Source organism: Zonotrichia leucophrys, chromosome 2 (assembly GCF_028769735.1).
Source record: "Zonotrichia leucophrys gambelii isolate GWCS_2022_RI chromosome 2, RI_Zleu_2.0, whole genome shotgun sequence".
In the NCBI taxonomy this organism is placed as follows: Eukaryota; Metazoa; Chordata; class Aves; order Passeriformes; family Passerellidae; genus Zonotrichia; species Zonotrichia leucophrys.
In genome coordinates, this window is record NC_088171.1 from 138,182,340 (window position 1) to 139,335,772 (window position 1,153,433).

At 35.4% G+C, this 1,153,433-nt stretch overlaps 1 protein-coding gene across 5 annotated transcripts; it reads left to right on the forward strand.

Moving 5' to 3' along the window:
- Positions 1 to 198,392: 198,392 nt before the first annotated feature.
- Positions 198,393 to 791,924, forward strand: CSMD3 (CUB and Sushi multiple domains 3). 5 transcript variants are annotated; one of them, XM_064706591.1, is made up of 71 exons: positions 198,393 to 198,742; positions 279,369 to 279,591; positions 305,160 to 305,272; positions 348,434 to 348,628; positions 385,393 to 385,600; positions 410,699 to 410,811; positions 435,076 to 435,381; positions 446,885 to 446,962; positions 451,538 to 451,625; positions 462,222 to 462,346; positions 464,600 to 464,721; positions 480,811 to 480,914; positions 486,898 to 487,010; positions 529,137 to 529,319; positions 530,484 to 530,810; positions 537,425 to 537,619; positions 541,834 to 541,972; positions 546,709 to 546,896; positions 549,369 to 549,557; positions 565,477 to 565,593; positions 573,399 to 573,614; positions 574,208 to 574,396; positions 583,504 to 583,673; positions 591,389 to 591,545; positions 594,746 to 594,937; positions 595,685 to 595,811; positions 596,501 to 596,703; positions 613,715 to 613,906; positions 620,727 to 620,865; positions 622,928 to 623,115; positions 631,776 to 631,970; positions 652,947 to 653,063; positions 676,056 to 676,169; positions 676,991 to 677,086; positions 677,956 to 678,159; positions 681,170 to 681,294; positions 683,588 to 683,684; positions 684,642 to 684,746; positions 689,659 to 689,777; positions 691,785 to 691,854; positions 694,039 to 694,155; positions 698,439 to 698,648; positions 700,104 to 700,292; positions 703,516 to 703,693; positions 705,743 to 705,888; positions 708,817 to 708,897; positions 710,035 to 710,148; positions 714,291 to 714,479; positions 714,868 to 715,014; positions 717,508 to 717,696; positions 721,612 to 721,797; positions 723,120 to 723,314; positions 725,052 to 725,225; positions 736,489 to 736,662; positions 738,011 to 738,184; positions 741,592 to 741,777; positions 744,744 to 744,917; positions 750,472 to 750,654; positions 752,214 to 752,390; positions 755,626 to 755,805; positions 759,485 to 759,658; positions 764,606 to 764,779; positions 765,040 to 765,113; positions 773,733 to 773,844; positions 775,111 to 775,290; positions 778,159 to 778,224; positions 780,289 to 780,447; positions 783,643 to 783,755; positions 785,717 to 785,804; positions 788,231 to 788,366; positions 789,747 to 791,924. In XM_064706591.1, exons 1-71 carry the CDS (start codon positions 198,565 to 198,567, stop codon positions 789,904 to 789,906), a joined length of 11,118 nt encoding a protein of 3,705 aa, XP_064562661.1. In that variant the 5' UTR covers positions 198,393 to 198,564; the 3' UTR covers positions 789,907 to 791,924. The 5 variants fall into 5 exon arrangements, with proteins under 5 accessions (XP_064562661.1, XP_064562663.1, XP_064562664.1 ...); XM_064706593.1 differs by having other exon boundaries at positions 714,330 to 714,479; XM_064706594.1 differs by lacking the exon at positions 446,885 to 446,962.
- Positions 791,925 to 1,153,433: the final 361,509 nt, after the last annotated feature.

Sequence of the window (1,153,433 nt, forward strand, 5' to 3'; positions counted from 1 at the left end):
TGAAGCTAAGTTACTAGAAAATCATATTCTGGAAGTTCTCCAAATTTTTAGGGCCAAGTTGTCAAATAATTTATGCCATGGACATTTCTGGCTGCTGAGAAGTTCATTGGGAAATTTTGAATAATTGATGATGGGAGAGGAACACAGTCTCCTTAACATAGGATGAGGAAAAATTTAGAAATATTAGTATCCACTAATAGCAGGCATTTAGCATTAGTATCCACTCACTCATATATGATATGTAACAACACCATCTGGTAGTACAGGAAGACTGATTGATTTTTCAAAATTGATCCCTGCATTTTATATCTTTCTATCCCGAGTTTTTGTGAACATTAATTCCCTCTCCTTCCCACCCACTAGTTCATTTCCACAAGAAGTCCCATTCTCCAGTAATGATGGTCCCACTTGGTATTCAGACACGGGTGTGAAGCTGCCTTTCTTTCTGTGTGCAGCCTTCACAAATTAAGTTCCACTCTGGTACATCTACAGGGAAATTTTCACAATTCTGACACCACTAGGGCACTGTAGGCTAGATCTAAGCTTTCAGTCATTCCCAAATGATCTAGCTGAGCTCTGATAGTGTTGTTATTCACTTTGCAAGCTTGTATTAAGAAAGTTAGGTATTACAGAATTTAAGCTAAAAAAAGGAAAAAAAATATTGCAAGAGGAAAGCCTTTAAAATTGGAGATTTTTCATTCACTGCACGGAATAATTTTCTACACTTTGGTGATAATCTAGTAAAATATAACTTCTCAGAAACTTCTTCTTTTGCCTTTTCTGTGGAACTCTTCTTTCCTTGCCCTTGACTATTCTCAGCACTGAAATGTTTGCTTAGAGGTAGTATTTCTCCAGCTATATGTTTCTTTTTCATTTTTTATTCAACCAGTCTATTAAGCTAAATATATTTAGTCAATTCAGTAGATAGTTCAGTAACTGGATCCATAAAGACAATTAGACTTCAATTTCTATATGAATTTTCAGAGTTCCTTTTACAATAGAAATGCTGGTCTCCAAATACATACAGTTATTTTCTTGATGCTTCAAGATTCCATCAATTCATTAATGAACTAATAGAACTATTACCAGTGTAAATCCCTCTATGCTATTTGGATGCAAATGTCAACCTTGTGGAATACCAGTATTTTTGGAAGATAAAATAAAAAACAGCAGCACAACAGATTTTTCTTTTTTGGTTAGTTGGTTCATTTCCAAGCCCTCTTTTTGTAGCAGGAGAAATGTGCAAACAAAATGGTATAGAGAAAATGGAGCAGAGAGTTTTTTATCTGTGCGTTAGGACACAAAATATCATGCTATGCCTAGTTTGAGATAGAAGACATGCAGTTATTTTCCACTGCACTTCACCTAGAGGGATAATCACTCTGTCACTCTGCAGACAAAGAGGAAAGGCCCACCACATCAGCAGAGAGGCTGCAGCTAAGGCAGCCTCACCTGCTCCCTGTATAGCAACCATGGTAACTGAGTAAAGCAAGGGGATAGCAGCAGGTGACTCTTCTGAGAAGGAGGGAGGCATCCAGCTGCTGGCCTGCTGCCTTCATCTCCAGAGCTGAGCTCCTCACCAGGGCCTGCTCCTGGCAGGGCTATTCCAGGACCTGTACAGACCATGGCTGTTTCCTGTCGGTCCAGTGACGCAGTGTCTGGTTTGAGAGGAAGTGAGTTTTTAGGATGTTGTGGTCAAACCAATGGGTGCTCAGATTTGAATATTGGCACCTGGGGACATGAATACTCCTCTGAGAACACAGGGGTTAAAAGCAGAGAACTGCCAGGGGGAAGCTCTCTTGGGTTCCGGCAAGGAAACAGGTCAGGCTTCCCCTGGCCCCAGCTGCCGGCTGGGCCGGGGAGGGGAAGCTATGCGGCCGGGTGAGGTAGGCCTGGCCCAGAGAATGGAAGGGTGGAGGAGCGCTGAGAGGCATTGGGCAGCCACCTCCCCTCCTCAGGGGAGAGAGAGGGAGAGCCAGCCTGTGCCTGTGCCACCTTGAAATTCTATAGCAGGCCGGCCGAGAAGGAGGTGGTGGGGGGGAGAGGGTGGTGAGCAAGTGCCCGGCAGGGCAGTGTGGGAGTCCTTTTTTAACCCTTTTCTTGCATGATGGAAACCTTACAAATGCTGATCCTCCTGGAGCTGAATGAGGAGAGAGATAGAGATGAGATAAGAGGAAATGGTCCATGAGAGAAGTGGAGAAGAATCTTAGGTGGGAGGAGATGATGGAGTGTCCTTTGCCTGGACTTTTCTTGCATAGCCATGGACAGAACCATTTTTCCTGTGACACAAAGACTGCATTTAGGGGGAGACAATGGCTTGGAGCCAAGAGAGTGCAGTGATGTTACATGAAAGAGTGCATGAACAGAGACAACAGGTGAGGAGGGTGGTTGGTGCCCTCAGTCTTCAGAGGAGAAGATCTCTGTTCTTGAGACCCCTCGGCCCCAGGGGGTGAAATCTGGGGGGGCAGTGAGAAAGTGAGAGACTGTGCTCTTTTTTGGAACTGGACAAAGCACCCTTAAAAGGAAAACCCTAGAAGCAGCTCTGGTCCATGCTCAGTGGTGAGAGCACTGGGCATGGAAAGAAGATGCCATGATGGCAATGATCTCCAGGCTGTGCTACGTGTGACAGGAAACACAAGAGGTCTCAGCTGCGTTCCCAGGGGAAGCCTATGGCACAAGAGGGACTCCTCACCCCTTGATGAACTGAGAATTGGTTATCTAAAGGGTGGTGATGGACTGAGAGTTGATGATCTGAGGGGTGGATGCATTGGAAATTTGGTGGGGGGGAGGAGGAAATGATTTTGGAAGATTTTCATTCTTTCTGTGTGTTTCTTTTTGCATGTAGTTGTAAGTTAATAAAATTTTCTTTATTCCTAAGTTGGAGCCTGCTGTGCTCTATTTCTGGTCACATCTCACAGCAGACACCAGGGAGAATGTATTTTCATGGGGGCACTGTCATTGCGCCAGCGTCAAACCATGACACACAGAAGCAACACGAGCAGGATCAAGGATTACAGAGTCCTGTGAGCAGTGATACAGGAGTCAGAAGCACAGGTAGTTTTTTCATCAGTACTCCTAGAGTAAGGGAAGGAGGTTGAAAGGGACAGTAGTATTTGGAGAGTAAACAATGGTCACAGGACAGTAGTAGAGAGTAAACAATGGTCACGGGACAGTAGTAGAGAGTAAACAATGGTCACGGGACTGATGGTACAGCCAGGAGTGAAGTACTTACACCATGGGGCTTGCTTTGAGAAACCTGTTCTGCTGAGGGCAGATGCAGCCCAGCTGTCAGCGGAGGGGAAAATCATCTTTGGTCACAGACTTGACAAGCTGGTTAAGAAGGCCTTAAGCAATAATTAGTGGATAAAAGGAACTTCAATCCATCGCACTCCTGTCAGTTTTATGCCAGCCTCAGAATGAGATGCCCAAAGCCTAGAGTAGGGTTACAGATCAGCAGGAGAGCATACAGAGAAACACAAAGGAATTCCAGCCACTCCAGACAATAAGGCAGCTTCTGTGGGGGCACAACTTAAATGTCTCTATGCAAATACACACAGCATGAAGAATAAACAGGAGGAGCTAGTGACATGCACACACCTCCAGGGCTGTCATCTTATTAGAATCATGGAGGTGTGGTGGTATGACTCCTGTGAATGGAGTGTCTGAATGGAAGGATACAGGCTCTTTAGGAAGGACAACTAGGAAGGGGTGTTGCTCAGCATTATGGAGACCATGGCAGGAAGGTTGGCGTGAGATGATTTTTAATGTCTCTTCCAACCCAAATTATTGTATGATAACAGAAAGCTAGAACTATGAGCTAAATGTCTGCTAAAGATTCTAGAAGAAAGTGATCAGTAGGAAGCTACACCACACATTTACATGCAAATATAACAGAAAGTGACATTGACTTTCACAGGATGTTCTGGCTATGTAGTTATCATTAAGTTATCAAAAACTTCTATGAAATTAACTATGAAATTCTCCTAAAGTCTATTATCTGGTGCCTACCTATTTAATCTATCTCATACAGCTGCAGATCCCTCTGTCAACCAAATAATACTGTGGTGTCTTTATGTTCATATCTATCCTTGTCCTTTCACTCACAGTAGACCAACAAGGCTATGCAGGAAGGCCTAGAAGACATGTAACAAAAAGTCTTCCAGTACCCTCAGATGTCTGCATCATCTCCAGCGACCCACTGAGCAGAGCAGCAACCTATAAGGAATGCTTTTCTACAAAATCCACAAAGCTCTACACTCATATTCACACAAAGTCCAATGAGAAGCTTTTATTGCTTTGTATAATTACCCTGGATTAAGCAGAGTTTCAAATGGCCAGGGGGAACCAGATGGCATCTTCTCTTTGTGTTCAGAATAGAATGTGTCTACAGTTTTCAATGTAAAACAATGTAGTTTGTACTATATACATTTCTAACTCCTGAGTGATGCTTAACAAAATAAAATTCTGGGTTCTTTCCTCTATTTTTTTTTTCCCCAGGCTGATAGAGATGTTAAAGGAAGTAATCAATTTGCTAAATAATACCCTCTGGTATCTTTAAAAAAGGGACAACATTTCATTGTGTCTAATCATATGGAGTGAATGACAGACTGACAAATTCTCTGGGGTTGTCACAAATCTTTACACCTACACTGCACAGGAATTCAAACACTGTACCTTTTTTACAGTGAATTGCTAAAGTAAATATATTTCATTTTCTTTCTCATAATCTTCAATGAAACTATAAGTCAATTGTCAAGTTTTGATGGACATTTACTGTTTAACAATTATTTCTTAGGTAGGTGGCAAAATCATCATCATCATATTATTATTATTACTATTACTATTATTATTACTATTACATGGCCATTGGTAATTTATTTTAGTATTTCTATAGTACCTACAACTAGACTTCCTCAAAAGCAAGAACTTTATTTCATACAAAATGTTGTTTTGAAATTAATTTCCATTTTTCATCAAGAAGAAAAAAAAAAGCCCATATGAAGACAGCAGCTACAAAACCACCATAAATTAAAAACAACCAAACAAAAAATCCTCTACAGAAGAAAAAAACACAACAAAAGCCTGAGAGAAATACCAAAACAGTCTCAAATGACAAAATTACTAAGGAATTATTACATAACCAAACAAGCAGCTGGACTACTACTAGTGTTACTTACTGTGTGAGACAGCTTCCCATCTAATTCCTGCAATGCATGTTGTCCCTTTCTTTTTTCTACATTGACAAAAACAGAGAAAAAGTTGTGGAGATGGTAATACTGACATAAGTTTATAATTGGAAAATATACAGATGCTGCTTTCTACTGCTGCTACCTCTTCTCAAAATAGTTTCAATATGTTGATTATCCAACCAGCTTGGAGGAATATTGATGATGTTTGGTTAGTCAAAGACTTATGTAAGCCCTGGTTGAATGACCAGCAGGAATACCTGGGTGGATGGACTGGCTTAGAGGTCTGAGCTGCATCCAAGCTGCCAAACAACTGAAAACTCTTTGCCATTAGTGGGCCTAGAAATAACTAATAAACTGTGTCCATGCATACTCTGGTATGTAACACAGAGACTGTTCCTCTATCTAATATGTGAAATGATGGAAAGAAATGTCAAAGGACTGGGCATAAGGAAGAGAGGGAGAAGAAAACAAAAACCTTAGGATATGTCTATATTAGAATTTAGTTTGGCCCTTGTGTAAGAGATCTATACAACAAAACAGATAATGTTGAAGAACCAATATTCAACATATGCTTTTCAGAGCTGTTGTCTGGTCCCAAAACATGAATGTTCATTAATGCCAAGAATGCATTAAGTGTTCTCCTGGGATGCATTTTCTTGTTTACTTTCCTCTAGAGGAATCTAATTTGTGAGTTCCAAGCCTGCACCGTGATGCAATCTGAAATCAAATGGCTAAAAACAATAAGTAGACTTATTTTTCACTCTTAATCTAAACAAATTATAGACACACCCCTAGGCACTCGGAATTACTTCGTCATTTCTCTGGGTTTTGTCCAGTGTTTGTAGGCTGTATGTAAACAGTGATTGTCCACGAGTATTTAGGCTATTAGTGGTGAATAATATTTTCATTCTAGGTAAATCCATTAGGAATTAACTTAGTAATTGATTTTTCATCCTATGACTAAGAACACTGTAAGTGATAACACCAGTTATTGATTCAAAGATGTGAAAGAGTGACTGAAATGTTCCTTGAGCATCATCACCATTTGTTTCCTCGTGATACATGGAGAAATGTGAAGGATGTGTCCATGTCCTCTAAACTTGCTCCATTTTTAAAGTGTGGCCATTTCCACCTTGATAAAGTAACTTTTGCTGACTAGGTCTAAAATTCACAAAATGTGGTCAGTTTGCTGATGTTGTCTGAAATGATCTGAAGAGCGCTCAACCCCAAATTTCTTGAAATATTATAACGCTTCAGAACTAAGGAAGTGACTGTGGTGAGAATTGGCAACCAAGCTTATTTTATAGTTGGAGAAGCATAATTTTATCTTATCAACAGAAAACAAATTTATGTCAACATAAAATAAACTTGAAACTTTCACTGAATTGCCCCTGACATGAGTGTTAGAGGCCAGTGCTGTGGGACTGTAACTCCTTGCAATATTTTGCAAGAGTGATAGAAAGGTCCAAGAGAATCTTCAAGTTCTCAAGCACAGGATTCACTATCAACCTCAGAGATTTAGAAGATGAACAGTGAATGCTTCTCAATTGTTATGAAAAAATTTTTTCACTTAACAACATGAGAGTATGCAGCTTCAGAAATTTTAACCAAACAGTATTGAAAGCTGTTTAAAGCTGGTTAACAAAGAGATTTTAAAATAAGCATTGTGATATTTTTCAATGTTAAAAAAATATTTTTGATCTAATAAGATGAATATCACCACTAATAGAGAATATACTCCCATGAGCATTTTACTGTACAATAAAAAGGGACCATTATTCACATGTTAATAGAGCAGGAATATGCATGAAGTAGTGATTCTTTATGAACAAAATGAGAAGATAGAAACAGATCATATTTAACTGTATTCTTGCTCTGTTAGTTACATTATGCCTTTTGGAATTAAAAGGTTGAGTTGTACAAAATTAACAAAGTCACCAAAGCAACACCTAAGATTTGAGCCTTAACAAATGGCAATATATCAAGAGTTTGAATTAGCTTCATGCTGGAAAAGGATCTTTTCCCCAACAAAAAAGTCATTAAAGGAGAACATAAGTTGACCAAATTGCAGTCTGATGTTTTCTAAATTTATTAATTTTTGCTATTAAAATGATCTTGGATGTTTAATTGAGAAATATGTTTCCAAAATACAATGCCAAAACATTCTGATTAATCTATCCCATCCAATGCTTAGAGAAGTCTTCTCCTTGCAAAGATAGTGAAATAGCAAAATGAGGAATTTTTCTCAGGAACTTTCTCAGGAAAGTGTAGAATGGGATGGAAATAATCTAAAAGAATGTGGAAAAAGAGTCAAGGAGAGTGTTGGATTTCTAGACTGAAAACATTTATACTCTCTATTCAATATTTCAGTTTAAGAAATACAGTTCTCTACCCAACACACATATAAGCAAAATGTGTCACAGACAATAGCTTACAGCTATTTGCAGTGCGGAATACTGTATTCAAAAAAGAAAGATAACTCTTTTAATGTAACCACAGTTATCTGCTCTTCTACCACATCAGAATGGAAGCTGGATTTTTGCCGAGAGAAACACATAAAGCTAATAACATTTTTAGGAGTGAATTGGGCAGAATAAAGAATACAAAGAATCAGTAGGAAAAAAGGAAAACTGAGGATACTATGCTGAGATTGCAGATGGATTTTACATTAAGATCTTTGATAGCCCTACCTCATATTTCCCCTTCTCCAAATTTTTACAGGCATATATGAGCTCCAAAATTTCCCTTCAAGTTTCAGTCTCCAGCACCAGCTCTACACATTCATTAAGGATGTTAACTTAACAAGATTATTTTAAGAAAAATTATGTATGTTAAGTTAATATACCTGAAATAACTGTTAATAAATTAACTTGGTGTAAGAATTACTCTGGATGTATCAGTGCAACAAGTGTAAATTGAGACAAGTAGCATAACAAAATAGAAATCTTTTCTTAAAATTCTAGGTTGATTGATTGATTTTTCTTTAACCCTAGGATCTCTATATTACACTGCAGATTCCAAATGAGTATAACACTGAGGTCCTGGATCCAGAGGCACAAACCTTCTTTTCCTGCAAAGATGTCCAAGATCACTCACAGACAAGTTCTAACTATTGGTACATATCTGGTAGTATCTGGTAGTGCACGCTTTCAGTACTGGTTTTACAAAATTAGCAATCTGCACACATATTGTAGACAAGACATATGTCTTCAGTTCCAGTTTTTAAAGGAAGTTAAAATTTCAGTGAAATAATAAGAAGTAATCATTTCTAGGTAGTCACACAGAGATAAGTGGTGCTAAAACTCACTTGAATAGTTTCATTTTCCCTAATAGTTTTCATGAACAGTACAATACTCACATACACAGTTATGACAGCTTCCCTCTTCACACATGGTGCTATAAATCAACTTTCATTCAATATTCAGAGAAACTGAATAAACATTAAAAGATATTAAAAATTGTTTTGACTTTTGTGTATTAGACGATAGTTGGGAAATAAAAGACACAGATGATGGAGATACACCAGATTCTGCACCTGCAATGAAGCAACCCTGGCTGTGTATATAGCCTGGGGAATAAAAGGCTGGAAGGCAGTGCCATGGAAAGGGACCTGGGTGTCCTCTTCAGTGGCACATTGAACATGAGTCAGCAGTGCCCTGGCAGCCAGGAGGGTCAACCTTTTCCTGGGGGGCATCAGGGGCAGCATCACGAGCTGGGCAAGGCAGGGGATTGTCCGGCTCTCTCTGCTCTGGGGCAGCCTCACCTCAAGTGCTGGGGGCGGTTTTGGGTGGCACAATATAGAAGACATTAAGCAATTAGAGAGTGTCCAAAGGAAGGCAACAAGGAGGGTGAGGGAGGGAAGCCCTGTGAGGAACAGCTTATGTCACTTGGTCTGTTCAGCCTGGAGAGGAGGAGACTGAGGGAAGACCTCATTGCAGTCTTTGCCATCCTCACAAGGAGGGCAGGTACAGATCTCTTCACTCTTGTGACCAGTGACAGGACTCGAGGAAATGGCATGATGCTGAATCTGGGAAGGTTTAGGTTGGATATCAGGAAAATGTTTTTAACCCAGAAGGTGGCTGGGCACTGGAAAAAGCTCCCCGGGGAAGTGGTGACAGCAACAAGAATGTCCAAGTTCAAGACATGTTGGACAATAGTCTCTGGTACCTGATGTGATTCCTGGGGCATCCTGCGCAAGGCCAGGAGTTGGACTTGATGATTCTGAAGCGTCCCTTCCAACTCAACATATTCTATCATTCTATGGTTCTGCATGGATTATTTCCTAAGCTCTTATTTTTAGATTTAACCAACCAGAGGTTATGAGTCAGCTATTTCAGATAATTTCAGAACTCCTGATACATTCATCAAGGAAAACTTGTATGTACAGTAAAACCTTCATTACCAGAAGCCTGTATTATCTCATTTATATTTGTTAGGTAGCAAAATCTAAGATTGATATAAGATGTCTTCTATCTGATAGATAACTAAATAAAGTTTAATTAAAATTACTTTTATCAATAAATTTATTGTTTATATTGTTAATTATTCCAATAGTAATATTCAACAAAGATTTTCATTTAGGATACAATGCCTATATTACTAATAATATGAGAAATCTCTATATTAAAAAATTATTTACTTTTACCCAGGCTATTGTATAATGTATTTTTTTTTAATTTAAGTTTTAAATTTATAATTGTATGCTAATTTTAATTAGCATAAAAATTAATTTGGTAGGAATACATGAGGATTTTTCCATGTCATTTTTGTTCAGCATACATAGATTTAGTGTGAACAAAATTACCTTGAACTTGAGTGGGTGTCGAGAAAGCAGAAATTTTGTTTTCGAAGGCTTATTTCTTTGTTGTTTATATTTTGTTATTTAATGGCAGTAGTCTCTGCAAAGGTTGCTGTCATGAGCAAAGTGAATTTGATTCAGCTGCTGCTAATCTTGTACAAACACAAACCTGCTAATTGAAAAGCTAATTATGATGATGGAGTGATGAGAAGCACATTGGGCAGGATGACATAAAACCCATGAAACATCTATTATAAACCAGCTGGTCTCTTTTGAAGCTGGAAGTATTATAGATTGCCTTCTTGTGTTAAAGCAGGGATATTAATATTATTCCTTGCACAGCTAGCCATTTTTAAAATCTAGAACTCTCAATAACCACAGACTTCAAGCAGCCAGAGTAGTCCATAATAATAATATGTACATCAGTTCTATCAGTGTTGACTTTAATGGAAACGTTTAATAAACAGGAAAATGGGAGGCATATGAAGTGCTGATAAATATGAAAAATGAGAAGTCATCAAGCACGAACTCTATTTTTGCTTCAGTCATTGAATTTTTGGCAAGATACTGATTTGTATTTGAACATTATTGAAGATGAAGGTCAGATCGACAAGGATTTGAATCTGTTTCTATTCAGACATTTGAGAAAGTTTTGTCTAGCTTACAGTGGAAGTTTGTGTCAAAAAAAACCTTAGATGCAAATTTTCTTATTTGGTGTGCTAATTCTTGGACCATTCGTTTCCCCGCAACATGCCGCCAAATTGTCTAACGCCGTAAATCAGAGAGTAGAAATGGAGATCACTTTTTTTCTTTAAATATTTTGCAGACAATAAAAGAGGCTTGATAACTGAGATGTTAAAAATAAACTACTGTAAATATGTATTTCATTATAGTTCAATTGATAAAAAAATCTTTTACCTCAAATAATAGGGTTTTAAAAAATAAAGAGTTTAAAAAAATAAAGCTGCAAGAAGTATCCATGTCAGAGATTAACTTTTAGACAAAATATGAACTGGAGATTAATACTTCTTGTCCCAGCTCTGTTGAAATTTCTCCTGAAATTTCTTTGTATTGTCTCATCAGAGGAAAAAATCTTTTTAAATCTTTTAATGACATCAAATAAGTCTTCCTTTTTGAAGGGTCAGTAAGGTTACTTACACGTACTCTGCCACAAGAAGAAACATATGACTATTGTGGGTATTCTTATAAAGCCACAAATATTCCTAATTTTCAATATATTCTAAACATTTTTTTAATTGCCTTATGATTTTGACATGAAAATATTTGCCAAAAATTATTGTAATGCCATACAGAAAAATTGTGACTAGTGAACATCTGGACAGAAATTATAAAATGCAATTAAAACAACTGGGGAAAAATTTTAGACTGAATACCAAAGCAAATCTCGTTTTCCTATGCAGACACAGATCCCACTTAATTCAGCATAACCTGGTTGTGATTAAGTAGCAATTAGTAGGAACAAACTTAATGGAAATAAGAAATATGTAATAGAAAGCCTAAGCAAAACCAGAATCAAACCTGAAATTCAGTGTTTTCTTTAGCTTTATACAATTTTCTAATGCTTTATTTGTAATATCTATTGGTTTATCAGACCTGTGAATTATGGATTCAGAGAACATATATTTGAGTTCATTCCTAATCTCTTAAATTCCTTCCTTCACCTCTGATTTTGCATTTAAGTGCAAAATCTGTATCTCCAAATCACTGTGTGAACAATCTTGTACAATACTATCCATTAACTATATTTTATAAAAATTTGTGTGAATATGCTCTCACTTCTACCCACAGATTTTTGTGAGAAGGAACTCAAACTCAGATTTATAGCTTGAATTCTTCCAATATTCTTGATGTAGCTTTCACTCATTATCCTGGTTTGGAGGAGTTAGCTCAGATCATGTAGGTCAGAATCACTGAGAATTGTCTCCCTCACCCAGCTTCCATAAAGATGGAAGGTTTCCAAGCGTGAAGGAAAACTCCAGGGCTGATGGATAATTTCCTATATCTATTTTGTGCACATACAGAAAATATTTTTAAGAGAATAGAGGTAAAACTGATTAGACCTACAAGATAACTTCAGGAGCTGAAACCAATTCCCAAGGAAATAAAAAGGTTGATGGACAGATTTTGCTGGGAATAGTTCACTTAGTACTTTTCAAAGAATCAATCTCCTTAATTTATGTACCAAAAATTTTTAACAATTTAAATTTACATGTATCATATTATGTTTCTCTGACTTCTCTTCTTGTGAATGTTTGACAGAGGTAAAGAGTTAAGAAAATACATTGTGAATGTATATTTGTAAATGAAATCAAATATTCACTTACTGATAAGAGACTATGACTATTCCAGTTTTTAAGAAGGATTCTTTTTAGCATGTCAAATTTCATGAAATCACATGGGGAATACTGATATATTTAAAGTTAGACCTCTTGATCAGACTTTTTCCAAGTATATCTGTTGCTCTGTCCTTGATGCAGGAACAAGAGTGCCAGAGTCTAATGAAATTTGATTGAACGCTGATTAGGATAATTGCACAGGGCTTTGAAATGCTAGCCTTGATAGAACTACTGGATCTATTATCTTCAGCAGTGTCTAGACTAGTAAATATTTGTTCAAAGTAACTCCAAATCAAAAAGCAGAAAAGCAAAACTGTAGTCTCATCCTCTGGGAAAAAAAAAAAAAAAGTTTAATGAAGCAGTCTCTAAAGCAAATTACTTTGAAAACATTCATTTAGTAAAAGACAGATCTGCTAAACTCCATTCAGTGACACCATAAGTCAAGAAGTTGGTGAGAAAATGGAATTTATACCTCATATTTAAAAATATTCCACTATTTCTACAGAAATCACTGAATTATTAGTGCTATGCTAATAAAGTCAGTTGGGTCACCTGACCAGTCTCCTTGCTATGTAATAAAACTTTTAATAAACAAGTGAATTTCATCACAGGTTTGTGGTATCCAAGCAGGTAATAAGGACCACGTTGCACAGGCAAAAATGCATGCCAAACAGCAAGATTATCTTTAGGCAGAAAATAAGGAAAAGAGATTTCCAACCAGTGGCAATTTGAAATAACCTTTCAAAATAAAAGGACTGAAAAAAAGCCTGACTACTTTTAATATACAGATTTCCCAATATTCATAAAGAAATACTGGATTATCCAAAGTCCTCTTGTTCTACAGTTTTTACAGTTTTGTTCAATATATTCTTAAAAATCATAAAAGTCAACATATTCCCAGCAGCTAATGAATAGAATTTAACTGTACTCTGTTGGAGGCTGTTACAAAATAGAAGAAAATTATTCTTTGATAGTGGCACCTCTACAAAAAGACATTTTTCCTGAAATTGCAAAGACATAAAATTCAGGATGTGACCCACAGTACTGTATTACTATATTCAGAAGGATTGTCACTTTTCCGGTGCCTTTGTACAAAATATTCAGATTTTTACAATTATCTGAATCTCCCCTCCCTCCTGCCTTAAATTAGTATTTAAATGCGGTGTTTAGACAAGTGCTAATAACTAACACAAACACAATACAATGCTGTAACTTCCCAGTTAAAGCTGGGTGGTTGATGCCACAAGAAATTTCCTTTGGAGGTTTTCCTTTATGGAATGATTATTTATTTCATGTATGTAAAATTCTTCAACCCTGCTTAAGCTTCATTGCAGGGACTGGAGAATTCCTGCAATGTTTTAATTTAGCAAAGGAAGTCTTTCTGTCTTCTTCAACTCTAAAGTAAGTCAATAATTGAGTAAGGCAGCACTTACACTGGAGGTTTCAAGTTGCCCTGCCACTTTTTCAGTTGCATTTGCTGTAAGCAATTACAGTCATCACAGATTACAATTTTCACTTTGCTTTTCACAGGTAGGTACAATATTGGTGTTTTGAGAAGGTGGTTTCTGAATATTGAATGAGAAATATTCCCAAAACAGTTTTTCTTTCAACAAGCCAGAAGTAAGCTGAAAGAAATACATATCACTGTCAATACCCAAGGCTTTGTTTTTACAACTTGACAGGAGTATACAATCCTTACAACAATTTCTCCAATGAATGAAGAACAGAAAGCAACATATAATACAGCTTATGATATGGGTTTTCTACCCTGAGTGCATGTTTTTCTGTTTCTGTTTCTGTGGAAATGACAATAGTATTAATGACAAAACAAAGAAAAACTGAAAATTCAATTACAACTAAGATTATGAAATATATCTTACTTTTTTGTCTCAATTCTATTTTTCAGAACAAGTACTTTGTAGCTGTCATTATCTTTGCACATTCCTATGTGATCTTCCTATATCATTTTATAATCTTTAAAAAGATATAGTAACATCATTTCAAGTTGGTATATTTGGTATCAGTGACTAAATTTGGGAAAAAACCAAAAAACCCAAAAAGTTTTTAAAGATAAAATGGCAATTGCAGTGTGTAAGGAATGGGAGATAATCAGTATTCCAGGCAAAGGCTTTTTATGCAATTAGTCCAAAGTAGAAATGGTCACTGTTTAACAAGAAAAATTTCCAGATGTATTTGTAGTGAGAAATTTGAGCAAGAATCAGGTAAAATTATGCACATGTTCCACTTCCCTTATGCTGAAGTTCAATTATTTTATTTTTGTAGCCTTTAAAACCCCCTGACACTTTTTACCTCCCGGGAAAAAAGCCCCACACAATTGCAAGTTCAATTGAACTTATGGAATAGCTCTCTGCTGATCTCAAGGTGCCATCAGGAGTAAAGTTTAGAGGAAACAGTCTTTTTGGAACATGTATATTATAGTTTTGAATCTGCCTTGCACTTCCTATGGCACCTGGAAAAGGCTGTGTGAATTAGCAAGGGGTTTTCTGAAGAATTCAACCTGTGTTGTAGAATAAAACTAGAATCTGGATGGCACAAGAGCAAAGGAACCTTTACAGATGATCCTGTGAGAATTATTTATTTTTTAAAATTTTGTTTAAAATATTACAGAATTTTAGAATCTTTTTTTTTTTTTAACCTCCTGGCAATGATTTCTCTGTAGATTTTTCTCTCTGACACTTTCTCTTTTGGTATAATAAAAGACTTGCAGTCCATCAGTCTTTGTACACTAGAGCAAATGCATATATGCTATAATTCTCTTGGTTTCTTTAACAACGGTAAGAAGTCTGTGTGAGAAGGGGATTTCTAGTCAATTGCTGCAACATGATGTTTCACTGCAAGAAAGTGTGGAAAAGGTGATTTACCAAGTTTAAAATTTTTTTGTCAGCATTTTCTTTTCTGTGATGATGTCAACGCTCATGATGATTCAGTTTGCAAAGTGCACTTGAGAAAAATTCAGTTCTAGTTAAATTTATCTATATCAACTAGACAATACCATCTCAACCCACGACGACAAATGAGAGAATTCTGTTGCTGCTTTCTTTTGTCACTGCCAAAAGCTGCCAAGGTGAGGTCCCACACCCTGTTTGAGATTCATTAGCCATGTCACCTTTGCAACTAATTATCTTTTGTTTTGACCATGAGTTCACACTTCTAAAATCTTAAACATGCATCTAGGCCAACTTGAACACAGCTTTTCACTGAAAATGCAGAGTGAGCAGTTACTGCCTGTTTATGTTAACAGGTTTTTGCCCTCAGACCTGCAACAAGTGGCCATCCTGTTTCCCTTCTTTTCTTTCTTATCCTTCTGAGTGGTTAATATCCACTCTGACAAATGCTCATCAATTGATGGACACAAGAATGTGAGAAGGATGGGTGGATTTTAATTTACCACTGTGTTTGCAGTAGACTTAAATATAGCTCTTTTTTCAAATTCAAATTCACATTATATTTATATATATATAAAATATATATATGTAATATATATATTAATCAGCTTTCCACTATTAACTTCTAGTTGTGTACCATCAAGCATATGTCATTTGTCCTACCAAAATTTCTAATTATTATTGAAAGTCCATGAATCACTCATTACTGACTGTGACTCACATTACTTGCAAGTACTTGTCCAGTTTAAACTATACTTATTTCTTTTTATTAAATCTCTGCAAAAATAATAAGAAGGAATGTCTCAACAGAAATATTTCTGATTAACAAAAGCTAGCTACAGGACAGACAAATACTAGAGGTTAATTGGATTTTTATTGTTTGAATTGATTGAAAAGGTCTCCTAGGGTTTTTTTCAGATTCGGTCTCGGTGGTAGGAGCGTGTTTATTGCACAGGAAGGTTGTGTGTTTTCTTGTGAATTCATTTTATACTCAGTAGTAGAACAGGGCTAGACTTGCTAAGATTGACATGTGACGTCTTTGTTAAAAGATATTTTAAAATAGATGGTGTAATGAAAGTCTAATATCATAAACAAATCTACAGAGAAGAACAAATTCACAGTACAAATGATGAATGCAAATAAAATTAGCAGAGAGAAAAATGCAGCAAAGAAAATCCACTTACAAAAAAGTGTATTTATGTTTATCATATGTCTCAATGAATATAAGAATTTCCTATCTCAGGCTTCATTCCTTTAGCAGAAAATTTGACTTTTCTATTGTTAGTCCTGAAAAAAAAACCAAAACCAAAAACTACTAATCACCTATAGAGAAAGTAGTTTAATTTCTAGAATTTCAGTGAGAGAAACTTAAGCAGCTTAAATCTGTCTCAGACACCAAGTCAATAAAAGTCCAAATGAAATGTGATGCTATCATGGATAGCTATTGGGTTGATTTATAAAATATACAACATTAACAATTGTCACATTATCCAAATAAATATTTTAGGAGCAATCACTTTGCAGTATAAAAATTATCAGGCTCTAAATAATCCTTGAAATACCAGTTAGTGTCTTTAAAATTTGCATATAAAGATAATGCATTATGCAAAATGTAAAAGGATAAAATTTTCCATTGGGCTCAACCTACAAGTCTATAAGTAAATGTAATACATTAAAGCTAAAATTCAAGGACTGTATAATGACATAAATAAAATCCTAGGAAGGTTGAAAATTTTCAAATGTGCAGCATTTTCAGCTGTTACTGGCATTTTCAAAGGTGAATGATTATATTAGTTGAATTTGCAATGGGAAGTACCATTGGATCAGACATTACTAATTAGGAAGGAGTAAAGATGAATCAGCCTGAAAACAAGCTTTGAGATCAGATGATAATTACTATACAGCTGTGATTATTATGATAAAAGATGACAGATTCTGCTCTCTCATGCTATGCAAATCTAGAATCATTGCATTTTTGGTAATGCAGACCTTTATTTTCTCACCAGAATGGCAGAAAGGAGGAAACTGTCAGAGAAAAAAAATAACTGAAAGAAGGAAGTAAATATGCCTCAAAGTGGGAACAGACAATACTAGAAAATACAGTGAAAGAGTAACTGAGTAAAGAAACAGAAAAAATTATTATTGACATTCAATATCCAGAAAATAAAATAGACTATAGGGACTGAAAAATTGAAAAGGCACAGTTTAATAATCAGGTGTTTTAAAATACTCACCAGAACAAAATGATATAAGGTGGAAACACTTAAAATCTTTCAAATATTAAATAAAAATAATACAGATAATACATAATGAAAATTATAGAAACTATTATACTGCTCAAATGTTGCTTCTAATGATGATGAAATGCCTCAGAACACTTCCTAAAAAGTTCTGATCATTTCTTCTCAAAGGGATGTTGCAGAAATAGGGAATCCACACAACGTAACAGTGTGAAATACACTCGTAACTCAAAATATTCAAAAACACTGGAGAAAACAGGCTTTGTTCTTAACCTTAAGAAGGCAGCTAAGGTGAGATATTACTGCAGAGAGCTATCTAACTGACTGTACGTTACAGAGTCTTGGAATGGTTTGGGTGGTGTGGGCAGGTGCAACTTCCTTAGACTTTGCTGCTCAATACCTCGTCCAGACTTACTTTGAAAACTTCCAGTGATTAAGGGGCATCCATAACTTCTCTGGGCGACCTGTTCTAGTGTCTCATCAGTCTTATAATAAAAGAGTTTTTTCCTTATATCCAACTAAAAGCCTGTTTTAGTTTAAATGCATTGCTCCTTGTCCTGTCACTACAGGCCCTGGTAGATGTCTTGCTCCATATTTCTCTAAGTCCCTTTCAACTACTGAAAGGCCACATTGAAGTCTCCCTGGCTCCTCCTCCTCTCCAGTCTTAACAATCTCAACTTTCTGAGCCTTCTCTCATAGAATAGGTGTTCCTCTAATCATTTTCATGGCTCTCTTCTGGGCCCACTGTAATCAGTCCCTTTGTGGATCTATATTGTGAAAGGACAAAACCCAAAACAAAAGCTACCAAAACAGATATTCAGTTAGGGAAAAATTTTCACTGCAAAGTTTTTCAAAGCCTGTATCAGTTGTCCAGTGAGACTGTGGAATCCCCTTCTCTGAAGATACACAAAATTGACTGCCCAAGGCCATGTGCAACCTCCTCTGCTTTAGCCCTGATATGGGCAGAGGTGTGGATTAGATGATTCTCAGACATCCCATGAAACCTGTCTTTTTCTAGAATAGAGAAGAGAACTGAGAAATTGTTTTTCAAAAGAAGTGGTCAGTATCTTCTACAACAGTATTTCCTCATTTAATGACGACCCAAAAGTCAGAAGAAAGTTGGTGGAGTTCAAAATTTTCAATGCTAAATTCTGAAATCCTTAATTGCTCCTCAAAGTAGAAATAATTATTAAAGATCTGACTGCACATGTGGGAAAATTGCCACATCTAATGTTTCTCATGATGACTTGAAAATATCTACATTAATCTTCTCAACCTGAGTACTATTTTCTTTAGGGTATTCACAAAATTAGCCAAGTTCGTTTCTTGCTGCAATAATGTAATTTGCTAAAGTAAAAGAAAAGCTTTTCACATCTAAAGTAAAAGAAAAGCTTTTCTTATCAGAGTAACTTAATAATTATTACTCTTTTGCTGAAACTTTACAAAAAGAAATTCCATTGTTAGCATCACTAGATTGAGGATAATAGAAGTTTATAATAACATGCCTAATATCAATAGTACTTGACAAGTAAATAAAAATAGCAAATGAGATGGAATATGTTCTGGTGGATAGGGCTTTATCCCTGGCTTTCACATTATCCTGATGTGTAAATTGTATTGCTTAGGTTTTTCTCTATGTACTTGACTTTTCACCTTTTGTTCATCTTTTCCTAGACAACTATACGCTGCTCTGAACAGTAGCACTGCATTCTTGCTTGTTTGTTTTTTTTCTAGTATAACAGAGCTGCTAAGGTTGGAACATCTAAATAATACTGTAGTGAAAATTAGCAAATAACAGTAGTGTCAGAGTCTCAGATATTTTACAAGACTTACACAGACTCAGGCCATGAGGTAGATATAGCACAACAGAATAATGTCTTGTGATAAGAGCAGCTGATTTATGTCACTGAACCAAACTTCTGAACTTCTGACTTATTTATGTCACTATCACCTGAACTCTTCAGCCAAAGTAACTTTTAAAAATTGTCTTTTGCAACAGTTGTTAGACTTCTTAATTGTTTTATATACTATATAGACGCAGAACAAGACTATATGCCTTACTAACAAGATCTCTAAACAGTTTGATGTCTAAGTGAATAAGGCAGCTATTTTTTGAAAGAAGGCAAATGCAAAATTAGTAGATGAAGAGTGAAAAAACAACAAAAAAAAGGTCAGATCTAGAGGACACTGTATTCAGTGATCCAATATCCCATGCAAAATAGATTTTGGATCAGATTTTTAATCAGCAGAGAAGAAAATCTGTCTCTCCTGCACTCGATTTATTAACAGGTCTGTCTCCCTTGGAAACTAAAATAAACTGATAGCATACAGCATAGCAGTAGTGAAATAATGCAGTTTGATTCATAAATTGAAAATACAAGGAAAAATGCATATATCTTAGAAGATTAAATAATACATGAATTTATGAGCAGCCATTCCTAAGTAAGCACCAAACCAAGTTGCTGGGAGGAAAGTGGAAGAATAGACAGGAGAATGGTAGATTCACTTCAGTGTCCTTGCAGGTGGGATTACTGAGGTCTCGAAAATAATAGTGTGGGAAGCCTCATTATAATATGCCTGTGGCTATTTATCCTCTCTCTGTTTTGAGATGTAAAATCTCTGTGTAAAGAAAACATAGGTGATTACAGAGATTAGAAGGCACTCTCATGGACATGCTTGAATTCCGTGTCTTGGGAGAGAGTTCAAAGTTCAGAGATCACAAAAAGCACAGAGGAGATCACGTTATGGTAGGAAACACTGCATTCTTGGGCCTTTGCTAAATTGGAGCAAACAGCAGCCCTGCCTTGCTCCGACTGAGCCTAACTCTGCCAGAGTTCCCACTTGTGTGTCTCTGCCCAGGTGCTGCTTCAGGATCCTCCAGCTAGCAAGGCAAAGAAATAAATTTAGTCTTTGTATTTCAGCCACAGTTTCATGTTCTATCCACATGACTTTGTCGATGACTCACACACAAATCCTTTGCAATGCCCCTTTCCACATTCCCAGGTTCCTCTACCCACTACTGAAATAAGCTGTCAGTCAAGGACTTTCAGGTTTCACTGGATTGGTCACCAGTTTGTCTATATATATTTTTGCAGTGATATATATCTGCCAGCCAATACAAGAAACAGCAATTGCAATAGAAGTCTGCATCTAAGTGTTTTGGAAGACTCACGTCAGCATCAGTCTCTTTCTTTTTAGCAGAACTGAATTTCATAAAAGGATTTCTACAGCTTACAAGTTCTTTTGAAACCTCTCTTTACTGTGCATGGCAGTTTTTCCTCACAGTGTTTAGGGGAATTTATGTCATCACTTTGAAAAGCAGTAAGTATTGGCTTAAGGTGTAACCTCATTCTCACTCTTTGTCACCACACCCATAACTCTGTTGTGGTAACCAATTTTGAGGGTAATCCCTTGGTACAAAGCATGTTTTTGCAGCTTTAGGATACAGTTCTTCTATATTTTCTTTGATGGATAAGCTCATGCTTGAATTCCTGGACCCCTCCTCTCTCAACTTTCCTTTCTAGTTTCATTCTGTAATTCCTTATTTCTTCAGGTAGCCTGATTAAATTTGTGAAAATTTAATTAAATTTGTGAAAATTTGTGGCTTCTGAAAACCACGTTGGTGATATCTTTTGGGAAAAGTTTTCATAATGACTGTTTGATGTTGCATCTAAATTATTGTAATCTTTATGATGTGATTTTTTCATTTATAGCTAAAATTGGTTGGTAACTTTTCTAAGCACCACCTTATATTGCACTTTTGCTCTGAAAGTATATCTGCAAAAAGATGTACTGGGAGTTGAAAAGAGGCAATTTGAACAGATAACTTAAAATGTTCTGTAAAACTATTAAAGAACCAATTTTCGCTAATAATATGGCCAACTAATTTACTTGATCACTCCAAAAGGACATCTGAATGAATATAAGTGGTTTCCTGAAAACTCTTGCCTTACAGGAGCTCTCCTGTTACTCTCAATGTGCTCTAAGAGATGGCTCTTAGCAAATTATGTAGCAAATTAAGGAGGTCACTAATTCATATGTCTTTGTAGAAACTCAGTCACATTCTTTTACCCCAGAGGCTTACACAGTTAGAAATTTTTATTTCAATGATTATGATCTGGGTTTAAGATATAGTTGTTTTTATTTATTATTTTTTTATCCTTATTGTATAAGACAATTATGTGGTTAGCAGGCAATGCATGTAAGATTAAGGTATGGAAACAGATACAGCAAAGGTGGAAAGCAGACAGAGGGAAGCTAACAGGTGATGGTGTGAAAAGAGCAGAGATGATAAGACCTGCAGTAAGTGGTGGAAGGACTGAGATATTAAGGGTCCAAGAGTCTTTAGGACATTGAAGGCCTGAAAGAGTGTGAGGGATATTATAAAGTTGGATTGAGGTGTTTGCAGACCTGGAATACAAGGGATTCCAGAAATTCTGAGGCATGAAGGAGCAAGGTGTCACCATGATCCTTTACCCTTCCATTCCCCAGATATTTCTAACAGCTCAGTTTGGGACACATACGTAAGTCACTATTGCCATCATTCTCTGTCACCATGATCCTCATTCAGGTATAAATATGATGATTAAAAGGATACAGATGTTACAATTTTTGACAAATTTATCTCCTATGATGCCTAGAGACCTGCTATATGTTTCAAAGTAGAGGCCAAGAACATAGATGCTTAAATATTTACTTTTCAGTGAACTAAACTATATATGAAATTATAGTGGATTGTGTTATGCTACTACAAATTTACAAACACACCACATACAGGGCAGGTCTCTGCATGCTCAAGTGGAGCTTGCTCTTTGTTCCTTCTGCAAGAAGAGTAACTCAGCCCTGAAAAAAGAGCAACCATAATTTTATGTGCAGATGCAAATGGCACATACATCATCCTACAATTTCTATGTCAGATGACAAACACAGACTCCATGTAAGAGATTACTCATTTGTTTGCCACCTTAGTCAGTTTTGTTGCAGTACTGTACAAAGAACTCTTCTCATTTAGTATGTACCAGAACGATAGTAAAACATGTGTTCGCTTATCTACCAGGTAATTGAAATCTTCTGTATACTATGGTGGTCCCACTGACATAATCCCATCTTAATCTTCTTATCTTTGGCACAGACAGATCTTAAAGATTCCAAATAAATTTCAATACAAATGCTCTAAATGCACGTAAAACGCTTTCATCTGAATACATGTACTCATGCATCCATGCAAGAGAACATTTAGAATAAATTAATGAATGATGTAAGCACTTTTCTTTTCCTGAAAAATAGTTCCACATTTCAATTAAAAAAACAGAAAGTTAAAAACTGAATTAACTTTGCTTCCTATAGGAGTAAACATTTCAGACTTTGATGATTTGTAAAATATTTTTTCCTCTTTTTTATCTGTAGAATGAAAGAAGAGGTCACTCAGGCTGTCAAATTTTGCATAAATTTTGCTGCTCAGATTATACATATTATTGTACATACATACAAATCTTGTTGTTCAGAATATACATATCATATACAGAAGTATCCCATTATTTTTAATCTCCATAGTCACACTTTAGTACTGATTCCCAGAAACTGTCACAGACTTTAATCCTAAACCAAAAATCCCAAGAAACACAAAACACTAGAGGGACAGTCTAGAATACACATTTACAGCTCCAGTGTCCTTGCAGTAGCAGAGCATATCTTATGTAAGAAGACCAGAAGACCTGGAAGCAACATGCTATGGAAGAAGATAATAAATTTACCAAAAAAATAGGATCTACTAGGAGCCCAGGAAAAGATACACAAATTTTATATTCTTATTCCAAATTAGATCATATGAGCAACACACAATTAGTCATAAGAATTATTTCCCAATAGTGTTTATGGTGCATGACAGGTTTGTCTACTTCATCTCTCGCCTGCAACTATGGAACATAAAATGTATATGGCCTTGAAAAATAATTTAATATATTTTCAACACAGTTTTCTATTAGGAATTAATTAGGAATCAAAATACTTCAGAAAAATCTCTCATGTTCCCCAGACAGATTAAATGAAATCCCCAAGGCTTTTTTCCTTTTTCCAATGAAAACATTCTCCTGGGTACTGCACATAATCGGCTCAAGTAGGGAAGAATTTACTTAGAAACTGAACATTTGTGTTGACATAGAATTCTGAAATCTCATTCATAAACTTTAGATAGATATAATAGTATCTATGTTTTTCTCTATTTATTCTAATTAGCTGTTGTTAAAGGTAAGTTTGATTTTCCAGGAAAAGCAGCAGGAAAATATTGGCTTGTTAAATCTGTTAACTTATTGTGTGTTTCACAGCATTTCTGACATGAGCAAAAAGACGATTCATCATTCAGTTAAAATAAATAGATATTTGTTCAACAAAGGATATTCAGTAGTCTGGCTATTGAAATCCATTACCAATGTGGCTGAGTAAATTGAATACACTGAGTATGAATATTAAACTTGATTTCATGTGTAGTTAATTCTAGCAATATACAATTGCACTGAGATCACAAAATCACCAAATACCTAAGGCTGGAAGGGACCACAGTGGGTAATCTCATCCAAATTCCCTGCATGGAACTGCATCCAGACAGTCCTTGACTGAGGGAGACTCCACACCCTCTCTGGGCAATCTGTTCCAGCGCTCAGACACCTGCACGGTAAAGAATTTCTTCTTTACATTCAAGTGGACCTTCCTGTGCATCAGCTCTAGCCTCTTGTTCTGTTGCTTGGTGCCACCCAGAAGAGCCTGGCTCCATCCTCTGACACCCTCCCTTGAGGGGAGATAGACATTGAGAGATCCTGTCCCACTCAGCTCTTCTCAAGGCTGAACAGCCCCAGCTCCCTCAGCCTGTCCCTGTAAGAGAGGTGCTCCAGTCCCTTAATCATCTTTAGCTCTCTCCACTGGATTCACTCCAGGAGCTCAGATACTGAGGATAATCAGTATTTATTTGCTTTAATTTTAATAATTTCATCCAATAAATAATTAAAATCAACTAAATCAGTAAAATATTTATTTGCTTTGTAATGCCTAGACAAGTTTCTAATCAATTGAATCTTGATTCAGAACTGAAGGATGTATATATGTGTTAATTTGAGAAAACAATTATTGAAAATGTAAGAAAATAAACCCCCTTCTGATGTAATGGCAAGATATTTAAATACCAGGATATTTAGATAGCAAGACTGACACATACATGAGTTTCTTTCCTTGTTACAATCCTACATATTGCCTATTAGCATAATACCTAATTCTAATGATTTTAGTAGGAGGTAGTGTATTTTTAAAGATGTCAGGAAGTGGTAATCTATTATTATGCACAATTAAAAAACTTTAATCTGTAAGCATATTTTAAAAGGTAGTATAAGAAAATGTTGTTTTTTTTTTTTTTTAATTTAGTTCTTGTCTTAGGAATGAAATATGATGTGTTTTGGATTCTGACCAAAGAAATTTACAGACCAGCTTTTTTGGTGAACTTTCCATCCTCAGTCACTTTCAACCTACCAAGAGAATGTTGGCAGTAGCTTACTAAGGATTTGCTGGTACCTACCAAGAGAATGTTGGCAGTCACAGAAAAGTGACTTTTTTTAGCTTGCTCATCACTCTACACAAACAAGTTTCTGTAACTAACTTATTTTAGTGACAGACAATTACCATTTTAATTAGTAAGTCTCTGCAACACTTCAATAAAAAAAAAGAAAAAATCATTTTGTCTTTCACTTGCCTATGTATGTATCTCAAAGGGATAAGACTGATGTAAAAGTCTATCATAAACACAACATTTGGGAAATAAAAGTAATTTCATTGTTAATCTTTCTTCTTCTCTCTTTTCCACTATGTAATAAACACACAGAAAATAACAAGTTTTCTTCTACCTACTTGATACACATGCAACTACCTGCTAATGACAGCCATAAGAATTGCACTCTGGAGCATGGGATAGAAGTCTGACAATCAAGACTTTTATTTTATTCATAAAAATAAAATATAGTCAGGTTGCACTTAATTTGCTTTGGTCTTGCACTTGAGAAGATTTAGGCAAAAAAGACTTAGAAATATTTTGGAAAATGGAAAAAACAAACAAAAAAGAATGTGATAATTATTCACATATATTCACATTCTCTTCAATAGAAAATAAATATCAAGCAGGATCTAAATATAGCCATAGTAATTTTTACCTTCAACTACGAATCAAGAAATCTCCACCCATTTGCAGTCCCTGTTTCAAATACAGAGACACAGCAAGAGTTTCTGCACTGCTCTCTGCAGCCTCTTAGAGCCCATCTGCTGATGCCTGAGCAGCCAGAAGACATGGCTTTACAGAACTATCAGAAAGGGCCAGTTCCAGTCACACATGCTATATATTTACTTATGGTGTTAGATAAGCTGGAAATAACCTTTTTTTTTTTTTTTTTTTCAGAGAAACATACTTCTTATTATTTATTTGCTCATGGCAGAAACAATGAAAGGAGTCTGCTTTTTTATGAATACTTGGTGACTGAAATATTTGGTGTACATGTTATTCTTTTCTTAAAGTATATAAGTAAATTATGAGGTGTCAATTAACAAAGAGAAATATAGCTATCGTGAAAAGAAAGTAAAGAAAAAAGAGAGGAGAGGAGAGGAGAGGAGAGGAGAGGAGAGGAGAGGAGAGGAGAGGAGAGGAGAGGAGAGGAGGAGAGGAGAGGAGAGGAGAGGAGAGGAGAGGCTACTGGCTGATTAATGGTGAATGTCCACCAGTACCACAAATTATTCTCTAGTAATTTGCTTTCCAGATGATTTGACATAATGTGTATGACAGCATGGAATTATTCTTCGCAATTTCATGAGGCTCTTGTTGGCTCACTGTTCCAGCCCCTGTAAGTCCCTCTGAATGGTAGCACAAGCCTAAATCCTAAATGCACAAGTTACTCCTCTCAGTTTTGTCTTATCTGTAAACTTTCTGAAGATCTGCTTGGTCTTATCATCAGTGTCATTAATAGTGATATTAAGCAGTACTACAAGTACTCATCTCTGGTACAACCCACCAGTGTCCAGCTTCTAGATAGACTTTATGCTGCTGGTTACAGCCCTGTTCATGTTTGTTTTTCTGTATGATACCACTGAAACCCTAAAGTTTACAAAAGATTGGTGGAGCAAATAAGGAAAAAAAGTGAGGTTTTTATTTTGAAATTTTAGCTCATTTAGCTCATATATTTTTATATATTAAGGGAGAAAAATGCCTTTACATTTAATTACTCAAAACAAACCAAATAATTTTGTGTTTTTGAATAAAGCTCTTTATTAGTATTAGTGTGTTAATTATATGATAGCTTCTATTAGTGCCAAAATGTTAGCATTTCCGCAGAAGTAAATACTTATTTTCCTTTGAAGATAGATAGAATATAGTGGTTTTGAAGCATGCTTACTTCCCTTCCTACTGATATCTATCTTATTATAAAGATTTATGAAGAGAAATAATTTAGGAACTGAGATAATCTTCCTCTAGAAAAGTTATCTTTTTAAATAATAATACTGGCCTTACAGTGACACATGCAATTCTTGTTAAAACTTGGAACTGAAAGCAAGCACTCTGCAGAATGAGATCTTTTTAAAGTAAACAACTGAAACCAGGGAGCTTCATTACATTTAAATCCTGTTTTCTCATTAGGACTACAGCTCCTTGCCAGCTGGAAGTGACAAGTGTTTAAGAAGGGAATTTGCTCTGCTACTACTTTAATTTTTATTTGTCAGTTTGCCAAGGCTTTCCTCTTGGTTAGAGCATGGTGCTAATAATGCCAAGGTTGTGGGTTTGATCCCTGTACAGGCCAGTCACTTAAGAGTTGGACTCGATGATCCTTGTGGGTTCCTTCCAACTCAGAATATTCTGTGATCAGCATCAGCATCTTATTGCAGCCACAGACCTGAGAATAGATAGGACTTGGCACTGGTTACTGTAGTAAAGAACGCCTCTTGTCAAGACTTCTTGAAAAAATTTAGTGCCAGAACAATTTGCCAGAGAGAAATCCGTGCCCTTTTCTTTATTTTCTTTGTTTAAATTTCCTATTATTTTCATCTTAAGAAAATAATGAAGAAAATAAACCTTTCCAACATATGATGAGAAAGGCAAGACCAAACACAACAATCAACTTGAGAAACCTATCCAGTTGATCTGAGGATAAGAATCCTATTTCATAAACAATTCTGAAGTATGTGTTTTTGCAATGGAATAAAGCAGAGACATTTATCTTTTTTCACCAGGGAAAAAGAGGAAAAAAGTAAGGACCAAAGAGCACACAACAGTAGAGCAGACCTCAAACTGATATAGCAAGAAGTCCTGTTGTTTCTGCAGCTACATTTTGATGTATGAATTAAACTGTGATAGAAATTGGAATTTGAATATCTCACCTCTCAGAGAAGTGCTTTTTGTTGCCCTTTGTGAGAAGGAATATTGAGGAATGGAAGCACTGCCATAAGGTACCTCTGTCTCTCCCTGCAGAAGAGAATTTAAGCTGCAATCTCTGCAAGGTTCAGTTTCATAATATAATTGATTTGTCTTCTTCAGCTATATAAAAATAAGTACTGGGTCTGCTTTAGTTTTAGCTGCTTTAACAGTTCCTGCTGCCAAGACACAGGATGCATGAAAACAGATAAAAATGTGGCAAAAACACTGTCAAATGAGGTCACACCCCACTGCCAAAATAGCCATTTGGTTTGGGAACACTTAGACACAGGATAGTACACCAGGAACCCAGTACCCATCTCTAAGCCAGGCAGTTCAGAAGCACGAAAAAACTAAACCTATTTTTGTGAACTGTTTGTCTGGCACATAGATTAGCCAGCACTGAGAAACTAGCTTTTGTCTCCATAGGAAATTTATTTGTCCCAGCTTTGCTGGCAGTTTTGCTCTATTCCCTTGGCATGAACCTGCTGTTCACAATTTTATTCAGATCTTAAGGAACGTATTATATGGAACACATTATTGTTCTTGTTGGTTAACATGCTATGACAGATAGTATCTGTGGAGTCCTAGCAGCTATAGTGAATAACAGCCTGGAGTCTTACAATTTTTTAGGATACTGCTTACGGTTAAGTGATTATCCTCTCACATTCCTTCCCCTTTCCACTTCTAAGGATTTGCTGGTACTATGATGGTGTTCATTGCTGATCCAAAAAAATGTGCACTGCAGAAGTGTGAGCCCACCAAAATGGTGTTGACATGAAATGGGTACATGTTTTTCACCCATTCATATTACCTAATTAATGATTAATGACTAAAAATTATAATATTTTCAACAACAACAATAATAATAACAATAATAACAACAACAATAATAATAATAATAATAGTAGTAATAATAATAATAATTTAAACCAATCTCCCTTAACAGGTAATATATATAAAAACTATTATCCTTTGTGAGTCCTTCTGTCATCGGTAAAACATAAAATTTAAAGCAGAAAAGACTTTTCATTTCTAAAACATTGGCAAAATTGTCAGTGTCATTACCATTTATGAAAGTGGTTATACTGGAGTAAGACCAAAGATAAGCTATCCCAAAATACAAAACTTTTAAGTTTTCCTGTGTGACTGTCTAGGCATTTCAATCTTTAGTTGGAATGCCCTGTATATTACAGATCCATACATCTCAGAGATGAGTTCTGACAGCTTTGATGGAAATATAACGTACATCTTATTCCAAACATCTAGTATGTCATATATCAAATCTCCCTAAACAGGCAGTCAGCCAAACTGCTGTACAATGTCCAGCTTTGTGAGTTCTAAACTTGAAGGCAGAAGTCCTTGGAGGCAGAAGATGATGAGGAGAGAAAGTTTACCTAAGTATGTACTGAGAAGAGAATGGATGGTCCAGCAAGCTCTGGAAATGCACTTTGTAAAGAAATGGACTGTCCAGCAAGCTCTGGAAATGCATTTTTTATCTTCGCTGTGGTTGGGACAACTAGGTGTTGTTTTCTACAGAGTAGATGTACCAACTGGGAGGACACACTTGAGAATTTCAGAGTGAAGGGTTACTTGGATGATGGTGATAATAAAATTAGCACTTTCATGGAATTTAATACAGATGGAATTGTATCAAAATAATAATTTTTAAAAGTCCAGTTATATACTTCAATAAACTTAATGCATTTATTTGAAAATTTTTATAATGGATCCATCTAAGAAAACAAATCTGGGATAAATTTTGAAAGCATAATAAAAGAGTATTCAAACAAATGATGAGTTCAGTATACAACTCACAAAGATTAAAAACATGATTGCAAGTGTTTACTACAATCTTGAGAGAAAAAAATCAAATGAGGCACAAAGATGCAACAGTAACCAGAAGCCAATTAGTTGCAGGAGGGAAAGCTAGAAGTGGGCTCATGTGCCACTCAGTGGAGAAGGAAAGCTATTGATAGTTAATACCAAAAATATGAACTAATTTTTCCCATGTTTTTTAACTTAAAAGCTAACTGGATACAGCTATGACAATTATTTTCAGTTGCAGAAGGAGAAAACAAAAAAAAATATGTAATAACAGAGCAGATTATGGGTGTTAGTTAGATAAATTCATTGAATTCAAGCCATTGCATTGTAGGACATTTAGGCATCTGGCTGATGAAATTTAGAGAAAGGCGTGTCCAGACTAAAGGAGGTCCAAAGGAGGACCACAGAGATGCTTGAGCATCTGGAGAACATGCTCAGTGAGGAATGACTAAAAGACTTAGGTCTTTCCTTCCTGGAGAAGGGAAGCCCTAGGACAGACCTACTGACAGCATTCCAGTTCTCAAAGAGCAGCTCCAAAGAAGAGGCTCCCTCTTCCCCAGGAGGAACATGGAGATGACTGAGGACAACAGGTGAAATTTGCCATGGCAGCAGTTTCATCCCTACATTAAAAACTTATTTTCTATAATAAAAAACTTATTTGGTGAAAGGACACAGGGGCCCTGTCTCTGGAGGTTTCCAAGATGTGATTGAGCAGAGTGCTGCATAATCTCACTGGGGCTTCCACTCCCATGAAAGGTTTGACCAGATAATATTCTGAGGTTTCTTCCAACCTGGCCTGTTCTATGATGCTACAATTTGATTCTATGGTCTTGTGATCTCGGCTATCCAGTGATTTTCTTTACAAACTTTTGAAGGACAGGTGAATTTCCAGAGGACTTGGAAAAGAGCCATAAATTATGTTTTAAAAAAAAGAGTATATGGGATATTTAACAGACTCCTGATAGAGTATATGGGATATTTAACAGAATCCTGATATTAATTTAAATTTTGAAAGAAACATTGGGTAGAATTTTAAATTAGAAGCAAACAAACAATTAAACAACAAAAAAAAATTCACTCCACCTTTAAATATGTGAAATGTGACAAGGAACTGAGGAAAAGAAAATAGAGATTTATTAAGAACAAGGCTGGACAAATCCTAATTCTTTTACATGAGAGAGTAACAACATTAGATGGGAGAAGGCATGCAGAAGGGAAGAAATAAATAAAACCAAGATCAAGCACAATGATGCATGCTATGTTTGAAAGAAAAATGCAAGAGACCACATGGAGGAAGGAAGACTGAACAAACACAAAATGGTGAAAAATTAGCTTAGTACAATCCAAAGCTTATAGCAGATCAAATCTGTAAACAAGATGACAAATGAAATAATGTGTTGAAAAGCTGTGCTGGGCTTTGTAAACAACAGTACAGTATGCAGGAACATAAAGTAATCTTTCTGCTGGCTAAGACACAAATAAAGTAATATAGAAAGATGGGGATTTACTAAGAAAATTGCACAAGAGATTGATAAAAATGATGAAAACAATGTCTGAAAACTGTTATCCTAAAGTACAAGGAAGGATATGATAACTGCTCTGAAGCATGTAAAAGGCTTCTGTGAATGGTTAATTTTTTTTCATATTTATAGCGGAAAAGACAAAAAATATAGATTTAAACTGCAGAAAAGATATCTATAAATTAAACATTAGGAGAAAAAAGTTTTCTACTGCTAATGCTGGTGAGGCTTAGAAAGGAATTGCCTGAGAAGTTGTAGAGTGCTCATTATGGGAGATCTTTAAGAAATCATTAAACAAACATTAGTCAGAAACAGCAGAGATATATTTGATCCTTTTCTGTGTTGGAGGCGAAGACTTTTTTGATGTCTTGAGTGACACTGAAACTCAAGAAGTTGTCCTAATCTTTTAGTTTAAGTACACCTATAAATGGTGCTGAAAATGGATAAGAACTGCACATTAATGTAATATTCTGATAGCTTCAAAGCATGATGTTCTTTGCTATACTGCATGTACTTACTTTGTTGCTAGCTTGATAGTTCTTTTAGGAAAAAAAAAGGACTAGCATAAAACTGTACTGTAAGACTGAACTGGTAGTTTATGAGTGAGAAAGTCCCTTCTTTAATTTATTTGAGTATGTTGCATTTATCTTTCACAGAGCTACTGGAAATTGTGGTCACGTGTTATACAATATGTAATAGATGCTATAATATGAATGTCCTGTTGCACTTCCTAAATATGTAAAGATAGAAAGAGTAAGGGAACTTTATTAGGCGACCTGGTGTTCAAGGATTGGGTATAATTCCCAGTTCCAGAGAGAATCCAGTTGCTAATGCATGTTCAACAGACCTAAAAGAACTCTTCATATCAACAAAAGAGCTGGTCATTTTGGAAAGACTGATTCTCTTCTGAGAAAGATGAAAAAATTAAAGATTAGAAAAGACTTAGGTATGACACTGGGTCATTTGGGGAATATTCCCTCATCTGGGTGACTTAGTATTTTCTGTTCTTAGTGGTACTCAATTTATTTCCTACTTTCTTATTTTCTTTTCCTGGCTCTCCAGAATGATAAGACATGTATATGAAGGGCAGGAAAGAGTTCAAAATCTCCAGAGGTATGGAAGTATTCCTCACATTAACTTCTCCACATGTCAAAAGTTTCTTTAGTGTGGTAAATGGGTTTACCTCAATGTGGTTTTCCATTATGTAACAACATATATAGGCTTTCTACTTTATTTTTAGATATACCTTCCTCCACTTGCTAGAATTAATGGTTGTTCAGACATGCATAATATGCAAACAAATTACTTTGTGTATGGAATGAAATCTTTTCTGTACAAGAAAATCTGCTGGATGAAGTTTCAGAAAATATTAACTGCCAAGGTTCACCCTTCTGTAATTGAAGCCAATGGGAAAAAAAAATCTTATTTATTTTACTCAACAGACTAAGGATGGTATCAAACTTGAAATAGAAAAAAAAACCCAAAAACCTACTTTCCCCAAAGATCACACATCCTAATTGCAGGAATGAAGATAAAGTGACACACATTAACTCTAATATTAATCTCTAGAAGTATATCAGAGCAGTGACTCCAATTTTAATAAAATACTGATTAAAAATTCTCATCACATCAAAACATAGAACAATTCAGGCAGTTTAGACTTCTATGTTAAACTTCTCTCAAAGCTCTAACTAAATAGCTTCCCCACTGCCAAAGTAATTATGTGGAAGAAAAATACTTCTGAAAATTGTTTTCACTACTAATTTGAAGTCAGTACTATTCAGAAACACTGTACTTTATTAGATGAGTTGGATGGTTGGGATTTGTGTCTGTGATGGTTTTACTTGTGTGTTTTATCTTTTTGTACTGCTTTCCAATGTCTTCTACATGTATTTTTCCTTCCACTACCCAAGGTTCAAATTTTACCTTCACTTTCCTTTTCTATCTGAAACACTGTTATAAAAAGAAAAAAACAAAAACAAACAAAGAAATTAAAACAAAACACATCCAAAAAGCAAACCCCCACACACATTAGTTTTTGAAAAAATAATATTTTTCTGTCTGTTTTCAATAAAATCTCAGGAAAGCTGGAAGATCCTTGAATTTCTCTATGTGATACATGTTGAATTGGATTTTTTGAGTATCATGGTTTAGGAATGGTATTCTTTAATTTAGTACTCCAGCTAAAATGACCACATGACATTTCCCTCCCTGCTCCAGGGGGAGCCACAAAAGAAGGTGACTGGCTGGGATACAAGCAATTTACAGAAACAGCATTGAGATAAGAAAATGAACAGTAATGGCAATAATAGTAATAACAAAAGGTATAAGACAAAGAAATTATTTACGCAGAAAAATCTCAGAACATAAATATGCTGGACTTTCCACCTTCCCCACTGAAAGCGAAGGCCCATTTTCCCTGCCCCTGTCATATCAGAAACAGTCCTGGCCACATGCCCTCAGCCCCCCCGACTTCCCAAAACCAGGACAATGAGGTATCACTTGTAGCTGCACTGAACGTGCATGTTATGAAAAAAGAACAATAAAATTCTATTCAGTAAAATCTCATCTAATATAAAGTTTTCAATAATCTGTTCTCAGTCCATGTGTGATTAAACTGCTACTGTCGATCCGAAGTTGCTGTCACTGCTCTCTCCTTCAGATATTTACAAAGGATAATGTGAAGAATTTAATAATAAAATCAAGTCCATAGAAGAAGTCTTCCACCCAGTTAAAAAATTATTATCCAGAGCTGTCTTTATGAAGCTGGATTAAAAGTGATGATCACAAACATGTATATTATTTCAAACATTTGTGTTTTGTATCTGGGTTTTCTTCTAGTCAGCTGGATAATACTGCTATAGCATGTGAACTTGTACTTGATTCTTACATTTATAAATTGTAAATTTACAAAAATATTCAAAGCTTTATTTAACAGTATGAAAATTCTGTCCAAAACCAAGTTCCTTGCTGCAACAAAAATATATTTCTCAAGTAAACATTTAAATATGCATATTCCTCTGTTATCATTTTATGAGACTCTTTTCTAGGAGGTTCCAAATGCTTTTCCCTTTAATCCAAGAAAGTGTGTGATGCAAAATTCAATATTGTGCTAATCCTTACATATAGGTAATGCTGACTGAAAGATGCAAAATAAGGTTTATATTTATGGGATTTGCTGCACTAAACTAAACCTCTGGTGCTTCAAAAGAGAATGTTCTCAGTAAATTATTTCTCCCAGTGTCAAAGGTTGGAAGAGAGTAGTGGAATATACTGATAATGATGGAAATTTAATCAATAATTCATACTTTTGTTGATATTAAGAACATTCCCAGCATAAAGAAATCACAAACTAAATTTGTTTTAAGGAGATAAGTCCTCCAAGGCTTTCTATACTCCTTAGAGAGAGATTTCCTCAGAGAAAAACTCAAAGCCTCCACATCATTTTTGCATTTTGAATCACTCTAAAATAACAGATAATTTCTATCTGTATTGTCTAGCAGCTCAACTCTCTTAGGCTGAAAACAGTTTCTGGGAACACCATGATCCCAGCTCTAGAAGAAAATTGCTAAATTTTACAACTGCTGAAATAATTTTGCATGTAGTTTTTTTTCCTGCTGAATCTTTACAAGATTTTAGATCAAAAGTAGTAAAAGAACTTCTTTTCCCTTTTCATCTACAACTTCACAAAGATCTTAGGAGACAAAAATGGTACTTCTGTAAACTAATCTCTTCTTTCAGGTCTTTATTCTCTCCATGTCATGTGGGTTAAGCTTGGACCCTAAGAATCCAGTCTGCATTATGTGAACAGTTTGCAATACATTAAAATATTGCTGAAGAGATATGGCAGTAGCAAAACTCTCCACCCAGTGTGACTAAATATGTCTTTTGAACATTAATTTACCAACTAGTTTGCATTATATTTTTTCTCTTTTTCATGTACTTTTTATACTGACCTCCTTTTACTTTTTTTCTATGTGTTAAATTGTTGATTTCCCCACATAATCTTTAAACCTCTTTTTCTCACTTGCTCTTTTCACACTCAAATTAATTGTAACTTTTTTTAACTAGCATCCTAAGAATTTATTAGCAAATTTACAGACTCTAATCTGAAGCTCTGAAGCTCTCTCTTGACCTTTAGAGAAAGATTTCTCAGCAGTTCCTAAAAAATAAGATAGCAAAAATAATTTAGAAAATTAAACCAGGATATGTGTGTATTTACCATGGTCCAGCCAAGATAATTAGTCACTTTTAAAAATCTTGATATAAAAATCTTATCTGATTTATCCAGCTTGAGTCTACTACTATGTGAGAGATGTTAAGCAAGATAAACATCTTCCATTCTAAGTACCTTGACTATCAGCAGAATCAGCAGTTGCAAATCTGTTCTCTCAATGTATAAACCCACTATTGAATGAATGTTTAGCTGCCAGGCAATGACTATAGATATAAAAATTCTATGTTCATGAAATAATTGATGAACACAGGGAAATTATATATCTTTATATTTGAATTTGCTACACCAGGTAAAAGGCCAGATATATTACAACCAATTTCAACTCCAAATTCCTCTCTTGGCTTGATCTTGAAAAGGCAGCAGTTGAAAACTTTTGATCACAGCACTTTTTGATAATTGTAGTGTGCAAATCCTTTTGTTCCTGTCACTGGCTTTCAGAAGCCATTTAGAATCATGCAGTTTGTGATATGGAAATTTCTCCATTTTCTACCCAACTTAGCAACACAGTTAGAAACAAAACAAATAAATCCTCTGAGAAGTGTTGAGGTCAACTGTCATGAGTAACAGTTCCAGTTCAGTTAATTCAAGCTGTTATCAAAAACACTTAAGATTGATCCCTGAGTAAATAAGGCATAAAAATAACATAGCCTCTTATTTGAAGTATGAGAAACTTCATCTGGAATTTTAGTAGGAAATCAATTTTTGTGAAACAATATTTTAAAATTAAAAAGCAAACTAAATTTTCCCAAAATTCAACAAGATAAAGGGAAGATCAGAAGGACATCATATAACAAAGCAAAGTATTAGCAACCTTGGTTTTAATAGTTTCACATTACGGTCAGAAATTAATTTTTAAAAATTCACCTACGTAAAATAATGATGAAATGTGGAGAAGAAATTTCTATTCCTTATAATTTCTAATATGCTTATAAAAGCATATGAATGAGCTCACATTTCTATAGCACTTTTCTTTCAAAATATTCCTGAGTCTTTTGCCCAATATTTTCAAAGATAGCTAAAAATTGATATTTTTGACCGAGTGCAGGTTGAAAGCTGAAAACATCTAACTCATAGTAGCAACAATTCTTGGATAAAGAAGAAATCAGCAACATATAAAATGCCATCATACAAGGACTGAAGGTCCATTTGCATGGTAAATACATAATAAGATTTGAAGGTGAGCAGTTCCCTGACAATGTCTTTGCCTGCAGTTTCCTGAAAAACCTAGGGTATTTCTGAGCTATCCTATCAGCAACCAAGTTTTTCCTGTAATTTTGGTTTCTTTGAGAATCATGGCATCATGGATATCAGACTGTGTGCACACTGTGCATTTTATTCCCTAAATGAATGGTTTAGTGGTTTTCCCTCATCTTGTCTCTGAATAGAGGAGACACCAAACTGATTTGGAACAAGGGTCTCACCTGGGACAAGGTAATTACCTGAACTCCCATCTGCCCTCTCAGCAAAGCATTTGACTGTCTAGTGGGCATTGTACATACATTTGATGAGTTGTTTACCTTCTGCGTGAGGAATTTATCAGTACAAGGAATTATTGCTCCTGCAGACTCTTTCCAATGAAAAATTTCTTTGTTTCTTCTTTTGATATTTCTCTATTTTTCCAAACTTCGTATAAAAGACTTACAAGCCCTATAATATCTCACAAAGTTTAGAGGCTTCTTAAAATACCTGTAAATATCTCTTAGTATCAACATCGGTCTATAGTAGTATTGATATTAATAAACAGAAACACTTGTATTCTAATATTAATAAAATAATATTAATAAAGTTAAAATTCAGCAGTGATAAAATTTATAATTCATAGCAGCATAATATTTATATTAAATAATACTGAAATGTAACAATAATCCACATAAACATTGCGATCTAGAGAATGCATTTTATTTTGGACCAATGGTGTCTAAATTTACAGTCCAGTCTCTAGTGTGGTATGACTAGAATTAGTCACCATTTTAGGTGATACTTAAATTAGGAATATGAAATAAGAAAAATTATCTCTTGTTATCATTTTAAAATTTACAGACAGGTGAGGATTAAGAATCTTTTATTTCAATGGCATATACAAGATGTTAGTTATATGTTCCTTGCAGGTAATAGCTATGCTTTTTTAATTAATCTGAGGAGGTCTATAAAAGGTTTTTGGTTAAGTATTTTCCAACTTGTTTTTTTTTTTTACTTTTTTTTAATCAGTTCCTTATACTGTGTTGAGCTCACATTTTCTAGAGAAGTAAACTTCCCTGTATGAGATTATTGAGTATAATAGCCATTATAAAGGAATATTAGGAGAGCATTTTGTGGTTATTCAGTGAAAACTACCATAACTAATAACATTGTAATTAGATTTGATGTATGTAATGTACATCAATTTTGCTGCCCTTCTAGCAAATTATATCCCCAGAACTGATCAAGTGTTTTTGATTCTCTGATGAGACAACTGCCTCAATGGAAGAGGAAAGTAGTGCAGATATTATTTATCCTGATGTCAGACAGGCTTTCCATTTAGTATCTTGGTGTATCCTTGCAGTCAAATTGTAGAGCTGTGATTTTGACAGTAAAACAAAGCTGTACATCTTAACCAGTAAGACTGTGACCAGCAGCAGGAGGAAGAGCTGATGTCGACTTTCCACTGGCTCTGCTGTGGGTGCTGGTGCTGTCAAACACCTTCAGTAGTGACCAGGGTGATGTGACAGAAGGTATCTTTTAAAAGCTCATAGCTGATACCAAACTGGGAAACATTTGATATGCTGGAGGGTAAGGCTGTGATCTTAACTGGTTGGAAATTCTCTGGCAAAATATTAATGAATTCCTGCAAAAACAAATGCTAAGATCTGGGACAAAACAATCCCATGTGACAATACCTGCTGAGAAACAACTGGTTAGGAAGGACTTTTACATAAAACAAGCCCCAGAGTCCTGGTATTGAGCATGAGTAGGCAGTAAGCCCCTGTGGCAATGGGAGACTACAGTAAATATAAGCATTTTTCATAGATGTGCCATACAGGACAAATATACAATCAGAAAAATTGTTCCTCAAATATTTTTTGTGCTCTGTGTATTTAATTATAGGTAAAGGTACCTGGAAAATAGATTCTACCTACAGATATGGATATCCAGGCATGTATTTTGTCCTGGAACAAATGTTGAGAGAGCTATTCAATAATTCTATTGCTTCCAAGTTATTTAAAAAGGCAAGAGAAGGCAAGGTTATTTTACTGGTTTTTATGGAGCGGTAGTCATTTAGCATTATCAAGCTGTTTCCTTGATATTTCATTTTAAAAATTGCTAAGTAAAACAGTGTTTCTTAATTGTGGATAGAATGATCTGAATTGTTTATGCTTCCTATCCAGAAATGGGAGAGAAGTAACCAGAATTGTCTCTTATGATTATATATGGCAAAGCAAAATAATTTTTACTAGCCCTTCCTGGAAACAGCTGAACTATTTTATCTGAAACATCTCCAGAAATAGTTAGCCTGAGGGGAGTATACTCCATGTAAAACATCAGCCAAATGTTTAGAGATTGGCAAAGCTACAAGCAAATGTATGAATGGCAAAGGTTTTAAAACAGACTATTAAAAATAATGAAATGGGGAAAAAATCGAACTATTTTTGAGAAGAGCTTGATATATGTGCTATTATTGAATTATGACACAGTTTCTTGAAAAAACAAAGCCCTGATTTGGAAAAATATTAAGGTTTAGTCAGCTATTGAGTCACATTTCACATCGTAGTTACAGAAAATATTTGTAATCAATAGACACATGTAATAGACACAATTAGCAGCTGCCTTTGTAAACAATGTAGAATATCAATTTTCTTCTTTGCCTATATAGAGCTCCTAGGGGGTACTTAGAGGAAATTTGAAGAAAACCCCAGAAAATTGAAACACACACACACACACACAAAAACCAAAACAAAACCAAATTATGTCCTATGATTTAGAAATTAGAAGGTTATCACAAGTAGGATTCTGGCCTTTCACTTGATTGTGGTGGAAAAGCATTACCAGCAGCTAGAACTTTGTGTGTTTTCTATTGTTTTATAGATTTTGAAAAGTGATCAGTCTGTGGATCATATAAAAAAACACTAAACAATTAAAACATCATAGCAACTGTAATTTTTTTTTTTTATTAAACTACACTGGAAAGTCAAGATTTTTAAAGTTCTATCTAGAATGGCAGTAAAACAAAGTTTCTTCTAAGCCCATCTGCACCACATGACAAAGAATCTAGAGGAGTCATTGAACATACAAACATTTTGTTCATTTTTTCATCTCTCTACCTTTAGTCTGATCCTGAGGGAAATAAATATGAAATATATAATATAAATTTTGTCATATTTCTACCCATGAAACAAAAGTAGGATTTGAACATAAAAGCAAATTGAGTATGAAACTACATTCTAAACCAAAAGTAAGAAAATCTTATGTTTTCTTTCCCCAGTGGAAAAGATATTAAACACTTTAGTTAAAAGCTTAGGAATTACAAGTAAATAATATTGTCTATTTTAATTATTTCTTTTGGTTTATTAACCTGAGACATAATTAAAGAGAGTAGCTGAAATGTTGGCACCACTGATCTTGTAAGGAACACATTAGCAATATTACTTCCCTTTTGCAATTAACACAATTGCCATTGTATGTTGTCACAGCACTTTTAATGTATTTCCTTCCACTCTCTAAAAATGCTTAGAAAGAATTTATTTTTTGTTGTATAATAGCTTTTACTTTTTGTCTTTGTCAACAGATGCTGCTCTTTTAAGACAAGGCCTAAGAATCCAATTACAAGTTTTTCAGAGAGCTCCAACTAATTGAGAACAAGATGGTTTACTTGATAACGCTGCAATTACTGACCTGTAACACTCCTGGCCAGCATATAAACAACATCAAGATACAAGTCACTAAACTAGTCTTTAGAATCCAGTGCTAATTATAATTTGCTACGCTATACATAAATAAATAATAAAATTAAAATATTTCCTTGTCCTTTTCAGGTAATAATATCACACATATAATCTTATTACAAATTATCTGTTTTCTTCTGAGTACCATTTGCTTAATAAGGTATTTGAAATGCGATACTTTTTTATGTGCACTAGGACGACTTATTTACAGTAATTAACATGCAAATAAATTATTACACTAACAAAAGCTGGGTGCAGTTTTTCAAAGAAGATGCTGTTTAAGGCACACTGGTTTTCATCCCTTACCCTTTCCTTCTCCATAAAAAATAAGACTGACAAAAGTACTTGTCTAACATCAAGTAGAATCCTTTCTCCTCAGGGACTTGAGAAAGGATCTAATATTTCTGTACTGATATTTTCCATTAAAATTCCTCTTGTACTTTTCTACTGTTGGTTCTTGTAATATATCATGCTTTCAATTAGCATTCTCCAGTAGTTCTGTCTGAAATTCCTTCCTTCCTATTTAATAGTATTTAGTTTTATATAACCAGCTATTAAACCAAGTATTCCCTTGACGTAGGAAAATGCATCTTTGCAGTTTATGGTTTGAGCAGCATTTTGAAAGTAATATAAAATTCAGCATTTGGAATTTTTCTTTTATTTTAGAGAAAACTAATGAATCAAAGATGATATTCTGGAAAAGGATATTAGGTAATGATGAAACACTAGCTACTCCAAGGTTTGGTTCTCAAACTACTGAGCAGAAGCTGATGGTCTCCTACCTGTTATTTTTGTGTATGCAGTGCTATCAAATGTAGTAGTCAAAGCCCTGAAGAACTCTTAGGGCTTAAAAAGCCACAAAAGAAAATTTCAGCTTTGAATCAAGGACCCTTTTACCAAGAAAGTAAAAATCTTTGACAAATATGTCATGCATTGAAAGACTGATAGCTTAGACTGAGTTTGCATCAAAATTTAGATCTACTTCATTAAAAGAATGTTATATAAAAAAGCCAAACTCAAACCATGACATATTTGATGCTACAGAGTAGGGACAACTTTCTATAGAACTTGAATATTTCAAATACAAGTGAAAAATCTTCAAAGAGAATTCAGAAAAATGGAATTGCAGATATTACAAAAAAACCCAAAACATCATCTACTTTAATGTTTAGTCAGAATCAGGTAGAAGTATGTTTTATATTCTGATGCTCAGCATAAAACAGACAAAATAATAACATTCATTAATTCTTGCACTGTGACTCTAATTTGTGATACAGTTATAGTATGGTACTTAAGAGCACAACTAATCTTCAACCAATTTAATTTTTAAAATTTCACTTAATGCAAAGTCCTCCAGCTCTCTAGATACATTTCCCAAAGGTTAATTATACTCTTTGTTAAAGTGTACACTGTGTTTCTCAAAGGAATTAGTTTCTTTTCCATTTTTACACACTTATCCTATTGTTGTTGTACTGACTCAAAAATACATTAATATTCAGTTTATTTCAAACAAAACTTTTATGTTTTGTTTGAATTATATGTATGTACTCATGACTATATTCATGGAATCATCTGAAATACCAGGTGGAGAACATCTGGTTGGTTACAGCAGCCAAGAAAGCAAATTTTTAATTAAGAACTAGTCTACCAATGTCGGGTACAAAGAATAATATTTTCTGATCCTAACAACCACAAAGTTAGAATATAAGAAGATGGAATTATGCTCTCATTCATCCTTTTTTGTACTTCTGTTAAAATACGATACAGTTATCATAACAAAACATTTCCCCCCTTGTCTCTTCATAAGCATATCAAATTGTATCATATAACCACCAAAGAACATATCAGTGCATTCCCATCAATTCATAAACTAAAATAGTGGTCTGAACTGTGGAATTATTTTTGTATTTTTTATTTTTTTTAAAAAGATAAAACTGGTAATAATCCTTCATCTAAAGACTAGTCTTATGAATAAGCTTGATCTTCTCTTCATGAAAAAGTATTTATTGCTTAGAAACCACCTGAAAATTGCCCTTCCATGAAAAAACTTACTTCTCTGACACATACTGAGAAAATGTCATCATAGGAGAGGTGTTTCAGCCCTCTGATCATCTTTGTGTCCCCCTGCTGGACTTATCTTTCTCACTGTCTTGACATCTTTCTTGAGCTGAGGACCCCAGGATGCAGAACTGCAGGTGGGATCTCATGAGGAAAGAGGAGAGGGACAGTGTCACCTCCTGACCTACTGGCCACTCCTCTCTTGATGCAGACCAGAGTGTGGTTGGCTTTCTGAGCTGCAGGCTCACACTGTTGACTCATGTTCAGCACTTTATCCACAGGAACCTCCAGATACTTCACAGAACTGCTCTCCGTGACTTCTCCCAGTCTGTACTTGTTTCTGGCATTGCCCTGACCCAGGTGTAGCACCTTTCACTTGGACCTGTTAATCTTCATGAAGTTCTTATGGGCCCATTTTCACGTTTGTCCTGGTCCCTCTGCATATCATCCCTTTCTTCTGCTGTGTCAGCTGAACTGGTCAGCTTCGTGTCATCGGCAGACTCGCAGAGGGGGAACTCCACCTCACTCTCTGCGTCATCGATGAAGGTATTGAACAGTGCCCATCCAAGACAGAGCCCTGAGGGACATCACTCCTCACCAGCTTCCATCTGGACATGGAACCATTGACCACAGATTGTGGCTGTGTTCACAGGGGTCCCAGGACGAGGGAAGAGATGAGGCTCTTGACTCCATATTTCAGAAGGCTGATTTATTATTTTATGATACATATTATATTAAAAGAAAATGATATCTTAAAACTACACTCAGAGAATAGGAGAAAGGATTTAATCAGAAAGATAGCAAAGAAAATAATGAAAATAAAATCTTGTGGCTGACCAGAGAGTCTGAGACAGCTGGATTGTGATTGGCCATTAATTAAAAACAACCACATGAGACCAATCAAAGATGCACCTTTGCATTCCACAGCAGCAGATAATTATTGTTTACATTAAGTTTCTGAGGCCTCTCAGCTTCTCAGGAAAAAAAGATCCTGGCAAAGGATTTTTCAAAAAATATGTCCGTGACAACAGATACCTGGCTGTGTCCATCTAGCCAGTTCCCTATCCACAGAATAGTCAAAATCCATTCTTCAAACCCATTTCTCTACAATTCTGAGCTTGTTATTTAGAAGAGTTATGTATATAATATTAACAAGGGAGGAGGTGACTAAGAAGAATGAATGGCCTATCTGGAGGTGTGGGCTGGATACATCTGTTTGAACTTGCTGCACGGAGAAATAAAGAAATTTTGTGATTACCTCTGCAAATGGATAACACCAGCCAGTCATGAACCAAATATAGGCATTACCAGACAAATAATTCCAGGAAACCACAGAGAGTGGTAATGAGGTATAGCCAGAAAGTTATTTTTCTTTTCTTTAAAAGATTTTTTGTCCTTTGTTTTTTATTGAAATGTCTAAAAATAAGCATTTCAAAATAAATTTGACTCCATCTCAATCTGAGATTAAACCAAGTATTATGCAGTAGCAAAAAAAAAAAAAAAAAAAAATAGACATTTAATTCAGCAGTATTGCTATTGGGTTTGAACTTTTTAAATGAAAAAAAGGAAAATTCAATTTTTTATAAAATATTTGCATTTATTGGAAAATTATTTTTTTATTTAAATGTTAAATTCTTACCCATTTTTAACATCCATACTTAATTCTTTTAAAATGCTACTGTTTCAATTTACATTTAGCTGAAATACTCTTATGTTTGGAATCTACTCACCAATCACACAGTATTTGTATCAGAGATGCTCTGAAGCATACATTTCTAAATAAATAAATGGAAACTGCAACAACTGAAAACACCACAGAACTTCCAGTTTTATAACTAATAAAAGCAATTTGAACCCACTGCTTTCACACATCTTAAATGAATTTCAATTTTCATGGTAATGAGGTGTCCGGTTTTCGGCTGTTTGAAGGGCCTGGAAAGGCCCGGAGTGGCCTTGGGGCAGCCCGCGTATCAAAGGACGAGAAGAGGCTTCAGTTCTTCTTTCGGTTTTTATGTTTATTAAATGTTTATCTAAAAGATTTTCTTTCGGCCCGACAGAGGTCTGCTCAGCAGCCAGCCATGAGCACACTGTGCTGCCCTCCGGGCAGTCGCCCATCTTTATACCCATGGTTACGTGTACAATATTTATCATTTTTCCCCAATCCTTTTTATTTTTATTGTCCGGTGCACTTTTAGTAATGACCAATCCGAAAGTGCCACCATCACCAAAGAAGATGGAGGAGAAGAAGAAGAAGAAGAAGGACAGGACACGCCCCAATTCCTCCATCTTACTTCTCTAAACCCCCCTGTACATAAATCCTAAACCCTGTGTCTCACCCTCTAATTAACTAATCCCTTCACCATTCACCCCGGTGAAGTCCTCCTATCCTCATACAGGTGTCGTCTCCTGTGTAGGATCAAAGTCCAGCCACCAGACACTTCTGGCAACATTCCAGGACTCCTGAGCCCCCCAAGGGTGGTCTCGGTGGCCCGGCACCTCAGGACTGAGATGCTGAGATCCCACAATGAGGCTTGACATAAACAATGACTAAAGATGTAATTGTTACCTACTACCCAGTAAATTATTTCTATATATTAACTGTGTGTTGGGAGTTTTCAGAGAAGCTCTCAAAAATTCAGTACCCTAATTTAAAGGGTTTTAGGTCCTTTCCCTGGAGTTTGATTCTTTAAGAGCACCTAAAGTCTTTCCCCTGTACACCACTGGCTGGGGCATAACATACCTATTCTGGATTCTGCTGCAAAATTGCATCTTCTTTCCACAAATTACTTCCTGCTAATATCTAAACTGTAAACAGTTATGTCTTCCCAGTTTCAAGAGAGAAACCAGATGACTTTCAAAAGGGGTAGGCTGGATACCATTACAATAAAGTTATTTCTAAAATATATAACAAGGATCTGTCCCAATGTATGTGCCTTCCACATATTTCTTTTTCTATTCCCCGTTCAGAAAATTACTTTGTTCTGTTTTTTAAGTCACTGAAACTGAAATTCTAGATTTACTGCAAAGCTGCATTTGGTTTAATGTTTGTGAAAATTAATGAGACCAAAACTATTTTTGGGAAGAAAATAAAGGAAACTTACAATTAAAATTAATGATCTTAATCATAATCAAGATGTCAAAAACATGATTAAAATAATATATTTAAATGACACTTCATAGAACAAAACTAAATTCTAGACTGCCACATGACAATATTGTTCTGTATAGAAGTCTCACATGTACCTAAACTCAAATTTAAGTTCAAATTATTAGAGCTAGAAAACTTATCCTCAAAGAATTATAACTCTCATATACTTCCACTGGGAATTATATCCAGAACAATAAAAAAAAGGTAAATATTCTGGTGGGAAATGAAAGGAAGAAGACTTTAGTTGATTCTCTCTTCACTATTTTTCAGTCTTAGACCAATATTTTTTTCAGTCTTAGACCAAAAGAAGCTGTCATCAGATTTTATACACAGAAGTGAAATATGAAGGACAAGGATTGATTGCATTGAAGTCATAGCTAAGACAAATTTCTCTGCCTTTTTCAGAGATATCAAACATGGCATGCTGGTTCAGAGATACATCTGCTTAAGGAATATGGACCTGGACATGTTCCTGTGTAACTTGCTCCAGGGGACCTGCCTTGGCAGGGGTTGGACTTGATGATTTCCAAAGGTCTCTGCGATGATCCATGTTTGAGGGGAAGGAAGCATTTCCCTTCCAACCCTAAATATTCTGTGATTCTGTGAGCTCGATGACATTATACCTTTGCATGTTTATTTTTAGCTTTGAAATGCAAAATATTTTTAAGGTTTTGTTACAATAGACAACTTTAAAAATATGTGAACATTTTTTAATCACTTCCTCTTGGCCAATGTCATGCTTTGGATAGTTCCAAGCTTCCAATACTTATCACTGAGTAGATAACACCCAAAATCAGTGCTCGAATTGATGAGATTTTGGCTCTATCTACCCCAACTCATTCATATGTTCAGGTATTTGCTGGAAAACAAAGCACATAAAATAATTATGGGAAAGTCTTGTCAAAAGCTCTGAACTGTACATCTGATTTCTTGCAGTGCTTTAGCTTTCATGAGAAAGAACCAAAGAGGCATTCTAAAAATCTTTGCATGCTTATAACACACTTATAGCAGGAAACCAGAAACTAACTATAATCCAGGTACTAACTACTTGGCCTGAGGGTAATGTGAGCAGCAAGGTCACTGACAAGTTTTATAACTACCCAAACTAAAAGGAAAGAGTGAAAAAAATAGCCTGTTCTGTTCCCCTCCACCTTAGAGGGACATATTCAAAGCCAGGCTAAAAGCTGAGTCCATTGTAGAAGCACTATTCACAAAACCAGCAGATCTTGTAGCACCTCCCAGTACCTAAAGGAGGGCTAGAAAACAGATGGAGAAGGAATGTTTGCAAGGGTGTGCAGTGGTAAGACATGGGTTGTGATTTTAATCTGAAAGAGGGTAGGTTTATGTCAGGAATAAATTTTTCACTGTGAGGGTGGTGAGGCACCGACACAGGTTGCTCGGAGAAGTTGTGGATGCCCCATCCCTGGAAAATGCAAAATGAGCATTCAAGGCAAAGTTGGATGGGACTCTGAGCAATCTGGTCTAGTGGAAGATGTCCCTGCCCATGGCAGGGAGGATGGAGCTAGAAGATCTTTAAGGTGATCCAATCCACACCATTATTTGATTCTATGCATTCTGAGGTACCTTGCCAGCTACAGTGAGTGTCTTATTGTCCTGAATTCACAGTTCTGGTCACTTGCGGACCAGAAGCCTCAGCTGATGTGAGTTTGCTCTGTACAGTGAGTGTGACTGTGTGACACACATGTGCACTCTTTGTAGACCAGAAATCAAAACCCATTTACTATATCTATTGCATTCAGAAACCAAATTTTGAGGATTTTTTTTTTTTTTTGCTAATGACTACTATGTTTCTGGTTTTGAGATTTCCTGACTCTTAAACTCTACTGGAAATGAAAAGTATTAGCTATGTGCACCGTTCAAGTTCAACAAATTAAAACAAAGTTTCTGAAGCAAGTTGAGAAGTGGGATTCTACATGCACACATTTTGGTACCTGTTGATGGTAGAAGAGAATGGACACAGCTTTCTTTACTGAAACTGTCCCATTCTCTGCCCCATTCAGGTATGTGATAACAGTTATAACCTAATATGCTACTTTAAACATATTACTTTAGGATTGTTATCTACATAATTTTATGAAATGCATGAGTTCAATAATTTATTTTCTGTGCCTAAGGTAGGGTAGTAGGAACACAGCAGGATTCTTCAAGAACACACACAAAAGAATTAAATTTAAATGCTTGAGACACAATCAAATGATAAAATCTCCTCATCTGATAGCAATAAAAGAGAGAGATTACTTCTCATTTTAAAGGTCAACCTATTTGTTAGGAAACTAAAACCATTACTTTTCATTTGGATGAGATTGTCTAAATTATTAAATACTTGGTTAAATTGGAAAAAATGTGTTTACTCTCAAATTAAAACAGTGTTCCTATAAATAGTTCTTACTTTGACACATAGCAATGTGACTCTTCTAAGAATTCTCTAGCACTTGAATGATTAATGTGCCTTTTGCATAATAAAAATGTAGTTATGCTTTGTGTAAATTATAAGCTCCATTCAAGTGCAAGTATGCCAAGGATTTTTTTTTATAGTTTAGTCTTCAATTTCAAATCATTTATTTTCAGTATACAGCTAACAGGGTTCAAATATCTCTTTAGACTTATACAAATATCTGTTCTGAACTACCAAAGATGTCTGTGTCCTAAACCAAACAAACTTTTTCCAGTGTTATATATTTGCTACCATGATTCTTCTCACACATTATTCATTTGAATTTTAAAGTTCTCATTACTTTCCAAACGATAAATCACATTGTGTTCTTGGCCTTTCAAACAGATCTGCATTGGCATATATTGTTTCTCTTCTTCTCTTTATTTAGATTTGATTAAAGACAGTTTTGCATGAATAAGTTCATAAAGAAAGTGAGTACTCTCATGTGTATTTATGAATTTGGGGTATTGATCTCTCTTATTAAAATTGATGAAACAAAGTGCGGAATTATGATTTACTATTTTCACATGTCAGTAGAAATCACACCCAAACCAAGTCAAGATTGAATGTTCCTTAGAAATATAAATGCCTTAAGAGCATGAGCAAATAAGTGAAAAGAAAAACCAAAACAACAATGTTCACCAAAAGCCCCAAACAAAAAGCCAAACCAAATATTTATTTATTTAAAGGAACATGATTTTAGGGGAGTCAATGATTATTGCTTTAAAAGTTAACTTAATCATTAATTTACTTATTTTCCAACTTTTTTTTAGCAATGCCTTGGTGACTTTCCTACTTCTTTGCGAAATAAATAAGTACTTGAAGAAAGATTACATTTTATCACCTAATTGGCTTAATACAACAGGTTAGGCACATTCTGCAAGTAACTTTCTACTTTGGGCATCTCTCCTATTGGCATAAATCATCCTAAAGATGATAGTGCCTTAGCACAGAGTTAATTTAGGCTGAATCTTTTCCTGTTGTGTTCAAGACTTATGTACTCAGATGCTTCTGAGTGCTGTGGAATAATAGGAGTTAAAACAGAAACAAGATCCAAAAGAAATTCTGCTCTTTTTGTCCTTTGTGTTACAAAAATGTTATCAAATTGCAGAGAATATTAATATCAAATCAAAACACATGTTCTGTTATATGCATTTTAAGCAAAAATATTCTACTGCAAAATATTTATTGTATAACCTTGAAGAAAAGTGAAGAAAAGAAAACCATCAAAAACCATTTTACATCTCTAATATAATGTTTAGAAATTGTACTCACAAGGTATACTAGAGATGTTAATAGAAATGTTTTATTTGAGGTTTCAGAGGGAAAAGACTGCAAAGGACAAATTTAAATTGTCTTTCTTAACAACAGAAAGAATATTAAAAACATTTAATGCATGACTGAGTACTCAATAAAAAATATTCATGTATGTGAACGTATATGTACATATGCTTCACTGTATCAGCATTTACCACTCAGAGTAGGAGGCTTAATAGTGTAGAATATAAAAGTATGAACCAGAAAGATATGCCATAAAAATAATTTGTTCAGCCCATTAGTCATCAAATCTGCTTCAGGGCAAGTGAAATCTCATAGCTAAAATATTAAGAACAGAAAGTGGCATAAATTGTCTTAGCTGAATGATTGAATTCAGCAAATATTTACTGATGAACATGAGTCAGTAAAAGAAACTCATGTGACTTTCCAGTCACAATTCCAGTAGAATGTTTCAAAGATGTCATTTCGGTAACTGAGGTAAATAGAGCCATCTTAAATATTTTGTTATTTCCAAGCACTAGTCAGAAAACACTTGTAGAGATTCTTTTGAATAGGCAAAAGAGTAGGATTTAATAAAATAAAATGCTTTGCTCTATTGTTTTTAAGAAAAGTTTTACTACAGAAATGCCTTCTGTTAGCAATTGAGGCACAGAAGAAGGGAAGAAACTTCACAGGATTTTGCAGCAACACAAAGGCAAACAAGGATAATAATTCACATTTTCCCAATTCCAGACTAACATTTATACTACTAAAAATGATAAACCTGTACTGCAACTAGAGCACATATAATTGAAAAACTTTGTCTATTTGTAAAACATCTTCCTGTAAAAGTATTTCTATAAACTAGAATGAATAAGCCTATGTGATATTCCATAGGCTGAGGCATTTCCTTTGCTTCAGTCTCCACTCTCAAGACTGATTGTCCCCAGGGTACCCGGCCCTCAGAGCTGGAATTTAGGAACAGGGATCTTAGTGAAACCCTCGTAATCCTGGAGATAGTTAGTGACCCGCTATGCCAATCAGACAACCATAAGTTATGGGTCCTCATGGAAGCCACCTCAGAGTAATAAGGGAAATGCCAAAAGAAATTGCCAAACCACTCTCAATCAACTACCAGCAGTCCTGGTTAACTGGAGAAGCTCTAGGTGACTAGAAATTAGCAAATGTAACACCCTTCTACAAGAAGGATTGGAAGGATAATCCAGGGAAATACAGGCCTGTCAGCCTAACCTCAGCTCTGGGCAAGGTCATGGAAAAGATCACGCTGAGTGTGATCAAACAGCACATGCAGAACAACCAGGGAATCAAGCCCAGCCAACATGGATTAAAAAAAAACAGGTCTTGCTTGACCAACCTGGTCTTCTATGACAAAGTGACCTGCTTGGTAGATGAGGCAAGGACCTGTGGATGGAGCCCATATAGACTTCAGTAAAGCATTTGACACCATCTCCACAGCATCTTCCTAGAAAACTGCTTGCTCGCAACCTGGGTAGGTTCTTTGCTGGGTAAAAAACTGGTTGTCTGGCCAGGCACAGAAAGTTGTGGTTAATGGAGCCAAATCCAATTGGTGGTAGGTCACTTGAGGTGTTCCCAAGGCTAGTTTTGGGGCCAGTATAACATCTTTATTGATGATCTGGATGTGGGGATTGGGACCACCCTCAGTAACTTTGCAGATGACACCAAATTGGGTGGGACTGTTGATCTGTTCCAGGTGAGGAAGGATCTACAGAGAGACCTGGAAAGACTTGATGAGTGGGCTGAGAACAGCTGCAGGAAGCAAAGTGCCGAGTCCTGCACTTGGGTTACAGCAAGCCCATGAAGCACTACGGGCTGGGGAGAGTGGCTTGAGAGCTGTTTGCAGAAGGACTTGGGGATGCTGTTTGACAGCTGGCTCAGTAAGAGCCAGCAGTGTGCCCAGCTGGCCAAGAAGCCCAATGGCATCTAGGCCTGTGTCAGGAACAGTGCAGCCAGCAGGACCAGGGAAGTGATCACCCTCTGTACTCAGACTGGTGAGGACACACCTGGAGTGCTGTGTTCAGTTCTGGGGCCCTCAATTTAAAAGGGACATGAAGGTGCTGGAGCATGTCATGAGAAGGGTGACTCAAAAATGAATTATAAGACATGTCATATGAGGAAAGGCTGAGGGAAGTGGGTTTGATTAGTCTTAAGAGGAGGCTCAGAGGGACATCATCACTCTCCACAAGTACCTGGAAGGAGCTTGTAGTGAGGTGGGAACTGGTCTCTTCAGCCATGTCTGCAGTGACAGGACCAGAGGAAATGGTCTTAAGCTGATACAGGGAGGTTGCCCAGGGAGGTGCTGGGATCACTACCCCTAGAGGTGCTAATGAGGTGTCTGGATATGATGCTTGATGAGCTAGTTTAGTAGCTTAGAGTTTAAAGTAGCAGTCCTTGGTTGGCAGCTGGAGTGGGTGATTTTAAAGGTCTCTTCAAACCTTGATGTTCGATGATTCTCTAGCTACAGACTAGTGTAAGGTCTCAAGTGTAGTTCAGACATGCTCAAGTTTTGTTTGCCAGATGAATAAACATTATCCTTTTTAAATAATTTTTTTCTTTACTACATTGTGATTCTGCCTCCTTATTCCTGAATACTTTTGGTAAATTTATAAATAATAACATTAAGGATTGGGTTCTGCAGTTGAATGCATTTTGCTCTGCAGCTGATAGAAACCCATAAGCATTCCATATTGAAGTGGGACATACAAATTAAGCTAAACAGGAGAGTTTCAAACATAAAGCATTGAGTTCTGCTATAAGAAAAGTTTCCTTTGCCGCACTGGGATGTCAGTAATTGTATTGATAGATTTAATTGCAATCTCTTTATTTTTCTCACTTTCTCCTTCTTTTTCAGGTTGTAGTGATCCTTCTACACTAGTTTGGGGAGTTGGAAATTTTTGAAAGTTAATTTAGTTATTAATTTACTTATTTCCCATATTTTTCTTAGTAATTTTGTATTAATTTTTCTACTTCTCTGCCAAATAAATAAGTACCCGAAGAAGGACTCTTTTATCATATGATTGACCTATTATAAAAGGTTAGGCACATTCTGCAAGTAACTTTCTATTTGGGCATCTCTCATATTGGCATATTCTTCACTGTGGACTAACGAAGAACAAAAAGGATAAGCAATGAGTAGTGTTGTGTTTACAGATAGGGTTCTTCTCTCTTATCTCAAAAAAATATTTTATGATAATTTTGTATTAATAGCCACAAGAAGTAAAAATACTATCTTATAGCCTTCAAACACTGAAAACATTTTTTTCTCTTCTCCAGTGAAGAATTTTATCCTCAGAACAATGATTTTAATTTTTCTTTGTCCTAACATTTAATTGTTTCATTGGCAGTAACAGCCCAAGAAGGTATTTCTTCTTATATATGTAGCTGAAATAAGCAGTGGGCATAAGTTACAGGAAAAAAAGCACACAATAAAATGCAATTTCTTCCCATTTCTGTAGGAGTTGTAGAATATTCATAATACTTGTATAGTTGCAAGTTATACCATTATTTTATCAAGATGTTTGTTGCTGGGTTTGTTATTTATGGTCTAAAATTTTCTTTCAGCTGATGCAGTAAATACTTCTAACGTTGTTGTTGGGCCATGATTCGCCCCAAGACACAGAGATTTGCCACATGAACATTGGTGAGAAGAACACCAATGTAATTTGACAGCAGACTCTATGGAAACCTCACAATCTGCTCTTCCATGTAGATACAGCTGTGAAAGTTTCCTTTTTTTCCCCCCTTTTTATAAGTTTAAAACCTTCTATAAAATACAAAAGGTATAAAAATATTTTCTTAGGAAGGGTTTTTAGAGAGCACATAAGAATGCCACTGTGGCAAAGCACAGTGTCAAAGACTTTTATTTGCCCAATTCAGGCTGATCTGGAATGAGAAGGTCTGCCCTAGATAAGTCAGGAAATATACTGAAATAGGAGTATACAGTTTACAATTCTGGACCAGGAAGAGTGTCCCCAGGCCTGAAGCTAAACACCAGGCCACTTACAATTTTCAAATCCAACAGCTCATGGTTCTGTCAATATTTTTCACAAAATTCCATTTTTCTGAAAACACTGTTTTCAGGAAGGTTTTCTTATTGTTCTACTGTGGAAAAAAAAAAGTCAGTATATTTCCAAGTCTAAAAACTTGCTTCAGGATGACATTGATTTGCCATTTAATTCTGGCACCACTAGACTGTGGCACCAAATACAAGACTTCAGAAATTATAAATCAAGTCTCTAGAACCCATTGAATGTTTACATGTCATCATATATTTCCAGACTTGTTTTTTTCCTCCTTTCTGGTTATTTTGTATATTACTAGAAACTGAAGGAAAGATTTTAATCTTTAAAGGGAGTTTCTTACAGACATGACAGTATAATTTGGAAACTGTGCCTTACAGATTCACAGATATTTTGGTAAAACCTAAGTCTCATTAAGCTGCAAAAAGGCATCTCCAGAACAGGGAATGACCAAAAGTAAATTGTTTACTCGTGTGAACTGTGGATCAAAAATTTGCCACAAAAGTTTGCTACATTCTGTGTCGTATTTCAATTGACTGAAGTAGAAGTTCATGGCACAGCTATTCACTTTGCATGTTTAACTCTGATTATGTAAGGTTGTATTTGATTTGAGACTCTAAGAGAAGGCATTTATAAGAGGTCTTACAATTCCTTACCCCTTTGGATATGTCAGTAAACATAGCATGGGATAGAAGTTAATTTGCATGTATGTAACCTCATAATTTTCTTTGGAGAATCTTAGTAAAGTTGGCTGTAGAAATATGAATCAAAGCAATGAATGTGAAACTAAGTAACCAAATTTTTAAAACTGAAAATGCTGATGAAAAAAGCTGGTTATGAAAATTTAATCTTTCATTTTTGAATTGACTATATCTTACTATGTTTTCATGGCAAAATGATGTTATGACTGGCATATAAACTAGTTTCAACACAGTGATGCATTTTCAAGAGTCATCTGTATTGTGTGATTGATTCACAAATTAATGTAAGGCTTATTTTTCAATGGCTAAGCTGGTAGGACCCCACTTCATTATTTTGAGTTATCATGAAATTTTCATTTCATTTCTAAGAATATAAAGATGCACTCTTTAGTTAGATTGAATTGTAAAAAAAAAAAAAAAAGGAAAATAAGAAATGTAGATAATCAGTTTCACAGAGAGTGACAGGCAGTAGAGATTAGATCATTTGCCACAACTGATAATACACAGCTAAAATAATTCTATAAAGTGTTCTTCTTCCCAGCTGACAGCCATGTAAATTAAAATAAACACATGAAACATAATTATAGACATAAAACAACTGAAAGAGAGACTGTGGTTTGATTCATGAGTCTTGTCACACACACAGTCAAGGCAAGGCCAGATGCAGTCAGAGTAACCACACAAAGGCCAAACAAGGACAGTATCTGTCCCTGATCATGCTGTGTGGGGCCTTGGCTGCTGGCTGGAGTTAGGCCACAACACCTTTGGGCAACTCATCTCTTTGCCCACATACCTCTACATACTGTACCAAAGCTCCCGTTTATCTTTCCTCGCTAACAACACATCTGTTATCATAATTTGCCTTAGATGTGTTGGTGCATTCTTAGTGGGGCAAGCAACGGGTAGGAGACGTTGAATCAGTGCACCCATGTGGGGAGAGCGGAAGAAAACTATGCCCAGAGCCTACTCCAGAAAGATTCATCAGAGCCTTTCCTACAGCAATTTTATGCATGTTCTTAATTCTTCACATTCTGGGTTTAAATTCATTGATGCCTCAGAAATTCTCTTAGAATCTCTTATGTAACTGTCATTGCAACTACACAGATATGAGATTCGGTCAGCCAAATTCATAGACTGGCTCACAAAAGACATTTGAAAAAATGTGGATTCCTGCAGTTGAAGCACCAGGGAGTATAAGCGAGATTAAACTTGTGGTGTGTCCATATGAATGTGAGAATGAGGTATGACAGAGTTTGAAAGGTCATTTGCAATTCTCTCTCCTCTTGTACAGGGCAGAAAAACATCCTTTCCTTGGCAAATGTTTTGTAATGCAAAATTCAAACTTGTCAAACACAAGTTCCTGTGGAGCCACAAACAATCCCCTTGATATATTGAGCCCTAAACAACTGTTTTTATTTCCAGAGCAAGAGTTTTTGTTATTTTCTTATCTTTTATTTCCATCCAGTGGACAATGCAGTGCTCCCACTAGAAGAGACCGTGAGAATGGAGATAAATACAATGAATACAGATATAACTTTTAGAATAGGAAAGATATTGTTCTATGTGTGAGTCCTAGGGTAATCCTCCATTAAAAATGGGGGGGTCAGAAGAAGTGAAGAAAAGTGATTTCATGTATTATAAATCATATTTAACAACAACAATATAAACATAACAGCTTTTAGCTCTAAGTTTTAGATAACTGAAAAAATATAAAATATAAAATATTAATAATAGCCATGTTTCTACTGTTAGAGGAGAAAATTACCATATAATTTCACATAGAAACATTCAAAGATACTACCAGTACAAAACAGAAGAGCTCAGAAAGTCAAGACTGATAACACTTGCACATATTCTATGCTACCGTCTGTGGAGAAAAGTTCACTCACTCCATTTCAAGGACTATGGCAGAAAGATGCTACCTGAATGTGTTGGCTTTTGTCAACATACTTGTCTATCCTGTCCTTAAAGTAGGAATTTGATTACCAAGAACCATGTAACTGAGCTATGGGCCAGCAAAGCTTGCACGGAGAGCTGAAAAAAACAGCTCTGACTAGACCAAATGCTGTTCCTGCTATATTCCTCAGTTCTCCAGATTAATGCTGATTTCACATATTCCTGAACAGTCTTTGTCACCTCTATGTAATCCAGTGGTTATTTCACATCCAACTCCAATCACAGCTCATGAGTTGTGTTTCTTTTCCTTTTATGTATCCTTGGTCCTAACTAGGTGAATATGTCACTGCAGAATTTTCAGCAAATTTCCTCTGATGGAATTCCAGTGACTACATTCTGATCAAGTGACTTCAATGCATCCAAAGAACGATGGTAAACCAATCAGCTGAATGGGGGTTGCCACAACCTGCACCACACAAAGCCTGGGAGAATTCCTCACTGAAGGCCTCTTAAAGAACAACCTACCAAGGTGAAACCTGTACATATTTGCCCACCAGTAAAAAATTGTAAGGAGAAAGACATTTGAGGAAAAAGGAAACATAAAGGAAGGGAAGGGAAGGGAAGGGAAGGGAAGGGAAGGGAAGGGAAGGGAAGGGAAGGGAAGGGAAGGGAAGGGAAGGGAAGGGAAGGGAAGGGAAGGGAAGGGAAGGGAAGGGAAGGAAGGGAAGGGAAGGGAAGGGAAGGGAAGGGAAGGGAAGGGAAGGGAAGGGAAGGGAAGGGAAGGGAAGGGAAGGGAAGGGAAGGGAAGGAAAGGAGGAAGGGAAGGGAAGGGAAGGGAAGGGAAGGGAAAAAAAACCAAAAAGGAGATATGGAGAGGGATGAAAAATTAAGGTGTGGGGCTTTTACATAAAATTACAGAAGAGAGAAAGGAAATAGGTACAAACATGAACAGGAATTGTCTAATGTGCGGATTTGAGATGTGTGATATAACACTTAGCAAGTTTGTTTATGTCCAATTTATGCTCAGGTCATTACTTTTACTAACCTGTTAGCCATGCTCAAAGGCATGGCTTAAGCTTTATCTACACAGGACTGACTTGTAATCTGTGGAAATTTTAAAGCAATAAGCATTTTCTAAAAGGAAGAAAAGAAGACAGCAGCAGAGTCAGAATCTGGATGAGAGATCTTAGGCCTGGGTATCAAAGCAAGAGCAGATTTAACCCAATAGACATCTGAGAAAGGAGATTTGAACATTTAAGAATTGTGGTTTCTGGAAGAAAGATTGTCTTTTTGATCAATAGGGTCATATAGCAGGATTTCTCACTCTCTCTTTAAAGTCACCAGCAAAGAAACTTTCTTATTTTTAAGCAAGTGGATATGAATGGTAATCATATTTCTCTTACATAGGCATTTTTATATTTATTTTACTTTTATTTTAGAAGTTAGTAGCGAGAAAGAAAACCTTGTATTCAAAGCGTTGCTGTAAATGAAGGAAAAAATCTGCTTAATAATTAACAATAAAGAGAACATTTTTTCTCTTTTTCACATTTTTGTTTCTTGATATCATTCTCCTCATGATCAAGAGCTTCATCAGTGATGAAGGCAAAAAAAAAACAGGTGTGCTTTTGAAGGAAATGCTGGCAACGTAAACTCCATAAGGATTGCTGCTCACAGCAAATGTGCAGACTACTTGAAAGATTGCACTATAGCCCCGTAGAATAATGGTTTGGAAGTACCTTAAAGATCACCTAATACCAGCGCCCCGTCCCACAGGCAGAGCTAATGCTGTGAGGTTGGATCCCAACAAGGACCCTATATGCACAAGTACTGCAGGAATCTTCAAAGTTTTTTTTTTCTTGTATTTGTGGAAAAACAGTAGTAGAATCACTGAATCACTTAGGTTGGAAAGACCTTTAAGATCATTGAGTCCAACTGTTGACCCAGCACTGCCAAGCCCACCACTAAACCATGTCCATAAGTGACACATCTACACAACTTTTAAATACCTCCAGGGATACTGACTCCAAGACTTCCCTGGACAGCCTGGTGCAATGCCTGACAACCCTTTCAAGAAGGATTTTCTTTTTTTCCTAATATCCAATTTAGGCCTCCCCAAACACAACCTGAGACCATTTCTCTCATCCTGTCACCAGTTACAGGGAGAAGAGGCTGATTCCCACCCGGCTACAGCCTCCTTTCAGGGAGGTGTAGAGAGTGATAAGATTTTCCCTGGGTCCCTGCCTTTTCTCCAGGCTAAACAGCCCTGGCCCCCTCAGCTGCTCCTCACCAGACTCGTGCTCCAGACCCTTCCCCAGCTCTGTTGCTTTCCTCTAGCCCAACCCCTCCAGCCCCCTGTAGTAGACGGAGGCCAAAACTGAGCACAAAATTCAAGTTGCAGCCTCAGCTGTGCTGAGTACAGGGGAATGATCACTACCTTAGTCCTGATGGACACTAATAAGTACTGATGAACAATTAATAACTTCCTGTCTGTGCTTATCACCCACCTACGAGCAAAGTTTAAACACAATCTGTGATTCTTCCAATCTTTCTCATATAAAAGAATTGGATTAGGGGGTATATTAAAGTTTTCAATAAGAGAAGAGTTTTCTTCAAAAGAAGAAAAAAGAAGAGTTTTTTTCAAAAAGAGTGAGTTTTCAGAGTATTCAAAAGAATATATTATATTAGTAAAATAAAGTTGAGTAGTTTCCCTTTTGAGAGAAAATTATATACCACTCTTCTCCCGAATTTGTAATTGGTGGGAACAAGAAAGAACTAATGGAATACTTGCCATTCTCTCTTCTTTTTAACCCCTTTCATAAATTAATTTTCTCTCTGTACTTTTCCTAATGCTAGCTCGGCAAACGTAATTTTTGCAAAATTATGTTTCAAACCTGGTAAAAGAATAGTTAGATTACATCAATATGCAAACTTCCTGTAAAACTTTTCACTGAAATGTAAAGGAAGATGACACAATGAAATTTTAAAAGCAAACCTGTTAGGCTAGCTGCAGTGCAGGATTTCTGTGTTTATGACCTCTATTTAAATATAATTCCAACTTTTTTTTGCCACTCTGTGAACATATGCTGTTGTTTATGCTGCTCGCAGACAGATGGACTGTGCATTTGGCTACAGAAATGGATATGTGATAAGAGAAACAGCTCCTGAAACTTGTACAGATTCATGATTTTTTTCAGAACTTTTTCTTACAGCCCCATCCAGAGCTACTAATCAGTTTGCTGGGCTGAATTGTGTACAAAATGTGGACAGAATATATTCTAATAACTGATCTGTCTACACTACAATAATTATATTTTAATATATATTTTTGCAAGTCTATCTATATAAATTTATGAGCTGAAGAGAGTTCATAATATGTATGTTGTAGCTAACTTCCTATATTGTGAATATAATAGCTCACACATTCACAAAATACTGATGAATCACTGGACATGAAATTCAGACTTTCAGAATCTAATCCAAAATTCTCTGATGTTCTGCAATATTTGATTTATATGGTTTTCAGCACAAACTAATCAAATAAAACTGTCCATCTGACCGATTATTATTAATCAACTAAAAGTATGAAAATCTGCTTTGAATAAAACAGTACAAACAGGGTATGAAGTTCTGTTTAAGTGTCTTTTATTTCCTGAGTATGGATAACCACATCTCTGGCAATGTGTCCTCCAGATACAAGTGCTGACAAGGCAGGAATCCATCACTGTGTCCAGCCAATTCAGTAAGCCAGAATCTCTAATGGTGGATGAATGCTTATGTTGTGCTCTTCTTAAAGCCAAGATTTCTTAAGCTGGCTCCCTAAGGTTTTACTTAGATATTTGTTTTCAGTTTCTGTTTAACTCCATCCACAGTAAGCAATTAGAAACCTAATTTTATGTATACTGTTTTCCAAATCTGAGTCTTTTTAGTTCCTTTGTGTTGGTGTTAATAAAGGAAAAATGTATGCTTTCCCTATAAAAAATTGAAAGTTTGCTTCTTGTGGAAAATAAGAATATTTTGAAAATTAGTAGTTGTGGTTTTTTCTGCACATTTCTAACATGAACTTAATCTTCACAGCTATGTAAAAAATATTGTGTTTTATCTAACTAAAAATAATAAAGCACATAGGAGAAAACAAAAATACATACATATGAAATAGCTGTAAAGACAAGATTAGTTAGGAAAAATGGGTGAACTGCAATTCTGTTTGAAGTGTTCTGTATCCAGACTAGACTTGACAAATTCCCTCCTTTTGCCCGGAGGGTCCAGATTTCCATCCCCACCTTCAGGCTTGCCAAGCTCGTTCATCTGGCAGCTCTGCCATGCATCCTCCTGCCCAGCCGAGGTACCGCGTCCTGCTGACACAACAGCCATCGCAGCCATTGGCAGCCAGGGGCCTCGGCGGCACCTGCTCAGCCTGCAGCCATCTGACCTCCTTTCCCTGCATCCCCCAGTCCCTCCCCAACCCCACGCAGGCGCAGGGGGTTTAAAGCTTCTGATCCCACCGATGCAGCCCTGTTCCCAGGCAGCAGGTTTTGTACCAGTTAGCCAGCCTCGCAGCAGCCCTGTCAACCCCTCTTTTGTCTTGCCAGCCCTGTGATTTGCCCACAGCTTCCAGTTCACCTGACCCAAAGAATGTGCCTGCTGAAATAGCGCTGCATGCACAAGATGCTCAGCCCTGTTGTCAGGTTCACATCAGTGACAAGTCTCATTCTTTGAAATCAGCCATACAGCAGCTTCAGTTCCTAGTGGGTTGTCATCAGCAATTTGTCAGTCTGTTATTTTCCATTTGGATTGTAATGCAGCCAAACACAGAGCTTTTGCATTTACCTGACTTCTGATTTCTAGATGTCGAACCATGACTTCTCTTTTCTTACTGTAATTGGGATTTTCAGATAATATCTAATCCAAGCTACTTCCTATTTAATAGCAGGAGAATTTTTTCAAAGGGAATTACATTTACACTGTTTTCCATAATTTCCTCATGATGATAGAGAATTAAGAAGAGAAGTTTATTCTCAGTGGAAAAAAAACCCCACCAATTACTGCTACCTGAAACTGCAAGTATTCTTTTCCTGTGAAAGAGGAGATTGATGAGAGACACAGAGACAACAGCCACCTGCCTGCAGCTGTGTCATGTGATGCAGAAGGACACGGATTATTCTGGCTGAAGGACGGGGAATCCCTCTTGACAAATCTGAGTTTGACTGATGGTACCTTCAGGCATTCTGTATGCAATCTGATACTGGGGTACTGATCACTGCTACAAGTAGCTTTCATTATTGACCAGAGGAAGCGCTAAAATCCTTGATTCAGCAACATCTTCATTTACAGGTTTTCATTTGGCTTCATAGTAAATGGAGAATGGGAAAGGGTTAGGGACTAGTTTAAACTGCCTTAATATTTCACATGTAAATAACTGTTAAGTAACCAAAACTCCATTAGGTAGGTAATAGTGGACAATTATTTTTATTGAAAATGTTCTTACTTACTTTGCAGTTTTGTCAAGTCATTCAGTACAGGCAACATGTTAAATCACCACATTTTTCCAACAAGCTATTTGAAATCTCTGTCAGCCAGATTTGATTGATGCAGTGTACCAGAGAGCATAAGTATTGCAGAAAATGCCATTTCAGAGTTCAAAGCAGTAGGAAAATTGTTGTTTAATAATTCAGCAGTGAAATGAAAATAATGTAAAGAAGATTAGCCATGATCTTTTATTGGGTGGTATTCATAGTAACATTCTCATTTCTAGGCCTGTTTTGTCCAAGTTATATTTTTAATCAAATGCTATTAATAAAACCTTTTTTCTTCCTGTTTTGAGTAAGGCCAGAGAAGAGACATCTTCTAAAAGAACAAACTACCTTTTATTCAGCAATAATACAGAAATAAAATCTGTTCTATTTATTATGCATTTCTTTTGTTTCTGTCATAATGACAATGCAAAAAATGCAAAAAATTCAGCCAAAGTCTGTGTCCTCCTAGAAGCTGTTGTTTTCATTGTGTGAACTCTTCAAAGGCACTTGCAAACATTCAGCTGCACCCTGTTTTAATATAGCTTAGATCAGAAGTGGAGTTCTAGGATAACTGCTCCATTTCAGTGTTTCTTCCATGTCAAGGGCTTCTTTTACACTCAAAAGAGCTGCTTGGCCAGAAAACACAGTGTCTCCTACACATGTCCATTTCCATTTCTACCCAGCCACAATTCTCCCAGAAATCCTGAAAAGCAGCAAATGCTGAATATTTGCCATATACTAAATTCATGCTCTGCAGACCATTTTTTTTGACACCTAAAGTAATAGGTTCCTGGGTCAATAACCCTTTACACATTTCCAGGATGATCTAAAAATTATGTAAATGTATATTCTTGAAAAAGCAAAACAAAGCATTATTCTTCACCGTTATTTTCTCTGCAACTGCAATGAACAAAATAAATATTCAAAGTCAATTGAGCTTGCTTATCAGTCAGTTGGACAATCTGGTGAATTCTCAATTCTAAGAATTAAATTTCCACAGTTGTTCTGTAAATTGTTCAGTTTCAAATGTTGATTGATCTGTTTGAATATCCTGGCTATTGGAAATCCAGTTTTCAGCAGAATTTATTTGCTAAATCCTCTCTATGTTTGAGAAAACAAACACAAAGTAAAATATATTTTGGGGAATTGCCTCATCCTATGCATTTTGCAGCATACCTTACCTGAGCCCTTTCCTGTTGAAAATACAAAAGAACAATTTCCATAAGAGCAATAATTCATGTCAGAGCGTTTCTAAATTTCAACTGGTGAAAGCATCCAGTAAATTAATTCAGAAATTATTTTACTTGACAACAGGTTTATTAATGGAACTGATATGGACTGGAATTCCAAACACAGCTGTAACAGAGGAGATTTTTTTGCTGCAGTGTATAATATCCCCTACTGTGCAAAACATCCCCTAAGATATTATAAGATTAAGGCAGCCTAGAGATGTTGTTTAAAGAAAACCACACACAGTCACTGCTGTGTTTCCCAGCCTGGAACAACTTCTCTTCTAGTACTTTGGTGCTGCTTGGAGATTGAAAGGCACCATTCATTACATCAGTCACCCTAGATATATCTTTGGGTCATTGTGATCGCTGATTAGAAGATCATTCAATTTCTAAAATTCTTGAAATGTATAAATACATTTTCAGCATGTTTTTAATAAAATTGGGAAAAGTAGGAAAAAAGACCCATCCCCAAACATAAACTAGCAACATCTGTAATCTACAAAGTATTTGGAAGAATGCAGATTTAGAACTTTTATTCCCCTCAGTTTCTAGTCCTCTGTCTTTCTATATTCTGCGCACTTCCTTGTGTAAGAAAAAATTAGGAATGCAATTTTATATATATTGTTTACAAATGGAAGGGTATAATTGAGGAACATGATTTTGCTTTCTGTTTTATGAGGAAACAGAAGAATAAATATTATTTCCAGTCAAAATTCAAGCCATTTAACATATAAATTGCAAAGTTGTTTTCTCAGTTCTGCAGGCAGCCATGTATACAGGTAAACCATTGCATGTGCAACAGTGAAAACATCAGGTTAATCTGACATAAAGTGAAATGAAGCAGCACATAGCAAATACTTGTTCATAACACAGATGTTATACCATAGCCTGCAGTTGCCAACAAATAACTTAAATTTTGTTTTAAAGAAATCAGTAGAAAGCATGCTGACCTTTTAAAACAGAAAATATAATCACTTTCTGCTGGGAATATTCACACATTTAAATTTACCCAAGGTGTTTAGTTGCTGTCCTGAAACCATGCCAGCATGTCCAGCTTCTTTCATTATCAGGTACATTGGAAACACTGCACTGCAATTATTTAAGTTTTGGTACACTGCCACAGCCATTATTTCAGTTTTCAACATACAACAACTCAAGGAATTCTAAATAGTGCTTGTCAAAGAACATGTTTCTTAGTCATGTATGACAAAACACTGAGAAACAAGAGCAGGGATCAGAAATTGCTAATTTAAAAGAATCACTGATTTAAATTAACAAGAAATACTGTCCACAGTTTTACCCACCTGTTAAGATCCAGTTATTAAAATTATTAGAGTGATGCCTCTGCCCGAATTAAAGTGCAGACAAGACCATATGCCGAAGTCAATAGTATGGATTTTATTTAACAGTAAACGGGAGGTAGAGAACAATAAGAAAAAAATATAAAAAGAGGTGAGAGGGTAGATGAAAGACAGTGGCAAAGACAGATTAAGTAGAAAATATCACCACTCTGTGGATCCAAAGAGCATCCTGTTGATCTTCATTTTCTGGTGATCTTGGAGGTGAGAGTCCCTCAAAACACGGAGTTTGATGGATTGTCAGGTCCGGGCCAGGGCGAAGGCCCAGGTACCTCACCTGGCAAGAGGGAAGTTTGATTCTGTCTCTTGCAATGGACAGGATCTATTGAATCTCTGCATCACTTGCAGTCTTGTAGTGCAAGGCCTGAGGAATCAGTCTGGAGAGAACTTTGTGGGGGGTCTTTGATAGTTTATGACACCTCCTCAGCTGCTTCTCACAGGAATGCCTGGTGTGTCTGTCTTCCCGGGGTTGGGGGTGGGTTTGCAGCTGAGCCAGCCTGCGTAGGGAAGAATGGGAGTTCAGTCTCTGCCCAGAAGTTATACCACACACCCCAGAACTCTTCTCCTTCCCCCCTGGCTGCAGAAAGTGTGTGCAAACCTGGCCTCAGCAGATGAGTCTGCGGGCTGTGCCCTACCCCACACTGAAGCCAGCTGGGGATGATTTTCAGGACAGCTGCTGGATTTGGCTTCCTTGTGGATACATTTTCTCCCTCAGCCTTGTTTACTTCTCCCTAGACCTGAGATAATTGGACAGTAGTGTCACTTTTTAAATCACTTTACCTCAGTTTCCCTTGGGCAGCTTAACTCACAGTCCAAAGTTCCAGTGAGGTGGGATATTCAGGGAGGAAGGGGCTTTGGTGGTCACAGCTTCTTTATACAGTTTTGCCATAATGGGCAAACTTTCCTTCATGACAATATTTAGGTGATTAATCATAAGATTTCAGTCTCTTACACCACCAAACAAAATTTTTTCAAGATTTTAATTAGGAGTAAGCCTTATAAGAAATTAATCAGAGAGCATAAAAAAGTTCTGCACAGATCATAATTTTTTCATTGAATTTGTTAAAGAACCACATATTGGATTTTTTAACACCAATTCTTGGAACACCAAAACAGTAATAAAGGCAATTTTTGAAGAATTCCATTAATAATTTTCCCTATGTAAACTTCGTAAAACATTCCCATAATGTTAACTGTTTCCTATTTAATGAATATCTGTTTAAATCAAAAGGAATTGCTACTTTGGGGTTTCAGAAGAAATATCAAAAAATGTTTATCTGGACAAATAAAGGTAACTGTAATATTCAGAAAGCAGATACAAAGATTTTTATTCTGATTTTTATTAAGAAAATGCATCAAGATTTTGTAAACTGGGGCTTACTGAATGGACATTCTGTAGCTAAGCCTAGGTAATGCAACTGTACTGTGAATCAGCATTTGGATTTAATCTATGCTGTGGTGTACATGGTGCACATTCTTCAGAAAGCTATTTCAAATGCCTCAGCTTTTACATCTGCAGAAAGAAGTGCTGATTTACTAAATTACAGATAGTAGAGAAATATTCAGTTAATGGAAAAGGCAATAGAATTACAAAATAACTTTGAAATTACAGTGTCATTTTTGTTGAAAGTGAAAGCACCTAAACAACCAGCCTGCTCAGGGAGGGTCAGCTATAATACATTACCTTAGTCCATGCTTCAAAAGGCTTTGAATATATCCATAATGGAGTTTCCACAAACATTCTGGTCAACTTGTGCCAGTATTTTACCAATCTCACAGTAAAAAATAAAAGAAAAAAAGAGTTTTCTGGGACTCAGATTGAATCTGCCTATTTTTTTAATGTTTGGCCATCGTTTCTCCTATCACTGTCTACTGCTGAGAGGAGCCTGCCTATCACATCTTCAGTTCTCCCATCAGGGGGTTATACACATGGACACTAACCATTCAGAGCCCCCCTCTCTCAGCCTGCTCATTCCAGTGCCTTCATCATTTCTCTGGTGCTCCACTGGGTGATCTCCATAAAACTCCATATCTTTCTGGTGCTGGGAGGTCCAGAAATGGCACAGCACTCTAGATGTGTTTCATCAGGGCTGAGCAGAGAAGACGGATGACTATCCTTGATTGCTGGCAGGAGCCCGGGAGGTTGTCAGCCTTCTTTTCCTCGTGGGGCATTTCTCACTCAAGGTCACCTTTTTGTCCCCAAGGACCCCAAGTCTCATCTTTACAAATCTGCTTAGGCAATGTAATGTGTCTTGGTGCATAGGGATATTGCTTCACAGATGCAAGATTTTCCTTTCCCTGTGTTGGATTCCATTAAATTCCTGTTGGTCCATTTCAAGTCTTTCTAGGCCTCTCTGAATGGCAGCGCAACTCTCTGGTATCACCAGTCAAGCGTCTTATCGCACTTTTTAGATCTCTGGAATTTAAGGGAGATGTCTCTGAGACATTACTATTTGCCTAACTTGGAAGGTAGTCAAGTTTTCCAAACACTGAATTCAAGGCAATAATTCATGTTACAGTGGTTAAAATTGTATTGTTTTCACCGTATTCATTGTCCCTGTCTGTATGCAGAAACTCTGAGGTCTCCCTAATTTAAACCAACAGTACTGAGCCTACCATGAAGCAGACCTTGAGGTATGTTCATCAACATTGTGGGGGGCAAGAACAAGCCTGACAAAGAGCTGACTTTGGTATTAGTCTGGGAATTACAGTCGTCACCCAGAAAATGGGGAGGTCTTGTCTCTTGACCTTTTCAACCCAAAGTGATTTATAACAGCATTTTTCCTTCTTCAGACAATCTCATTTTTTTTCCCAAAAAAACCCTGACCAAATAAAAAACTACAAATCACGAAAGAAACTTAGGAATAGAACTTAGGTTTGTCCTTTCTTGTTTTTTTCTTTAAACAGATTTCAGCCTCTGCCTGGATATTTCTCTTCTGTTTCCATGATAAATGAACTCTCAATGGTTGCTTGATAACCTATTATTTAGGGAAAGCTCTAGAAAAATGGTTTGGTTCCTTTTAAAAGGAGACAGGCTTATAACTAGTCTTCATTAAATGACATTTGAGTACTAAAGAAGCAATACCTCCTGGAAACCTTAAAATCCTGCTCAATATATGCACTTGCAAAGAATTACTTCAGCAGTATGTTCCAAGGGGATGAGCATATTCATCCTGAAAGTGGCATAAACTTTCAAAGAAGCCAGCCTTTAAGTTCCAAAATTGGATGCAACAGTATTGATATAGATAGCCCTGCACTTGGCCTTTCCTATTGATTAATGCTAGGTCAGCCCTTTCACAGTATATTCATCTTTTTGGATTGCACTTCGGAAGCGACAGATGCTTCTAAATGATTGTGTGGGGAGCACAGAGGTCTAACCCTGCCTTTCTTGGAGCATTACTCAATGAGAATGTTGAATTAGTCTCTGTGGATCTCACCTGAAGGTTGCATTTATCAGATGCTGCTCTTTCCTGCCTTTGGATATAGTTCATTGCCAGTATTTAACATCACTTTTAAAAGTAAGGAGAAAAAAAACATAATCATTATATACATAAGAAGTCAAGAAAATGAGAAATGATCACAATACTAAAGTATTTTTTTTCTGATTCAGAACAACCTTGTAATATTTACATTCTTATGTTACAATTGTCATTACTATTTTTATAACCAGAACATTCACTGTGCAAATTTCATGGGGTTTTTTTCCACAATGGATTTATTTTAAGTTCACTATTTGGTCAAAGCAACCAAAATGGAAAGGCATAGCAATAAACACTGAAGGAGATAATGGGCAGTTTTTATGACAGAAGTAAAATCCATAAATCTGTGACCTGAATATGTCTGAGTAGACAGATTTTCTCTTCATAAACCTGCACACTCAGAATTAAGTCCTGCAGCAGTAACACCACAAGTATATTAAAATTAAATTCAATCTGAAGTGTTGCAGGAATGTTTTTGTTCTCTGGTTTATCACCATGATAAGGCTGTATTTAAATGTGTTCATGATTCTTGAAGAGGTACATGAAAACTGAGGGAAGACATGTCCTTACCTTGGAGAGCTACCAAGGACTGAGGAAGCTCTGGAGGATGTGGTTTGGTGAAGGAGCATACTTGCATAGTCGTGAAGCCAACCTCTGAATAAATGGAAGATCTTCTTGCCAACCTATGGGGCCTTAACAGGATGTGCTGCTACTCAGAAAGATTATTAAAGCAGAAATTATTTGGCTATGGTATAACCACCTGGAATGACATAGGTAGGCAGGAGACATTGTGTGTTAACCCTTTGTTAATTTACAGGAAAAAGACTTTACAGCAGGAAAATCAGTAATTTATAAGTGCAAGCTTTAGACAGAAATTGCATTTCAGACAATGTTCTTTGTTGTCACCCATTTCTGATGGTTTGCATTTTTGCCCCCAAACAGACCCTAGTTAGAACCAGAAGGTGAGGATAGCTTAACTTCTTAATAGATCCCTTGGGGTGGATTAAAGTGAAGTAACACTGAATGATCAAGTTTTGTAAATATATATAGGGTTTATTTTAGAATTGGTTGCAAAGGAAAACAGATACATAGCCATTATAGGGGTTATTTTCTATATTAATGAAGAAATAGAGTAATATAAGAATAACACTTAGGAAAACACATAAGAAAAAGAGAAAAGACATTGAAAGATAGATACTGCGGCGAGGTGTCCGGCCTTATCGGTCAGATGTTCGGCTAACAGAGGGCAGCCAAACCCCCAGCTGCAATCCTGCCAGCACCCCTTGGTGTCTAAGGGCCTTGGGCTGTGCTGGCTGCAGACGGGCTCGCTGCTGCCAAGATGAGGAAGAAGGAGCTGGACACTCGCTGCGGACAAAACTCAAGTTTATTAGTGAACCCAAGACGTCAGCCAGGAAGTGACCAAGAGAGGAGGGAGAAGCAAGGTTTTAAAAGGGGGGAGGGGTGTACAATGAACCAATAAGGGAAGACAGGGGAGTGAACTTATCATAACTGACATTATGGAGAAACCAATAGTTACATTGTAAGGGAGGAGCCCCGGGACCACAGCCAATCATCACCCCGAGTCAGTAGAAGCTTCTGGCAAGTAGAGAGGAGTGGGGGTGATTGACTGGGCCCAGGGAGGAGAAACCAGGATACATATATATGGGAATAAGGGGAGGGGAAATTACATAATATAGGGGATTGACAGAACCAATGGCGGGAGAAACTATAGTAACAAAATGAGTGGCAGGGCTATGGCAGGAAAACTGGGGAGGGCAGAACCATTTACACAAAAATAGAGGGATCAATACAGTAAATTGGAGGAGCAATAAAATGAACTTAACAAACACACCGCAACAATATACAGTCACCACTCCTAGGATCCAGTGGCAAGTCTTGGTTGTGGCAATTTCAATTTTCATTGCCAAAGTGACTCCTGATCCATCAGCAGTAGAAAAATTCAACAATTTCATGAATTATATACGCTCGGGTTCAGGTGGAAACACCCAGTACTTCCTGGCCTGAGGTGGGAAGTTTTACCCTGGATGATGCAATGCTGTGAGTCCCAGGATACTGTTAGGAGTCTTTGATGGTCTGAGTTCCTAGAGCTGCCTGGTAGGTCAGTGCAGTTGAGTCTACTATGGCCCATTATGGGCTGTCAGCAGATATGAATACTGTCAAGCCACCTGTGAATGTCCCAGTAGGAGGGCTATCACAGGAGAGTTATCACAGCTGAGTTCACCTGTGTAAGGACAATAAGACAGTACCACAGGAATTGCCTCTTCCTTATCTAAGTCAACACCAGCTATAGCCTGAGGTGGGACTGTGCTCACCCTCTGCACCTGGGTGGTTTCTTTGCCCATCAGCAGCTTGTCCCCTGAATGCTCAGGCCATCAGCGTTCCAATCTTTCTTCCAGTATCACCTGTGGATGCATTCTTCTCCCCAGACCTGGGATGACTGGACAATAGTACCTGCTTTATCGCAGTCCCAGCTCCAGTTAGTTGGGCTGTTAGGGTTGGGGTGGACTTCAGTGGTCACAGATGAGCAGCTGCTTCTTTGCAGTTTGCTAGAGTCGACATGATTTTACCAATGTTTAAGCCATTAACTATTTCAGTGTCTCACAACCAAGATTCATGGAACGATTTGCCAGAACTAGGTTTGCCTACGCCAAGAATCTCACATCTTTACCTGTGCTCCTTCCGCTACAACACTCACATTAAAGCTATAAACTTTTAATAATAAACCAGCTGAGTTGGACCTGTTATTTTATTTATAAATTATTTTTAAAACATTTTGCACATAACTTATCAGTATAACTAAATACTAGTACTATAGTCACTGTCTGTTCTTTTTCTTTCTCGAGTTCAAAGGGCACATTTTTCAAATTAGATGTTAATTCCTAATGGAAGCTTTCCTTCATGTGCAAAGGACTACTCTCTGAAAAAGGGATTTTATGTTTATTAAATACATTTATTTGAGGTCACAGACTTGCCAGGGAAGTAAATAGCTAAATGACATTAATGTCCTAGTGCTTCATGAGTTCACAGAGTTTCTAGTTCTACATAATTTCCCTCTATTTCCCCAGGACTGGGAAGGCAAAAAAAGAACTGATGTGTGATAAATCAGGAGATAAAGAACCCAACTTTATAAAGAAATTAGCATTAAAAACAGCTTAGAGTTCCAAATTTCAGCAGAGGTAAACAAAGAACAAGTGAAATAACTCATTATAATGAAAATATTTTGCAGTTTTCACATCATCATAATATTCACTTCCAACAACATGGCTGTAATAGAAGTCTTCATCTTCAAAGGGTGCTGTACAAATATAAGCTATATTTTTAAATGCCAAAGCAAGCCTTTCAGAATCAAAGGGTAAAAAAGAGATTTATGAATGTATTTTTTGTGTAATGTTCAGTCAGTGCTGATTCCAGAAAAATATTCTAGATGCATTTACAGATAGTATCCATTCTTGTTTTGGCTTTAAAATTTAAAATTGTCATAAATACTTTTTGCCCTATATTTATTTATGATGTGTCAATGCTAAAACTCTTCATATAGTAAAGATGTACTTTTGAGACTTTACTATATGAAGTATTTACTTCATATAGTAAAGATCATTTTTATAACAAGGATTGATAACTTAATTTGGTTAAAGTCTCAAAAGTACATCTACAAACCCTCAACTTGCAGGAGCCTCACAGGAGCCTTACTTTCTGCTCTTTCTATCCTTCACAGGACGACAGCACTTAAAGCAATTTCCTGATAACTTTGTGTGTATTCTCCTCAAAGAGCCAACCACTCTTTTGCCAAAATCCTACTCACCTTTATCTATTTTCAAATAGTCCTTCCCATGAGATGAAAGTATTGCTTACTTCCACAGTAAAACAATGAATATGTAATTTACAGCACTTTCTACACTACATTTCCAGTAATTTAATTGACCTATAAACTCTTTTTCTAAATCTTCCTGGATTTTTATGACTGTATAAATATATTCATACCCTAGCATCTATATAAAGAAGCTCTGCAGACAGGGATAAATCTTAAATTCTGATTCTGTCTGCATCTTGGTGTCTACCTCAGCAGCTCTTGAAGGCAGTTGCCTGAGTAAGAGATTCATATGTCAGGCTTTTCCCTGAAAGTAGTTGTTCAAGTCTAAGTCATGTAGGATGCATTAGATTCACTGTTGATATGAAAATCAATTGCTGCTTGGACTCACTGCTTATGTGCTGATCTGCATGCACGGAACAGCCATTTACTCATCACTTGCAGAAATCAATAGTTTGTTACCTGAAAATAATAATTTAAAAAGCACTTCAGACTGCCAGTGCAAGGAGAAAGGTTCACAAATCTGTTTCTGAAAATGGGGCAGCTGCTTTCGTCTTAACCCTCCTCTCACTCCTTCTCCAATCTGGCAGATCCAAACTCAGGGCAGACAATTAGTTTGAACATAGTTGGATCAGCATTTTCTGTGCCTAACAGAAATCAAACTGAATTATTTTCTACAGAAGTGTTTGAACCATATGTTATTCTAACTGACCTACAGAAAGCTTCAATAATAATAAAAGTTTACCATGTGCAGTGACGTAATTATATAATATAAACAGACATGTGCTAAATAGCAATGAAATGAGACAAACCATGCTTTTCTTCTACTTTAAGGACATAATTGAAAGAAATAAATATCTTATATGCCACATAGGGGCAGGTCTCAGTCAGACATAGGGTATGGAGACATGCTGCAGAAAGGCTGAATTTTTACAAAGAATCTTGGAAACAATTAGGTCTTGATTCATTGAGGTAGAAATTAAGTAAAGTGACAGTAGTATCATATTTCATGTTAAAATGCTTGGGTGGACTTTTCAGTCCAGTTACAGAGAAAAGAAATGTCTTGAAGCATGAATAAAGTCAAGTTTTACATAGTTTGTAATGTTTATGATAGCTGGAAGCCAAATAACTTCTTCTATGTTGCTCCCTTCCTAGCACATGCATTTTACACCCACATACATGGACACATACATGCATGTAGATGTGTTTGTGTTTTTCTAAGGTCTAAACACAAATAACACCCTTTTAGAGAAGATCTGCTTTCCACCAGATAAAGTTACAGAAATGTATCAACTGAGTAGATTTTAGTCTTATGGTCAAATTCTTTGATCCTTACCAAACTGGTGCTTAATTAACTATCAATGGGAAAAAAAATGAGCGAGAAGGATGCCTGTCTGGGGGGAAAAAAGAAAGATGTAGAAAAGTTTAAAAAAAGTCAAATGAACAGGAAGGTTGTAGATAAGTGTTTCAAAAGTTCATTGAAGAGAAAACGAACCTTCCAAAAATAATTGTAATAATTCTTGCAATATTATCAACTGAAAATTTCAGAAAGGACAAATTTGAACATTTGAATAGTTTCATTCTCTGAGTTGGTATGTATCTATTAATGATTTGTCATTCCCCCCACCCTCACATCCCAAAAAAAGTTTATTGAGATATTTCAAAAATATGCAAAAGTCAAATAAGTTTAGATACTTATGAAAGCGTTTGTCATACTTTTGTGTTTGCTAGGTGAGTTACAGTGTTAGACCTCCAAATAACATGTTTTAAATTTATTACTGTTACAGTAAGTTCAATGAAAACAGATAAAAGAAACCTCTCCTATCTCTCCAGCCTAAAGGATGGAATGCTTTTACATGGTGTACTCAGTATTTCAAATTTGTGTAGTTCTAATAAACGGACTGCCCAAATGTTACAGTGAGTGACAAAGTTATTTTCTAAAGTTTTATCTACTATCACAGTAAAGTTTTCGAAATACATGCAAATAGATAAAGTAAAAGTAACTCATTGCAAACACAAAAATCATATTTGTCTTTAAAGAAAGAGTGCTGAAATCAATATAACTTTTGTTCCTGTACTCCTCCATAGGTAGCTCTGAGCATTCAGCTCATTATAATACATGACTTTGGTTCAGATAAAGGGCAGATTGTGGTGTGTGATGGGTAACAATGTGTGACATAAGAGCACAGTGAACAGAGGTCAACAATTTATCTGTGGAACACTTACATTTGCAAATCAAAATATCTCATGGACTACTTTTAGAAGTGGAAAATAGAAGTAAGATAGATAAGTATTTCAAATCAGGCTTTCTGCCATGAATTCTTATCCAAAAAGCTAATTTTTAAAACTCTTCCTAGTAATTTATGAGAAGGGTTGATGCAGTGCTTGTAAACATCGCCACCAATTCCATAAATTTGGTCCAGAAACTCTCTGGTCACCATTAGTCTGAGAAGAGTGGGATTTTGTGTGCTGGTAATATAATATTAATGCTTTTCATTTGCTTGTGAAAAATTTTCAGTTTATTCACACATTTGCCTACTACTATTGTTTATTTTCTAAATTTAAAAAATCATAAAGTTGCAGAATACATATTTGGGCAATTTTTTTAGAATTGTCTGAAGCCTACATATAGGGCAGAGGTTTCTCTAAAATAAAAACCATAGAGTAAACTTTTTCACTGTTCTTTTGAAACAGTTGGGAGAAGTATTATCTCTGATAACAACTGTATTGATCAAAAATATAAAGAGGTTCTTAGATGTCCATTTCTAGTTTTTGGTCCTATTTGCCTTTATCAACTTACAAGGATTCAGTCTTTCTCTCTCAGCTTCAAAGTAGAAAGAAAAACTGAAGTCAGAGACAGTATCTGGAAAACCATTCCATTTCCTGCTAATGCAGATAAAAGAAGTACTTCTGAATTATATTGGAGTAAAAGATAAAATCTCCAGTAGACCCTTACTGCCGAGGGTCAAGTCATGGCATTTGGAATGCGTGTGTAGATCAAGATAATTAGCGTAACTAAAAGAATATAGATACATCTATGTACATACACATACATTTTTATTCTCTATCTTACTAAAATGACATTTAATAAATTTTCATTACAGGATGATTTTATTTATCTTAAAATGTGTTTATCATAGATTCATATAGTAGGATAACTGTCCTGTCTAATGCATAAAATGAATGACTGACCAGCCAAAAAAATCCCCAGCAAAACAAACAAAAAAAGGAGTATCAAGACAGTAATTAGGAAAGGGGGAAAATTATATAAACCCACCAACCATTAAGAAGAAAGATGGAGAATACAATGCTGCTTCAGTTCTGACTTTTCTCATCAGAGCCTGACACGCATGACTACCTTGACTGGAGACTAAGAGCCACCAAGGACTGCAGTCAAAAATGCTCAAAAATGGCATCAGCTGTGGGATGTTTCATTAATGCATCTAAAGTAGTATATGATTCCTAAAGAGCAATAATTTTTTTTTCCTACTGGTAGTGATGATGTTCAATAGAAGCATGATCTATGAAAATATGAAAGTGTGTTGCTTAGGAATTAATTCAATTAAGTTTAGGTATAACCTGGTCTGATTTGTCAGTCTTCTAAACATTCCCATCCAAATTACCTCTAATTTCTTAACTAGCGTATTGATAAATATGTACGTATGAAAACATGCATTTACTTGCAATAATGCAGAGGTAAATATTCGTACAGAGGAGCTTGATTAGTGAAAAACAGACTGACTCAGTGTGTAAAATAATTTTTTTCTTTTTATAATTTCTCTGTGGTGGTTTATATTCTTGGAATAGGTTCCTAAACTAATGCATACCTAACTCCCTTCCTAGATCCTATTAATAATTATTTAATAACACAAGCCTAAATCACCTGAATTATCTTCTGTAACACTTAATTTCTGGATATAGGAAAAAAAAGTTATACATGAAGAAAAAACAATCAGAAAACAAATTATTTTGTGTAGATTCCCATTCACTGCAATAGACTAGCTCATAAACCTTCATCTCTTGCTTTCTTGCATTCTACACTGAATGCTTGCAAATCCTCTACAATTGTGTATAAATGATGGTTGATTCTGCCATAGTATCGACTCCACTGGAAGAAAATATAAATCCATTCTGTTTCCTTTCTGGCCTTTTTCCCCTGAGTTAGATTTATGTGTTCTATTATAGATAGCTGTGATCCTTTCTTATACCTATGTGCTGGAAAACTAAAATATTCCTGAATCTAAGTGATTGCCCATCATTTGCTAGATTTATAAAGTTATCAGATTAGTATAGAAATATTAATTCTACAACATGGTGAGGCTGAAAACTAAATGACTATATGCAAAGGGTGTTTTTTTTACAGATCCTTTAGATTAACAGTTTATTGTACAGAAATTCAGAAAGTTTTTTTTTACAGTAGATTAAAATGTTCTGTTATCACTTTATCCTGAGTTTCCAATTTCTGTTCTTCTGATAAATTTTTACTTCTTTCTTGATTAAAATGATAGTTCTAGTAGAAATATTCTCATCCAAAGCCAAAGTCTGCAGTTTCATGTGGCCTTTGCAACCTTATTAAACATGCCCTCAGTAAAATTAAATCAAGACCAGTTCAAATCTATTCTTTATCAGTTCATCCCTTTTGGTGAAAAAGCAAAAAAAAAAGAGAAAAAGAAAAATCTGAACCATTTCACTATTTCATTGAAGGATGATATCAAAAGCTGATCAAATAATTATAACAGCTGACTAACTTAGAAAAGATTAATATATATATTGAGCGTTCATGGCAAGGTTTAAGTAGCAGGGGGGCTAAAGAGGTGACCTTTGTGAGAAGCTGCTAGAAGCCTGACCTGCATGCTACAGAGCCAATAACAGCCAGCTCCAAGAAACCTTGGCCACTGGCCTAGGCTCAGTCCATGAGCCACAGGGGTAGCAGAACCTCTGGGATGCATTTAAGAAGGGCAAGGAAAGGGGAACAAACAAACAAACACCACAACAAAAACAATCTTGCACAAAAGCACTTGCAGCCCCCTAAAGGAGTGAGAATATGTGAAGGAAACAATTCTGCAACACCCACGAAGAAGGAAGGGGAGGAGGTGCTCCAGGTCTCAGAGCAGACATTCCCCTGCAGCCCATCATGAAGACTATGGTCTTGGAGATTAACAATGGAGCATACACCCATAGAGGAGCAGATACCCATAGAGGAGGCCACAACAGAACAGATGGATATTTCCAAAGGAGACTGTGATCCTCAGAGGCTCCTGCAAAGATCTGTAGACCCATGGAGAGAGGAGCTCACACTGCAGCAAGATCCTGGCAGGACTTGTGACCCCGTGGGAGAACCACATTGGAGCAGCCTGTTCCTGAAGAACTACACTCTGTAGCAGGAACCCATGCTGAAGCAGTTTGTGAAGAACTGCAGCCTGTGGCAAGCACTCATGCTGGAGAAGTTTATAGAAGACTGTTTCCCATGGGAGGGACCCTGTGCTGGAGCAGGGGAATAGTGTGAGGAGTCCTTCCGTTGAGGAGGAAGGAGTGCAGACACAAAATACAATGAACTGACTGCAACCCCAGTCCTTGTCCTCATGTGCTGCTGGGCAAGAAGAAGGTAGGAAATTTGAAAGTAAAGCCCAGAAAGAAGGGTGAGGTCAGAGGAAGGTCTTTGGCAACAAATGAAATTAATTTCCCCAAGCAAAGTCTGTTTTGCCTGTGACAGTAATTGCTGAGTGATCTCTCCTTGTCCTTTTCTGGACCCCCAAGCCCTTCATTATATCTTCTCTCCCAGCTAGTTGAGAAGAGTGATAGAGTGGCTTTGGTGGGTGCCTGGCATTCAGCCAGTGTCAACCCTCCACACCAAAATTTCCAACTGCAAGCACAGTAAACCAGAGAGGAACTGATGTCTCATATTTCAACTTCTCTGTCATTTCCAGCATAGGATTAAAATTTAAAGCTAACCATGACAAGGTATTTTGGATTCTGGAAAGAGATAAAAATACTCTGCATTTTGCTGCACCACAATTTTAGATATTTGCCTCCTAAATATAAACCAGTACGTCTATTATACATGCTAACTCCACATTTAAGACCCAGAAGCACATAAAAGCATAAAGAAAATTGAATTGCCAGAAAGCCCATATTGAATGGAAGATGCCTGAAGTAGCCAGAAAAATTGCTGAAGACCAAGGATAATGTTAAATTTTGCTTTTTTTCAGAGTCTGTGCTACAGAAATGTATATTTTCTCATTTTGTTTACACCTTTTTGGAACAAGGTGCAGAAGACCTTATTTTACAACAGACAGATGGCAAAATTGGCACTATTTCCTTTGCTGTGCCCTTTATTCAGTATCTGGACACTCACCCAAGACCTGGTTTCAGGTGCCAACAACACCCTGATGAAATGAAAGTCACATCCACTATTCAACAGAAGCCTGACCTAACTTCAGTGGTGGAGATCACCTCAGACTGGTGAGGATGATCCATCCTCTGTAATATAACTAAATAGCAACAGGAAAGTGTGACACTGGAGATGCTTGTTACCCAATGAGTAACTGGTGGAGTTACCATCCCTGGAGGTGTTTAAGGAAGTTTAGTGCCATGAGTTATGGCATAAATGCATTTAGACCATTTAGTTGACATGGAGGTATTTGGTCACAAGTTGGACTTGATGATCTTGGGTTTTTTTCAACTTAATTGATTCTATGATTCAGTGGCTTGACCCCCAAATGGGCCAGAATCATTAATGATCTTTATGTCAATTTTTAATCATGAGAGTGAAAATAAATGACAAACATCCTTTGAAATAAGAGAGAGCTTGTTTTTTAGCTTCAAAGTTCAAGTAGACTCTGGGCAGTGATTGACAGGTAAATGGTGCATATATAAAACTATAGATTTGTTAAACTTGCGGAGGTATTGTGAATATGATTTGTTGTATAATTTATAATTAATTAAAATTAAATTTGATACAGATTGAAGAAGATTTACTGGGAGGTTTTTTTTATTTATTAAGTCTGACTGAAGGAATTAAAGGACAGGTTAACATGGGTGACACTGTGAGTTTTTACTACAGGTCAGGTGGGCAGGAAGAAGTCAATGAGGCCTTTTACAGACATTTGGATGTAGCCTCATGACCACAGGCTGTAGATCTCATGGAGCACTTCAGCCACTCTGGTATCTGCTGGAAAGACATCATAGCTGAAGACACATAGTCCAGAAGGTCCCTGTAGAGCACTGATGACAGCTTGACACATGTGGCAAAGGAGCCAACGGGAAGAAATGTGTTGTTGGACTTTGTACTAACAAAGAAGGACTGGTTGGGAATGTGAAGGTTGGAAGGCAGCCTTGGCTGCAGTGACCATGATATAGTAGAGTTTAGGATCCTACATGGAGAAAGCCGGGCAATTTGGTATGACTGCAACCCTGGAATTCAAGACAGGTGACTTTGTCCTCTTCTGAGACCTATTTGGAGGAATTCCATAGGATAGGTCTCTAGAAGGCAGGGGAGTCCACAAAAGCCATTTAATGCTCAAGCATCACTTCCTCCAAGCTCAAGATCAGTGCATCCCTATCAGTAAGAAATCAAGCAAAAAGTGAAAAAGACCTGCATGGATAAGGAAAGAGCTTCTCACAAAACTCAAATTAAAGATGACAATTTATGACATGTGGAAAAAGAGACAGGCAACTTGGAAGAAACATAGAAACACTGTCAGAGTTTGCAGGGATGCAATGAGAAGGATAGATAAGGTTCATCTCTTTTATGAGGAAGGGCTGAGAGAGCTGGGCTTGTTTACCCTGAAGAAGAAATTATTTTGAAGGGATCTTATCAATGCCTACAAGTATTTTAAGGGTGGATGTCAGGAGGATGGGGCTGTGTATCTTTTTAGTGATGCACAGCAACAGGAGAAGAGTCATCAAGCCCAAACTGAACACAGGAAGTTCTATCTAAATGTGATGGAAAACTTGTTTGTTTTGAGGGTGAGTGAACACCAGAACAGACTATCCAGAGAGGTTATAAAGTCTCTTTCTGTGGAGGTACTCAAACCTGGACATCATCCTGTGCAACCTGCTCTTGTGGACCATGCTTTTGATGCCTTAGGTTTTATATTTCATATTTTTCAGATTTTGTACTGCTGTAGTGTGTAGTTCTGAGCATCAAATTAAGGGACAGTAAGCTTTCTTCCCATAGTAGCTAGACAAAACAATTCCTTTTCTAGCTTGGGACCAAGGACAACTGATCCAAATTTCCAGCCCAAAATCATAAACAATGTGGACTGAAGAGGAAAAAACAAGGATGTGACTTCATAAGCTAAAGCTGTAACTGGACAATTAACTCCAATATTCTAATGGACCAGAACTAATAAAAGTGAGAGACCTCGTGACCAGTCATCCATTTTTTGTGAACAATTTTGGGTTTATCTAGGCTGTAGCCCTGGCTGGGCACTTGTGCTGCCCAAGGTGGACCCATTGAGATGTTTTAATAAATACCTACTTTGTTCTTTAACTCCATCAAGCCTCTCTTCTAGGTCAGCCTTGACAAGAATTGGACTAGATGGTCTCCAGAGATCTGCCAAACCCAACCATTCTGTGACTCTGTAATTCTGTGACTAATGGAAATGAACGAAAATAAAATATTTACTGTCTAGTAACTAATTATTGGGTGAGGGAGGAAAGCAGAGAGTAGATCTATATTTTATGCCACCTAGGTTATTTATGACAAATGAAAACTTATTTTTTTAAATCTTTAGAGGAGTAAGATGCTTTCCTGTAGTTTCAGTAGAAAGCTTCATTTATGTACTATGCTTTTTTTTTTTCTAATAGATAAATTGCATTGTATGCTTAGAAGAATTCCTGATAATTTTGTTCTTGATATTAGAAATTAAATCCAGAGTAACTCCTCAAAGGCTGATGGTACTTGGCATTTGTGACTTGCTGAACAAGTGCAGCAAGCCACAGTTTTATTTGTATAAATAGCTAGTGGAACTTGGTATCAAAATCATTGGGAGAAAGTGCAGTACAAATGTTTTCACAAAACTGTATGCAGTCTTAGCAACAAAATGACTGACTAACTTAAACCACATTTTTGAAAGACTTATTAAATTGGGGAAAAAGAATAGAAGTCCAGAATTAAAAGACCATGTAGGAACTTATGTACTGAAAAAAAAGTTGTTATATTTTTAGAGATGGACTTGAATAAGCAGAGGAATGAATTCAGACTGTAATACAATAAACGTAGAAAATGGATGTCACAATTATAACAACTAGATTTTTAAAGTGTAAATATCTAAAACTTATTTATGCTCATCATCTGGGCAAAATACAGAGTTTAATAGCCAAAGTTTTCTATTTTATATTTCTAGCATGATTGGTTTTTTTTTACCCTTCAGATAAAAGTTTGGAAAGGTACAAAACTGATATAGTCAAGACCTCTAAGGTGTTCCTAAAATATCACTTTCCCTGTTTCCCCCTCCTGCTCCGTAATCCTGAAAAAAATGTAATATAAATTATTTAACTTGATCTCAGAGAACTGATTGGATTTTGTGATTTGGCCATGTTTTAAACTTACTACAATTTAAAAAAATGTGTGTGATTTTGTTTTTGTGTGTGTGAAATTCAAACAGCAGTAAGTGATGCAGGATTTTATATTCCTTGAGTTTTCTAACTTCATAATTGTGATAATTACACATCATCACTATGAGCTGAGTGAGCAATTGCAGCATATGGTCAGCCCTTGATTCAGAACTCCTCTAGCTAATGTTTATGTTTTACAATTTCTGAATCAGTAAAAGTAAATAAAAGAAAATGCAACAACTACAAAACCATAAAGTGTCTTCTATTTCATTATTTTTACATTCATTCTCTGAAACTTTTCTAGAAAGTGAACTTTTTCAGTCATTCACTCCCAAGTGTAATGTAAAACCAATGAGTACATTAGCATCAAGTGAGCATTTAATCTCTCAGAAGCATGGTAGACTGGTTTGCAATTGTGAGGGCTTAGCAAGCTCACCTGGCAAATGTGTTCTTCTTTGGATAGTTAGAACAGCTTAAGCTGTCCAAAATCACACACCAATGGAGAGATTAGCAATGTTTGTGTCTGTCATTTTCAAATACTCATTAAATATATTAAAATATTTTCAGTCTTATTCATTGTGGAAATGTTGTTTGTTTTCCTCTAGATTGTACAAACAATGTTCTGCCATACTAATTGGAACAAAATAAGATATTTGCTCTGAGTCACCTTCTACTGTAAAATTGCAAAGGCTCCTGGTATTACTCAAGCACCAAAATGTTGATAGAAAATTCCTGATGCACATCTATCATTCATTCTGAAGTAGATGGATAATCAATTTTTAACCAATGTAACATTTTGAGGTGTCAGAGTTCAATAGGATTCGGAAAGAATTAAAACAGTCAAAATCCAAAGGAATTTTGAGGCAAAACCCTGTTTTAATAAGAGTTATATTATTGTAGTGTCTGATTTTTGTTTATCCTTATTTTCCTCTTCCAAAATAATGTAAAGGATATGAGTTATAAATTTAGGGACCAATGAAATAGGTCACAGATCAATATTGTGGAGAAAGTATTTATCAGAAAATACAGTTTTGAAAAAGACATGATAGTTGGTGGTGGTCACTTAAAATTGATGAAAGATAATGTTTTTCTTCTTCATTATCTTGAGGTAATTACCAAATGACAATGAACTTAGAAGGTTATATAAACAATTAAACATTAGTGTAGAAGTTGACTGCATAAATTGAGTGTCTTGAGAAATAAGACACTTCATTCAAGTCCACCTGAATTATAAATCACTAGATACTTGAATCTTTCGCTGTAGCTGGAATTCAGCTGGGGCATTTAAGGTAATTTTGAAACATAGTTATGTTCCTATCACACTGTACAGAATAATGAAATCTCTTTCCAAGGTAATATATTGTCCATCACATCTATCTAGTGTCACAGTCAGAAGCTGAGGACTAACAGCTGCTTGCAGAGCCAATGCTTCGCTCACCAATTTTATTGAGTACCAAAGGTCAGAAGATGACCAGAGCCACCAAAGGTGATGATGATATGAGGGTGGTGGAGCACTGATACAGGTTCCCCAGAAAAGATGTGGTAGTCCCATCCTTGGAAGTCTTCAAAAGCCAAGCTGAAGGGAGCTTTGAGAAAGTTGCTCTAATGAAAGGTGTCTGACCATGGCAGGAGGATTGAATTTATAATGCCATGACGTGATCTTTAATGTCCTTTCCAACACAAATCATTCTTGGGTTTGTTCAGCCTGGAAAAGAAAAGGTTTAAGGATCACTGGTTGTGGCCTTCCAGCACCTGAAGGGAGCGTACAAAAAGGATGGAGACCTTTTTAGAAGAGTGTGTAGGGATAGGACAAGGGGGAAATGTCTTCAAACTGAAAAAGAGTAGGTTTAGATTAGATAATAGTTAGAAATTCTTTACTGTGAGGGTGGTGAGGCACTGGACAGGTTGCCAAGGGAAGTTGTGGATGCTCCATCCCTGGAAGTATTTAAGGCCAGATTGGATGGAGACCTGAGAAACCTGGTCTAGTGAAAAGTGTCTCTGTCCACATCAGAGGGGGTGGAACTAGATGGTCTTTAAGATCCTTTCCAACTCAAACCATTCTCTGATTCTCTGATTCACTGATTCTATGCTGTGTAGCTATCTAGAATTCTGTGAAAAATTGTAGCAAAGGGAAAAATGTAGTTCCCATGTTTTGTTCTTTTAATTCACACTATTTTTAAAAGTTCATTGGTTAATAACATGAAACAAATAATTCAGCAATGAAGATCATCCTGAATTATTTGAATCAAACTAGTTTTCTACAAAAGTATATTAATGCTTTAGTCTATTTTGTCTCTTTCAAATAAGGAGTCTTATGAGTCTTAATGCTACCTGTGTTTGTTATGCTGCTCCTAAAGATGTTCCTCAATCAAAGCATTCACCAGTTTATGTCATGAAGTATTTACTAAACTATACCCTGTTCTGAGCAGATCCATGAACTTACTGGTTCATGGATAAGCATTGGCTTTCCTAGGTTCATAGCCATCTCCTGCTGTCTAAACTAAACTAATTATATAGTATCACATTAACTGGACATTAATTCTTACCATTTAACAACATTTCAAAAGTTCTTATGGAAAAAAAAAATACTCCTTAAAAACAGCAGCCCAAGAGAGGTGTTGGTTGCCTCATCTCCACCTCCCCTGGCTGGGTAAGAGGTGAGGCTGAAGGTGAGTTTCCAGGAGGCCTGTGCACACAGAGCGCATGCAGGTACCACACGCATACCTACACACATGGCCACACTGGTAACCAGCAGACACACAGAGCGAGCGTTGCACAAACGCCCTCGTGCTTCTTCCCTCTCTGGCTGAGGAGGTGGAGGTCCCCTTGTGAGAATCCATAGAGTTATTATGTACAGCTTGGAGCTGGGACTCGTCCCAGCCCAGCTGCTGACACCCAGAACTCCCTTGCTGCAGTTCCTGACCCCCTAGCCACACACACCCCTATGGCACACTGTACCACTACAATTCCTGCTGCTTGCAATCCCTTACTTCAGCCTCTCCACTGTCTGGCACTGCAAGCACAGAGACCCTCTGGCCCATGGCCTGATTCCAGTTATCACCCTCATGCCTCCATACACATTCATGCACACAGAATAGAAAGTCCTTCAGCCAGGAAGGAGTTAGAAAATAATTCAATTGGAAGATGGAACAGACTGTGCAGTTCAGATATGGCTCATGGTCACAGAAGTGTATTGACCACCTAACAATATATGCCTGCCTTCTTTTACCCCCTTATCCTCTCTTTTCCCATATTATCCCTCCCCAAATCATCCAAATATATTCCTTCACCTGCCTTTGGCCCCTCCCTAAACATTCCCAGAATAACACTTTAAAAGTGCTCTTCCCCTGCATTGCTCTCAGGTAACATGTCTGGCACTGACTCATCAGGATGGCTTTCACCCCCAGTCACTGGGGCTGAGGCAGTCCTGGGGCTGTCCTGGGAGGCACTCACACAGGTTGTCCCTTTCTCTGAGTCCTCAGAGTCCTCTGACACTCAGAGTCCTGCCTGCCATAGAGGCCTTGTGCTACTATGAATTTAAGATGATAAGCCTTATTATCTTATGGGCATATAGTTCTTATTTTGGGCCTGGTAATAGTCTACCAGAGTGTTATTTGGGTTTCCCTGCTCCTCTGAGAATTTACAGATGAGCTTTTAGCACACAGCCTACATAAACAAAGTACAAGATGCAAGTAAAATATTTTAAAAGGCAAACCCCTGGAAATAATTAATTTTGGGTCCTCATTTATTGCTGTTGATCATCTTCGCTTTGTTTTTCAACAACTGTTTTAATGGAATAATCCCTGCAATGGAACAATCATCCTCTTACAAAGAAATAGAGATATATAGACGCACATATTAAGTTAAGTCAGAAATACCTTATTGTCTGTATAGAAGCTAGATATAATTTATAGGATAGTCTGTGATATTTGGAGTAATTTCATATAATTTTAGTCAAATATGATGATAATATAACTCAATGGTTATCAGGAATAGACAGACATGTCTAAAGACCAAATAATTCTGCAGTTAGGGGAAGTCTTATGGGATGAATGTATTTATATAATTCTGGCTCTCTGTATGGGCTGCTGCAGAGGGAACCAGAACAGGTAATTTAGCCTTGTGTTCTGATTTCATATGGGATACAGTTAGGTTTCTTCCTGGTAGCTGATACAGTCCTGATCTTTGGATTTAGGGTGAAAATAATGTTGATAACACACTGATGTTTCAGTTGTTGCCAAGCAGTGTTTACACCGGGAGAAGCACAAGCTTCTTGGAGAGTGCACAGCCAGGACAGCCGACCACAGCTGGACAAAGGGATATTCTCTGCCATATGTTATCATGCTCGGTTTATAAACTCTTGAAAAAGTTGAGCCGGAAACACTGCTCAGAGAGTGGCTGTGCATCAATCAGTGAGTGGTGAGCAATTGCATTTGGACAGCACTTGTTTATTTTTTTTTAATTCCCCTTCCTTTTCTGTCCAATTCAAAAGTCTTTATCTTGACCCAGGAATCTGGGATTTTTTTCCCAATTCTCTCCCCCATCTTACTGCAGGAGGGAGGGAGGGAGGGAGGGAGGGCATGGTTGTGTGGTTTTGCCTGACAGGTTACACCACATGCCTGGAAACTTACCTTTTGGAAACGAGCTTGGGGAGTTTGTTTGTATCACAAATGCTGTTCCTGCCTAGGTATTATACATGGAGTTCTTTAGAGGTAACTCCATGCCTTTCTGAGAATTCCTCTTCCAATGTGAATGCCATCTCTGGCTCAGCTTGGGCTGTGGGGGAAGGTAAATACACACCACTTTGGGGTAACAATAACAGTAAATTTCACACGTAATGATATTTGAAGGTGGCAAAATAAAGCACCATCCCTGCCTGAAGGGAGAGCACAGTATGTGATTCTAGTCTAATGAAATGTGTTTCCTTGAACAATGTTGGAGACTTGAAGCTTCCATTTTTCCAGTGATTTACAGAAAAGGTACGGTTCACAAAAACAATGTGCTACTTTTCAAAGCAAAACATGCAAATTTGGCCTCCCCATGATTCAGACTGGCCTCTTCTATTAATTTGTTATCAATGACATTTCAATTCATGTCCTGCATTAATATCCATAACAGTGTTACCCCTCTTATGTAGACTGTGCTTTTAGGGAACACCTCTGAGATGTTATTGCTCCCAGTAAGTAGAGGTAGTGATACATATGATGAACAAAATGCAGCAGATTCCGATTGACTTTGTTTTCTACTTTATTGGCAAAGCTGTGCTAACAGTAAGTAATAACATAAAAACTTATTTTCATGACTGCAGTCAGTAACTATGATTCTGAATATACCACAAGGCCAGTCCTTTGATATAAAAAGTGCCACTTTAGGAGATTTTAAAAAATAAAAAAACATAGAACTAGAGGTACATTTTTAATATTAAAACTCCTAGAAGTGGTTATTTAAGGAATTATTACCCACAATTAAGGACAAAAATTTATTGCATACAGATTATTTTATTTTTCAACTAATCTAGTAAACTGGTGAATTATAATTATTTGGTAAATGTTTAAATAGTTGGTCAATGTTTAAAAATTTACACTTGCTTAAACATTTAATTAATGTCTTAATTGTGAACAAAATATATCAGAGCCTTATCTTTTAAGTAGAAATATGAGTTCAAATTAAGTAAGTACAGTTTTTTAAAACCATCACCCTATAGACTCCAGTCATCAATAATTGATGTTGGCAGGTATACTGATCCCATACCAGATCCATACCAGCTAGGCAGGATTAGGATGAGTTTATAGTGTTGTCACAATGAAGACTACAAAAATATTGCAAAATAACAAAGAATGGTTTGGGATTTTTTTTTCTCCCACCAAACCCTGTCACCTCTATCTAAATGAGATAGGATTTTCATCTGACACAAACATTTGAGCTCAAACCAAAAGGCTTTTAATTTCAGTTCTAGTTAGGATCTATTAACAGAGACTGAATTTAGTCATTTATCTTACGTAAGATATCTTCATATATATTTTCCTTAAAAGTTAAAAGTAGTTTGTTCTTTTTTGGCACCAAAGGTACGTTTCTTCAACATAAATATGTCTGTGTACAATCCATCATATTTTAATTTAAGTCATGGCATTAACTATGTTGCAAAACTCAGTTCTCCATATAACAGGTTCAACTGAATGACAGATTTAGAGAGTATAAAGCTGTTGATTTACCAATGCAATGAAAGGCAGTGTTCAACTCTTAAAAATGGGGAAAAAAGGTATTGAGGATGAATTATTATGTGTCTGAGACATGCAGAGACACAGTGCACTTGGAAGGAATTCCTCTGATCCACTGTGGAAATCTACACCATCACCTTCTCAACTTAGCAATTATCATGGCACCATTTTATAGTTAAGGGGGAAGAATAGGCAGTCACTGAAAGCTAAGTCTTATCCTAAAATGACCGTATAAAATCATATGTAAGGATTTCTCCTTTGACTAGAAATGTAACCTAGTGACTTTCTCATCTCTTGCTATCTACATTGCAAATATCTAAAATCATATGACAAATTTAAAATTTAGAGTGGGATTGATTTTCCTAAATGGAGGTTAACAGGTGACGCTTGAGACATTTAAATATTCTTTGTGAGCTTGGGAAGCATCACAATAACCTACCACCCTTGAGGGTCTTGGTGTCAGGTTGCTTGTGTCCGGCAGTGTACATTACACAGTTAGAGTTAAAACATCTGTATGTCTCTTTGCAGATAGTAAAACATCATCCTTGCTATCTTTTCATCTTCTATGATTTAATATAGAAAAAGTGGGATTCCTTTCTCATACGTTTTACAGGAGTTATATATATTAAATATTTGCAATTAACACCAGAGAATCTGGAGATGCTAATATTGTAATGAAAATAAATTATTTGTGAAACCTTGTAAATATTTTAATGCTTTCTCAAGTATTGTTAGCACTAAATGGCAAAATTCAATGAGTAAGACTCAAGATAAAATAGTTTAACTTAATGGGTATTCTCGTACCAACAAGTATTGATGTGCTTACTTTAGGTGGTAGAAGCTGTTACATTTTGTCTTTTTGCCAGAAGTGGTTTGAATGTATTCATAAAACAAGTCTAGACTATCTTTCAAGTCTAAAAACTCAGCCAGCCACTGACAAATCATTACAGATAAAAGCATGAGATTACTGATATTGATACACTCATACTCAATTAAAACATTCTTTTTTCCTGTCTATTTTCTGCCTGTTAGAGAGAGCTCTGGAATTCTTCTGAGGACAAACTATCCCAGGCTCTGACACCTGACTTCTTATATCCATATATTACCTAAGAAAATGATGACTATTTAGTTTTGCAGATGAAATTGAGCCTTAAATGAAAGGCAAAATTCTTTAAGGCACAAACACACGCAGGTGTATGTATGATGATAGAATAAAATTCTGGTTTATATTAAGGCAAATAAAAAAAAAGGTTATTTATCTCACTGCAATGGACATGTACATTCAGATTAAAAACTTCAAATTTAAAACTAAACTTCCATTATTTCCGTGTCCTTTTCTGCCTGTTATTTAGAATTAGGCTTGCATAGAAATACAATGAGACGTGAATTAGCTCTGGAAGTTGAGGGGGTAGGGCTGGTGATGCTCTGGCTGCCCCCCAGCCCAGCTCTCTCTGCTTGGGGCTGCAGGACACTCCTGGCTGCCAGCTCCAGCCCCGCTGCCCCAGGGGAGCCCTTCCCTCCCTCCCTCCCTCCCTCCCTCCTTCCTTCCTTCCTTCCTTCCTTCCTTCCTTCCTTCCTTCCTTCCTTCCTTCCTTCCTTCCTTCCTTCCTTCCTTCCTTCCTTCCTTCCTTCCTTCCTTCCCTCCCTCCCTCCCTCCCTCCCTCCTTCTCCAGGTGCTGAGGACACCCGAGCCCATGTGCCCTGACGCACCTGTACCTTGACATCTGCCTTGACTAAAGGCAGTATTTCACAGTTCTAACACCTAAATGCATATCAGTAGAGTATAAAATGTTATTATTATTATTAATTTACATTGATCCCATAAATGTCATGTAAGCTTTATGGAACAGATAAAAAGACATGGTCCATGAAATGAAAACTCACCATCTAATTTTAGAGGAGAGAGAGCGAGAGTAAGCAAATAAGTCATACTGCTGAAGAGAGTCATCAGGAAAGGTTTCCAGCTGAAAAAAAATGGTAAGCTGGTGTGGAGCAGCAAATGTAGGCTAGGAAAATGACAGTATGAATTTCCTTAAGCTGAAAAGGTATACTGCCTAAGGCTCAACAGGAATAAAAAAAAATATATATTTTCATGTGTTGGCACTGAAATCAAGCAAATGATTTTTTGTATGTGAATATCATGCAAAAAATTGGATTAAGGGAATACTGATTGTATCATTCTGACTTCATAAGTGTGCAAATTAAATAATGAAACACAGCAAATTTATTTTAACAGAAAACACACTGTGAGAATACATGGAGTTCATTTCAGACAAATCCATTGGAGGAAATATGAAAATCTGGTACTACTGGCTCTCACTAGGCACCTACATAATGCCAGATTTTTCATATCACACATTAAATAGTTTTTGGCAGCTCATACTAGGCAGTGTTATTAATGAAAAACTGTTTTAAAAAATTGGCAGCACTGGTGTGAAAGTGAAACTAATCATAATGGTGTGCTGCGGGAATTATTTCAGGACTGACAGAATTATATTTGTTTCATTAACAGAGAGTCATTTTAAATGGTAAAAATACACAAGAAACATTTCTTGAAATAAATGGATCCAGTAACCAATTAGATGTGACAACAACTTCCTGTAAATTTGTAGTTTTATAGATACTCCATATTGAGCAACCTATAAAAAATATGACATGGACTAAAGCAATTGGATGATTTCCAGTTACTATTCCAATTTTCCAAACACTTTTCTTAATGCAGACAGTCCCTTACCTTTATTCAGACTGTCTTTGATTTCTTTTGTACATCATATAAGCATCAAGCTCAGTTCATACTTCAGGATAGAGATCAAAGTTCTAATTCTTTGGAAAAGTCTATGGACTTGCTTATATTCATGTACTGAGGGTAGTATGTCTATGCTTTATAGGGAGTACTCAGTGTGTCAGGAGCAGATTTAATGATTACAGCGATGGTGCAAAGCAGAGCAAAAGCACCACCAAGGTGTACTGAAAGCAGAGATGTCAAAGACAGGAGGGGCCATCCAACCAGTCAGTTTTTCACTGCATGTTGCCCACCCTTGACATTTCTTATAGGTTTTCTCTTTTAACAGATGACTGTGGTTTTTCTTTCAGATCTTTATCAGATCAGATAATTTTCCAGTAAAAGAAATCATGATCTTCTTGAATCTTTGCCACTATTAACTTTTCCATTTGTATCTCAACAAAGTCCTCATTATATCTTAATAAAATACCAGAGTATTCCTGATTATTGTCCAGAATGACACTCAACTCATGGATCCTTTTAGCCACGTCTCCACTGTGAAGTTCAGATTTGCCTTAGGCCCCAGACTAGGCAGTAGTCTTTCTCAAATTTAGGGCTGAAATTAGTGTTTCCAATCTCTTTTTGTTATGGGAATGTGTTGCAGTGGAATATCTTCTGGCAGTCTTCTACCTGGGGGAGAGACCTGAAGTTAATCATCCATGGTTGCTCCAGATGAAACTTTCTGCACTTGAAGTTGCTCAGTTCCTCACGTTAACTACCACATCTCTGTTACCACATTGCTGCCAGCCTGCCCACAGCTGCAAGGGGGAGCAGAGCAGCTCCTTCTGTTGCTGAGGCTGCAGGAAACAACCTTCATTCAGCATCTGCTTGCTGTTCTGGCCAGCAAACTGCAGCCACAGCCCTTCCTGAGTCCTGCAACGCTGAGCTGCATGGAAGGCTTTGCTCTCAGTTTGATGGGTTAAGATGATGTATATTTCACACACGTTTTCTTCTGTGTCTGAAGAGACTTTATTACGTCTTTGGCTGTGCCTCTTGGTTTTTATGTTCCCTATGATATTTTCTGCTGTCCAGATGACTTGAATCCTGCACAGTTCTCATGTGCAGTACTGAAGACCTACAGTATAAATCATGACTCCTGGTGGTCTCCAGAAAATATTAAGTCCTATAAAGGCTATAAAGGGATATTTTAGGGCATGTCCCTTTGGCCATCTAATTTTTACTGCAATAATGAAAATATAGCACAGATTTTAAGATGGAGACTGTACAAACAGTACATGTTTGTGAGAGCAGTTCTGTCCTTCTCTAATATGATAATATTTCAAGATAAAATGTTATGAACTCCAGAAGCGTAGGCAGGTATAAAAAAAGGAGTTTTTACATACTGTGAACACCTTAAAGGAAACTGTGTTTTCCTTTAAAAAAACATGAATTGAATTCTCAAACATCATTTTACCATTATGTTCTAGGTCTCTGGAAAGACAATGACTTACAGTGGAATTGCTGACAAACGGATTAGTTTTAACTGTATTGGCATAGCAACTAGATGTCTCTTTCTTTAAATATCTTTGAAGCTTATAGTGAATTCTTTGAAGTTTCAGGTTTTCACATTTCCAGTAAAAACTGAAGTGGAAATATTAAATACCTAAATATTTTCCATTAGAGAGGCTAATACTGTTTATTCATTAACACTTCTGTTGATTTATGATATGATGATATTTTGTTGATTAATCATATGATGCACAGAGCTTATATTCTTCAGATAGTTTCAGATAAAAATTAGAGACTAAAGAATTTTATAGCATACCTTAAAAATGTGCATAAGCTTAATAGCAGAAAGGAAACATTACCTCAATTAAAACCTCAAGAATGAAGGATGAGACAATAATATTATCTACAATATTCAGTAATATATTTGGTAGCCCTTCCTTACTTTTTTAAGAACCAGTATTTTGACAGTGCCCTTGTATTTTAACTTCTGTGGAGACAGATTCTCAAATAACATCCCTCTAAACTTATAAATGCTAGGAAATGGAACCACTCTGCCTACTACCCACCAACATGTAGGATCTCAAAGGTTAGGTGATGCCACTTTTATATTCAATCTGAGAGATTTTAATAAGGAGAGCTAAATTCTTATTAGTTTTGGCTTCTCAGTGGTCTCACAGAGATTGCAGAAATGCAATTTCAGGTGAAAAAAAGCTTGGTGAGAGTTATCAAGGTTCATATATGAAACACAATTATATATTATGTGAATAAAAGAAAGATGGGAAAAATAAATAAAAAGCAATCCCATCTGAAACTATCACTGCCCAAGAGTAGCTGGAGGTTTATTGATACCTCCCTACAGGAGAACATCCTAAAGAAGCTCACGTGCAGAGGACATTATATACCTCATGCCTTCATTTTTGCCTTCCAGCATACCAATAATATTGCCAATTTATTGAGAGACAACCATGGTCTAGGAATCTAAAAGCATGAGACATGATTGTAAATAAAGGAATTAACCCATTAGCTTAAAAGTTAACTCTGTCAAATATCATTTAGCATAATACAGAGTCACAGAATTGTTTAAGTTGTAAAAGACCATTGAGTTAAACCTTTGATCACCACCTTGTCAATTAGACCATGGCACTAAGTGCCACATCCAGTCATTTTTTTAAGACTTCTGGTGGTGATGACTCCTTCACCTCCCTGGGAAGCCTGTTCCAATGCCTAAAAAAGCTTTCCATGAAGAAATTCTTCCTAATATCCAATTTAAACCTCCCCTGGCACTTGAGGTCATTTCTTCTTGTCTAAACACTTGTTGTGTCAGAGAAGAGACCAACCCCCACCTCGCTGCAGCCTCCAGTCAGAGAACTACAGAAACCAATAAAATGACCTCTTGAGCCTCCATTTCTCCAGACTAAACAAACTCATCTCACTCAGCTGCTCCTCATAGGACTTACTGTTATGATCTGTGGGCATGATGTTCATTGTAAGTTCTCATCAGGTTGAACAAAGACACCAGACCACGTGTCAGAGAACTCTTACACTTTTATTGTACAGTCATTTTACCTCTGGCAACTAGCCCACTCTGTAGCCTCAAAGGCGTTGACAAACAGGCACTTAAATTCTCAATATCCTTTGTAAAAAGTGGAGGTTAACAAGCCCTTAGATTTTGTATAGTACATTTCTATAAGTTCTCAGCTCCCACAACACCACTTCTCAAAGGTGTTGGATGACAAGCTGCAACAAACCACCAAAGGTGCTGGCTAAGAAACCACAACACACCAATACTCAAAGGTGTTGCCTAACAAGCCACAACACATATTACAAGCTTTCACTTTCAGAATAAAATTCAGTACAGACTATGAGGTAGAATACGACAGCTGTGTTCTGGACAGTGAAAGAAACAGAAGAGAGAAGTAAAGACAGAAAAATAAGAGAAAGAACAAAGGCTATCACTAGTCCTTAGATACCACATTCATCCATCTGTGAGCATGCTTCAGAGATGGGGTGAAAGAGAAAGCGAGGGAAAAGAGAGTGAAAGTGGTAATTCTGTTCCTTTTATAGTTAAACCTGTGCATACCTATTATGTAAACTAGATTTTTTCTGCTTTTTGCTCACATATGCACAATCAGCCCTCCTTCAGCAAATTGGGGTAGGGGGACATGACTGAGCACAAGTCTCAAGATAGAAGAGGAAGCTGCTTCAAAAGAGCACTGCTCCAGTTCCATGGGATCCTCTCCTCTGATCACATTTTTGCTGCTGTAACAGATAGAATGTTTGAAACAAAACATTCTTAGGTCTGGTCCTTTCCACTTACCTTCTAGACTGGTCTCCACCTTCATTGCCCTTCTCTGAATATGCTCCAGCCCTTCAATGTCTTTTTTGAAATGACAGTCCCAAAAGTAGACATAGTACTCAAGCTGTGGCCTCACCAGTGACAAGTATGAGGGAAATCACTGCCCTGGTCCTGCTGGGATACAGGCCAGGACAACACTGGCTTTTTTGGCCACCAGGGCCCACTGCAGGCTCATGTTCAGTCACTGTCAACCAGCAGCACAGATCCTTTTCTGCTGAGAAGCTCTCCAGCTGCTCTTCCCCAGCCTGTAGCTCTCCATGGTGTTGCTGTGACCCAAGTGCAGGATCCAGGACTCTGCCTTGTGGAACCCCATAGTGTTGGCTTCAGCCAACTGATCAATATGCTAAAGGGGGACATGGAGGCACTGTGAATCCAAACAGGTTGGCCCTTCCACACAGACTCATTCACTTTTCTCCACTACCTTTAGCATTCCAGATGTTAACTATTACCAGGGTTAAAAATATATCTGTATATCTATTTTTCATTTTTCTAATTTTAACCTTGGGCTCTTTCACTTGATTAAACTGACAATTTACAGTAAGTTATTTCCTTGCTACATTTGTATTATCTGCTCGGGCTACTGAATAAATTTCTGTTCAATAAAATAAATGGATTGATTTCTTATATTTGTGTTAGAAATTATGTTTCCGCAGCCACATACTTGATGTTGCAATTTTCTGCACCTATAACGTTATTCAAAATCTTGCCAAATATGTGCATTAGAACAAGACTGTTGGAGTATATTCTCACACAAGTATTGTTCCACTAAATACTTTTTAGCTACTTAAAGAAGAAAATGTGAAGAGGTTCCTTAGACTGTATTTTTCATGAGCTGGATGTCAGTATTAGAAAGGATAAATTATCCAGTTCACTTACAGGGTACCAGGTAACTTTTGTCTGGTATTTTTTGGAATTATTTTAATGTTGATTATGTCATGGTTATTTCTGAGAGAAAAATAGGCTTGTCTTTGCACAGTAACCTGACAGACAGAAAAACTTACCCTTTGGAATTTCACTTTGAACTGAAATAGGTTAAAGAGAAAGTATGCTTCAGTTCAAATTTTGTCAAGAGGGAGTTTTTTAGAATTCTAAAATCATATTCAAAGCATTTCTTTTGTCATAATATGTAACTAAAATTGTACATCTACATTCAGTTCTATCTTATTTCTTTTTCTCTTATTCTATATTCTAAATGTCATTCATCTAAATAGAAGCTTCAGAAGAAGCTTATTAAAAACTTTATCAAAATGTAATACCCATTTCAGAAAAGAGATGGACTTCGTCTCTGAAGAAGAGCATTCATCAGAAAGCTTTAAAATGAAAGGTACGTTTCTAGTATCTTTCAAACATATGAAACAAAAGTCCTTGTAAAAAGAAATGTATGCACCGGAACTCTTTTAAAAAAATACTCAAATTTTGAATATTTGGAAAAAATATAAAACATCATACATAATATTGTGGAATAATATGGTGGAAATTTTCCCTTAATAAAAATCATTCTCGTTTCTCTGCAATATTTTGTACCAAAGAGCAAACTCAAATATTGCCAGAAAAGCATACAATGGCACAGAGTTTATATGAGAAAAGAAATAGCAGTGAGTATGACAAATAATTAATGGAATAAAATCTCTCACAATATTTCAATAATTCTGTCAACAATACCCATGCATTTTAAAGTTAATTGGAAGTGGCACAAACAAGTTATGTTCAGTATTAAAATATTGCATAGACCTATAGATTTGTTTCTATTCTTCCACATCTTCTATTCTTCCACATAAAGGTATCATTGCCTGATTGGCTGTTTAATGATGGTTTGTGGTAAGCTTGCTTTAATGCAGGTCTAGCACAGCAAATCTGATGTGGTACCTCCCTCCTAAACCTCATCCCCAAATTGCCTGTGGGCATCTGATGATGGAAAGTAACTGTACAACAGGGTACATGAACACAGTGTGAAAAATACTTAATTACTTCTAGTTTTCACCTTTATGGACTAGAAATGTAAAGTAGAGGGTGATTTATACAACAGAAATAATCAACAGCAAAGGAACTGCTATGATGTTTCTCTTTCTTATGATTTCTTTTAATAAAGATGAGTGTGATTCAGCTACATGTTAGACACATGAGCTAAGAAAGAAAAATGATGCAATAAAAGCCAAGGAGAACAGGAAGAAGAAAGAAGATGTGCAATTTCAGAAAGCTCTCTTCTGATGTGAAGATACTTTGTAAGGGATGGTGATCATGGACTATATTCACTACTTCATAAAGTTGTAAAGTCATTGTCCTTGGTTAAAACACAAATTTTTGAAAGTAATAAAGGAGAAGATTTTTTTTTTAAAAAAATATAGTTCCAAATAACACTCTGACTGCTCTAATTTGGACCAGTGAAAATATCATTGCCAAATTTCATTTTGAATTTTAAGGAAGAGAAAAAAGAAAGGACAAGATTGAACAAGAAAGAAGAAGGGATAAGAATGGGCAAAAGAGAAGAATATAAAAACACAGACTTGTGAATCTGGCTCAGCTTTCAAGACCTGTTTAATTGTTAGTAGAATCTATCTCTGAATTTGGTATATTTACAAGATATGAGTTTTGATTCAAGGGAAGGTAAATGGAAAAACTGCATGGAGAAATACTGAAAAACCATCAGTAATTCCAGTGCAAAGCAAGAACTGAAAATATTTTATTTTTCTGTGATATGTTTAAGGTTTCAATAGGAGTATCATATAAATGTATGATCTACAGGCTGTTTTACCATTTTGAAATATAAGTCTGATTATACATAGCAGAAAATCTCATAGCAGTAACTTGCATCATTCTTTAAAAATGGATGTAAAGGTATCAAATGCCACTGTGCCTTGCTAATAAGTCACTCATACTCTAAGGGTAAGTGCAGGTATAAAATTCAAGCTCTTTGCCTGAATATTAAATAGTTGTTAAACAGACTTTTACAGACAAAGGAAATTCACCATGTGTTTCTGAATTGCCAAGCATTATATTAATATTCAATTGGTGAGCTGCTGTGTAGAAAGAATGACTTGCTACAGGCTTAAAATGCTGAATGCATGTCTCAATTTACTGTAACTGCATACTAAAAGGACTTCTCTGTCATACATTAGAAAAAGAAGTTCAACAGCTGTTGTAATGTAGGAAAAGTCCAAATGCAAAGTACTTGGTTTGAGTTCTTAGAATTAATTGAAGTCACAAGCACACTAAAAAAAGGGGGAAAATCCTTTGCCTACATGAATATACTTTTCTTCTTAAAATTATATCTCTTCTAGGCTTCTGTATTAATCTGTACTTTAAAGGATATCTGTTAGAGTTAAGTGAACTGTTCAGGTTGAATTAAAGCAGATTAGAACATTTTGCCATGACTTGTACTTTTTGAGCCATACATGATAGCATTGAAATATGCTTGGCCACAGACTTCTTTGTGTTCTACCTAGGGAAAACAGAAAACTAGAAAGACTAGAGTCTAGAGTCTTCCTGGTATTCTGAGTCCATCCAGGTGAATTCAAATGAGATCATATGATCTCAAAAGATGCTCAGGGCAACCATAAGCAAAGATATCCCCTGTGGTGCCAAAAGAGGTGATACCAAAAGAGCACAACTATGAACTGGCATATTCAAATTTCATGCAGGTCATGTGCAAACCATAAGCAAAGTCTGATTAGTCTACTTAATAGTCAACATTATCCTTGCAGGTTGTCGTCAGTATCACGGTAATGTCAGTGACAATGTTATTACCACCCACACCAGTCTAATTGATTCAGAAATTTACAGCATACTCATCACACAATTCTATTCAAATATTAAGGAAGACTTGAAAAAATTTGCAAAAGCCTGACCAAAACTAGTATTTTATTTCTTTGGGGGTAGCTTGTCTCTTTCTTTGCAGTTCCATTTAAAAAGAAGTATATAGCTGCCTTGCCTCAGGAAGCATCAAGAAAAGATATTATTCTCTCACAAAGGCATGATTTCCTCCCTATTCTCTCATTACTCCCAGAGGTTAGCAATTTGTTACTAGCTCTGAACAATGCCAAATGCTGTCTCAGCAACACTGAACACCACATGGGATTTGGAGGGACGAGAGAGGAAAAATCATGGTTCCATTTTTCTTTTTTGTCCAGTTTCCTTACAGATATAGAGATTAAGCAAGTGCTAACTCTGCCCTTGCTTTGCTCAGATTAGTTGTTGTGGCAAAGAGACTGGGAAGACAGTTTGAAATTTTATTTCTCAGCATGAATAAGGATAATAGTCTGAGATTCAGACTATTATGGTTTTAATTATTATGGTTTTAGATACTGAATTAATAATTCTCAATACATGCGGGATAAAGCTTATAGAATCCTTCTACCTTAATTCGTGTTACTTCTATATTTATTGAAATTTCTCTAATAAAAAAAAATATTTGTAGTCACTTGTTTGGGGAATATGAGTGATTCATCTCCTCCCCTCTTTTTCTTCCATTTTAGGTAGGAGTTGGTTTTTCTGTTTGTTTTTTTTTTTTGGGGGGGGGGGGGTTGTTTGTTTGTTTTTTGTTGGGTTTTGTTTGTTTGTTTTTTGTTGGGTTTTGTTTTGGTTTTAGTTTGGGGTTTTTTTTTGTTTGCTTGTTTTTTCCTATGGTAGATGTGTGGCTTGGTCACTTTTGGAGGTTCAAATTTCAAATAAATATTAGCTATGGTATATAACTATATTTTAAACTTTATGGTTAAATTTTACAGTTATTTATTTTTATAATGATAGACCTAAAAGAGAGATCAAAATTTTCAATTAAATAAATTGTAAGTACAGGAAACTTATGAATAGTATATTGAATTTCTTTTGGAGGGGGAAAAAAAAGTGTTCAATGGGTTCGTGTTTATAGTCTTGGCTAAATAATAAAAATGGGAGGAGTGACCAATTCCCCAGAGCACTTCGCTGCCGAGCAGGAGGATCTCGAGATCCTGGAGAGATGGGCTGAGAGGAACATTTTGAAGCTCAGCAAAGGCTGTGGCAGGGTCCTGCACAGGTGGCAATAGCTCCATGCACCAGTACAGGCTAGGACTGACCCACTGGTGACCGTCTCTGGGAAAAAGGACACTGTCCATGAGCCAGCAGTGCCCTTGGAGCCAAGAAGGCAGTGGTATCCTGAGCTGCATTAGGAAGAGCATTCCAGAAGGTTGATCCTGCATCTCAGCCCTGGTTTGCCATACAAGGATTGGCTGAGGTCACTTGGATTGTTCAGCCTGGAGAAGAGACCGAGTGTAAAACTCACTGCAGTTACAACTTCCTCATGATGGGAAGAGGGGCAGGCACTGATCTCTTTTATGTGGTGACCAGTAACTGGACCTGAGGGAGCACTCTGAAGATGAGTGAGGGGAGATTTAGATCAGATATTCTGAAAAGGGTTTTCATCCAGAAGGTGGCTGGGCGCTAGGACAGACTCCCCAGGGCAGTGGTCGCAGCACCAAGCCTGACAGAATTCAAGAAGCGTTTGGACACTGCTCTCTGGCATATGGTGTGATTCTTGATGTGGTGCTGTGGATGGCCAGAAGATGAACTTCAATGATCCTTGTGGGTCCCTTCCAACTCAGGATATTCTATAATTCTATAATAAAATGGAGTGAAGCACAAATCACATGGAAAGGCTGTGCAAGCAGCAACAGACTTGGCCTGTGCAAAGCAATAGATCTAGCTAATACCTTTCAAAGATCTGAGTGATGAGTGTAAACTGAAGTCTGAAAGTCAAGATTAATTTTGTTCCAATGATTCTACCAACAATAAATACACCAGTAAATATTTAGTTGACTCCTGTTGTTTATATGACCAGAATAGAATACAATTCACTTACCTACACATATATTGACACCACAATACTGACAAAGCAAGAAGGATGTTGATGTTGATCACTAAGCCAATAGATATGAACCTGAACACACAAGAGATTCAGACCATAGAGGAAACTTTGCCATTTATGTTTTTCCAATCAGCCTAGTTAATCCACTTTCTTCTTGTTTTGTAACAAATCCAAATAGTTACCACAGTAAGTTTTAAAAAGTATGACTTTTAAGTACAATCTTCTCTCTTTACAAAAAGTGTGTGAAATCACTGGACTGTTCTAAGAGCATGTAAGAACTGGGCTGTGCTCTAGGCCTTAGAAATGTTCTAGTGGAATAACACATTCAATTTTCAGTCCAGGTTTTAGTGACAAGTGATTAAACCATGACAAAATAGCCTTCTTCTCAAACAACACTGCTTGGAAATATATTATTTTTTATGATTAATGTAGTGAAGTGTGAGCTGTAAGAGGCTCAATTCAGTTGTGTGCATTCAGAGAACCATCATTACTGTAATATATTAAAAGGTTTGAGCTGTGACTGAAGAATGGCTGTGAGTTACAGAGGAAAGGAGCTCTGAGAACAAACAGGAGAACTGAATGCTTTTTCTGAAAGATGTTCCTTTGAGCCATACTGAACACAGGTCTGTGCACTAGGGTATATTGTGCAGAAGTTCCACAGACCAGCAGCTGTAGCAGCAGACTTCAGAAGAATTGAGTTTCCTTTTTCTTTGCTGTAATGTTGTCAGCTTAAAAAAAAAAAACATTTTCAGGTGTTACAAAATAACATAATACCAGTAATTAAAGAACATTTAAAAGGGGTTTTTTTTTGTCCATTTGCTGTTCCTATACTATCATTGATATAGGCAAACCTACCAGGTTTAAAACAGAATTATTTTAAAATAAGGAATTACAAACATTATTAATGATTTTTAGAATTCTCTGATATGAATCAGAGTATTTCATTCCCACTTCTACAGTTGTGGGGGAAAATGCCTAAATCATAATTTATGCTGACAGCCAGACAACAGCCTTTGAACAGGTTAGTTTTATAAAACCCTCAAAACATTGCTAACTTCATTGTACATAGGTCTCAACACTTTCGGTTCGTAAAGGCTTAATTTTCTCCTAATTTTCTCTATTGCTCCTTCTCTTCTGGATTCTGCAGGATCCAGAAAAAGTCTACTTTTTCTATAAGCAATTTTAGAAAGGCCTAAAAAATGAAACAAAACTTAATTTTTAAAATTTATTCTGTGCTCTCAATGGCTTTTGCCACTTTTGCTATGTTTAAACAACACTTTTTAAACAATAATATGGTGTCTGGGATGGAGATAACTTTCTTTATGGCTACATGTAGGGTGCAGTGTTTTGGATTTATGAGAGAACAGTGTTGCTAACACATCTGTTTTGTGATGCATTTTACTGAGCATTATAATGTTAAGGTTTTCTCTGTTTCTCACTACCTCTGTACCAAAAGGCCAGGAGTGGGCAAGAGGGAGGGGGAAGGGACACAGGACAGACATCTCATCCCAAACAGCCAAAGGGATATTCCAGGCTACGTGATGTCATGTTCAGCAATAAATTAAAAAGAAAAAAAAAAAAAAAAGCAGGGATCATTCAATATAGACTGATTGTACATCAATCTGCTAATGGCAAAGGTTACTTCCTTTGGATCACTTTTGTGTTTTGGTTTTGTTTTGTTGGTGGGTTTTGTTGTTTGTTTTTGGTTTGTTTTTTGGAAAGAGGGGGCTAGGGGTGATTTGTCTCTCTTTCTTTTGCTTACCAAACTGTCTTTACTTCAACTCATGAGTTTTCTTGGTTTTAGTCTTCCTATTCACTCCTCAATCAGAAGTGGGGGAAAATGAGTGAGTGTCTGTGTGGGTGCTTAGCTGCTGTGCAGAGTCAGCCTACTGTAACTCCTGAAGTGTTTGTCAGGGTTGCAAGCATGAGACCAGACTGCTGACCTGACCTTGGGCTGAAGTTAACAAAGTAGGATGTGATAAAGTACCAGAAAAATCACCAGACATGACAAATAGCAGTCTGGGAAGCAGCCAGGTGTTAAAGACAGTGCCACAAAGTAGAGATGAAGCTCAAGAGTGTTTACAGACAGAAATAGGAAGGGCTTGAGCCTCACAGGTCCTTTCAGGGAGTACTGAGTCCTGCTGGGATTGTGTTTGCCCAAGGCCAGCTCTGCCAGGATAACTGACAGTAATGCTGCACACCACTGTCACCCATGTGGTAACAGCAAAAATACCAAATTGAATATGGATATAGCAGTGCTGGGATTGAAAGAGAAAAAAATAAATAAGGGCAGGTTCTTTATATGAGGGTGTATGGGTGGTAACAAAAGGGTCAAGAACCAGAAAAAATGATAAAAATTTATGTAATCATGCCATGGGTGCTGTACAGAGATACCTGACGGGCAGCCCCGTGTTTGATGGCACAGGCTGTGATGGACTATAAACCCTTAGGAACATAATGGGACTCCTATAATGGATGAAGGCCCAGTGGAGATCCACAAGGGTGATATGCCACGAAGCTTAGTGAATAACTCACAGAAGATAACTTTATCTCAAAACAAAAAGAGAGGCTCTTTTAGTAAATAGCTATCAAGGTGAGTGTTTCAGCTGGTGTAAATGTTTCTCTTTGATTTCATTAAATGAGTGTGAAGTGTGATGCTCCCTCACCAATATTGTGTAGAAAACTGTGTGTCTCCTGACTGCAAAATCAAGTCAAACACCTGTGTTCTCATCAGAACAGGTTTGTTGTTCTGATCCAGGCTTTGCTGGTCAGATCAGGGTTGCTCACCAGGGACCTCCAAACAGCCCCACTCACAGGTTTTATTTCACCTTATAGCTTGGTTCTTTTGCCCTCTTTTTTCCTCATGGATAAACAATTTACTTCCATTAAACTTTTTTGCCATTTATTCCAGTTTTACTGATTTTACACACTTGGTTTAATTTTGGCCTTAAACACCAAACTCTTGATGAGCCAGCAGCATCTGTTCCACTATTTTATTGGCTTCTTTGGCTTATATTCAGCTCCTGATACTACCACAACTTCCCTAGTTTCTTCCTTTCCTGTCTTAGTAGCTTAGACCCTGGTCAGATGGGGCAGCTACTTTTCCCCTTTTGTTTAATGCAGGATCTAGAAAATTCTCATCTTGAAACCCTAAGATGGAGCTCTGTGGAATTCCACTCGTGACAGGTCACCAGTCTGATGTCACCCCATTCACTGTAAGCCATTGTGCCCAACCTGTGAGCCAGCTGCCCACCCATCACATGATGCATTTATGCAATTGTGTGCTGGATTTGAATATAAAGAACAGTAAGCTTCTAAGTGTGCTTTGTGTGATGCTGTCAGGCACAATCAGATGGCATTTTCCATAGTTCTAATACATTGCAAGAGTCCTCCATGTCTAGCTCCTTACTTAATGATTTTTAGTTTGGCTAGATGACCTAATAAAGAGGAAATGCCTGCTATCACATTGAAACTGTGTCCCATTGCTGTGAAACAGCAATTCAAAATATAAGGCAATGAAGAAAAAGCACGGAAAGCTTTATGCTGTGCAAGTTAAAATAAAAATTCTGTTAATTTGTATTTATAGCAGTTACTAATTAAAATCCATCAAAATTCCTTTGTTCAATAAATACCTATAAATAACAATGCTACCTTACTTTTTCTGAAAAGTGTTCTCCTTCAACAATGACAAAACATAGTCTGTCATTCACAGACATCCTGGTTGGAAGATGAAAAACTACTTGTTTAGTTTCTTTCTTTGTTATTTGTTTTCTGTTGTGTCTTTTTACAGCTTTTTTTGTTTGTTTTCTTTACATAAATTTGCAAGGTTGATGAAGCAATTAACCAGATAGGACAGAGGCTAATTTCTCTGAATTACTCCTGAGAGACCTGAGAACTCTGTAAAATCAGCTATAAACTGAAAAATCAGCTCTCATGAGTTACGAGTGAGTTTTGACAAATCACTAGAAATTAGTCCTGAAATAATATTAGCATTGTAGGACAATAAAAAAAAAGCTGAGAAGTAAACTGAACCTCCAGGGAGAAGAACGTAAGTTTTTTCTTTAGTGGAGGTTTCTTATGTGAGATATGATCAACTTTTTGCTGTGAATTGCAGCTGTAAGAAAAAACTGAGCCATTGCTCAGACAGCAATAGCTGTCTTGCAGTGATAGTGATGACAGTAGGTAATTTTTTTTCTTAAAGAAACAGCTACAGAGAAGAGTTAGTGCAAAGCATAAATAACAACTTCTCTTCATAGACACTGAAATTAAAAAGGTAGGTAAAAGAGAATGTTAGTTGAACAAATGACAGATGAGTTTTGTGTTAAACAGCTCATTAGTGAAGATCAAATACATCAAGGAGCTTATTAAAATATTACTCAAGAAGGCATATTGATAAATATAAATATTATGCTAAAATCCTTTTGTAGTTGGATGAAATTTCTCCTTCTCTGTATCACAAATTGGAATAAAATGTGAAATTTCAATATTTTTTGAAAGAAAGCGCTATTGTAGATGAAATTTTGTCTTGACAAAACTTTTGTTTGGTAAGGTCAAAAAATCTTGTCTAGATAAGATGAAAAAGTTTTACTTTAGTAGTATCATTTAGAATGTACTATACAGTAGTGTAAATACCAATACAAATATTATTGAGTCATGGAATCAACATTGTGTCACATTACACACACACAAACAGTGTGTCACATTGAAAACATGAACAGATAAAAGAAATTCAACTTAGAAAAATGTAAATTGATATAATTGATTGAAAAAGAAAAGTGAAGCCAAAGCAATAACATCTCAACAGGCAACCCCTGTAAGAATTTTTTGCCTTCAAAAAGTAAGATTTTTTCCATCAAATAGGCCTTAAATTGGTATTCCAGAGGAGCACTGAGACCAGCTGTGCTCTTAGTTCTGCTGACTGACACACATATGTTTGACAAGGCACTGATTCTAGTAATTCCTTTTCACCCCAGAGACAGTCACAGACAGATACCCTTGTGCTCAGGAATGATGTTCTGGTCTAGGAATTCACCAGAAGATGTTGGTCTGACAGTGAGACCTGAGGCATATACTTTGTGAAGAAAGAAAGGAAGAGACATTTACCAAACAATTTATTCCCACCGAGTTTCTAAAACATAGGCTTTAAAAATTTAGACTTCTTTGTTGTTTTATAAGCCAGTGTTAAGGAGGAGGTGGCAGAAGTTTTGGTTAAAAACACTGGCTGACCTGGAACCCAGTTACAGATGTACTAAAAGATCCTCTGTACTTTTTGTCCAGTAGTTCTTTTTCTATTTTGAAGTTTTGGACAGCCCAAAACTGGAAACAGTGCTTTTGAGGCAGCCTCACCAGGGCAGAATAGAGGGGGAGTGTAACCTTCCTCAGCCTTGTGGCCACACTCCTCCTGAGCACTCCAACACCCAGCCACAGAGCTCCTTGCTGCTGCTCCCGTCTGCCTCACTGACTGTGTTTGTTCCACTGAATTGCTTTTCTCTGTAATCATAAATGTCAGCTAGATTACTCTTCCTAATCATGTTGTCGATATGCTTGAGTTTTGAAAGGCTGATACTTTAAAAAATGTTCTTTGATTGATTAACTTTAATTTGAAAGGCAATACATGATATACCAGACTTCCAGTACCTGAAGGAAGTCAACAAGAAAGATGGAGAGGGGCTTTTGGCAATGGCATATAGAGATTGGCCAACAGATTGGCTTCAAATTGAAAAAGAGTAAGCTTAGATTCAGTATTAGGAAGAAATTCTTTGCTGTGGGAGTAGCAAGGCACTGGAAGATATTTCCCAGGGAGGTTGTGGAGTCTCCTTTCCTGGAGACATAAAAAGTCCTCTGGACAAAATCCTGGTCATGCACTCCAGGGGGCCCTGCCTGAGCAGGTTCTGTGGTTCTATGACCATGGTTTTCAAACAGCAAACAATTCAATGAATTTGCAACTAAAAGTATTGTTACTGTCTATTTATATATGTATTTTGAGAAACCAGCTTACCAATAAATCACTTTGTAATCAACATATTGAATCCAATCCATTAATTCTGCAGAAAGATGGGCAATTCACATATATATGTCAAATCTTACTCAATACATTTATGACATTGATTGTCAATTTTTGAATTTCATGGGGATTTATTTCTATTTTGGTAGGTGAATTTCACTTCTACTTGGAAGAATGACTAGGTTCAAAAAATCTTGTAGGTAACTTGTGTCCAGCTCAGTATAGTGACACAAGATGGAGATTTCTAGTTCTATTAATCACTTCAAAACAACAAATTTCTCTGCAGGGAGCAAGTACCATGCCTATAATTAACTTCAAAAAAATTCACATACTTATTCATTTTCCTTTGATCATGTAAGCTGCATCTCTTGTAAACTCAAGCAATTTTCTTAAAGACTATATGAGCTCCCAATTAAAGCAAAAGACTTCTGTTGATAAAGCATTCCAAACAGCAATTCAAGTCAGCTCCCTTTACAGCAACAATAAGCTCTCTCTCTTTGTTGCATTTTCAGCTACAACTGCACTTGAAAAATGCTCCTCACTAACTACTGTGAATGGCATTATATTTTGAGACAAATATTTGTGGATGTCAATGAAAGGGCAGCAGCCTTCTGCTTTTTGTCAGTGTGATTCAGCCTGAAGGCCCAAGTGAAATGTTAGCTTTATTTGTATAGGAGCATAGGCAAATGAAATAAATCTAAAAAAAAAAAAAGTGTGTCATGACTATAACAAAACACTTTTTGGCACATTGAATCTCTTTTTCTATTGCTACATATATCCTATGTATGGGTGGATTTGCCCTACATCACACATTATTTTCAGTTAGTCCTTTGGATTTTATCACTGCTGTCGCACAAAAAAGTATTTGTTCCTAAGAAAATCACCTAGAAGTAAACTTCAGATTTATGTATCTTATGTACTTGGCTGCATTCTGTGATACTGCATGACTAAAAGCGGAGAAAAAAGAGAAAATGAATGTCACAACTCAAGCCTGAGACCAGGCTCTTGAGAGCTTTCTTAGGTCTTCAAGTTTAGACACAGTGAATGTGATTAGAGAACAAAGCAGCCATGTACATTGAACATCACTGGGCTGTTTTATATCTGGAAGAGTTAGACTTGGGCAAAACATGTTCAGTGTCTGCATTTTCAGGTGTGGTGCAACTGGGTCACAGAAGACTGACATATTACTTCACCAAAATCCTGTACAGAAATGTGAACTCCTCAGAAACTGACCAAACACAAACTTTGGAGTAGAAAAAGCATTAAGTAGATGTTTAATCATCCCATGACCCTGCAAAAAGTATAGAAAGAGAGAGATAAAAAGAGAATAAGTGAAGTAAAGAGGGGGAAAAAAGGAAAAGAGAATAAATTAAATAATGAAAAATATCAGACTTGTAGTCCCTAATTTTTTGTTTCACTACACATGATGTGAATTTGGTTTTTAAAGGCAGAAATATCTATCTACTAGAAATTAACTAACTCATTTCAAAGTGGGTTTTTTGTTATCTGACCTGATGCAGATGTTAACTGAGAGTAAAAGACTCAATGAATTTGCAGAGCTCTGTGCAAAAATGAGCTTTGTCTTTGATCCAGTGCTTCAGAAGCAAACACATCATCATTTTATTCCTTTAGCACTGAGAAAAGAACACTACATTGGGCATTCCTATTATACCCAATGTAGCTAAATTCCACCTTTCAGGAAAACTATTAATTAATGAAAGTGAGAGTATAATGACCATTCTTTAATTTAGAAAAGGTAATAGTAGAATTCTCTCTGTACACTTTACAAAAAAAAAAAAAAATTCTGGAAAAGTCACACTGCCAAGAAATTAAATATATTTAAACTCAAGTAATTAAATTCCTGTGAACTATTTATAAAAGGAGTATCCAGCAAATTTTCGCTCATGATGAATATTTGTACATGCAAATAGAACTAGTAAGATATGTCTAGAGTATTTCGAAGTATATAAGGCAGAGGGAGTTTTTTCTAACTAGCTATTTCTCTAAGGTTCAGTGTGAGCCTTATTTTTCTTAGTTAAAATTGTTCAGTTCTAGTTAAACAACTTTAAATTCACTTTCTTAAAGCCCTGCCATTTTTTTTTTTCTGAATTCTGGAAAGCAAATACCATGTTTATGCTAAAATATAATCTTGATGGGTTATTTAAACTTTTCCTTTCAAAGTGTACCTCCTTACAAAAAAAAAAAATCAGTTATTATACTAGATGTTGTATTCTACATGGTTTAGAAAATAGTTTCTCTGAAGCACTTTATGATTTCCTGACTCAGAGTTTGAAATTCCTGCAAGTTATTCCTGCAAATCCATATTATGTTTAAAAAATAAATTTATAACATTCCTCAAAACTATCATGTGAATCTCTTTATACCATATTGTATTATAATTAACTGTTTGTAATAAATCTTAAAGAAAAACAATGGCATGTTTAAATGAAACTAGTCTGACCTATAAATGAATTAGAAATAATTTTGAAGTTTAAGTAGCCATAACCAGCCATAACCAGTTGTTTATTCATCACTTATGCGAATAAATAGTTTAAAAATTTAAAATGTATCATCCATTAAATAATTAATTCCCATTGTCCAAAAATTTTAGCTTGGTTTTTACTTTAAATTCTATTTTTAGAGTGTTAATTATTTTAGTTTAAAAATCATATTTACAAATGCAAATATATCAACCAGTGTAAAAACCTAACTTTTACATCATCTTACAACCATCATTTTACAACCATCATCTCTACCTGTTAAACATATTTCTCTTATTCATTGCAACACACATTCCTGTGTCAGTTTTGGTTCAAATGAATCCTCATCTTTACAAAATTTTTTTAAAATTCTGAACCTATTTGATTTCAATAGCACCATACAAATTTACTGATGTCAAATCATATTAAATCACAGTAGGCAAAGTCATAAGCATATTATGTCATCAGCTAATGTGTTTAATTTAAATAGCTTCAGTTTGCAATTTGTCACTTGAGGGTTTATATGAGTTCTTTGTGGAGCAGGAGTCTGACATTGAGTTATGCTTTTACATTGTGTAGTAATGTAAAATGTTCAGAGCATTTTTCTCCATTTCAGGCAACTGCCCATGATGTATCTATTGACACTGATGTTCTAATACAACTCATTCCTGCCAGGCATTTTAATCCTATCTGCCTGAACTAAAAAAAAACATTTAAGAAAAAGTATTCATCTTTATGCTGGCTCATACTACAATTATTACAAGGGTGAGAACTTTAACAATGTGCTGCAGCCTGAGCATTATGTGTTAGTCATCAGCTTTGATCAATGTTTTGGAGCTTCACTGCTGATGGAAGGAATAAAAAGCAATTATATAGCATTACCACTGAGGTGCTATTCCAACTTCATCATAGCTTTCATTTTTTTCTTCTTTTTGCTCTAGAAACTAGTAAGTTTTATGATATTTAATATCCTTCTACATTTTCCTCAATCGCTCTTTTCTCCTTCAGTTATAAACTATCAATAACAGTGCCTTAGTTACTTAATGCATTATGTGAAATACATGTATAAGTTATAGAAGATAGATACATACTTCAAAATGGTGAGGACATTTTTACTTCTTTGTAAGGACACCCATATCCTTCTCCTCAGGGCTGCTCTCCATCCACTCTCTGTCCAGCCTGTATTTTTTTTTTTTTTTTTTTATTGTCACAGCTCAGCTGCAGGATCTTGCGCTTGGCCTTGCTAAGCATTATAAGAATTGCACAGGCCCATCTCTCAAGCCTGTCCAGGCCCCTCTGGATGGCATCCCTTCCCTGCAGTGCTGACCACACCCCACAGCTTGGTGCTGTTGCCAAACTTGCTGAGGATGCACGGGATTCCGCTGTCCATGCCACCAACAAAGATGTTAAACAGTGCTGGCCCAATGCCAGCCCTTGAGGAACGCCCTCAGAACATGCTTAAGTGTTCTTTGTTCTGCAGTTTTAGGATGTGGTTATCTTGTCCTTACTGTTTTGATTACTGTCTTATATGATATGTATCAATCATGGTGGGGGGGGGTGAGTTTTCTTTTCAGTGTATTCTGCAATCTCACATAGTTTCAAACATCCTTTTCCCTTTTAAATGATTTATTTTTCCAGAAATGTTGACAATCACACCATAAACTATCCGTCGAGCACTGTGGGATTTGGCACTGTGAAATCCCTCTTTACCACCCCACTCCTGCCACAAGAGTGCATGAAAAGATAGGCATGACTTCTGTGATGAACGTCACTTATCCAGAGGGGAAAATAAATTTATAAATGTACTACAACAGAGACATTATTGTTAGGTATTTAAGGTCAAGGCTGACCATAACTGAAGACTCAGCTCTCAGCATTGCTAAAAAGACGTTTCAATTAGGAGTACCCCATTATCCTGACCATATATAAATCAATAGATTTGGTTCAGACTGACTCTTCAGACAGTATGACAAATCACTCCAACTGTGTGTCAAAAATGAGTGTATGTTTCTAAGAGACTTGGGACTTTTTTCTGCTCAGAACTAGATGTACTAGATTCCTTGTAACCTAGATCCTCTGGTTGTTCTCTGTCCTGTGTCTCTCAGAGCTGAGAGATGTCTCATGGGAAATCATAAAGAGACTTTAGGAGAAATTACCATTCCCAGTATCCAAGCAGTCTTTATAACTCGGCTGTACCATCATATATTTTATGTCTTGCTTTATGTTCCCCTTAGAAGGGAATCTATTGTGAAAAGAAAAATCTCAAACTCAAGCACTGGATTAGAACCTATATTCTGTAGTTGCTTTGAAAAGATTAACATGATTTACACATAGACATATCTTGGGTTCCATGTTTTCTTTATGAAGGAATATAGGATTCAGAAAAAATACTGATTTCTTCTTCAAAGCACATGTACATTTATAGTAAATCCAAAAGAAGAAAACAAATCAAAGAAGAGATTTTCTAAAGCATTACTTGATATAAATACTTTAGAAAAAATGTAAAGAATCCCAAAAATGGGATATACTATTTTTAAAATTAATCCACTCAGAATTGAAACCCATTATTTGCATAACTTCATACATATTTCCTGGATTTGAATGTAGTAAGAATGAGGAATTTCTGCTCTATTTAAAAGCGATTTAGTTACTGACAGGAGTCAAGTACAAAAATGCAAGAATGCACAGATCATGGAAATGACGTAACAGAAAAATCATAATGTTAAGAAAAGTAGCTTGTGTCAAGGACTTAGAACTAATTTTTAAACAGGTTAAGCAATGAGATAATCAATGAGAAAAAGATAAGGTGGAACATGCTTTAAAACTGTAAAATTTTATTGTTCACATGTACCATATTAAAAACAAGTGAGAGTGATGAAATCAGACAGGAAAAAAATCAGTTTGAAATAACAAAATATACACTATTAAGGCAATTATATCAGTATATTATTTAAAAAAAAAACCAGGGATGTATTTCAAACAAGAGTATATTTGTTTCTGAAATGGAAACAATATTATTGAAAATATCACGAGAAACCAGCAGGTATACATATATATTTCAAAAGTAAAACTTCAATTTAAAGATTCACTTTAAGCAGTGAAATTCAGTAGAGGATCATTGGAAGGAGTTAAGAAGATGAATTAAATTTCCAAAGTTCATATGTATTAACAGATAATATAAGAAATGTTTAATTAAAATATCGAAGGTTTTTCCAATATGTACAAAATCTCCTTATGACAGTTATGATTGAAAAAAAATGAGTTGAGATATCAAGCTTAATAAATTTGTGTGAGCATAAGAATAGGTGTTACATTGCTATTTCATTTACATTAAAATGTAGGTTTTATACACCTTTCTTTGTATCCCTAAGTGTTGAATAATTTTAAAATTAATTTATATTAAATTTTATTATTGATACAACAAGCAATGGCTTTCCATCAAAAGTGCCTTGTTAATACATCTCTGTATTTCTAATCTTACTTTCTGATAGGTGTACATTTGTTAACATCAGTGAGTGAAAATGTCCTAAATTTAAACAATTTTGTTCAAATGAAGAAAGGTAGCTTTTAAAACTTGGGGTTTATTTTGAGGTATTATAATGGTAAATAGCAATATCTACATAAAGTAAATTTGAATAAGCATCACTACCCTTTTAAACCAAATGGATTAGGTTTTTAGGGTTTGCATGTTATGAAACGCACTTTTAAACTGTAAAGATACAAACCACAACTTTTTTTTTTTATTCCTAAACTTATGTCCTTTTAATACTTATTCCATAATGTCTATCCAAGTGAAGAATGGGAAGGCAAGAACTTGGAAAAAAGGCAAGGAAGGAAAATGCCAAATTATAACAAACCTCTCCAAGTTCCACCAGCTGCTGCTTCTTCTTGGGAATGCTCTTGTTCTAGGGAAGAGGGGTTGCCAGCCATATCTGGAAAAGGCTGAAGGAATAGAGAAACAACATTTTGTAGCAATTCTTTGTTGCTAACTAGTATGCCTTAATTTTATAATTTCTACTCTTTGAAATTCAAATAATAAAAGAATAAATCTGTCATCTATGTATACCAATACCATACATCAATGATAACCTCCATTTTCTTACAACACAGTGGGGAAAGTGTTGTCATACAAGACCAGCTACATAGTCTCCTAAGAGTAATTTCCTGTCAGAGTATAGATGAGATATTGTGGGTGATAAATTGCAGTCAACCCTTTATTCCAAACTGCAATTCTTATTCTATGGATAAATGCCCAACCTTTGAGTTTATTATCTGACATTGCACGTAGGAAAAACTAAGACAACACTACCAACACATTTTTAATTGAAAGCCTCCAGAGGAATGAAATAAACTTATCCAGGGAAACAATATCGTGGAAATCTACTAATTTCTTATTTCAGATCTCTTGACTGTTGAGTCTTAAGGCTTCATATTCCACAGCTGTTGGTAGAATTATAAGTACATTGCTAGTCTAGAAAAATCAGTTAATAAAGAGATATGTCCTATGAAAGAAACAATTTCCATTTATTTGTCTAAAAAATATTTTTAGATTCCAAGTGCATCTACCAACTTCTACAGCTTATACAGTGAATATTAATAAAACTGAATAGTCGTATGTTTTTGTACTGGATTTACTGTGCAAGGGAGTTTCATTTGGGTCTACAAGTCCTTAGACAAAAGTGTCACCTTTTAATAGCTGTCTTTCCCTTGATTGAATGGTATTTAAAAAGGATGTAAAGTTCCTTGAACACGTCCAGATAAAGGCAACCAAGGTGGAGAAAGGGCTGGTAGGCATATCCTGTCAGGAGCAGCTGAGGACTTTGGGCTTGTCTGGTTTAAAGAAAAGGAAGCTGAAGGATGAGCTCATAATTTGCTACAGCTTCCTGAGGCGGCAAAATGGAGAGGGAGAGGCTGACCTCTTTTCCCTGATATCCAGAGACAGGTGTGTGGGAATGGTTCAAAGCTGCATCAGAGAAGCTTTGATTTGGTTCAGACTTTATATGAGAAAACCTTTCTTTACTGAGATGATCATCACATACTGGGAAGGGCATCACAGAGAGGTGATCAGTGCCTGTTAGTTCTCAAAAGGCATTTGTACAACATCCATAATAAAATGCCTTAACTTTTGGTCAGTACTGAAATGGTCAGGTAGAAGGACTAGAAAATCATTGTGGTCACTTCCAACTGAAATGATTACATTCTATTTTTTAGATAAATTTACAGTTTTCTTAGATTCAGAAAAAGTCTTAAATGAATACTCACAAATAAACTCAAAGGTTCAAACCTGGAATCATGCAAAAAATCTGTTATCAGTTCTTTCATTCAGGTATTCATTAAGATTTTTCTTAAACTTAGATTCTTAAGTAAAACTGTTTTAAATTTTACCCTTGGCTAAACTTCCCTGCTAGAATAGTGGACACCTTATTTTCCTGAATTTTAGCTGGAGAATTTGGGCTGGGTAACAAGGTTCTGACACAAGTGTTAGAACAGCCTCAGTTTGTAAGTTATGCATCTTCTGACTTTTGGTAGCATACACAAGGAGAGAAATGTGTTCTTGTGGCAGCTACAAGTTACCATATAATCTTCCCAGACAAACTAAATTTTCTTTATGCAGTCAAATTGTACAGTCTGTTAATGGTCAAATATCCTGCAAACACTTTTCCCATGTTGCTCTCTGGAATATAATGGATCAAGGTTCATTAGATTACAATGGCCTCCTTCCCTGACATTTGATCACTGGGCTTCATCACAGTCACTGCATTAATGCTTCCTCTCAAAAGAACTGTCTGCATTTTGTGAGATGTTAGGAAATTCTTCGTAGTGATAATCTTTTGTTCTTGATACAGCTGTTGCAATTGAAATTATCTAAATTTGATTAGCTGGTTGATAAAATTTTATACTATCCTAGAAGCAATTATGACACTTTGATTTTCTTTTTATTAAAGACAAAACCTGCAGATTTAGAAAAATTTATTAGAGAATGGTCCTGTATAGTCTTATTTTATTCACCTACTCTGAACTGATTTTAAACAAAGGGTAGTGTTTTGTTTATGATTTGTATAGTGCTTTCATTTGTTTTTCTTTTTCTGCCTCCCTATGTTTCTGCAGAGTTACAGCCTTGATTTACAGCTGGTTTGCCTTGATTAAGTCTTTTTAATATTCCAGGATGTGTGGTCCCGGAGCTCAGACATTTTTTTTACGGTAGTGAAATTTGCCAGCTCAAATTCTCCTTTTTTTATTGCATTCTGCTTTTAAACATTTGCTTCTGGGAAATGCTTGGATGCTTTTAAGAAAACTTCATCACATAAAAGACATTTGTAGTAAAAAGAGTGACTTGTCTCAGCAGGAAATGCAATTTTGAAAGACATCAACCATAGGAGATGTCCACATTCAACTATGTATTATGACAAAGAATTTGGTTTCTAGCAGCAGGAGTATCTCTGAGCTATAAGAAATCACAATGCTTTTTGAAACTGGAGAATATGCAATCTGTCCTATGCTGAAGATATATTTAAGAAGTGATTAGGCTTCTTTGTATAAATGGGTAGCTGAAACAATGGCTGTCATCACATAAAAGGTGAAGAGTATGAAGGTCATAAAAAACTAAACATATGGAATAAAAACTGGTTTCAGTAGAATATTAAAAAAATAATGGATATGAATATGTTTGACTGTGGGAGCAATGCTAACAGCAGTAAGAGAAGAAAAATAAAAAGAAAAAATGCACAGTGTTCTGAGGGGAAATACATTTGGGTTGCAACCCAGGAAGATTATTTTGGTTTCCCTTATGTTAATATTCAGAAGAACTGAATTTTGTAACATTTTATGCATATAACAAGATCTCTGCCAAAGATATTTAATCACTAATTTTTTCTTTCTTCAAAGGGGCTTTAGAGCTGACATTCATAGTAATTAATTCAGTAGATTTGAGACAGAGCATGATACTAATAAAGCCAAGGCTGTGTATTCAATCCCTCAATCCCTGTGTAGGCCATTCTCCTAAGAGTTGGACTCAAAATTCTAGTGGGTCCCTTCCATCTCAGAATATTCCCTAATTTTAATGAATTCAGCTGAGTGAGGTGCTGTACTAGCTCAGAGACTGCTGAAGAACTGCTCCTATGGTTTAATTGTTAGGGCTCCCACTTGCATGATTTATCCCATACCAAACCTCAAACTTCCAGACAGTGTCTGAGAATAATGCTCAGGAGAATAATGGGCCAAAGCATAGGCAGCATGAATGAAGACACCTGTTTTTTGCCCTGGAAGAGAATACAATCATAGGGCCTTTTACTTACGGGAAGAGACATAACCTATAAGTCTTCATATGAGTCACCTGAAATCTGACATTAAGTTAGGTGCAAGGTTGATGTTGCACAATGCCAACCAGTTATAGCTTTAACACTTTGTCTTTTCCAAAACTGTTAATACTGCACATTTAATGTATAGAAATATTTTTTAAAGTTTCAAATAATAATTGGCTAATTACAGGATCACGGAATCATGGAATAGTCAGGTTGGAAGAGACTCACAAGGATTATCGAGTCCAACCCTTAACCCTGCACAGGACCCTCCCCAAGAGTTCTACCATGTGCTTGAGAGGTATGCTATGTCCAAACGTTTCTTGAGCTCTGTCAGGCTTCATGGTCATTGTGGCTGAGGCAGCTGCCAATCTCCACTCACTCATGAGATCCACTCTGTTCACCAGCTGCAGATCAAGGAGGGCATATTTCCAAGCAGGCTCCTTTAGGACCTGTTCCATAAAGTTGTCGTCCAGATTTTTTAGGAATCTTCTGGTGCAGGTTGTGCCAGCTGTGTGATGCTCCCAGTTAATTTCTGGCAAGTTAAAGCCCTCCATAAGGACAAGGGCAGTTGACTTGGAAGTGTCCCTTAGTTCCTCAAAGAATAAATTCATCAGCATCATTGTCCTGGCTGGGAGGTTACAGCAGACCCCTACAATGACATCTGAATTGTTTGCCCCTTGATTCTCCCACAGAGACTCTCAATTGTGCCATTGCCAACTGTGAGCTCCAGACATTTGAACACTTCTATTACATAACAATGACAACCCCCAGCCTCTTCTGCTCTGCCTGTCCCTCCTGAAGAGCCTGTAACCATCCAACAGGGCACTCCAGACACAGGACTCATCCCACCAGGTTTCACTTATACCAGTAATGTCAAATCTCTGGGACTGGGACAAAGCCTGAAGCTCCTCTTGTTTGTTCCTCATGAGACATTCAATAGTGTAGAACCATTTCAGGTGTTGTACATTGGCACTGGCACCTCATGAAGCAGGCTGAGAGATCCCATTAGTGCTCATTTCCTCAAGTTCTTCACACCATCCCATCACTCATCGCTGGTGACCCTGGGTTTTTCCCTTTCTGCCTTTCAAATCAACTTTTAAATAAATACTTCTGAGGATGACTGTGTTATTCATCTACTCTTTTGCAATATCTATTAAATCAGAATTTCATTTCTAGGTTTGCAGAAGTTTAAAATAAACCAAAAAAAATTTAAAAAAGAGAAATAGCAAGCAAGGTTTTTTTCCTTTTTTGTGTATGTGAATTCAGTTTTCCTCAAAATAATCTCATATTTACTATAAGGTTGTTTAATGCTGCAGTACTCCTGAAATAAATCAAATCAGTCTTCATTTATAGCAATCAATGTATATGAATTAAAGTTATATGCAGAATGCTACATCCTTTGTTCCAAAGAGATCCCAAACAAATGATTGTCATTGCTGTGACTGTGGACATGTCATGCTTAGTCCTACCTTGCAATGTTAATTAATTATCTGTCTTATTTTTGTCCTGATGTGAGAGTCCAATGATTACAGTCACATTTTAGTCTAACCTGTCACTACCAATATTTATGCTGACATAAATGTTAAATACTTTGGCACCCAAAAAATTTTTAACTGGCCATTTTCCAGTGGGAAGAAAAGTATAGATCCCAACCTGAAGAATGCAGAGAAAAGAATGATATCCCAGAAGAGCAAACTAAAAAATGCAATAAGTTCTTGCCCAACTAGATAAATGCTTTTCCTAAATTTAAGCTTTTTGAATGTCCCTTGCTACATTCATCACTCTGCTATATACAGAGCTGCCTTGCAATGAGGCCTTCTTAGCTGGATGACCAGAAAGGTACAACCATGCCCAGTAAAGCTTCATATATCAAAAATTCTGGTGAGGACTGCAGTAAAAGTTTGAAATCCCGTTGAATATATTTCACACATATATCATATGGTGACAACCAAAGTTCTTATAAGGCGTTGACATAAATGCAGAGAATACAAAAAATTGTTAATCTCCAAACTAAGCAGTCAGTGCCTGCCATCACAGTAAATCCATTGTTTTCCAGAAATGCTCATTTGTAGCAATGTATCTGAACAACTTCTATTACAGGGTGCACCAGCCATCCAGCTTGTAACTGCTCTTATCAGAGTTTTCTCAGGGCCCCCTGGAATTCATCAAGGTTACTAAGACATAAACTGTGCTAAAACAAGAAAGAGGAAGTTGAGAAACCAAATTCCAAGACCACAAGATCTCGATAACGCGGCAGCGAAGCACCTGGACTGTGACCAATCACATATTCTGAGACGCGCATGAGAAACACGTGGGCAAGAAAAGGCACCAATAATAAATGAGAGATGAGGTGTGCAGTACAGTTAGAATGCATAAATAAGTGCATAATGAAAACAATAAATGGCTTCTGCTTAATCATATTGGTTAGTTGCCCAGTAGTCCTGAATTTCCCACACTCATTGGCATTTGTCCTGTGGTTTGTGCACAGAATTAAACCTCAGCCAGTTCTACTGATCACATGGAGAACAAGTGTAAATTACAAACATATCCCCACCAGAAGTAGAGGAGGCCTAGTCAAATCAGCCTCTTGTCCAACTTGTGTACAACTCTCTAGGTATTATATCCTTCTAGTCTTCCTGATTATGCAAATTTTCAGCCAGATCCATGAAGTTGATGTAATTGATGAAAACACTTAGAAATGGCTACAAGGCAAATAAGATAGTAGAGGTGCTGATTTTCCTTATTCTTCATTAGATTACACACAGCATCTAATCACAAAGGCATGGAGTTATTATGAAGTTCCATGCAAGGTTTAAAATACATCATGTGTAACAGTGTTTCTTTCTCTCTCTTTTTTTCTCAGACGATGAAGTACAGAGAAATGACACATTTCTGACCCTGTAGGAGTACAGGAGATCAGGGAGGCAACTGAAGACAACCTGTGACATTGGCAAAATAAACTCTTTAGACAGAAGGTCTGTTAAATTGGAATACAGTACTGTTTCTTTTAAGCATATTCTTAATTTAAACAGATGTCCCTTAAATAATTGACAAACAACCTTTGTATTTGTATAATAAGAGAATACATACAAGAAGGAGGTATTGTGTTGGAAATTAATAGAAAATGTCATGCAGTCCAGCATCTTACACAGTGCAAATTAAGACAAACTGAAAATTCTTGCAGCCTGCCACACAAACCAGGCAAAAAGGAGAGAATTCAAAGTAATTACTCTTATTTGATACTAAATATAACATCACATTGTGTCTCATGCCTGATAGCTAAGGTTCTGAGCATCTGATTAAGGCCTCTGAAACAATTCCATAGAATGGAGATCCATGGAAAGAGAATTCCAAATTTACATTAATGTGTTATCCGGGGACATCTGCAGTTCAGTCAGTATTATAATTCCAGACCAGCAGGAGTTGCAGGCACCTTGGCTACTTTTCTTTTTACATAGAGCTTTTTATTTAATTAATAGTCACTAAACATTTACGTGTTTCAGTTCTGTTGTTACCTTCTGACAGAGTCTAAAGAGAATTTGAAATTCCCAAGAGGGTTTTGATATTGTCTGGACCTAATTAAAATATATTAAATTCAACAAAAAAAGCACATTAGGTATTGTTTCTTGCATTAACATTAGAGGCTAGAGAAGTTCTACTGCCTATATACAGCCTTTAAAACACTGCAAAAATTTTGGAGACTGGACTTCAAATGTCATTCATTTGTTTAAGTGCCTCCCTTCCTTAATATATAGCAAGCACATACTTTTCACTTCTTACATGAATCTTCTAAACATATAAGCCTTCTAAACATATAAGCCTCCCTTCCACCCTTCTAGGCAAGGAATTTTGAAGAAATAAACAAAAGACCAGCTCCTTATTTAAATGACTACTGCTCAATTCCTTTTGGAGTGGTTTAGTAAATAATTGGTTTAGTTTCTGACACTTCACTGAATAAAATGGATGTTTAGTTCTGAATTCAGGACCAGAATGTAAATATAGATTTCTAGAAAAGTGTCATAAATATTATTATATATTCCTGGGTTGGTACTTCTGTACTTCTTTGCTATTCTATTACACTTATAACCTCTGACTATCACATCTTTAGGTATTAACTGGCCCAAGCAAAATCCAACAAAGTTTTTTTTTGTCTTTCTTATTCTTTTCTGTGCCAACACCTCTTGGGAAACACATTTTTTGGAGGGGCAAGCATTTCAGGTGAATAGAATATTATAGCATTTCTGATCAGTAACTGGTACAGTGTCACTAATCAGATTGCTGGAACACTGAATCACCTTTCTCTGCACCTCTCTCCATCCTTCAGCAGCTTTAATTATCTAAACAGCCAACACTGTGAATCACTCAGTCATAGGCAAATAGGCATTTTAGGAATGCCCATATTAGCATTCCTCATGTAGTGATGGTATTGACAGTAATAGATTTATTTTGGTCACAATGAAATATGTAAAAAAGACTGTATGGATATAGCTAAGTATAGCATTTCAAGAAAATGAAGACAGTAACAAAGATCAAGGCAGTATCAAAATCAGAATTGATATTTGAAGACTAAACTGAACTCATCAGATAAAGCAGTGACAGGCATCTTTAAAAGACCTGTGTTTAGATGCTAAGAATTCTGATCAGTTAACATTTGGAAGAAATTCCCGAATTGTTCCTGATACAGCAACTCCAACAAGAAAAAAACAAGAGTTGGAAGAGGTTACAAAGAAATAATTAAGAGATATAATGTGAAGGAAATACACTAGAAACTAGGTGGAGAAATGTAAACCTGCACACACACACACTAATGTGCTCATTAATCCTTGTGAAGTCTTAGAGTAACATGAAATAGAATGAATGTTGTATATGAAGTGTGAAGGAATTTCCAGGTCTAGTTTTCAAATACAGATTTCTAAATGTAACTTAACTGTATATTTAGGCATCAGCCACATACGTTGGTCATAAATTAGTACTGACTAGCTAAAACATATTTTTGGATATCAAAACAAAAACCCAAGCTCAACCCCTCCTCCCTCCTTCCCAAGGAATATTTGAAAAATCAAAAATAGAGAATTGTGGGAATTCAATTTCATATAAAATGTAAACAAAGTGCGACCTGGATTCAAATAAATTATGCTTAAAATAAAATGCAGTTATTAGGAGCTTACATTAGAAGGTGTCATTAAAAGCATTGACTAAGAATATCCCACTCATCCTCATTCCTTCTAATTATCTTAAGGTCATTTAAAAAAGAAAACATAGAAAAAAATTGAATATAAAGGAACACTTTGAATTTTAGACATTAATAGCATGTCTTACGCAAGAAGTACTTGTAAAAATGTGTGAAAAGGTAAATATATCATAATAAGGTTTTACAAAAAAAGAAACCCTAAGGCAAAACTAAATATGATTGCTGATCTGGCTTAAAACACAGCAGTAAAACTGACCTCACTTGTGAAAAGTGCATATTATATGGCTCTATGCAGATATTTACTGTATGTGTTATGTTGTATTGATTAGTAGTGCTGTATTAACATTTTAATAGTATGGTAAATGTAGTTCTTGTAGTTAAAATAGAAACTATGCATGTGGGATATTTTTTAATGAGGTACTCACACTGAGATAGCAGCCACAGGACACCTAAATCTTTCAGAGAAGAAGAATTTATTGTTCCATTATCAGAAGAAACCAACTTCTTCCTGCCTTGCTCAGCCCTGAGATGCTGTCAGGATTAAGAAGAAGTTGACACTGACCAGACAGAATCCTTTGTTTGAATGGAATTTATGCATCATGTATGAGATGTACGAATGTGCAATGGGCTATTACTTTTAAGAGTTAAACCTCTGTTAACGTGGGCCTTATTTGGGCTCATTTTGCCCAGAAAAAGGTACCCAGACTGTCCATAACTCTTTGTTTTTATTGTCTTGCATTGTCCTAAATCCTAATTGCCCAAATTTTTATTACTCTAATTATAGTACTATTTTTATAACCATTTTATTACTATTAAACTTTTAAAATTTTAAAAACAAGTGATTGGTGTTTTTCACATCCCTCAAGCTGCACCTCTTCCCCTGCCCCTTCCCCGTAGCAGAAGAAATACTAGGACAGCTCTTTGAGGAACTTCACTTGGCTGAGAAAATTGTTTTTCCAGTGCAAAAGTTTCATCTTTGCATCTCTGCAAAAGTTTTTGAATTTATCTAGGGCATGCCATCAATAAGACAAGAATTAAAAGACACTACCATTTCTAAACTGGATCAATTGTGTACTATAGCATTAAAGATTAGTCTCAATCTCATCTTAAAGTGTTCCAGATATATCAATTTAGAGTATATTTAATTTTATAAATGCTGCTCTAATTATGTATATTAATTCCAGTGAAGCAGAACTGTAAGCACCTAGAAAGCTGTGTCAGCAAGGGCATCCTGTGTTTTAAAAAACAATACGTGACACATCTGGCTGAGTTACAATACCAATACCACTTAAAAGATCTTGAAGCAGTGGAGAATTCACAGCATCTCCTCACAGCCCCAAAGGCATTAAGAGCTTCACCTGGGGCCTTCAGGCACCTTTGCACACCGATCTAGGACATAATTTCGTCTCAGCTTTGGGGCTACCACAGCTCCCCAAACAGTACGGCAGAAGCACCAGTCTGCACCCCAGTCCTGGTCCCCTGGATAAAACCCCCAGCACTATGATTTGGCTTGCCTTGATTTCTTCTCCTTCTGCTCCCAGGAGCAGGACTTGGAAGGACACTGAACCCGATTCATAGCTTGTCCCACTGATGGACCCTGTCCCCTGTGCTCAGCTCTGCCCCTGGGTTTTCCCCCTGCAGGCTTTTCCCCCATCATCAGCAGGGAAACGTCCTGCCACAGCCAGCCTTGGCTTCCAGATTCCCATCCCTTCAAGTGTAGCTGTCCCTCACTGCTCTGTGGCAATCCACTCTTAAAAAACCTTTACCTTCATGTAGTCTGAATTTCTCTAGTTTTAGATTTTTGATAACAGTTTTCATTGTGCTGTAGCCAGCTAAGCACAACAAGCATCTTCTCTCTTGTTACAGGCAACTACAGATCCAATGTTTGTTTTTACTACTTCCCTGAAGTAATAATGCAGAGGTATATAAATAAAAATTGGTCTGTTTTGTTCCCCTTATGTGTCTGTTTTTATTGAAAAGGCATGTCATGCTACAGATTTTGTGGTACAACCTGAAACAAAATGTTAGGAATGTTACTAAGAATTGAATTTTGCTTATGGCTATAGATGAGTGAGCAGGACTGTTTGAGGACTTTCCTACAAAAACTTCTGAAAACTATTATTTTCCAATGACACTGTAAGGATGAAAACCACTGTTAGTTCTGCTTCTGCTGTAGACAAAAGGAGTTAGTGACACACAAATGCTACACTTTGGAGTCTGTACTAAGCTAGAAACTAAAGTGTGGTGCTAGAGGGCACAGACTTGCTAGAAACATCACATTTTTGCATGAGGCATAGCAACATTAAATCAATGGCTGTGAAAGTCTCAGCTTTGTGCAGACATGAACAGCATTAAAAAAAACCTTTGGAAACCATTTACCTTCTTATATTGGAAATAACCATTTCCATCTTTTTGCTAGGTTTCTGGAATATTTAGATGACATCTTTATCAAGTGAATTTCTAATGTTAATGAAGATCATTACTTAAGATTATCTTAGAACTCTCTCTCTGATACTGAGCCCTTTGTTACAACTCAAAATAAGTCATATATGTTCAGTACAGAATTAAGGAACCTCTCATAATTGAGCCACGCAGGTGTAAAAGTTGTGCTGTGCATTCACAAGTATTTTCTCTGCAGTGCAACAATACAAGCATGTTCCTCGTGCAAGTGAGGCCCCAAGTCCATATGTGGGTCCTTTATTTAATCAAATTATATCTTTTTTCTATAGAAAAGGCTCTATTCCCCTGAAGGGCCTGTGGCCTCCCAAATGTGGGACTGTGGGGAGTCAGTGCAGACCGAAGCATGGACAGCCTTGGCAGTGCCCTGGCAAAAACAGAACAGAAGATTTTACAGTAGGGGTGAACACTGAGATGGACCAAGTCATGCCACTACAAATGATCTTAGGTGACAAATTTAAGAGGGGAGGAAGAACATGTTAGGAAAAGCTATGCTGGAGACCTCTTGGCAGATCAGACAGCACAGAAATGGTGACAGAATAAAAAAAAGAAAACAAAAGTGATGAGAAATAGTAGTTTCACATTAAATTAAATAAATTGGAAGGAGAAAAAAATCAGCAAGCTTCACTGTCTTTATCTGTAACTAAGCTTTCTGCTATGTATAATCATCAACATCATGAAGGTCTTAATGGAAAAAGGCAGGAGAAAGGGATCAATGAACTGATAGCAAAAAGTTATTGTAATAGCATACTAAAAAATGGTCATCAGCCTTTCTGATGCTTTATATTGCATTATTAACATAATTCAAAATAATTTGGGGAAATAATTTTGCAAGATAATTTCTAAAAATTTGCTTAAATACGACGTCCAGTAAGGAGAGAACTCTTCTCTATTTGAAATCACTCATGGTAGGAAGAGGAAATGTTCTCTTCATTTTAACCAGAGACACTATTCAGATTAATACCTCTGTAAAGTCAATAGAAACACTTATTATTTGACATTATTTCTGTTAAATCATCTGGCTTCATTGCTTAGAAGCTTTCAGGAGAGCCCTCCTTGGTATATTTTCACAACATGGGTTGTATTTCAACTGACAATTGATGTTAGTTTACATATAGTTCCTATTTTTTGCTCTGAAAAATTGTCTATAGCCTGGTAAAAATAGAGCAAATTTATCCTTTATCCTTTTGTTCCATTCCTAACACTCCCCTTTTTGTTGCAATTGCCAGACATCTTTATCCTTACATTATCTAATCCATTAATGTAATTAAGTTAAATTTTCAATATTTTTGGCTTGAAGTTTCTTCTTCTTGACTTTGGAGAAATGGAAAGATTTGCTTGTTCAACCCTTATATTTCTTCTCTCTTCCCCCTGCAAGATATTTTATTTATATAGAAGTTATTACCTTCTACAAACTCTCACTTTTATCCATAGAAACTAATGGCTTTTACAAAAGCAGCATCTAAAATTAGAACACTTGGAACACTTGGTTGTGACTATCTTCTGCAGATCAAATGAAAAAACACCACCAACAGTGGCTGGTGACCATTAGTACTGTCCTGCTGATCAAATCATTGTGTATTTTTGCCTGCATTCACAGGGTGTCCTTTTAAAATAATAACATTTAAAGAAATAAAGTTTTAAAATTTTTGGATTTCCAATATGATTTCACTTTGTTAATTATTTTCATGGAGAAAGAAAATATTTTAAGTAATGGAAAGATATGATGAGCCTGTATTAAAAATGCATGTCACAGATCCATTCTCCAATAAGTTCCTTGTATTATTTCTTAAGAAATAATTCAAGAATTCTTGATATACTGTAGATATTGCGAATGTTATATATTTCTTGAAAATGATCTAATGGTAAGCAAGAACTAATTAGATCTACTAACATGGCTTTACTTCTTTTATTTTATTATTGACATAGCTGGCCTGTAATTATAAAAAACGACCAAAATTACCAGTGTAAATAAATAGGGACATTTATATAAAGATTCAGAATTATTAAACAAATACAAATTTTTAAAAATTGTGCAAATTTCAGGCATTTCAAAGGAAAAAATAAGCAAATACAAAATTTTATTTAACCAAAAATTTTCAAAGGATTGTCACATTAACAGTGTGGAGTTTTCCATTAAACACATACAAAAAATTTGATTTCAATACAAAATGCCAAGTAATTTAAATAGGAAGACTGTCCATTTTTAGTGCCCTCAGTAGTGAATAGACTTCAGCAGAAGAAACTAATTACTTTATTTAATAGAAACAATAAGTTATCAGTTAATACCATTTTGTGAAGTTGCAACATAACATACAGGTTTTTTGAGGATGGGGCTTCTCACATAGAGATGTTTAACCATGGAGAACATTTATGTTAGGTGAGATAGTGGTACAGATGCACAATTTGTAGTTCAACATAAGAAATAAATCTTTTATCTGCTTGTACTGCTGTTCTACTTTCGGTTACAGGCTTTACTGTAGTCTGTAAAGAAGAATTTCTTTCCCTTTTCTTTTTTATTTTTTTTTTGTGAGTTTAAACCGATACAAACAACACCTACTTCAATGAAAATTGAAGCCAAGGTCTATGTTCCAGAAGATCAAATAGACCCCTTGGCAGCCAGTGCTATGAACCTTGATGTCACAGTTTGCATCTTGGGATTTGGCTTTGGTTTTAATAGTCTTGACATTTCTGACATCCAGTGACACTCAACACAGCTTCACTGAGTTATGACAGAAACTAAACTATAACTGAAACTAAGAGCACATGCCAATCATTTACTGCCTTTTTTACCAGTCCACTTTTACATGGATTTTGACAGTAAAACAGCACTAGTTGAATATGGCCACTGATGCAAACACCATTGCATTGGGTTTGCAGGGCAAAGCTGTGGTTGTGGGGCTACAGGGCTGGCTTCTGTGAAAGGTTCTGGAAGCTTCCCCTGGGCTAGACAGGGTCGACGCCAGCTCTGTTAGCCAAGGCTGAGCCTATCAGTGACAGTGTAAGCACCTCAGGAATAATGTCTTTAAGAAGGGAAAGAAAAAGGTGTGCAACAGGAGTGAGAATATGTAAGACAACTCTACGTAAACAGCTCTACACACACTGAGGTCAGTGACCAAGGAGGGCAAGGAGGTGCTCCAAGTGCCAGAGCAGAGATTCTTTGCCCTGCAGCCCCTGAAGGATCCCACACTGGAACAGGTGGATGTGCCCAAAGGGTGCTGTGACCCTGTGGGAAGCCCACCCTGGGCAGGCTCCTGGCAGGGATCTGCAGCATCATGGAGAGAGGAGCCCACACTGGAGCAGGTTTGCTGGCAGGAATCGTGACTCCATGAGGGACCCCTGCTGGAGCAGCATGTTCCTGAAGAACTGCACCCTGTGGAAGGGGATCATGCTGGACCATTTTGTGAAGAACTGCAAACCATGAGAGTGACACTGCACTGGGGCAGGGGAAGAGCATGAGGCGTCCTCCCCTTGAGGAGGAGGAGCAGCAGAGAAAATGACTGATGACTTCAGCCCCCTGCTGGAGCCCCATCCAGCCTGACCTCAGATGTTTCCAAAGATGGGGAATTCAGTTTCCCTGGGCAACCTGGTCTAGTGTCTCACCAACCTCACCATAAATAATGCCTCCTTGTATCCAGTTTAAATCTATCCTTTCTGTTTAAACCTATTGTCCTTTATCCTGTTATAGAGGTTTTGGTATGAAGTCTCTGACTTGCTTGTACTCTTCCTTTATATATTAAAGTCCTAAGTATTATTCAGACAGAAGAAACATAAACATAAAGACAAATAATATTTTGCTGTTTAGTCTAATCCTCAGTCCAGTTGATAATGATTCCACATCCCAGTTTTACAGGGATCTGGTTCCAGTCTTATAGGTTTGATTCTTACTGTCCTCCATTATCCTCCACTTCCACGTATAGTACAGAAGATTTATGTATCAGAAATAGGTAATAGGTAAATAATTACCATGAGAAAGAAAAAAGTCAGATTAACATAGAAAAGTTGATCTTTAAGTTTCAAATTAAAAATGATAGGTTTAGAGTTCTCCATAGTGAACAGAAGGTGGGTAGCTGAAAAACTCAATTAAAAAAAAGACAAAGGACAGATTTTTATTATTTTTATTCCCCAGGAGAAAAGATGAGTGAGAAAGGACAAAGAGACCCAGAACATAACAGAAAAAATATCCTTAAGTTTAGCACAGAATGTTTTCATGCTCACACTTTGTGTTAAGCTGATAGAATTTATGGATGATAAGCTTGATTCCCAAGGACAGTGTTTACAGAAGTAGTCTCCAAGTTGAGTTTCAAGTCCATTGGCCTTATTTATTCTGAACATTGAAAACTATAAAGGAAGTACTCAAACATAACTGTTTAGACCTTATACACAGCACTTAGGAATAAATAAGAAGCTTAGAAAAGGTATACCTTGCCCGTAAAATTACTTGAATTTCACTTTATCTGGAAGAAAAATGAACAGCCTAATAAGTAAAACCAAAAGAAATAGTCTACAGTGAAAATTCAGGAAGAATTGCACCAGTAAAAGAGTGAATAAATTAATTGGAAATATCTCTGTTATTTCTCAGAATATAGCATTATTAATATCTGCATTGTCCATATCCCTCCATGATTCATTACAATTTTAAATTTCCTAGCTAAATATTATTGTATGTAAAATTTTTGCGGAGTTCAAGTAGGCTGACAAGTGTTACATAGTAGTGATAAGCATTTTAGAGATGCAGGGTAAGCATTGTGTTCAGCATTTGGATATCAAAACTAGAGTCTACAGAAGAGAGCTAATCCATCTTCTTGCAGTAGCTAAATCCCACTGTTACTTCATTCCTCTCAGTGCCATGATTAATGCCTCTCCTGTTTATCACATGCATCCAAATAATGATACAGACCTATAAACAAGTTATATGAGGGAACCTAGAGATGTCCTCTGCCCCATATAAATGTCTGTCTGTTTAGCTAATACATAATGGAGGGCAGTTGAATCCTGAATTGAAGCTGCTACTGAGAGCTTACAAATAATAATGCAGAACTCTGATGTATATTTATTATATTTGCATGATTAAGTAGCTTGCATATTTATATATTTACTGACTCAGCTCAGGTCCATAGCACCACATTCTTCTAATTTAACATGGATTTTCTTAAAGATTCTATGCTACTGTGTAATACATGTATGACTGTACAGAAATACAACAAAATAATTTGGATCTAGAAGAACACGAATTGATATTTGGTAAAAAATACAATCTAATCTGAGTTGTGCAAGACCCTCAAAGAGGCAGGTGGTATTTTTGTTTATTTACCCATAAAATGTTCTCATTTATGGTTCACTACCTTTATACTTACCATTTATGTTAAATAATAGATTTAAATGTCCTTTTTACGGATTTTGTTCTCATTCTTTGTGTTTTTTTGATCTGCAGTGATTTTCTTTTTTGTATCGAACAAGACATTGTGCTATCTCTTTCATTTCTCAGAAATGTGTTTGATTAATATCCAATTCAGCAAAGAGGAAGACAGAGTTATATACAATAGATACATTTAAATGAGAACAAATAGTTTACATACTAGAAATAATCTCCATGACTGTGGAAAAAAAGGCTTCACTAAAAGTATTTTATAAAAATACATGTCCATGGCCTCATAGAGTCTGTAAAGGCTGTCAAATGATTCTCTGCAATCTGATGAGTAAGGGGAGTACTACATCACATATATTTATATAGATATATATGTATATAGGCATAGATATAAAGTATTGATATAGATATATTGTAGTTGTTAACTGTTGAACAAAGGAATAGTAATATGTGGATGTGAGGCGAGGGAAAAAATCACTTAGATATTAATTAAGAAAACAGATAAAGAAGAGAGAGGAAAAAGTAATGACATGCATGCAGAAAATCAAAGAGACTTTGGTGGTCTTTCTGCCCTTTTAAATCTAACCAACACTTGTAGTTCCAACACCTTCCATTGCTTTTTTTTTAAATGTATGAATCAACATGCATATGCTCCTTTTAAACACCCTGTCACAAATTAACAAGACTTTAATGACAACATGTCCCTATGAGCATAGTGACACTATCGTAAAAAAAATAAAAGTTGAGTCTGGTCTCTCTTGGACAAAACTGTTAGATGTCATTTATTCTCAAAAGTATATTTACCATTTTACATAAGATATTAAACTTTCATTGCATCTGGTGATAACACTTTAACAGAACCAGACTGCATAATTTACATCAGTTAACTACTGAATTTCATAAATTTTTTCACCTTTATTCTCATTATGCTTCCTTCTCTCATATTTCATCCTGAAATTGTTGACATGAATTTTATGGTACTGGGGAGTAACATTCATCTTTATTTTCTTTCTTCCCATCCTTTTCTTTCTTGCATTTATTTCTTTACCTTCTAAATTTACCTCTCACTTTTCTGTTCATGTTGTGTGTGTCATTTATCAATTGCTAAATAATAACAAATGAATTACTGTGTAAGTATAGAGATTTGTGTCCCAGACTTGCTGTTGCACAGGTTTATGTTTCCAGCACCATCATAAAATAATATTCCTGAAGATTGATATTTCTTACATATTACAAAAGAAGTCTGAATGGGCTTACTGGTGATGTCAAGCTTAGTTAGTGATGTCCTCTCACATAGTTTCCTCTTTATAGGCATTATACATGTCTAATGATGCCTGCACTGTCATGAATAACATGCTTAATCTCAGTTTGAAGGATACTTGACCTCAACTTTGCCTTAATTATAATTATATTACATTACATTTTATTAATTTATACAGCACTTTTAGTATCAAACACTGACAATGTGTTTCATTTTCAAAGGCTGTCCTTCTAGCATCAAGCTTCATTACTTTTTGCCTTGCCAATGGCTAGTAATTGCTTGATTAGTGATGCTTTCTAACTGAGCTGTGAACTTTTGTCTTCAATTATTAAATATGCTAGCACAAACACTCTTCTAGGACCACCAGTATAAATTACTTCAATAAATACATGGAAATGGATGAATACTTATGCATGAATATAAATATTTAAAGTTATATGGTGAAATTCTGTTAACAAGTGATTGCATATATGAATAGATTTGTGTCTTGGCTTTGGCTGAGACAGAGTTAGTTTCTTCTCAGAAGCTAGTAATATGCTGTGCTTTTGGACTCAGTATGAGAATAATGTTGCTAACACATTAATCTTTTGGTTACTGCTAGGTTGCGCTAATCCTAAATCAAGGACTTTTTAATGACTCATGCTCTGCCAGTGAGGAGGTGTACGAGAAAAGCTGTGAGGGAGCATGGCTAGGATAGGTGCCCAAAACTGACCCAAAGGATATTCCGTACCATAGAACATCATGTCTTATATATAAATTGGGCAAGTTATCTGGAAGGGGACTGATCAGTGTTTGGGACAGGATCTGACATTGGTCAGCGGGTGATGAGTAATTTTATTGTGTATCACTTGTTTTTCCTTGGTTTGTTTCAGTTTTTTCATTATTATTATTATCTTTTACCTAGTTTCAATCATTAACATGTTCTTATCTCAACATACAAGTTTTACTTCTGATTCCCCTTTTAATTCCACTGGGGATGGGGGGAGGGTGTGAGCAGACAGCTGCATGGTGCTTAGTTGCCAGCTGGCTTTCAACTACAACAATCCTTTTTGGTGCCCAGCGTGAGGCAGTGGGTTGAGATGACAGATCTGACCACACTGTGTAAAATAAAAGTTGTTATAAACATTCAATTGGTTCACTAGTTAATGGTTATAATGGTGATTCATTTGCTCTCACAGTTGTGTTTTAGCCCAGGGCTTTGTGCTGTAATAGCAGTAGTATCTGACTTGCAGTATGTGTTCCCTGTAGCAATCTTTATTGTTCTTGGGGCCTGGGCTAAGATTATCATTGAGAGGCATTTTTTAGTATTGGCTTATGATATGGTAGTTTTGCTGGTTGGTAAGTGAGTCTGCTGAATGTATTCAGCATTCCAAACACCTCAGTACTTTGAGACTCATCTACTGAATGATCTACTGGGAAGGATTAATAATCATACTTGTGGCCTTTTCTCCTCAGAAAGAGAGCTGGATATCCTTTAACACATAGCTTTATATATTTTGTAACACAGTAAGAGAAATAAACACCATACATTTGTTTACTCCACAACAATTGAAATTTATGATTGTCCTGGGTAACCCAAAATGTTTTTGCATTCCATAACTGTAATGCCTCTTAAAAGCCCAGAGGCGTGACCAGAACCAGAACTGTGTGGCTATCTGGAGGTGCCAGTGCCCTTAGAAGGCTGGGGCACCTGAGCTGACTCCCTCTTTTGCCTGGCAGCCTGCGCTGAAGGCAGAGGCACCGCTTTGGAGAGTGCTGCTTCCCACGGGTTTCTGGGCTTGCAACTGGAGAAACTTGGAAAATCTGCATTTCGCAATTAGAAACTGTTCTCAGAGTGAACTTTGCAAACTCTATCAGCAGTGAAGCATGAGCCAGGCCCAGGAAGCCATCTCAACCCTGTGTGAGCACCAACAAAGGGATTCTTGCCCCCAGCACACCCACAGAGCAGAGGACAGCAGCACCAACACCGCTGAATGTGATGGACAGCAGGAGGAAGCAGCGGGCAGGGTACTGACCCCACGCCCTCTGGCAAGCCGCCATCTACCCCTAGAACTTCATAAATTCTTGCATTTGAGGAAGAGTTTGCCACCACCTTGTCCCTTTGTTTCCCAGAGCATGCGGTCCCCCATGTGTGTCAGGGACTGAAGATGGGTCTAAGGCCTGACATATTTTGTCCACGGTTGTGCACATCAAGATAATGTAGCAGAAGAGCTTATTGTTAGCTGGTAGGATTAACCTTCAGAAATGAAGCTATGTATCAGTCACTTGGTGTGATTTATCCTGTGAAAGGAAACAATATGCAATAAAACCACTGTGATCATGGGCCATTGTGACCTCATCTCATGCATTGGGACCGTGTGAGATGATGTTGGAACTGGCCACTCCTGAGGTGGAGATATTAGGGTGTAGTCCCAGGGGAGAGGGTTGAGGATGACACAAAGCACATTGTTTTCATCCAGGTGATGCCCTGAAGGTGTCTTCCCACTCAGGAGCCACGCTCTATCTCTTCCTCCTGCTTGGCGGCCTCTCCGACATCCAGGGGTCGGTATGTATTTGTTGCTTTGCTACCCTGACTGTGTCTTGAGTTTTTTGTGCACAGGCCATCTTCCCTAACCCACAACACCATGGCAGGCTCCATCTTGGGAATGGTCTGATGTCATTTTCCCTTTGTCTCCGTGCACACAGTCAGCAGTGGAGCCATCTTGGACAGGGGTGGTGCCCTGCCATTTTGTGTGATCCTTCCCAAGGAGTTAATAAGATTTAGCAGTTTTGTACCTAGTGATTACTCACTGTTATTTTATGCCTGTTGCTGTTTCACTTATTACTAAACTGTTATTTTTTCACTTACATTTTCTTGCAGCCATTGCTTATTGGTGGAAAGGGATTGGTTCAAACTAAAGAAAGGTAACTCATTTTAGAATGTCCACCTCTTTAAATTGCCTTAAATCAAGGCAATGGTAAAATAGATTCCTTCATACTTATGTAATTATTCCTTTTGCATGTGTGTGTAATCACACACACAAAAAGGCATGTGAAAATGGAACAAAACTTATACAAAAATGCAACTTATTGTAAGAGGCTATACAATAATGTAACACATAAAATGGAACTACATAAATAGACTAATAAAGAATATTTAAATAAACTAATAAAAATGAGCTTTCATAATTGTGCAGCCCAATATTAATTATTTTTAAAATTAGTTTATGTAGTTTTTCTTTAGTTCTCTGTTAATAGAAAGGATCTTCTCAAATAATTACTTTTAACTAATTTCCATGAGTCCTCAAACAAAATCTCACTCAGCAACTCAACATCCTTCACAAAGTATTTATCTTCTCCTTTCCTGAAAGTTATGTTAAAAAATAATAACAGAAGTTTCCTTCCTTAAGCTGTCAGGGAAATGTTCATGGTAAATGAAATCCTATTTTGAATGAAATAATAGTGCTTCTTATCATAATTCCTACATGAAGATTACAGTAGGTATTATATATAGGTCAATGTTTTATCTTTAAAAATTTAAAGACAGGAAACAGGGAAACTAATAAATTAGTCACAGTACAATGAAATCAGTCACTAGCCAAAAAGATATAAAAGTCAAAATTTGAATGGGGATTTAAATGCAGTAAAACATTCTTTTCAAAAAACAAAAAAAGAAGTGCAGGTTCTTCTATGCAATTCTATCTAATCTGTTTATATGGATAGTACAATGTCTATGTACTACGTACTATGTACTACACTAAATTTGCATAAATGGCAAATTTAGTGTTATTTAAATATCCTCAATACAGTGATAATTTACAAAATAGGTAACTCCCAGTTCTGTACCAACAGATAAACATCTTTCTGTGTTTAGATAAATCTTAAATCCTATGTAAAAATTCCCTATCAACTTTCTCATAAACACTGTTTATTCATGTCTGAACACAGTCTCTTCTGTACAGTTAGGTGTGAAACTCTCTGATATGTTTATTTGTACAAAAATGTTCCCTGATTGGCTAGTCTTATAGGCAACAAGTGAACTAATTCTGAAAGCAATTTTGTTATCTTTGCTTTTGGAGTAAATAATATTGTGATCTTTTGTGGATCCAACTAAAATCCTTGAAGGGTTGAATTCACTGGGTATGACAATCTCCATGACAGCTACTAATTTCTGGTCACCTTAAAACTTGTTCTAATTCCCACTGTTCTTGTTATTTTATGACTAAGACTAGTAAAAAAAAAAAAAAAATAAAATTAACAAAAACCAGCTTAGAACATCAGTATCTACAGCTTCAATATTTAGATATATAAGAATATAATTAAACATCTCATCCCTCAGAACTTCATAAGCACACCCATTTCATCACCATTAGCCATTTCTTATCTTCATATTTCCTCCACGGTACCTTTGTGCTACACTCACATGTGAGTGTGAACAAGTTTCACAAAATTACTGGAACAAGAAGTTGACATGAAAAATAACACAGCAAAAACACAATTAGTCTCCACAGAATTTCTCCAGCTTTTTAGTTTGTGCAATTTATAGTTAGTTCCATGCAATAAACCCCGAGAAATCCCAAAATACCATAAAATAAAGGCATTAGAGAACTTTTATGTGTAACATGAGCCCATGTTTCCTCAGATGAATAAAGTATTTGAATTTATATCCTCCATGTTTCATCTAAATATTCTTTTCTTCCCTAGAGTAGGTGATTAGTACAAATGCTTCTCAGAAACATTTTACTAAATATTTTTTCCCTGTCTGTTTGCTTTGGGTTTTTACTAAACCCCTGACTCTTTAAAGGAGTCAGCCTCTGGAGAAAAGAGATTAGGCCAACCCCAAATAATCTCTTTTCCTAATAAAACAACTATGAAGACAACAATATTCACAATCTATTTAGTTCTCCTGAAAGCAATGTTTTCTTTTTTGTTTATTTTGTTTTGGTAATTGTTATACATGTGTAATATGTAGTCATATCAGGGAAATTTTTTTTGTCAAAGTCTGGCCACCAAGAATTGCTCTCTGTGATGAATTTAAAGATGTGCTTTACTTTTTCCAGTAGTTATCTTTACTGTTTAATTATTCTGAGTATTTTAGGGAAAATATTGATTGCCAAAAATCCATACTGCTATTAAGAGACTGCAATGAAAACTGAAACTTCTTTCACTGAAATGTTTATTCTGCTGAAGTGGTGGCTGTATAAAGTAAACAAGTTTTCATCCCTGCATTATTTTAAATAGTTTTATTGCCATTGTAAGATTAGCCAGTCCAATCAGATATAAATAAACTGTTTTCCCTCTGAGTGAATTAAAATAGCAATTATGTAAAAGAGCAAACAGGAAGAAAAATCAGAAAGCTCAGCCAGACCTCTATTTTGTTCCTCAAGGACACAAATGTGTCAAGGACACAATATGCCCCTGAGGGGTATATCAGGTTCACATGCAGTAGAAAAATACCCTTTTTCTTACCAGTATTACACATGAGAGTGATTTGAAGATTCATATTCCCATGTTAGAGGTTCCTGGATTGGTAGCCTGATGGAGATAAGGCTATTGTCCTCCTTGTTTCCAGAGTTCAGCCTGCAAAAAGGCTCATCACACAATCCCCAGCAGGAACGCACACACTCACAGTGCACTCACAGCCTGCTCCATGAACAGCCTGTCGCTGTACACACATCCAGCATGCACACAGCTGACTGCACAGACAGCACAGAGGGAAAACAGTGCCTTACCAGCACCTATGCAAATGTGCAGCATTCACACAAACATGAACAACACAGATGGCTTGATCCTTTTCCTCCACAGGAGCAGGGTTAGGAAAGTCTGTTGGTAGGATGATAAAAACCCAAAGAAGTCACTGACTGGGAAAAGGCAACATGCCTTTACTAATACCTGACTCACCTGATCACCTTCTACAGTAAAATAGCATATTCTGTCAACATGAGTGGAGCACTTGGACTTGAGCAAATCATTCAACACCATTTCCCACAGCCTTTTCCTGGACAAACTGCCAAAGCACAGCTTGGATAGGTGGTCTGTGTTTTGGGTATGGAATTGGCTGACAGGCTGCACTCAGTGGGTAGTTGGTGATCAAAATTTTCTCTCAGGCTGGCAGCCTGTCTCCAGTGAGGTCCCCCAGGGATCAATGCTGGGCCCCATAATGTTAAGTATCTTCATAAATTATCTGGATGATGGGATTGAAAGCAGCCTCAGCAAGTTTGCTGATGACCCCAGACAGAGGTGAGGCAGACATGTGAGAAGGAAGAGGCATCTTACAGAGAGACTGAGCAGGCTGGAGGAACAGGTGAGAAAGGACTCTCTGAGGTTAACACAAAAACACCTGCAAGACTCTGCCCCTGGGATGACAGAACCAAAGAGCCCAGAACAGGCCACGATCTGCGTGCTGGCTGGGGAGCAGTGTCACTGAAAGGCTCCTGAGGGTCTTGGTGGACAAGAAGCTGACTGTGAGTCAGCAGTGTGGCTGCAACAGTGAGAGCAAAATGGATCCTGGGCTGCATCTGCAGAAACACTATTAGCAGTGGTAGAAATGTGATCATCCCACTTTGCCCAGAATTTTTAAGGCTACACTTGAAGTACTCTGCACATTTTTGGCACCTGAAATTTAAAAGTATATATAGACAAAGGAGAATCCAATGGAGTGTCACCATGAAGATCAAAGGGGCTGGAGAACCAGCCCTAAGAGGAACCAACTGAAGAAGCTAGGTCTTTTGTTGCTGGAAAGAGAAGGCTTGTGGGAACGTCCTAACACCATCCCTGTACTTAAAGGACAGTTACACAGAGGGATGTCTCTCCTCATGGCAGAAGCCACATGAAGAAATCCATGCCCAGTGAGTACAAGTTGCAGACCAGGACCAATTTAATCTTGATACAAGGAAAAAATTTTTGCAGTGAGAACAGGTAATGACTAGAACAACCTCCCCCGAGACATGGTAGAGTCCCCATCACTGAAGTTTCACAAGACATGATTAACAGAATGATAGATAATCTCATCTAGGCTGAGGAAATGTCATATAATTATGTCAAAAATTTCACTATGAATATCCTGAAAAGCAATACTTTCAAGTGTGAGAAACAGCAAACACTTGCATTGTTAACATTTTTTTGTATGAAAGATACCTTGAAATAAAAGTTATTTGTATTACATATTTGTTTTACATTATTTTTCATAATATTTGAAATTTGATCATGTTTATTCATTAGTATATATCACATCATGCTAGATTACATTTAAATATATTTATAATTATTCTGATTTTAATTTATTTATAGCAGGAAAAAATGTTATGTATTAAAATTATTGTAGACTTCTGCTGAAAAGTGTTGCTTACAAATTAGAATATAGACATGACTGGTACCATACATGTTGACACGTGAAGTAAATACTGTATCGACTTCTGCTGAAATCGCTGACTTCACAGGATTAATGAGTCATTGCTTTATAAAACTACTTTCTGAGAAATAACAAAAGCTACTTAATATTAGGCTACTGCAAAAAACATCAGAATCTTCCAGATAATCTTTTCAAGCCATCCAAAGCTTCATTTGTTACTAATAAAACAAATGGCAAATAAAATGTTTCCCAGATCTATAAAGAACTTTTAGTGAAATTAAAACTGAAACAGAACTGAGTGCTTGATATCTTGATAAACCTTATTTCCTCAATGCTTTAGCCCAGTGGACTGTTAGGAAATTAAAAGATTGGGAAATATATTTAAGATGTGGAAAAAATAAGAAAGCATTCAATAACCAAAAGTATTTTTATATTATTAGCTGTCCAATTTAAGTCTAGGCACAAGAAAGAGATGGGAACATACAGAGACCAGCTTTGTATAGCCCCCCCCCCAAGTATGCCTCAGTTTCATGGAATAGTGTTTCCTTAGAATGTCTCTCTCCCTAGACATGCCAGGGTCGGTCTAGGGTGTCCTCCCCCTGGAAATGTGAAGATGTGAAATGTGAAATGTGTCCAGGGATGTGGGCACTAAAGGAGCCAGTCCTTACCCTGAGGGGAGTGCAAGGGAACCAAGGCAGCCAAGGCTCCCTGGCTCAGCTTCCCACCCACTGCAGGAAAAGGTTATCTCCCCCTCTCCTTCCAATAGTCAAAGCCCAATGGTTTCATTCAATATGAAATTTTCAGATAATCTTTTAGGTGAGCTGAATACCATCTTTATGCCAAGCCACTCCAAAACACTTGAGACAAGATTTATAGAGAAACTGAGCTTTATGCAGATACGTTTTTGAGATGTCAGCTGTCCTCTGCAGTTGGCCGTCCCGAGTTTCTGGATCAATATGGTATCATGCTGGTGGTATTCATCAAAAGATTAAGAGCCTCTGAGGAAAGACATTACCACAGTTTACAGTGTTAACAGCTATTGCATATGTATAATGTAATATATGAGTATTCTGGATTAATATACACTATTGCAGAAAACTAGACTACCCAGCAAAAATAATAACAACAGATGCAGAGAATGAGTTTAGTCATGAACTGCAGAACATGGGAATTAAAATCCAGCTTCAGCTGAAAGATTTCAAAAAACCTTAAGGACCTATTAACTATGGATTTAATACTTATGCCTACATATTTTTCTTTCTAAGTAGGACATTTTTTTCTCTCTGTAAAGCATAACTTGATACTCATGGAACACTGTGGCTTTACAAAACATGTGAAATTTTAATGACAAAAACACGATTCACAAATTAGACATCTATGCAGATGTACATGATTTATGCATTGAATTATTTTTGTGTTACACAGAAAGGACAAGCAGGTCCTTTTGACCCAAATTTGACTTTCATTTTGCTGTTTTAGCCATGACCTAATTTAGAGCTGTCTCAAGCATGTTTATAAAATACTCAGCATTTAGACCATATGGTGTAGTTAGAGGCACATTTGAACCTTTCTTAGAATTAGACTTCAAACTCTTTGTAGTGTTAACATTAAAACCAAACTTTTTAATTTAGTAAATACTATACAACATAGATATAATCCTAAAAGCATAGAAATCCACCATTAAATCTTCAAGTTCTCTGAAAAACAGTCCATCTCTTTCTGATGTCTATAAATAGCATTGTTCATGAAAACACAACACTGATGCTTCTTAATTTATGTCTGAGTAATTAACTATACATATAACTAAATATCTGCTTCTGCCTTTGACCTAGGAATTGCCTGCAAGCACTAAATCACGCATTGTCTTTAACCAACAATTAGATGCATTTACAAAAACTCCAGAAATTAATGCATTTAACTGTAAATAATCCCATTGATGCTAAAACTATCAGCACAAGCAAGTAGAAAAATAAAACCTGTAGGCTAAAACATTGCCACCTATTCTCATATTGATTTATGTGTTTTAAGGAAAGAAGACACACAGGCAGGCATCTAAAGAGACTGTCCAATCTTTCCAGCTGCCTCTGGCAGGACATACTGTTCTACTATGTATAGACTATGTAGATTTAAATTTGTGAGATTATTTTTACTCCACTGTGGAAGATCCCCTGAGAAGAATCCAACTCGTTTCTAAGCAGGATTTTTAGTGCTTTGTTTTTCTTACTGATTCCTGCAAACCCCTATCTTTTTGGCAGTGACATCAAGACTACAACAGACACAATTTCTTTGCCAGACTTGCTGGAATTCCACCCTCAAGCTTTTTCATTGTAACATTTTCTTTATTTTCTCAGTTTTCTTAGTACTATCATGAGGCACAATGTTACAGGACTTTAAAAGCTAGGTTATATGACTCTACTACTTCTGTTCTGTCTATGAGGGCTATTATCCTGTTGCAGAAATAAATTAGCATGTTTTGAGGTGGTTTGTTAATGATAAACCTTTTTTTTTTTTTGCTATTGCTCTGCTCTGTCTTATTTGCAGGCACTCCAGGTTTGTTAGATTATTTTTTCTAGTTTCTATTTAGAAATTAATATCAAAAGATGCACAGTTCCACAGTTCCTCCCTCTCTGTATTTTCTTTAAATGTGGCGTAGCAATTACCTTTTTGATCTGTAAATTCTCAAAATAACTACTATCTGAGGTCTGATTTCAGCAGTTAAACCTTTAACTACATAGACTAAAAACTACATAGACTAAGTTACGTATATTACATAATTTGTATAAGTAGTCTCTACCCTATTCTTGATTTATTTAAGGCTGAAACATTTCTTTGCTCATTTAACTACATTTATTTCTAGACTACAGCTGATATTTAAGTCAAGAATTCTAAAAACCATAACTTATCATGTTGAACTTCCTATCATCATCTACCAACAGTTTCCTACTCTTGTAAACGTGGACCCCGTGTCACTAAACCAACTTTTTAATTCTCTTCATGCCTTCTTGTTATTGCAGTCAGTTAACAGTAAACCCAGTGAACTGTTACTCTATTTTTGGGAGGGATTAATTAATTTCATGACAGGTAAATGTCTAGTATGACTCCCCTTTGCTGTATAAGTAGTATAATGAATCAGATACTCTTAGAATGTGATTCAGTATATACTAAACTGCAGCAGACAGTGAGTAGCAGTTTTCTTCTGCTGCCAGGAAGAGTGCTTAGAATTACCAGCTCCCATGCAAAAGTCTTTACTGTGTATATCTGTAGTTATGTGAAATTACTCACAACAAGCCTAATTTATGTCATCCCTCAGATTTACTGATCTGTGGAGACTCCTATAATGTTAATGTTCCTTTTGTCCTGGATCATTACCCAGAATATTTCCAAGAGCTTCATTTAAAGTTTCAGTATAAGAATTTTTCTGTATGTTAGAATGCTGAGTTAGTCCCTCTTCTGTTGCCTTTCTTTGCTAGCAAACCATACTCCTCTCTTGGGCACAAGGGCAAACTGCTGGCTCATGGACAGCCTGTTGTCCACCAGAATCCCCAGGCCCTTCACAAAACTGCTTTCCAGCAAGTCTTTCTGCCAGTCTCCCGATCACCATGACCCTTCCATCACGAGTGGCATAGCTACAGTGTCTACCAGTGTTCACAACGCTCATGGGTGCATCCTGCCAAGGCCCGTGAACCCTCGGCCTGAAGAAAGGACTTATATAAGAATAAAAAAATTATAAAAATAAACTAAAACAGTAACAACTTTAACTCAACTCTGCATTGATAAGAATAGTTAGCAAATGCTCTACATCATCTTTGCAGGTTTTGTACTCTTAATTCTTCACTGATAAATGTTTTCTATAAATTATCCCTTCCGCGTTTTATTTACCCTAGCATTAGCCCCCTGATATTTTCATTCATGATTAATGAATAGTTACTGAATGCTTAGTGTCATAAAATAATTGTAGGTGTTTAGTTGCCATAGAAATGAGAAATATATTTATGCAGGTTTATCCCCAGCCCCTGCAAAAAAACTAAACATGGGTGAAAAAACCCAAGCTTTATTTTGTTGCTTCTTAGAAAATCAATATTTTTAATGATTTTTCAGCATCTGCACAAAATCTCACTAGTCTTCTTCCTAAAGCTGCTTAGAAAAACTGATTTTTTAAAATTTATTAGACCATATTTCTGTTACTTATGACTTTGGTGAAAAACTTCTATAATACCCTATTTGAATAATCGATACAAAATATTAATTTTTTTCCACTGGAAAAAAAACCCCCACAAACAAATAGAATCTTAAAGAAAAATTAAGAAAAGTCTTGGTAAAAATTAGCCTGAGGTACCGAGATAGTAAGAGTTTTAAATGCCTCAGTAGCCCATATAGTTGCTTTCATATGTGTTCAAGCAGCAAAGGATGCATGACTGAAGTTTTGGTTACAATGAATTCATTATCTGTGGTACATTAACTACCACATTTCCCTTTATTCAAATTACACAGATAATTTTATATGTTCCATACCTAAACCCTATGAAATCTAAGTGGCATAGATAATGTTTGCACTGGCACAAATGAATACTAACCATAGATCTTGTCCTTTTCCAGTCAACCCAAATTTCCACAGATTTTCTTCCCTTCATGAGTGTGTTAGAATTAAATATGCACTAAAGTTACATGAAATACCTGAGGTGACGTATCTGAAAGGAATTGAATGCAGAGTTCAAAATTCTGTGAAACAATAGAAAACCCTTTTTTTTGTTTGTTTGTTTGATCCTGAACCCTCTTTATAGCACAACTTCAAAGAACATTTGCAGGCACAATTTTTCCTTTTGAAATGACCTGTTGCTTACAACTCCCAATGAAAATATTGATTGCATACATTACTTCAGTTGCTGTCAGATACATGAACATATGCCTTTCTCTCTTTGTGTATTTGTATTGTATTTGGTTGACTGTGTTGGATTTCTACAGGGAGATAAATGCTCTTGACTTGTTTCTAAAAATCTTTTAACACATTTTGGGAAATCTGCTACTAATGTAAACCTAACAGGGCTCATGAGACCACTGCTGAAAATTTTCTTAAATTTCAAACTGAAATGGTCATTAGGCACATACTTATGCTTATATGACAAACTTATGCAAGAACCTTTACACAAGGACTTTACACAAAAATGTTTCAACTTTGGCAGCAGAATATTTTTTTCTGATGAGAGCTGAGATTTCTCACTGTATTTTATAACACTTTTGTATTATTTCAACATCTCAGTAGAAAGGTGTCATGTGACTCAGTAGCTAAGGGTATTGATGCATTGCAAATGTCAATGCTTATTAAAGTCTTTTTTTATAAATTTACTCTTCTCTGAAGTGTAGAGCAGGTATATATACATACAGAGACCAAAGAATATAAAAAAATATTTAAATTATATTACAATTCACATTGACATTCAAATTTTACAATACTAAAATTTTTTTATGCACCTTTGTAACTGAGAATGAAGTAAAGAATGATGGGCAGAGATTACCTGAAAAGACTCTCACAGCTTTTGATTTTCCCTTGGAAAATGTGGCATATATGGTAGTAATACATTTCCAGGGGGAAAAACTGAAAAAATAAAATATAAGATAACATTTCTCTTCTTGAAAGAAAAAAAGAAAAGTATAAAAGAAAATCAAGATATTGAGTAGAATTAATATGGACGAAGTGATAGCAATGGAAAACAATATAAATGCTTCTTCCTTGTCTCCCTTTTTTTTTGCTTTATCTTTGCTATCTTCTGCAAAGGAATGTTATAAAGTTGGGGAAGCCTTTCAGTCATATTAAACAGCCAGTCTGTAAAGGAAGGTAGTTTAGTGTGTGGTTCCAGCCAGGACAGGGTTAATTTTTCAGTAGCCAGAAGGGGGCAAGTCCAGGACTCAGAGGTTATTCTGCACCACCTCATGTCAATGCCAAGGGCAGGGGGAAGGGAGTCTCTTATGAGGAACAGGCAGAGGTGGGTTGGTGGCTGGAGGGAACAGTTGGGTAATGCTGCTTCAGGCTGGAGTGAGTGTTGGGGTATTGCCTATTGTCAGGGCCTTTTATGGTGGACACTAACATTTTTTTCCTTGTATTCTGAGCCATTAATATTGTTGTTGTTGCTATTCAGTTTTCTCTTATTGCTGTTTCCAGGAAAATGTTCTTACATCAATTTGTGATCTTTCCTTTTTGTGCCTCCAATTCTCCTCTCCAGCCCACCTCAGGAGGGAAGGCAGTGGGGGGACCAAATGAGTTCAGGAAATGTCTGTGGGAGTTCTAACCTGGGGAGTATCATTCCTAAACCACAACACCTTACCAGACAAACACAATCAACAAAACTGGGGAGCAAATACTAAGCTACAGTTCCTTTTAATGGCAATGGTTACACAGGGAGCAGTGCAATAAGAGGCAGGAGTAATCAGTCTGCAGATGAGTTGCTCAAGTATACTGTGAATCATCGATCTATTTTCTGCTGGAGTCTTCTGTAGTCTTCTAGAGAGCTTACAGACAGCTCTGCCTACAATGTCATGTATAGGTTCCATATTAGGGTATGATGCAATTTTATATCAGTAAAAAGGAATTTTCAAAAATAGCCTAAGAGCCTCCTGAACTTTGAAAAACCCTGGTTTTGGGGTGGGAGAAGTCCAAATAAGGTCAGATGTGACTTTGACAGTCTTTATATAATTTGGTCACATGCATTCTTATTCCAAATGTATTAATAATTTTCTCTGACAGCAACAGAGCCCAGTATATATAATTTATATAAAAATGTATATAGTATAACACTATAATATAATAGTACAATAATGTGTACAGGGATGTTATGATATTGATATCTATTTAGTTTATGACCATGTACTGATATGGGCAACAACTTAGTTGCTTTCTGGATGAAACACCATGCATATATCTTGCCAAAATAAATCCTTGTTCCACTAAGATTTAGCAGTAGTAACACACACCGATTAAAAAAACCAAAATATGTCATATGTAGTTACAGTGTCATACATGCAATTACTGGACACTGTGAAAAAGGATTTTTCATTACTTGCTTACTGTTAGTCTGTGCATCCCCAGAGATGAAACAAGATGGTTCTGTTTCCTTGGTACAAAAACATGCCTGTTCTTCTTTCAGGACTAGAGAGCAGCTTCGCAGGCAAAATGTCAAACATTCTTGGATTAACATATATTCAGAAATTTTCTACCTCAATCCCAAATGTCTGCTCCAAACAAGCACTGCTAGACTCCTGAAGGGTCTAGCCAGGAGCAAAGAGCACAGAAGTGTTTTTCTTTGCTATTTTTCAAACCTGTTAAAGTCAAAGACTGAAACAAACATTAGCATGCTAATGTAGCTGCTAGTTTGGCAGTTAATTTTCGGCACCATCTTGCTACTCTTATTTCATTATCCCAACTGACATTTTATTCACTTAGTCACAATTACACTGCAGGAAAAGTGTAACTGTGCTAACATAACTTGGAATGGAAAGACATAAAGCATCATGCATTCCTACCTATTAACAATCAACAGTTGTTGGCTTTTTCCACAATGTTAAATGCAAAATCTTTAATTCCTAAATTGTATAATATGCTTAGTCTTTGCAACATTTGCATATTGAAATGGATGGAAAATAAGAATAATGAATCATGCTGGGAAATCTGAATATAAAGAGTAAGGAAAAAAAATGTTTAAACTTTATTCTTTTAATCCTTTCAGGATGTATCTTCTGTATAAAATGTTTTCCTGGTGACAATATATGTAATTATGTAGGTTTTAGTAGACATTTAGACATGTCCAGATTTGACTCCAAAAAATTTCCATTAGAATGCAAAACCTCAATTCATCTCATGATTATAATTTTTGTCATTTTTGGAGATATATTTCTATTTAGCCCTTTCTCAGCTTTTTCAAGGTTCCTTTCTGCATAGTCTCCAATATAATTTCCAGCTTTTAATTTCTAATATTTTCTGCATATTGATACTCAGCTTTCATTCAAAATGATCTTTAGAAGCCATAGAGTATCGTTTCTGTCCTATTGATCCAAAACTAGAACTAAAGCAAACATAATGCCAGAAAGAAGAATGTGAATGAACAATAAAACCACAATCTAACCAAAAACAGAACAAACCTCACACAACTTGAAGAGGGATTTTTCCCAAACAGAATATTCAGTCAGCTCATCCCATTTCATTCAGATTGCTATTACCTAAACCTTCTGGCAATTTGAAACTATGTCAGCCATTGCACATTTTCTGTGCAAACCTTTAGATGACCTACTCACAATCCATAAAACCATAATGACTCTAAAGAATGTGAACTCTTTTCTCCTCCTTGCATTAGATGTGTACTTAGAACCAAAACTGTATTTTCAACACTTCAGTAAACGACCTGTTTGCTGGGCTCCCACAGCTTCGACCGATGTGAAGGTTAGTTACCCTTTACATTGTCCTATTTCTTTCTCCAATACATTTACATGGCAAAGCTACAACTTTATGATCATTAATAACAGTTACAACTATGCAAGCTAACATAATTACAATAAAATTGTATGCTTCAGGGCATGAACTGATAATCTGTGGGAGTCAGGAAAGAACTTTTCTTCTCTCATTATGACATTAAGCAATGGACAAGTGCTTTATGGTGGCTTTTGCTGTTATTTGAAGCATCAAGTACAGGCAGCTGCTTATGGAATCAGAATGCCAGAGTAGATTTAATAAGTCAGTAATTCAACATTACCTCTTTTATAGTCTGATAAAATCTCACCCATTATGTCTCTTACTGTAACAAATAACATTGATATTAGAATGAATACAGAGGTCATTTTTATTCTGTCATTCCTTTGCCAAAAAAGTATTCCTCAGTGTTTCCACTGACAAGATTGATATTTTCATGGGGTTTTTTTGCTGTTAGTTTTTGTTTGGTATTTTTGGGGTTTTTTTAAATAAGTAAATTCCAAGTGAATAGTTCTGGAAGAAAATCTTAAAATGAAAGGTGAACGGTTGCTGGGAGGCAATGAAACTAAGAATGTTGACTAAGTGTGCATGATAAGTCTGTCAAATTGACTCCCAAAAATGTGCTCCAAAGCCATATTTTCATTTATTCCATTTCCCTTAGAATGTAGGAAGAGAGGAAGCAAGAAACAAAAGAAGGCAAACCTTAAAAAAAAAGTAATTACAGAAACCATGACAAAATAATGTGTAATGTAATGACAAAAAATGTGTAATACAATAAACATACCCTTGATAAACTTCTCCAGTTTTTTGAAGGATCTGTTTCCAGTGACAATTGATGATTTTGGACAACTGGGAAAATAAAATTAAACTTTTAGCAATTATAAAATGATTTATTTTTATTCCTTCTAAATTATTATCCTACAATATTACTTCACAGCTTTGATAGAATTGTCAGTGAAATAAAAAAAAAATATTTCCAAATCAGTAGATTTTATTCTTAGAACTAACATTGTTATCTTGATATCCAGACAGAATTTTTCAAATCATTAACTACATCTTCCTGGTATCCTCAGTACTGTACTGCCCCTTGGGATAAATGCCTAGTTGTCTTTATTAATGACAGAGGAATCAGAGGAAGATTAAAATCACTGGGCTACAGTTAGCCTTTGGGGATATTTCCATAGAGTCTTAATTTTACTGTTGAAATCAGGTGAAGTAAATTCTGATTCTGTATATCAAACATAGAAAAATTATTATTAGAAAATAAAGCACGTTATTATTGCATGTGGATCTATAATAAAACAGTTGTAGTCTTGGAGGGGGAGATGATCAGGAAACTGTTACCTTGGTTCCCCAGCAGCTTTATCTAGTAGAGAAACTATCCAGTACCAGACCATTTACCTCTCTCCCATCCAGAAAATTGTTCTCATATCATAGTTTGATGTTTAGTTCCCAAATGAGGAATATATTCAGTCAGCTTCTCTCAGGTCTCTTGAGAGTGCCATCATCATTCTCTGTCTTCAACATACTATAATTTCAATTTCAGGTAATGCTTGAGAGAAAAGATAAAATGAGAGTTTGCTTAATTTCACTGACCTATCTAAGCACCCAGATCTCAAATTTCTGTGATACATTAGCCATATTATTGCTATCAAGGTTATCTCTAACAGCCCTTTCCAATCCACTTTTTTTTCCACGTCAGGCTACCTGCATGAAAAAATTCAAGTTTGCAAAAGGTATTAGTGCTTTTAAAAATGAGAGGAATTCTTGGTTAAAAACCTGCACAAAGGATACCGTCTTAAAAGCCCTATTTTATGCTCCTCTCACATAAAGGGGAGACAGGGCTTTCTCTCTGAAGCTCTATACTGTGGTATTTTTGAGGTCCCCCATGGCAGGAAGGAATGATGAATCTGACTACATGTTCTTAGAAGGCTATTATATTATATTATATTATATTATATTATATTATATTATGTTAATTATTATACTAAAACTATACTAAAGAATAGAGAAAGGATACTTACAGAAGGCTTAAGAAGATACTAAGGAAAAACTCTTGACTCTCCAGAGTTCTGACACAGCTGGACTGTGATTGGTCATTAAGTCAAAACAATTCCCATGTTGCATAAACAATCTCCAACCACATTCCAAAGCAGCAAAACACAGGAGAAGCAAATTAGATAATACTGGTTTTCCTTTTTCTCTGAGGCTTCTCAGTTTCCCAGGAGAAGAAATCCTGGTGAAGGGATTTTTCAGAAAATATGACAGTGACACTGTACATCTATGTTTTTGCTAAATTAATTTGGCAAACAAAACCCTCATAGTCATTTTTTCCAGTGAACCCACCAATGGAAATAGTTGTTCTTTATAACTTAAGAACAGAGATATGGTTAATTCACAATCTTGAACACTCAAAGACCTGTACCTTACATAGTCAAATTAAGAAATTGCTATAATGTGTCTATAATTGGTCATACCCAACCCACAGAACCCCAATCTGAAAAACTGCCTATTTATAAAATCTTGCTTGCTATTATTCTCTGAAAAGAAAATCTGCTTTTTTTATAGAAAGGCTTCAGAACAAAAATCACAATGTGCTCACTAGTACTGAACAAAGGAGAAGGATTAAATTACCAAAACATTTAAATATATTTCCAAATTCTGGCCAGGGTGAAGGCATTTACTTTTGGCAGGGTCTCATGCAGATATTTTTAGGCTGCAATCTTCATGAAGAGTGTGCATATCTATGTATAAAAGAATAATATTCAGATTAATTTGGGGGTGTAGAATTTTTACTGCATCTAAATCTGTTCACTTGATCTTAATTTACTCAGCTTGAAGTTGAAGCAGGATCCTGATTCAGTTTTCACTACTAAATTACATACATAAATCTGAACATACTCTAAATTCAGGACCAGACTTTGTGGCTTAGGTATATTATTGCTTTAAATACCAACAGAAATCATTATGAGAACACAGAACACAGAAACACATGATCCATCTGAGTCAGTTATTCCTTGAAGGAATATTTTATATTAAAAAATCCCTTCAGAATAATATCTGAGAGATTGGATGGAAGAAAACATAAGGATTCTCTTTTGCATGTTGCTTAATTACCCCTGCTTCACGCCAGAAAAATTAACTATTCCCTTTAGGATGTGATCTGCAATGCGAGCTATGCTAATCATGAAGGCTTCTGGAGCTGATCTTTAAGGCATGACTACAAATTTTTTTTCTGAATTCAGAAAAGCAGAAATTGAAATCAGATGCATCTTGGATCTCTAAAGGTTTAATGATGAGTTTAATAAATAGTTAATAAATTAACTATTTATTATAGTTAATAGAAGGCATTGCTACCCACTTTATATTTTCACTTACCCTTTTTTTAAGTCTGTGTACCTTGCAAGTCCGCCTTGAGGAGACTGCACAACTGCCTTATCTATAAATTCATAAAGATGCTTATAGATTTGTCATTGTATCTATTTTTGCATCATTAATTGGTGCATAGGTGTCCTGACTGTTTCCAGTCCCAGTGAACTCTAATAGCACCTTACATTTGGTACTCTGATAAGTTTAGAGGTCAAATATCTCTCCAGAAAGGTTCCATCATTGCAAAGAAAAATGAGAAAAGCAGCAATGCTGCAAGTAGCTGAGCTATAGCTCAGCTAGAAACGACTGTCAATCTTCCTTTGCATTTAAAAGAATTTTCTTTGCCAAAGACAAGAGTTGGAAAACAGTGATTGTTAGAGAAATTAAAATACATATTATGCATTGGTGGTTTGATATGAATACTTCAACAAGAGTTAAAAACTGACTCTAAGGTACTCAAATGTTTGCAATAAGAAATCGTATTTGCCTGGAGAGTTTATGGAGTCTCCCTCACTGGAGATAATCAAGAACCATTCAGACACTCTCCTGTGCAGTATGATCTGGAATGAGCCTGCTTGTGCAGGGAAATTGGACCAGGGAAGTTCGACCACTGTGCTCCCTTCCAACCTGACTCTGTAATTCTGTGATCCTAGCAGGAAATTTCTAATGCACAAATGCAAAGGCTTTTGAAATTCAGTGAGAAAAACTGTAGAGTAAAGAAAGTTTTAAGACAGTGGCCAAATCATGCATGTATAAATAAATCTATTCAGAAGAAAAATTATGCCATCCATTTGAAGTAAAAGAGACAAATGTCATTTCCAACATAAAATGGATGCAGTAAAATATACAGTAAATATTTTTTTAAAAAATATTTTAAATTCTGTACATTTTTTAATTTGCATATTTCAATCTATTGATAGATGAAGTTACTATGCCTGGGAGCTGGCCCACTGAGTTTCCATGCATTACTACAGTATAAGCAGAACAACCAAGTCATGAAATGGAGTATTCTGGAATTCACACAACAGGCTGGGGAACTATGGAGAGACCCAGCTGCCAGTGGAATATTAATCAACAACATTTTTCCTTCATTTTTACCTTGGTGTATCCTGTAAAATGAAAACCAAAAAAAAATTTCAATTTTTAAAATCTGCTCTATTCTACTTCATAGAAGTCTTGTGGTCACATAATAGGCATCAGACAAGTTTAATAGGAAACAGGCTAGACTTATTCAGTTAATCTGATTTTACCGTTGTTATTCTCAATCTTTTCTCTGTGTGTCGCAGAAAAAAATAATAGAAGTAACATGGTTCTTGTTCATTGTAGTATCCTCTAAAATAGAAATAAATTCCTCAATATTACATCATTAAGAATGATTATTATTCTAAAACAGTTGATTTTCTATGGGTGTGCATTGAGGCATTTTTGTGTCTTTATTCAAACACTTGTATATTTTCTGCACTAAAGGCTGCTTCTATATTAACTACAAAAAGTACAGACTTTTTACTAATGAAGTCAGTCCTATGGAAAATTATCAAATCTCCACATTATGATTTTTCATTTTGTATTTTAAAGAAATAAAAAATGCAGTATCTTTTATAGCAAAAGTTTGATTTCTTTTTCCTACAAAAATCAACAGAATGAGCAAGAGGAAATTAACACCCCACTCTCTTCTACTATTGAAAGTATATGCTAAAATAAAATATTCTATCTCTAGCACCGTATCATCACCTCTCTGTAAATGGATATATTTAAGAGATACATTTAATTAAATTTAAGTCAATGAAAGTATTCTTATTTCCTTTAGTCACTTTATATAAGGCTCAAAACCATTTGTTTATACTGTTTCACTTTTATTGTACATTTAACACATCCAGTTTACACTTAGAACATGATTGATTGCAACTAATATTAGCCTTTTTAAGTGTTAGGAACTTAGGATGCCTCTGTGGTCAGTTAAGACACCTGTCCAGGATAAACATTGCAGAAAGACTAGATATGCTTGTCTCTTGCTATAAATACCAATGAAGCCTAGATAGGTATTTGTCACTAGATTTGTGGCAAGTAAAAAGCTATTAAATGGATCCCAACTGTTGATTTTAGGGTCTTCTGCATATTTAGAAATGACATATCCAGATCCCCTAAACATACAGCCCAAATTTCATACCTCCTTAGTAAATTGTACATTGATGATGGAGAGCACCGAAATATTGAATAGATAATCTGCTGTACATGCTAAAAAAAGTATCTTATTATTCCTAAAGATGGTCTTTTGATTAACATGCTAGACAGAGACTCAAGCAATCCTTACATTCACAGACAGCTTCACTGAACAGGAAGAGCCTTTTGTTCATCTTTAAAGCAGTGTTTTAAAAGAATTTCCCTTCCCTCTTTCCATTTCTTTTAACACAGAGCTCCTTGAAAACTCAAATCCTTTGGCTTGTGGAAATTTTTATTAGTGCCTATTAAATTAGAACCAATCACACTTGGTAATATATTATCATGCATAGTTATATTAACATGTTCTCTGTTTTTTCAGATATAATTTAAAAATTATGTTGAAATATCTACATTTATTCATTAAAATTAGGATAGAAGTCATCTTCTATACAACATATATTTTGATATTAAAGCACACAGCCAATGCTCCTCAATTCTGTAATAATACATTACTTTTTTTTTTTCTTTTTTATTTTTTTTTTTGTTTCCAGAGTGGTAAAGATTAACACCCTTTTTTTCAGAAAAAAGAATCAGAATAGCAAGTGCCAATGATGTATGAAATGAAAAAAAATTCCAGTCTGTCAGATCTCAAAATCTCAGCCCTGAGATTCTGAGCCTCCGAGACCAGCTTAGGGGTCTCGGGAGTCCTGGAATGTTGCCAGAAGTGTCTGGTAGCTGGACTTTAACCCTGCACAGGAGACGACAAGGATGAGGGCTTCACTGGGTGAATGGTGAAGGGATTAGCTAATTAGAGGGTGAGAAACAAGGTTTAGGATTTATGTACAGGGGGTTTAGAGGAGTAAGATGGAGGAATTGGGGTGTGTCCTGTCCTCCTCCTTCTTCCTCCTCTCCTCCATCTTCTTTGGCCACGGTGGCACCTTTCTATTGGTTATTACTAAGAGTACACCGAGTTATAAGAATAGATGGTATTGGGGAAAAATGATAAATATTGTATACGTAACAAAGGGTATAAAGATACGTGGCTGCCCGGGAGGGAGAGACTGTGTGCCCATGGCTGACTGCTGTGCGGATCTCTGTTGAGCTGAAAGAACATCTTTTAGATAAACAATTAATAAACATAAAACCAGAAAGAAGAACTGAAGCCTCTTCTCGTCTTTCGATACCCGGGCTGTCCCAAGGTCACCCAGAGCCTTTTCAGGCCCCTCAAACAGCCGAGATAAACCCAGACTTGGCGTCCCTGGGTGGGCTCGAACCACCACAACCTTTCGGGGTGAGATAAACCGGACACTTGGCGTCCCTGGGTGGGCTCTGACCACCACAACCTTTCGGAGGGGGGCACCACCACCTTCAAAGCCCTGAAGAAAAAAAGAGAGAAGAAGAGAAAAAAAGCCAGCAGAGACTGCAAAAAAAAAAAACAGCAGTCACTGAGAATTCCATCTCTCAGTTTCTGCCGAAGAGAATTCGTAGCAGAACAGCCCGGACTGGAACCAGAAGGCGCCCTGGGTCCACCTCTCGTGATCTGCTGGACAGATCGAGACGTCCAGACTGCTCTGGCGACAGATTTGGTAAGAAAGCCTGAAAATAAGAACATGGGAGGCACACCTTCCCAGGAACAACGGGAAATTTTGTCCACCTTATAAGGTGTGACACAAACATACAAAAAATTAATTAGCTCTGGCCTTAAAAGGCCAGGAAGACCCCCGAGACGCACCAGACGTCCGGGGGGGGGGCCCTCAAAAGAGGGGGGAGCAATGCAAGACTCCGGAAAAAATTAGCTCTGGCCTTAAAAGGCCAGGAAGGTAGACCCCCGAGACGCACCAGACGTCCGGGGGGGGGACTCTCTGAAAGAGAGAGGGAGGAGCAAGGCTCCAGGAAAAGATTAGCTCTGGCCTTAAAAGGCCGAGAAGAAAAATGCTCTTGGAGAAAAAAGAGCAAGAAATATTATTAAAATACCCGGTCCCAAAACCAGAGACCCTGGGAAACTCCCAAAAAGCGTCCAAAAGGTCCAGAGAGCATGAAGGACTCAGGAACAGAGGGGAGAGAGCAGGGGGGGAAGAAAAAGGGATCGGGGGAGGCGCTTTTTCGCGGCAGCCAGGCAGCGGCAGCCGCAGCCCCGACCGGCGGGGATGCGGGGGCGTGTGCGGCAGGCGGAGTTCGCGAGGGCTCGGAAAAGTCACGGACCGGAGCCGGGGCGTCTGACCCATGCAGCGAAATTAGGGAAAATTGCGCAATCCCAGAAAGGCGGTCAGGGAGACGCGGGAGGCGCGCGGTTGTGACGCAAAAAAAAACCCGGAGCGAGTCGCGGCGGGCGCGGGTGCCGGCGGGACGGCCGCACACGCTGACGAAAGGCCACACACACACACAGCGTCGGAGGAGGAGGAGACAGTCAGGGGCAGACCGAGGGGGGAAAATTCAGAGGCGGAATAAAAAGGGAGAGAAAAAAATTACCTCGGGAGAGACACAGAGCGGCTCGGAAAGCACGCATGCGCCGAGCGCGGGCGGGGGCGGGCCAGACCCCCGGTGACGTCTCAGGCGAGGAGGGGCCCTCTCCAGACTTGGTGCCTTTGGTAAAAACCCTCGGGGTCCCAAGCCTCTCCCCTCCTGGGGAGGCTTGTGTGTTTTCTAACCCTATTGTCAGTTGAATCAAAAACTAGGTAACCCCTGAGTGCACGACATGCCAGATCGGTTCACCAGAGCTACAACATCATTTCGTAACAAGTCTGCAACTATCCAGCGATTTTCCTCAACAAGATATAAGAAGAAACGAATACTCAGACAAAAGTCGGGACTCAGACTGCAAAGGACAACTCAGAAGAGAAACAAGAGAAACGAAAGACTCTGGGGGGTTTTTTCTCTTTGGGGTCTTGAATATTTCTGTATAAGAACGAAAGACTGGGAGGTTTTCTCCTTAAAGTCTTGAATTGCAATAGGCAATAGAGTAAATTTACCTATTACAGGGGAAACTGACAAAGGATCATATATTGATCAGCTGGTAGATTTCTTTGACATGTCTCCCATTTGGAGAGGAATTTTAAGGGTAGGATTTTGACATTTCTCCCATTTGGAGAGGAATTTTAAGGGCAGATTTCTTTGACATTTCTCCTATTTGGAGAAGAATTTTAAGGGTAGGATTTTATGTTTTAATAGTTTAGGATTTTATATTGTAATAGCTTTCCTAGTCCTCATCCATGTCGTCCCAGATGCCATGAATCGGATTGTAAAAGAGGTTTTCTTGGGGCAAACAGAAGGGGGAGATGTCGGATCTCAAAATCTCAGCCCTGAGATTCTGAGCCTCCGAGACCAGCTTAGGGGTCTCGGGAGTCCTGGAATGTTGCCAGAAGTGTCTGGTAGCTGGACTTTAACCCTGCACAGGAGACGACAAGGATGAGGGCTTCACTGGGTGAATGGTGAAGGGATTAGCTAATTAGAGGGTGAGAAACAAGGTTTAGGATTTATGTACAGGGGGGTTTAGAGGAGTAAGATGGAGGAATTGGGGTGTGTCCTGTCCTCCTCCTTCTTCCTCCTCTCCTCCATCTTCTTTGGCCACGGTGGCACCTTTCTATTGGTTATTACTGAGAGTACACCGAGTTATAACAATAGATGGTATTGGGGAAAAATGATAAATATTGTATACGTAACAAAGGGTATAAAGATAGGTGCCTGCCCGGAGGGAGAGACTGTGTGCCCATGGCTGACTGCTGTACGGATCTCTGTTGAGCTGAAAGAACATCTTTTAGATAAACAATTAATAAACATAAAACCAGAAAGAAGAACTGAAGCCTCTTCTCGTCTTTCGATACCCGGGCTGTCCCAAGGTCACCCAGAGCCTTTTCAGGCCCTCAAACAGCCGAGATAAACCCAGACTTGGCGTCCCTGGGTGGGCCACGAACCATCACAACCTTTCGGGGTGAGATAAACCAGACACCAGTCCAATGTGCAGACAGAATATAGACAATGTTAGGTATTCTTAAACATTCTTCGACATCCACAAGGAAAAAAAAAACGCAGTGTGGAGGAAAAAAAAGAATATAAGCCAGAACACTTAAAGAGACAACCAAAGCCCATTGTAGTCACAGAAAAAGACTCTTATTAACCTCTGCAAACTTTGGATGTAGTGATTCTAGATGGCTTCTTTGAAGGGGCTATCTTTTTTTTATCCCTTCTGTCTGACTTCTTTCTTTGAATCTTTAAAGCTTCTTGCAGTCATACAGCTCTAATACCAATGTTCCTTTAGACCCTTTATTTCAAATCACCTTCAACTGGAATATATATACAAGAAATTTCATAGGAAAATGACATAATCATAGAAAAGTCCAGGTTAGAAGGGAGCTCTGGGATCAGATATTCACCTTTCTGTTGAAAGGAGGCATTAAATTAGATGATTCATGGCTCTGTCAAAACTGTCTTGAATATTTCCAGCAAAGAAATTGAACCACTCCTCTGGGCAATTTATTGCAGTATTTTGTTATTTCCACAGACATGATTATGTTTCTTATATCCAATTGGGATTCTCCCCTGAATAAACTCATGAGTGTAGTCTTGCCACCATATATTCTTGCAAAGGAGGTATCCCCATCTTCACAGTAGTTATGTTCTAGGTGCTGGAAGGCAGTGATTAGACTCACACATGTCCATCAGCAACCTCCTCTCATGAGGAATGAAGCCACTTTCTCCAACATTTTCATGCATCAAGTTCTTCAGTCCTTTAATCATCAGAGTGCTGGGGCCTCACTGGGCCCTTTCCAATATTATGGTTTTTCCTCTCATTTGAGCTGGGGGAAGCCACAGCTAGACACATTTTTCCAGGTGTTGCCAATGATGTTGCAAGTAGAGTGGACTAACCACACACCTTTATCTGCTGGATTTTATTTTACAGATGCAGCACAGGTTTGCCTTCCTTGCTGCCCTTCCACACTGCTAATCAATGTCCATTTTACTGTCCACAGAGGCACTTCAGCAGAGCTATACCTCAATCTGTATTTCCTTTGGGGACTATTCTCCGGTGTAGTACTTTCCATATACCATTGTTAAACCTCATAAAAGTATTTCTATCCCAATCTTCCAGCCCATTGCAGTGTCTCCATGCAGTGGATTGTCTTTGCAGTGAATCTGCCTTCCCTCACAATCTGATGAGGCCTGCAGTCCTTTTTAGGAGGCATAGAGTCCTGTAATCCAAATATTTTACAAGGATTTTGAATAGCATTTGACCTAGTATTGATCCTTCTATGGGAAAAACCTTTTCTGAAAATGCTGGTTTTTTTCACATCATGAGGATCAAAGAAAGCAGAAACCATTTTATTCTGATGGAATAATGGCCAAACACAAAATCCAGAGGAATGAATGGGGACATCTACATGATACATCTGGTGTGTTAGAGAGGGGTGTTTGGTGGCAATTTGCTAGTATCCATGCTCACAGGCCTGCACCATGCACGCCAGGGCACCACTGATATGCTCAGAGCAGTTTCACTGCCAGCAGAACCAGCACTGAAGCCACAGGGCAGGGAGTCACTTAAAGCTCCTCACTTGGCCCAGGGATGCAAGGTTCTCCAGCTGCTCTTTCCATGTGTGCATGGCTTGTGCTAGGACCAGGATGTCGTGCAAAATGTGTTGCTAATAACTCCATGATGGTCCTGGAACCATAGCAGACCATGTTAAATCAAGTGTTTGACCTTCCTTCCCTGCACTGCACCTGGCAATATTGTATATGCATCCACAAAGGACTATTGGATTCACTATAATTTGATTGGGCTGAAAAGACCTAGAGTAATCCTGACTAAAAATCAGGAAATCTTTATTTCTTCCAGACTGTCTTAGATTCTTCTGCATAAAATACCTACTATTTGCTCAAGTAGATGAATTGTAAACCATTCAGAGCTAATGTAGCCCTGAAAATATTGTATTGCTGTCCACACTGCCTAACTCTTCAGGACCTCAGGAGTAAAATTGCCCAATTGATCTTGGCCTGCCTAGAGACAAAACTTGTTTGTTTCCTTGCAACAACTAGGTTGAATACTACCTAACTCATTCTAGCTCCAGCTGAATTTTCTGCTATTATTGCACCTCTTCTTATAATAATTTTTTGTAAAAATTCTGTAACAAATAGATCTTCATGGCAAGTAGGTGGTTTTTTTATAACTCTAGAATAAAAATGAAATGCAGAAAATGACAAGTGTAAGATGTTAGCAGAGGCTTTGAAAATAGGGACACTACCTGACCCTTCAAGCATGTAACATCTAAAAAATTATCAAATCTTGGTCAACAATGTAATACTGTCTTGAATAATTTCCTTCAAGAAACAGCTAAAAGACTTTCACCCTGAGTGAAGGTACCTCACTACACCCATTAAATTAGCTCAGATCTTATATTCTCAATTTCTTAGGTTTGCTCTGCGGGAAAGTACTCTAGAGATCCTGAAAAGCTCTTTAAGGCTTTGGATCTTGAGTAGCTTGAATCATAGAGCATTTAAGCTGGAAAAGACTTCTGATGGCCATTTAATCCAATGACCCTGCAATAACAAGGGACATCTCCCACTAGATTAGATTGCTTGGAGCCCCACCTACCCTGATATTGAATGGTGCCAAGTATGGCCATCTGCCACCTCCCTGGGAAAACTCTTCTGGTGTTTTACTGTACTCATGATAAAAAATTTCTTACTTCTATCTAATCTGAATCTACCCTCTTTCAGTTGTAAACCATTATCCCCTGTCATATGGCAACAGGCCCTACTAAAATCTCTGTCCTCATGTTTCTGAAGTACTGAAAAGAAAAAAATATGGTTCCCTTCCCTTCCCTTCCCTTCCCTTCCCTTCCCTTCCCTTCCCTTCCCTTCCCTTCCCCTTCCCTTCCCTTCCCTTCCCTTCCCTTCCCTTCCCTTCCCTTCCCTTCCCTTCCCTTCCCTTCCCTTCCCTTCCCTTCCCTTCCCTTCCCTTCCCTTCCCTTCCCTTTTCTGAAGGCTGAACAGCCGCAGCTGTGTCACCTTTCCTCACAGGAGAGCTGATCAGAGTCCTCCTCATGGGCCTGCCCTGCACCCACCCCAACAGGTCCATTCTTTCCTGCACTGAGTCCAGAGCTGGATGCAGCATTCCAGGTGGGGTCTCAGCCCAGCAGAGTGGAAGGGGCAGAATCCCCTCCCTAGACCTGCTGCCCACTCTGCCTTGGATGCAGCCCAGGGCATGTTTGGCTTTGTGGCCTGTGAGCGCCCATTGCCAGCTCATGCCCGGCCTCCCAGCCAGCAGCAGCCCCAGGTCCTGCTGGGCAGGGCTGCTCTCCATCTGTGTGCACACCTGGAGCTGCCCTGACCCAGGTGCAGCACCTTGGACTTGGCCTTGTTGGCCCTCATGGTTCACATGGATCCACTCCTCCAGCTTGTAAAACCACAAAGATATCATGTGGTTATAAGGAACTTAAAAACTATAAAAGAAAAATTTCTCAGCTTTGACAACATCCTACTCTCACATTCTTTTTCTTTAATATATTGCAATTGAAATACTGGTGAACTGTAGATCTGTGGCTAAAAGGTTAAAGATATAGGAGCTGAAAGAGTTTCGCAGGGAGACATCAAGGCTACCCTTTCTTTTACTTGGAACAGCATAAATTCATTAGGCAGCAAAATTTGGACTATTCATAACATTATTTCATGGCATTCAGTAAAACTGGCAAAAGAAAAAGTGGTTTGATAGCCTAACATCAAAAATTTTTGCAGACTGGATCACAACTAGTGCATAATATGAAAATTCACTCCAAAATGAAAAGACTAATCTCATCCTTGAGGTTGTAATGATGTAGATAAAAGGACTAAATCAACAAATGATAATGCAAATTTTTAATGCAGAAGTCATAATTTTCAAAAAAATATTATTAAAGTCAAATTCCTAAGATTATGTTTTTGACCAATTAAATCACAGGAACTTTCTAAGAGTTTTATTTTCAGAAGTCTTTGTCAATTCAACAGGTGTAAAATAAAATATTAATTTGCACAAATCTTAAGATTTTTTTTAACTTGGTGAACAAGGTAAAGGATCAATGCACAAAATTAGTAAAAATTTATTACCCTCCCCCCGTACATCTGTTGTGCACAGTGTGTCATTTTTCAAAGTTAGTGGGTTAATTTAAGTAACTCAGAATATTATTTCAAAATTTTATTTTATTTATTATTTACAGTGAATTTTCCTACCTTGGCTATAGAAAAGGCTGTGACTTGACGTGGGTTTCTCCTGGCTGTATTTTGAGTGGCAAGCAGGCTCCAAATCCTGCACATGGCCTTCCCTTTGTAGTATCATCTGTGTTGGTAGGAATTCTGGGGAGCTCCAGAAATGCCAGGTGAAGGAACTGATCTGCATAAAAAAAATTTGGAGAGAAAGAAAAAAAGTGAAACAAAAAGTATTTTTCCCCCAATCCTTCCGCAGGGATAATTGTATCAGTGGAAACAACTGGGGTAGGGCAACTGAAATGGCAGCAATGGAACTAGGTAAAGAATCCACATCGAACCTTTCCTGACTGTAAAAGGTTCAGCCCTTTGTGGCAGCTAGTTGATTGCTTTTTCCCCTTGATATTTCAAACTTCCAACAGAGGACTCTATACTATAAACAGTACTTGGGCGAAGTAATAGCTCCTAATTCAACCTTTCATACTGAAATGCCATTCAGGTTGCTGCCAGTAAATGCCACATGGGTGTATTAAGTGTTATGGCACTGTCCTGTCTTCCATTTGTTCAGAAACTGTTCAGTCAGCTGACATTTCTGACATATAAATTACTCTGAATCTCAGAAGTTTGTTTGGTTTTCATTTACTAAATACATTCAAGTAGATATATCCAAGGCAAACAAAATTAAAAGTTAATGTGAAAAAGTCAGTGAGTCATTCACTTTACTGACTCAGCAGCACTTGAGATAGTAAACATTAGTATTAAAAGGGAATAGCACTAGTAGTTCTCAAGTAGGATAAGACATCTATCTACTTATTTCAAATAATGCATTACCTATCATGGTCCACCCAAAGAGGGGGAATGCTTCAAAAGGGCTCCTCCAGAATTACAGGAAAGAGGAGACAATGTAGGGTTTATTCTGAAAAAGAGTTTTGAAGAACAAGACTTACTAAGATATGGATGGTGGAGCCTTAACGAATTCAAAAGTTTTTATTATTAAAAAATGAAACATTTCAAATTTTCCTAATGCTTTTGATTAGTATGCCTCCATGGACAGAGGACGTACTTCAAACAGGTAACTTTTATTGGCCTAACGCTGAGAGGAAGTACTGAATGCTTACCTCTTGCAGTTACTGGTGATTTAATAAGAGTTTGGTGGAAGATTGCAAAATACTTTCCATCACCAATAGCTTAGCATTACTCTGCTGCCTCATAGAATTACCTGTTTTATTTTATATAATTTTATCCAGTAAAAGACTGCAAGGAGAACATAATTTTTTCAATAATTCTTTGTTCCTCTCACAAGCTAAAAAAAAAAATTTTATTCCTTGCCCCACCTTTATGGGCTGGGTCATTCAGATTTACCTCTGCTGGATATTGTTGACAATTTATGGTGAATGAACCATTGCTAGAGGCAGATTCTTGTTGGTTTAATCTGAATTGTGTTTCCTAAAGCCCTGATCACTTATTAATCAGATTCATGTACTCTTGAAAAATGAATTTGTATGCATCAGAGCCACAAGGAGAGGAGGGTGAGGAGGACAAAAAAAAACAATTTGGCAAGCAAAAAAGGGCAAAGAAGAAGAAAGATGAAGGACTGACTGTAATCATCTGGGAAATAAACACTAACAATAAATGGAAAATGCTGGTAGCAGAAAAATATTATTAGAAATTTGCTATCAAGTAAAATGTTTTTATTAATTTATTATTAAGATTATTATTTACCCTAGAAATTAAAAATTAGTGAAAACATTCCAGAATTATCTCAGTGACAATGATGTAGTGAAAGGATATAAATCAGAAGGAAGCAAGGAAGGATGAATGGGATGCAAAAATTACTTTAATAATAAACTTCAATTTAATAACAAACTTCAATTTGTTGGTGAAATAACTTATATGACTGGGTTATCTGTCACAGCAGATGACTCAAGAAGTAGAAGGGTTTTCATAGGGTTTTAAATGCTCTGATCTGATGAATACAGAAGAGAGAGGACATGAAAAAAAACAAAGGTCTTATGACCAGCTTTGACACTTGTTCATATGTCGTATTAGGCAAGCAATCTCATTGTACCAGTACAAACATGAAAATTAATAGGTTAGATGACAGAGAGCATTGTATTTTCTTTTCCTAAAATGACAAGGAAAAAAAGCTAAATTACAGTTCAAGTTGTAAATGAAGAGAATTTATGCCTTTGAATAGGCAGAAGTAGGGGTACGTGGAAATTAACAAAGTTCCAAAATATGAGAAGGATAATTACACTGAATTTTATAGGCTTTCCAATAAGGTGTTGAAATTGTTAGTTTTTCTGGCACATTTGGCATAAGATTTATAATTTTGTTTTTCTACCATCACAGGATGCATAATACTCTTGTGCCATTATTAAGTAGCATGGATTTCTATACCTCTTGCAAAGCCCATATTTGTGGGCCTGGATCAAAAGTACTTGCCATTTAAAGCCTGAGTTGATGAGTTTGGGGTCAAGGATATAAGACATACATATGATTTATCAAACCCTGTTGCACATTTCTTTATGGTGCTTTTGTTTCATTGCAATTTATATCTGCTTTACTTCGAAAATTAAAAGGATTTTAAAAATTTTTATTATTTGAGGGTAGTAAGAAGAGTCTCCTTATGATGTAAGTTACATCTTTCTCATAGAAGTAGGACCAACAGAACAAATTTAAGTGCTGCATTCAATTTATTAGTACAATTTATTTGCTTTCTTTTTCTAAGCAACAGTTGCAAGGGACAGTTGAGTTTATAAGGAATCACTTACAGTTTCTCTTTGTCCTGGAACACAACAATGAGGGCTGATCTTATAACTTGAATTAGAACTAACTAACTTCCAGCTCTGTTACAGAATACAGCAAGAGCTGTGCTAAACCACAGACATGAAAAACAGATTTGAAGGAGGCAGAAAAACCAAATCTTTCTAGATCACAGAGGTATTAGTTAATTAAAGAAGTTCTAGGATTCCTCTAAAACCTTGCATGCAAGCTAGAACAAGCTGGATCTCCAGCAAATGAATCCTCAGGACAGGCAGAGGGGGGTGAATTTGATGTTCTCTGCTCTCATAGCAGGCATTGCCCAAAGTGTCTCATGAAGTCCTCTGAGCAGTGCTCCTACTTAATTCCTCACTCATATGATATCTCTATCAGTTCTTCATTAGGGGATGCAAAGCATAGTCATCTATAATTCGCTTATTTCCCTCTTATCACCCACAGCCTCCTCATTTCTCAGCGAGTTTGCTACAGTGCCAGAGGCAAATCTCTCCAAATCCAGTGCAGATCCTTTCTAATTACACATTTAGGCCTTATCCTGGATGAGCACTAGTAAAAGCAGTAAAACGTTTGCAAAAGCAAACCCCATTGTATTCAAAAGCAAGTTATGATTCAGTCCATTTTTAGCTCTTCAGAAATTACCTCATAGAGAAATTAAGACACACAAATTCAAAAAACAAAGATCAATACAGGAGACCTTTCTCTCTCTAAAGCACCATAAGAAAAACTGACAGCTGAAGGGAAATATATTTTTATCCATGGTCACTGGGGAAATCAAGACAAGACTTCAGAAAAGGAAACAATATAGTTTTAGTAACCATAAATAAACTTCCTTAGAAAGAGTTTAAAACAGAGAATCCAAGTGACTTCAAGAGTTATTTTAGTTGGTTTATGGGTAGCAAAGGATGAAATAGAAAATTATGATTACCACATCTCTGAAAAAGTGATGTGAGACTTGTGTCTCAAGTCTGCTGAGACAGATACCCTTTCTGATATTTTAAGAGCTCTCTGTTAAATATACTGCAATAAAATTATGGAATTGATAAAATTAGCTGCTTTATCCAAATGACTCATCACATTTTTTCTTTGCTTTTAAAGACTTTTTCCTTTGCTTTTTAAGATGGATGATCTATTAAAATTGATTGATATATTTATTCTTATTAAAGTACATAAATTTAATATCAAGGCGGTGTGAATTGGTTAAGAAGCAGTGTCATTTTCAGTATAGATTTTCTTGATGTTTAACACCAGCAAATCATGCTGTGCTGGGAATGGAAGATAGGAAGCTTCTGGTGAGCTGCAATACAATGATTGATTGTACTTTTCTAAAGTGAGCACAATTTACCTGCCATGCTAAGATTATTTACTTTGTTATTTACTTAGTATTTTTGTTGATCAAAACTGCTGGCAGTAATTGCTGTCAATATACAAACCTATTGCTTAAATCTTGACAAATAAATGCTGTATTTCTGAGCAAAATTTTATCACCAGTGTGAGTTTTTCTATACTGAATTTATGCTTACATCTTCACATTAATTTCCTTTTTGAAGAATGAAGTTCATTTCTTTGTGAAGAGTAGAATTTCAGAGATTCAAAATTAGAGAAGATACTTTCTTAGATTTCTAATTGTAACAACTGAGTTAAATGAATAAGATGGATATTGGTTCAGTATTAATCTCCTTGATCATATGCAAAAAAACCCTATACAGCAACATAGGGTCTGAAGTTTTTATTTTGCTACTTGTGTAAGTCAGAAGTAATTAGTTACACAGTCCTGCAGTGGTTTTTGCATCCTAAGACTATTCAATTATTGAGGAACATGCTAGTGTTGTATTTTACAAAGTTATTGAAGTTTTTTTTAAAAACAAAAATACATTCATTCAAGACCCATAATCTGGTAAATAGAGAGAAAATTCCTTATATTAAAAATTCCAATCATCTTCATTTCTATATTTTCATATTCCCAAATGGACAATTCTACATACTTTATTTAATAGAATCAAGGAGTCATTAAGGTTGTAAAAGACCAGTAAGATCATCAAGTCTGATCTTTGTCTGAACACTACCATGCCAAGTATTCCTTTAGATACAGCTAAGCAACAAGGTATTTCATCTTCCACAATAGTCCGTGTATCATCACAGCAGTACTCTGTAGTGGCAGCATCACAATATTCTGTTTACAGAAAAAGAGGTTGGTGTGGTTTTACCCCAGGTGGCAGCTCAGCTCCCCTGATGGAATGCAGGAGAGAATCAGAAGAGTAAAAGTGAGAAAATGCATCATTTGAGATAGAGACATTTTAATAGAGAAGGTGCACGTGTAAGCAAAGCAAAAAAGGGAATTCCTTCACAACTTCCAATGGACAAGGAGGTGCTCAGGAAAGTAGGACTCCAGCATGCATAATGGTGACCTGAAAGACAAACACCCTCACTCCAAAAGCCCCTTCTCATTCCTTATTCCCCAGCTCTGTGTGCTGAGCACAATGCCATATGGTCTGGAATATCTCTTGGATCCCAAGAGAGCAGCGATCCTGGCTGTGTCCCCTCCCAGCTCCTTGTGTATCCCCAGCACCCTTGCTGGTGGGGTGGCTGAGAAGCAGAAAAGGCCTTAGTTCTGTGTAAGCACTGCTCAGCAACATTGAAAAAAAATCCCTGTGTTATCAACACTGTTTTCAACACAAATCCAAAGCACTGCCCCGTACCAGGTACTGTGAGGAAAAATAACTCTATCCCAGAAGAGAGATAAAAAGATGAATGTTTAATTGCATGTCAGAAAAAACAGCTATGATAATTAAGATTCTGAAATTTTCTATTCCAAATGCTACATTTCTATTCAGGATGACTTTATAAATTGAAAGCCTAACTTTCATCTGGTTGTCTAAAATGAAAATGTTTTTTCAATTCAGTATTGTTCCAGAAAAAAAAGAAATTACACCAAAGCTTAATTTGCTTATCAACCTATGCATAAAGACTGGTATTTTAATTTCAAAGGAAGAACTATGTCTTCTTTTCATTCTTCAATCATCATCATCATCATCATCAACATCATCATAGTATTTTGTTCTGTTACTGATTGTATAGTTTTTACTGGCTGCTTGAGGAATTTCCCTGTAAATATTCCCCAATATTTCATGCCATGTGAAATACATAAAAAATCTGTTCACTCAAATCTGGAAAATAAGAATTCAACCTGCATTAAGGAAAAAAGAAAAGGAAAAAAATGCTGCTGTATAGAGCAAAGCAAAGTGACAAAAAGATAAACTGTTTAAATTACAAAGTACCTATCAAAAAGAAGAAAACACTTCAACAAAAGTAGATGTGAGAATGTAGACATTTTTAAAAAAGTTTCTCTTGGTGGAATTTTGCTATTATGAAAATAAATATAAGATGCAAAATGAGTTTTAGTTGCTTTCCTTTAGCATTGAATCACCATTGAGAAGCAGATTTGAAAATGCAATCTGAAAAATAAGTTATATGCTAAACATCAAACAACCTTAGCGTCATCATCAAAAACTATAAAATCCCTGCTGATAAAAAGAAAAGAGACAAATGTGTCAAGAGACAGGAATGAGAGATAAGATAGTCTGGAGATTTTGATAACAGAATAAACACTGCAGAACATAGAAAGCCAGTACACCATTCCAGGAGCAAGATTCAAAGAACTGAGGGAGTATTTCCAAAAAGAAAGAGGGAAAGTTTGTATGTTTTACACTACAACATGGATGATACATGATTAACGGTCTAATCAAAATATGGCAGATATAAAAATAAACTAGAGCATCATAGCAACCCTTCAGAGTGCAAAGGTGTCTTCCAGCAGCTTGGCTCTGTCAGCTGGGGTACTCTTGGCTGTCTGTGTGTCCTTTTGTTCAGTGATTCCTGATTATTCAGGCTTTGTTTGCCCCTTGTTAACTTTAAAACAGATTTTATCTTGAGCAATAACTGGTGTGATTTGTGATTTATGTTTGTGAAGTACCATTTTTAACTCTGCAGCTCAGTAAATATACGGTTGACATTGTTAGTAACAGGCTGTGTAATGACTTAGTTGGGACCTCCAAACTGATGTTACAAAGTTTACTTTGTCTGAATTTGCTTCATCCTACCTGGAAATTTGTTTTCATTTGATTTCTCTTTAACAGCAACTGTTCCAATGACTGGGGCTATACCAAATTTGGTTTCTTTTCACTTATATTTGTATAGTATAGCTGCAGTTTTTATATAGAGGCAAGTGCAAGCATGGGGGTGGCAAAGAGACAGAACACAGGCTCCAGACCTCAAGGTTATAAACAATTCAAATAAATGCAGACATAAGAATTGGTTTTGGGGTTTGTTCATAAAGAGAACAAAGGAAACCTAAATTATATATATACATAAAATGCACCATATGTATGAAATGGTTACAGACCACAGGAGAGAGATCAGACTGCAAAGTGGGTTTAACAAAGGCATAAAAATAGCTCTAAGTAAATTCAGGAGAGAGGAGGAAGAAACCATCATAATTAACACCATACTCCTCCATATGAAAGGACTTAGGATGCTGATGACTTGCAATACCCCAATTTTATTGAAGCCAATTACCTCAGGATGCAGAGAAACAGTGAAAAGATAGTCAAAACCCAGAAAAAATGGGTTAGGCACTAGGATGTGAGCATAATAACTTCAACAGTATTCTAAAAGATTTTCTTTCTTTTGATAATGACATTACTCCTTATTTTCTTACTTGGCAATAACTGAATGTGATAACAAATGAAATGAAATGAAGTGAAATAAAATAAAATAAAATAAAATAAAATAAAATAAAATAAAAATCTTGAATAGACTGTTAAGATTTCAACTGCATGAAAAGCAAATTTTTGACTACATATATTTTTTACCCATAATAATATTTCAGTACTAGGAAGTAGCCTCTGGTATCATTCTGTGTCCACTCATCCATACCATATTTTATTCAGAGACAATTTAATCTGCACAGAATAACTATGTCTTCTCACTATAGGCTAAAGCAAAAAAATTCAGTTACCTGATAATTAAACAACGGCTAATATATCTAAAAAGAGACAAGTACAATCATCCTGAGTCCCCAACACCTGTGGCCCATCTACCTATAATGGAAATAACCTGATTTACAGAAGATGATTGGCTAAAGCGAATAGATAGTAATAGATAGGGAAAAATAGGAGAAAAGGAGCAAAAGGGGTGAAGGATGGATATTCCATGGGGGTGAGATGGAGAAGCAGGGAAGGGCCCTGTCAGTGCTCTGATACCAAAAGGAGCAGTATTAGTGCACTGCACCCCAGCACCATGGCAAATACCGCTGCAAATGTCAGGGAAGGACAAGGCATCATTATTCATTCTGAATTTGCTGTCGTCCCATGGGGTGTCACCAAGTGCTACATTCATAATTTTCAGTTTTGCCACTTTAGGAAAGCTCACCAATATTTGCCTACTTACCATTGTTTTAGATAAAAGATCTACTTGCTCAAAAAAGAGCTAGTCACAACTAAAATTTGATTGGGACTTTAATTCTTTTTTCCCCAAGTGTCTAAGGTTTCTTAGACCAATGTTTGGGTTAAAGTGTATTCATTGCCTTTTTCCAGAAGAATTGGAATCACAATAAATGAACTGAAATAACTAAATTACAAGGTGACCAGTTTTTCCTTAGTTATATGAAGCATGCTGATTCTCCAAAGGCTCTAGAAAATGTGTAGATTTATTCTAATACATCTATTCAAAGAATAAAAGATACCTAAATAAATTCTAGCAATTCCTGCACTTTTTAAGTGTAGCTCAATGTACAGAAGAGTTCCTAGTTAACAGTGGGAGCTGAGCTCTACTGAAATTCTTTTCAATTCCACTGAAAACACACATAGTTCTTGGTAGTGATAAATCATTTATTATCTACTCGGAAGAACTTCACAACCTTTTCTAAATTAATTTTAAAAATCAATATAAAAAGCCAGCTGTAGATCCAAATACTGGAAGAGATGTGTCACCAGAAAAGAAAGTTAATGAAGACAAGACAGCACTAAAAGGATTCAAGGTGTTACCAATGAACATTAGAGGCTCTGGCCTGACATCATCCAGACTTACATCAGCTTTTTATCAGCTCAGGTTCTGACCATGAACTTAAAAGCAACCCAGGGGCAGATGCACCCTACCTGTCTCAGGAGAGTGGTTTCCTGGCTCCAGCAGGACCTTCAAATGAGGCAGCCAGACTCCTTCCACAGCTTTCCCAAAAAGATATTCTGGAGAAAGTTACTGTTCTCCACCAACATATTTCTCTACATGCAGTTCCAAAGGCTGTATCAGCTAACAGAACCAAGCAACAGAAAACATGAGTCACATCAAAATACTCTTTTAGGAATATTTTGTCAACTACTTTTTTGATCAAACAAGACCACTGGAACAAGCATAACAATTCTTTCACAGAGCAGTCCTGTAGTAATAGCACCTGAAGTACTGAAAGTAACAGAATTGAGACATTAAGTCTTTCCTGCCCAGAGCAGCCTTAAACCCATAGCTCTGCTTTCTGAGAAAGTGTCTGAATTTACAAACTGCAGAGCCTGGGGCTGAGCAGTTAGCCTTCCTGATGGAAAGGGAATAATTTTAGTTACCAGGAAAGTCATACAGAGAATAAACAAAAAGAAGCCTGATGGCTTCCATATGACAAGACCTCTTCTGAGATTTAAAATTTTTCTTTTTTCTGACCAACGCTCCCAAGGGTAATCGTGCATTTTCTCCATTAACTTTAAACGTGAAGTTCATAAACAATCTTTGACATTGAGTTCAGGCTCTCATTCCCTCCCACCTCCACACCCACCTTGCTGAGTGACACAGTAAGAAATTCATGCTGGGAAGTATAAAATCAGATAAAATGGCATTATCAAGGGCAAATTAAAAGTTTCCAATGACAGGATTTTCTCCCAGGTGACACTGCTAATTAGATTTGTCTCAAATTCACAAATTTCACTTCTTAGCACATTTTTTAAAATATTGACCATAATGGTTAGGCCCTTTTTTCCTTGACTGTAATAATAATATATCTGATTATAAACAAAAAAAATTATATAGATATTATGTCTTTTATTTGGATTTTAGCTTTTTTGGGGGTTAAGGGTCTTTTGGTGGTTTTGGTTGTTTATTTGGACTCTTTTGCCGCATTTCCTATATATTTAAGAACCTATTTTGGCATATGTAAGTACATTTATAAAATGTATATTTTGTATAGAGAACATTATGTTAAAGGTTAGATAACATCTCTTCATTATAATAATCAGTTAAGGGAGCTGTATTATGCAGGTGTATTTCAATGGGTAATATGCTTAGATTCCAAGAGTCTTCTCACAATATAAGATTTTAAACAAACTTTTGCATACTGTACCATGCACTCTATAAATTATATACAATATCTATTCATCATATATGTTTTTCTACATAACTAGAATATGCACAAGACATTATATTATTCTTTTATTCTTTGAACTCCTTTTGGGCTTAAAGCCATGAATTTAATTATCTTCTATCCCAGATATGAAAATCAATTGAACATCCCAAACTTATAGCACAGTTTTGGTGGAGGTTTGAGGCTGATTTTGCATTTTTGAGGTGGTTTCTTGGTTACATCAAGGTAATTTAGTTCTATTCCTATTAGAATTGCCTATACTTCTGAATCAGCACTATCCTATAAAGCTGCAAGTAGTCAGTTTGTAACTATGACTTCATTCACAACCCTGGTTTGCCTGGTTTGAATAAAGAAACTCTCAAACCGAAGAAGGAAATAGCTGGCATAATTTCAAATACCTTCTTGCTCCATTCAGTTTAACAGGATATACCTAAACTCCACAACCCAGCCACATGTTATATCCTGTGAGCTATGGGTTTCTCTCCATAATCCAGTGATCACATTCCATTGATCAGGAAAAAAGACTGAGAAAAGCAAGACAAACCAGTCAAAGCAAAATCCAAAGGATCAAAGCAAACAAAAGGTACTTTGTGAATAAGATTCCTTTAATGCGGGAATACAAAATAATGCAAAGACTTAATCTGAATATTTTCAGTTATGAAAACACATGAAGTTATTCCAAGTTTATTCAGCTTCACTGTTTCATGATCTTGAATTTTTTTGTTCTGAAATGAAATATTTGTCCTGGGTACATTTTACATAAAATCAGTCTGCTTCTCTGGAGAGCCCTTGTCTTGACAAACTTGTATTGTCTAATAGAATACATTTTGTTATTATACCAGTGTCTGCTGATAATACTTGTGTCTACCAACTCTAATGATAAATGCATGCCTGCAAGCTTCTCAGAATGATGGGTTTGAAGGGCCCTGAAGGAACAGAGCTGAAAAAAACCCCATCTTTATAGTTAGAAACATAAACAAAGAATCCCTACTGCGGCCTTTTCAGACTACAGAAGGAAAATAAAAAATGTGCAGACTAATAGTTAATCTAAATTATTGTTTTATATGCAGTGTGACAGTTACTCTTGGAACCCTGGTGTAAGAGTCTTCAGCACTTCAAGACACTCTTATTAGACTGTATGATAGAATTCCGTCTGCAAATAGACTAAACTCTGATAATCTAACACAAATTCCCCATTTCAATGAAGAAGCTTTCAACATGTGTAAGAAAATGAAAGATTTTTTTTTTGTAAAGGCCCTCACAGAAAAAATTATTCTGATTCCAGCTATATTCAACCCTAAATCCAATTCTTAAATTCAGTCCATGGACTGAATATTCTAGGATTATATCCGAAAAGCCAGACTAAATACTCAATGACTTTTACTTATTCCAGCATCTTTTTGCAAACTAATGTCTTTATTAAGCTATATTTAATGCTGAGCAGCTCTTCTCATGGTGGTCTGCTGAAACAGATTGTTTCCTCTTCTAATTAGAGTTTCATTTGCATGAAGAGTATCTTTGATTAGAAGCATTTACATCTTATTTTTTACCATGGCCTTCTGTGAAATTATAATCATTTTCATAGCAATAATTTGAGATATCACAAACAGAAGATTATTAATTCAAGTAGAGACAATAAGCAGATAAGATCCTGTTTTCATTCAAGGTTGTTGGCCATATGGAAAATAAGAAAATGGGTTACATAAAACTGCACAGCATCAGCAGATACTGCAGTGAGAGCTCTGAAGACTGATGTTTATCTGCAGAGCAGGTGTCACTACTTTTAGCCGCTCACACAGACATACTGGTAGGTGTTTCAGCCTTGTTTTGTAAGAAGTGCATCCAAAAGAGTGTATGAAAGCTGTTGACTTGCTTTGTTCAACAAGAAAGGGCGACACAGAGCCAGTTATTGTGTGAGAATAACAGCTCCTTCTGAAAAACAATTGATGAATCACTGTATAGCCTGAGAAAAGTAGAGATAATATAGTTTATTTTTTTACTTTCAAATTCTAATTTGCAGGAACAAATGTACAGACACACGTTTTAGCACTCTTTAGACAATGCTTTGCTGATGAACAATATAAAAATTCTTTAATTTCCTTTTTAAAAAACTTGTTACTTCATGCAGTGTTATTAGGCAGTGTAAGTAAGTGTAAATAGGATCTTTATTTTCTAACAGGTCATCTGTTCAGCCTGAATTTGTAATCATCTGTCTATGGCAATATAAATCATTTGTTTAGCTTATAGTTTTGAACTGTTAAACATTTTGCACTGTTGTAAAATATTTTTATTGTAGTGCCTTGTAGTATTCTTGAATTTTAAGGCCTTTCTGATCAAACTTTTTAAATAATTTTGTTTACCCTTGAGGTCATCTGGTAAGAGAAAGATTGTTTTCTTAAAGTTCACACGGAGTAGACAGTGGATTTAAAATATCAATTATGTTTTCAAAGCTCTTAAAGTATCAAATGGTATCAAATGCATGGCATTATTACCATCTATGAGTAATATGATTTTCACAAAAACTGATCCTGTAACTAATTTAATACAGACCTACGTTCATTTGCACTTAGAATTATAAAAAGTGTAGAATTGCTTAGGTTTGAAAAGGCGTCTAAGATAATTGAGTCCAACCATTTATGTAGACAAGTTCTGCAAGTCCTCCTCTAAACCATGTCCTTAAATACCACATCTACACATCTTTAAATGCCTCCAGGGGTGGTGGCTCAATCACTTCTCTGGGCTGCTCTTCCAATGTTTTGATAATACTTCCAGTTGAGAAACTTTTTGTGAATTCCTGAATCAAACCTCCCCTGGTGGTTTCTTGTCTTGTTGCTTATTATTTTGGAGAAGAGACTGATCCTGACCTGGCTACAGCCTTCTTTCAGGGAGTTGTAGAGAAGGTCTCCCCTGTGCCTTCTTTTCTCCACACTAAACAATCCCAGCTCCATCAGCAGCTCCTCATCAGACTGCTCCAGACATTTCACCAGCTTTGTTGCCTTTCTTTGGACACACTTCAGATCCTCGATGTCTTTCATGTAGTGAGGGGCTCAAAACTGATTTGTGTTCCTATTTTAAAATAAGTCCTTATTCCCATCAGAATTACAGATCTATCACATCTCTTAAAAATGCTACTGCCCGTGGTGGGCCAATGTGTGCAAGCTTTTAAGTATGGAGTATTTCCTGTTCATGGGAGCATAGGGGCACAGAATCAAAAGCCAATGATTTACAGCATCTTTACAAGCCACTGTTCATGAGGTGAGTTACAATAGCCCATATGTGCACACTTAGCCCGCCCTATCTTCTGAGGTAAAATGCATTAGTTTAAAATAATGTCATGGGGGTATAAATTCTACCTTATCTTTTGGCAAGGTTAAGATGACACATAGCCCATTGCAGTGATATAGCATCTATCTGCTGACTTGTTGGAAGGCTGTAACTCAGTCTGGATTGATCCAGACAAAGCTCTTAGACTATCAGCTTGACTTCTGTAAAAGGTAATTTTTATTGATCTCAGTGATTGCAGAATGTTAAATCATCTCTTTAAAAAGAAATCCAGTCTTTATTCAAAGAGTCAGAAAAAGGAAGCTTTAATATTTGTGAGAGACTGGATAAAATTGTTACTGGCTCTAAATAACGGAAATGTGGACTGGGGGGGGGGGGGGGTAGCAGTGCAAGTTCTGTGGAAGTAGGGCATGCCCTGCTCCACACCTGGTCTCTCTGGAGCCTCTAGGCCAGCCCAGAATGGCTGCCAGCTGCTGGCACACCTGGCACATGGAAACAATGCCCTGACCCCACGCCTGCAGCCCCACTGAGCCCCAGAGTGGCCACATGTCTGGAAGCCCCACCTGGGTGGGGGTGGCAACAAGAGGCCAGAGCTGATAAAACTTCTTGCCCTGACACACACATGGTTGTATCCTTATTGCACTTGAATTTTATGGCATCTGAAACCACATCAGGATCCAAGACACTAGCTGTATCTTTTCCCTCTTCCTCTTTCTCTCTTCCTTCCTATTTCTAATTCCCTCTTCTTGAAATATGGGTTATTTAAGGTTGAATGAGTAGAGTTTGCTAAGCCTATTCTCAGTGAAATACTTTATTTTGATTGAACTTTTTTTTAAGTTTTGCCAAATTTCTGATCTTTTGAAGTTTGCCAGTAAAGTTTTGTTTTAACCTCCTGAGAATGTTGTTGCATTTCTCCCATGCACCCCCCTCAAGACCCTTTAAAATAAACTTGCTGAATGAGGACTATTGCTCCTCACCATTTTTTACTTGATTTAATTGCATTTTCCTTTCAAGGAAAAATATACCTTTTATTTCTAATTTACTAGATTTTTTACTTTCAAGCTATGATTCCTTTTATACCTGTCTCTTGCAGGTTAAAAAAACCCAACCACACCAAAAAAAAAAAACCAAAAAAAAACCAAAAAAAAAAAAACCGCACAAAACCAAAAAATTACCAGAATTTTCTGTACCTTGAGATATTTATACATTATTTGCACTTTCTTTGAAGATTGTGATACATGTAATTTCTAAATAGCATCAGCTTCAGTGAAGGAAATAATTTTCAGAAATGCTTTCAAATTCATTCTTCAAAGCTGCATTTGTGATACACATCTTCATCATTGTCCAGAGGGGGCCAGGAGGCAAAGTTTAGCCTGTGTGGGGATGATCAAATTAAGTATTCTACATCCACCTACGTTACCTTAAGGGCTGTCTTTTGGGGCAGCAGGCACAAGCGGAAATCTTCACTGGCCGGGTTGAGGAGAGGTGGCTGCTGCTGGAACCGCACGTGGTGTTGGGAGAGGCCTGCCCACACTGGCACCCAGCTGCTGCAGCGATACCTGCACCACTTTGATGATGGCTGCTGCAGTGATACCTGCACCACTTCTCTGGCCACTGCTGCAGCAATACCTGCATTGCTTCGCTGACTACTTCTGCAGCCATACCGGCACTGCTGTGCTGGCTGCTGCTGCAGTGATACCTGCACTGCTTCACTGGCCACTGCTGCAGCGATACCTGCACTGCTTCTCTGCAGCGATACCTGCACTGCTGTGCAGGCTGCTGCCGCTGTGATACCTGCACCACTTCACTGGCCGCTGCTGCAGCGATACCTGCACTGCTTCTCTGGCCACTGCTGCAGCGATAGCTGCACTGCTGTGCTGGCCGCTGCTGCACAGCACCTTAGACCAGTGCCCGGGCAGAGTAAATCCCTTCAGATGGAATGGCCTTCTTTGGCCTCCCAGCCATGTGGAAATTTTGGTTTTGTCTGAGAGGTGGGGGACCATGTGGCATTTTTCCTCTGCTGGTTTTGAGGGTAAAATGTTTTTCTCTGCACTGTTTGTGAGTTTAGCTTCAGTTTAACTGTGACTAACATTTTTAACCTCTCACAGTCTTGTTTTCTTTGGTTTCCCTTCACACGAGTGAGGCTTGAGCAGTCTTAACTTTTCTGCAGTGAGTGTTTATAGCCAGTACAATAATTAATACATATTTTTGAGTTGTTACTTACTACCGATGATAAACATCAGTCTAAACACAGCTTCCCAGTTCAATAGCAAAGACAGACACCTATGAATAGTTTGTCCAATAATCATTTGTAAAATGAGAAATTTTCAACAAGTAGAGGAACATGATCACAAAATTTAGTTTTTTTCCTGTCTTCAATTTTTCTTGTTTTCCTACTTTTGGAATTAACAGGATCTTGTTATATTCTGCTTAAAAGCAGATTAGGATTTCAGTTACTGGTGAAACTATATGGAAATATATCTTCCATTACTTTTATCAGTTGCATCTGGTAAATTCAATATAAACTTTCAGATTCCATAAAAATAAAAATAGCATAGATATTTATCAGTCTAGGCACACCAATTAACTTTTCATTTTGCCATATTTTTCTTAAAATTCTCTAGTCTACTTTTATTTTGAGTCCAGGATCTCACAATCAACGGAATAATTAGAATTTTATTCTTAAATTCCCTATACAAACAAAGGAGTTAGAATATGGACTTGTAAGCAATATTACATTTTTCCTGAATAAAGTACCATGAAATTCCTTCAGCTTGAATAAAAATATCTTAATTTCTTTGTGAGATTCCATAGACTAAAATAGGAGTTTCTACAGTAAATTGATGGTAAGAATGCACATAGCACATAAAAATGTGGTTCTAATGATAATCAAGCCATGTATGAGTTCAGAGAACTGCTTGTCTGAAGGCTGTAATCAAAGAAATACTGTTGTTCTCTCCTACAGCCAGCTTTTCCAGGCAAGGTCTTGTTAATCCTCACTTAATATCCTGTCCTTATTATGACTGTGTCTCCTCTCAGGTTGATAGCAATGGGCTGAGAATGCATTAATGCCATGTTACTTTTTTCCATCGTGCAATGAATAATTACATACAGCTCAGTAAATGTTCATCTACTTAATTAAAGTGTACTCTGGCACATATTGAAGAAAGCATGATGTGAGACATGAAACCTATGTTCCTAGAGCAAAAGAGCCAGTGTACAACATGTAAGTAACAAGTTTTTCTTGCTATGATGAGATGCAATGAAATCTAACATCAATGTCTTCAAGATAAAGAGTTAACTAAATATAAGTTATGTTTTTCCATTGCTGTGGACAATGACCAGCAAAAAAAACCTGTAGCATCAGAGTGCCACTTTATCACCTTGAGCACTCTCAGAGCTCTATTGAATATTTAAAATTTAGATTATTTTATAATTTAGATACTGGATGTAGCCATGATTTGTTTTATAATAAAGTAAATTATTTAAAACAAAGTCTAGAGTTTTCAAAACAAATTGATGCTTTGGAAAACTGCCTTGCCTTCCAGTGTCAGGAGACTTATGCAAAGATTAGTGTCACTAGAGAAAGACTCTTGTAAACCACTGGGGTTTTAAAACTTTTAAGTTTTTTCAGGCATCCCGGTGAATAAAGCAACCAAAAAATGTTAGCTTTTCCCCTTATAAAATCCTGTAATATTTTCAAGAACTGTGACAAAATGCATAATCGTGTGATTATGTAAAACACCCACACATCTAAATATTGTCGTCACATATCTTTGCATTAAATACTAAGATAACAGACCTCTAAGGATTCTACAGAGAGATTGATGACCTACAAGTAAGGTAATGAGTATGTGGTATTAAAGGAATGTGTTTTTTCAGAAATTGGGAGCTGTGGGTTGAAATTTTTTCTGAATAATTGGAAAGCAGTGAACAGTCTATCCCTAGTGCCATTCAAATAAATTGTTTTCATTGACATTCATGAAATACACTAGTTTCAGCAGAAAGCTGAGCACATACCTATGTGTCCTATTGAGTTGAACAAGATTACTCAGCACAACAACAACGCTACTTAGCAGATGACAGAATTCACCATTTTGTAAAACAGAGAACAACTATACTATTGGAGCATTAGTAGTCCTGTTAAATGAAAACAATTTACAGGTCCTCCAAAGAACAAGTTATGAAAGGTGTCTAAGTTGTCTAGGAGATTTTACTTTGGGTTTCTCCAAAATACAAATGCCTCAAAAAAAAAAAAAAAAAAAAAAAAGCATCATTAGGTGTAAATAGAATCTAAATAGAATCTTTATGCACAATATAAAGTTTTATGCTTGGACGAAATTATTCAGTAATAAATTAAAATTACACACAAGAGATAATATTTTCTAAATAACAAAAAAAACCATCTCAAATATTTTATCATTTTCTGTGTATTTAGAGGTCCTGTAATTTTTTAGTATTTCAAAAATTTTTCACTTGAGAGGCTGAAGTAAAGAAAAACAATCCTAATATTAATGTCCATAGTAATATGGTATTTAGTTATTTTGCATTTTTATATGCTATATTATTTCTAAAAAATTATTAACCTTTCCTAAAATTTTCACTTATTCATATACTCCTTTATACACATATAAAATTGATTAGCCAAACTACCCAAAGATGAAGCAATAACTATGAACAGGGAATAATTAATCAATAGCACGTGGAGTATGAATTTACTTATCGGAACTGTTCAGCAGAAAGATGAAAGAAAAGACATTCAGTGAAATCAGGCTATTTAAGCATATCATCCTCAAACACAGATTACAGGAGTGGTTTTTTGATTTTTTTCTCTGTGCATAACAATTTATTCTCTTTTACTTAGCAAACTTTTTAAATAATATAACTATTAACCTGGGTAAAAATAAAATTATAGGTGTACTTAAAAGTCTTGATACAGAGACTGCATATTGATTCAATTCAAAGAACAGCCTGCTAGCAAACAAACACTGAAAGGTAGCTGGTTCCATGCTTAAATTTTTAATATCCTTAGAGCTTCTGGACCTCTAATTACAGTACTGCTCCCTGGATTTCTGAAAAAGAAGTTATTTATTTAAAGGTTGTCCCTATAATTACACTGTGTTGCATCAGACTTGTTAACTGTATGGATCATATCCTCATGGACTAGAAGACCTTCTTTTAATTTAAAAATTATTGGCTAGTTTTAAAGTCCTTTAAACGAATAATAATTTATGATACTCTTTTTTATGAGGGTTGGTCTACTGATTCCATAAGATAAGATCTGTAAGATCTGGCCAAGTAGTGCTTCAAGAAAAGAGAAAAGACGTATATTTCCACAGGGTCTTTAAGAGTGCTATTGAATTAAGCATGTTCCAGCAGAAAATAAGTGGATAATATAATGGTTGAAGACATCCCTATTCAGGGAGTTTCATGGTTCTCCAGAAAGAAAAGTCAATGTTCCTCTTGATTTTTTAGGAAGTAGATGTCTTCTTTTACTAGAATGCATGTATGCATATACTTGTGTACAATTTAGTGTATCTGATATCAAACAATACTTGACCTACACAAATTACAGATGCAAGAAGAAAAGTAAGCAATCGGTTGATTAGTTTCACATGTTGAATGTGTGCAAGGAAATCACATATATCTCAGTTTCATCTAATGTCTCAAAATATTTCAGTGAAATTTTTATCGTATCCAGTAACTTTTGAAAAAAACCACAAGAAGTTATGCAGTAAACTTCTTTAGTTAAACAAAACTTAATAAAAAGAAACAGCCATTTGATAAAAAGTCATATTAGTGGCTCTATGGTTTCTGTCTGATAATGTTTAAGAATGTAACCTATGTACTCCTTACAAACATTCTGTCATGCTTCAGCTAACAGCACTGTGAGCCCAGAGGATAACTTCATTAGGTATCCACCTAGAATTATTTCCAGATACAGTGTATTGATCCATCAAAGATGTACTCCTAGAAAATATGCAGTTGGCTGGGCTGCCCATATTCAATATGCTAATTAATATTTTCTTTCCTCTAACTTTATCTCTGTGTTTGTGCTCTCCAGAGAAAGAAAAGAAGTCAGTTGGCAGTTTGAGTCAGAAAAATAAATCAAGCAGATGTCAAAAAAATTCAAAAAGCATCTTCAAAATATTTAAAAGGATCATTTAAGATTCCAGATTTTTGATGAGTGATTCATATTTTTAAGTTGAGCAACAAAAATCCATCATCTTTGCAACAGGAAGCCTTTGAGCTCCTAGATGAAATTTCTCATTGAAGGAATACTTTGCACTTAAAGGCCTTGGAAACTTAGATGTTACTTCTTCTTAAACACTTTCTAAAGATGAAAGCATAGGCTTTGTAGCACCTAGTTATGTAAGGAAAAAAAATCACATGAGAAATGTATCAAATCAAAACAAGTGTGTTGTCTACCCAACAAAAATATTCTACATCTCCTTCATTTGTAAAGTCACAGGGTGCTACTGAAGATACAGATTATGTTTTACAAAAGAAATACAATATTTTAGGGATTAAATAAAATCCTAAAAACTTAAGCATAATTGGACATAATAATGTTCTTAGTTCAGAACTGGAAGTATGCTTACTAGATTTGGACCTGCAATTAATTTATTTCATGTGTGTAACAAGGGAAAATCCATTCTAAATGGAAAGGGAATTTCAAGATTTTTCTGTACTATGAAATAGTTTTATGTTTCCATTTTCTGCTATTTTTAGTGGTCTTTTCTGTTTTCATTCTCCAATATCATTTTCCTTTGTCTTTTCTCTTGATCCTGTTAACTTTCCCTGAACAGCTCTAAGACATCCTTACTTCTTTGTCGAACTCTAGCAAGTTAAAAAAAATCTTTATCAGCCTACAAATTGGTTGTGTTTAGTTTCCTAAAGTTTAGCAACCATTCCTTTGATTTATCTTCTCAAATTGCAGTCAGTTTTTTAAAAAATTAAACTGGGGAGTTTTCCTGCTCTAAGACAAACAACATTTGTATGATTTTGATGAGGCCTTAAGGTACAATTGTTAGATGAACAACATAATTCACAGTAGTAGAAAGATATTAAGCATATGACCTTAAATAATATTTGTGTATTTTTCTCTGCTTTCAGTTTATGAAATTCATATACCATGTCAAGGAAAATTCACTCTGTATTCTGCAAGACAAAGATAATTTATTTACCTACATGAGAAAGATGATGACAAAGTAAATTACTCAAGTCATAACAATAGGTGATGAGAAAGGAGCTATCGCTCTGCATTTCAGATGGCATGCTTTGGTAGGGGGTCTGTGTACTTTTTTAAAAAAGGGATATGTCTTCTACTCTTGTTGCTAAAATGAAGCAGGTACAAACAAATAAAATAAATAAAATCCTTGGGCCTAAGTAGTAATTTATGATGAATGATCAAATGGATCTTGCATAAAAGCCATCTATCAAGGATATATGTCCCTACAGCTATGCATTTATGCACATATGCACAAAAACCTTAATAGGTTGACCTGCACACCTGCTTGTGGAACCAGCCCTTTTGCCATTCCAGAGCAAAAGTTTTGTAGGCATATTTCAATGAATTTGTGTAATTATCTGTTAAATCTCATTAAAAAGCCCACATTGTTATTCTGAAGGCTTCACAATGGAATTCTGGTTTCATTTTAGCAATAATACTGGTCTGTTTAGTAAGTGATGTTTTAGGAAAGGAGTGAGGATGATTCTTCCCTCAGGGTATTGATGATGAAAGAGCTCTAAAATGCATAGTTATTATAATCACTTTAGCATCAGCAGGTAGAAACCATCCCACATAGAAAAAAAAGAAGAAAAAAAAGTATTAATTTGATTATGTGGCTCTCTGAGATTCTCTGGGAGAGTTTTTCAACATTATTCCAGCTCCTTAAAGAAATTCACACATTTCATTAGATCATTGCTGTAACTGCAACCCATTGAAAAAGCTCAGCTACTGCGAAGGCAGACACCTTTAGCTCAGTAATATTTTACCTTTAACCCCTGAATTATTTCTTTATTTTGCAACAGTTAGATCTCAGAACAAATATTTCTGTATTCTATTACATTGTCCCTTAGTTTAACCTTATAAAAACAATTCTACATTTCCAATGACTAGTGAGTAGGAGCCTCTTTAGTATTTTAGATGTTGTTCTTTAAACTCTGCAAAAGCTCATACTCGGCTGGCATTTGTTACCTGTTATAATGCTATGTTTATTTTTAATTACAAGTCACTGAAACCACAAACTACTCTGCTTTCTGAAAATGAGTGGATTTCTCTGAATTCTCAGTCATTACTTCTGCTAAATGAACATATCAACCAATTTCTGTTCAAGAAAAGAACAAAGAGGTATCATTAAATAGATACTTAAAGAAAACTCTGTTGAACTCACTTTGCTTTCTACCACAGTTATGCTCTTCTGAAACACATTTGTTTGTGCTCAATTAGCAACATTACCCACAGCTACTATTCTTACATAAGATATCAGATGTAGGTAACAGTGAAATTCTTGCTCAAGTCTTCTGAATTGAGATTGAAGAAAACGATAGTTCAATAAATATGTTTCCTTATCTACTTTATAACCTGGATTTCATGGCATCCATGAGACAAAAAAAAGAAAGCTGTATCTCCACCTCTTGTAGTGGGAGCAAGCTCTGCACTTCCTTCAGCTCCATTTCCCGGGTGTCCTTACTCATGCAGAAGAACTGTGCTTGGATGGGCTCCAGGCTGGCTGCACAGTCAGGAGCTGCCACTTCCCAGCTCTCTCTGCAAGCACAGGGCAGGCATGGCAGCGCTTCTCGTGCATCACTGCTGGGATGCAGAGCACAGCAAGCTCTTGAAGGCAAAAGCAGGCTTGTCACCAGTGTGTCATACTTTCAAAAACACCCCAGAGAACCACACATCTCCTCAGTCTCACTGTGGTCAGTCCTGCTCATCATTCTTCAAGTTTCCACTTTTTGGGAAACAGGACCAATGGGTCTCGTCTTGCCACTGCGTTTTGCTGCTCTGTGACTTGCCTTTGTCGCACTGCAAGAGATATTTTTTTCCCAAGCAAAACTGAAGCATGAATCAGCCTGCTCTTGGCTACATCACCTTTTGTTAATGCTAATAAGCATCAGCTCTGAAACAGATTTAGAAAAATAAGATAAAAGAAATAAAATAAAATAAAGTTTCCACTTGTAATCTTTGTGATATGTGTCCTTGAAAATGTTTTTGGAGCTGAAAAAACCCTGGCATTTCAGACAATAATAGTCTCTTCATCCTTTGACTCACGGTGAGCTCAGGGAATAGGATGGGACAGAATAACATAGAACAATAGAATAGGTTATGTTACATAATGCCTATGGTAATACATGACAGACTAGACCCAGGCATGAGGGGTCCATGCAGGAGCAAAGGCATTTGCAGTGCAGATCCCAGGAGACAATATCAGAGACAGGCACACAAACAGCATGCTTCCAGCAGGGACTGAAACATTCCTGTACTGTCAACACTGGTTTTAGCACAAATCCAAGACAAAGCCCCACACAAGCTACCATGAAGAAAATTAACTCTGTCCCAGACAAAACCAGCAAAATAGGGATTGATTGCTGGTTTGTAATATTCCTTTGAAAATACAACTTAATGTTATTTTCACACTGTATTGAAAGTGTTCAGAATACTATTTCTAATTAATTGCATTTCTGCTAGCATTAACAACATTTAAAGTAAGAACAGTATATGAGCACAAATTGTATTTGTACTTGAATTTTTCCTTCATCAATTTTTCAGTGTTTCGTCAAGCCATAATAAATCATGCTGAAATTCTGTTTTTGTGACAGTTTCTGAGGACAAATCAAGTGAGAAACAGACCTATCATCAAGCTAGAGGCAGCAGGTGAAACACACTTTTGACCATTTTATTTGAGTTCTAGTTCTGTCTTTGTGTAGTTGTGGAAAGAAAAATGCACATTCACTGTCCCCTGTGGAGCTCAATATATAGAAAAAGATTTCAGCAACACTTGCTTTTTTTTGGCATATACTGTCTTTGTACAGGATAGATGTGTTAGACAAGAGATTTAAAAAAAAAATCACACTCCACACCCCAGTGAAACAAAACTTTTATATTACAGAAATGTCTAGGGCAATAAGAAGTTACAGTACAACATGAACTTTGGGGTATCCAGTATTCCAGAGTTTAAGAAGTTGGAATACACACAGGTTCAGAAGTCAACACATCGTGAAATACAGTGCCATGATCTGGGGAGCCTGTTCTAGTGCCCAGCTACCCTCTGGGTGATGAAATTTTTTCTAATATCCAACCCAATCTCCCCAGACGCAGCATCATATCATTTCCTTAGGTACTATCACTGCTCACCAGAGAGAAGAGATTGATGCTTGCTCCTTTTTTTCTGCTGGTCAGGAAGCTGCAGAATCCTCTGAGGTCTTGGTCTCCTCCAGGCTATCAGACCAAGAGACCTCAGCCACTCCTCATATGGCTTCTCCTAAAGGCTCTTCACAATCTTTGCTGCTCTCCTTTGGATGCTCTCTAACAGCTTAATATCTGTCTTATATACCAAAAACTGCAGACAATATTTGAGGTGAGGCTGCCCCATTGCAGAGCAGAGCAGGGCAATCCCCTCCCTTGCCCAGCTGGTGATGCTGCCCCTGATGCCCCCAGGACAGGGTTGGCCCTCCTGGCTGCCAGGGTGCTGCTGGCTCATGTTCAGCTTGCCATCCACCAGGACCCCCAGATTGCTTTCCACAGTGCTGCTCCCCACTCACTCATTCCCCAGTCTGTCTGTACATCCAGGGATGCCCCATCAGAGGGGCAGAATCCAGCACTTGCCCTTACACTTCACATGGTTGGTGATTGCCCAGTCCTCTCATTTGTTGAGGTCTCTTTGCCTTTGAGGAAGTCAACAGCTTCTCCTAATTTTATATCACTGGCAAACTCACTTATGACAGAGTACGATTTATTTTGATTGTCCTTTAAAATGCTTAGTACAAAATAAATTTCTCAATTATTTTTGTTTAAAAATATGATTAAATATATTATGAAAAAAAGACCAGCTAGTTAGGATCTATCTTCTTTGACTCTCCTGGGAGCATATTGATTTATGCTAGTTATCTATATCTTAACTAAATTAGAATGATACCATCTTAAATTAGGAATGTACATTTCTTTGTATGCTTTGAAGCCTGCACTAAGTAGCAACTATGAGTTGAATATGGAGCATTTAGGTTTTTATAATCTCAATATGTGAATGCTACAGAACAAACATGTTCCTATGTCAAAAGAAAGCTTACAAGTATCAACTCATATTGAAAAGTCTGTCAATTATGAGAGAAAATTAAAAACCCCAGAGTACAAGCACTTTCTATTAATTGTTGCAGAACAAATTTGTATAGAATAGTAATAAAATTCTTTTATATAAAAGATACTAGTTATGCAACACATAGTATAGAAATACTGTGATATCAAAGACAGTTGGAGCACAACTTAATAGTTTATTTTTAATTTTCTGTATATATTTTGCCCTGTTGATTTTTTCCTGACAATCTCTTACAAAAAAAAAAAAAAAAAAAAAAAAAGTAATTTTCCTTTCATTTTTAGCTATTCTAAATCGATCTGGTATGGTACACAAAACTGTGTGAAAACTGAAACTCTGTTTTAAGGTCCTTGAATACCATAACTTTCTTCAGAAAAGTTGGCTGAAATCTGAGTCTGTGCCTATAATACATTTGAGTACACATGTCATGGAAATAATTGTTTCTGTGGCTTTTATTTCTTAGACATATACTCAGGTAAAGTTTTCCATAGTAGGCACCTCCTATTAAAATCTACACGAAGGGATTGGAAATACTGGGTAATTTGATTTGTTTATTACATATAAAGGTTTTTATCACATCTAAATGTTTTTATTATTTTGCTCTTTTAGGAAACTCTCTAATGAGTGAGAGTATCAGTCTCACACTTGAGGAAAAAAGATGTGTAACTCTAAGGTTTACAATGTTGGCTTCAGGCTTTTAAAGCGCAATACCTTTTTTAAGTCCCTTATGAAAGCCCTTTTTTTTTTTTCCCCTCCTTTTCTTTAAACCATTTGAAGATAATTTAGTGTTGATGAAAAGATGCATTGTGATAGTAATGGAAAGTGGGTCTCTTCTCTGCTTAGAGCAAGTATACAAAGACACTAAAAATAAAGTAAAATTTAAGGCAATAATTTACCCAATGAACTCATTTCATATGTCAGCATTTAATGATTTAAATGATGCTCATTTAAAGATCCCCTTTCTTCTTACTTTTTTTTTTCCCAAGTATGGAAATAAAAAGATCTGTTGATAATTAGACTCCACAGGTCCTAGCATTTATGCATCTAACATCTACTTCAAATCCACTGAGGGGTTTATGATCCCTGCCAATTTGACATCACCTTTCAGTTTCTTCCTAAACCAACCATCAGAATTGCTAGATTCACACCAGTAGGACCTTCAGAAACATATTGCTGACAATATTTGCAACCAGTCCAAACCTAATTGGAAAAGTATCTTTGGTTTTTCTTTCCCCTGCTAACCCAGAACAGCAAATTCCGCATTTTTCTTGCTGTGGTCTTCCTACTTTTCACCGAGTGTCACAATCAGACATAAATGTTTTGCATGGATTCATTAAAGGGCTAAAAGCTGTTCCAGCTCCAAACTGGAAGGCAAGAAATCATTGTGGAAAGATACAACAACATGAAATTATCATTCTTCAATATACAGAGTGATACAGAGCCATTCCATTATTGCTGTCTGTTGATCTAAAGATGAAACAGAAAATAGATATATCCTACACAGCGTCCCTAATATAACCTCTTCAATGCTGTCTCCATAATGATAAAAAAGTTAATTAATTCCTTGCTCAAAGGCAAAAAGGGGTCAAATCAAGAGAGGAAATAATTAACAAACCAAAACCCTCCACCAGAATTAAATCTCACCTTCAGTCTTTTATAGAAAAAACGTATATTAGCAGAAGAGTATGCACCCCCTGGTGAGGATTGTAACAACTTTTTCTGCTATTTCGATCCCTTATTTTCCTCACATGGATTTATTAAATTATTTTCTTACCTTGTTTGTTGGTGTTCTTTCATTCTCTATGCTATGTATCAATGCTGCATTCCACAGGAGTGGCAGCAAATGGAGAAGTGAATGTAGGTCACAGTGTCCACAGATCAGTGTCCCAGCAACTAGAGAGACCTGAGTGAGTTTATCTTTGCATCTTTGCCCTGGGAATTTAATACTGAACATGTGTGTGTGTGTGTGTGTGTGTGTGTGTGTGTGTGTGTGTGTGATTTCTTAGCAAATGTTTGAGTCCTCTGTGTGTGCCTGTGAGTGTGTGAGAGTCCCTGTGCTGACACAGTGACTCTGGTACACAGGCTCAGTCTCACCAGCTGCCAGACCTGCAGACAGGAACAGCACCAGCCATGGAAGCAGGATGGAAAGACCCCTGTGTTCCTAGGCTGCATCTGAGATGGCTTCAGCCACTGCAAAGAAGAAACCCTGGCCCTGGAATCCACACATTTTAACAACTCATAACTGGCAAAATATTTTCACTTTTACTACCTTGGAATTAGACATGCTGGTTTTGATTTGATTTGCTTTGAACAGCTCTCACACAGATCCATTAAAAATACAAAACATTATTTTCATCTGTTTGACTAATATCTTTTTCACAGGAACACAGCATCTGATGTAGAAGATCAGAGGTCCATTTAATCTAATTTTCAAACACTTTGTGCAGTGAGATGCTATGAAAGCTGTCATGTTCAATGGTTCTGCTAACAAACCCCTCATTTTAGAAATTATTAAATTATGGATCTAGGATTCTCTGAAGACTGGTAAGAATAGAAAACTCAGCACTAAGCATGGGACAAGTAGAGTGTCCTTCTGAGTAAGCAAGTATCATCCACAAGCTGAACAGCTGCTGCTTCAATGAAAGCTACCAGCAAAAAAAGAATTTCCGGGTCCTTGTGACAGCGTGGAGAAGAGGTGGCAGCAGCAATGAAGAGTCTGGGTGAGAAAGCAAGGGAGGGCACAAACCTGGGGGACCCAGCAGTGGAAACAATACCTGCAGAAGATGAGGTGGCTGAAAGACAAAACAAAGTGCTTCTTCTCCAATGGCCAGGGCTTCAGCGTTCAACTTTTAGATCATTGCCATTGAAAAAATATGTGTCTATGCATGTATGTGCACATATACAATATATCTATGTGTATCTATTTTTTTGCTAATTAAGAGAATGCCATATAGGGTTTGGAAGACTGACAAATCAGGTCAGTTTTAAGCTTTAAACCCAAATGTTACTAAATTTATTTATTAACAACACATTTTGTGCTAATAATTAGTTTTTCCATATTACCAATCACCGCAATGTATACAAAACTGTCAGTCAGTAACATTAATATGCTACTCATTAATATGCATATCATTTATTATGAGTATGCAACACCAGGGATTTCAGGATGACACTGTTGGCTATGGTCGTTATCAGTTCTCACTTGCTGAGATTAAGATGGTTAAGACCAAGAGACTTTGATGAGAGAATTTATAACTGAAGGGCATTAATTTTATTTTTTTCTTTATATTTTCATTACGTCTAATGTTTCTAGGCAATTTGGTTCTCCCAAGGGGAAGCAGGCTTTCAACTGCTTCTAAAACTGTTTATATGGGGTTTTTTTCTCATTTTGTCATACTTCTCGAGTATTCCCCAAATCATCCTGTATGCAATACATCTTTGTCCCTTTGATGATCGCAATCCTCACACACTTTGTGAAGCGGTTATGCACAGTTCTGCCGTCACAGCACTAACCAATACATAATATTAATGCCTTATTTTAACTTATTTTAGCACCCTTAAAATTGAGTTCAAGGCAAATTAATACAGATTACAGCATTTACAGTTTCTCATTGACATAGGCCTCTGCTTTGGCTACAAGGTATCTGGCACCAAGATAAGTTATTTAAACCCTAAGCTCAAAGTCTTTGCTCCAGGCAAAACACACAAAGAGACCTGGGCATTCAATAATCAGATGCACAACAGCCAGTCCTCTGACTAGAGAGTTTCCAGAATGAGCAATTATAGAATAATGAAAAAATGCATCAAGAGTGTACACACCTGATTCTCATCCAAAGGGAAATTATTTTATTATGAGGATTATCAGCCTAGAATTCTCTCACGGTCCTTGGTTCCTAAACAATTTCTTTAAGAAACACAGATGAGTCATTTATTCCAGAGGATGCCTGAAAGGAATTCTGCTTAGCAAAATCTCAGGAGTAGGCAGCTTGCCAGGATTTGGGAGTCAGACTGGATGCTCAGCATAGGAGACAGACTGCCTAGAAAGCATGGACACTGATCAAAGGAGAAAAACATGCTTTGTCCCCTTGAGAAAGGCTTGTGAATAAGTATTAGATTATTAATTCACTTAAGAGAATGGAAACATGTATCTAGTCCTAGTAAGTATGACAAAAATCTTACTAGAGAGTCATCACAGAAAGTAAAATTTAGTAAGTTCCATCTTTTTCTCTTTATTCAGAAATATTTTCTCATCTCTTATATTTTTTTCAATTCTATAATTCTATATTTACTTTATTTCCCCTAAATTCTATATGTAATGTTGTGGGCCTCACATGAGTCTGTGGCATCTCCCAGTTTGGTATCATCAGCAAACTTTCTAAGGGTGTATTCAACTCCTGCACCTGCATCATTGATGAAAATATTGAACAGAACTGGCCCTAGATTTGAAGCCTGAGGGACACTTGGTACAGCCAGATGTAGCCCCACTCATTGCAACCTGTTCAGCCAGTTCTTCATTCAGGTCACCACTGAACTTGCTCATCCTACAGGTGGACAAGTGGTTGAGAAAGATGTTGTGAGAGACAGTATCAAAAAGCCTCACTGAAATCCAGAAAAACTACTTCCACTGCTTTCTCTTAATCCACTATGTGGGTGACCTTAATCAGAAAGATACTAAATAAGGCAAGACTTTCTCTTTGTAAACCCAAGTTTACTGTGCCTGATGATTGCATTGTTCTTTAAATGACTTTCAATACCACCAAGTATAATCTTCTCCATAATATTTCCAGAGCCTGGGGTTAGATTTACGTGTCTGCAGTTCCCTGGGTCTTCCCTCACACCCTTTTTGTAGACTGGAGTAACTTTGGACAGCTTTCTGTCAGGAGGGACTTCCCTGAACTTCCAAGACATTTGGTAGATGATCAAGGGGGGTCCTTCCATAGCATTCACTCCTTCAGTATTCTGGGTCGAATCCCATCAGGCTCCTACACTTACAGACACACAACTGATACAACTGCTCCCTTAAAACTTCAGTGGCCTCCCTGGAAAATCACTGTTTCTGCAGCTGTGGTCCTCCAACTCAGAGGACCACGTAGCCCATGGGCTTACCAGTATTATTAAAGACTGAGGCAAAAAGCCCCCGAGACTGAATGCTGTGGAGACCCTGGGGGGCATTCCCTGGTTTAGGGAGACACAGGAACTTACCTCGAACAGCTGTGAGACCCATTGGCTCATTCCCCTGTTCCTACCTCTGTTCCTATGTCCCTGAGCCACTCCCTCCCTATTCCCTGACTGGCCCTTATCTTTGTACTGCCCTGGGACCAGGTTTATCCCCAGGCCCCTCAGAGACTGACAAGCTGGGGACCCTCCATGTGTGGGTGCTGGGACCTGATCATCTCACCGTGCAGCTGAATAAAACATCTGTGGATACCACGCAAAGACCCTTTGTGCCTCCTTACCCTGGACTTTACCAGCAGCAATTCAGGCTGCAAAAGAATGCCTCCACCTTTTCTTCACCCTTATTTGTCAGGTGACAATCAAGTATCAATCAAACATTTTCCTTAGACCTCTCTTGCTATTAGTATATTTCAAAACGTCTCTCTTGTTTCCAGACATAACACGGGCCAGTTTCAACTGTATTTGAGCTTTGCCCTTTTTTCTCCCTGCTCTGTGAACTACATCTCTGTAATCTTCCTGTGAAGCCTAACCTTGTTTACAGAGATCATACAGTTTCTTTTTGCTCTTGATCTCCAAGAAGAGTTCTCTGTTCAGGTAACTTGGTCTTCTAGATCACCTACTTGCTTTATGACACTATCTAATAATGATACTGAAAAATTAAAAAGTTCCTTTAGTATATTTTTAGTGTGTTTTTTATTTTCCATCTGATTCTAGACATACTCCAGCATTTTAATGTGATGAAACCAAATTAATTGTCAAAAAGCCTTTCAAATATTCAGCATTCTTTCCAAGATATTTTCTTGAAATAACCCTGAAATATTTACAGTTAAATTTAACTTTCTCCATTTAATGATTGTAGAGCTACTGAAGATTATTTTAGAGTCACATGAGTTAATTGTCAATTTTTCAATATATTCAATATCTAAGGATCTCATTATTTTCTTTACTTGCAGCCCTTCAATGTTTCTCGTGCAAATCTTTTTTCTCATTTAGTATAAAATATTTGCATACCATTAATTGTATCTCTAAAATACTTCTGCCAGATGATATTGGGAATTCAGACAAAAAACTACTTGCTTATAAATGAAACAATTTTCCTAAAAATATTAATAGACTGAGATGCATATAGTCATACATTCAGCAAGACAACACACTACAGTCTTATTTTATTTTGTTTATATAATAATGGCAAACAAATATGTAGATAGACAATAAGCCTGAAATTAAAAATGTAATTGATTGATCTTTCAGAATTGTAGCTAACACTTTAGTGGGAAACTGGAAATTCTAAAGCAGTAAAAATACATTAGTATGGAAAATAAAAAATTAGTGCCTCTGTATATTAACACTATACTTTATTGAAGTACTCTTTTTAAATAACTTTAATTTTTAATAACTGAATTTGGAGGACTTAAAACAATAGTTCATTCATGAGCATGGGTAATATAATACATTCTATATTTTTATGTAAAGAAATAGTAATTACAGAATAGTTATAGAATCAAAACTAGTGCACATATCATGTCAACAAATTTTGCTACTAATGAAACCAATAAATAGGTAAGAAACAGCATATTCAAGTGCATCAAACTACATAAACCAAAGATGTATAGGACTGAAAAGCATAGCCCACCGCCTGAAACACAGACTAGGGTACCAACCAGCAAACTGTCAGCAGATTCCCTTTATCTTCTTCATTTGTTCCTACCCAAACTGGCTTGATCTCTTCATCTGCCCACATTTGGTTCCCCCCTAAATGTTCCACAGTAAATCTTCCACCACCCCAGCATGGTCTTTCCCTGTATCCCATAATGAGCCCGTCCTCCAGGGCAGGGACCCCTCAGCCTGTGTGTTGTCCCAGGGGGCTTTATCTCACCTGGGGCTGATGCTCTCCCAGGACAGCCCTGAGGAGCTCAGGGCAAGGGCTCGTGACTTCATGCTCCTCTGTGAGGGGGAAGGCAAGGTTTTCATCACATCCCTTAACACAGGCCAGCTCAGATCTGCATTTCAAGCTGCATAAAAAATTACAGCATCACCACATCAACACTCATTGCTTTTAGCTCATCATTCTCCAAGTGACGTGATGCTCACATAGAGAACAAAGCAAGAGACAGAGCTGGTTGTGAAATGTTATTTAAAATCAGCACCGATATACTCTTCACTGTAATACTGCACTCAGCTAAAAAAGGGAAGGGATTGAAACATTATAAATCATTTTAGAATGGAGTACAGAGAGAAATAGATAGCAAAAGGGTCTAGCTATGTTCATGCATACCAAGTATCTAGCTGAAACAAAATAGCTTGACACTAGTCCAATATTCTTTCCCACACACTTTCTTTGACCCTCCCTCAGCCTCTGATCAATGTTTGACATTAAATAATATGAAGAAAAGCCTGAAATATTTTACTAGGCTGCCTTGAGCACTGCGACAAATTAATAGTGCATTTGCGAATCAAAATTAAATCTTAGCTTGTTTATCAGATATCCTTACGTCCCTGTTTTTCCTGTCTTTTCTACAAGATTAGTAATTGCAAACACTTGCTACCAGAATTTCCTAAGCTATATGTAACTTTAAAATCCCAACATACAGCATCTAAAAGCTATCAGTATATGTTAGCTGTGTGTCCAGAAATACATCTCTAAACCAGGTTATCATTTGCCTGTAATGTCAACAGACATTATATTCTTAAGTGTTTATTAAAAAATATATGGCAGGTAGAATTCCCATCTTCTTTCTAGCTACAAATTACTTATAAATGTTCTTTATGTAATTTTTAGTCTGAAATTAGAGTCAGGGTTACCAGTATTTTATGGGCTTATGTTATGTACAGCTCCATGCACAAAATTCTAGTTCAAGCCAAGGGAATCCTTCATGAAGAATAACAGAGAAACAGAGGCCTACTAGATTTGTTCTAGATTTGTTTCTCTTCTCTGGCGTATGCCAGAGTATTTATATCCATAACTTCTGCAAGTATTATCAAGAATAATTAATAATTTTATAAATATAGTGCTTATCTTCCCTGAAACTTCAAGAACCATACAAGGACATTGAAAACATTAAAAAAGATAATACAGAAAAAAAAAAAGTCACAGAAGTAATTAAAGCAAAACCTGGGATGTGAGAAAAATTTTTGTATAAACAATTCCTTTCACCCCACCAGTGAACAAATAGAAGTTTACAGAGAAAATCTACACTCACCAGTGGAACGCATTTCAGATTTGATCAACGAAAAATGATGGTACATACACTGCATTTCATTATTACTCAATTGCAGTAAATAACTGACATGTTTAATATACCTTAACTATATCTCAATCCAATGCAAACAGAAGAGAGGAATTCTGAAGGACAGTTTAACATCCTCCCACCAGCTCATGAACTTTATTACCTACATAGTCCACTAAATATACAATTTATTTTTGCTTCCTGTTACAGCACCTCACTACCCTTTCCTGACTTCTTTTCCTCTACATACTGCAGTAGTACTATTACAACAGAAGGATAATATGTGATGCAATTCTGGATAATTCCCTTTTGCTTATTACATTAGTGACAAAGCATAGCAATTTCCTAGCACACTTTTTTCCCTGCAATATTTACCTTTTCTTCTCTTTTGTTCTACTGACACTGTGTGCAGTAATTTCCTATTATGGAAAACAATGGTATATAGAACTCAAAGTGATATTCTGTCTTGAAGTATATATTAAATAATTTTATTTGGTGCAATGATCATATAAAATGTATTTTCTAAACCTTCACCATTCAAGTGTCTCTTGGAAAGCTTCCACTGCACAATGCTGTACTGTATCTCATTTATGGGGGAACTACCACGTTGTTATGCTCTCTTTTACTTTGTATCTCCACAAAAGCAGTGCATTGGGCAGAATAAACATTGGCATGTTTGGTCACGGACTGAAAGTCCTAAATTAGTGGAGCTAAGGGGTAATACTAGTGTTCAAATGGGTAACTGGACAGAAACCAGTCCATTAGCAAACACAGGGGGATCAAGATATAAATCTGCCAAAGCTAATGGCATTGCACATACTATATAAAAAGTCATTCTGCCTGTGTAAAGAACTCAGACACTTCTGCTTTTTACATACCTTATAGAATTCCCAAATCATCCAACTCTGCAGACAAGAGATGGCAGAACACTACAGCAGTGACAGCTTTTGCTGAGAATGCCCATTGTCTATATCTCAAACAAACACAACTACACACCAACATCATCTTGACTGATCATGACTAATAAAATACAATACAATAAATTTAGTCACTAAGATAGAAAAGTCTTGTAGCAGTAGAACAAAACTAATTCCTTGGATTCCACTTGAGAACTAAGTGTTTTATGGTACAACATCTAAATCAGGAAACATTGCATAAAAGAGAATTGCATTCTCTCTCTTGTCCGCAAACAGATTTCACATGTGGCCTCTAGTAGAATACAAGGAACATTTAACAGGGAGTTAACAAAATCACAGCTAATTCTGATACTGAAACATACGAACCCCATCTCTCTATGCACAGTGCATCTGAAGGAAATTCTCTTTATTTTTTAAGTCAGAACTATAGCGGGTACTCTTGAATATTGCTGCTATTTAGTTTCCTTGAACAAAAAGAAAGTATATTTTCTTGAAATATTTTGTGTTTGAGGCAGCTTAGAACCTTACTTGTGAAAGCTTAAGTAGTCAAGAAGAGGTCAGTAATCCTGCACTTTCCCCTCCAGCTTTCTCCATTACTATATTTGCTTTAATAAATCTTTCAATTGTTTGGGTTGTATTATCTTTACACTATGACTGTATCCTGTACTGTGAATATGAAGCAGTAACAGCAGCACATCATAGTATCCCAATATTTGTGGAATTATCTCCATGCGCTCTTTTCTATTGAAAATTCCTTATCTGTTTCATGCAGAAAAATTATTCTAGTCTGAGTGAAGTGGGAGTGGCACAACTCCCCTGAAGGACTCCAACATGTTCAAAAGCCTAAGTGAGGAAATGGAGGTTTACAGCATATTTGTAATACTCTCCTAGTGTTTTCAAGAATGATACCCAGTCTGTGTTCTGGGTCAGAGCTCAGACCAACAATTGTACCAGCATTTATAACCATATGGACTAAGTTATAGGAATACAGAATATTCTGCAGTCAGGATTTGCAGAAGAATTATACAAGTGAATGAATTTTGTATCCCAAGTCAAATGCTCATTTTTAAATATCACTGCCTATATGCTTTGCACATGCCTACATATGCTGTCTGTATTTGCAAGCATTGTGCACTGTATTATTCACGGCATTATTTGTCACAGAAGACCCCACTGCATTTTTTAAAGCAGAGCAATCAGTCTATCCACAATTAGAGTGACGTTACCTGGAAGCAAAATGTAGGAGCTATTTAACAAAATACAGCTACCTCACACAAAAGTATATGACAGTGAATGAAGAATAACAAATGCAACTGAAAACGTAGGAGGAATTCGTAATGTAATTATCAAACTTAAATTTGATCTGCCTTGGCAAAGTGAGCAGGGAACTGTGAACGGGGAAGATGTGAATACCAATAGTAACACCTTATTCTGTAGAACTATTTTGGTGTATTTACTTCTTGGAGATTCAGAGGCAAGCGCCTGCTTACAGATAGTGTAACTAAGGCATCACACCCTGTCAGGTCTGGGATACAAGTTTTCCACTAGCAATGCTGATATTCATGTGCCTGACAGGTCAGACAGTTAAGTATCTGCCCATTTCTGATTTCAGCACATTTTAAAATTCTTGGGAGTATTTAATCATAGTGATTGACTTAATGGTCCTTGCCAAGTCACTTTCATCCTTGACTGATACCCAAATGATCAATAAGCTTGACCATGCCAAAAGTGAGAACGGAGAGCAGGAGAAAAAAAGAGGGTGAGAAAGAAAAAGAATGAGGAATAAAACATAAAACACAAAGGAACGAAGAAAAACAGAGTAAAGAAGGACAAGAAGGAAAAAGAGAAAGAAGGGAACAAAGGAAGGAAGGAAAGAAAGAAGAAATTGAGGGGAGAAAGGAGAGGAGAGAGGGGAAAGAAAGGAAGGAAAACTAAGATGGAGGAGGTGGAGGACACATTATGAGTATGAAACATACAGCATAATCTACAACTTGAACCCAGAATCACACAGAAGGTTATGGGACACTGGTATTGAACAACAAATCAATAATGAGAAAAATGCAACATCACCGTGTTGGAGGGTTGGGATGGGGGGTGAACTATGAAGAAATTCCAGTTCATCTCTAGCACTAATACTACCAAATGTGCCTAGCATTTGCCTTAGTAGCTGAAGTGCTATTTTTAAAATGCATCTAAATTACTTGAAAACCTAAGGGTCATTGAAAATTAGTAGGAATTTCACCACCAAAAAAAAAAAAAATTTGGTTCCTTTTTCAACTGTAAACAATTCTTTGTTCATGTTGAGCATCTAATTGATGAACCAAAAGTTCATTTTCAGAAGTAATACAGGTAACAGCATAAATCTTTTTGGATGCCAAACAGATGTGACTTCTAATGACATTAAAGTAAGACCTCTAAACAAGTTAAGGTATTGAAGTACTGAGCAATGCAATGCATGAATTAGAAATAACAAGTCTATATCTTCGGTATCTATTTCTTATCCTCTACAACTGATAAAGTATTTACCCCAAGGGATTTTGAATTTCAGAACAAGAAAGTGTTCTCGGGGGAATAAAGGCAGACTTTTATTCCAAGGACACCACAAAATATGAATATTCGAGGTCCGGCCATCTATGCTGTTCTGAAAGCACAGGTCTTCACTTTTGAATTTCTCTTGAAAAAATGGATTACAGTTACATGCATAAATGTAAATACATGTATCTAGTAAAGAGAAAGATTCCATAATTAATAAATGCAGTTGACAGGTTTAGAACAGAGTGATTTTCACCTATCCCACTTTAGCTAAAATAAGAACCACTTGTTTTAAAAATGTTGAAAATTTAAAATGAAATTTTGTCATAACACTGATCCTACCATGGCACTGCCCTTAACACCAACACAAGGCTTACATCACTTGTGCAATCCCATTCTTGTGTCACTGCAGAGGAAGCAAACAAGCCTACCAAGTTTCAGTTGCAGTAGTCACACTTCATGACTTATGTGTCAGCAAGAGAAGGCTGTGGATGGTACACAAGGCTGTGAAATATATACCTTGGCTTCTGCCCAGTCAACAAACATGTATGGATCCAATGGGATTGGTTAGTGTCAGCACTTGTAGCTGAAATGATTCTTTCCACACAGAGCTATAGGCGGCGGGCACAGCCAGCCACGTGCAGAGCCACACTCTGAATCACTGCTGGCCTCACTGAAAGAGGGTTTAAGTACAGGTGGAAAAGGCACATCCTGCTCACCCTGACACCCACATGGGAGCAGAATTACAGCCATGCAAACCTCTTTTACACTGTGCTTTGGCAGTAAAGGGTGAATCATTACCTTTACAGATTTCTTCAGTACTATTATCTATGGTGTTGTGGCACTATTACATATATTGGGTATGTATACAAATACGTGGTCATACAAATTCATACATGCACCTACACCTATACAGAGAGCCTCAGTTCACATTCCAATTTCCTAACCAGGACAGATCTTTCCAAAAATCCACTCTAGTCACGTAAAACACATCTCCACACAGTTCAACACAGGGAAATGCAAACCCCTCTGTGGACACACCTTCAAAGATACATGCTTTATTACTGGCTGCCAAAATTTCCCAGCTCATACACCCATGTCCATTTCCATTGGCACTTCAGATTATGCATTTACATAGGTCACACGTTTAACACATGTGCATGTGCACACATGCACTGCATCTTCCATGCATCAACTCTTACACACAAACCAGCATGAATTAACAGGTGTGTGAACAAACCCGTGCGCACACACATGCAAGGCAAGAGCACAACAGAGGCACACATGCTGATGTGTTAGAGCACATTCACACGAATACACGTGCACAAAACACACACTTACACAGAGGCACCGGAAAGAATCCACGCACATTCACACAAACACTGAAGCGTGCACATATGCACAAAACACGTGTGCGCACACACCTGCACCAAACCACACAAGCACTTGCACACACGGGAACACGCACAAACACCACATGTGCACACGCGCACTCACATTCACCACGGCAGCAGCACACACGAGCACGCACAGACACTCACTCGTGCAGCGCAAACACTCACAGCCACTCGCGCACCCAAACACGCACTCCGCCCCCAGAGAAACCTCCCACGCACGCACTGCGGGGCCCGGCACACGCGCGCAGCCCTTACGCGCAGAAATGCGCCGCCACCATCCCCACCGCCCCCGCGCACCTGGGACAACACCCCCGCGCCCACCCACGTGCGCGCCCCCGCACCGCGGGCGGTGCCTGCCCGCCCCTCCACGAGCTCCCCGCAGCGGCGGATATGCGCAGCTGGAGCTGGCGCGGTGTTGGGCGGGCCGAGCAGGGCAGCCCCAGGCGCGGTTCGGGTTCCCCGGGCCGGGGCAGCGCCGCTCCCGCAGCCGCCCGCTCCCCGCGCTCCCCCGCCCCGCGCAGCGCCCCCGCCCCGGCGGCCGGCAGGTGGCGCCCGCGCTCTTCTGGCGGAGCCGCGGCCGCGCCGCCCCCGCTCCGCTCCCGGCCCGGCCCGGCCCGGCCCGGCCCGCTGGGAGCCCCCGCCCGCCGGGCCCGGCTCCCGCCCGCCGCGCCAGGGGTCCCCTCAGCTGCGCTCACGGGCACCCGGGCTGTGCCCGCCGCTCCCCCGCGCCCGGCCTGTAATTAACGTCCCCGCGGAGAGCAACCAGGCTGCGCATCCCCGGGGCCGCGCTCGCTGCCGCGGGGTGTGTGCCCGAAGGCGCGGGCGAGCCGCTGTGTGTGAGCCGCTGAGGCGATGGCAGCCCCGAGCACCGCACGTGCGTGCTCAGTAACGGGGCTGTGATTGCTGCCGCGGGCGGGATGGGCGAGCCCGCCGCGCCGGCCGCCCCAGGCTCCGGCGGGCGGCGGGGGGATCCCGGCACTCCGTTATCTCCCGAGCCGCTCTCCCAGGCAGAACTGATCCTCTTGAGAGAACAAGGGGGTGGGGGGAGAGTCTCAATTGCAAATACTGTTCGGAGTTTATTGGAGAGAGCGAGTGAGCGTTGAGGTGCTCTCCCGTGGCTCCCGGTGGATGCTGCGAGGAGGGAGGATTGTGGTGGGTTTCGGCTGTGCAGGGAGTTGGGGTAGCGGGGGGGGTGGGGGAGGAAAAGACACGATCGAGAGTAGCTGAGACTTTGTGCCCCCGTTGGAGAGATGGTTGAGTCCTCGTCAAGGTTGCTGTGGTATCCCAGAAACACCATTCACTCCGAGCTGTGACCGCGCACCATCAACAGCAACAACTCCGCTGCGCCTGGCCGAGGAATAGGAATTAGGAGCTCTCAAGAATAATATGAAAGGGATCTGCAGAGGGGAAATCCGTGCAAAGGAATCGAAATTAGCAGACTTTTGGGAAAGGGGATGTACTAAATGTGGCCGGCTGGACTTCATCCTGGTGAAGAAAATGGAGATTAAAAGTGGATTTACATTTTGGAACCTCGTCTTTTTATTGATGGTTTCGTGTGTGAAAGGTAGGGTAGTATTTGAGTGGTATATTTTTAGGGGTCCATTTGCTTTTTGTCAGGGCGTTGCAAGCTCTCGCCTTGTATCAAGGTGTATTTCAAAATATATTTATCTCTTATTTTATATTTTTGCCCTTGGTACTTTGCAATGGAAATATATAAACGATCGCTAAGGCGGGGAGGAAAGAAGGAGTTGATTCAGAGCTCTCTTCGGAGATAGGAAATGTATTTGCTTGCCAGAGCTGGCGTTCAATGCAGTGACTGAGCCGGGGCTCAATAAATATTCTTGCAGTATGCTCAAACGGAGACGTGAGTTGGTTCATATAGCCTCTAACTAGTGTATATTCAAACAAATCCCACTGGTTCACTTTTTTTAAGGTGACGATGATGTTAGTGCCGGGTGTGTGGGGGGATTACCTACAATTCTGGATTTCTGTCGAGCAGCGGGATCTTTGCGGGAATGCCTGTATCGATGCACTTATTAGTTTAACCCGTTGCGTGGGGAAAGTTACGGAGGAGCCCAGCGTACTCGCAGCCGTCTCGCAGCCCGAAATGCGCTTCACGCTCAGCTGTCTGTACGCATGCAGGGCTCCCCGGCTGCCGGAAAGGTGCGTTAGTAATTCAGCCTTGGTCTGTCGCTGGGTGCAAAGATCGACACCTTCTCTATTCCCTCGCTTGGTCCCTTTTCTCTGATGTGTGTGAGGGAGTTTGGGTGGTGGTTTTTATCTCTATTTTTTTTTCCCCGAGGCAGCGGCTATTTTGCTTTCTTCTTGCTTCTGTGTTCATGAAAGGAGGGCAAAAAGGAAATGTCTAGTTAGCGGCATAAATATCTTCACTAAGTCTGTGCTTGCAGGCAGTTAAGGGAAATGCTACACACAGAGAAAAGAAGAAATATGTGGCTTGAATAATGTGCACCTGCAGAATTACACAGGCATCGCTAAACAGCGAAGCGCCGATCCCATCACGCGTGCCTTCAGTAAAAGGATCTATTCTGCTACTCCCCACTGTCGGCTGCCTACCCGAAATAATCTCCCCTTGTTTGTGGCCAGTGATTAATATCCGATTAATCACGCTTTTATCCCCCTCCTCATCCTCATCCCTCCTCCCCGCCACACTCATACACTCCCAGAATATTTAGTAGACATTATCGATCCCCTCGAGTTTTTAGACTTGGTTATCGCCTACAGAGGTTGCCTGCACGGGTGGGAAGGAGGTGTCTTGTGGGGGTGGCATTCAAAGGCGTGCCTTCCTGAGCTGGCGCTGGCTTGGATGAAACAGTTTATTGTAGAGCTTTGCAGCTGCTTTTCCCCCCATTTGCATCGCGTTGAAAAAGACAATTCGCGTTTCACGGGGAGGGTCTGGAGGGCTTTTACCTCATCCCGCGTTATCCTGACGCGGGGTATCCAAGGGGCTTGCCTGCGACGTTTATGCACACTGTAATTAAAGGCAGCCTTTCTGTGTTTGCATCTATTGAGGGAGCCGCTCCCGGCGCTCTGCCCCGGTCTGGAGATGATTCGCTGTCGGCACCGGCCCGGGCTTTTGGGAGCATTTCCTTTCCCCGGTTCAGCCTTCTGCCATAAGCGCGTTCTGGGTGCCGGGTGCCAGGGCGGGCAGCCCCGGGCTGGCTGCCGGCCGGTGCGGGCGCGGTGCCGGGGCTCCAGCGCGGTGCGGAGCGGAGCGGGCGCGGTGCGGGGGCTCCGGCGCGGCGGCTGCGAGGTGAGCGCGAGTCGCGGGGCGGCAGCACCCGACCGCGGGACGCGCCGCGCAGAGGAGCGGAGCGGCTTCCCCAGCACCTGTTGAGAGCCGCCGCTTGCCCTTGGGGGTGGGGTGAGGAAAAAACGCTGAGCACAGAGGGCAAAAGCTGCCATGGAGAGCCAGAAACAGCTCAAGAAAAAGGAAAAAAAGGGTTTTGGAAAACTGGCTCTTTCTACTTCTTCCCATTGTTAGGGCCTAAGCTTCCCCGATCCTGGCAGTTTCCATAGACTTCCTTTGGACTGGGGCAGCTCACCCAGAAATTGCCGACCCAGGAGGTGATGTTTTACATTCTGGATGTGGGTTCCTTTAGGCAGCCAAGCCTTACAATGGCTTACACTCACTGACTGCAGCACTGCATCTATTCTGGACGTTTATATTAATTCTCCTTCCACTCCCGTGAATGAAAGCATTTTACTTAGATTTACATTCCCATTGTGTCAACAGAGCTCCTGCCCCCAGAAAGCAGAGGCAAAGGATGAATGAATACCTGCCCACGTAAAACATTGCAGATGTTGGGAGCAAGATGACTCCACAGATCCTACATCTGCTCTACCATTGCTTTGCAAGGCCTTTTTACCACACCCCATCTCTGCAAACTCCAACCCATACCCTTCCTTGTTTAAGCATTTCTACTGAACAGTCCAGCACCACATCATAACACCCAAACTGTTGCTGTCATTCCTGTCATCCAGACCATTTCCACAGCTTCGCTTGATATTTGCCTCTCAGGCTTTTCCAATTTTTGTCATTGTCCTGTCATCTTTTCCCCAGTCTTGATCCACAGCTCTCCCATCATTACATGTGCCAAACTATCCCAGGATGCTTGAGGAACCAGGCTCACATCTGGATAATTAGGCTTTCCTTGGATATATTAATATGGACAAAACAAATCCTTCACATTTATCTACAAATTCATGACTCTTTGGAACCTTCAACAACATTGAAAGGGGTTAGAAAAGGGAGAAGAAAGCAGGGGAAGGTGGAAGAAAGGAAATAGTAAGAACTGCTGAGGAAGGAGTGATAGGAAGAGCTAAGTAAAAAGGAATTGTTCCTTTTTCAATTAAAGTCTTGCTTATACAATATCCCATTTATGCCATGGAACCATCTCCACCAAAATCTTCCTTCAATAGGAATGGAGTAAAAAAGCAAAGAAATGACACCACTGAAAACTGAGCGGTGTGAAAGGCATTAAAACGAACACATCCACCATCCAGCCTTGAGAAAAGGCCGAGCAGAGTGATTCCTGATCAGTTACAGGGGGTGATGAACCCTGTGTTCTTCCCTTCAGATGAAGGAGGCATCCAGGAAAGCTCCCTCCCCTCACACCATGGGAGAAATGAGAAGCACCATTGAGGCAAGGGAGATACAAACCAAGTATTGAGGATGAGGGAATGGAAAACTCCACTGTCCAACTCCCTTACAGAAAGTGTGGAAGAGAGCATGAAAGAGTGGGAAAAAATTAGGCAGCATCAGTGAGCTTTGCCTCCTGGGATTTAGCAAAGGACTTACTTGCATGCCTTCGGTTTGGCACCTCCTTCCACCAAAAGAAAAAAAAGAAGAAAAAAAAAAAAGCTTGTGATAGATAGTGGAGGCAAATCCTCCATCTCTGCTCCTTGGCTGTCTCTCCAAGAGAGAGCACCAAGGTCGACTTTTGTCTGCCCGGCTAAAATGAAGCTTTGCCGCTGCTGTTGTTCCTCTGTTCCCCTCTTGCAGTTGTGACAAGCGGAACAAGGGCAGCTTTTAAAATGAAAGGGAGATGAAGCACTGAGATTTTAAACGGCTCATTGACAAGAGAAGTGATGAGAAAATGAAAAGCATTTCCATTTCCAGTGATGGGTACCTGGCATGTGGGAGTATTTAGCAGGGACAAAGCGTGCCCTGCTTCTTTTAACCACCTCTGCCATCTCCCTTTTCCCTCATTCCAACCTCAATCCCGCTCCCTTCATGCTCTGCCAGCCCCTCCCCACCGCTTCCTTCCCAGTCACTTGATTTATGCAGTTACTGACGATGGGTATGGGATTACTGGCGGATGGCTTTCCCCAGTGGGGCACGGCTGGGCGCAGCGAGATGCTGCTGGCTCTGTCCCCGAGGCGGGAATGGTCGGGAGAGTAGCAGCAGGTTCAGGTTTCCTCACATCCCGATGGTCGATGCCGGCGCTGCATCTTTGTGTGATGTGTGTGTGTTGAGTTAGTTCGTGTGTTTGTGCATGTACTCATGCAGGGGGATAGGGACACACTGACTGGAGCGGGGACAGCGTGGTCCTTCCTTTCCAACCCCTCCACACCCGCTCGCCTCCTCTGGGGAGCCCCTTTGCCTGGCCCCCGCGGGTGCCACGGGGCTGGCTGTGCTGCTCACCGCCCCTCGCCGTGTTTTCAAGCTACGCAGCTCTTCAGGGTTACAGTCAAAGTTACCTCTGTCCCCCCCGCCTTTCTCAGGACTAAAACACAGCGTGGCTGTGCCCCCGCTTAGCACTCGCCTCCTCCGCCTCCTCTCCTGCAGGGCAGCCGTGAAGCAGCACACGGCCCCTCCCGGCAGCGCCAGCAGGGACTGCTTCTCCTTTCCCTGCCGGTGCTACTCGGGGCTCACAAAGGGCACAGGAGAGCCTCAGCTCCGCTTTGCTCTCTGTCATTGTGAGAGGCGGCAGTCCCAAGGCGGAGCCGGCCCCGGGCAGCTCCACCCGCGCCCGGCTCCGGCCGCGGTCCCGCAGCCCCCGAGGTGTCCGCGCCTCCGGGCGCTCCTGCTGGCGGAATTCCGTCCTTTGGCTTTGCTGACTTCATCTCGGTCACTCCTGCACCTCTTCGGCCCACAAGTCTAAGGCAGCTCTAGGAGCGTCGGCTGATTGGTTTTGTCGGCTGACACACAGAAATAGCCCCCAGTTCCTAAGCACAACCAGCCCGTTCCTCTGCGAGAGGCTGAGCTCTTGAGCAGCCCTCCAGGGTGGAGAGGGACAGGCTGTACCTTCAACTCCATTATCAGCATCTCAGTTTGCCAGCAGCAGTGCATGAGACCTAAAGAATTCTGTGGATGTGCTTCAAAATTCCTCCTTTTCCAAAATTCCTGTGCAGAATCATAGCAGAAACTTATAGTCTACCGGTGGTTTTTTCCTTGTTTGCTTGTGTTTGGGGCGGGGGAGGATGTTTTTGAGCAACAAGTCTAGCAGGATAATTGCCCATCTAGCTTAGTGTCGTTTATCTCCAACCATCACAATTAGCAGCAGGCTAGTGAAAGACTGCAGAAACACAGCAAGTGGAGTGACTAGCACGTCCTGGATTGCAGCAGCCAACAGCTTTGGATCTCCTAAGATACAGGCTGCTTTTGAAACATCACTTTGGAAAGGCATGGACTGGCCTGTGTTCCGTTCATTTGTCTGTTGTCTTTCATTCTGCTGCTTTTTTCCCTTGCCTTGCCTTGCCTTCCATCCCCATTCCATACCATGGCATTAATATAAATCCTGCATTCTTTCCACTCTTCATCTGGCTGAAAGCACTGGTTTGTATGAATATTTGTGATAAATTTGGTTGTTGTTGACATGATGTGAAGATCTACCCACAAAATCTTATTCAAACCCATTGAATGTACATGTATCTGGTAACAAGAAAGAAAATCGCATACTCTTTCAGAGAAATTTGAAAAAGTTTTAAAATAACCTGTGAGGATGGTTCAATTTGCCTGATTGTAACAACTTTTCAGGGAAAATGTTCTGAAGAATAAGACAGCCTTGTGTTGTAGCTTTTAAAAAAATACTGTCTTAGACATTGTCTGATTTTCAGAGGTATTGAGCATTTACATTTTCAGATGGCTCTAGTAAGAGTCTGGGGGACATGTTAACACCTCTGAAGCAAGGCCAAGTGAGTCCAGCATCATGATACTGAGAGACAGAGAAAGAGTATAAGTAAAAAAAAGCATCTGTAAAATAAATTAAAATTATATATAAAATTTTAATTCTACAGAATCTGATAAATTGGAATGGTTGGAATAAGAAAGGCTTTATGATCTGCTGTAAAATTAGTTGTTGCTTTGGTTTTTTTCCCCTACTTATAGGAAACTTCAATTCTAATTCCATGGGGTTGTGATATCTCAGCTTCAGCTACTTGCTGATGCACATCATTCAGCTTGTGTTTCTGAGCATAATGGTTAAGGTAAAAGAATAGAACAAAGCATTTAGGGAAATTAGTTTACCAATTACCTTACAAAGCAATTTCCAGGAAAGAGCAGTCAGAAGAGAACAGACAACTTGGTCTAAGTTGTTGATTTTTTTCCTTAAACCCTTATATTTTTAAGACAGCTCTTACTATGTGAGATATTTGAAGAAGCAATTTTTAAGTCATAAATCAGAGACACATCTGATAAAATCAATTTTTACAAGGTTATAAACCTTACCTCAAAATTTTAAGTAATTTCCATGCTAGAGTTTGTTGCAAAAATCCATAACTTTTACAATATTTAGACACATGCCTTTTAATCACATTTACAGAAGTATGTTTCCTTGTCAATGAAATGGTACAATTTCTTTACAAAAAATAAAGATAACATTTGTCTTTGTCTAAAATTCAAGGGACAATATTTGGCAATTATCTTAGGCCTAAATAGAACAGTGTATGGCATGTAATGCACTAGTTTTAAAACTCCCTTAAAAAAAAAAACAAAAACCAAAAAACTAGTAGTAGGAAATGTTGAAGGTCTCCTTCCCAATATCCAGTTTATCTTCTGGGACGTAGAATGGAGAAGGATATGGGACTATAAGGAGGATTATTTAGAATACACATATACACACAGACACACATTTACATTTGTACTTGTTTACATTCAGTTGTTTACCTTTCCTGGGCAGATTTACAATCATTGCTGCATTGCTTTGTTCTCACAGAACGTGTAAGATTTAGTATGGCTTCATAATTTCAGCATTACAGATGCTGAGTACTGTTGTAAATGTCAAAGATGGAAATAGTGGGAATACATCATGCCCTTCCCAGGGCCTGAAATCTTAGTTGGGTAAGTTTATAGATTTAGGAACAGTGTTACTCATAAAAGGGGGAGCCCCGGTATATTGATGAATGGCAAACAAGGGATCCCAGCAGAGCTGCTCCTCTCATGGAATTCTTGTTGAAAAACAAGATGGGATGCAGCCAGCACAGACACAGAGAGATGGACTGCCCATTTTCCCTTGGATTCTACAAAATGCTTCATAGCGTCATGTGTCATATTTGCATTGTATCATAGAAATAAGGAAAATAACTGTAAATAACTTAACCACAGAAGCATTCCTGGGGCGATGAATTCTCATCCCCCAAGGCCTGTAAATAGCACAGACTGTCTTTGCAAAAGAACTGAAAGAATTTGGAGGCTTGAGGCAGAAATGACTGAGTTGATTACTTGGATTATACTGCTATTGAATCACAATTTCTGACCTTGAATTCTATTCTGTCTGTTTCCCCTATTTATGTATCTTACTAGCCTTATGCATGTAACTAGTTTGATTCAATTCTCATGGAAATATGTATATATGTGTAAATTATATCCACATATTTGATTATGTTATGAAGAAATTGAAAAGACTGCATTGTTACCTGTCAAAGGCACAGGTAACAACTCAAAACTTATGTGCTTCCTAAGTTATCTATTACCTCTTAATTTACTGTGTATTCCGAATCTCAGAAGGAAGTTCCACTATAATGCATAATTGATTTCACCAACAAAAGAAGAGTGATAGTAGTGATAGCTAGGTGTACTAGTTAGGAGAAAATCTTGATGAAAAGAAATAGCACTAGTTACTAAAACCAGTAATTAAAAAAATTAAGAATTGACTGTCATATTTATTCCTAGTGGTTTAGGGTTTTTTTTACCAAATATAGTTTCTATAAACTCTTTTTAGTAGATTGAAAACCTCTAATCACCTTTCAAGTATACAAAAAATGAGCATGTCTGTGCTATCTTCTGGTTTATTTTAATACTGGTGTTATCATTTGAAGAGACTGACTATCTCAGAGGTGGCTCTGTTTCAGTGCAGTTGAAATGAACCCTCTGCCATCATTATCTCCTCATAGAGCTGGTTTCAAACCCAGCAAGCAGATACCTTGGTTAAGGTAGAAGAATAGAAAAAAGCCTTTGAGGGAAATTAGTGGTTTGGAGTTCTGAGTGAAAATGAACCACAGAAATGCAAAGTACACATATTCTCATTGAACATAGTGTTGAGATGGAACTACTTGAATTACAAAACCTTTTGTCCACTATTTAATCTGACCCAGAACGAAAACTTCACAGACTACTATAGTTAGCTTTCTTGATTGCTGTGCAATTATTTTGGGAAATGAAGCTTAGTCTAATTAAAAGTATTCTAAAAGCCTATACTAAAAGTTGCATTTTTGCTTCTTTGTATGATCTTTGACCCAAAGGTACCTAGAATTTGTAAAACAGGATATAAAAACAACCTCTAAGCTGTCTGTTGTTTGAGCCCATTGAAGGCAAAAGGAGAGTCCAAAATAAAATCTCTGAGAGTAGATTTTCCTGTTTCTTTTTGTACTGAGTTTTGAATTATAATTTTCTGTACATATATCTTGTTTCACTCATAAATATTAATTACAACAGAAGTAATGTATTTCACAATATATGCTTGATATTTTAATTTGAAGTGGTCTTTGGAAAACTTATTGCATTGTAAACCTAAGGATTACACAAGTAAATTGTTTATGATTAAGGGAAAATAAATTATATATTTGGATACAGTAGGAAAATGCCCTTTCCCCATTTCATTGATGGTCACATCAGCTGTTCTAAGGATGAGTTTACTGGATTCAGTGTAATGATTGTATGCTAATACAATGTCAGGTGTAGTCCCTAGAACCCCAGAATGGTCCTGTTTTTGTCAGGACATATGGTGAAGTACAGCAATTTTTTAACCTAGCTTCAAGATTTCATATGAATTTTTTTTGTTTTTCAGTAAAGCATTTTGGAATTTGCACAATGCTGCTAATGGCTGCAGAGGAACTAAGAGGACTTAAGAAAATAGATTGCAGTTTAAAATGCTTCAAATTTAATTATAAATGCAATTTGGTTTTACTCGCATCAGGCTATCATATATTCCAGTATGGAGTTACACTGAAAATGTGAATTAGCTAGTAAAACCAAAGCACAAAAATCAGAAAGTTTCCATGTTAGTTTTATTGCATTTTTGTCCTAACACATTCTTTGTATTTGCCACTGCCTTATTTTAAAGACATCTAATATGCTGAGTCAAAATCCAAAGAACTGAAATATAGTGGAAACCAAAAGTTCAAATCCTGACTCTTGGGAAGCCTACATGGCTAAGCAAAGACTTGGGGAAGAAAAGAATAGGTCTTTGGCTACCTGACATAACCATGAGCATTGGCTTTGTGTTAACAAATGCTTTTTTCTTGCATCTCCAGGGGCATGCAGGGAAACAGACACACCAGCACTCCTGGTAGCAGGCATCTGTAACTGTCCTCCATCAGGAAGGATTCTGCCTAATTCATGGCTATGCTCTCATCATCTGTAATTTCCCTTGAACACATCTGTGCTGACACTTGTTATATCACTCCTGCTGACTTGAGCAATGCTTGTTGCATAAAATGGCAGAATTGGGTGGGTTGGCAGGGACCTCAGAGACCATCAAGTCCAACTGTTAACTCAGCAGTGCTGAGTGCCGTGCAACTTTAGTGCCACAAGAGAAGAAATATGCATACTTAATAATGCATAACAAAAGGACAATCTTTGCATCAATGTAGTGCTCACAAAAGTTCTCAGCTGATTAGAGAGTTTTTATTGGTATAATATACTGAAGTGTATTGGCATTTGCACTGTCAGCAGTGGAAAGTTGCACCAATCAACCACATAAGACATAGTCTTTTTGAAAATGTACTGACAAATATTTGATTTGTAAAGCTATTTGTCTGATATAGAAATGAGCAACAGAATAATGTTTAATATAGAACAAGTTCAACAGCACTGCTGACTCCTGCATGCCTACCTCCATAACTTTCCTAAGGATGTGCTTCAAAATTCCTAAATCTTTCTAGTACTACAATTGCAGTCCATTGAAACATGTATGAGTTTCTACACTATTTTCAGCTACTTTTAAATTAGACTACCCATAAAAAACCCCACCATTCTCCTAAGCTCTAGCCATATATTTTTACTACACTCAAATCTAGCTCATCAACTAGCTCCTGTAATTTTTCTGAATTTATTCAGCCTCCTCTGCACTTCTGGGCTCCCTTCCCAAATTCTCTTCCCACTCCACAAGTACTGCTGGAAAAGTCCCAATAACATAAAGCCTGCAGAAAAATATAGAAAGTTCTCTTCAATTTCCATGTAATTTGTAAAGTCCTTTTTTGGCCTAAAGTAATAATCATGTAAGGGTGATATGCTAGGAAATGAAATATCCTCCCAGCCTTAGAGTCATAGATTAGACTTACTAACTTTTTCAGGAAGTTCTTTGGATTTTATATCATCTCCAAGAATGCAAGATTGGAAGAGTGGTTTTTAGTTATATTTCTTTTCATTCTTTAGTATCTCGTGCCTGTTTACCTGATTATTTTTTGGTAACCAAAATAATATCCATTCACCCCAAAGAAGAAAACTTCAAAACACACTTTAAAAAAAGTCCAGAATTGGATAGTGAGATATTTTCACACTCACTTGCGTATAAATGAACCGTATAGAACCAGATAGTTAAAAGTGGAACACTTGATATATTTTGAAAATCCAAGATATATATCTTCTTGGTTTTTCAAGCTCTAATGTATACAGTTTAACTGTCCAAGTGACATGATAAGAGAAATTTTACAGATCTAATATTACTCCTGTTAATCCTTTACTAATATCATTGTTCTGGGATGACCACTGACTTGTTGGGACTCTGGATTCTACATAATATTGTAGAATAAAAAATAATTAAATATAAAAGGAAAAAATTGCATATGGTAAAACCAGGCTAGATTTGTCGGGATGCTGTTACACACTTGCTCCCATTGACTTTGTGTATTCCAATGAAGTCAGGAGGGTTTGCTGTGTATCTGACTTGTGAAAGGTACTGTTCCAAATTGCTCCCTTTGGGGCCTCCTGTATTTGTCCCCTCTTTGAAATCCGTTGACAGCTGAGTTAACACAAATCTGAGTCAGAGTGTGCCACAGATACCAACTAAGGAAAGAATCTGCTCATCAGAACCACTGTAATTATTAAGGAGACATGAATTTCCTCCTGGAATTTACAATAAATCTGAGGTAACTATATGGAAAATGGATAGTTTATTTTAGAATATTGTATGCAATACAAGGAGCATTGAATCATCACTTCTGAAAACATAACTGCATTGCAATATTGAGGTGTTTTCTGATGAACATTTTCTTTATTCTTACAAGCTTTACTATTTTGCATTATTAAGCGAGTACAGTGTCCTGTAGGTAAACATCCTCTGGCCAAACTGATATGGATATATTGTTTTGATCAACCATTTCTCCTCATCTGCTTTCTCCATGCTTCATATGTACAAAATTTATTTCCACTATCTCTTTTGTATCGTACCTTTTTTGTGCTTTAAATTCAGATTGCTCTGGGCAAGGTTCCTATTTTTTGTCAGGCACACTTGGATGATTGTGCACTTTTTAGAAGGTCTATCTTTGATTTTTCCTCTTTTCCCATCTCTTATCAGTATTAAAAATATGCCCATTATCTACTTGAATGTTCATATTTTACAATATTATTGTCTTTTTTTTTCTTACATGACAATACTATTTTTTATTTCTTTTCTATTGATGGCTCAGTTGGTGTTCCTAACAGTGTTTCTATTTCACACTGCTTGGTGGCTCTAAGTCTTCCGAGTCAAAGCTTCTTACTTCTCAAGTGAGAAGTGCACTTTTGAAAAGAGTGATCATCCATTCAATTATAACCTTATTGAAATATTTACCAGGAGATTATTTTAGAGCTTGTCCCTACTGAACTGAAGAGAAGATTTGTCATTGACTTTTAGCAGAACAGAGCAGATTGATACAAAAAAGCAAAATACTCATTTCAATACAGAGGAGTTTATTTAGGATGTGACAGCTCTACAAAACTCTTTATATCTTGCATGGGACTGAACTGATGAAACTGAAAAGCTGTAACAGATGACCTCCACCAGATTCTATTTGCCAGTACCCTAAAATGGTATTAGAGCTAGCTGGGTAAGTTGTTGACACTCAAAAACCTTACAGGCCTTGGTCCCTTTCAGTTCACTGTCTTATGAAAGTAGTTAAGTGAGTTGACAAAAACAATGCTTCAGACTACAAGATTAATAATCAGGTTTTATTATAGTTTTCAAATCCTATTCTAATTCATCATTCATTTATAAAGATGGCAGGAGTAAGGCTACAGTTGCAAGATGACCAAAAATCTAAAATCCTTTTTAAAGTTTAAAGTAAATAGTATCAACATTTTAGAAGACAATGAGTCAAAAGTTTATTAAACAATCACTTTTTTTTTTTTTTAAACTGACTTGGTCTAGAATTTGGCAGAAACACATGAGGAGCCCTGAGAGTTTAAAGTTTCTGGCTGATCTCTAAATCTAAAACAGCTGAGCAGATTTAAATATTTTGTGTAAACAAATTTGCATCCAGGCTGCTAATCTGCATGCCAGCTTTCAGCTTGACATTTTCTGAAATGATGGAAAAATGCTAAGCCCTTAATACTAAATGGAGTTCATAATGGAAATGCTGACAGACCCTTAATTACCTGTATTGTGATTCTGCTGAAAGCTTCTTTATCTGTCTAATCTTTCACAATGCAGTTAAATATATAAATTCTTGAAAGGAAGAAGAAAAGGAAATTTACGTTGGAAATACTAAACTGTAGCAATGCTATATTTTCTTCCAGACATCCACTTATGGAGGCAGCAGTGACAAAAAAATATTTTAAGAAAGATATAGCATTATCTGTGCAAATGTAAAGGCAGCCAATTATGCTTAAAAGTCTAACTTAAACTCAATTTTTCAAACTTTTTGAGTCACCTTTCTGGCAAAGTATGATTAAACAGATGCAATCAACCATTTTTAATATGATAATGAGGTATTATCATAGAAGAAACTTCTTATTGACTTGATATGGCAAAAAAATCACAACCAACAAAACATATCGAAATTATCATTCCACTGCCGTAATACTGTATACTTATGCTTAGCTCTTCTTCACTGAGTGGAGGAGGAAGCAGAGGACAATATGAGAGAAAGGCCATTGTCTGGAGTCTAATTTACAAATTCTGTAATGCAGAAACTCCACTATCTGCCAACTTTGGAATAGAGTCTTTATGATTCTCTGGAAGAGATTTTTTTGTTGTTGTTGCTGTTGTTGTTCCCGCCATGAAAATCTTCCCCAGTTTGTCCATGCTATAACCACCTGAAAAACTAGACAGTATTTGCTCTGCAGAGATTGCTCAGGGTGGATGACTCGGACATCCCATCCTTGCTGCAGCTCCACACAATCTCTGCCCCAGCCAAGGCACACGGCTGTGCCTGTGGAGCAGCTTTCACACAGGACCTTCAAGGAAACAGAATATCCTCCAGCATTTTTGCCTTTGTGCTTTGCTGGGCGAATGAAATTTATTTCTCCAGGGTTCCCACAGCAATGACTGACAAAGCTCAAAGAAAATATCCTGAATGAAAATGAGAAACATACCACTCTGAACCACAGTCCTTTCCAGACTGCCACCTTCTCCAAAAAGACACCTGGAATTTTAATTTTTCCTTATGAGGAAACTACTTCAGTACCAAGATCAGCTATTTGCCCATCCCTGTATCTTCTTTGAGTCTGCCTTTCTTGACATAAGGAAATTATAACTCTGGGCAGTGTTCAAGATAGGGGTGCATGGGTGTTTTTTGTAGGGGATAAATTTCACTCTCTTTGTCTTACTCTTCTGTTTGTGGAAGTGCCATGGAACATGAAGTCAGTAATTTCAAAGAAATTTCAGTGATGCGTCTGAGGTCAACTCTGAGTTCAGCTCTCAGGTCAACTCTGAGTTCCAAGCTCATCATCATGCAGGTATCAGTTAGTTATATTTTCCTATATGCATATGAATCTCTAAAACTTGCCTACTTCTGCGTTTGCACGCCTATTGATTTTGTGAGGACATTTTGGAGTACCTTGACTTTCGTGCATCATTTGATTACCCAAAAGATCTTAACATCTCCAGTCTAGCAAATTTCCCTACATACTCCTTACTCTGTTGAGGATAGAGATGTGAGGAAAACTGATGTCATCATTAATCTGAAAGCGGCAACCTCACTTTTGATTCATCACTAAGCAAGTGATCATTACTTATTCTGTCTCTTATATTTTAACATATTTAAGTTCATTAAAGGATCTTTCCATACATCCTACGTATTTTTAATGGCTTTTGATGTTGAGCATTGTCAAGAGATTTTTGCATGTTCACAGTGACTAAACCTAAAAAAATTAGTTTTCTGATTAATGCACCTATACCCAGAATTCTCTTCCCTGGTGTGACAGCTTTAACCAAGGACCAAAAGCCACAGGAGAAGAGCTGCCTGTATACATTGTCTTCTCTGCTACCCAGAAGAACCATAAATATTTTCTAAATCAGGGCACTTTTCATAGTACTTCTGAGGTACAATGAGACTGTTTAGTACTTTAATAGCTGACTTAAAATATATATTACTTGAGTTGTAGGAAATGGTGCTGTTTCTGTTGGAAGCATTTTCTAGAATTTGAACAAATTACTATTCCAAGCAAAGTTTGGAGACACTGAGCTCTTGCAGTTGTCATGTTTCAGATGAGATGTTGCTGGCATGTCTGCTCCTGAAAGATTGCATGGTATTTTTCACAGAAGATTGTTATTAGCCTTCATCTGCTGGCTGAATTCCAATTTGGATAATTGCATTCTGCTATCTAAATTCTCTAAGCAGAGTGTGTTAAATAACCTTCTACACTTCCTTTTCTAATCTTCTGAGGGGCATTTCTGAGAATTATTAAATAATAGATCTATTTAATCTAAAAGGCAGCTGCTTCTAAATGCGAAGGAAAAGGAACTGTTTTAGAAGGTGTGTTGACTACTCAGTGCTCAGTGATAAATTACACAGTGGCATTGGTGTAGGAAATGCTCCTTAGCACTGTACAAGAAAATAAAGAAACTACCTCCTTAACAAGATTGCTGTAATTTAATTAAGAGTTCATGGATACATTTTAGATAAACAGTACAATATGCTCTTCCAAGATGAGAAGCACTAGCCTGGAGAAATCCATATAGAAATTTTTGGAAAAGTTACAAGTTATTGAAGGTTGAAAGAAAGATTTCTTATTCAAGATGAAGGATTAACACACACAACTTTAGTACACAGGAGAATATAGAAAAGTGCAAAGCTGTGCAAAGCTTTGAACTTCCTCAGATATGAAAAAAATCAAAGGGAGAAAATGGGTCACTTGGACCAGTCATGAAGTCAAGTCCCAGATTTGAAATAAATGGATGAAAAGGAAATATTGCAGATGTAGTTGTGTACAATATTTTGCTAATTACATACTAGTTCAGTTGTTTCTTTCAATGTGAGAAAAGAAAGGAAGGGAATTCAATATTAATCACAATTGCTTGACATGTCTTTGAAAATGTGCAATATCTGTAATTATTGGACTAGTTTAAGGATAATTTGTTAAGCATCAGCTCGTTGGTCCATCAAAAGTGGTGTTTGCTTCTCCCTCTCGACCTTATGGTAAGTAACAGCACTCAGTAAAGTAAGAAAGAGATAGGAAGCAAAGAGATGCCACAGAAATGTCTTGACTCAAAAGGTGTTCTCATATTCACAATCTCCATCTTTCCTTGGGGCCTGTTGACACAGATGTGTTAAAGTAGAAGAAACCTTTTCCTGTACCCTTTCTTCCAAACTTATTTACCTTCTACCGAATGCCTTCTATCAAGCCCAAAGATTTTTGCTCTCCATGAAGAAAAGACAACAGTGTCAACATTTTTGCTCATGATTGTTCCACCCTACATTTTGAGAATTCTGTACAGGTTCACAGTAAAACTTTTTTGTAGGGGGTTTTATAGAGAACAATACAATCACATAATAATTCTATGACTCCTGTTACTGTTTGGCATTATTTTAGTTCAGGAAAAAAACATCATACCCACTTGTGCTCTTAAACTATGTCTAAGCTCAGTCCAATCTGTTTAAAAAAGCACAATAACAAGATCATTTTAGGTAATGTTATGTTCAAATTAGGCATTCACTGGGTTGATGCATGTCTGGATGGAATGGAAGCAGAGGTTGTTTATAGCCCTTTGAGGAAGCATTTAAGTCCGGTTCTAAGAAAACTCCTTTATTACAGTGCAGGTGGTTGAGTTGATTGTGATCTTGAAGATTAAGGATATCTTCATTTCTCTGATGTTACAGAAACACAGGGAACTTCTTGGCTTGATTGTCACTATGACTTACTGTTGCCAAAAACTGCATTAACTGCTATTTTGGAGCCTCCTCAGTACAGAATTTTCATTAGCTTAGTTTCTTGTATGAATAAAAAATTAGTAGATATGAGTGTAACACAATATGCATAGTTCCAAACCAAGTAGCAGCATTCTTAAGATAATGATCAAGAGAAAAATGGAATGAGCTTATTCTCTCTTAAACACCTTCATTATCTGTTGGTTTGTGAAACTTCAGGTACTTTGGTGTGCAATTTAACACTACATTGCCAGAAAGATTCAGTATATATGTTGCAGTTCGAAATGCACTTTGAAGTCTTCTGTTCTTTATAGTTGTGTAAGAAATTGGCTTCAAGGGAATTGCTACTATCCTTCGCTAGAGAAAAACCAAAAATAAAATCTTGAAGTTAGTGGGTCAAATATCATCTGCTTTAATTACTTTAAACAGATGGAAACCATGAATAATTATTCATAAAAGCCTTTTTATATGCTTTTTCAGGGGGTATTATTGCAAGATTTTTTCCGTTACATAAATAGCAAAGTGAAAAAGAGCAAGTAATATCACCTCATATCTGCATTAAGAAAGAGCAATAAATGGTTTGTTTTATAAGTGCTCTGAGAAGCTGCATGGGTCCAAATCCAGTGCAGACAGCACAAAAAATTTCTAATGATTGAGATCAAACTTGATTGACAGATTTATTTCCAAGCTTCCAATTATTTCTTTATTTTTATCATCGGGTTTCACTAATGCATGCTGCTAAGAGGGCAACTGGGTATTAGTTTCTGGGAATTAGATTTTTCACTAGGAGAAGACAACATACCTCTTTTCAGATAAACTTTCAGATAATGCTTGATTTCTACCAAAGGAAACTGTGCAACATTTTCAAAATTCACAGAGTAAGAGTTCATTCATACATGAAAGATTTTTTCCTGACAATTACCCCACTTTCATAATTGTATTACATTTCAATTTGCATTTATATATGTATTATTTCTGATTTTGTGCTCACTAACATACCATGTTTTTGCACCTAAAATCAAACATTTTCCTGCTGACTAGTGGAGTAAATATTCTTATATAGAATGCTGAAACATATTAAAAAATCAAAACCATGGTCAGACAACTGTAGTTGGTTGGTTGGTTGGTTGGCTATTTAGACCCATGCATCTGCTCAGTTTCCCACCCTTCTGAGCTTGCTGGCTATTTGTATCAGCTTCTGAAAATTTCTCCCTGTCCATTCTTACAATTCAAGGTATACCACAGTATAAAATAACTTACACAGTCGCAAGTGCTGAAATAATTTACTTCCTACAGTCCATCAGCACATTTCAACTAAGAGGCAGCAGGTTTTTGAATTGCTGTTACACAACTACAAAACAGACATATGAGAATGTCTATTTCCTCTTGCACTCACTTGTGGTTGTGAACTCAGTCCTCTGTAATAGCACACCTTTCTTTTTTTATTTTTTAAATATATTTCTGGCAGTTCCTAAAAAAAGAGTTTGAATTTCAGAAAATGAAAGCAAAAAGGGAGGATTCCTCAAGTGCCTCTCATTCTACATTTCAAAGACTAAAACAGAAATTTGAAAAAAGAAGTTATATATTTGCAAAAAAAATAAGCAAAAGTAATTGTTGCTTGTTTCTGCACTTTAATAAGAATGCACTGTACATTGCTAGTTAACTGCAAATAAATTACAAATTATGGTTTTGCCTTTGATATATTATTTTTCCTTCCCAAGACATTTCAACACCTGTTTATCAAAACTGCTTAGGCAACCTCACCAAAATTAGTTTTTTGTTCCTGTTTGCATTATAAACATTGTGGCAGGTTTTTGGTTGGTTGGTTGTTCTGCTCTTATTTGAGAAGTGGTCTAGGGGGTCCTTTTTGTCACATCATAACAAGATTTCACAAACTTTCCATCTTAGGAGTGAGAACTAATGAAAAAAAGAGCCAAACAAACCTTGTGAGAGCGTTTAGGGCAACGTGTTCTGACCTGATTCCACAGATGCTCATCTATTGAGACAGTTACTAAGGACAATTTAAATTTCAGTTTGTTGTACGCGTTTTGGTCCTTTGGGTTAGGAGTTGCTACTTCCATGTAAGCATTACTTCAATAGGAAGCCATACAATTATTTTAGGTATCTTCCTGTTGTTTTCTCTGCCCAGCTGGGGGGTTTATCTGCCAGTGAGGCAGCCTGGCTGCTCACCTGTGCAGAGCAAGCAGACCTGCAGGGAGCACTGGATGCTCCTGCTCAGAGCACAAAGCAGCCACGCAGAGTGGAACATCCTCTGTGCTAACTAGGCCGTTTCCCAACGTATTATAATAATTTCACACCACATTATTCTGTGAGTCTTAAATGATTGAATGTCTCCTTTGAACATTCAAAGGTTCCCTACTCTGCTAGCTCACTGTTATCGCTTCCTACATTGCCTCGTGGCAAATTATTTGAATATACTGTAAGAAAAGGGAGATCATCAGTATCCTATTTGCATACAAACATCATATTATTTTCAAATTATCTTCTTTAAGGTTCTCATTTTCTTAGGATGTTTTCTTCTGCCTGTATGAAGTTTGCTCATTCTATATGCATTCTTCTATTAGTGTTTTGTTGCATAACATAATAGATTTTCATTTCCACCTTTATTCTCTTCCTGGATATAAGTGCTAAATTACACAATGGTAAGAACATCAGCAATACTTCACAATTAAGTTTTACCAATTTATACGAAGCTAGTCAGAAAAGTTAAGACAAAAATTATACAAAATTAAAAAAAAATCAACCAACTCTTCACTTTCTCACTGCATAAATGCTTGGATGGCTTGAATATTCCTATCATTGTCACTTTGCCTAAAAACTTACAGAAAATTTCTCAGGCTCATAATGCCTTAGGCAGCAACCCCTATGCTTTCCCCTCCCACATAAAAGAAGAAAAGGCTTGCTTACCCTACAGTCTTCATGGATGTCTTTGGCTCACTCCAGTAACTGTATTGTTTTTGTGTTGTAGGAAAATCTTGTACTTTGAGGGACACATACTTTGAGGGATAAGGGAATGGGAGGTGATTTTTCTAAGAGGAACATGCTGAAAAAAAGTTAATCTATGTACAGTTACCAGTGCTTTTAGTGCTGACAATGTCTGAACTGCAGACATGCTGAGATGTAATGGGGAATCACAGCTTCAGGGAGCCATCTGTGGATCTCAATGCAAAATCATTCAACCCAGCGAAGTTAAAGCAGAAGCAGATCTATTTGATTTTTTTTATCTTCAGCTGAGAAAAGATTTTCTAAGGAAGATTACAGGAGAATTAATAGATTTCAACTCTACCTTATTTCTTCTTTGTCTTGACCAAACTTCTTTATGCAATGATCTGTTTTTTTTGCAGTACATAATATTAACATTGTACCTCTCATTGAGAAAATTTTAATCTAATTCCTAAAAGACATTTTCATGGCAGCTTTTGAAACATAGGGAAATATGTAATTATGAAATTCCTTAACTTTTATATTCTGGAGTTCACTACCTGAAAAATATCTCAGGTGTTATTAGTATTGTTAAAGGGAAGTGTTAGAACCTTACTGTGTTAGGACTGAGAAAAAGTAAAATGTTCTTTGAAGCAGAATTCTGTCCATTGCTTCCTCCCTCTAAATGACAGATTAATAAGGATCTAAAGTATGTACAGAATAAAATGAAATGCTTATTTAATGAAACTGTTATTTGCCTCATATTCTACATATGGTAAGAACTTTTAAGTGATAAAAATAGCTAAATAAAAGATTCCATGGCAAGTCTTTAAAAAAAATGTCTCACAAAGATTGCCATACATACCACACTGTTTCTGGATTTCATGCAGCTCCTTTCACTGTCAAGTACTGAACCAAACATCACTAAACTTAGCATTGCAAAGTTCATGGGGCCTGTGGCTGGCTTCACAGGCTTTCAGGTCCATAGCAAAGCAGACCACCATTATGAACAGTAAAACATATGTAAATCCATCACTAATTGCTTAGAACTATAAAGACAATAGTTCTTAGACTATAGAGACTATAAAGACAAAGATATTTCCTTTCCATTGCTAAAAATGAATTGCAATGTATGATCATATAATCACAGTTTGACATTCAAAATAAAGCACAGACATTCTGTGTTTGAAGTCATGGAAAGGGGGAGACGTGTAGGGGAGAAAGTGGCACCCAGGCAGATTATTTGCCCAGTGATTTGGTTATTTTTATTCCAAAATACAAGTTCTCTCTGCTACTGATTAGGAATAGCATGTTTAAAAGCTGCAGTTCATGTGGTGTCAGCTAAATATTGCCACTGTTTGAGATGTGAATAAAGAAACATTATCTTTCACAGAATACTGGTTTTCTAATAATCTCTGGCAGTTAAGTTTTTCCTCAAGTATTTTAATAATGCTGCTTAGATATATAAAAATGTGATAGTCATTTCTAGTAAGTGAATGTTGAAATATGTTTTAAAACTTTCAAGCTGGTTATGAGGGTTTTAATTGCTCTTGTTTTTCCAGTCTCTGTCAATACATTATCTGTCACATAAATGAGTACTATTAGTGGGATGTAACATGTTTGGTCGTAATTAAGACCCAGGTCCAATGTTCTTAGTGATCTTTCCTCATTGTATTTTGTATTTCAAAGTGATTCATTAAAACTGAGATTATTTTTTAGATTTACTCTCTTTCCTAATAAGAGTTGCCTCACCTTACCCGTTTCTAATGGAATTGTTTTACTCACATGCCAAAAGAAGATTTCTCCATTTCAGGATAACAGCCTTACTTTAAAATACTGAAAAAGCAACAGCGACACAAACATGCTGTTATGAGAAATCCTGGTCCAAAAGACCTCTAAGATAATATGAAGTGTTAGTAAAATAGAAATGCAGTATATGTGAAGCAGCACTAGTAAGAAGAAAAAAAGAATATGAAAAGTATTTCTAGAAAACTTTGTAAGGGTAGTTGATCCAGAATAGATTGGTTAGACATAGTCTGTTATGTTGCAAGAGTATTTATGACTTTTTAAACTCTCTCATGCATTACATTTCTTATTATCTTCTATCATACAATTTATTGACTGTTGTTATTTCATCAGTACAATAATTCCATGCAAAATCTTCTTTAGCAGTGCCATGCATTAAATTCACACCTGTTTCAATGGACATTTGAAGTGTTCTTTTGATCTGATTAGTAGTGATAGAGAAAAGAGGATGGCCAACTCTGGACAGACAAACAAAACAGCAGAGACAAAGAGAAGCTTTGAAACTGAACACAAACATATATTGGCTTCTAGTGTAAAATACCTTTTTTACTACAGAATATCTGATAGCTAAATAGTGCATCAAAATTAAGGGAGAAATGGAAAATACCTAGAGCTGAAGTGTTAGTCTAATGTGTGAATGCAAGTAAATTGGTACAAAGTACAGGTGCTTAGAATAGAGAGCATACCAGATCATTTAATATCTTGATTGAAAGTTTGGTTTCCTTTTTGTTTTTCACTCTCTGAGTTTCTTTCAACTCTTCTCAACTTCTGTTCACACCTTTTTTTCAAGGCACTTAATCCTTTTTGTCGCAGTCTTTAAAGCACCTTTAATTCTGCAGTGTCATCTCTGGTACAGGCTGGGCACTACTGTCTGCAGTTTTCTAGATACTACTGGATCATTAATATTATGTAATGACATTTTTTAATGATCTGTCTTACATATTGATAAACTATCCTAAGCTTTAATATATAGCAGTGCTATAATCTTTAATGCATGTTTCCTTCTACCAATGTCATAAGGGAATACTATTACTTGTTACCTTGCTTGCAGATAGAAAATCTTTCTGCAATGGGCCAGATTTGTTCAGGGTATTTAGGTACCTAATGATCCAGGCAAGTTCCTAGCGGAACTGACAGAAGCCTAAATGTGTAAGACCCATTATTTCAATAGGTGTTAGGTACTACATTTTTCAAAGTCATGCTATGCCCTCTCTGGAAAATACCTTTTAAAAATCTTAAAGAATTTTAAAAATGTCTCAAGTGACTTCCCAAAGTTACAGAAGTCTTTCAACAAGCAGAAAGCTGAAGCCATATCTCCTGATTCCAGGACACCTCTGTTAACAGTGATCCACGAAAAATCCTCTCCTTTGCTATGAGTAAACGTAAAATATTAACCATGTTTTTACTAAGTATAAAGAAACAATGTCCAAGGGGCTTTTTATTTAATTGTGAATTTCTATTTTCTTCTAATATGATACTAGGTTCTATGTCACTTTTCAGTACTGATTTGCCTTACATATTAAATAATCAGCTTAGTGCAATAATTCATAAAATAGAAGTGACACAAGTCTTTAATTACTAGGCATTACTTTCTCTCACAAATATTAAAATTTGAGTGGAAGTATAAACTGATATACAGTCAAAGCCATTGGAAAGGGATGCATATGAGAATTATTAGTGTTGACTAAAATAAACAAATAACTGTACTTCCAAAATATATGTGCATGATCTGGTAAATGAGACTGGTAAAAAAAAGAATTAATGTAGAGTTTTCTAATATGCACTAGGAATGATTTCTTTTTTGAGATTAATTTTACTACAATTTCTCTAAACCTGGTACACATCTGGCAGCTGGTGAAGTGAAAGCACTGCACTTTATGGTGATTAGCACCATCTCACTGTTTCCTTGTGCTCCCTAGTCCACCTGCACTTGCACTATGCTGCATTCTGTTTAGTCTGCAGCCTTCCCAAGCTGAACTTGGTGTCTTTCCTGTCTCAGTGCAGTGTGTAGCACAATATGTGCCTTGTATATGTCAATATTTTGGAAATATTGTCACAAAATAATGGCTGAAACTATGCATGTAGATGATTCAGTGGGTCTAACTATTGACTGCTTGTTGCTTTTGAAAGGCAGAATTGTTATGAAATACAACCAAATCATAATTTTGCATTTCCAATGACAATAACAATTTATGTCCATTTTTCAAAGACATTAATGGCAAAAGGACATTGAAAGATCAAACCTCATCTCTGTGGGATTCTTGGCCTGTAAATAAACCGGACTTCAAAAGTTTTTAAATCTCTTAAGCATGTTTCAGTAGACTGATTAATGATTAATCAAAATGCATGTAACAATAACCTAATTATCTTCAAAGTTAGTTTGGTTTTTGTTGGGATTTATTAATTATATTAAAGTCCAAAATAGAAAATATTTCTCTTGAATGTCACAAACAACTTCATACTTTAACTGGAACTTTTTCAGATTAAATCAATTGCTAATTTTCAATGAAGAAAAATTTGGTGGTTTCTTGAAAGTTTTTATTTTTAAGCATAAATTCAGAAAAATGAATTGCCATATTATATGCTAGATGTGCAGTAAAAATATGCCTACCAGTGTGTAAATATTCTGATTTCTCAAATATGCATTGTGAAGGTCTGCATTCTTGTCCATATTCCATTTTTAAAAAATAGAACACATTTTTGCCAAACATTAATGATAATTTTGACATATACACACTGAAATTCCATCCCTGAATTGTAGAAAAATGGAACTAGCCACACAATATGCTGAAATGTGCAGAAATCTCAGGAAAAAAAAGGGCAAACTTTCTCCACTCCCTTGGTATCCATTCAAATTTGTATGCAAAGAGGCCAATCAAAGAGGCCAGCCAGTATTTAATTCATTCTTGTAATAAAATACATACCAAAGTTTTTATTATTAATATGCTTCTCCACTACATTGCTATTGTTTATTTATGTCTGTAAGATGCTAATAATTTTTTTAGCTTACATTGTTCTTATAAAAAATTTACAGTAAGAAAAGAGGTTACAAGGTTGTAGAAAATCAGACCAGATGCAGAACAATGAAGAAGTATGTTCTGGTATTTATCTTGCACTTTTATTTAGTGGTGTCTCAGTTGTATGTAAATATTCTATCTTGGGATGTATTTTCTATATCCATTACAAGTTCAAATAATATAAACTTTAAAATTATCTTTTTTTTTCCCCTGAAGTTTGGAGGGTTTTGTCCATGTTTGCTATAGTTGTATTGGCCAACAGCTATTATTAATACTCAAGGCAGGGAATTCTACTTATGATTTAATAGCCATCTTTTGGTTTGGTATGTAACTCATGTGACACAGAAAGAAAATTTATTTAAGTGATAAATAAATTTTATCACTTGAACCAAGTGCTTGAACCAAGGACATTTTCTGGCTTGTATTCTTGATCTTCCTTTTGTGTCCAAATGTATACTTCTTTTTTTTTTTTTTTTTCTTTCCCCCGTGCTTTTTTTGCCAAATTGCAATAGAGTGACTACAAATGAAGGACTGGAGAATGTCCAAAAATCATAGTCTGGTGTTTAGGAAAATATAGAAGACGAGTGAATGTCTTCATGAAGAATCAACAGTTTCTGACCCAGGGAGAATACTCTAGTTATAAGCTTCATTGTAGTGTTTCTACTTATTTTTTTTCTCTTTGGGAGGTTTTTGAGACTAGGAGGTTTCAAACTGAAACTGCCACACCTAGAAAGAGGAACAGAGTGTTGTATTAAATTGAAGTATTTTGAGTAAAGTTGTGACTCTTGACATTTTCTAAAAGTCACAGAATCATCAAGGTTGTAAAAGACCTTCAAGATCATCTAGTCCATCTATCCAAAATCATCATAATAACCCCAAAGCCATATTCACAAGTGACATATCCAGACCCCTCTTGAACACTTCCAGAGACAGTGACTCCACACCACCTCCTTGATCAACTTCTTCCAGTGCCTAATTACTAATCCAGTAATTGTTTTGGGTTTTTTTTCATAATAACTAATCTGAACATCTTCTGGTACAAATTAAGGCCTTTTCCTCTCCTTCTTTCACTTGAGACATGCCAGAAGAGAACAAATCCCTACTTCAGTACAACCTCCTTTCAGGTTCTTGTACCAAGCAATGAGGTGTCCCCGAGCCTCCTATTCTCCAGACAAAACTATTTCAGCTCCCTCAGCCATTCCTGCTAAGATGTTTTTTAGACCTCTCACCATCTTTGTTACCTTTTGTGGACACAAAAGATGAGTACAGACTAGAAACCTAGTCTATTAGATGGATTTTGAGAATGCCTTCTAGATGTTCTGAAGACAGGAGAAACAGGATGGCCTTAGTGCAGACTAAGTATCAGAGAATTTCTCAGTGTTTCAACTCCATCATACTAAACCCCAGGCTTTTAAGTTTATTCTGTCCTTGCTGTTTTGGGTTGGGTTGGGTTTTTTTTTTTTTTTTTTTTATGGTAGCCAAGCAGATTGTGAATATTTCACATTCAAAATTCTCAAATCTTCAGAGATACTTCAGCTCCAGTTCCAATTGTATCAGTTGCTTTGAAGTAACTTATTTAATCCTCAATTTAGCACAGAACTTCTATATGCCTAATACTTTCTAAAAATCCTGTACCCAAAAGGCATATTTGGATAACATCAACACTTATCCAGTAGACAGAACAAATCATGAACATGATTTGCTACATATCATTATGTATCGATTCATCAATATCTATTTGGGAGATCTGTAGGTGGTAAAAAAAAGGGAAAATGTTTTATTAAGGTTTTTTACTAAGTCAAAATAGCATGTAGTAGTGATAAATCTTAATAATTATGAAAAGTAGTTGAATTTAAATACCTTGGCTTAAATATCCTACACGGGATTTTTTTTTTTTTTAATAACAAGGATTAAACAACTATTGCCAAATAATACATGGTTTGTTGAAGGAACTGCATTTACTTATGGGTTTTGGCTGTTTGCTGTATGGGTATTTAAAGAAGCATGTGTATCTTGTCTTTCTGTGGATGTTTATTTTTTTCCTTTCCTCTGGTTTTGTAAATTCTCAAAATATGAATGCATCAGAAGTAATTCACTGGCCGTGCATGAAACACTTACGTGCGAAAACACAGTGACTGCTCTGTTTCTCATAGCTGAGTTCAAGCCAATGCCACTCTTTGTGCTATTAGGGATTAAACCTTCTCTATTTTGTGCTACAATGTCTGCAGAAAAACTTGGCATGCACATGGACCTTGTTTGTCATCTATATTACTGGGAAAGGGAACTGCATTCATTTACTGTACACGGCTGCTGAAACTAAACCAGCTGGACCTTGGTTCTGGTGTGAGTTTGTTGTTTGGGGTTTTTTGTTTTTGCAAATGTTCACAGCAATAATACTAAAATATTTCAGTATTCAAGAAAGAGTAGATATGGTTACTCCTCTGTTGTCAGTGCATTTTGATAATGGGAAGTCAGTCCCTCATCTTATTGCTCTGCTGCTCTTGGCAGGCTTCTGATATTATTTATCCTGCATTTGATAATTCATCCTCATAAAGCTGACTTCTCTAAAAATCCTTGTTTGTGGGTCTAAAATGTATGAGATGAATTCAGCATGTAAATTCTGAATTGCATCAATTTCATCATATATAAACAATCTTTTACTAGCGACACATAGATTTTCTTGTGTAAAGATTCTAATGCATAGATTATAATAAAATAAATGCTAAAAACTTCATGTAAATTTTCATAATTCACTCACGTAGCTTCATTTTTCTGAAAAATTTGTAAGCAGAGAAAATTTCTTTTCATTCCCTAAAGGTATATCATAGGCACCAAATAATATTTGTGAAGGGTTCTATGATTATGAGCCAAAATGTTAGGGAAAAGATGAAATATCCATTATGCAGCATAATACCTTGCTGTATGTTCTTACTTCTATGTCTGATCCTGCACACAAAAGTTTAATTTAATTTACAGTGAAATAATCCTACTAACTCTTTCCTGTTCTCCTCCTGTTGATCTAAATGGCAAAATTCCCACAGGACTTGAAGAACCAGACAAATTTCTTAATATGAAAAGTTAATTGTGTGGCTAGATTCAATTACACGGGTATCAGAGAACAAACAGCATTTACTTGCTCCCTTTTTGCTCCCTCAATACTGTTGCCTTCCCTCCTTCCCTTCCAGAGGCCATCTAAAAAAATCATGTTGTAAGCTAGAACAGAGCTGTTCTGCTCCTGTCTGTGTGTGACTTGTGTTTAACTGAGGTAAAAGCTTAGATTGCCTCAAGCCTTTTTTTCCCCCCCCCAACAATTCAATGGTCCTTTCATCCAGATTTTATAGATTTCACAGAGATCACCTAGCAGTCTGTGCATCTACTGTTACCAAGCACTTAAAAAGCAGTAAAATGCACATGCAATGTGTGCATATGTAAAGGATTGGTTTTGTCTTCAGAAATTAACCAATGTAATAAACAAAAGTGCTGACAGAAAAAAAAAGCATTGAGAAAGTATATTTTTCATGTACCCATCTATTATACAATTATAAATCGGAAGTGATGTTTTAATTATTGTACCATAGAACATTTCAGTGTTGCATTCAAGAGCATATTTCCTAGAGACTATTTCCCAGAATATTTTAGAGCAAAAGCAATTCTATCTGAAAAAAAAAATCCAATTTCTTTTCTTCTTATTTCTTAGAAGATGATTTTCAAAGCTTGTTAGATAAAGTGGAGATATAAAAAGCCACTTGAAAGTACAAACAAATGAAAAGGGAGGAGAAAAGCAAAGGAAAGCAAGGAAAATCAGAGTAAACAATTATTAACCCTTTACAGCAATACCCTGCTCGCACATTTAGCAGCAGAAAATGTCTTCAATGGCCTTATAGATAAAGCTGATGTTTCACTAAAATACATAATAGTTCAGCACATATTTAAAATTAGGCAACTGAATTTATGTACTTCCTTTAATTACAGGCATTTTTTCTACTTTTTCCAGAAGTTTCTCAGTTATAATCAGATGAAACATCTCTGTGCAACTAACAGCTTTTTCTTCTCATGCGGCATTAAAAAAAGCCTCTGCTGGGTTCATCCCTGTTTGGGGACCAGATGCCCATTAAAGCTGCTCTATCACTCCTCTCTCCAACTGGGCAGGGGGGAGAAAATATGAAAAAAGTTTCATGGGTTGAGATCAAGGCAGGGAGAGATCACTCACCAGTTACCATCATAGGCAAAACAGATTTGACTTAGGGAGGATGAGGAATGGGGCCTGTGGTCAGTTCATCACATCTCTGCCAATCATCCTCAAGAGGAGGATTCCTCACACTCTTGCCCTGCTTCAGTGTGGAGTCCCTTCCATGGGAGGCAGACCTCACAAACTCCTCTGATGTATGTCACTCCCATGAGATTCAATTCTTCACAAACTGCTTCAGTGTGGGTCCCCTCCAGAGTCACAAGTCCAGGCAGGATTCCTTTTCCAGGGTGGGCTCCTCTCTCCATGAGACCACAGGTCCAGCTGGATCCTGCTGGAGTACCATCTTCCCAGAGTCACAGCATCATTCAGGCACATCCATCTACTCCAACACTGGGTCTTCCCTGGGCTGCAGGTGATTATTTTCTCCACAATGGCCCTCCATGCACTGCAGAGACCAGCCTGTCTCACAGAATCTAAGAATCATAGAGTAGTTTGGGTTGGAAGGGACCTTAAACATCATCTGGTTCCAAACCCCCTCTGCCATGGACAAGGACACTTTCCACCTGACGAGGTTGCTCAGAGCCCCATTCAGGCTGACCTTGAACACCACCAGGTATGAGGTATCCATGACTTCTCTGGGAGGTGTATTCCAGTGTCTTATCACTCTTACAGTGAAGAAATATCTAATTCAAACCTACACTCTTTCTGTTTAAAGCCATACCCTATTATCCTATCACCACATGTCCTTTCAAGTAGTCCCTGTTCAGGCTTCTTGTCAGTCCCCTGACAGTAGTGGAAGACTGCTTTAAAGTGAGCTACAGTCTGTGGAATCCCAACTCTCTCAGCCTCTCTTCATAGGAGAGGCATTCCAGACCTCTGATCATCTCAGTGGCCATCCTCTGGACTCTATGCTGGGAACCCCAGAGCTGGAGGCAGGACTCCAGGTGAAGTCTCAAAAGAGCAGAGAAGAGGAGGAGAATTATCTCTGTGGATCTGCTGGTCATGTTCCTTCTGATGCAGGACACAGTTGGTTTTCTGGGTTGCAGGTGATCATTGCCAGATCATGTTGAGCTTCTTATCCACCAATGCTCTCACATGTGGCTTCTCCTTAGGGCCGCTCTTAATACATTCTCTGCCCAACCTGTATTTGTGCTTGGGATTGTCTTGATCCAGAGGCAAGACCTTGCCTGTGGTCTTGCTGAACTTCATGAGGTTCAGAAGGACCCACCTCTCAAACCTGACCAGGTTCTGCTGGATGGCATCCCTTCCCTCCAGAGCGCTGACCACACCACACAGCTTGGTGTTGTCAGCAAACTTGCTGAGAATGTACCAGATCTCATGCTCGTGTCACTGACAAACATGCTGAAGAGCAGCAGTCCCAATACTGACCCCTGAGGAGTAACACTCACGACAGGTCTCCACCTGACAGTGAACAATTGACAAAAGCTCTTGGAGTGTGACCATCTTCCTAATTCCTCATCCACTGAGTGGCCCACCCACCAAATCTCTGCCTCTCCAATTCAGAGACAAAAAAATTGTACAGGACAGTGTCAAATACTTTGTTCAATTCCAGGCAGATGATGGCACTTGTTCTTCTGTTACCCATCAACACTATAGTCCTGTCACAGAAGGCCATCAAATTTTGTGGCACAATTTACCCTAAGTGGAGCCATGTTGGATGTTGGTGCTCACCAATCATCTACTTATTTATCTTAGCATAGCTTCCAGCATGTTCTGCTCTGTGATCTTGCCAAGTATAGGGGTGAGATTGACCAGCCTGTAATTTCCTGGGTGTTCCTTATTGCCTTTTTTGGAAATAGGTTTTGTTTCCAGTTTTCCAGTTAGTGGGAACCTCACTTTTCCACTATGCTGGATAGTGGCTTGCCAATTTAATCTGCCCATTCTCACAGGACCTTCAGATTGATCTCATTGTGTCCCAAGGGCTTGTGTGCTTTCAGGTTCCTTGGGTGGTTTTGTATTTGGTGTTCTCATACACGGGACATTTATTTGTTCTCCCAGTCACTTCCTTTACCTTTTGTGACTTGGGTGGTGTGTCTGGAGCACTTGCCACTGAAGACAGATACAGAAATGTTGTTGAGTATTGAGTACTTCAGCCTTCTCTGTACTCAGGGTAATCAGGTCTGCTGTGTCCTTTCATAGAGGGCCCACATTTTCCATGATCTTTCTTTCACTGCTAACATACCCGTAGAAGCTTTTCTTGTAGTCCTTGACATTCCTGGCCAGATTTCTGTCAAGGCTGCAGCTTTCCTAACTTGATCATTTACTACTCAAACAATTTCTCTGTATTTCTTCCAGGCTACCTATCTTTGCTTCCGTTCCATATTGTTTTGTATTTCAGTTTGTCCAAGAGCTCCTTGTTCATCCTTGCAAGCCTCTGACTTCATCTTTTTTAGAATGCATCACTCTGAGCTTGGAGGAGGTGATCCTGGAATATTAACCAATTTCCTTGGGCCATCTTGCCTCCAGGGCTTTATCCCATAGTATTGTACCAAGCAGATCCATGAAGAAGTCAAGGCTTTCTTCCTGAAGTCCAGGGGTGAACTTGCTGCATGTCCTCCTCACTGCTCTAAGGATCTGAATCAGTTAATGCTCTGTACAGCCAAGGCAAACCTCCAGGAACTTCCTGTACTGCTTATGCCCTGCTGTGTTGTCCCTTCAACAGGTATCTGTGATTAAAGTCCTCCACGACACCCAGGACTTGTGAATGTAAGGCTGTTCCCATTTGTCTCTAGAGGGCCTCATACACTCCGTCTTCCTGGTTGATGGCCTGTAGCAGACCCCTGTGACTATGTCTTTGCCCTTCCTTTAATTAATTCTGATGATCCATAGGCTCTTGGTCTGCTCCTCAATCATTCTCAAGCAGAACTCCATGAACTCCAGCTGGTCTTTGACAAAGAGTGCAACACCCCACTCTTGACTCCTCTACCCATTCTTCCTGAAGGCCTTGTATCCTTTCATTGCAATACTCCATTCATGGGAGACGTCCATCCCACCAGGTCTGCACGTCATGCAGGTAAGATCACATCCCTGTAGGCATGTGCACATCTCTAACTCCCTTTGTTTATTCCCCATGCTGCTGGTGCTTGCACAGAGCTGTTAGAGTTGGGGCCCCAGTGAAGCTGCCCTATGGTCTGGAGGGGTTGGAATTCCTTTGTGCTGCTCTTCAGGTGTTCTCCTGCTGACCTGCAGCTCCTCTCCAGGCTCTGGGCATCTCTTGCTGACACTGGCATCAAACTGGTAGAAGTGGGATGGACTGAGGTTCCCTTTTCCTTGGCAACTTCCATTGTTTCAAATTCCATAGTCAACTGACCAATTAGAGCAAAATCTAATAATTCATTTCACGGAAAACAGCTAAAAATGGTGTCTGAAGAAGGTAGGCTACTTGCTTATGTAAACAAGCTAGTTTGTAGCCTACAGAGTTAGGGGTTTTTTTCTATAAAAGGAAAAATTATTTTCTTTGTGATCACAATACCAATATGTGGATAGTGTGCTGCCTTTTTAAGGTGTATACATTTTAGAGTGGCATAATATAGGGGATAAGATTTTGAAAGCCATTAGCGTTGACCTAATCTTGTTCTCATTTAAGATACTGCTAGTGACTGTAGAAGAGGGGATTTTGTCAGGCCTGGTGCCACTGCAAATCCTATCCATTATTTTTACTTGTACTTGTGCACTTTGTGTTGTTTTATGAATACAAAATCTCATATAAAAACCTTAATGGAAAGATTCATGACTTATGAGTTAGACATTTCATTAATGCCAACAGTGAGTGACAAGAAACTGCATCTTCAGGCAAACACTTGAGTACTGAAAGTGCCACCTATCCATTTCAGTTAAAATTGCCTACACTGAATGAGTATAAATAAGTTTATATGGTTTTGAGAGAATGACAGGAAAGATCCTTGATGCTTGATTGTCACGAAATACAGACTTACTCTAATAATTGTCTTTATAATCAGCAACTTATGCAGATAAATTTTTTAGTTTAATATAATGCAGTTTAATTTAATTTTAATAAAATGTTACCATTTTAAAAAAGTTAAACATTTTATAGTGTAATTTAAATGAGTAAGTAATTTTCAAGTAAAGGTATAGAACTTTTAAATCTCTTAATCAGATGTAGGCCACCATATTTCTTTTGTGAATTCTTATGCTGTATCCTCTGATCTGCATTTGGAATGAGTTCATTAAAAAGTATATTATGCAATTTGAATTGGAACACTCTTCAGCTGCATAAAAATATAACTGCTGTACCTATTAGAGGTTGTCTGGGTTTATCTCTCTAATTTAAATTTCATTCCATTGTCCACTGGTCTGTCAGTGAGATTTACTTCTCTTCCTTCTCTCAGTGAAAGTACTTGAACAACATGAATGACGCATAACTTGGTCTTTCATATAAAAGAACATTTAGATTATTAAAAAATTTGGACATTTTGGAACTCTAGATCAAATTTCTTTAGCATTTTCAACATTTTGAAATAGGTCAAAATCATAAACACCAGAGACCCCTGAAAGTCTTGAGAGTTCAAGTGTTCAGGGAATACTGAGAATGACAACCAGTGCAGGGAGGGGGTAAAGATGGTGAGTTGCCTGTACATCCTACATTTTTAATTTTCCTGAAAATTATAAGCAGGATTCTTAATTGAAAAGGCCCTTTTAGAATTATTTCCATCTTAGTGCTCTTCTTGTGCTTTTTGGTAGTGAATACTTACTTTGTTTCAGCTTTTTTTTTCCCCCATTATGTCATACTTTGGATAATCTAATAAAACATTGAGAGTATCCATTGTACTAAATTGATTCACACAGCCAATATTGCTATTGCTGACAGGACTCATATAAGGAAGGATGGGCCTGGGAAGTGGCCAGTTCAGGTCATACTAATGTGGGTGGGATTGAGAGGGTTAAATTGCTGCTTTTGTGTAGAGAAACAGAAGCATGTACCTTCCAGGAAAGTCAGTCTTTTTTAAGCTGTAGAACTCACTTTTAAATTATTCCTGGTTTTATTTAATTCTCTGTTTCTGTGCTGATTTCTGTTTTCTCAAGAGGTAGTTAGAGCTCTTCTTACCTTCCTTAGACATTTTCCATACATAGCACACTGATATATTTCAGAGAGTTTATACAAATTTCCAGAGGTGAAGATACTTGGCTTTGGCTAAAATCTGTCAAAGTGACTCTTCCAATGACTGCTGTGGAGCAACTGCAAGCAGGATTGCTTGTTTGTGTGTGTGCCAGGGCAACTGTCAAGGGAAGAAATGGAAAGCTGCAGACACAGGAGGAGGATTAAACTGGAGCTTTCAGATTTGCTCTAGATAAGACACCCTGACCTAATAATTTTTTTTTTCTGTTTTGTTTATTTAAAAAAATATTTATCTATTTATTCTTATTGGGAAATGGAATAAATAAGAAGAGAATACACTCACAGATGTCATTTGGGTAGAATAATATATAAATCATTCTGATTATCAGCATCAACTTGGAAGTCTAGATAAAAAGAGTGAAAAACTAGGATTTTTAAAAATAATTGGTATTTTTTTATTAGACAGAAATTAAAAAAAACCAACGAAACAAAAAACAACAACAAAAACCCCTCCATGTGCAAAATCCAGGTCAGTTATTGTGTGGTAACAAGGAAAGATGAGGTAAGAAAAGGGAAACCAAGAATAGTGGGCCCTGCATTAAATTAATGCTTTACCACAGTGAAAATGGTTATTAATCTTTCTGTCTTGGAAATATACACGTTCTTCACATTTCACCAATCCACCAGCTCTGCTTTATGACCCAGATATTTGTCCTATTAGTTTGTTATGTATATAATGGTGCTGCAAGCAGTACACGTATCACTTGCTAAGGTCAATGACATTGCTAATTTATTCTTACTTTAGGAATCCATCAGTGACCAGCTTAATTTAGTGCAGGTTGGTTTCTGCTTCTGAAATATACTAATTTGCAGTATGGAACTGTAGCATTGTTTCCAGGATCCATCATATTTACAATTAAAAATCTGTTACAATTTAAGTGTCATTGATTAAGCACTTTATTTTAGCTGTCCCATTTAAAAAAATTACCTATGTCTAATTTTAATTGTAAAATTTTCAATGGTTTAACTAAGTAACCTGTTAAACACTAAAATCAATTTATTAAAATGGATGGTAAATCATTACATCTATAAAATTTACTTGCATTTATAATAACCTTTAGTGATATTTACTTGACAATAGAGTTTCAAATATAAGCTAAAAATATCCATTCGTGTCTAGTTTTAGCTGTCTCTTTGGTTACCTATTCACTGTGATTTATTTCCATGAAACTTTTTAGTATTTTTAAGTCATAAGAGGAAACAAAGGGTCCTTTCAATGTTGGAATGACTTCATATTCATGCAGATAGCCTTTATGTTTCTGACTGCCAATGTTTACTGTATCAGCGCTAAAGTGACTATGTTGTATATTTCAGAAGGTTGTTACTGTTGCCACAACTTATTTCACCTCTGTTATGGAAATTTATTAATGCCATTAAGAGAACATTGTTCCGGATTCAGTTAATCTTCAGCCTGGAAAAAATGCTGCAACTTTACACATAGTGGTATCCTTGACACAGCTGCAGAGCTGATCTAGGTTAATGTAATTGTTTGTGTGCAAGACCCTTGGTATTGACCTGAGAGACATCAAATTCTGCCTTTACTAACACTCGTATAAATCAGGAGTAGGTCCATTGATTTCAATTACTCAGTATTTACAGTGAAATGAAACAGAACATAATTTACCCTATACATCTAAATTTAACCTTGACACAAACTCTCACAGTCCCTATTTACTTGGATGAAGCAGTTGGAGAATTCCAGAACTGTATTTTAAGTGGAAAACAATGATATCCCAAATAGGTAAAAGTTAGAAAAAGTAGCTGAACAGCCATTAAAATTTAGTGAAATCACAATTTTATCTTTCCTTCTGCCCACAAAAATATAATTTGCTTTTAATTTCATAATTTCTTACCAGATGTAGCTTATTTGCCATACAGTCTGGATTATTCTTAATTTTGTCTTCATGAAGAACTATTCTCAATGATGTACTTTTGCATCCAGTTTCTGCTACTTAGCTCCATGAGAACAGAAGAGGTAACCCTTTAGTCTCTTAGGAGAGATTGAAAATTCATCTAAACCAGAAAGCAATTATTCTTAACATGGCGTTTCAGTATTTATAGTGAGCAGTGATTAATCTAAGCCTTAAAAATATATAGAAAAACTGAGATTAGGAAGATACGTTAAAAGGCAGCTTCGGGTTTATACATGATGTGTAGGAAACAGAACTAATGCTGTCTTTCACCCTGTTTTGGAGACTAAAAATTAGTATTTATCAGGTTTTTTATAGCTAATAAGGCTATAATTACTAATCCTATATAATATAAAGATTTTTCGAAGAAAATAATCCATACTCTTGCTTATCCCTGCAAAGAACTGTGCAGAAAACAGTGATTTATAAATTATGATATTTTATATTCTTTGTGCCTCAACTTTGACTGGTTCAGCTGACTAAAACTGAAAGTTTATTTTAAAGTCTACAGTATTCTCCATAGAAATTATTTTCATATGTTTTGTTTTCAAAATGCATTTTATTCTGTGTTCCATAAATAAAAATTCCTCTTAATATGGATATAATGATGTTTGCTAACATTACATATATATGGTTTCATATTCCTATTTTCTGTAGCTGTATTTAAACTGTATTCCCTGTCCAGAATATAACAAAAGATGATAGTATGAAGTACCTATCTGGGTCATCACAATTAAATTGTATAGAAATAGATAAAAGAAAACTTTAAAGAAAATTGGTTCCTTTCCTCTGCAGAGACTTGTTCCTCCAGGGTTTCCTAAGGATGAGCATCTTTAATCTTTAAAACCAGACACTGTGCTGAAACTGTTTCAGAATAAAAATATTTTTGTACAGTAAATACATTTTGCAAAACTGAGTACTGTAGCTGTCATATTCATCAGGAAAATCTCAGCATAGAAAACTATTTCTCTGACTTTGAACCTACACTTGCATTCACACACATCCTTCTGATGGGCAGATACAAAGTTGTGCTGCTCAAGCTGGGTCAGGTTTTGGGGTTTTTTAGCCTCTCCCTCATGCACATAGGAATAAACATCAACTAATTTATTTTTTCATAAAAACTAGTGTGGTTTTTTTTTCTATAATAATCCTCTTTAAAGTGAAAAACTGTAACTGTAACATTTTAAAAATAGAGAGGTGACAGAAAATACAGACGTGCATCTAGTAATAATATTGTTTGTGCTTAAATAATTCATTTACACGTCACTCTGCATCAGCAGACACCTAAACCTCAATTCAGAGGCCAATACATTTAATATAGACATAACAAGCTAGTGGTAGAAAGTTCATATCTTTTAGTTTAAGGCTGAATGACCTGTTCTTTTATTCAGACATCATGATATCAAAAATCACTGAGCTCTTTCTCTGATTTTTATCTGGTACTGATAAGCATTTGCGCTAGTATTAACATTGCAATCCCTTTTACATGGCTACAGAAGTGCTTCCTCTTTAAGAGCCAGGTGTTTAATCTTGAAGAAATATATTCTGTATATCCTGATGTTGTGATTTTGACCTTATAAAACCATATCAAATTAAGATTAATTAAATTTGCACATTTATATCTACTCAGTCCCTTAGAAGTTTAAAATAATCCCCTCTGCCTGCCTCAGATTTTACCATCTCTTCCTATGTTGAGCAAGTTGAACAGAATTTCTAACATTTCGCAAGGCTTCTTGAATAAAGAGGGGCTGAAAAATCAGAACAAAAAATTGGTACAGGACTTCAGAGGATGTTAGATTGCTTTCTCTTATGAACAATATTGCCAGTAGGATGCTGGTTTTGGGACTGTGTGAGGATAACAGAGGTTATTGCCCTTCTAGTTTAGAGGTGATATGTAGATAACAGCTAATCTGTACCACATACATTACTAACCTCATAATAATTTACTTTGTAAATTTTACTAGCTAAACTTGAGGCTGAAATATGACAGTTTTATAATGCATTGTTTTCACCCTCTGTGAAGCAATGCAATATCAGAAATCTAATGCCATCAATCCCTCCCAATGCAAATTATCAAGAAAATTAATTCCAGATGTTTTCACTCCTCAAAACTAGCTGAATTTTGATGGGAAATGAAAATGAGCATATTAGAACTGAGTAGATTATTTTGGCCTGCTCCCAAACTTGGAAAGTAACAAAACCCTGAGAGGAAAATTGAGAAACACTACTGGGGGAATGGATGGTTACAGTGGAAAAGATTTCAGAGTTTCACAGCAAGGTTATAAGCTAAGGAGCATTTTTCATTATTCATCCACAAGGCCAATGATTAGGGATAAGTAGCCTTCACACTACTGCTCAGCCTGAAGATAATGTTGCAAAGAATTTTCTCATGAGTATCTACTATATATATGATGGAAAGGTCCATTGCACACAAAGTCTTGAAGCAATCTACAAAGTATGCATTTAATTACTAGAGAGTTAGATGGATGTGAGTGCAGAAGGAATACATGATCCAAAAAGCTGAACTGCAAGATACTTTTGCTTCTCTTTCATAACCACAGAATTTGTTTTTCATTTATAGCAGCGTGATAACCACTCAGAACAACAACCCACTGCTTAGGTATTTCCCTCACTGATTGCAATGCCCACCCTCATCAAGCACTTACTGTAAACACATGGAAGAATGAACTGGTTCATAAACTATGGAAAATAGTGTGTCTCTAATGTATGTAGTCAGGGCCTGTGGGATACAGATGTTCTGCTGCTTAAACTACAGTGCCCTAACAGCATATGTTGGGTATAGGCAAGGACAATTAATCTTAATTAGAGACAGAGTTAAAAAATTGCTATATACTTATTGCCACTAGCTTGATTTGAAATCATTTGAGTCTTTAAAAAGCAAAATAAGGAAATAGAAATACAATTTTATGTCATCATTTATTAAGGAAGTAGAGGGGAAAATATCTATGTAGTTCATGTATCCATGAGCCTTCTTGATGTTTTTAGCATTTCTTTCTTGACCTGGTTGCCTTTACATCTTTTTTGTATTTCTTCCTGATTAGTTTCAATGAAACAGATGTTTTCAATGCAAAGCAATGCTCTCATCCAAAACAATTTGTACTATTAGAGAAAATAAAGCAGGAAAAAGAGCAAAATAGCAGCAAATTAGCACTTTTAAATAGTTTAAGTTTATCGTGGGTATAATTTCAAAGAAATCTTATCAATTCAGCAGTAGCAAGCAACAGAATTGTTTATTGTGGTAGTTTGAATCTGGCTGGGTGCCAGGTACCCACCAAAACCACTCTATCACTCCTGTTACAGCTGGGCAGGGGTGAAAAAATACAATTACACTGGTGGGTTGAGATAAGGGCAGGAAAGGTTACTCACTGATTACCATCACAGGCAAAACAGACTTGAATTAGGGAAATTAGTTGAATTTAATACCAAACAAAATCAGAGCCAGATAATGAGAAGTAAAGCAAATCTTCAAAACACCTTTCTGCCAACCCTCCCTATTCCCCAGCTCTACCTCCTCCCCCTCAGCAGCACAGGCAGACAGGGGTGGGGGCTGCAGTCAGCTCATCACAGGTTGTTCCTCCTCAGCGAGAGTCCTTGCCCTGCTCCAGCCTCAAGTCCCTCCCATGGGAGGAGGGACAGTTCATGAACTTGTCAAAAATGAGTCCTTCCCATGGGATGCAGTTCTTCATGAACTGCTGGGGTGCAATCTTTCAGGCACAGGCTGCTTCAACACCAGGCCCCCACAGGGTCATCACTCCTACCAGCAGTCCTGCTCCAGTGTGGGCTTTTCTCTTCACGATTCTCCAGATCCCTGCCAGGAGCCTGCTCCAGCATGGGCTTCCCACGGGGTCACAGCCTGTTTTGGGTGCATCCACCCTCTCCAGTGTAGGTTCCTCCAGGGGCTGCAGGTGGATCTCTGCTGCCCTGTGCCCTCCAGGGGCTGCAGGGACACAGCAGTCTCACCACAGGCTGCAGGGGAATTTCAGCTCTGGCGCCTAAATCACCTCCTCCCCCTCCTTCCTCACTGACTCTGTTTCTCCCATATACATCACTCTTTATCCGCAATTATTTCTGTGCAATAACTTTTTTTTCCCTTCTTAAATACACTGCTACAGAGACATTATTGCCATCTGTGACGGGCTCAGCCTTGGCCAGTGACGGGCTGTTCTTGGAGCCGGCTGGCCTTGGCTCTGTCAGACACAGGGGGAGCTTCCAGCAGCTTCCCACTGAATTCAGCCCTGCAGGCCCCCAAAACCTTGCCAGGCAAACCCAAAACACTTATTAGGGAAAGGGATTATAGCAATCCATGAAAACATGCATATACAGTAAATTATTACAGTGATACATAATGTGTTTTGTTCCTCTACTTTCCTTAAGAACTGTGTTTTTACTCGTTTGCTATTATTCTCCCAACCTACACAGGTGCTTTCTGTTGAGATATTTTTAAAACTTGCTTTTCATAGTATAAAAATTAATGAGTTCAGATACATCACGTGTTTACTGAACGCCTGTCTTATGTTTAAATTGGGTGTCCTTACCTCTAAAACTATTGGGAAGTAAAATCCTTGAGAAATATTAAGCATAAAGGAACATGTCTTAAGTTCATAAATTTCCAAGGAGTTTGACTGCAGAAAATGCCAAGGAAGTTTTATTGCATGCTTCCTTGTTTCATACTCTTCTCCAAGAATTTAATTTACTGACTAATATATCATGCTTATAAGCCAGTCCAAGTTTTACTGTGCTTCTTCTTTTAGGGATGCAATAGCAATGTGAGGAACAGTTTTTAACAAATGTATGATTTTCAAATGTAAAAAACATATGTGTATTTTTACTCATGCCCCAGGCTGTATTCATGGTTGTTAGAAAACTTGTATTAATTTCCCATGATAAAAAAAGCTGAGATAAGAACATGATTACCACTTCCTAAGAAAATACCTACTGCAAAAATATAAATTGTTTTAAAAGAATCCATACAAGGCCCATTAAATGAATTGACTTTGTTGCCTGATGTACCCCTGAGAGGATGAATACATTTATGGGAAGTTTTTATGCAAAATATTTCCTTTTGAACCATATGTTATTATTAAATCACTAGTAGCAGTAGCCATTTTTTCTTCTGTACTGAAGCTGGTGAGAGTCTAATATTACTGCTTTCAGTCTTTCTTAGGTTACTTCTTTCAGTTTTTCAGGAAAGATTGAGATGTGTGTTTATGAGCACTCTCATAAAAAAAACCCAAAAACTCTGTGTTTTCTTATGTTTGTTTGTGAGAAGTTGTCAGTGTACATGAACTGATGTGCTGATTTTTCTCTTGTGTTCTCTGGTACCTGCTAGAGCAATGGATGCATGATTTCATTCCACAGCTCTGCATGTGTTGGAGATTGTCTACCTCTTCCTGGTCTAGTTTTGCATTTTGATGCCTATGGAAATACTACATGTATAGTGTTATGTTCTTTATTTTATTCATAGTGTTCCAACTTCTTCCTACACTGTCCTCTTCACAATTTTGGTATGTTATAAGGAAGAAAGATAACAAGTACCACTCTGCTAGCATTTACTCTGATTCATTCAAATTTTCTGAGGATATAATCTATACAATCATCCAGATAATTAATGAAGGTGTTAAAGACAATTGGGCTCAGAATTGACCCCTGGGTGCATCACCAGTTACTGTACTTTAAGTTCAGTTCATCCCACTGATCACCACCCCTTGGTCCAGCCATTGAATTTACCTCACTCTCTGCTCATCCTACCCATCCTTCATCCACAGCTCTGTGAGGACTGGGGGAGATCCCTGTGGGGAAAAGAAGGATTTCAGGAGAACCTTATGGTGGAAAGATTGTCTTGCAGAAAATGCAGTCACTATATCTTAATTCTTTTCATAATGCATGAAGTAGAAAATAAAGAGTAATGAGTGTTATCACCCATCAATGAACAAAATAGAAAAACATTAGAAACCTTTTATCTCTACTGGAGGTCTGCTTAAGAACTATAATGAGAACTTTCTACATTCCAGTAATTTCCAGATACACAGGTTTTTTTACTAGTTTCTTTTTGAAAATTGTTGCTAACTGTTGTCAAATTATCCAAATTCTGCAGTCTTTCAGGAAAGCATTAAAAAATACTATTTAGTGTATCAAAATAATTAAAAACCCCTCTAAATTAAATTTAATTTTTTAGAATCTAAATTTATACATTACTTAACAAAAAATAAAATAGAAATCTATTATCTAAATAATGATGTATTTTTTTAAGAACCATAGCAGTCTGTGATTGGCATCATATTTTTTGAGGGAAAGGTCTTTGACATTTCTTGTTCTTTCTTTGAACATTTATATTTCTTTTTAATGTTTCTGGAATTTGTGAACGAGTAGATAATAGATGATAAAGGAATTTTAAGATTTAATAGAAAGATAGTAAACACCTTGTAGTAAATATTAGCATCTTAAGCCAAGTGGTGTGTGAGTATCTTTTTGCACTCTATCGCAATCCAGAAGTAGGAGCATGTTCTGTATTTTTTGGACTCCCTCTGCTAGTTTTATACCAAGAAGCTAAACATGACAGATGCAAAACAGAGAAAAGATACCCAAGTCTGTATGAATGTAGTTAAAAATACCCAGACATCTTTAATTTATGGAATCCCAAGCAGATGGTAAAATATGTTTACTGAACTCTTCTCTCTTTTTCTCTAAAGAACCAGAAGCTTTAAATATCACATCATGTTTCAGAATTTGGCAGTGAGGATATGAATTTTCTCTGGTTTTTTTCTTCTTCTATTTTTTTTTTTTTTTGAAGTCCTAATAAGATGTTCTGAAATTTGGAGCACTGTTAAGATTTTGATAGCTACAAATCTGACTCAAATTATTTCTTTGATGTCTCTATGGGAAAAATTTACTTTTAAAAATGATATAAAAGAAAAAATGTTTTCTTACTATTTTCAGTGTCTGTACTACAATTTGATTTAGGAATTAGAGTTTAACACTGTCAGAATTAGGCTGCTTTGAAGGCCAAAGTTACAATTAAATTGTGTAGTTTTTTTCTTGCATAACAGGATTAGAATAAAATAATTTCATTACTTTTGCACATAAGGGCAATGTGGTGTTTTTCTGAAACACATCTTCCAGATAGACATTCATTCCTGCACTGAGACAATGAAAGACTTGAGTCCTGAAGACACTTATTGAGGATCACCTTAGAACATTTCTTTTTATTTCCTTCAGTTTTCCAGATGGTTTACTTTTCATTCATTTTTACTGTTTTTATTCCTTTTCTTGTGTTGATTCTTAATCATAATTCAGTTTCAGAAATTGAATAGCATTCATTTAAGTGATTAAAGGAAGAGTAGTAGGAGATGATCTGAACTATTGTTACCTCATATCAGTAGGTGATATCAGAAGACCCATATATGTGGCTCCATGTTCAGGTTGTTGTTCCAGAAATTTTTGCTAATATTCCTGTCTGAGGACTCTACAATAGTAGTGTTCTACTTACCTAGATAATTATTAATAATTACATTGAGCTTTTGTGTCCTCACAGGTAATTGTGTACTTGTTTTGAATTTGTCTGAAAACTTATTTGATACTCAGGAGTTCCAAATTATTCAAAATTTTTTATTTCCACAATCTTCAAGATAATGGTGAACACACTGTTGGACTTCCATATGAGGTTGTTGGTATTTGCAAGGTGATTAGATGCAATATGTGTGAAAATTGTGTGTTCAACCTTTGTGAATCTATCTGAAAAAAATTAAGTTACAGTCAAGATCTTCTGAATACTTTTTCACAAAAGTGACTGTGAGAGCTTCCTTAGAAGCCTGTCTAAACCAGAACAGGAGAGACCAAGCTGTGTGGCTGGGCAATGTGCAGGCAGCAAACAGCAGGCACTTTCTCAGGAGACCATTCTTCAGGATTATTTCTCTGCATAAATTGCTGAAGCTCAGTTTCCAGATGAAAGAAGGAAAAATGGATTTTCGCATGCTACATTTTTATGAGATTTTTAATGGTTCCTGAAGGAGCAGGCATGTGAAGCAGAGTACTGCTGTCATTCCCTATGTTTCCAGGACTCAAAGTGAAACTCCTGTAGCTCACATTTCAAAAATTTTCTGGGTATTACTGAATTTAGATTTTTTCTTCCATCTCTGAAGATAGATAGTATAATGAGAACCAACAACAATAGAAAGTATTCTCATGCAAATAACTCTGTATTCTGAGTGTTCTGAATGAGAGCTATAGTAGCAATTCAGGGATGACTAAGCCTCAAAGGTGGAGTAAGGAATGTGTGTGCATGTTCATACATGTGTACATATCCCATTTTACATATTGAAAAGTATAAGGAACTGTATGAAAGCTGAATTTAATCTACCTCATTTTGCAGGTTTTCCATTCAGCAAGTATAATCTCAATAAAGAGATTATATACATGTTTAAATATGTAGCACTGTAGAGTCAAATTTGACAGCAGAGCAGAAAACTGTGGTTTGGGATTCAGGTTACAATAACATGTAGAAGTGGGAATATGCACTTTTTTGATGGAGACACATACATTTCAATATATGCTTTAATGTAGATATTATTGTGATCTGTTTAAAGGCTTCTTTTTTTTCTTATACCTTCCTAAAATTTGCATTTCTTTGATTCCACATTTTTTAGAAATTATTTATTTACTATTACATTGATTATTTAGAAAGCCTTATGACCTTCTAGTTGCCTACAGTAGCATCAGATATGTATAAACATAGGGTTATAAAAAATATTTGGCATTATTGACAAATGTAATTTAATTTATCCCTTTGAACAATGCCCTCTGAAATGCTGACATTCTAAGCTTTTGAGACATGAATGCTGCTCTGTGAAAACTTCTACATAATGGTTTTGGAGAAAGTGAAGGTGTGAAGAAGAAACATTTAAAAGGAAATTTGGAAACCGTTTTCCTGAAAAATTAAGTTGTGAGTATGGTATTGTCCTCTTGGAAGTTCCATTAAGCATAAGGGTGAAAATTCACACCTTTTATTTGCTTTAAACATTTTTACTACCCTTTTGTGATTGCTAGTTATAACATTTGAACTGCACACACAATTAAATATTTTTAAAATTAGCTATTCTGGAACTCCAGTCTTTATTCTCAAAAATGTGTAGAACTATATGTCAAGAAGTTGACTAAAAAAGAAAGGTAGGGATATGAGAACTGGAGTTATGAAAAGTTTGTCTTTAGCTGTGTCCACTTGTAACAAAGACATCAAAACTGAACTTCCTCCATTTCATCCAGTGAATTAATAAGAGAAGTGAGCCTTTTATTAAGGCAGTGACCTTAATGATAATGGTAGACAAATACTTTACAGCCTAGCAGGTCATTGGCTTGGTGATTTTAGGATATGGAATGTTTTGGTTAAGCAACCTGCATCTTATTCTTTCTGGATGAACCAAAACACTTACATGTGGTTGTGAATTACTTCTTAGCAAGGATCTGTTTTGGTATAATCAGGGTGGAGAAGTAAACTGGTCAGATGCCTTGTCCCTGCTTGCCTGTACCTTGCACACAGGTTTTGACCAGAACTGCTGGAATTCCTTTTAAATAAGTTAAAATTATAATAATTTTCTTTATGAACAGTTTCCCTGTACACTCAGATAAGTTATGGATTCTCCTCTTTGTTTTTGAATGCATCAGTTTGTAAATCTGACATATCTATTCTAAGCACATCGTCTTTCTGCTCCTGAGAGTATTGAAGGTAGACTTGTAATAGCTATCAGAATACATTTTCTAAAGCTTTTTTTTTCCATTCTTTAACCTTGTTTCTTAACCCACAAGTCTTCAACAAGCCAAGAAAAGGGATCTAGTACACTACTTATCTTCCTTACTTAAAGGTACCTGGTTGTCGCTGAAAATAGTCACATAAAGGGAAAGGAAGGAAGCATTCTCTGCAACCTGATGATCTGAGACATAACAACATTTCACTTAAACATTTTCTGATTATGTATATATGTGATAATGAAGCACTATCAAAATGGGACAAAATATCAACGCAGCAGAAGAAAAACAATGAAATGATAAAAATAGAACTCAAGTATGTTGTGAATAGAATGTCTAAATATATATGTGTGGACAATGATTAAAACTTGTACAATTGTAAACCTGTACAGTGCACTTCAAGATCAAGATGGTAGATATTCTAAATCTAATCTGTGTAGAAAAGTTCCTCCCAACTGCTGACTTTGTCTTTGTCTATTTCTATATTACTTCCTAAAAAATAACACAAATTTAATGTGTTCCTTTTTGCTTCTCTGATGATTTTTAAGGAAAAAAATAATTTCAAATCTGCCTTGCAATTAAGTGCATTAAGCATTGTTATACAGTATTTACAGTATATTAGGGGAATTGCAATTTGTTAGCTTCTAATTTATTTCTTTAAATTGTGATTATTTCAAAGCCTGCAATAAGGAGTCTTTTCTTGATGTGGAAAATTCTCTCTATGTAAACATTTATTTATGTTTATGTGAGTGTATAGCCATAGCCTTCAGTGCAGATGTAGTTAGGATAGCAAGGGATGCAACATCAAATCATTATTTTCTGTTACACTAATGTAAATTCAGCAATTATATACCAATTTCTGGGTTTAAATTATCTGAGAGACTTTTGAGGGGAAGATGGTAAAAGGTGGTGAGGTGATCAGGAATTCTAGAAGTCCTAAGTAATTTCAAAGATGAAAAACATGACGTGCAGCTCAGCAGAGAATCTGGGCCATAACTACCAGGGGTAAATCACACCTGAGTGATCTGATTTTTATCTATGATAAAATGACTGGGTATGCAGATGGGGAGAGGGCAGTGGATGTCGTTTACACTGACTATAGCAAAACCTGTAACACTCTCAGCCACATTAAACATTGTGGTCTGGATTGGTGGAAAATCAGATGGGTAAAAAGTGTTTGGATGGTTGGACTCTAAGAAAAGTGGTTAGCAGGTTGGGCAGTTCAGAGGCTGATAACAAGGGCAGGGTCTTGGGCCTGTCTTATTTCCCACCTTTATCTATGGCTGGAAGAAAGTTGTGGAGTTTCTAGGTGACAGACAATTGGGAGGAAAATAAAAGTAAAAATCAATACTTAGTAAAACCTTCTTTAAAATTCTGTCATTCACACCAAAAACTAAATAACTTAGGATATATTAGAGAGAATAAAGTGAATTAATCTGGATGTGAGGTTACTTCATTAATCTATTATAAAGTACAGCAAATTCAGAAAGATACAGAATCTACAGAAAGATAAGCATAGTATAGCTACAAGTCATAGGTCATTCTCTGTGTTACTTCATTTAATTAGAATGCATGAGATATCTTTTTGTAGAACTCAATTTCAAATGATCAAGTTTTGGAAATGTAAATAGGACCTAAATAAAACTGTTCCAAATATGTAGGTAATGATCTGAATATATGATTTAAATTTCCATTTTGGGAACACTCAGAATTTCACACTGAATTTTTAGATAAACTTCTAAAAATGGCTCCTTTTTCTCTACTTTTTTTTTTTTTAAATAATTCTCTCGGTATTTACCATGTGAAATCCATGTCTGCCTTTTATACCTTTAACAGCACAGCTGCTGTTAATGCAGACATTGTTTTAAAAACCTTATAAACTTTTATGAACCAAACCTGCTCCTGATTAGTCTGACTCAGTGCATAGCATTTCAGTGGAATACTTCAGTATGAAAGATTTTGTAATGGAGGAGAAAACTAAAGCAAGGTGTGATATCACAGCAGATATGACACAATTAGTGATTATAGAGACTGCTAGATTTGAGGCTTAATCTATTAAGCTCTTATAATTAAGTTAACACAAAGTTAAATAGCTGTTTTTTTTTTCTTGAATGCCAATATTATGTAACTTAAGTAATTTTGGATTTTTTTTGCTAAGTTTTATGCATAATATGGACATAAAACTATATTTCTCCACTATGATTTGGGTTTCATTGCCAGAAAACATTCAGGTTTAACTTCACATGGAGTTAATAACTTTGGTGCTTGATAAAATTAGATGGTACCATATAATTTCCCATAACGTATTTTGTTTCCAAGTAGGTTATATTATCATTACAAATGCAGGTGAACTGAAGTAGCTTAGAGACTGCATGCATTACTATAAAGTTAAGTTGCTTGTAAAATTGTCTGTAAAAACACCAAGAGACGAAGGAATAAAGACCTGCAAGTAGACTTTCCTAGGCATAATAGAAAGAAAAAGAACTTTCAGTTCATAATTCAGCACTTTTTTTTTTTTTTGCTAGAAAAAGTGTGCTTCATTTCTATTTTAATTAGAAATGTAACAGTCAATGAAATGGAGATAGAGATGCTGGAGAAACAAATGAAAGCTCCTGTTTTCCTTTTCCTTGTTTTCCTATCTTATTCTTGCTCTTATGTTCTTATTTTCAGCTCAGCTTCTTTTTCTCCAAATAGGAATATTGTTGGAAATGCAGATTTTACAGGATGTTCAGAAAAAAAAATCCTGTTCAGTTTTTTAATAAATCATTAAAAACCCAGTAAGGATTCAAGTGAACAAAGTGCTGTTTGGCTATTCGTATAAATTACTGATAGAGATTGGTTTTAAGACCATGTTGCCCATGGTTAAAGTTTCTTTCTGTCTTTCAGTTTTCTAGACCTTTTTACACAAATCCTCTTGACTGAATAGTAAGCTGAAAACACTGATAAAACCCCCAAAGCGGACAGCTTCTCTCCCCATTTTGTGCATGAAGCACAGGACAGAGACATTTGAGCTCGTGGGATGCCACAGAGGTTGCGTAGCAACGGATGCGAGAGGCAGCTCATCTCTGCTGACTGTCAGACTCCCAGGACAGCACACAAAGTATTTCAGGGATTGCAACCTCAGATCTTTTAGGCTCTTTAACCTTTGGTGTTTAAAAGAAAGAACTATTTTTAAACAGTACTGGATAGGCATACATAGATTTTTAGGTTCCACCAAGACAAGGAAAGTTAAACAGGAATATTATTACAACTTTTAAAAAAAGCTTTTTATTCTTCCTTGTACGTTCAGAGAATAAAGCTACAGATGGGACAAAAATGTTAAAGGGAAATCACATACTCTACTGTTCATTGGCAAGATGGTGCAACAATGAATTTTTAGTCAATGGTAGAAAACCAATAATTTTTTTGTATTTTTCTGCATCAATGGATCTTTTTTGTGTAGTGAGAGCAGTAAGAGATGCATGATATGCATAGAATAATGAAAGGGTTGGAAAGGATTGACTCTTAAATATGAAAATGAAAAGGTTGCATTTGGGACAAATACCACTGGTCACTAGGTAGACAGCACTTAGAATTCTTTATACTTCTAATATTTTAGTTTCCGGATTTTCATGTTTTACAAAGTAGAAGTGGGACTTTGCAAGCTACTTTCATTTCTTTAGAAAGAAAGTGTGAATCCAAGTAACGCTTCGCACATCTATTACAGTTCCTTTAGAAGATTATAAAGGCCTTTAACAACATGAAGCAAGAAAGCTTTGTGACAAATTACTCCCAGATATGAGCAGAAAACAAGTATGGCTCCTAAGAGAAATAATTAGGACAAACTGGCACACTACTTAGATTGGAAATCATCATAGGATAAGATTGCCTTTTTAAGCCTCTAAAGAATTTGAAGTGGTAAATTAATTTCTCAATGAAGTGTAGACAGTTCCTGTGTTAAGCTGAGTGAGGATTTTTGGGATCAGAAGTCTGGACTTAAGTGCCTAAAATGCCCATACATTTCCTGTGATCCAGAGTCCTTAGTGATAAGTTACTTAAAACAAAAACTTTAAAGGGATTCAATTGTTTTTGTCAGTAACTGATCCAAGGTCCCAGAGGCTGGGTTTTCAGGAGCACTAAGACTTACAGTTCCAATGGAAGCTGGCACTACAGTGCTTTTGAACTTGTATGAACTCATGGAATGTTACAGAGTGCTAAGCAGTGTGAAAAATGAGATGATTTAAAATACAAACCTTGTAATTATTTTTGGATTTGAAGGCTATGTGATTCAGTCCCTCTCCTATAAACAGTACTAGTTAATCTAGCATGGATATTTTTTGGTGAAGCCATGTTTACAGTTTTGGTATCTGGTGGTTGTAGAAGGGTTGCTATATCTGAGGCACAGGCACAGGCACTGTATTTCAGTAGTGCAATTGTCTCTGCCATTCCACATGCAGGCTTTTACTAATCTTTTCATATTGTTTTAGTATCAGATTAAAAAAAAAAAAACATCTGGATGCTCATGCCGCATCTTTGCTTAAGAAGAATGGCATGCAATTCAAGACGTGGCCAATTTGTTATAATCCCTGTCAACCAAAGGCTGGCCCAAGTGGGAGTGGTATCTCCATGGCTGAAAATGACAGGTTTTGAACTTAGCAGACACAATTAGGCTCCTCATATCCCAAGATGAGAAAATTAATTTCAATGCCTGTAAGCAAAAGTAGTGCCTAGTATTGCACGTTCCCCAAGGTGCAAGGACTCCAAGGCATCCTTGCACAGATAGATAAATAAAGCCTGGGATGCATCACATTAACTGCTAAATTGATGGAGTACAACACAATAGTAACAATGTTGCACACATAATGATATTATATATTTTTAAAGGACTGTATTAGAAAACATACATAAAAAGCTAATTAAGAGAAGTGTCATTCACAAATGATTTTGAAGTAAATATTGCTGTCCTGCATCCATTTTAGAAAGGAAGACAAAGTTGGAACCTTCATTTTTTTCATAACATTTACTGAATAAACTAAACAAACATTACTAAATAATTTCTCTTGTTTAAAAAATGTGAAGTACAGTTCATATTGACCTATGACATTGAATATAAAAACAGCTTTACTGTTTTAAATATAAAACTTTTTGGTAAAGCTGACCATTTGATCGTTGTTGTTTATTGCCAATATGACTTACCATATAAAACACCCCAAAAACAACAACAACAAAAAACAAAACAAAACACCAAAAAAAACCAAAAAACCCCCAAGTAAACAATAGAAAAAAACCACAATACCACCAAGAAAATAAACAAAAAACCCGAAAAAGCCGGAAACAAAACCCCCCAAGCAAAACAAAACAAAACAAAAAAATCCCACCAAAACCCACCTACCTTGGTTCACATTAAAAAGAAGTTAAGATTTCTTTATATTTTAATACGAGTCTTGAAGATTATTGAATTTTTAGTAGTAAAGCTGTTCTCACAAAAATTTATCCATGAAAACTAAGTTACTTACATGCTTATGGACGTGGATTTCTTGAGGTTTACCATAGTATCTTTCCTAGCATCAGATAATTTAGCAGCAGTGACCTTTAGTATTTGGCAGTAGTACTTTTTTCCCAAACAGTCCTGGAGGAAATGAAACACATGAAAAGCTTGTGCTTTGTGGAACTAACAATTTCACTATCTAAGCCTGAGGGACAGATTTATTTTTAATAATCTAATTCTGTAAATGGGATGCAGAGTCACAAAAAATTATTTAAGACCACAGCATTGTAAAAAAGTGATGGAATAGGAACTGAGAGTAAACCTTAAAGAAATCACAGTGATTTACTTGTTACTAAGTTTTTTTCAGTCATAGAAATATTCTCCTATACTCAGTGCTTCCCTTTTCTAATCCTTTTTTCTACTCATAGCACTTACCTTATTCTTGCCTTTCTTAACTTGTTTTCATACTTATGCTTTCTCTCCACTTCTTCAGTCACTGAGAATTTTATAAAAGCACATTCACATGAACAGAAGTATATAGTTAGCATGTAGTTAAGTGTGCATGTAGTTAAGTGTACCTGTAGTATGAATTATAAAACTAAGTACTTACATTTTCTTTGATACATCCAGAATTTGATTACTAGAATAATTGTGAAAATAATATACATTTTTCTGCCATCTGTCTCTAATATTTCAAGTAGAAAGGACTAAAATCCTGCTTTTATTTTCCTTTTGATTTTTCTCTTAAATTTATCTTTCATATATATGTAAGAAATATGACATGTTCTTGAAAATACTTGAAGTATTTGCATTTTGCCCATGTAAAGTCAAACCTTCAATGATTTCAGTGGAAGTACTCGATACGATTAGGAAAAGGAGAATTACAGATCCATATTGAACACTCTTTTTATTCAATCTCTGTTTATTATTTTTTAGCATTTGCTGTATATAAGTAAATAAGTATGACAGCTTAGTTTATATTATTTCAACATACCTAGGCCTGCAAATTAAAGAACTTGTAGTATCAGAGCAGTTTTAAAACTTCTATGTGCATTTCCAGATAAAGCTTGGTTTTCAGTTGAAAAATATAATAGAAAAAGTAATATGTAGCACAGGATAGCTGCACACAATTTCCATAAATGGGTTTTCAATAATTATTTGAATGAATTTCATGGTACTCTGCCTTCAAAGAAAAATCAGAAGAGAACACTTATGTGTTCACTATTATGAAGTACTACAATTAAAACATTATGGGCTTCCAGTTGAAATCACCAAGGCATTTTTCTCAGAATCGTTTTGTAAAATTAAGGCAAGAATCCAGTACAGATAGATAGTGATGCTTGCTTGCAAGTGTACAGTAGCAACATCCTTTAGTATTTAGCTGCTTCCCACCTCTGAAGTGCTCTTTTCCTCTTGTCCCTTGCTACATGACATGAAAGTTTGTCATCTGCACTTGCCTAGAACTCAAAAGAGGAATCTACATATGGAAACTTCTCTCTAGAGATATTTTGAACTTTGATGTAATAATGCAGATTTTTGCTTGTCAGACTAATGCAGCTCTTTATTGTTACCAAATCTATTTATTCCCAGAGCTGGGTTTGAGATCCTTCAATAACATTATTTTTCTCAGTAGATATAAAAGAGAAAGAATGCCATGAGGGCTCTTATTGGTAGGAGGCTGCAAGGAGCATATCTGTTCCAAAACAATTTGTATTACACAGTGTGGATTTCTGAAGTTTTACAGCCATGATAATTTATTAAATTAAATTCTGATCAGGAAAGTTACTGTGATAGCAATTGGACAGAAGGGGAGCTAAAAAAAATTCTGGTATTTTAGACCTTGTTAACTTTTCCACATGACTGATTCAGATTTTTTGGAACTTCCATAATTCTGTGACAGGAATCCATAGTATTCTAACTTCTGGAACACTTAAGGATTTGCTCATTATGAGTGGCAAAATGAGCATCATTTGGCTAATATATGATCCTGTGGATGCTAGCAGGTTCAGATGTCCGCTGGTGTGCTTGTGACAAACATCGCTGGTGCTGCTGCGCAGTGTCGGTGTGCGGAGGAAAGGGAGAGCGTCCTTTGCTGGGAGCCAGCGCCGTTCTGCATCTGTGCCGCGCCCCCGAGAGCCGCCAGATGGAGCGTGTCACTTACCGGGGACCGTGTCACTAACCGGGGGACCGTGTCACTTACTGGGGACCGTGTCACTTACTGGGGGACAGTGTCACTTACCTGGGACCGTGTCACTTACCGGGGACAGTGTCACTAACCGGGGGACCGTGTCACTTACTGGGGACCGTGTCACTTACTGGGGGACAGTGTCACTTACCTGGGACGGACCGTGTCACTTGCTGGGGGACAGTGTCACTTACCGGGGAACCGTGTCACTTACCGGGGACCCTGTCACTATCCAGGGGACAGTGTCACTAACCGGGGGACCGTCTCACTTACTGGGGACCGTGTCACTTACTGGGGGACAGTGTCACTTACCTGGGACCGTGTCACTTACAGGGGACAGTGTCACTAACCGGGGGATCGTGTCACTTACCGGGGGACCGTGTCACTTACCGGGGACCGTGTCACTTACTGGGGGACAGTGTCACTTACCGGGGACAGTGTCACTAACCGGGGGATCGTATCACTTACCGGGGACCGTGTCACTTACCGGGGACCGTGTCACTTACTGGGGGACAGTGTCACTTACCGGGGACCGTGTCACTTACCGGGGGACAGTGTCACTTACTGGGGACCGTGTCACTTACCGGGGACAGTGCACTTACCGGGGACAGTGTCACTAACCGGGGGACAGTGTCACTTACCGGGGACAGTGTCACTTACGGGGAACCGTGTCACTTACTGGGGACAGTGTCACTTACCGGGGACCGTGTCACTTACCGGGGACAGTGTCACTAACCGGGGGACAGTGTCACTTACCGGGGACCGTGTCACTTACGGGGAACCATGTCACTTACTGGGGACCGTGTCACTTACTAGAGGACAGTGTCACTTTCTGGGGTGCCTGGCTGCTCACAGCTCTGCCAGCTCACCTGGCCCCGGAGCCTCCAGCACAGCAGTCACACCTCTCCTTTTAAACAGACAATTCTTAAAAGAATTCAAATGAGAAGCGACTGTGATACGAAACTTCTTACATTTCCAAATATTATTTCTATAATAGTATTATTAAATATGAATGCATCAAGTGTACTTTCTGTACATTCCCAAAATTTAAGCTGGTTTATGTAAATGTTATGCAAGCAATCTAGTACCATGCAAAAATCTCTGTCTTTCAATTATACTGCATCTTTTCTGGAAAGGACCTTCCTCCCCCACCTCCCCAATTCAGTTTACATCATATTCATTGTGTTCTAGTCATAGCCTTTTGTACCCTTGATTATTTTAGGATAGATCTTCCATGTGCCATTTAGCAGAAATTATGGTTTATCTAATTTCTAGAGACTAAAATAGGCTTTACCTTTAGTATAGAGCTAGGGTAAAACTGTTTGATGAGTAAAATTTAATCTTCATTTCTCTATTGGTGCCATGTATAATTTTAAAATTAATTTGTACATTAAAATATGAATCATACTGTGAATCCCCCAGTTGTAAGAATCTCAGACATCAAGGATCTAGCAGCCCCTTGCCATCCTTACCTCCCCTCCCCACTGCAAAGCAATCTCTGAATGCAGAGGAGCTGACTGGGACCTCTAACTTGTTGGTCATAAGCTCATATAAAAACAAAATTGTGATGCTACTCTATCTTGACATGTGTTTGAATTCTTATGAAGAAACGCCAGTTGTAATCATTGTATTAAAAAAAATCCTCCGGAAATGAAAATACCTTCTACTTTTAAATTGAAAGTAAGCTTAAAAAGTTTTCATACAGATGTGGGGTATTTTGAGTTTTTAAAAATTAGACACCTAGACTTCCCCCTCTCCCCCCCTCCATTTGGATTAATTGCTTCTGGGCCTGTTTACTGTTTAAACACAAGTGCTTAATGGCATTAACCCCGTAACACTCCTCAAAGAAAACAAACCCCTTCCAAACATATAAAGCCTGGACCTTTTTAGAGTAGTGAGTTTACAAAGACGAAGGTACCTTCATTCTTAAAGTGTATGATGATAGAAGGAATCATGTTAATATAGAACTTTCATTATCTGACTAAAATTAGTTTATCTGGAGGAATGCTTCTGTGAATAAATCTTGTATGCAAGGCTGAACAGAAATATTTTTGCAATATGATTTTTATCATGTCAGATATTTTTTGTCTCTAATAAATAATTTTCTCCTGACATTTTTTGTATAACTTACTGCATTCCCCATTCTCATGAATTGAATTCATAAAACCAAAACTCAGATGTTTTATCTCAAAAAGATTTTTTAAATTAACAGTGATAACAAAACAATATTAACAAAATGTAAAGCTTAACATCATTCAGCTCTCTGAAAAGATTTGCGCAACCAGTTTTGAATTAAAATGCCATATCTTGTCTTGAGTAAAAATTAATCAAAAGAGTAATAGCATAAGAAAAATATATGTATGGTGAATAAAAATTATTATATCTATTGTTTTTCTCTAGGAAGATACATGGTTCATTGGTGGAATTACTACTTCGAACACAACTATAGGAACAAAACAAATGTTACTATTCTGCAGGAGTTACTATACAATTGTTTTTCTCTCTCTTTTAAACCAGAAAAGGAGTTGTAAAAAGGCAATGCTGACAACAGATTTTCAAATCAGTTCAAAGTTATTCATACAGAAAAGGTCAAAACTTACCCACATTTCAAGAGAAGTATTTTTGGCAAAAAGCATATTAGAATTCTTCAAGATCTTATTGAAAGGGATAAAGTTGTTAAACCATTTTCTTTTCTCCCATATGTTTTTGAGAATCTGGATGAAGTCAGAGATACAACTTTTCCTGTTATTTCAACCAACACAAGAAGTTTTTCCCCAATTCTTTATTTCCTTTGATGTCTTAAGAGGCCATCAGTGAGAACCTCTACTGTTAGGTTGGGAGGATTGTATGCAATAGTAAGGAAAAGAGAAGGCAGCTCTTTGTGTATAGAATAAAGTAATCTAAAAAAATCTAGCAGAATATTTGCTAAGAAAAGGAAATCTGAAAGAAGTAGGCATGCAGACCTTAAAATGACAATGGCACCCATCAAAATGGGTCCGTAATCTGGTAAAATGGTGTGGTATCACACACATATAGAGAAGAAATATAGGATTAACATATATAAATTGGTATTTTATTCTATTATCTTTCATTGAATTGATTAACAATACACAGTGATTCAGAGACTTTGACCTAGTCACAATAGTTGTGTTTAATTTATTATTTGGACTGTATAATTTCATACTCATTATCATTGTGTAGTGACAAAAGGTAAGAATAATTCATAGAAAGGTTTATTTTAGAGTGCTTTGTGATGGAGCTACATCTGCCAGTCTGACTGCAGCTTCAGTTAGGTTTGTAGGATGCTCTAGGTTTAGGAAATGGATTTCTGAAGAAAGGGCTTTGGTATCTTTTTTAATCCAAGAAAAACTAGAGAAATCTTATAAAACTGGAGAAAATATACCAGAAAATTCAGTGGCTGTAATTTTGCAATCACATAATGTAGTGATAGGCAATAGCATCTGGACCATGACTGCCTCTATGCCTATGTAATATAATTGTGGGAAGTATTTTCTTTCCATTGAGATAGCTTATCTTGCATTTTTACTAAATTCATGTGTTAAGTCTTTTCTTGCATGAACAACCTCTACAGAACACTGGTTAAACAGAACTTTACAATGTATAATTATCTTCTTTTAATATTCAAGAATTAGGCAAAATAATAATTTCAGAGCATCTTATCTGAACTGCCTGACCTATCCATCATTTTATATACCCCGTTCTTATTTATCTCTTTTAAATTGCTTCCTTTCATTCAATGTCACAGTATCTCTGCACATATTATTTTTCTTATAATTTCTGTAATACTTCTAAAGAGAAATGAATGTAGTTATACAGTTACACTGTATAAAACCAGCTGTTTTATATCAGTGTAAATTTTGGGACTTCACTGGATTTATTCCAATATGCCTCAGAAGAGGATGCAATTTAGTACTTCAGAGGAAGAATTTTCAGGTGCATTAATTAAAAAATATAAATATTAAGTTAATTTTGTGTGTTCACACACAAATTTTTTATTTAAAAAAATATTTTAGATCACTGTTTCAGTGTAATTAAGATTTTATTCAGATAATCAAAATTATGTCCAGTTAATCAGTTAGCTTTAATTCAGAAATGTGTTAAATCATGTCAAGCTATGTTCCTTTTCATCCTCTTTCATTTTCTCAAGTACATTTTTGTTTGTTTCTTACAAACATCCTCCTGACTTTTTCCATCCTTCAACTCTCAAATGATTTAATCTCTGTAAATTTCTGATCTCTTCCTTTGCCCTTTTCAAAAATCAGTATCCATTTAAAGAAACAAGAGCTGCAGTACAGTATTCTTTCTCTCCTCTATTAAACTCCACATGACTTACAGCCTGATACAAGTAGATATTAGATACAACAACTTTTGAAGGTATCTGTATTCATACAAGTTTACAACAATGAAATTCGATTTTTGCTTTGTTCATGGATGATATAAACTCCTAAGAAGGGATAGGCAATGAAAGAAAGGCAGAGGTGCAGCCCTGTATGTTTAGAAGAGTTTCAGTTTTCTAGAGTTTGATACTGCTGATTATAGGGTTGGGTGTTTCTAGGTAAGAATCCGTAGGAGACCAAGAAAGCAGACAACATGGTGGAAGGCTGTTACAGACCACACATCAGGATGAAGGGATGGATGAAATATTCTATAAGCAGATGGGAGAACTATCATGATTAGTAGCTCTTGTGGGGGGCTTCCACTTTCCAGAAGTCTGCTGGAAATAAAGTACAGCAGAAAGAAAGCAGCCTAGGAGATTTCTTGTATCTGTGGTATATAACTTCCTGACACAGCTGGTAAGGGAGAGAGCTAGGGAAGGAACCTGTTTGAGAATGAAGACTTTGTGGGAGGTGTGATGGTTGCAGACCCAACTTGTACATAGCGATGATGAAATGATAATTTATAGCTCCCAGAGAAGAAAGGAGCAGGCCTGATAGACCCGCTACCTTAGACCTCAGACAGGCAGACTCTGGCCTGTTTGGGAGACCAGCTGAGAGAGTCCTTTGGGATGTGGTCCTGAAGAGCAAAGGAGTCCAGGAACACTTGACATTCTTCAATAGGGAAATCCTAATTATGGGAGCAGGCTGTCCCCATTCACTGAAAGAGAGGCTGGAGGGCAAGACCATTCTAGATGAACAAAGAGCCTTTGTTTAGAACTCAGGAATCACAGAAGAGTTTATGACCTCTGCTAAAAGGGACAGAAAACTCAGGAAGACCACAAGGATATTGCGAGTTTATGCAGGAAGAAAATTAGAATGGCCAAAGCCCAACTAAAACTTAACCCGGCTACGGGTTACAATAAATATGTTTCTAAAAAAAAGAAGGGCTAAGGAGAATCTTCATCATTTTTGGATCTGGAGAAAAGCCTAGTGACAAAAGATGAAGAAAAGACTGAGGTAGTTAATGACTTGTTTGCCTCGGTCTTTTACAATAGGACCAGTTCTTCTCTGGTTCTCAGACACTGGAGCTGGAAGACAGGGATGGGGAGCAGAATGAAGCCCCTGTAATCCAAAAGGAAATTATCAGTGACATGCTATACCACAGCAAAATATGAAATCTATCTACAAGAAGGGTCAAAAGGAGGATTCAGAAAAGTATAGGCCTGTCCACCTGACCTCTGAGATAGGAAGACCCTGGAGCAGATAATGTTCAGTACCATGACACAGCATGTCAGGGAATGAGGCCCAGTCAGAGGGGTTTTGTGAGAGGCAGCTCCTGCTTGGCAAACATGGTCTCCTTCTGTGACAGGATCACCTGCTTTGTGAATGAGAGAAAGGTTGCCTACGTCTTCCTGGACTTAAGTAAAAAGCATCTGACAATAGGTTCCCACATAATTCTCCTGGAGAAACTGTTCATGGCTTGGATGGGTAGACTCTGGACTCTAAACAACTGTCTATGTCTGGGCCCAGAGGGTGGTGGTGAATGGAGGCAAATCTAGCTGACATCCCCCAGGGCTCAGTATCTGTTCAGTATCTTAATGATTTGGTCAAGTGTATTGAGTGATCTTTCAGTCAGTTTGAAGATGACACCAGGTTGAGTGGGAGTGTTGATGTTACGGGGAGTTGTAAGGCTCTGCAAGGGATCTGTACCAGCTGGATCAAGATCAGCCTCATTTGTATCACATTCATCATGGCCAAGTGTCATATCCTGCACTTGGGTCACAACAAACCTGTGCAGTGCTACAGCTTTGGGACAGAGCACCTTCAAAGCTGCCCAGCAGTAAAGAATCTGGGATCGAAAATGATCCACCATGTACCCGGGTGGCCAAGAAGGCCAACAGCATCCTGGCTTATACCAGCAATAGTATGGCCATAGGTACTAAGACAATGATGATGCTCCTGTGCTCAGCACTGGTGAGGCTGCACCTCCAATCCTGTGTCCAGTTTTTGTCACCTTACTACAAGAATGATATTGAGGCACTGGAGTGTGTCCAAGGAAGGGGAATAGAGGAACTGAGAGTGTTCAGTCTGGACAGAAGGAGGGTCAGGGGTGACTTCATGACTCTACAACTACCTGAAAGGAGGCTGTCGTGAGGTGGGAGTCAGTTTCTTCTTCAAAGTAACAATTGATAGGACAATACAAAATGGCCTCAACTTGTGTCAGGGGAGGTTTAGATGGAATATAAGGGAATTTTTTTTTCCCAAAAAGGGTTGTCAAGCTTTTGTCAAGCTTGTCAACCTGTTACTCAGAGAATTTGTGCAGTTGACATTCTGGGAGATGTATAAAAATATGTGTAGATTTGGTGGTAGATGTGATGTTTAAGGACATGGTTCAGTGGTGGACTTAGCAGTGCTGGCTTGAACTCAGTGATCTGATGGGTCTTTTCCAGCCTAAATTATTCTCTGATTCTAGGTGCCACCATAATAAACATGATCAAACATGTATTTCTATTCACCTCCTTACTAGCATCCATATCAATGTATTGTCTTTCACTGCCTTGTGCCAATTAATTTATGGTCTTGCAAGGCTTTTGTAAAGGACTTTATCCTAAGCTTTTTGGGCATTTAGATAAGTCATACCTGCTCTTTCTTCTCTGTGACACTACTTTGAAGACTGCCATATTCAAACACATTTTTTTTTTTTACTGTCCGGATTGTACTCTTCTGACTGTCATGACTTTCATTATTGTTTTTATCAGTTTTCCAAAATCCAGTGTATGAATAGCCCTTTAACTACCAGTTTTCCTTAGCAGTCTTGTGGAAATTATAGTAATATCTAATTCATTGTATCTTAAATGTCTTTTGAATGTCATTTGAAAAAAATAATTAGCAGAGAATTTTATACCAATCTTACTGCAAAAGAAATAAACTGAATAACATATGTTTTTTCTTTTCTTCTCCTGAAGGCAGAGGAATGGAGTGAGGGGCATGAAAGTTACCCATTGTGCATTTTTTGAGCAGGTGTCTTCCAAATCTAATGTAAATTTTCTACTTGCTAATCAAGGCTCTATAGCCAGACTGTGTAAGACTGCAACACCTGCAGTTCTGCAGTCTTGTTCTAACAGTTCTGCTGTCTTGTTCTAACAAGAACTGTCTTGTTCTAACTATATTTTAGTTTCAGTAACAAAACAAATATAATTAATTTTGTTGTGTAATAAAAGGGGAAAAATAACAATGGCAGAAAATAAAATAACATCTCATTTGGAAGGGCTTTGTAATTTTGTAGGTAGGAATTCTTTCCTTTCTCTTGGAGAATTTTTTTTTATCTAATGAGTAACTTACAGCTGTTTGAAGGACAATGAACTTCATAGATATCATTGTGCATAGCTGTAGCATCTTTTCCTCTCTGTTTTATTTTTTTTCCTAAGGCAAGGCAGCAATGATTATCTTAGTTCAAAGTCAATGTTGCTATGTCGTACTGTTATCTGTTAGGTCTGATCCTTATGAATTAATGATAATGATCTATGAACTCCTTTGCCTTAACTTTTTATATAAATGTTTTGCCATATAGAATCCCAAGGAACATTAAGTTAGAGGAAAATTAAAGAGAAAAGTGACCAAGAATGTCATAATTTGTGAACCCAGTAACAGCTCAGTGTAAATCTTTAAGAGTTCTTTCATCTCTCTTGAGCTCATTAGCTGTAATAATCTTCCTGATTCTGGGTCAGCCATTGAAGTGTAAAACTCTCAGGGATATGATTATATTTACCTGTTGTTAAGACAATTTTTTTTGACATCCCAGGACTGATGAGAAGGGTAACTGTAGCTAATGCTTCTGCATTATTCCTGAGGCATTTTGGAAATCTTGTAACTCAGCCAGATGGAATATTCCAGTATGTTTCTCAGCATTATCTCAATGTCATCTTCCCCTGTAGCAGGTAATGCAAGCCACAAAAAGGTTACTAGCTTAAGTAGGCAATAAATTCCCATCAAATGGAATTTAAAAGGCAGATCAGGAGATGTTTTCTCCTGTATGTTTTAAAAAAATTGCCATTGACAATCATTAATATTTTATAGCTCATCCCTAAAACTACTTGTCTCTACTTTTTTTCTTCATTTCCATGGTAATATGAAAATTAGAAAAGAAGTATTTAAACAAATTGTCCAAAAATATAGCATACAATTTATTACAATGAAGACTTTTTTTGAGAAAAAAAATCATGCAGAAGCTAGAAGAAAATACTGAATTAAAAAAACCTGAACAGCTGATTGAAACAAATATATGATGAAACAAAATAAAGTAGTAAATGTAAAAACACAGTGTTACCAAGATGTTAAAATATTGTCTATCATACACTGATAAAAATATAGCAATCTTTACAAATTTTCCTTATAAGAGAATTTTAGTATTTAGTGTCCTAAATTAAATTAATTATAAAACATAAGGATATATATAAACTGTCAATAAGTAATACATTTTTTTTTTCTCGTATCATTCATAGTATAGTAAGGTAACTGGAAGAGAATATTTGTACTTAAATGGTCATTAAAGAAATGCATTTCATGACTGGTACAAACTGGTTGCTCTGTGGTTTCAAAAATTGAGATGAATTTAGTACAGGGCTTAACACTTAGAAGGAAATCAGTTAAACAGGCTGGCATTACCAGCCAAAAAACCCCAAAAAATTGGTATTTTTTCCAAATCAGGGGTTTTGTATAATATTAGAGCTATCAATATTTGTGGATTTTAAATTAAAATAAAATCTATATCTTGTCTTTTTATAAAACCAGAATCTTTAATTGATTGTGAATTGTAAGAAACAAGTTGTTTTGATTTATTCCTGCTTGTATGAAAAAAATCAATTTAGAATTTTATAGAAGCATGAACAATTTTAAATAGATTATTTCAATTATTCTTGCTGTTTATTAGTCTGGTGGGGTCATTAACCCTACAAACATTTAGGATTACAGATTTACAGAAGGTAAATATTAAACAAGTGTAGAGGCAAAGCAGACCAGAATGTCTCACGTTGAGAGTCTGGATAATTGTTTTGCTGAACAGGACCATCTAGGAAGGTGCTATCCATAATTATTGATAAATTGTTTTTGACAATACATTGTTAATAAGAATAAACACAGATTTTTCTGTGGTGTTGATAAAGTACAAAGAAAGTAAGTTAAATCTTCAGATTTTCTCCATGCTAAATATAATTTTGAAATATACCAGAGTGTTGTTAAACTGTAAGTTTTAGTATATGTATAAAATGTTTTGTAACATGGATTCATTGGAATAAATTCTTTTAAAATTCCCACTGGAATGTAGGGAGCTTTGAGTGCAAGTGGAAAATTTTTGTGAGGTTGTTTTGTGAACAGAATTGCGAAGTATCAAAGGGATCTAGACAACAGATGCCACACTTTCTAAATGAAATCTAAAAATATATTGACATTTTCATGTAAATAAATAGTCTTATTTTTGTCAGGAACAGCCTTATTCTCAGCATTGCTGAATATTTCGTATACATATTTATGGTATCTAATCTTCTATTTCAAATTAAAGCTAATGGGTTAGTTTCATTTGGTGCTTAATATGTTAAGACCAGTGGCACTTAAAAAAATTAAATCACAATTAAAATTGATTCTATTCCCTCCTTTTGTTCTTATAACATTTATCAAACAAAGATAGATGCAATGCAATCTAGCATTATTCTTTTAAAACCTAAAAACTTGGAGGGGTGATTTGTTTTGTTTCTAAAGTACTGAGAATTCCTCTCTGAACTTTCTTATCGCACATTTGATGAACTTTCAGAGAGCTTTAATGAACTTCTAAGCTTTGAAAAAAGTTGCAGAATCTGTGCATAGGAGATATTTGTTCTTTAAATGGAGACCCTCGGTGAGTTCTAAGAGTTAGTCTATTAATCAACTCAAATCAGTATTTAACCTTGATATAGCAGCTCAGATTACATATTCAAAAAGCCTTTCCAGTATATTAATTATGGCAGTGTCTTAGTAGGACACAATTTTTTATAGCCTAGCAATCAGGATTTCTGAATGCACTGAGCAGCAGTTGTATTCCCATCCCTGCAGCGTCAATCATACACAGTTTGCCACCATAATTCAACAAATTTAGTACATCCCTTATACCCAAGAAGTAGGTATTTTTTTAGAAGTAGTTGGGTTCACTGTGCATTGACTTCAGCATATTGCAGTGTGTTAATATCCTAGTCACATCCCTCAAATTACAACAAAGTAATTAAGAGAAGCATAAAAATATAATTATGTTTTGTTTGAAAATTCTGTAATTTCCATGCAGACTGGGTAAATTATTCATACTGGATGTGGATTTCATTTTTGCTTTATTGCACTGATAGCATAATCACATAGTTCTAATTATAGAGATAGTAAATAAGAGAGAAAAGAATATACCAGCCCTTACTCCTAAAGAAATTTCTTCTGGCACACTAAGGACTAATTAAAATTCATTATTGCATCACATTTTGCACCAATACAGAAGTTTTGTAACAAAAGCCTGTGTGGGAAGGAAGGAGTCAGAGGGTTATTGTTGGGATATTTTTCAGTGAATATTATTCTTTCTCTCTAGTGCTTGTTCAAATGCTTCACATTGTGCCCATAAAGCTGTTGCTGTTGGTCACTGGTGTCACAGGGCTGGGGCACTCCCCAGTGTGGAGCATTCATTTGCAGCACCTGCAGAGCTAATACAATTTTCAATTTCCCTTGAAGAACCGGTTAAGCTGTACTGCTATTACACACTGTTTTCTTCACTGCCACGTCTCCATCAACTCCACCTTGCCCACAGAAAGATCTGATTTAGGATTTGAGACAGAGGCAGAGGGCAATTGAGCAGCCTAATTGCCTTCTGCACTATTTGGTTCGGGCGGAGAAGCTGTTACATAGAGTTGAAACAAACCAGCTTGATGGTTCTGCCTAATGGCAGGATGGCAAGATGTGATGTACTGTTGGAACACGCTGACAGGTTTTGCCTTGCTGTGCTGGCCATGTTGCATTCTTCTGCACATTCCACAGTGATGGCACCAACCATGGCAACTCCATGTTGTAATGTGCAAGTAGGAAATGGAGACCAGACATGGAGCATGCAATGCTCAGGTGCCTGCCCTTTCAGAAAAGGCAGAGAAAAAGAAAACACTGTGAACCTTACAGTAAAAATGTCAAGTAAATATTGAGGTTTATAAGCAACTGCCCACTTTTCCATTAATTTACTCCTGCCTTTGTCTTGCTAGAGAAGAAAAAAGGCAATAATATAATAATTGAAAAGGACTAAAGTATCGATGTATCTTTGGCAGGATTCTCTCACTTGTATCTTAGGCACCTGTGGAACAAGTGTCTAAGTTGACCTAGATATTTAAATTTCTGTTATAGCCAACAGAATGGAGTCAGTTTATTTGACTGCAGTCTGATATACAGGACTAATCATCACTGAATCTATTGTCCAGGACTTGACTGATAATAACAGGAGCCTTCCTGTTAGGACATTGTAAACACCCACATTTAATAAAATTGTGCTCTTCATATCTCATTTGTAAGCAGATGAGAGAAGAATAAATGTCAGTACTGGAACATAAAGATGACTTAAGCCCCTGGACTGCATTCAGTGGCTAGAGGACTCTGGACACCCTGGCAGAAAAGTTACTGACATGCAGTTAAGGCTGAAAAATAAATCTGCTTTTACAGAAACACAATTTGCAAATTTGGATTCAGTCCTAAGCAACAAATTTAATGAAAACTAAGACACTCTAGAAGATACAAGCATGAAGTTGACTTGCAATTAACCTGTGTCAAATACTCTGTGGGACACATAAATTGGGAGAACACAGAGACTGAGGACTTGAAATTGAGTTTAGTATACCCCAGTAATTACTGTGAACAGCCAGCTATTACATGGGATGTCACTCTTAGTTAGACCAGAAGTTCATGTTGGCATTAAGAAACCTTAATAAAAATGTATTTGGATATACATTTAAAGAGGTTTTGATTGAACACATTTTTATTATATGGAAGGAAAAAAAAAGAGATAAACAGTTAAACCCAAAGATTCCAATCAATTCTGTTTCCAACTGCACCATCTCTGAAGAAAGTGCCACACAAGGTGATCAAATCTCCTGTGAGACAGGTACTTTGATGCAATCAAAGCTTTTTCACAGTGGTGTAGTCTTTTACCATGCCCCACATCTCTGGTACTTTTTTGTCAAACATCAATCCAAATTCCACTCCTACACCATACATAGGGTGAAACTGAGCATTTCCTCATCACAAGGATCATTTTGAGCTGTTAAAAAGAATATTTAAAGTATTATAGGTATGTGTGTTTTCTTTTTCTTTCTTTCTTTCTTTCTTTCTTTCTTTCTTTCTCTCTCTCTCTCTCTCTTTCTTTCTTTCTTTCTTTCTTTCTTCACATACATGCATATATACAGAAATCAAGTATTTTAAAAATATTTCCCATGAAAAAGGCTGTCTCTTTATAAGCAGACATTTGGCTTTGCTGCGAAGAAGTAGAGAATCAGTAACTAATGACAACATATATTTGATTTAGGGAAAGCAGCATAAAAAGGAGGTGAGATCCCTAATGTTTATACTAAGAGGATCCAATGCTTACTGTTAAATGCCAAAATATAAATCAAAGTAGAAAAAAATAGTGCCTCCCTCCTGAAAATTTTGTTAGGCAAGACACTGCTATTATCTGATATTTAATAAAAAGAATATGACCTGAGAAAGACACAAAGGTTTCTCTCATCATTGGTTTCAATTGAACAAGCTTTAGTACTCTGTTGAGATTCTTTACTACTGGGAATATTTCAGTGCAGTACAATTTGTTTCAAAGTAATAGCTTTCCTGTTAGAGCTAGTTTGTCATGTCAGAGGGGGTGATTATTCATGATAAGCCACTGGCAATATTACCAGCAATTTTTAAAAAATGTAGGGTACTGATTAATTTCAGAAATATTAGCTACTGAAAGCAGACATCAGTACTGCAGGATGGATGAGACACTTGGAGTAACAGTTGCCAAAAGGTGAAATAAGCTAAAACTTGGGAACACATCAATTACAGATATAAAGTCATACAATTTAATAGAAAATGATGTGTTTTGCTTACCTTATCAGAAAAAAAAAACACTGGACCCTGCTGATTATTAATTATAGGGAGGGAGAAACTGAATGCCTGAGACTTGGGCTGTTATACAACAAATTTTCATAAAGTGTCAAGAAATAATTAGCGCTTTCTCTTTTTTTTTTTTTTTTTTCTGCTGATACAAGCTGAAATCCAAGAAGAAAGACTCAGTCTAGACATCTGCATTTTTCCCATGCATAAATTGTTGGCATAGGAGTAGTTATGATGTAATAGTATGTAAGAGACATTAGTGAATACATAATGCCTAGCACATTAGTAAAGTATGTCCAAATTCCAATCTGCAGATATGGCAGAAATTAAGTAATATACCAGACTCCTTTGTCCCATACAAATGAAAAGAAAGACATTTTGCTAATAATATCTCAGTATTTGAAACAATATTTTTTTTAAAATAAAATGGTGTAACTGTCCTCTAAAACAACTCTACATTCCAAATACACTATCCAAGTCAGAACTACTTACCTAAACATTTTTTCTTCCTGTTTCTGTTACATCTATGCTGCAATGTTTGACTTTATTTCTCTGGGGTATTTATTTTTTACATTCTTAAACATTTTGTATCAACTCCTTCCCTATGACATTTCACATAACCTTTTTGTCTAACTTTTTTCTACATTCCCAGTTCAGGTGATCCAGCATTTTTGGCCAGAAGATGTTGGCAGGAATATGAAGTAGGGTAGCCAGTCAGTTCTGAAGATCAAATGGATTTTTCTTTGATGCTGAGCTGGTGTGGTTGGGTTTTTGTTGGTTTCTCTGTTTGCTATTTTCAATGGAGCACGGGAAGAGAGAATGTCAATCAATGATGCTGTAGAACATTTACTCCTCTTCCCCATTTTTGTAAATTGTCACAGTGTAGCTTCAAGTTTTATCAAAGCAGGTAGAGAGATAATTATTCTTTTCTTCATGGTGATGACTCTACATGGGGGTGTTTATCTCACATGGTAGGCTGGAAACTTCAGCTGGGGTGGATGAATCAGTTCATGTTGTGTCTCTGTACCTCAAAGTCATAGTAAGGGCAGCTGGCCAGGGTAATTCACATCAGCTGATGCTTAAAACCTGGCTGCTCCTAACATCAACTCCTAACATTTTGCCATAATACGCTGATTTCCTACTCAGCAGCTCAAGGTATGAAGTTCATCTGTCTGCCTCTACAGTGAAGCAGGTTTTCTCTGGAAATGACCAGAATAAATATATAGAGTATTAGCAACAGCTTCAATAGTCCTGTGATTATTGGGACCAAAATAACATCTGAAACAACACTCAATTGTATTGCTCAGCTCTATAACATTTTAGCATTCTTATCTCTACTAAATAGTGTAAAAAAATCAAGAAGCTATCAGTGCCAGAGAGCTGGACACATCTGTACACCTTTTGTTGTAGAACAGTTTTAATACCTTGTCTAGAATTTTTTCATGACTTTGAAGTGCTTTCCATGGTATGGAGAAATAAATCTCTGATTTAGTTTTTAGAAAATTATTTTATTTGTTAAATACTACATATTTAAAAGTCAAATCCTCTGATGATGATATTTGCTTTCTAAATGGAAATAATGAGAATATACATATCTAATATATATATATTAGATAATATAGACATTAGATAATATAATTATATAAACAATACTGATAATACTAAAGTTATTGTTTTCATTATATCAATAAAATAAGTACCATTAAAAAATCTTCAAATCTCCAATATTACAGTAACCAACAGCAGTCTTTATCCTTTATATTTTGGTCTTTTCTTTGTCTTAACTGTCTCAACAGACTACTGAAATTTAGATTCTGGCTTATGACAAAATATATATATACATATATATATTTATATATTTATGACACATAAAAGTAAATGGTAAAGAAGTTTATCCTTTGACCTCCTGAAAATTCAGAAATGTACAATTTGAATAAATTCAAAGGTAAAATTGAGCAGAAGTGACAATATCTGAAAAATTACTTTTGGATTCAGACACCTGAAATTATTGAAAAAAATCATAGCAGTCTGTAGATTTCTAGATGAGAAGAATTAATTTTTTAGTATATTAAGTCTCCTTCAATCAAAAATTACCTTTCTAGAAATTTTAAATGTAAAAGACAGAATTAATTTCTGTTTATAAAAGATGTTTAAATTTTTCCAAGATGTTTAAATTGTGCTCCCTTCATTTTTAAGAACTGACAGAAACTGTCCTATGATGTCAAATTCTTCATGAGAAGTTCTTCTGATCTCCCTGCATTCAGTTGACCCTTATACAGTTTGTGTCTCTTTGAAGTCGTTTTGGGATTTTCTCCACTATTATGTGATCTAGAAAATGAAAAGCAGAAAACCCCTGGAGTATATCAAAGACTCTAGCTGGATTTTCCTGCTGCTGCTTCCTTTAATTCTAAACACAACTTTAATTTTGCTACCCTCAGATAGTTTAGGTTATTGTAGAGTACATGGAGTGCATTTGGTACAACAGTCCAAATCCTGCAGTAATGGCAGAGTAGTTGCTGACATCAAGTTTTGTATATGCCTCACTTTGAAAGCTGACATTTCAGAAGCATGAAATACTAGTTAGGTAATTCTTAAATTTATAGCAGAGTCTCAAACGTCTGAAATTCCATAGGATCTAAATTAGGAATACTTTTATTTTATTTTGTAAAAATTTTATTTTTCAAGGTCATTCCTGTGAGTGAATGAGGAGATCTAGGTTGTTTATGTGTAAAGTAATCTGAGCTGCTGCAGAAGTCTGTCTTTCTCTTTTTGGAAGAAGGAAACAGAATATAGGAAGACTGTCTGTGGTAATGTTCAGTAAACACTGTTCAATGTCTATTGGCAGAAACTTTAAAAACAGCCTTAATTTTTTCCTGATTTTCCAAGGATTTAAAATCTGAGTATTTAAAAACTTTTTTTAGTCTTGCTGAAGTCACTTCAAACTAGCATTGTATTTATTTCATAGTGCTTATTTCCTATCTGAATGCTTACTAAAAATTTTTTCCTTATTCTGACTTTTTTACCTCTTCTCCCCACTCCCTCTTTGAGTTTGACTAAATCTATGATGGTTTTGAAGATTTATGGGAACTGTTTCTTTCTTTCTCTATATATGAATTTCAGCAGTTTGCTTAGATTTACAATAATCTTTTCCGTAACTTACCTGAAACTGATGCAAGATTTCCAACACTAGAGGAAACATACTGTGGCTCCCTTCCCTTCCCTTCCCTTCCCTTCCCTTCCCTTCCCTTCCCTTCCCTTCCCTTCCCTTCCCTTCCCTTCCCTTCCCTTCCCTTCCCTTCCCTTCCCTTCCCTTCCCTTCCCTTCCCTTCCCTTCCCTTCCCTTCCCTTCCCTTCCCTTCCCTTCCCTTCCCTTCCCTTCCCTTCCCTTCCCTTCCCTTCCCTTCCCTTCCCTTCCCTTCCCTTCCCTCTCCTCCTTTAATTTCCTCTCTTCCCTAGATTATGTCTCTGTGTAAATCTCTTTCCAGTGGTCCATATCCCACATCTGAGATTTTAATGAACCAGGTGTATAATTACAGAGGTTTGCTATGTTTGCTAATGGCCTTTCAATTTAGGGAATTCAACTCAGCATTATATTGTCTATTTTCCTGTCACATTAGAATTAATTTGAAAACTAATTAATGCTATGGGGCATTTGAACTGTAAAAGTGTAGCACTAAATCTATCTTAATTTCTTCAGAAGTTACTTTTGTTTCAAACATTATTTGCAGAGGGAATTTCCTTACATTCCACTATTTCTAAGAGCAAAGACTCTTCAAACAACTTATTGACTGTTTCCCTTAATTAAGAATTGTCTTATTTACCAATTTTACATTTGTTAAATCGTACATATTGTTAATTAATTATTCTGATATGAAAAATCACTTTACTCTTTATATTTTTGAAAATTTCTCCAAGTCCTATTATCTGTTTATATCCTAGAGACCCAAAGACCTGTACTCTAAAGCAAAGTAAATTATAAACTGCTTTAGAAGCAGTTTGACCTGATACTGCAGTGGTTGTGTCTTACAATTGTCTTCATGAGGTTCACATGAAAAGAACTGGCTACTTATCAGCATGTTTTAATAAAATTAAAATTATACCCTAAGGTATTTTATTTACAAATTAATTAGGAAATCTCTGCAAATTAAAATTTTATTTCTAAATGAACATAACACTTCAAATTATATTGCCAATACATAGTATTCTGTGAATGGTCTTCCCTATCAGTTTGACTTGCTGGGACATGGTTCTAAGGTAACTTTACAAATATCACAATTTAATTATGAAATTAACAGTTTCACTGATGACAAATATGATTAAAAAAATAAAAAAAGAGCTAATAAGGAGCATTAAAATTTTTGGACACATGGTTAACTTTGCACAGAAAGAAACAGTGAAAAGGAAATGTGGACTAAATATAATTCTTTCAACAACTTATCTTTGTAATGGAATCTCTGTTCCTGTCTTTTCCAGAGAGTAAATTTCCTATGTTATGTATTTATGTAAACACAAAATTTGCATGAATTCATTTTCAGATATGCCTTTGATATGCTGTTTTCTTTAGGGCTGCTGGGAAGGTTCTTGACACAATTTCTCTTCTATGATGGTTACTTTCCACTTTTCAAGTAGAAGAATTGCAGGAAGAGCAGGTAGATGCATAAAGAGTGTAAGCTCAGAATACTTATGAAGAAACTTCACAATTATCCTAAAATAAGAAAGTCATAGCTCAAAACATTTATTCACAGGAGTGAGAAACAGGATGGCAAAATGCCACTGAGATGAGAAATTCTATTATTTGAAATCAAAATTATCTTTTAAAAACCCCACAAAACACTTTAATATCTATCTACATTCTCCCCAAGCATAAAAAATATGATTTTGCCCTGCAATTCTCTAGTGCTCGCATGTGTGAAGGGTATTAAATATGGCAGGATTTCAATCCCAGAGAGTATTTTTAATTTGTTCTGTGATGAGATTCCAAATGTCCTCTCTTGTTTTTATGTCTAGTTCTATTGCCCAGATGCTTGTCACATCTGAGAGATTACCCTTATCGGGCTGCATGAGCAAGGAGACAGTTGTTTTGGAACAGATGATCCCTTGTCTACTAGGCATTGAGGTACTATGTGAGGAATAAGAGAGAAGTATTGAAATATCCTTAGAAGGAAAGTTAATTACATACTGGGGATAAAGTCCTGGGTGTATTTCAGCTGACTTTGTTGAAACCAGACTTTCATCTGTGGCGGTGCAACCAGTGCTTTTAAAATAGAAGTAGAAGACTATTCCATGTCAGAGAGTTATGCATAATCAAATGCCTAAAGGTGAGTTAAAACCCCTTCTATTTTCCTGTGAAGGTGATAATCTTCTATTGAATGACTTAGAGATTTCTAGATTTATGTTTCATCTTTTTTTTTTTTAATTCCTCAAAGACTGACAACACTATTGAAGCTAAACCCTCTTTGTTTTCAATTATAGGAAATGACAGTTTTCTGTTGTAGAGAAAGAAATATAAAAAATGGCAAAAAATCTTTATTTCAATACATGTAATAAAAATGGTATGGGTAATTCTGTTGCATGAGATCAAGTTTCTTATTTTGCTGCCTTTCCAATTTAAGCCTCCTGCTGATCAGAATGTATTCCATGTGAACATGAGTAACTCTAATGTTCCTTTGACCTTATGTTTCTCCAAAGTAACACACTCAATGTTGACAGGAGAGAACAGAAACTTTTGTCTTTCTGGTATTTTCACAACTAAGACAAGTGGGAGACAAGACTAAAATTTATTTCTAAACTTCTTTCAGAAAATGTGTCTGTAACAGAGATAAGAAATTACCCTCTGGAGGAAAAACAATACCTCCAGAAAGTGTTTCAAATGTGGTGATAATATACAGTGATTGTTTCTTTTTGACTGGTATTCTGTACTAGTTCCACTGATTAAGTTATAGAGTTTCAAGTCAACCCTACCAAAAGATCGAAAAAGTAATTTTGGTACCTTATTATAGCTTATGCAAGGGCAAGACAATCTGTCTTACTCAGTTATTTATCAAAAAAATATAACCATCTTTTCTCATAGCCTTAAAATGATAAAAATCACAGATAAACTTCTTTTGAAAACTTCATGGTGTCTAAACTTCATAATGTCCCAATTTCCAATAAGTTGTGCAGAGAATAAGCATCAGTATATGTTGTTTGAGAAAGCAAACAACAATGCTTTTAAGAACAAATTGAAGTAAAATGGCAATTTACTTAAGAAATACTCAATTATTTGTTCTGATTTTCAAAGAGGGTCTTCAATGTTCTTTGTGCACGGCACAAACACAATATTTTTGTGGGTTTTTTTGCTTGTTTTTGTAATAAAGCTTTATTAAGCAGGTCTGAGGTTTCCTTGGGCTAAAAAAAAGTCTTAAATCAAGGAAATTTGCATTATATGTCAAAACCACCAAGGATTATTTACAAAAACAAGAAATAAAAGACAACTCAAAAAGATAGACATTATCAAGTCAGAAGTAGTTGTAACTGTAAACTGGAGTGGTTTAGGTTCCAGGGACACCTTACAGAAACCTTCCAGGACCTAGAGGAAGTCTACGAGTGTCATGGTTTGAGCCTGGCACAGAGCCAGTGCCCCCCATGAAAATGCCTCACCCTGGTGTCTGCTGTGAGATGTGACCAGGAATAAGCAAAACAGGCTTTAGCTTGAACATAAAGAACACTTTATTACCTAAACTACAGGAAAATAGGGAAAGACTATAAGGAAAAGAAAAAAAAAAAATTGAAAACCTTACAAAAAAAACTTTCCTCCTCCCCACTCCCTGACTTTCCCAATCCGATACATTCTCCCAAATCATCAACTGCCCAGCCTTGGCCCCACACTTTAGTATACTCAAACTGCAGTTCATGAAGAGGAAAGGAGTCCTTCTTGTTCCATAGGCTTCCCCTGGAAACACACTGAAACCTCGTGTGCTTCCCTGTCACTTCGGCACCGCCCGGAAAAAGTCCTTTTGCCGCTTGTGACATCTTCCTTCCATGCCCAGTGCTCTCACCACTGACGCATGGCCAGAGCTGCTCTTAGGGTTGTCTTTCAAGGATGCCTTGTCTCACTCCAAAAAGGCACAGTCTCTGCTTTGGGACATCTGTCCCCCCATATTTTTCCAACCCCCTGGGGCCGGGGGGTCCTCACGAAGAACCCTCCTGGTTTTTGAGCCACTGCGTCCCCCTAAGTGCAGTCTGTGTCACAGGAACAACTGAGTCCATGGCCACAAGAAAAGTCCAGCCAAAAGGCCACTCCAAATCATCTCTCCCCATTCAGTCATCTCCACGTTCTTCGGGCCAGGTCCTTGTCTCATCTCATCTCTTATCTCCCTTCTTATTCAGCTTCGAGGAGGATTAGCATTTTTGCAAGGCCCCAATCATGAAAGAAAGGGTTAAAAGTTTTCAGTCTCTATCTGTCCCGGAGTGGCACTCCCACACACGCTGCCCACACGCTGCCGCTCCGGCCGGGCACTCTTCCTCCCCCCTTCTCCTCCTGGGCCGGCTGCTATCACATTCGGTGTCGCCGGTTCTCTCTCTCTCTCCCTCCTGGGGGGGGGGGGCTGGCTGCCCGAGGGCTGACTCTCTGGGATCTTCCACCCTTCCATCCTCGAAGCCCCCTCAACCCCCATCTCTGTCCAGGCCCCGGGCCTACCGCATGGCTGCTCCTCCCCCCGCCCAGCAGCAGAGGCTGGACGGGGGAAGAGATCTGACCTCTGCGCTGCGACGTCCCAAGAGAGAGTGCCAAGGCCAGTGCCCTGCTTTTTAACCCCTGTGTATTCTCGGAGGTGTGTCCAAACCCCACTGGCTACACCAGGTGCCAGTCTCAAACCCAAAACCTTCATTGGTTTGACCACAGCTTCCCAGAATTCCCACTCCTTCCTGGTCAAACCACCACAACGAGAAAGCTTGAGCAGAATTTTTTAGAAGGCTGTGTAGTAATAGAACAAAGAGAAATAGTTTTAAACTGATAGAGAATTAGCTATTAGGAAGAAATTTTTCACTGTGAGGGCGGTGAGATACTGGAACAGGGTTCCCCAACTTGTAGATTTTCCATCATTGTAGTGTCCAAGGCCAGGTTGGGCAATCTGGTCTAAAGGAAGGTGTCCCTGCCCACAGCAAGGGTTTAGTAATATATGATCTTCAAGGTCCCTACCAAACCAGACTATTTTATGATTCCAAGACTTTATTACTTTGGGAAATTAAAACATAGGACAGTAAAAATTATAAGTGATCAGGCAAAATGTTAAGTGTAGACTTTTCTCAGCTGGTAGAGAGCTCATTATAAAAGCTGTTTCTGGAGCTGAGAAAGAACTGAGAATTATTTGAAGTACATCAAGTTAAACACAGAGATCTATAGGAATACAAAATAGTCTTTTCTGAAATAGCAGGAGCTCTAAGGCCTTGGGGCTGCCATGGGGTCCTGGTTTAGAGCAAATTTGGGAGAGAATCTCTGAAGGGGTTTCTCTAGAAAGCAGATTCAAGCAGCCCCTTCCCCAACTGGTTCGGGAAAATATTTCTTTGGAGAAAGGTAGAAAAAATGTTTATTTAATAGGCAAAGCATTCAACAGCACAAAAAAAAGAGAACAATATTAAACAATAAAACCTCTTGCTACTGACTAAAAGTCAGAAAGTCTCCTTGGTAGGCTGTAGCTCAGCTCCCCCAGCCTGTTATCAGTCCCTCCAGTGCTGGAAATGCTGCAGCCCAGGCCTGGCCCTGTGGGCCACAGGTGGGAGCTCCCGGTGCTCTTCTGGGTGTTCAGTCCAGAGCAGATTTAAACAAGTTAAAGAAAAAGGTAATACAGAGTCCAGGGAACTTCTCTGCCTCAGCTAGCTAAAACAACTAAAAGCAAAGGAGAGTTCTGTCCCACTGTCTGTCCATCCACAGAAAACATAGTCCAGGAGCAGAAATGTGGAGTTTCTGAAAACCAACTCCATGCTTCTTCTCTCTCCCGCTTTGCTCTCAGAACCAATCCTAATGGTGCAAAACTTACTTCTGGGCTAAACAGACGAATGGAGATACGAGCATCATAAAGTCACCCCAGCACACGTGGATTCCCCTGTGAGCTGCTACCCAGGTGCAGGGTGCTTCTGTCCCGGTGCGCAGTGTGCAGGGCTGCTGCCTGCAGGTGCACCTCCCTGCCAGCACAGGGGAAACAGCAGAGCTGGAAAGGAAGAGGGGGCTGTAATGTTCTGTAGGAAGGGACACCAGGCAGTGTCCTTAACAGTGTCCTAGGGTGTCTCAAACCAGGACAAACAGTCAACAGCCTTTTCATATGAAAACACACTAGAATAAGGAAGAAGCTTGCAAGCTGCTGGACACATGGTGTAGGAAGACAAAAAGGTGGAGGGCAGGAGGGAACTAAGTCCAGTACATTAAAGGAGATGATTATCTTTCATATTTGTACTCATGTGACTAAGTCAATAAAACTTTGTCTTATTGGAAATTCAAGTTAGTGAAAGGCTGCTCGTTTTATGCAGAAAAGAAGCATAATGGGAATGGAAAATAATAAATTAAAGAGAATTAAGACCTGAAGAAAAGTAATAAAAATGTTAATTTCAAACACACTTAAAAGTAAAATGCAGTCATCACATCTGATGTGAGCATCCTATTCTCAGTTTTATAAATGGACTTAAAGAGCTGGGAGTGAGGCATGTCAGGACAATTAAAGTTGAGATACAAATAAATAATAGAATATTAGAAATAAATATTGAGTTTATATTTTACAAAACTGTATAAGATTGATAGCAGAAGAAAAGGATTCACAGCAGAGGGATGGGATCACATCACTATGAAACCTATCTCTGTTGAACTCCAGTAGGTTCTTTGAAGTGCTAACTAAGCGGATGAACCTACAGGAACCATAAAAAACCAAGGTGATGATAATAGAAGTGAACAGAAAGAGAATCCAGAAAAACAGAACAGAATTAGCAGGACAGTTTGTACTGATTTATGGTCAGGATGAAAAATAGCTACTCTTTGCTGCCAAATCCAGTCAAGGGATCAAAGACCACAAACAGAAATCAGTGTTGCAGAAACTTGTGATGAGCATGAGGAGAGATAAGTGAATAAAGTATTCTGAATAAAACTACCATTTAGGGGGACAAGAATAATTTTGCAAATAGGTATATTGCAGACAAAAAAGGCACATGAACATGGGTGACATGGCTAAGGAATACTTTAAGATAGGATTTCTTTCACTTCCACCTATGTTTTAAGATAGGTGGAAGTGAAAGAAATTAAAGGAGATCACATCAGAAATAATATTGAAGAAAAATGCAGCATATGAACAAATAGTCTTCCATTTCCTTGGTTTTCTTTTAAAATAAAACAAAGAGAGTATTAAAAACTTAATTAAAAGGAAATACACAAGCAACTTAGAAATGTACAAGTGTGTTAATCAAGGCAGACTCAGAATAATTATCTTCTATTAATGACTATTACTAAAGAACACACTAAACAGGGAGATTAAATTAAAGGTGTGGAGTATTTGAAAGGTGAAAGGTGTAGAAATATGTTATTAAACAGTATAATTGAATGGTCAGGAGAGAGAGAAAAAGCCAAAGACAATATTGTTGAGTATTGAATGAGTGTAATTATGGGACATTGATGTATGAACTACTTGGACATGATGCAAGAACTACTTGCTTTGTTAGAAGGCAATGAATGTTGAATAAATGGATTAAGAACTTCTGTTACTGATGCTCACAATAATCCAACAATGAATCAAAGGATGACTGAAATCAGGAAGAGGAGCTGTGTTTTCTGATTTCAAGAAGTATTTATCCATGAAAAATTGATGAGAATTAAACATCTGAATTTTAAAATCTGGTAGAAAACAATGCAACAGAAACTTTGAATCATACTAGCTATTAAGAGAATCTCATGAGTAGTGTTGTTTATCTTCATACTTATTTCAACAAGAATTTTTCTTTTCTATTCTAACTTCAAGCTTTTCAAAATTCTTTGCTGTGTGCTTTGAATAAAACCACCCCTGTAATGAAAAGCAGTTTGCAAGTAAATTCTGCTTGGAATGCTGGTTCTGAAATCTAAATGAAAAAGATCACAGTATATGCTACTAGTTATTTCAGCATGAATTTTACCTCTTGAAAATAAATGTCATGTTTTCCACATTTGATCAGACCAGTCAGTTAATGCACACTGTCTATTTTGATCATACCCAGGTTGGAATGCCAAGGTGAAGAGCATCAGAGAATGAATTAACATATGAAAGCAGAGATTAAAGTGCACGTTGTACACATGGTTTCTGTAGGCATGATTTTTTTTATTTTACAGACTAAAAGACTAGACCTATCAAAATCAAACTTCATGGTTGGTTCATTTGGGTTTTTTTTTACATTCTTGGAATTAAAAGTGTATCTTCTGACACGTGCATAGCTGTGCTACATTCTGCTAGTCATCTCTGAGAAACATCCCAGTTGTATCATCTTGCAGCATATGAATAATTCTCTTTTGTTACAGTTTGAATATGGAATAAAAGGAGTAATTGGAACTTGTATATATCATGGATGTTTACATTTCATATCTGTGTATGAATTGGACTAATTATTGGATTGAGTATGAAGCATTATAATTCCTTATAAGTAGCATGTTATCTCACAAGACTGCCCCCTCATAGTTGTGGCTCTGGGGTTTTTTGGTTGGTGTTTTCTTGTGGTTTATTTTTTTCTGTGTTTCTGTTTTGTTTTGTGAGTTTTTAAAATGTAATTTTATTCTGGTAACAGTAGACCTATTATAGATGAGTGTTTCTTTGTAGTTTGTATTGAATTAACAGAACGATCCATATGTAATTGGAAGCTTTCATGAAATAGGTACAGCAACAAAATTCTGGATTACAGAGCAGTATTATGATCTTGAGTCAAAGTTTATACTGTACTTTCCACACTTGGTCTGGAGAGATGGATGAAAAATTAACAGTGTATGCTATTTAATTTTCAAGTATCCAAGCTTTTTCTCTAACTCTATTGAAGTAGGCCTCAGCAAGAGATTTCGAGGAAAAGCTAGAATAACAAATATGTGCAGAGAGTTATTTAAAAAGACTTATTACTGTGATTGTCTTTGGTAAGAAGTGTTAAAGTTCTAGGATGTTAATCTTATGAATAAATAGTTTGATTTTCCAAAGGGTCTTGTGCAAAACTCTACTCCAAAAGTGCTAAATAAAACAGCTGAGTTAAATAATAAATAATAACACATAAAGAGGATTTAAAAATAGTTCAAGTATATGAGGGAGATGCAGAAAGAGATAAATAAAACAGACTTCTAACAATGAAGTTTGTGCAGGCACTGATATGAGAATGAATTCTCTAAGGCAACTTGCAGTCAAAGGTAAAATTTGTGTACATGTCAGATGAGATAAACAAAACCCTAATTACATTCTAATAATATTTTCCCTTCCCTTTTTGTCCTATATATCTATGATACACTCCTAATTGTACTAAAAAAGCAGTCAAGCAGTCATACTTCACAAGAGACACCTTTTCTCACCACTGTAAATATATACGAAAAAGCCAAGGGTAAAAAAATTGTACATGCCACTCTTCTTTCTGTCAAGAAAACACAAATAGCAATACAAAGTGTAAAATCTCAAGACATTTCTGCCTAGTACTTTAGGGAAAGAGGCCTCTGTACATTTAAATGCTCAACGTGAAGACAAGCTTGTGAATGTGCCATCAAGGAGATGATTTAACGAGCTCAAATATATACATGTGTGTATAATTTAAGAGTTGGCGTGTGGTTTGTTTGTTTGTAGTTTGTTATGAAGTGTACATCATGTTGCTGTGAAAGAGCAACTCACTGCTCTGTGCTTTCTCTCAGATGAAATCCCTCCACTAGAAGAGGAGGCTTGCTCTGAGCATTCTTGGGGAAAAGAAGTTTCAGGGGTGTAAAAGGCAAAGCAGGAAAGTTGATCTAGTATTTAAGGGATAAGAGAGCAGAAAGCCTGGAGAGGGGATGCAGACCTACATTCAGACTACAAAGCTGGTGGAAAATAAAAAATATTCTAAAGTCCCAAAAGTGTTAAAACTGCCATAACTGAGCATTAGAACTTGAAACAAAATTATAGAAAAGGACCTGCCCTACCAGTGCACAGTGACTTGGGAAAAGCCATATAATTGTTCTTGTTCTCTTATTTTTCTAAGGAAATGGATTTTCTATATAAAAAGGAAATTTGTTATAGTCCAAGAAAAGTTAGGGTTTGAATGTAGGATAATTTCAGACATTTAAGAAGGTTCATTTTAAAAAGGATCTATCAGCAGAACAACTTTTCAGCTTTGACCCGCTGTACTGAATTTGGCTAGGATAGTCTTAATTTTTTTCATGGTAGATCCTATGGTCTTATGTTTTAGGTTTGTGACCAAAACAATGCTGAACATTTGTTCAGCGCCTACACACCATCCAGGCTTCCTCTGCTTCTCATGCTTCTGGGAATGGGCAAGAAGGAGGGAGGGGTCACAGATGGGACATAGATAACCCCAACCAATAAAAGGGATATTCTAGAACGTATGGCAGCATGCTCAGTGGTAAAAGCTGGTGGAAAGAAGGAGGAAGGGGCCACACTAATGGAGTGAAGGAGGAAGGGACCATGTTCAGGGTTATGGTGTTTGTCTTCCCATGTAACCATTAGGCCTGATGTGGGCCTTGCTTTCCCAGAGGTGGCTGAACACCCGCCTGCCAAAGCAGCCAATGAATTCCTTCATCTGCTTTGCTTGCATGTACAGCTTTTGCTGTACCTATTAAACTGTCTTTGTCTCAACTCACAAGTTTTTTCACTGTTACTGTTCTTTCCTCCATCCCACTATGGGGAGTGTGGATGTGCTGTGTGAGGGAGCAGCTCTGGGGCCCCACCTGATCACTCCAGTTAAATAACATCCACATAGGGTCAGACAAAACATGTAAACTGTTAATATTTATATGAGATGTGATAGTGATGCAACAGATGGCTATTTGAGGTTGAGCCCTTAAGTACAGAGTCCCCATAACCCAGAGTTATTGATTGGGAAAAGCTTGTTCATAATAAATAGACTTTCAGTCTTTTCCAGAGCCAAAATGCATGGAGGAAAAGCACAAGGTTAATAGGTTTCACCTGTATCAGAGCTGTATCCAAAGAGACTTACTTACTCTTCCATTTGACAAAAAAAAGGGAATTGATGTGAATACTTTGCTTCATAAGCAAACAAATTTAGTCATAGATGTTGTTATGTTTATTTTCAGAGATGCTACCATATGTCCTTAGATAAACAGTATGGAAAACACATTTGTTAGGTAGGTGGGATTGTTTTGCGTTAAGTGGCCAGCATTTGTATAAAACCATGGGCTTTACCTTTCTAAATGCAGTAGTTGCTAAAAAAATATTTTGATACTTTTCTAGTGATGTATTCTATTGAAGGTTGATATAAAAATGGATTACTAACTTTTTTTCCTTGATTTTTTTTTTAGGATTTATTTATACCTGTGGTGGAACTTTAAAAGGACTCAATGGCACTATAGAAAGCCCTGGCTTCCCATATGGATATCCAAATGGTGCAAACTGTACCTGGGTTATAATAGCTGAAGAAAGAAACAGAATACAGATTGTCTTTCAGTCTTTTGCTCTAGAAGAAGAATATGATTATTTGTCATTATATGATGGGCATCCTCACCCTGCAAACTTTAGGACAAGGTAAAGAATAAATATTATTAAAATCTCACTTGTAGTAATAAATAAAAAATATCTGATAAAGTAGTTAAAGCTAATGTTTTTTAATTATGGATTCTTTCTTAGTCTTTAATGTGTGCTTCCTCTAATTTATCAGATGTCAAAATGTATATTGTGCTTTAATTCTAGTTAAAGTAATGGCTGAAGTTAATCTACCCCTAACAAAATTGGTCTCAATGAAACATAATTAATTAAGAAGCATGTGAGCATGGATAAAATTATTGTGAAGTGAATATGAGTTTGTGGAGGTCTCAGTTTACATGATCTAGTAATAGTGGAACTTTTGTAGTCTTTGAAACAGGGGGCTATTTATAGAGATCAGGAAACATTTAATTAAGGTAGACTAGGTAATGTGTGTGTGTGTGTGTGTGTGTGTGTGTGTTTGTATATGAATACCTAAAAAAAGGATTTACAAAAAAAATGTGTTTGAGATATCAAGGGTGTGATGTGCCATTTTCTATCAGAGGCAACTTCAGACTCAGCCCAGATATTCAGTTCTGGAAGGCTGCAGTTTAAGGAATACATAATAATTCTGCAATACCAACAGATACATTACTCATACATTTGCTAGTTATCTTTACTATCATCTAACTTCTGTAAGTCAATTTGTCATCTGCCTAGACTTCTGTAAGGCCTTTGGCATCACCACACAACATCCTTGTTATTAAAAGGGAGAAATTTGTATTTGATTGGGTGGACTGTCTGATGAATAACACAGTGGCCATGTGGCCATACCCAAAACATTGTATTCAACAGCTTAAACTCCAATTAGAAATCAGCTACAAATGGTGTCCCTCAGGGGGTCTGTATTCAGAAAAGTACTACTCAATATCTCTGTTAATGATGTGGACAGTGGAAGTGAGTGCAGCCTCAGCAAGTTTGCAGATGTCACCGATGAGAGCGGTGCAGTTGACTTGCTTGAGGGGGGGGATGCTGTCCAGAGGACATCAGCAGGCTGGAGGAGTGGGCCAACGGGATGAGGCCAAGTGCAGCATCCTGGTCAGTTCCCAGTATCCGTACTGACTACTGGATCAATGAATTTAGAGCAGTCCGGCAGAGAAAAACTTGGGGATATTTATAGATGAAAAATTGGATGTGAGCCTGTAACACAGACGAGGACTGGAGCACCTCCCCTACAAAGACGGGCTGGGAAAGCTGGAGCTGTTCACCCTGGAGAAGGGAAGTTTTTGTGGAGACTTGCAACCTCCCAGTATCTGAATGGACCTACAGGGAAGTTGGAGAGGGACTCTTCAACAGGAACTGTAGTGATAGGTCAAGGGGGAATGGGTGCAAATTAAAAGAGGGGAAATTCAGGTCAGATATTAGGAAGAAATTTTTTACTGTGAGAATGGTTAGGCACTGGAACAGGTTGTGGATGCTCCAGCCCTGGAAGTGTTCAAAGACAGTTGGATAAGGCCTTGAGCAACCTTGTCTACTGGGAAGTGTCCCTGCAGGGGGTAGAACTAAATGATGTTATAGATCCATTCTAACCTCTTAAAATTCTTTGGATCTATCCCAAGGTTGGATATGAGGAAGAAAATCTGTATATAGAATGCAGTAAGGTACTGGAACAAGTTGCCCAGATGTCCCTTCCCATGACAGTGGGGTTGGAACTAGGTTATCTTCCAAACCAAACCATTCCATGATTTTATCCTGTGATAAAGAATGTAAAACTCTTCCTAATCAGGGAACATCCAGTTTCATTTTACTTTTCATAATGTTGCTCAAAGAAAAGGATGTGTTTTATAAAATTTTATGGTAAGTGTTGATACACTGGTAATGTTTTTTTTTTTAAACTATTGCATAACAATCTGGCATCTGATCACTAAAAGGAATATGTAACTTGGTACTACAAGGAAATTAAAAGAGTAAAATTCTACATCTGAAATTTGTGCAGGATATAAATTCTCTTAAATGTTTAACAGTCAGCAGATGCAGAGAGATGCATTTTTAATTAAATTGTTTTCCTTTGTACTACTGTGTTTTCATTTCTGTTTCATGAATGCTTGCATGCAATTCTGATATCAGCTGCAGGAAAGATAAAAGCACAGATAAAAGATTTGAGAGCTGTCTTCCACAAGTTTTTGTCCTTTCTATTCACTCCCCAAAATATAAAATTGAGATTTTTCTCAAATATTGGAGCCTGAATAGGCCCTCACTGTCAGTCGGAACTTTGGTTGGTGAATTTACTCTAAACTGCAGTCTCAAGAATTATGTGAACAATGTTCTGCTCAAATGAAAGAATAAAACTATGATACCAGTTAGGAACCAGTGGTCCTTACTGAGTTACACTTTAAATAAGCTTCAAGGAAAGCAGATGATGATAGTTAGCAGGCTAAAAGGAAGATGAAAATAATATATTGGAAAGGCAGAACTATTTTTCTTTATGTCCTGTTCAAGCTGCTGAAAAGTTTATATATATTTATGTGAACACATACATTCATATATATGCATCAATACATAGATATATAGACATATATAGACAGCTATATATGCATTTATAGATATATATGTGCAAGATTCTTTTGAAATTAAACTAATTCTTCAATGCTGGATCTTTAGAATATGGGGTTTTTAATATTTTAGAAGAAAGTCAAGGAAACCGGTCATGCTTAAATGTTTCAGTACTGTATACTTTGGATGCCATTAGATTTTGGTGAAGAACAGTGTAAGAAGGAAGAGGAAAGAATCAGTCAGCCCTTAAAAAGGAAAAGATGATTAAGCCTCAATATAGGGCTTGAAATAGACTACTTTTGCAAGACTTACAAGATCTTTTTGGAGTGTGGGTGTGGAAGAATAGTACACATTTGTGAGTGGAGAATTAGCTTTAAAATTTGGAAAGCATGACAGTGAAATTATGCAAGCTTTACTAAAACTTTCATGGTGGCATTTATTTTCTCAGGTTGCTGTAGTAATTATCAAGGGGATGTTTCCTGAAGTTTTCTTTTTACAAATAAGTGAAGTTTTACTGAGGAACGGTTGCTTGTGGAAACTATCCTTCTAGCATGACAATGTATTTTGACATTTTACTTAGTGACATGAACGAAAGTGTAATCAGATTACACTTTTCTCCCTCCCTTTAATTTTGTACCAGGAAAATATATTTTCAGGGGACTACACATGTATTTGAAAATATATATAACTGGACAGCTAAAAAAACTGTCTTGGATAGACAAGGCCAATACTTCTGTTTTTTACTTTAATATTTTGGAATAACTGTCTATATGAATGAAGTAATTTTGCAGTTCAACTGTCTGTGAATCTAATCACCTTTGACTCCCTCCTCATCCAGTTTTGTACTTTGTCTAATTGGTCTCCTCAGAATTAAATCTTTTTGAAACCACATTGCAAGTCTTTAGCAAATGCTCAAGAGCTTTTAACTGATTTACCTGGCACTTAAATGGCAGATAAACAATAATAAATGGAAAAGAAGCATGTCAGATATGACCACTATGGAAAATGTAGTCAGTATTTCACTTGCATCTTTTACTTCATGCTTGATTTAGTTTATTTCACATTATAATCTTTGTTTCAAACTATAAATACAGAATAACTTAAAACTCTGAACTTTATGCAATTTTTTTTAATAAATCATATTTTTGATCACTTAAAAAAAAGTTTACTTGCAGAAAGAATGTGTTGCTTCCTGTATTTGAACTAAGCTTTTAGCGAAATTTCATAGTTGGGAGTATTTCTGGGTCATGTCACTGTCTGTTTTAGAGCTTTCTTTTTGCCCCCTGAATGTATATTTGTGATTTTTGAGTACCCTCTCTTTCACATTTATACAATTAGTTCCCCTCAAAATAAAAATTTAAAAAAAAATCAAGGCTTAATATTTTAATTGCTTTTAGAAACATTGTTTAGTCTTTATTTTGGTTAGCAGCTAATATTGCCAAATCCTGTTCTAGAGAGAAGTGTTGCATTTCCAGATTAAAACTCCTGTTCTGTTTTTTCCAACTTTCCATCTTTATAATTTTTTTGTGTGTGGCACGAGAAGAATCATTTCAGCTAAGCTTATAATATGTTTTCAATTTTCTGAGTGCCCAGCTTGAGAAAAAAGTGTTGTGTTTGCACTAGTGATAAGAAATCCCATGCTTTAATGAAGTTAGCAGAAGGTATGCTTGAACCAATAAAACATCACATAAATCAACTGCTTTGCAAAGCCAGTAGGAGTCATCTGATGAAACCTTTTGCATGTTATGAAAATAGCCTTTAGTGCAACTTGTAAATAATTCATTGTACTAGTGTTATCCTAGGGAACGGTGGGAAAAGATCTGCACGGAGGCACAAGGCAGGAGCCAAGGAGATGCAGCTCAGGCCCAGCCTGGCAGGCGCTGAGCAAGGAGAGCAGAGCTGGGACTGAGAGGCTCCAACACAGCCCAGCACAGCCTGAGCCTGGCCCAGGGCCCCTCCAGGCAGAGCAGCTGGGAGCAGCAGCAGGACACAGGGATCACCACAGAGGCTCAGGCAGGAGGCGGGGATGGGGACAGAGCTGCAGCAGGATGCCTCAGAGTGGGTTGAATCACAGGCCCAGGGCCCCTCCAGGCAGAGCAGCTGGGAGCAGCAGGACACAGGGATCACCACAGAGGCTCAGGCAGGAGCAGGGATGGGGACTGAGCTGCAGCAGGATGCCTCAGGGTGGGCTGAAACACAGGCCCAGGGACCATGGACAGCAGTGGGTGGCAGTGCCACCATCTGAGGCCTGTTAGGGCCAGGAAGGGTTATTGGTTTTCTCGGAGTCCTGACTCTGCAGAAAAGAATCTGGGAGAAAATTATTTAATATTTGCCTATACAGCAAAAGATATGGGCCTAACTATACGAATTCTTCATTGTGTACTTCTCTTGTCAGTCCTTGAAGAGTCACATGGAAACCATTATTAGTTTTAAAGCACACCCTCAGTGGCAGTGGTGTGGTGCATATGTAGGTGGATGACTTAATGGCAATATAAACCCTGATTACTCCTTGTAATTATTTTACTTTGCAACTTGGATAATATCTTGTTTTCTTCTTTCTTTAAAAGAAATTGCTGAGTGTAAGACAACATATTGCCAGTAAATATCAAAAAGCATATTGGTATTTTTCTCTTTTTTCTTTAATCAAGGAGTTAGGTGCTTAGAATTAAATACCAATTTGAAAAGAGGCGTCGTACTCAGCAGTTGTCTAAAACTCTTTTTTTTCTATAATTAGTTTGCAATGTAGTATTCAAAATAGCTTTAAATATTTGAATAATAATGTGACTATATACCCAAATTCAGTTTGCAGTTCCAAGGAAATATATTTCCAAATTTACTAGTACTTAACCAGTTAATTAATTTAAGCAGTAAACTTTTTTGCCTGTTAAATGTTCATGACAAAGTTAACATTGCATTGAAATCAATGAAATAAATTCAGATCTATTTCAGACAGAGAAATAAAATGCATCCCTTCTGCAATTGTACTTGGCTAAACTGAAGCATTTAATCCAGTATATTCCTGTCTCTGTATGTTGACTAAAATAACCTTTCATATGTTTGTGCTCAGAAAGCTATTTTTTAGTAGCTGAAACGATATATTTTACAAAGTAAAAAAAAAAAAATTATTTAGAAAATTATTAGCCTACCATAATGTTGTAGTAAAAATCATCATAAAATTTCATCATGTGTGTCCTCATAAGTACAGACATGGTACAGGAGTTTAGAAAGCTCTGCTGTTAGAAAAATGGCATAATCATTTGTGATTCATTTGCAAAAGTGAAAAAAACTATTAATTTTTTTTTAAATATAAGTGAAGTTGTGAGAAACTACCAAAAAATGAAATTTTTGATCCCTGAATATATATATATATATATATATATATATATATATATTTCTTTTTTTCCTTGTATTGAGAGCCTGCAAGATCAACATGTATCTGCAGAGCTATTTTTAAATGTTGATAACATCACTGTGTCCAAAGATTCAATTATATTAAAATCTTTTCTCTTGTGACTCGTGGTTAATTTTCTCTTAGGAACTTTAATGGAAGGAAGCTTTAAACATAGTGTTTAAAAGGGGAGTTTGTACTCATAGTTTTTAATCTCTTGTATTTAAGCAAGATAAATCATCCTTTCATCTACACTCCCTGCTGAGGCCACCAAGAATTAAATGTACAGGTTACCTGATCAGTCCTGCTGAGCTGAATAGGAGAAATTAACTGAAATTACTGGAGACATCTGCTACCTTTCCTCTGTTGGTGAATTGCTCTCCTTAAACATCTGACTCCATGATTATACCTACATTTTTAACATTTACTCCCCTTTCAGAGAAAACAGCATTTTCAGTAGATTAATAAGTAGGTCTTTAAAATTTCAGCATGCTCCTAGTGTTAAATATAATTTGATATTGGCTCCTCACTCAAGTACTTCCAAAGGTTTGAATTTGGTACTTAATCAACAGAATCATACTGACTGTAAAGTTAAAATTAATTTCTTTGGTCCAACTTTGGTAAAAGTAGAGAAAAAAAAAGAGTGTAAAATATGTAAAATTACAATTTATCCTTAATATTCATTCATATTAAATACTGCTACAATTGTAGGTAGCATGAACTGTCTGTTTACTCGACTCTGGGGCAAGGCTATGGTAACTAAGAAGGGGATGGAAAACCATCAAACATGCCAGAAGAAGCAGCCAAACTGTCTTGTCTGACCGTGCAGGAGTTAGACCTGTCTCAGTGGTCTCAGGGACCACACAAAGAGCAGGAGTGCTTTCCCCACCTGGTGAGTAACACCCATATGGGTGATCTGAGCACCCCATCAGTGCCTGCTCCTGGCCTGGAAACCTTCTCAGATATCTGTTTATCCATGATAAATGTGCCAGGTATTACTGACAACATGAGCTAACACTGTGTTTTAGCTGAAAACCAATCACAAATCTATGGTAAATTTTCTCTGAATAATTTACTTTATTATTATTATTATTTTTATTTTTATTTTATAGCTTTGAAATCATAGAATTATCTATCCTTTTCTCTATATCTGAATTTTAATTGAAAACCATTCAGGGCATTGGATAAATAAAACCAAGTCAAAACAAAATCACCAACAAAATCCAAAACGAAATCAAGAATACTTTCCTAATTTCATGTTCTCACTTAAAAAATAAACAGCGCTAAGTTAAATGCTAACAATGCCCAATTTTAAAAGGCAAAAAATATATTTTTGGAAGACTAAATTTTGCCTTTAAAACTTTCTATTTTTAAAGTGAAAGAATTACAATTTACATCTTTCATTTGCTAAATTGTCAAATTTATTTTACAAGACTTTGATGAAGAAAGACTAGTAAAAGAATAAGTGTTGTCGCTAGCAGAAGCTTCCAGTGTCCTCATTTAATAATTCTGCTTGCTTTTTCATTTCTTATTCTGGCACATATATGTTTCTCCTTTCAGTAAATATCAGTCTGTGTCAAATCGGCAGCTATTAGATTATTCTGTTAACATTGTTCTGTCAACTAATACCACCCTGGTAGCTCCAGTAAGTGTTTTATTATGACCCTGACCCTTTGCTTCTCCTGGTGATTAGAAATTCATCCATATTTCTTTATGATCATTTATAAGTATCTTGGATCCTTTACTATCTCCCAGCCAAACTCCTTACCTTATTTTTTTGGAAAGGATCAGGCTATTATGTATTTTTATATATTCACTCTATGTTATTATTAGAGCAAGTGTTCCACTCTTTCTCATACTGATTCTCATAAAAATCAGAAGTCAAAAAAAGGTCCACATTTTTGCCTTGCTTTTGCCTCCTTCTTCCTCCGTTTCTGCTATATCAGGGTTTCCACTTCTAGAATTTCCTGACTTGAAGATTTGTTTTATTGGCTCTGTCTTTTCCCACTTCCTCTCCCTTTAGGTGATCTACAGTACTAAAGATGTAGTGCAGGGTGCCCAGAGCTAGAGCCAATGTCTTGTCTGGGCAAAATACTGTGAGGGTGTGTTGATTCTCCTTCCTGAATGCAAATTTTGTTGTATGTAGATTCATTTTACTTCTTGCATGTGTATCCTTTTTTGTCTTATTAAGTTATTTCTCATATGAACAATTCCTTCTTTAACCATATAAAGACCCTTTCAGAGTATTTTATCAATTCACTTAGATTACTGCCATGTTAAATAGCAGATGGAGTATCTAACTCCAAGTTAATTCTGTACATTACATCTACTAGTTTAACAGCTGCTCAAGTTAGCAGACTACTGATAAAATAGAGAAAAACTGTCAGCTCTGTGAGGTTCTAGATGAAGTCTGTCAGAGACAAGCTCTCTCTGACTCTTTTGTTATTAGGGCTTTAAGACACGTCAGGGTGGAGTATTTGCAGTCTTCATTCACCACTAACATTGACAATTGAAACTTACAGAGGTTTCTTTTTCAATCTCCTGTTTACACCTTTTTGGATATTGATGAAGACCAGGACTTGTTGATAGGGACACAATGAATCACTGTACCTCAAAAGGTTTCCAGTATTGTACTGTACCTCAAAAAGTTTCCATTATCAACTATAGCTCTGATTTTTTTCAGCTTAGGCTGTTTATTATGACCTAAAAAATACACATTTTTCTTCTCTCCTCGCGGTTCACTTCCTGTCCAAATTTTCAAGCAGAGCAGATACTGTCAGCTGATTAGGATCAAATTAGGGAATCTCCACTTTGGAAACTATTTCAAGTCTCTTATCACAGTGATTTTTACTTCAGCTGCTCCATGGTTTTTTAGGTTTCTCCATTATTTGCCTAGAAAGAGAAGAAAGAAAGGAATGTCATTTGAGAATTTAGGGACTAGTGAACAAAACCAACAGGATTATATTCTCACAAAGAAAGCGAAAATAAAAAAGGTATAAATCCTAGACAAAGATCAATGAGTAGATAAGGATACAGAAAGCAACAAGAACAAATACCAAAGGAATTGAAGGAGACAAGGAAGACCATTAAAAAAGGAAAGAAAGAACCAGCAACCAAAGTGGATAGTAAACTAAAAGATTCTTACTAGGACGATTTTCACAGCACAAACAACCAAAATAACTCCTGCAAAATAAATAAATACTGTGTGAACAGAAGATGTGTGCAATCTTGAACTGAAAATTGGTAGGGACACAACAAGAAATACAGAAAAAAATTGTAGATAAGAGAAACAGATTATTGAAAGAAATGTAATAGAATTAAATATATTGGTAAACAGATATTTAGTTCTGAGATGGATTCTGAGTAGACAAGTAATTTAAAAAGAGGAAGTTTTCCAAATCTGAAAAGTTTGCTTTGTGAAAAAATACATTGAATTAATAAAATGCTTGGCACTATGCTTATAAATGCAAAGCTGAAAGAACATATCAATTGTTCTATACTCTTAGGAATATTTTTATATGATGTTAAAAGTCTAGACACTGATAGAGAGAGAAAGGCAGATAATTAAAACTGATAAAAGAATTTGCTTGTCTAGACAAGGTGACATTTGTCACCTGAATTTATACTTACATTGCTAAAAAGAAGCCAAGGTTTTTACAAGTTTGGAAACAATAGTTAGCTAGAAAGGAAATCTAAAGTAAAGTTGTAAGGATTTAAAAAACAAACCAAAAACCAAACTAAGCCAAACTAAATTAAACCTAAGCAACCAACTAAAATTTTGGCTATATTTGAAGGTGGAGGTAACTTTCTAGTAACTGATCTTAGGAGATCTTAGGAGAGACTTTCCCATTATCAGCTTTCCATAGGATATCTTTCTCTGAACTGGATGGCCAGTGTGGCTGCTTAGAATTGGCTGATGGATATTGGACTAGCTTGTTTACTTCTCATAGAATGCAAGAAAAACCTCTTTTACAGCCTCTGAGATCTGTTCTTTGTCTTCTTTGGATAAACTGATAACTAATTTAAACTGGTAACGACCTAGACATGAAGAGTGCACTTGCCAGTTTATAGTGAGATGAGTATGGTCATTTCTGAGAAACAAAAATTTTACTTATTCACTTTTCTTTGTGTTGCTGAATTGCTTCACGGCATTTGAAACAACCTAGGAAGAAAAGGTGATTTTTGTTGTGGAGGCCATTTATATACTATAACACAGCCTGCCAGCACTCTCTGACGCCATTAGTTTTTCATCTATGTTTCAGTTGTAGAAAGGAAAAGAATCATCACAATAATAGACTTGTCCCAGAAAGTTCTAGTCTTTGGGAAAGTATCATTCTATTACAGGACTGTCCAACTGTTAGACCTGTTTACATGACAGAAAGGTAACTCCTAAACCAGCTGTTAAATTCTCCTTGTACTGTTGCAGTTAGCAGTATCAATAAAAATACCTTATAAAGTTGAGAATTGAATCAGAATATATCTGGAACAGCCAAATATTGTTACTAAACTAAACCCTGAACAGTTGGCTCCTGTATGAATACACTATTTCTATTATCTTTGAAGAAAAGCATAATTCATTTTAACCTGTATGTTTGAAGAAAGCCAAAAGAATCCTTTGAGGTTTTGTGCAAATGCATGTTTGTTTGTATGTATTTACATGTACACTAATTAGAAAGAACATCAGGCATATGGCTTTACCTGGAAAACTTTTCTCTCTGTCCCTCTAATACCAGCACCTGTAATAAGCAATATGCTGGTAGGCTTTCAGCTTTGGGTATATTGAAAGTTGGAATTGCATTCAACATGATTCAACAATTTTATGTAGAGGTTTTAAACCTTTTCTCGTCCCGTGTGTTTTGGGTGAAGTAGATTTAATGTTCCCATATCTCAGGTTCTCTTGATGGTTTTCTAGGGAAATTAGGTCTTGCTTGTTTGGATTTGTTCCCAGTGTATTTTTGGACATAGGATTTTTTCTAAATATTTGGTTGTATATAACTGTGCTAAGTAATTGATCAATATGCTGTAACACCAGGTTTCATTATTATGCTAATGTGTTCCAGACATACATGGAAGTGGCTCTTAACACTGTTTCATGACATGCAGCTGTAAGAAATTTTTTAGCTGATAGTAAAAAATCAGCTAGTAAGCTGATAGTAAGCTATGAAGAAGTCAAATCAAAAACATGAGTTACTTTTTAAAAAAAATAATTATAAACTTCATCCCACAAATTTATTGCACTTTATGTTTGGTTAGATTTTTTTAGTAAAAATGTTTTCTTAAATAAAGTATATTTTTAGATTGGTATTTAGAGTAGCACCCAGTTATTCTTGATATTGAATTAAAAGGTAAAATTTGAAGAAATGTTCAAAGCAAGACCAACTTTGAATGTTCTAAAAAACCCTATTCACTTTATGTCTTGTTAAATGGGTTGTTTAAAGAATAATTTTACACTGATTTCTCACTTTGTATTATGTGAAGCAGTGGTTTGAAGAAGCTATATTTAGCATTTTTATAAAGTGAATATCCATAAAATGCAAGGAAAATGGAAAAGTTTTAAACTTTCTATGTAGGCTTTTCATTGTCTTTATCAGTCACAGTACTAAAAAGTAACAACTCTAACTCTTTATTCTGGAATGAAATGTAGATAGCCAACTCATTTTCTTCTTTGTGAGATATCCTGTTTGCAGTGACAATTGCTTCCTTTTTAAAGTCTTGTTTACTCTGCTATCTGCTTCGGTTAATGTCAGTTATGGCTCTGATATGGAACCAAGATCACACAGATAACCTATCCTTTGGTGATTGCAAAATAGATCAGCTGAGTGGACTCATGTTTCTATTATAGCTTTCTTTTTATTTAAACCCATTTATTAAAAGGCAAATACTAGTTGTAGACCTGTCAGACCAATAACTATTTACAGATGTGCATTTTATGTGCCCGTAGCTGTTATCCAATCCTAAATGCAAAGACAAACACTAGTTGCATTTTCTTATCCAATTTCAGCAAAAGTAACAGAATCTTTTAAAATCTCTTTTCTGAAATCATTATGGTATTTCTTTTTTTCATTTTGGAAGTATTTCTTCTATGTTCAGTCAGTTATTAGAAGATTATGAAGAGTGGAGTGTAGAATAAGGGACCTGACACACTTCTGTTATATTTCCTATGTTCTCCAAGTCCAAATTTTAATTTAGATTTTTCTCCCTTGGAAGTGGGAGCTTATCTTCTATTTTAAACTCAAGTATCCTTTTCTTAAAAAATGCTTTTCATTTTCCTGCTAGAAGTTTTTCTATGGTATTTCATATTTAGTAACCAATATAGAATTAATAATTGACCTTCTATGAGACTGAAAATTGCATTTTTTAATTTATGTTTATATAGAATGTAAATTGTACTTATGTAATAGGTACATTACTTTAAACCCTTTATTTCACTGCATTTGTAAAAATCATTACAGGGTCACATTTCTGGTTTGATGGGATAAAAAGCACCTCAAGTGCCATAACCATTTTTCTTAGATCTGTCTTTTCCAGAATTTTAAATGTGTAAATGTAAAACATTTTCAATTATAATCTGGTTTTCTGTTCTTCTAATTTGTACTTAATTTGATTGTCTGTTTTGTTGTTTTTTTAACTACCCAAACCCCAAGAGTATTTCAGAGAAATTCAGAGCTTAATTTCTCACTGCAGTGGTCAAAAAGAAAGACTTTATTCATACTTATTTCCTCACTGGAGTGGATTTAGGCTCTGCCTTGAAACACCATATGCTCCAGACCTTGAGTGTAAAGATAGACATACCCAGTGCTGGAGGAGAGACACCTTTACTCCAGCACCTCTCTTCCCTCTCTTGCTCTTTCTGGCATACTCTCCTTATATGTTCTCTTTTAAAGTGAACAGGGGCCTGTGAGAAAAGTAAATTGTTTCTGACTCAGTGCAAGTTTTCTAGAAGAAAATGAATGACATAAAATCCATGGAGTTTTATCCATGGATAAAACTCCAAAATCCATGTTTGCTTGTTTTGTTTAGGTATTGCAGCTAATTTAGCTGATGAATCAGTTGGTTTTATTCTGTTTGTTGTCATTACTCTGTTTTAAAAAGCTGAATTTTTCATATTAAAAAGGATATGGATTCTGAAATATATGCATATAGTTGTTCATCTTTTATCTGACCTACTACTACAAATTTATGTCTATACCAGAACAGAAATAAAGAGTGTGGTGATAATGTCACAAGCCTTTTGCTCATGGATGAATTCCAATGTGATGCAGAATATTTAGTATAAGCTGAAGCTGTTCTGGAAGTTCCTGGCACCTACAATGGTGAGAAGCAAAATATGGCATCTCTCCTTTCCATATTGTGCTATTTTCACACATTAAGGCAAAGTTACAAAAGATAGTCCAACTCATCTAAGAGCTTGTTGTCACTCACAGAAGGGAACCCATCTCCTGTGTTCCTCTGGCTTTGGCTGTGTGATCCTTCTCTTTCTTCCATTGGCTCTGGCACTCTTCAGGCATCCCACTTTGAGGATATGCTTCCCTTTGCTAACTGAATTGACTCAGGTTTATTTTTAAAGCAATAATTCTTCATAAGGGTGGTTAAATAAATTCAGAGAGAAGGGTGCAAATGACTAGAACCAGTGTGAACTCAGTGTTAAAACTCTGGGAAAATTGGATGGGGCAAGCTCCTCTCCTTTTGTGCTTTGAAAGCTCCAAGATCTGCTAAAATGTATCATAGATCTTCACCCAGTTTTAAGATGAGGACAGTAAACTATATTGTCACAATGATACTCAAGGTTAAAAAGATGTACTGCTTGCTTAATGCTTTTCTTTTTTAATTCTAGTTACTTTAAGGACCTAGGATGCTTTCAAATTCTCCAAAAGTTATTGTCTTGATATTTGTTCTTAACAGTTTTTCTCTCCAAGAAGCCAGCAAGTCCACATCCTGCAGATTTTTAAAGACTATTTGTATGGTACTGCAATATCTGGTTCTTCTTTCTTATCATTTGAAGTTATTCTTGATAGTTTTATATCTTAAAACAAATTGAGTGCTTTAGAAAAGATAATTATTTATAAAATCTGTTTCATTTCTTATGATATAAAAAAAAGTGGGGAGTTGTATAATAAAAGTTTTACATTGATAATGGATGGTGGCAGGTTTTAGAAACATGTTTTGTACAGAATATAATGATCATACCAGAACCTGATGAGTACTTTATTGTTTAGTTCAAAGCAGCTGTTCAATTAACAGTTTTCAGCCTTGAACTATGATCACTATTTTAAAATAATAGATTGCATGAGCAGTTTTGCATTTTGACAGGGAAAAAATTATCATTTGACAAAAATTAAATTAGTTCATAAATCATATGTCAATTTGTTAATGACTTGTTGAACAAAGCATATTTTTATTACTATTTTCAATGAGAGTAAAACTCAAATCTAGTCTTCTGCTCAATCAATTTTGCTTTGTTTTATAGACTATTAAATTCTCTTTATTTATTGAAAACCAATTGAAAAGGCGTATAAAAACTGTAGGAGTTACTTCTATTAGTATTTTAATTGGAATACTCTTAAGAAAGCCTTTAAAGTTCCTACTTTCTTCCTGATTCAATGGCTAAGTAACTGTTTCTTTAGAAAGAAATTTTAAAGATAAACTGAATTTTACCAGGATGTTGCAGTCCAGTCTTGCAATACTCCCAAATGCAATTCAGCACCTTTATTAACTTCTCAACATGTACACATGAATGCACACAAGCACATCCAAAAACATAAACACTAAAGGGAATTGAACTTAATTGTCTATTACTCAGTAGATAAGTGTTATCCTTTTCTAACACACTCCTGAGATTTAAAAGTTGTTTGTTCTGAATTGTGTGTAAGAAAGAACATTAGAGGTTGTGCTGGGTTGACTTTGGCTGGCTGCCAGATGCCCATCAGCCACTCCATCACTCCCCCTCAACAGTAGGACAGCAAGAGAAAAGAAGATGAAAAAATTCCTGGGTCAATACAAAGAAAAGGAGGTCTTATCTTTATGCCAGAACCCAGTGTACACACTGAAATTTATACATTACAGAGCTTCAGTCACTGCCTAAAAATGGATTGATTTCTTGAATTATGGGATTTTCATATCCCATGTATTGCTTTAGCAATTCTATCAGTGATATATTGCTGAACTCTGAATTCACTTATTAGTTACATGTCCAATCCCTTTCTGAATGCTTTTAAACCCTTGGATTAATTGAATAACTAGTTCAACAAGGTAATTGAATTTCATCTTACCAGTTTTAGTTTGACACTTTTCAGTTTAATTAATAAGTGTGTGTATATAGCAAGTGAGTGATTGATCACTATCATGGATGATTGTGTGATCCAAATAATCAGAATTCTTTTGGAGTTTATTTGATTTCACTCAGATTAGCTACTAATATTTGCAGACTTTTTGACCCTTGTGATTCTTTGAACTTGCTATTAGGATATGATCTTTTCTGCTCAAAGCTCAAAAAGGCATGGTTGCATAGGTGTGTCCATAAAACATGGATGTGAGAAAAGGGCAATGCATGGGAATGTTAATGGGAGATTAGTTTTACTCTGGCAGTTAAAAGAATCATCAGAAAGATATAATCATGGAAATGTTGATGCTATCCATCAGATTAAATACACAATTCCCAAATCTTGAGAAACTTAAATTCATGTGTAAGATGTAAACAGTGTTATTTTGCTTTAAGAAATATTGTGGTGTACTAACATTAAAATATTTTCTTTTTTAAAAAATATAAAACTTCTTTTAATTCTAGAAAAGCATTTATTTTCTATCTGGAAAAGGAAAAAAAAATAGAAGTAACTCAGAAAACCCACCCCAAATATATGCTGTAAACTAAGGAAAGTAGGATGCTTTTGTGTGCAAGTAGAATCATAGAATCATTGTGTTTCCTTGGGTCCTGTCACCGGTCACCACAGAGAGAGACCAGGGTCTGCCCCTCCTCTTTCTCTCATGAGGAAATTGTAGAATGTAGTGAGGTCTCCCCTCAGTCTCCTCCAGACTGGACAGACCAAGTGACCTCAGTCTCTCCCCACATGGCTTCTCTTCAAGCCCTTCAACATCTTTGCTTCCCTCAGGCTGAGGCCACACCAATGCAGAATAACGGGGGACAATCTACTCCCTCAACTGGTGATTAATGCAGTACGTGATGAACTTTGTACGTCTACTTGATGTAGAAATACTCTTGTAAAATTTATATCATAAATAAATAGTGGTAGTACTAGCAAAGATTTGAGTTTTTTTCTCCTCCCCTCAGTTAGATGTTCCAGGGACATCTTATTGTGATCTTCCAGTACTTAAGAGAGGCTTTTAAGAAAGACAGGAACACATTCTCAGTAGGGCCAGTGGTGGTAGGATAAACGTTAATGGTTTCACACTAAAAGATGTTAGATTCAGACTAGATATAATGAAGAATTTTTTTACAGTGAGGGTGGTGAAACAGGGGGCCAGATTGACCAGAGAAGTGGTAGATGTCCCATCCCCGGAAATATTCAGGGTAAGGTTGGATGGGGCTCTGAGCAGCATCCCCTAGTTGAATATGTCCCTGCTTATCACAAAGGACTTGGACTAGATGACCCTTGAAGGCGCTTTACAACCCAAAGGTTTCTATGCTCCTATGACTTTATTTATCATAAGGACTGTGAAAAAGAACTCTCTACAGAGATTAGGGCTTTTAAAACAACCCTGAATCCTGGTATGCAATGCTTTGTACCTCTTCAGTCACTGGAAGAATAATACCTTTTGACTTTGGTATGTGCCATCAGACTAAGCACATTAGAATTTCAAGGCTCTCTCTCCTGTGGTATTTGTGATCACTTTGGTTTCTGTTACTTAGATTAGGTGACAGGGCTATTACCACACAGAATAATTTGAATCTGATTTAGTGTGTCTCTTGGACAGTTAAGGACTGGATCTGACTGCCCAGAAGGCTGAGACACCTCCTTTCTTGCGGATTTTCTGAACCTAACTGTATAAAGCACGAACAAACTGCTTTGACCTCAGACCTTCCTCTACTTTTTTTGATATCCTCTTTTTTAGTGCTGTGAAATGAATACTTTTTATATCCAAATAAGTAATTTTCACATATATTTTTCATATTTTCCATATTAAAATTTTCTATTTATTTATTTGGGATGATTAATGTAATTTTGATAATGTGCAAGGAAAAAAACATAGGAGTGAAAAAAAAAACTCCTTTCTTTTGTGGCATTCATGATACTTTACAGTGGATATGGGGACAGTAAAAAAATGCTAAAATCATTAGAGCTGCATCTCGAGCACTAGGCTGTGGAATTTGATATAGAAATCCAATAGCATGAGATGTACTTCAAACTGAATAATCTGTATGCATTTGCGTATGGAGTATGGATTTCTGAGGAGGAGAAGCATAGGTAAATATGTTCTGAACCACTAAAGGTTTTGTTCAAAAACAAAGATATTTGCAGTTAACAGTTGTTAGGTGACTTTACTTTTAAAAATAATTTATTTCATTACACTTTCATATACTTAAAAGCATTGTTGATACTTAAATAATGTATTTAATGATATAGAATATATTTTGTTTCGTCATTTTTGGTAGTGAAATACATAACTTAGTTTTTTAAAGCATATTGCATTGCTTTTCTTAACTTTTCTCTTGACTGCCATTAGCGAATGACTGCTATTGCTCCTCAAATAGTTTTCAGAGCTTTTGAAATTTTCTACTGGTAGATGCTCAGTTGGCTGTTAAGAGATCAGAGATGCTCTTGTGGTTTAACCCCAGCTGGCAGCTAAGGACCACACAGCCACTCCCTCACTCCCCCACCAGGGGGAAGAGAAAGAGAAATTGAAGAGTAAAAGTGATAAAACTCATAGGCTGAGACAAATACAGGTTATTAGGGAAATCCAAAGCCACACACACAAGGAAAGCAAAACAAGGAATTAATTCACCCTCAGGCAGGCAGACATTCAGCCACCTCAAGGTGAACAGGGTCCCATGAGGAGTGATGGTGACTTGGGAAGACAAATGCCATCATTCCCAACAGCTCTCCTTCCTTCTTCTTCCCCAGCTCCACATGATGAGCAAGACACCCTGTGGTGTGGGATATCCCTCAGGTCTGGGGCTCAGCTATCCTGGCTGCATTTCCTGCCAGCTTTCCATTCATCCCCAGCCCACTCAACCAGAGTGGCATCACAGGGAGCAGCAAAGGCACTGCCCAGCAGGAACAGAACCATCCCTGCATTATCTCACTGTTTTCAGCACAAATACAAAACATAGCCCATATTAATCAGTGTGAAGAGAATTAACTCTGCCCCAGTCAAAATCAGCACAGATGCTTACATGTCTGATAGATTATTATGGAAATGACACAGAAAAAAAAAAAGATAACACAACAGACTGAAAGAGAAAGAGATGCTAGATTTTGCATTCCCATGAAAGAGGGCAACGAAAAAAAATTAACAACCAAAATATGGGATGTCAAATTTGATACCTTCAACATTGAAAAGCCATGCTTTATTAAGTAATCATATATTTTCTTTAATATCTTGGTATTAAAAATAAGAAAATGCCATGACATGTAGAGATAAGGGGATATGGTCCTCAGAATCAAATATTTGATGAGTATTAGATAAAAAGGTAAACATTTAAAGGTAAACATTAGATAAACATTTGCAGCTAGAAAAAAAATACTGAAGAATGTTGTTATTTTAGTTGAGTAGATGCTGGCCACAGCAAATGCAGCAGCAAATTGAGTGAGAATATCATGCTTTTATCTTAGAGAATGCAAATAAGCAACCCTTCTGTTGAGGGCTTTCTTTTTTCTTTTTTTTTTTTTTTAATAATAATTAGAGCTAGTGGGAAAATGTTAAACAAGTATCTGGCAGGCAAAAGATCTCACTAAATTTCAAATTGAATCAGTGTAGCATCAGGCTAGTCAGATGTTAAATCTAATCATCTGCTACTTAGAAAATTAATAGAAGTTTATATGAATACAAAATCACACAGACAGGACTCCAGCAGCTAATAATGGATTCATCAGTATGTGGTCCAACAAAACGGAGCCCCAACAGTACCCAAAGAAATTCAAGATGTTTTTATTTGCTAAGTATTGACTGGTAGTGTCTGCCTAAATAACAGATAGCAAGTTACTGGACATACCAGCAAATAAAATGGCTGGTAAAAGGATTATAGATAGCTTAAATGGGAAAAATCTACTGGTGATGAAGCTTCATTTGTATATGTGCTATGGATTTTAGAATAATATTTTTTGAAGATTATCAACTTAAATATGTATCATTAAGACCAAAATTTCTCATTGGAAAAGTTACATTCATGTAAAAGAAGGAAAAGGAAAAGTTACATTCATTTAAAAGAAAACAAATTAGAAACATTTTATCTGTTTTTTGAAAATATTAGATAATTCAGTTTCCTGTAAACTGCTAAATACAGAATAAAATTTCTGTTGTCTTCAGAAAGTTTTTCTTTACTTGTGGGGAAGATCCTCAATGAAGGTATATATACACCAGTTTGTTTTACCTACCTTCCTTTTATACTTAGACTCTGCTTATTATGCATATTCTTTTTCAGGATCTATCTTCTCATTTTTACAGGAATAAACAGTTATTTGGAGATGAAACTAACAGTGAGAATGTGTAAACTTTGACATTCTTTTTAATTTTGCAGTCAAAATTACAATAACTCGCATGTTAACACGTTTTATGTTTCTGCATAATTTTACATAAATTAGAAACAAACAATTCTTGTCAACCTTTCAGATTAGACTAAAACCCTTCCTGCTGTAAAATTTCTGTGACCTAATCAAAAATTTATTGAGATTAAGTGAGACTGCTATTCACTTAATACTTTTTTGGTGAATTTCTTTGGATACTATCCTATCTAAGCAGAAGTATTCCTGAGGAACTGTATTTTCTTTGGAAATAACTACTAAACTGTAGAAAAGCTAGAATCTTGTGAACCCAAAAAGAAAGCAAAACAATACAAATAGCTGTTAAAATACATGCAAAAAATTACCTATTTAAAAGCATAATCAATGTCAAACAACAAATGTCTAAGACATGCAAGCAAAGAGGAAATACAGTCATCTTATTCGTCACATCGCAGTCTCAAGTAAACAATTTATCTAGGAGCACTTTTCTATGACTAATCAAGATTTCTTTCCATAATTTCAACTTTGCAATTATGAAATGATTGCTCTATTTAGATTCTGAAATTGAGAGCTGGTCTTCCTTGAGGGCTGATGAGTTAAAAGTTCAGCATGCAGCATAAAGTGATATATGATTTAAGGTTTATCACAAGGACCACAGTAAAGGCAGAAAACAAATGATTGATCAAATTGCAGAAAATTCCAGTCAAAACTCTAAAGTCTTGGAAACCCCAAATCTGAGATGATTTGTTGTTTTAAAATTATGTCATATGTGATTGAGAAAAGATGATGGGAGAGATTAAAATAGAGAGATTGTCATTACTCTTGGAGTAGCAATGTAAATATACTTACAAAATGAAAACAGATTCAACTGTTTAATATACGTGCTTTCTTCTTTTGAATCTATAGCATGTGACAGAATATAGTACAAGAGGAAGTGACACGGAGAAACACTCTGTAAATTACCTGTTTGAAAGAAAATAATTATGTCATTTTTAATCATTTACAATGCCAAAAAATATTACTACAAATTTGCATATAGGTACAAACATTATCACTACTGCCCAGAATTTATTTATTGTATTTTAATTGGTATTGAAAGAATATATAGAAATTCCTGCGTACATAAGACAATATTTTGTTTGAGACTCTATTTGACTTATACCATTACTGAAAAATAAATGAGGATGGTGTCAGAAGACATATAAGACACAGATTCCTTCAAAACTAGTCTCTCACCTGTAAAAAGACATCCTTAACCACTTTATTTGTACATTATGAAATTGTATGCACTCGGACCCTGAGTATTTAGAGACAACTGAGGACCCCAAAAAAATCTGTCTTATTTCACCAAGAAGTCTTAAGAAATGAAAATATAGCAGTGAATATAACAGCTATTGTTACTAATCTGTCTACAATATTACTAACACTCATACTCAAAGAAACTAATCATTCAAAAATATGCAGTTAAAATTGTACAGAATTCTACTTTTTTTTTTTTTTTTTTTTTTTTTTTTTTTTTTTTTTTTTCTGGTGGTGATCTATGGTGCTTTTTATGTCTATTTGGATCCTAAGCCACTTTGGTTTTTCTTGGGAGGATAAAGGTGGCACCATGGGGTAGTCATGGAAAAAAACCAACAAGATTACTTCTTTGTCACAGAGTATGATGGTGATGATTCTCTTCTCCTCAGTCTTGGGTCTACATGGGTAATTTAATCTCATTTGTCCTTTTCTCTGGTTCCAAGGAAATGGGTGTTTCTGTTCTCCATTCTTATACTCTGAGATGATTGCAAATACATTGCCAGATTCATGTTACTGAAACTATATAGCATTGTAATTTTGCATGCAAGTAATGTATAAATTCTGAATACATATTGTGTCTCCAAATGATGTCTATAATTTTACCATATTTACTACTGGAGCTTTAGAATTTCTATATACAATAAATATTTCAGGATGAGCATCTGGTCTTTTTGACATAAAAAAGTTGAATCAATAGAAATACTTCTTAACCCTTTCTTGTGCTCCCAGAAACATCTGTAGGCTTGCACTACATACATAATGTGTCCATTTCCTGTGGGTGTTAGGTGCCTGGCAAGCTTGTTAGACACATCAGGAAGAAAAAAACAAATATATTCATTCATGCAGTGCATTCATTTACAAATTTGTATCACTGTTCTGTGCTTGATAACATTCTGTAGCTAAACTGCATCATCAAAGTCAAATACTCAAGTAGAATGTCACACTATAAAATTTGGGTTTTTAAGAGTTGAAACAGGAGAAAATAGATTTTCTGAAACCTTTGTAGACTTTGTCTTTTAGTTCCCATGGTTTCTCATGGTTTCCCATGTCTACCTGGTACCAGGTACTAATGGGATCTCTTAATGAGTTCAGAGAACACTTCCAAAATCAAAAAGGGAAAGAAGAAAAGGAACAGATAATCCCACAAAAAAAAAAAAAAAAAGAAAGGAAAAGAAAAAGAGTAGAAAGTGCATCTGCCATATATTTTTTTCCCCTCCAAAGTGGTAGACTATAAAGGAAAAATTTAAGAGCCTACCAAAAGATGTAGGCATGTCCTGCTTGGCCTTCATCTCTCCAGAAGCACATGCATCTCACCGAGATACAATGTCATACCTACCAACTCTGTGGTGATGTTTCAAATACCTCACAGTATCTAACACAGCAATAGAGAGTCACCTGAATAACTCCAGTAGGTATTTTAAATTTGAAAAAAGTTGGTACACATGGAATAAGATATGCAAATGCAATGTAAGAGGGAAAATTGTTGTAGATAAAAAAAACTTCAGCTGCTTGAGGAAATTTAAATTTTAAATGTGTTTAATATGCATATGATATCTGCTTAACGAGATGACTGCTTATTTTACATAATTTTTCCACCTAAAGTTTCATTTTTACCAGAGTACTGAGTTAGACATTTAGCTGTCTAACATTTAGTTGGACATTGAGAGTGATCTGAATAAGTGGCAATCAGATCCATGCAGATACATTGTCTTACAGGTATTTTGCTGCTTACCTTCCCTCTCTCTCCTGCAGTTATGATGTTCTTGCTATGTTTCATTTTAAAAGGCAATGACAACTGTTCTAGCTAACACTTATGACAGAGTTGTAGAGTTTAACATATAAATAAGATTTAAGCTCTGAGGTCAATATCCTTTTATACCTAATGAATAATACTCAAGTATTAGGTTATTTCAATATGAATTACATTACAGTTCTTTCTAAAAATCTGTAGTATATTACTGAGTGATATTTGCATGTTGAGTTTTTATTTACTAAAATTTTTGATTAATTTTGCATCCACTAAACCAAAAATATCACCTTTGAATTTCTTCATATCAATTCAAGTGTAGCAACCAAATTAAAGAAAGAAGCTTATCCTTTTTGACTAAATGCAACAAAATGATGGTTATAAAAGGCCCACTGCTGAAAGCTAAATGGTATCCAACAGCTCCTATAATGATCTGTTTTGCATCAGGAGTTGTAATGTTTACTATGGTAGTAACATATGTGTTCATTTTAAAAATCCACTATCCATCTAAGCTATGCCTATGTACCACTCATAAAATTCAATGCTTTGGGATACCTGTATTTCTTTTCTGCTGGGTATATGTTTATACTCAGAATTCTTTTAAATCATTGAGTACATAAATGGATACCAGCTAGACTTACTGTGAGTTTTATTCTACTTATTGGTTTGCTTTTACATTAGGCCAGCTTATGTTAAAGAACTGATGCTAGCCAATTAATTATTTATTTGTTGATGACCAGTCTATTAGAAAAAATGAACTGATACTGATTTATTAAAAAATAATGCATATGCCTGTTTGGGAGATGTAAGCATTTTATTTCCTTTTCCTATTAATAGAACAAAAGTATGCTTTCCTAATGAAATGAAAATGCATTTCCTCAATCATAAATATTCTGTACATAATTATCCATCTTTTCATATTAACATAAGTTCTTTAGTCTTGTTTTAATGACATGATTCATAAAGATACCAGTGACAAAACAAAGAAAAGCTTTCTAAATACACCCTCTAAGGATGTGCTATATATAAATATGTGAATATATATGTTGTTAGGGACCTTTCCTTCTTTTGTTCATGTTTTTCATTTTCCTGGTTATATGATGGGAGTACTATTATCATTTGGCTTTCATATCTGTCATGACTGAAACATGGCAAAAATTTGCTACTGTATTGAGGAGGTTTTGTTTTGTTTTGTTTTTTTTTTAATTTTGTTTTGTTTTCCAAAGATTGTTTAAGAAAAAAACATTAATATAATACCTATCAATTTGCAGTATCTGTTAAGGACACCAAGTACATAGAGATCAAAGAAAAATCTAAAACTTTTTATGATCCCCACAAATAAGCCTCATGGTGGGTTACTGCTACACTATATTGAACTCATCTAAAGGTATCTTCAAGCTAAAAATAAGCAAAACATTAAATAAATGCTAATATTGCAATTACACCAATTTTTAGCAAATTATTTCCTGACCTTTTGGATTCTGGGTTTCTCATCACTCTACATCCTTCCTTCGATGAGATTAGAAATGCTGATAATGGCAGGACATAACTTATCAGCTAATTTGTGATTTTAGAGGACTGAGACTGAATTTCAGAATAAGCAGCAGTAAATGTATTGAATCGTCAGTAAACGCCATTGGTGTTTGTTCCTACATCAAGCAAAATAAAAAATACATCATCTCTTCCAGCAAAATTATCAGAGCTTGCAAATTTCTTAAAGCGTGCTAAAGACCAGCCTACGTAGCTATATAGCTGTATTGAAAAAATCAAACCTAAACAAAAAACTAAACCAAACACAAAAAAAACCCGAGTAAACATAACATTACCATGAATTTGTTCTAACAATGAAAAAGGCAAGTGTGAATCTTGAGCCACCCAGATTAACTCTGCCTTTTAACACACACTGAACAGTAGGTTGGACTATGTGGCCTCTACAGGTTCCTTTTGACTGCCATTTTTCTGTTGTTCTTAATTCAAAGTAAAATGTAAAATAACGGCTTATCTCAAACACATGGAAATAATTTTAATCACAGTCATTAATAAAATATATCAGCCCATGTACTACACAATTACCACACATGGCTGAGTGGGTTCCAAAGGTATGTGTTGATTTCACTGGTCTAGGTGTACACAGCTAAATTTTTCAACTTGTTCTTTACACATTTTTGACAGTTAAATGTTATGGGCTATATTGGTCTGATATAAATCCAGATAAGGTTATTCTCCTAAAACTAAGGAAGATAAGAGTTGTCATATGTACATCAAATAAATATGTAGAAGTGAGTATCAGCAGAGCTGAGTACACAAAAAAAATTTCTTTCATTTGTGTCTCAAACACAGTGGTTTTGATACAACAAAACAAAACCAAAATTACAAGTGACAAAATCACAAACCTTAATGACCCTGTAATTCCTTTCAAGAGAGCTTTTTGTATGGATTTATTATTTCACAATAACGCTGCTCTTCGAGTTGAAATTAAAAATGTCTTCTCTGATGCCAAAGTGCACTGTTTAAATACTAAATTCCCTCATTAAAGTGAATCATGGTCCCTTTCTTTCATCATATTACTGTGGAAAAATTCAGCTACTACAAATTTTAGCAGAAACCTGTGTAAGATATTTAGCACAATACATTTTTGAACATAAACCCTAAATTGTCTCATGTATTGTGATTTCTTTGGTTTGGTGACTTCTATTTTTCCAGCTACCAATAATCTGAACTGGTTTTAAGTCCAGTTTCTGCACCTTACTATCATCTATTCTAAGTATAGTGTCCATCAAATATAATCAAATTTTCTAATAATTCCTCATTTACTATATGAAATAATTTTTGCATGTAATACAAAGTACATCTTTTTAAGACAGTTGTCCTTTCCATGATTAAATATTACTGAGAACAGCCATCTGTCACACACAGTTTTATTTTCCAAACAATTAACCATGAATTGTGCTTTTTTTTTTTCCCTTAGGTTAACAGGATTTCATCTTCCTCCACCTGTGACAAGTACAAAATCTGTATTTTCACTGCGCTTGACAAGTGACTTTGCAGTTAGTGCTCATGGGTTTAAAGTTTACTATGAAGGTAAGACATTCTTAACAAAATAATCTGGTTTTTTCTTCCTCTGATCTTTATACATGAAAAAAACCCTAAACTTCCCACAGAAATATACAGAAATATACATATATAACCTTATCCAAGTTATTATATTTGCTTCTCATGGAATCATTCACAGATGCATAGTCATGTCTCAAACCAAAATATTTTAAACTCTATAATCTATAGTACCATCCAGACACAAATATTTTTTTATCTGTAATAGTGGTAAGTTCTTTTAATTCTGAGAAACTTAATTGTTACAGAACAATTGTTATCATTCTGATCCTTCTGACGCATGCATATTCAAATTAATGTCAGGACATTACTAGTTAGTCTTGAATTTCACTGGGTAGTGGCATCTGCAAATTTTATGGATGGAAGCCTTCTCATATGTTTGCACAGGAGAACTGCTGACTCAGTTCTCTGAATTGACATAAATATATTTCTCTACTGCTGTTTACACAATTGTCTGTAGTTTTCACACAGACACTGAAGTTAATGAGCTGGAACATGTAATCCTGAAGTCTAGAAGTTCATAGTATTTAATATATATGTCCCAGGAAGGATCTTGTTTATGATCAATTCACTATGGTAGTATTTTAAGAGTTGGTTTATATCAGGCATTTATTTTTTAAACCCTTTTCTTGGTACCAGGGACTATGAACTCTAACAAGTTTTTATAGGATATAAGCAGAAGCTGTTGTTTTTTTCTTTGCTATAGTGTTTGGTGTTTTGGTTTTTTTTCATTTTTGGATTCCCCACCCTTTTTTTAAGGACACTTGGTGTTAAGACACTTGATTTTTCTATTTCCATTAAGCATCTCTGTCAGCAAAGCTGGAGTTCTAGTAAAAGCCTGGAGAAGTTCTGAGGCCATTGCTGTACCCTACGTGGTCCCATCTGCAACAGAAACTAATCCCTGAGAAAGTAACTAGCAGAGTAACACTTTGATAGCCAGGCAACTTTCCAAAATTTGGTAATGCAGTGAAGAGCTGCTGTAGAAATACAGCCCAGAATCACTCTGTAGGAAAATGTCTTCAGCCATTGAAATCATTTACCTTTAGGTATGATGCATTAGAATTCTACTACATGTAGTAATTGTCTCCTGTATACCAAGATATGAAATGAAAAACATAAAATCTTTTTAGGCCCTTCTTGTTCCTTGATTTATTACAGAAAATAGATTAAATTATTGTACCCTATCTTTTTTGGGGAGGTGGGTTGCACATAAAAGAGAAATTCAGGCTATATGTAAGTGGATCTGTCTAGATTACAGTTACTCTGCAGTCTGTTATTTTTCAAGCATTTGGTAACTGTTCAGCAGCAGATAATTAAAACTGTTTTATTAAAATGCACTATGAAATTCCTATGGATTTTTAATTATGCAAAATATATGCTTCTCATGCATGAATTGAATTCATTATATATGATATCATCTGTCCCTATAAACAATTTACTGAAAGATTTTGCACTGCTAAGGCTAACATATAGCATACTATGCATCTCAGTTATGATAGAGAATAATTAAGATTAAAATGGAAGATCAGTCAAAGGCTTCAGCTTGCACTTATGACTGACCCCTCACATAGCTCCTTTCTAGGTGAAAATAACATACTGATTAATAGAACTCAAGCTCCTGGGTCAATATAAAATCTGGGGAAATCTTACCTTCAACCACAGAAATCAGCATTTTAGAACAAAGCATAAATTTGTTATCTTGAACTTGATACTAATTTCTTTTTGAAATTGATGTTTTATTTTGTGAAATTAGGAATTTTCAAAAAAGTTAGGCTGGATCCCAGAGTTTAGTTCAATGGCATCTCCCTTTCCACAGCCAGATCTACAGTTTTAAGACCTGAATCGAGCTGACTTCATTCAGTCAGACAATTTTTCTTTCACTATGCTTTTTTCTGACTTCATGTGAAGCTATCCTCTTCATACCCAGATAGCAAAGAAGTGAAAACTCATTACATTACATTACATTCATGTAATGCCTCTTTCCTTGATGTGAGAGAATAGATGTATTTAAATGATAATCACATCAGGGAAATTTCCATTTCTGTTCTTGTACTCTTTGTGAACATGTATAACCCTGCAATCAACATTTTAAGATCCAGTTCTGCCTAGTATCCAGTTTTCAAAAATTTTGATTGCCCAGTAGCTCCTTTTTAGCTTCTTGATGAAACATCTACATACTTAGTACCCTTAAATATCAGGCCTCATAATTTAAACCTTCGTTATGGATATGTAATTTGAAATTTAAGACAGACATGATTAACAACCTGTCATTGCAATAAAGCAAAATTATAGAGGTGGCTTGAGAGGATAGGGTGAGAAGTAGAGAGACATATATCTGAAGGGATTAGATCCAGTTGTAATTTGAGAAAGAAGGAACATACCTTTCATAATCACAGATAATTTAAAACATTTTCTTTTGAGATGGTTTGAAATATACTTCATAGGTATATAGTTATATGGAATCCATTACTGTTCACTATTAAGAAAAGAAAAAATAAAATAAAATAAAAAAGGCCTCCAAATATCTATTTTAGTGACTTCTCATCCTCTTGACAAATTTGCAGTTGAGCTGAAAGTTGACAAGAAACTCCAGAGTACCTGATAGAATCTGTGGGAAATATGAATCTAGGGTGGACTTTCTTGATCACAGCATATAGGAACATACTCATTTTCTGATCTCCTGAGAATAAAAATGTTTATGAAAAGATATAAAATGGAATCATTAATAGAAAGACTATTCTGATCCACCGTATGTAATCCACTGCAATTGCATTCCTTCAAACCAAGTGCACTGCAGACCACAAAATATCAACCCTGGCCTGCTAAATATCAATATCATAAGCCTCAGTCTGCAATCTTCACCCCCCCATTCTTCTCTCCTTCTTTCTCTTCTTCTCACTCCCTTTTTCTTTCCTCTATATCAAGTGGCATATTTGAGTTATCTTTGGTACCACTGCACACAAACTTCTTCATGTTCAACTTCTTTATTATTCAGAAAAGAACACATCTGATAAACATACCTCTCTATATAACACAATACCCCTGAAGAAAATTTACTACATGAGAGAAAACTGGAACAGATTACTCAAAAGTAATAGACTTCACTTACAGTGACAACAGAAAATGGTGAGGTGCACAAAAACTTAAGGAGGGATTTTAAAAATACCCTGGAGCTAATTTTATCACTGTCCAGTAACATGGTATTGCTGATGCCTGTTTCTTTGGTTTTTTTCTCTTTTTTGTTTTTTGTTTGGTTTTTTTTTTTTTTTTTTTTTTTTTTTTGGGGGGGGGGGTTTTGCGTTTGTGGGGTTTTTTTTTTTTTTGTTTTGTTTTTTTGGGTTTTTTTTGTTTTTTTTGTTTTTTTGAAGAGGTTTATGAGGAGGTTTTTAGTAGCTTTCAGGCTCTCTACAACATGTATTAATATATGGAGAAGGAATGCTATGCTTAATTTCCTATTTGATAATTTAGGCTAAGTACAGTGTAGATGTGCTTATTTTATTTTATAGATGTGCTTTTATTTTATTTATTGTGGGATAATTTGGTTTTGGAACAGAAGAGGTCGAAGGACTTTTCCATTTCCTGTTGTCCTAAGATACATAAGCAGCTTTATTCACGGAGAGTAAGGGAGAGGAAATACAGCTGCTGAGAAAGAAAGCAGCAGAGCAGCTTGGCCACACAGCAAAGGGGATTCAGTGGACCTAGTCCTGCTTTGAACAGTGCTTCCTTCTGTTCTCACTGTGGTATTTTACAGCTTTTAAACAGGTAGCTGACATTGCTAAAATCATTGAATTCATTAAGAAATGGACTGCTAGCATTTATGGCAATCTTTATTCAAGTTAAATATGATAGACATTCTTGTGTTATCCTATTGGCCATGGCAAAGAATAGAAAAATTTAATATATAGATTACCCTTGCAGTGGAAACTCTGAATGCTCAGGAGGTGAATTGCAAATATTTATAGTAGTGGTATGAAATATAACTTTATCTGGTTTGTACTGCTGCACATAATTTTAAATCTATATAATAAAACTGAATTATTAGACATTGTATAAGTAATGAAATGGTCTTAATATTTATACTGGAGTGCTGCTATGGAGTTCAGAAATTCTGCTGTAATATTTTTAAGAGGGATCTGAGTGCAATGTTAAACATTTCAAGCATGATCACAGCTTTATCAATAACGGGAGGTGGGGAAGCAAAGAAAGGAGCAGATGGTATTTATTAACAGAAGAGGATTTCCATCTAGTGACTTCTGTGGACTTATCATGCATTTCTTTCACAAATATTAAGAAAAACTGGTAGCTGATGTACAGCATTATTAAAGCATGTAGATAAGAAATACTAGTACGACTTAAATATATCAGGATGTGGGCGCTAAAAATAATTTTGGCAGTTGGTATAAAGCTAGAGAATAAATAGGATAAAAAATTTTTAGCTCTACTGCATATCAGAATTCAGAAATGTGGCTACACATAATCTAAATCTGGCATTCAGGTGAAGTCCTAGGTGTATAAAGCTAATAATATCACTGCCAGCTTAATATAACATTTAAAGGATACTAATGAATTATTGTTTGATTTTGGAGTGCTCTCTATAAGAAATCCACTGAAAAATTGTTTGCCAGGTTGGAGCGGTAAAAGACACTGAATTTAAGCTGTAAGTCTGTCACCAAGCTGGTACCTGATGGATACTACAGGCTCTTTGTTCTGTTCACATTTTGCTATAACTGCTGTGGGTGTGGCTGCTTTCTGTCACTATTTTGCTTCAACAGATCCTTAATAAAAAATGAATTGAATTGAATTGAATTGAATTGAGGAGAGGAGAGGAGAGGAGAGGAGAGGAGAGGAGAGGAGAGGAGAGGAGAGGAGAGGAGAGGAGAGGAGAGGAGAGGAGAGGAGAGGAGAGGAGAGGAGATGCCATATGAAATCATTATCAGGTTGCCATGGTGTTTCTACTGATTTTACCTATATGCTGTACTGGTACCATCATTCTTGTATAAATCCAGAGGAAGTAGAGAGAAAAATAGCTCTGTGGATTTAATCTGGTTAATTTTTATAGCGTTTCCCACTGTTTTCTTGATACCACAACCACTGATTTGGCTAAAGAATAACTTCTGGAAACAAAGTTAGCTCTCAAAGACATCAAGCTTTAAGAGAACTTTCTTTGATCCCACTGATCACTCTGCCTCACTTAGAAGTAAGACTTTTTAATTCTGATTTTTGAACTTCCAGCTACTGGCTTTTGTTCTGCTTTTATCTGCTAAATTATAGAGCCCTTATTATTAGAATCTGTGAGTTCTTATGGAAGTTCTTAAGTACTGCAATTAAATCACAGGCTTCAGAGTATTCTTTCTCTTTAATATGGGCTTTTGAAGCATTAACATTAATTTTCCAAATTATGAATTATTTTCTGTCATTCTTCTGTATTTTCATCATTTTGTTACAGCTCTGTGAAAAAGGGCTCTGATCAATACACTTGTCTGGCTGAGGCCTGCACCTGATCACCATAACTCGTCCTATCTTCTTATTAAATCTTTTTTCAACTTTCAGAGCAATCTCTCTCTGTGGTGCATGTGTGAGGGCTAAAAGGGCTGAGTGCCAGCTACGGGAGCCAGGCTGGGTTTGTAGGAAACCCTGGCCTGGTGCCAGCTACTGGAGAGCCTGGGGTCTCTGTGCCAGCTACTGGAGAGGGTGGGGATCTCAGCTGCCCCTCACTGGGGTGGGGATGGAGTGTGTCCCAAAAAACAGCCATAGCTATCAGGAGGAACCTGCATAAGCAAAGCAAGGGAGGGGCTCCGTGCCAGCGCTTGGAGGAAGGCGTGTGACAGGTGCTGAGGCACTGTGGTGGCAACTGTCCTCAGGTCTCCACACTGGGTGTGCATGGGGCACTCACCTGCACACTTCCATCTGGACTAAGCAGCAGGAAGGAGATCTGGATCTAGGGTGAGGTATCAGCATGGGGAATCCATGCTGGACAAGTATGCCAGTACTGCACATTTGCTAGTGAGCATCAAACTGGACCAGCCAGTGGTGAGGGGTCTCCTGGGGCCAGTAAGGGAGCCTGGAATCTGGGTGGGGTTTCCAGGCAGGCAGAGGGATCATGCTGGTACCTGTGGGACCCGTGAATGTACATGTGCCCATGCAGTCAGGTAATTCTGTGTGTGCCTGCATGGATGGCCTCCTGTGTCTGCCAAACAAAGAGAGGATTTTGCCGCTGGTGCTCATGCTCAGGGGGTGCTGGCAAAGCAGAGTCTTGCCTGTGGCAGTCTGTAGCCCAATCTGTCGATATCTTGTGTCTGTGTGTTTCTCTGGGGTACTTATTCAGCAGTGAAACTGGTTAAATCCACAAATGGGAAAGCAGCAAAAAAGTCCATTGTCTTGAATTACATCCCCAGGCCACAAGCTGTCCCAGGTGTGGGCTCCTGTGGCCAGGCAAGGAAATGACCAGATTTCAGACCTGCTGGAAGCAGTGGCCAGGGGCTGCTGAAAGCAGTGGCCACTTATTACATCCCTTCAGATGCCTAAATGTCATTTGGGTTCACCAAGCATCGTTTACCCTTGGTAAGACTGCGCTTACTACTCCCAGATAGAGTCATTCTTTAGGTGATGGAAAAGGGAATACAAAAATGTGTTCTTAAGGCTATTTCCAGGAATTGAGGGAAGGATTATTTTTTTATAGTGTCTGTAGTGATATCTCTTGCTTTCATTAGGACCAAGTGTATCACCTATCTGTCTAATCATGAAGGACTACTGCGGATTGCTATAATTTTCCATGGATTATAGACAGCAGCTTTTCAGGTACAGCAGGGTGGGAGAGCTCTTCTGGTATTCTTGGGTGAATCTGTGAATTGAATATATCCAACTTTTCAACGCAAACCCAGAACCAATTACCACTCTCCTTCCCAACTGGACTCATACCATAACAGGTTACTCCTTATGAAGAACAATGCACACAAGGCATGGAGTTCCTTGGACTTTTTCATATTGAACATTATTGTCTTTTCCACCTGGTGAATCTGCAATTTTTCCATCCTTTTTTTTGCCACTAGCATACTTGTGGAGGCCCTTTGTATAATCCATGAAGCTCTTCCCTAGTGTTAGTGCCCCCTTGGACTTTGATCTTCTTGATTTTGTTCCTAAGTTCCATTCCTAACACCTTTCTTTCTGTCCACCCTATTTTCTTTTTTTTTTTTTTTGTCTGTACTTCTTTGCATTTTAGTTCATTAAGAAGCTCCCTTGTTAGCCCCATGAGTCATTTGCCAAAGTTCACTTCCCCTTAAAATAGTTGGGTTGTCATTTAAAAAAATCATCCATCTCTCTGACTACACTTCCTCCCCATAATTGCTTCCCGAGAGATTCTGCCTAACAATTCCCCAAATAAATCCAAATATGATATCTTAAAGTCTAGTGTCCCAATTTTAGTACTTACTTCTCAGCCTTCCTTCTGAGGCTCAGTTTTCTTTTACTCCGTAGTTAGGTCCCTGTCCCCTAAAAGAGTGAAAATAGTGTTTTTAAAGGCCCTCCTTCTGAGTTAAAAATGCACACATATGATTATATTCTTATTTGTGCTGATCAGGCAGTTTCTTCCCAGCAGTCTTTGTCTTCAGATGAGCTGCTATGATTTTGAAGATCTGTGAAGACAACTGTGCAACTAGGCATTGTTCTGCTGGATGCACTTGCAGCCACAGCTTTTCTCCTAATCAGAAGGATTGAAAGGGATACCAGCACCTTAAGGGATCACATGCATCCATTCTCCCCCTCAGAATCCCATATCAAACTTAGATCAGCTTAAGGTTTCCCTTGGCTGTCTTATTACCACTCAGATGAGTGAATAGCATGAAGCAGCAGTTGTGAGGCTGAAAAAATAGCAATTTCTCAGTAAAATTGTAAAAAAAAATATTCCTGAGCTCCAGGCAAGGAGTACACAGTCCAAGACAAGAGGTCTGTCTTGCAGGCAGGGGACTGTACCATGCAGGAGGGAGTATCCGACCCCTAGAACCTCTCAAAAGCTCTTTATAGATGGCTGTGTCACTTTATTATCAGTACTCAAAAAGTACAGTTAAAGATTGTTTCTGCTGCCAAATATTTGTCATCCTATTTTTGGGAGAATGTGTCATAAATTCATCTAAATAGACTTGTCACTCTCTTCCCTGTTCTTTTGTTTGAAAAATAACATATCATTTTTAGAAAAAAGCTCATGCACACTTGCTTGATTATAGATCTAGTGTTTTATTCTACCATAATTAGCAGTTAGCCTCTAGTGGTTTTTGAGTGCTAAATTTTCTTTGATAAATCTTAGAAAAAAAAAAAAAGTTGATTGATTAGAGAGCCACAGAACATGCATAATATTGTTCCAGACAAAATGAATGGAAATATATTTATTTGTTTTATTTTTTGCAAAAAATGTCATTCTTTGAAAGTTAAAAACCAATGAATAACATATAATTACTTCTGCCTTGAGAAAAACTTAATTATTGGGAAAAAAAAGATGTCTCTCCCTTAGTCTGCTAAAAATCCACTTACTATTTCAATGTTCTGTTTAATTTATTTCTTTCAGAATAATGTTGTTAAATAAGCCATATTTGTCAACTTATGGTACTGCAATTTATCATTTTGATGCATGCCTCATATTGAAGCTTAACTAAGACAGTGATTAATTTGAAATCTTAATTATATGTCAGCCTTACTTTAGCAGGTTTTTTTCTTATTTTTTCAATGTCATTTTTCATTAAAAGGATAATTGAATATATACTGAAAGACTTGAAAGAAATTTCCCAAGAGATTCTATGGTTTCTTGGTGAACTTATATTCTTCATCTACTGGACTGTTAAGTACAGTGCCCTGACAATAGCAGATCTTAGGGCAATCTAATTTAAGATTCACATTTTGATCCCATGTCTAGACAAGCAGTGATAACTATAATCCAATGTAGCTGAAACAGTACTCTGCAGGAACCAGTATGTGGTGCTCATTAAAGTACCTAATTAAATGCAGCTCCATGTTTATAAGCAGGTGCTTCCTTCATGTTTTAAGTTACAGCTCAATGAAATCTTTAAATAGTAATTCACTATAGCAGACTTTGAAATATCCATGCAATTCATAAAAATGAAACTGCTGCTAAATACCACTTGCAAATCTAGAATTACATGGCTTAATCCTTCAATCTGCATTTGGTTTTTGATAGCATTTTGGCTTTGATTTGTGATAGCTTTGACAGAACTTCTGTAGCAATATCAAAATACAGCGATCTGCAAGAAGAGGTTCAGTATGCCAGCATGCAATCTTAAAAACTCTTCAAAACATAGGAGTTCTGCAGATGGAGAAATTTATTTATGGAGAGAACATAATATAGAATAATACAGAACTGTAACCTAAAAGACTCATTTTGTCATCTTAGCAGATTTTCAAATTTGCAAGTTTTTCACATGAGTTAAAATTGTATTTCATATTTGGACACTTAAAACTATAAAAGATAGTCATACTGTTGAGCACAAATTATGTGACATGTAAAATACTTGGAAATAGGTGAAATTTAAGTATCCAGTTTTGTCAGTCACTAACATCATCCTGAACAATACCAGTAAAATCGTTTAGTGGTGATTATGACAAAAGTTTTATTTTAACATGAAGAGAAAAGCGATTGCTTACTCAGCACTGGAATTCTCTGCCTATTAAAATGAAATGAAATTTGTTAGAAGTGTATTTGAAAGATATTTACTTTTTTGAGCAGATCTTAGCAGAGAATTTCTCAATAGCCTATGAGGCCATCCAAGGAAAACAGTGCAAATGTAGAGAGCTTTGAGATGGAATAATAATACTGTGAACTAGATGGTCACTCAACTGCCTTACAATTTGGAAAAAAAAGTTTAAATTACTGAAAGTAATTTATAATTAAGATGTATTTTTATATATATAAAATAATTAAACACAAGCAAATAGTAATCTTCTTTCTGGAAGAGTCTTTCTCCTTTGAACCCCTGAACACCATAAAGAAAATGTCATTCCTTTGCCAGGTGACAATAAGCCACTAACATTTCCTGGACCACCAGTGGTATGTTACAGCTAAAAATTATTTAGCTAAAATAAATACTATAGATGTATTTGGAAAGATCACAAAGCATTCACAAAATTTTAAAACTTCTTTTTAAAATTTAAAAGCTAGCCTGTTTTTCTGAAACAGATATTTATTCTAAGACAAAGTAATAATAAATTCTTGATTTTGGATAAACTCATAAATTCATGGTTGATTCTTGATAGATATTTATTTAAAATCCTAGAAGATCACATACTAAAAAAAACATTAGTTCATTACATTTAGAATATAACATATAAAAAAATTTTCTGAAAATAGTACCAATGGAATAATTAAAAGAAAACCTATCAAAGTATCAGCTGAAGTTTTGATGCAGAATTCTTATGCCTTCCTTTCTTTTGTTTTTAATTTTACGTTCAACATTTTACCTGCTATAAAATAGCATGTGAAGTGTCTGTTGAGAAAATGAAGAAATCTGACATCAGAAAATAATCCTACTACTTTCATATGAAAAAATATTAGAAGACTTGGAGACATCCTTATACATGTATTGCATGATTAAAGAAGGAATAAAAATATTAGGATCACAAAATATTTTTTAATTGAATGTAGCATTTATGTTGTGCTACCTTACTCTTCTGTCAGTGTGCTTCTAAGCAATGCGTTCTTAGCTCTTTTAGGACAGATCCTGTTGCCACTTGCAGCATTCAATTCCCAGTCTCTCTTAAAGATATAATCAACACTGATGCACTTAGTGCTAGCTGTAGAGCTGATTTTGTGATGAAATATGCATTCTATGAGAAATGATTTGAAATCACAGGGTAAGAAAATGCTCCTAAACGATGGCTTCTCAACATGAAGTCCAGGTCTGAACTGATGATGTAGAAATAAAATTCTGTGCTAAATGCTTATTCTTCTCAGCACCCTGTCACTCCAGATTACTAGTTAATAGTAAGTAGACAGATGACAAGAATAAGGTGTTTATAGGCAAATATTGTTGTTAAATAAAAATGTGCTGTGTCATCTTTAATTACAGTGTAGCATTGCTCAGTTCTGTACTTGTCACAGGAGCTCATACTGCAAGAAAAAGAATGTGTTATTCTGGGCACGAGGCATCTTAATTTGGAAAACTTTCTTCCACCCACAATTCTGTTACTGTCACACCTAAAATACATTCCAGCTTCACATATTATTGAGAAGCCATGAAATACAGATTCTTCATCTAGTTCCAATCCCCAGCCATGGTCAGGGACACCTTCCACTAGACTGCATTTGTCAGAGCTCCATCCAGCCTGACCTTAAACACTTCTGGGGATGTGGCATTCGCAGCTTCTCTGGTCAGCCTGTTCCAGTGACTCACAGCAAAGAATTTTTCACAGAATCACAGACTACTCTGGGTTGGAAAAGACTCACAAGGATTATTGAGTCCAACTCTTAAGTGAATGGCCCATACCTGGATCAAGCCTGTGACCTTGGCATTATTAGTGCCATGCTCTTTTTCATAAAATCTAATCTAAACCCACAGTTTGAGACACTTTTTCTTTATCATTTAAATATATTTATTTATTTACTATTCATAGGATACTTCTTAAGTGCAGCATAAAATAACATTTAATAAAACCAGGGAAAATAGATCAAAACCAAGGAGTCAATTGGAAAAGAAATCAAAAGAAGAAATTCTTCAAATATTCAAATGAAAAAGGAGACAGAACCTAAGCATCGACAAAACAGATTTAGTTATAACTGTAAAGTGAAAGGAAGACTCTTATAACATGCATTCCTCACATTATTGTTGGTGGGCAGCACATTTCAGTTTTGACCAGCAGACCAAGACAAATAAGCACAGTACTAGAGAAGTTTTCAGGGAGTTACTTGGTGACATTAAGTCAGAACTAGAGAGAAGGAAAAGGAATTGAAAAAGCAGTGAAGAGAAAATTATTTTAATTTGATTATTTAATGTCACTATTGCTTTTGAGGTCCTACAGACTTCACCTGATTCCTATTGACATATTCCTTTCTCCCTCTCTGCTCAGCACTCACCAGGCTATATAGGGAGCAATCTCAGGGAAATAATATGGATGAAAACAAATTTTGTTGCATCTGTATTATTTCTTCATCCTTTTCTCTAGTCCAGCCTGCTGTATGGCTCAAAACCACCAGCAGGAACCCAAGCAACCAAAGTCATAAATGAGATACAAATAACTGATGCTGTGAGAAAACACGTCTCCTTTGGAAACAGCACATTTACTTTAATTTAAAACATTTATCAAATTGCATCTTGATGCATCATGTCTAATGCCGAGTGACAATAGGAGGTTGTAACAGTCTTAGAGCTGTAAATTGACTCACTAATTATCTGCATTTCAATGCTTAAAACCTGCTGACAGATTTACTCACACAAAACTGATGCTTGGTGCTTAGGAGAAAATGCATCACAGTATTTTGGACTCTCAAGATTGTTTTGAGTTGAAAAGAAGCAAGTTTGTCATGTTTGGTTTTGGATCTTTCATGACAGAGTTACACAGCAGGTCTGTTATATTCACTTGAATCCAGTTTAATCACTATGCAGACTTGAAATGATAGATTAAAAAATGAAAAAAAGGAAAGTCCCAAAGATTAATTTGCATTACAGATTGAAAATAGTTACAAAAGAGAAACTTAAAAATTTTAAATCATAACACTTATTTTCCTTCTGAACTGTTTCAATTTCCCTTGAGACTGAGATCTCTTTTTTCCAAAGTCTCTGGAGTTTGGCTTTTCCAAGAGAGATTTCAGAATATACTTTCACTATTCACATCTATGGGATGGAGTTCTTATGTCTTCGTCTGTCTCTATATTTTAGAACTTAAGTTTATTTATTTGATAGATAGAATGTTGTGAACTGTCCATGAAAATCATGACATGCACCAGTCTTCACTGCCAGTACTACTTATAACTAAAATGCAAAACAGGGAAAAAGGATACTGCCCTGATTTTTGCCATTGGTTTCCTTTCTTAGGAATGTTTTTAAAACATTCATTTTAATGGCATTTTTTCTATAGCTCTCTCCTTTAATCCCAGCACACTGTCTTGCAGGTGGCATTTTTAAAGATTGCTACATCAGTTTATAACTCCTATCACTTGTGAGGCATTAGGTGGTCAGGATTCACTACACAGGTCTTCCAAAACACATTTCAGTGCTTATATCAATATCCTGTACCATCATTGCAGACATCCTGTACCTTAGAGGGTAGAGGTAAACAATTCCAGAGTACTATGCTATTTTTTTTCCTTACTACTGGGTGTAAAGTAAGCATAAATGAATAGGTCTTGTAGGTGTATAGGTAAGTCATACCTGGCCACACTGCAACAAACAGTTTTTTCTCTTCATTGCCATGATCACACATATTTGAGTATAAATGTTTTTCACTCCATTCCCCAGACAGAAATCTTAATCAGTTTTACACTATTTTTGCATAGGAGCGTGTGACATGGTGAAAACCATAAGCACTTGTGGCATTATTGCTTCTCCTGCCTTTGTGTCACAGATGAGCATTGCAGGGACTCCCAGGGCAGCTGGGACTTCCAACTCGTGGGAGGGCAGAAAGGCCACAGCAGCATTTCAGTTAAATTCATCCTGCCCTCATCAGAGCACTAAAAAACTCCTCCATACTGCTACCCTCAACCAACCTGTCTGATCATTTCACCTGTTATTTGCTGCTGGGATTTTCCTGTGATTTTTGCCTGTATGCAACAAAGGCAAGAGTAGCTTTCAGTCTCTTTCTGAATTTGTCTGCTTCTTTGAAAGACTGAAGCTAGCAAACTCATTCAAAGAATTTACTTGGATTTGCTCTATATTTAATGTTATGGTCTACAGATCTGGCCTAAATATGTGCATCTCCATTCCTGACCAAAATTATAAATTCATTACAGTTCATCTGATCTGTTGACTCTTTTTTTTTTTCTTTGAGAATAACAAAATTAATTTCATTTCATTTACCATAGAAATTGCACAGAATTCTAAGGATAGTTATCAACTGATTTTATTTTAGGAACAAGATGAAGGAACTAATTAGTTGTAAGAGACAGGGCATCTATTGAAAGTCACCTGTTTTTTATTTTGCTGCAATGATTCACTCTGTTTGGTATATGAAACAAATATATCTATTCTTATGTATCCACATGTTAAAGCAGCAGATTTGTTATAAACAATACCATTATGGTTTGGAAACAAATGAAAAGCTTTATTTCAAGGCTTGCACTACAGACCTTTGTCTTTCCAGCAAATATTGTAAGATAAATCTAGTGTTGATTTTCATATTATTTCATAGAGAAGGTCAGCTTCAGAATTAAAAAAAACCAATAGTTTTTCTGTGGTTCCAGTCAGACTCCTTTGAATATTTTTCTTTCTTTAGACCCTCATAGATATGATCTACTCTTTTTTAAAAGAAAATTAATATATCAGGAACACCTGTTCATGTCATTCATTTGGTCCTAAAATCATCTTTTCTGTTACTGGGTTGTTTTGGGAAAATGCTAATAGAAAATTCTTTTCTTGTAACAGGATAAACATAATCTTCAAATATTTGTTACATGATTCAACAGTGCACCCAGGAAACCATGGAAGTTAATAGCATACTGGGCTGCCTCAATGCAAGTGTAGTCAGTAAACCAGAGAAAGCAAATTTTTCCCAGCTTTTAAATCTGGAATATGGCATTCATTTTTGGACCCTCAGTGCAAGAAAGATGCTGATACATTGCAGCAAGTTCAGGGAAGGGTCTCCATGGACCACTCACCCCTCAAGGAGAGTGAAGGGAGATGTGCTTCTTCATCCTGGAGAAGAGTTCCTGGGGACAGGGAGGTGTCACAGCATTATTCAAATACTTGTATGGAGCTTAGAGAGAGGGGTCTTAATCGAAGTGAATGGAAAGACAGACATACTTACCAAAATTGTCTACAGTGATTGTGGAATCTCCCCTTTCAGATCTATTCTAGTTGCTTCTGCTTTGCACAGGAGATTGGACTAGGGCTCTCCTGAAGTTTCTCTGACCTGAATTATTTTATGAGTCTATACTAAGCAACCCATAGGAAGTAACCAAGAGTAATAATTTTAACTTAGTTGTTTAATATGAACATCAAATGTGCATTCTTGAAGGATTTATTTCCCTGCAAACACGGACAGATTTTGAAGTTACCTTGACTTTGATCCAATTAGTCCAATTAAATGTAATTTTATTATCAGAAAAAAACAAAGGCTGGACAAAGAACCTGAAACTGAGGGTCACTGGGTCAGTTTCACAAAGAATGTGCTCTCTTCAATGGGACACAGTCCCACAGCTGGGGCATGGGTAGCAGAGCCAGGGGCTGGTAACAGGGTGAGGGCCAGGCTGGAGATAAAGCACAAACACAGAGCTGAAATCCTTACAGGGCTCAGCCCACTGCATCACAGGGCCAAGGCATCTGTGCAGCAGACATCTGAAGGCTGCCTGGAGGGCACTGATGGATCCAGACTGGGATGAAGTGGGACTCCTGAGCCCATGGAAATGCACATCCCAGTAGATGCTGATCAAGTTCTATTGCTGCCTTCACTGCCTTGGCATTTAATCTGCCTCAGGTTATTGAAGATATTTTTACTTTGTGTATGTATATTTTCCTTTTTTTTTTGAAGTGTGATAGCTGCAAGTATGCAAATCCTACAGTTTTACTACATATCTTGAAATCTATAAATAAGCAGACATGGTCTGTTAATCTTTACTACATTATTCATTCTTTATATTTCTGAATTGACAAGTCAGAAATACCATCATGTAAAATTCCACAGGAAAATAATTTTAACATTTGTAACCAGGTGACTTCTACCTTCAAAATAGCTCAGAAGGCAAGATGAAAGTGTTTACAACACTAGAGTTAGTTTATCTCAGAGAATTTTTTTTGGACTTTAAATCATCCTCTCGAAAGGAAATATTTTCTTCCATTGATTTTCTGGAAAGCATTATCTCTTAATTTTGAGAACACCATGAGGATCTTGATAGTAAGAAGGCTCCCCAGAGGAATCTGGGCAGGCTGGATTGATGGGCTGACCCCAGTTATACAAGGCTCCACACTGGGGTCCTGCCCTTGGCTTAAAACAATCCCCTGCTCCAGCAGAGGTTTGGGGCAGAATGTCCAGAAAGCTACTGGGTGAAAAGGACTAGAGGGTGTTGATCAACAGGCAGCTGAACATGAGCCAGCAGGTGCCCAGGTGGCCCAAAAGTGCAATGACATCCTGGCTTGTGTCAGGAGTAGCGTGGACAGCAGGACCAGGGCAGTGAATGTCTGATACTGGGCACAAGCAAAATTAATCATTGATATTGACAGTGAATTTCCTTTCTTTTAAAAATGTAATTGTACCACTGTGTTATCTGGTGAAATGAACTTAAGTGAATTATATTTTGGATATTTTAAAAGTTTCATCAATTTACATGTTATATTTGAAAGCCGTGTAAAACACATTTCCTAACCTTGAAAGGTTTGCGAATTGAGTGTGTCACAGTCCATACAATGGACAAGAGAAAAGGCTGAGAGAATAAATTTCTAGTATGTGTTTGTAAACTTAGATTAAATGTCTAAATTGCATTGCCAATACAGAATACCTTTGGAATGTTCATTACACCTGGACCAGCATTAGAAAGTAAATTAATTAAATTCCATTATTTAAAGCTGCATAAACTCAATACAGCAAATTATTTACACTTTTTGGCTAATTTTTCTGGCCAACAACAAGTTCTGAAAAAAAAATAAATGTGGTTAAGTAGTTATCACTATCAACAAGGACTTGTGCTTTTTTCTGTTTTAACACTATTATTGCTACCCTGTGGCACATTAGCATTTTTAATAGATGGCACATTCTTTTAACTTTTCTAGAAGTGTTCATCTACTTCAACAAACCAATGAGAGCTTATTAGCAGAACTGATTTGTTTGCGATTTGTTCTGTAAAATGCAGTAATTTAAAAATTAAAAATAATCCAAAAAAACCAGCAATAGTAGCATGTATTAACAATAGTCCTAAAATTAAAGATTTTTTAATATTAACTATTTTCTTTTCTCTTCTTTCTTGTTTGTTTGTTTCCTTTAGTAATGGTCAACCATTCTGTCATTTACTAGGAGTTATGTCATCATCGACTTTTTTCAAGTGAAAAAATCTCTGTAACTCATAGTACTATCATTAGAAATTTCACTGTAATATTAGACTGACCTAATTTGCAAGAGCATGGCTTCGCTACCTGAACCAGAAAAGTAAAGAGGTTGTCAGAAAGACAGAAATATAACAAAAAGAAACAATCAATAGCTGGCCTTATCAAAGAGCCTCAGCTAGGGAGACAATGAATTGTCATTGATCTGAGACTTCATGGAAAATCTCAGCAGTTCAAGAAAGATAATTGGATTATCATGAACCTGAAAATGTGTTGAAAAGATAAGAGAGACAGAAGTCTACAGATTGTAGGAAAAAAAAAAAATCTTGAGTTGATTTGTTGAAATTTTAAAACAGAAAAGAGGAGTTTAAAACTTAGATGAGTAACTCATTTTCCTAATTAGGCTCAATCTTACAGTAACAAATGAAAAAGTCAAAATAATTTCTCATACAGAAGAACCAGATGCAGTAGATGAATAGCTTTGCAATCTGAAAAAGATAACTGTCAGCAGGTTGGGAATTCCTTATACTGATTAGAAAACCCCTTCTTAAAGAAAAGATCTAAATTTAAATTGCCACCCTGCTTGCAAATTCAGCTAAATTTGAAATGGGCACTTATTCAAGATCTAGACTCTGTGAACCTGTTAATTAACAGATAATCTCTAGTGGTTGTCTCAGTCTAGATGGTTGCAGCTGTTCCACTTCTATGGACAATTAGGTATTTCTTTCATCAGGGATTTCAGTCTCTTTTATTCCAGGTGATTATTTGAAGAACCTCACTTTCTTTCTCAGCAAACTCATATAACCCAGTTAGATACTAGTTTTCGTATCTTCCTTTTCAGCTTTATTTAAAATGAGGAAAGTTTTTTTCTCATTCAAAAATTTGATATTAATAATATTAATTTTTGCACAATTTTTTTGTGTCTGTTCTTCTGAATTTGTTGTGAAGAACTTCAATAATTTTAAAAATATGTAGTTAAATGTCTGACAGAAAAACTAATTTATATGGTCTGAGTAGTATTAAAACAGAAGAATTAAACTCTTCATATATTTCAAACGTTTAGATAATCTTAGTATGAAAATACTCCGTTACATGAAAAACTTTTTTGTAGTACACTAAAAAGTACAATTACATTGTAAAAAAATCTTCTTGCCCAACCTAAATATAAATCCTTAAAACAGAAACATTTAAAAATATGGTCCTGTTGGGGATTATATTAACAAAGGAAAATTAGCATGATAAATCATAGTAAAATCATAGTAAGAGAGAGATGAAGATGAAGTAATAAAATGAAATATTTTCATTTATAAATTAATTTTGTAGCATAGGATTATGATTGGCTGATTTGATAAAGAACGATAATTTACTGATTATGGTTCTTTCCTGTAAGAAGGAACCATTATCAATAGGTATTGGTATGGTATGGTATGGTATGGTATGGTATGGTATGGTATGGTATGGTATGGTGCACATTACTGAAATACAAGTTTTATATTATTATATATTTATATTAATGCATTTTTCCTTCATTTAAAAAGCCATGTGCCACTTTAAAGAACCTGGTTTCTCATAGCAAAGGCAAGGCAAAATCCAGAAGTTCTGTGTAGTACCAGAGCTTATAATGTTAAGAAAAAAGATCTGGATTAGTAGACTTGTTCTTATTTCCCATACAGCCTCACTGGTGGGATTTGTGAATAGGGAGTGGCCTGGTGGTGATTTCCTATAAAGTCCCTGGCCTATAAAGGAGCAGCAACACAGTAATGAACTTGAAGGTTTTCCTCATCCCCAGAACTCTACCAGCACCTTACTAAAGAACTCTTTGTCAGTACAAATGTCTCATGATATTTTTTTATTCTTTGAATAAAAGAGCTCTATATAATTTTATTGAAAAGTAAAAGGAAAAAAAAATAGATAGGGCACAGTCTAATTAGCCATCATAAGATATTGTCTGCAATTTAGAAGTAACATTAAACTAAAGCAACCTTAGTTCCTCTTCCCGCAGACCAGTCCAGGGGCTCATAGACTGTTAGTGGGGACTGTGGCTCAATAGCAGCGTGATGGGGATTGAATCAGTGCTTGTCACTGTCCAGGACTTTATCCTGAGAGTATCAAGTGCCACAGGCAAGGTAACAACTGCCAGTGCTTCTACCCAGTGCACTGCAACTTTCTCCCCTGCTTTTGTTTTGAACATAACACTGTTGTGATGCCTTTACTCTGCAAACTGGGGAAAAATCTCCTATATGTTAATATATCATATGAAGTTATTTCAGGAGCATAAGCAATATTGCATTTTAATACTGCTATAAATGCAGTATTTAGATATTTTTAATCAAGAACATAGTATTCTATTCAAGTAATTATTAGACCCATATTTCTATATGTTTTAGTTTAAATAAAATAATCATTTGTTCACAGAATTTCACTGTGGTGATAGAAATTGTTCTTTCACTGTCTTTGTACATATTCCATTAAGCTTTCCATGTCAAAGCAGTTTTTCGTCAGCTAATGAAAGTAAACTTTAATAAAGCACCTTTTTTAAATGAAATGCTTATTGCAATCTATATTCTACTATATTCAATTCTTGCAAAATTCAATTAACCCTTCATATGTTCTTTTTAACGTATTTATATATTGTAATTGAATTCTCCTCTCCTGCAATTTAGTGAATAAATAGGAAAAGCAAAAGTGAACAAATAGCATTTGGCTGTACTGGGAAATGAAATGTTAAAAATGAGAAAATTAAGTAATCACTAAAGCACGTGTGGAAAAATCACTATTGAGGCTAAAATTTGGTAAGATTATGGAAAAAAAAAAAGGACTCCATATCTATACAGTCATCTTCAACCCTAGCCCAAGTCTTTAAAAGATCAGGAGAGATCCAGGACACCACAGGATTTCATTTTAGAAACAATGATATTTTAAAAATAATCTCTACAAGGTCCATAACTGCAGCATGTCTGTCATAGAAAATCTAGAGGATTCTAGGTCACTTCTCTGCTGTGAACTGTTGAACAAAAGCTTTGAATTAAAAATGCTATTCGTCAGCATTTCTACTGTCTGCAACATAATAAGAGCAGCAAAATGTATAAAATACTTTTTAAATTGTGAAGGAGAAACCATTCAAGACCTTTCAAGTTTCAAGTGTCAAGAGTTCCAGGCCTTCAGCTCCAGGGAAGAAACTTGTATTTTTAATTCTATAATCTGCATGTGTGGATAGCAGATGATCTGTGATTTCTGGGAGCATTTGCTCAAGATGACAAACACCAAAAGAAGTGGTCTTGTAAAAGAGACAGGAGAGTGAGCTAGGGGTAGTCTTTAAAATCTTCATTTTACAACTTCTTTTTTAACTACCATTTTTTCTCCAGCTTGCACTTCACATATGTACAGAAATGGAAAAACAAATACTAACATGTAAAGTTAATGACAACACTCACATCTCTTACCAGTTTGTTCTTACCCAACTTCTATTTCTGTGAAAAGCAGGCTTTGAGCTGTATCTGCCCTTCCTATCATTAATGCTGGCAGAGTCTGCTTTACTTCACATGGAGTAGTAAATGAGATGCATCAACTAAAGCTTCCTAATACCGTGGCAAGGTAGAAATGTAAATATAGTCTGTGTACAAACCAATCTCCTTTTCTGGATAAGGGGTTTATTTTGGATATGCATAGCTGGGAGAGTCTCTTTTTGAAATGACTAGGAATTCTTATGATAGTCAATCACAAAGATGGACACTTTGATAGGACAGTATTAGTACAACCTTAGGCAAGATGGGGAAGTGGTAATTGATAGTTCAGTAGAAAAATATGTCAGACATAGCTGAAACATGACATGCTTCTTATATTCTGTTTGCCCCACTTCTGGATTGCAGGATTTTTTTTTTTTTTAATGTCTAGACACCATTAAAATTTGGACTGTGGGTTCCAGCATAGTTTCCCACAAAGTCTACCTGAAGGCAAAGATAAAATCTAGCATTTGGAATAAATGACCGCAGTTAAGATCATCAAATTATACTTATTTTTTGGAGAGAAAATTATGTCAGAACATTCAGCAGTCAGTATCATGGAAAAAAACCTTTGCTTCTATAATTCAGAACTTCAGTGCTTTCACAGAATGCCGAAAGCAAGAAAATACCCCCTAATAAAAATTTGCAGTTTTAGAGTGCTCCAAAGGGCCACAGGACTTCTTGCCCTTGGTTTGTTTGTACAGCTCCCTATTACATTAATGTGAATTGTATGGGTGAATTAAAGGCTTGGCTGTAGCCTAATTATCCTGACACATTTCCACGGTGTATAACTTTTGCTGCACAGAAACCACACCAATAGAGTTATTTAAATGTATGCTAAAAATAATAAGTAGAAACAGGTATTTTGCATGTAATTTAGCTCTTTGCAGAAGAGGGGAGGAAAAACAAGATAGATCACATTTCTTGCATCTGCCTGGATTCAGCTTCAACTTTTTGTTCTTTAAATATAACAGAAACAGAAATTATGTAAGGCAAATATTGCATTTTTTTATGTTTCCACAAAATTTTTCTACATTAGTTTTATTATTTTATTCATAAATTTGTTGGGGTTTTATTCATAGTGAATCAATCATTTTTTTAATTTTGAATATGTTAAAAATTCATTGCTTGTGCACTGAAATCAAAAGGGTTTTTCCAGCTTTAGTAAAAGGCAGTTATGTCAAAGACCTGTATTTATTTTGGCCTCTGAAGTCCCTATTCATGGCATGAATCTGCCTGTGTCTTGTGGTGTTTATAAATCCATTAAATATATTATTCTTTCTAGACATCCAGCCCTGACCTCTCTGTCAAAAATTATGAAGTTCAAAATGAATTTTTATACATGGCAAATAAAGTCAGCTTCCAATAGATGTATCTGGTGAAGACAGACTGTTTATCTATTTCTACAGGACAAAGTACAGCTGCTTTTAATTTATTGTAGATTAAACAGAAAATCCTATCTGTACTATCTGGTAGTTAAAAGTATTAGTAGTAATAGTATATCTGTACTAGTTAGGGCAAAATAATATGGACAAGACTTACTTTATATATTCTAATTTAAGTTAATTATGTTAAGGACTACTATTTCAGAATTGCTTTCAGGCTGGGTTAGCCTTCGTTATTCACAGTCGTGAACAATATTGATGTCTGGAGGTGAGCTAATCACTGTTCTTTTTCTATAAATGACAGGAAATAAAGCATGAGCCACCCAACTTGGTATAACACTAATGCCATTCATTAAGCTAATTAACTGTTCTTTAAAGACGCTGCTTACAACTAATTATAAATGGAATGCAGATGAACAGTTCATAAGTAACTACACTATATATACCTGCATTTATTATAATCATCTGTTGTCCTGTAAAGTCTATTTTTTGCATCCTGTTGCTGTTTTTTTTTAGCTTTTTCTGGTTTGCTTTGACACAAAAGCAACATTTATGCACTCCCTATCACAAAACAATTATGCCTGATACACAGTACTATTGAGTAGAAGCTTTTTCACCTGTTGTGCTGTGTCTGTCTGTTGAGCAGGACTACTATCAGCTTTATTAATCATGACTTGGAAACAAACATAGAGAACTCTTGTTGCATGGTCACCTTTGGCTATGCTGAAAGAATTGTATTTGCCAGCCTTTCTAAAGGGCTCTTCAGGGTTAACCCTGTTCCTCGAGTGACCTGTTTGTCATCTCTGTAGCTCAGGTCATGCTGGCACAGCCAAGGTCCAGAAGTGTAACTGAAAAAAAAAAATTCACAGTGAAAGAAATAAAAATTCTGAGCAGGGATTTCACCTAGAAATTTTTTAACATTTTAACTAGGGAAGATCTGTTTGGGTTACCATAACCATAGACAATAATTAAAAACGTTTTAAGCTTCTTCTGCAAATAATATGCATGTGTTAGTGTTCACTGCACTCTGGGTTTTTTCCAAACCTGATGCATTTTAATGTGTTTCTCCTCTCTCTGATACTTTGTGATACTTGAAAGAATGTGTAGTGTGGTACTTGGAGGAAAAAAACCAACAATTTGTTTATTTTATACAAGTTGGTCTTTGGTCATGGAAAAATTTATTGTGTAACAGCCATGGGTTTCTTTTTATTTCTTGGTCTGATAAAACTGGTTCTGGAAGCATTCTGGATAGTAAAGTTCTGAATTTATATGTAAGTGGGTATAAAATTAAAATAAATTTTAGTTTTATAGTTTTGATTGGTACATATCTTTCTTGGTAATGTCTTTTTGTAATTTTTTTTAATAGAGGATGTGAATATAAATGTTGATGTAATTTAGAAAATTAAAATTCAGCAAAGCATCTGGATGTTATATGTTGAATAAATATTTGGAAAGAGTTATGCTTTAATTTAAATAAAAACAAGCACCCAAACAAAACACAAAGCAAAAAACCAACAAACCAAACAAAACCACAAAACAAGTACCAAGTCAGAAAATGTTATATTTACTTAATCTGAGGAAGAAAATTCCCAACTCCATACTTTTTTCTGTTTCAGCTGTCTGTAAGGTTGTGTAGAATCCTAAATGGTCTCATTAGATTCTAAAGAAACAGATAAATACTGTGTCACCTAATTTAAGGCATCTATAGTGTACATATGACCTAAACACTGTGTTCTTCTTTTTAAGCTGGAGGAAAAAGCGGTGTGCTTCAAGAATCCAATTTATCTAGACTCTGTACTCATCTACATTAGGAAGGCAAAGTCCTTCCCCAGCATCTTTCATCAGCCCTAGCAGCAGTCTTGCTGCCACACAGATTTTATTTCCCATCCAAATGGTGCCAACACAAATAAATACAAGTATGTCTTCCCTCCATATGGAATGCTTGCCCCTCAAAATTTCCAATATTCTGGAAATTTAATTTCAAATTTTTGCTATAGGGGCCTTCCTTCTGCTTAACGCTGCTATTAACAGTGATTCCCAGAGCCTCCTACATAGAGCTCTTGCTCAGGGAATGCATTTCCTTCGTCCACATCGCATCTGCCACTTGCAACTGCATCAAAGCTAAAGATAAAACAGTGATCCCAGCTTGAGCTTTTTAAGAATAGTTCCATGGTTTTAATTAACAAGGAACCTGATTAGAGCAGATGGAAAGACATTTATGCAGCACCAACTGAATTACTTCAGTTGTATGCACAGTGGTAAACCAAATTTCTATAGGATTGGTCTAGATCAACCCTAGTAGGTGATCATCTCTGCTATTTAATTGTAATATTTATTCCCTAGCATTTTTTCCATTTCTATAAATTAGCACCCTGATACAATTCAAAGGCATGATGTATGGGATTTCATGTGTGGATGAGGCTGTCATAGTTTGGGAAAAACTAGAACATAAGGATTTTCACCATGGCCTTCCACTGGTTCTCAGGCATAGTGAATGGTTGCTGACCTATTTCTTTACGAACATTTATGCAGCCTCAACCTCCCACTTGACAAATGTATAAAAATCACTTGCTCTACATGTTTTCACCAGCTACTATATTCCCATGGTAAATAAGCATACCCGGGAACTATCTTTCCTTGGTATTCACTTTTTCAGTGTGTAAAACATGGAAATAAGACATGGAATTCAACTTTTTAGGTTTTTGCCTTGGAAGATGGGTGTAAAATCTAGATAAAGTAACAGAGAATATGGCAACTTTTTACAATTAGATCACCATTGGATTTATTCTCATAATAATTTCAAAAATAATTAGTTAAGGATTTCAAAATAATGGCAAGAAAAGGGGATAGTCACTTTTATCATGGTTTGGTAGCATTGGAAAAAACAATCATTCCAAGGCACATATTCTTGGAGACAAAATAAATTGTAATTTATTTTGATGAAGGGCTTTTATGAATTACTTTCATAATTTAGGAACAGTCCTTAAGCAGCTAGAAAAGCTGCATCTTTATGCTGGAAAATGGGAGCAGGTACATGTCCAGCTAAGAAACAGCCATTCTAAAAAAGAAAAAAAAGGAAAAAAGGAATTTTTAGGTGTATGGTAGTTTGGCTTCCTGATTGATGGTTTAAGTTATTTAATATGCTTCTAGGTCATTAGGAAGCTTTGCTTTGTCTTTAGTTTCACATGTTATACATCAAATATGAGAGAAAAAATTGCTGGTATAGTATCACAAATCAATTGAATGCTGCTTAACAATTTTTATTTCATGCAAATCACCACTACTAGTAAATGAATTATGTTAAGATAACCATCATTGTTTAATAAATAAGGACTCTAATTTCAAAATTTTTGTTGTTATGTATAAAGCTACCAGATGGCATCTTAAAATATATCTAAATCTGTTGATCTGAGGTTTAGAAACCCCAAGTTTTGGGATGTTCGTGACATGTCACTTCTAACCTTAGACTCAGATTTCTCAAGTCATTCAAGAGATGACTGTTCTGGCAGACATATAAAAAGAAATGAACTAAAAAACATAAAGAGGTAAATGAATGGGATGAGGGCAAATTATATGCTAACTGCAGAGAAATAACTGAATATTATATTAAGCTACTGGTTTCTTTTAGTCTATAAAATGTATCAGGCTAAATCTGATTTAATTTGAAATTTATATAAATGCAAAATACTTGACAAGTTAGTGATGCTGTTGATATTAATTTAACTTATGCCTTGGGGCAATTGCCCCACTTTGAAATCAATACATCTGCATAATTTTAAATTTATAGCAGCATTGATGAGATCTTTGCTTTGCTGTTCAACATTATGAATAATTTGAATATTATGAAGCATATAGCAATCAAAATCCTGAAATATATAAAGATCTGCATGATCACTAATATGGCAAATCTCTGGCATTGTAGAAACTGAAAAAAAAAAAAAAAGAAAAAGGAAGGTGGCCATGAGGACACCATGGCTCCATGACCAAGGATATATTTCATCATGAAAGCATCACAAAATATCAACAAATATAAGCAACTTCTAATAAAAATAAGCAAAGATAAGCAACTTCCTCTGCTTCCTGTGGTAAAGAGTATATTGTCACTCCTTTCACTCCTACATTCACAGAAACTAGACCCTGACTGCCACTTTCCTGCCCATGAGAGTACTTTACCAACCTTCTGTGTAGTAGAATTAACTGATAGTTTAAAACAAGACCCAATGCTAATTAAAATCATAACAAAAACACAAGAAGACAGACATAAAGGTTATAGTGATAAAGTGTTGATTTCTCAATCTCTGGCCCTCAGGCTGGGCCCTCCTGGGGGGCTCCCCTGTCAGGGGAGATACCTGGAGCGGTTTTGCATCAGGAAAGAGAGGTGCACTGGATTTTTTTGGTCTTCAGGTTCTTGTTCATCATTATCTTATCTAAAGTTTTGCACACTGTCCACACCAGGCTAAGCACACTGGAAAAGCACCACAAAAATGGCCAACAATCTCTTGTTACAAGGTCTCTTAGGACTAAACTATCCAATTAAGAACTGACACCTAGATTATTTCCCCTTTTAACCCAATAACTGATCCCAAAGAGCCCTTAATGCGGATTTTTCTGCCCAATTACAAAATGCCACCCAAACCCAGGAAGAAGAAGCATGAAGGAAGAAGAAGCATGAAGAAGAAACCCAGGACAACACCCTGTGCTCTCCATCTTGCTCCCATCCACAACATACTAAAAATTCCAAAATCTAAATTTCTCACCTAAGTGATACACCTACACTACTCTCTATAATCTATTTCACACTTTTGTGGATTCTAGTCTATCTTGAAGTCTAGGAAACTTTCTCCATGGATGAAGGTCAAAGTCAGTGCTCCCCTGGGGGTCAGGACACCCTAGAGCAGACAGAGAAATATTCCCAGTGCCCTGGGTTTCCACAATGAAGAAATTTTCAGTTCTGCTGCTCCTGTAAGAAACCCTCTTCTGTTCTGATTCTATTTTACATCCTATTTACGATACTTGGGACATGGAAGTATGTGCATTTTTAAATTTAAATAGTCCCTAAATTAAAAAAGCCCAAAACATTTTGTGCCCTCAAAATCTCTTGCTGTCACCTGTAGAAGCTTTGTGTTTGTGGCAGCAGGACGGGCACCAAGTTGCAATGAACAGGATGGCCTGATGGTAATGAAAGAGCTACAGCAACCCTTTGTATGTCTCAATTTATATGCAAAATCTCTATATTCTCTGGATTGCTGCTCAAAGACCCATTTGCAATTGTTCTCCTCAGCTGTAATTTTTCCTTAGAGATAGCATTAAATTATGGGATGCCTAAATTAGTGTTATAATCAGAAAAATAGAAGTAGAATACATATTCCAAGGAAACCCTTAAAAATGTCATGATACCTTCATGCCAATACCAATATTAAATCCTTTATCCCAGCCAATTGCAGTATGAATAATTAATTCTGCTGAACTATTTTGAAATGCAAGCTATTTTCTAATCCAAGACACAATGCCCTGATTATGTTCTTCATTTTAAATACTATGTTTTATCTGGGATCTCAAGATATTATCCTGAGTAAAGACATTTTCTGGAAACAAACAACTGAGGAAAAAATGGGATTTATCAGCTTCACAAAAAATCATTTAGGTAATTACTTAGGTCAAAACAGTACCAACAGCATAGCCATATGCTATAATGTGTTTTCAAAAGAGAAATTGAATTACATTTCTAGAATGACAAGGCAGTAGGTTTTTACCAGGAAAGATTGCTGAAAGGAGGACTGTTGGAAGTGAAAACACAAACAGACTAAACCTCAAGCAAACTCTGAACTGAGGAAAAAATAACTCTGAATTCTAGGAAAATGTACTATTAATACAAATACCAAAGCACTTTTAGCAAACTGAAAGCTAATTAATTTCACCAGGTAAATATTATTCAAATTAAAATAATCTCAAAATAGTGTGAATTCAGTCAAAGTAGTAATGTCTTTAAGAAATGGTCAAGGACAGAAAAGAAGTACTTAATGCAGGGAAAAGTTTGAGGTAATAATATATCCACACCTGAAGCATATAATGATAAAGTTCTTTAACAATACAGGTCTTATCTGAATATATTTCATGCAAATGATATATTTAAATGATTAAGTGAATCTACTCGTCATGGTGTGCAATATTTACAACACAACTTCATGGAATGCTCCTTCAGAACTGACTTTAAAACTGAATCTTCTTTAAATTCTCTCCAGGTTATTTATAGTTTCTATATGTAACATTTAGCTTAAGAAACAGCTTTCCTTTGAAATACTGCAGAGTGGATTACTTATCATTATATAAATGTATTTAATAAAGGGGTGTCATATTTTCTGTTGTTTATATTTTTAAACATTATGTTTAAAGTGAATTTTTCCCATTTTCCAAGTCTTAATTTCTGGGAGGAATTTTTTTCTTCCTGTCTGAAAAACTTGGAAATGCTTTGTAAGTTTTCTACATTCAAGAAGACCTTGAAACTTTAACAAGGTAAACTTTTTGTGTCTCATTACCTTGCCTAATTATGGCTATCACACAGAACTGTAGAGGCCAAGTTCAGTGGGACTGTCTGGGCCCCTCTCAGAGACTGTGGTTATGGAAAGTCACCAGAAAGGACTATGTCTTTTCAAACCTTTGGAATGAAATTTCTGCACTTTAATGATAAGGGCTTCTCACTGCTTCCTCAAGCTCAGTTAGACCAGACACTGAGAGTGGGATGAGGGGCCTTCCTCTCCTCTGATCCCAAGGATTCTGCTGCTGACACCAAGGACACATGAGACACTGCAAGGCCTGTGCCTGTTCTAAATGCTAGGAGGTACTTTTGGATTGAAGGAGGATGCTGTTCAAGAAACTCTGTCTCAGAAAAACTGGAAGATGATCAGCATTATGAGAAGGAATTAAATAATAAGCTTCTTTTGACAGATTTTTTTAAATTACTTTTTTTTTTTTTTCCAGGCAATCACAGCCTCTTTCTGCTCCCCATATCTTAAAAACAATTTCTCCTTTTATATATCTTTTTCTTTGAAAATGATGAAATTCATGCCTGATATCTAACATTTATAACTGAATAAAAATGTCAGTTTTCTTCCAGTAATTTTGGTTTTCAGCTATAAAATCACTGGATTTTAAGCAGAATCATTCTTGAGCAACTAAAATATGAAAGGCCTTTTAGGAAAAAATCCACTATGTGAGCCTTCTAGACACTGGTAATTTTGCCACCATTTTCTCTTGTATGTATTGAAAACTGTTGACTCAGATGATTTAAAATCCTCTGAAATGACCTGAGGCCAGTGTAGTTTTGACACAGAAAACAGATAGCCAAAAAGAATAATATCAGAAAGGGCTGATATGAGCATATAGATATATGGATTTACTTCAGAAATTAGCGGGGTTTTTATTGTTCTTCTTTCAGAGTTTATCTTTTCAGAAGAAAATTCTAGATGGCTCATGATCAAAAGGAGGGCTTGTGTTGTGAAACATGTCTTCCTATATGTTCCACATATCAGGTGGAATTGTTACTTTTTAGGGGTAGGGAGATATTTAAATGAAAACACTATTTCTTAAAATGGAAGCAATCATGATCCCTTGAATTAAAGAATTTTACTGTGTATAAATTTTTAAAAGATTGAATGATTGCATTTTCAAGTGAAGATTATGTAATTATCAATAGGTCATTCAAATGGATCTGGTATTAGTTAGGACTAAAATATATAGGATGGATTCATTATTGATCAGAAATGAATGGCACTTAGGAAAGCATTTCACCAGGAACTGAGGTGATGTATTTTGATTTCTTGAATTCAATATGTGAATTGATTTGCATTTGAGGTTGCCTTGACATCTGTTTCTAAACCCTTGTAAAAAAATTACCCTTTATTCCAATGCTGTGGTGAAAAAGGACACTTCAGTGTTGTGTGATGCTTTGACATGTACAAATTGAAAATAGTTATAGTTGTAAACAATAACTGGCATTTCTGGACACTGCTGATGCTTGGAACTTTAGTTTTGGCTGTGAGCCAAAGGACTACAATGCTGAAAACAGCACTGATTTTGGAAGAGCAAGCAAGAAAATTTGATGTTGCAGTCAAACTCTTGAGGTGTTCTGGGGATTGTTTTCCTTTTGTACCACCAGGAGCAGACTGATCTCAGTGAAGATTGAAGGAGAAAGCAGTGCAGAGAGATTAATGTACTTTTCCAAGGAAAGATATTATACTAGTTTGGCTTTACATAACCAAAAGTACACTTGATCCACCTATTTTCAAGAAAAAACTATGTCTGAGACATTTTCTATTATCTCTACAGTTTAAATAAGTTTCTAAATACAAACCCAGTATACATACACATAGAAATGCAGACAACAATAAAAAAGTTTTATTTCTTTATTCAGCCACAATAATTTTCATCACCAGGGACAGCAAGTCCTTATTCATCTGGAGCTTGATATCTAATCACATATTTAAGCTTTTTTTCAAACACAGCTAAACAACTTAACAGTTTTAATAGCTAAATAGTTCCATAAATTGTAATTTTGTTGAAAAATTACTTATGTCAGCAATGTTGCAATGCAACAAAACATCTGCTAAGGAAAGTTTGTAATTGCTGATTTCATTAAATCACTTTGTTTCCAAATATCTTTTATTTCACAAAAGCAAATGAAATATTTTAAACAAATAAGAATTTTTATTCTTTACTCTCAATCCAATTTTTGATATCACAGAACTAATGCACCAGTTACCAGAAGCTTTCTAAACTTTATTAAAAAATGCTCATTAAACTGTGAATGACAGGAGATCACAGTATAAATTTGAAATGCTATCTAAAATTTATCTCCAATTTGTAGATTTGCTTAATTTAGGTATTGTTACTTTTTTAAAACAGCACTGTTGACTACAACAGTAGTCAACTCTACCATAACTGTAGACTTTATACTTAAATCCTCTTGTAAATATAACTTAGGAAAGCAGAAACACACAGACTCATTGCAGTTGAGATTACATGGTTTTGCTTGTCTCAGCATATTCCCAGTATCTTTGTGCAAAAGTTGCTAATGGAAGAGAAGGCAGGACATTACATTAAAGAAGTGAGAGATTTAAAATGGAATATAGTAATCAGAAAAAAAAGAGACTCAAATTATAATAAAAATTGTCAGCTTATATATATATTGAGATCTATTATAATAAGAGTTAATAACTCAATTTTCTTAATTTAAACTATATGTAGAGGGAAGAAAATATGTTATAATGAAGCTATGTTTGATTTTCCTTGAAACAAGGTAGATACTCCAGAAATCCCATTAACACTATAGTGTTGTCTATGTAGGGTCATAAGTCTTTTAGTAATTATTTGATTAATTGATAAATAATAAATGTTTTTCATGATTTCCAGATGTTATCCCCAAATAGCAAACTTATTGCAGCAAACCTTATTACAGAAGAATGTTGGACTGAGCGTTCAGGGTGCTGAGACACAAAAAAGAAGTCTGGACACCTGTAAACTTCCTTGCACCTGACTCAATCTTTTTTTTTTAGTTATTATTTAGAATTTTCCTTATAGACTTTTGTTTACATTTGGCCAATGCATCAATTCAGATAACATCTGACAACCAAGTCCATGTTAATTGCAAAAGTACTTCAATTGTTACAAATGTGTCTGATACAAGGGTTTGGGTTTTTTTTTGCCTGAATGAAAACACATCTTTCTAAACTTGTTGAGAAAAAATTTAAAAATTAATTTTTCTCCTCATTTTTCCCATTCACCTTTATTTTTCAGGGGAAAATCGAGAAAAAACCTCAAATGTTCATCAGTTTGTGTGTGTCCAACAAAAATGGAAAATTAATCTGAAAATAGGGGATATATGTCTGTCAATTGACACTGGCAATCTCTTGCTCCTTGCACATAAATGTAGAACTCTCTATCACGTGATTGAGCATGTCAGATATAGAGCAGAGGACAGATTTCTGCGTATTCCCCACCATTTCACACTGTGTTAACAACCTACTTGTATAACATATATTTCTTTGACGCTGTTTAGCTCTTCTAACACACCAATCTGTCACTCTTTAAAGAAGTTTTGCAAAGATCTCTGTAAGATATATGATCTTTCAGTGAGTTAGCACCACAACGAACACTTCATAAGCTCTGTCAAACAGTGATTTGTGCAGCACTGCAGCAGGCTTTTCCTAGAACATTTTTCTTTTTCTCAATAAAATCAGAGAGTATTGAAAGTATTTAAAAGTAGAAGCTGACAGGGCGTTGTTCAAGCCATTTTTCAATACAGAAATATCAGTAATTTCAGAGACATGACATGACTGTCACAGCTGTTTCAGTATTAACCTGTCATGTAGAGATAGCCAGAGAAATGGTGGCCTACACAGATGTTCAATGTGAAGTTAATGCAAATCTTGAGTTAAAAAAATGATAATCCTTTCTTTCCTCTCAAGTTATGACCGCTTCTATTCAATCCAACAACAAATTAGTCAAGAGAGGAATGACCCACAGAGGCTAACATGAAGGGATAGGGATAAAAGCAGTTCTTATTGTGGCTGCCAATATGAAGGCTCTCTATGTCAATTCTAGCTTATATTATTTACAAAAGGAGACTTTGAAGAGAGAAATTTTACATGTTTACATCACATTAATTACTTGGCTGTTGCTCTCCATGATTACATCTATAAAATAAGATTAAATGCCTTTTATTACTTGTGTCTCAAACCAGTTATTTTAAAGAAGGAAAAGCAAAGCAAGTTGTTTGATCTCTGATCCTGCAAGACTTAGACTAGAAACTGCAGATAGTCCTTTTGATGTTAAAATGTATGGGGAATAAAATGATACCCACAATAGTCCATAGCTCAGAATCAATACTGTTGTGAATTGTTCACATTGATATGTTATTTGCTTTTTGACTGTTAAGAAAGTCTTGATTAACCACTTAAGAAAAAAGCCTTGATTAACCACTTTTCCTCGAGATCCACACAGAATAGCTTATATAAATCAGTGCCCACTCTGCCAGGTGATACTTGCTTACGGAAGAATGTTGGTACATCAATCAATTTGAAAGTTCTTTCTTTCTTCAGAATTTGAAACCACTCCTGCATAACAAAATCATGTTTCATCAAACAATGCACTTTTTTCACTCTCCCATGCTTCAGAATTCTGAAAATGTTTTTCCAAATGTTCCACGGAACTTGGGAACTTGCCTCCAGCATAAGGCAAAGCACACAAATTTTGAGACTTGAGAGATGTTCTCTTAGAACTGTTCTCTAAGCCCATGCAACGAAGGTGATAATAGGATGCTGAACAGCAACATGATGAAGAAATTCTTTACTGTGAGGGTGGTGAGACACTGGAACAGGTTACCCAGAGGAGTCATGGATGACCCAGTCTTGGCAGAGCTCATGGTCAGGTTGGATGGGGTTTTGAGCAACCTGGTCAACTGGAAGGTGTCCCTCCCCATGTTAGGGGCGTTGGAACTCGATGATCTTTAAGGTCCACCCAAATCAGTCTCTGATTCTGTGATACTAATGTTAACTCTTGCAAAAGGAAAATGATAGCATAATGTTGAAATAAAATAACAATTAGAGTTGAATGCTTCTCGAGTGAAGGACATCTGGATATTCTTACTAAAAGTGAAAAGTAAATTTGGAATAGGTAGGAAAAGCAGTTTTAAATTTTTCATGTTTGCTGTATAATGTACCTTTTCACTCATAGAGAAATATGACTTTTGAAAGGTACAATACTGTGGATGCACATCTCAGCACTGACTCATAAAACAAAATTTTTATGGAATATAAGTTATTCAAAGGTTTTGTAGTTGGTCTTGATGAGTGGCCTATGGCAGATGTTTATGTACATTGCTATTCATTAATTTGATCACACCATCTTTCTTGGTTAAGTAATCATCATGTAAGTAATTTGGACAAGATCGGTAATGTTCTATTATTTCACCTTATGAAATGGAGTCAATAAGCCATAATGCATTTCAGTTCTGTAAAATTATCAGGGCAAGTACCATTAAAAGCATAATAATGCAAATACCCTTGATCTAGCATTTTTTAATGGTCTCTCATCTGGACATTTTTAATGAAAAATTCATATTACACCCAAGATGAGCATTAACCAGAAAGACCAGTCTAGTAAACAGGACTGCATTAAGTAGCCTTCTGCTTTAGACTTTGAATGTATGATTGTGTTAGAAAAATGACTCTGAGAATAGCACTTTATTATGCAAGGTTTTGGATGTACTTCTGAGTTGTATCATAAACACTTTAAAAAATGATCAAAATAAAGGAGCTTTACCACTACTAGTTGTACACTTTTAGCCATAAATTTTCTCTGCCTAATGCATCAACACTGTTTTCAGCTATATTCTGAATACACGATCTTTGATACAGTCTGATGTAAGCAAATGAGATTGCACTTCCATCCTAATCTAGAGTGGAGATTTTATTTCTGTATTTTGATAAAAAATAATTTGATAAATAGTAACATGATGTATTTTAGAATGAAAAAAATTAGCTCACAATTTTTCTACATTATCACAATTTGCATTCTTCAGAGTATGAATAAATAATAATGACAGATATATAATGCAATAAAACATGTTCAAGTGAATAAACTGCATGACAGCCATATAAAGCCTGAAAGATATTCTGGTGCACCATGAAGCATTCACAAAAATACTTTAAATGGAAGCTTGGAGTGAGGGCTTTAAATTTCAGTTGATGTTCTGAAACCTTGAGACATAAAAGGATAAACTGTTTGTGTCTTCTACAAAAAGACTTGTAAAAAAAGAACATTCAAGAAATTTGTCGAGTACTGGCTCAACAAAGGCATTGCCCAGCCAATATGTATCCTACCAACTGAGCAAAATTCTCAACCCACCAGAGATGCACAATGGAATTTGAAAAAGATCTCTGAAGAGTTGGGTAATGTCCTCATGACATCCCATAAAGCTGATTTTGACCCTTTGCCATCAAATACAATAAGGGCATTAATTCCATCAAGAAATGGTGTACTGCAAAAACAACTCTGATACAGATTTGGGAGAGAACAATGATTTAATCTTCTAAAGGAAAATTCTAAACCATAAGACTTTCCAAATGAAAATTAAATCACAAAACTAAGGCCATCTTTCCTTTCTCAAATTTTATTCTTTTTTTTTCTTCTTCTAAACCAGAAACATTTAGAACATAAACACATAAATGTAAGTCTAAATTTGTTAGCATGTCTCCTGTAACCAGTGTTGTCACAGGTTTTCATACCAAAAGTAATGGTGGAAGCCAGACTGAAATTTCACTGTAAGAGACAACATGGCCTTTGAGTAAAAGAAGCAGGTGGTCAATGAAGTGTCCAATTGCCCCAAATGTTTGGATTTCTAATGGGGCACTACAGTGTCTCCCTATAGTAATTCTACACATAAACAACAACAGATACATACAAAGTGTATGGAATCAATATGAGAAATTGAAATATTCTTATCTCTGAGATATATAAAAAAAGGAAATGCTTGTTACTCTGCCAGATCATACAATAGCTCTGAGTGTTTCAGATGCCACCTAGTGCCCAGTTCTCATGTGTCAAAGCTCCCTTCAGGAGTAAACTGGTTTTCTTTGTGCCCTTTTATGCCACTGTACAACAACATGCCTATGACATCCCATATCCACATCTTATACTTTAAATTCCACTTTTAAACTCTGAGTGAATTCACAGTAGTAGAAATAACTTCCTATTTTTTTCCTTTTTCTTTCTTTTTTTAAAACAAGTTGAAAAGTTCAACATACCATGAGTTCTGCCTTCATGTTGATACACAATTTGTGAAGAAGGCCTGTAGCAGGGAAACCTTGGCTAGTAAGTCAGACATGAAGCATGATTGATGAGCCATGTGGTTGTATCCTCAGACTACACACTGGTCAGTTCAGATGAGCTTTGCCAACAGGAAAGTCGAAGAGAAGCTGCATTCTTTTTAAGGTTAACCAGTCTCTAATTTACAATAATTTAAAACATAAAACTTTCAGAGTATCCTTTTTAACGGCTGAAGAGCCAATGCATTAAATAGAAATGTCTAAGAGTGCTCACTGAATTTCTATTTCTTCTTTTTTCTCTACAAGTCCCAGTACTTTTACATTAAATGTGCTATTTTATCCTGTTCTCTAATTTCAGAAATTCTATCATCTTGAATATAAAAACTATGCATCTTCCTAGTATTTTTGTTGTACTTTGGAACAAAATATAGAACCCTAATTTCAGTAGGAAACTAGATATGCTAGTACATCAAATACATGAAAATCATAACTTTTTATTTGACATATGAATCTATTATTGTTTGTAAAATTTGAGTGGAGATGCTGCTTATATAATACCACACAACTTGTTGGATGTGCTGTGACATCCTCCTTCAGTGACTAAACTGATTTTTTCTAAATTAGTTATCTTTTTACATGTTTGGTTACTGTAAATCTGTAGATTCTCCAGGTAAAAACAGCCAGTGGGTAACAATGCAACATTTCTATTACTTAACACAAGGTAAAATCAGATGAGGCATTGAGGCTAAGATGGAACGAAGAAAAGTAATACAATAAGATACTTGTTGTCATAAAATTTCAGAAATTGAAAATTAGAATGCCTTATATAACTGTAAAAGTCCTAGTAAGAAATATATATTGCAGACAGATTATCAATAAGATATTAATTTTAGGAATGTTTTTACTTTAAGTTGTCCTGGGCTCTGAAATAATCTTTTCTTTGTAATTTCAACAGCCTCTTCCCAGCTGCCTCCAGAATACAGCCATATTAAAAAAAGTACTCAGAAAACACTGCAGTCTAAATAGAATAATCCCATTTTGACACATACATAGGCATTTCTATACAGCCTTTGCACAACAGGCAGGGTGCATCTGTCTGGACTTCATCCACCTGAGAAGCAGAGCAACCATCACATGCGGCAGATGCAGCGTCTCAGGACTCAAGCTATGCTGATTTGGTTGAATAGTTTCATAACAGGGTGGATGCAGCAATCTCTGTGCTGCTTGCATTGATATTTTACATCCAGGCCAAAACTTCCCGTTGTTTCCAATGGTCTTCCTCAGTCCATGCACTGTGTGCATCCACCTTCCAGCCATCCCCAGGATTAAATTGGTGCCCTCAACAGCTGTGCAGGAATTGACTGCAGCTAGAGCTCTGTTCAAGTGGAACTTGGTGAAGGCAAGGAAGCGTAGCTGGTGCTGTTAACTGCATAGCTTTGCTAACAATCTGGTATTTGCCTGCTTGTCATTCCCTTCAGGTAGCGCTTCAGAAGTGTGTCTGATGGGGAAGATTCAGATTTAACCATGTCTACTGAAGCATGTAGTCATCTTTCTGTTGGTTTCACTTGGTCCCTGCTTATGATGCCCTGCGGTTAAATTAGTAACTGCAATTTTTTTTTTTTTTTGCATAGTCCTTCACTTCTAGTGCTGCATCTACAGCTGATTGAAGCAGATATCCTGAACACTGTATTGCATGAGAAGGGAATATATTGCAAACCCTGGACATTTTTCATGCTCACTGTATTAATGTGACTACAGTACTGTAATTATCCCTTGTTTCCCTTACATATCCCGGAGGTTTTTTTCTGTACTTCTTCTCTCTGTTCCCTTGCTTGCAGAAGAATTATGTTAATGCAGTTCTAACTTAATGCTGAAACAAGTTTGTCCCTATTAAAATAGCATATGACTTTATGCTATAAATAGAAACATTCTTGTCTTATTGGCAAGGAAGACAAAACCAGTGCTTGTTTCAATGTACTTAGAAACAAAATCAAATTCAGTATAAAAAAATCTACATTGAAAGTTCCCTTGTAACAGGGTCCTTTGTAATTTTTTGACATGAAAATAATCTCAAAGGGAAGAAAAAAGCAAAATTATGTCATTCATTGAAAAATAGGTATGAAACTGCAATGTAATTAGCTGTATTATCTTTAGTGAACAGTAGAGACCCTCAGTGAGGTTACTATTGCAGATATATTAATCAAGAAAGAACAATTAGAACAGGAAAAGAAAAAAATGTTCTTTTTCTTTGGGGAAAAAAAAAGAAACAACCAAAACTTCTTATAGTTTTTCTTGCTTGGCTATTTATAGTTAGACACCAGAATATGTCAGTTTCATTTGACTGATCCACAAAAAATGCAGGAAAAAAAAAGTAAGAACTTCAGAGAAGTTTAGATTGTTAGAAAAACAGTTCCTGTCGCTGTTGTAAACAAAACTGAATTTCAGAATAATAACTCTTCATTCTGCACTTGCATCTTAAGGTGACAGATTTGTTGGAATCAAGGGATAATGATTTTTGTTGTTGAACTTCTACAAAGGAAAAACCTGGATTTTGGGGGAGGGAATTTTTAAAATTCAATAACTGTTTTAATATATCTGTGCTGTTCTCAAAGCATTCATTTATAATGTGTCTTTACTCTTTGAATGTTACATTTTTGTGCAGTTAAATTGACTTTTCAATGTTAAGTTTTTCATATTTTTTCCTTCACTGCTCTCATATTGCCTACTCCAAATTTTTCTTATGGTTTCCTTCACCCTGTAACCTCAAGTGAAACATGCATGTATATGTACATTTCAATATGTGTGTAGAAAGACAATAGTACTCCTGTACTCATTGGTTAATTCTTCTAGTCCCTATTATATTTGAATCTAGACCGTGCTTACTCATATATTCAGAGCAATGTGAATGAGGACAGAATAGAAAGTAAGCAAACTAGGCAAAATATTATGAGTTAAAAGCTATGTACCTGAGTTACTTTTTTAGTTTGCAAAACCTGTGGAAAACAATGGACAACTAAAATAAACTATTGCAGGATCCAATATAGATGAAATTTTGGACACTGTAATTTCAGGCTACTTCTTATTTTTACGAAGGCAGCACCTGTTGTAGTATTTGGGATCTTTAGAATGCATATCTCTCCCTACATCCACACACTCACTACATGCAGCACTTCTGAAATCAGCTTTGAGTCTTTAATACCAAAGCATTCTTGCCTGTCAGTAAGCCAAAGTACATATTTCCAAGGGATATCCATGTTCAGACATATTCTAGTGTTTCCAGTATACCAGCATGTCCTGTCCCAAATAACAGCTGGAGTGCTCCCTAGAATAACACGTTCATACTCATGTTTGCATGGCAGAGGAATTACTGTTGGGGTAATAGGCACAGTGAGCAGTTTAGGACTGGTCCCATTCCCATAGGGGGAAATCTCAAACTGGGAGTGTAGGGATACCAGGAGTATTTGTTATCAAATTACTACAGAAACAAGTGTTAGCCTGTATTGGGATATTACATACATCTTTCAGTGAGTGAGTAGTCATGAAGATATACATGTTGGCAGTATTTCTCACTTTATTTTGGAAAAATGGGATCATAATAAATTGCAACAACTGCAACAAAAATGATGAAAATATATTTAAAAAAAATAAAATTATTTATATTCCAAATTTTATAATAAAATAGTGTGTGAAGGACATTAGTATTCATAACTAAGCTTAATAGAATGCAGTGCTTTCATGCATTTCATGACAAATGCCTTTATGACTGGAATATGTGAAAATAGTTGTTTTGTATATTTTGACATTGATTATAAATTTAATGTTATATATTTTAGGGAGGATAATGCTGCTCTTGATTTCAAAAATATCATGATAGAAAATACCCTAAACATTCCTGACTGAAAATCTGAATAAAAAGCAAGTAAATTGAAGTTTCTATATGTGGTCCTGGTTTTGTTTCCCTTTGAGTGAAGGCTGACAAAGAGAGTCTAAATTTCTGCTAGCCTTGTTTTTTGAAAAAAAAATCAGAAATAAGTTATATTTAATTTTATTTAATTTGAATATCTTATTATTTGGTATCTAAAAGGGGCTGAATTTCTGCTAATTAAAGTCTTTAAGGGAGTGGGTCCCCTCCTGCTAAGCAGAAATCTCCCAGATACATTTTACCCACAGCTTTTTAACAGAATTTACAGTGGCATTAATAAGAATTAATTCAATAGAAACTTACTGAACAGCATTGAAGGATATTTTAAGCTTCATGTTTTAACATAAAAAAAAAAAGGCAAATATGTTCATACATACCTTGTTTACAAAATTAAATCTAGGACAAAGAAAATTCCTGCTTGGAGAGAGATTGAAACAACTGGGGCAGCTTGCTTTGAAAAGGAGATGAGAAATAATACACAAAAATGAAAAAAATGTGGGAAGGCGTAAAAAATTCAATTATACTTATTTTCAGACTACATAAACAAGAAGTTCAACCAAACTGTAAGATGGCAAATTTAAAAGGAAATACTTTTCCACCCTTTATATCGTCAATTATTATCAAAATGTCACTAAAGTCAAGAATCTGTTCAGAGCTGAATACAAATTACAGTCTCATTTGGCAATTCCTGTGTTCCTTGGCAGATGGCAATCTTAGGGTAACAATCCCTAGCTTTAAATGCCAGGGAGTTGGTAGTACAGCGTCACATTCAGTTTGAAAATAGATACTACCTATCAAAAAAGACAAATGCATTAACTTTGGTAAATTATCTCCCTCTCACCCCCAAATAAGGCACTTGTAGATGTTCAAAATGAAAATACTCACAGAATAAATTAATATACTTAAAAGTGTAAGATTTATTTTTTTCTACTTTCTTATCTAGAATCAGGAACAAAATGGCTTGAAGGCTTAGAAGTAGTAACATACACCCAGGCCTCTTTAGCATGAAGTTAAAAAGTTAATGAAAAATGCCAAGAATTCCTTTTAGATGAGTCATATAGTATTGCAAATGGAAAATTAGTTTTATTTTAGAAGGAGGGTGATTTTTAGTTAGTGCTTTAAAATATAATGTAATTTCACAAGAATAAATTGCCTTCTGTGGGTAACTCTTGGTGAGACAGCAGTAAAAGTAAAGAAAGTAATTTTAGGTAGTGACATTGCTAATCTTTATATTTTTTATTTCAAAGGACAGGGAATCTTTCTGTGACCTTTTTACAAAGCCCTAAGAGATACAGGCTTCTGAAAGACTTCATCTTCTGGGAGAAGTTGAAAATGAAAACACTGCGTACAGGCCGAGTTTTCAAGCTAATATAATATGATTCATATGATAACTAAAATCCACAGGATGATATTCTTACCTTCATTTTGACATGCTGTGATGATAAATAACAAATTGAATAGCCTTGAAAACTGTTAGAGGATTTAAAAGAAATTCTTTTGCTCAAATATGCAGGCGAAACTGTAGTATTGCCTTCTCTGTAAAGCTTGCAAGCAGATTTGAGAGAAAGGGAGTGTTGCTTCAGCACAGAACACTTCAGTAAAAGAGTGATAAGAATATCACTCTTTAGGTGAGCTTTGAAGTGCCCAAGGTGAGATAGGCTAGTTTGTTACTTCTGTGTTGTGTCATTGTGCAAGGTAATGAAAGTCAAATCCAAAGCCACAGTTTATTATGTACGAGAAAGCAGGGAATAGCAGCAATGACATCAGCAGCTAATATGCATATTTAACTTATTCACATCAGAACATGATTGGTAAATAAAATCTTGCAAATTAACTCATTGTTAGCATATATTTTATATATTTATATTTTATATATATAAAAATAAATACATATATATGTATTTTATATATATAGTGCTTATATATGTATGGACATGTAGAGAATGTTTTTATGATTATAGTCAATTGTGCCTTTTAATAACTGTTCCATAGTTTTGTTTCATGGCTGGTATCACAAATCTAGTATGATTTCCTAGTTCTTGGTAGTTCTAGGCATTGAAGTTTGAGAATGTAATGAATGTTGGGAGTCATATTGATTGTTTTAATAAGCGTTTATATATCTTTTTTTTAATTGAAACCTATAACACCTTAGATATTTAAATATGTTGTGCACACACTCATGAGCAATTCAGGGCTACTGAAGAATGTTTTAGCCACATGGAATCCAGGAAAAGAAATTAAAACAATACATACATAGCCCTCTCTTCTTCCATACATTTTCCTTTTTAGATTAGGGGAATTTGGTATGAATCCAAATACAGGTTTATCTGATTTGCCTCTTCCCCATTAGCATTAGGCTGGAAGTATACTTGGCACAAGCCTTGAAGAGGTCAGGATGGGATTATAAAACATGCTTTGTTCACACTTGCAAAATATCTATGTTTTACTGTCCATTAACTGAAGGACATTGGTAGTAAATGACTGAAAATGTTGTAATCAGGCTATTTATGATGCTGAAACACCAGTCAAAAGGGTACGCAGTCAAAAGAGTATCAGCTACTGAAACTGAACTCTAATTAATGGCCTCAGAGATCAGACTAAGAGCAGTCATGAGTAATTTTGGACTCTCAGTGGTGTAAAGCTCTGTATTATAAAAGTTACCAGACCTGAGGTATTTCACATGATTAAATTAACTAATTCTTTGCCCAGAAATTAGTTACCCATAGTATCTCATCCACTTCCCTCATCATCTAAAATCTATTAAATCATTAAACAGATTCCTGATCATGCTCAGGCTTATGCTCATTAAAATTTTCTTTTGTCGTGATTAATTTTATTTTTCTTCCAGATTTTGTTCAATTTGAATTGATGTTCTTTCATGTTTGTATTACAATTTTGTTTATTGTTTTGCATTTGTGTAACTTGAAAGTCAGAAATATATCAAGATGCTTTGTTTCCTGTTTGTATGTAATGATAGGTATTCATATGATTTTCATATGTAATTGATACAAAATAAATCATTCTTTTGTATCAGTTTAATTAAAAAATTACATTAATATATTGATAGCTGGAGCTTAAGTAAAACCTCATGCTTATTTTTATCTGCCTTAGGATATTTGGGTACTTAAGCAAATGTTAAATACACTAAGTCAGCAATGGATTTTCAGCGTTGAGAGCTGTATAATATCCAAGAAAACAGTATCTGTCCTAAGATGCCTTGTGTTCTATACTCTTAAGCAAAATGAAACATTTATTTATCACAACATTGTAAGTATAAAAACATTTTAATTCATAAATATGTATATTTTCCAGAATTACAGAGTAGTTCCTGTGGCAACCCAGGAGTTCCACCAAAAGGTATTTTGTATGGTCAAAGATTTGATGTTGGTGACAAAATCCGGTACAGCTGTGTAACTGGATATATTTTGGATGGACACCCACAGCTTACTTGCATAGCCAGCTCTGTCAATACAGCATCGTGGGACTTTCCTGTTCCTATCTGTAGAGGTAAGAGAAATCCTACAGTAATGTTCTTGAATATATATGTTAGTATTAACAAATTTTAATCTCTCTATTAATAGTTAAGGTTTAAACTATGATTAAATAACTCCTCTTTTGAATATTTTGATCTCTTGCTGACATATATGATGTATCTCAGCATATATACCTACCAATTTTCAGGTGAATATTCTACTAAAATTATAGTTATCATTTATTTTTAAAGTATATATTATGTAATGAAACTAGAAATCTAGTAATAAGTAGAACATAAATGTCTGCCTACAATGCATTTGCAAGTATGGGAATATAGATTTGGGATCTCTTAGTACTTTCTAAGAACTGACTTATTGTCTAGTAGTAACTTGGCTATTGAGCAAACAGAAATATGAAACTGCCAAAACAATTGAGTTACAGGGTCTTACCTCATTGTCAGTCAGGTTTAATTATCTTAAGATTTATATATAGAAAACCCCTTGTATTCTAACAGGTATTGTAGGTCAAATCCTTTTTCTTGGCTCTTATTAGAAACATAGCAGTAGTAGGGAAGCCTGTATTACGGGTAAATCTTATTTTCTGAGGGAAATATTGTTAAAGAAGAATAATGTTTGCAGAGCAGCAAAAGGAGGTTATGCTGATAAAATGAAGACACTATCACTACGATACACAAGCAAAGACAATATGCCAGGTAACCTTGGGATCAGTTTCTAGATTCACAGGTTAATTTTACAAAATGCAACTTTTATATTTGTCTAAAATGTTGATGAAGTATTGCAGAGTCTACAAAAAAATTCCAGCTGAAATTACCTTCCTAATAAATACAGATTAGATAAAACATGGTTAAACAGCACTGTGAAAATTAATTATGTATGAGAAAAGTGTCATTGCAAATACCATACTTTCATTTCCTGTTCTTGGATTACAGCTATTGAATATGTTTATCCATGATAAAAACATTATAAACTTATTTTTAATAGTACTATTATCCAGCAAAAATCTGGATCTGAATCTTCTGAATCTTCCACTCCTACTTTCCTGAAAATTGCTAGGTAATAATGAAGTGGATATAAAATCAAGGCATATATCCAAATTTTGTTTCTGGAGATCAGAATGCAAAAGATATGATGAGCATATGTTGACTTGTAAAAGACTTACATTTGTAAGAACATCAAAGTCTAATGGACTCCATTGCTCAAATTCTCAATCTGCCAGTTTTGAAATGAATGGCATAAAAAACTGTATTCTTGAATGAGTTACACATTTCTTCTTTCTGATACTTCATTTTTCAGGAGATCTTTGGATATATTTTGGTTTTGCTCCAAGGGGAGATGAAAATATACTGTGTAAATTTGTACTCATAAGATAAACTCCCAAAGTAGCCCTGTGGTTAGACATCACTAGTTTGTTGGAGGATAACTACTACATGAGAATATGAAAATCATTTTTTAAACTCATAATTAGAGAGGTCATTATCTGCACAGTGTCATTTCTAAAGGCAAAATAGAGTTAACAAATTGGAAAGGGTTCAGAAAAAGAGGAAACAAGTTCTGTTAGGTTTCAAAACTGTCATTTTGTCTAGAGCCTGAAGGACTCAAACTTTTCCATGTACGTGAAAGATTATGACAATGACTTGATTCACTGCAGAAACACATGCAGAAAGAAAACTTTTTCTTTTTCAAGAAGACAATTCTTCAATTAATAGCAGTGAGTAATTTAAAGGATAAAAGTTTGATGAACAAAAATAAAACAAAAAATAACAATCCAAGGTACATATTTTAATAGCGGTGGTTACAACTTACTGAAACATAACCTAAGAATGTGGCAGATTCTTGATTTAAGTCTTAACATTATGGCTTAAAGTCTTAATGCATAAAGTGCTGTTAGGGTATTTTTTGCTATGTCAAATAAAAGAAAAATAACCAATTATTTTCAAGAGTTCCTTCTGTGACTCAATGTTTTATATCAGAAACATCTAACTTTACACATAAAATGCACCCTTGTGATTCCCTTCAAATGAATCTCTCCTAATTTAGCCTAATACAATTATCCAATGCAGAATTCTGCAAAAGGTTGCTAAAGATGATTACAGACTAATGAGCTTCTTATCTCTTTCTCACTGTTTGCCATGGAGACTCCGATTAAACACTCATCCTTAAAGATTTCCTGTGATAAATGACTTATTGTTCCCTACCAATGGTCATTGCATCTAACACTGAGGATTCTGACACAAGCAAGAAAAAAACTAAGAATAGAACAAAGTATAGTTTGTTCAATATTAATTTGAGGGTTGCTTGTTTGCTTGTTTTTACATTTCAGAAAAAAAATGAATTTAACACACACTTAGAAGTCAGTAGGCATAAGATCACAGACGTCTGTAGATCAGCTGTGTGTAAATATCATTCTCATCTGCCTCTTGTACTTCAACAAATAAATTTCAGGAATTTTTTAAAATTTTTCTTTTTGATCTTTCCTCTTACATCACTTTCACTTTAAATGAAGAGATAAGGAAGATTTCATGCTTGTGCTTTAGCATTGTGATGGAAATGGATTGATGTTTCAAAATGGGGAATTTCATTGAAAACAACAGTGTTTTGTAATGTCACAAGCAGAACACTCTACTAATGTTTTAATTTTTGATTTGTTAAATTATACCAATATTTGCATTTTTAAAAGTAATAAATCTTTGGGCCAAATTTTATTCATGAAAAAAAGAGTTAGTCCTCAAATAGGTTTGTATTCCTTTACTTGTCTCTACAGGATTTTATCGGAAAATCAGCAGACATATTTAATGATTGCTTTATTTCAAAGCCTCTTTCTAACTGAATATTGTTTGAATGCACAAAGATTTTCACCTGCATGTTTTGGTATTCATTAAAATATTGTTACTTTATTAGATTTATTAGAAGTGAAAAAAATACCTTAATTATAAAAAAGCAAAATTGTATTTATTTTTCTGGTCAACTACATGGTGGAGTTGCTCTCTATATAAGACAACACTTGAAATATACCAACATCTGCCTTGGCGTGGACGACAAGTGAGTTGAGATTTTGTGGGCTCAGATCAAAGAGTGGATTAATAAAGGTGACACTGCAGTGGGTGCTGCCTGCTCAGGTGAAGGAGGAGGATGAGGCTTTCTCCAGGCATCTTGGAGCAGCCTCCAAGTCAAAGGCACCAGCTCTTGTGAGGGACTCTGTCTACCAGGCCATCTGCTGGAGAAGCAACACAGCAAAGCAAAAATAGTCTACACGATTCCTTTGAAAACATTGATGACCATTCCCCATCACCAGTATTAGAGGATCCCACAGGGAATGATGAGCTGCTCAAACTCAGATTAACAGCATCTCCTTTCTGGAGATGTGAAGTCTGGGGGCAGCCTTGGCTGAAGTGACCATGAAAATTTGGAGCTGCATATCAGGAAAGGAGGAGCACGTAAGACTTCAACCATGGACTTCAGGAAAGCTGATGTTAGCACTTCAGGGATTTTCTTGGAAGAATCAGCCATGGCAGGGAAATGGGGTCCAAGAGAGTTGGTTGATATCCAAAGGTGACTTTCTGCAAAATCAATAATGCTTAATGTCAATGAGCAAGAAATCAGGCAAAGGCAAAAGGGGACAGAGACCTGCATGGATGAACAAAGAACTCCTGTCATTACTCAAGGATAAGCAGGAAATGCACAGCAGTCAGAAGAAGCATCAAGCCACATGGAATGAATGTAAAGATTGTCGAAGTTGAAATGGGATCAGGAAGGCCAAAGCCCATCTGCAATTAAATCTGATCAGGATGTCAAGGACAAGAAGGGTTTCTTAAAACACATCAATAACAGAAGAAAAACAAAAGCATAATGTGGGCCCATTAGTAAATGAAGAGAAACCCTGGTAACAGGGGACACAGAGAAGGCAGAGTTATCAAATGCCTTCTTTGGACCAATCTTCACTAACATGATAAAGGTAAAGGAGTCTTGGAAAAAAGTCTTTTCCTTGGTGAAGGAGGCTTGTGTTAGATAACACCTAAGCAAACTTGACATCCACAAGCCCATGAGCTCTGGCAGGATGTGTCCACAAGAGCTTCTGGGCACCGTAGCGAGGACACTCACAGTCATCTTTGCAAGGTCATGGCAATCAGGAGAGGTGCCTGGGGACTGGAACAAAGCAAATCTCACCCTGGTCTTCAAAAAGGGCTTCAAAGTCAGCCCCACTTCAATCCCTGGAAAGGTGATAGAGCATCTCATGCTGAAGGCCATCTGAATCTATATGGATGACAAGAAGGCAACCAGAGGTATTTAGCATGGATTCACTAAAGGTCAATCAGGCTTGACCAAACATTGCCTTCTACAATGAAACAACTACTTGGATCAATGGGGAAAGAACAGTGGATATTGTCTACCCTGGCTTCAGCAACGCTTTTGATCCTGTCTCTCACAAAATCCTGATAGACAAAATCAGGAACCATTGACTGGATGAGTGGACAGAGGTCGATTAAAATCTGGCTGAATAGCAGGGCTGTAATTAGTCTAGTTTGAGGTTTGTTATGAGCAGTGTCCTCCAAGGTTCCACAGTGGGCCCAGGATCATTTAACTTATTCATCAATGACTTGAACAAAATGGCAGATATCTCCTCAGCAGGTTCACTGATGACACAAAGTTGGGAGGAGTGGCCAACACCTGAGTTCTGTGAGACCTTCAGAAAGACCTTGACAGGCTGCAAAGATGGACAGAGAAGGACTGTCTGAAATTCAACAAAGGACAGTGCAGCTCTGCACCTGGGGAAGAATAACCCCACTGACCAGCACAGTCTGGGGGCTGATCTGGAAAGCAGCTCTGTGGAGAAAGACCTGGGGATCCTGGTGGATGCAATTCTGTGCCATGTGCTCTAGCTGGCCCTGCCTGAGTAGCAAGTTTGGACCAGACCACCCGCTGTGTTGCCTTCCAAACTTAGTGGTTCTGTGATTCTTTGACTTACCCTATGCACAATCCATGACAAGTTTTTAAATAAACCTTCTTGCCTGAAAAATTAGTTTTGATAAGGTTGTTTTTAAAAATGAAATCTGACAGAAGCCTAATTGTATCACCTATTCCTGAGCTAATGTTGCAGCATGCAGTTTCTTCATAATGCAGCAAACTAGAAACAATTTACTGATAGTAATAAATAATGCTACACTTGTATATAATATTTTCATTCTATAAAGGTTATAAGAATGACACACTTTCATAATCAAGGAAGTATTCTGACATTTATGTCTTCTAAAAATTTCTTATTCCATGCTAAAATGGGTGTTGTAAGATTCTCCATTCTAAAATTTATTTTTTTTAGAATTCAGAAATTTCAAGTGCAGAATACAGTTGTATTTGTATTCCTAAATGCTCTAATAAAATTTAAATTAAAGTGTCTTGTGGACCTTCCAATTGTCTGTACATATAGCTACAAAATATCTACCAAAATAAAAACTCCGTTTGTATTTTCAATGAGGAACTTTGGTTTTCTACTTGTCTAAATGAACATGTATTTTGATCAGAGAAGCGCACAACCCACGGTCTAGCTTCATTTTTTCTATTGAAAAAATGTGCTTCTCCTTTTTTTACTATTTATCTGGGAGGACATTGAGTTATTTCTTGCATATATTGTCATGACAGGTAAAAGGCTGAAGAGGTTCATACTAAATTCCAAGTCTAGGAATTCTGTAACTCCCCTGCAATATATATATATATGCATGTAATTATAAAGATATGTCTCTTTATACCTATCTTCTTCAGTGGATTTATTCCAAATGAACTTAACTGAGATATTTATAAATTCTTATTTTTAAAAATGATCTAACACATGTCAGAATTGAATTAAAATATTCAGCTCACTATTTAAATATTTTGCCATGTCCTCTATGCAGAACCCACTGGACTGAAAAAATTTGTTAATTGCAAGTCATTGTTATAATTGTGTAAGTACACAGGTACATGACTATACATATTTGAACTCCATGGGGTAAGTTTTAGGTCAGATACAACAGAGAGTAGCTTCAAATTAAATTAAAGTGTTTTGTGGACCTTCCAATGCACTTATATTTAATGGTTGTATTTGTTTATGTATGGCATGGAATAGTATGGAATTTTGAAAAAAAACCCACATAATTACCAAGAAATAATCATATAGCCGTGTAAGCTTTTCACAGACAGATATATTTGGTTGCAGATGGATTTATGATTTCATGAAATCATGTCAAATAGAACCTAGAAATATAAACAGTAAAATAAGATGACTGCCTTAGCATCTTTGTTATAAGCTGGTCTTTGTAGGCTTTGTAAAGAACAAAGCAGGATATAAAGTCAAAGTACTGCACTTGATGCCATGTAATGCATTAACTATTGGAACTGACAATCTGCACAGAAGAAAATAGAGTGCACTAACTTGAAAGCAGGAATAAATTACATCTCACAGGGAACGAGCAGTTTTCTGCCTGAAGCGAGTTCTTATACACAAATAGTTACTCTTGCTTATTCTTGGGAAAAGCCCAAGTATAGCTGTGTGAATCTGGATAAGAAACATGTAGGATTATTTGAGAAAATTGAAAAGAAAACAAAAAAATATTTTCCAGAATTATGTATATGTACATTAGCAACACATTTCTGCAGATCCTTTTTGGGAAATAAGTAATCAGTGGCTTAGAACACTCTTATGGGTGGTATTTAAAAAAATATAAATGCCAATGCTTCTACCTAGAATTAGAGATATTAAGTAAGATTCTTTGGGGGGTGGAAATGATGAAAAAGATCTACTATTTTATTGAAATAGTAGAATAATGGTTGGGTGTTTTCAAGTACCTTGCTGTGTGCTTTCAAGCAGGGCAGAGAAGATCTTAAAAATAATACCCAGAATGACATTTTGAATAAAAAAATACACAATACCTTTTGTTGCTTTGAATTTTTGCAATAAAAGAGCTTTGTGAGTTCTTTATTTTAGACATCTTTAAATGTGTAATTTTTTGTACCAATAGAATCAAACTTTTCCATTTATGAAAAGCCTTGAAATTGCTCACCACTGTACCTTACCACACTTATATTTTTTCATTATATTAGTGTTATTCTCAGGATATTCACTATTCTTTCTGATAGTCACTATCAGGGAAATAATGCACGATCTGCTGGTGTGAAAAAACAAAAACCTGAGCCTGAAGAATAGCAAATCCCCATGTGATTTTTATTATGTGACCAGAAACATGGATTTCTCATCATTGCAAATAGAGGTAAAACTTTGCTGAGTTATGTAAAGCTATTTTAAGTCATTAACACAGAAATAGAAATGCTTACCACATTAGAATTACCACATATTCCTAACACAAATGGTAAAATATTCTAGTTTTACTGTATTGATAATAAAAACAATATTAGCATTACTGATATATGTAGTGTCTGTTAAACATATTCCTAACTCACTGAAAATATACCAGCAATAATAATGATCTAATACTGTACATTCTCCTTAAGCAGGCAACACTATTCATGAGAATTCCAATTAGGTTTAATACAATCAATTAATGTCTAGACTCAGTGCTTCTTCATTTATGATATTGGTGGTCAAATAACAAAATCCTTAGGATGCATGGAGAACTGCTCCCATGTGAAAATTTATGGCATTCAATGATGTGCTACTGTAATAGAAATGATACTTGAAAAAAATATTACAAATTTTAAGAGGGTAATCTAACTATGAAAATATTTCTAACAAAAAATAATTCACTTTTATTAGCTTCATTTTTTAAAATCAGGATTTATATTTTCAAAGCTTTGAATATCTTAAAATGGTTTTCTTACTTGTCCTTTCTTTAAAAATGTATACCTCCACATCAGAATATTAATCAGAACATCAGAATCATACTTCCATTTGGTTAACATAATTTGGCTTTGCACATCTTTATGTAATTTTGGTAATTCCTATCAGTAGTGAAGGAAGTTCTCCTAAGATCCATTAGAAAGTTGTATGAGCAGTGGAACAACCCTCAGGAGGTGTGATATAGTCCAGAATGAAAAGGTATATGCATCAAAGTAATTTAAACTCATCAGTGCAGAAACCATGCTAATTTGGAAAACAAGCCTCTTACATTACATCTCCAAACAGTATGCAGAGGACTGGAGAAAGAAGCAGAAATTAACTCTTTCTAAAGTAAGTAAATGTAATTATTCAAGGAAGAGAATGTTTGGGAAAAGTTGTAGCTAACACCAAAGTAAGGAAAAGACAGATATAACAATGTCTTTTCTTGCTACTTTTTCCAGAAAAAGCACCAATAAGATCAAATTTAATTACAAAAGGTTGTTGTAACAAGTGATATAGGCAATGAAGAGGAAAAATGAAAGATCAGCTTTTAAAATCAAGAAATATAACCCAATACTGAACACAATAAAACTTCTTGAATAACAGAATCTTCATTTCCACCATTTTAAAGGTGGGAATTAGGACTTCTTACACAAGTGGATGGAAGTTAGTTGGGTGGTTTATGAAAAGCTTGAAACACTGCTTTCATGTCCTGTTTTATTAAAAAAATTTTTAATGAAGGACAAAGGACATAGAAGTTGTGCTAATTGTTAATGTTAACATATGCTATTGAAATTAAGTTGTGAAATTTTCACTGAGAACAACATAACAGTGAGAATTATACCTGCAATTGAAAGGGATAAAGATTACTTTGAGTAATCAAGATGAATGAATGGGAAGAAGGAACCCGAAAAAGTAAAATATTGCTTTTGCATGATGTTTAGCATCAAAGCACCGTACTAGAATTGTCAGTTACAACAAAGACTCAGTCTTTCACATCTGATTTAAAACTAATATCTTTATTTGTTAGAAACACCTAAAGACTATTCCAAGAGGATGGGTGTTAAATGTATAACTAGCTTAATCCCAGTTTGGCCTAGTAAATTCTGCTTTTGCAAGGCAATTGTTACCCTTTAACGCTCTCTTGTTCTTCTATGGCTCCTTTTCTATATGGCATTCTTGGATAAAACCTTTGTAGTGATCAATTAGCAGAAATAATATTTGGAAAATAATTTGCGATACTTTGAAAGTAATTACTGGTTCATTAACTCAATTTACTGAACTGCTTAATCTAAAATTTTTGTCTGCCATAGGCTTTGAAACAGACTATTATATTTTCCCTAACATTGTTGAAATTATGGTTTGATAAACCTTTCAATATCTCTCAGTTTCTGCCTTAAATGAGAATTTACCTGGATATGAAATGAAATTGTGAGAATATTGTTCAGCATTTTGGTATCACTTTGCAAATCCTGATTTATAACTCATTTGTAATTACATCTGGAAGGCAGAAGTTATAGCAAATTAGTTTCCTGGGGAGTATTTAAAGTCCTTCAAATATTTCTTCAAGAGAATAACTAATGGCCAGTAGTGTTTTTTGCAGGTGAAAGATTTTGTTGCTAAAACTGTAGTATGACATTTTAGCATTGTTCAAGACTACATCTGTCTAAGGCTGCATCTTTCTGAGCCTAAAGATTGATTCACCTATGGAACACAAATCTTCATCTTAAGCATTAATTAATCTTGTTCTTATAATTAGCAGAAGTGTTGCTGGTTTATTAAAATATTAAGACATCACTTTTGGCGTCTTGTGGGATGGTTTCCAAAACTGTAGCTTGTTTTTAAATTCTAATATTTACAATTGTACACTGATGAAGGAGTTTGAAGATGATACTGTTGTGTTACTAAAATAAATTTGGAATTCCACAAAATGTATTCATCTTTTCATTCAGCTCTTCAAATTCAGAGGCTAAAACCAATTTGCCTTAAATTATCTTGACTCTGGAAGCGTATTTAAATTTAATGAAGTTGTAGCATTTTTGCTATATGTGTATGAAAGGTTCCACCAGAAAAGATTTGATTTCTCACAGAGCTAATGTAATGAACATATAGGCAAACAGTCTGTTTTGTTAATTCATTCATCTTGTATGTTGGCCTTTTGAGTTTTGTTTAGGATTAAACTATTGGTGGTAGATCTGTACAAGTGGAGCACATTAAATTTATTTTGCATTTCTGTTAACTGGTGGAGGTAACCTTATCTCAGCTGCACAAAACAGTTCATGGGTAAAAGTTTTCTTTGCATTACACCATCAAGTTAATTCTCTGCTCTTTTAAGGCAAATGGAGAGGAGGTCAAAAATTTTAATTGTGAGAATTTAGGATCACTATCTGCCTCATTGATTTAACCTTCCTAGACAAAATACTCTTAACATTGGCTGGTATTTTGCAGTTAAGAGAAAGAAACTTCCTGGTGTGCAGTTATGCATCAATTCTTTCCATGCCACAGTTCTCTCATCTTTCATTTTGAGGATTTAATATCATGTCACAATATTATATGATTCACATCATCACAGCATCATCAAGGTTGGAAGAGACCTTTAAGGTTATCTAGTCCAACCACCAACCAAGCACCACCATAATCGATATCCCCAGATGCCACATCCAGATGCTCCTTGGACACTTCCTGAAATGGTGCCTCCATCACCTCCCCAAGAAATTTGTTTGAATGTTTAACCACTCTTTCAGTGAAGTTTATTTTTCCTAATATTGAATCTGAGCCTTCTCTGGCACAGCTTGAGGCCATTTCCTCTTGAGATATGACAGAAGAGACAGACCCCCATATTTCACACTTTTCTTCTGATATAATTGTAAGTATGTATATCTAAAATTTTTGTATACATCTTGGAACCTGTAAAAACTGTGTAACTAATAGTGAAAAAAATAGTGTTTGTTTTTGACTCCTGTTAGTTCCTAGTTTTGTCTTCTTTAGAGAACCATGAGGAAAGCAATCTTTTTCAGTATCAATACTTATATAATCAAGTTGAAAGGAAAATAATTTTAAACTAAGATCCATGGGAAACAGACATTTTGACCCACATTTAAGTCAGGTAGCAGTGGATAGGGTTCATAAATAAAGGATGCAGAAAGATGGGCACATGGGTGACATCAGAAATGGTAAGGCAAGGTGAAAGCATACCCGCCTCAGGTCAGCCTGGGACATTGTTGGAATAACAGCATAGTAGGGCAGCTCACATGGCTGGAGTGTAACAAAGGATGTATGCAAACTTTTCAAAAGACAAAGAATGGGCTGGTCCAGGGTTTGTGGATCAGGTTCGGAGAACACTAGAACAATCAAGGAACTCAGATTGTCAGGATAAGGGCAAGGCAAGGTGTGAAGTGCTCCTTAAAGAGCTCAAGAAAGTCTCTAATTCACATACTTTAGTTCTCATACATTTTAACCTTCCTGTTTCTTGTTGAAAAGACAATAGGGCAGGATGAAAACTGTAAAGACTTCATATCTTAAAGAATCCTGCATTCCACTGCAAGATTTATTTCCTCTAGATAACGTCCTGACAGTTTTTGAAAACCTTACCATTTTCCAAAGGCAGTGGTTTACTGTATTTTTAATTTAACTTTTTATAAAGAACTTTTATAATTTATTCCACATGTAGTTTTTCCCATTAAAATTTAAACACACTATCTTCCACCTCCCCCTTCCCTCCCCACCATATATACTATGCACATTAGAAACCAATTATTTTCCTCCTCTTTGCAATTTCCTTTTACATATTTAGTTTAGCTCTTCTTTAACTACTATAATACTAATGTTATCTTACTTCACAACTCATGAGACCACTAGTAATGTCTGCTAATTTCCTCTTGATTTTTTTTTTTAATTTACCTATGCTTTCTTTTGAAGTATTGGGCCCTGATTAGCAAAGACTAGCTAAGAAGTTTATTGCTTCATGGATCACAGATCATACTTATAGCATGCTCTTTTTTGGTCTCTGGATGTGTCTAGTTAAACTGTGAGGGCAATTTCAATTCTTGTTCCACTTTTTAAACAATGTCCTGGTTTTTAAATAACATTTTTTAATGAACAATATTTGGGTTTTACTTTTATTGTTGATCAGTTGGTTGGTTGTTTGGATTTGTTTGGTTTCTGAGGTTTTTTTTTTCAGAACACTAATTTTTGAATTCCAGGTAGATAGGCAAGGCTTTTATCCTTCTGTTTTGTCCGTGGAACAAAGCACTTTTGATAAGACTCAAATTAAAGGGCTTCAGTAGACAAATTTGGCCAAAGTCCCAGAATAATATGGTGTTTATTTACTGCAATCTATAAATCTCTAGGCTGGCCAAAAATGTGGTGTCAGATTCCAATTTTCTAACTATCTGAAGTAAAAAGCAAAGTGCATGCATCTGTAGGAAAAATGCTGTGGTTTAACTCTTCATTTACTCTTATTTCATTTAATGCAAATACTGAAAAAGAAATATTTGGAGATTCATTCCTCCTGCACGTTTGAACACCAAGTGAAAATGCTGAGGTAGTGGTTGCTTCATGTCAAACTTAAAGAATGATAAACATTTTTTTCTACATTTGTTTATCTGAACATGACTTAAAAAACAGAGATTTATTAATAACAGTAATGACTGCAACTTCATGAGCAAACATTCTGGAATTTTATTTTAATTGGAGATGAAAGTTTAAAGAGTTTCTGTCATTTATACAAGTCTTGTGTATATTATCCATACACCAAGGATTTATAAAGTGTTCAGTTTCCACTAGGAACACCAAAGACAAAAGTAAAATTTTATAATCATTAACAAACACTAGGCTTCCATCACCTAAGTAAATCAAAATAATGTGACTGATACTCGCTGAGCTAGGGTTTATCACCTATAAATAGTACAGCAAATGGATTAAGAGCACTCCTTCGCTGGAGGGAGAAAGCAGAGGAATGGACAGCACAATAGCTGGCTCTCTGGATTCTCAAGTACAATAATGACAGGTTTTTCCCTTTCCTAATTCTCTGATAGAGAATCAGTTCTTTCCAGATAACATGCAGTTATGCATTAGTCATAGTATAAGAATAATAACTGCGGAAGAATAATAGCTGCATTTTAAATACAGCTAAGTCAGCAAAGTACTTGCCAACCATTTGCTCTCTCTAAAGGTTCCAGGCAGCCCCAATAGAACCAGTTATTCTTTATGTCTAGGTACATGGTGACTCCATTATCGTCTTTTGCAGGTTACTGTAGCTGCTCAAGTAAGCTTGAATTGTGCAAGAAAAAGAAGCCTATATAACAGCTATAAGTATGTCTGTGGAAAAATTCCTACTATTTAAAGAGACCTCTCAAAAGAGTTTTCCAACTCCCATTTTGCAAATTTATGACTTGCTTTCTGAGTCTGTAAATTCTTGCCTTAAATTAAACACAGTCTCATATGTCTCACACAGTTTAATGGCACTTTTGGGAACTGTTTTTCATGTTATTACAGGTTTAACATTTGATCACAATCTTGAGCAGTTTGTTTTGGTTTTGTGGTTTTTGGTTTTTTTTTATTTTAAATAGAGATGCACTCAAATATAATCAGAAAATAAAATATAGATTCAACATACAGTAAATATGTTCATAGTTCCTTTCACTTATTTTTCCTTCTGACAATCCTATATCATAGAACAAGGTCCTCTCCTTTTGATCTTGTTTCATCTGGAGCTGTCTGGAAGAGTGGCTGGATATTCCAGTCATGTATAGTTGACACAGTAAGGCATGTTTCATTACACTTTCTAATGGCCTTATAATTATCAGATGAAAGACATAATAAATTAGATATTCTCATTAAATATGTGAGACACAACCTGATTACTATAATATTGCTCTTTTTACTTCTGTAGGTACCAATTAAAAGGCATTTCCTTCTCTGTGCTAAGGATAACTCTCTTAAATTTATACCAAGAAATCCCTCTGAAATTCCTTTACTGATGCAGCTGTTTGTACACGATATACTCAGTTCATTAGCAGCATAGAGAAAAAACAACAACCATCTTAATGATTTTTACATTATTTTTCTCCACTTCATTCCCAATAGTGACACATTTTTATGTTTGTTCAAAAAACCTTAGTAAACCAGGTGTTTATTTTCACATACGTAGTAATTTCCGACTGTTATTTTAAGCGCTGCAGTTATCAAAGAGACCAGAGTATACTGCATACCATGTTCTTGGACATAGTATACCATACTCTTTGGACTGAATTTCAAACATTTCAGGAAGACAATTTAACCATTCATTTTGTGTAAGAATAAACAAACTGCATCTAAGACTCAGATCTTCTACACTGAAAAGTTTATTGTAGCCTTCAATCATTCAATGGCTTTTCTGTGGTGAACCTATCCATTCATAATTTCCTAAAAGTACAGGTGCTGAAGACATTTGTAAGCAAGTTATTTCTATTCATCAGTAAGAATTTTTCACTACACTACTAGCTTTTTGTATTTGGAAATTAAACTACCATATTATATTTAAAGTATGTAGTGGGTAAGGGTATGAATTTAGATTTCCACTAAGTTTAACTATGCAAGTAGACTCATTGGACAGACACTGAGTTTAGTATCTATCCTAATAGCATTAAAAAGATAAAAAGAAACTAAGGAAATATGTTTCATATATCTTAGAGTCTAAGAACCATAGCAGGAATTTATTTTTAACCAAATATTTTCTACATTTTTATGGATTTTTAAATTTTTTTAAAGGAAAGTGATATTAAAAATCTTGAATACTCAATTAAATGCTTTTCTCTCATTTCTAAAACAAGAAAAAATGCAATTAGTTTACTGATGTTGAATGAATTTACATTATAAAAATATATTAATAGAGTTCTAGATTACAACTGCCTCATTTTGGAGCATTTTTTGAAGCACAGAAATTTTTTCAGGGGACTTGGAGGTTTCCACATTAGTCAGGCTATCCACTGAATATGCTGTTTATTAAGTTATGTTTAGCTAGTCTTTCAGAGTCTGTTACTGTTAAAAACAGCATTAGCATGTTTCAAACATGATATTTGACTTTTCCTCTGAATAGTGACTCTCCTTAAAGCAATCATACCTATGTAAGGGAATATCCATGTTCTTGCCATGCCAAGCTTCCTGCTGATTGCCTTTATTTTGACTATTAATTCTCTCTGCCTAATTATTTACCAAGCATATTTTAAATAGTACATAAGCTACCAGGACATTATGCAAAACCTGCAGTTACATATCAGATAAAAACAGCATAAGGTGAAACTTCCATGTAACATAGATGTGTTGAGAGGGTAAGAAGAGATTATTCAAAATATCACTTTTCCTTGCCTCAATGCATTGACACAGTACTTGGAACAGAGATTTATCCTTCTGGCCTATCCTGAAAGAAATTTCTATCAGTATATAGGTATCATTAGGCCTTGCTGTCTATCACCTCCCTGGGAAGCTTATTCCAAAGCTTGACAACTTCTCACATGAAGAAATTTTTCCTAACAGCCAATGTAAACCTCTTCTGCTGTAACTTGAGACAATTTCCTCTTGTCTTATCTCTTGTTACCTGGGAGAAGAGACCATCAGCCACCAGTCTACAACTTCCTTTCAGGCAACTGTAGAGAGTGATGCCTGCCTTGTGCCTCCTTTTGTCCAGGCTAAACAGCGCCAGCTCTCTCAGCTGCTCCTCATCAGACTTGTGCCCCAGTCCCTGCACCAGCCCTGCTCCAGACACACTCCAACCTCTCAGTGTCTTTATGATAGTGGGAGGCTCAGAACTTAACACAGGATTCAAGGAGTGGCCTCACCAGAGCTGAGTGCAGAGGAACAATCACTGCCCTGGTCCTGCTGAGCACACAGTCACTGACACAGCTCAGACTGTCATTGACCTTCTTGGCCACCTGGACTCACTGCTAGATCATGTTCAGCCACTGTCCAACCAACGCCCCCAGGTTCTTTACCACCAGGAACCTTTACAGCCACTTTCCCAAGTTCCAGTGAACTGAATAGTGATGGTAAGAGGCAAAAAAACAATAACACAGGAAGGGGGAAAGATTAAGGGATTCAAAGGATTATGCTACAACAGAGATACTGTACTACCAGGAAGGGTAATATATATGCTATTTTGGTAAACAAAGACTTTACCTAGGAAGCCCACTACTTGACTTTCCTTTTAATACAAATCTATATTAATTTTGTATGTTGGATCCATGGTCCCCTTTTCCATCCTACCTTTTACAGAACTCCTAAGATGATTTTAGAAAAGAGTATGTAAATCCAGGATGATATCCATCTGCACACAAATCTGTCTTTCAGAAGTGTAGTTTTCAAGCATTCATTCTATCAAATTTCTGCCTCTCAACTCTGGAGGTATCTACAAGAAATGCAAGAAATTGGTTTAATTATCATAAGCTAATGTTGCTTTAAAAACAATATTTCTTCAATAGCAGTAATCTAATTCTTAAGGTTCCAGATATAATTTCTAAGTTTTGTCAGTGAGGGAAATGATTTTACAGTTTTTCCAGGCTCTGTTTACTGGAAAAGCTACAGGGTAATCTGGTTTTTCAGTATCTTCTTCAGTCTTTTACAGCGCATTGCTGTTTACATGCCCGGTTTCTCCATCATGAATACTACTGCTCACCACCTAGAACCTTAGATAAATTGCTTGAACAAAGGTTCATTTGGGCATAGAAGAGACAGAAATATGTTCCATATATCAGGAATTGCTAAGTCTGACACCGCATGTTAATTCTGTTTGTTTTGTGCTGTTGCATACAGCCTTGCAACCATTCTAATTTCAAGTATCTTTGGATGATATTTGCTTGGGTTTCATGTCTACCCTGCTATTTGTGAGACTACCTGCCATTTTGAACAAGGATGTTATAATGATCTTGCTATTAGCCAAATAATTTCCTCTCAGACATAAATTCCAATGCTGCATATTATCCGCTTTGTGCCAGCACTCTGGAAATGGTTTACAGACAATAGTGATTTTGTAGCCCTCTAGTCCAAGAATAAATTAATGCATAATCTGCACAATGTCAGCACAGGAGTTGGCAGGCTTAGTAGATTCTACTGCTTTTCAGCCATTTTCTGGCTAGGCTAGTACATAGAAGGTCCAATTAAGAGATTTTCTAAATGCGTACAAATAATTACACTAACAACTCCTTTTTCCATCATCTCCAGTATTTCACTCTTCCAATCTTTCCAAAGATCCAACTTTTTTTCCTTAATTTTTGTACAATCATTTGCGTAACAGTTTGAAAGATCTATGGTCCAAATAAAGAAGCTGCTAGCAAGGAGCTTTGCCATCAATATTTAGATGCACTTGAAGAATAGCTTGACATTTATAAGCAACTCTAGCATGCTAAGAGAACACATTTATTTCTGGACACTGATCAGATATCCCTGTTTGGTAAGAGCTTTCAGTTTGTGGATAAATATTAGACACATTTATAAAAAATATGCAAAAAGCAAAGATAAAAATACGAGCATTAAAATCCTACAAATGAACAAACTTAATGAAGTTAATGATGTCTGTCATATAACTTGTACATTTAGGAAAGAATATGGAATTCTGGGACAAAAATGCATTTGTTTCTCTCCCTGTCATCTATTTAGGGAGTTCTGAAGATAAACTGTTCATGTCTAATTATAACATTTGTCATAGCTACCTCCAAAGATCTCATGTTGTTAAACTACCATTTCATCTTTGTATCAAAATCTAAAGCAAACTCAAATAGCAAATGAAGAAAAATGAACTGATTAAGTCACAGTCACGTCTAGTAGGTATGTAAACAGCCAACACACAATTTTCAAGGTCTCAAAACAGCCCCCACCCAGAGGCCACAAACCTCAGTGAAATTTATTTGGTAACTACAGATTAGAAACTCCTGAAAAAAAATTACAGTATTTAATGTGAACAAATATTTGACAAGCAAAATAGGCCTATGCAAACTGAAGCCTTATGGAGAATCTGAAAAATTAGAAGACTCTAAAGATTGTTTTGCAGAGCTGGCTGATGAGGACAAGTATGAAAGTTCGCCTAAGAATAAGACTGATGCACAGGCTACCCCAAAGGAAGAAAGAAAGGAACTCAGGACAGCCCTGTTTTAAGGCACAGGCCTCAGACATCTATTTGCAAGTGCCTGCAGAGGTGGTATGGGCTGGGTTTCAGACTCAAATCCACTGACAGTGATTTTAGGTTCAGAATGTATGATGCAGTGTATTCCATATAGGAAACAAATCTAAAATTTTGTACATGCATATGTGTATATGCAGATTATTTCTTCTACTAAATATTCAGATGAAAGAGAGTATTCTTACTGAGGTTCTATTAAAAAAAAAGCTGCAGTTTTTGCATAGATTGGATACCAAATGTGTCAGATGGCTGGGTGCAATTCAGCTTGAATAGATTTAGGAGGTTTTAACAGGGTCAATTGGAACCTTTTTATATTCTATTGCTTCTTAAAAATTGGATTGCTTTCTATCTATACTTATTTCTTTTTATTTTTAAACATTCTTACATAAAATTTAATGTATTTAATATGTGAGAGTAGAGTTTGTGTAAGTCAACCAAAAACATTACCTTGTCCTTCTGCGCAGTGAGTGTACTTTCATGTTGTATTGTTCTTCTTTTCATAAAATTTATCCTGTATCCTTTGGCAATATACATGTGGTATTAAGTGAAGATCTATACTTGAAAAATAAAACAAGTTGTTGCTAAACAATTAGGAAGCATTATGTGATCACCAGTTCCCTAGAGGAGTCTATCCATCACACTGGCAGGGTTTCCATGGAAACAAGAACATTATTAAAGACACAAAAAAGTCCTGTCTTTCTCTGATTTGTCCCCTTTTCTTTTTTTTAGGTAGTTTGTGTTGTGCATAAGCATTTCATTTCAAATTGTGCAATAAATGAAAGCATTTAATCCCCTCATTAAATGGAATATATTCCTTTCTATAATAAGCTCTGAAATTCTGTGAATCTTAAGCTGCTGTTCTAATTTTAGGCAGTTTTACATTAAGAGGATATGACTATTCATTTACTGAGAGTGAATAAGAAATGTGACCTAGACTGCTATTTTTTCTGTCATGCTCATTTTTTCTAGTAGCTTTAAAAAAAAGAAAAAAGAAAAGGAAGAGGAATGTGGTATGGGCATGTGACTTACATCAGCCTAGTAACTTGCTTCCTCCGTATCTGAATTTCCATAACTCTTAAAGAATACCAGCACTTAGAGGGTGGGTTTTCTTTCTTGGACTGAAATGTTTGCATTTAAACATTTCCTCTGGGCTCTGAACTGTGTATGCAATTGAGATGTTCGTTGACAACTGCAGAGAAATCATACTTGCAAAAATAGAATGTTTAGATGAGAAAACATTTTAATGAAATATTCATTTAACAGGACAGCAGTAAATACGTTGTTAAATCTATCTTTGTAATGGAAATGAAACTGTGTTATCTTACTAATAGAAGTATCATGTTCTCTTCTGGGATCTTTGAAACATAGAACTTAAGTAAGACTGTTTTGGTTTTTTTTTCCATTTCTCAAATGTCCCTTTCTTCTCATGATAATTTGTTTTCATATTATATGACTACTTCACATTAAAAACCACATAACATTTTAAATTCATTTTACGGCAGTTCTCAAAATTGTTAGTATTTAGGAATATTGTTAGGTGACCAAAGAGTTAATCAGTCTCCTGTACTATCAACTCAAGTGAAGTTACAAAGCAGAATGGTGTTTAGCTAGATCTGGGATAGCCAGGATGAGAGGGATTCCTCCAAGCATCTTCTATACAGAAGTCTACATATTCACTACATTTCTATATTTTTAGGGCCACAACAGAGAATATATGAATCTTATGAAACAAAGAATCTTATGTTCTTTGCTGAAAGAAATCATAGATTTGTGATATCATGTAGGTTGGAAGGGGCCTCAGGAGGCCTTGTGTCCACAACAAGGTCTCAACTACAGTAATTTTCTTGGGCCTACTCTCAGTCTCTTCAAAGATGGAGATAATGTCTATAGAGACTGTCTCTGGGCCCTAGTTCCAGTGTCTGACCTCAATCATGGAAAATTTCTTAAACCTTACATTGAATCTGAATTTCATGTTTCAGTTTATGTTCATTCTCTCTTGTCCTTTCTGCTATTTACCTTTCAGAAGAAACTGGCTCCATGTTCTCAGTACCTTTCTATTAGGAAGCTGAAGACAACAGTAAGGTGCCCTATATATTTTCTTTTCTCCAACCTGAACATATCTATTTTTTTCAGCTTCTCCTCTAGTCATATGCTCCAGCTCCCAAATCACTGTGGCAGCCTTCAACTTGACTCAGTCCAGTACACTGTCTTTCCTGTTGTGTTGGGCTGACCTTGGCTCGATCATTCTCCCTTCTCAGATGGGCAGGTGAGAGGAAATCTAACAAAAAGCTTATAGATTCAGATAAGAACAGGGAGAGATCACTCAGGATTACTGTCATGGGCAAAATAGCCTCAGCTTGGGGAAATTATTACCAATGAAATCTGAGTAGAATAATGAGAAATAAAATCAAATGTTAAAACACTTTCCCCCCACCCATCCCTTCTTCCTGGGCCTAACTTTACTCAAGATTTTTTCTACCTCCTCCACCAAAACAGTGCAGGGATGGCACAGAATGGGGGTCGATGCCAGTTCATCACACATTGTCTCTGCCATTCCTTCCTCCTCATGGGCAGGACTCCTCAGACTCTTCCTCTGCTCCAGGGTGAAATCCTTCCCATGGGAGAGAGCCCTCAAAAAAGTTCTCCAGACTGAGTCATTCACACAGGCTGAAGTTCTTCATGAACTGCTCCACCACAGATCTCTTCCATGGGGTGCAGTTCTTCAGGAACAGACTGTTGTAGTGTGGGATATCCCATGGGATCACAAGTCCTAACAGCAAATCTGCTCCAGTGTGGGGATCTCCACAGGTTCTGCCAGGAGCCTACTTCAGTACAGTTCCCATGGAGCCAAGTCTCCTTCAGGTGCACCTACCTGCTGCCACATGAGGTTCTCCAGAGGCTGCAGGTGAGTATCTGCTCCACTTGGGACCTCCATGAGGTCCAGCCTGCCTGATCATGGTCTTCACCACAGATTGCAAGAGAGCTCTGCTGTGGTGTCTGAAGCATTTTCTCCCCCTTCTTTTAACTGACCTTGGTGTGTGCAGGGCCATTTCCCTCATGATCCCATACCTTTCTCCAGCTAAAATTGCAGTTTTTATGCCTTTCTTGAATACATTATCCCAAAGATGCTATCGCTGTCAGTAATGGGCTCATCCTTGAAAAACCATTGGAGCCAGCAGGCATTAGCTCTGTCAGGTACAGGGGAAGCTTCCAGGAGCTTCTCACAGAAGCCATCCTTGTAGCCCACCTTGTTCTAAAACCTTGTCATTCAGACCCTTTACACTCATACTGGTCTTTCAATATGATGCACTGTAAAAGTGACTATTTCTCATAAATGATTATGAAAGAGCCTAAGGTGACTAGCTCAAATACAGAAGTCTAGTGTATACATATATGAAAATTAGATGAGATTTCCAGTTCCATATATTAAGTGAATACTGCAAATGCAAAGTGAAAGAAATTGCAGGAAAAACCTAACCTGAAGTACCAGACTTTGAATAAGAAATATGAGAGAACAGAAGATACAGCAGGCAAGAAGATTTTGAGAAAAAAAGTCACTGCAATCCAAATATGGCACAGAAGATAAAATAGTCAGTAAGAACAATACAGTGATTATGGGGTATTGTTAAAGGACCAAATGAGAAGGTCAAATCTGGGGGAATGGACAGGGTGCACAAAGGGATATAAATATATACAACTGGAAACAAATTTCTCCATGGCAAAAACAAGTTTTATGTTTCCTTGAATGCATATGCCTCTGGTTTGAGAAATAAACAACCCAATTTTTGAATATGAATTAGTCTGTATTTTATTTTCTCTTTTTTGTTTCCTTTTTAAACAGTGTATGATCATATTTAGAGGCTGCTGCTCTTCATTTATCAATTACCACTGTACTGTGTTCTGCCAAAAATGGTACATTTCCCTTTGTTGAACTGAAATAAAGATTTTTACTGTGTCAGGAGAACAAACATGAACATTATCTTGACCACAAATTAACAGATTGAATGGCAAGTAATCTAATTGCATCAAAGAGGCAAGGGAAAAATTCATTCATTAGAGTATAGCATTTTCTCAAAAAGAAACTAAAAAAAAGATAAACTTTGTAAATTTGCTGCATTTTCAATGAATGTTATATATTTACTAAAAAATTCTAACTATGGTCTTGTAAGTTTTTCACATGTGTATTTCAAATAATAAAGATATTGTTCTGAGTACATTATTTATACATATAAAAACACATTAACCAATAAAATATATAAATATATATTTACATAAACACTATAGTGACCTGCTATATGTGTTTATATTCTCGTGATATTATTTTTCAGGTAATTTACTATAATCATATTTTATTATTTTATAATTATATTTCTTATTTTATAATTTTTGAAATTGTATGCCACAGACTGAAAACTGTACTTTTTATTTTCTACAAGTTTTAATATTTCAAAAGTGTAACTTTCTGATCTTAATTTTTAGTAATTTCTGTGGAAGTATAGGGAATTTCTGAATTAGAGAGTAGAGTAGGAAGTAAATAGAACATGGCTTCAAAAATAGTAATAATTTTGGTAGGCCTTCAGTACCTAGAAGGTGACTACGAAAAGAAAGCTAGAGAGAGGCTTTCCACAAGGGAGTGTAGTGGTAGGACAATAGGGGATGGCATTAAGCTGAAGGAGGGTAGGCTTAGATGAGATATTAGAAAGAAATTCTTTACTGTGAGGTTGGTGAGGCTCTGCAACAGGTTGCCCAAAGAATTTGTGGATGTCCCATCCCTAGAGGTGTATAAGCCCAGGTTGGAAGGTGCCCCTGCTCGTGGAAGGGGGATTGGAACTAGATTATCTTTAAGACCTATTCAAACCCAACCGCTCTGTGTTTCTAGGACTGATCCTCATTTAGCAGAGGTTATTGTAGATACAGAGAAATACGAAATACAATCACTTGTAGAAACCACATCAGTTTAGAAAATATTAAAAAAGTAAATAATAGAGTCGCAAGTATCAATGGTTTTTTTAACATTTAAAATCTAAAGTAATGAAATTACTCAGCAATCTTCAGACTTCTATCTAACCCTTCAAAAACAAGCAAAGAAAAACAACAAGGTGAAAATCTGTATTTTCTGAGGAGGTCAGCAGTAAAAAAAAAAAAAAAAAATTGGCTTTCTAGTCCTTTCCCTTCTGTGAATTTTCATTGTCCAATAATATGATTGTATTTGCTCTCCATTGTGTGAATCCTGCAAAGGGACTAGTAATTTACATCTATCTAGCTGCCTGTTTTCATGAAAATTTTAGCAGAGTTTTTCAGAATGTGTTACTACTGCTAAATTTGCTAAAAGCCTAGCTATAGATTCAAGAGGTGCTGGAGAAGAAAGCAGACAAACTGAAATTCTTAGTGATTGTACAGTCAATTCAGCATCAAGTTTCAACAGTGCAGTTCAGGGCTTCTTTTGCATTTTGCTATACTAGTAATCATATGCACTGTGTTCTCCTAAGCATAATGTTTAATTTATATGACAATAATTTATGCTGTTGTTGAATTATTTAACTTTCAGGTAGTCTATGCTATAATGTAAGGAATGTGTTTTTCTTTGATTCTATCTGTTACACTGTCATCACGATGAAAATAGCACATTATGCGTTTTATTACTGTATTTTTACATTGTGTGCTTTGAGAATTGTCAAATTCTTGATGCAAATACTTTTGCAGCCAATTAATTGCACGAGGTTCCTCAGCCAATTTGTATTTTCTTGTTGATTTTCTGTGCTGTTACTTCACTGAAGGTGCCCAGACACATAAACAGTATTTGCCTTATGTCAGCATGACATTAAAAGCCAACTCATTTTAGAATTAATATTTTAAAATTCTTTTGATAGAAATTTGGTCTGCTGAACTCAGATTTTTCCTCATTTTATCTCTAAATACCTTCTTTTTCTGAGTAAAAACATTGCTTTAGTAAATCCTGTGTAATGCCATTGGTCTAGATGGAATTACAAATCAATCCAGCAATGCACATAACATGGCACCATCTTCATAAACAGTGTGATCTACCAAGTATTGGATGAGAAGTGTTGCAAGTGAATGTACATAAATATGTCCACATGCATTTAGCAGGGTGTAGGGTCTTGAAAACCTGTCCTTGACAGCAATTCTAATATAATAGACTGGACAGGACAGCCCATTGCAGGTTTTTTATAAGGATGTCTCATATGAGCAGCTACAAACAACCTTGTCCCTTGGGTGAACCACTCACATACTTCTCAAAGCCTCTTGGGTATTGTGTCTCTCTGTGGTGATACAACATCACAAAAATGCTTAGGTACTACTGGTTATGCTGCTAGATTGGCTACACAGTTCTAGTGCTTTTAGCTGGACGTCAAGCAAATAATTATATCTTGATTAGTGCACTTAAATTTATGCTCGTAATAGACCTCAGCTCAAACTACAGGAGTCAGAGTATGAAGTTGCTTATATTGAGACAAGATGTTCATAGTGATTTCCTTTTGATATTTATTTTGTCTAGGCACTTCAATAGCACGATGCCATTGTAATATGATATTTCATTTTCAACATGCTACCAATAAATATTTATCACAAATAATATCAAGATACTGATTTTAACTGCCTTTATCAGGAGAGCATATATATTCAGCTATTTTTTCAAATTTTGGCAAAGTTTTAAACTTAGTTAGATAGAATTTATAAAACAAAATACTTCCATGTCTTGTATTTTGGAGGTGTCCCTGCCAGTAGGAGAGGGGTTGCAGCAAGATGATGATTAAGGCCCCTTCCAAATAAATCAATTACTTGAGTCTATATCCTGCTAGAGAGTTAATAGGGGAAGAAAGGATGAATATGGCAATAAAGAGAACCTTTTTCAGAATTCTGATTTTAGCAAGGTGGTCTACTACAAGGTCTGTCATCAGGGACCTCAGAGTTTTAATTGTGAGATTGCTGCATCTCTAAATACCTGCTCTTCAACTCATCTCTATTTCATTTTGGGAAGTGTCTGTAACAGCTGTAGTCATTCAGAGTGCTGTGACTCTTAATATCAACAAATGTATTGCAACATCCTTATTTGAAAACGGTACTAAAAAGATGTATGGGGATTTTTAAATTTATGATTAGCCCAGTTCTGTTACATTGCTTTTTTTCACAAGGTCAATATCACAAGATGTTGCATATGTTTTAAGTCCTGGCAATTGAATCTTTGAAGTTTTCAAAAGCTGAGATCAAGCTAATGAAAATAAAAGATGAACATTTGGACCATGATTTGAATAATGTTTTAAATCTGAAGCAGTAAAATGGACATCAACCTGAGATTTTAAATTGACTATTAGACATGCATTATGATTTTCCAGGAAAAAGATCTAGAATGACTTCTAGCACACATCTTTAATGCTTTGGATTTCTATCATAAACCAGAATGGCTCCAAAGATGCCATGACTACCTGTTGACTCAATGATGTGTAAAGTAAGAAGGACATATATTGTAGGCCTCAATGGCTCTAAATTCAAGGCTTTTTAAAAGAACTGTTATGTATAACTTTTTTGATTAATGTTGAAGGGACAAAAATACAGATACTAAAAAATATGTATGTGCGTGTGTATGTGTATGTGTGTGTGTATGCGTATGTGTGTGTGTATGTGTGTGTGTATGTGTGTATGTGTATGTGTATGTGTGTGTGTATGTGTGTGTGTGTGTGTGTATGTGTGTGTGTGTTTGTATGTGTATGTGTGTGTATGTGTGTGTGTGTGTATGTGTGTGTGTGTGTGTATGTGTGTGTGTATGTGTGTGTGTGTATGTGTGTGTGTGTGTGTGTATGTGTGTGTGTGTGTATGTGTGTGTGTATGTGTGCGTGTATGTGCATATATTCACTGTGAAATTTCTCATGTCAGGAAAGGAATACTGAAAAAGGTACTTGCCAGAGCTCAGTCTTTTAGGTAGATCAGAGGAAACAGATGTGTCAGGGTAAAGCTTTTACCTTACTCACACTGATGTACATTATGATCACCACTCCAGAGTGGATGTTGGCTACATCCACAGATGCCAATAGTCCTTCCAGCCACTCCGTGCTGGTGTTGTGCAGTGGCTGGGCTTCAACACACAGCAGTTCCACTATGGGCACTTTTCTTTGATGCAATTTCGTATGGGTGAATTAAAACATTTCCAGCACATCTCTACAGGCAAGAGTCTTTGCAGGAAATCATATCTGTCCACAGCCACCCACGTTATGAACCTTTCCTCTATTTTCTGGTATTGGTCTGAAAGTTGTCGATCTGTGGCTAATGTCAAGACTTGTGACAATCAATTTGTTTTTACAATATCCTGGTTTCCATGGCTTTCTGCAGTCTGCACTGTACTCAGTTCTTGACCTAGGAGAGAGCACAGTGTTCCCAGAATCACAAAGACAGTATCTGAGGCTGGGAGGCACCTCTGAATATAATCTAGTTCAAGTCCCCCCACTGAGAGCAAGGCCACCTGGAGTGGGGTGATCAGAGCCATGTCCAATTGAATTTTGAGTATCTTGCGATAGAGATCCCACAGCCTCCCTGAACAAACTGTTTGAGTATTCAATCAACCTTACGGTTTGAACTCTAAGTTTGAACTGTATTACTTTTATTTCAATTTATGCCAAATTTTCTTGTTATTTCTCTTTGTACTATTGAAAAGAGTCTGTCTCCATCTTCTTTACTTCCCTGTCAAGTATTTATAAGCACTGATGATCCCCCTTGAACCTTCTCTACCCCAGGCTGAATATGCACTCTCAGATTCCCTGGTATGTCTGGAACTCCAGTCCCTGAATAATTTTCCTCTTTGTGGGACTCTCTCTGTCCATGTCTCTCATACTGGGGAGCTATCCCTGGATTCAGTACTCCAGGTGCAAGGGAACTGGTCTCTGTCTGGACATTATGCTGCTTTTTGCATTTCACCACCCTTCATGCATTTCACCTCCCAGCTCCTCAGTCACTTTTCAACACACATCACAGACTCGTCACTACCCCATACTTTATCAGTTTGTCTATGAGAGTGTTACTGGCTAAAGTGAAGAAGATATATTCAACTTCTACTTCAAAAACTTTGTTCATCACTCAAGCAGAACACTGAAACTCCTATTTCTAAATGCTTCTGTGGTGTAAAAATCTTTTCCTTCCAGTTCTGATTTTAGTTTTCCAAATTTGAATGTCTCTGTGAACTTTTCAAATGCAGGCAGACTTAATTTAAGTTTGATAAATTTTGGCAAATAAGGTTACAGAGCTGCCAAAGCAGTCATAAATTGGCTGAGAAAATGTCTTCAGAAGAGGTTAAGTCCTGCTTCTCTCTTCTGGTGAAGCATCAGTCATAGCTCACATTCAGGAGCGCTGAATTCTAAAGTCTCTGAATAATTAAGCAACTGCAGAAATCTTGACTCTGAAACCTTATTGACTCTGAAACATTTTGCCATCATTTAGGTATTTTATGATGCAATACAACACAAATTCTTGTAGAAATGTAAGTTTACAGAAGTAAAGAGATCTCAAATATGCCACAGAAATTGTGCTTCTCATTTTGCACCGTGCTGGGTAAGAATACAGCCTGTAGTTTAGAGGTTTTACAAAAATGAGCATATGGAATTGCACATTTTAGGAAGAAATTTTGATGAACATTTGCATTTTTCTTCAGTTCATAAAGGTAAATTATTTTAAGATCCATGCTCCTTGTAATCCAGCTGTCATTAGGCCAGAAGGTTCACAGGACTAGACAATGAAAGTTATGATAGCCTCTTATGCCTCTAAAGCCCTATACTGAATGTAATACAGAAAAATTAGTATGAAATCTTGCTTGATGGTTTAGACACTGAAGTGGTCTCATGCCAACATTTTTAAAGCTAAGATAAAAATAACTGAAGATGTACGCATTGAAATCCATTCTCCATTGAATGGTGCAAAACTTAAAATAATGCACCGGTTCTGAGGAAAAAAAATACAACTTTTAATCAGGTCAAGAGAGTTGAAAATAAAACAAAGGAAGTATTCTCTTTCTCCTGTTCTTGCTCTAGGTGTTCTACTAGATTATGTGCAGGAAAATTTAAAAAAATATTAAGTGAATTCAAATAATAAAAGTTCTTCACTGTTTTAGTTTTTCAATTTGCTTGGATGTTATGTTTCTATCTTGAAGCTTTCATAGGAGAACTATATTGAATGATAGGAGAACATATTTCAGGACCACAAGAGGTTATCAAATTTAACAGACCTCTCAAGTCTGACTTTAAAGGCAGTTATTTCCAAGGCTGTAAGTTTCACACCCTCTCCAGGCAAACATAAGCTCCAAATAGCCTGTATCACCACGGTCTTCTTCACCAGGTACAGGGGAACTTTTGCACTTGTAGCCTATGATACCTTCTTCTTCTTCACTAGACTTGGTGTCTTCAAGTTTGAATCTCATTTTTCTTACACCTCCTCCTCTCTCTCTGTCTCCCTCTGTCTGCTGCTGTACAGCATTTTCTCCTCTTCTTAAATATGTTACCACAGAGGCACCACCAATACTGCTAATTGCCTCAGCTTTACAGTGGTGGAGCTCCATCTTGGAGCATCCTGGAACTGGCTCCATGGGGACAGCCCCTGACATCTAGAGACCACTTCTGCAGCCTCCTGATACCACATCTTGCCACACTAACACCCTACAATGTTCATTTGTGCCATTTTTCTTGATGGCTTTCACATCCTGCCTGCTACACTCTTCTCCTGAGAAGTTCCTCCAAACCAAGAGGTGCAAATTGATGCCAAAGGAATTGCTAACTCTTCCTCTCTGCATGCGCTGTCTGTCAGATGACACTGGGTGCTCTGGTTAGGATTCAGCCCTCTTCCTGACTCTACCATGACGTGATTTTCACAGAATAGAAACAAACTTCTTTTATGCAGTAAAATATAAACAGATAAATAAAAGAAATTACACTTCAAATACTTAGTTACTCGTTTGGAGTGAGTGGATGTGCTGTGCTTTGTTGCCAGGGGGGTTAAAACACAACATTGCCATTATTTTATATATTTCCATAAATATTTGGTTTTAAATTACAATAATTTAATTCTGTTTTTTCTGTGGTTCAGAGGCAAAACTGCAAAACCAGGTGTAAAAATCAGCCACTGCCAAGTACATACTTTGATGTAGTTTCTCTCAAGAAAAAAAGAAAACCCAACAAAATCCATGAGATCATCAGTAATTTCTAAAATCTCAAGTATTATGTTATTTATCATCTTTCACATTTTTCAGGCTTGGTTTAAAGACAAGACAAGTTTTAAAGACAAAATTACATTTATAAATCATAGTAAAAAATGTTTTTCCCTGTAGAAATTAAAAATAATGAGAAATAAAAAATAGTTGAATTTCAAGTTGATGAATTGATGTATTTACTTATAGGGTTTTTTTTCCTTTTCTTTGTTGAAGCAATCAACTAAAGTATTTTCTACTTTTCTCTTTATTCCATTTTAATGAATTTACTCTTATGCCTTCTGCCCCTCAGCAACTCAGAGTAAATATCAGGGTTGAGAACCATGAAATCTAAATTAGTATCTTAATGCTGCAGAGCTTCTAAGCTTTATTGTTTCACAAAGCAATAGGAAACAGTTTGATCATCAAGAAATCTTTATATATTTTTCTGTTGATCTTATATTCATACAAGGCCTGCCCAAATATTTTAATTTAAATTATCTTGGTTCGCAAGCAATAAAAACACTAATCTTTTCCCAAAGCTCATTTTATGTGAGAAAAAACTGTAATTAATTTTTTTGTCGGAAGACAGCAGTAAAGGCACAGTTGACTGATATACAGACTGGTTATTTTTGTTAAAAAAATCTTATGAATTAATCCACTAATTCACGTCCTGGTCTACTAAAACAGAAAATTTAAAAAACAATTCTATGTACATTTTTAACCAAATATATAGGTAAGATTTCAGGAGGCTGCACCCTTTGGGGCTTTTTCTTTTAATTTTGTGTTGTTGTTGTTTGTTTATTTGTTTGTTTTGGTTTTTTCTTTGTGTTTTGTTTTGTTTTTTAAAAAAGACAAAGTATTGGCTTTATGTGCCAAGACTTTACTTGTGTTTAAATGCTTCCTTCCTTCTTTAAGAATAAACAACAATAAATGAGACCTCTGTGCACCATTGACTAGAAAGCAGTTACTTTTCTTAGCAATACAGAAGAGCCCAACTTGCCTAAATAACATCCATAACATGACGTTCCCTTGGAGAAAAAGGGGTAACTCTGAGGATATCATTGAACTTTTATTTATTGCCAAGTAACAAAAGCGTTTAGTCAAGATGTTAGAGCACTTAAGCACTTAGAGAACAGTGATTTCCTCTGCTTTCACCTTGGCTCTGTCTCTCCATCTGTCCCTTCCCCTCACTCCTGCCGCACCTCACCTTCCTTAGGCCATTGACCTGTGCCCACAGCTCCCCTTTATCCCTCATCCTTTGCTGTGTCCTCATAGAATTGTCTTCCCCTGCTGCCTTTGGTGCCCTTGATGCCCCCCTGTGCCTTCTCTGCTGCCCTTGGTGTCCTTCATGCCCAGCTGTACCTCCCCTGCTGCCCTTGGTGCCCCGCTGAGCCTCCCTGCCACCCTTGGTGCCCTTGGTGCCCCACTGAGCCTCCCCTGCTGCTCTTGGTGCCCTTGGTGCTTGACTGAGCCTCCCCTGCTGCCATTTGTGCCCTTGGTGCCCTGCTCTGCCTCCCCTGCTGCCATTTGTGCCCTTGGTGCCCTGCCTCCTGCTCTGCCTCCCCTGCTGCCCTTGTTGCCTGTGGGGCCCCTCTGAGCTGCCCCTGCTGCCCTTGGAGCTCTTGGTGCCCCGCTGAGCCTCCCCTGTCACCCTCAGTGCCCTTGGTGCCCTGCTCTGCCTCCCTGCTGCCCTTGGTGCCCTTCATACCCCGCTGTGCCTCCCCTGCTGCCCTCGGTGCTCTTGGTGCCCTAGTCTGCCTCCCCTGCTATCCTTGGCATCCTGGGTGCCCTTCTGTGCCTCCTCTGCCACCCTCGGTGACCTTGGTGCCTCGTTGTGTCTCCGCTGTCACCCTCTGTGCCCTTGGTGCCCGGCTGTGCCTCCCCTGCTGTCCTTGGTGCCCTTGGTGCCCTAGTCTGCTTCTCTGCTGTGCCCTTGCTGCCCTTGGTGTCCGCTGCCCTCAGCATGGCCAGGCCACTTCCCTGGTGGGGCTGTGCCGGGCCTGAGCCGTGCGTGGCCGCCTTCCTCACCCCCTGTTGCCCAATCCAGGCCTCCAGGCAGGCACAGGCTGTGTGGCTATTGCAGTGTTTTCCCCTCGCATACCTCGTTTTTGTGGCTCTATCTCAGTGGTGGTAGGTGGGAAGGCAATTCATTCCATTTAACCTATGTTCAAGCACCATTTAAACTCCTCACCTCTGTAGCTACAGATGCATCATTTGATTTTTTTTTATTTTCTGCTGGCTGTCAAATCTGTGTAATTTTACTGGTATAGAGCACAAAAGTGCAAAGTGAGAGATTTGAGGATGTGAATCATGTCAATTTATAGTCATCACTGTGTTTATCTGGAATTTAAAATCTGTGAGTTTTACAAATCAACACAGAAAATAAGACTTCCATTTGTCCTCAAGAACTGTTTTATGTCCCTCTACTCAAAAGCTGGAGTAGAGGGACTTACTTACTTTATGTAAGTCAAAGACGAAAAATTGTCTGCAAAGCTATCCCGAAAGATTTTCAGTTGATGGTTGCTTTTCAATCTTTATATTTCAATTTCTGGAATCTGTAGGGTTATTCTTTGTGCATAAATTATGAGGAAAGGCTGAAATATTTTCATTACTAAAGATTTGTAGAAAAAGTCAACATATAAATGTTGCTCAGATATTATATATTTATATATCTATCTTGCATTCTATTTTGGAATTTCTAGGATGTATCCAAATATTTTATAACATAAATGTAATATACATTATACTATAGAACTGGTCTCTATACTGTACAGATCCATTCTTTTAATCTCTGACTCTAAACATTACATTATTGAGACTAAATTGAAGAGCTAGTTTTTATTTAGCAGAACTAGATCTTGCTAACTTAATGATAAGGTCTTTGACTTATGTCCACTGGGTTTTTGTGGTTGTTTACCAAAGCTTGAAGGCTTATTGAGGAGCAGAGGATCAGAGTACACACAGAACAGACGGATGAGGGATTTTCTTGCACTCTTTTTGATGAAGTGGGGTGACCAGAAACAGCTCTCAAGTGTCTATACGCAAGCAAATATGGCACAAGAAGCCCAAGAATTGCAAATTTACCTGTGATCAGAGATGAATTGCATAATTAAAATCACAGAGCCACAGCAAAACAGTGGGCACTGCTGGAGTTCTGCAATAGACATATAGAGACTCTCCAAGAAAAGTGGGCAGGAAACAAAAGCAGTAAGTGTTTGTGCAAAGGAGGAAGCAGAGGGAACTGGAATTGCCTATAGAGCTTCCTAAAGACATTTTTGTGCCTATGTAATCTATTACTGTGCTCATTAGCAAGTTTCATAATCAGACTATAATACTACAGTTTTTAAAACTGAGTTTAAGTTTTTAAGGTGCTTTTCACTTTAGCCTGTATAGTTTCTATTCTGCCAACTGTAGCACAGCCAATGAAGAAACAGAATAAGAAACTAAATTGAAGCTGGTTTTTTTTTTGTGAAGGCAGTATAGGATGTGTGGAAAATGTAACTGTTTAGTTTGCTATAAATATCTAGATAGATAAGATGATGTGATACATTGTATATACCAGATTAAAGCTTGATCTACCATACAATCTCATTGAATTCTCAATGAAATCCACAAATTTGCATGTTATATAAATCACTGATGACATTGCCTGTCTTTGATCATCCATTTTACTATTCAATATTTATGTAACATTATTGCATCACTGAAAGCTACAAGAATAAGCAGGAAATTAAATAAGACATAACTAGAGAAATATATTTTCAAAATTTATTATGAAAAGTGAATGGTGAACAGAAAAACAGGAATTAAAAAAAGATAAAATTTTATGAAATCAGATTTCACTGGAGATTATTTGAAGTTGTAGATATTCCACTTTTTGTTTCCTTCTTTTTAATGTGCATTTAATCATAAGATTGTAAAAGCAAAAAAAAAGGAAGAGAGATAAGAAACTGCAGGTATCTATGAACATAAATAGAAACAATCTATGCCAACATAAAGAAAAACAAAAACCAAACTCCCAAAACATTACTTTCGTAATCATCACCCATCATGATATCAGTGATACTCCCTCTGCACAAGAGCCCTTATGCATATTCAAACAGAGATCTTAATTTAAATTCATAATACCTTGAAAAGCTTTTTAATGCCAAGTCCCCTCTTGCATATCACTTTGAACAAGGTTCCCCTTTCAGCATATGGTTAAGATCAGAGAAATATGTTGGGAAAAATGACATATTGGCAGTAAGTGTATGTTTTGCATTTATGCCTTCATATCACATTTGCAAGATTGCTATTGGATAAAATTTCCCAGTACATGACCAATTCAGTTTAATTTGAAAGTATGGAGTATGAATTTTAAAAGTAGATTTTGAAATATTAGCTATGTAATTGTAATTGAACAATGTCAGACTCTATCAAGTCTTAACTGAAGTGTTGTCTTCTTACAATTTCTGTGAGTGTTTTTCTTCATTTTTGCTAATCGGAAATTAAAAGGACAGGGATGCAGACAGTTCTTTCAAGGCATTTAGGTGCTTTACTGCTGTTTAGCTACTACATTTTGACTGCAGTGATCGTAGTGTGCATTGGGTGTGGAAGCATGCAGCACATACACAACATAACTACATCCTTAAATTCTCTTGAAAACCAACAGATAAATCCATTCTCATTAACTACTATCTTCCATCCTTTCACAGAGAGGTATCATTTTCCCATTTCATGGACTTCATCCTCTCCTCCAGATGTTCAAATATAGTCCATGATTTGGGATCCATTCATCGGGATGGGTGCCTATGACAGGAGAAGCAGCACACTTGATGATTGGGCACCAGCACCAACCAGATCTGGGTCACTGCCACACAGTCTCTGCTCCTCACAAAATTCATTCTTCAGAGGTTCTTGTCATTCCTGCTATTTTACTCCCTGCAACATAAAACTTGCGCCACAGATTATTTTTTCCACAAGATTAAATGTCCTTGAGGCACACACTGGGTTTCCCCATCCTGCTGCTTTAGCCACCAAGTATACTGTGAGCAAAGACAATCCCATGAAAGGGCTTGTCTTCTCCCATGGAAAAAGAGGGTTAGGTACTTAAGCATCTTTGAGGACTCCTACCTTGGTAGCTTGTTAGAGGTAACTCAGAAAGTTACAGAAAGTCAGGGAAGGAGATTGTTGTGAATCTGCACCAAAATTACAGCAAAGATTATCTTCCCTCTCTTCCTTGTTCGCATCTCCTGACTGGGCTTGTTGCACATTGATGAAGATCAGCCACTGTTACTCTTTATAAATGTTCCCGCACCAGTTATTCTTTTATTTGCAACATTTCATAGCTGACATCTAAGAAATTATGCTGCTTCAATTGTGATAGAAATAGGGGTGCTAAAAAGCAGGTTGCACAAAATAACAATTACTACATTTTCTTTTATTTGTCAGGGTCTTGTACATTATGAAGTTAGTGGTAGAACTCTTGTCAACAGTGTTTGTCAATTTACTTGAAAATCAAATCTTTTTTTACACTGTCTTCACAATTTAAGGCACCAAACATTTGCATGGGCATAATGCTTTTCAGTCTTCTCACAGATGGGAGCTTTTACCTATGGGGATCTGGTCGTAAGACTTGAACCAAGCAAATTATATTGTAGGCACAGGAAAATAAAATCACAGTACAGTAATTGTGTTATTTACTGTTTTAATGCTTGCAATACGCCAAGATGAGTGTGCTTTTGGTTATATATGCAACACTTAAACATAGATGATATTAATTGTATTTGTAGCAAATTTGCTACATGAATCAGAATAAAAACCATGATGATTTGTTTGGGCCACACACTTTGGAAAAATTCCTAAACAACTGTGGCTCAGAATATACTGTACACTCATTGGCATTGTTTATATTTTTAAACAGTGCCACAATAACTTTTTAAGTTTTGGTATACTATAGCAACATTGTTAGTAAACAGTTTGTTGTATTTCTCAGAACTAAGACAGGTTTCTCTGTAATTAATTTGTGAAAAGCAGAACATGGATTCTGCAATACAGTAGGGAAGTTTGCTACTGTAAATTAGCAATTTAAAATTATTTTTCTGAATGTCTGTAATGCAGGAAAACACTATATTCTTTTTTTTTTTTTTTTTTAATTCCTTTCACAGTATGGGGACAGAACCTGTGATGTGATGAGGTTTCTCAGTTTTATTATATTTAATGGATTCAAACTGCTTTGCCTGATTATTAGGAATAAATTTAAAATATGTTTTTACTATGTGTTTGGTTGTTTTGTTTTGTCTTGTTTTTTCAATCTGGCCATGGCATAATTTAGCAGAATTTTTAAAGGAGTAAACCTGGTATTTTAAACTTGTAAACTACTTTAAGAAAGAGTCATGAATTTTTTTCTTTCTGTTGGAAGTGAGCCATTATGTGCATCAGAATTCTTTAAACTTTTATTCTGTGATCCTATACTCCTTAAAGTTGTTTTTTTGTTTCCTATCCTTGTCATTCATTTTTCATCAATATTGACAGGATTTTCAGACTCTGAGGCAAATTTTATTCATACTAGCACTCTAATTGAGCAGAAACGACCTTCAAATATGCTCCAAACATTACTGAATAAGTAATGCAATATGGTATTTCCATTCAAGTTATTTGAAAGATATTTCCATTTTTGAAAGACAAAGTACTAAATTTACAATTAATTTTATTTGCTCACAGAAATAATTTTAACATAAGATCCTTAAAAATAATTTTTGAGTTATTAGGCATATATATACTACTAATAAAGAAGACACAGAACACCAATAATTTGAGAATTGTTTCATGACGGAATAAATTCTTTTAGAACTGATTTTGTGAATATCCAATGTTCGCCTGGTATATCCAGTCTAAGATCATGTGCTAAAAAACAGAGTAATTTTGGTTTCAGAGAGCTGTCAAAAAAAATCATTGTGATAATTGATCAAATAGTTCACAGTTTCATATGACATGAAAAATGTATTTCTGTGGTAAAATTGTAAATGTTTGATCTATTAAAACTTATTACACTGATGTAAACATCCTAATTGTGAAAGCTTCTTGCATCTGACATTAAGAAATTACTCATGAATGGCTTTGGTTTGAAAATTGATCAGCTGTTTGAAAATGAGAAAATGATTTCTCAAGAATAAACCTTATTACTAGATACTCACTAAAGTAAAATATGACAATAAAATTGGTGTATAATGTGTAAGATTTTTATGCTTCTTTTCTCAGTATAATGCGGCTGCTGCACTTCATGTGTCAGACTGTTTATGATCGAGATTAAGCTTGAGTTGATTAATTAAAGCATTTTTGGTTAAAGCAAAATAAGAAATAGTGACATTTTTGCATGCTATTGTAAATTTAAACAGTGCTAATCAAAATTTATACTTATTAATAAATAGTAGATTATAAAAATATGTGCTGGCACAAGTATAATAATCCTTAAGTAATTGGTAACTTAAAGCAATTACATTTTAGCACCTTAATTTTGGAGCAGAATTCCAAGTCAAGCATGTAAAAAAATTTTAAGCAATTGTTCACCTAAACAGTAATGAATTTCTATTCTCAGCAAGAAAGTATACATTTTTAAGGGGTGATTTTAATTTTTTGTTTTGTTTTGTTTTTTTACAGCTGAGGATGCTTGTGGAGGAACTATGAGAGGATCAAGTGGAATCATCTCAAGCCCCAACTTTCCTAATGAATATCATAATAATGCAGATTGCACATGGACAATTGTGGCAGAGCCTGGTGATACTATCTCACTCATATTTACAGATTTCCAAATGGAAGAAAAATATGATTATTTGGAAATAGAAGGTTCTGAACCACCTACAATAGGGTAAGTCAAATATTGCAACTTTAATATGATAAAAAAGATGATGAAATGTGAAAATACATCTTTTTGTTACTTTTCTTTTTGTGAATATGTAGTCTTGCTAAAAAAAACCCTTCACAGTAATAATTGTGACCATGGCATAAATGTTGATATTCCAATTGCAGCTGTAAAATGGTTTTTAAATATATTGTGTAGATGTAGCATCAAGATGAAGGGCACTGTAGACTCATTTACCTCATTGTGTCTAACCATTTAACCATTATTATAGGGAAAATGTATATATTTAGAAACAGACTGGAATGGACTGTTGCACTCATAAGGATTGGTGAAGCCTTCACAGAGTTCCATAACGTCAGAAAGTGAACGGCATGGAGGCTTTCAGCACAGAGCTAGGGGGATTTAGCATTGGCCACACCTGTTGGTCATGGGCAGTCTCTGGAGGAGTTTCTGTACAGAGAACTGCATGCATGGTCTCTAAATAATGTGAGAATGGTTGGTGATACACTTACCTAGAAATACCCATCCTGATCTGTGAGAGAAAACACCCTTAGCTACGTAGTTGCAGTACTTTTTGGAGCTGGTTTTATCACAAATATAGCACCTTCAATGAGAGTTTTTTTTGTTTGTTGACTTAGCAGTAGGAACAATATTTTTGCTAGTCTGACTTCTTCAATTCTTAATCTCAGTGTAGATATGTTATGTAGGTGTTGTAACACAAGCACAAGAAATAAAATATTAAATAACTTTTTCAAGATCAGATTCCATTAAATAGGAAAAATAAATTTTATACATTAAATATAAATTCTGTGGCTTTCTGGTCTGGTAGTTTTATGGCAGCAGCATCACGCTACTCAAGAAACATGTCAATATGACAAATCCTTTTGTTTATTTTATTGGTTTAAATAAGCTGTAGATTCACAGAAAAGGAGTTGTATACAAGCCCATAAATCACAGTTATGGTCTCCAGTAAAATTTTGATCTCTTAACTGGCTCATGAAACTTTCTGGAGGTTCTGTATGATAGAAGCATGTGAACAATAGGTGATACAAAGTGGCTGGCTAGATACATTAAGGTCAGTAGAGTGTGGTTTTCTTCATATCAGTGTAAAGTCCCTCCAAATGTAACAGAGACCAAACAAAATGGGTTTGATTTTATAATAAGGAAAGATCTAAAATTAGATAATTATATTGTTTTAAAAGCATCAGACTAGGTTTCTGTAAGAGTTGCTTATAAGTAATATATTTTTACTGCTTCAGAATGTAATAAAAGTCTAAGATTTAGCAAATAGTGTTTTCTAATTTGAGTTAATTTATACTGCCACCTACATAGTTAATTACCTGTATTAGGTATAATTGCCATTGAGTTTTTCAAGCTCTTAAACTGAAATCTTTTGAACTAGCTGTCAGCTAAAATAAATTTTAAACAATAATTTATAATAATTAGTGAGGTAACACCAATGACATACAGATATTATGAATCACTTGAATAGCTAAATATGCATTAGATTTTTCTTAAATGTGTTTTATTTATTAATTTATGAGCTACAAACAATTATTTCTTTTTTTTTCTATAACAACAAGGCTGTATTCAAATGATATAATAAGATTACTTTATATATGGAAATTCCCATTATATGTTTGCAAAACATGAAAATTTACAATGCTAATTTAGTAATTGCTCATGTAGAGAAACAGACTGAGAGCATATTCTTTTTTTAGCTTGTCATTTATATTCCCTAAATAGGACTGATGTGTTCAATTACGGAAAAGTATCCCCCCATATGTTGGGAAAAACAGCTTTGGAAAGCTTAATTAACAGCAATTTGTTAATTAGATTTACAGTGGTAATACTATATATGCCCTTAGACTATAGTTAATCTAAAACTAAACACAGGTTCTTTATCTTTCATTCTGGAAAAAAATATTTACCTAATTTTCAAAATTACTAAAAACTTACTGGTTGATCTGGATAATGAGTATTATAAAAATTTCTTAGAAAATTTGGTGCATTATATGACTGTTACACCTATTGATTTAAAAGAACCCCTCAAACTTTTCTTCTGAACATCTGCTGTGTAAAAAAATATTTCTACTTTTTATTTCTAAGTGAAATAAAGAGCCAGATTGTGCATCAAGTGAATAGGCTGGTGCCATCCATAAGACAAGACTTGGAATTCTTTATGAAGTGCTAACTCTCTATAGTTTTGTAGTCAGTTGTTATAATATTTCAGTTTTGGCAGCCTTCTCTCTCAAGAAAATCTTGATAGGCCATTTTCATTTAAATAATAGTAAAAAGTTATGTAGGTGTCCTTCAGAGTTCTTGTCATGTTGCTTATTCTAACATTTGCCAGCTTGAGTTGAATAATAGCATTTCTTAAATTTTGGAAGTGAAACTGAAGGAAAATTATTTATTTGAGGAAATTATTTTACCTATTTTTTTTTTTCAGTAAACAAAAAACTGAAAGTTAGTAAGATCTAGTGAAATGTTCCTTTTTGTCTACCAAAAACTAGGCTGTGCCAAACCAATACACAAGTTGACAGCTGTTCTTCCTCCATATTTGGAGGGCTTGGTTGTTAATTAGCATTTCCTGACCCTAAATTCCATTTTACTAGTGTTGTGAAAGAACACAATGACAAACAGAACCTGTAAGAAATATTAGTGAAGAATATACTAACTAGTGGTAATTAAAGTGAGGGTGAGCAGGCAGATAATATCTGTTATGGTATTTTCTGTAAGGTATTTTCTGGGGTTGGTTTTTTGTTTTTTTTTTTTTGTGTGGAAAATGCAGCTAACCATGGTAGATAGATATATGGTCACTTTTATTGCCAATTTGGTTGCAATAAAAATTAGCCTTTAGGAGACATTTAAAAATTAAGTGTACTGTCACGACAATTAATCTTCAACAGACACAAGCATTAATAAAACAGATTCTCAATCAGAAATTTTTACCAAAGTGGTTATTTTATTTATGCAGTGCCCAAACAGGTTAGAGTTGTTTTCAGTTAATGTACTTGATTAAATAATGCTCATATCAAAGGCTACAGAGGAAAACCTCTACCTGACATAAACGTGGCAGCACAGGGATGAAAATCACACCTCAGTAGTACAAGTACCAATGAAAGTAACAATATGTTGAAGGAAAAAAACCAAAACAGACAAGACAAGAAGCAGAGGTTCTCATAAGAAGAGATTAAAATAGGAGGGAAAAAAATCCCACCTAAGGCCCAGCATTTATTTTCTTAAAAAATCACTTCAAATTAGAAAGTAACAAGTGTAACAATCTCTGTTTTAGTAATGAAGACTGTTGACACTGCTTTAGATAATTAATACTGTTTTCTCACTTATGCAAAGTTTTTAAATCTGTGTTTAATGCTAAGAGGAAGGACTCAGGAAGGTAAGGTTTATGAGTAACATGATTTTAATAAGTATGCTAAAAGTGCCAGATGAAAAAGTTTGTAATCTGATAACAGTTGGATTTATATTTAAATAATAGCACCAAAATTGATACTGCTTATCACAGGAAAAATTATTTCAGAGGAATGTCATGGCTGTAGCCAAATAGGTAGAAAATTTTATTCAATTAATAGTGCAAGCAAAGTGCAGTCAGAAAAACCTCCTGTAATTATCAGAGTGTTTGTTTACTGATAGTGAATAGAATTAATTTTACTGGATTTAATTGCAAAAACAAAATAAAACAAACAAACAAAAAACACATATTAAAAAATCAAACAAAAGAAAACCCAAAAAAACAATAAAAAATGTCACTGCAAAAATCAGCCAAGTTTTGGAGTGCCTAAATCCTTTTCTTCTAAAACAGGGAACAGAAGGTAACAGAGATAATGCTTAACTGTGGAGCAGGGAGAGCAGAAAATCATGAATAGGAGGAATACCAATGCTAAAAATATTATCTGGTTTGAGCCTTTGATAATCCGTCCATTGTTTGTTATCATTTTTATCTTTTTCTGAAGGACTGAGAACAAAAATGAAGTTCTTTACTTTCTTGGAAACAAAAGCTTTCCACAGAAGTGAGGTATTTCTGTCCTTCGCTGTTTACTTCTGTAATTTAATTTTTTTCTTGGTGATTCAGCATTTCACCTGTGGCATTTCCATGTGTAGGGTTCAGGCACAATAAGTGTTTAGGAGGAGAATTTGTTAAGTGACTGTGGAGGTTAATGACATGTTCTTCATTGTTCTATTGTGTGATTCTATCTGGCAATCGTCATCTGAAAAGGACTTTGAAACTGGCTTTACATCTGGTACTCTCAAATTCTTACTGAAACATGAGGAAAGATTTGAATCTAAGAGAGAAATAAGATATCAAATCATATGCTTAACGGTAGAGGCAGAGGCTCTTCTTGTGTCATTTTCTACTACTTGTTCTTGTGTGTTTCTGAAGAAATAGAAGGCCCTTCCATAGTGAGTACCCTGTTTCAATGGGGTTTTCTGCATTAATTTCTCAGGTTTCGGTTCAAAGCGCAGTGACAAATGTGCCTCAAACTTTGCAGCCAGAATAGACACATATAAACATGAGTTACATGATAAAAATCTGATGAAAATCTGTAACTCCAGGGTAGACACTTTGCAGTCTATGCTTTTTATAAAAGTTACTTTGTGGCATTTCAATTTAGTGCTTAGTAAAAGGAGAATGTGATTCCTAGAAATTGTCATATCCATGGAAATAGAAATAAACCAAGCCGTAAATCTAGAGTTTAACTCTGGAATTCAATATGTTATGTATGTGTCCACATAACCAGCTTTTAAGGAAACACAAGACAGAATGACCAAATTTTATAAGCAGGATAGTTCTGAATGGAAGGGAACTCAGAAGCTGACTTGTTCAATCTACTGCTGAAAGCAGAATCAGCTTTTAGGTAAGGCAAGGTTACCCAGGCCTTTATCACAACATGGAGTCTAAACAATCTATGTGGACAACCTTCTTAATTTCCTGACTGTCCTCATGGGAGGAAAAGCTTTTCCATTTTTCCCTAATTTAGAAACCATTGTTTTCAGTCAGAAACAAAACATAAGAATTTATTATGACCAATTATCCATTTGAGGTCCAAACATCTCCTGAGTTCTCTTTCTTCCTTATGGGTAGGCAGTGGCCTTTCTCCTGAGCAGGTTGGCTGATATGGTCAATCCTAGCTCATGGGGTTGAAGATCTTCCTTCGTCAGGCTCAAGTTGTGCCATTCATCTCACAAGTATATCTACAGGAGCAGAGATATGATCTGTCCTGTCTTCCTCTAGAATACTAAATGCCAAATCTTATCCGGCACGTGCGATTTATAACTACATAGTGGAGTCAAACCTCAGTGAGAAAACTATCTGTTAAATTCCAGCATGTATTTGCATCAGACAAGTCAGGTGCAGGCACGGAATCCCCTTGGCTCACTGTGGTACAAATGAACAATTTACATGGCCACTGTGATGCCGCTTTTGAAAAAAACATGTCCCCACTTCTATTTCTGACTCATCCCCTACCTGATGTTGGCTCAGACATTCACCCAGTCACAAAGGAACTGCACCAGGAAGTGACAAAAGTTAAAATCAAGCTTTTTTTTCCCATGTTAGTGAGCAGGAAACACAAGAGTTGAAGAGAACAACAAGGCACATAGGGAGGGGAATATTGTTTCTTCAAGCAATAGAACAAATTTTTTGTCAAAATAAAGCCTGATCTGTTGTCTTCTCAGGTACTTGTATGTTGAATAATCGTACGTATGCAAAGATCTAGGGGTTTTTTTCCCCTTTTGCAGTGGGAGCAGAAACTTCAGAGTTATTTTATTTCCTTTATATTTTTTATACTGTAACCTTAATTTAATTAATTCTTGTGATGATATGAAATATTTTATTTTGATTAATGTACACAATGTCAGGAAGACAATATTTGGTTGCTGTTTTTGCAAAAGGTGGTTAAAAGCACTTCTTTTGAGGAATCTTTTCTGAAGCTGCTCCTAATTTCTTACACTTCCTATGTTCAGGAGCACTGCAAAAGGAAACAATTTTAAACCTTCTCTGAAGCCACATGTTTTCATTATTCTGATAGTACTTTTTAATATGCATGAAGTTATTCTCATCTGGAGTCAGATATTCAGCAGTTATCAAATGAGCAGTTATACATTGGATGGGCTTTTTATGTATATTCTTCTCAACAGAGATAGGATTATATTATTTCACAAAGTCTTATCAACATTCAGAGGCAATTTGTAAAACAGTTCTCTTGAATCTTTATATGCAAGAACAGTACTCTGGTTTTTCCACATACGTCTTAGACAAAGACTACTGCTTTTTGTGCTTCCACGGGTCACTTTAATCCTCCTTTGATGAAACAGATAAGAGTGCTTCCAATGTGGCTTATTTGTAACTCTGCACTGTAGAAACCAGGTAAATAATGGTCTAGACCTGGGGGATTTTGCTAATGAATACTTAAAAAGTGTAACAAAAAGAAAGAAAAGTTGAAGAAAATAGAAAATTGGAAATCTCTTACAGCAGATTTGGGGAATAAAATAGGGGTAGGAAGATGGCTTGATGATTTAACAGGGAGCACTTTCAGTGCACTTACTGCAGTGGAATACTGCACTTGTTTTGATGTGGTCATACACTACAGTCTCAGGATGGCAATTGTTGGAGTAGTAAGGGAGACATTGTTCTTGTCTTGGCTGAAACATCAGTGACTGAACTCGTAAGTAAGTTTTATGCTGCGTGAGCTGTATGGTGGGGGAAGGTAAGGGAAAAGGCAGGGAAAAAACATCACAACCAACCCAAACCCCAAAGAAAAACTAAACTGAAAAATGTATAATTGTTTCAATTCCAGAGTAATTAAAACTTCACATTTTCTTCTCATATGTTCTGAGTCTTTGTCATGTTTACTTTATTCGGCAACATAAGTAGCATGTTGTGGGAGAACAGTGATCTCTAAAGAGATAATCCCAAATCACTCACATTCCTAGATTCTGAATTTAAAATTTTAGTATCTTTTGTATGCTGAATAAACTACATGCATTCATAATTTCAACTTTTATGTCTCAGGCAACAATAGCTAAAAGTATAATATTTTGAATAAATGAATGAAATCCTTTAAATTAATAAATTCTGACAAGATAAAACATTATTTATATGGGCCCTACAGGCTAATCATACCTTCACAAACTAATGCTTCTTTTTGTGATTTTCCATCTATTTTGCCTGTGAATATCACATTAGGATATGTAGGGTGTAAATTCATTTGTAAAATGAACCAGTAACTAAACCAAACAATTAAACATCTTTTGAATCTGCTAATGCAATTCCATTATATTAAGGATCCACACAAGTTCAAACTAGCGTCAGAACAATTTTTTTTTATGATTACTTGCCAGTGATGCAGATGACTACTGACAACCCACAACTTTCTGGCTATGACCTAACAGTCAGTAAAAAATCAAAATAAACCAGTCATGTACATTTACTGTATGTTTATTTCTTCTGCATACAGTAGGTCATGCAAAATTTGACTCTTAAGGTAGTCATGCATTGGAATAGGTTGTCCAGGGAGGATCTTAAACACCAAGCTGGTGTTTAAGAGATGTTTGATCTGGCACTGGGCAATGTAATTTGGTGGTTTAGGGACTAGAGTGGTAGTGCCGGCTTGATGGTTGGTCTTGATGATCTTAAAGGTCTCCCAACATTAATAATTCTATGATTAAGTGATTTCACCTGACATTATCTAATATTTAATCATAATAAATTATAAGATGCAAACTATACTTTCAATGGCAGCTTTATTTGGTTGTTTTGTGAGGCTTTTTCATCATCAGCTACATTCTATCCTCTACTAAAAAGTTTATTAATGAAGATCTATCTGGATTAAGTGAACTCCATTCCTCTTTCTTTGCTAAGTAGACTTTTTGGATATTTCTGTAAGTAAGGATATTTGGATATTTCATAAGTAAGTTGCTGGTAGCTTCACATCTCTCCACCAACCTTTTTGGTATCCAGAATAGTGTCTTTGAACCTGCAGAAAAATTACCTACTGCACAGTGCATACTCTTTCTTCCTGAAGCATATAACACAGGTTTTGACATCTTTCATGTGGATATATTGCACTGCCGCAGAAATTCTTTTCCCCATTATTTTTTATGTCAGAGGAAAAACTTAAACCATCATCTCTATTTTCTGAGCAAGAATGTGCTGTCCTGAATGTCCTAAGGGAAGTTAAAGGTAAGGTGAAGGACTGTTTGTATAAGGCTTATTTTCTGTTTAGTAACTGACACTATGCCTTTCAAGAAAAAGAATCAATTCTGAACTGAAACTTCCAACTTTTTACCTAACTTTCCAATCCTAAATAACTTATAGAATATGAGATTCAATCCCAAAATGCATGCATGTTTGCTTGTTTGTATTTTGGTTATTTTTGAGGTACATGTTTTCCAGAGAGTTAATTATAAAAGGGGAATTCTATAATAAGGTGGAGTTAAAGAATTGCTACAGTGTTGAATGCAATTTAAAGAAGAGTTCAGCTCCTATGGGAGAGAAATGAGAGATGATTATGACAGAGGCAAAGGCTAACAGTCATTAGAGCATTATTTTTTCATTTAGCTTTGAATTACAATTAATCTAACAGCAAGACCTTCCACCAGCTTTTAATGGATTTAAACTAGGTAGCAGAAAGTTACATTTATACTGAAAATTTCACTAACTATGAAGCCACAGCTTTGCTGGATCGGCTGGAAATTATTTTTATTACTGTACTCTTGAGCATCAGGCATATAAAGACATAAATTGGAGTGTTACAGAAATGTTGCCATTCCATCTGGTTTTGGTGATTTTGAACAGAGGTTCCCCAAAACTGTGAAGCAAAGCAGTACATTTTATTATTCTGCTCTATAAAGATTCCACAGAAATCATAAATTGTTAAACTTGTAATTTCAAGTATGTGTTGCTGTTTAAAAGTAATGCAGCTTGGTTTGAATAAAAGTCTAATCTATTTAATATGATTTTTCCTCTTAGTTTGTGCAAAGGTTGCTACCCATGCACAAAAAGGGTAAACATGAACCTGGTGGTTTCAATAGCCTAGCTCAGTTTACACAGTGGAATCCAGATACTTTGCAAAATATCTTGCATTCCTGGTCTCTGATTTTCCTTTGGCTTCACCTGGAAATATGGGACATAGATTTCAACTTTAGTGGCTCAGAATTCATGGTAGGAGTATCTGTTGTGGTGCTCAGATTGCAAACCATTTGATACAAGCAACTGGTTCATTCAAGAGAATAGATATACCTGTTTTCCCATTAAAAATATCTAGACTAACACTGTGAACTGAAGTTTGCAACTCAACCTGAGAAAAATCAGAGTTTGGAGTAAGATGCCATTGGTGACAACAGTACTCAGACAGATAAATAATTGGTTTTTTTTTGGTGCTAAATAAGATGGACAAAAAAGAAGGTACTGTATACCTCTTTGTCCTGAATACCTATTTGTCTGCATTGATCTATGCAAAATAAAAATATTTCCCTTTGTATTATATTTTAATATATATCTGGATTTAAAAGAAAAAAAAAGAAAGGAAAAGACTAGTGCTGCCAACACTGAATGCTGAAGTAGAAGAGCAAGGCATTCTTTGTATCCTGAAACACTAAAAAAAATAGCTTCATGTAAAAGACTATTTGATGAAAAGAAGGATTTAATTTATCTAGAAATTGGTTGAAAGAGCAGAGTGGCATTATATAGGCATATGAAGACATTTATTTTTTATGGAAAAAAAGTATTTGTCTAAAAATATGAAAGATTAAGGCAGTTTGAATGGAATTTTGTTACTGTTTATGGGTAAATAGACATCAATATTGTGGAGAAGGACATCCGGCATTAAAAAAGCTACCAAAACCACTTCAAAAAAGAAGGGGTTAATGCAATCCACAGGAGATCTGGCAGTAAGTGGAAGTGAATATATCAAGTACATAATAGCAGGCTACCCTATTTCAAAAGAAAGATATATATCACAGTAAGAGACCTTTAAAGCTCCTGGTGCAGTCATAAAGATATACAGAGCAGAAAGAAATTTTGCAAAAGGTGAGAAAAGAACCACATGACTAATGAATAAAAGCATAAAATACTAAGAAGCTTTGAGAATACAGTAAGAAAGGCTATCACAGTTGCTGAATTACAATTACCAAAGGATATAAAAGACAATGATGGAGAGAGATTGTAACTACATTACAAGGAAAGGGAAAACAAGAAAAATTGGTTCCTCAGTGAAACAAAAGCAACAGAGGGCAAAGGAAAAGGACACCTGGAGAGTTGTAATAGAAACAGTTAGTACTGAACCATGTAAAAATAATGGAGTAGGTGATGAAAAACTACTGAATGAAAAAAATTAATTCTTTTTACCTAGCACTTTTTTATTACAAACTAGTAGAAAAAAGAGTCAATGTTGTCTGTAAATATGCGGTGTACTTAATTGGGAAAAGGCACACAAAGAATATGTACTGTTTAGTCTCTCTAAGTCATGTTGCGTTGCATCTTAAATGGATTAGATCTAGGCCCGGTAATGTTAAATATCTTTGCAATATCTCAGTGGAAGAAGGATTATACATAAATATCAATAATTTCAATTTGGAGGGTTATAGGCTTTTTAAAGGACAGCAATATACTTCAAAATAATGCTGATAAATCAAAGTGAACTTGAACATGTGAAATTTACTTCAGAGAGTACAAAATGCTGTAGACTAAATAAAGAAGGCATAGGAGTAAATATCAAATAAGGTAAGGACTAAATACCCAGTCAGAGTACAAATAGTGATTAAATAGATCAAGAAAATACAAAAAAAAATATTCATAAGAAAAAATATTGAACAGTGTCTCCTTGTGTGCACATGCTTTTATGTGTGCAAAAGTAAATTGTTTTTATAGTATATGCCATGCATCTATACAAGCATACAATTTTCATAAGTTGCAGGTACAGTTAATAAAGATTCTGAAAAGGGTTGAATTCTTATTTAGCTGAAAAAAAATTGTGCATTGATGTTTGTTTACAAATATAAATGACACTTGATATTTATACAGCCTTTAAAACTGCATTAGCAGTTAACACAAATATTTTCATCTTTTCTTATGGGGTATTTCCAAGTATATACTGATAAAATAAATTTAAAAAAAACCCCAACATTTGAAACAATATTAAATCCTCAGGTGGTGGCGTAGCTCAGTAAGTCCAACATTTGTTTGGTGAGTCATGCCAGAATGTGTATTAAGGGTTCTTGCTTTCACCTGCCCATCTCTGGTTAACTTTCTAATAATTACATTCTTATAAGTCAATACTTTAAAGGTCAGTCTTAATGTATAGCATGCAAATTAGTGACCTACTATCTTTTATCAGTTATTAGATCTGAGTATTTCCAAACTTTTCAACTCATATTTTTCAGAAGAGTTGCTCAGGATGATCAGATAACATTATCTCATTACCACTAATATCAGCAAAGGTATCATACTTATAGATAATAGACTCTGATACAAGATATTTTAAAACTGATATTGTCTTTTTTACTGCATAATTTAGAATATATCACTTTCCAGTCAAATTTCATGAACAAAGGTTTCTTTCGGCAACTTCGATTTTTGCTGTTATACTTTATGTATGTGGTAAAGTAAATAAAAATCATTCTTGTAAGGGACACTTACTTAAAATCTGGTCCAGTCTGGAAAATCTGCATAATCAGCTGGATGTTCAACTAGGACACCAGAATTTCCTGGAGTAGTAAGATATTTCATTCTAAAACCACACAATATTGATAGATTTTATAAAATTCTTTTTTTTCTCTAGAGAAATTTTTATGTTTATTAGTCAATATACTGAGCAATTCCATTAATTTTATTAAAAAGAAAAATTATAGTAAATACTTTGTGTTCCTTGTAAAAGCCAACATTATTAAGCAGGTCTACTTGGTTCATTTTTTGTGGGAGAGGGAGAGGCAAAGACGTGAGGGTTAACAACAAATTGTATTTGTTTATAGGACAATGAAAACTTTAGTTTTACTTTCTAAGGAACAAAGATTTATTTAAATTTTATTATGTCTCTGTCAGCTGTAAATTGAAGACGTGTGAATCCAAGAAGTTTTTTTGAGTAACATAGATTTATATAGCAAAATCAATTTGAAGTACTTTAAACTATCAGTTACCTTTTGTTTTTTTAACACTAGTTAAAAAGTAGACTATGGGATTTTATAGTATTGTGGAGAATCTTATACATTCTTCTTATTTCATAGTTTCTTGTTGTATCATATTTTTAGACATTTATTGCTCTTTAATCCTCAGTACAGCCTCTGTTTATGGAAAGTGTGATGTCTTTTTTTGAAAAGTTAAATAACAAATGTTCATTTTGGATACATGGTGTCAAATCATGGAGAGATGAAAATGCTGTGTCATGGCTTGTTCACTGGCTGATTTACTGGAAACAGCAGGTGGCTAGCAGTCAGGCCCCATGCAGTTTCCCAAAGCATATTCTCATCTCTAAGAGAAGCATTTAGTTTTTTTAAAAAAATAAAATTATATAAATTGTAATTTTACACACACTTTTCTATTAAGAATTGACATAAATAATTTTTACACTTATACTTGCTTATGCTTCAACTTAAGAAGCCAAAATTACAGGTCTCATTTTCCATAAGGTTTGACCCAAATATTGCTTTTAAAAGTTCTTTTTATAATATTTATTTTCTAAAAGATACTAAACACACTGAAAAACTATGTCCTTGTTTTTTCTGGATGTCTTAGCATATGGAAACTCAATAATAAACTCAATAATAAACTCAAGAGTACATCAATACTAAAGTTTGGTGAATCCTTTTCAACATGATCTCTTGTAAATCGGAAGAATTTGGCCCAGACTTCCTTTACACACTCACACAGGGTTCAGTTCAGTGTCATACCAGCATAGGTCTAGAATTGGAAGCAGTACAGCTCTAACAATAGGAATCCTTGCTCACTGCAAATATTGGTGCTTTTGAGTGAATGAAGGCCTTTGAATGTTTTCTCAGTTTGAAGCACAGGAGTGTTTTAACTCCAGCATGTTAGTTATGTGGCACAAAGGGGAAGGGCTCTGGTGCTCATTCATTTGCTATCTGATATCTACACCGTGTGCTCCCCAGTGGGTCAAACTGTAAAGCAGATGTGTGATGTCCAGAACTCAGAGTTAATGAGGTGCTTGGTGCTGACTTGAATATCTCAGAGGTGTTGCTCTTCATTGTCTAGATATGCCAGTAATCTCCAGAATACACACAGAATAGAAATGGCCATGTGTTCCTAGCAAGGAACAGAAGAGAGAATTTCAGTTACTAGTGTCAGGGGTCAGTAAGAAAGGCATTGTTTTTGAATGAGAGAAGCAACTCTTCTAATTTTTTAGATTCAATATGTGTTTCACAGATACAGGGTTTAGTGCCAGAAAGAATTAGTGGATAACCTAGTGCCCCCTCCTGTAAATGAGAGCCTTGTGCATTTCATTTGCTTTTCTATGCTAATTTAAAAAAAGGCAAAACAAACCAGTGTTCTCTTAAAAGTCCTAAATTATTAAAATACTTAACTTTTTTTTTTTTAATATGTTCTGATAGTTACTCACCATTGTCATAAAAATAGGGCAACAATACACTTTCCATGGGCTTATCATTGGCTTCAGCTGCTGCTATTTTTTTTCATGTCTTTGTCAGGTTAGAGATTTTTGTGGTGGAGAAAAAATATTATCTATGTGTTGGAAATTTAAAAATTATTGTTATTGTTATTACTATCATCATCGTCATCATCATCCTCATTATGTAAAGAATGGTAGCTTCTTGGTGTTTGTCAAACACTTTGAAATGAAAGTTGTATAAAATTATTAAGAATTTTCTTATAGATGTATTGAAGAAGGGGGAAAAGTCACAACAGATAAATGAAATAAATTTAAAAAATTGAATGTCTAATGTGATAAATCCAGTAGAATTAGAAGGAGACACAAAATTGGATATATAAAAGGAAGTTCTTGCACAATATATAGCTGAACAAAATATTAATCCACCTTCCATAGAAGGTGGATTACACAATTATATTTAAACTATGTGGTAAAATGAGCCTTTACTGGCAGATTTTGATATCTACCTTCATACATTTTCAAAGGGAAGAAACAGGAGGAAGAAATGAGAAAGTGAAGTCTCAGAAAAAGATCACCTGTAATTTGAATTGAAATGTTTAATGTTTATCCCCTTACTTTGTATTGATGAGTTGTTCTTTAAAGGCATTTCAGGACTGTCTTATTATCACCCTTAAAAGATGAAATAACATAACTGACTCAGACTTTAAATTACAACATTTCAAATTTTTATTCTAATGTTAAGGTACAACTCTTTTAAGATATTTGCATTTTGCATATCTAAATGTGAGCAATGAGAGTGGCAGATACTCAGGAAAACTCAAAGTCTAGAAGTACTTTTTCTTATAAGACCCATGGGGTTCTCAATTTTGCTGCAGAGTGGGAGTAATTTGACTTATATTTTAAACTTTATCACCATCCAGAGTTGCATGCCAATTTCTCTTCATGCACTACAGAAAATACAATTAGAGTATTTTACCAGTTTGATATTTCTATATAAGGTGTTCACATGAGATACTAAGGATTATGGGAAGAAGTTAAATGAGAATTAGCTTCATAGATAACTACTCTTTGCTTCCTATTTCTAGCGTCTCCATGTTTCTTTAGTGTCCATCTGGCCATACTGATTGCAACTGATAAGTCAGCAAATATGAATTTTGCCTTATTATTGGGAAGTGGTCACAGGCCTTGTACGGCTGTGTATTGATCTGCCAGCTGGATTCTCTTAGGACTCATCTGAAGTGTCTTAACCTGAGCTGTTTCTATCTTTTCTTTTTCTACTGTTCAAGTCACTGTATGACTATCATGTACACCAAAAGTTTGACAACCCTAAGCAGTTGCTGCGCAACACATGCTAGTCCTCTATGATAAACGGGTCTTGAGAAGGCTGGGAACCAATGAAAAAAAACAAAGACTCTTTTTAGGAAGCATCCGATAGCCCAAAGATTGCTGTGGTGCTGGATTTCTTCAGCCCAACCAGCTCCTGACACCGACAGCACGGGTGGGCTGCCCCTAGCAAGCTGTCCAATCCGGGGTGCAGCTTCAGGGTACAGCTGCTCTACGGCACAGGTGGACTGCAGACTGTGCCGAAGGTAGGGACAAGCATCAGGAAGAGGTCTTCTGCATGTTTTCCAAAGAAGTTTATACCCTGAGGTTCACGGACAGAAAGACAAACTCAGCGGCATACATCAACTTATAAGGGGGAGGAGATCGCAGGGGAGGATACAATCTTTGACCAATTGCGAGAAATTGGGGGTGGAACACAAGGGGGGAATACAATGTTTAAACCAACAGGAGACTGCAGGGGAGGAGAGTAACTTTAACAAACCAATAGGGTTTTGAAGGATATAAAATTGATAGGGAAGTTTCTAGAGAATGGGACAGGCTTGGGGAGGGATTGACATTCAATAGGAGGAGGAACAGGGAACAGAGGGGCAGATCTTTGGGGAGATGGACAGCTAGGGTAAAAGAAAACACAGGGAGGAAAGGAGCAATCCATCAGCAGTAAAATATGTTGTAACAGTACAAAATAGGAAAGATTATAAAACTGACTGCTAGAAATGCATTACAATCAAAAAACACACTGCCACAAAGGATGGCTCAAGACTGAGGAAGGAGAGTGGTATCATGATGATATCAGGATACTGGTTATAGAATCATAGAGTGGTGTGGGTTGAAAGGACCCTAAAGATGATTTAGTTCCAAGCTCTCTGCTGTGGGCAGGTACACTGTCTGCTAGACCAGGTTACTCGCAGCCCCATCCAGCCTGGCTGTGAGCACTCCCAGGGACTGATATCCCCAGCTTCCGGTAACACGATCTGGTGCCTCACCATCCTCACAGTAAAAAATTTTTTCCTAGCATCTTATCTAAACCCACTCTCTTTTAGTTTAATGCCACTTTCCTTGTCCTTTCACCACATGACCTTGTCAAAATACCTTTCAAGCTTTTTAATAGGCTCCCCTCATGAACTGAAAGGCCACAGTTAAGTCACCCGGGAGCCATTCCTTCTCTGGGCTGAGAAATACCAATTCTCTCAGCCATTCCTCATACCTCTTTATCATTTTCATGGACCCCCTCTGTACTCCACCAGATTTATGTCCTTGTGGTGGGAACTCCAGAGCTGGATGCAGTATTCTGGGTGGGGCCTCACCAGAGTGCACTAGAGAGTAGAATGACTCACAATAAAATTTTTCACCTTCTCTTTAGGAAAGAAGGAAGTGCTGATCTCAGGATATAGAGGGACACTTAAATTTTGGACATATAAAGAAAATAGATGTTAGAATATTTTCTTTAAATAAATAAGTTACCGATAGCATTAATGAGACTTTTCAATATTTAGACTGTTAGTCTGTTAAAGCATTTATTGGACTAATAATAATTTTGACATGAGGCTCTTTTCTATCCCAACAAGATTTTGTGTGTAAATAAATACTATTGCAGAACATCAAATTGTAGGGCAAGTGTAATATTTTTTAGTTTTTAGTTTCATTCATTTATTTACACTTACCAGAAAGACTCAAGAACAAGCTTCCTTCTCCTGCTCAGGCAATACTTGTAAGTATAACAATTTCTTATACGGAATTGAAAAGAAAACAGTCGCTTCAGAAATTGAGTGTGGCAACATTTTAAGAGAGGTAAATGATATAAGCCTCTCACAGGTAATAATCCCAGTTATTCAGTTTGACTGTTATCCAAAAAAGAATTGGTCACATACAAGTTGTATTCAATTTAGTTTTATTTAGATTTGCTGTGAAAGTAGGGGGAAGAAATGTGCATGATTCCATCGAAAAAGCTCAGATAATCACATTCATCTTCATACCTGTTCAGGGTCCTCCCCTCTCCAGTCAAGGCCCTCAGATTTGAGATTCTTGAAACAGACAGTTTGATTTAGCATGTGCAGGAAAAAACATCCTTGCAGCGAGGTGTGGCCTTATAGGTCAAGTGTCCGGCCAGCAGGAGGGCGGCCAACACCCAGCTGCAATCTGGGAGCACCTCTTGGTGTCTAGTGGCCTTGGGCTGTGCTCCCTGTGGACGGGCTCGCTGCTGTTGAGACGAGAAATAAGGAGCTGGACACTCGATGGGCACAATCGGGTTTATTGAGGAACCCAAGATGTCAGCCAGGGAGTGACCAAGAACAAGGGGTGAAACAAGGTTATAAAGGGAGGTGGTGTCTCAGGGAGAGGTTTACATAGAACCAATAGGGGAAGACAAGGGAGTGAACTTAACATAACAGACAGCAGGGAAAATGCAATCAATACAATGTATGAGAGGGGCCCTGGGACCACAGCCAATCATAACCCCCATAGGGAAGAAGATTCTAGTAAACTGGGAGGAGTGGGGGTGATTGACTGGGCCCAGGGAGGAGAAACAAGTGTACATATAAGGGAATTAGGGGGAGGAGGAATTACATAACAAGGAGGACTGACAGCACAAGTGGTGGGAGTTACTAGGGTAACAAAATGAATGACAACTCAATGGCGGGAAAAACTGGGGAGGGCAGAACCATTACAGAACATAGGGGGAACAAATACAGAAAATAGGGGAGCAATTAAGTAAACTAACAAAACACACTACGACACATCCTGGGACAGTTCTTGGTGTCCACCTTATCATAGGTTCTGGGTCAGCAGGATCAGTGCCTTGGTGGGAGCCCTAAACTGTGCAGCCTGCACCAGGTGGGCCTCTACCTTCTCAGTGGGGCATCCAGACTTGTCTGCCTCTGCTCTTTATTGACTGCCCTCAGCTTGGTCTCACTAATTACACCAATGAGCTGCATGTGCAACTCATCACAGACTATGTGGCAGAAGGACCCATGTATTAACCACCATGTGCAGCCCAGCCCAGGAAAAGTGAATATGTATTTATATTGTTTCTATGATACGCTCAAGGAAATTGAGTCTTGAGTGCAAGGTCACTTTGTACATAAGATATTTGCATCACATTTATGAAAAATGATTCCTTCTAAGACTCTGACATCTATATGAAAATCAGCAGCTTGTACTAGGCCTGCAGGTAATCAGGACACACCACTGTCCATCAGTGTTATTTTCTTATGTCACAAAGACAAGATTATATGTATCATGAGCTAACAATTCTGTGTTTAGAAGGCTCCTTTCCTCATAATTTATTATTCTGTCAAGTCAAGAGATTGGTTGGAAAACTTTGACATAGGAACATCTGGCTTTGTGGGGAGCAATCAACTTTTGAATTCAAAAAGTACTTCTTAATCTTGACGCTTTTCAACATTTCATATCAACCGTACTATAAACTTTCATTAATCATCCCTTGGACCTTTATTCAGTCCTTGATGATTTTACACAGGCTTCTCATGGAGCTGCTTTATATGACAGTGACTCTACTCTAAAACTGAACTTTTTCTAGCATTTCCAAGGCAAGACAAAGCTTTCATATATTTCAACACTGACATTTTTAAAACAAAGACCTTTTTTTTTTTGGTCTTTCAGACATAATAATGTACTTGACAAAAGAGTCAAAGGGTGAATTATTTTTATCCATCTAGATAACTCTAGAATAACTCTAGAATTAATCAATAGATTATTAAAGTACTTTACAAAAAAATTAATTTTTTTCACGGTTAAATAATGTAGAACTTTTTTTCCTCTTCCTCACAAGCACTCACTTATCTAAGTTTCCATTTTTTTGTTTTATAAATCAGTAATAAGTGATTGCAGTGAAGTTTCAAGCTAAAGCCTTAGTTTAGTTCTAAATAGCTCATGAGTCTAAATTTGAAGAGTGGCAATTTACTGTTCTAAAAATAAAACCTGCTTTTTGTCATTCATTTGGCTGCAGTTCTGAGATATGGAAACAACAATTAATATAATATCAAACCTATGAGTGTCCTCATTCCCTGATACATGAATGATCAGTCCAGACATAAATATTACAGGGACTGACTATAAGAATTAGGTATTTTAATAACTTCATAACCACTTAAAACTTGGGTTATATATTGCCCTCAAAATTCTATTAGAGTGGTAGATTTTAGGCGCTCTTCTTTTGGGCATTTTACCTTTACTTTTCTAATGAATATTTACCATTGAGAATGGGCTCATTTTAGAAAGAGACTTTTTTTCTTTCCTCTTTAAATACTAAATTATGTCCCTTTTATTTCTCATTGGAATGATGTGTTCTGTCATTTATTATGACTGGCCATTAGACTATGGCTATGCAGAAGAATAACTTAATCCTCTTCTTCTTTTGTTTCTTTTATATATATGTTTGCTTTATTTCCAAGTTCATCTTTCTCTTCCTGTGTTATTTTTGTTTTCATCATTTGAAGTCTCATCTGGGAAACTGCTTATTTTAATATTGTAATTACCTTTCAAATTAGTCTCTTTTCTGAAGCCAGTCTATCTCACAAGATGGACAATTTCTTAATCATGCAGGGAATTAATGACTTGAATGTATTGACTGCACACAAAAAAGCAGCCCTGATGCAACCCACCAGCAGTTTGAGTTTCGTATATAGGATTAAATGAAAAACTCAACTTACATTAAAGTTCTATAGCTTCTGTCACAGAGATGTCTCATTTAGTCTTTTACTGAAATACGGATATTAATATTATAAATGTAAGCCACAATTAAAATTCTAGGGAAACCACAGCTCTTAAAATAGTTACTTTATGTTGTAAATTCTTCACAGAAGCAAAATTTACAGGCAATTATCCATTTTGTTGACCTTTGTTGTTATCCAAAGACAAGAGAAAATGCCTATTAGCATTTAATATTTATATGATATCTTCAAAAAGATTTAAATCCTGAGTTATCAGCTTAGACAGCAATAGATTTTGTAAGAAACATAAGAAGTTGGTGGAGCTTTCTTTGCTTTTTGACAATAGAGGTCAGAGCCATGTCCTTGCTCTGAAATGATTTGATATAATTTGGATAGAACATTTCCAGGAAAAAAAAGGCCAGTAACCAAAGCTGTCATGCAACGGACACTCACATCTATAATGAATGCCATTAAGACCCATTAAACTCATCAGTGAAATTGAAAACATAAAAAAAAAATATTGATATGCCTAGTCCTACAAAATACTTACTCTTTTAGTGCTTGACCAAAGAGATAAGTTAGGTTAGAGTCTGAACTTCAGTGTAAACATCATACAAACTGAGTTGGTGCAATGGGAGGGATATGTCAACTTAATCATTAAATCATTCAGAATCTTTCAGACAGAGTAATATATTAAATATTGAGTTGAAATCAGCTTTGCTTCTCCAGTGTGCAACTTCTTCTTTTAAACAGATATGGATTTATTAAATGAGAGACATGAGTTTTAATCTTGTGCCCTTAAATCTGCATTGTGTGGTGGATCCTTTGCAAAAGATGCTTATTATGAACCTTGCTGTGTGAGGTGTTGCTTTATGGGGTCAAGGCAGTCATGAAGAACAAAAGAAAGGGTCCCAGAAGTCTTTGGTAATGAGTATATGTTGCACACAAATACAGGAGGCACAATAAGTTGTAAGATGTTGCTACTTCAAATTTATTTTTAATACAAGCATTGCTTAATTTAAGCACAATTTTACCAAACCAGAGAGGTCATCAATCAGGTCATTGAGTAAGTCTTCCCTTTCCTTTCAAGGGACAGGTGGCTACTCTCCCTGCATTATGCTGTGTAAGCATTAAGCCCCGGTAGCACACACATGAACATGCATAGGCCTTATCAAAACGTGTGATAATTTGCCCTTTTTAAATCAAAGCTTTATAGACAGTGGTTTATTTAAACTTGCAAATAATAACCAATAAGAAAGAATGCACACAGCTGCAGTTTGCATCAAAACAAGCACTTAGGATTTTGTAGTGCATATAAAATGAGCAATGAGATCTATGTATGCACTTAGCCATGCTTAGATCTAAATCTTTGTTAGCCTAAGGCTTTGGTAGAATTAGAAAGGGTTTCAGCACTGTTTATAAGAGTGGTATCAACCTCTTTTTTTTTATTTTTTAATTAATTCAGTTTCTGTGAATCTGGGATATGAGGAAATGTAGAAACTCTAATTAAGAAGTTTTGGGGAAAGTTTGCTGTATATTTTTTAAAGAAAAGCAAAACTTTTTTCTGTTTGGAATACTTTTGAACATATTGAATGACTAAATTAAAGCCTGTATAACATCATAATAATCAGTGTATTAAAAATTGTGACAATCAGTGACAATATGTTTGTAAGAGCTGTCGTTTTAGATGACTTTTAGAAATTAAAGCTAAAGTCTGGTACATGAGCAAGAAGGGAATGTTTAAATTACTTGTCAAGATTATAGCTATCTGACAGTATACATTTCAAAGTGAAAGTAAATGTATACTGTTCCTTTTCTGGAAGAAATAGAGGATATGCACTATGCTATTAAAAAAAAGAAAACACATCAACCCCAAATTCCATTTTTCAGCTTAAGGTGGGAATTATGTGTTAGAATTCTGAGGGCAAGTAAAATACTAATTGACTTCACTGGATCAGAATTAGCACAAAACAGGCGAATTTATTTTTTTAATTACTACCTAAATAGAGTATAAAGGAAGGGAGTGGAGGCATATTGTTGTAATGAAGTGCAAGAAGAATGAAATTTTGATTCTCAAAAATGTCAGTCCCTTATTTCTTCTGTAAACTGTGGTTTACACACAAACCAAGTGCATGGATGGGAACCTCACTGACATATCTACATGCAGTTTTACATTTCTATTAGTCCATTGTTTAGCAACAAAGGTGCACTGTTTCAGAAAGCTCTTCCTTTTTCAAATACATTTTGCAGTAGATAACAGTCAATGCTGTTGACTGCACATAGTGGTAAGAGACTTTAAGTCTCTGGTTCACAGCCAAGATTCTCCATGAACATTTCTAAGGGTTTATGAAAGACATCTGCAGAAGGGCAGCCTACTCTCTGTTGACTGAAATTTACTATGCAGGATTCTGTGCAGCTTGAGAGGGAGCTACATCTTTTGAATTATAAAAGAACATGAGACAGCTGTGTTTCCTTTATGGAAGATATGGTGTTTTACTTTGAACTTTAGGGAAATATTGTAGATGATGCAGCATAACTACGCTTGGAATGTAACTGACAGAGAAGTAGGTTGAGCTGCCAATGTATTATTGTTATGGTGAACAGCTTTATAATTTGCTGAGAAGATAAACTGACATGAGAAAAGGGACAGTTATATCAACAGAACAAATTCTGTCAGTTTGCAAATCTACTTTCTGGGAAGAATCCCATAGAACCCATGAACTGTAAAAATTGGATTGTAGGAACTGTGAATTTAATTAGGTGTCAGCATAGATGTAAGGATGCATATATTAGTAAATACCCGATTTGATAGGTAAGCTAGATTTTTAGTTATTTTAGAAACAAAATTAATATTTTACTGTGAACATATTTAAATGTCTAGGGTAATATTTTCTCATGTCTTGGACAATAAACATGCAATTTATTTTTCACATAGTTTTGTGATTATTGAAAAGAAACCTTCTTATAGGCAGAATATATGAGTCAAAATACAGGTTAGGAAATGTGTTTTACAGACTTATTTTACTTCAATTGTTCAGTAAGACCTCTTCCAGTAATGAGTTTATTCTAAAATATGCAAGCAGTGAAAGGTTGTTGCCTCTGTCTCTACATTGCCTAACAATTATTTATAGAGTGAGAATTTAAATAAAAGGGCTATTTCCTCTTGCATCATTAGGTAATATTATTGTAGAGAGAAATAACTGTGCCATAAAGGATACCCTAACCTCTGCCTTCCAAAAAAGATGCCACAAATTAAAGCACACTTCTATCTGTAACACTAAATGTGTAGCAACTAAAGCCACTTTCTATCTGTTTAAAAGTGTGCTTTATTCTAAAATTCACGAGGAAAATGCAGAAATATTTGATGTTTTCTAATTGAAACGTGTAGGCTTCTGTCTCTTACACTTTATATATATGCTACTGCATATGACTTTAGTACAGAGCAATGTGCATTCTGTTGCAATCTTATACCACATCCTGTTGCAATCTAATAGCACTATTTTTTTGTTTGGTTGGTTTGGTTTGGTTTTTTTTTTAACTTCATCATCTGGGTTTCTTGGATCTAAAATTGAAAGTCAATTTTATAAGCTCAAAAAACTTAGATTCTATGTGTTGTTCAACTGAAATGAATTATGTGAGCTAATATGTTTCCACAGTATAAAAACATCCTTTTGCAAGCATGTGAAGGAGTTTTAATAGCCTATGGTGTCAGTCAATAGATGTCATTTATATCAGTGCCTGAGGGAACAAGGTACTACTACAGTTTCAGAAATTTGGGAAGTTGTCTTAAACATGTTTTGTTTTGAGGTAAAGTGAGTAGGAAAAGATGAAAAGAACACTACCTCTAAACTGTTATTATTTCAAAAGTCTTCCCCACAGAATAGTTCCTATACAAACTTATTAGTTATTTATTTAAGCAAGGTTTGGGGTTTTATTTCACTCAAAAAATACCTTCAGAATTGATTTATTATGAATACAGTTTTTCTCAAAATAAAATAGGAATCCATTATTTCTGAACATGAAATGGCATACTTGTTGGCTAGTATTTTATTTTAACTACAGGAAGAGTTCTGTTTATAACTAAATGGAAGAGCATAGGTAAGTATGTTGACATTCTGAAGATGTGACTTATCTTTCTGGTTTTGGTGAGAAATGTGTATTGAATTACTGCTTTGATGGAAGAATTTTTTATCTAAACTTTATTCTCCTTTTTTAAAACATGATATATCATTTAAAAATAAAGTAACAACAACAAGGAAAAGAAAAAAACCACTACACAAAAAAGAGCTTAAATTCAGACCTTCTTAATGAGCCAGTCAAGATGAATGCTACTATAATTGGAGCAATATCCTTATGCTAAAAAACAAACAGAACAATACAAAAACATACAAAACATTAAAAAAAAAATCCAGGTAATTGTTTATACTGGGTCTAATGGCCCATAATTAATTGTTTTCATAGAAGCCTATAAGGTGCTATAGTTTGGATTTGTGGCTAAACCAGAGTCGATAGCACAACAGTGTAGGGGCTGCTTCTAAACTGTGCTTGCACAGCACCAAGGCATCCTCTGCCCCCTCCTCCTTCCCCTTAGTGAGTAGACCTGGCATAGATCGGATTCTGGGAAGGGAAAAAAAATAAACAGAGCCAAATTGACCAAAAGGATATTTCATATCATATAACTTCATGGTCAGCAATAAAAAATTAGCAGTGCTGAGAGACAGCTGCTAATCATTAGAGACCATTTTTATTGATCTATTTGTGGAATATTGTCAATTTTCACTTTTGTATCACTTCCTTTTTTTCTCAACTCTTCACTTACAAAACTGTCTTTTGAAGTGTCTTTCTTGCTTTTGCTCTTCCTGTTCTCTCCCTTTACAATTGTTTGGGACAGGGAAGGAAGGGAGTGAGCAGCTGTGTGGTGCCTGACTGCTAGCTGGGGTGAATCCACTAGAATTCTCTACTCTTCTTGTACATCTAACAATTAATTTTCAAATCCACACAAGTGATGGAATATTTCTTTTATCTTTATACCCTAAAAATAAAAAATTAATTACTCTTGAAAAGTAGATGTCTATTTTATCATTTTAGATAGTAGTTTGCATAACCTAAGCTCTCTTCTTCCATGTCTTGAAGGTGAAAGTCACAAGGTACAAACCTTTCCCTGGTGCCCAGAGCAGTGTTCTGTCTGGCCCATTATCTCACCTGTATTGACACAAATTCTTTCTAGTCTCAGTGCCATGTACTTCCATCTTTACAGTGCTGTGCCTGACCAATAACATGGTTGTGTAGTTTCTGGCTTAGCACTGATTTGTATCCCATCACTTGGTCTGGCATAATGTACAATTTTGTCTGCTCATGCTTGTTGAAATGCTACTAACCAATAAATAAAAAGTCTCACAGAGGGCATGTCAATGAATGCTAGTTTGGATATAAAAATTTTCCAGATAATATTGAGATCCTTTATTAAATTTTTTTATTTATTTGTTTTATTTCAGGCTCTCTGGAATGAATATACCTCCTCCAGTTATAAGCAACAAAAACTGGCTCAGACTACATTTTGTAACAGACAGCAATCACCGATACCGTGGATTTAGTGCCCACTACCAAGGTACATTTAAAGAAATAAATTTTAATTGTGGCTGTATTTGTTAGAAAAAAATAATACCTGAAGTTTTAGGAAATGGGAAGGGTTACATTAAAAAAAGCACCTCAAAAAAAAAAAGTATAGCTCGTTTTTCAACCTGCTATATCAAGTTACAGTCTGTTAGAATATGGATGGTGTGTTACCTAGTGTATCTAAATTCAGGTACCAAAAAATATTATGGGAGATCCCTGCTTTACTTTAACCTGTGCAAGTACTTAGCTTTTAAAATGGTCCTAATATTCTGAAAAATACTATGGAACAGTAACAGAGAGAATGTCTTTATCATTAAATTATAGGAATGGCACTAGAGTTATATAAGTCATATTTGTAAAGCAGTAAGTTTCTGTTTACTAAAGTAGCATTTAATCACTATTACTTTTTACTATGTTTTGGAATACTTTGCATTATTAAAGTTTTAATTAACCAGAAAGATTCTTACTCACAGTTTTTATGAACAAACATTTATTTTGAGTTAGAGGGAAAGCATCTGAAGCATAATTTTGGGAATGTCACTGTTTGAAACAAGGTCATTCTAATTATGAAGTGCTAATGGAAACTAAATGTCAGTAGTGCGAGGTAGTACTACAAATAATATTTTTCAATATCCACAGTGTATCAATGGATCTTCAGGAAACAGTAGCCCCTTTTTGTGTTTTAGTGCTTTTTTCATTTATCTGATGAAAAACATCATGGCATTCCTACCAAGATCTAGTTCAGGAATGTTTTTTACAGTTTCTTATAGAAAATCTAGCATAGAAAGAAATAAGTTGTATAAAGTTTTTTGGAATCTGATAAAATTAGTCAAGTAACGCAAAAAATGCAAATATCTAAAGCCTATGACTAATGTTTTTAATTTGATCTTTGATAATAGCAAGTTTTACAACTCTGTGTGATTGCCTCAGATAGCACATTCTAAACAAGAATAGAAAAAAATTATTACTACTTTCAGCAGGTATTGTATATCCTTATTTGGACTTCCTGAGTTAATAGATGTTCTGGAATGTGTATTCTGAATGAATTTAAATGAAAGAAACTTTCTTAATGTAGCTTCAGGGCTGCTATAATGATTTATGAAAACATTGACTCATTTTTTGCATGATATCTTTCATACCACGTATGATAAACCACTCTCTATTAAGAAGTTGCTAGCTTATGGAACTGTAAAAAGATAGGAAATAGGAATTCTCTGTAATAAATCTACCCCACAATTGAGAAACCATGTGATAAGTATTTTTGGAGTGTTTTGGATTGTTGAGCTACTTCTTTTGAGCTAATGAGAAAAGAAGAGCAAACAATGTCTCATGGTAAACATACATGCATTCCTCCCAAAAATGTGAGGTAATAGCTAATGAAAGAGAACAGGATTATGTTTATTTTTAAATATGTGTTCTACCCAAGACCCATAAAACATATGAATTTGTAGTTGTGGGAGATTTGAATACGCTGTGTGTCTTCTATTTCTCCTTACTGCCTAAGAATGTAGTGATTAAATAATAGTGGTTTTCCTATTTTGGTTTACTCATTTAAGATTTAATTGTGTATTGCTGAATGTGTGTTAAAGTGGACTAAATAGCAAGTTGTCAAATGCTGCAACAGCCCATCATACTCCAAATGAAGAAAATATCTTCTGCTACACTAAAATAAATGTAGGGAGTAAAAAAAAAATTAGCATGTAAAGGAATTAAATATGCATACTCAAGTCTATATGATCATTAAAAAATAACCTTGATAGTAGAAAATAGAAAAATTCATGTTCAGATAATAGAGAAGTGTATTTTCTGGTAGGTTAATGGTAGACTAAAGAAGAGAGTGTAAGGAAATTAAATACGTTTCATAGAATGGTTTAGGTTGGAAGGGACTTTTAAGACCATTTAGTTCCAACCCCTGTGCCATGAGCAGGGAAACTTCCACTAGACCAGGTTGCTCAAACTCTGCCATGAACACTGTTAGGGATGGGATATATTAAAAAACCTTCCTACAGTTAGAAAATAAACATTAAATATATAGCACAAAGTATTTCAGGTTTTTTGAGAACTATAACCTTAAATTTTTCAGTTAGAGATAACTTTAAGCCTTTTTGTAAGGACAATTTTCAAATTTTAATTTCATTTATTTTGTGACGTGAGTTTTCTGAAAATCAGATAATTGACAAAAATATTAAAAGTATTGCAAAATGTCATGTAGTACAAGGGCTTGACTCATTCTCAAGAGTTTATTTCTGTATTACTTTTGAGAGGGAATATGTTAATTCTTTCAATAGCTTTTTTTTATCAGAGTGCTACACTGTAGTAACTGTGTTGAAACGTAGGTCCTTCTCCTGATTAATTGATGTAGATTGACTGTAACTTCTTTCTGAGTTCCTGAAACATAATGTTTGCTACATATTACCACTATAAACAGACTTACTAATTTCTTGGTACTTCTTCTAGTTTAATTTTCTTTAGCCTATTGTTACATGTTTTTAAGGACTTGGAATTCAAATTCTGAACTTCAGAACACTGCATAATTTTAGTCTGTCACTGCGTGGCACTGCAGTACCCTTTTCAACTAATCACTCCTTTGGTTTACTGATTTTGTTTGCAGTAGTGCGCATTTTGTTGGTGTATTTGGGTCATGGTTTAACCATAAGCAGCAATGAGGCCCTCTCACCATCACTCACTCACTCACTCACTCACTCACTCACTCACTCACACCATCCTCAGAGTACAATGGGACAAAATAGGAAGAACAAGAGTGAGAAGTTTCATGGCTGGAATGAAGATGTGGCAAATCACTCACCAACAACTGTCCTGGAAAAAATGGCCTTATTATAAAACCTTTTAATGACTGTTTTGGGTGTTGGAAAACAAAGACAAATAGTAAAAAATTTATGAAAAACACGTTTACTCGCCTCTTCTGAAAGCTTAACTTCATTCCAAACACTTCCCTTCCTGTATTTGACCACAGATTACTCTTTGTCTCTTTGGTGACGTGAGCCAGTGCAGGAGGTTCAGGTGAAAGTGTAGGAGTTAATTTTCTGCTGCTCCTCATTTCTCACTCTTTTCTTCTGCCATTTCTTCCCTCTTACGTATTTCTTCTGCCTTGATGTACATTGACCATGAATCATTGCCTCTTAGGGGAAGAACCTGGTTCTCTGTGGCTTATCCATGGACTGCAAACCCTTTGAGGGTATTACTAGCTCTGGAACGGAGCATGCTCTGATCTTGTTTTTTCCCTCAGTGTTTATTGCCTTATCTTAAATACATCTTCATAGAAATGCCACAAATTCTACGGATGGACTCACTTGTGTACTGTGGTGGGTCCATTGTGGAGCCAGATGTGGCCAGTTGTGACCAGCATGGGACAGCTTAGTGTCTGCTCAAGGGAGAGGTGATACGTTCAGCCCTATACTCCTCTGCTACCAAACCCCTGGCATTTATACTGATTACAGTCGTATTCCCTTCTGATCTCTTAAGTTTATGAAAACTATTTTTTAAGATTCTTTTTCATAAGGCAGCCTCACCTAGCTGAGCTTCACTGTAATACCTAAAGCTGTTGTGGCCTAGACATTTGAAAAGAAGACTAAAAGTGATGCACTGCAAGTCAAAATATAGTTGCCTATTGAAAAAAACCCCAGAGCAACAAAAAAATAGAAAACCTAGGGTATTGCACATTTTTTTCTAAACACATTTTTAATGTAATTAAATATATTTCACTAATTTTCTGTTTAAGATCTTGCAAATAAGCAGGAACCTTTAAAGCCCTTAAAGTTTTTGTTTTTTTTTTTTTTTTTTCCTAATTGACTTATACAGAAAAAATGAAATCTGATGAGGTACATGAAACTGTGGGAAGCTCTCAACTTCATTGAAGTAAGCAGTCATGTGAGTTATGTGTATTACTTTCTTTTAATAGGCAATTTTATTCATTAAAGGTATTCATTTATACAATATTTAAAATACATTGGTAAACAATAACCAATGTGATTAGCAGAGAAAGTTCAGCAAGAAATTTCAATTGCAGGAGAATGAAAATATTTCCCTACCTAGGTTGTGTTGTCTGGTCATCTGTGTTTCAGCACTTCTTTCTATTCACTGAGAGTTCCTTGCCTTGATGCTTTCTCTTCTTGTTGCCTTGTTAAAACTCCCTTTGAGTCAGAAACTGTTGGCTGAAGTAGAACAAAAGCTTCTTTGGATCTTCTAGAAGCAGCTGCTTCACTGTTTCTTGGCACCAGCAATCCTCTTTTGCTGTTTCTAAAATTAGTTGCGCTCTTTTACTCCTTCCATTTCCAGTTCCTTTTGGTTGTTGCTTTCTTTTGGTTACTTTTTGCACTCCATCTTTTATGTATGAATCCATAATATTATCTAAGTGGGCAGAAGGGATTAAGTTAGCTTCACAGCATCTGGTCTTACTGACTAGCATACACAAACTTCAATCTTGATATAAAGCATACCAAAATTCAGAAAGGGCTTTCAGAAAAAAAAAAAAAAATCTTCATTTTCTGATAGTTAGACGTTACTTTAAGCATCTTTAACTTTGCTATCTTTTTAGATCCAGAATCCTTTTCCTCTCACTCTCTACCTTAATTCTTCCTTAAGCTCTGGAAAGTCTCAACAGTAGCCCTACAATTGCCAATCATTTAACTTGTGAAATCCATTTCTTAAGTGATTTTGTTTCCTTCCCTTGTTTTTTTACCTCTGTTTAAGCCATGTGCAAACTCATGCTTCCACTTTGAGCAAAATAGTATCAAATACATAAATTGAGTGCACATTTGCAATCCATTAAGAATATTTGCTTATAAGAAAATACAAATGAAGCCATGAAATACATCCATGAGCATTTCAGAACAAAATAAAATTTAGTTGTCTTGCTCGTATTTAAAAGTATGCAAATGGTTACTCTCCTTCAGACTTTACAGACAACTATGTGGAGCTGAGGTTGGATAAATGTGAGCACCTTAAATGAGGGATGAAATATGAAGAAAAAGATGTTGAAAAGTTTCTTCTTGCTCTGCTTGATTTTCTATTGTTACTTTCTTTTTCTTTCTGTCATTTTGTTTATTAATAGAAATGTATCTTCATCCATAAATTATTTATGGAGTTAGCTCTTCTTAATCTTTTTTTCTTGGTTTTGCTTTCAGAAAGAATGTAAAGCAATTGCCAATCAGGTAAAGAACAATAGTACTAAGCTGCCTTACAACATCATGGCTAGAGTTGCCAGAAGGGGAAAACTGTCTTTATCACTTTTTTTCTCAACATTCGGCAATTTAATCAGGATTTTGTCATTCATTTCTTATCTCAAAAGCTATTGCAACAACCACTACACTGTACTACTGCTGAAAGACTAGCAGCTGTAACAGAGATATAGGCAAGATTTTTGTTTAGACGCCTATAGGTGTCTGCATACCCATTAAAGCTGGAGAGCTGTGAAGAACTCTGCCTGTATATATGTGCTCTGATGCACCACAGAAATCGCCCAAGATACCCAATGTGTTTCTTTGGCAGTGTCAGAAGTGCAGAAGTTCTTTGGGCAGACAAACCAAGGTGTTACCAAGACATATGTTTTGAAATTAAAAAGTTTCTCCAATTCAAATTATGTATGGCTAACTGAGCCTTCCCCATACCTTGCTAATCCTGCCAGTGTGGGCTGCAGAGTGATTCAGCTGGCCACATGGCAGATGTTGGGTAGAGGTGTTCTAGAGTAGAAGAGTCATCTGCATGGTGCTGGCAAGTCAGAACTTACAGGAGGTGGAGTGTTTAGTGTGTCAGACACCTAAACACCAAGCAGATGTTTCCTCCCAGCGAGACAGTGGAGAGAGTCATGTATTGAGATAAAGCCAATTTAACACGACAGAAAATGATGGGAGAGTAGTAGTTTCGTTAGGAAATAATGATAAAACAATATACAAAACTAGTGATACAAAGCAACTCACCACCTGCCAACTAATTTAATTCCAGTCCCTGAGCAGTGATTGCCACCTCCCAGACAAGTTGCCTCATCCTCTGTTCACATGATGTCATGTGGTATTCCTTTGGCCAGCTGGGGTCAGCTCTCCCAGCTGTGCTCCTTTTCAGCTTCTTGTGCACCCTCATCCTCCTTGCTGGCAGAGCAGCGTGAGAAGCTGAAAAGTCCTTGACTCACAGTGAGCACTGCTCGGCAAGAGATTGAACATCAGTGTGCTATTCTCATTCTAAAACCAAAACATGGCACTATAACAGCAACTAGGAAGAAAATTCACTCTATTGTAGCAAGAACCAGGACCCCATGCCATTCTGGCATAGAAACTGGAAGATGGGAAGGAAGAAATAGCATATAGGCATCTGTTATAACCTGTCTTAGATGTGTGCTTTAAAATTAATTAAAACACTACATTCCACAGAACACAATGACTAGATATGCATTTATTCTAGTAGTTTGTATGCCTAGTGCAACTACAGACACACTGATGTGGGTTTTTAATCTCAGATTGCATTTACTAATCACTAACTGAAATGTTTTATCTATACCAAAACATTCAAGGGCCTGAGATTCCCTAGAAGAAAGAAAGGTACTGCGTCGCTTGAGTCGCATTTGTAGAAATCTGCTACTTTGACAAGGGCAGTATCTTCTGCATAGGCCAGTGCAAATAAGTTGCTGCTTTCATTGATAATATATTGACAGATGACAGATATTTACTTTTAAAGACAGATACCTAGTTATCAGAATTTTGAGTCTGTGACTTTTAAGATCTTGAAATTCTTTTGTCAGTGCAGCACAGATGGCTACCTGATTTTGCAATGGACGCAGGAGTCTCTTCATAGACTGAAACTACCAGAGTCTCTCAGAAGTACTTTTTTTTTCCCCTCCAGGCATAACAAGAGATTAAATTGTATGGATCGGCATATAAGAAAATGTTTTTAGTGGATTTTTATAGTCCCAGGTCTTTCAGCTCCACTTCATCTCATACTGAGATATATTTTCTAAACAGATTATTTTTCACCCTTGCACCCTTGAGATGTCTTTTATTCGCAATTATATACCCACACAATTACAGTGCACAGAATGACATTGACTTTGTTCTAATCAAGTTGTAGAAGAGAAAAAATGTTACATTTTGTTGAGCATTTCCAAATTTAAAGAACTTACTAGCAGAGTTCCCCCAATGTTAGATTTTAATAACACCACTATTGAGAGTTAGTTCTGATACTGTGTAAAAACCCAGAGAGATCTAATTTTAATTTTTTTTTTTTTTTACTTCAAGTAACATCATATTTCCTTTAAAAAAGTCAATGGAACTAACATTAAGTATTAAGACATGGTAGTAATTTACTTCTGGAATGAGCATTAAATGATGCAGTAACGAGTTGTCCTTTCCATTTTTAATGATTTAATGGATGCATCTTCTTAATTTCATATTTACCATAAAGAAAAAACTCCGATATTTTAGAGGCATTCAAAATATAATATCTTTCTGTTTCATTTGCTGCTCTGCATGCATACTCTTCTTTATTGTTTAAAAAAAGAGTAAATGATAATACTTTATGTACTACTGACTGTATTCAACTCCTCTGCAAAAGAAAAGAAAAAAGTACTGAATTACTCTTTATTTCCATTTAGGTAATGCTTAGAAAGCATTTTTTTATTTGGGTAACATTGGTGGAAAGCTCAGGAATTTAGAAATTGAAATTAAATACAAGATTTTAAACAAATAGAAAAAACTAGGAAAATGAAATATTGAAACTATAAAATCCATTGGTAATATGAAGAATTCTGGTTTCTGGAAGGGAAAAGAATTATTTAAACCTCAGTGTGGCTTTAATGATCCTATTTATATAGATAGACAAATATAGATATACACATATATGTACACCTATGTAAATATATTAAAAATATTTTAAATGTATAAAAGCGTATATAATATATTTACATTTTTACCTATATTAATGTGTATCTGTATAAATTTTTGCATATATATGCATAATACACCTATTAAATTATTTCATATGTGTATTCATAAGGAAGTCCACTAAAATTCAAAGAAAATTTACTGGGAAAATAAATTTTCTATGGCACTTGAAAATTTCTATTAATTGTAGATAAACTTTATAAGACCTTCAAAATTCTTCATATTGATTAGGTCAAGACATTAATACATTAACCTAGATATTTGTATGTTTCTTAGCCATCAAACAGCGTAATGTATTGCACTGACAATCTGTTCATGTCAGGATGATAAAACAAGTGAAAGAAAAACCTGGAATAAAACACTTGTTTACATTCAGAATATTTAGTGGTGAGATTAAATGTTGGAACATTTTGTTTCCTCTTGGAAAATTTTTGACATGCAAATGTTCTCATAATATGCTTGGGCTTTTTATTAAATTATTTATATTTTTCAGCTGTGAAAATTATTATAATGATTAATAATTGAATGTAAGAAGCCATTCAAGTTAGTTTATTAATAGTTTTCACTATTATAAGTTTATTGTACATTAAAGAAAATAAAGCTGATATGGTCTAACTCTAGAAAGCAGATTTTAAATGCTAAAATTAATAGTGCCACTGGTATCAGATGCATTGGATTTATTTCTGCTGGAAGATTTACTCCCATTTCCTTCTCTTCCTCTTCCTCGCAGCATTTAATTTTTATTTTTTTTTAGTTCTAGAAGATAATTTTACATTTTGGAGGGATGATTTTCTACCCTTAGGGAACAGAAACACAAGGAAAGAAATAATTTTGATAAGAAAACAACAGGAAGATGAAGAGAACTAGATAATGAAGTAACTGAATATGAGTTTTTATGTACCCTCACACTCAAATTTTTCCATTTACCTTCAAATTAAATGACATAAATTATTATTCAGAAATATATTTTCTTTCTGTCTCTCTTTCTTCTCTTAACCTAATCTGGGTATTTTATGTTATTTAGTTACTGAGAGCACCTGTATTTGTGAGAGAAGGCATATCCTCATGTCCTTGAGGTTATAAAAGTGGAGTAATTAGGTAGTTTTAATTTTAATTTTAAATTAATAACTTGGCTAGGTTTATATATGTGAAATATAGCTGTTGTGTTTTTAAATGTTTCTCCCTGGTCTATTATTTGTAAAAATATTTATTTGGAAATGACCTGTACAAGATATTATGCCAGAAGTTATTTCTTAGTGCTAAATGAGATGCTATGGTTTTTACTCATTCCCAGTATAGATCAAGTGAGGACATTTGATATTACACTTCAGAATTAAGTCTAAGATTATCTAATTTGAGAAGTAAAAGTACTTTTTGCAAAGTACTCCCAGTAAATAAGGAGTCAAGTCTATTTAATGAAAAGTTAATCTTTCTTTTAATGAATGTTATTTCAAGTAAGAAATGAAATTTTCTGAACTACCTTTCTAATTCCCAGTTACACTTTCTCCACTTTAGTTCCAGTCAATGGGTGTCTTTATACTCTAAAACATTGGCAGCTTTATTTGTGTACTGCATCAGTAGCAGTATGAGAAAGCTGAAGGAATTAATTTTTTTTTCCCATTCACAAGCACCAGGAAATTTTTCAACATACATCTTTGTTCAGCAAAGTGTTTTCACTTAAATACAGCTGAGGTAATAAAACTTGTGTACTAATGAATATTATTCTATGGAATTTGTTAATGTGCAAAATCACTAACTAGTACCAAAGAGATTCTCAGTTATACAATTTCTTAGATTTTTATTATGTGAAATTTCAGTACCATTCATATTTAAAAGAAAAGTAAAAGTCCTCTGTCTGAAAAATGTCAGAGCAAACTAGAATAGCAGTCTGAATACTAAAGTGTTTCTAGCACTGATGTTTGTTGTATTGTATGTTTCTTTCTAATGTACTTGTTTAGTTTTATAGATGCCAAAATGTATATTGTTTTTGGTCTGGATCCCAGGTCAATATGAACATTGCTAATACCTTTTCAGAAAATTAATTTTCTAAGTATGTAGAAGAAAGACAGAGAGCCAAGTAAAGTGGTTAGAGTGGAGAGTGAGGGATTGTGAAAGAAAGATTTAGGTGACATGATGGGTAGTAATAAGGAGATTGAACCTGAAGGGATTATGTTGAATAATTATGACTTCTTATATGATACATACTCTGGTTGAAATCTAGTCTGTGCTAGCTGGATTGAACAGTCAGCCAGGATAAATCTCTTTTCCTGAGGCTGAATTCTCTCAGCTTTTCTTCGTAGGAGAGGTTCTTCATCTATCAAATTATGTTCATGGCTCTCCTTTGGACCTTCTGTAACAGGTCTATGCTCTTCCTGTGCTGAGGGCCCAGATCTGGATGCAGCACTCCAGATGGGGTCTCATCCCATGGAGAGTAGAGTGGCAGAATCCCTTCCCTAGCCCTGCTGCCCATGCTGCTTTTGATGCAGCCCTGGATACCATTGGCCTTCAGGGCTGCCAGTGCACATTGCTGGGTCATGTCCAGCTTCCCATCCTCCAGCACCGCTGGCTCCTTAACAGGGCTGCTCTCGATCCAGTCATCTCCCAGGCTGTATTGATCCCTGGGTTTGCCCTGAGCCAGTAACAGCACCTTGTGCTTGGCATTGTTCAGTTTAATGAGGTTCTCATAGGCCATTTCTCAGACTTGTCCAGGTCTCTATGAATGGCATCCCATCCCTGTCACATGTCAACCACAGCACTTGGCTTCTTGTCGTCTTCAAACTGGCTGAGGGTGCGCTCAATGCCTCAGTATATATCACTGATGAAGACACTAAATAGTACTGATCCCCATATGGGCCCCCAAGGGAAACCACTTTTCTATCATGCCTGTCAGAACACTAAACTGTCCAGAACATTACCCTCTGGACACAACTGTCCAAGCAATTTGTCATCCATTGAACAGTTCACCCAGAGGATCCATTTCTCTTCACTTTAGACAGAAGGATGTTGTGGGGGACCATGTCCAAGGCTTTGCAGAAGTCCAAATGGATGACATATATGGTCCTTTGCTGGATGATGTAGTCGGTCCATCATAGAAGGCCAGTGGTTGATTAGAGAGGGCTTGCTCTTGGTGAAGCTGTGCTGCTGTTCTGGATCACCTCCCTGTCCTCCATGTGCCTCAGCACAGCTTCTAGGAGGATTCTGGTTCATGGTTTTCCCAGGCACAGAGGTGATGCTGACAAGTTGATCATTGCAAGGATCTTCCTTTCTACCCTTTTAAACATAGGTAAAATGTTTAGTCATCTGGGACTTTGCCTGGCTGCCATGAATTTTCAAGTATCATGGACAGTGGCTTGGCAACTATACTGGCAAATTCCCTCAGGACTCTGGGGTGCAGTTCATCAGGTCCCATGGATTTAGGTCTGTTCAGGTCATGAACCTGAATTTCTCTGGCAGTGTAAAGGACTTTGGTCGTCCAGTCCCTGTCTTGAAGCTCCACTCAAGAGGTGTGGGAAGAGGATTTGCAAATGAAGATTGAGGCAAAAAAAAGGTTATATTGAGAGCACGTCGTAGTCCTCAGGTTCATACTTAGAATGCTTAAAAAAGCACACCTTAGTGCTTTTTGACCTAAATACTAGGAAGAGGGTAGAGGACAGAACAGAAAACATGCTGCTGTATAAATCAAACTTCACCTTGACTCCAGTTGTTGCTCTGGCCTCTTTGCATTTCCAAAGAATATAGCAAAGCTGAAGAAAGTTCAGAGAAAGCAAAGATATCAAACATAAGGATAAGTTTTTGATTGAAAATTCATCTGTGTAGGACCCTGCAGCTTGGAAAAGGAATATATCTATGAAAGGAGGGGAGATAAACAGACCATGAAGTTATGAATCACAGGGATATTGGAAATATTTATTAGATCTCTTCTGGATGTCAGAATTGAGGCACATGCTTCATAGTGACTTACACAAATAATTAAGTTACCAATGGGCACTAGGTCTTTTGAGCCCTAATCCAGGGTAGATAGAAGCTAGGTAACACTTACCATTCCATTTTTCACAAAGCTGGCAGAATTGCTTGGATAATGCTGGTTTAGTTTGTAGTACTGCCTTGGTACACTATGATATATGAAAATGTTTGTGAAGAGAATTCTTAACTTGAAAGGCATATATTCAAATTAAATCAGGCTGACTCAAATTCAAAAGGGAAGAAGTCTATTGACTTTATGAAAATAAAACAAACTGCTGCTTCTTCTATTTTTCTTCACCTGAGTACTTTTCCTTTTCTTCTCAGTTAATATTAAACCTGGAATTAAAAGCCATACCTTTTAATTCCTAACAAATATGTCTAGTGCATTAATGTAACGGGCAGATAGCATACACAGCTGTTTAATTTGAGATATAAGAAGAAAGTATTCTTCATTTGTATACAGCATTGTGTTGGGTAGTTTGGCTTTTCATGAAAGATATATAAGGTTTACATGTTTAAATAACATTTTTCCCTAGAAAGTTCTTAAACCCAAAATTTAAACAAATTGGTGATAAAAATATTAGAGTTTTGAAAGAAATTTCAATTATAGTAATCAGACCTTCTGTTTGTTGAGAACATTTGAGCACACTCTTTTAACACTCAGAGCAAACCAGCCAGTAATACTTAAACGAAGAATCATTCAAATTCCCAATAACCCTAGTGGGTAATTATGAATATTAACCAATCTTAAAGAAATTGACAGAATCATAGAATGAATATAATAGAATAATGGAATCATAGGATGGTTTGAGTTTGAAGGGATCTTTTTGTTCCAAACCCCTGACACGGGCAGAGACACCTTTCACTTGACCAGGTTGCTCAGTCCCATCCAGTTTGGACTTGTAATGTTGGAAGGGACCACAGTGGAGTCATCTGGCCTAACTTCCTGCACAAGCAGGATCTTCCTAGAGCACATTTCAGAGGATTGTGTTCAGAGGGTTCTTAAATATAATATATTTATCCTGATACTGCTTATGGAGGCTATCACAGTCATTTTTGAGTGTGTAGTTAATATTTAAGTATCCCATGGTCCTTATACAGAAGCAAAATGTCTCTTTTTGTACTCAGATTTGTACTCACTTTTTCTAGAATGAATGTGATAAGGTGGTTTTTTTTTTTGTTTTGGTTTTGGTTTTGTTTGGGTTTTTTTTTGTTTCTTTGTTGTCGGGGTTAGTTACTTATTATTTCCTGGGGAACAAAGTTACTGCTGAAAACTCTCATTGACTTCTATCCAGCAACTTTTTCTTATGTGTGAAGAAGTTGCTTTGGAACTGTATGGAACCTCTCAGAAACTCTTGCCTCTGTAGAGATGGCCATACCATTTAATTTAGGTAAAGTAAATTCCAAGCAATGACTGTAAAAAGGCCGACAGTTCTAAAAGCGGCCAAATTCTAAGATGCCTTTCAACTTCAACCATTCTGATGAAGTCGGAAATGTTCAGATATGGTGAGCCATCAGCCGTCTCAATATTTGACATTTTTATGTTCTATCAGTTAAGAAGTGTAAGAAGTATCCAAAAACTGCTGCAACTTCTGAGAAACCACAGAATCACAGCATTGTTAGGGTTGGAAGGGACCTCTGGAGATTATCCAGTCCAACCCTTCTGCCAAAGCTGGGCCACTTACAGCAGGTTACACAGGTGCACATACAGGTGGCTTTTGAGTGTCTCCAGAGAGGGAGACTCCACAACCTCCTTGGGCAGCCTGTCCCAGTGCTCTTCCACCCTCAACATAAAATTCTTCCTTGTGTTGATGTGAAACTTCTTGAGGTTAAGTTTATGGCCATTGGCCCTTGTGACATCACTGGGCACCACCGAACAGAATCTGGCAACATCTTCTTGACACCTGCCTTTGAGATATTTACATGTATTGATGAGATTCCCTCTCATCTTCCTGCTTCTGCAGTCTCTCCTTATAAGAGGAATGCTCCAGGCCCCTCATCATCTATTTTGCCCTCCACTGCACCCTCTCCAGTTGGTCCTTGTCTTTCTTGCACTGAGGAGCGCAGATGTGGACACAGCACTCCACATGTAGCTGCATTAGGGCCAGGTAGAGGGGGAGGATCACCTCTCTTCATCTGCTGATCACACTCTTCCTGTTGAATGGCAGCACAGCCTGCAGGTGTATCCGTCACTTCCCCCAGTTTCATATCATCAGCAAACTTGCACGTTCAGTCCCTTCATCCAGGCCATTGAAAAACAAGTAGAAGAAGACTGGACCCGGTATTGATCCCTGGGATTCATCACTGAGTACCGGCTTCCAAGTAGATTCTGCTCTGCTGATCACGACTCTTTGAGCTCTGGCATTCAGCCTGTTCTTGGTCCATCTGACTGCCTATTCATCTAACACACATTTCCTGAATTTACCCTCTAGGATGTTATGTACGATAGTGTCAAATTACCATGTTTTTAGATTTGCCAATATATTTTTTCCTGTAGAAGTTATCTTTGTGAGCATTTCTCTGTGCAACATAAAAGTGAGGATAGATACTCGCAGTATCCAAGCTTTTATGGATATTAGGAACAATTTTGGCTATTGAACAAGAACACTATAATTTTTATCATTGTATTGTAGTGCAAAATTGCCAGAAATGCTCACTAAGGCAATGCATATGTAATTCTTCTTAAAATTATTTTGAAATTTTAGTGTGTAAGCATTTACCTTAGGACATCTTGAAATTGTTGTCTAATGGATCGCTGGAGTCCTCTCACAGGGAAGATTTTCCTCAGGCAAAGCTCTTGTTTTGCACTGGATGCCACTTCTTGAATTAAAAGTTCACTTACTGCCCACTTGATGCTGACAGCACAATGTTCTGCAGGAATAGCTTTATCTCTGTAAACTCTAAGTGGATTTTGAAACAGTTTTTATACTCAAAAAACCTTTTGCCTTGCCAGAGAATTGTTTTCATCCCACTTAGGACCTGACCTTTCTTTAAAAGTATTATTTTTTAGTCTATCCTGACCTTTTAGATTAAACCAAAACATAAAAGACAGTACAGTTTCATTTATAAATCATTCAACTTTGCTTTGCTTTATAATTAACATTTATTTTGCTTAGAGATTAACTTTATTTGTGCAGAGTGAGAAATAAGGAAAAAATAACACTTCTTGTAGCATGTAATGTATTGCTTTGTTCTTAGGCATTGTATATTTTCACAGTGAATAAGAGGCCCACAGGCCCACAGCTCCCTGAAGGCTGGCGAGCTCAGGGATCAGGGTTGAGGCCGGCAGTGCAGAGCTTTTCAGCTGGGGAGTAGAGCAGGTTTTGTGCACATCTGGAGGCAGAACAAACCCTGGGTGTTGGACGCCTCCATGGAAAAGAGGACAGGCCAAAGGCAGGCAGGGACATTGGCCCCGTGGCTAGGTAGAGCAGGGATGGGGGAAAAGGGGGACAAGCACTTCTGTGGCATCCCTGGGGCAGAGACTCATGGCTCCAGCCTGGAGTTCATTTTGGGGGTGGGGAGAGGCCCTGGGGAGGCTGGCCAGTCCTCTTTGGGATGATCAGAGCCCTCAGAGTCCTGACAATCATTGGAGAGTACTTCAGTGGGGTTGGGCACATAGAAAAATGTTCAGTATACAGAACTTCAGATCAGAAGTTAGTTGGGTTGTAATGCCCTTGTGTAACATTGTGTTAGCCAAGTATTATTGTAGCCAAAGGGATTACAATTTATTATTATTATGATCTGATAGCCTGAATTATCAAATATAGAAAAGCATCAAGGATAATAATACACTTATAAAAGTTAAGAACTGCCTTTCTACTTCCCCCTCTATTTCTTTTGTCTTATTTTTACCCTTTTCTCTGTGCTCCTGCTGGAGATTATGACAAATTGAGAGCATCCAAGAACCTGTTAGGAGAAGTTTTACACTTCTGGACATGAAGAAGTGAACTTCCTCTTCAGTCTTAGAGTTGAATGATTCATTTTTTGTATATTTTCTTAACATAGTCTGCTTGTTTCTCATTGTTCTTTACTAAAATCTGAAAGTTGCACATTAGCCTCCCTCAGCCCAAGGATGTTGCTTGCCATGCAAGACCTATGTAATTTATCAGATCATTACTGTATGCAGTAGTATCAAAGCACAACACTTCTGAAATGCCACCAGCTCAAGAAATATTCACTTGATACCTATAAATTATCAAAAATAGTGAAAATTAGCTCAGGCCAAGGCAAGCCTACATGATGTCAACATAAATTCTGTGGCCTTGTATTACTAATAGCAAAATTGTACTTACTAGGCTGTAGTCTCTATTAATTCTGTGTGACATAGGTAAGGTTAACAATGAAAAAAATATGCTGAAGTATTAAGATTTGTATTCAAGATACCTTTTCTACAATCTTGTCTTTACCATTTGCCAAGTAAATGAACAAACTTTCTAAGAACTTTATATCATTTCTAAGAAGTATTAATCACTTTAGAAACATACAATAATTAAAATATATTAAATATATTAGCTATTAAAATAATTGTCTCTGTAATGAAAGTTACTATATTGGATAATTTATTATTTTTAATTAGTTTAGCAATCTGTAGCAATAATTTTATGTCAAATAAATTCTTGATGCCTCATATGGGATTTAGAATAGAAAATTTTGGCATTAGCCTGCTTAGGGCAAATATTAGACACTCAAGAGCAATGGTACAAAGATTTTTCCTATTGAGAATAACTGAAAAAAATTATTACTGGGTTTAAGATTCATTATTTTCCCATGTATCTGAACTCCATTGAAAGTATTAAAACTATGACTGAGTGTCAATCATATCAATATATAATTCCAGCTTTAGCAAGTATTGTTCTATCTGAAACTGTATATTTGATTTATAAATGCCACTCGACTTGCTTATGATAATGAACACCCATATCTTGGCAAGAAAAGACAGATGTCTGCTAAGGAAGGCAGAAGCCGCCCTTGAAATGGAGAATGTAAACACCCCCCACTCTGAATTACTATAATTTTATAAGTTTAAAATTTTATAATTTTAAAATTTTATAATTTTATAATAGGAGGAACAGTTCTTTATTAGGAAAGAAATAAAAATAAAATAACAATGCAGTAATACAAAATTGACAGAGTCAAATACAACCTGACACCCTGTTGGTCAGGGTGTTGGTAGCAGTCCCATTAAATGGTGGCTGCAGTCCTCCTGGAGTGACAGATGTGGTGCTGTTGGAGCGGTGATCCTGTGGAATGGTGTAGTTTTCCTCTGAAGGTCCATTGGTGGTGTAAATGGGCCTGGTTTTCATCTGGGAATCCAGTGGAAAAGAAAGCTGCTTCTCTGGGAATCCAGAGGAGGAAAAGGCTGCCTGTGGTGCTCCCAGTGTCAGATTTTATCCAGGTAGGAATGCTTGGCTCCTCCCCCTGGGCAGAACATCTCACAATGGGATGATAATTTTATCAGTCAAGCAGTGAGACTCAGTGGCCCATTCACAGAAGATATTTGCCAGAGGGAAGATTGGTTGTGGAAGAGATAAAGAAAGCTGCCCTATTAACAGAAGATAACTGCCCACCTCTAACAGATGGCAATAGAATACACACCCCCATTTGCAATCTAAGACAACGTATTGGGCAACTAACATTAATATTAAAAGGAATGTGAGAATTAAATTTGTTGTATATCATGGCATATCCATGGTGACACAAGAAACAGAATTAGAAGTCAGAACCTTTAAATTTTAAATTTATCTTTTTGTTAAGTGGTTGCTATATACATTTTAATGTACATAGTCTGTACAGTAATTATTCTTTCAGATTTGCTTATTTGATGTTATACTATCTTTGAAAAAGGGAAATAACATTCTTGAACTATGATTCATAGAGTCAAATTAGAAAGAAAATAAATATGTAACACAATATTCGTAAGGCTTTTTACTAGACAAATACAATAAAGCTACCCTTTTTAAGGCCAATAGATGTGAGTGCTTTCTCTTTCCAGTATCATATTGCTCTTTTCATAGATTCCTACAATATTATGGAGAGTCTTGAAGATTTTTTAAGTTGTATTGTTTGGGGGTTTTATTGTATGATTATGTTTGATTTTACAGATCTATGTTACATTGATATATATCTCTTTTGAAAAGAAAACTAAGTATGAAAATATGACAATTACTTTGTATTTTGAATAACTGCTTTCTCATTTATTAACATGCATTTGTTTCAAGTTTTGATTTTGTTTTTTTTCTTTTTTTTAAAAAGTACTTTCTCACTTTAAGTAAACCAACTGAAATAACACTATCCATATGTGAGTCTATGTTGGTCATTTTTAATTTTTTTTCTATTCAACAAACATATATTGCTGTAATAAATTCTATTATTTGGACAAATATATATGTTAAAAAAATAGTAGCTCGGTCTATGTCCTGATTTTTGTAGAAAGGAAATGAATAATGTTCGAGATATCTGGAATTTTGCCTGAATTTTCAGATTTCCAAATTTAATCATTTGACAAAATTAAGATGCAAAAAATTTACCATATTTTCAATATCTGTTTAAAAAATGTAAAGTGCTCTTAAATTCACTGAGGCATATGGAAGATCATCAAGACATGCATTTGTGTATACTGAAGTATGACATACCTCCTGCATCTCTGAAAATTTCTGGGTGATGCTTAATTGTCACTTTCAGAATGTTTGATATATGTCTTACTAAGGTAATTGATTAAATTTACATAAACAATCCAGAGCAATAGAAAAAAATATAACAATAAGGAGGTTGAGAAAATGAAGCAGAATAAAAGCAAGCTTAAAAATCAATCGTAAGAGAACACAATAATGCAAAAAGGTAAATACTGGTACCAAAAGGAAATAAAAATGAAATTTTTATTCTAGTCCCACAAATGTGGACAACATCAAAACAAAAGGAACCAAAAGGATTTTTTTAAACTTCTGGTTAGATAGCTTTTGGAGTTTTTGCTATTTGTATGAGTCATTGTCTGTTTGAACTAAAGTCTAGAAATTTGTTTTGAACCCTATCTTTTTCAGGCATGTATTTCTTTGCAACCATGATTTTATTGTATTTCTGTAAAACCACAGTTTCATTTATTTTTTGAACAGCTGTGAGGTGAAAACAGATTTTGTCAGAAGAATATTTTATGGCAGCCATTAATACTGACTTTATGTTCTAAAATCCATGTTTATGTATAAGTTTCCTTTATTTTCTATTACAATTTAATAGTAAGAACAGGTAAAGATACTAGAAATTTATGAAGAATAAAATAAGTGATTGTTAAAAATAATATGTCTGGAATTACATATGTTAAAAGAGTTGAATAAGCTGTTATAACTTCATAAACCTGAAAACTCCTTTAACAGATCCAGAATATATTCTTCTATTAGGTTTCTAACTCTACTGGAAATTTTTTGTAAGCATCAGATATTTAATGACAGAGAACATCAAAGAGAACCGTTAATTAAGTTAGGAAAAAAGCCCCATCTTCTTAATAGGATGCTAGGGTCACTCCAAAATTAGTTAAGTATAGGAAAGTTTTAAGTGAGGAAGCTAAATAAGCCTTGACTAGAAGTCCTTGAATATCGGAAAGAATGAAGGTGGAATATAGTTATTACTCTTTTAAAAAATTCTGTTTATAATTGTAACACTCTTTCTTCCTTTAATGAGGTATGAATTTATTTTTTGGTTTAAGACTGTTTACACTTTTTTTCTCAAGTACCCATTGCAAAATAATAGACTGGCCTCTTGCTAATAAGATATACAGGAAAAGTCCCAGGCTGACCTCATGTCAGTTACCTCATTAACATCTTCCTGTAGTCTGAGTCCCATTTGGGGTCATCCACATTAAGCATCTTTAGCCTTATTTGGGAAGTCTGTGGCTGGATCATATGTGTCACAAGAACTAATAAAGTCCTGTGCCTTTATTCATCCTGAATAAATAAGATAGTGAATATTCTGATTTGCTTTCACGTTTTGAACTCAACATGGTTTTAGGAATTAACCATAAAATCGAATTCTTATGAATTAGGATAGCTGTTGGATGGTAGCCTTTGGTCTTATGAAAAAATTGCATGTTTTTATCTGTTCTTCAACCATTGAAGTTAAAAAAAATTAAATTTAGAAAATAGTCATAAATGGGCCAGACTTTCTACCTGAAGTCCAGTAACAAGTGCAACACTACAAGTGTCTGTTCTGATACAAGTTCTCTTCAATATGTTTATCAATGAGCTTCAATCAATGACAGAGAGCAGTCTCATTGGCTTTGCAGTCGACACCATAATGTCAGTCATTATAGTCAAGGACCAATAATCAATATAGCTGAGGACAGGGTTGCCGCAGGGACACAGACAAGCTGGAGGAATGAGCTAACAGGAATCCTGTGAAACTCAACAGTGGTCAGTGTAAAGTCCTGCAGCTGGGTAGGAAGAGCCCCTGGCAGCAGGAGTGTCTGATAGCAAAGCACTCTGCTGAATAGACCTGTGCGTTGTGGCAGACAGCAAACTGAGCATGACAGCAGCATGCCCTGGGAAGAAAGAATGCCAACAGCATCCTGAGTTATGTTAATAAGAATGTGGTCAGTAGATTCAAAGGGAAAGATTTTTGGCTTTGTCTTAACTTTTCTGTGACCATAGCTGGAATAGTGCCTTAAGATTTGGGCTTCATGACAGGCAAGACAAGTTTTTCACTGAAGCAAGTTCAGTGGAGTGTCACCAAGATGGTTGGGGGCTGGAGTGCTTACCCTGTGAGGGAAGACTGAGAAACCTGAGCTTTTTCAACCTGGAGAAGAGGAAACTTTCCAAAGTCAAAGTCCTCTAAAAGGAAAAATAAAAATATAATTTTCAACTAGCGTTTTCACTCTGTTAGATACCATTTTTTGCCTTATTTTTGTTTCTGCTGAATGCTTCTCAGAGTGGGCAAAGGTATTTATTACCTCCCTGGATTATTCCCTTAGGCATTACTCATAAAAAGTTAGTCCACTAGATTAATTGGTAATTGAACTTCCACTATAAGTTTATTTGTGGTAAATTTCCTTTGGTATCATGTTTACAACAGGAACCCTGTGTATACTTGTAGCATATTGCATATGCAAAGTGTGTGCATCTAGCACAGATTCATAATCTATTTTTGAAGCTTTGTTTCAGGCAAATGTCAAAGGCTCTTGCCTCTTCTCTTTACTAAAAATGATCCTGGAATCAAGAACAACTTCCACTCCTATATAAATAGAAAGGCTTATGGGTCTCCCATATGTTTGCATTATCCTAAGTTTTAACGGTTGCAACACTTTTGAGTGGTGTCTTGTTAAGACTAGTTTTCTGAACTGAATTTCTCTGTAGATCATCAACTTGATCTTTTTTCACTTCTGCAGAGCTACAAGTTTTTTAAGTGTAAACACTGCTTCGAATCTTTTCTTGTGCAAGCAGACTCATTTGACACATTAAAGCTCCTCTGTTTTACTGGCTTTCATCTGTTCTCCTTCCACAGAGACTTGCTTAGAGAAATGCTGGTCCAGTCTAGTAGGTCTCAGAGTGTTTTGGTGTGGGTTGGTCAGGTTCTCTTTCTTTGTGAACCCATATCCTAAACAGCCATTATACTTTCTTGACCCCATGTCCTTGCTGCTTCCTCAAATGATTCATCCTGGCAGTTCCTCAAACTTCACATTTTCTCAGTGGCTGATTGTCAGTGCAAAGTGATGCTCTGCCTCTGAGTTGACTTCAGTTGACTGTATGGTTGAAGCTTTTCCCAAAAAGCAGAGCTCAGTCTTCTTTTCTTCCTTTTTGTGCCAGTTATCATTAAAAGTTTTTCTTCCCTTTTTTCTTTTTAATTTATTTTAACTAGAATATTAAAGTAAAATTATAAAGGAGTATTTCTTTATCCCATAGAAAAAATGTAGTTTTTAAAATAATCTCCTTGACAAACTGAAATGTCAGATGTGATTGCAGAAGATTGGAGAGTATATTAAAATGTCCTTGCAACAAATGTGATTCAGTTGGTCTAAGACTGTTTTTATTAAATAAATGCACCAAAATTCATACTTTTGCAGATTACTGTTTGTGGAAAACATTGATTGATCTACCCTGTGCAGTAGCTGATACTTACAAGATTGTTTATACATAACATTAATTTTCTCTCAAAATCTTCCATGTAAATCAAGCCATATTGTTTAACTTTACTGATCATCTGCATGAGCTCTTCAGTGTAAATGGAAGTGGAAGCCTAAAAACTTTCTGTTTAAAAATTGTCTCTGTATCAAAGCAGTACTTTCTAGTGTGTAAGCTTTGTAGCTTTAAGTAAGTTTAATTTTCCTTGTGGTTTTCTTTTGAGATAAACTTTCTTTTAAGTTATTCTCATTTAAAGTGCTGTGCCTATTTAAATAAATAGGATAGATCATGCCATTTGATGGAGATTTTGAATATAGTTTTGCTTTGACCTTGATATTTGAAGCAGGTGAATGCCTGTTCTTGTACATTTGCATGCATGATGAAGATATATTCACATAGATTTTGTTTTAATAGCAGTGGTTATGTAACATACATCAAGTTTTCTTTGTTTTAAACAACGTTTTTCTGTTCCACAATACCTCTTGGCCATGCATTTGTATTTTCTGTGTTTTAAACTTGGTACCAATCTGTCAAAATTTATTGTACACTGAATCGTAAGTAGTCCAGACTTTTGATATTGTGCATATTGTGACAATTTTCTTCTTTTATTATGAAATAAAGAATAAAACATGTCTAGATTTATTTTAGTTACTTATGCCACTGTAATTGTAGGACAGTAAATGGTTTTTGGTTTGGTCTCTGACAACCTGGAGTCTTACATGGTGCTTCTAAGGTTTTTTAGTTTTGTAGGGGAAACCACCACTATGATTTAGAAGTGCTATACTACAGAACAGTTGTTAAGACATTAAATATCAGATAGCAAAAATAATATGCACCCACATCAGCTTCATTTGTTGTCTTGATAAAGCTAACATATCCTCTTATCTTAGTATTTTAATAGTTTGATAAAATAAATCATTTTTGCCTAAAATTTCCACAGTAAACAAAAGAGACTTTATTAGCAAGACTGTTTCTGAGTATCTCTTCCATTATTTTAGACAGAAAACTTGAGAATTCTGTCAAGAGATCTGATATACCTTGTGCCTTAAATATACTATATAATGCTTAATTTCTCTGGGAATCATATTTCCATTTTCTAGTGGACAGATTTTTCTAATAGTGTGAAAACTCTTGTTGCTTTCCATCTTGACATCACCCACTACATTTAAAAGACAAGTCTCAAAGTATGAGAGGAGAGCACAGAACAAAAAAGAGAAATGTGGAATATTATTGTTTGAATGACTGTTCAAGCGCCCCTAATTATTATGATGGAATAAAAAAGCCATGTTCCAAAGATATTAGTAAAACATAGTACAGTTCATGCTACATCAGCTCTGTATTTGCAATTTTTTATGGTGAATTTTGTTATTCATTGTTCAGTCATTTATTTGTTCCAGTCAAGATGGAGTTTCTACTGTGTTAAGATGTTCTAAATGCTCACAGGTGAGACACTTGGCTTCCAAATATTTGCAACCAAATATGGGGGATGGGGAAGGATGAAAATGCTAATAAAATATTGAAAAAAATTGCTATGTATTTTAAATACTAGAGAACTTAAAAGTGCTAACAATGTTTTCCAAGGTAGGACATTTTTCTTAGCTTATCAAACATTTTGTGTGTGAAGATTTTTAGTAAAATAATTTGGTTTATTACTGAAATCAGAGTGCAAAAAGAAAATTACATATGAAACCTTTTTACAGTCTTAAGTACAAATAATAATGCTGAAAAGTTTTTTTAAATGGGTACCTCTTATTATTCCTCTACACTTGGCTTCGTGTCAAGTCTAAATTGGCTTTTAGAGCCCTGTCAAGCTTTGATGAAGAGAATCAGCATATCTGGCAGCCTTATTAGTAGCTGGATTAGTAGCTTATGGCAGCTTTTTCTGCTGCTTGGGTTACTACATAATGCTGCATTTCACTGCTCGATGGGATGGTTACCACTTTTCAAAGTGTGGGGCCCCTGTCAATAGTTTAGCTGTGTATTTTGATCTAGCCATGCTGGTTCAGGATTGAACATGCAGGGGTGGAAATTATGTGTTGTCATTATGACTGGTAAAAAAAGTTTAAGTTTTGAGGACCTTTAAAACCTAACATGTATTATCACTATTATTACAAAATGTTCACTAGCATTGAACAATGCTCTGATTGCTTCAAATTTTTAAATAAAGCCTATTGACTTTCCTCTTTTCATGTCAGTTGTCTTTACTATGTTAAACAGAGGGAAATTGAATCTTTTAGATTTATCAAGAAAACACAATTCAAAAGAAAAAGTTAGCATCCAGTACTACTGTGTGTCCCACAGGTTCTGCTTTCATCAAAGCTGCCTCCACTGGTGAGTTAGAGGAGCATATTGCAGCCACTACTGGTGCCATTACTGTTGCTAGCACATCTGCTGATGTTGCTGTATCCAGTGCAGTGACCACCTGTAGACAATCTGCTGAAGAACAACGAGTGCAAGCTATGAATGTAAGAAAATCAGTTCTGGAGTCAGCCACTTACACGGAAACACTCTCTCTTCACCAAGCAAATTTACAAAGCACAAGACGACGACCAAGAAATGCTGAACAGATAGAAAGAACTAAAGAACTTGCAGTTGTTACTCATAGAGGTATTGGATATTATTTTACTTGTGCCCATGTAGTTATGAAAGAATATTTTGTATTAATTAAAAATGAAAGTTCAGGTATCCATTTAGGAAATGTAATTGAACCAAATGGGAAGGGGATTCAATCTGTCTAACTTTGAGTTCTAGCAGGGCAGTCAGATAGATAAATGAAATTAGTAATAATATTGTCTTGGTTATTTAAATTTATTTGATTTATAAAAAGACAAAATGTACGAATAAGGAATTGTCTTTTGATGTGACCATAGCTTGCATCATTATATTTCACAATGAAACCTAGTGTAAGAGATATCTTATGAAAGTTTAGAGAATTCAGATTAGACTATTAATCTATTCTGCATATGTGATTAGATATAATGAACCATAGCATTAAGAATGTACTTTATAAATATCTGCTGTTCTAAACTAATAGGTGATGCAGTTGTATTCATCTCCCATCTGTTTAAATCTTCAGCAAATTTTTGTTTCTTAAAACATCTGTACATATTCATTCTATCAAACATGAAATCAATGATCAAAGCAACATTTAGAACACCAGGATATTCAGCAAATATCAAAGTGTTAAAACTAAAGATCTCATATATTCTTATATTGAGATTATCTAATCTGCATGCTAAAGTATTCATAATGAACAACATTTGGAGGATAAAAGTAGCATTGTTTGCTGTGTTAAAAGTAAATGCCTATATCTGAAACATGAAGCTCATAAAAAGAAATGGTGGAATGTCTTAATTTAACCAGCAGATATTCAGAAAAAAATTGCATGTGGTATGTTTGTAAGCATGCGCAACTTCAGGAAAGGATCAGCTTAATTTTGCAGGCTAATGTTGTTGAATACAATTTATTTTACATTTTGAATTTTTGCTATGTGCTCCATGTTAATCAATTGTACATGAAAAATTTATAAATTTATAGAAACAAATATATTGATAAGAAGCACCTTTTGTAGCCCAAGCAATTTGTAGAAGTCTTGTTGTATGATTGATATTTTGTAAGGACAGTTTCATTTGGAATCTGTTGTCTTACTGGATAGTCACCTAGTGTAGCACCTAACTTTTACTAACACCTTCTGAAACAGGAGAACTGAAGTTCTTCAGAATTTTAAAATATATAATTAAATAGAATAAATGAAAAACAAACACTGTCTTTGGTTTGCATATAAAAGAGAAATCATTAAATAGGTGTTTATGTTTCATTTGCATTAATTTCAGTGGAGATCTGAAGTATTTTCTGGTTATTGACTGATATAAATTAATCAAAATTTTGGTTGGTACTAGTTGTGTGGCTGTGTACTCACATCACATCTCTGGAGAAATTTAAAAAAAACAGGCTTATTTTCAGTTATGAGGGAGTATAAGAGGATCTGTAATAATATCTTCTAATTTAAAGATGTAAGAATGTACTACTCTGGCAGTTAAATATGTTAGTAATTGTGATACATATATAGTTTTTTCCCATTTCCTCTTTGGAGTCATTACAGTGCAGTGTGCACGCCACTGTTTTCTCTGCATTCCTTTCTTCTGTGACTTATTCCTTAGTACAAAATACAGGTACAGCATGTACTTCTAAATTATTTTATTAAAATAAAATGCTAAACATTAGATTATAGAAAAAGGAGAATAATTTAGACATCAAGATACTGCTAAGATAATGTTAGGATGCTAATTTTTCACATATTAAAATAGTACTACAGGTACCAAAAGGCATGACAATCCACACAGAACTGAAATCAGACTTGTGTAGACCTTAGTGGAGAAGAAGAGCCACACCTAGTTCCATGTGCATTTTATTCCCTCATGCAACACTGAAAGTCTTGGTTTTGCTAGCACCCATTATACAAAACTTTAAAACTTTTTACTGCGTCTCTTACTCGTGGAACAGTATATGTGTGCATGCTATTAAAGGATATTCCTACACTAAGTAAAAATTTATGATTTTTACTCAGTAAACACTAATATTTGATAACAGCCATTGAAACATATCAAATGACCTTGAATAAATAACCTATAATTTTCTTTCATGAAATATTCCCTACTAAAAAGACACAGATACATTCTGAAGGAATTTTTGTGAATGTAAGATAGCTGTTAATTGACTTGAAGGATTTTTATCACAGAAGGATGTTCCAGAGGTATTTCTATAGAATTTCCTATAGGTTATTATTGAAGTATTTTAACCTCTCTTTGACAATGCATTATGCACAGAAGTTTAAAAACTCTGCACATTAAATAACTGTGGAATTAAGAATTACTACTTAAAAAATTTATATTAATTACTTTTAAAATTATTTCTCTATTTAATAGCTGTTAAAAATTAGTTTTTCCTTTGGAAATTTTTTTTTGCTGTTTTTAATTTAGGAATTTCACTCCCAAGTTATGCAAATTAATTCATAATTGAGAAGACAAAATTTAATATCCTAAATATAGTTACTAAAGCTTACTATATGTGTATGAATATTTGAAATTGTAAAAATTTATTGTATGTATAGACCTAACTGCAGGTTTTTTTGAGAATATTACTAGTAAGACCCAAATAGTGCAGGTTTATGGTACATTATTAGAGATGCAAAATCATAACTGCAGATAGAGTAGTACTGTTGACCTTCCATGGGACTGTTCTGTGAATAAAGTGTTTCAGAATAAATAGACAATAAGAATACTCTCTTGTTTTGTAAAAATTTTTTGGAAGTTTATGCATGAACGAGATGTATAGAGAGAACTAGAGGTTTATATATTCCAAAATTTCAACTGCTAGCTGTAAATTGCTGTACTATATATATATCCTGGATCTCAATAATAATTTAAATTATGTCAAAAGCTGACTGGTTATTATCTTCTCTAAGCTTATTAGCTGGAAAAAGGAACTTTAGGTGCATTTGGTGAAATACTTTCCTTAAAGTTAGGGAAGTACAAGTATTATTTTTTAAGGCAGTACTGAGATCTCTTGAGGAATATTGTACATTATTATAGTTTCCTCATCAACAAGAACTCATACTGAATCAGATAAAGAAAGGTTATATAATTGTGTTACATTTTCCTGATCATCCCACCTTACAAAATAAAATGTAAGATAGGATGAGAGCATAAATTTTGAAGTGAATGTCAGTGTGTAGAGAACTTAAGTAAGGACAAGATAGCATGTAACATATTAATATTTTTATTAAGGAGATGACTCAGAAGAGTTCTTTTTATTGGAACACTGAAACCTTGTAGAAGGAGGAAGTAGATGAAGGATGAGAAGCTTACTTTGAAGATGCACCTTGACAGGCCAATGAAAAATATATTTAGACAGAATCGCTGGTAGTGAAAAACAGCACATTTTGGATCTTTAGTTCTAATGAAACCAAGTGGTTAAAATCAGGAAAGTTTGTGTCCTGAATTCAGAAGAAGGGTGGAAAAAAAGGAGATCCCTAACCCCTTTCATTCAGTTAAACCTAAGAACTTCAAATGCTGAGATTTAGTAGAAATTCTTTTGATGCTGCAATCACAGTTTCTAATATGATCTGTATTTCTCAGATGTGAAAATAAGAAGACAATGAGACATGATAGAAATATGATATTTCCAAGGGAATTTTTGTTTGTTTGTTTGGGGTTTTGTTTTGTTTAATTTTCATTTTGGTTTTTGGGTTTTGTTCTCTCTTTAAGTATTTAAGAATTGTTGACTTCATCATGACTAAAGTAATAGAGGATAATCTGACATATTTTTGTTTTCTATGATTTTTGCTTCATATGGTGAATCCAAGTTTAGTAATGCTTTTAGTCCTATTGTTCTATAGTTTGTATCAACTACATACTTTACTTATTAAGGTTTTAGAATTTTTATTTGTGTATATGCACACATCATGAGAGATATTTTAGAATATTTTCTTGAGAGAGTTTATATAGCATACTTTTACTGTCTAAAGAAAGGTTAAGAGGCATATGGCCAAATGTTAAAAGGCATTTGTACAGTGTGCTTAATAATATGACTTAAATTATGGTCAGCCCTGAAGAGGTCAGGCAGTTTAGTATCGATTGTTGTTGGTCACTTCCAACTATCCTATCATTTCTATTCTATTCTATTCTATTCTATTCTATTCTATTCTATTCTATTCTATTCTGTTCACAACATTCAATTTATTACAGAAATAAGCATACATCATAATTAAATGCCCCTGAGAAACAAATGAGTACCATGTGCAAGCAATGAAAAACACCTCTAGTACTGTTTGTAAGTCATAAATTAAATGTAGAAAAAAATAAACAGTTGCAAAAAGAGACATAGTAGTTGGAGGAAAAAATTGCTTAGCAGACTCAGGTTCAAATAGTGCCAGGAAGTCTTAATGGATGACTGTAGTCATTATCTAGCAGTTCACAAGTGTTTCTTTGCTTTTCTTATGAAAATAATTTCAAGAGAACTCTGGATTCCAAAAAAATTTATGACTCTAAATTTCTCTTTTTAAAGAGAAGAAATCTCTCTATGCATTTGTAATTTTTTAACCATATATTCTCAGTTTGAGGAAATGTATATGTTTTGATGATTCTACTTAACATTTTTTTTACAAAATTTTATAATTCTATGGATATCTCCATTCCCTATCTTTCTCTATGTTTTTTATTACTTTCTTGTAAGCCTTTATAATTTTTCTGTCCTTTCCTCATTCTTCTATAAGAGTACTTGCCTTTTGCTTTTTGATGTCTGGCTTTATTTAGTATCTTAGAAATGTCCAGGAAAAAATGAATCAGGGAGAAAAAATCTTGCTGCTGGGTGTTCTCTATTAAACCAGCATTTCTTTTTCCTCCTGCCTTACAGGAGAATTTATGATGGTAGAAGGCAGGAAGACTTTAAAATTTGTTACAGGAAATTAAATCATATGCCAATGAAACTTCTGAGAAAAAAAAAAGGATGTTATGAGAGAATTATCTTTTTTTTTAATTCTGATAAAAGTGTATGATAGATCATTACTTTGGGATTATTCAATATAAAACTTCTAAGGATTTGTTAGAAAATATGTATTCATATATCCTATTTTTTTTTTTTGAGGTCTACTTAAAAGCAGGAAGAAGAAAGAAGGAGTAAAGATGGAGAGGTTTTTTTGAAGAGTTCATTAATATTTTTAAGACTAGTAGATAATCGATCTGCAAATGTCCTCAGGGATTTTTGGTTTCTTTGTTTTTGTTAGTGAAACCCAGAACTACAAAGATTGGAGTCTGAAGAAAGTAAATGTATTTGGCAGTCAGATTTCTAAGATTATTTGTATATAAAATGATTTGTGTATAAGAAGTTTTCTTCTTAGAATATTTTAAAAGTTTCAAGAAATGAGCATAACACATATGTAATCTAGCACTCAAACATTTAATCAGTGAATTACACTTGTTTAATATTTCATTATTCTTTTGGAAATACCTATTTGATATGTACAACAAATCCACATATAAGTTCTGTTTCGTGGATGAGCTCTATAATGGATGATTTGTTAAGGTCAAGGTTTTTATTAGACAAAAAGTGATAATACCCTAAACTTCTTGATATACTCCCACTTGGAAAGAGGAAAGGAGATCATTTTCTTCATCCAACAGTCAGGTCTGGAGTGCTTAGAAGGAAGAAAGGGAAAAAAAGAGTCAGCCATACAGATTTTAATAAATGAGCTGTGGTAATGTTTTAATTGAATTCTTTTCTTTTATACTTCTTATCAGTTTTCTTCTCAGATCTAATTTTACCTATTCATGTTTTTTGCGCATCCTGCAGTTCTTAATTGTTTTCTCATTACACTATCAACGTTTGCTTCTATAATTGATTTTTGTCTGATGTGTTGTGTCATTACTTTCCCTTGGTATTTCATGTTTTCTTCTTTTGACCACAAACTGCTGGTATAAATCAGACTTATTTTAGTTAGAATATTTTAAAAAAAGTAGTGAAATTAGAATTTAATATTAAAAACCACATATTAAATATATTTCCTTCCTTTTAATATTTTTTTCAAATTAGAAAAATTTTATATACTTATAGAATACAGTAGAAAAACTGCAATTTTGATCATTTAAAATTAGTAATACAGTGCAATAATTCAGTGTAATAATGCAAGAGTTGCAGTAATTTGAAATATAAATCTTCTACACACTTTGATTTTACCAGGTTACTTTAGAGTTTAAAGGGGAGAGGGATGTGGGAAAATGGGTGGACGCGGTGGGTAGTAAATAAAAAACGAAGATCAGCACATGTAAAATATCAAAAATTTATTAGTATGAAAAGTGGGTGTTTCACCACTTGATTTTCTTTTCAACTTCTGTATGGCTCTTCAAATTAAGAAATTTTTAGCCTATGCAGTTCATGCTGTACTACAAAAACTGATTGAAAATTCATGTTCTCTCATGCTGACTTTCAAGGTGCAGAAAGGTTCTAGAAGATAGTGCTGCATTAGTTGGTGTGTTGGGTTACAGTGACATTTATTTGGGTAATCAATAGGTTTAGAGATTTTTTTAGTGGTGATCTCTAAGATACCTGAATATTTAACTCTTGCATTGTTAGAATTTGGAAATTATGGCTAGTTATGAGTAGTATGAGTAGAGAATATGCTGCAAATGCAAAAAAAAAAAAGGTAACTGACCTTTTTATGAGTAGTGAGTTGTAAGTTCAATGCATTTAGGCAGCAGATGTACTTCTAGAGGAAATACAATGAATTAGACATGTGCCAAAGGTGAACTGGAAGTATCATGCATGATGTATTTGGTATATCTGCATATGCACAGCCAATGCTGGAAGTCCAAAGTATACAATACTCGTTTCTGTCGCTAGAAATTGCGGTTGTGAGTAACATCTGCCATCACCATATATTGAAGGTTTTGAATAATTAATGAATTACTGGTTCTGCACAAGTCAAAATCACTTCTACACATTATTCCAAACAATTTTTTTTCTGCTTCTTCAGAAAGCAGTTGAAAATTTAATTCCTATTCATTTCTCAGATAACCTAACCTCAGGTTTTCCTGTAGTATTATGCTTTTGCATATGCATATTTAAGTAGGGCAGGATATATAATCTTGCAATAATGGCTTTGATGTTATCATATTGTTCTCCATGTCCGTTAGCTGAATGATAGTGAATATAAGATAAGAGTAGTTCTGGAGAGGGGAAGGTCTGTTTCCATTGCTCTGTATACTTGAAATAATGCAACATGAGCGCCTGCTTTGCATAGAACAGTGTTGTTTTAGTACTCAGCGTTTGAAATATTGTTTATATTTGATTTGAAAATTTACAAAATATAGAAAGGACAAGCTGGATACTTCTGTTACATAAATGCTATTGCACAACCAAAAAAAAAGTGAATTTGTCAGTTGACGGTGTTTTAAACAAATGTCCTTCACATGGCTATATTACCCTGATGCTTCCATATTGTACAAGCAAAGTTTCCTTCTTGAAATTTTTTCTCATTTGGCCCTCAAGACGCACTTTTTCAATGAAGCCAGAACTGTGTCAACTGAACAATTTTCATTCAAAATGAATTTTCTTTCTAGTGTTTGAGAGCTTGCTGTACTTTAGGTTGTTATTAAAATTTTACTTCTAAGTGGGGGTTTTTTATGATATATGTGCTTAAAACTTCTTTACTTGAGGCCCTTTTTTAATGTAGTGCCTATCCTGAAGTATTAAATGCTGGAATTGTCAGTCCTTTCTTACAAGTGTTTGTATGTAGCATGCCTGCATATATTGCATACATGCACATAAGACTTTGGAAAAATATACATAATTACACAGCCTTTTTATTAAAGAAAAGAAAAAAGACAATATTTTAGTTTTATGTGTGCCTAAAATTTTGCCTGTGAGTATTAGAATCTTTGTTATCTTACATGAGAGACTATTTTGGTCAAAAGCTTCAAGAAAATATTTCTGAACATGTTTCACTTTATATTGGCTGCTTGAAAAGTGTGCATGTCTCTGGTGTGTCTATTGACTGAATATTAGCTTACACATCTGTAATGAAAAAATTCTTACTTTTATTACTGGGACTTCTCTCCTTAATAAAGCATTCAGATCCATCTTCCTTTACAGAAAATATTGCACCTTCTAACTTTAGAAAAAGTTACAGAGAAAGAGTGAGAAGGAGAGAAAGGTGGAGCTGTTCAGTCTGAAGAAGTAAGGGCTTTGTGGGGACTTAGGAGCACCTTCAATTTTCATAAAGAGGACCTAAAAGAGAGCTCTAGAGGGAGTTTTTACATAGGCAGGTAGTGATAGGACAAGGGGGGTTGGCTTTAAGGTCAAGGAGGGTAGGTTTAGATTAGATATTAAGTTCTTTACCTTGAGGGTGGTGAGGTACTAGAACAGGTACTTGGTACTAGATGATCCTTAGATCCCTTCCAATCCAAACCATTCTGTAATGCTATAATAATAATTATGTATTTGTATTAAAGTGACTTGAACTAGGAAAAAAGTATGAGCCTGAGCAGAAATCACAAGGTGGATGCCTAAATTATTTTCAGGGTTTTGACATAATCTCTGATTTGATTTCACAGAGTTCTGATGCTACTCTTTATGCTTCATCCAGTCATGTGATCAAAAATAGATTTAGGATTGTGAGAGATTTATTCACATAGGAGATGTGCACCATTGTTCCTTCTTAATCAAAAATAAGCAATATTAATAAACAAACCTGCTGTTTTTATAAATTTAAAACCAACCAACCAGCCTAGAAGCCATATGTATTTAAAGTATCATTAAAAGAAAAATTAAGCCTCTCCTTGTATTATAACACTGGAAAAATGGTATCTTATATAGGTTTTTATAACTTTAGATTATTTTTAGGATATACTTTTGTCTTATCACTACCTTCCTATTATATTTGCATGTCTCCACAGGAGTATCCTACTTTGTTGGTGTCATTTATTTTCTTGGCTCTTGGCTGTGCAAATATATGAGAACATACTAATCTGACTGTATTTAAATATTTGTACTGTTGTTACTTCTGAACACTTTTTCTTGAGATAAATGGGCATATAAACTCATTTTATGCAAAAATAGGTATTTAAAGACCAGATTAACTGATCTCTTAAAGTGTCTGTTTTTCTTTGTGGATGGGCTTAGATGTGTACAACTACACAGTTTGTAGTTATTAATCCATCCTCTGAGAATTTTGAAAAGTGAAATCCACTTTCAATACTTACTGTCATGTGTTTGACATGCAAAAGAATCCTTATTTTGCCAAGTATAAAATAATCTATTTATTGGGTAGGAGATTTTTTTGTGATGATGGGGTTATTTTTATGTATGTTCATGCATTTGCAGCCAACACATAGTTTAGAATCAGCATGTTTGCCATATAAATTTCTATAACTACTCCTTCACAATGTATTCAGACACTACTGTTCAGTAAATCAACATACAAACCCCAATTCGGAGTAAAATTCTTCCCTTGTAAACATGCTTTAAAGAACTGGATTTTCTTGCTTTCCTAGTGGTATTTAATAGTCTTGGCAAAGTGATTTTTTGAATCAGTCAAAAAATCTTTGATTCATTTCACTGTGGTCAAGACACTCTTAACTATTTGCAGTTCCACCTTAGATCTTATGAACTCTTTTGTGTACATAAACTAGGGATATGCCATCTACATGCTTCAGAATGAGTAGAAAAAAATGAAAAAAAGAAATGCAGGACAGTCTTCCTTTGTTAGTGTGTTGTTTTGATGACGTCTGAAAATAAAGGAGAAACATATCTCTAATGAGAACATTTAAACTCATTCCAGCATCTGAGATCATATATTCAAGACCACTCCCGTCTTGCTTAGGTGCTGGAAGAATAACTAAGCCTGTCTTCTGATTTATGAGGAGTTATTTTAAACTGATCCTTGCAGAAAGCCAAAAGAGAGTTAGAGCTATGGTCCAACATTCCTATTTACATAGAAATAACATTTTAGAAAGCTCAGACCATGATGAAATAACATTTTAGAAAGCTCAGACCATGATGAGAGAACGTTGCTGTTATTCCAGTATTGCTCTGTAGTATGAAAGTAGAGTTCTTCAGTCTATGATTTCCCCTGAGGATAGAATTGCTTATGGACTTCAAGTAATTTGGAGAGCAGGAGGGTCTTCTCCTATTAAGAGTAAAAAATTCCAAAATCGAGTACTTTGTGTTAATATATATGTTTTTCTTCTGCAAGTAATGTACTTCCCAGAGCCATTATCAATGTTTATATATGACATTATAACACACAAGTAATTTTGCATTTTGCCTTTTGAGATATTATTGTTTCTGTATTTATAAGAAAATTTGATCTCTTCAATCAAAGATGTTAAAATATTTATTAACGCATCCTCTACCTATCCTATAAATTGTCTTTCCTAGTAGAATGCTCTTTCCTCTGAATCCTGTTCTTCTGTGCTTAGTAATGATACTTTTATTCATAAAAAGATATCAATAATATTTTGCTACTGTGGTATTTATACCTAATGTAAAGGTTCTTTGACTATCCATTGATTTTCTCTAAGAAGTAATGGGTATAAAAAATTATTTGATGAAGTACAGTGTATCTACTTAGGCTAAGTTCTCCTAGATGCAGCTCCTTTAATTTCTGCTGTCTTCATCAGCAGAAATTGCTTGTAGCCAAGATAAAACAACTTCTATATAGTTTTAAAAAATATATAGTGGCTATAAAGCCACTTAAGTATATTGTACATAAAGTAAACTTAGAATTTAAAATTTTTAAGCAGGTCCATTTTAATTTATAAGTCACTGCTTACAGCCAAGACTATTAGAGATGAGGCACTTAGTTTAATGACTGAAAAGGAAAGTTTCTTGTAGAGTATTTGCTTATTCTTGCTTAATATTTTTGTATAAGTTAAGTTTTGGGGTTATTCTCTTTTTATTAGTTGTTTTCTTTCAAAGATATGTTGAGGCCACAAGGTTTGCCTGGATTAATTGTTTATACCATAAAGCCAGCCCACAAGAAGGACTTTGACAAAAACAAATGAGCTCTGGGCTTAATGGAGAGGTGGGAGACAGCTATCTACCATATCACATTTTGCAAAAAACAATTTTCAAGCTAGAAGGAAGACCAGCTGCAGAACCAACGGCAGAATACTATATTGTATTTTATTTTCCACATTCAAATACCTTTTTTCTTCCTTTGTCTTTTTCTTTTCTCACCACAGAAGAAAAAGCTATTTTTGGAGCAAACATAATTTTAATTCTTTTAATTTTCCAAGTTCCATAAATGTGTGACAATGTTTTACGCAATGATGTGGTGCATAATAAGCACTTCTAGCCATATTTTTTTTATTATTATTTATGCAGGAGAAAAAATATGTTGCAAGTACCATTTCTTTTCTTTGTCAGGTATACAAACTGGTCTCAATTTTTTTTTTTTTGGTAAATTGTTTCACACCAAAGGTGCAAAATCTGAACTAGTGAGGTAGCCAGTACTCAAATTTGTATATACTTCCATGATGAAATTTGTCAAATGAAATATTTTAGATTGTATTGCCTGATACATGTTTTTGTTTTTGTTTTTGTTTTTAACTAGTGAAAAAGGCCATAGATTTTAAATCTAGAGGATTTAAATTGTTTCCAGGGAAAGACAACAGCAACAAGTTTTCTATCTGTGAGTGTACTCCTTTTTGTTACTTTTTTCTAGTGCAAGAGTGAAGTTTGTGGTGTGCTGTTTGTGTGTAATTATTTATGTATTCTGATAATAGAACTGGTTTCTCCAGTCTGCATGGTGGATTTTTAAGTTTGGTTCTACACCAAATACAGCCTTTCTATAAATCTGGCATTGTATAATGACATGTTATCTTGTCAATAATTTTGCAGTAAATTTACAGTATTTGAAAGGAAACAAATATTCAGCCTTCTAAGTGTCAGCTCTAAATTTAGCTCTGAGTAAGAGATCAGTTTTTTTAAATTGAACATTAGAAGTAGCATCAAATGCTGTGCAAACTATAGCATATCCTCATTTACAAGTGCACAACCACATATAAGGTCACTAAGTTTGCACATATAAGGTCATTAAGTTTGACATTTTAACTGATTAACTAGGTGTAGCTTTAAAAATTCTGGAGGTGCTTGGTGCCTTCAATTTTAGTTACAGAAATTAGAAACTCAAAGTGCTTGACATCTCAGTGGACCAAGTCCTGATTAAATCACAAGGAGTCAGGCAACTTTCTAGCACAAATTAAACATGTGTGTCTCTAAATGTATTGAAAGGATGCTTTTGAAAAAGAATGTGCCATTTTTATAGAGGCCTTTTTGGAATAGAACCACATTTTAAATATTTAAAAGCAAATAAAAAGGACTAAATGTTTAGCATATGTTGGATTATACTACATTTCATTACTCTTCACAGGACTGAAAGGATTTGCTTTTGAAGCTCCCTAGGTTGGACATGTTTGAATTAATTATTTGTTTAAGTATCTGTGATGAATTCAGTTTATAGAACTTAGCAGTGTTAGCATATGTTTTTATTTTCAGTGCTAGATTTTAAACTGCCAAGGTATTATTTTTTTAGACAAAGATATCTCCAAGTACCATGACCCTTTAGCATTCACCAAGTCAGAAAAATAAAGCAAAACACACTTCTGTTAAATATTTGTAATGTCATGCATTGCCATATTCAACTTCTCTGTAAACTGCATCACCTAAATAGTTCTGTCAGACATTTCTGGTTTATTTGAAAACTTTGTATCAAGATATTTAAAAACAAATATTCTTTTTATACCTTTTGGATGAGTGGAAAACAAACTGATTATGCAGAAGAAGTAACAGTAAGATAATTACAGTAGTGTTTATAAAGTACATCACTGAGGTCTCTGCCTAATGGCCCATCTGTGATTCTGTAGTTATAAATAATATTACAATAATAATACAATGGATGATAAAATATATTATTTTGCACTAATCATTACATTTTCTACTATATAAACTTTATTAGGAATTCCATATTTATAGTGAAATACCAGATACTCATGATATCCAAAGTTGATTGCTATGAAATTAGTGATGAAATTTATCAACATATTTTTGAAGGTCTTTAGATATTTTGTTTTCATATTCTATATGAAGCTGGAACTTCTTTATATTTTTTGCTATTGATTATGCAGAATAGATTACATATATGAGTCAATAATAAGTGAAGGTGAAAACCTGGGTGATTTGTACCATTAGTGACCATAATCTTGTCATAAATAGATAACTAATGTTTTATATTATAGTTTAGCAATGATTCTCTAGTCACTTTGGTAGCTTAGAATATTGAAGAAATAGTACTTTGTAAGAAGTTTATGTATTTGGCTGTTGACAAGATAATTTTCTCAGTGTGCCCTCAGCTTGGTCTAGTGTGATTGTAGTACAATGACAGATAGGGTCCTTTGAGAAAAACAATAACCAACATTTAACTGTTAGTGAAAATAAGGATAAGTGAATATCTATTTTACATTATATCTCTTATTAGTAATGTCTTTAGAAATTTTTTTGTCTAGCATTCTCATCTGTATGTCCTTTCATCATTTTACACATTTTTTGGGTTTTATTTAAGGTATCAATCGTATAACATTCAATTGTAATGCACAGGTGATTTTCACAGAGTAAAGCCAGAAGATATTTGATATAGTGATGCACTTTGAAACAAGTAGGCATCAGCTTCAGTTTAGAAGTGTTGACACTGACAAATGAATTAATTGGTGGATCTAATTCAATCTGGATTTGAACTGTGGATTTCTTGATACCAGTTTCATGACCAGATCATGAATTAATACTTTTCCTAGATGCATTTAATTTACTACAGGAAACCCTTTAATTGCTTATTGTGCACAAGCATCTGAGGTGTAAAACAAAAGTATATAGACAGATATCTGTGGAATTACATAGGGCTGTAGACTGAAAAGCCAGGCATTATGTCTATCAATACAAAAATCCTAAACTGTGAAATTACTTTTCATTAGGCACTTTACAGAAACCAGAATGGCTTCAAGATTGTGTAAATGTATTTTGGAATTGGGATCAAATTAGAAATTAATATCTACCTATAAAATATTTCTCTGTATTATTAGTGGATTATATGTCTTTATTTTTTTAATTTAATTATTTCATAGATTTTCTTTAACATAATCCTTTATATTTTTGTTTATGAGTATTGATAATTCCATATATTATAATTTCAAATGATATCCTGTAGAATGTTTCTAGGAATAAAACTTTATCCAGAAATTGTTGAAAACCAATAGGATTTTCAAGCTTCCATTTCTGGTAGAAATCAAAGTGTATAATAGTTCTCATGTCTTGCAATCCATCAGAATATTCTTTTTATATGAATATTTGCTCTGTGTATGGGGAAAAATTATGTACAAAAATAAAAGAATTATTTGAAATATTAAAACATGAACTATAATAAATAGAGATAATATTGTTCAAACACTTTTTTACAGTAAAAATTTCTTCTATATGCATTGATTTACAATGCATGGCCAAATGGCACTGTTATAATTTCTAGAATATTATCAGACATCATGAATAATTTTTAAATTATAGTTTGAATATATATTTAATGTCAGAAAAGTTTGAATGTCTTCTATTTATATGCAGGCTACTTTTGATGATTCTGAGTTTCTCACATCCCATAATGAAGCCTCCAATACTTCAAAGATAGCATTAAATTCTAAATGCTTATGCAACAAGATGGCCTTGACTGCTTTCCATGCAGTCCATGGAGTGGTAGCTGTCAGATATATATAGAGATATATTTCAACACTAGCATGAATTTGGGTTTCTCTACCTAATATGCTTTCATCACATGTACATCTATTGGAGGAGGAAAAGACTGAAATCTGAAACCAGGATGGAAGACTCCTCCTGCCCCAAAAGTCCCCTGAACACAGAAATGCAGAGATTGCCTTGCAGTGTTTTTAAAGCAACCTTTGACATGTTACAGGTGTCTTGGGACAGAGGAGAGGAAATTCTGTGGTTCCAGCTGACGAGCCCTGAGCTTGACAGGCTTTTTGAGCAGAGTGCTGTGTTGAGATGTTCTCTGCTTGAGCCTGTGCAACATTTGCCTTTGGCCTTTGTCTTCCTCAGGGGTACCAAACCAATTCTTCCCTTTCTGTGTGTGTAAGAAGACAAATTTCAAGGAAGAGAAACACCCAAGGATTCTGAATTATATTTCTCTTAATTAAAAGCTGAAAGTTAATGAACAGCCTTTAAAAGTATAGTTAGAATCTACTTTTTTTTTTTTTTTTTTTTTAATCCAACAGTGTGGTTACCCTAATTATATGCAAACCTTTTCTTTAAAGGGAAGTAAAATTCTGATACTGCAAATCCATTGGGCTGGTTCACCAGTAATAAAGATTAATAAAGGTTAAAATATTTCCCTGCTTAATACAAATTACTTGGCCTCATGTCAACTTTTTTTTTTTAATATTTTTCTGTCAAGCCATGAATTTATCAAGTAATATCAGACTAGCATTCTTTGCTAATTTTCCGCTTTTGTGAATAGGTGGTTGAATATGCTGAGATATGATTGGATTGTTATATACAAATTTCTGGAAAAATACAGAGAATGGTTCACAGGAAGTTTCTGTCTGGAGATCCATTTTAGTTTATAGTAAGATAAATGTATGCAAATCAAACTGGCACTTTGAGTTTACCTTCAGATCACCATATTTTGGGTATATATCCATTTTCAATACTGATTAAGGACAATTCTCTCAGCAGGAGTTTACGCATTCAAGTTTTATTACAATTCAAGGAGAAAAGGTCAGCTCTTAGTGGAGATGACATTTATTAGCGTATGTTCAGAATAAAATCTTACAGCCCTAAACCTGATGAACATTCCTTTAAATGTTAATGTTTCTAAAAAAAATAAATACATTTCCATATGGATTCAATAATATTGCAAACAAAAAATAGCTGATTAATACATCTGATAAAAAAAACTTGTGGATTTTTCTTTGGAAAATAACCCAGAAAATACATACTTTGTTAATTATAGGGAGGACAAACTTATGTATAAAGTTGATATGGGTGATCATATTCTGTAGATAATCTGTTTTAAAAGATCTAAAAGGAAAAGGATATACTTTCATATTTGTTAATTGCTTGCCTCTGTATTTTCTAAAAACTTTGTTTCTTTATCTATTTTTTGTTTATTTTATTTTGTTGTTGTTTGTTTTTGTTTCTTTTTTTCCAGTAAATGAGGGAGGTATTAAGCAGGCGTCCAATTTGTGTCCAGATCCTGGAGAACCAGAAAATGGAAAGCGGATAGGCTCAGATTTTAGGTAAAATATAAGTTCTATTGTATCATTTCTCTACCACTGAACTTGGAAAATGAATATATTGAAAATGTATTTGTGTTGCTGATTACTTTTTCAAAACTGACCTTCTTAGTAAAAAGTGCACTATAATTCTGTGTAAAATTATGTAATGCAATATAGCATATACCTAGTGTGCAAATAGATAAAATACCTGCCTAGGAGAGATCATATATCTCTGAAAATCTGAAAAAATTAGCATTGAAGGTAAGTTTAAGTTATTTTCTTATGTAAATACTGTATAAGATTTACAAATATTGAGCATACATGTTCTACTAGAGGGTTTTGCAAAGGACAAAGTAAAACTGAATACAACACAAGAAAAACAATAAAATCTCTGAGAGAAATTTCAGATCTTACAGAAATATTCATTGAGTCTAATAGAGAAATTACAGTCCCTACAGTGTGTTTTCAGGAACCCAGAAATTCTAAATATGCAGATGTATTTCCTTAGTAGTCCTCACATTGACCTAGAACTCTTAATACAAACCATTTTTTAATTATTTTTTCTTCAATTCACAGCTATCTTTGAAATTCCTTATCTTGTAAGATAAAAAAGGCTTTCAGTATTCTTTCAAAATATTCTGTTGTTTTATCAGTTAACTTGACTCCAGTATCACCAGTGGTTGATGAGTAGAGACACACATAATGAATTTTTAAGAATGTTTTGGATTAATTTTAATTTCTTTTCTGAATTTCTGATTTTTTCCTTTTCAATTGTTGAACATTTATTTAAAAGGGTTAACATGCATATTATTTTATATTTGACATACAAAGACACTTCAGACTGTATAAAAAAAAACCTATGTTCTTGTTTCACAGCATATGCTAATTTCACATTATGTTTACAAAACATGAAACACCTTAATGATTAAAAAAAAGAAGAAAGAAGTAGAAAGCAGATAATTTTAAAATTAATTGGTTTTGATACATTCAAGTTTGATTTCTATATATTTTGTATTGTGCATATCACACAGCACACTTCTAAGCATTTGAAGGGAACTCAGAGTAATCTGGATATACAAAGATTTTACAAAATTATGATTTTTCATTCTTTTACATGACTTCTTGTTCCTTTTTTGTGTGTGTTCCTTTTGTCTTTTCTCCTTGTAATCAAGCAGAACACAGAACTGAAAACTGCATCCTAAGTAAATATGCTAGCTAGCAAACATTTATTAAAATTTCTTAATTATTCATGTCTCCCTATTTCTATAGTTTTGAGAAAAGCAAAAGCTCAATGTGCATCTGAGAAAGCTTTATAACTAATTTTATAAAAATGCAATTTCTTGTGTTGGCTTTCAAAATAAAAAAGCATATATTTTCAGAGAAATTAAAAAAAAAAAGTATTTAACTATAACACTTTCTAGAATCATTACTTTGGATGATATTTTGTGTTTTAACCTCAAAAACATGGCTTGAGAGCAGCAGCATTTGACAGACAACCTGCCAGTTCTTTTCTAGTGTTAGCTCTGCAAGTGATCATGAAAAGACCTACTTACAGAAATTATTCTAGTTAAACTTATGTGAGGGCAGTACCTCGAAAAAGATATGATGATGATCATGCCCTCATCTTTCTTTTTAGAGCAAAATGTTAGGATTTCAGTTAGCATTATTTTTAACTGTATACTGGGATGATGTATCAGGCTTTCCTATTTCAAACGCATTGATGAGAAAATGAAAGGAAAAGGCATTCAAATTACTGAACAATAGTATAAAAGATCTAAAGTACCAGCATCAATGTCTTTTCCAGTGTTTCTTTTCCCTAATTTCTCATTAATCTTGGTGACTTGGTAATTATCTTAGAAGTCCCCCAATAATCTTTCTTAATTTATACTTGTAAAAAACAGCACTGGTGCATATTAGTAAAACATGTGCATTTAACTTGGATTGAAAACTTCATACATTGATAAAGGTATTACAGGACACAAAATCAGACTAAAATTTTTCAGCAGATTTAATAAAATGCCTGTTAAAATTAACCTGGTTTCAATTCCTGACATTATGATAATGGTTGTTCAATTGCTTCATAGGCATTCAAAGTAAGAATGTTAAAAATTATTGTTGTGTTACATTTACTTAAAAACATCTAGAAGCATAGAAAATATTTAGGCCAATACCTGGCACATAGATAAATAGCACACTTTCACCTTTTCCTTTATGAAGTCACTGCCTCTATAATGAAGGAAATAGCTTTAATTTAAGCTTGACTCTTTTTTCCTTTCTGAAAAGAAAGTGCAATTCCAATTACAATGCCTTCATTTGAAAACACAGTATTTTGAAGAAGAGTTTAGATCTATCTCTACTAAGATCAATCAAAATTTGATTTCTGTAAAATTAAATATATTTTAGAGAAGAGCATGCTATTGTCACATCTCCTTAGTTTACTTTAAATGTGAAGGTGTAGGCTTGGAAGCATTGTATTGCAGTTTTACTTCTATTCTGATTATAAACACTACCTGCTCTCAGCACATTAATTTCCTCTTATATGGTTCTTACACAGATTTACAAAATCTCTAATGCAAGCTCTTAGACAAACTGGAGCACTCCATGACATTATTTGGGGCCTGTAATTCCGTGTTTATCCTTTTGGATATTTTTTCCAACATTAAAATTCCCCATAGCTGTATTTTGGGGTATTAAAGGCATTGTTTCTGATGCTAGATGCATATTTGAGCATACAAGGTTTTTGCATGTTGAAATAAAGTCAAGAAGACTTACTTATAGCTGCCAGTTTTTCCTGTATTGAAAAAAACCATTCTACTTCAGAAAGAAAACTTCCCATCCATCCCTAGGAGTTTCTTAAAATTTCAGACACATTAGTGATTATTCAGCTTGAATTTACAATTTTACTTTACTTGTCAACCGCTGAAATAAATCTTTTTAAATCTAATAATGAATCTTTCTCACATGTCCAGTTTTAGAATGAAGGCCATTATGTAAAAATATAAGTTGTAATCGATCAAATAGATAAAAGTTTTCACATGGTTTTGTTTCTATTTTTCATTATTTCTAGTGGAATAAACATATCCATATTCATATCCTGAATTATCCTTTAACAGGAGTTTTTTTATGAGGCATACATGTTCCTTCACACCATCTCAAAGTTCTATCTTCATGGCATGAATTAACGAGCCCACCTCTATCCCTCTACCTCTGTAGTGTGGTCCCACTAGGATTTAAAGATTTAAAGAATTCTGATCAAACCTGTATCACAACAAAGCAGTAAATACTGTTGGACAAAAATGCTGGTATAATCTTAAAAATATACATTCTACTGACAGAAGGAAGAATATGAAATTTTTGATAAGGACATAACAAGTCCATGTAAGTCACCAAAAGGTTGAATTACAATATAGTTAATGATTATATCATCTTTCATTTTATATAATAAATTGATTTGTAGTTATTTTCTTTGGAAGAATGAAATTCAGCATTAATTGACTAGATTGACTAGAAGTTTCACATTTGATTTTCCTTAAATCTTCTCTGAATCACCTATCCTTCTCTGCAGCTATGCAAGGTGAGCTTCTAGACTTGGAAACTTGAAGCCAAACATCCTAAAAATGAACCAAACTTGGTTTGCAGCTGGAGATATGAGGCTAGTTTATGGGGGATCTGTACACCTATCACTTTTTAACTGTAAAGTGGATCCTTTGTCAAGAACAAGTGTCTGACAGTCTGCAAGAAAAGATTACACTTTTTTTTTAAAGATGACTTACTAATGACTTCCATAGTGTCAGGAAATCCTCTGGAACTGAAATTTAGTCATCAGTTTAGTTTTCTTCAGCACACAGTAAGGATTTTTCTTGGTCAGAAATTTGGAAGATTTAGATATTCTAACATTATATCATGGAATCCTAGCATTTTGCGGTAATATTTCCATGTACAAACTTATCTGTGAAAATGTTCCTATGGATGTTCTTGAGAGATGCTGTGACAGCTTAGGTCTCATACTGTGACTCAAAGACAACAGTAGAACCTATCTGTAGCTTGCACATAAAAAAAAATATGGATCAGCAGTGTGTAGAAAGTTGCCAGGTTAAAAAAAAATCACTGTTCATAATCTTGAAAACTTACATGTCTTTACTTTCTTTTGCTGCAAACAGTAGAAAAAATATATGTGTTGATGGTTTCTTTATGCTAGGATTAAAATATATGCTATTGCTAAATTAAAAATTTGATAGAGATTGACTTTAAGAACTGATTAATTATTTCTGGCTGTACATTTTCTTCTATGACTAAAAACAGTGTCCTCTCTCAAATTTGTTCAGTTGCAGGCATAAAATCATGAAGATGGTTTTGATTCTTTGCATAATTGATTATTTTTCAATAATAATTTTAAAAACTTATCAAATAATGGAGAAGAAGAACCCAAAATGAGGTAGTTTGCCACAGAAATGCCAACTGTTACAATAATACTATTTAGTATAAATTTCACATGAAGTTCAAAATTTTAAACTTTCTCATCCTTTAGAGGTTCTATAGTTCATTTTGGACTCTTACTGCTTTTACTTTCTGCTGTTTAAAGAGAAATCACAAATTTGAGACAAATGATGAAAATTTTAAAAACAGATACGAACTTAAAATTTTGTTCAGATTTGTATACTAACTCCCTTATTTGATACTTGTTTATACATATTCCTAATAAAAATATATCCAAAGTTGGGGGTTTTTATGAAAATGCAAACCCAATGGCAATCATCTTTTGTCTTATTAGAAGCAGGAATTTGCTGATAAAGTTACTGAGAGACACTCAGGTCAAGCATTCATTTTTTGAGTTATGAACTGCTGCAGCACATTATGTTATATAATGCAAAAGTTTTGCATTAATTCAGGACAAATTAAGCAGTTTAGGTGAGTCATAGAAATATTGATTGGAAGGTCCTTCAGAAGGCATCCAGTCTATCCTCCTGCCCAATGCAGGACTAGTCAGATCAGCTCTGGCTTTGTTTAGATAATCCTGAAAACTCTCAGGATTAAAGATTTCACAAGAGTTTGTGTATGCTGTTCCAGCTCTGATCTCCTTTATTAAAGGAAATTTCTTGCAAAGTAAAATCTGAATCTTCCAAATTGTCCCTTGTATATCTGGCCCATTTAGAAAAGTTTGGCTTCATTATCTTTGTAATGGATCCTGAAATTGTTATGGTCTGCTACTAGATAGTGCCTTAGCTTTTCCTTTGTCAGACTAATTAAACCTAGCTGCATTAACTTTTTATTGTAGGTCATATGCTTTAAGCCTCTGATTAATCTCCAAATTCTTGAGTTTTTATCAATATCTCTCTTGATGTGGGAGACAAAACATTGGGCTTAATATTGCAGATACAGCTTCACCAACTGAGAAATGATTTCACTTGATCTGCTGCCACCACTTCTAGCATTGATAGGTATATAGTTTGTCTTATTCAGGATGAGAACATGTTCAATAGTGCAAAATATTGCACCTCTACTTGTTGAGTTTCATGAGGTTTCTGTTTGCCCAGTGCTGGACTTTGCCAGGCTTCTGGATTGAAGGTCTGATCTTCAGTGTGTCAGCTACTTTTCCCATGGATCCAAAAATTCAGTCTCCCCATCAAGACGGAGGATGAAAGTATCAGGCAGCATCAGACCTTATGTTGATTTCATAATGCTCAGATTATTACTCTCCACTAGCTGAATATGAAGATATTGAATACCTACTTTTTAAGAACAGCTGCCAAGCAGATTTTTCTTATATATCAATTATGTGTGTAGTTTGTCAGCTCTCAAAGCACACTGCTGTAAAAAGTATTCTCAGAAATGTTGTTGTTGAGCACTGATATACTGAGCACTCCTACATCTACCACTGGGCTATGTAGCCAGTCATTTTGCCATAGAAGACAATCAAGTTGATCAAATACGACTCAACTTGGTAAATTTGTGTATGTGCTCTTGATTTCCAGTTCATGCTTTACTAGAGTACATGTTCTTTCCAGAGATCAATGTAAGATTCCTAGCATCTCCTTGCCCTTTGTGAAAGGTCATGTAATGTTAGCCTTTCTATGATCAGTCAGAACACCTCATTATAGTTTTTCATAGATGATACCCACCTTGAACAGGCTCAGGGAGATTTTTCAGCTGCCTTTGGTGAAAGATATCTGACCACCTGGCCTTGAATACAGCTGCTTCCTTTTTCCTGTTGTTTCCAAGTATTGGCTGTCCCTCTACTTCACAAATTATGTTATGATACCTAGGAGCACACCTGCTGTAGAAATTGATGAAGAAAAGGCATTTTGTGCTTCTGCCTTTTCCATATTGAATTTCAGCACCACAAGATTGCTTCATCCATTTACAAATGAACCCACATTGTATATGAACTTGTTTTTGTGACTAATATACCCAAAGAAGCATTTTTGCTTTACCAGTGTGCCTTACTAGTCTTAGCTTTAGCTAAGGTCTCATTCAAAAGTCTAATTTAGCTACCCAGAGACTACTAAATTAGTGGATCCAGTTCAGTAAGTTCATTAATCATAAATGACCAGAAGATGTGCTATAAATGATCCCTGTATTCTAAAGATTTTCTCTGAGCATTAACTTTTCATCACTTTCAGTGTTAGCATACTTAATTCAATTGTCATTGACTGCATCCACAAACAATTTTCTTTTAATGAATATATTCTGATTCTGAAATTTTATGAAATTTTGATTCTATCCTTGATTTTTTTTTCTTTTTTTGGTGATGTATATTAATATTGTATACCACAATGAACAGCTTCATAATTATATCATGCTTCAGTTTTCTCGAGATTTTCAAAGCAGAAATAGTCTACTTTTAGGGGACTTCATCTAGTAAGCAGTTTGGACCAAATGTAAGTCAGGACATCAAACTGTCCTTATTTTTTCATGCTATTTTTGGTCATTTATTCCCACAATCTGTTTTTGGACTACTCTACCAGTTTTATCTAAAATAATACCTGCCCACAGTTCAGAGGTTCCCCTAAAACCAGCTTCCACAATCTGATTTTATCACTCCACAATATTTAGTTCTCTAACATACCAGAAGGCTGAGATCTGATCTCTCACAGTCCTCCTACAGTACCTCTGGATATGTAATAGATGCCATCAATTTTATCCTATCAAGGTGCTGTCTTTGTCCTATAACACAATCCTTCCATCATCTGAGATCCTGTCAAAGAAAAAGAAAATAGAAAATAAAAACTTAAAACCCTACTGAAATTGTTGCTATGTCACACATCACACAAACCCTCCTCAAACCCTTGGCCTATCTTTAATTTCATTTTGTTTTAGAGCTAATGTTTTTTTCCTGGTAATTTGCATGTCCTGTTTGAATCTTCATCATATTCACTTCATGGGCCTCATGCACCTGCCAATGAAGGGAAGTGACACTTTACCCTTTTGTACTCAAGTAATCAAACTGATTTTAGAGAGAAAGATGAATTTCTAACTGAATAACTCTAGCTCACATATTAAAGGTATTGGAAAATATTGTCATCAGAAACAAGAAAAATCTCTCCTTTGATGCTGTGTGGGTCATTCACTTAAGAGTTGGACTCCATGATCCTTGTGGGTACCTTCCAACTCAGAATATTCTACGATTCTGTGATTATCTGATACTAGAAAATTTGGAAAGAGTTGAAAGAATTTCCATTTTTAAGAATGTATAGATAGATAATGGCAGCAAAATATTAAAAAATGGTAAGCTTGACTCTGCTTTTCAGTTTCTGAGAGACACATTTTCTTAATATTTTCTTGACAAGCTCTCTATTATTGTCTTTTTTTAGTTGATCTTCCATAAGAACTAATCTTCTGCTCTTCTATTTTTTTCTTAGACTGGTACTTTATGATCTGCTTATCTAATTGCCCTTAGTAGGTCTCACTCACACAGCATATATGTCAAAGATTTTGTAAATTATCCAATCCCACTCTGAGTCCAGTCATATGCTTATGGTCATATACTATTAAATATCAGTTTAATATCAAAACTAATTTGGACAAGTAAAGTGGACTTCGTAAATTTATACTTTTCTAGATGATAGAAATAATTATCATGCTCGTACAGTCTTCATAATTATTCAGACCTCTGGGATTTTTGCCTGTTACAGTTGTTTTTTTTAACCAAGAGTTTAATTTTATTTGTAAATGGTGTATTTCCTGCTCTTTAAATCAGTCTGTGGCTAGTTAAAGGAAATATATTATCATGTTATTTTTCTTCACGTGTTCCTTTTTCTTTTCCTGAAAATAAAGATCCTCATATTTTCTCAACATGACTTTCTGAAGCAGATGATTATGAAAATCTGATCTTGAGAAAGATATTCGTGTCTTCCCAATTGCTACCTCTTGAATTTTCCTAACCATATAGTCCCTGTAGCAGCCGTGCATAACTTTTTAAATTAGTTATAGACAATCTTTGTGGTTCATAGTTTTGAACTATCCTCCAACTCTATGATCCACCTGCTGGGTCTTTTTCCTCAGTCACCTATAAAAGCCTTTTATCCTTACATTGCAAGAGCCTTTACATTATATTTACTTTCTTTATTTCAGTTTTTCACTTTTATATCTCCTTTTTGGTAGATTCTGCAGCTATTCCTTATCCCATTCTTTCACAAACATTCTTAGTCAAACAGGAACTGTTTTGGAACAGTTTATAGAGCTGTTACCCACTGTCAAATCCTCTTTTTCTGAGATATCTGTTCAGGTGACTATCATCTTTCATGTCCTCATTTTCTTAGTATCTATGTCCCTGTAAGGCCCAGGTGCTTCCCAGATTTCATCAACTATTTTGTGCTAACACTGTTCTTTTTCAAATATCTAACATTTCTAACTCCCTTAAGTTAATTCTTTTTCTGATAAGTATCAATCTTCTTTAGCAGCTTTTTTCATCATAGATGCATTTGAATAGATTACCTGAAAAAAGTTATTCCCTGGATTGTGCCCTCAGCCTTTTTATTTTTCTCTCTGCCTTTGTGAATTGAAGAATTGCAACACTAAAATGGCCATCCATCCATCCATCCATCCATCCATCCATCCATCCACCCATCCATCCATCCAGGGTCAGATAACTACATGGCTTACAGTGTTATACAGGAAGGCTGCTATAACAAACTCTTGGGGAGTTACTGCACATTTAATCTTAAAATACCCAGAGAACTGCATTCAGAGTGTAGCCAAGATCTTGTAAGTCACATGTGTGTATAAAGCATTTTAACCTTTGCAGCTGTGACAGACAAGCCTTTAAAAACAGCAGGCTGAAATCATGAAGTGTGAGGTGCTGATATCAGAGAAAGGCCTGATGTACTGGCTATTTTCAGCTATAATCAGGATTTGAAACCATAATGATATTTAAAGGAAAAGACTTAAGAATATACATTTATATATTGATTTATTCAACTTTTCCGGACTGAACAGCTCTTTTCCCTCTTCCCACCTAGCCCCAATCTTCCTCTCAGAAAAACTTAACAAACAACAATAAAAAACAAGCAAAACCAACCAATAAAAACAAACAAAAACCCAACCCAACAAACAAACAACAAAACAAACAACCAAAAACATTTTTCTGGACTTCTTGTTTTGCCCTGAGCTGTTTCCAGCACCAGATGTCAGCTTCATATGAGAAAGTATAAAACCTTTTCAAGCCAGCATTATAACTTCATAAATTATCACAGCTAAACACATCAAAATATGTTTTTAGAACTCTTTTATTTTCTTCCATTAATTTGAGAAACATATGCCAGTTAAATGAGCAAATCCTCACATTCTAGTAACTTTCATTTGTTGTAACTTATCTAGTAGATGTTACATTCAAAATCTTGTTAGTGGCAAGAGTACAGAGACCACTTCTATGAAGTTAAGACTTTATAGTCTTAACTTCAAAGCTAATTAAAATCTTAACCTAGTAAACAAAATATAAAATAATGCTATAACTAGTATTCTTACAACAATACAAATTAATATAGTATAATTTTATTAATAATATACTACTTTTTAAATACAAGAAACATTATTAATATCTAGCCCTTTTTCTCTGGTATTATGCTCCACCTTCCAATGCCCTCCAGCTCAAAAGCACTAGATTTCCTCAAGAACAATCAGGAATGGAAGATATTCACAGCATATTATTTATATCGTGAGGTCTTCACTGGGAGAAATAAAATGTTTATAATAGGAATTTCTGTTTCAGTCTTGCAGTTGACCTTTTGCCTTTTCTTCTAGGTGATTCCCTTATATCACTTTCCCATTCTTTCCTAGCTTCAATTAACATAAATAACTACTTTTAGTTACACAATGTCTAGATTTGTCAAATTTTTACTGTATGGAGGTCTGAAGTTAGGTCAGAAAATAGTCACCTGATTTCCAAATGACTGTTAAAAGAGACAAACCAGCTCCAGCCAAAGTAGGCCCAGGGAGGGCTGAACAGTGTGCACTATCAGGGTAGTACATAGCCTTCAGCATTTTACTATTGAGAGCAGAAATTTCTGGATTACACATTAGTATTGTTTGTCAAGACCATCATATCTAAAGGAATAGGAACAATGGACTGCTATCTGTTTGTTAAAAAATGCTTATTTTTATGTCATTGTTTGATTTTAGCTTGGGAGCAACAGTACAGTTCTCCTGTGATGAAGATTATGTGCTACAAGGTTCCAAAAGTATCACCTGTCAGAGGATAGCTGAAGTTTTTGCTGCATGGAGTGATCATAGGCCTGTGTGTAAAGGTAAACAGAAATTCTTACCCTCACAGAGATTATTCCATTTGGCATCCATCCATTGTTTTATGGCAAATCCTATTAAACTTTTTGTAAGTACCTGAAATTTTAATCCTAGTGTCCTCAATTTCTTAATAAAAAAAGATTCTCCTATGCTGTTTTGTTTAACATGAACTTTGTATTTCAGCATGCTTGCTTCAGTAGGCGACTTACATTATAAATTTTGCTTCATAAGGAGCTGACACAAACCTATCACACCCTAATTATTAGAACTTATCAAGATGGATATCAAAATTGCAGTGATTTAATATAAAACCAGTAATTCATGAAGCTTCCTCATTACACATTTTATAAGCAGATAAGAAATTATTGAGTTTATAATAGGTAAGTAGTGGAGTAACAAGTCTACACCTGGTTTTGACCCCAAGCAAATGGATAAAGGGCAAAAAATTCAGTGAAAGAAGAAAAGCACAAAATAATTTTGCTGAAAATATTTGATGACCTAATACAGCAGCAAGTGGTATGATGAATACCTGAATCATGGAATGAAAGTATTAGTGTGTAGGTACAGATCAGATATTAATATATAATGAAAATATTAATGCACGCAAAAACACAGAAATCATCCTAATCACAACAGGGTTTTCTTTTCTGGATTTCAAAATTAAAGTACTGGAAACAAGTGTCTGTTAGGAATATTTAAAATCAGTACAAATAATAGACATTGTGTGTCAAAGACATAGATTTCATTCCACCGTAGAACAACATGGTTCCTTTGAGACCTTCACTATGAGGCTACACCAAGAAAAGGCAGCAGAGCTCATAATTCTTCTGCAGCACACAGGCAAAGGAGCTGTGCTTTACATCCCAACTCTGCCCCAAAGGATGGACTCACATGTTCAGATGGAGCAGCAAATTTTCTAGAACACTCACTGTTTTTCCTAACTTACTTCCCACATACAAGCTGCAAGAAGTCATACAATTTCTTATTAAATATATAGACAAAAATGCTTGGCATTAGTGTTACTGGTGACCCTAATGTCTTCAGCAACTGATCCTAAATGAGGAGCCTCCCTCTCACCTCTCTACCCTCTACTTCTTGCCAAGCAGCTGGTGTGACTTTGAACACACTCATCACCAGAGTACTGCTTCTCTGAGGGTGGTGCAAAAGTGACACTCTTTCTAGAGAGTAATGTGAGTGAAGGAACAAGCCTTCATCCAGCAGCAGCTGCATCCTGTGCTCAGTATTGATCAAATACATATGCCATGCGAAAGTGCAATGCAACTCTCGGATTATTTCACATATCTAAGTGTCAATTTGTTTTATTCAATTATGCAAGACAGTCTGTCAGAATACAGTGGAAGAAATAGTTCTTTAGCTTTTGCAGTTTATGTGGTGTCATAATAATCACTGGAAAAATAGGATAGGCTCATGTTTAGTTGAGGTTGCTTGTCAGTTTTACATCTTCATACAGGAAAAGGTAACCAGTAGGGCATTCAGCAAAGATCTGAATATCAAGGAAAGAACAATAAAAGTGTTATTGACTTCAACAGACTAGGAATTTAGTGCCTTGAAAGTGTCACTTGAAAGCACAAAGGACACAGTTTATATCCTTTCTATTATTCATGACAGAGATGCAAGTAATAAGAATAAATAAGAATTTTTTTTACTGACCTGCTATTGTAAATAACCATACAGACTTTGAATTGAAAATAAATACCCTTTGTAATCTTTAGAAATAGATAACACTGTTTTGGGTTAGTCTAACTTTTACAAGATTCATTTAAATTTTTCAGTGCTTTGGCTGTTGATTCAATGGGTTGTACAGGGGTTATAGAAGAAAAAAATGCTGACATGCCATACACCAACACATATGCACAAAAAACCCACCCATGCACAGTGATAAAGGTTTTTACTATTTAAATTTGTCTTTCAAGACATTAGTGGAGGTGGAATAAGTTAGTCTTTGAAGAATTTTGAAGATAAATAGGGAAGATTCTGTTATTGTATTTACTGTATTTCCTCAAAATATTTTCAACATTTTTTAAGATTGTAAGTTTAGACACAAGAAATCTATTAGTTTTTTTGTCAGAATAATTAAATGGGAATGTTCTGTTCTATTCTCTTGTAAGAGGTGATTCTGGTTTTGTTCAGTGGTATTTTAATTCCTCATACCTTGATTAGAGTAAGTTAGAGATCAGTTTATGAACCTGCTACATGTGTTTTCTATGTGAATTAAGAGGTGAACTTTCTTTTTGCAGTCAAAACTTGTGGATCCAATCTTCAGGGGCCTGGAGGCACTTTCACATCCCCCAATTTTCCATTTCAATATGACAGCAATGCTCAATGTGTTTGGGTCATCACAGCTATTAATACCAATAAGGTAAGTTTATTATTCTGGCTTTTCTTGAAAAAAAACCCCAAAACAAACAAATCCCTCCCTCCACCTCCACCCCCCAACCCTAAACCAACCAAACAAAAGCGCACATAGACCATAACACTTTTCACTAATACGATTTATCTCTACAGTCCAGGTTTTGTACTAGGTGCATTTCAGATATTTTTAAGAAATGTCTGACACCAGATGAGTATGGACAGATGTTCAAATCTCTCATTTCTCCTAAGACAGTTTTAGTTTTTGTATGCCAAGTAGATACTCTCATGCTTTTTATGTCATTCTCTAACTTAATTCCCAGAAGCAACTATCCAATGGTCTGAGGCAATTTCATGGGCCCACTAGTATTGTGTTATAAGTGGAAGAGCTACTTTGTGTATGTTTATATCATGTTTGGCCTTTGACTGTGTGAGAAATCCCTGAAGTTCTTGAATTCACTTTCCCTTCATGAGGAACTGTTTTGAAGATGTTTATTCTATTGTCTGAACCATTGTATCAAAATCCTATGTACTTTATACCTACACTTTAAAGCAAAAGTACTGAGAGTTCTGATAATGTCAAATGAGTCAAAGTGGAGCAATTAAGCTAAGTTATGACACCAGTTGTCTTCAATCTCAAGAACTAAACACCTGGAAGCAATGGCTATATTCTATTTGCGGGTGTATCATTTTGCGTGAACTGAGTGTAATGGACTTGTTTAGACGTAATAAAACATAAATTAGCTGTGCAGCTCAGGAATGTTTTATGAAAGACTATCATCATCTGTGTTTTCTGGTACAAAGACATATTTTACCTCTAAATTTTGTTTTATATTTCCATCTGCATCACACTCCATTAACTGCTCAGCCAGGCCTATAAGGCCCACTCCTTTGCACTTGAATTCATCAGAGGACTCAGTGAAACCTGTCTATTTTCAAAATTTCAAAAACCATTTAGCTACACTGGTGTATTTTTCACTCTAATTTTACAAAGTCCTGTGTGGAAGCCATCTTTATGTTCCACTTCAGTAAAAGAAAAAAGGATATTTATACAACTGATTAGAATTTTATAATCAAAATCATAAATGTGTTTAGGGAGGAGGTCATTTGTTTGTTTGATCCTTGTTCCAGGGAGTACTAATCAAATTTATCCAATTTATAGGTCATAAAAAAGTGTGAAGTGTTCTTGAAAAATTATTCAATCTCTGTTCCACAGATGGGCAAAAAGTTCAAAAGTAATATTTAAGATTTCTCATCCCAAAGAATTTTCCTATTTTTATTTCTTTAATTTAAAACTATTTGTGAGCAAGATGAAATCTGTATACATGTCTAGAATTTCTGAAAGTTTTGTCAAATGTGCCAGCTGAATTTAGTATCATACCATTTGAGGAAATGAAACACAGCTACCACACTTTGTACAGATTCTCTAAATGGGCTGAAAACCTTCAATGAGCAGTTGAATGAACTTAAGACCCATTAGGCCATACTTTGCATAAAATGGTTTCCTTTCTTAAATGACCCAAGTGCATGTCTACATAAAAAAAAGAAAAGCCAAATAAGATTTTAGACATTCCACCTTCGGTAGAAGCAAACCCTTGAGCTCACAAACTGGTACATATTTACTGGCAAGCAGTAAAGATACTAATGACTTGGAGATTGTTAAGGATTACACTCTACTGGTGATATTCATGTCTTAATGCTGCCTCCCTTCTCCCTCCCTGCCAATTCACAAATGGTGACACAGTGTTAGCTCAAAACCTCAGAACTTTGCTTTTACCAAAATTATTTTTATGGGAATATTTAAAAACATTATTACTCAGTCTTATTTTCCTTTGAAATTTCCACTTTCTGAATTTATAGAACTGCAGAAAATTAATTGAATAAATGCTTTGTCTCTGGTTGTCAGTGTGGTTGACAGAGTTACAGAATGATTGAGGTTGGAACAAACCTCTGGAAATCTTGTAGTTGAACTCCACTGCTCAAGCAGAGCTGCCTAGAAGCAGCTGCCCAGACTTTAATATTTCAGAAGATGGTGTCCCCATAACCTCTCTGGGCAACCAGAGCTAGTGCTTGTTCCTTCCACAGGTGAAACTATTTCCCGATGTTCAGAAGGAACCTCCTGTGTGTTAGTCTGTGCCCATTGCCTCCGGTCCTGTCACTGGTCCCCACTGGAAAGAGTTTTGTTTCATCTTCCTTACATCCTCCCATCAGGAGTTTATAGACATTGAGATTCAGTGATCCTCTTCTTTAGTGTAAGCAGGCTGGGCTGTCTCAACATTACACGAAAGAAGCTCCAATCCCTTAATCTTTTTAGTGCCCCTTCACTGCACTTACTCTAGAAGCTTCCTGTTTTGCTTGTACTGGGCAGGTGCAATTGTTTGCCTTTCTCTCAAAACACTTGAAAAACAAACAAGTTATTCCACATATAAAAATTCAAATTCTAATAAAAATAAAATTGGCTTTCTCTTTAGTCAGAGATCATTCCTGCTATAGTTCAAATAAAATGTGCTTAAGCTTTATTCTACACTGATTTTTTTTTTTCATGAAACTGTAAATACTGCAAAATAGCATATGATCATATGAAAACTGTCCTAGTACCTGAACAGTTCCATATTCTTATATGGAACACCATATAAGAATACACACAGTTTTAATACTTGGGGATGAATCAGAACTCCTATATTTAACTTCTGGTGGCTTAGCAAAATACTTCAGTATATGTATGCTTCAGTTTGATTTTATTTACAAAGAAGAGTTTCAGTAGCATGGATGGCTACTGTAGGAGTGACTTCTTTAGGAAGAGATCAGAAGTGGCCCCCATATCAGACTGAGACAGTTCCAGCTGATTCCAAGACAGACCCACTACAGGCAAGCTGGTGGCATCTCTGTGATAATTCATTTGAGTAAGGGCAAAAAAGGCTGTACAACAGCAGCTGAAGGAGGTGAATGAGAATACACAAGAGAAATAACCGCACAGATACTACAGGCAGAGCAGAAGGAGTGGAAGAAGGCACTCCATGTGCTGGATCAGGGATTCCCCTGGAGCCTCTGTAGAGTGCCATTGATGCAGACTGTCCCCCAGAGCTCACAGGGTCCATGGTGGAGCAGAGATCCACCTGAGGTGTGTGCAGGACATGTGCCTGAAGAGGTGGGGGTGCCCGAAGGAAGCTGTGACCCCGCAGAGAGCCCAAGGTGGATCAGGTTTCTGACAGGACCTGTGACCCCGTGGGAGGAGCACACTGGAACAGATTTTGAAGAGCTGCAGCCTTGTGGGAGAGACCCGTGTTGGAGAAGGGTGTGAAGAACTATTCCCTGTGGGAGGCCTCTAACTCTGGAGCAGGGAAAGAGCATGAGGAGGAAGGAGCAGCACAGATGAAGTGTTACAAACTGACTGCAGCCCCCATTTCACATTCTCCTTTGCCACTTTGGGAGAGAGGAGGGGGCAGAAGAGTCAGGAACAAAAAACTGAATTTGAACCCATGAAGAAAGGGTTTGGGATGATGGTGGGTTTATATTTGTTCTTATTTGTCACTTTCCTACTCTAATTTTAATTGTCAGTAAATAAAACAAGTTTTCCCTCGATTGAGTTTGTTTTGCCCATGGCACTAATTACTGAGCAATCTCCCTGTCCTTATCTTGACCCATGGGCTTTTTCATCCAATTTTCTCATTCTGTGCTGCTGAGGGGTAGTGATGGAGTGACTTGGTGAGCATCTGACAGGCAGCTAAAGTTAAATTAGCACACCTTGCATATTTATCTGTCCTCTTAAATATTTAAATACTCTGAAGATAAAGTGTGAAAACAATAATTAAGAACAGGTCACTTAATTCAAAAGAGATATGAACATTTACATAAAGCCATAACAAGGAATACCTGTTTGTTGGTGGTACATTAGTATTATACCAGTAATAAGAATACAAAGAAGTAATGTTAGGTTAAGCAAGAAATTTTATTTCAAAGTATAAGTTGGACACTGTTCCTGAACTTCTGTAATCTACTACTGAAATTACTGCACTCTGAGTTAGATTCATCATGGGGACATTGTAGTGCTAAGAGCTATATTACAATAACTTCAATATTACCCAGAAAATACTGTTCTTTGCATGGTGTTGGTTGGAATAATAGCTCTTTGATATTGCAATGAAATGCAGATACACAGGAATTATGGAATTTTTAAACTAAGGAACAGATAAAAGGTTTACGATGTTATCTGGAACAATATTCAGATATGTTTATAGTTTTCAGAAAAGGTGTCTTGCACTGATTAGAAGAACATTACCTTGTTGAGATTAAAAGAAAAAGAGATCTTTTCACAAGTTAGATCAATTTATTTTTATGATATATTGAGGAACTTGCATGTATAAAGTCTTTGCTTATATAATCTGTGGTTTAACGTGTTTGGTTTTGATTCGTGCTAAAATTGCCTTACTGCTCTGAACACAGTATTGCTGGCCTTGTATGACTGCTAGAAGGCATACAAATTGGGAGAAATAATGGGTAAAACAAGTATTAACCGTGACATGAACTAGAATTATAATGGAGAATTAGTATCATAATTGTAGTGAAGGATCCAGGGGTGGATTTTTGGTAATTTTTTGTAATTTTTGCTTTTGTTCTGTGTTGGGAAAATGTATTTTTGGATTTGATGTAGGAAACTTTGTTTTCTGTTTAATTTATTTAGGGTTTTTTGGTTGTTCTGAATGAAGATTTTATTTTGAATATGGATTTTAATGATGTTTTGTGCCTTGAAGTCAAAAACCTCATTGATGTATAAATGAAGATTTGTCATTAAGAGGTTTTTATAATGACTACAACAAATAATGTGATGGTATTAATTATAAAATGACAATATTTACAATATTCTACATCACAGCTGTGAGAACCAGGATGACTTCATCATCCTGATACTTCAGGGCTGCTACTTGTTGAATAATTTGCAGCAAAATATCTGAGAAATTGAGAATCTTTTAAGGGAGAATGCAATAGATGAAAGACCCTGAAAGGCTCTTTAACTCTAGTATAAATGGCTTTTTGCAAGACTGAATCTAGATAATTTTCTCCCAAACTGATTTCAGAAATATGTTTGATAACAGCACCATATAGTTGAATGAAATGTTTCCCCAGTCAATTATCTGCTTCCTTATCTTTGTAATGAATTATAATAGGTCTCTTGCCTCATACATTTAATTAGATATACTGTTCATGCCCAAGCCTTGTTGACAGTGGAGTATGGCCAACTAAAACCCTCAAACATGGCCAGAGATGACAGTGAGTTCACTATTGTAAAGTAGAATAAAAATTATTTGTGAAAGGAAAGTTATGTGGATGGAGTCAAAATTAAAACGCATTGATGAAGATGCATTGACACATCTGATGTTATCAGTGAGATCCCTATATTTTCATTGTTCTTGTGCATGTTTTCTGCATTCTTATATTATGATCCTGTTCTCTGGAGCTGATCTGTTTAAGAGAAAACAACTAATTTTTCAATAATTAATATTGTGATTAGAATATTTATAACTATGATGTACAAAGCTCTTAATAATCATTCAGTGGAGAAAGAAATATGAGTGAAATAACGATGGCTGCCTGTATTGGTATCTCACAAACATATTCTTCAAACCTTCTCAATGCCTTGTAGGAAGGACTACAAAATGATGAATTTTAAATTTAATGCCAGGCTAAAATACCAGTGAAATGTGAATTAGGGCTAAAGTTAACCATAGAAAAATACCAGTGAAATCTGAATTAGGGCTAAAGTTAACCAGAGTTCAAGTCTTATGGATTATACTTGCTGATTTTTTTCTAATCCAGAGTGGCAGAAACACTGTGGAAAATGTCAGTGCTAGAATGGCAGACTTTCTGACAGATCTCAACCACATTCACACCACATATCATTCATCACCAAGCATCAAGAAGGAGAAAATTAAGCAAAAGGGTTCCTTTAAAAAAAAATCAAGCTTTTTTTTTTAGAATTGTAAGAAGAAATTAAATATGGTGAGCTAACTGCTAAATTTAGATGGATCAGAAAACTAGGTCCTGGTACTGTTAGTTTTATATGCGAGGAATTTTTTTTTTAAATCTACCTGTATATTATCTTTTGTCATCACCATATTTTATCTTGAATGTATTTCAATCATAAAAATCTCCTTACTACTTGCATAAATACATTATTTAAAATGTATTCTTTAGAATATAGGTTTTTGGAAGTTTGACAGTGTTCACATTGTTATCCTTTTATCTATTGAATTTTGAAATAATTTTGAAATTAAGAATGACATGCTTGAGAGCTGGGAGATAGCTGACTTTTGTTTTTGGCCTTAGGGTTCTTTTAATCATTGTACTTGCTAAGAATTTTTAGTTTTTGGAAGTTGCTTTTTTAATTTGGTTTGTTGAGTTTTTATGTGGATGTCAGTTGTCTGTTAGGAAATCTATAATCTGAGTTTTGTTGAAATGGCAGAGCTTACTGAAAATTTATAACATCTGTTTCCAATTGCTGTAGTCCTTTACTTTCTACGAAACTGTCTGAATAATTCAAAGTATCTGGGAAATTCCTCACATGACATTTTCTGCAAGTCTGGAGAATTATACTGAGAGAATATATTGCAACTATTACTGAAATAATATTAAATATGGTTGTCATTTAATCACTTTGTGTTAAAATAGACTTTTTTAAAATATGTTTTTACATTCAATTCTTCCCTTCCTCCTTCCTTATGTCCTTAAGTTGCTGTTTTCTTCCTGCAAGAAAAATGAATCTTTCAATTTCTGAGCTTTCTTGCTTTTAGACCAAGCCAAAAATAAGCAAAAAAATATTCAGAAAAGCACTGAGTATTTACATTTAATTTTCCACAGCCGTTTTATTTTGTTAACCATGTCAAAACTGTCAGTGGAACATTTTCTAAGCTTGCTGTTAAGCCTAAACCCAGTTGCCATCCATATTTAATCAGGTTAACGGCATAAATCTCAAGTAGGCAGGGTGCTTCAGCATGAATTCAAAGATCCATTTCATGAAGTTTCTTTTGGTCAGGTCTGTTGGAACAAAGCACACTGCAACTCTTTTTCACAAGCAAATGCCTCAAACTTGGCATTTCCTAAGCCTAGTGTGAAGCTGTACTGTGGGTGTTACAGTCAGTGAAATGATTTAAAAAGTATGAACATACTCAACTCGCTCTAAACTTATATTTTCCACATAATTGTGTTCTTCATCCATTCAGATTAAAAAGGCTGCTCTTGTATTTATCTATATTAGATAATGCATTTTTATCTTATATGAAACTAGAAAGTATAAATATATATTTTTGTTCTGTTCAGAACACAATAAATTTCTTTGTGGTGTTGGCTATGCTATTCTTCCATATTGTTCATGTACATTTTGATCCAGTTAAAATATCTGAGTCACATATATACTACAGTTAAAAACTCTTGGAAATATATGTGGACAGAGGGGAGATTCTTTCAGCAGAATAAGAGCACAGTAGGGAATCCAGCTACTCCTATGCCAGGAAGCTAACAGGTTTGGCTATGAGGGAACATGCTAAGCTGTTAAAAAAGAGAATTTGGAGTCAGGAAGTCTGTGCAGTTGGAGACGGATAAATGACTTGTCGCTTCATCCTGAAATTTGGCTATAGGTCTTCATTATGAAAGGAGGACAGGTTCATTATCTTAATTATTGTAAACTTTTTTTCCTGCTATGTCTGTGACTATAGGAGTGATGTTTCACACTCTGAAAACATGAGCATAAGGAATTGTGCTTATTGCAGCAGCTACAACAAAAGTAATTATTTCTCTTTGAGCCATTAGCAATAATAGATTTTAGCTGTTTCCTCTATTTACTATACCTGGAGCTATTAACTCCACCCTTCAATAAAACTTAATGTGAAATTAAATGTCAAATTTGAATTTTAGTTCTGTTTGACTTTCTATAAGTTCCTAAATTTGGTCTCAGTTATGTCTCACACCAATTCTAAATGCAAAAATTTTTCTTACTTTTACTTATCATGAATATCCACACCCAAGCTAGAACTTTTAAAAAGATTTATGTATATGGCTAAGAGACTTTGATAGCAAATTTCCAGTGCTTGCACTGTGAGCATTTGAGATATTTTTGTCCTTTTTGTTTGATGAATTTTTGGCACAGAACTTGTCACTTTTCTCCATGGTTGAGTTCACTTGGTTGCTCTTGTGAGTGATCTTTACAGGAAATTGTTCTGCTCAATATATACCTTTTTTATGATATTAGATTGGGAAATAGAGCTGATAGTAGTTTGTTTGATTGTTTTTCTGTTTTCTATGATGGGACTCCTTCAAAGGCTCATGGTTACCAGTCTATGGTGTGATAATCTTGGCTGTCAGATGCTCGCCAGACTGATCTGTAATGCTCCTTCCTCAACAGGACAGGGGCAGAAAATATGAAGAATAAGCTCACAGATAAAAATAAGGACAGGAAGATCAATCACTAGTTACTCTCATATGCAAAACAGACTCAGCTTGGAGAAATTAGTAAAATTAACTGACAATTAAATCAGAATAAAATGGTTAAAATAAGAAGAAATCTTAATCAGCACCTTCATCTCACCCTGCAGTACCTCTGCTCCCAAAATCTTTCCTTGTAAATACAATACACATTTGGAGTAGAATCTGAAGACTTGTTCTGAGACTTAAGTCACAGTATGATTCCCATTTTTCCATCCCTTTCAGGATGTGTGGCTGCCCATCAGGTTAGGCTGACATCAGTTAGTGACCTCTCTGCTTTCATTTGGAACAGATGGCTTACCCTCTGTGGGATTAAAAAGTACAGATTTCTATGCTGGGTGCAAGGATATCCTTCTGAGTAACTACAGAGAGGAAGAAACAAAGCAGGGACAAGTAAATTTAAAGTCCCCAGGCCTTCTTATGATTCCAATTATTTTATTATTTGAGAATAATAATTTTTTTTCTTTTAGTAAACTCTGACACTGAGCTTAGTTTTTTGAGAGAAAAAGATGAGTGTGATTTTTTCATTGTGGTTTTATAGATTAGTCCATTTTCCTTCTTATACCTATTACTGTCTCCTTATAATGGTCCAGGCTAATCATACATCCTTTTAGGCTATCTAGAGCATCTTTACCTCCCTTTATCTGCATAGCTGTGAAAGTAAAAAGAAAAAAAAATTCTGCAAAGCAGCTTTCTGGTTGGATGGACCCCACTATGTATTGGTATGTGGGATAGTTCCTACCCAGAGACTTGACTTTGCACTTCCCTGTGTTGAACTTTTTCTTAATAGTCCATGTTTCCAGCCTGTTGATGTCCCTCTTCATGGCAGCATGACCCTCTGGCCTATTAACTGCTCATCCCTTCTCAGTTGCTGTGGCAGTCTGCCCCATCATCTAGATAACCTATAAAGGTGTTAAAGAAGACTTGTCCCAATATTGACTCCTGAGACACAGCATGAGTTATTGGCCCCTAGCAAGACTTAGTGTCACTGATAACCGTCCTCTTGGCCCAGACCTTCATCCAACTTGCTAGCCTACACATCATAGCTTGTCTGTTAATATCTTGACAATGCCAAAGGCCTACCTGAAGCCCAGGTGGAAAATATCCACTGCTTTTCTTTCGGCCACCAGGTGAGTCATTTAATTATAGAAGTCTATCAAAGTTTGTCAAGCATGACTTCCCCTTGGTAAAGCCATGCTGTCTACTCCTGATGATTTTCTTGTCCTTGATTTTCCAGGATTAGCTACTCCATGGTAGCAATAATATTAAATAAAATTATACATAGTATAAACAATTTAGATAAAAGTATAGCTAAGTCTTAAAATAAATGGTTGATTCAATATTTTTTCCTTCTGAAACTATTCTTCTATGATCAAATGTATGATAACACAATTATTTTGATGGAAGAACCTGTGATTCTGTGGAAAATTATGGTGATAAAGCCAATCAATCAGACAGTGATACTTCCTTAGCTTGTACCATCAGATATAAATGCCCATTATTTACTTACTGGGAAATATTCAGACATCCTCAGTACAAAAGCAATTAACCATCCTGAGGGCATATGAGGACACTCAGATACAAACAGGATGTGTTTTCTTCTCCTTGCCTAATTTCACTTCTACAAGTGACAAAGGCAACCAGACATCATTAAGAGTCTTTAGGTAGCTTTTTTTCTTGCTAAAATAATAATGAAAAATGGAGAAAATAGGTATCTTGTGAATATTTTTCAGTGAGATGGATTTCTTATGTTTTGTTCTCATAATATGTAACTGCAAAAGAACCAATTAAACTATTGTTATGTTACAGAACAGTCTTGGATATGTTACATTCTTGGAAGAATGTTTTAATTAATATTTATTCCTTAATATTATCTAGTATATAGCTCATTGAAGCTGTGTCTTAGCTTAATACTTAACTACACTTGTAAGGAGAAAACATTCATTACATCTACAGAAATATCATCATTATTTTACTGGTAGAATGTCTCATTTTATGGAGGGAAAATGTTCCTGTACATCTGAAAATACTTCTAGAGTTACATTTGCTTTCGAAGACTCAGGATTAGAGTTGCACAAGTACGTGCAACTTTGTGTCTTTGCTCTTCCCCTTGAGAAGCAGTTCTGAGGAACATATTCTTGCCACTGTTACACACCATTCTGCTTTGGATGGTTTGAAATTTTTAAAAGTTGAGTACTTCACCTGGAACATTACCTTCCTTGGAAAATCTTCAGGGAGGTAATTTCATCAGGAACTAGGTACACATATTGAACAACTGTCTGGAAAATCTGTTGTCTGGAACACATCCTTCTGAGCATGCTCTCTCTGAAAAACTCAAGGAAGTTCTCAAAGTAGTCATTAAATATTCAATAAAACCTTTTCCTATTTTGCTGCTGAGCTGGTGTTTTGCCCAAGGAGTGGGTTCTAAAGGATATGTTCCAAGGCACAAAGAAGGTACACCTACAGAGATTTGTTAGAAATTAGATCTCTGCTCCCAATGATTCCTTTAAAAAACTTCTTACAAAATAATTGGAGACCAAAGTACATAGTTACAATTTTCAGAAAATTATTTTTCAAATGGGACTTTACTTCTTCTCTGTAGAGACTGGATAATACTTATCAGTTTTACTGTCTCTTCTTACTATTTCTGTATAGGTTTGTAGCTTCAATTTAAATCAGGCATTAAAACTTTTTTATTGTTCTTGGGTTTATAAATAGCAAGAGCAGCCCAGAATGTAGAGAGACTTTTGCCTTCTATTTAGCTACTTTTTAATTAATTTTTTTTTTTTTAGTTAATAATGCACAGGTCAGCATATTTTATTTTGAATAAAAATCCAAAACAAAACAAAAACACGTACATGTTTTTTATATAGTGTGTACATGAAGGCAGAGGAAATGCAAAATTCCTTTTCCCTCATAGTAGTATGTAGGGATGTATTTAATTATATCGTCTGGAACACAATTCAAGATATTATTAGCCTATATCAGAACAATTGTAACAGCCTGATACCTGCTGAATTAATCACAAATGCTATTATAAAGGCACAAAACTTTTAGGCACTACTGAGTGTCTCTTTCTAATAAAAGAAAATATAGTAATTAATATATTGGTTAATTTTTAGATATTTTTCTTAGTTCTGAAGCCATACAGATACATATCTGATATCATTAGTTGACTCATTATGTGTGAAATGTTAGCTCAAGACTGGTGGAAAACTGTCTGAGATGTAATCTTTGAAATTTTCTTTTTCTGCCTTCCAGAACCAACTTTTGGTAGTATAATCCTATTATCGAGAATTTTATAGCTCAGACATATCATTAACGAATATTTTTGTTCATAACATTCTTCCCTGATGTTATACCTTGTTATTTGAAAATATTTTGTGGTCCCTCATTTTTTTTCTATTCAGCTTTGGAAGAGACTGTGGGGCAGTAGATAAATGCAATAAATGCATAAATATATTATAGCATGATCGACGTTTGTATACATCAATAAAACCCATGGATCTTATTTCATTTATATTAATGCTTTAATCTTGCTCTGGGAAACTGGAAAAATAGACTTTACTAGAATGCATGGATCAAGAAAAATACCTGTCCCTGTGCTTCTGATTGCTATGCATCTACTAACCAGATCAATAGCACACTTTAGTAATGGTAGTCTGATTTAAAAATATGTAGAATAAAGCAATAAATCATCACAGTTTTCCCTAAAGTGTTTGTTCTTATGAACAACAGACTAAAAAGTAAAATAACTCTTAAGGTTTTGCTCTAATAATAAAGTGATTCAAGGATCCTACCCAACTTTGGTTTGCCATTTATAGATTTTTCAGAAAAATTAACAAAGACATGGTTAGATAAGTGGTAAAACAAGATTTTTTGGAAAGTTTATTAAAATGTCTTAAGTTATTTACTCATCTTACCCAAATTTCAATTTTTATTTTGAAAGGTTCCATCACAATCAACTTTAAATGCTGATATCGTCAAAAAACCTGTTCAGTTGACTATTGCAGTCAGTTGACTATGCTAAAGGGAATAGTCAATATTATGAGCGCTGCAAGTCCGAATGACTTTGAGTGTGATCTAACTAAAGCTGACATTGTAAAACAAGGACTCTGAAAACAAAGCCTTAAGACCACTTATTTTCTTGCTCGTTGGCATATTTGGAGGGATTTGAAGTACATTTTCTATTGTAGATTTTGTGTGTACTTTGCATGTCAAAGGATGAATTTCCAAGAAGTATCCAGGGTTTATTTTTACAGTAGGAACATGTAAAGGCTTGTACAGTACTCGTGTAGTAAGTTAGTTGATGGATATTGGCAGCTCTGCTGTTTCTATACGTTACTTTTGCTCAATTTGTGCAAATTCCCTTAAAACTAAATATCTTCAATATCAGCTGACAAGCACATTTGTTAAATAAATGGCAAGTTTACTTTACCAATTCCAAAATTTGTGCTGTAAATCATGTGAGGTTATGTTAAACCTAAGTTTGAAATCGGTTGCGTATTAACTGTTACATACAGCTCATTTACTTTTAATGACCTGGAGTTAGGAAATACTTCATTGGTACTATAGAATGTTTAGAGTAGGCTTAGCAACCAGTTTTAACCCTCTTCCAGTAGAGGTATGCATGGTGAACAAAATTATTTACTGTCTCAAGGAATAATATTTTACTTTCTACTGCACCTAAAATATGCGTCTATTTGGTGACTGCTGTTTCTGATTTTAATTTACTAGTGTCAATTTAGCACAACGATGAAGCATTTTCTAATTTTCAGTTGAAATAGAAACTTTTAAGAAGAAATATGGGTAATGGACTCACAAGAATAAGATTATCAAATGTTAATATTTCAAATTACTTATAGTCAGTTCCTACAATGTTTTTTTAATATATTCTAACATTTTTGAAGTCATTAATGACATCATTGCTTCTTATAGTCTTAAAAACGTGAATGTTTCACAGAATATGATACAAGACAAAAGTAGACTAAGCTATGCACATGTGGCTTTATCGAACTACAGTTTTCGATATCCTACCTATCCCATTGTCATAGTTTTAGGTGAGTTACAAAGACAGTGAGATAAAATTCTTGTAATTAAACATCCCTCTCTGAAAAATTTTAATGGAGAAAAAAATTATAAACTTTAAAAATGTACACTTATTTGGATTAAAAATTAAAATTCAAAAAGCTCTGTTTATCATAGAAAATAATTTCAGATTGTAGAAAAGTGGGAGATTATATCAGAGCAGCCAGATTAGAATTGAGCCATAAATAATTTGGATATTCACTACAGAAAAGTGGAAAGATTGAAGCTGAAGTCTGGTGCAAAGGTTGAAGCTGAAGCCTATGCTTTGAACAAAAAATCAGTTTTGGTTATTTATTCATCCTCCACAATATTCCTCAATGAGAGAGATATTTTTCAGAATTTTCTCACTTTTTTATTTGTGGGCATTGTTAAAAAAGAATGACAAAGATCTTACTTTTCTGCAGTGAAATAAAGAAAACATTTTTTTGTCATCCCTAATTAAAAAAACCCATACCTTGAAACTTATATTTTCCTTAACCTCTGTCTTGTCCTCTGATGAAATATGCATCACAAGGGATAATGTTGATTGTGCTAAAGAAAATCTGTTTTAGCTTTCTGACACAACTTATGAAGACAAGTACTTCCATTACAAAGGAATAGATATCTTGTATCAGTTTGGTAGTACTCAACTAATATGAAATATCTAGAAGGATATTAATTTAAAAAATATTGCGATTGCATTTACAAAAAAAAATATTTATAATGAAATTATATTTCTTCATGTTTTTAATGGAAAATAGGATTAAGATTTCTGATCATGAATTAGTTACACAATTTTTATACTATCTTCCTTTTCTTCTTATTATGCAAATAGTATTGATAGTTTTGCTGCAATATTATTTCAAAATGTATTTTACTGTTTGTAAGTGAAATATGCTTTCAAGTTGTATTCAATACTAACATTATTTGCCTATGTTTTATTGTGGAGTCTTCTGTTCTGATGTGGCTGCACAGCTAGTTGTACAGAATTTAAAAGTGGACCAAAAATAACAGCTTTTTTGTTTGGTTGGTTTGGGAGTTTTTGGTTTTTGTTGGTTGTTTTTTTAAGTACTGAGTGAAATATGTGTCAGCCTTAAATGTAGTTATGGATTTCAGTTTAAATTCTTATGCCTATTACAAATTTTGTGGCTAGAACAGCACAGAATATCCAGAATATTTTTTTAAACTAAGAAGATTAAGAAGACTTATGTGTGGTTTTCTCCTCTTTACTCAATTAGAGCAAATCAGCTGCTTGCCTATGCAATTTTCCACATCCTTTCCATCTGCACCCTCTCAACTCTCTGTCCTTGACTGCAGTTCCTGGGGTGTGGCACACGTATATGTACACATGTACATGCACACACAGGCATTTATTTATGTGCATGTGCCAAAGGGGCTGTTCTTCAGTGTACTTGTGTCACCACTTAGACCTGTAAAGGAAAGTGTTTCTCCTCCCTTTGGGACAAATTGCAGTCCGTGGAACATGCATCAGTTTTCCAGCTTGCCTGTACTGGCTTTTGCTCATAGAAACACGTCCTCCTTCAATTACCAGAACCCCAGTGTAACAAAGGAACAGGAGCTTTCAAGGACATGATAATAATCCATCAGAATGGCATCCACATCTTTAAGCCCAAATGCTCTCAGTTCTCAATTATAACTGTAATAAAAGATGATTTATTACAGTATTAAAATTCCTACATATAAGTATTCTGTCATTTTTATCCATAGGAAATTTTGAGGAACTAAAGACAGAGTTACCATGATTAATACATGGGTGGAAACAATGTTCTTTTCTTTTCTTTTCTTTTCTTTTCTTTTCTTTTCTTTTCTTTTCTTTTCTTTTCTTTTCTTTTCTTTTCTTTTCTTTTCTTTTCTTTTCTTTTCTTTTCTTTTCTTTTCTTTTCTTTTCTTTTCTTTTCTTTTCTTTTCTTTTCTTTTTTCTCCTCTCCTCTCCTCATTGTGCTGAAATTTTTATCCTTCAGCAGAAATATGCATAGAGCTATTTAATTTACAGGATATTAAAAATGGCCATGATTCTGATAGTTGTATTTTGCTCAGCTTCATGAATTAAGAGAATTGCTTTTACCTTTCATACCTCTTTATCCTACTTGGGCCAGATTATACACGTCAGGAGTAAATTAAATTCTTCATCTTCACTGCATTTACTTAATGATGTACAATTATTTAGTTGGTATTTGAAGACAGTGGTACTGCACATAAGGCAATTAGTTTTTTTGCCCTTTGAGTATATACTAATCAAAATGTAATGTGATTACCCACAACTGTAATAAACATGTAACAGCTACATAAATAAGTGAAATCATGGTGCTTCGAGGAGGTCAGCAGAGTGATGATACCTAAAGGGTTGTTATAATTCACATTTCATGAATCAAAACCTAGGGGTTAATTGCACTAATTTATTGTGAAATATGCTAAACTTACATGCAATTATTAATTGGAAGATCACTTTTAGTTACACTGATGAAAAGCTTAATTTGCAGGCTGATCTCTCAAGTACTTTTATTTCTAAAATATACTTACTTATTTTATTTTGTAGGTTATTCAGATAAATTTTGAAGAATTTGATCTGGAGATTGGCTATGACACACTGACAATTGGTGATGGAGGAGAAGTGGGTGATCCTAAAACTGTACTTCAAGTGTAAGTCTTTTGCATTTACAGTTTGTGTACATTGAAGAATGCCATTAATGTGTTTTGATGAGACGAAATAATTATTTGAATCAGATAAATCTGAACAAAAACTAAGTGAGCTTCTAAAATTATAAAGGTGACAGTGTAAATATATTGCTATATGTTTACTGTTATGAAGTCAGAAAGAGATGACCTAGACATCACAAAAGAAAAAGATGAACTCAAATCAGAAGTTTGAAAGGCATGGTGTGGACACTTACATTTAGATAAGTAAATTTTAGGAAGTATTGTGTTCCCTTTTGTGTGTTCTCAAATTAAAAGTGTATAAGAATATAATTGAAAATAGATATATGGACGATTTGTGCACAAATTTTACAGTCCTCTAGCAAGGTTAGCATGACAAAAGATGTACTACAGTGTCTTGACCTTAATTTGCTTAGTGACTATTGCAGATAACTCAGAAGAGCAAGTTAACATAGTGAAGAAAACTACTACAGAGAAAGGCTGAATAGGGAGGTACCTAAACCACATTTTGCAAATCAGCATTGAGAATTGAATAGATTTTTGTCATTCACAGACATTTTTCTAGAATGTGTGAGCCCAGATATATAGACATATAATATTCTTAACAATCATTGATTAACTTAAAATCCATATTTGTCAAGTACTTAGCTGGTAGCAATAATACTAACAATTGTCTCAAGATAAATCCAGAATTGTATTATTTTGTAAAATTTTCAAGACAGTTATAAGTCAGTGATTCTGTTTGTTCCACAGCGCCTTGAAAATATGCAGAACACTAATTAGGCCTTATAATGAATAATTTTATATAACTCTAGTTCTAGTCTGAATAAATCAGTCATGTAGGAGAAATTAATGTCTTTTAAAGTACATTGCATTTACTTTTTCAAATCTGAGTCAATTTTATTACAAAAAAAATTGATCTACTGCTTAAAAACCATAAATTGCCTGTAATGGATTATCTGGTATCTAGAGAATATTTTTAAAGGCCAAATAATATTTAGCTGTTAATTTTAAATAAACAGACCTTTCAGCAAATACCTGATGTAATAATTAGTTCAAATGAGTTAATAATTGAAACACAGATAAGAAGGTGATACAAGTTTAGTACAAAATATATTTAATCATAAAACAAAATAATAAAAAATTAGGATTCTTTAGAATGGTATTCCCTGCAGTATATTTATTGGAAATGTGTTAAAATAATTATATATTTTATTTTTCCATTTTTCACCATAAGAATGATATGAAGAATTAGTTTCATTTGACTAGACTAAACCCAAGCTTTGACTCTTTTTTCTGTCCTAATTTTACCTCCTTCATATTAGTAATTGCAAAACTTCAAACAGAATATACAATTTTGCTAAGATTTACAGATTTTTCTAATAAATTCCCCTTTAGATTTATCCTCCAGAAGACAGATTACCTGGCCTTCTATTTTTAATTGGTTTTGTAATCATTTTATCCTTTCTGTTTTGTTCTATTTTGTTTAATATCTTCATTAATGGTCTGGATAAGGGGTTTCAGTGCACCCTCAGTCAGTTTGCAGATGACACCAAGCTGGTCAGGAGTGTCCCTCTGCTGGAAGGTAAACACAGAGCTGAAGCTCACAGGTCTGTAGTTCCCTGGATCTTCCTTTCTCTCAGGAGTGATGTTTTCCTCCTCCCTGTAACCATGTGACTGCCATGACTTTTCCAATGATGGAGAGTGACCTGGCCACAACATTAGCTAGCTCCTTATGATCCTGGGATGCATGTCAGGCCCCACAGACTTGTGACTTTTCATTTTCATCAAGTGGTTTTGAACCTGCTCTGTGCTTGCAGTGCGAGTGACCTCTCTCCCCCAAATCCCATGTAAAGGATCAAGGACTTGAGAGAAATGAGAAACCTGACAGCCAATAAAGACTGGGGCAAAGAACTTTCTGAAGTATCTCAGCCTTCTCCATATTTGCTGTCACTAGTTCTCCCCTCTCACTTGTCAGGGGAAACACTCTCTTCACCTTTTTTGTTTCCTGACTAATGTCAGAAAGATTGGACATTGTTCCAATGTCCAGTACTGGATGAGACTGCCTAAGGAGGTATTGGAGTCAGCATCCCTGGAGGTGTTCACATGTGTAGGTGTGATGTTTAAGGACATGCTTTAGTGGTGGACTCGGCAGTGTTGATTTAACCACTGTACTTGGTGATCTTACAGGTCTTTTCCAACCTAAGTATCTGATTGCAGGATTATTATTCATGAAAAGACCATCATTTGGCCAGGTATTTATGGTGCAATTTCTTTAGGACCATGCAATCTCTTAATGGATTCCAGATGAGTTAATTGCTACCACTAATAAATTTGAGATTTGTGGAAGTACTGTAATCTGTATTTTTAAGCAGTACTAATCATTTAAAAAATATTGCTGACAATGCTAGAATTTAGTTTCAGCTATTCTTAAATTCCTAAACTATATAGAATAGTCTCTCTTGTGGAAGGAACCTTTATTAAGTGCCAATGCATAAATTCTTTCTAAAGTTTAACTAAAGTATTGTTACTAAATTACAATAATGCATTAAGGCAAAGTGAAATATTTTAAATTTTGAGTTACATGGTAGAGCAGTTTGCCCAGATGGTATTTCATTGAAGATGTTAGCTTTTAATAAAAGTATTTCTGATGATGTACTTTTGGTTGGGGAGAAATGATGGAATTATTAAAAACTAATAAAATTGCCACAAACATAAAGAATCCTGAGGTTTTTTTAAATTAAAAAAGTTAATTAGAATTATGTAGTCTTAACATACAATAACTGTAACTAACTAGGTAAATAATTTTCAAGAATTATTACTATGAAGATCCTGGAAAAGCAAAAAAATACTCCATTAATTTATGGGGGTTCAATATTAAGTAACATTATACAATAAGCCACAAGTATATTTTTTTATTTACTCATAGAATCATTATTTGGTTATCAGAAGTATCAATGGTGGAGTTATTAGGGTTAAATGCAAAAAAATTACACAGAAGATGGAAGATAATTAAGTACTATAAAAACCATGTAAATCTTTTCTCTTGTGAGCCATGCAGACTTTGTCTGAGATATGATGCATAGCAAATAAATCAGCTGTTGTATCATTTAATTTTTGGGTTTTAAATCTTAAAATAATTATCTTTCTCCTGGAAAATTGCTAAAGAACATTGGTTTAAATATGTCTCGTTTATGTGTTAATAATGTGAAAACATTTATCTACCAATTTATCAGGGTTAATCAAGAAACTTATCCAAGTGTTTAATCTGCTAGTTTTACTGGGCACTGCTTGATAGTAAGGTTGAGAAGCAAAAATGGAAGTTAAGTGGCATTTAGGAATTAAGTTCCTGAATTGATAATTGCAGTCCTGATTATTCCTATTCTGCTGATGTAAATCAGAGAAGGAGCTAAACTCCAAAGCCTTTTGAGTACTTGCCATTAAGTTTCTCTGGTGCCTGTGATTCTGAGCCTGCCCCCAGCAACGTGGCAGTCTGCTCTAGCGTGGTGAGCCTGGCACCCAAGCGAACTTAAACCTGATTGCTATAATATTTTTAGTCAGTTTGAAAAGATAACTGATATGAAGCCATTCTTAACGCTTTCTTATGAAACTAAAATGCAAGGTGGAGCAGTGTTAAGTGTTATTACCAAGGGATAGATGGGAAAAAGGAAAATAAATGGTGACCCCATACATCAGTCACAGCGCTTTTTCAGGACGTTTGGAAGTTTGCTTTCAGCAGCTTGGTCTGACAATTGCTGCAGGTGACTTTTAATGCAATATCCATCTAGGCACTGGTTCCTGTAACAAGCCTTTTGAAAATCCAGCATACAAATTGTGAAATTAAATCTTTTAGTATGCTTGCTGTGTTGGGTGTGCATGTGTCTAATCTCATATTACAGGCTGTCTTCAGCAAATGGAGAGTGTCACAATCTTCTGAATGTCCTCAAACCCAGCGTACTCTTTCCTCTCTTCAGGGGGAGAATATATGTCACTAGGATGTGGGAGGAGTAGTTCTGGAGTTGTAGAGGAAGAGCTGGAAAACACCCTGCTGGGTGTTGTAACTGTTAAGCTGTTTAATAAAAAGGGAGACATCATAATCACATACTTCCATTTCTACTTCTCTCAGTGTTCACTCTTTAGCTTTTAAAAGGGAACATGTACTTCAGGAGAGGAATCTAGGTACTGAATACAGGGTAGTGGAACCTACATAAATCCCCAGAAGGACAGAAAGAATAATTCTCCAGGGCAGAATTTCATTATTTTTTTTTAATAGCTTCCTTCACATAATAATGGTTTTCTGGATCTTATTGCTCTGTGGCCCATTCCTAAATGTTTTACAGGGACTTAAAAAAGAACTTAAAAGATAGATCAACAAGTGATTTTTCTGTTGTCTTGATTTCTTCTTGTTTTTTTTTTTAATAATGTATTTTCAAATGCTTTTTTTTTCTTCCTGTACTATTTAATTGGAAAGTATTTCTTGTAAAAATAGGGATGAAATAAAAAGTATTTATATTTAATTTCAGAAAATGGGAATGCTGAACATTTTGATGGAGATTTTTTAAGGAAATTATTCTGTCTGACACAACAGAAAGATTAATATTCTCAATGCCCTTAATATTCCAAATACATACTGTCAGTCACCAGTGACAATTACAAAACTCTGTTAGCCATTACATCAGTGTGGTTTCTCAGAAACATCCCGTTAATCTACTAATTTGGCAAAGACTGAACTCACTGAAGACACTTTCCCTTAGTGCAGGAATGAGCAGTTAATATGTTATTTTGACCAGGCATTTACTTGTTCAGTTCTGGCAAGAGACTTTCTAGTAGCTCCATCTGTGAACACAGATGTGGGAAACAGACGTGGGTTTTTTTCCCACAGCAGACTATTCAATAGAGAAGGAAGCTAAAAAGGACCAGAGGGAAGAACTAAAATTAACTGTAAAATGCATTTAAAGTAGTCCATTTTAAGTTTCAGCTAGCTTTAAAGAATGGTTAGAACTTCAAAAAATGAGCAGTTTTCACTGCTATACAGTATTGTGCTTGTGATCCACTTTACAAGAATAAAAAATATCTGGAAGCTGTTCAGCATTTCATTTCAGATAATAAACTATAACAGAATCTGAGACAAATTTTTGGAGAAAAAAATGCAATATAACATAAAACTGCAGATTTCACAATATTTCCTTATTGCTATCACACTGTTTATTGAGCAAATAGAATCAACATTTAGGATTGCGCTGATTTGCAAGTTTTTGCAAATAATATTAAAATTTTAAAAAAAGAAAAAAAAGAAAATCAAGTTTACTTTTTTCTATTAATCAGCACCCTGTAACAGTAGAAGGTTTAAAGTTGTGACTTTTGTTAGTTTTCTTAATGAAGGAATAGACGACAGCTGATTCTATTTAGGCTGTTTTTCCTTTTTTGTAGAAGAGGTGATGAGAGGAGGTGAGAGAGTGCAGGGAAGACAAGAGCCTTCATAATAATGTTGCTACTTAAAAATGACAGCTTTCTTTTAAATATGGAAGACATGTATTTCAAAGTGGGTAGCTGCATACTAGAAAAATAAAAGAATCACTGTAATGCCTCATTATGGGCTTCTAATGCTATTGATGCGCCTTCATGTACCTGAGTAGTGGACACTGGATTGTCAGATGAGGTTAAGGATTAGGGAGGTTGTATATCTTTCTGAAGCAGCAACTGAAAGTGAGATGAAATATTTTAATACAACATAAGTAATAGTTGCATGTGTTTATAGACTACTATCAATTCTCCAGTCATTGGAAATGTGAGGGTTGTCCTGGTGGGCCAGCTAGTAAATAACTACTTTAGTGTGAGCTGAATGCAATGAATTTAAAAGTAAATATTAAAAAAAAATGCTTGGCAGTTATTTAGATTTCTTACAAAAAGAAAAAAATCTCCTTACTTAATGCTTAATGGCTTTACAGAAATTTTCTTCTATCTATAGGTTAACCGGGAGCTTTGTACCAGACTTAATTGTGAGCATGAGCAACCAGATGTGGTTGCACCTTCAAACGGATGAAAGTGTGGGCTCAATTGGTTTCAAGGTTAACTACAAAGGTAATGACATCATTGGAAGCAAATGTAATGGTGTACCAAAAACTAGGCCAATATTATGGAATGTTTTTCTTTCATATTAGTGAGTGGATGCATTCTATTTCCAGTTCAGTCAGTTTTAAAAAGAAGAAAAATATAAGCTGAATTGTAAAAAAAAAATAAGCAAGCAACAAAAACTCTTAAAGGTGTTGTGTTACATGAAACACAAGCATTTGTTTGATATGTTGTAACAGCAATTGAGTTTTGACATATAACTTTACACTTTACTTTTATTTTCTCTTATTTAATGTTCACAACTATTAAAATGAAATAATTCTGTCGTTATTTAAAGATGAATGAGTAAAGCAAAATGAATACTTCCTACATTCTTTTGAAAATTAATGTCTATCATAACATAAAAATACCACTGCAAGTGAACAATTTGAATTACTACTAAGTTTTGAGCCAGGACCAAAAAAAACCTAAGAATGTTATTCTTTATGGTCTTAAAGTACATAATGCACTATATAAACAATCTGTTGCTATTTGATACCTCTGGAAGGGCGTACAGTTTTTATAGAGTATGAGCAGCAAAATAAAAAAAAAGCGAAAATACAACATATATATACATATTCATGCATTTCTGTATTATTAAAAATTAGTTGGGTGTTTTTTTATATTACCTTTGACATAGATGTATGTCTTTCTTACAAGAACTTTTTTAATTTCATGGTTGCTGTCTAGCACCAAAACCAGATACTAGAAAGTATGATTATTCATCAGAAAATAAGAGAGGGGAGGAAAAAGTTAAACCAGTGATTGTGCATATTAGAAATGGAGCTGATGTTGTTGAGAATCGGCAGAGGGGGTGAATGAGCATATTGTGAATAAACCTGCACAGTGTGACTTGCTGGGGTGTTTTTTGTTTTTTGTCCATAACTTTCCTGTAGTGTAAAGTAAAGCTCCACAGTGGTGTGGTACAAGTGCACTTGTGCACTCTAGATATTCATATCTAGTGGTCTAAGATAAGAAGACCTTAGTACTTTGCTGCATGGTACTAATTAAGACCTAAGATTTCCAAATTCAGGCTATTGAAAGGGGCAAGAGAGGGATTAGTATAAAAAAGTTCAATAATTTCCTAAGACAGCAAAACTAGAACCTTATTTGAGTGGAAAAGGATGGGGTTTCTATCTGAACTCTAACTTGCAGAGCTCAAGTTGTCCATTCTTTTATTTACATGATTCTTTCCTGATAAAATTAGTTTTACTTGCAGCAGTTTTAGTTTGCAGAAGGCAGAGGATTATTGTCTATTCTTATATGCTATATCTTCTTTTATTCATGAGTTACATTTATTCTTAGAAGCTATAGTTCTGCAAGAATAAAATTAATTGAATATGAATAGGTAGAAGGGTACAGAAAGGGTGAACATTCACAACAGCATCTCCATTTAATCAACTTTGTGATTTTATGCCTAGATATTGAATCTATTTCTCTCTTGCCCTACAATAGTAATTTTTTTTAGTTCACTAAATAGCACTTGAATGAAGCAAACAATGAATATTTGCTCTGTGGTGGTGGTTGTGTGGGGGGATTGCCTTTTTTTTTCTCCTTTTATTTCTGTTTGGGTTTATTTTGTGGGATTCCCCACCACCACCTCACCGCCAATCCAGAGTCTGGGATAATTTTTTTATCTAAGTTGCCTTCATTTTGATGCCTGAGAGGATGTGTTTATTAGACATATCAGAAATTAGGCAATGGTCATAAAATGGAAAGGGTATCAAGGGCAAATTATGTCTTAAGGGATTGCTATTTCTGTTGTTTTTAAAACTGTGTTAAGTCCTTTATAGTAACAAGGGTAGGCACTGAAAACAGATGCATAAATGGGTATTATTTTGGATTAGCAACAGTTCTGCAATTTAAGTTTTGAAATTTATGAATTGGTAGTTGAGAGAAAGTCCAGTGAGGAAAAACTCAGTATTTGCATTAGAACAGTGCATTCAGGGCTGTGACATAACACTGAATTATTTGCTAGAATAAAAAAATTGCAAAGAATTTTCCTTTTTCAGAGAATTTTTAGAGATACTTATGAGAATGATGATTTCTAGAAGTCAGGGTCAAAGGAAATTTCAGTTCAATTTATTTCATTAATTCTTTAGAATGTATGCTTAGCTTGCTTGTTCATCTCTTAACTAGATGAAATGTATTACTTTAACTTGACCTCTTCCACCTCACAAATTCCACTGTCCACTTAGCTAGCTATGGCTGATACTGTATTTATTTTACATGTATTTATTAGGTGTATAAGTCTTGTAAATTTCTGCTTATGTGACAGGTACAATTACATTAGCATTTTACCTTAGATCCAGCAGTTTGATTTTTGAACTGAATCTTCTCCTGATCATTCTCACTGCCCTTGTTTTAGTTTTCATCATGGAGCAATCTTGAAAGGCACAAATTACATTCGTTTGAGGTAATTCATAAGATGCAATTGAATGACATCAGGAATAGCATTGCTTTGGTGCTTCAGCTGCTAATGGGCATTTCTCAGGAACTTGTAAAGCTTTTTTCAAAGTAAAACCATTAAAACACAATGAAATGCACATAAATAATATGGGTATTTATTGTTTCACTTTATTGATCTACTTATGCTGGAGTTAATTACTTGATATTGTACTTATAACTACTTACTAACACTAAAATAATTTACTACTAAACGTTTTGATGATCTGCTTCTGTGCTTCTCAGACTCAACTAACTAGATGTAGTGGAGATATCCATGCCTCATCCCATCAAAATTCATGACGACATTCTTAAATCTTAGTGACATTTGCGTCTGATTCTGGGCATTTTGAAGATCATTCCAATTCCTACATGGAATATGAGGAGCAAAAGGTTATGGGATGTCATCACCATCAGTGTCATCACCCAGTGCCCTTTCCCCACTGTTCCCCAAAATGGTATACATGCTTACAGTGCAAGATAGAAGGACACCTCCTTTCTGACTGGAATAGAACTGAATATGCCACATCATTTTTAGTTTTAGAAATAGACAAATTAATTTTTATATACATCTGTATATATCAGTTTTTAGCTGATTTTTTCTTTTAAGATTGTTATTACAAGAACTAACAGATGATCTTCTTTTATGTATCTGCCATTTGATAAAATCTAGGAAGATTTTGTGAAATTTTGTTTACTTACACATTGAGGTGTTGCACATGGAGCTATTTTATGGTTTTTAATAGCTGGATAACTTTATAAATATTAGAAAATAAATATTTGTGAGACTGTTTTAAAGTAAGTAATATTAATTGTTGTTTTGATATCTCTTTTCCCATATCACATAAAAAGACCCCACTACTTAAAAAGGTAGAGTAATTAATATAGGGATTAAACAGGACAGAAATACAAGCACTGCCTCATTATAGATAATATTTTATCTCTTAGCCACTGTAGTATAAATTGTTTTGGGTCTGTTTCATGCTTCAAATGTATGTGCAGCTTTATTAAGTAAAAATATGGAATATTTAGAAATTTAACTGAATTATTTTCACATCATAATTTTAGGGATTATTTGAAAACCTTTCTTTAGAAATGAGATCAGACTTTGGTGATTGTGTAGTTAACAAGTAAAACAAATAAATTATGGATTTTCAGACTTCCCATATCACTACTATGAAAAGAAACCACAAATTAATAGTTTTAAATGTTGGAGTGTTTCATGAATGCTTAGGATCATTCAATATTTCAGAAAATAGTACCATATTGTCACAGTAGCACTTTTATTCTCAAAGCCATGGTGAAGAGAAAAGAAGTATGTTGCTAAACAGTAGTAGTAGAGAAACAATCTCCAAACTACTCAAACACTGGAACTGAATGGTCTTCATCTATAATAGAGTATGAAACAGCTGCACAAAATATGAGACAAATATATGGCAGAGCCTTCAAAGAAACCCATTTTTCTAAGATAAGATTTTGCAGATTTTGATTTCACAAAATCTTTTATAATATAGCAATAGAATATTATAGTTCATGGAAAATTATATATGAGAATATAAAGTGTAATAGCTTTCATACACACATCTCCTTTTGTAACTTGGGACATGAGTGAAAGATTAAATATAAGATCTTCTTTGTACCATCTTTCAACATAAACTGTATGACAAAAGTTTTTGAATTAACAAATAATGTAAATAGTCATGGTGTAAAATAGTAGGAAAAGATGCTGTAGGGAATGAAATCAGTAATATAAACATAGTAAAAATTGGCTTTATCAGCATCAGGTGGGAAAGCTGAACTTCTGTTTAGGTCAGATTTGAGTCTTCTGGAACAGACAAAACTAACCATTTTCCACAATGGTGACTGAACTTTAGGATATGGGATTTACACTCTGACATCCTGTATTTCAGATTTCTTTTTGCTTAAAGCACGGCGTTCATCTTGCTTCAAGCACTATGGCTTGTTCCTGAGTTCTTGGGATACTAGTGGAGCCTGGGGCAGCCGTCTGGAGTTTGTGATCCACATTTTATCCTATTTTCCTAGCACTAAGCCCTGAGTTTCAGATACATCTGAGGGTTTTTGTCACAGATGGCACAGAGATATTTTTCCATGACTAACTGCCCAACAGTGATTGCTTTTCTATTGGTGACAGAATACTGAATTATCTGAATCCATTGTTAGTCCCCCACGTCTATAATCATGAATTTCAAATGTGTGAAATATGAACCATTTACCATAGTACAGACTTCAGGAAGGTCTCACTTTGACAAACTGTGAAATTTGCCTATCTATGAAATATGTACTTTCACGTTCATTCTACCAAGAGAAAAATATGGCTTTAATTTTACTGTTCCTATTATTGGCTAATTAAAAAAACCCAAAAAACAACAACTAAGCATCAGTGAGACTTTGGACAGTTTCATTGTGTAGTTTTGGATTTCACAAGACAGTTGATGTGTTTCTTTAGTTAAATACTATGTAATCCCCCTTTTGTGAGGATGGGGGAAGTAAAGCTTTTCTGCTTTCTACATATCAAAATCAATAATTAAATATATGACACATTTCTACTTTCTGAATTGTTCAATTTTATAAATTTCAGTGTATATTCTTTTGTGGTATTTTAACTGTTCTGATAATTTCTGTTGTCTTTCTATCCACTCTTCTCTGTGTTTCTCATCATGTACTTGTTCTTTTTGTGTGTTTTGTGGTGCAATAACTAGACAGGATCATATAAATTGCTTATTTGATTGGATTCTAGCCTCAGTTCTATGCCTTGTGCATCCTAACTTTATTTTGCAGAATGACATGCAGAGATTTGCACTAATGTTAAAAATCCATGCAAATTATTTTAATCCATATAAGTTTCATGATTAGTTCAAATTCTTAAATGCAGATATTGCTTTGTATTTTTCAAAAATTTAAACACTTATTTTTGGGCAACACTACTTACCAACAGTTTACTAATACAGTAAAAATTTCTCTATACTGATTCCACATCTGCTGAAAGTTGTTGAAAGTTTTATAATTCAAGATAATTTCTTTTTCAGATATTTCTTGAACAGATTGAGCAAAAGTGCATCCATTTCAGAAACTTGTGGCAGTTCCCCTTGTTAACTTAATGCCAAGATAGTAGTTGATTGTGTATTTTACTCTTGTGTTCTTCCTGCTTTGTTGGCCACAATTTACCACTGACTTTTTCTGACCCCACTCAGTCAACCTTATCCAAATATGTTAACAATATTTGTATCTAATTTTCAAACCATGCATTCAACATAGAATTTCCTGTTTGTAATCCCTAGATTAAAAGAGTATGAGAACAGTTTTAGAGAAGCATAAGAAAGATTCATGTAACTGGATACAATATAAGGAAAAAATAACAAGAAATTATATAGTGATACTTCTACAACATATTTTCTTACTCCCTAACAGTTTATGGCATAGACACTCTCTAAATACAGTGTATTTAGAGTAAGTGAAACTTGATGGACTTTTTCATCCATGATTTCGTCTGTTTTTCCTCTCAAGCTTACATATAATTTTAGTATTCTAAATATTTTATGGCAAGGACATTTCAGTGAAGAAGTATTTCCTTCTGTTCACTGTAGTTCTACTAGCTTTGTCAGATGCCTTTTCATTTTTTCCTAGAAAATACAATGTATTTAATCTTCCATTTTACTGCTTACTTGGTTTTGCAGGACCTTTATTTCTTCACAGGTAATTGTCCTCATTACTGTTTTGTGTAAGCTATCATCAGCAAGCTTTGTCATTTCACTGCTTGCCCTGTTTTCCATCTTCTAATATATTGTCAGACAATAACTTTAACTACCCTGACATCTGCTGGACAAGCCACACAGCAGAGCAGAAACAATCCAGGAGGATCCTGAAAAGCATTGGTGGCCGCTTTCTGACACGGGTACTGGAGGAGCCCACAAGGAATGGTGTGTTCCTCAACCTCATTCTACTGAACTGGGAAGGTCTTCTTGGTGATATGAAGGTTGGGAGCAGTCTTGGCTGTAGTGGACATGAGATTTTGAAGTTCAATATTGGGTGAGGAGAAAGCAGGGCAGCAAGTAAAATTACAGCCATTGATTTCAGGAGAGATGACTTCAGTCTGTTTGGAGATGTTCCTTGAAGAATCTCATAGAAAAAAAGCACCACAGGGAAATGGGGTCCAAGAGAGTTGGTTGATATCCAAGCATCACATCCAACCCTGCACAAGAATGATGCATCCTAACAAGTAAAAAATCAGACAGAGGAGACAAGAGATGTGTGGGAATAAATAAAGAATTCCTGTCACTACTCAAGCATAAACAGCAAATACACAGGAGATGAAAGCAGGGATGGAAGTGGCCTCTTGGAATGAATATGGAGAGATTGTCAGAATAAGTAGAAATGAGAGATCAGGAAGGCCAAGGCCCATCTGGAATTAAATCTGACCAATGATGTCCAGGACAACAAGAGCTTCTTAAAATGGATCAATAAAAAAAGAAAAACAAAAGAAGAATGTGGGCCCATTAGTGAATTGAGGCGAGCCCTGGTAATAGAGGATGCAGAGAAGGCAGAGTTATCAAATGCCTTCTTGGCATCAATCTTCACTAACATGATCAGCCCTCAGGGTTCTCTGACACAGACCAGGGTAAAGGAGTCTTGGAAAGAAGAGTTTTCCTTGGTGAAGGAGGATTGTGTTAGATAACACCTAAGCAAACTTGACATCCACAAGCCCATGAGCTCTGGCAGGATGTGTCCACAAGAGCTTCTGGGCACCGTAGCGAGGACACTCACAGTCATCTTTGCAAGGTCATGGCAATCAGGAGAGGTGCCTGGGGACTGGAACAAAGCAAATCTCACACTGGTCTTCAAAAAGGGCAAGAAGAGGGACACAGGGAACTATTGGCCAGTCAGCCTCACTTCAATCCCTGGAAAGGTGATGGAGCACTTCATTCTGAAGGCCATCTTCTTGTCATCATATGGATGACAAGAAGAGTTAGATTAGAAGAATTCAGCATGGATTCACTAAAGGTAAATCAGGCTTGACCAAACATTGCCTTCTACAGTGAAACAACTACCTGGATGAATGAGAGGAGAGCAGTGGATATTGTCTGCCTTGGGTTCAGCAAGGCTTTTTATCCTGTCTCTCACAAAGTCCTGATAGACAAAATCAGGAACTGTTGACTGGATGAGTGAGCAGTGAGGTGAATTGAGAACTGGTTGAATGGCAGATCCCAGAGGGTCATAGTCAGTGACAACCTAGTTGAAGATTTTTCACTAATGGTGTCCTCCAAGGTTCCATATTGGGCCCAGTATCATTTAACTTATTCATCAATGACTTGGATGAAGGGACAGATGCCTCCTTGGCAAGCTGACTGATGACACAAAGCTGGGAGGAGTGGCCAACACCCCAGAGGGCTGCCCAGGCCTTCAGAAGGGCCTTAAGAGGTTGGAGAGATGGGCAGAGATGAGTTTGAAATTCAACAAAGAGAAGTGCAGGGTCCTGCACATGGGGGAAAATAACCCCATGGACCAGTCCAGGCTGGGGGCTGACCTGCTGGGAAGCAGCTCTGCGGAGAAGACCTGGGGGTCCTGCTGGAAAACAAACGGACCATGAGCCCAGCAGTGTGCCTGTATGGCCAAGAAGGCCAGTGGTGTTCTGGAGTGCATTAGGAAGAGCATTGCCACCAGGTCAGCAGAGGTGATCCTGTCCCTTTACCCAGCCCTAGTAAGGCATATCTGGAGTACTTTGTCCAGTTCTGGAATCCTCAGCAAAAAAAAAAACATGAAGTTCCTGGAGCGAGTCCAGTGGAGGGCAAAATAGATAATGAAGGGCCTGGACCATTTCTCTCATGAGGAAAGACTGAGGGAGCTGGGCTTGTTCGATCTTGAGAAAAGATCTTGGAGAGAGGTTCTCATCAATGTCTATAAGTATTTGAAGGGAGGGCATCAGAGGATGGATCCAGGCTCTACTTGATGGTGCCAAGCAATAGGACAAGAGGCAATGAGCAAGAACTGGTGTGCAGGAAGGAAACCTGAACATGAGGAAGATCTTTAGTGTGCAGTGACCATGCATGGGAATCTCCCTCATTGGAAATATTCAAGAGCTGGAAATATTCAATGCACATTCTCCTGTGCATTGTGCTGTGGGATGACCCTGCTTGAGCAGGGAGGTTGGACGAGATGACTCACTGTGCTCCCTTGCAGCCTTACCTATTCTGTGATTCTGTGAAACAGTTCAGATACAGAAGAAGTCCATTAGTGACTTCTCTCCTCTGGTGGAACTGACCATTTACTTTTACCATCAACTAACTATATTTTAAGCTAACATGCAGAAAAAAAGCCTGTCATTTTATGAAAGAGTTCCTAATCTCTGTAAGAACCTTCAATTTGGGCTTCCTCAAATGCTCTTTTGGAACTACAAATAGTATATACCTAAACTGAATTTCTCTCATCTCTATGCCAGCTAATCTTTCTGAAAAGCATTAGTGGATTTATAATGCAGGACTTTGCTTTAAAAAAACCGTGGTGGTTTGTTGATGTAATTTTTATCCATGTGTCAGCTGAATTTAAGCTTAATTATAATTTCTACAGTCTTGTTACATCTCAGGTTTACATCTGTACTTTTCAGGTGTCTTTTGGAACTCTTCCTGAAAATAGAAATTTTATTTGCATCCCTGTCCTACCTTACTAAAATCACCTTAAGAAATTGGACATTTCTTAAGCTTTTCAACCTGCACTTTGAATCACAACCCAAGTTCTCATAGAATCACGGGTACAGAAAAATTACTTAGGTTTTATACTATTGCTTTATGGCAGCTAGGCAAATTGGAAGCTTTTGATATTTTCTGATGGAGTACCTATGTTATTTGGATACTAATTGATACTTTTTGGGGGTTATGAGAGGGTTGTTTACAAATGATCATGTGTTGTTCCCTAGAAAATAAGTTCTTCCAAAACTTTGATACATACCTTGAAGTTTTGTGATGTGTTTTTGATTGTTTTGTTTTGTTTGGTTTTTTTTGTTTGTTTGGGTTTTGTAGATTTTTTTGGTTTTAATTGTTGTTATTTTTGCTTGTTTTGTTGTTGTTATTGGGATATTAGTTTTTAATTACTAATTTCTTCCAACCAGTTTTTTACATTGCAATCTTCAATACTTCATCTTCATTATTAGAAAAGTTCATGTTTGAGGAATGGCTGAGACAAGGAATTTCCTGTCTTTATCAGGATATATGTTTTGCATTTGGGTTTGAATAAAAAGACTACTGCTGCACTACTAGCCATTTTCTACCCTTAATCAAGAGATTGTGTGCAGGTTTTTTGTATACATGTGCATTTAAACGCATACAAATATATTTTCAATCCAACAAATAGTCAAATGTTACTATGTAATTGGTACTTTTTAAATATGCAAAATTGTATACTTCATAAAATTTATAGGGACAAATATAAATCAATGTTGCATCAGATGTAATCTTTCATAAAATCTTGTGTGGTATTTCTGGGATCTTAAAGGCTATGCAGGTTATATTATAAAGAAGGTCTTAAACATATAAAGTAGTAGAGGGTTTAGAAATTACAGCATTTTATGCAGCCACTGGAATTTAGCTTCTCAATAAATTTTTACCAGTATTTCTTGTAACTCTGTAATCACTCAAAGCAAATATATTGGTCTCAGGTAATTTAAAACTAACAGTAAGCTGCGTCTCTAAAAGCTGTTGCATCAGAATGTATTTTCATATAGGGTTTTTTGGATGTCTTTTAAAAAACAATGTCTGGAAGGTGTATCTTTTTGGTATTGAGAAACTTTCATTTTTCTGTTAATTTTCCCAGATTGGTGAAAATAGGTCTTCAGTCTTAAAGCAAGTTCTTGAAAATGAAATTGTATGCTTTTTCTCCATTTCACCTTTCTATGTCCCAAAATATTTATTTACTGGTGCTATTTGCATATAAGCTTCTTTTTGAATGTTGAGTTTTAAATCTGATTTGGCTATTGGGCTAGATCATCTCTGGTTGGACTAGGCCATCTTCAGAGGTCTCTTCCTACCCTAACTACTCTGATTCTCCATGTTAGTGCTGTTTAATATTATATTCTCCAAGTTGATTTAAAAAGGAGGTCATTTGGCTTCAACAAGTCAACTTAATATTCATAATTGTACTTAATTGTTTTGTTTGGTTAAAAGGAAGGTGGCATATGTGGCATATGGCTTACGATCCTTTTCTACAATTCCCCTCTTGTCAGTGGAGAACTGGTCAGACAAGTTCTTATTTGAAGGTGACTCCCACAACTTTTTAATTTTGTTCAATAAAATTGTAGGTCATTCTCTCTGCTTTACAATATTTAATTAAAAGTATTTAGCAATTCAACCTTTTGTGATAGTGTTATCCATAAAGAATTGGAAGGATTTTCACTGCTCTGACCTTAGTCTGTTGGGCAATATGAATACATTACATGTAGAAAAGTCATCTATTGCTATGTCCCTAAGTATTAGCTACTGCTTAAACCAGGACACTGGGCTAAGTGGCTGTTACTCTTTGTTGTCTGCAGTGCTTCAGTGTGTATTTAACTGCAATCACTTTTGTTGTATTCTGCATTAAGCATATATGTTATAAGAGAGTAACTGTTTATCTTTGATTTAGGAGTAAAAAGTATATTCAAAACAGCTTAAGTTAGAATTTTGTTACATGCATTTATGAATCTTATCTCTACAACTGAAAGCAAAAATAAATAACACAAATAATAAAGCAATTAATGCTTTTCAAAGATTCTTCTGGCCAAAGGGTAGAATTGAAAAGCCCAACATGATAGATTAGCAGTTAGGAAATCTTGACCTGAAGAGCTCTAAAAAGTGGCAGGAATATAGAGTTCTTTGTCCATACTTAACGCCTTTCTTATCTCTGAGTGAATCTGTCTTCTTATTTGCAGTGCATGGTTTTTTGTGTTCTCTACCAACTGGTCGTGATTCCTGACTTCAGACCTTATTTTCTCCACACATTTTACAACACTGAGAATGTGCCATGCCTGATTAGTCCATGCCTTTTACTACACTTGCATTGAGTTGAAGGAGGCTCCTCCTGGTTGTACTGCATCAATTTTTTTTGCAGTGGTGAAGGTCTGTGTGTGGCAGTGTCTGGAGATGTCAGTTTTCAAAACACTAAAGATGCATTTCCTGCTACATCAGCCTGTGAAAGGGTGACAGAAGTAAGATTTCCATCTGTTTATCTACTGAAATAACATCATGGCATAGTAGTTGCTTAATTTATTCATCTGTTTGCATTGCATAGAAGAGAGGGCTGAAAATGCATCTTGCTTGGGTAAAGTAGTTGTTTTGTTTTGTATATTTCAGTATGTCAGGTAGATGCAAGCAAGTCATATTTGGAATCCAGTCAGGACTTAAACTGTATGTATGTATAGATTTTTTTTCAGTTTTTTCCAAGATGAAACATTCAAAAGAATAAGCATAACTGATTGAGACGTTACACTTTACTAACTTGGTCTTCTGGGTTTTCCATATTGTCAAGCATATGCCCTGAGAATATTATTTATTTTTCCCTTCTTTTTCCTCCGAGTCAATAATTAATTTCTGTGAGTGCTATTATGCTAGAAAACAACTACATCAGCAGGCCTTTTCATCATATATTTTGATAGTCTGAGAAATTTCTATTAATTACTTATGTCGTATTAGTGTAGAGTGTATCTTGCATTTATTGCTGGCATTTATTTCAGTTTGCTGTTGGTTGGCATTTTCTGTTACATATTTCCAGAGAAAATGCCTAAAAGCTATAATGCTTTAATGCTATAATGATTTGCCTGCTTATATTTGACTATTGCAGTTGACCCCAGCAGGCACCTAAATCACACATGCTTACACCCCTTGCAGCAGGATGAAGGACACAGTCCAAAAGAAAAAAGTGAGAAAACTCATGGACTGAGACAGAGTTTAATAAGTAAATCAAAAGCTGCACATGCAAGCAAAACTAAGCAAGGCACTCATTTTCCTTTTCCCACTGTCAGGCAGATGTTTAACAATGTTATTCATAAATGTGTACTTGGGAATGCAGGCTCTGTATCTCTGAAGGTCCCTGTCTCCCTCCTTCTCCCAGCTCCTATTGCTGAGCATGACATCAAATGCTCTGGGCTATCCCTGGGGCCAGCTGGGATCAGCTGTCCTGCCTGTGCCCCCTCTGGTTTGTGCTGCCACAGCCTCTCCCTGTTAGGGTGGTGAGGAGCGCCCAAGGCCTGGATTCTGTGCAAGCCCTGATCAGCAGTAGGTTAAACATCAGTGTCTGATCAATGCTATTTTCACTGCAATTCCAAAACTGCACCATGACCCTCTGGGAAGAAAACTGCCCCTTACCCCAGGCAAAACTATTACACCAGCTTACTACATGGTGATGCGTACTTCCAAAGATGGTGCACAGATAGTGCACTAATCATTAAATTACTTTGCATTAAATTCATTTATTATTTTTCTGAACTGATGAGCCTGTACTTTCACAGTAATGGTGTTATTGCCAAACTTTTACTAAATTTATGTCTTTTTTTTGGTGATGAAGCAAGAGTTTACTAAAATCTAGTTTCTTTGCCACAGGGGACATTACGTGTATTTATGCTTGATTTTTTTTTTTCTTTTATGTTTTTTTATAAATTTTAGGGTTTTTAAATTGAGAAATATATGAAAGATTGTACAAAGAGAGCCTTATTTATGCTGATAGTTCATGCTGGTTATCTAAAATATGTGCTGAACATCCCTTTCGTCATTATATTTAATGTAAGAAATGGAAATGAAATAAAAATTCTAAATAATGCATTTTTTCTTTCACCTTTCTTTTAGCCCTTTGTGGGGTATTTCTATGCTTAAAGTATTTCATGGCGTATGAAAAATGCTGGAATAACACATTGTTGATCCCCATGGTGCAAATCTGTTATTAAAGTGAGGTGTATAGTGTGAATTTGGATTCCTTAAAACTAAGGTAAAAATCCAATCTCTAATTTCAAGAGGATTTTTTTTCTGTGTTGTCACATCAAAAAATAGACAATCATCTTTATCCTTGAATTCTAAATCTAGGCTTTTAAATTTTTTTCTTTAATAAAATGAAGAGGGTGACATGTCTCTTTGCCTTTAGCTTTAGCTTTTTGTTGTTTTTAGCAGCATGTACAAAATGCTGACAGATTCAATTTTATCAGAAAACAAAATACTGCACTGACTGGCCAGTGCTCCAAGGTGGTGCTAAGGTGTCTAAACGCTGAGCCTTTACTTTCTCTGTCAACAGCTCAAAATACATTTTTTTGTTTTTGTTGTCATTATTATTACAATAATAATGTTGCCATTATTACATTTTTGTGTTTTAGTATCTGTCCATATCTTTTATAATTCGCAATTAATGGCTTCTCCAGATACTGAAGTTCTTCCATTTACACAAAAAGATCTACTTGCCAGGGCTGCTCTGTTCTCTCCTTTAATCTCTCCTTCTCTCCCACTCTTCCTCACGATTACTTTCCATCTCATTCTTCTCCCCTTTTCCTTTTTTCCTCTCCCCTTCCTCTAGGCTGAAATATTTTGCCTATTGAAAATCTTGCCAATCATGTAAAAAGTGATCTGCTAAGCTGAAGTACCACAAGATGAGAGTAGCTGATCTGGAATTCCTTGTAACTTGTAATATTCATAAAGTCTGATGGAACACTTGAGAAAGTGAGTGGCAGAGAAACCCTAGGAAGATCCAAGGTGATATGCCTAGGCAAATATTATAGTTCTCCAGACAACATGCTATGGAGTTTAGTGCTTCTGATGCAGTCTTTGGTCCCATTCACTCTAAAAATACAGTGAATATTCAGAATTAGTTTTATTTTCTAGAATCTCTAAGTTAAAATGAAAGAAAAATTAATGGGAGTGTAAAAAACGTTTTCCCCATGGTCTCCATGATAGCTTCTTTCTATTGCTCTATTTTTAACTTTAGATATCACAAACCTCAGGTTCAATAGATCTGTCAGCATTTATATACTATGCAATTCTGGAAATAATCTGAGAAACAAATTTTTTTTTGGTTTTTTAAGCAGGAAAAAATGAAGATTTGTAAATATAAACTTGCACTTTTTTATGCCATTCCTCTAAAAATTCTTTTTGGCTTTTTCTTGTTCTGAATTACTCATCATAATACTGACAATAAGAACATTTTTTATCAATCCAGTGTCCCTTGGAGGCAGTTTTCTGTGGTTTAGTTTTGTCATGTTGAGAACTACCAGAAAAATACCTGTTCTTTTATGGTTTGTAACAATCAGAGTTCTATAATTGTTCTTTACCATGGGAAAAAAGGAAAAAAATTAGACTCCCTCAAGTGGGAACATATTTCAATATAAAAAAAATAAAAATGCACACAGAGTTTTTGCAGTTGAATAATCTAACATGTATGTGGAATTTCAATTATTTTACTTAGGTAAAAGTACAACTGCATTGCGAAAGTAAAACTGAACAAAGTTGCAATTCTATGGTGAAAACTTTAATAATGCTGATTTAATGGTGATAGGGACAGCTAATGAAAGAAGACCACAACTGGCTTCTCAGCTAAACCGAGTTTTGGGTTGCTGTTATGAACTACTTGTAACTGGGGCTTAGGAGAGCAGCACTTGAAAATACAATATCTGGGAAATTTGAAATAGCTGCAAGAAACTTCAGTGATACAGAAATGCATTTAAGGTCTTTGTTTCAATTTCTGCAGAAAATATTTTTTTTTCTTTTTAAATGGAACTGGAGATGGTAGTGGACTTGAGTTGGTTTTTTCATAGATTAACTAATATAGAAAAACATATAAAACTGTACAGTATAATATCAATTAAATCTGCATTTTAAACTCATTGGGAAAATATGGAGATATGAGGATGTGCCTCTAAACTAACAAATCTTTATTACTGCATTTGTTAGTCACTTATGACTATTAAGTTGAACTGTTTGCATTGTTACAGAGACCCATTTGTGAAGAAAATGAACTTTACTAAATAGGTGTCATGACCAGTATTTTAATTAAATGGTAATTAAAGTGATATTATGACAACTTTCTCTGAGTGTTAATGTAAATTATTGAACAAATACAGAAGTTAACCTGATGAAATTAATTAGATGACATGAAACAAATGAGTTCACAAGTCAGCCTTAGAAGGTGCTTTAAGTAGGCATTTAATAATAATGAAAATTAGAAGGTCTGTTAATGATGTTATTTAAAATTCAACTGAATTCTTGGAAATAGGGAAGCAAACTGATATTATTCCAAATTTAAAGAAGTAATTTAAAATATTTTTGTTTGGTGTAATTTTGAGCACCTTCTCCCTGAAATCATGAGGCTTGCAATTCTTCCTCTTTGAGGAGGCATTTCAGGGAGGTGATCTGATGATTATCTCATCTAAGATGATGAGAGCTGTGTCATCCAGACAATAAAGAGAAACTTGTACTTCAGTGGAGTGATATATTCAGTCTAAGCATAAGCAAAGTGGAACACAATATAAAAAGAAATAAGAATTTCTTCTTTGTCTAATTCACATTTTAAGTCCAGCATTCAGATTATCTAATTAACACAGAGGAACTTTATTAACAATACAGATAAGATGGTGCAACACTTTGCTATTATCTGCTCCTTTTCCCTGGATTTCGGTTTACCTTCACAAAGTTTTTTGTGACCTAACATTAACATTTGCCTTCCACTTGCAGAGGGCAGTGGGGAGAAATGTACTACAATTTATCAGCATCCTGACTTCAGTGCTTGGAGGAGTAGGATGATCCTAGTGGGACTCCCTTCTCTAACTCCTTAGGCAGTTATCCTTACATACTGCTTGAAACAGCCAGCTTGTTTATCTTTGGTTTCTGGTTGTTTTCCTTTTTATTTCTTCTTTGACTCCCAGTTACTGTTTTGAATTTGCAGAATCCACTCACCCACCTTGCAGCCCTATTTCCACAACCACCCAGGGCTGTGAAATATTATGCAGTTATTACCCCCATTAGTCAGAGCTTCCCTGCACATGACTGGCACAAAAGCTCAGGCAGGATAAGTAATAGGTCACATCATTACCAAACAACTTCTGTTTTGGCTCAAACCAGTTTAAAAGCCGCTCTGGCCAAGGCAAACCCAGTCAAACACTGAACCCTGCCATGACAGGTCATTGCAACACTTAGGCCATTTAATGTTAATGGGATAGCAACCACACTGTATATAACCTTCCTAAAAAGAAAGTTTAAATCCTTTTAAGACTTGTCCTCCAGAACCCAGAGTTCTCTCCTGTCAATTGTCTATGCATTGCTAACAAGTAGACCACATATAATTTATATATATAAAAGCTATATATTAAAAATTGTGAAACATATAGGTGTCTGAATTCGTTGTATGGAGAAAAATGATGTTAAATGCATTCTTTCTTTAGTCTGAGATGATAAAAAAAGTAATCAGCGTCCACATATTATGAGTTAGGGATAAGGGAAAAGGCAGACAAGTGGTAAAGTTCACTATAATTACAGAAATGACTGCTTTTATGGACCAGATTTATAATAAATACATATAGGTGCATGGAGAAAATGGTTGCCTTAACAACTAGGAATTTCAAACGGGGGAAGAAATTGTGCTTGACTTTCTGAAAAGTAGTGAATTATATGAAAATTTAAACTTTTTGGTAGCTTCATTGTCAGTAGTAATGAAGGAAAAAAAAAGACCTTTCAGTTTAAAATTTTGGCCAAATTGAGGAGAAAACAAAATTACCTTAATTGTTGGTGAAAAAGATTAAGTGTGCTGTTGAATACAGTCACTTTCTTGTTGGCAAGACCTAGGGGCTGTCACCAATTTATTATTTATTACATACAACCATGAATTTTTTAGAATTCTGTCTTGCAATTACTTAAAACAGATATGAATGTAATAGCTGTAGGGTATGGACATAGCTGCAATGATAAATCGTATCATAAGTCTAACTGTAAGAGGTATAAAAAAAACCCTTAGACCATAAGTGTTATGGTTGCTTTCTACATGACATTTGCAGATCATATTTAGGTTAAAAAATACCTTCATATCTGATGATAGAAGCCATTGAGTACTATGACTATCTGAAGATACTGCATTGTAATTTGTTTATTTGAGTGTACTGTGCTAATATTATTTTCTCCTCAAACTGGTTATTTTTCTCCCTAAGATTAACCACTTAAATGTATAGTAAGAAATAGATAAATTAAATCAAAAAGAATCCTGAAAATGTACATTGTGTTAGTGTACTTAGAATATGTGAAAATGCCCTATACTTGGGCAGTAGTGAATACACTATGTATTTAGTTAACATGGCAATTACTACTGTTAACTTTTTATTTCAACCTAAAGGACACCTGTAATCTGACAGTCCAGCCCCAGGCTTCATAAAATGAAAGCCCAGACACAGTGTAATAAATAACATTTGGCATAGCGGTATGGTGCATTATTTTCTATTTTAGCATTGCATTTAAAAAGACTAAAAGCTGCACATGACAGAATTTAAGCCCTGGGCATAGTTTTTTTCTCAAAATGAAAAAGGGTCTCTAAAATATTACAACCAAGAAATAGGCATAATCTAAAAGCTTCAAGGCACCTTTTCTACAACTTTGTAGAAACCAAATCACTTCATCTAGTGTGACATATGTACTGTAATATATGGTGTGCCAAGTCAATTAAATTGTTAATTGTCTGTTTTTGAGAAAAACAGATGGTGGGTCAAATTTTATTCACTTTCAACAATTTTAGGTCCCACACCTATTGGTGATATGCTCATATTACCCAGCAGGGAGTTGAAAAAAGATTATCAATGCCTTTTTCAAACTGTCTGCTTTTCCTCACCACTTCCACCCTTGTTTTAAGGAGTATTTAAAACTGGTTTTGTTTTGTGGGTTTTTCTACAAGTATCATGGGGTTTTTTTTCTGTTTATCTATACAGAATGCAGCTGTAGCTTAGAAATAATCATATAAAGGTATAGACTAGTGATTGGAAATTTTCTGGTTTTGATCTCTTCAACCATTTATTAAGGATTATAAAATTAATTTGCTTTAACATGGCCTTATTACCCAGCTGACTGGTCCTGGAAATCTTTTCTCCATTAATTCTATAGTTTATTTTAAAGTGTCTTTTGCAATAATTTTACAATGGCTGTATTTAGGATATTTGGCTAGACATGTGAATCATAATTAAAATCATTACATTTGAGGCATGTTCTCAATCGTTAAGAGTTTTTTTACTCTCTGTTCTCTAAGTAGTAACTAGTTATTATCTTCCATGCCAGGACAACATTTTCTTAGAATAGAATCATCAATGTTGGTAGAGACATTCAAGATCACCCAATCCAACTGTTCACTCAGCACTATCATTGCAAACACTAAACTGCCAAACCAGATCCATCCAGTGCCAGATCCAGACACCTCTTAAACATCCCAGGGATGGTGACTCCAACACCTCCCTGGGCAACCTATCCCAATACCCGACAACATTAACAGTGAAATTTTATTCTAACAGCCACTCTGAATCTCCCTATCTCAGCTTAAGACCATTTCCTCTGTTCCTGTCACTGCAGACACAGCAGTAGAGATCAGCCCCCACCTCACTACACTCTCCTTTCAGGTGCTAACAGAGAGTGATGAGCTCCCCCCTGAGCCTCCTCAGAGATTAAACAAAACCAGCTCCCTCAGCCATTCCTGCTAAGACATATTTCCTAGGCCTTACAAGAGCCCTGTTGCCTTTTTCTGGGCACACTGCAGTACCTCATTGTTCTTTTTAAAGCGAGTGGCCCAGAACTGAATGCAGGACTTGCAGTGAGGCCTCACCAATGCTGAGTACAGTTCTTCCTGCAGATGCCCTCTTTTTTCATAGGTATGTCTGCTAAAACAGAGCTATCTGTTAGCTAAATTCTGGAGTAAGTTCTTTCATTTAAATATTAGTCTAATAAGACTTGAAAGTGGAAAAGTATTATATTCTGTCAGTGTGAAGCTTTGTGCAGGTAATGTATGGACAGCCAGAACAAAACTAGCTTATTCCTTTTGTCTCTTTGTTTAGCAAGTTAGGACCAACCTGATCAAAAGAATCATCATACCAGTGTTCCTCATTGACTGTAAGATTCCTGTTTCCAGTGAGACCAATACTACTGAAAAAACACCACATCTTTCATTTAAAACATGAGATTTAGCTATACCTTTCATTTACCAAGTGAGGAGGGGTGGGGTAGGGGGTGGGGGGGAAGCCCAGACTTAGATAATAATTCAAAAAGAAAGAGAAACCTAAAGATTTAGGTTTTGCCCAAATTGGGCTATTCCTAAGACATTTGGAGAGATACAACAATAAGATAATTACCTAAGATAATTTTGTTTCCATTGAATTCTGGTTGGCTTTATGCCCATGATCATAAAGTCAGCACTGCTATCTCTAGTTTTCAATTGTTAACACAGTCAAAATTAATGTATTTAAATCTACTATTTCTGTGCCAAAGGAGGTACTTATTGTCATCTATGATGTGCATCTCTTTACAAAAACTTTGATTTTCCCACTTTTTCTACTAGTTATGATATTTTTGAAAAGCTACATTTATTGTAATTAGGGAAGATTTCTTGTTGTTTGCTGACACATTAGTTATGGTATTTTATTTTTCTGGAGCATTTCAAGTAGCATTCTTGCCAGACTTAAATGCTCCTTTTATAAAATTGTCAAAATTCTATGATATGGCTGAACCTTAGAGTGATTTATTGAGGGCCGGTAAAGAAGATCAAGATTTTGGCACTGTGTTGTGACCCAAGTTGGTAGTGAATATAAATCATAACAACTTGGCGTGATCTGGGCCCAGTGAAGTTGCAATTTCACATTACTTCTGTGCTTCTTCCACCAGTACTGAACTACCGGTAATATACTTGAAGTTCTTAAGAAATGAATGTAGTTCAATAATGTTAGGTTTTGTTGCTACAGAAACCTCTTTAATGAGCAGTTCGCTTTAGTGTATTTCAAGTATAAATTTACTTTGTATCCAAGTTTCTTTTGTTCGGTGAAATGTATGTATACATACAGTTTCCATATGAGATAAGTGCTTCAGTCACTTGACTAAAGAATAAAATGAGGTAGCTGTTTCGTTGGGTTTTTCTTAGCTCCTTTTCAGCTTTTTATGGCAACTTGTCTTCAGAATTTTTCTGTGAAAGAAAATATTTGGTGGCAGACTTTAAGTTTTAGAGAAATAATGAACATTTGACTTAAGACCTAATTTCAAATTCCTGTAATTTCATTAAAACTATTGCTAGAAAGTGAGGGTCCGAGTGAAGGAAAGTCAATTCCTTCTAAAGTAATGGAGTTGGTGTGAACAATCAAATTTAGACCCTGAGCAGTTTCATAGAACTGTCTGTTGAGAAACAGGGGTGGCCCCCCAGAGTAAAATACAACCTCTCAAAATCATAATGTGGCTGTGGAATGGCCACAAGGCTATTTGGTGACAAGGTGAACAAGGTGAATTCTCAGTAAAAGGCAGATCGAAAGCATTTTGTGCAGAGAAGTGTTCCATGTCCAGCTGTCTTGCAGAACTGAAATTTACTGGGTGTTTTAGTGAAATAATTAAGTGTGGATAACATCCCATTAGATCTCTTCTGAAAGGATCCAAGAATAAATGTCACTCCTTAGACTTCTAATTTTTCATTATTTCTAGTGTAATTTCATTTTTACTACTTTTCTATGTTTAAGCACCACTTACACCACTACTTTCAGTAGTAGAAGTGAGCTGATTATTGATGAAGTGAACATTTTTTTTCTGGCTAAGGGGTTCCGAATCTTGTTGGAGGTTCCATCGTCATTTACATTATTCAGACCTTTCAAGTGAAATTTCGGTCTGTTCAATACTGCCATCATGAGTTTGCATTTATGAAATCAAATAAATGTGTAGGAATATGGTTTTTTTCAGGTAGACTTGCTGAACCTGGTTTTGAGAAACTGGCACCTGATAAAATGTATCTGACTTGTGAATTTTCTCTAATACTTGTCAGCCTTCAAATAGGCAAAACAGTTTCCAGCTGTTTTTTGTGACTCTTTGTGTAGAGCACAAAGAGTCACAAATTTGATTCCTTTCTCGCCATAGAGGTTCCCTTTAACAAAGGACATTTCTTATTTCTTTTACCAGCTTCATTAAAACACTTGTCTTCACAAAGGGAATGGAATTATGTTTTGCAGAATTTGTAAGTGACATTGAGGCCAACTTATGATAATATTATGTATTTCCTTCTCTGATTCTTTCATTTTCTGTTTCTTTAATTCATTTTCAGGCTTCCATTGGATGACAGTGAACATATACATGGTATATTCTTAGTCCCTAAACCCATGACAAACTCAGTTTACACTCTGCCTCCTGGGCCAGTGAATGTAATTCAGTAAGATTTAGGAATCCCTATTTAACTTCTATATCTAGAAATTATAGGGAGCTGTTACAAATAAAACTCATTTTAATGAAATGTCATAAAGTGTAACTTTAATGCAATTCTCAGCACTTGATGTTTTCTGGCTGGTTTTAAATCTGTTATTTTGTGTGCATGAGTTTCAAATAACTAGAAACAGTAAAGGCACTTAAAGGAATTCCAAGGGATGCAAGGAAGACTAAATTATCTGAATTTAAATATCTTTCTTAGTGGTCATGAGGGGAGTTGTTTTGTTTGTAAGTTGAAGAGGAGCACATGCTATTTGTTGTAATTCATTATTTTATATGCTTTTCCCTACTTTGTCTTTGGGGTCATTGCTTTTAATTTCCTTGTCATGACTCCATGACTGTCACAAATGTTAATGATCTTGAAATTGCAGGAATGATGTAGAGATAACTATGTCACCCTTTTTTTCTCCCCCGATTCTTACTGGAGGTCCAAATAATTTTATGTTCTGTGGTAGCTCAAAAAGTAGGCACACAATTTTCATTTAGTTTTTGTTTTGAAAAATGCATGATCTATGATTTTGCAGTTCTAGCAAATGAAGGAAGTTTTAGGCTGCATAATTTCCAAAGTATCTCACATGTCGTTCTTATAAAGTGATCTACTTAATCTACTTAACTTCCATAGAAACATGGAAAAGTTAAAAATTGTGGTGGCTCTCTGACAGGTCTTAGTCGTGGTAACAGTCTTGCCTGCCAACTTTTATTGCAAAATTGGGATTCTCTGAAAAAAATTAACAACTGGATTCTGCCTATCATTGAAAAGCAACAGCAATACTTGTCTTTATTTTTAGTTAGTCTGTGTTCAAATGGTGGACCATGAGGGAGATTTTGTCCTATTGTGGGAGACCTTTTACACATGACTGCAGAGACTGTCTATACTACATTATGCACATCAATAAATATCACATTCACTTAAAAAATATTGACAGCACAAGTTAAAGTTAAAATAAATATTCTGGCAGTAGTTTTGGTATCTACTTTCTCCCCATAAACTATTGTTATGATCCAATTAGTATGTGATGCCTCTGCCCAAACTGAGGTGCAAATGAGACCAAATGCCGAAGTCAAAAATACAAAAAGTAGTTACCACCCATGGATCCAGCAGCATCCTTTCTTCACCCTGGGCTTCTCAGTGGTGGGTTTCCCAGAGTTGTTCTTCTGGGGGTAATACCTTTATACAGACCAAGCTCCAGGCATACTTGGTGCTAATAATGCCAAGGTTGTGGATTCAATCCCTGTATGTGCCATTCACTGAAAAGTTGGAGTCAATGACCCTCATGGCCTCTTGCATCTCAGGATATTCTGTGATTCTGTGTATGAGCTGTTGTTTCACCATTTGCCACAGTGGGAACTTTTGCCTGGATACATTAACCAGGATGGACTAACCAGACTGTACCTCTGTCTGGCCTGGAATCAGCATCTTCATGTTGCAAATTTCTCCCTTCTGGGCTCACTGAAGTTCCTGCTGTGGTGGCTTATTTTATGGCAAGTTCCTTCTGTGGCCTCCACAGTGTTTTGAGAGGCATCTGCACTCTTTAAGTCCTTAGAACTATTAAAAAGAGCAATATCTTAATTGGTAATATCCTGCCACATAACAGGAGACATGACTACAAAATCTAAGTAGGCCTTATCTGATAATTGCTCATCTTTTTCTGATCTTTATAATCTTTAAGACTTATTTTTGATAGAAATATTTGAATATGTTTGACCATAAAAAAGCATCGGGAAACCCCAGAAAATTATTTTATCTAAACGTTGTTCTTTTGTAGGCCTTAACTAGATGAGTGACTAATACCTAACATGAGCATAATAAACCTAATTGAATAACAGTATTTTGAAAGCAAGACCATTTCTTCATTAGATAACTGTCACAAACTAATTCTATTTTAAACCTAAGAAAGATTGACTGTGTGCTCCTTTTCTTAAAATTCACGCATTTTAGATTTGTTTCTGATATATAATTATTTCTTTCATGATTAAAAAAAATCCTATTTCTGTATAGAAAATTAGGCTCAAATGTAATTAATATTTTAAATTCTGACAGAGACTATAATTACTGGTTTGAGGTATTTAAAGTGACTTCTTAATTTTAGTAAAGAGATAACTCATATACCCAGTACTATTTTATAAATCAGAGCTGATTCTGTGGAAAGAAAAGCATGAATCCAAAACCTGTTTATTCTCTCGAGACTTCTATGTTATTTTGGCACCTGAAATGGGTGATGTTTGAGTGATGCACCAGCATAGGTCACAGTGATCCTTTTCCACTGTGCTGGAATTAGGATTTCTTCACAACCTGTTTATCATTAGACCTCTGACTCAGTCTGTGCTGCAGTAGTTTGCTTTCAAAAACTACTGGTGAAACATAGTGTGATAGAGGTGAAAAGTTTATTCAAACAACATGTGACATTTCTGTCTTTACTTAACCTACCTATGGAGTGGATTGAATTAAAAAAACAGTGGATGGGTTTTATAGGGGGCAGTCTTTTTGCGAAGTTGATTTTTCAAAAATTAAGAAGTGTTAGTATGTAAGTTACTCATGAAAGCTTAATTCAGTCTCTGTGCACAAATTCATTAGCATAGCCTTTAATTACACAGTCACACAGTATTTCCCTTAGGCTCCCTGCCTCCTTCATTGCACTGGATGAATGGTGTCTTGAGTATGTGGCAGCTGTTTAATATTTTTAAGTTCATCATTCAAGTGTTGGCCTTTGCCTTATTTACTGCAGTCTTTTGAAGCCTGAAATAAGTACACAATTATTCTCTATCAGTTTCAATATATATAATCTTTTTTTAATGATAACAACAATTACAATAATTGTAATTATAAAAATTGTAATACTTTCTTCTCCACTTCAAGAGAAAAAAATATCCTAGCATCATATGTGGAGAAAACGGGATAAGAATAAATCAGAATTAGTGGCAAAACTACTGTAATAACTTCTTATTGCATGATGCACAACTCAGGTTTTATTTCTCCTAACCAAACTGCAATATTAGGTGATGCCTTTTATCTCTCATGTACTTTTCTGTTGTTTTTTATTGCTCAGGTACCAGGATCTCCTCCTAGACGCTCCAGAACTTAAATACCCATGAGAGATGACCACATATTAAAATTGTGGTTTTTCCTTCTTTCCAGGCTTATACATTAATTGCTATTATGCATTTAATGGTGTTAACATTTATATCACATCACAGCCTCCAACTTCTTAGATTCTCCTCATCACATATTTAACTGCAACAGTCTGCTCTTGTCTCCAGGTGTCTAGAAGGACATTTTACTAGTTAGTTTCACTTCCCTGTAGAAAATATCTCAAAAATTTTCATCTCAAGCTATAGTCTAACTCTTTGAACAAGAGTAACTTACATAAATAAAACTGTGTTCATCCATAAAACTAGTGTTTAAGAAATTGCTATAAATAAATTTATTCCATCCACATTTTCCCAACAATAATCCTTTATGTCTTTTTTTTTTTTTTTGTTATACAGACTTAACACCTAGCTATCAGTATACTGATCTTCTTGCTGGGCAGTACCCTTTAGGCCAAAGGAATTCTGCTTCCTTTGTATTGTAGTATCTGTTAGTTTGCCTGAATGCTTATTTCTCAGACCGAGCTTACAGTTACATTATCAAGGAGTAACACATTGTCCTAATAGGTCATGATAGCTCCTCCCAAATTAGTTGTTCATCAGGTGTTTTTCAATAACTCCCAGAACAGTCTTCTCCATAGTTTTCCCAGGCACTGAAGTGAGACTGACAGTAGCTTCCAGGGTCTTCCTTCTTGACTTTCCTGAAAACTGGGATGCATTAGCCAGCTCCCAGTCAACTGGTGCCTCTCCAGGCTCCTAAGAAGATTCAAAAATCGCTTAGAGAGGTTTCCCCATGACATCTGTCATTTCTTTGATTGTTCTCAGATGAATCCGACTGGGATCAAGATGGAACAGCAGATCCCACACAAGTTTGGAGTTTGCTGGGAGTTTATCATACTCCCAGTCAAGTTCCCCTAGCTCAGGGCAATGGAAAATCCATAACCCATAACTGTGACTGTGGTCACAGGGGTTTTCAGAATGAGAGGAGGAGACGAGAATGTTGACTCCACGACCAGAAGGCTTGATTTATTATTTTATGATATATATATATATATTACATTATAACTATACAAAAAAGAAAAGGAAGGAAAAGGTTTCTTCAGAAGGCTGCTAAGCTAAAAATAGAATAGGAAGAATGAATAACAAAGGCAGCTCTCTCGGACTCTGTCTGAGATAGCTCGGTCTTGATTGGCTATTAATTATAAACATTGAAGAGGGGCCAATCACAGGTGGACCTGTTGCATTCCACAGCAGCAGATAATCATTGTTTACATTTGTTGCTGAAACTTTTCAGCTTCAGCAGGAAAATCTTAAAGAAAAGATTTTCACAAAAAGAGGTCTGTGACACATAACCAGTGTTTAAGGCTGAAGCAAAAAAAACATGGACCATCCCTGTCTTGTCTATGCCCCTGTTTTTCAGGTGATTGTCTTGCTAGAACTGGATGATGTTATTTTTCACTACCTTTTGCTATCAATGAATTTTAAAAAACTCTTTTAAATGTCCCACATATTTCTGGCCAGATTCATCTCTAATTGAGCTCTGGCAACATGAATTTTCTCCCTGCAGTGGAGGGTAGCCTTTCTGTATTCCTCCTATGTCACTTGACCTTGCTTTCACAGACAATACACTTTATTTTTTTCGCCTGAACCCCAGAAGATTCCTGTTCGACCAAGTGAGCCCTCTGCCTTGCATGCTTGACATTTTGGAATTGCCTGCTCCTGTGCACTAAGGAGGTGGCTTTTAAAAAGTGACCAGCACTGATGAATTTCAGCAACTTCAAAAGCATCTGCTCTTCTTATGTTCAGAGGTGAAGATTTTCCTGATAGATTTCCTCTAGCCACTGGAGATTATAAACCCAACTGCTTTATTGTTCCTATAGAAAATATGGTCATCAATCACAACTTGACCCAGGAACCTGTTATGATCCCACTTCTGACCCCAAAATAATGTTAGAGTAAGATTATTAAGAGATGCCTCTGCCCTAATCAAGGTGCAAACAAGACCACATGCCAAAGTCAATAGTAGAGATTTTACTTAACAATAAATGTGGGGTAGCAAGATAGATAGGAAGAGAAGAAAGGAAGGGGGGAGAAGAGAAAGGAAAGAGTAGGGGGAAGAGAAGGGGAGTGAAGGACAGAGTTGTGGGGACAGAGGGAAGGAGGAGAGAAGGGGAGAAGAGAGGTAGAGAGTGTATAAACAAAAGATACCACCATCTGGGTTCTTGCAGCATCTCATCAGCCCTTCTTCTTCTGGTCTTCTCAGTGGGGAGGGGAGGAGGGAGGGAGCGGCTCTTTTATACAGTCTGAGTCCCAGGTATCCACAGAGTGTAAATGCTGCTCCCACAGCTTTGGCTGATGTGTATAAGGACTTGCTTACTTTCTCACATTTTGGTATGATGGGAATTTTTGTCCAGACAGGGTACCCAGATTTGCCTCACCAGGTCTGGCATCTTCTTGTCGTTGCCATCTGTGCTTTTCCCACAGTTTACACAGTAGAATTTTGTCCAGTGTGCTAATTCCAAACCTTCTCCTCTGTTGGATCTGGTATTAATGCTTTCCTTTTTGCCATCTGTGCCTAAATTCCTGTATGGTGGCTTATCTTATAGTGGCTTATCTTTGACAGTACTTGAGACAGTTCATTGTGCTCTTCAAATCTTGACAGAGCCCCTCTCTATTAACAAGCAACAAATCAAAGAGAACATTTTTCCTGATCAGCTCCTTTAGTACCTGTATCAAGAAATTATCAACCAGATGCTCTAGGAATGTTCTGGAACTGTTTCCATCAGCTATGTAGGATTCAAAGTTAATATCTGGCAAGTTGAACTCCCCAACTTCAGTTTGATTGCAGAGACAGCCTTGATGCTTTATCAGGACCTCGTAGCAGTAGCCAAAACACTTGAGGGTCATCAACATGTTCTAGCTACCAATACAAAGCACAGCCCTATGAGATCTGCTGAGGGGAAAGGTGACTCCATTCCAGCCATACCCAATACACTTTACACTGCTTACTCTTGGTGTAGAAAGTCTGTCTTGCACTTTTTTCTCCTGAGATTTTTCCATGTCAAAATTGAGATTAGTTTATTCTGCTGCACCAGAAAACAGCTTGTCCTCAAGTTACATTCTTAGACAATTCTCTTTGGAGTATGTTCACCAAAATGATAGCAAAGAGAGGATTTAATTCCTTCCTGGAAGAGAAATATACAGGAAAAATTTTCATTGTTCTGAAAAGCATGAGCTCATAGAGGAAGCAAATAATTTGCTGATTCTTGTCTTACATAATAAAAACCAAACTATGCTGCTGCTGATTATTTCACTGCAGGTGAAATCATGCAATACATTTTTCTTTTCTTCAGTAAAAAAAGAGTTTTAAAATGCTCTATTGTAGCACTTAGTGAATATTACAGAAGCCTAGCCTAAAACTTGCTGCACAATATTTGTTACATTAGGATACAGTACAACTATGTTTATTTTACTTTGTGTTTTGGGCATCTCCATAAATATTTTATCACGACATGCACATCTTTAGTTTTAGTTTAGTGTTAGCATTCTTTTACTGCTTTACCTAATGTCACTGTGCTGACCTTCAGCAGCCTAACTCCACTGTAACTTAAGTTTTAAGGTTGGAAATAAATATTATTCACCTTTATTAGGTACATTTAAAAAACAATTTCTAATGTAAGAATATTTATTGACTTCCTAGCTTTTTTCTAGTGGAGGAAGAAATTCCTATGTGTAATTTAACAAGAAGCCTATTACACTGTAGAACATCAACTTGTAGTAAATATCTTTCAAGACATTTTCTCTGAGTTTTTGTTTTGCAAGCTTTCTTTCAAATGTCTTGTGATGTTTTCAGTCTCTGCATTAGCTTAAAAGTAGCATAGTGACATTTTTGCAGGAACAACTGTTATTTTCAGGAAACTGTCCAGTACTAACGAGGTGATCTTTGGATCATTGAAACTGTGGGCTCTTTTTAATATAATACATGGAAGAGTGGAACTATAGAATAGCAGATGATGCAGTGAAAGAAGTACTACTTTCTGACCATTTATGGCAGGGCAATAATCAAGTGTTGCATGATAAAATTTTCCTATAGTGCTAGTTAAAAACTTTCACTAAATATGATAATGTAAAAGAGCAGATTGTAAAGGCAGTGCAAGCTATAGTTCTTGCATGAGATTGGAAAGTAAACAACAATTTTTATCAGCTTCAGGTTGAACATCGAATTCTGCCAATGAGAGTAATTCCTGCATAATTGCTGTTTTGTTCTAAGAGTTTGATGATTTGTTGAGGCCCAGGTGTATTTTATTTGCTGGCATATCACTTGGAATAATAAATCTATAATTATCTCCATCTACTTTGCAGGCAAAACTCATGCTGTACTCATAGTGTTACAGCAGAGTTGTTAGACTACCTTGCCAGGAAATCATGCTCTTTGAGTCAGAAACAGTAAACAAGAAACTATAGTTGCTCTCTGGACTCATAATATTTATCACTGCTTCAAAATCAATGAAGATTCTGAGAAAGATAACAGATTTCTAACTGCTGTTTAACTTCATTTTTTTCACTTCATAATCTGTATTTTAGTTTTGTATGTAAATGAAAATGGTAATAGGCAGCCTAAATAAAGTTTATGGCCATCAGGCTATTCCCATTGTCATTTGCTTGAATCCTGTCAACTCAGCTATCAAGTGATGTATGCCCAATTTGAATAAAAATTTTTGCATCTTCAAGTTTTCTGACATAAGTCTTTAAATACATTTTTTTTTCAATAACATAGAATGGCTTAGCTTGATATTTCCTGAATTACATGAACTTTTTGTTCTCTTTCTTATCAGATTGAATGGAAATTCCATTAACAGAGACTATGAAAAATGAGGTCATTAGACCTAAAACAAAGACATTTTATTGTGTATCAAGAAAAATTAAAATGTTAATGAGCTATTATAATTGAACTATTACTATTGAATATGTTTTGAAACAGTCTGAATCAGTCCTTTTGTTTTCTGTGATCTTAATTTCTCTTATATTTCTGTTTCAATAAGTAACATCACTATTTATATTCCAAGTTGTATAAGCCGCCAGTAAGGTTCAGTACAGGTTCAGTACAGCAAGGGGATGGACATGAGAAAGAAAAACAAGAAGAGGAAGAAATGAGGTGCTTCAATATTTTTTAATGTGGTTATGTTCAGTGTCCTGTAGTTGATTTAAAGCTTATAGGTTAGAAAAACATTATACAATCCATTAAGTATCTTTATAATTTAGAAGCCACACTTTTAGGTTCAGTCATTATTGATTTTTATTTTTAAAAATTTAATAATCAATTGGATGTACATGCAATTTGGAATGCTATACTTTCCTCTCATGCTCTTTAGGTATTTCTTAGTATTTTATTTTGTGTGCAAATATGGACTTAAAGCAGATCACATGCAACTTATAGATAAATTTATTTCAATACATGGACTGAAAAATTTACTCTCATCCTCACATCGAACTTTTTCCAATATTTTAATATTACAGATTGGACACAGTCACAGTGGTTATCTTTCTGGTGTAGAGGGGGAATTCCTGTCTAAATTTTATTTATTCTAATCCTATCCATATGCAAATAAATTCTTTTCTCTGATTTGTATACTTTAACCATAATAGAGAGTGAAACAATAAAACATATTATTGGCAAAACCAATTCATTGCTGTGAGGTTGAATCATAATTTCCTAAGTAAGATAAGAACTAATTTAATTACTCTTTACAGTTTAGTAAGAGTTTAACTGGTTTTTTGGGCTGAAGTTATCTGTGCTCAATGGCTATCTCACTTGAAGTGCTTATGAGTAAATTCAAGCAAAACACTTTAGTATCTTTAAATACCATGATTTCAGGAAAATGCAAAAAAACAAACAAACAAACAAACAAAAAAACACCCTGATAACCTTTTTGATAAGTTCTGACTTTCTTGCACATTGAATCGGTGACCTGAAATTTGGCAAGGGGATATCTAACCAGATTGAGTTTGTAAAATATGATTTGCATAGGCTTACTCACTTGTTTGAGAGGATTTAGCTTACAGAAACTGAAATCCCCAAGAGCTTAGTCCAAGCTGCAGTGTTATCAGAGCTCCTAGCAAGGTTTCTGTCTCTTATTATGACTTTATTTTTTGAGGTGTAGGGGGTGTGAGAGCATTCCATTTGCAACTTGGAAAAAGTCTACATTCGACAGCCAGGTTTAGATGATATTTATATGCATCTCTGTGCTGGATAACCTTGGCTGACTGCAATATGTCCACGAAGCTGCTCCCACTCCCCCTCCTGAGCAGAACAAGGGAAGAAAATAGGATAAAAAACTCATGGGTTGAAATGAAAATGGAAAATAACTTACTAGTTACTGTCATAGACAAACAGACTTAACTGAAAAAAGTTTAATTTGATTTATTGCCAAATAAAAACAAAGTAGGATAGTAAAAAGTGAAAACAAAACTAAAAAATTTCCTCTGCCTTTTCTTTATCCCGGATTCCACTCCTTTATTCCAACCTCTTCTAACTTTTCCTTCACCTGGGCAGTAAGGGTGGATCGGGAATGGGGAATGGGATTTGTGGCCAGCTCATAACACTTGGTCTTTGCCACTCCTTCCTCCTCATGCTCTTTCCCTCATTCAGTGTGGAGTCCTTTGCGTCATCTGTAGTTCTCTTAGAGCTGCTCTAGCATGTGTCTTTTCCATGGGGTGTGGTCCTTCAGGAATGGACTGCTCCACTAGCTGCAGATCCTTTCAGGGCTTATCCCCTTGCTGCAATGTGGGGCCATCCACAGGCTCCAGAGAGATCTCCGTGTGCTGCAGACAGACAGACAGACAGACTGCTTCCCAGTGACCTTCACCACGGGCTGCAGGGGAATGCCTGCTCTGACACCTAGAGCACCTCTTCTGCTTCCTTCTCTGACCCTCATGTTTGCAGGGCTGTTTCTTACATATTTTTATCGATCTTCTGTCACAGTTGCTTTGCAGCATTTTTTTACCCTTCTTAAATATGTTATTACAAGGGCACCACCATTGTTTCTGGTGGGTTCAACTTTGACCAGAAGTAGGTCCTTCTTGGAGCTGGCTCTGCCCATCATGGGAGCAGCCTCTTCTCACAGAGGTCACTTCTGCAGACCCCTGACTACCAAAACCTTGTCGCCTAAGCCTGGTACAAATATATTAAATTACTTTTGGAGCAAACCTGCTTTGTGTTCATAGCATTGTTCTGGGAGCTGTGTGTGTGTGTGTGCGTGTGTGTGTGTGTGTGTGTGTGTTTGTATGTGTTTGCCAGAGAATAGTATTTGTTCTGTGTTTTGGGATTGGGGTTTTTTGTGTGTTTGGTTTTAGTCTGTTGTAGCCTCCTTTTGGAAAGATAGTTGCCTGGGCTCAGAAGGGAATAACTGATTGAACTAGAAAGAAGTAGGTTGAAGGATCATGGGACCAGAAGCTTAGGAAAGAAAGCAAGGCACATAAATAAGTCTTGCTAAATGTTTCTCTAGAGACTTTCCTTTTTGCTCTGTTCCACGACCTTCTAAAAAAGGCAAAAGCAAGGTGGAACTAACAGTCTTACATCACGACTAGATGTTTAGCTCAGCAAAACTGAAAAAGTTTAAATGACAATAAAGTTGGTACCAAATTAAAACCTTGGTAGTGATCTATAGTCACATGTGTATTCAGAACATGGAACCATTATGAAAGGTATCAGAGGACAAATGTATTGATTGCCATTAAGGAAGAGTTGCAGAGCTGGTGCAGGTTGCCTTGATCAATAGATTTGAAAGGGTCAACAGATAATATACTAGCTGCAAATAGATTCACTGTTGTCACAGACCAACTCGGTAGGTATCATGGATACATTCTTTTATATTAGCTTCAACAGTCTTGGGTTTGGACTTCTATCTGCACACATTTACCATTAAAGATGAAAAAGAAGAGCACTATTTATAGCAAAAATAGTCTGTACAATGCTGACTCCCATATTGCCAGAAAAATATTTCTTGAATTAGTTCATTTTCATTTATATGTTCTTCGAAAGCATACTGACAGTTGGAGAGAAAGCTATTTAGTCTAGTGGAACATTTTGTTTTCCCAAAGATTTTCTTAACTGGAGTGAAAGGCCTTAGTCAAATCATCAATGACACAAATGAGATTCCTCTTACTCATATTATTAAAGCAGGGTATTGCATGTTCTTATCATAACCTAGAATACTTCATAAACATCAAAGAAACACATTCTCTACAGCTGAATCTCTTTAGGATGATTAACAACATGCTTTCATTTTATTTAGTCTAAGGAAGAAAACCAGTCTTCTTTTAAAATGAGAAAGGCCTCACCACTTAAATAAAAATGATTCAGACACAGTAATTATAGAATTTGTCTAACTGCTAATAAATGTATTTTAGTCTTAATTTTACCTTGAAAATTATTTCGGACATTTCTGCATATGGTGACTACCCATTCATTTTGGTTTTTTTCCTTTTGACAAGTCAAGCAGTAGCCACTCGTCTAAGGGATATTCTGTGTATTCGCATTGAAACTGTTCATGTAAAGGATTGCAGATTTAGATAAAATTCCTTACTATTATTTTTCCATTTATTATTCACTGAGATTGTCTAGTGTCTGTAGTTCCATAAGGAAAGCTAGTAATGTAGTAGTCTGCCACTAAAAGTTATGTGAGAACTGCTGAAATTCATAGATATTTTTTCTCTTTAACAAAACTACTTTATTTTTTGAGGTTTAACTATGTGATATCGCACACCAGAATATCAAACTGCATTTTAAGTTTTAAATTTGCAAAGTTACATGAAATGTTCTTCAAATTATTCAGTGATCCATCTTTGGTCCAACTAAAGTCAGGTATATTGAGGAAAAGTCATCCTGAATTAGTTAACTATGCCCTGATGTAGCTGCTTCAGATTGAATTAGCTGCATAGTGAAAGCAAATATAATATTCCTCCTTCCATCCCATTGTCTTGGTTCTTGGTAGAGGGAGATTAGCTGAAAAATAAACGTGATTGATTAAAAGCTCTAGTGTTTGGGAAGCAAAGGGGATTGAAGAGGCAGACAGGAATGTAGAGATACATATACACACCAGTTTCAGAAGAACACAATGTCTCTCTTGACATGCATCTTCACATCAAAATTATACTGAAAAAAAGCAAGTATTGCTTCAATATGACTGAAGGAGGAAGACCATAGTGACAGGATTTGGGACAGTATAGTTATGAAGGCAACAGAAATCTTTGAGGCAGCATAGATTAAATACAAACATTGCTGCTAATTCTCACAACTTTAACTGAAATTCTTTAAGAGATAAAATACCAGCTGTTTTTGCAAGCAAATATGGAATTAACAAGATACTGTGATTTAGAAGTGATTTATTAAAAATATGGATATTGATCTAGTACAATATCCAACTGTGATGGACAGACTCTCTAACAGTTTAAAGTTAGAATGGGTACGTTTATTGCAATGCTGGGCAGCGTGCAGGATAGCCCCCATATACACACCACAGTTTACAGGTGATTACAGAGTCCTTTTATCTGTACAAGTATTGAATACCCAAAACACAAATACATATTCATAACTTTGGTACATCCCATTCCCTGCTTCTTGTGGTAAATAGTTAAGCATGCACAGTTTGTTTCTTTAAATGGATCAGTGGTCCCTTTAATGAGGAGGGGTCCCAAAATGAGGAAGTAAATGAAGTCTTCCTGGTTGTGACCTTTCTACATTTTCAATGAAAATATGACAAATGAACCCTTGGTAGAACTCCCATTCCCATCTTTTGGTTTCAGAACAGAGGAGGCCTACAATTGTCTTATGTTCCTAAAAGCTATTTATGTTTCTATATTCTTCATTATAAACCCAGCTAACCAAACATTATGTTGACAAGCAATCAATTGTTAGTTAACCACTAACTCTTAACTTCATCAAGGCCTACCCATTTATTTTAACTTCAATAAAGCTATCTCTAACTAAAACCTCATCTCCTCTAAAATCCCTAAATTCCTTAAAGATTATGCCTCAGAAGTATTTCAACAAAAATTTAGGAAATACTCCAGTTTTTGTTCATTTTTTATATGAATGAGAAGTCTCACAGTGTGATTAAATTGTTTGTATGGATAGAGTTCTACATAACAGTTTGTTTTCTAAATCTAAATTAAGCGAGTAACTTATGTTATTGGAGGTGCAGTTATTATTTAAAGCCAGGCCAGCTTATTTCTGGCTGACTAGTAAATAACTCAACTTTAGATATGGAACACAGTCCTGAATAGGAAGAGAAGGAATATGTATGTCCATAAAATCTGTAAGTACCTCAAATATATAACAGAACGTAGTCATGAAATATATTATGGTAGTAGTAGAAAACTTCAGATAAATTATGGAGTAAAAATCATGTTGATATATCTGCTGTCCCTCTGAAAAATCTATTGTCATGAAGAATGGCTGTAACTTGTTTTCTTTATACTAGAAATGTTGAGTGTTTGTGATAGACTTAAAATGTTACTTTTAATGGTGTCTGCCATTGTTTTCTTACTTCATTCTCAGAGGATCTTCATCTGACTTTTCTATTAGAAAAATTATCCTCCTTTACTTTATTATCCCCATTTTTTTCTTTGTGAAATGATCACATTCTGGCTCATCAATTTATATGATCAGGAAATGAGAAGTACCCTGACAACTGGCACTGTTCAGCAAGGGCATAGAGAGTTATCACCACCTACATAGTAAGGAAAGAATAACTCTGTTTTTGTAGCTTTCTTTCCTCCCCATAGAATTTGAGCAGAATAGAACTGACCCTATACCCTTGAATGGCTGTTCTGTATAGCACATTATAGAAAAAACATTAATTCATATAGGGAAAAGACTGTGTGCTTAAATCCTCCTCATCATCTCCTTTCCTCCCTTTGCATACCTGTTTCTCCTGTAGGAGGACCCAGGACCACAGAGAAGGTGCTGGGATGCTGTATTGGGTGTCTCACCTGGAGCAGTCAGGCACAGATGGAGTTTTCTCATAGTTTGGCTACAGGCATCATTCCATTCTTTTTGCATTTAAAAACAATGCAAGATTCATTCCCTATCTTTACACTTCCCAATTGCAAAAAATAGCCCCACTACATATTACACAAGATTCTTCTTCCTATCTTTTAGGCAAACAAGGAAGGAAAAAAGAAAATAAATATAAAATAAATATAAAACCTATTCTGGTCAGAATTGAGGGTGAGAAAATCACACTAGTTGTTCTGGGTAAAAATAGTGGTTAAGATGAAACAAATTTTTTATATACCTGGATTTCCCAGGACTGGAATCTGTAGATAAAAATCTGATCATTAGAAGGAAATAAGGGTATTGATAACCTTTAAAATACAACTGAAAATCACATGGAAATATACATTTTATTCTTTCACAAATGCACTTTCATGCTTTGTTTATAAAATTACTCACACTTTACAGTAATAGGTAATACACAAAGCTATCTCTTTTACTTGAAGATACATACAAATAGTATAATATTTAGGAGAAGAACTGTTAAATGATTCAAATTTCTGTTTGTTTATAGATACCTAAACCCTATTACAAATAAATGTAACCAATCTCCAATCTATTACCATGTAGATTGGTAAGAATTGTCTAAGACTGCTGAAATTGGTCCAAAACTGTTTGTCTGATATGTATCTTTATGTTTTTTGAGTATACATACTATGAAGACCCATGGTGTAATTTACATTATTTATTCTCCTGGTTTATACTGAGAAATGTATATGTTCTTCATTCATGAGTTATTAGTTTTTATTTTCCCAATTTCTGATTTATCTGTGCCTTTTCTCCTTAATATTTCAGTTTGAATTTTCAGGATAAGATAGATGATATGTTGGATTGATTCCAGCTGAATGCCAGGTGCCCACCAAAGTGGCTCTATCATTCCACTCCTCAGCAGGACAGGGGAGATTAAACATAACAAAAGGTTTATGGGTCAAGATAAGGCCAGAATTGCCAGTGACCATGGGATGGAAAACAGTCTTGACTTGGGGAAATTAATTTAATTTTTTGCCAATCAAAATCAGAGTAGGATAATGAGAAATGAAGAACGAAATGTTTAAACATTTTCCCCCTGGCCCCCCTCCCCCCCAACTTCTCCCTTCTTCTTGGCCTTAACTTTATTCCAGAATTCTCTCCCTTCTCCCTCTCAGTGGCACAGCAGGACAGGGAATGGGACTGCTCAGTTCATCACACACTGTCGCTGCTGTTGCTTCCTCCTCATTGGCAAGGACTCCTCACACCTTTCCTCTGCTCCAGCAGAGGAAATTCCCATGGGGGAGCAGAATTCCACCAACTTCTCCAGTGTGGGTTCTTCCCACAGGCTGCAGTTCTTCTCAATGTGATCCACCATGGGTCCCTTTCAGGGGCACAGTCCTTCCACTATCAAAACCTTGGCACGCAAACCTAAAGATCATTATAATAACACTGGTTCCTTGGCCTTTGCCAGCAAAAGTAACTCAAATTGCCTCCCTTAATTGAGATATTCAGGAACTGTCTGGACACAATCCTGGGCAAAGTGTCTGCTTGAGCAGGGAGGTTGGACCCGATGACTCACTGTGCTCCCTTCCAGCCTTACCTATTCTGTGATTCTGTGAAATATATGATGGCCTATTTTTCTAAATTTTTAAATAAGAAAATCCTGCACTGGGAATATAAGCGCAACAATTTCACAACTAAGTTAGATATATGTATTCAGTAATGTGTATATAAATTGTGCATACCATGGTATTTCAAAGTGAGATTACATAAATTTTTAATGTATTATCTTGAAAAATGTCAGTGTATTCACTATATATGGTGGTGAATGTCTGTAGCTTTTGCATAAAGAATTCAAATATCAAACAGCAAGTTTTATTTTTTGAATTGAATACTTGAACTTTCTTTTCACATTCTAGTGTTTAGTTCCTCCAGTATTCTTTGTTTCAAAAAATACTTTGTAATGAATTCAAATGCTCTTTTACTAATGACTAAAAAAATCTAGTTGCGCGTCATATTTCCTTTGATGCAGTCAGTAGAACAAATAATGAGCATTGTTCTGAGATGTTGTTAAAGTAAATAATGTTTGGTCTTGCTTAGTGTTTCTCTGAAGGACTACAGATTTTGAATCTCTGCTGAAGTAATAACAAGTCTTCAGTATTGCCCTTTTCCAGTGTGCACCAGTGATCTCTTTTCTTTCAAAATTATTTTCCTTATAGGAATCACATTCTTATCTTTTATTCACTCTTGAGTTACAGGAACGGAAAGACAGACAAATTACCTCTTCAAACCCTAACTCCAGTGCATTTCTGTCAAAATGCATTTGTGTAGCAAGTGACCATTTCTTTTCCCCAAGGCCCCCTTAGTCACCTCCAAAATGGGCTTGTCCTTCACATGAAGAGAAGGGTAAAAGAAAGAAAAATCAACATCCCTATCTTGCTATACTAGGGGCTGTTGTAGCCTGGGCCTCTCCCTTCAGTACATCACTGGGTAGAAACCTGCAAAATCTTTCAGTGAGATATACAAAAGTAGTGTAAGGATAATTTAAAATGAAAGGAGATGGTTATCTTAATTTTCTTTATATTATTCTTTTACTCTTCCCTTAACCTCATATATTTTCTAGATATTTCTTGTTAGAATACTTTGGCAATTATTAAATTAATTCAATAGCTGTGAAACTGCTAAATGTATAGATTTTTTTTTAGGATAATTGCTTTTTTTCAAACTTAGTATTCTAAATAGTTTCAGCAGGAGTTTATCTTTTTAAAAAAGATGTCTTTGTAACATCACCAGAAATCATCCCTCGTTTTACTGTTAATGTCCTTCTTTGTGAAATAATTTCTGAAAACAAAAATGGATTTGTTTTCTATCTCAAAAAACTTAAAACACAAAATATGTCTGATTCATTGTTAACACATTTAACAATTTTATTTATTGGTAGAGGTTATTTGCCCTTTTTATAAGGCTACAATGAAATAAGGACTATTTACCATAAATAATATTATCATAAGGTGTTTTTTCCTTAGGCACAAATAGCAATAGTTATCTTTTGTATCACAGTGGTAATGATCACAGGAAAGCAAATATCCATCCTAGCCATCTCATTGTAGCTAACATAAAGTGCAAATCTCAAAAAGCAGAATGAACCATAAAAGAGATCAAAAACCAATACGTAACACTACAAAGTAACCAAAATGTAAAATAAAATACAAAAATGTGCTTAACCAACAAATTTACGTTTGACTTTTCAAGGTAGCTGATATATATTATAAACTTATTCCAATTACTTAGACTAATATACTACAGAAACAGTGTTTCTAAACTAAAATATACTCTATAACAATTTCTGCTGTGAATGGCACTTTTTTACGGCTGTATTGCATCAAAGAGAGCATAAAAATTACTAATACTTTAGTCCAACAAATACACTAAGCAATGGACTCTTACATGCAGTTTTATTGACAGGCATTGAAGTTATTTTCCTGAAAAGTAGCCCATATACCTTCTTCTTCTCTTCACAATTTGCTGCCTCACACTGACATTTCCAATTTTTCAGTTGTGGGGTTTTTTATGTTTTAATTATGGCATTAATAATTAAGCTGTCTGAAAATTTACTGTTTTACTGCTAATCGTAAAACAACAGTAAATTACTTCTGTTTATCATGAATGAATTATTTACAATGAGAGACTAGTATGAGTTTTTCAAGAAGAGAGGCTCTGTCAGGCTCTGAATCTAACTGCTTAGGAAGTTTTGAAACAAAATATGTAGTGCAGGGAAGCTGAAACACAAGTGGTAGAAGTAGCAGTAAAAAATCTGATTTTAATTTACTCCTTAGTGAATTAAAATAAATATTAATACACTTTGCTAAAATCATGCTATTTAAAATGTGATTATCTGACAAAAGCCCAGGAATCTGCTTGTTTTTTTTCCTCACAGCAGCAAAACCCCAAACAAAACAGAAACTCAAACTAAATTATTTCTGCTTCTGTGGAAAATTAAGTAATGACAGAAATAGTCTGTTTCAAATTCAGAGATGAACTGATGCTAATACAAAATTTAGAAAGTGTATAAAAGTGTTGCAAGTAATGCATCCAGAAAAGTTTTAAAAGTAAAGAAAGAAATATTTGCTATAAATTTAAATTAATACAAATGGAGTTTAGGACTGGTTTAATTAATTTAAATCTATTATTCATACAACATTTTGTTCAACTTGATTTTGTTTATGAAAGGAGATTCAGCATAAGGCTATGGATGTAATCTCTCAAATACAGCAATCACATAGAATTTTTTTCCCAAATAGCTCCTGTAAATGACTTTACTCTGCCTAACAATTTTTTGAATGCAGAGCAGTTCCTTTGAGTCCTAAAAAGGATAGTTTTGGTCAGCTACGTATCTTTACAAATTTGAGAAAAAAGCATGGAATCTCTTGCCCAGCTACATCAGAACAGAAGCCCCAAAAAGAGTAAATTGCAGTAGATATAAATACATTTACTGCCTGCATTTACTATACATTGTTTGAGAAAAGTACAGTAAGTTACATGATGTAGTCACTTGCTAGAGAACTAGTTTGTAGAATTCATTTGTATATAGAATATATTTGTTTTCCCAAATGAAATATGAAATTACTTCAAAACTTAGGATAATATTCCTCCACCAGGACAGCCTAGGAAAACTTTATATTTCTTTAGCAGTTAAAAACTGAGCAGTTCTGTAGATCTGACTTTAACAGTCCCATGAAAATTGATGTCAGGAGAGTAAGTTTGTGTGTTCTTTGGGATAGCTTATGTTGTTTCTTCAGGAAAGCTGTAACTTTTTTTTTTTTTTTTTGAGGTTTGTAATCTCAGGATAAATTGAACATGGGTTTTTTTGCTTTTATAATATTAAATTATATCAATCCTTTCATAGAACTGTTTGGAAAAAAATACAAATAAACCAAAAAGAAGTGTTCATGTTTCTTTGTGCTTTTTATTAGATTGTTTTCTTTTGTGGTTTTTGAGTTTTATTTATCCAAACAGAATAATAAAGCCTTTCAAAACTCTGTGGAGCATATTTTTAGATAATCTTCAAGTCTTTTTCAGTTTCTTGTTAAAATTGAATGGTCTTTATTTGCTGCGTGTCACATTTTAATTGTATTTAGAACTTTAATATCCAAAAGCTTTGAGAAATCAAGTGTATGCTGCTGAAAAGATTACCCTGGAAAAATTGTTTGAGTTAAAGTCAAAACACTTGCTATTCCGTTTTTACCTTGTACTCAAACTATCATATATGGAAATGTGAGAAAAAGAGAAAAGGCTTCAAGTCCTTTAAAGAGAAAACCTCAAACTATGGTACAGGGTGTTTGTTGCTGTAATAATGTAATAAAAATTACATGTAAATTTTTAGAAGATTCTTCCATGCCTGTAACCACTGAAAGTTCAAAAGAGGATGCAGCTTGTGAGAATATCATAGCTCTAATATTTATTGAATTAGTAATCATTCAGATTCCTTGCTGTCAAGACTACTGAGGTAAAATGTTATTTGACTATAGAGAAATTATTTTTTGGATATGTTTACATAATGTATGTGTATATAAATTTGTATATTTATTTATGTCTAGCCTCCTTTTATGCTGTGGGCAATTCTTTTGGTGCCACCACTCCCTTAACATGTCATTGGTACCTCAATTTGAACTGTATTGGAACATGCACAGTGTTTACACATTGGGGAACTGATCTCTGTTTCTATTTTTTAGAGTTCATGTTCTAGTAGCACTATTTTACTTAATGATATTATGGTTTAAAATTTTATGAAATAAAATAGGGCAGAAATACTTTTCCTCATATCCTTTAATTTTCAAGTATTTTATAAACACAAAGAGTTTTGATTTTTCTAATCCCTTGTAGTGGTTGAATTGTAGCCAACAACTAGGCCCAACACAACCACTCACTCATTCCCCCTTATGCAGAATTTCCTCCCTAAGAAGCTGGGGTATAAAATCAGATTCAGTGGTGCATTTTGACAGCTGTTCTTATGTAGATCATTTTAATTTGATTAGAATTTTCTACATGTCAGCATATACATGCAGCAAGTTTGTTTTATTCTTCTATGAATAAATCCCTTATTTATTTCAACAGAAATTGAAAAAGAAAGCTGTGGGGATCCTGGAACACCATTGTATGGTATTAGAGAAGGGGACGGATTTTCTAATCGTGATGTTTTAAGGTTTGAGTGTCAGTTTGGATTTGAATTAATTGGAGAGAAATCTATCATTTGCCAAGAAAACAACCAGTGGTCTGCAAACATACCAATCTGTATTTGTATGTACCACATATTTTCTTCTTATTATTTTTAAGGCATTGTGATAAGCTTTACTTATGGGTAATAATTATGGGTAATTATTTGTGTGATTGATTTCAGAGTTAGTAAAAAGCTATTAACTCTCCTGACAGGATGAATTTACTTTTTCTTAGCAGGTTTGCCTAATGTACATGCCCAAGGGACAGGTTCTAAAAATGTTAAAACATTTTTTTTCTCTTATACCAAGTCTTAAAGCAATTCTATTTATGTGCTTTGATATAGTGGTTTATTATTGGCTTTTTTTTGGTAGGATTCTGTTGATTTTATGATGTAAATTATGTATGATATAATTTTGATAGCCAGTCTGAAATTTTAATATATTTCCTTCGATTAGAAGTCACAGAATTGAAATCAAGAGTTTAAATTATTTACATTTCCCCCATGTATTTTATATAAATACCTATTAGCACTTAAATGATCATAAATATTTATAGCTCTCTTCCAGCAGCATTCTATAGGATAAGTAAAACATTTGCACTACATGGCATAAGTTATATTATATAGCACAGGTATATACAATGTTTTGATACTTTTTTGTGGCAGAACCTACCTTAACTTTTCCACTAAGTAGTATGGATCAAATATATTCAGAGTGCAATCAGTTGTTTTCATCTCTGCAACTCAATTTAATATGGCTCAGCTGAATTTATTGAATATAATATGTTATCCTGATAACAACAAAACATCTCATCTCTTTGAGGCTTCTTAATTTCTTGTGCCTCTGTATGAACAACAAATGATAAGGGCACTATTGACTTTCTGCCCCTTTAATGTGCTCCGTGGGAGGTCTGCTCATCTAAGCAGCTCCCTACGAGAGAAAATAAGTGGTGCCAAGTGATTGCTATCAAGAGTAAATTGTAAGGACTGACATGGATTTCCAATGCAACAAATATGTCCTGTATTTTTTGTGAGCTCTGCTTGAGAGTAGTTCTATTGAGAAAAAGGAAATATGAATATTGAAAAAACAACCTTCTTTCCAGATTCACATATCACCACAAATAATGGATTATTCCATTGAGTTACTCAGCGAGTTTTAAGATTTCTTGCAAAAACTTAGCACTAGAAAAGTCCTTATTGAAGTATTTTTAGTCCATTATCTAATTTATCTCTCCTTTTTTTGGCAGTTCCTTGTCTTTCCAATTTCACTGCACCAATGGGAACAGTTCTTTCACCAGATTATCCAGAGGGATATGGGAATAATTTAAACTGTATCTGGACAATAATTTCAGACCCTGGGAGTCGAATTCATCTCTCCTTTAATGACTTTGACTTGGAATCTCAGTTTGACTTCCTTGCAGTTAAAGATGGCGATTCTGTAGATTCCCCCATAATTGGAACATTTACTGGTGCTGAAGTTCCTTCCCATCTTACCAGTAATGGTCATATTTTGCGTCTGGAATTTCAAGCTGACCATTCAATGTCAGGACGTGGATTTAACATCACTTATAACAGTGAGTAATCTTATTTTTTTGTGTGTGTGTGGTTTTGTTTTCAACATACAGTCTAGGAGATAGGCTTAAGTATTTAAAAATGATGCTATGGTAATGCAGCTTCAAGTAAATCCTATATACCTAAAAATTCCTAATATATTTGTTTGGATTATTGCTCAAAGTATTGCTCTCATTTATGGCTTTAGAGATCATTGTGATAGGAATGTTTGGCAGACTGACAAATCAGGCCAGTTCCAAATTGTATAATAGGGCTTTACTAAATTTGCTGACAATGCAATGCCACATAATGTTAATTACCCCCACTGCCTGAATGAAACTGTTCCTGAAAATGCTTATGTTCAGCTGTGAACTTATGTTATGTCCTGGAGCTGATGGCTGCAATCTTTTCTAGCTCGTAGTCATGGCAGTTCAGTGAGCAGCCGTAGGAGCTCTCTGATCAGTCAAACCACAATAGACTTGTCTTTGTTTTTTTTTGTTTTTTTTTTTTTTTTTTTTGTTTTGTTTTTTTTTTTTTTTTTGCTGTTTTACCTTCCTTCCTTACTAACAACATAATAAAATTGAAAGTGATATCAAATATCCTCTCCAGTATTAAATACCATTAGCATTTATTCACCTTTTTGCTGCCAAAACTGTTGCATTTCTTCTGAAACATATATGAAGAGCTGCCTATCTTGCATTGGTACCAAGTAATTTGGTATTTATTCCACACTAAAATCCAGACAGGATGTATTCTCAGCTAGTGCAGACATGGTGATGCAAGGCCATAGCATGAATAATTGCAAGATATACTGTGAAACTTTCTTGGGAGCGTATGCAAAATAAATTTTGTTACTCCAGCAGTATCCTGAAGTGTAAGACTTGCTGTTATGGGGAGAGTGTGATAGGAATAAGAGAACATCTGGTAGGAGTTCAGCAGTACCCTTCAATCAGAACTTCCCCACTTCATCAATCCCCCACATCTGGAAATTTGGATTTCTTTCTTTTTCTTTCTTTCTGATGGTAGGGGTAGCAGAGTTTTCAATGCCAACAGACAGAACAAAAAAGCAAAATACAATAAGTATTTTGATATTTCCAAAATGTGATGTGTAATTAGTCCCATTCCTGTCTTTCTCCCTAACATCTGAGAGTATATCTAATTCCAGAGGCTTGCTTGAGATTTAAGAGAATATACAACAACAAGATTTGAAGGAGAGCACATCTCTCCCTTCCTGTGTTACCTGCTGGACTGTATGAAAAAAAAAACAACTTTGTTGTTTAGGTTCCTTTACTCTTAAAAAACCTAAACAAACCCTTAAATCAAAAAGGAAATGAGAGATTAATAGAAGTTGATAAGTGAGAGACCTAGACTTCACATTTTTCTCAAACAAATGTTAACAGTTAATACTGTTTTCATAAAATTTCAAGGTCTGAAGTCCCATGTGGCTGCTTACTTTTCTTACATCATCTTTCACCTCTCCATGTTTATTTTTTCTCTTTATACTTTTGTTTTGGTTTAGGTTGTCAGTCTTTCAAAGAATGATTTATTAAGATCTACATTAAACATTTCTGTCTGAATAGGAAAGAGATAAACTGACACTAGATTATTCTGTAAACATTATTTTTCTGATATTGTCTTATATTGTCTTATATTTCTGCTCTCAGCCCTCTGATTCATCATCAGATTATTTGTCACACATGTGGAATGTAAGCATGAAGAACATGTGGTATCTTCTTGGTGCCTATAAAAACCAGTATCTTCTTATCGGTTTTTATAGGTACCAATCATCATTCCAAACTAACCTTGGACTGGTGGCTACATATCTCAGTACTGTAACTAAATATTGGAAAGACAGGGGTTATTCAGAGCTACCAAAATATGAGACCAGGTATAAGGAAAATGAGATATTGAATCCATGGTTTTTCCAGAAGTTTTAACATTTGCTCTTTATTTTCTTTTGTCTCATGTCCTTTTAACACTTTTAAACTTTAAAGTAAAGTTTCATTGTCGTGTGCTCAAAGATGTGAAGCCTAAATATAAATGAGAAAACCAAAATCAGCTATTGGAGGATATAAGGTAGTCTTCCAGGATAAAAATTAGGACTGTGTATAAGTGGATTTTCTCAAGTTATCCCATTTTGCACAACTAGAACTAAATGTAGGTAAGTTAATGTAGAATTTATAGTGAAAATGAAAGATGGAGAAGATTAGTATGGAATGCTCCTTATATTTAGTTCATTTATTGAACTACATAGAAATATACTTATCAAATAAATTCTGCTTCTTTAAAAAATGTGCAGACTTCTTTGGGCATGTATTAGTTTCATCATTTAAATTATGCACCAATAGTATCAAATGATACAATTTTAATTTTAAAAAGAAGTAACAATCCAGCATCAACTTTTACCTGTTGTAAAATTAAACCACTTATCTCTGAAAATAATTTAAAACATTTTACACATTTGAAAAATTTAAAGCATTTATATTTTTATTTCTTTTCATGGGTGTGTTTGTGCATGTGTTTGTTAAACTATGTAGCTAAAATCTACTTACAAAAGCAGCAATATCTCAAAATAATGTCTATTATTTTTTCAGTAAAGACAGTTTCAATCTGATTAATTACAGAAGTAATCGTAATCTCCATATTAAATAAAGGCCAAAAAAGATAATAAAAAACACATGAATAGAATTTCACTCTGTTTTAGCATTTGTAAACCCAAAGTTAATTAAAAATATCTGTTTTCTGCTAACACTCCAGTTGATATATCCCAAAGCTATCCATCTCTTTTTGCCCCTTTCAAGAGTACAAACAGTATATCTCAGAAACAGTATGTCTTGATCAATCTTTTCTAATAAGAGTGTACTGCTAGCCAGTAATGTAAATAACTTCATTGATGTTTTTGAGGTGTAGAATGGAGAATTATAAAATTTACATTACTAGCCAGTAATGTAAATAACTTCATTGATGTTTTTGAGGTGTAGAATGGAGAATTATAAAACTGAGTTACTATTACATAATCTGATTATTTAATGGTATTTCTCAGAAAACATTTCAATGCCATATTTATTTTTATTACAGGAACATATCGTCTCAGATAATTACTCTCTTTCCAGTAAAATTGAACATAAATCTAACTTTTGTTGGAATTAAGAAAAATATTAGATTTCAAGTGTGTCATCTTTGAGTTATTACACTAAGTCTAACAAAGATTTCCTACTTAGTTCAATTTAGGGACTATATCATAGAAATATGTGACATGAAAATGGATGATACAGAAAATGTTCCAAAGGTATAGGAACTGAAAGGCTGTGATTTTCTGCTTGGAAAAGGAGGCAGGAGAATGTTTTACTAGGTGCAGCAGAACACAGGGACATAGCAACCTAAAACTACATCGGTTTAAGTTGCTATGGAAATGCATACTTACACCTGATTCCTTGTTTCTCCTTTATATCCCAAACCCAAGAGCTGTTAATGATATTTCTGGTGCCTGTGAAGATATTTATAAAGTCAGTCATCCCCTAATCCTGCCTGTAGTAAGCTATATGCATTGTACTACTCAGTTCAAGGAAAGAACGAGCCTTTCATCGTTCTTGTGACTCCTTTATGAATGCTTCCCACTTTATATATATACATCTTTGTTTAATTATAGAGAACAGAGCTAGACATAGTAGTGAATATAGTCACATAAATTACAAGAAATAAATTTATATAGCCTCTTTGCTTCAGTGTAGATTTCCTAGCTTAGGTTAGAACAGATGAAATGCACACTTGAAGTGCAGTGTGACAACTGAAAACACATGACAGACAATGCATATTTACTTCCCGTGACAAAGGAGTTAACGCATAGGAAACTCAAAAATTTCTAGGTCCTCCATGGGCAGAAATTCCACAAACCAGACTCATTGTAACCTTCCTGTGGGTTGAGGTGGATGATTATTTTGAGGTGGAAAGCATCGTCCAGATTTCTTGATTTATGTTTGCTGTGGACTTCTTTGAGCTGTTCCTCATTGATTGGGGTATAGTGCTGGGCAATTATCTTTGAATAAGCATGAATGAGCTGCTGCTTCTTATGTAGATATTTTTGTTACTTTTTTTTAATTACAGCTATTTAATTGTACTAGCAAAAAACCTTATGAATTACATAGCAGCTTGACAAAGGTCAAACTATGGGCCTCTGACATCAGCCTCATTACTCCAGTCATTTCAGCTCAGTGGAGCAAAACATGGACAATGCCAGATGACGTGTTTATATACAAAAACTGATTTAGTGTGGTTTAGTGATGTTTTAGAGTATGTTCATCACAACACAATTTTCCTGCCAGTTGCTCCTGTTAAGACTCTCGGTCTCAGTACTTGTCAAGCTAGAACTCTTCAGAGGGTAGTGTACTAGAAAGAAGTAGGAGTTTACGCGTGATGGTACTGAATAAGCTGCCACCTGTTTACATAGCTTTTAAATAGTCTTTCACGATGAAATATATTGTTATTATTTTATATTCCCTTAACTTTTTTTCTCTGATATTTTCTTCTGAAAGTACTCTCTACTTCAAAGTTATTGCTATACTTACCAGCTAAAACTCTTGGTAGGGCAATCCATCAAAACAATTAATTGTGCCAGTGGACCACTCCTTTGTAGTCCTATTTGAAAGGACCTTTCAAAGCTGGCTTTAGATGAGATGAGCTGTGATTAGCTAGATACCTGCCTTCCTGTCTCATGAGATCTCTGCAGTTCCTTCCCTCTGTTTTTTTTTGTTTTGGTTTGTATTTTTTTTCACTTGTTTTTTAATGCAAAATGCATATTTTAACATACTTCTGAGTTAAAAGCAGAATATCACCATTGCCCTGATCTGTGATTATATTTCCTGACATTTTTCCAGATATTGCCTTATCTACTTGTGCAGTCATGATAGTTGATGAAGATAAATGCCAGGAAAACTGTATTTCCTCTTTACGTGTAATAGTTCATAAGGAACTTTTCTGTGGTTTCTTGATTTTTTGATAAGAAGTAAAATATTAATTAATCATATGCCCATTGGTTCTTTTTCTTTTCAGCCTAAGGCTAGTATTTAATATTACAGCTCCACCATGAAGCTTTCTAGAAGTATCAGCAGATGGAATATGGCTCATTGAATAATATAATTGTAGGCAGGCTAAGCTGCGAGTGACTGCTGTTGGTGGGACAGATTGTCTTTCACCATCTTGCCTCCCAAAGTCATTCTATGCAGTAAAATTGATCACATAGGAGCAGCAGTGGCAGCATTTCCTGAGCTGAAATATAGAGCAATGAATTGATTTTTCAACCTTAATAAGCTGGTGTCACACACAAGCAAGCTAAACCTGGAGTCAACATTTATCTACATTTATAGATAACAATATTGAAAATCTATCTCTGGGTTGTCTGAAAGTAGTAAGAAAAACAGACAATCAATGCCTTCTCTAAAAGTGATGACTGTGAGCAAAGAATTGGAAAAGTTTTTGTAACTCCTCTGAAAAAGTATGAGATTGCATCACTTTTAATGCAATCTTTAAATGGCAGACAATTATTCAATGAAAACACTCTTTTCTTTCCCAGTATATATGGCATTGTCGATAAATAAATGCTTTCTCTTTTCTGTTATTATGATTTAAAATACCTCTGTAATGGAATATCTGAGAAATCTTTCTAGTAACTTATTGAAATATTACTTTAAAAGAAATCATTAGGGGATTTGTATATGTTTTTTCTAGCAGAAACTGCAGGGGGAAAAGTGAAAATCATATTTTTAAGGACTTAGTAGTTTCTGATGTCTCCACATGTAAACATGTTTAGGAAGATACTATTTGCAGTCATCATACATAAGGAAGGTGGATATTTGTTCTCACTGAAAAAATCAACATTTTAAAAAATATAAGATGTGCGTGCAGTATTCTTTATCAATGAAACAACAAAATGCAATAACTAACTACTACATATAATTTAATAACAATGCTACAAGTATGACTGTGCTGATTTCTGTTGGAAGATGGTCTTTCTTCTCCAAAAGTAAGGTATATTCTGCAGTAAAGGACATGAATCATCTTTGTCATAGTATCTACATGTATACAGGGATTTTTTTTTTTTTTTTCAATTTATCTAGACCTAAACTTGAAATGTTCAAAGTTTCAAGTTTTCTTCTATGGCCAACATGACCCTTTTTTTCACTGTTTACCACCTCTAAATACAAGGAACAAAGTTAATTATGGTAGGATAAAGCCCTTGAAGGTCAATATGGCTCAAATGGTGTGATTTACAAAAGATGAGTAAAGTTTTTGTATCATACATAAATGCTTGCCCTGCCCTTCTGAAGGAACATTCTGTCCCATTTTAACATTAAATAGGATGAGTGTTGTTGAAAAGGGAGAATTTAGCCATCACTGAGATCTGTCAGCAACAAGCTGTCCAAGCTGAGATCCATGCTGTTATAACTTCATATTTTAAGCAATTATTTATGTTGTTTTGCGTAAATAATTGTTCTTGAGAAAAATCTTGAGTCTTATTTTATCCCCTCACTTTCCTAATATAAATTGTTTGTTTTTACCAGTGATGAAAATCTTAAAAATATCATCTTCCTTCATAGAGTTCTATGTCCTCTACCACTTTTCTTTTTTTCCCCTTAAAAAGCATTTGGACATAATGAGTGCCCAGATCCTGGAGTGCCAATCAATGCTCGGCGTTTTGGTGATAACTTTCAGCTGGGGAGCTCAATTTCAGTTATATGTGAAGAAGGATTTATTAAAACACAAGGAACTGAAACAATTACTTGTATGCTAGTGGATGGAAAAGTAATGTGGAGTGGACCTATTCCTAAGTGTGGAGGTATGTATAATATTTCTTTCTAAATCAGGAGAACTTGATGTAATGCATTTCCAATTGCCACCAAATGAAGTTGAGATTTTTGCAAATGAATAGCACAAAGCTTCTGTTATAGCTGATATAGTATTAGATTGGAATGAAGATGTTGATCTCTTCTGGCTATGGTATTTAAAACTGTTTAAGATGTTTTACCTATCTGTTGCAGTGACTCTAGGCTGGGGAAGACTCTCTTAGCAATTGATTTCTCTTTTTTATAGAAATTACGTACTTCCATACATAGCAACCTAAAATCATACTGTTATACATATTTCTTTTGACTTGTTTATACTAACTGACACTAAAATATAATCTTTGCTTCATTACTTGTCTACATTATATGATTTTTGTACTTAACGGGGAAAAATTAATTCAGCTGTTTGTAATAATTAAAAAAAAACAAAACCTAAAGATAGTTATAATATAATCTCTGGTTTGTTGGCTTTTACTTTAAACAAAAGTTTAGTTCTTATTTTCACTATGTAACTGCCTTCCTGACAAAATTTGAACAATTTTAATACATTAGTGCACCTGCTTTCAATATGCTTTGCAGCCATGTTTACTTTCTGTGATGAATGATTATTGTTTCACAGATATAATATAAGGTGTGTCAGTTTCACTAGACAGGATAACTCATAATACCTTTTCTTTATTATAAGGTGCATGGATCTGTACAACATTGCTAATAAAGGATAAGATTGCATTTTCAATGTTACATTTAAATCTTAAATTACTGGGAATAATTTTAAATGTCAGTCCAATGTCATCCACAATGATAATATGATTCACAGGTGGTCTGAGACTCTGAGTGGAAAATATTTTGGAATCCTAAAGTTTGAGACACAGGTATATTTGAATTAGATGGTTTTTATCAGCTGTAGAATTAGATATATTTTAAAATTTATAATAAAATTGGAAGGCAAATAAAATATTTTTAAATTGACAATTTAATTTGGTCTGTTGGGGTGTTCAGAAGTTTTATTTACTGTGTACACATTTGTCTGTAAAACAGAGAAATGTTTGATATAAGCTGTTTGATATAAACTCTACATATACCTGATAATTTCATTGTCTTATATATCAAGTCGAAGGCATAAGCTCCATATACTGGCTAGGAATGTGACTGCTGTGCAGTTTTCCTTACAGTTGAGAATTGTCAGAAATTACAGTATACAAGAAGGAGCTATTTATTAATCTGCTGCAGATTAACAGGCTCAACATACTAATTTTTCAGGGCAATCCTGGCTAGCCTCTGCTGGGACTTCCTCCCAGCCCTGCCCACAGCCCAGGATTCTGTTTCAGCTCAGACAACCACTTTGTTGTCACCAATCCCTTTCCTGTAACAAAACCAGTGCTATTCACCTTTCTCAGGTGGAATTGGATATGTCTGTGAAGGCACTAACTCCGTGTGTGTGTGTGTGTGCATGTGCACAAGTGAGCATCCCTGGTTCTTGGCTTCTTTTTTTAGTGAAGAGATCCTGATTTTGCTGCTCCCTGTTGAATTTGAGTCTGGGATTCCTGTCCTCATGCCTTTCATCTTTCCTATGTGAGGGTTATGTGGAGGATTTTCCCATAATCTGTTCTAATATTGTGCTGTTGTACCCATGCTGAAGCTCTAACCTTGGTCTTCCTGCATAAAACTTGTAGGGCTTAATATCCATTCTGTAGCAGTAGTGATAAGCTCTTCAAAAAAACATTTCTAAAACTATGAGTCTACAAGATGTTTAGTGTTTCTGTGAATAGCCTGTTATCCTAAATGCTTTTTTTCTGCTCATGTAGGAAAATTTCCTGTTTTGACCCATGCACCTTGCTATACAAAGAAATAAATACAAATGCCTTTGTGAGAATTCTTAGATCAGACTGAAATTGTTCTTTACTATTTGACATAGGCCTGTGTTTGATAAAGAGATTCTGCTTGATGACCATCTCTATTTGTGTTATATTTCTAGAGTTTCATTTTGAACACATGAACACTGTGTATGAACCTGTCAGACAACCATCAAACAGGACTGTAGGAATGAAGAGGGGATTAAAATCAGTGTGAAAAAGGTTAGGGAAACAATCCTTTGGCACGATGACTGGAGAGTTTTATTTTCAAAAAAACAAGGCTTTTTAAGATAAGCGCAGTAGCTCAGCTATTCTGAGGGGAAGTACTCCTGGGTTTAGGAAATCAGCATGTAATGGTGAAAGTCAAACAAAAAAAATCCATTTGATATTTATCTGCAAGAGCCACAATCAGAGGACAGATAAGAAACATTTTCTTTAAGGAAAACCGACAGCAAAACTCTCCTAAATAAAATCGAGAAATCATTCCAAATTTAGGCAATCTTACAGTGTGCCTTACTTTTCATACACTATTCATAGGAATATTTTTGTAATAGAGGTTTGGAGCTTTTTCCATATTCTAAATGCAATTTGTGTAATGAAAATTTGGTGAGAATATGGAACTTTGTACAAGTTTAATAACACTATTGTAAATATGGAGTGTACTGGATCAGAATAAGGCCATCTGATTCCTATTTTGTCAATATATTTTGTTGTTTGTAGGCTCTATGTATATAATGAATATTTCAAACTGCTTATGTACAATAAAATATAGAGATTATGAATGTTCCAGAGTTAACCTTCTGATTGTTGAGGTAAATATGAGTTTAAATAACTTATTGTTTGACTGATACTGTTTACTGAGGGTAGTATGAAAAAACGACTCTAAGATAAAAGGTGAGAAACGCCCACGTTAAATCTATCACTGAGTAAAAAAAGAGGCATGCATCTGCATATTTAGATTGTTTGCAACATACTGAATTCTGAACTCTGTAACTTCTAGAAACCTTTTCTTTTCCCTACACAGGATGGAAAGATGGAGCATTATATCCTAAAAAAGAAATAAAAGAAACCAAAACAAACCTGTTTACAGCAATTTGTTATTTAAATATAGGGCCTTGGTATTCTCCTGAGAAAAATGAAGATCAGACAAATGTGTAATAATTCATGGTCTTCAACTTGAAGCTTTGTCAAAGAGAACAAAATTAATCTATTTTTCTGTAATGAAGAAGTTCAGAATAATACAGACAATGATATGTAGTGTTCTACTTTGTCAAAATGAGCAACCAAAACTTTTTTCAGGCTCTGCTGGGTGAAAAACCACAAACAGAAATGGAATAAATAGCCATGATTTTGTTAGAAAATGTTGTGTATTTTACACTATTTTTAGTAGAGGCTCTAGCTTGTCAACGGTACCTGTAATAGCTTTCCAGCTTCTTTGTGATATACCGTGATATGCATCGTTAGCTGGGACACTGTGACATAGATTTTTGGGGTTTTTTGGGGTTTTTTTTTTTTTTTTTGTTTTTTCTGAGTAGCCATACATTCATAAAGGCCACTGGAACCATGGTGTTATGAAACTCTATGGTGCAGCCTTCTCTTCCTACAAAGTAACATGCTTCTGCTCTCTGTCTAAATGGCAAAGGCCCTGGGTGTCCTCATGGACACCAGGTTAAACTTGTGTCCTTGATGCAAAGAGGGTCAGTGGTGTCCTGGGATGGATAAGGCAAACCCTTGAGAAGGCTGAAGCAGGTGATCTTTCCCCTCTACATGAGTACTGCTTGCAGAAGTATATATTGCAATATTTATATATATTTTTCCAATTAAAAAATATCAACTAATGGTAAGTATGGTAAGAAGAATGGTAGGTATGTCTTTTTCATGAATGAGGAATTTGTACTGCTAACATGCCAAGCAAAACATATGTGGTATAACAGCAGATTCCATGATGTCAAATTTAAAGTAACAGTTCACTGATTTAAACTCAGCTGAAACTTCAGCAAGTTTTTCAAGACTCTCTGCTCACAATTAAAAGCAAAAATAATGATATTTTGTAGAGATTGTGTTTTCTTTATGTTCTTTAATGCAGAAAATGTATTATACACATAAGAACACAGAAGGGAAAAAGCCTTTTTCAGAATAATTGAGCAGTTTATTTCATCTATTTAAGGTCTTAATTCAGTTATCTCCATCTAATTCTGAACACCCCTGACAGTGCCTGTCAGCTTTGAAGCAACTGCATCTTCCTGCAACTGGATTTTCAATATTTGTTCATTCTAATTGTCCTATATTGAAGTTGGTAAATATTGCACTTAATAAATCTGTACTATTTACGCTTCTCTTTGTTTCATTTTTAGCTCCATGTGGTGGGCATTTTTCATCTCCAAGTGGAGTAATCCTCTCTCCAGGCTGGCCAGGGTATTATAAAGATTCCTTGAATTGTGAGTGGGTGATAGAAGCTGAACCTGGACACTCTATCAAAATTACATTCGAAAGGTCTTGGCTAATGTTTTTCTTACTTCATATTTTCCAGTTTTTACCAGGAAACGGGAGTTATTAGCTTTATCATAACATTAATTTGCATTATCTCTAAAAACAAGCAATTTTTTATTATCACATAGGACTTTTGGAAACTTCTTAAGAGCACAGATATTATCTTCAGTGTATTTCTACTTTGATGTGCTGAAAAGGTTTTGAAATTTCTACCCTCTTACCCATATTTAAACCTGTCTAGCCCAATAAAAAATGCCTGTTTCAAATATTAGCATGTTTCATTTCTTTTGACTATATTGCTATGATGAATTATAATTGCTAAGTTCTTTTTTTTTTCTTTCAAAATCACATAATTGTCAACTCTGAAAATCTGAATCAGCTGTGAAAACTAAATTAAATACAGTCATAATTTCCCCTACTCTGAATATTTAATTACCATATCAGCTGAACTATTGTTGTGAAAGGATTGTGTGCTCTCAGGATGGAGTTCCAGTGTCCTCTAATTACTGCAGCATTCCACTTTTCCTAGACTGATGTCTGTTACTAAGGTCCCTTCCTTATTCAAAAGACTGAAATGTGCTGAAGCACCTTACATTTCTCTTGGTAGAAAGATGTTGGCATTTAATGTGAACTCTTTATCAGAAAACAAGAAAAAAATGCAATAAAGAATGATATTCTTCTTATGTTTTAGGTGTTTTTTAATTGTAGATATTAAAAAATTTAGATGAAAACCCAGTAAAAAAGTGCCATTGATGATCAAAACTATAGTGTACAAATATCATACAAGTACTTTTCAGTTTATATTTATACAGCATGTTTTGACTAGGCCTGCTCACACTTGACTTAAAAGAAGGTATATCTTCATATTAATATAATATAAAAGGAAAGGCTTTTTTAGCAAGGGATGAATTTCGTATTCTCTTAATAAAATTTGTCACTGTGATAAGATTTTTCAAACCTTTTTTTTTCCTACTATAGCTTACTCTATAATAAAATATACATGGGAAAATATAAACAATCAAAGGACATGTAATAAGTACACTTTACTTATTTTCTATCCTTACTATAACATGAAAGCTAATCTTCCAAAATCACTTAAAATTATGATTTACCAAATTTTTTGCCAATTAGATTACAATAAAAAATTGAATAACTCCCTCCTGCTGAAACTTCTGTTAAGTTTTTGAAAAGAAAATTATAATTTCAAATAGTTGATTTTTAATTCAGTAATTCATTTAAACTACATATTTCATATGGAACATCATTTCAAAGTAAAAAGCATTTGCCTTTCTATTTGCAAAATACAATGCCAGCTGCATTTTCTTTCTTTGCACCTGAGTTTTACTAAATCTGACACTCTCTTGCATACAGTTTTTGTTTGTAATACGTTAATGCCTTGTCATAAAATTGCACAACCTCTATTACTCTTGTAATAAAGATCAAAAAAGAACAAGATGTGGTCTCTTTGGATCACAGAGAAAGCGTCTATCCTCTTTATGACACTTTTTTCCCTTTGCTGCTCATTTTTGACACTCTTGTCACTTGTCAGAATTGGTCTGGTACGCATATTGCTCAGATGCAGCAATCCAGAGAGGCCCCACATGCAGATAAATGTGTACTCTTATGTATCTCTGTGCAGAAGTACACTTAAAAATACATCTATGTATGTTCACACAGATGCACTTAGATATATATAGCTATGTGTCTGGATGCAAAGAAAAAGTTTTTCATAAATTTAATGATGGAATAAAACTTTATAGTGTAATGAAAGAAAACATTTTGTTAACTGCTGTTATGTTATTTACTTAGACATTAGTATTTTCCACATAGTTTAAATTTGCCTTCTGAGTAATTTATGCATTAGCTTTTTAAAGGCTCATTCTTGTCTGTCTTGGCTACCCTTGTTCTGCTGCTTCTGCTTGCAAATTTTCAGCTGCACTTTCTTAAGAGAAAAGGATATTTTGTTGAAATACACAGTTTTAAAACTATAGCCAAATGACTTTCCTATATGATTAAAAAATCCCTCATATTTTTCCTATTTCTTTGCCTTTTTACTTTTTTTCTGAGAAACACACATACTCTTATAACCTTTATTGGTGCAAATACCAGTATTTCCACAATAAGTGTGGATGTTTGAAAAATTTTGAATTTCTTGGTCAGCGATAAATATTTATTGTACATATCTATACCTTTAAATAATTTTTGGATTTTCTAAGTTCCCCACTCACAGAGTAGTTTCCTTTTAATCTTCCTACCTTCCTATATCTTCTCTCTTACCACATTGGATAGGAGTGAGGTACTGCATTCCATGACTGTATGCTAAACCATTCCTGTGCCAAGGAGATAGACATGAGAAAAGAAGATCTACAGACAAATCAAATAAAAATGACTATAAATTTTGTGCTTTTGGCATGCAAAAAATAAAACTTTTTCACATATTTTTATATGATTGTGCATGTATTTTTTAAAATGTTTATTCCTGTTCTACAAGGAATTATCTAAGATAGATGATCTGTTGATATTTTGTTATAAATCAGAATCTTTTTAGGCTCAATTGAAATGGCAGAAGTGAGGAATGGCAATGCCATTCTTGATTGTAATGAAGTGTTTATCATGAAGCCTAATTATGAGTATTTAAATGTGAGAGATGCTGATAGCAAACTACTGATTGGGGTACTAGTCACGTTTGTCTATTGAGTATTTACTGTGCAGCAGGAAATCCTGACACTGCAATGAGTTGATAAGGATGTCTCTTAGAAACAAAGATGTGTGTTATAAATATTCAGGCACCTTTATCTATTCAAATAATGTCTCCTAAAAAGTGTATATGGGATCTCCTGTGTTAAAACTTTTTTTACTCCTGTCTTCTTGTGAGCCCTTCATAAGATTAGACGTGACATAGCAATTAAGTCATTCAGGGTAATTTAACAATAATGATCAACTAAGTAGCAAAGAACATTGGAAGGGTCTTGCACGAGCTTAGGGTATTTCTTATCCAGTTTCCTAAAAGCCCCTACTGTTTTGTTACATTGAGGGAAAAAAAGTATGTAAATATAGCAGATATATTAAGCATCAAGGGAAAAGATATTGAAGGAAAAACTGATGTAAGCATGAGATTTATAAATGAAATTTTTTCAGTTTTTGAGCTAAATGACCAAGCAAAAGCATTGAACATAATGCCTTCTTCAAATTTGTTCCAGTTCATCTCACTTAAAAATAGTTCTTACATTTTTTAATGGGTAATTTTTTATTTTCTTCATCTTCATATTTTTTCTGATATTTGTGGTGATATAGTCTAAGTAGTTTTGAGAGAATTTCCTTTATGTCTTTGGAGATTCAACTTAATTTTTACTTGACTTTAGTTGCATTACATTTATCAGATCCATGGCTTTTAACACCTTCTGTCTCAAGTATGCTTTTGATACAGGTGCTAAGAAAGTTGAGCAAGACTAAATTATCTGTTTCCAAGATTTCTCCTGTGTTGTATGGATTGCTGGAAAAAAGACAAAAAAAAAGAAAATATTGGAAAGAGCAAGTTATTGCCTAGTAGCTTTTCAGCAGGATGTCATTGCAAGTTACTGGGGGAGCTAACAAAGCCCAAAATTTTCAGTTTTCCTGCTTCTAGGATTATCCCACTTCATTTCTGTAACTCCTTAGCACTTTAGTTCTGTGCTCTTTTATACATTATTTAGTGGGAGCAGAACATCAATAAAAGAAAATACATGTTTTGTGGGTTTAATTTGTCTTCTTGTCTTTTGCCAGACTCCTTTAGATCTTTAGGCTCACACTCATGGGACATAAATACTGAAATAACGAGTTCCTCAGTACACTGGCTTTACTCACACAGTTCTTTGAATGGATTTCACCTAGCTAAATTAGGTGTCTAAGTCAATCAAAGCGAGAATTAAGACTATCTAAGGATCATTGTAAGATCCTGCTGTTAATTGTTGCTTTTTAATTCTGGAAAGGTTTTTCAGTAATCCACCAGAGTCCATTATAAAGCATTATGATTGATTTAAAGTCTGTCATAGCAAGAAAGAGATAAGCCACTGTCAAAACACCAAACAGGTGTTTAGAATTGCTGATACCATCTAAAAGAAGACAGGCAAGGAGATATCTAGCAGCACTATCACACTCAGCTTTCCTTGACAGGGAGACACACACACTGTATTTAGTGCTTTCTAAAAAGGATTTTTAGTTGTGGGTTTTTCTTCAAATAACTTCTGTCGCTACTTTGGACTGAGTCTCAGCTGGCAGAAAGCCACTGGAGTCAAGAGTCAAATATTTCTATCCCTGCTTATAGATGATTGTAAAGTAGGAACTCAAGAGTATGAGCCCTTGATGATACAAAGTACTTTGATATTTTTGCCAAATGCATCAATATGCCCTCTAAAAATTTAATTAATTACTCAAAAGGATTTATAATAATATTATAAAATAGCATATGAACTTTTAATTGTTCATATTTATTAACATACTGGTTTTAGCTTTTGTTTCCTGCCATACAAACCAGCTCAAGGAGTTTAAATTTATTTCTTATCTTTCGAAGGAACTAACTTGAAATTTTATTAATTCATAAATTGTATAGGATAATTAATATTAATGCAATGGTATTGAAAAGTAGATATGTGGAGAAAAAATATTTTCAGGAAAGGTGCATAGTTTAAAAAATATGTGTTTATTGAATTTGCTTTAACTGTCTCTTAAATCTGTGCCCCTGTGTGTTTCCACAATTCCAGATTTCAGACTGAACTGAATTATGATGTTTTGGAAGTTCATGATGGACCAAACCTATTATCTCCACTTCTGGGTTCTTACAATGGTACACAGGTCCCACAGTTTCTGTTTAGCAGTAGCAATTTCATGTATCTTCTCTTCACAACTGATAACAGTCGTTCTAACAATGGATTCAAAATTCATTATGAAAGTAAGTACCTCTATGTTGTATTATTTGATCTCCCCTCCCCGTCAATGCTTACCCTAGTCACGTACAGACTTCATATTGGCTAAATTCCTGTTATTTCCCAATCTGAGAAAGATTTAGTAATGATAAAGTGCAAAAGAGATGACCACTAGTTTTATTTATATTTAATGTCACTGATGTACTGCTCTGTGCATTAAGAATCAAAAGATGAGAATAAGAAGTAAATGCCTTTCTTCTGGAGGCTGCTTTTATGTCTTAATATTCTTAAATTTTATATAATGCATTTTTGTGTGTGCAAAATGGAATGAGATCATGAAGATTATGAAAAACTAAGAAAAAAATTGAATTAGTGTTCTGGTTGATGTATCTGCAGCTCTTACTGAACATAGGGGAAAATGCAGTTTTTGTAATGACCTGAAAATCAAGAAATGGAATTGGTTGATTATGGATTTTTAGGATTCTAAAAACTTGCATATATGATTTTTTTTTCTGACATAAAAATACTCTTTTGTCCTTATTTTAGTCATATAAGCTATGTTGCAGAAAGTATCTGTAAGATTTCATACTTCATTGATTATTAAAATTCCTATGTTGGAATACTATAATTCAATTTACATTTTGTCTTTCTAAATATAACTTCTGTTGTAATAATTTCTATTTATATGAGAAATAATATTTTACTGTAATAGCTATCTTATTTGCTTTGTAAATGTTATTGGCACATTGCTTGTACTTCTACTTGGAGTTATTACCAAAAATTTCCAGATGTTTTTAATTTTTATCATTATTTTTTGCAATTTTCACTATTCCTGGCCGCTATAAGGGTACTAAAACTAACACGCATAGGGGAGATATTGCCAGATAAAATTTGGATTGATTTGAACTCCAGTGAATGCTAAATTCAGGCTTTTTATTGGAAAAAAAAAATTGTATTATACCAAAATTATTACTAGCATTCACCCACAAATGTCTATTTGTATAATCTTCTGCATTATGAAAAAGTGATGATTTTGTTAGTTTTCATCTATGCAGAAGTTTGAAAGAAGGCTATCCTAACACATCAGGAACACTAGATTAAGATTGCTCACCAAGACACTAAATTCCTAGAAAGACTGAATAATGTTAAATGGTAGAAATTATACTTTGGGAATGTGAACAGCAAAAAAAGAAAATCTGCACTTATTACAAATAATAAACAGTTTCAATTAAATAAAGTTGGAAAGAAAACCTGAAATTTCTTTATAAATAAATTCTTGAATTTCATTATAAAATCCTCTTTTTTGTAAAAGTGATCCACACCCCACAGTTCTCTACACTACTGGAGAAAAAAGGCTAAATTTATACTATCAGAGAGCATGGAAAATGTATATTCTTACCCCTGGTACACAAAATAAACAGTTTTCAGTATTTTCTGTTTAATAGCCTCTGTTTATAGACAGAAGTCTAGTATTCATTTTATTTTTGCTTAATTCTTACTGGTTTCTTATTTTGCATTATCCAGTACAATCCAATTCTGCTTTCCTTTTTGGAAACACGAATAATAATGATCAGTGGTCTCCTATTCATCAGTTCTTCTCCCTTCAAATAATGTATTGAAAGATTTTTATTTCTTTTATATGTTCATAACTTTTATGCTAATTATATCTTTCCACAATGAATGTCTTTGTAATGAAAGACTTTTTATGACTTCTATGTAGGAATAAAAGGAATAACATGCATTAAAAATTTTTGCACTGAATACTTCTAGTAATTTACTAATTTCAGTACTATCTGTAGAGGGTTGAGGTTTTTTCGTTACTGTTTTATAATGGACTTCTTTATATAAGCTTTGTATATTAACTTCTCACTGGGAAATAACCTAAAAGGCTTAATTTTTTAGCACACATTGAAATCCCTTAACAAGTCAACTTCTCTTTATTCTTTTCTGCTATTCTTTATCTTCTCAATGTCTCATATATCAAATAACATTAGGTATGAGTATGATTTATGTAAATAATTGATCTATGTAAATATTTAAAATATAAATATCAGAAGAAATGTAACCAATTTCAGCTATGCCAGCAAATTTTCTCCAGGAAAAAATAAAGGCTGAAAATCAAAATTTTGAGTGATCATCAAAGCTTTTTAATATCAGCATCAGGTACAAAATCATTTAATGTTACTAAGACAGGAGCAAAATAATATCCTGTAAATTATGGGATATTTTTCTTATTTTTCTCTGCAACAATGGCAGGATTCAAACTGTGATCTATAGTGGTAGTAACTATAGTAGATCTATAGTTAGTGGTAACACTGATATATATATATATATATAAAAGGAATAGTGGAAAGATAATTCACTGTAATTGTGAGATAATGAAGCCTTCACTGCACAACCATCACAACCAATTACTTAAATTAATTTTAAAAAATCTATAGGTCCTTTGTTTAATTATTTTCTTTTCCTTTTTTTTTTTTTAATTTTTTCTAATCTAGGTGTAACTGTTAATACTTACTCTTGCTTGGATCCTGGCATACCAGTGCATGGACGGCGTTATGGACATGACTTCTCTATAGGTTCTACTGTCTCATTTAGTTGTGATCCAGGTTATAGGCTCAGTCATGAGGAGCCTTTACTATGTGAAAAAAATCACTGGTGGAGTCACCCACTCCCAACTTGTGATGGTAAGGATGAACAGATTTTATACAGAGTACTTTAACTTATACAAGTTTTGCTAGACTATTATTAGTCAAAATGATTTAAATGCCAGAGCCTGTAAAACCTATATTTTTAGGAAAGTAAAAGAGTAATTAGAGGAAATAAATGCCATATATCTCTGTGATAAGACATATGAAACGGAGAATGATATATAGTTATTTAATCCTGCAGATTACTGAAGGTATATCTATCTGAATTTATGTAACTGTGAGCTAACTGATTGCAAACTTTCTGCCTATCTGGTTTTAAAGCACTAATTACAGCTTAAAAACATTTGTGTTTGGATATCCATCTATGGACAGAGATTGCTGACGTAAAACCCATGAAATTAAATTCATTTGCACCTGACTCAGAAACTTCTTTTTCTCCTGTTTCATGATGATCACTCTGTCCAAGTTTAGAGCAAGTTTGGGGAAGAATCCCCCAAAGGAGCTCCGGTGGGAAAAGCAGATTCAATCGGCCCCTCCCCCCTCAACTGGTCCGGGAGGAAAGAAAAAATACCTCCTTGGAGAAAGGTGGAAAAAAAACCCCCTGTTTATTAAACAATACGACCAAAACAGTATCAAAACAATGAGACCCCTTGCCACTCTAAAAGAGATGACAAACTGAGAAAACCCGGGTTCAAGCAGCAGCTCACTCAGTCTCTGATCAGTCTCTCAGTGCTGGAATTGTCGCAGGCCAGGGTCGGCCCGGTGGGCCACAGCTGCAGCTGCCGGTGCTCTCCTGGGTGTTCAGTCCAGAGCAGTTCCAAGAGGTCCAAAGAAAAAGGGAAAAAACAGTCCAGGGAACTTCTTTGCCTCAGCTAGCTAACACTAACTAAAAAGCAAAAGAAGAGCTCTCTGTCCCGCTGTCTGTCTGCAGACAACACAGTCAGGAGCAGGAATGTGGAGGAGTGGAGTGCAGTGTCTGAAAAACAAACTGCGCGCTTCTTCTCTCTCCCCCTTCACTCTCTGTAACACTCTTAAAGGTACAAAACTTATTATTATTCAACATAAACAGAATGAGACGATTGGGGATAAAAGCATCATATAGTCAACCCAGGACATTCCACCCCTTATCCCCATATCGTCTGCTTACTACTAAAACTAATATAAATTCTAACTCTACAAGTACATACATGATACATCCATTATACAACTATACACAGACAATGGTAATAACATTCAGGAAACAGTGATATTTATACAGGTTTTATGCAACAATCAGGTCTCCCTGAGGTACACATTGTGTTCTTCCATCTTTTTGCATTATCCACCACGTGCAACCTAGTCCCTGAGCAAAGACAACCCCACGAATGGGTTTGTCTGTACTCGAGGCAGAATTGATCCACACAGTCTTCCCTAATAAACCTCTGACATGTACCACTGGGACTTTGTCTCCATCTACTCTCTGCAAAGGCTCAGATTGGGCAGGGCCGACTCGGTTAGTAGAGCCTCGGGTGTTAACTAACCAGGTGGCTTTTGCCAGATGCTGATCCCAGTTCTTGAAAGATCCCCCACCTAATGCTTTCAATGTGGTTTTTAACAGTCCATTGTACCTCTCCACTTTGCCTGCAGCTGGTGCATGGTAGGGGATATGGTACACCCACTCAATGCCATGCTCCCTAGCCAGGTGTTGACAAGGCTGTTCTTGAAATGAGTCCCATTGTCTGACTCAATCCTCTCAGGGGTGCCATGTCTCCACAGAACTTGCTTTTCCAGGCCCAGGATGGTGTTCCGGGCTGTAGCATGAGACACAGGGTAGGTTTCCAGCCATCCAGTGGTGGCCTCCACCATGGTCAGCACGTAGCGCTTGCCCTGGCGTGTCTGGGGCAGTGTGATGTAGTCAATCTGCCAGGCCTCCCCATACTTGTACTTGGACCACCGCCCACCGTACCAGAGGGCTTCACCTGCTTGGCCTGCTTGATGGCAGCACACGTCTCACAGTCATGGATAACCTGTGAAATACTGTCCATGTTTAGATCCACCCCTCGGTCTCGTGCCCACTTATAGGTGGCATCTCTGCCCTGGTGGCCTGAAGCATCATGGGCCCATCGAGCTAGGAATAACTCTCCCTTATGTTCCCAATCTAGGTCTATTTTGGACACCCCTATCTTTGCGGCTTGGTCTACCTGATCATTGTTTTGGTGCTCCTCATTAGCTCTACTCTTGGGTACATGGGCATCTACATGGCGGACCTTCACAGGCAGCCTCCCTACCCTGGTAGCAATGTCTTTCCACTCTTCAGCAGCCCAAATTGGCTTTCCTCTACGTTGCCAGTTAGCCTTTTTCCACCTCTCCAGCCATCCCCACAGAGCATTGGCTACCATCCATGAATCAGTATAAAGGTAGAGCTTTGGCCACTTCTCTCTCTCAGCAATGTCCAGGGCCAGTTGAACAGCTTTGAGTTCAGCAAGTTGGCTTGATCCACCTTCTCCTTCAGTGGCCTCTGCCACCTGCCGTGTGGGGCTCCATACAGCTGCTTTCCACTTCCGGTTCATTCCCACAATGCGGCACGACCCATCAGTAAAGAGAGCGTATTGTGTATCTTCTGCTGGCAGTTGGTTGTATGGTGGAGCTTCTTCAGCTCGTGTCTCTTCTTGTTCCCCTTCATCAGAGAGACCAAAGTTTTCACCTTCGGGCCAATTTGTAATGACCTCCAAAATCCCAGGGCGATTCAGTTTACCTATATGGGTGCGCTGAGTGATGAGAGCAATCCACTTGCTCCATGTAGCACTGGTGGCATGGTGAGTGGAAGGAACCTTGCCTTTGAACATCCACCCCAGCACGGGTAGTCGGGGTGCCAGGAGGAGTTGTGCTTCAGTGCCTATTACCTCCGAAGCAGCCTGGACTCCTTCATAGGCAGCCAGGATTTCTTTCTCTGTTGGAGTATAGTTGGCTTCAGACCCTCTGTAGCTTCGACTCCAAAATCCCAATGGTCGACCCCGAGTCTCCTCAGGCACCTTCTGCCAAAGGCTCCAGGACAAGCCATGGTTCCCGGCTGCAGAGTAGAGCACGTTCTTCACCTCTGGTCCTGTCCTGACTGGGCCAAGGGCTACTGCATGAGCAATCTCCTGCTTGATCTGTGCAAAGGCTTGTTGCTGCTCAGGGCCCCAGTGGAAAGTGTTCTTCTTACGGGTGACCAGGTAGAGAGGGCTCACGATCTGACTGTATTCGGGAATATGCATCCTCCAAAAACCTATGGCGCCTAGGAAAGCTTGTGTCTCTTTCTTATTGGTGGGTGGAGACATTGCTGTGATCTTGTTGATGACATCGGTGGGAATCTGACGCCGTCCATCTTGCCACTTCACTCCCAGAAACTGAATCTCTTGAGCAGGTCCCTTGACTTTGTTCTTCTTGATGGCGAAGCCAGCTTTTAGGAGAATCTGGATAATTTTCTCCCCTTTCTCAAACACCTCTGCTGCTGTCTTCCCCCACACAATGATGTCATCAATATATTGCAGATGTTCTGGAGCCTCACCCTTTTCCAGTGCAGCCTGGATCAGTCCATGGCAGATGGTGGGGCTGTGCTTCCACCCCTGGGGCAATCGGTTCCAGGTGTACTGCACGCCTCTCCAGGTGAAAGCAAACTGAGGCCTGCATTCTGCTGCCAGAGGAATGGAGAAAAATGCATTGGCAATGTCTATAGTGGCGTACCACCTTGCTGCCTTGGACTCCAGCTCGTACTGGAGTTCCAGCATGTCCGGCACAGCAGCGCTCAGGGGTGGGGTCACTTCATTCAATGCACGATAGTCCACAGTCAATCTCCATTCTCCTTCAGATTTTCTCACAGGCCAGATGGGGCTGTTGAAGGGTGAGTGGGTCTTGCTGACCACCCCTTGGCTCTCCAGCTCTCGGATCATCTTATGGATGGGATCACAGCATCTCGATTCGTTCGGTACTGTCGGCGGTGCACTGTTGAGGTGGCAATTGGCACTCGTTGCTCTTCCACCTTCAGGAGACCTACTGCAGATGGGCTGTCTGACAGTCCAGGCAAGCTGTTCAACTGCTTGACACCCTCTGTCTCTACAGCAGCTATTCCAAATGCCCATCTGAGTCCCTTTGGGTCTTTGAAATACCCACTTCGAAGGTAGTCTATGCCCAAAATACATGGGGCCTCTGGGCCAGTCACAATAGAGTGTTTCTTCCACTCATTTCCAGTCAGGCTCACCTCAGCTTCTACCAAAGTGAAATCCTGGGATCCCCCTGTCACACCAGCAATAGAAACAGACTCTGTCCCCACATGTCTTGATGGATTAATGTGCATTGTGCACCAGTGTCAACCAAAGCTTTGTATTCTTGTGGTTCATATGTGCCAGGCCAACGAATCCACACAGTCCAAAAAACACAGTTTTCCCCAGCCTCTACCTGGCTAGAGGCAGGGCCCCTCTAAGCCTGGTTATCCTTCTTTCCCTGGGCATATGTCTTGGAGGTTCCTTCAAGGGGATCAAAAATATTGTCATTATCATCATATGTGACAGTTCGGTTACTGGCCACTGGAGCTGCTTCCCTTTTGGAACTTCCTCTCTGAATCTTCAGTTGTCTCACCCGTTGTGCCAGAGCAGAGGTAGGTTGTCTATGCCATCTCCTCATGTCTTCTCCACAATCACGCAAATAGAACCACAGCTCAGCTCGTGGGATGTACCTTCTCTCGCCGTCTGGGGAACGTCTGCGTTGGGTACCAGAACCTCTGATCTGTACCGCCGAGATTTGGAGAAAGCTCTCTTTAATCTCCTCCCTCAGTTTCTTGTGACCCTCCTCTATCTTGTCCTCTAATTTTTGAAGACGTGTTTCCACCGCTGCGATTCTGGCATGTGTTGGGCCATGTACAGCATCTGCATATGCTCGGAGCTTCCTTGCCATGTCAAGCACAGTCTCACCCCTCTCATCCCTCTTCATGATGGCTAAGGCAGAGGCATATTCTTGTGGCCCGAGTCGTACGAGTTTTCGCCACATCACAGACGTGCATGGTACTAAGTCTGGGTTCCTAGTTGTTACATCATCTGAGAAGATAATCTCAGCCACGGCCATTTCTCTCAGGCGTTGGATCCCTTGCTCTATTGTCTTCCACTGAGTCTGCTGCATATAGAGATCGTCTGCACACAGGTATCTTTCTGCTACACTTCTTAGGACTCGTTCCCAGAGGCTCTGAGAGTTAGCCCCCCTCATCATTCCTTGGTCTATGACAGTATCCTGTGACAGGGATCCCAAATGCCTGGCTTCAGTGCCATCCAAAACGGTAGCCTCGCCTGCAGCATCCCAGAGACGGACCAGCCAACTAATTATGGATTCATCAGACCTTCGAGTGTAATCCTTCCGTAGGCCACGAAGGTCCTTCAGGGAGAAGGACTCAGTATTGGCATCTGATCTTGCATCTGCTGCTTTGACTCCTGACTTTACGTCAGGGGGCACTGAGGTTCCTTCTCCTTCATCATCATCATCATCCACTGGTCGATTGGTCTTGGCTGTGCATTTCCCACTTCTAGTGCTGGTAGCAACAGCCATGGGTTTGGCTGCTGGCTTCGAGCCTGGAGTGTTAGCTGCAGCCTGAGCCACCGGGACAGTTGCTGATTTATCTCCCTGCCCCCCTGCCTCTGTCTGCTGCCCTAGAGTATCTAGCAGTGTGCGATAAGCATATGCCAGGGCCCAGCTCACTGCAATGACCTTCCTCTCCTTAGGCTCATCCTGGTACTTCTCTTTCAGATATTTCTCCACCTCAGCTGGGTTCTGAATTTGTTCATGGGGAAAATCCCACACTATAGGGTCAGAGAATTCCTTCAGGATTTCGCCCATATCCTCCCATTTCCCACACCACTTAGGATTTTCCACACCAGGGTTTACTCCTGAGTCAGGGGTCTCATCAGCCCGTCTAGAAATCTCAGCCCTCAATCTAGAGAAGCTGCAGACCATATAGAGAAGACTTACCAAATTAAATACCAGAAAGATGGTCTCTTTAACATTCAGGGGAAACTGAACATTCTCAAAAAGTGACATAACCGATCCAAAGGAGAAGAGGGAAAGGGAAGGCTGGAAAGTCTCATTCTTAGCTCCACCTCTAACAGACTGAGTATAGTTACTAATAAATTCCCAAAACATACCACTGGAATTGGGATGCAGGGTAGGATGAAGAAACCATAAACCATACATGCTGTAAACAGAGGTCAGTATCTTTTTGAACGCTTTATAAATCATTATCACCAGGGCCAGCACAACAGCTATTCCAATCCGTACCCCTCTACCGTAAAAATTACTTGTTAAGGACAATAATCCTAATGACCAGAAAGGTATTGAAACCTCAAAAAGGTCTAGAGCCCAGAGCCATACAGAGGCTTTCACAACCAGAGACATCAGGGGTCCAAGCATCATGTCTACTAACTGCTTTAACAACAACAGACACACAATTAATAGGGCTTTTTTCCACATTTTCCAGCCGCGCGTTGGGCGCCAATTCATGTATTTGTCCAGGTTTAGAGCAAGTTTGGGGAAGAATCCCCCCAAAGGAGCTCCGGTGGGAAAAGCAGATCCAATCGGCCCCTCCCCCCTCAACTGGTCCGGGAGGAAAGAAAAAAAATACCTCCTTGGAGAAAGGTGGAAAAAAACCCCCCTGTTTATTAAACAATACGACCAAAACAGTATCAAAACAATGAGACCCCTTGCCACTCTAAAAGAGATGACAAACTGAGAAAACCCCGGGTTCAAGCAGCAGCTCACTCAGTCTCTGATCAGTCTCTCAGTGCTGGAATTGTCGCAGGCCAGGGTCGGCCCGGTGGGCCACAGCTGCAGCTGCCGGTGCTCTCCTGGGTGTTCAGTCCAGAGCAGTTCCAAGAGGTCCAAAGAAAAAGGGAAAAAACAGTCCAGGGAACTTCTTTGCCTCAGCTAGCTAACACTAACTAAAAAGCAAAAGAAGAGCTCTCTGTCCCGCTGTCTGTCTGCAGACAACACAGTCAGGAGCAAGAATGTGGAGGAGTGGAGTGCAGTGTCTGAAAAACAAACTGCGCGCTTCTTCTCTCTCCCCCTTCAATCTCTGACGATTGGGGATAAAAGCATCATATAGTCAACCCAGGACACTTGTTAACAGAACTTCACACCTTTCCATCACTGTGGAAATTTATTAGGACCACATTATATCTGATGATTATTAAACCAGACAAAAGTGGCCTCCACTATTTCATTAAATCTGAAAAATTATCTAACATTTTCAGTCATCTCTTGTAATTGGAATTGTTCATTTAATGCTTTCCCAGTTGGGGTCATATCATTTATATGTACTATTTAGAAAGTGGATTGTAATGTTCATTCAGTTACATTATTTGAGATATTTACTTCTTACAACAGTTTCCCTCTTTGCAGCATGGTGCATGTTTTTGATGTTAAAAATATTTTCAGGACTAATATAACCATTTAATTTCTAGTATTTAACCAGAGCAAGTCTCCTGAGCTTTTATGAGCTACAGAATGTACATGATACTGTATTTTTTCTAATACAGTTCTTAGTGTCTCAGGACAATAATTTTGAAAGAAAGATTTGAATGAAGACTGACACAGAAGCTCATTGAATCATGTGTGATTTGCCATATGGAAGACTACTCATTCCTGCTGCATTACTTTATTTAGAAAATGGTAGGGACTTGGCCTTCAGATTGTTTAGTTAGGAAATGCTCTGGGATTTTATGTTCAGGAAGGTGAAGGTGTCAGATTATGAGAATACTCAAAATCTGTGGTAATAGGAAGGGATGTGAATAATCACTTTGCTGAAAATGGCCCTCTGTAGTTCTCCAAGTCCGTTTTCTGAAAGATTCCACATCTCAGTCAGGTTCTTGCAATTAAGAATTGCAGGGTTCCCACAATTTGCAGTCAAGGGGATGATATTTTTCTGAATAGACCACCAATTAGGATGTGTTTTTTAATGGTGATAAGCACTATATACTAACCATGTAAAACAAACAAATAAACACACTCCTTATGAATACTGTGCTCTGTTGTGAAATAAACTTATACATTATAATCAATTTCTTCCTAAAGATGCTGAACTAGTATGCAATTCATTAGGTACATGAGGTTTCTTTTTCTCCAGAGCACATTGCTAAATGGTGATTTTTCCATTCAATAAGTATCTTGTAAAGGTAGTATTGAGTACATTTATTCTACTAAATGTAGGTAGTTTATGGTTGATATAATTTTCATTTCATTGCTGAATTTCTTCTCTGGTGGAATGTTTTTTAAAACAATCCAGAGTCCTTGCACCCCAGGCAAAAAAGGGCATTTGCTAAATGGGCTGTTCTTTGCATAAATTATGAGTTTGGGTTTGTGTTAATCATACCACTAACAAACACATCAGTCACTATCACTGTGCATTCAGAATGTTACTCTGATGGTTTCTGAAGAGACAAGTTCTTTTTTGTTTGCTCTTTTGATAACTGCATCTCTTTTTGTATAATTATATCGTGTAGTGATGTGGAGAAAGACTGTGGTAATTGTGCAGATAAGTCATGGCAACTCATGAGTGAGTGTGGTTTGGAGAAATGACTATAAGACAAAAAATTTTAGAATTCTTAAAGCAAGTTCCTCTTCAAAGTAGAACATGGTGTTGACTGAAATTCTATTATTTGAAGGAGTGTAAACTAAATTTTTCATTATGTGTTTGATGTTGCCCAGATAAAAAAAGAGGTAAAACAGATGGTTACTAACTTTTCTGAGAAAACACTGCTTGTATTGCATCTCTACCATTCCCATATACCAACTACATATGATCCATTTTTTACCTATGTGTCTGGAAAGCCTTGAATTTCTTAACTGTAATCACCACCCAGTGCTTAACTAAAAAGATGAAATTATATCTTATAATGTCCTTTCTTTATGAATACTATAATAGAATTTTGCTTTTAGCTTTGAATACATGTGAGGAACCATATTCTACCCAGTATATGAATTACTGTAGTCATCCCACCAAAACATATAGCAAAATGAATGTAAAAGTTATATATCTACTTAGGAGTGTAAAGTGCTGTTTATTTCTTTCATCATAACATTAAATTGAATGCTAATAGATAATTCTTATTCATAATTTGAATTAAAAATATTTTCATTCCCCGATCTTAATTTATATAAGGAAATTAATAAATAGAATTAAAATATTCAATTAAGATAAAAAAGAAAACCTTTAATATTTATATTAGAAACCCCTAGATGACCAAATGAATTAGCAAATATGACTCATGCAGTACATGAGGAACATATTCAAGGAATAATGCAGAGGTATTATGTCCTTTCTGTTGACATCTCTAAAATAAAAATAATACTTCCACTAAAACACAGCTATTAAAGAACCTGCTTCAAATACTCAGTGAAATAGAAGCGAGAATTGAAAATGGAAAGCATGTCTGGTCTATTTTAGATTTAAATGAGAAGGTCAAAATGCAAGTTTATATTGTGAGTAATGTAGGCTACATTAATTTATATTAAATGAATCTCTTGCATAATATAACTCAAGTCCAAGGTTTATTTCTTGTAGCTGAGTATGTTAATTTGATGTCCATATCCTTATTTATTTACCCCTACTGAACTACATCCCATTTTAAGATACATTACATTTTCTATAATTAGGGAAGACAAATGCTGAAGTTACTTGGTCTGTGAAGCACAGTATATTAGATTCAAGTTCTAATTCCCTGTTTCAATAATTTCAGTCTATTCTATATGCCACTTTTCTTATCCAATTGCACAATAAATGAAAATCATCTCAGAATTACATTTGTTGATGGAAGTTAGAGTCAATTAAACAAATTAATGTAATGAGGCCTCTGTGTGTTTGTGCACACATATATTTGTATTTAGACTTATATATACACAAAGATATTTCCATATAGATAGATTTTTCTTTTTTTTTCTCTGCAGTCCTTTCTAAACTAGCATATGTTAGCCTTCTTTGACGATGCTTCAAATCTAAAGCTAATTGTTATTGCTAATCAATTATAATTGTGTGTTTTCTCATTCCATCACTTCTGAAAACCAAATAGTTTCCAATTATGTGTACTTACAACAAATTGAACTTCTGCAAAAAAGTTTGTGGTTGTGGTTGTTTTTTTCCTTTTTTTTTTTTTTCTGGAAGCTTTTCTTCTTCTTAAGAGAATTTTATCTTTCCTGAGAAAATTGAGATACATCATTTTATGTTAGTGTTTGACTTGCGGGTGGTGACCTATGGCCAGTCTCTTGAAAAATCTTTACATAAGGAAATAATAGATGATACCATTTGAAAATGTGAAAAATGCTAATTTCACAGATATCACCTCATCAATCACGCTAAAAAAGTAAAACACTTTTTATTTTATTTTTTTAAAGTGAATTACTAATGAACACTTGGTTGAAATGCATCAGAAATACATTTATATGAATCTGTATCTATCTATTTATCTATCTCATACATTTTCTTCATATTTTCTGTTCTTTTTGGATATGGGGACTGTTATGATCCAATTAAAACCCAGAAGATCAAAGAAAGTGGAGTCTCTGTGTACAAACCAGAAATAACTTTGAAGGTTCAAAATATACCCAAAAACGAGATTAAAACCAAATGAGGTTAGAGGCTGGTGCCAAAGAATTGATATGTTTAATTTAATAGTAAAAGAGGCAAAGAGAAAGGAGAGAGAGAGAGGGAAGGAAGGAAGGAAGGAAGGAAGGAAGGAAGGAAGGAAGGAAGGAAGGAAGGAAGGAAGGAAGGAGGAAGGAAGGAAGGAAGGAAGGAAGGAAGGAAGGAAGGAAGGAAGGAAGGAAGGAAAGGAAGGAAGGAAGGAGGAAGGAAGGAAGGAAGGAAGGAAGGAAGGAAGGAAGGAAGGAAGGAAGGAAGGAAGGAAGGAAGGAAGGAAGGAAGGAAGGAAGGAAGGAAGGAAGGAAGGAAGGAAGGAAGGAAGGAAGGAAGGAAGGAAGGAAGGAAGGAAGGAAGGATGGATGGACAGGGGTTATGTGAAAGCCTATCACCCACCCAAGGGTCCCAGCCATGTCTCATTGCACCCCTCCATCTGGTCTTCATGTTGATCGGGGTCCCCTGTGGCTGCCACACACTGCACCACACTGAAGAGTGCAGAATTCCATGGGTTAATCCACACTTTGGGCAGGTGGGAATGCCCTGTGCCTCCCTTGCAGGAGGCCAGTTTGACACTGTCCCTTCCAACACTGAGGAGACGTCTGTTGGACCATCTCTGGTGCTCTGGTGCACGGTCTGGGGACCCCTTTGGAGTGCCCTTTGATGGGCCATGCCATGTTTTAGTAGAGGTGCTAGAGCATGGGTTGGACTCGATGATCTTTAAGGTCTCTTGTATGAATTCTGTGAATTCTGTGAACTCCCTCTGCTGCAGATGAGCTTTTCCCCGGGTGAAGGGCCCCTCAGCCGGGCTCCTCAGCACAGCGGAGGGTGGAGCCACTGCCTCTGACCAGAGGCCTTTCCAGCGCACACCCAAGGCCTCTCCGCCCCACTCTCTGCTGTGAGGGTCTGTGAGCCTGGCAGCTGATAGCCCTGGGGCTGTGGCCTCCACCCTGAAGGTACCAGGCTTGTGCTTTGTGAATGTCCCCAGCCAGCCCTGAGTCATTACTACAACTTGTTTTCATCAGTGAATGGTGTAGGGCCTCTCAGAGCCCCATCCAGGGTATGGTGATCTTCTCTGCAGCTTTTGTAATACAGTTTTAGAAGTCCTTCATTAAAATGCTTAAATCATAAACTATAATATTTCAGTCATAAACTATAATATTTCATTCTCTGATGGAGACCCCCTCCCTCTCATATCCAGATTTCTAGACATTTCATATCACTATACTCTTCATAACTCTGAGATTGACTTGTATCACATGAAAACAAACTTGTTTTAAATAGATTATAAATTGTATTTGTAGATCTCAGGTGACAGCAAACATAATTAGTGGCTATTGATTTTTCCTGATGGTTATGAAAAGCAAAATTTACCAGAGTTTTCTGTGAATAATTGTTAAGCTAGCTATACAGGATGACCCTGCGCAGGAAGAGAATATACAAACTGACTTCTACAGTAAAATATAAACATGCTAAAACCAGAACAGAGGGCACATGAGAATAAAATGGAAAACACAAACAAACAAATATGAGAAAACATGTCATAATCTAATGTGAAGTGTCCTAGAAATATGTTTCTGTGGCATAGATGCTGTGACAAGACAGCTAAGTACTTGCAATTGTTAATGCAGGGTCGTAGAGATGGAAAACGTATCCTATTGAAGTAGATTAAAAAAATCCTGTCTCATTACTGATCAGAAATCATAGATTCTTACATGGTTTGCTAGCCTTCCCAAGTGAGACCCCAAGAGGGAATACAATATAATGACAGTTTAGCAGAAGATCAAATGGGTAAAAATAGACTATGAATAAATTTAGGCTGAAAATTATAAGGCTATTTCTACTATTGCAAGATTGATTTCCTATAACAGTTTTATAGTAGCATGAAATATGGTCTGAAGTGGAACTTTGCTATGAATGACAAAAGTCAAGTGTTTTTACTACAAATATTAATGTATTTTTGGATGAAACATGGCCTGCATGTCTCCCACTGAGACACGAGTAGCCTGACTAAAGATTCTGAAATTATTTGGGCCAAAAATTATTTTCAAAGTATATTTGGAGCCATTTTCTAAGCTAAGCTTACTTGTTGTCACTTTTTTTTTGTGATTGATCATGTTACTGAGCAAAATGAATGCAGTTGCAACAAAAGATAGTGCAAGTATTCAGCCCAATATTGTAAGAATTTATTTCAACAGAACATCCAAACCAAACTCCACTATTAAATTGGAATCCTCATTCATATTTATCCAAAACTTACTTCTTAGATTGTTACATAACTTCTGATCACCACAGTATATACTTCCACATACCAATCTGTATTTCATAAAACTACTTTTATATTTTGTTCTCTTTACTTTTTTGTTCTCTTATTCTTGTTGTTGTTGTTTTTTACATTTTTTTAAATTTTATTTTGCTTCTCACTATTTGGAAAACAGTAATGCAGGCATGTCTTGATTCAACTTCTCTGATTGTGTAAAAAAATTAATTGGTGTGTTAACATAATGTTCCATTTTCCACATTATAAATCAAAAGTAGTACCTCAATTGTTTCCTTAAGTGTTCATTCTACTTTTACTCTTTCCTAGATTCCATCTTGGTATAATCAGATAAAGTAGAAAGGTAGAATTTGGAAATATGTGTATTTATCCTTTGCTGTTCTTATTTTTACGTGCTCTTGTTTTCCTTTGAACTCTGAAGAACAGTCAGATACTAGTAGTGATATTACATGCTTGGGCTGTTAGCCATCTTCTCAGGGCCAGTTGCACATGTAGGGTTTCAGATTTGTCAGCTTGGCTTTATTTTCTAAAAGGCTGCTCCCTTGATGCCTTTTTCTGCCATCTGCTAGCCTTCACAGAGTTGCACTGAAGGCCTGATGGCATGCCATAGATGTTTTGTCACTATTTGCATTCCTGAAATGTTTTCCAAACACCTCCTGTAAAATATATTATTTGGTCTGTAGCCCATGATTATAAAAACTGGCTGTATTTATTATTTAATGGATTAAGTAGATAGTTACCATCAGTAGCTCAAATAATATGCTGTCACAGCCTTGGCTGTATTTTGCTAATGTCTAAATATAGCAAGATCAGATTATAAAGTGGCAGTATTTGCCTTCACTGTCTCTTCATCAGAGAAGTGAGGAGGAAAATTAATATGGAAGGAGGTTATTTGCCTGTGGCAACACTGGAGAGATTGGGCAAATGTGGTCCTAGAATGTCTTATTTCAGCCTGTGGTACTGGATTTGCAAATTTGCATCTTACAATTAGGCCAACAAAAGCTAGAAAGTTGGCAGGAGAAATAGCACATACAAGGCTATGAGGCTATCCAGACAAGTAAGCATGTTTAAAACAGAAATATAGTTAGTTAGAATGACCAAACAAATATTAGCTAGGCAAGATAGGGCAGCCTTCAACCTAGGATATAGGATGAAATTCCATTTCTGATTTATAAAATAAGGCTTATTAAATGTATACTTCTTTTATTGCCCTGAACACAATGATGATATGCAGTGCCATAACCTCATTAGGAAAAATAATTGATCTTTATGAAAATATTCCACATTGCTCCTGAAATGTCTGGAAAATACATGTATTTCATTGACACAAATGTCTGCTTAGGTACAAGGTGAGATTGAAGGTACATTCTGGATATTCTCTTGATTCCCTTTCTTCTGTGTCCTCAAATCAGTTATGAATTTACATCTGCAAGGAGAAGATTGTGACATGTCCATATATTCATTCTCAAATATATAACATTAACAGCAAAAGCATAATGAGTGTAACTTCAATCATTTACTCCATCAAAGTGTAGCAGAAATTGCCATAAGCAGCATAACTATCAGGACCTAGGAGAAGAAACAGCATGATACAGAAAATTACTCACAGCACCTTGCTCCTGAAGTATGTAATGTTTGAGCACGTACTGCAAGGCCAGACTTCTCCCTCCTTTAGGAGTCACGCTGCTGAGTGCTGCCTTAGGAGGTGCTCAGGAGGGGTAGGAGCAGGTTAAACCAGCTAGGGCAGGTGGGGCAGCATCTCAGAAAGAGGCATTGCTCCTCCAACCTTTGACAGGCTCCTTCCCTCACCCTCATTGCTCTGGCAGCAGGGTGGGAAGCACAGACATGAGCAAGAAATAGTTGAGTGATCGCTTATAGAACAAGAGGGGGGTTTGATATTTGTATCAACTGGAGTTACAGACAAATAGCTGCCATTTGCATCTCTCCAAAAGTGCCTTTGAAGACCTTTAACATCTTCTAAAGACAAGAGAATTTGTGTTAATTACTTTGGAAGGACTGCTATTAGGGAGAGCTGCAATCAACTGCTGGAATGGTCTAGATTATTTGACCTGAAACTGGTGACAATAGTTCATTGCTTTTATTCTAAAATATTTCTGCGAAATAATTTCAGTAATGCATATAATTAGGGTAAGGAAAATAAAAGGAATAGATGCTTTTAACCTTGAGAAAAAAAATAGAACTAGTAATTTGTTTTATAATGTATGCCCTTCTGAGATAATCTATATTCAGAGAACTCTGATGCAATGACTTGGTACTGAATTTTAATAGCTGTTATTGATATATGATAATTCTAAAATGCAAGACTCGTCCTTACTAAAATTACCTGATTAATGTTGTATTTCAAAAACCCTGGAACAGAAGATCATTGAGCTGTACATTTTTGCCAGTGTTGTAATGACTAAATTTTTGTATTTTGCATTAATTAAAGCTGTAATTTAATTTTTATATTGCTCAATTACTGATTACTTTTATAAAGTTGCTAATGAAACTATAGAAATGCTTATTCTTATACTGGAATTTCTCATTAGCGCAAACATCATAGCTATAAACACATAACCAATAATTATAATTGTATTCAAATGAATACAATTCGTTTGAAACGAGGTCAACCTTCCCTGCACAAATATTTTAAGCAAATAATTCTTCATAAGACAAGATCCACCATTTTGACTCTGCAGCCTTGGCTTCTGTTTAAGTGATATTGTTTGGCTCTCTATCATCTGCCTGCATGTCTCTGCTGAATTTAACAATTTTCACAGAGGCTTCAGAAACCTGAAAAATACAACTAATGACTTGATTTTGATTTTCTTATGCATATTAAACAAAAATTAATTAATAATTAATTTCATTTCTTTTTCTACTGTATAAAAACGGTCTTTAGCCATATCCTAAATTGCTAAATCATTTGAGTAATTACTTTTAAATAATTTTAAAGGCAGGAAGTTTTAGGTTTGTTCTCTCGCATTTTCTGTGTTTTCTGTTATTTATATTATTATTTTTGTAATTGTTATTATTTTTTTTATTTCTAGCTTTATGTGGTGGAGATGTTAGAGGACCTAGTGGAACAATTTTATCCCCAGGTTATCCTGATCTATATCCAAATTCACTGAATTGCACGTGGACTGTGGATGTTACCCATGGAAAAGGTAAGAAAAATCCTTTTCTCTTTTTCCACTTTTTTTTTTGGGTGGGTTTTGTTTTTTGTTTTTTTTTTTTTTTTTAGTATGTAAGTCCAGTATTTTCTGCTCTAGAAGGAAACCTAGGTTAGCACCAAAGCTAACCTAGGTTTTGCATTGCTGATTTTTGGGTTTGTTTAATTTTCTTGTAGTAATTCCTAGAATTCCAGAACTGGACTAGGCCCTTACACTTCCCAAGGAATGAAAAATCAGTGAGAAAGAATTATATAATGGCTGATTACAGAAGCTGAAGGAAAAATGGCTTTTAAGGAAGAGGTAGTTATTACTTGAAGTCAGATTTCAGGAAAAAGATATAACAGGAATTTTAGCTCTTCTCTGAGAGGTCAAATAATGCTTAGGACACAAATGGAAGCTGGTATTTCCAGGTAACAAAGTTTCCTAAATAAATGTGTCCTAGTTGCTTTCAAATGAAAGGTTTTGGTACTTGATGAGATGGATCATACTTTTAGGTTTTTGTTGGTATTTTATATTAAATATGGGAGTGACTCTTGTACCATGGGTGGAAAAGCTAGAGCAGTATAAGATTTAATGTTAGGGGAAGGAGACAGAGATAGATGTCACAAGAGAAATTTAGTACAAATAGAGTAAGCTGGTAAGAACAAATAAAGGAGAATTATATTGTAACACTGGAAAGAGTACAGAAAAAAAATGAAAGGAAGAAGAAGGAAGGCAAGTCCGATTCTGAATTTCATCAGTGTTCTCTGTGAGGGCATGAAAAATGTGACAAAGTATGCTGATGATGTATTCCTCTAAGACAGAGTTATTGATAACATAAAAATAAGACTTCAGATAAAGAGAACTGTGCTCATCTGTGATCCCCTTATTCTATTTTGTACAAATAGTGTGATAGTTTCTCTTCTAGATATTAAATCACTCTGACTGGTTGTCCCATTTAAAACTCCTTAAAGCATTAAAGTGGTAAAGTGTGTCTCTCAAAATTATTGCTCCAGCTCTTCCAGTTATAAGAGTAGTCTCTCTTATTACCAAGTGATGCCTTTGTGTCAGTGTAGTTTGATTCTAAATATCCACAGTGAAAGAGCCTCCTGAACTTAGTGATGCTACATCACATACTACATTTGCCTTTGTTACCTCTATGTATGATACATGGCTTCTAGAGTTGTGGGAATATAAGGGACTGTGTATCTTTTGTTCTTCTGGATAAGCAAAAAGACTAAAAGAAGGTGTAAAGAAACTGTTAGACCTGTAGTCATTTGTCTTGCACTCTCTCTGAGAAGTCATTGGATAACAGCACAAGCTTTATAATCTGAGAATTGAAGGCAAGTAGCAGAGATGGATAAGAGTTTAGCTTCACGGAGTAATACATGACAGAAAATGATGCGAATCCTACTGTAAAAATGAGGTCAGATTAAGTCACATTTTTCAGAATTCTTGAAAGACATTTTATTAACTCTTTCATTTCTCTTAAAATAAAAAGAGGATTTTGAAGAAAAGTGCGTGGCAAGTTTTGGGGGTTTCTTTAATTTTCTTTTCCTTTTTTGAAAATAAAGCAGCTTTTTTGTGATTCATCATTTTTTCTTAAAACCTCAGCTTGAGAAATACTTAATAGTTGGGACAAATAAAAGCTGAAATTCTCAATGTTATAATATTTTACATGAGCCTGTTAAGAAAATCCACCATATATAATGAGACTCCTGGGAAAACGAATTTGCAGAAATAAAACATAGAGGGGAAGACATAATAGTATAAATATGGATATTTATAACCACATGTACACTGAAACATGTATGCACACATATTTATAGACTCGTAGTCTTGTTTGATTCAATGTCATGTAATGTTGCAGTCTTGGGGCAGACTAGCTGGAAAGCTGCTCAGTGGAGAAAGATCTGCGGGTGCTGGTTGATAGCAGCTGAACATGATCCAGCAATGAGCTCAGGTGGCCAAGAAGGCCTGTGGCATCCTGGCCTGGATCAGAAATGATGTGGCCAGCAGGACCAGGGCGGTGATTGTATCTCTGTACTCAGCATTGGTGGGCTTGTGTCCAGTTCTGGGCCCTTTTCATGATCTGTCCTTACGAAGGGGTTTCGTGATGGTTGGTAGGGTGATCTCAGGGTGCAAAAACCAGCACAGCACAGGGGATTTGCAGTAATAATCAAACAAGTGCAACTTTATTGAAATAACCACGGCAGAAATGTGTTGGGGGAGGAACTGAGGAAAAAGGAGAAAATAAGGGAAAAGAGGGAGGGAAAAGAGTGGGTTTATAGCTACCAAATGTGGTCTTCGTAGTCCTTCGGAGCCCAGCTCACCAGGTCATGTCTGGGGAGATCTCAGAGGCACAGTTCATCTGGACCCCAATTACACTCTTTTTCTTTGGGCGAAGGGGGAATAAATTTCGCAGCCGAAACAAAGGTCTTCAGGGAGGAAGAATAGTGTTTGAAAGGGGTGTACACAATGTCCAAGCTAGGCAGCAGGTGAGAGCCATTGTTTTTTGTTTTTGACGGCCTGCACCTGGGAGATCCATCTTGCTTTGGGCAGCTTTCCTTCCCCTCCCCTGCACACCTCCCCCGAGTTGGGGGTTTCAGTCCCAGTGTCTGGAAGTAGGTGAGAGGGGGCCTTCTCACACAGGGATTTCATGTCTGGGTCCCTTGATGAAGAAGCCTTTTACATCTCTATTTTTCTATCACGTTGGCTAAGGATGGGTGAGAGGGGTCTTCTCTTGGAGGAGGGACCACACTGAAGCTCAAACCAGCCAGGCCGAGAGGTGGGGAGGATTCCAGAGCTATTGTGCAAAAAGGGCAGGGTGCCCTGCGAGCTCAGTGTAGCATACAGCAAACAACATCCGTGGAAACAGTGAGCTAGCAATACTTTCAGGCCTCAGGCACATGACTTTCCCCCCCACCGGTTCAGCAAACAGGGGTTTTAATTTTTCTGTGGTCTCTCTCCATGACGATTGTGAGGCAGATGAGGCACATTTCGGACAGACTCTCACAGCCCTTCAGTACAAGAAAGGCATCAAGGTGCCGGAGCATGTCCATGGACATTAGGAGAAAATTTCTTCATGGAAGGAGTTATCAGTCATTGAAACAGGCTGCCCAGGGAATTGTCATCCCTGGAGCCATTTAAAAACATGTTGATGTGGCACTTAAGGACATTGTTTAGTGGTGGACTTGGCAGTGCTGGATTAGTCTTAGAGGTCTTATCTAAACTAAATGACCTATCATTCTGTAATTTTTATATTGTTGTATGGAAATTTTATTATTTATGGAAAAACATTAAGCATGTATGCAATGTCAAAATTTGACTTGGACATTTTGATTCATGCTGCTCAAAGAGCTGCTGGAAAAAACTGTGGAGTGGGTATTTGCTCTGAGTAGGAAATAGTGTATGAAATCTTCATATTTTGTACTTGTTGGCAAAAAGCTATTAATTCTTTAAGCTCTTCCTGTTGTACTGCATGAGGAAGATAGCTGTCCTTTTATGATAATAAGTCACAGGCTTACCTAATTTAAATTTCTAACAGTTAAGTTCTATGTCACAGTGAACTAGTCAAATAGGACACTTCTGTATTTAATGGAAAAATGCATATATCTTTAGGATATGAGTCATTGCACCCTGAAAAAGCAGGTGGAATGAACTATCCTCTGAAGGAACCTGTTCATCTCCATCCATCATGTATTGTCCAGTGGGTTACTATAGTCCTCAGAAGAAGTGTCTATGGGAAGACTGAGTAACTAAGGCTTACATGGTTACCATTTAGAAAAATTGATCCCATACATATAAATGGGTTATTTTAATGAGAGGGAGAAATAAAATTTGTTCTTGATATCTCATTTTCTGCTCTATTTCATGGCTAGTATAATTTCAACTTCAGAAACCCAAGGAGTATCTTCTACTAGCTACTAACTAGTGAGATGATTTTTACTTTAAACTATTTTGGAGTTTTTTTCTATAAAGTTTTGTAGTTTCATGTCAGACTGCCAAGAGAAAAGTATATAACTTGTAACTGCAGAATGCTGTGAGGTACTTTCTTATACACACATCTTTATGTTACAAATTCATACTGCTATTACATAATAACTGGTAATTAAATGTATAGTTTTAGTTATTATGTGTATTTTATGTCTGTATATGTTGAATTGCTAGGAAATACAGTTTCTGTGTTTGTATATACTGTTTTAAATGACAATATTGCAATATAAATATATGTGGTTTTAATATTACTCTTCAAGTGTATCTTAAGTTTTAGAATTAATTTTTCATTTGTGTTCTTGTGGACCAGCATTTTGATTCTTGAGTGTCTATTAAAACTTGATATAATTTTCTTTCATTTTTTAAAAAATATATTAACTAGAGAATTGAACATTTATCTTAAATATAGCTAATGTGTCTATTAATCACTATAATGAAGAGAAAAGGAAACAGCTATTGGCAATAATTATTGCATTTTGTCTGTGATTAGAATGCAATTTAAATATATGGTGAAATGAAATGTGTGGAGTGTCAGTGGTATGTTTTAAAAGATCTATTATGAGATCAGTTAATTAACCCGTCCCCCAAAAGTCTGGATTGTAACACAGAGAAGTGACATTTCACATTATGTCTTCCTAGCTTCATTTCAGATTTTAAATATTCCCCTTATAAAAAAAGGTGCATGTGAGGCAGAATGAGATGGAATCTACCTGAACATATCTTTTAAAATTCTTCCCTGGAGAAGACACAATCTGTCACACAGCACTTATTAATGTGATTAGAATATTTTCTGAAGAAAACCAAATTGTACAGCTACTTCTGTAATATACCTTGGGGTTTTGCTAAGAAATGTCATGGCAATCTGCAAAATTGATTGAAACATTCCCTTGAGTTAAACCTTGTGTGATGTTTGAACAATACTCAGTGAAGCTCAGCTGTGATTCACAGGAATTTCATTATTTTGGATTACTACCATAAAATTTTCTTTTGGCATTTCTGATTTTGTTGTTTCAGTATACATGCATGCATAAAAAGGACCAAAATTCATTTGGAGTACAGTAAATACAAAAAAATATGAGCTGATATTCAGTCTTATTCTGTATCTATATCGCATGGGATTTTTTAAGAGCTCTTTGCATGTGAAATCAACACTACATCCTATATGAACTAAGTTAAAAAAAACTGTAGACATTTAAGAATTTATTAATTCCAAAGCTATAATTATATACATTACTTCAAAAGATATGCAACCCCATCTCAGTTCCAGAATTCTGTGTGTCATTTTTGCCAATTTATTTTCACACAAGCTGGGAGAATAAATAGAATGATCAAAATAGATGAATGGCTTTGCTTATGCAGTTAGTAAATTAAGAACTTTTAAAAGGCAGAATAAATCTTTTGGATTATTTATTTTTACCATAAGCATAAAATAAAATCTCATCCAGTAATTTCAATATCAGTGCTACTTAGTAAGAATGTGTTTTTCGGGATTCAGAGGGAGTATGTGATGTGTGTGGAGTTTTAAGAAGAGAAGGAGTTATCTACTTGAAAAACCTGAATGGTTCTCTAGTCTCTGTAAAGGGAAGTAAAAGATAAAGGTCTCCAAGATCCAAGGTTTTTCTCTGATTGCTCCTATCTGTATGTCCAGCTGAAGGCAAGACTAAGCACGTATTAGATGCCAGTATGTATGGCAGGTCACACAGCTTAACAGGGATGGAGGCTAATGTCTCATTGGCCCGCATAGAAACCAGCAGCACTGAAACAGACATGAGCACCACAGGCAACCAAATCCTATTTCTGCATCCAGGCTGAGGGGAAAGGGCTCTGTTAGAAGTGACACTCACAAATGCACATGCATGTGCTCCCCCAACCTTCCATATTCTGATCCAGGGCTGGAGTTCAGATTCTACTCCTACTAGGTTCTGCCTGGTCTGTGATCAATGGCTCTTTTTCCAGTTGTCCCCTGATCTCATCCTGCTCCCCAGACAGTCCACACTAATGTTCACTAGCAATCACCCATGTGCTCACTCTCTGGACAAAAGAGACATTTGCACGCTAATAAGGAGTAGATTTTTGAAAGAATAGAGGACATGTTGCACTGGTTAGGTGCAGATATTAGAGAGCCTTAACTGTCTCCTTTTTCTGACATGTTTTTCACTCTTATCTAGCATGGTCCTTTCCCTTATCTTCCTCTGGCCCAAAACATCTCACTAAAAGTTTTAAGGTCTCCAACTACCATTTAAAAAAAAAAAAGTCTTCAGTTTTATTTAATCTCACAAATTCCCTCAAATACTCCATGGTAAATTTCTAATTTTCATGAGAGCTAAAATAAAATTCTTTCCCCCATTATCATCAATTACTAAGATGTAACTACTTTAAAATTACAATAATACACTTAATTTACCATCAGGCAGAAACATAAGAAATCTTGTCTTTGTTAGTACTTCCACTTAATCCTGCTCGTTAAAGCTTATCTATGTGTGTATACCATTCATTACTTCTCTCATTTCCTGTCTTTGCTTCCTGTCCTGAAAAGTCCATTACCAGGTTTATAAACCAAGTGTCCTTGCATTCTAGATACCCATACAAGCTGTATTCCTTAGGTGTGATTGAGTTGCATTAACATAAATGTTTAATGCTATTCAAGCAACCTCAGAAATATTATAAAAACAAACAGACAAACAAAACCAATAACAGACAATTGTACTGAGAGCTTCTAAAGCTGCCTGTGAGGTCTAGAAAAGGTAACCTACAACATCTGAAGGGGCATTCTATTTCTTTACTTAGCTTAGTCAAGCAGAATATATCTAGCTTGGATTTTATTACCCTGTTTGGGAAATTTGGGGCTGGTGGTGGCAGGGGTAGGGCAAGGGGTGCAGTGTTGGGTCTGTAGGAAGGGGAACTTTTTCTTTGCTTTTTGATTAAATTCTCTTTACTATTAAAAATCTATTGGCCATGGGTCATTACTATTCATCTGCTATGTTAATCTGCATGAATGGATCATCCTAAGTATTGCATCATCAGATATATTTGAAGAGACTGAATCATTGGTTTATAACTTACATGATAAAACTGAAAATAGCATTACATTAGAGGTATCCCTAATCACTTTAGCTAGCTAATGGATTCTATGGATTCTTCTGTTCATTTTCTTGGCTTTACTGTGCATTCTACCAAAAGATCATGCTCTAACTCTTAGTTAAAAATGCAGAAATTATTTAATTGTTTGTCTTGATATTTAAGTCTTTTTATTGCTACTGGGTTTCCAGGTGATATCTTCCTTTCTACACGTGTGATGTATGTATGATGATTGGCAAAAAAAATTGTACTTTTGATGTATGTCACATCTTATTTAGAGACCTCCCCTTTTTTGGGAGGAATTGGTGAGGCTACTGATGTGTCATTAGAATTTAAGATCATACAGTTTATAATCTTTTCTTTCACTGGTGCTACTCAAGGATGCTGGTGATTGTAAGAAATAAGGCTTACCTTTTTTATTCTGCCATTAACTGTTTGTATTTTTGAATATACATAGCGCATCATTGGATTTTACACAAAAATGAAAGCATCTATGTTTAAATTCTATAAATCAGATGTCCATATTTTGCAGCTAAAGACAAAAGTTAAATATGACGTCAAAACAAAACCTACTGCAAAGATATTTTAATTCCAAAATCAAGACAGATACTAATTTTTAGAAAAAAATTGATTATTTTAATTTTCCAAATGATTATTCATAATGTGATGCATGAATTTTAACTTTGGCTTAGTTACGTGGATGTTAATAGGGTGACATGTATATCTAATTCTACTTTTTCTAACAGGTGTGCAATTCACCTTCTACACATTTCATTTGGAGGATCATCATGACTACTTACTAATAACAGAGAATGGCAGTTTCACACAGCCATTGGCACGTCTGACTGGCTCAGAACTTCCTTCACCAATCAATGCTGGTCTCTATGGAAATTTCAGAGCTCAGTTGCGGTTTATTTCAGATTTTTCAATATCATATGAAGGATTTAATATTTCTTTCTCTGGTAAGGAAATACCTGTAACATCTGGCTATTGAAAAACTTGCTCATTTGGGGTTTTTTTCTGCATACTTTATAAAGAAAAAAATAATTTAAATTATTTTGATGAATATATATGCTGAAAAATTATATTATATATTTTTTTCCTAAGCACAATAATTTAAAAGCAAATGAACCTCTGTGCCACATGTGGAATAAGATGTCAGTAAACTGTAAGACACATTATCAAGTGAGGAGAGGAAAGAGAATTAGTCTAATTTCAGTTACTCAAATTCCAGATGAGTTGAGGTGTCAACTATTTCGTTTTTGTTATGGATTTTTAAAAATTTGTTTTATTTACTGGAGTTATTTATGGCTCTTATAAGCATGAGAAATCGTGTTGTGTCATGCATGCTTAAAACATTGTGAATGTAGTAATATGCCTTACTTTCAACATAATCTAATTATCAATTTAACATTCATATTATAATTTTGTTTTAAAATCTGATGCCTGTATTGATATTCAGGTGAAAATATACAGAAATTACTAGACTGCAGGACTACATATATGACTGGTAAAGAATGTGTTCTCATAAAAGCTGACTTGCTCTTGTTTGCAGAGTATAATCTTGAACCTTGTGAAGATCCCGGGATCCCACAATTCGGTAGCAGAATAGGATTTAATTTTGGCGTTGGAGATATTCTGACATTCTCCTGCTCGTCTGGATATCGTTTAGAAGGAGCTTCAGAGGTTATTTGTCTTGGTGGTGGCCGACGAGTATGGAGTGCACCTCTGCCAAGGTGTGTGGGTACGTGGTCAGCTGCTTTCATTTGCTTGTATGTGTAGTCATTGTCCATGGACTCGCAGATTTAGAGCATGGAAAAGCATGGTAATACACCTCTTTTTAATGTACTCTCATACTCTCCACATCTCCTTAGTCAATGTTTTACCTTTTTTTTACTATATTTGGTAATATAAGTGGACTTCATAGTCTATACTTGAAAGCAATTCAAATTAAGGGCACAATGCTTACTCCTCTTATTTGTATTAATAGGTTAGGAAAACTGGGTATAAATTTAAATCAGCATTTACCAGTTCAGATGTCAGGTACTTGATTGATTTTTTTTTTTTTTTTTTTTTTTTTGTCAATGCAAGCTTCCAAGTGATACCTGTATTATAAAGTTGTGATTAGATCACTTACACCAGATTTGTTTCATAAAACTGGGTCCATTTATAGGAGTACAGCCAACCTGGACATTCTATGTAAGAACCATATCCTCAGAATATCCTTAGAACAGTTATTCTGGTTTTAAAATGACAGCTAAGATAATTGAGAAGAAACACTTTCTGATAATTCCTACCTAGCACTCTCCAGTCACTGTAGCCTATATATGTAGATTTGACTAGAAACTTAGGTTTAAATGGCTAAAGAATATTGATTGAGCTGAATGCTTCCTAAATTATTTGGTTTTCAGTTCCATTGAGAATTGTTAAAACAATAAGGTCTCTAAAAAGTAGGAGAGTTGCTTAAATGTCTGCATTATTTTTATTTAAGGGTATATATTGCTGAAATTTAGGTACTATATGGAAAGGTTTATACATGAAAATATCTATATCAGTGTGCATTTAATGTATTTTTTCATACTAAATTTTATGTTAGTTAAACATAAATGTCTTTCAGATGTTGATTGCATAGTAACTATGGATTGATTATTTGTTTCCTCTTATTTGTTGGTAGTTACTGTATCAACATTTTTTGGTTTAAACCACTCCTATTCCATTTCCTTTACCTCAGTATGAGGAAAATTATGAATTTAGCTTATGCATTAGCAACATTTATATATGTACCTCTAGAAGAGATAGTTTAGAAGCTGAGTGAGAGCAGTGGATGAATACAAGGGTTGTTTTTTGTGTTGGGGTTGATAAATTTTTTACAATAAGAATAATAATGAATGTGTGCACAGTCAAGAAGATAGGTTAAATTTCAGTAATAAATTTCAGGAAGGGTTAATAAAAATGGATTAGTAAATTATCAGCAAAACAATTCACAGTGGCATAAACATAAAAAAAGTTCCTCTACAGCTTTCATGACAGAAAAATAATGTTTATGTTTGCTTGTTGAAGGAAAAGAGAAAAGCTGTAATAGAAGGAATAAATTACTTTCTAGTCAACATGTCTGCTCCTTACTTTTGGAAATAAAAGATAGTCTGACTAGAATGGCTTAATTAGCCATTTTCACTCCTTAAATATCCAGTGCTTAATTTATGTGTCATAATAGTGAAATTCAAACAAGACGAGTAGAAATTCCTGTCGACCACTTTTATTGGACTCAAAATTTATGTGTTGGTACTGTTGCTCACATTTGGTGTTTTTGGTCAAAATGATTAATGAGAGAATGCTTCTGATACAACATGCACTTTCACATACACCCAACATCAGTTGGGAAGTAACCACTGCTCATAATATTTGTGTTCAGATTGCCAACACAAGAATAAAATGCAAGGAAGACAGATAAAGTAGAAGTTGGGTGGAAGGCCAAGCATCCCTGTCTGGATACAACAAAAGCTAATATGTTGGGTTTTGAAACAGTAATCAGTCATAATCAATTCTAAACCAAATAATTTGCCAGAAAATTAGCAGCTGTCTTTTCTTATTTAGAAGACAGATAAATACTTGTAATTTATTAATTAATGTTATTATTCAATCCATAAAAATAATATATTTTTTTAATTTACTTAAGACTTAAGAAATGAAATTTTGAAATTAGGAATTATTAAATTAAGAATTCTTATTTACTAATAAATTATTACATTTTGAAAAAAGTAATTATTAAATTAATTATTAACTATTATTAAATTATTAGGAATTATTAATTAAACATTAATAATTATCAATGTTCAAATAGCAAACAAATATATTTTTACTGAATTTTTAAGGCTGAATTTCTCAAATGATGGTATTATCTCAATTCAGGAGGGCTTGATGTTGCACTGAAATAATTTTCATAATAAGATTTTTCTAAAAAAAAGCATAAAGGTTATCCATGTTTCTGTTCACCCTATGATGCAGCACTTCTTGGGGCAGATGTCTGTAGTCACTCAGGGCAAGCATAGTTCAATGGTAGCTGAAACTTTGGTGTGTTATCTACTCTGTGTTGGCTGACAAAACTAAAACATGCTCTGTATGAGATACTACAAAGCAACTGCCACACAGCCAACTGAACAAGCTGGTGATAAATGGATGTATCTAATGATAACAGAAAAAAGTCCATAATCTTTAAATTGCTTTCTTTGAACTTTTCCATGGACAGTGAAAAAGAAGTCTCCTTCTGAATCTAAGTAATATATTTGTAAAAAAAAAAAATTACAATAAGTATCAATGCATGTTCACTTTTGACTTTATAGAAAGCAAAATCTAAGCTCTGGGTGGTCCTAAGGAATCAACATTTTCCTCAATATGCTAGGTGCTTGTCTCCAGCTTGTAATACAGAGCAGAGAAATCATGTTAAGTTTGTGAATATGGAGCTGCTTTCTTAGGGTTGTAGTGCCTCTGAAATGTTCTGATGCATTTGGAACTCAGACATCTTTGCCTAGTTCTCTTTATAATTTTCAATGCCACAGATAGCTTACAAGAATTTTCCTGTAACTGTGTTACAGATAGGAACAAACAAGAGCAATTATTATTGCTCTTGTTGGGAAAAATAATGACAGAGATAAAATTAAACTTTTCCTATCATCAATAATGAAATGAAGATGATTAAAGATCTTTTAGAACACTGTTATTCCTTAGTTTCATGATTTATCTTTATGCTGTACTCAAGTGATAACTAAATGCAGAGTTCATATTCAGCACACGTATTTCTTTCTTAGAATTCCTTTTCTTTTCAGTAAAATGTGGAAAGTTGTTTCTATTATAGCAGGATTTCTTATATCTTTTTTTCCTTTCACCTGCCCTTTTCCAGTTTGGTTTTTTCATTCCTTATAAGGCTGTTAAAACCCAGATTGTATTACCTTTCATTATAACTGTCAAGTTTGAATTTATAAACCCTAATTGTTTCTATGTCTGTGTAAAATAATCTGTCTTCATAGCTTCCCAGCTGTGTCAGGTCCTTTCCTTTTTCTTTCTTAGGGCCATACGATTTCTTTCCAGACTCCTAAACCTTCACTGGAAGACATTGAAGCTAAAACTTTTTTCTTCTACGTTACTTTCACTTTTTCTGTTCATTCTTCTCAGTAGGTCCTAAACAGTCTTTAATTCTGGACTTACAGATTGCCAATTTACAGATTTTCCCCTTGAAATTATAAAAAGCAGACAAAAAGACATAAAATATCTACAGGCAAACACAATAATTTCTGTCATGTTGCATACTTTTCAGATAATATGGTACATGATTTTTTTTCCATCAGAGATTTTTTGCCAAGGTGTTCAGTGATGCAGCTCCTTTGCCAAGCTTTAACTAAAGTGCTTTTCAAAGAACGCTGAGAACAGACATTTCAGAAATGTCTGAAAGGTTATATTGTTTGAAAGAAAAAAATAACTTCAGCATTGACTGGATATGCATAAATATGGAACCAAGGAAGGGAAGGTGCTACCACAGAATACATCTGTAGTAAGTTCCCTTATTAGCAGGAGAATGATTGGTTACCCTGTGTGCATCTTGTTCTATATTCCATTAATGTTACTCCATCTACATAGCTCTATCCCTTTCTGTGCATACAAAACATTCAAGGTAAAGACTGCTTTTAATATATTTTGCTTCAAAAAAAATGTCCTTTTGCTAGTTTTGAGATTTCTTTTAATATGTGGAATGTTTGGGCAGCACGAATTCTGAGTTTAAGGATTGTGATATCCACTTGCAAATTTCATTGATTCATCTCAGAACAAATGAATCCTAAACTTTCTTCTGTTCATCACAAGTAATTTTATTCTCTTAAATATTTCTTCTGTTGGGTGTGAAAATTTTACATATCTATTATTTTCTTCAGGGATAGGATTCCTGTAAAAAGCAAAACACAGTCATTGAGGTCTCACCATATGTTAGTATAATAGCATTATGATGTGATAAGACATTTTTTTACATTTCTTATGTTTTTTTAGATTTTGCATCAAGTTTTAACTGTTCCTCTTCCCCATGTGGAAATTTTTACTAAGTTCCAATGGTTTCAGCACTTCCTGAGTTATTTTGTGGAGGGTTTTTTTTGGTTGTTCATGTTTTTGGGATATTTTTTGTTAGTGTTGAGTTTTATTATCAGAATATTAAATTAGTTTAAAGGAAAATCATGCACATTGATATTTTAAATTCTTCTAATATAATATGTGGGTTTTTTAATACAATTTGCCTTGTTAACATTAATTCAAAAGCTCATTTGTCATGCTATTTCTTCATCCTCCTTTGATTGATTGCAATACAGGAGCATATTATTTAATGTATATGGGACTCCTACCCACTCTTGTCAGCTGGAGGGATCAATTAGGAAAAATAACATTAATAATGTAAGTAAGTCTTTCTAAAAAAGTTTTCTTTTGTATTTGGCCATTGGCCATTTGGCCATTGATGTAGAAATATCTTTTTGTAAAATTATTTCTGGGTCATAAATACAGGATCTTCCCAGATCTGGAAATACTATCTTTCATTATAAGATAAATAATGTAGTCATAAACCAGCCAAAGTATATTAAAAAAAAGTTTAATACACAAACAGCTGCATGAATATTTTGGTGTTCAGATCAAATAGGAAGGAGATAACCTCTATTGCAGATATATAATAAGAAATTTCTGTTAATGATTTTTGTCTATATGAAAGGAAGTTTTGTATTTTGGAACAATGTAAAATAAAAGGAAACCCCATAATTCTTACTGATTGAAGAAGATAATTTTTTTACTTTTTTCATCAGCATAGGGTTCCCTGTATTTAACCTGTCAGAATATAAAAACTGCCTGGAAAACTTGTGATAACCTTATGATTCATGCTATTCACAGAAAGAAAGCTTTAGCAACAACTTAATCCTTTCAGAATTTTTGTGCTACTGTCTCTTACTGCTATGTTTTGACAAGAAAGTATTTTCTGGTTTCTGCCAACCTTCAGTTGAAGAGGTAGAACATCTGAAGACAAACGGCTTTATAAGAAACCCTTTGTTGAGCACTGAAGTTAGATACAGTTTCTGAAGTAACTGTTTATTTACAATCTAGTACAAAGTTGTATAAAGATAAAATCCTTTTTGGAGTGCTTCTGCTTACTTGCCCTGCCAAGCTGTTGCAATACACAGCCTCCTAACCAAGAGATGCCATCTTTTCAAAACACAGGACTCCTAGACATAGCTCTTATCTTTTGATTCTAAAGGATTGTATTAAAGGAAACAATTTCCCTCTCTCTGAATTTTGATCTGTAGGAGCACAGAGTGTGTTTTTGATTCATAATTATTTATGGCAAGAATTTTAATCTTCAATTCATTGAAGAATTGAGTTCAAATGGTTAAGCTACCCAAATAGATGCATTTCATTCCTTGGTTACAATCACAATGACATTTCACCTGCTTACAAAATCTAAATGCACTAATAAAATTCATCTGTCTTATTATGGAAAGGTGCAATGAACACACATTCATAACCAAAAGCATCACAGTCTGTTACTGCAATTATCTTGTTATAGAAGTTTTTATTTTTCATTATTTTTCTTTTGATATTTTGTTTATTTTCCTTTCTAACACTGAAATGAATCTATTATTTTTGTCACAGTCTGGAAACAGTAATTGACTTCAGTAATTTACTTACTGTTACATCCTTCTACTTTATATTAGGCTGAATTTAAGTCTTTGTGAAAATATATCTGGATGTGGAATATTTTTCCTATTTTTCTTTGTACAAGAGAAGTGTGTAAGGCAGGTTCCAAGTTTCAGCAGAAACAAGTAGAATTTTTTTAAAACCACAAAACTTTATTAATAAAGCAGCCTGATTTTTATCTCCGTTGAACAGGAAATTTTACTAAAATGAAACATAAATACAGTAACAAAATATTTGTAAATTCTGATAACAGCTCTACATATGATTTAAAGAATAGTTACAGACTCTGATCCACTGTAATTTTTCCTTTACTTTTGAAGTACTGTTTTGTCACCTCTTTTATATGCTTCCCTGTTTACACATATTCCTTTAATTTCATCCTGGTTTGCCTCTTAACTTTCTTTCTAACTTTCATTCACTGTAATACCTGTTAAAATTATTTTCCAAACACTTTGAAAAAATTGCATGTGTTTAATATTTGGATTTATTTTAAACTTTAGAACTCCATTGACATTACTTTCTCTGGACACTTTTTTACTCAGCACTTAATTGCAAATATAATAATATCTTTTTTTATCTTTCCTTCAGTATTAATATCAGAGTATAGAAAGAAACTAAGTCCCATGAAGCTCCATGTGATTTACAACAATATAATATGTTTATAGATAGGAGTGGAGATTCTCACATAGAACTCTCTGTGCTGCAGTTTGAAATGTCTTGCAATATTAATTGTGGACCTTCCCAGTTTCATTTAGCACTTGTTCCAAAATATAACCCTAACTCCTGTCTTTGTCAGAGCATGTGTTTGATGTTTTGTGGTCAGTTGTTCTGTTGTGGTTTTTTAAGCCATAATTTGCTCTGACAGGAGGCAAGGAGAGAAGCCAGGAACTAACTGTTGATTTTGTCAGAATACTGCTGAGAAGTGTACAAAAGAAGCAACTGGAGGACTGTGTGCCTCCATGGAACTGTGATGATGCTATGGGAGAAATTCTGTTATACTGTGGTTTTTGGCACTGTGTTTACTAAACTAGCTTTCTTGTCTGCTAACATAAGATACAAAGAATCTCGGAATGGTTTGGGTTGGAAGGAACCTTTGAAGATCATGTGGTACATCCATTTGCCGTAGGCAGAAACATTTTCCAATCAATCATTTTGCTCAAGCCCCATTCAACCTGAATTTGGACACTTCTAGGGATGGGACATCCACATCTTGGAACGCAATTTTATCTCTCTAAATTCAGAAAATCATATTGATAAATACAATGACATGAAACACAACAACATGTTCACATCCTTCTTCTTAACAGAAAACTTAGTATGCTTGTAAAACATTAGTTGAAATTGTCTTAACAGTTAGCTTACTGCTGTGTTCAGATTTTAAAAAATTGCTTTGAATTACAGCTCTGAAATAGCCCAGAGTTGTTGGATCAACTTAATACCATAATTACCTTGTGCCTTTTGGCTTTTATATCCCTCTGGATTGTGAAAAGAGATCTCTCAATCCTGAAATTACAATCATCTTACTCCTTTCTGTTGTAATTCAAAGTGACCTATGCATCTTTGAAATAGGAAATACCCATTTATTTGAGAGTGCAATAAAAGGATAGCTGTGATCATGTGGAATAGAAGGTTTTTCACTTCTGCCTAGACTGGGTGTATCCTGCTGTTCCAGGACAAAATAATGTCACCTGAATTATTTGGGTACTTGTTCTATATTGTTGAATGAGATGTAGTCATCAAGCATTTGTTCTTCAATCTGTGCCTGATTTGGATTTCTGTGCAATGTCTGCTTCAGCTGCATACAGAAAGGGTAGTTTATCAAGCTCGGGTTTTTTGTCACTGCTGTCTTTTAATTTCATGTACAAAATATATATTTTATTATCCTGAATATTACTCAAACAAGTCTAGGGTGGAAATTATGAAAATGCTAATAACAAATAAAAGATTTTAGAATAGACACCACAGTTTGCCTAAACATCTTCTAAAACATTAAGAATACCACAGAGTTTTACACAACAATATTACTTATTCTGTGAAATTATAAATCAACTAAATTTCCAGGTTAAAATAAATGAGATGTATTCTCATGAGGATAAAATAAGTGGCAACTAAAATAATCCTGAAAACAAACATAAACCCAGAAAATTTAGTGTTACAGTTAAATTCAAAGATAATCTAAATCTGTTAAAAAGACAGGAAATACTCCTGTACTTCCACTATAATGGCCACATACAAAGATTAAATAAAAAGGGAAGCAAAGAATTGTAATAGTATTTCAGTGTCTACTTAAAATATCTGGTAAATAAATGCTAAAAATTACTTAATTAAAATTATATATAGTCCAATATATGATAGGAAATGAAAATTAGTTTATAATGACTAATGAAGCATTGCCACAAGTGTTTATGTTTCCAGGTTTTTTTTTTTGGTTGATTAAATGAATTGCCAAAATCTTTGATTATAAGGTATACTTCTTGAAATAAAAACTTGAATTACTTGTATTACTTGAAAATTATTAAATTAATTGTTTTTCCCCTGAGACTTATGTTTATCTTATTTACTTGTTATTGATTTTTTTTTCTATATTTATCTGGTAGCTATAACATAATATTTTACTACTGTAATTTACACCATTGACTATGTTGGTTATCTTGGTTAAAAAAGACCAGAGGAAAAAATCTTTTTTTCATTAATCTATGTGAAAATTTAGGTACCTACACATATATATTTTTATTAATATGTGTGTAAAAATAAATAAATACTCATATAAATTTATAGAATTCTTCTACTTCCATTTAATTTGCACATCTTTATGAATTTCAGTGTTGGAGAAATTGAAACAAATGCAACAAAATTCAAGGAAGATCCTATAAAACAATACGATTATGAAATATGTAATTTATATGATTTTAACTCTCAGTGGTTTTTTACCTACTTTTACTAAAGTATTGCAATTTAAAAATATTCTGGTAGTCTCCAATCACCATCATGATCATGTACTTAAAACTGGATTTTAGATATTAATAAACATTATTAATCTTGAGCTAGGTTACATTAACATTACCATTATCACCATTACTAAAATATTTATGTGCTTAATTAAAGTATGCCTTAACTTTTTTTTTTTAATTGCAGCTGAATGTGGAGCCTCCACAACAAACAATGAAGGAATCTTACTGTCCCCCAATTATCCTCTTAACTATGAAAACAACCATGAATGTATTTATAGCATTCAAGTACAAGCAGGGAAAGGAATCAATATTTCTGCCCGAACATTTCACTTAGCCCAAGGAGATGTTCTTAAGGTATGTAATCCTGTAACTTATTTGTTATTTCTCAACTTCTAGTACCTCCCATCACTGAGGTTTATCTGCAATAGTACAGTACCAGGTAAGTGGATATAAAGCATCTCTTACAAAGTATCTTTCTAAACTGGTTCCATTTTTAAGAAGTTAAAAATTAGGCACCCTCAGGTGCCCCCATAGTCTGTTTCTTAATACATGTTTTTCTAACCAGAGATAATTTAAAAAGAAGTTGAAGAAATTAAATAAATGTTGCCTTAATGGTTATGAGTATTGTATTTTTCAGTGTTAAATATTCATCAATTACATCTTTGGATTTGTTTTCTTCCACAATATCTCCATAATTTGAGCTGCAATTTAAACATAATAAGACATAACGCAACACCCATAACTTTAATTAACACCGTCTAAATACTGCCTATTGTACATAAATTTTACATTTTAAATTACTCTAATCTGGTGTGCATGGAAAAAAGAAACAACAAGATGGAAAGAAGGATACTATAACTTACAAGAGTTTTATACAGTGATTTCCCCTTGTCTTTGATTTGTTCATAGATTTTATTATTGTACTCCAAAAAATATACTTCCAGATACATGTATTACTTAACCATCTACACATTTAAAACCAATGTTGGTCTGGGTGTCTTTTCATATATGCCATCTGCAATAGCGCACCAATGCAATAAGATATCTGTGATTAAATAATTGTCCAATTCTTCAGAATATGTAATTTAATTAAATTTGCCTCTGTGAAATCAAAGGAACAAGAGGTACCATGCCACTCATGTTTGATGTAAAAAAGTTTTTCTGCCATATTCTTATTACTTATGTAATAAGTACCCTGTACTTATTAAATAAGAAGGATTATGAAAATATGTATTCCTAAGAAACAACCCTGATTCATACTGGGGTTTATCTCATCTAACTGTAACCATCTGTGCATTAGGGTGGGGTTTCCGTCTTTAGTGGTCAGACACAGGCATTTCCAAAATGGTCGAATTATATAAAGTACAAGCAGACCTAAACCACTAACATAAAATTAAATTTGGCATCAAAAAGAAAAAGCAAATCAAATGGTTTTTAAAAAGTACTATGTTCTTCTTAAGGCAAAAGAGAAGCAAAGAAAAATTAGCCAAAAGGTATTAGATACCCAGAATGCACAGGTGTGTTTATTTTATATTAGATTTGTTGTTTATTTGAGAACCAAGTGGGATACCCTTTAAGTGTCACATAAATTAATTTTGAAAGATTTAATTTGAAAGCTGTTTAGTATTTATTGGAATGTAATCAGTAGGGAAAAAATACCTCAAACCAACCAATGAACCAATCAGAGCAGTTGTTCAATTAACTATTAGCCAATAAAAGCACCTGGATGGATTTTTCTCAGGATTTTTAGGCTGAAACCATTCAACTCTATTATCTTAATTTAAAATGCATACTATTGTGGGAATAGAGATACAGTTGTGTGTAGTTAGATAAACAGAAATTAATATAAAAATAAAACCATTCAACTTTTTTTTCTTTTTCTGATCTAATAATTTATGATTTTTCAAGGGCCATTTGAACCATATGCACTTCAGATGTTTAACTAGACAATCTTTACTCAGAGACTTAGAGAAGAAAATTCTGCTTTAATGCTGCTACTCATTTAATGTGAAATTAAGAGCAATGCAAAATTAATTATGAATAGATGAAGGCCAGTACTCAGCTGTAAATATCAGTGGCAGAAATATTTGCTGTATATTGAAGGTGTATTTTTATAATGAAATTAGTGTTGTGTAATTAGAGTGTTTGTTTTTCAAGTCAGCAGCCTTGAATTATAATGAGCTGAAGATCCTCCCTATTAAAAAAATCCAAAACAAACTCTAAGAGGTATTCTTGATTATGACTATGACTTTTTTCAGTCTATCTGACATCATAGCAAGTCAGAGGCACTCAGCCTTTACAACTGTGGGAAGAAATATCTGTAGAATCCATTGTGTCTTTTCCAGCCTCCTTTCTTAGATGAATTTCTCACAAACTGTCATAATTCTATCACTCTCTTTTTTCATGTGTTCATTTGATAAAGAAAAATTCTTCAGGGAGCACATTACCAGTCACATATTCCAAACCTTTTCTCCCAGAATCAATTCTGCAGTTGTCTGTTGATCCCTTTTTATGATCCTACTCTACTCTGAAAAAGGAAATATTTGACTGTTTTGCTGATTGTGGAGAATAACCTTTTGGCTACACGAATAGAACATTGGGGTTATACTTTAGTTTTAAATTAATCATTAATAGCCAACAAATGCTTTTAACTTTAAATATATATCACTACTTTTCCTTTAAATATAACCTTTAATACGTATCACTACTTTGTAACTGGAAGGAACTAAAGTTAAAAAAAAAAAATTCATCCTGTCTTCAAAACAACCAAATGACATATAGTGAATACAGAGTTCCATGTCAGCTGTGAAAGAGGGAGGCTATATTAGTCACCATTTTAAAACCAAGATACTTAAAACACCAGCTTCTAGAGTAGTATTCCTTCCCTTAAACACAAATGAAGCAACTCCATACTATTTCATGGTTAAAACTCAGTTTTTTAGTGACAAGCTCGGATAATCCATCTCTTTTCATCAGAAGCTAGAGATGAAACTGTTGGCAAGGAAGTTAGTATTGTGCTTTGTGTTACTTTTTCTTGCAGCTAGGACTTTTAGATCACTAGAGGTATGCTGCTAAAATTCCATTCAAAGTCTAAATAGACTGAGTATTCTAATAAAATTTTGACAAATTCTTCAATGAAGCCATGAGGTCTGCTGCTTGCCGCGTGGTTTATATCTGACCATGGATGATGTTTATATCTGACAGGCACTGTGACTGAAACAATGAAACAGCTGCACTGGGAATGCAGCCTTAGAGTGAAACAGCATATTTAACACCAGTAAATCACCACCCTTACTATTACCTCAGGGACAGAGAAGGAGGAGTTCCCATTTGTCAGTTCTGAACTGGTATAAAACAGAGGTTTCAGAGCATATAATTTGTTTTTCATTTGCTTCATTTAGTATTCAATTCTCTTGTTCTCCTTTCAATGTAACTGCTCTGGCTACTTACATTAATGGTGTAGTTCTTTTTGGGTTTTATTAGAAACTGCAATAAATATATAAATATCTCTACCTTTTGTGTGTGTGTGTAGGGATATAACCTGCTCTTGAAAGTGCCATATATTGCTCCAATATTTATGAAAGTTATATGAAGACATATGAGGAATTTAGGATCTGTACAATCACTGCAAGCCCGTTTATTTAATATTAATCTCAGAAACTCTGTAACACTTGCTTCTTTCTTTGAAATTGTACAGATAATTGAGTTTGTGTGCTATCTTTCCATAATTCAATACTTTTAGAGTAAACTACCTATGTGGGAGGCAAGGATAAATAATGCCTTTTTTCCAAAGTATGAAAATATTTCTACCTGGCTTTTTTCCCCCTGCTTTTATCTCCATCCACCAATTTTACTCATAAACTCTCTAGTCTCTGCTAGCTGTAAGCAAGTCCATGAGATATACATAGAAAGAACAGAGTTGTCATTGTTCTGCTTCCCTGAATAGTCCATTGATAGTAGTGAACATGTTATTTGTGTTGTAAATCTATTGAGTGTAGAAAATATTCTTTTATATCAAGGGTATTTTAACATACTTTTTAATTTACAAGGAAAAAAGGACCTTTATTAAAATTGAAACTTGGACATGGCTAATATAATTGTTTTCTTTGTTTTCAGTAGATTTTAGCATAAATAAAAATGTCCCTGTGCATGGTACTAATTAATGGGTAGTTTTCTGGTAATGTTTAAATAAAAGGAAATACCACAAAACAAACCACCTCCAAAAATTATGCAGACAGATTTCATTGAGTAAACCTCAAACAAAGGAGACAGGAACACTGACTATGAAAATAATCCTTTTTGTCTTTTGAAGCAGTCTATGTGCTTGGCTTAATGTAGCATGAGAAATTATGTGATAGGTGATATTGCATCTATGTGGAAAAATGGATTTAAGAATTATTTTTAAAAACATTCTAAAGCAATCTCTCTTTTTCCTTTTACTAAAGCACTCTGCAGCAACAGGCAGGTAACAGCGTGTCAGCAAACAGAACTGGCACTCGGCTCTCTTTGGCTGTGCTTGGCACAGCACTGTCTGTGCTCCTGCCAAATACAGAGGATTCAGTTTTACTGCATTTGTTCATTGTCTCCTCTGTGGGCCAGATTTAAATGTGTGCACATGATCCAGTTTTTGAGGGGTTTGGGCAAACACTTTGAAGGGATGTGATATTCAGATCTTTTTGTTAATTTGTTTCTTAAGAATCTTCATGTTTATAATAGTAATACTTTTAGCAATATCATCCTGAATGTGACTGAGAAAAAGATAATAAATGTTGGGGACAAACCCCCCACCCCCTCACCCCCCCAAACATATGGACCCTTTTCTGCCTTTATATTAGTGCTTCTATTCGCGTGTGATATACATTTGACAGGGCGTTGACAGCCTCAGTTCTGAGCTGCCGATTTTATGTTATTTCTTCTCTTTATAAAGGAACAGATCTTCATATCCATATGCCTTTTATGTTTCAATGGAAAATTTCAAAAATAGCTTGATTAAAATGCACAAATTTTATACATTCACTTATGATACTCCCTTGGTAAAATTTTATATAGTTAAATAAATTAGCAGAAAAAAAGGGCATTGATTTCCATTTAAAATTTGTTGGTAATGGAGCCACTTAAGAAATTAGCAAGTTTTATTTTCCCCCTAATTGCAAATGCAAATAACACTTCCTTCAAAAATTGAATATAACATCTATTAGTTCAAATATTTAGGTATAGTGTTTCCTATTAGCATCCTTCCCTGTAACATTTGAACGTATTATTACGGTATGAAGAACATTAAGACAATTTTCTGTGCCTTTTTTTCTTTATGAGTTAATAATTTAAAAGATTGGGTCATTAAATACTTAATAAAGGTGGACCTCTGTTTTCTGAATAGTTTGTTACTGGCCTAACAAGCATTATCTAGTCATGAATAAATTACCTTTGAATTAATGTTACAGGATGACTTTAAGAAAAATTTATCCAAGTGAATAATATTTTTATGCTTATTCTTGGACTTATCTTTAGCACCCAAGTGACCTAAATCTAGAGGTACTGGCAAGGCCTATAAGAAAGTATATCCATATTTTTTAAAAAAGCTAATTGTACTTCCTTAATTCACATGTAATATTGCCTTCCAAAAGAATTATGAAGCTGAATTGCTAACTCTTTCAAAAGAATTAGTTCCCACCTAGTTTAACAAGGTTAGAAAGAAAACATTGGTTCTGCAATTCTCAGAAGGGTCTGCTACCATTTTATGGGCAAGCTAAATGGTATTATTTAAATGATTCTATAAACTTCCTTTTTTTTTTTTCCCTATTACATCAAATGTAGTAGGGAAATGAAAATGTGACCTAAATTGAGAGTTACACTACAAAACATGCATTCATTTATTGTCCTAAGGGAGACCCCAGTGTCTTAGGAAGAGGGATACTTTTAATGTCTGAAAAACAGCAAACACAAGAAAAAATAATTCAATTTAGTGTTCAGATGAATCACAATCCTGCCTCAGCCAAATGCATTTCTCCTACTCAAATGAATCAGTTTCAGAAGTGTTAGATACTTTAAATTCTGTTCCTTCATAGAAATTATATAGGTTTAAAAACATACAGCTTGACAGCTGGTTAGCCCATGAAATAGAATGAATATTAACTAATGAGAGATGTCAGTGGACTAATGTGCAAGATTTAATGTGGTAGGACACCTAACAAAATTGGCAATAAATTGTGTCTAGGGAAATTGTAACATGAAGAAAATTGGTATCATGACATGGCTTGTTCAAAGTTTGTGTGAGACATTGAAAATAGTTGGTTTCACTTCTTACCAGCTTCCTTTGGTTAAGTTTTAATGATACACAAACAGCAGGAAATGGTTTGCTCTTACATAGCTTTTAAAACTAAAATAAATCCTGAATCCTGGGTTATTATTAATTATAAGTAGGCTCAAGCTGGGTTTTGTTTAAGTCTATCATGATGTAAATATCTCTGCTGGATAGCAGCAGTTCTCCTGAAAAGGATATTTTCTTTTCACTTGCTAAAACAAAACTAAGTGCATTTCAGATTTATTTTCCTGGATTGGGTGGGGTTTTTTTGTTTGGTTTTGGTTTTGGTTGGTTTTAGTTTTGTTATCTTTTCTTGGGGTTAGTTTTGGGGCTTTTTTTCTTTTTCTGAAAGGCAAGACATCTATTTTAATACTGCTTTATATATTGAAATTATTTCTTGGTTGATATGCATTAATTAAAATTGTTCCTTCTTTCCTGGTTTCTTACTTTTAGTCCATATGAGGAAATTGGCTTTTAAATTTAAGTTTGCCTGGAATTTATTTGCTTGTGTCACTAAAAACCGAGGAATTATGTCATGACGTCGTGCATCTTAAACTCCTGTACAATTATTTTACGCATTACACACAGCTAGAAGTCATTTACTTGTTTTATTTCAGCATTTCATTAAATGTAAAGTCTTTTTTATTACTAGAGACATGAGATTTCTGGAAAATAGGAATTAGGTGTGTAACTCATTCTTACAGATAGGGAACAGGCATCATAATACTTCACATTTTCTTTTTGCCTTACTTCTATTGCTGCTGTATTTGTTATGATTTCATTCTGATGAAGACTCCTGTCTAAAAATGCTAACTTTGTTTGTAAATAATAGAATTAAATAGAATTTAGAACTGCAGACGATTCAGTATCTTTTAATAAGGCTTTACAATTTCCCCTTATTGCAATTTGAAAATTATTCACAGGTCAATTTATTCATTTGCAAATGAAATTTTTCATAAAACACATCAATCAATGTTTTAGTTATTGTAGAAGTCCCTAAATAAATCCTACTGGAAATAATATTTGGGTGAGAAATTATAGTTAAATTATAGGATTTTTTTTTAGAAATTACAGGAATTCAACAACCTGTGGTGTTTTAAAGCAACCAGATTTGTAGGGAAATTTCCTGAGAATTATTAGAAGATTTTTCTATATATTTAGTATTCTGATAAATGGTAAAGAACAACACTTGAAGAAAAATAAATAATAAAAATGCAGTACTGTGATTTACATATAGATTACAATACTCTTTCAGCTTACAGAAGCAGTGGTTAAATTTATTTCCTAGTCTCCTTTTACTTCATGGTTATATTTTAACCTGTCTTCACAGGATAAAAAGCCACCTCAGATTTATTTAAGAGACCAAATATGTGAGATTTTCTGTTCTGCCACCTCAGACTAGAGGCAGATACACATTATACGTGTTTGCTCATAGGTAGTGATCAGCATGACAATACTGACAGTGAAAGAGAAAACACAGAGATCTCAACAACCTGAGCTGATGTGGCGCCTCTGCCCCCTTCTATTGTCATGTAAAAAATGAATTGACACATTTTAAACTTTATTTGAAAATTCACCACACCTAAGTCAGCTTAAGTCAAGAGAGGCAAATAGTATATCTAAACAGTACTTCAGGTTGGCTGCCAATAGATCTCCCTTGACAAAGCTGTTCTTCCTCTTAATGCAGATGTACAGAATTATTTTGTGAGTAAAAGATATCTTCTTTTCTTTTCTTTCTTCATAACTGTAAAACTCACATTTTTTACAGATCTATGATGGCAAAGACAACACTGCTCACCTGCTGGGAGCATATACTGGGGCATCATTAAGAGGCCTGACACTAAGTAGCACTTCAAATCATTTATGGCTGGAATTTAACTCAGACACGGAGGGCACTGATGAAGGTTTTCAGCTTGTGTATACCAGTAAGTATTTAAGTAGGAATAGATTTATACTTTTAATGGAATGAAAATTCTGCACTCATAAGATGAAAATGCAGTTAATTACAATTATGGAAGAAATTAACAACAAATTACTTATCAAAACAATATGCTTTCATTGCTGTACCTCACAAAACCTCAAAACACACAGCGTACTGAAAGCTGGCTTTGACATTTTATCTGGTACATAAATTGCTGTCGTTTTTCTAGAGGAGTATTTTTCAGTTTTGGAGAGCATAAGAAAAAACAGGGTAAGTTTAAGTTAATTGTTTTAGCACATAAAAATATTGAAGTATGTGAGTAGTTTAAAAGATGCAACCAAAAAGCATTGCTTCACAAAGATAAGTCACAAGTAAGGAAATTCTCCTTCTTAAGACTAATCTCTGATATTTACTTTGCTTTTGTTTCTAAGCTTGGATTATTATTTAGAACCAAAATGATAAAGAAAAGTTCCTAACAAAAACCTATATATGGATTTCAGCTATGAAGATGAGGAGAGGAAAACAATATTTCTGATATCCAGCTTAGAGGGTACACGGAAGAAGCCATATACATGAACTTTACCAAGTGTCTGTTTCTGAAAATTGTTGTGCATTACTATTGACATGTAGTGTATATGACTTTTTAAGTGAATATTTTTTTTGCTGTCACTGAATTATTATGTAGAACTAATTTTTTCCAAGCAGGACAGTGTTATAAGGTAATTATGCAATGCAGCTATCAACATATTTTCTTTGTGCTTGTGCTCAAATCATTCATTTTTCACCTGTTCAAAAATTGTTCATTTAAAGACTCAACATAATGTTTTTAAAAGTAATTCTGATAAACAATAGCATAATTCTTGCAGTATGAAAGGAAAATACTTCAAGATAATAAAAGCGTATGTAATTACTTTTCAGATGAAAATTGCATAATTACATTCTGTAATAGCATGTGATAGAATAGGACTGTACCCAGTGATTAAAGATAGGATGTTCAGTGCTGTGTTACTATATAAGTGTCAAGGAATCTAATTTTTCATATTTTTATAGGTAGAACCAAACACAGCGCTTGAACCTTATCAATAACATTTCCTGTCTTTTGAGATATTCATATTAGAGTACACTTTCTTAGCCTGAAGAATTCTTAACCTGAAGAGTGATGAATCTTCTTTTGTTGATAGTGGTAGAATTTAAAGAAAAAATGAAGTCCAGAAGAAGGTAGCAGAGATGATCAAAGGCCTGGAACACCTCTCCTATGAAGAAAGGCTCAGAGATTTAGGGGCCTTCAGCATGGAGGCTCTGGGGAGACCTTTTAGGATCCTCTAGTGCCTAAAGAGAGCCTACAAGAAAGTTTGGGAGAGACTCTTTGCAAGGACATGTGATAACAGGACGAGGGGTACTGGCCTTAAATGGGAAGAGGGCACATTTAGATTGGATACAAGTGCTCAGTCTGAGCTCTGGGAGGATCCATAAGCCAGAAGAAATGGTGCAGACCTCCCAGTCAGAGCTGCCGCCTGTGCTCTGAGAAGTGTCCACCATTCTGCCTTTTGTCAGGTTGGAATAGCACCAAAAAACTAGAGCTCCTTTGCTGAGTTACAAGGAGTTCAAGTCTCTCTACCAGGGCCATGGAAGCTCCACCCTTCAGAGAGGCATTCTCCCTGTGTGCTGTCCCCCACAAACTGCCCCACCAGGCCCTGGCTGGGGCACCACACCCTCTCCTGCTCCGGTCACACGCAGTTAAGGCTGCAAAAATGCTCCCAAGGTTAGGCAATGGAGGTACATATTCGCCCTCACAGGGTGATCAGTTAAAAAGTTGACTTTGGTTCTGTGTCTGTAAGAAGGCTGTCCAGAAATGAGGATATATCAGGGATCAAGGTAGATTTGAACTTCTTTTCGCAGCGTGGTCAGAAGTTTTCTTAGAAGAGAGGTAATTTTAACTGGTCAATATGTGTCCAGACCAGCATTGTCTAAAATGGTTCTTCACCTAGGACTCACGTTAATGTCTTTCAGAGCTTCTGCAGCATACACTGTACTAAGAAACAACAGTTTAGGAAGGAGAAAAACTCAGCTTAGAGGTTGTGGAGGCTGAGACTTTTTCAGTCATACATGAAATGAACTGAAGGAAGAACCACAAAGATACAACATTTGATATATTTTTTTTGTTTTGTTTCCTTTTTTTCTTAGCAGCCTTATCCAGCATTTACAATGCATTTGCAAGTATTTTGACTGTAAAATAAAATAAAGAAGATTTTTTTTTTCAATAAAGAATAGTAATGCACCATCTGAGGGGAGATTGTGAAAGGCTACCAACTGTTTACCTGATGGACAGATACTGTGTGAATGATTTGTTGAACAAAGTAGACATGAAAATCCCTTCATTTCCTCCCATATTACCTATGTATAGGAATAGCAATCTGATGCAAAGGCTCTATTTTTTTGCCTATATACATTCTAAGCCACACGGTATTGATATAATTATTTGATTAGGAAGAAAGTGAAATTTCAAGTTGCTTCTCAGTTAATAACAGAAAACTTGATTTGGAATAGAAAATTTTTCTCCCAAATTGCAGTTTATTTTTCCCTATAAGTTAGCATACCTCCCTGTTTCCATGTAATGCATTGTTATTATGTTTTCTTCTTGTTTCCAGTCTCTTAAGTCTCAAAAATGTCCAATTTGTTAGGCTTGAGTTCTCTCTATCATGATTTTCATTGATTCCTGCATGTAGTTCTTAAATTTACTAACTACTGAACAAAAAATTAGCATAGGGATTGATGAAAAATAGCAGTTTTTCTTTGCTGCCACAGGTGCTATTGTGCTGCTGTTGTTACAATGCAAAATAATGAGAAATCTGCTGTTGTTTTGTTTATGAACCTTTAAATATCTATTGACAAGTGGACAGTTCCTTTAGTTTCTATTTTATAATTCATCATAAAATTTAAAAACTGATTGATCCTGATAATGGATTTTTTATGTCTTAAATTGAACTCTTAGGAAAATTGAATTTATGACACAGCTTGGTCATGCTCTGGGAATCTGGGAAAGGTGTATAGGCAGTTATCCTACTTAGAATGCTTAATAACAGAGAAGAAATCCTAATATTATATGTAGTTTGAAAATGATTTCCACTGAAAATCAGAAAATCTGGATTTCTTTAATGTATTTATGTTTGATTCTGTAAATACAACATTTTATTCCTCACACAGGTTTTGAGCTGTCACATTGTGAGGACCCTGGTGTGCCACAGTTTGGATATAAAATTAGTGACCAAGGTCATTTTGCTGGGAGTACTATAATTTATGGATGCAATCCAGGTTACACACTCCATGGAAGTAGCCTTCTAAAGTGTATGACTGGGGAAAGAAGGGCGTGGGACTATCCTCTACCATCATGCATTGGTATTACACTCTTCTATTTTTTTTGTTTCTTTAATTTTTTGGGTTTTTTTGAATGCAAGAAAGAAAAAATATTGTAAGGATTGTTAGATCTATGTAAAATCTGATGTGGATGATCTGATCTGATATGTGTAGAGATCTATTTACAGAGGTACTTGTAGTTCTCTCTGCATGTCTCATCTAAGTCTTTCTAGGTTAAAAATAGATAGCAATTCTTAAACATTTGTGCATATGGAAAGTCCTAAAACATGCCAATCTAGTTAATGTCAGAAAATGATCAACATAAAAAGTTTTATTATAAAGACATTGTAAAATTAGTATTTTTTTACTTATATATAAATATCAATAAGCTAGAAAAATCTCTTATATTTATGTGAAATAGATTAAATAAAATAACACAATTAAGACATGAAGAGATATAAAGTTATTTTGTATTTTTGTCGTTCCTGTTTCTTTACAATATTACTATAACTTCATAAGTTTTGCAGCTATCTACAGGCTCAGTTATTCCCATAGGAGAGTGATAAGAAGACAAGAGTTAAATATTATTGTATCTTTATTTTTCATCTTCATTTAGAGGAAATTGGGATTGGTAAGTAGGTGAAGCAAGGGGTGAAATGCTTATTTGTTTTTTTAATATTATGGCATATGGTCAGTTTAATTGTGTAACCTGTTCAACAAAAGAGTAAATGTATAAATTGATTGCTCAGAGGATTAGCTTTAAGATCATTCCATAATGTTTTTTATTAGCTGAATGTGGTGGACGGTTTAAAGGGGAGTCATCAGGAAGAATTTTGTCTCCTGGCTATCCTTTTCCCTATGACAACAATCTGCGCTGCATGTGGGTGATTGAAGTAGACCCAGGAAATATTGTCAGGTACTGAAAATGAATCCTAAAATTTAGACTTTTTATTTTTTGGGGTTTTTTTCACTGTAATCAAATCTTAGGGCCATAATAACCAAATCACTCTCTAGAGTGAAGGGAAAAAAAGGGATTATGGGTGAAAAACTTACGATGCAAATCACAGGTTTTGGCATTTTAGATTTGGGTTGAAACTGTTGATTTTTAATAAGCATTATCCAAAGAAGACTGAGCTTTAAAATTGGTTATAATTTTGTGAAATGCAGGAGGCAGAAGAAATCTTTAGTGAAAGACTACATTTTAAAAAACCACAAAACAACAAAACAACACAGCCTGCATTTTCCCAGCTCTTTTTAGTTAATTAGTTTTGATGGGAATGTGATATATAATATTGTTTTAGAAGAACTGAAACTAAAACTCTCTTCTGAAAAGAATGTGTAGATACTTATAGATTATTTGAATGGCTAAAGTAATATATTACTTTATGGTGGACAATTTCAAATATTCTAAGTTTTTTTTTTCTTTCAAATTCATTTTTGCATTGGGCTGTCATGCATTCAAAGATAAATGTATGAAACATTATAAAAATTGCCCTTTTGAGTTAAATTGTATTTGTTTTTTTTCTGTTGCTTGTTTAGTTTTGTTGTTAAAGTTATATTTTTGAGTAATATCAAAGCTGACAATAAATCATTATGTTCTTTCAGCCTCCAGTTTCTTGCTTTTGATACTGAGGCGTCCCATGACATTCTTCGAGTTTGGGATGGTCCACCTGAGAATGAGATGTTGCTCAAAGAAATTAGTGGCTCCCTTATTCCTGAAGGCATTCACAGTACACTCAACATAGTAACTATCCAGTTTGACACAGATTTTTATATCAGTAAATCTGGATTTGCCATACAGTTTTCAAGTAAGTTGATTTATTTAATTTTTAATTTATTATGAGATGAATTCACGCACAGATAATTATCATGCTGGAAACACTTGAAATCAGTGACTGCATTCCTGATGTTTTAAGGGAAAGAATTAGCACAGACTTAAAGATTTGTTGTAAAGCTATATTTTTATCTTAAAGAAAGAAACAAACAAAAAATAAAATATCATGTTCTTTGCTAGTGTTGGTTTTCAAGGGCAGCTGGGGGAATGCAAGAATGCTTATAACTATGATTAGTGTTTTTCACAAAGAAGGTGAAGTAGGCATGCTAAAATCTCCATCCTTTTCTAATCAGTAAGAGTTTCTGCTTTCAGAGATATCTGTGGTGAGTTTTCATTTCTTTTGTGATTGTATGGGATGAAAAAGGAAAGAGCTCCACAGGAACAGCAATGTCCTTCTCCCTTTTGCCTTCTAGTGCTACATCATCTTATTACAGGCAGCAGGATGACAAATCTAAACAGTTGCCTAACTGTTATTAAATCCCTTTAGACATTTTATTGCTGAAACAGAAGAAATCATTGAGCCAGGTCCATTTTGACCTTCTTTTTCCTCGGGTCAGTGAAATTTATATATATTTTTTCAAGATTAGCAAAGACTAGTCTAATATAATTTTGTGTAGTGGTAACAGCATTTCTAACATGGGTTGACACAGAGACTCAATGTTAACACTGTTTACCTCATTGTGCTTCCTGTGCTTGGTAGCTGTATTAGCCCTTGTATTAGCCCTACTCTTATTCTTTCCATGTGTATGACAAATACCTGTATGTGCATACAGTAATTTAAAGGAAGAATGAATTATGTAAATGAGAGCACAAAGTGAAAGATATTTTATTTGTAGTGACAGAGTGCTTCTGCTCCATCAGCTTATTTTTGAAGCTGTGAATAGAAGTTTTAATCCTTTGGCTCCAAGGTATTTTTGCCATTTTACTACCTTCCCCTCTTCCAGACCCTGTATGAGAGATTCTCACATGTGTGTTTCCATTATCAGGCATGCTTTTATATTTAATGTTGAAATCAGAGAGGGAGACCATTATGCACTGGACTTATTTAGGCAGTCATTAAAGCTGAGTGGAAAAATAGATGGATGCAGAATAAAAATGGAGTTACAAGGAGAAATGGATAATACATGGTAGTAAAGTTATAAAACAGCTACTGATGCAATTGCATTGATTTATGTGAAAAGAGGGTTTAGAAATTTATCTGATAGGCATTTTATTTGTTTCTCCATGCTGTTGCAGTCTGTTGAGTTCTAATGACACTAAAGAAACCGAGAAGTTTTACTGCCTCAGCAGTTCTCTTTGTCTTTAGCCCAGATTCTCAAAATCAGAGTGGTCCTTCTCAAACTGTTGATGTGGCACGGTTTGGGTGTATATTCTCAGTAGAATAACAGAGGTTTTTTTGTTTTGTTTTGTTTTTTTCCCTAAGTAAAGATTTTAAAGTATTGTGCAAATAGCTTCACAACCTGAATAACACTATTGCTCTATGGACATATTATTTCACTAACCAATAAAGAGAAATATTTGAGTAGACGGAGGAAAGAGAAGAACAATTCTTTGCAACTTTGTTCCAAGTATTCATATACTTTCTTTGAGTACATAATATTGTCTGAGTAAAACAGATGGTGTCTTTATACTCTAGCTACACTGTAATTAACCAACAGAAAGCTCACACAAGGGAGGTATCTGCTTTTACTTTCCTCTTGCCATTTCATGAAGTAAGACTATTTAACTGGATTATTGGCCCTTTTACCTCAAGAGGAATGTTTTTCAATGACAACAGATATTTTATGTTCAAACTCATTTAAGACTTTGAATGCTTTATTTTCTTCTCTATTATGCTCTTACCCTTTAAATAAAAATGTGTTTCCAAAAAATGGTTTAAACCTTCCTATTAGTTCCTTACAGTTTTTTTATTTAATTTTATCAATTGTTCTTACACAGTATTGCATCTGTCATTTAATGAGCAAAAATTATCACCACTGATAATGTGGTATAATTTATATTTGACTCCTCTATAAGCCATCCAATATAATCAGAAAAATAATTTTTGTCTGGAGATACAAAAGGCAGGTGAGATAGCATCCTTCACCAAATTAAAGCGTGGATGGAAAAACCTAAAGATGAAATGTTATATAAAAAGTAGAAAGAAAATTATATTTAATTAGTATTATGTATTAAAGCAGGTAATATTAGAATTGTTTCTTTCTAGGGCTGCCCAAAGCAATCCTTTAAAAGTCCTGGAAGTTGTTATTAATTTTTTAAAATTTAGAGGATCCAAGGGAAAAAAAATCACAATGAGATTTTTCTTGCCCATTATGTTAATTAGTATATTTTTTTTTCTTTTTGTTAGCTTGCCTTTTTGTGGAAGAAATAAACCCCAAAAGTTTGTTTTTATCTGCAAAAGTAGAACTATTTTGATGGTTTAAACATTCATAATCTCTGTAAGAAAATAATCACAGAATCATTGAATGGTCGGAAGGGACCTTAAAGACCATCCAGTTCCAACCTTCCAACCCTTTTGCCATGGGCAGGGACACCTTTCCCCAGAGCAGGTTTCCCTGAGCTCCATCCAGCCTGGCCTGTTGAACACTGTCAGTTGTGGGTCACCCCCAGCTTCTCTGGGCAGCCTGTTCCAGTGCCTCACCATGCTCATAGTAAATAATTTCTTCCTAATATGTAATGTAAACCTGCTCTGTTTCAGTTTGACCCTTGTCCTGCCGCTCCATGCCCTGGTCAAAAGTCTCTCTCTGTGTTTCATGTAGGCTTCCTTCATGTACTGGAAGTCCACAACTAGGGCTCCTTGTAGCCTTCTCTTTTCCAAACAGAGCAATCCCAGTTCTCTCAGCCTTTCCTCACAGGGGAGGTATCTTATCTCTCTAATCATCTTGGTGGACTCACTCCAAAAGGCTCATGCCCTTTCTGTGCTGGGGACCACAAAGCTGGATGCAATACTCCAGCTGGGCTCTCACAAGGTCAGAGTAGAGGGGTAAGAAATTATTTCTTTTATGCTGAACTAAGGAATACTAGAGTTTTTTTTTTTTATGGTTGACAAGTATAAATTTCTAATTTAACAAAATAGTGCATTACTCTCAGAGGAAGAAATGAAAATGGTGAATTTCACATGAAATAAGGGAACTCAACCTGATTGTTCTTCTCTACTTTCCCCCAGTTATCCAGGGTTAGTGAAAGTATAAACCTTCTTTCAGACATCTAATGTAAACAAAGAAATTAATGACTTCACGTCATCACTAGGCATAGCAGAATTTTGGTCTAATATTTCTTTTGTGTGTCTTTATGTCTTTCATTTTTGCATGGGACCTCTTCAAATTACAGTATCTCTTAATTAAACGTTACAACTTTTCAGTTTCTGCAGTCTTCTTTGAGACTTCAATAAAGTAACATGATAGAAAGCAGAGCCCACAAATCCTGAAAGTCAAAGTAGCAAAAAATGTATATTAAAGCAGAATATTTCAAAAACTTTGTATATATGTGTAAAAAGAAAATAAGAAACAGGAGGACAAAAATATGACGATTTTGGAACGTCTAAATGGCATGTGAATGCCTATGTAGCTATAGGACAGATGCCAGAGGTCTAACCTTAAAGAAGTGTGAAAAGTTGGCAATAGGCCAGAAGCAATATGCAAACAGGAAATACCTGTTACAGTATATTTTCTCTCAGTTGACAGAGACAGAGCATGGGGAGCCCAGTACATACTGGAAGAACACAAATTAAATCAGCAGTATTTTTTTTTTAAACAGTAAATTCTGTACGAAATAGAAAATTAAACCTGCAAGACCAGTGAAGGAGAAAGTGAAGGGAGCAATCATGTCTTTGCCAGAGACATGAGCTGTATTTCTCAGGGTCAGAGCAAAATATTAGGCACAGTGAAACATTTTCATCAGTTGATATCACTTCATGTCACCAAGAGGAAAGTAGTCGCTGTGAAAAAAGACAGAGAACTGAGAGTAGAGTAAGAACACTGAAATGTAAAACATTTGCTGATAAAAATTGTGTGCATGTTTAAAATAATATTTTAATCACTTTAATATGTCTGAAGTGTGTAATATTAGATCAGATCCCAATGAAATTAACCAGATCCTTTCCATAGATTTCAATGACCTTTGATTCTGGTATTACAGGAAAGTTTTCTCTCTGCTAACTTTAACATTTCAGGTGCCATTTAGCTTTCATGCAGAAAGAAAGGATCTGTATTCTTCTTTAGTAGGCCATTATTTCACCACTGATAGCGGCACTACTGAATCACTCAGCATTACAGAATACATTCTGCTCAGATCTCAGAGTGCAGTCACATTTCTGACTAATTAGGCAGCACACAGGATAGAGCATTTTTTGAGCATTTTAAGGCAGAGCTAAACTGTAAATATTTTTTGAGTTTTGGGAAGGTTTTGTAAATAGATGCTGTAGCAGTACCTCTTATATAACAGGATATGCCTTAAAATGCTTGGATTTACTGTAAAACTGCAGCTAGCTGCTCCTTCTTAATTTAAGACTGGATGAATAGCCCTTTGGAGTTACTTGCCTCTGTATACTATAGAAAAAGCCTAGAACCCTTGAGGCAGAGACCTGCTTGCATGGCTAAGTCTGACAGTATTAATTTCCAGTCTAGAATTATAATGCATCGTATTGCTTACATTGATTACTGTGATGATTAAATGATTGCAAGTTAACTTTCTATATTTATGATTTATAACCACAATGTCTTCTGAATGTTTTGTGTTCAATCTTTTTCTTTTATTGTTTTTGGTTGTTTTCATTGTTGTCTTGTTGGGTTTTTTTTTGGTGAGATTTCTTTTCTTCAAAGACAGACCTATTAGCCACATTCATATTTAGGAAGATTCTTTTGATGATGGACACCTTCCTGTATTTTTATTTTTTTTTCTTTTCTTCAGTTTTCCAGTAACAAAGATCTCTACTTCTGATACGTTTACCCTGAAGGTGATTTGCAAATGCATATGGGGAATTTTACAGGTTTCCTTCTCAGAATGCTGTTTCCTACCGCTGCTTGTATAGAGATCACTTCCTGATATAACTTTTTCATTTTTCCAAAGTCACTAACATAGGGTTTATTTTTCCTTGTGTCTACTCCATAGCAGAAAGAAATTTTAATCTAAAATATTTTCACACTCTGGTTTGCTGATATCTTTCAACTTCGAGCAGAATCCTTTGGATTTCTAGATTTCAGGAGCACTACTTTCGTATCGGAAATATTTGTGGATGTCCACACTTTTAAATTTAGTTAAATAGCTTTGTTTTAGGTTTGTAGGAGGTGGTATTGGTGTGTGTTTTCTTGTTTAGTTTGGGGATTTTTTTTGTTTGATTTTGGGAGTGGGTTTGCTTTGTTTTTAGCATCAAGAGGCTTAAAAAGAAAGAAACCATTTAATAGATTTGTATCCTTCTATTGGCTGTTACCTTTCTTTCAAGAAGTAGATATTAGTAAAAGGAGTGACCATTTATGTCTTTCAATGACAAAAGTTTCATTCCTGTCACAAGTTTGTAAATGGCAATGACTTAGTAGCTGTCATCTCTCACTTCAGTAGCATAGATGGTATGTGCATTTTATGCAGGCAAATATTATGAGTCAATGCTTACCTTAAAATGCCTTGGTAATGACTTGTAGCTAGAGAGACCTGGAGTTATAGTATTAATAAGTGAAAGCTGAAAGGAAATATCAAAAGAAATTGGTGACTTATAATTACATTATAAGTATTTTTAGCATTATAAATAAACAAATCCTCCTCTCCACCATGTCACCATAAAAGTAACTTCTTTTACTTATATTTGAGATTGAAATTCTTGATTTTTAAACCTCATGCAGTATAGATTGTCCAAACTCTTTTGACTTATATGAATAGAAAGTCTACTCACCTGTACTAAATTTACATATGTAAAGTGGACTTTGTCTGACTCGTGACGTGGCATTTCAGAGAAATCAAACTGACAGAGTTCAAAATTTCAAATGTTGTGTGTCTCAGGCTAATATTTTAATTTCATATTTTAATTTCATATGTGGAAAAGCTATTCATTAAATCTGAAAAATCTGATGCTATTTTCTCTCTAAAAGAATAATAAAATTGAACACTCTGCTTTAAGTTTCTGGATAAAATTTTCAGTTCCAATGGGTTATTTTTATTGCAGAAGAAGTCCATTACAAATATTGTAATTGTGTATACAGCAATGTAAATTTGGAAGTGCAAAACTATACTAGTTTGGTTCTTATTATTATAAATAAAATTAATTTTCTGTTTCAGAAAAGGTTCTCTAACTTCCATATATTTTTTCCTTTGGTTAATCCAATCTCTTTCATTGAAATCTAAGTCAACTATTGATCAAAATAGAGCACCAGACAGCAAAATATTTATGTAATAATAGAAATCCTTGAAATTATTTCAACTGAGACACTTTGAAGATTTAATCAATACCATGTATTGTATTTTCTGTTTCGTATTAGTCACTAAAAATTTGTCATAAATATACAGGTTGTGCTATTTTGTGTGCCAGGTAATTTCCTAATATTAAGTGTGACACCAACAGAAAAGCATTACAATTTGGTCTATATCCACATACACAAGTCTATGATTTTATTCAAAGTCTCAAATCATAGAATGAGGATATGAGGAAGACTGGTGATCAAATAGCCAGTGCTTATAATATAGTTTGCCTCTTTGGGGCCAAAATTATATGACTCCATTGATTGGATAAGGAGTATAATCTCAATTAAGCTTTCCTTCCTTTGCTACCAATAAGTGGACAAAACTGCAAGGAACCAAGACTTATCCTGTTTTGTCTTCTGCATACAAAGAAACTTAACCCAGACCCCTTGTCTTGTGAAAAATTCACCATGACAATTAGTCTCTGCATTCATATGCTAGATTGATTACTCATCAGTCCACAATTGCAATCTTATATAGAACATCAAGCAAAATACTGTCGGACTGACAAATCCATCATTTGAGGCTTATGTGATTTATTTGTAGGAAACTGCGCACAGGTGACAGGTTGCACATCATTAAATGTACATGGAGTTCATTTTCTTGCAATAAATTCTGTACCTAGGAGAACAGTATATTGAGATGTTTTTGCAGAATTCTCCAAAGTGGTATCTTGCTAAGTATTTGATACAAAAGACAGAAGAAAACTGTGGAATTGACATTCAACAACATGACTGGGGAAGCCATTTTCCAATGGGAGATAAATTGGATGCCATAGTTATTCTGTTCTCAGTTGTCACTAAGCAATTTTGTTTTTCATTCATTCTAGTTAATGTTACTTTGGAGATAAGTTCATCATTTTCAGTATCATTAGTTTCCTTTGTTTATCATTCATGTGCCATCCTTTATAGATACATGCACATGCATGCATGTGATGGAATCTTTCCTGCAAGTACAGGTACATCTTCAGGACTCTTACCTTTTTTTTACATTCAGATTGCAGTAGAGTTCACAAATGTACAGGAGGGACAACTATTTTGAGACTTATCTTCTGTTTCTCCAAGGTCTTAGTCTCTTCTCATTTGAACATCTCTCCTTTTTAAGTCAATGAGTGTAAGAGAAGTGCATATTCTATTGTATACAATACATATCAAAGGAAAGGAAAGTGTTTTGGAGGTTTTATTCCAAGCTTGTAATGAACTGAACATCACAGAAATGTATATATATATATACATATATATAAAAATAAATCATTAATGTTGGAAAAGACTTCTAAGATCACAAAGCCCAGCCATCAGTGTAGCACAAACACCCCGCTACAATGGAGTTGACTTCAAGTTTGTCAGCTTATTGTCTGTTCCTTCTTTCCCTCTTTCCTCGTTTCTGCCCAGGGATACCCATTTTGAAAAATGGTAATATAAAAGAGAGATTTTTGCTGCTATTTTTTTGTCAGGGAAATTATATTTTTTCTTAACAGCATTCCAGTAATCTGCCTGATCTCATAATTGACAGAAAGAGAAAAGACTCTTGACTGATCTTGCTTGTCTTTTGGTCCTATGTGTATGAATGTGGAAAAAATTATTTTTCCACATAGTGGGCTGGTATCTTCAATTACAGGCTGGACATACTCTGAGTTGCAGTCTGAGATAAAATTCATTTGCAGAGATTAATTTAAAAATCTTGCTAAATATATAAACATAGAATCTTTATTCTTATTAATATTCCATTGTTGTTTTGATAAAATGTAATATGTACAATACTAAAGAAAACAGAAGCTATTCTTTGACAGTGTTCTTTAAATTTTTCAAGTGACTATAGTATAATACTTCTTTCAACAAAGAAATTATTGCCTTTGCAAAGAACAGGGTAATTACATTCAAGTGTATGGACAGAATATTACCAAATGATGAAGCAAATTCTGCATCAATGTCAAACTTATCAATTATAGTACACCCTCCCCACCCCTCCCAACCCAGCTCAACCAAACAAATAAAAAAATTATTGGAAAAATTTGACAAAAGTAAAAAATTCAGACAGATTAAAGATTTTACCTTATCTTTAGGAACTATCAAAATATTCTCGGTGTTTTGAAACTATAAATCTATAATGCAAATATACAATCTATGAAACTAAAAGGCAAAATAAAAAATTTAACTGAAATCTTCTGAAGAGAGGGGGACATTGTTCCTATGTTAAAAGTTAAAGGATCAAGGCAAACCAGAAGTGCTGTTCTCTGTTGTACAACCATCCTTAACAGTTGCAACAAAGCAGGTTGTACACTATTCTGCAGACCACCAAATGAAACACACACATTTTACCTCAAACCATCTGAATAATATTTTGTTTAATTCGGTCATTAAGAACAGAATTACCATTAGTAAGAATTTTCAGTGCATGAGCAGCCCTTTCACGTAGTCCAAGGTTCTCGTAATTTCTTCTTTTTGAGAAGCTATTTCTATCTCACTGTATTCACATGTATACATAAAGGAATATGCAGTCTGATATAATATAAAAATCTTTAAAGAACCAAAACATTCCAGAAAACCCCAAGCCCTAAACATGCAATCTAAATGAAATTAGGTTTTTCAAAATCCTTTCCAGCTGGAATGCATTGCCAGCCTGATTAGATATTGTCACAGTATCCATTTTTTATTGAGTTTCAGAAATTATCTGAAGCCATATGTCAATTTATTTATTTGGGCCTGAGTTTCATACTCATTGCCAAAACTCTGAGCAAATACTTAAGAAATAATACCTGTTCCAAGCTGGAGAGTTCATATTATTGGAAAAAAAAGATTATTACTTATGAACTGGAGATAAAATAACTCTTAAGGTTTCCAATAAGACACACTAAGAGAAGTGTAGTGCTTTGGATGGTTTTAGCATTAGTATAAATTGAAAAAACAAAAAAAATAAGAAAAAGTAAAATTATCTCATTAAACCAATGTCATTTATCTCCCTAAGAACTACGATGTATCTAGTAGTACGATCCATAACCTATCCTTTCTGATAACCCATCTCTAATCCTATCTGATAGTAAAATCAGATAAAGACCCTTAAGAAAAATCTTCATGTCCACTGTTGCCCTCCTCCCCCATTTACCATCCCCACCCACACCCCCAAAAGAGAGGCTATACCAGGTTACAGTGTAAAAAAGAGTTTTAAAACAAGTTCAGTTGATGTCTGAGATGGGGTCAAGCTGGTGAGGAATCTTGTTCTGACTGTGGGTGTGGGGTGTGTGGCCATGAAGGAGCCTTAGCCCAAGCTTTGGTTGTGCAAGTGTGACTGCCAGAGTTGGTCCAGGATGGTTGGATGGGGAAGTTTCCTTAGCACAGAGACCTGCCTATACAACCTAGAACACCTGGTTATGCAAGTTGTTAATCTTCTTCATTGAAGGGATGTCCAAAACGAAATTCTGATTCTTTGATTTATTCCTAATATTTTCCCATCTTAATCTTCAAAAAATAACTGACAAACTTAGATAGAATCCATGAAGTCATGCAAAATCAACAAATGGAGTCTGTGGTTAGAATTTACTTAAGAATTACAATGACCATGCTTCTAAATATCTGTTAGATCTACAGCAGAAAGGAGAGTTAAAAATAGACTAAAGAAATGCTATCAGCAATGCTTCTGTTGGTAGAAGACCATGAAAATGATGTAGGTAATTTGTTCTTTCTTTTTCAGGAAAATTTATATAGAAGGTTGGATTTAAAATAGCAAATACCAGGCTTACCTGGTTCTCAAACAGCATTAGAGATTCAGGGAGACTGCAGTGTCCATATGAGCAAAGGTATTATGTGGGTCCTGAGACCGCTTGTATTTTGGAGGTGCTTTCAGGTTTGGTGCAGGCTTATGCATGTTTGAAAGACCAGCAATACTAGAAAACCTTTATTTAAAGTGATAGGAGTTTGGAAGAATATGTTGGTTTAAATAAGTTTATAATAATATTTTAAACATGATTTGTGTTATGAGGGCCCTGAAATTTGGAAGGCTTGAAGCTGCTGACATGACTGTGGGCTCTGGGGAAAGAAAAAAATAAAGGAAGAAAAAAAATTTTTTTTCCTTATTTCTTCAGCTTTGTGATTCAGACTCTTTAATTATATTTGACTTGGTATGCATTAGGACATCAAATTTAGAAATCACTGTTAACACCAAGATATCTCAAGACATTTATTTTATTGTTTCCAGCATGAGTGGAGTCTCTTATAACCTTGTCAAACTTTTAATGCTATGTTTCAAGGTATCTTTCCTCCACGAAATTAGAGCTGTCCTTTTAGAACATTTCAGTCACCTGCTAAATTGCCTGGACTTATGAACTATCAGAAACTTTTTGAACCTGGTAGTAACTTATGGCTTTTGAAGCAGAAATAATCAATTTAGAATATTTAATTATCTGATTTACGGATTAAACATATTTTTTCCTTATTATTGAAAAGATATACCAAAACATTTTACACCCCACATAAAGGACACTTGTAGAAAGATCTGTGTTTACATCTTTTCTGGGTATGATTGAATGCTGTTTAATGGTTTCTGTGGCTCTGTAGGAGCATTTGCACAGTATTGTACAGCTCATAAAGAGATGATTTAGGACCATCTCCCTCAACTCTACTGCTCAAAACATATGAATCTGTTTATATGAATTCTCTTTGGAAAAATTCAAACAAGTTTTGGGTGGAAGGGAAATTAATTTTTTGCATGGCTTGATTGCCAAGATTCTAAACAAGATTCTGCCCCACTTTATTCAAGTCACCTAGCAGGAACTGTGTAAGATAAACAACTTTCCAGAGTAAATACTTCTGCCTGTACAATGGCATTTGTTTTCTGGAGGATTGGTGATCTCATATTCAAAGTCTAAATTAGAAAATATGGTTATATGGCTATCTGAGATATTAAGTCTCACTTGTGGGTCCTTCAGTTATTTCTGTGTTAGCACATCACACAGAAGAACTGAGAGGAGCTGATACATGGATTGAAACAGCTGGTAATGAACCGCTGCTGGCAACACTGTTTAGAGATATTCTTAGTTCAGAGTCGTTCTAGCGTAGTTCAGTAGTGTATCTTCAAATTTAGCTTCATCCAAATGAAAACAACTCATCTGCTCCAAAACCATGCCCCACTGCAAACCAAAACACAATCTGGAGTTTTGTTTTACAAACATACTCAGCTCAGAAGTGTGTAATAATTGTGTTGAAACACTTTCTGTCACTCTGACCATGTAGAGAGACACACAAGCTCTGTGTATCTCATATGTTCACCAATCTCTCACTCACTGAACAGTTTGAGCATGAACTGTGTTCACCCCCATCCTGGAATTTGTGATCAAGAATTGTCTCTTAATTCTTTATCTAGTTCAAATTGTTTGACTGATTGCATGTGATTACTCTGAACTAGCAGTGCCAAGATAAAAAATAAAATAGGTTTCTGCAGTTTTCTCTCTTCATTAGAGAAAAAAGGCTCTCAGATGGTCACTCACAGGTTGTGCTACACACAGAGTCACTCTTGCACCTGTTATGCTGCATATATTAGGTAATAGACACATCTGAGGTTTGTCCATTTCCCATAAAAAATGTTTTTATAGGAATTTAATGGATTACATTCACAAATCACAGCTTGCTAGTTATTTAAGACAATATTTCCTACTCTGAGTTTCCAATTATTGTAATAGAATAAATCATGAGGTATTCTTTTCTTACTTTATCAACTCTAATACATCACAAAGAATTTAGTGCTTCTACATGAATTCATGGGGAACTGTGATAGCCCAATCTTTATTTTGCAGAAAGCTCTCAAGATTGCATTGCAGGTAATCAGGCATATATAAAGGCATTATTCCAAGAATTTTTGCTTACTCCACAAATTTTCATGGGGAATGATGTGATCACTTCAGTGATTGAGGTGCCTGAATATATAACAGGAAAAAAATTCCACTTCTTTTATTGGAATATACAGTTCATAAACAGTATTGACACATTAAAGAGAGAAAAAAAAATAGGCTTAAGATAGGTAATGAAAAGAAATATTAAAAAATAAACATATTAAAGAAGCAAAAAGAGTTGAGAATGGATGGCAGAACACACAGATAGCCTCTCTGAAATAAAAAACCTGTAAACATACACAACTTTTAACAGTAGTAATGATGAGCTAGAGTCAGGCACATGAAAAAACCCTTATGGCTACAGCAGACATGACAGAAAGCTGTGATTAAGAAATTCAGTTTCAATACATGGGGAATATATGTTAACTCTCCAGAAATGCATTACTTCTATAATTGCAAACTGTATCGAGATATTCTTTCTCCAGTCTCCTTCTTGCATAACTATTTTTAAATTTTTTCCTCAAAAAAAAAAGATATTTATGTGTTTGAAGATTCTTATTCTGACAAATTTATTTATTAAAAAAAAAATCCACCTCCTCTTTGAGGTAAATATATGACAATAAGCAAGTAAAAATGGAATTTACCAACAGATTTAATATTAAAATAGAGACTACACATTTAATATAGATTATTAATACATCATTTCTGTCTAAATTTAAAAAAAATAATGTATTCCCTTCTGTTCCAGTGGATGAGAACATTAAGTGTCAATCTTAAGTAAAATTTTCTTGCTTGTGATACTGATTGTAGAGGGAATCTGGGGAACAAGCTTCTTAATAAGACACCTAACTTTTCCATGGCCAAGATTAAATTAAATTAATCCCACTCCTAATTAAGCAAGTTGATTTAGACATGTGCTTACAAAGCAAGATATGTTGTGTTCGGAAATACCATGAAGGAATATTTTTTTCTTTTTTTTTTTATGTTCCAATTTATTTCCTTTTTTATGTTCCAATCTCCCTGTAGTTGTGGAACTCTGGATACCTTCTCCTGGTTTATGCTCCTTGAAATTAATTAGAGAGAAAAAAAAAATGTAAGGAAATAGTCGTTTTTAGGAATTCTGTAATGCTGACTTATTTCCACCACAAAGTATGGTGACATTCAAGAAAATCAAATAAACAAATAAACAAACCAACATGTGTATTTTTATATATATATATATACATATATATACATATATATGTATATGGATGGATGGATGGAGATATATACATACCATAAATTATGGTTGAATTTCATATGTATATATAAAACATTCTACCATAATTTATATACATAAACCTTTACCACAATTTAAAATTACCATCAAAGTAAAATAACAGCTGAAATTTGGTATCTAAGTCTCTCAGTTCCAGTTGTTGAAATGCTCCATGGAGGTAGGTGTATAGGTTGAAATGGAGGTGAAAGACACAAAGTTCTTGTTTTAAAATAAGAAATAAGTAGATTATTATAGATACAAATTAAACATTTAGAGAAAAATGTGTTTCAAAACCTTGTATATATTTGAATATTCCAATATGAATACCTAAGGCTATTTCCTGTTTTTACCCTATCACATCTCCAAAGTTTGTGTGAAAAATTGTACTAAGTGCTCCAAGTTAGTAGCTTTATAGCTCTACAGTGTGCTTTCACTAAGAACTCATCACTGTTTTATTATCCTGATGATGATATCTAGGATAATGCCATACAACTACATGAATAAATAAATCACATATCATGTAGTAGCTGTATTATGAAGATTTTTTGTCTTAGCATTTTAAAGAGAAGAGAGAAGAAAAATTTCCCACAGATTTTAGGCAAATCTAGCCTAATAAATGATTATTTATTTATGATAAATCAAAGTATATTCAGTACTTTTAATGGCATACTGCATTCTTTCCCTTTCTTACATCCTGTTCATTCAGAGTAAATTTTTTATCAGCCTGTAGAGAAGTTTACCTGGTCTGTCAAACCAATTCATAAACCCTTCAGTTAGATTTCATACTTTTAATAGAGCCTTTCAAAGTGCTGAACAAACTCAGAAAAAAATGAGAATTTGACTTCTAGAAAACATCTACTTAAAATTCTAAAACCCAGATGATGACATAGTGGGAGCAGAGAAGCTCTCTTAAGCTCTCTTTTGCATTCTAGTGTTCTAATGCAAAAAACAGTCTTAAAGCAATGGTTTTGTTTTTAAATTAGATCTGTGTGTATTTAGTGTGAATTAGAAAAGTTTAAAAATATTCATGGAATAGTTAAAGTTGGAAAGTACCTCTGAAGACCTCTAGTCCAATTCCCTGGTCACAAAACAGGCAAACAGTGTTTTCCTTTATACATCTGGAGTTTTGCTTGTTGCATCTTCTGATTGCTATCTTTGTGCTTTTGCTGCACACATGCTTCCTAGAAGGGCTTTTGTCTTCTCTATTCTTTTTCCATAAAGCTGCTCTCTGGTGAATTCTTCCTTGGGATTCATTTTTCCCAGATGAATTTCCTTTTTAGAACCTCCTGAAGTTTGTCTCAGCCTTTTTCTCCAGCCTACTGAGACCTCCCTAAATAGCATCCCTGCACTAGAGCATATCTACTGATCAGCCAGTGTCTGCACACTTGCCAAAAGCTGACTTTGTCTCATTGTCCCCATCTTTAATGAATATTGAAGTCAACAACCACCCCCGAGGGACACTGCTGCTAAACAGCTCCTGCCTAGGTTTTGGATCATGGACTCTCTTTAAACCTGGCACACCAACCTGTTTTCCATCCATTTCATACTCCACTTATCCAATCCATGCTTCATGAATTTGGCTGCAAAGCCAAAAGACCAGGAGGTGTGTTGAGCAAGCGTGCAAGCATGCCAGATTACTGCTATACAAGGCAAATAAGGGTAAGGTGATAAGTCTGGAGCACAGATATCATCTTATAAAAGTAATTTGCATGAATATTAGTAAGTGATTAAAATAGCCAAAAGAGATTGTATCAGAAATTCCTATGTGGCCACTTCATGTCTTTTTCAGCCATATCCAATTTTTTTTCAGAATGATGCAATCCAGTAAGAGCAATATGATGAACAGACAATAACAAGTTTCATGCCAACATTGTCTCTTTGGTCCTTCAAGACTGATTGCAAATTCTGAGTGAGAGTCAGCCCCCATTCTTCTGGAATTGCATGTTTTAGATAAAGCAGAGAACTGTTTTTCTTTTTTATGGCAAAATTCAAGACAGATGATATTAAAGTGGGCAGAACACAGTAAATTTATTAATCTCATATCTTAGTAGTATTTTTTCTAAGTTTAAACCCAGGAACATATTTAAAGATATAAAAAAGTAGTCTTGATAGTGTCTAAAGCAGAATTTTTAAAAAATTGCATGACAATATTAAAAAATAAAACTGTCTTTAATTTATTATGAAACATTTAAAAGAAATATATATTTAATATTTGAGGACTAAGAAGGAAAATTTTCCCCTTCTGTTCATGCTTGATTTTTTGAGAGAATTTATTTGTGGGGACTTTTTCCCTATAGTCAGTACTTCCTAGGTTTAAAAAAAACCCCATAAAAATCCCAATTTTTATACAGCTATAACTGTATTGCACCAATTATATTTTTATTAAGTATGTCTCAGAAAGGAATGTCCTTGGAGAGTTTTGTTTTGTTTTGTTTTGTTTTTTAAGATAAATACAGTTAAGACCAAAATTTGCTCTTCAAGAACATTGTAAATACAAAACCCAGACACATTTTGGATGAATAGATTGCTGTCTGCTGGTATTACCTTCCCAGAAAGAGGGCATCTGAATTAAATCTCAGTACTGCCACTTTGTGTTTATGTTACACAGATTGCTGAGCTCAGTGGGACTAGTTCCACAGGCAAGTCTGACATTTGGTATTTATTTGTAATACATATAACATGTTTCTGTTCCATAATGTTAGTAGGAAATAATATTTACTTGAATAAATATTGATGTACTTACTTTTTGCTAAAGCTTACGTTTTAGTTTTAGTGCACAGTTTATTACGTTGATGAAGAAGAAAATTTCTTTAAATTTTTTATACTTTTTTGTAATCGTTGTGATTGTACTTCATCTTAATAATAATCCATACTGATGTATAATATATAGCTGTATATTGTCTCAGAGTAAATCCATGTGTATTTTTTGTAATGATTTCTTTATTATTACTACAAAAGTCTTGTGTTGTAGATAGGTCATATGCAAGGGTATAGATATGAGTGATCAATAAAATTCTCTTCCAAGGTCACAGCTGAATGTTACATCATAGATACATTTATGAACTATAGAATTATGGAGAATTGAAGATGTATGCAAGCATACCTTAATTGGAAAACCTGAAGTCCTTAATCTGCTTTTAATTTTATTCATATTAAAAATTGCTCTAAGTTAAAAGTACTAAATGTCCAGGGTAATAGGAAATCTCCTCCTTTCCTTTCTGCATGCTGCAGTGCTTCACAGAATTAAAAAATAACTAAAAGAAAAATTAGGCACTTTTAATAACTAAAGGAGATAGAAAAAATTAATAGTATAAAAGCAGCAGATTTTTTGATGATTTCTCAGCAATTTTAAGTGATTAAGGAAATTTTGAATTTGCAGAGCTTCCTGATTAGAAAAATGATGCAAAATGGATTTTTTTTTTTCAAAAATATATTTATATTTTTTCACTGTGTTGCTAGGTTCTGTAGCGACTGCCTGTCGTGATCCTGGTGTCCCCATGAATGGAACTAGAAATGGTGATGGAAGAGAACCTGGAGACACTGTCATTTTTCAGTGTGACCCTGGCTATGAACTTCAAGGAGATGAGAGAATAACCTGCATTCAGGTAGAAAACCGGTACTTCTGGCAGCCAAACCCACCAGTCTGTATAGGTATGCTGAAAAAAAATTAAATAATGTTTTCTTAAAAATAGAAATCGTTAAGTAATTAATTACACTGTTCTAGGAACTTGTTTAAAGAAAATGCACGTACTGCACATCTTAAAAATAATTTTACATCAACCTCTGATAGTCATAACCAAAACCTTTCCTCTGCAGTTGTTAGTATAATAGTTCTCATGCACTCCCTCTCAGGGCCATCTCATTTATAATTTGATGATCTGGGACAGAGAAAACCAGTCAGTGTCAGTGACTATTATGCTTGGTAGTGTGTTCTTGGACAAACATTGCGGGGAGGAATTTGCCAGAGATTACAACTGCAAGGAGCTCTGCAAAGCTTTCAAACACTCTCCTTCATTTAATAAACTTATCTTGACCTTAGCTGTTACAAATAAAATCTGCATTCTATTTGCATATCCTCTGTATGCACACTGTCTACCTTGTTCATGCATATCTGCAGACAGGTGTTTGCAAACACTACAGTACTGACTTGGTGTTTTGGCTATTCTACTTAACGTGTTAAAGTATTATTTTCTCTGTTCTTACTCTCCTTACTATGCCTTTCTGAGTCGTGTGAGTTTATGGGCTTGAAGACAAAAACTGTCTAGACTATTTTCTGGAAGACTGCAGTAAAGAAACATTTTATTGCTCATCTCTCATAATTCTTAGATGTGAAAATATGCATTTTATAGTAATGGTGACTGAACATCCATAAATATCTAAGTGAACAAGTAAAAGGAATTCTAGGCCTCTGGGCCCTAAAGTTAAAATATTTTTCTCTCATGTTGGCCTTATTTGATATTGCTGTTTTTAAAAATATATCTCAACGGAAAAATAATTACCCTATTATAAACAGTTTTAATCACTATCAATAGTGAGTTGATGATATTACAAAATAGATTAAATGTAGATGTAGGTGCTCAACTGACATTCTGTCTGTAGCACATATTAAATATGCATACACTTGATTTTAGCTGCAAGCATCCATTTAATTAATACTGGTAAGTTCCACACTTCATGCAAAACACCTACTGTACACAGAGTAGCAAAAATGCTTATTATGATGATTTATTTGTCCAAATGTCAAGCATGAAGTTATTCTCCATTGATTTCCTATAATGATACATTCTTGGAGAATATGAACTGCTAATAGACTAGAGTGTGCAAACCTTGTCTTGGAGCTAAGTGATTTCAAAACTGTGTTGTAGCTCAGTACTCCCTGAAGTTCATTGATTTTTTTTTTCTCATAACTTGTACTATATTCATTAATGTTGCTTCCATCCCTGTAAATCCAAACTGTGCAATACTTACCCCACACATAACTTCAACATCATCATCATTTATCAAAGTTAAAAAAAAAAAACAAACATAATTTTGATGAAAGAATAAGAGGCAGGGATAATTCTGAACGTGTATAGTTGTACCATGTTCTAGATCTATTTTACTGGTTCTTTACACACCAAAGTGTCTTTTCAAACCTGTTAATTATTAATGCTCAAAATGAGGGAAATGTTGGTTTTAATTGTTCTTACCTGTGGGAGTGCCTTGTTTTTTTTAATTCCCTTAGTCTTGCCTCACAAAATTTTAAGAACATCTTCCTTTCTAAGGTACTAGCAATGGGACAATAACAAAGAGTTAAATAATGATTCATGTATTTGAATGAAAGATAGTAATTAAAAATTCTTCTATACTGCAGGTATTCTGAGAAACTATAAATTTGAGAGCAGGTTTCTGCCAAAAGACAGTCCTTTGGTTTGTGTCTGTGCTGCAAAAAATAGCTCCATGTTTTCCATTTCAAAGATTTTCTGGATCCAATCCTGCATATATACCAGAATCTTAAGTGACTGTATTTGCTTATTTTTCTCAGAGATTACATTAAAAATTCTGGTATGCAAAAACAGATTTTAGGATTCAGTTTAACTATACATTTAGGGGAACTATCAACTGTCTCACAAGGTTTCAGGCTTTCCTCAGAAATTCATAGGTCAATATTTTTTTCCTTGTGGCTCGATTTTGTTTGTTCCTACTGTTTTGTTTCAGGCAAGGTCTTGTTTTTCGTATTTATATCTATAAAAAGGTTTTTTGTAAACACTTAATTCCAATGGTACTTTCCTTTCAAAATCAAATAATGCAATGATTCTTTATTTAATATGTTGGGATTTTTTTTTAAAGGAAAGAAAAAGTAAATGAAGCCATACATTCTGTTTCATTTCTTAAGAAGTAACTAAATAAATAAATAAAAGCCAGAAAGCTGTGGAATAAGATTTTGTTGCCTCCTAGAGAAAATAAATGGTAAATAAAAACCACCCCAACCTATAGTTCCTTGTATAGAAATAATGAATGCTGAGATCACCACAGAGACAGTAAGGCTCAGTGCTTGCTTACCACTGTGTCTATGCAGGGTTTTATAAAGACAGGCTCACATAATCTACATCTAGTTTTTACTGCATAACACATAAAAATTATATATTTTTCATAGTGTTTTGACATGAGCTGTTATATTTGTTCAGTCTCACATCTTATGTCCAATACTGTAAAAGATTTTCTTTAAACTTTGTTTTCAGAGCTGGTCTGTCCTCAGCTAAAAATAAGGTTATGGCAATAATAATTTTCTACACATTAAATTCAGAAAATTATGGATTCTGAAACACATAAGAATTTAATTAAAATGCACAGAAACAAAAGTATGTGACTAAGTTTAGAGACGATAGTAAACTGGAAAGGGAAACATAATCAAATAACATTTTTCACTAGATTATGTTAACATTCTCAACTTATTATCTTATGAACTGACAATTAGAATAATCTGAAACCATTCTATAGGAAGAAAATTTTATCTGGGAGATATTTTTCAAAGTTGAAGATTATGGTTTTTATTATTATCTTTTACTGCTGTTAATGGCATGACTTGAAATAAAATATATTGTGTCTGTCTGTCTGGCTTAGTATACTTTCCATTTATTCTCTTTTTGATTATCAACAGACCTTAGGAAGAATTAAATGGAAACACTGTAAGCAGCAGAGGTAACTGCTGATGTGTGTAAAGAAAGAACAGGTATATAAGAAAGAAGTTACTCATACGGAAATATTCTATCAATGAGCTAATGGGGCACTAAACTAAATCAAGAGCTCAGGAAAGTAGCATGAATGCAAACATTTGCAGAATTTAGTCTGGAACAAGGACATAGCATTTAACTTCCTTGTATCAGTATATGCCAATTCAGAATACTTCAAAAATGTCATCAGATTTATACCCTTTAGTGATCAATTCAGTGAAGCCTGGTTACAGTGAATAACCTAAATATCCTCTTTGGTATTCTTCACATTTTCATTCCTAGGATATGCAGAGAGTGCAACCTAAACCATTAAAGTACACGAAAAAGAATGTACAGGATTATACTGGAGAACATTAGTTCCAGCTCATGAGCAGCCTTTACATTCCATACAACCTCACAGTTCCTTTTTTACGGGAACGTTTACTTCAACAAGGTTACAGAAAGTCAAAGGTTTTTTAACTGAACTATTTTACAATTAATGAATATGTGTTCTTTTATAACAATTTAATTTTACTCATTTTGAAATTGTGACAAAGGAACATTCAATGACATATGCTTTTAATTAGAAACAATACAAATTTTAATTTTTTGAGGATAGAAAATTTGCACTTATTATCCTTATTGTAAAAATAAGTAAATGTTTCACACTAAATGAAATTTCTCCCATCTGTTCCCTTGTACCTAATGGAAATTTACCTATCAACTGAAATATCTGGAAAAATGTTATTGTGATAAAAATTGTATTCAGCAGTTGTCAAAAAAAATTTAAAAAATTATGCTAGGTCTGGAATATATATTTTATGCGTTTGCCACTACTATTAATTTGTGATATTATTGTGTTCTTAAAGCCATCCTAGTGTCTGTTGTTTCCACTTCTGTTTTTACACAAAATGATGATTTTAGGATTCATCACCAATTTTAATACAAAAATGTAAACAAAGATTCTAAATTTTTGGTGTTTTGTTTTGTTTTGAGTTAATTTTACTATTCATTACTCCCATTTAATGTAAACATATAGGTAATATGTAGAAAGAATATACTCATATGTACTGTGACTGTGGATATGTTAATCTACCTAAGTATTCTACTTGCTTTACTTGAATTCATAAATGACCTGTGATTTAATTATTAGAATCATAGATTCACAGAGTGGTTTGGGTTAAACCGCCTAATTCCCACTCTCCTGCTGTGTCAGGGACACTTTCTCTTAGATCAAATTACTCAAAGCCCCATCCAGCCTTATCTTGAAGAGTTCCAGGGATAGGCATCCAAAAATTCCATCGACAACTTGCTCCGTCTCATCACCCTTCCGGTAAAGAATTTCCTCCTAAAACCTGATCCAAAACTACTTTTAAGTTTAAAACACTTCCCCCTTGTCCTGCTACTGAAGGACCTTGTGAAAAATACCCCTCCAGCTCTCTTGTAGGCCGTCTTTAGGCACTGAAAGGCACCATAAATTGTCCTGGAGCCTTGTCTTCTCCAGGCAGAGCAATCCCTACTCTCACAGGTTGTTTTTGTAGGAGAGGTGTTCCATCTCCCTGATCATCCCTCCTCTGGACTCTCTCCAAAGGGTCGATGTATTTCTTGTGTTGAATGCTCCAGAGCTGGAAGCAATATTTCTCATGGTATTAGGAAATACTCTGTATATTTCCCAGAAGGTTTAATTATACCTTTACATATCATCTTTATCTGTACAAATTCTCTTGAGTGCAATCACACAGCATATACAGAACAACCAGAGGATCAGGCCCATACAACACTGGTTTATGAAAGGTAGCTTCTGAATGAGCATCCTGATCTCCTTGTATGACAAAGACACCTGCTCAGGGAGTGTTAACTATCCAGCATTTGGTTAAGTGTTTGACACTATTTCCAGCATCATTCTCATGGAGAAACTGACTGTTCATTGGACAGGTTCACTGGACTCTTAACTGGGTAGCTACTAACTGGATGGCTTGGCCCAGAGAGTCAGGGTGGATGGAGTGACATCCAGCTGGTGGCCAGTCACCTGTGGCATTCCTCAGGTCTCAGTACTGGGGCCAGTTCTATTTAATCTCGTTATTGATGATCTGGATGAGGCGACTGAGCACACTCTCAGTTTTCTGGCATCACTAAGTTGTGCTGGAGTGTTGATCTGCTGGAGGGTAGGAAGGCTCTGCAGCAGGATTTGGTGAGGCTGGATCAGTGGGCCAAGACCACTGCTACAAGGTTCAATAAGGTGAAGTGATGAGTCCTGCACTACACCATAGAGCACTCCAGGCTTGGGGGATCAATGGCTGGGAAGTTGCCCATTGGAAAAGGACCTGGGAGCATTGGTTGACAGGTGGACAAACACGAGCCAGTGTGTGTCCAGAGGCCCACAAGAAATCCAGTGGTATCCTGGCTTGTGTCAGCAAGGTATGGCCAGCATGATCAGGGCAGCAATCATCCTTCTGTACTCAGTGCTTGTGATATTGACGTAATAGAGTCCAGAGAAGGGCAACAAAGCTGGTGAAGGGTCCAGATAACAGCATTATGAAGATCACCTGAGGAAGCTGACATTGTACAGCCTAGAGGAAAGGAGCCTCAGGGAAAACATTCTTGCTTTCTACAAGCACCTGAAATGAATTTGTATTGAGGGTGTTAATTTCTTTACCCAAGTAACAAATGACAGGATGAGAGGAAATGGCCTCAGTTTGCACAATGGGAGGTTTAGATTGGCTGTAAGGACAGATTTCTTCATCACCAGTAGGGTCACCAAGCATTGGTACAGGCTGACCAGGGAAGTGGCTTAGCCCCCGACCCTGGAGGTATGTAAAACACATGTAGATGTGGCTCTTAGGGACATGGTTTGGTGATGGACTTGGCAGTGATAAGTTTGTGGTTGCACTCAATGATCTATATGATTTTATAAGAGATTTAAATAGCCTTCAAGCTCACAGAATCTCTGTTACAAAAGACCTCAGTAATCCATTACCTTCCTAGGCCAAGATGATCATTTAGCAGAATTAAAACTCAAAAATATAAATCTTATCTGGGATCTTTTGAATAATATTATAAGAAGTTCTTTCAAAGAAGATCTTTACAAAAGCTAATTATTCTCTGGTGCCACATGAAGTCTTAGATAAGGAATAGTGAAGAACAAAATTTCATTAAATGTTCCTTCTTTTCTTACTATTTATTTTGTTGGACTGAAATCCCACAACATTTGGAAACCTCAAAATCACAGAAAAATGTCGTTGTTTTACTCTGATTGTACTTAATGCTATTTTATTTATCTCAGAGTTTGAAAAGTGTAATTACTTGAATATTTTTTAACATTTAATTTATATTATATCCATCTTGATCTGAACTAATCACTGTTATCTGGTGAAAAGGCAGATAATTGCATTATCAATGTAAGTATCATGTTTCATAGCCTAAGAAGGTTCTTTTAGAATGTCTTTAACAAGAAGTAGAAAGAGGAAAACTTATCCAGTCAAGTCTTTTTATGTGTGTTGCCAGAGCATTTTTCAAGTTCACAGTATATTCAGGAAAACCTTGAAATGATGCTATGCAAGCAAAAGGACAGATTTCAAAAGCAAGAGTTTCACATAGTAGTATTAGTATTTGTCTAAGGCAAAATGTGAATATGTTTTTTGTTTGTTTCCATTAAAGCTTTGTAAATACCTCACTTGTTTAACTTTTGGAGGACACTAAATGTCAGTGAACAGATTGCTGCTACTTGCTTCTTTGTCTCTTACCTTCTTTCCTCAAGTTCAGTCTATTTTTATTCACAGCTCCCTGTGGAGGAAACCTGACTGGCTCATCAGGTTTTATACTTTCACCCAACTTCCCTCATCCTTATCCCCACAGCAGAGATTGTGACTGGACTATCAATGTTAATAGTGATTATGTTATATCATTAGCATTTATCAGGTAAGCTGCTACTTAAAAATTTTAAAGTCATGTTTATAACTTTATTATTGGCTTCATTATTATAACTTTATTATTATTCAGATTTCTGTAGGGTAGTATATGTGTACTTAATATAATTACCAAAGGGATTAGTAATTATTATCTTTGTTAAAAGTTACAATAACTATGTCAGAGTCATCAATACACATACAGGTGGAGCTTGGAAACTCATTGCTGTTTCCTTAAAAGCATTCTGTTTACACTGGCTAGTGTTGAGATAAATTGTGCTTAATTTAACTGAGATTCAGTTCCTGAGAAGGTGGCATTGAGTAACTCACTGAAATGTCTTCAAACCAGGATGGTCTTTCATGATGAAAACTATTGATTCATCTACTTGTATGTGACAGCTGCTATTTAGGCAAATTTTCAAAAGTAGTCTTTACATTTAGTTTTATTAGTCCATATAATTTCAGGACACTCAAGATACTTCCTGATGTTCTGGCTATTAAATAGAATTGTCCTAGACTTTTATCACAATAGAAGACTAAATTGATTTTAATAGAATTCACAAAGGAACTTCTGCTGTCTGCACTGTTTGTAGCACATGATGTAAATTAATATATCTATTATGCGTGAAAATTATGTATCCTAACTAGGAAATATGTCACAGAAAAGGTAGAAATGATACTTATGATGTCCCATCAAATTTAAGTTCTTCTTATGCTGGGTGTTCTATATTAGTGTCTGTATTGTTCTGACCAGTGTTAATGTGATGACTTCTTTAGAGAGGTAGAGCATATAGTCTGTTCTTGGTGGTCAATAACATAGTATGTGTTTTTGTAAATCCACCCTAAAGAAATTAATCACATAATTATATTTACTTAATTAACAGTATAATTATTTTGTTGGTGATTTCAGAAAGTTGTAAGTTGGTAGGAAACTTTCTATTGTGTACTAACACTTTGTTGGTTTGGCCTAATATCATGAGCTCAATATATTTAAGAGTATTCTGCTTTTTATATTCTACATTTAGATATGAGATCCTCCATCTTAGAATAAAAAAATGTTTTGCAGTGTGAATCCAGTGAATCTATGAACAGTTTATAGATCCCAAATACCAAGTTAAAAAAAATCTCAATATATAGTCTGTTGCTATGAATATTTGATAGAAATTCAGAAGCTTAATCTTGGTCAAAGAAAATTGCATCTTTACTGAGAATTGCCTCATTGGTGACACACAGACTGACCTAGAGTGAGAAACACTGAATACTCCACTAAGTACTGTTAAATGGTCTTTTGAGCGGAACTTACTCCAGCTAATCCTTTTAAACTCAAGATGAACTATGACACTTTAATAATCAAAGCTGTTGACTTTTTACTTTCACATTTCTTTTATAAGGAAATATATTTGAAATAATCCAAAAGTTAAATGGGGAGCTTTATCAGGTCTTCAATGCCTACGTTTATTTCGGTGAGGGGCTACTGTCAAGTATAAACATAATAGTTTGGATTTTCATTCTCTTACTAACTACCTTTTAAGAAAACTTTATTTTTGTACAGGGACAATCTTACGAGTAAAATTGATTGACTCTCTGCCCTTAACTAAAATTAAATTTGAATTTAACTAACTAACTTAGTTATCAAATGTAGTTAATAATGTAGTCTGGAAGAAAATGGTAGGTTTCAAAACTTGATATTTTTAGTTTAAACAGATCATAGACAAAATGCTTCTTGCACTAAGAGATATGGGAAGATCATCTCTGGCTGTCTGAAAGTGTTTAACCTGGCTGAAATCTGAGTGCATTGTATCATAAAGCACTTCTGCCAAGGGTTCCAATAGATCTAGGTTGTTTATTTTTATAAATTAAAAAAAAAAGTTATTATTTTTTATCTATTTAAAAAGCTTTCCTTTTTTCTGGCTAGGAGGAAATTATTAAAAAATTACCATTTTTTTCTGACAGTGGAGGGATTTTTTTTTTCCTTTTATTAAAACAGTGACAGTAAATTTCAAATTTAAGCTAAGAAGAGTGAAAATGTTAGGCAAAGCATATTCCATCTGATATTTCTCTTTTTTGTTTTCTAGCTTCAGTATAGAACCAAATTATGATTTTCTTTATATCTATGATGGGCCAGACAGTAACAGCCCACTGATTGGGAGTTTTCAAGATAGCAAACTGCCAGAGAGGATAGAGAGCAGTTCAAATACCATGCATCTGGCTTTTCGGAGTGATGGATCTGTTAGTTTTACTGGATTCCACCTGGAATACAAAGGTAAATAAAATTATTTTTCTCTATATTTACACCATTCAATGCATGAGTGCAAATTTTGGTTTAAATTCTCATAATTTTCTGCCTGGTAATGTTTTTGTTTTGCCTGAGAATATGATAATGTGAATACTCAGTTCATACAAGTACAATGTTATAAGATTGCTAAATTAAAATAAAGTTTCTGGTGTGACTTCATTATCCTGTAATGTTGAATGCATGATTCCTTTCAGTGTTTGAAGCAGGCTTACAAGAAGGCTGGGCAGGCACTTTTCCTGAGGGCATGTAGTGTTAGGACAAGGGGGAATAGCCTTAAGCAGAAGAAGGGCAGATTTAGATTAGATATTAAGAAGAAATTCCTTATTGTGAGGGTGGTGAGGCACTGGAACAAGGTGCCCAGAGAGATTGTGGACTCCCAGTCCCTGGAGGTTTTAAAAACCAGGATGGATGCAGCTCTGAGCAACCTGGTCTAATGGAAGCTCTGAACAACCTGGTCTTCCTTGCTCATGGCAGGAGCGTTTGGACATAGATGATCTTTAAGGACGCTTGCAACATAAATTATTCTATGAGTCTGTGATTCTATGAAAAAATAGGAGACAGCAATATACAGGTTTCAAAAAAGAATGTTGCAGTGGCATAACTTAACAACATATACATATATATATATAGTGTAGAATTTAATTTTTTTTTTTTATTTTACATAGAAGGTCATGTTGATTTAGGTGCATTTAAGGTCCAGTCAGATGAAATAACATGCTGTAATCTAAGAGTCCAATATTGAAATATTTTGGCTAGACATTTATATGATAGACCATAGTAGAGCTGTCCACCTGTCTCAGATCTGCCTGAGGTCATAGCACAGTAAACAAGAAAATGTAGACTTGCAAAATATATAATCAATATGAACTTTCATAACTGCCTCTGCATGGCTGGAGAAACAGAAATATTTGCTATTAAATGAATATGAAAATAATCTGTAAAGACAATCAGAAAGAAAATAGGGGTGATATAGACCTCCTTGGTCTTATTTTCTTCTCCATTTATTCTGAGAGCAGTTAGTAATTTCAAAGGTATGGAAGGGAAAGAATATTGCATTTAGTGCTTCATAAAGCCCATGAAGCCTCCTTATACTTTTCTACAGTCATTGGTTCCTAGAGATGTCAAGAAAGTTGTCTCCACAGTATGAGCTAGTCCTGAAAAGTTAAAACTACGTCTCACCCATGTCGATGGTAAGCCCAGGTGTATGATGTTTCAGTTCACTTACATATATTTCTTCTACTAAATTGGAAAATAATAAATGCAGACAGAAATGCTATAGGGAGATCACAGAACTTCTGAAGAACAAGAAAATAAATTATTTTTAACGAGTGCAATATTTTTCTTCTGTACTGTTGAATGAAGTCTTGTGTCATGGAATCAAAGTGTTTCTCCTTTCCACCAATCTAAGCGTGAAAGATATTTATTAGGGAGACAGTGTCTTCTCATGCTTCTTTGCTGGTGAGGGGTCTGGGAAAACAGAAAAAGCTGGGAGGGAACACAGCCACAGCACCTGGCCCCACCTTTCCAACATGATATTCTGGCCTGAGAGAGCCTACTTAGGTGCTGGCTGGGCATCAGTCAGTTGGTCATAAGCAATTGTTTTGCATTTACAGAACTTTTTTTCTGGGGTTTTATGTCTGTCTCTTTGTTTAAATTTTCCTTCCATTACAGTTTATTATTGTTTCTAATATTGTTATTATTATTGCATTTTATTTAAACTAATAAACCATTCTTATTTCCATCTACAAATCATCTCAATTTAATCTTTCCAGTTCTCTCCCCATACCACTGTGGATCCCATTGAATGAGCAGTTGCATGGTCCTTAGTTGCTGACTGGGCTAAAACTCAGCAGTCCTTTTTGGCAGGTTGACTGCAGGTCTGACCAGAGCGTGCTTAAGCAAATTTGTTTTAACCATCCATTATGTTAATTCAATAGTCACTGGTCTCAATGTTGATTTATTTGGAGTCAGAGTTGTTGTGCTTGTTCTGAGAATTGGGTTATGTATTACTTTCTCTCTGTGTTCACTTTTGTTATCTATGGGGCCTGGATTAAAGATATAGTTTTGATGGACTGTGTAACACTGGCTCAAGATATGATAAAATAATTACTGTTTGTGAGACTAATCTTGTATTTTTGCTCAGTATGGTTGTCATATATGTACTTTTAGGGAACCACCTCTTGAAAACTATTAACAATCACACCTTTTATCTTTTCTCATCAGAGACTCAATCTATGGGGCAGATGAGGAAGAGCACATTCCTTCACCTTTTCTTTCACTTTCACCTTTTCATTCTCCTCCAGGCCAATTTCAATAGCTCTTGAGAATTTTGAATATTCTTGAGATGTTCAAACCAGTGTATTCATATTGCTATGTCTCCTGCATGTTTTTCAGGTTTTGCTTGAGGTTAAACAATTATTTAGGGATACTGCCCAGGGATCTGCCCTGAAGCTGGATCGTTACAAGTTACAGAGTGTCGCAGACATCCTTTCATTAAAAATCCTTAGGATTTTTCTTCCTGAGAAGCTGAGAGGCTTCAGGAACAAAATGTAAACAATGGTTATCTGCTGCTGTGGAATGAAACAGGTGCATCTGTGATTGGCCCATATTAGATGTTTACGATTAATGGCCAATCACAGCCCTGTTATCTTGGACTCTCTGTCTGAGACACAAACCTTTATTATTCATTCCTTTCTATTCTTAGCTTAGCTAGCCTTCTGAGATGAAACTTTTCCTTCTACACTTTTTAGTATAGTTTTAATGTAATATACATCATAAAATAATAAATCAAGCTTTCTGAACATGGAGTCAACATTCTCGTCTCTTCCCTCACCTGAAAACCCCTGTGAACACCGTCACAACAGAGTGTGTGGGAAAGGGTGGGCAAGTACCAAGCACATTGTCCACCTCCAATGTTTTGGTAGTTCAGCCCCAAACAAGTGTAGAATGCTCAAAAACTGCTAAAATATTTGAGGAAAGTATCTTGTCACACTAGCAATTCCAGAGAGACATAAATCATTGCAATGTGCTGGGACCTGGCCCAGGCCTACCAAGCCCTACTCTACATAATTGACTGTCCTCAAGTGGAAGAGGCCTCTGGATCTGACAACAAAACATCGGGAGCTCTGGCTGCTCCAGCTGCCATGATAGGCCTTGCAACTGAACCTGAGGAACAGCCTGTGCTGGTATCAGACACCCCTACATGCAAACAGAAATATTGCAAACATCAGCTTGTTTGGTAAGGAAAGAAACTCTTCCTAAGAAGGAAAAGGAGGAGGAACTGGATGAAGAGAGCTACTCCAAAGGGCCATCACAAGAGGAGGAGTAAGAGGAAGAACTCCTAAGCAAGTCAGTGACCATACAATGAGCAGACCCCTTGGCTGTGCCAATGCTGGGTTAACAGGGTCAGTAATCTGGAATTAGAAGGAAAACTCCAGCATGTGGGATCCCTTTCTAGGGAAGGGGACATTGTCAAAATTATTGAAAATGGGATACAAGCCCTCGGCCTCTGAAGCTGATTCCTTCCAGGCATGAGGAAAAGCTGTCCCTTCTAAGATGATGTTATAATCCATTCAGGCACATGGGCCCCCATGAGGAGATGTATCCAGTACCTGAAGGAATTAGCTATGCTGCAGGTGATTCATGATGGCCTTTATACTGAACAGTTATCCAAAGATCCAAAGTCCTGTGTAAATGATCCTCATGCTGTAGGTTTTTACAGAGCACATCAAATGTCACTGCCTTGTTGACAGTAAAGACTTGGGAAGACAGAGAGGGACAATCAGTGGATAAACTGGACATGGAGAGAACATGAGAAAGTGGGATAGAATATCAACCTCAGTCCCAGAGACATGGGAATGTGAGTTGCAAGGAAAAAAATCACAAAAGGGGATTTTTCCAGGAAAATGGCCACTCCAGTTTCCAGCAGGATGGGGGTAATAATAATAAGAGTGAGAAAACTCATGGGTTGAGATAAAGGCAGTTTAATATAGAAAAAAAGAGCCATGCATACATGCAGAGCAAAATAAGGAATTCATTCCCACGGGCAGGGAGATGTTCAGCCATCTCCAGTAAAGTAAGGCTCCATCACACATAATGATGACTAGGGAAGGCAAATGCATAACTTCAAATGTCCCTCCCTTCCTTCTTCTTCCCCAAAATTTATATCCAGGGCATGGCATCATATGATATGGATGCCATACCATATGGTAGGATCCAGCTTTGGTCATTTGGCATCAGCTTCCCAACTGGGTTTGCTCCAACTACCTCAGGAGGGAGTGTTGCAAGGGCATGTTGAAAAGGCAAAGCCAAAGTCTTCTCAGGTGCTCAGAGTGATAAGCTGAGAGATAAAGGAATGACAAATTGATATAACAGAAATTTCGATTGCATATTAATAAAAAAATTAATCACTCTGCTAGTCAAACATTGGAAGTGCTTGCCCTTAAATTATGGCATTGCAATCCTTCAAAATAATAACTGGACTGTACAAAGTCCTAAGTAACCTAATCAAACTGGCCCTGATTTGCATGGGAGTTGTACTTCATCACTTTCAACCTAATTTTTTCTGATTTGATGAACATAAATTTTTCATGCAAATTGTAACTGATGCAGTTGTCCCCTATATGTACATTAATCATATTTTAAGTGTAAGGGTACTCAAATTATACTTCATCGGTGGACCCTATTTTTCAGATCCAAATCTCAGACTGACCCATGTCCCAGGTCTAATCTGTAACCACGTGGTTGAGTTTTATTCCCATTCTCTCTCCCTCACTTCATTTCTATATTATAATGGAGGAAAAGCTCCTTAGTTCTATTAGATACTCTGGAGAATAATTACTGAATGCTTGCTATAGTTTGGTATGTCTGTAATATTATCTCCAAGAAGTTTATTATGGCTTTATTCTCTTTGAAACTTAGGGATGTAGTGGTAAGTCATCAGGTTCTGGACAAAGCACTTGCTTCTCTTGCCTTCCAATACCATTTTCCACACACTGAGATACTAGTTTTCAGGAGGATTTTGGCATCATTACACTATGATATTCAACAGAGACTTCCTTGTTGCACTTGAGATGGAAACAGCATGTGTCACTGTTTTCAGCCTGTATTTCAGAGCCTTACTTGATCCAGTGGTGTGACAATGTTATCAGAGAAGTAAATGCTGGTTTCTTTGAAGCACCTTGCAAAATTTTATTAGAAGAATTGGCACCTGGTATGAACAGACAAGAATTTAATGCTACTGTAACCCAAATCTGAACTGTCCACTGAAAAAAATTATTTCCTGGCTACTTACCACAGAAAATAATTTTTAAAATGCTCCTACTGAAAAAACATCTTTGTAATATTACAGCATTTTCTCTGATGTTCTGCTATATCTGTCACTGCCTTTACATGTTTTTAACTTAATGATACTAATATTGTTAGGAAAAAAGGGAAAGGGCTACAGGGATAATCAATGTCTTGTGATCCTCAGTTGGAGCAATATGATGTCGGTGGTGAACAACTTTCCCTCCTGTCTCCTGGGAGCACTTATAAATTAGCTGAAACAGCCTCCTTTTTTGGTCTTTTTTTCACCGGGTGTGAAGAATTCTTTTGCCTCATTTGATTTGTTCTTGGTACATTGTAGCATATTTACTAACTTTTTCTACAAGTTCACTTAGCAGTTCCTTCAGATTTGCAGAAGTAGTTTTAAGGTACTTAGTATTTCAGGCTTTATTTTTCAGAATTGGTATTAAGAAACTGTATTGCAGAGGGGGCATATGTGGCCCAAAGTTTAGAGTCCGGCTAGCTGAGGGCGAAAGGCCGACGCCCCTCTGCAATTCCTGGCCAGCACCCTTCTGATGGCCTCGGGCTGTGCTGGCTGCGGACTGGCTTACACCGCTGGTATTGGGGAGGAACGGAGCTGACCATTTCCCGGGGGTTAAACATCGGTTTATTGAAGGTGTTGCAGGATCCAAACGCAGGGAAACCAACCGGGAAAAAGTTTTTCCATAGGGGGTGAAACAGGATTATAAAGGAGGGGGGTGGGTACAGGCGGAACCAATCGGGAAAGGTGAGGGGATGAACTTCACAGAACTGACACTCCATGGAGACCAATAATCAAAAGGTAAAGGAGGTGTCCTGGGACCCCAGCCAACCACCATCTCCAGAGAGGAGAAGGTTCTCGAAACCTGGGAGGAGAAAGGGAGTGATTGACTGTGCCCAGGGAGGAGACAACTTTCACTTATAAGGGAAACTAGGGGAGGAGCAATTACATATCGGCAACTATGAATAGCGAGGTTACCATAGCAACTTAGCTGACAGGCTAGCAGTGGTGAGAAAAACTGGGGGAACGAAACCATTTTACACATAATAGGGGAGAACAATACATAAATTGGGGGAATAACACAAGAAACTTAACAACACACTACAACACTGTATTTCTATAGTGACATTGTTACTGTTTAGTCTGCAATTTCAGAAGCCTGTCACAACTATAATTTTGGGGAAAAGAAAATTACAGGGCTGTATTTTTTTCCCTAGAGGTAATTTGTGCTGTGACAGATCATTCTTTACTCAATTTTTGATTTATGCACCAGACATAATAGATTATTTTTTCTCTTTTTATTTTTTTCATCTAGGACTAATATCCACTTTATCTGTGTACCTTCTAGAGTACCTTTGAAACATTTTGAATTATTTTTGTCATAAACTCAAGAATTATGATTTCACAATAGCAATTATGAATCAATGCAGTTATATCAATATTGGTTCAATAACAGGAAAAAGTTATTGTATTGATTTTCTAAAGTATTAGTTATAATCCTAAATTAATTTTTCCTTTTTTTTACCTTTTTTCCCCTAAGTTTGATAATTTAGACTTGAAAGAGTTTAAAATTTGCCCTATGACCTGCCAGACTTCTCAAATGAATGTGTGGATGGCTTACTCAATAATTAATAAAATCTGTGTGATATCTTATAGACTTTCTAGTAAATTGCATCTTTTGACTTTTCATTATCCTTCCAAATTTTTGAATGTGTGTTAAATAATTTTTAGACTACACAGTACTACTACTGATATAAATAAATGTGGATACTTAATCCTTTTCTTAATGATTAAAGATGTATTGTAATTATTATTTGTTACTCTGTTTTTCATATCAGAAACATGCTCTGTAGATTATATGTGAAAATCATATTAAATTTTTAAACACACTAGGAGACCTTGACAGTCTTTTGAAAGATGTGAAATTGAAAATTCAAAAGAATTATTCTGTGTTTCCTTCTTCAAATGTTACCACAATATATTTATTTATCACCTCTCAGAAACATTACAACATAAAAGTGGCCTTAAGGGATGTACTTAGTTCATTAACTTGGCTCTAGTAGTGACCAATAGTTTATGTGTGGCCAAATTATATAAAAGTCAAATAAATAATAATTGTTCCTTCTTATCTATAATTTCTCAGAAACTTCATTTTAGGTACTGACAGGATCAGATAAAGTGTCTTTTTATATAAAACTCTTAAAAAGCTTTCCAGGAAGTTCAAAGCTCATATAATCTTTTGGCAACCATACCTACCTGTAGCAGAAAGTTCCACAGTGCAAATATGCCTGCTAAATAAACGTTTTTTGATGTATTTGAAAGCTGGCACTGGTCTTGTAGAAAATGAAGAAGTGTTCCATATTGATTTTCTCCAAAACACTCTTAAATGTCAAAGGAAGTCTGAAATTTCCATCTTCTACTTGATAAAATACATTATTCCATATTCCATCCTGCACAGCATAAAATAATCTGTTTTACTCCAGTTTCTACATAATACTCTTGTTTCCTTAAAGGAAATTGCATTTTTTCCTAAGTGTTTTACTTTTCTCACCTTCTGTATAATAATGCTGTTAATTAGAAGTGTTGAGTATTTATTTTTGTTCAGTATGTTACTGGACATTGGTATTCACACTGTCGAAGTGAAAGGGAAACAAAGATAAAAGCCTATGCATATGTTTGAATTTATTTCAATAATTTGAAACAAATAGTTATAAATGATAAAAGAATGAGATACATTTAGGGAATATTTTTATATTTTTTCATCCACTGAGGGATAAATATGTATGTGAAAATGTATACCATTACATCATATACATATAGAAACTCACCTGAGGTTCATTAATTTTGAAGATATTCTGGCTCGCATACTTCTTTGTTGTGCAGCAAATCGTTCATGTTGGTTTCCTTCATTTACCAGTTTTCACACCATAGATTTTAAAACTAGGATGTGCCTTATCTACTGGAAAAATTTCTGTATATCTAACTTAATCTAACTACATAACTTTATCATTGATCAGAATGAATTCTGAAAAAAAAAATGGAACACTATAAGAATTATCTTAAAAAAAGGACAGTAGACATGGTTTCTGACATGATATAGCAATTTGTACAGTTGTTAGAATGAAACAGAGAAGACATTTGACAGAAAGCCTTTTAAAAAAAACCAAAACAAAACAGATTTTACAGGGTACTCAAAGAAGACCTCAAGAGAACTCCAGGAAATATTTAGATTATAATTGTTTTTATTTGTTTTAATTTATATTTATTATTTATTCATTTTGGATTATATTTAGAATTATATTCACACTTGTTTCCTCTACAGCAAAACTTCGTGAGTCGTGTTTTGACCCTGGAAATATAATGAATGGAACCAGACTTGGAATGGATTATAAACTGGGTTCCACTGTCACATATTACTGTGATGCAGGATATGTTCTTCAGGGATACTCTACCCTAACATGTATCATGGGAGATGATGGAAGACCTGGGTGGAACAGAGCCCTGCCCAGCTGTCATGGTAAGAGCAGTTTTTCATTTATTTTAGTTGCTGTTGTCATTACTCTTGCTTTGTAATAGGGAAGAAACAAGTGAAAATTTTGAGTTGATTTTAATAATATTCTCTTTCAGAAAAAAACTCTTTCCAATGATATATGTAATAAAATACATATGTGACAACTTGGGAAACCATTGATTCCAGTTTTTATTAACATTGAATAAATAGTGTTATTATTTTGAATTTTTTCTTAGTAGTAATGTCATTCTCCACATCAACGTGTTCTTGAATTAACTTGCAGCAGAGTATAAAGATATATACTATATATATATATATATATATATATATATGTATTTAAGTACCACAGTAAGTACACATTGGCTGTCATAATATATGTTTGTTTCTTTTTGCTATTTCTGGCTTTAAAAACATGCCAATGAAATATTTTGTATATATTGCATTACAAGATTTAAATTCTTGGACATGTGGTGAAAGCCTTGAAATGCAGGAAATATCCAGTTACTCAAACTTTTAAAGATACAGAGTCTGCTCATTTCAAGATTCTTCTGACTTTAGTTGTATGACCATTGACAATCTCAAGCATCAGTGGTTTCAGATTTGAACTCTAAGAAAAGATTAAAGTTTTATTTTACTGATGTCTTAACAGGAAGTGATAGCCACTTGCTATTTTAACTTTGTGAAAAATCACATAATCTGTAAGATTCAGCACAAAACCTCTCCCATGTATGCAGATATCATATGAGAAAACTAGCATTTGCTTCTTAAGTTAAAATAAAATCCAATTATTATGTTACTTGCCATTCCTTTTCACATTTTGAGGAGAAAATACCTGCTAAATCCATTTCCAATTTGAACAAATATAGATTTAAAATAGAATATGGATTTTCTTTGTTGTGTGCTCAAATTTCTATTACAAAGTGGATGGTAGAGTACCAGCAAAACCAACAAAAAATTTTCAAATCTAAATAATATCCTATGTTATAATCATTTGAAGAAGTTCAGTATTTTCATTATCTCCCAAAACCATCATAGCATTGCATTCCAAAACCCAGTGGCATCAAACTGAGACATCAGCCCTTGAAAAAGTTTGGGAGTGTGTTCAAACTTCTAAAATCTCTGCATTAGAAGTGAAATATTTTTCCTCATTTTAAAATGAGGGATGAATGCTGTTTTTTAGGGAGGAGATGGTGAGGAAGGTTGTTGCGTACAATAGGAGAAAGATTCTCTTTTTTAAATAATGTCTTGATGGGTAATGGAAGTTAAAAAATATTTTATTGATGCAATAATTGTGTCTATTAGTGTCACTTATAATCTACTTAGCAATATTTCAGTGCTGTCTGTTGTAACTTCCAGTGAAGGGAGAGTATTTTGCTTGGAAGTACTGCCATTGTAATAAATGGAGAAAAATCAGGGCCTTATTTCAAACATGAAAAAGCCCATACTTTTTTAGGATATGAGGACACAGAACAGATGTTTTCTTTTTTGTTTTTTTTTTTTTTCTTTTTCCACTAGTTAAGAATTAGTGGAGTTTTTTAGTTATGTTGCTGTGATATACTATGTTATATTTTGACCACATTATCGATGCTTTCCACTTTTGTGTGATTTATCTCAAGAAAAACAGAACTTTTATACAGATATAAGAAAGATCATATCAGTTGATTAGCTTTCAGGTACAGAGTCGGCAAGAAACAATTTGAGAGCTGAATTTAGCTCCTGAAAACCAGTCTCACCTACACAATAAAATTTGCATAGTAGAAATCAGATTCCTCCATTCTTCAGTTTGTATTTTTGCAGCTGCTTTGAAACTGATAGAGTTACAATTAAATATGATATAAAATACCACCTTGGTGTATACTGGGGGTTTATTTAGTTAGTTAATTAGCTTTAAGAAAAAAATTGAACAGATGCTAAGATTATCTAGGCTAATGTGCTAAGGTATTTGGTGTTTCACTATGGATGTTAAGAACAGGATGTAATGAACATATGCGGATGCATTATTAGTGTGACAGAGACAATGATTAATGTTTTCTTTCAGCTTCAGCAACTACAGGTAATTTTAAATTTTTGGTAGCAAACAATAATTGTTTGCAGAATAGCAAAAAGACAACTAATGGAAAATCATATTCATGACTGAATGTGAAAACCTTGTTCCTAGCAGAAGAAATAATTTATTGATCACTAACACCTTTTTTCCTACATTTCATTACAGTTGCATCCTTGGAAATATTTTAATCCAGGCTTCAAAAAAATTCCATCTGTAAGATATATCTAACAATATCTAATATTTTTTTAACTGCCTATGAGAATATGCCTATGCTTATGATTTATTCACTTTTTTATTTGGTAGCTAAACCAGTTCAGGGTATTATATCAGTTTCTTTTGATCTGATGGCTATTTGAGGCAGCTCAAATCAGGTTTATATCTGAAAACTTTTAGGGTAGAAAAGAGATATGCAAAAAATAGCATAATGTTACTGCTTATTGTTTTGTAATATAGGAAATGCTGACAACTTTTTCATAAATCACTCAACATTGTTTACCTGATCAGAGGCTTTATAGGTCATATTTTTATGCACTTTTTACAAACTGAGCATACAAAGAGTTGTAATTTAAATATATTTCAAATTTTGAATGAGGAATGAGTTGGGCAATTGCACAAGCCAGAATATTCCTGAAGTTAATGAATCTGAATGTTACTGTTAATGGCATGCTCTGTGTCTCTGCGTTTTATAGTTCCAAAGTAATGGTCAGTTTCACCACTTAAGCAGCATATTTTACTTAAAATTGTCATATGTTAACTTTTTACAAAACATTTCTCACTTTCTTTTTGCCCAGAACATCATGTTTGTTTTGTAGAAGCACATAAGCAATGACCTGAGTACTTTGAAGTAGAATGGAAATCAGTTAGGATTTTGCTTTGAATACAAAAATGCTATTTAAATTCTGAATACTCAGAAAGGTGAACTCTAAACTAGAAAAATCCATTGAAGGTATTTTGAAAAAAAAAATATGAAGGATTTTATTTTCTTGTTATTGAGCTATCTTCTGAAGCTTCCACTTCCAAATTTTTACAAATTTATGTACATTACTTTACTATTCCATGCTTTCCTTCCATATAGTCTGTGGAGAGAGACAGGCTTCTTAAAAGGTCATCAAGGGGCATTCAAAAAGCTGGTTAAGAAGGCATATTTTTCCATTTGCATTTGGATTGCATTAACAGGATTTAATCTGCTTGCATGCTCAGCAGAATATCACTTAGAGCAGCAACACAGGAAATACTAGTTCTAGTGAAATATCTGAATATACTGTGTGGAAGCAGTACTGTTTGCACTAAAAGCACACAACAAACTCTGTTTTGGAGGGATATATGTGTTAAAATTTAACAGCTAGATTGCTGAGTAAAGTAAATAAGTAGGCATCTAAGTCTGAGTGTACCTTAACCTATAAACCTCACACTACAGACCCTTTTCTGTGCGAGCAAACTCATTATTCCTCAGCCATGCAAAGGAGACCATTGTACACTAGGAACTATCAAGTCAAAAAGCCAAAATGAGAAAATCTAGCTTCCACATAGTGGAATTTGCAGTAACTGACTAGGGATTTAGTTGTCAATATATACTTCTCAGAGACAGTGGTCTCGTTCTTCTGAAGATGTGTGATTGATTTTTTACTGTAAAACACACAAATAGTTTTGTAAACAGAAAATTAATCTAATCTCTTTCTTTATGGCCATGCAGACAGCTGGTATTTTGCTGAAAACCTCACAGGTTTTTTTTTTTAAATGTGTTTAAGTTAAAAACTCAGCTTTTCTTATAGATTTTCTGTTCATATCAGAAAAAATTTCAAAATTTTACTGGAATTAACTATAAGGATTAACAATTCTGGAAAGATGGAAGACAAAAGTAATACAGACAGATGCTTATATTCACAGCAAGAACTACTGTGTCTGACCTTTTGCATACACATTTGGAATTCATATTATGGCTTTACAAAGTCCATTGAATAATAAATGTTGTGTGTAATTATTCTAGGCTTTCATTTAAGAAGTAATAATATCATATAATGGTAAGTAAAGTATTAGAAATGAAGAAAGTTGTTAATTACAATGATCTTATTAAAATCAACTGCCAGAGAACCCTAATTCCCAATGAATTTAAAGGATTAGTTAAGTGGAGTGCATCATAAAACCAGTCACTTCCTCTTCTGCTGAAATAAATCTGCAGCCAAATTTTGGGAGCAGAGTTTAATGAAGGAAATTTTATAAGAGTGAGAAATATTTTAAGCTATAAAAAATTTAGGCTTTTTCAGCTTTCATTTTTTAGTTTCTTTGCTATAAAAGAAATGTTTTGAAATCAAGCATATCTATTCAAGCCATAATTTTAAATGATTTTGTACACAACTGTTTGTTTGAAACAAATCATGAATTAGCAGAGAAAATGTAGCAGCAACTTTAATATTTTTGAACATAGTGTGTTAATTATAAAATATGTAAATTAATTGACAGAGTTTCTAATTTGTTTGGCAATAAAAGTGTACAGAAAGTACCAATGAAAATACATAATAAATTATGTGATCTTTTTTCTGCTTTAGAATATTAAAAACTGACATTTCTCTGTGCTTTGAATATGTAAATTTTCTAGTTAAAGATTGAAAAAATATTACCTAAAAAAAAATTTTTCATAAGGTATTTTAAGGTGCAGAGAAAAACTGGTTTTAACATTAGTTTACATAAATAATGTATTGTATTTTCCTGTATTTAGTATTAGAACCATAGGTGCATATTTTTCTTTGAAGATTTTTTCAAACAGACAAGGTGACTTCAGGGCATTCTGTTCTTAGAAGGAAAAATATATCTTTACCATTTAGTCACACAGAGAAGCAAATATTTACTTTCCAAAGTCTGCGAGACATTGAATTAGGATAGGATTATGTAATATCAGTTAATGATCATGGTCAATTAATTAATTAATAACTGGAATTAAAGAAACTGATCCAGTCATCTGCACTGGCTACAGCTGACATGCATATTTCTAACCTAACCTCAGGCAGCAGTCAGAATTTCCTCACTCTTTTTTAATAACACCTCAGTAATGCACTGGAATAAGATTTATTATGTGGAATATGCAGGTGGTTACATCCATGAGACTCATATTTCATTGTTTGCATAAGTTTTGTCATCTCCACTTTGTCTGTCACAGTGGAGACTGGGGGATGGATGGTTCTGGGCAACAGAAGAAACCTGTAATTAAGAGACTGCATTGTTTTAAAATTGAATTCTATTTTGTTTTCCTTCTTGACTGGGCTACATAAAACATTTTGCCAACATACTACAGGAATGTAGGCAAGGACAGTGTCCAGCATAAAAATAAAAAGCATAGCTCTCTCTTACAGATAGATCCCATGTCTCTTGATATTTAACTCAGGAGCTGCTTGTGTTACAGCTTTTTTTGCTGATGTTACACTCTTATGAAGGAAAAGTGTCTTTTACAGCAAAACTTTACTCATAGTTTTGAGGTTTTTGCAGGAATCTTTTCATGATATATTTCTGTTTTGCACCATAAAGAGTAGATGAGTTTTAAGAAGTCAATATAAACATCACAACACCATGCGATATGCAGTTGTGTATTCCATCTATTGCAGAAATTATTTTGTTGCTATAAATTTAAAAGATTACAATTTCTTCACTGTTGTACTGCACATTTTATATGTTTCTATTATTTTGTTATTCCATTACTGACTTAGATAGAAATTTAAACCTTTAGTTAGGTGACATGCTAGGAAATACACTGCTTTAGTTTGGGGTTTTTAAAAATGTGTTTAAAAACAATATTTTTAGACAATAATCTATATTTATATTTACCACTGAGAATAAATAAAAGTAATAGAAGACCAGAGTACATTATTTTCAGTTCAAATGCTGGTAATTCAGTTAACATCTTCTATTTCAGTATAAGATAAAAGTATGGAATGAATAGAGAAATAGCTGGTCTAAAGCAGAGCAAACTTTCTCAATGGGAATAAATGTGACAATAATATGCTCTAATTGTATCTGAAGTGTCTATAATACATTCAAATTTGGCACTCTAGGAGGAAAGAAAGAGGAAAATTATTTTTTTTTTACTTTGTATGGGGAACAATATTAAACTAGGGAAGGTTGTTGAAATAGATTTGAAGAGAACAGCAAAAAGGTAAGTATTTACTGTTGATCTGAAATCATGTAAAAACACTATGTTAGCATATTGCCAATCAGAATCAAAATTTGAATGTATCACCAAAAGAAGTGATGAAACGACACAGTCAAGGGATCTAGTAGATATTAGTATATGCATTTCAGGAAAATGAAATGTTTTAAGAAGAAGGTAGTGGAGTAGAAAGTGTTTTAAAGAAGGTAGTAGAAAATGTGGCCAACAGGGTTTTGAGGAAAAAATCCCAAAAACCTAATTTAAGCAGTAATACAGTTTTGCAAAGATTAAAAAAGTAAAACCTTACTAAAGAGTCAACAACAGATCAAGGCCAAAAATTAATTCAAAGACAATGTTATTGAGGGGAAGGAAAAAAAAAATCCTTATCTATTATGTTGTATTTCTTATATTATCCTACTGAGTAACAGGATAAGTAGTGCATTTGAGCAATTCCTTTGGCTTGAAGGAACTGAGTTAAAATAAGGAAAATCAATAAACAGAAGCATAGCAAGTTGCTAGGATAAGACAGTCTTTTCTGTGCAGTTGTGAAAGAGACAGATATGAAGTGTTTGAAGTACAAATGTTGACCTTGAGGTTAAGTTAGCCTTTCTGTCGAAGCAGGGGAGGTGATGAACCTGCCAGAAATCTTCCTTGATGAGCAGCTGTCCAATTTCCACAGTTAGAAAATTGGTAGAGATTAGTTAAAAAAAAAAAAAAAAAAGGTAGAACTAGGAGACACATTGTTCAACAAGCTGAAGAAAAATCAATATAGCTTTTGAAGAGGAATGTGGATCTTTTTAGGATGTCTTAGATCTCAACAAGCATATGGATGAAATTAAAATATAGTTGTTACCACGTAATTGAATTTATAAAGATGTTTGGCAGTGTTCCATGAAAAAATATTATCTTTTAAGGGAAAGTAATAGAATGCATTAGGATAATATTTGATTACAAGGTAAGAATTGAAGGTTGTTGATGGGATGTCAAATTTTGAGTTATCTAGAAAAAATCAATAAAGGAAGGCTATCACAAAGATCTTATATCAGTGATACTTTTGCCCAGTTCCAGGAAGAATGATGAGGAGGACTCCATGGATATCAGAAGGCAAATTAATTATTATACTATATTATTCCGTACTGTATTACACTATATTACATTACATGTAAACTGAATATGCCAAGCACTCAACTCTGCACACACTGCACTCAACTGCCCAGAATCTCGTGACTGTCTGCTTACTGACAGTCTGGACATGCACTTGGCCCTGATAGGCCAAGGAAACAAAGCACCATCACTTTGGGTAAATACTCTCCATATTGCATTCTACTTTAGCCCAACACAGGACCAGCAAATGAGATAAGAATTGTTTTTATCATTCTTTGCTTCTCTCACTGCTTCTCTCAGGTTCAGAGAATATGAATCCCACAATACCATACATATTTTTGCCTATGAATTGTGCAATAGTTGTATTGTTCCAATAAAAATTCACATAAAATTGAGATGACGAAGTTCACATTATCACAAAATTATGTGGTATAGTCATATCTACAGTCAAATGCATAGAGTAAAAGGTACAACAATTTCACTTCTATTAAGTGCAGATAAAATGCTTATATAAGAAATAACCCTAAGTATAGGCATGTGATGATAATTAGATTATGGTTGTGAAGTATCACAGTATCACAGAGTGGGTAAGGTTGGAGGGGACCACACTGGGTCATCTCGTCCAACCTCCCTAGCCCATTATGTATACTCTGATGAGGCAGTGTTAACAAAAAATAAACAAATATAACATGAAAGTCATATTTACTTCTTGCCTGCAGATATGGGAGAGTCTATTTCTCAGCACTCATAGTTCAAGGAAAAATAGAATTGGAGTTTTTATATATAGTCCTTATTACAACAAAATAAAAAATCTTAAATTTTTGAGAAGTGTAATTAAAAATCTTTCCAATACTGAGAAATAGATCTGTACTCTTCAACTTGGTAATTTGAAATGTAGTAAATAAGATTCTCTGAGTTGCTGATCCCTAGAGATCCCAGTGACATGTGTGAGTTTCCCAGACACAAAAATTTTATGGGTATTTTTCTTTCTTTGTCTTCTGCATGTTTTAAATGTCAATTATGTATTATTTAGTTTTGTATTTTCAATTGCTATTTGTGCTCATAGCTGTTCATTGACTGCTTATTTTGACTATTGTTCCATTTTATAGTTCTTTCTGACCCTACTTTTCCTCCCTGTGTTTCAGGAGTCCCTGTTCCTAACTTTCTTGATTAGTTTTATTGACTTCTAATCTGAATGTGTCTTTAATTATGGATATTATATTCTTTCTGTCTTTTTTTCTTCCTTCTTTCTAATTTTCTTTAGTTAATTTTGCTTTAGTGAGTTGGAAAAGTGGGAATTACTCTCTCTTTAAAATTAATTTCAAAGTCTGTATGCCAAAACTAAACAACAGTGATGGAAAAGAAAGCTGAGATTGAGAGGATTACAATGACCTCAGTGAATTTAACTGTGAGATCTCAAATTTAAAATTACAATCATTAACTGTTCCTGCAGTTTCCTTTTTAACTGCTGATGCACACACACTCAAAATATTTAAAATCACTTGGAAACAAAGTGACCATCATCTGAAAACCTCAAGTGTCATTCTAGTATTGTGATATTATTTGCAGATGATTCAAGAAAAAGCTGATTCTTTGTTCCAGCTGTGATTCACTGCTAGTGCTTAAAAACTCATTTGGGTAAAAGAACATTCCAGAGACACGTAACTAGGCAGTATATAACAACATAAAGGGGGTTTGAATGGGCAATATACTCATTACAGAATCACATAATCGCTAGGTTGGAAGAGACCTTCAGGATCATCGAGCCCAACCCAGCCCTAACACCTCAACTAAACCATGGCACTGAGTGCCACATCCAGTCTTTTTTTAAACACATCCAGGAATGGTGACTCCAAGACCTCCTTGGGCAATGCATTCCAATACTTTTTCACCCTTTCTATAAAAAACTTTTTCCTAATATCCAACCTACATTTCCCTTGGCATAGCCTGAGACTGTGTCCTCTGATTCTGTCAGTTGTTGCCTGGAGAAAGTGACCGACCCCCACTTGACTGCAGCCACCTTTCAAGAAATTTGAGTGATAAGGTCACCTCTGAGTCTCCTTTTCTCCAGGCTAAACAACCCCAGCTCCCTCAGTCGTTCCTCACAGGGCTTGTGTTCCAAGCCCCTCACCAGCCTCGTTGCCTCCTCTGGACAGGCTCAAGTGTCTCAACGTCCTTCCCAAACTGAGGGCCCAGAGCTGGACACAGCACTCAAGGTGCAGCCCCACCAGTGCCAGTACATGGGAAGGATGACCTTCCTGCTCCTGCTGGCCACACTGCTCCTGTCACAGGCCAGGATGCCATTGGCCTTCTTGGCCACCAGGGCACACTGCTGGCTCATGTCCAGTCGGCTGCTGACCAGCACCCCCAGGTCCCTTTCCACCTGGGCAGTGTCCAGCCACAGTGTCCGCAGCCTGTAACACTGCAGGGGGTTATTGTGGCCTAAATGCACGACTAGGCACTTGGACTTATTAAACTTCATCTTACTGCCCATCCATCCAACCATTCCAGGTCTCTCTGCAGAGCCCTCCTACCTTCCAACTGATTAACACACTCTCCCAGCTTAGTGTCATCTGCAAATTTACTGATGAAAGACTCAGTCCCCTCATCCATGTGGTCAATAAAAATACTGAACAGAACTGGACCCAGCACAGACACCTGAGGGACACCCCTGCTGACTGGCCCCAGCTGGATGCAGCACTGCTCACCACTACCCTCTGGGCCCAGCCAGTTCCTAACCCAGCACAGAGTGCTCCTGTCCAAGCCATGGGCTGCAGCTTTCCCAGGAGTGTGCTGTGGGAGACAGTGGCAAAGGCCTTGCTAAAGTCCAAATAAACAACATCCACAGCCTTTCCTGCATCCACCAGGCAGGTCACCTGGTCATTAAAGGAGATCAGGTTGGTCAAACATGACCTGCCTCTCCTAAACTCTGCTGGCTGGGTCTGATGCCCTGGCCATCCTGTAAGTGCTGCGTGATGACACTCAGTACAAACTGTTCCATTGCCTTACCAGGTACTGAGGTCAGGCTAACTGGCCTGTAATTACCAGGATCCTCCTTCCCACCCTTTTTGTGAATGGGAATCACACTGGCCAGCTTCCAGTCCTCTGGAACCTCACCAGAGAGCCAGGACTGTTGGTAAATGATGGAGAGTGGCTTCACAAGCTCATCTGCCAGCTTCCTCATCACCCTGGGATGGATCCCATCTGGGTCTATAGTTATAAATATCCAAGCAGCTCAGCAGTTCTCTGGCTGCCTCCTCCTGGATAACAGGGGGACCATTCTGCTCCCTGACACCATCTACCAGCCCAGGAGGACAGTTGTCCTGAGGACAAGCTGTCTTCTCACTAAAGACTGAGGCAAAGAAGGTGTTAAGCATTTCCAGCTTCTCCTCATCTGCAGTTACTAAGCTCTCTACCACATCCAGTAGAGAGCAAACGTTTTTCTTACCCTTCCTTTTGCCATTAAAATATTTGTTAAAACATTTTTTATTATCCTTTACAGAAGTTGCCAAATTAAGTTCAAACTGAGTTTTGGCCTCCCTAATATTTTTCCTACATACCCTAGCACTCCCTTAAATGCTTCCTGAGAAACCTGACTCTCTTTCCAAAGATGATACATCCTCTTTTCACTCCTAAGTTCCTTTGAATTTACAGCCTTCCTAGCCCTAAAACGTTGAAAGTCCTATCACCAAAACAAGATTCAGGGGCTGATATCACCTATGAGCTCTATAGTAATAAGTAGATTCTTTGTTCTGTGAAGTTTGAAATGAACTCATAAAGTTACTGAGTTCTGAGAAAGCTCATAATTTAACTTTCATCCTCACATTTTTATGTTTCTTCTGCTTAGAAAGCATCATCATGCTCTTCATCATATAATAGAAATTATTCTTAAACCAAATAAGTAATGGAATCTTATTTAGATATGAAGAGTGCACAGATGAACAAATAAATAATAAGTAGGCTATATGACCTTCAAAAAGAAAAAAAAAGGAAGCTTCTCCTTGGAAGGGATGATTATTTCTTGTGAAAAGATCTATAAATCTTTGCACATTTTTGATTCATATTTTCTGATGCATCAATCTCTCAATTCTGCTATTGTAGCTAAAATATGTTAAGCTTTGTTAATCTCTGATTTATTTTTACTTCTACACATCTGTCATATAATGCTCTTTTCCTCTTGCTATCTTAATATACTTGAAAGACTCTGAAATGGTCTTCCCCAGAAGACTGCCAATTTTCTTTTCTCTTCTTTTTTATTCATTTAGTATGTTGGCAGTTAAATTGTTTTAAAATCATTGTTCGTTTTCCCTCAGCAGTTCCTTAAATATCCTGTCAAGTCTCCTGCAGGCAGTTGACTTGAAAAGCTTGTTCAAACTCATATTTAGTTACTTTTTTCAGCTGTGGAAACTATAACACTGGTGTGCTCTTTCAAAGGAATTGAAGCTGTGCTGAAGCATAGGCTGACTGCAGAGACCTATTCCATCTCCAGTTATTATAAGCAGAGAGTGTTTCACTGCAAAGATCTTTATTCTAGCACAAAAGTTACTAGAAAATGTTTTCTCCTATTTGATGGCTTCATTCTCAGAGCCTGCTACTTTAATTCCATCTTACTGGCAAAACAAAACAAAACATTAAATGAAAGAACACAACATTATTAAGTGAGTGCTTGTGCAGTGAGAGACTCCTGGAAAAAATCACACAGCATTCTACTGCTTTTATCAAGTGTAGCAGTAAGAAACATGAACAAGAGCAGCTCCAGCTCCCATGAAAACAGCAAGACAGGGAGAAGTGAGATCCCACCCCTTGTTCTAGAGGCAAGCAACATAAGAAATTTTCATCATCTGCACACAATTCCTTCAGAACAAAAATATTAATGCATTAAACATCACTTGAAATTCTAGAAGACTATAGTGCACTGGAAATTAGTTTCATCCACTCCTCCCTATTGAAGAAATCTTTCTTTCAGGAAGCTATTTCTTGCGGTATTAGCAGAAAAATGAAGAATTAAGAATAAGAATTTTCTGCAATTTAGCTATTTTAAATTCAAAAACTACTAATACATCTGTTAAACAGGGATTTAAAATTTCCTATAAATTAAGATTAATTTTAATCTGGTTATTTTTAGTTTTATTTATTAACCATTAATATATTAACCATAATTATTTGGTTACCTATTTGGTATCTGATTATTCTATGGAATATTTTGACATTTACATTCCACAGGCCTTGGCAATAAATAATTCATGATGTATAGCTATACCCTGACATTTAAAAATGGAATCATTATATAGAATTACATTTTGGGTTATAAAATTGGAAAGCTGATTCTTCAAATCTCCTTTAATGTTCTCTCTAGGGCTTTGACAATTGAAATAGGAGCACACAATTTTTCATTTATACTTATTCACTTTACTGCTCAACTAAAATGAACTTGAATTTAGTCAGGGCAGAAAAAGAAATATGTCTAATTTCCAGGTAATTGCATTTGTTCAGAAAAAATATAGAAAAAAAATAAGAAATAATTTTGCAAACTGATAATATTTTGGATTTCTGAATAACAACTAATATTATGAAAGAGCTATCATATATGAACCCATTCTACAACAAAAACAATGTAGGATTTTGACCTTCTGCTACATCTCAGTTTCTAATTAAAAAAAATCATTTCACACTTTTCTTACACTTAGCTAAAATTTATAAATTTAGTAAATGAATTGTAAGCAACACATGATTTCAGCACTTGAGAAAACTATATGGAATTTTTGAAAACTCTGTACATCACAGTTCCTCAAGGAAAAACTGAATAGAACTGACAGTAATATTTAATCATTAAATTGAAAGAAAACATTATTTCTAAAGTTAGATTTCCCCTGAATATAGAAGTGCATCTCATAATCAGCTGTATAAAATCTGCTTTTTGTATCTTCAGAAAAACATTTAGTTTTGTTTAAAAGATTTCAAGAAACAGAAACTGAAGACACAAAGTTATTTGGCTTATTTCGCTTTCGTGGTAAAAGTTGATGAACTGTTAAATAAATTTTCATAGAAATAATTTGATAGTGTTTTTAGTTGCATTTTATGTATTTATATAAACTTTATGTATTAACATCAAAGGCACTGCTAAATTTTATGCTGCTTCTCTTTATTTAAAAGAAAGAGGCACTTTCCTCTTGAAAAGTACTTCTTAAACTGTATCTAATTGTGTTTCTCTGCTAATTATCCACTACACAGATTCTAATCTCTTTGATTTTCTCCTTACAAGACAAAATTTACTGATTTTACATCTTTTAGAAAACTTTGAAAATAGCTGTAAGTTCTCAGGGATTTTTTTTAGGAATTGCTGTTAGGTGTTCTCCATTTTGTACTTTTTTATTCATAATCTTTTTTCTTAATGAATTTCTCTTCTTGAAAATATTTAATAACCCATCATGCTATAGCAGTTGATTTGTGGGTTTAGCACTGCCAGCACCAAAAATATCAGGCAAACTTCCTTGTCATCTTAGAATCAATTACTATGCATAGATCCATAACCAATTATAATAAGTACTATCTCTTTTCTATTTTTATATCCTTAATCCATTGTGACAGATATTTATATCTCTCTCTCTTCCAGGAATCACACAATAATTTAATAACATCCCAAAAATATTTATGAGAATATCTAAAATCATTTTATTATACTGGAATTTCTGGCAATTATTTCTCTAATCTTTATGTCAATTTACCACATATTCAAAAAGTGACCAGACTGCCAATGTTGTCATTCTCATTTTAAAGACTAAACCCCCCCCAGTATTTCAAAACTTTGCGCTAATATGAAAATATGGGTTTTTTTAACGGCAAAAACTTGATGTGATGTTCTTATTGAAACTTCAGTGCTCTTAAATGGAACAGAAATGGAACAGAAATGTTACCTTCTATGTCTACATTAAAGCCTAGCTTACATATATCTTTCTCTATAGCAATGTTTTATTGAAACTCAAAATCTATCTGTGATCTTTTAGGTTTTTCTGCAGCAGTTGCTAGCTGCTTCTGATCTTGTGTTTCTACAATTGCTGATACTTTTATAGTTGCTACTTAGAATTTCTCTGTTTAGGGTTTTTTAGTTTGGGTTTGGTTTTTCTTTTTCATTATTGTTTTGCTTTGGGGGTTTTGTTTGTTTGCTTTTAAATAATGCCATGATTTCCCCATTTTCTCTTAATGATTCAGGGCCTGCTTTAGTAAATTTCTAAATTGCCAGCTTCTGCTGGCCTGTTTTAACTAATTATAATCAAATACTTTTACATATACTATCCTCAGTTTCTTTCTCATTTTTTACATCAGTTTTGATTGCATAGTTAAATTCTGTTGTGAAGACTGAAGAGACTACAATACCGACATCTATATTCTTTATATTTTCTTCTTTCATACTGCTTTTCATGTTGCACTGTCTCTCTCTCTGTATTTTTAGTGCCTTTTTATTTCTAATGTATTTCTGCTTTTCCAAGTTGCAACTAAAATATAATTTTTTTTATCAGATTGTCATTTACATATTCATTGCATTTTAAAAGCAGCTTTAGGTTCTTCATCAGCTTCACATTTACAGACTGATATCCACAATAAATATATCTGTAATTTGGAACTTTAGGATAAATGTCTACCAGCTTTATATGTTACAATATCTTTTGCATTAAAAATATTTTGTATCTATAAGGAGATATATCAGTCTCTGTATTTGTTTTCTTTTTACTTATGACCACAACAAGAAATCATTGTAAGTGAAAATCTTGTAATTGGGCTACAAAGGAAAAATAGAATGATATTTTATTACATAAGACTATGAAAAAGATCATCCAATGATTTAATATATTTGGAAGTCTGGGCTAGTATATAGTTCATTTTCCTCACAGTAGCTAGTAGGACCTGGATTTTTGCAGGTGTGTTAATACCAGGGGGTTTTCATTGCTGCTGAGCAGTGTTTACATAGAGTCAAAGCCTTTGGTGCTCCTCTTACCATCCCACCAGTGAACAGCCTGGAGGGGCACACGGAGCTGGGAGGCAGCACAGCTGGGACAGCTGATCCCAAATCACCAAAGGGACATTCCGTGCCTTATGGCATCAAGTTCAGCAATAATACAGGGAGAAGGTTGGCCTGGGGTCACTGATGAGCGACTAGCAAGGTATTGGTTGCTTGATGGTGAGCAAGTGTTTTCATCACTTACTCGGCTTTCGTAGGCTACATTCCTATTTTATTTTCCTTTTCTTTACAATTTCCAGTTTTATCCTTTCAATTCTCTCACTCCCCCCGCAAGGGGAGATGAGCAAGCAGGACTGTGTGGTATTTATTTTCCAGCTGGGGTTAAACCACAATAATATATTAAATTTTATAAACATAAATCATGTCACTAAGTAATTTTTTTTCTGAGTCTACTCATTTAGATGAACTGAATAGTAGGTATTCAGTTCACTTATCTTAGACTGGATTTTGATACAGTGACCCATTAGATAAAAAGCCAGTATCCCATCACCAGCTCTTCAAGGCATTTTTCCTTCCTTTTCCAGACTGCATGCACAGTTGCTCTTATTTTTTGATTGTATTTGTAGCTATGTAATCAAATTTATCTGCATGATATAAAGCCATATTGTGCCATTCATTTTTAAGCAGTGTTCCCCATTGATTCCATTGAGAACTGCTGCTTAAAAATGGATAGTGCAACATGGCACTTAAATCTGCAAATACAATTAAATTATATTAGATCTTAGCTGTAGGAGCTAGAAAGTAGATGATCTGAAAGCAAGAGTAGGAATTTAAAACTTCAAGCTGCATTAAAAAAAAAAAAACTTGATAGCAAAATATTCATTTTTAAAGAAAATTATGAGATTTGAAATTGATCCTCATGCTTAGGTAGTCCATTCTTCACTTTTTTATTACTCCACTTTCACCTTGTGCATTCTTTCTTTTGGTTAAACTGCAAAGGCCTGATGAAAAACATATGAGCAATAAGCACATGACTGGGGCTTTTAACACAATATTGTTTAGCTGGAGGCACAGAAAATTTGACTTTATAGCAGTAGTTAGGCATCGATAACGAGAACCTATTGTTCTGCTGGGTGATTTTCCCTCTGTGGTTTTCAACTACATTTCTTTTACAACTACTGAAATTTGAGAAAAGATGTCGTTGTGATGGTAATGCATTTTATATTGCATTCTCTATTTACTAGTACACTGCCATAATGAGGTAGAATGTAGTTCTTTGACAAAGGTAAATTAATACTAATGATCAAGGTGGGTAATCTTACAGATAAAATGCTTGCCAATTTACATACAGAATGGGTGATACTCTATTGTTTTTGTGATAAGATTTGTCAAGGGCTACAGGGGATGTTGTTTTACAAGGTAAGATACCATTAGGTTCAGCCCACACAGCAACTTTTTACCATTAATGCTAAAAATGTTTTAAGGAAATAGTGAGAAATGCATCAACACACTGATCTTTATCACATTCTTAATGGAGTCAAGTCCCTTGCTCTCCCACTAGTGCTCCATTGCTGACCCTGGAAAGCAGGACCAGGACAGCATACTGCATAAAATTTTGGTGAATAAACTAGAATAAGCTAGATCATAAATAAATACAGAAAGGGATACATTATTTCAGAGTCTAAGCAAACATTATTAAAAAATAATGAAATACTATTGGAGAATTACATTAGAAAATCTCAGTTGCCTCCTGAAGGGTTTTTTTTTTTTTTTTTTTTGCTGGTTGGTTGATTGTTTGGGTTATTTTATTCTGCAGGATGTTTGACATTCAGGGGAATGGTTCTCAGCATTTGTTGCATTTTTTGTTTGTTTTAACAATTTATATTTTTGGGTGTGATGGGTTTGCTGGATTATTATTATAGCTAAGCTTTTCAATGCAGAGCATAATAATTAGACGAGTTGTTTTTCACAATTTATAAGTCTTTGACTTTCTATTCATAAGGAAACTGAACAAATCCTTGCACTATAAAACTGAAACCAAGACAGTAAGACCTACTTAGCTGAATTAGGCTAAGTAATTGACTAGTTAAAGTCAATGGAGAGCATGGTAGCAGTGGAACTTTTACATCTATCCAAAGAACTTGATGCTAACTGTTTTCTGGAGGCAAAAATATATGTTTGCATCAACTTAATGTTTTCAATTCACTGTAGCTATGGTTTTATGTCCATCTTTGATTTCTGAGCATTAATGTTTAGTGTAGGTCAGGGTAAAATCTCTTCTTCTTGAAACCTTTTGGAATTTTAAATTAAGCATTTCCCAAAATGCAAGGAAGGAAATACAGTCAGTGAGCTCTCTAAGCTTACTAAAATGCCAAGAAAATCTCTTCCCCCTCCCTGACACATTCAAAATATCTTGAAGGATCGTCTCGCTGCTATAAGAGTTTATTTGTTCACTACTTAATGATTTACAAAATTTAACATTTTCTCAGCTTGTAAAGGTCAACTGGATGCTTACATCTTGAACCAACTTCCCTTTATACTAGTTGTTTTTGAGACCCAGGGATGTGAATTCTTGTGAGGATAAGAGTCATTACAGAAGCAACTGGAAAATAAGGGATATAATAAGGGGAAAAGTAAACTCAGAAAGGGCTGAGTGAAGAAAAATCCAGAATGAGAAGACCAAGGAAAGAAATTCAAGGAAAGAAATGCTTAACGCAAGTATTAAGTTCTTACTGCTGACTGTATATTGCATGTGCCAGAGTGACAAATGGTTCATGTCTAACTCCAGTTTGTACTGAGTCCATTGTAACAAAGGCTGAAGTCAACTCTTGTTGAAAGACCTTGTACCTAAAAGATTCTCACTGGAAATCCTGCTTCGGACTAGTAGTGTGTCTCTTCTCCCCTTGTGTGAATATGCCAGCTCCTCTTGTGTGAGCATATATATGCCCATTTAAGTCCAGTATAGATGTATGTTACCTTCGTGGAATTCAGCGTGTGGGAAAAATGTTTAGATGTTTCATACAAAGTGTCATATAAACATTTTAATTACCAGCTGTAAAAGAAAATGGATATATATTCACCTTTTAGAGACTTGGAAGTTATTTTAACCATAGTTCAGTACTAATGACAACTCTAAGATGCTAGATATTTTTTTTCTTAATTTGCAAAAATTGGTAGGTTTAATGACTTCTAGATATCTATAAGCACTTTTCAATAAATATATTGACTTTTTCAATAAAATTAGTGAATTTTTTGTATCAGCTGTCATAATGCTATCTTGATAATTATCATGACATATTTTGTCTAGATCTGTATATAGATAAATATATTTTTCTCTGATTTAAGCATACTAGTGTAAGAACCCTTTTTTACAATTAAGATAATGCCTTTACTAATTGCACAACCTGTAAGAATAGAAAAGAAACAAAGTATATAATTTTTTTTTTTTATTTTTCTTTATAAGTAAAGGTCGACAATATGCTGAGGACTGTATTTAGCTCTTAATTTTTTTATTTTATTTTTAAAGTACTGCCTTTATGTACAAAGACTTCAAGTTTCAGTAAGGGTGAAATTATGTTCCTTTTTCTGTCAATGCCATTGACTTTAGTGGAATTGTAGTTTTACCCTAAATTTTCACATTATTTCTGCTGATTAGGAAGGTGTAATAATGATGTGAATGCTAGAGTGGGACAGTGGTACTGGTGATTATAGCTTAATCGTTCAATTCACAAACAGTAAGAAGGGAAATAGAGTTAGGGTTTTTTTTTTTTTACAGTCTTATTTTTCTTATTTTAATGCTTTTGTGGCTTGTATTCTTCCATATTCATTTCTGTTTTATCCAAAATCTGGAATAGAAAATCTTGAGTACTTACAAGCTGGTAAGCAGATCTGGTTTTATTACAAATATTTGCCACATATAAATTGTGAATGTTTCTTACTTTGTGTTTTTCCAATAACTCATGGTAAATAAGTGTCTGCAAATGAGCCTCAGCCAAGACACTCACTGCTTCTTGGAAAAAGTCCCAGTAGTTCTATTATCTAAATGTGTTTTCACAAGAGATTATGAATTCTAATATTTCACATGGTGGTGGATTGATGGAAGGCGCTGAGATTACTCTTTGAGCCACAGAGGGCAATATTCCATGTACATGTGGAAGTCAGTGCTTACTCTGCCCATCGCTGTCCTGAGCCTCACCAAGAGCTCATCCTGGTCTGGCTCCTGATGGATTTACTTAGCTCCAGTATATCTGGAGCATGTGCGTGCATGTGCCTCATCTGCCACATGCATACACATATGCACAAGCAGAAGCCACAACCCTTCTGTTGGCATATTTCAAATACCGTGACTTTCACAGCAATCCATTAAATAATTTCCCAAACTGTATGCAAACTGGAGCAATCGGTGCCATCTGCTCCTGTTTCAGGTACACAGCCCACCAAACTCTGAAGTTACACCATATGAAAGGAGTCCATGCTAATGCAAATTGCATAAAACTGTTCTCAAAGCTTTGGGGCCTTAACTTGCTACATTTTCAAGATGTGTTCTTTTCATGGCATACTCCACCAAACATTTTGTTTGATTTTAGTATGACAAGTACTGAAATAAAGTCTTCTAGAATAGTAGTAAGAAAACCATCTTTTTCTTATTTAATGTAGTTCACGAAGTATTAATATTTTGAGAGAATACCACAAAAAATCCCAGATATGTTTAACAAATGAAACATTGAGTACTACTTCATTTATAAATTCATGTCTTAACAGGAAATAATTTTTTTAAATAGATAAGTTAACACTAAACTCATTAAAAAGAGTTTTAACAAAGAGAAAAAATATTCTAAAGAGCTGCCATAGTCTTGAAAATAGATTAGGGTTAAATCTAAATTAAAACCCTAAATTACAAAGTCTCTGTGACAAGCAGGTAATAGACATAGGAAACTACTAACATTGAATAATGTTTCATATATATGCACCTGTACATCTTATAAAAAAAAATAAAAAACGAAATAGCTGTTTCTTACTTGACATTTTTGAATAATGCCAAATACCAAGTTTTGTTATAAACCGTAGAAAAATACATTGTTGTAATAAAAAGCATTTGTATCTATCTTCTATTTGATCAAGTATTATGGCTGTGGCAGCATAAACATGATGTTTCTGTGATAAAGAAAAGTATGTGCTCATAACTTTTTATATATAAAGTTATAAATAATTGAGATATAAGTAAGTGGTACATCATGTTCAGTGAAGAAAACCTGACTTTCCTATATCATTAGTTGAAGCTGTACATTATTTTGGATGATGAGTGTATTGGCATGAGTAAGAATTTACTAGTGTGTAGAAGGGCTGTATAATCTATGCTCTTAACATCGTACAAAGCATCATAGGAATGAATAATAGTTTTGTATGCTGTAAGTAATACCATACTGCATATAAATTACATCATTACTTTTATTAAGAAGGTTTATAAATTTTAAAGAAAAAACAATTGATCCGGAAATCTTTAGAGGGCCATCAATTCTCATTTGATATATGAGAAAATTGCACATACTCCGTATGTCACAGGATGTACAAATTTAATCCAGTGCAGAACTGTAATAAAATTTCCTGTAATATCATATACCAACATACAACAAATCACCTGCCTGGGGACTCTGTGTCACTCTGCTTTGTAACACAATTTAAACTGATTTTTTAATGATATTACATTTTTAAAAACCAATTATCTTCACTTTCTAGCACCCTGTGGAAGCCGATCAACAGGTTCTGAAGGGACTGTATTATCACCAAACTACCCCAAGAATTATAGTGTTGGTCACAACTGTGTTTACTCTATCACTGTTCCTAAGGAATTTGGTAAGTAAGTCTGGTCTCATTAATATCTTTTTGTTGCTTGGATACTTTCAACAATTCTGGATGATTTGTATGGTTGCTTTTACATAAAATTATTAATGTGGGTAAGCTGTTTTAAGCTGATACTTCTATTAACACTTTTATCATTTTATAGTGCATTATTTTCTCAAAACACTTATGTTGGCCTTTATGTCTTGGAATTAGTGTTCTGTATTTTTGTCTCATTGTGATAACTAGCATGTAACTTAGAATACTACTGTGATGCTAACCAAATATATTTGTGGTACCACTTCAGGTTTCTTTTCACCCAGGGTCAAGTGTTTATGCTCTAGAAAGTGAAGCATAGCTCCAGTAAGTCCATGTAAGCAGGGGAAGCAATGTTTATCTTAAATATTTGGTAGCATTGCTCTTTTAACCCTTGGCTTCTCTGCATCATGAGGCAATGGCGTAGTCTTTATTGACAAAGGAAATTAGAGCAGCAGGTTTCTGCTCGGGTTTTGTAGATTCTCTGATCCTCCATCAAAATTCCACTTCCATACTAACATTTTTTCTGTTGATTAGAGAAGTATTTTAATGGTGTCTTCTGTCCCATACAAAGACACTTTGCCTCCCTGGATTTATGAATTATTCTATCTCACTTTATTATTAAATGTCTGTGATACCTGCTGATGGGTTTTTTGTTCACTTTGACTTCTTGGTAAACAGCATGCCACATATTGTTAAATATCCATGCTGTGGTTTTATGCTTGGAAAATCCGGACTTCATTATGACCCCCAGCTCACATTTCAGTTTATCAAATAACAGGTGCCTGGGGATGGGGATGGGTATTTCTTAACCTTCCTTCATGTTGATTCTGCAAACATCTTAGCCAAATTAAGGACAATGCGTCAGCTGCTGTGTGTCCATCTGCCATACTCATGATATCTGAACTCCCTTAATATCCAATTAGCTTATTCTTGGGCATAGTGTAGAGGTGCATAGACTACTACAAAATAAATAGATTTTTGAAAGTATTGCCTCCAAAGTCATGTCGATTTCTCCTTATTCCAAAAATATTAAGAAAAAATTAACCAAATGTGCACAATTCTTGGTTTATTTCTAGCTATTATAAGCATGGATTTTGACACATCTAATCATTTTTAGATAAACTGAAAAGTTTATATCTTCCCATTTCCATCAAATCTAAAGTTACTTATTGAATATCATTATAGTGGTACTCAGTTTTTGAAAGAGATGTCAACATGTAAAGCCTTAAAATAACTACAACAATGGATTCAAAATGTGTAGTTTTGTGATTTCCAGAAACAAACCAGATTTCCAAAAGCAGCACATGGAAATGGAGAAAATCCCACTGCTCTGCATAGTTATTTGGAATAATTTGAGAAATACTGGTTTTCTTACACACTAAGCATGATACTGACAATATTAAGGAATTCTGTTTAACTGTTTCACAGTGATTAGATGAAACAATGCTGATGCAAATAAAAATTATTAAATATGCTTAACCTTAGCATATATGGATTCATTGACATATTGTGGAATATAAATGTTATAGAATACCTAAACTTTTTGTCTGTCCTACTTTGGGATAGATCTTTACTTTTTTCCTGTATTTAAATAGTGTATTTTGACAATTAGTACAGGTACCTGTAGAATATGTCATAGATGATATTTGATCACTTTTGAGAATGCAGAACACAAAAGTCTGTTGAAAGAGAAAGGTAAAAATGGTATCTGGTAGTAACCACTCAGAATGAGGATGGCATGACACATTGAAACAAGTGCCAAAACATATATTTCTGTTTTAGCTGTTTTTTTCCAATGATACTCATACAGAATAGGCAGCAGAATTCCTCACACCCAGAAACTTACATTTTAAAATCTGAATCTTTATTTGAATTGTACAATGATGTGCAAATTTTTTTGTAAGTTATTAATACAGATTTTTTCCTTACCTGGGCTCTTTCTGAAATCTGTCTTTAATAAAATTATTCCAGTAAAAAACATTAAGAAAAGCAAATTTTGACAATTGATTTAACTGAAGTTTTTTACATTCAATTTAATTATTTGTCTCAGTCTGAAATTTTACAATATGAGTAATGAATGTGTTTTATCTAATAGCTTTTACCTCTCACTCATCAAAATATATTTAAGGTCAGAGAAGAATAGCCATAAAATTGCAATGCTGAGGTCTTTCAGATCAATTTTAGTAAGTAGAATCTTTTTTTCCGTTAACTCTGTTGTTTTGGGTCCTGATAGAAGGTATTGCATTAAGAGTCTTCACTTGCAATTGTTGGTATGTAGGGATCACTCACTGACAAATGGTCACAAAAAAATCTGACCTTTGTGGAAAAAGACATAAGATTTCATATTTAATTCACTTGGTAATATGCATCACATCGTGTAGATTTGACAGAGATTACTTGAGACAAAAAAGAGTCAAAATAATCTTTTTGAGAATGAAGGGGTGTGGGAAACCGGGACTCCTGTGTGACTAACCAGTATGATTGAGCAGAAGCCATTTCCTGTTTACATTATGCACTTATTTATAGATTCTACAACTACTGCACACACTGATCACGCCTTTCTTGACTGATGCCTCTATCCTGTCCACGCGTTCTGCATGCACTCTTCAGAGTATGGGATTGGTTACAGTCCAGGGGCCTCACAGCTCTCTGTTATCAAGTTTTTGTGGCCTTGATATTCTGTTTCTCAGCCTCTTCTTTCTTATTTTAGAAGAGTTTATGTCTTTGTAACCTTGGTGCATTCCAGAGGGCTCTGCTAAGAAGAACTACTAGCGGTATGGCTGGCGCAAAAGGTAGTCTAAGTTGTTCAGATGCATTGCTACAAAGGGGTACTCCAGCAAAGCTGCTGACATATGATAATTTAATTTTCCTAAAGAAAACAGCAACAAATCTGTCAACTTCTCTGTGGCTCCAAACTTCAAAGTGAAATACAGCAATCAAATATTTGTTGAATGGAAACTCTTCAAGAACTGGTTTTGGCATCCAATACAGTATATGAGAACTTAAAACAAAGAACAGTTAGAGAAAAAAAAAAAGTGAAAAACTGGTCAATAGAGACAAAACCCACAAACAATGTAATAATATATTCAGTGTGTAGAAGGGAACTCATTGGCCTGGATTAGTTTTTGATGGACTGAAAAGAAAACCTATTTCATCTGCAGCTTCTTGGGTTCTCAAGTCAAAAATTCTGTGGAAAAGTCATTTCAATGTGGACTTTTTCCCAGTGTTTCATTATTCTGTCATGCAGAATCACAGCTGCAATATTTCATACCATGACAGGTTTAAGCTACAAGATAAATGATTCACAAAAGCACACAGTGTGCCACAGGCAAAATCTTCTGTAAACATGGAAGACTCAGCTTCTTATTTGACGCTATCCCACTGATATTTAAAGCGGTGTAATGACTGTTAATTGTACAGTCCTAAAATACAGCTTTGGTCACAATTAAAATGCAGATGTTTGAGATTTTAGTTATTTTCCCTGATGGACATGATCTAAATTGTATGCTCTGCACTGTATAGTGGTGTCATCTATACTTCTTTTTAAATTAATATTTTTAACATTTTTAAATCAGCTGGCCTCAGCAAATGGCTTTCCTTTTTGTTAGAGCAAAAAGATAGATTGAACATTCATGGTAAGGTATGTAAGTGTGGCTTTGAGCTATGCTACCACAAAATAAATATGTTTTCTCAGTTGCCATCAAAAATTATGAAATTTAAAGCAGAGCCATCTTTTCCCACCTAGAAGCTAAAACATTATTAGGGAAAATGTCTAGTTTCCATGGAAACATTTGCTTTACATCTATAGGAAAATATAATAGAAAATAGCAAGAATTTTATTGATAATAATGATATTTTGGGACAAGACTTCTTAGAATTATGGCAATGAAGGTAGATCCAGTTTGCTTGCTGTAAACAGGGAAATTTAATTCCACTATTCTCTTCAGTTCCTGAATAACTGGCTTATATTCACAGACACATTTATGTCATTTTCAGCTTTTGCTTATGTCTTGTCTTGAATTTCTAAGAGACAGACAAGAGTTATTCCATATTAGCAACAAAGGAAAGAAGGAAGTATAACCAAACAGCTGAACTTTGGGATTGTTGTTATTATTAATAATGTCCTTGAAGGAATAATTTTTTACCAGTTACTGGAAGGTAAATGTACAGATTTTATTCTGCCAGTGAAGATACACACTGATCAAACAATGGTGTCAACATAGGTTTTCTGTTAGACAGCTCACTGCATCTACAACTTTTAGACCCCTTAACAGTCGTGTCACAGTAAAGTTATTTCAGTAGTTTGATTTGATTGCAAACTCACATTACATTTGGAAAGAAAAAGATAGGCAAGGACAGATCATAAGGGGCAGAATGTGCCAAATGACAACCTCACATCAAGATGGAATGAGAACCAAAATTATATTTATGATAATACTTATCTGAATTAGAGTCAAACATCTGTACATCTACACATGTAGATCTACAGTAAAAACATTTTAGTAACTTGAATCCATCATCACTACTTTGTACATCTTAATATAATTTAAGAAATGTGGCAGATGCATATGGGCTGACATTTTAAAATGTGGAGAGTTTAAATCTCCATCTTAGGTAAAAATGGAAGGAAATGTCTGGCTAAATAACTTGCATCAATATTTTTAAACATAAACTAAACAATTATTGAATTAAGCAGTACTTTACTGAAAGGGAGATAGAAATGAATGAATATTTTCTAAAATATCAAAATGCCGCCATAGGCAGGAATCTGATTCTGCTCCTACCCTCTTTTTATACAAGCAAACACCTCAAAGCTGTGGGACTGCACTGTTCAAACAATGATTACTTGTCAACAAGATGGAGTGAAGCCACAAAGACTGCGCCAAAAGCTTGAGTGTCCAACTGTGTAAAGGTCCAAGACGCTAATTTCAGAAGAAAGAGACAGTGATCCAGCTTGTACCCTATATTTTATAAAAAGCAAGTCAGCTCACCTCACCTTTCTTTCCCAAAAACAAAATTACTTCAAATCAAAAAGACTTCCAAGAAAATGGACCATTTATTTATTTATGCTTTTTTTATGTAACCAAAAACCTATTTTTTAAAGAAAAAAATAATCTATATTTTTGTATTTTTCACAAAATTTTTGCATTAAAACATAAAAACTGACTATTACAGGGCACTTCATATAAAAACTAAAAATATTTTAAAAACATGTATCAGTTAATCCAGAAATTTAATGAAATCAAATTTAGTTGAGTAATTCAGTTTTCTGGTTTGTTTTCTCAGCTTTCTAAAGTATGGAGTTATCATCATGGAATACTGAGGGTGTACATACAAATATTTATTGTGAACAATAGGAAGAAGTACCTTCTGTATAAGTAATACCAATAGTGAATAGAAAATTCACACCTCATCCTTTTTTCTTGGTACTCTATTAACTCTGTTGCCATGTTGTAATTTCTCTTACCACCATTCTGATACTGCAGTTTCAAAGGATCTTGTACTACTTAGACTAGAATGATTCTTAGTAAATTCTTGAAGCTAAACTTCAAGAGCTCAGCTTCAAAAAATTTATAGTAGTCCTTTTCTTCAGTTTTCTCCAGTCAGCTAATTAAACTTGATTCAAAAGTACATTAGCAGGAGTTTCATCCATGATAGACTTTAGAACCCCTGGCCAGAACTGAGAGATCATTGTGCAAAGGATATCAGGCAGACACAGAAGTGCTTTTCATCCCAGAGATAATTAGCTTAATAAAGGTAATATTTATATGTAATATTCAATTACAATTGATGAAGTAATTATTTTTAATGAATGAATGAAAATGAGTGTTTCGGTATGGAGGCATTCACATTGGTGTAAATGCTGCTTTATGTTAATTTAGCTCATTGCCAGAATATTGTTTGAATTTGAAAATTCTCTGAGTGGATGTAACATGATAGGTATATGTCTTTTCATTTGAATCTTTTTCAAATTTAATTTTAAGAGTTAATGAAGAGAACTGAAGAGGGTTAAGCATGGAGTCAGGATTATTAGGGCCAGAAAAATGTCTAGATTGTATTCGTTGTGCTTGAAATAAATTAATGCACCCTCCTACCACAATAGAAATTGAATATTCTCAATGTTCCATTCAATGTGCATTGAATGACTGAGTGTGAATTTATTTTCCACTATTATTTTGATTAAATATGATAAACGGACAATTTTTCTGAAATTTACAATGCATAAAATGAACCATACAAAGTCATGGTTCATTTATTCCTTAAAGTAAGAAAACTGTATACCTATATAATGAATACAGTAAAATTGGTAGAATCTGACTCGTATTCTGCACAATTTAGCAAGAAAAGAATGTAGTGGTGTTGAGCCAGAAATAAAAAGCTTTGAAGTCTATCTTCTACATACTAAATGGACATGAAAATCTTAATGGAAAAAAGGAGTCTTCATCCATAAATGTAAATTCTGGACTTTTGGAGTTGGATACAGCAACGGGATTTGTGTTTTAATCTGTATAATCCAAGTGGTGATGATCTAAATCTCTGAATGTCTAGAAGTGCTATCCTTAAACACTGCAGATTTAGGCTTGCAGGCAAAGCAAATAGGTGTGTATACATGCAATTGAATTCTATGCTGGAATACATTTCCTCTTGTTTTAGTTATACACCTAATTAAATAGATAACTTATCGAAGCCATTCAGATCCTTGCTCTAATCAACAAATACAGGTACAAATTCCCATGGTGTGATTCAACCCATCTAAAACATCTATCTGCAATTTTTGAAAGAACATCATTTATTTGTAATTTAAAAGATACAACAAAGCCTTATTTTATCATATTTGCTCTGGCAGTAACGAAGGATTAAATGAATTAGAGAACATTGCATATGTGATCTCCATCCATCCTGCAGTCCCATTGCACACACAGAACTTCATGATTTTATCTTATGCATATGTTGTAAAGCTGACAATTTCTGATACATTTCAGTGAGCTATCATTTAGTGCCTTGGGATTGGTTGATTCAAATTCAAGTTATTCTTAGTGATTCCTCACCCTCAAATGTTTTAAACCTAATGGTGGAGGTGAACAAAATGTCTAATAATGTCCTATTATTAAGTGTACATTTGACAGTAATATCTCTCCTTCTTAGAGTGTTGTTGGACACAAGAAGAATTTGAGGTGATGCAGTGCATTATGTTAGTTTTCTACAGGTACAGGAAGCCATTCCTTCTAGCCTGTCTTCAGAATGAATACCTAATGGATTTATGAAAAGGGAAAATGAAAGACAGGATTAATTATATGCTGGAAATAATTTTGTGTGAGGTTTTGAGAGGAACTTTAGTGAGTATTAGGTATTCTCTTCTCTAGAATAGAAAATATATGTACCTAAAACAGCTATTTAAAATATGACTATTTTCATAATTTAGTATAAAAATAGTTATAGCACAGGACTTTAAGTTAAATATAAGAACTGTGAAATTATTTATCCTTTAATGAAGGAATTTATTCTTTTGAAGAATATTTTACTAAATATTTTTATTTTTCATTGTATTTAAACAAAGAACAATAATACTATTTTTTTTAAATAGGAATAGTCCAATGGTAAAATATTATCTATCAGTATACCTGATAGATAGTGAATATGTATTTTTATTATAATTTCAAGTATACATGGATTACTGTGCTACAGGCTTTCCATAGAATAGCTGGAGCTTGCAGCCTAAGATTTTTTTGAAGAAGAGAGGTGAGCATTAGGTGTATAACTATTAACTTCTGGTTTGATTTTCTAATTCAAGGACAAAGTTGTGTCATTGAGATGCTAACAATATAAATTACAGATGTACCAGAAGGTCATTTTGCATCACTTTCCACTGAACTATGAATCTCCTAGGTTCTGAGAGGAAGAACTAGATGATTTTATGCACTCAAACTCACAGCTGGGGAGTACTTCATTCATTGGTTCAGTGCTTAACATGCTTGCCAAGTGAGCAGATGCCAATAAAAAAGTCACCATAGGGTGACATTTAAAGGACCTCAAACTATTCAATGTATTTTTGAAATGAAATTTAAAGAATTTAGTTGGTTCATATGATCTGAAGTCACTTTTTTTCAGTGCTGTTTTTAGATTTTTTCAATAAAAATGATTAGGTTTGGCTCAAATATTAATGATGTGTTTGAACATAATAATGACCAATTAAATACAGACGACAAAATAGCTTAAGCTATTGGGTTTGACTATAAACATATGGCATCAGTAGAGCTGCCTTTTTAATGCCCTAAACCCAAAGTCCAATAAGACCACATCTGTGGTCTTCAAAGAAATTCACAGTTCCCAAATAAGTAAAATAATTTCACTGTAATGTGATTGAATTGATGCAAGATTTCTTAAGACTTTTTCTTATTTGATATTTTTTTTTTAATCTTCTAAGCACTATGACTCCAGCTGCTCAAAATATGTAATCATCAAATCTTCTTCACAGAAAAGGCTGTTATTAAAATAGCTGAAATTAGTCTGGATTTCTGGTTATTCCAAATATTGGATGAAAGACTACATTACAATCATTGCTTAAAGCTTTTAAACACATGTTACTGTCCCAAGGAGACTGAATGGTGACATATATTCTGAAACAATTCTGTTTTCTATTTAGTTTACTTCTTGGGACAAGATTGCAGTACTTTGGAAGGACAATAGCAAAATCTTGAATCTCCATTTGTTAGGACATCTTATAATAAAGTTATATTAATAATGAAGGCATAATTTTTACTGTTAATCTTTTAATGAGTAAAAAAGCTGCTTTCTCAGTCTTCCAGCCTGGGCAGTTGTAGGGACCAGGCCTTTCTTTCTCTTGGGTTTTGTGGTTATTTGGTTTTAGCAGTTTGGGGTTTTTTGCTATGTTTCTCCCCCTCCACTGCATTTTCCTATTTTGTAGCTCCAAAAATCAGTAGGAAAATCATCCTAACAGAACAACTGCAGAAATGCCTCCTCCCTGATACATTTTTCACTTGTTGGCAGTAAAAGACAGAGAGACTTGGAAAGAGATACATGATAAGTTAGTGTGACCATGGCCAAGTTTCCACCCTGAAATATTCTGATATATTTCAGGGAAGGAGCTCATTAGGATCAGACTAGGATCAAGGAACTGCAAAAATTTCTTTTACAAAACACCTTCTGCTTATAAAATGGTTCACTGTTAGGCCCTGTTTACATACTTTTAATCCATATTTCTTATTTTTCCTCTTCATTATATTCCTTTGGATACAAACCACTTCTCTCTCAAGCAAGATTACCTTTATTGATTCAAATATTTGTATTCACCACTGGGTACACAGATGCAAATTTCAAAGATACTGGATTGCTCTCAGTGATTTCTATTTAATTTCTTTGATTTAGAAAACAAATAAAAAGGTCTTTGCAGTCCCCACTATATTTTGCTTTGCATTTCTTCAGTATATATTCCTGACTGCAGAACTGGCTGATTATTCCACTTGCTTAGAAAGAGAATCTCTGAACAATCTGTTTTACTGAAAAAAGGGGAGGGGGGTGTTTGCCACTTGCTGTTTGTATCCAGTTGTTTATTTATAGTAATTTTGTAGGAAATTTTCTAGTTGAATTTTAGATAGAGATGAATTGCATCTGCTCTGATAACATGAGTAAATTTCAAGATAATGTGAATAAATTCTCAAAGAGGGAAATAAACAAATTTGGAAGTAGGCAGTTGCACATATTTTGAGGCAAAAAGTGATCCCATCTCTTTATAGAAGTTTATAACGTTAATTGCATTTTGGGAAGTCATTGAAAGACTGTAAAAATATGGCTATTTGGTGAGACAAAATTACTTTGAGTTGTTACTTAGTGAAAGTGTTGAATTTCTGGTTTTGGAGATCATCATGGAAACAACTGAAGGATGGCGGCCCTATTGTTTCTGAGAGGTAGAACCTGGGGCATGTCAATAAGGCAGGAAACTGGAGGAGAACCATATAGTTTGATGATTACAAGGGATGAATAGCAAAAGAAGGAATGGGAAGAGTAGGAAAAAGTGGTGTGTACATATATATATATATGGATACATATACATGTGCATATACCTATATTTTGTGAAAGGGTAAAGCCTCCCTGAAACCAGCACTTGGGTCATGAGACTTACCCACCTCAAACTGATTATATAAGAGTTGCATGAGAAGAAAAAGGCAAACATCAACTTTGTTACTTGCATAGGGTGAGACCATGCAAGAGCACTGGTCTGATAAAGCACCTGTACCACATCTGTCCAGGTCTTGTAAATGTTTGGGATGATGTCAGAGCAATGTGGTTCTCTAGTTGTGAGTATCACACTTCAAGTTCCACTCTAACAGTGTGTGTGTGTATTAAGTGTAACTTTGGATGGAATACTTTGCTTTTTGCTTCAATACTTGAGGCCTGGAGAGTCCTATCATTTTAAAATACATGTAATGGTAAACACCCACTTGCACAGTTTAGAAGTAATAATAGACAATAAGAAATAGGCTTCTAAAACCTGTGTTTTGTAACGTTTCTTATTATTGAATCACCAAGTCAAACTTTTGTTTCTTCAAGCCATCTGTTCCTCCTGTTCTCAGACTCCTTTCTCCCATTCCCATTTTGTATATAGGACTGTAGATCCTGCAATGACAAGCTGATTGTTATGCAAGATTTGCTTTCTCCAAAAACAAAAAAGTTTCTCATTTAGGTCTTGAAACCCTCCCTAGATTTTGACTTCACATTTCAGTTATAGGCTCAGGCAGACTGGCAACACATCTGTTGCCAGACTGGCGACTGATGAGTGGTTCTATTTACTATAAGAATCGTACTGATGAAGTCCTGTTTCTTGTATTTACTGCCATCAAATGGATGGAACATTTTAACTTTTTCCTTTCACAGGTTTTCTTTATATAATTTTTGATGACTTTGACTATGAAGGATTATCTCAATGTATTCTTGCTTTTTTTGGTTTGGTTTGGTTTGGTTTTTTAGGTTTTTTGTTTGTTTGCTTTTTGGTTTTGGTTTTTTTTGTTTTTTTGGTTTTTTTTTGTATTCCACTGGGAGTTCTTTCGGGTTTGCTTACAAATGAAAAGAAAAATAATTACTCAAATATCAATTTCATCCATATGATTCAGTAAACTGAAATGATAATTTGTTTCAGATGAATGAAGAGATTAATCATCTGATCTAAAAATTAACATTTACTAGTAGGATGATAAAAGATAATTATTTTATGTAGAAAGCTGTTGTACTTTTAATTAGTAGCTCTAAATTAGCTGAGAGGTGACTGAAGAAACAGAGCTTTTTCAAAGTGACTTTGCCATTAATTTAGAACCCTTATTACATAATTAAAAGTATGGTTTGAATTAAATCTCCTATCTTAATAAAGTTCTTTTTTATTTTGGCATAATAGTGTTCTATTATTGTATTCTTCTTATTATTACTATTGTTACTCCAGAGTTTAAATTGTTTATTCCTTCTACCATGTATATTACTTGAGAGGTTAGTCTCCCTAAGTATTAGAGAGAGACTTAAAAACAAATTTATCAAAGGAAAACCAGCCTACAAATTTGGGCACCTTACTTAAATACCTCATTAGCCCATTTCATGGTCCCTTGCTACATTTTTTTTATCATTTTCGTATATTAAAAAGTCACTTCTGCCCAAAACTATAATGAGGGGTTTTGAAAGATACAATTAGTTTGAACTTCATGTAATTTGTGTTTATATAGATAATAGTTTCATTAATGATTTTGTTATTGCCATCACAAAAGTCATCAACAAAACCAATTTTTCTAGATCTTTTGTCTCTTTGGGTATCCCTTCTGTTATATACAGGCTACTGTTAAGATCTACAGAAAAGCAACAAAAAATTGCAGGTGTTTGCTTTCTCCTTCAGTTCAGAGACTGTAATAGAAAAATTAGCAATAAACAAAATTCAGATGTTTTACCCTTACCAGTTTTTTCTTTTCAGAAGATCTTACTTAGACAGTCAGATGCTATGAAAGTGTGATTGTGGTTTGCTTTTTCAAAGCATGGAAGCAATTGTGTAAGAACACAATGTTCAAGATTACCAAGATCTTCACATTTCTGTGGTTCAGAAAAATTTTGTAGCAACAGAGCGATGGCCTCCAACTTACTGTCTGCAGTCTAAACTCTTCCACTCATTTTTCTCAATAAAATTGTCCAATGAAGTGATGGATCATGCAACGTGCACAGCTGGTCTCAGAATGTTATTATCTGAGTAGTACCTTCTTCACAATAAAGTACATGTCAGTAGTTGTTAGCTCTACAGTCTTGGATTCTTTTCCTGTTCACACACTATTTTGTAAGAGACTCAAGTAAAAAACTCTTTGGGTTCCAATTGCTGGGCCTAAGGGAAAAGCATTCCATCTAATTGCCTTGTTCCTTTCAGAGAATCCTGAGTACTTGCACATCATAACAGTATTTTATTTAGAAGAAGAAAAATAATGTCATTAATTATACTTTTTTTTTTTTTCACTACTGTATTACTCACAGATGTACTTTCAGAGAAGTGAACACATAATTTTGTCTCCCTTGCTCTTCCACTCAGAGTAGATTTGAAGTCACAAGTTTAAACTGTACAAAGCAGTTTATTTCAAATCAGCAGCTAGGTCTGCAGCATTGACTACTGCCTTGGTAAAATAATCTCAGAAAACACAGCCTGCGCAAAGTAGATGTGAAACATACTTCTCTCATTCTTCTGCTTTGATTTAGGTTTATAGCATTAATCACTGATGGATCTGTTAGGCATTATCATAGATTTAAAATGTGTTGTTTTATATACTACAAAAATACCTAATTAAAAAACATTACTAGTGACCAAAGACCTACTTTAGTTTTTTAGAAAGACTATATATAGGACTGACATAATGTGGGAAAATGTCTACACACCTTCATTGAAGCATTTCAGTAGGATGCTTTGAAACTAGTGTACTTTTATATCAAACAATATATTGCCTTATTTATTAGTAGGCTTTCTCTATGCAGCTTTTATTCAAATTAAATTTCTAATTCTCACTCTAGTCAGTGCTCCAGGTCTGTTAACTCAGTCTCAGTCTATTAAATAAAATATAATTACTGCCTAGGGCCAGCTGTATTTTTTTTGTCAAACTGTTTTACTTCAACTGCATTATCACTTCGATCTTCTTTCCCTAGTATAGAAATGACACTGGCAACATATGAGAGGTATATTTTTCATGCAAGACATTGAGAATGACATTTTTTCAAAAAAAAAAATAAAAGAAAATACTAGGTCAAGCAAGTTTTGCGGTTTCTGTGATTTGGGAAATTGACTCCAATTTAGTGCTCTCACTAAAACCATTTGGCCACTTGCTACCCATCCCCCTTCCCTCTTGTGGGTGGCTGGAGATAAGAACTGTAGGCTCAAAAGATCATGGTTTGAGATAAGAACAATTTACTGTAAACAGCAATGAGATAAGAATAAGATCAGTAACAGAAACAGCATTAATGACAGAGGGCCTAAGAAAAGGAAGAATTCACATGGAAAAGAAGCCAGATGATAACAGACAGTACCAGATGGCTCTCCCTGCCAGGCTTGCAGGATCTGAAGGAACCACTTCTTCTCAAAGAGCCTTCCTTCCCCCATCCCCTGACAATCACATGAGGTGGTAAAGAAAAACCTCCTGTCCTGGCCATGCCCCTCCTGGCTACTGCAAAATGTAACCCTGTCCTGGCTGAAACCAGGACACACAGGAACAGAGGCCTTTTTCTTTTTAAATGTGGTGTTACGTTTCCTCCCACTCAGCAAATATACTGAATAATAAGGGAGAAAAAAAACATCTTTTTTTTTTAGGTGTGTAAGGCAAAATGAGATAAATTCAACATCTCAGAAATAAAATAATAAATCTGAAGAGTATTAAAGGAGTTAAAATAATAAAATACATTTTTTTTTGTCCACAGGGATAAATAAATCTATGTTACCTTTTTAAACAAATTATAATAATAGGTGTTTGAATTTCAGTTGAATAAAATCAAAACAAATCAATGTAGAGAGAAGCAAGTTTGTTTGGTTTGATGCTTCCTTCAGGTTTCAGTGATAGCAGATGTACATAATAGGAATTTAAAAATTATTGCAAGTAATATACTTTAATAATATAAAATAACATTATATAACTAGCAATAAATTTAAAAAAAAAGTTGTTTCAACTGTTTTCCCTCTACTGTTGTGTTGTTGCAGATCCTGAAAGAGCTTTACATGTATGCATGATTCAGGCCAGGAGAGAGGGATGAGAGTTGCAGAATGGAAGAAGAGAGGGAGGCAGAGGTTTGAAGCCAGAGGACAATGATAGTTTATTTAGTGTAATAAGCTCTGCTGATTTCAGAAGAAAGCAGGAAATGTGTTAATTAGGAGAGTTCAGTCCTCTTCCAGCTCCAGAAAAAGTCTTAAATCTCATATTTTATGTGGAATTGTGCTTATTTGTGGGGAAATATGCATGTAAGGTTTTTTCTGTACAGTTTAACATCACTCCTCAAGCTGAGCTTCTAGTGTTAATAACTGCACCATCTTCTGTCTCCAAATTTCTTCTTATTATCTTTTTATACATTCAGATACATATTTCCTTTTCTCAAACATGAGAAATCAGCAGATCCCATCTCCTTCTTCCTCTCCGAGTCTGAGAATGCAGGAATACTATAAGAGGAGAGAGGACAAATCATGTTTCTGTTCCACATTTCCTTTGTAGAATTGAAACAAAGGAAGAACAGCAGAGGATGACTTGCAGCTCAGTCTAGATCTGTGGGCTCAGGTTTTTGAGATCACAGAATGGAACAGCTATTTTCTTCACCTTCATCTGTGGAGGAAAAGGGCACATGTGAGCTTTAAGAACCAGAACTCTTTCCTGTCCCTCTTTACCTCTTCCTTGTTTGCAGAGAGACTCATTTATTCTGCCTTTTCCTCCCTAATAATCTGGATATCATGCCAGGAAATGTAGGATTACATTTGCCATCTCCAGCTGAGACTACGAAAGGAACACCAATAATTCTTGATGAAAAGCAGATAATTCAGTAAAGGCTTTTTCCACAGACTTTAGGGAGAGTCTCCACAGAGATTAAGGACTAGAGAGTAGTGTAAGTCACAAACATTGGGAAGAACTAGTATATATTCCAATTAATTCACCTTATTCAAATACAGTTAACTGGCACATCTTTGTGTGGTTTGGAAAACCTTCATGAATTTTATGTTAATCACTCATAATAATTTGCTAATGACAGTAAATTTATGCTATACATATGATGTTGAAATAGGACTTTTGTAGGTTTGTCTTGTATGGTCATGCCTCTTTACACTGGGAAACTAGTGTTAAGTTTCTATAGCTTATCTACAGTTCAGTTGCTATAGAAAATGTGGATATATATATATATATATATGTCTGTGTGTGTGTGTGTGTGTGTGTGTGGGAGGGAGGGAGGGAGGGAGGGAGGGTTCCTTTTACCTATTGGCAGCTTTAGCAACTTTTCAGTTAAATAATTATTCTCTTTATTTTATATCTGGTTATGTTTAGTAACATTAATATATCAAGTCCATTTAGTTTCATTGCCCAGTTACTCAGCACCTCTCTGTCCTTAACTTATGTCACTAGGAATATCCCTTTCAATGGTTTACACATAAACCCCTTTCTAGCCTTATTTTGGCATCTAGTCTGTAGTGCACCCAAGAGGCTCATACAGGTGGAATTAATTTTTACCTCTTCCAAGGGCAGGAACACTAGACAACTGCTTTATTCTGTTGTTTTGAAATTAATCAGGATTTACACAACATGATACTATTAGCAGAGACTCTATTTTGTATTCACAAACTATTAATAATTTTCCTGTTGCAGCATATGATAAGAAGTGTCAACCATAACAGAGAAATGGAATTGATATCACTAAAGATCACTGTTACAGACACAGACCAGACTGAATGTATTAGCAGTAACTGGCAGACAACCAAATGTTTGGAAATGTCAGGGGAGAAACATTTTTTAAAATTGAGACCTCTGCTACTATTTTCATTTAGAAATTACAGTAGCAGTGCTAGCTCAGACATAGTCAGTGCTATGTCAAACTGAAGTATTACACTGAACAGCTAAAGATCAAATCTTCTAATTCTTTTATGTGAGCTGGTCAAAATCAGTTTAGGTTTCCTTACTGAGAGCAGTACTCCTATCCATGAGTTCTGTAAGATCCTCTCTTTAGGGTGTCATCTTTCAATCTTTTCCTCCAAAAATCTTCTCAGAGATTATTGAACTGCTTCTCTTCAAAAAGCCCAACAAACACTCAAATTATCTTGCAGCTTTACTGGACATTTTTCTCAGCAGAGGGGGGCAAATATCTGTTTAGTTTGTGTCTACATGAATATGTTACTTTTAAAATGCTGAGTCAGTTTGTCATTTGTATTTCTAATTCAATGAATCACAGTGTATTGCTGATTCATCCTAAATACAAAGGAAAAATTCATAATTTTTTCCTTATCTCCTGTTTGTTACAAAACTAAACACTTAAATGAAAGGAGCCATTTAAAGAGAAAGGCTATATTCCTGTAGGAGGGGCAGATATACATTGCAACAGAAGGTATACTGACTTTTTAAACATTATAGTAAAAGTAATTTTTCTGCTTTTGTCATATATTAAAACAGTAAAGGGTCATAATAAGACTTTGTACCAGATCATCTCTGAGTTTATTATATATAATTTCCATGATTAAGTGATGTTATGCAAAAGTCTTGGCTTGCAGAGCTACTTCATATAAATAATGTATGCACCTTAACTTTAAAATATTTCTAGATGCAGATATTGTGATATTAATTTATGCATTTATTTTTTTTCAAGGTTACTCCATAGCTGGTTTGAGATGTCTTGAAAGGGACATCCAAAGAAACAAGAGAAACACCACTCTTTCCTCTCCTCCTCTTCCTAAAATATTTTAAAAATCTGTAACTTCTGCAAAGAAAACTGGTTGAAGGTGTTTGTCATCATACTAGGGTAGTCAAATCTTAATGCAAGTGTCTATTTTGTGAGGAATTCCTCTCTTTCTTCTGAGAATGGCACAAGGTTTTTTCTATCAGTTGATCATTTGACACGATCAACCCTAAGGACTTGCTGAGTCTCTTTCATTGAGAGAAAACACCACACAGTAGTTTCCTGATTCCTGGAGTTATGCCTGAATCCTGTTTATTTAAAGCATAGATTTTCTGCATTGTCATTTATCATTTGGCTGACTGACCATGAACCACCACTTAGCGCAGTGAATGGGGTTTCCAGACTAGGTAGTTAGGATGCATGAGAAATTTGCATTTCTTTCTTAGTGAACACTTGTTATCCTTAATCACCATAGATACTATTTCTCTAGTGAGAGATTTCTCTGTTTTTTAAAGAAGTTTCTCAAAAATGTGGACTTCTTCCTCTTTTTTATTTTCTTTTCCCCCAAAAAATTAAATATGGTATTGGAATTTCTTTAAAGGAGTTCACAAGAAAAAAATATTAAGCTAAATCGTAAGCAAAGAGAGCATATCATCAGTGGATCAGAAAGAGAAACAGATTTTTATGGGTTTTTTTCACTGTGAAATAAAATTTTTATATTTTATTTGTTCATGTTGTGAACAAAACTCCTTTGGAAACATTATTTAGACAGACTACAAAATTTTCTTTGAAACTATGAAAAGTTAACTATTACAGAGTAACTTCAAATTCTGAGAAAGACCTCTAGCTCTAAAACTAGATCTTTTTTTATACCACAAGTGGTAAACACCTGAATACCTTAATTTTTCATTCACAATTAGAAGAAACCTCTTTTAAATATATTAGAGGAAATTATCTATACTACCATTTTAAAGCACAATTTTAAATTCTCGTTCTTAACAAATAAGTTGACTTATCTGGGTCTTTTGTTTGTTGAGATTTTGCTCAGTTCTTTCAACTGATTTGGTGCTAGAGAAACAGTGAAGTTACTGTAGAAAATAAGGGCCAGACTGAAATAGATTCTGATTGGAGACAAAAGAACTGTAAAGGTAATTTGGGTTCTGTTATAGTTAATACAGTTAATATGATTTTCATATTTCCTTGTCAGTTACTAAGACCTATCATTATAAATGCTGATTCAGCCTTTAAACAAATGCCTAAAGTCTCACCAGCAGGGCATATATGAATAGCACATCTCAGTTTCTGTAACAGCAATGCTTAAACCATGTTAGTCCTTCTGGTGTTTTTTTAAAGGCAAATGAATTACGACTGTAGTGACTTGATTTTACACTAAAGCTTACTGATTTCAGTAAATCATTAGGCACACAAAATATCCCTAAGAAGGGAAAATCCAGGGTGAAGACACTTCCCAGGAAGCAGGGCCTCAGCACACATAGCATTTGCTCCAGAAGGCAAACATTGTAGGATAAAAAATATCCCTCATTCCTCCTCTCTCCCTTAGCTTTTATATCTGTGCTGCCATCACACAGTATGTAATATCTCTCTGGCTAATTTGAGTCAGGTGTCCTGGCTCTGTGCCCTCCCCCAGGACCTTGCCCACTCCCAGCCCTTGTTTACACTGCTGTGTTATCAACACCTTTCCAGCTACCAATGCAAAGCACATTGCGAGGGCTGCTAAAGAAAAATGAACTCTATCTCAGTCAGACCCAATACAGTCAGAAATGTGAGCAATTCAGGGGTCTCTTTTGGAACACACTGATTGTACATGGCCCTGGACAGATGAGAAGTCAGGGAAATAAATTTAATTTTCAGGGATCACTTCTTCAAGAAAGTAATGGTTCATGCCAATGATCAGGCTATCAAACAAAGGTAGCAAAGACCCTGCACAGATGAACAAGGAGCTGCTGATAAAACTTGAACATTAAAAAAAAAGAAAAATTCAAGGGGTTGAAGCAAGGTCAGATGTTCAAGGAGGAATACAAACACTTGAACGGCACTGAAAAGATGAGGTTAGAAAAGTCAAAATCTATGTAGAGTTGAATCTGGGGTGAAGTCTCTGAAGAAAAATAAATTCAGAGAAACATGAATTAATAAATTTCTTTTTAACTGCAGTCTTTACTAGTAAACCAATCTTGAACAATCCTGGAACCCTGAGACCAGCAGAAAAGTCTAGAGTAAGGATGACTTAGAGGAGGAGTAGGAGCACTCAGACAAACTGGGCAAAACCATGGGACACGATGTGTGCATGGGAGTCAGTTACCCTTGGCAGGTTGTGATGCTGAGGGAAGTTCCCAAGGGCTGGAAAAAGATAACAACATTCCTATCTTCAGGAAAAGCAAGGAGAAGGATTAAGGGAGCTAAGAGACAGTTGATCTCACCTCTCTACTTGCAAAGGTGATAGAGCAAATAGTCCTGGTCACCTTGTGCAAATATCAGAGATGATCAAGATGATTTAAAGTAGAGTTTTAAATGTTTACCCAAGGGAAAGAAAGGCAAGTCTAGGCAAGGCAAGGCAAGGCAAGGGGTAGAAACTGTAAGGGAGGCAGGATGCTGGGTCCACCCCCATAGTAGTTCAAAACCTGATTATACATGGACCAGAACGATCAGGCCATCCTGTCTGCAAAAGGAATGTACTAGACCATTGGTAAAGGCTTCTAGTCTCAGTTATTTTATAATTTTGTGCTAGGAATTATACTGAGGATACTGTTCATAATCTAATACTATTTAAATTATACCAGTATTATTTTTAAGCAGGCAGATGTAAATTCTATACATATTTATTTCTTACTCTAAAGATGAAACTAAAATTTCTTTGATGAATTTTTTAACTAGCAAACTATTTTTGGCCAATTCCATCTGTTTTTAGATGCTTTCCAAATTCTTTGAAAGTGTCCAGATGTTACAGTGATGAAGGCCATAGAAACTTCTAAATATTTAGAGGCATGGAAAGTCTGCTTATCTAGCTATTGCCTTTTTAAAAGGGAGCTTTCTTGTGCTGACATAATTTGAATTAATGGATTCCCTCACTGTCCTAACTTATTGGCTGTATTAACAGTAGAATTTACCTGGAATTTTCAAATTTAAAAAAATCACACAAATGGAAATGTATAAAAAACCCCTTAAAATGTACTTTGTTTATTTTTTTTAAGAAATGCATAAATTATTAACTATCAAATTTTCAAGAGAAAGTGTTTTTTTAACAATCTTGCATTGTTTATCTTGTAAAATAAAAGACAACTAAATGTGTAAGTAAAATATTAAACCACAAAACACAGGGAAAATTGTATTTTATTTTTAAATAGTATTGCTACAAAACATTGAATGCCAAGATGAGCATAAATTCAGAAATCATTTGCTCAACTTTAGATGTCAAAAGTCGAAAGGACAGCTTTGGACAGATGATTTTCAGTGAACAGGGGATAGCAGATGATGAAGTCATTATTCAGAGAATGCTGATCCATCCATCATTAGAGAAAAAAAATCACACCCAAATTCTTCAGTTGAAGTGATTTGATCTTCATTTGAACTGGATAATAGTTTTCAATTATTTGTTTCCCAAAGGCAGACTATACTGAATACTTACATAATATTTTATCAGCATTTGCTAATTTAAAAGGTGGTTTGCACTGGCTACAAATATGTTGGTTATTATTTAATTTTAAGAAAATTCTTTTTAAACACCAAATGAAGGAGACAATAATGAGCACCAGAGAACACAGGAATAATGAACTGGTGTTTTTCTAATAATCTGTATTTCCTTTCTCATGACATTATGTCAACTAGTCAGGTATCAGTCACTATACCTTTCAATATTTTGCAGTTTAATAAATAAAAAGTATCCTGGCACACAAAAAGGAAGGAGAAGGATCTAGATTATTTCTTCCCTAGTGGCTGCAGCATATTCCTGCTTAATTTGAGAAAGCAGCTTGACTCATGTAAATCGCTCATAAAGGGCTCAAAACCCCTTACTTGAGCTCTCTGCTGTTCTATGTTAAACTCTTTCTGGCAGTAATTCCTCTTTGCCACTTTTGATGTCTCAGCCACTTAAAATCTCTTTAAAATATATTTTATCTCAAGTTAATGGAAAACTTTTGGTTATGTTCTTATATTTTTATTTATACTTTATTAGGAAATGCATAAATTATAATGAAAAGAAAAAGTTGTCAGAAATTATACCTGGACCTTTCTCATTCCAAAGTGGCTGATTTTAGGTCATGTATTAGTTCACCTTCTTCGGTGCTGCACTTTTAGATCAAAGGGTTCTCAGGACAAAACTAGAGGCAAAACCAATATTGAAATACTTGCAAGACATATAAAAAACACCTAGAATTTTATTAATATATGGTAAAATTGTGGATAAATAGTTTATTTATTTATTTTGTAACCCATTAAAATACAAATATAGCTTAACAAGTCAATTTTTGCAGTTTTCCCAGGATACAGGTCTCGATAACAGTTATGTGTACTTGTTACAGGAGCCTCAGCTCTTGCCTGAATTTTCTATACATAGTTTGAAACTTAATTCAAAATGGGAAATAGCAGTGGAAGTCACAAGGAACTTTTCTTGTCTCAATGGCAAAATGAAATTCACTGAGTATGAAAAAAAGATTTGATAAAAGTCAAAAAATGACAGAAAAAATTACTGGATTAAAAGCTTGTTTGTTGTCTTTACCAACACCAAGAGAAGACTTGAATCCAGACAAATATTATTTTGAAAATAAGCAGAACTATTAAAAACATCAATGATTAATTTTCTGGAAATTGAAGGAGACATTATGAAGATAATTCAGCATCTCTCTTATAGTTCCTCTTAAAATATGGACAAGAATCTTTGGAAGTGTCTCAGAAAAACTTTTGTTTCAAATTTTTATAAATATAACATTCAGTCTTTTCCTTCAAAAAGAGGCTTTTAAAACTGAAACAAATATATGATACGATCAGGAGTAAGGAACAAGGAACTGCCTTTAAAAAAAAATCAGTCAAAGAAAGGTCAACAATTTGAAGACAATTCAGTTTAAATATACAATTTTTAAAGCTTTAAGGGTGTATAATTAATTGAAAGAAATGGAGAATAGAGCTTCATCTTCAATAACTAAAACTACTAAATGAAGGTACTGCAGAACTTTTGACAGACAACCAGAACCTAGTAGGAACACATTGGAATAATGAACAAGAAATGCTTCAATTTATTTTCAGTTGTTCCAATACATAAAAATATCTGGCTGCTTCCACCTTTATACATGCATAGTTCCTAAGTAATTTTCCCCTCCACTGCTTATATTGGATATAAATATTTTCTAGGTACTAGGGTCAGAACTAACCCAAAAATTTCTTTGTCTTTTTTTTTTTTTCCCTCTGATTAATTGTATTGAAAGGGAAGACATCTTTAATTCAAATGGGCTATGTAAACTTGCATTGAGTTGATCTACTAGAATGACTTTAAAAATAAAGATTTTTGTGATTCAATAGATGTATTCTAAAAATTGTTTGTTGCCTTCAATCAGTTGTTCATTTATTTCACAAAAGCAAAATATATGGAATGTTACTATTCTTAAAAAAGGGAAACATTCCAAGGTAAGTAAAAGTTACAGAGGTTTATCAACAAAATTAATTCATAAAGCACAGTCTATAATAATATGCCTGGAATTATAAAGGAGGAAATTGCACTGAGAACTTAGATGTGTGGTGGAGGGCACAAAATTTGAAGGTAGAAAATAATTCAATAGCAGTAAAATTGTTCTGTTCCATAGTTATTAGAATCCTTTAATGATTATATGTATTTGTAAGGCTTCTGTACCTTCATTGTCTCTTTTAGATGTACTTTCATCCTTTTACTGTACTTTTAATGGTGTGAAAAATAACCTACATTCAGCACCAGGACAGGTGATGTAGTTATTTTTAAAACCATACATTAATATATATTTTGTTCTCTCTCCCTTTTTTTTCCCTTTCTTATTCTATTCCATGTGTTTGTTTTGTTTTGTCTTGGCTACTGGTGCCTCTTCCTTCTATTCCTTTCTATTTGGTCAGTTGTTTTTGGCCAGTTTGTGTTTTTCCAGACATCACTCCATGATGTTGTTGAAGTATATGACGGCCCAGCTCTTCAGTCATCTTTGTTATCCTCTCTCTCAGGATCTCATTCAGGTATCATTTAAAAGAACTCTCAGTATATAGTTATTTACTTTTTTAAAATCAATCTAGAAAGAAAATGTAGTAAAAAAAAACAGGAGAAAAATGATTGTCATATTTGCTTAAATTCATCTCAAGCAAATATATGAAATCCACATTTTGAACTAAACACTTGAAAATCTTTGCATTGATGAATGAAATGAAGTAAAATTGCTTTTTATCTCCTTTTTAAAAATTCTGATATTTACCTAATATTTTGGATATTTAGGACTTCTTACTCTGTGCCTTTACGGCTTTATCTGAAATAGGTAGTACATATTCTAAAGGGAAAGCAAGGCACATTTGTACCAAAGTAAAATTAAAAAGATTAGTTACGTGTTGAGTCTATTTAAAGAGGTTGGGGGCTTGGGTGTTTTTTTTTTTTTTTTTTTTTTTTTTTTTTTTTTTTTTTTTTCCATTTTGGTTTAGGTTTTCTGTGAGTTTTTTTCTTTTTTTTTTTTTTTTTGAGGGGAGTCTGTTGTGGTGTGGGTATTTGTTGTTGTTTTTGTTGTCATTGATTCATTGGTTTGGGTTTTTTTTGAGGGGAGTTGTTTTTCTGGTTTTGGTAAAGCAAAAAAGCAACAAACATTCTTAGTAACTAAGATGAGTTTTAACTTCCCTTTCCTAGAATGACATAATACTGTCAACAAAAAATATTAAAAATGCATATATCTTGCAAAGTTTACTGTAGCAGAACAGGGTTTGGAGAGTATTATTTCTATCTGCAAAGATGTTGACAGGTGTTTTCTTTGGTTTAAAGTGGCTACGATAACTTTGTATTTTCATTGTTTGAGTAGGCGAATCTCTTCCATTGAGCTCGGGGAACCAGATCACAGTCAGATTTACCTCAGTTGGACCAGTAACAGCTAAAGGATTTCATTTTGTTTATCAAGGTGAGACAACCTAGGGAAATGTGTACATTTATTCTATTCATCATAGTTTGTAAATCATCAGAGAGGAACAGACTGAGAATGAAGAGGAAACTAATAGCCTTTTAACAATAGAAAATTGTTGCTATTTCTACAGGTTTTGAAAAATTTTTGAAACTATTCTTTTATTTGTATTTTAAAGCTGAGATCAAATACTTAAGAAACATAAGAGGGGTTACAAATTTAAGAAGAGAGTTACACAAAACTGCTGGTTTTGTTTGCTAATCTGATTGACAAATGTTAGATCCATCTGGAGCTCTAACTGGTTTATCTCCCAATTTAAATATGAATAGCTGCAAATGTTATTACCTGTGGATTAAAAATGATCTTACTGTTCTTAAGATATTTTTCTTGGTTTACATTATTAGCCTTTTTATGGGTCAAGTGGGAAATTTTATATACCAATACTTGCAACTGCAATTCACTCTTTCATTACATATAAATCCTCATCTGACAGTCAGAACACACATTTAGAAAACCACATGAATAAATGTAAATATCTGACATAAAATGTTATTTTGAAACCCGGTATTAGTTAAGTATCTCATGGTAGTATTTCTTACAAGTGTCATTTTAGATAGGTTTCCATGTGGATTTTATGCATTATTTCCAATCTTGGCAAGGATGTCAATGCTATGCTCTCCTAAATAGTAACTCAGACATCAAAAGTGAGCAATCTCTATTGTGAAGATTCACTTGGGGATTATGGAAATGTTCTCAGCTGGGAAATAGCTGAAAGTTTCTTCTAGACATTTTAAATATTTCTGATTCAATATCTGTATTCCCTCACCAAATCGAAAATTAAGAATTCAAAATTGTTTGTATGTTCACAGCTGTTCCAAGAACAAGTGCAACTCAGTGTAGCTCTGTGCCTGAACCAAGATTTGGAAAAAGGATTGGAAATGAATTTGCAGTTGGTTCACTAGTTCTTTTTGAGTGCAATCCAGGCTACATCCTCCATGGTTCAACAGCAATTAGATGTGATACAGTACCAAATGCATTGGCACAATGGAATGATTCACTCCCTACATGTATTGGTGAGTTCCTAAGGGTTTTTATTATAAATAATTACTGCTTAAAGTGTGGACTATTCTCCTGTTGAATATGTTTTTTGTTTGTCATTGGTATAGTATTTTATTCTTGCTTACATTAATTTACTTCCTTTTTTATTCAAGGCTAAGTTTTATTCTCCTTTCTATTCTAACCTTTCTATTCTATTTCTATTGTGACCTTGCTGTGAACTTTCACAAGTTTCATGAACATGCTCTGCTGCCGTAATTAATGTGATAGCTTCTCTTACATTAACGTCCCTGGAAGTTCCTGAGTATCCCTCTTTAGTCAAGAATCAGAAGTATTAGTTTGGTCCCTGACTTCTTGCAAGACTAAGATGCCTTTACACTGCAGATCTCTAACAAGATATTGCAAGCTATTAGGAAGAACATTACTATATTAAAGTTTTAGAAATACTTACATTAATATTTTGTTACTTTTCAGAAAAAGACCAGTAGCTTTTCAGATCAGAAAACATACTTTTTCTGGTTCTAGTCACTTTGAGATTAAATTCTCAAAATTAAATTCATAAATTAACATGCATCCATTGATATTTATATACTGACTTGGACCAACTGGAAATCTAGTAATTGTAATGAAATTCCCCACTTTACTTTTCCTGATAGGGAAGAGAAGTTTTTATAAAAAAATACCATAACCCATTGCAAAAATGGCATTATTGTACTGACTCCAGCAGAATACATAAACAGAGGTTTAGGTGAGTAGATGAAAAGAAAACAAAGAATATGTTTTCCTTAGGCTGATGTTTCATCTGCCATGCTAACCGGCTGATGGTGCCCAGTAGAGTATGAGTGTTTTTTAGTAAATTATAAGATTATCTCCAAAATATCAAAATCCTGATAAAGATCAAGGCTAAGTATCACTGGGGTACTATTTATAAAATCTGATTAATCAAGTTTTAAACAAATAATGTTGCTTTAGACTGTTTCAGGCATAGCAATAGAACTACAATTTCTATATCAAGAAGGAGGTGAAGTATATAGCTCTATCTCATTTAGTCTCATATATTACAGTTTAATCAGTAGAATTGTACTACATTTCCCCTTGAGTTATTTTTTTTTTTTTTTCAGTTATAACAACTTGACAAAGTATTGAAATCATTCTTTTGGACATTGATTACAATGTATTATTGCTACTTTAATACATGATTTAGTCTATGATGAGAAAGCTATCTGTGTCTAGACAAGCTCAATTGAGGAAGGGTTACAGGCCACCTTCTGTGTGAAAATTCCTGTGTCAATAAAGATGATAAAACACCTATGAGATGAAAATTGCATTAAACTAAACCACTTTAATAATTGAAGGGGTAGACGTGACCATATTAAATTGCCTTTATTCTAGTGAATGTCTTAATATTACATATTCAGATAATAGACATATAATCATTGAATCATGGAATCATTAAGGTCAGAGAAGACATCGAGTTCAACCTTTGATCAAACCCTCACCATGTCATCTACAGCACAGCACAAAGTGCCACATCCACTCATTTCTTGGACACTCACAGGGGTGATGACTCCACCACTTCCCTGGGAAGCACATTTTAATGCTTAACCACCCCTCCTGCAAAGAATTTCACTTGATGTCCAGTCTGAACCTCCCCTGGCACAGCCTGAGGCAATGTCCTCTTGCCTTACTTGCATGGGCGGAGAGCCCAACTCCCACCTGGCTGCAACCTCCTTTCAGATTGTAGAGTGATGAGATCTCCCTGAGCCTTCTTTACCCCAGGCTGAGCAGCCCCAGCTCCCTCAGCCACTCTGATGTTGTACTTTCTAGAGCCTCTGCCAGCTTTGCTGCCCCTCTCTGGACTTACTGCAGCACTTCTAGGTCTTTCTTGTAGTGCGGGGCTCAAAGATTAATACAACGCTCAAGGTGCAGCCTGGCATCAACCATTCCTTTTGGTCATCCTTTTATGAGTAATTGCGTAAACACTTTAAGTGGCACTAGCTTTTAATTTATCCATGTAGTTCCAAACACATTCCATTAATTTTATGCCACGCAATATGTAGCTGCAATATTTAAGTTGCATACTATCTATTTTCTAAATCCTCATATTTGCAGCTCCTGAGGTCCCTTCAGAACTTAGTGATGTTGCATAGAAGTGATGCATTAGCTTTTAATGGACTTGATAAACCATCTCATCAATCTTTTCCTTCAACTTCAAAAATACCAACAGAATATCCATATGCTTTTTAAGATTAAGATGTAATATTATTTGTCTCCGTTAGAGCCTCTAATGATATAGACAAGATGCACTCAAGTTGAACATTCATAAGAGAAACTTGATGGTACTTAATGTGTCTGTCCTGTTTCATGCATAACACATTTATTAATCCATGAACAGATGTGATGAATGTAGTCTTGCAAGGATCTTGTAAATCCTTTACTGATGCAGTAGATGCACAGACTGTGATGAAATAACTCACACAAGCACACAACAGTCAAGCAGTTGAGACTGGTGTTATTAATTATTTAGAGGAGCAATATTAGAAAGAATGAATGAAAAAATATTAGAAAGAAAGAAGAAACAATGTTACCTTTTTGTGACACTTTTTATCTTTTATAGTTATACAATACTTATACAATACAATATATAAAATACAGTACTTTATATTATACAATACAATACAAAGTATGGGTTTTTCATACTTCAACCTAAGCCTTAAAAAATGCTTTATTTTTGTAAGAGTACCAGGAGACAATAGAATAGATTTCACTCTGTAAAAGTCAAATAAACAAGGGGAATATTAGCATGATTCTGTCAGGTAGGAAACTGACATAATTCTAATTTTCTTCTTTTTTGGTCAGATAAAGGAAGAGTTTTGAGATATAAAATTTTATTTTCCTGAGGCATATAGGTATTTTTTAATGTAGCATCAATTTAAAATGTTTCCAGCCATAGAATAAGCTTTTATAATAAGTCTTCTCATTCTGAAGCTTTATACTTCTTTTCTTCCCTTATGCATTTCCTTTCAGTGCCCTGTGGTGGTATTTTAACAAAGCGCAAAGGGACCATTTTATCTCCTGGTTATCCTGAGCCTTATGACAACAACCTGAATTGTGTGTGGAAGATCACAGTACCAGAGGGAGCTGGGATTCAAGTAAGTTTACTTGTTATTTGCTTGCTACCATCATATTTAGAACTCTTTTTCCTTATGCAAAAGATGAAAAGATCATCTATCTGTACAATATTTCTATCTCATTAGTGATTCTGAAAATTTACTTTACTGCACATCTTTTCAATTATGCAGTGATTGAATGTTATAGGATTCTTAAAAATCTTAAAATATGCACTTGTAGCCTTTTACTCAGAAGAATATCACCATAACTTCTAAGTGTATTTCAATAAATCAGTGACTCCTTATAAGCCAAGGGAAATAGAGAGCCTTCCTAGGAATTCCTTTTTGCCCTCCCCAGATTTATTTGTCTCCTTTCACACAGTGAAATTAAGTGAGTTTCTTTCAAGGGCAAGTTATACGTGCTATCCTAGAAACTCTGCTATTTACTCTATGTTTATGGAAGTTTACTGTGATGTAAAGATGCTTCATTATGTTTCGATGTGAGATGGGAGTTTATTCTTTTAAATAGTTTCAGAGTTGTTGCTAACTTACATAGATTAAGAACCTCATAGAACACACAGTAGGAAAGTATCCATTAAGCTTAGTCATGCATATCTCTAGAGTTCACTAAAGAAACTGACAGAAATCTGGTTATTGCACAGGCAGTTGAATTTAATAAATTAGAACTTCTAAGCATCATCTGAACAAATTCCTAGCAAAATGCACATCAAGAAATCATGATAAAAAGTTTTCTATGTCTATCCTAGTTCAAAATATAACTGTTGTAGAAAATTCATAAAGAGCTCAGTTTATGTAGGTAAAGACTTAATAAAGAAAATCTGAAAAAATCTTGACAGTGCTTTAAAACTTTTCTACAAGTTTCATTACAAAGTTTTCCATAATATTTAATAGCCTAAATCAGCTTTGAGATTGATTTTGAGAAACACTACTTGATTTAAAGAGTTGACTAGGACAGCTGACAGGATACTTTGTTCTGTGCATTTCTTATACTAGGAAGATAGTTCAGAGGATTTAAATTAGGTAGTAACTGTCCTCCTGATTGAGGCCATCACTGTTGCTTTTTGAAAGTGCTTATCTCTTATCACAGGCTGTATTTTTCAGAATCATTAATGAGGTGATTAAATTAATAACTTTGATTTCAATTTAGGTGTTTACTGTTCATGATGTTCTTTTGCCCCAGAGTTGTAATAAACAAAAAGATATATTTACTGTCTCCAAGTATCTGAAGCACGCCAACAGTCAGGGCCTCTTCACTGCTTCACTTAAGGAAAAGAAATCTGTTCGCTATTGTATCTGACCAATTCCTACAATAAGAGGTGCAGTATTTGAGGCCCCCATCCAAGAAACAGATAGCCAAACTGAACATTTATTTCATGTTGAACAAGGTGCAAGTCATCTGTTTAACATAGAAAAATGGCTTTATGACTTTGTTTTACTGGAACTAGTGTTTATTTCTTCTGTTGCAATTATTCCATTCTGGGAGAAAAAAATTGAGGCAAAAGACTCAATTTAATGACTAAGGGACCCCTTTTTTAGGGTGGTTGGGATTTCATCATGCCTCTGTCTCTTTTAAAGCATTTCAGTAAACAGTTAAAACAAACAGGAAGGTAACACCAGAAACTCTCCCCTACTAATCAGGAACAAGAATCTGATATTTCTCTACTTTGTAAGGTGTGATTTCACTTTATGAGAACAGGTATGGCCTCCTGCTTGCAGTTTATCTCCTTACCACTTTTCATCTCCATATGAGTGGAAGACTATTTTCCCCTCTGGAAGAAAGGAAGTGACTATTCTGCCTTTTGTTTGTAGCATGCTAGTGACTGCCCCTCCTCAGGAGATGAGCTGGTGATGAAGGTAATCAAACACAGCGGTTTTCTCTTACCTGGAGGCAGAATTTAAAATGGCAAAATAGATGAAGCATTGTGCATCCCTGTGGGACTAGTTTAGTCCTGGAGAAAATAGAGAGGAAAAACCTGCATGTATTGAAAATACCATGTTTCATCTTCTCCTCAATGTCCTCCAAACAAGAGAATCATATTCTATACCCATCTGATTTTCATGGCTGTGTGACTCTTGACAGAGGTAATATGTGGTTGTCACTAAAGGTAACAGGATTCATAGTTTGAATAGGCAATCAAATAAAAAATAGTTGCCATTTTATTCACTTAATGATGATTTTCCATTCTCTTTGACAAGAGGAACAAGACAATTTTTCATGACTGAGAGAAACAGAGGCTACAATTTAGAGTCATCTTTGAGCTTGAATAAAGAGGGGAAGAAGTTTATGTTCTTTGCCTCACATTTTTCTTCATAGGTGCAAGTGGTGAGTTTTGCCACAGAACACAACTGGGATTCCTTAGACTTTTATGATGGTGCTGACAACAATGCTCCAAGGCTTGGAAGTTATTCAGGTGACTGAGAAGATTTTACAATAAATGGTTCACAGATTCAACTCTTTACTCTAAACACACAGCTCTTTCTGTGTGTGTAAGCATGCTTGAGCATGGTGTGTGTGCTTGTTTCTCCTGTAATTAGCAACAGGTAGTACTAGTTCTGTTTTAATCAGTCATCACTTAGCAGACTTCCATAAACCTGTACATTTTAAAATGTTAGAAATGAAATAACACTCAGAGGCTTCCAAACTAGACCTCTCTTAATCCAATTATTTTCTCAGACTTGTAGCTGGGTCCAAAAATACAGACCTCAAAAATAGGTATCTCTTGATATTGCAGATGAAAAAGGATGCATTCTTTATCCTTATTTTAGACAAAGAAGACAGTTCTTTTTGCTTTACTTTTTCTTGGTTTGTTTTCTTTGATTATAATAAATATGTGTGTATGCTAAGAGATCAGAGTTATTCATATTATCTTGACTTGTGCTGAAACACAAATAAATAGTCCATCACATTTATAAGAACAGTCCAGCAACATATTTTCAGAGCTGCTTGATATATTATCTTGACATAATAAATAAACATAACATGACTCTTATGTTTAGAATCATCCTGGGGACAGGATATGCTCTTGCTTTTAAAAAGACACTAGTGAATATTTCTCCTTTTGTGGGTAAAAACAAGTAATATAAATTTATATTAGCCTTTCCTTGTCTATTGTTCATGTCTCTGATATTGTGGTGCACTGAGAATTCAATAAAACTTTTATAGGGACAGGTATTTGATAGCATCCATGATGGCAGAATATTATGGAATTGGTTATGTGACCTATCTCCTGCTCCCCCCCTCTCCCCCTCCCTCTTTCTCTTTTTCTCTCCTTAATTCTGTTTATATACACACACAGACATCACACCCTTACGTCTACATTTATGTCACTTTCTGTGCTTTTCAATAATATTTTGAATTCTCTTTTCAGGAACAACCATACCTCCACTTCTAAACAGCACATCAAATAATTTGTACCTCAATTTCCAGTCTGATATCAGTGTTTCAGCTGCTGGATTTCACCTTGAGTATACAGGTAATTCAGAAGTATTCAATTAATAAAGAGCACTCTCTGGTTCCAGACATCAGTTCTACCTAAACCATACAATAAAGGAATATTTAGTTCTATTACACATAATGAGCTACGTACTGTAACTTCAAAGTCATTAGTAAAATTCTCATTTAAATCCAAGTAAGCAAATTCAGGCCTGAAAACTCTACTATAAGGACTGTGAAATTTAGTTTGTCTTGCTTTCATCCTTAAATTGCTTCCATCCTTAAATTGCTTTGCTCTCTGAAAAACTTTCTGAACCTACAGCAGACAGAAATAAATGCAGATATTCTCATGTGGCAATCCTAATCCATTGTGTCCAGTGCAGCCCTGGTCTCTTCCCTCAGATGCCCCCGCTGCAGCTCCACACCCCAGCACTCTCGGCCAAAATCTACAAATTATGCTCAATACAATCACATATGTACTATACAGTATGTATGTGTAGAATACAACTAGTCACCCTTGGCAAAGAGGAGAGATGGAATAATCTGAAAATAGCAGTTGTGCATCTTAAGTGAGAAATGCCTGCAGGTTAATGAGAACACTGAATTATTTTAAATGGTTTTTATTATTGCTGAGTACACCTCCAGTGGAAAAGGCTGTAGTTATAAACATGCTTTATGTCTGAATGACTTTGTCTCAGATGACTGACAGGAATTCTGGCAATCACCAGCTGTGTGGTTCCCTCTGCTTATATTGGTTCTGGTGTCTGATCTGCATAATTGTGTCACAGTTATTTCTTGTCAGTTTTACCATATGCAAATCCCATGCTCTGGTTGTCTGATTAGCCAGTTGGAGAACACAGCCTTGCAAAATTACAGCCTGATTGCTTGTCTATAACTAAACATTAATTATAGGTAGAATTATCCTGCCATTTCCTCGAAATGCAGATAGTCTCTCAGCCGCTTACAACTTCAGATGAGAAAAAACATCAGGAAGTTATGAAAATGAAATAAAATTAGACTGAATCCAGTGAAATTGAAAAGGCACCTTTGTATTCCCACATGTCCAAAAATTATGTGCAATATATACTGCCCATGGAAAACTTCCACCTTTAAAAAAGGAAAAGATTAACAGTACACTATTTAAAGTATTGTTCCATGTCAAGAACAATAACCAAATATGTGTGTATGGATTTGTACAGGGATGTATGTGTGAATCTGAACAAAAGCAATATTTTCTGTGTGAATGTATGAACCCAAATATATGTTGAATAATTGTGATTCAGGAAACTGATGTCCCGCTGTAGATAGCCAATTAACCAGTAGCTCAGTGAAATATACTGATTTTCAAGATAAATGATTAATTTACTTTTCTTGTGTAAGTGATAGAGATATGTGATTAAAACATCGTTCAGTGTCTTGTGCTTTAATCCAGACAGCAACTAAGCACATAAAGCTGCTTGCTCACTTCCCTCCCCCTGCTTCCAAATAGGACGGGGAATGGATTTTGAAAAAAAAATCAAATTTGTGAGTTGAGATAAAAATGACTTAATAGAACAGAAAAGGAAGGGGAAATAATAATAATAATATGCAAATAAAACAAATAAAAATAATTAAATAAAATATACAAAAACAGATGATGCACAATGCAGATGTTCACCATCCACTGACTGATACCCAGACAGTTCACAGGCAGCAGTCCTCAGCCAGTTTTCCCCTTAGTTTATATGCTGAGCATGGGGTCATGCGGTACGGAATTTGTTCAGTGGGGGTCAGCTGTCCTGAAACCTTATAGTTAGTTGCTTAGTGTGGATTTCAATTCCTAGGCACCAGCTGTTTCACTACTTGAATCCATGACTCTTACTCCTCCATAATTCTCTAAGAAAGACATAGTCTCTATTACCTGTGGAAGTTTTATGATTTTATTTTCCGTCTGTTGTTCAATTGTTTTTCAATAAGAGACTATGGAAAATTCTAAATTGAGCAGAATCACGAATTTGGTATGGGAGATTAAGCCAAGGGACAGCACTTTGTCATCATTGCTAGTAAGAAAGACAACAGAAATTGTGCCTTGTGTATCTTTTGGATTTTTGTCTCTTGCATTTTTCTACAACAAACAAGATATTTGCTTGCAATTCCAGAACTCACAAAACTTCTGTATTTATGAAGAGATTTTGCCAGAAAGAAGGAGACACAGAGTTTCTCTCTTCAATTGTCCTGGTCATATCTGACTCTCAGATAGCAGTTCCTACTCTAAAAGCTGTGATTATGTTTATAAAGACAGTTAGTAAGTGGAAATTAATGGCCAAATTTTAATGTCAGTGTTTCATAAATTTATTTCATTTCATTGGAGCCCATGCTGGCCAAGGACATCATGAGGAGTCAGCCGAATTAAAGTCTTGGTCTCTGAAATATTAGGGCATGGTTCTCCTGCAGAATCACATCAGAGTTGAAAACTTATATTAAGTGTTTTTCAAGTGAGCTTGCCATAAAGATTGATTTTGTCCAATTTTTAGTGAGTTTTCTAAGTCTATTTCACCTATTCTAGGGGGCAAAATTCTGAGAGGAAGTATGCCCCATTTGCCAAAATGATTACTTTTCATTTCAACAACAGATTTCTCTAAGAAGGTTTCTGTTTCATTTCCAATATCTCTTTTCATTCCTCATGAATAGTTTGTTGTCCTGTCTGCTAGGGATTATCTTTTGAGCTTCTAAAAAACCCAAATGTGAATATATAAGTAAAAGAAAACAAAAGGAACTTTATTTGTTGAAGAAATATTTTAACACAAGTAAATGATACTTTGACGTAAAGAATTAAGTTTTCATGTTCTGAAACTGAATAGTGTTCTTATCTATAATGTTTTATCTATAATATTTTTACTTCTCTTTTGAATTCTTAAATTGTTTTTTTATCCATAAAATTAATTTTCTGTATTTCATTGAACATCTTAAATACAAAAATATATATTGCATTGAAAATACATTATATCACCTGAACTTTTCCAACAAAGAATGCCACAGAATGGTGTGTTAAACACTTCCATAATGTTTATATATTTTTACACCACTATAAAAATTTTGATTTATTGCTCATTTTCTCTCACTAAAGTTTTGTATTATCAAAAATTTCATTGGTAGGTTTTTATATTGAGCATTAAAGGAGCTGCTGGAGAAGGGCAAGACAGCATCAAAAAGCTTCTTTTTCTTTATACACAATTCTTCTTATCTGAAAAGTAGAAGATACTGAAAGTATGTTTTCAATGAATGCCTATGTTAAAATCTCTTTTTATTACCATTGGCTATGAAAGTTCAATAATTTAACACATTTTACTGTGAGAGTAGTATAACGTAGTTCAAGAAAGTATTCATGCACCACAAATAAATCAATAATGAACAGACTGCAGTTTAATATATTTATGAGTACATTTTTATGACCTGAATAAATATCACAACACTCCAAAGACATGAGCTCTGAACTAGTCCTCAGCTGGGAAGATGTCAAAATTTGTTTCATGTTTCGAAAGGTATTGTAGGCTTTCAGACTATAATTTTTTCCCAAATATTATTTTGTTAATTGAAGTGAGAGACAATAGGATGAATACCTGTGAATGTATTTGGGCTGCTAAGACAGACTGAGAAGGGCATTTAGATGAAGTCATTTGCCTTTGCATGGCCTGACTATTCACATAGTTACGTTACACGCTTCAGCTGAAGGTTCAGTTATTGGAAACTAAAACCTGCTAATTCTTAGTTTAACTGTTCAAAACAGATAATAAGCAATCATCTGTGTAAGCCAAGCACACTTGCTGTTTTGCATTTGTACTTTGTACATTACCTGGATCACATTCTAGATGTCTGAAATGTAAAAACTGGATTTAGGTCCATCATTCACTTTCAAAACTGGTTCTTTGCTCTGCTCTAGTTTGAGAACAGAAAATGGAATTTGCAGACTAAAAGTTTCTGTTAGCTATCATCTTTCATATTGTATAAAAATGCACTCTTTTAAGGTGGTAGATTTTACTTAGTGAGAATCTTACGTGAAATGATCAGTTACTTCAGTAAGTTTTAAAACAGGCAGATTTTGATAGTGTTCTGAGGAAGTAGGTGGCCATAATTGAATTCCACAATGTTTCTTTATTATCCTGTGTACTGATGACCAGTTGTGTAATAGTCCTTACTTCACAACTAGGCTTTAATTCCCACATTAGCAAAGAAAACTACTCAGTTGATTATACTTTCTTACATTCCTGGACCTTCCTGGGTAGATGCAAGGAAAAAAAAAATTCTCTTTTTGATGACCATGAAAAAAAGCATGTGGCATCTTGGCAAAAAAGCTTCCATTGCAATCAGAAATTCAAAATATCAGTGTTATAGCTCTATAAGTACTTCTTTAAACATAGCAGATTAGATGAAGTCTGATGCAAATATTTATTCTCTGTGTGTGTTTGTCTGTCTGTTTGTGTTTGTAAACAAATGAATGAGTTGAGTCACACTTGTGGAGGATGGAATGCTGGAGAGCACTTTTACTTTGCACTGTTCTTCCAGTGTTTTGCAGTTGATGTATTGTTGGCCAGCCTCCCCTAGAACACATGCTGGTAAAGCATAGCAGAGGTGTTCCTAGTGTGAATGATAAAGGCTGTAATTACAAGTGAGACTGGAGGTAGAAATGAATAAGTCTGTGCCAGGAGATAGTGGAATTTTAGAACTGAGACTGCAGGTTGGGAAGTGTTTTTTGCCACACCAATCCTTTTCCTTTACTCAGGAAAGAATATTTTTTCTCCTTATATACAGTAGTTCCAAAATAATATTCGACTTTTCCTCAGACAACTGCTAATTCCCAAGAGCACCCAAAGGTTATCAACACAATGTGCCTATGTACACTGTACACAGTCCTATGCAGATCTAAAAAAAATTTTATGTTCATTAGAATGACTAAACTTCTCTATTTTTCTTAGCTATAGGTTTGGACTCTTGTCCTGAACCACAGACCCCAAGTAATGGTATCAAAATTGGAGACAGATACATGGTTGGAGATGTGGTGTCTTTCCAGTGTGACCAGGGTTATTCTCTGCAGGTAAGCCAAGTTTCCTATTTCAAATGGTGCCTTTCAGCTCTTTAATGTGGTTATGTTTGGGCCTGTCAGTGCAAAATGGACACTGAGATCTTGAGGAATTGTGTGCACATGGCAAGTTTACAGGACTGTGTGCTTTTCTACCAGATAGTGGATTAGAAACTATCCAAGAATTCCATCACAAGTGTATGGCTTTGTGCTTCTTCTGCATTAGAGATTATAGGTTGTTATCTATTGTTGATAGCTTTTTTGATAATTATAGCTGAACCACTATGGCAAAGTTAAAATAACTTGATGAACAATTAATAGTATTTCTCTATACACAGGAGGAAAAAGAAAGTAAGTAAAGAGAAGAACTAAGAATAAAAAAGGGAAAGAAATAATTGCTTTTCTTAGTAAATCGGATAGTGTCAGTTGTTTTCTTGCAGCAATTTCTTGGGTTTTTTTTCTCCAAAATATTTATCAAATAGGGGTGTATTTTTTCCAAGTAAATTTCCAATGTCCTTGCACTAACAAAAGGTATATCCAGGGGAGATGTAGTGATTGCAAATCACCAGTGGGAATTTGTCTGCCTATAGGAAAGAAGATCAAAAACTTGTACAGTTATGCCATAGAATCAGATCCGAAACCAGGTATTGTTTTTACTTGAGACTCCCCAAAAAGAGTTTGTAAATTCTACAGTCTTCCTTTATCTAGGTCTTTGAGAGCCAAAAGGACAGAAAATGATTACATTACCCAAGTACTGAAAAAAAGAAAAGTCTTGTAAGAAGAAAATAATTTCTATATAACAGCACATTATGAACACATTATAATGGAGTTCAAGAAACTTTTGGAGCAAAATAACAAAATATGCAAGAATGAGCAAAGTACCAATAATATTAGTCTCACCCATAAAGTGTTGATGTCAGACTAACTGAATGAAGTCTCAAAAATGCTAATATTTTCAAATATTTATCTTACATAATTCTGTGAAAAATTAGATACAGGGTTTATATGTGTTGCATCAAAAATAGAAACTGAATTATATTCTTTGACCAAAAAAACCGAAAACAAACTAGTTTATAGTGATCGAACAAAGTAGTCTTGTCTGCCTCTGGATTTCAATTGCTGTTTCAATTTGGGACCTCTATCCCAATTAATTCTCCTTCAAGGTAGAATTCCTAGTCATGCCTGCAGATTTCTAGCATTTCAAGAGCAGAGATGTTCTCCGATTGCAGCTCTGAGAATGACTATTGAATTTTTCTTCTCATGTTGCCTGCTTTTAACTGGCCACTCTTGGAAACAGCCTGAGAAATATTTTTTTGCTTCTTTGTTTTAATTCCCACCTTAAATACAAGTGAGTATGAACAGATAAGCCACAGTAAAGGCTGAAATAAAGAAAATAAAACATAGAAAATAAAGAATTTAAGAGCATAGACTGTGCAAACACCCATGTAACGTTTCTTCCCACCATACAGTTTTTCTGATGTATGCAGTCTGACTAGATGGTTTTGGAAGATATCCCAAGTACAGTTTTCTCTGAAGATTTTCCATTTTTATTTGCTTTCTCTGGAAGGTAGTTAGAATTACACGAGGCCGATGAACAACACAAAGGGTGTGTCTATGATGAGTTTAGAACATAAAGTCAACACTTACATAATTTATATAGTATGTAAAGTTTCATCATGTTCAACACCTGATGGGCATCCATACTATGCAAACATTGCTTCAGTTAGCCCTGTAGTTGCCAGACCCTTGGTTTACACTGAAACAGTCATAGGATTCAGCTGGATTCTGTAATACTGTAAAAATAATATTAATAGACACCATCATGTAGTGAGCTAACAGTCACAGTCTTCTCTGCTGTTTTCAAGGCATGGAACAATTCACAGTGTACAATGTAAATACTCTACCTTTTTGGTTTTGTGCATTTTGATGATGTTTTAAATTATACATTCTTTTTGTTGAAATACTAACATGCTGTATATCATATATTTTTAATATGAATTAGCAAATATTGTGTCATTTTAGGGACATTCACATATCACTTGTATGCCGGGACCAGTAAGAAGATGGAATTATCCAATTCCAATATGTTTAGGTATGTTCAGCTTCCATCATTTTTCCTAAATATACCAGAATAAGGAAACCAGAAAACTCAAAAATAATAGACACGTAGTGGAAAGAATTGGGAGAATGGGAGGAACTTAATTAAATGTGAAAATGGTCAAATTAAATTAGAGATTTTCAAAGGCTGCTGAACACTAAAGTTGGCAAATCTTTCCTGAAATGTCCAAGCAATAAAAGGACAACACATTGTCCCTTTCAACCCAAACTATTCTATATGATTCTATGTGTTCTAGTCAGATATATCATCAATTCATTATCAGGAATGACACTTCCAGAAACCTTTGCAACATAGCTAATTGGTTTAGGACTCATTTCCCCAGAAGAGTAATGGCAATTGCAGACGATAGGAATAACATTACATTTTCATCTCTAATGAATTCAACATAAGCATGTCTACCAAATTTGAGAAGATACATTATTTTTCAAATTAAATTATACATATGTCCATAATATTATTGGGAAAAGCACAGAAAACCTGTCAGAAACCAAAATGAAACCTGTGAAGTGTGTTTAAATATACTCTTTTTATGTGATAAATAATGTGAGGAATGTAAAACTCCTTCTAGTTGTAATCTTTTTCACTGCATATAAATGCCTTTTTGTTTGGGTTCTCTAACAATAAAAGTTATCTGGATTTGTAATCTTGAATGTATGGAAAACAGGATGCTGTAGATCTCATTAAAGATTTTTTTGCTTTACTTTTCTTCAAGACAGTTAATGTATATCCTCTTGAGCTGCTTCACATAATCCTGTTCTTAATCCTGTGGAGTGTTAAAAGCCTCCTGTGAGGTATTGAGCTCTCTCAGCTTAGAATTTATAAATATTCAACAAGGTTGAGATATTTGTAAGAATTTTTTCAGGAGTTAGTCTTCAATTTTTATCATTACGCATTAGCATATGGTTAGGAAGTCTGATATTATAATTGCACTGCTCTTGGTAAATTCTGAATATATAGATGCTGTGCTAAAAATTTGGTGACCTTTTTTCATATATCTTTCCTTTTTTTTGCAAGTATTGATTTTTAATTGTGTTTCAAATAGTGTAGCAAATTTTACTTGGACTAAACTTATAAACAAAATTCTGTTTATCATAATTACCATCCTTAAATGCAATATGGATGTCTAAGTAATTTTATTTACTGTTGCCATGCCTGAAAACTAAAATAAAATTAAGATATTAATTTAGCCTAATTTCTGGAAGTGTATGTATGTTTACTTTTCTAAGTTTGTTTATCTCACTTTTAGAACAAAAGGGTACAAATGCACTTTTTAAAAGGCCTCTTGAATAGCTTATAGTACAAAGTCTTTTTATAATACATTATCTTATATTATTCAGATGCTCCTTTACAAACAAGCACAATTGTCTCAGCCCTGCTATAAGCTGGTGTGTGCTGCTTGCCTGTCACAAGGACAGTTCTGGTAGACAAATTACAGAGTAAGCATTAGGGAAATGAGGCTGGTGGAAGCACAAGTCTTATGTGGAGTGGCTGAGGGAGCTGGGGGTGTTCAGCCTGGACAAACAGGAGGTTCAGGGAGATGTTATCACTCTCTACAGCTCCCTGAAAGGAGGCTGTAGCCAGGTGGGGCTGATCTCTTTTCCCAGGCAGCCGCTGACAGAATGAGAGGACAGAGCCTCCAGATGCACCTAGGAAGGTTCAGGTTCAACATCAGGAAGAATTTCTTTATGGGGAAGGTGGTCAGGAATTTCAGATCATTTCTTGACTGAATGGGCTGCCCAGGGATATGGTGGAGTCACCATCCCTGTGGGTGCTTAGGAAGTGGGTGGATGTGCAATTTAGTGCCACAGTCTAATGGGCAAGGTCATGATCAGTTAAAGGTTGGACTTGATAATATTGGAGGTCTTTTCCAACCTAAATGATTCTGCAGTTCTGTAATCTGTTCTATTTTGGGTGCATGTATCCCCCAAGTTAAAATCTACGCAACTCAGAGCTGATACTAAGTTGCAAGGTACCTACCTGTAAATGAATTTCTAACAGACATTTAGCGGTAAAGACATGTTTGTGTATTTGTCTAAATATAACCCTAGGTATTATTATATTATTAATGCTCTAAGGATCTTCAATGTTACAGATTATTTTTTGTTCATTTGACTCCTCTGAAAAATATTTTTGGTTTGTTTTTTTTTTTTTTTTTAGCACAATGTGGTGGTGGCATGTCAGACTTCAGTGGAGTGATTCTCAGTCCAGGGTTTCCTGGCAACTATCCTAGCAGTTTGGATTGCACATGGACAATAAAACTGCCTATTGGGTTTGGTATGTGCTGTTTTATGGATTTAAAATTGCTTTTTTAACAGTGCAAAACACTGAACATAGATTTTAAAATATTGTTAATCTTTATGCCAGCAAAAACCCACAAATAATAATAATCCATTTGAAAAAGTTAACAAAATCTTAAAAGAAATATTTAAAATAGAAAAGTTGCAAGGGTCTTGGTTTTTCATTTAATATATGCCAACATTTTCTGATAAAGACAAAATTGTTTAATCAGAATTCAGTACAATTTTCTAACTTTACAGAACTGATTTATCTTTTTGTGAAACCATAAATCCAACAAATAAAAAGTAGCTATCATGAATATTTCACACCAGATCAATTTAGAAGTTAATGCTACATTTAATTAATTATTTTATCATTAAGCTTCTTTGCATATCCTAAATGAAACTCAAAGCAGCATAGAAATGTAGAAGCCTCCCACTTAAAGCTGTCAAACTTCCCACTCAAAGTAGAATTGTCAGAAACACTGGATCAAGCCCAGGACTGGTGGAACTGTCTCACTAGGGCTGCTGCTCACCTAATCCATCCCCAGGCTGTAACAGATAAGGATGTTGTACTCCAGATGTAGAATTTTGCACCTCTGCTTGTGCAAACCTTTAAGAAACATTTATATACTCAGTCCTTAAGTTTTTTAATGTTCTTCAGAGAAAAATTGTGTCATTTAATATATCATCCATAACCCTTAGTTTAGTATCCTCCACACATTTGTTGAGGATGCCTTCTCATTTTCCAAGTCTCTTCTGATGACATAAACCAGTGTAAACTTCCATAGCAACCTACAGAATGTTGTGCTTGTTACTGGCTGCCAAGCATTGAATGGCTGATTATCACCCTTGGAGCCTCAAAGTTATGTTAATTTTTAACTGACTTCCTTTCCATTCATCAAGCTCATGTATGTTCAGCTTTCAGATGAGAATGTAATAGACCAAGTCAAAAGCCATAGCAGGATGAAAGTATGTTATATACACTTTTCTCCCTTTGCCAATTTAATAATAGAAGAATATGCTGGTTGATTAACTGTTATTTTCTATTAGAAAATCCATGATGAATGCTCCTGTCTTTTTGTCTCTTATATGTTTGGAAATTGCGTTAAAAAAAACAAGTTCCATAATTTTTCCAAGGACTGCAATGAACCTGTAGTTGACATTTCCCAGGTCCTTTTTTTTGTCTTAAAGGTGAATGTAAATTCAGACTTTTTCAAGTCACTAGAACTTCTCTTATTTCACTATGGTTTTGTATATATACTATCAGCATTTTAATTATATTTGCTAATACCTTGAACAACTTTGGGTGGATCCTATGCATATTTTATTGTGAAATCATTATTTGAAGCCAGCCAGAAGAGTTGTCCCATCTAATTTTTTATAACATGTGGCACTTTTTGAGGAGCATGTGCACTTGGATTTTTTTCTTAATATGCTAGTTGAATGGTGTGCTGGTTTTCTTTGACAGGCCTTACCGTTTTCTAATTTATACTTACCATCTTCTGCCCTATTCTTTACTTGATGATACTTAATTTCTGGGTCTTACAGAATGAGTGTGACATCCCAAATAGCATTCTCCTTTGCATAGGTTCAGATTCTTTCCCTCCTCTTTTTAAAATAATTTCTGTGGATTTTTTTGTTAGAAATCCCATGAGTCTAGTTCACTTATGATTTATATGAAAGCCAATTGTTCTGCATGGGTTGTTCTATCTGGGGGAAATACATCATATTAAAATGGGGATTTCTATATAGAACCCAATTTGTGTGTTTGCATTTTGTTCAAACACACAAGATTACAGTCAATAATTGATTTTTTTTTTGTCTTAGTACTTTATAGAAATAGCATTGACGCTTTAATTCTGCCAATACCTGAATTTTTAGATAGCCTGACGGGACAATTTGTAGTGCTTCATTATGAGTCATAGTGCTGTCTAGAATCACAAATCAATTTCTGCTTGTTAAGTTATCAAAAAAAAATTATAGCAGTAGTAGGTACATTATTTCTGGATCAAATCCACATGAGAAAAGAATATTCAGAGCTATAAGGGAACAGGATATTTTGACAGATAATTCCAAAGACATTTGCTAATAAAGAAGAGATAATAAAAATCTGAAATGTTGCTTAAATTTCAAATTTAACAAAATGGTACGTTCAACTGCATCCAGAACCTGCTGTCTTTTTATCCCAATTACATTGCCATCTGCCTCTTCCCTCACTTTACTGCTATCCTGTCTCTCTTCCCATACTGACTCCTTACTCCATTTTCTTTGCTTGCAGTCTGCCAGGCTTATGTGTCCAATAATTCTAACTTAACTCTTCAGACTGCTATTTACACTCTACATTGTTAACATACTATGTAGTTTCAATTCCATTAGGCAGGAGATGCAGCTACTGAAGTTTTGGAAACAGTTTCTTGGATAAGTAAGTTTAACCACCAAAATCAATACCTCTGAACTGCTTTGTACCAACTGAAGTTTATTCACTGGATTTATGAACTATTTTCAGTTCATGTATAGGAAAATGAAATTATTCATTTCCTAGAAGAAAACTAAAGCTGCACTGATTAAAACATGCTTGATGTTTTTTACCTTTTTTAAGTGAGATATGTCTGAAACTAAATTGAATATTAAAATAAAATTTCAGTGTAAAAAATGAAAATATTACTTTTGAAGGAATGATGGCTAAAACTGGTTTTAGTGATGCTGTGACTCTGATCTAGTGGAGGCATGTCCAACTCTTCTGTGTAGTAAATAGAAAAACTCAAAAACACCATAATGGGGACCTTCTATAGACTTCCACTTGTTTAACTCTTTTTAGAAAGGTTTTGTCCCAATTATAAGTTACAGATCACAAGCTTCTTCACTGTATATTAGCTAATGGTATAATGTTTTTACTAAGGACACTGTGTTTATTTGCATAGATAAACATATTAACTAATCTTTCAAGCAGGATGTCTAAACTGCAAAAAGACATGGGAAAAAGAATAAATCTGTCTAACAAGCTGAAGTTTCAGACAAATAGAGGCAAGTGCTACTGGCAGAGCAAGGGATGAATAGTTCTGAAGATTGATATGGTTCAGAAACTTGAAGAGAAAGTGTAATACAGAGAGCAGGATGATTTGCGAAAATATATTTATACTTTTTTATCAAAGAAAGTTCATGAAAGAGGAAAAATCTGATAGCAAGGTCACAGGAGCTGGCAGCTGTTAATGACAGCTTAAACTTTGGATAAGTGTATGGTTCACAGGATCCAATGAAAGGCCAAAGTATGATAGAGAAAGGGCAAAGACTGAATATAGCTTGATTCTCTGTATAGGAAATATTTGGAAGGCTGACAAAGTCAAAGAATGACACTTAAAAATGCTTTCTTATCACTTATAGACTGTCTTCAGATAAAGCAAGACAAATTATTAGGGTAACAGTAATTGAATTATGCACATAACTTGCATATAAATGTTTCATGCTTCAGAAAATCTTTTATAAACTTTACATAATATCTGAGGGAAAAGTTCTAAAGGACAGTGAGAAACGCTGTTTAGGTATTACAGTTCAGGAGTTACAAAGCTATTCATGACTTTCAATAATTTACCTGACATTATATCTTTTACTTTCAGTTTTATATGAAATTTTGTTGATTGTCTTTGCCAGAAACACCAGTAGGACTCAATCATCTTTCTAGTGAAACTAGTGCATTATCATGCCATAGTTGCAATAGATCCAGACAAACTGCAAATTTTCTTGGTTGTAACTTGTATAGAAAAATGCTATAAAAACAGGAAAATGTTTAAGAGCCCTATAAATCATTCAGTGCATAGAATTTTCTTCTCAGCCTGCATAATTTTTGTAATACATCACCAGATTAGGAGAGATAAATTGCTAATAGATATAAGCTGCCCTCCTATTCCTTACTGAACCAAATAATCAGAAAGTTTTTTCACCAAAACCATCATATATCACAGTGTATGTGTGAGTAACATTCACAGGTGTTCCCCATGCACTCTGCTTTCACGAATCCTTGGGTACCAGCAGAGGCTCTGCCTGCCTGATACTCTGAGCTGGACCTGAGACATTTCTGCTCACCATCTAGTCCAATTTAAAGATTGCTGGCTGATGTGCACCCCACACGCATCAGAACTGTGAAATACACAGATGCTTGCCAGGTAGCACATAGATTTCCACCTGGTTATTTTCTGCAATTATGAGTATACAATGAACACACTTTATTTTCCCTCCTGGTTTTGGTACTGATGGTGTCTATTTACTGACAATGTTTTTCAGGTGTCCATTTGCAATTTTTGAATTTCTCAACGGAGACCATACACGATTACTTAGAAGTTAGGAGTGGATCTACAGAAACTAGCACTGTTATTGGAAGACTAAGTGGCCCTCAGCTACCAGCCTCTCTGTTCAGCACAACTCATGAAACCAGCCTATACTTTCACAGTGATTACTCACAGAACAAACAAGGATTTCATATTGTATATCAAGGTGAGATTTGGACATTCTAATGAGAGAGAGCAAGGTGGCTATTATAGGTTTTATGGAGTTTTGGGGATTCCTAAAAATAAATATGAAAGATTCTATGTGTTTTGGTGCCAAGCTTTAAACATTGAGATAAAACAGAAGAATGAAGAAAGTAAAGATGAAAAAAAACAATTAATTGCATATTTTTTCATTAAAATCCGGTCAAATGCCAGCAAACACATAATTACCAATATCTGAAGCTGATTGGCATATTAATTTATTTTGCATGTCTACAAAAGAAACATCTCTATTTAATGTTTGGAAGCATACTGGAATTTTAATTTAGTATAATGGGTTCTGGAAGGTATACATCTAAATATTGTTTTGTATTACTGGATGAATGTAGGTTTGTGCAAATTAATGTCAATCCAACAATCAACAAATCCATTTTATTTCCTAGTTCATCATTTCCTGAAGGTTCTTGTTCTTTTGTACCCAAGTAGGTCATGCTGAGCTGCTGAAGATCACGAGATCATAGTTCTATTTATAGAATTGCATTTTCATTTAAAAGGGATTAGATCACCACTGTTCATGAAAAAAGGTCAAATGTGTATTTTAAAGTAGACCTGTTTTCGTTATACGAATAGCACCTAAAAGTGATTTAAAGAGATTTTACTTTAGAGCAGTCTCCTACTACTCTTTTAATAGTAACAAGTACAAATTGATTTGAACTCCATGTAACATTCTGGAAGTGAGCCACTGTAAAAAGAATTAGCTTTTAAAGAAAAAGTCAATTCGAGGTGTAAAGTGCTTAGGACAGTAAAAACCTAAGACCATATATTATTATTAGTAACAGTGCTAATTTTGGAGATGTTGTCATTTGTCAAAAAACTGGTAAGTTCTTTTCTCTGTTTTAACCACATAGGACAAAATGGATTCTTTCAAATATATACGACATGATATTCTTATACTTCAGACTGTACACAGCTTTTTTGTTGTCACATTGGTAATAGGAAGACAATGCTTCAAATCTTCTTGAAAAAAATTACCAAGATGTGTGAGAAAAGCTTGTTTTCAAATTGGACTTGTTCACTATAAAGTCTTTGATATTCCAGTTCATTATAGAGCCTTTTAACTCTTCTGGGAAAAACAAATAAAAGTATAGACATGTTTATTTCTCTTTTTCCTTAAACACAAGAATGTAAAACCTGACAACTCCTATTGGATCAGAGAAGCACTTCATCTATCTCAGAACAGTATCTTCAAACAGCAAAAATAAATGTACCTAACAGCACAGAAGTATAGCTGGTTTCACTGTAGTTCTCCAGGTGTAAAATCAGTGATTTTATCACGAGCATCATGAAAATTTGGTTCCCATCATATAGGCTTTTATTTCTATTCTAATTAAAATTCTTATTTTTAAGATAATCAGAATTTTTATTTTACTGATTTTTTCACCCTTATTATTATTTATTTCAGCATATCAGCTACAAAGCTGTCCTGATCCTCGACCATTTCGTAATGGTTTTGTTATTGGAAATGACTTTACTGTGGGACAAACCATTTCATTTGAGTGTTTTCCTGGCTACACATTGATTGGAAATTCAGCTCTAACTTGTCTTCATGGCATCAGCCGCAACTGGAATCATCCTCTCCCCAGATGTGAAGGTACGTTCCAGGTGACCTATAAACCCTTCATCCTTTGAAAGTCTTCCTAAGACTGTTAACTGAAGTCATTTCAGCTTTTGATTTACAGAGGCCTGTATATTTACAGTGTAATCTTTGCAAAGGAAGTATTCAATTTTACACTTTAAAATTTCAGCAGAGAAGCTGAAATGTTTTGTAATATGCAGTCTCTTAAAACTTATCTGAGATACTATGTTTGCTTTTGGAAGGTGAAGCTTAAAGTCTGGAATATGGAGACCCATGCAGCTTTTAATCTAGATGAGGCAATGAAGTAAAAACTGTGGACTAAATCAAGAAAGAAGTCTTCAAAAATTGAATTTACCAATTCTGGCCACTTATGTTCTTTCTTGTCAGTTAGTAAGAAATGATAAAGGTGGTCTAGAGTGAAATTGTCCTCCAGACAGTGCTCTGTGAAATCGTTTGTACATATGTTTTTTTCTGAATTTTTTTAAAATTACATTTTTTTGGCCTTTTACATTTGCTTTTTTCACTTGTGCTTGAAACAAAAAAAAAGTTGCAGGGACTGTGAATTGCACACAGCTATAATTTTACGGAGACAGAATGACTGTGGTGGTTCTGCAGAAGTGTTTATCTCTTCCCTAGCTATGTTGAAAGGAAGGAACCTGTTTCTAAGCAGCAGGCCAAAGAAGGTCAGTCCTCCACTTAAGGCCTAACTCCCCTTCATATTGAATGGTGAAACAGCATTGAGAATGGCATCCTCAGAATCACATAGGAGAGAAATGCCCAAATAAAACCCCCCAACAGCACAACAGCACTCCACCACCAAAAAATCTCCAAAACCAAATGCAACCACCCAAATAGAAAATAAAAAGCTCCCCTGTTTTCTGGATTTTTTCATTATATTTTGCACCATATACCCAAATTTAGGTACTTGAATGAAAAGCTTCATTATTCAAAATTCTTGCTGGACTCAAGTGAACCTTAGCAATTTTGGGGGGATTTGGTAGGGAAATTAGGACCTAACTGGTACTGAATTCAGAGGGGGAAGCTTTATAATATAAAAGACAGATGGCACCTACACTGTCATTTTTTTGAAAGGGGAAGAAGTTAATTCATTATAATTAAGTTTCACCACCCATTTTCTGGATCTTGTGGAGTAGTAATGCCTTTGCAGTTCATGTCTTAACTGCTAAACACTTAGCTTTTCCTGTTAGTTCGTTCTTGTTGTATTTTCTGTGCCTCACAATCAAAACAATTTATTGAATGCAGAGATTCTGTTTCTTTGAAATACCTTACTGGAACCAATAATTTAATTAGAAAATTGTAAGATGTCCAAAGCATGTTGTTTCTGAGTATCAATTTTGATGAAGTTCCTGAATAGTAGCTGAATCTTCTTTGTTTCTACTTAATTTGATATGAAAAATGAAGATTAAAAAATCCACCAACTTGATAAAAGAGATTTAAGATGCATAATTACAGACTGTCAACACTACTCAACCCCTAGACAAATTTCTTAAATTACATGGGGGTTTGTGCTGATACTTACTGTGGTATTTTTAGTAAAGTAAAGGGTTTGTGACATTTTTATATGCTACAGATATTTTTGAGTTGGTTTTTGGGTTTTTGTTTTGTTTTGTTTTGTTTTATTGTTGCAGGAAAAGGATAATGAGTTATCTTCTAGTTTCACTTGGTTTGATTTAAGATAAAGGCTTTGTGTTCAAAAGCATTAAAATGAAGTTGGCTTTTTTGTGTACACCTAGTACCAGAAATACATGGCATGTCTTGAATTTGTATTTGCTTTCATTGTATTTGCTTTATTGTAAGACAAGATATACAAAGGCTTTTTTAATTCCTCAGATATCTTGAAGCAGACAATCTGAATTAAATAGGACTAAACTTTCTTCTGTTTAAACAGTTTCATTCTCATCTTGCATCCCCATGCACCTAACGTTCCTTCAACCTGTGCTCAGCATCATCTAACACTCTCCGACCCTTCTAAACTCATCTTCCTTGCTTTGACCTGTTTGGATTCTGTTTCCTCTCCTTTTCCAAGAAGTCTTGTTCCCTGACAGTCATCAGACCAAGTTTTCACTCCCCTAAGAGCTGGCTGCAAAACCATTTCCATCTGTACTGCTCACACCCCCTTGAGCGTTTAAGGTTAAAGCTGAAGAAAAGCAGCGCCCAAGCTGTTGAGTCTGAATGGTTGAAGTGTCACTGTGCATCACTTCTTACCATAGAGTTCAGCACCAAAGTTTATAAACATAAACCATAACATTTTTTTTTGCTAAATGCAAATGATGCATAATTCCTATATGTCAAATGCATGTGTCAAAACTGCTCTGGTTGAAGATTTGTAAACATATTTTAGAAAATCTGCATTGCCATACCATGCACCTTGTGGGGTGAAGTGAGCAAAATAAAAGTATGCAAAATAAAGCAAATGATACAATTTTAAGCTTTGCTTACTTTTCCAGAGCTAAGCTTGTATAGCATTTCTATTCTGTAATAACCGGATGGTGTCATATTCAACATACATCTGAAATCTGTATGGAGAAAACAATCTAGTTTGGACTAATAGTTTTTCAGAAATAGAGAGTTATGAAAGTCCAGAATCTGTATGGTCCCTCTTGCACTGCATGATGTCTAAAATTAGCACTCTTTCACACATTACAGAGAGAACTCTTACTTTATGTACCAGAATTTATATCCATAAATGCAAAATTACTATTCATACTGTAGGACACAATGTTTGAATTTTGAAATTCCCCTCTAATCTTCACCCACCCCTCAACCTTGTATGTGCGTTCTTTCATGTGTTAATTTTGGTTGGCTATCTTCTTGTGACCATACATGAAATTATGGTCACAAGAAGATAGCCAACCAAAATTAATTAGTGTGATTTGTTGCTGATTTATAGCTGAAATTTACACAAAGCCCTAATAACGTAATTTTCAGTTGTGTAGGGAATTTCCACCTATATGTATACATATTTATTCAATTCCATTTCTGATAGTATTTGTTGCATCAGAATGACTATTATTTTACTTTTATATTTGACAAATACTGTCAAAATAGACTTCTGAATCTGCAAAAAGCTGAGTAAAATCTCTTTTCTTTGCACAGGAATGGTCATATGCAATGAAGTTAAGTGTAGCAAATGTGTTCAAAACTAGAGCTTTGATATAGTCTAAGTAAAATGCAAAAAGCATTTACTGGCTATTTTTAAAAAATGTCTTTTTTATAGCTCTGTGTGGAGGAAACATAACTGCAATGAATGGCACCATATACTCTCCAGGATACCCTGATGAGTATCCAAACTTTCAAGACTGCTTCTGGCTTGTAAGAGTACCACCTGGGAATGGAATCTACATCAATTTCACAGTTCTCCAAACAGAGCCAATATATGATTTCATAACTGTCTGGTAAGAAAACACTTTTGGCATTTATTTAATCTTCATATGACACTATTTACCCAAATAGAAATTTAAAAGAATATATTTTTGATTTTCCCCTTGAAACTGGTGTTCTGTCTAGGAGAAATTATTGAGTTGCACCAATCCATGTTTTTCAATGGACCATTCTCTCTAGATAGCAGTGGACAAGAAATTAAAAACAATGATAGTGTTTCTCAGTTTGTCAACAAAGAAAAGCATACAGAGGTATGCTATAATAGCTCATCAACAATCAAGAAAAATACTACTTAAGAAAGGAGTGATAAGGAGTTTCAGATGTGTCTATTAGTGTTTTAGGAAAAGCTACTAGAAACTAAAGTAGGGCAACACCTCATAAATTTCTTCCAGGTTGGCTTCTTTTATTCTTAAGAGTACATAAAATGAGAGGCTCTTTTTGATTTGGCTGTGACAAAGTGAATTGAGTTTACAATAACTGTAAACAAATTCTATTCTCTGTGTACTTGAATCCATGTCTGTCGTGGCTCTGCAAGATGACCCTCACCAGCAGCCTATCACATTAATGCCTCCAGCACGTGTTTGAACACATTTAATGGCTTTAGTCCTCATTTGTACACGTGTAAAAATTGTATTGTATACATAATGGCTATTTAATTATGTAGCCTATACCATTTCTGGGATACTTTTTATTAAAAATTTTATAGCACTTTCCAATGCAAAAAAAACCCCCTTTGATTCACAATTCAAATGCTTCAAAGCATACAACTTCCTTGCTAAAACAGAATGGAAAGGGTTAATGTGCCATAATTTGGACAAACATATTACTACAAAATTTTCAAAATAAAATATATCTGTATTTTTATTTTTTAAAAATATATTATGCTAATAACTATTGAAAAAAAAAAAAAACTTTAAATTTAAACATCTGTTGCTAACTATTTGACAATTCTAATCTGGAAGGAAATAAGGATGAACATTTAATTCTCTTGTATCATGATGCTGTCCTCTGTACAGTTCCACTGTTGTTTAGTACTATCTTTGATTTAATTTTTCTATTGAAATAAGTGTTTCATTTTTCCGTAAGGTAGCAATGATCTTTTGAGCAGTACATGTATTGTCGAAATCATAATAAATAGTACAAAATAATATCAGTACATTCATATGAAGAAAGATTCAAGAAATTATTCAGCTGCTTATCATACTCAGTTTTGGTTTAAGCTACCAAAAATTATATGAATACCTACCTACAGTGGTAAACCATGACTACCTGAATCAAAAAGACATGACCATTTATATAAAATTTATAACAAGTAACACATTGATTGAGAAAACTCTGAATCATTCATAGAAATAAACTTTAAATCAATTCTTATCTATCCATATATAATATGAACTATAAATAATAACATTAAATCTATTAATGAGGGGGAAAAGCTAGGTTAAAATATGCTGACAATATAGGATATCTAAAAGTAACTTAGAATAAGCATTGGAAATAAAATGTGAATTTATTGATGTCAATATGCAGTTTTCAAGGGGAATCTTGTATTCAGCAGTCTGTAAGCATTTTGGGTTTATTTTTGCCAAAGGCTATATTCATTCTTGCATTTTAAATTTATTTTTTTAATTAATTATAACAACATTATTTATCTCTTAATTTTCCTATAATCTATCAGATTAAAAAGACTGGTGGACATGAACAGTTATTAATTTCATTTATTTTCTGATACCCACATTTGAACATAGAGATACAGTAATGTGATCAGAGGTTATGGCACGTAGAGGAAGTACAATCACAAATTCAATAATTTTGAATTGTCTGAAATTTTTATTAGAAAATAAGAATTTGACTTTCAAAAGGTGGTTGAATTAGTATTCAGTACACATATAGGATATGAGAAGGTCTTCAGCCCTTGTTGTCTGGTTTATCTTATTTTAGTTGTCTCATGCCTTTTAGTGTAATCCAGGGAAAATTTACTACATTCACTTAAAATTTGGAGAAATCATATTAAATTTTTGGACCAGAGAAAGAAAAAAAATTATTCTGTTTGTTTTTCTTAGGGATGGACCAGATCAAACTTCCCCTCAAATTGGACAATTTAGTGGCAACACTGCGCTAGAATCAGTCTATAGCACTTCCAATCAGATTCTGATAAAGTTTCACAGTGACTTTACTACCAGTGGCTTCTTTGTACTTAGTTATCATGGTAAGTGTGATAAATTAAACTTTTTCACTGTTTTTACTGGTCACTGGAGGACGACAAGGCATAAAAAAATCTTTAGCTTTTTCTAAGAAGAGTTGCTGTTATTAATATGATTGACCACTACTAGGGTAATGCAAACACATGAAAGACTAACATGAATTATGAAAAATCATTTATTTTCTTGACCAAATATTAAATTTACTATTAGTTAAACAAAATAAAATTCATGCACTATGATGAGACATGAAAAAAGAAGGCAGCATCAAGACCCTAAAGTTCAAGGTGTATATTCTTTTACTTTTTACAATGCTTCTAAAATTCCTTTGAAACCTAAATGTTTTTGGAGGACATTAAATTTCTTTTTGAAATTTGGATATTTTGAGATGTTGTTCTTGTAGAGATACCACTGATAATGAACTATACCTATAATATATTGTTTACTACACTATATAGTTCAATGATACTGAGCAACATAGTGGAGTTAACATTAATCTGCCCTTGAATTAAATACTGACTGAATGAAAATGTGCATGAATTAATTCACTGAATTATACCTCTTTTTGTAGTCATCCAGACCCTCTGTGGCCAAGTGTCTTGTACATTGCTATAATTACAAGGAAACAGATTGAGAAGTAAGGGTGGGTTGAGGTGCTTTGTGAATGCCCATTGGATTGGACATCCTAGGAAATTTGAACACACTACATCCCGTTTTCTGGATGCTGATCAAATTTTGTGACTAGAAGATTTTCTTTTTGACTTATTAAAGACAGTGGTGAGTACAGATAGACAGAATTGACAGGCTTAAAGGAACTTTAAGATAAGCGAAACAAAACAGAAAAAAACACATAAAGCCTACAATGAAAAAAAACCACCAGCAATTGATTATGGAGACTCCAGCAGGGCTAGACAGAGAGGGATCAGAACTTCCATTCCAAATCTTGGCATCCATATTGCATGTATCAAATTGCAAAGGACAAAATGAAATTTTGTATTCATTAATGAGTCCATATGTATTGATATCTACTAAAATATCAATATATGACCAAACATATGCTAAAACACTCATGGAATCTTAGAATTATTCAGATTGGAAAAGACCTTTTAGATCATCAAGTCCAACTATAAACCCAACATTGCCAATTTTGCCACTAAACCATGCTGATAAATAGCATATTACATGTCTTGTAAATATCTCCAGGGATGGTGACTCCTCCTCTTCCCTGGGCAGCCTGTCCCAGTGCTTGGCAGCCCTTTTGGTTAACACATTTTTACTAATATCCAGTCTCATGTGGAGTAATTTAAGGCTATTTCTTCTGGTCCAGTAGTTTGCTAGTATTAAATTCTCTCTAAAGATTTCCTTTTGCTTGTTTCTTCTGTTGTGAAAATTTTCATACCACAGGTGTGGGCTCTAATGTGCAATAAAGATGCAAACCGAGCAGCACAAAGATTACTTATAAAGAAACTTAAACTATTTTTGTACTAATGTTGTCAAGACAAATAAATATCTTTGTGTCTTGGAGTCTGTGATCCTTCATATCAGCTGAACAAAATTTATAGTAATGAAGGAAAGGCAGTCAAGGAGTCAAATAAATGCAAGGAGTCAAATTTATTTAAAATAAATGATTTTAGGATTAAAATTAATGATACTCCTATTACCCTAAAATGAGAGACATTTGAGGCATTTGACATTTGACACATGAAGAACCTCTTTATTGAATCAATTTTTAATTATGTTCATGATTTTTATTATTATTTTTCTTAAGATGCAAACAGCACAGCTGTTTCATGTTTAATTGGTGTGTTTTGTTGGTTTGGCTTTCTGACTCACTGATTTAAGTAGATCTTCATTACCTGAGTGAGGAAAAGGTGTAATAGGAAGATATCAAATAAGGGTGACTCATTAGTAACAAAAGGTCTTACTTATGGTATAAATTTCATGATTTTCAAAAGTTTGACCAATTAGAGTACTAAAGGATGTAATCACACAAAGCAACCAAGAATGTGAATTATTGAAGCTGAAGTGTCGTCTGCTATAAATAAATGGTATTTGTGCTGAAGAGAAATGCTATAAACCCATGCTGTATGAAAATGCAATATTAATGAGAACCAAGCATACTTCATCCTGAACATACACTTTAACACAGAAAAGACTCCACTGTAGGTAAAAATATATCAAAGCGATTTCTTATACCAGATTTCTGTCCTAATTGAATTAAAGTCAGTTTGTATTTTGTCTGTCTCCAAACATGGGCTCATTTTCATTGGATCTCTGGGGGAAAAATCAGTCTGTGCTACTTCTGCATACACTTCCTACTTATTTTTTATTTATTTGACGTGGTTGTCTTGCCTGGCTGTTGCATAATGTGCTAAATCTGAGAACATTATTTCATGTGAAACTTCAAATGAGAATTTTAAAAGCAGGATTATTCTCTATCTGCAGGTTATGTGTACTCCACAAGTGTTTATTTGTTAGGAAATTTCACATTCAAAATGCTGCTGTCCATTAGTTATGCTGCCTCCATGTAGAATCTTTGGGATTCCAAAACTTGTATTTATTACAAGGTTTCAAAAGTGGAAGAGTTCAAAAGTAAAATTGTATCATGAAAAAAAAACCAAAAAAACAACAAGAAAAACAATGATTGAAAAGTTCAAAAATATTTGCTTTTTGACTAGAATTGCTCAAATGAGAAAATTGGCAACCACTTCTACACTTATGTTATTTATGAAGAGGATTTCACCACTAAAACTAAATAACTGAGAATACAGACACAACTTCCAATGTTTTAATTTCCTTTATTTTGATTCTTTTGAAAGTTTCAATATAAATTGAGTTTTTATGCTTATCCTGCTAATGTGGATATTAAATCTGTTGTTGCATGGCTATGATAACTCTATTTGAGAATGTCAACTGTGCTTTGTTCCTGTTTGTAGCCTATCAGCTCCGTGTCTGCCAGCCTCCAGCAAATGTACCAAATGCTGAAATTCTAGCTGAGGATGATGAATTTGAAATAGGTAATATTAAAATAAAAGCACAACATTTGTTTATGAAATAAACTTACTATGCACAGGGTGCTTCTCAGAATGCAAATCATACTTGTAATATTTTAGATTTTTATTTGAAAATACACTTTTTAAAGAAATCATTCTTCTTTCTTATACATCCTGAATCCCATCCATGTTTCAGAGATAACATATAAGTAATGCAATAACTCTTTGTAATTGACCTAATTTTAAAATACATTTTTCATAGTATTTAATATAAAAAATTATATTTCACTGAAACAAACAACCCATAAAAAAACATGTAGACAATTGTATATTCAATGCCAGAATTAAGGTTCTATGATTTAAAAATCAAATTTGTAAAAGTTATGAGGATCAGAGAAGGGGATGATATTCTGACTTTCTGAGACATGTCAATAATATTGCTTAGCCACTTAAAGTTCAAAGAAATATGATTTATGATCTGATTTCAGATTTCTGGTGAGATAGTTTTGCTCACGTTACAGCAAAGAAAATATTTTTTTTTTTAGTATATGCACCAATACATGATTAGTTATATAGGTCACAAAGGGAAATTACCTTTTTTATTCCTTTTCTCTCTGTAATACGGGCCAAAGAGAACTTCTGGAATATGCAGGTTTTTACTTTTTATTGGTGCATAAAACTACATGTTACTACTTAATTAAAAATGAAAATTTCTTATTCTCAGAGTGTAAGACCTAGATAACATCAACAAAACCATTTGCTATTTAATTTTTTCCCTCAGGATTGTATGAATTACTGACTTGATCTTAGACCTTTATTTAGGTCCGTAATGTTTATCCTATAAATTATATTGCTTGAAGCTCTATGGACATTTGGTTCACAGAGCATCAGTCAAAGCCAGACAACTTAGCAAACTATCTAATACATAATGCGGTGGAAAGGAATGATAGATGCAGCACAATGTGCAACACAAAGCTCATTTACCACATTTCTTAGACTAATCAAAGTTGTTTATGCCAGAGGTCATTTAGCCCATTGTATAATATGGTGGTAAGAAACTTCATTAATCAATAATGTTTTCAAAGCTAAAAAGTCCCAGTTAATTGCTGTTTAATGCTTATTTTGTTTGTGTGTTTTGCCCTGTGTTGTTTTTCTGAGCAGGAGACATCATAAGGTACCAGTGTCAGCCAGGCTTTACGCTGGTTGGTAACGAGATTCTGACATGCCGACTAGGGGAAAGGCTTCAGATGGATGGAGCACCACCCACTTGTCAAGGTTTTTTTGCTTTTTATTTTCCTGCTGCTATACCAGTTCAGTGGTGATTCCATAAATAACTTCTGCATGTCTTTATGGAAGACAGCATACTGAAACTATTTCAGACTTTTGATGATTTATCCCAATATATCTCTCTTTGGTTTGTTTCATGTATGTCAGATATTAATGCAAAATAATTAGTAATCTTTTAATGAACTTCACAAGTTGAAAGGGCTGCTTCTCTACTTTGTGAAAATAATTTTACAATTCCTTTTTATATTTTTTTTTAGGAAGTCTGGTAAATAACGAGACTCATTTCTCTACAACATAATAATGTGAAAATTTATATGGGAATTCTAAAAGATGCTAAATTAGCATAGCATGGATTTGGGTGAACAAGCTCACAAAATTATTTTTTCATGCAATTTTAACTACTTGCATTTTTTATTCAATGTATTCCAAAAAACAGGTTTTCTGCATTTGTGTGTGTGTTTGTTCACTTTTTCTCTTACTGAGAACTGTGAACACAGAGATATTGCCATCTCATTGTTAAGGTCAAAATTATTACAGTTCTACCAGGCACTAACATCACACTTTAAACTAGTATTTATTAAGGCAAAATTTGATGTATTATGGTAGAATATACATTTTCCATAATTAAAAAAAAAAAAAAGAAATCTTTCTTTCATCCCAAACTGATTATGGAACAAATGAAGACCGGCCTTGCACATGCTTCATTAAAAAAATTGAATCTCTTTGCAATTCCAGCAATGGGCATGAGTTTATGTTTTGCTACTAATTCTTCCATTGATATCTGGAAAGATAAATAAGGACCTAGAGTTATAATCATGCATGATTAAGTTTTTTCAAGAAAAAAATACCAAAACAAAACACCACAGCCTCATAAAAGTATAAATTATATAAACAAAAGCTATTTTGAATTCTGCTAGTTTCTGTGTTATACTTTTGTGATCCATCTGTTCCTGAGCTTAATATTCTAACATCTACATCAGGATTAAAATACTTTTCCAAATCACTCAGAATAAGTGTGTTTGATTTATATTTGTATTATATGAAAATTACTGCCATCTTTTTTTTTCTATCAATCTGATGTTTTGTTGTGTCCTTCTACAGTAATTTTAATTCATTAACATATCCATAAAACACTCATGATGAAAGATTCATTGGGCAAAAATTAATTAATTATGAATAAATCTAGTAAATTTTAAGTAAAACTTTGTTATTTTACTGTTTCTAAGCATTTTCTAAAATTATGAAATAGTGCACAATATATATGTTAAGAAATTAAACATCAGTATATTAATTTTTAGGACTTTCTTATTACTATATCATTTGCCTAAGCTTTCAGCTGAGAATTAAAAAAACAAACTTGTATAAATATTCTCTTTTTGTTCATTCTTAGAAAGCTGGAAGTTACTCTTATAACTGAATAAGCTGTTTTCCTCTGATTTTATGAACAAAACTATGCAGAAGTCAGTCATTCACAGCACTGAGTGTAGTTCTTAAAAATGCAAAGTGAAATTTAAATGTGAGCTTCATAAGAACTTTTACACTGATAATTTCTGAAAATCTAGACAGTTAGATACAAATGTGTCTAGAAATAGCTTCCAACACTCCAATTTAAATTTAAATCCTAACTTGGCAGACGTATAGCATTTAATAGGTGAAAAACCATAGTAACGTCCAGGCATTGCTTTAAATGTTAAAATGATGCAATATTAGATAGGGCAAATAGGGACATATGTGTTGATCCTGAAGCATTCTCTCAGTGTGTGTTCCTGAAGGCATTTATGTATTCAATGCAAGACCCAAGACAAAAACTCAGGAATGATGACTTCATTTACTGTAGTTAATCTTTTATCTGTCAGATATGAATGCTAAACATTGGTTCCAAAGCTAAATCTATACTCTTATAATTTCTGTTTAAAGCAAAATGAAATTAACATGGTCTTCAGAATTAGATTTGGAAAATGAAAAGGAAAATTGCAAAAGAATTTGTCAAATTGTGCTAAAAATGACCATTCCTACTGGCAACCTAGAAAAGAAAGCAGCATATTTTCTTTTATGTTTGTTTATCTGATGTATAAGTTTGAAAATCACAGATATAAGTTCCATTTCTATAGTAAAAGATGAATAGAGAGCTTTGTGGAACCTAAAGGCAGCAAAAATACATGCAAAAAATTTCTGTGTTTCATGATTTTACTGTATTGCATTGGTCTATGGATAAGCTACCACACTTCACTGTGCAGAGTATAACACACTACGTAAGACTCACTTTCAAGGAAAAGTCTCAGTTCTTCTGATGGTTCATATTAGTATTAGTGTACTAATTCTTTTCACTGGGTAGAGCATATGGGTTTTTTTTAACTTAATACTGTTAATTCCTGATGCTTTAACCTTGTGCATATCTTATATGCTTTAGCCAGTATAGTATAGAGTCAGGCATTTGATTGAACTTTTCTTTAATTTTTGACTTAAATAAATCAATATCTACATTCAAAATTAATCCATAAGTACATCTGAAGAATGCTGCTGAGCAAAAGTAACGTAAGACTAACATTAGTCTTGAATCTTATATATTGCAGTAAAGATGTAATAGACAAATGACAAATTCCTAAAAAAATATTGATGCAAACTATATTTAACATTTATGTGGTAATTTTAATTATTGCATGTTAGTTTACATCACACTTAGTACTATTTAAAAGTATGTCAATTTTTTTTCTACACTTTTTCTCTTGTGTGTTTCAGTTGGATGAGCATTTCTCAAAATTCTTGCAGATTTCCTTTAGGTGTGAAAATAGTCACTAAATTCCACAAATTTAGCCAATTTTTATCAACTTATTTAGTTAAAATAGGGTATTGTGCAAACAAAGCATGTAATTTTGCCCTCAATTTTCTTTTAAATTAGCTTCTACTTTCAGGATAAAATGAAAATTTCAGAGTAAGAAGATTCCAAGTGTATTTTGCATCATAATAAGGGGACCCTGAGAAAATTCTTTAGTGACATCTCTTAACTATATCTCAGATAACATTTTCTCTGATTCATGAAACTTACCTACCCGATTCCCAAAGGGAAACTCTTTAACAGAAACAAGTCTTTAAATTCCCTATAAAATTCCTGAGGGATGTTTAGCCGAAAATCCTGAAATTAAGGACAATTTGTAAGGCAAAACCAGCTGCAAATAAATGAGTGTAGCCAGAATACTGTTATGCTCTCCCTGCCACACATTTTTATATAAATATATGTCTATATGTATGTATAAATTTGAGAGGATTGCTTTGTTCATTTTCTTGAGATATGTGACACAAATGGCACAGATTCCATTCCAGCCAGATTCCAGCCATGAGAGTTTTGTTAAATGGGTTGGAGGTGCTGTATTCAATCTCTTCTTGAGTAATTGAAACAAACAGGTCATGAGAAACAACTCTTGTTGAAGTTTAGCAACTAGATGATAATTTGCAACCAAGATACAAATATTTTTAAAATATATGGGCAGATACAGTTTTTCAAGTTCAATTTGGATGCATTTGAAGAGGGTTGAACTAGATGGTCATCAAAGGGTACTTCTAACCCAAATATTCTATGATTCTTGAAAAATTTTTTTAAGAAGATACTCCTTTTCTCTCCCTTTCTCTGCTTTCCTGTGTTCTTTATCTCTATAATTCAAGAACTTTTTCAACATAAAACCTGATTTTCATAATTAATGAGACAATTTTATTTCCAATGGTCTTGAGAAAACTAAGATCCTATTATTTTTCTTGTGTAACTCAGGACTAACTCATTTTCATGTAGGAGTTAGTTGTCAGTATAAAAAGATTTCAAAGCTGTTTATCAGTGTTAGGTTCTGAATATAATGAAGGCATTTGTTCATATAGCATGAGGCAAATATATTTTTTGAAAAAACTTCCAATAACATGGCAATATCAACTATTTCTATTTAATGAGATATCACTAGGTCTTGTAGACCTAGTGATAAATTCAAAATTAAATAATATCTTCATATTTTAAATCACCATGTTTCTCAATTGAAGGAAATAGAATGAGTAATGCAGTTCTTTAAAACTCGGGAAAATCTCATCAATCATATGAAATAGAAATAATGGGCTTTAGACTTTTTGCCAATTTTTCTGTTCCACAGTGCTCTGTCCAGCCAATGAAATGCGTCTGGATTCAACAGGCGTAATACTGAGCCCTGGATATCCTGACAGCTACCCAAACCTCCAGATGTGTGCATGGACCATTACTGTGGAAAAGGGTTACAATATCAGCATGTTCTTTGAATTCTTCCAGACAGAAAAGGAATTTGATATACTTGAGGTTTTTGATGGTAACTATAGAATACCTAACTTTGGATGATACTTTGTCTATATCATTCAGTTTTTTAATATTGCTTCTAATTACTATCATTTATGCATATCATAATTTTTCAGTATAAAAAATCTTAGGCAATTATTTTGATTTGTTATGATAAAAAGAACTGTTGGATTACTTTATTTTAAAATTGTACAGCATGCTATACTTGGAAATAATTTTTGTTTTGAGCAAATATAACTTCCAGTTATAACGTATTTCAATTTTTTAGTTCAAAATAATTTGCCATTTGCTTGAAGGAAGTTTTGCATGTATGTTAATTGTGCGCATATGTTTTATTGTATGTTATTTTAAACTTTGTAACTCCTTTTGTCCTTCTTCTTTTTTCCTTCCTTTGTACCAAGGACCAAATAGTCATAGCCCATTGCTCATATCTCTCAGTGGGGACTATTCATCTTCTCTAAATATAACCAGCAATAGCCATGAAGTATTTCTCCGGTGGTCAGCAGATCATGGCACCAATAAAAAAGGTTTCAGGATAAGATATATAGGTATGCAAATGTGACTTTTTATAATGTGCATAAAATTTCAATGTGGAACATTTGTTTATGTGAAAAGGGTAATATAAGCTATGTTTGGTATCCTTAATTAACCAAACTGAAAGGAAATCCAATCTGTTCTATATATATGAATCTAATGTCCCTTATCTTGTAAGGAAAAAAAAGCCCCACATGTGCTCTGTAGAGAATTAATAAAAGACGGGGCTTCAAAATGGCATAAGGCAGTACTAAAGATAAAAGAAGCAGCTTCCCCTTCTCCCTCTCATTTATTTGCATTTGTGTACCTCTTCATACTAGGGTGATTTTCTAACAAGATCTTTATGCAAGTTGTCATTAAGAATTTTGGTGGGATAGGGGAAAGCATTGCAACAAGGCAGGAGTGAACAGCTATAAAGTGGAAAAATGTAATACCCTGAAGGGTTGAACTTTTTAATTTAAGGTTCAACAGAAGCAGCAATCAACATTAAAAGAGATAAATTAGTATGTAAAAAAGCCAGTATTTTATGTGTTATTAATTCAAATTAACATATTTATGAATAGTGTATGGAAATGGTACCTGACAAAGTTAGATTTTAGTAAAATTGCTTTTACAGAATTATTGTATAATATTTATTTTACTGGAAAATCTTTTAATTAGTCAAGCTAAAGTAGATTTGTTGCAATTTACAGTAATTGCACAAAATAGATATTTGAATTTTTTTTATGATGACCAAAGATATGAAATGCACACAAGGAAGAGTACTGGAGATAGTATCTGTAGATACTAGAGAAGTTATTGGCATAAAAGCGGTTTCATTTCATAAGGTGGATAAACAAATAAAGAATAAGTATAAAATTCTTTCTGCTAATTTGTTTTTTGGTTTTCCTCAATTTTTGGCCACTTCACCATTGGAGAAAAATAATTATAATCATATATACTGCAAATACATCAGTTCCATCTTTCCCTTTAGGAGAGGATAGTTTTCTCAGATTTAAAATATTTGTTATTCATTAGGTAAAATTCACTGTTCACTAGGCATAAAATAATATATGCTATTGATTTTCATTTCCAGTAGTCCATTTTGGACCTGTTAAAAGAGAAAGAAGAGAAAATTCTTCGAAGTCTTTCCTTTCAGGCAGTGAGAGAACGGTTGAGAGGCAGACAGGAAGTATTTTCTAGTGATCTGTTTCACACAGAAAATACTGGTATGTCTCTGTATCTTTGGTTCTTTCAAAAAGTGCAAGTCAAGAGACATTTACTGTAAGGAAGAAAATACTTTCATAGTATTTGGTCTGAAAGATATAGCAGTAGTTCTGATTCTGCTCTTTTCTTTAGTGTGTTTAATAAATATATTTTGTACACAAACAGCCATATGACTCCATTCTGGCCAGAGGAAGCTTTCACATGAGAAAAACCTTGACCTGAAGGAAGTCGTGAGGCGTGGAAAAGATTAAAGCAGCAGTTCTCTATTTGCCTGAGAAAATAAATATCAAGTCATCAACATTTCTTCAAAGCATAAACAAAGCACTTAGAAACAAATTTCCAGCACAGTTTTCTTTCCAACAAAAAGGGAAAACAGCCTTTATGGCTTGCAGCTATTAATCAAATTAATCAAAGACCAAGTTAAACTTTTGCACACACAAAATTCATCTTAAAGTGGTTACCAGGTTATAAGAGACTTCTGGTCCACTCCTATGACAAGATAGCCAAACCTAAATTACTTGATACTCAATAAACAAATGAGATAAAGGAAACATAGTAAGTAACCAGTGTTTAATGTCAGAGTTGTAAAGTACATAAATAATTTCAGATTATAAGAACTGTAACTCTTAGAGATATCTTTTTCTCTCATATTGAGTTATGATTTTTTTCATAGTGTCTAGATAAGACTCCTGTAAAACTTAATGTGTTCTAAATAAATCAACAGCTAAAAGCAGTATTTTTGCCATGGATTTATCACAATAGTCATAAATGTCATTAAAATCTATTTTTAATGTTTTACTTCAGTTCAGTGTATTACAGAACTTGAATGAAAACACTTATTTAGGACCAGAAAAAAGGACTATTTAAAAAGAGTTGTGTTCAGGATATACTTGTTATTTCCCTCTTTCTCAAAAACTTGTATACTACTGAAATGTATACAATTGCAATAAATTTCATCATAAACTAAAGTTCAGTAGTTTATTTGATTTAAAAAGAAGATGGTAAAAAACCCGAAGCTATAGCCAATTATAAAAGTGAGCTATCACTTCATTTTTTTTGGAGTCTACTGAAACCTGAATCTTGTAAATAGCTTATAAAGCTCTATTTTTGTTACCTTTATATTTTGTGAAATTGGTCAATGCATGCATTATCATACATAACATACAACTTTTAGCAATGGTTTCTCAGCAATGGTTTCTCAGTGTCCGATCAGATGTCCACTGAGTTCAACCAGAATTTCTCAAGAATTGCTACACGAATTCTGAACACACATTTTGTTCCTTTAATATTTATGTTTCCAGCTCTGTACTGCAGCACGCCAGAGTCGCCCCCGCACGGTTTCATTGTCAGTCAGACGGGCGGACAGCTCAACAGCATGGTCCGCTGGGCGTGCGACCGCGGCTTTCGGCTCATCGGGAAAAGCACTGCCGTGTGCAGGAAGTCTCCATATGGGTATTACTCCTGGGATGTTCCCGTCCCAGCTTGCCAAGGTAAATTCTTTGGTTAAAAAAAAGATACACTCTAAGGAACTTTTCTTTTTCTTTTCTGACTTAAAATGAATAGAAGGGAAATGTTTCAGGGTCATACTTCTGTGCCAAAATTTTTCAAACTCGTAAAAAAAAATGCACTTTTAAGAAACCGTATTTCAAGTGGAGCTAATAGGACTGACACGCAAAAAACACTGTTTCAATATTCAGTGAAGAATATTTAAGAACTTCCTTTTGATCCAATAACAATTTCTGAAATTTCACATAAGTCTTCAAAATGCTGGTCTTCTTTGAGAGCTAATATGACTAAGGTTTTCCAATGACTCTGTATATTTTTAATATATATCTTTGGAACTGGAACTATGTTCCAAAGTTTGTGAAAAAGGAATAGATTTTAATGTTTCAGTTTGATTAACAGTGTTCCCTAAGCTGACCTATAGCGACCAAACATTTCTGTGATAATTCTTTTTTTAGGGAATTTTGGATATTTCCTATTTGTCATTTTTTCCTGTCAAAGTATCCGAAGTGGAAATAAATTTTCCTGATTTTTTTTTACATTTTCCCTTAACTAAAAGGTAATTTTCATAAAATCATGCAATGTTTTACTTGGAAGGGACCTTAGAGTTTTAGTTCCAGTCCCTCTGGGATGGGCAGGAACACTGTTCACTCGACTAGGCTGCTTAAAGCCAGTCCGACCTGGCCTTGAGCACTTCCAGGGATACAGCATCCACAAATTCTCTGGACAACTTTTCTGTGCAAGTTTCCACAAATGTGAAATTCAGCTCATAACTGCCGTAAACTAAAATGTCATTGGGTAACTTTTGGGAGATCTGTTATTTACATAAAGGTCTGTTATCCTGCCTTGGTGGTTTGCATCTTGTTTCTTAAAAATTTACAGTTAAGGGACCGATATATTTTTCGTGTGCCACAAGATTGACTGTTAACATGGATAATATGACTCAAAATTTATCAAGTCGCTAATGGAGATTTTTGAATACTGGAGTAATTAATCTCAATGGTAGATATAGGACACCTCAGGTTGCAGCTAGAATGTATCTGATATATATTTTACTGACTGGTAAAAGACACAGGATTTGAATTATGTCCATTACGTGAATAAGCAATATTGTAGAATTTGTTGGTGCTTAGGATTGTAATCAATGCTGTTTACATGTTACAATTATTTTGCAAGTGGATATTAATTTTATGCACTGCTGAATGCTAGCCCTGATGTGACACAATGAACATTGTTTGGACAACTCTTGCAATCGTCTTAAAGCTTTTATTGTCATTAGCATGCTTCTGAAGGGAGAGGTTAAGCTAGGCCAGTTATGCAGTAAACAGTGTTACTTGGTTATACAAGCGTATAGCTATCATCTTGGAATGGATAGATTCATCTAATCTGCAATCCAAGCTATTGAGGAATTTAAGAAATAATAAACATGGTCATGTTTTCATTTTAGTGCCATAGAAGTTGTTTCTCTCTTTGGTGATGGCAAGCGAAATAGTAGTTTTATCAGATGTTCAGTAAAAGATGGAAGGGGAACATTCTCATTTAATTAACTTGTCACTCTTTATCTCTCTGGGGTCATGTCCTCATACCCTCTAGAGCTTTGAATTCAATAATAGTTTCTTGGGGTCTTCAATTTCTTAATCACAGTTTTCTTTTTTTTTTCTAAGTGTGAGTTTGTCTCTCCTTGCCAATAGATGCTGTGACAGTATTAGGTATAGGTTCTTATGGTTGCCAAGAGGGTAATAGCAAATTAGAAATATTATTCTGTGATCTTTTAGCAGAATGTGTCTGTACTGTGGTTTTTGATTTTTCTTTTTCTTAAATTTCCATGTAATATGCAAGTGGTTTTTTTTATGGCAATGCAAGAATATTTTAACATTGATTCTTATGCCTCTGTTCTGCAAGTTGTTATAGGATTGGTGCTTTACCTGTGTCTTAGCTGTGATTATTAGCTCTGGTACTGTGCCACACAGTTGTTATATTGCTTATGAAGCAAATCAGTTTTATGTCAGATCAGCTCCCAGAAGGGGCAAAAATAGATTGCACTCTTTTTTTTTCCCAAGTATTTATACATAGTCTGAGAGGATTAACCTTCCTGTGTGGGCATGATAGGTGCTTTCTTAAGGCTCAAGATTTGACTTCAAAGTAAGGTACTTCAGACTTAAATGTCTAAGCCCTTTTTTTTCACCTTTTTTTTTTTTTTTTTTTTATCTGACCTACATTAGATATATGGTTTCAGAATCTGGAAAGGGGTTAGTTTTTATTTTTGGTCCCAAAACAGACAGAGAATTATTTAGAACCAGATCTTCTCTTGGTACATTATTTTTGTTAAAGAAAAGAAATAAAATAGTAGCTTATACTTTTATTTGCAGTTTTCAACTTTCTCCTCTAAGAGACACAGGAGCCAGCAAGGAGAGGTGCTATGCTGGATCTTTTTCTCAGCAACAAGCAGGGGCTGATGAGGAATATAAAGCTGAAGGGTGCAATGACTGTGAAACTCTAGGGTACAAAATCTATGGAGCAGAGAACAGGGTGAATGCTAGCTAGCATTGACTTCAGAAGAGCAGAATTTGACCACTTCAGGGATTTGCTTGGTAGAGTACAATGGAATAAAGCCTTAGATTTAAGGCTTTATAGACAAAGATAACTGGTTAATAGTCAAAGGATCACTTCTTCCAAGCTCAGAATAGTTCGCATCCTTAGAAATGTTGTCAAAGAGAAAGTCAGGTAGAAAATTCAGGACACCTGCCTGGATGAGCAAGGAGCTCCTGGACAAAACAAAATACAAAAGCGAAGCCTAGAGAGGGTGGAAATGAGGACGGGCATCCTGGGAGGAATACAGACAAGTTGTCCAAGCAGCTGTGGATCAGGTTAGTGCCTTGATAAAGTAAATCTGTCCATGGTTGTCAAGGGCAACCAAAACAGCTTCTAAAGATATATTGGTGATAAAACGAAGACCAGGCAAATTGCAAGCCCTGTCCAGAAGGATACAGGACACTCAATTACCTGGGACAAGGAGACAACTGGGCTACTCTGCAGTGGTTTTGAAAAGCTTCACTGACAAGTGCTTCAGTCTCGCTTCATAAGTCACAGATTACAAAGATGAGGGTTAAAAGAAGCCTACAGAAAACCTGGAGAGGGTTTTTTTTCATGGGTATGCAGTGACAGAATAGGGAGAATGGCTTTAAAATAAAAGGGGATCAATTCAAATCACACATTCAGGAGGGAATTCCTTACTGGTTGCCCAGAAGAGCTGTAGATGTCCCATGCTGGGAAGTGTTCAAGTCCAGGCTGGACTGGACTTGAAGCCATCTGATGTAGTAAATGGTGTTCCTGCCCACTGCAGAGGGATTGGAGCTAGATCTCAGAGTTTCACCCTAGGCCTTTCACCCTAGGCAATTTTATGATGCTATGATTCAATATTTTCAAAAGGGTATTTTCTTTCTGCTTTCCAGGTGGAAAAAATAGAATGTTGAAAGGTAATTTTAGTGATTTTCCAGAGGTCACAAAGTACAGCCGATGAAAGAAATCTGAACATAAATCATATGACACAGAAACACCACAGAAAGTGTCTTTCTCAGACTGGTGCCTTACTGATTCAACCATGCTGGTCATATTTTTTTCCAGATATTTTCTATCCCCTTTTCTATATTATCACCTGCATTTTGAATTCTTAGCTGCAGACTTATGAACCATTATTCTTATTTTTTACTTTCTCCATCAAAAGCTTCATTGTATTCAATTCCCTAAAATTTTAAGAAAATTTATTTCCATGCCTAAAGCTCACATTAATGAGGTAAAAATTAATTTTCATTAATTTAAGACTAGTGATTTTACAATGCATAAGCTCTCTGAGGTCAGTGGAACCTTATATTGAAGACATAAAAAACTTTGTCTCTACTCAGCAATATCTTGTGGAATTCCTAAAGCTCCACTAAATGGTGGGATATTAACTACGGATTACTTGGTTGGCACCCGTGTTACTTATTTTTGCAATGATGGATACAGGCTATCAGCCAAAGAGCTTACCACTGCAGTCTGCCAGCCCGATGGCACCTGGAGCAATCACAATAAAACACCTCGCTGTGTAGGTGAGTAACATGTAAGAAGTCTCTGGTGAGTAAAAAACCTGTCTGTACATTTTTTTTATATATCCATGACACAAATCTTCACATGACTTAAACGCTCATCTTCAGGTTACTTTAATCTGTGAATTATGTGCTGGTATTCAATTATTATGAAATGCACATATGAAGTATATGTAACTAAGACATGGTGAAATTTCACAGCATAAGCAGAATAAACATGCTAGAGCTTATAGATTACAATCAAGCTAATAATTAATTTACAGTTAAATCAAAGTTAATGGTTACAGAGGTTTTCTACAAAAGTCATCTCTTCAGTGATAGCTGCATAATACATGTACTGTTAGCAAACCCTTTTTACTATCCAGAATTGCAAAACCTGTGATAATTGTTTGAGACTCATGCTTATTATTTATATTCATCCCATCATTATAGACCTGCACCATCTAAACTTGGGGGAACATCACTGCAGGGAAAATGCATTTAACTCCCAAAATCAAGTGGATATCAGCAATTACAAATGGAAAATGGGATATGAAAACCCAGGTGGTTGCAAGAGTGATACAGGGATGTCAGTGTCTCATGCACATTAGGATTTGGATTATCTCACCAAATGAATTTTGGAAATGAAAGCAAATTAAGACTGGAGTATTTTTCAAGGATATCCCCTTTCTCCTTTTTTTTTCTTCTTCTTGAAAATTTCATTCTGTCATGAATTTTTCTCTTTCTAAAGAACCACTGAAAATAGAGAAAAACAAAGTGGGAAAAATCGTTATGCTTCTTACACTATTTTTTATTCTATTAGTGTTATAGAATGCTATTGTTCCATTTCTGGAGGAAGAACACTTAGAATTAAGAAATTAGACAAAAATATATATCTGTCCAAAAAAAAAAACCAACCTGTATATGGTTATTATTTTTTCTGTCACCAATGTACAGCCTCTCAAAGAAGTCTTTCATATCTCATAGAGTTTACCTGGGTAGAAAAATAATTTCTCCATTTAAATGTACTTAAAATTTTAGTCAAGATTCTGGTGCCTGACGTAAAATGTCACGGAGGGTCCACCTATAATGAATTCAGCCATGCTATAGCTCCTGTCTACACCAACTGCATCACTCTGCATACACAATCCCTTCTCTTTCTGGATAATTATTAATTAAATGAGACAACTCATGCCCTCTAACCACAGCCAATTTCAAGTACAGCTTTAGTTTTCAAAGATTATGTCATTGTGTTTAAAATGCGGTTTTTATTAATAATGGTGCAGATTTTCTCAATCTGCCTGTGCTAAGCCACCAATAACTGTGTCTTTTCGTTATTTTGGAAGTTGTTACATGTCCAAGCATCAATTCTTTTACCCTGGAACATGGAAGATGGAGAATAGTGAATGGTTCACACTATGAGTATAAAACAAAAGTAGTTTTCAGCTGTGATCCTGGGTATTATGGTTTGGGACCAGCATCTATCGAGTGTCTTGCTAATGGCACCTGGAGTTGGAGAAATGAGCGGCCTTACTGCCAAAGTGAGTACATCTTTTGTCTGCATCTGCTGTACAGATTTCAGGAAAAAATGTTTTATTGGGTGAACTAGAAATGAACTCATTTAGTATTCAAATTGTAAATTAGAAAAAGTGTTTCTTGGCTGGAATTCCTGGGTATCCTAAAGGTTGTTATTTACAAATATAATACATTAGATTTAGTGACAAGAACATATCTGTAGGCACACTTCTGGAGTTTAAAGATCCCTTAATTTGTAATGGTACAAAGAAAATATTTTCCTATATGTTTATTTTAGATGAGGAATGCTGTAAAGTCTTAAAAAGTGCAAAACCTTTGTATCCTGTCTGCACACTTGATAAATAAAATGATCTCTCCTTTCTGGTAGTTACCATGTAGTGTGCATTTGCACACATCCACATCATCCCTACCATTAGCTGGTATGCTGATAACCTGCAATAGATAATTAAAAAAAAATAACTAATTAATATTCAGATATTTAAACCAAATAAAGATGTAGCTATCATTGTGTTCCCTTCCCCTACTGCTGTGAAAAGCACATTTCTTTATAAATTTACATTTAGACATCTCTTTTTCAAAACTGTGGGGTTTTGGTTACACTTTGAAGCTGCAAAACTCTTTCTCTTTATGGAACATGGTGTGACATAGCCTCTGACAGAGTGAGATACAACTGTGCTTTTGGTTCCTGCATAAAAATGTGTGTATCTGCATGTTTATGTATAAATACAAAAATATCTAAAAAAGCCTGTAAATAAGCCAGATAACTGTGTCTCAAAATACATTTGTAATTTATTGACAATATATATGAAAACAAAGAACTTTAAAAATGCATTTTCAAACACAGGTTAATTATACTGGAAATTAACCTAGATTTTGAGTTCTTTATAACTGGAAATTGATTATAGAATTTAGAGAATTTTAAAAATTTAATTGCAACATTTCGTCTCTCCTAGTGTTAAAAATACTGTGTATTTGTCTGTATGTATATCTCTGTGTGTACATAGTCTACATACTAAATTTGTGTTCGTATCTCTTTTTACTTTGAAAGGCAAAGTAAAATTTGTATTCGTATCTCTTTTTACTTTGGAACATACTTCTAGCTATGTTTTGAGAAGCTTTGTTTGAAATATTATGACTTGACTTTCTTCCAGGCATAAAGTGTGCTACCTAATTTCAGCCTCCTATTTACTACTAATATATTAGTTTTGTTAATTAATAAATGAAAATTTACAGAGAAAAATAGAATTTTGATTGAAAAGATATTTCAATTGTAAATAAATAGCAATAAATTCCATCAATATCATTCACTCTTTATAAAACTGAAATATGTGAATGCTAGGGAAGGCATTTCATTATGATCTAGAAGACCAAAATGACCCCTTCCCAAAGAAGCATAACTAAATCTGATAGCAATTGTCATGTTCCAGTATGCACAATGTACTTGATAAAGCCAAGGTAATTAAACAGCATTCAAGAGTGTCCTGAGTGCCTTTTTTAACTTTACAGAAATCATTTCAATCGCTATTCCCCCTCTTTTAAGTACAATTTCTGGGGAAGGAATAGTTTTTATTCTCAGGTTTTTAATCTGTGATTTCTACAGATTTCTCAAAAATCCTTCAAGGTGTGAAATTTATTTATTTGATTGACTGGTTGATAAGTATTTTTTCTTAATAGGAATTATTGTTTAGGTGTTTGTGAGTCTCAGCTGTACACTTATGTTTTGTTTTTGTTTTGCCATGAAGTTATTTCCTGTGGAGAACTTCCTACCCCTCCAAATGGGAATAAGATTGGAACTCAAATCACATACGGATCTACAGCTATATTTACTTGTGACTCAGGATACATGCTAGTTGGCTCTGCAGTGAGGGAATGTCTGTCATCTGGACTCTGGAGAGGAATTGAGACCAGATGTTTAGGTATGGATACTCCTGTCATGACTTGTCCATTTTCTTTCTCTCTAGAAGACAAAAGTAAGAAAAGTGATCTGCTTCTCCTTTTCTATACAGCAGACACGTTGAGGAGAGCTCTGCATGTGTGTGGCTGGGCAGCATTGTTTTTCTCATCAAATTAGAACTATGTTTATGTTTTCAAAAATTACATTATCTTTACAACTTGCAAAATCTATTTGTATATTTTTGTACATGCCTTTAAAGTAGGACTATACATAAGCAGCAAGACAGATTAATTCCTTTTGTATCAACTCTAATACATATCCTCACTAAAATATCTGCATAGTAGATCTGAACTAAGTGGTTGTGTCATAGAATTAAACTGTGTTCTTGAAAAGGTACAAAAAGAAGAAATAAATTGTGGAAACTTTGACAGGATCAGTGCAGCCTTATTTCTGAGAAAAAGCCACTATCCTGGTGCTTTTTACAGAATTTGCGACCCTTTACTTGTACAAGGTTAGGCATCTTCTCTTATTTAATATACTCAGACGTTGTTGCCTGAATTATTTAAGAATAAAATGAACAAATGAAGCAATTTCAGGGCTTCTTTCTGGTTCATTGTCATGTGTACCTTGAGCTGGGTTATTATATTATGTAGAGACATAGGTTTTAACTCTATATTTAACCAAAATTTTAATTTCAGTTGAAATCAAAAGTATGCTAGCATTCTGAATTAGAATGAAATATGCAAATCATATTGTATCTTGTTTGTAGAGGCATGAATATATAACAGAATATCCATAAACTGATACTCCCAGAAAACTGAACCAGTATATACATTAAATATTGGGGTTTGTTGCAATATATCTTTGTACAGATTTCCATTCACCTTTTTAAACGACTTTTAATCCCAAATAAACAGCATTATTTTCTAATGTTCACATAAGTGAATGACTCACGAATGAGCAGAAGTGTTGCTTATCAGGCTACAAGTCTGCAGCTGGAATGTTCCCTGACATGAAGCAGAGAGGGATAGAGGCTTTGTTAATGTTTCTCTTGATATCTTGATATCTTCATCTTCTAAATTGTCAGCAATTACAAGATGTTCTAAATCTAAATTTTTGAAGCACCATACTATATGTTAAATCAAAATGTTCTGCTTTTTGTCTTGTTTGCCTATTTGTTTGTTTTTATTTTTACTGATTTTTCTGCAGAAGTTACAGCTGTTGAAGTTAGGAGAAATGTAAAAAATTTTCTTCAGAAAAATAATATATAAAACCAGATCAATTAGATGCTATTTGTGAATAACACCTCGGAAAAATGCTTGCATTTAAGAATTTTGCCAAAATAACTTCATGTCAAGTGAAAATCAGCACAGAACGAATTGAATTTTTCCTACATTTGCCCGTAGAAATAAAATCATAATATAATTTAATAATAGTAACAGATTACATAATCTTTACTTACAACTTAAAAGAGGACCCCTGCTTCTTGGAACTGATTCATTATTATTCAGTTCCTACATTATAATGTCCAGTAACAATAAAAATTTAAGGAAACAACTGTATAACTAGAGGACAAAAACAGTAATCTAAGCCAAACCTATTGTATCAGAGTAATAGCACTACAGCAATATTATTATGCATGTCTTTAAAGGTTTATTATGGCAAATTGTTGAAGACAGCATGAAAACAATTTTCTGTATTCAGAAAAATTAGAATATACATCATATACAGCATGGAAAAAATATATACCTTGCTTAAAAAAAAAAAAAAAGAATCAAACAGAAAAGCTAGTGACAGAGAAAATTTATAAAAGGGAGAGAGTCATGGCTGCCATAATTTCTCTTGCAACAATGCTGCCTACTGTGTTACATCACTGTGCAGGAATGAGTGCCCTGCAGACTCAGAATAATTCAGTTCAATTCTTGTTTATTCCATAAGAAATCTGAGACTTAAGAGGGATGAGATCAGTTAACGACAAATCAGAAATAAGAAATTTTTTAAAGTAGGTTGTTGTCAGAAAGTATAGGAAATGGAGGAAATTAAAGAACTATTAGAATGTGGGAGAAAGGAGATCAAATACAGCAGGGAGACTTACAAGGTGGGTATTTTAAGAAATTAACATTACTGATAAGTTGCACAATCTACTTCTGATGTTTTTGTGCTCCCAGTTGTAAACATTTTGTACAACTGAGCTCTCCCACTTTTACTTTCTGAAAAATGTAGTTCTTGGACTGAAGTGATTACCAATGTATTTCTGTTTTAAGTTTTTAAGATGCCCTTAGGAATACCCTTAAATGACATACTTGAAATCCTACAGGATAAAATAATACCCTTTTCAAGTATTTTGTTTTAAAATACACTTATTTTTTTTCAAAAGTGCTACTGAAATAATCACATTTAATTGTTGTATTACATAGCCTGATTTTCATTTCAGGTATGTGTAATTTTAAAAGTATATGAAAGGCAGAACAAACAAGAATCTAAGTATCTGCAGTAGAACTTTAAAGTAGTTTGTGGTGAATCTAATCAGATATAGATGAGAATTAGAACTGAGGTAAGCTTTAAATCACCAAAAATATTGACCAAAATCCAAGTAATGTTATTCCATGACATTGGGAACAGTAGAGCATGGTTTTGATAACAGCCATAATAGTGTGAGAATATGATGATAAGTTTCCCAGCTCTTTTTTGTCTTTCTTTTCTCATTCTGACTTTTACTAAAAGATGGGTAATTTATGGATAATGAATCTATGGCAAAAGCCAGAACACTTAACACAACTGCCTTCCTTTCTCAATCACACTTTTTTTTCTTTAAATAATATCTAAATGACAAAGTAGTGCTTCATAAGTAATCACCTTATTATAACAGTAGGAAATTGACTTCTTGGTCCTTATTCTCTGTAGCTGATGAGAAGAAACAATGTTCAAATTGAAAAAAACAAATGAAACAAAACAGAATAGAGCTTCTGAAGTACTTCTGTTGTCAAAGTTAAAAAAATTAAATGTTTCAGGACATTTTATTGTGAAAAAAATCACATTAGTCTTTTAGAATAAAAAACAAGCAAAGATTAAAACCATGACAGTTGTGTCTCCTAGGTTACAGTCTCTCACTATTTATTATGCTTGATCTTTTTCTGTACTGGTAACACTGAAACTGTCTATGTAATAAATCCTGAGAAACATTCCAAAACATGGAATAGATTTTTACTAAATATACTAGTTATAAAAAGAGACTGACAAATCTGTGATTTTGTTATACATTTTCCTCTTGGAAAACTACTTAAATATTCAACAAGAAATTGATTATTCCTTTGTCTGTTTGTATGAAAACTTTGTATATTTACAGTATTTACTGATAACATATTTACAATTTTATATTTTGCATTATTCCATTTATTCATTGCATTAATTTTGTTTGCTTTAATTTAATGCCAGGAAAAACATTGATCATAAAAATATATATCATCATACTTTATAGGTTTTTTTAATGTATTTATTTTAATATGTAATCAGATATTTAGTAAACTGGGCATTTCCTAGAGTGGACGTAAATTGGGTCTACTTTAATAACTCTATAGTACTTTCAGATAAACTTTGGAGTTAAATAGAATATAAATGGTGAAAAACATTTCCTAAGATTTCTCTAGCACAAATTTTTCCCCCTTTTTTCAGAGCATTACTTTTACACATCATGATCAGGACTACTTTTTCATTTTTTTAAACGTATTTTTTGCCTTTTAAAATGTTTTATGTCTTATTTTGGTTAACATTTTAGACAGCTTAGTCAAAAACACTTAACAAAGTAAAACTAACAAAGAAAAGTATAACATGCTTTGAAAAGTCTTTCTTTTAGATACAGTTCTTCTTACTGCCCTTCTAATGGAGCAGTTTTCTTAGATTCTTACAAAGAATTCTGATTTCTTTCTAGGACCTAACTCATTGTAATGCAATGTACAAAATTCTGTACTTCTCTTTGGGGGTTATTTAACTGAGCTTCCCTCACTTGTGCTAGTTACATGACTGATAGTAATGTTAAATCTTGTTTAGACATCTCATCAATGAAAACTACATGAAAAGGCAGCAAAAAAATAGGATTTTCAACCAATACTTAAACTCAGAGGAAAGATATGCACATTTGTCTTTGTTGTTGATTGGTGAGCTAACTCCAAGTTTTCACATTTCTTGAACTCCTGACTCTATCCTCTTCATCTCAGCTGTCCAAAACCTAACATTTATTTCTTAATTCCTTCTTCTTTCTCAATACCTCATGGCATCTAAACATCCTGATAAAACAGATATGTTCATTTATTTACCAAAAGTCATTGCCATTATTTCATACGGGATAGACTCAGCAACTTCTGGAACAATAGTTTTGTTCAGTTCTGCATATTAGTATTAAATCTCAAATAAAGATAAATGATAAAATATTATTACATTTTTAAAGGTCTATAATACTTCATATTTTGCTGCTAATTGTGATATGACAAAATTATGTTAATTCAGTTCATTTGGAGAGCACCTTTATAAAGTACCCCTATGAATTAAATGCAAAAATGAAGAATGAAGTTTATTTGATTAATAAGGCATAAGATAGTGTGGTTCCCAAACATGGCTAATATTAGAGGAGCTTTCAGTAAAGGCAGATGGATAGAAGAAAATAGCTTTTTAGGTTAGTGTGTACATTAAATGTCAACATTTTCACTTCCCACACAATAATATTAAGAATACCATTCATCTCTTAAGAAAAAGGCTACACTTCACATACTGTGTCTTTGTCTGAATTAAAAAAATAATCCATCAGATTGAGCAGATCATGAAACAAATAATTGATTTAGAATTATCTACATTTGCATTACATATGGTTCAGAAAGTTTTCCTTGGACTATATCTGCTCTAGTCCTCTGGGCCAAATGCCATCATTTCTTATATGGTTTTAAGTTGTCAAAAAGATCTGTCATTAATTTTGAGTACTTTTTATCCACAAGGAGATGAAACACATTTTGTGCACCTAGTTGAGGTTCTCAGTGTGCTTCCTCTGAAAGGAAGCTAATTTGTTCATGGTAAAATCACTCAGGACATTTAAGAGAAGGAAGATCTGAACCAAAATTCTCATGTGAACACAACCTTTGATGTGTTAGCTGGGGAATATTTATCCCAGTTTTACTCAACTCTTTTTTCATACAAAAATACTGCTTTAAAATGCTAATCAGTCATTGTTGGCTGCCTGTTACTCGTCAAGGAAAAACCAGTTACCCATCAACTCTAAGAACAATGCTGTCCATGGAGTCAAAAAAATAGCAGACATACGATCTGGGGCAAAGAAACCATGGAGGCTAACAGCAAAGAATGTTCAGTGCATTCATTTATCAGTAGTATTTTATATATTTTCTCAATCAGCTTTCAGCTACTGAAAGGTTTCCATGTCTATGTAACCTCTGAAGTGTAGCCTCTCTGCCAATATTTTCATACTTGAAACTTCTAGAAACTATATAAGCCACTACCTTCTTCATCTTCACTGTTTTTTAAATCTTTTTTTTATACTCTTGGTATTTCAGTTAAGGGGGATTCTGCATCTCTAGTGTTACTGAATTAATATATCTGGAGTTAACCATATGCTTCTCTTTGTTCTTCAGTACCACTGTATAATAATAACTAGACTTTCAGATTAGGTATATGATGTTTCATCTTTAAAGAATTATTCAGCTGTTTCAAGGAATTCAGCAGAGAACTTCCCTCTGTGGGCCATGGATTAAAAAAAGATTTCAAATAACTTTACCATTCATCCTGAACAGTTTTAGTACAGCTTGAACAGCTGTAAAAATGAGACTCTTCTGAAAATAGCAAGAGAAATGCCCCAAGCCCTGTTTTGTCCAGAGCTGTGCCTTCTTATATCTTTTTATTAAATGGAAGCCCTGTAAAGAAGAAGGAAAAAAAAAATAAAAAGCAAGGAAATAATTCTTCCCTTTTCAGCTGAGGTCATCTTGACAGGTTAATTAACTTTGTTGAATAATAAATAACATAAATATCTGTTTTCAATAATACATTGATATGTAGATTTATTTCACTACTGTGCTCATTTTTGACATTACTGACAACTAAAGTAAGTACAGGCATGTTTTTTGCCTTTTAATGTAAAGATTCTGTATTCATTTATTCCGTTCTCATAGAACAACCTGCAGAAAAGAAATCTCATTTACAGCTATGGTTTCAAAGGTTCTGACGCTAAGTTATTATGCTCATTCTTCATTGCTAGAACAGGATTTCATGTCAAATTAGGTAATTTATTTGGTGGTCACAGGTTATTAATATCCTTCATTCCCAGTCTTTGACTAATTTTGTTTTTTAATAATATTTCATGCAATTATTCTTCTCAAGTTTTGTTAGACTGGAAACTGAGAATATTATATTTTTGATTTCTTCTCTCAAATCTCTCTCAAATTTACTCAGTAAAACCTTCACATTTAGTCTCTTTTAATACTTTTTTTTGTAATTTTCACTTGTCTTTGCAAGAGTGGTATATTTTGATTCAGTATTACAAGTTACAGGTTATATTAAGACCCATGGGTCTCATCTGGATTCATAGAAATGCTGCTAAAGTCTTTTACATCTATGTCTTAGAAAAAATGGAACTACAACCACTCTTATGGTACAGCAAAAAAAAATAGAGATATTGACAATGGACAAAGATGTCAAGAAAACAGTCTGGAATAGCTTAGCCTAATGTAGTCTAGAATCCTAACTTAGTGGGAAGTCAGCTATTTACTACCAGGGCACTAGAATTTACTTATTTGTCACAAAGCCCTTATAATAGGAATTTAAATGAAAGTCCTGAGAAACAATTACCATCAGAATTGATATAAAAAATACCAGAATATATAGCAATAAATATGAGCATATCTTTAATCTATAATGAACATCTTGGAATTATTTTCATAGCTTAATAAAAATGTTAAAGATAAGAATTCTACTAAAATTCATGAGAAAAATAAACAAAGACCTTACTTTGTAGAAGAAATGAAAAAAAACCCAGAATAGAATTGAAGTTAAGTAATAATTGCTCTTCCAAATACAGGTGTAGATAATGATAGAGGTTTTTTGATGATTTGAGAGTTGTTTTGTTTTTTCTTCCTCTATGCTTTTTTTTCCCTCTTGATATTGGTGAAGTAATGATAGCTGCAATTATAAGTTGAGGTCCTAATTTCCTCTGGCAGAGAGCATCTCTATGGTTGTAAAATAGAGTGGGAAAATAAAGCAAAGAATAAAAATTCTGGAAAATACTAATGACTCTCTAACTTTTTTTGACCTTTTGGAGTTTACCTATTTTCATGAATCAGTGGAAATTCTAGTAAAGTTCTCCAACAGTCTCTTAACAGGAACTATGTAGACCATTATTTAGAATTTTCATAGCAAACATAGTGAACTGCTTACCACATCCACCTACATGACAATTGTCAGGTTTTGGTTTGTTTTTTTTTTTTTTTTGAAAATAAAACAAATAATGCTGAACCCATAATTTTGGAGTATTGGATTGTTTTGGTTTTGGGATTTTTTTACCTTTTTTCTTTTTTGTTTGGTTTGGTTTTAATATTTTTTATATATCCCTCAGTAACACTAAACTTCCTCTGGACAGCAGAGTAAAAACTGGCAAAAAATCCTCCAAATCCCCATGTTTTGTTTGTTTGTTTGTTTGTTTGTTTGAATCTCTTTTTTAGATTTGAGATAAAAAATGTGTCACAAGTCTGGTATATCCTGTTTTTAAATGATGTTTACTTACTTAACATTTTCACTGATTGATTTAGAATTCTGTTATGACAGAAGTACAGTTTTATAACACTGCATTATAATATTCTTAATTAATTCAGGTTTATTTCTCAGTTTAGAAATCTTAAATAGGGATAGAAGTAGTCTCTACTGCTTTAAAATCATGTTTCATCACTAGTAGTGGGAAGTTCACAATCAGCCATGCAATATCGTTAGCTCTCCAAAGGTATAACTGTTACACAGAGTGGGAGGAAATAATCAAGACAGAGGGATTTGAAGTACCAGACTCATAGAACAGCCCAGGTTGGAAGGGAATTTGAAAAATCATCTGATCCAACATTTCATGGCAAAGGGAGCTGGGATTACCTAGCAACCTGTTTAGTCCTATTTTGAAGACATCCAGTGATGTAGACTCCCATCACATCTCTGAATAGATTGTTCTGGGGAATGCTTGTTCTTACTGTCAAAAGAATTCTTTCTTATGTCATGATGAAACCTTTCCCAGTGCAGCTTGCACCCATTGCTCCTCCTCCTCTCCATGTGACTCCATGTGAAGAGAAAGCGTCCAATATTTTCCTAGCCTCTCTCTAAGTACTGGAATGCTGTGATGAGCCCCACCCCGCCTGAGCCTTCTCTTCTCCAGGAGTTAATGCCTTTATCCTTTCCTCATAGGAGAGGTTTTTCAGCCTTTGGTTATTTTCATGACCTGCCTTTGCAGTCTGTCTGAATCCTTCTGCATCTTTCATGTGCAGCCTGGCAAGCAGTGGATAGAGTGGGATGATCACATTTCTACCACTGCTAATAGTGTTTCTGCAGATGCAGCCCAGGATCCATTCTGCTTTCACTGTTGCAGCCACACTGCTGACTCACAGTCAGCTTCTTGTCCACCAAGACCCTCAGGAGCCTTTCAGTGACACTGCTCCCCAGCCAGCACGCAGATCATGGCCTGTTCTGGGCTCTTTGGTTCTGTCATCCCAGGGGCAGAGTCTTGCAAATGGTTTTGTTAACCTCAGACAGTTCTTTCTCACTTGCTCTTCCAGCTTGCCCAGATCTTTCTGTAAGATATCTCTTCTGCCTCACCTCACCTCAGTCTGGTGTCCTCAGCAACTTGGTGAGGCTGCTTTCAATCCCATCATCCAGATAATTTATGAAGATATTCAATGTCATGAGGCCTATTACTGATCCTTAGGGAACCCTGTTGTGATAGATTTCCAACCTGAGTGCAAACCTTTGATCACCACCCTTTTAGTGCAGGCCCTTAACCCATTCCCTACCCATCTTGAAGACCACATACCCAATCTGTATCTTGCCCTTTTGTGCAGGAAAAGGCTGTGGGAAATGGTGTTGAATTCTTTGCTGAATTTCAGGTAGGCAACATCCACCAACCCTCTCCTTGTATATAGTATATGTTGAAGACAGCTGAAGGAAAAGAAGTAAATAAAGAAAAAAGAAACTCAAAAGTCAAATAAGTCAAAACTAGGGTCTGAGAGGTTTATGACAATGAAAGGAATTAGACTAAGAGGATGGGATTTTTAAATTACTTTAAATTTTCTGGAGTGAGACAGGGATATTACTGCAAGACATATAGATGATTTGTAATGAATTTTCACCTGTTGAAGTTATAGGCTTTGTAAAGTTGCAGAAACTGTACTGTGATCTCAGTTGCCTCACATGTTGGATTACTTCAGTTTTATTCTCTCTGCACAGGAAACAGAGATTAACCTTTCTGGTGAAGTATTCTGCTTCCACTCTGCCATAAAGCAACACTAAATTCTTAATTAGGAACCAAGCCATATATTTTAATTAAATGCAACTTGAAAAATATTTCCTTGAGCATGATCTGAATCACTGCAGACTGCCTGGTTGGATTTTGATAGAAACTAATCTTTTACAACTCAGTTTTTATTCCTCATCTGGTTAGCCCTGTTTATAGTCAGAAATATGAGAGGATAGGGAAATTAGTTCCTCTGGAGCATGTTCAAAAAAGTCTACTACATGCTGAATGGATTATGAATTTCTTGGAAAATCAAGCAATACTCTGACAAAAATACTCTGACAAGGAATACTCTGACAAAAAGATGTTATGCCATCATATCCTAGAAAACATAAATTTAATGTATACTTGTTTTTAATATAAGACTGAGGGAAACAGGGAGGGAACAAAGAAGGGTTAATATAGCTTTGAATACTACCAGGCTTGGACTCCTGATAAGTACACAGAAGTCAAATTGGAGTCATCAATCTAATATATGTGGAGGTTCATATACTACTAATACTGAATTGGTAAATTCTGATTGTATGAAAATGTAACATTTTATCTTCTTTTCTTTTTTTAAATTTCTAGTCTCAAATGAATGAGGTAAAATGTAGAAAAATACATCAGGATATTAGAAGCATTTAAAATTTCAAAGGATAAAACCGTCCAAACCATATTGGTTCTGTATGTCTTTTCTTATCAGCAATTCCATGCTGTGTAGATTTGTTTGTGGGGGCTATTTGGGGAAGATTAGAAGACAAAAGGAGAGCAGAGGAGTTTGAGTGGCTGGAGGTTTGGGTTTTATCCCTAAAAAGTACTAGCTGAAACACTGCTCTTTTTTTTTTTTTTTTCTTTCTTGTCTTACTCTTCTTTTGGCAGTGAATTCTCTACCAAATGTCACAGTCTTCATGAAGTCAACCATTTTTAGAAGAATTTCCTCTAACCACATTTTTTGCTGAATCACAGTGCCCATTTTCCAGAATTCATTATGAAAAATAGCAACTACACAGTTTGTTATTTTTTTCCTCAGTCTCTCTGTAGGCTAAATGTCTCTTTATGACTTTCATAATGAAAATGCAATAATTCTCATATTTTGACAATACAGAGTAAAAGATTAGGCCTAGGCATAGGCAGATTTTTGGTTGCCATTTGGCTGCTGTAAGATTTGGCAGCTGTTGTGCTGACTGCCTTCAACCAAAGAATGTTAATCTCTTTGGAATTCCACTGGGAAGGAGAGAAAGAATGGAAAACATAACAGAGAGTCAAATTCCAGAAATAAATTGTTCACGTTAATTCTTTTATTTTTATTGTAAAAAAGCTATATTTATAATGCCCACATGGATTGATATGTGTAATATTTGTATTATTTTTATTTATGTAGAATTTTTCTGTTTAGTTAAATGCATGATCTTTTAATGCTACATTATTCATTTAATCATAATCAAAATATTACTAAGGTAAATAATACATATTTTTACATGTTGCAATAAAAAGGAATTATTCATATTTTTAAAGGAAATTTTATTATATATATGACATTTAATCTCTTTGCTACATCATCAGTAGCTACACATTGCTATACATATGCATGATTACAGTTTTCACCAAGCTGATAAAAATAAAGCTTTGAATTAGGTCAATAAAAAACCTTAAAAGATATTCAGCATTTCTTTGTTTTAGTTGAGGAGGTTTATTTAAAGTTTATATGACATATTTACTGATATTTTTTTCTTTTTTTTTCTTTTTTCTTTACTACACATAAATCTAGCTGGTCACTGTGGTATCCCAGATCTTATAGTCAATGGACAAGTAATAGGAGAAAATTATGGCTATAGAGACACAGTTGTTTACCAGTGCAGTCCTGGTTTTCGGTTGATTGGCTCTTCTGTAAGAATCTGCCAACAGGATCACAACTGGTCTGGCCAACTTCCATCCTGTGTGCGTAAGTAAGCATGGCAGCACATTCTGATTGATGTTACAGGAGTAACAAGATGAGGGTTGAATGGTCCTCAAAATATGGGGACACATAAAATCTGTGATTCAGCTATCGGGTGAAGTTAAGTGTTGTCACATAAAATGTCCACTGCCTGTTTTTGGTGACTGAATACCTTCTGTTTTGGATGTGAAAATTCTTCAGGAAGTGATAGGATTTATGAATGCCACTACTCAAATTTGAAAATGGCTTTATGACCTGTAGTGGCTTTTGGAAACATTAAATGTGTATTTAATTTCACTCTTTCAGTTGGATATGTAAATACTGTTGGGGTAAACTGTCAACACTGCAGATTGAAATGTTTACCAAATTTTTTTCCTTCTTCCTCTCAGAGGTGCTGTTACTTTGATTTGTGGTTTTGGTGTTCTTTTGAGTGAATATTGTGCTTTGTTAATGAGATTTCTTTCTCATGATAAGCCATTACATGAAAGACTTTAGGTAATAACATCAAATTATGTATTTAATTTAGGAAAATTTGAGATTTCTCTAAGCACTTTAAAGTAAATTACCAGTATTTTTGCAGGTAATATTAGTGTATTGAAACTGTATAAATCTGCCTCTAAATATCCTATCCTTGAAGCTGAAATTCTCTTAATGCCAAGTCATAACACACAATGTTAATTCATTTGTTCTGTCATTTTAAAATATTTATTTTGAATTACTGATTAACCTTTTTTTTTCCAACAGTTGTTACAAAATAGAAGAAAATATTTGCTAAGTGTTTTTGGATCATTTTGAGAATATTAATTTGTGTCCGATTTCCTTACTTTTCTTTCGTCTGGTTTTTGTAGGCACAGAAAATAAACTTTACCTTCTTTAGATGGATTTTTTATAAACATTAGAAAAATTTCACTGTGCCAATAGTTCTGGGGTATTTTCAAAAAAGAAAGTCATAAATTTATAGCTTCACTAAGTATTTAGGCCACAAAGATAAAATATTGAGTTGATAATAAGACAAATTTGTAAGAAATAATTCCTGAGGAACTAAGGCAGTGAAATATTTCCTTTCAATTTCAGACTATACATAATGAAAATCTAGTGCTTTCTTTTCTCCTGCTTCTTCAGAACAGTTTTCTTCATTTGCTTTCATTACTGCATGTCAAATTCTTTTCAGTTTACTTAAAAATTTAATTAAGTTCTTGAACATTAATACATCATGGAAAATATGCAGTATCTTATAATATCAAAACTTGAAAATACTAATATATCATTATTATCTATTGTATAATAAATAATGAAAAGCGATAACATCTTGGTATGGTTTTGGTTCTTTTTTTTTTGACTGGTGCTATGCTAGCTGTGAGCTGTGGCCACCCTGGTAGTCCTATTTATGGAAGAACAAGTGGAAATGGTTTCAACTTCAATGATGTTGTGACATTTTCCTGTAATACTGGGTATGTTATGCAAGGACCAACCAAAGCTCAGTGCCAAGCTAATAGGCAGTGGAGCCACTCGCCCCCTATATGCAAAGGTAAGAAAGCAGCATTTACAGGTTACTAAATGTTGTAAAATTAAAGCTGAAAAATAAACAGAAGGTAAAGGAACACAAGATAAAGTGATTCCTTTCTCATCAACAGAGAGACTGATTAACTAACATAATAATGTTCTTATTTAAGACTTTTTCTGATGCTATGATTTTTTACAGTCGGGTTGCCAGGATAACAGTTGCAGAGAAACTTTCTTATGTGTCTGTAGACTGTATTGCATTTTAAAAAGTTGTCTCTACAAGTTACTGAAGCAAAATTATGGAGAGATAATTAAGAGCTTAAAGCCTGAAATAATTTTCTCTGCATTTTTAGACAATATAGTTCTAGCAGACACATAAGAAAAGCTACTTTTCTTCCTTTTACATTTCCATTGGTGCTTCACAATTGACTTTGAAAATTGCTCTTCTAATTTATTAATGCTGTCCATTTGTGTTCTTCTCAATGCTTCTAGATATTCTTTCACTTAGAAAAATAATTCTTTCACTTAGGAAAATAATAGTATGTTATTAGTCCTCTTTAATTTTTCATAAACAGTTTTAGCCAGATTTTTTGTCATCCTTATCTTTTTAAAATTTTGATGTGTTTGTAAATAATTTGTTTTATTTAGAAAAATGTACTTTTTGCTGTAGCTTGCATGTACATATGCAGAAATTCTAATGAGTGTTCTTCAGCATCTTCTCAGCAGCTTCTCTGTATTTTTATCTGTGCATAAACTAAATAACGTATTTTTATAGAAGTTTTATTGACTGTATTTTCTTTTCAATAGGTGTTCTTCACTTTTATTTGATTGCCTTCCCCTAAGAGATACTGCCAAATAGTTTACAGAACTTAAATTTCCAAGGAACTCTTTGTTGATGAGAAGACATTATTTTCTAAATTTACAGTACTAAACATGTATTGTGTGTTTAGGGTACCTGCTTAATCTCATTTTCAATCCAGTTGCTATCAGTCACTTTGGTATTCTCGTATTGCAGAGTGCCAAAGTGCTGACAGCTTATTGGCATTTAGGGATTGGTGAATAAGTTGTTCAGGTTGCTCTTTGAAACTTTACACAGTCCTGAAATTGTATATTGGTTTTAGGAGAGATTTTTAAAACCAGTAAGTACTAATCTTGTGTTGGACATCATTAATCATGTCAGCAATGTGCAGTGAAATCCATTCTAATGTGATTTTGTTTTATTTACTTTGAAGTTAAATAATAATAAAATGTTACCTTGCATATTTGTAAACTACCAAAAGTGCAATATTATAGAAAGGCTGCACACTGTTGTGAAGTCTTTCCTTTTGTCCCATAATTTTTTCATGTAAATTCAGGGCACTTGCTGTTGTACTATAAACAACTTTATTAAATATCTAGCTTCTTAGCCAACCATAATAATTGTGTCAAACTATTGAAATGGTTGAAGTTCCTTGTATTTTGTTTCAAGTACTCACTACTCCTGAATAATGAATAAATTCTTTTCGTTACTTTAAATATATGCTTAGTAACAGGAACATGGACAACAATCTCAGGCCCATGGTGTGATTCTTAGGGCTGTCCTGTGCAGGGTCAGGAGCTGGACTTCAATGATCCTTGCTGGGAGATAAGCAGAAAAAAAGACAGAAATGTAGCTCAGGCTTTCCTCCAGGAAAAGAAAAATATTCAATATTGACCATCAATGTAGCTAACAAATTGTTCTGTCCTTTACTGTTAAAGAAGTCAAATACAAGCAGAAAGCTATTTCTGTCCTTGGAAAAGGTATGTTTTCTAGGCTTATAGTATCAATATTTGAGACCTGCTAGAAGAAGCACACAAGCAGGCAAAAAAATTTAGAATAGTGGCTAGAGAGGACATGAGCCATAAAATGACTACATTAAATGATTTAGGTAGGAAAAAGGATCTTGAATTGCATCTGGCAATACCAGTTTTTCTTTGCAATTTACAGAGCTTTTCAGCATATTTTAATAATTTCATATACAGATATCCGTGCATATTTATCTCTGAAATCCAATAAACATGAATGCATGGTCCTGTACCTGGGGAAAGAAGAGTGACCCCAGTAACCCCATGCACCAAGGCAGGCTGGGGGTGGAAAGCAGCTCTGCAGAGAAGGACCTGGGGGTCCTGGTGGACAGCAAACTGCCCACAAGCCCAGCAGTGCCCGTGTGGCCATGAAGGCCAGTGTTGTCCTGATGTGCATTGGGAAGAGCATTGCCAGCAGTCGAGGGAGGTGATCCCACCCCACTACTGAGCCCTCGTCAGGAGCATCTGGAGAACCTGGAGTGTGCTCAGCTGAGTGCTACAGAGATTATTAGGGACTGGAGCATCTCTCTTACAAGGACAGGCTGAGGGAGCTGGGCCTGTTCACTCTTGGGGAGAGGTGACTGAGAGGGGACTTCATCACTGTCAGGAACTGAAGGGAGAGTGTCAAGAGGATGGAGCCAGGCTCCTCTTGGTGGTGCCAAGTAAAAAGATGAGATGCAAAAGGATGGATAGGAATTGATGCAAAGGAAATTCCACCTGAATACACATGCAGATATATAGATTTGCACATAGGTGTGTGCAAGTGCATGTATATAAACATGCAATTGATTATAAGGATATGGGGATAGTAATTTTTATGGGAACTTTGGTTTTCTAGAAAAACAAAATTATTCACTTTGAATAAGTGATGATGTGTTTTCTTGACCACAGGAAACCATATGAAAACTGTTAAAATAATCTTTATGACCCCCAAAATAAGTATTATACTGAACTCATGGGTAACTGTAAGACACAAAAAAGGGGGAAAAAATCCATATTCAGAAATTTTCAAAAATATAACTTTTAAAGTTCTAAGAACTCAAAAATTCAGCAGTATTCTTAACCATTAAACTTGACCTCTATTTTTAAAAGCTCTTACCCACTTGTTGGGATATGTTCTTATTCTGTCAGGTTCACCACAGTCTTAACTAACTGACCTTGTACACTTTAGCTCAAAACATCTGTCTCAAAGGTGATCCATTATCAAAATGTTGGTATAGGAACATAAGTATGTTTGCATTTCTGTGTGTGTTAGACCAAAATCACATCTAGCCCCAAAATACATTTCTATTTGTGGACAATAGTGTGTTTCAAGACAGGAATGTAAATTCATTTTATTGGTATGTTCAGTAACTTTTAGTGGCCAATAATTTTACAGTATTATCACACTCTAAAGAAGCATTTCTTTTTATTTGCTCTGGGTTTAACATCTTCTGGCTTTAGCATTTTTGTCGTTTCAGTTCTTCTTCCTAATTGACTACCATTATATAAAAAGTTAGGGTATATAAAACGAGCAACACATTGGATATTTCTCATGCAAAGAATAGGAGACCATTTTAGGAGACTGTATTATTATGGCTCTCAAGTCTGTGCTCTTTTTCTTTTTAGTGGTCAATTGTTCTGATCCTGGAATTCCTGCAAATTCTATAAGAGAAAGTAAAATTGAACATGGAAATTTCACGTATGGCACAGTGGTATTTTATGACTGCAATCCTGGATATTTTTTGTTTGGCTCTTCAGTTTTAATTTGCCAACCAAATGGCCACTGGGACAAACCTCTACCTGAATGCATTAGTAAGTAGATAATGAGTTTGCTTCTACAAGGAATGTGGACTAGACGAGGTACTATTTTACACGGCATTTTCATCAGTCTCATGACAGCAATTATAAAATTCACATTTATATACATTTGTGTGTGTGTGGTTTGGATGGAGGGTCTCAGTAGCTGCTGAAATAGCAGTTATATTACTCTTGTATGTAGCAAATAACATAGAAAACTTATGAAATGCAATAGCCAAACAAACATCTCTGAATGCTCCAGCATAATAATCCCTGATAGCAGATATGCAAGGTCAAAACCTGTCCATTGACTTCACCAGTGACAGCACTGTAGAACACCTAAGATGTCCTCTGGACAGTGTCCTCAGTTTGCCACACTAACAGAGGTACCTGAGCATCATACTCAACCTATTCACTAAGGCAACTGCATCAACACAAGTAGGTTATTTTTATTCTACTTTGTCATGAACTACTTTCTAACTGTGATGCAGATATAGCCAGAGATGTTTCTTAGACTTTTAATTGGCTGAGACATTGATTTACCTGATTCTCTATTAGTCTGTGAAAAGGGTTTCGTTTAGGATCAACATTTTTCACTGAGAAAGGCTTCTTTTCTAAAAGGAAAACAGCCTAAAGGTTACTTATTCAGAAATCATGGACTGATACTTGCAATACTGAAGCTATTTGTTCTCAGGAGGCTTCACTAGTTCAACTATCACCTCTGTATAAGAGGTGATAAAATAAGAATAAAATAACCTTTTTTTCTTATTAGTGATAAAAATTTCAGTTATGGAATTTGTCCCTTTCTTTGATGGGATAAGTAGCTTGATTGCAAGTCACAGTTAAACCTAAAACAAAGTGTCTGTTGGTCACAAGTTAAATTTAAAGGCAACATTACCTTTTCAAAAAGAGAAATATTCCTTAATAGTAAAGTATCTAGAAAGAGAAAATAATTTAAAGGTGAAGTTGCAAAGATTTTTTTCCTTCTACATTTGTATTTTAATCTCTTAGTAATTTTTTATCTGAATTGTCACAAGTAATTTAATAATGCAGCCTTTATTCTTCTTTTAAAAGAGCTTTGGGAATAAAAGGGATTTATATACTTTTGAAAGGGCATTTTCTGCTTTATTTGTGTCATTTTCATAGAGGGGCCAATGAATTCTACCTAAGTGGTATCCATGATATTTTGTAATCATAAGCTTACCAAAAGTTTTTAAGAGCCTTTTTAAGAGTTTCTGGAGTGTTTTTCAAATTATTGCTGGAATGAAACTCTTTACAATGGTGTGTATTGATAGCACAAGGAATAATGCTTTAAACTAAAAAGAGTTTGTTTAGATTAGATATAGAGATTTTTTTTGTTGTTTTTGGTTTTGTTTTAATGAGTGTGGTAAATAGAAAAGAAGAAAATTAGTTAGTATTTGAAAAAAAAAGAAATTCAATCAACTTCTCATATGAAATCCCAGCCTGAAAACATTAATATCAAATTAGATTTTGTAGAATGCATAATCATATAAAGGGTTATATAAAGGGTGCTATAATTTTAAAGTCAATTATCAGGGATCCAAGCCTTCTAGATATAAATGTAAACAGGAAAGTGTGTACAGGAAAGCCCAAAGATGGAATCTGTAAGGTACCAGTATGAAATTAACTATGTTCTGTATGACATCTGAATAGGTCAAAAGAATCAATCATGAATACTACAGATAACAAAATATTCTAAAAAACTGTGAATGTTCTTCAGAGGATAAAGGTCTCATCTTGTTGAAGCCTGCATGACCAACATGCCTTGTTCTTGATGATGTTCCAAGTTTTCATTCTCAGCAATTATCCATAACTGATAGTAGATTTTAGTTAGAAGCAATTGATTAAAAAAATAACACTCTAACAACAAGTGCTTGTTATATGAAGTTGACTTTTCTGGCTGTTTTACTCAAAGTCCTCGAAGCAGAACAGTCACAGGGGTCAGCAACACTACACAGGAATCAAAGTTGGTCAATAGCTCACCACATTCCTAAATCTTTTGTGATCCTTTCAGGAAGGTTCTGCACTGTGGAGGTTGGACCTTTGGGAGAACATGTCATTAAATGTGAATCAGTATATACATAAATTAAAGCTCTAAGACCATAATAATAATTTAAGAAAGAAAAATTGCCATATATGACTTTGGTCTTATGCTGTATTGTACAATCATGGTACTGTTGCATGCATCTGAAATGTCATGGAATTGAACACATCCTTGACCCTGATCAGGCTTCTGATCTGTATTTTTCTATAATAAAAAAGTCCAACTGAAAATAGTATTTAATGTGATGAAATTTTCATAAAAACTACAGTTGTATGATTTAGCAGCTGATTCTACTACATTAATATTTGCAGGCCTAATTTGTGGGCTTCATGGTACATAAATACAACTATCTCTGGCAAAGACAGTCTACATACCATGGACAGATGTAAGATAAGAAATCAAACATCAGGCCTAAATTCATTTTGTGTACATAGTGGATTGATTTATGAAATTTTGGTTTATGAATTTTTTTTTACATTTCCCAAACTTGATTTATTTAACTTGCTTTTCAATTAACTCCTTGTCCTGAATTATTAAAAGAGGGATGAATTTCTGCATATTCACTACCACAGCAGTGACTTTGGCAGGTACTGTGTTCCTGTAATTTTTCTCTGAAGAGTATAAGGTGTGTGTACATGTTCATGACATAAAGGTCAACTTAGTGAATGAGTGGTTTTGAACATCTATATATGTATCTAAAATATCTTTTTTTGACACCTCCAAACATTTCTTTCATAGCTTTTGGTCTGAAGCATATTTTGCATTCTAATCCCTTGATCTTCTGAACCCTTCCTGCAAACCCTAAAAATGTTAACCCCTTCACAAAGTTTATGTGCGCAGTTGTAAAAATGAAAACTAAAAATTGAATGATCAGTGATAATAACCTTCTTTTATCTCCAATAATTATGCATTGTAGTGATTGACTGTGGACATCCTGGAGTTCCTCCGAACGCAGTCCTGTCAGGAGATAAATACACCTTTGGTTCCACTGTTCATTACACCTGCACGGGGAGGCGGTCGCTCTTGGGGCAGGCGTCTCGCACGTGTCAGTTAAATGGACACTGGAGTGGATCTCTTCCTCACTGCTCAGGTAATATTTGTGAATTAATGACTGTATCCTGAAGTGGTTTTAAATATATTTTGATTTTTTCAGAAGGCCATTTAAAAATCTGAAAAATCATGTATGAAGCTGAATTACCAACTCAGTAGAAGTAAAAAGTAAAACCAAAGTAAGCATAAAGTATTAGCAAGAAAATAATTGGGAAGAAGTAGACTTTCCTGGTGGCACTTAACATGAACAAGAAATTTCACATTCAGTTGACTGTTAAACAGTTCGCTTTGAAAATATATTTGATGTGATTTCTGGCAATAGTGTTTATTTCCACAGTGAAATCTTGCAGCATTGTCTCTTCAAGATGATGAGTTAATTTTCTTATATTTTTTTTTTTCAACTTGCAAATGTCTACTGGCTTGATGACACCTCAGATATAACTTGATTGTGTAATGCATTCATCTGTATAATAAGGCCAGGTAGGCTCCACATAATTTCAAGACAGGGTACTCAGTTTTTGGAGGAACACTATCTAATCCTTGTAACAGTTTAGCCCTCAATAAAGTCAAGATATGTTTTCTGAATAACTTTTTGCTTAGGAATATTGTATTTCAAAACTTCATTTTGATTCACTTTAAGAGAAGTGATCAAGTGAAAAACAGAAATCCAAGTCACACACTAATTTGGGATTTGATTAAATCCCTTCTGTTATTGCAGACTATGTAAACAAATACTGTGATGAAGGTTAACCATGTTAGCAGTTTTAATTCTCAGTAAATACTGGTGGACGTTCTTTCTTGTCCTGCATATGTTTAATAATTTAATTGAAGAAATCAGAGGATTTTTGAATCTTATTTAAACCCATGCAATTCAGAGAACTTTGACATGTCAAATGGCAGAAAATAATAAGAAAATAATTGTCATGTTTTCACTTAGATTAGATCTATGCCAAAACTAGAAGTGAAAAATAACTGATGTGCAAGACTGACTATGCTCTACTAGTTTCACATTCAAAATCCAAGCTTCTTTAGAGTATTAGTAAATAATAGCATCAGAGAATGGTGGAAGTCAGAAGGATCTTTACAAATCATCTAGTCCAGCCTCTTTCCAGTGACTCACTGCACACATTGTAAGAAATGTCTGCTTTATGCCCAAACTAAACTTAGCCTCTTTCAGTTTAAAATTTTCCCCTCTTCTCCTGTCACCACAGACCTTGATAAAAAGCCACTGTACATCTTCATTCTATATTTTATGTATTGAAAGGCCACAATGGGGTCTTCTGGAAGCCTTCCTTTCTTCAGGTTGAGCAGCCCAAATTCTCTCAGCCTTGTTGCACAGCAGAGGTGTCCCAGCCCTCCGATCATATTTATTGAATTCCTCTGGACTTACTCTAAGAGTTCTTGGTTTCTGTTGTATTGGAAACCTCAGAAATGGATACAGTAGTCCAGGTGGAGGTCTCACATATTCTAAATCTTTTTGGTTTTGTTTTTTTTTTTTCCTCTCCTGCTCTTGCCTCTTCAGTGTAATCAGTTATAAACTGATTATCAGCTGCAGTTTCAGGATACCAAATTTTACACCCCAAGGCACAGACATAGTTGAAAATAATATGAAATATTAAAATAGAACTTCTTGGTTAAAATATTGCATTAAATTCTAAAGTGTTGGAAGAATTTTTCAGTATCTGAACCTTCTCCTGCAACCTCTCAAGAACCTAGAATGTGACAAAACTTAGAAAAATGCAAACCTAATTTAATCCTTAAACTTTCTATTAACAAAGCAGAAGGAAATTTGTCACAGTGAAGAAAATTATAATCTTATAATCTATAATTTTAAAGATATGCACTAGAAATCATACTTTAATGCAAAATAATCTTATTTAAAAAATAATGATATATTTAAGTATTTGCAAATTGGAACTATTTAAATAAAAAGTGGTTTTACAGCTAGAAGGAACTCATATTTGTTTTGGGGGAAATATACTCTTTAGATCAAATCTAAGGCTACTTGTTGTAGTTTTCCATAGTATTAATAATAAAATATTAAAAATCTAAATTGTGAATTTCAAATTTAATTTAATAAATAGACAAAAATATCAAGGAATATAACCTAAAAATACACATGAAAATATGAAAGCAGCCCTACTGGAAATAGGGCTATTCTATAGTATTTCTCATATTAAATTAAAGAAGTGTTGAAATATCTCAGGATATTATGAGTGAGATTCATGAAATTTTTTAAATTGTTTTTCTACCTACACATAGGGAACTCTAATCAGATCTAATTAATGTTTCTAATGTTTTTAAATGCATTTAAAAAATTCCTTGGCAGAGGAACTTTTGAATGTTAACCATAATGAATCAAATTCTACAGAATAAATCTATTTTTTTTCTTTACTGTTACTGTACCCAACTATAGTTCTTTGAAAAATTTTGAGATTTTCTCTTCAAAGTTTAATACTGAAATATTTCTCTTATAATGATAATTTGCAGTTCATGATAGAGAATTTCTATATTTTGCATCTAAAATATGTTAAATCATCAGCTTTTATTATTAACCTTAAACTGGTTTCTTCATATTAATGCATATTAAAACTTTGAAATTTGCGTGTTTGTTTACATTATTCATAATATAAAATATAGAATATTTAACTGAGAAAATATGCAGCACACTTGTCCTTTTAGTATATGAAAAAGAATTTAAAAAGAAAACACTAGATCAGTGAACATAAGGTTACTAAATTTTGTATCATCCTTATGACAGTTTCTTGTCACATGACATTATGCTAGAAGGAATTTTCCTGTCCCATTGATATATACTGGCATTCATAAACACTTTTCAATCATCATATGCATATCAGATGCAGTCAGAAATTTTTTGCAATGTAGAATTCCTCATAAGTGCAGCAAGGGTTGTAAATAGTCTAAATATCCTCCATTTCATCAAGATTAAATGTCAACTGAGAATTTGTTACACATGTGAGTGAAGGATGGCTCATAACTAACTGTAAAAACAATTTAGTTGAGTCTGCATGAGGTAATAACAATACGTTCTCTTAGACATCATCACAGTCTACGGCTTTCTCATGAGGGGAAGAGGAGGGACAGGCACTGATCTCTGTGGTGGGCAGCGGCAGGACCCAAGGGAATGGCCTGAAGCTGTGTCAGGGGAGGCTGAGGTTGGATATTCGCTAAAGGTTCTTCACCCAGAGGATGGCTGGGCACTGAACAGGCTCCCCAGGGCAGCGGTCACAGCTCCAGCCTGACAGAGCTCAAGAAGGGCTTGGACAATGCTCTGAGGCACACGGTGTGTGTGACTCTTGGGGATGGGGCTGTGCAGGGCTGGCACCCGGACTCGGTGATCCTTGTGGGTCACTTCCAACTCAGCTTATTCTGTGGTTCTTTGATTCCATCACATCTGATGTGATTAGTCATTTAGAAAAATTATTTCTGTAACCTTCAATCAAAGGAGCTGGTGGTTAACCTTCCTAAAATAAAAAGTCTAATAATCCATAGTAATAATTAGGCGTTAGAAAAGAACACATGATTTCCCTTAGAAGAAGAATATGTGATTTCTGTTTGGCATAGCAAATAACCTATTTTCCTTTTTTCAACATAAAATTCTTTTAGGCATAATGTTAAATAACTTGCCAAAAACTGAGCTGTTATTATGGAGACTGCAAATGTAGAAAGATGAGTAGGCCCTGTTCCAATTTTATCAGAGTCTAACTAAATACTACTGGAAAATGCAAACTACAGATTCCCAAAACAACAAAAAACACCCTTGATCTATGAATCAATTTTTTTTAATGATTTCAAAAAACATGAAGCAGACTTTTTTTCAAACTAGAGGGTTGTTAAGTCACCTAAGTACCTTGGACATAAATTATTTTTAAAGCTTATAAAATTTTTTTGCTATAATTTGGGACTATTTGCAATTTCTTTTTAAATAGGGCTGGCAATCTGCTTTACTGATCTGTGTCATATAATCAAATGGGTAAACAGACAACAGCCTAACTGCTCAGCCTGGGATTTTGAAGCAGACAGATAACCCTTTTACTTACTTGAGTGTATTTGTTATTTATGAAATAAATTAAATACATAGTACCATTTACTTCTTAGACATAATGGACTAAACCAAATATTTGCTGATGCACCATAGTTTTCCAAGCAGAGGAAGCTACTTCTACTCTTCTGCCTTCACTATTCAGTTCTGAACATGCTTTTGTCAGTAGAGAGTTGTGTCCAACTGTTGCCTCCCAACAGCATTTTTAAAACATACACAGTGCCAAGTAAGGCAGCAGAGCACTTACACTTGTTTTTCTCTGCATGTAAGACTCCAGAGTGATAACTTCCCATAGAACCCATCTCCAGTGAGTTTGTCACTTTTGGTCTTCTGCCTATTTAGAGTTTGCAAATCTGTTTACCATTTCTTTGTAAAAATTGCTCCTATTACTTCTATTTAAGCTTAGACATACCCCAGAAAATCTGCATGACAGATTATATACATAGTAGGATTTATTTTTTCTACCTGATTCTTGAAATATTTCATTTTTATTTAAAATATCGTAACTAACTACAAAGTAATGAAAATTTTCTCTCAAAAATATTGATATGTTTGGCATATTTTTTGTCTAGAAAACCTTAATTTTATTTGCAAGTTGTTAGAAAAACAGATGGGCTATGAGGAAGAAACCAGAACAATGGAGCTCCAAGAATTCTAGAATTCAACTCTTCAGTATTGAAACTCAGGAATATAATATACCTTAATCTCTTTTCACATAGAAAACTATCTTAAAGTTCTCCAAAAAATAAAGTAGATGATTCTAAGTAAACATTAAAAGATTCAAATGAATGAGCTGATGTTCATGTGTTACCTAGAACTTCCTAAAAGTTCTTATTAAGACTTAGATGTATAATCTTTGATATTATTATTACTTTTTATTGTTATCATTATTACTGTGTTGATTTTTCTAACATTTATATACAGCAGATAGCATTTAACATTATTAATTTATTTGTATATAAATACAAACTTGCTTACCATTAACCTTCTATCTTAGAATTTTCTGAAACATTTATATCTGAGGGAGATTTTAGCTATTGGACAGTTTTCACATGATGTTCCAACATTTCTAGAATGCAGGAAAATTCTTCATGTCTGTTCCAAGTCTGGTGATACCATAAAACTAAGAAATATTTTATGAACACTAGTTATACACAAGAAAATTGTCTTTGCAATCAGGACTTTAGTTTTCGTCAGAATTCCTTATTTTAAAATGAAAAATTCACAAGGTTTTGTGCTTGTCTTTCCCCCCCTATTTATTTGATAATTCTGTTATCAAAATTTTAGCATGGTATTAGGGGAATTTGTGAAAATTATAATTCTTCTTCTGCAATACTATAAGATAAGTAGAAAAAATTAGTGGAAGATCAAGTAATTTTGCATTTATAGGGACTCACACCCACTGATATATATGGGGATTTAAAAATATATATTTATGAACTTATTTATAAATACATATGGACATGCTTTATAAATGCAGAATAATAATAATATTTTATAAGTATTCTAATCTTTGTACTCTAAAATCTAGGTGATACAGCTGGTTCTTGTGGTGATCCAGGTATCCCAGGCCACGGGTCTAGGGAAGAAAACAATTTTAAAATTAAAAGCACGATACATTTCAGCTGTGATATTGGATATATCTTGCATGGCTCAGAGGAAAGAACATGTTTGTCAAATGGAAGCTGGACAGGAAGACAACCTGAGTGCAAAGGTAAATCAAAGATGTACTTAATTTTTTAGCTGTGTTTTTAATACTGTTGATCAGAAAACCAATTTTGCATTGCCAGCTTTCTGTTGTGAACAGGTTGCAGTTATTTTGGACTGAAAAATTTTTTCAAATAAGTTTTGCACTATAGCAGTGGCTTGATATCAGGTGAAAAAATTTGAAACCAGTTCCTGGCACCCATTGTAAAGCATGTTTACAGGTTTTGAGGGAAAAAAATAAGCCTTTAGAACTCAATTTTTTGATTAATATTCTTTCACTTAAAAATCTCAGCATAACCTGACCTTTAATAACGACCATATACCATGTTAATTTCAGACAAAAACCCCAGTTTTAGGAAAATTTCAGTGTCAGGATTTCTTTAGGTTTATTCATCTATGTATAAATGGTTGACTTAAAATTTCATTTATTAATACTGTTGACTTTGCTTTTTTCAATAGAAAACAAAATACTGAAACAAGTCTATTTGTAAAATACAATTCTGAAAATTTCAAGGTAGAAATTATTATAAAAGAAAGCTATAAAAGGATATTTCTGAAGACTCATTTATTGCCTAGTTTACCTTGCTTCAGAATAGGAAAATAATTCCCAAAAGATTCTTTTGCAAAACAAAGTGTCTTGAAAAGAAGGAAATAATTTGAGAACGTGTACTCTTAATTTCTACTTTATCACTGCTGACTGTGGTAACTGTATGAACAAGTAATTTAGTTTTAAAAACTTGTTTCATAAACTGGTCTTGTAATATCCTTTCTGCTGAATGATTATAAAATTTACACTACATTGAAAATATAATATATATATTTGTGTGTATATGTATATATATGTCTATTTTGCTAGTATTGAAAGGGATATGCTTTGCCCAACTCTACCATCTGCTATTTTGACCTTATCTATTACAGAAATAAATCAGCTCTTATACATTTTAAGATAGTTTTGATGATATTTCTTTCTTGAAATGATAAATATAGTTCACAGAAAAATGTAGGTGTTGGTAATGCATGCACAGGTATATTGTTCTAGTTTAGGTCATATAGACTAAATGTACATATATGTAATCACATAAGAAGGACACATTCAAATTCCCAAGTTGAACATTAACGAACTGGGATAGAGCAGGATTCCACCTCCCTGTGATGTTGACTCCATTCAATGCTTTGAATTAGAAAGATTATATTTTGTTTATGCTAGAAACACATGATTCAAATTAAATCTACAAATATAATTATCGAAAAGATTTTTTTTTTTTACAATTGGAAGGGGTTTTCTTTGCAGCTAAACTATCTTTTCACTAATGCAGATTATAAAGCTAAATTTGTACGTTTTGTTTCTCTACAAACCCAAGGGGAAAAAATAGTAATTCGTGCACACAATTTTTTACTGTACAATGTGCCTTATCAGTAGATGGTGAAACTTACATTTTTAAGGACAACAGAATGGATTTCTACCAAGCAGCACTGCTGGAAGAAGGATTGTTCCTGCTCCATGTTTTCCCATTTCAGAAATCATCTTTACTACATTTTGAAAATATTCCACATTTTCCTTTACAGCTGTGCAGTGTGGTAATCCAGGAACAACTGCTAATGGAAAAGTTCTTCGTATTGATGGGACTACATTCTCCAATTCAGTAATTTATTCATGCTTGGAAGGATACATTCTTTCTGGATCATCTGTAAGACAATGCACTGCCAATGGAACATGGTCTGGATCCTTGCCAAACTGCACAAGTAAGACACATTTCTAGTGACTAATTTTGTTTTTCCTCTCCTCTGAAAGTAATAAATAAAGTAAAATATAGAAGTCTCATGACAATATATTTTCAGCTTTTTCTTGCATTACTTCCTACATAATTTTGTATGCTAAATAAAAATATGATGCTATGCAAATATGAAGAATATGGTTTTTTAAAGGCAGAGTATAGTAAAATGTGTAGACTGCTGTTTCAGTTTAAGAGAGTTGTATGGTTACATAATCTAGCTTGTTTAATTCTTTACCAGTATGTATGTTCAATCTTATTTATGTTTTGTGATATGACATATCCAGACATTTTTATCTTAGTTGCTTTACTTCATCTTGAAAAATTAGCAGTATAATATTCTGTTCTTCCAGAGAGTAGAAAATAAAAACCTTGTAATGAACACTTGAGGATTCTTTTCATAGTGACTCCAAGGTTTAAACTGTTGTCCCATTTTGACATACCATCTTCTGTTTGGCCTCTTCATTAACCTTAAAACTCCTTTGGCTACCCAACTAACAGAAGCTATTACAGCATCTCTAACATTTATAATGAGCACTTTGCAACACTTTATTTTCAAGCCCATCTGTTCCTTCTTTATTACATGTCCTAGTTCATCTTTTAGTAGCAATTATGAAAATTTTACATTTATGTGATGCATGAGACTGCCTATCATTTTCAAGAAACATATCCTCATCAGAGGTATAGCAAACTGTTTTTAAATTTTGAACACACTTAGAGCAACTCAAATAGAAGCCAAAAGCTAGATCATACAACTTCTTGTTAAATCCATCTTAAATGAATTTTTGCAGTCATAAAGCCTGAGAGAGAGCCCAGTATTTTTGTTTATTTATTATTTTAAAAATTGAAATGAGAGCCAGATTAATTGTACCAAAGATAATGGTGGCTTGTGATGTCAACTTCATCTATATTTTTTTCTTGTATTTTAGAATAGCATTTTACTGAAATACATGCCAAACAATCTTCTCAGGACACGTTACTCAGATAGAAACATCAGATTTTAACTTGAAATATATTGACAGGGGACGTATCATAGTAAAACAAAGACACTGAGATTCAGGATATACCACTTTTGTTTAGTCTAGGTTTTATCACAATTTAGGGGGTTTAGAGCTGACACTGTAAGAAGAGAATAGCCTAAATAATTTTATGCTCCTTTACAGGCTGGGAGCCCTGGGCAGCATACCATCAAACAGGACTGACCCTAGTGCAACTTCATGCAGACCAGACCATAGCAAGCTCTTGTAGGATTTTCTTAGAAAGAAACAACACTGCCATATCTGCAGCCAAACAGAAACAAAATTCTCATGAGAGTTTCTTGTTTCACTGCTCAATAACAAGCAAGGCCGTGCAGTCAGCAAGGTGCAATCGCTGAGTTCAGTGCCTGCTGCTGGAGCTGGCTGGGGCTGTGCCCAGGCAGGAGAGCTGTGGGGCACAGCACAGCTCCAAACGCCACCCTGGCTGGGCAGCACAGGCCTGGGGCTCCCCACCTCCACCCACTGGGATGCACTGGCTCTCAACAGGAAATGCTCTTCTGGTCAGCATCACTGCAACAATTTAAGATGTTTTTCCCTAAAACAGTGAGTTGAGTGGAGGTGGTCCAACTGAAATGAAACAAAGATTAGAGGAAAAAAGGATAAAGCCATTAGCTTTATATTTTAATTCAATCAAAACAATAGTATATCTGTAAAAATTTTGTGGATTATTTTAGTAAAATTTACACATTAGGAATAGTAAATGGAATGTTTCAAATAGAGAAAGTTTCAGAGTATTTGAAAGTACACCTGTTAATAACAGAAACAGTTCTGTCTTTCCCAGTTCTATGTAATTTGAAAAATTACCAAGAAAAATCTATGGCTTTTTATTTTTTTAAAAATTGAAACTACTGTGTTACTAGGTAAGCTAAAATAGATTGACCTCCAGTTTTCTTTATCAGTATCTTAGCTACCTGTTTTCTTTATCAGTACATTAGCTACCTTTGCAGTAATCCAGATAGCCCTGTGGTATGTTTTCTAGTCTCTTCTATGTACATACAGTGATTGCATGGGACATTTTAAGATTTGCCATATGCTGTGTAATTAGTATCTGCTCTGTCAGATCATGGTAAACTGTAGAAAAGGTATATTATATATAAATCTTTGATTCTTAGGTCCCGAGTTATTTGGTCAAGGGAGATACACCACAAATATGTAGTCATGGATTTATTGTGATTTTGGAGATCCAGATACAGAAAGAGTGATATTCTCATCAGCCATGCTTTGACATTGAGTTAGAAGTGGCCAGAACGTGTACTCTGCTCAGAAAACTGCTTCTCACACTTTCCCAGAAGAAATAGCAATGCTGTAGGGTGATTTTCATGTTTACTATAAAATAAATGATAAAACACATGGAATACTATATTTCGTGTGAACACTAAAGACTGTCTCCACTCTCCAAAGACTGTCCCAGAAATTGATAGATCCAGTTGACCAAATCTGAGGGAAACTTACCTGTTTTAACACTATTCTCAGATTACAATGATCTAAAACTTTTTATTAACTCCTTATGAGTATTTTATTTCATTAGGAAATTTAATTATCTCCTGACACAAGAAGTCATAAAAGGCTTTACAATCACTCCCACACATTACAGTGCTATAGACCTAATTTTTATGTAAGTCATAGACCATGTTTGGGGGTCACCTGAATATTCTCACCTGTTTATGTACATAGCAAATATGTGAGCATTTATAAAGTGGGAGGTTTTTGCAGGCATATATTTTAAATTTTCCAGATTTTGTTTCCTTTCAGGATATCATAGAAAAGTAAAGTAAGTAATAGGCATCTCCTTTTTTAATAATGAAACTGAATTGATAGGAAAATTTTAGCGTATCCAAGGGTGATAGTGGCATATGTATTATTTCTTTTTTTTTATTTGTTTATTTTGTAATCTTGAAATTTTGTCAATACAAATTTTACAATCCTTTACTACTACTGTTAAACTAAAGTATTTATGTTCTGCAGACATAACTGTTATGTAGCTCCACATATGTTTGACAGCTAATTAGGATGGCATATGTTTATCTTCTCTTGGTGGAGATAAGATTTATGTTACTTTTTTCTCCTTTTTGTTCCCCAGTCAATGCCGAGTTTTGTAGTGGTTTTTTCCTCACATACAGATAAACATCACTTAGATTTTAAATATGTTCCTTAACTATTTACTTGCAGTTATCAGTTGTGGAGATCCAGGAGTCCCAGCCAATGGCATGAGATATGGTGATGATTATGTCGTTGGACAAAACGTTACTTACATGTGCCAACCTGGTTACACAATGGAAGCAAATAGTTCCTTAATTCGCACTTGTACTAGCAATGGCACGTGGAGTGGAGTAATCCCAACATGCAAAGGTATAACATTTATTTTGCTTGTCAGGTATTCCTTCTATGACATTTACCTACACTGCTTATTGCAAATTGTTAATTTATTGCGTATTCCCATGGAAATCAAAACTTTTAGTATGAATATATTTAATTGATTTATTTAGCTGCAGAAACAGTGACTTCATCTTTTACTTTTTATCCCTTTTATATTCCTACAAGCACAATATATTGAACAGTTTTTTATAGTTCTGCAGAATACTTTAGTACTTTGCTGGATGGTTTAGATTTGTTAATTGCAGTTAGCCTGTCATAAGAAAGTGACCATATATATGTCTCTGCTTTTACAAACAGAACACTCAAACATGTAAAAGACACCTCTGGAAAAGATCTAAATATATACAAACTGAACTTTGTCAAAGGCAAATTCATCTGAATTGCTCTATCTATATATAATACTAAAATTTTTCCCCTGATCCTTCCTTTATTAGACGGGTACCTTTAAGCATCACCTTGCTGCAAAAAGACTAAATCATTCTTAAAAATTTCCCAATAAGGATTTTTCTGTTTCATGTTATTTTCTCTACTGTGGAAGTTGAAGGGGTTAATGTCAAGATATTCCTTCATCTTCTTCAAATTGCATGCCTGATTTAATGGGGTTCTTTTGTTTGATTTTGTTGGGGTTTTTTTTGTTGTAGTTGGTTTTGGGGTTTTTCATGTTAAAATTTAACCCTGTTAAAATTTTAACAGCAAAAAAATCTGAACATAACTGACAGACAAACTTGTCTGTGTCATCAAAATATTTTCTCTGAGAAACTCACTTTCTCAATGCTAAAACAAGTTCTCTCTAGAGTATTTTTTCTGTCTCTCTGATACTACATTTGTAGAAAAGCAGTATTACCATTTGGCGTATTCTTTCTGGGTTCACACTAACTACATCTGATCTCTATTCTTTCAACACTTAGTTAGCTACCTTTGTACTTAATTTTTGTTATCCATCTTCCTTCTGTTTCATTTTAAGGAAGCAAAGTAACACACCTGCTAAGCAGTGCTCATTTTCCTCCCATGAATGCATTTGTCAAACTAGATTAAATTAATTTCAAAGCTCTACCATATTTGCAATTACTATTCTTGCTGAACACAGTTTTCCCAGTATCTTACCAAGTCCAGTTTAACTCTAATTCACTTTTGACAATATCAATTTTTAAGTTATTTTCCTGACACATTCTTAAAGATGTCAAACACTGAAATCCCCTAGACATTTCACTCTTATTTTCCTATTGTCATTGTGCTCATGGATAGCCTCAGTTTCAATTAAAAAATTATTTTAAGAACTGAAGATTGGACATAGTGGTCATATTGACCAAGAGTCTGTCTGTCTCCAAGAGTGGCTGTCAGCCAACAGCTAGAAGATCATAAGATAGAGCAAATATTTTTTATAAAGTCTCTCACCTCTAATTCTTATGGTCTACAGGACACCTGACTGGGACCAGGAGATCTAACTCTGATTTGACTCAAGCAGAATGATACAAAGAAAGAATTTTACTATCAATTTTAACTTTGAGTTTTTGAGTCTTTCTGGTTTTGGATCATACATATTTAAGGCTTGTATAAATGCTAATTAATAACCGTATGAAGAATCTCTAGTCTTCGCAGAATTTCATTCTACTTTACCTTAGTTTGTGTAAGTACACTAGGCAAGTTAACAGTGTAATTAAAATAATATATAATATGCAGTAGTGTTAAATGTATAACAATTAGTTTTTACTGTCAGAATGAAGTGCCAGGGTCCTTTGGTACTATTTAGTTAAAATAATTGAAAAATGAACTGGGCAGAAAATACATGCATAATTGTCACTGTGCCACTGAAAGGGAAGATATAAATACTGCTCTGCTATGCCAAGTTGGAAAAGGATTCATGTTCATCTGCAGCTAGATATTCAAATATTCTAACATTGTCTTTTTTGCAGACTTGCATTTGCAATACACTTGTAGTTCTTAAACTGAGAATGTCGTGGTACATATTTATGTCTAAGTCTCTGACCAAAATAGAGAAACATTCTGGCTTGCTGCTCGGTATTGTTTTGTTTTCCTTTTCTCACCCTAAAATTCTGATGTTACATCTATTTCCTTCAACTTCTTCTCTCCTTTCCCAAGTAATCACCAATATTTCCTCCCTTATTAGTCAGCTCAGAATTTAAAATATACAGTCCCTTTTAAAAGGACTATTCATGAAGCTCTTGGAGAATGAAGACAGAATTCTGCTGCTTAGAGCACTTATTTTGAATTCATTTTTTTTAAAGCATCATAGACATGTGGCAAAAGCTATCATGTCCTTTTCTGAGACAAAACTAAGGTCCCAAAATCTAGATTTGATTTACTGGCTGGTAAAGAGTATTTGATACCAGTATTCTCAAACAGCCATGAATGCTGCTGTAAAGTGTTTTTATGGTCTACATAACTGAGATTCTCTCACTGAAGAGAATAATAAAAATGTAGAAATGGTACCTAGTGAACCCTCTGCAGGTTGCATTCAAATACATATTATTCATCACCTAGTAACTCTGAATTCTTTTAAGTCTGCAAGATGACAGCTCTTCTAAACATTAGTTTAAAGATTATGGGTGCAGCATTTAACTTGCTCCATTGTTGTGACCTGTGTGTTCTCTGCTTGATTTTTAATCACCACATCTTCTCATTTATCCCAACTGGCTTTACCAGATTAAATGGTATTAGATTTTTTTGCTTTCTTTCTCTTTTGCTAGCACAGTTTGCCCTTTCATCTACCTCATTCATTCTATCAACTTGGTCTAAATTTCATCCTTTCCCTTGTTTAGTTCAGGTTTTCTTTCATTTAATGTCCTTAATACTTTTTCCCTTAAGCTTTCAATTAGCAATTGTCTGTTACTATACCACTATCCAGTGAATAACACATTTATCTTCATCACAACAGTTGTATCTCTTTATTTCTACTGCCTTCCTGTACTGTTTTTCAGTCCTCTGGCCTACAAACAAGTACAAGATGTTTCTATTTTTTCCTAGGAGGCCTGGCAATTACAAAATATACTGAAATACTTTTTGTTGGCCTTCTTATAGGTAGCAATACTAACAGGTTCAAGGAATTGCAAATCCTTACATTTTCTCCCCATTGCTAGCAACTAGATGCTTTTTGGTAATGAACTACTCACAAAGCAAATTGTAACCAAACTGTGCTACTTAGAAACAGGATTTCAAGTAATATTTTGGAACAGTTATCCTGGAATTTCATCCCTACACGTTAAATATAGCAAATGCCTAAGATGGCCAACAGGAAGAACATATTTTATTATTGCCACACTAACAAAATATGGTTGCACTCTATGTAGTTTTAACAGAGAAAAAAAAAATTGTAGTAGATTACCAGACATATCTTAAATGTTGTACACGTTATAGTTTCCATACCGATTTTTAGGTAGTCTTCCTATTTGGTTTGATGCAATATCCTGGTATATTTAAGACACTTCATCAATCATCTGCTGCCTCCTAAATGAAGGAAACCAGACGTACGAACTTCAGGAAATGTGGCAAGAATACAGTGAGAAAGATAGCATGCCCTGACTGTATTGTCCTCTAAAAAAAGGTGAAATTAGCCCATATGGTTCTTCTAGTAATTGTGTACACCGGGGATATTTACAGCAGCTGGCCCTAATTATTTTGAATATTATTGCAGCTGTTACCTGCCCAACTCCTCCGCAGATCTCTAATGGAAGGTTGGAAGGAACAAACTTGGACTGGGGATTTAGCATTAGCTATGTCTGCTCTCCAGGATATGAACTCTCTTTTCCTGCTGTTTTGACTTGTGTTGGGAATGGAACATGGAGTGGTGAAGTACCTCAGTGCTTACGTATGTATTCACATCATTGTCTGTATTTTGCTATGTTATGGTTTTCTCCTCTTTGAAGTTTTCACTTTTTTTTCCTCCTTCCCTCCCTCCCTCCCTCTCCCAATGGCTCAATTAATTTCAGACCTGGGATAATTACAATCCTTCTAAAAATTTCTAAAATTTTCCAAAATTTTAATGCTACTAGTAGATTGAGAAGGTCATGGGAATATCTGTAAACCCTATGTGAGCATATATGAGTCTTTAGACATAGACGCAAAAAAAAGATATTACAGGCAATGTGTACAACATAATCCAAGGCAATTCAAAATTCAAAGGTTCTGTCTTGTTTTCAGATCCAGCTACATTTGTGATAAGGTAACTTTCATTATAATCCCTTTTATTTCCTCATACTCATCCTAAACTTCCTGTGATGTCACAGAGGAATTTTTCTGGCTGTCATGTTGACTAGGTCCTGGGTAATTCTGTGACAATTATCTATTTTTCATATTTTATGCAGTTAATTTTATTAATCTGAAAGTTATAAATAACAGTGATGGATTCTTGTATTGCTAAAAATTTCATTACAGTATCCAATCCTATTCATTAAAAGTGATTGTGATTTTTCTGAGAGATATCCAATTGATTGCACTGAAGAAGGAGGTTTTGTAGTTATTTGCAGAATAATTATACCACTCTGTAATAGTCTTCAAAAAGGAGTCTAACTGGAAGAGGATCATATCTTATTCATGGCTTTACAGTCTCTGAAATTTAATTTGAACTTGCCAAGTAGCTGTGCTTGCCAGGTAGCTTGCTAAATGTTGCAAAATGCACTTCTGTTTTCTTTTACTATTTTTTTAAATTATTTTTCATCTCTCCCTGTCAAAAATTTCCTCTATTTTGGCTATATCCCAGTACCATGAAAGTATATATAGACCATCTTTTCTTTTCCTTTTTTTCCAATTAAATTCTCATATCATCAGCTTATGACTGCTGCTGAAACTCTGTGTGCCAGAGGTGGAGCACAATGAAAGGCATATTTTTCTGGAAGAAAAAGAGCAAGACCACTATTTGTTGCTTAAATTCTCTATGTAGAGCTCTTCTAGAGTCCACTATACTGTGAATATAAGAGACTATGAAAATTTATTTTCATTATTTGTTCTTGATTGAAAAATGGTGTCCTTCATTCATTTTTGAATACCACAAGCTATTTATGATTTTTAAAGTTGGAATACTCAATATTGCAGTATACTCTGAAAATTGGGCTCTACCTTTAAACTTTTTAAAGGTATATTTAGCACAGAATGCAGCTGCCTGGGAATTAAAGGCTATTTCATGCAGATTACATTAACTGAATGTTGTTGATGTCCATTGGCCTGCAAGAGAAAACAACTGGCAGCCAGTGCTTGTCGAAGAGCTTAAGCTAGTTGCCATCTGGCAGAAATGAAGGGGAGCTGGTGAAAGTCATTCTCAATAAGCAGTTCCTGACATCAGAAATTTATTTCCTAGCTTAGTTCCATAGAGCCTGTAGCTGAAGATGTGCAAGGTACAGTTATGACATAGAATAATTATTCAGAATGGAATATGACCATGTCCTTGGTTGAGTGTTTGTCATCTATGACCCAGTAAATTTGTTTGCTTAATTACTCATGCAGTAATTTCAGTATTGCTGGTTTTATAAGTTTGGCAATGGATAGGAAAAATGTAGACATCTGCCAAAAAATTCCTAACTGCGGATATAACTTCAAATCATAGAATTATCACAGAATATAATGAATTGGAAGAGACCCATGAAGTCCAGCTGCTGGCCCAGCACAGAACAACCCAAAGAGTTGTACCCATGTACCTGAGAGCACCGACCAAAGATTTCTCAAGACCTATGAAGCCTGGTTGCTGTGACCACTTCCCTGAGCCTGTTCCAGTGTCCAACCACGCTCTGAGGGAAAAACCTTTTCTTGATATAGAACGCAAACTTCCCTGACCTTCATATCATTCCCTTGGATCTTGTCACTGGTTGCCTCACAGAAGAGATCAGTGCCTGTCATTTTGCTTTGTCTCATGAAGAAAGTGAAGATCTCAATGAGGTCTTGCCACAGTCTCCTCCTCTAGCCTGAACAAATCAAACGACCTCAGACACTCCTCATGTGGCTTCCTCTCAACGCTCTTCACTGCCTTTGCTGCCCTCATTTTCATACTCTCTAATAGCTTTACATCCTTATATTGTGTCACCCAAAACTTCACACAACATTCAAGGCAAGGCTGCCCCAGTGCAGAGCAGAGTGGGACAATTCCCTCCCTTGCCCAGGTGTCGATGCTGCCCCTGATACCCCTGGGACGTGGTTGGTCCTCCTGGCTGCCAGGGCACTGCTGGCTCAAATTCAACTAGTCAACAAGCAGGACCTCCAGGTCTCTTTCTCAGTGCTGCTGTGCAGCAGTGTTTTCTTATTCTGGATATACATCCAGGGTTGTCCCATCCCAGGTGCAGTGTTCTTGTTAAACTTCATATCGTTGGTGATTGCCCAGTCCTCTGGTCTGTCTGGGTTTTTTTCATAGGACACAGATGCCTTCAAGTGAGTCAACAGGTCCTCCCAATTTAGTGTCAGCAGCAAACACGCTGCCTTTTGAGTCCAGGTGTTTAGGATTCTCCTGGACCTGTTTGTACCTGCTGTGTGGTATTCACAGTTAGCATCTGGTAGGTTGAAGTCCCTCAAAAGGACAACAGAAGTTGATTTAGAGGTCTCCCTTAGTTAATTGAAGAGTAATTTTCCAGGGTCAACATCTTGACTGTGTCCCCTATAGTAGACCCCCATAACAACATCTGCTTTGTTTGTGTGTTCTTTAATCCTTACCAAAGGCTCTTAACATGCCATAATACCCTGGTTTTGGCCAGGACAGGGTTAAATTTTGGCAGTAGCTGGGAGGGGGCAGGGCTTAGTCCCAGGTGTTATTTTATAACATCTCACATCATTGCCAGGTGTGGGGGAAGGGATTTCTGCTTCTGAGGAGAAAGGTGGTCTTTCCACTCAGAAAAAAACGCTGTGATCAGATCAGATTGGGTTCTGCAGTAAATACTTTGCAAGAAAATCAGCCTCACTTTTGTATACTTTTGTAATTAATATTGTTGCTGTTACTGTTTGTTTTCTTATCTCATAGCTGTTGCCAGTAAATTGTTCTTATCTGAACCCATGATCTCTGCCTTTTGTCCCTGTAATTCTCCACCCCAGCCCAACACAGACCAAGAGGAGTGAAAGAGAGCAGCAGGGTTCTTTTGGGGAATCACAGTGGGGGGGGGGGCTGAATTTGGAAGTGCCATTCCTAAACCGGGACACATAACAAACAGCAAGCTCTGACACCCCTCTCCCCTGCCTCATCCCCCACCTCACTCACCCTGCCTGGCACTCCTGAGGAGTGTGCAACCCTCCATACTGGCACACAGACACAGGCCTGATCCCACCAGCTTTTGCTTGTGCCAAGGATGTCATATTTCATGGGCTGAGTCAAGGCTTCTAGGTCCTCATGGAGAAGACTGAAGGATCTCACTAATGCTAAAACTCTGGCATGCCTTCCCATTGCTTTTCACAGATGAACCTGATTTTGTCCCTTTCCCTCTTCCTGTGTAGTTTGAAATTTGAAATTGTACTGGTCAGCCCTTCTAACTCCTGCACATAAAACATTTTCCTCCTCTGAGAAGAGAGTCTTCTGACTGCCATTGAATAGCAATTGATCTGATGTTGTGTAGACCATAATATGATCAAAACCCCTAAAGCTCCTCTGATGACACTATCCTCAGAGCCATCTGTTGATCAGTTGGGTCTGCCTGCCTGAAAGGATTGAAGAAAGCACTAGATGTCCTTCTGATCCTTCAAACAATTGTGCTAAAGCCTGAAATCTCTTTCAGTTAGCCGTGGACTTCCCTTTGCTACCTCATTGCTGTGGCCATGAAGAGCAGCAGATAACAATCAGACTAGAGAGTTTACTAGTAATGTCCCAAGCTCTAGAGAGGCAGAAGGCTTCTCTATGAGTAAGGTCTGGTTGGCATATGGGGTCGTCTGATTCCCTCAGAGGGGTTCACCTATGAAAACCACCATTCTTTTTATTTGACAGAGGTGGTCATGATGCAGGGAGTAGGTTATTTTGCCCTCCAGTTCCAGAAGGACCTTAATCTGCATCTTAAGTTTTCAGTCCATTTAGTTCCCGGACCAGAAGAAGGACAGTAAATTTGCTAAGAGTGCATTTACTCAATTATGACATGCTATAGACATAAGGAATCCTTAGGTGATAGGAATAAGGTAAAAAATATAAATTTAAGAAGATATTTTTATGAGTGAAATTTATCCTGTCTAATTACAGTTTATTAGTATCTGACTTTTAAATTGCTACAGAAGTTTCTTTATTATGGGGTATTTTTGGTGTTTCATTATTGTTAACTGTTCTAACTTTAAGTATTGTACTTCCATACATACCAAATCTTGCCTTTCAGTGAAGGATGAGGAAGTAGGACTTTATGACTCCTAAAAATCTATCTGCTGAATCCTTTAATCATACTAAAATGTTGAGCACTGGGTAGGTGTCAAGAAAGCAGGAGAGGAGGGAAGATTGACATGGAAGTTTGATACACTCTTTGATTGCTCTCTAAAGATTTCCAGACACATGTGGTTTGGGGCATGGAGGAATTGTGACTATTTGTACTTTAATGAAATAAGTTGTCAAATTGATATGTTAAGTGTGAGGTACTGATCAAGAACATTATATAGTAATTTTGAACAACTATCAGAACTAATACAATCTATCAGACTAAATATTATATGTCTAGTCTCTCTGAATTCCTGTTAAAAGTTTCCATATTTGACCTGTGTTTAATAAAAAAATACAAAGTTTTGAGTAATTTCTTCACTTAGTTCAACTGTTTTGGTTTTTTTTTTTTTTTTTAATAAACGCCACATTCCATTTCTATCATGTCTTTTTTCGCAGCAAAGTTTTGTGGTGACCCTGGAGTACCTGCTCAAGGGAAAAGAGAAGGCAAAAGCTTCATCTATCAGTCAGAAGTCTCTTTCAGCTGCAACTCTCCTTTTATTTTGGTTGGCTCTAACACCAGGATTTGCCAAGCAGATGGAACATGGAGTGGTTCTTCTCCTCGATGCATAGGTATGATTATGTCCATGAACTGAAATTTCTTTTCATGCTTATTATTCTTCTTCTTGCTAAGTCAATCTAGAATTATCCCATTATTTTGCATTATCTTGGTGTTATTCTATACTCTCCAAGAATCAAATCACTTTATTTTTGTCTTTGTGATTGGCTTTATGATTGCATGTTACTGAGCAAGCTTAATTTTGTCATAGAATTGTGAATTTAATTAAAATACTGTAATTTGTTTTGTCTTCAATATATTGCAACTTTTTTAGAACCTACTCGCACAGCATGTGAAAATCCAGGAGTCCCAAGGCATGGGTCACAAAATAACACATTTGGCTATCAGGTAGAGTACACTTTTTAAAATTTACTTGCATAAATATTTCAATATTTTATACTACCTCAAAGTCTAGAAACATCTGATTAGAGGTTTAGAGACTGCTTCTGTAAGAGTTGTTTGCTGCTGTGTTGCTCTGTTTCCTTATTTCTTGCTGTAGGATTACACTAACCCTGTGTCCCTATCAGCAATGCACTACATGAAAAACTTGTGATCAAGTTCTGCTTGATTTCACTTTGAAGACTTTCAGTATCTCCCACCAATATAAGTTCTTCCTACAATTTATTAAATAGGCTTTTTTCTCCTCAAAAGTGTGTATACTGTGTGTCAAACTGCTAGTACAGACATACTATAAGAACCAGGCCTTTTTTCTGAGAGAAGATCTGTTTGGAGCCAGAAATGAATTACAGAGTCCCAGACTTGTTAGGAGAACTTCTAGTCCACTCCCCCTTCTCAAAATAGATTGGCTAGAACAGGTTTATGAGGGCTGTGTCCAGGTGGTTTTGAATATTTGCAGAGATGGAGACTCAACAGTGCCTCTGGGTATCCCTTGCCAAACTGATCACCCATACAGTGAAAATTAACACTTTTTTCTTAGTTTTAAAGAGAATTTAATATATTTCAATTTATAGCTATTTCTTCTTGTTGTGTCTCTGGGATCCACTGAAGAAAATCTGCTTCTTTTGCTTGTCCTGCCCCCAGGGGTTTTTTGTTTTGTGGGTTTGGTTTGGATTTTTTTTTTTTTGTGGTTTTTGGGTTTTTTTGTTTGTTTTTTTTTTTTTTTTTCAGGCTGGATAACCCCAGGCCTTTCAGCTACTCCTTGTATTTCAGATTATTCAGTCCCTTAATCAATTTTGTGGCCCATCACTGGACCCAGTATAGTATTGTCCTTGTTTCTCTTGCACTGATGAGCCAGCACTGGCCCCAGCTCTCACTTGTGACTCACTGGGGCTAGAGGAGAAGGAACACATTCCTTGACCTGTTTTCTCTGCCCTGCCTGATGCCTTCCTGGGGACGGTTTGTCACATTTTATACAAGGCTGTGTTGTGGCAAATCGTGCTTGCATATGTTTCTGTTGGAAAAAGAATTGAGAAACTGAAAATTATTTTGAACTGCCCATTTTCTGATTCACACAAAACACTTATGCCTGTGAGATGTTTCCATGAGTGAATGGTTTAGAGATGCAAAAATGTACCTTATAATTTGCTAGGAATCTTGTGAACAAAGAGAGAGCCCAAGCTATCCTGTGACATCTGTGTTTGATGTCAGGGCTAAAAGCTCCAGGCACATGAAGAGGGATGAACAGAAGAGTACCTAGCAGCTCCACAGCTGTATGAAGTCTCTGTCTAGTATGAGGAGAATAAAAAACTGCAGTTTGCTGGAAATGCAAGAAAGGGCTGGGTGAAATTTGAACAAATTTACAAAATTCAATTAGTTTTTAAAAGCAAATTGTTGCTAAAGACTTTTGAAAGTTTCATGGTCAAAAATTTCTTTGGTTTATCCTTTTCTTTGGTTCATCCTTGGTGGCCTTTATGCAGTACTCCTCTGGCTTGGTTTTTAACAATATTTGGCTTTTCAGATTGTGCTACATCACAATCATATGCGAGTGATAATAAAATTGTCTAAGTTTTCTCTAGGAACTGAAAGTGCTGCTTTGTGCCAAGATAGGATACGTAGGGGCAGACCTTAGACTAACTTAGTTCGGTTATAATACAATATTAACCTAGGGGACAACTCTTTATTCAACTATGTATCAAAGAAATAATTTATTAATCATTTTGTATGATTTTATTATCACATTTTCATATATTAGTGAGCTTTCATTGAAGATGGTAAGGCAGTCTCTCATTTGCGCTGTAGTTGTGAGTAAAATATCACTCCTAGCTAGCATGGAACTGTAAAAATATCAAGCAAAATGTCAATTAACAAATCATTCGTATAATAAGTGTAAATTCTGGCAGAGTTTACATCTCTGTAAATTCTAAGAAAAAAAATTAAAAATTGTAAACAATTATAAGGTTAGTTCCCAGTATTTAAGGTGTATGTGCTATAGTCTCCTTACCCAGCTAGCAGCTTATTCTCATGTTCACACAGTGAATTTGATTTTATGTAGTAACTAAATGTGCAACTTCTGGTTACTCTAAGTATGACTGCTTAGTTGATACATAACTGGGTAGAAGTATCAGTCACACAGATGAAGCTGAACTTAGCTCTTGATTGGGTTGAAACAATTGTGAAAATGATTGATTCTAGACAAGATATTGTCTGTAGATCCCAGAAAGAAATTTCGCATTATCATATATTGTATAATGTTATGACTCCTTAAAAACCACAAAAATATTGTTAATTAATGTATATTATGCTATAATTATCTTCCTGTGTGAATGGGATTATAGGGATTTTTTCTTCTATCCATAGCAGGAAGGTAAAGAATAATTATAAATTGTTACAAAATACAGATGCGGGTTTTTTGTTTTGTTTTATTTGGGATTTGTTTGTTTTGTTTTAACTCTCTTAAATACTTTATATTTAAACTAATATTAGTCGGGTAACTTAATTGAGTTAACTGTCAAAGTTTAAATTTATTTCTCTGTCTCATAAAAAATACCAATCTGTAGCCTTACCCTTAGAATTCAAGTTCTCATATGTGGAATACTGTTTTAAGTACTTTTCATCAAATGGCACTACTTCTTCTTTTATCTGACAAAAATCACTCACTGACACTTGCTTTTCACAACGCTGATGTCAAGTTATGAGCTTCCACAGCACCATTGCTTTGTTCCTGTTTTTCCCCTACTCTTGATTATCTGTTTTCCTGTCTCATTGATTGGACTGAGAGTTCAGGCAAACACCAGATAATTCTAGGCTTGACTAAAAGGTGTGTCTAAACCTGACCTCCTGGAACCTACAATCTACACAAACAAAAGCACCAGTCAGATTTGAGTGATGTTTCAACTATTAAAAAAGAGCTTTGTAGAAAATGAGGCAACAGAATACTGCAGGGACTTTATTGTTCAGCACTGAATTTTTCAGGCATAAGCAGTTTCCTATGTGTTCAAATAACATCAAAATACCAGTTTAGTTCTACTTGGATATCTGGCATGGCATGGACATGAGTAGCATCATCTGCTTTAATTGTTATGAATACCTATGTCTAGGATGCTTACCTTTCATCTGAGCCATTTTTATTTGACAGATCTACCTTAGCAGTGTGTTACAATGGAGACAAAATAACTTTAGAACTTAGTGAATACTGACTTCATCTGTAATCTGGAAAATAAATCACTCCTTGGAAAGCAACTGTAGAGTTTGAAATACTTCTTCAGCAGTATTGCTAGAAACAGAAAAGTGCTTATAGCACTTTCACCATAAGCTATTATAACACAAGGTACTACTCAATTGAAGAAATAGTTTAGAACTGCTTAGATCACTCAGTCATATATATAAGATTTACTACTTCTCATACTTTTCCAACATGTTTTTTAGAAACTCAGCTATCTTCCCTTATATTGAGGCCTAAACTGAGCCAAAGAGCAGTCTTAATTTAAAAAGGAAAATGGACACAATGCAGTAGTGATAGCCCTCTGCTAGCTCTTGGGTTCTATTTTATGAAACTCTGTATCAAACTTGATCTTCAGATGTTGAGCAGTCTTACAAATAATCTCCTTCTGTGAATGTAATGCTTATAAAAGCTTCAGTGTTGATTAAATTCTAAGATGAAGTTCCAAGAGAAGTGCTCTACTACTGCAATATAGCTCTCTCCATTAGCACAGTTGGCACCACCACTGCATCAATGAAAATATAATTTAAGCCATATCAGACACCATGTATTTTCCTGCTTCTCATTGTCCTGAGGTCTCTGTTGTCAGTGTGTTAGTGTCACAATATGGAGTGCTTCGCTGGCACAAATATGATTTTTCTTTTTTCTTTTTGCTTTTTTTTTTTTGTGTCTCTGTTATCCATGTTTCACCTGAGGTTATTTGTAATGTTTCTAACACACTTTTACACCACTCACACTACAGCTCATTATTATATACATATATTTCAATGTATACTATAAGGTACATTTCACCTATGTTAAATAGTTGTTCTTTTTTACCTCTAAAGTCTGATCCTGTCTAGGCCTCTGTTTTTAAGGGTGAGTTGTTCACAGCAACAGGATCTCCAGTGCTAAGACTGTGTTGCATCTTTTGTCACAGTCACACTGTAGTCATCCTCAGAGTATCCTGCTGTCTGCATTTCTCAAGGGCTCTGCTGTTGTTCCAGTACCAGGCCTATATTTCTCTGTACTGCATCACATCAGTGGGAAATAGCTCATTCTGCACGTGTTAGATTCTTTTTTTTTCTGCTATGGATATAATCTGTGGTTGTGCCATACAAGGATGCATAAAACCTGATCAAAGCTACCTGAACATAGGAAATTTAAATTTTACAGCTAAAACAAGTTTAGAAACAAAACAAAACAAAACTGAAACAAATACAAAACTCCAGGCCACTCAAAACTCTTTCAGACAAAGGAAGCCTGTCAAGCTTCTGCCCAGCAGTCTTGCAAACTCAAAACCCTGTTATAAGGACAATGATGTGTTAGTGGGTTACCAAACTACAGATTTAGTGAAGACTTAATGAGGCATGTTTTCATTAACTAAAAATGTGATAAATAACTGAAGATAAATAACTGGCATTACCTTAGCTTCTCAATTCTTCAGCACAAATTACTGGGGATAAAGAAATTTATTAGAGTATCTTCATGTTCTTTGGTGGACTGAAATCTAAGAAAAAACTTGACTGTAGAGTAATTCATGAGAGTTAGAAGTATCTTCCAATCTTACAAAAAATATAAGAAATATGAAGGATAATAACTAATTATTTTGATAATTGTTATACATTATTTTCATCTTATGTGGTGAAAAAAATTATCCAGAGTACTTTATATATGGAATGAGGTTGATGTTTATTCATTTTCTTCTCAGATTTATGAATTTTCTTCTCAGATTTTCCTGTTAGAGAATAACAAATATTCACTCTTTAGGCTTTAACAAAAAAAAAAAAAAAGAAAAATAAAAAAGTTAATTATGATGCTAATTTTGGGACTATCCAAGCTATAACTGACACTATAGAAAAGGCAGCTGTGGAACGGACCTAAAATACTATTTTTTTTTATTGGATGCAAAAACCGTGGTCCAGAGTAACTAATGCTTTTACTTGAGCTACAGAATCAAACTTAGGGAAATCTCAGGAAGAATTTTTTCAGCATAGAATACTGTATTTTAGCGCCATCTGGTGCCTCTGATGCAAGAATATTGCAAAGTAAACCATGAAACTTTAAAAAATTACTTTTATTTCTTTAATAATTAATATACATATCCTATATATTTTATAGGATATTTATTACACGTTGATTTTATTATTTTCATTTATTTGTAGTCTTGAACAGCATGGCAGCACTTAAACATCTTCATCCCTTGGGCAGCTGCTGCATTTTTGATGCTGCTTTGGTGCTTACATATATAAAGGTTGTGTTTCTTGTGAAACCATAAAATCATGGCATGGTTTGGGTGAAAGGGACCTTCAAGATAATCTAGTTTCACCCCTCCTGCCATGGATAGGGACACTTTCCAGTAGACCAGGTTGCTCAGAGCCCCATCCAGCCTGGCCTTGAACACAGCCAGGTATGAGGCATCAACAATTTCTCTGAGCAACTTGTCCTAGTCTCTCACCGCCCTCACAACAAGGAGTTCCTCCTAGTACCTAGTCTAAACCTACTCTTTCCTGAATCTGCTCTCTCTTGTCCTATCACTACATGTGTCTGTAAACAGTCCTGCTCCAGGTTTCTTGTAGGCTCCCTTCAGATACTGGAAGGCCACAGTTAGGTCAGAATGAACCCTTCTTTTTTCCAGGCTAAAAAAACACGTCCCTCTCAGCCTTTTCTCAGAGGAGAATCCCTCAGAACATTCTGGTGGCCCTCCTGTGGATTTCCTCCAACAAGTCTGTGGTTTTATGCTGAGACACTCAAAGTGGGACGCAGGACTCTGGGTGAGGTCTCATCAGAACAGAGTAGAGGACAAAATCACTTCCCTCAAACTGCTGCCCTACTCTGCTTTTGGTACCTCCCTGGATTGAACTGGTTTTTGGGCTGCAAGGGCACATTGCTGTCTCATGTCCAGCCTCTCAGCCACCAGCTCCTCCAAGTCCTTCTCAGCAGGGCTGCTCTCGATCTCTTCATATCCCAGCGCACCCCTACTATAAGGTGTAGTGCAGCACATAGATCTTGGTCTTACTAAACTTCACGATGTTCTCATGGGCCACTTCTCAAGCTTTTTCAAGTCCCTCTGGATGGATCTCATCCTTCAGGTGTATCACACACACCACTCAGCTTGGTGTCATTTGTGAATTTGCTGCGGGTGCACTCAATCCCTTCACCTGTGTTGTTAAGGAAGATATTAAATATCTGGTAAATAACACAGGTTCCAATACAGAGCCCTGAGTGATACCATGTGTCATTGATGTTCACTGGGATTCTGAGACATTGACCACTACCCTCTGGATGTGACTGTCCCATTACTTTCTTATCCATCTAACAATCCACTGATCTAATCAATCTTTGTCCGATTTAGAGAGAAGGATGTTTGGGGGGATTCTTGAGAAAGACTTTACAGAAGTCCAGAAAAATGATATCTGCAGTGCTTCCCTTGTCCACTGATGTGGACATATGAGCACATCTTTCTTAAGGCTAGCACTTTTCAAAAGTAATATATTGATGGTGATTGTTTTAACTAAGATCTTTGTTGGAGATTTTTTGAGAAATGGCTTAGAAGGCAGCTGTGAGGAGTAAAATTCTCACAGCCGGTTTCTGTAAACAGCAGAAGTTCTCAGGTTGTTTTTAATTACAAGTAAAAGTGACAAACATGAAGACCTTGAGAACCTTGCATACCAGAGTTCTCAGGCAGCTTTCTCATAACAAGTAGATATTCTATCTTTGGCTGTTTTGGGAAAGCAAAAATAATTTTGAGAACTCAAATCTTGGTATTGGAAACATAAGGAGGGGTTGGTGTGTTATCTCTGACCTATTGTGAGCTCGGGTTTGCAATATGCATGAACTTAATTAACACGGTTATAAAAAGTGATTGATTGAGTGAATAAACGGAGTCAGATGCTGAACAAGGAAGTTGGGTCTCTCCCTCCATCTTCAATAGATCTTTACCATGAAATAAAAAAAAAAGAGTCTTCTATAGCTACTTGTTGCAATTTCTAAAACTTGTAGTACTTTACTACTTTGTGCTTAATCATGCAAGTGATTTAGTGTATTTCCTTCAAAATCTTTTACAAGTAATTACATAGTCCAGTGAACACAGAAAAGAGCAAAATAAAGGGAGATGAATTTTAAATAACATCCTGTGTTGATGAGCTACTATCTCTAGTTCATGGGTTATTATTAAATTTCATTCTGATGAGAAACTTGAGCTGAAATGGAATAGTACTATAAAGTTTCAAATGAATACTTGTAGCAGTGAAATGCTGTTTCCCAGTAATAAACTATCAAGAAATAATCCACATCTTACCTTTGAGCATCAATCTGAATCAAGTGTTATGCATTTAAGCAAAATAATTAAAAAATCATACCCAAACCAGAACTATAAATGTGCTGTCACAGTTAATTTAACGTTTTCAACTTCTTGTTTAAACATGAGTTGGTAAATATATTAATACAGGGCACTGCAGAACAGTAGATATGATCTATGCACCTTAATATTTTAGTTAAGCACTCACACTATGTAATACAATACTCTCTGAATGATGCACTTCTAATCTAATTTCCTCGCTTTTGATGGAAACTAAGAATTATTTGCATTTTCATCAATTTCACCATGACTGGACATGCTGAACAAGTTATTCCATTTTATGTTTGTGCAGAAACTGTAAGAATTCTATTTTCTTTTTTATGCAACACATAACCATAATAAGGATAATAATTAAAAGCTAGTCTCAGATGAATTGCTATTGTAAATTTTAATGCACTTGTGTTCCAGTTTCTATTATCAAAGTGGTATGAAGAGCTGTTATTCTTTACCTCCTCTCATCAAAAAAAAAAAAATTAAAATATCATAGGAACATTCTGAAGCATGAGACAGTGTTGTTGACCAGCCCCTATATATTTCTCATTATAATCTATGAATATATGCAGCATTCCCCAAAGGGGGATCCAGTTCAGCAAAAGACCAACAGAATCTAATACTCATTTCAGTTCTGTGACTTCCCTTGTTTGTGGCAATTTTGCCCAACTGGCTCAGCTTTGGCCCAGAGTAGGGAAGGCACCAAAATCTTTATTTCCAAACTCACAGTTCATCAACTCTTCCAGGCCCAAAGCAACATACTAGAGAGGCCACAGATGATGAGGATTCGATTTTCTTCTATGGTGGATTTAATTTTGGGGGGAGAGTAATTCTACTGAGAATGAAGCAGTTTTTTATTTCATATCAAATTGTTCTGTGAAATTAATTTACTTTCCAGAGAAAGGGAATCACAACTTATCAAGTCTGTATTATGTGAAGGAGTGATCAAATTTAGGAAAAAAATCCCAGCTTGATAGTTGCTCATAACAATATTATTGTGTTTTCTGCTTTTCAACAGGTGGGAAATGTTGTTCAATTTCAGTGTAAAAAAGGGCACCTTCTCCATGGTTCAACAACAAGAACTTGCCTTCCTGATCTTACATGGAGTGGCATCCAGCCAGAATGTATACGTAAGAAATTATTAATTTTCTTCTTTCCTCAGTTTTTTAATCTAGATTATTAAGCTGCAGTAACATTGTTAAAAAGGTAATATATATGCATTTATTAACTGAAAGTTGACAGCAATCTGCATTACTAGCTTACAGCAGCTAGAAATATGATTCTGAGGGATTTTTTGTATAATAACAATGTAACTTTAAAAAAAAAAAAGACAGATAAAATAGGCAGATCTTCATCCAAAGTCAATTTCCATCAAGAGGGTGTAACCCTTCCAACTCAGAGAGGAGGTGGTGAGGACATATCAGATGGCCCTATTCTAAAATACACAGGAAAGCATATAATTAAAATCAGTTCTAGTAAAGAGTTTGAACTGTTTCCCAGCCAAAGAGTCACAGTATTTTAAGATGGGGAAAAAAGTATTTGCAATTGGAAATTTTTGAATCTGAAATAGAGACTATCTTCTTTGAATATAGACAGCAGCACTTCATTTCATAGATATTTTACACTTTGGTAAATAATGATAATTTACTGAAGATGCAAGATCATGGTTAATCTTTCTAGTTCAGCTAGTCAACTGTATTTTCTGGAAATAGTCTTACTTTGTAAGGTCTGACCCTATAGAATGACCCAGTGAATGGAGAACATATCCACAGAAGGAAACAGCATTATTATTATTTCAGCTGGTGCTAGCATTAATCTTAAGCAAGCAGCAAATCAGTAGCTCAGTGTGGAGGGTGAACTCCTCTCTTGGAGGTATGCTGTCTTTGAGATAACACATAAATCCCATATTCTGGTGATTGTTAAATATATAAGACTCTTCATATGACATTAGAAATGGTAACTTAATTTTTCTGATATTTACAACTCACCTTAAATTTCTCCTTGACCTTTCATAGTGTTTTCCAATTGACCATTTACTTAACTGTTATGCAATGCTACATAGATATTATAAGTGGTGTAAGTCACAAGCTATGATTGTTTTAAGTCTGGTATGGTGTGTGCTGTTTCTGTTCTCATATGCAGACAATTTTGTTCATGCAAGTCAGTCTGTTCTTGGTCCCTTGGAATTAAAAGGTCCATGTTTAAGGGTGTATTTACTGACTTGTAGTGATATTTTATAGACTATATAGTAATTTAGAATGTGAATTAAAATATATTAATATGTAATTTCTATTGATTTTTTACTTTGCTAATAAACTGTCAGAATGGGCATATATTATCTTTTCAGAAATATTTTCACCATTTTGACAGAAGGATATTTTATATCTTCTTTGTAGCTCACAGCTGTAAACAACCAGAAACACCAAGTCATGCTAATGTTGCAGGAATGGATCTTCCCTCACTTGGTTATACCTTGATTTACACTTGTCAGCCAGGCTTCTTCTTGGCAGGAGGATCAGAGCACAGAGCCTGTAGGTCTGATGGCACATGGACTGGGAAGGTTCCAGTTTGTGAAGGTAAGCTCTTCTGTTTCCTACTGCATCTGCCATCTGTCATATTTCAGAGCTTTTCTTTACTTGCAGTTGGCACATGCATACCAGCAATTTGACTAGGCCCAGTCAGCAAGTTTTAGAGAAAGGCAGGTCCAGCTTGATGAACCAAATCTTCTTCTGTAACAAAGTGAGCTGCTTAGTGGTCACTCAGTACCTGGCACTGGTGAGACCACACCTCGAACAGTGTGTGCAGTTTTGGACCCCTCACTCTGAGAAATACATTGAGGTACTGGGCTGTTCCCAAAGAAGAGGGATGCTGAGTGGAGACCTTATTGCTTTTTATAAGTACCTGAAAACAGGTTGTAGCAGGGTGAATGTTGGTCTCTTCTTCAAATTATGAGAGGAAATGGCCTAAAGCTGTGACAGAGGCTTAGGTTGGACATTATGAGAAATTTTTAGAAAAATTTCGGAAGAGTTGACAAGCATTGGAGCAGGCTGCCCAGGAAAATGGTGGAGGTGGATGTGTAGATGTGGCATTTAGAGCCATAATGTTGTGGAGACCTTGGCAATGTTAGGTTAGCTATTGGACTCTAAGATCGTAGAGGTCTTTTCCAACCTAAATGTTTGGATGGTTTTGTAGCAATTTTTGAAAAAGATGCCTAAAGTCCAAGATGTCCAAATCACTGTGTGAAATGAATACGAAGAGTTACTTATTATTTTATATTTTTATTTAAGGAACTGTATACTACTAGAAAATAAAATGTATCTACTTTGTCCTTGCAGTTCCCCACCTTTGTTTCTAATTTTTACTACCTACTTTTTCAAGGTAGGACATGGAAAGCATCATAGCCAAATCATGGTGAGCAAGGTGGTTTTCATGTGAGATAAGGAATATACTCAAGTGTAAGAACTGTTTTGAATTTTATTTCCTGAATAATTAAAGGCCTTTTCAGATTACTGTTACCTAATGTTTCAGATGTGGTTATCCCCAGGGCTCTTGCAGAGGCATTCAAAGGCGTTTTAGCCAAACACTGCTACTTGGATGGGAAATAGGAAATGAATAGTTTGTATTACTAAAAAACAGGTGTCCTGGAATTGCATGCCAGGCAAGTGCTGGGGGAAAATAAAGCAGAGCTTTGGGAAAGTGCTAGAGAGCTAGCAGCCAGGAAGCTTATGATTTGCTCAGTAGTTGGAAAGTATTATGGCAGGCCAAATGTGATTCATAGATTGTATTTTGATTCAAGAATTTTCTGCTGCTGCTGCTGCTGGAAGAAGTTGTTCACCTTTTATTGTGAATTTCACAAAAAATGACTTAGCTCATTTTATTCCTTTTCATCTATTTCTAAGATCTCTAAAGGGATATGTAGGGGAATTAAACTAGAATTTGATGCTTTGAAAACAAAATTGAAATTTTGAGATTGCAAAGATATGGACTTAGAAACTTGAACTTCATATTAGCTACTTTTAGCCTTGAATTTGTATCTACCGTTTGTATTTAGGTTTTATTTTGTGTTTCAAATTTCATTTGTGGACTTGCCTAAAAAATTTTCAACTTGACAAGGCAAATTGACTCATCATCTTTTTATGCTAAAACCCAGCTGGAAAGTGTGATCCAGATATTTCTAATGTGAATTTAATGTAGTCAGAAAGCATACGCTGTTGAACCATGCCCTCCAGGTCAACAATGTACCATGAAGCTCAGTAAGTTTCTTTCAAAACAGTGAGGAAATAAAAGTTAATCAATCAGTAGTAACAGTCCATGAGAACCTTGGGTTGCATTTCAACCCTGCCCTTGCTTCTTCACAGTTTTAACATGCTTGACAAGAAAACACCTTTTAAAAAAGATAAAAGTTATTCTCATTAAAAATATTCTCAGTCCTTCTTGCAAAATTTTCCTTTTTATGCGGAAAAATACTTAGCTTAGGGGCAAGTTAGTTTATTTTCTTGTGTATTTTTTTAGAACATTGATTGGAGAAAAAAGGCCGGGGTTCAAGGCCAAGACCCAAAATACAAAACATTGAAATCATAGTTGGAGCAAGGAATTGAGTCTACTGCTACATGAGAATATTTTACATTAGGAGACAGAATTATTTGTCTTCTTTATTTTCCAATGAATCCAAATGAGTTTAAAAAAAAAAAAAAAAAGCTTAATCTCCAGGAAATTATAAAGTCCTAGTGCATTTAATTCATCATCCTTGGTGTTGGGAGAATTTTTTTCTCCAAGCAGAGAAGAAATTATATTCTCCAACTTTCAGTTCTCATATCACCTGAGCAGTTGGAGATACTCTGGGCAGCCTCTTTTGCTTGTTTCTTTCTGCTGTTATCCTTTAAAGAATCAGGGACCTTCTCCTTCAATATTAAGAGATTAAAGCAATACCTATGGGTTTTCAGTCTTGAACACAAGATGTCTCACTCAGTACTGTTGAAGGTAGTTAAGCCCTGGAGAGAAATGATTTCAAGCTCCCTTTCTTATGTGTGTCTTCCCTTTTGGTCTTACATTGCAGTCAATGCACTGTTCACTGTTCCTAGTCCAAGTGGCATAGCCAAGATTAGATGCTGTATTAGAAAGCATCTCACATATTAGGTGCATGATCCAGGACTGTAAATTCTGAAACATGGATTCTGAAGTGAAAGCCTGCACTGACAGCAGAAAATGACTTAATAGCATACACGTGCCTGATTTAGGAGGATATAGGGGAACAGAAGAAATTTGTGTGCTGGTGCTCCTGTGATATTAAGGTTTGATACTAATTGAAATATCACTCGTATTTGAGTTTTAAGCATCATCCTATATGCTTTTAAACAAATAAATTCCATTATGGATTTTTTTTATTGTTTCTGAGTAAAATCTTGTTACTGATTTCTCTTTATATATTTTATTCTTTCTAATAGCTGGTTCTAAAATATTAGTGAAGGATCCCAGACCAGCATTGGGAACACCAAGTCCCAAACTAAGTGGTAAGTACTCCAAGGCTTCTATCGTTATAAACCATTTCTGTAGAAAAAACAATGAGGATGAGTTTCGTGAGATTGCACTGAGTGGTTTAGATTGTGTAAAGGATGTTAGATGAGGCACAGGATTAACAAGGGGGAAAATATAATTGAATTATTCCCTAATTTTGAAGTTCATCTATCATATGGTGTAATTTATATCTGTATACAATTTCTGTCATGTAATAACAGAAGAGTTTTATTGGTTTCACTGAAATCACTGTGTTCTGTGTAAGATTCTATGTAATTTACCTATTTAGAAGCTGTAGTACTCACCTTGAAATAATTTAAAGATGTTTTGCAGTTTTCTTCAATCATGCACTTTTTTACATATCCCAAATTTAAATTGCTTTACCTAAATACCACATATTAGCCTTGAACTTAGCCTTTAGAAAAAAAAGCTAATTTTATATGAGACAAGGTAATCTCTCCAATTCTGGCTCAAGTCTCCAGTTTTAACAGATTTGCTGAAGACCATATTTGGATATCCTGACAAGAGAAGCTCTCTGTCCACTGAAGAGATTTTTTGAAAAGAGCAGTGTCCTTAACTAAAACTTACCTTTGGCTATAATAAACTAATTGAATTTCTACTGATAATGAATAAGATTCAAAAGTAGTACTTTAACATATTGGGATTTGTGGGATTTTTTTTTATATTTTGTGTACTAATTCAAATCAGTGTTTTTCAATGATGTTCTGCAGAATGGTAGGCATCAAGCTTTTAATTCAGAAAATTTTCATTCATTTCTTGCAATCCCAGCTAACTGCCAATATAGCACATAAAGATCAGTTTTCCTAAAAGTAGGAAAATATGTTTCAGGCAGACTACAAATCAACAACATCAGAGCATTTCCACCATGCAATTTCCTTGCTTACAGGTCCAGTACCTAAATGTTTTTTCAAGAAAATATACATACACGTACACAGACAAAAAAACTAGGAAAGCTCCTTTACGCTTCATGTAGAAGACCTGTCTTTGTATTGCATGAAATAAATGATGAAGGAAAGCTGTGGGTATCCCAGTGTGCCCCAGTCTTGGATTTAGGGATAGCCTGAGAGAGAAAAGGGCAAATATTCCTCTCTGCTTATCTGACATGAGGTGCCAATGCACACATGAACACAGAGCTTTAAGTTCAGTGTGAAGTACTTCAAATAATGTGAAAATGCTGATTTTAAATTGTGATTCTTAAAGGGTAACTCTGATACATTATTTTGGAAAATGTAGTAAGCCCATCCTAAATCACTTTTAATTTAATTGTTTGAAAGGTATCTCATGTTAAGATTTTAAAGATTTGCATGTATCAGTTTTTACATCAGAGGTAGCTTTTTGTTGTTTTGGTGGCGTTATATCCTTGCTGAAATAGCATTACTTAAATTAATAAATTTTCAGTTCACTAATGATAAGTATTAAATGTGAGGGTATAAATCTAGTGTATTTTTTCCCCAGGAGACTATGTCTGTTTTAAATTTAAATTAGAGAATTTTTTTTTTCTCCTGGTGAAGCTCATAATGTTTTTAAGCATTTGAAGACAAGACAAAACTTATATACTTTTTATTAGAAAAGTTGAATAGTTAATAAAGAAAATTATTATAATATTTCATGTCATTTAAAGAAATTGCTTATTAAAATTTTTATATCGAAATAGATACTAATTTCTGCAAAATTTCATGCTAGCCATATGTCCCTAGCTGTCTGTGCTGGCATAGAAAAGATTCTACAGTGAGTGGAATATGCTCTTCTGGCTAAAGCTTTTAGAATTTGTGAAACTGGTTATTCCTGGGGCAGGTCCACATTTTAGGAAAAAGGTGAATGAAGATGTAGTTGTGGTTGGGTTCTTCAGTGCAAATACATTTTTTTCATAAAAGTTTATGCCAGGTTTCTATGTTTTATAACTGAAAATTACAACCTAGTAGATTTATAAAGAGTAAAGGAAAGAAAATGCTAATATTTATCATATATTTTGTTGGTTATTTGACTTTTTAAGTACTAAATATCACAAAATGTGTTGACACATGCTTTTGTCTGCGTAGTTCCTGATGATGTATTTGCCCAAAATTATATATGGAAAGGATCTTACAATTACAAAAGCAAGAAGCAACCCATGACTTTGACAGTTACTAGTTTCAATGCAACTTCAGGAAGAGTAAATGCAACACTTACAAACAGCAATATGGAATTGCTGCTATCAGGTATGAGCTAAGGAAAACTAATTTCTTTTATTTTTATTTTTCTCTCTTACATACATTGGTTTCCTGTAACTTTCTGCATAACTTAAATTTTATTATCTTATCAAAGAAATTTTCACTGCATTTCAGTTCCTTTCCAAAGGCAGGAATTTTTCCATTTCTCTCTTTCCTCTTGTTTCTTTGTTTTTTGTTTTTTTTTTTTTTTTTTTACTTTTCCAGATTTTACTGTATCTAGATTTAATAGTCAATAAGGAGTGAAAGAATCACATTAATTACCATGTTTCTCTTTTAAACCTTTAAAATAAGATTCAAGTACTGTTGTGCAATTTTATTATTTCTTAATCATGAAATTTCCCCACAGTGGCCTAATGGCTAATAATAAATATGATGAGATTGATATATGTTGATCTAGAAAGTCAGAGATACCTAATGAACATGGAAAGAAACTAGAGTTGACACTTGTTAGATTTTCTAAGAAAGAAAATCTAGAAGTTAGAATCCTAGAATTGCTTAGGTCTAAAAAGATTTGTAAGACAACCAAGTAAACCTAATACTGCCAAATCCACCACTGAATCATGTCTCTGGAAGTGTCACATGTGCGCATCTTTTAAATACCTCCAGGGATGATGACTCCACCACTTCCCTGGACAGCCTGTTCCAATGCAGACAACCCTTTCAGTGATTACTTTTTTCATAAGATCCAATCTAAACTTCTGCTGGCAAAACTTGAAGCTGTTTCCTTTCAAGCACCAGAAAATATCTTGCTTCATCTTCTTTTGAGGTAGTTGAAGAGAGGATGTAGTCTCCCTTCAATCTCCTTTTTTCCAGACTAAATAACCCAAATTTCCTCAGACTCTCCTCATAAGACTTGCGCTACACACCCTTCTCCAGCTCCACTGCCCTTCTCTGGACATGCTCCAGCACTTCCACATCTCTCTTGTAATGAGGGTCCAAAACTGATTGCAGGATTTAAGGTGAGGCCTCACCAGTGCCAAATACAGGGGGTGATCACTGCCCTGGTGCTGCTGACCACCCTATTTATTATACAAGCCAGGATGCCATTGGCCTTCTTGGCCACCTGAGCACACTGAAGGATCGTGTTCAGCCGTGACTAGCACCCCCAGAGCCTCCCAGGCCTGTAGAGTTGCCTGGTGTTGTTGTGACCCAGGCGCAGGCCCATTGATCCAAACTGTCCAGATCCTTCTGCAGAGCCTTCCTATCCTCCAGCACGTCAATATTCCTGCCCAACTTGGTGTCATCTGCAAACTGACTGAGGGTGCCTTATACAGATTGTAGATAAAGATATCAGACAGGACTGGCCACAGCACTGAGCTCTGGGGAGCAGCAGGTTTGACTGGCCACCAACTGAATGTAACACTAATCAACACAAATCTCTGAGCTCATCCCACCTGTCAGCTTGTTACTCAGTGAGGAGTTCACCTGTCCAGCCCATGAACAGTAAGTTTCTCCAGGAGGATTCTGTTGGAAATGCTATCAAAGGCTTTACTAAAGTTCAAAGCAATGACATCCACAGCCTTTCTTTCATCCACTGAGTCACCTTATCATAGAAGGAGCCCAGAGCAGTCAAGCAAGATCTGCCTTTCATAAGCCTATTTGGCTGGGCCTGATCTCCTGGTTGCTGAGAGGGGTGGTCTACAGGAAGGACCTAATAAGCCACAGAATCTGTGTTTCTTTTGAGTTGAGTAGAATGGTGAATTTTTATTACTAGATTTGTCTTTTAAATTATTTTGTAGGTGTTCTTTGATAAATCATGCTTGAGAGTGGATGGAATGTTTTCTGACTTATAGCTATGTTTATCTTGGCTGTATGTAAATTTTTTCTGTTGTATTTATTTCATTCATGTCATTTCTGTGATGATATTAAGAACAACAGATGTAGTATTTTCTATTTTGAGAATTAGGAAAGTAAACCACTGTGTCTTCTCACTCAAAACACTCATCCTCCAAATAAAAGGTTCCTTCAACTAGACACAAATGTGATTCCAAATGCCCTTTTCCACTCTATGTACAGGCATTACGTATCAGGTGTCATCAGGTAGTTAATATTTTTTTATTTCCCTGCTCTAAACATAGAACACTGAGATCTTGTGTACTGAAAGGGTGTCTTAGGGCCAGGAAGTAGGGATGGATCAAAAAATACATTTACATGCTAGGAAGCTGAATTCACCAATATTCAGTTTGTATTTTTCTCAAATGAAAAGTAGTTCCCTCTTCCTGCATAATTTACTGTTTTGCATTCCATCATTTGATGCATCTATCTTTACTTCTTTTTATTTTGACACCTGTGCTTGCTGTAATGGTACATAGAATAAACACATCTTGCCAAGGCTCATTCATCTGAGCTCAGTGTAGTGTTTACATGGCAGTAAGCCTTCTCATTAGCTCAGAGATTATTGGTATGTAATGATACCTCCTACAGGGCAGTCACCAATCCTTAATGTGGAGAAGGCTTTTTTTTTTTCCAATTTAGGCATGTACACAAGAGACGTGAATTAGGAATGGAAGACGAAGTCACTAAACATATTGTGGTATTTTATTTTCATTTCCAAATTAACAAGTAATGATATTTGGGTTCTAAATAATTATTCTGCAAGAACAAGAATGAGTCAATAATTATGTCTACAAAGTAAATAAACTGGCATACAAGACTTCTCATTATATGGAAGAAACTGGTTTGTAACTGACAGTGCTATGAAGAACAATCCAATTGTAAACAAAATATTTTCATTTTTTTTTTTTTTAATTTAGCAGCAGCTTTTGGAATCAAATTTGTGTGTGGATGTTCCTATTATGATATTTTCTATGTAATGACTAAATTATATATATTGAAAGTAGGGATGTGAGGTTTAAATACACTCTTCCTGAATCAGAACAATATTTTCAATTTCAAATCAGATTGCTGTCAATGTTCTGCCTAAGGCTTGAAGTAACAGCTGTGTGTATGGAGTTTCTCTTTTCTCCTCTCTACAGGCTAAGCTAAATCTGTTTCTATTGAAATCTTAGGATTATTGAAATAATTTCAAAATAGAGTGCATCTTCTTAAACAAACAATGTTGAAAATTGGTACCTATTTTTCTTGCTTTTCTTCTTAAGGAAAAGAGATGATGTGTTTATTGTCAAGGATGACATTATTTTTCTATTCAACACAAATATAAATTTTTAAAACTATATTCTACAGGAGTGTATAAAAGCCAGGAAGCTCGGCTAATGCTCCACATATATCTCATTAAAGCACCCTCCCATACATCTGCAAGCAAGTTGAAAGAAGAAAAATGGGCTATGGATGGTTTTGTGAGTATATTTCTGCTACAAAAGAGAGATATTTTTTTTATATGATTGAAATCATGCTGGTTTTTACATCCAAAAAATCCTCAGACATATCAAACAAAATCTTTTTAGTAAGGCTGATTCATTAAGTTACATGAAAATTTTCTTGTAAAATGCAGGAGACCAGTCCAAGGGAAAATGTGGGAACAGCCATAGAGTGTAGGCAAAATTATAATGTGTGTTAGTACAGAAGCCTTTCTTGTATGCTTCTTCTATGTCTCTGTATTCCAATATATTTAGAAATTTTATAATAATTAAACATAAAACCATTTATGACAATATTATATTCTATTAATACAACAACAATTTTAATCATTATATTAGGATACGTTTTACTTTTTGATGATTTTTTAAAAATGCCTTGAAAAGATGAACTGTCACATGGGTATGGAAAACAAAATAGATTACTCCAATTTAGCATTAGGCCCCTTGGGGTCTTGTATCCCTTCGGGATACAAGTTTATTCTTTAAAACAGGGAGGAAGAGAACACATTACTGAGGAGAGGTAAAGAAGAGGTTTAAATAGCCCAGATTTCTGGGATGTGATTAAATCATGAAAAGGAAATGCCTTCCAAGAATAAATAGAGACAAAAGTAGAATTTTTAGAAAAGAAAGAGCCTAAAATTATTTGGATTAGTATAAACACTCATATAGCCTTACTACTACATCTGATTTTTTAAGGTGTTTGTCTGTCTTCTTATGTTTCAGCTATTGGTTAAGCACTAGAAGGACACCACTATGATTGCACATGCCATGTGTACATTGAACTGTACACACAAATTTTTATTTTTATAACAAGTGGCACTGGTTGAACAGTTTTTTTTTTTTCAAAGGTTCAGAATGAAAACCTTAAACTAAACTAATGAGTTTAGTTTAAGCAAGAAATGAACTAGTAAAAAGACACAACTCTCTTGGCTTGTAATAACTTAAGGCTTCAAGAACATGCTCCTGAGGTAGCAAAAGCAATGAATTTTCTTTCAGACTTCTAAATATACAAAATTAGACACTATACTTCCTATATTCCATATGCTATTTACATACTGCGCCTACTTGACCTTTTTTTCCCTTGAGTCTTGGAGTGGCACTAAGAGGCTGCTCTAGCCCAAAGTGAAAAGAGCCACCTAAAAAGGCACCTGGTCTTCAGTGAAAACACAGCTTCAGGTCACTGCTGAACGACATACTGTGTCTTGAGAACGGGAAGCTTAAGGGAAAAGGTTGAAGGAACCTACCTAGAAAACACTGAATTTAAACATAATTATTCTTAGAAGCAAGTATATGTCGAGTTGTATGCAGTACACTAGTTTAGACTGTACTTACTGTAATAAGAGAGATAATCATGGGATCACAACCATCCCCTTGCTCCCACAAGACTTTTAGTTTATACTAGCATATTTTGCCCTTCTACCAAAGCTTTATTCAATGTTCTTCTGGTCCATGACCATATAATTAAGTGCTCTTTGGGACAGGTACTGAGAAAAATTAAAATAACTTTCAATTAATTTGAGGTTTTTTATTAAGTGTAAAACTACTATTAAAACCTCAGTATTCTCATCCTAAGGATTATATGCAATAATAATTAATAATCTTCTTCAATTAACTTCCCAAACAAACCAGAAAACTATAAAGTATAATACTGACATTTGAACTACCAGAAACTTTATGTCTTACTGGTTTTTAAAAAGTACAGTTAAATGTAGTATAAGGTGTCATATGTGACCATAAACCACTGTGCCTAAGTAGTGCCTATAACAGTCCTGCCTTTTCTTTTGAACTCTCTATATAAATTTCATATAAAAATAGGGTGTTTGTAATGGGGAATAACAGCTACCAGTCAAGCATATTAGTATATAGAAGAGAATAGCTCCCTATCATATAGATACATGCAACAGTTTTCCCCACTTAATTCAAAGTAATTTTATTTACAGGTTTCTGCTGAACCTGATGGAGCAACATATGTTTTTCAAGGTTTCATCCAGGGTAAAGATTATGGACAATTTGGGCTTCAAAGAATAGGTATTTAAAAAATTCTAATTCTTTGCTTGTTCATTGTTCCATATTCAGTTTTCTTATATCCAGTAGTTTGAGGGTATCTGCAGGATGTTACAGAATTGACATTTCATAGAATATTGAGATATTAATATCTTTAAACTGTCATTTAAGTGATATAAATTACAAATGAATGTAAGATGACTTGCAATCTACTTCTCAGTATTCACATTCATTTTTAATATTTTGAGCAATTATTATAACCAATTATGTGTAAAATGCATTTAATTTCATATCTTAACAGCTATCTAGAAAACCCATGTTGTAGAATGCTTTGATAAACTGCTTTCTTACTTATGGTGCTGAAACACCATTTCACCTAAACATTTGTTAGAAGAGGGAAACTGTTAAATATTTGCAGATAAATACTTATATTACTTTTACAAAGAAAAAATTCTTACTTGATAAGTGTTTATTTCATAAAAATTAATTTCTTGTTTCTATCCTAAGAGAGCTTTAGTAACAAAGCTCAGGAATCAACATTGTTACATTCTGTTGTGCTATTTAAGAAAATAATTTAATTTTCTTTTCTAATGTTGTCTTAAGAACTGTGATATTTCTCCTTACATGAGAATTTGAATTTAGTTTATTCTGAATTTTAAATCATAAATACTGTTGGAAGTACCTTAGAAGAGGACTTGCTTTTTACTAATATAATGTCTGTTGAGATAAAGTTCTTACCTTCAGATAAAATTGCTATATGTGGATGAAAAATTATGTTCTTTCAGCCACAAAATATTGTTCCATCTTATTTTTTTTCAGTAAAATCAGGAAATTCTTTAATTCTTGAATGTGCTGGAAAGAAGGAATCTAAATTCAAATCTATCTTTCACAGTTCTCACAGTAAAATATACTGATCTTGTTTTTTACTGTAATTTCTTATGAAAATTACTTTGCCAGAATTTTTAGAAATATCTTTATCAAGAAATATTTTCTTTAGATTAATATAATAAGTTACTTCCTGTTATTAACTTTAAAATATTTTAAAGTCATCTAAGAAAAATTAAATGCAAGACTTCCTTGGTAAATTGTTTTGATAGATTATTACAAAAATTTTATTTCTTCATTTGATTTTGGATGATATGTTTGAGATTCTTTTCTGTAATATATTGAAGGTTATTTTCATTGGTGCATAACTTCGAGAAAAACGATGATTAAGAGTCAAATTCTATACAATATTTAATTGTAGCCAATATAATCAATTATATCACTATAAAGAAATTCACAGTCTTTGAACAGATTTTGTTTAGTATGCCTACCATTTGATTATTTCATGCAGACAAACTCAAAATTAGCTTCTCTGAAATAAATTTTTTTGACTGGTATTCTCACACAGTTTTCCTCACATTGTTGTTGGTTATTTGAGGTCTCAGCCATGGATGGTTGTTTGGGGCTTTTTTTGTGCTTTGTTGGGTTTTTTTTTAATTTCTGTATGTTGTCTTTTATGGCCAAGAAATTCAGAAAACATTATGATCTCAGCAATTCATAAATGATCCAGTTAAAATCTTGAAAATTAACTTTGAAAATGCATTAGAGAATCATAGAACCAACTAGTTTGGAAAAGACCTTGGAGACCATCAAGTCCAACCTATGACCCAAGATCACCTTATCAACTAAGCCATGACACTGAGTGCTGCAACCCATCTGTCTTTAAATACCTCCAGGGTCGGTGACTCCCCCACTTCTTGGCCAGCCCATTCCCATGCCCACTTTTTCTGTAAAGAATTTTTTTTTTTATGTCTAGGTCATTTTTGTAACCTTTCTTCACATTTAAAAGAGGTATAACTTGTCTATGTAGATAATGTATTCTTCAGCCATGCAGCAGGTCATGTTTCTATTTTTTTAATCAATATCTGGCTTTAACTGTTCAAAATTGTTCCTATCTCTTTCCCTCTGTGTATCAATAGCAGCACCTAAGGAAGTAATGAGTTTTCAATTTTCAGAATTTCTTTTCAGGTGATTGACCTTTTCCTTGATAGTGTGTTTGGGTTTTGTATATGTAGTATTTATTAATTAATGAAATATACAAATGAAACCTGTAACATAGTCAATCTAACACATGCATTATTATAAATTTGACTTTTCATATCATGGTAAAGTAATGTGTTTTCCTTACATACAGAAGTTGAATCCCATGCAGAATTATGCTGTAAGATATTTACTGTGCCAGAGTAGGTGTACTGTTCTGCCAACATGTGGCATCCACATATTGATCAGAATATGGGATACACTCAAGTTCCAGGTGGCCTCAGCATACAGCTGTATGTATGCAGAAGAACATATGATGATGACCTAGTAACAAGTTGTTCTTGAATTCCAAAGATTATGGAGTAGTATGTGCTGCTGATAACAGACATGTATACGATATTACTTGTTTTTCTTCTTTTTTTTAGGTCTTAACATGTCTGAGGGTTCAAATTCTTCTAATCAACCACATGGTACAAATAGTAGTTCAGTGGCCATTGCTATCCTTGTGCCTTTCTTTGCCCTTATATTTGCTGGTTTTGGCTTTTATCTTTATAAACAAAGGTAAGTACAAGTTATATATACAGATATCCTCTATTCCTCTAAGCATTGGTGGTTTTTTTGTCTTCAGTTTTTGCTAGTGTAAATAAAGTTTTCTGTAAAAAAAAAAAAAGACTGTGCAAAATATGCATGTTAGACAGGTCTTCCTACGTTTATTAATATCTGGTATAATAAGTAAGAGATTAGTTTATTATATGGTGCTGTACTTTCATTCTTATTTAAAATCTTATAAATTTATCTCTTCATGATAAAATGGATGCTGTAAATTATTAGCATATGCTGAATAATATAATTGGTAGATTTTTTGACTAAGATTCTGTCACATGATGAAAGGAATAAATTGCCTTTATTATTTTCTTCATGTGACAGAATCGAGTTATATCCTGAGTAATTTATCTTAATGCCTGACCAGTTTATTTGCATACATCTATATATGCAAACGTTATGTCATTAAGAGATTTCATTGTGAATCTTCCTGCATCTGAAATCATTGGTTCATATGCAATTACGTTAAATAGCCACCAGCCTTTCATTTTCATCAGTCTAAATTCTTCAGTTTTTTTCATGTTACCCAGACCAGTACTAATTATTTGGATGCAGTAAAATTTTCCTGTAGCTTTAAAGCATTTGATGGCTAAAGAAACCTTAATTCCTTGAATGCTGAGACAATTCATTGCATAATAACTGCTAAAAGGGTGATTTACATCTGGTAGTCTGACAATACTACTAGTAATATACGTTACAGGATAACATTAGTTTAAACCATTTTTAATTAGCACTACTTATTTTCAGCTGCTCCAGTATATGATAAATTGCCCATGTAATTTTTTATGTATTTGCTATTAGCTGTATGCTGTAAGCACTTGTCTTGGCTTTTATATTGATGACTTACAATATAGTATGCATTTTGTATAGCAATATAGAACACTTTTAAGGGTTTGAACTCTGGTACTTTGAGATATTTAGTGAAAAAGAGGGCATTTCAGCTATAATCTTATTCTTGGTAAAATTGCTGAGTCTCCAAAGGGAAAAAGGAAAGCTCATTTGATTGGGGAATTATTGTGTCTTTACAAGATTTTGTTGTACTCTTTATAATCTGATTATCCAAGTGGAATGGATAACAACTTGGATAATGGATAGAATAACAACCAATAGTCTCTTCTAAGGTTGTTAACTAAGTTCTAACTGAACGCTATTTCCATGGAATCATAAAGCCCTTAAACTTCAATAAAGACAGTACTAATTTTTAACATAAATAATGTAAAAAAATCAAGATGTCATATTTAGCTCCTGTAATTGTAATTGGGAGCTAAACTCTGTTCTGATTCTTAAACCATATTAAGGAAAACTGCAGCTTTCAAATGTTCTGTCTTTCTTCTACAGGACTGCACCTAAAACACAGTACACAGGATGCTCTGTACATGAAAATAATAATGGACAAGCTGCTTTTGAAAACCCCATGTATGACACAAATGCAAAGTCAGTGGAAGGGAAAGCAGTACGATTTGACCCCAACTTGAACACTGTTTGCACAATGGTATAATGTGGTAATGATTTGTCTTCAAAGTCTGGGAATTGGCACACAACACAGTGCACATACAGTTCACTGCTTAAAAAAAAAAAAAGAAAAAAAGAATGAAAAAAAAATTAAAGCACACTTTTCAGGATCTAGTGCGTCACCTTTTCCTGAGGATGATAGGCAAGTCTGGGTTGTAGTTATTTTGTTTTGATTTTGTTTTTCATAAACTGGATCAGAATTCTTCTTTGTGTATGCCACGGAGAGTTTTAAAAAATTTTGCTGCACTCCATGAGTGCTACTCACAGTTTATTTGCTTTTTTAAAAAAGGAGGTTATTCTAAAACATAAAACATATTTGCATATATTGGAGGAGCATCCACTATCAGTATTCTGTGCTTTATAAAAAATATAATAGAGGGACTGGGTTAAAAAAAAAAACGATATAGGTAGAAAATAAGAGCTATACTTACAGGAGACAATAGGTCACTGATTTCTCTTTAACAGTCATATGCTACATCTTTCTTGTGAGTTTGTATCTATTTTCCTTTTTCAGCCCTTTAAACATTTTATTTTTTCTCAGAACACTTGAATTTCTGAGTAATTTTTTTTTTTGGAACAGTTGCATTTCTAAGTCCAGGATGTAGTATTTAGAAATCAGCAAGTATAACTTACTCTTTTCGTATCACCGAAAAAAATTAAAATTTCATATCCTTATAAAATGAATTTTCTTCCCTGCTTTACATCTTGTTTCATTTTCATATTCCAAGTCAGGCTTATTTTTTGTTTCTATTAACAATATCCACAAATTGTAATGTTTTTCTATTTCTTTTGTCAATCATATATCTAGACAAATTTTACAATGAATAATCTAATATGAATTGAGTTTTGTATGTGACTATATTCCTTTAATGTTGAAGAGCGTTCAGGAGTGACCATCTTACATTTCTTTCAAAAGTTAAAACATAATTTAATATTTCCTATTAAAAAGTGCAGTTTACAGTAATATTAATAACAAAATCCCTATATCAAAAATAGGAGGCCATTTTTCACTCCATGTTACTTAAAACTAGGCCATATCTCACCTGTTGGTTCCTTCAGCATTTTGACAAAATGTATGCACAAAGCATGATGTGATCCCTTTGAAATTGATGGATTCTAAGAGACTGCAATGAACTCTGGATCCTATCTACAAGGCAACAGGAAGTTATAATTTGGAAATACTGTGTTTTCCCATCTATTTTATCTATATATTCCATACTCTATGGAAGAAAATCCTTACAGCTCATTTAAAATTGAATATATTACCATAGTGCAATGAAAAAAAAAAATTTATATACATATATATATATAAAGCCATGATTTTATTAGGGACAATCCATTCATTTTAGGGACAATTCAGATTCCACAGCCCTCAAATACGAGTTTTAGACATTCCAGAATCACTTTTAAGGAAATGCAGTTTTCAGTTTTGCAGTTATTTCATATCAGAATTATTCAACAGGAACTCAGTAATTTATTTGGTGTAGGTCATTGTCTTCCATTCATAGCATGACTCTCAAATGCTGTGTGTTAGCCAGTGTGAATTATCTGTTATTGTCCCTTTCAGACATTAATAATTCTGTGAAAATAACCTTTTTATTACCGTAATAGAGAGTGCCTACCAAAAATCATTGTACCCAGGATTGCTGCTTGGATTTCTATAATGTTTGATGAATTTCTTATAATCATTTTACAACACTTTGTTTTGAATATTCATACAACTCTGTCAACTGTATTCTACTAAAAGGATGCTGTTTTATATTTTATACCATTGGTTGTTATTTATTCTTGTTTATTCAAATGACTGCAATAACTATTATTCATTCATTAATGTTAAGGTTAATACATTTGAGATCGTTTAAAATGTTTCTTCTGCAACTGGCTACTCCTCTTATATTAATGCATACACTTTTGTAAAGAAGTATATTTTTATGAAAAAGGATTTGTAAAAGTATGATGTAAATTTTCAGTGCAATGTAAACAAAATAAAACCAGACAATTGCTTTTTTTAATCATGTCTTTTCTTTAGAAGATGAGCTTTAAACTTATTTAAGTTGCGAAGATCAGAAAATAACCAAATTAAGAATTCAAATTTGGTCTTCTTGTGGGTCTTAAAATCATGCTAATTTTTCTGAATATTTCTGCAAATTTTAGGTAAAGTTGTAAGATTCAGATTGCTTTCAAAAATAATTGATGAGCACAATGTTTGAAGATCTTTATTTTCTAAAATTAATTTTCAGTTTTACTTGAAGAAGCAGTTTTACAGAAAAATAGGCCTACTCTTGTCAACCCATTGGAAAGCACAGGAAAAAAGTTAAAAGAAAAAAATAATGCTGAAAACTAGCATTTCCAAAGATTGTAGACAGCCTTTGCATATTATTTTGCTGCCTTTTCTCAGAAATGTACAGGACAGTACCAGTGCATACCATATTTTCTGGCATTAAAAACCCCCAGTAATTCTTTTAGTGACTTTGAACTGGAAGAAAAGATGTTAATTATATTAATATAATATTGGAACTGTCTTTTAATGACCCCTTTTACTTAAAAGCATGGAAAGTGGATGGCAAATCCTGTTCTCAAATGCTAGTTGTAGAATGGGGGCATGGGGAAATAGTCTAAAATTCATTTGAGAATTTGATGCTCTCTATAAACTAAAAATGATAGTTCAGGTCCATATTGAAATTGCTAAATATTGTTAAATACATTAGAGAATCATGGATTCTGTTTAAAAAGCATGAGGATTATGTTTTTGAGGGGAAGGAGGTGGTACTCAAGAGCAAATTAGTTCACTCTGCAAAACAAAAAAAATCTTATTTCACAGTAGCCAAATGAGAATATGAAGTTAAGCTCTTGGAGTTTTGTTTATGCATTATATGTTTCAACATATAAAAGTTAATAAACTTATATCAAATTAGTTCCACAATTATGTTAATTAGCTTAGCTAATATACCCAGTTTGTACTTTTCAAGAGTCATACTGACTTCATTGTTACAGAAAATGCATAATAGAGTGAATTTGGGGCTTGGTAGGTTTGTTTGCTTTTGTTTTGGATCTGTTTGTTTGTTTGCTTGTGGATTTTTCCTTTTTTTTTTGGGAGGGGAGGAATGGTTGGTGGGGGGGGAGATTGTTTTTTGGGGTGGGTTTTTGTTCCTGTAGTTCCTGACATGTTTGACTTATAAACTATGTGTGAAGTGTTTGATTTTCTAGTAGCAGAGTGGTCAATTTTCACTCTGACAGATGGAATTCCAAGTTTTGGATGCTTCATTGGAGGTTGTTAGCACAGTCTACTCACTGTCTTTTCTTGGGAAGGTAGGTGAATAGAAGATGCCACTTTGGCTGCCTTATTCAAGCAAAGTGAGTACACAGAGAAAATGTGCATGAATAGAAATTGTCATGCAACTCTGTGAGTCTTTTCAAGATTAAGACATCTTGTGCAATAAATATTATGGACTGAGGTTTAAAATTTTCTTTAAGATTCTAGAACATTGAGCCCTTTTATTTCTACATTATCTGCATGTCAGGGCCCATCTTGTCCAGTACATGGCATTAAATCTTATCATGATCTGGTTTGTTACAAGAATCCAGGAACCACACAATTTTAACTACATTCACCAAACTAGCAGTTCTAGTAGAATTTCTCAGAAGCATCATAAAATTGAGCTTAAATTCCCATATTTTACTTTTGTTTGTAAAACAGAACTGCCATTGATATGAAGACATCTTAATGTGGAGGAATTCTTTGACAAAAGTAGAACGAGCTGTTCTTGTCAAGGAAATGGTTTAATGGCTACAAATCTTATAGCTTCCTATGGAAAGTTAATGGAAAATAAAGTGAGCCTGTAGCCAACTCATTCAGTCCATATGTGTTGCAGCATCTTTATTTATAGGATGATCAGAGTTGGAGAAAAATATGTCTTATATCATTTGCTGTAATATATTAAAGCTCCACAGTCTTAGATTAATTTATGAAAATATTTTATAATTTCAGATTTTCAGTGGGCATTGATACAGGCACATGAAGAGTCTGGATGGCTTCTCAAGCAGTGTTAAATTCAGCCACCAAGTTCCAGAGCTCCTGTTACACATGTTGCTTGTAGTCTTGCTGGCCTTTCATGGTACATCAGAAAATCTACATAGCATCCCTTGAAATCCCTAACTTTCCTTTAATTTCTATGTGTTTCTGCAATTTAATTTTGATTTGGTTGCCAAAAGTTTAGTTCAACATGATGTATAAAGATGCACTAGGTTGGTTTTCTGCTAAACTGTATTACTGGTTAGCAAATAAACATATTCACCTCTTTTTCTATCTTGCTTCACAGAATAATCTATTCTTACAGAGGAGATTGTTCACATGAGGAAAGCATGATACATGTTTTAGGAATGAAATTAGGATTTAAGATTCCTGTTCTATGTATTTATTTTCCATAATCTTTTTGTGATCCCAGATGTTAAACAAATGAAGGCCTGTCATTTCTGCACTTAGTTTTAGACTGTCTCCCATTGCCTGATCATTTTGTTCATCGCCTATGTACTGATGTCTTAAGTGACAGTCAGGAAAATAAAAAAAAAGGGCGATGCTAGGACAATGAAAAATGATTCATCTTTAATTTCCTTATGTAGTAAATAAGTGAAATAATTAATAGTTCAATAAAATAATTTTGAATAATTTAAATTCATATATTATGCAGAACCTATATTAAATTAGCTTCTGATTACCCAAAAAAAGTATTTCATTTAAGTAGCTGTGTTCCCATTAATTATCTTCTTGTTTCTGAAACAAAGGCAACATAATATCCTGATTTGCTGCACTAGGAGTAAGTGTAGTAATAGTTCTGAAATGTAAGTTCCATCATTTAAAGAAAAACTGTTGTTGAAGACACATATCACAGTAATTATCCAGTGATTATTTTTCAGTGCTCCATACTTTGCTGCATATTAATTCATGCTAAAGCAGCCAGCTTAAGCTGATCAGGTCAAAATACATTTTGTCTAAATTATATTGAGAACACACTTGTAGAAAATGCCCTAGTGGCAAAACAGGCTGAAGAGAAAGTAAATTCCAACAAAGCAGCTAAACATGCATTTAAAGGAAAAAAAAAACATTAACTAGTGCCCAGAATTTTATGTTTTAGTTTCATGTTCACATTTCCAAGTATAGAATTATATATCTTCTCTGTACAGCTTATCTCTAATCGTATCTACAAAAGGCTAGTTGTGCCCCATCAGTCATGCCCGTAATTTAACATTAAATGATGGTGGATTTTGTCATTAGTAAAAAGAAAAATTAGTATAATTGGCCTAGTGTACAGAGCTTTCCAGAGCTTTCTTCAGTAAAGAAATTGGCGCCACGTGTGAATGAGCTAAGATAAATTGTCAATTTCTCTCTGAGAAAGAGATTAAATTGCACAAGTGAAATTCATGAGAACAGGCAACTGTCCTCACCAGAGCCATGGGATCCAGAGAATCGTGTAAAGTGACAAAAGCAATTAAAGAAAATAAAGAGCTGATAGTTGAGGAGTCAGTTAGGGTGAATGTCTCATATAAGGATCCAGAAGACACTGATGAGTATATATTTATATATGCTGGATGTATATTATGTGTACACTGAGTATATAGTTACTATAAAATAAATAATAAACCAGGTATATCTATGCACACATCTAATTTGCAGTCAAGCCAGCTGTGGTGAGAATTTTTTTTTTCTTTTTAATGGAAAGACAAAATATATACAATATAGATTATGCACTACATAAATATATCATTTATAACTAGTATACTACTCTACACAGCATAGTAAGCATATGAAATATATAGGTTATATATATTGCATATAGCCTAATATATACACAAAATGTACATTTTTATATATACTCATATTTTTTTAGTTATGTGACTAAGTTAATTTTGCAAGTGGAGTAACCTCACAAAACATTTATTGCTTCAAATTATAATATATTTGCATTATATTGATCCATAACAGTAATAAGAGTATCCAATATCTGAAGTAACAAATTTTTCATGATAAAATAATTGAAAAAGGTACTGTTACAACTGCCATAACATTAATAGACATCTACAGAAATCTGTATACCAGAAATAATTAGTAGCTTCATATTAAAAAAAAAAACAAACTTCTTTTGTAAAATATTTGTGTTTGGACAGAGCAACAAATTCTGGAGAGGAAGAAAATGGTTTTGTGAAAATGGTCTCTCTTGAGAAGATGAGCTTATGTAACCCATGTTAGCTATAGAAACAAAATTGTATGTTCTCATAACTAAAACATACATATAAAGCTCAGTATTTCTTTCTAGTCAATTTAAAAAACTTCAAGTTAAGACTTTTTTAAACTATTGTGCAATAATGGAAAGCTGCAGTTATAATAGCCAGGAATATTACAATTGGGTAGGAAAAAAATTTCAGACTGTTGAAATAGTTCATTCTCCATCATAGAAGCACAGGATCATATTATCATAGAGTAATTGGGAAGGAACCTCAGAAGCTTTATCTAAAGTTTCTCAGGTAACCATCCAGTTGGGTCTTATAAACCTCAATGATTGGAGACTGCACAACTTTTCTTTTAACCTTTTTAGCTCCTAACTGTCCTCATTGGGGGAAAGTTTATTTGTTGGTAAAGGTGGAGTCACTCATGAATTCTGGCTGTTATTTCTTGTCTTCCTGACATGTATTGCTGCAAAAATTTCAACTTTGTCTTCCTGAGGCCATTTTTTCAGAATTTTGGACTACTAGCATTAGGTCCTCCCTGTAAAGTTTTCTTTTTTCTAGGCTAAATGAACTCAGGTTTCTAAAGCCCCACAAAAGAAATTTTGCAGCCCCCAAGTTCCTTGGTGGCCAAGCCAATTTATCAACATCTTTCTTACACTGGAAGTCTCTAAACTGGCTGCAGCAATCTAGGTGATGTCTAAAATAGATGTTGAGTAAAAAGGAAATCCCTCATTCCACTGCCTGTCCTGCCATTAACTCAGGCCAGGATTCCTTTGGCCTTCTGCTGTGGGGCACAGTGATGGCTCAGAATCAGCTTGCTGCTTGCTGCAACTGCCTGAGGTTTTTCAGGAGAGCTTTCTTCCCCTGCTGCTAGCTCCAGCTTGTACTGCAGCCAGAGGAATGCTTTTTCCAGGTGCAAGGTATCCTCTTTGTTCTTGTAGAATTTCATGAAGTTCCTGTAATTGTGTATCAGGTCCTTTTGGATGGCAGCACTGCCCTCAGTAGTATTGGCTGCTCTTTCACTCACATATTGTTACTTGCATATTTGCTGAGAATTCAGTCTGCTAGCTCCTCTGGATCACTGATATGGATCTTAAACAGGACACATTCCTGAATGGACCGACAAGGAACAACAGCAGACCCCATGGTTAGGGCAAATACTCCTTTGATCCTGACCTCTTAAACAATTTTTTTTTTTTTATTATTCAGGTAGTTATCCACCCATTCAAACCATAATCTTAACTCAGATACCAGGAGTATTTTGGGTCACTCTAAAGACTTACTGAAGTTAAGATAAATTACATTAGTACTCTTCCCTCATCCACTACAAATATAATCATTTTTTATTTAAAAAAGGCAATATATTTACTACAGGGGTGATCAAATACACTTAAAGGCTGCCCACAGATGTTGTAGGACCACCTTCCATCTCTGGAGATAATTCAGAAATCAAATGGGAACATCCATAAGCAGCTTGGTTTAACTGGCTCTAGTTTATTTGTGTTAGTCTAGGTGACTTCCAAATGATCCTTCCAACTGTTTGTTTTGATATTTCAGTAGAAGTCACAGGGGAATGGTAGGGCATTCAGGTAGAGAAGAAGTCAGGAAAAATGTTGCTGAGTGCAGTCACATAGTTTGTTTACTAGAAATGAGGAAACAAATCTTTTATACTGGATTAGATGAGCTCTGTTCATTCTTTCTCATTCACATTTCATTATTAATATGACAAGTTAATAGCTGTCTCCTTGTTATGCCTTTTTAAGTTACTTCTTAATCTGTAAATGTGCCCCTCTCTTTCCACCTTGAAAAGTGGAGCAATGTGGTAAGGAGAAGAGAGTAAATTAAGGGCTAAAGGCACTTAAATTGCTATCTACTTTGTTTGACCATTTCCTGTGAAGAACCCAAAGAAAGGCAACTGAGCAGGAATGGAAAGATGTCATAAGACTATGACGGGAGAAAATTGGAAAGGCCAAAGAATTAAACTTTCATCTGACTACTATTTCAAAAATATTTCTGTAAATAAATTAACAAGGAAAAGAGAGCTAAGGAGAATTTCTATGCTTTATGAGATGTACAGGGAAACCCAGTAACAAAAACTGAGGAAAATGCTGCGGTATTTGATGTCATCTTTGACTCAATCTCTTACACTAAGACTAGCTATTCTTGGAGTATCTGTCTTCCTGACCTGGAAGGTAGAGATGGAGAGCAGAATGAAGCCCCCATAATCCAAAGGGAAATGGTCACTGATCTGCTGCACCACTTAGACACACACAAGGCTGTGGGGCCGATGAAATTCACCCAGAGAGCTGGTACTGAGCTGAAGTGCTCAGTGAGCCACTTTCAACAATTTGCCAGCAGTCCTGTGTAACTGGGGAGGTCCCAGTTGACTGAAGGTTAACAAATGTGGCAGACATTGGTTAAAAACCAATTTAAACACAGAACAGCAAAGAAAATGAAGTCTCTGTGAATAAAATGGAAAACGTTGAAGATACAAAATATTCCTGAAAATCAAGATAAAAACCGAATGAGATTAAATATTGATGCCAAAATTTGATATATTTTTATTTAATAGTAAAAGAGGGAAAAAGAAAGAAAAAGTAGAGAAAAGTTAGAAAAAGCTAGGGTTACTTTAAAAAGCACTGGAGAGGTCACACCACAGTGTTCTATCTTTGCTGCTGCTGAGAACAGGGTGGCACATGCAAGAAAATCACATGTGCTGGGTTGACCTTGGATGATGTCAGGCTCCCACCAAAGCTCCACTCCTCACATGTGCAGGGGAGAGAAAATGTAAGAAAAAGCTTGTGGGTTTAGATAAGGACAGGGAGTGATCAAAGAACAGACTTGAAAACAGACTTGACCCAGAGAAAATTAATTTAGTGTATTAAGAATTATTAAGAGTTGAATAATGAGAAATAAAAGCTAAATCATAAAGCTTAAACATTTGATTCCTTCTACTTTCCCACCTTGTTATTCCAAACTGTCACTAGTAAATATACTTGGAACTGATAAAAATATTCATTATTGTTTTTTCAGCCAGGCAAAATAATAGCCTTCAGTGTTATACCATCAAGGCATACTTGCTTGTTTATTTGAGGCATGCAGCATTAAGCTTTAGGGGAATCTGCAGAAGTAAGAGAAAAAAGCTGAAGGAAAAAAACCAAACCAAAACAATCAAACAAAAAAAAAAAACACAAGGAAAAAAGAAAAAACAAACAAAAAAGGAGGCAAAACCAAACCATGGCAGACTGACATTTTTTTTCCCTAATTTTACTGTTGTGACTATAGTGAACCTCTGTCTATATCCATCAGCCATGTTCTTATTTTGCTCTTGAGTTGGTAGCATGTGAAAACTAGATAACATTATATAAAATCAAGTGCAAAAGCTAGACAAAGAAGATGGAACTCGATGGTCTTCAAAGTTTCTTCTAATCATAACTATTCTATAAGTCTCTGTCTCTATAATTCTCTTAAGACAGGAAGTATTAGGGTTCAACTGATACAGTAAAAGAAGTCTGAAGAGGATGTTCTTGTCTTATTTAACTTCAGCACTATATGTAGGCAATGTCTTATTATAACATTTATTTAACTGGGGGATTACATTTAGAGACACACAGACTTGTATGTTTGATGCGAGTGCAGAGAAAATAAATTTCCTTGCTGCTGTCATCAAGAAGATAAACCAGCCAGAATCTCTTTAACACATTTTACACCCTATAAACCAGCAAAGAGTGTTGATAAAATATATTCAAATGATAAGATTTTTACCAGAAGTAATTACATCACATCAAATTAGAAACAAAATAAACCCAGTTAAACGATCTCATTAAGAATTTATAGGTCTAAAAGACAAAATCCTTCACATATTATTGAGTAGAGATGTTCCTTTTTCCTGTTTTCCATTTGGATTATCTTGCAGCTGAGTTCCTTTTCTTCCTGAAAAGAAAAAAAAAAGATTACACCAATTGCTCTTGAACTATCAGCCTACTTTATACACCACTTTAGAAAACACACAGGCTGGTTTGCATGGCAGTTTCAGCGCTTGATTTTCCCGAAGACAACTGCACCTCCTGGCAGATCCCATCACTGAAGAACAGCTGAAGAGTCATCAGGTGGAAACCATGAGTCACTGGCATTCCTCCGTGGGGAAATCCCACGCGTGCCTCACTCACATTGTTTATGGAATACATCTATCAGCCCTGGCAGTTAAATCCCATGGCCCACTCAGCAGATGGCACGATGACAAAGCCTTTCCTGGAAAGACTCCATAAATGTACAGCAAAGGCTGATGTGGTGCACAGAATTATGGAAGTGTCTGCACTGCTCTTTGCTAATGGTCTCTAAATAGTGAACTGACCAAAGGACACACAGGGCAAGAATATATTGACTTTTGTCTAATATTCTACTTTAAGATTTTTATTTAACATCAGGAGTATTGCAACATTTTAAAAGCAACAAACTCTGTTTCCAGAAAAGCAAAACTGTAGTGAAAGTCTACTTTTTTTCCTTTTTTTTCCCTTTTTTTTGCTTAGAAAAGAGCTTTAGCATCACAGCTTTAGCTTATGAGACAGCATGCTGAGAAGTTTTTGTGAGTTTTGTTTTTTTTTTTTTTTTATCTTCTTACACTCAGTAACCTTTCCTGAGAAGACAGATATTTTGTTTTGCTTATTGTAGGTGTGATCCTGAGAGCTCTGAAGTTTCATGACAATATCTCCATTACTCTTGACTTCTTCCATAGTGGCAACTGAAGAATGATGCTCACCACTCACACTGTTTTATAAGATTAGAGGAAATATTAAAAAGTACAGAGACCATAGGCAGATGCTTTTTTTGGCCTGTGCTAAGAAAGAAAATAAACAAATGAAATATCTGCTGAGGAAAATCAAGAATAAAAAATCTCTAGTTTCACGAACAAATGTCACACCCTAGTTAACAGAACTTTACTTCTTCATTGATTTAGCACATGCTGAATTCATTTCTGGATCACATCTGGAAAAGAAGCCCACTGCAGACAACAGAGGGAAAAAGCAATGAAGGGAATTCATTGAACAGGGAAGGTACTTCAGGCAAAAAGTTGGGCATTATTGGATAACAAAAGATGTCCACTAAATTTTGTCCAAGAGCAAGATTAATTTACTTATTATAGTAAAAAGTACCATAGAAAAACATCTGTCTTGACAGGACTACAGATATGACTTTTTTTAAACTATGAAATATGAAACTTTATAATTTAATTCATGTCTTCATAGAAAAACAGTTGCTATACAAAATGGTGAATAAAACTGCACATAGAAAATTTATTTGTATTGAATATATCAAGAAATATATTTTATTTCAATAAATATGGACATTTAAAACAAACAGTTTAGCATTGATCTGGAGAAAAAAAATATCAGAGAAAAAATTAATTACTCACAAGCAGCTGGTGGCTTTGCTGATCAAATCCCTTGCAGAGAGGTATCTACATAGTTTCATAACTTAGGATATGAGGAAAATCTTTGCTTTCTGTGACTGTGAAAAAGGAATATATAATTTCAGATTAAGTTCATCTTTTTGATTGAGAACACTGAAAGAAAATAAAGTGATTAGAAGTTTACTGCAAAATTTTTGAACATTTTTGAAATCCAGGAAAGTATTAATCAGGAGTCCTTTAAATACAGTAAAGATTTGCATTGACAAATCTAGGCAATATTTCTTCATTAATTATTACTTATGTTGATTAGCAAGTAGCATTGTTCTAGGAATACAGTTATCCTGGATACTGTTAGATAAATAAAATGATACAGGTCTTTCTGGAGAGTAAGATTCTCATCAACTTTTGAAAATGATTAATGAAGAGGATTAATGTAAAGACTGTATAGATTATTTTATGCTCTACCACAAGACCTGTTGTACATTCTCCTGTAATGGAGCTAAATTCAAAACTGGCACTCAAAATACTGAGGATTCTTTATTCAGACTTCTCATATTCATTTCCATAACCCAAATTACCTTTGATGAAACTTTTCCATAGAGTATTTGTAGAATCAAGATTTTTCACCCTGTGCTAGATTTTGTTATTCAAAGCTCAAAAGCCCTGATAAATTTCTGATAAAGGTCTGATAAATTTCTCATCATGGCACTATTCTGCCATGATGAGAAATTTACCAGACTGCCTAACAGTCTTTATATTTGTTAATCTTTATTTTGTATGCAGGAGAACTTGATTTTGATTATAAAAACCTTTTGATTTAAAAAGGTGTAATTGTTTTGACTTCAGTTAATTTTTTTCAATGGGGATCTATACTGCTGTGTGGAAGAGGTGACCTTGTCCCTAGACATAATTCAACAGCTTGAGTCATTGTTGCTATACACAGAAAAGAGCAGGATGTTACAAGTTTCCATTATTACAATCTTCGATTTACAGCTGTGTTTCGTTTTAGAGAATTCCTGTAAGATTCTAATTCCAGAAGGAAAAGGTAAAACATGCTGTCCATGAAGATAAGCAATAAGAGCTTTACACTTAGGTTCATACTCTATGCTGATATTCTCCAACATTGTCCCGTTTTCAAAGGTCTGAATATAAATGCAATAAAACCTTTTTAGATGTGAATACATTGTCAAGAAACTTCAGAAATATATCATGTTAGCATTTATCAAGGTCTTTAAGAAAGTCTACTCTAATTTCAACTTTATAACAGAGAAAGAAATGAGAAAATAGAACTTGTCATCACTACTGGAAATCAGTGTTTCTGTAAATATGGAAAAAAATTTCCCGTTGTTTAGCTAGAAGCTATGCTAAGGCAATGGAAGACAGGGAGGTGATTTGAGTCAGCCAGCAGGGGTTCACCAAGGGCAAGTCCTGACTGACCAATGTAATGGCTTTGTATGATGGAATGACTGCATCAGTGGACAAGGGAAACACTGCAGATGTCAGTTTTCTGGACTTCTGTAAAGCCTTTACCATGATTCCCCACAACATTCCTCTCTCTAAACTGGAGAAAGACGGATTCAATGAGGGGACTGTTAAATGGATAAGAAATTGATTGAACAGTTGCTGCCAGTGGGTAGTGGTCAATAGCTCTGAGTCCCAAAGAACATCAGTGACAGCTGGTGTCCCTCAGGGGTCTGCACTGGGACCACTGTAATTTAATATATTCATTACTTACATGGACAAAGGGATCAAGTGCATCCTCAGCAAATTTGCAGAAGACACCAAGCTGAGTGGTGCTGTTAACACACCTGGAGAATGGAATCCATCCAGAGGGACCTGGACAAGCTTAAGAAGTGGGTCCATGAATCTCATGAAGTTTAAGAAAACCAAGTACAAGGTGCTCTGTGTGAGTTGGGGAAATCCTGAGTATTCATGCAGACTGAGGAATGAACAGATCAACAACAGCCCTGTCGAGAAGGACTTGGGAGTGCTGCTGCATGAGAGCTTGGACGCGAGATAGCAATGTGGACTTGCAGCCTAGAAAGCCAAACATGTCCTGGGCTGCATGAAAAGCAGTGTGGGCAGGAGGTGGAGGAAGGTGAATCTGCCCCTCTAGTCCATTCTGGAGTAGTCTCCACCTCAAGGGCCATGTCCATCTCTGGGGTCCTCAGTACAAGAAAGATATGGACCTGTTGGAAAAAGTCTAGAGGAGGCCACATGGAGCAACTCTCATACAAGGAAAGGCTGAGATTTTTCCAGTCTCTGGAAAAGGGAATGCTCCAGGGTTGATCTAATCGGAGCCTTCCAGTACCTTAAGGGAGCCTGCAACAAAGATGGAGACTATTTACAAGGACATGCAGGATAAAAAGGAATGGCTTCAGACAGGTGTCCCTACCCATGGGAAGGATGTTCTTAAAGATCCCATTCTATGATTCTGTGATTCTGTATTAATAGTTTGCAAAGAAAATTATATATGCACTCATAAAACCAACACTTCAAATATATTTCAAATAACTTTTAATAGATATTTGATTAGGCCATTGTAATTCAGAAAGAAAAGATTTTAGGAGACGCTGTAATACTATTTCTTTCCCAGCAACAGACGCTGAGTTTTAAATGCAGTTATCTAAAGAGCATGAAAAATTACACAAAACCTGAAAAAAACATTAAGCCCTTTAGTTGGCTGAAAGTAGGGGAAAAAATGCATGAAAGTCTATATAAACGAGAAATAATACTAGAACCTTTAGGAAAGCTTTCAAAGCTTTCCTTTAATAACACAATTTCACCTCCACTCCCACTCACTCTATTCTTTTTGTCAAACCTAACACTAACTTTTCTGCTAACCTTTAGAAAACACCTAACTATTGCCCAGAGGAAAATGCAGTTGAAGAAAATTTCTCTTCTGCTACACAAAGGTGACTGCAGGAGTCCCATGTGCAGAAGTCTGTTAATGGGCACTACAGCAACAGCATACATCAACTGCAACACCAAAAAAAAAACCCAAGGCCCACAAAATTAACAGAGAGAAGGGGAGAAAGACAGGGAGACAGAGCAAACAGAAAAGGGATAACTCTTCCCAGGTGCCTTTCTTAGGGATAGGAGAAACGTGGTCCCCCATGAGCATTCCCCACTACAAGTTCTCACCAGTGCAGCAAGTGATAATGAAAAAGATTAGGAAGATTATGATTTTTTGTAGATCTGTGCTTTACCTCAGATTCAATAGATTTTCCATATAGAGCAACATAAATGTACTGTTGGTTGTGACTATGGTTTTGTTAGCATTGATTGAATATCTTAATCAGAATTAATACTGATCAGTTCTTAAGCTTCTGTTCACAATATTATTAGATAACATTTGTCAAGTATTGAAATTACTATTATTTTCTTACTTGAGAATTGTGTTTTAGTTTCTTTAAAATAAGTCAAAGAACACAAGCAAGACATGTAAAGGAAACAGGGACAAGGTGACTCAAAGACAACAGATATGTACTGCCCATGCATCACATTAAACAACAAAATATAAATGTGTGGGTGCATGAGAATGAGGAAAAGCACATGAGACTAACAGCCCAAGCACTCTAAAGCAAAACTTTTGCAGTGCTGCAAAATGCTATCCAAATAAATTTTAAAAAAGTCACTGAATATCACAGGATAAAGAGAAGATTTCTCTTTCTTTATGCCCTAACTTGAACCCTGATCTGTCCCTGGTGCTTTAGCCAAAGCCCCGGCCATGGTTCCAGGGAAGAACCTCACACGGTCAGGGCACTTTGGGAGCCTGCTGCTCCCATTCACTGTGCCATGCCAGCTCTGTTTTGCCAAAGCAGCTCTGTTTTTCCCTGAACCCAGACCCTAACCCTATGTTCCAGTGGAGCCCAAGGCATTGCTTCTGTTGTAGTAGGGCTAGATGTAACAGAATTTTTCCAGTAGTTGTACTATATGTCTTCTAGAAATAATATTTAAAGATTAAAAAAATAAATTAAGAAAAATTAAACCAGACATCCTATATGTAGTGCATATTTTTTCCTCAAGATATTTAACTTTGTAAATGTTTGTATTATTATGTTTCCATTTTTTAAATTCATGTACCCAAAGAGGCAGATGGCTAAGTGGTTTGCAGATGGTTGAAAATGATAAATGGTGATGACAAGGTTAGTAATAGTACTTTTGTTCACTGTATTAGTACAATCTGTTTCTGCCTAGGAAGAAACCTGAACTATTAAGTGGACTTAAATCAACAAAGTCTTTTCCTCTGCTTTTTGCTCTGATATTTTATGGCTTTATTTTCAATATAATTCATATTTATGTATACTGAGTACCATTTTAATACACTTGTAATTTTACAGCTATTAGCTGCATCTTGGGTGACACCTGCTATTTTATCTGTGTATATTATCTAAAGTTTTTTCAGACATATTTACAGGTTTTTTGAGTTCATGGCATGTTACTAATGAAGAAAGAAAATCCATATGGTCTCACAGATGCATTCCATAACTATCCTGTAAAACTGGTAGAGGGAAGTGCCTTGTATTTGGTTTTTGTTCCCTTGAATTCATATGTCAGCTGTGATAATTTGGAATGGCAAGGTTAGTAGTAAAAAGAAAAAGTATTATTATTCTTACTCTTTTTGTGTATTTATTCATTGTTTTCCCTTTTCCAATGTACTGGACTGACAGTGAAGAAAGTAGCAGGAGATAATAAAGTATAAGTAGGTAGCCAAAACATTGGTAAAAGGTAAGGAAAAGATGATTATATGAATATAAGAATGGAGGCTCACTTTGATTCAAACCAATGGCTTTTCAGGTTAGGCCTCTTAAACATGACAGTATAGAGCACCATTGATTTTCAGATTAAGGTAGAGGAAAAACAGTGACATTCCCTCAATGTGGTCTTAATTTCATCTCCATTCTATTGATGAGTAATGAAATTTTTTACTGGAATAATTTCTCAAAAATCCCCATATTAAAAAAACAAACAAACAAACAAAATAAGCTTACAATAAACAGATTTTTTCCAGACACTGCTTTGTATTTTGTAAGTTTTTTTTCTAGAAAAAAATATGACTGGTCTTGCCATTTTTAGCTGGGAATTTTATCTATCACTGTCCATATGTGGCAGGACGTCTACCTCCCCTTGCCCCACTGCTCTCTACCACAGATAGCCGGTGCATAAGAGAAAACCCGGGCTGAAAGGCCCAGGAAGGGCTCATCTCTGGTGCCAAAAGAGCTCAAGCCTTAGCTGGGAATCAACATCTTAGCTGTGGGAAGAGATAAAGGAATTATTTTTGACTGAGATACTGTTTTACAAACTATAAAAGACACAAGGGTTATCTCAGAAGCAGAAGCCTCTTACACCCTGAAACGTTCAAGACTTTCTCCCTGGAGTTTGGGAGCAGATTCCATGGTTAGCTTCCTGGGGACTGAGGGAAAGGATCTTGATGTGTGCCCCACCAGCTATTGGATGGTAAGATACATTGAATCCTAAGTTACTTCTTCTCTAGCTGTAAAATTAATAGGTGCCTTTAACCTCATGGTGTAAATACCGACTAGTAGTTTTATTTTTGTCTTTATTCCTGTGTAGTATTAGTTTAAGTCTTAGGTCTTTTAGTTTTATGCCTACTAAATAAATCATTCACTCTATAACAGACTGAATCAGCCATTATTAAAGAACTTGTGAACGAGAGTGGGTTTTGGGGTGCTGGCCACCTCAATAAAGCTACTGCCAGCTGTCAGAGGCCTGGGCAAAAGGCAAGAACTCATTTAACCCCCATGCCCTTTCGTAACACCATACCACAAGTTTTATTACATTCTCCAAAGTTCTCGACTTTCCTTTCAGATTTTGCTAAGAATTTTTACATAAATATTTCTGGCATCAATTCTACTCTGGACCCACAATTATGAACATATCATAGTGATGCAGTTAAAGCAATCACTTTGATTAATATTCTTCCTGCTCTTTTCTAGTTCCAAACAAATACTCTAACTCTCATGTCCTTTAGAATAAAAAGGTGTTAGTCAGAGTTTATGGGTACTGTTTTAGGTATCTTAAATGTCTTGTTCTTATATATTTATGTGACTTCTTTTGACAAATTTATGGCTTTCTCATCTGCTAGTCTATGATCACTGATGACATACTCACCATACAGTTACCAGGTTCATTCCCTCAACTCTTTTTGAATATAATGGTCTTAATTTTTCTGTCATCTGGTACTTTCATACATTCTTAAAGACGATTTCCTGTGAATAAAAAATATCGCCAGAAAGTTCTTAAGATACTGAATATTGTTCTTCCAACCCTTCAGACCTCAAATATTTCTCCTGTATTCATGAAACATACTCTTTACTTACTGAAACTAGAAAAGTCTCCCAAAATAGACCTGCCTCTATCTTAGTACAGAATAGAAGTAGTTAGCAGATAGTTGCATCTTTCAGCAATACATCTGAACAATATTTTAACATTTGGCCAGATTTAGATATACTGTAATTTGGTAGTTTATTCCTAATCTCAGTTTTGTCTATCATAATAATCTTATATGGTACTGGAATATGGCCACATTTATAAAATAGTCTAAAATAGATTATCCCACAGCAATGACACAGCTTAGTGCATCCCTTTAAAGACAGATATTTTCAGAACACAGCTAAGTGGAGGAAGTCCAAGAAGGATTGATTGAAGTCATATAGACAAGGACATGGTTTTTCTGAAGAGAAAATTAGATAGGGCTGCTCTATGGAAGAATTGAGACTTCCAGGGACCAACAGGATTTAAAAATAACAAACAGACTACCAATGGATTATTTAAAACATAGAACTGCAATTCTACTTTCGAAAATGAGGAGACCTAATTCAAACTACAGTATCAGAGTCAAAATCGGAGAACCTGTAATTCCAAGAGATTCAGCATGTCAAAATTGACAGTAATAGATTTCTGATAAATATCAGGATCCTTTAGTGTTGAATGACAGACAGGGAAGAATATAAGCAATATTTAGTTCCTAAATGCAATAGTTTAATTTACATTGACCACTTTCAATAATTTAAATGTAAGAGAAGTGTTTCTAACAATCATATAATCTAGAGATGGCTAATACAAAAAAATCAGTTGTCCTTCAGGGACAACTTTTCTCTTGTAGAGTTACACTCCCCTTATTCACACATACACAAACACATTCAGGCCCTCCAAATAATATATAAATTTGAATTTGTTTATGCATCATCCACTCTATTCTTCAAAAAAAAGTGACAAGAAATAAAAATCCAAATTAAATCTGTGAAACATTGAAAGGCAGACTTTCCAATGTAAAATCCAATCTGCTCAATTTTGAGCAGATCCCATCACTCAAACTTCCAGTCTTTGGGAATATTTCCATTAACATACCCAAGAGCAGACTGCTGCCCTGAAACTCTGAAGGTAATTACTTTTAAAAGCCTTTGACCCCAGGATAGTAGTCATGTACAGGTGCATTTACTTGTCCATCTTTGTTCCACACATTTTCTCCACAGAGAGCACTTTATTTACATAAAAATTGCAAAAAATAACTTTTTATGAATTTAGCATAATTTAGCAAAGCTCTGGGCTTTATTTGTACCATTCCCCCTCTCAAGCCTAGCGATGGATGAATATTACAATAATGCATACATATTCATAGGCAATATTGTAAGCTAATTCTCACAGGGCTGTTATTATTCACAGCTTATAAATGAGTCCTTAATATCCATTCACATCTATAAATAACCATCACATAGTTGGTCAAATTGCCATTTTACTGCAGAACAATGAAGAAAAAATATAAGGAATTTAGTATGAAGTACTTTCTTTTGACATGCAATAGGAAAAATATGAAAACAGAAATACATATTTTATGTGGAGCCATCAAACTGCATATTATGCATTAACTTTTTCTGTTGTGTTGCATCTTACTACCACATTACAATGGATGTACATTGCTGCAGACCGATCAAGAATGCAGCTGACCAAATCCAGAGATCAGGATTAAAATTATTGCAATTATTGTACCAGTGTCAGTGTTCATCGTGACCTCAGTAAGAAAAGCATTCAGACTGTTTTCATTTAAACACCATTTATTAAACCAAATGCTATAAAGAAGAAGAGGATAGATAATCCTAGGTAGCATCATAGAATGTTTGAGGTTGGAAGGGACATTCATTCCACCCCCTGTGCCCTTGGCCTTCCACTAGAACAGATTGCTCAGAGGCCCATCTAAACTGGCCTTGACACTTTCAGGGGTGGGGCATCCACAACTTCTCTGGGCAACCTGTTCCAGTGCCCCAACCTCACAGTAAAGATTTTTTTTCTAAAATTTAACCTAAACCTACCCTCCGTTTAAAGCCACTACCCCTTGTCCTATCATTGTCCTTGTAAAAGACCCTTTCCAGCTCCCTTTTACGTACTGGAAAGCTGTTATAAAGTCTTCCTTTACTTCAGATTAAACAATCCCAACTCTTTCAGCATATTTTTATAGGAGACATATTCCAGCTCTTTGATCATCTTCACATTCCTCCTCAGGACTTGCTCCAATATGTCCAAATCCTTCATATGTTAGGGGGTTCCAGAGCTGGACACAGAATTCCAAAGAGAGCCTCACAAGAGCAGAGTAGAGGAGAAGAGTCACCTCTGCTGACCTGCTGGCCACACTGTTTTTTTTGGGGGTGCAGTAGATTCCACTGTCCATATCACCACCAAAGTTTTAAACAGCACCAGGTCCTAAGGAATGCCCCTGATCTCCTCTTGGACATTGAGCCACTGAGTGATGCCATCCAGATAATTCCTTTTCCCACCAAGTGATTTGTTTGTCAAACAGATGTGTCTCCAGCTTAGAGACAAGAATGTCATGTGGAAAAGTGTCAAATGCTCTTCACAAGGCTGGGTAGAGTACATCTGCTGCTCTTCTCTAATCTACCATCACTGTAAGGATCTACCCATCATATGTGTAGACCCTACCCATCATATGTGGAGACCCTGCATTCCCTGGTCTGGAGAGGCACAAGAAGCTTCCCTCAAAAAGCTCTGTTAGACTTCATTGGCTCCTTCCCCTGTTCCTATGTCTGTTCCTATGTTCCTGAGTCACACCTATTCCCTATTCCCTGACTGGCCCCTCATCTTTGCACTGCTCAAGACCAGGGCCAGCCCCCAGGCCTCTGTAGAGAGTGTTTGATTCTTTGTGTGGGTGCTGGGACCTGAACATCTCACCTCATGGCTGAATAAAGCATCTGTGGATATTATGCAAAGGTCATTTCTGCTTCCTTACCCTGGACTATGCTAGCAGAATTCAGACTGCTACAATCATAGGAGATTGCTAAATTTGTCAGGCATGATTTTCGCTTACTGAAGCCAAGATGGTGGTCACTAATCACCTACTATTTTTCTATGTACCTTTACATGGAGGATTCAGGAGCATCTGCTTCATGATCTTGCTGGGCATAGAAGCAAGGCAAACTGACCTGTAGTTCCCTGTATCATCCTTTTCCCCTTTTTAAAAATGAATGTTATATTTCTCCTTCTCCAGAGAGCTGAAACTTCACCAAACTGCCATGACTGCTCCAATAAAAGGGATAATAGATCAATGATCCATTTATTTAAAAGTAAATCAATTATTAATGGTATTTTGGAGCCTGTTTATTTACATGTTATGGGTGTGAATTTCAATAAGATAGCACACTCTCTAGAAGCTCACAAATAAAACTTCACACCTGTGGAAACATTTCTAGTGAACAAAATTACAGCCTACACAGTATTTATCATCAAAGTGCTGTAAATAATTTGCAAACACAGAGATAGAAGCACCTAGAAACACTGAAAAATTCCAGCCTGCTGCCTCACTTGAACGTACTAATCATTATCATATGCATTCTTCCTTGAATTCACAGTCAAGTCTTTATCAGCAGTTTTAATTACCCTTGAAAATTTTAAGCTGTATGTAATATAACAAGTTGGAATTTCATAGACTTTTCTGAGAGTCAGAGGCAAACTAAGATTTCCATTCATTTGGATGTCTTTGTGTGTATATCCTTTTCATGGGTTAAAAAGAGAAGGAAGCAAAAATTCTAAGCACTTCATCATCCTAAAATGATGAAGGGACTAGAGGATGTCTCATATGTTGAAAGGCTGAGAGAACTGGGACTGTTCAGCCTGGAGAAGTCTCTGGAGATCTTATCAATGTATATAAACTCCTTCAGGGATTCTGTGAATACAACAGAGCTAGGCTCTTCTCTGTGCTGTCCAATGAGAGGCAAGAGTCACAAACTGAAACAGAAGAGGTTCCCTCTGATCATGAAAATTGAAAGATTTTGAGAGTGATTGAGCAGATTGCTCAAAGAGCCTGTGGTATCTCCTTGAAGATTCTCCAAAGCCATTTTGATGGGCCACCTCTTCTAGATGTGTCTGTTTGAGCAGAGAGACTGAACAGGATGCCTTCTTGAAGTGTCTTCCAAACTCAACCATTCTTTAATTCTATGAAAAAGAGGTATTATAGCTCCACTGCGCACCTCTTGGCATAAAAAGGGTGGGATCCTGCCTACTCTGATGCTAAATGCAAACCTTTACCTTAACGAGAAAAAAACCTATATTTTCTAAGACACATAGATGTATTTTTGTAGATTGGCTTGAGGTACCAATTTATTTTTGTTTAAAAACTTGATAGAATTGGCTGTACATTTGGCATTTTCTTGAGATCACTTTAAATACTTAGGCAGTCTTCAAATAATAATAAGCTGCATTCTGACAAAAAAGAGGATTATATTCTCCCTTTTAGAATCAGGAACACAAACACTCCTGTTCCTTCCACCTTGTCTACTTCCCAATGAAGAAAACATCACATAAGACTAACGAATTTCTTATTTTGTGTTTGGTTTAGAATTTCTCAAAACAGGTGGCTATGAGGTGAGGCTGTATAAGCAAAGAGGCAGGATGGGTTTCACCAGCAGAATGACCTTCAGACTGGGAAGAAGGAAATGGAGAACATTAAATATCTGAGGAGATTATGGCATGAAGCCAAGACAGTGAAAGAAACATAATGGAAGTACCTCTCTACTTAAGTAACTGGAGTCACAATAACTTACTTTCTGTTTTCATTACTATAGACTTTGTTGCTTTTTTTCCTCCTATGTATGTTTTTGAGGATTTTGTTGATTTTTTAATGAAATTGAGAGGAACAAAATGATACTACTTTGATTATATCACTCTGATTTACAAAATTTTCCTCTTTTATCTGTACAGCTGAATGTGGAAATATGGAAAAGAACAGCCTGGTGCCAGCAAAGGTGGGCTGACCTGTCATTTATATATGCATTTGATAACCACACAAGGGGGAATTATAAGGTAGAAGTTGGCCACCCTTTCAAATATACAGCTCTGTCAGAATATCTCCTGCATTAAACCAATAATGGTCTGAACTTTACATTTAAAATAATTCTCTGCCTTTTTATATTTTTACTAGGTGGTATTTCATGGTCTATCAAATCACAATATACTTACCTATTTCAAAATAATTAAATTCAATTAAATTATCTTAAATTAATTTAAATAACTTAACTTCCTACTGAAAATCTGAAAGCATTTATTAGCAATAAATCTTTTTTTGGTAATAATATACCTACTCTGGGAATTTAGGTAAATGGTCTTTTTTAAGACACTGCCTAAGGTCTTGTCCATCTTGGAAAGTTGCTGTGCATCCCAAATATTACATAGCACTTCTACCTCAAGTTAACAGCAATTTATTTCCCACGTGACATATTTTAGTCCTTGGCTCTTATGGTTCCACTTGGAGAGATCAAAAATAAAACTTCTTTAGCTGCTTGGCTACTGCTCTGTATTGGAAGCTCCCCAGTTCTTGATTCTGCCATATAAAAAGTACAAGAACTTAATCTACTTCAAACAATATAGTCATCTTGTCTAAAAATATGCTTTATAGCTTCATCACTTTGAAAGAGCAGAAGGAGGTTATCACTGCAACATCTGTTAGACAAGAATGTCTCTTCTGCTGAGTAGTTTACTCTCAAGCCTTGACTAGTTAGTCTCATAGAGTAAGGGACAGTAAGTAGTAGATTTTTGGATACTTAAACAGAGCAAACTGCAAAAATGAAAACAGATAATATAAGATTTTTTTTTTATAACAACTTTACACATTATTTTATTGAGAAAAAAGTTTAAGCAGACAAAAAAACCCCAGTAAAAAGTGTATAAAAGTGTCAGGATCATTTATTTTTCTTTAAGATCCTGTATGATGTACATGTAAAGAAGATTTGCATGCAAAGAAGATAAAGGAAAGGGGGAAAACCCAAAGACTAATCACTGATTTTTACAAAAAATATCTGTGATGCTAACTTGAAAACAGGTACAACAGGATTCAGATTATTAAAATGTCCCATGCTGACCAGACTGAAATAATCCCTGCATTTGTGATCAAGGAGTGAAGATGTTGCTCACACTTGAACAGGATGCCAGTCCTCCCTGAGCAGAAACACTACAAAGCCAGCTAAAAAAGAGTGCCTTGCTGGCTTTAAGCACAGTAGGAAATGTATCTAGCTTTTTTCAGCTGGAACTCAATGTTTTGTACTTCATTTGCATTGCATTTGGCAGTCTTTGTATCAGGTGAGAACTACCATACCAATAACTTCAAACAACTGGATTTAAATGTGTGTAATACAATTGTAAAGTATTTTCTATGCAACTTTATAATTTCCTCCTGCCAACTGATGTGCCATTAACAGAGAGTAACATTTTTCTGAGTCTTTGTCTATTATCATACTTGTAACAAAAGTACTGAAGGAGAGTCCTGGGTGACTTTATATAAATTTTCAGAAAATTCTTTTTCTCCAGTCAAAGTCCTCTTTACTCTGCCTCCAAAAAGGTCAACAGCCTATCCCTACATCTTTCTTTACACTTTGAGGATGCTCCTACTTGAGGCATTTCTGGGTAGCAACATCACTTGTCAAACGAAAGAAGCATTTCTCCAAAATTCTGAAGAAACTTGATGATTTTTCTTTTCCATGTGCAGAGACAATCTCTGGATGCTGAGGACATTGTTGGTCAGATTTAAAAGAATTTAAAATTATTTTACATTATGGGTCCTGGACTATAAGCATAAAAGTTGCTGGGATTTTTTCCTTTGCCTTAAGCATTTTTCCTTGAAGAGAGCAGATTTCAGTGAAAAGAGATTAAGATAATAAATTCAAATGTCATCCTTTGTTTCTCTTCGCATATATACCAGGCTGAATATCAGAGCATTCAGTGGCTCCTTTCTTACACTAGGAAATGAAAAACCCATTTTCCTGAAAATGTTTGGTCCTCTTCACTGTCTTTCCAAACCTCATGGAGAGCAAAAAAAACCCATTCTTTGTTTTTAAAAAAACTATATAAACGGGTGAATAAATTCTAAATTTACTATCCTTATTTATACTATTGAGCCCTATTTAAAAACTTCAAATATATTTGACTGAGAGCTTAATTATTTAATATGGTGTGTTCAAAGCCAATCTCAAATTACTGTCTTTGACACATCCAAGTGTAGCAGGTGTAGAGCAGAACCATGCTGTCACAGGCACAGCACAAGCAAGCCTATGCTTAGTGAGTTTTTTTCTTACATTATATCCACTATTTGGACCCCCATGTGAGTACTGTATACTGGTTTCCTTACTGCAATAGAATTTTGAGTTACTTATTTCAATTATTGTCTTTTGGTTGTCTTCTGATTGAAATATAAGCCATTCTATATTCAAAGCAAAATATGCTTCAAATTCATCAAGATTCTTTCCATCAAAGCATTTGCAGCTGGGTAGGATAAATAAAGATAGTAGAACTTAAACACGGGATTTCTTGCTCGGTCATTAGAAAATTATAGTGCATATTTGATGAAAGATTTTTAAATGTGCAAAAGAGCAATCTCATTAATTCTGCCTTTTTCCTTGTATATCTGATTGCAAGGTAACAAAGGTAATTATGAGCAAAGAAGTGAAGGTAGCTATTCATATAACATAGGCTATTTGAATTAGCTAAACCTTATCTCTGTTCTGCACTACTTATGAAGCTTCTCTGAATTTGAAGTGAGAGTTCGTCATATCCATTGAAGAAGGTAGAAATCACTGGTAAAGTATTTGGAATTATACTTTGCTACTGCTTTTCTTTAGCCCATGGAAATCATGTTAAAAGGCAATAAACAAGGAAACTACATTTTACCTACAAAATAACTCGGGCTGGGATTGAAGGCCCTGGTCTAGGTTTGCACAAGGCAGTTCTGTGTGAGGCTGTCTCAGGGCAGTTAAGGTTTCATACTTAACTGCTTTGAGAGTACTTTTATGTAGTAAATAAGACTACATAAGGCTTCCATAGAAATAAATACATTTCTATATCTATGGAAATGTAGAGAATCTTCCAATAATTTGGAGTGACATAGACCATGAGAGGATGTTAATTCCACCTCTAGCTCAAAGCAGGGTCAGCCATAAAGTCAAACAGGGATGCTCTGGGCTGGAGACTGCACAGACTCTCCAGACAAGCTGTACTAATTCATGGCTGTGCTCATTACTGACCTGTGACCAGTACTTAGAATCTTAAAAAGTACTTAGAAGTACTTTTTATATAGTCTGAACCTTTGCTCTTTTAACCTATGCCTGTTGTCTCTGTCCCATCAGGAGCCCCTGCAGAGATACTTTCCTATCTTATTGACCTCTCTATAGATGTTTAATGGCTTCTATGAGGTTTCCCCATAGTCATCCCTTCTCCACACTGAATCAGCCTCTCCTCACAAGGAAAGTGCCTTGGCCAGCACAGTGGCTTTCCACTATGCACTCCCTAGATTATTGATTTCTTTCTGTTTGTAATGAAAAATTAGACATGGGATTCTAGATGCAGTCTAATGAGAGCTGACTAAAGAAAAACAATAATTTCCCCTGATGCACTGGCTCCACTTCTGTTAACACAGCACAGGAGGCTTTTGGCTCTCTTTGCTGCCAGTGCACACTGCTGGGTGATGATCAGCTTGCTGTCTGGCAGGACGCCCAGGGCCTTTTGTGTGGAGCTGCTTTCCATGACATCAGACCCTACCCTGTAATGCTGTCAAGGATTCTTTCTTGCCAGACATGGGATGTCCCACTGTGGACAGCCCATGGCTCTTGTCCTCTCAATCCAGCCTGCCTGGACCTCCTTGATAGTTCTCCTGCTCTCGAGTGCAGTCATGAGTCCACCTACCAGTTTGGTGCCATCTGCAAACTTGATAAGGGCACACTGACACTCCTCTCAGCCTTTTATAAAGACATTAAATAGGATCAGTCACAGGACAGACCTCTTGGCACTGCTCTTGTTATCAGCCTCTAGGAAGAGAATTACCCATTAGCCTGAGTCAAATAGCTCAAACATTTTTTTTTCCTTTCTCCTTTCCCTAACTGGTTGTCCATGCATCCAAACAACGTCCTTACCTTGACACAAAGAGTACTGTTAGGACAGAGTGACAACAGGCATCCTAAAGACTAAAATAATTGCATCTAATGCCCTCCTCTTATCTAGAAATCCAGGCATACCATAGAAAGCAATTGAGATGGTCAGGAGTGATTTGTTCTTGATAAATTCATTATGGCTATTCCTAACCAGATTTTTCTTTTCCAAGTATCCAGAAATTTTAAAACGATCCATTCCTTGATTTTCTCAGGGACTGTGGTGAGGCTGACCAGCCTGTAGTTTTCTAAATTGCTAAATTCTCTCCAAGGTTTTTGGATGAAATGGCTGAAACATTTGCCTTCTCCCACTAACTGGAGAATGCCCTGATAAAAGCAACCGTTCAAAATGCTAGTTGCCTTGCAATGACAAATGCCAGCTCTCATCACCCTTGGATACAAGGTGTCCATCTCATACACTCACATCGCTCAAGTTCTCTGAAGTGATCTTTGACTCATAACTCATTCACTGCTAACAGATCTCTTCCTTGAATCCTGCCTTTTAACATAAGGGCCAACGACACCTTGTAGGAGGAAGTTTTTCCTTTGGCTGCCCTTGCTGAGCCAAAGGAACACATTCAGTACCTCAGTCTCATCTGTCCCCATTTTTAATCTATTCCTCCAATACAGTCCAGAAAATGCTTCCTTTGACACTTTGGGTTTTTGGCAAAGTATCAAACTCTTAACAAAACTTTAAAAATTAATTTTAGTAATTTTAAAGTGAAAGGGGTTTACTCTAAGTTTTCTGTAATGCCCTACTGGCATCCTAACTTTAAAAATTGGGGGCATTACGCAGATGTTGTAAAAATGTGCAAACAAATAAAACTTAGGAAGCTTTCCAAAAGTGTTGGTGCTCATAAATCATACTTGAAGTAAAATGTCATTGTAGTTTTGGAAAGCCTACACTTAATAAATCATTGCTCAGCAAAAGATTTTCTTCATGCATGAAGGAGAGGATAGTGGGGACACATCATATAATTGCAGCTTTTTTTTCAGAGGGAAGAGGGGGACAGAAGGGCTGTAAACCGTACCCCTTTTTAAAGGATATGCATTTAAAAGAATATTGAAAGTAATGGACCTATTTCATGATGATTAGACAAAGTTACTCCACTGTAAAATATTTCAGTTGTTATTCCTCCTGATAAAAATATATAATGCATATCTTCGTTTAATGATCACTTCAGTGATCGCTTCTCACTTTACCAGTTCTGGTAATTTTAAAAGCATGTTCACTCAAATGGGAAGTACATGACTGGATGCACTCAAAATTTTCTCTCAGCAAATTTCTGTCCTGAAATTTTGTAAATATAATAAATGATGAATCTTTTTGTATAGATTTACTAAATATTTAGTTGCATAGAAGTTCTTATATCTATCTTATGAATATTAATACTCAAGAATTATTTACTGTGCCATTTACAACTTATTAACTGTTTGATCAAGTGGCAAAACATGATTTCTTTGCACATTCTAGAATTGTTGCTTACTGACTCAACGTAATAGTGTTGTTTGATAAAGAAAATTACTTCAGAACCCAAGTGGTGTAATTGAGGCAAGCAGCTATTAGGGCTTAGCTGATGCATGATAATTCATTAAACCATAGTAATTCAATAGCTTTTGCTCATATGATAATAAAGTATATGTAACATTCCATTTTGTCAATGCAAATTAAAAATCAGTGGGTAATTCTTTAGATTTCTACCACAATCCTGTTCAGTTTTGGGGTTTTTTTGTGATTGTAAGAGGCCTATTTTCTCTTTTTTTTTTTTTTTAATAAGTAACCTAAGTTTTAGACTAGAAATATATTCTAATTTAGTGAAAATCAACCTCATTCACAGCTTTATAGTAATTCTGTGGGTGTAAATGGAAATTTTCAGTAACCACTGCAGGTTAATTCTTCTGCTACAATTATAGTGCCATACACCTTAGGATAACTGTGTCCCACCAGCATTTATTTTTAGTATTAGTAGAGTGAAATTAATGGCATGCAATACTGTGTCTCTCCATTATTTCTTTCCTTAGAAAAAAAATATTGATCTAGTTAATGAAATGCACATAGATAGCAGTAATAAATTGAATTCAATGGTGTTTGAGGTACATGTGATGCTCTATTAATGTAAAGTCTCAAGAGGAAAGAAATTAAAAGTTTTTTAAGACTTTCTTCAAAAAATGCTTATATGAAAAGCTTATGATCTCAATGTTCTTTCCAAGATGGATAAATGTGCAATATAATATAAATTCTTGAATAAAAGATATAGAAAGATAGAATATTCTTGCTTATAAGGTTTTTATAACTTCAAGAGCAAGGCATTAAAGCTATAAACATGTTATCATCATGTTCTTGAATATTTTTTTCCTCTATATAGCTTTTCTACAAGGGAAAAGAAAACCTGCTATATTAAATTGTCTATTTACTCCATTATCAACAGCTCCCCAGCCATTTATAGTAAAAGTGTATGATTTAAAGGGTTGTGCAAAAAAGCCCCAGATAATTTTATTTCCTCCTTTCAATATCTTTTCCCTTCATGTTTTTGCTTAATCTCTCTGTTGTTATAATTTCTGAATTAAGAATCACAGAATTACAGATGGGAAAATATCCTTGAGATTATGGAGAGCAACAAATGACCTCCTGCAATTGTGAGTAAGGAGAGTTTTAATTCTATTGTCCTTCTATAACGTTAGCACAAATAAATTACAGGACATCCCTTTGTAAGACAGGGTTCACAGTAGGTAGAATGTTAAAGGTTTGCATTTTTCCCAGCTAGACTTGAGAGACCAACTAGCTTCTAATTAATTTGGTTTCAGATGTTGTTTTATTAAAACAATTTTGAACAACAACTTATTTGTTGTTGTTGCTGTAACTCCTGCTGCTGCTGTTGCTGTTGCTGACACTGACACAAGCTGCCCAGAGACCTTGTGGCTGCTCCATCACAGGAATTGGTCAAGTCCAGGTTGGATGGCACCCTGAATAAACTCATTTAATAGTGGAATCCCTGCCCATGGTGCAGGCCTTGGAACAATGTGGTCTTTAATGTCCCTTCCAACCCAAACTGCTCTCTGATTCTAGTGTAAGGATTAGTAGCAATGGTAGGCGTTGGAAAAAAAAATCATAAAAATAAAGTTTGGACAAGTGAAAAATTTTGTGTTTGATTCTTTGGAGCTGATATAAAGTAGTTCAGCAGAAAATAAGTAAAGAGATCTTAAAAAAGTTTTCCTTTAAATGGAAATTTTCTAATTTATTTTCTTTTAACATTAGGTATGATTAGTCCCCTTTTATAAAATTGCTGTTTTCTTCCAAAAATTCAGCTGCAGACTATCCGTGTGTCTATTGTACCATTTTCTGAACAAGTTGCTGTTGATAACATTTCTGTAATTGCTTCTAAAATACATAAATTCAGAAGTGCTACTACCATTCAAATATCAGCCTAAGTGTAATGTTCTCCATATTAGCCACAGGACAGGGAACAGAGGGCAAATAAAGGAAGAGTTTGATATATTATCTCTAATAGGTAATCAGTGGCAGATAATTTGCAAAAATAATGAGGAAAAGTGACAGTAAATTACATTAAATTGTTCTTATATAACATTTTAAACTAACTTAAAAATGTTAGTTGTTCATAACATTAATTATTTTTATGGGAATTTTGCATCCCTAGCAATTACAAGTTCATGTATGGCTTTCTAGATTTATGTAAATGAAGATGATTATGCTCAGAAATAGTAGAAAAAACATATTTAAGGGAATTATCAGTGAATAACGTTTGCTGTTTATAAAATATGGACATAATAACTTACAGTTTAAAATATTTACTCCAGGTTTAGTTGGGGGTTGGAATAATTTTTAAGAAACATTAATAATTCAAATTATGAAAGATAGTAGAAGTTACAAAAGAACAGTTGGTGGGTAAGAAAAGCTTGTGGGAAAAAATAATTGAACAGTGGCAACAGTAGAGAAGAAGAAAAGAAATTATTTTACTGTAAAAAACTTTACTAAATTCACTTATTTATCTTGTCCAATTACTTAAATTCAAAGTAATATAATCAGCATATTTCAGAAACGTTTAATGATCCATTTTTTGCACATATGAACCAATATCTACTGTTGAAATTCATTTATTATACTATTATATAATACTACTTATTACATAGTATCATGTCATAAATCCTTGATGTCAGCCTCCAAAATATGTGTTTACAGGCAAAAGAGATGTGCCTCTCAAAGCAGAATTATGCATTTCAAAACAAATATACAGAGAAGGCACAAAGTAATAATCAAAAATATTTAATTTTTTAAAAATTATTTATTAAATTAAAAAAAGAGAAACCTGTTTCTCTTCAAGAGTTGATTAGGCAACAGTGTCGCATCAAATACACTAAGGTGTTTTAACAAAAAAGAAAAAGAAGAAACCAACAAAAAAACTAAGAAAGATAGGTAGCTTCAAGTTTAGGCTGCTTTTCATTATTTCTTAAACTGAAATATTTCCATATTTCATATTTCCCCCTCGACTCTGCATTGGTGCAGACTCACCTTCAGTCCTGAGAGCAGTTTTGGGCACCACTGTGTAAGATGGATATAAAGCTACTAAAGAGCACCCCAAGGTGGGGTCCTGTGAAGATGGTGAAGGGCCTGGAGAGGAAGCTGCAAAAAGAATGACTGAGTTTTATGAGATTTCCAAAGAATCACTTGGGTTTTTCATCTGGAAGAAGAGGAGTAAGGGGAAGTGGAGGGGCAGGCACTGACCCCTTCTGTCTGGTGACCTCTGGTAGGACACAAGGGAAATGGCCTGAAGCTGTGTCAGGGGCAGTTTAGGTTGGATTTTAGAAAAAGGTTCTTCCCCCAGAGGGTGGCTGGGCACTGAAACAGCTCCCCAGGGACGTGGTCACAGCATCAGCTGGGCAGAGCTCAAGAAGGGTTTGGACAATGCCCTTGGGTACATGGTGGGACTCTTGGGCGTGGTGCTGTGCAGGGCCAGAAGATGGATTTTGGTGATCCTTGTGGTACCTTCCAGCTCAAGAATAGTCCACGATTCTATAGTTCTATGATTAATCGTGAATTCCAAAGTATGTTTTTACTCAACTTTAACTCTTTCTTAAACAGATAGGAATAAATTTCAAGTGTGCAAATATTTGTAGTATCAGTGGCTTTTGGACTAAGATTAAGATGATCTCTATAGTGGATTACTTTATTAACAGATTACTACAGTTAGATTACATGTTATTTTCATTTCATCTCATACTTCCCAAATGCCCACACATTTCAGAAGCGATTATTTTATTGCCTTTTTTTCCCCTTTTTTACCTTAAATATAGAATCACATCAGAAAATGTATTACAGAGTCTTTGCTGTAGCTGCTATAAATATTATGAATCACATCATATTTGCAAATCATTGATGTTCAAGTACAAAAGAGTTCAAATTATCTCTGAAGGAAAAATTTGGTGAGAATTGTTGACAACTTAGAAATATCATTATATTTCAAATTTATTGAGTGACTTAGGATGTGCCTAGGGTTCCTAGAGGAGATACTCAGAGTGCTTGCATTGTTCTTATACTCCAGGTGTATACTTATACTCCAGGCATATATTTATACTTTTTTGCTACTTTTAGAGACAGGATGCAAAATATGGTGGGTATTTGATTTAAATCCATAGGTTTTCTTTATTATAGTCTTACTTATTTCTGATTCCTTCTAGTAGTTTTGGGGGTTTTTGGTTTGTTTGTTTTTCTTGCGTGTTTTTGTTTGTTTGTTTTTGGTTTTTGTTTGTTTTCATTTCTTGATTGCTGTCAGTACTAACGGCATTCAGTGCTATAATCACAAAAACCCAAATAGTGATCACACAAATCACACAAATAGCGATAACTATATTTTGTTGTAATCTTATCCTTCAAGGATAAGATTTGAGGAGATAATTTTCCTATGACATGTACTTACATTTGAGTTATATATTAAAGATAAAAAAGCATGGGTCTCTGTTAGTAATGGAATTATTAAGACTATCATTAAAAAAAGTGTACACATACCAGAAAAAGAGGTGTTTTAACTTCTCTTATAATCCATCCCTCTTAACAAGTTTATGCAGACTTCCATTTTTATGCTGATTCACACAAGAATTAAACTTTACACCTTGCAGAAATGTGTAATCACTGATTTTTTACCATGAGTGATTATAAAGATGTCATCCTGTGTAAAACAATTAGCTAATTAATAGATTAATTTTTCGAACAAATGAAGGTTTTAACAGAAGGGCACAGTAACCCAGACAAATTATAAACATAATGATATGAGAGATGTACAGGCAGTGCAGACAACGTCAGTGCAGCTGTCTGAAGAGTCTGCCAATGGGACAGATGCTGCTGTGGAGAAAATATATTTCTCACAGGGCATCGGGCTAGTGTTTGTCATCTGAAAGTGAAAATGACTTATGTTTGTAATGTGATAGGGCAAATAGCATCTATTCCATCACCATACGGTCGTCTTTATTAAGTGTCTTTGGAAATCCATTCTGTATGTGGATTTTACATTTCATATTTCACTAGTGGCAGGAGTACTTGATGTAAGTAATCATGGGAAAAAGTATTTGATTGAATTAATCAAATGATAAATGGTAAATGATAGCACAGACAAATGAATTTTCTATTTTATCCTTAAGAAAAACTGGTCTCTTCCTTTACTCTTTGCATTTCAATGAATACTTTTTCAGATTCTATGAGAGTAATAATTAATATTCTTACTCTTAAGACCGGACAAAGATGAAGTTAAAGTGGTGTCAATGACATTGAGATTCGGGGCCATTTTTCCTAGTTGAAAAATTCAGAAGCAGAAACTTCACAAGTGTTTGGATTGGGCTTTTTTTTCTCTCTGTATATGTCTGTCTAGATCTAGACAAATACAAATACAGATACATGGATTTATATAAAAATACAGAGAATCCTAATTGCCTTCTTACTCTGTATGAAAGAAAAATCAGACTTCATCTTTCAACCTTTCTCCCACTAAAAAGCTTTCAAAACAGAATTATCAATGACCAAGTAGCACTCCACTTCTGAAATTATGACAGATCTGGAATTCTTTGGACTATAGCAGAGTCTTCACAGCTTGGCAAGGAATTAGGAACATAAAAAGGCCAAAAGTGTGACTTAATGATAAAGAAAATTTCTATAAGAATTATATGTTTTAATATCATCACAGGCAAATTTAAGGTGTCACTCAGTGCTGCTTCACTGTAAAGAGATTCTATGATAAATACAAGTCAAAAGAAGAATGAAATGGACAAAGTGAAATAGCTCTTTTTCCTGCTGGATTAAGTGTGACAAGTGAATGTTCAGCATAGACTTAATTTTAAAAAATACTGAGGCTTTTATACAGCTGAGAAGTTTTATGAAATTCACCGCATAGTGCAGAATTCACCATGGGCTTGTTTGTTTGCAACATCTCACATCCTTAGCCAAGTTGCATCACCTGTATGTGAGTATTTTTGTATGTTTTAGCTGTATTTTAAGTGAACATACATTTGTATTTCCCTAACACTGAGTTTCTGTGGAGTCCTGAGAAAACTAGAGTATTCTGTTTAGCAACAGAGTCTGGAATTTGACTGTGCCAATAACTTGACCAAATGACACTGGTCAGAGCAAGACCATTAACGTTAGATATAGAAACAGAGAAAAAAGTGGGAGATGTGTCAGACTGAACTGCACTGGGACTGCCCATTATTTGGACAATCTTCCAGTGGTTTTAGGGATTTTCTCATCTTGAAAAATGACTACAGGATAGAACCAAAGCAACAAACATAGAAGGCCAAAACTAAATTCCTTAAGATAACTGTCATACAATATTTTCTTCCCATTTCAAAACATATCAACACTAACTTTACCATCTGGGAGATTCATCAGAGTAGATCTATGTTTTACCATGCTAATAAAAAATTTACCTTCCAGAATTACATGCAGAAAGTATGAAGCACAATTACTTTTATACTAGGTCATAGAATCATAAAATAGACCTTGAATGTTCAACTGGTCCAACATGTCAAGGGAAAGGAGTCCAGATGAGAGTACCCAACACCTGTTCAGCCACCTCATGAACAGTGGTGACTTCTACTCGTGGTGGCTTCACCCCATCCCTGGGGAAGTTCTTCCAGTGATTAATTGTTCTCACTATAAAAAATCCTTGTTTTATCACTACGAAACTGTGCAGTGCAACTTGCAGTCATTGCCACTTGTCCTATCCAAATAACAATCAGCAGTAGCAGATTAGCCCAAATTTGTTGAAGTAATTGGAACTGCGCCATTTGAAGGTTTCCAGCAGCCCTGTTAACCTTTATGTTCACTCTAGTCTCCATTTTATAATTACATCAGGATCCAGATCTATTCTTTAAAGTCTTACAAAAATTTATTTTGGCTTACTGACAAAATCCAAATAGTATAATCATTTTTATATCAGAAGTTGACTCCAGTGAGGATTTCTACTTAAAAGCTGGTGCTGTGATATATTCTAAAATTATCTGGTAGAGTTCAGTGTGTTGACAAGAAACCATCCATGGAATAGCAGTTGTATGACTCTAAATAATGGGCTGTAAATAATGTCCTGATAGAATACTTTCTTATGAGGATCGCAAAATCATCATTTTATGTTAAAATTTAAGGAAAACCAAAATACAGGAGCCAATGAATGTTTCAAGAAAAATAATATTGTCATTTACTTGTTATGAGTTTTGCTGTTTGTCTTGTCCCTCATACAGCAAACTTACAATAGATGGGAAATAAAAAGATAAAATCAATAATTCTGATTTAAAGAGTAAATTTTTATATTCATCAGGGATAAAACATTTCCAAGGCTATATATTTCACCCATTTCACCCATTATTCCATTTTCTATATGAAAAAGATGAATTCTTTCATTGTTCTACTGTGTTAATCCATTCTTGGAAACCATCAGCTTTTCATAAGCAAGAATTTTGTTTGTCTGCATATTAGAAAACTTCTTCCCACTTATACTGTAATATAAAAATCATAAATTATATTTTTCACAACAGTTACAAATGTTGGCAATGCTTGTGTTACAACATTTTCTGATAAATTAAATTTCTATGTAGCATAACTGTTTCCACAGGTACCAGGAGATTTCAAGGATAAATCAGGATAATCTCAGTTTAACCATCTGGAATAATTTAATAAAGTTAAAACAATTTCAGTGAACTTGTGTTTTTCAAGTTTGATGAGGGCAGAGCTCCACTTAGAACACTGCTTTGTGAAGTTAGTAACTTGGAAAGGAATTTTTCAGCTGTGTTCAGGGCCTGATAAAGTATGGGTTCATTGAGAACTTTCCAACTGACAAGGATACTACTTTAAAAAAAATACTCTGTGTGGATCAATTCCATTAGAACATTTGATTGCTCTAGTGTGTTATCAAAAAATTTACCAGAAATTTCCAGATGAGACTGCTCAGAATAATGGAAGCCCATAAATAGTTTATCTTGTAAATAATTTAAGAATAATAACTAGTTGTTCATGCAGTATAATACAGTCTTCCAACTGGTTTGCATCAGAAATCCACTAATTTGCCACTAAAATCTGCTTTTAAAATTCTCTCCAGAGACTTAAAAAAATCTAAATGAAATATAAATCCCATTAATTGAAATTAATAATGATAAATTTCCTTGTTTTCATAAAATGAAAATGCATAGTCAGAGAAAAAAAAAAGTCAAATAAATTAATTTATGTAAATAATTGGGAGATGGTGGGTATGTCAAAGAGATGCAGGTAAAAAAGTTTTTGAATGAATAGTGAATTATCAATTTGTGTGGAGGCTCTTCTGCAACAGGCACAGCCATCTCTTTCAGGTCCATAAGGAATCATTAAAAATTTAAAACAAACATTAAATTAATGGGTGGTTTTTTAAGGAAAAATAATATACAAATGAAACTGACAGAATATCTGATATGTAAAATCCAATTCAGCCTTACGTTTTCAATTTTATTTATTAAATTCTTGAGAAAACAAATGAAAATGAGAAAAATATTGATTAAATGTCTCCCTTTTTTTCCAGTTTTCCTTTAAAAGATGGTGGTAAAATCTCAAAAGTTTGTGGTGCTTATTTCTGAAAAACCATACCTGATTATTTCACAAAGTAGTTATAATGCAGATTCTGAAATGCCTGCCTGTGTGTTTCTTCTGTTTTCTGAGGAGCTGACTTTGTAACTAATGAACTCAATGGGAAATTTGATTATCATAATAAAAATACAACATTCCAAATTGCTTTCTGGAAATACAGGGCACAAGAATTTAAAATGTCCATGAACACTTTTTCCAGTAATGGCTGCTATATCTAGTAAGTCAAAATTTGTCACCAGTAACAATATTTTCTCACTGCATAACCTCATTATCCTTTAGCTTTACGTATTTTTCTTCCACTTATTCTGAATCCTTCAAAAACTCTATAAATTCCAGCAATGCATGATATTTTCAGAATGCTCGACACCTCATATTGGAGGGATACTCTGCCATAACACAAACAGGAAATAATGATTTTAAAATTCAATTCAGTTGCTAGGAGTACTTGACACAGTGATGAATATGAGAGAATATGACTTTATTTATTTATTTATTTGTGATTTAGAATGATGCTTTACTGCCCTGGGCACTGTAGAAATAAGTGAAATCTGGATGAAGCAGTGGAGTGGATGGAGGTGTGTGGCCACCTTCTGTCACAAGCAGGAGGAAATGATGTGTCAGGAGTGACAGTGAGCAGAAGCAGGACTGCTGGCTGCTCTCTGGCCAAGAATGCAGTGCAACAACAAAGGCAAATCTTTATCAGTCTTGTGGCTTGAGCCATTGGTCGAAATTGCCTTCTGTGAGTTTCTGGCCAGTTGGCTACACCAGGCTGGGGTTTGTCTGCCTCATCATCTGTGCTTCATGTTCCCAAAGACACAAGAATGTTTAAAGCACATTTGCAAATACTGACTATGTTTATGGGATGGAGAACTGAAAAATCACTTTTAGGTCTGCTTTCAGTTATTTCTTGGTCCTTGAGTCTTTAATTTCCTATGAGGAAATAATCCAGATACATTTTTAAACTGAGCCAGTGGAAAGAAAAATCTACATGACTAGGTTCTTGCAGAGCAAAATCAGCTCAGATTATCCAGTAGCATTTTGCAAAAGCTATGCCAGGACATTTTCCATTATGTATTTATACCCATGGGTGATTTTAAGGAAACTGTTCATGTTTCCTGTCTTTAAGTAAAACATGATTTTCTGCAAGAAACAAAATTAAAACTATGGATCTCTTTTCAAAAGTTATTGCCTTGTAAATTATATTTGTTCTGAATAGAAGTTCATTGCAATAATGTATAAACCAGTGAAATCTTAGAGTTATGAAAAATTAAAAACCAAACCAAACCAAAAACTGGTGTGGTTTAAGCTAAGCAGGTAACTCATTATCATGCAGACACTTATTCCCTCCAATGGTATGTGGGACAGAATTGGAAGGTAAAAGTGCAATCAGAAAGCCTTTTGTAGCTTATTTCTCAAAGGATGATATTTGTTAGAATGAAATTTATTAATGATTATTTTTTTACTGATGATTTTATTAATGATTTTTTTTTCAAACCAAAGCATGGTTGGTTTGATTTAGTAGGAAATAAAGGACTTTCAAAGAAAAGATAATGAGTCACATTGTTCAGATATAAATTGAATTTCATTTATTTAAAGCATGTGTTCATCACCCAGATATAAATCACAAAGAAAACATTTAAATTATAACCAAGAATCCTTGATGTGATGCTTTGAATCCTAGTTCCTCCTATCTGCTGTTTACAAAAATAGGAAAAAATTACTTAGGCAAGAAATTTTTTATGGGGAAAATATGTTTAACTGGGATCAATAGTGGCCCAATAGAATCAATACAGTCTCACTGAGCAGCTGTCTGAGCCAGGGCTGTTTGCTACAAAACAGGAAAAACAAAAGGGATATGTTTATAGATGTGGCAAGCAAGCTGAATAACCCCAGAGCATGAATAAAAATTACAATTTTGTAATCATTTATATGAGGAAAAAGTCATAGAAAATATATCATATTTACTTAATCCTGTCACCCCAGGCTTGGAAATGCAAAGAAAGTGACTTAGTGCTAAGTGATTTTTTGTTATTCAGCACTGCACTGTAGTCAAATGGCTGATATTTGACAGACATTGAAAGACAGCAGCATTAAACTTGTCCCTTCATCACAGATTATGCAAAACAATTACTCTTTCTGCTTCATTAGGTGCCTAAATCTACTACTTTGGCACCTGTGACATCTTTCAAGTTATACGTTAGTTTTCACTAATTCAATAAGTACTCACCTGTTCGGTGGATGTGAACCAAAGTATTCAAGGTAACAAGATGATAGAAATTTCAGATGAGACCTCTCTGGAAAGAAAATCTTAAATTAAGTGCCCCCCAGGCATTAGCCTCAGAAAAGATCCATCTACAACTATATAGCACATGTTTGGCTGTTTGAGGAGACATTAAAAATCTACATTTCTCTGTGAGCTGAAGCCTAACACAGATTTCCAGGATGATTATTAGGCTGTCAGATATCTGTTCTGAGATATCTTGGTGTATGCCTCTGGCAGATATGTTCTACTCTGTATTCAAAGGACTAAAGGAATTTTAAGAATAAAGGAATTGTTTGTATTTTTTGTAAAAATGGTCTTTCATATCCCTTTGGGAGGATGCTATCTCAAGATAATGAGTATTAAAGGATAAGGTGTTGACTCTTCTTTCAAAGATATGACAGATAGAAACCTAAAAGCTGTGTAATACCAGCTTAGGAGTAGAGGACCGTCATCATCCTTTGCCTTTCCAAGCAGTTTTCAATTTTCCAGACACATTTTGGCCAGGATCCATTATCAAAAAGCAGTTTTCTTTTGCTAAAAATTTTTTATGTAAAAAAAAAGAAGCACCTTATACATAAACATGGCAATTCATTATTACTATCATTAAAATTATAACAGCTTGATCATTTCTAGTCTTGCACTTGCCCTTTCACACACACATTTCTCAGTAGTCCTTCTCATATGGGCGGCCTGGAAAAGCTCATTCATCATGGAATTACAACTTGCTAATGAGATAGGCATTTCTTGCATTACTTCAGTAAATTCTTTTAAGAACAGAACCTATGTGACTTTCCTGTCTCTTAGCTTCCTTTGAAGCTTGGGATGAAAATTTTTGTCATCCCAGGCTTTGTTTCACCTCTTCAGCCTGGCGCCAGCTTCGTCATCAGTTGTGTTGTGTTCTCGATACGTGGGCAGAGTTGGAGCTCTGTGGAGGTGAGGCTGGCAGGCAGGAGGTGCCAGGAGAATCTGAAGCTGTGACAGGCGCTCCTAGTCTGGCTCTACCTCCTGCAATACTTGTAGGTTGCACACGGTGGAAATGGTGTGATAATCACATAGCATGATCATGAACTCAGTCCAAAAGCTGCTATTATGGAAGGCAGAGGGGTCTCATGCAATGCAAGGCAATAACACCAGTCACAGCAGTGGCAGGGACAGGAGCCAAGCTCACAGTGAGCTCTGCATGTTCTCAGACTTTCTATGAAGGTGATTTTTTGGTTTTTGTTTGCTTTTAATGTTTCTACATTTCTGTAGAAAGCTATTGATGCACACTACATGTATCCATAATTTTAAATTATCTAAGACCTCATTATTGATCATCCAGACCCTGAAATAAAACATCTCCAGTATCTAAACTGCTATCTGTGTGAACAGATTTAAATATGACAACATAGCAAATAGTGGAATGTATTTTGACACCATAAGAGTGCAATTTTTAAGCTTTAGGGAAGCTTGAATTGTAAAGATTCCACAGGGAAAAAACATTAGATCTTAGTTTGATTTCTGGTACACTCTGGGTTGCAATCCTTTCTGAACTTGAACAATCTTCATTTCTGTGCATGAGTTCTGCTCAGGTCCTATTTCCTGTGTCCTGCAGATGCCAGCATTTGCAGGGTTTTTTTTATTCTGCCTCAGTAATTGGAGTGTGGGATTACATGCTACACCTACTAAGCCTACTGCTGGGATTATATTTATTCATGGAATTTTGCTTTCTGACAGGCCCTGCTATTACCTGGCCTGCACTTTTTATGTTGATATGTTGGCCACGGGGTGTCCTTGTACAAAAATCACATGCCCATACAGAGTCTTCCTTCAGAAGAGAGATGCGTCCTTGTGAATCCCTTAGGTGCATTTACCTCAATGGTTTACTAGATTGGATTTCCTTCACCAAAGATAGAGAAAGTAAGCAAGAAACATCCTTTGCACTTTCTAGCATGTAGGAAAAGATGCTGGATACTCCTTAAAACTCAGCCAAAGGAAAGCACAACTGTTCATATGCTTCTGTCTAGCCTTGGCTTTTCTACATGACAGAAAATGCAGCCTTATGAGAATGATAGTTTTTACAAAGGAATTTTTCATATTAGTGTACATTTAGGATGTAATCTTTCAAGATACTGCAGGCCATTCAGTAGCAGTAGTGAAATTCCAATAATATTTAACAATCTAAAGATCAAGTTCTCATGAAAAATGTGATAGCTATGAATACTAATATATTTTAACTATATTCATATTTCAAAACAATACTGAAGCATGGAGGAATGAGGAATTAAGACACATTGAAGAAGTTTCAATAAATCAATACCTAAAGAAGAAATTATTCAAGTCCAATTATATTGGAAGTTTAAAACAGAAGGCAGCTAGGAAAATATCGCTACTTCCTACAGTTTACAAGTCTACCTTCCATCTTTCACACCAGGTACTAAAATAAAATATGAAGATAAGAGGAGAAGTGTAAGTACCCTGGGTTCTTTCCTATTAAAATCAGATTATGAAATGTATCAGGAGAACTGTTCAAATATTCTAATTTGTCAGTCATTAAATCTGCAAACCATGGTTAAATAGCTACATGTAGAAATGTGCTGACATTTGTATACAAGCATAATTACAGTTTTTTTAAAACATACTTTATATAATTCTTGTTTGATACGCCACACAGCAGACCCTTCAAGAATCAGCTCCTCCTTAAGTGAGAAAGAGAGAAAATTTTTTCATGTGTGCTTCTGTAGCACTTCAGACACGAACTGAATGGTGCTATCATCTTTTGGGTTTTCTAATCTGTGAATAGTGATAAACTTATACAGAACATCTGAGACTCCAGACATTTGGAGACGATAAAATGTCAGTTAGGTCTTTATTTACTATCATTAGCTTATGATCCACTGAGCCTTCATCAGAGACACTGTTTTGGGTTTGTTTTTCCCCCAACAGCTACAACACCTGGTCTCTCTTGGCAGTAAGTTCTATGTGTTATACAGCTATTACCTCTGATATATAAAAAGCTTCCCTGAGATCTGGAGTGGAAAGCTAACTCATGGAGTCTTTTCACAGTCACCAGAATTATATATATAATTCATTGACTATTTTACATAATTCCCATTAAGAGTTTCGACGAATTCATCACCTTTAAATTGTAACTTCCAATCTATTTGGAATTCTTGACAGGTTATTGAGATGCTCAACCACACCTAGATGGGAGAAGAAGAAAAACTCAAGTCTGGGACTTTATACATCGCGCTGACTATTAGAATTCAGTTCACTGAAATAAGCTGACAAAATGTTCCTGTAGTATATTTTTGGAGTATTTTATTTTTTTGTCGGTTGTTTTATATTTTAGACTTTTCCTCAAAAAAATGAAATAGAAAGTTCTTGAAAATTCAAAAGATATGCTTGACACCAGAACAAAAATTACTAATTTTTCAGAAGCAACTTTCTTTTACTAGAAATGTATATTAAAATATTATTTGGAGTCTATGTGCATACCATTTATGTGTTGTACTATTAGGTACTGACGGTAGGATGATGATGTTGTGCTTAATGTAGCAGTTCCTCCACTACTTTTACAAAAAATTCCTTAAAATTGTGAAGACCTGCAGCTTCAATGAGCTGTCAGGGAATGAGATGCAGGGCTAGAGGGCAGCAACAGTATCACAGGGGATCTCAATGATAGCAGGGAGGAGGATAGCAGAGTCAGAAATGACATAGTGTGCATCAGCCTGAACAGAGAGTAGGAAGAAAAATAAAGAATTAGTGAAAAAAGCCAAGGGGATATAAAATCAAATTCAAGTCTAAAGATACTTCTGTGTCAGGATTTAACCTCAGGGTAGCTTGCACTGCTTTTAAGGAAAAAAAATCAAACCATTTTGCTAACATACTAGAATCTCATAATTTGCTTCATTTATGTCATAATAGAACTGAAATCTGGACACTATCTTAAAATGATTAGAACATATCAACAACTATGTCAGAGCTGGAATTTTAGGACTCTCAGGATTTCTTCCTTCTTTTGCAATGGTGTCCTAGCATTAGGCAGTTTATTATTTCTCCCTTTCTGGTCAATGCCTAAATTGTGGAATCAGAAAACCTCTCCTCAACCCTTTACAGATGTAAAGAGCATATGGCACATGTACTGCATAGGTGCTACTAATTTGCTGGCCTCCTGTCATCATATAAAACAGTGTGGTGATTTAATAGAGCTATCTTCTTGGAATTTAGATGTGGCAAACAGCATTTTAATGTTTTAAATTTGGCAAGGTTTATTCTTTAAATTGATTGACAAGTTTATTCTTTAAATTGATTGTTTTATCTCTAGGCATAGAAAAAATTGACAATATGACACCCTGTGATAACAGATCAACTGATTTATGATTTATTTAAGCTAGACTGATTGTTCACTGCTTGATGGAGAAATTCAAATTGTAAGTTCTCAACAGTGGTAATTTGACACTAAAATAATCTGGAATGGAGGGTGAGAAAGCCCACCTACAGAAGGGTTTAAATTGGCTGGAAGCAGGAATTTCATAGCCAGAGGGACAGACTCTGTTGAAGAGACAAGAAACAGACAGCATTTACCTGTCCTGCAGTCATCCTACAATGTGAGGAGCTGCATTTGGGCAGCAGGAATAAAGACTGGACTAGGTGCCCCACATCAGCATTCACAGGACTGATGCTAATACAAGCAGATATAAGGAACCAGCTTAGCATAGGACTCAGCAGGGTTAGAAATAGTGTTGCCTGTTGCTTTCCTAAGAATGCATCAAGAGTAAAATATTTATTAACAATTAAAAAATTACCTTATAACTGTGAGGCAGTAAAGATGTAATTATGTCATAGCTTCAAGTAAAAATATGAGATCTTCAAAAACAATGAACATTAAATATTTTTGGAAGTTACATATAGGTATTTGTGACAAGAATACCTCCAGAGTAGGAGAAGTCCAAACATAATGTACCATAAAAGCTTGAATCTTGTCCTCATTTTTCACATATTGATGGCTAAGTTCATAATTTAAAATGGGTCTCAAGAGAGGTACAGGTTCTGGAGTGCAACTTAGTCTATCTCACATCAAAGAAATTGAAATATCATTAGCACACAGAAACCATCTCTCCAAGGTATAGTAATGTATTTATATGTCAGCCTGCTGCCCACAATGAATGCATATTGTCCCATTTAACACTTGTTGCATTATTTAGGGTCTTGAAATCAAATTGAAATGGATATACCATTCCTTCCCTGGTTTCTCAGTAAAGTTATTGCCGAGCTACTTTTTAATTAAAACAAACAGATAAAAGCAACCCAGATAGCCAGTTGCTGGGAGGGCTTATATTAACATCTTGAAATGAATCACTAAACCATAAATTAAATGTGTATATATTTTATTTTAAAATAATCATTTATTTTTATCACAATTGCAATTGGTCATTTTCACCAGTGCAGCCAAATTGTTCTTGGCTTAGGGCTATGAAAGGCAAGGACAAAATATTGATTCTTTTACCCCTATGAGCCACTGACAATAACCCTGTCTGACTTTCTAAAAGCTTGATCAATTTGCATCATGGGCATGTTGTATCAATGGAACATATTGTATCAAATGGGAGGCCTGAAAGCAGAAGCCACCTGGCTATATCTCCCTCACAAGGAAAAGAATCTCACTATTATGTTCAACAGCACTCTGTCTGCTTTGAGCTGTTGAATGTCCCAGAGATAGCAAGCTCTAAGCTATCAGTCTCCAAATCACAATACATGGCATTTATTTTGTGGGACTGTTGTCATGAGGTCATACCACAGAAGCACAGAATTACAGAATGGGTAAGGTGGGAAGCATCCCCAGTGGATCATCTGGTCCAACATCCCTTCCCAGAGCACCTGGCACAGAATTGCACCCAAATGGTTCTTAAACATCTCCAGTGAGGGAGACTCCACATCTTCTCTGGATATTCTTTTCCAGTGCTTGGTCACTACACATTAAAGAATTTCTTCCTCATGCTCAGGTGGAATTTCCTGTGTATCAGTTTCTGCCCATTGCCTTTTGTCCTATTGCTTGGCACCACCCAGAGGAGCCTGACTCCATTCTCAGACACTCACAGAAATTGATGAGTTCCCCTCTCAATCTCCTCTAGGCTGAACAGGCCCAGCTCCCTCAGCCTGTCCTTGTGAGGGAGCTGCTCCAGTCCCTTAACCATCTTTGTCACCCTCCTCTGGACCCTCTCCAGGATCTCCAGGTTTCTTTTGTACTGAGGAGCCCAGAACTGAGCACAGGACTCCAGATGTGCCTCACTAGGGCTGGAGTGAAGGGGCAGGATCACCTCTGCTGACCTGGTGGCAATGCTCTTCCTAATGAACTCCAGAACACCATTGGCCTTCTTGGCCACACAGGCACACTGCTGGCTCGTGGTCAGTTTGTTTTTCCCAGGTTCCTCTCCACAGAGCTGCTTCCCAGCAGGTCAGCCCCCAGCCTCTAATGGTGAATTTTTATTGCAACTCCAAAATACTTACATTACCTCTAACTCTTAGAATGACTACAGACTATTTTTGGATGGGAAAGAGAAGAAATTAAATTATAATGATATCAAAAATTGAAAAGTAATGCATATGTATAAAAGCTGGTGAGAATTGAGATAATAAATTTAGATTTGGATGAAAATTGGTAATTACATTTATTCATATGCAAAGTAGATTTTCGTATGCCAATCTTCCAGCTGAATAACTAGCTTTAGTATGTCCACTAATCTGAAATTCACATGAATCAGTATTTGAATAAGACAAAGTAAGCAAACAGATAATTTTAAAATGTAGTACAAATTTACAGGAAACATCAATCTGATGTCTTGGATCCCTTATTTTTTAAAATAAACTGAGTTTCTGAAAACCTCAGTATAAGGTTGTTCCAGATTCCTAACACTGTTTTATCAAAAATGATGGTGTAGTCCCATATATTGCAAAATAAATGCAAAAATAATTTCCACAAATGGATTTACAAATATTATGAATGTGGTATGCAAATCATTCTATGATTCTGTAGTAGATAAGAAAAAAAATCTGAACATTTCAGAATTCATCAGGAGATGTATTACAGATGTATTACATTTTTTAAATTAACCATATCATATTAAGTAGTGTCAGTTTTCTGGGATGCATGAAACAATGAATGTGCCAACCATTTGAGAAATTCTGCAATGTTAAATTGAAGATTGATTCAGTCGTTGGAGATATAAAAGTGCCTTTTTTAATCACGTGGCGTGGACATCTACTAAACTTGTGATCAAATTTTCCAAAAACTAGTGCAATAGTCAGGCCAAGTAAATTTCTCTATTCTTTGTACAGAATAGAGATAATAATTAGGACAACAGATTCTCATCTGGAATTCTTTATAAAAATGAATCTTATCCATTAAATATAGGCAGCCTGAACTATTTAAGATTCAGCTGCTTCTAGACATTTATTAAAAATAGTTGTGCATTTATAGAAAGATAGGAAGATGGGTTACAATTTAAATTGCACTTGAAATTCAAAAGGTCATTTTATATTTGACTGCTGCACATGCTTTCTATGGTGATTTTTTTCATTTCAGTGAGAAATACAAACCCCCTACTTCTGACTGCAGATATTATAAATGCACCTGAAATGGTTTTGTAATTTTCAATTTTCTACTCCTAAAATATTTTTTGTGCCCTTCAATAATTGGATGTATTTTTCATATACCTGACTTCTTGTTTTGAAGATTTTACATCCGTGTCTAAACATTAAAACTAAATTTTTTCATCCAGGATCTATGCCTGAAAAATTATTAAACTTTCATGTCAAGTAATTCAGTTGCTTCTAGTTCTAGAAAATTTTACCTTTTAATTTTTGAATTGCAGCAGCATAGCTGCACAGTTGGGATAGAAATCTGAAATGCCTTTATCTGAAATACAACTTTTTAGGTCTTCTTGGAACCTTCTATCATCTTATGGAACTCACCAGCAGTTTAGAAATGTAATTTCTTCCTCAGAAGAATGTCTCAGGGTTTTGCTGCTGTTTTTAAGCATTCTTAGAATTGTTCTGGTCCCCAAAGTTCTATAAATACCATTCCTTGTTCCAGCATCACACAGCTCCTTCAAAAGTGTCAGTCCACCAAGAATGTGATAAGACATAGGGACAGGGATCAGACAGGGAAGCTGGAAACTCAGCTAAAGGCAACTGTAGGAGTTCCTGTAACCTCACAGGAGTAAAAAATGCGAAACATGACCTAATTGTGGATGTTTGTCTCATCTCTTTCACTAGATACTAAAAAATTTGCACCTCAGTCCTACATAGATATAGTCCTAAAAAAATAAGGTCCCTATGTCCTGACCTTGAGGGAAACAAGTTTTTCTTCTCAGAGAGAAGTAGAGACTTCTCAGGATATGCACTTTGGATGGATGATGGAAATAAGAAAAAGTGAAGTTAAGGTACCTGAGCATCAAAAAAACCCCAAAAAATTAAAAAAATTAGTCTTTTCTCTGTTGGTAACCCATGACTGTTTTAATTTGTGGTGGATACCTCAGAGGTATTTCTCCATAAGGGATTCCTCAAACACATGCCCAGACAATCTGTATATACTCAGTAGCTTGAAAAAGCCATGAACTAATTGTTACAATCTCTACAGTTGAAATCTTAAGTTATAGCCTACTAGTTCATACCAAATTGTTACAGAAAAAGAAAGAATTATAACATGGTTCAAATTATTACATAGACCTTTCTACCCCTTTTCTTTTACTGTGTTCACCCTTGCCCTTCTCTGGATTCCAAGATTGGTGGGTTCATTTTGCTCATAGTGGCATTGGGTATTACAGTGGGTGGTCAGCTCCTGGACACCTTCACAACTAAGTGGAATATAATGTGCAAGTTGATGGTTTATTCTTCCTCACTGTAGGATCCACTTGAAATAATATCTTTTTGTATATTTTCTAACAGTTTTACACTTACACTCCTTTTTTGTTGGTCTGCATTTCTATATTCTGTTCAAATTTACTAATTATAATGGCTTTTACCTATGCTGGATTAATTTTTCTCCTTGTTCCTCTTAAGAGGATAACATTTTTTTTCTCATATTTTCCATCTGGCTTCATAGGAATACAATTTGATACTAATGAACAAACGTGCATCCATTTTAGCATTATCCACCTGTGCAATGAGATGGTGCAACTCTCTTTCATTTCTGCTATTCATATTCCAAGTTACTAACAGGCATTTTAGGAGGACCATCCACATTTCTTAACACAGCTTTTACTACGTATTAGTATCACATTATCTGTTAGCTTGCTCTTGGCTCACTGGCTGAGGAAATCTGTTTCACTTTTATTGTCAATATTTGAGCTCCTGATACTGTGGGGATAACGACATTTTAAGCCTAATAACACTAATGTTGAAAGCTATGTCCAGCTGAATGAGGATATAAGGATGATATAAAATGCCTGTGTCAGGTACTTACTTGCACCTTTTTATAGGATGGAAATAGAGCACTGTTACACCAACAAAAAAGCATCTACATTTTTCTCCTCTTTCTTGTGTTCTCTCATGCCTGCAGGATTTTTTTATATTTCAATCTTATTCAAAGGTTTAATAATTTTGCAAATTAACTTTACCTTCTTTGTTTAAAATAAACATTTCCCACACAAAAACACTTTAAAAAGATCTGTGGAAATTCCAAAATCTATTAACTAAAATTTGTGTTAGAACCTGACTATTACTCATGATCCTTTTCTTTTACATACATTTTTGCAATATGCTTTTTTTCTTGCAGGAAAGAGTGACTCTTTCTTCAAATGATTTATTGCAAATAAAAAAAAATATTGGAAATATAGGCAAAAAGTCTTTCTCTCCTCTGTAAACACTTATTTTCAGAAACTGGCCTCTTTGAAGAGAAAAATAAAAGGCAAAAACAAACAGAAAATTCAAAATACCTGGAAAAAAAAAGACAATTGCATGTTGAGAGCTGACAACATTTCAAACAAGCACCCTCTAGGCAAGCAATTAAGATGGGTCAGGATTAAAAAAAATGTAACATATTTAAAGCGAACTTTTTCTCAGAGATCCATCTGCTCCCTGGTGGTGGGAAAGTCACATTTAGAAGCGGCTCCACCTGTGCAGCTGCTGCAGAAGAGCTCCCCCTGGCAGCCCTGGATATAAAACTCGTCTAACACAGGTTAGCATCTGAAAGTCTGCAAGCATTCACTCTAAGCTAAACAAAATTTCTATTTATTTTCACTCTAGCTGAATTTTTTTGCCTACTTGTTATTTTAATTAATGTGTATTTCTGTATCTCTGTGCACTTCCACAAAAAAGAAATTAATACTGATAAAAAATGCATTAAATATTCATTTCAGTGTTTATCCTAGGGTTTTTTTTCCAAATATTCAGGGGTGAAATACTATAATATGCAAATAATAATATGGTAAAAATATCCTGCTGATGATATTTTTAATATTAAAAAAAAAGTAAAGATGTGGTGTAAAAAAAGGAACAGTAAATTCCCAGAAGGAAAAAAAAAAAGTAGAAAGAAAGAAAATTGCTGAAGGTACAGAGCAATTTAAAGTATTAAAGTAAATCAGTAGTGCAATGGAAAACCTCATGCATTGTTATAGGAATAAATTAAATAATAACCATGAACTCTACATATTTTCAGTGTGAAAATTCAAGCTTCCTTTTTGTTTTTTTCAATCTGGCATTTTATATCTCCTTTGACATTGCCTATTAAAATCCTGAAGTCAAGAAGCCTGATATCATTACATAGCCAGGTTTCACAGAATTACAGGTTGAAGCACAGCCCATAGACTGAGAAAAGTGATTATCCTCCATCATTCAGCACTCATTAGACCACATCTGCAATACTATGTCCAGATTTGGTCTTCCAGTATAGAAGAGATGTGCAAACTGTAGTGAACTCTTTGTGAGGCCACCAGGCTGGCTGAGACTGGAGCCCTTGTCCTGAGAGCAGAATCTCTCTCAGTGGACTTGATCAGCTGGCAGGAGGACCAGTTTTGAGTGGGTGGAGGGCTGGTTGAAGATGGGCCTTGGTGAGAACAGTGCTGGGTGGGTGGATGAGCAATGATCATGAGCTGAATTTTTTCCCCACTACAGGACGAGGCTGCTGAGACAGTCAGTGTGGTCCCCACCTCTGGAAGTTTTTCCAGATCTGATTAGGCCAGCTGGATAAACTCCTGAGCAACCTAAACTGATTTCACACCTGGCCTTGATGAACTGGAGACCTCTTGGTTTCTCTTCCAGCCTAAATTATTCTACCTATGCTATCTTTAATTGCTGTACAAGTTAAAAGCAATATTCTGAAACACCAGACAGATTTTTTCTGCTTATTCCAATATCACCTTCCACCTGTTAATTTTGTACTCAGCACTTTTCCTTTTAATGTGTATTAACTGGCATGAAGTCAGTTTAATCTTTTCCATGACCCAGAAATTCTCTTCTGTCCAGCAAGAAATCTCTGGCTTCCAGCAGTCCACTGCAAAGAATGGCCAAGCAAAAAGCAAAAGGATGCAGTAATAAACCATGACTTCTAACCTTTTTCACACCATTTTCATTAAAAATATATGAATAATATGGCTAAAAGCCACACCACTGGAGTGACACATAATGTTTCATCCTTGGCCTCTACTATGCATGTTAATTTAGATAATCATTCTTAAATATTTAACCTATTTTGTTTATTTTTATAGTATACTTATTTTGTATTTACTATTTTTTATTATTTTGTTTACAGTGTATGAGATTAAACAATCTTCTGATATCAGGAAGATGCGCACAATAATTTCTGAAAAAATTCTACCTAATTTCTCAATTTATTCCAGAGTTCTAAAGATGCAGTCATCTGATTGAAATTAAATTGATTGAAACACTGAAAAAAAAAGTATTAATGCTTAACTATCAGTAAGCTGTTTTAAATAAAACAGTGTACTGAATGATGTGGTGTCCCACCCTTAAGGGGAAAGGATGAATTTCTTGGAGGGAAACCAAGATTCATAAAGTTTAGGACACGACTGTATATGTAAATTAAGCAGTACTGTGGGATGTTTTCTAGTACTCTTTCATTTAGTAGTGTAGAAATAGCCTTAATACATTGAAAAACAGGGGCTGCCCTTTTCAAAGATTTTCCTCTGATGTAACTCTGTGCTCCTGACATGCAACTATATTCAGGTTTAGTGAATTTAGGTGGAATATGTGGGGTAAATGAAGATACTGAAGATGAAAATACACTGTCATTACACAGATAGTAGGAGAAAGTGCCTATAGGGTGTTAATCAGATGAAGAAAAATAAAAGCAGATGCTCTTCCTTTTGTGTGTGAAACTCAATATCTCTGATGTCATGTCATCTGAAGGGTAAAATGAAACATTTTTGAAAAGCAGTATGGGTTTCTTACTAGATAACTGCAGATTTATTCTTCTTATACTTAGTTTTTATATACTTTGAGAGCTTAAGTTCTGCTTCTCTGTCTTCAAGCAGCTTCCTACTCAGCTCTTCAAAAGATTTTTTTTTTTAAGAGATGGGTTGTCCTGGAGAACAATTATGTGAGTTGAGCACGATTTCTGAAGGTAGTTAATTGGTCCCATTGAACTGCCAAAGCTTTGGAAATACATCTGTAAAATGTCAATTTAAAAATACTATAATTAGGCTGATATGAATGACTACATAATTACACTTTTTTTAAATTAAAAAGAGAATAATGAAATAAGTGCAGAGGGCATATTTGTTTCTGTCTATGAGAATCACATAGAAATGAAATAATATGGTGTCCTACCTTTACTAACTATATTTCATCTACCTCAAAGCAAAATAAAGTAGTAAACTCTGTAATAATCTTTTAAACAGATCATATCAGAGAAAAGTTTCATATTATCAACATGGGCTGATTTTATTTGACCCAATTGCATATTATGGTATGCAATTTTGGGTTTAACTCTTGGGCACTATTTATCCTAACTACTTCACAAAAGTTTTCCAAAAGTATTGTTCAATTTCTCTCTATGGTAATGCAGAGTGTTTTTAAATTTTGAAAGCATTTTCTACCATTTTTGTATCTATAAAATGTTAATAATGGCAATTTTTAAGGATTACAATGTTTCAGAAATGAAGCTCTGTATTTGCAAGTGATCAGATATATCCTCAATGATTTTTCATCTTCAGTTTCAAGCTGATGAGAGAAGATTAATATGTAAGTGAAGTATTTGGAAGTGGAGATTACAGCAGTGCATGAGTGAAGCTGTGGTACATGCCCTATGATTATCCAAAGATTCCAGATGTCTATCACAATCTTCAAGTAGTCATAGCTCTATTCTTACACACCAGTGGTGTATAATTTCATTGTCATGATATGCTCTTCTACTTCTGAAATGGGAAAGCACACATATATTAACATTTTCCATTTTTTCTTTTCTTACATTAACATTTTTTTCTTTTCTTTTTGTTTTTTTGGTGGTGGTAGTTGTTTTGTTTTGCTTTTATTTTCTTTTCCCCAGCTGGATACAAGCAGAAAAAAATACCTGGTGTTAATCTTCACTCTGACTGATAAAATAATGCAGCATCTAGGCAAACCTACTATTAAAATGAATACAAGTAAACCAACACAGATTAACTTATCATGCCCCAATGCACACACAAATACTTCAAATGTAAGTGTTTAGGTTTTTGTATGAAATGAATGAAAGTTTTAGGATTTTAATAAAACTTTAGGACCAAACTCTCCTCCTGGAGTCACCAGAATAATTCATGAGTCATCGAACATGTTACAAAAAAACCAGTATCATTATTTGGCCTTAAGGAAAGGCTTATGATCCTATATGTTAGCAAGATTCTGGAATGGGACATGATAATTTATTTCTAATCCTCCTTCTTCAAGTATTATTGAAACGGTAGAACCAACTACTAGATTATGCAGTTAAAATACAGAGAATGTGCAATTTCCATTTGTATTTAGTAGGGTTTTTTTCCCTCAGTCATAGAAAAAATTTTTCTAAATTTCTTATGTTATTTTTGATGTGTCAAACTAATTTTAAAGTGATAACAGTAATTTTAAGACAAAAATTGAAATTGTTATTCTAAAGGTTTACAATTAATTAATCAGCTCCGCCTGTTAAAATCTTGAGTTTTGAAGATAACAAAATATAATATAATTTTTCAATATTTTTAAAGTGTGGAGTTTCGGTTAATTGCTTTTTTTGTTAGTGTTTGTCTTTTATCTTTTGATTTCTAAGCTGTCCGAGTCTCAGGATTTCTGCTGGTCCAAGTGACCCCAAGATACATACAAGTGTCTTTTCCCAGCCTGGCAGTCAAAGAAGGAGTCAGGATTCTTCTGTTCTCGTTCTCAAGGTTGTTTATTATTTCTTATCTATAACATTCTTTCTCCACCCTCTGTGGTCTGTCTGGCAGGTCAGGTTGAGGCACGCTGCCCATCCTTGGGGCAGTGTTGTCTTTTGCACAAAAACTACGTGTACATTATTTACAATAACTTCCCAATACCTATCACCCATCACTCACAGACTGTGAGTTTCTACCTTAAACCAATCCAAAAGTGCCAACATCACCCAGAAGATGGAGGCTAAGAAGAAGAAAGAAGGACAGGGTACACCCAAATTCCTCCATCTTGGGACCCCGAGCCCCCACTCTAAAACCCCAAAAATTTACTTTTCACCCCCTGACAAACTAACTATTATTCTACTTAAGCTCTCTTGACTTGTAATTCTTCATATAAAGGTGGTAATTTGCTCCATGGGTCAAAATCAATGTCACAGATATCTTGGGCTCTGTGCCAAGGTCTCTGAGCCCCCTGGTAGGGGCTCAATCCATCCAGGACAGCCAGAGAGATGTCCTGAGTTCTGACATCTGGGTAAACAAACAAGGTCATATTTTCAAAAGGATACAAATGATGTATTTAGCAAATATTTTTGAAATATTTGTAATGAATGTTGAAAGAGAAAAAAAAGCTATTGAAAAGAGTGAAATCAAGAAAATACAGAGGAGGAAAAGAATTTACATTGTACTTCATTAACAAAATTGCATTAATATAATGAAGAATTAGCTACTGAGCTACTTTCAGAAATACTAAGTATATATATGCATACAAATATATACTGTTGTTGAAAATCCAGTTTAGTTATCAGCTACACTAAAAAGCTAGGCTACTCTTTTGATTTGCCTCACAAGGATATATGTTACTGGTTTATTTTTCTGGAACAAAATATGCAACACTTTTAATATACACACACAGTATTTGTTGTCTTTTGGGTATCTCGTAGATCAGATGCATCTGTTTAATGTCACCTGTAATGATAACGCTTGAACTCACACAGTCTGAATCAATCTATAGATGCATCTTTATAAATCTAATTTTAATATATGCATAAGTCTAATTGATTCTGATGAAACTGAAATATACACATATTATTACTGTTTTTCTGTATTGTCTGATAAAGAGGAACATCTGTTTGCCTGAAATTTTGCTTATTTCAACATTCACCTCTTTACTTCAATTTTCTCTGATTATAGACATGTCTTAGAGGACTGTATTATCAGGTGAATTTGATGACTATAAAATTTCAAGTGTTTATATAAATTCAGAAGATATTGGAGTAAGCTTTGGTTTTGTTTTGTTTTTTTCTCTACTGTTCCTGGAGTCTAGCCCAGAATTCTTCAAAGGGTATGTATTTGGCCTGGAAAATATTCTCAACGTCTTGAAGTCACTGAGGTACAAAACTGAAAAAAAGGCAAAGTACATGGTGCTCAGAAATGTAACACGTTGAAATCCAAAATCCCTAGATAGATATAATGGTGTTTGCTATGAAATAAAATGGGCTTTGAATCATTCACTGAAGTGAGGGTGGGAGCCTTTTAGTCGTTTAGCTAAACTCTCACCCTGCTTTAGCCAGGGATCTGTCACTCATCCTGCCTCAGAGGAACAAGCCCTGCAGTCCAAGGTCCCCAGACATCATCTGGAAGAGCACTTGTTGATAAAGGCCAAAAACATTTCTGGAAGCATTTTGAAGTGGTGTTTAAAACATGCATGCCTGTCTATTAATTTAGAAATAGACCCTTTATACAGCATACACAGAGGATGGACCCATAAAAGCCAGACATTAAATTGAGCACTGCTTAATTGAACATTCCTAGTCAAGAGGAAACACCAAGGAAAAGGGATCTGTGGCTAACTGTGGTTAATTAGATTCTTCTACTACAGCATGCCTCACTCTGAAGTTAAAAGAAGCATCTTCCTGGAATGAGAAGCAAGAGATTCACAATGCTATGAGTGCATGGACCTTGTTATTGCAAACACAAAGTACCATGGCACTTATTCAGAAGATCAAGCAAGAGTCTACTGACACTGTTCTTCTTGTATGAAAGAAATTAACCCACAATTGGGTATAAAAAGTTAAGAAGTACACACTAATGTATGCTTCTTTATTTTAGTCATACCAATAATATTTTAATAGTTGCAAATTAGTTATTTCTGTAAAGGACATTAATAAACATTTGTAGGGCATCCACAGTGGCCAAGAATGATACCTTTTTTTTTTTTTTTAATACAAAAATATATGGCTGAAGAGTAACTTTTTGCATAGTATTTAGAACCCATGCAGAAGAGAGACAATGAAAAAGAAGTAATGCACATCAATAACATATTGTACAATCACTTCAAACCTCATTTAATGTATATTTCCTCATTGAGAATTTCCAACTGCAAAGTAAGATTCAGTTCTTGTGAGGTAGAGGATGAATCAAAAAAAAAAGAAGAAAAAAATTAAAAGTTCTGATAAAGCTTTGATCTCTTTGCAGAAATTATTTAATTAGGAATTTGCTTTGTGTGAACACAAAATTTACATTGAACTCTTAAGTATCAAACCACAGTCTGCTGAAACATTTTAGTAGGCCGCCTGTATCTCAAATTTGACAAAGCCAAAGATCATGATCTTTCTTTGTAAACCCTTGTTTTAACTTCAAGATATCAAGTTTTGCAGTCTTACACAGCTCTCTACTGTTCTGAAACTTAAAGGCATTTTGTCCTTGAATATCATCTTTTGAGGGTGGATAGTTATCCCCATCCCTACTGGTTTTTAGCCATGCTTCATCTGGGCTATTAGGCGACTCTGTCCACACTCAGTGGGAATCCACTGTGTTACTCTTCTACTCTTCTAACAGTGCTTTTCTCCAGAATATACTGTAGATGATATTTTGCCGTCCAGTACTGTCTATTCTGCCCTCTGATAACAACTCTCCTCCCTCACTATTCACAACAAAGACTCAGTGTGTCTCCATTCTGGTTTTAATCGCTATCCTGTTTTATTCCTCTGCTCCAAATTATTTCATTTCTTTCCCCTTTTATCCTTGTCATCTCTTCTTTTCATCTTTAACTGCTTCACTGAGCTCTCATGTTCACCTTTGACCCGGTGTGGAATAAAGTTCCACCCATTGTCCAGTAGTGAGCTGGGATTGCACCATGAGGCTAAAATATCTCTGCTAGTCTGACATTGAAGTATATGTCCAGATATTTTTATAGTGGAACATAAAATGGATATTTATAAAACCACTAGCATCTTCCAGCAGGTCTCATCTTTTGGTTTTGTTTTTGGTTCATTATTTTGTTGGTTGGGGGTTTTTTGTCTTTTTTTTTTTTTTTTTTTGCATTTTTTGTTGTGTTTTTTGGGGGTTTTTTTTGTTTGACTTGGTTTGGATTTTGTTGGGGTTTTTTTTTTTTTTTTTTTTTTAACTTCCTGTGGAAGTCTTAAGTTCTTTGAAGATTTTCTTACTGAGAAACAGTCGTCAGGACAACAGTTTTGTAAGACATTGTGTATGTCTTCATAAAGACTAATCTGAGTTACATGACATAAGTTTTAATATTGTTTTAAAAATACCACAGAAATATCTCCCACATTTTGAATGGGCTCTCATTAATATTTTGTTTAGGTAGCTCCTTTTCTATTTATAAGAGTTGAAGATGCACACATGATATCTTTCAAGACACAATTCCAAAAGAATGAAACTCCAAGCATTTTTTCACTTGAATGACAGTTACACATAATAGTCTGTTTTGAAACCTCAACAATTAAGGAACTGCTTTGAGGAATGCTTTGCTTAAGAGAAGATAGTATCATCAATATGGCCACTGTAAATCTCACATAGATAAAAAAGTAACATTTTTATCTTGGACATTGGTAAGGATAGGGGTTTGAGAAAAAAGCAAGAGGAAGATGAACAGAGAGATACCAAGAAAATAATTAGAAAGTACCAGAGACATTACAGACGTGTGTTTAAGAGCATATCTCAGTTGTCAGGTCAATTTTTTATCACAGTTTATAGACGCCTAAAATGGAATTCTCAGAAGGGAATGTTAACCTAGATGCAACACCATGCTCAGAAGGCTGTTGGGCATTTGGATCAGAGCTACTTCTATTTTGTCAGCTTAGAGCTCAGTCAGGCTAGGCTCAGCTGAGGTGCATGAAGAGGTAGTTATGACTTTGAGTGGTTTAGATGAATCATCTTTATCAGCCAGGCAGTTCATGGGCTTGTTAATTGTATGTTTTGATTGAAATTTCATTTTATAACAGTAGTTACTCTTAAGCTATTAAAACATTCTAAAATGGCTGCTTTAATACACAGTAATTTAGAAAGTTAATAAATATCACTGTCTTTGGAAACTTGCAGTCAATGGTAATACCTTATCTCTATGTCTTCATCCTAGAATTACCTGTCCTCATTCTTGGCTTTGATATGAAAAGAACTTGGGTTATGTTCACTGCATCTTCCCTAGGCCTTAAATATGAACATTGTATTCAGATAAGAGGAAGGAAGAAATGAAGTTTAAATGGATATTTTCCTAACATGAGTGAAATGGATGTGAATGTTTTCTTTTTATTTTCTCTAAAAATAATTATTATCACAGTTTTTTTCATCTCCAAAGATGTTGCATGTTCTCTGTTCTTTAAGTTCTCATTATTTCATAGCTTATTTTTCATCAAGAAAATGTTGTTTACAGATATACCCAAGAAAGGAATGTAGTGCAAAACCAAAAATTTTACCTAATTTAATCCATTGAATTATCACAACATCTGGTAGACCTGTAAAAGATAGGATTACAGATTGATTTACATTTGTAAATCAGCATATGAAAGGGGTTGGAAGCTTAGTGGTAAATTCAGAGAACAGATTATCCACTAGTGATTAGAAGTGATTAGGTCACTGTGCAGTGGGGTTGTTGTAACCTCAGGCATTTTATGGTCAAAAGAATCATACTGGTCTTAGTGAGCTGTTATATTAACTCTGTTGTATTGCTGTTTTGGTAATTTCAACAATAAAATGAAATGTGGATTACACTAAGGTTTTTGGCTTGTTTGGGAGGTAGGAATGTAATTTTTGATTTAGCTATTCATCATTAACACAGTGTTAAGAATCTGAAGCTTATATCAAGTCATAATTTTCTAATTCCTAGTAATTGGATTTTGTTTTGCTTTTGTCTACTAAATGGAGTAACTCAATTATTCGCTACATGTCATAGGATTGGGATGAAGTTGCTACTGTCTTAATTGCAACAAATTATATAGTGATTTCCTTACATTTCTTATTATGAAGATCACTAATCAGACCAAAAATACTCTAGAGACAGTTTTCAGATACTTATTAAACATTTTCTTATCCCTGTTGTAATGTTGCTTTTCATCTCTCCTGCTCCCTCTCTCCAGTACTTTCCAGTGTCACAAGTAGAAAATGTCTTAGCATTGTCATAAAGGACTGGAGAGCATTTTATATTTCATACTGTGTGAATGTAGTTTAACTGTGATATTCTGTCTTCTCTAAATTTCAGTTACACAGCAAATTGAATTACAAAACCCTTGCCTCAGTGACCCTGGTTTTTCACTGTATTTTTTAATGCCTAACTGCCCACTTTTCAAGTACTTGTCAATACCAAGCAGGTAGATATTACCCTTCTTCATCACTGAATACTGTCCTATTTTTTGAGTTTTTAAAATTCTCACCTTCATACAGAAAGATGTAGTTCTACAGTCAAGTATACAATGATATCTCTTCCCACAAAAATGTTGAGCTTATAACTTTTCCTCCAGTTCCATGGAAATTTATAGTTTCTTTCCCAGCTATGTGTAGAATGGTAGCTGGAAAGTCAGCAGAAATAAGAGCAAAGGATTTTAGAAAGTGCCCTTTGATTTCTGATCCTCTGAATTTTCTTTCTAAGCATTATTTTCATGTGTTTTGGGCAACTAACAGAGAAATAGTAACAAGACTTTTCTCAGCTGGATTCAAAGACAAGTCTGAATTCAAAGGATTTCAATAAATGAAATAAAATGCTGTAGCATAACTTAGATCTATCCAAAAATGCCTCTGATAAAAATAAGCCTTTTCCCAGGCTTTAATGTCATGCAATCAAGATTTAGTCTGGGAATATTCTCAAATGGGAAGAAATTAAAAGAATATTTAATGCTTCCTTCTCAGATATGCTAAACTTTCTTATTTCCTTGCTGGATCCACCCAACTAGACAACTTTGTTTTTCCTTTCTTCCCTTCCCCACAGCTAGAAAGTTCATCAGGTGTACTGCAGTCTATGTACATCTTCTCTTATTCTGTATTTATCTCTCAGAATCCAGGAGGAAAAAATTGCCACCTTTCTTTCCATACACACAGAAAACAAAACAAAACAGATATGGAGTTTAGGTTGAATGATTTGTCTTCCTCTAAAATACAGAACAAATTTATTATGCCTTGTAACTCTTCTATGTATTTGATATTCACTTAATGTGAGTAATGTAATAATATTTTGACAGTGAAATACATTAAAACGTACTGTTATGCTGAAATTCTGATCTTTTTTTTAATTAAAATTTTTCTCATCTGGAAAATATTATTACACAAATTCAAGGATTGATTTATTTATATGTGGAGTTATCTGAATTATTTATTGTGAATAAAAAGAATTTTCTTTATCTAGAACGCATGTTTGGTTAAAAACTCAATCTGTTAATGACACTGGTGACAGCTTCAATAAGAGATTACTCTTCAGTGTAAACCAGTGATGAGGTAAGCATCAAATTCTGGTAGGTCACTCCAGAATTTACTCCCTCACTCACCAATGAAGAATTGCTGGATGTTTTGTACTGTCAAGCATTTTGAACAGTCCAATTTAAAATTGGCTGAGCGATTGGTACCCAATATTGACACATAGTTAAGCAGTCTATTCTAGGCATGGCTTTAGTTTTTCTCTTTGTATTTCTGTCATTGTTCCTTGTTTTACCTCTCTAAAACAATCATTAGACTCTTGTGCTCTCTTTCAACCTACTTTATATTTGCCTGAGTTTTTGCATGCGGTACTCATCCTTCTGTCTTGCATTCTTCAGGTAAACAGAATAAAACAATGCAAAGCAGTCATATCAGCTCAGCAAGAATAGGGAGAAATCTGACTTTCATACCTTCACTGTGATGAAAAGTATCAACTATTCTGTGTATACAGCTGCAGTGAGTTTTCATGGTTAATTTTTTGTAATTGGACAGATACAGGAGTGGCAGGGGAGAAGCTGCTGGAAGCTTCCCTTATGTCCAACAGATCCAATGCCAGCTGACTCTGAGACGGACTCACTGCAGGCCAAGGATGAGCCCATCAGAGAGGATGGATAAACCTCTGGCATGATTTTTTTTAGGAAGCAGAAAAGAACCTGTGCAATAGCAAACACAGCTGAAGAGAGGAGTTAGATTATATGATAGAAGCAGCTTCACAGATTCCAAGGTCAGTGAGAAGGAAGGGACAGAAGATGCTATAGGTAGCAGAGAAGAGCTTCCTTTGCAGCCTGTGGTGAAGACCATGGAGAATCAGCTGTGCCCCTTCAGCCCATGAAGGTTCAGGGGTGCTCAGAGATCCACATGTAACTCCTGGAGAAGCCCCCACTGAACAGGTGGATGCACCAAAAGAGGCCTGTGAAAACATGGAAGCCTGTGCTGGAACAGAGAGCTGGCAGGACTTGTGGACCCATGGAAGAGCCCTACATTGGAGCACCCTGCTGCTGAAGAGCTGCACTCTGTGATGAGCTACATGAAGGATTCACACTGGAGAAGTTGATGGAGAACTCTCTGTTATGGACAAACTCCAAAATGGAACAAGGAAAGAGTGGGAGGAGACCTCTCTCAGAAGGGTGGACCAGCAGAAACAAAATGAGACCACAACCCACATTTTCTGTTGCCATCTGCCACTATGGGGGAGGACATATAGAAAATTGAGTGTGAAGTGGATCTAGAAAAGAAGGGAAGGGTGGTGTGAAATTTTTACATTATTTATTTTATTTCTCATTGCCTTACTTTGGTTTGCTTTTCAGTAGATTAAATTAGTTTCCCTAAGTCTGTTCTGTCTATGATGGTAACTGGTGAGGAAGATGTCCCTGGCCTCTCTTGATCCATAAGCCTTTCATTGTATTTTTCTTCCCCTGTCCAGCTGAGAAGAAGTGATGGAACACTTGTGGGTACCTGGTGTCCAGGCTAGGTCAAACTCACCACAATGACCATTTAAAAATCAGATACTTCCATTCTTCATAAGCGTTAACAGTTGACTTCTACACCCAGATCACCTTCATGGCATTCAAATTTCTTGCTAACCAAACTTACAAAACTTAATTCCAATACTAAATCAATGTATACTATTTATTCTGAAAATTATCATAATTCTGCTAGGAGCAGGAACTTGGACTCAATGATCCTTAAGCATATTTGAGATGTTCTCTGTTCACATGATACTTTATAGAAGTATACTATTATATGTATACTTATTTGGTTTTGCTAAGAAACTACTTTTAAAATAATTTATTTTAATTTAATAAAATTTTAAAACAAACATACATATGAATAAAATGTATCTGTAAGTGCTATAAAGAGCTAGAATAAAAGTTGTGAAACAGAGGTCACACGTAGTTTACATGAATAACATGTGTAGCTACAAAATAATCAATAGGTCATATCTATAAGAAAGCCCTGAACTCTTGAGAAAACAATTGGCATATGATAAGAAAATATGGTACTTAATTTTACTAAAATAGAAAACCAAATTTGAGGTGTCAGGAATTCATGAAAACTTGATGACCTGCACATCATTCTGTGTGTTCTGGCTCTAGTAAAACAAAATGTTGAAAGGGGAAAGATAGCCTGATTTTTTTTAAAAAAAAGCTTAAACATGATGCTTAAATTTACAGAATTATTTTTTAATTCAGTTCTTTTTTTGGCTCAAAGTTTTAAAAAATCAATTATAGCTAATATGTTTAAATTTTAATAATATTTGTTATAGCACTGGAAGAGAGAAAAAAAACCCCTCTGAATACTGCAAATGATTGTTTATTTGGTCTGGTGAGGAAACAGACACTAAGGAAGAGAAATAACAATAAGAATTTTATGGTTAACGATGGCCATATTGCACCACTATTGTGCTTCACAGAATAACGATCTGGAAGGAGGGAGTAGACAGCCTGTAATTGAAAATCACAGATTATCTCAGAAGAAAAGAAAGAGCCAATAGAGAGAACATCAAGAATGTTAAAAATTGGATAGGAAAGAAAGCAATATGTCCCTTTGTGTGTGGATGTATAAGCGTATACAGAAACACTCGCAATGTCTCTCATAATTTTGCTGGCTTTGGTTTTCCATGATATAAAATGGAATATTGAAACTTCAGTCTCAACTTAGAGAGATAAAACAAACTATGTTTCAAAATATATGTCCCCCTGACCTTGAACTTGCTTACAGTCCACTTGATCTCACCAGTTCTGTTTTTTCAATCCATTAGTAAGCATTCCAATGAACTCAAGTCTCTCAGGAAGACAAAGTTTTTCTAGAACTTCAAGACTTGAGAGGAAATAGAAAACAGAGTACCAGAGAGGGGACAATGGAGGGATCCAAAACATGTAGGCATAGTGGGGCACTTTTCTGCCTTGTAAGTTCTTTTGAAACCATATCACAAGGTAGATTTGACTCTTGGGTTTGGGAAGATGCAATGTCTAGAGTAAGAACTGGAAATGAGTGGGAAATGAGCCAGCTCACAGAGGGAGCTGGCAATACCAAATAAAATAAAATTGTTAAACTGTTGTTTGGCTAAAACATGTCCAAGCGACTTTGTAGCAGTAGCACAGACATCAGCCTGAAGCTGTACAATGGTACTGTGTTGAACAATGGAGTAAGACTGAAAATTAGATTACTTTGACAGAAGTTTGTCTTTCTCTCAGGGCCATGTACTTTTGCTTTCTGTAAAAATGATCCAATAAATTCCCTTTGTCATCAAGAACAGAACATTCTTCATCATCATATGGAAAAGAATGTTCCCTGAGTACTTTACTTCCTCTAACATATTGGAAAGGTGACATACTGCATAATCCGTGGTGGGCTCTACTTGCCTTCCTTTCCATTTCTTCTATTTATTTTTTGTCTCATTGATAGAACTCATTGGCTAATTGAGATACTTTACCAAAGTGTTTTTCCTGAAACACCATAAGATAGCACTCAATTACCTCATAATGAGTCTCAGTTTGAAAATATTGGAAGAAGAAATCTGAATTAACTATGGACAAGAACTGTCCTTCACCATGGCTGTCTAGGATATAACTATGATTTACAATGTTTGGCTGTAGGATTTATATGCTAAGCTGCCATTAAAATCTTATGATGTGAGGTTCCCAGGAGTCAGCACATGTCTTACTAATGTCATAATTTTGATAAGCATCAAATGAAAGCAAGGTTTTGAAGGTCAAGTAAAAGTTTTTTCCAAGGTATTTAAAACTGAAACATAATAATAATAATAATAATAATAATAATAATAATAATAATAATAATAATAATAATAATAATAATAATAATAATAAATAGTAATCATAATAGCAACACAGACTAATATTTCCTGAAAGTTTTTTTGATAATTGGAAAAAATCTTAAGGTTATATCTTAGCATGTATAACCTTTTTGCCTTAACCGGTTTTTATGGACTACAGATGAACTAAAAACTAATCTAGAAATACTTTTGAGTTTATATTCTTGGATAATTCAGTGTTAAAATGCATTCTTTAGACATTTTTGAGGATTTTTCTGCTTTTCTAGAATGGTTATCATTTGGTTCTTGCTATAGTCCTTGGAAAACAAGCAAAACTACTCAGTTAGCAGAAAAGCAGACCTTAAAAAGCAGGAGAAGAATTAGCAATGCATTCTCAATATATTTTGTATATGCAGGAGATAGTGGTAAGGGGAAGAGGAAACAAGACAGAAAACGAAAAAGAATCAGAATGAAGACAAACCCCCTGGATTGACAGTATGGATGGAGTCCACAAATAAAATACTTGCCTACCTTCCTTATGACCAAAAAAAAAAGAAAGAAGACATTTATTGCTGCTAGAGACAAAGCAAATTGACAAAACTGAGACAATTTTGAAACAGTAAAGTTCATAATCCAGTCACTTCAGTGTAACTCAGGGAGTGTAGCAGAAGCACAGAAACAAAAGCTAATTGTGGCATGGCTCCTTCGCTTAGCCTGAAGGATATGTTTGCCTGGATTAATTTTGCACTTGTTTAAAAATCTCCCCATAGTTTTTAAAAGTCTAGGCACAATTCTGAAAGAAGTCTCATGTATACATTTTCAATGGAAATATTCACCCAGCTAGTGAATTATAGTTTATAACTAGTTTCAAGTATTTGCTCATATCTGGTTGTATTTCGTTCACATGAAATAACAGAAAGGGACGCAGAGAGAAAGAAATATATTTGAAAAGGTCATGAGACCTCAAGCAAAGGCAATGCTAAACTCTGTCCTGAAAATCACTAAGTTATTAAAAGATCAAGTGGGTCTGTAAAACTTTCAAGAAAATTCCAAGTTTTGAATGCATATATGACCAATACAGAATATTGAAAATGAAGCTTTACCATGCAAAGGAGATTCAAAGTATCAAAAGCTGCAGTGAAAATATAGTTCAAACACCAACTGTACTGAATTATTGAATGAAAAACATAATCTCGCAGATATATTTAACATAAATTCAGTGCGAGTACTATATTTTCATTTAAAGAGTGCAATGTCATCATTAGCCATTAACACCATAAACAGTCTTACAGTGCCTTAAAAATTCGATCCCAAATTTGGAATGCCCTTTATGTCATAATCAATAATCAGCATCAGGCTATTTAACCATAACATGGCCAGAACAATAAAATTTCAGGAGCCAGAACACATTTGAGCACAGACTGGTTTATGTATCCTCAAAAAGATCAGTAAATCATCTCTAATAAGGTTGAGACACTCTTCTTCAAACGAGTAAACAACCTTTCTCCTGATGATACTTATAACGAATTTCTGTGCTGCCTGGCAATTGTAAGTCATAATGACAACAGCAGAAAGCCTATAGGCTGCATTTTCAAATCAAAAGGGTTCCTGCCAACACTCTTGCTGTTATTTTTTACTATTAATGCATTATCTACCCTGACTTACTTTTGTGTATAGTACATTTAATCTAAGAATAATGAATATTTTTAACATTTCTGTTTAAATAGTAGTTTAAATTATTTTCTCAAGTGTTATTTTGCCATATTTATGCCAAATAATTTTAATTCTCATTTACTGCTTTTTAAAGGAATCTAACTTTTGGTAGAACCTGTATTTGGCCACCAAAACAAGAGATGTAGTCATGCACTCCAATAATTTCAGTTCACATTTCTCTGCTGTAAAGTACGAGGAAGAATCCTTTTCTCTCTCAGGTTTGGTGCATTATTTTCACTGTGACTAAGAATCTGCATATATTTGTGACAGAATTAAATGCAGCATACAAACAAATCCAAAAGAAATCTTGATTTCTTTCTACACAGGAAATAATCAGGCCTTTAAGGCACCTCCAAAGATGTGCATGTGCTTCAATGAGAAATGAGAAGATGGGCATCTTTGGCAAAGTACAAAGACGTCACATGTTATTTAAATTATGTGATGAGCAAAGACACATTATCACCCAGGAGGTGCTCAGATAAAATATAGGATTCATAGGTCTTAGCCATGTAACTTTATTGTCACATTGCATTATTTAGAATTGCATGTTCTGCTTTGGGTTGGTTTCTTGGTTTGTGGGGTGTGTGGTTTATATATTAAAATCAGAAAATAAATTAATCTTATTTGAGGAAAAGAAAAACTTTGGAAAAGCATTTCTGTGAAATAAAGAATTGTATAAAAATATTTTCATGTGTATGATACTTCTGTACTTCCATGCATTAGTGTATGTCCTATGTTTCAGCACTGAATGATGTGTTATTTTTTTCTATCTCATGCTTCTCATAAAAGGCAGACGTAACACACAGTTGTAACATAACACTGTCTCTGGGCAGAAGAAATAATCAGCTTGCTCTGAGTTTCAGTTACATGTTTCTCACTGCCTCTTGGGAATACTATGTTGGATTTTTAAATTTAAAATTATTTATATTTCAGGACAACCTATACAACAGTGAAGAAAACCCCAGCAAAACAAGCCCAACTTTTTCTAGGTAATCAGCAAAATGTAAAACATATTTCTCCAGGCTGTTATTTTTTTGAAACATGCAGAACAATAAAAAAAAGAAATTGACAGAAAGAGAAGCATTGTAGAATCTCTGCTTTCTGAAAACTGGCTTCTTACACAGCTGTAACCTAGCACTCATTAGCCTGGTGCTCATAGAGAGCCTGCTGTCTTTTGTTGTGCATTAATAAACATTCTTCTATTTCTATTACTTTGTTTAACTCTGAATATCTGCCTTCAAACAGTGATAAGTTTTTTCTCTTGTTGGTCTTTAAAATAAAAAGGACAACAATAACTACTGGATTTTTATTTTATTTTTAGGTTTCTCAGGCATAAGTAATAAAATCAGAATATTCAGAATTTTTTATCTGGAATTTTCTTGTACTTTATGTTAATATAATTTCACATAATCCTTCCCAACATAGTAATTCACTCAAAACCAAGACACTATAATAAATTAGATTTTCAAAAGTAGATCAGGTGAATTTTTATATCCTTATTCTGAGAAACATGTTCTCCATTTCTGACACAACTGATACACATAAATTGATTTTTACGAAACAGAACTAATGGGATTAGAACAATTGCGGGGAGCAGGGCAGGCTTCCTAAGGCAGGCCCAGAGAAGGCATAAGGCACCTACCTGGGAACAAGGCAGGTTGAGGCAAATGCTGGGGAACAGATCAGGTCCAGTGAGAAAGGAATTGGGGTCAGACACAAACCTGGGACAACTGGGCAGCTGAGGGGATGGGCTGAAACCAGGCCAGGATGGCAGCATGCGGGCGAGGATCAGGATCAGACAGTCTGGGCTGTCCACCATGGCTGGGTGGGGTCAGACTGCAACATGGCAGGAGCTGTGTTTCAGTTCCATGCGCCTGGAATCCTGCCCAGGACCCTGGCAGGACATAAACTCTGGAAGACAAAGCTCTCCACCTACTGCACCAGGCTAGTGACAATGCCTTCCACTTTCCAAAGCTTTGCTAAACAAGTACTAAATGTTTCTTCTAATGCCTGAGGCATTGCCCACATCCAGTCATGCTGTGACCTGGGTTAGAGTGACCTGACAGAAAAAGATCAGGAAAACAGATGCCAAAATCAGGACACATAATTATCTTCTTATCAAGTTAGCTATAGCAGCATGGGGGGTTTCTGCATGAACCCTTTGAATGAATGCATTTGCCATCTGCTGTTCTCTTGCAAGACGTTGTTGTTCTGCTTAGCGCTGCTCCATGCACGCAAGCAGCACCCAGCTGCCTTCAACCGTGCACAGGAATGGTGTGGGCTATTCCTCTACAAAAGTAGCGCTCTTCTGAAATATGACATGAGATAGTCATGAGCAGTTTTTGTTAAAACTGGTAAAATACATCTATTCTGACTATAGTTTTTGGTGTACAAAAATCACTGGTTTTTTGTGAACAAGATTTCCTTGTTTGTACATTCAAACTGGTGAGGGAAATGACATTTGTCAACAATCATAATTCTAGCTCTTCTTTGGAATATTATTTGTTGGACCTTTCAAATGGGTGTTAGTCTGCTTAAGGTATCTGATCTGTCAGCCTTTGTAAATGAAGAAACCTAAAGTTGGAAGACTCTGTGTTGATTTGAAGACTGAAGAAAGAAAGAGAAGCTGCTGTGCTCCCTTGACAAGACATGCACTTGGATGGGATTGGTTTATTGAAGCACAGATCAACATTCTGACTTTTCAGAATGTGTTAAAAAGGAATCAAACCTCAGGGCAATTATAAGCATGCAACAGTAGTTCCCTGCTGCCTTTCAAACTATAATTTTTTCCTGTCAAGAAGAAAAACAGAAATAACCTACATAGAAAATGTTTTTGGTACTTCTAAAGATGTTTTGTGTTAGGGAGAATTATTTTTAAAAGAAAAATTATTCAATAGCTTGCTAATGTTCTTCTTATACAGTACCCAGGCTTCATGTAATATATATCATAATGTATGACTTCAAAATTAAGTTTGCATTTGAAAACATATAAGACATGTTTTTATGTATTTTTTCCCATAGGGCTGATTTCTTAATCTGTTTTTTCTCCTCCTGGAAACATTGCTTGCATATTCAGATCTTAAAAATAACTTCACAGCAACTGACTTGTCTTCACATCCTGTGCAGAACCACTCTGGAAAACCTTACTGTCAGCATTGCAGCAGACTTGTCAACAGCTACCTGCCCTCAGTTGCTGATGAAGCCATCTAGAGCAGTTCAGTTATTGGAGTATTCATTTAATAATGTTAAATTTGTGGATTTTTATAAATCAAAATATAAATCTACAAGGTAGAAGCCAAATAATATTTTCAAGATATGGCTAGTTTAATGTAGAACAGAAACTAGCAAGCTCTAAAATACTATTTTGAAAAATATTTCTTTTCCGGAGTAGAATGATACCACAAGTTATTATTTAATTTTGAAACACAATAAATAAATTTTTAGAGTAGATTAGGCAAAATTTTCTTGACAACTTTTCCTGAGTCAAAAACCAAAAATATATAAGCTTCCAAATGTTTTGTAATGGAGCTATTCTGTGAACATAAACATATTGGCACTACTTTTCTTTACTGTTAATAATAATGACAACAATAACAAGAAGAGTAAACATGTCTTGGGACATAATTTTGCAATAAGTTCTTTGCCTTTCTAATGTAGATAATATTTGAGACATGACTTTAGTGGGTTTCCTTTAAGTTCAGGATCCCCACTTTACAAAATTTAAATCTACAGTATTCTTTTTAAGAAAAAATGCCTTCATGCTTTTATCCTGTTCAACACTCTTCATCTGATTTGCTGCTAGATTTTAATAGAAGAGTCTAGATGTCAATGAGGAATTTAGGAGCATTAAATTATTATTAAATAAATGGAGGATATATACTCTTAATTAAATTAAAAGAATCAAATTAACAATGTTTTTCTCAACTGTTGATGACATGTCATTTTGATATATTTTTTTGAAAGGGTTGCATATTCATGTTATTAAACCAAAAATTTATGTTCTTTCATGCAGGCTGCAAATTACCTTGAGCTGAGTTCTTGTTTCTCTTGTTTTTCTGAGGTCTGCATTGGGAACACTAGGAGAAATAAGGTTTTTGCATATAGTGTATTATATAGTGTATTTGCTACAAACTAAATTTGCCTTCAAAACCAGATGTGCAGTTTTATAAGAAATGTGGATTCATAAAAATGAATGAGGATCTTTAAAATTCTGGTAGTTTGGCCAGGTCAAAATTCACTAATTACTTTTTATGATTCTAGAAGTTGTAAACTCATTCTGTCCCTCCGATTGCAAAATACTTGCACTACTTCCACATTTTTTCTCATTTAAAAAAAGAAACCATGCAACTTTTTTTCCTTGCAAATTATATTTTAAGGTGATGCAGATGTGCATAACTTTTTTTCTTTCCTTCCACACTTCCTAGGGTAGAATTCCCTAGAAATTATGGAAAACTTAAGCTCTGAGTCTGCTGAATAACTGAGCACACAGTCAGCAAAAAAGTGAGTTTCTTGACTTTGGTTATGCAGACTATGCAGCTTTCAATGGAAGATGAAATGTGATTCAAAATAATCTTTCCACCTTGCACCTTCTCACTTTAAAAAGTGACTGCTGTAAATTTCTACTTGCATAATGGAATGGGAAATGAAATTTTCCTACTAATTCTTGAAACTGAAGTTAGCACTTAACAGAGATTTTCCTGAATGACCAATTCAGTGGCTAGAGGAGAGGCTTTATTATTAAAAATATATCTTTATAATTAAACCCATGGTTCTGAATATTTTCATATCACCTTGGTTCCTTAGAGTTATTATTTGAATATGGCAGAGATTCAAGTAATTTTTAATATACCTGCAGGTAATATACAGATGACAATGAAACTAATATCTGATCTAATGACATCTGTGGTTAATTTGTCATGGATAAACTGGCAGAGTTGCACAGCTATTATATAATTAGGAAAAAAAAATCAACTTAGAATAGGATGTGGCCTGTCCACAGCAATACTGAATTACCAAAATAAAATATGAAAATGATTCTGCATTGAGCTACGTGACTGTATTGTTTCCAGTGGGAGATAACAAACTAAAACATAACTATAGTGATGTGTTAGGATTGAGCACAGTATCAGCCTGATTTAAAATGAATGTATGTTTGAAATTTAGGTGTGTATTAATAATTCCATGTGGTACTAATAAACCGAGTTCCTAAGTCAGGGAGGATTTTGTGCAAGAAGATAAATCTAACAATTAATTTACTGGCCTCAACCAGTTGTGGCAGCTGGCTGAGTTTTGAGAAGAAGATACAAAGACTATAAATAGACTCACTTGATTCAATATTTTGCTTTGCAGTTATACTGAGTTTTGAACATACTATGGGGTCTATTTCTGATATAATTTTGGAGCACTTTCCTACACATTAATACTGTATGGCATTACAGTCCTTTTGCTATTAAAATCCAGGTTATTGTGTCTGTCTAGAGTCTATAACAAATGGGAAACCTTGTATGTGTTATTTTGGCCAGATTATCATAAGGAATGTCCAAAGTGTCAATTTATTTCTAGGTAAAAGCACTGACAACTTAGCTGTGGAGACAATAATACATATTATTGGTCTACTTAAAGTCTAGAGAGTTTAATCAAAAGAAAAAAAGCTAATAGTAAGAAAAATAGAGGTGATTTCCAGCTACAACATTCAGTTTGAATGAACTCAGGAAAAACCTTTTCAATAACAGAGTTAAAACTTTCAAAAAAAATAGAAAAACCCTAAAAAACAAACCCAAACAAAGGGGAAAAATCTATTTAGTTTAATTCCCTTCTTCTTTGTATTACTTTCTCTTATCCAGTGTCCTTCTGAATCCCCATGTCAATGTGTTTCTAAAAAACAAAGATGAGCAGTTAAAACCAGGTTAAAATATCTCAGAACAAGACAAATCCAGAGAGTTCCTGCAACCCAGTTGAGTGGGTTAGTACAATGTCTGTGGCCTCTTCTTAGGGGTGGGACAAAAAATCACATTTAGTGGCTATGTTGTGAAATATCTGTGGAGTCTTTTCTTCTCTACATAATAAACTAAACTGATGATAAAGTGAGATTTCAGATGAGACTCAAAGAGAGATCAAGGGAGTGTAGTAGTGCCACAATGATAAGCAGATGGGACTCAGTTTCTTCATGCAGAAAAGCCCGATCTTTGTTGCACAGTTCATATTTTTATAGGATTATCAGAAAGGCACCGTGTTAGATTTAATCGGCTAACTATACACTGACACTCAGTTCGTTGGTCAGTAAATGGCATTTTGCATATCCATTAAACCTCTCTCTTTTTTGGTTAGTTTACATATTTTCTTCACTGATTCTCATGGGACAGATTTCTTGTTTTCTGCAGGTGTGAACTGGTTTAGGGCAAATTTGTTAAAGAATCTGCAAAGGAGGGCCCCTCCAGAAAGCGAAACCCACACGGCCCCTCCCCCCAACCGGTTCGGGAAAAAATTCCTCGGAGAGAGGTGGAAAGAACCTGTTTATTTGACTGGCCCCGCACCCCCCAGCACACAAAATGAACAATACCCGATGACACCGCTCTGAGAAAGATGGCAAAATCAGAAAGTCTCTTTCGGGGGTGGTTGCTCTGTTCTCAGTCCCTCCGGTGCTGGGCCAGCCGCTGCAGCCGAACCCTTGGTGTTCCCGGGTCCCAGTCCGGAGCAGGTTCAAGATGGTCACAGGAACAGGAGAGGAGAAACAGTCCAGGAAGCAATGTGGACTGTTTAGCTAGAACTAGCTAATAAGCAGAGGCAGAAAGCAGAGCAGAAGCAAGAGCAGAAAAAGAGAGCAAGCAAAAGCAGCAAGCAAAAGCAGCAAGCCCAAAGCTGGAAGTAAAAAAAAAAAACAGCTCTGTCTACTGCTTGTCTCTGTGTCCTGATAAGAGAAACCCAAACAAAACTTCCACTCTTCAGTGCCGGTCTTAAAGGCACAGAACAGATGAATGGGGATATACAAGCATCATAACGTCACCCCAGGACATTCCACCCCTTATCCCCATATCATCAACATACTACAACACATCATGCATTATTCATACAAAATTTCTATCTGTTCCCCCAAAATTACAAGCAATACCCATCATGCCTTCATCACATCCCCACACTGGACCACTGAATCCAGGCCCTATATTACAGAGCTGCAGGATTCCCCCTTTTCACTTTAGTCACTTAAAGCTCCATCTATCACTTGCTCAGACCTTCGACACTTACACATTTCCTTCTCCATCTTCCATTTGCCCAGACCTTCAACTCTTACACATTTCCTTCTATCTCATGTCTGTATGGTTTAATGTACAGACAATGGCAGTAACATCCAATGAACAGTGATATTGCACATCATTCTTACCCCACAATCAGATCTCCCTGAGGTACACATTGTGTTGTTCCATCTCTTTGCATTATCCACCACGTGCAACCTGGTCCCTGAGCAAAGACAACCCCACGAATGGGTTTGTCTGTACTCGAGGCAGAATTGATCCACACAGTCTTCCCTAACAAACCTCTGATACGTACCACTGGGACTTTGTCCCCTTCTATTACATTCAAGGACTCAGACTGGGCAGGACCTGCTCGGTTGGTGGAACCTCAGGTGTTAACTAACCAGGTGGCTTTTGCCAGATGCTGCTCCCAATTCTTGAAAGATCCCCCACCCAAAGCTTTCAACTGGGTTTTTAGTAGTCCATTGTACCTCTCCACTTTCCCTGCAGCTGGTGCATGGTAGGGAATATGGTACACCCACTCAATGCCATGTTCCCTAGCCCAGGTGTTGATAAGGCTGTTCTTGAAATGAGTCCCATTGTCTGACTCGATCCTCTCAGGGGTGCCATGTCTCCACAGAACTTGCTTTTCCAGGCCCAGGATGGTGTTCCGGGCTGTAGCATGAGACACAGGGTAGGTTTCCAACCATCCAGTGGTGGCCTCCACCATGGTCAGCACGTAGCGCTTGCCCTGGCGTGTCTGGGGCAGTGTGATGTAGTCAATCTGCCAGGCCTCCCCATACTTGTACTTGGACCACCGCCCACCGTACCAGAGGGGCTTGAGTCGCTTGATGGCAGCACACGTCTCACAGTCATGGATAACCTGAGAAATACTGTCCATGGTTAGATCCACCCCTCGGTCTCGTGCCCACTTATAGGTGGCATCTCTGCCCTGGTGGCCTGAGGCATCATGGGCCCATCGAGCTAGGAATAACTCTCCCTTATGTTCCCAATCTAGGTCTATTTTGGACACCCCTATCTTTGCAGCTTGGTCTACCTGCTCATTGTTTTGGTGCTCCTCGGTGGCCCTACTCTTGGGTACATGGGCATCTACATGGCGGACTTTCACAGGTAGCCTCCCTACCCTGGTAGCAATGTTTTTCCACTCACCAGCAGCCCAAATTGGTTTCCCTCTACGCTGCCAGTTAGCCTTTTTCCACCTCTCCAGCCATCCCCACAGAGCATTGGCTACCATCCATGAATCAGTGTAGAGGTAGAGCTTTGGCCACTTCTCTCTCTCAGCAATGTCTAGGGCCAGTTGAACAGCTTTGAGTTCAGCAAATTGGCTTGATCCACCTTCTCCTTCGGTAGCTTGTGCAACCTGTCGTGTGGGGCTCCATACGGCTGCTTTCCACTTCCGGTTCATCCCTACGATGTGACAGGAACCGTCAGTGAAAAGAGGGTAGCGTGTTTCCTCTGGGGGCAGTTGGTTATAGGGAGGAGCCTCTTCAGCACGTGTCACTGGTTCTTGTTCCTCTTCATCTGTGACACCAAAATTCTCACCTTCGGGCCAATTTGTAATGACCTCCAAAATCCCAGGGCGATTCAGTTTACCTATACGGGCGCGCTGAGTGATGAGAGCAATCCACTTGCTCCATGTAGCACTGGTGGCATGGTGAGTGGAAGGAACCTTGCCTTTGAACATCCACCCCAGCACCGGTAGTCGGGATGCCAGGAGGAGTTGTGCTTCAGTGCCAATCACCTCTGAGGCAGCCTGGACTCCTTCATAGGCAGCCAGGATTTCTTTCTCTGTTGGAGTGTAGTTGGCTTCAGACCCTCTGTAGCTTCGACTCCAAAATCCCAGTGGTCGACCCCGAGTCTCCTCAGGCACCTTCTGCCAAAGGCTCCAGGACAAGCCATGGTTCCCGGCTGCAGAGTAGAGCATGTTCTTCACATCTGGTCCTGTCCTGACCGGGCCAAGGGCTGCTGCATGAGCAATCTCCTGCTTGATCTGGACAAAGGCCTGTTGCTGCTCAGGGCCCCACTGGAAAGTGTTCTTCTTGCAGGTGACCAGGTAGAGAGGGCTCACGATCTGGCTGTACTCAGGAATATGCATCCTCCAAAAACCTATGGCACCCAGGAAAGCTTGTGTCTCTTTCTTATTGGTGGGTGGAGACATTGCTGTGATCTTGTTGATGACATCTGTAGGAATCTGATGCCGTCCATCTTGCCACTTCACTCCCAGGAACTGAATCTCACGAGCTGGTCCCTTTACCTTGACTTTTTAATGGCCAAACCAGCTCCCAGGAGGATCTGGATGATTTCCTTCCCTTTCTCAAATACTTCCGCAGCTGTGTTCCCCCACACAATGATGTCATCAATATACTGCAGCTGTTCTGGAGCCTCACCCTTTTCCAGTGCAGTCTGGATCAGTCCGTGGCAGATGGTGGGGCTGTGCTTCCACCCCTGGGGCAATCGGTTCCAGGTGTACTGCACTCCCCTCCATGTGAAGGCAAACTGAGGCCTGCATTCTGCTGCCAGAGGAATGGAGAAAAATGCATTGGCTATGTCTATAGTGGCGTACCACCTTGCTGCCTTGGACTCAAGCTCATACTGGAGCTCTAATATGTCCGGCACGGCAGCACTCAGTGGTGGAGTCACTTCATTCAATGCACAACAGTCCACAGTCAATCTCCATTCTCCTTCAGATTTTCGCACAGGCCAGATGGGGCTGTTGAAGGGTTAGTGGGTCTTGCTGACCACCCCTTGGCTCTCCAGCTCTCGGATCATTATTTGGATGGGGATCACAGCATCTCGAGTGGTTCTATACTGCCGTCGATGCACTATGGAAGTGGCAATTGGCACTCGTTGCTCTTCTCCCGTCAGGCATCCTACTGCAGATGGATTCTCAGACAACCCAGGCAAGGTGTTCAATTGCTGGATGCCCTCTGTCTCTACAGCAGCTATTCCAAATGCCCATCTGAGTCCTTTTGGGTCTTTGAAGTACCCACTTTGAAGGTAGTCTATGCCCAAAATACATGGGGCCTCTGGGCCAGTCACAATAGGATGCTTCTTCCACTCATTTCCCGTTAGGCTCACATCAGCTTCCACCAAAGTGAAATCCTGGGATCCCCCTGTCACACCAGCAATAGAAACAGACTCTGTCCCCACATGTCTTGATGGGATTAACGTGCACTGCGCACCAGTATCGACCAAGGCTTTATACTCTTGTGGTTCCGATGTGCCAGGCCAACGAATCCACACAGACCAGAAGACACGATTTTCCCTGGCCTCTACCTGGCTAAGGGCAGGGCCCCTCTAAGCCTGGTTATCATTATTTCCCTGGGTGTATGTTTTGGATGTTCCTTCGAGGGGATCAGACATGTCATCATCATCATACCTGGCCGTTCGGCTACGGGCAACTGGAGCTGCTTTCCTCCTGGTGGCTTCCTTCAGTTCACGCACCCGTCATGCTAAAACAGCGGTAGGTTTCCTATCCCACCTTCTCATGTTTTCCCCACAATCACGCAGGTAAAACCACAGCTCAGCTCGTGGGGTGTATCTTCTCTCACCATCTTGGAAACGTCTGCCTTGGATACCGGAACCTCGGATCTGTACTGCTGAAATTTGGAGAAGGTCTTCTTTAATCTCCTCTCTAAGCTTCTTATGGTTCTCCTCTATCTTATCCTCTAAGTTCTGCAGACGTGTTTCTACCGCTGCGATTCTGGCATGTGTCGGGCCATGTACAGCATCTGCATATGCTCGGAGCTTCCTTGCCATGTCAAGCACAGTCTCACCCCTCTCATCCCTCTTCATGATGGCTAAGGCAGAGGCATATTCTTGTGGCCCGAGTCGTACGAGTTTTCGCCACATCACAGACGTGCATGGTACTAAGTCTGGGTTCCTAGTTGTTACATCATCTGAGAAGATAATCTCAGCCACGGCCATTTCTCTCAGGCGTTGGATCCCTTGCTCTATTGTCTTCCACTGAGTCTGCTGCATATAGAGATCGTCTGCACACAGGTATCTTTCTGCCACACTTCTTAGGACCCGTTCCCAGAGGCTGTAAGAGTTAGCCCCCTCGTCATTCCTTGGTCTATGACAGTATCCTGTGACAGGGATCCCAAATGCCTGGCTTCAGTGCCATCCAAAACGGTAGCCTCGCCTGCAGCATCCCAGAGATGGACCAGCCAACTAATTATGGATTCATCAGATCTTCGAGTGTAATCTTTCCGTAGGCCACAAAGGTCCTTCAGGGAGAAGGACTCAGTATTAGCATCTGATCTTGCACCTGCTGCTTTGACTCCTGACTTTACGTCAGGAGGCACTGAGGTTCCTTCTCCTGCATCATCATCATCATCATCATCGTCCACTGGTCGATTGGTCTTGGCTGTGCATTTCCCACTTCTAGTGCTGGTAGCAACAGCCATGGGTTTAGCTGCTGGCTTCGAGCCTGGAGTGTTAGCTACAGCCTGAGTCACCGGGACAGTTGCTGATTTATCTCCCTGCCCCCCTGCCTCTGTCTGCTGCCCTAGAGTATCTAGCAGTGTGCGATAAGCATATGCCAGGGCCCAGCTCACTGCAATGACCTTCCTCTCCTTAGGCTCATCCTGGTACTTCTCTTTCAGATATTTCCCCACCTCAGCTGGGTTCTGAATTTGTTCATGGGGAAAATCCCACACTATAGGGTCAGAGAATTCCTTCAGGATTTGGCCCATATCCTCCCATTTCCCACACCACTTAGGATTTTCCACACCAGGGTTTACTCCTGAGTCAGGGGTCTCATCAGCCCGTCTAGAAATCTCAGCCCTCATTCTAGAGAAGCAGCAGGCTGTATAGAGGAAGGTTACCAGATTGAATACCAGGAAGATGGTTTCTTTAACATTGAGGGGAAACTGAACATCCTTCACTAGTGATGCAACTGATTCATAGGAGAAGGAGGAAAGCAGAGGCTGAAAAACCTCATTCCCTCCTGCTCCTCCTGCGACAAACTGGATGCATAACCATAGCCATGAACCATTCATATCTGGAGCAGACCCCAGCATATTTATAAACTTCTTGCACATTATTGCCACCAAACCCAGCAGGATAGCTATTCTGGTCACAGCCCCTCTGATGTAAAAACTACGTATTACGGGCAATACTAAAGCTATTTCTGGATAGGAAAATAAGCCTAGGGACCAGAGAGGTATTAAAATCTCAAAAAACCCTAGGGACCAGAAATGCATGCAAACCTTCACCCCAACAGACATTATGAATCCAAAAAGCATGGCTATTAGGTGATTTAAACGAACATAGAGTAATAGCAGCCAAAATGCAGTCAAAACAGGGTTTTTCCACTCTCTCTCTCTGCCTCACGTTTGGGCGCCAAAGCAGTGTACAAGTTTAGGGCAAATTTGTTAAAGAATCTGCAAAGGAGGGCCCCTCCAGAAAGCGAAACCCACACGGCCCCTCCCCCCAACCGGTTCGGGAAAAAATTCCTCGGAGAGAGGTGGAAAGAACCTGTTTATTTGACTGGCCCCGCACCCCCCAGCACACAAAATGAACAATACCCGATGACACCGCTCTGAGAAAGATGACAAAATCAGAAAGTCTCTTTCGGGGTGGTTGCTCTGTTCTCAGTCCCTCCGGTGCTGGGCCAGCCGCTGCAGCCGAACCCTTGGTGTTCCCGGGTCCCAGTCCGGAGCAGGTTCAAGATGGTCACAGGAACAGGAGAGGAGAAACAGTCCAGGAAGCAATGTGGACTGTTTAGCTAGAACTAGCTAATAAGCAGAGGCAGAAAGCAGAGCAGAAGCAAGAGCAGAAAAAGAGAGCAAGCAAAAGCAGCAAGCAAAAGCAGCAAGCCCAAAGCTGGAAGTAAAAAAAAAAACAGCTCTGTCTACTGCTTGTCTCTGTGTCCTGATAAGAGAAACCCAAACAAAACTTCCACTCTTCAGTGCCGGTCTTAAAGGCACAGAACAGATGAATGGGGATATACAAGCATCATAACGTCACCCCAGGACAAGGTGTGAATGGTTCTCTTACCAGAATAGATTCTTTTGCTAACTGGCTTTCATTCTTATGATTTTTTCACATGGAAAGTTACAAGCTAATTGCTAGCTGCATTCAGCCAAAGTAACAGGCTTAACTCTATTTTATAAGGCTTTTCTTTTGTCAGGTATTACATATATGCAACATATTAGTCTTTGAGCAGGAATGTGGCATACCAGTAGTTATTTCACAATTCAGTTAAAATGTAAATATAAATTTAGTCTTGGCTTCATTTTACTCTTCTACACAATTTTAGTCAGGACTCGCCAAATGTGCATCTTTACCCAAGCTCCAAATCACGGAATCACAGAATCACAGAATTTCTAGGTTGGAAGAGATCTTTAAGATCATCGAGTCCAACCCATGTTCTAACACCTCAACTAGATCACGGCACCAAGTGCCACATCCAGTCTTTTTTTAAACACATCGAGGGATGTTAACTCCACCACTCCAAACCATTCATTGGTCCATGTTATCTTGATAACTTGAGTCTCAAGATCTACATCTTTCACAAAAATGTAAAAGTGCTTCTGGAAGCTATAATATATTTTTATGAGTTTGAACTGATATCACATTTGCCAGGTGAATGTCTGTGTGTGCATGTGTATGTTCTTGTCCTTGATGTAACAACTGGTATTGATATCACTGTTTGCCAGTTGCAAACCTAAGATGACGGCAGTCTTGCGCTGAATGAGCTTTGACATCACAACTTCTTAATGGGTTTTCCATGTGCCCAGTAGAATCTATGCCTCAATGACAGCTGCATGCATATGTAAAAATCTATTTTTTTGCATTTTATCTATTCAGGTAAATATTTTTGGCTTATGCAAATCAACTATTGTCCAGAAGTGATGCACCTGAAATAATGAAGAAATGAAGTCTCAAAGAAGGGAACTTCTTCAGGAAAGGGGGAAGGTTTTCAAATAATTTTAATACGAACCATCTACATGCACATTGTCTTGGCAGATATCTTGCGCTCAAATAAAAAAAAAAATCTGTTACAGGCATCGTGCCTCCGGAAAGATGAACAAAAGTGTGAATTGACAAAAGATGAACTACAAGGTTTGCTAAAGGTAGGACAATCTTGCCAGATCTTCAATGTCCACCCTGAGGTTTTTGCTTTTATGAAGGACAATAAGCTATGTCCAATAAAGCTTCTAAATTCACTGTATTTATTTTTAAATAAAAATAAAAAAAATCATGACCAGTGTTACACGCAGTACTTCTGGCTCTGTCAGGACGTGCTTGTTTCTGAGTCAGGTTATATGCTGTGGTGTAAAGCTGTCATGTAGGAGATTTTTCCTTAACGTGATATAAATAGCCATGGAATTCCTTGAGATTAATAACTCCTTCTCATATATATTACAGTGCAGATTATAAAATAATATTATAAAATTATAAAAAATTAGAAACTTTTTCTATCTGTGATTTCCTTATCCACCTTGAGGAGTTAAAGCTGAGCAAATGAAAAAGTCACCTAATGACAATCTCTGTCACAAAACAGCTTATTGTCAAAGTGTAGTTAACCAAGGATAGTTGCACAGTTTGCAGGAACAGCATATCAGTGTGAGCAGAGAAAGGTCAGGTGGTAAATGGCATACTCATAGTTCAGTTTGGAAGAAAAAAGACATTTCCCCAGGATGTGATTAGAAAAGGCACTGAAAGCTGATGAAGAAAGAATGAAAGAAAAAGCATTTTTTGACTAAGAAAAATGGTTGTATTGAATTCATCTTAGCCATTTGTTTCAGTGTGTTTAGAAGTCTCTGTTTAATAAGCTGCTGTGCTCCATTTCAGTTCCTAATTCTTTTGCATTATATTAAGCATGGTGCTAAACAGATGACCGGAAACTTTATTAAGCCTCTTTTTTCATTAGATGTGTGTGCGTTTGATATGTTAGTGGTGGGAGGGGGGGGAAATTTTCATGTCAAGATCTAAAAGTCATGTCACAAAGCCTTCATCGTTTAGGATCGTAGAGAAACATAAGATATTAATTTTATGTAAAATTTCATTTTTTGCAATATGCTTTTGATCAAAATTAGATAAAATTAATTACAAAGCATTTTTGTGGGCAAGACATTTCCTGTAGATGCTTAGTAAAACTGACCTTATTGTCAATGTTTTTGCTGCTTGAAGTATTTGGGTATCCAGAAAGAATGCTGATGTTATTTAGCCTCTTAGAAATTTTAACATGGATAGCTAATTCTGTAAATTTAAAGGAAGCCACAGAGTTTGATCTGAAATGAGAAGCTTAGTATATTTGACAGTGGTAGATCTAGATGGGTTTTCCTCAGAGATTTTGAGATGAACTTAGCTCCAAACAGAACATGAATTTCCAGTGCTTTCAGATGCCAAACATCAAAGGAAACAGCTTAAGTTACAGATATCCAGGCTTATAAACAGTCAGTGGTGTAGAAGTTTAAGAAATTTGTTGCAACGTTTTGAAATATGAAGAAAAGAATACATTGCCCTAAATACCAGAGGAATATGCCCTTTAAATATGAAAAAACTGCTTTTGATGAGATAATAGAACATTCTGACTACAGAGTCCTTTTCTTGTCTATATATCCAAAGTTGCTAGAACTCTATTAGATATAGTTTTTATTACAGACTTAATATTTAGGAATCATCATTTTAGCACATTTCAGAATCTGAAAAAGATTCTGGGTTTTCCTTTAGGACAGATCCAAAATGTGACACAAAGAAGCTAATTGATGTAACATGTTAGGTTTCAAAGTAATTATTTTCTTATCAAAATGTTTGAGATTTATCTCTGTGTTCTCTTAGAAGTTGAACTAGAAAGAACAGTAAGTTAAGTTTTTACGTACCTCAGAAGCACAATGCCCTCTGATGTCTTTCTTATTTAATCTGAGGGTTCTCTAAGAATCTTGAACGTCTGCAGAAAAATAGACACATTGCACTTGGTATGCTGTATTATAACCTGAACTCAGTTCTAGATATCTCTAATTACTTTTTTTCTTATTTCTGAAATGTGGTTAATCCGCAGAGCATATTCAAAGCATACCTGAAGACAGTTAGACTTTCAATTTGTGTCCAAATACTTATTCTGTGCAATTAGCTGATAAAGCCATTGAAACAATGCTGGAGCCATGACCACCAAACACTCCCCTCTGCTGCCCAGTGTCACACACCCTGCTGGTAAGGTACCTACTCACAGGAGTTGTGTAAGGGCAGCCCAAGGACTCCCTGCAGCAGCACTGGAGGAAGCCTGGAGGGTCTCAGTGGTAATGTTTTGTGGAGAAAAGAAAAAGTACCTCACAACTTTGTAAAAGTTGCAAAGCCGGTATATTTATTACAGCGCTGGACACATGCGGAGATTGCTCTCCTCAAAAAAGGCATGCGTACCTCTGAGAACTTCAGGTCTCTTTTTATCTCTCTCAAATACATATGCATGCAGTGTCACAATAGGTTCATACATATTCATTTTCATGGGTTTCGCATGACATTTACCGCTAGTTCCTTTTTATCAGAAAGAATTCCGAGGTCAGGTTGGCTTATCCTTACAGCAGTCCCTGTTGCTCTCTATCATCTTCTGTCTTCCTCCCTTTATCTCTGTCCTTCGCTGAAGTAACTTCACCGAGTTTAGGCCTAGCAGCCTGGCTAAATAACCACGATTTCTAACCACAGACTCAACTCAAAAATGTACATTTCACCTGAACTAAAATAGATTTATATCCTGGAAAATTTTCACTTTGCTTCAGTACAGAGCAGTGGGGTTTGTACGTGTCCCTCCTGTGCACAGCCCTTGGCCCGTGCTTGGTGGCTTATCAAGGCTTAGGACAGCAGAAGGCCTTGATACATCAGGGCTTATTTGATATGCCAGATTATAGCAGGTGGGAATTTCTGAGAAGGAATGGATCACATAAAGAATGGTAGTAATAACCCAAATTTATTTTCAAGGTTGGTTTAGAGATTGTTTGGGGGTTTTGTGTTGTGTTTTGTTATTGGTTTGGGGGCTTTTCAGTGGGCTGGTTCTTGTTGTGCTTTTTTCTGGTTTTGGTTGTTTTTGTTTTTTTTTTTTTTGCATTGTCCCTCACTTTAAATAACTATGTGGATGCTCTTCTATCAGAATTCTGTTTTAAATACTGCAGAAAATTATTTCCTTTTCCTGTCATGTGAAAATTCACTACATTAAGTACTTATAACCTTTACTTATAGAATAATAATTTACTTAAAAAAAACCCCAAACCTAGAACTGAGAAAATATCATTACCTTTTTTCCTATAGGTGAAATACGCTAAATGACATAGAAAAAAGAAATCCAGACAAAGTTTAGCAGTTCCCAGTTGAACCTGAATTTAATTTACAGGGACAGACAAACAATGTCCTTTGAAGGGAGAAGGAGAGGAAAATTTATTTTCACCTAATTAGCCCACCTAAAAGTAAATTGTCAAAATTAATCCTTTTCAAATTAGTTTCAAGCTTTTATGAATGCATTTCACATTAAAGTGCATCAACAAACAAAATGAATTAAATACCCAGGACCACAGACAAAGTAAATCCTGCTGTCTATCAGCTTGCTCATAAACAATAGAATCCTGGTAAATCAGGCAAGTTCTTGTGGGTTCCATCATGTATCATTTCATTTAAATTTACCTTCAGTAGTCCCTGTACAGTCTGCAGTTCACCCTTCATTTATCAAACATGGCATATATACAGCACCCTAAATTAAAAATTAAAGTAAATTATCTGTATCCTAGAAACTTTTCTTTGTCATGACTAATTGTCAAGACTGATTGTCAAGACGAAAGTATTTGTTGGAATAAAAGACGTTTAGCAAATAATAAACTATTTGGAGATTCTAAAAAGGTTATTAATGACATTATTGTAGATAAAAAATACAAATACTATTATATGGAATCCTGTAATTTTTATTGTCTTTCTGAGTGATTCAGAAAAGTGAGGAGAAACATAATTTTAGGCTACCATTTTTGACTTCTTTTTCTGGGATCATGCATCAAATTATTTGATATATAAAGAATTTTCAAGCACTTTCTCAACTGTTTTAATAATTGTATTTCAGAGTTCATTAAGGTGATTCCTGAAGCTGTATTCTGAAGATCTTGTTCCATCTTTGAATATAGAGCAGGATGTGTTTGTGTCTTGAATCTTCTTTTTGCCTGAAAATTCACTATCGCTCTCAACAGATTTTCATTTTGTTTAGTTTCTTTTAAGACATTTTTCATTTTCAAAGGATGTGAAAGATTTTTATTGAAAATAGAAATACAGATTTTTTTCATGTCAAAGACAGATAATAATATATTACAATTGATTTAAACATTTTCATAGTGGCAAAATACCAAATGTGAAAATTTTATGGAGTGCAGAGACAGTGATACAATTCCTACTGTAGAAAACTTCATATCAAAGTATGGATGGAAATGTTCTTTGACATATCTGCCAATGGCATTTCAGTTGTTTGTCTTTAGACGAAGCCCAATAGACTCCCTATTTAAAAAAGCTTTTGTAGGTCATTGACATTTAAGCACAACAGTGCAGGACACTTCTACATCTGAAATAAAGATAAACTTCATTCATTGAAGTTTATTTCACCTTGAGAAAAGGTCTATCTTTCTTTCTTCTGTAAGACATTTCAGTGAGAAATTGGTGGGGAAAAAAGTGCTAGTCTTAATTTTACTTCACTTTTATGATTGAAAGCAAAGCATCTACAACCTCAAAAATAAATAATTTTTTTTGAAGAGTCTCCTCCCAAAAATGAAGCGGAATTGGAGATAGGTTTTGCTAATACCCATGTTGAACATTATAAAAGAAAAAGCTGAATAATCAATGCTACGTTTGTGGTTGCATGGGTCATTGGATTTCTCATGCATGATTGATGATAATGATGGATGAAAAAGAGGTGGTGCAATAAATTATCAGGTAACTGAAAAGCATAGACAGCTTAATAGTCTGAAAACTTTAAAAGAAAATTTCTTCTTGCCTTGTTTTCCTTGCAAAAATTGCAAGGAAATGTGAGAAATGTTCTTTTTATCAACGAGTTTTGCCAATTTTTTGCCATTAATTATGATATCTCATTTTGCAAGAATACATAACATCCTGTTATAGAGTATGTGAAAAATGAACAGGAAAAACTCTTGTGACTACTGTTCAGTGATTCCAGCTAAGACACAAATGTGATAGTTGTTTATGTTAGCAAAACTTTTTAAGAATTTAAAGTAACCAGAAATGCAAAATGCCTCCAGACCCATTTCATCAGTTTCGGCATTTCTAAGTTATTTAAATGTTCTACTTAAAAGAGATAAACAATTTGCTTATGGGGTCTTACATATCCATATGTAAAGATGATATGCAGGATGTTGAAATTTTTACATTATGCTTTATATAACAGTATTTTACCCATTTGTTGCAGTAAATCCCTATAAGTTTGGTTTCCTAATATGACTAATGGGTGTGGTCTTGTTTGTCCCTTCTTTTTTGTCAGTGAAACAGAATATGAATAAACAAAAAGAAAGTTATTGTATTAGAATTTCCTTTGGTGATACAGGAGCCTACTGGGATTTTCTGTGACATTTTCAGTGCTTGTCTGTCTCTCACAAGTCATGAGTTATTTTCAGTTCTTGAGTGAAAGTGCCTGAGTAGCTGACTTAAAGCCTGATTATTTTATTTATTTAAATACATGAACCAAAATAGCAAAGCGAGAATACCGTGGAAGATTATTATTGCAAATACGTTTCAAACCCAGACTGCAGCTATCTACTACTGCTAGGATAAAAGAGTTTTCCTAACTGCATGATACTGAGTCCTTTAATGCTTTGTTTATGTTGACAGCAAAGGGGGAAAAGCGGGATTAAGTTCATGGGTTTCTTTTCAAATCTGGTAAACAACTCTACTCCAGGAACTTGTCTCTGATGAATCAACTAATTCTGTGTGGGTCAGGAGATAGCTATCAGTCATAATTTTAGAGGTTTAGTTAAAAGGAAAATGCTGTCAGTTTTTAGAAGTCCAACCCCACTTACAACAGAAATGTGTCCAACTTGAGACAGAGAGCATCTATGCATGTCTAGTCTCCTGTGGAATTTCTGGTCTTGTGCAGCAGATATAAATTCTGGCAAGAGGTGTGGCAAATTCCCCGTCTTGCTGCACTAGTTATATTTGATGCTGTTTTTCAAAATTCTGTGCATCATTTCTTATTTTTAATCTTTTAGAAATAACCTTGAATTTATCCACTGTCAGTTTGTATTATTTTGTTGTCTTTATTTTCCTTCAGCTCTTTCTATTTGCATGCCTAGTTTAATTATAGAAAGAAACGTACATTTCATTTCAACTTTACATAAGGAATAGTTTTAAGACCTATTTTTCTTTTTCTAAAACCTTTTCTTTACCCTTCACTTTTAACAAGCTTTTTCTGCATTTTTTCTAGCTCAAATATATGTTTCTTAAATATTGATTAAACAGCAGACCATACTATATAGATGAGTCGCAATTAATGCTTTGTACATTGACAGTAATATTACTTCATATCTAAATTGTGTTTACTATATCCAGACATTACATTTGTTTACTGCCATAGCTTCATCATGTTGGTAATTTGCAACCACCTTATCACCAGTTCATAAATCCTTTTCCTATTTCTTCTCTGCTTCAATCCAAAAAATTTTCTGTTCTTGTTAACATCAATAAAGAACCAGGTATTGTTGCACTGAATTTCATTTTTCTTTTTCCATCCCTAAAGATTATCCATCACTTCATGAATATTATTCTAATTCTCTCAAATCTTGTTAATTCCTTTTATGCTATAAATTAAGTACATTTTCATTCTTCTTCCATCAATGATGCTAACAAAAATTTTTATATTAATATGAGCAGTACCAAGACAGATTCTTTAGGAGTTCACCACATTGGTAATTCCCCAGGGTTATAACACCATGACTAAAGAAATAGATTTATTGTGATCTCCTTCTAAAAGTCTCATTAGCTTTGTAATACATTTATTTTACTGCTATGGGAGAGAGGTTATGCCATTCTCTCTCAAACACAGTCCAACATAGCACAATTCCATGAGTATGCTTCCATTTCCATTACCTTTTCTATTTTTGCTCTGTGTTTGAAATTTTCTTCTTTTATGATACCTGAATGAAGAATTTACATAATTTTTAGGCAATACCTAGATTATCTGCAATCTCAGTGCTTTCTCTGTGAAAAAAATGACATATTATCTCATTGCATTTAAGGTTTGATAAATTATATTCCTCTTGCTTTAATTAAACTTTGTAATACATATGTTGAAAGACTTTATGAAACTCTTTAATGACAGTCTGAGTTTCTACATTGTTTGATAAAATATGAAGTCAATAATTTTTTTTAAGTAAAGAAACTCATCCAGATTTAAACCTCACAGTGAAATGCTATCTCCAGCTCAAGCTGACTCTGCTATGTCTGCTTCCTTAATTCTTGTTTGTTGCATACATGTTGGAAGACCCCTGTATGCCTTCTATGGATGTGAATATGGAAAAGAATTAATTGAGCTGTAGAACACAGAAGTGTTATGTCCTCTGTGTGGTACTTTGACATTTGAGGTGGGATATGTTAAATTCTATTACAAACACAATAATTTCCTCAATTCGAGGCATTAAAAATAATGTTCCAAGATTTTAACAGATCATAAACAGCTTTTCTAGTCATTCTAATACAGGAACAACCAAAATACAGTGCCAAACATCCAATTTAAGCACAACTCTTAATCTCCATTAATTAGCTCATATGTGACTATATTTTGAAAAATTATTCTAAACCCATAAGAAAAGAGTAAACTGAAATGAACCTTTTGGGGAAAACAAACAGACAAAACTTAAACCTCCAGCATTTCACTTGTTATACAAAGAATAAAAAAAATGCTTAATGGTATTATTATACATTACCCAGTAAATTAATTGTCATGGTAATATATAAAATTATCAGATCTTACTAATCTTTTTCCACTCTGTATTCTAATATTTCATCTTGAGGTTATCTGGGTCAGAAAACTGTCAGAGAAGTGCTTGTTATTGTCTCCATGTCTGATTGATGGCTCATTTTAAATAAGACAGGAACATGATTCTACTAGCAGTGACACAAGATATACCAGAATATTTTAATAATATATGCTCTGGTATTTTTGCTGCTTTGAAAAAAAAAAAAAAAAGTTAATTCCATTTTTAGCATGGAGTTGAACAGAATAAGGATTTCTTAATTAGGCCATGCCATTAATATCTTTGATTTACCTAAAATATTTGTAAAGCAATGAGTACAAACAAACTGAACCCTACACATAAAGTATGTGATTTAAACTTGAAATGAGAAAATCTTTTCATGTAGGTTAAATAAATACAGATGATTGACCACAGTTAAATTCCTCGGCAAAAAAAGAGAAGACTCTGGACTATTTATTTAATCTTGCTATATTCCTACAGATTATATATTGATGAATATTTTAGGAAAATACCATATTATGGATTTTTGAAAAGTCTCACACATTTAAAACCCATGAAACACATAGATATTATAGATATAAAAAAAAAATCTAACTTTTTAGTCCATCTTAATGAAATTTCTATATCATATATATTGTTAATTATCCAGCAGTAGTGCTTTGTAATCTAGATACTGCTATCTGAAACCCTCTCAAATTATTGAAGCAAAAGGGCTTTCTTATGTCTGTATGTGGTTTCTTTTATGATTGACTGTAGTGTAATTTTAAAATATTAGTTATGGAGCATTTTGTAGCATTCAGCTAGAAATTCCAAGGAAGGTATTTCACCATTTTTTTCAGTTCACCAGAAAGGTAGTCAAAGATACAGAGAACCTGAAGACTTGTTTGTTGTCTACTGAAGGGTTTTGAAGTAGTTTTCATGTTCCAAATTGTCCTAAACACCCCTTCATAAAGATTTAAACTTCCTTGTCCTCTTTAGCTAGCTTAAGTACAAGACTACTCCTTCTTATTTGCTTGTAATTACCTCCTTCCTACATATTGCACTGCATATTTCACTAAGCTAGAGAAGTCCTGGAGACAATTCTTTTTTTAGAAATGTAACTATAAATTGTTCAAAGTCATGAGTCCTGAACCATGAAGATTATGACATTTAAGTTGTGTCTTTCTTCCTCATCAGACTTGGGCCACTTGGGTCCATTTTTATCCTTGCTGAATGCAGTCTGAGTCCTCTCTGTTTTCATTGTTTCCTAAATATTGAATTTTTCTGTTATGTTGGTTATCAACAAAACTGTTTTTATCTGATTCACAAAATTGCATTGCTGCAGTGACCAGAAACTGAGCACAGTACGTGGAACCATCCAAGGCCTGTGGTATCATCTCCTTTCTCTGCTTTTCTTGTTACAGGGTCATAGCTAGTTCATTCTACAGAGAGTAACTACTCTTCCTATAAACTCCACCAAACTAAACACAATTAAGGCAGAAATTTCCTATTTGCAACACAGTTTTTAACACAGATAAACAAATCCAGATTGGCTTAAATTCACAAGAATCTCATGTCCTATATTGTCAATATAAAACCTGTGGCCCTGAACTAGCAAAAAACACTGGGCTACAGCTGATGAGTTTTTGAGCCAATTAGAAAAGTAGAGAGTCCTACTGGCTATGTTATATTCATATATCAATGACCTTCTCAGGAGAAATTCTGAAATATTTTGGTACACTAGCCATCTGCCACTTCATTTAATGCAGTGAATGAGATCCAATTTTCCTCTTTAAGTTGAAATATATCAAAAAAGGTTATTTTGTCTATCTGTTTCGCAACTGCCCTCTGAAAATGGAATAACACTGAGGCATAAGGTTTTTGGTTGTCACTTAAAATTTTAGCCTTTGGATATTGTAGGTTGATCATTCTTTTAATCACAAACTTAAGAATTTATCTCCTTGTCCTCCTCATGACTGCAGTTCAACATCCTTTATCGATAACAGTTCATCTTGTCTTTCTTTCCTTTTGATTTAATCCTATGAGCTAGTTGTGCAAAATGTCAACTCTGCTAAGACAGAGGGAAAACATATAAATAATTCTACAGCAACTGCCAATGTCTCTCTTCTCTCCCAGGGCTTTTAGTCTGTGGCCACAGGTAAGTCTTCACAGTCTTCATCTGTACATCTGGAGATACATACTTTCACTTTTGATGGCCAAGGTACCTCTATGCTTATTTTATAATTTTTTATAACCTAAAAATTCACTGTCTAGTGTTTCATTTACCAGAATACTTTTTTTATGCATGAGTTGCATTGTGAGTTGAATCCTGTAGTATGTCCAAATTTGGCAACAATGCGTAAGGTACTCCATTAAGAAAGGCATTGACAGGATGAAAGATTTAAGTATAAACTTGAAAATATTGGAATCCTAATCTGTGTTGTTCTGGGTCAATAATTTCTTATAAAAGTTGCAGAAAATCTTCAAAACTCCTTGTCCTTTGGCTGGAAATTTCAACTAATGAAAATCTTACTGTGGGATTGGTGGCAGGAGATGACTTGGAATTGGACATTTACCGAGCTGTGTAAGCTGCCTTTTTATATTAATTCTGGATAAAAACACAGAAACTGAGTAACAAATACCCCTCAACAGAACACCAAAAATCACAATCTGCAGCTAGATGAAAACAAGAAAAACTACACTGGATCTTTCTGGGCAGATTTTTGCTTTTATAGAAGCATTAATTTAGGAAACTCCTATGCTTCTGCTGTCTGTGTTATTATTTCTCACCTGTGCAACACAGATTGACCCTGTCCTGCTTTGCCAATACTGTTTTTGCATAGGGAAAAAAAGAGAGAAACCCTAACCTCCCAAAAAATAGTAACTATTTTTTTCCCCAGGTTTTGGTGTGTATGTACAAATATATGTATGTGTCATTCATTAATATAGCTTATGACCTTAATGAGATATTAATGCCAGAGTCCTCATACCAAAAACTGTCCCTCCTCTAAACATACTTTGTATTGTTGTTTTCATCATGGTTATTTATGTTACAATAATTCACAACAGTTGTACACATCTTAAGTGTATATAAAAATTATAATTCAGACTACACAAAGAAAGATAAAACCATGTACACAATTATGCTAGCAAGAATATCAGTAATATAAAGCATTAAGAATTGTCTTTATGGTTTTTTGTTTGAATTTATGATTGCTTCTTGAACAATGTGATCAGACTGTACCCTTTCTCTGGAACTTTAGGAGATATAAGTCTTTTTATCTTTAAATGATTGAAGTAAAGAAAAACTCTTTATACTGACTTCAGATGAACAGAAACTAGGATCTTAGTAAAGGTATTTTTGATATTAAGTGCTAATGATCACACCCATAGTCATTGGCTCTTAATGGGATGCCTCTTAATGTTATCCTCTTTACTTATAGAAAATATATTTTTCTCAATGCTCAATGGGACCTAAGATTTTTCAGGCATATGTAAGAAATATTGTAACCTAGTAATTTGATGGAGATATTGAGGAAAAAGAAAATACCTGAAAGGCAAATGAACTGCTGCAGAATTAACCATGCAGGAAAGCAAGCTGGATTTGGACCACTGTGTTTTCTTTTTATTACCAAGACCACATATATTTGCCTGCACACTGTTCCTTCAATATTCATTTGGTTATATTCTTTCTGCTGTGCTAGTGAATTTATCTTTGGTTCTGTCAGGCAGTGCTTATGATTTGGGCTTTTCATCAAATTTGCCCTTGCTACTTTCACTCAATTCTAGATTTTGATGTACTGCCACTTCTCTGGTCTTGAAGCAATTAAATAGATAATAGCATTTTCCCGTGATAGATATCTGCAATATAAAATTAATAGAATATTTAGAATTAAATATATACAACAATCAATAATTTTCCTTTGATTCATCATATCCTAGACACCATTTCTGCCTCTTAAATATTCTTGAAGAATATCATCACCTTGGTAGTAACTTCTGTTTGTACTAGATTCCAATATGTATCAAAAATTCTACTTTTCCTCAGAATTTCACTGGAATATTGTCTAATATTTTATTAGCCAAAAACCAAGTTACAAAATTTTTGCTAATATTCAATGGAAAACACAGAATTAATAATTTATCCATAGGATCCAGACATTTCATATTGATTAAGCGTAAGCAAAGGCTTTGGTATTTGTCTGTTTAATCACCTTTATGAGTTTTTCAGTAACTCTTCAACCTATAAGAGTTTTAGCAAATGGACTTCTGAACAAGTGTTTATTATGGTTCTAACATGAGAACTTTAATTTCACATCATTTTATTAGGACTGTAAAATGAGTAACTTTACCTACAGGATATTATTTCTTTTGCTGTGCATAATCCTGATGGAAATGATGGTGAAAACACCCCTTGTTATCACAGTCAAAATTTTGAACTCAAGACTCCTATAATGTGAGATGAGACAGCTGGAATATTCAAGATGGGCATTTTGCAATGAGAATGTACTATCTTGCTTTAATTTTGCTTTATTCAGTCATGACAGAAAATTTTAATTTCTGGATGCCATTCAGGGAATTACAGATATTAGCAGAAAAGAAAACTATCACTAGAGACTGAAGGACTTTTTCAGATTTTATTCTTGTTAATGCACATTCTTCAAATTTTAATGTCTTAGCATAAATAATATTTCTTTAATTTGTTCTGGTTTTTTAAGTACTCCTGGTTAATGCTACTGAAATCTGCATTTCTGGTATTTATTTGTTTAGCAGGGTAATCCTGCCTATGAAGTGCTGATTTAAATGCATAAGGCAGAAAAACAAAATTAAAAAAACATTGAAAGAAATGTCAAAGAGGTTGGAAGATGAAATTTCCAACAGTGCTGAGGAATCAGGGACTGGACTAGATGATACGGTGTCTTCTTTTATGATAAACAAAGAAACTAACATGAAATTAACAGTGATGTTTAACAGGCTATGGGCAAATTCACCAAGAGGAATATAGGCAATTTAGTCTATTTTGTGTAGCACTATATATTTTACTGTGATTCCTCATGCCCAGCTGGGAAACATGGAAAATGAGACTGGTTTCTCTTTCCTTCCACCCATCTGCTGCTGACAGCAGGTACCACTGGTCAAGCAGCTTCTGCAGTTAACCTGCAAGACTCTTGAAGCAGCTTTTCCTATGGAAACAATTAAATGAGGCTGTTTGGAGACCAGCTAATATCATCCACAGGCTTCAGCGGGAGCTTTTCAACATTTCTAAATTTCCAACATGCCATGTAGTAAACAAACACATAAGTAAAGGAAACTCCCAGAAGACAGAAAAGGTCACTAAAGAAATCACCTGAAGAAAATATAACAGCATCTTAAAAGATTGAAATGAAAGATTTAAACAACCAAAATTTCTAGGTATTGCAAAGAAACAGCAGAAACTTAGGAGAAAAGTATATAACAGGTACAAATCTAGCCAAGATTGCCCCAGGAGCATCACATCCTATTGTATAACATATTAAAAAGACCAAAAGGTCCACATATTTCTGCAGTGTTAATTTTGCCTGAGGTTACAGCTACATGAGATTGGTTAGGGCTTTCTTTCTCCAAAAAAATCCCAAACTCTTCAAATGATACCATAAGCAATGGAATCACTAAAATATAAGGAAACATAAACTAATTGAATGCATTAAATGAGTGAAAATTGTTCAATATATTTGCTATATATTGAGAGGAAAATACTGAAGATTATTAGTTATTATGGTACAGGAAAGATACTTTTGCAATGATTATACATGAAATATGGCATCAATTAACAAATCCTAAGAAGATATTATTTCATTCTTATAAATGAGAGCAGGACTGGATCTGCCTCTTGTGACTATTCATCACAAATACTTCAGGGTATTTCTTTTACCATTCTTGTTTAATAGTTCACTACTTTGGCTTCATCTCATTAACATTGTCCCTTATTCATGCATTTAGTCATTTGCTGCTTCAAAACACTTCAAATAGAGCAATTTAAAGTATTAAAATGTAGTGTTCTGTATCCTCAGTAATGTTGTGTATAAACTCTCCTTCACAATTTGCCGAGATGATAGAAATAATCTCAACATGATGATAAAAATAAGCTCAGCATTTCAGAGACAGTAACATTGCTACAGATCTATACTAACTCCATTTTTCTACCAGCAGGACAAAGAGTACAGTCTGCTTTGGGGGTTTTACAATGCTGCTATGGTTCTTAATGTGCAATTAAGAAACTATCTGTCCATAAATATTCCATAGACTGAGGAGCAAGAATTTTGACTGCAAGGACACACAACTTTTTATTAAAATGCATATTTTTTTTTAGAAAATACCAAAACATACTGCCTGACAGGAAAAGATTAATCTGAATCTCTTGTAAATAAACCTAACAGACTGAACATGCTAAGTGTGATTTTTGTTTACACAACCCCTAATGAGTGTGGCATGAATGAAAGCCAAAGGAAATTCCTCCCCATATCAGATGTAAGGCCACACTGGCTGACCTAATCTAGAAAGGTTTCCTGTTTGCCAGGGCTCAGATTAAGGACAATCTACTCTGCCAATCCTTATCCAGACCTCAAACCATCCTCCTCTGCTCATCTTCCATCTAGGTGCTGACACTGCCATGGCAAAATCTGGAGTATCAAGCTTTCTTGCATGTCTCTAGAGGTGACAGCAGAGTGTAGAGGGATCAGGTGTTTTTGTTCTCAATCCTGTTGTCAAAGGGAAATACCTTGAGATGCCACAGGGTTCTGCAGGTCAACAACTTCTTGAACACTTGCTGTTGACCAGAGGGAAAGGATCTAAGAAATGTCAAAATATCTGGTTTTTTTCAGTTGTCTGCTTAAGGACTATTCAGAACAATACAAAAGCAAACAAAAAGGAAACTGCTTAATTAAGCCCACAGGCCCATAGACTCAGAGTCACAAAAACATTAATATTTTGTGACAACAGAGAAGATCAGGACCTATCAGCCACTGAGGGGAGAAGGGCAGGCACTGTCTTGAAGAGGGTTAACCTAAATTCATCACTCATACAAAGGGGGAAACAAGAGTTACGTGAGTATTTTAGTATATTTGCTGTTACTTCTGGAACTGCATAAAACTTACTGTTGGATACTTGAGGGAAATTGTGGAATATTCAGGTGAAGAACAAGTATAGTAAAAGGAGGATAATGGTCCTAAAAGGGTTAATGTTTTGTAAGTCTGCAGTCAGTCAATCAAACTGTCTGACAGAGCTCTACAACTGAGGGCAGCAGTCTGTCCTATCTTATGAACTAATTTTATTTTATTTTCTTTGTAATCCCATTCTACTCTACATGTAAGAGCAGCAAAGTGTGTGAATGGTAGGAAGAGAGGCCCCAAGTTAGGTGTTGTGTTATCTGTCTAGTATTGAGCTTAGAAGGCAGGAGTTAGTGATCCATACAACGGCCAATCCAGGATCAACTGGGTGATGGATAGCACCTGACCACTGCTTAATCAATGTATATTCAATCAATAGTATAAGTAACTTTTGTATGCATCATCACTACATAATTAGTCAATGTATATACAATGTGCAGTTAACATAACTGTATGCATAGAGTATTGTATTTTCTTCTTGAAATATTGAAAGAATTTGTTCATGAGCTAATATTTTATAAGAACATCCAGGTGTATTGTCCAAGGGATTGTTCAAAATTGTGCCCACATTGCAGATTTGTCTGGTGTCTGTGAGGATGGATCTGTTTTGTGAGCAAGGACCCATCAGAATACCAGTGAGTTTAATGAACAAACCATGTCACAGATAGAATCTGTGCAGTATGCTGTGCCCTGACCAGAGGTCAAGATTTTACCATCTTGGAGTTCCAAGCATCAGAATCTACAATCAAAGCTTTATCATTTATGTTCCCAGCATCAGTAGTGGTGTAAGATTTTACACCTACTTGTCACCCTTTCTGTACTACTGATAAATATCAGTATTTATCTGTAAATAGTATCTGTAGATATTTATCTCATATATAGTTATTTGCTTTGCAAGATGCTATGCCTTTTTTATTGACATCCAAAAAGTATCAGCACTTCGCCAGTGTGAAACAGCCTTGGTGTTAGCAAATGGAGGGACTGGGGTGTCGATATGTATGCAATACAAAATGTGTTAAAAGGTATGAGTGCAGGCAGCTGGAGGCACTATGAACCCCAGAACTCACAGGCTTGTATGCCAGCACTGAGGAGGCCAGGGTGTGTGTGCAAGTACGAGATGTCTAAATGCCAAGAGCTAGGATTGTCTGGAAGTATTTGTGTTTCCTTGGTGTATTCAATCCTGCATGTATGTCAGTGTGTCCAATCCACTACCAAACATCAAGAAGGACTAACTGAAGAGTGGGAGAAGAGCAGTACCTGAGCTGAGTCTGAGAATGGGTATTAGGCAGACCAAGAGTCTGTAAAAATATATGATTACAGAAATGCTTCTGAGATGACTGTGCAGCATCAAGCTGGACTCTCCAGATAGTAGAAGACCTGTGTACTGGGTAAGGAAACCCAGCATCTAGGCATGGTTATAAGCTGAAATTGCTGTGAAATATGAACAACACCCTTCCCCTGTCCTATGAATGTAGCAAACTTATTCAGTCTTTAAAGCACAGATATGTGACACTAAGTCCTGTAAGAACAAAAAGTTGTAATAGTTAAAATAGAGAAGTAAACTGTCAATTTAAAAATTAAAGTAAATAGAGGATCGTTCTTCCCTGCATTTCTTGAGAAACATATTTCTAGGGTTTATTCTGAGCAATGCTTAAATAGTTTATTAGAACAGGAGTAAATCTTTGATGTGTACTATTTTTATGCTTAATAGAGCTATCAACACCAGGGGCACACAAGTGTTATCAGGCTGCACATACAACAGCAAATAGGCCAGCTATTTTAAAATCAGATACTTCATTAAGATTGTTAAGTAAACTATTGCTTAAATATAGAGTTACTATTCTACATATTCTAATTTATTTGTAAGTAGTTGTAGAAGTTTGATGTATTTATGTCTATGTTTTTGTAACGGGGTTTCAAAAGAAATATATTCTACTAATCTGAGGCAGTAAAAATAGATGTGTTTATGTATCGTTCTTCACAGTATGGGGCTATGGGCTATGGTTTGGATTTGGGCTGAAGATAGTATTGGTAATTTTTACTGAGTGATGTTTGCACATCATCAAGGCCTTTTCTGCTTCTCACCCCAGCCCACCAGTGAGGGGACTGGGGATGCACAAGAAGTTGTGAGGGGCCACAGTCAGGAGAGCTGACCCCAACTCGCCACAGGGATATCCCATAGCATTTGGCATCATGCTCAGCATATATATCTGGGGGAAGAAGGCAGATGAGGAGGGATCTCTGGAGTGGTGGCATTTGTCTTCCCAAGTAATTGCTCTGTGTGATGAGAGCTTTTCTGGAAATGGCTGAACACCTGCCTTCCCCACGGGAAGCAGTGAATTAATTCCTTGCTTTGTTTTGCTTATGTGGACACCTCTTACATTACTTATTTAACTGTCTTCATCTCAGTCCATGGTTTTCTCACTTCTGTCCTTCTGATTTTCTCCCCATCAAATTTCCATAGTTCCCAATATATTAAATTCCAGAAAATTCCTGTAGTCATACATATGCTCAGAAACAAATCAATATTGTCTCTGGTGAATAATTTCTTGTTCTTTCGAAAGCTGTTTTTACTATTGTTCATACCTTATGTAAACTGAAAGAGCTTGTATGGTGACTTGAATATACAGTTTGTACTTATTTCTCATGATTCTACACTAATTTATGTGTTGATAATATCACCTGTTAAACATTTAAGTTATGAGCTGTCATCTCTCTCAATCATTAGAGATTTTTGAATAGAATCATTCATGTTAAGTCCTTTCATATTCACAAGAACAACTACAGAGCTGTTATTGACATTATAATGAAAACCATGTCCTGATCATCTTCTGAATAGTACCATTTTTTATTCTGACAATAATTATCTGTAATATCAAGTTCCAGAGCCATTGATTTTAAAATTTAGCTTTTAAATAATTAACTATTTGTTCCTTCTCTTTTCTTTGGCTATATGTGAGACATGCTATAATTAATCAAACTTTACTGTAATTTCTTCATGGTTAAGTAGTGCTAACTGCAAAAACTACAGAAGGTCAAGAAAAAAAAATTCTGAGATCAGAAACTGAATATGAAATTCTGTCTGCATAAAATAAAACACAAGGTATTGTTGTAAAATATTTTTTTACAAATTATTTTTACACTATATAATGTATCAACAAAACTCTAAGGAGTTATGATGGTGCTAACACTTACAGTCTGAATTATTTAATTACTATGAAATGCTTCTCCTTAACAATTGCAGTGAAAGGTTTACTGTCCTAGTATCTCTTATGTTTCCTTTCTGCTGCATTCACTGTTGGGCTGCTCCTGTGTACTGATAAAAGATTGTAGAGCATAGCTATAATAAATTGTGAGCCTCCTGATGTCTTTCCCAGAATGCAAGCATTGTCATGGTGAGAATTTCTTCTTTCTCTTTATCTAGATGGGCCATGATGTCAATGATTATAATTTTTTCTTCTTTTCCCACTTAAATCCATTGTTAACCTCTCTTCATAAATTTTAGTTTTTCTCCAGTAGTTTGCAGCTCTCTGTTATTTTCAACTTTACTGTATACGTGGCTTTTAATATATGTTAGATACTTATCTTTTTATTGCCCCTTAAAATGAGGTTTTCTCACCTTCTGTTTTCTTTTCACACCTTCTTTACATTGTTACCGATAATTTACCTTGCATGAGCTCTTGATAATCCCAGAGCTTTTTTTCATCTCTGGTATCATCTGCCCCATAGCTTTAGAGTTTCTGTTGCCAAGCCAGTCTTGTATTGCTTCACAAACACCATAACCTGTGCAGAGGATAGTGGAAAGGCTGTAGATGTTGTTTGCCTGAACTTAAGTCAAGTCTTTGGCATTGCTTCCCACAATATTATCCTGGAAAAACTGGCTGCTCATGGTTTACTCAGGTGTATTCTTTGCTGGGCAAACAACTGGCTGAATGGCAAAAACAGTCAGTGGCAGAGGATGGGCTTAAATTCCATTGGCTGGTCAATGAGGATGAGTTCTCAAGGTCTCTTTGCTGTGGCCAGTCCTCTTTAATATTTTATCAATGACCCGCATGAGGGAATTGAGCACACTCTCAGTATATTCAAAGATCAAAGGAAGTTGTGTAGGAGTGCTGATGTGCTGGAGGGTAGGAGGGCTCTACAGAAGAATATGAAGAGGTAGGACTGATGGCCAGAGGCCAGCTGTAAAACTCTCAACACGAACAAGTTGAGCAAGATCCTGCACTCTCATCACAGCAAACCCATGCAGTACTACAGGCTGAGGGCAGAGGAGATGGAAAATGGCCCAACAGGAAAAGACCTGTGAGTATTGGACAGCTGGCTGAACATGAGCCAGCCTGTGCCCAGTGGCCAAGAAGGTCAATGACATCCTGGCCTGTGTCACAAAAAGTGTGGCCAGCAGGACCAGAGCAGTGATTGTTCCACTGTACTCACCACTGGTGAGGCAGCATCTTAAATACTGTGTTTGATTTTGGGGCCTTCTCTTCAAATACAATATGGAGGTGGTGGAGCAGGTCCAGAGAATAGCAAAGAAGCTGAGAGAATGGTCTGAAACACAAGTCTTAAGCAGCAGAGGAAACTGGGGTTGTTTAACCTGGAGAAAAGGAGGCTCAGGAGAGATCTTCCTCTATCTATAACTGCCTGAAAGAAGGTTGCAGTGAGGTGAGTGTTTGTCTCTTCCCCAAATTAACAGGTGATGGGACAGGAGAAAATGGCCTGAAGTTGCACCAGGGGAGCTTTAGGTTGGATATTAGGAAAAAGTCTTTACAGAAAGTGTTGTCAAGCTCATTAGAATGAGCTGTTTAGGAAAGTGGTGAGTCTCCATCCTTGGACATATTTAAAGGAAATGTAGATGCGCCACATGGGATGGGGTTTAGTAGTGGACTTGGCAGTGTTAGGTTAACAGTTGTACTCTGATGTTGAGTCTTTTCACATGTTAATGATACTCTGACTATATGATTCTGTTATTCTGGGACCTTAGACAGTTCTTTCAATTTACATATTGTAGCCAATTGTTATGTATATCACAGATTAAAAAAGACATAAAATAAACAATTACAGAAAGGTATAAAAACCACTGCTGTCATAAAAAATGCAGACTTGAGCCCCTGTTGAAATTCTTGACCTTTTGTAATTATCTTCTATTTTTCTCTTTTCCCATCAATCACAATACTAAGGCATTTTTCACCAAATGCATTGCAAAATTAACTTGTCAGTACAGCCATCTGAAAGAAATGAAGGCTCATTAATACCCTGTTTGACCTCAAAGATTTGCAGCAGAATACATTGCAGGACAATTTGACTCTCTCTGATTGATTTTAGCTGACTTTGTGTAAATAACAAGAAATTAAAATACTAAAAAACCCACACAAAAGAAAACACCCTACAGTGCAATTCTTTCACTACTTTGCACATCATGTGTGCCCGGTTAAATTAAAACTTTTTTGTCTGAAATTCAAGTTAACAGCAAGATTTTTTAAAACTGACCTAAGAAACTTTTAATATGGCAGTTGAATCCAACAGAGACAAGCACTCAAAAATATCTGAACGTGATTTAGATTCAAAGAGAAAAAATTATATCATTTTACTTGAAATGGGAAAGTAGAAGACAGATATAATTCAGTACAAGAAACTATCTCTTGAAATATACCATACAGGAAGTCTGGAGAAAGAAATCAGGCAAGATGTCTTGTGAATAATAATCCTACTGGCATCATTCCTTTATTTCTTTCTATTCTGTGTAAATTTGTTTTCTCTGCATTGTCATCAAACCTGTCCATCATAGCTTAGAATCACCAACATTTATTCCCAATTTTCTGTATGAAGGACGAATTTTCTAATATTACTTTCATAATAACATAGTTCTTCCACCTACAGAGTTTAATTAGATCAATGTCATTCATAATTTTCCTTCTGCTTCAAAAAATAAATGTTTCCTTTTTTTTAAAGTCCTCTGTCACAGTAATTGAATAGTGCTAAACTATTTTCCTGTCTACATATCCAATCTTTCCTCAAAAAAAAAAGAAGAGAAAGAAAGAAAGAAAGAAAGAAAGAGAGAAAGAGAGAAAGAGAGAAAGAAAGAAAGAAAGAAAGAAAGAAAGAAAGAAAGAAAGAAAGAAAGAAAGAAAGAAAGAAAAGCAAAGACATACTTTCCTCACTCTTTTCTGAACACTTAAGGTGATAATCAGCTTTGTGCCAGGTTGAGTTGCAGAGGAACTCTTCTATATGTTCATAAAATATTCCAGGACTTAAGCAGTTATCCCTGAAACTTTTAATGAAATTAAGCTATTAATTTTCTTTAATATTTAATGTTTTCAGCTATTTTGTGGTAAGGACATTTATTGTAAAATCTGTTAATGACAAAAGATATGTGTATTGGGTTTGCATGGCCTGTTTTTTGGTGGCATGGGGGGCTACAGGGGTTGCTCTTGTTAGAATCTGCTAGAAGCCTTCTTAGACACAATCCCTGGTGGTACCAGAGATGGATGTGGTGCTGACCAAGGCTGGGCCAATTTGAAATTATGACAATACCTCTGTGATAACAGATTTAAGAAGAAATCAAAACAAAAAGTGGCGGCACAGTTTTAATTTCAGCCATAGAGCAGAGTAAGATGATATGAGAAGCACAGCTCTGGAGGCACCAAGGTCAGTGCAGTAGGAGGGGCAGGAGGTGCTCCATGTGCTGGAGCTGAGATTTCCCTGCAGCCCATGGTACAGACCTTGGGGAGGCAGCTGTGCCCTTGCAGCCCTGGAGGACCATGGAGATCCACCTGCACCCTGTGGAGGAGCCCCACACGGGCTGGTGTGCAGGTGGAGAAAATGTGCAGGATAATGTAACTCTGATGATAGAAAAAGAATTGGAAAAGAAAAAAAAAAGTAATGCTGATAAAATAATGGATGGGACAATAATCAATGTATAATATGATGGACAGAACAGTTAAAAAATCATGGTTATAGTATTAATAAGAAGGAAATTGACAGGATTGTATAAAGAGAATGAGCTGCTGGTCAAAACAAATAGCCTTACTAGAAAAACCTGAGGAATTGAGGGTTGAAGAGTGGAATAGAAGAGTATGATTAAAAATCACACAAGAAAATAAGGACAATGAAAAATGGACTACACGGACATTTGTGACATGAATATGAATGTCAAAATCACTATCAATGAGGATGAAAGATTAGATTCTTCACTCTCGTGCTTCCTCTCAAAGTCCTACCATATCCCAGCTTGGTTGGATGAACCGGGTTCTTGCAAAGCATTGACAACCTAAGCAAACAGCTTTGTGAGTGTAGGATTTTGCAGGTGACTAAGAGGTAAATGTACACTCAGAGTCAAAAAATGAAGATGATTTAGGACACTTAGTTTAAAATGTGCCTGCATTTAAGATCTCTAAGTTCAAGGGTAGTAAACAAGAAATTTAAGGTGCAATAAAACACACATATGCAGGTAACTGTATTCATGAACTCAGAGACATGTTTGACAAACACCAATTTAAAGAAATTTATAGGAAAAATGATAGAATATAAGTCTCTGAAATTATTAGGAAAAGAGTTGGAAAGAGCACTTTCTGATGTGATGAGAATTGTATCTGTCCTTTAGTGTTGAGTGGGAAAAATTCCCCCCTCTCTCTCTCTTTCTCTTTCTCCTCCTTGACTTATCTCTCTCCCTCCTCACTCTTCAAGTGTCAATCCCATACTTATGTTTACACGTTAAAAAATGTGTTCTTAATGTAGACACAGAACATTAACAGAAAATTAAAAATCAATGTTAATCCTGACTTTAGTAAAGGGAGTGGCAATCAGTTTCTTTTCTTGGGAACGAAGAAGGATTTCCAGAGAATGACTACTTTGACAATCTCATCCATACCAGGATTAGCAGAAGCTAGCAGCTCCTTCTGAGCTAGCAGCTGTTCCTAACTCTGTCTAGGCACAGGGAGCTGTCCACATAAGGAAACTGTCTTATCATGCCTGAACAGAAAACTGCTTGATCATGCATTCCCATGCTATGTCCATCAAAACTATTGTGAACATTGAATTAGCTGAGGACACTGCCCAATTGATTCAGAAGCATTTGAGATTTACTGCTGATTAAACCCATTGCTTTTTTTTTACTAATATCTCCCATGCAACTCATCCTTGAGCATGGATGGAATAACCTTGCTTTTTAACACTTCAGCTTCAGATCTGAACCTATTTCAGACACAGTTTCTGTGAGTCAGTGGATTTCCTGGGCACAAGCAGGGAGCTCACCTTAACAAACTCAGTCATGATTCCATTGCTGAAAGTAAAAATTTTTTCCATTCAGAAACGTGTTGAAGCAATGTAAGAAAGGACATACCAGTGGCCTGTGAAAGCCAGATCCATAATTTACATAGCCTTCCTAAAACAGATTTTCTAGAGCTAATAGAAACTGTTGATCTCTCCAGTATCTGACATATTGTCCATATCTGGCTTGAACCTTGAGATGTAGTCATTAAGCTTAGGACACTGTTCAAACAAAAGTTAAGATTATGTAGAATGGAGAAATAGGAAGTGTTCTGAAACACTGCAATCTTAAGATACAGAAAAGAAGAAAAGCCAAGATTTTGATGTTCTACTTACACACACACAAAAAAAGTTAATGTTTTAAAATCTTCTTCCTAATGTATGCTTTTTGATTCTTGGTAAGTTTCTGAACACTGCTCCCAGCAAAATTAACATAATTTTCTTTCAAAGTAATTTATTATCATGCTTAATGGCTGAAATATATTTTGGCATTTCTTGAGAAAAAGAGGAACCCAGAAACTTTTAGCTTACTCATTTTTCTTTAAGATTACAATTATTGAAGTTGTATTTGGTTTTGACACAATTTGAATTTGTTCCTTAAGAAAATATTTTTTTTCTTTTTACTTTTCTTCTAATCATTTGGAGAGAAAGGTAGGCAGAAATTTTTATAGTTTTACTTGTTGCTTTTTTCATCAATAAAACCAAAAGAAAATCATTCCTTACCATGAAATACAGCATGTCTCACAGTAAATCACAAAACGAAGTATCTCACCTTCAAGATATTTAGACCCTTTGAGTTGTTAGTCTCCACCAGCACTTGGAAATGCAAAATATGGTCTGTCATCCTACTTAAAATAGTGAAAATGTCAGTAATTTGCATCACAATTGAAATACTCTTTCACTCTGTTTCAATAATTCCAATAATTGAAAAAATAGTCAATTTCCGGCTAATAATGCTACCATTCAGCTGGCATTTACAGTTTAAGCTGCTTACCAGTTTTCTACTAAAATATGCTTTGATGACTTATTTACTACCTTGTTCAAATCATAATGTACAGATGTACAAGGATTATTCTTTTCACCTGCTGAGATATAACAACTTTGGCTTAGAATTTACTGTCTATTTTAAGCATTCTGTCAAGAAATTAGATTAGTTCAGGGACATGAAGACATTTATTATAAGGAAGTACAGGAAAAAAAATCATGTCACATCATCTATAAAGTTTAAATAAAAGGTATATTGGGATATTTCTTTTGTCAGGGCCTGATCAGAAGAAGCAACAAGAATGTAATATGAAACCTTCATCAGTAAACTTGAAACAGACATCCCAAGAGGAAATGACAATTATGACAAATCTTCCCTTGTGTGGCATATTTTAGGTGTCAGTGTGAGATGAAACTATGCACAAATTTAATCTTACAGACAAGACCTCACTGTCATTAGCAGCACATGGAAAAGTGCAGAAGCTCACTTTAATCTCTCACTGTCAGGTAGGTTTTGCTACTTCAGTGTTCTTTTGCAGACTTTCAAGTTTATAATCTTGATTACTTCTACTCTACCAATTCCAAAAGGTCTGCACTGACTCTTTCTATTACACAAAATAATTACAAACATGAATATTATCCTAGAGGAGTCTTTTAGATGTCTGAAGCAGTTATATATATCCAAACAACACCTTTCCTTTTAAAAAGATGAGTAGCTATAAAAAGGATTGTAGAGCAAATAGTCAGCTATTGGCACTCTGTTAACTTTCTTTCCCACACTAATAAAATGTACTTCAATATACTTCAAAAACACTAATTAAGAGATTCTTTTTTCCCCCCAGGCAGTTGACAATTCTTACCTGCACTTTGTTTTCTAGAAAATTTGCTTCATGTTGAAGGGAAAACTGCGGTTGTAGCATAGCAGTCTGAGTAAACATGAAGACAAAATTATCTTTTCAACTTCTTTGTCAGTTGTACCTCTAAACAGATAGGTTTTATACATTTAATCCCTTGGATGCTCACATTTATATAAAAATTAACTAGACAAAAAGGGAAAAAAAGGCCTTTAATTTTCACATAACTGAACTGCAAAGGAAGTTTAATATAAGAGTATAAGACCTACAGCTTTTCACTGGAGAAATCAATGTGTAAGCATTTTTTCACTGACTTCAGTATCTCATGTGGGTGTCAATCTAGCCAGAAAATCTTTCATTTCTGTATTACTGTACTTCCAAAAAGCCTCTAATCTGGAGAAAAGCCATCTGAATCAGCACAAATCTTAAACCCCTGTGGAATTTCACTCCCTAAAGTAGATAAATAAAAATTTAATGCATTTCAGAATCAATATTGTGGCAAACCATAAGCCACTTAGATGGGTTTAGGAAAAGTTTTTTTCTTTTCAGTCCTTTGTGATAGAAACTCCCAAGATACTGCTAGAAGTTCAATTCCCATGTGAAACAAATGCTGCATTCCAGCTCAAAATCAGATTTTCCACAAGACTGCTGCCCTTTTCATTTATTACAGAAGAAGTCAAAACTTCAAAGATGGCAGAAGCAGCATGTAGTAAAGAGCACTTTCATGACTTAGCTAGCTGGAGCAAGCTGCATCCAAATATTCCTTAACAAATGTAATTTTGCCTGGTTTTTGAAGAAAAAAGTCTTTGTTTCAGTTCGTGACAGGGGTCTATTAACTAAACCATAATAACTGTAAGTTTAAATATTTTCTTTTTTAAAATGATTAGTGAGATTGAGTATTCTTCTTTGTACCAACAGACAGTAATGGCTTACTTGAGAGCTTTTAGCAGTTATAGCAAAGCTGAAGCTTTTTATGACTCTTACTTTCACCACAAAGATTTAACTTTGCCTTTTCTCTTCTTTAAGGATAACAAGGGAATTTCAATAAATTCTTTTTTATTATGTCACCCTGACAGGCCTGTGTTTATGCACTAGACACAGTACAAATGTGTAGATCCAGCCTCTGACCTGGTATTTCTCTTCTTTGTTTTAAGTGAATATCAAGCACCTTAAGTGCCATAGTACCTTTGAAAATCAGTACATTTCCAATAAAAGCAATTCAAGGCATAAATCCAAAACCTGACACCTCTTTCCTATTGCTTCATTTTTAACATATTATAGCTGCAATGCCAGTGAATCACATACATATAACAATATGTAATATACCATGTCCTAGCTTTTAGGAAGTTTTGAAGGAAATTTTGATAAATTCAACAGGTACCAGAAATACCTTAGGTATTGTTTGTGCAGCTATGGTTACAGTTACACTGACTACAGTTGCATGTATAGATGATCCACTTGTATAATTTAAATTCCACTGTAATTAAAGGTTATACAGGTGTGGGAAACTGATAAATAATGATGTGTCTGGTGGTGCTCATTGAAATTCTGACTGGAGGAAATTATAAGGTAAAATAAGGACATCTGGTGCTATCTAATGAACCTTGCAGAGAAGTATTTGTGAAAGCAAATTAATTTCCATTATACTCTTTACTAATTTTTCTTTCTAAAAGAATGATTTTTCCCCAAAAACATTTAGAAAGTGAAAATCTTAAGAAACTCCATAAGAATGTGAGCAAATGGAGAGAAACTTGATTACTGAATATTTGGTGGGTCACATGTGAGTGTAGGAAGGTAATTGTTTTCCTTTGAGACTTAGGAAAGTTTCAATATCCATCCAACTATAAAAATAGTGGAACTATTTGAAACTAAGACCATGAACATCAGAGGAGTCAAAGGCAATGTCAAGATGATGGACAACTCATAAAATAAGGACATTTTTATTCAGAAAATGAACTCCCAATCTGATTCTGAAGGAGGGCTTCCAGTGAATCTATCTCTAAGATTTATAAGCAACAATTCTAAAAAGAGAAATAATATATTATTTTCTTAGAAGCTTTTAAATACCACTTTTAGAAGATTTTAATTTCTTATAAATTACTTTAAAGGGGTAATGTTTCAATTGTAAATATATATATGATTGCTATTAAAAATATAGGCCAGTATAGTAGCATTTTTCACTGTTGAACAGAAATTCTGTAGCTGGAAATATTTGTTTGACTTTATTTTTTTTTGCAAAATATTATTGAATACTATAATATTTGTAGTATTTTCATGCTTAAAACTTTTTTCTTTTAAATTAATTTGGAAATATAAGTTCAATTATATCTTTAATTTAAAAGAACTCAATTTATGAAATTCAAAGAAAAGTAGAGAACCAAACTGTAACTGTGCTGAGTATATGAGACAACTGAAAATTTTGAAAAGCACTGAATGTGCAATCAGTATCACCCTCAAAATGCCTGGCTGACGTGGGATCAAATGAACAAAAAATGGAATGGAAAATAAAAGCTCCTTGTGTTCAACGTGATAAACATAAGGCTAAAATTAAATAAACACATGTCACAGGACTATACATTCTAGTAATGAACTTGAACTAGATTTCAGAATTTAAAAAGGAGGATGCTAGATTTATCTGCTAGGAGATACTTGACAGATGAAGAACAGTCAAAAGCAAAACAAAGAGGAAAGAATACGTAGGGGAGTCAGGAAATGCATAAGACATGTCAGCAGGGAAAATTCACAAGAACTGTAAATAGACTTTAGATGGCACTTGAGGGCTATGAGACTACAGCTGGCTGCAAGAGGATAGCTACTCTTATTAATAAAATAGCATCAAAATACTGTTTAAATTGTCAAAAAGTCTGAAAAAAATGTCACGAGTGGAAAATAACTTGGGCTTTGTGTTTACTGTCTTTAAAATCTGACCTGTAGTATGAAAAAAAAAAAGAACATCCCTCCTCCTCCAGATCATAAATGAACCCCTCCCTCCTGTGTTTTTATAGAAGACAAAAATTATAAGCAGGGACATAAATTCTTATAAAACCTTTCATGCTCTAATGCTGGACTTGCATCAAAACAGATTGTTGAAAAAATCAGTTCTTTTTCATGCGCTGCAGATTAATGAACCCTGGCAAAATATAAAGCAGAGATGTGATAAAATAAGCAACATTAATTGGCCAAAAAGGAAATGGAGAAGACTCAAATAGAAATTAATTTATTAAACAAATAAAAATTAAAAGATTCAACTTGTCTGCTGTCACAGATCAGGTATCATTTAAAGAACTTAAAATGATGGGACCAGCTTTGAAAGATACAATAACAAGAAAAGAGAAAGTCAGACAGAGGCTAATAAAGTCATCACCACTAGAGCCAGAAAAATTGAGGTCATTAGTGCTACTGTTAAAAACAGGTGCAGCCATATGTGATGACAACAGTGGAAATTGGTGAACCTTCTACCTCTAAGCAACCCATTCTTTTTTTCTAACCATTCCTCTGAGGTTTCAGTGCTATAGTCTCCACTTCTATCCTTAGAACTTTGAATTCATTTAGTCATACTAACATATCTATCATTTTCACACAGAGGCAGAGCTCTCATCAAAGGCCTAATTATTTTAAACATTTGATCAAAACCAACACATCATCTTACACCCGTCCTAAAGTCCAAAAATTAATGGTGTTTAATCCCAAGGTCATCTTGGGAGTTCTTGAAATTTTAGATATTTGGGATACTGCTTCCGACCCAGACAGATGCTGCATATCCTCACCTTTTCTCTTCTGTTTGTTCAGATGCTGCAGTGACCAACCCTCAGTGACAATCCCTTAAAGGCCAAAATGAGATGTCTCAACTCACCTTTTGGTGTGTGACAGGCAATAAGAATCTTGGGACAGAACTAAGGCCATTATATTTCAGTGAACAGGTCTTGACACTAAGAAAATATAAAATGATTCTGCAAAAGATTTTAACAAAATTTTCCCAAATATAGAAAAGGAAGCACGCATACAGAAAAGGAGGAAGGAAAAAATATGCCCAGCAAGGACATAAATCATTGTTCTGAAGTGAAATTACACATACTCAAATTTCAGATCATGAGGCAAGAGAAAATTGACCTGTAAAGGTATTAATTGTGAAATTAATCCCGCAGTCCTAAAAGAAAAGTCAAAATGACTGAATCAGTAAGTCAAAATCTTGAACGAAGTTATAAAATGTTCCTTGTAGTGCTGGGCAAAATTACTTCTAAATATTTAGAACATCTGCATAAAGTAAAGAGACAATGTTATGGCTTCAAAAATTAAATATTAATTACTCCAGGAAAAAAAAGAGTTTCTGGGAAGCCCAAAATAATATGGAAAAACTATGCTTTCTCTTGCCTACTCCTTCACAACAGATAAAAAACTTCTGGCATACAAAAGCAAAAAAAGAAAAAGCAGTTTAGAAAAATTGCTATGTCTGAGCCCCATTTTGTGTTTTTGGTAAAGTAATTCCATCGTGTATTAATTGGTGTCCTGATTAGAATTGGTGTCGTGATTAGCATTGCTGCAATTTTAATTCATCTTCTTACAATCTTGAAATAAATCATACATATATAAGATTCCACTTCTTACAAATTTTACACTTTACATCTAATTCAAATAAAACACAATGTGGTTGTAGTTGCATGTAACATTTTACTCTTTGGTCGAAAGTAATTTTGCATTGACATGTATGTCTTTCATAGGCATCTACAAATAGTCATGTTCTTAATTTACATGATTGATACTAATAAAAAATAACTTGGCATTTAAAATGTCAATAATTTTTTTCACGGGGTAATCTGAATTCATGCAGTTATGTTGTTAGTGAAGCCTAATAGTGCAATGGAGGTAGCTAAGACAAAGTTTTCTCTGAGTGCTAGTTCCATTCCATTCTTCCATTATGCATTATTTTTACAAAAAAGAAAAGTAACTTGATAAAAAAAATTGTGTGTATTTTTATTTTTTCCCCACTTAGGTATAATAATCTGCTTGAATATATAAGCAAACTGTCAGTGCAACTCTTAAACATAATATATAACATTGTCTCCCAAACTGTTCCAAATCATATAAATATATTCAAACATACACACAGAATTCAGTGGTGTTTAGGTGTTGTAGTATTTTTTTAAACAGATTAGTCCACATGTAGTCATGTAGTTCTTACCCTCCTGCCATGGGCAGGCATCCTTGTACTGTGTGCATCCCATCAGGGACCGTGGACTAAATGTATAACCACCCAGTGCATATCTTCTTTGCTCCAGCCTTTTCCCTTTGTCTCTGGGATCTTGGTTTCTTGAAGGACACTCTTGCAAGCAAAGGCTGAGGCAAAAATACCTTTTATACCAGAGCCTTTTCCAGGTCCCCATCTTGTTAGAATGGGCTCACATTTCCCCTAGTCTATTGTTAGTCACCTATGTGCTCATACAAATTCTTGTTTACTTTGACATCTCTGGCCAGATGCAATTCCATTTGGCATTTAGATTTCCTAATTTCATCTCTGGGTGTTCTAACAATGTTTCTGGATTCCTCCCTTGTTATCACACCCTGCTTGCTTCCTACCCCTGTATGACTCCCTTTACCTGATTGAGTCTGGTCATCCACACATGCCACCTGCTATTCTTGTCTAACTTCATATTTATTAGAATTGTTGGACATCATTTAGTATCAGTTAGTATAAGCATGCATGCTTCACTTGTGTTTTTTTTTTTCTTTTCTTCCTCTGGACAACATTTTGTTCATCTGAAACATTTAGAGAACTCTTTTCAAAAATTCAAATTTGTGAAAGTGAGTGGCTTCTTTTTTTTTAAAAATAAGATTTTTCTGGCACAAGGAGAAGACTGCTCTCTATAGTTTATTCATACTTCCTTCAGGCATGATTCATCTGTTATAGAATCAAATACAGTTTGTGCTAGCTGTACAATGACTCAGAACCCTGCATAAATTAGAGCCTATTGTGCTGTGTGTTGTCACAGCGAGGAAAAGCAGCAGTGAGCTTTCAGGTACTTTTAAACATTGTTTGTTCAGCATGAAAGAACTGATCTAAAATACAGTGGTCTCAGTGTTGCTTGTATATTTTTGTATTTTGGAAAAGATAGCTCTATCCAATTATAACCTTGCCATAATGATCATCTTCATGCAAGGCATGAAAACAGGTAACCACAGCAGCGTCAGCAACAGGGTGAGCAGTTTAACCTTGGTGTGTGTTCTCCTACACCCACACCTCAGAGCAACCTGCTGGACACAAGACACCCTAATTACCTGCAGTCACACTATAGATATACTGCAGAAGATCATGAGCAACAGCATCTTCAGTGAAAAAAACTCAGGACTTTTGGCATCTCTCCATTTAAGGCATTGTGTTACAGGGAGATTTGGAAGGGACAGCCACCTTTTTTGCCCCTCATGTATTATTAAGTCTTTTGAAAAAAGTAATTCCATTTCAGGAGATGCTTTTTTCCCTTTTTCCTTTCTGCTATTGACATTGTGCTTATGTATCTTGTAGAGAGAATAGAAATGTTAAACTATTAAAAGTATTTATATTTTTTGACATATTGTTTTACATATTGCTAGAATCCTCCATATAATTTACTTGGAAATCTTGAACAGGAAGAACGAGCAGTTTGAAAGAGATTTTAAAATTACTAGACAAGATAATTCTTAAATATTAGTTTTAACTATGTATGCATGGCAATAGTCTTGGTCAGAATCCAGATCTGAAGTAAAAGTTCCACCTTCACTTTTGAAAATGTATGTCCTAATGACATCAGCTATGAGATATTCTCTAAAGTTTGTATTCTTTAGAACAGGTGCTTGTGTCTGGTCTGCAACACAGAGTCAGCATGGACAATAAAAGATGACATCACCTTTTAAATAAATATCTTGACTAATAAGATCCTCTCCTTGCACTTGGAAGACATTCATTAGCACCAGGTGGATAGGATCAGCTCCTGTTTTCTCCTTAAAAATTTTTAACAGAGACATAACTCCTGTTGTCCTAAAGTTTGTGTTAGATCCTAAATATATTGTGGGATCTCAGCACCTCAGGACTGAGGTGCCGAGTCACCGAGACCACCCTTGGGGGGCTCGGGAGTCCTGGAATGTTGCCAGAAGTGTCTGGTGGCTGGACTTTGATCCTACACAGGAGACGACGCCTGTATGAGGATAGGAGGGTTTCACCAGGGTGAATGGTGAAGGGATTAGTTAATTAGAGGGTGAAACACAGGGTTTAGGATTTCTGTACAGGGAGGTTTAGAGAAGTAAGATGGAGGAATTGGGGCGTGTCCTGTCCTTCTTCTTCTTCTTCTTCTCCTCCATCTTCTGTGGTGATGGTGGCACTTTGGGATTGGTCATTACTAAAAGTGCACTGGGCAATAAGGGTGAAAGGTATTGGGGAAAAATGATAAATATTGTATACGCAAGTTTGGGTATAAAGATAGGTGACCGCCCGGAGGGAGGGGAGTGCGCCCATGGCTGGCTGCTGAGCAGACCTCTGTCGGGCCAAAAGAAAATCTTTTAGATAAACAATTAATAAACACAGACACCGAAAGAAGAACTGAAGCCTCTTCTCATCCTTTGAAACGCGGGCTGCCCCAAGGTCACCCCGGGCCTTTCCAGGCCCTCCAAACAGCCGAAAAAACAGACAATATATGATTCAAGGCAAGAAATTATGATTTCTGTGTTGTCACTGTACATCTTAAGCAAATGAAAGAACCCATGTTGTGTTTTCTAACAAACCTAATTATTGAAAACCTTTTCCTAGATGAAGAGATGGATCAGTAGTATTTGTGTTTTCTAAAAGAGACAGAAAGATAAAGGTTACTAACTGATTACAGATTTATAGTAATTTAAAAACAATGACTGAGACAGAGTGTAATATATTTGAAATTTTCAGTGTTTGAAGGCTGTTTAAAAGTAAAATCTGTTAAAAAGTGGTGCTATAGGCTAAATTTTCACCTAAGCACAGGGACAGCAAGTTATAGTCCAAGCAAAGAAAAATGCTTCAGTCTTTTGTCCAGTGTAATTGCAAGTAAAATAGTTTGTAGCTGTCTTTCATAGGATCAAATTACTGACTTTTCCCCAGGCTGGAGTAGTCAAGTATTGATAAAGAATAAAATGTTGGCTCCTTTCTTGCTACTGATCATGGAGTGAGGGTTCACAGCATATGTAAAATAGAAAAACAAAAAAAAAGCACAAGAGACCAACCAAAAAAAAGTACAAACACACAAACAAAACTTAAATCCCTCTTATTTGAACAATTTACCTGCAAGCATATAAAATTTAATTTTCCATAATTCAGAAAATGACCAAACAAGGGAACAAAACCAAGAGCACAAAACGTTGACATTTCAAAAGTCATTGTAGATCATCTGCAATCCTCCTAAATGCAGGCCAATATCTCTCTGAACTTATCTGAACTTTGGATGAAGTTTGTTTGTAGAGCTGTCAGTAAGCAATTTGACATAAATATATACTTAATATAAAATTCATCAATTTAGGAATAATTAGGTAAAGTCCCATCTTAGAAGTGCTTTGTTAATTAGAAATAGATGAATCAATTTAATTATAAGACTAACAGAGCAGACATCTTCAGAGCTGATTCTTTTCTTTATAAAGAAGGCAGATAGTGCTGCTCTTGCATACTTCAGGGTTTAGATTTAGTCCTATATTCCTTTACAAATATATGTGTTTGCTACTAAGTACTTCTAATAATATATTTTTTAATATATTTTCTTGAAATCATATTCTCAAATATTAACTTTTAATGTGAAAAAGTTTAATATTTTAAAGTTCATTTACCATTATTCCTTTGAAACTTGCATTAAATACTATGAGTTGACATGGAATGCACTCACTCCTTTCTCTTGTTGTTTATTTTTACACTGTGTGGATTTCCTAATGTCTATGGAAAATTATAAATGAGTAAAAATGTATAAACTACAGTAAAACCAATAGTATCAGGAAAGGGATAAGAAGACTATAGTTCAAGTCTAGAGAACAAAAAATAACCACCTATTATGATTAACAGGGTTGTCATAAAATTTTCTCTCAGAGTGGGTGGTGCCTACATCTGGCATCCCCCAGTGTGTGAGGGTCCAAAAAAGTGGCACTAAATGCAAAATATTGTTAAACAACTGCTGTTATATTTAAAAACATCTATGGGATTTAAAATAAACTGCCCAAAATTTAGTTCCTTCCTCCTTCTTGCTTTTATTTTGTCTGCGATTATGTCAGAAAACAGGATGACCAGCAGTTGCATTCTCAAAATATACTGTCACCATTTTCTTGTACTTCTTTAATATTATTTTCTTTTTGTTTTCCTTCTCAAAATTAAAGAGTAGTTTGGTTGGAAGGTACCTTTGAACATCATCTAGCTCAAACCTCTGCAATGAGCAGTGGTATCTCCAGCTAAATCAGGAGACCCTTGAAGAAAGAGCAAAAATTCTCTCACTGCAGAAAGAACAGCTTAGACTTCATGATGGTGGTTTCATATAACCTCAATTAGTTGTCTTAACTAGCACACTGATTCAGCAGCTGTGCAAAAACAATACTTATAAGAACACTTGTTTTTTATACTTTTCCTAATTTTCATAATGGACAGTTTTCATTGCCTTTCCATCCCCATTTCAACAGACTATTCATTTCATCTACTTCTTTGTTGAGTGCTTTCTGGAACATTTCCATTCCTTGGGATATTGGCCTCCAGGTCCAATATTTTAATGGTCATGATTTGGTAGAATAGTATGAGAGCTCCTTTTACTTTCCTAAATTATGCCTGGCATCCTGTAGAACTTGCATCTTGCAGTCCATTCCTTGTTCCTACTAATGTTGAGCACAAATTACAAAAACATCTTTAGGCACTGCTGCAGTCCTAAATCCACCATTTTGTTTCAGCCTCACAATTGTTATTGCTACTGGCAATAATAGTATATCAGCATATTCTCTCTGATTTACATTCATATCATGAAGTCCAGGTGTTAGACTCTTTTTAACATCCTCCACCCTCTGTCAGAAGATGTGGAACAAAAGGTAAAGATAATTAAAATAATTAGAAAAGTTCAAGTATGAGATTTGTGTTAAATATCAGAGAAAATCCCAGTCTGCAGTAGGATATTGATATGTTAATTAGCTTGTACTTTCACTAAAAGGAAATGTTAAATAAGGTCTCCACACACTTTATAAGCAGAACAGCTTGAACAATGCTTATCCTTAATCTAAGAAATACTTTCATGAAATAATTCTTTGGGTTTATTACCTCATTTTTATAACAATATAGTCTTATATTTGACAAAGGTAAGTAAAATTATTATTAAATTTAATATTTGAACAGAAATATTTCTTTTTAGTTTTATAGCGTGTTTATCATAGTGCTTTGGCTGAAAAGGGGAGATAAAAATTTGAAAATAATTTAGATATGAGTCTGGGAATATCACACCCTTGCTTATTGCATTGAAGATGAAAACCAAGTTTCAAGAGCTACCTTTTGACCTTCCGCTTGGTGTTGATCTGTCATATTAGATATTTGAGATAAGAGATAAATTTATAATGCAATCAGTTTTGTTATTGTAAAGTCCCATTCTCATTCATTTAAAGAGTAATTTAGAATATCTGTTTTCTGGAACTTCAGAAGGAGATAGTGCTAATGTCTGTGTACATTGCTCCTATTCCATTTTGGAAACAAAGTTCCAAAATTATCCCATGTTGTTTTAGTTACATTTCTCTTATTTATTTTGTGTCTTTAATGTCTTTGTTTCTGCTTGCTCCCTTTCAGCTTAGTCTTTTGGCTCTTTCATATATAAGAAAATTTTGTCAAACAATATTCCATAAAATATCTAAACTAAATATGGTTCATGGATTTATTTTGTTTATTGATTTAATATATGCTTGAAGATTCCCTTTATTACCAATTGCCTCTGTAGCAGATTACCTGGTAGGTAAAAAAAATCAGCTATGTTTTTACAATTAATTAAATAAAAGAGTGTTTAATTATCCCAAATCCAGGACAGCTCTTATTTATTAGAAAATGTGATCTGCATCTCAGATTGCACAGGACCTTGTGAATGGAGCCTAAAAGCCTTGGGAAGCAGTAGGCGTTTGGCTGGGAGCAGAGATTCCTTTCACCACTGCAGCAGCTGCAATTGTACAGCAACCAGCACGCTCATGTCCTTGAGCATGCACTTGCATGCCTTTACTCTGTGACTGTGCCATTTTCCTCTAAGAAAACACATAATCTGTGTCTGAGCATCTCTTCTGTGTGCATTCAGTTTGGGAGAGGGGCGACAAAGCTAAAAAAATTCCAACCACTTTGATTTAGTTTTTGGTTTTTATTTATAAATAATCCACTGAGAACTGCAGTATCTGTGGACTCATCTAGCTCTGGAACAAAGAGACAACTGCTCTTGATTCTAGGAAGAACTGTGTTTTGAAATATTTCAATATTATAATATCCCAATATCTAAATAATTTTGTCCAAAGCTAGGCTGGGCCTAATTGATAAAGCTTTTTTTTTCTTTTAACATGGCTGTTACTCTATCTCTTTCAAAAGATAGCACCAGGTTTTCTGTGTCTGTGAAGTTCTTCAGGCCGAAGTGTTGCATGTAGTATATACAAAAAGATGTTTGAACAATTCAGTAAATGACAGAAGAGAGCCAAAATTTCTCTTTTGCTGCTAGTTCTCTTACACCAAATTCACACTTCTTTCTTTTCTAAAATAGATATGTGTTTATAAAGGTATAATAAAGACGTAATTTACAAATCTCAAAAATTTCAGTAAATTTCAAAAAATCTGAAACTCAAGGAATATCCTTGGCTGATTTAGATCAAATAACACTGGAATATAATTTGGTTGTTTCACACACTGCATCCACCTTTCACTGCCCCCGCTTTTTCACCAGGTCTGGGACAGGTTTTGCCTTATTTGATGAATTTGTAAGAACCCTGAGGGTTTGTTTTTTTACTCTTTCTGCCTCAATAGTAACTGTGTGATTCACTTCAAGATGTATTGACAATTTTTCTGACGTTGTAGAGTGCTAGATTGTAAAATAGAAACATCTAAAAGTAAAAGCACAATATGATAGCAACTTTTTTGAAAGTACTATGAAACAATAACAGAGGGTCCAAAAATACTTATGGTCAATTGTGATCACTAAAAGAATACAACCCTGGGATATACCTGTTCTCAGGGACAGCAGCAAGGAGCAAGGCTTTAATGTATACAAAACATTCTCTGGATAATAAGGGTCAGATACAGACTGGAATTTGTTGAGCAGTGTTGACAGGGAAGGTAATTAGGCAGTGAAACAAACACATAAAAGACCCTCTAAACAATTTCATGGATATCCTGCTTTTGACTATCTCTGGCTGAAATTAAGAAAAGCTTAGTCTACTCAAAAAATTATTTTTGCTTAAATAAAGACCTTACTGGCTGCACACCAATATTCTTTGGCAAATAAAATGCTTCAGAAGAGTTCAGACACATGATCTCTCAGCTTGGTATTTTTAAAAGAAATTCAGTATTTTCCTAGCCAATTTTCTGTGAGACTCAGAGGTGAGGGACATTTTGTACAGTTTGGCAGTGCATCAGCATGGCTGGACTTGCTTTTATAAATCTATGTGAGATACCAAACTAAAACCCACTGGTTTGGAGGAATCATATGTGATGTCCCACCCTTACAGGGATGGAAGCACTCAAGACTTGTAAATGCTCATAGTTGAAATGAATGACAAAATTCAGAAGGACCACAAAACAATCAGAAAATTTTATTAGTAAATTATACACTTGCCATATAAATTGGTGTGATTCATGTGTTAGTCCCTGACCTAAATATAACTACATAGCAGAAATTTTTGGATAAAGCACTAGGGTGAAAGGGAAGAGAGAAATGAAGAAATTAATTCAAAGTGGAGGAAGGAAGAAGGGGAGGTAGACACACACACCCACACAGTGACAGAGAAGGAAAAAAAGAAAGAAAAGAGAGAAAGAGAAAGAGAAAGAGAAAGAGAAAGAGAAAGAGAAAGAGAAAGAGAAAGAAAGAGAGAAAGAGAAGGAAAAAAAATGAAAAGAAAAAAGAAAAAAAAAGGAAAAAGGAAAAGAAAAAGGAAAAAGGAAAAAGGAAAAAGAAAGAAAAAAGGAAAGGAAAGGAAAGGAAAGGAAAGGAAAAGGAGAAAGGAAAAAGGAAAGGAAAGGAAAGGAAAAGGAAAGGAAAAGGAAAGGAAAGGAAAAGGAAAGGAAAAGGAAAGGAAAGGAAGGAAAGGAAAAGGAAAGGAAAGGAAAAGGAAAGGAAAGGAAAAGGAAAGGAAAGGAAAGGAAAGGAAAGGAAAGGAAAGGAAAGGAAAGGAAAGGAAAGGAAAGGAAAGGAAAGGAAAGAAAGGAAAGGAAAGGAAAAGGAAAGGAAAGGAAAGGAAAGGAAAGGAAAGGAAAGGAAAAGGAAGGAAAGGAAAGGAAAGGAAAGGAAAGGAAAGGAAAGGAAAGGAAAGGAAAGGAAAGGAAGGAAGGAAAGGAAAGGAAGGAAAGGAAAGGAAAGGAAAGGGGGAAAAGGGAAAAGAAAGGAAAGGAAGGAAAAGGAAAGGAAAGGAAAAGGAAAGGAAAAGGAAAAGGAAAGAAGGAATGCAACTGGAAACGTCCAGGAAAGCAGCAAGGAGCAAGGCAATGTAACAAAAATCGGAAATAAAGGTAGATAAGAGGAAATGTGAGCAGTGTGAAGGAAGGTAATAGGCAGTGAAACAAAAGAAAAAAGCTAAACAAAGGATCCGTTGACATGGGAAAAGGAAAGTAGTAAAAAAAGGCTAAAAAAGATATGGGACCAATCTTGGCAAATAAAATGCTTGAAGAGTTCAGAAAGATCAGGGATTTAAAAGAATCAGGTTATAGCGAATTTTCGTGAGACTCAGAGGAGGGACATTGTAAGTTGGCAGGCAAGATGGCTGGATGTAAAATCATGGAAACGAAACTAAAACCATGATGAAGGAAAGGAAAGATAAGATAATGAGTAAAGAAGGAAAAAAGGACAAAAGGAAAGAATGGAAGAAGAAGAGGAAGGAAGGAAGAATGAACATAGGAATGGAAGGAAAGGAAGAAGGGAAGGAGAAAGAAGAGAATGAATTAAGGGAGAAGGAGAAGGGGAAGGAGGAAGCGAAAGTAAGGGAAGGGAGGAAGGAAAAGGAAGGAAGAGGAAAGGGAAGGGAAGAAGGGAAGAAATAGGAAGGAAGAGGAAGGAAGGGAAGGAGGGAAGGAGAAGAGGAAGGGAAGAGGAAGGAAGGGAAGAAGGGAAGGAAGAGGAAGGAAAGGAGGAAGAGGAAGGAAGGAAGGAGAAGGAAAGGGAAGGAAGGGAAGGGAAGGAAGGGAAGGAGAAGAGGAAGAGGAAGGAAAGGAAGGAGGAAAGGAAGGGAAGGAAGAGGAAGGAAGAGAAAGGGAAGGGAAGAGAGGAGAAGGGAAGGAAAGGAAAGGGAAAAGGAAGGAAAGAGGGAAGGGAAGGAAGGGAAGGAGAGAGGAAAGAAGGGAAGGGAAGGGAAGGAAAAGGAGGAAAGGAGGGAAAAGAAAGGAAAGGAGGAAAGGAAAGAAAGAAGAAGAAGGAAAAGAAAGGAAAGGAAAGAAAGGAAAGGAAAGGAAAGGAAAGGAAAGGAAAGGAAAGGAAAGGAAAGGAAAAAGGAAAGGAAAGGAAGGAAAGGAAAGGAAAAGGAAGAAAGAAAGGAAAGGAAAGGAAAGGAAAGGAAAGGAAAGGAAAGGAAAGGAAAGGAAAGGAAAGGAAAGGAAAGGAAAGGAAGAAGGAAAGGAAAGGAAGGAAAGGAAAAGGAAAGGAAAGGAAAGGAAAGGGAAGGAAAGGAAAGAAAGAAAAGAAAAGAAAAGAAAAGAAAAGAAAAGAAAAGAAAAGAAAAGAAAAGAAAAGAAAAGAAAAGAAAAGAAAAGAAAAGAAAAGAAAAGAGAAAAATAAGGGAACACCATAAACCACCCCATGAATAAAGTCAGCCTATTTTGTTGCATTTATAGAACAAGACAGGAATTTGTTCTTATAGAGAAGCGATCCTGTTGGCTTCCAGATGCTCACAGGTTAGAACAGAAATTCATGTTTATCTAAGCAGAGCACTATGAATGAGTTATAGCAGCACTTCATGACACTAAACCATTTTCCACAATTTTCATACAGTCAAAAAGCTGCAAAATAAGATTCATACAGATAAAGAGTCTGAAAAGAAAGAAGTTCACAGGCAGAAGAGAAGAGTATCCTTTGTAACATCCTAAGTGTCTGCTCTAGTTTCTGGGTACACAACTAATTACCAGATAAATTTGGCCTCTATGGCCTCTGTTGACTGATTTTCTTTTACAGCAGGGGTTCAGATTAGCTATCCATCAGTGCCCTGCAGTTCAATCTGATCACATAATGCATCCCAACCAGAAGCTGACTTCTTAGTCTTAGCATGTCATTATTTTAGCAGGTTCTGCCAGATGTGATGAAACAAAATGGAAATAAATCCAGTTTAAAACACACTTACAAATGCATGAGAATTTGAAAGAGCTAGGATTTTATAATTCTCTCTTCTCATCTCCCTCCAACAACTGTAGTTATGGATCTGACTGCATTGTTTCCTTTAGATTTTATACTTATATTAATCTACCCATGATGTTATTAGGATTTGGAGGTAAGAACCTAAAAATAATATTTATCTATACCATAATTTTGCACTATCATGATTACTAATCCTTCTTTTACAAGAAGTTTGTGTTCAAACTGCAAGCCAGAGAAACAATAATACATGAAATCGCTATTGTAGGAAAGAGCTGCAATATAAATTATGTCTCAGAAACATTCCATATAGCACATATGCCCAGTGTCAGAAACATGAACACTTCATAACATTACTTTTGTGAAGTGATGACTTTAAAGGCTTTGCCTGCTATGGCCAGGGTGAGATAAATACCTAAATCTCTATTTCTAGTCAGACCTCATCTATTTGGAAGAGCTTGTCTGGATTTTTGTCATCCTTTTCTCCAGTGATAACACTTAACATTGCAAAATATGACAAACATTAGTAAATTAAAAGCATGGCTTTATTCCACAAAAGTCTGAACATTTTCTAAGCTCAGTAACAATGTCTGTCACCATAAATTCTCACTGCTAAAAGTATGGAATTATGAACAATTGATGTCTTGGTTCTCTGACTTAAACAATCAGGGAATACCAGTCTTGGGTATTTATGCTGCTTTATTTCTGAAGTCCAGTTGAAATGGAAACAATAATAGGACATCTTAAGGTCTGCATGGATAGCAGATAATAAGATCTGCATAAGATTTTATCTCTTTCTGCCATGAAATCCTACATGCCACCTTTCTCCTTTAGCCTGGCAACATGTACTAATATTATAGAATCATCGAATCCTCAGGGCTGTAAGAGACCTTTAAAATTACCAATTCCAACCATCAACTCAGCACTACACAGTAATCCCTTAACCACTAAACCACAACACCCAGCACCAGATCCAAACATCTCTTAAACACCTCCTGGCCGGATGACTCCAGAGAGGTGACAGCCTCCCAGAGCAGCCTATTCCAATGCCTGACCACCCTTATTGTGAAAAAAACCTTTTAATAATATCTAAACTGAATTTACTCTTTCTTAACTTAAGGTCATTTTTCCTGGTCCTCTCACTGCAGGCACAGCAGAAGAAACCAGCTACAAACCTTGTTACAATCTCCTTTCAGGTACTTGGAGAGAGCAGTGAGATCCCCTTAGCCTCCCCTTCTCGAGACCAAAGAAATCCAACTCCCTCAGCCATTCCTCGTACAATGCATTTCCTAAACCCTTCATGAGGTGCCCTTGTTGTCCTTTTCTGGACACACTCCAGGACCTCAATGTCCTTTTCAAAGTGAGAGGCTCAGAACTGAATGCAGGACTCCAGGTGCAGCCTCACCACTGCTGAGCACAGGGCGATGATCCCTTTCTAGTCCTGCTGGTTGCGCCATTCTGGATAAGCTGTGCACAGCACACACTGTTGGCTCATATATCTTTAGGAAATTGTTTAAATTGCACATCAGGAACCCACCATATCGTTACCTTGCACTCCTACAAGCATTCGGTTTATTGTCACACTTCATGTCCCACTTGGAAGGACGAGTTGTGAGCATCTATCTTAAGGAATGAGACTGCAGGCTAGTTTTCACAGGTGGTGTCAAAGTGTCTTTCTTTAGTAGTATGAAATACTAGACTCAAGAGTACAAAATTTATAAAGCAGCCTTAGATTTCCATTTTTTGTGTTGAGATACAAGACTTTTACAAGCTGAACTTGCCTATATTAGTTCATATACCTGTCCACCTTAAGTTTTTGCAAAAGGCAGATGCTGAGACTTTAACCAAAAAATATGAATAGTTCCTTCAATTATTACTCAATTTGATTTAAGTTTTTGAAAATTTTCTGAAATGTGTACCTGAAGATTAAAAAACCCCCCCACATTTACTTTGATAGTTTCTGTCCGCAAGGTTTCTATATTTAAAATATAAAAATTAAAAACAAATTCAGGAATATGAAGAACTCCTTTACTGTCCCTAATTATTTTGTTTGTTTGGTTGTTTCATTTTTCTCTGAAATACATTTAGGTGTCTAAGTCTTGTTCTGGATCTGGTCTTCTGTTTATTATAAGGTTAAGTGAAATACAAGACTTTGAAGAACACAATAAATAGCTAAATAGTAGATGGGATTTTTTTCTCTCTCTATCACTGAGAGAGACACATCTGAATGTGTATGCTTCTGCCAATTTCTTGTGGTTTTGGGTTCTTTCAAAATAGTTCTTATTATGCAAACTCTTCTATAAATCAGATTACAATAATCTGCATTGTGATAAATGAAAAATAAATGCTTTAACAGGAGGACTACTATAGAATTTAAAGCAAAATAAATAACTACTTTTCCAATAAGAAAAAAGTCAACTTTCAAAGCTCGGTTTTAAAATCAAAATCTTGCTTATTTGCACTACACCCAGATATTCTGCATCTTAGAAAAAAAATTTAATTGGTTATCACCATACCAGTATCAGTAAACTGGTTTCCAGAAGACAAAAAAAAAAAAAAAAAAGAAAACCACACTGTATTATAAACTGCACTTCTAAGAGACTATTTTCTTCAGACTTTATTTCTTAACACCACAACATTTCATCATACCGGTCTTTAAAAAAATCTTAATTTCTTGCATTCTCTTTAAATATAGCACACAATTCAGAGGATTAAGTATGCATACTCTCACACAAACACATAGAAATAAGATACTGTTATCTCTTTTTAAAATTTGCTATTAATATCTGATAGTTTATTACTATCAGGAGGGCAGCTGCTGGTTATTAACTGATTTTGAATATAAACAAAGATGGGAAATACTCCTATAATGCCTTAAGAGGATCTTTAGGTCTTATTCTAATTCTTGTGATCTGTAAAATCTGCCATACGAGAACACCACAGACATTTGTCAACTATGAAGAACTAGCAGTCACACTAATAATGGCTGTAATATTGCAGATTATTTGCATTCTTAGTGCATAAAAATTCTTTCAATTTTATGCAAATTGACACTTAGCAATAGTGTTTGAACAGTATTGGACCAGTGAACATCTCAGTTCAGTCTCAGAAGCATTGGGCAAGACATTACACTGGAACAATTCTGACTATATTTTCTTTATTATTCTAATGAAAGTCAAGAAAATATTCACGCACAATCCAATATGATTCAAAATAGACCATGAAAACTTCATAAAACACCCACTGCGTATGTGGCATTGTAACTTACATTTCTTTCATGTCACAGTTTTTGATCTGAGTGACAGCTAATTTTGCAATTGCATTTGCTTTTGCTTATTATAAACCAAGTCCTGCAAAGAGGTGTCTTCAACTTACATTGACCTCAAGGGAATAATTCCTGACAGTTTGCTATGGTTTCTTAGAAATGCAAAGATGATTACTATTTTTTTGCTGTTTTCCAAACACTGCTTGCTTTAGGACCTGGACTCTTCGGGTAGAATTTTGTGTCCAGGACTTAATGACTCTGATCCTATTTCTATTTTTTTTTTCTTTTAACTATTACAATTCCAAAAGTAAGGCTGAAAGATACTTGAGGGAGGAGAAACTGCTATTTATTGATGCATACAAGTGGATGTCTTGAGGAATTATGTTCAGGATCAAACAAGACAATGGTTTCTATGTTGCTATGGTTAAATAAATTCTGTGGGCATGCAAGGCTGGCGTTACATTAGAAGAAGGACAATGGTAAACAGGGATAAATTTAGATTAAGTGGAGAAGATAACTATTGAAAAGATTTCTATAGAGACACAAGTGAAGACAGATTGTTCACTGCCTTAGAAAAAGTTGCAAAGTTTTCTGTGAAAGAATAGAATGGATAAACATGAATTTTAGGCTAAACATTATGCTTTTCATGGCATTCTTTAAAGAATGGAGGTTGTATATTGTCCTGGTTTAGGGCAAATTTGAGAGAGAATCTCCAAAGGGGCCCCTCCAGAAAGCAAACCTACACGCCCCTTCTCTCCCGCAACTGGTTTGGGAAGAATTCCTCAGAGAGAAGTGGAAAGGACCTCCTTATTTAACAGGCACAGCATCCCCCAGCACACAAAATGAACAATACCAGGTGATACCACTCTTTCACCGCTCTGAAAAAGATGAAAAATTCAGAAAGTCTCTCTGGGGGTGGTCGCTCTGTTATTGGTCCCTCCAGCCCTGGGGCAGCTGCGGCAGCCACAGGGTGCCAACTCTTGTTGTGCCCAGGTCCCAGTCTGGAGCAGGTTTAAGTAGGTCCAAAAAGGAAAGAAGAAACAATCCAGGAAGGAATTTGGACTGTTTAGCTAAACTAGCTAATCAGTAGTAGCAAGAGCAAGCAGAAGCAAAGCAGAAGCAAGAGTGAGAGCAAAGTGAAAAGCCAGGCAAAAAGCAAAAGCAGCACAATGTACTGTCCCATCTGTGTGTTCTGCCAGCCATGGGGGAGCGGCTGATAAGAAACCCAAACAAAACTTTCACTCTTCAGAGCCAGTCTTGAAGGCACAGAACATGATATCCAGCATAAACAGCACACATGTATGGGAATAAAAGCATCATAACATCACCCTAGGATACCTAGGACACATCACCCTAAGTTGCTTTAGTGGAACTCATTAAAAAAAGCTCAGAAACTGGTGTAAAAATGTATGCCCTCTGTCTAGTAAATCTATCAGTTGATTGGTTTCTATATTGAGAGTTTTATTACTATTTTGTAACTATATGTTTAGAAAAAACATACCTTTAAAGTAATTTTTCATGTATTTCTGGAACAAAAATTAAAATTAATAGGTTAATTTTGTCCAACATTATGGGTGAAAAGGCAAATTTAGATGAAAATTTATGTAAATATAATTGTACTAAAATCTAAACATGTAGAACAGGTGACATAATTTTAGAGTTATATTTTAATAACAAAGACAGAAAATAACCTTTCCTGAAATGCAGAAATCTGACTTGTCTTCTTGATCACATCATAATTAATTCACTTCATTTTTTTTTGCTTTCACTTTTTTTTCTGTGATAACCTATAACTTCCCATGGGTGAGTCTACTATCTGCAAATCTTTGCCTTAAATCTTTAGATGTCAAGGAGATGTTGTTTAATTTCCTTTAAGGCAGATTTTTTTAAGTCCAAAAGCTCTCAGAGCTCTTAGGGCTTCTAATCACAGGATGTAAATAAATTAAAATTTTCCCCTTTATCATGCTAGCTATCTTCAATGTTCAGGTTTGATGCAGTATTGCTTATTTCTAGACAAGGAGTGATCTGGATTACAATCTGGAATGGGAGAGCTGAGAGTGTCCTGGGGATCTGTTTGTGGACCCCATAGAGGGAGAACAGATTGGTAACTCTATAGGTCTATCAGAGGTGTGAAACAAACCAGACTTCTCTGCAGACTGTGTGACACCACTTTATCAGCATGGTATATTGATCTGTAAAACATAGACTCGGTTCAAATAAAAGGGAATACTGTGCTGTGACCAAAGGTATGAGAGAAGGACTAAATAATTTGCATGTTTCATATTCCATCAGTTCATTGACACTGATAAGTTCTGTGTCAATGAGAATTAAAAAAATCTTGTAGCGTGCATAATGCCTTGAATCTTACAAGTCTGGAATTAATTTCAGGATTCTTTCTGTTGCAATAGCTCTGATAAAGCCATTCCTGTTAGTTATAGTAATATTTTAGCAAATGGCAGGGGCACCTTCTGGGGGATTCATGTCATATTATCCCCTCTCTGTGTGTGTCATCCCTGAAATTAAAACAATGCAAAACAAAACAAAATTGGGAAAAAATGACTTAAAGTGAAAAGAATAAAAAACATATAAAATTGAAAGTAAAAGGGAAAATATTTCTTGGACATGCTGTGTAAAGAGTTTTTGATTATTGAGTGTCTTGTTCTGTCATAGTCTCTAAATATAGCATTTATGTACAGTGCATTGGTAAGTTTACAGTCAGTTCTCATTTAGAGAAGCATAAAAACTAAAATATATAAAAACATCTTGAGCTTTTCCATACAACTTTCATATCTAGCCTTGCATCCTGTTTCCGGTAATGGCCATATAAGTAACTTACCAGGAGAATGTATCATTTCAGAATAATAGAACAGTTGGGAGGGACAGCTTCCTCAGGACCAGATTGGTCAGAGCCCCATTCAGCCTGACCTTGAATACTTCCAGGGATGCACTTCTGGACGGGTTTCAGTGTCCCAGCACCCCAAAGGGTTTTCTCCCTAATATCTAATCTAAACCTACTCCCTTTCAGTTTAAAGCCATTCTCCCTCGTCCTATAATTGTACTCCATGAAAAAGGGTCCATTTACTCTAATCCTTTTTAGGTATTGGAAGTCTGCTCTAAGGTTTCTGCACTCTTCTCCAGGCTGAACAGCTCCATCTCTCTCAGCCTCTCTTTTCAGAGATCTGCTTGCTCCAGCCTCTGATCATATCATGGCCCTCCTCTGGACATACTTCAACAGGTCCACATATTTCTAGAGCTGGGTAAAGAACTCCAGGTGTGGGTCTGATGAGAGGAGCAAAGGGGAAAATTAAATCCCTCCAGCCTGTTGGCCAAGCTGCTTTTGATGCAACCCAGGATGTGGTTGGCTTTCTGGGCTGGGAGTGCAGATTGCAGGTTCATATTCAGTTTTTCATTCACCAGTACCTCAAGAAGTTCTGCTCAAGGTTGCTCTCAATCTACTTTTCGCCCAGTGTGAATCCACATTTGGGATTGTCAAGAGTCAGATACAGGACTTGGCCTTCTTGCCTTCAGAAACTGTCTGAGATTCACCCAGGCCCACCTCTCAAGCCTGTCAAAGTCACTCAGGATGGCATCCCTTCCCTCTAGAGTATAACCACAGCAGAAAACTTGGTGTCATCCTTTTTTCTAGCCAGTAGAAACTTCACTAGTCTGTCATAACTGTCCAAACATGACAGACAGTGGCTTAGCATTTGAGTGATTCCTCAGGTCCCCTGGATACGTCTTACCAGATCCCATGGACGTGCTGTTTCTGGTACTTTATACTCCCAGTCTCTGCCTTTTGAATTTGTGAATTGGATAATGTGGCTGGAGCACTTGCTGGTGCATACTGAGGCAAAAGAGTTATGGAATATTAAAACTCAATAGACATTTGAACTAAAATATGCAATCTTACTACAAAATATAGATTTTTTTTGCCATGTTTGGTGACTTTTTAAATTATTTAAAGCTTTTAGAAAATACAATGTCAATAATGTGATCATCAAAACTCAGAAAAATACCAGTCCTATTTTTTTCTGGTATCCTAAAGACAAATTGTTTCTTTATAATAAATTTGTGCCTATTATGTAACAGCTACCCAAGTCAAAGTATTTGAAAAATACTTTTTACATTATGTTATGTTCTCCAAATGCAATCATTAGAGATACATTAAATACCATAGCTATTTTACATGCCATGACTGTGAACTGCAGTTACCAGACAAGTACAACACTCTGGAGGAGATGAACTGTTTAATGATTTATTTGACTCTTTTTGCTGGTTATCTTGTTTGAACTTAGTGAGCTAAAATGGCAGCTCTGACCCAGGTGAGATACAGACCCTGCATGGCCTCAAATCTCACCATAAGATGAAAAACAGTCAAATTTGTAACAAAAGACTTGATGCTAAGGAGCATATCTTGGGAATTCAGAATCTAAAGAAATACAAACACTCACATGTGTATAGTCCGCCAAAAAAATGTTATGGTATGAAACACTGACCAACAAATATTTTTCATGAGTACTGACTATATGAAACTCTTAGAAATATATCAGAAAGATTAAAATAGAGAAATGATGATCCAAAAGAAAGCCCTGCAAGAATAATTATTTGATTTTAATGAACTGACCAATTCTTTCAAACTCTTAAAAACTGGTTGGTGGTAATAGAATTTCATGCACAGATAAAAACACAGCATATATTTGCAAAAGAAAGATATAAAGTGAAAGATGCATCAAAAAACAGCAGCAACACCAGACTAATTCATGAAATGAGTGGTGTTGCCAAGTTTGCAGCTGAAGATAATGACACTTAGACTTGTGCATTCAGCTATGAAGTCATTAAAATAGACTCAGTTCCCACCCTGCTGCAGCAGTTATCACCTTAGCCACACTGGCATAAGATGACATTAATCCCTTTGAGGAGCTCCGAACTCTCAGCAGATAGCACACTTCCCCTGAAAATAGGACACTTGGATGCAAACCATGTTTCTTCTCTCCCATGAGAGGTACTTTAACCTCAGGTCATAGCACAGACTGAGCTGGAAACTCTAAAACCCTCTTGTTTACCTTCTGACATTGTTAGGCAAGAAATACCTATTCATGGATTCAAGATGTCACAGAAAATGGCTTTATTGACTTTCTAAAGAATTTTTTTTGAGAAGGTCAATGGCTTGACCCTGACCTGAAAGACATTTCCAAATCTGATCCATTAACTCTTACAGCAAAAGGATCATCACAGTGTTCATAAATTCAAAATGTAGATGGCAAGACTCACAGTGGAAAGAGCGGATCCTGTAGATAATTTTGGTAGATAATTTGGTGATACTCTACTGAATTTGGGTTCTGAGGTTTCTTAAGTACCATTGTGTCAATTTTCTGAAGCCTAAGTGAATTAGTTAGAAATTGGATATCAAGTTCCTGAGAATGTGAAAGTGGTTGAAAATGTAGAGAAAAAAACATTGAGGATTTTAAAGTCAAATTAGAAGATGTCTTTTAGGTTTTGGAATATTATGAATAGGTGTCAGCTGTCTTTCTCATTTTTGCTTTATTGATGCACTTACACAGCTTTTGAAGTCATGAATTTTCTATGAAAAATACATAATGTAAAGAGATTGAGTTGGATGCAACATAAAGTAGAAATAATGACCAAAAACAAAAATGTATATATATTCTCTAGAATTAAATTAAATATGCACATTCTGAACAGAAATTCATTACAGGGAAACAAAAATAACTGAACAATGCATTAATGATAAATGCTAAGTGTGATATTGTAAAAATTGAGAAAATTCAATTAATGAGTTAATCTCATAAAGTATGTTACATATGTGCATGTATATATGTGCATGAAGTAGATGCAGCTATAATGGATGGATCCACACAGCCTAGTTGTTGCTCTGGTAAACCATTGCATGTAAACTACAAGCCAGAAAATGAAGGGTATAAATAATTGTTCCGCAAAGAAATCAAGATGTGAAAAAAGAAGACATGGATGGGGATGTCTAGAACTTAATATGAATATAATCACAGTTTCATTTTAGGGTAGTAAAAAGATTTACTATATTCTTTTTTCTTTGAATATGTTCATTAGCAATTATAGAACACAAGTGTTTGAAAAAAGACACTATAAAAATGTATAAATATTGATTTTAAAAGAAATATTAAATTAGACTTGCTTTATATTTTGATAGTTTTGGTTCAGCTGTTTTGGGCATAGAAGATGAAAAGAGGATATAATTGTTTCACAATGTAGCTTGATTTCAAAGCATTTAGGAACAATTTTTTTCTACCTAATTTATCACTAACTTCAATTAATTGTTTTTGTTTGTTTAGTTTTGCTTTATTTCCCCTTCTATCTTTTTATCTCAATGGTCTTTAATTATACAGAAAGTTGTGATCAGGGTTTACAGAATGATAACAGACAATCACAGTGCAATCAACATCAACTCCTGCCTCATGATGGAAGCTTCTCTACCTTTGATGAGGATTCTTTACTGCTTTTAGAATATAATTTTGAAAAGAGATTTCTTAACTCCCTATTTGACTTTCATTATGTGAACACTGCATAATAGCAGTGGGATACCGATATCAAAATGATTAAAATTAGCCATTATTTCACACTTTTAGTGTTAGCCAAGAGAGACACGCAGTGGTGTGATAAAGATACAGACTCTATGGTTTCAACGATTATACTATTTTGACTTCTGGAGAAAATTTAACAACTTAAAATTACATCCTATTAGAAGAATTTGGTGTTGCAGTAACTTGATTATACAATTAATCACTTTCATATAAGTACTGGGGGAAAAAAATCTACTGGAGTGGAATTCATATGGTAAGTTAGTACATGACCATGTCCTCAGGCATTAGATTTGTTTTCTTTCTAGCAGTTTTTAATTTCACTTGCAGTGAAGCTATTTGAAAGAACATATGATATATCACAGTGGTCAACTTTTCATAAATGTAGGATCTCTCATGCTATCTAAGCATATACAAAATTAAGGAAATATTTTTGCAAATATTTTACGGCTTACTTTAAACACATATCCTCAGCTAAAGAAAGTGGCACTTCTCAAATTTACTTCAGTTGTTATGTAATAGTCATGGGTAGATGGTTTTGCTGTGTAGAATGTGTACTAAAGAAGGCATATCTTAAGAAAGAAAAAGTTTGGAATTCTGACCGAACATTGGAAGGGGAAGTGTCACAGTAAGCTAGAAAGGTTAGGATTAGAAATGCTTCAAAGTATTAAAAATGGGAGTGTAAATTGTCAGTAGGAATTTGTCTTGGAGAAGATGATTAAACCACCCACAATATTGTCTAGAAAGTCAGAAATTACCCTTACAGATCTTTAGCTTATAAATATGATATAAATTCTGACAAACTTTTCTTTACAACATCTACCTACCCAGACAAAAATTACTTGATTTTTCTTTAAATACTAGTAGTTGTTTGCTTTGGGGTTTTTTGCTGCAAAAATTCCAGACAGTGTACAACTTGATATAGGACTAATTTCTAATCACACTGTGAAGAACACTGGAAAAATTGCAACCATTATCTGTGCTTTTTCTGTTTAACTGATTGCATAGCCAGACGGGTCTTCAGAAAAAAAAATTCTCATAATTTTTACTGATAATCTTACAAAATATTTTATATGTTTTGTGTTTGCAAGTTACCCAGGCCATGAAGTTGGAGTGAAACTTCTTGGAAGAAGTACAAGCAGGTTACACCAGCACTGGTTTCTGTTGTACCAGATAATAACCATCAGACCATATGGTTTTTTAGGGCACTTGAGTTCCTTTACATTTTAGAAGCAGTAATTGAGGTGAACTGCTGAATGGAGTTTACCTGCACACTGTAAATAAACAATAAATGCTTTCTTTCCAGGGGATAGTGTTTTAGTGTGGTTTTAATGTCTCCTGTACATGGTCATGGGCACATTTTAGAACATGTGTTTCATCAGCTGATCGAAACAGGACCAAGAAAGTGAAAATTATAATTCTGAAATAGCTGACTTGTGCTGGTTTATTTTTTGTTTGTTTGTTTGGGGGTTTTTTGGTTGGTATTATGGTCACTTTTAGTAATAAATACAACTTTTCACTTCTGATGATAAACTGTTCTTCCTACCAGGATGTTTACAACTTTAACAAGAATCAGAATAATAAAACAGTCAATCCTATCTGAATGAAGCCTACTGACAGATGAAGTTGGCAACCCTCAGTGCTTAAATGAGTGTTTCACCAGTATTCTAAATGGAAGCAGATGGCAACTTCCAGGAGAATGTGCACATTCCCCGGGGGAGAGGAGAAATGTTACAGCACTCCACCACTGCACTGAAGCAGATAATTAGGCAATTAGATCTATTAAAAGCTGACAAAAGGAAAAGTATAGATGAACCTTCTCCTTAGGCTTCAATATGGCAGCACTTGTAATAGCCTAGACAAATTCACAGTGAACACATGATTTATGAATTTTAAGACTGATTTATTGCAAATTACATATGTATAATCCCATGCACACTAAATATATACTAGGTATATTTTTCATATATGCATATATGTTTACACATATAATACAGGTGTGATTAGAAATAATTGTCTCTTTTCAGACTTTCATGAATTTGTTAAAAGCCTGAGACGAATGTAGATTACGCTCTAATTTCCCCCAGTGGACTTGATTCCACACAAATCTGTTTCAGGAGGCCAAAATGGAAGACTGGGAAGTGTTTTGCTCCTCATGGAAGCTAGTTGCCTTTTCCAATGCATCTGGGAGAGACAAAAGTTTGCAGTATAATGAGTGGAGAGAGAGCTTCTCCATTTCTCAAACAATAAATTTTCTAGGAAATGAACTCCTCTTCAGCACAGACTCTGTGTGTCTGCATACATCCTTCAGCAATAGTCAGATAAACCCAGCTTAAACACTCACGTCACAGAAAGAAAGATTGTGGAAGTAAAGATTTAGTAAGAATTAAAAGTTTTGGGATGTGGCATAAGCTACTTAAAAGCCTGTGAAAATAAGTAGATTTTAGGAAAGAGAATCCTTGTCAGTGTAATGTCAGAAAAGTTCAAGAAATAAGATCTGATCTATGAGACATATATATCAGCAATTTCCTATTCATGTAATTTTGAAAGATAAAAAGATTTTTTTTTTAATGAAAAGATTAGTGGAACTGAAACTAATTTACTCTCTAAACTCTCATATTTGGTTAAATGATAACTACATAAAAGGTGCAAAATAATGGTGTCAGTTAGACCTGCTTATATCTGGTTTATGAGTACAAGTAACAGATTTCACAATTTATTTCTTGCATGTTCCTTCTGGTACAAAGAAAAAGGCAGATTTAAAGGCCCTTCCCAATCTGCTCTTTTTTTAGGTGAAAAATTAAGATGCAACTACACATTTCTCTGTCTTTTTCCATATATTTGGGTATACATAGGCATTTTAATAAAATATATTTTTAATTAAATAATAATATACTCTCAATGTTTAAGATGTATTATTTACTAATAATGTATTATTAATATTATAATTTTTTATGTTATGCTATGACTCAGGAGTCAGTCATTGTGACAGGCAATGTACAAACACAAGAGAAAACAAATGTGGATTAACTCACACTTCAGAAAATCTATACTACACAGTATTTTAAGATATACATAGAAACACAAATAATAAATTAATTATAGACAATACAATAAAGTAAATTCACATCAAATAAATTAGAAAGATTTTGATCATAAGGAAATTGAAGGAACCCAAAGTTAAAGACATCCAGCAGAATATACCTTTTGGTATCCAAAGCAATGTGGCACAGAATGAAGAAATGAAAATACAAGGTAAAAAACAAAGCCTTAGAAAATAAAACAATAAAAAGACCAAGCAATGTTAGAGGAAGATATAGCAAACAGTTGCTATGAGACAAAGCTATAGATAGGCAATATCATCAGCTTCTTAAGGCATTTCAAAACTAAGTTGTTTTAAAAAATCCTTTCTTCCTAAGAGGCCTATAGCTTTTATGTTGCTTGAGTATTCTACATCGATGTTCTCCCTCTTGAGTTGTTCCTTTGCAAGAAAAGTGAAAAGTTCCTTATTTCTCAGCAAACAAGGAGATCTTTTTTTCTAAATTACCTCACTGTTTTATTTGCTTTTTAAAATATGGCATCCTTGAACTATTCCTACTTTGTTCTGTACATCAGTGGCAGTTTTGCATCCTCCTCTGGTAATTTCTGGGTGGTTTCCAATTTCTATGACTTCTTTGTGAGGCCAAGAATATAAATGTTCTCTCAGCACTGCATTATAATTCTAATGCCCAGCCTTTTGCAGTTTTCAGAGAGATAGTTCACATGCATGAGCATACAACTGGGTTTTATATATATATCTGGTTGTCACTGCGGAAGGAAACTAGGAAGGTGTCATTGTCCTCCTTGTCCCTCTCCCTTCTTCAATGAAAACTGTTCATTGCATTGGCAAATGCCATTTTGATGCAGGAAATCTAATGTCTCTGTATTCCCTCAGAATGCCTTTTGAGAGCTTGATTTCCTTTCAAGCAAGGAGACTAAATTGACCTTCATCAGATCAAGCTTGCATCTTTGAAGTTTCCTTATATGACTTCTTATTGGAAAAAACAAAAGTGATAAATCTCTGAGACTTTACAACTAATGGGTCTTTATACAGGTTAACAAGGAAAAAGGTAAAAAGGTGGTTCAGGCCACACAACCCAATGTTTCCTTCTGGTATTTAATTCAATGCATCGATGACATTATTTTACTATTTCTCCTTTCTGCTTAAGCATTATGAATATATTACTGAACAACTGAAAAGGCACAAATGAAGTGAAAACTCTATGTAAAAAGCAACTAGCTTAGATGTTGCTCTAGTATAATTAACACATAGTTCTCTGAATATGTACCAAGATATAAAAGTTGTTCGTCTATTTTATAGAGGGCAATCTGAAATTTTGGATAAAAGGATGGTATATTTGAGATCCTGTAAGAGACATAAAATATAAAATAATAAAAAATATAAAATAATAAAATTTCTTGGTTTTTAAAGCCAAGAAATCAAGATAAAGAGATTTTCAAGCAGGTTGAAATAATGTGATACCCGTTATAAAGTCTAAAGTTGAAATTGTGATTATTTATAAAATTTCATGCAGTTTTAAGTTAGAGAGTAACATGGGTTGTTTAAAATACTGTAAGCATTTAAAGGAAGACTTTTCTATCCCGTTTGAATTTAATGTTTTTGAATGAGAAGATTTCATGTTATTTTTTGTCAGCTGCTACTCATTTTAAAAAGTTACATAAAATAAAAAAATAAATTTGTTTAATTCATTTTTTAAATAGACACTACTGTTATGATCATAAAGAAGTTTGGTTCGGAACAGTTCTTTAATGCTACTAGGAATATTTCTGTGTCTATTTTTTTTTTCAGTTCATTATATGTTGTGATTGGAACGGAGATCACGAAGGTACTTAATGAAGGCATCTTATGAAGGTATTTCACTCAGTTTCTGCTTAAGTATAAGTAATTTTTGATGGATGTTCTTTTTATTCTGTTTTAAACAGTGGTGGTGGAGGCTCCAAAGCCTCAACAATGTAGTTCAGAACTGTTCTATCCATACCACCAGATGTCTCATCTGTTTAATTTCTTAGCTACAATTATTATTGATGTTTCACATGCAAACACTGAAAGAAGGAAAACTGGAAAACATAATTGGTTTGATTACATGTTCCTAATAGTTTTCAAAGAAACATTGAAAACTATAGGTATATCTATATCTAGTAATTCCTCTTTTCTGATATTATAAAAATAGGGACCATAGAGCTTTACCCAGTCTTTCAAAATCTCAACAAGTATCCCTGAATTCTAAATAGATAAATTACTTAATTATCCAAAGTCCAAGTGTTTCTATATGAAATTATCCTATAAAAGGAAAATGTGTGAATTTTCAAAGTATTTTAAAGTTTTCTTGCTTATTCCTAAGATTTTATCTTTTTCATTGTAATTGCCATCTGTTCTGTGTTCATCAAGTTAGTATAATGTGATTTACTTCATTTTTGTGGCATTAGTAAGAATTTCAAAGTTTCTATGTTGTTAAGTTAACCTACTTGCAGAATAAATGCTTGTGTAACTTTGTACCTTAGTATATTTAATTTTTGAAGGCATTCCTGATTTTGCTCAGGTCAGTTTATGCTTAGTACCTTGTCCTAGACTTCAATTTTTCTACATAATCTCTTCTGTGTTTGAGGTTCACGAAGAAATATCTATATGTAGCCAACCTAATTAAAAAAAAAATATGCCCATGTTTTCTTGAACTGTTTATATGTGTATTTTCAATCCAATCTTTTAAAAAAAGCAGTATTGTAAAACTTCTTTAGTACTTTCTGACCTATTTCTTAGGATGTTTTACAGGCTTTCAGAGTTTGAGTTCAACTAGTAAAATGATATAACATTAAAGTACAAAATATTTCTATTTCTATTTCTTATAAAATAATGCAGTGGAAACAAAACTATTTAGGTCCTTCATACACTACATTTTTTTTATTTTATTTTTTTCTTAACACAAGAATTATGAACATATTCTCAATATTTCAAGTTTTTAAATTATATGTAGGACAACCTGCCCTGCAGGTGTTGTGTATAACTATATATTCAAAGAATTTTGCTGGGATTCAGTTTACGAAGCATTGCCTCTGTCAATAGCTGCTACAGCTTTACCAGTCATCTAGGTTATATTCATGGTCTGTAAAGAAATGAAAAAGGTAATTTTAATATTGTGAATTATGTGATTTAATCTGTGTTTTTTCCCCCAGAGCCAGTTCAGCTGATAAGCAATAACCACTCATGCACTCAGAATTGGAAAGGCAAAATCCTACCCTACATGTCATGCTGTCCTACCTCTCACAGTACCATACCATACTAATAAGAATCCCAACACTTAAAATACCAATCCTTCACATGATTCTGGCAGTTTATCAAATGAAGCTGCACCTCCCCACCCTCCTAGAACTGCCAGTGAAATGTTGCTAGACAGTAATTTATTAATTTTCTTCTCAAAAATCTTCTGTTCCATATTTTACATTCCAGATTACCTGTATTTGCCCTCAACACACAAGGCAAACAATGTCTGTTTATGAAGTCATCAAGGTCCATGCATGGCCCAGTAAGGAGAATATATTTTTTTTTTGCATTTCCTTAGGCTTTTGCTAATGTTATCTGGGTACTTACATATAAGAAAAAAGCACAATTCTACTCTATGCTTCCATCATTCTTTCAAAGGAATGTGGATTTTCCGCCTCCTTCTCCTCTTATATGAGTGATTATATCTGTCATCTCCACCATAATTTCATTTCTTCTTTATTGTATTTCCTCATCCTAAGTCCTTTTCATCTCACTTTCATGAAGACAGCTTTCTTCTTCTAGTTTTTTTGGCTTTCATAAAGCCAAATGGTTTAAAAATGTAATGGCTGAATACATTAGTACCTGGCTGCACCACACTTACTTTGTGTTTAATATATATGCATAAACATATAAAGCTAAAATTATTTTATGATTTCATATATATAATATTATTTCATATTTTGATATGTGTGTAAATATATATATATGTATAATTCAAACATGCATACATACACACATGCTTTTGGCCTTCCCTGGCTTTTTTTTCCTTGTTTTTCAGAAATTTAATGTCTTATTCATTCATTCTTTCACTTAAAATTTGGATTTCATGAACAAGCTACTCTATGCCTCTTTTAGACAATGAAAAGTCTAAGAATGAATTAGAAATTCACATTGCTTTCCCCATAAACCTGTTTACTGTCAAATGCTCCAAATGAAAAGCAAATTTATGAATCCAATATTTTCATTCGCCTTTGAAATAAAACAAAGGGTGGTTTCAGGAAACCAATGCACAATAATTGAGAAATAAGCCTCCATACTGAGGCAATGATTCACTTCATGGTAAAAGCTGAAGTTTTTTTTGATCCCACTTATGACATTAATATATGTTCTTGTTCAGAAGTTTTCAGAGGTGTTACTTTTAATGGAAAAGTCAGACATGAGATTTTTTCTTACTTTAAGTATAATTCTTTTATTTCCAAGTTAAAACTGAAGCTGTTATAGCTATCTTAAATTGTGATTTAAGCGGTGCCCTCAAGGATCTTTTGACAAAAGCTTACTAGGTATCTTTTGAAGATCTCATTCTCTAATCTAAAATTCAACATTTTGAAGACATTTTCACAAATAACTCACAAAAAAAACTCAAGACAAAGGTCTGCCTTTTACCAATAACTATTCTCCTATAGCAATATTTTTAAACAAATATAGGTTGCTATCCTGAAAAATGGGAACTATCTCAGTTTTTAGGGCTTTCATTATTTTTATTATTTTTTCTGCTAATTGGTTTTTACAACTATTCTTTGCCTAGAGAAAAAATTATTCTCTCAGTTAAGTGTGTGTCCTAATCCCTCATCACAGATACTTTAACAAACTGCTATAGAAAAAGACAACATTAAACAGAATGCAAAGCAGGTCTCGTGCACTGGCTTCAAAACATGAATGAGGCACAAGATAAAAGCTTTATATTGGCATGTTCTACAAATGTCTAATGTTTCAGCTTTACTAGAAGTAGCACTTTCATTGATACAGCATGAAAATGCTTCATTTTCCCCAACTTGTCACAGTACATTAATCGACTCAATTATCGTTTGCTGGCCTCATTTGTCAATTCCTGGCATTTAAACTGAGAATTTTTAGCAGCAGATAATGTATTAAACTAGAACTTGTTTACTGTATACCTTGGTATTTGGATTTAATGATTTAAGTGAATAGTTTATCAAAGTATATACATAATTTCCCTTAATGAAAATATATTATTCACTTAAATATGGAAATATAACATCAGCCAGTGCACACATAACTATGATGACTTAAACATCAAAATTCCATTCTTTACTTTCCTAACTTTACACATTAAGTCCTCCAAACTTAGAAAGTGAAAAAAGTGGTTTTATTGTTTTCATTTTTTTTTTCATTTATTTCTTTAATTTACTTACATATATTCTTTGCAATGGCATTTTAATGAGACTATAAATGTCATGTTTTCTACAAGATCTCTGTCTTTTTGCCTGCAAAAATAGAATTGTTCAGTATGTGAATCTTGATAGTACTTTTTCTTTGGAAGAACACAGCGTCCCCTTGTTACTGAATCTTAAACTGAGTAGTTAGAGCCAGGAAATTATGGTACTATAACCTAACTTTTATAGTTAGCAGACTATTATTTTGAAACTCTATATTAAACTTGAGTTTGAGACACATTTAGCACATAATACTGGACATAGCAGCCATAAAAGACTTTGTGTTTGGAATTTTGTGAATAAGTTTTTGTAAACCAGTAAGAGAAGACAGCCAAGATGTTGAAATGCTATATTCACAGCTTTCTCTGAAGGCTAGAGAACTACCTACATTTCTGGAAATATGCTAAATTAAACATAGAAGCATAAAATTGTTACAGCTTGAAAAGATCCCCAAGATCACAGACCATCAAGTCCTACCAGTGAAGTACCACTGCCACCTTCACCAATAAACAATGTCCCCAAGTGACACATCTAGATATATTTTGAACACTTCCAGTGATGGTGATTCTACCATTTACCTCAGCAGCTTTCTCCAATGTCTCACCACCCTTTTGGTGAAGAAATTTTCCCTAATATCCAGTCTGAATATCCCCTGAAAGAACTTGGGGTGATTTCTTCTCATCCTATTGCTTGTTACTTGGGAGTAAAAGACTGAAACCCACCAAGATTTGTAGAGACAGTGAAGGTTGTCCCAACCATGCTTTACTCCAGGCTAAACAACCCCAGGTGCTCTTTATGAGATCTGTGCCCCAGTCCCTTCACCAGCTTCATTGACATTCTCTGGACACTCTCCAGCCCCTCAATGTCTTGTTTATATTGAGGAGCTCAAAACCAAACACTGCATTTGGGTACAGGGGGATGATCTCTGCCTTGTTACTGCTGACCACACTGAAGGCCAGGATAGCAATGGCCTTCTTGACCACCTGGGCCCACATTGGCTCACTTTGAGCCACTGTTGACCAGCACACCAAGGTCCTTCTCTGCTGGCAGCTTTCCAGACATTCTTCCCTCAGCCTGTCCAAATGCAGGATCCAGCACTTTGCATTGTTGGACTTTAGAAAATTGCCTTTAGCCATTAGGCTTTGGCCTATAAATTCAGCTTCTCCAGGTTAGAGACTTTCTACTCTCCAGCAGGTCAAGACTCCCACTCGATGTAATTCCCAAATTTACTGGAGATGCATTTAATCCTCTCCTCCAGGAATAGAGATATTAAATAGGACTTGCCCCAGTACTGAGCCCTGGGGAGCTTGTGACCAACCACTAACTGGATTTAACTCCATTCACCACCACTTTCTGGGCTCCATTATCCAGATAGTTTTTTACACAATGGACATTGTGCCTGTCCTAGGCATGAGCAGCCACACTCTCCAGAAGAATGCTGTGGGAGACAGTGTGAAAGACTAATGAAATCTCGGCAGCCAACACCCACAGCCTTTGTGTCATCAACCTAGAAGATCACTTTTTCATAGAAGTAGATGAGGCAGGTTGAGCAGGACCTGTCAGCCATAAACCTACACTCTCTGGGCCTGATCCCTGGTTGTCTTGTACATCTTATGTGATGGCACTTAAGATGATCTGCTCCATGATCTTCCCTGGCACCAAGGCCAGGCTGACAGGCCTGTTGTTCCCCTGATCCTCTGCCTGACTGTCTTGCAGATGGGTATCATATTTACTAATGTACAGTCAGCTGGGACCTCCTCAGTAAGTTAGGACTGCTGGTAAATGATTGAAAGTGGCCCAGTGAGCACTTCCATCAGCTCTCTCAGTACACTTGAGTGAATCTCAGATGGCCCCATAGGCTTCTGTGTATCTAAGAGGTGTAGCAGATCTTTGATTGTTTCTTCCTTGTTCTGTGGAGGTTTCATTCTGTTCCCGGTATTTCAGCTCATGGGGCTGGGCAACCTGAAGACAACTTGTTGTGCTCTTAAAGACTGAGGCAAAGAAGGTGCTAAGTATCTCACACTTTTCCTCATCCTGCATTATTATGATTCCACCCCCTAACCTGCAAAGCATGGAGATTCTCCTTAGCACTCATTTTTTTGCTGATATATTTATAAAAACTTTTTTTTTTTTTTCACAGCTTTAGCCATAATAAGTTCTAGTTGGGATTTTGCCCTTCTAATTTTTTCCCTGCATAATCTCACGACACCCCTTCTGAGTTCTAACTCAAGATAGTCCTCCTGAGTTGCCTGTCCTTCCAAAGGTAATAAAATAATGAAAATAAGAAATATTTCCAGACACACGAGTTTGGTGTCTAAGCTGGGAGAATTTTCCCACTTATAATACAGACTAGAAACTTGCACTTTAACTTTGATATGGATTTGCAAAACCTTTCTTAGATAAATCCCAAGCGAGGTTTGTAGGTTACTACTGCTTAGAGATAATTTCCAAAAAGCAGTTTTGACATGATAAAATGCTATTCAGAGAAATAAGATGAGGTAATTTAGACAATGGATGTTCTCAGTGAGAGAGAATAGTCTAAGGTGAATACAATTTTCTGTTGTAGATATAGCATTTAAGGCCTTTATATTTACCATTTCTTGTTATATAAGAAGCAGTTCAAAGAACACTTCCAGTTGAAAGATATTTTTGGCCATGAAAGAAAATGAATACTCGTAGTCACAGAATACTTTTTTTTTTTAATCTAGACTGGAATTACTTTTTTTCTTTCTTCTGGGTATGATAAGAGTAAAATAAAATTCTCTACTGAAAGACCTCCTAAAAAAGATTCAGTTTTCATGGTCTGGTCCAGCTGCTTGACAGAATGCTAATTATCAGTATCAATATTGTTCTGCTGTTTTTATCTTCCTTATGACCAAGAGTAAAAAGATGAGAGGCTCATAGCAAAGCTAAGAATATGACAGTACAATGGAAAAGAAAACTATTCCAGAATAGCCAGCCTCACACCCAGAAATTAATGCCAGGTACATTGAATTTACAACTATAGATATAGGTATTTGTTGCCTACTAATGCAAAATACTTTCCTTCAACTCTGGGTCTTCAAGCCTTCAGACAATGAAATAAAATAAAAAATATTTTTATTTAAAAAAATAAAAGACAATTTTAGTGTTAATCCCTAAGTGCACAGATACAGAAAAGGACTTGTTCACACCTCAAATAAAATAAAAGCTGAGCATTCCCTCTGCTCAGTAGGTCCATGCCCTGAAATTACCTAAACATGCTATTGTTCCCCCCTTCTAGCAATTTGATCTTCTTCAGAGAATATGTATCTCAACAGATGCAGGCTATCAGCATGCAGTCTGAGTTTCAAAAAAAGTAATAAATAGCTAAGCAGAGGGAAATGGCATACTTTCAGGTGCCCAATTTTTTAAGATGTGATTAGAAGAAATATACAGCATGCCAGAAGATTCAAAACATTTCAGAGATGAATACCATACTGTATATTTGTAAATGCAGCTCATTGTAGAGGAGGAAAAAAAGACTCTTTTTATGATGTCCCAGTGACCCAGTGTCTTGACCTTCTGCTCAAGAATTAGAAGAAACAGAAAATTCAGTGCTCTTCCTGTTTTCAGACATGTCCAGCTACTTAAAGCATTTTTAAGCACTTTTACAAGGGCAAGTGCTGGATTCTGCACCTGGGATAGCCCAGTTCTGTGTATAGACTGGGGAGGCTGGAGAGCAGTGCTGCAGAACGGCACCTGGGGGTCCTTGTCAATGGCACATTTAACATGAGTCAGCAGTGCCCTGCAGCCAGGAGGGCCAGCTGGGGAATCAGGCACAGCATCACCACCTGGGCAAGGGAGGGGGCTGTCCTGGGACGCTCTGCACTGGGGCAGCCTCACCTCGAGTGCTGGGAGCAGTTTGGGTGCCACGATGTAAGAAATGAAGCTATTAGAGAGTACCCAAAGGAGAATATGGAAATGGTGAAGGGTCTGGAGAGGAAGGTGTGTGAGGACCAGCTGAGGTCACTTGGTACATTCAGCCTGGAGGAAACGGAGGGAAGAATTCATTGAAATCCTCAACTCACTCATGAAAGGAAGCAGAGGGTGCTGACCTCTTCATTCTTGAGACCAGTGATTGGACTTGAGTAAATGCCATGAAGCTGAATCAGGGGAGATTTATGTTAGATATCAGCAAGATGTTTTTCACCCAAAGAGTTGTTGAGTACTGGATCAGGCTCCCCAAGGAAGTAGTCATAGCACCAAGCCTGTCTGAGTTCAAGAAGCATTTGGACAATGCTCTTGGGCACATGATGTGATTTTTGGGTTTTCCTGCACCGGGCTAGGAGTTTGACTTGATGATCCTGATAGATCCCTTCCAACTCAGCATATACTATGACTCTATGGTTCCATGCTTGTATTTCTAACTTTAAAGCCTTTTAATTAAAATCGAGAGCAACCAGGGCATTGGAAGCTGTTAATATTTGTCTTCTCTGAACATTTGAATACTCTGACTCCTCCTACATTAAAGAGTCATGTTTTTGCTTGTTAATATTTCAGTCCATGAACATTTTCTGGTTTGGATTTTATTTTTGTTTGGGCTTTTTTGTTTTGTTTTGCATTGTTTTATTTTTTGTTTTTCCTGTGTAGTTGCATAGCTTTTTAAAGGCATGGAAGAAGAATCAGGTGGTGCCTAACAGAAACAGGCAAATATTTAAAGTATGTCTCCTGGGAACTGCCTGTTTAATTTTACCTCACCTAGCAGATATTTTGTCATGGATGAATCTTCATATTCTAAATTGCTAGATAGGAGACAGAAGCCATCCATAGCACCTTCATCTGTTTTATTTTGAAAAACACCTGCAACAACTAAGTATATGTGCAATAAATGAACTGTTTGAAAATCTACCAAACTGAACTGCAAGATTATCTAGATTTCCTTAGAGTTTTGAAAACACTTAGAATTATCTGAAAGGTAGTCCCAGTCTCAATAGAGGTTTAAAGTTAGTCTACTCATCTCTCTTCTTCTAGCTTTTAATGGAATACCCTAGAAAATTTTTAAATTCAGTCTCCTAAACTAAAAAATTTTGATCCCAATGGTTTGATATTGTCACACGTAATACAGCATCTCAGTTTGAAAATATAATTTCTGAAAAAAGTAACAACCAATTGAAAATGAGATCTTTCAATGGAAAATTTCAGTTTCCCTCAGCATTATGCAATGCTGGTAAAACCACTGTCAACATGTTGGATTCTACAAATAATTTGATATCAAAAAGTACACTCATAAATATAGATATAATGAATATTGCACATACACCTGGAAGTAAATAACTGAATAAAAATAAGTAAAGTCCAATCCTCTGATGGGGAGAACAGTATTCTAGCAGTTTTTAATTTGTTTTTAAGATATTTAAACGAATTAAACATAAAATAATTTAAAAATAAATAACATAAAATATTTTTTTAAATAAATAACCTAAAATAATTTAAAAATTAACTAACTTTTGTATGTCACAACATTTTTTTTGAACTGGCAATAAAAAATGAAAACTAGATCCGTTCATTAAAGAACAGAAAAAAAGAATGCAAGTTTTTAATAGTTTTGCACTAGAATTTTTTCCAGATAAGCAGCTGGAGAAACTTAGAGAGCTTGTTTCAGACTATATTGATCCAATAAATTATCATTTCATGTCTGCATTTTTGGTACCTTGGAGCCATCCCCACAAGCACATGGTAATTACTGTGCTGTATACACATGAAGTCAGAACATGAGTATATCTTATAATGACCTTACAATTCTGATATGAATAAAGAGACAGTAGATGATGCAAAAAGATAGGCAAGAGGAAGAGAAGTTTGCATCCTGATCTTAGGACACCAGCACTGTCAGAGTTGACAAATACTCTCTAGGCAATGCAGTATAGGTGGAGTATTTTGCAGAGAGCAAACACAGAGGAGAAGCTCCAGATTAGTCAATGGCACATTAGTAGAAATTTCCAATGATTCATGTTTCAAGTCCTGTAAAGGCCTTCCTCATGCACATAAAATATTTCTTGTCCTTTCTTTTCAGGAACACCAGGTTTCTTACAATAGCTACTTTTATATTCCTAAATCTCAGTACATAATTCATCTTCTCTCTGTATTAATGTAATGTATTAAATACATTTTTATTTGATATGGTCACAACAGGTTTAGTTGTTGGGTTTTTTTCTCATAAACAAAAATTGCAATTCCTGTTTTGGTGTTCTTCTTCATTTAAAAATCTTTGAAGTATCAAAATCAGAATACTGTGAATTTTATCTTTCTTATTTTAAACACAGAGCCATGTATATTACATGAGAAACTTAGGCAGTTGCTGGAGTTTGAGCTGATATTTACAGTAACTTTCAATGAAGATAAAAAATTAATGGAGTGTGTGAGACTAGAAGGCAGTGCTCAGATACATGATGCATTGACTCAAATTTAAACTATCATATATTGCCTGATTTGCAAAACTGTCTGAAGAAAAAGAAAAAGAAAAAGAAAAAGAAAAAGAAAAAGAAAAAGAAAAAGAAAAAGAAAAAGGAAAAAGAAAAAGATCTCATTTCTTGGGTCACACTGTAAAGATTTTAAGTAAGAGATATTTTGTGGTGAACTCAGCTGATTCATAAAGCTGAAATGACACAAACTGACTTAAAAATTATAGACTTGAAAAATTAAATTTTTGAAAATCTAATTAATTTGTCCTTCAAGATATTTTCTGAGGATCTTCAAATCTCTTTGGTAGTGAAAAAAATAAATATATATGCCTATTATTCAATTTCTAAAGGTATTTATACTCTTAGGTCCTGTTTAAATCAAGAGAATTTATGTTCTTCAATTACTTTGAAGTTGTGATTACATAACTCTCATTGAATATCTAATTTTTATGCAGCTTAGTCTCAAGTTCTTATGAAATTTCCTCCCATTCCTGAGATTTAATGCTACTGTTTCAGTCCTACCTTACTTCATACAGCTGTTTTTCTATGACTAGCCATTAATATTGACTGAGGAATATTTACTAATTTTCTCTACTAGGGATATTTGCTTTTATTTTATTAGAATTTGGTCCAAAATCAGCTAATAAGAGTACATCCTATAGCTTTATTTTTTAATAACGTGGCAATTTCAGTCCATGATAAAGTTAAGTTTTTCATATCTGCATTTAAACTTGGACCTGCTTCCCTATTCATATTACAGTGGTTCATGCTTTAGTGTTTGCCCAGCATCAGAAAGTTAATTCTATATATCCAACAGCTTCAAAAATGGAAATAACCATTACTATAGGATTTTTATTCAGATCTCTGTTTTAAATCCATCAGAATAGTTAGTGACAGAGCTAATAAACATTGGCTTGACTATTCATTTCTATTTTCTTTCCTTTCTAATTACCTTTGTGCCTGAGCAGGCCTACCAGGATTAGCCTCATTGTTGAAACCACTGAGACAATGTCTCATTTTTAAATGCTGCTTTAGATCTCCCAGGACATTGACTTGAACATGGGCTTTTTAGCAGACTGCAAGGTATTCCTAAATTCTCTATAAGTACTTCATCAGGACTTGGATAAAACACAATGGTGAAATTCCTAAAAAGGTAGTGAACAGTAGGTAAAATTTCACAAGTCTCCACCTTAGGCATCGGAAAATATTCAAAAATATGAACTGAGGAAATTAGGGATTTTTTAAAGCAGAGCTTTTTGTTTCTAATTTAATTATTTAATTTTTTTTGGCCATATATTAAACTGAAAAATTAATCCCTGCAAAATTTACTAATGCTAATTTTGGCCCAGAATTCACTGACGTCTCAGGATATGGGAGAAGATTGTTCAGGGCCATTTCCACTTGAAAGGTTGGAATCTTTATTCATACCTCATTGGCCAATATTTGTTACATCAGAACTGTGACCAGCATGTTGAAGTAGGTGATTTCTCCCCTTTGCACTGCTCTTGTAAAACCTCACCTGGAGTAACGCATCCTGTTCTGGGGCCACCAACATAAGAAGGACGTGGACTTGTTCAAGCAGGTCCTGACAAAAACAACGAAGATGATCAGTGGGCTGTAGCACCTCTTCTATGAAGATGAATTGAGAAAATTTGGATTATTCAGCCTGGAGAAGAGAAGGTTTGAGGGAGAACTTATCATCGCATAAAGTCCTACAAGAGAGCTGGAGAAGGACTTTCTATGAGGGCATGTAGCGACAGGACAAGGGTTAGTGGTTGTGAACTGCAAGAGGACAGGTTTAAATCAGATATTAGGAAGAAATTCTTTACTGTGAGAGTGGTGAGACACCACAACAAGTTGCCCAGGAAAGTTGTGGATATCCCAACCCTAGCAGTGTTCAAGGCCAGGCTAAACAAGGCTCTGAGCAACCTGATCTAGTGGGTGGCTTCCCCACCCATGACAGAGGGGTTGGGACTAGATGGTCTTTTAATGTCCCTTCCAACACTTAAAATTCTGTAATTCTGTGATTCATAAGCTTCACACAGGTCCACTTCTCAGGCCTGTCCATGTCCCTCTGGAAGGAATCCCTTCACTTCAACATATTGACAGCACCACAATGTCTCCGTGCCATCATGAGATTTGCTAAGGGTGCACTCAAGTTCACTGTCCATCTTGCTGACAAAGGTGGGAAGCAGATCCAGTCCCAATGACAACCCCTGAGAAACATCAACCATCACTGGTTTCTACTTGGACATTGAGCTGTCGATCACAGCTATAAACCAAAGAAGTATGTAGAATACAATAAAATGTAAAATTCTATTTATCTAAACTTAGTTAGAACATAAAATTCTCTTTATTGGTAATTCTAAGCAGCATCATGCTTTGATAAGCAGGGTGGATTGGCATCAGCAACTGGGATGGTCCGGTGCCCAACCCACCAGAGAACAGTGGTGGCACTGGATGCTGCAAAAAAAATGCGAATGTGGCTGCTCTAAGATTTTGCAGGGTACTTACAGAGGATGCAATTTCTTCAGTTTCAAATCTAGGCAAGAAAAATTCCATCTTCTGTAGCACTGCTTGAAGCACATCACAGACCCTTTCCCTTGTTTAAATTCTATTTCTGTGCATGAAATTCATCTCATGTATTCTAACACTAAAAAGTAGTTGTAAAGTGGTGTAAGACTAAACTACCTGAAGCAAGATGAACTCTCTGCCTCCTACTCCTGTGGCTCTCTGGACAACCTAATGGAACACCAGATATTCTCTGCCTCTCTGTCTTTAATTATGACATGGAAACGCAACTGCTTCCATGTTAACGAGATGATAGAAGAGTTCTTTATAACACTACAATGAGTAAAGAATCTATGAGGAGATATTAAAACTGGTTCAGAGTTCCTGCAGGGGAACTGCTCTGTAAAATGCATTTTGCAGTCCCTTGAAGAAAAAGAGGGTAACTATTTCAAAACTTTGGTGCAGGTGCATGCAATTAGAAGGACTGAAATATGAACATGGGAGTATATGGCTAGGATGCTGATGTGTTTAACTCTTCCTTCTACATTGTTTAGGTAGCTACCTCATAGTTTAAATGTCAAATAAGGACATTGGCTTCCTGCAAAATCATGTGTTTACAATTTCAGCTTAGTTTTCTTTTAATTTTAAAAATTATCTTCATAAGACTTGTTTATAGAAACTGTTGTAAAAAAATTAAATCATCATGATTGGATTGCATATTCAAAAGATACAAGATAACTTATCCACTATCAAACTACTGAAAATATCAGGTTAATAATTAATTCCTTTTTCCATGAGGCAGAAAGATTTAGTTGCAATTACTTAAAATCATACTTGAAAAGTTGTTTAATATACCAGCACACATATGTAATTATATGATCAAGAGTATTAATAGTGCTGATTGATAATTTTTATGAATATTCATATTTCATAGCATGAATTGGTGAAGCTTTTTTCAGGACTAAAAGAGCAAACTTGAAATTTATACTATGAAAAATCTAAGAAGCTAAAGAGTTAGTTGATTTCCATTGTGCTTTTATCCCTACCTTGTGTCACCTGATAATTCCTCTTAATGTAGTAGGCAGTCAGCAAAGATCACAGTAGGAGAAATAGCATCAATTAGAAGAACAGATACAGCAGAAAAACAGATGTCGTGTCTTAGCCCTTTATAAAGAATTTTCATTACCTACAGATATTTTAGAAGCTGTATTTCTTTTAATATGTTATTTACAGTTCCTCACCTGTGTTTTGGCTAAGGCAAATAATATTCTTTCTTCTGTGTAATGTTTTTGTGTTCTTTACATGAGAGTGAATGTAGACAATAACATATGGATTCTCTATTTCTCTTTCTGAGAAGTAGTGAAACTATATTCTTCCCACTTAAAAATAAATATAAAAAAGGCAGGCTTTAGCAAAAAGCAAATAATGGAATAAAAAGATGAGTAGTTTGTTTTGTAAGGTGATATACAAACACATCAAATTACATAATATATCAGCTGCTTATGTCATTCCAGAAAAATAAAATATAAGCCACTGGAACAACTGCAAGTTCTGTGTTAGTCTATAGCCTAATCATACAGTACAGATTGCTAGAAGCAGTCTATGAATTGTATACCAAGACTGCAAGAATACGGGCTGTGGTTGGCTAGGCTTGCTCTAAGTGAAGGCACCAGTATCTCCAAAGGCCTCCTTCACAGGGCTATTCTCAACATATTTACTGCCCAGTCTATATGATAGTGGGGATTGGTTTCCCTGACCCAGGTGTAGGATCTTGCACTTGGCCTTGTTGAACTTCATGATGTCCACATTTCCCACTCCTCAAACTTGTTCAGGTCCATCTGGATGCTATCCATTTGCTCAAGAATATTGACAGAACCACTCAGCTTGCTGTCATCTGCAGACTTATTGAGCACACACTCCATCCCATCATCTGCATAATGAACTAGGACATTAAATAATATTGGACCCAGTGTGGACACTTAAGGAACACCAGTAGTTTTCTATTTGGGCGCTGAGTTACTGACTGCAACTGAGTCATTGACTGCATTGACTGAGTCATTGGATGCATCCATACAGCCAACTCCTTGAGCAAATAATTAATTCTTCAAATATATATCTCTCCACTGTGTAAGGTGTAAGAATGTTGTGGACCACCATTATCAAGACAGAAGACACCAGTTGTTCTGCCCTTATATTCTGATGCTATTCGTTCCATTGTAGAAGTGATGTAGGGTAGAGTAATGCAGGCCTGATAGGAAAGCAGAGTCCTTGAAAAGTGTGGAAACGGGATGCAGCATAGAGGAGTATAGGCATAGGACATAGGCTTTTCACTAGACACCCCTTGGCTTATGAACAACTTATCCACGAGCAGTAACAGAAACTGATTCTGAGAGCAAAAAAGAAAACAGGCAACACTTACTAGCACACCAGCACATAGAGTCAATTTGGAGGAGCAAAGCCACTGAAGAAAGATCATGTCACTAAACATGAAAATGACTCCTTGTGAAATGTAGATAAAAAACTGTGTAGAAGAAACTATCAGCATGAATATCATATCTTTCTGTCTGGGCAATGTAGCTCAGATATTAAAAACTCCCAATAACACTCCATCACACACCAACACTAGAAAGAAACTTAGGACATAGGAGCAGGGGGAGGGTAAACATAACACCAGGGGAAGTAGTAATAGCTGAGAAATGTGTATTTAACAGTTTTAGGTGGATTAGTATTTTTGTTATTCTGCAATAATTATCTGGCCAGCAATTACTAGATTTTAGTTATAACAACAATATTTGTTAAATGAACAAAAAGTGATCTTTTTCTTTGACCATAAAAAGATTTTAATAACCCATGCATTTCTCATCCTGGTGTTAAAATTCTTGGGGATATTTTTAGAGAACTTTTTTGTCATGCTTATTCCTTAAAAGGCACACAGACACAGCAGAAACTCTGGAGGTGGGAAATGACTGGATGAGTCAGGAAGACAGGAAGGAATAGATTTGTTGTTTACAGAAGAAAGAACCAACACACATGCACCAGCGATCTTGGATAGCTATGTAAGGGATAATTTGACACACACCTCTGTGCCAGAAAAGACTCTTTAGCGGGTTCACAGCATTTATTCAGTGAGTTTCTTTCTGAACTGAGTCTAGCCTCATAATATGACATGCCAGTGCCTGGATTGGAGTTACTCTTGATTTCCACTGTGGTAACTGTGATTACAATTTGCTCCATTGCTTGAAACAAATATTCAAGAGGAGCTGATCATGCAGGAAAAGATTTAAGTGACATCCACAATATCCATGTCATGCAACTGGAAAAAGCAACAGTTAATAGGTCCAGTGAAGCAATAATAAACTGGGACTTGACATTCCTCCCTTGTCTCCAGGCTGTTGGCTTGTGCAGTAAAAAGCACTAACTGTCCATTCACTGAATTTTGTCAGTCTGATTATCTTTTTTTACCTGCAGGGACTATCTAGTGTAACAAGGACTTAGAAAAAGATCATCGTTCTTTTAGCCTTTTAAAGTAATTGAAGAGACAGCTTCTAGATGGTTTAACCCCAGTGACCTTTTATAAGATGAATTAGTGGATGCCAGTGGGTCTCTGGAGTTTGTTGCTCTTTTATTTTCCAGCTGTATTATAACTCAAAGACTAAGCTCTCTGTAAAATCATTAGTCCATTTTTTTCCTGACAGTAATTTTAGTGTTCCTATTATTCTCTTCAATATGTTTGTCTCTACACAATATGGAAAATATAAACACGTAACTACACTTCCCAGTCATCATCTAGTATGTAACATTTGTATCTGTTAAACTACACAGGTATTGTCTGTACCCTGCAATCATACTCTGAAATCTAGACCGTAGACCTGCTTGATCATAAATATCTTGACAGATAAAACATTTGCCTAAAGGCCATATTAGAATGGCCTTATCAGTTTCCAGCTAACAATGTTTCAGCCAGAATTCCCCAAAAGACATAGCTTTAGTCTAACTTCATCTCAGTGAATATCTAGTTAACAAGTAGTATCTCCCTTGAAGCTTATGAAGTAATTTATTTACTTGTATTTTCATGCTGTTGCTTTCCAGGATCTTGGCCTCTTGAACTCTTAGCAGACATTTCCCCCATCTAATTTTTCTGTTGATAACTTGCTTGTTATTAAGCTGAAGATGCTCAACAAAAAGAAATTGAGCAGTTAAAAGGCAATAGATTCCCAGGATTTTGTTATATTTTCGTATGTCTGCTAAACACTGTCACCTGTCCTATAGGTGGTTTCTAAAGATCTATCACATTTCATAGCACAATAAGGTAGTTAAAATGAACCTCAGAAAATCTGAGACCATGCTGTCAGTTCTTTGTTAGCCTTTCCATTCCTTTCAACAGTGCTGCAGTATGTATTCATTGGCAAGGAAATTGTAGGTTTATAATAATTTTATATTTTGTTCTTTTCAAATAAATTATGTGCTTTATTAATTGTCTGAAAACTGATGTTTACATGAATAATGCAATAATAGATAGCTATCATATCCCCAAGGTTTCCCTTCTCATTATTAATGATCACATGATTTAAATACATATATTGATTATTTGACTCATGAACACAGAATCATAGAATCATGGCATCATACAGCAGTTTGGATTGGAAGGAACCTTTCTAATAAGCTCCCTTTCTGGACCCAGTGTCCCTGCAGGGATATTATGTGAGAGTGAGTAGTAGCATCACCTCATGACCACACTGCTTTTGATACAGCCTAGGATACATTTGTCTTTCTGGATTGACCCAGTTTCTCATCCACAGTATCCACCTATCTGAGTAGTGAACAGAGATATCAATGTCTCCTTTGAGTGATAAATCTAATTTATCTTCTCCTGGACTCATGAGTAGCGAGCTTAGAAATTTTCAAACCTGCTAAACATATGAATCAGCTGTGCCACCTTTGTCTTGTTACCTTCTGCATCAGAAAAAATCCTTCATAATCCTTAGCAATCAAAGTTATGTCACTTGAGCGTCCTTTGCAGATCATTCTGAATAGCATTCAAATCATATAATTTCAGGAAAATAATGCTGAATGTCTTTTGGCATTTTAAAAACATGAAAAAGTGACTGATCATATAACAATCACTTTCACAGAAAACTTCTCTAGGAAAACTGAAATTTTACAGGTAATTTCACTAGGTGAAGATGTGAGCATGTGTCTTCAAGGTGTCACAAGAGCAACGTATAACACATATTTCACAAGGGCTGACAGACCAGGTAAGCTCTGGTCAGGGACTCTGCAGGAGAGGTGTGCCTTAGCAATATTTCCAATTTGTGATTTTCTCTACGTCCACCTCTTCCCCTTAAACACAAACACTGAAAAGTGCACTGCTCTATTAGAAAATCTCTTGCAGTATTGTATCCATATAAAATGTATAATCCATCAAACCTGATATTGCCAGGCATTTTTTTCATCACTTAGTAAATGCAGTATTTTATAGTCCTGCTATATGGTTAAGAATCTGAATAAATACTTATTTCATAACCACTCTTACACTATACACATTTATTTCTCCTTGCCTGGAGTCAGTAGTCTGGACTCAGCATGAATTATGAACATAAAATTAATTGCTGGGAAAATGTGCATTAGTTTAAACATAATTTTATCTCTTCCAAACAAGCAAGACTGAAATGAATATGAAGGAATTAAAATTAAAAAAAAACCACTTAAATTATATATTTTTAGCCTATTGAAATGTGAAATTTACATTCTAAAGTAGATTTGTTTAAAAGTGTTCATTGTGTTACCCACATGTAAATAAACTCACTCAAATGAGCAAATATCTGAAAAATTTTAAATAACTTTTAAATTTTAAATACAATAACTGTAGAGAAGTTGATTGATTACTGATATTCTGCTTAGGAGACTATAATTCAGAACTTTGGTATCTCCACAAATTTCATATCTCTGACTGTATTTTAATAAATTATCTGATCGTCCAAGATATTAATCCATTTCCTGTGACTCACAATCATCCTCTCCCTCCTTTCTCAATGGTAACTAGTTGGTTTTTTTTACATGAAAACATGATATTTGGAATTTTTTTACAGTTGTAAGTACTTAAAGAATATTGTTGCCTCTTTCAGAACACTGTCAAGGCCACAGAAGGAAATTGCATAAGATAAACCACCACAGCAGGAACCTGAGATAAACACAGACAGGAGAATTTTACAACAGGAAGGAACTAATTTCAAGCCTGGTGAGGCAGATCTGGTTAGCACATCATGGTCAATGAATCCAGACAAAAATTCCCACTGTGGCAAACTGTGAGAAAGGAGGTGACTGCTTATAATCACCAGTCACATGGAGATCACCCCAAGTTATGGGCACAGCCTCTATGGATGCCTGGAACTTGGACTGTGTAAAAGTGGTACCCTCAGAGGAAGAACTCTGGGATCCTCACCACCTAGAAGCCCAACATGAAGGAAGACCAAAGGGATGCCATTGGATCCATGGGTGCTGATTATCATCTGCTTCTCTCTCTCTCTCTCTCACTCACTCTCACATTTTCTTGACCTCTGTCTTTTCCATTTTTCTTTTATCATTCTACCTCACATTTACTTTTAAATAGAATCCACACTATTGACTTCAGCATATGAAAAGGTCTTTTATAATCCTTGGCAATCTAAGTTGTGCCACTCAAGTGTCCTTTGCAGATCTTCTTGGAAAAATTCAAATCATATAGTTTGAGGAAAATGCTGATTGCCTTTTAATATTTTAAGTGTGAAAAAGGCCTGCAAAAGTGACTGAACATATAACAATATTATTTACAGACAACTTCACTAAGGAACACTTAAATTTTAGCTTAATTCAGGCAGAGGCACCTCTCATTAATTGGATCATAGCAAATGGATTTTTTTTCCTACCTGCAAGTAACATTTTAGACAAGAATGCAGACACAAATATTTTGAAAAAGAATTGTATTTATTTCTGATGTCTTTTAACTTAAGGAACACAATGTAATGCCTCATAAAAATTCTGAATAAATCCAGTGATAAATTTAGTTTAATAACCTTAGTCATATACCGCTATTGGAGGGCAGTGCTGTGGATTAACTCCCATCAGTATCTAAGCACAAAACAGCTACTCATTCACTTCTCCCTGGAAAGGATAGGAAAAAGATTGGAAGAATAGATGTGAAAAAACTTGTGGGTTGATGTCCTGGTTTTCTCTGCAATAACTGTGTTTTTTTCTAGTAGCAACCACAGTGCTGTATTTTGGGTTTAATAAAAGAATGATGCTGATAATACACTGATGTTTTAGTTGTTGCTAGGCAGTGCTTGCACTGAGTCCAAGAATTTTCAGTCTCCCCATCTTCACCAGTGGGGAGTTGCACCAGAAGCTGGGGTGGAGTTTGCCCAGAACAGCTCACCCGAACTGGACAAAATGACATTCCGTACCATGCCACCATGCTCAATCTATAAATTAGCAGGACCAGGAGGGCCTTATCAGTGCTTGGGGAAAGGCTGGGATTGGCCAGCAGGTGGTGAGCAATTGTACTGAATATGCGTATCACTTGTTTTTCCTGTGTTTTGTGTTTTGCTTCTGTCTCTCTTTTTTTTTTTTTTTCTCCTTGCTTTTTATTTTTTTTCCCATTACAAGTAAGGTATTATTTTTATCCTGCTTGTCCTTCCTCTTCTTCTTAAACTGTTCTTAATGTTCACAGATTTTTACCTCTATCTGATTCTCCTCTCTGTCTCACCAGGGATGTGAGGGGAGGAAGTGGGCAAGTGGCTGCAGTGGTTTCTCTACTGGAGGGGTTTAAACCATGGTGGTTAAGATAAAGACAAATAATAAGCAAAGGAAAATACAAGCATACAAGCCAAGTAAACCAAGAATTAATTCACCACTTCCCATGGGCAAGCAGTGTTCATCCACCCCCAGGAAAGCAAGGCTCCATCATGCAGAATGATGACTTGAGAAGACAAACACCATCACCCTGAATGTCTCCCCTTTCCTTCTTCTTCCAGCTTTATATGCTAAGCACAACACCATATGCTCTGGACTGCCCCTTAGGTCAGCTGGGGTCAGCTGTCCTGGCTGTGCCTCCTCCCAACTCATTCTGTACCCCCTGCCTCCTCCCTGAGTGTGATACAGTTGTTGAATATGTACATTACATATCATTCCCTGGAATTAATGACTTTGCAAAATCTTTGTACAAATTATTATTATTTATTCTGTTTCTTTCGGTAATTAATTCTTAGAATAAAAACAACAAGAAAAACAAAAACAAAAGAAGACAAAAAAAAAGGAAAAAATATGAGTACTATCACATATTATTTTCCTGTATTTTTTTAAACTTGATAAATTTTTTTGTGATTTCAAGTAGGTACTCAGATAACTTTGGATTTAGATAGTTCAACAAATTTTGAAATAAGTTTTGCTAATATATCTAGAAACCACAATCGCAGTCTATTCAATAGTAATTGAATAAAAATCTATATTGCTAAAAAGTCAGATATAACATTTCTTTATTATAATACTCTGTGATATGCTTTACATTCATACAAATATAATAAGCATTTTGCAGTGCGGTTAGATAGGAATCTGGCTGTCAGATTGCATGCACATTATATAATTTTTCTTTCCAGTACCACTGGATGCATGGGACAATGAAGAGTATCTATGCAGAATGATGTTGTACATGCTATTTTCACTGACACTAGTTTATAATTTGAAGCAAGAAGCTATGATGTAGAACTGGTATTGTCTACTACAGAGCGAGAAACTGGCATTTACATTTTTATGTAGTCTGTGAAAGACAGTCTCTTTAAACACTGATGCATTTAAACACAGATGCATTGCCTGCATCTGTCTTCTCTGCAAGACAAGTAATTATTTTCTAGGAGTCAGTATATTGAGCATGATTGCATTCACTTAACATCCTTCATTGTCTTTATTTTGAAGTTTCAATGAAGTTGGATTGGCTTCTTAAAGAAGACTAGACTGATATGCTAAATACAATAACATATGTTCTGGAAACTAAAGACTACTTTTTTCATGTTGCTTTCTTTGTGAGTACTGTACACACTTTGTAAGCAGAGAATTTCTTCTAGTTTAGATTATACTGTAGATTCTTATTCATGTTTTGTCACACCTTTCTTACATCTATTTTGAAATCTTATAAAAGGTTTCCTTTTTATTTTTACTAATGAGACTTTTTTCCATCCTCCTTGAGTTTTCCAGATTTCTTTTTTTGCATCCAGAAAATAAAATAACAAGAAATAGTCCAGAAGCCACTACAGTATGACACATCAGTGATGAAGATGTTTATGAGGAAAGCAACATTTAAAAAAATCTTATTTTCTGCTTCATGCTACTGATTTGCGTATGGATGCTAATTATCTTACAGAAGCATACTAAGCATTGATGCAGAATGATGTGGAACAGGAATGGCCGTTTCCTTTGTAACAGAGGAAACACCAATTATCTTGTTACTTACTTAATCACTTTCCCACAGCAATGTAGTGTCTAGGCTTTCTCAAAGAAATTGAAGAGATTCAGAGTCCTTTTAAAACCTGTGTAACAGCTTCTGTGTAAACTTTCAAGCTTTTTCTTTTGATAATGCCATCAAAAATAAAAACTAGTAATTTCTCTCAATACCTATATAAATGTTGAAGCCACATAGGAACTCAGAATAAATCTGTAGAAAAATATAGATATATTCTTTCCTAATTTTTGGTGTATTGTGTTATTGTAGTGATTTATATTAGGAGGTTTTAATTGATTTAAAATTAATATATTTTACTTAGAAATGCATTTAAATGTGTTGAGATTTCTCATGAGATTAGAGTAATGGATTAACTTTACAAAAGGATTTAATTTGTTAAAATATGGTTCACAAGTTTTGAAGAATTTTCCTTTTTCCATTTGGAAAATGAATAATTTTCTGGGTCTGTGTTTCTCCTCAGGAGGGACTTTGGTGGTCTGGGCCGATGGCCACCTCAGGACTGCAAGAAGCAGTCTTGGTGATGCTCAGCAGAGTTCAGCGCCTCTTCTGCTTGGGACTCACTTTAAAATTCAAGATCTCTAACCAACTTAGCAGCTTTGCTTTGAGAGTGGTCTGATATTTCTCACCTGCCCACCAGACATTCCCTTCTGTCTTGAGGCTGACCCTGCCATGCACAGAGGGTGTGTAGGCGAATCTGGACCCTTGTCTGCCCCAGCCGCTGCCCCAGGGCTGCCCTGCTCAGCTTGTTCAGCTGCCCAGGACAGTGCCCGGCTGGCCTCGAGCCTGCGCTGTGTCCTGCAGTGAACCCCTCAGCTCAGCTCAGCTCAGCTCAGCTCAGCTCAGTCCCCTGGGTTTGCAGAGCCACCTTGCTCTTCTGCTCCTTGGTGCAGCTGTGCAGAAGTAGAAACAAGCATGTGAGTTTGAAAAGAGCCCATTTCTAGATTTTTCCCTGCCCATTTATAAAACCTTAGTGTAGATTGAGCATGCCCTTAGCATCTAACTCTGTTAGGAGGGAAGAAGGTACAAATATTATTTGTATTTTGTAAAATACTGCTTCAATACATGCACGTTGTTTGTCAGCAATGGATGTTAAGACAATTTACAATCATTAATAATCTGGGCACTGGCAAGATAACACTTCATCAATGACATAGTTTAGAATTAGAACTCTATTGAAACAGCTTACTCCTATTACTGTTTCCTTTCTAATATGCATTTCTCCTAAGAGTTCTGTGCATTGCAATTAGTTGTAAAAAGTACAGTTATATTTTTTGAAGAAATAATGAAGATTATGAAAATAAAATAAGCATTCACTTCTAATCAGTCATGTAACTAGTGTACAATACAAAAAGTACAGTCTTGATGAATTTGATATTTTTATTCCCATTTCTGTTAGCAGTTCTGTTCTCTGTTGAATATTTTTTCAAGACTTTGTTATATTTTTTACATAATTCCAGCTTGCTTAACTAAATTTTAAGCAGCTTAATTCTCAAAATTTAAATATGCTTTTATATTTTCTGGTTTAGGATAATCTTCAGCATAAATTTTTAACTAACAAAAACCCCCCTGGCATCTCCTGTGAAAGATGCATCAGACAGGATCTGGTTAGCTTCCACTACCATCTAAAGGAGATATTTGTAGTCTCAGACTTCTCATGGAATTATCCTGAAGATTTATTAATTTTAAAGTCTGTTGTAAGCTTTTTAAAGCACAAAGTCAAGAAAGGAGGTCAATCTCATATTTATATTTTAATTTTGAGAAATCTATTTAGTTAAAAATCCAGGTGTATTTACTTGAAGTTTATACTTTTTTAATTTAAAATTTTAATTCAAGAAAACCATCTAGTATATAGTTACTATCAGTCCTATAGGAATAATCAACAGTTAACACCATTCCACATGTTGCTGCTTTATTCTGAATTTTATTATTGAAATATAAACAGCCATTTCTATTTTTAGATAAAGGTGTTACTAAGGTTGTTTTTATTATTAATCCAATTAGTCACCATGGCACAAAAGCTGGTGGTGAGTGATGAAGTCTGCTGACTGCACTAAGTTGAGACATTGTCAATACAGATAAACAGGACATCACAGAAGAGGAAAAACTGGAAAATGAGATGATAGAAACAGGAAAAAAATTGTATTAGAAATGAACATCTACAGTCCTAGGTTCTATTAAAAATGCCATAGGCTCTTGTGTTCATTATTTGGAAATAATTGAATTGTGGGTAAGATTTGTGATGAAAGGGAGTTACACAGCCAGAATACTCCAAGACAGATACATCAGGAACTGACAAGTGCTACCTATCTTGTAAATGGCACCACTGAGAATTCATTTGAAATTCTGTATAAGGCTCTTGTTCTTTGTTGTAATGAAGATGAGCTGAACTGGAACAAGTGAAAAGAAAGACAGGCAGGATAACTTGGAGAAAGAAAATCCCATCTTATGAGACAACACTGCCAAAAATAGTCTAAGAAGGCACAGAATATAAAATATATAATCAGTCATTACCCTATTAAGGTAGGAACAAATTTTATGGCTTAAAATCCATATTAGAATTCTTAGGGAGTGATTTACAAAATACTCTATTTCAAACGTTGTCTGCCTGTGATTATAGCTTAGATATGCTACACTTTCTTTTCTACTCTACATAGCTGACTATAATGTCATATGTGATAGTAATGTTGCTAAAATATATTGTATCTATATATTTTCTATATATAATATATATATGTATCTATATATATTATATATATAAGCCATTTTTACAATCTTGTTTGTAAAATAAAAAGAGGTAAAATTATCTGAATCCAAGCTTGAGGATATTATTTATGATTTGCTGTAACTGATGGTCTAAGACAAGTATTATGAGAAAATAAAATGGTTAAAAGTCTTATCTGCTTCGACACATCAAAATTAGTTATTCAGGTGCACACCTTCTACATTTGAAGCTTTAAAGTTTCATTGTTCTTTGTTTAAAAGACATGGGATGAAATAAATCTTTTCTAAAGGTAGCCAGATCAAAATCAAAACCAAGGGCAGTCAGTGGTTACAAGAACATTTTTTTACTAGATATTACTGTCTAATTAGTGGTATAGCACTGACTTAAAATTTTCAATAACTCCTAAAAATGGGATTAAATTTCTTTATGTTTTCAGGAATGGAAAGTCTCATTCCATTAATATTTTACCTATTTTTTGCCAATTTTAAAATTGCAGTTTACATTTCAGTTAAAGAATCATTTTTTAGATAAGTAATGTGCTTATTAATGTTGTTAACCTCAGGCCAAATCTGGGACTTAGGGGAGCTCTCATGCCCAGTCTCTTTGCTGATGCTCCTCTTTAAGTGACCCCATGGCAACAAGACTAAGCATGTCCAAAAATACAGATACACATGCACGCAGTGCAGAGGTACATCTGTATGGATGGACATTTGTCACAGGGCTTGCAAGGGTTGCAGGATGAAGAGAGAGGTGAGAATGTTGACCTCATGTTCAGAAGGCTTGATTTATTATTTTATGATATATATTATATTATGGCAATGCTAAAAAGAATAGAGAGAAAGTTCTCAGAAGCTAGCTAAGCTAAGCTAAGAATAGAAAAGAATGAATAACAAAGGTCTGTGTCCCGGCAGAAAGTGAGAACAGCTCTGCCGTGAGTGGTCACTAAATCCAAACATCCACAGGAGACCAATCACGGATCCACCTGTTGCATTCCACAGCAGCAGATAACCATTGTTTACATTTGTTGCTGAGGCCACAGCTTCTCAGAAGGGAGAAAAATCCTAAAGAAAGGATTTTTCACAAAAGATGTCTGTGACAGACATAGAACAATGATCCTCCTAGCTCCCGCTTAAACCCCATCAACGCTCCCAGCTGTGAACAACTCAGGCAGATCTTTCTTTTCTTCACTTTATCAAGACAAATGTTCCCGTGTTGTCACTTCCCCCATCCCCAACTCTCCCTTGAGCAAGTGCCACATGCACATCTGCTGACGTCTCTCAAAGCCTGAAAAGCCTTTGCCAATCGTATCTTCCCAGAGTCCCAGCCCATGACTTCGGCGCTGTTTGTCCAGCCTTCACTTCTGACACCAGCTTTTTTAGATTCTAAATAGTATTGACTTGCTGTGCAGTTAATTTTGAGGAAAAAAGAGAATTCCATACACAAACAGAATCCACATATGCAAATACATACACTCACACAGAACAGAGCTGGTTGAACTTTTCATGTCAGCGCTGCACCATTTCTTTAAAGTCCCAACTGTTAGTGACCTAAGCTCTAGGGTTTGCTATTTTCTTTAAAATGCACTTTGCATCATGGTTTATATATCAGGGCTTTTTAAATGTATTGAGTTTACTTTTACTGTGAATAAGACATCTTTATAAACCATACTCTTACAAATATATTGATGGGTACATATTTTGTCTTGAAAGTGCTCATCATAATGAAATAAGTTTCAGGATGATTTTAGAGAGTAATGCTACATAAAACACTCAGGATGCAGTGACAAGGTTTTATCTACTGAATAGAAAAAGCTAGAAACAGAAACTTGGAATCTAAATGGCTACTAGAGAGGATAATTTTCTGTATCTCTGAGGTTTGTCTGAAGTCATGACTTTTAAAAAAACCTCATCAACATCTGATTGCAAGAGATCCAATTGAAAAGCATCACAAAATAATTAAAATATAAGCTTCACCAGGAGGTTTTGGACATCTTGTCCTTGTTGGTTATTGTACAAGAAAGAAAGGACTGCAGACAGTGAAAATCATACAGAAAAATCTCATAGGCTAATAGTCTGTTAAGAGATATATCTTATTTATTTCCCAGAAAGAGACTTTGAATTTACTTCACAAAGAGAAACATTTGCTTCAGTCTAAAAAAATAATTTTCTAACTTACAAAATCACTAAGTCCTTATGTATCTTACACTAGAGCATAATTTTCATATTAGTCACCTGAAGAGGGGAAAACTTTCTGGAAAAATAGGAAAGCAGTTAATCTTCTTCAGTGTATCAACTACTGAGTTTGTAAATTCTTGTTTTGGTTGAAGACTACAGGGCATTTAGACAATCTAATGTTTTCTAATGCATGTACAGCTACTGTACAGTGAGACCCATCTTATCCCTGAATTTTATAGAAATAGTCACAAATTTTTTCAAGTCAATCTGAATGATTTTTTCTCTAATCCTAGAAGTGGCAGAATTTCACTCAGGAATCATTACTTGTTTTAAAATGATCTTCAGTTCTGAGATTTGATTTCCCCCCTCCCCCCCTTTGGTCATATAAACTGATATCCATGTCATTTACCTTTGATATTTTTAATCTGGACAGTTACTGTGCACAGTGCACAATAAATGACAAGATCTTTGTGATTCATTAAGCATAAAGTATCTTTCATAATTGAAGCATCCATGTAAGTGACAAATACCAATGAATAGATATGGGAGAGAAATATCAACTGAGAACTATACTCTAGGGTTTTATGAGACATAACACTGATTGAAGTTTCGTTGTGTTTAGAGAATGATAAAGCTCTCCAGTGAGCTTGATGAGATCTCGTAAAAATGGACTTTACACAGAAAAAAAAAATCTGTAAGAGTACCAACAGAGTTTCTGGACAAGAAGGCAAATCATAATTTTATGTATTCTACAGAGTTACTAGTTAAAATCTACTTGCAATTTTTCAAAGTTTGCATGAATATGAGAACCAGAATTTGAACAGTATCAAACTTAAATGACATCAAAAGAAGCAAAGCAAAGAAAGTGTAAGAGGTAGAAGAATCTGAAAGACCAAAAAAAAAAATAATTATAACAAGGAAAGAAAGAAAGAAAAAGATGGAATAAGCTGAAAGGGATAAAGGGATGTACATGCTTCTGTAATGGGTGGGGAACTAAAGTTACCAAACAGGATACCTATCACTGCCAGAAAATATGATTCTATGGCTGAAAATAGTTGCAGTTTTCAAAAATTTTCACCACTATCTTTTATCTATGAGTAAGAGGGTTGATCAGAAAATTATTTCCCTCTGGTTCTAGTGAGAGCTGCTAACCACGCAGTATTTGCTATATTTGTATCACTACATCTCTGTATGATCTTTTTATTTTCCATTTTTTTTTTTTTCAGTAAACATAGGTAAGATATTTGAAGTTTCAGGATCATCTATAAATCTTTAATAAGGAACTTTAATAGCTCCTTACTAAAATGAATCTCTTAGAGTAGATTTTAGATATAAGTTTTAGACTAAAATTTTGTGGGTCAGAGTTTTCCAGTAAAGTCTTTAATAACTCAGTTCATAGCCTAACCTTTATAATAGTATTTTAAGTTATAGATGGGCAGAAAAATGCACAATTCCAAGACATTTTGTCAAGCCCTAATTTTCAGTAAAATTCTTACTTAAAATTCTTGTTCTCTGATCAGTGAACAAATCCTGAACCTGGTTGGAGGCCTGATCAGCCCAATTCTTTTCCAGAATAATGTAACAGAAAGAGTCCCTCAGCTTCCCCTCCCATTTGGAAATGTCCTGATTCTTAATTAAGTTACTAGCATGTCTAAAAAAGTGCTATACATGTTAATAACACCAAAACCAATAACAATGATAACAACAGCCACAGAAAAATAACATATATACTAACCAGCACTATAGTGTGACTGTAATTTGAGAGTAATACTTAGTACATTAAAAGTTATATAGAGACTAATAAACACCTTTGGCCTAAAAATTTATGTTCAGGACTATGGTTATTGCCTCATAAACAAGAAAAACCCCTCAAATTACCATAATCAACTCTGCTACTTACCATGAGTAGAATGCTAAAATCTCTACACTGGTTTAAAGTAAAATGAAGCATAAATTCATTCCTTTTGTGGTTTGGATTGTGCATTTTTGTAAGTCTAAAGAGAGAAATCTGTGTACCAACCACCAATTTATTGGAGCATTGCTAATTTGCATATCTAATTTCAAGCTGTACTAATTGCCTTTGAAAATGCCAAGCTTGTTTATTAGCCATTTCTTATTTTCCTGAAGGAAGAGTCTATTTACACAGAAGCATTCTCCATAACTGGAAAATCATTATCCTGGGACATAAGGAAAAAAATAAACCAACATTTCAAATATATCATGGATAGGTACAGTTCTTTTGTCTTATATAATGAAATTTTGCAATTATGCTAGCAGATGCCTTCAGGCATTTCAGTGGAGGCATAATTTCTATTAAGTGTTTCATCTGCTTTAAGTATCATAAATTTAAATATTCCGAATGCTTTACAAGCACCACATAAATATTTTGCTTTTTTTTTGTATATATCTCATTTAATTGCATAGGTCCAGACAAAAAGCATTACGAAGTTTAATTCATGTGTGCTTATTCCATTAAAAATAAATTGCATAATTCCTAAAATGTCTAGTCATAAAATAAATTTCCATAGCTGCCCTCTCTGTCTTAACAGAATTCTTTTAGTTGTTTACCTACTAAAAAGCCCAACCATAATAAAGTCTGTTTTACTATGGCTAAAATAGAAATAATTACATGTTTAACATTCAAAGTTTTATTTTTTTCTGTGATAGGAAGATATAAACTGCTAAATTTAGTAATGCTGTTGCTAAACTAGAGACTAATATGCAAATAGAAACAACTGTGGTAATAGGGAAGTAAAACATTTAATAGACAAGAAAATCAAATTTAGGTGTAATACCGATATTTTAGAAGAATCTAGAAAGCTTTATTGTACATTATGCCTCTGGAAGGAAAAAATTAAAATTCACTTTCTAATTGTTATAAGACTATAAACCAGGACATTTTGTCCATGTTTTTAAAACTGTGAAATATAAGAAGCAAAATGAGAACAGTTTTTGTAGAGAATGTTGATATTTATCTTAATGTAAAATTCAGAGCAGATACAGAAGCTCATCCATACTCACCAGTTCTCACTATTAACACCAGATAAATTAACAAGGTGGTAGCAACTGGTTTTAGTTGGGTTTTTACTCCTTATCTTAAAGCAGGATATTCACCCTATCTCATTTTCCCACTCATGTGCTTAGAAGAGGGAAGGAAGGAAGGAAGGAAGGAAGGAAGGAAGGAAGGAAGGAAGGAAGGAAGGAAGGAAGGAAGGAAGGAAGGAAGGAAGGAAGGAAGGAAGGAAGGAAGGAAGGAAGGAAGGAAGGAAGGAAGGAAGGAAGTGGCGGAAGGAAGTGGCGGAAGGAAGGAAGGAAGGAAGGAAGGAAGGAAGGAAGGAAGGAAGGAAGGAAGGAAGGAAGGAAGACAATTTTTTCATTCATAACATGACAGTGATCAAGTTAAGAACTCAAACATAAAAATCTGCAAAGGAATCAGAGAAGTATAGAATATCTATCTATCTATATAAGTATGGAATCATTAATGTTGGAAAACACTTCTAAGATCACCAAGTCAAACCATCAATTTAGCACCACCGCTATTCACCACTAAACCATGTCCTCAGGTGCAGTATCCACACAGCAGTATACATTCAGACATACAACTGATGGTTGAGGTAAGTGCAACAATAAAAAGAAGCATAGCAGAGACAGCTCTTATCAAAAGAAAAATATATAATTTTCCTTATATGGAAATATCAGCAACTTTAAAATTTGATTGAAACATATTCCTTTTTTAAGGAATATATATATAAGGGCTAGCATAAAAATTGCATTATCCATAATCTGTTGTGGATAATAATAATCAATAATATAAATAATGATATAATAATAAAAATAATAAATATATGAACATTTAAAATTATAATATAATGATAATGATGATTATGATAATGATAATAATAATAATAAAAATAATAATAATAATAATAATAGTAATAGTAATTTGCTCTGCGCTATCAGAATCACAAGAATTCATGGAGAGATGTGAGTTTGTGAAATGTGACCTTATAATAGGATCCAGTTATTTTTTTCTTTAAACCATAAAATTAATGATCCAAGATCATCAAAAAATACCTTTACCATGACTGAAACATATTGTAATTTGCCATCTAAAGTTTATAATTTGAAATTTCATAAATTTCATCTGTATATGTACTAAACTAAGGATTTGCAGTTTGGAGTCATAGTTAATCTGTGATCATGGACATGGTACATAAAAAAATCAGCAGCACTTGTCAGGTTTATTTTAATAACTTACAGTAATAATGAATTGTGAGACGGAGAATAAATAAATTGGGGCAGGGAAAGCAAGTATAGGAAACATTTGTAGCGAATATGGCTAAAGAAATACCTGACCCAACTGAAAGTAGCTCTGTTATCAGAAGCTCACTTACAGCTTTTTCTTTTCCCAAACCTGACCTACAAATCTCAGGACAGTGGAGCTATACCTAACCTTTTGCATCACAGCCATGGTAGGCATTATACATGAGTCATATCTACTTTTGACAGATTTTGTTCACATCAATCTAGTTAAATTAAATGCTTGTGGAATGACTATATTGTTTAAATGCATTTAATAATGTAATGATAATCACGATAACATATTGTGACATATCACAATTGTTAAAAGGATCTTCTGAACTTTCCTGATAAAAATTTAACATTTTGCCATAAAATCCACCCTTGATTCATTTCATGAAAAATACTTTGTCTTTTTCTTTTTTAAATTTTATTTTATTAGATGTCTTAAGAATAGCTTTGGTTCAGTAATAACTAGTAATTTGTGTTGTTTTCCACTTCTATGAGAAAAAATGCTTACAACTATTACACGCATTTTTGATTTAGTGATTTGAACCAGTTGAGAGATGTTCAAGATTTTTCAAATCTTTTAAATTGATTCAAGTGAAATATTATTGGAAATGTGGAATTTCTTGTCAAGAACTGAAAAGATAATAACTTTTAAAAGAAATATTTATCATTATCCTTAAGATCTGTAGATATTTTGCTGAAAAACTGATTTGACCCTGCACTCATTAGTCTACAATATTCTGTTTAGAATACTTTGTTTTTCTTTTTTTTTTTTTTCACAATTATAGAACCATTTAGATGGGAAAAGATCTAAAAATCGGTGAGTCTAACATAAATCTAACACTGTGAAGTCACTACTAAAACATGTCCCTAAGTGCCACATTTACATATTTTTTCAATACCTCCAGGAATGGTGACTTAACCACCTCCCTGGGTGTCTTGTTCCAATACCTCAAATGCTTTTTGGTGTAAGAATTTTTCCTAGTGTGTAGTCTAAGCCATCTGTGGGGTAGCTTGAGGCCATTTCTTATTGTCCTGTCACCCGTAACATGGGAGAAGAGGCCGACCCCCACCTGGCTGCAAGTTCCTTTCAGGTACTTACAGGTCATGATGTGGCTCCCCTGAGCCTCCTTTTTTACAGGCTAAACAACCCACGGTCCTTCAGCTGTTCCCCATAAATCTTGTGCTCCAGACCTTTAATCATCGTTGTTGCCCTTCTTTGGTTGTGTTCCAGTCATTGTCTCTCTTGTATTGAGACGCCCAAAACTATACACAGGATTTGACATCTTTCATACATTCTAAATTATCTTCACATGCTGTTTACTCATCTATTTTTTTTTAAGATTGTGTTAATTAAGCACTACTGAGGACATTGCTTAATATACTACCCAGGAAATTTGTTGCTTTAATGAGTTCATGATTTGATATTTTAATCTTTATTGTGTGACTGAATGTAAGAGATGCTAGAAAAGCGTAGTACTATTGCTATGAGTAAAATTTCATATTTCATGCTACACAACAAACACTTATTGCTTGCTTGCAGTTTAAAAAAAGAAAAAGGAAAAAATGAAAAGGAAAAGGAAAAGGAAAAAAGAAAAAGAAAAAGAAAAAGAAAAAGAAAAAAGGAAAAGGAAAAAAAGAAAAAGGAAAAAAAGAAAAAGAAAAGGAAAAAAAGGAAAAGGAAAAGGAAAAGAAAAAGAAAAAAAAAAAAGAAAAAGAAAAAAGAGAAAAGGAAAAGGAAAAGGAAAAAAGAAAAAGAAAAAGAAAAAGAAAAAGAAAAAGAAAAAGAAAAAGAACAATGTCATCTTGTCAAAAAGAAAATACATAAATTCTAGTTAATTCTGAGACTCTTCAGGAATGAGGCACCTTTTCAATAGTTTTTTTTATGAGCTTTAACATCTTTAAAGGGAAATGTTTTGAAGAAAGAAAATAACACATAATAACGAAACACAAGGTAGATAGACGTACAGTGTTAAATGCATTCATATTTTATCTTGTTTACATTCATCAATTTTATTTTATCTTGTCTTTACCCACTGTAATTTACAATATACAGAATGGACTATATTTCAGAAATATGAAATAGTAAATTTTAATGTATAACAACTATCTTTGTAGAATAAAACATCTTGAGACTTCACATCTTTATGTGATTCAATTTAATCTGGAATCTGTCAGTGGAGCAGAAATGGTTGAACCATGTCTGTCACTTCAAGAAATATGATCACATTCTTATTATTTGCTGTCATACCAACATAGTGCTGGTAAGAACCATGTTCCTGTAATGTGAGGTTATGTACAATGAAAGAAACCTCCATTATTTCTGATACCTTCTGAAATTGTTTCAGTTACAAAATAATTAATAATGTTCATTATTTGATTACATGTGCTGGTTTTGGCTCGGGTAGAGTTGATTTTCTTCACAGTGGCTGGTGTGGGGCTGTGCTATGGGTTTGTGATGAAGACAGGGTTGATAATACAGAGATTTTTTTTTTATTGCTGAGCAGTGCCTGTACAGAGTCAAGGACTTTTCTGCTTTTTGTACCACCACACTTGTCAGAAGACTGGGGGATACATGAGAAATTGAGATGAGGCACAACTGTGACGGGTGACCCAAACTGAACAAAGGGATATTCCAGACCATATGAGATCATGCTCAGTATATAAAGTGGGGGCAAGAAGGAGAAAGAGGGGGATATTTGGAGTTATGGTGTTTGTCTTCCCAAGTCACCATAATGCATGATGGAGCCCTGCTCTCCTGCAGATAGCTGAGCACCCGCCTGCCCATGGAAAGAGGCAAATTATTTTATTGCTTTGCCTTTCTTGTGTGCACAGCTTTTGCTTTTCCTAATAGTTGTCTTTAGCTCAACTCATGATTTTCTGGCTTTTATCCTTCTAATTTTGTCTCCAGTACTGCTGGTGGAGGAGTGAGCCAGTAGGTATGTGATGCTTGGATGCTGGCAGGGGTTAAACCATGACAGTACATCAACAATGGTTCAAAGTTTCAGAAATAATGGGTTATTATTCTTTTTGCCTTTGCAAACTGGTCTAGTACCACATTTTTCTCTTACTTGTAATAAGGTTTGCATATGTGTGCACCTTGAAAATAGCAACTGTTCTGAAGAGTTGACAGAAATTCAGAGAGTTGATTGGGTCCTCTGGCCAATAGAGACACGAATATACACCAATATTCAACAGTATTAGCTGATTTAGAGGAATTTTTAATCTCACTAGGTAAGGCATCCCTGTTTCAAGAAGTGAAGCTTGTAAGCACTATTCCAGATGCTACCTAGAGGTGGTTGCTTATGTTGCTTCTTTGTCTGAAACTGTGAAATCTTTAAAATATATGTCATCTTTGAAATTGTTGCAATATCCTGAGAGTGTAAATGCAGTATATTTAGAGTGTAAATGTTGAGGCAATTGTGATATTTCAAAAATTCTTCTACTGGAATCAAATACACAAATGCCTATTATGATTATTCTATTGTCTATTGTAATAATTAAATGTGTCTTAAAAAGGGAATAAATTGCTTATTCAGAGAGTTTGACAAAATATAACCTTAGCATTTGGCAATGGTATACATGTGCACTAGGAATACTGTAGATGGACAATAAAATAAAACTGATTCATTAGTAAAAACCACAGTAATTTAAATATAAATGTAGTAATTTATGTGATTTTAGGGTTTTTTTGCTTCCTGGTAAGCATAAATATTTTCATGCTTAGTTTAACTTATATTATAGTGACACCTGAAGAGCTATATTTTTTATTGCAATGTTGTCTATTTGAAAAATTGCCTTTAGTTAAAAATGTGATAACTAGCCCAAATGAGAGAGTCTGCTTTCATAATTGCAAACAAAAATTAAAAATGTGCAAAATTTGCTTTGGTTAAGCTCCTTGCTCGAGTCTTTATTCTGTAGGTAGATATTGAAAATTTTAAGGAATTTATATTACGTGGGTTTTTTACTAAAAATGTAGTATATCCTTCAAAAAAAGGCCCTCAAGCCTATCACATTAAATTGCCATAATATATTAGCTTTGAGACCATATCATGCACATTAAGTGAATCGTATGTATCAGTTTTTCCCATGTGTCTGCTGTGCTTCTTAGAGGAGCATTTAGAAGCACAAGTTAGAATAATTAAAAACATTTCAAAGTAACTAGGATTCTAGAGTGTCTCAATCTGTATGCAACATTCAAGAGACATAGGGGGCTAATATTCATCGAAGGATTGTGCCATACTTCCTTTATTCATCACTTCTGAGTATCTTGACCTTCATTTATTTGTCACTGACTATTTTTTTTTACTGCATAACCAGCTTCAAAATTTCCCTTTCTCAAAATTTTCTTACGAAATAATTATCTCTGCAATCTGTCTTCTAAAGCATGGTGCAAGATACATTATCACATGGGTAATGCAGGGAGAAGGGGTTGAAAATGGAAAATTGACTGGGAAGCAAAGGAATAAGAGTTGTTTTCACTCAAAGAAGACCTTACAGCTGGAAGACACTAAGAATATTTGGTGTGGTTATTTTACATGTTGTGGTTACCTTGTGTTTTTCTGTCTACCTCGGGGAGTGGAATTTCTGCAGAAGAAAAAGGATGTTGTAAAAAGACCTAAAAACATTTTTCACAGGCCTAGGCCTCCCAGTGGAAGAGAGATACAAAGCTTGGAGATTGTAAAAGCACAGTCTTGTGAAGGAATACATGTGTGGGAACCCCTATGATGTGTTAAAGTAGGGGATAAACATGGACTTTTTGTCCTTGCTAAGAGAGAATGAGCTTAGCAGTGTATGTGTCCCCATTTTGCCAGTGTGATGACGGAATAATTCTACTCTTTAAGCACTTCATCTCTGGATTTTGGCCATGTTGGTTACATGCAAATATTTGATTCTAACTCTTCATGTAGTTGTTACCAGAATGAAACCTACCTGAAGAAAAACATGTTGTTTCCTGCAAATATTCATTTATTATGAACACCATCTACTGTAAAGTGTATTTCTGTATTCCAGATTTATCTTTCAAATGTTGTTGCACTGTATGTTTGAAACCTTTATTGCAATAATTGCAAGCAACCATTTTCCCAATATTTATGCCACAAAAATTAAAAGAGAGAAAGCTTTTAAGTTGGATTTCTCACTCCAAATGTATAAATGCAATGGAGTATCTTGTGAAACTTTATTAAATCTGATCTCTACATTTGTTACATTTTCCAATCTAGCAAGTACTTTCCAATGATTAGTTCCAAAATGGTAGCCTGCATTTTCAAAGATCTCTTTTGGTGTGAATAGGTTATAAAGTCCTCACACAATTTTTTCTTTCTGACATCTGTTTCACCAGATTTGGATCACAAATAAAGGAAGCATCGTACATTCTGTATTTTATGTTAGTTTAAATCCATCTGTCCAAGAAAGACCACATATTCAATCACAAGTTGGACTGAAATAAAATACTTTTTATAACAAAGATAATCTCTAGTTATGAAATTTCCCTGACAGAAGTTAGCATTGAACTTGGTATTCTAGTAATGACATTTTCTTTAAATTCCATACAGCTAATAAAATATTGTCTGTATTGACATCTCTTAATCTGTTACTAAAAGGCAATTTCAAATATCAAACAATCTATACTACATCTAACCCTCTGTAGTTTAAAGAATTGCAAAAAGATCACTTGAGATAACCTCAGTAATTGGATTCTGTACTGTATAAGCATTTTTGAAACATATTATAAGGAAAGTAAATCCAGGGCAGATGGATAAAGCAAAATTTTAATTACTTCTTTACAGGAACGTACATTCTCCCTCTCCATTCAAAATCAGATGGAAACTTATATAATGCTGACAATAAATAGAACACATAACAGACTGTGTTATTATTGGTCACCAGCTCTTTAAAAGTTCTGTTTGTTTTGGAGGTTTTTTTCTTTTTTCCTCCTGTCTATACCAGAAAGGTGACTCAGCTTGAGGTCATCTTGAGGTGATGCCTCTGGCTCAAAAGTTGAAGGTACATATGCTCTTCAACAGCTGTCAAGGTGCTGTCTGAAAAATATGGAAACAGTTTTCTTCATTTAATGTTTTAAATAAAAAATGCATATTTCTCTCTATTTCTATCAAAGATTGAATGTTATTTTCTTATGCACTTAGCAATTCCTTTTTGTACTAAACTAAAATATTATTACTTTTTTGCTAAAGAAAGTAATATGCATTTTATTTGTCTATGTACGAATGGCCATATATTATATATATATATATATATAAAATATATATATATTCATATATTACCGGTTATATATATATGTGTATATATGTATGTAATATATGTTATATATATGTGTGTGTGTGTGTGTGTTTGCATATATATACATACACACACATATACATAGATATATTATGTTAGACATATATATACATATATTACTGGTTTCATCCTACACTATTATCTGCCTACACTTTTGCTTATTTCTACTTGTGCTATTTAAATTTTAGTCTCCCTTCAGAATTTTTTCATGCTTATATTGTCTAATAGTAATCTAGAATGGCTCACCTAGGTGAAATAATACTGTAAAATCAGATTCTGAACTGCTAGAATTAATTTGACATCTCAATTGAATGACTTTCAATACAAGTTACTGCAAAATTCTAAAATATCCTGTACAATCCAGGATGTTAGGACAAGGAACTTTCTTCTTTACTTTTTATATATTGGTAAATGTGGTTTTATTCATAACAGCTTTATTCTACGTCTTAAGTTCATTCAGTCACCAGCTGATAATGGTATTAACAATTCTGCATCATAATTTTAGCACAGAAGAGAAATTAACTTTAAGTGTTAAATGCAAAAGATTGTTCAAAGATTTTACGTGGATGTTAGTGAAATAGCAAACTTGAAAAAATAATGAACTTTGCATATTAAGCAAATGATATTTGAAAAGCTGATGTAGATTTTTTAATTTCCTTAATAATGTTTGGGTTTTAAAATCCAGAAATAAAAGTGTTTTCATTCCATGTGGTGTTGGGTCTGGTTTCAACATATGGGTTGCTACTGTTTCGCAATGTATGGCTGGACTTATGCAAAATAATTAAATGGAAGATATTTTAAATAAGTAGTTATTTAAAATATTCTGTTGAAATTAGCAGAGTATCATGATAATATGTATAAATACCTCTAATTATGAATTTATTTGGAGAATCTTAATTATTGAATAATCTTGATACATTTTGGAGAGCATGATGAGGAAAAAATTCATAATTCTATATTTAAAATTTATCTGCTGTTAACTGTTCTATATTAAAATTTTTCTTTATTTCTGTACTAAAATCTTACTCCAAACTATATGATCATTTTATATTCAATATAACTTTAAAAATAAATTATATAAATTTATTTTAATGTCTTTTTCAAGATCTATTACCTTTATATAGCATTTGAACATAATATTTGAATAGCTAATAGTGGTATAATTCACTGAAATCTGTCCGATTAGGTCTGATCCAAATCAGTTTCCATATAAATCTATTATGAACTGCCTTTGTGGAAAAATAAATGCAATAAAAAGAGGAAACATTGCTCTAGTTATCTGTGTTGTACTGCATTAACAATAATTGTTCTAATTTATTAAAATTTATTAGCTGTATTAAAGTAGTGATTTTTTAAATTTAGCTAGTTAGAAACATCTTATGTTCACTTACTCAAATCATCCCTTTGATATTCCTGAAAAACAGATAAAAAGACTACTGAAGACTTAGAACAGTAATTTGCTGATTAGGACAGATTAACACTTTTCAAAGCATTATATTCAAGGAAATTATTAATTTTCTAAATGAAGGGACAGTTTTTATATGCAAAAATATAAAAGCTCTTTTCGCCAGAGATCTCTAATTGCTCTCATTCCATGTTGATTTTAATGAAAGATGTAACCATTCCTCAATGCAGAATGTAATGATACCTTCAGAACTTCAAACTCCATCCTCTTTCCACGTGGTTTGGGTGAGGACAGACAAGGTTGGTTTGGGTGAGATTGTGGTGGGTGTCTCCTGTGGGTCACCTGCCAGTAAGGTGACCTGAAACCAACCCATCAGGCACTCGGCAGAGTCGGCAGCATCCTCACACTCGCCGGACCCTGCCCTCACGGGGGACTCCAGCCAACCTGATACCTGCTGGAGTGTTGTGGTGTGAAGCAATATCCTCTTTTAGCTGTCCCAGTTTCCCAAGTGTGCCGACCTCTCCCTTCTTATCTGCAGTGTTTGAAATCTTATCTAGAATGAATTTTGACAACAGCAGAGCTTGGTCCTCAGGCTTAGCCCACTCCCCCTCGCCCCACAGATGTTCTTAAGTAATGTTATTATTTTCTAAATCTTTGGCACCTTGAGGGGTTTGTTTAAGTTCCTCCACGAGCTCCCTGAGAGATCTCTCCCAGGACCTTTCCCATAGATCGAACTCTGACTAGGTTAGCAGGCACCGGAAAAGATCTACGATGACAGCAAGAAACAAATTCAAGGGATGTTAATGTAGCTCTCATCATGCTTCTAAAAATTTCACTATTTCTCCCAAATTCTAATTGACTTATAAGAAAATCTCCAGGAGGTTCCTGGAGGACTTTATTGACAGCTTCTTGACTCAAGTGAGAAAGGAGCCAAAAGAGAAGTATTTTGCTGAACCTTGTACTCTCAAACAAGAAGATGCTTATTGGCACATAAAGGGGGAAGGTAGCCTTGGCTGCAGCAGCCATGAGATGATGCAATTAAGGTTCCTGAGAGGAGGAAGCACAGCAGAAAGCAGGATCACAGTGTTTGACTTTGGGAAGGCAGACTGATCACTTCAAGGATCTTTTGAGCATAGTCACAGAGAATAAGGTCCTGGAGGGACAAAGCACTTGAGAAAGCTGATTAATATTCAGGAATAACCAGCTCCAAGTTCAAGAGCAGTCCATACAGCAAGGAAGAAATCAATCAAAAAAGGCCATGTGGCTGAAAAAGTATTATCTATTTAAAGACAAAAAGGAGGCATTCAGAGGGTGGATGCAAAGATGGATAATCTGGGACTAAATGGAAAATTAAAAAGAAACTAAAACTATGCAAATATTCAGAAAGGATAGATAAGAATATTAAAGTAATTCTAAAACTAATTAGCTTAATACTTTATTTTGGGTACATTAATAGAAATCCTGATATAGAATCAAATAAGGTATTAAAGGAAAAGAATTAATAATAATTAGAATGGCTTTTTAGATATTTTTTTTTTAATTTGGCTCCTTTTTCTGACAAAGACAGAATTGATTGGAATATTGGTCAGTTCACAATTCAGTGTCCCATTTTTACATTTTAATTTTAAAGACCTATAATGTTTTAAGAAAAGTATGGTTGTGAAGATGATCAAGGCATTGGACAAGGGAAGTTGTGAGAATCAAACCTTGGAGAGGTTGACAAGATGTTTTACAAGTTATGAAGTCTCCTTTCACTTTTAAGCAGGAGAGTTTGGACTATACAATCTTTGGAAGTGTTTTCAAATATCATCCATTCTGTGATTCTGTGAATACTAAAAGATATTACTTGAAATAACCTGTATTGGACTGACATATTTAAAAGCAGAATTTTCAGAGGGGAATCATGTTTGAATAATGTTTTTTCTAGGGAAAGTCCAAACCGATTGATATTAAAATCAAATCTGTTAAGTCTTTATTATATCCTCTTGAAGTAGGTGTCAGTTCAATGTTGATTACATTTCCAGATGGTGCAAAGATTGACAGAATGATAATAAATCATGAGGACAGAGTAATCATATAGCAAATTTTGTACGGAAACATGAACTCACCTCATTTGAAGAATAAAAAATAAAATGTTCTAATAACATAGGGAAATTATGACTAGATTAGGAAACAGTATTATGAAAAGCTGTGACTATAACAGGCTATAGGGGTCATGTCATATCCTGGTCAGAACTGCAGAAAAGGAGGCTGATCTTTAAAATAATAAATAGAAAAGTAAGGAAAATAAAAGTTAAGAGGAGATTTGTGACTAGAGTGTAGTGAACACATTTTTTAATACCAGAAATAAAAGATTTTAAGAAATAAAAAAAAATTTCTCAAAAGAAATAGCATAGATTCAAACATCTTGTGAGAAATAGGACAGATTTCTGTAGAATTCAACAGAAAAAGCCATGTTGAAAAAAACAGTCTCTGGCTTAACTGAAAAACTGAAAAACAAATGAAGTCCAAAGTTGATTTCTTTCTTTGTTTTGTAGGGACTTTCTGTTTTTGTTTTTTTTCTGTTTTGTTTTTGTTTTTAAAGAATGTTGAACTTCTTTAAAGAAAAAAATTAAAAGAAAATGGTGAAATACTCGTGTTTTGGTAAAGAGATGATTTCCTGAATGTAGCCTCACACAAATATATGATCATGTGTTCCATACCATACTACTGAGCAAAATATAAAGCAAGAAGATACACAGGAAATGGGATAAACAGACCTAGATACATCTGCTTGCCTTATACCCTGTGCATTGACTTAGGATAACTTGTAAAATCAAGAAACTTTATACTTTTAATATTAATTTATTTTGTATGCAAATACTGTGATCCTTCTGAAGCCACAGAAATATTTTCAAGTATAAGACAAAGTATTTCTAATCAGACCAGAAAAATCTTCAAGTACTTTCCTACAGAAAGAAGAAATAAAGTAAGTCCAATGTCTTAAAAGCCAGTGTGACTATGAACCACTATTCTAGGAAAGATATAATACAAAATATCTAGTGAGTTGAAATTCACTTCACTTTATTCATAAATTAGTTTCCAGAGTACAAAGACCTTTATGTAATGCAGTTTGACTTTCTGAATAATACAACTTACAGTAATATACTTTATCAATCTACTATTACTGCTACAAAATATGTTAGGGTAAAGCTTAAGCTTCAGAAAATCAGTTTCATTGTACACTGACATTATTAAGAAACTGAGACTTCAGTGCAACACTTCCAATGTCATTTTTTCCAGTATCTCAGTATTGTATACTGCCTGTTTTCAGCTGGGATAGAGTTCATTTTCTTCTGAGTAGCTGATACTGTGCTATGTTTTGGTTTAGAATGAGAATAATATTGATAAGCACACTGAAATTTTTATTATTATTAAGCAGTGCTTACCCTGAGGACTTCTCAGTGTTGTACACTCTGCCAGTGAGGAGCTGCACAAGAAAAATTGGGACCAAGCATAGCAAGGACAGCTGATCCAAACTGAAATAAGTGATATTCCATACCAGAGACCATCATGCCTGTTATATACTGTAACATAATCTCTTTAATAAATTAAATATAGTAAGGTTATATTAAGGACATTTTCACAGTTCTTGTCCTGATCTGTTATTTATTAGTTATAACATATTTACATACAGCAGTAGAACCATATTTATTAGTTATTGTACCATCACTTTTATTGTCCTCAAATCTTCAGTGTTTTTGCTGGAGATATTAAAACTAAAAGCTTAATATTGGTCTTCACATTTATGAACCTGCTCACTATCCTTGTATTGATTCAACAAACCAAGGTATGAATTACCAGTCTATTATAGCATTAAACAGAGTCCTTAAGGTTTCTTTATTGCCCAGCATGTCACCTAAATCATTTTCAGAGCCTCTGCTCTTCAATGTAATGTTCAGTGTGCTGTTCAACAGATTTCTATCATCTGATATATTATACTAGATCTTATTTTACATGTTATTCTAGAGCTTACCTGGTAGGCAGTTGATGTTGCTGCAGAGATCTCCCTGACCAAAAGGCACAAAGCGATCAAAGTGATGGCTTCTACAGTATTGGCTTCAATAGAATGATCTTAAAATAATGGGACCTTCCTCTATCCGCTACTTCTGAGTTACTGGGCATGCTGAAAAACTGTGAGCATAGAAGAGCACATGAGTTCAACTGTTCCCCAATAATTCTGGTAAATCTTGCAGTACCGAGGTGTATGTTTGAAGTCTACAGTGTTCATTGTTAAAGAAATTATGATAAATTATTCCAATTCATAAATGTAATAAGTATAATTATACATCATTATAACTTATTATCCTAATTCCACAGATGGTGAACAGAGGCAGAGGGATTAAAATATAAAAAGAATTCACTGAGGAAAGAGTGAAAAAACTTGTTCACAATTTATTTTTATTCAGTTGAGAGAGTACTACGGATTTTCAGCAGGGTCTCTGTCAGTAACAGCAATCCCTTCAGATCATCATTTTTGTTCCAAGCTTGGGTAATTCAGCATGTGCTTCTCCAGTCTGCTTTAACTCAGGATTTCTGATAGTCTTCCACCTTCATCCATAGCCTGTACCCAGCTCAGCCCATCTCAGAAATCTGATTCCCATTCTAACAGATTACAGTGCAGTGGAGACAAAACTCCTTCCACCTCTTCTTGTGCAAAACTTTCATTCTCTGAATAAAAAAAAAAAAATACTGCTCATTTCCAGGGCAGAGGCTGCTTAATCTGCAGGGCATCGTGGCCAATTTATTTGTTCTGTCAAGAACTACCTTAAAACAAGTAAAGTACAGCTTTTCCCATTCCATTTAAGATTTTTATAGGGAGAGATATCAGAGAAAATACCCTTCTTTCAAATGTCAAATTGCAATTTTGAAATTCAGCACTGTTACAATTTATTAAAAAACACAAAGAAATTTAAAAAATCACAACTGTCCAACACAAAACTACCAACCACAATGTCCCTATAAATCTCCTAGAAAATTCTCCATGCTTGTGGATTATTTCTGAATTTTTAGAAATAAATGTAGCTTACTCTGACATAGAAATGCAGTGAAGAATTAAATCCAAACAAATGTTTAAAGAAAAGTTTATATGGAATGAAAAATTGAAATAGCTTTATGTTGTCATTACAAAAAAAGAAAAGTATCAGAAAAACTCAGCAATAATCAGTAGAAGAGATTTCAAATGGTAATAAGTCAAGAACATTGAGAACATAATTTATGATGCTATGCTGGTATTACAGTATTATTAAGTAAATCGTGAAATGCCACACAAGCTGTTTTCATGCTGAGACTATTTTTATAGTTACTGATGAGTTAATGTTTCCATTCAATTATATAGGTAAAAATCTTTAATAATTGCTATCAATGACAGGAGTGAACTTCAAATAGCTCTAAATAAATACTAATGCTGCAATTATTAAGAAGCATAACAAAAGCACCTTTAAAAATTCTCATGGGATTTATCCTCATTATCATAAAATTTATGATTAACTAAAAATGCCACCACTATTAATTCATTATATAAAATACCTTATTTAAATGTCTGACAAAAAATTTGAATTCATACTTCATCCATCACCATTGGCTTTAACTTTCCAGCATTTGTGCAGTTCTAAAATTGCATTTTAATATTGAGACTAGTAAAAGGAAACTATAATTTCAGAAATGAACATTCACTTTATGCAGGTATGAAATAACTAGATGTATTCCCATCCATAGAATTTAAAATGTTCATTGTTTCTGCCATAAATATCATATGGGGGAAAAAAGTAAGTTTTCTATGAATCTTTTCCTATTGCATTTTAACTATAACTTTTGCAAAGAACTTGACACTCTAATACTACCTCTTAAAACATGTATCTTAACAGCATATTCTATACATCTATTTATGAGCATTTAGTTTAACATTCTATCATTTTATGAAGCCCAGAGTTATTGAAATGGCAGTAAAATGCACAATAAAAGAGCATCAGTTACATGAATATAAATCAAAACACTTTCTCATAAAAATATAAAGCAGTATTGCTTGAAGTTACATAGAATGAAAGAACCTCAGAGACTACATATTTAATTTGTAAGGATGTTTGCTGCAGTTGCTCCACAACTGTCTGTTAGAGTGAGGAATAGCCCTACTGTCTGAGATTTTTGGATTTCTCTGCCTAAATTCCCATGATCCTCTGGTTTCTTTTCCAGGAGCCAAGGGTAATATAATTTCTATAGAGGTTTAAGGGTAGGATAAGGATATAGTTTGAACATCATGAAGTTCAAATTAATGATCGAACTACCTAGTGATACACGTCTGCCTCTCTTTTTTCCCAGCTGCTTCCATGCTGAACAATTTTGTATGTGGTACCAGGTAAATTATTTAGCAGCAGGGAAAAAAAAGGGTTGTTTATTATAGGCTGAGTAATTCAACCAAAAAAAAAAAAAAGAAAAAAAAAAAAACACCAAAAAAAAACCCACCAAAAAACCAAACCAAAACAAGACAAAAAAAAAAAAAAAAAACAAAAAAGAAAAAAAAATCCAGAACCAAATAAATGACCAGAAACAGTAAGGAAAAGATATTGCTAGAAATGAGAATTAAAATAACTGCGCAGTTCCTCACTGAGGATTTCAGACAGTTTCCTGCCCCAGAAACCATTAATTGTGACCAGTCCTGGGCTGTCTTCTCTTCAGCTCATACCAGTACATTCCTGTGCTTTGACTTGAACTTGAAGACATTTCCAAAGAAACAAAAAACTTAATCTAAAGCACAGAAAAAGGATTCACTATAGTTAAAGATTTTGAGATCTTCTCTCTTTGATAACAGTCTGGAAGATGAGTTTTCATCATTTCTGATGATTTTGTTAATCAATAGAATCTGTGCTGTCAAAAGTATGTTTCATTTTGAAATGGCTGTAGTTATTCCAATGAAAGTTGGGTTTTATCAAGCTTAAATTTATTAAAAATGTTACCAAGCACACTTCATAAAAATCTTGCCTGTCAGCTAAGACAAAATGTATAATTTTCTCAGTGTGAGATGCATATATTGAATTGATTAGTGACAAAATAAGCTCAATCTAGAAGCATTTGAAATTAATTAAATACCCTGCTCCTTTCACTTCCATCATTGGGGTTTTTTTTGTTTACTATTAAGAATATTATTTTTATTGCTACTAATAATGATGTAAATTGTTATTATTAATTTTTCATCTGTTTCTAAACCACAATCTCTGGCTTGAAGAGGTAAAGAATTTTCCTCATCTTGCCAGAACTCTGCGATTATGCAAACTCATATCTTGCATTTATTATTGATCTCTCATGAACCTTCAGCCTGAGAGAGAATCCATTTTCTTTAGGGAGAATAAAAGATAAATAAAATACAAATTAAAAATATAAATAAACTTAAAACTAGCGCACAAGAGCAGCAGTAGGAAGCAATGTCCCCTACTGTCCTGCATACACCTCTTTCCCACTATTAGAATTTCTGTTGCAGTTGAAGCAGCTGAAGAAAATGTACTTTAAAAAAGGTGACTTTTTCCAACTCCACCATTTGCAGATGCAATAGTCTGAGTCTGCTGGAGACACATATGGAGCCATTATTTCAAAAGATTGTTTTGCATGTCAGAAAAGATTTCTGTATGTCAGGAAAAGAATTTTTAAAAATGTTGAACTACCCTGTAAAACAGCAAGGAATAACAAGAAAAGATGAGTGAAAAGAAAAATTATGAAAACAAACTTATTAGCAGTTGAAACGCTTCAAGAGGGCTTCATTTTCAAAACGAAAATTTAGTTCACTTGATAGGTATTTTACCTTGTGTGTTAGAATTTCATAGTTTTAAGTAGAAGGTAATTTCTGCATGCTATTAAATTCTAAATCAGCAGCACAGAATATAGGAGGAGATAGTAATTCAGTATGAGGAAAAATTGATTCCTTGAATTTCAAGTTTCAAGAATAAAAATGTGATAAGTAAAGAACTTGCTAAGCTAATACTGTATGGCATATCTTCAGAAAAAGTGCTCCACAGCCCCAGGCTATTTGAGTGAAGATTAAAAAATTACTGCAGGCACATGTGTTGCTGTGAAAATGTATTAACTCAGTATAGGATAGTATATTGTTTCTGTAATCAAAGTGTCAGATGATGTCTTTCATCAGGTAGACCTAAATGAGCTTTTGCCACTCTGGATAAGAAAGTTGACAATTCCAAAACTTAGTGAGAAAGCTGGCAATTCCAAATCTTAGTATTTTTGTACTAAGTAGCTCAATTTTCTTTATACCGTGTTTCTCTTTAGTGCATAATTTTGTAAAAAGAATCTTAAAGTATGCAGCATTAGTGTTGCAGATGGGTATTTGCAAGATATCAAGGAGACAATAACATGCAACTAAGGCAGGGTAATAATAACAAAATAATAATTGAAATAATCTCTTTTTCATTTGACACTTCCATCTCATAACAGAAAACACATGGAGGTGGTGCCACTGCAGAGAATCGTCCTTCCACTGTTCCCAAGATGGAACAATATTTCATTTAGCAATGATTTTTATTGGCAATGACAGGTAGACACAGATCTTTTGCTACCTATGTGCAAACTGTGTAGGCAAAAGAGGGGTAGAGATATAAGCTGATTTCCTAGCATCTATTAATTCACCACAGAACCTGTCATTTTTTAAGGCATGAGCATCTCCATCCCACATTGTCCTGACTGGCCTGACAGAAAACTGTGGATGAATAATGTGCTTAACCTTGGGACACGACCAGCCTGCAGAAGTAGCATAATCTACATCCTCTAAAACCTTTGGGTTTGGCGATATTTGGTTTGGATTTTAATATGTCGTTAGTGCGCATTGTTCAGATACATTAGTAAGTATAGAATACATGCTTTAGATCAGTTATTATATATTGTTCAGCTCTATAAAATGTTTATCTCAAGCTAGAAAACCTATTTGCATTGGATATTATCTATTCATGAAAGAAAATACTAAGTGTACATAACTAGATGAAAGGCTGAGACTAGCAGGTTTATCTGAAAACTGATTCTTTTTAAGGCCTTGAATAGTGTTTAAAGAGATTTTTGCAGATAATTAGCAGACTTTGAAAAATCTGAAAGTTATCAGCTAATATTAGATGACATGAAAGCTCATTTTCCAGGACTAACCTTTTAAAATAAGTTTTAAACCTTCCTCCAGAGTTAAAACTGCAAGAGTATTAGTATCAGAAATAAAAGGAAGTGAAATGAATCTTAGCTTGTGGGTTCCCTAAGGATTTTGGTATGTACTGGATATCAATCAGATCAGAAGATGGATTTGACAGATATAAATTAATAAATAGCTGTTGGATTTTTAATCTCTTGGATTTCTTTAGCAGACTCCTGAGTAACAGCAGTGTGATACATGGAACTCTGAAAGTGAAGGAAAAATCACCTTGGGAAGTGACCTGTAGTTTCTGAACATATTTCAAAATCAGCTAGATAACAAAAATATCCTGCAAATGATATATCTATTGATTTTGTGGTGTTTTGGTGTGTGTGTCTCCACATTAAGATATATGTGAGAAATCAAGATCCTAAGATCTTTGTGCTTTTTAGGATACACAGATTCAAGACATCCAGAACTGCTGATTTAAAAATGTTTATTCCTAACAGACATCATCTGATAAACTGCTGTATTGCCAGAGGATTCAAGAAATGTTTTGTATGCAAGAGAAGCATTCATGCTATAATGCCATTTTTCAAAAACAATAATTTTTTAACATAATCCTTAACATACTTTCTATTCCTTTCTAATAATTGACTAAAAACATTGCTACAACTGCTTTCCTGACATAGTATTATCCTTTCTTTTATCTAGTTAGAGTATCATGCATGAGGAAATCAGTGATACACAAATTTTTCAAGCCCAGGGAAAATGATACTGAGCTGCACCAATAAAATTTACTGTTCTACAATAATCTCCCTGATCTTTGTATTTTTTGAAGATAAATATGTACATATGTATGTGTTGCAATAAAGCATAAAAATTATAAAGAAAAGCCTTATAAAATCAAGGCTGCTCTCTAAAATTAGGGTTGGCCTTGTCAAGTTCCCATGTGAAAGCAATCCTTGTGTGAGCAGTTTGTTAACAAAACAAGCTATTCCTGGGTGAAAACCAACTAGCACTTTGTCCTGGTTTAGGGCAAATTTGTTAAAGAATCTGCAAAGGAGGGCCCCTCCAGAAAGCAAAACCCACACGGCCCCTCCCCCCCAGTCGGCTCGGGAAAGAATTCCTTGGAGAGAGGTGGAAAGAACCTGTTTATTTGACTGGCCCAGCACCCCCCAGCACACAAAATGAACAATACCCGATGACACTGCTCTGAGAAAGATGACAAAATCAGAAAGTCTCTTTCGGGGGTGGTTGCTCTGTTCTCAGTCCCTCCAGTCCTGGGCCAGCTGCTGCAGCCAAACCTTCGGTGTTCCCAGGTCCCAGTCCGGAGCAGGTTCGAGATGGTCACAGGAACAGGAGAGGAGAAACAGTCCAGGAAGCAATGTGGACTGTTTAGCTAGAACTAGCTAATAAGCAGAGGCCAAAGCAGAGCAGAAGCAAGAGCAGAAAAAGGGAGCAAGCAAAGCAGCAAGCTGAAGCAAGAAGTGAAAAACAGCCCTATGTACTGCTCGTCTCTGTGTCCTGATAAGAGAAACCCAAACAAAACTTCCACTCCTCAGAGCCGGTCTTAAAGGCACAGAACAGATGAATGGGGATACAAGCATCATAACGTCCCCCCAGGACACACTTGTATAAACTGGTTTTACACCATTATATAGAGAATTGAAAACAATCTCTCACAAACAGCTTTCCTGCACATACACACAGGGGGTTTGAGTGACCAATAGATGCATGATAACAACTTGGTTCTAACCAATAAAGTAAATGGCAAAAAAGCTACTGACCAATTGGAGTTACACAGGAGGTCTGTAAACTGTATACAATGAGTTACATGAATAAAGAATGGGCCTTTTCCACCATGAAGCACAAGGAATCTGCATGAGTTATTCCCATATGTATGTATTTATACATACTTATATTAGAGTATCTACCAGGTATATGCAACATCTGAGAAACCAGGTACATAAGTACTCAAAAAGAGTTTCCATAAGGCTACGCATTTGTATTTCTTTTCTCTCTAGCATAATAAATCACAAATCCACTGCTAAAAGGTCAAAGAAATAGTCTAAGAAATAAAAAAATTATTTCAGTCCTTTATGCAGAGAACAATTTCAAATCTTCCACACCCTAGAAATTATTGTAACATGTTTTACTTTCTGCTGGTTTAGAAGTGATAATCATTTTAAATTACTTTTACAAGAAATAGCTGAAATAGCTACTCCATTCTAAATCAGTGGTATGTATCTAAGGAAGGACGATTTACATGTTTCTTCTCTTTCTGGTTGCTTGACTATTTCTATAGGTGTATTTCTATACAGCTGTATGGCTATAGCAAACACCACCACTTTTTTGGCTGGATTATTTTGTTTGTTTGGGGTTTGTTTGTTTGTTTTGGCTTTGTTGTTTTGGGGCTTTTTAGTGATTATAGACCTTAAAGACCAGTCCAGTCCAGGTTTTAAATGGACCCTTAGATTAAATGAACTGCAAGTTAGTTAAGTGTGACTTCTTTTGCTTAGGGGTCTAAAGCTTTGATAGGCACCTGTGGTCAAAGCTATGGCTGAGCATGCATCTAATTCTTACCAAGCCATACAGAACCCCCCCAGAAAAGATAATCCAGGATTAAAAACCTCTTGTTTTGGAAAGCCTAGTCAGACCTATGCAATAATATGAGGGGAGAGGGACAGCTGGAAGTCCTCTAGTCTGTTTTCTTAGACTGAGGCTGTCTTTGAAGTTATTTAAGGTTGCTTAGGGTCTTATCTAACTGAATTATAAATATTTACTAGGGTAGAGATACCATATACATAGGTCATCCTGTTACACTGCTATTTGTACGATTTACTTTTCCTTATATCTAGCAAAAATTTTCAGTGTTGCAATTTGTTCTTATATATTTTACAGTAAACCCCTTCTTTGATAAGCAGGGCTATTTTCTTGTCACCTTTGGTCTCTATGAAATTCACCACCTGGTTTTGTAATGACCCAGCATCAGTGGGAAAGATTTAGACTCCTTTTCATTCTGATTACAAGGTCAGCTTCAAAGCACACATATGGTAGTCAGTTGCATAAAACAACAAAGTGCCAGGGGCCTGACAAGCAGCAATAACAACCCATTTAGGCTATTATGCAAACCACTCTTTTCAAATTAAAATAGCAAGCAATGTGCCTAAGTCAATAACAATGTTTGAGATTCATTCAGTTTTTCAGAAAGGCACAGAGCAAAATTGAGGAAGTCCTCTCTCTGTTGTTTCTTCCAGGCTTTTTAGCAGCTGAAAAATGCTGGAAATCACAACAAAAACATTCTTTTAATGTGCTGGGGTTTTTTTCATGCATAGTCTTATGCCAGCTAACTTTTAATCAGGGTACTTAAGTATATTTGCAAAATCTAGTAATTTTTTATTTAGCTTTGAGAAGGAAGATATAGACACATTTCTAAAGTACAACTGAATATCACAAATATGACAGAAAAATGAAACTAAGTAAGTGAATGATTGACTTTTCCAGCTGATCATTTAATCTACATTATTGAGTTGGTTTATTTTGCTTTCTATTTGCTGATGTGCATTGCACAGTGCATTTCTCAGACCAATTTTTAGCCATTTACTTAACAGAATTCCCTTTTGTACATCATCAAGTGAAATATTTTAAGTAAAATACACGTGTTCCCAAAAAGCAGTGTAGAGATGAGGCAGGAGGAATAGTTTAATGGTGAGAAATAATTTCTTCTTTATCTTGTCCTCACTCAATGAATTTTAATGGCTTGCATTTAAAACCTTACTGAAACACAGCTCTTGCACTTAGACCTACTTTATTCTACCTCTATTGGAAAGATTACAATTGAGACAGGCAAAACCATGAAATATTTTTTTAAAAATAATTTATCTTTTCTGCAAAAAGAATTGAGAAGGCTGACAGTAGAGGGTCTGTACATATCTGGTGATATCTGGTGATAAAAGAAGAATACCTACCCAATCTCTGTACAAACATCTGGGAAATGCTGAGTGTTAGTGAAGAATAAGACTCCCCAAGTGCACGGATATATGACTTGTTATTTTGACTTGAGGCACAAGACATTGCTGTGGCTTAGATTTGCTCTTTATTTTGTGGTGGAGGTTTGCTTTGGCTTTTTTGGTTTTTTTTTCCATAGGAAGTGTTTACAGGCATGATGATAATTTCCATGTTGGGTAGTCAGGCGCTGGAATAGGTTGCCCAGGAGGGTGGCGGAGTCACCATCCCTGGAGGTGTTTAAGAGGTGTTTGAATCTGTCACTGCTTGATCTGTTTTAGTCATTTAGGTTACAGAGGTAATGCTGGGTTGATGATTGGTCTGGAATGATCTCTTGTAGCATTTTTTTAAAGGTTTTAAAGAACATGAAACAGAGAAATCAATTCATTCATGTGCAGGATTGCTCATGAGCACAATAACATCAATAACAGTTTTTCTTAATCTAAAGAAGCAGTATATCATACTTCTGTCACATATGTTTTTATGTTTTTCATGTATTTCTAAGAACCTTTTTCCCAAAGTATATGATGGCAATCTTTAATTCATGTAGAATATTTTTCATTTCAGAAATTCTCAGACATTTTTTAAAGGAGATTAATTTAGTTATTCTGAATTGAAAATACACTTTTATATTTTTGGGCTGGAAGTAAAACTTTTGAAAAGGCTTGTTACATCATGTATATACCAGACCTTCTAGTTTGCAGTTAAAATTCCAAAGAAATCTTAAGACTAATGGTGTGACAAGCATTAAGACATCCCAGAATATGCAGATGTCATGCTGATCTTATAAACACTTTTAAGAGTATGTTAAATATTGGAGCCTGAGAACAGATAACTTTCTTCTGTGGAATTAAAAATCAATTAGAGACAAACAAATTACAACATACAGTAATTCAATAATGTTGTGTTCCCTTCCTTTTCCCAAGAGAAGGAGCAAAAACTAACTTTAACTGCCTCAAGAATCCTGAATTTAAAGTTCAGCCAGGACTGACAACACCACCTAATTCTGGACTAAAACAAAATCCCTTATAACTAAAGATTTCACAAAAAAATAAGACAACAATTAGATGAGCACTGGTACACAAGTGTAGAAGCAGTTCATAATTGTGAAGTTATATTGAAGAAGTATCACATTAATTAATGGCATTTTCCATAAGGAGAGCAGGCCACACACTGGGTAATTTTACATCTACTGAGACAAGCACAATTTAATTTGGAAATACACAGAATTAAAATTAGAACTCAATTACTCAATTGACTCAACTGAAATTCCTAAGAAATAAAACAGACTCTGAAGGTACTTGATATAGTTGTCAGTATACAGACAGGTATTGAAGAACTGAGACCAAGTTTGTAATTAATGTAAAGAAAAAAAAGAAATAAAGATAAAAAAAAGAAATAAATAACAATAGGGGAAAGGGAAGGAAAGGGAAAAAGAAGAAAATAAAAGAAGAATAAAAAAGAAGTTTTCAGTTGTGAGGGCTGTGCAGCAATCATCCTATCCAACTACTTGAGTACTTCAGGGCTATGCAAAAGTTAAAGCATGTTTTCCAAATGCCTTTTGAACACTGACAGATTTGGGGCATCAAACTCCTCTCTCAGGAAGTCTGTTCCACTGTTTGATGATCCTTTCGGTAAATAAATTATTCCAAATGTCCAGTCCAAATCCCATCTGGTGTAGCTTTGAACCATGATCGGCCCCAAGAAGAAAAGTTCAGCACCTCTGTCTCTCTGACCCCTCTTCAGGAAGCTGTAGAGAGCAATAAGATCCATCTTCAGCCTCCTTTCCTCCAAACCAGACAAACACAGAGTCCTCAGCTGGTTGTCTCAGGACAAGCCCTGCAGCCCCATCACCAGTCATGCTGCTCTTCTCTGCCCTCCTGCTTTTGTCCCAATTAATCAGACTAACTAAGAAAAAAATGTGAAACTAGATAAAAGACAAAACCTTCATTATTGAAGGAAACACTTGGAATTGTTCAGCCTATAGAAGAGAGGGCTTGCAGGGGGTTCTTATTCATATATATAATTACCTAGAGGAAAAGTGTAGAGGGAATGGGCCGAGATTCTTCTCAGTGCTGGGTAGTGACAGGACCAGCAGCAATGAGCACAAACTGAAAAGAATAAAGTCTCCTCTGAACATCAAAAATGTGTTGTCCTTTGTGTGTCAGTAACAGAATTTGATCCATATTTCCAGCTGACACCACCAGTGCCAGGCAAGGACGATTTCAGCATGGAAACTTTCACTATGATTACATAATTTTAAGAAGGTATATTTGCCATATGGCTTTATAAATTTGGTTAACATATATCCTACTTTAGTCTATTATTGTAGCTACCTAGATGATAAATATATGTCTCTAACAAGTATTTTAAAACCCCCAAAAAATAGAAATCCTCAAATTTAATAATGCTTTAATTTTCATTTTATTTTTCATTTACTTTGGCTTGAGGAAAATATTGGAGAAAATGTGTAAGCATAAAAGGACTAATATCTATGTGGAGCTTCTATTTTCTGGTAGCTAATACTAAAATATTTTTGTTTACTTTTAGTTAAAAGGTAGTTTATTACTTGTGATGCATCTTCTCTTTATACCTCTCATCCACATGGGCTTCAGGCAAAATGTGGGATGAAAAATGGAAAGGTCACAGACTTTTGTATTTTAGAGTATTCTGTGATTCCTTTCGTTCTTTCAGCAGGTTACAGAAGTTGTGCTAAATATTAGGATGCAGACCACATTACCATGTCTGCTTTTGTTTTTTTCCTATTATGTTTGCCTAAGTGGATTATATTTCACTCCTCTCTATATTCCTAGCATTGAAGCCACGAGAGATTGGTGGATAAATACCAGTTTTATTTATTTTAAAGTCTTGATTTCCTTAGAAACACTTGTCAGCTGCACATAGCCAATATTATATAAATCAAGATAGGCATCACAGAACAATGGAGTGATATTGTCATTAACAATCTGAAAAAAATTGTAAAGTTAAATAATTTAATATATTTTCTGTTTGTGTGTTTACTGTACAATGTTTATAATGAACTGATTTTATGATAAACTTCAAATAGAAATTTTCTGATATATACTTAAACTATATGTAATATAGTTAATAACCATTCTTGCAATAGGAACGGCACTGTGTGACTTCATTGATAAATACAATACACCTCTTCAAGGTGCTGAAGAGGAATCTGGTTCATTTTCATCTCTATACAGATAATACACATGGGATTAAACAGCTCATCTTAAGTTATAATGTACACTAGGCTATACACTAGATAATTTCTAGCTCCAGGAAAAGTCGAAAACATGGCGACCAAGTAAACATGGAGAAACATAGACTTTATTTTTCAGTTTGCATGATGTAACAAGAAATAGCTACTGCAAACCAGATGTTTCTACATATGCCTCATACAGCTATATTTTTGACAGAAAGATTTTTCTTGACAAGATCATTCTGGTTATTTTCACCTACCAAATTAGCTTAAATAGCTCATTAAATCTGATTGAAATTACAAATTTGCAGAAAGTAAAATTAAAAAAAAACCCCAAAAAAATCAATCCAACAAAACCCAAATCAAACTCTAACACAAAAAAAACCCCGAAAACTAGTAATCACAAGAGTTGTATAAAGTGAATTGAATAAAGAAAGACACAGAAAAAGGAAATATTAGCTTTATTATTTCACTACTGGATTTGAAAGTATACAGTTAAAATATACAGGCTGAGAAAATTAAGGGAAATTTGACTACAAACCTAAACCCACTTGTATAATTTCTTTTTTTAGAGTTTATATACAAGTCTTAAGCTACTATGACTAGCAAGAGCTGTTTACAAATGTGCTAGATTTTACTGAAAATTTCAGGTACAGTGTCACAACCCAGCCATTGAACACCATTTGTTTTTTTAGAAAAACTGCTGCAAAATATGATAGAGGAAGCTTTATGATGAATAGAAGGAATACATAACAAATAAACAGCTGTGATAACTTAGTTCTTCTTTTAATAAATCTGAAAGAGAATTTTAATTATTCTAAGTATATTTACTGAGTGGAAAGAAAAATTTCTGTGATAAATATATACACATAAATACTTATTAGGATTGTCAGGATGCCATCATAATATACAGTCAGGTATTTTGTTACAAAAAGTTGCATGCAGACATTTTATCTTTATTATTTACAAACAAAGGATATTTGACAATGAGAAAGAAAAGAGATAAATTTGTTGGTCACTTATGATTTCCCCTCAGCAAAATTTAATACAAGAGAAAGACCACTTACGATATTTAAACGTATGTGACACAAATATCCATTCCTAAGGCAGTCTGTTTGCAAGCAATCTGTGACAGACAAATGTGCTATGAAATAAACTGCAGTTGACAGAGCCCATAAAACAAGCTGTGCACTTGCCTGAAGATGTAAGTGTCAGACAAAGGACTGTAAATGTTGAAAGTCTAAATGCAGGGTACCATGTCCCATGCTTTTCAGGAGCCATAGATATATATATAGGCAATTTTTTATATTTTCTGATGGAGCAAAAACAGACTGTCTTCTTGATCAGAATCTAAGGTCAAGAAAAGAAAACAACAACAGAAAACTCTAAATAAAACAAAAGTTCCAAAGACTACAAGGGCTTGGGGAAACAGGGACTGCCCTAGTTGGTTCAGGCATCTTGACTCTCACATAGAGAGAGTTTCAGTCACACAGAAGTGCTTAGCCTCAGAAATCTGAGACTTCTGTAAGAGGTTTACTTTTCACAAGGCTTCTTTAAACACTTTCTGAAAATCAGAATTTCAGTATTTTGAAGATATGTATATTGAGTTATAGAACACACTGCTCACTCCTTTTGTTTTCCCTCTCCTCTTAATTTTTGTGCAGCTGGAAGAGACTCCCAATTTAAATTTTTACTAGCTTGTACCCAGCTCAAAGAGAGGCTTTTTTGAAGATAAATAGATGATAATATTCTATCAGTAGAATTGATTATGGTCAGTTTTTAACAGCTATCTTCCTTTAGGCTTCTTTTGGCTACTGGTCCTGCAGCTGTACAAAATCCTGAAAGAAATAATTATTTTTGAATTTCTTCCTTTCCATTAGTGGTAGGAAAGAACACCATTTGGAGTTTTGCCATAAAAACACAGAGGGAAATTTGGACTTTAAATCAGGATAAGGCTCTGAGTTAGCATGATGCTGGAAGCTAATAATAGGCTTGATGAACAAATCTATTCAGATCTGTTTGTTTTAACAAGTGTTTCTACTTTTGGTGGCTGTCATAATGTTTGAAGCAGATTTCATTTTTTAACAGATGGTGAAATTGTAAACTGGACACAGAGCAGGAGTTCTGGCACAGTGCTGCCATATGAGAACACTGTAAGATTTGAAACTAACTTGACATTTCCAGGATAAAGCATTCCAGGATAAGCTGAGAAGAATGTATATCATAATTTCTTGGTATACGTAGGAAGCCCTACTTGTTCCCACAATACTTCACTCAATGTTACTGCTTTTATTGGCTTCCAAGTCTCATGTAATTTAAACATAATTACTTTATTGCAACTACATTCTCTTGTAACAAGTGACAGTGACAAATACACTATTGAAACTTTTTATATAATCTGTCAAAGGGAGTTTTGATGAGTGAATGATGACCAAGACATTCTTTCTCGATATAATCTGTCAAAGGGAGTTTTGATGAGTGAATGATGACCAAGACATTCTTTCTCGGAGAGAGACTATATAAAAGTACTTCTGATTAAAAATACTACCATCACTGTAATTTGAATAGCAATAAATTTTGAATATTAGCAGTCTAATGAAAGTATTAGTAAATTTCTGAATTGATGAGTGAGATATTTTCCTTTATCCTATGTAAGTGTCAGGTGGTTTTTGGTCTGACAGACCTAGTTCTAATTTTGATGCAATGGTTGAACTACTGTGGAAAGTTTATTGTGATTTAGTTTGTTTATTTCTCTGTTTCCCTTCCCTATTTTTTTTTTTTTTATGTAGTAACTTATTCAGTTATTCAGTGTCACATCTTCTGGAATAGAGCTAACAATGAAGAAATATGTTTAAGAAAGAAGTATGGAAAAGAGAGATCATGGCTGGCACTGATTGATGGATCAGTATTCAAAGATATGTGGTAGCGGATCTTTGAGTACAGTTAGGCAGGGAAAAAGATGCATATTTTAAATTACTTTTCTTAAGAAAGATGATGGATGGGCTCAACTAAAAGAACAGTTCTTTTGCTGGGGAAAAGGTTGAACTTCTGTTATAACTAGGGAAGAGATGGCTTTTAACCAAAGGAGGGTTGTATCTTTTTGAAGACTCTCCAAGCACAATTATCCCTCATCCCTTCAATCCCTCTTCTATGCCAGTATTCATATCATGCTGTTCAATTACTGCCTTCAACCTCAAAAGAGAAAAAAACCCAAAAAACAAAAGCCACACCAAAGCAAGCACACAAGAAATAAAACAAAGTTTACTACAAGAAATGAAATTTGTAGGCAACTCTCTGTTACAAAAAATATAGAATTACTTTATAAAAATGTCCGTAGTATTTTATAGCTATAGACATTCTTATGTTTTGATTTCATTATAAAGCTAAAAAAGTGTTCAGAGTTCATTATTTCACAGTCTATTTTTTTATAGGGGCCATTTTGTGCACTTCACTGATAGAGATTTTTCTGTTTCCAGACCATTTATTACCTGACATAATCTAGATATTTTACCTCCATTTTTTGTCAGGAGTTCTTTCCTCTCCATTACCTACTATCTAGCTTGTTAGCACATAAACTTGCTTCTTCTCTCATGAAATAGATGTCCATCATATCATTATAGGCATGGCTTCCTACTCTAAATGCCCATTGTTTTCACTGCTGTGAGATTAGTCATCCAACTATTTCTCCAATGTCACATCCTTTTTTACCCAGTGTGCATGTTAGACCAAGAAACTATTACAAGACTTCCCATGTAGGGCATGAAGGAAAGATGTTGGGCAGCATTTTGGTGACTGCAAAGAAGCTCATTTTTTATACCACAACTCTGAAAACAACGTTTTGATGTGTATAATTTAACAAAGCAAATGACAGACTTGACAAAAGTAAGTTGTAAAGTAAAAAAAGTAGGTTACCTACCAACAAGACTGAATGCTGAATTCATAATGCAGTTCTAAAATACCAGAAACCCTCCAAAAATCCAGAAACCAAACAAAAACCCAAATCCCCAAACTCACAAAGCTCTCAACAAAACAAAACAAAACAAAACCAAGAAAATCCTCAATAGAAATGCTGTCTATTTCTTCTCACATAGGTATTTCAGGAAATGAACCTTCTCCCTTGGTAAAATTGCTTTGGAGAGGAGTGCTTTTATTTTCTTAAAGAGGGGTATGGATGGGTTTAGTGCAGATGGCAAACATGACAGATATTTATTGCTGGCTGTGTTTACATATCAGGAACATGGTTTTTTGGAACAACAAGCTTGAAGACAGATTTACAAACCACATGATGCTCATATATTTTTTCAGCTTTTTGTGACCTTAGTGGAAGTTGGATATGAGAGGCAGTTTCTTCCTTGATTATAATCTTTGTTTGCAGAACTACCCTATAAACTGAGAGAATCGTTAACCAGCATTTCAAAATACTGTAAGAACAGTGACACACAGTTGTTCACTGAAAAGAAAAACAATCAGAATTAATAGAAAGTAATTTAATATGTTGTTAAAGATATGTAGCCTGAGAAAGGAAGGTCAAAGAACTGATTGCATAATCTGTTGATAGGTATCCATTAAATTCCTCTCTGGATGTCTGACCACAAAACTTGGAACAACTAGGAAGATGGTATCCCTCAAATACCATCTCTGGGGACTGATTTAGTGTAATATTTGCATTACTGATATGACACAAAAGAATAATAATCAATACCTTTAAAAAATCAACAAAAATAATGTTTTTAAAAATGGGCTTGATTTTAAGAGATAAAGGAAATAGAATCAATATAGTAGGTGCAGCTCTCTCAATTTTAAGGACTAGCAAGAATTTATCAAACAAAATGAAATGTCACATTCTTAAATATAAGGAGGAAAAATGGATTAATTGATCAGAAAAGGACTATAGGTCAATGGAATTAGGCAATTATGAAAAGGACAGATATAAACCTGACATGAATTCTAGTACATATATTAATGTATTTTGATTGTATATGATATTTCCTGAGGCTTGTATTTTTAATAATTTATTTCTAGGAGCAATAACTACCATTCAGAAGTTTAGGAATTCATATGTGAACTGTGACAGCCCCTGCTCAAAATTCCCCTGCTCATTCTGCTCAAAACTAACTGAAGAACACATTGACTATGTGCCATTAAGATTGTTCAATCTTCATAGCAAGTTAATTTCTTTACTGTTTTTTTTTTTTCTTGTGATTTATATGGTGGAATATTTGTTTTGTTTTTTTTTTTTTTGCTATTGTTTACTTATTGTTATATTAGAGGCTTCAGCTTGAACTCTTAATTTATATGCTTTAATTTTTATGATGTTCTCTATATCATGGACTGAAGTGTATGTAATACAGTAGGATAAGTCAGCATATTTTCCCTGAATAATTTACAATAAATTTATCCCCAGAGTCAGATGTCTCCTCATCTTCTGTAATTGCTTTGTAAGAATATTCCAAAAGGCCATCCCATTTGGAGTAAGACTTCTGTTATCAAGAGCCATCTTTTCTGTGTCTGTCTTTCTATGGTAGCACTGTAGTTCAGGCAAGAACAAAACTGGATTCTCACAGAAATATTTAAAAGACAGAAGGAGCTTTCTTGTGATGATGGTCACAGAGGTCTTACGATGAGAGAAGAGACGTAGATCTGACTCCATGTTTCAGAGGGCTTGATTTATTATTTTATTATATATATTACATTAAAACTATACTAAAGAATAGAAGGAAAGGTTTCATCTCAGAAGGCTAGCTAAGCCAAGAATAAAATAGCAAGAACGATAACAAAGGCAGCTGCCTCAGACTCTCTGTCCGAGTCAGCTCCGCTGTGGATGCCCATTAATTACAAACAAGCACATGAGACCAATCACAGGTGACCTACGGCATTCCACAGCAGCAGATAACCGTTGTTTACATTTTTTCCTGAAGCCTCTCAGCTACACAGGAGGAAAAATCTTAAGGAAAGGATTTTCACAAAAAGATGTCTGCGACACTTTCTTTTATGAAAGCCCTTTTAGCCCAGTAGTTATACGATAAAGTACTGGTATTCACAGTAACAGACTAATGCTTGTATTCAGCTAACATCACATTCATCAAGCCTGGGACTATCACCAGAATTTTCTCTGAACTTGCCTTTTTTATCGTTTTCTTTTAGCATATTTATCTACAAAGTAATTTGTGCAATAACCATATTGCTGTTACCTAGCTTGCTTTAGTTTTGTTTAACTTAGAGTATAGTATTTTTATATTTGGGGTGCAATGTTTAATTTTTTGTAAAATACTTTTTAATTTTAACAGCACTGCTACAATTTTTTATGTAGACAGTAATAGCAAGTAGCTGTCCTTTGTGCTGGGCCCTGGGACAAAGACACAGCTAAAGGAATGCTGGCATACAGTGACAATGGAAACTATTAGCAGGGAATGGCACTGGAGAACTCTATCCAAAGATATCTATCAAAGTCATCAGTAGCCATATATTGACAGTAATGCAAAGATAGAAGCTGGACAAAAGTAGTTTTAGGTGCAGTAAAAATGAAACCCAGCCTCTACCTAGTACATGTAGAACACTCCAAAGGCAACAAAGTGAGATATAACTGGTGTTTCAAGGAAGAAGACTGCAAAACCAATCAGAGGGCTGAAACATCTCTCCCATGAGGATAGGCTGAGAGAGCTGAAGGTTTTCAGTGTGGAGAAGAAAAACCTATAAAATTTTGCTGACCTTGCTGCAGTCTTTCAATACTTAAAAGGGGCTAGAAAGAAAGATGGTGACCGGCTCGTTTTAAACTAAGAGAGTGGCTTTGGACTAGGTATAAGGAAGAAAGAGGATGAATAAATTAAGATGGTGAAAAGATTACCCAGAAAGGTGATAGATGCCCCATGCAGGGAAACATTCAAGGTTGGGTCTGGGCTCTGAGCAACCTGATCTGGTTGAAGATGTCCCTGCTCCTCACAGGAAGTTTGCACTTGACTCTAATAAAAGGTCCCTTCCAAGTCAAACTCTTCTATCATTCTGATTCTAAGAAAGAAGGTGTGAAACATGCAAATTGAACAATATAAATAATCCTAAGCACACCCTAAGATGAGGAAGAGAAAAAACTTGAATATTAATGTCTTCTTCCTACTACCAAAAGGGAAGGAACTTACCTCTGAATACATCATGCTGACAACTTGTTAGGATTGTCTTCTCCCTGCAGAACTCTTGACGCTAAGATACTGAAGAATAATGAAAAGCTCAAAGCACAATGCTAAGAAAAGGGGTGAAGATATTAGATGTTATATTTTTTGTATGAGAACTTGCAATTTCAGCACTGATAATGAAATTTTTTAGAATTAATAATCTAGTAACAAGTGTTTGCATCATTACAACTGGGTTAATAGTAACAACTATTGTATTTTGGTTACATTGGTAAACTTAAAAGCAAGTAATAAGTTCTTGGCTTCACTTACAAGTGAAGTGTTTACCTTTTTGCACATCGCTGTTTAAATGAAGGGAATACAAGGAACTATAGAACCAAAGTAAATCAAATTCACATATCAAATACATCCAAGAAGTAGAAATAATCTCCTTTAAAATCCTCTGAGAGGCAATATATTAGAGATGAGGATGGATTAACTGAATTAGAAAACTGGAAGAGTAAAAATAATAAGGGAAATAATTCATCAGTCCTTGAGACAGAATGCTGCCACTAAAACATCTTATGACTTTCTGATGACACCTATGATTAAAGTGTCTTACACAAACAGCCTTTTTCATTCCTCCTGGGGTCTACTTGGTCATTTGTAGAATTTAATTCTATGGCAAGAAGTATCCCTGCATTTGTGAGTTTTGCTTTCACAACAGTATTGGTATGCATTGTCACGATCACCCATTTAGAGTTATCAGAAATATCAAATTTAGGTGCATATTGGGGTACAAAGCTGGAACTAATGGAAAAAAAAAAAGTAATTGAAAGAATTTGTTTAGTAGGGGATGAGAGTGGTAAAGGAAGAAAAAGCAGAGAAAAGAAACACAGGAAATAGGGAATATAACGAGTAGAAAATCCTGTGATCTGTACTGTTTGATGGTCCTTTTAAAGAAGCTCTGTATCTGAATACAGCAGTTTGGAACAGGACAGTAAATCCACTGTTCCACTCTGCACATATCTGACCTAGTTCCAGTGTATGATTAGAACAAGGACCATAAAGTAGTACAGGAGATCAGAAAACTTGCCAACACTAAAAGCAAAGTAAAAACTCTAAACTGGCAATATACAGGTGGGAAAAAGTACACATCAGGACATGATGAGGATTAAGGATTTTAAAGCTACACTCATGGTTTCTTGGACTAGTTACTTGGAAAACTCATACAGGAAAAAATAGCTAATGTAATCCTGAAAAGTTCTAGTTCAAGATGTTAGACTATAAAAGCCACTTCAATTAGAAAAAAAGAGAAGTACACCCAGCTTTCTTGTAGCTGGGAAGGTCAAAATTTCTAATTTGGAACTTTGAAGATGAAGAGGTGCATTAGAAAGAAATTAAAGTTTTCACCTGAAAGAGTAAAATTCCTATTCATTGCAACCTTGCAGAAGGATACGATATTAAAAGCTCAGGGTAAATGCAGACTGCCATTCAGAATGGCCTTTAAAAAAAACACACAAAGAAGGAACTAATTCATCAGTATGATTAGAGAGAAACCGACAAGAGACTATTAGTGGATAAAAAGTAGCTTCAAAAGTAGAAAGATATCAAAATGAGTAGAACAGAAAAGAGCCTTTTAGAGATTTTGAGAAGCAAATTCAAAGGTATTAAAACTAATATTAAAATGTTTCAATCAATAACAAGCAAAAAGCTTTCTCCAAGCTAGCACTAACTCAGTGTATAGTTGAGCTGAAAAAGTAGCATAAATAACAAAAAACATACTCAGAAACATAATTTCAGTGTTTACTTCAGGGAATTGTAAGGAGTTTCTGCAGCAGAGAAAGCAGTAGAAACCTGAAGTATTTAATCAGATAGATGTGTCAATAGAAGGTATTAAAAACTACTAATTCAAGTAATAGTCATGTGCCAACTCTTGAATATATTCACTCAAGCATTTCCTTTATGTGATTTCCCTATCAGTTCTTCAAGTAGAGGTTCCTTCCTCATTTATGTATCACCAGGCTGTAAGTGTTGCAACTTCATCCATAAGAACAGATCCAGAGTAGTCTATAAGATGTATTTGGTACATAATTCGTCAAGCATTAGTGTTTATCATCACAGAAAGCAGTACTTGAAGAAGTGGTTGTCATAGCAATTAATTGTCAGCGTTTATATTTAGAGGTGAAGTAGGCTTGTCATCTGTAAAATCTTTTCCCATCAGAACTCTGCAACAGATTCCTGAGGTATTAATTCTAAGGTTTCACTTTAATTAAAGTCAGTGGAATGGGTCTTTGTGTTTGTGTCTGCTGTGTTCAATCAATGACATGAACCAGTCTCTGCACAAGCTAGATTTTTGACTAGTAATGGATGGAGAGTATCTGTTCAATACACTTTTGTTGTCAAAAAAGAGAATTAGATATTTACTTTGTCCTTTATGATTCATACAGTATTGCAAAAATTAGATTTTATAGATAGTCCTGTTTTATCTCATTGTCAGGTGATCCCAGTGTTGCAAAATTTGGCTTACTTAATTAAATCATATGCTCAACTTGTACTGAGAATATTATTGATCATTTAAATAAATCCATTTTTTGGGCTTGACTTCCTTTTTAGACAATCATGATTTTGCCAGCATTCTACTTACACTTGTAAAATTTCAAATATTGCACAGTGATGGGTCCAATTACCCAGAAAAAGTGTTATATTTTGAGATTATGATTTTACTCCGTGAGAAAAAAAAAAAATGCCTGGGTATCTGACAAGAAGATCTCACAGACAGTTTAGATATGTGTCTTTCATCAGATTTAATTAGATTGAACAGAAAAATTGAAGTGTAATTTTTACATATTTTCTTTGCAAATCAAGTGCCAAATCTGAAGACTGAATTATTGTCTTCTCTAAAAATTGTCTTTCTAAAAATCATATATGATTATACTCATTTAAAAACTGAGAGATACAAGATTTAATGTTGTCTTCATTGTTTCATGCAGACTTGAATGTCAATCAGATGAAATGTGTGAAATGCAATTTTTTTTACTTTAGTCTAGTGCACAGAATTATCTCAGCTTCTCAGAACAGATACAAATTTGTCACTGCCATAACATACTGCATCATCTATCAAAATACACAGCTCACCCCAATGTGTCCCATATTTAAAATACAGGGGAGAGATCTTACAGAACATCTTTGACATACCTTGGCAAAATAATCTTTCTGGTTTTGCTGGCACTGCCATTCATTAGAAAGACACACTGCTCTGTGAAACACTGTAAAGAGAGGAAATGAAGCTGAAGCTAACCAGCAGCGATAGGGAGAGTGGCTTTGTGCATTCTGTCTCTCTGCTGTGTAGCTGCTTGAGAAACAAATGCTTCTTTGTGTAGACTGAAAACCTCAGAAACTACAAATGGTGTATGCAGACCACAAATCATTCTCTGGGAAAGAGAAAGATCATAGTATTTTAGTGTTTAGGGTATTAGTTTTTTGGTTTGACTAATTTATTTTTTAGGTGCCTCCTTACTGTACTGCTATACAAAGAAGGATCAGAAAGCTCATGGTTGCTGCAGCTCTTTAGAATGCATTTGGTACATATTTCTTGTCTATATATCTGGACTGAAAAAAGTGACATTCATTGGGGCAAAATGAGCAAGTGAAGTTATTGTGGACATGAAGCAAATTATTATGTTTATTCTAATTATAATCATAATAAAAAATTTATTTCAAAGTCGGATATTCAGAATTAGATGGTTTTTTTGTACCATCCCCTTATATCTAATAGATAGACGTAAAACTGTAAATAGTACCAAAGGGTAGCTTTTAAATTCTGATTTCAGCTGAAATAATTGTTCCTGAAAGGATTTTGTTAATGGGTTGTATTTTTTTTCCTGTATGTTTCTTTGTTTATGGGCAAGTTTTGAGGTGTTTTTAGGATTCTCAGAATGGAGGCTTTCCATTTTTATTTACAACGAACAGACAAAAAAAATTTATGCAGGGGACATGAGTTTTCTTCTAACTAAAAGCAGTTAATAGCCTATTTTTACAACAAATACATATATATAGTGGTTAATTGTCCATTGCTTTCTAAAAATTTGTAAAACTATAGGGAAGAAAAACTGGGAAATTCAAAGAGTTTGGAGGTTCAATGCTGTGAAATAAGGTCGCAGCAGTGAACACTTCCTCATACACTTGGGGTATTTTAGAATAATCAATATTGTATGAAAAAATATTTTCATTGATATTTTTTCCTTCCACAAATTTCTAATTTTAAACAAGTAAATAATAGCAATGCTGTCGCAGACATCTTTTCACTAAAAATCCTTTCTTGGGATTTTTTTCCTTCTGAGAAGCTGAGGCCTCAGAAACAAAATGTAAACAATGGTTATCTGCTGCTGTGGAATGCAACAAGTGGATTTTTGATTGGTCCATCTTGGATGTTTATAATTAATGGTCAATCAAAGCCGAGCTATCTCGAACAGAGTCCGAGAGAAGTACCTTTTGTTATCATTTTTTCTATTCTATTCTTACCTAGCCTTCTGAGAGGAAACTTTTCCTTCTACTCTTTTTAGTTAGTTATAATGTAATATATATACCATAAAATAATAAATCAAACCTTCTGAACATGGAGTTAACATTCTCGTCTCTTCCCTCACCTGAAGACCCTGTGACCACTGTCACAAAATGCTATTTCGAATTTCTGGTGCAGAGTGGGTGCCTATACCCTCAATAAATCTAAAGGCATTACTGAAGACTGGAAAATAGGAAGTGAGGTAAAAACACCTTCTGGAGAAAGAGTAAGAAATTAATATTTATTAATGAAATTTTGCAGCACCATTTTTGTGATTACTTGAAACAAACAAGGCTCTTCAAGAATTATTCTAAGGAAACCAAACTATTGTCCATTCAGAAGCATTGGTTCTGCTCATCAGTATTTTGTATGTAATTTCCTGAGATCTTTATCTGTAATGGACAGACAATATTAATGCTGAGCAATTTACCACACTATTTATGAGAGTTTCAGGAGGAAATGTGTATGAAATAGCCTTACAGATGACTCAGTGTAATCTTGCAGTTCGTATGGATCAAATAGGTCTGTGAAATCTGGAAATATCACTGAAGAGTGGAAACCAGACCTACAGCTAAACTGCAAGTGTTTTAACAGGTAGAAAATCCATTCTCAGAGAACTGACAAAGCCTAAAGGCAAATCATAGTCTAACTGGATAAATGTGACTTGATGATATCAGTTAGGCACAGCCCAGTGCTGGAACACTGAGTATATAACATTCTCTCATCTAAGTAACTTCTTAAGGAGCTGAAAAATAACTAGCAGGGAAATCTCACTGTTAAGCTCACTGCTTAGCACCAAGTCCATCTCTCCTGGTGATCAAAGTTGAGGAAGTGATTTTTTTTTCTTTCCCTAATTTGGGGCAGCAGGAATATTTTGTGTATAAATAAATATGACAGGGACTGGAGAAAAGGAATTGCGTCCTCCTGGTAATTTTTTTGTGCATCAGCATGATTTCCCTCCCTGCTTTGCTGGAAATTTCTTTTTGGGAACGATTAGAATTCTTCTTCATGTATGAGTATTTGAGTAGTTCTGTAACTGTTGTGGAAAAAAGTCATTACTGGAAAAAAAAATTACTGGGCCAAGTAATTTGCTGTTTTGTGGTACTGACCCAGCTTATCCTTTCAAAAGAAAAAAAGTTGCTTTCATATCTTCCATGTCATTATTCTTCCATTCTCACAGAAGACATGGTAATAAGGGGATGAATTTCAGCAGTTTTTAAACTTTGTTTAAGGAGGACTAATTAAAGGATTTTTTGAGCCTGCTTAAGGAGGGCTAATTATAAGATTTTCTTTCCCTTTGTGGTGCAGTAGTTGAAGAAGAACTGATACCAACATTCTGAACTGATGAGGCAATACTAGTTCTTTCCAGATAAGCACATTTTCCTAAGAATTAGTTTATGTCTGCCTTAAATATTCAGAGCTCTTTTCAACACTCTAAACCCAGTAATTGGATCAATTATGAGGAGAGAGAAGGAAAAGGTAATTTCATTTTAATCAGAATGATTTCCCAGTACTCTATTATCTAAAGGCACAGTGCTCTCCCATGGTAAAAGCATCTGCCAGGGCAGCACTCAGGAATGTCTTGGCTCTGCTTGAACTCTGGAGGACACATCTCCTTGTCACTGGTTGCCAAGCTTAGCTCATGGAACATGTCCCCCTGGGATCATGTTCCTGGGCTCATACTCTTGATTATTTGCTCTTCCGCTGTGCTGGAAGAATTAAAAAAAAAAAAAAAATAGAAGAAAGGGTTGAAAGAATTCCTGGAACAAAAAAGCAATATATTCTACAATTGAAGTCAAGCTTTCTTAGATCATGTGCCAAAAAAGGCATAGTAACATGAAAGACCAATTATGATGAGATTAGCCTCTTCAATAAGAATGATCAAATAACTCATTAAGTCTGTTGTATAGTGTAATAGCAATGCACTATGGTAGAACAAAAGGAATTCAGTATTACTGTTCATATCTAATCAAGATAATTTCAAAACTTTCCTACATTTAGACTGAAAATATTTTCTGTAAAAAAATTACTGGTGCTGTTACAAGTTATTCCCCCTTTTACTTGGCACAATCCTCATTTAATTTAGAATCTTTTTCATAAATGTTGGAAAAGACCTCTAAGACCATTGAGTCCAACTGTGTAGCTAACAAGTCCACCACTGAACCATGTCCCTAAGTGCCCCATCTACATGTCTTTTCAATACCTCCAGGAATGGTAATTCAACCACTTCCCTGTTTCAATGCTTGACAACAATGTTGGTGGAGAAATCTCCCCTAATATTGACCTAAACCTCCCCTGGTGCAACTTGAGGCTATTTCCTCTAGTCCTGTCACTTGTTACTTGGGATAAGAGACCAACACTCCGCTCATTATAATCTCCTTTCAGGTTGTCAAGAGCAATAAGGTCTCCCATGAGCATCCTTTTCTCCAGGCTAAAAAACCCCAGTTCCCTCAGCTGTTTTTTTTAAATATTTATTCAAAATATTTTATTGACTTACTGGTTAATCAAAACCATCAATTGCCCACTCAAGCTAATAATAATATCTAAGTGGCATTATTATACTTGCACATAAGAGTATCTAAAACTATACCTTATATTAAAATTGGTTTTGCTCTTAGAAAACACATTACATGATTTTGTGGCTAAGTGGTCTTCTATTCCTGCTCTAGTCTTATTTCTTGACATTGTCTAAGTCACTTAGCTTCTTCTTTCTTCATGTCCAGTCTGTAAAGTGACAAGCATGCATATTTTCATTCTACACTCCTTTTAGTGCAAGGGTATTTGTTCATAGTATTTTTCCACATTGGAGGGCATGGAGGTTCCTGGTCTAAGCTACATAGTCTGAATGCAGATTTACGGCACCAATGATACAGGAAAGCTTTCCTTCTGACTAGAAAGAGATCTGAGAATGGCCTCATCAAATCAGACCTTCATTTAATTATTTCCTCAAACCCCTAAATCTTTATCAATGTGTTATATATGATCGTGGAAACAGGAATGACATTTGAATTCCTTGTGTTGGCTGCATTGAATAAATCTCAGATTTGTCTGAAAATGCTTGTGAGTCATTGGAAGGAGTTGGAGACTTCAAGCAAGTAACTTCGTTTTTCTTGAAATCTGCTAAGTATGAGACTATTGCATTTATTCTTCTAATGGGAATCCTCTTTAATAAACGCTGGATTACTAGAATGTAATTTGTGATCATATTAACATGATTACATCTCTCAGAATCCCAGTGGAGACTCTAGAAATATTATTAGGATTGTCAGTAGAAAGGAGTGTATGGTTTAAAAGGTTCTAAACTAATCATGCACTTATTAGTTATGGTCAAATTCCTGCTAACTCCCAGATGAGGGAGAAAAACCAGAACTAATTACTACAGTTGTGCACACAGGGGAAGGTGTCTGTGTTAGAAAAAGTAGAATGAAACAGCTCTCATGCCTATAATTACTTTTTCCATTATGTCATTTTGAATTATTACGGAAAAAACATAATAGTAGCATGGTAATATAAGTTGCTGATGGGCTACAGCAATATAAAAACGGGTAACAAGACAGCAGCTGCAGAATGTTACTCTGTGAAATAATTTTTGCAGTTAGTAGAAATAGATTTATGAATCCATTTAGCAGGACAAATAGGCGTAGCTCTGACTGAAAATAAGCAGATTTGGGAGCACTAAGACTGATGACTTCAATGTTCAGTCTTCTTACTTTAAAAAATGTCAGAATAAAATTTTTTTTTTGTTTCAGAATATGAAACAAATGTGTACCACAGAAACAAACATTAAAGGGAAAACATTCTTTCAAGAGATCATGCTGATAACTTTCTATATTAATGCAGCTTTTAAAAACCCACATCTAATCTTATTTTTTAATAAAATTATTATACTTTAATAGTGATTATCTAATAATAATCTAGTAATTTAGATTTTCCAGGAAGGCCATTCTTAAAACCTAATGTCCTGGTTCCAGCCATGACAGTGTTAATTTTCTGCAGTAGTCAGAAGGGGTCATGGTTAGGACCCAGAAGTTATTCTACACCACCTCACATCGTTGCCAAAGGATGGGGAAAAGGACTCTCTTCTGGGGACAAGGGAATCTGTCCAGTTGAGAAAGCATGGCGTAGGGAGCCATCCAGTATTTTCTGTTGATGGGTTTATTTTTTCACGTGAATTGTTTCTTATAACTTTTGTTATTAATATTGTTGCTGTTACTGTTAGTTTTCTTCTCTGTTACTGTTTCCAGTAAATTGTTTTTAACCTGTGATCTTTGCCTTTTGTGTCTCTAGTTGGAGAGGGAAGGGTGAGTGGAACATGGTTTTAGTAAGAGAATACCATTCCTAAACCATGATAATCTATAAAATAGAAATTCCTCCTTATTTTATTCCCCCATGATCAGAACTGTTGGGGCTGCACCTTGAGTGCTGTGTCCTGTTGTGGTCCCTCAGTTTAGGAAGAACATTGAGACTTGAGCATGTCCAGAGGAGGCAATGAGTCTGGTAAGGAGCTTGGAACACAAACCCTGTGAGGAACAACTGAAGGAGCTGGGGGTGTTTAGCCTGGAGAAAAGGAGACTCAGAGGTGAACTTATCACTCTCTACAACTCCCTGAAAGGTGGTCGTGGTCAGCTCGGGGTTGGTCTCTTTCTCCAGGCAGCAACTGACAGAGCAAGAGGACACAGCCTCAAGCTGCATCAAAGGAAATATAGGTTGGATATTAGGAAAAAGTTTTTTACAGAAAGGGTGATAAAGTAGTGGAATGGCCTGCCCAGAGAGGTGTTGCAGTCACCATGCCTGGATGTGACACTCAGTGCCAAGGATTAGTTGAGGTGTTAGGGCATGGGTTGGACTTGGTGATCTTGAAGGTCTCTTCCAACCTGGTGATTCTGTGTAAAAAAATAAGAGAGTAAGTATCAGAAGAATAAGCACAGGGTATGATTATATTCTAACAATTGATGGTATAAACCAGGATCTGAATAGCTAAAATCACAGCCCTTTAGAAAAACAAAATTGCAAACACGGGTAAAGTTAAAATCCCTTAGAGCACATCTTAGGAAATATACTGGATATGGGAATTCAAATGGGAATACAAGTCTCCAATTTACTTTGAAAAAACCCTGACAGGAGAATCCCACCATGGAATAAAAGTTGCAGTTTGTGATATAATGTGTAATGATTGATACATGTTTTGTTTTATAAATGGTTCTATGTAGAGTTGCATGGAAGCTAGTAAAAGGCTTCCTTGTATTCTATCCATGTCCCATTTTGGTCCTTGACTGTCCTTCTTTCTGGTCTAGGAAAGGTGACTCAACCATAACATTTTCTTTTGTTTTGTTAGGACTATTAAGTTTACTCATTAATATCTCTGAAAAATTTAGCCAAATCATTATAAATCTAAAGACTTCTGAGGCAAAACAAGGAAGGTTAATACATGTTTTGGCAAATTCCTCCCTTCTGTGCTTAAGTTCCTGCTGCAGTGCCTTATTTTATCACAAGTTGTTTCTGTGGCCCTGAAAATGTTTGAGACAGGCAAATGTGATCTCTAAGTTCCTACAAGCCACTGAACAGAAAGAACTGATAAGGATTTAAATATGTGTATAGGCACTAGATCTAATATGACCTATGACTGAAAGAGGATGATCTTAGCATTTACAGGGTGCTCTTGCTAAATCACTGAATCAAAAACTGCAGGAACAAAAGTCAGAAGTGCCTATAGCAAGCACACAACATCTATTACAAGACCTGTTTTCTGTAAAGGTTACTGATTTGACTTTCAGGAAACTTAAAATAACTGAGTAAAAACTCCAGCCAAGCTGATGCTAGAACTTCCCTTTCTTTAAAATTCCAAGACCCTTTTACTCAAAAATCTATAATTCAGCATATGAGGAAAAGGAAAGGGGACACTCAAGAATTCAGAATTTTTCTTTGAAGGAATAACAGTTTCAAAAGTATATGGCTCTGTACAGTATTATAATAATGCAGTTCATGACTCAATAAATCAACACAGCTCAAATGAAACATCTCATTTACAGACGTTTTCTGAAAATTGTTGTTTTAACAACTATGTGGATCACTGGAAAAACTGCATCACATCAATTTTAACATATCAGATTTAAAAACTCTACATATAATTGTAAGAAAGTGTTTTAAATACTTTAAAAGTGGATTTTTTCTAAATTTCAGTGAAGAAAGGTCAAGCATGGAATGCATAACTTGGAAACAGTAGAAATGTCTTAAAAGTAAGTAAACAATTAAGAAAAATATTCCATATATAAAACTGAAAAGAAATATTTTATCTGAAGATAATTTTAATGTTCTGGTTCCCAGTTTTTCTTCTGATAATTAAATACACAATTTAGGTTTTAATACAGGAAATACTCTTTCTTCTTACTTTTTGTTAGATGCATAAAACAAATCTTTCTTTTCAGTTAACTTGTAGAAAACCAACAACTTAATTTGGCATTTATAAACAGGAGAATAAAGACTGATACATTAATTCATATCATACTGAAATGCATGACATTGTGTAAATCCATTTCCTGAGCAACTGGATCTTTCCTGGCAATTTTAATTTCTGCCTTTGTGTTTATCTCCATCCCTGAACACATTCTTCCCTACCCTTTTCAAACCCTTACATTTAAAAAAGGTTATGATAGTATTAAAACTAAAGCAATTAAATTAAAATAAAAATTAGAATCCTTGAGGTTTTTTTTTTTCAGATAAGTTACTATTTTCAGGACTATTATGGAAGAATTTAGCTGAATATTTACTTTTTGTTTATCATCTCTGTAGAGGAGCAACACTTACTTTTTGTCTACGTGATAACATGAGACAAACAGTCTTCTGCAGTATTCTTCAACAATACTTTATTTTTTAAATTGATCTGCTTTAAAATACCTAGACATCTACCTTAAATAAGGGATTGCTTGCATGAAAATAATCTCAAATTTATTTTTTCTTAAGACATATTGAACAGCTTTATGCAATGTATTTTGTATGCTAAAAGACATATTGATTTTAATTACCATAAAATACCTGGAAGGAGAGCTGCAATAAGAAATTCTTGAGAATGAGCCTCAAAATAAACCTAAAGAAATGGCTGAAGCAATCACTTAAAGTGGTATTAAATGAAAATGTTCTAATCCCTGATGTATTATTATTATGAACTGATTGCCAAAAGCTTTTCCATTGGGAGCAACACGCTGAACATGCATCTGACAGAGACCTACACTGGTACAATATTCCTTCACAGTTAGGTGATCACAAGCTGCCAAGTAATTTGTAGATATAGCCAGGGAACAGGACACAGACATGTTCTGCCCTGAGGCTTATCAGAAGGGCAGAGGAATGATAGCAACTAAGCAATGCACAACCACCAAAAAATATTTTCAGTATTTTACTTGCTCAGTACTTAGAAAATCTCCCCTTGCCTGGTGACTGGAAACCAAATATACCTCAATACTGAAAAGGAGTATGGAATAAAGTGGTGCCTAGATATTCTTCAGAGTTTTCTTGCTTTTATTTCTGACCTTTTGGGTGAAGGAAAATGACAGTTTGCCTAGTTTTTAAGATAAGTCAGCAGACTGATACATGCATGAAACTTTCACACACAGCCAAATGCACAGAGGTTAGATAAGATAGAGGACTTCTCTTTGTCCACTGGTTAGAAAAATAAGAAAAAAAAGCAAGAAAAGGTATGCAGGTTAGATGTCATTAGTGAAACCAACATGTAAAAAAGGTACATTAGAAAGTGACATTATTTCCTATACTAAAGAAGAAATACATTTATGAAAAATTGAAACTGTATATGAAGAAATATATATATCTGTTTATGGAGAACTTATGGACCTCTTAAACTGTCAAAAATAGTAAATATCACAATTTTCTTTTCTTTTTTTCCCAAAGAATTACAAACAGTAAAAGTTTCCCCCACAGTTTACTTTTCAGTGTTTACTTTTTAAGTTCTTTTGGGAATTTATGAAGAATATTTGTTAATCGTTTGTATTATTTTCACCTAAGCTACTACACTCACTACCAATATCCTATGAAGAAAAAAGTAGAACTCCTCTCTTAAATTCTACTATCTCTATTTTTCTTTACAGACAAAAGTTCTAAATAAATGTGATGTTAAACCAAAGTAAAACCTGGTTTATTTGCAGCAGAGAAATCATGCCACCACTCTCTTTCAAAGCAGAAGCAATTTTTAGAGCAAGTAAAAGGGTCTAAAGTGACATTATCCTGGTCCATTCTCTGATGTGTTTCCCTACAATGTTTTGCAGCCACAAAGAAACAGTGTATTTTAATGATAATACTATTTCAACTAAAATAAATATTCCAAAACACGCCAAGTTTGCATCCTAACAGAATTTTTAAGTTAGACTTAGAAAAATTAATAACATGGCCTCTAAAAAACCCTTCAAAACAAATAAACAAAAAATAACCTAGGATTATTTTAAAAAGAAGCATGTAATATTTTGGTGGGGAAAACCACAAAAAAGCAAATACACATAAAAAATGTTGATTAGACCAAAGGCCTCAAGTCACAGCCTCAAACAGGAAGGCTTTTTTTCTCTTTTGGTTGGTTTTTTTTTGGTTGTTGTTGTTTCTATGGTGCTTATGATATTTACTGCTTCAAGTCTGCCTTCAGCTGTAGATGCACAAAAGCATAAAAAGTGATCCTGTTACATTCCCACTTATCTGAATCCTTGTCTAACTTGCGCAGTCTCTTCACAGTGTTGGTGATCCTCTCGCTCCTATGGTTATCCCAAAGGGACAGGACTCTGTCAGTGCTCTGCACAATGACTAACTATATAACTCTCTTGAGGCAAATATATATTAAAAAATATTTTAAATCTTTTAGAAGAGATGTTTAACTACAATATGAACTAGAAGTGAGTTTTAAACAGAGACACAGAAAGAAACATGTGTTCAGTAGTCAGATAAACTCAGATCAAAAAATTAAAATTATTAAAAACCCTTGGAACCAAATACTGCATTTTCTCTTTCCTGCTGCATCTTACAAGACTTTACTCAAATTAGTAACTTTCAGTGACTTTAAAAATAGCAATAGAAATAGAAAAGATAGCAATACATTGTGTAAATGTACTGGTTTTCACTGTGATAGAGTTAAATTTCTTTCTATATATCTAGGATGGGGTTATCTTCTGGAGATGTGATGAAAACAATGTTGATAACACCCCAATGTTTTAATTTTGCCTAACAGTGCTTACAGAGCATTATAGCCTTTTCTGTTTCTCACATCACACCACCAGTGAGTAAGCTAGTAGTGCACTAGAATTTTGGAGGAGACACAGTTCTGGGGAAAAAGAGGAAATGGAGGAGATGTTCAGAATTAAAGAGTTTGCCTCCCCAAGGCACTATCATGCAAGTTGGATCTTTACTTTTCTGCTGTTGTCAGTGAATGCCTTGTATTTTTTTTTTTTTTTGCTTTTGTGTGCAGGTTTTTTTTGCATATTACATTGTCTTCCTATCAGTCCTTGAGTTTTCTCACTTTTACCTTTCTGATTTTCTCCCCCATCCCATCTAGGGTGAGCGACCAAGTGGCAGTGTGGCACAGAGTTGCTCACCATGGTCACACCACAAGCACAGAATAACTTCTAAAGTCTGTAATTGAGATTTCTGATGCCACAGTAATGCTCCCCAACCCTGAGACAACTCATTTCCATGGTCACACTCTAGCACCAGGAGATGCTGGTTCCATATCAAGGCCAGAGGTTTTTCCCAGGTAACCTTTAATACTTAAATCTCTCAGGAGAGAATTAATGTCATTCACACCCACAAGAGAATGGCCTTCTATAGCCTTCTTCTCTACTATTCAGCTTATTATTATATTGAACAAAGTTTAATATTAAACTATATAGAGCAGATAGATGAAGAGCAATTAGGTCCTATCTGTCACAGGTGACTAGACTGTGCCTTGCCTGACAGGGAGGGTCCTGACTGACACAAAATTAAGACTTTCTTCCCTGGCACACTCTACACCATGGCACACCTACCACACCTGACAGAACCTAGCTACTCACACATCACGCAGTCTTGCAATTGGATAGTCAAACAAAGGGCACACAAGTATATATATTCACATCTCCTACATGCCAGTAGTGTTCAAAAATGCTATCAGAAGTGTTTCCTATTCTTGTCTCCAAATGTTTGTATATAGAATCTCAGAATGATGGAAAGATACCCCTGAAGGTCATCTCTTCCAGCCCCCTCAAAAAACAGCATCATCTAAAGCAGGATCTCCAGGAGAGTGTCCAGACAGCTTTTAAACATCTCCAGGAATTGAGAAGCTACAAATTCTCTGGGGCTTCCTGCTCCAACCATATTATTCTTCTTTTATTCTCTTCTTGATGTACAAATAATACAAAATTTAGATTCTATGCTGATTAATGTCAGGACTCATCCCCTTACAGGCCACCAATTGATGGGATCGGTGCTTGGCACCAATCGACAGTGGATGGAAACTGTCATTGCCAGCTTGTTATCTTCCTGTAAAACTTTCATATCTTCCCTCTGTCAGTTCCCAAAGGCATCTTCTTGCCACTGATTTATTTTCTCTTTCTTCCACATGGCCAGCTGACTCCTTCCTGTCCCTTACATGACCACCTAGCCCTTTCTCCTCACAGCACAGCCAACCACCCCAGCTCTCCTCTCAATCAGCTAACCCACTCTTTTATAGCACCCATCCTCATTGGACATAGCTGTGCTCTATTAAGGGTAGGACTGTTCCTTCTCTTTGGTAATTGGTACAGCTGCAGCTCCTCAGGGATGAGCTTGCCTTCAGCACTATCTCTATTCTCCCACAATCCATCCTCCAACAGAGCAACAATTTTTAAAATCCATGCATGGCAACGCATACAATTTAGCAGCCAATTAAAAGCTTTGTTTCTTAAGGATTTCACTTCAAATTCTGATAATATACTTAAGGGATCCTGAATCAAGAGCCTCCAAATATATAAATACTTCAATATTATTTTTGGGCTATATCACTTTAGTGCCATAATTTCATACTTAGAGGCTTAATGTTACAAGAATGAGCCACATAGAAACACAGAACCATAGCATCATTTAGCTTGGAAAAGACCTTTAAGACCACTGAGTCCAAACATTTGCCTAACACTGTGAGGTTCATCGCTAGATCCTGTTCTTAATTGTCTCATATCTTAATTACCTCCAAGGAAGGTGGCTCCACCGCTGACCTGAGCAGCCTGTTCCAATGCTTGACATATCCAATTCAAACCTCTTCTGGTGCAACTTGATGTCATTTCTTTGTGAGAAAAAGGGCCAGGTTCATCTTTGAAAACTGGACATATGAACCTTTTATAAGTACCTCGAAAAGTACTTCAGAACTGTCTCGTTTGTGTCTAGGCTGTTTTCCATTTGTCATGTGGTCCTGAAATGTAAGCAAACAGCCTCAATAATGCAGTATTTTCCACAACCCGGTTATTTACAAAGTGCATTTATTTTGTCAAGTATTTGATTTTTAATAATGGGTAGAACTTGTTTTCATTTTCTCTGCACTCTGGAGTCACATAACTTGCCCTTCTCATTCAACTGGGGACCGGGACAAAAGTCATTCCTGCTTCAGGTGACACTAGCAGTTACTGAATCATTTCATATGCAGATTAAATACTGCATTACAGCCTTCTTCATGCCTAGAATACCAAATAATTAAATGCCTAATCCATAACTACTGCGTCCTCCAAACTGTCATGGAAAATACTGAGTTGCCCTGCCTGCTACTTCTGGTAGTGTCTATCCATTATTATAGACTATTATATAATTACATTTGTATTACTGTTTATAATGATGTTGAAAAAAAAAGTGTTGGTAATTACTTCTGACCTTTTTAGTGTAGACTGTCTTATTCTTGGAGTATTTTTGAGGGATTTTAGCGGTGTTTTTTTCTTCACAGAGAAAAGCAAGGCACAACTTCCCAAGGATATTTCTGGGATTCACATTACCTGAACCTCAGAGAAAGAAAAAGCAATTCTTATCTCATCTGCTGCTCGTCCTGTTGTTCAGAAGTGGAATACATTGTGGAAGATTGTTTACCTGAAGGGACTTGGTAACTGGATTCTGGTGTGAGTGTTTTGATTCACTGACCAATTGAACCCAGGTTTGTGTGTCAGGACTGCCAGATGACAGTCATGAGATTCTGTGCAGTTGAATTGAGTTGGGTGCTTGTGCAGATTCAGTTTAGATGTAGTGGAATACAATATAGAACAATATAATATAATAATGTATAATAAAGTAATTCTGATATCCATGGAATCCTCCTTGTCATTTCTCCTGGATGTTGGGCAAAAATATCACATCAATAATGTCTGATTTTCCTTCAAATGTAATGCAAAACTAAATACAATTATTTGTTAAGTTTTTGAAATTTATCTCAAAGTCTCCAAACTCCTTCCTAGGTGAATGTCAGTTCAACTAATATCAGAAAACATTGAAATGCTGAATTTTACACTTGTCTTTGTTCAGTCAAAGACATACAAGACAAATGGCAATCATTTCCTCTGAAGTAGAAATTTATCAGCTGTTGCTACTACTATCTCTAAATCTTACAGTCTTACAGTAAACTTATTTTTGATGTGTTTTATTAATAAAAGCGTTCATTCACAATATTACAAAGAATAATATTTAAAAACGTATATATTATACCAATTCTTGAAGACTACTGGAAGAAAAAATCTCCATGGAAATCTGTGACTTTACCAGAAATCTCGCAAAAGTCATATATTCTCTGACATCAAAGTACTTTTCACTTACAAGTACCCAGATGTCAGTACATATATCTGAGTTCGCTCTTTTGGAAGTTACATTATCACTCTTAAGTAAATCAAACATAGATTTCTTTATCCTGAAAACCTTTCAAAAATATTTTTCCCTGGAATGATTAAATGCACATGTATGAAAGAATGTGATGACTTAGAATATAATTAACTCAGTATAGCATAAGACAAAAGATAATTTCTTTGTGAAATCAGCACTTGGGATTTCATTTAATAATTAAGATATTCAGGTAAGTTCTTGCACATAATACTGCAAAACATTAAATATTGAACTTTTGTTAAAAAATAAAAAAGAAAAAAAGATTTTTGTCGCAGTTTGAGGGACAGTTCTAAAATTGCAGTAATATCCAGTCCTGTAGAAAGCAAGATTTTAAGAAATTATGAACAACTTGTTTCATCTGAAGAGAAAACTGCAAGACTCAACCTTACAATTTCATTTCCTAATTCAACCACTTGTTTCTTCAGTTTTTTTTACTAGGCAATTCGGGAATCTCCTTAATTACAAAGTGCAAATGACTTTGGGAAAATTGTTTGGGACCTTGATGATCTTCTAGTGATATTTTTAGCCTCTCACTCAATTATGGGAGAAAAGAAAATCTGTTACCTTACTCTCATTGACTACTGGAATTTTGGAATACTCATATTACTATATGCTGCGGTTAGAAGGCAATAATTGGGAAGAAAATATTAATATCTCTGTAGGCAATAACTTGGGGAGCACTGATTAAGTTTCTTTCCCTTTCCCATTTTTTTTAGCAATCCAAAAAAACTGTTGTCCTTGTTTTAGAGACCTTAGGTCCTTATCTGGACTTATTCTATCCCTTTGTCACTGTTGCTCAAGGAATAAATAGGTACAAGATACTCTCTTTTTTCAGTGAGAGTGACCTACTAAAGCAGAGGTGAAGAAAGTCCAGAATTCATTGGGAGAACACACTCCCAATGAGTGACAGACACAGACACGCTTGCACTGACCCTGGGCTGGGTTGAAGGTTCCTCAGGAGGACTCGGATTCCTCATCCAGGCAGACACATCTCGGACTGCTGTATCTTCCAGGCTGCCTTGCCAGGAACCTTCTGGAAGCTGGGTGCTGCCAGGTCAAGAGCTTTTAGGGATAATTGCCTTAAAATATCCCCACCAGACACCATCCATTTTGCCAGGGCTGGACAGCTTCCTCCAAGCAGTGTAGCCAAAATTCCCAGCCCGTGCTTTCTGCTGATTCCCCCAGTGGTAGTCAGGTCATCCTCTACTCACACTTTGTCAAACTACCCATCAGCTCCAGCACTATTGTCATATGACATTAGAATATGCTAGAATTTTCAAGGGCAGAAACACCAATGATTCTTAATGAAAAGTGGACACAGAGAATAAAACTGGTTCATGAGCTTGATCCAGCTGCTGCTGAAGTGAAAGAGAATTTCCCCATTGATTAAGAAGGGTGCTAGCTGCTTATCCCTGTCTGGTAAAGTTTGAACATTACCTTCACTTTAAATAGAGAAAAAAATTGTTATATATAAGATTAAAACTCCAAGAAAAGGATATTATTAAAGGAACAGACATTTTAAATCTGAATAATTAGATGGAGAAAGTTAGAGGAAATTATTTACTCATTCCTAGATACACGTAGAGAGAAGCACACTTTTATACCAGAGAGAAACAGATGTTTTCAATTTCTTCCAGACTTAGTGATCATGTATGCCATCTCCCAAGACAGATATTAGTCCACCTCCTTTTGACTCCTGAAACACGTTTCATCTCTATAATAAAAAAAAAAAAAAAAAAGTGTAGCTAGGGTGCAATTCTTTTGTTCTAGTTCACTTTATATTTTCTTAGAATTAGCCTGGTAAAATAACCATGGCTAAAATTACCATGTTCAATATCTAGACAACTCTCCCTATATGTCAATATCACTTCACAAATTTTTGTTTCAGAAATTGTACTTCAGCTGCAGAAAAATAAAGCTGACTTAACTGATTTTTGGTCTTGACCCTGTATCATTTCTTTGAGTGTTGAAAGGAGGTGATATCCTGACTTCCATTGGGAAAGTCTGAATCCCATGATGCTGTACCCAAAGTGGTGTACTCTCTTTTCAGTATACATCAATATACTATTTCACTTTTTCTTTATCTGACACTTTAAGCTTGTAAACAGAATTTTATACATTTTATACATTCATATATTCCTCAAACATTTAAATCCAGAAATGGTTCAGATTTAATGCAACTAGTGCAAGCTTCTAACAAACAGTATATTCTTAATGCACAGAAAGACTCACCTTCCAATGACAGGTAAATTATATTATTAAATTCATGGCTGTTGTAGTTACATAATTTTTCAGGTATTTTTTCTCACATGTATATGTATGTGAATTTAGAAGTACAGAAAAAACTTGAAGTATGGTTAAGAAAGTACAGCAATTCCTATTTCCAAAGAAAGTTCATTAAGTTATTATTGCACCTTATTTTGAGCATTCTCCAGTACTTTATGTATTTTCAATATTAGCTTTCATTTTTAGCATGTGAATATTTGTATTGTTTTATATTTTGTATTATTTGATCTACTTCCATAATTCTACAGATAAAAAAGAAATATGAAGTAAAGCAGGAGGGGTTTTGGATAAAATCCTTATGCTTAAATAGAGTTAGTACACAAATTGATGTGCGTTTTGCAGGCCCAACTGTGAACTTCATTTATATATCTTTTATCTGTAATTATCTATGTAGATGGGATAAATTGCTCTTGCCTATAAATAGGCACTTAAGCCTTAAATCTACAGGTACCTGACTGGCATGTGCAATCAGGGTAACTGATCTTGCAATTACATGTATCTAGCATGCAGGTCAATAAAATTCAGTTAATTCTCAATAGTGTTTTGATATGAGAATCATATACATATACTTCACTCAAGTAGCAAGCTGCCAAAAATAGAGTACTTGAGCTGCTTTTTCTGCACTGCCTTGTAAGGATAGGCTAAAATTTCTGCCCTTCAGCTGCACAAGGCAAATCCAATCTGTTCTAAGAGTGATGGCAAAACACCAGTAAAGTCAGGAATTTTCTTGTTACCAAACTACTTTACCTCATAAATAATTTGCTTAGCCACTATTTCAACCTTTCCCGCTGAACTTGATGGTGGTAAAATCCACAAAAAAAGGTACTGCATTTCTATTTCCTCCCTCAAATTTTAATTGAGAGTAAAGAAAGTCTTAAATAAATGTGTTATAAACCTGCAGACTATTCTTATTACTGTTAGCATTGATTAAAAACAAAAAATGAGAAAAAAATCACTTTTAGTATATTGCCAGTAGCTAAGAGATTAACTACAGAAGATTTTCTCCAAGAAATTTCAGGTTAATAAGCATTTCATTAAAAAAAATAAATAGGTTCTTCAGAAAGGAAAAGTAGCTGCAGGCTGAGGATGCTTCTCCACAAAAGTACATTTTCTATAGATGCTGTTCTCTTTGAATACTATGGCCAGTCAGATCACTTGGGGCAGGTCAGAAGGAATGCAAAATATGACATTTAACTCACCTTTACATAACCTTCTCCTTGGAAAAGTCCATTTTCATGCTGTCTTTAAATAACCTAAGGCTCTCCCTTCTAATGCTAGGCTTCAGAGGCCACTGAGAATCATAAACAATGTTCAGCAAGCAGCACAGAATAAATGCAAACAAAATATTCTCTTTTTTTTTTTTTTTCATCTTAGATGCTGAGAGAGTTGGGCAAGAGTCGTGTGGCATGTCAATCTACTGCATGAAATATGATGCATTTTGGAGAGTTAAGCACAAAAAAAATTTATGAAAGTACAGAATAGCAGTATTTTTTAATATTGTGTGTATATCTATATCTGTATATATATATATGCATGCATATGTATCTATATATACATATATATATTCCCATGCATTTTCTCCTTCCACAAAAATGTATGTGTGCATATTCACCTGGTAAAACTGTCTATACCCCAAGATCCATTTTGGAACTTTGACTCATCTTTCATGCACCTGGGAAAAGGTAATTCCTAAATCATATGCATTCTGGTCACATCTAGACCTTCCCTACATGGTCAGAGCTATTGTGCATTTCACTGTTATCACAGAAGTGAGAAAGGAAGGCTAAAAACTCTGGGAAATGAGGTCGTACACGTGGGAAGAACGACATAGTGCACATACTTCCATTAAGGGAATTCTAGACAGAAACATGCTACCTCTAGTCAGTGAATTAACAACAAAAAATTACCAGAAGCATGATGTGGCTGAACCACTTAATGTTTTCTTATACATTTTAGGCCTTGGTGGGAGCCACAGCATAATGGTTTGTTGGGCCAGAGACGGAACTTTTTTTGCTGAAACATATGATGCAGTCTGTAGAATGCAATTTATTGTTTTTCTACAGAGTGGACTAACTTTGTGAAGAGTCATTCAGAACGGCTACTTTCACAGCAATCTATAACTCAAAAACAGATTAAAATCTTATTACAACATGTGAAAACTGTTTGCTAAAATTGAGTTCAACTCAGTATTCCACTGTTGGATATAGCACGAAATTTGTTCTCTGATACCACCCCATGAGAAGTCTAATTCATTATGTCTTCTGGACAAAATGTAAAAGTAAAACCTTGTTTGTCCTTTGCTACAATGGATATAATTTTTTCCAATCATAGCCATTTTTTCTTCAGAGTGCTGTTTTCTAGGGATTTTCACTTTTCCCATTTCTCCAAGAGTCTAAAGAATCCAACACAAGTGTATACTCAACTAGATAGTAAAATGCCAAGAAATTGATATTTCACTATTTTAATTGTCTTTCTTAAGTCACTATTCCAGCCGTGGGAGAATATCTGACCCACTTTTCTTTCATGTTGAGACAAGACTTGCATTCATCAAGGATTATGTTTATCAGTAACCAACTGACCCATCTTACAGTAAAAATCAATAGATAAAGCATGTATGTCACACAAGGCACCAAGCATAAAGAAGCAAAAAATTATTTTGGTGACGAAAGAAGCTGCATATCACTGATTGCAAAGCAAGAATCCTGGCAACAGACAGAGGGGAGAGGTGATACCTCTACCTCTCATTTTGGAGTCAGTCATGGATCATCATTATATGCTGATCTTTCACTTGTCTCTTACATGTTATATAAAGACCTGAAAAGGAAATGTATTTGTACATGAATAACAATTAATTTATTTTATAGCCTATTTCACTTTGTTGTCAGCTAATTAAATTCTGTCACTGAACCAAATATGATTGATTGTTACCTGCAGCTGTTCCCTCTAAATCTGTCTACAAATAGTTGCTCCAAGATGGTAAGCATTTTGACACTCTCTAAAATACAGTCAGCAACAGAAACAGACAACCGTTGAAAATTTAATCTTAACAAGATTTCCACTAAACTCAGGGGGATACCATTTTTAATTAGAAAGAGAATGCCAGACTCTGAGTAGCTAGCTTAGCAAAGTTCACTAAGTAACATCTGATTAAAAGACATGAGGTGGACAGCTTTATTTTCCCTCTAAGAAACCCAACAGCTACAAAAATTATTTCCTTCATAAGATACATTTAGTCATCAAAATGACAGGCTTGTCAGGCATGTGGTAGATTACCTTTTATTTTTTTTGAGTTTTTTCCTACTCATGTGTCAATAAAGAGAACACACTGCCAGGGAATTTTGCTATGGACAACATCTCTTATGATGGAGTGATGGGACAAAATACACTTTCAGAAATGCTGCAATGACACAAATCTGGAAAAAGTGATTCACCAATGGTGGTACTGCCGTTCAGACAGATCTTGAGAGGTTGTAGAAAAGGATATTGTAAAATCTCATACAGTTCAACAAGAACTACAAATTGAATAATCATATAATTATGCAATAGAAGAATTATAGAATTGAGATAGAAGGTATCTTAAATGTTATCTTGTTCCAACCCCCTTGACATGGGTAGGAATGCCACCCACTAAATCAGATTGCTTGAGGTTTCATCCCAACTGGCCTTGAGTACTTCCTTGGATGAGCCAGTCACAACTTCTCTAGGAAGCCTGTTTCAGTGCCTCACTACTCTCACAGTAAAAAGTATCTTCCTAACATCTAATCTAAATATCTCCTTTTTTATTTTAAAAACATTTCTCCTTGTTCTTTCACTATATATCATTGGAAATAACTCCTCTCCAGCTCACTTATAGGGTCCCTTCAGGTACTGAAAGGCTGCTGTAAGATATCCTCATATCCTTCTCCAAGCTGAACAAGTCCAACTCTCTCTGACTGTCTTCACAGGAGATGCTCCAGCCTTCAGATTGTCTTTGTGACCCTCTTCTGGACCCAATCTAGAAGTTCCACGTCTTCCTTGTGCTGAGGACTCCAGGGCTGGACACATTACTCCAATGGGAGCTCTGTGGGCCATAGTAGTAGAGAATCTCCTCCTTTGACCTGCTGGCTACCCCTCTTTTGATGCAGCTCAGGATGTGACTGGCCTTCTTGGCTGTGAGTGCATGCTGTTGGCTAATATCCAAATTTTCATCCACCAGTATCCCCAAGTCCTCTGGAGAAATGATCTCAGTGAGCTTTTCTCCAAGTCTGTACTCATAACTGGGATTCCCTTGACCCAGGTGCAGCACATGACACTTGAACTTGTTGAGCTTCATGATGTTCTTGTGGGCCCACTTCTCCCACTGGATGGCATCCCATCCTTGTGTTGTGTCTACTGAATTGCTCAGCTTCGTGTCATTGGCAGACTCGCAGAGGGGGAACTCAATCTCACTCTCTGTCTCACTGATGAAGGTATTGAACAGTGCCCACTCAAGACAGAGTCCTGAGGGACATAATTCATCACCAGCCTCTACCTGGACACAGAGCCATTGATCATAACTTTTCTCTTTTGATTTTTCCCAATCCTCTCTATATCCCTCCTAGTAATGGCAGGAGTTGTCTTTGTGGTTCCTATTGACCTGTTTAAATTCTGAAAGAGAAGTTGATCACATTATCCACATTACACTATAGCACAGTTTAGCCTTCTCTGCAAACTGTGGACAAACACGCTGTGATGGCCTCTGTGAAATTAGTGACATTTGGGGTAGGGAAACAACAGAAAGGTGATAAAATATATTGAAACTGAATTTTAACTTCTTTGAAAATAACCATCAGATGAGGCCTCCAATCCTTGATACAAACGATTACTCAGTTTGGACACCATTAATTGTTCACAATACCTAATAGGAACTGACAGCTAATAACTTTAATATGGAAAGGTGAAAGTTTCTGAAGTTGCCCTCTTAGTGCAGATACAAAGCAGTATGATCCCATACATTTATTCTGGTAAATGTAATTTCTCTTTTCGTACATTACAAATGATGTATGAAGACTGACTCTACATACCAGGAAATAACAATATTAGTAATGAAATGTTAATACAGCCATCTGTCTTCTTCAGTGTCTAGCTAAACTGGAAATGCAAATCAAACATACACATTTTTTCTCAAAATGCAGAGTTTTCACAAGGTAGATTGTAGCCGCATTTCTCTTAGAGAAAAGCAAGGCACAACTTCCCAAGGATATTTCTGGGATTCACATTCTCTGAACCTCAAAGAAAGAAAAAACAATTCTTATCTCATTTACTGCTCCTGTGTTGTTCACAAGTGGAATACATTGTGGAAGATTGTTTACCTGAAGGGAATTGGTAACTGGATTCTGGTGTGAGCATTTTGATTCACTGACCAATTGAATCCATGTGTGTATGTGTTGGGACTGTCAGCTGACAGTCACAAGATGCTGTGCAGTGGAGTGCAGTTGAGTGCTTGGCAGATTCAGTTTAGATGTAATGTAACATAGTGTAATATAATATAAAATAATCTAGTATAATAAAGTAATTAATTAGCCTTCTGATAAGATGGAGTCCTCCTCATCATTCCTCCTGGATGTTGGGCAAAAATATCACCGATAGTAGCTATCTTAATTCTTGGCTATTTTTCTTCTGTATTTAGTTGAAGAACTCTTTGGCTGTATGTGATAGCTTTTACGAGAAAAAAATTAACTAACTCTCATATTGACATAGAAGCTTGCTAGGTCCTTATCTGTCCAGCACTTACCCAGAAGATATTCAGACCTGCAGCTTACTCATATTAAATTGTATACTGTATTCCTCAAAAAATTTCCAGTGTTTAGCAGGGGTATTTCCAGAAGAAATTATCACCACATAACTGAAGAAAAGCATAGTCATGCCATTTTATGAATGCTTGTTTTACTTAAAATTATTCTTCTTCTGTCAGAGTAATTGCCATTTATAATTTAAATAATTGTCTTCTCTCACTGAAGAAATCATACTCTCTGATGCAGAGTTGCATGTGTACTCTTTGTACAAGAGTACAGAGTACACACGCAATCTCTGCATTTTGCAGTCTTTATTCAATGTGGAGAAAAGGTAGATTTCAGGTCTGTGGAAGTAAACACTGGGTGTCTTTACATATCTGTGAGCATGTTCATACTAATAAGGAGAATAAACCTATCTTAGGTGCAGTTACGTGAACTTGTGAGGTTGAGAGTAGTTTCAAGGTTGCTCTTTCTGGCAGTGAGAAATCTAATAAGGTAAAAGGCAAGATAGGAGAAACATTGATAAATTATTTCCAGACTACCTGCTTCCTAGAAATGTATGACCCTACTTACTCCATACTCTACTCTTCAGTTCATGACTGTGTATAAATAGCAATTTTTAAACAAGGAGTGAACAAGTGAGAAGCAGCATCTGGACAGTTAAATAGATCATGCCACCAGGAATTTCAAAGATACTTAACTGCACTGGAGTACTTCTTCCCAAAATGCATGCATGGCATCACTTTCAGTTCACTTATTTGCTCTTATATTTTTAACCTGACTTCTGCTTTTCTGTTTCATGTGCCTTGAAGTTGAGCTCAGATGCTCTAACACAGAAACCTATGATCTTTCGCATTTGTCACGATCCGTCCTAGTGAACGGATGTTGTGAAGGTTCGTAGGGGTGATCTCAGGGTGAAAAAAACCGACACAGTACAAGGGGGTTTGCAATGTTAATCAAAACAAATACACCTTTATTGAATGACTACAGCAAAATGTGATAGAGGGATTAAGGCAGAGAAAAAGATAGAGAAAAGAGAGAGAGAAAGAAAGAGGGGATATAGCTACCAAATGTAGAGACGAAGTTCTTTAGTCCAGTCCAGTCGAGGATCCGCCTGTTACGTCAGGGAGATTTCAAAATCTCTAGCCAACTCAGAGGTTTTTATTATGATAATTCTACTGAAAATTGTGAGGGGGGGGAAACATATACAATAAGGAATAGATGTAACAGGTAGTCCGTGTTCTCAGCAGTAAATGAGAGCGATTGTTTTCGTGGTCCAGTGATCATACCTGCAGGCAAACATCTTGGTTTGGTCAGCTTGCCTCCCCCACACACCTCTCCCAGCTTGGGGGTTTCAGTCCCAGTCCTTGGAAGGAGCAGAGGGGCCTTTTCACATGGGGGTTTCATGTCTCAGTCCTTGATGGAGAGGCTTCTTACATCTCAGTCTGTCTGTCACAGTGGTTGTAAAGCAGGTGAGGGTCTTCTGTTGAGGACCACCTGAACTCAGGAGAAGTCCAGCCAGGCCGAGAGATGGGACAGCTTCCAAGGCTATTGTTGCGAAAAGGGCATGGTGCCCCTTCTTCTCAGTGTAGCATACGGCAAACACACCTGTGAAAACAATAACTTAACACTGTGCTCTCAGGTCTCAGGGCCTTTGGCGTGTGACTTTCTTCTTCAGAGCCAGAGATTTTAGACAGGGGGGTCTTCTCTTCAGTGGTCCCCCAATGACAATCATGAGGCAGATGAAGGATATTTCGGACAGACTCTCACAGCATGTAGCTACATTTCTGTAGACATCTCCACAATCAAAAACTGAAACAGGGACTCCGTCATCCCTGAAATTATAGTACAAATGCAGTTTACTCAAGACTAGACAGCTTTTGGTCTAGAAAAAAACCAATGGTTTTTGCTGGGGAAAATGAAGAGAGGCATGTCTACATAACAAATGAAACAGAAAGATGTTTTGAAGCTCACAGTATTTAAAACCAGAAAGATCTATGCTGTTTGCCCATCTGCGCTGGGTTGGCCGTGGTAGAGTTAATAGAGCAGTCTTAAGCTCCACCAAGGGAAATATAGGTTGAATATTAGGAAAAAGTTTTTTACAGGAAGAGTGATAAAGTATGGAATGGTCTGCCCGGGGAAGTGGCGGAGTCACCATCTCTGGATTTATTTAAAAAAAGACTGGATGAGGCACTTGGTGCCATGGTCTAGTTGAGGTGTTAGGGCTAGGTTGGACTTGATGATCTTGTAGGTCTCTTCCAACACAGGGATTCTGTGTGATTCTGTGTAATGTTCCTTGCAGTAGCTAGTATGAGGCTATGATTTGGATTTGTGCTGAAGTCGCGTTGATAAGACACTGGTGTTTTGTTACTACTGAGAAATGCCTACATACCATCAAAGCCTCTTTACCTCTCACATTGCCACACCAGTGCACAGCAGAGAGGGGACACAGCCAGGAGAGTTGACTCCAACTGACCCAAGGGATATTTCATACCATATGTCATGGTGCTCAGCATACAAAAGTGGAGAAAAAGAAGAAAGGAGGGGACATTTTTAGTGATGATGTTTGTCTTCCCAAGTAACTGCTCTTTCCTGGAGGTAGCACACCTGTCTGCCCATGTAAAATGATTAATGAGTTCCTTATTTTTGCCTAAATTCCTTGTTTTTCTTTGCTTGTGTGCATGGCTTGTGCTTTACCTACTAGATTGTCTTTATCTCAACTGCTGAATTTTCTTACTTTTATTGTACCAATTCTCTCCCCATCTCACCATCTCAGCAGGTGAGTGAGCAAGAAGTTGTGTGAGGTTTAGTTGTAGGCTGGGATTAGACTCCAACAATCTGGATTTAACCCTCTCAGCAAAGGTCAAAGATTTATATAATGATTTTTGCAATCAGCCCATCACCCTTTCAAATGAAAGACTACTTATTTTTCTGCTCTTTGAAATGCTGTTTCCTTCCCTGAGGAACCTGACAGTAGATCTTTTGGTCTATTCTATTCTCTGAATCCCCCAACACTTCTACAAAACAACAGGCTATGAATCTGAACCTATGGAAATGTCCTTCCACTGACTAGAAAATAACAGTCACAAAATTATTTCCTGCGCATTTTTGCTTTATTTCAAAGTGCCTGCATTTTGCTTTTTTCAGAGAAATTACTACCTTTTTCTTCCTTCATTAATTAAAATAATTCAGAGCCACAGAAAATATGTTAATCTATATTGCATCTTCTATATTGCATTTTCTATGTTAATCTATATGGCATTTATTTTCAGCAATCCTCTAAGTCTGTATTACCTCAATAAATATATATTTTATGTTAAAGTTCAGTTTTACAACGTCTGAGAGTTTTGAAGCTAGAGTTTCTACACCTAAGCCACAATTCAGTGATTTTGTAATTGTTTTAATTTTTTGGGAATTTCAGAGCTGAAGATGACTCATTTGTCTTTTTTTTTAATATTATCTGGGTCCAAAGTCTAACTTATTTATTTGAGATCCTACAGTTAGCCATTGGTGAAATGAAATCCTTATGACCTCAAATTTTAATAAATTGCAATAATCGGTTCACTACATAACACTGCATTGCCTTTTAAACTCTAGATGTGCTTTAGAAAGATGATCTTTGCTGTGGATGTTTACAGAAAAAAAAAAAAAAAAGTTCTTTACACTGTCCCGATGGCACTTAAAGATCCATTTGTGGTCCTAAATGAAAATGGGGAGAATATCTAAACAGTCTCTGAAGACACTTGCTTGGAGAAGAATAAGGACAGGGAGATGTTTGTCCAAATAGAGATGTATTTTTTTACATCAGATATCATGTAAGAACAAAATCAGAAAAAAACAAACCAAACAAAACAACCCCATTAAAAATTTAGATAAGAGACATCTGAAGCAATTCTATCTCTCAGATAAGTTCTTATCAGGTCATTGAAAAGCATGACCATCAGCTTAGGCACTGTCTGAAATGGGCTTATAATGCTAGTCCTAGAGAACTAAATGAAGAATTATGAATTAAAAAAAAAAACAAACAACAAAAAATACCACCCAAAACCATATTGGTGACATTTGGGAAATGGGTAGGGAGCTTATTTCAGGACTGATCTCCATTTGCACATCAGTGCAGGTTTGCCTTATAGTTATACCAACCTTTATGTGGTCATTGTGATAGTGAAGTCAAGAAATACAGAAGGCGACAAAGATCTTCTGTGCTTTGTCTTAGCTGTGATATTGCCTAACTGGATATTTTCTACATGTTCACTTTGCCTTCTATTTTTTTTTCCTGATTTATCAACCTTTCATTTATCTGTATATTGCAAGTTCTCTTTGTTTTTTGGGGGTTTTTTTTGTTATTTTTAGGAGATAGAAACAAATTTGTCTTGTTTTCTAATTTACCTTTATTATTATGTTTCATTGTCTGTTTCCTCTGTGACCCTATTTTTATTTTCAGTAAGAATGAATTTATGCTGAACTGATAAAATCTGCATATGAATGTGCAGACTTTCAGTTAACACTGCAGTTTTGACATTTAGGCTTTTCAAGCATAACCATATTGCTTATTGTTTGGGCCTCTTTCTTTTTCTTGTATCCTGTAATCAGTTATTCCACACAATTTCTTGACCTTTTTTTTCGATTTACATGAAAAATTGTGATCTTGTCTTAGTTTTATGCATCAAGTACATGAAGTTTATATTCATCCCAAAGGCTGGAAACCATAAGCAGAAGAACCAAGTATTAGGTTCTACAAATTTATAGTTCTTATACAGATTAGTATTTTAACCTTTCATTTTAATTCCCTGTAACTAGGTGTAATGCTTAACAGTTAATAGGTAGTCGATAACTGTGAATCAAGTTTACAATGTGGAACTATATAGTACTATTACATTTTGTTCAGTGGATGAGGAAAAGTAGCAGCTACGGAAAGAAGTAAATAATGAGGGAACTGTAATAAATCAAAATTCCATGATACCTGCTGTCTAGGTGTAACCAGAATAAAATTACTCTTGAAAGTCAAGTTGAGAAATTTTCCATAAAATATTCAGAAGATAAAATTAAAATATTCTTTACTTACCCACAACTTACTACTGAAAGGTTTTAGTCTAAGTGAAAACATAGGGTTAACATTTTATTCTCATAATTTAATTCACTGAATATTGTCTTTCAGGCCATGAAATATGTGGAATTGATAATATTTTATAATTTTAATATTTAATATAAGATTTTTAACATAGAAATGAAAGAGTTCAATATTTTTGGAATATGTAGTATATATGGTCTCACTTTTGTTTCACCAGATTTTCTATTTTTTGAAAGAATGGCTTTTAATCTTGTTTGGTAGCACTCAACACAAAAATAAAACTAGAAATCTCCCTTGGAGAAAAATTAATTCTGTTTTTATATAGTGGCCTCATGATATTATTAAAATGCTCTAAAACTGTTTTGTTCTTATGTTACTAATTTAAGTCTATGGTCTATGTTCTAGGTGTATAAATGAAACTCTTAAAAAGTTCTGATTAACTTCTTCAAAATTTTCCATCTTGCATGTCTACAGGTGTACAGAGATTTTTCTCCATTTGCATCACATGCATCCCAGTTTTGCCATTAATCTGGATAAAACACAGAAAGAGTTTTAGTGCAGAAACTTGAACCTTGGTTTCCTAAACCTCTCTGTAACAGTGTCCTACTTTCTAGCCAGCATGCAACATTTCCTTCATCCTTTCTCTAAATCTGACTTCAGTTTCTTTATTGAACTTGATTTATTTTCTTCATAGTGCAAAACTTTCTTTAAAGAGATGGATAGTGGTTTTTTTATGTGAATCAGACTAGCAGATATCTAAAGGTGATGGTATCTTATAGAGGGAGAAAAGAACTGGTGCAATCTCCTTCTCCAACCTCTGTTTTCCTGAGGTTGAACTTTAAAATAATGCTTTATGCAAAAAACAGTGTTATTCTCATTGAATTTTTTTAAATATAAGTTCTTACAAAGAGTTATCACCCTTCTTTGAAAAGTTTTGTGGCTAAAGGGCCAGGCACACTCAGGCTGGTTGGGATGAGTTATCTTTAAAAATATTCCAATTACTCATAAGGGAGATATTGATAACCTTATTATATCAGAATTCAAAAACCCTAAATCATAGCATTACATGCTGTGCTTAAGGTTAGGCATCTGCAATGAGCTATTTAGAGTTCAAGGTATCCCAGAATGCAGCTCATAATTGGGATAATTTAATACACATCTCAAATAAAATTTCTACATATTGATTCTGATATGAAAAAAAAAGGAAAAAGAAAAGGTAATATCATATTATATTATGCATCTGTTTTCTTCTTTTTGTTTTATAAGAAGCCACATTTGACAGTTAAGTTATTTCAAGACTAAATCTTTGTCTAAAAAAGCTTCAGGTCCTGACAAATATTTCCATAATGCATACAAACATATTTTTGTAGAAAAAGATGAAATAATAAAATGCTCATGGATTACAGAAAATAAATATCAGGAAATCTCAGCAAAGGTTAGTCATGGTCCTGAGTGCCAAGGTTACTCTGAGAAATTATTTGTTAATGACATAAAACTGAAACAAAAATTCAGCCTTATTGATGTCTAACACTAGTAAGAAAAAAAAGTCTCAGAATTCAATATTTCTGTAGCCTGCTCATTTGAAAGACTGTGCAGACATCATAGTTACATTGCCCAACAATAAAAAAACCCCTATAATTATGATCATGCTAGCACTTCTCTTCCAAGCATCTTAAATTCTTTGTAAACAATTACTAATTAAATATCCTTATAACTTCCTTTCTGGTGCAGACAACAAAAAAAGTTCCCTTTCTTTACAAATCTCTTTTATTTAATGGTGTAGGGTGACAAGTGGGAAGTAGAAAATTTCTTCTGATTAATGGTTCATCGGCAAGATCATCTTTCATGCTTTGCTTTATAAGAGGCTACACAAGCACAGTTTTTATACCTTTAGCACATCACACACAAAAACATGCCTGAGATTTCCACTGCCCTTTGTGAAAAGCTGTTTTGCCTCCTAGACATGTAGCAAGTTTCTGTAACAAATTCATGTTTTTGTCTGTTACCTCATTTTACAACAGTGGAATGTCATAGAAAATCTTCATTAGGTCATCTGTGATGGCATCCCCATATAAATCTAAGAAAATGAAACACGGATTTAATGCAATATAAATCTTCTGAGTATTCTGGATTATTTTTTAAGCTCATTACAGAACAAAGAACAAAGACTCTTTACAGCATAAAGCACAAAAGATCCACAGATGATCCAGACGATCCATGCCTTCACTTTACTTTGTGGCCATTCTACAGCTGGGCAGGAGTGAACACATCCAGGATATTTTCACCAGGCAACATTCAGTTCAGTCACATCAAAGAGTAAAAAAAGGGGAAATGACTTGCACACATGTGCAGTCAAAGGACATTTTTCTCTCTGGTTGTACATCTAGGGAAGGTTACATGGGAAGAGAGATTTGAATTGATATAAAGGCCTGGGAAACAAAGTAATGAAGTAAGTGTATGCAAACTTACAACAAATATACCTCGATACACATGTTTATAGAACATTAATCTGCATTTATGAATGTATATAAACACACACATACATGCAGATACAAATGTACTAATTTATTAATAGATCCAAATTTGCAGTTAAAAAATAGTTTAAAAAAGGAAAGTTCAAGAGCAAGAGAAGGAAAGATTCAAATGTCAGAACTTCATTGGATTTCCTTAAAAGTCTTATTGAACATTGAGGGTGCACTTTATCTACTCACTGGAGTAGGTGGTTTACATTTAGCTCTTGTGGGTTATGTCTTTTTAAAATTTCATTTTGATTCTTCTGAGATAAGTTGTTTGTCCCTTTAGTGGCTTGGAACACCTTTGTAAGCGCTGTAGCTATACTCTGTGAATATTTCATACAATTGCTGTTTTCTTGTAGGAAAGATGAATCATCTATGTTTTGCCTTAGGAGCTGGGAGCTACTCTGAATATGCAACTATTTTCTTCAAGTCATTCCTGTAGGCAAGAGGGAGCACATCTGCTCCCCCGTAAACAGGAAAAAATTCAATAAACAAAGCTTCATGGAACTATTTTTTTTTTCAGGATTTGCATGAGAATACAAAAGAATATTAACAATTGCTGGAAGTTATTTTTCAAAAATAAAAAAATTCCAACATGAAAGAATGCATGCTTGAAATATATCAATATATCTGGGGGTTTTTCCCATTATTATTTGTAATGGGATTTTTTTGGGGGGGGGGGTGGAAATAATCAAAAGAAAAATATTTCTATTTACTCTTGATGTTCTGGTCAACAAAGCTAGAAGCCATAAGACTTGATCAAATTTAAGGACTAAGGTAAAGAACGGTTTAAAAGAAATGCAATGACTACAGACCAGCATTGTCCAAAGTAAAAATTTGTATTGGCAGCTGGGTGGCTCATCCAGTCAGTGAAAAGCCTATCCAGCTTCCAGCGAACACTTGGGTGACTTGTAGACAGTGTTTTTGCTGCAATATTCCACATACCAATCATTATCATTATCATTATCATTATTTAATTTTTCCTTTTGCCTTTTAATATTCAGCATGAAATAAATTACAAATCAATTGGCTGCCAGTGATTTAAAACTGTTCTGACATCTTCCTTGATACAGGAGATAGAAAAATATTTAATATATACAATGTTTTATTCTAAGAAAATGGACATACAGAAAGGGATAAATGTTGGTAGTTTGTTTCTATGCTTCTTATTCTAATGAAAAATTAAGTTTGCAAGTTGCTAATTTATCATACATGCCCAATTTGTCAACGGCTAGACTTCCAAACATGCTAAGATTGAACTCTACATCAAAATACCCAAAAAAGGTTATTCTAAGTACTTTAGAATGATAAAGAAATTGTGCTCTGCTTTATTTTGAGAGAAGTTAAGAAAAATCTTGTTTTCATAAGTTGAAAAGGCATTGAATTAATATTTGGAAATCTAATGCAAAAACATATATGTATGTTCAGGAATTTCCCACTCTTCACGAAAAAAAATCAGTAATGAAAAACTATGCTAACTGGATTTTAGTATTTATCATTTTATATGTAAGCAAAAATGTAATGTTTCTTCCTGAAATAAAGCTTTTTCTACATTCTAGCTGTGGGTATGCATATCCATTACACACATATAATGACTATAGCTGTTATAAACATTAAGGGTGATATCGAAATACATAATTATTATCATGTATTATAGCTCTATATTAGCATGTGTTCAAACTATGAGATATCTTTATGAAGAATATTACAGATGGTTGTTCTGTTTACACAGAAGAATACCAATTTATTTACCTATTTTGATTTTTGCAGAATTGGAAAGACATTAAATTCTTTCCACAATATTTCTTTTCTCAAGGATACTTTGCAAAATTTTAAATATGTATTAAGAATTTCCAAATTTTATTCCAGTATATACTTCATATTCAGTGCTGGCACTATGATTTTACTCTTGTGCCTTACTGACATCTTTCTTGATACAGGAGATAGCAAAATAATTAATATATACAATGTTTTATTTAAAGAAAATGGAGGAAAAAAAAAGAACAAATGTTAGTTGTTTGTTTTAATGTTTTTTAATCTAATGAAAAACTGTTTAAGTTTGCAAGTTGCTAATTTGTTAATAATAATCCTGTTACTACCACATTGGAGTTGACCAAAGCAGTAATATTTCAGAAGTTATTTTAACTTACTTTAAATTTGTATGTATTTCTACCTAAACTATTCTTCTTGTAAGTAAACTTAGGAAAATGTCAAAATTACTCACGTCTGTAAAAAGTGTCATAGCTGAGTTCTTCTCAGGATAAGAAATTGATGCAGTTATTGAAAATTACATCTGAAGCCTACTATATAGGATCCTTTTTAAGGATCAGATCTTTAGCATGTTCTTTTATGCTAACAGGCAGTGGAATAACATTAGTAGGAGTCATATCAAAAATAATATGTTCAAAGGTCCTTAAACTTAATTATAAATTATTTTAATTTAAACTGTGATAGTATTCAGTGAATGATTTATTGCAGTGCTATTAAACGTTCTTCTACATAGCATTGCAATTTTCCACTTCATTGCTGCCATTTGAAAATGACGTCAGAAGTTGCTTCACTTATTTCTTCTTCTCAATGATTTATTGTCATTGTTGCAAAGCATTTCAGCTGGCTACTATAGTTTCCTCTTTCCTCAGTGCAGTTAAAAAACACCTTGGAGTTTTCTCAGATTATGTTAAAAAACATTTACATTTTTAGGTTCCAATTGCTACGGTTTGTCTAGACAGCAGTGGAAAATTCAATATCAATGACTGTGATGAAATTTTAATATGCAACACTAATTATCCCTTAATCCTTAGGTATGTTTGTTGACTTGTCAAAACCTAAACAGTGTAAGAGAAAACATAACAGGAAAAAAATTGCAAGGGATTGTTCACACTCTTACTTTTGATCACAGTGGAGCTTCAGCTCCTAAATACTGAATCTATTGTTAACAAAATCTGATTTTTGCAGATTTGAATGCAGCATTAGCTCATTCATTGCAAACCTGATTTTCACTTTTTTCATAATTTAGCTATCTTACATATATCTACACATACATAAATATATATACATGTAACGCTACTACAACACCAAAAACCTACATATGTTCAGGAATTTCCCACTCTCCAAGAAAAATAATCAGTAATGAAAAGCTATGCTTAATGGATTTTAGTATTTATTATCGTTATATGTAAGCAAAAATGTAATGTTTCTTCCTGAAATAAAACTTTTTCTACATTCTAGAACCTCATCTAGAATGTAGAAAAAGCTTTATTTATAATATAGTAATAGTAATAACATAATATATCTATTATATATATATAATGGTATTAAAAATAAACTCTCCTGAAGCAGGTTTCAAAGTCAGTCTAATACAGTACTCAACTATCCTTGCTTTAAAAATATTATTCCTAGTTTCTAACAATAAGGTCCTTTGCTATACATTAGCTCTTTAGCAAGTCCAAATAAAAGAGAATGCAAACAAATAATCTTATAAAACATGAATTTAGTCTGTAGAAAAATGTGGGGGTTTTTGTTGATTTTCTTTTTTCTTTTACTCAAGAAACAAGAAGAGTGGCTTTGTAAAATAATGTAATGGTACAGACTCATCTGTCAAAATTAATGATAGTCGAATTTTTTGAGCACCTAAATCACAAGAAAATATATTTATAATAGACTTGCTAGTATTTTAAGAAAAGTTATACCTTTTATACACTTCAATAAAAATGAACATAGCACATACTCAGCATGATGCTTATGTCATACAAAATTATTTGTTCTTGCAGGTATAAGCACATCAGAAAATAGAATTATGATGCTGAGTCTGAAAAATCTTCCAATTGTGAAGGCTAATCTGAGATAATTTTTCATATCATAGAATGTGCAGAATAAATTGTTAAATATTTTGAGATAAAAAAGCTTTTTCAGAAGAAGGGCACAAGAAAGAAGGTGGTAGAACCTGATCATGAGGAGGGAGGAGAGGGGACATGGAACTGGGTTTCCGCTCTGAGCTCCTCCATTAGTGAGCTGCTGTACACTTAATGTTAGCGTTGAAATGTACAGACTGCCACTCCCTTCAAGAACACTGATTTCTTACCTTAAGAAGCAAGATTAGCCTCTCCTGAATGATTGTATAATTTTTCTTGTAGATTAAAGACTAACTATTGTTTCTGAATTACACCTGGATCTCTTCCAGGAAAAAGCAACATATCAGAGCTGGGACTGATGCCATAAATGCCTGCTTGACACGGAGTAATTTACTTGCAAGTGAGAGAACAAGAACTAATCCATGTGATTATACATGGTTGATTAATCTTCATGCTGGAAGTACTCAGAAATTTTGGTTCCTTGGCCATATCTAATTTTAGGGTATTTAGATAGAAAGCAAAGCTCTACTTCTACGTTTCAGAACATCTCTTGTTTTAAGATGTGAGACTTTCAAACTGAGAAGCCTGGAAGAGATTCCTCACGTCAGATGCAGAGTGGTACAGTCAAAAGATCAACCTGGAAGTATGCAGTTTATGGAATTATCCTCAAAATCCTTTTGAACTAGAAATTAAATGCATTTCAATATGTCACTTATAATTAGTTAAAGAATTGCCAAGGAATAATTAATCTGAAGATACAGGTATTTCTCCCTTATACTTTAACTATATTTAAAGTGAATATAAGAAAGATACAATTAAAACTATTATACTTAGCCTATTGTCTAAAATCAGTACACCAAATTACTAAATGTAAATCAACAAGCACTAATGCTAAGTATCTATTAATTGATGAAAATTTTTCTGTCACTATAGAAGATCAAATCACCTGTGGAAGAGCTCTTGCACTGAACAGGAGGAACAGGTGTTAAAGAAAGAGGTTTTATTTTTTCCAGCATACATTAATAAACATGTCACTGGGAGACTTTTAGCAGCAAATACAAATCTTAATCTTATTAAAGGCTAGCAATAGGTTCAGTGCTCTTGAGTGGTGCGGAAGGCTGTATGGAAGCAGACACCTCTTTTCCTTGTCACATCCTTCATAAACTCCAGACTTGAATCAACTGCCATAATCTTGCAGTTTGATCTCTGGCTTAATGGGGGCCTAATGAAATTCCTGATATAACTTATCAGTCCTGCAGCTGGTGCTAAACTAAAGCATGCTTTAGTTAAATGCTCTTGATATAAATGTTCCCAGCAAGAGAGAAAGCAGCAGAATTTTTGAGATGTTATTGCAATGGCTTGGAAAGTGCAGTTAAATTTGTCTGCCAAGTCTGAATTTATCTTGCTTAGGTTGAAGTGATAGGATCATGTAATATGCTTGTGAACTGGCACAAAGAGCTTGCTATTTCTATTTTCATTCATTCTGTAGGCTTTTACAGGCTGTGATTATGGCCTCACCTCTTAGTTTTCTCTTAGATTTACTCAATTGGTTGAATAGGTTGAACTTTTCTAAATAATTTACTCAGAGCCTAACTGACCCATCTTTAAAATGTGATAAAAATTCTCGTATTGCCAAGTAATGCCCATATTTTCCAACTGATTTATAACCTGCTTGTCAGTGGATAACATGCCAAAATATTAACAGTATAAAAAGCAACATTCAGTAATACACATGACAATAACTAAACCATATCCATAGGTATTTAAAAGTGCAAAGATGGAGAAACAATTGAAGCTGTAAATTATGTTTAGGCATAAACACAGCCCCCCCTCCCCCCGATCTTCTCATGTATTTCTTCATTCACCTTTCGTGTACAAATATATATTCTTATTTTTCAGCATACAGTGTATTATATCATGACACAGACAACATTGTGATGATTTAAGTGATTTGTGAATGGTTTGAGAGGCAGCAGCAGTTCTGAAATTTTGTGGCTACATTTAAAGGTATCATGCAAGTAGGTCTCTAATCACTGTCCAGTCTCTTATTTGCCTGAATTGTACTGCAGCAAAATAAAGGATATTAATCCCTTACCTTAACTTAGCATTAATATTTAGGTGTGCTGAAGCCTTAGTCTTCAAGCTGTGATGTGTTGAACTTTTAACTAGCCCACTTAAAAGGAGGCTTGGAGCTGATTGGGGCTAGAAGATAAGGAAGCAAGAAAGGTTGCTACACTCATCAGCAGAAGCTGCAGCATCAAATGTAAGAAAAGAAATGGCCCACCTAGAGGCAATGAAGGATCCAATGAGGAATGGACCCCAGACATTCATACTAGTTAGAACTGTAATGAGAGAGGTGGGGAATTTAGATTGTATGGTAGAATTGCATGGGGATTTCTTTGTTCAGGATCCATTTCTGGAGAGACCTACCTTGAGGCGTTTCTACTGCTGTATTACTCAAATAAATTACCTTATTGGACCTAAAGCTTGAGACTGCTGCTCTCCATAGAGTGGAGAAAATTCTTTAACACCTACCTATTTTTGTCCCTCACAATTTCACCTAATCCTTACAAATTTTCCACTTTTTCATGTGAAAGCATCATGTTTCCTTTTACTGTATTCCAATTCATTCCAAAGATATCACTGAAATAATTTAGCTACCTATTTACCCTATGACACCAAGGATTGTGTCACAGCTACTGGGTTCTGGGGCATGCTCAAACACCTCAGCTCCATGTGTGATTGAGGTCACTCCTACTTCCATTACTTGCCTTCCATGAAGAAGATCTCAGCTCCTCTTGGCTCCTTACACCTTAGACTTTCCACTCTGTTGATTTTTGTTGTTGTTGTTGTTGTTGTAATGGGAGATATAAAGTAAAGTCTTGGAGAATTTAGCAATATGGAAGTTGATATTAGTAATATGAAACTATGGGAAGGGAATAGGCAGACAGAAGGGCTCACATACTGTGCCAGAGAGATCCATGGGGAAAAACCACATGCTACAGCCTACTAATACTTCTGGGAAAAGGACTTGAGGTAGCACTTTGTTGGTACACTTAACAGGGGAACTCAAGAGGAGTTACAACACTGAAGGAAGCCATTACAATTTGGTAGAAATGTCTTTATCTGTATTGCCTAAATCACCTATATTTAGATTTCATGCTTTTGCTATGCTCCAAATGAAACCCTTTCTTTTTTCCTTTTTTCTTTGTTTGATTAGAAAATGGATATTCCTGATTATGTTCTGAACAGCTAAAATTCCTGATGTGAGATTAAATGGATTCCTTTTATCTGAATATAAGAGGGAGGACAACAATCTTCTTAATATTAGAAAGCACACAATATAAGGGTATGCAATTTAAAACACATTAGCAGCTGGATATTTCCCAAGCCTTCACTGAGCTGTCTGTAATGGAAGAGCATTCTGTAATAACCCCTTTCACTTGCTTATGCTCTGTATGACAGCAAATCTGAAGAGTGTTTTAAAGTGAGTCTCTGGTAAGTACAGAATCTAGATTATAATCAAATCTTTTGATAGGAAGTTCAATAATACAGTGAAATGACAAGACAATTATGAAGGGTAGTTCACTGCAGGAAAAAGAAAGAATAAATTTTCTTTAAATTTTGAATAACCTACGCTAAATCTTGGGAATGTAGTATGTAGATTAGACAAGGGTTCAGAAAAAATCATACAAACCAGATCCTTTGAAATAAAACTTCAGGATTTAGGTTTTTAGAGTTTTTCTGTTGCTTCTAATTATTTTCTCAACTTTCAGAAAAGAAGTATCCTATCAAGGCCCATCACTAATTATTTGAATTTTAGAATTCATTTTGAATATTTCCCAGTATAACACTGATGACTGCAAAGGCTGAAGCTTGTAACCAACAAGCCCATCTTAGCAATCCAAGATCAATATCTGTTTTCAGAAAAAGTCACAGAATTTCTGTAGTTGTCTTCAGTCCCTGAGTCAAAAAGCAGAAAAAAAAAAAAAAACTAACAGAGGGAACTAATATGTCTTTAACTACTTCTGGGATATCACAGAATCACAGAAACACAGAATTTCTAGGTTGGAAGAGACCTTTAAGATCATCGAGTCCAACCCATGTTCTAATACCTCAACTAGATCATGCCACCAAGTGCCACAGATATAGGCTGAGAAAGAAAATCAAGTGAGATTTGGATTTCTGTTTCTGCATGCACAGGCACCAGATTTACAGTTATGGAACTGGGCCAACAATTCCATGATGATTTAAAACAATTTAAAAAAAAAAACAAAAAAATCCAACAACAACAAAACCGATTAGGCATGCCATCCTCACAGTCTTGGGCCTGTCTCTGAAACTAAAGTGCCTTCTGATCATCTTGCAGCATCTAGCTTTCATCATACAAAATTCTCATGACTTACAGATGCCCTAGAACCCTTACACCATTTTTTGTTTTTCTTGGATCTATTGAAGGCAATAACAAAACTGATATTTTTGAGAAAATTTTCCTGTTCTTTGCACTTATATGTAATTTGAAGCAAATAGGCTCTTGCTGTCTTATCTTCCCTTCCCTTTCATTTACGTGCAACTTGAAATCACTTGTCTCACTAACAACCACAAACTTTTTTTCACATTAAATAGAATGTCTATGTACTTTAAAATTTAATTGAAGTTCAACATGTCTGAACTTTATTTTCTTTTTTAAAAACTATAGCCTTTAACTTTGTCCCAACACATATTCTTTCATCTAAAATACACATAAGTATTGCTAAGCAACGCTTAGCAGATGCTGTTTTTAGAAACTTCTGCTTCTACAACAGCCACTCTTTAGTATTAATCATGCAAATTGTAATGATGTTCTTCAATAGAAATCAAATTTTACTGTTAATGACCTTTATAGACATTTTTGTGTCAGCAGCAATCATCTGTGCATCAAGTTCAACCACATCTGCATAAGGCAGCTTTATAAGATCCTACATTTAAATCAAAATGAAATCACCAATAGTGACTCCACTAGTATCAGTCTAACATTATAATGCAGTGGCAATATGTTCCTGCTTGCCACCACTGGCAGAACTAAGCAGCACAAAAATTACTGAGACAGATGCACAAGTAATCAGTTATGTCACCTTATTGATGCATTCATGATTATGCCTTAATGAGGCAGAATTTCTTAAGAGGGAGTACTTGTCCCTAATGAATGTTTCTTCAGATGCCAGACTTGTTTATCTTATACACCTGCTTTCCTTATATGACCTGCTATCCTTAATTACTATTTATAGGTACAGTGGGAAAGCAAAATTCTTGAAACAGCAGTAGATAAAAGATCCTGCATTTCATTAGAGGAAAACAGATTTAATGATAAAATAAAATGAGATTCTGAGATGTGACTGAGGTCTTAATTCAAACAAACAAATTTAAAAAAGGAGGAAAATACAACATAACATTTTAATGCAAAATAAAGAATTGGCAGCCCTCTAATGGACTACTGACGGCATTTGAAATAACTATTTCTTGGTTTTCTTCCTCTTCAAAAGCTGGAGCATAATTTACACTGTACTTAATCTGCTCCATTCCTGTTAATACTGACTGGTTAGAAGTCTGATAAAATAGGCACACAAGTCTGGTGGGGTGGAGAGAGGGCAATGCTCAATAGCCCACTAATAAAATGGAAGCAGGAAGTGATTTTAATAGAGTGGAATCCAGAGTCCTCTTCTGTCATAGAATTTCCTATATAGTATTTCCTCCTATGAGAATGGGCATATCTTGGCACCTGAAATGAGATTCAAAATCCTTGTTTATCTAAGAAAATGAAAAGTAAATTTGTTTTGGTTTGGTTTGGGTTTTTTTGGTGCATGTGTGGGGTTTTTTATTTTCTTTTATTTTTTTTTTCTCTCCAAAATTTATAATATATCTATGGATATGACTTTAGAGAAAAACAAGTTTTCATCTCCATAGTCCTGGAGAGAACTCTGCATTTCTTTTAGAAATGCCTTTATTAAGACTGTGTTCCCCAAATGCAGGAAACCAGCTCTTACTATTTAATGAAGCTGTCATGATAATTTAGTTGTAATCACTATCTTTACTGTCTTCTCTTTATGCCCTGCTATAGAATGTGCATTTTTGAAATACCTTTTGATGATTTTGTTTGGGTTTTTTTTAATAAAAAAAATTAAAACTCTTTTAACCCTAATTATTTACTTGCTATGAAGGCTTACTTGTTTATTCAGTTTCTTATAAAATGTCACCTCAACAATTTTATTTTATAGAGATTTTCACTTGTTAGACTATAGTATTTATATGATGACCTAATGAAGGCAGTGACAATTCATATTTCACTTCAAGGCAAAAGAAATATTGTATCTGATTCTCTACTTATCTCTAATGAGCAAATTGGTAATTAATAATTTTACTAATATAATAGAATAGAATATTCATAGTAAATGCTAAGTGGTTAGAGCAGAAGGAAATTCTGTCATTATTGGGGATAATGCATGGGATAAGGGTCTTGCAAAGTATTTATTCAGTCACAATAATAGAAAAGCTGGGAATTGGACTCAATGACCCTGGCTGGGTGCCCTCTAACTCAGCTCATTCTGTGATTCTATGAACAATTGGTTGGACATTGGAGGAGCTAATCTGAGTGCTAGGTCATTCAGCCTTGTTTTTTTCCTAGGCAACTTGTGAAAAACCTCTACTGAGATAAACTGCATAATCCCTGAGCAGCCTGTTTCTGCATTCCTCTCCAGGTTTTCTTTCTGTTTGTTTTCATTTTTTAAATGCACAGTCTGAACTTCCCAAGCCACAGTTTATGGCTGCTTGCCCTTGTTATATCATCTACCACAAATTCCTATGAAAATCTGCACTGAGAATGAGTTTCAGTTTTCAATACAGACCTAACACTTGAATGGGCAAACACGAATGAAAAATTCATGTTTTTTTGCTGCATACAAATTTTTTTATAACTGTAAGGCAGAGTTGCTTGTGGCGCTCTGTGTCAACAATAGGATTTTGAAAGTACAAATGCAGTAACAGTAGGGTTATAGATCACATTTTGACCTCTCAGGAACTCCCCTTCTACCAGAAGTACGGTTTGATCACCCTCAGCAAGTTCCTTGCTTTTAAAAGCAGCAATGAAAGTCAGACTACAGCGATATGATCAGTAATTAGTATGCACCTGCTGGCTTTGCCTTGGCAATTCATTATCGTGAAGTTATCATCAAAGTCGTGGTGTGTTGATTACACATTAACTTTCATACATTACCAGTGGACCAGTGAATTGCTGATATATTACTACAGAATGTCAGGTAAGCACCAATAATAAAATATAAGAGATAAACTTTGTTATTTATTTGTTTTTGTCAAAACAAGATAACTTGATAACAAAGAAAGACACCAGCACAAGTATTATGCTGTAAACACCCTTCATCACTGAACAATGGACACTGGATATAAAACTTTATAAATATTAATTGTTTTTATAAAATTTTGGAAATAATTGGAAATATTTGTCTTTTTAATAGCAAATATACTCTCTTCTGTAGCACCTACTGCTCTTCTGGCCAAAATATTTTGTGATACCCTCCTTACCCAAAGATGCGCGTTTATGTCAAAGAAGCAAAAATTTAGGTCCTACAAAACTGAGGACATAACTTGCTTAAATCTTTCTGCAGTTTCTGAAGGAGATGCAGGAAGGATGAAAAACTCAGACCAAGTTCCACAGGATGCTGAAGACTTGTCCCAGCAGGCATCAATTTTCCTTCCCCACCCATCATTACAGCATATTGCACATTGATATGTTCAACACTTCACATCACTCTCTCCATCAACAGGAAAATAAACTGAAAATTCATTCCTGTCTCCCTCTTCAGCTTTACTGTACAAAAATCTTTGTTTCTAATCATCTTGTTTTTGCAGACACAAGTATTACATGAAGGTCCCTCCATGCCAATTACATTCCCATCCTTCAGTGACACTACAGCTTTTCAGATGAATTCAGATTAATAGTTTATGAACAGTATTCCTGAATGAAAATTCAGAGAAGAGGGAAATTATATCATATTTTAACTTCAAGCAACCCTAGCCAGTTGAAAGGACAGGTATTTAATAAATATTAATTATGGTTAATGAAACAGGTTGTTTTTTGTCTAACAACTAAACCAATTGTTAAAATAAACTTTATATTGTATAAGAATTCAGTAACAGATAAGGCTTCCTAAATAATTTAGAATTAGAATTGAAAGAATTTTACATGCATAGATGTTTTTACTGAAATCTACCCAAGGTAATTATCTTTTTCTAATGGAAGTCTTTGAAAACTGGAGATTAAGTCTTGGAAAATGTAGAATTTGAGTTTCATCATTCCTATTAGATGTCTTTGACATTTACTATGGAAAAGAATAACCTGATAACCCATTATGAAGCAAAGTTTGATTAATCAATAAGTTTGTATAAAAAGTTGAAGGAATTCCCTGGGAAATGGTTGAGTCTGTCTAAATTCTTATTTAAAGCTTTTGTATATTCTTGAGGGTTACATGCAAGAACAAATTAACTGAAACTAAAATGAACCCAGCCTGGCATAAAATACATAAATAAAAAGGCCATTTTTCAAAATCACAACTGAAACCAGCCAATGTTAGAGTACTTACATTAAAATTGTAAAGTTTAAGCTCTTTTTTTCAATATTTCACACAAACAACATTTGCTATAGGATGCATAATTCTCCTGAATTTATTACTACCTAAGGTGTGAGTTGTGTCCTTGCTTGCTGTGCCACTTTGCTCTTCAATTACCTCGTACTCACTTTCCCTCTGTTGGAAGCAGCTACATGTCTCAGCAGGCCCATAACACTCTGGGTGACAGTGTTTGACTTCTGTTTAGAAGAAATGTATTCAAGAGGTCTCAGTGGCAGATTGGAGTTTTCAGAAGTCTGATGTCTTTAAACCAAGTATGTAATAAACATGAAGTCTGTGAATTACAAATGCAGAATTACACTTGCGATGTGGTAAAGTTTAAATTAGACTGTGGTCCGAGGTTAAGGCCACATTGCTTTGAGCCTCTAACAGGAAAACTGCAATAAGATTTTTAAACAAAGGTCAAACATTACATTTTTTTTACCTGTTATATATTGTCCACTGATGTAGTCATCCAGTCACAGAAGGCTACTAGGTTGGTCAGGCTGCATAATGCAATTTTTATTTATTTATCACGTAAATTTATTATTCTTACAAATGTTTAGATGTTTAAATATAAAGCACCATGTTGCACCTGGGCTTATACATATTGACTGGACACTTTGTTAAAATAAGTTAAAATACCTGTGGAGTTTTTATGCTTTTCTTCTGCCCTAAAGTTTTTAGGCATTGATCTACATTTTAGATGGTCAACAATAATTGCAGAAACAATGACAATTTGTAGTAGTTTTCTGTCTGAAACCACAATGTTTCAATTGTTTCTCAATCTACTTGAGCACTTCAATGGGAAGAAAACCTTTTCTGGCTTTTTTAATTTACGGATTTCGTTATCCCACCAGGTAAGAACTACCCCTCTGACCAAAGTAGGCAGAATGGTATGAATGACAGGTCATTCATAATCTTGGTTTTGGCTTTTTTGTGCTCTTTGGCTTAGATTTTTTGTAAGTATGGAAACAAATATATATAATACATCATTGTTATAGCACTGTTGATTTAATCTTAGGGGCTAATGATGGAAAAACATACCATAGAACTTCCTATGGCATTTTTATGAATCTTTCTTTTAAATGTACTTTTATTGCTATTTGGTTATTTTCTTTCATGCAGTCTCAACTGAATCCCATTGTATTTTTGGTATATTTTCTCACCTCACTGTCTTACACATAAGAAGACTTCATGTCCTTTCCCCAAAAACTCAGTAAATATTAGATGATTGTCAATACATTCAGAATAATTTAGACTTCCATCCTGTGAGACAATTAAAGCCTGTTCCATATATGCTTTTTTTCAGAACTAGATTCAGATTAGAGTCAAATGTAGCTTTGAAAATTTTTTCTGCTCAATTATCTAACATTAGAATAACTGCCAGTGTTTATTATTTGTGTCCTTTAAAAAAAGTGTTTTCTAAAAATATTGTTAAAGAGCTGTGAACAGATGGACAGTAACTAAGTTTGATAAACACTGGTTAATAAAGATGCATTATTTTCTTTTGTTTACAACACAGAAAAGAAAAAAAAGGGAGGTGTAAGACAAACAAAATATTGCTTGGTTTGTTTGGTGCTTTTTGATTTTTCTCCTCTCAGTTTTAAGTTTTGCTTTTCAGTTTCAATTCCAAAACCATTACTCCTCTTCCAAAACTCATGTGAAATAGCTGGGATCTATTAGTATATATATATTTACTTGAGTTCCAAGATACAGTAATTTATTGATAGACTTTGGAAAGTGATACCAATCTTCAGACTTTTTCCTTCTAAGGACTATGATAGCCTTCATGCTTTTTCATTTTGTGAGAACAGCTAAAGTGAGTTCATTATTCATCTGTTATCATATTTTCTTCAAATTTGAGTATGTTGGATTGCCTTAGAAATCTGTTTTAGTAAATGGTGCTGTATGTAAGTAGCTTTTAGAAGAACAACTGGGATTTCTCATACACAATAATATACTCTCTTTAAAAGGCTATTTCTTATTAAGCAGTGTACATGTATTTTAATAAGAATGAAGAAGCTCTGACTTTGAAATAGCCTAAGGCACTGAAGTGCTTTGTGACTATTTGGGATGCCAGTAGCATTACAGACTGAGAAGTGGAACAATTTCTGGTTTCCCCAAGGCATCACTGTCTGAAAAGTTGACCTTCTTCCAAACTTTAAGTCCTGCTGTCATTGTGTGAAACACTAAAAGTACAACAGTTGTTGCCAAGGTGAAAAACATTTTAAGTCATATTACTCCCTTGAAAAGAGGTTCAACCCATATAATTATATGAAAATTACTGCCATTGCCTAATATTGATTCTGAACTAAAAGTCAGAAACAATTTATAGATGTTCTCACAGTCTCTCATATATTTTGCTGTAAAACCCAAAAAGCACAAAAAGTACCCCTATTCTACCCAATGTCAGATACCATCTTGGAAGGCATTTGCACAGTTCTAATGCTTTTTGCTCTCTGAAACATGTGAATGGTTGAAAATAATTATTTCTAAAGCTGTTATTGTCGCTGAAAAGTGTCTTTGCTCTCACAATTTTTTTATTCTCATATGTTCTCAAGGAAAAAAATAATTGCAATCAAACCCGTATGTGAGTCCCTGCATGTGCATATATAATAGTCATATGCTCGCTTATATATGTCTATATACTATATCCTACCAAAAAATTATTTACTAATACTTTTCTTATACCACAATAAAGAATATTGAAATTGAAATATTTAGTCTTTCTGTAATTGTTAACTCTTATGGTATCTAATGATTAAAATCATTACAAAAAATAGTTAACTGTTATATTGGGTATCCAGAACAGTGTGCAAATTATATAATTAAAGAAAACTGTGTGAACATTTGTGTGTATATACAAGCACATATCTCTATTTTCCCCTTCAGCCTTGTAAGAATCCCTCACTTAATCAAAATTTTTTAGTAATATCAAAAACATTTTTTTCAATGTGAGCTCACTTTGACTAACAGTATATCTCTCACAGAAAAGTGTTGAACAAATATCCTTTTGTAGTCTCTTGGAAGAGAAGAGTAAAACCCTAAAGGCTTTTTGGAAGAGTCTTGGTGGAGAAAAGGAGAACATGACAGGCATCATCCTTTTTTCCTCAGTGTCAGTGTTTTTATGCCCAAGGAAATGAGGCTATGCCTGGGCCTTGTCCAGAAAGCTAATCACATGGTGACATGTGTGTCATTTCTGATAGACTAATATTGAGCAGCATTCCTTTTTGAAATTTCTAAGTGAGACAGGTCATGTCAAATCTCATTAATCAAAAATGTCTCTTATTGTTGCTAGTATGAAATAGAGAAGGCCCAAATAAATAATTTTTATGGAATGCACAAATCTTCACTTTTGAAACTCCTAAGCAAAGAGGGATAGCTCTAAGTGCCTGTGTACTCCTATGGCCTTTGTAAAACAAAATGAGTGCAATCATCACACTTTTTAGAAAGAAGGCAAAGGTCACTATTCCATATATAGGCAACAAAGCATGAAGACTCACAGTAAAAATGCCACACATTTGAAAGTAAAATCTGGTTTTTGAGCTTCTAACTCTAAGAAAATTGATTAAGTATAAAGAAGGGTGAAATCCATTCACATTTCATTGAGTAATTTTCATTTCATCTTAAAATATTATGACTGGAATTATAACATAGGGTAAAAGTCCTATTCTTGTTAATATGATGGATGATTTAAATACTACATTACCTTTTATATCATGTTACAGAAAATAAGCAAGAATGTAATAAAAGTAGATTGGATGATGGTTGATTCCATAGAATCTGCTAGAAAGATAAAATCACAGAACTTTGAGGGGTTGGAATGGACCTTAAAGATCATCTACTCCCAATGCCCCCTGCTATGGGCAGGGACACATCCTGCTAGACCAGGTTGCTCAAGGTCTCATCTGACCTGATTGTGAACACTTCCAAATGTGGGATTGGGGTGTCCACAACATCTCTGGGCAACCTGTTCCAAGGTCTAACCGCCCTAAAAGTGAAAAATTTCTTCCTAATATTTAACCTAAATTTCCCCTCTTTCAACTTGTACCCAATTATTCCTTTATCTATTGATGTGTTTTCTGCCTTAAAATCATAAGTCAAACAAGATTAAAATTATAAAAGCAGTTGCCATTTCTTGAAAGTCCTCCAGGTACATTTATGCATATGTGTGCACATGTGCATTCAGCCCTTATAGAAGGGCTTCAGCGCTTCTATAAGTTTGGAGAATTAGCATAATTGACAAGAATCACCAATTAGAAATACAGTTAATGAAGTAATCCTCTCTCTTGCCCCTACTGTAGCCTCCCCTCTGGCTTCCAGCCCCACACTGTTTATGTCTAAATACATGGGAAAGTGACATAGCTTTGGTCCACTGAAGAAGATTAGAATAAGATTCCAGGAATGTGTTTGTCTAACAGAGTACTGAATTTAGCCAAGATACTATATAGCTATACAATAATAGTCTACAGAGCTAAGAATTTATGAAAAATATATAAAAAGCAAAAATCTTTTGGCATCACTATCACTACAGTGCTCAATGAAAGTCCCTCTCCAGCTCCCCTATAGGCCCTGTTCAGGTACTGGAAGGCTGCCATGAGAAAGATCCTTTTATCCAGGCCAAGCAGCCCTGACTTTCTCAGCCTGTCTTCTGAAGTGTTCTGCTCCTTCAGATCAGGGGGCTGCCTAGCACAGACAGAGTACATCAGGGAGTGTGTCAGCCAAACCAGTGTCTGGTTTGCTCTCCTAAACTGTATATTCAGTCCCTGGATTAGAGATATAGAGAAGAAAATGCCTGTCTATTCTTTAAGTTTTTTGTCTATGGGCCCTCTCTGACTTTTTTTTTCTTCTGATCAGATAACCACAGTTCTAGCAATGGGCAGAAAATAACTGAATTTTCACCTTCTTCGAATCTAATCTTATATAATATGTGAGCACTTTCTTATATGAGTGTTTGATAGAATAGGTTCTTGAAAGAAAATATGCCTGGTTTTCCTTCATTAAATACATTTTTATATTTCAATATCACTAGGAAAGCTATGTCATAGCCTCCTTGAATTAAATAAAGACATCTTGAAGATTGTACAATGATAATTTTAACATGTGTTAGATTCACTCTTCCAACACTGACGATAAGAGGAGTTGCCAAATATCACTATCTCAGATTATTATTGATTTTACAATGGACTAAATTTTTCTTCTATGGCACTACACGCATTTCCACAAAATTCTACAGAGATGCCTTAAAAAAATCAAAAGGAAATTTTGAAAAAGTTTGGAAAATAATTGAGGTAAGAAAAACATATATGTCCCTCATGTTCAGGTACTCAATTACCCTTTACTCTGGTTGATACAGCAGACCCTGTGACATTCAGGTCCTAAAGTACTTGTGTCAATACTGTCAATGTCTACCAGGTGAACTCACAAAGTCTGTGATAAGTGATCAGGTAGTGTACAACACCATAATGTTAAACATCTCTGTAACACATCACTTGATAAGTGACTATGAGAGTAACTTTAGGTTCTGAGGTTTCTTTTGTAAACATTTTTCAGCATATATAAATAATGCTTCATCCCACTCGCCAAACTTTTACTTAATGGTGAGAACCTAAGCCTACTGAAAATGACAAAGCTCATGTCTATCCTCCTTTTTGTTAGCATATATGCTGATCATATATGCAAAATAGTATTTTGCAGATATTTGAGAAAGGGGAGAACCATTCCTACCTATTTTTACAATAACTTTATAAACTTCAGGTTTTGACTAAGCTGGTAGAAGGAAGTAAGGCAGCTGTTCTCTTTGCAGCCTGATGAGGTATATATTATTTTCTGAAAGACAAGCAAGTTTTAGTATGCTTCCATGGATTAATTCCAATGTACAGTTATGTCAATATTTTTCTCCCCTGCTTTATGAACAGAAAGAAAATGGAGAATGTTAAGAGAAGGACTACTAATTTTTTTCTCTGCTGAAATGCTGCAGTACTAGGTTCCTTTTTAATATAATATTTTAATATATGGTAATAGTTATTGTTTAACATCTCAAGAATATGTAAGGGAGCAAGGAGTACGACTGTCATATGTAACTACACAAGTGGAGAAAAAAACAGAAAAACAAAGGACAAGGTAAAGAATGAAGAATAAAATGTGTTCATTGAAATCAATACAACCACTTCTACCTTAAGAAATGAGAGCCTGTATCAATGTCTTCCTTAAAGAAAGTTAACTTGATCAAAGCATTGGAGAGGTGAGGGTTAAATGCTATACAAATACTACACAAACACTACCTACTCCACCTGAGATTGTTCTCTGCAATTAGTTTGAGTACAACTTGTACAATGTAAAGACATTTTCCTGCTGGCACAGCCTCATACCTAAGGACTGAAAACTAACAAGAGCAATCCATAGTAATATATGTACATCTCTTTATCTTGGTAGAAACAGATGAAATTCTCAATTTACCATCCAGTTTCAAGTGGTACAGAAAATTATACATTTCAAAGAAAATGTCTATTAGCCAAGGGGAAAAAATTAAAAATGAGAGGGAAAAAAAAAGATAAGAGTGCCTATTTTAGATAAAATAAGGAGTTACTATTATCTGGAAGCACTGTTGTCACTGATATTAATCTTTTCATTAACTTATTTAGCATGAATTCATAATCTGGCTGACATTCTAAGTAAGGTCTCTACTGTGTCTGAAATAATCAGTTTGTTCTGCATGGCAAAACTATTTATTCTTGTTATGTTAAAATGAACCACATTAAGAGAATCTGACTTCAGCTGGCAGTTAATTGAGATCAGGGATACGACACTGGTAATCGTTTTACAAATGAGTTCCCTGTTTGCATTCAGTTCTGACTCTCAGCTCCTAGCAACTGTCAGGTCTTTGTTAATAGATCCTTATCAATGGAATTCTTTAGAATACATCCCTGATTAAATGAACATATCTGTTACTATGCTTACTAGTGGCCTTATTGAATATACTGTTTCTGAAAATCTTAACATACTATTAAGATTGCATTTGACCTGAGATAAAGCAATAAGATTTTAATAGTATTTTAACAATAAATCAAAGCGTAGCTTGCATTTGATTATGTAGCAAATTATATTTTATTGCCAGACTGATTCACAAGAAAGCCACTTGCCTTTTAGAAACAGTGCAAGTTAAACATTTGAGTACAAATTGCAGCTCATGGAGATCCATGCAGTTATTCATGTTAACAGAATCTGTTAGTATGTAGTATTTTCTGATTACAACAAACTTAGTTACCTTGACCAGTCTAGAAGGAAAAGACACATACACCCCATCCGACTGTTGGACTAGAAGACTGTTGTAGGTACCTTTCAACTATTCTATTCTATTCTATTCTATTCTATTCTATTCTATTCTATTCTATTCTATTCTATTCTATTCTATTCTATTCTATTCTATTCTATTCATGTTTCATTATGTGCATATTATTGTATATCCCTTCTCAGTAGACCATATGGATCTGCAAGAGAAGATTTTAAAAATAAATGCCAACAGTACTACAGACCAAGCAATCATGGAAGATCACATTAGTAACTCAAAATCATTTTTTTATAATGTATACATAAATTCAAGGGCACTGATATTTGCATTTATAACCTTATCCTTTATGCAGTGCGATATGCGTGATTAAAAAACAATGACAGATTATGATGTATCTTTAATAACCAATGTTAAAAAATCTTGAATTATCTATTTTAGCTAAAAAAGTAGCATATAAACAGTGTGTTTGCTCATAAAATAGCTCAATTCTTTCTAAAATCAGGTGCTTGTGTTGAATTAATTTAAAGGGTTAAGACGCACCCTGAACATTCTGTCATTAGTTATGGAAGGCTCAGCTCAATTGCTTTCTGCCTCTTAAAATGTAACTTTATTCAAGTATCTTAGAGGGCTAAAAACTTGCATTCACTTGCAGAGCACACATGTGAAATCCTCCTTTCTGTCTTCACCTCCACTATTAACTGCTATGTAGGACAGCTATATTTTACCTGTTACAGCAAAATGGATGTTTTCTTGAAACTTTCTACATGGTTTTGTAATATATTGTTTCATGGAAGTGCAAGTTGGTGGCATATTTAGATACACTTCTGTCACCCTGCACAACTTTACATTCAATCTGCATTGTACTCATCCTGATGTAGTCCTCGGGTAATATTACACGTAAAAATATATATTTTGGATAAATCCTTGAAATATTGACACTTACCTGACTCAAGCATTCTTCAGATTTTTTTAGTGTCCCTATTTTATAACATCTATTATTTTATGTCCTGAAACTTCAGGCATAACTCAACAGGAACCATGCAAAATGTTTTAATGGCCCATACTGAAAGATCTACTGCAAGACTACTAATAAAACCAAATTGCAGTTTAGCCAACTCCTACTTATTTTGTCAGTCATATATGTTTTCCTATCAAAGTTGTATCACTTGGAATTAGATTTTTTGGAAACAAAATTCCTCAGCATTGTAATTAAGTATCATGAAGATATATTGTATGACATAATTCCAAGCAAAATTATGTTGCACATTTTCACAATAAAACCCAGAAGATTAATATGCTATTACACAGTTATGTACTAGCATTTCAGGACAAAACTTCCTCTCTGCCCTCTCTTTATTTCAGATGTCTGATGTCTTCATTTCAGTTTGAAATGTTCCAACAAAGTTTATTGTAATGATGAAAACCAGAAGTAATGCTAACCATGGATTGTTTTTGAAATGACAAACAGCTGGTTATAAATCAGACACATATTCCATGTGCCTTTTTTTTTCTGGACCCCAACAATAACAAAAGAAAAAAAAGATGTACGACTGCAAGCATCTATTACTTTTTAATACATCATTTTATTCTTGGTTTTTAGATTAAAGTACAAGAATAAGAGAGGTTTTCCTTCATTTTCAGAGCACTAAGCATACCCAGTGCTGCCACTTTCCTCTAAGTAAGAATTTATATCCCCATACAAGTCTACTGATTTGGAAATAGAATTTGAAGCAAATAGATTTAGTAATTTCTGGTTAATCCTCAGATGAAAGTAGTGCCTAAAATTAGGGAGAATTTTCCCAGGGCTTTCAGAAAGGTAATTTTTATACAGACATATTTTTGATCCTGATATTTCATATTGCATAGTTTACAACTAAATAAATGTTAGTTTTATCTTGGCTGAGTTGGATCTGATCCTAGAAAAGGCTGAGTCCCTACACTTGCCTTTGACCAGAACGGAAATAGCAAATGTTCAGCAACAGCTCCTCAGTATAAAGGATGCTTTAAGATGCTAAAACACCTACTAAAATTTCTCCTTCCCCTGCACATCTTTTTCAGATTGTTAGCATATAGTTTTAATATAAATAAAATATTATTTAATGCAAAGCATTGTATTTTTCTGAAAAAATGAAAAAATGTAAAACGTTTTTTGTTTCCCTGTCTGTTTAGAAAGTTATAATGTGAAAAACATTTAAACAGTATTTAATTAGAAAATTATTATTTTTATCAACTTCAGAACATGACTGTTTCATTAAGTTCAGTTTAAAGAAAAAAAAATAATGTACAAATTGTGTTTATTCTTCCATTAAAAAGAAACACAGTTATCAGATTAGTACAGAAATCATCAGTTTGTATAACATGAAAATAATACTAAGCCTAAGGGTTTTGTTACAGTATTGTGGTTTGACACTGGCCAAAGCCAGGCACTCACAAAAACCATTCACTCATTCTCCTCTGCTATATTTGAGCAAAGGAGGGGGAAAAAATGAAGAGCTCATGAGCTTAGATGTGGATTAGGAAAACAGCAAAAAATGATTAAAGTTACACAGTATTAAGAACACTTATTGTTAACAGAATCAGAGGATAATGAGGAATAAAATAAGACTTTAAAACACCTTTTTCTCTCCCAGCCTCTCTCTCCTTCTCACAGACAGCACAGGGAGATAGGAAACGAGGGTTTTGGTCAGTTTCCCACTTGAATAATCTTTCTTCAGTTCACTTGGGGAGAGGAGTCTCTTCTGCTCTGCTGTGGGGTCCTTTTCTCAGGAGACAGTTCTCTGTGAACTTTCCTACTGTGGTTCTAATTTCCACACGTCCCACCCAACGTGCTGCACGTGAGACCCTCCCATGGGTAAACACTCTTCCCAAAACTGTTTTGCATGAGTCATTATTTCATGGGGTCTTTTACGGATGAGGTGTTCTAGTTTGGAAGCAAGGGTCCTCTATCTCTGGAAGCAAGGATTTTCTTTTTCTGTTTGGGTCTCCCAGTAGATTACAGCTTTTTTAGTATGTACTCACTCCAGCATGAGCACCTTTTCTCATGGGCTGTGAGGGAATTTTTGCATCTCCCAATGCACCTCATAAACTATAGGGACGCAATTTGTTGCATTACAGTTTCTGCCATGGCTTGCAGATGAATCTCAGCTCTAGCACCTGAAGCACCTTTTCCCCCTCCTTCTTTTCACTGACTTTAGTGTCACCATGTTGTCCCTTTTCACATGTCTTCACTTCCTCCTTTCTCTCCAAATAAAAGGGGAAAAGCCCTGCTGCTCCTAGGTACCATCGCCAACAAATTCCACCAGTTCAAAGATTTCTGCAGGACTTTGCAGCACTGAAAACTTGATTTTGTTGGGCCTCTCTGTTGGGGAATCACTCGCCATGCCCCTTGCCACCAGTCTCATGGTCCCTGCCATGGCACTGGCTCCATTCAGCGCCTTTTTTCATGTGGGGCACTAAAAAAGGAGAAGCTGCTGCTGCTGCCTCTGCCCTTCTGCTCGCAGCATGGCTGGTTAAAAACGGCTGAGCCGGGAAAGTTTACTGACAGCCATACAGAGATATTGGAGGCCCTTCTGCTTGCAGCAGGGCTGCTTAAAGACAGCTGAGCAGGGAAAGTTTACTGACAGCCATGCAGAGATATTGGAGGCCCTTCTGCTCGCAGCAGGGCTGGTTAAAGACAGCTGAGCAGGGAAAGTTTACTGACAGCCATACAGAGATATCGGCGGCCACATGGCCCCGGCGCTGGCTGCACGGCCCCAGCAGCACGGCTGCTCCTAGCACTGCTCGTGCTGGTATGGCCCTGAGTGACCACCTCCTCACCCCAGGAAGAAGAACTGTGCATGGCTTTTTTCTTCTTAAATATGTCGTCACAGAGATGTTACCAACTTCTCTAACTGGGCCAGCGACATGTCTGTCATTGGACCCTTCAGAGATTGGTTTTGCAGGACACAGTAGAAGCTTTGAACAGCTTCTCTCTGAGAAGCCACCTCTGTGGCTTCTCCTCCCATGAAAAAAAAAAAAAAAGAAAAAAAAAAGAAAAAAAACAGGCCATGTTAAACCAACACACGTAGTCATATCTTTTCTGTTACATCTGCAGTACAACTCAAAATCACCTGCAAGTATCTTGAAATTAGTTTTTATCCTCTATTGTGATAGAAGAATGAAGTATCATTCACTGAAAATCGACCACATGTAGAAATTTTGCAGTTGAAATTAATAGAATCATGATCAATTATTTGTGGTTTGCCTACACATCTGTTGCATAGCAATCCAATTGTCAGAATATTTACCCAGAGAGTTGTGTTTAGCTTTCAATTTGACAGGAATTATCCACTGAGCAGGACTGGGATCTACTCAACAGAATGCATGTATGTTTTATAACAACTAATTGGATGAAAACAAAAAATAAAAACAATATCTAATTCCTAAACATTAGAATATTCCCAGGCTAGCCTGGAATTGTGCAAAACATAGCAATTGTGTAGAGTATAGTTACAGCATCAAAATAAAAGGCAAATACTCATTCCCCTTACTCAAAGAAAGCCAGAATAATCTAATTTGCAATGTCAAGGGGAAAAAAATTACAATTTTTAACAGAAATTATGTACACTGTCAATCATAATCAAAGTTAAAAAATCCTCTAACCCAAAGCCAAAACCAAATGAACAAGCAAACAAAACACGAAAAACCCCACCAAAATTCTAAACACCAATTTCTTCCTGTGATTAGGACTTACTGTAAGCCCTTAATATCTGGCTTGGTAATTCTGCTTTTCAAGAGTTTGCTCAGGAGACAAATTTCTGCCACACTATTAAAATATGAATGTACATTTAATATTTAATCCTGACATATAAAACATAATGTCAGAATTAACAAAAAACAGGTAAGCTAAATCAGCATGGCAGATATCTATCAAATTTGTAAATAGGACAATCAAGTTACATGCATTTGTTATCTAAATAGGAAAAATATTTGCAAAGACTATGTGCAAGGATAGAACATTGTCTGTGTAATAGTGGCATTTATTATTTACAATCTGATTCTTGGATATGCATAAAAAGGACAACTTTAATTGAAAAAAAAATCTTAAAGTCCCCTTGACAACTGTCCTACCAAAAATCACCATAATTTATAAACTCTGAATGTATATATTAAAAATAATGAAAGCAACAACTTTTCATCTTCTGATTTGGCTCAAAAATAGATTGACTTTTTGGAATGGTGAAAAAAAGCAGACTTCATTTGAACAGCCTCTAGCACCTGGTATTTGTTCCTTATGTTAATTGCAATTGTACCAGTATAGAAGAATAAATTAAAGAACTTTAGTGCTGTGGTCTTATCAATGTTGGTTATATTTTTCTACTGTAGAAAATAGAAAAGGATCTGTTCTGCTTAATACATACACACAGATATTCTTATAGCCAGAAATATCTTTAGTGAGGTAATTAGGTAGATTCAGGAGCTTCCAAAAAAGTATGGCAATTTATACCAGTCAACAAGCTCTCAGGTAGTCTACCAAATTATATATGTCTTTAAAAGAAAAAATTATTACTTTAATTCATGACTAAGCTTAACCATATAATCTTCTTTTAGCTTATGCTTACCAAGTGTTAGCCTCAAAAATACTTTAGCTGATCCTACAGTTAGGTGATTATTTTCTTCTCTTAAAAATTCTGTTAAAATGGTAGGAATTAAGTCAAAACAGTTCTATGCTGTGTTGCCATTTTTAAGCAGCAAACATATGTCCATACTACTTAAGGAGATGGCCAGCAAGAATCCCACAGCTTCCCATATCTCATTTTATAATTAATTTTCTATTACCCCTAAGTTGAGACGGTTCTTGATAATCCTGTTATCTTTCTATGTTTAGGTATCTGCACATAGATGTTCTCATGTACCCTTGGTGTCTGTGCTCCCACAATGCCAATGAGTTCTAGGGTTCATTAAAGTATTTTTTAATGTGTATGTAGTGCAATCCAAGATATGCCATGAAATCCACTGCACATCTGGATGCTGCTGTAGAAGAACATTTTCATCCTCTATGTCCTTGTACCTTTTGCCAGACATATCAATGTCATGGATACACTAAGACATTAGAAGTGATGCTGGACATCTATGTTCAGGGAGCAGAATTGTTCTGCTCCTCAGTGCAGTGAATGAAGCTGGGAGACACTGCCTCTTTGCAGCAGAAATTATAAGGGAAGTAAAAAAGCAGATTTGTTAGAATGAAAATATGAACCACATAAACTGTTCCTTTTGGGAAGGAATTTCTCCTTCAAATATAAGAAAACTCAGACTTCTAATGAAGTCTGCTTTAAAATGATAATTCTAAGTTTCATTACTTATGAAAAGGAATTGAACTCTGGTTTAGTGTGAGTTTTTTTTTTTTTTTTCTGTCCTGTAGATCCAGTTCTCAAATCATTAGAGTGTTTATACTGTTATCAAACCAAGAGGAACTGTTTCTTAGTCACATTAGGAATTTTTATTTTATTTTATAAATACATTACTAAATGCATGACTGAACAGTTTACAAAATTTTCATTAATGAATAAGATTCCAGACAGTAAATCTTATTTACAGCCTGATTTATTGGATTGAACATAAGTAGGTGATGTTCTACATGTTTATTTGTATCTATGATGGGTTGATCCCAAACAGCAACCAAATACCCATCTTACCATTCATTCACACCCTTCTACCTGGTGATAGAGTGAAAAATAATGATCACAAAGATACTTGGTTTGAGATAACGAAAGTTTAATAAGAAAAGCAAATGCCACTTTTGGAAGCAAAACAAAATAAGGTATTCTTTCACTGCTTTCTACTGGCAGGAAGATATCTAGCCACTTAGCACATGGACATGTTACCTGGGAAGACAAACACCATGACCACAAACATTCACCTCCTTCTTACCCTGGCCTGAGCATAGCATCACACAGAATGGATCACCCCATTGGTCAGTTTGGGTCAGCTCTCTTGGCCATGTCCACTCCCATCCCCAGCCATCTGAGAGGATGTAAAGAAAGGGACCAGAGGTGAGAGTGATCCTGAAATAATTCACAGTATAATAAAATACAATAATTTAATATTCAATATTTAATATTTAAGTATAGTAAAATACTATATAATATAACAATATATATTAATTTATTATATAATAATAAATATTTTATAATTAAAGAGTCAATATTTATTTCAATTTACTATTGTAGTTTCATATTTTCATATAGACAGTTGAAAAGCTTTTGGGCTATAAATTACTACCTCTCTTTCAGTCTTGTAAGTTAAAGTGGAAGAAGAATTGCTGTTGCTTCTCCTTTTAATAAATTGTTCAAGTCCTGAAATTGTAGAAGACCAAATGGGAAAAGTAAGAAAATAAGAAAGGTAAAGACAATCTCAGGTAGCTACTTTAATACTCAACACAAAGGCAAACTTGAACTGTGTTTGCTTGAATCTCTATCCCCAGAAGAGAGAAAATGAAGATAATAATGGATTATGTTTTCATTCCTACACAACTTAGAAAAGTAGGAAAACATTAGCATAAAACCTTCCTAAGCCTTTACTTGCCAATCATTCTCTTCATCTTTGTATTATCTATTGAATCATTAAACTGTTTACAACAGACATTTTCCCTTATTATAGATCTGCTGTCAGAAAAAGCTATCCTGGATTCTGCTGGATCTATTACAAGCCTATGCTGCTGCTAGTATCCATTCCTGAATGTAAGTTATGACTTGCTCACTCGTGTTTGAGCTATTTTCATCCAAATTATGTGTCTTGGTTCACTTGTAGCTTACCACTGTCGCATTCACATCACATTTTGGCAGAATGGATGTACTTTTCCAGTGATCTCTTGAGCCTTTGCTCCCACTTATAAGATTCTCTTCTGACATTCCTGCACCTGGTTTTTCTGCTGAAAAGGACATGGGAATGTAGAAGTAAAGCATTTTTTGTGGATATGAACTTCAGGCAAGTCTGTTGTAAGGTAATCCTGGTTTTGGGGCTGTATTCTGGGAACATAACCAAAGTTCGTTCTAGTCTTGCTTCATCACTAAGTTTCAGGTGATAGCATCTCGAGTTAGTAAATGAGTTGATGCACTGCAGTCTTTGAGTTGGCATAATTGTTTTGTGGATTGGAGCACAAAATGAGGCCTTGAATTAACATGCTACTGTAGACATAACCATCTGAACTACAAATCAAATAGAATCAAGCTATTTCGCCTTACTCTAACAGGCTTTTAAACATAATCAGTTATTCCTGTGGCTCTTCAAGAAGTGATGCTACTTTTCTGTTTACTATGAAAGACAAAACACCTCATGCAGAACCTCTACTCAAGGTAATTACATTCCTTCCATAAAACAGCTGGTCTTCTTAGTATTTTATGAGCAGTTTAGGAAAACTATGCAACAATGAACAATTGTCCAGACATAAGAGTACTAGCTTTATACACGCATGACACTGAGAGTGTCCTCTCTATGAAAAGTAGAGTTGATTGCTCTTCTCCACATGAGTCTCTTCTGCCTTTCCTTATTGTGTTAGAATGAATAATGTAAAGATTCTGTCAGAATGATTTACATGCTCACCAGAACAATCTGACTGTAGCTATCTCATGCCTCATTTCCTTTATTTAAAGAAAGGATGAGAGATAGGTATAGAGAGAAACTACAGAGATTTCTCTGCAGCAGGATTGAAAACTGCAGCTGTTAACATTTTCCCTTTATGTTTGATGGCCTACAAAAACAATACAGTTCCCAAGTAGCAAGCTGTGTGTAGATTTGCTATAAAAATATTAGATTAACTTTCATTAACTTTCTAGAACCTTGAATAGCTTTAAGCAGTCTCCATTTCCAGCTCCTTGCTAGGTTTTCTATATATTTTTTTAACTTTGTCTATTTGTTACACCTAAGAGCAGGAATGTGTTATCACTGAACAATCATTAAAATAATCATTCTTCTATTTGTAGTGTCATTCTGATACAATAACAGAGCAAGCAGAAGAACAGCTATATAGCAATATGAACAGAAAGTAAATACTTTTAACCTGCTGTGACCAATAAATGAATGTCTACAATAGAAGGCAGCTCTGAGGTGGAAAGATGAACTTAACACAGATTTGACCAGAATATTGCCTTTTTTTTAGATAAATGGTTTCATCAGATGAGTGATGAACTAGCTGCATGAGATGACGAAATCAAGCAGTTGTATAAGCCAAATGAATCAACCAGTTCTGTAACTGTTTGTCCCTGAGTTTATCAGAAGATTCCAAATAGATTCCTGAGTTAGTGAAGCCAGCATGGAAATGTAGATTTATCTCTTAGCAACTCAAAATGTAAGAAGTGGAAAATCATCAAAAGGAATTTCAAAGAAAGCTGTTGTGATTTAGCCCCACCCACAGCCACCCACTAACTCCCCTCTGTGTCAAGATGGAGGGACAACCAGAAAAGTGAGAAAACTCATGTGTTGAAATAAAGACAATTTTATAGGTAAAGTGGAAGCCACACAAGCAAAGCAAAAAAAGGAATTCATTCACTGCTTCCCATGGCAGGCAGATGCTCAGCCATCCACAGGAAAGCAGGCTCCATCACATGTAACAAGGGCTTGGGAAGACAATTGCCATCACTCTGAATATCCTCCCCTTCTACTTCTTCCCCCTGCTTTAAATGCTGAGCATGATGCCATGTGGAATGGAATATCCCTTGCATTCAGGGTTGGGGGTGGTGTGACAGACAGGAAAGACCTTGACTCTGTGTAAGAGTCAGTCGCTTCTCAGCAATAACAAAACTATCCCAAATTATCAACACCATCTCTAGCACAAATCCAATCAATACCCTCCTACAAGTTACTATTAAGAAAATCATCTAGGCCAAAATCAGCACAAGAGCAATAGGACTAAGCTTATTTCAACTCACATATTCCTTCCTGACAATCAGGCTGCTCAACTTCATCACAGTGAGCATGCAACAGATAGCATATGGTGGTTATCACATTTGTATTCCAAATTAGCTGTATATTTCCATTCCTGTCCTAAATTAGTTGTAATTTGTACTTGCATTGTGCTACAAGTACTTTGCTCTATCACTCATATGTATCCAAGCCCTGTATAGCATCAGTTAACCTCAGGAAAGTAAATTTGGGATTAAACACTGTCTTTGTAATCTTGCTCTCATCAGATCATGGGATCATAAGTTTTTGGAATGGATCTTAAAGATCCCTTAGTTCTAGATCATCACCCTCCTACTATGACAGCTACACTACCAACTAGGCCTTATCCAACCTGGCTTTAAACACTGCCATGGTTGGGGCATCCACAACTTCTCTGGGAATGTGTTCCAGTGTCTCACCACACTCACTGAAATAATTCTACCTAACAGCTTACTTGAATTTCCTCTCTTTTAATTTGTAACTAATACTCACTGCTCTATCATTACATTTCCTGACAGATACTTATAAGAACAGTTCCCAACAAATATCTAGAAGAACCTTCTCACATAACATTAGACTCTGACACCTACTTGTTTTAAATTGTACCTACTGTCAGCACTAAATTAACAAAAGAGAGAACCTGAACAGCAAAGAACATATCACGCCTGGTTAATAAGAAATTAACTGCAGTCACGGACTACATCATTTGTAAAGGCAAAAAAACCACTGAGTCCTATCTTTGCCATATTTCTATCAATATCTAATTCTGGAATTGAAAAATCTGATCTGATTTCAATTCTTAATATATGCAATTCAAATTAGAAAATGCAGTGATATATTATGCAATGCAGTAGGATTAATAATCATATTTAAATCATCATATTGATTATATAAATATTAATGAAGCTTTAGGTTTACAGAATTTGTATCATAGATGCCTTTAGAATTCAGCTACCTACAAAAATGTAGCACTTACCTTCTTATGTCTCACAAACTATTTGTAATGTTTTGAAATAATCAGGTAAAAATTGATGCTAAATGCAACATGACTACACCTGCAAAAACAAAGTTTAACCCTTTTCCTTAGGACAAAAGATTTACAGCAGAATATTTCTTTGTTGTATGACCTAACAGTATGAGCATGGACTGCCCTCAGTAAAATTTTCTCAACTTTGTCATAATACTTATTTTCCTATATATGTTTTTATTCCCCAGTACTCCTATATTTTGTTCCACAGTAATCCTGTATTTAACTGATTAAAAAGGATGCTAAAAGAAATGAATGGGGATAAAATGAGTAATCTCTTTGTCTTGGTGAATACCCTCACTACTGAAGCTCACTTCTTCACTACTGTGTTTATTGAATCTGATTTTGCATATTTCATAGATGGGAGAGAAAGCATAGTTTTTCTTTATGTTATCTGCCTAGCATTGTGGCCTGCATTAATATATTTCCTGCAGTTAATTGGCTATTTGGAAACAATGAGATCAATTCAAATTGCACTGGCAGAGGGAGCAAGGATTGAGAATTGGGGTGTTTAAGCTCAGCAGATGGTTCAGATCACCTACTGCTCACATCTGCCAAATCCTTGAGGAGCAGAAGCCTCAGACTGAGGTTTCAGCATCTAAAACTTCTTTGCAATTCTTAAATGAGTTGACAATTCACTCCCTTCCACAGAAGACCCCAAGAGACAAAGTTCATTTGGTGTGTACAGACAGTACAGTGACAGGTAAACATTGAATTCAGACCAATATTCCGTTTGAACTATCTCTGCATTGGAAAGAAATGTGTACAAATGCCCCAGGGATTTCTCACTACTTGCATCTGACTCTTCTGCCCTAATACTGTTCACCCTGACTCAGAGATGGATGGTACTATGGCATTGTATACACATCTGAAAATAAAATGTTCTGTCTCTCTGTGTCTTCTTCCCTGATGCTATTTAAAACACTGCCAAGTGATTCTAATTCACCATTATTTGTGATAAAAAGATCAGACTAATTCTAATATATTTCTGTGTGCTGTGGTCAGTCATTCTGCAAACCATCATTATACATATGTATGCACACATACTAAGTTATATGATAGAAAATCTCTAAATATTAGATCTGCCCCACCATTTAACATTTTTATTATTTCTCTACTTGAATATGTGTCTTATAAATCCCAGTTACAGTTTCTGTGCTTGCTTCTGCTTCACTGTATTTCACTTATCTGACAGATACTATGTTTATTTAGAATGGATTACAATTTTAACATCTCTTAATTCTGTACTTTAATGATATTTGGTTGAAGGTTGGACTTCAAGATCTTTTTGGTCTTTTCCAATCTGATTCTGATTCTTGAAAAGTTCATGTCCGGAATTAAACACATGCTTTTCTCCTTTTTAAAAATGAGCCTTTTCAAGGTTTTGACTCATTGCCTTTGTCCATCCTTGTCTTTTAATGTAAACGAATTTGTCCCATTTTGTTTTACCTGCAGCCTTGTACTTGGATTTCCAATTATTCAGCTGCACATGTATGTGTCTATATGCTGCATGCATATATGTGTTGCCTTGGTTAATGTCACTTCCATGCCTCATTAAGTGTTTACATTTTTTTATTGTGTTCTGAAATTTCTATTGTTAGATAATTAGATATTAGATATTTTACCAGACCACATTAACAAGACTGACTTTGACAAGCTCCTCTATTTTTTCCCTACAATATCCTTTAGACATTTTTTATCTATTCAAATTTCTATTACTCAGTATTTCTATCACTTGCATGAGATATAGATAATGCCTGCCTCTCTAAATCCCAGAGAAAACTTTACTTCATCCTTCAGTTCAATTTTTCTTCTGTTTCTTGTGATCAAATTGTCATCTGAGCCTACAGAAGCCTTATACAATATTTCCTGTCATTCCAAGTGCTGGTGAACTGCAGCAACCAATTGACTATAGGTTAATCACAGTTTACTACAAAGTTTTCTCTTCTATTGCATCTGCTCGCAATATGTCCCAGTTACTTCTCATTTATTACAGAAACAGAAATAATTCCATATTAAAAAAATTGTAATAAACCTCTAAAAATTATCAAAACAAACCATGAAAATTTCTCTTCTTTTTTATTTTTCTGCTCTCAGTGCACAGAATTTCCAGTAATACCAGAGTCAGAGCATACAAAAAGCACAGACTGAAGCACTCCACAGCAGCTTGCTTAAGGGGATAACTCTGATAACACCTATCCTGACCACTGGAAACTTGTTCTCAGTGCCTGCTTATCTCTAATGGCTCTGGGTTCACAGCTACTTGGGAAAAATTTCTTGAACATCATTGAGGAGGGATTCTGAAGGGAAAAGGATGGAATATCCTCAAATCCTGCTTCTGAAAGTCATGTCTTTGTGTTTTAAGCAAAGCAAGAATATATCAAGCTAGAAGGTAAATAGGCAGGAGTGTTCCAACAGTTAAAAGAAGATGCCTTTAGAAGGGTTCCAGGTTTTGTTCTACCGTTGAGCTGACACCTAAACAACATCATCTCACCTATACATACTTAGTGCTTATATGCAGACTGGGATATGTTGTAATAGGATGAGAATTGTCAATGAACTTGAATAACTTGCTAGCATGATTCAGGATCTGGTAAAGGGACATAAATTCAGTTGCCTAAACGTATGTATTTGGATAAATACAAACTTTATTTATGCTACCTGATGGTATCCAAAATATCCTCACAGAGCTGGTAGATAAAAAATAAAGTAAGTAATGAAATCTCTGGATCACAGGCTGGAGTCCAAGCAGGTATTATGAGTATCTCAAATGATGTGCAGATTTTGGCAGCTGCATACACCCTAAATTTTAACCCATATACATATATTTTTAGATATGTAGCTTTTAACACCAGAAGACCATTTTTTGTCTCTGATTTCAGTGTTCTTCAAAATGCAAATGAAAGAACCTCAAATAAGAAATATTAATTTTGCTTTTGCAACAGAATGACCTTTAGAATGATGTCTAACCTTGACTTAAAAGGCTGAAACTATGAGAATACATCACATCCTTACATCAGTTAAACAATTATTTATTACCTCCATGTTAAAAGCCTACTCTTGTCCAGATTCAGCCTCTACCTATCAAATCTCATTAGGCCTATTTCTGTCAATTTAAAGGAGTACATGCCAAGAAGACCCAAACTAACAAACCTGCAACATATTTATTTCTAGGCCACCATCTTAAAAGTTCAAATGTCAGTGCATAGAAGAGTGTGATTTGTTTTTACCACCAGAAAATTGCAGGACTGTCCATATCTTGAAGGAAAACACTTTCCATAGTTGTTAGCCATATTTCCTTAGCAGTCCTCCTTCACTGTCTTATAAACAGAAAGATTGGACATTAGGATCATCATTGGACATATATTTAAGACACATACAATTTGTGTACTTCATTAAATAATCCAAATAAAAAGCAATGCATAAAATGAAACAAAATATCTGTTCACTAAAAAATAGTCTTCATAAACACTCTTCATATTACTCCCTTGGGAGAAAAAAAATAAAATGAAATTTAAAAAAAATACCAAAAACCAATCAATCAAAAAACCCAAAACAACTAAACCAAACTGAACAATATCAAATAAAAAAAAAGGAGATTTCAACAAGTTTCCATTAACTTTTAGTATTTGTTGTGCAAAGGAATGAGGGCTAAAATAAAAAGGACAAAACTAATGCAGCAATTTAAACACTAATACAAGAAGTTTGCCTTGGAGGCCTTGGGATCTAATTAATGCTTAATTACTTTACATAAGAAATCAACAGAACTTTCCAAGGTGATAAAGACCTGAGCTATCCAATATTATCTTTTTATTTGTTTTATCAGAACCATATTCAGATGCATTATCATGCTAGATGTTTTTCACTTGTTTGAACAAAAGCAATCTGTAACAAATGGCAGACAGTTTAGGAATACAGAAGGAAAAACAGATGCAGAAAGACTGATAAATGCATACTGGGACTGAGGAAATGAAAAAAACCAACATTAATTACAGTTAGGTTGGCCTGAACAGCCTCAGAATGGACACATGTACTTTTTTAATTTCACAGAATCACACAGAATGGTTGGGATTGAAGGGACCTGTGGATGTCATCAAGAGCAACCCCTGGCTAAAGCACGTACACCTAGAGCAGACTGCACAGGTTTGTGTCCAGGTGGGTTTTGAGTATCTCCAGAGAAAGAGACTCCACAATATCTTGGGCAGCCTGTTCCCATGCTCAGTCACCCTCAAACTAAAGAAGATTTTCTCCATCTTCAGATGTGGGATCTTCTTGTGTTTCATTTCCGCCAGTTGCCCTGCATCCTGTCACTGGACACCTTTGAAAAGAGACTGGTCCCATCCTCTGGGTACCCATCTTTAAGATATTTGTATGCATTGATAAGAGCCCTGCACACTCATCTCTTCTCCAGCATAAACAAGCTGAGCTCTCTCATTTGCTTTTCACATACCAAGCCAATGTTTGCTGGCAGTGCAGTAAAAGGTTGGCTAAGAAGTATTTTGTTAGGAATTTTAAAGGAGCATTCTTCTAATTTTTGTTATTCTTTGGTTGAACATAACCATACAGTAAAGCAGAAAATAAATACAGATGTCAGAAAAATCCAAGATGTATCCTTATTTCTAAAAAGAAAAAAAATTCTGCTTTTGCATGCAGACATTTTGAAAATGTTGTGGAGGCACCAGTGGGCTCTCAAGATGGTTAATACTTCCATTCTCCTATGCTTATTTACTTACTGGATGTAAATGCCTAATTTTATCTAAATATCTAAAATTGCAAGGTAACTACAAGGTTTTATGGTGGTGCTTAACAGGATGCAATTCACTATGAAACAAATACAAAGCTAAAATATTTTCCAAGATCTTCATATATAACTATTTTAGAGGAATATAAATTATGAGTATTAATCCGAGGTTGTTCCTTAATACTTTAACTTGATAAACATCTATTTCATATTTCCTTGAAAACAGCATTAGAATTTGTAAAATATAAACTATGGCATAGATTACCATTTCTATCAAAGGTGCTGAGTAACAGAATTTGTAGGTATGTACTGAAATTAATTATTTTGGACTAAGCAAAATATAGCAGGCCTTCTTCTGTATTATTTTAGTAGTTTCTTGATAAAATAAGACAAAATATCCAGCATAATCAGATAAGTTTTAATATGACAGGATCTGTGAAATATCTCTGATTCTCACATTATTTTCAGTTCTTTGGTATTTTCATACAAGAACTGAGGAACTTGCTTTTCTTGTCATCATTTAGTTAAAAGCCTCTAATAGAAAAAGAAAAACAGAACCAAATTGTCACTGGTTTTCTATAAGGCAAAGATCAACTGGAGTTCACATTTTAACAAGGAGCAGGACAGACTATTGATCTGCTCTACAGGAAACAGAGTAGATAAGTGACTGGTGCCATGGTGGAGCAGTGAGGATCACTCCATGGATGAGCCCAAATAATTTCAATGCATTTTTCTCATCTAGTTCTAAATCTTACAGTCCTGTTCTCCATGGCACAAGGTTACAACAGTTTTACTTTTACAAAGGCAAGTATCAGACCCTTAGCTGCCTCAATTTTTTACCATTTTAACTCATTACAGTGCTCCTAGATCTCACAGATCCAGATCCAGTTCTTGATTTTATCAATAAAAATAAAAAAGCTTGCCTTAAGTCAGCCTAACCGGGAACACAACATTACTTTTAAAATGGGATAATATCACAACAAAGGATTTGTGGATTTTATGTTCTAGCATATATTATTGAATTCTTGAGGGCAACAAAGTAATAAATGGTTTTGATGAATTCATGGGTATCTAGGGAAGTATACTGGCACTGCACACAAATCCTTTTGAAGTGTTTTGAGCATTTCAGAAGTTCTAAGATTTTGTTAACTTCATATGACTTCTGAGCAAGATGCAATAGGATTTTTCAATAGTCACTCACAAGGACTTAAAAAAAACCTATTTACTTCTTACTTGAAACTTAACTACTGAAATACCATTAGTATTTTGTAAGCCAGTGTAATTTTCAGTGACTGTCAGCAAGCTTTGCAGAGCAGCGCAGAAATAATAACAATCTGAAATGCTTGTGTGATGTTGGATGAGTTTTCAATTGCCCTGAAAGTTTCTGTCTATAATGCCTATAATTAGAGGATATTTGAGGTTGTACGGGCTCTCTTGAGATCACCTAGTCCAATACAAAAAGCTGAAGCAGAGTACTTTCAAGAAGGCTCCCTAGTATCATGTCCAGGTGGATTTTCAATATTTCTACTGATGCAGACTCCATAACCTCCCTAGGAATCCTGTTCCAATGTTTAGTCACCCTCTCCATGAAAAGTATATTCTTTTGTTCAGATTGAAATTCATGTTTTCCTAGTTTGTGTTCATTACTTCCTTTCCTGTCATTGGGCACCATTGAAAAAGTCTGGTCCTATCTTCTTTGCACACTCCTGTTGGTTATTTAAATAGAGGGATGAAGCCCAGTGTGCTTTTCTTTCTTCAGACTGAATAACCCCAACATTCTCATCCTTTCCTCAAATGAAGGATGCTCCAATCCTTTAATCATATTCTTGTACTGAGGAGTCTAGCACTGGACATAGTACCCTGGATATAAGATAATCACATTGCTTTAAAAAAATTTTATTAATTAATCAATTAATAAATTAATCTCCACAATCCATCTTTCCTTACTAGATAGAATTATTCACCCTTAAATTAAAATGCTTCACAGGAACATAAAATATGCTTACTTCTATTTCCTGTAATTTGTTCCTTTTGAATAGTGCTGGAATTCCCTTTTCAGAACAGAACTGAATGTCCCAAAATATCTTAAATGTCAAGAAGATATAAGTTGTTATTCTAAAGCATTCATAAAATGGAAACTTCACACCCAGAAGAAATTCTTTGTCAGTCTTTGTTTTGGTTTCTTATTTTGGTAGGTCATGTTGAAACCATATGTTTACCTAGACATAGCTCTATTACAAAGCAGCACCTCTTTTCACCATATCCTATCTCACTGACACTGAAATAGACAAGCAAATATCTTTGTTATTCTCAAAGTACAAGATCTCCAAGGTGACAGAAAACAAGAAAGAGTGAAGATGGGAGAGTGCAGTAAAAGTTTAGAAAATAAATTAAATTGGCATGTGTGAAGTGATGAAAGCACAGAAGTCCTGGTCTTTTTTTTATTTTAGATGTATTTAGAATTCTGATTTACAGTACCATGTGTAAGCAGAGTAAATATAATAATGACTATATTTAATGAATAGCATTAGGGGTGGGAAAGAATCAGGTCCTAATGAATTCAAGGATGTAAATTTTGATGAAGCCTGTGAAAAAGCATGCTTCCTTTTGCATGAATTTAAATTCTAATACTGTACAATCCCAGTCTCAGACATATCAAAAATATTTTCAAATATTTTGCCCCAAATCATATGAGTAGCATTAAAAATTCAAATCATCTTGATTTCAGATATTATAAGTGAATCAACTGGAACATGTAGCATCTTGATTTGTAGTTCCTGATTTTAGGTAGTACTTCTAGTCTTTTTTTTTATTGCAGGCATACGCAGATGTAGATATTTCCTGTGGATATAGGAAAATAAAATTGAGATAATGTAACAAGTTTTCGTCATCTTCAAAAGCAAGGTTATAAACACCTTTTAACCAGCTTTTGCAGAGGAAAGGCATAACAGCTAGTCAACTACAGAAGCCTTAGTAGGTATCAGTCAGGATTTCCAATCACTATAAAAGGCTGCCATCTACTGGAAAATATTTATTTAAATCTTAAAACCATCTTTATGACTGTCCATCAAATATGGGAATCCTCCTATTGAAGATAAGATATAAAGGATATAAAGGATATCCTTTTGTAAGGATATTAAAAAAAAGGAATCCTTTGATATTTCAGGATGCCTTTTTTTGGTCCTTGAGATTAATGATTAAACAATTTGCATAGGGCAAGTTTCAGGTTGTAGAATAGCAAGAATGAAGAACTAAAATTTTACACTGGTTTTTATCTGAGAGCATAATTTAAAATTAAACACATGACTACTTCATTAGGAAATTATTTAATGTCAGATAAATTCAAACTTCCTTCAACCTGAAGGACAAATATCCATTGTTTATGAAAGAAATTAATGACTGCATTTAATCATAAAATGTTAATCAGATTCAATATTCTGCAGTCAGATAGTGAGAGTTAGTATCTTCCAGAAGTCTTTGAAAATGACATTTATAAAAATTTGGAGGTCATTGAGTGAGCAATATACATGGACTTTATAAAGATTACTTAATTGTCAAAGAGATAGCACTGCATTTCTCCACCTTTATTTTCTTCTGGTGAAGGAATAGCTGGTAGTGTTGTGGAGATACCCCAGGCCAGCTCATTAGATGTACAGAGACAGTAGAGCCATGAAGTAACTTGGTCCCTTCCAAGACAGAATTGTTTCTGTGGGTTTTTGGACCGATTTATTAATAAGAATGATACTTGACTCTTTTTTATCATAGCCAGTGTCAACAGGGCAAAGCAATAATGCTGCATTCCATGCCACATACAGTCCTTGACTTAATCCAATCTAAACCTGAACCTAGACATGTATATTCACAAAGTTAAATGGAAAAGATAATTCTATGGGCTAGAACTCACTTGTTTATAGCCTCCTGTTTTAAAACTGCAGTTATCAGGACTATCTAATGATTTATTTTCCTAAAGCAGCTGGACACTTAATCCTGCACACACTTAAAATGAAATGTAGAAAATTTAACTCAAATACCTTTATTAACATCTAGTGTGTATTATCAATGTAGTTAGGCAGTGCCAATTAGTTACCTATTAAATGACAGTCATTTAGCAATTAAGTTAAACATACCCAAGCTTTACAGAGTACAATCCTAAGAAAAGTAAAACTGAATTTCTGAATGAAACTAGCTATGTATCAAGGAAAGCAGATCTGGGGATAACTAATGACCATTTTAGAAAAAGGGGAAACACCCTGGGAAAGACCTCGGTTTTGGTGTTCTAGATTTCTATTTTAGATGATAGTGTAAACCTCTGTACTATAATTGCTTTATGTCTGAGTCCTTGCATGTTGTTTTGGTTGAGATGTGACTATTTCCTTGATTAAGCAATCCTTTTGTCTATATTAAATTTAACTGATGAAAGAAGCAGTCAAATTGATTTTAATAATTTTTCTGAGAACTGAGAAGCATTTTTTCATGCTTAAGGCATAAAAACTGAAGTCCTGCCTTTAAAAGAACACATCAATAGATGCTTAAATATTTGCTTTGAAATGCTCAGAAAATATAATTAAAAAATCACATGTACAAAGGCTTTGTTAGAGAATTCTTTAATGGGACGCTATTTTATAGATTTTATTTTGTCATCAATATTACCAGTATTTTCAAAATTTATTCATCTTAACAAAGATCTAGAAAGAGAATATTTACATATTCTCTTATTACATATTGCATGTAATCTTTTGTTTAAAAATAAATTTAAACCAAAACAACTAAACTCTTATCCAAAAATTATTGACTTACATGAAAATTAGAACTGGTTGAAAATATTGCATTATTTTGTCCATTTAAAAAAAAAAACATAATTACAAAATATTTAACAACAAAGAATAAAAACAAGAGACTTGAAACTCTTTTAGTAAGTGGCAGATTTCACATGCACAAGGACAGAAAGAGCCTCAAGTAGAGATGCCTATGTGATTTATGCCTAAAAGCTACTAATCTTGCATTTGGAAATAAAAAAGAAAATATGAGAATGAGACAACATTAACTATTCTCAAGCTGCAGCCTTGAACTTTCTTCATGTTTTCTTTCCAGTTTTTTCACTATCCACAACTTCCCTGAGCAAGCTGTTCCAGTGCCTCATCATCCTCACAGTAAAGAATTTCTTCCACTATCTCAACTAAACCTACTGTCTTGCAGTTTGAAGCCACTTTCATTCTCCCACACTACATTCTCATGTCAAATGTCCCTCTCCAGTTTTCTTTTGGGCTCCCTTCAGATTCTGGAAGCCACAATTAGTTCTCTCTGTAAACTGAAAAAATTCCAGACAGAACTAATCCAATCCACTACCGGACAGGCGCTCCAGCCCCATAATTTTGGCTCTCCTTTAATTTTTTAAGGCCAGGTTGGATGCATATCTGAGCAACCTGGTCTGTGTCAGGGGTTTGGAACTAGACAATCTTTAAGGTCCCATCCAACCCATACTATTCTATGATTCTATGATTATTTGCTGCTAGAAATTTCTCCAGAGGAAATATTGGACCATTACATGCAAAAATTACTAGGAAGAAGGCAGCAGAAAACAGACAATACAGAAAGTTCTTGTGAAAGAAGACAGTTTGCAAAAACTCTGAAACAAAACAAAACAAAAACCAAAAAGTCTGCCACTTTAAAATTTGTACCTATGAGAGAAAGTAACTGGAGACCACAGAGAACCAAACCTGTCAGGCTCTTGGCTTTCCTGCTGAGATGGAGTGTGCTGACATAACTGCCTTAATATTTAAAACTCTCATCTCTTCTGGCTATTGATTTAGAGAATAACTCATGCAACACAGATATATGCTGTAGAAGTCTGCTGAAGAGGTCTGCATACCATGTGGAAAATGTGACTCTTGCTGCTAAAACTAACTGACACTGGTGACTGGGAGAGACTGATAAGATTCGCTAGAGGGAAAGAAGAGTTATTATACCAAAATAATAGGATTCAATTGTTGCCTCACTGGAATCTTACCCGGTCTTGACAGAAGTAGCTCAACACAGTTTATAAACAGTTTAGAGGAAAAAACAGAGAAACAGATGTGGTCTTTCTTACAAATGCCTAATACACTTAATATACTGGGAGATTCTGAACTAGTTGTAGCAAATGCATCTGGAGTCAGATGATGCTACTTCTGCATTATGTTTGAATTATTAAACTTTTTCATCCTAATCAAGTGTCTCAGCCTAAGGCAATAAAGTCTAGAATTGCTTCAGTACTTTTATGCCTGATCTTTACACAAGTAAATCATTTTTTTTTTTTCACATAAGAGGGGGAAAAAAAGAGAAAAAAAGTCTTGAAACACTACATTGGTCATCAGAAAGCAGCTCAGTGGTAGATACATGAAGAAAACTGCTCTAACAAAGAGATCAAAATGAATTTGGGTGTAGAAAGATTTTATTCTAGAACAATTTACAGACATACCCCTTATGAATCTGTCTTTGAAGAAGGAACAATGAAGTCTGCTGTTCTTGTTTTAGTTCCTGTAGTCACCAGTATAGCAAGAGCCATGGCCATTAGACTGCCATTTTATAGCAGATGTGACAGCAACCAGGTGAAACCACTTTCTTTTAGAAAGATGAGTTTAAAAAAACCCACATGAAATATCCCAGTTTACTGACACATTTTGCCCTGACAAAGTGTTAGTCAGTGACATACTCACCTGTTTGATTATTTGGGAAGAACTTAATATCATTTATTTTTTCTAAGCATTGCCTCATTCTCTCTGCCTTCAGCAAGTCCTGCTGATACTTTTCTTAAACCAGTGAATATAGACACTTTCACAATCTGAATTCAAACCAGTCCAAATCATTATATTCCTGATGGTAATGGTGTAGCAGATGCATTTAGTGTACATGAAAATTATTTGAGTTCCTCTGTAAAATCCCTATGTATCTGGCAAGCAAAGTAATAATAACTTAAAGTTCTAGTAAAAATTAATATTAGTTTTAGCATTTTCACATTTAAATCTTCCTTCCAAACTATAAAACTTCACAAAAACCAAACTGTGAGGTATAACCACTGTGGCCTAAAGAGAACAGGATGTGGCAGGTAAACATTCTAAATGCAATTACAAAACTACCAGTTGAATCAAAGAAATGTGGCCAGAGCATTTAAGAAATAATGCTGATATATATTACTAAGATGTTTGCAATAATAATAAGAATATGTTAACCTGCTTTACAAATTGAAAGATATCACAAATTGGCATTTACAGTCCTCCAACAACTGGATTGGTTTGAATGGATTTTCCCTGTGAGTGGACAGGTGTTAGATATGTTTACATTTTCATTAATGATATGGAGAAGAGCAATACACTAAATATTGCCTAAACTGAAATATTCCTTAAAGAAAGGCATTTTATACATATCTCCATGATACAAAAAGATGATAAATACTCACAACCATGAACAGCAAATTATCTAAAAAATAAGTGCACTGGAAGATCTTGGGGAAAAAATAAATTGAAAAAGAAGTAATTTTATGTGTTTCTGTTTAACGTGTTAGTTATGTAGAACTGCCTACAAAAAGCGACACTAATTATAAGAGTCTTCTTGTTTAAGTATTAAAATTAAATTATGCTAATGGAATTAGTATAGATACTCCTGCAAAAAGCATCTGAAGTTCAGCTTAAAGCCCTTGGAAGCACTTATTTGAAAAGGGAATGTCTAACTGTCTTTTTTTATGCTTGAGGTCAGAGTGAAAATACTGGAAGAGATGTTCAGAGTTTTTCGTCAAAGTTAATTTTCAAAGTTCATATTGAAGATCATTTGGGTGCCTGCACTCAAAAGCAAATTACTTTTGAACAATATTTCTCATTTTTGATATGCCAATTAATTGATGAAGCAAGTTTCACTACTGTGGGATTTGCTGGCAACCTCGACATGGGAAGTGATGAGAAACATGACTCCATGTTTCAGAAGGCTGATTTATTGTTTTATGATATAGATTATATTAAAGAAAATTATATACTAAAACTGTACTAAAAGAACAGAAGGAAGGATTTCATCAGAAGGCTAGCAAGAAAATGAATGGAACGAAATGATAATAAAATCTTGTGACTGCTTACAGCTTTGACACAGGTGGCTGTCGTTGGTCATCAAGTAAAAACAATTTCACATGCTGGGTAAGAAATTCTCCAAATCACATTCCAAAGCAGCAAAACATGGAGAAGCTGAAGCTTCTCAGCTTCTCAGGAGAAAAGATCCTAACAAAAAGATTTTTCATAAAATATCTCTGTGACACACTACCACTAACTCTTCTTGACAAGGAGTGGTTTTCATTCAAACCAAGACATTTCTGTTTGATTTGAAAGGGCTGTGAAATGCTTTTAACTTTCATGGAAGACCTAGCTGTTTATTTTGGAATTCAGCTCTGGATGAGGTGAAACCTAGTGGTCAAGCAAGAGAGACCGAAAGAGTAATTTCTTAAATGGCAATATTTTTGTGTGCAATCGTTAACTCATCATTTTTAGTTCCCGTTGTCCTTGAAGAACAAAAAGAAACAGAACTATGCAAAGGTCGATATACACTAATGGCCCTAGCAAACCAGATAGGAGGGCATATTTTAAACTAAAAGTTAAGATGTAGGAGGGCATTGTGACATCTTCTTAAGAAAGAAGAAAGGACCTAGAATTTGTAAGTGCTCATGGTCAAAAGGAACGACAGAAGTCTGAGGATCTAGAATCAGAAAGTTCTATTGGTAAATTACACACTGGATGTGGAAATTGGTACGTTAATCCCGGGTCCACTATATATGGGAGTGAGGGGAGGGAGGGGCAGGAGGAAGGGAAGGGAGGAAGGGAATCGCCTGTCCTGGTTCCAGTATTGCTCCTGCTGATGAGATGTCCAGCACCCCAGTATCACCTGCCTTGGTGATGGATACTTTCTTATGAATAGGTTTCTCCACCCTGAGGATATGTTCCTCACTTTCTATGCAGATTAGTTATTGTGCTCACTCCATTCTAGAAAGAGATCAGAAGTGTTTAGGGGTCTTTTGTAGTTTAGATCACTCTCTGCAGTCCATGCCAATTTCTTGGCCTCTTTACTGCTCTTGTGTTGTCTTATTTTTTTTTGCTGTGTCCCTGTTGACTTGAACAAACATGTTTGTCCCAGAAAAGTGCTGCTGTACATCCACCTGGACCCTATCTCCAATCAAAACCCTGTAATACCAACCAATCTCAGCTCTATTACCAACAATTCTTAACTGCTATAACTGTCCTTGGTTGGATCTGGCTCTTGACACAAAAAAATAAGTCCCTAATTTTGTGGGATTGTACAGACATGAGTCCAAGATAACTGGTAAAACCAAATAAAACAAGGAATTTATTTTATGTAAAACATAAATGTTCCACTTTATTATAAGTTAAAAAATAAATTAGACTGTTGCCTGAATTGAGTTCAGTTGTTGAAGTTGCTGTAAAATCAAGTGCAAGCAATTTTTTTCTCATGGTTCTTTTTCAAACTACTACCAAGCATTCCTGGACCTTCAAGAAATAAAAATTTTTGAGCTGTTCAGTTTACTCAGTTGTTTCAGATCATCTCTTGACTCCCAGGGACAAGATTGAAATAACTTCAGCACAGCAGGCACAGTGGGCAGGAGGAACAATGGCAAACAAGTTCAACATGTGAGAATCATACCTATAAAGTTCCTGGGGAGTGTTCATAGCTACATCGTTTCTAGAAGATTGATTAACTGTGGGAAATGGTAAACTGCCTGGAAAAGCACATGCTGTGGAGGCAGAATTTTCAAAGACATATTTCTGACACCAAAGAGACTACTGTCCCAAAGCACTGCATTGCAGGTCCAAAGAAAGCAGACAGTTCTGTTTGAAGATCATAAGCGCATAAATATGGTCTTGAAAAATATAAAGAAAATATTCCATGGCCAGACAATACATTTTTGGTTTTTTTCCCCTTCTACTTTTTTATTGTAACCTCATTATGATTTCCAAAATGTATCAGTCAGTTATGTCATTTAGGCAAAGAGTCTGCATTTTTCTAAATTCATATAGATTTTCAAAGTAATGCTGATATAGAGAGGAAAGTTATTTTAGCTTTCAGTTGTATAACCTTCATGCGTCTTTGTAATAAAGGAGTAATAATAGTGTTTCAGTTTCTGTTTAAAATAGCTGATCTCATTTAAGAATATATATACTTGTACTCCATTTCTTTCTATTGAAACACTTCTTAGTTATTTGAACTCATTGAAAAGTTTGTTTTAAAATAAAATATATCATGGGTTATTAAATCTCTTTTAATACCTTCTTTAAACTCATATCCCAACCTACCATAATAAAGTTTTCAGTCTACCAAATACATCAATGATAATACTGATCTCTTCTAGTACCAATATAGTTTTAATATTTCTAAATTTTATGTTCCAGTTGTGGTTTAATCCTAGTCAGCAACTCAGTGCCATGCAACTGCCCACTCACTACTGTCCACACCCCATGTGGGATGAGGACAAGAATTGGAAAAGAAAGTAAAACTTATGGATTGGGATGAGAACAGTTTAGTAATTCAAAGAAAATAAGCTACAAGGATGCTACAACTAAGATAAATAAATAATGAAAAATAATGAAAAAGAGCAAGGGATAAAACCCAAGAGAAACTAATGATGCCCGAAGCAATTGCTCACCACCCATGGATAGATGCCCATCCGTCATGCCCCAAGCAGTGATTACCCCTCCCAGCCAACTACCCCCAGTTATATACTGGGCATGGATTCCGTGGTGTGGAACATCCTTTTGGCCTGTTGGCTTCAGCTGTCCCATCTGTGCTACGTACTATCTTCCTGTGCATCTTCAGCAAAACATGAGGCACTGAAACACTCTTGATTCAGGGTAAACACTGCTTAGGAACAACTGAATCATCAACATTATTCTCATACTAATTTCAAAACACAGCACTGTACCAGCTACTAAGAATAAAACCAACTCTATCCCAGATGAAACCAGGACAGTTGCTCATAAATAAGAAAAAAAGGGTTGGACAGTCACAGACAGCCATTTAAAGCACTCTCTTCTGCTCAGGGAAGGTCAATACAACTTAGATCACCTACAGAATGTTTTGGGATGTTTAGATTTTTACAAACTTGATTTATCACTCTATTTATCCTTTTTCTTTGCATCCAATATCATTCATTTCTGACCAACTTTTGGCATACATTACAAATATAACTACTTTGTTGATGTCTGTTTTCCCTTAAAAAGAAAATTATAATTCAGACATCTATTAAATTAGGTGCCTTGACCTAATCATCTAGCCAATCTTCAGCCAAGTTTTAATCTATTCTGTCTAGCAGAATATGGATAGATTGAGGATGCTACGTGATTTTGTGTCTCATATTTAATTCTTCTTTCTATTTTATGCCTTTGTTTGTTTTTTGTTTGTTTTTTTTTTTTAAATAATTTCTGGATGACAAAATATGTGATATCTACCATGTTGTAGTGTTCTGTTGTACCTGGAAAGAGAAACTCGCTTCAAAATTAATAACATAGGCAGACAATAAGAATTAAGAGGGTGAAGTAATTTACCTGCCATGAATTAACTTTTTCTTAACACTTAGTTAAAAACATAATGTTTTTTAACTTTGCTGCCTCTTAACTTCTTTTTCAATTCTAAGATAATTTAAAGCCTCTCAAATTAAATCAAGCTTGTTCAAATAAACAGAAAATTGAATAACGTAGAAGTGAAAAAGAACAACAGGTTGCAAACTGTTAATTTTTATCGTTTCTTTAATAAATCATCATTGTAGTTCTAGACAGCTGCTGGGCAGCTACCCTATTGTGTTATATAGTTTCTATCACTTATAACGTGACCAGCCTCCAAAAGTGTGTTGCATCACAATATTTTCAAAATGAAGTCATAGTTTGAAAATTGTGAAATGCCATTATCTAGTAACAACAGAATGAAAAAGAAAATCAGAATGACTACATTATTCACAGTTTATATTGCAGAATTTATTACAAGTCATTCAGAGAAGCAATTAAACTCTGTATTTGCATGCAGAAAATTTTCTCTCCTAATCTGTGCAGGAAGCACTCTTCCAAACACACACCTTCTCTTTCTTTTAACAATTTAGTTTAATGTTTTAGGTAAATTGTTTTATAAACATGAGACTAAACTCATTTTGGAAAATTATGTTTTCCCAAAACTATTCAATTTGTCTTTTTCTTTTTTCTTTCATGTTTTTTCTATTAAGAATATCATCATTCAAGCATGAAAAAAAACCAAAAAACCCCCCTCAATACCCACTTTTCCAGCTTTCATGAACTAGGAATAACAATATTGTTAACATTTTTGACTGGAAACTGATAAAGGGTCAGAAAATTCATAACCATTTATGTAAGTATTTAGCCATAAATTATTAAATACTTCTAGTTTCTAAAAAAAAAAACCCAAAGCTTTTTTTTTTTAAAATAAATATCCTACATGACTAACTCATTAGAAACCAAACTGAAGCAAAGCCAGGATAACCAACAAATTCCTAATAATACTCCAAACTGATATTAGTGTTAATGGTGTTTATGCCTTTTCTGAAAAACACGGTACAATGGTGCATATGTTTACTTACATCATCGCCATATAGTTTCTTCCTTACTAAACCATTTTAAAGGGAAGAAAAGGTTAAGTTTGAGTTCATCTTGGGCACCACAGAGTGATACTAGCTTGCTATTCCTTTACCCCCACCATTATTTACCATCTGTTTATTTGCAAGACAGCTTGTAACTAAGGAAGAATGTTGTACTTTATAGGTACTGCGCTTGATTTTTACCCAGTCTCTCAACCCATTCATGGCTGTTACTCAGAGGCAGCTCTTCACAGTCTATCCTTTCCATAACATAGAGAGCAACATCTCCACTTCTCTTTCCCCGGCTATCTCTTCTGAAAATCTTGTGGCCCTAAGTTGCAGTGCTCCCATTATGTTACTCATTCCACCATGTTCCTGCAATAGTAAATAAATCAGTTTCCTAATTTCACCATGGTTCATAACCTATCTGTGTGCACTGGTGCAGTGGCACTTCAGCTGGCCTGTTGGCCTCTTCACTTTTTGGGAGTCATGCTCTCTAATTCCTTTGAGAATTAGATTAACAGGCATTTCCATGATGTTCCTTAAAGTGTTAATGTTTGCTTGTTCCTTACTGATGCCCAGTAGACCAGACCATCTTCTCTGGGGACTTAATTAGATTCTCAAGAGAATAAATCATCTGCTTTCTGATTACTGAATACATAACAGTTTTGTTTACACGACTGGGTCTTTATTTTAATAAATAACCTTGACTCCTTCTCCACCTTTTGGACACATAATTTTCTGTTAACTGTAGAACATTTTATCATCAAGACAGATTCACACAGAAGAAACTCCATGAATACCAGGTACTTAATATCCAGATACTCCTTCAGCCATGAGACATCCCGAAACCTACTCTTTTCACACAGGTAATAGAAAATAAAAGAAAATGTCACATTCATAGCACGGTCTATAAAAACTTTGAATTTTTATCAGGGATTTTGCATCTTGAATGTCCTCTGAAATTTTCAAGGTATTTCAATTTTTTTTTTAATCCTAGTTTTAATCATAAAAGAGTAGTAATAGATCTTGTTGACAATAGATAACATAGATGACATAGATAATGTTGACAATTCAAGAAATAGAATTTAGAGGAAAAAAAACTGTCTAATTATTTACCAGGTTCATACACATCACTCTATTTTCCTCTTGTCCTACTTATTCTTTTCACAACACAGTGAAATTTTATTTAGATAAAAATTTTAGAAGCGGTATATTTACATTAAATATTTAAATAAATCTGTATCAATCAAACTTGACCTTCCATTTTATTGAAGGAACACATACAATTTAAATGGAGTTGTTGGGGCTCAATTTCTTTGAAAGCAGTATGTCCTGGTTTGAGAGGAAGTGAGTTTTTTGGGATGCTGTGGTCAAACCAATAGGTGCTCAGATTTGAATATTGGCACCTGGTGTGGCCACTGAGGACATGGATACGCCTCTGAGAACACAGGGGGTTAAAAGGATAGAACTCCCTGGAAAACTTTCTCTTGGTTCCGGTGGGTGAAAGAGTTCAGAGCTCCCTGGCCTGGCTGAGGGCTGGGCAGGGGAGGGGAGAGGAGGCCATGCAGCCAAGTGGGGTAGGCCGGGGCCCTGGACAGAGAGGGGAGGTGAAGGCTCCTGCAGGATGGAAGGGTGGACGAACATTGGAGAGGCATTGGGCAGCCACCCCCCCTCAGGGGGGAGAGAGAGAGAGGGAGAGCCAGTGTCTGTGCCTGTGCCACCTTGAAATTTGATAGAACAGCAGGCCGAGATGGAGAAGGGGGCCTGTGGCAAGAAGGTGCCTGGCAGGGCAGTGTGGGAGTTCTGGACAGGCAGAGCCTGAGATTTTTGACCCTCTTCTTGGATGATGGAGACCTTACAAATGCTGATCCTCCTGGAGTTGAATGAGAAGAGAGATAGAGATGAGATGAGAGGAGATGGGCCATGAGACAAGTTGAGAAGAATCTTGGGTGGGTGGAGGTGATGGAGTGGCCTTTGGCTGGACTTTTCTTGCATAGCCATGGACAGAAACATTTTTCCTGTGACACAGAGACTGCATTTAGGGGGAGACAATGGCTTGGAGCCAAGAGAGTGCAGTGATGTTACGTGAAGGAGTGTGTGAACAGAGACAACAGGTGAGGAGAGTGGTGATGCCCTCCGTCTTTGGGGAAGAAGAACAAGACCTCTGTTCTCAAGACCCCTTGGCCCCAGGGGATGAATTTGCGGGGGACAGGTGTCCCGAAAGTGAGAGACTGTGCTTTTTTTGGAACTGGACAAAGCATCCTTAAAAGGGGAACCCTAGAAGCAGCTCTGGTCCATGTGCAGTGGTGAGAGCACTGGGCACGGAAAGAAGATGTCATGATTGCAAATGTTCTCTGGGCAGTGCCATGTGTGACAGGAAACACAAGAGGTCTCAACTGTGTTTCCAGGGGAAGCCTATGGCATAAGAAGGAATCCTCACTCCTTGATGAACTGAGAATTGGTTTTCTAAAGGATGGTGATGGACTGAGAGTTGGTGATCTGAGGGGTGGATGTATTGGAAATTTGGTGGGGGAACAAGGCATGTTTTTGGAAGGATTTAATTCTTTCTGTGTGTTTCTTTTTACTTATAGTTGTAGGTTAGTAAAGTTTTTTTTTTTCTTTATTCCTAAGTTGGAGCCTGCTTTCCTCTATTCCTGGTCATATCGCATAGCAGACACCAGGGAGAGTATATTTTCATGGGGGCACAGGCATTGTGCCAGCATCAAACCATGACACTGTATTATGTATCAGATTAGGCATTATTTTGAAGAATTTGAACTAAGAATTTACTGTTATTGAATTTTCCTCCTTCTCTAGTACTTCTTGTTTGCATTTTCATTATAAATTTCTTATCGCATAAGGTATTGCAAATTCTATTGCATTGCAACAGAACTAGCTTTTCTTTTTTTCCCAAAATTATTGTCTGTCAGTACCTGCATTTATGAACTTTTTTGAATATTTTTATCTTATTAAGATAGCTATAATAGTATTTCTTTTTTTTACAGTTAGTATATTTAGTTTGCGTGAGAAGCTAAAAAGAAGAGGTTGCAAGATAGATCAGAAAAATGTTTTTTCAAGACCTTTGTTTCAGAAACTGCAACAGAATGATTACCAAAGCATTTTAATGCATAGAACTATGGTTCTTTAATTTTTAGTCCAAAGTTGAGCATTAGGTGCATTTTCTAGAAAAACTGATCTTCAGCAAGAGACAAATTACAAAAATGGTTTGTAACCCTTATGCAATGATTAAGGTATACTTAAATCCAGTATGAAATAATCATGTTATAATGATAATAGTGGAGAGAAATGTAAACACAAAAACAGTTTCTGAAAAAATTACCTAAAAACTCTGAGAAATAAATACATAGAGAAAAAATGCTTTCACATTCCTTTTATTCCAGTGGCAAAATGGTAACAGAAAATTACTTGGCATACACAAACAAAACAGAAAAGTTTGAAATACTGCAGTTCTTACCAATAGCATTTTTCCAGTGCATACCCAACCACCATTGCAGTAAACAAGCTTTTGAGGATCCAACAGTGTATGGCCAAGTACAGACATGGTTTTATGGGCACAGATTTACATAAGATTATAGCATAAACAATCTAACTCATATTTAAATATTATAGAATAAGTATGAAAAGAAGTATTTGGTATTTGAATTATTCATAAAATACTGGATGGAGGATTTTACAAGGGTGAACTGAAACATGAGAATATTTAGTTTTAAACTAAGTTACATACCAAATACAATGGATTGATTTTGAGTAATGATTCATAACACAGATTTTTATTTCCACATATAAACAGTATATAAAAAGTTTGTTTCAGCTACATAAAATTTAAAGATTTAGAAATGCTCTGACTTTTTGCTTTCTCTGTCTTTAGAGAAAATATTTCAATTTGAGATGTAACAAAGGCACATCACAAAGCAATCAATCACAAGAAAGTAGATTTCCAGATTTGACTCTATTCACATCTCTTGGAGTGTTTATTCTGTGCTTACTATTATAGCAAATAATTGACTGGTGCTAACTGCAGGTACTTAATTAACAGCCAAGTACAGTTGTAACTAAATAAAAGGAAAATTGTTCGAGATACAGGAAAAAAAGAAACCCCAGCAAACTAACCAATAAAAAAACCTCTCAGAATTTCCCAAAACAAAAAACTGAGAAAAAATATTGAAAAGAAAATGAAAGAATAAATCAAATTGAGATCTAAGTGACATAAGAATTTAAGAAAGTTTCCTGAAATATTGCAAAAAGTGAAGTGCAACAAGGCCAAATAGGCAATGCTTCCATCCTCACGCAGGCATAGGGTATTCATTGCAAAAAAATTTACAGTGCCCATGTTAGCACTGTACCCTTGGCAAAGAGAAAGATATATTTTAAATTTACAGTCATTAAACCATCTTTCATTGTGTCTTTAGGGTATCATAAATATAATTTTAATAGATATTTTACAGGTAATTGAAGAAACAGTGGTTCAAAAGGGATAAATTTCTACATGCAGCTCTCTTTTTAGTTTATTTCCCAAGTTGACTATGCTGCCAGAAAAAGTTCATGTAAGTTATATTCCTGTAAATGAGAGCCAGTCTTAAGAAAAGAATGGTTTTGTGCTAAATTTAACCTTTATTATCTGTTCCATCATCATGAGTGTTTCCAGTTCTGTAATCATCTGTACTGAAGGTCAGACATAAATCCAAAAAATTCACTAAGAAAAATTCACCCCATTCCCTATGGGCTGATCAATATTCTTATCACAAGCAATGGTATTTCTATACCCTTCCCAGGCATTAAAATTCCCCATACTAATAACATTTGTGCTCTACAGACAGAATCTGCAGTATTATCCTGAATCTGAAATGAGTAAATGGATATTCTCCCATTTTGCACTCCCACTAAATCCACACCACTTCTCGCTCTTCCTCCTCCTCCAAGTGGAAGCACAAAAGACAAAGATCATAGATTGAGATAAGAACAAGATTGAAATCAAAATGAGGGAAGACAAAAACAATGACAGCAACAATATTAATACAAAAGGTTAAAGACAAAGAAATTATTTACATGGAAAACCTACAACAATAAGCAAACACCGACCTGCTCTTCTCCACCTCCTTTTCTCCTGACCAGTTAGAACACCCTTCTCCTCAGAAGGGAGAGTCACTTCCCCCTGCTCCTATTATTGGCATGAGGTGGTAATTGGATAATATCAGGGTCCTGGCAACTCCCAGCTATTGAAAATACCCGTGTCCTGGCCAAAACCAGGGCAAATATTCACTAATCATTTTATTTCCTAATAAGTAAAATAAGAATAAAGAAAGGATCTACATAAGATGCAGGGTTTTAGTGTGACAAATGGAAAAATGTTTGAAATAGTCAATTTTTTTGTAGCAGTCCTTTGAAATTCCCTGAGTCTAGTTGTTTAATTAATAAAAACCATTGCTTCTAATTGCATTAAAATTACACCATTCCTTTTTCTACTATTGGTACCACAGATATGGCTCTCATTTATGTAGGGTTTTTAAAAATATTCTTAATATATTTTATTTCTCTTCTATTATTGCAAAAAAACACTGCATTTTTTCTTCCCAGTCAGTCTGGTAATTATGGAGAAAATATAACCAACTTTTTCTTTACCTAGTGATCTGGAAATGAAGGTCTCATTCATAGAATACATTCTGGCAACAGTGACATTTCAAAATAGTGATGTCAGAAACAAGATATTTTTATTTTAACCTGATTAATCTAGCATATTTCATTTTACCTAAAATAAATTATTTATCAATAGAAAAAATATTAATTCATATTTTACAAGAACAAGGGAGATCGCAAATGGGTATGTGGAGCAAAAATCACTTCACACTAAGTGATCCAAAGCTAGCTGATATATATAGGAGGTATTTTATTTTGTAGTATAAAGCTGATAGCCATGTGAAAAAGTTTCTATATAATAAAAAGTGTCATCAAATACAGGGAAAGAATAGGAAGGTATGGATACCTAATGCTTCCCTATTTCACCCACTTCCCACCTGATAATGAATGCAATCATTAGAATTTAACAGTTTATTTAATTAAATACTGATTATGAACCCAAACGTAAGGTGACAATAATACAAAGTATTTGGGAAAAATGCTACAGTTTATAGGTAAAGTGCACTTTCCAATGATTTCTTAAGCATCCATTTTCCACTATATAGCCAGACAAATAAAATAAGAGTCCAGTGAAATAATTCTTGATTGCCAGTGGTAGAAATGATTTTCCAGCTGACAAAAGGTGACCTTCACTGTGAAAGGTCAAATTTCCTGAGAAGAAATGTCATTCATGCACTGGAAGGACATCCTTAAATGGGAAGAAAAAGGTTTCTTTTCATCCACTTGTCATACTGGAACAAGTCATATTGTATGTCATGGATAAATCCAGCTCATGTACCAAAGAGGCCTTAGGACATAATGTCAGTAAGGTTAAAAGAGAAAACTTGTTTTTAACAGATGTTTTTTCTTTGAGTCCTACCATTCTCTACACAGACCCTTTCTGCCACCTAATTGATTTTCTTTGTTTCTAACATTCAAGCAAAAGATCTAAAACATGTAGCTGTACTTTTGTGCTGATGGCCTTGAATAACTTTTTCTCAAGACACTGGAAGACATATGTAACTTCACCATGGAGAACACCAGGAATCAGTTCTGCATGTTTAACCAAAACCCAGTGGTGTTTCTTAGAGCCTGATAAGCATCATCAAAATGCTTTTGCTCCACTTATGCTGCTAGCTGTGGTCAACTGCAGTCACCACCCACGTGATTTGATTTAATTGCGTGCTCCTTCAACATGAATATTACTATTTTCCTATGGGAGAGTTTGATTTTCTTAAATATGGCAACATTAAAGTACTTTGGAGCATATAATTTCAGAAAGAAAATGGCTTTTAAGTTTTTACTTCAGACGCAGAATAATCTTCTTTTTAAAACTTATCACTGTTTTTCTCCAGGCATTGTTCAAGTAATCCCTAGTAAACTTTTTGCCACACATAATTTTTACTGTCTGATTTTCTAATTCCTCAAGGAACAAAAGCAACATGGAAATAGTAAAAGAACACACAAAGATACACACACACATTTATAGTTATATTATTTCATTTTATTTTATTTTATTTTATTTTTATTTTATGTTTTAGTTTTAGTTTTAGTTTAAGTTTTTTCTAAATATATGAATGCATTTTCTAAATACATAAATGCATATTTTTCATATACATCTTTTAATGAAAAAGTAAAAATTAGCTACTTGTTACTAAAATAATTTTAATAATGACAGTGTGAAATGTACATGTTTTTCACACTTTGTATTCAGCTAATGAAGAATGCTTAAAGCAATGGCATTACTGGTAAGCTTGGAGTTTGCAGAACTGGAAGTCAGAGAGATAGAAGTACTTTTCCTACTTCACAAGGTAGTGGTTTTCTAAATTACTCAAGTAATTTACAGCCTCAGATTTATGATCTTTTTACTGGTTGTGTTCGGTTTTGTTTATTTTTTGGTTTTTTTTTTTTTGGTTGAGTTTTTCATGGAGTTACTGTAACATGTAAGAACCGACTTATTAATTCCCTCTATTGCACATATTTGTAAGTCTTTGTTATTATTTGAACAGCATTTTTCCTCATTTCTATTTTTATTATTTCTGTTTAACCTCTTTAATTTTCATTTTTATTACTATGTATTCCATTACTTCCAGCAGCAGTAATTTTTCACATGCATTTTGACAAGCTACTAACTATAATCTAGAAGTTACAGCAAAGAAATGTCAATAAGTAAATGAGAATAAACTAGTTTATTTAAAAACAAGGGGAAAAAAGTATATTAAAATAACTTTGTTTTCCAGTTTCTACAGAAAATGAAATGCATTGTTTTCTTTAAGAATCCCAGATAATTAGAAAAATATTTCATTGCACTAACTTCTTAATATTTTCATGGCAACAATGCCCCAAAAGCTCCAACAGAAGAATGAAGATTTTGCTGGGCTAGATGGAAATATATATGAAAACAGATTTATCCTTTAAAACATCAATTATCATCAAGGGCAAAACTGGCTCAACATAGAGATATAAAGTGAGAGTATAACCAACAAGATCAGAGTAGGAAAATGAAAAGTAAAAGAAGTCCTTAAAACACCTTTGTACTGCACCCCCCCCGCCCTCCGCCAACCTCTCTCAGCTTCCCACTGATAGTGGAGGGAGACGGGGAATGGGAGTTTTGCTGGCTTTTCTCACTGCTCAGGGAGAGGAGTCATTCTCATGCTGCACTGTGGGGTCCCTCCCACGGGCAACAGTTCTCAATTAATTTCTTTAACATGGCTCCATCTCACAAGCAACAATCCTCCCAAAACTGCTGCAAAGTGAGTCCATCCCACAGAGAGCAGTGCCTCTCATCTGCTCTAGTATGGGTCAGTCTTCTGCAGGGTGTAGTCCTCTAAGGACAGACTGCTCCAGCCTGGCAGCAAGGGCCCCCTCTCTTTTCCAGGTCTCCCCCTGGATCACAGCCTCCTCCAGGCAACCGCCCGCTCCGGCATGGGCACCTCCCCCATGGGCTGTGGGTGGATCTCTCCATCCCCCATAGATCCCCAGGGGCTGCAGGTGGATCTCTGTATCCCCTGTAGATCCCATGGCCTGCAGGGGCACAGCTTCTTCACCATGGTCTGCACCACAGCCTGCAGAGGACTCTCGGCTCTGGCACCTGGAGCACCTCCTGCTCCTCCTTCTCCACTGACCTTGGTGTCGCCATCATGTTTTCCTTCACATGTTCTCACTCCACTCTTCTCTAGCTTGAAAATTACAACCATGCCACAAACTTTATTTTGATCTCTTCTTAAATATGTTGTGACAGAGGGATTACCACCATCTCTAATTGGCCCAGCCTTGGCCAGCAGCACATCCATCTTCAGAACCATCAGGGATTGGCTCTGCCAGACATGGTGGAAGCTTCTAGTAGCTTCTCACAGTAGCCACCTCTGTGACTCCCCCACTACCAAAAACCTGGCTGTACAAAACCAGCATAAAGGACCTTAGCTTAACTTCCAGGCAGATCTTTTCTTTGATCTTCCCAGACACAAAGGTCAGACTCACAGGTCAGTAGTTCTCAGTTCTCCTCTCTATGCTTTTGAAAGACAGACAGTTTCCTTTTTTCCAGTCTCCTCGGCCTGCACCTGATTGCCATGACTTTCCAAATATCACAGACAGTGACTTGGCAATAACATCAGGCAATTCTCTCAGGACTCTGAGATGCATTTCATCTAGTCCCATAGACTAAAGTACCTTTGGGTTCCTCAGGTGGTCATGAGCCTGATATTAGAGTGTGAAGGATTTTTTTCCCCTCAGGCCCCATTGTGCTGCCCACCCCCTTGACAGTTATACAAAAGAATAGGGAATGACATCTGGATGATGGAAGATGGAAAAAGAACCCAGTATTTTATAAACGTTATAAAATGTTAAAACATTATTATTTCATAAAAATTTTATAAACATACCACTTTGAGACTTAAAACATAATTGTTTGAGATCCATTTATCCTTTTCATAGTTCTGCCAAGACTAGGGAAACATAGGCCAAAGCCTCAAGCTTTTGACAAGAGGGTATGGGTTTCTATCTGTTGGAGTCTGCCTAATTTTTTTTCAATAAAAGAATATGGGTTTTGAGTACAAACACTGAAAAATCACTATAAAGAGTCAGAAACTGCCTAAGTTAGATGGTGAGAAATGCTGACAAAAAGGTGATAAAAAGGTGTCTTTAGTCACTTTGCTGTCATCTTCAGAAGAAATGGATCACTGACATAATTCATAGTCTTTGCATTCATCCAGTGATAGGATCCATTCCCATCTCTAAACTATCTTTTCAGTGGTTGGCACAACTGTTCAGACTACAGGGCAGTTTGGATTATTTTTCATCTTTTGCATTACTTGATAAGATCTCATCTTCTATCTCTCAAGTATAGTAAATGCTTTCAGTAACCCAAGAATATCTTCAGGCATCAACACAGTACCCAGTTGTACAGGATGTCATGTGGAAAAATTATATTTGTGTGACTTTACCCATGTGGTCTGGAAATCAGTCTTTCTGCTGCAAAGGGAGGTGTGATAATTTGTGTTATGGCTTCTGTGGATGACATTTCCAGGTAGCAGCTGGAATTGCTCACCTCACTTCTCTTCCTGCAAAAGCTCCTGCTACAGAAGGTCTGCACCTCCTAAGAAAAGAAAGCTTCCCCTCCCAACAAATTGAAGGGGATTGAATTGAATTGAATATGTTTCTCCAAAAAGCTTTGAATTGTCTTTACATGAGCTCAGTGCTTCCCTTGAACTGTCCTTCTCCCCTTCTCTTTGCACACCAGTAAAGAAACACACAATGACTTCATAACACAATGTTAAGAAACTCACCTGCAAGTGAATATTTTTGCTCTATCCCTTCCTGAAGTGAATACTTAAACATCTGATGGTATATGTGCACTGGGTTAATGACTAAAACCCGCATGTCCTTATTTCAGAGTGAAGTGTCTAATTATAATGTAATACAGTGTCTTCTTTTTGCTTTTTAAATGAATATTGCATGTGCTTTTCTTCTGAAAGAATAAAAGTAAGCACTCTTGCCACTCTCCCTCTGCTTTGGGATATTAGTTTATAATTTAGAATATATATCTGGCAAAAGAAGATTTCTCTAGGCAGAAGATCATCTGTTTCTCCAGATGCTTTCTAATCACTGAACTATTGGATTAAAGAAGAAGTGCAGAGAAGTGGAAATAGAGCATTTTACATTCCTGCATTTATATGCTGAGTTCCATCTGATAGTGGATCCTGAGAAACCCTATGAGATAAATTTTTGGACGCAAAAATGTCAAAACAATGCTCAAATCTGATCAGACTTAGCAGACTTTGATCTCTCAAGTCTCTTCTTACAGTCAAAATGATGAGATAAATGTTGGGTGGGATAGAAAATGGACTGAAAATTGATAGGACTCATGATTTGTTCAATATTCAGTTATCACACAGTTGGCAGACAGCACAGTGCTGGGGCTAGCATAGTTTTAGTTTATTAATTATCCTGGAAGGTGGTACAGAATGCCATCTCATCAGTTTAATGGATGACACCAAAATGGGGGAGGGAGCATCTCTGTGTCCAGGTAACTGAAAAAAAAAATTATTCTATGTTCTGATTCTATGAGTCCAGAAAACAATGAATAATGACATAATGAAGAGTCTTAAGGTAAGGTCTGACACAATTGATTTGTCATTTGGCAATGGCTGCATGTAGAAATCCTGGTACCAATTATAAAGGAATAAAATAATTTTTACTAATTTATAAGAAAATAGTACATTTTCTATTATTAATATAAATATAGCACTCCCATAGTAACAACAAAAAAAAAACAAAAAACTGAATTACACTTTATCTCTAATATTTGGTGGTATGTCCTACAAATCTAAGCATGACACTTCTCAAAAAAAGACTTGGAAAGTATTCTACTCCCTTTTAGCATGGCATAACAGTTTGCATGCTGTCCAAAAAAAAAAAAAAAAGCTAGCTATTTTAATCTAAATTTTTGCATGAATTACTTCCAATTTCAGTAGGTGAAAAATCACAATGTATTCTGCTCCAAAAATGTGAATTTTCAGTTTGCTATATGGAGAAATTGCAAGGTGTCTAGAAAGCTCCTTACTGAAGAGTTCAAAAGTAAGTGTTCCATTTTATTATTCTAATATTAAAATTTTAAATAATCATAATGTATATCAACTCTCCAAATTGAAGTTTAACTTCTTTGTTTTTCCATATAAAGGAACATGTCAACAATTGTGAAACAGATTCATTTATAGGTAAAATTAGATATTAATCTAGTTTTAATCTATGAAACTAGATGCTGAAGTTCCAAACTGTAAAGAATTTCTCTTCTTAGAAGCTCTAACACAGTATTTTAGGAATCTTTTTGTAAAAAAAAAAAAAACAGTCTCTATGACATATGAAATGTAGCTTATGTGGTTATTTTGCTTATTTTAATATTTAGTTTAGGCCTGTGGATTTACTACAGTATCCTTAAACAGAGAGAAATAACTAAACAGATGGTCTTTGCCAAATATTTTGGAAAAATGTTAGCAATTCAGAAACACCTAAAGGCAGCTAAGAATCCAAGCATTTTTAATGGCAATGAATAATTCCACATCTGATTAAATGCAGCAGGGACACCTCTATCATATTTTCAGCGTGTGTAATTTCAAGCAACAAATTAGCTAAAACAAAAACATTCTGATGAGCAGAAGTAATTTATACATTAGAGGCTTTCTCCACTGTATCTTCACAATTCAGATAAATTGTTGTGTAGAACTGTGCCGCTGGGGTGTTATGCATCCATCTGACAATACATGGGTTAGAAAAAGGCAAACCTTATGAAGAAAATCACAGAAATTAAACCTTTGGTATGTCAACAGAAAATGAAAATCAAATTAAAACATAAACATTTTTTTATTTCAGAGACCTAATCAGTACTATTGTTTTTGCTTTCATAAGACACAGAAGCAGCTACTGCACTCCTATCTTATTATATTAGCAAAGCTAGTTACTATATCAAATATATTCTTTGGGCTTTTTTTCTGGAGTGCTAGAGCAAAAAGCTGTGGGGCCACCTGTGATGTGTTCATGAATTTGCTCTAGGATCCATGAAAATGGAAGTCTTTCCATAAAATCAACTGAAAACCCCCAAGCATAGCTATTGTTTCCTTTCTATAGCTATTATAATACAGCAGTCAATGAACACTTACAGCTAAAATAAAAAGTAATCTTCATACCTAAAATAAAGTCAAACAAGACCCACTACTTCACAAGTGTCTAAATTATTTTTAATTTTCTCTCTATAGGTAGGAGACAAACTACAAAACATCTCACACCCTTTGCTGTCTATACTTGTAGCAATCTAGTGGCCCAGAATCTTTGGAAGAAATTTGTTTCTTATCACTTAGATAATCCAGATAAGATTTGAAATTTTCTATCAATTTAATTTAAAATTATGAGCCTTTTGGAATTCGTCTATACCTGACAGGAATGGTTTTGTTGGTTCTTTTTTCTTTAAAGAAATTCTGCAACATGTTATTGGAGATACTTCTGTACTAGTAAGCATAACTAGTACTGGTTGGTTTCATTGCTACACATAGCTCCATTGCAACTGGATGTGAGTCAACATCTTGTTTATCTAGAAATTGCATTAACAGGCTTCCTTAATATTTCTGAGAACATATTCTCAGGAAAAAGTTTCATCATCAAAGAATGTAGTTATAACCAACATCATAAATTTAGTTCTGTACCATCAGTGATGCTGAAGAAAGGCAAGGACGAAAGTGAAAACAAAAGGAACAAAAGAAGTTTCTTCCTAGTGTTTAAGAAAAAGAAGACAGACCACTGTGGGAGTCTTAACTTCTTTTTGCCAGGGTTGGGATTAAATGCACAAGACAGTATTTCTTGTTTGGACTCAGATGTTTATTAGTTCTCATCTACATTACAGCCTCACAAACCATGAGTTCTACAGCACTTACTCTACAAACTAAAAATGGAGCTGCATCTCTCTCTCTCTCTGTCAGGCCTTTCAAGGATTAGCTGTCCAATTAAGAAATGACAACTAAATTATTTTTACTTTTGACCCAATAACCAACCACCTGTGGCCCACAAGGCAGACTTTTTTATCCAATTACACAATACCACCCAACCTCATGAAAAAGAAGATGAAGAAAATCTAGCCTCCACCCTAAAACCTCCATCTTGCTTTATATATATTAATATAGTCTAAAACCTTAAACTCTTAAGTTTTCCACCATGTGATATTACACACTTCTATTCAAACTACACACCCCTAATCCCAGATCTGTCGTTCAATTTTGGAAGCCTTCTCCATGGTCAAATGCAGTGTTGTCTTGGGGGTCAGTGCCTGCCATCCCAGAAAGTCTAAAATTCTCAGCCAGGTTCTCAGCCAGGGTTCCAACAGACCACAACCCCAAAAAGTGGGTCAGACCTGGAATTGCTGGGACATCAAAAGTATTTGGGAGGTCTTTCAAAAGAAAAAGAAACAATAATCCAACTTTGTGAAAAACATTTAGATGTCTGAAAAGTTAAACTTTAAAAAAATATTTTAACCTGAAATACGTGAGAATGTTTCACCTTTTGAAAAGGGTGACTACAGGCTAAATGTGGTTACAAATATGTGGCAAAAAAAATAGATAATTATTGTTTCTCCTACATTTTTTCCTGTGTGCAAGTGTATATACACCTGTAAAACCTTAAAGTTATTTGGCTGACTTCAGTTTCTCAGTATCACTTTAAGTATCTTCTGCATTTGACTATAACAGATGTCAGCACGTAGATGCACTCAAAACATAAAGCATATTTTCTGCAGTTCTTGTGTTTGCATGGTCAGAAGACACCTTAGTATATGAAAGGTATTAGTTACATCTACTTTGCTGGTAATACTCAGAATTATATTTTCATTTACTGGTTTCTCTTTTTATGTTACCAGGATAGCAGCTAAAAAATGTATGTATTCTGTTCCACGTGAGCAAGGAGACATGTCACACACTAGACACTACAAGTTGTTTGATTTATAAATGTATCCTAGGTTACAATATAAAGAAGTATTCTATTCCCATCCTCAAGAGCTGCTGAAACCAGGAGGGGCATTGTTTCTTCCTTATCTCCTGTCAATGGGCCCATCAATGCCTTTTTGCATGACTCACAGGTAACTCCCTCCAGGAGCCATTTCTGTTTTATGGACCCACCCATGACTCACAGAAAGATAACAGCCCATTGTGAGATGCTCTGCCCAGGGGGGAGGAGCTAAACATCCCCACCTGGATATAATCTGGGATTCGGGATCAGTCAGTCTTTCCACTGCATTTCCAGAGGAACAGCTGTCTTTTCCACTGGATCTTCAGAGGAAGACTACACCCTTTCTACAGGATCACTGCTCCAAGAGAACCACATCTGCCACCCCAGGAGGACTGCAGCCACCAATCCAACTGGACTGCTACCAACACCCTGACCAACAGGGTGTTAAGTTGTATTCCAACTTTGTCAGTGTTTTTTTTGTATTGTTGCGTGTGTTTCGGTTTTCCTTTTCCCTTTTTGTATTTCTGATTTGGAGTCTCTCACTGGTTTTGCTCTCAAACCAGAAAAATATGCAAATCCCAAATGTATAATGGTAAAAAACAGTCTGTTTTTGTTTTGATAAGCTTAGTTATTTACGCCAATAAAACATAAGACACAAGTGCTAAGACAATTTTAAAACTTTATCCATAAATTTGTATTTTCTTCTAAAATAAAAAACCCTCTGATAGGATCATCCTATTGAACACTACAACATTTATTTTACCTAGTGTACAAATTATTTAAACATCCCCAGTTCTTAAGCTTAATTGAATTTAAACTTTGCTTGGTGTTCACAGTGTCTTCAAGACAAAATGTATAACGATCAGACAAAAGACTCTCAAAAACAAAACTGAAAAGCCAGAAAGACTGAAGAGCAGAGCCTAGAAAATAAACTAGCAAGCAAACAGAAACAGAATGAAAGGAAAATATAAGGACAATGATAATTCAAAACTGATCATCTCATTCCTCTGAAAGATTGAAACAAGTACCAACAAACATGGGGAGATGGAATAATCTCAGGAGTGTAGTAATGGTTCTGGACCTTAGGTAGCTTTGAGCTTCAGAAAAACAATCATGGCAGAAGAATATCAGCCTTGATATCACTACAGATACAATTTTAAGTTAATTAATTTTTTGTAAGTTTTATCATGCAGAGTGTAAGGGAATTTACTTGCTTACCAACCTTTATGTGATATATTTCCTGACCTCATAAATTAATCAGTTTGAGGGTTTTTTTTAATTACCCATCTCTCTTGAATTTAAGAAGAGTGTTAATAGTCCATAATACTCACATTCAAAGATGCAAAGAGCTGGTCTCACCTTTATCATCAACTAAGTTTTCAGGTAAATATGATCTTACCCGCTGTGCTTTGGGATTAACAAAATTTAATGTTCTGACATGTTCTACAGTACTATTCTCAACAGAAGTTACTAGATGGGGAAATGCCCTGCTTTACAGGCCTTGAACAAATTTAGGGGTAAGGTGATCATCAGCCTATTTAGTCTCAGCCAGATGTTTTTCACTTCAGACACACCCATGACATAGCTTAAGGGCCCCAGGAGCCTTGGAGATGTAACCTTAACTGCACAGAATGTTTTTCTGAAGACAGAAAGTGGATATTCACAAGATAAGGAAGTGTAGGAATATTGAGGTGGGACACATTGTTATTCCCAAAGGATGGTCTCAACAAAATTTCCTATTATTGGCTTTGCTTCCATTTCCTTTTAGGCTAATTACAGATATATTTTTCCTTAGTAACAAGATACACCTCAAAATGATGTATGATTCTAAACTTTAGAAGAATTAGTGTTTATCAGCCAAGACTTTGAGGCCCATATATTTCCCAGGGTTTGCATTATTTAATTTCCCACGAACATGTTGATGTTAACAACAACAACAAAAAAAAAGACAGGATATTTCTATATCAATTTTAAAACTGCTGGAAAGAGTAGACTATTCTTTCCCAGCTCCAACTACTTACCAGTGATCAGCATCTGCTCATTCAAATGGTACTAGAGGTTGGCACAACTCCATCATAGAAAAGTTGTATTAGCAGTGCCTATAACACACTAGCCTTGACAATAGAAAGGCTAGCAAGATTAGAATGTCACAGTTATTGACAAATATTCATCAAGTAATACCTCTCTTAATAATATTGCTCAAGTAATACTGCTATTAACAAAGGGCAAAGTAAGTCCAGGAGTTTCTGCTAACTGTGTTTGAATTGACTTTTCAGTTGTAGAAGGAGGACTTTCAGGAGGACTTAATTGTTTCAGACACTTAGCAGTCCAGACAGATATGCTAAAGAAAAAAAAATGTATACCTTGTTCTCAGAATGCTTTCTCCACCTTCTTCCTTAGGAACCAAGCAGAGTAATGATTACACACATACCTCATAATTCCAGCTTATCATAAGCCTGAGCAACTGCAGATTCTTATAGATATTTTTCCTCATATTATCATAGACAATTTGATTACAGGCAAGTCAACAACTATCAATATTTTAACACATGCAAGCTAGCAGTAATGACTGTGCTATGCATAACTTAATAAATCATTGTATTTCTCTTGAAATACCAAATGGTTCTTCCAATAATATTGTTGAGACTGAGATAATACAAATTTATGTCAAGTTTAGTCTTTGTTGATAGATCCAAAGAGAATAGATTTTTCCACATTAGATCTAGCATAAGTATCTGAAATCCTACATTTCAAATATTCCCTCCAGTAGTATCCAAGCTCGCCTCCTTGTCTAATGATAATAGACATCATAGTTATTTTATTTTATTTTCCTCCTACCTCAGAACGGTGTCCCCTTTTGTGTTTACTACAATCTTCTTGTCCCTGTCTTTAGATTTCAGTGATATCCAGTTATATTTTAAGTTTTGTTCAACAATGTTAAGTTTTGTTTCAGTGATATCCAGCTATATTTAAAGTTTTGTCCTCCTGTTCAAGACCAGATTGAATAAGGCTATGAGCCACTTGATCTAGTGAAAGATATCCTTGCCCCTGGAAGGCAGGTTGGGACTAGATGATTCTTAAGGTTCCTCCTAACCCACACCCTTCTAAGGTTCTATAAAATAATGTTCACCTGTATGAAGATTTATCAATATAAACATATATTTCTATGCACTACTTAACAACTACAAAGAGGAAGTATTCATTAAATGGAAGTTTCTCAGACAAAGAGCAAGTACAAACACCACCAAGTGAATGCAGATGCAGTCTGCATCTGTAACATCCTTTCTCAACAGCAGCTATTTCTTCTGTTGTAGAGGCCTTTGTTTCAATGAAACACCTGTAGCATATTTCTGTGTTCCCATCACAAGAATTTAGGATACATTTATTGCTTATATAGATTTTGCCTATAAAGTAGTAGACATCTCATAAATATATTTATTCAGCTTTTCTTTAAAATATCTGAGATAGTTTTCATGTGGCTTGTTCAGCCACCATGTCAGTATACTACAAGTGCCATGAGAGTGCTGTAATGCAGCTTTCTGGGATTGCCTCATTTGCTGCTTGGAATATTGTGCTACCATACTTACACTGATAGCTATACCTGAGAGATCTCATTTTTGTCTGGTTCTGTCCTCACAAGATGCATTTTATGAATTTCTATGTAGACAATACCCTCAGAGATACATCTTAATTGAGGCAAGGTACAGTGTATGCTGAATTTAAGTATTCACAGACACCTATTTCACCAATAATACTGCAGTGTAGTTCTAAGAAGCAATTTAATAAAGCCTTCAGGAAGAAAAAATATAGGCAAGTTAATATTCCACAAAACCATTCCTGTGACCTAATCTTATGTAATGTAGCTGTTCCTTGGGGATTATGAATTATTTTTCATGCATTCACTGACTTCTGATGCTGTGTTTTTCAGTAGAAACCCCTTCTTTTATACCGAAGACCTCTTCAATAATAAACATTTCCCATCTAAAAAAGAAATAAAATATATGCTTTAAAACACTATGACTATAACCCAGATCTCTTCACATGATAGTGTAATATAATTTGAAATAGAAATAAAGGAAAAAAAACCCATGCACATCTTACATTCATCAATAAACTTTACTATACAGAACAGTTTGTATATACAATAATTATATTAGCTTCCCAAGAAAGACATTTTTCCTTAAAAGTGATTAAGTGAGGACATTTAATGGAAAGACACCAAAAAATTTCTATAATTCCATTATTGCTAGTATGAACATGTACTGTATACTTACCTTCCACAGCAAACTTCTTATCTCCATTATGTTGTGTGCTGAAAGTTTTAAAAGGTCAGTCTGTGTTCATGCTCATTTATCTTCATTCTCATTTACTTCTTTGCTTTATGTTCTGCAAAAAGAGTCTTCAAATGTTTTCCTTATTTATTTGCTTTACATCATCAATTCCACAAAGAAAAAGTCAAGTGGAAAGATAATAGATAAACAAAGGTGATTGGAGCAGAACATTATCTAAGACTGATAAAATACAAGTCTCTGTTGAGGTAATAAAAGCCCTAAAAATGGTATTCAGCTGGCATAATATCTAGAAAAACTAAAGAAATAGAGGGTTATAGTTACTCTGCAATAGCTCCTCTCCACACCACCCAATTTTTACACTTTTTCCCTGTTCCGATGTGCGTCCTTCATGGGCAGTGAGTCTGACAGGACCCTGCTCTGGGCCTCTGTGGGTTGCAGCTTTCTCCAGCCTGCTCTGGGGTGGGGTCTGTCATGGCCTGCAAATGGCTATCTGCTTCACCATGGTCCTCCATGGGCTGTGGGCTTCCTTCACCCTGGTCTTTTCCATGTTCTGCAGGGGAATCTTGGCCTTGAAGCTGAAAGTGTCGCATCCCTCTTTTTCTCCTTTGACCTTGGTATGTTCACGTATGTGCAGGGCTGTTTCTGTCATTTTTTTTCACACTCTCACAGCTGGTTTCTTAAAAATAGTATCACAGAGGCATTGGAAGTATTTCTTGAGCTCAACTGTGTCTGCAAGAAGATCCACTGGATCTGACTTTACCAGATGGAGCTGGCTGTACCTGGGATGGGGCAGCCCCTCTCCTCTTTTCTCAGATTTCACCCCAGAACTGCTGCCACTGCCAACACTTGGACAAATAAACCAAATACAAAGGCAGGAAACAAAGATCACAGTTCAGCAACAGAATCTGCTGAGGAGTTCTGCCTGTTTCAGAGAGGTCAGGACTATGACAGAACTTTCCTTATTCCCATTACTTTGGTTTTGGGCTTAATTACGTAAAAAATGTTACCTAGAGAAGGGATGAACAGTAGTACAGTTGTTCAACTGCTTCTATAAGATTCCATTAGGGACTCTCCAGTAATGGCTGTAAAGCTCCAGAACTCTGTCACCAGGTCCTTTAAAGGGGCTTACATTTTTGCAGGGTTTTTACATACCCTGATTTAGATGCAAGGAAAAAATACTGACAAGATATTCTCAAGAGATCAAAACAACAAAAACTTTACCAGCAAACTTCAGAAAACCAGGGAACTCTGGCAAAAGTTTAAAGCAATATTCAATCAACATTAAGCATTTCAAAAAACCATTAATTTAGCAAGCTTTAAGCCCATTCAACTTAGGAAATTCTAACATCTGAATTTAAGTTACTCAGACTTCATGAAGAATAAATTAGAAATAGAAAAGAACAAATACAGCTATCCCTCATGCTTCAGCTGATGTAAAATCCAAGGGAAGGTAGGCTCAAAACACGTGCTTGTACTGTTCTTTGGCTGAAGCACCCTTTTGCTTTTCTGGGTCCTTCCCCCAGGTGGGAGTTTTGGTCTGATGTCCAGTCAGGAGCTGGGTTAGAGGCTCCAGGGGCAGGTGAGGAGCATTGCCTGCCAGGGCTTGGTGAGCATTGCAGAGGCTGGGATGCAGACCTTGGAGGGGTAGGGTGTGCAAAGCAGGGCATCACCTCCCTGGGGCAAGGCCCAACCTGTCCTTTCCACTCGCACATGTGCCTGAAAGGTTTTGAGCCCAAAATCTCCTCCCAAAATCTCTCACAATTGTAGATCACCAAAATTTTTCAAATATTAAAATATAAAACAAGTCTGATTTCAGGAGGGCAAAATAAACACTATCAATTTGTGAAATTTGTCTTTTGCCAAGTCTTGCATTTCTGATTATTTGGTGGCACAGCTAATTGATCTCAGAAGAATTTCAGCTCTCTGTGAAGCTCATAGGGGTTGCAGCTGTTTAAACATGGAAGATGTTGAGATATTTTTTAAAATTTTATTTTTTAAAACAAAGGTTTCCTTCCTTCCTTCCTTCCTTCCTTCCTTCTGAATCAATCACTCTTTTCTTAGACAATCTTTACCTGAAGTTCATATGAACTGAAAGGATCAAGCATGCAAAGTACATTCATACCTTCAACAGAAGTAGAAAAGAATCTATTTTGAGGACTGAGCAGGAGGATGCAGTGGTAATGACTGATTGCACAGAGTTCAGCCTTGATTCTTTCTTCATACTAAGAACTAGACTGAGCAGCACAGAAAGAGCGCAAATGTTTCTTTTAGTTCAGTTCACAAAGCTGTGGTTATAAAGTAAGCATGTCTGATTTATATTTAATCAGCTGAATTTAATTATTTCAGTCAAGAGTCAATGATATGGCTAGAGGTTTTAAAGAAGCTTATGCTTCTTAAATAAAACTAAAGGATGCTAGATATTGGTTGTCCATAAGAATACCAAGTTTTAACATACATTTCAGTCATACACAGGAATATTTATTATCCATTATAGTGGATGAGAGTCAATGAAAATTTGACTCTTTTAGTCATCTAAATTTTGGATTTGAGCAATTCAGGTCAGTTGCCTTGGTAAAAGTTATTCTCATTTGAGATTATACCTGACAGGATCTACAGAAGACTGCTGCTGTCCTGGACTGCCAGCTGAAGTCAGTACTTTCAAAGATAATAGATGCCTAACTTTTGTTAACAAGGTCTGAATCTAAATAGGAATCAGAGGAAGTCAGTTGAGTAAGTCAGTTCATGTCAGTTGCTTAAACACAAACATAAATTGCCATTGTAACAGCAACAGAATATTCAAGTGATCTAGATAGATATATGAAGATATAAGTCAAATATGGTACAAAAAATGATATACACTAGGGAGATTCCTAAAATTTTTGACCTACAGTTACTGACCAGATAAGAACAACTTGTGAACATTTAAATAGTGCCATAAGTCTGTGTTTGATAAACTGAACTATCCCATGCAAAGTAATTGAATTCATTTTAAGATACACATTATCACTTCAAATTCCACACTTAATTAGCTGTATTGAGAAATGCTGTGTGTGCCAATGGGACCAACCAGCTGAGGAAAGAGATGCAGGGCCTTCACCAGCTGGTTCTTCAAGGGAATGAGAAGGGCATCTCTACACAAAGGGCAAATTGCCTATTTTAACTAACAGTGCCACTTTAAAGCCTACTAGGAATGACATACAACATCACTTAAGGAGAGACTTTACCAGTTTCTGCAGAATTTGTCCAGTTAGATGTATGTCTATTACAGATAAGCTAAGCAATGTTTACATTAAATTTGATCAGCTGTTGTACATGTTGACAGAGATTTGGAGTTCTCAAGTTGTTTTTCAGGCCATGATGTTGTTCCTTAGTGCTGCACTATCACTTGTTGTGTATATTTGAACTTTCCTTACCACTGCATTCTTCTCCCCACACTTCTACAGGGTCGTTCTTCACAGTCCTTTTCATAACATCTCATCTGTTATGCAGAATTCATTTCTGTCTGATCTGGACCAGTATCACACACACCAAGTGCAGGTGACCCTGAATTCTCTCTTAATTGCTGTAGCCTTCAATGCTGCTTCAATATTCTCCCTGCTTTAATACTATGAGTGACAGAAATTGTGGCAACAGAGAAAAAAATCAGCCTTCAGAAGAACTAGCTGCTAATTCAGGAAAGTGAATAGGACTTAATGGAATTATGGCAAAGGATTTATGTCCCTGATATTAATACAGTGTGATCTTAAGAACTGGGAATAAAAGAAAATCCCAAGATATCAGAGGTGAAAGCATTAATTCTTTAGGCTTCTACTTTCTTTTGTAGTGTCTCATGTAAATTGCTCAAGAAGAACGACAGATATTCAGTCTTCTAAAAGATGCTTAGGAACTGTTAAGAACATTTATTTTCAACTGTGATCTCTCTATTGGCTCTGTAATTTCCTTCATACCTTCTCCTTTTTTAATCTATGGTAAAATATCAGCAAGACTGATCCCATAGAGATGGTGAGTTTCAAAATCTGTTAGTCCATAACAGCTGGTGTTGGGGCACTCAGTTTTATGTACAGGCACTGGCAGAAAATAACAGAAGGAAGCACAAATGCTTCAGTCTTTTCTTTTGGCTGTGTAGGAAGAATGATCAATAACCTACACTGTACAAGCTATAACTCAGTGTTCTAGTCTAGTTACAAACACAAAAAAATCAGGTAGAAAAAGCAGGAATTTGACAGAAACATATGCTAATGTTCATCAAGGGCAAGTCTCTTTTTTTAAAATCTCTTGCCAACTTTGTTCTCCTTACTCATTTTCTAATTAGGCATCTATCACAAAGAATAATGTTTGTAAATTTCCATGGTGCCAGGAAAGCTGCAGTAAAGATGACATAGAGAAACATATTGTCACACTACCCAAAACATTAATAATCTCAGAAAATATGCTGGGGGAAAAGCAAATTCAAAGAAAAGGCACAAGTTAATATTCTCTCTTTCTGACCTGGAGACTGTAGGAGCACTAGAACAAAGTATGGGAAGTAATGAACACAGGATCTTGTTGTTGTAGAAACCCTAATGGTTAAACTTCAAAAATATTTATTCTAATGAGTCTTGTCTATTTACAAGATTGGTAATTTAAATAACAGAAGTTTTTGATAACAAATGCTGTATCATCTAATACAAATCCCACAAGCACTCTTACCACATTCTAAAATAATATTTTGTACCTAGCCTAAAGATTATTTTTCCTCTTTGAATATTTCATGTCATTCTTTGATCCTTATTTTGTAAATTCCTGAAGTCAAACATGGACAGCTTATTTCTTTGATGTCTTTACCCACCTATAGAGCAGCAGGCTGACATTTCTAGTAACCAGCAACCTGTATTTTCCAATCTAATACTCACAGTGAGAGTATTGTGTCTGTGTGACTCAGTAAAGAGGCCAGCATTTTGTTTTGTAGCAGGTGCTGACTTTATTGATTCAATTGGTTGATTTGCACCTTTGCAGTGAAAGTAATATGAATGTCCTGCTACACAGTTACAGTTAGTGATATAGTTCAACTCTACATCTGTTTAATGTACTTTGGAAACTGCAGACGGCCAGGCTGAGGAGCAGAATCACAAGAAAGAAAAAGATTGAAGGCATTTGCGTTATTGTTGAGGTTTCTTGCCATCTGAATTTTAGAGATTTTTTGGGGATTCTTATTATTCATCAGTTTCATATCCCAATCAAGTACATGCTTCATATTTTAATATACTCTTGTGTCTGAGTTCCATAGTATGTTTGAACTGTATTAGTTTGCAAAGATATAGACTGTTCATTTCATCTAATCTATTTAGAATAAGTCAATTTTAATTTGTATTAAACAGGTCTTTGATAATGAGATTCTCTTCAACATGTCTTTCCATTTCCCTACAGTCCTGTAGTGCCTGACAAGGATATTTTTGGCAATTATGATTTAATTAAATATTCCCTAAAGAGTTGCTATATAAAGCAAAGTCATATAAAAAACTGGCAGCTATTTAAAATCAATGCTCTTAGAAGACATAATTCCCACAATTCTCATCAAAGTCTTGGAAGAAGGCTTTGATTTAACTTGGATTATAACATGGGATGGAAAGTTAAACTTTGTTGTTGTTTTTCACAGTCTCCAGAAATGTAATTTATAAAACATATCAGAAGCTTACTATTACCAATAAATATATATCTAAAGAAAGCTTATCTTTCACCTGTATTTGTATTCAGCCCTACGTTGTCATGGGGTGGGAACTCTAATGTCTGCTTGTTGCTCAAACTACACCTACTAAAATATTCTTAATTGAAAATTATCACCTTTTTTTTTCCACTGAAAATACATTTCTGTATCATGAAAGAGAAGGTAGAGAACAATGAGTATGAAGTATCAGTCTTGTGTAAGAGTGTGATAATCTAAAAGTGAATAAAACCCTCTAAATTTTAATTAATTCTAAGAAGTAGTCCCAAATGATGATTTGCTTTGCTTTTTCGTTATTTCCAGTGAAGGCTATCCTTTTACCTGCTCTCTTCCTGTTTCCTGATCCATTTGGTAATTTCTATTTCCTTATACAGATAAATTTGCTTTTCAAAAAGACAAAAAATAGTCCTAAACTCTAAAATGAAGAATTCTGTATGTATTTCTCTTTACTGTGTAAATGCAAACAATATCAATAAAAATAAATGAGGAAAAAAACCTAACTGAAAAAAAAGGAAATTTATTGTCTTAAATTGTGGGCATATTTTTGTATTATGTTAGGACTTTCTGCTAATAGAAATTCTGCTTTGATTTAATATCAGCCTATGACATTTTCCACTGTTAACCTTTTTCCATCTTTTTAAATGTGGTCTTAATTTCATAGGCACTAAACTAGAAGGATCACTAAGATTTGAGGAAGTTCTCAAGAAGGCAAAAAAGTCTTTGCCCTTGAAGTCTAGAAAAAACTTGCCTATCAGAAAATTGTCTGATTCCTTCTTAACACTCTTTTGTTGGAGTATTGGCAGATTCCTTGATATTAGTTTGTAATGCTTCCCAAACTTTTGGGTTTCATTTTGCTGAACCCTTGATACAGAATTTTCTGATGATGACTTATAGAGATGAGTTGCTTAAAAAAGCATTTTTCAGTCTGCTTCAAATTTTCTGTCTTCCAATGTAACTGAACAACCACAACTTCTTATGAACCATTTTGAATAATGCTATTTTACCTCCTCATCTACACCATACACCAAACTTACCTGTTTTCTCTTCTTTACCTGCTGCTCTAGCCTTTGCAGAATCTCTGCAATTTTAGCTACCATTCCAAGCGGAAGATTGCAGCATCACATTTACTGGAGATCTGTATATGTTGTCCTTATTTAGAGCATGTGAAAAACATAAGTGAATTCATGCATTAACTAAAAAAGGGCAGGAAATATTCAATATCCACACTGACATATCAACACCCACAGTGCTATATGAACAGATAGGAGTCTCAGCTGTGAGAGGAAAACTAACTCATCTCCATTTCAAGATGAATAAACCTTAGTATCAGATGCTTTATTTTCGAAAAAGACACACTGAACTCAAATGAGAAAGAAATGGAAGAGAAACAGTATTTTCCCACAAAGAATCTGCAAATTCCATTAACAGCACTGCTAATTCTAACAAAAAAAGGGGAAGGCTTGGGACAGTACCCAAAGCCCTGCTAAACATTGCATGTCATAGGCAGGGACTTGCAAAGTTAACCAGCCACAGGGAATACTACTGAAACTTCTATATTGTGTATTGCATCCTATATATCAAATGCTAAATAAGAGAAGTGAGAAACTGGAATTATAGAGAGTAAGGTCTAGGATTATGGATGGCTCTTAATATCAGGAAATATCGTTACTTGATGGCATGGAAAAGACATCAAGATTAATAATGTTACTACTGGTATTTACATCATTTTATGGTGGTGATAAGAGCTGACTACAGGTACGTATGAAGTTTCCAATGCCTAAAGGAGAGCAATTTTATTCATAAATTGTGTAAAGAATTAAATATTTTATTATAAGCATTTGAATAATAGAAGTGTGATCCATCTGTCAAGATGCTGAGCTTCCAGAGAGGAATGTAAGATATGTCTAGGCAGACATTTTTAACTGAGATAGTTACTGAGTTTCCTGGCAGCAGAGAGAAATGGGTACATGTGGGAAATAATTCAAGTCAACTTAATAAAAATGTTTAAACCAGGTCAGAGTAACTGTCACCTGAACATAGTCTCATTTTACATAAGCCTTTCTTGCATGATTATTTTAAATAAAGTACTGCTGGCTAGAGAGGAGAGAGAGAAAAAAAGTGATTTGATTTTTGTGACCCCTCAGTTCCACAATTGTGAATAGTCACTCGGAGTTGTCTGCAAGCTATGGTAATTTTGCATGAGTTTCTCAAGGGATAATGAACATTCTTACTGTACTAGCATATTTTTGTATCTAAAAGAGACAAAGATTCAGAATAAACTCTGTGTCAGGTAAAAAGTTCAGGAATATTTTACAATAAGATTGTATTGCAATAACATAACATAGGTCTACAGTCTGTGGCTTTCACTGGTCCATTAGGTCAGAATTTGACATTTACAGAATTTTATGAACCATGTTTGTACATTCCAATTTTTCTTGCATCAGTTCCTTTACTCTGGCAATCCATGGCTCATCAGGTTTTTTGGTGTGGTTTTTTTTAGGTTTTACTTAAACCTCAAAAAGCTCATTTCTAAAGCTAGGAACGCTTTAAGAACTGCAAGCCTCTATCAGTATTTAAATGCTGTTAACTTCAGCAGTTGAAAATAGTCCCAATGAACATGTGGATGGTGACAGACACAAGACAATCCTATCTCCAAGAGCTGAATTTTTATCCCACTTGCCAAAGGGGAGTCTGCATGGCAGCTTTTCTACTCCAGTGCAGGTGTTTTCCCCTCTGCCCACGGCTGTTGTGCATGACAGATGGATCAATAATGGAAAAAAAGCAAATTCTGAACTCAGAATTTAAGAGTGTTTGATGGTGATTTCTGAACAGGAAACCAGTTTATAATATTTTGATTATCTAAACTTCTTGATTTTTCTGTTTAAGGATTTTAAGTTAGGAATAATCTTCTGTTACAATAAAGACTCAAAAGAGGGACTCCTCAAACACTGAGTAGCTGTTGTGCAAGATCACTTGGCTCAAATTAAGATGTAAACCATCTGGCAGGTGTCTTGTACCTGTCATTGGGGATGGAGATCAAGATAAAGACTCTTTTTGAGGAAGGTTATAATATAAATATCTATAAATCTTAACTGTTTGGGATTTGGAGGTGTCATTTTTCACAGAAAGCCTCTTGTATCTTGTAATTTTCATCAGCCTAGATTCTGAGATCTCATCCCAAAGAAAATATACAAAAACTGTTTTATTTAACACATGTAAGTCTAGTAAAACTTCTGTGGGTCAGAGCCTTGTTATGTACTTTTTCCACATTTTTAATGACTGATATCTGTTTCTTATCTGTCCTAATGCCAGTGTGGAAGCTCTTTTTCTTCCATCTTTTTAATCAGCTCCCAGAGACAGATTGAGATATTATAAATAAAGGTTCCACTGGAAGTTTTCAGTTATTAACTGACTCCATGAGGTTAAAAAAAAAAAAAAAAAAAAAGAATTATCAAATTCAGTTAATGATCCAAAGCTTTACATGTCATTTTCCAATTGCTATTTGATCTTTAATCAGCTTTTAGGTGAGCATAAAAATGGTATTAACTAACTGGTCTCTGAAAATATTTATTAATTGCAGTCTTCAGTTGAATATTTTAATTCCAGTAAAATCTCCTGTTAACTCACACTCCCATTCCTTTAGCATTGATTGAACTTTTCTAAGTTGTCTATACTTTCTGAATATCCAAGCTTCTTTGGTGTATGTCATGAGACATGTCAGGCAATACAAGTACGAAATGAAACGAATTTGATTATATTTTCCTAAACTAATTTCCTTCCTTCCTAAACTAACTTCATTCCTTTCTTCCTTCCTTGTCTCCTCTACACACAGCAGTCCAAAAAGAAAGCTCTTCTCCATTTCCTTATTTTCTTCTGCTATGTTTTGGCATTTTGTGAATTTGTTTTTTCTTGTTGCATAACAAATTCTATGAGTTTCCATGAAGACATAGTTAAGATATATTGAAATCAAGGGCTCTAAATTTTTATCTGTGTCATACATTTTCTATGTGTTCTGGGCTGAACCAACATTGCTGTGTCTTGTTTTGCCCTAATAAGTTTGTCATGCTATTTCTTGTAGACCTACCTGTTTTGTTTTATTCTGTTGGTAACGTTTCAAGTGCAAGCATAAATTCCATATATTCAGCTTGTCCCACCAGTTCCCTGCATCAAAAGCTGTAGGAAATTTCAGAGATCTGATTTGACACTAAGAAAATAATTAAATACCAACTCCTGGGTCATCCTATACAATCTTCCCCCCAACACCCAACCTGCCACATTACAAAAGTCATTCTTTGAGAAATAGCAGAAGGAACCTATTTCAGCATGAGTAAATTAATTTGGGTACCTGTATAGAACACCACATTGTTTTAAAAAGCTTTCAAATTATGATTGTAATATGTTAATAAATGTAAAGATTAAAGTCAAACCAGAAAATATTTACCCTTTTCAATATATGTAAAGGTATTCTGTGGTAAGTTCCTTAAACAATCATGTTGATCTAGCAAAGCTATTTTCTCAGCTTTCTCTGAAATACAATAACTAATTAACCCAATTGCATTGAGCATTTTCTAGCCTCATCTGAAGCACATATTTTGCATGTGCTCTAAAGGCTCTTCTTTCAGGACAAAAGACAATAATATGAGTATTTCTACTAGAGTGTAAGAAAACAATTTTAAAAATTATATACCATTGACGTAACACTTGTCATAATTGTATAATATTTTAGAGTGAAAATTAATCTGTTTGGTAAAGAAATATCATATATACAATTATGTGGTACATAAATACCTTGGTTCACTAGTCTGGAAATTACCTGAAAAAAAGGAAAATATTTAGGGATAAAAAATGGAAATCAAACCAAAAACATTTAAATGCCTTCAAAAATGTAAGTTTTCATGTGTCAGTTTTTATTTTTCGTGTTTTGAAAGTCTCAGGGTAATGTAATTTTAATCAAAGAGGATTCAGGATTTCAAGTCAAAGATGAAAATTTAAAGTGAAAACAACTTCAATAATTGAAGCCACAATTCACGTAGAACATAGCTATGAAAACAGTTCTGTTTAAAGATTTTGAAGATGAAACTATTTAAGCTTACTGAAAAGTTAATGTGAATTAGAAAGTCATTAGATCACTTGTGATTTAGATTTTCAGGACATGTAAAATGTAGGTTTTCCACAGCAGAGATGACAAATCACAGTTATTTTGAAACTTTTTACCAAAACAAATTAAGATTTAAATGTAAGGAATTGACAGTCTGGGAATTATCTATCCATTACTCTCTATGAAAGCAGATAATATTTCTAATCGGCTTAACTAAAGCTTTGTTTTTTTTTTAGTCAAGGTGCTGTCCATTTTTTGTTTTGGTTGGTTGACTTTTTTAGTATACATTTGTTAAACACTTCTCCATATCCCAGCTGCATCTTGGCTTAATGAATCTCAGGCCATTAAATTTGGTCTGAATTTGCATGAAAGTTTGCAAGAGAGGAAATACGATATTTGTCAAATGTGGATCCCCTGCCTAGCCAGGTGGTGCTTCCAATAAGCTCTGTCTGCTCCTTTGCCAGCCACAAGCCAGTGCTGAAAAATGCAAGGAATTCAATTCATCAGAGTAATACTCATGTTGATGAAGTGACATGTTAAAATCAAGTCTGTATTTGACTGCTCTACTTTTTATTCTTCTTTTAGATAACCATAAGTCTTACTGACTAGATTTTTTAGAAATCTCTTGTCTAAATATTGATATAGTAAAATCTGGTAATTTTTAGTTAACAGAACACTGTATGGTCCTTTAAAAGGAGAAATAAAAATGCTTAAAATATGTTTTTGTGACTTTTAATTTTCTGAAACAATACCACATTAGGTGTGTGCAATTGTTATGTAAAATAATAATATTCAAATCATCATAATTTGATAATATATATTTAACCAAATGTTTGGTATATTCTCTTTGCCTATAAGCAGTGTAAATAATGTAAAGATTGCCAGCTGAATAAAATTTCTATAAAAGAAGATATCACCCATAAAAATGTATGTGAATAATAAACTCACTAGTTAGTTTTAACAGATTCCTACAGTTTCTGCAAGGAAATTCACATGTAGATGAGAAAATACCTCTTTGAAATCTTTAAAGTTGTCCACAAACAACAATGTTATACAGCTGCAAAGCACTGTAAACACACTAGGAACAATAGCTGTTGCTGTGATAATCTATCCAGAAAGAAAGTGCAAGCTCTTTAAAGATACTGAGGAGTATTTCTAAATAACCATAATACCTTGTATTACTTTAATGACTTCGATATTCACATGGCTTTGGATCCAATATCTTGTGGTTATTAAAAATCTGTTCTAACATTCTTCTCTGCAAACACAGATTGAAAATATATTGTCTATATAGTCTATGTAAGTTTAGATTGTTATCCCTATAACCTTTCCCTGTATATTTAATCCACTTGACAGCTCTAGTCACAGGACTATGACTTGACTGTTTTACTGTATGCTTCAGAGATTTTTACTTCACGTTGCGCATTAACTGGAAAATTTGATTGATCCAATTGGCAATTCTAGGTACTCCAGGGCAAACTACAAGCCTACAAGGTTATTCTTTTAAAATATATAATTTATTGGAATGAAAATTGGCTGAACATCCAGACCAAAAAGTGTGATAATCGGTGTCACAAAGGCTAGTTGGAGACAAGTCAGTAGCAATGCACCCCATGGGACAATACCATGTTCCATTCTGATTTCATTTCATTTTAATTTTCATCAATGATCAGGATGATGAGACAGAGGGTGGCCTCTGCAGGTTTGCAGTTGACACTAAGTGGGAAGAGTGGCTGGTATGTCAGAGCATCCTTCTGCCATTCAAAGGGACCTTGATAGGCTGGAGAAATGGGCTGACAGTGATGTCAGGAAGTCCAGCAGAGTCCAACAGCTGGGGAAGAACAATCCCATACACCAGAATATGCTGAGGGTTAACTGGAGAGAAAACTACTTGGCAGAAACAGCCCTGGCCTCCTGGTGGATCCAAGTTGATCATGAGTCAGCAATATGCCCTTGCCACAGGTAAGGTGTTAAGATCCAATTAGCGAGAGATGGTTCCACACAAATTAACGTGCAAACTAGACCATATGCCCAAGTCAATAATACAGAAACAATAAATGAGAGGTAGACAGGGGGGAGAGAGAGAAAGGCACAGAAAAGGATGGGGGAGAGATTGAGAGATCAGGCAGAAGATAAGCCACCATCCACAGATCTGTGGTGTGCAGTTGATCCTTCTTCACTCTGGTCTTCTTGGTAATGGCAGTCCCAAGGTAGTTCAAAACTTCGCTATTTATGAATTTTTGCAAACAGAGGAATTAATGCTCATTGGCTATAGAATTCCCTTATCCTATTGGCTAAGTGATTCCCTTGCTTCTAATGTTAATTAGTCAAATCCTCAGTCTTTCTTTTCTTTTCACTGTTGGTTTTGAGGAGGTGGCTGCAATCTTCCCCTGCCAGAAATACGTTTTGCCCAGTCCAAGCTGATTTCAGCTCAGCTGTGGAGCTATTTCCCTGTGACCCATAAATTCTGCCATTATCAGTAATACATTTTTGCTCCTCAGCTTTGTTTACCACCCCCTAGGCCTGAGATAACATTTGGACAATAGAACCACATTTATCTTATCTCAAGTTCCCATCACTGGTGGCTTAACAGGGGATGGGAGGGTTTTGGTGGTCACAGATACCGTCTGTCTCATAACTGTGGATGATTTTTGTTTGGCCAGGGGTATGTGTACAACCAGTTGCTTCTTGACACAGTTGGCCATTGTGTGAATTTTGTGTGGATGCATTACCCAGGAAGTGCTAAGCAGATCTGACCTCCCCACACCTGGAGTTAGCACCACCTTTCCCCTCCATTCTGCACTTTCCTCATGGCAAACTCCTTCTGTGGTAACTGTGTTTGAGACAGGCAATCACAGAATGGCAGAATCACAGAATCACAGAATCACAGAATGATCAGGTTGGAAGAGACCTTCAAGATCATCAAGTCCAACCCATGCCCTAAACACCTTAACTAAACCATGGCACTGAGTGCCATATCCAGTCTTTTTTTTTAACATATCCAGGGATGGTGACTCCACCACCTCCCCAGGCAGGCCATTCCAATTTGTCACTCTTTTTGTGAAAAACTTCCTCCTAATATCCAACCTAAAAATCCTAAAAATCCTAAAAATCCTAAAAATCCAACCTATATTTCTCCTGATGCAGCTTGAGACTGTGTCCTCTCATTTGGTCAGTTGCTGCCTGGAGAAAGAGACCGACCCCCACCTGACCACAACCACCTTTCAGGGAGTTGTAGAGCATGATAAGTTCACCTCTGAGCCTCCTTTTCTCCAGGCTAAACACCCCAGCTCCCTCAGTTGTTCCTCACAGGTTTGTGTTCCAAGCCCCTCACCAGCCTCGTTGCCTCCTCTGGATGCACTCGAGTGTCTCAATGTCCTTCCCAAACTGAGGGTCCAGAGCTGGACACAGCACTGAAGGTGCAGCCCCACCAGTGCCAGTACAGGGGAAGGATGACCTTCCTGCTCCTGCTGGCCATGCTATTCCTGACACAGGCCAGGATGCCATTGGCCTTCTTGGCTACCCGGGCACACTGCTGGCTCATGTCCAGTCATTGCTGACAACTGTGCTCTCTAAGTCCTTACAGAAGGCCAATGTTATACTGGGCTGCATTAGGAGGAGTATTGCTGACTGGGTGCAGGAGGTGATCCATCCCCAGAACTGGTGACACCACACCTGGAGTTGAAATAGCAAATAATAATAATAGATCAGGAGCCTTGTCAGTTTACATATAACTAATGATTCTCTTGATCCTGAGTTTACAATACGCTGCCCTGATCAGAAAGTATTTTTTCAAAATTTACATATATAATTTATTTTGCTGATCAACACATTGAATACAGCTTCAAGAGAAAAGATTTCTACTTACACCCTTTGAAATCCTGTACATCAAATGACACTGCAAAATTATGACCTTTAGAACGTATCTGCATATACAACACACAGCTAATTTCTTAAGAAGGTATATGCTAATTTTCTTGTTTCTGTCATATCTGAAGATGTTTCATAAAAATCAGTGGTAGAAAATCTGTTACAAGGCTCTTCCTTTTCCCCTCCCTCAGTATTCACTTCTATTATTGTAGATATCAACTATCTTGTTACACTAGGATAAAAACAAATGTATATCGTCATTTTTTGCTGATGAAAGCATACAAGCATATGAAGAATACAAGTTATACTTAAAGATCAAATTCCTTCTCCTTTAGAAAAATTGGCATTACTAACAATGACAGTGTTTCTGTTCATAGATCCATTTTGCTTTTCTTTAAAACTGATGTGTCAGGACTAAGAAAAAAGCCAAATATCCCAGGAGAAATGTCAGTAACAATTTATTTCTGTAAAAATGTTCATTTCTTTTATTCTCTTTCTGTCTTAATTGATTAAATAATATTTTGAAATTATTCTTAATTGTTCTAGAATTAAAAGCTTCTTTAACACTAATTTTATAGTAAGATATTTACACAGTAAATATCTTTGCAGAGTAAATAAAATTTCAGTTCCTCTCCATATATTTACTATTTTCATTAACAGGAGAAAAGAAAACCATGTAAATTTCCTTTTTTTTGGATGCTTAAAAGCAGATACTGATCCTAACCAACAAATGCCTAATTTCAAACATAAGCAATCACCAAGGAAAAAAAATATAGCTGTTTTCCAGAAATGTATGCAGTGTTTATCCTCACATATCCTTATTGATTTTGTCTTTTCATTTTCACTGAGAAAATATTCTTGATTTCCATTACTCATGGATAACCCAGCTCATGATGTCCCCAGACATGGGTACTGTATTTTACTTTCCTCCTGTGGTGCTTTAAGAACATTTACTAAATCACCCTTTACCTCTTGTAGCTCCTGAATGCATCCTGTTCTTTTGCATCCTGTTTCCTCACAGGTGTTTTCTTAATATCTCAATTTTTCTAAAGCTTCTCATGTTCTCAACTGTCCTTTGTCTTCTATATTTTTCTTTGGCTTCCTTTTCTGCATTCTATAACTGTAAAATAGTTGCAGGTATCTTCAGTTTATCAGGGTCTTTCCTATTTGCTTTCTATGCATATTTATTTCATATTACTTTCTCTTTTTTGCAGGACCACTGCAACAGCTTCTGCTGGTTTAAATGCTAGTTAAGAGTATGCCAAAAGCAAAAGAATTTGGACAACATAAATAACCAAGTAAATGCATTTCATGCTGCCAAGGGATGTTCTCTGCCAGTTAGTTTATGGGGTTTTTTCCATGACAAACTGTGCCTCATAGTTGCACGTATTAGTGTGTGTTAGTTGCCTGTATTAGTATATTTCTCACATGACAAAATTCATATTCATAACAACCTGATTATAGACCAGCCAACTAGGACCCATCTTCCATCTCAAAATATAGTGAAAAAGTGAATACTTTTTCTAGAAAAGTTCAGTTTCTTTTACTTCAACTATAAGTTTAGGTGTGGAATTTGATATTTAAAGATGCAAAAAGATGCAAAAAAAAAGGCGTCATATCAACTGAAACCAACACAACTATTATATTATTCATGATAAAGTGACTTGTGTGAAAAATTCTACCAATGCTACCATTAGGATATCAAATCAAAGTAATGTACAGACTTAAACAATGATGTCTTTGAACTATGTGTGCTGAGAATACATATGAGGATAAACAGTAACCTGAACAAATCAAGCTTGCTAAAATCATACTACTTCTGCTGATCTGAAATTAGGAGTATCAGCAACTATATAGACCCATGCTAAATTTTGGAAAAGAAAAAAAAAAAAAAAACAGGACTTTTTTATAGTCCAATGAATAAAATATCAGATTTTAATCCTGCCAATTAATCAAAAAGAACCAGATAAAAATTGAAACAGCAATTTACCCAAAATGACATATGAGTAACAATTCTAAAAAATAAAGAAATGCTTGAATATGTCACTGAAAACTAAGAATAATTTACTCATATACTCATATAATATTTTGTGCACTACTATAGTACAAAAACATTATTGTCGGATCTCAAAATCTCAGCCCTGAGATGCTGAGCCTCCGAGACCAGCTTGGGGGTCTCGGGAGTCCTGGAATGTTGCCAGAAGTGTCTGGTAGCTGGACTTTAACCCTACACAGGAGACGACAAGGATGAGGGCTTCACAGGGCTTCACTGGGTGAAGGGTGAAAAGATTAGCTAATTAGAGGGTGAGATATAAGGTTTAAGATTTATGTACAGGGGGGTTTAGAGGAGTAAGATGGAGGAATTGGGGTGTGTCCTGTCCTCCTCCCTCTTCCTCCTCTACTCCATCTTCTTTGGCCACGGTGGCACCTTTGGATTGGTCATTACTAAGAGTACACCGAGTTATAAGAATAGATGGTATTGGGGAAAAATGATAAATATTGTATACGTAACTAGGGGTATAAAGATACGTGGCGGTCCGTGGGACGGCACAGTGTGCCCATGGCTGACTGCTGAGCAGATCTTTGTTAGGCTGAAAGAACATCTTTTAGATAAACAATTAATAAACATAAAACCAGAAAGAAGAACTGAAGCCTCTTCTCGTCCTTTGATACGCGGGTGCCCCAAGGCCACCTCCGGGCCTCCCAGGCCCCTCAAACAGCCGAGATAAACCCAGACTTGGCGTCCCTGGACGGACCAGAATCATCACAACCTTTCGGGGGAAGATTAACCGGACATTTGGCTTCCACTGGGTGAGCTCTGACCACCACAACCTTTCGGGGGGGGCACCACCACCTTCAAAGCCCTGAAGAAAAAGAGAGAGAAGAAGAGAAAAAAAGCCAGCAGAGACTGCAAAAAAAAAAAACAGCAGTCACTGAGAATTCCATCTCTCAGTTTCTGCCGAAGAGAATTCGTAGCAGAACAGCCCGGACTGGAACCAGAAGGCGCCCTGGGTCCACCTCTCGTGATCTGCTGGACAGATCGAGACGTCCAGACTGCTCTGGCGACAGATTTGGTAAGAAAGCCTGAAAATAAGAACATGGGAGGCACACCTTCCCAGGAACAATGGGAAATTTTGTCCACCTTATAAGGTGTGACACAAACATACAAAAATTAATTAGCTCTGGCCTTAAAAGGCCAGGAAGGAACACCCCGAGACGCATCAGACGTCCGGGGGGGGGCCCTCAAAAGAGGGGGGAGCAATGCAAGGCTCCGGAAAAAAATTAGCTCTGGCCTTAAAAGGCCAGGAAGGTAGACCCCCGAGACGCACCAGACGTCCGGGGGGGGACTCTCTGAAAGAGAGGGGGGAGCAAGGCTCCAGGAAAGAAAAAATTAGCTCTGGCCTTAAAAGGCCGAGTGAAAAATGCTCTTGGAGAAAAAAGAGCAAGAAATAATATTAAAACACCCGGTCCCAAAACCCAGAAACCCCAGAAGACCCCGAAAGCGTCCAAAGGGGGGGAGCAGGGGGGGGAGAGGGGACCGGGGGAGGCGCTTTCTCGCGGCGTGGAGCAGGCGGGGAGCGCGGGTGAAGAAAAAACAGAGAAGGCGTGTTTTCGCGCGGCTTTGCTAAGCTCAGGGCCGGGGGGTGCAGCGGCCCCGGGGGCCGGCAAGGTAGCAGAAACGCCCGCGGCGAACAAAACTCGCAAAAAACCCGGGGGGGAGAAGCCACAAACCAAAGCCGGGGCGTCTGACCCATGCAGCGAAATTAGGGGAATTGCGCAATCCCAGAAAAGCTGCGGGAGACGCAGGGGGCGCGGTTGTGACGCAAAAAACCCGGTGCGAGTCGCGGCAGAGCGCGGGGTGCAGGCGAAAGCGGCCACACACACTGACGAAAGGCCACACACACACACAGCGTCGGAGGAGGAGGAGACAGTCAGGGGCAGACCGAGGGGGGAAAATTCAGAGGCGGAAGAAAAAGGGAGAAAAAAAAAATTACCTCGGGAGAGACACAGAGCAGCTCGGAAAGCACGCATGCGCCGAGCGCGGGCGGGGGCGGGCCAGACCCCCGGTGACGTCTCAGGCGAGGAGGGGCCCTCTCCAGACTTGGTGCCTTTGGTAAAAACCCTCGGGGTCCTAAGCCTCTCCCCTCCTGGGGAGGCTTGTGTGTTTTCTAACCCTATTGTCAGTTGAATCAAAAACTAGGTAACCCCTGAGTGCACGACATGCCAGATCGGTTCAGCAGAGCTACAACATCATTTCGTAACAAGTCTGCAACTATGCAACGATTTTCCTCAACAAGATATAAGAAGAAACGAATACTCAGACAAAAGTCGGGACTCAGACTGCAAAGGACAACTCAGAAGAGAAACAAGAGAAACGAAAGACTCTGGGGGGGTTTTTTCTCTTTGGGGTCTTGAATATTTCTGTATAAGAACGAAAGACTGGGAAGTTTTCTCCTTAAAGTCTCGAATTGCAGTAGGCAATGGAGTAAATTTACCTATTATAGGGAAAACTGACAAAGGATCATATATTGATCAGCTGGTAGATTTCTTTGACATGTCTCCCATTTGGAGAGGAATTTTAAGGGTAGGATTTTGACATTTCTCCCATTTGGAGAAGAATTTTAAGGGCAGATTTCTTTGACATTTCTCCTATTTGGAGAAGAATTTTAAGGGTAGGATTTTATGTTTTAATAGTTTAGGATTTTATATTGTAATAGCTTTCCTAGTCCTCATCCATGTCGTCCCAGATGCCATGAATTGGATTGTAAAAGAGGGTCTCTTGGTGCAAACAGAAGGGGGAGATGTCGGATCTCAAAATCTCAGCCCTGAGATGCTGAGCCTCCGAGACCAGCTTGGGGTCTCGGGAGTCCTGGAATGTTGCCAGAAGTGTCTGGTAGCTGGACTTTAACCCTACACAGGAGACGACAAGGATGAGGGCTTCACAGGGCTTCACTGGGTGAATGGTGAAAAGATTAGCTAATTAGAGAGTGAGATATAAGGTTTAAGATTTATGTACAGGGGGGTTTAGAGGAGTAAGATGGAGGAATTGGGGTGTGTCCTGTCCTCCTCCTTCTTCCTCCTCTCCTCCATCTTCTTTGGCCACGGTGGCACCTTTCTATTGGTTATTACTAAGAGTACACCGAGTTATAACAATAGATGGTATTGGGGAAAAATGATAAATATTGTATACGTAGCAAAGGGTATAAAGATAGGTGCCTGCCCCGGAGGGCAGAGGCTGTGTGCCCATGGCTGACTGCTGTGCGGATCTCTGTTGAGCTGAAAGAACATCTTTTAGATAAACAATTAATAAACATAAAACCAGAAAGAAGAACTGAAGCCTCTTCTCGTCCTTTGATACGCGGGTGCTCCAAGGCCACCTCCGGGCCACCTCCGGGCCTCCCAGGCCCCTCAAACAGCCGAGATAAACCTGACAATTATTAGTACTCATATGATATTTTGTGTACTGCTATAGTACAATAACATTATTAAGTACCCAGTCATCTGTGTTTCAAATGTGGAAAAAATTCCAAATTATGCAAGAAATCACACAGATTGTAGGTTTTCAACAGAGTGAAGAATGAATATATTCGAAATATGAATACACTTTGAAGCATTATGACAGTGAAACATAAATGAATCTATTGAGATTACGAGTTAAGTTCTTTTGATGAACTACCCTTGCATTTCATTTAAGAGGGAATAAGAAATAACAAAAAAAAAAAAAAAAAAGAGCTAGAACTTCTATGTAATCATAGTTCTTTGTGGTAGAAATATGAATGCCATTGCAGATCAAAAGGTGCCAAGAAACAAGCCCAAAAGACTACTGATGCTTGAAGTTTATAAAGCTGCCCAGCTCTCAAAGGCAGGCAATTGAGGGAAACAATGGCAGAAATGTGATCTTGCAGCATATTTCAGACTGAAAAGGCCGCATGTAAAATGCTGAGTATCTCATTGTGGCATCTCTAAGCTGAGGATTATCATGACTAAATAATTGCTCACTTGTTCATGTTCTCTTTGTAGTGAAAAAATCCATATGAAGTGACAGAATTACATCAGAAGAGACTAGGAGAAACCCATCACAGGCCTATCATAGTGTTGGTTAGACCATTTATGTATGAGCTGTAATATCTAATAAGTATATTACATCTAAAATTTTCAGAGTGGGTATTTCTTCAATGCGTTTTAAGTGTCTGATTAATAGGTTATTAATGTGAAGATGATACTTGGATCCTTTGAATGGTCAGCAAAGAAGAGGGGACAAACCAGAGTGACACAGAAGTGACGAGTGACACAGAAGATATGACTGAGGCTTCTTTTGGGAGTTTTTATTACCACTTTGATGTTTTCCTCAGACTTCCTAAATTACAATTACTCCCTAAATTACAATTTAGCCTTACATCTTTAATTAATATACATATCCTTCACAAAAAAATTCAGTGCATAGAAATATTCTAGGGGGTGCTCACCCTGCACTTCTACCTGTAGCAGACAGTGCTCTTACTAAATTTCCAAGAGTACTTCAGATACGATTCCAAGCACTCATGCAGTAAATTGTGTTCAAAAGTTATTTCTGTATTCTCTTAGAACAATTTTGATGCTGTCCTCTACCCACTTTACAGACATATTTCCAGTGTATTTCAAGGCATGATGGCTATAAAGTGTGTACTTCAGAATGGCCAGTCTAAACAAGGAGACACCTGAGCAGTCACATCATAATGCCAGTTTAGAGTACCTTACTCTCTTCATTCTCAGGTTGGAGATGCCAGAAGGGGGTAGTTGAGTTGAGCACCACGCATTTTTATAGAAACATTATACAAGGCTTAAAATTCTGCTTGTCAGTTAGTATAGAAATCTACGTGTGAACCAACATGCAAAAGTATGAAAGCTAATGGAACAGAAAATGGAGCTACAAGACATTAATGCAGAAAATGCCTCTATTTAACATTCTGTTCTTATCCGCTCCACTACCACAGAATTTTACCTCTAACTTTGAATTACAAATCTCAAACATAAAATTGCACGATATCAATTGAACTACAAAGGAACCACCCTTGAAAAAACGCTATATTTTCATTTCTAGGTAGTTTTTCAGAACACATTCAGTCAGTTGCTTTGTATACATTTTCCATACTGTGAAAGCAGTGATTAAAGCCACAGACAAAAGAAATATATTAAATTTCATTATTTTATGCCTCTTTTTAAAACTGCAACATTATAGCATATAGGCTAAGCTGAATGTGTGTCAGAAAGCATTTAGGATCTATTTTTCTTAACATTGCATGAGGACTTAATGAGGCAATATTGACTACCTCAACTGTATAAATCAATGCTGACTAAAAACTCACTTGAACTACTATGAATAAATCCAGATGCCATTAAAAAATTAAATTTAAAAATTTTTAGAGGATGGAATTATTCGCTCCTTTCTTTGGCTGTCTTTTTAAATTGATTAGTCTTCAGCACAGAAAAATGTACAGAAATTGTTATAAATGGAAAACTGCCAAGGAAAAATCTCAAAGAAATATTGACAAAATAAAAAAGTGAAGATTAATCCATTAGTGAGAGGCACAGAGAAGTGCACACTGAAGTGATAAATGAAACTTTGTATCAAATGTGGTCAGCTCCCAGTTACAAAACTTGGGGAATTTTAATGGACTTTCATTTTTCCAGAAGTCTTTCCTGGATTATTTTTCTGAGTCGTTCTTTAAATTGTAAAGATAAAATTATATGTTTCTGAGGACTTTACTGAAAAGGTATGATCATTGCCTGTTTTAAAAGGAAACTACAGGAGTGCTTCCAGTGGCTAAGAGACTACAAAACAAAACAAAGAAATATTTTGCAAAGAGAATATTAAATATTGCACCTTTTAGTTTTTTATCCATATTTTGCTTACAATATAAATGATAGCAGTCATATTATGAGGTAAATGAAATATTATCTTAACAAAATAAAGATTTTTAGGGTTTTTTATAGTGCAGCAAGAGGGAAATGAGAGAAAATGATAGTTCTATCCCATGGAGGTAGTCCCTGGTGCAGACAGAAAACAGGATAAAATCAGCCATCACTGCAGCAATTGCCTCATTGGAAAAGAACCAGTCAAAAAGCAGCAGGCTGTCATTCAGGCAAGATCTTTGTCATTGTAACTTGCATTTCTTTATATTTACATTGTAGGTGTTTGAATTTAAGCCTGTTTCATTATTGACTTCTTACATATTCCAGCTCTAATGAGAAGTTTCAGTGGTTAATTACTTAATTTTTGCAGTGAGGAACAACATAAATGAGTGAAAGCTGGCCAAAGGGGCATTCCAAGACTCCCAGAGAGGGTATCTTCAGCACCTAGACAGCATCCTCTGTTTCACCAAAAAGTGTGTGACCAGAAAATCAAAAAGGGCGATTTTTTTCATTCATACAGCACTTGCAAAACAGCTGAAGAATGAGATACCATTTTGGCCCACCTTGAACAAGGCAGGTGCTAACAATCTGAAGAAAGTCCAGTGAAGATCTTCCAAGGTGATAAAGGGATCTGGGATGTATGCCATAAAGGCACTGATTCAACCATGAAATTAAACCTGCTTTAAGCAAGAGGTCAGACCCGATGAGTTTTGGAGGTCTCTTTCAGAAGGAATTTGATTGTGATCCTATTATATGCAGAATGAAAATCAGATTTCCGATCTTTGCAGGCCCTCCAGAGAAAAGTATATAGTACCTTGGAGACAATACATGCCAGTGAACCCATTCAATAACCTGTCTGTAGGATAATTCTCCTTTATTACAGGCATTTCCAGTTTAGGAAGAGTGCAAGTACTGCATTTTGTGTAGTTCATGCCTGTGAAATACTTGTACAAATCATTTAGACATACTGAAGGAGACTCAGTTCTCCTGTGTTCCCAGCATTGACAAGCTCTCACGTGTTTCTCATCTGACTTCTGTTGTGGCTCTTATTTCCTTTTTGTCACTCATTTTCTTATCCAGCTTAGCCATGCTGGCAACTTTGACAGTCTGTCTGCGCCCAGTCCAAGTTGAACAAGTGAAGCTTATCAGAAGTTACCCTTTTTTTTCTTTTTTTTTGGTGCCTCTGATCACTTTATCTTTTATCAAAACAAACTTTCAAATCTTTTGAAGAACAGCAGCCTCAAGAGTGCTGGTATCAGCCTTCCTCTATCACACATGGCTACAACTATTTTCTCACTGCTCCTTTGTGCATGGTGTGGGAAAGCGCTGCTTGAATGAGACAAATAGAAAAATGTTACAATACCCCTTTACAGCAAAACCATATAAAAGGAAGAGTCTGCTGAGACTCATGCACTTGAAAGGATGTCCTTGAATGATATAAGAGTGGTCTGACATGGATACAGCACAATTTAAAGATGAATTGAAGTTAGGTATTTAATGGAAGCTGGATCAGAACTGTGAATAAACTTTTTGGCTGAAATCTTGTCTCATTTGGAGTGTTCTTGCTGTTTAAAATTGTATATAAGGCATAACATTTTATTCTGTTTAGTGTTTCATCATTCAGAATGTGTTATCAGGCAGAATCTGTACTTCCAAGGTGAGGAAGAACTGCTGAGGACTGTTCACTATTTTCACAATGCCCAGCATCTTAAAGAATTGGCCAATGCCCTCCTGGAAATGTTCTTTATTTTGATGAAGGAAAAAAATTATAATCATGCATGCAGAAGAGAAAGTTGAACCAATAATGTCTACTAACGTAGCGCACAAAAAACTCAAAGCAGAAGCATATTATGGGCATCTTAAATAGAGAATATCCCTCAAAGAGCCATAGATGGCACAGACTGTAGAGGTACCGAGGAAAAAAAAAAAAGAATAACAACACTGATTGGCAATCTGTGACATGCCAAGTGAACAGCAGGAGTGTGGGAAACAGTGCGTGCTTTTTAGAGAGAATTTACTATGCAGAGGTAGACCTTCCAGCTGAGCAGGAATGGAAGCATGAATGTGAGAGATTGATGCAGAGAGCATTACTGAGGGTTGCTATCAAGTCTGAAAAGTAATGATAAAAAGAAAGTAAGGAAAAGAACATTTATACACAGTCTCAGAGGCCTTAGGACAATGAAATAATTGTTTAAAGTGTATTACCAGATATTTTCCTAGTTTTGCACTGATTTTATCTATTAAATCATTATTTTTGTGGATTGAGCTATAGTGGATATAATACTAACAGCTATGAAGGTAAATTTTAAACTGCTTTATAGAGGAAGTCTGTAAATACTGTTCATAATAAACTACTCATAACAGGAAGAAATGTAATGAAGTATTTTGTGCAATCATTTAACAGAAATGAATGAGTTTAAATCAAGATTAAATACTCCTCATATTAAGAAAATATCTTACGAGTTTCATGGATTACCCATTTTTAAAATTCTCACTTTGCTTGTTGATATGCAGCTTTTCATGGACAAAATATTAAAGTCATAAATATTTATGGTCTTTTTCTGATCATACACTTTTTTATGTGTATGATTTAATGTGTCGACATGCTTAAACCATTAACATAGATGTCTACACAGATAAATTAAAGAAAAATTTCACTACAGATATATGAATAAGCTGAAGATTTTCAGAACGCATTAAGAAAAGAGAAGGAAAATGAAATTTTTTTCCTATGCTTTGTGCTATACTGAGATAATCATGCCTCTGTTTAATTTTATTAAACACTTATTAGTCCAATTTAATGACTTTTTTTTAAGTGTTTAATTTTATTAAACACTTATTAATCCAATGTCTTCATTACCAGGGTGTCATGAAGACATATCAATACAAGGGACTATGTGAATCCAATTCTGTTGTTACAAAAATTCAAAGCATGTCCTAGAAGAATAGATAAAGAACACTGTCCTCTGCTTCAGTAGTAGAACTGCAAGCACTGCATCCAGAAGGATCACTATGGAATATTTCACTAGTGAGAAGTGTGCACAGGTTTTTCAGGCTTAATAAATATATTCATTACAAGTTATTGTCCCTTAATTCCTGTCACAGAATGCTATGAGTCCAGGTCTTGTTTGATTTTGAGAGACATCATTTTGTGTCTCTCTACTTCTCAGGAAAAATTTATTTTCTAGGTACTGTTCAATTCTATAGTAGTAGAATTTTACTTGTTGGTTGCATCCACAGACATTTGAATGCCTCCAGTAAAATCTTGAAAACCTATCTTATCAGTTACAGCTGTTTGAGGTTATCTGGTTTTGTTTGGTTGGCTTTTTGTTTCCTGAAAATGTATTTAAATATTGATAGCTTTTGTTTTAGTGAGAGCTGTGAATAGGCTATAGATAAAGCATTTTGAAAGCCTACTACTAGATTTTTATTTTAACAAAATGTGAATGTGAAACATCTATGAGTTTATATCCAAAAACGAGTGGCCATTCAACCATGACTGACATTTGGTGGTCTATCTAAGTAGCTACACAGTCAAAACATTCATATAGCAAAGTAAAGTAATGAAACAACAGCAGCAATCACAATTTTTACATTTGTGAGACAAACACATGTCCATTTACTGTCAATATTTCAAAGCTGGAAAAAGCTGAGATGTAACACTTCTTATAAGAAATTTCCAGTCTAAACTTTAATACTGTCAAGTTCATCTTATGGTGAAATATATAAGGGAAAATTCTGTAACAGAGAGGTAATTCTATGCTCCCTATAACCTTATTCATTGAAGGCATTGATGTAGTATTTTTCTGCAATGAATTTGACCATTCCCAAAACAGAGAGGTATTTCCATGCTCCCTATAACCTTATTCATTGAAGGCATTGATGTGGTAATTTCTGCAATGAATTTGACCATTCCCAACATAAATTTAACCACTGTTCAATGTCCATATGGAGATCAATGATGAGTTGTGTTCCTTAGGGGTCCACATTAGGACCAGTACTGTTTAATGTCTTCATCAATGACATAGACAGTGGGATTGAGTGCACCCTCAACAAGTTTGCAGATGATCTCATGCATAGCAGAGCTGCTGACATGCCAGAGGGACAGGATGTCATCTGGAGGAACTTGGAAAAGCTTGAGAAGTGGGCCCATGTAAAACTCATTAAGTTCTACAAGGCCAGGTTCAATGTCCTGCACCTGGATCAGGGCAACCCCCAGTACCAGTCCAGGCTGGGGGATGAGTAGATCAAAAGCAGCCCTGCTGAGAAGAACTTGGTGGTGCTGGTGGATGAAAAGCTGGACATGACCAAGAAATGTGTGCTTGCAGGCAGAAGGCCAACTTTTTTTTGGATTGCATCCAAAGCAAAGTGGCCAGCAGGTTGGGCGAAATGATTCTATCCCTCTACACCATCTGGAATACTGAGACCCTACCTGGAATACGGCATCCAGCTCTGGAATCGTTAGTACAGGAATGACATAGATCCTTTGGGATAGGTACAGAGGAGAGCCAAAAAAATTGCCATAGGGCTGGAACACCTCTTCAGTGTGAAAAGACCCAGAGAGTTGGGGTTGGTCAGCCTGGAGAAGAAAAGGTTTCAGGAAGACATCACTGAAGGTTTTGAGTACTTAAAGGGAACTTTCAAGCAAGATAGAGGCAGATCTGTTAATAGGTCCTGTAGTGATAGGAAAACAGGTAATTGTTTTTAAGAAAGAGGGTAGATTTAGACTCCATATTTTTTTATGAGAAGAGTGGTAAAACACTGGAACAGGTTTCCACAGGTTTCCCAAGGAGGTGCCACCCCTGCAAACATTCAAGGTCAGGTTGGACAGGTCCCTGAGCAATTGGATCTAGATGAAGCTGTCCCTGGTCATGGCAGGGGGATTGGAAGAGGTGACCTTTAAAGGTCCCATTCAACCTGAATTATTCTATATTCTATTATTTGTGTTCAAAAGAACTAGGCTGCTATAACTAGTTCTAAGGTAAAGGACATCTGGGGACAACCAATAATTCCAGAAGAATATAAATCTCCAGGTATGCAATCAATTCAAGAGAAACATTAAACTCTCTGCTTGCCCAGTGTAGGACAATAAAGCCATGTTAATACTGTAACTTCTGCAGTATTCAAGGGGTGATGTTAATTAGACTCAAAAAAGGAAGAGATTATTTCCTCACTGAGCACAGTCTTTCCTGTACACTTTCAGGGTAATTTTCCCTGTGGCACTCTTTACAACTCCTTCTATTCTAGTTCTTTTCTTTCTTCTCTTTGTCCTCATCTGTAAGGTCATTGAAGTAGCAGAGTATTTTGTACATCTCCAGCTCTATACCATAAATAATAAAAGTCAGAAAATGGGCTTTCTTTTATATCCATTTTCTGAAGTCCATAAATACTAACCTTTATTCAGGAAGTTGTAGACATATTGAAGATTAGAGAGACAGAAAAAAAGGGTATCTGCAGTCTGTCACAGAAAGTCATATGTAATCAGAACTGAATATTGAATGAAATGAGTGAAATCTGTACAATGCCTATTGTCATTGCTTATAGTAAAATATACTCCACAATTGTCTTATTGCTTTCAGGAAGGAGGAGGAATGGCTCAATATTTTGATAATTCACATAATTCACAGACTGACTAGGTTAGAAGAGACCTTAAAGATCATTGAGTTCAGCCCAAGCCATAACACCTCAACTGAACCATGGCACTGAGTGCCACATCCAGTCTTTTTTAAAATACATCCATGAATGGGGACTCCACCATGTCCCAGAGCAGACCATTCCAGAATTTTATCACCCTTTCTGTAAAAAAAGTTTTCCTAATATTTAACCTATATTTCCCTTGGCACAACTTGACTGTGTCCTCTGGTTCTGTCAGTTGCTGCCTGGTGAAAGAGACCAAACCCTGCCTGACCACAACCACCTCTCAGGGAGTTGTAGAGAGTGATAAGGTCACCTCTGAGTCTCCTTTTCTCCAGGCTAAACAACCTCAGCTCCCTCAGTCGTAATGCAATGCAGAAACTTACAATGATAGACATGTAGTTTGGACATCACAAAATGGCATATAAGATGGCAACACAGTTGTCTTAAGATATCATATAAAGACAGTAGTGGGGTTTTTCTTTTCTCATTTATTCATTGTTTTTAGTGTAATGACAGCCTGAAAATTCTGGAAAAAAAGTCACTGTTAACTTTCATCAAGTGCTGCCATTTTCTAATAATAAAACCATGTGGTCTATATTCAGTAGTCTACTTCCATATTCTTATATCCCAGAAAACTCCCAGGCAGAACTGCTTTGTATGTATGCTGGCTTTGTGACCAGAGGTCAAGTCTGAAAGCTGAACCTGAAGGATTTCAAAGAAATCTTCTCCAGGGAACTTAACACCTTAATATTTAGGTCTCTTTCATGAATTAGCATTTAAATGTGGGTCAATAGTTCACATCTGAGTCAAGCATGTGCACCACAGAGAACGGGTTCACTGCCCCAAGTCATGCTGCTTTGCTTGCATCCTTCATTGTCCATTTTAAGCAGTAATGCATATGACAACTCTTCTTGCTACCTCAAGTATCTCAGATTCCAATAAAAAATAACATTCAAATGCTTATATCTGTGAACATCTTAAGTACATGATTATCTAATCTCTGAGAAACTTCTGAGTAGATTAATCCCACACAAGTTTAAGTGGTATGTCAGTTCTAAAAGAATGACGCCCTTTCATGACTAGTGATTACTGATCATTATAGGGACATTATAAGGATACCACCTTATCTGATTTTACCACCTGGGTAAAATCAGATAAAGGATAGAAATGAAAACAGAAAATAGGCATTAAGTGCATGTCAAAAATAGTTTTGTAGCTTTTTTCAAATGAAATGTAGATTAGAAAACCAGCGAAGATAAAGCAAGGTGCAGAGTATATCAGTCAAAAGTAGAATCCTCCATTTTTTCCAAAAGAAGTCCCAATTTTGTACTTGTCTTGGCAAAGTGAAGTACAGAATTTAAGGAACAGTTAAATATATCCTAGAGTAAAGTGCATAAAAATTAATTTTTAATTCTGTCTGTCTGTAAGTAGTGTTGTTTCAATGCTCATACATATATTCTACTGTCTATTTTCCCAACATGTACAACAAACACTTTATAAAAGTCAATTTATACACTTATTGTCTTCCAGTATGACCAGTTTGGAATATTCTTCAATGAACCAAGTAGAAACTCCACAGCAAAGTGTAGGAAAGGTCACCCCAGCAATGGGAGGGTTTAAGATTTACACTGACACTTTAACGGTGTTAAAAGGAAATGGAAATGCAATAATGAAGATGCTTAAGGCAGCAAAGGAGAGCGCTGCAAAGCTGTGGATCAGGTTGATATATCTTGCACCTAAACAATTGTTTCAACCACTATTTTATGCAAGGAATAGGGCTTTAAATCCTCAGAATTTTAGACTGCATTTTTATTATTTCTAAAATTAAAATATCAGGAAAAAGGTTTAGTGAGAAATACTCAATTGAAAGACTGTGATAAGCAGTAACAATCTCTGGTATTTACCAGAATTTTAAATACCTTTGTTCTAAAAAATTTGCTCAAAACAAACAGCAGACAGAAGTCATTTAGTGCAGTTCCCTTCTTATATAATCACCATGCCTGCAAATTTGTTTTATATTTAATTAAATGATTGCAAATTAGAGTTAAAATGAAAAGTAATTGCCATTTGATTAATATTAAATTAATGGCCTGAGGGAATTCACCTTTGTTTAGACTATAGCATTATTAGGAGAAAAAATAATTTTCAAAGAATGCTTGATTTACTAGGCATAGAAAATATGAAAATATCACATGTAATTAGATGATCAAAGACAAAGTAGTATTAAATCAAACTGCAAAGCAAGTCAAGTGGGATATGCAGTGATATTAGTCCAGTGACATAAACTCACTGTTGCTAGGAGCTTTGCTATCAACCAGAAATATGCTAAGAAAATTAATTAGAGAAAAACCATTACTGAAGACATAACACCACTGATTGTCATTACCCATCACATAAAAAAGAACACACATAATTTTATAAATTTTGTTATTAATGTGGAAACACGGATCAATGTTTGCATAATAATGGTGTATTTCACCAGTTGCTGTCAGCAACATTGAAAAAACCTGGAAATGTAGTAAGTTATGAAAATCACTGTCTAAATTAAGCTAATTTGCAAAGACAAAATATTCAGGTTTTCCACCCTGGTTTATTTCTTTTCAATGTGAGTGCTGCTTAAATATTAGTCTCATTTGGGTGTGCTTCTTGTTTGTTTAATTTGCCTTTGTTGACACACTTCCATTTGCTTTATAATAATTCCATCTCTGATGTCTCTTTTGCTGTCTTAGAGCTAGATTTTATAAATATTCAAAGTAACAAAAGGAATAAAATTTATTTCTTATTTCTTCAGAAAACTTGATCCCTATTGACAGACAAGAGAGTGTAGCAAGTCACCACTAAGTGTTAAGTCGCCTGCTTTAGTGTAACAAGCTTTAGTATAATAAGCTAAATTGTGACTAGCAACTTTGCCCCCACCTGATCTGCATGAAAGCTCATCACAGCAATGGTCTCTGTACTGGATAAAAAAACAAAGTCACTAAAGGCATGACTCCCAAGAGGGACAAAGAACAATTAGATCATAAATGCAACCACAATTTTTCCAGAGCATGCAGCAAGATACTAAAAACAATCCACAGGTTTTCCTGTAGATTTTTTTTTCCATGTCTATACCTCATTCTACTTTTTTCAACAAAAGAGCCATTATTATCTCTCAGAAACTGTATTCTGAGCTACCAATGCAAACACTGTCAGTACATATCCCAGCTTTTTTGCACTCTCGCTAGGAATGTACTACTATATAATCCTACAGAAATAAATTATAAGTCATCTAGTTAATTCCTTGGGAGTTTTGTAATCCCAACTCCTAGTCAAAACAGGGCTAACTGGAAAATTAAATGAAATTGTTAAAGATGCTGTCTAGCTGAATTTTGAAAACCTCCAAGGATGGAAAGTCTGAAAATGCTTTGAGCAACCTGTTTCATGATTTAAAAACTCTTATTATGAAATTTTAGTTACCTTCATTCCCAGAGCTTGTATTTATTGCTTCTGGTAATTTTCCTGAGCCCCTAAGATCAACCAGGCACTATCTTCTCCAAGCACCCTCCTGTCCTCCTTAAGTCATGGAAGACTTCAATTGGATCTATCAGGATGTAGGAAGTGGAAGAAGGATGCAAGGGCAGCTCTAGTGGTCACACAGACAGTTGAGTCACAGGCAAGGCAAGCAGAGCACATCTGGTGATGGTAACCAGGTTCAACACGAGTACAGGGAGCAAAACAAGTCCCTCTTGAAAAAGCAGACCTGAATCCAACTCAGGAAACTGAGTTCACAAGTCAAGGTTAGGATGGATCTGGAAATAATTAACCAGGATTAGAAACCATACAGAAATTACCAGACAAGGCCATCATGATGAAACAAGTCTGAGGTCTAACCTGGAAGTCAAATCTGTGAGTTAAAATTAGTGACTGAATGATCTTTAAAGTTGATAGGACAAAGCTTGTGCCAGAGCCATACACAAAACCTCAGGTTAGATACAGCTTTCACATGAAGAAAGGGAGAAGCCTCTGATGAGGTTCCTTAGCAGAGGTATTTGAGGCAGATAGTCTTCTGATCCTTCTTCCAGACTTTTCTTGAAGACCTCTAAGGATATCTGAAGGTTCTCAAATAGCCTTGATTATCAGGGAGCTGGCTTTTGAATGTAGGCTCCCAAATGTAGGCTCTCTTCACTACTGTCTGTCAAAAGTTCTTTCCTGAGCTTCCTACTGGTAAGGTCTAAACAGCATTTCACACCACTACATGAATTTACCAGCTTGGAATTCCACTTACTAGTGCATTCCTATACTTTTTGTTCATTACACAATGAAAACAATTTGAGAGAATGCTTTTGGGTTTTTTTCCCCATGAGGATGTGATGCAAACACAATTTAAAAACTGATTGATTTTACCCAAAACATAGATAACTTACTTTGAATTATTCTTCTGGTTGTATGTACAGATACAGCTATTGCCTCCAAGTGCACTCATGAGTTGATGATTTCCATGTCTGTTTCCTACTTTCTTCCAAGGAGACAGCTATTGAGTGTGAGGCATGAGCCTACCTCATGTATTTTCATCCTGGTGTCACTACTGAGTTTAGTAATAGACATGATATACAAGTATTTATGAGAACACATTGAAGCACATGCTCTCTCAACAAGGTGAAATTTGACATCATTGAAAAGGCAGATGCTCAATATCTGAATGTTAATTTTGGTTTTCATTTTTCCTTCTCCACACAGCCAAAAGTTCCAGTGTCATATCTGCTCATCTACTACCACTCATGAGCTTATTTTGCTTCACAGGATTAGAAAGATTTTATGCAGCTAAACTAAATGTTATGCCAGTAGGGATGTTTATCCTACCAGTCAGATGTGGCATCTCCCAGAGATGTATGTATTTCATGTGAGCTAGATGTATTGCAAAACATTTTGAAGAGGAGAAGAGTGGTCCAACTTATCCGCTTGCACGGCCAAACTCTAAATGTCACTGTTTCCTCAAAAAGATAGGTATACTCTTTCCAGTTAAAGAACTCTAGGCAGGGAGTATACGTGAATGCTTTGATTTGGTCCTGTTGGTTGTTTTAAACAAAAAACCAAACAGCATCCACTTGCAACAACTTCCATTTTTAAGAGTTTTTCTTTAAAGGACGGAAAAGTTGTTTATTTATGTTTCCCTAAGTTAAAAAAAAAAAAAAAAAATCCAGAGAATACTCTTATCTAGTTTTTTAAAGCCGCTACAATATTGGAAATCATAGGAAAATCAATACAGTATCATGTTATTTTTAAAAAAAATCGGTTATTTTACACATAAATATTCATTTTAAAATGCTGCCTAATAAAGTATTCTCTAATTTAAGTCTAGAAGAAGTTTTTGTTTAAATTAAAAGGGACATTCTTGTAATATGGGACTGGTAATGAACTCAGAATATGCCCTTTTACCTACTCCTAAACACCTCCTCAGTGGCCCTTGGTTATTATTTTAGATACCTCCTTACCGAAACAGACAAGAAATCTGTGTTAAGATATGTATTAAGAAATAACATTTACTGGATTTTTGATCTATTTTATAAATGTAGATACAGTCATTTGAAATGGACTTAAACCATCTCAACCTAAATCAATTCAGAAAGTACTAGTAAAATTTTCTGTGGATGGAAAATGAGACAAAAGTTTGGCATCATCTCCTGTAGAAGCAGATCTTTCTACTCCTGTTCTATGATTACCAGAAGAGTGACCAATTGTCTCACTGCTAAATGGAATGTATGCACATGTATGTGCTATTATACTTACATAACAGGAAAAAGGCAAAGATCTGTGGTTAAAAACCCCCGGCAAACGTATTTTTAAGACACTTTCTTACAAGTATTAGATAAGTAGAATTCAGACCACAAAATTATATACCTGTGCATGTGTTGTACATAACCATATGTGTTTTTACATCTTATAGATAAATGCATTTTTGAAGATGTATAGATGCAACAAATTTCTTAGTTAATTAGTTGCAAGCACTAATACTGACTCTTTTCAAGGAGGTATTTTTTAACATTATATTTCTTCCAAAAAAAAAGCTTGTAGCTGTAATACAGCAGTATTTCCAGCATTATAACATTATAACAGAGCTTTGTTATGGTGTGAATCACCAGTTTATGAGAAATTAATTTTAAACTAATCATCAGCTCTACAATTTTTCTCTACATATTAAAAATTACTTTTGTCACTAGTGGATTAGGGTTACCTTCCATATTATTCCTGTGATACACACAGGCTATCAGAATTGCAGTGACTTAGCTGACAGAAGTTGATGTTTTTCCCCAGTAACTTTTACTACATATCTGATTATGTTTCAATACATTTAATCTAAAACCTCTTCTCTAAGATGGAAAAGTGATAGCATGTCTAATCTACAGGAGGCTTTTAAGGCACATCCATACACAATTATATGGCCCACATGTAATTAAGGGTATCTAACAAATTGATTAAGCAAACTTCAGAATTCCAAGTAAACACTAACTCAAAAAAGGGATTTCTACAATGTCCTACTTACTATATTATCTGGGAACATGTGAAGTTTTCATTCTCATCATAGCCAAAAGGAGTATTTCCATAGATATATGGTATAATGGCTAAGTCAGTAAGCAAAACGCAAATTTACCCTGCGTACCTTTTTCTCTCAACTCTTCACAAAAGCAAGTTGCTTAAGACAGACTTCTGAGGCTCACTGAGGGAGCCCTAAAACAGAAGTCTCCTCATAGTTCATTTCTGAACTCTGGATGTTGCATTAAAAGGAGGTATTCTTGTGGTTTTCTTGTAGGCACTAAGTGCTCTTTCCTTTCATCATATACCTGTATTGTCAGCATATGTCAGCCTGACATGGACATCCTTCCTTATCAAAGCAGATGCTTACACGCATGCACAAGCATACAAGTCAATGTAGAGACTTTAGTCATTCAGGAATAAACTTGACATTTTTCATTTAAGTAAGATCACCAGGGTCTTCTGAAGAAACTAAAAAATCAGTGGAATGAAAATGTGTATATAATGTTTCCTTCCTCTTTCATATTTTGAAAAGTAAACTGTTTAGTCAATACATTAATGAAACAGGTAAGGCTCCTCTTCCCTTAATGTCTCAAAAATTAGCCAGGAGTAATTTACACTTTTAAAATATGCACGCATGAGAGAAGAGAATATTTTTTCTATTTTGCTTTTAGATTTCAGTGAGTTCTGAATAAGAGATTCTTTTCAGCTGTGCTAATATCCTCTGCACTACATTTACAGTAAACTTCTTCAATTAGTCCTTAATTAATTAGAAAACATACATTAGGGTTGACAAGCATGAAAAAGTTCTGTGAAAAACATTCCTTAATGAAACCATGTCCTTATAAGAAGCAATGGTCAGTTTTGCACTTTTCTAGGCACTGTCTTAAAAATTCAAATATATGAAAAAATGGTTGATGTTCTTAATCTTTATATATAAATTTTTGCTCAGATACTGTAAGACACATTCAACCACATAATAAGTATAATGCTCAGATAATAACTAAAGGTTAAATTCTAATTCTCCAACATTTCTACTCTATTTGAAATACTCACAAATGCAAAACAAATGTTGATTCCCTGATTCAACACACATCTTTCTTTTCTTACCTATTGTTTGGAAGATAAAAAACTATCTTGATATTCTATTTCAATGTATAATTTTGCATCATCAAAAAGATTGTAAAAAGAATGCAAAACAAAAGGCCTGTATTTTAGATTAGGGCTCTTCAGTCTAATATTTTCAGGTATATTCTGGTAAGAAGACTGAACAGTAGAAAGCAGCAATAAAATTGCCACAGACACATTAGAAATATTGTTTGCCAAATCCATTTGCAATTGAGCCTTTTTTCTTCTCAATCCACAATGCACAAAATATATATTATTGATTTGACTGATTAATATTTTAAAACACTGTGGAAGTTTTTCTGAAAGGTAGATCCAAATAAGAGGTAAGGAAATTTTTAGCTTTGCTCTCAAAGACATTTGTTGTGCTAGAGAGAGCTAGGAAGGCAAAAACAAACCATGGATCTAGTTGGGAGAATGAGGAACAAACTGCATTACAAAGCTGACATCATGAGAGAGAGAATTGGAGACAGAATCAGACATGATGGTAATTAATCTTAAGATGAGGACAGAAACACTAAATGCAAATAAAATCATCAGAAGGAATAAAATAGTGCTTTCACATCAGAACAAAGTACTGAATACTGCAAATTTGTTCCCTTTACCAGTTTAATTAGTTGCAATTCTTTTTGTCTCTTAAGTTTGAAAATACTGCTGTCCAATCAGTGAAGCCTTTTGCAGATAGCCAAGCACAATTCTTCTTCCTTCTAAATTTACAGGCAGATTTATACTTATTAATTATGATGCTACATGGTAAATATTATTAATAACTCAATGCAGAGTTTATAAATTGTCACAGACACATTTTATGAAAAATCCTTTCATTAGGATTTTTTCTCCTGAGAAGCTGAGAGACCTCAGAAACAAAACGTAAACAATGGTTATCTGCTGCTGTGGAATGCAACAGGCGCATCTTTGATTGGTCCATCTTGGTTGTTTCTAATTAATGGCCAATCACAGGTCCAGCTGTGTTGGGGCTCTGGTCAGTCACAAGATTTTATTATGATTCCATTCTTTTCCTTTGCTTGCTAGCCTTCTGATGAAATCCTTTCTTCTATTCTCTTAGTAAGTTTTAATATAATATATATCATAAAATAATAAATCAAGCTTTCTAAAACATGGAGTCAGATCCTCATCTCTTGACTCCTCCTGGGACCCCTGTGACCACCACCACAATAAGCTTACTATTTTAGGAAAATAAACAACAAACCAAACCAAACCAAAAAAACAACCAAAAAAGTTCTCTCTGATATCTATGATGACTACATATCTAAAAACCAAGTTATAATCTAATACCATGTTTCACAGATGGGAATTTTGTACTGAATCAAAATTAATCACATCTTAGCAAGATGGATAGAAGAGAAATAACTAAAGGTGTTAAACTGTTAGAACTTTATAAAAGAAACTATTTTTAAAAATACAAACAACTGAATGATCCATGGTGTGCTAGCATGAAAACAAATTCAGAAGATCAGTTCTGTATGTAAGTAATACAGAACAATTGTTGACATGAAACTGAGGGTATCTTCTGTAAGTGTAACTGTATTCACTGATGAAAGTATGATTTGTTCTGTTCAGGTATCAGATAAGAAGAATGCCTGTACTCTTCCCTAGTTAGAAAAAGCCTGAAGTAGAACCAAAACAGGCACAAGAAGAAGCCTGTAAGGAGTTAATGCTAATGTTACGTAATCTATAATTTTAAAATCTGGTGAGTAATTCTTATCACAATAATTGATTGTTGCAATCATAAGTCTTCAAGTACAGCAAAAGAAAATTCAATTCTTTATATGGCTGAAGAATAAATTAAACTGTTTTATTGCAAGGACACTAGAAAAATTGTTTTTTTCTATTTTGAACACCATCAAACATCAGATCCATCAGATCCATCATATGATTTCTTTTTTTCCAATCTGTATTTTGTAGAGCATGTTAGACTAGCTTGGTAGCTGCAGGATAATAGCCTCTTCAGTATTGTTCCTGCTGTCAGATTGAGTGACTTGGCTAGAGGGTTGATGCTTTTAGCTTATGTAGTTGATGAGAATGCGAAAGTATTAGTATTGACTTTCCTCCAGAAGCAATCAAAATTGTCTGCATTTGCCTTCCAAATATAAAGCCATCTTCACTAGACTGATATAAAATGATCAGTGTATATCAGTATGGAGTAATTGTTAACAAAACCTCTATTTTAAAGACTGTGTTTTAAAATGTCAAAATCTATGAGTCTTATTCACTTGGCACAACACTTCACTCCTAAAGTAGACTATGAACAGGATTTTCAGCACCGTTGAAAAATCTGGTCAATTGCAAGCTCCTGGCTTAGGAATTGCTATTTGTAAATGTAGTTCATATGTCATCAGCTGGAATTTGGCATCCTTCAGGTGAGACTACAAATACGTGCTAATGATGTTTGACAATGTCTTTGGGAATTGCAATGCAACTTCCAGAGTCTGGATTTAGGCCCAGATTTACAAGTTTTGGCCATTGTATTTTCCCCTTTTCTTTAAAGAGTTATGATGAACACTCGCTTCTGTGTAAACACCTCTAAATTTTTTACAGTAAAAACAAACCCAGTATTTATTAAAAGAATTATTACAATTCAAAGCACGAGAGTTCCTTGGACTGAAAGTGAATCAACAAAGGGGAAAAGAATCTTCAAACAACCTTACAGAAAGCAAATTGGATTGCTCAGTTAACATTTTGTATTGTATGTAGGAATAAAGGAGACATGACAAGGTAAAAATATTCAACTGGAGTAAAGGTAAAGCTGATATGACTTGACTCATTTTTCAAAGTATGTAATTTTAAGAAAAGTTAAATATTGATTTAAAGATTTTGGGGAGTTATTTTAACACCTCCAGTATTCTTTTAAGTTGTGTTACCTGCAGGAAGGGTTTTTATCTTTTTCACCGAAACAATCACCATAAAATTAATTCAATTATGAAAATATGGAACATTTGTTTATCAATCATTAGAATAACCAGAGTTTGTAGAGACATTTTAAAATTTATTACTGTATTTTGTACTTTTCTAAAATGGTCCTTTTTGGAAATTTGATTATACTTTAATTCAAAATCTTTAAACATGCTTGTGGAAAAATTCCTTTAAAAAAGTAACAGAAAAGTCACTTGAAATGTATTGTCATTCACACTTGTTTTCTGGTGATGAAGTTGCTCAACATTTTACCGAAGGAAATACAGAGGACATATAAAAATATTTTTCTACCACACTGCACATATTATTAATGGTTAAGATTTTGAGTCTGAAACATCAAGAAAGACTGGTCCCACTTGTTTGCAAGTGCTTCTCTATATGAAAGCTGACTACAGAAAAACACAGAACTATATTATATTCCATGCCTCTAAGAAAACAAACAAAAAAAAATTTCCAGCAGTCTTTGCAAGTGATTTTTCACTGGCTTGATGTTCAAACTAGTAGGGATGTGATAATTTCTGTTTTTATTTTTTAAAATACAGCTGAAGAAGGAAAACAAAAAAATATTTATTATTTTTTTAAACAGCACCTCTCATGGTCTTGGTTTTTCTTTTCCAATTATTTCCCATTGACCTTGGACGTGGGCAGAAGTTATCAGAGGCTGGAGACAATTCACCCCACTGAATTTAGATTGAATTTATGCTGTTTCAGAATGTTTGAGAATCTGAAACAGTGGATGAGGGCTACATTGTGCAAGTTGGTTATCAGATATTCCGAGAACATTTATTTTACAGATTAACAGATGCAACTTCCAATTCTTTATATTTCAAGAAAAGTAGCTCTTAATTCTCCTCTATTTGTCAACTGCTATCAAGAGGAACCCATGCTAGTTGTTCCAAGTCAGAGGTAAAACCATCCCCAGCTGCAGCTCCTGCCATCACTGATGTGGTCTGATCCTGGGATGGAACCAGTCTGGTATGTCTGCGGCCAATCCAGCAGGGCCTACCTGCCAGGTCTGCACACCACAATGAAACTTCACAATGCTAAATTTAAAGCTTTTGCAAATGACTGCAAAGGAATTTGTTATTTCCTCTGGCTTTGTCTTTTTCTCAACCCACATTAAGGAAGATGAATTTTATTCATCTAACTGTGCCAGAACCGCATTTGGTGATTTGTGTTCTTACAGTTGCTCAATCCCTCTTTCAGCAGCAAAATCTTCTGGTCCTTCCTTTCTATTTAGAGCTTTTCCATTGTCTGCTCCCATTGCAAACAATGGGAGTTTTTTCCTTGACTAAAACAGTAGTTGTTTTGTGTCCAAAAATAGATTATTTCTTGCAGAAGATATCTAAGCAGTTTAGTCCATCAGAGTCTGTCAGTCAACTTCATGTTTTTGCATTAGGTGTAAATTGACTTTTACATAATAATAAATGTATGATTTTTAGCTGTTTAGTTTTATTTCAAGACATAACTATTTTTTTTCAAATTTATATATAAGATATTTCTCAAAAATGCAAACTGTTCTGAGGTGGTTAATTCTTCAGTCATTCAAATTTCATCTTTTCTATTTTTTTCCACTAATGGAAATGGTTCATACTAGGGGATGGTGATATCTCAGCAAGTATGTAAATCTCATAGTACCTTGACCTATTTGCGAAATTGAAGAGTCTGAACAAAATTTGACTAAACATTTGTGGGAACTGACCTTCTTGGGTGCTACATATTTATTTTTGTGATGGCAGCTGTAATTATTCCTGAGATACAGCCACCAGAATATTGCCATTTGCTCTGTGCACAAGAATCAGCCCCTCTGCACTGCAGCTCCTATCACAGCGTGCTAAGCATAATGCCAAAGTTTTACCTGAACCTATATTTGCTTTCAGCTAGGGTTAAGAATACCCATTAACTGTGTCCTCATAAATGATTCCTACCTATTATTGCCGAAATATAGTGTGGCGCAGTAAAAGGAAAAGTCATACAGCATGAATATACAAATGGAGCAGCTAAAATGCAGAGAGAACATGTTCAGGATTCTAAATACATATTTAAAATAAATTCTTCACTGACTTACTGTGATTTCAGCATGACTGCTCTGAATATAAGACAAAGTAGAATTTAGCTGTTGAGTTTAGCCATCAGCCTCTTGATAAAAATTTAGTCAAAAGGCCTAATTAGGTCTTCACAGAGAGGGTGATGGGGGTATAACATGGTGAAAGAGCAGCACTCTTTGAATTTTACATTAAAGCTTGTTTTTTACATTCCCTTACTTTAATACATTAACTTGAAACCTGATTCTGTAATCTTCTTCATACACTATATTTCAATTTTCTGTGGTCTTTCACTGTAGGTTTCTACCAAAGATCATTATTTTAAGCATTTTTAAGGTTTATGCTTGCAGTTTTGATTTTCCTGGCTGGTTTGAATATGTTGTAGTACAGAAGGTTATGAAAACAATTTATGGATACTGTACATACACACACATAGTTATTGCATAACATTGATAACATTTGTGAAAGAAACAACAGTAAAAGCCAATCTTTTCTCACTCCTGAAGAAAAAAATCAAGAATCAAAACCTTCATTAGCAAAACTGATATTAAAGTTCTATGTCTATTTTCTTCTATCTAGTACATGACTCATTCCATCTGTCCCCTTTCTTACCTCTCCCCATTTACAGCTTTAGTACCCAATTCAGAAATTTTCCATCCAGCTATTATATTTACTAAGCTAAATAAATACTAGAAGAATGGCAGCAATACAACACTTTCGTGGACTTTCTAGGAAAGGATGCATTCAGTATCAAACAAATTGTCAATGCTCAATGGTGCATTGGAAGTGTCCAAGAAGGACCTGCACAGCTGTAGCACAGCCCTCTCTTGCACAGCTTTTCCCACTAGCTGCTCACACTGTTACCTTTGAAAAGCAGGTGACTGACTCTGGGTGGATTTTTTCTTCAAGTCTGCAATAGATCTCGTGGCAATCAATAATTTTAGAGCTTAGATGAGGCTGACCAAGCACAGAGCATCTTGTGCATCACTGCTATATTTATATTTACATACCAGTTATTTGAAACTTGTACAAAGCTTATCCTTAAAATACTTGCTACTTTGTTTCTCAAAAACTTTAAAATTCTATTTTAAAATATTTGAATTACTCTTCTGTATTTGTTGCTGGAAGAAGCCAATCTGAAAGCACTGCTCAAACAAAGAAGACCTGGACTACATCTGTTCTGTATTTATATATGTATCAACCCTAATTGATTGGATTACTGCTATAATTAGATTACTGCACAGAGAAGCATGAATGGGTTTTGCTGTGCAATTGTCGCCAGATTTACATTCTTCTCAATCAGTTGGGACAGAAGCTAAAGGACAATAGTCACAAATGTAACAATAACGATTTGGCATTATATAATTGGAAAGTAAGAGAGATTAGCTTGAAAATACCAAACTTATAAGTAAATTGGCAGCTAATGCCCACAATATGCTTATGTTTAAAGCAAAACAAAACAGAACAAAACATTACAAAACAAAACAAAAACAAAACCAGAACAAAACCAAACAAAGAACAACCAACCAAACATACCACCCCAAAACTCAGATTGTGGCCCTGTGTGGGGACACATATTCATCTGATATGTGATACCGTACTGAAGTCCAAAATTGAGATGAAACCTTCGCACCTAAAAGCCTAGACAATCAAGGATGGGGACCCAGCTGTTGCCTTCTGATACAAGGCTGGCGACCTGGTTTCAAGGAACAGCATGGCAACCCACTCTCCAGGGTCGCTCGGGCCTATGAAACACACAGACACCAATGTGGTGGACAGTCAAAAGGCCTTTGTTATCTCTTCTCGTGGGGTTTTATAATCTAGGATTTTTCTACATCATAGGGGATCTGTCTTTTACCATCTATGGTTATTAAGGAATGGAAATTTACTGGGCAAGGATGGAAAGTTACCAGCATCTGGTTTAGGGGGCTGCATTTCTATGTTAATTTTCTTATCTAAGGGAACAGGGGCCCTGTCTTCCCATTACATCGCGCAATCTTCCGAATGCCTGACCCTATCTACCACACCCAGCAAGTAATTAAAGCAATTCTTCTGCTTGGTCCATGGGACTTGTCACAAATGAACAGGAGAGGCTTGGCACTTACTTTACATGAACGTGAAAAGCGTGAGTAAAATATTATGATGAGACTCACAAAGATTAACAGAGACAAGCACAAAGTTCTGCACCCATCGAGGAGTAACTCAATGCACAAGCACATGCTGGAGCCAGGCCTGATGTTCTTGATGGGAAACGAGTTGAACATAAGTAAGCGAGGTACACTTGTGATAAAGAAGGCCAGCAGCACCCTGTGCTCACTCAGCAGCAACGTTGGCAGCAGGTGCAGGAGGTGATTCTCCCTCTCACTGCTGGTGTGACCCCATCAGAGTTCTGTGTCCAGTTCTGGCCTCTCCAGTAGAAAAGACATGGAAAACCTGGAACAAGGCCTACAAGAAATCATAAAGATGATTGAGGAACTGGAACACCTTTCATAACAAAAGCAACAGAAGGATCAACACTGCTTAGTGCCAAGAGGAGAAGGTTCAGGGAGAATCTAATCAATGTATAAAAATCTCTGATAAGGAGTTGCCAGAATCAGAAGCCAGACTTCTCTCAATTAGAGAAGGGGCAATTGGAAGAAATAAAAATACAGAAATTTCCTTTTGTTTTTTTTCTTTTTTTTTTTTTTTTTAATTGTGAGAGATTTACACCCTAGAACATGCTCTCTCTAGGCAAGTTGTAGAAAGTTTATCCTTGAGATATTCAGAACCTAACTCAACACAACCCTGAGCAATATACCACAACTGAGCCTGCTCTGAGCAGTGGGGCTGGACTCTGTGATCTCCAGAGAATCCTTCCAGCTTCAAAGATTTTGTGATTCCATGACAAGAAATAAAAAAATATATTTGTCTCCAATAAAAACTGCTATTCACTCATCTTGCCCATCCTGCTTACAGGTTGTACATTACAGTGTGCTTTGGTCTGGCCCTTGCACAAAATTCTCAATGACAGTATTCCAAAAATAATATTTGCAGCATTTTTATTTTAGAAAATATTTGGTTTTTTATATAACAGTTTGGTTTTTTTAAGCTGTTTCCTTAAGAATTCTGTGAGTTAAGCCATGCCTGGAGGAATCTGAAGTTTAATGATTCTTGCAAAATTGCATGGCAGATTGTATTGCTTATGAAATTCAATTACTCATAAATAAAATAAGCTTCTAATTCCTATCCAATTTATACCACTGTCTAGTACAGGACTTCAAAATTTTGTTTTGTTTGCAGAAATATGAGCAAAGTGCCTCCAAAAAACAACAAACTTATGAAGGCTGAGTTTATCTGTAGAATCAGCTCTTGTGCATTGTACCAATTTTGCAACAGTATTGACAATAGCACAAGAAATGCTACCCTATTAATCACAAGGCTTCTGTGTGGATTGAGTCAATTTATACAAACTCAGTGCTTTTTTTTCCAATAATGATAAACTTAATCACATAATGTTTTGTTTCAACATAGGAATTGAAGCAAAAGCTACAAAAATATTTAGCAAATACTCTCTCTTCCAAATATTGGTACACTTCTTTATCTGTACCCTGCTAAGTTACCATTGGCTGTAGGTCTTGTATACAAACCCTCAAGTGAGGAATAACACATGTTATTATTGACAGGTTAACCATGAAACTCCAATGACATTCCCCAAAAGAAGAAAAAATTAATTTGAATATGCTCAAAACTGGAGATCCAGAAACAAAATGATAGAGACAAAAAGAAAGACTAAAAACTTAGTCTTAATTTCTGTGATTACCTTATTGATCTTATCCCATTTATCACAATCTTTTAATCTACTCCCACTGACAAGGCAAGCAGTGATATTGCTAATATCAGGAACAGGTTTGTCTGCTTTCTCAATTGTCTGAGTACATCATAGCAAGTGTTGTGTTCTTTATTCTCACTTCATTTCTATTCATGTTGATCTTCTTAGCAAATCTTATATGTGGGTATGTTGTCCTAGGAATTTCTATAATTATTTCTCAGTAGATTCTGAGAAACTCAACACAAAAAATCTTCTAAACCCTATTACGTATACACACTATGGTCATTTGTTCTGTTTGGGATGTTTTATTACTATTTTACTTGAATTATTCACACATATTTTGACATTTTAGAAATACATCTTTACTATAAGTCACAGAGATCAGTCATGTTTTCAGCAGCTCTGTCTCAGTTCATGGTGATGTCTTTGTTAGTTATTAAATCTATACCCATATCTTTTATCTTACATAGAATTAGATTGCTATAATCATTATGATTCAAATTTGTTTATGTTTAATTTCCATCATTTTTGTAATAAATGAAAGAAAAGCTTACAAGAAAACTAAGAGCTCAACTCATTGCTATTATATATACAGAAAAAAATTGATGTTGGAACACTTAAACCCCCAAATGAATAAAATAGAAACTTATATTTATCAATAAACCTGTGAATATAATTACAAGACTTTATCTAACTGCTGTGATTTGCAGTAGGGTTTTCCTTTGAAAGATGTATTTTGCTTCAGAGCTGTGTAAAAGAAAGAAAAACAAGAAAATATGTTCACTTTTGAAACTGTGATGGAAAAGGTTATTTTACAAGTCATGGGATATAAAGGAGTCATGCAAAACATTTTGTTTATAAATGCATACTATTAAAATTTTCTTTCAAATATTAGGAAAGCTGGAATTTACTGTATTTATCCACTGACTTTTACAATTTTCTACTTCTATTATGAGTAGTATTTTCATAATAGCTGTTTTGCTTCTCCCTACACATGAAATTGGGTGATATTCCCCTCATTATTGAACTCAACTGGATACTTTCTATCTTCCCCAATTCTTACTTTGAACAGAATGTGTCAGAACATCATTTCCTTCCCCGGTTAAAAAACTGGGCTGACAAAACAGAATTCACATTATCTTACACGAAAAAAAATGGCCCCAAAACTCTTCAAAGAATAAGGTTGGAAAAAACTGAGTATTCAGAAGGACTCTGAAACAAAATGTGAGTTCACATGCTCAGCCTATATAGAGGACTGAATATTGTGGGAGATTCATTTAAGAATTTGAAGGCAAGAAAGAAATCTCTAATATTTTGGGTTTAATTAGGAGCAGGTTTTGCCTCTAACTTTTTATTAAGTGCAAATTAGAAATATTTCTATTCTGAAATGTTCTTGTTTCAGAATGCAAAATATTCTTATGCGGCAGTACTGAGCAGAGATAATATTGTTAACATCATGAACAGAAGAAAACCTTTCTCAGTGATTAAAAATCAGATGTTCCTAAGGCACTAAACCCGTATGAAAAATAGTAATTAATATTTGCGTTGAGGTTCTCCCAACCGTATTGTGTTTTTCATTACTTTTTCCACATTCTCTATCAAATATTTTTGGTTTTAGAAGAAAAATAAATAGAATAACCATATGCTTATTAACTTTATCCTTTATTTCCTTGGCTTATATACACACAATGTAGTAAGATATATCAATATGTTAATAGACAAAAAGAAGCATTCAGAAAAAAAATTTCTTTAGTGAAAAATTTCCATGTATTAAGAAAACTTTATTTTTGCCATTTAAAAAATCAGCCTGTTGTGTTTAAGCCTGTTCTCTTACCTTGTAAGAGAAAGACATGCCAGCTTGTTGAAAACCAGAGAAATTGGGGAATTCTTCATTTGTTAATTTGGGCTAATTTCTGAAATTGGAAAGCATTTCCTCAGAAGTGTCTTTGAGTAACTTTCCTGTCTTCTGGACAGCAGCCATGTGAATGAGCACTGAACATACATGACCAGCATCAAATCACAGTATGTAAACAGCATATGATCAGCATCTGATAAAATCAAAATCTGTTGGAAAAATATATTGAAAAAATGCAAATGTATTGATTCTCATAAAGCGCAAGATGAAAGTAGTTACATTTTGAGAAATTTCATTACAGTTATCATTAAATTTTATTTATAGTAAATCAAATGTACAAAATTTCCCTTAAGGAAATATATGCAGAAATCAAGGCAGAATTATATTTTTACTACAAAAATGGTAAAATAAAACTCCTTAACAGCAATGTAGCATTAAGAAGGAGGCATTCTTTATTCATCCAGATCCACAATTAAATGCTTTTGATTTGAGCTTGGCAAACTTTGATGTTGGTACACACTAAGGCTTTTTATATCTCTGTGTAGTTTCTGTATATGTGATATTGAATATTAAGACCGTGTGTTTTATAGCAACTCCGATAAGTAACTTCCTTTCTACTTTCCTAGTGAGACCTTCAAACCACCTCACAGCTATCTAATGGACTGAAACAGAACAAAAAAAAATGTTTTCAGAAACACAGAAAGATCACACATTTGCCCTCTAAAACTGGGGAACTTTGTACACCATCTCCTCAGGGAAACAGTCTCATTAGGTTAATGTCATTTTTAGTGAAACAGAAACAATTCAGAAAACAAACACAAACTGTTTGAAACATTATCACTCTTAACTTGAGACAAAGCAGTTATTGGAGCTTTAATAAGCATGGATTTGGAACAAATTTCCCCTTTGTTTTTTAGCTGAAATTTATTTCAATTTACATATTCTTAATCAAGATAAACTGCTAACTCATATGTTTTGAGATATGACAGGTATCTGGAAGATACTGCATTTTGGCCCATCATTTCAGCAAACTACTTATAGTATCCACACCCAGATTGATAGACTTGACATTTCTTCCCTTTTGAAACATAAAAATCCCCAAGTAAATCCTTTCAAATTAGTTTGATATAAGACAACTTGAAAGCAGTGATTAGGGACAGAGGAACAATAATTTGAAAATGCAGAAGATACAGAAACTTGGTAAGAATCCAGGATTCCTTAGGGTTTATCTGACTATATTTCTGAAGTTATTTTATCATTAATTTTCCTGGAAAAACACTTGTCTAGCTTTCTTTTTTTTTTTTTTTCATCAAAAGAGAAATGTCAGTCTAAACTGGCTGTGCATAATTGTCACTCAAGCACTGAAGCAGATAAAAGAGGTTATGTGAAACCTCATTCCTTCCCCAAACACAAGGGTTCCTTTCTTTCATCTGAGTAGTGCTGAAATATTTTCATTCCCACCTTATTTGATGATACTGTTGTTTGACTTCAGCTGTGTAAGCTCCAGAAATGCAGACTTAAGTTTTAGATTTCAAAGTTTTGCTGTAAATTTATTTTGCATCTTTCTTCTTTCCTATCCAAAACCAGACATTTTTTTCTGTGTGGGTGATGGTGTTGTGGAAATAGGAGAATTAGGAGGATACTTGGAAAGTTTGTGCCTTGCAAACTTGCATATTTCATGTAAACAACGACAGGTTTCTGAGGATTGGCACAAGTACTGCGGATGCCTAGGGCACATCCCATGTGACAGTGGGAAGCTGACACTGGGATCACATGAAAAAGGGCTCAAATATTATTATTGAAGTCATTATGATTTTTAAAAGGAGGTGAAGAGAAAAAATGTGGGTGCCCTGAACGTGTAAGAAATGTCAAACAACTAGAGATTTTGAGAAGACGATACATAAACAGAGCCCTGGGACAAATGGTGATCTGGTTTAAAGCTGAGCCTGTAGTGTTTTCCTGCCTTAAAAGTCAAGCCTGTATATTGACAAATATGTTAAAACCATCATGAATTTCTTTCATATGGATTAAAAAAACATATCAATGTCACAACTGTCAGTGGCAATTTCAAAAAGTTTACCTTCGAGTCTCATACTCTTGACTTTTTGATAGATTAGGAATTTACCTACCAGTAATTTAAGCTTGACTGCACTCTCCCTGTCACTGTCTATTATTCTCTACTCTCCAAGGGATATTTTGACAGAGATCAGAGTACCACTCTCAGTTTGTGTATATGTTTTTGTCCCTTCCTAAATACTTTTTTTCAATTCCTTCTTAAAAGTATTTTCTTCTCATTTGCTTTGCTTTATTTTTCATCTAGGCCATGTTTATGATTATATTATTTCACAGTGAAATTTGAATTTATGCATTTCCAAGGGGGAAAAAAATGTTTACTGCTGTCAAAGTGAGAAAGTAGAGAATTAGAATGAGACACTAAGCAATCATCTCCTTAAATGTTTTGCCTAAGAAGAATTTGCTGTTCTATTTTTTTGTAGGGCACAGACATTGAATCATCCTGAGCACAAACTACTGAGAAGAGATTTTCAAAAATGGGATGTTCAGTGTTGAACTCAAAATTATATTCCAAAAAGTTGAAACTGTCCATATTTTAAAAATTTAGAATTACTTTTTTTTTCCAAAGTATTCCATTAAAAAAAACCTTTTTATTCAATATCAGAAACAGCACCAAGCCAGAGAGAGTTCAGAAGTGTTGGAACAATCCTCTCAGGCACATCATATGACTCTTGGGGATGATGCTGTGAAGAGCCAGGAGTTGGACTTGATGATCCTTGAGGGTCCCTTCCAACTCAGCCTATTCTGTGATGCTGTAACTCTGTGTAAACAGAAATCATAAAAAATATTCTTATTAAATATTCTGTCTGTCCATTAAATAAAATTTTCCTTAGATACCTCACTTAAAAATATTCAGTGTTTGTTTCTCACTGTACTCTTGAATGATTTGCATTTAATAAATCCATTTTTTATTAACAACATGAAGTATAATTTAAAAAGCCAAAGGAGGGAGTCCTGAAATGTGGTTTAATAGAATGAAACTGGTAAAACTCTCATTAAAAGTTTAAATTATATACTACTTGAATTAAGAGTTTAGAAGAATTCATACTTAAAAATCATAGAAAAAGAAGGCTCTGATGACCTTAGTGATGAAAGAGTAGACATCAAGCTCAGTTTACATGCCTGAAGAACAGGATGCCATCCAGAGGGCCCTGGACAAGCTCAAGAAGTGGGCCCTTGTAAACTTTGTGAGGTTGAACAAAGACAAGTACTGCCCTGAAAATCATTGAGCCAGTTTTCAGTCCACCTTACTGAGTGCTCATGGAGCTTAGAAGTAACTCCCAAGAAGGGAGATAAAGCATTATCGATATTAGAAGCATATGCTTTTTTTGGCAACAATATTAGCTCCCTTTATCTAGAAAAATAATATTTGTACCCATTTATCTGGCAGTATTGTGCACATCAACAGCATATTTTCTCACTGACAAAAGTTGACTGGCCTCCAGGAATTCTAATCTAGAATGATCTTGTCAATATCCAGGTAAATGTGTTTATAAATTGCACAATTATGTTTAAAATTAATTATGAATTCAATAATCGTGAAAATATGGCTCAGAAGCCACTTTATAACCACTCTGGTTTGGGGGGGTTTTATAATCTACAAAAATTCAAACAGGTCACAAACAAGAAAATTGTCAAGACTTATTCCTACAGGTAGCTTCTCTGATCCTTCTCAAATCTGATAATATCAAAGGCAGTGAAATAAGATCTTCACTGATACCTTTTTCTTAATGTTCAACAAAAGCAATTTCTTTCTTTTTCCAGCTTGCAATCTCTCTTTCCACTTAAGAAAGCAAAAACCATGAAAATGCTAATGTAGAGCACTTTGCTACTTCAGAAATTTTCATTGCTACTTATAATGAATTTAATTCTAACACTTTTCAATGAAGTATAAACATATGGTGGATTCTATGCAACGCTGAGGGCAGTGGGAATTTAGCTGAGCTTTATTCATTCTAAAGGACACAAAAATGTCTTCATGGCCTCCCCAACTCTAAGGGCAATCTATATCTTCATGCAGCTTTAATTTGTAATGGAACTTATATTTTCATCATTTCTCTGGCACTCCATTCAAGAGAAATGGAGACTAGTAGCATAAAGGAGGTAAGTCCATCAAGACTGTGGTCACTAACAATGAGTCATTGAATTATTTGAAACTAGACTTTTGCCTGTTATTTACTGACTTTTAATTTTGCTAGAGGCTGCTCTGAAAACTCATGGAACATAATGACTTAAAATACAGCATCAAGATGTATTCCTAAATGGCTACATTTAGGAATAATGAGAAAATAGAGAAAGAGCATAATAACCTAGCTATTTGTATAATTAATTTGACTTAGTGGAAATTTATTTTAGAAAATAAACACCAAAGAACTACAGTAAGTGAGACCCACTAACCCTATCAGCTGCTGAATCAAGCTCCACTCTGGAAACCTAAATAACAACCTGGCAAGCATGCCTCAGTTTGCATAACACATTTATGTGTGGTGCTTTAGTATATTTTGGGAATTCTTTAGTCATCTTTTAGTATTGAAGTTCTTTTTATGTTATTCAGCCAATGACAATCACTGTATAACTTAATAGAAAACGTACTGTTCACTGACAAAAATATGATAACAGGACATAGGCTTTTTTTTATGGCTTATAAACTGAATTATGCCATAGACAAAAGGATGCGAGTAATTGCTTTTGCTACTCTTCATAACTAGTACTCTCAGATTTTCATGCAGCAAATAGAGTCTAATTTATATCTAATAGTTCAATTTTATATTGGTTACTTTCTGAATCCAAACCAGATATTCTCAAAGTAAATTTGGGTTCTCACTAGGAGTGTAGTGCAACACATATGGTGATTGCATTCTCTAATGTTATTTTCTGATAATACTTTAAAATTAATATTAATTAATATAAATATGCTCAGAGTAAGTCTCAGAGTAAGTAAGCCATCTGATAAATATGTCTTCACCTTTTTTAAAAATCATCATCTCATTATATTGTAACAAAATTTCCTAATGCATTTGTGTCAATATGTATCCCACAGAAGATGTAATATGAATTCATACGGGTCTTGAAATAAACCAAAGAAGAAAATTAGAATTATGATTGCTCTTAATTCTAAAAACTTGTACCTCCTAATAATTCAATGAATGTCTGAATAAGTTTTTCAGGTGTTTTGTTTCACTATTTGTTCTAGCAGATATTTTGAATGAAATGTGCTTTCAACGTTTTGTCTCAGCTAATACTGCATTATATATTTATCAAAAAACCATGATGGAGGTTTGAGGGATACAGTGCTATAATCAAGATCATACAGACATTTTCCACATCTTAATAGTTGCATAAGTATTTATGAACTAAACTAAAACCAAATGAAGTTTCTGATACTGGTGTATTCAAGTTGACTGTACTCTAGCCAATTAGAAATAACAATTTTTGAATAATAAGAGCATCATACCAGACCACTATTATCTTCTGCCCTTACAATAAGGGGTCTCTTCTAGACCCACCACATTCTCCTTCTCCAGTTCCTGACTGGAATTGATGACCTTATTTCCACATGAGACAAAACCCATTATGAAATTATCTAAAATGGAGAATTATCCTCAAGGATATCTCTAGACATTGTCAAAGTAAAATAAAATGGCAAACGTACATCACATGTTTTGTCTACATAGGAGAGACAGAAATTTTAGAAGACATGGGAAACTTACTTTTGTTTCTGTTGAAGGAAGATTGTAAGATGTATAGTTATAATTCTGCTCTCTATTAAATTATTTCATCCTATTCTAAGGTGTTATATTTTTTATCTTCTATATTTCCCTTATGTAAAACTTTCTTTCTGAATCTCTACTGAAATATGAGATCTGAGATGTAATTAAGTGTTGTAACTGTATATATTTCTCCTTTTATGGAAGAAAATTTATATGAGAATTGGCTGTCCATGGCAGGGTTTTGGCAGCAGGGATGGCTGCTTTGGGAAGGGGTCGGGGGTTACATAGTGCCAGACAAAGGCCCAGGACACAGCTGATCTTACCTGCCAAGCTGTCAGCACCTCTGTGTCAACAGAGCTTTTCTAGAAACATCAAACACTCCAGTGAAGAGAGGGAAAAGTGTAAGAAATGGCAGAGGGAACACCAAGGTCCAAGGAGCAAAAAGATGGTGCAGGCACCAAAGCTGAGCTCCCCCTGTGGCCCATGGAAGAGCCCATGCCAGAGTAGAGGAGAGGTGGGAAAAGGAGGTGAGAGAGAGTAACCACTGAGTACTGACTATAACCTCTCCGTACCATCGGTATCCCTCAGGAGAAAGCAGGGTAATGAGTATCAAAGAATATCCAAGGGTATCAAGGTTGAGCTTGGGGGGAAGGTGAAGGAAAGATTTTTTAATTTTATATCTTTTTGTCAGTACATTGAGAGAATAGAATAGAATAGAATAGAATAGAATAGAATAGAATAGAATAGAATAGAATAGAATAGAATCTTTTCAGTTGGAAATGATGTAAAACTATAATCTGACCACATCATCCCTGACTGTTTCAGAGCTCTCCAAAAGTTAAAGCATGCTATTAGGGGCATTGTCCAAATGCAATTTAAACACTGATATGTTTGGGGCTGGTTCCAGTGTTTGCCCATCTGAATCTTCCCTGAATAGCCAATAAATAAATTAATTTAGCTAAAGTCAATTCTGCAAGCAACTTCACTGTATTTATCTCAACTGGCTTTCATGTTCTTGTTCTCTATTTGTGCCATCTGCCTCACTAAGGAGTGTGAGTAATTGAGCAGCTGAGTGGGAGTTACAGTAAAATAGATGAGAAGTTCTCAAAATGCAATATTGTAAATTACTGTAATTTCATTGCTGTGGCAGTGACAGCTTCAACTGTCAAATAGAATTCCAGACAGAGTTTTTCCATCAAAAATATTCTTTGTGTATTCTCAAGCAATAAAAATATTCACTATATTCTCTAGTATTCAGACTTCATAATGATTTTTAAAGTTTTAGGACACAATTTTGAACCAAAATTAACTATAGATTAGCTGAACAACACCACTCAACTTTTCCTTGCTTCAGAAGCATAAGACAAAAGAGTTTAAAATGGGACCTCCTATTTTTTTCTTTTCAACATGTTTTTCTGTTTAAAACAACTCTCATCTAGGTATTTGTCCCCAAATTGCAGTGTTGTTTTCATTATTCTGCACCACCATTTGGTTCCGTGAACTGATGAATGGTTACAAGACTGGTAAGAGACAAGTCACCAGTGGTGTGTACCCCACGAGTCAATACTGATTTACTGTTTAACACCTTTATTAGTGAGGGGCAGAGTACACCCATAGCTGTTTGCTGGGAGGAGTGGCTGGTACACCAGAGGGTCATGCTGCCTTCCAGAGGGACTCTGACAGGATGGAAAATGGGCCAACAAGAACTTCACGAAATTTAAAAAGTGAAGTGCAAAATCATACCTGAGAGATAACAAACCCACATGACAATATACACTGAGGGCCAAACAAAGGCCCTGGAAAGGAGATTCTCAGAAAAGGGCCTGGGAGACCAAATTCATTGTGATCTGAAGGAAGGGTGCAAAGTAGAGTCAGCCTCTTTTCAGTGGCGTTCAGTGACAGGACCAGAATCAGTGGGCAAAACCAGAAACACAGGATATTTATTCTGAACTACATGAAACATGTAACTGTAAGCATGATGTGGCACTGGAACTGATTGTCCAGAGACACTGTGCCATGTTGCTCCCTGGAGATATTCAAAAGCCATCTGGACCTGTGGAGAGGGTCCCTGTAAAATCTATGTATTGGATAAGTGGGTCCTAGTTACTCCAAACGAGCTACAGCTGTGAAGTCCTTAGTTGGGCAGCAGCTGTAGCTCGTAAAGATAACTGGAATAAAAAGGGCTGGGTCGAGAGCCTTGGAGGAGTTTTTGTGGAAGCTACAAGGAGCTGGGCTGTAGAGAAGAACTGCGTTTATGGGCTTTAAGAATATAATAACAACAGTATGGGACTCTAGAAATATGGTAATAACAACAAGATATCAACATGAACCTTGTCCTTGGCAGTCATCTCCATGTGGCCCTGCTTGAGCAAGGAGGATTGCTGGACCAAATGAATGAGTGATCTATTCCAGCCTCAACTCTTCTATGATTCTGTGTTTCTAAATTTCTATTTATGCATGCAAGACAAGACTACATAACTGCTTGCATTAATTTATTGGTGTAACAGGTACATCTAAAAAATCCCTTAAAATAGTGTGATGCTACTTGTCTTTAGGGGTGAAATTTTTCCTCAAATTACTTAAGAATATTCCTATAGGAAACAAAGATTTAAATGGGAAGATGAAAAATTCTGAGGTACATTGCTGCTTTTTAGTCATGTTTTGTGCTTCAGAGAAGGATTTTTCTTCTTTCTTTAAGTAATTACTATAGCTTTGCTCTCTCACTTGTCTGAGCCACATGCTCTTGTCATTCACTGGAAAGTCTTTTATTTTACTTTTTTTTTACACATGCTTTTACTGGTACTTTACTCTCACAGTATGGTACATTTTCTTCTGTTTTCTTCTCCATTATATGGGGTAATATAAATGGAAAGCAGAATTTCAGTCTGCAAATTAATGCATTATCTGTTCTTCACGACAGAACATCAATGATTAAACCTTGATAGAATGCTCTTGGCTATAAATGTCCTTAACTGAAACTTTAAATTATCAGTCATAATGCAAATTAGATGCTAGATAACATGGATGCAGTGTTCACTCATTCATTATACTCAAAAGATAATTCAGACTCAATAAAAATAAAATTTTGCTAATTGGTGCAGTTAGATATATCTGCAAATGAATGAATTACTGCTTTGTTGCTTGATAGTGACTTGAGCTATACAGGAAAATGTAAAAAAAAAGATAAAACAAAGCTCAAACATCTTAATTTCTAAGTGACCCTGATGTAATAATGATTAACCTTTCTCATGTAAGTGAACTTGTTGCTGACTAGTGTTAATAGCATGTATAGTGGTTAAAATGGAAAATACTCGTGTTAGTGCATATGTATGTACCAAAATTCTTGCTATTTTCCTTTACTGAAATATAGACAGGGCATTTACAGATCTTTCCTACATTTTATTCCCTAAGCTTGCACATTGTCCATCACTTTTACTGTCTGTATTAATTCTTGGATCATTGAAAAAGCAATATCCAAATATAAATGCTAGAGGTTCCAGTGAAGAGAGAAAAGGTTCTGTTTATCTTTTCTTTTTTTGTTTCCTTTTTCTTTTCTTCTTTCTTATCTTCTTCTATTTTTCCTTAATGCCTTTATTTTTCATTTTCCATCTTTTTCCCTATATTTTCCTGTTGTAAAATTTTCTCAAGCGCATGGGCTCTTAATCTGAGTTACACTTTGTATTTTATAAATAAAAAATTCCATTCATTGACTGCTTTGAAAATCAGTATTTTTTTTCTTTTAGCACTGTTAGATGAGAGCAGTCTTTCAGTTCACTGCGTGTTTCGCCATCACACAATGGTGTGTCTTGAATGACAGGCTGTCTGGTTCCTTCCTTTATCTGTTCTCCACGGTTTTGTTTTCTTTTTTGAACAATTGTGGAGGTAAGGAGTTGATCAGTCACAAATCTGATATTTTAGCTGCAATCACACATTTTTTCTTACCTATTTCTTACCTAAAAAGTTTTCAGGAGTGTTCTGTGGGGGACATGCAATGGAATCTGATTTTTCTCATGCAATCCATTCTACCTTGTCAAATAAGTGATGGATGTTTTCATGATGCTGAATAAAGTTTGTGCTTCACAAGTACGTAATTTGCTCATTCAAACTATTCGTCCAAATTCTTACTAGCTGTGAATTACCTTGAATAAAAATCTCTTAATTTGCGCTATCTTTAAGTTCATTGACTAGTTCACTGACTTCATAAAATTGACAAAATAATTTTAACTGAAACCTAGTTTAAGTCTTCTTAGAAAACCTTAGAAAATTCCACAGTTTTGCAATTTTAGTACTTTCACTAAAAGACTAGAGAAAGGTCTCTGAAACTTTCAGTGACATGTATCTTGCCATAAAGTAGAGTAAAATATGTGCATTTTTTATTGCAGTGCTTGAAAATTCACAGCCTGACAAAGAAAGCTAGATAATTTAGTACTGAGGAGACTCAGCTTAGAAACAGAGTGTAGTGGTGCAGTGTACCTACTTTGTGTGTGCTTTTGCAATAAAATGCAAAATTACTCCTGTGGTATTTTGTCCTTTGCTATTCTTCATTGCTACTTTTTCCTAGGTCATTTCTTCAGCTTTCATTTATAACCACAGCAAAAATAATAAAGCCAGTATCTTGTGTTAGGTAACATTCAGGGTGTTCTGGTAATATATAGAATTCTTGCAGCATGCCAGATATTACCCTGAATGTCTGATGCATGTGTATATGTGTGGTTGCACAGAAAACATCAATGATTGAAAGCTATCAGTTCTAGGTTTGTGTTTCTCTTTCATAAATCCTTTTATGCTTCCAAATTTTTTGCTCCTTTTAATTTTTTTATTTCTATTTCCTCACAGCATGAATAAGACAGTTTAACTGTTTTCCTCTTGGATGATCTATTTTGCTACAATCCTTTGCCAGAAAAGTCAATATAGGTAAGACTGATATGACTCTTCCACAGTCAAAATCCTGAGTATTGGTCTTAAAATGACTCAAACATTTCAAATTGCATCAGGCTGAAGCTTGATAAATGAACTAATAGTATAAAGTACTTAAGGAAAAAAAAAACTCAAAAGAAAACAAAAAACCCCACAACAACAAAATCAAAACATCTAAAATTAATAACCTAAATAAAAATATGAAAGAAAAAATGTCTAATTAGTGATCTTCAATTTACCCATACTTTTGAAAAGCTATAAAAGTATTTCAAGCAGTGGTTTTTAAGCATGCTATTTTTTAAGTACACGTTCTATACTTTACAAAGATATATGTGAAATTTATAAATTTTTAAAATTCTGAAAAGCTTTCAGTCATGCTTGCTTGCATGACAATTGTGATTTCTTTCTTCTAGTTTTCTATCCATTTGTTTGTTTTAACAGCACAATTTATGACTTGAAAGGCAATGATAGCTTAAAAAATCACTTTTCCACTTAACAGAGTTCAGAAAGGGCTACTGAATTCCTTAGGAGCCTCATAAATTCAAATTTTTTTTAACCAAAATTCTGTGAATAATGGCTTAAATTCTTTTAAACTCACTGTGTATAAAACAAACATGGATTGAAACAACTTAGAATGATTTCACTGTTATTGATATTATGATTACCTTGTTAGGCATATAGGATTTATGAAATGCCTCTTTTCTGGATCATCAGAGGCTGCCAAAGTCTGAAACCTTAGAGATCCAAGATCTGTATATTCTACCAATAAAATCATTGCATATACCCAAAACAGTTTCCAACACTTTATGCAAGTTTACACTTTCTTTTTCTGTTTCAGTTAGAGCAGTAGATGTCTGTTGCCGTCTGTAGTTTTATAACATCCCCTTAAGCAGCTGCTAGTATTTCCCCTAGAGGTCTATTGAATTCTGCTGTGCCTTTGGCAGCTGGGAAATACTTTTCAGAAGGAAGATCATAGACTTCTTCAAATCCTGAATATGGCCTTGAAAATAGAAACTACAATCAGAATAATAGAAAGGTACTAATTGCTAGTATATAAAGGGTAATAATTTCTTAAACAATATGAAAGATTACATATAAATTTCAAATTAAAAAAATTCCTCAACTGACTAAAAATATTTATGTGTTTGTTTATTCATTTGTGGCTTTCATACATAGTGGAAGTGATTTCCTACATAGAACATTAAATGGTAAATTTTACCTATGCAAAGACAGTTCATAACGTCCTCCATATATTCAGCTTTCTTGACCTCCCCTAAGATCTTTTCTTTTTGCTTCCCTAAGAAATTTCCTCTTTTCCTCAAGTTTTCAACTTTGTTGTTAGCTGTATTCAGCCAACCTCAAATTGTCAATATATCCCTATAATATAAGATTACATAATTTTTTTACTGTGAATGGATTTCAAAGAAAATCATGCACAAAAGAAAAATAGAACTCATAATTATCTATTGTGCTGGATGTATGAGTGTGTATTAAACCCGATTACGCTGCAAGAAGTCTCTTCTTTCGGCGAAGAACAGAAACAAATTCATGACTAAGCTCCAGTAAGTTAGTTATAAATGTGCCTAAAGTATCTCTGTGAAATTTAATTTGTTCACGTTGCTCTTAATCTTATTTTTTCTTACCAGAATTATTTGAAACATTCCTAAGCTGACCTTCTCAATGTAAATTATATACAAAGAACTACCTTCAAAACATTAAAAGCCAGGGCTGTTAATTTTCTCTCTAAGAGACACTTCAAAATCAAAAAGTCACAGCATTTTATACAAAGATTTTGTTAAATGGCTGCATTTTCTTTTTAATGACCAAATTTCAACCATTTTGTGTGTTTCATGACAATACTAAACTTTGACCTCAATGAATTAATGTAATTAATGTAAATATAAGGTATTTAAAGTGATCATTGAAGGTAATAGGGACTTGGAACATCCTTAAATATATCAAAGGCATTAATTATATCCCTTTATTCTTCATGGTTATTTCCATGTATGTTTAGTCAGAAAATACTACTTAAATACTAAGAGACACTGCAATAAAAACCAGGGTCCCACACTGTTTATGGTATGAGTTACCAGTGTGACAGATTTATTGCCATATCCAAATCTCTGGGCCCATAGATGTGCTCTAACTGATTTTCCAGTATGGACTGATTTGCAGGATCAGAGCTGTATCCATAATTCATAAATGAAATATGGTGGAAAGCATGTGACAAAAAAATAATTGAGTAATATAGATTCACAATCCTAGGTTTGGTTGTTAATTTTCCTTTATACTGACTTTCAAGAATATTCTGTTATCATCTCAGAGGAAGAATTGATATGTTTATGGTAAAAACAAAGTTTGCTTATAGTTCTCTGAGCAACTTGATGGCACACATACTTTTGTTACCAGCCATATGTTCTGTCCAGGGGAAAAAAAAAAATATGTGCTTCAGATTCAAAGAATTGCACTGAACAACTTGTGAAATGAAACTTCCATATGCAGAACTTGAAGGAAGACAAGTAGCAGACATTGCAGAATGGGCAAAAACCTGTCCTTTGAGGTGTTCAGATTAACTGAAAGCCATGAGACAAGTGTTGTTATTAAAAACCAATAGCAATATATTATATTTATTTTAATTGTTGAATTTAAAATTCATGTTTCAGGTTTGTCTAAGATTTTTTTTCCAAAAGTTTCATCGTTTATTATTATACCTAAATCAAATGTGGTTAAAACTAAGCCCTTTTTCATAACAAAAAACAATCTTAGAAAATAACAAATAGAGTCAGTGAAATCCAAAGGTGATATTCAGGAAGGCTAATGATAAAGCCCAATAGATTAATGATCCTTATGTTAACAACATCACATCAATAATTGACATTAAATTAAAAAATGAAGTTAGAACAATTTAAAATCCATGAACCTTAGAGGAATCTTGGTATAGTTTCCATAGATGCAAATATTCGTTACCATCTACATTATGTAGATCGTAATATCTTATTTATGCAGACCTGTGTACTGCATTAGAAATATTTGCCCGTCTATCTAATACAATTATCTCTTCCATTACTCAACAATTTTTATTTTGTATTGTTCCCTTGATATTATTCTATAAGAGCTAAAACTTTGCTATTATTTAAGTATTTCTTCCCCTGAATTACATGGTCATTTTTTCACGTTTTGTGTGTGTTTGTGTATGCATACATTGATGACATATGACATAAACATTGATGTGCATATGACACAAGGGTTTGTCATACATGGTCTCTGACATCTCTGTTCAATTGTTTATAATAATCTCTTTTTAGAGATTCAGGGCTGGTCCTCAGGGAAATATGACTTGATGCTTTAGTGCAAAATACCCATCAAGAGATGCTGCCAAGATTCATCTTTTTCCTCCAACATTTTACTTATGAATCTGCATGTAGAAAGTCTGAGAGCAATGCCTTCCATCAGATAAAACCCAAATTTGTCCTTTTGATTTTCTAATTAAGTTCTCTTTTCATTTTACTGTGATATGAAGATACTGTACCTGATTTCTGACAGTACCCTGATTAAACATGGTCCATCAGCAATGTCTTTTTAAGTAACTACTCCAGTCATTCATATATGCTTCATTAACTTCAGTATGTGAGTATTTGAAATTTCAGGATGAAAAGAAACCAGGCTAATCATTTAGGTATAGTGCATTTTGCCTTAGCTCTTCTCTGTGCATGGTTTAATAACTAAATCAAAGGAAATGGAAGCAGAAGTAGCAGTCTTCTGGGTCACTTCCTATTATTTATACTGTGATCTTGAGAAAACCATTTCTTATCATATGTGAGTACATTTTTAAGGTCAAATGATGAGAAAGATGTGGTCTCAGAAATAGGACCATGAGTTTTAAAACCAATCCCCAAATAAGAAGGAAAATGAAGACAATAATTAAGAAGAATAATCAACAAGACTTAGTAATAAACACAAGTAAACTGATTATGAACAAATCAAAGCCAGAGAAAAAATGCATGGAAGCTACTGAAGCGAAACAACATAAAAATGGAAGATAAAATCTACAAGAAACCGTAGCTGTAATGTTAAATTTATTTTCAAATACAGAAGAAAGAGAAAGTTTAGGTCTGATAATACAGGGTGTCCAGGCTGGATGACATATGGCAACTGATAAGAAAGAGATAATAGTAATAAATAGGAAGCAAAGAAATTGTCATTATTAACTATTGTTCCATGTACAAATGAGATAGACCAATATATTCATATGACATGTGAATATATTCACATATATTCACATATATCTTATATCTATATTTACTTGGTAAATATATAATGAGAAAGCATAATAAAGCAACAGTTTAATACTGCTTGAAAGAAACATACAATATTCAGTTATGAATTTTCAGGGGAAATAATGTGCTTATTTTTCAAAGTCAAAAAAGATTGTCAGTGGTTTCTCTGTCTTTTACATAAGTAGACAGAGTAGACACAAATTGAAGGCGTTTTGTCTCAGCCTTAGTAGTTGATTTTTGTTGTAGGAAAGTGTGTGCTTTTAAGAAATATTGCTGGGTTTGGTTTTTTTTTTTTTGGCTTTTAACCAAAAATATTCCAAAGTATATTCTCTTTATGCCAGACCAGATAATAGAAAAATATCTAACTCCTCGCTGCCTTTTAAGACTCGGACTCTTTGTCTATTTAGCCACTCACTGCGATATCATGGGATTTCTGAATCATTCAGGCTGAAAAGGATTTCAGGATGTCTGTAGTCCAACCTCCTGCTCAAACAGGCTCAGCTGTAAGAGCAGAGCAGGGTGCTCAGGCAAATCTTGAAAACATTCAGCAAAAGGTACAGTTTCACTAGGCAGCCTCTTCCAATGCTTCATGGTCTTTGTGGAGTAGAAGTTTTTCCTTGTAATTCAGACTGCTTCCATTTCAATTTTTGACCACTGTCATTCATTCTTCTATTCCTGCTTCTCAGTTAAAAACCTGGCTCTGTTTTCTCACAACGTCTTCATAGGAACTGGCAGGGCTATAGCAGATACCCCAAACACATCCCTTCAGCCTGAACAAGCCCAGCTTCCCCAGCTGCTACTCTGAGGGTAAGTTCTGTAGCCCCATCCAGACTTGCGTCCTTTTACTAAACCCATTAGATTTTATCTAATTCTTTCTTTATACTGGAAGTGAAAACTGGATGCAGTTTTCCTTATGTGGTCTGTATCTGAGGTTCATAATCTGTTTTCTGGCCTGAGAACAACTATTTCCACAAAAATCTCTGCATTGCATAGCTGCTAGTACAGAAGTAGATGTAGTAAATATCTGCTATGAACTTAATCTTATTCAAATCCATGTAAAATACTGCATTCTGCAATTGATACATTTCTCTAAGAACAAAAACCTTAGAGACAACTTTTGCTTCAAGAAAGCCATGTGCACAAAAAAATCAACATTGCATAGGAAAGGACATGTCTTATCTCTAATCAGTAAGCACATTGCATCCAGTGTGCTTACCTGAAAGACAGAAGCTCAGAGTTACAGAATAGAAGGTATTTTATGCTTTTATTATACACTGAATTTTACACCTGTTATCAGGGTCATTTATTTATAATAAGGAAACCCCTGGAAAATAAAAAGGGTAACATGACTATTTTGAACTGGTATTGGTATTGACATTTAAGTTCTCCCTGTTTATAAGAATAATATTTGAAAGAAAAATAGAAATGTCAAAAAAAAATTGCCCGGTGTCTACCTTCAGTATTATAAATTGCCTTAGGATGCCTATTTGCACCTTTTTACTGTATTGCTATTCCAAGATGTTAAAGTCTTTATTTATGGCATTTTTATTTTAGCTTAATTTGTAATTTTGCAAAAAAAGAAATTAACAGAAACTTTATAAAGTGGAAGAATCTGAAAACTAAGAAAGTAGAAGGAACTTGGAGAACTTGGAGACTGGCCAATTTTCCACCTTGAAATTTCCCAATAGAAATGTGTCATAAGATTGTGTGAACAAAGCATTAAGAAACACACTCACAGTAGATTTGTGATTTGTGGACTTTTATGTTTGTTTATTTTTTTTTTAAAGCTGGATCAATTCCTTGTTATGATTTAATGTATAACAATGGGTGCTGGCACAAATGAGATACTGACCCTCAAAGAGAAGGGAGGTCAGTGTTGTTACCAGCACTTTTTCCTTCTACCTGGTAGGATTCAGAGTAATGGTGGTAGTGACAGGTAGAGATCTTCTGCCTTGGAGCAAATAGGATGAATTGTCATAGATCAGTGTTTAAATGAGTCCACAGGGTGGAACTGGGAACCCTGGCTGACTGGATGGGCCAAAAGGGACATTGACAAGAGTCTTAAATATTTGCTGTAGGTCAGTGATCACACTAATTTGCTGTTTCTTCTGAGTTGGGATAATGGATTTTTTAAAATTTCATTGTTTCCATGGAAACTGAAAGAAAATCTGTGTTCGTGCTTTCTTTGAAACCCTCTCTCTTGCATTCTTCCTTCAGTTCACACACCTTCAGAAGTCTTTCCCCACACTAACTCATATTATCTTTATTCTTTAAAGTAAAATTTTTGGACTTTTTAGGAAAATGTCTATATTTTCCACCCACCTTTAGCATTTGAGCATACCTATATGTTAATACATATTCCTTATGAGAAATCAATGGGCCTAGATCATGCAGATCATTTCATATGACAGAATGACCAGCACTCAGGCTGAGGACTTTCAGTACATACTGACATACTTTTCATCTGAAACTGCCAGCACGGTGGTCCATAACATAGAGTTGATCTAAATTGTTACTTCATTATATAGCTGTTGATACAAAGCTTCTGGATAAAACTCTAGTTTTGACAATTTTCAAAGTATTTACTGTTACAGTTATGTTGTCCTTAGCCTATTGTTTACAATGTATTTAAAAAAACAGCCTTTCAGGATATTTTACCCAATAAAATTCATCAATTTATTCTAAAAAGATCCAAGTGGAATATAGACTACATCCCCATTAACAAAACATGGTTTTATGTCATAAAGCTGGAGGATATACTTGAAGTGTGGGTTATGTGAAGTAGGTATTTATATTGTCTTAGTAAATTAAAGTTCATTTTGTCTCAGTAGAAGCTGAAGAAAACTGAAAGAGCCAAACACATAAAGCAAGGATTTACTGTCTTACATCTGCTTTATACTGTGAGATATACCTTACTTGGGTACTTTTCTATCACAGAAGTTAAGAGACTGAGGTGATGGGCTATGAATCAGAATCACCTTGATGATTTCACTCCTGATGAATAAGCTCCCCTGAGAGCTCTGAAGAGTCCAACAGAATAGAGTTTTATGTCCAGGGCTAAGGTCACTGTGGGCAAATTCGTCTGTGAGCACCACGGACTGCTCAGGATGTTGTGGCGTGCTCAGGTTCTGGCCAGTATAATTGAAAACTGCTGTGGACCCTGCCTGGATGGTTTTTGTCTAGACAAGGCTGCATGAGCCTAATGGGAAGCAGCAGTTCAGGCATAGATGTGAGCACAAATATTGCTGCAGTTGATGGTCTCAGGACAAGCCTCCAATAGAGAAGTCCAAATTTAAAATAAAATGAAAATCACATAATTCAAATAATTTTCCCATTGAGATCCAGCCTAAATATCAGCAGGTTGTCTTAGTCAAGACAGAAGGACTTCAGACATGTCTGGGTAAGGGACACCTGCATATAATTGTGCAAGATAGTGACTTTAGATCACCAAATTTCATCAAAATTGGTTGGAAGAGTTGTACTTTTGAAGAATGGGATCTAAATTACCTCCTGGATCTAGATCTCAGACAACTCTAAGGGGACATTAATCATTAAAACCCTCCAAGACAACTTCCACATGGTCAGACAAACACTTTTGATGCAAATGTGGGCAAAAAATATGTATATGTGCGATTGAATGTCCTATCATTTACTGATAATGAAAAGTTTTCAGTTGCTTAAATTTGTTTTATTTACTTCAAGTTTACTATTTTTTTTTTATTTATGAAATGTGGTAGCTGAAAAATGTTAAAACAATTTTAGTACAAAAAGAAAAAGGTGCAAAGACCATGACATACAAATCAGGTTTTATTAGCTACATGTTTAAAAAGAGAAAAAAAAATAGAAGACAACATTCCAGGTTTTATTACCATGGGTTCTAGTACTCCAGTCTTTCATATGATATGTTTATAGACATGAGATATGCAAGTGAATACATTAAATACCACACATCCATATTTCAA

Bases quoted from the DNA above. Each gene is read 5' to 3' on its own strand.
- CSMD3 (XM_064706591.1), top strand. From the start codon at position 198,565: ATGAAAGGGATCTGCAGAGGGGAAATCCGTGCAAAGGAATCGAAATTA. The intron at 678,160-681,169 runs GTGAGTTCCTAA...ATTTCCTTTCAG, and splicing joins TTCACTCCCTACATGTATTG to TGCCCTGTGGTGGTATTTTA. The intron at 775,291-778,158 runs GTAAGCTCTTCT...TCTTTCTAATAG, and splicing joins GAAGGTTCCAGTTTGTGAAG to CTGGTTCTAAAATATTAGTG.